General features: G+C 41.6%; 1 protein-coding gene, 2 long non-coding RNA genes and 1 pseudogene across 3 annotated transcripts; 3 read left to right on the top strand and 1 right to left on the bottom strand.

Annotated features, from left to right (window-relative positions):
• The first annotated feature begins 47012 nt into the window (after positions 1-47012).
• On the top strand, positions 47013-65880 carry LOC135982202 (uncharacterized). The gene is made up of 4 exons (XR_010599445.1): positions 47013-47139; positions 62278-62362; positions 64951-65097; positions 65222-65880. It is a non-coding gene; the product is annotated as an uncharacterized LOC135982202 (long non-coding RNA).
• A 642964-nt stretch (positions 65881-708844) lies between these two features.
• Positions 708845-715084, bottom strand: LOC135982100 (uncharacterized; annotated as a pseudogene).
• Positions 715085-818499: 103415 nt separating this feature from the next.
• On the top strand, positions 818500-822173 carry SOX11 (SRY-box transcription factor 11). The gene has a single exon (XM_065587721.1). It carries the CDS (start codon positions 819633-819635, stop codon positions 820827-820829), a length of 1197 nt encoding a protein of 398 aa, XP_065443793.1. The 5' UTR covers positions 818500-819632; the 3' UTR covers positions 820830-822173.
• Positions 822174-1057490: 235317 nt separating this feature from the next.
• On the top strand, positions 1057491-1066349 carry LOC135982027 (uncharacterized). The gene is made up of 3 exons (XR_010599224.1): positions 1057491-1057652; positions 1061640-1061737; positions 1066235-1066349. It is a non-coding gene; the product is annotated as an uncharacterized LOC135982027 (long non-coding RNA).
• Positions 1066350-1153433: the final 87084 nt, after the last annotated feature.

The raw sequence follows: 1153433 nt of genomic DNA, 5'->3' as shown, positions 1-1153433 counted from the left end.
GGAGGAAGCACAAAAATGCATTTCCATGTTCTCAGTAACCCTTCTCAGTGCCATGCAACCCAGGCTGCCTGGTGCACTAAACCCCAGTACAATGTGGGAAAAGAGTTTTCAGTTGTATGCAGGTGAGTTACTGTTGAATTAATTAGCAGTGAGATGCTCAAGTTGACTTCCTGTTGGAATTCTGCCCAGCCTGACCCAAGGAGAACCATCCTACACTGAGCTAGGGCTCCACGGCTTTGTTACCATGCGGAAGGAAGCCTGTGGTGGATGGGGGCTAGGAGGCATGTGCTCTTCCCTTCTTCACTCCATAGGTTTACTCTCTCCCTCCTTCTATAGTTACTACACTCCACACCTTGCAATGGAAGGCGGTAGTTGTGCTACCATTTTTTAAAGGGAGAGAGCTGAACTGAGTGGGTCTTGTTTCCATTTCAGAATGATCTTAAACAACCTCCGAGCTTGGAAGAAAATGTCTCCATGCAAAAACATAAACTAACCTCCTCCCCCCAAATAAAAACCCTCCAACAGGAATTTGAACTAAGGCCAGAGATTGCATACTACTTTACAGGATCTTCTTTAAATCTGTTCCTTAAAGTGTGTGTGTGTTTGTTGCATCCATTTTTAGAGTGGAACAACTTATGTACGTTCACTACTATTTTTAACATACATTTCTAGCTTCTTTAAGGTTAACTGATGCTGAAGAAAATTTTTATCTGCCACTGTGAAACTTTTAAGACATCATCCATTCAATGTAAGAAACAAAACAGTGAGTCACTAGCGAGCAGGCAAGTTGCTCTGACATGCCACAGCTGCCAGACAGAAAGTTTGCTTTGACACTGAGGGGCCAATATTCTGTTTTCTGGCAGATACTGTCATGCTGTCTGAGGCTGATAGGCAGCTAAGTGTCCATGAGTGACCCCAAAGTTCACATAAAGGTTTCTCATTCCACTTTAACACCAAGTCACTATCTTGTTAGCAAATAACCCTGGCATTCAGTGCTTGATAAGTCAAATATTTGAACCAGGTGACATTCAAGTATTTTATCCTGTAACACTCTGAGTAATGAGTCTCTCACAGTCACATGGGCACTGGCACTTGATTGTACATCATGTAAATGGAATGTTAACCACAGTTCAGAGAAGTCAGGCTTTTGGGACTCCATGGAAACCTTTAGAACTTTTCAAAGAGTTGTACAGATATTGCATAACTTTATTTCTTCTTTAAATTTATTGTCTAAAAATGTATGATGTCAATTAGAATCCCTGGAACAGACATGTTTTTCTGCTTAGCATATTGATTTATATTCTGACCTGAAAAAATTAAATTAAAATAAAAAAATATCAAATTTAGCCAGACAGATTTTCTTGGATTGAGTTACTTTGTGTTCTTGTGAGTTTTTTGTCATTGACTTCAATAGGGATAGGTTCAGACCCTTCATCTTTTTAATCTGGACTCCTCCTCTCTGCCTCTAAGGCTTTATTTCTCACTTTCATCTTGTCAAGAATTCTTCTTCTCCAATTGTCCTTGTTTTCAATGCCTAGATTTTGTCTGTCTCCTACAAACATCTAGTTTCTTGGTTTTTTGGGGGGATGCCATCTCAGTTTCTAAATCAATTGCTGCTGGCAGGTCTTTTCACATGTGCCAAGCTTTCTCTTTCACTAGGGCCTTATCTACACACAGGTTTTGTACTGCTTTAACATCAGTTTGAAAGTGGTATAATCCCCCAGTGTGGATGCAGTTATACTGGTACAGCTTGACAAAAAAGTTGTACCGCTTTTACCATAGTATAGTTAAAATAGCACAACCCGCTAGTGTGGGGACATTGTCATTTTGGTGTCATTCAGTAGGCTGCCTCCTGCATGCCCTATTGTGGCCTTGGGATGGCCTGGCAAGCAACCTCCTATCTGTTTCTCCCTTCAAGGAATTTCTTTAATAATTCACAAACACTTCTGTCCATTCACACCCCTTTTAGGGTTCTAGTTTTATTAACATAACAAACCTTCAAAATAAAGTTCTCAAGTCATTCTTCAAGTCCATCCATTTACGCTCTGATCAGGTCACTCCCAGGCCAGAATTTGCAGATTTCTTTAATGGAGCCTACTGCCTTCCAACAACCTCTGTACTCCCCTCTTTGCCAGGGAGCCAGCTGCAGCAGGGTCAGTCACCTAACAACACTGGACACAGATGGTCCTGGCAGAGGGCTACCTGATTGACTGCACTTCCTTTTTGGTGAAGAGGTACAGCTAGCTACTACTTGATGCAGCTCACTGGCTGCTCAACATGTTCCTCTCCTGCAGCTGCACTTGGTTCTGTTTCAAGCTTCCTGCTTCCTGTGTGTGCTCCTGCTCCTGCCCAGCCTGCTCTTGTGCCCGCTTCAGTTCCTGCCCTTCTCCATCCTTGACCCTCCCCGCCCCCAACTCTGCTTCTCTACTACACCTCTGGCTCGCCCATTGGCTCTGGCATTTGCTTCTGATCCCTGGCTCTGACCCTCAGCTCACTTCTAGACTATGACCTCAGACATCCCATGATCCTGATTCTTGACTCCAACTCCACTCTACCCTCCAGGCCTAGCCATCCCCATGAGTCCAACTACTAGGCCCGACCACCCATATTCCAGATCCTGACCATTTGGAAGACTGAAGACCAGGCTTGGCTGTGAGGTAGACCACTGTTAAAACCTCCTTCTTCCTAACAAAGGGGATACCTTGCAGAGGCTGCAGACCAGATTGTGGTCCCACAGGCACAGGTCTTGCTACCCAGGGCCCAGATCCCTTGGGAACCAAAGATTCCACTGCTGGCCCAGTTTGAAGGTGATCTCGGGAAGTTTCATCACTTTCTGAATCAGTCTCAGTTCCTGTCATTTCCCATTGACCAGGCCTGAGTGGGGCTTGTTATCAGCCTTGCTGGGGCAGCTTGAGGAATTCATCCAAGCCCTGGTGATTGTTTTCAGTGACCTGAATCATAATGGCTCCTCCAAGAATGCACTTCTGAACCTATGCCAGGGAATAGACCAGTTACCAGGTTGGCTGCAGAATTCTGGCATTTAGTAGCTGATGCTAGATGGAAAATGGCAACACAATGCTACCATTTCTGACATGACTTGAATGAAGAAACCACGGATGAGCTATCAGCGATAGAGCCACTATCCAACTTAGAAGCTGTGCATCAGCACTGATGAATGCCTGGCCAAATGCCAACTTAGAAAGGGAGTACAATTTTTTGACTTCCATAGGCCAACCAGATTTGACCCTGCCTTACTGACATAGAAAGGAACCAGTGACGAGCTTTAGACTTATGTGTATATTGCAGGGAACCTGGACATTATGTCTAAGGTGCCCGAGTAAGACTCCTGTCCTGTGCTGGTCAGAAAAGCCCCTTTTGTCAAGTGGTACCCTAGCCCTGGTCAGCCAGTGAGCCACTATTCTCCAGCTTCCTCTTTGGTTATGATACCCTGTCTTGTCTGAGGTTGAGCTGTGGGCACTTGTGTACTCAGGGGCCTCCAACAACTTGGAAAGTGTCTGCCATCACTGGGTGGAGTGCCCCAAAGGATGGGTTTCAGCAGTTTCTGGGATTTGCCAATTTTCAGCAGTGCTTCATTAAAGGATTCTCCCAGCTAGTAGTACCAATAACTTGCTCCCCCAAAACCAGATTAATCTTGTCTAGTTGGCAGAGCTACAGTCTGCCTTTGTTCAATTTAGAAAGCCTTCTCTTCAGCTCCTGTTCTTGTGTATCTGGACCCCACCAAGCCTTTTACTGTGCAAGCAGATACATTAAACGTCACATTCAGGGCTGTAGTTTCACAAAATGCAGGCCCTTGCAACCAACGCCATCCTTGTCCGTATTATTCACATACAACTAACCCCCACTAAGAATAATATAATATATTGGACAAGGAGCCTCTTACAATCAAAATAAGATTCAAAGAATGGATACCTCTTTCAGAGGGGGCTCGGTTCCCAGTCCAGGTCCTCCCCCAGTCACAAGAACTTAGAATATCTTCAAATGGCCTGTAATCTTAATCAACAGCAAATCCGTTGGTCACTTGGCTTTGCCAGGCTTGATTTCATCATTACCTACTGCCCTGGGTCAAAAGATGGGAAAGCAGATGGCCTTTCTCACAAAGATAAATATGCTGAGGCTCCCCAAAATACTGTTTGTGACACTACCCAGGGTATAGTCTGGACTGTTGAACAGCTGTGTCCCCTCAATTCTCCAACCTGGAATGTCTTTTACACTGCTTTGCTGTGAGAGCAACCACTCCTGCTCTGCTCACAGTCTCTAGCATGCAAATTACTCCCACCTGAATTATATTAGCAAAGCAATATCAGAAAGTTCCCAGTCTCAGACTTGTCCCCAGAAATGTATGTCTTGTACTGCCTAGTTCTCTCTTTCTGGACAATACAAGCTGATAAGAAAGTCTGTCATTTTATTAATAGAAAATGATATGCACAATTGCTGTTATGTCAAATGGGGTTTCCCAAACACTTCAATCCAAACTCACGGGCTTAGATAAAACAAGTTTATTAATTACAGAAATAAATATTTTAAATGATTACAAGTGATGAGATATAAAAGTCAGTTACAAAGAAATAAAAGGTAAAACACAAACTAATACCTAACTTTAACAATCTAAATGAACTTAAAGCAAAAGGGTCACTCTCATCACAGGTTCTAGCAGTCTTACTGGCTGGATCTCTCTCCAGTCCAATGATGCTTCCTTTGTCTTTCAAGTGTTGTTGATGCTGTGAGTAGAGATGAAGGGGGAGATGATTTGTGTCCTTTATTCTCACTTCTCATAGTTATTTTACTTTTTGAAAGTCATCCCCAGCTGAGGTTCAGAAGACAAAATCTGTTTGCACGGGAGCCTCTAGCTGTTCCATTGCCAAGATGTAAATTTCTCACTCAGACCCTTCTTCCTGCCAAAGAATGGTCACTTAACCAGGCGATAGTCCATTTGATTATGTTGACAGCTGCCTGAGGGGTTGGATAGCGTTTTGTCTCTGGGGAACTGGTTTGAAGCTGTTTCTCTAAACTTGGAACATGTCTTGTAGAGTAGAATTTTATAACTTTACATACAATGTTGTTACACGTATTTTACCAGGACAATAATGATCAGTAAAGTGCGAGTTTTCAAATGATACCTCACAAGACATACTTTGTACAAAATGTATCATAGTCTTGTAAAAAGGATGAACATATGGATACAGAGTGTCACACTGTTCTACAACCATCTAATTTTATTTGTGGAACCACAGCCTAGAATTTAATATTCCTTATTCAGACTTTACTCCCAAAATACCTATAAGTAGCAAAAATCTGTCAGACGCTTGATACCACCCACATCCCATTCAGCAATAATTTCCATTTCCACTGTGGTCTACTGCTTTTTGGGAAGTGCCTTTATATTCCAGAAGGTCAGCCCAGACTTGCAGTGTTAAGAACATGTCATGACACACTGGTTGCTGACCATTTTGGCTGCAATAAGACTCAGGACTTGATGGTACAAGTTTCTGGTAGCCAGAGGTGAGAGCTGACATGAAAACATATGACAGCTCCTGTTGACCTGTGCTGTTGGAGGAAGTGGCCACGTGCTAAACTGCTAGGTCTACTCTAGCCTCTGCCCACCCTACCTCAACTCTGGTCCATGGTCTTGTTGTAGGTCTTAACTGTAGAACTACCTCACTCCCAAGCTTGCACTGTCATCCTGGCAGCCATTGATCTTTTCACTAAGATGGCACATTTTATTTATTCTTGCTCTCTCCACACCACTCAGGAAACAGCCTGCCTTTTTTTAAATCATGTTTTTTGGCTCCATAGATTGCCAACCTGATCGGGGTCCACAATTCACTTCCCAGTTCTGACATGAACTCTGTAAATTCCTAGAAATTGAACTCTTCACCTCCTCAGCCTAGATTTTGCAGACTAAAGAGCAGATGGATAGGGTAAATCAAATCCTCGAGCAATACCTTGATGCTTCCTTAACTATTGGCAAGATGACTTGGTCACTCTCCAGCAATATGCTGAATTTGCTTACAATAACTCTATTTTCACCTTCATCCAACACAGTTCCTTTTATGCCAATTATGGTTTTCACCTTCATCTCCATCTAGACATACCTGCAGACTCACAAGTTCTTGTTGTGACAGACTTCATTACCCACCTTCACCAAGTTCATCAGGAACTTATGAAGTATCTGGAAGCCACCAAGGAAACATATAAATGCCATGCTGACTCAGACCATCAAGTTACCCTGACATTAAGAGTGGGTGATAAGGCCTGGCTATCTGCTAAACATCTCAAATACTTCCACCCGTCTACCAATTAGACCATCAATACTTGAGCCCATTCAAGATTGCTGAACAAGTCAACCTGGTAGCATTCCATCTCCAGCTGTCCAAATCCCTTTAAGTCCACCTATTTTTTCATGTATTCCTCCTGAAGCCCTACACAGAAAATCCCTTCCCCAGCTGCTTCACTCCACTGCTCCCTCCCATGAAGGTTCAAGGTCAAGAAGACTAAGAGGTATGAGAAATCCTGGATTCTAGATGAATCCCAGGAACTCTATACTATCTCATGGATTGGGAAAATTATGGCTCTGAAAAATGGTCTTGGGAACCAGAAGGTAATGTTCACGCTCCAGAGCTCATATATGCTCTTCACCAGAAAAACTGGGCCCTAAGGCCACCACACAGGGCCCTCAAGGGGAAGGTACTGTCAGGGAGCTAGCTGCAGCAGGATCAGTCTCCTAGCAACGTTCTGGATCCAGCTGATCCTGGCAGGGGCTGCTTGATTGACTGCACTGCCTGATTGTTGGAGCTACTATTTGACCCAGCAGCAGCAAGAGCACATGGGTTGCATAACATGTTCCACAGCCACAACTGCGCTTCTGGCTTCCTGATTCTTGTGCTTGTTCCTGCTCAGCCTGTTCTTGTGCTTGCTTCAGTTCCTGCCCTTCTTTATCCTTGACACCCCTGGCTCTGCTTCTCAACCATGTCTCTGTCTCCCCCATCGGCTCTGGCATTCAGCTTCTGATCCCTGGCTCTGAGCCTGGATGATCCATTGTGCTGATTTGTGATTCCAGCTTGGCTCCACTCTAACCTCCAGGCCTAGCTACCCCCATGGGCTGTAGACCCAGGCTCCGAGACTCACTGCCATGGGTTTTATTTTGCAGTTTAGACTACCCTATGTCCAGCCTCTAGCTCTTAAAGGGGCAAGCAACCCTATTAACATTGATATAAATGTCCCATGTGGGAAGGGGAATAAGCTATACCACTATAAGGCTACGTCCTCACTACGGGGGGGGGAGGGGGGTCGATTTAAGATACGCAAATTCAGCTATGCGAATAGCTTAGCTGAATTCAACGTATCCGAGCCGACTTACCCCGCTGTGAGGACGGCGGCAAATCGACCTCCGCGGCTCCCCCATCTACGGCGCTTACTCCTACCTGCGAAGGTGGAGTACAAGCGTCGATTCGTGGATCGATTGTCGCATCCCGACGAGATGTGATAATTCGATCCCCCCGAGAGATCGATTTCTACCCGTCGATTCAGGCGGGTAGTGCAGACGTAGCCTAAGGCATCTTTATACCAACATAACTATGTCTGCTCTAGAGTTTGTACTGATTTAACACTTTTAGTTAAAAACGAATCACACCCCTAACCAAAATCATTTTGTTGGTTCCTATAATGTGTGTAGTCCAGGCCTAGGCTCTCTCCTTTGGCTGTGGGGGGCCTTCTTTGTGGCTGCTTTCCCGTTTCTGTAACTGCTAGGTCTTTTTCAGGCATCTATCTCCATCAGGCTTCATTTCCCATTTCTGACTTTACTAACTGCAGCACAATGCCCTAATGCCACTTCCATGTGGTCACACTAAAAATACTCCCAGTTCTATTGCCACAGCCCTTAGGCTGCTCTCCTTGCTCTTTGTTCTTAGAACTACAAAGCTAAAACTTTTACTTAAAAACTCTCATTAAGAATTCTTCCTTCCTTCCTTCCATGACACATAATAAACAAAGTTCATCAGTTCTATTCTATTTAACAATAGAAAGTAAGGATTTGATCTTGCTAGGAACAGAGTATTCTGGGTTCCGATTCAGCAAAGCACTTAAGCACATGCTCAACTTCATCCGTGTCAACACTCCCAAGCAGGAAGGAATTCAATCTGCTTAAGTGCTTTGCAGGATTGAGTCCCAAACTGTTCCCCTCAATAAGAGCAGGCATTTGCTAGTCATTGTGTAGAATGGAACAGCTGGTACTGCAGATCAAGAAAACAAGTAGGCTGGTTCTGAAACAATGTGAGTAGGTTGAATCAACCAATGATTGGCACTCTGTCAGCCCTGGGTGTGTGAGGGAATGAAGCCTGCCATTTTAGGGAGGGTAACTTTTTGCTAGTCACTATTATACTACATGACCAGAGTGTGGAGTTGGATAGTGCTGACATCTTTATACTTTTAGTGTAAGAAAATCTTTCCAGAAGGTTCACAATAGTGCTCTAAATGAGTGACGTGAGTTTTCCTGTATGTTCTCATCTGGAATCTAAACTTAAAAAATCCCAATGAAAATATCAGAAGTCATGGAAATCTCATCAGTTTCAATAGCTTCTTTTACAGCTACCCTGAGGACTTACAATATTCTCTCTCTTTGGTGGCATTTCGTCTCACTTATAGTGCCTCACTCTGACCTCATTCACTTCAGTGAGTAACTCTTGATTGACACTGGCATGAGAGGAGAATTGGGCCCACTCACATTAATGGGAATACCCCCTACACACCCATCCAGAGCTAGAGTATAAACTAATCTAATTTCACTTGATGTATTTTTTTTCTGTATGTGATCATTTTTCATTACAGGAATCTGAGGAAGGATGATTCAGTGTTTAAGATGCTAGTCTGGGATTTGGAAGGACTGAATTCAATTCCTTGTTGCACCATACACTTCCTTAAGTGATCTTGGGTAAATCATTTAGTGTCTCTATGCCTCAGGTTCCCCATCTGTTTTTTTTTAAATGGGGGTAACAATCCCCACTTCACTATCTCATAGGGTGTTCTGAGAATAAAGACATTCAAGACAGTAAGGTGCTCAGATACCACCTTAATGGAGGCCATATAAGTACCTAAGATAGATATACCTGTTTGTCTGGCTGATGTGAGGCTTTGCTTAAAGAAATTAAAGTTTGCACACAGTCTTAAATCTAGTTGTCTAAAAGCAAAGGAAGCTGCACTTTGTCAGCACTTGATGAGTTTTATGGAGATTATCAGCCTTCTGGCATAGAGTGGTTACTTATGCTATGTTGTCACTTTCATAGTTAGTTCAAGTGATCAACACCCAGGTTGGCCTATCCCAGGTTTGAGCAGCCACATTGCAAAGTCACACTTGAGTTACTGTGTACTAACTAGTGTTGTACTCCCCTTTGTGAGTCTTTAGGACTACTGAGGGGCATATCCCATGATTTGTAATGCTGGAAAAAGATGAGCTACTCTCTGATTCTTTCCCAGTGAATTGTGGGAGAATTTATCTGTCTTTCTGGGCACATGGGGAATTGTGGGAAGGCATTGGAGAACTTTCAGCACTTGAGTGGATTAGCCTGCATCCTCTTACCAGCCTGAGTGTAAACAGCATTCTGGCTTCTGCCTATACCCCAAAATGGGCCAGCTTGCCATAGTTCAAGTCTCCCCTACATTTAGAAGTTTTTGTGCGTGAATGGGAGATGGATTAACTGTAACACCTGAATAAGAGACCAAATTAACTCTGTAGTGAAGACAAGTGCTCAGATAAAAAGAAGGCAGTTGAACTGAGATATGTGATAGAAGCTCATGGGTCTGAATACCTGCTTCTCACTACCATGGCACTGCTGACTAGATATTGTCTGTGTTTTACGGGCAATTCTACCTTCATCTGATGAGTTGAGGTGGGTTTTGATATCAATATTGATTGATGGGCATCTTTCCCTCATCATAGAAATCTGTAAAAAGTAACTGGTTTGACTAGTGTACATGTTGTTGTTGTTTTTTACTGCTGCTTCTTAATATTACACTAGCATTAACAAAGTTCAAAAATATTTCCAACCACATTAATCCCTTCTATAACCAAGAGCTGATATTTAACTACATCACTCTATCTGTCCAAGCTGAATCAACACTGGAATGATCATGTTCACATTCAGTACCTCGGCAACTACATTCAGTATATTTAAATTCCTGTATTAACTATTTTTTTTCCTTATAAGTAACTCTTAAGGACAGTCAGTCAATGGCTCTGCTTCAAAAATGGGAATTGATCTTGATAGAAGCTTTTGGAGCCAAAATGTCAGCCTGACCTTATGGGATGCCTGTCAGTAATATAAATGTTTGAGTTGTATTGCAATCTGAATACACTGAATTATTTCTAAGGATATTGAAATGTAGCCGTGATCCACTGTAAATAATTTATTCTCCTAGATTTAGCCAGCACTTGGGTTTTTCACTTGTACTGTAGTTTCCCTGGTACAATTGGACTTGCTGTGATATTCTGGAAATGAAAATTTTTGACAGCTTTCAGTCTCTCTTCCTATTCCATTAATACAAGATCTATTTAGTTTGTCTTGAAAACAAGGAGTATGACTATTCTAGTGTAATATGAGTCTGTTTCTCTCTTCTGAGAATCCTGTTACTGCTTTTGCCATCTACATAAAAAATTATTTCAATGTACGTAGTTCCTCTTTGAATAATTATGAAGCTGTGAAATGTGAGTATGAATACATGTTGGAAAGTATGGAAATGCAAAGTCAAGTTACCCAAACAGCATTACTTCTCCCTCTGTATCCACTTCTATTGTCCCAACCAAAACCATGAGACAAGTATGTGCCTGCACACCATATCTTGTCAGCAGTCACAATGTGAGCCTATACCTTTATTAATTATAGCATAGCGAACATACTAATATATGTGTTGTCCATCCACTACATATATGGAGGATTCAGTTTCAGACTTTGATAAATCAGTATGATGACCTTCCAGATGACTTAAAATCTTTTAATCTACCTGATTTGGCTCCAGGCTTTAACAGGCCTGCATATGTGAGTAAGTTTAAAGAGTTCATAGACTTTACTTCCATGAAGTCCTTTAACCTAGAAGCTACTGCTATGGACTTTAAGGAGTCTTGGTGTAGTTTGTAATCTGTGCTGAAGGTTGTGTTTGTGTGAGTAGGTGATAGTTTAATGTATGTTGTTGACAGGAGGAAAACCAGTGCATTATCCCTTCATCATAGGTCATTCTCGTTCACCAGCCACAGACATGTAGAAAGGCTGCATATTTATGCTCTTACTGTTCTGTCCAGTGTTATTAGTAGGACATTGTTCACAAAAAGTAAGACTCTGAATGAATAGAATATTTGTTCATGCTGATTACCAGCCTAAAGACACTAGTCATACCACAGAATGTTACCAATGGCTCATTATCCCTTCCTTTAGACATAACAAGAACAAAAGAATTTTTAGCAGCTGTTGTGAGAAGTGGAGGTACTGAACATTATGGTACCACTTTGGCTCAGTCAAAACAATATGCAGTTCCATCCAAAACACTCTATTACTCATTTGTGGACAAGGGTAGAACATTGGATGCTGACTTATGTTCAGTGGGTGGAATTAGGGAATAATGGCTGTAGCTCAAGTACTCAACCTACTGTGGAGAAGGAAAAGCATCACTGTGTTTTCTGTTTCTGTGCTGTCCTTACCTCACCCCCGACCCTGCAAAATGGTTCTGATTGACTAGTTTTTATTATAATTGTATTTTATTAATAATTTTATAATGATTTATATATTTTTATAATAGTTACTTACTGGTGATTTTTAAAATAGTCCTCATACTTACACCACATACTTCTGCCCGGGTCAATATATATAATTTAGCAGAGTTCTATCCTGAGAGAGAGAAAGAGATTGTGAATCAAATATGATTTCATGGTTCTCCCCACATTAAGTAAACTGCCTTATTTTTTTAATGGTTAAAACTGCTCATTTGCAAGTCAACAATGTAATTAGTATTTACCTAATTGTATTGTTTTGGATTTACCAAGTGAACATGCCTTTTGGGTAAAATTTTATCATACTGTCTGTGCCTATAGACAGACTGGGTACTTCATCATTTCAACGACATGTGACTCTGACTATACATATAAAGAAAATATAAGAGACAGTTTTGTACTAAAAATATCAGATAACAACCTGCTGTGAAATGCTCCAAGAAATTAGATAGAAAAAACGATCCTGCTAGATGCTGAGCACTCTGGCCCAATCTAGCAAAGCATATAAATATGTGCTTTAATCACATCCGTAATCCCATTAACTACTTGTAGGATCAAGTCCAAAAGACTTGGGTTCTGTTGTTACGAGAGAAATGCCAGGAGGATGGGGTGAACTAATAGTTGTGCTTTGTGCTGACTGAGATTCCCTCTTTTGAAAGGAAGTTGTCTCTCCTTTAGCTTGTCTGAAACATTTCTAATTTAGCTATATTATTATATTGTCTTTGCTCTGTAGAAAACTAAAGCCCTGACTCAGCAAAATACTTCATCTGTGCAGTCCCACTGGAGTCAATAGTATCACTCATATGTTGAATGTTACACACATGCTTAAGTGCGAGACTTTGGATAGGGCCTAAAAGAGGATACAGCACCTGGTGTATGTAATGTAGTGTGATAACCAATTTAAAAGATGTTCTATAGAACAGGCTCATTCCCTGCGTATCAGAGTGTATGCGAGTCCAAGGGGTTGATTTCTTAAGCCAATGGCATGATAATGGTGCCAGGGGCCCTTTTTGTGTTAATTGCTGAAAATGTTTGTGCTTCCCTAATTTAAAAAAAAAAAAAAAAAAAAAAAAAGAACAGAAAAATACCTTAGATTATCAGCTCCTTGTAGCAGGAACTGTCTTTTTATGCCCAGCACAACTGTGTCCCGATTCCTGATTGGACCTTTTAGGAACTACTGGAATACACGTAATCAATACAAATACTAATACATAGTCTTGAATTCCATGTCTGCTATGTGTGCCTACTATACAATTTAACTCCACAAGAGAGGTGGCTAACAATTTAAGTAACAATACTCTTTGAGTCATATTCAATAGTAGACAATGGAATTCTGGGAGTAGGGGTGTTACAGTTGTTCATCCCAGCCACTACCACTGGACTTGGGAAAGCTGGAGTCAATTCCGTGGTCCGCCACAGACTTTTTGGGTGTCCTTGGGAAAGTCACTTAATTTTTCTGTGCCTCCATTCCCTGTCTGTGGAAATGGGGATAATTCTGGTTCCCTGCCTCACAGGGGTGTTATGAGGATAAATATGTTAAAGATGGGGGCTCAGGTGGTACAATTATGAGGGGTAGATAGACACATGAAATCACATGTGATCAGCCTCAGCATATAAAGTCTCTGGTTAAACTCTTCCTTTTAGCAAGGGGGTGGAGCTAAATAGTGAGGCTTAGTATATAAATCAGTTGCCAGGTGACCTCTTGAGTAGATTAACAGAAGTGGCCAACATGGGAGTTTTGGAGGGAATGTGAGAGGTTTTCTTGCCAGGTACAGTTCTGTACTCAGCACCAAAATGGCCAGCAATAGAATAGTGGTTGTGACCTGCAATGGATTTTCTTTCTTGCCTGAAGCCAGAAATTAACTTTCTCTGTATGAACTGTAAGTTGTTGGCTGTGCTGAAAGAAAAGACACTATATGGAAGGATAAGTACAGACACTATAGTGCATCAGAGAGGCTGAGGAGTTCTTGGACAACCAGATTTAGGAAGCATCACCACTCCAGATTCAAAAAAGGAACTGGCAAGCAAGGAACCAGAGCGGCAACTTGGCAGCTCATAGGCAAGAGGACCAGGGAGCATTCTACCTGGCTGGAGGCAGATAAAGGGTGGGCAGCCTGGGACCACCAGAGGAAAAGGCACCAGGATGAATTCCAAACTGCTAGAAATATCCAGTTATCATCAGCATGGAAACTGAAAATAGCTCTGAAGATCCAGATGGTCAAATGGAACAGATAGTTGTACGGGATGTACCTGAGGATGACTGCTCAGCCCATTCTGCAAGATAGTCAAGCATGCCCACAAAGATATTTCCAACCATTGAAAGAAGACAGATGATCCTTGTTGGGGATTCTATAATAAGAGGGATGGAAAGAATGTTCTTTAGGGGATAGGTGGACAACAGAATGGTGTGCTATATCCCAGAGTAAAGACACAAAATGTGACTGCAAGACTGCATAGACTTCTGAAGTTGGTAGGCAAGGCTCCATTGCTGATGGAGCACATCAGCACTAATGACACTGCTTCACATGATGCCTCACACATTATAGATGACTTCAGAGAACTCAGACTGGTGCTGAAGGAGAGGAATGTCCAAGTGATCTTGGAAATCTTTCCCATCTTGCGAGGGAAGGAAGATAGAAGGCAGAAAATCCTGGAAGTGAATTACTGGCTGGTTAAGTGGTGTAAAGTAGAGGATTTTGTGCAACTTTGGGCCACTTTGTTTGGGGAAGAGAGGGCTGTACAGTTTGAATGAATTCCACCTCAGCAGAAGGGGAACCAGCCTTCTAGGTCACAGGATGGTTAGATTAGTTAGGTACGAGGGTGATAAATTAGGAACAAAGGGATTTTATTGGTAGGACTCCAAAGAGATGTCTCTTCAGCTGTAATAATAGCAATAATAATACTGTGCACTTGCAGTGCCTTTCATCCCAAGTTCTGAAAGCTTTTCAGACATTACTTAAGTTTCACTACAGCCTGTGAGTTCAATACAGTATTATTATTACTTCAGATACACAAATGGATAAACCGAGGCATAGAAAAGCTAAATCATTGAACACTCAGGAAGCCAGTGGTAGAACTGGGAATATAAGTGAAGGGCTGTGGATTTCGGGCTCCTAGCTCCCTGCCCTAATGATACTGCTTCCAGAGTGTGAACAGCCACATCTTAAAACCTCATCAGTTTCATGGGAATCATCAAGATATGGAAGATTCACCAGGAGTGAATGTGAAACATACTTTTTTTGCTTCTTTAGTATTTCACAAATGCTAAAATGCTGGCTTTGGATGAAGTGCCCAATACACCCTCAAAACTGAGAATTACAAAGTTAAAAGGTGGTTGTATTAATCAGCTTATTACATTTTTTAAAAAGTAATTTTTCAGCATTTACAAATTTGGGGGGGGGAGAGGATTGGATTTTTTCCCCATTGCAAATTAAGCAACTAGTCTGATGAAACTGGAAGGTTTTGAAATGTGCTGATTGAGCATGAGATTGGAGGGAAGTTGCATGGCTTCCATTTATACTACAATTACCTCAAGTAATGGAATCATGTGGAAAATTACCTACTGTAGGCTAAGGGGTGAGAGAGAGAGAGAGAGAGAGAGAGATTGTATGTTGGAAGAAAGAAGAGGATAAGCTGTCTTTTTGAATTCCTCCTGTCCTCAGCTCTGTGAGCTGACAGATGCTGTTTACCAGCATTTTTCCCCAGTAGACTAGAATATAATAGATACAATTGCTAGTTTATGAATGCCTGCAGTTTGCCATTGTCTATAACCAAGGGGAATCCATTTCCATACATCAGATGATGTAGTTTAGGCTGCAGTAGACTGAAATTAGTGGAAATTAGAAGAATTAGAGAGGACATCCGTGGGAAAATATGAAAAGATTAATTTTAAATATTTCAGTACAAATGAAGCAGTTGCAATGGGGTATTCAGAAGTGATTAACCACGATGTAGATTATTTCAATAAGAATATTATTCACATTTTGCTGAGAAAATAATTATTTGTGACTTTGAGGGAAGGAAAGGAAAATTTATTACAGATGTTAGGACTGTGAAGCCCTCAAATATGAGAGTGTCTGCTTCCTAACTGTGCTCTTCCCCTCAGACGCTGGCTGGCTGTGTCCCTTTATTTATCCACTGTTCTCTTAAGTATGTAAGAGCTGCTGTTTAAAGGATAGTATTCCCCTCCTGCTGTCTCCTTGTTTCTGTTTCCATATCTTTTTATTTTTTTATTTTTGATCCCCTCTGCATATCTTGTGCAACTGGTTTGTAAAATGCTTTGGGATCCATCAGGGGGAGGTGAGGGTGGGGTTGTTGGTAGAGAGGGAAGCTGCTGTATCCATAACAGATGACTATTACAACAGACAATCTAATTCAGGGGTCTCAAATACGCAGCCCATGGGGTTATTTCCTGTGGCCCGCCAAGCTTCCCCCGCCCACCCCCGGAGTTATTTCTTGCAGCCGCCAAGCTCCCCTCCCCGCTGCCCCCCTTCTCCCTCCCTCCAATGTGCCGCAGCCCCGCTCCTCTGCCTACCTCCAGGCGCTTCCCGCCACCAAACAGATGTTTGGCGGCACTTTGTGCTTTCCAGAAGGGAGGCGGAGGAGCAGGGAGCCGTGCGCTCAGGGAAGGAGGTGGAGAAGAGGTGGGGCAGGGGTGGGGATTCAGGGAAGGGGTGGAAAAAGGTGGGGCAGGGGCGGGGCCGTGTGGAAGGGGTAGAGTGGGGGTGGGGTCAGAGGTGGGAGGGGTTTTTTTTGTACCTTTATATGAAAAGGTGTCAGTGATGCGGCCTTCGGGCCAATGTACTAGTCCTCATGTGGCCCTCATGGTGATTCGAGTTTGAGATCCCTGATCTAATTCATAAAAAAGATTTTAGTGAATTTCCTCCCTTAGCTCACAGGAGAGAGAGACATTTCAGTTTATCCATTCATAAATTATTGTTGAGCGTATCATGATTGTATCAAAGTTCGTTAGCTATTCAAAATCATTCACCAAACACTTTCACAATAAACTATTACCCTATAGATTGCTTGTGAGAAGTCCTTGAGAATATCTGATATTCAGAATTTAGGATGTGTTTCTTTTAATTGGATATGCAGGTCACAAGGTATTGCTTCTGATCCATGATTGTATATGCATAGCTCTGAGAATTAGGTTTCAGTTAATCCTCTCAGTTCTGAGTTGAAAAGTAATCTTTCGTTAATATTTTCTAATATTTGTTTTAAATTTGTTGCTTTTACAAACATTCCTGCCAATAAATTTATTTACTGGAATATTCATGGAAAGTAAATGCAAAGGAGGCAGGAACATAGCTAAAACGCATTGATATTTTGCTTTGAGTGAATGTTTACAGAAAGTTTTGAGATGTCTACTCAATTGTAATTGTCATCACAGTTTGAACAACTAGCTCCTTAATTATCGGATGGAGGACATAGATATCAATTATGTTAGAGGACAAAAGTAAAAGTAGCTGAGACCAAATTTCAATTTCCACTAAAAGAAACTAAAATCACCGATGAGAGACAGAGTTCTGTGAACTGAAACTAAGCTTGCTGTATGCCATAACTGAGTGATCTGAGATCACATTTCCTGTTTCTACACAGTAGTTGGCTAGCCATTCACAGTCTTTGTTTAATCCTTTGTTTAATCAATTGACACCATCAGCTCAGGATTAAACAAAGACTGTGAATGGCTAGCCAACTACAAAAGCAGTTTCTCCTCCCTTGGTGTTCACACCTCAACTGCTAGAAGAGGGCCTCATCCTCCCTGATTGAACTAACCTTGTTATCTCTAGACTGATTCTTGCCTGTATATTTATATCTGCCTCTGGAAATTTCCACTACATGCATCTGACGAAGTGTGTATTCACCCATGAAAGCTTATGCTCCAATACGTCTGTTAGTCTATAAGGTGCCACAGGACTCTTTGTCACTTGTGTCTACACAGTTACACGTTGCATCTTCCAATCCATTTTATTAATTTGTGGTTCAGTAATCTTGTAAAGGAATAAAAAAAGCAATCACTTTTGATAAAACGTTAGACCCATTGAAAGGCCTTAATTTATTCTTAACTTAGCCTCTTTTAATAATAAAGATAAAAAAGGTGAACTGTAACCATATTTCTCTATTTTACACAAAGCAGGCAAGTATGCTCTGTATGGGCCAAATTATGATACCCTTACTTTGAGTAGTGTGTTGCTATAATGGGACTACTCACAATGCATAAAGTAAAGCATGTGCATAAATTATTACAGGGTCAGGGGATAGGACTGCATTTTTCTAAAATGAATCTCATTTTCTTACTTTCTGACCTTGCTTTTAACTTCTTTAGGTCCCTTTGTATTTCTTGATCATTGATGTTTGGAATATTTCCCAAGAAAATGTTACATGTGAACTTAGTTAATTAATGTGCCTTGTACGTCTTTTCTCACATTACTAATAATTATGACTCTGATTCAGTAAGGCACACAAATACATGCCTAACTTTAAGAACATGAATAGTTCTACTGAAGACAGTGGGATTACTCATGTCCTTAAGAATGTTGCTAAATTGAATACTTAGGTTAAATAAGATTTGGTCTAACACTGATCCCTACTGCGTACCCCAGGTGATGGACAACTTTCCTAAACTTAAAAAGCAACAGAGGGTCCTGTGGCACCTTTGAGACTAACAGAAGTACTGGGAGCATAAGCTTTCGTGGGTAAGAACCTCACTTCTTCAGATGCAACTGAAGAAGTGAGGTTCTTACCCACGAAAGCTTATGCTCCCAGTACTTCTGTTAGTCTCAAAGGTGCCACAGGACCCTCTGTTGCTTTTTACAGATTCAGACTAACACGGCTACCCCTCTGATACTTTCCTAAACTTGATACCCACTTTTGTTGGTGGCTTTGAGATCTTTGAATGTTAGATGTTTTATAAGTGCAGTGTTCATTTACCCAGGTTTGCTGCCCTTAAAGCAATTTTTAATCCATATCAAAGAGTTAATATCCAGACTAATTTGCACTTATTTTTTAATGTAAGGATATTGTTAGGAATTGTGTTTAAGATAATGCATTTATCTCTAATGTATGATAATGCATTCCCTTTATCTATCTGCCTGAGTACTTGTGTGACCCTCCTCCCTGTTGTATTTGATTACCTTACAAGCATACCTTCAGAACACCGCTGTGAGGTAGGGAGGTAATGTCCCCATTTAATAGGTAGGGGAACTGAGGCAGAGGGGAGATTAAATGACAAGATTAATTGATTGTTCCGGGTCACACAGGATTGAGCTGTGAACTGAACACAGATCTCCTGAGTCCCAGTCCATTACGGTACTCATTAGCTCATCCTTCATCCCCTAGTTCGTTAATTTGATCAAAGAAATTGCATATTTTCACACAGGTTTGCTGACTTGTATATGTTACATTTTTCCCATGTACATTTTTAAAATTAAAAGGTTTATTAAAATAGTTATTTATTTTGTATCTATTTATAACTTTTCTTTTATTCATCTTCTGAAAGACCAAATTAAAAAAAAACTACAGTAGTACAGCTATTTTAGATTCATTGTTGATTTTGTTCCCTTCCTTATTTATTAGTGTCCCTGCAATACTCCTTTCCTACTTTATATATTTGTAATTACCTTCTTTGTTCTTAGTGATTTTCTGACTTTTTGTTACTTTTTTTTATTTTCCTCTGAAAGACTCCACCATTTGTGAAATGAGTCTATCAATAATTTTTATCCCCTTGGGATAAAAAGGGGCATGCTGACCAAAAAGAGAGACATACAATTCAAAATGCATAATTGAACTTTCATAAAAAGATTAATAAAACTAACAGCAGTGTTTTCTTAGTCTTTTAACACCCAGAATCCATTTTGTTCTTGCATAAGAAAAGAGAGTACAATCAGAGACGCGTAGAAAAACCAGAAAATGACTAACCAATAATCCAGGCAAATATCAGTAAAGATCAAAGTCTTTTCAGTCTTTAATGATGTGGCCAAACATTCATTCTTAATGCACAGGACTCAGATGAAAATTTCATGTAGAGAAATTATAATCCAGGATCCCAATCTAAACAAAAAGGAAAAGCTAACAATATATGTTAAGGAATTATTATTACAAGTGAGAACTCTAGATAAGGGGAAAATCATAATTTCCATTATTAGAAGACCGGCTCATTAATAGAACCCCTGCAATATCCCTTTCTTGCAAATGGAAGACTATTTTCCAGAAGAATATATATATATCTTTTCTAAGAGGATCATTAGTCAAATTTCTTTCCATTTAACATTTTCATGAATGACCAGAATTTATGTTTACAGAAATATCAGTAGCATGCCTACATGCTTCACAGTCAAACTGGAAGGGCATACTGAGTGGGGTCCCGCAGGGATCAGTTCTAGATTAGGTTCGGTTCAATATCTTCATCAATGATTTAAAGTTATAAAGTTTGCAGATGATACCAAGTTTGGAGGGGTTGTAAGTACTTTGGAGTGTAGGATTAAAATTAAAAATGATCTGGACAAACTGGAGAAATGGTTTGAAGTAAATAGGAAGAAATTCAATAAGGACAAATACAAAGTACATAGGAAGGAACCATCAGTTGCACACATACAAAATGGGAAATGACTGCTTAGGAAGGAGTACTGCAGAAAGGGATCTGGAGGTCAAAGTGGATCACAAGCTAAATATGAGTGAACAGTGTAACATTGTTACAAAAAAATAAAAGCAAACATCATTCTGGGATGTCTGAGCAGGAGTGTTGTAAGCAAGGCACGAAAATTCTTCTGCTCTACTAGATGCCAATTAGGCCTCAACTGGAGTACTGTGTCCAGTTCAGGAAAGACGTGGACAAATTGGAGAAAGTCCAGAGAAGAGCAACAAAAATGATTAAAGGTCTAGAAAACATGACCTATGAGGGAAGATTGAAAAAACTGAGTTTGTTTAGTCTGGAGAAGAGAAGACAGAGGGGACATAACAGTTTTCAAGTACATAAAAGACTGTTAAAAGGAGGAGGAAGAAAAATTGTTCTTGTTAACCTCTGAGGATAGGACAAAAAGCAATGGGCTTAAATTGCAGCAAGGGCAGTTTAGGTTGGACATTAGGAAAAACTTCCTAACTGTCAGAGTGGTTAAAAGCTGGAATAAATTGCCTAGGGAAGTTGTTGGATCTCTATCATTAGAGGATTTTAAGAGCAGGTTAGACAAACTGTGAAGGGTGGTGTAGATGTTACTTAGTCCTGTCATGAGTGCAGGGGACTGGACTAGATGTCCTCTCGAGGTCCCTTTCAGTTCTAAGATTCTATGTGGAACATACAGTAAAATAACTGACATGCTGTAAGTATGTTGTATTTCTGGAAAGGAATAATTTCATAATACCAAGAGACAAAAAAATTAAGGCACTGATGGATGACTCCTGGAATTGAACATGAGCTGTAAAATCCAGTGTTGCTATGTTGGAAAACAGGAAATAATCAAATGTCAAGATTTAGTACCCTCCTTTACAGATGTGAAAGCTGGGTTACATACTCCAAGCAGAAGTGGAGATTAAACAGTTTCCATCTCTGCTATCTTAAAAAAATCCTTGGAGTTACTTGGTGCTAATGGATCACCAATAACAAAATCCTTGAGAGGATTGGCCTACAGTCTATGCATACTATGCTGGATATTCACAGGCTTTGCTGGTTAGGACACGTGGAGCACATGCCTCAAGATCGTCTGCTGAAGGATGTGCTCTATGGCCAACTTAAGAACTGCTCATGATGTAGAAGACCAAAGCTCTGATACAGTGACAAGGTCAAGCAAGGCTTCAAGAAATTCAGCATTCCTACTGACAACTGGGAAAATTCTGACTGTAAGAGAAAGGAGCAGGAAAGGGGCAAAGACAATTAAAAGAATACTAGAAGCAGGACAGATTTTGAGCTGGTTGAAGAGCTGGTGCAGAAAAGGCGCTACTTTGATGGCCACGGTCAAGATGGAACTGACTAGAAAGTTCCAGACATAGCAGTTACGCTTTGTGGTGGCTTGTGATCACCAGTAGAAGTGGTGGCTCATGTTCCTACCCACTTTCACAGCCCTTAGGGACCAAAACGCCCTAAAATCTTGGAGTTCTGCTTTTCTTGCTCTAGTGATATGAGACACAGGAATGAGACTCCCAGACAGATGGTATCTTTAGAGAAGAATTATTGCCAAAAGTGTTCCACACTTCAACCAGGGGGACTTGGGCCACATGTCAGTGTGGCTTTTAAGTGCTAACTGAAATTTTGGTGGTAGAATTCAACCAAAAGTTGCCTAAGGTACACATCCATGGATTGCCTTGGAGATGGTGTGTGGACTTCTCCCTAAGTTCTAATACATGTGATAAACCACTCATACATTACCCTCTTTTTCAGCATTTTAAACATTAAATTACTGTTCAGCTAACAAACTGATACATTGTTTAATATCACATTTGATTGTGATTCATGCTTGCCTATTGGATCATCTGTCTCTTTTTTCCATTTAGTTCTTTTTAGTTTGAGCTGGCCTCTGTTGTATAACGGTTCCTTTCGGTTTATGTGCTGCAAGATCAATCTGAGGTCAAGTTTTGTCTTGCTTATTTGCGATGAAGACAAGTGTGTCTGAACCATATAATACCACTCTTACCTATTTTCTAGGATATTTTCAAACTCTAGAGGAACAGCATAGCAGAGTGCACAAAAGCACACAGATGTATCTCCAGATTTCAATCTTTGATCTTTTCAAAGGATACACCTTCAACATAAATTCTAATGGTAAACCCTTCCAAGGAAGTTCATGTGCCACAGGAGATACTGAGACTAGTTAAATGCAGTATGTTGCCTTTCCAGACTGTATTGTGAATGGCTCAAGTCTTAAATTTTGTATAGCAAAGATGTTTTGATTTATAGTGGGCAGTCAGTAACTGCACAACTACTAAGGGATTTGCCATAAAATGGCATGAGACTGAACACAAAGAGCCTGTTTGTGATTTCTCACACTAGAGGAAATCAGGAGTTAAATCATTTAAATTCAGTGGAATTATAGTGGTATAAAGCCATAGTGAGTGAAATACAAATCAGGTTCACAATTTTATTAAATCCCTTGATAACTCTAAATTATCCAATGAAAAAGAAATAGTGTTATCAGGAAATGATCTTTTGGGAAAGGAGGAGCCTATACATGATGGATGGGCTCTACCTAAACCAAAATGAAACCAAGTTGCTGGAATGTAAATTTAAAAAGATCATAGAGAAATGTTTGTACTAAGAGTAGGGGAAAGTCAACAGGTGGTGGAGGAGCATATGGTTCAGACAGTGACATCCCTTAGAGGAGGATGTATTAAAGGGGAAACCTCCAGATCCTGGTAGAGAGGAGAGGATAGAAGTTGATAAAGTACAGGTAGGAATGGAAGAGAAACAGTCAAACAAAAAGAGTCCCATTCAATTATATCACATGAAGGCAAATAATTAAATATACTAAGATGGGTGAACTGGAGTGCCTGCTACTAACTGAGGATATTTATATAATAGGCATCACAGAAACTTGGTGGAATTATGATAATTAATGGGACACAGTAACAGCAGGATACAAAATACATAGGAATGACAGAGTAGGTCATGCTGATGAGGGAGTGTGAAAGGAAGCATGGAGTCAAACATAGTAAAAATCTTGAATGAATCAAACTGTACCATAGAATGTTTGTGGATAGAAATTCTGTGCTTGAATGAGTATAGCAGAATCAGTATACTATCGACCACCTGACCAGGATGGTGACAGTGATTGTGAAGTGCTCAGGGAAATTAGAGAGGCTACAAAAACAGAAAACCCAATAATGGGGGATTTCAACTGTCCTCATATTGACTGGAAACATGTCACCTCAGGATGGGATGCAGAGATAAAATTTCTAGACTCCATTAATGACTGCTTCTTGGAGCAGCTAGCCCAGGAACCCACCAACAGAGAGGCAATTCTTGATTTAGTCCTCAGTGGAGAACAGGATCTGGTCCAAGAGGTGAATATAGCTGAATCTCTAGATAATAGCAACCACAGCGTAATTAATTTAACATCTTTTTTGGGGGAGGGAGGCGCGAATACCAAAGAATCCCCTCAAAAAGGGAAGCTACACAAAAATGAGGAAACTAGTTAAATTAAAATTAAAAGGAACAGTCAAAAGAGTGAAATAGCTGCAAGCTGCATGGAAACTTTTTAAAAACATCATAATAGAGGCTAGAACTATATGTTTATCCTGATTAAATAATAATAATAATAATAATAATAATAAAACACAAAACAAAAGAGGAGAAGGACCAAAAAACTGCCACCATGAGTAAACAGCGTAAAACAGGCAGCTAGAGGCAAAAAGACTACCTTTAAAAAATTGGAAGTCAGATCCTACTGAGGAAACTAGAAAGGAACATATGCTTTTACACTTGACTTGCCAGAGTTTAATTGGGCAGGCCAAAAAATAATTTGAAGAGGAACTAGCAAAAGACACAAAAACTAACAGCATTTTTTTTAAGTATAACAGAAGCAGAAAGCCTGCCAAAGAATCAGAGGGGGCCACTGGATGATCAGGGTGCTAACGGGCCACTCCAGAAAGACAAGGCTGTTGCAGAGAAGCTAAATAAATTTTTTGTAGTCGTCTTCACTGCAGAGAAAGGATGTGAGGGAGACTCCCACACTTGAGCCATTCTTTTTAACTGACAAATCTGAGGCACTGTCCCAGAGGAGATTTTGGAACAAATGGATAAATTAAACAATAATAAGTCACCAGGACCAGATGGTATTCACCTTGGTGTTCTGAAGAAACTCAAATGTGAAATTGTAGAACTGCTAACTAGCCAGAGATTAGTATATGTAATCTATGCCTTAAATCAGCTTCTGTACTAGATGACTGGAGGGTAACTAGTGTGACGCCATGTGTACTTTCCATAATACTGTCAGTTTATCATGAACAAAACGGAACTTGTGCATTTTACAAGTTTTCCAGGTATGCATTTTACTCCACAACTGTAGTTGCTAGTCCACACTAAATCTCCAGTTTAAAAAGAATGATTAGGAGTCTTATATCATTGATCAGTTTCCATAGCTTGGGCTCTGGCTACACATGAGGCAACATCAGGATGTAGCAGGTTCCAACAGGTAGGCAAAGATTGCTTCAAGAAAAGATTTGCGGGTGACTCCAGGGTAATAGCATGTGGTATATTCCTGTAGACAAGCAAGAAATTGTCCAATATCTGCAAATTACTGAAACTAGACTTGTTAGCTTTTAAGGCATTCATAAGTATTTGTACAAAGCATTCCGCTAGTCTATTTGTAGCAGGATGGTTTGGAGCAGAGCATATGTGCTGAATTTCATTTGAAGTGTAGAATCTCTGAATTTTTTCAGAACAGAATTGAGGTTCTTTGTGACTCACCACCTGTAACAGTTAACCTAATTAGCTAAACAAGACACAAAGATGTCCCGTGGTCTTGGTAGTTGTAGTAGAAGTCATTCTGAACATTTCTGGCCATTTTGAAAGGGCATCAACGATGACCGAAAACATATAACCTTCTAAAGGGCCAGAAAAATCCATGTGAATAGGTATCAAGGAGTCTGAAGCCATAACCAAGAGCGCAGATGAGCTGGGCCAGGATCATGCTGAATTTGCTGATAGGTAGTACAGCACTTTGAGAGGAAGGCAATGTCTATGCCGATCCCCAGACATGGCTTCGGGCTATGGCCTTCATCCGTACAATGCCAAGATTACCTTAGTGAAGAGCTTCCAGAATCTGAGATTGATGTGAATGATCACTCACATTCCCCATAAGATGCAACTATGATTCACAGATATTTCACGTTGATGTGACACAAATTGTATAAACTGAGGATCTTATGATCCAACACTGTACCGTGTAGTACCATTTCTTTCTCAAGAGAAAGCATATCATCTTTAGCAGTTTCTTTGTTGATATCTATGCTAGTGATGAGTAACCTAGCCATCAAATTAAATTTGTCCAAAATTTCTTTGGGTTGACGTGAACTTGGGCACAGCAGGCATGACAGCCTATCAGCATTGCTGTGCTGAGTCTCTTTATGGACTTTAACAACATAGGAATGAGCTGAAAGTAGCAATGCCCGTCATGGCACGTGAGCAACAGTTATTGGTGGAATTCCATGTTTTGGTCTGAAAATTGCAATTAATGGGCAATGATCCATCAGCAAGGTAAATTTTACCATACAGATAAGTATGAAACTTCCAATTTCCAAAGATAATGCAGCGAGGTTCTCACTATATTTTCACAGATCTTCTCAGGCATAGTGAGTGTTTGGGAAGCAAAGGCAAATGGGTTCTCCATGCCATTAGGAAAAATGTGGGAAAGAAGTGCACCTACTCCATATGGTGAAGCATCACAAGCCAGTTTCAATGTTCGTGAAGTATCAAAGTGCATAAGAATTTTGGCTGATGTTAGCATTTCTTTGCTTCCTTACATGCACACACACATTCTAATCTATTTCCATTTTTTCTTTGCAACTACAAGTTCATGTTTATACTGTTGCCAGATTAGGCAGAAATGAGCCATAGTAATTAAGAAGTCCTTAGAATGAATGTAATGGTGACACATCAGAAACGGTTGGAGAAATGCCTTCTCTTTCTCTGGCAATTTCCTTAAGCCCATAGCATGTATTACATGTTCAAGGTGTTCAACTGAAGGCTTGAAAAACTCATATTTGTCTCAATGTACTCAATCCCAGGTCTTCCAACCATTGAAAGACAGCATACAACTTTTGAAGATGATCCTCTTGATCCTTTCCTCTAACAAGAATGTTGTCCAAATATCATTGAACTCTATTCAGTCCGTTCAGGATCTCATCCAGAGCTTTCTGAAACAGGGCAGGTGCTGTTGTGATACTGAAAGCCACCTAGTTGTAACAAAATAAACATGGATAGGCATACTCATGCTAGCTTTAGATAGCACAGGTAAAAATAGTAGCAAAGACATAGTGGCACAGACTTCAGTGTGGACTAGCAACCTGTGTATATACCCAGAACCCCATGTCTCCACTGCTATTGTTACCTGTGCTTGCTAGATTAAAGCTTGCATGAGTGCACCTACCTGTGCTACAATCAAACATTCACCTGCAGAGTAGACATATGCTTATTGAAATACTCAGCCAAATTCTGAAATGATGTGTAAAGTGTTTTATCTCCTAAAAACTAATCAGCCAATCATGGGTCTTAATATAGTTACGATGATTCTATTGGATCAGAATAACAATGCCATGAAAAATTAATCAAACTAGCAAAGTGAAGAGTCCTTTTTTATAAACTGCATCCAGCTCAGTCCATTCTTAGTTTCAGTCTTCAGCTTCAACTCCAGCTTCAACTGACATGTCTTTTTAACTCAGCATCCCAAAATGTTCCATATGCAGAGGGTGCTTTAATAGCAGATTGTCACCACTGATCTTAAAGCTCCATATACCACATACATTGGTGTAAATTAGACTCCCCTTCATTCAGTCAGACTTCTCTACTCTCCACTGAGCCTATGTATGCCCATTTACCAATGTGTTGACCTGTAATTCCTAACCCCTGACCTGTAATAAATCATGTGCTACGGCACAGTAAAATGCTTTAAGATAGTAAAATAGAAGCTATTAGAATTGTAATACAAATAATGCAACTAGGAAAACAAAATATTAATATTTGAAATAAGCTTTGCAATAAATTGAGGCCTAATAAAATCTATTAGTTTGTTAGTTTAAGTATTGTTAGCTTAAATAGCTGGTAGTTAGCAAAAGGCCTAACAGTTACATAAGAGTAAGTGCTTAACCTAGGTTTATAATATTTAACAATATGTGCTTTGTAATAAACAAGTTAACCACAAAAGAACAAATCTAACAGCATGGGGGGTGGGATTTTTGGTATATGTAACCATTACGTTAACAGCGTTAACATGTTGGAAACATTGAGAAAGGTATTAACACAGTATTGCTGCAAATAGCTATGTCAGCAATCCGAACTTCAATTATAGGTTCCCAGATGGTTATACATGGACACAGGGCCAGGATTCAGTACAATATGGTCCCTGAACATGTTTGGATGTTCAGGGGAAGGAGGTATGAGGTATAAAATAAGGTGTAAGTCCAACTTAAAGGAATGACAAAATAGGCAGCAGTGATGTTCTTCACTTAAATTTCTTCTATCTTCACATCTAATGGTCTCCATAAAGTTGGATGTCAGTGAAAGATTATAAATATGAACAATGCAGGAAATCACTTTACTGTACTTATCCTATTCTTATATTTATGTATATTGATTTTTCGATGATTTCAATTATTTTTCTGTACTAATGAAAGCTCAAAGTGTGCTTCACTAACCTCCAACTCAATAAAAGCTGTATGAGTAAAAGCACCTGCTCTTTTAGCAATTGGTGCAATTTGCATTCTAAACTTAACAAAGGCTACAACTGTGTGTTAGTAGGGACCTTAGGCTGATGTAACTTTCACTTAGGAGGCTTGTGTAAAGGGAATAAGGGATGGGTTGTAAGTTACATGTTGGCAAGTGTAAGAGTCTAAGTCTATACAGAATCTAAGTTAGTGTAACATATATGGAGATGGATGGCAGGAGAGAGATCACTTGATCATTACCTGTTAGGTTCACTCCCTTTGGGGCACCTGGCATTGGCCACTGTCGGTAGACAGGATACTGGGCTAGAGGGACCTTTGATCTGACCCAGTACGGCCTTTCTTATGTATTGTAGTAGGAGGAGATGAAAAAGTGTAAGTTATACCATCTTAGGCTGTGTCTACACTTATTGTGGTGTGTAGAGTACCAGCGCTACATGCAGCAGTGAAAAGATCTCGCAGCAGGGAGTAGTTCCAGCAACAGGGAGGTAGCAGGGAAAGGAGTTGCAGGAGCCTTTCCCCGCTGCCGTAGTCTTTTCTTGCTGCCAGTGCCTTTCACTACAGTGGGGAAAGGCTCCAACAGCGGGAAAGTAATGGTACATTGCACTACATCAAATAGCAGTGTAGATGTCGGAGGCACTGCTTGGGCATGTAGAAAGACGTTTTAAAGTATATACCCTGGGGGTTCTGACATGTAGGGCTCTCTACTTTACTCACCTAAGCCAGGCCTCACTGTCTGCACTGCTTTTTAAACCGGTGCTAGCTGGGAGTGTGATGTGCACGCCGCTGTAAGTAGCCATGCCTCCCCTCGAAACTAGTCAATATTACCTCCAGCAGCACCTCTGGCAGGTGTTTCTTGAATGTTTCCCAGGTGTATGCTAATATGGTCCATCCTTCCCTATTATTACTTAGTTTGTGGGATCTGATAGGATCGTGCCACTGGGTGGGATGGTGGCAGGCTTTGAAGAAGGATTGGTTCACCATGACTGATCTCTATTTGTGCAAGTTGACTGGAAACAGTATATTTTTATGTCAATACATGACATTCTGAATACTGTTAAATGTGTGTGGCCATCCATCCTGGTCTATCTCTGAGGGAGGCTCCTTGTCACTGTCGTGCCCTTAGCATGGCAATCAATGAAGGGGGAATTAGATGTTTGTAAAACTCAGGCTGACTCAGCTGGGCTGAGCAATAACAAGTCTATGAACCCCGGCCCTCGGGCAGGGTGGGGCACTAACAGTCAGAGGCCCTGGCCTGCAGTCAGGGCAGAGTAACAAAGTGTCTATGAGCCAGGCCCTCAGTCAGGGCAGGGCAGCAAATAGTCAGGGGCTCTGGTCTGCAGGACATAGCAACGATGTGTCTATGAGCCTTGGCCCTCAATCAGAATGGGCAGCAAACAGGAGCTCTAGCCTGCAGTCAGGGCAGAGCAACGAAGAGTCTATGAGCTCAGGCCCTCAGTCAGGGTGGGGCAGCACAGGTAGAGGGCTCTGCCCTCGGACAGGTCTGAGCAATGAAGGGTCTATCGGACCTTAGCTTTGGCAAACGGTAGACTAGCACAGGCCTTCTGGCCTATAATGGGGAGGCTGCCACCCCTATCGTGGGGTGGCAGGGAGTAGGGGGGACCACCCGACTCCATCAGGTACCAGCCCAGGGCAATAACAGTGGCAGAGTGTTCTGCCACTGGGGTCAGCAGGGAATCCAGCCTCAACACACTGCCCTATCAGCAGGCAGCACTGCAGCCAGACTACAGTCAGCTGTCCCTGGGCTATTTCCTCCCCTCCTCTCGGGGTGTACTTGCATCCAGGGGTCATCCTCTGTTACCCCAGAATACACCACCAATGGTAGTCCCAAGCAGCTCCTCTGTATCTGGAATGGCTGTGCACTCTGGAAGCTCAGGCAAGTCCTCAGGACAGCAGCAGTCCTCCTCAGCAGGGAAGAAACATCTGTCTCCCTTGGCAGCTCCAGCCCAACTGAGCTGCAGGGCTCACCTTTTATACTTTTGCTTCCTGTCCCGCCCCCTCTGCTTCTGTCGTGGTGGGCATGGCTTCCCTGGCTCTATAACCCAGGGGGCAGGTTGTGGTCCCTCATGGTCTATCTCTGAGGGAGGCCACACCTCCTTGTTACAACTGTCAACAACCTCACCCATATAGCCTACCACACAACTTTTCTATTCACATATATTTACTATCTCTCTCTGTTACATAAACTATTCATCCAAGGACTGAGGATCTCTGAAGCACAGGAGGAAGCGCAATCCTGAAATTGTATAACTGTATAATCCCAAAACTTCCTGTGATGTCATACATTCATAATCCTTTCCAATAGTTATGTCATAAGCCGTTTTATGATATAGATAGGGACTGAGGATCAGAATCTGATAAACTCTTACAAAACAAAGATTATGATTTCATGTAAATATCACTTAATAGAAATCAACAGAAGAAAAAAAGAAGTGAGATATTTCTATAAATTCATAGAGTTTAAAGCCAGAAGGGATCATTTGATTATTTACTCTGACCTCTTGTATATCACAGGCCATTGCTGTTATTAAGCCCAATAATTTATCTTTGCCTAAAACACAACTTGTGTTTGGCTAAAGCATATCTTCCAGAAAGGCATCCAGTCTTGATTTGAAGACATCAAGAGATGCAGAATCTACCACTTCTCTCAGTAGTTTGTTCCAATAGTTAATCGCCCTCAGTGTTAAAAAAATTATGCCTAATTTCTACATTGAATTTGTTTGGTATCAGCTTCCAAACACTGGTTCTTATTATGTTTTTCGCCACTAGATTAAAGGGCCCTTTATTACATGATAATTTCTCCCTATGAAAGTACTTATATATTGTAATAAAGTCACCCTTCAATTTTTTTTTGATAAACTAAACATATTGAGCTCTCTATACGTCTGTCACTGTGAGGTATTTTCTCCAGCTCTCAAATAATTTTGTGTCTCTTTTTTACACCCTTTCCAATTTTTCAATATCTTTTAAAAATGAGGACAGCAGAACTGTACATGGTATTACAGTATGTGCCTCACCAATGCTGTATGTAGAGGTAAAAATCACCTCCCTAGTCTCCCACTCATTACTCTCCTGTTTATGCATTCAAGGATCACATCAGCCTTTCCCAGTGTTGTACTAGCAGTTCAAGTTCAGTTCCTTATCCACCAAGTCCTTTCAGGGTCACTGAATGTGAACATTTGTCTCCAAAAAGGACATTTTTCAGTGTTTTTATGCCATATCTATAGGTCTTCAAGTATGTCTGGAGAAATTTAAATCATATTAATACTAGTCTGGAGTTCCTTTTGGTCATTAATTGCAGACATATTCTTCTGAAGGGGAAAATTCAAAAATTCAAATAATTCAAAAATTAAATAGTTTAACCCAAAAGTATGAAAACAACTTTCTCCCCTTTGGAAAGAGATGAGATAGAAGGAAAAGGGAACAGACTGGTGTCAGTCTGTTTATGATTGGTGGACATACCACATTTCAGTGAATTCTATTTTATCTGCTATTACGAGATTATCAGAACTGGGGTAGGCTTGTATTTAATGTGCAGGTAAACAACTGAGCAAGTCCATGGCATACATCCATCTGCCAAATAAAATACCTAGTACTGCCCCCCAGTTCTGTGTAGGTCACTTGTCACTAACAAACACTGGGAGCTAAATCAAATACAGTGTGGGAAAATGTTGCAGACAAACTGATTAGTCCAGCACAAGTTATTTCATACAAACAGAGTGACTGTTAAGAGGTCATAGGTCAAAGAGATAAAACTGTGATGAAATAATACAGAAAAAGTCATAGTGTTTTTCCCACTCTCCAACACAGCCGTACGTATGGGAACAATGCAGTTACACCAGCATTAAACCTCTGTAACTGAGATCAGAATCTAGCCTTATGTAAATCTAAATTGATATAACTTACACTTTCTCTGGATCTACAGTGTTCATATTACACAAACTTTCCCTTAGATTCATTTAACAATGTAAATCTATACCACCTTTTGAATAAGGCCTTCTCAACTCTGTTTTTCCGTCTGTGAAATGGGGATGATGATGATGATAATAATAAGAAACAAATTGAGGGAGAAGGTATGAAGTTTCACTTCAGTGACTCTAAGCTTTTACATGGTAACATTCGAAAGAAGGTATAAGCTTTTCTTAAACTCACCTCTGCTATTAATGTTTGCATAGTGCTCTATTATTAAGTTCTTGCACAACTCAAAGCAGACTTTGAAAGAGATATTACAAGCTGTAACCTTTATGGTAAACTGCATGTATTTTTTTAAAAAATCAGTCAGGACTCCATGATTTATAAACTCAATTCCCACATAGTTTCATAAATCATTTACAATTTTGTATTTACATGATATGTAAGAGACAACACAAGCACTTCGGCACAGCATTTCTTCTTTCAAAATACTGCGGTGAATAACCAAGGAAACTATCACTTGTAGTGAACTATAACACATAGTATTACATTTGTGACACAAGCCTTTAAAAGCAAGGAGATTCATCTTCAGGGATCACATTTCTTACCTTAACTTATTCCATTGTGCCTAGCACAGCCAGACACTCAATCTTAGGTGTGGTCTACACTTGACGTAATGCAGCTTATGTCAACCTTATTATGTCAGTGTACATGCTACAACTTTGCTCCCGCCAATGTAAGTGCCGTATTAAACTGACATCATAACTCCATCTCTATGAGAAGTGAAGGCCTTATGTTTGTGTAGTTAGGGCAATGCACTTCTTGTAGACACTGCGCTACTTACATCTATTGGTTGTCATTCTTGTCAATTTCACAGCTCCCCTGGGCTGCTGTCCTGTCTCCGCTCCAAGCTGGGCTGCCACCCAGGCTCCCAGCTCGGTTCTGCTGTCCGGGGTCCCCGTTCGCCGCAAGGAGCCCTGCTGCCCCTGGGCTCTTGGCTCCCTGCTTCCAGCCAGGCTGCTGCCCAAGGTCCCGGCTCCCCACTGCGATCCAGGCTGCCGGCTGGGCTCTCAGTTCCCCGCTCGCTGCCTGGAATGGGGCAGCTAACTGGACTCCAGGCATGTATCTCCGCCCTGGGAGCCCAGCTACTTCCCCGGGCTCTCCTCTCCCTGCTAGGAACAGGGAACCACACTGTGCTTCTCAGCTCCATGCTCCTTGGTGGGAACCATGCAGCTGCTCTGGGCTTCTTGGCTCCCTTCTCCCTGCTGGGAATGGGGCAGCTGACCGGATGCTGTGTGTGGATCTCTCTGCCATAAGCCCGGCTGCCTCCATGGGCTCTCAACTCCCCACTTCCCACGGGAGCATGGCTATGCCTGGCAGGGAGCTCTGCGCCCGTAGTCCAGTCAGCTGCTTTGCTCCTGGTGGCAAGTGGGGAACCAAGAGGCCAGGGGTGCAGCAGGGCTCCGGCAAGGAGAGCCACGACCAGTGTCCAGTTGGCTGCCCTGTTCCCGGCAGAGAGTGGGGAGCTGAGAATCCCGGTGCGGCTGCCCCATTCCTGGTGGGGTGCTGGGAACCGAGGGAAGGAGACTGGCTCTCAGCCCCCCACACTGCCCCTGTTAAGTCGGTGGAAGCACTCCTGGTGAGGACAGCACCACTGTCAGAAGAAGGTCAGTATGGACATGAACCGCTGCATTAATTACTGCGGTGGCTGTAAGTCGACCTAACATAGGTTAACTTAGGCTTATAGTGTACACATGCTCTAAGAAAGAATCATTTTTATATATCAGGGGATAGCCGTGTTAGTCTGTATCCACAAAAACAACAAGGAGTCTGGTGGCACCTTAAAGACTAACAGATAGTTAGTCCTTGTCATTTTTATATAGTGACTTTTCAGAGTAGATCCACACTAAAATGATGTTAATGTTTAACAAAACCAGACAAAAGTATGATTGAATATCTGGATGTGCTAGGTCCAATGGTAGAAGGGTTGGGATAACTCAACACAGATCTTATCCCCGTGTGGATTTAGAGTCATATTTGCTCACATAAAGTAACAAAACTAGACAGAGACACGGCATCTCTTCATGGGGTTCCGAGGCATTCTGAGTAGCTTTGCTTTGAAATTAATAAAGTATTTACAGAGTTTGAAATGAACCCATTTTGTGAAACTTTCCATGAGACTTTTACAGAAATTTTAAAGCCAGGTTTTGGTAAATGAAAAAAAATCATAAATTTTAAATGATTTTGTTAAAAATTTCACTACAATATTATTGTGGAAAGTTTAATTAAATTGATTTTTATAACCATTTTTCAACCAAAAACTATTACATGCAAAAATGTCCTACCAACTCTCAATCAGAATGATTTTGAGGGAAATAGGTTATTTATCTATTTCTAAAGAATCAAAATAGTATACAATAAATGTGCCTATACAATGGGGGCTACGAAAGGAAAACTAACCTTGGAATAAAAAGGCAATTAAGAGACGATTGGTTCAGAAATTGTTTGGATGCCTGAGGATCTTTTTGTTAAGGAAAAGAGCTTTTTATTTATTATTATTTATTGCTGCAGGAGAATCGCTTTTATCCATTTCCTTCTCTTCAATCTTTTCCCATTTCACTGTTTAATCCTGCATACCTGGCTAAATGATGGGCAGAGAGGAGGATCAGGCACAAGTGTCAATTGTTATATTTTAAGGTTGTCCAATAACCTAAGATTTCTGACACCTTTTAACTATTATCATGTTAACTATTATTTGAAGTAATTGCACTGGACTTGAACAGTCTGTTGCTCAGCTTGGCTACAGAAGTAGGTTCCTTCAAGCAGAAAGATGTCCATTCTTATATATGGTCCACACAGCCTGACACATGGCCATCTTCATAATGATCAATGGTACTGAAGGCTTATCACTGGATATAGTATGTAATTACTGCCTTGTGCATTTTGTTATTCAGCCTTTCTGTAACCAGAGTGATTTTAATCAGATATCCTGTAACACTGCTTTAGAAGAAAGATCACAGTTTCGCTACACTTATGACCAGGGTGCACAGTCAGATATGCCTTCATCTTTTTCTGCTCTCTCTGAAGTCAGAGTTCAGATTTTCTCCAAGCATGCCAGTCAGCAACAGCCAGGTAGCAAGTTCAGAATAGTTTAATAGAATACATTTTTATTGGCAAAGTTAGTCTGACCTTGTTGTTTGAAGCAGAAAGAATTGAGCTGAACATAAGAACCAAGTCCACTGCTAACTTACGAAAAAGCAATTCTCACATTTGCTGAATGTCATGCGCTTTTGATATTTCACCAATTCAGGCTATAGATTCTGTGACACAATTCATTGCTAAAATAGCTATGTTCTGTATTCCTATTAATTCTTAGTACCATGCATTTTGCTTAGGGTAATTACTCTATAATCTGGTGAAGTCATAGAGTTTTAGGTAAAACTTTGTGTATAGTGATGAGAATGTTCTTTATGCTTGAGCCAGACGGTTCATCAACATTTGTACATGTAATTTCAGAAAGCAGATGGGAAAAATGTACTTGAGAGAATGAAACAGTATAAGCAAAATCATTTTAAACAGCTGATAGCTCATAGTAAAGTAGGGCATCTGATTCTACTTTTACCAGTCACTGAAGTTCTAATTGCTTTGATGTAACTGTGAGTTTTTAATTCTTATTTTTAAGGCAGTCTCTTCACAGAGGATTAGATCTCTGACTATGCCCAAAAAACACACATTGCAGTCCAAAAGGAGGGATTCAAAAGGTACATTGAGGCTCATCTTTGCACTCCCTTGATCCCATGCCTGTTTTATGGTGCACATGTTGCCAAGATCAATTAGTAGATATCTGTGGACCATGTTTGCAGATCACGGATCAGATATGGATACAAAATTCGTATCCACGCAGGGTTCTATCAGTTAGAACAGCCTAAATGCTACTCTAAATTAGGCTGACTGCCACTGACCCTAACGAGCTGTTATGCTAGCTCTGCAATTGTAGAAAGTCCCCCTAAGCTTGAGTGATCTTCCAAGGGCCAGGTATGCCATCTCTATGGCCAGATTATTCTGTCAGTGTGGAGCAAAACAACCACACAGCACCCAAAAATCTGACCCTGAGAGTTAGCAGAAAAGAAACATATGGATTCTCTTTGACAGGACTTTAGCTAAAAGCCATCTGGACTGAATTTATATTTTCCAATTCTATTATACAGGAAATATCTTTGATGTTTCCTTTAACCAGATTTGTTTAGAGAACTAAATATGAGATATATGGGGAAACAAAATACATTTCTGATTCAATCATAACTACTCGCGCTTGTTGTTAGAGATCCTTTTTCTGTCGTTGGCTCCTACATATAACATATAACAAGGCTTATCATCAATTGACAGTTTCATATCTTCATTTACAAGGACTTTCTTGTTACTCTCTTGTAGCCACATTTCTTGGACAGACTCAATGCAAGGTTTTGTTACTATGGATGTGTCAAACTTGTAGGAAAAAATATCAAATACAGTCAAAACCCCAGTTGTCTAATTCCAATCCATTGAATCCAATAGGAGTTTTACCATTGGTTTCAATGGGAGCAGGATTGGGCTGCATGAATATACACAAACGCAATAGAGAATTTAGAATTTACACTGTTACATGTGGTTTCTGCTGAGCCCCTAATAGGGAATCAAAAAGAATAGACTATACTGTACCTCACAAGGAGAAAACATGATTTCTCTCTTGAGTTTTATATGTTGCATTTGATTACAGAACTCATTCTGATGGCTTTCTCTCTTGGTCCCATCTCTAAAAAGGGACGGCTGAGGAGTAAGAAAAGCAAAGGCCACTTTGAAAATGTGCTGTTGTGCTAGTTTATTGCTTCATATGTCATTGATTCATTTAAACACAAGTTTATTTACTTTTCCCATTGCTGTTTACAGAGCTCAAGGTTCCAGCAAATCCAGGAATACACAAAGAGGTATAACTGATAGATAACACACTACTCTCTCTCCCCCTCCACCCCACTCTCTCAGTTAAGCATTATAGACTCAGACCACACATCTAGGTGAAGATAAGAGCTAAGTGTAAGTAACAGACCTTTTAAATCCTATGTAGCAGCCCCAAGTAAGTTACAGTCCTGATAAACAAATTTAGGGTTGATCTTGCTGCCATTAAATTCTATAGCAAAACTCTCATTAACCTCAACAAGAGCAGGGTCCTTCATCTAAACATTTGTTCCTTCACTTGAATATTTAGTTTTAGGAGTATTAAGAGATGTCAAATCAAGTTAACACAAATATTCCAGGGATACTTTTCAGTAGAGAAATTTGTCTCCCTTCATCACCTCCAAGTTTTTCCAATTCCTGTCAGAGAAATAAAGGAGGGTATTTTAACATCATTGATTTGTATTCAGTTTCTTATCACTGCAATATTTTTAGACAGTGAAAATTTAAAGCCATAGGGTTTGATCCTACCCTGCTAAAGACGATGAGAGATTTGCTATTGACTTAAATGGAATTAAGATCGGACTCCAGGAGAACTTTCTGGGAAATAAGAGGATGAAAGAAACAAATACAAGGAAAATTCTGAGCTTTGAGAATAACACTGTTAAACAGACTAAGATGTAAGAACTAAAAGTAAGGATAATTAATGAGTAGTACAATAGTAAAAAAAATCTGAAATGTAATCCTTACAATTATAAAGTGCTTTTTATCTGTAGATTCTTAGTTTGTGAGTAATTTGTGTTTTACCTGTGTTTGGATGATGCCGAGCACACAGGGAGTGCTAAATTAATACAAACACTAAACAATAGGGTTCAAATCACTTTAAAAAAGGTGGGTCCATATTATTATCCACTTTTTACAGAAGGCTAAACTGAGGAACAAAGCAGAGGAGTAACTTGCACAAGACCATACAGGAAATCAATGGCAGAGTCAGGGACAGAATTCAGATTTTCTCCTCCCAGCTGTTTCCACGATCCCCTGTGAGCTACTCTCTGAAAATGTAGGTGGCATCTAAAATATCATGAGATAATTTGATTTGGACACACTTTCTCCAAAATCTCAATTCTGAAATAAGACCTTAATCTAACATGAATAAGTGCTTTGTTGATTTACTCCCTTCATTTCTCAAAGTAAGTTATTGGGCTCCTGCACCAATCAGACAACTTCTCGGGAACATACTAAGACTCATCCTAGTGGAAGTACTAACCTGAGCATGCTTATCTGAGCAGCAATCTCTTAACTGACATTTATTCTCTTGAATTTATCTATTTATTAACTGTTTTAGGATTTTATACTGCCACCCATCACTGTAGTATCTGAGCACCTTCCACACAAAAATTGATAGCAATAACAAAGTGTAAGGGCCCATGGGTTCCCAGGCAGCCCTCACACCCTGGTCGCCTCTGGGCAGCTCATCCCGAGCTACTAGAAGTGAGGGGCTCGCAGAACTCTGACCCCTCCTGGAAATAATGACCATGAAGATCCTGATTGGGGGACAATGACTGGCCCCACTGATTGGCCAGATCTGACTGTTTAAGCCAGAAGGAGGCACAGGAAATTGTTGAGCACCTGAGAGGCTTCTTGCCTGGTTGCTGCACTGGACCTGACTTTCACTGATCCCTGAACTCTGATTCTGGCTTTAGTCCTGGCTTGGATGCTGGCTTTGACCACTAGACCTGACCATTAGATCAGACTGCCCACATACTGGTCCTGATATAAAGCTCCTATTAGTGGATAACAGAGCAGTGGCATTTTTAGGACTTAGCATTTTGTGTTGTAGATAGACTGGTGGGGAACTGATCTACTGTGGCAAGCTAGAGCTCCAGTCTTTTCTCCTCCACCTGCCGGGAATTTCAGTTGAAAGATGATGTATTCTGTTGATTAATTATCACCTGAGTAGATTAAACTTGTAAAGCTAGAGACGGATATATGCTGAGTAACAGATAAATGTGGTGGGAAAAGGAACAACATGTTCTGCCTTCCTGTGGAAAGCTATTACTTAACATGTCTGTGAGGGAGGCAAACTAACGTTGGATGGCTTATGTGCCCCTCCTATATGCTACACCAGAGGACATGCCCCTGATTGAAGGCTGGATGCTGTCCTTCAAAGTAGGCAGGCCACGTTTTTGTGTCTGGATATTCCTGTCACTCTCATTAGTCTTGGCAGTTGGAAAGCTCTGTTTTTGCAAGCAGGTCTTCCAGCAAGTCCCCAGAGGGTTAATCCAATGGGTGGATGGTTCCCACTCTGCCTATGCTTTTATTATATTATACAGGATTCCAGAAGACAGTTGTGTGCTGTTTGAAGCCATATCCAGAGCACAGCCATGCACATTTGAGGGTAAAAAATAATGATGCTCTCACTTGCACCTTGCTCTGATATTTCTAACTCTTATCTCCACTGTCCTCAACATTAATATTTCACATTCACACAGTTCTTTCACATTGGGAATTCCAGACTTGTTTTAGCCTTGATATTTCAATTATTTGCAGGCACACTATAAATCCAAATGACAAAATATTTGCTAATTTAATACCTTCCTAAGTTATGTGTATCAACTAGAACTAATAGATCACTGATTTAGGGGAACAGACACATCATCAAACTGCATATTATGATTCTTATTTTCAAGTTATTAAAATACCATATAGTCTATTATCCTAACATATGGACACTTCACAAAGGATTTTTCAAAAGTCACTTCTTTTTCACTTAGTACTGAAGGTCTGAATTAACTCCCAAGAAAATGTCTAGGAAACTATTTTAAATTAGAAATCCCTATTTTTGAATTTCTATTAATCACTATTAAAAAGTCAGTGTTTGCCAGCAGGAAACAAGCAGTTGCTAAACAGTTATCATGGTTATTCCCTGTTATAATTACAGCAAATGCTATGATTTCTCAGATACCATTTAGTGATAACTGTTGGCATATTATAATTTTTGGAATGATGACCATTATTTCTTCATGGCTGTCCTCGATAGGGCCCCTCCTAACATTTCATGAGACTGAACTTCTGGTATAGAAAACATTAGACTGTGCCAATTGCTTTATAGCTCCGGAGTCTTACAGGGGAGCTGTGCAAATTAATATGGGCATTGCAAAGGAGCTTGTACTCTTACCCTGGCCTTAGGTACAATGGGCTATACAGTCATGCCACCTGAAAATCTATCCCTGTAAATGGAATATGGGGAAATCCAGGTCCAAAATGAGATTTGGTTGTAAGAAAAGAGCATTTAAAAAGAAGCAAGTCAAGCAAAGGCATTTTGTCTGATGTTTCAAGGTATTAAATAACAATTTGGGGAATCTAATGCATACAGTCAGCTCTGGTTGCATACAGCAAAATATAGCATGTCTTTAGTATTCTGGACACAATTTTCTACTTGAATAATGCAAAACCTTGAGAAGAAGCTGCATATAAATCATTCATGAATAAAGCCTCTATTTTTCCCTTACTTGAAGCTATTTACTGTAAATAGGATGGGATAATCTCTCATGTAATGTGATCATTGCCTAATTGCAACACAAAACAGAGCTCTTTCAGCATGTTGGGCATAACATTGTTGAAGCTATGTTAAAAAAACAACAACAACCCTAAAAGCAAATTGCTTGATTTAGTAAAAAAAATGACTACATTAAGTATTTTGTTCACTGTTTCCAACACTGTTAGGGATCTGCAAGAAAACATAAAATCATTGCTGGTAAAATTTACGGATGACACAAAATTGGGGAACTTGTGATAAATAATGACTGGGACAGGTCAACCTGGATCATATAGTAAGGTGGTCCAATGTGAACAACATGCATTTTAATTAGGGCTGATTGAAATTGTTGTTTGACAGAAAACTGGGTTTCTGACAAAACATAGTTTTTGTGAAAAGTATCTTCTTTCCATGGAAAATGTTGATTTATCATCAAAACCCCAAAATATTTCTATTCAGATACATTGTCACAGTCCCTCATGGGAGTTGTACAATGGTATAGCTAAGAGGGCTAACATGATCTGTGGGGATAAAAAGGGGAACATCAATTAGAAGTAGGGAGATGGTATTTGTATTCAAAAACTGGAAAGGGTTAAAAAAAAGAACTCCAAGAAGAGTTTGAAGACTTGGAAAATATGTCTTACAGCAAGAGACTTAAGCTCAGTCTATTTAATTTATGCAAGAGAAGGTGTAGATTGTGATCAAATCACCTCTTAAAGTACCTAATGGGTACAAGATTTCTGCTGGTAGATGGCTTTTCAATCTAGCAGAAAAAAGCATAACGAGATCCGCCGTTGAAAGATGAAGCTAGACAAATTCAGACCAAAAATAAGGTGCACGTTTTTTTTAACAGTGAAGGTGATTAGCCATTGGAACAACTTACTGAGGGACATGGTAGTTTCTCCATCATTTGCAGTCTTTAAATCAAGACTGGACATCTTTCCAAATGATATGTAATAGTGCAAACAGACTTTAGGGCTTGATGTAGAAATTACTGAGTGAGGTTCTCTGGTCTTTTTTATACAGAAAGTCAAACCAAATGATCATAATGTTCCTTTCTGGCCTTAAAAATCTATGTATCTGTGAGCAACATTTGAATTAGCTTCAACCAGTGATGCAATTCATTAAAAAAAAAAAACGAACAATATAACAAAGTGATTGTTAACAGATTAATTACGCAGAGGCGAAATCTGACTTCTTTTTCTGTGGTGCAGAGGAACCTGAATTCAGTGTAGTCTGTGCATTTTCACTGTGTGAGAATCAATATCTTAGGAGCTTGTGCAGGAACCCACCTTTTGCATCCCACTAGCACAGTTCTGGGGGCCCAGGGCACAGGACATTTTTGAAGGCCCCACTACAGTACTGGAGTTGTGATTCCCTGTAAAAACTGGACATTTCCTCCCCCTTGACAGTTTGGTGTGTCTAATGCATACAAGGGATTTCGATGTACAACTTCCATTAATTTCAATGACAATTGTGCTTATAAGTGCCCTCTGCAGCTTTGAAAATCTCAGCCTACCTTAAAAGGTATTCATTTAATTATGCCTTAGAGTGAGTGGGAGAGTTGTTTGAGTGAATATTTAAGTAGGGTTAGTAGTTCAATTTAGTAGCTGGATTGGTTTGGTGTGGTTGTTCTTGTATGTTTAATTATAAGAATAAAACAAAATAGTATGAAATATGCATTGTTATTAGTGTTGCTGTTAGATTCATAATTGCACTTTAATGACTATAGAGAAAACACCTTATACATTCCTCTTTTATTTCTTCTTGGTCTGTTTTCTAAATCATCACATTTTATACATGGCTCATTAAGCAAAGTAGCACGTTGTGATTATGACTGCACTTCACTCTATTTTGTCTTCCAATCTTTGTTCTAGTTCATCTACCTTTTCATCTGTTTTTCTTAAGCTTCATTTTAATTCTGCAATAGAGTTTTCACGTTTACCAAATGAATATGCACTGTAGTTCCTTTGTCTAACAGATTTCATTTCCTTTTGAAATCCTACCGTTGCACATATTATTGTTTGCTTTGTCATTTCTCTCTACAAAAGCGGTAAGTAGTCTCCTCCACATGTAAGAATTATCATTGTGAATATTTGGGATTATAGATGGTGTTTTATGGTCAATTATATGTGTCTCTAATTTCAGTGTAGATGGTAGCCCTTTGCTAAACTATTGATTTACATTCTTTTAGGTATACCTCATCAGTTTTAATTTTTCTGGTTAATAGCAATAAAAATAATATCTTACACTTATATAGCACTTTCCCTCCTAAAGGATGACAAAGTGCTTTTGAAGAATGTGGTAATTAACCATTTTTTTTCTGGATCTAATATATATCTCTTTGGGGTTAGAGGTTATTGTGTGGCTGGTTCAATGGAACCCTAAGGATTAAGTCCAGCTTGAGTTCTTCCAGGAACCCAGAGTAACTTTGAAATCTTGAACAAAGGGTTTTTGGAATGGATAAATGTCTATGAGCTAAGGAGGAGAGACAATAACAGGGAGAATCAGACTCGGAGGTATAGGCTGCCTGGGCAGTCTGCCTTGCCCACCCAATGCTGCGAGCCTACCTAAAACAAAGGCCAAGGTTTAGATAAGATAATGTGTTTAGGCTTTTATTATTTTAACCCTTGTCTCTATACTTGTGATGTTCTGGGGATAAATAAATCATACTGCATTTTCATACTGGTCACAAGTTCTTGGAGAGAATTCTAGAGCAGGGGTCAAACTGAAGTGACCCTGCTGGAGGTAATGTGGTTCTGGTAAACAAGGGGGCTGTAATGGGATGGTCCAGTCTGAAAGTGAGTACTTAGCAAGGGTGCCCATGGCAGAGACGGAGAGTGGAATATGGTACAGCACACCCCTGGAACTGTCACTGTGCTCTAACAAACAGTGGGCTAATCCTATGCTTTTAAATTGCAGGCATCATGGTCCAGTGGACCCAGCTAAGGACTAGGAGTCAGGCACTCTTGAGTTCTGTCTGTCCTTCTAGTCATAACAACTCAAAGGAAAGGATAATCCCCTGCACACCAGGGAATCAGAAAATTGCAGTCTGAGGAGACCTTTAAAGACTCTGTAATAATACTGCAGTTTCACTTCTCTCCCTCATTCTAGCAGCAGCTGCACAAAGAACATACATGGCCACCACAAACAGCTAGCACCTGTCAGGAGATGGGATCATAGGCAGTCATGCCTAGTGGTTGGAGTGGAAGTAGTGTTGCCAACAGTCCTGAATTACAGGGGACATCCTTTATTTAAATAGAAAATTGAATATTCATACTAAATCAATATGGGATGCCTTTTATCCTGTATTTCAACAGTTGGGGGTCAGTACTCACTGGTGGATCTTTCCACTTCCCTCCCAACTCTGGCCCTTCAGTGCTACACAGGGAAAGCAGAGTTGGCCACAGTCAGGCCAGTGGGCCAAGGTCAGAAAGGGAGTGAAAAGATGTACCCATGAGTACTGGCCCCCAGCTGGACAGGGCCCCCTGCTGACTCCAGCTCTTAAACACAGCTCCGTCTGCTTTCCCTGTGTAGGCTCTGTCTGGCAGAGTAAGTGGACAGGGCTGTGTGCCCTGGAGCTGCACTGAAGAGCCAAGGTCAGGAAGGGGATCTATCTGGCAGGGGAGTCAGTACCCCCTAGGGTGTAGCCTCCCCACTTGAAAAATCTCTGCCAACATCCCCAGCAGAGTTCACAACACTGCAGCAGGCAAAGACCAACAACTGCAGCCTCCAACTTGGCTCCTGGCACCTGTGAAGAACCTAAACAGGAGTCACAGCAGCTGCTGGCCTAGCACCTGAGGCCCTGGATTCTCTGCTAGGGAAAGAGAGAAACCCTAGGAATCATGGGGATAGGAGAGAAAGGGACTTGCCCCTAGAGTTTCAAGTCAAGACTGGGGACATGTAAGGTCTGTCCTGTATTTTTAAACACAATGTTGGCAACCCAATGTGGAAGTCAGGCCTAATGGTTGGAGGCTGAATGCCAGAGCCAGGGATCAAGAGAAGCCCAGAACCAGAGTCGGAGTCTAAATACCAGATCCAGGAGTCAAGACAGAGGCAGAGTCAGGAATCAGAGTCAAGGGTCAGAACTGGATTACCAGAAGTCAGGGGAGACAGGAGCAAGGGTGGGAACAAGGCTGGGTGCAGGCCATGATCTGGGCTGGAGGAACAGAGCAGGAGCAAGGCTTGATGAGCATGGGGGAGGGGGATAGGGTCCAAGGATAGGTGCATTCAGCAGTTAGTGAGCTACTGCTGCTGCTGAGATTATGAATTGACCTGCTAGCTTCCTCAGCCAATCAGGCACGGTGATCCATCAGGCCGCCTAGCTGGCTTATGTTAGGAGTACTGAGCAGGCGCAGCTGCAGCTGCAGAGTCTTACTCTTGACAGCATCACAGCTGATACAACCCTTAAAACAAATGTATAGCTCCCCTGTCCACTAATAAGAAGCACCCAGCAGACAGAGTAGCCCTGTCTTGCCCTATCCTCTCAAACTGAGAGCAGATCCAGGATGTGGCTCAGCACAGCTAATCTCCAGAGTCCAGACCCAATACACAGCTGGCTGTACTCTGGACTGGATCCTCAAGCTATGGATATGGACATATAAAGAAATAAGGATCAGGCCCTAAGATTATCAGTACAATGAGCATATTACTGTATTTTGTATACCTCTAATTTCATAAACCGAATTGGTGTTGGTGGCTATGATAGCAAAATACTGAGGTTTTTTTTTCTTTTGTTGAATTGTATATTTATTGACTCTGCTTCTACTTTTGGGTCACTAATTGTAGTAGCATTAATTATTTTATTCCTGGACCAAAAAATAAATCTGTTAAAATGGAGTAATGGTTTAGACTACATATCAGTAATTTAAGGGTAAGAACCTTACAGGAATGTTGTAATTATTCCAGAACCAGTGATGGAAAAAACCCAGTTAGGTTATGCGCTTAAAAGAAATCCAAAGATGTTATGGTAGGAAATGTACAATTAAAGTACCTAAATAACCTTAACTATGTCCCTTTTGGACATTGTGCTACAATCATCTTATTATGATTGTCATTTTAGTGTAGTGGTCCAGATTAGATTAAACTGTTTATTAAAGATATATTAGACCTTTTTCTTCTTCACCCCCTTCATTGTGTCCTTAAAGAGCAGAGGTAAGGGCATTGGGGTACCATTACTGTGCATTTCTTACCATAACATGCTTGGATTTCCTTTAACTGTAACTTTAATTCTGAATTTCCTAGGTTTGCAGTGCTTGGTTTTAGAATCATTATAATATTCTTAAGGTTTGGAATATAAATCAGTAATTGAACTGCATCTTAATGTAGCTTTTGTCTGGGAATTTCTGTTTGTTTTTTTTTTGTTTTTAAATATTGAAAATGTCATGCAGAAAAACTGAACAAGAACTTTAAAGAGAATGCTATCATACAGTATTTCTAATAATTTGAAGATATCAATCTTAAATCATTTTTACCTGTAAATTCTCAGAAAATTTGTTCAGTACTCAAAGAGTAGGTGCTGTAAACTTGAGCAAGATGTGCTATATTCTTCATACAAAACAAAAAGGTTGAATCCCTGCTTTAAGTGTAAACAAACAAACCAACCCCACAACTCCTTAGCCCTAACTATGGAGTCATGACCAGCATCTCCATAATGGGTCAGGCAAACTGCTGAATACTGAATTTTAAATACTTTATCAGTTCTAATCAAATTCTCTCTCTGGTGTCTTGTCTAAATTGTTCTAAGTTTTTATTGCTTTAAAAAAAAAAAAAAAAAAAAAAAGAACCAGTATGCTGTACCTTTAGGAAATCTGTTTAAGCCAAGGGTATTTGCAGTTGTTTTCCACTGCCATCTAGAAAGCATATTTCCTTTTAAATGGAGGCCTATATCTTCCTTTTTTATATAAACCTATGACTAGAGACCATCTTATAAAGGCTTCTACCATATTAAATACAGCCACGGCAGTCCACCAACTGAACAATCCATTATTTTGTAACGCCATTCTTTGCTCTGGGGATGAATTTATTGAACTTTAAAACAGAATGCCATCAACAATCCATTTCTTCTAGCTGCATAACACCCTTCTACCAATCACACGGTGAAGCTGTCCTATTTCACTTATTCTGTCCCAGTCAATGAACTGTAAGTACATTTTTTTTCTAAGGGTAAGGGCACTGGGGGATATATATAATTCAGGCACTTCTTGATATGCATCAGCCAACTGTCCTGATATGTTAATCCACTCACAGGGGGCTTTTATTTGGTGTTTACTGAAAATCTTGGTTTGTGAGTTTCAACATTATTATATCTTCTGTAACATAGTAGCAGTTCTGGAACCAATGACACCTGAGAATGTCAGTTGTTTACTATGAAAGCTATTTAACATGGCTCCCATGTACAGAGGAAAACAACGAACCTTCACATGCTATTTTTAAAGCACAAAGGAATACTCTGGTAATCTTTTTTTTTTTTTTTTTTCTTCATCCTAGCTGTCTACCTCCAAGAAATTAGCTGCCTAGTTACCAGAAATCCAAGCCATCCCGAGAAAAGAAGATTCTCTCACAGTAGGGGGAATTCAGTCCAATTCACATGGTGCAGGTGCAGAAAGCATAATATATTTGCAGTACATTTAATTCAATCTATAACTACTATTCAGTGTGCGAATGAAAAACCCTCTGATGCCTTATGCACACACAAAAAGGGAAGAATGAAAAAATCTATCTTGCAGAGAATTTAGGTCAATCAATTTTTACAGACTTTCCTTAAGCTAGCCAAGAGCTTAGTCACTAATAAAACCAGTAAATAGACTGCTGCTTTATTAAAATAAATTGAAAATCTCATATGTTAGTTAAATTAAATATATCTGTTGACATTCAGTGGTCAGTGCAGGATTTTACAAAGTGCCTTGGGGGCAGGGGGAGAGGAGATTTTTTTAATTGAAAGTGGAGCCAAAAATAGGCAAGAGACATAGCTCCTGTCTCAGACCAAGGCCCTGAACCTGGAATTTGTTCAGTACTCCTCTGTAAAGCCTCAGTAACTTCACTGGGGTTATACCTGGGTGCAGGGGTCTGCTCATGCAGAACAACTGACAGGATTGAGGCCTTAGCGCTCCAGTGTGCTTAGCCCATCATTGATGCATAAGAAAGGGTGGGAGAGGATGTGCAAACAACCTGCTCACTCCCTTTTACACCCCTGCCCAGTCCTGCTGGGGAACCTAAGTACTGCTTTCTGTTAGCATCCTCATGACAAAAGCTACTTGAATGGAGTTAGCTTATGCACTGGCTGAGAGTGAGCCTGACCCCGTCTAGAGGACCCCTCCCTTCCTCATCAGCCAGTAGAGCTGGCCAGGCATGCTACACACCTTAGCAGAGTGGTGGAGCTACTGTTCCAACTTGCACACCCTGGAAGCCTCTAGGAGAAATTCTAGTCAATCTCAGCTGCCGTCTTCACAGGCAGTAGAACATTCAGGGATCAGGGTGAGATGTGTGAAAGCCAGAGACAAAGCTACCTTGGCAGCTGGCCCAAGCATGCTACAACCTGACAGCCTTCAGGACAAAATGCAAAGCCCTTTGCTTGGCCATAATGTATCATTCCTATAATTAGATCAACAGAGGTGGGGAGGTGAGAACCAAAATAAATCAGGAAACAGCCTCCCTCCTCTTCCAGCAGTTATGGAGAAAAGAGCAGAGGGATCTGTGAGAGACCCTCCGCTAGGATTCATGTAATCTTGTTACTTGCTCATGTGCCGAATGATGAATACAGTATAAATATGAGAGCGGGATGGGAAATTAATTGTTTCCTGTGAAATTTTTGAAAAAAGAATTTTATTTTCATGATATTTTAAAAAAATATTTCCAGTTTAAGATGAAAAACCTCAAATTGCCACACAAATGGATATTTTTCACAAAAATATCCATGTTGTTGAAAAGTGCATTGAGCTCTAATACTTCTCCACAACTAGGCTAAAGTCTGCACAACTTTGTATCCTCCCTGTATCTCTAGTTGGGTTTCCACTCCATCCTGTGCCCTATGTTCCACTAATTCCACTGGCCTTGATGTTCACGTCTTCTGTTTCTCCCACTCACAGCTCCAGGGCTCTTTTCATGTATTTCCTGTATCTGGATTTCCCTCCTCCTGTATGCACTGCACCCTCCCTGTCCCTCTTCAAATTCTTCCTCAAACATAACTTCTCTTTCCCCCCCTCCCCCCCCCCCCCCCCGTGAAAAGTAGAAAGATACAAAGAGAGAGGAGAGCACATAATGGAATGCTGTGAATTGTTTTAAGGTTTTATCAACATGAGATCAGGGAGGGCCACATCCTTTATTAGAGGTGAAGTCATAAATGACTTGTGCAGGCCATCCCAAATGAATGCTGACAAATCCTTTACACCATACCCCACTACATATGTTCTGTATATGCTACATATTTTACAGGAAAAAATATTATGGATTTTGTTCATTGTTACTATTTTCCCATTTCTCAAAACTTGGATACATGCCTCAACTCTCAAATCTATATAGGAATTAGTTTTATTGATTATAAACTCTCCTATCCTAGTGTTTTGGATGTCGTCTGAGACATACAGGTGAACATGCAAATAAAGAAACAACACGTCTACCAGACGTAGGGAGTTATTTGCTTAATGAGCACTGACATCCTACATTTCTCCCAGCATTGTAAATGCTCAGAATGAAGGGGGAGAGTGGGGAGAGGGGATATGGAACTAAGAAGACAAAATCACTTAATTCTATATTGCTAAACTGTCTGCCTCATTAATGGTGAAACAGAAGGAATTAGACAAAACGGTCTTTTGTGGGAGATCCGGACAATATAAAAATAATTGATGGATTTTATTTAGCTGAATTTATATTTATATTTTATACATTGAAAAACTGAGTTTAAAAGATTCAGTTTAATGCTAAAGTTTATGAAAAATCACATTGTATTTATCTTTAAATTCTTATAGTCAATTATTAGGCCTAATGTATAAAAGAGAACAGATTAACCTATTAAATCAGATGCTGAAGCACTAGACAAATTCAAATTAGGAATAAGGTGCAAATCTGTAATAGTGAGGATAATTAACCTCTGGAATAACTTATCCAGGATGTGGTGGATTCTCTGTCAGTTGCAGTCTTTAAAACAAGACTGGATGTCTTAAAGACATTTTATCATTCAAACAGAAGTTATGGGCTTGATGCAGAAAGTGTTGGGTCAAGTTCTCTGGCCTTGTTATGCAGGCAGTCAAATAGATGATCACTATGGTCTTTTCTAGCCTTAAAGGGTATGTCTACACAGCCCACAGGAGCGAGCCTCCCAGCCCGGATTGATAAACTTGGATTAATGGGGCTTGTGCTATCACTATAAAAGTAGATAGTACTTTGAAGTTGTGGCTCAGGCTGGAGCTCGGACTCTGAAGGCTAGGGAGGAGGGTGGGTTTCAGAGCCTGAACTCCAGCCCAAGCTGCAACTTCAAGGTGCTGTATGCACAGCTATTTTTAGGGCACTGGCACAAGGCCCTCTAGCCCAAGTCCATTGACCTGGGCTGGGAATTTTGTTTGCGTGGGCTGTAGACATACCCAAAGTCTATGAATCTAACTAGCTCATATTCAGTTTGGGTCAGCATCAGTCATTTCAATACAAAGAGAGAGGAGGTCCTGATCCAGCAAGGCACTTCATAGAATCACTTATGTATATGCTCAAAGTTAAGTGTGTGCATAAGTGTTTTGCTGGATTGGACGTTATGTAGGAGATTTCAATGGAACTTGTGTGCTTTTGAAAATGGTGTCTTATCTCCATGCAGAACTTTGATAGAAACCATACAGACTTATGAAGAAGACTAAAGGACATAAATTAAATTTGGAATCTAATTTTGGCTCATTCATTGGCATACCTGTGACGGTTCTCAAAGAGAGTTTAGAGGCTCTAATGTGAGAAGATATATATATATATATAGGCTCATGAAAACCAAAAATGCAACTGTCAGATTACTTGAGATTTTGACGCATGTAAGCTACTACTTCACAATCATCCTGAGTATCTCTTGATCAAGATTGCTGCCTAACTAAATTGTGATTTCTGCAGATCAATAGCAGCCTAAGATAGAAAATAAGTGTCTTGATGGATATAGCCAAGTAGTTTTACTTTAATAATAAACAGCCCTTTTCATGGATAGTAAAATAAAACAGCCCCAACCACATGTGAGAACCTCTTTTAGCAGTGCTGGAAGATATTAATAGTTTAGTTTATGATGCTAAAAGAACCATATAAAATCGTATCTTGCCACTAACTTAACCCTCAGAAAGACCTAATTGCATTGTTTAAGATACTGGCATATGGCACAAGGGGCAGTACAGAGACATGTTGTTCCAGGTTTGCTTATAGAGGCAGAATCTTTTCTCAAGTTCCCAGTGCATGTGGTTGAGGGACTGGCTAGAGGAGAACTGAGTCCCAAGCTGAACTGTCCTTTGGTGGGATGCTCTGTCCAGTTGGCCTTGCTGTTGTGCTGGTTGGGGCAACGTGGGTGCAGGCCCTGGGCCAAGCTATATGAAAGGAGGTGAAATAGAGACTGTTTAAGGGAGAGGCCATGCCATTCCCAATCCCCATGCACACTGACCATTGGAGCTGGCCAGGCAGGAATGAGGTCCATGGAGGGGATACTTCCTGTACTTTCCCAATAATACACACACCAAGACACACACACAGAGACACATTTAAACTCTAGACCCAGTTAAAGCCAAGAAATCTGAAACCCAGTTGCTGAATTTTTTTTTATGAGAAGTGCCTCCAGCAAAACCTGTGTGACAGATACGGAAAGGTAGAAGTACTCTGACCAGATCCAATCTCCACTAAAGATGAAAGGAATCTTTCTATGAACTTCCGGGGAGCTGGATTGGGCCCTGTCAGAGAGATTCTTAGCTGGTCATTGAGCAGAAACAGTACGTTGTGACTTAGGTAGCCAACCACAGCTAACTATTACAGTTCAATGTTAGTGTTGCCAGCTCTCGTGTTTTTATTGCAAATTTCACAATATTTGTTTGCTCATCCCAGGCGTGGTTCCCCTGCTGAATGCCTTAATTTTCATTCCTTGGCACCAGCAGGGTATGAATAGATATTAGGATACTGATATTAAGAATCAGGGTGGCTTTGTGTATGGTTAATGGGCAGCGGGCTGGCTTACCTGCTGCCACACCTAAATAACCAGCTATAGTACACATTATCCCCTCTGCCTCAAACCAGTTTTTCTCAATCTCTAGCTTCCCCAAATTTTGAAGACATACTGTATCACCACAATGGGTACATGTCCTCCTGCCTCTTCTACAGGTGGAAACACACTCAGTATATCCCTGGCCACTCCTTGGACTTGCCTTCTCTGGTATCAAGCATCAAATCTAGCAAACTTTCAGTGATCTTGCAGTACAAAAAGTAGTTATCAGTTAAATGTGGATAATAGATTGCAATTTCCTCCTCAAAAGGTATCTGCTAGCATCCATTTCAGAAGCAGAAAAAGAGGCTAAATTCATCAAGTGTATTAAATACTGTGAATTATTCGCTCTATAATGTTACCATAGTTACAGTTGGGCATTTATTCTCACATCATTATTTTTTTCTTTTTATTCATGTGGCTTCACTGTAAATAGTGTTTTGTTTTTCTGAGCATACCATTTACAAAATGAATAACAAATGGAGTTCACAGGAACATCAATATTGATATTATATCCAATGTATTTTTTGGCATTGGCATTAATGTTCCTTTGCATAAGTGCAGCATGACATTCATATAAAGCAGTCGATCAACATTACTTTGCTGCTTTTGATTTCCATACTGATGTCAACGCATACGGTTACCTAATGAAGACATCATAAAAATATCAACTCTTATTTTACCACCATTGCAAAGTACATTACCATTAATATAAAATATTGTTTTGTAGCTGGAGTTACTGCCAACCATATTAGAATAAATGCACTTCATGAGAGTATTGATGGCTTTTTTTAGAAAAGGAAGTCCATAATGAAACTGCCATACAGACTTTTTCAATTAATTCCCATCTTCCTATTACATTTTTTCTGGTTGTTTGCCAGCATAATGATCTTTCTCAGGTTGATCAATTAGCTTATTCTCCAGTAATGGAGGACTAGCCAACCAGAGACATTGCAGTTCTTTAGGGGACAAAGAAAACAAATACATGAAGCAACAGGCCATTCACTGAAGCCTCATTTATCAGAATAGCTTCGTGTTCTACTCCGGATTGTTTGCTCCCTGTAAATCCCTTCTAATTTGGAAAGCTTTTCAGTCATGATGCTTTTTACATACTTCTCTGAGCCTTAGACAATACGAGTCTTAACCAAAAAAAAGAGTGAACGAGTGAGCAAGTAACCTAAACCTATACTGGAATAACTAGGAATAACTGAAATGTGTATAAGAGAATGTAACCAGCATTTCAGTGTAAAAGTAAAACAGAAACAAACAAGCAAGCATACCTCCTGAGTCTCATAATGATGTAAAAATTGACACATACTAATATGAAGCCCTGAAATGAAGGTGGAATCAGCACAATACCTCCATTGCTTTATAACTCCTTTTGTAAAGAACAACACACAACAGGACCTTGAATGTGAGTGACAATGATTTTTTTAAGACACTGTCTGTGGTGCTGGGCAAGGTCTTCCTGAAAATCATAATAAAAAGAAATGGCTTTTACTTTCCTAGTGAATATAGTACATTAATTTGGAATACAGACCTACAAAGACAGCAGTAAAACATGAGCTAAACATTAATAAAATCATAAAAATAGTGATGCTCAGTTGAAATGTCATTTTCAGAAGCCTCTACACACAGGCATAAACTTGTATTTATTTACAAGTTACAATTTTGGAGATAATTTGGAGGTTTGACAAAATGTCTGATGGAATTATTGTTGAATTTTTGGTCTAAGAGTTTTACTCAAGCACATAGGCTACTGAGTTAGTCTACATAAGGTTTTTGCTGTTCAATTTATCAAGAATGTTGGTTTTGAATTACAATTTTAGAAAGTACAAAATGAGAATAATCACAAAAATGTAGACAATTACATTATCTAACTTAGATATTAATTAGGGGATGTATGATACAGCTATATGATGTTTATCTGTCTGTCATCTATCTATCAGTCTATCTTCCTTCCTTTTGTTTATTTAAAAGTTGCCCATGTGGAATGTCTCTTAAAAAACCAATTGTTTTTAACCCTTTGAGTATTTCACTATTACAAATCGATACACAAATCTTTCATTGATAATGTATTGAGATTTCTTGGAGTCCATGTGTAATTCTTCACTCTATCTTCTCTTACTATCCACTCTATAAAGAAATAAATCCATTCTGGAGATCATGCTTAACACCTTACACCAAGTGTGAAGTTCAGTTCTGTACAGAGGCCCAACACAGTACCTGCACCATTTTATGTTGTTCCAGTAATTTTGCACTCACAGGGAATTGCAGATTAAGTCTTGTGGGTGCAGATGATAGAATTCAGATATGTAACCACTTGATCATGTTACTAATTGATCACCCCAGCTATACTGCACCTGTGATTGATCATGGGCGCACGAATCAAAAGAGTGTTTTTGAACCTCTGCCCTTAGGGAAACATACACAGCTGCTAATTTTCAAAGTTCAATATCCTGAGTGTTTCAAATGATTTCTTTTTAAAAATACCAAATGGTTCACATTTATTTTAGAGACTAACATATTGCAATGTTGTATTAATTTAAATATAGCATTTCCCCCCCTCCAAACTCAACAATTAAGCCTCAAAACTAGATTGAAAATCTGTCACAATGAACAGATATCCATCTAATAACTCAGTAAGCCAATGACGACGACTAACAATTAAAACTGAGTGAATAATTAATAACAAATAAGTTAAATGACAAATGTCACCTCTTTTTCTGTTTGTGGAATATGTGAATAGCTGATGATTCTCTCAGATTTATTTAATATTTCAAAATGTCCTAAAAGATGTTTCTCAACTTTTGTTTAACTTTGTGGCTTGCTAATTGATATATAAAATTCAAACTGTGTTGCCTTGTGATTGGTTACATAAGAGATATGGTATTGTCATATTTCCTAATTGGATAATCATATCTTTTATAATAAAGTTTCTACAGTGGATACTTATAGAAAATGAATTTAAAATATACTTTCTGTGAATATTCAAGTGAGAAATCTTAATGTATTTTCTGTTAAAAATTTGTGCTAGTAAAATTTGTGATCACATAGAAACAAAGAAAAAGGATACAACACAGAAAGGCAAAAAACACGATAGAAGGAAATTTAGACCTAAAACGTGAAGGAATATTTCTGGAAATTTGCTTTTAGTATATGTTCAATTCTACTGACAACGTAAGTATATATTATAAGTATGTGGACAATGCAAGACCAGTATTTTGTAAGTGGAGGATATATACTTGATTACTTCTGGATTCTAAAGCAGACTTTCATCTGGGATCTGGAACTGCAAATGAAATTATTTTTGGAGCTACTTGATGTAATTATCAAATCATTTGCAACAACATATAATTACTCTGAAGTGCGTCACAGTTCATAAGTAACTTTTATTTTTGTCACTCTTCAGAGGTCTGATTCTGCATCACTGAAGTCAATGGGAATTTTACCAATATCTTGAGTGGCATCAGGAACAGGCCATAACTGATTGATTGATTCCTTTTGGGAAAAATCCCATTTGGGTAGAGAACTATCCATGCCATTTTTATTCCAAAACCTCACAATTTTAAATAACCAAATAAAAGGCTAAAATGTAAAGTTTAGCTCAACCTTTAAACTCAATGCTTTTGTACTGAGATGTCTTATTTCCTGCTGCATACAAAGCTACTTATGTATGCTGCATCTATATCTGATAAATTATCAGATATAACTCATATCTAATCTCTGTCTAGTGACAGAGTTGTGTTGCCAGGGGTTGAGAACGGGTGACTGGGAGTCAGGAGAATCGAGCTTTAATCTTTGTTCTGTCACTGTCACCTCCCTAGGCAATTTATTCTAGTGCTAACCACCCTGACAGGAAGTTTTTCCTAATGTCCAACCTAAACCTCCCTTGCTGCAATTTAAACCCATTGCTTCTTGTCCCATCCTCAGAAGTTAAGAATTTTTTTTTCTCCCTCCTCTTTGTAACAGCCTTTTACGTACTTGAAAACTGTTACAGTGTCTCCTCTCAGTTTTCTCTTTTCGAAACTAAACAACCCAATTTTTTCAATCTTCCCTCATACGTCATGTTTTCTAGACCTTTACTCATTTTTTGTTTTTGTTCTTCTCTGGACTCTCTCCAATTGGTCCACATCTTTCCTGAAATGTGGTATCCAGAACTGGAAACAATACTCCAGCTGAGGCCTAATCAGCGTAGCGCAGAGTGGAGTGGAAGAATTACTTCTCGTGTCTTGCTTACAACGCTCCTGCTAATACATCCCAGAATGATGTTCGCTTTTTTTGCAACAGTGTTACACTGTTGACTCATATTTAGCTTGTGGTCCACTATGACCACCAAATCCCTTTCTGCAGTACTCCTTCCTAGGCAGTCATTTCCCATTTTGTATGCGTACAACTGATTGTTCCTTCCTAAATGGAGTACTTTGCATTTGTCCTTATTGAATTTCATCCTATTTACTTCAGCCCATTTCTCCAGTTTGTTCAGATCATTCTGAATTTTAATCCTATCCTGCAAAGCACTTGCAACCCCTCCCAGCTTGGTATCGTACGCAAACTTTATAAATGTACTCTCTATGCCATTATCTAAATCGTTGATGAAGATATTGAACAGAACGGGACACAGAACTGATCCCTGCAGGACCCTACTCATTATGTCCTTCCAGCATGACTGTGAACCACTGATAACTACTCTCTGGGAACAGTTTTCCAACCAATTTTGCACCCACATTATAGTAGCTCCATCTAGGTCACATTTCCCTAGTTTGTTTATGAGAAGGTCATGTGAGACAATATCGAAAGCTTTACTAAAGTCAAGATATACCACGTATACTGCTCCCCCACTATTCACAAGGCATGTTACCCTCTCAAAGAAAGCTATCAGGTTAGTTTGACACAATTTGTTCTTGACAAATCCATGCTGACTATTACTTATCACCTTATTATCTTCTAGATGTTTGCAATGGAACTATTTACATGCTTAAAATTATGCACATGCCTCGTGCTCCTCAAAAGAAAGGCATCAGATAAATGCAAGGTACAAAATATTACAAAAAAACTATTAAAGCACACACATTCGTTACGTAACCAAAACACACATTAAATCCGTCAAAACCCTTGACACCGTACAATATATCAATTAATTCAAGAATTTGCTTGGGGAGCCTGAAGTGTGTTTCACACACGTAACTACTGTTCATTCAATAGGAGTTACTGTTATGGGCACAGAATATGTCTTGGAACCAGGCCTTAAATCTTCACCCCAAATATTTTTTTCAGTGTATGATATGTCACTTTGTACTGAGTTGACTATTTATTGGGTATGTGCATTACAGAGCTAATTAAATCCCAACATTCCTGCCCTCCCCCGGAGAGTGCATAACACCCAACGGGCTATGGAATTGGTGCAGTTCCATTGCATAATGGTTATGATGCTGGAACTTCTGCAAGCCACAGAGTTGTGTTCTGCAAGATACTTTCTGAAAAAGCATGCAGAAATGGGCGACCTGGCTAAGTCAACCCACGGGCCATACCTCACACCTTTTCTCAGGAAAAGCAGCTTCTATCGAAGCTGACCTATCAAATGAATGTCAGCAGAACTGCTCTGTTTGCTACTGCAATCTGAGTTTACAGTAGCAGATATGGAATAGTTCTGCTATCATATATTGCCAGGTGGGTAAAAAGTCCTCCTCCCATTGCGTATCCTTACACAAAGTGTATTTACTCAGGTTTGGTGCAGGAAGAGTGTTTGTCCTGATGCAAATTTCTAGCTTTACATATTTTAGGGTCCAGTTCTACCACTTTACTCATATTGAGTAGTATCTTATTTGACAACTAGTCCTCCTGTTGGACTACTCCCACAATAAAGTAGTGCACACTATGGATAGCAGAATCTGAGACTTAATTATTGTTAATAGGTTAATATAGGGTCATATCCTCAGTTATGCTGATTTCTAACAGCTAAGGATGTGACCCATAATTTTGCATTGCTAATAGCCCTTACTCTGTCTTGGGGATAATGTGCCTTTTTGAATGCACTGATTTAACTAGGATTTGGAAAGTTCAGCTTAGTTAAAAATTCATCATATGCCATCCAAGGGCCTAGTCTTAAAAAGTGCAGGTTGTTGATAACACAGGAAGTGCTTGGCACTTTACAGAATCAGGTCCAGACAGGATGACTATGGCTAAATAATGGCTTTGCTGCAAGCACTGTGTATGGGGCAGCCTGTTACTGTGCTGCCCCAGGCGCAAACCAAGAAGCAGATTGTCCCTCCCTTCCCTGGGGGAATACCGTACCTTGCACTATCATAGACTCATAGACTCATAGACTTTAAGGTCAGAAGGGACCATTATGATCATCTGGTCTGACCCCCTGCATGCTGCAGGCCACAAAACCGTCCCTACCCTTCCCTTGACTCTGCTGATGAAGTCCCCAAATCCTGTGTCTTGGTGACTTCAATTGGCAGAGAACCCTCCTGCTAGCGATCCCTGCCCCATGCTGTGGAGGAAGGCGAAAAACCTCCAGGGCCTCAGCCAATCTACCCTGGAGGAAAATTCCTTCCCGACCCCAAATATGGTGATCAGTAAGACCCCGAGCATGTAGGCAAGAGTCTCCAGCCTGACCCTTGTTAGCCATTATACTATTTACCTGCTATTGCTCGGTATTCCTCAGCTAATATGTTTTACCATTAAACCATTCCCTCCATAAACTTATCTAATTTAATCTTAAAACCAGACAGGTCCCTCGCCCCCACCGTTTCCCTCGGGAGGCCGTTCCAATATTTCACCCCTCTGACGGTCAGAAACCTTCGTCTAATTTCAAGCCTAAACTTCCCCACTGCCAGTTTATATCCATTCGTTCTCGTGTCCACATTAGTACTAAGCTGGAATAATTCCTCTCCCTCCCTGGTATTTATCCCTCTGATATATTTAAAGAGAGCAATCATATCCCCCCTCAGCCTTCGTTTTGTCAGACTAAACAACCCGAGCTCCTCTAGTCTCCTTTCATACGACAGGTTTTCCATTCCTCTGATCATCCTAGTGGCCCTCCTCTGCACCCGTTCCAATTTGAGTTCATCTTTTTTAAACATGGGAGACCAGAACTGCACACAGTACTCCAAATGAGGTCTCACCAGCGCCTTATACAACGGAAGCAGCACCTCCTTATCCCTACTAGATATACCTCGCCTAATGCATCCCAAGACCTCATTGGCTTTTTTCACCGCCACGTCACATTGTCGACTCATAGTCATCCTCCGGTCTACAAGAACCCCTAGGTCCTTCTCCTCTTCCGTTACTTCTAACCAATACGTCCCCAGCTTGTAACTAAAATTGTTGTTAGTCATCCCTAAATGCATCACCTTACACTTTTCACTATTAAATTTCTGATACTCCAATTCACAAGCTCATTCAAGTCTCCCTGCAGAATATCCCTATCCTCCTCTGAATTGGCAACGCCTCCCACCTTCGTATCATCCGCAAACTTTATCAGTCCACTCCTGCAATCGGTTCCGAGGTCAGTAATAAATAGATTAAATAAAATGGGTCCCAAAACCGAACCCTGAGGAACTCCACTGGTAACCTCCCTCCAACCTGACAGTTCACCCTTCAATACGACCCGCTGCATTCTCCCCATTAACCAATTCCTTATCCACCTCTGGATTTTCATATCGATCCCCATCTTTTCCAGCTTAACCAATAATTCCTCATGGGGTACAGTATCAAACGCTTTACTGAAATCCAGGTATATTAGGTCCACCGCATTTCCCTTATCTAATAAGTCCGTTACTTTCTCGAAGAAGGAGATCAGATTCGTTTGGCACGATCTGCCCTTCGTAAAACCATGTTGTAATTTATCGCACTTGCCATTAACCTCAAGGTCCTCAACTAGTTTCTCTTTCAGAATTTTCTCCAGCACCTTGCACACTACAGATGTTAAACTAACAGGCCTGTAGTTACTCGGATCACTTTTTTTCCCTTTCTTGAAAATAGGAACCACATTAGCTATTCTCCAGTCTAACGGGACCACCCCTGAGTTTACAGATTCATTAAATATTATCGCTAATGGGCCTGCTATTTCCTGCGCCAATTCCTTCAATATTCTCGGATGAAGATCGTCCGGTCCTCCCGACTTAGCCCCATTAAGGCGTTCGAGCTTTGTTTCTATCTCGGATATGGTAATCCCCCATTCTGTTTGCCCCTCTGTCACGGTGCTAGTATCCCTAATACCTTCATTGGCCTCATTAAACACCGATGCAAAATATTCATTGAGATATTGCGCCATGCCTAGATTATCTTTAATCTCCTCTCCGGCTATAGTCTTCAGCGGTCCTACTTCTTCCTTCTTTGCTTTCTTCCTATCTCCATACCTGCTAGCGAAGCTGTGCTGGCCAGTAAGGGGAGTGTGACACCAAGGCTTTGTGCATTAACTGCCCACCAATTGCTTGGGTTCCTATGCAGCAGGGGAAGTGGGTGGTAGTAGGACGACCAGATGTCCCGATTTTATAGGGACAGTCCTGATTTTTGGGTCTTTTTCTTATATAGGCTCCTATTACCCTTCACCCCTGTCCCGATTTTTCACACCTGCTGTCTGGTCACCCTACTTGGTAGAGGCTGCTTTCCTCCCTCTCTCCTCCTCACTGTCTAGATAGCCTGCACAGGTAAGTAAGGGGGACACCTTCAGCCCCTTACTATCCTGCCACTGGATGCTGGGCTTACCTTTACACTTTAAGTGGAGCGTATAAAAGTCACCTATGAGACAAGAGCTAAGTTCTACTTCTACTTAGTTGATTATCAGATATGCATGCCAAATTTCATTAGAAAAACTGCTGATGAGAACAGAGGTGAATCTTCATTTTTAACACCCTACATCTGTAGCCGTCCTTGGTACACCCTTAACTCCCTGCATGCAAGAGGAACTGTTGTAGATACGCAATTTGTTTGGGATAAACAAATGTCCAGCATTGTAAAAGTGGACCAATGCACTAGCAAAGAGAGAAGTATGTGTAATAATCAATAACCATGCAGCAAGATTTCATTTTCAGACAAGCCGAGCACCCACAACTCTGACTTCAATAGGAACTGCAAGGGCTGAGCACCTCTGAAAATCAGGCTCTCAGCTACTCTCCCAGAATGGATTTATTCAGCAATAAAATATTAATATGCAGATCGTCTAGATTACTTTAGATCCAGCTCTAATTTCATGCAGTACTTACAGCACGAACACTCTGAAGCTGCAATAACCTAGGACCCATAGCCATTATCCGCAGTCTAGCCCTTCACCACCATCATCTGAATGAAATGTGGAGGACTAGGGGGAGGAAATCATATTTTTATGAACAAATTTATATTGTGTGTCAGGAAGGTATTATAGGCAAGTGATGAATAATTGGCATAATTTGTAACTTTTATAACAAGGGAACTTCTGGACACTACTATAAATGAGATAATTTGTCATCGCAGTAAGCCTGTCCTGTATAAACATTACTGTTAATAATGCTGACACTGGTTGGTGAAGGGAATAAGCTTTTGTATAAGCTCCAACATAAATTTTATTGATGAAAACCACAATACAAAAATGATTTTGTCCACTTAATGTTAGAGGTTTTTTTAAATGAAGTTTCCAGCTCTTTACAACCAAGCTTGCCTTGACCCTATGCTAAATCACTAAAGTCGCTACTCTAACCTTTATGAAGGTGCAGAACTCTCACTAACATTACTGGGTGTTGCATATTTGCATCAAAGGGGGAATTGGCCCCAAATTAAAGGGTTGAATTTAACAGTCATGTCTGAGAGATAAGTCACATAGAAAAGGTTTTGAAACAAGGGTTCTCTATTCTTTCAGGCTGGTTAGCAACAACAGTAGTCCAGTAAAAAAAAAACTAGACTTTCACTTCCACAAGGGTCATCTGCAGGTTACTTCATTACAGAACCTCTTTCCTCACACGGAACACAAATCCTAGATCAATGCATTTAAAAAAATCCCTTTACAGGACAGCAAAAACAGTTTTTCAAAAAGGTCTAACTTTGACCAGTACCTGCTATGCAACATCCCTTCAATCACCCCTTTTGAAGTTCAAGATGGACAGTCTTTTCCTTATTGGAGATCTTACCAGATAAACCTTTGTGAGTAAATTATCCTCTCACTGACCACAGTATAAATCTGGAGTAACTCTACTGAAGAGAATGGAATTACCCTGGATTTCTCCTTGTGTTCTGAAAGCAGAATCCAGCCCTCTGCTAGTGACAAATCCTGGTACCCTGGTCATCAGTGATAAAACTCCCATTGACTTCAATGGGAATAGGGTTTGGTTGTAAGTGTATGAACAAGTGGCTGCTTGTATTCAATCTCCTTTACTAATATGATATGATGTCCATTTGCATGGTGAGATAGTTTTACTAGCGCATTGGTGCCAAAGACGGAGCACACCTTTACACCATCTAAAAATGTGTGTAACTTTTTAATATATTTTTTTAAAAATTGTATTGAAAGTATGAAATTGCTGTAACCTCATCTACCTTTATTTTGTTTATTAGGAGATTAATTGAGTCAGTGAGCAAAAGCCACTTGCAAGAGACCAATCGTCATTGCACAGAAGATTTCCAGAATCATCTCTTTCAGGTATTGTGAGACAATTAGAAACTTGGGTAACTGTATAGTCTGTTCTGTTCTATATAGATTTTTATTCCACATTTAGCACTGTAGTATCTGAGTGTCTTCCAGTAGTGCATTAAGCAGTGAATAACATAGCTGGAGTCGACGTACCTTAGTTCAACCTTTTGCGATGTCTACACCGTGCTGGGTTGATGGGAGACCCACCAAATCAACCATCAACTTACCTTATGCTTCTCGTTCCGGTGGAGTACCAGAGTCAGCGGGAGAGTGGTCAGTGGTCGATTTAGTGGGTCTAAATTGACTAGACCCACTAAATCGACCCCCGGTGGATCAATCACCACACGTCGATCCCCCAGTAAGTGGAGACAAGCCCTAATATCTGTCACACATAGTTTGTTCTCTTATCCTCTTCTCAGGGGGAGAAATGTGTGCAGTGGAGTTTTTTGTTTGGGAATTATTTTTTTTACACATACACTAATATGTCTGCCTTGCTCTTGGAGCTGAGGGTGGTGAGGTGTGTGATTGTCCTTGGTTCCTGGGGGAATTCATTCCACAGGCTCAGACTGGCCCCTAAGAAAGTTCTGTGTCCTGCACAGGTGAGCTTTTCCCTTACTGTAGAGAGTTCCATTGTGTCAGAGGAGCAGAGTTGTCAACCAGAGTCTCTATCGGGAGCTTTACTAGTTCATTTAGATACCCTGGGCCCAGGTCATTGAACACCCTGAAGATAAGGACTGAGTCCTTGAACTTGATTCAATATTCTATGGGAAGTCAGTGTTTGTGGAGAAGAGGACAGGTTCAATGCGTTTGCAGTAGCCTGTGTTGCTGAAGAAATGTGCTGCAGTGTTCTGTAATAGTTGGAATTTCCTAAGTTCTGAAGGCTTTGTGCCCAGATATATAGCTTTGCTGTAGTCCAGCTGAGAGGTGATGAAAGCATGAATAACTGAGGCCAGGTCATCATCAGCTAGCTGCCCAGCCAGACAGGGTAGAAAGTATTATTTGCAGATGCTACTATGTGTGACCCTAGTGTCAGCAAGGAATCCAGGAGCACTCCTAAGTTATGGACTGAACTGACCAGTTGTGGGTATGTACCATCAACCAAAAGAAACTGCATCATGGCTGCAAACTCTTCAAAATGATTTATTCTACCTACCCGCATTATCTCTGTCCTGCTTGGTTCAATTTCAACCGGCTGTTTGTCATCCATCTCGTCCAAACACTGGGCCATCCTGGTGTGGCAATATATGGTGGATAGGGAAAAAAAATTAATGGAGTTATCCTATCTCCTAGAACGGACCTTGAAAGGTTATCAAGTCCAGCCCCTGCCTTCACTAGCAGGACCAAGTACTGGTTTTGCCCCAGATCCCTAAGTGGCCCCCTCAAGGATTGAACTCCCAACCCTGGTTTAGCAGGCCAATGCTCAAACCACTGAGCTATCTCTCCCCCAGAGGTGTGACTGCTGCATATTGCTGGAATTTGAGGTCATGTCTTCTTCCAATTCATTGAGTGGTTGCATGTAGGTGTTGAAAAAGTCAAGAGAGAGAATTGATTCTTGCTGGATTCTTACAGTGAGGGTTACAGTAAGAAGATACAGTTTCCCATCACTATTCATTGGTTGCATCTTTCCATGCAGGACTCAAATCATTTTTGCACATTACCCTGTACCACTGCCACAGTTCTCAAGTGAGACAGCAGTATCTCATAGTCGAGAATGTTGAATGATGCAGAAAGATCCAGGAGAATGAGTGTGGATGTCTGCCCACTATCCATTGACAGTAGTAAAGTCAGTAAAATCAGACCAGAAACAAAGTGTTTCAGCAGTAAAGTGTCCTAACATGCAATGTTTTATTTTAGTATTGACAAGCCAGCAAAAGGTCATCATTTAAAAACTGATAATGTGTTGAAGTGTTTCTTTTACCTGTTACCTGAAGACTTGACTTTCCTTTCCATTGTATTCTGGTAAGGCAGATGAGTTGTATAGAATAGAATAGAAAACAGAGGGAGAGTGTCTGGAGAATGACCTCGGGCCATGAGGGGATGTTTGGGAGGCAGAAGAGACCCTGTTACAGTGCTCAAACACCACAATCTTATCCTTTCAATTTTTCGCTCAGACCAGAATAGAGAGCTACAACCACGTTGTTATAACTGGCTGTGTACATATCACCTCATAACACACACAGAATATTTAGTATAAGCATTAGGAAAGCAGCCATAGATAAAATACTCATAGAGCATTTCAATTCTTAAAGGTCACACGTGATGGCTGCAAGATACCTCGAGGCATCTAAGTGATTGGAATTGGTTTTGGTCACTCAGGGTCAAAGTTACATTTTTCTATTTATTAGGTTCTTGTAAATATGTCTGAAGGGTGGAATAAAATTATAGAAAGGTTAACTTACATGTGGAAACTGTTTTATTAATGTTTAAGAAGGAAAAAAAATAATACACAGTAGTTTTATCATGCACAGTATTAACTTTCCTAATGAGACTCAATATACAGCAGCTCTGAACTACAGCTTAGGGTTCACATTTGGGTCCAGTCCTGTGAAGTTCATCTCCTGCGAAAATGCTGAGCATCATTCAAGTTTTTCTTTCAGGGTTCAATGTTGCTCACACTCAAGTCATGGAGTGCATCACTTTTAAGTGGGAATAGGATCCTACTCTTGAACAAGAGTAGTGGGTGCTCAGGCAGACTGTCCAAAGGGTATATAGAATTTCTGCACCTGAAGGCAAGGAGTAAAAAGGTCAGCAGGAAAACTCTAATAAATAATTTGTGATCTCAGTTAATGCTGGATATGTATGTGGACTAGGTTAACAATTTCTGTTTGAAGGGTAATCCTGTTTCTCTCATTTGTATTGCTGATACAGCTCTCAACCCAAGGTTTAAGAATCTGAAGTGCCTTCCACAATCTGAGAGGGATGATGTGTGGAGCATGCTTTCAGAAGTCTTAAAAAAGCAACACTCCGATGCAAAAACTACAAAACCTGAAGCACCAAAAAAGAAAATTTACCTTCTGCTGGTGGCATCTGACTCAGTTGATGAAAATGAACAATGTGGACCAATGCATGTTTTGGATTGTTATCGAGCAGAACCCATCATCAGCATGGACTCACGTCCTCTGGAAGGGTGGTTGAAGCATGAAGGGACATATGAATCTTTAGCGCATCTGACACATAAATATCTTGCGATGCCGACTACAACAGTGCCATATGAACGCCTGTTCTCACTTTCAGGTGACTTTGTAAACAAGAAGGGGGCAGCATTGTCTCCTGCAAATATAAACAAACTTGTTTGTCTGAGGGATTGGCTGAACAAGAAGTAGGACTAAGTGGACTTGTAGGCTCTAAAGTTTTACATTATTTTATTTTTGAATACAGGGTTTTTTGTACATAATTCTACATTTGTAAATTCAACTTTCATGATAAAGAGAGGCACTACAGTACTTGTAATGGGGGAATTTAAAAATACTGTTTCTTTTGTTTTTACAGTGTAAATATTTGTAATCCAAAATAAATATAAAATGACCACTATGCACTCTGTATTCTATATTGTGATTGTAATCAATATATTTGAAAATCGCTTCAGTACTCAGAGTCTATTGATTCATAGAATCATAGAATCATAGAATATCAGGGTTGGACGGGACCTCAGGAGGTCATCTAGTCCAACCCCCTTCTCAAAGCAGGACCAATTCCCAAATAAATCATCTCAGCCAGGGCTTTGTCAAGCCTGACTTTTAAAAACCTTCAAGGAAGGAGATTCCACCACCTCCCTAGGTAACCCATTCCAGTGCTTCACCACCCTCCTAGTGAAAAAGTTTTTCCTAATATCCAAGCTAAACCTCCCACACTGCAACTTGAGACCATTACTCCATGTTCTGTCATCTGGTACCACTGAGAACAGTCTAGATCCATCCTCTTTGGAACCCCCTTTCAGGTAGTTGAAAGCAGCTATCAAATCCCCCCTCATTCTTCTCTTCTGCAGATTAAACAATCCCAGTTCCCTCAGCCTCTCCTCGTAAATCATGTGCTCCAGCCCCCTAATCATTTTTGTTGCCCTCCGCTGGACTCTTTCCAATTTTTCCACATCCTTCTTGTAGTGTGGGGCCCAGAACTGGACACACTACTCCAGATGAGGCCTCACCAATGTCGAATAGAGGGGAATGATCACGTCCCTCAATCTGCTGGCAATGCCCCTACTTATACAGCCCAAAATGCCGTTAGCCTTCTTGGCAACAAGGGCACACTGTTGACTCATATCCAGCTTCTCGTCCACTGTAACCCCTAGGTCCTTTTCTGCAGAACTGCTTCCTAGCCATTTGGTCCCTAGTCTGTAACAGTGAATGAGATTCTTCCGTCCTAAGTGCAGGACTCTGCACTTGTCCTTGTTGAACCTCATCAGGTTTCTTTTGGCCCGATCCTCTAATTTGTCTAGAAATGTATAAAATGTAGAAAACATCCAAAAATATTTAAATAAATGGTATTCTATTATTAACAGCGTAATTCATTGTGATTAATTTTTTTAATTGCTTGACAGCCCTGGTAATTACTATTCATAAATATACCCTCCTGACCATACCACAGGATGCATACTCAAAATTTAATAAAAATGCATTAGGTTTGCTTCTTTGGAGCTATAATATAAATAATTCCATCTCTATTAAAAACAGAAGGGGGAAATAAACTTTTGACAAATGGAAAAGGACACAATTAATAATAAAATAATACTGCATCTAATGTCCACACATTGGACATTAAATAAACGTTACATAAATAGAATACAAAGATTTTTCCGATAAAGGAACAACTCTTTTGGTCTCAGTGCCTGTAGATCTGGATAAATGTCATTTGTACTGATTGAGCCTTTCTGTTTTGCAGTCTGATCTGACTGTTTAGGTTGTAACGGGTGAGTTTGATCTTGTTTTGATTTTCATTGCAAAAGTTTTACACAAGGTATAACAAGATCCAGTGCCTCGAAGTTGAAGCTAGAAAAATTCAGAATGGAAATAAGGCACAAATGTTTTACAGTGAATATAATTAATTATTGGAACATTTTACCAAGAGATGTAAAGGGTGGCTTCTCCATCACAGGCAATTTTAAAATCAAGATTGGATGTTTTTCTAAAAGATATGCTCTAGTTCAAGCAGCGATTAATTGAGGGAAGTTCTATGGCCTATGTTATGCAAGAGGTCAGAATAGATTATCCCAGCTGTCCCTTCTGGCTTTATAATCTGTTACTTTAAATCTCTGAACTATTCTCCAAGCTTCAATTAGGATGTCTCAAACAGTGAAGGGAAAAATTAAAAATTGTATAAAATATTAATTGACACCACTCCTTTAAAAATATAGGACCAATGTATTATGTGAATATTTCCTGCTTACAAGATAACAGCAATTTAATTACATGGTCAGTTCTCTGTAGCTTCATGGTATTTATATGGCAAGTATCATACATTGCAGAATGAACACTGTGAATTATTTGTTTGGCCATCTAACCCAGAGTTCAGGATAAATAATTTATTTTCTTCTCTGCAGTTTATTTTCCCAAGAAAAACTCATCTTAGGTGCAGCATCTGATTTTCAGTGTGGTGATGTTTTTACCCAATTTTCCAGCTGGCTTGACTGATTCACAAAAAGGTCAAGTGATTAGCTCAAGGTCACAGACTGAGTCAGTGACTCAGTCAGATTAGAAAACAGGATTCTGCCTACTGGAGGACTTTAAGCAGGGAGATAAAGATTGTAATAGGACAGTGACATATTTCAGCACAGAGTGGGGATTATATATTTTTTTACCTTAATATAGGTTTCACTATCTACAGAAAAAACATTTTTATAAATCCAATATGTACAGGCCTTTCCGGGTCCTGCTCTTGCTTTGGCTACTGAAACCCTCCCTGGGTTCTGGTGACTTCTGCTGGGAGATAATTAAATACAGTAAGTCTACACTGTGCTCTGACTCACAGAATACAACTGTCCTCATTTTAGGACCCATTTGCCCCAACAATTGCGCATTCAGGAACGTTGTTCTCATTAGGGCTAATTACAGCTAGATTAATTATGTTGATTGGACGCCTCAAACAGCTGACATTAACCATTTGACCCTTTTATTCCTAAAGATCCTCCCATCCTTCCTTCTCTGAATCACTAGATGGTTCTGCCATTTGCTACAGGTTGGAGAAAATGCAATATATGCAATGGTTTAAGATGAATGCATTTCATGTTTGTCCTGCCTCTTTCTATAATTTCCTGTTTTCAGCTTTCTTCTTCTATTTTTAGTTTAAATGAAGCTACCCCTTGTATTTTAACTATGCAAGTTTACTGATTCCATACACTGTAAGCATTAATGTAATTAGGTTACGTTAATGTTTCCTGAAGGGGCTCAAGTTTGCACTCAGCATTTATAGGCTGTTTCCTGAGGTGGAGGCAAATCTTGTATCTTCCTGTAGCGTTCCCACAAGCTTCCAGTAGATGTTTGTTGCCTTCTCCAAACCTGAGGACTGCTACCCAGAAGATGGCTCCCTTGCCCAGAGGCAAAAGGGTGAAGTCCAGGCGAAGGCGACTTTCTACAGTTACTCAGTTCAGGTCTGTGCAGCATTTCTTGTGATTTTCTTGATTAACAAAGGATGTATGAGCTCTACCAGAAAATTTTAAACCTAGTTGAATTGAGTTACAAATAGGCTGACATATCTTTGGGTTTTTAAGCTATCAAGAGCAACCAAAAACTTATTTCAGATATGCCTTGGAGTTACAGACTTGTGGTATTATAGCTAAGGAAAACAAGATTCTCAGCCTTTTCATAAGCCCTGTTTCCCCTGGCCCATAATATAATCCAACATTCCCTTAAAGTTTCAGGCCCAAATTATTAGCAGTCCATGTACATTTTTGCACACAACCAAACAGAACATGCGAAATGCTTGATGCATGGGGCTAAGGTATGATTGTGGGGGGCCTGTTACAGATCACCGAATCAAACGAGAGAACAGGATGAATAACTCCTTAATACCTATTTGTAATGTGTGGAAAGAAAAATTATATTGTTATGAGGACTTCAGTTTGGGAGACATACGCTGGAGACCTCATGCAGCCAGTGGTAAAACATCATTAGAATTTCTAAAAATTATAGATGATTTTCTAGCACAAAAGATATTGCACCCAAAAGGAGGTAATAATTTCGGACTTCATTATGATCGATAAAAATGAATTAATCAGTGGACTGGAAGTAGGTCGTTGCCTAAGAACCAATGATCATATCCTGATTACATTCAATATGGCAAACAGAGAACAGTCCCAACCAGTAATGTATATACATGGTGCTTCCGACAGCATAATTTTCCAAAATTGAGGGGGAAATTATGAGTGAAATTGATTCAGAAGGAAATATTTAGACAGTAAAATGTGAATGAAAATTAGGAATTCTTAGAGAACAGTTTATTAGATGGCCAAAAAGCCAGAATTCCACAATCAAGAAAGAGGACAACTTTGGCTAAAAGCCCATCCTTGTGAAGTCAAAGGAGCAATTAGAAACAAAAAAGCAATATGTAGCAAATGGAAAATAAATAAATATCAATCGACATATACTAGAAGTTATGAAGGGCAGAAAATGTAGAGGGAAGCTAAAGACATAAGGAAAATATACATAGCTGGAAGGTCTAAGGACAATAAGGAGTTTAAATATATTAGCAACAAAAGAAATCCTAACAATGGTATAGGCCCATTATTATATACAGATGACAAAATTGTTAATAATGATACAGAAGAGGCTGAATTCAATAAATATTTCTGTTCTGTATTTGGAAAGAAGCAAGATGATGCAATTGTATCATATGAAGATGATGATTCAGTGCATTAGTAACTGAGGAGGATGTTAGATTAAATCTGCTGGAAATAAACATTTTTATATCAGGATCAAATAACTTACACCCAAGAGTCCTAAAAGAGTTGGGTGAGGACCCCTCTGGCCTGCTATTGTTAATTTATACATAAATCTTGGAAATTCCAGGAGACTGAAAAACTGCTAATGTTCTGCCAATAGTTGAAAAGTTCATGCAGGATGACCTGAGTATCTATAGGCTGGTTAGACTGACATTAATCCTGGGCAAAATAATGGATAAGCTAATACAGGGTTCAGTTAATAAACAGTTAAACATTGGGAATATAATTGGTGCCAGTCAACATAGTTTTATGGAAAATAGGTCAGGTAAAAAAAACTGATTTCATTTTTTGATTAGATCACAATTTTGGTTGATAGAGGTAATTGCATAGATGTAATTTACTTAAATTTTTGTAAGTTGTTTGATTTAGTACTGAATGACATTCTGGTTAAAATAAGCACTATACAATATCAATAGGGTGACCAGATGCCACAGATTAAATATCGGGACGCGGGGGGGGGGGGGGGGGCAGAGAAGAAAAAAGCCGGCGGCGGAGAGGGAAAAAAAAAACAAAAACTGCCGGAGCACCCCCCAGCCGAGCCGCGCTCCGGGCCCTTCCTGCAGCTCCCTGCCCAGCCGTTCCCGGGCTCCGTCGCCCCGGCCCCGCAGCAGGGGCTGCTCCGCTCCACCCCGCCAGGGCTGGGACACTCGCCCCCGCAGCCCCGGACAGCCCCTCTCCAGCCGCGGGGAGCTCGGGGACCTGGGCAGGGGGCGAACCAGGTAGCCGGGCCCGGCCCCTCCCGGCAGGAGCGTGTCCGCCTCCGACCCACCGCACTGCCCCGCGGGCTGCAGGGCTGGAGCAGCCTCCGCACTGCACTCCCGGCCCCGGGCCCTGAAGGCGGCGGTGAAGCCAAGCGGCTTGCCCTGGTGACCCTAAGTGAGCCTAGGGGGCGAGAGTCCCTCCAGGACGTCAAAATTGCTTGTTTGTCCAGTGTCCCGACCGCACATCGGTCGGGACGCGGGACAAACAAGCCAATATCGGGACAGTCCCGATAAAATCGGGACATCTGGTCACCCTAAATATCAATAGAGCACATGTTAAATAGATTAAGAAATCACTGACAGACAGATCTCAAAAATTGAATCATCATTGAATGGGAGTGTTTCTTAGTGGCATTCCACAGGGATCGGTATGCAGTCCAATGCTAGTCAACATTTTCATCAAGTAGTTGAAACTAAATATAAAATTTGTGGATGACACATTGATTGGCAGATTGGTAATGATGAGGAGAGAGCAGTCGGATGGAGTGTTTTGAACTGCTTGCTAAACTGGGCACGTTCATATAAAAATATGTTTTAATACAGCTAAATGCAAAGTTATACCTATCTAGGAATGAGGAATGCAGGTCATACCTACAGAATTGGGGTGCTGTATGCTGGAAAGTAACTCTGAAAAGTTTTTTGGGGTCATAATGGACAAACAACTCACCATGAACTCCTAGTGTGATGCTGAGACAAAAAGGGCTAACACAATCTTAGGATGCATGTAGCAGGGTGGTCACCCACTCCTGTCATAAAGGGCTTAAAACAGCCCTGGAGAGGGCTGTGGCTGGAGGCAAGCAGCCCAGGCTGATTGGGGAAGCAGCCTCAGCTGTGGCCATGCCCCAATCAGGGCCCAGCTGGTCCTTATAAGAGGGCAGTGGGCTAGGAGCACACAGACACTCTCTCTCTCACCTTTGAGAGGGAGGGGCCTGCCTGCTGGGGAGCATACCTGAGTACTTGAGGTGGAGCAGGGCTGGGGGAAGGCCAGAGGAGCTGGGGAGCTCCAGCCTGGAAACCCCCGCAGGCTGCAGGCCTAGTATAAGGCTGAATAGGTACTGGGGTTGCAGGGGGCAGCCCAAGGGTAGGCAGAGGCAGCAGGTCCAAACCCCCCCTTGCCTGTGATGAGTGGCTTATATACTGAAGTCTGCCCCAGTGAATGGGGCTAGATAGGGACTGGGAAGTAGCCATATACTGAGGCGAGGTGGGGATAGGGGGTGGGGGTTACCCTGGAAGGGGGGAGACCCAGAGACTGTGGGGTTACTGCTAGGGGGCAGCACCCCAGTGGAAAGGGGCACCGGGGTCTGGGAGGGACACGGGGGCCCAGCGGTAGCGAGACACCGGCCAACAGAAGGTGCTCTGGAGGCTGGAAGCTAATTCCCTGAGAGAGACCAGCAGGAGGCACCTCAGGGGTGAGTCTCGTATTGTTACAATGCATAACAAAGTGGTGACTAGAAGTAGGGAGGTGATTTTACCTCTAAGTACAGCATTGGTGAGACTGATACTGGAATACTGCATCTAGTTCTGAGGTGCACGTTTTAATCAGGATGTTGAATAATTGGAGAAAGTGCAGAAAAGACACAAAAAGTGATCTGAGGGCTTGTGAAAATGCCTTACAATGAGAGTTGTAAATTTCTCAATCTGTTTAGCTTATCAAAAAGAAGATTGAGAGGTGACTTGATGATCGAGTACTGGATTTTTTTTTTAAAGATATGCTCTAGAAATTATTCTGGGGAAGCTTGAGGAATTATTCTGGGGAAGTTTGGGGGATTATTTTGGGGAAGCTTTTGTATAAGGAGGTCAGACTAGATGATCACAATGGTCTCTTCTGGTCTTAAATCTATCAGTACCTTTATGGAGAGAAAATACCAGATACTATAGGGCTCTTTAATCTAGCCAAGCAAAGCATAATAAGATCCAGTGGCAGGAAGCTGAAACCAAATTTAAATTGGCAATTAGGCATACATTTTTAACAGTGAAGACAATGAACCTTTGGAACAAACTACCAAGGGAAGTGGTGGATTTTCCATCTCTTGATGTCTTCAGATCAAGACTGGATGCCTGTCTGAAAGATATGCTTTATCCAAGCACAACTTATACTTTAGCCAAAGATAAGTTATTGGGCTCAATACAGAGGTAACTGGGTGAATGGTAATGGCTTATGATATACAGGTGGTCAGAGTAGATCTAATGGTCACTTCTGGCCTTAAACTGTGATTCCATTAAAGGTGCATACTTTGAAAGTAAAGAATCTTAAAATCAATGTCATGTAACTGATTGCAGCATTAGAACCACTGAATAAATGTCCTTTTTTGGAATATCTCTCTGCTACTTTTTCATTCATGAAATAGATCTTATTTAAGTCTCTCAAACACGATAAATTTGAGTGGCAGGTAATATATCAAAATATATTATCTGATTTGGCTAATATTTAATTTGCTTGTTTTGCAAGTACAATCTGAAAATGACTGATGTATATTTGAAAATATAATGTAAATGTTGTAGTATGACAGATAAGTATTATGCATTATGGCTCTGAATTATCCAACTACTGCAGAATTTTGAAAGTGCAGATTTAATGGAATACAGAAAATGTCTAAAAATGTGAACTGAATATTGCTTTGAAAATTTTTAACCAGTAATGGCCTGATTTGAGCAGATTAATCTGTTAACTTGATGCCAGACATAAAGCATGAAATTTACTAAGCTTGGGTCCTAAGTGGCACCTCCCAATATCTGCATCACAAAACCACTGCACAACTCAGAGTAATTGGCATATTTTGCATTTGAGGAGTCCATATGGGTGGATAATCTTGTGGTTAATTCATTGCACTGAGAGTATGGGATCTGGGTTTAATTCTGTGTCACAGATTTCCTGATCTTGGGAAAATCACTTAATTTCTGTGCTCAGTTTCCCCTGTGTGTAAAGTGGCGATATTATTTCTTTTTTCTGTCTTTCTTTATCTTGTCTATGTAGACTGTAACTCTTTGGGGCAGGGACAGTCTCTTCCTCTGTGTTTAGCACAATGGGTCCTGATAGTAGTTAGGGTCTGTAGGTGCTACTGTAATATACATTATAACAAGAAAAATCAGGATTGGATGAAAGGACACGTTGCCCATCAGGACTGAGGAAGAGTGACACTGCTGTGTAGTACATGGTCAGGAATGTTTCATTACATTGTTGTATAGATTATGGAAAACCATAGATAAAATTATTTATGATGTGGTTTGCTTTGGAATATTTGTTTGGGTCCCACACAGGGCCGGTGCAAGGAAGTTTTGCCCCCTAGGCGAAACTTTCACCTTGCGCCCCTACCCCCCGGCCCTGTGCCCCCCCTTCGTGGCAGCTTTCCCCGCCCCGGGGAGCCGTGCAGCAGCTCCCCACCCCAGCTCACCTCTACTTTGCCTCCTCCCCGAGCATGCCGCACCTGCTCTAATTCTTCTCCCCTCCCAGGCTTGCGGCACCAAACAGCTGATTGGCGCCGCAAGACTGGGAGGCGGGAGAAGTGGAGCGGCGACCTCGCGCTCAGAGAGGGGGCATAGCAGAGATGAGCTGGGGGGGAGGGATGCCTCAGGGCGGAGGGGGGGAGCTGCCGCAGGGCTCCTCACCCCAGCTCACCTCTGCTACGCCCCCTCCCCAAGCATTCTGCCCCCACCAGCAATGACAATAATTCCATGGAGCGGCTGCTGCGCTGGGAGAGGGAGTCTGAGCTGCATGTGTCAGCGCGCCGCCGGCAGCCCAGCCCAGGAACGCTGTAAAAAAAAATTGGGGGCACTGCTTTTTGGCGCCCCCAAATCTTGGTGCCCTAGGCAACTGCCTAGTTTGCCTTAATGGTAGCACCGGCCCTGGTCCCACAGCTAAAAGGCTTAGAGGGATGAACCTCTCTGTTATTTATAGGAGAAACGCCACCTTTGGCCAGCTTCATTTACATGAATTTTAAAGTTGATTTCCCATAGTTCTACATATTGTGTTTTGTTACTGTAGCTGGAACTTTTTCTGATTGTTGTTGTGAGTTGTTCTCAGGAAAGGGGATAGGACTTGTATGAGATATTCCTAGGAGAAAGTGGGTCACCCTGACTTTACAGGTAGTGGATTCTCATTTGGGAATAGGATTCAAGTTCAACAGGACAGGGTAGGGGACTCTGCCCTAGAACCAGAGAATGAGGTCTCTGGGTTCCCCATCTAGAGATTCTGAACCCTGTGAGGAGTGAGGCTGAACTGGTGGTCATAGCACAGAGTTAACTTTACAGCGAGGCCTGGCCTGGCCAGACCAGCAGTGGCAACATGGAGCTGACTTCACCGTGAGGTCTGACAGGTGGCAGGGCAGAGCTGTCCAGACTAGAAGTGGCATAGCAGATGGCATAGAACTAGACCAGGTAGTAGCACAATGGACCAGGATCTGGAGCTGCAGTTCTTTTGGCACTACAGCCGACAGCAAAGGACACTCACCCCCTGACAACCACCGAGTTTAAGTAGACCTGTGAGTGGGGGTTTAGATGGGAGGGGATTGCCTTGTTAGTAAGAAGGGTAGTCCTCAAGAAAACAATTAATACTTGGAATTGTGGAGTTGGCCAAACTCCTGACACACTGATTGGGTTTTGCCCATTTTATTGTATGTAAATATGTATATATGGTTATTGCATTTCTTTTGTTTGGATTTTCCCTTTTCCCCCCAAATAACTGGTGTTTGTGGTTCCATGGTCACAGCAGAAATTTCACTAGAAAGTACAGAGTTGGTAAGTGCAACTTTACACTACACTTTCAATAACAAATATATATGTATTCTCGTTTCTCTTTTGAAAGTTGTAATGAAAATCGATAGTGAGGAATGAGTGTTTCTAGCTCAGTTTCTCTGAGGACTTCACATGGGTAACACATGTAACTCTTACAGTAGCAAACTACATACACTGACTTCAGTGAGATCAGGATTTCACCTGCTGTCTACTGTAACCTACCTGAGATATGAGGTCAAGATTTCACTTCATTGTGGTACCACAAAATGCCAACACAATTAGTGTAGCAGTGATTACACATACATGCATGTTTTGTATCTCAGCAAAGTATCCTCTTCCCAGCATATGTTAGTGACTTGTCTAAAGCTTGTCAATAGCTTACTTCAATGAATTAAATAGGAGGTTTATTATGGATTTTAATGGCTGTAGGATCAGGTCCCAGGGACTAAAATATACTGAGGAAAGAAGTCAGAGCAGATAATTCAATAGGCATGTTACTGCCCTTGGGGTTCATATTCCCACAGCTTCTACATTTTCACCCAAAGCTCCTTTGTAGATTGCAAATACTTTGCCACTATCCATTTTCACTGAAATACTTTCCACTGAAAGAACAGTTCTTGAAGACATTGAATATATCCATACTAGAGTGCAGTCTGATTAAAACCGATGCCAAAGAATATTCAGGGACTGCTACTTACTCTTTCCTTTCTTCTCAGTTAAGAACTGAAAGCTCTTAACAGGACAAGAACTCCAGATAATATGTGCGGTGGCAATGCATGTTACATTTTCAATTTGTGTCCATTAATTCTAGCTAAAATAAGCACAAAGAGTAAGGAATGTGAGATTTGAGGGTGTGAGAGAGTTACGTTTCTGGCTTCCCCCAGGAGTCTGGGGTGAAGATGGATTAATGCAGTAAATAACCTTTCTGGGACAGATTTCCCCAAAAAAGTTCCTAAAATGCACTTGCATAAGATACATTTACAAACAGCTAATTGCATATGTAGAATTACTGGATGCAAAGCAGTTCCTTGCACACACAAATGTATATTTTGCACATACAATTATCATGTCTAAATGTTGTGGGTATAATTTAGGCACCTGTTTTTGAAAATGTGGTCCCTTGTATAACTGTGATTTAGGCTTTTCCACATAATACAGGAAAGGTGGCTGCTCCAGTTTAACTAAGGTCTGGTCTATACTACCCGCCTGAATCGGCGGGTAGAAATCGACCTCTCGGGGATCGATTTATCACGTCCCGTCGGAGGTGGTAGTAAGCGCCGCCGACAAAAAGCGGCAGAAGTCGATTTTGCCGCCGTCCTCACAATGGGGTAAGTCGGCTGCAATACGTCGAATTCAGCTACGCTATTCACGTAGCTGAATTTGCGTATCTTAAATCGACTCCCCGCTGTAGTGTAGATGTACCCCAATAAAAACATAAAGTTTGTGTGCTTAATATTTGTAGGTGCATCTTTGCCCTTGTTGATCCATCCGAGCCACATACTATTTATTTTGCTTGTAGCTTCATTTTCAGTCCAGTAGCTAGAATAAGTAGCTAAGGCTGGATGCAAGATAAATGAACGAGGTGGGGTTGGGAAGGAGTGGAATTCTCACCTGCCCCCTAGGCTGCAGAGTGTTAGCAGAGCTGCTCTGCTAAGTCTACACCAGCCCCGGGGCGGAGTATGTGCCCAATATTGGGGGAGGCAATCAGATACATACAATAGTGATGGGTAAACTTACAAACTCTTAGATAAATAGGAAGTCCTCCAGCTGCATACCTGATACCCCAATGGTTCATCTATGCTGCACACCTTTGTGTCTCCACCAAGCTGATCTCTGTACAGCACAGGGAACATAGCCCTTGCATGGGCTGTTGCATTCAGCCTTCTCTTTTATGCACTAAAACCATACCGACTTTGCCACTTGTGGCCCTCAGGACATGCAAGTAGGAAAAGGGTGGGTGGGGCTGATTTTGTCTTTAAGATTCCCCACCCCTCACACACACACACAAATAATACTCTCTAGTGATGTGACCTGTAAATAGAAAAGTATAAAGTGTGGCATGTCTTCAGTAGAAAGTTGTGTTTATTTTGAAGGGCCAATTTTTCATTTTTAATGGTTTCCCTTTTTCAATATTTAAAAATTGCTTTTTAGCAAAAACATTATTGAAATTGTTAGCAAAATATTTTCATTTACCAACACCCGTCCTCCCACCCCACAAAAAAGATTGAAACAAGGTATGAAATGTTATCAAAATCGATAATTTTTCACAATATGTGGCTTTTAAAAAGGCCATTTTTAATGAAAAACTTTTCATTCAAAAAATTCTGAGTGCTATATATGCCAACACATTGAGACGTAGAAAACTGTAATGTGTACCTGGTTTTATAACAATCATTAGGACACTATAAATACTGGGTTTGTGTTCTTCCTCTGTGTTCAACTGTGGAAGTAAATATTCCAACTACAAACTTCAGATTCCAGGTGGCAAATAATATTTTTGAACAGTCAACATGCTCTGTGGCAAAATTACTGTGGCCTCTATGTTGGTGTAACCAATGCCTGATATATAAACTGCTGTTACATGTGGAACCTGATGGAGATGGTCATTTGGGTAATTGACCTGCCATTATTTTCTTACTCTTCTTGTTACTGAGTGCTTGCTTATGAGCAAAATATATTGTTATAAACATAATATAGAACAAAAATGCACCATATCTGGTAAATTAATTATGAATGATCCACTCTGATGTTTACTTGATGTGGTTTATTTGGAAGTTTCTACAGCATTTCAAAACTTGTCATAGAGATTGAGTATTTTGTTAAACACAGCAAATCATTTTTCATGATAATTTTTATTCTCCAGTTTTTAATCAGTATTTTTTCCTACAGCTATATGTGCTGTGCTTGAGCTCATTTTTGTTTGTTCTAATAAAGAGCACTTAATATTTTACATTCAGTGGTAACTAGAACTGGTGAAAAATGGGGAAATTTTGATTGAAAAAAACCTCTGAAATTGTTTCACTTTTCCAGAGTTTGAAATGGACCGATTTTCCATTTTTGTGAAAATTTTCATTATTTTCACTCATTTTTTTAAACTACACTGATACCTACACTCTTACTGAAGTGTGTGGTTTTGATACATAAATTCAAAATGAGAACAATTTTGATAAAAAATTCAGTAACATTTTCAAAAGAAGTGCCAGAATACAAAAATAGAGCATTTTGACAATGTCAACAATTTTAAATGAAAAGTTTCATTTCAGGAAAAAAAATGATAAAAATTCTCTTTTGCAAAAATATTCAAATGACTCTTATCAAAACTTGTCTGAGGTCATTTTAAAGTGTTTTGCAAATGTGTTTTAACCGAGGAATTTTTGTAATTGCCTCTGAATGTAACGTTAGATCTACATGGATCAGATGGTACAACATTCTTCAAAGTTTCTGTTTTGAGCTCTTTACTGCTCCATGCTTATGTATAGCCTGTTTGTCCCCTTATTTGTCATTGTTGGTGACTTAGCAAGTGTAGTATTCAGATTCTGAAAGAAACTGATGAGCTATTTTGTTGATTGTCATATTAACAAGATACATAATTTGGTCAATATCATTAGATAAATGCACCTTAGTTGAGAAGTATCTTATATCAAATTCATCTAGAGGAAAGCTTTTATGCTCACTCACATTATTGCTACTCGCTTTTTCACCTTTTGATTACTGGGGAGTCCATCACTAAATTGCAATTTGTGAGGCTTTTGGTGTTCATTTATAAGATCAAGAGGTTAAAACATTGCCTCGTTTTTTAAATTAAGGCTTTATTTGTTCCTAGCCTAATAGTTCCAGAAAATTGTATTTGATAAATCTTACTTTTCACTGTTAGGTCTTATCTTCAATGTATTCACAATCTAGATTTATTTTAAAGTTTTCATCAAGAATAAGATCATGTACTATTTACTGTAAAATAAAAGCTAGACATTATGAAATTAGTTATTTTAAAATGAAACAAATTGCTATTTAGCATGCTTGAACTCTTCAAAATCTAAAAATATAACTATAGGATTTCAACTACCATTTAGGTGGCCAAATTCTGTGCTATCCCACCCTACTCCCACCCCTGCCCCTGGAGCCTGTCCCTCCCCCATCCTGCCCCACTCACCCCTCCACCCCTGGAGCATGGATCTCTCTCCAAGCCCTGCACCAATCACCTCTCCACCCCTAGAGCCCTGCTCAACTGGCAGGGGGAGGGTGGTGGAGAGAGCAGAGAGCGCTGGTGGTGGTGGTGGGGGGAGATGGGCAGGGCCCTGGAGGAAAGAGGTGGAGCAAGGGGCAGGGCCTCAGGGGGAAAGGTGGGGCAGGGGGTGGGGGAGGTTCCAGCGCTCAGTGTCCGGTTTTCACAAGTGAGAAAGTTGACCACCCTAAATTCAACTCCACCCTTCATAAGGGTGAGGAAGGGAATTGGCACATGATAGTGAATGCTACTCTCTTTGGGTTGAGGGGCTGTCAGAGTCAGGGTAACCTAACATGACTTGAACGGTTGAGGAGATAGCAGTGGTGTAGCCCTATGCTTTGACGTATGGGGCAAAGAGAATGGAAGAGTCACTGATTGGAGAGAGGAGGAAATAAATCTAGAGCAGCCTGATGGAGCTGTGGGAAAGGAGGGTGGGTACAAAGTAGAAGATAGATGGTGGGATGGGGTGGATTAATCCATCACTGGGCCATAAGGAAACATACACTTATGAGCTCTTACCTTGTAATCTGAAGAACAACAAACTACCATACAGTACACTCACCGCAGCTGAGCTGGCTATGGTCTGGATGCACCAGAACATTTCTGACCAGTTCTTACTCAGGCTGAGAAGATGCTGGCCCAAGAATTAGAGTGTAGGAACAGTGCCTCTGGTGGGTGAGTTCTCTGTATATCCATGGGGAACAGGTTCACTAGGTCTATTCCCCACCAAAAGAGCAATGGAGGTGAAAACTCAACAAGTCAAAGCATTTAGTTTCCAGTACCCTATGCAGGAAAGGACTGCAGTGGGGATTATCTGACCCTTAATTCATAAATATCTATGGCCTTGGCTACACTTACCGGCAAGTTCGACGGCTGGAAATCGAACTTCTGGGTTCGACTTATCGCGTCTAGTCTGGACGCGATAAGTCGAACCCGGAAGTGCTCGCCGTCGACTGCGGTACTCCAGCTCGCCGAGAGGAGTACCGCGGAGTCGACGGGGGAGCCTGCCTGCCGAGTGTGGACCAAGGTAAGTTTGAACTAATTCGAAATAAGGTACTTCGAACTTCAGCTACGTTATTCACGTAGCTGAAGTTGCGTACCTTAGTTCGAATTAGGGGGGGTAGTGTAGACCAAGCCTAACATGCTTTTAGCTCCTTACATGACAGGTGCAATGTAAGTTCAAAGTGTAATTTTAAACTGCAGTTCTAAAATGTACCAGTTTGTACTAAATGCTTTACATGAAAAAGTTCTTGAAATGGAAACTGGGGATTGCTGAAGCCTTTTCATTCCCTTTTGAAGGCCCTGCCTATATGCTGAATGTCTAGAAATGCTACTGAAAGATTGCCTGAGCAATATTGCATAATAATGCTGCTCTTTAAATAATGTCTCGGCTACTGTACCTCCATCACAGATTTCTACCTACTGTATGATGAATTCAGTATGACAATTTGTACTTCAGAAAGCTAACTGTGTATGACAGTAATGTACTGACTAACTTGGAAAACAAATTATCCGTGCTATCTTTCTCTTTGGTTTGTGTTCAGGCACTTGGGAATTGATTCTCATTTTCATAGTGAATTGCATACTTATTGTCTTAATAACTTTGGCAGAAGATCAAATTCAGACAGGGAAAAGCTAGTGGAAAGCATAAAAAAAATCCACCTCCCCTTGATCTTCATATACTTTATTTTGATAATCTCCCTCATCCCTCACCAAAAAGGACATAGCCAAGGGCTAATGTTTGCTGTGGAACTGTGTCACAGGAAATCTTTCAAAACCAAGTGTCATTCTAGATCCATTCAAGATTACTAGGCTCATAAGAAGTACTGTAAGTTTTAAAAATGAACTTCTAAGCCAAAAGTTTTATGTCTTCTTCACAGTTTGTTGTTCTTGCCATAGCAAGTAAAGAGAACTTAATGAGGTGCCATATGTCAAGTCTGGAGTCAGATTAAAAACAAATAATTAAACTATATCCCTTCCCTATCAAAACAGATTGTGGTATGTTTGTGGAAGGAAACTGAATCTGACATATCATGTTTTGACAATTTTTCAGGACAATCCGTCATACTTCAGCAGTCAGAAAGCAGCATTTAAAAGTTGCATATCTATTCGTATGAAATGCAACTGTTAAGCCGTAACTAATTCATGCTTTCATAATTACCCTCCACTGGAAAGAAAAATCAGAGAATTGCATATTGCTGCACATACAACAGGATATGAAATATTTTTACTTGTACATTCATTTCACTTACCAAGTAAAATCTCTCAAGGTTTTGTCAGGTAACTTACTACTCACTAAGTTCAGGTGAGAATACTCAACAAATTATTTCATGCCAAAAGGACATAATTTTCCAGTATTGGGTCAGATGATGACATGCAAAGCCATTGGGAAGTATAATTTGTTTTTGTAACACAGAATTTTTGACAATTTAGCGTATGTTACATAACATGTGACTCCATTGTTAGTACAGGAAATAGCATCAGGAAATAGCACAAGTAAATGATGAGTTGTCTGTCTCATTCCCGGTGGATGACACTGAAAATGTGCCTTGTGTGTCGACTTTCTGTTTACCACATCTAACGCTATTGTATTTTCTGTCTGAGGGAAGAATCCTTTTAACTGATCTTAATCTCACATCTGTGTGCAATGATTATTTTAGTAGAGATAGAACAGATGAAATAGGGAAGGTTCTGGCTAACAGACTCCATGAACACAATGCTTAAAAGAAGTTATACATAGATTTTTACATTTTACATTTGTCCTGATTCTGGTATGTACATTCTGTTTCACCAAAGCGAGGACTTAAATGAAAGTTGGAGTAATTAATATGTATGTAGAGATACTACATAAGGAGTTCAGAATATATACTGAAAATATGGTTTTAAAGTTTCTATCAGGGTAGACACCTTTTTCCCTCACTCAGTATGAAGCGCTTTTTGTTTGAAGCCTTCACCTGTTTTCAGTCCACTGGTATGTGCCATGGTTCAGATTCAAACCAATTTGATTTACTGTAGTTTTTTTAGTAGAACTTCAAAAGATGAGGTTGCATTTGTAATATCCAATACTATCTATTACATCCCCTTTCATTCACTATTTTTCTAATTCTATAAAAAAAAGCAAAAGAGGTTGCCTGCCATTTTTATTAAACTAAGGTGACTAGGCACTCTTGAATCAATTATCCTGTAGTTGTTTAATAGTTTGGATTCTCAATATCTGTTCTATTATTTTACTAGGCATTGAAGTTAGATTATCTCCTAAATTCTCCATGACTTCCCTGAAACAATTGTCATGGGTGCTATAAATTCATTTTGTAATTGATTGAACACTCCCTACAATGCACGTCTTCCAGATCTATTGATTTGTTCATGTTTAAATTTCCCAATTATTCCCTTACCTGCAGATTATAAATAGATATTTTTGCAAGATCTTTGTTATTTCCTAATTTCCCAAACTTATTTTCTTATTAAAGACCAGTGCCCCAGTCATGCAACACTATCTGTCAGGATGGACTCATGTACCCATACGCAGCTCAAAATTAATGGAGTGTAATATCTTAGGACCACATCTTCAAAGGTATTTACGTGCCCAACTTCCACTGAATATTTAAGAACCTACAAATGGTTGAGGATCTGGGTCTTAGTCATTTTAGAATTGTCATTAATTTCATCCATTGCCTCATTTGCATCATTTGTTAACCTGTTCTTTTTCTCTGGGTATTGAAACTTCTTATTTTTTTTCCATATTGTTTTTCTGTCCACCATTACAAGTTATCAGTCTGATTCTACAAACACTCAAGCACATTTGTGTCTTGATTTATGTAAGTAATTGCACTGAACTCAATGGGACTACTTGTATAAATACACTTACGCACATGCTTAAGTATTTGCTAAATCATAGTCGATATATGTTTTGGAAAGACATTTATATAAAAATATAATTTTAAATGTTTCCTGTCAATAACTTAAGTACTGTATTTATCATTCAGGGATTCATTATAATTTATCACAAGGTACTTAGATTTTCCTCACATCCTTTAGATCTTTTGACTTTAAGTATCACAGAAACATTTACAGTTTTATGGATTAAACAGGTACTATTCATTCATTTTGTACTTTACGTCCTGTGTTTTATTGTCATTTTGTAATTTATGCTGCAAGCAATGAATTCCAGTAATAATTTTATAATTTTTTTCTTACAATGGAAACCTCTGTTTCTAGGCTAATAGATAATTTACAGCAGACTTTGGATTTGGATTTTTTAAGTGTCATTAAATTCCTTTTTATAACTCCCAAGCCATTAGTAGCTAAAATAGCTGACACAGACGATTCAAAGTAGTTTACACGTTATGAGCAGGGTAGGTAAATTGGTGCATATTGTTATTAATTAATGCTGTCATGATGGTTACAGGTTCTCTAGATTCCTATTGAATGCTGCCTGTTATTCCCTCAGATGACAAAAATAGCAAGCAGCAGCAGCAAAACCAGGCAGCATGTATATATGGTAAAAATACTCTGAATACAAGTGGAGCACTTTCCATTGTGGAACAACTGAAGTTATCATTTACTGATCAAAACTGAATTCAATCAATGAATCGTGAAATCTCAATGCGATTATTTAAAGTGAAGGTGAGGGAGTGAAAATTATGATGTGCTATTTCTGTGCCAGGAAGTATACTGAACATACAATGGTCCATTTCATTTGACATAACTTTATTACAGTAGAACTCCTTTGAGTCAAAGGGGGAAAAAAAAAAGGATTTTTGCCTTAGTAAGCCTACAGTTACATCCTATTGACTGGGGGAAGGCTTTATTGGAGATGTCTCGAATTTTCCAATCCTGGTTAAAGCTTGCTGTTATGGGCATGGATAAACGAGGACTCTTTACATCTTGTAACTAGCTGGCAATTAACAATCCCTAGCTTTGTTAATTATTATTGGACTAGAAGTAGCATGTTAGAGCACTAATCAAAGAAAATGACCCCACTGTGCTAGGCACTGTGCATGTACAACAGAGGCCCCTGCCTCAAGCTCTAAGTGTAAGAGAAGAGACAGTGGATAGATACAACAAATGTGGGAAGCACATGGCACCAGGAAGATAGTGATAAATAATGGTAACTTACCCTACAGTAACTAGAAGAACAGGAGGACTTGTGGCACCTTAGAGACTAACAAATTTATTAGAGCATAAGCTTTCGTGGACTATAGCCCACTTCTTCGGATGCATATAGAATGGAACATATATTGAGGAGATATATATACACACATACAGAGAGCATAAACAGGTGGGAGTTGTCTTACCACCTCTGAGACAACTCCCACCTGTTTATGCTCTCTGTATGTGTGTGTATATATATCTCCTCAATATATGTTCCATTCTATATGCATCCGAAGAAGTGGGCTATAGTCCACGAAAGCTTATGCTCTAATAAATTTGTTAGTCTCTAAGGTGCCACAAGTCCTCCTGTTCTTCTTTTTGCGGATACAGACTAACACGGCTGCTACTCTGAAACCTACAGTAACTGTGTCTTTCGAGGAGATGCTGTTAGTGTGGATCCCACTGTTGGTGAGCATGCACATGAGACTGGATTTTTTTTTTATAGTAGTGTCCATCAGGGCTACATATACGCCCAATGCCATATCGTGCTCCTGTTTGATGGCATAAAGGGTGGAGTGGTCACGACCCTCCCCTCAGTTCCTTCACAATTTGAATCTCATGGTCGCTGAAGACTTCAAAAATGGGAATGGAGGGCAGGTCGTGGGATCCATACTGACAACAACATCTCAAAGAACCACAGTTACCTCACACGTGATCTGTCTTTTCCAGGGATGGTACAGAAACCACACCCTTTTCCGTGTTTGTGGGTTCCAGACACAAAGTCAATTCTGCCATAATCTGATGTGGCGCTGAGATCTTCTGCCTAACCAATGTCTTGCTGGAAAATAGACAGAGTGGAGCCAGCATTGCAAGGGAGGCCGGTGAAGTCTGGCAAGCAGCTTTACATACTTGCACACCGACATGTGGCCTAACACATGGAGGCATAGTCATACTGTCTTAGCCAGCATTGATAGCTGAAGTATGAGTGCTTATAGCAACTGGAACCTGTCCTCATCTGGCTCCTGTGACCTCTTTTGTCTGCAATGGGGTGAGGAATGATTTTTCATAGTTCCCAAGGAGGTCTAGCCAGGTAAATAGAGAGAGAGCACTGTCCAGGCATCCTGGTATATCCTACTGAGATTTGCCTCTGATCAGCCAGTCATCCAAGCAGGGGTTGACATGTATGCCCTGACTTCTCAGGAGGGCCACTACCACTGCAAGGCGTTTTGTGAAAACCCTCAGTGTTGTGGAGGGTCCAAATGGTAGTACCTTGTACTGGTAATGATTTTGATCTCCCATGAATCTCAAGTACTTCCTGTGGGCTGTGTGGAAGTACACATCTTCCAAGCCAAAAATCAGAAACCATCCTGATTCCTGAAGAGATGGAATGATGGAGGCAAACATTACCATTCTGAATCTAAGGCAGTGTATGTATTTGTTCAGTCTCTTCAGGTCCAGGATTGGACAGAGGCCCCGTTTCTCCTTTGGGATAAGGAAATATTGGACATACAAGCCTTTTTCCCCCCCTTTACTCCTGAGAAATGTCTTCTATGGCTCGCAAACAAAGCAATGAGGCCACTTCCTTTTGTAACAGGCTGTCATGAGAGAGGGACAGGGAAGAGGATGGGTAGTTGGGAAAGTGTGGAAATGAATGGGATAGCTGTGAGCAACTATGTCCAACACCCATGCACCACCTTTATTCAAGGTGATATTGATCTTAGCCTGGTGGAATGGGACAAGGCAGTTCCCGAAAGTTGTTACTGGTTCATGATTGGCTCTGATGTGGCTCTGGCATTCTTGTCAAATCTGTTCTATGGGTGATGGAGGATGCAGATGATGGCCATCTCCTCAAGCATTGTGATTGTTTTTGGAATGGCTACTCTGATTGTCCTGAGAGTAAGGGTGAGCCGTCTTTCTTTGTTGGATCAGATATTTGTAGGACTTCCTGTAGATGGTTGGTGTATAAATCCCCAGTGACTTCAGGGGGGCCCTTGAGTCTTTCAAGGAGTGGAGTTCTTCATTCATTCATTCATTTGCTGAAGAGCTCCATTGCTTCAAACAGGAGATCCCATTTCATGTCTTGGACCTTTTGTCTTAAGATATAGACAAGAAACCCACCTCCTGGTCACAATAATGGCCATGGACTTTGCAGCCATGTCACAGGGATTCATGGCTACCTGTAGAGCAGTTCTCACAACCATCTAGATTTCTTTAATAATCTCTCAGTTCCTCCCTAGTGTCCTCTGTTATTTTGACAGAAAGGGAGTCCCCCTCTCCCATGTCAGGAAATTATATTTGGCAAACATCTGGTGTTTGTCACTCGAAATTCCAGTGAATAGATGAGTAGGATTTGCATCCAAAGAGGTTCAACGTTTGGGGGTCCTTGTCCTTGGGCAGGCTTTCCGTTGATTTTAACTTTACCTGCACTGTTGCAGCTACTGTTGATCCTAGGTTTGTGTGGGATAAAAGCGCTATTACTTTTCAGGGCCATCTGATAATGCTTCTCTACCTATTTACACGTGGCTTGAGTGGTTTCTGGCATTTGCCAGAGCCCCTTTGCTGGCTCTAATACACTCTAATTGAAGGGTAGAACAATCATATATTTGGCATGCTTTCCTGGTATTTGATTTTATGGGTATGTGTATTTAGCAGCCTAATTTTCGGGGGCGGGAGGGGGCAGGGAAAGAGGAGAGGAGGAATCAATTACCCAGTTATTGCACTGTTTTGTTTTGTTTTTAAAGGAAGAAAGAAAAAGTACTTTGTTACTCCTCACACCTGAACTCAATATATTATTTCCTATTCCAACCCACTTCCCCAGTCTGAGCTACTCTGCCCTTTGTTGCAGCTGGGTCAGAAATTGTTTTGACTGGGATTAGAAAGATACAGGAATCTCAGAAATTCAGTGTCTCCATGCCTAATACCTTCTGCATGATTTTTAATTGTTATCCTTACATAGGGTGACCAGACAGCAAGTGTGAAAAATTGAAATGGGGTGGGGGGTAATAGGAGCCTATATAAGAAAAAGCCCCAAATATCGGGACTGTCCCTATAAAATCGGGACATCTGGTCACCCTATCTCTAGAAGAGATCTTGATGTTTTAGCTGCATTTATTAGATCAACAGTACAGCTGATTTTCTTAGGGTGATGCTCTGCATCAGCACTAATAATATCAGTGCCTTGCTGTTTTGTGAGGTTTTGCATTACGTATCGTTTTGATGTTCACTGGACATAATAGCAACAGAGGCAGTAATAGCATCAGCATGCCTATTTTAATATAGCTTTGGTTGCTATTACAAAACTACATTGACTTGGAGACTATTAGCAGCAGTAGCCATTAACTTCCTCTTTTGTAGACCATGCTGATTGCTTCAAGGAGACAAATATCCAAATTAGTCAAAGACTACATGCGTGTTTCTGGAAGGAATATAACACACATGCACAGTTTAAAAACTAGTGATATCTTATCAGTAACTTCAGGTAGTATTTACAGTAAGATTTTTAGAAACTGTAGAGGTATAGAAGATTGTATCAGAACTGTTAGACATGTATGGCAAAATCCAAAGGCTATTCAAGTCATTGGGACTCTTTTCCTGATTTTAAATCGGTTTTAGGGAAAAGAAACAGTGTGACTCTGATCAGTCACAACCAACAAGTATAGTTCAGCTTGTTGATGTAGAGGACTAAATATTCATAGAAAAAGATTAGTGATTAATCTGTAGAGTAATTACATTTTTCAAGCAAATTTGAATAATGAATAAACTGAGGATATTGCTGCCTGCTAACCATCATTGTGTGAGTAGGAAAAAAGGAGAACAAAGGCCAGAACGATCATTTATGTAGGTGCCTAAATAGGGGTCTAGAATAGAAGTATCCAAGTTTGAAAATTGTGTCTTAATTTCATGGAGTAAATTATTCACTGTGAATTATTCCCTCTGCTCTCATCCACACTATTCTGTAACCTGGATACAAGCAGGCCTTTAATCTGTTCATACTCTACATCGGCTCTTGATTTTCTATTGCTGTGTGCACCTTTTGCTGACATTTCTCCAACAAATTTGACAAGCCATATTTCCTTTCAGTGAAAGAAGTGCAAATTCACTCAGAGTCCAGATCTATCACTCATCCATACCACTCTTGACAGCCAGATGATTTAGCAAATGTTCTTATTTCTTCTTGTGATGGGGTTTGAAATTATATTGTGTATAATTAATCATATGTGCTAAAGGATGTTAAGAAACTAAAATTAATTTTAATTAAGTTTGTTTTTTTCCAAGTCATATAAGCAAATCATTCTGAATAGGGGTCATTTGCAGTGCTGTTTTCTCTCTAATATCCTGAGACCAATATAACTACAAGGTAGGTGAGGTAATATCTTTTATTGAACCAACTTCTACTGGTGAAAGAAACAAACTTTTGAGCTACACAGAGCTCTTCCTCAAGTCACTACTTGTACCCAAAGAAGAGCTCCGTATAGCTTGAGAGGTTGTCTCTTTTACCAACAGAAGTTGGTCCAATAAAAGATATTACCTCACCCACTTTGAATAATGGTCAGCCAGCCAGCTTACTGTACATACCACAAATAAATGCAGGAGTAATTTGTCTCTGTAGCTGCTGTACAATTTGTCTGCAGGTGCAAGGGAGAACAAAAAGGGTGTGGGATATCTCCTTCATGCTCCTCTCAGTGATGATTCAGGGTGTCCTGGGAAAGGGATCAGAGAAGGGACCAACAAGCTCACATGGTCAACAATGGGCTCTGCTGATTGATCTGCTTCTCCTTGCATCCTGATTGGTTTAGTTGTGAACCAGCATAGGAACTGCAAAGCAGAGAAACTAGTGCTTTTTTGCTGCTCTGTGGATGAAGGTAGTGCTCTTGGAGCAGCGTAATCAGGGCGTTTAACGCAAGGCCAGATGGCTGGGCTCTGTGTTACCAGAGGATGGTGAGGTGATTGGCAGCAACATGTTTGGATTTTATCAGCGGCCAGATAGGCAAATATTTTCTGAACGAATGACCACCAAGAGATAACAGGACGAGGTGGAATGGTCAACAATAGTGATGGTCAGGACAGTGCCTGACTGAGCAGATCCACAGGAAAAAAGTGAACAAGCAAACTCATGTCAAAGGGGCAGTGGTTCTTACCAGTGAGGAAGTGATGGTTGGCAGGGCCTTGGATGCAGTGCACTCACAGGGAGCATTGTAACCATGCAGTGTTCAGATAGCCATATGAAGAAATCAGGTAGTGGCCTACCAGGCTAATTACCCGATGCCTGACAGCCCTACCAGGCCTTAAAAGCAAGCGGTGAGATTAGTCTGAGGCAAAAAACTGGAGGACCACTCCAGCTCCATGCAGTGTGAAAGTGAATGTTTCTAAGCTACAACCACTTAGATGGTGGGCCTGAGTGGCCTCACTTGCTCTGTTTGCTGTAGCTAGCAGAACAAATTTTGAGACCAGACCTTGAGTTACTGCTCTCCTCCATTTGACTGACCTTTCCAGCCCCTTCTTCTGTTGTACTGAACTGAGGTCTGGGTATTCTTTCCCCACATGCTGCAGCTGCTGTTAGCACAAAGGCTTGAGTGGCCTGGTATAGTCATGTCTTTTACCTTCTATTGCCAGGGCTTTGAGCGAGCAAGAAAATGTGTCGACAGCGAGATGGACAAATTTACCACAGAGCTGAAGCTTATAGAGGTGTGGTGTGTCGCCCTGCTTTATAATCATATAGCTGTTCCAGTTCACTTAGGCAGGGTGGCACCTGCTTGCCACTGGGGTGGATATTTTCTTGTTTGAACTCCAGTCTTAGCTGAATGTGCCTGTGAAAGTTTCCAATGGATGAGATGTGAATTAGCAGCATCTAGTGGTGGCTAATCCTTATAAAGGGTAGAGGAGGTGAGGGACAGGGAGTTGTCCTAGTGCAATATTCCATCATGTGGAGGTGAAGTACATTATCTATCTCCCAACCCTGGTGTGATTGGGAGGTATAAATATAAGCACCTAGGCCCAAATCCTCAAAGGTATTTAGGCACCTAACACCCAATGGATCCTACCCCTTAGAAGACCTCTGTAGGCTAGCTCCTTGGACGCCTAATATTTCTATTTGACATTTGGGGTGCTTTGTGGCATGTGTAAACCATATGTGAGGGGTTGGCATGGTGACCAACAGGGAGCCTAACTTAGGCAGAGGACGAGAGATCTGATAATCACCTCTGAACTGGATGGCAGGTAACCTTCTCCCTGTTTATCTGCAAGGATTATCAGTTTAATACTAGTTTTGTGGTCATAGATGAAGACAGGAAAGAAGATGTCATCAAGATAGGCACTGATCACATCAACATCAACTACCTTGGCACTCCAGCCTCCATCACCAGTCCCTGCCAGAATGATGCTGACATGGATAGATCCTACCAGCACTGATTGATTCATCATCAGCACCTGGAATCAGCCATGTCTTCTTTAGAGCCAGCACGGGTGCCCCAACAGAAGGGTGAAACTAAAAGGCAGAGCTGAGAGTAGTCCAAACACGGCTCCAAACTTTGAGGCTCTGTCCCAAAAGAGGAGACGAAGCATCAGGTGATCCCAAGGCAAAAATATAGGCTCCTAAGGGAAGCAGTCTCTCTGGGCTATTCAATGTCAGTACCGGGCTGGGAACACTCCCCTTGCCAGTAGTCTCAACAGACAGCCCTTGTTCCTGTTCCTGCTGTGTCCATTTCCATGCTAGCCAACCCCTGTTCCAACCTGCATCTGCTCCTGCCTCAGCTGGCCACCCAACAATTCTGGTGGCTCAGTAAGAGGAGGCGATCAGGCTCCCCGGTGACATCATTACCCAGATCACTGACCCCAGAGCCCGATGTCTGCACCCAGAAGCAGGGAGCACTAGAAGAACAGCAGCATCCCCAGCCTCCACTGAAAGAATTGTCTTCTTCAACCAATGAGGCAGTTACACCAGCCCCTGCTCTCTTGGTGGTTGACTATTTTAAAGCCTTTCTGGATTTCCTACCTTGTGCTGTGGTAACCCAGTGTATCAAAGCAGTGTTCATACAAAACAAATCCCATAAATTCTTTGATATTTTCACTGCTTCAACCATGCTTGCGCTCTCTCTCTCTCTCTCCCTCTGTGTATGTGTATATATAGATATATATTAAAAATAGATATTTATAGGGAGACACACAGTAAAAATAAGTCTTCAGAAAAGTGCAACATAGTGCAGTGGTTAGGGTTTAGAAGTCATGAGACCTACATACTAGTTTGAATTCCTCCATTTTTTTGGTCATTTATACTTTCAGTGACTCAGTTTCTTGAATTGTAAAATAGGGATAATGAAACATTTCCACTTTGGTAAAACACTTTGATCTCTTTAACTGAGTGCTATAATAGTGCTAAGTATTGCGATACAGTGGGTGAACTTAAGATGTTCATTCTGGGTCTAACGATATTGACAGTTCTAGAATTATTTCCCATTCTATGCAGAGAGTCTCTTTGAGGCCTGTAACATCTCTAAAATAAAAAAAAAATAAACTTTTTCAGCACATTGATATTTCATTTTATTTTTCATTGAGTGCTTTTTATCTCTTATCCTGTTTGTGTTTTCTCTTTTTATATGCTGGTGGAACGAGTCATATCTAGATATTAAAATAATTTACCTTATCACCTGTCTCAGATTAGATTTTAATGTAGAGTACAAGTGTTTTATAATTGCCACCTGTCTTGAAGAAAAAGTCAGAGTATAACAAAATGTTCTCTTAATACAAAACATTTAACAAAACAAGTCAGGTAATATATGCCACAGATATGCTAAGCATGATCTTCATAAATAGTAATGATGCTTATACACCACGTACTTAAATCTCACCACACACAGTTCCCATCATGTCTGGTCTGAATGCTTTTCCAAAACCCAGTGCTTTCTACTGATCAACACTCCTGCTCCAAATTAACACAAATGTAAACATAAAATCAAAATATAAAAATATTGCATCCCTCCTCCAAAACTGTCATACATACAGCGGAAAAGCAAGTTATTTCATGGCCTTAAATCTTATCCCTCTCTTACCCACCTCTTCTTCATTGTAATCTCTCCTTACATAATGTCAGACAGCTTCATCCTGGAAACACTTCCTCACATGGAAAGTCCTTCCATTAGTAATTCCATTGTTATCAGTGGGGCTATGCCTGGGAGGAAGTACTATCTGTGGGTGAAATTCACCCCGTGCACATGGCCAGCACAATGTAAGTTCTACTTAAATCCTATTTTGAAGTTTAAGTGGTTTAGAGGGCTTGAGCAGTCCCTCTGAATCCCATGTGAGGAAGAGTTTGCAGGCCTAATTTTAAGCCCTAATCATGGAAAAACTTACTACTGGCCACAGTCCTATTGAAAAAAAAATGAGGAATCCTTCTGGCACCTTAGAGACTAACAAATTTATTTGGGCATAAGCTTTCGTGGGCTAGAACCTATATTGGACTATGCTTGGTAATTAGAACCTTGAGAGAAATCCTGACATTTGACGTCACTGGGAATTTTGCCATTGAGTTCAATGGAATCAAGATTTCACCTTAAGTCAAGTAGTGTCTACATGATCAGGCCCTTGGATTGTAAGATTTCCAGAACAGGGACAATGTCTTATTTTTCTGTAAATCATACACAGCTTTGGCATTGTTCAAATAAAATAATCATCATACACCCAAAACAAATATTTAGCACAGCATAGAATGTAACAAAGTGACTAGTAATGTAGAAAACATTCCTACTCTACAGGAAATTTATAGGGAGGCTTTTCTTTTGAAAAAAGGATTAAAGAACAAATATAGTTCTCAATATAGTCCATAGGCTTTATCCTCTGCTTAAAACAAAGTATCATAACACTCTTTTCATGAATTCCATATGAATATTATAACACATTTTTGAAGGAATTTGATATGTGGAAAAATAAATGCTATATGAAAATTCAATTATTTTCATTACCATTTTCTAAACTCAAATGCTATTTTAGGGGGACAGATTTTCCTGTAGATTAAATTAAAAGTTACAAGTTTTGGTGCTTCTTTCAAGGTTTTAAGTATATTGGGTAAGCCACTTTCAGCTAGGTCTGTTACAAAAGTAAAGCTCCTGGGTGGTTGGAAGATCTACTATTGGAGAACTGAAAAGTGATTATGACTAGTATGGTGGTAGATGGTTCCTACCCAACACTGACAAATTGTCCAACAAATCAATTGTTTCAGAATGGCACTAGATAGTTTATTCTAGTGAAATATGATAGGAAATATGGATAGACGTCATTCTGAGAATTCAGTTGAAACTAGTGTTCAGAACTCTTTGCTGTACATTATCTTCCTTGCGTTCTACATCCCTGCTTTTTTGCCCCTAGTCCTCTTGTCTGTGGATTGATTCTTCACTTGTGCTGTTCCATCTATCTGTAAGTCTTTCTTGCTGCAACCTACTGAATTACTTCCTCTCTCCCTTTTTTTTTAAATGTTGTTTGTTCCAAAAACAACAAATAACTTCACAAAATTTACAGAGGAATATATTTTATTTTCCAGTTCCCAAGAGACTTAGGAGAGAATAACAAAGAATGGAAAGTTAAACAATATAATTTAAAGCTAATAAAATATGGTTGATTAGTCCTTTCAGAGGACTCTTTACAAACAGATAAATAGGCTAGCAGATACAGCTTTAAAGCACCAATATGACATGGATAGTGTCATCTGCTGGTTACATTTTAAGCGCTTGAAGGTCTGTGAAGTCAATGGGAATCTTTCTATTCAGGGGAAGGATGATCTTGGGGTTAAGGTACAGGTCTGAAAGTCTTATGATTCTTGTGTAATATTGAGAAAATTACTTCTGTGCTCCAATTCTTCCAGGTGTTTGTGCAACACATAGTGGTCTTGGTCCATGACTAGACCGCCTAGTAATACAAACAATAATCATATTGGTGGATAATCAGCTGAACATGAGCTCCCAGTGCAGCTCTGACCAAAAGGGCTAATGGGGTCCTTGGATGTATAAACAGGGGAATCTCAAATTGGAGTAGAGAGGTTATATTATCTCTGTATTTGGTACTGGGGTGACTGCTTCTGGAATTCAAGGATGTTGATAAATTACAGAGGGATTAGAGAAGAAGCAAGAGAATGATTAAATGATTGGAAAATATAATTTAAGGAACTCAATCTGTTTAGCTTAACAAACAGCCATACCGGGTCAGACCAATGGTCCATTTAGCCAGTATCCTATTTTCCAACAGTGGCCAGTGTCAGGTGCTTCAGAAGGAATGAACAGAACAGGGCAATTTTCAAGTGATCCATCCCCTGTCATCCAGTCCCAGTTTCTGGCAGTCAGTGGTTTAGGGAAACCTTGAGAATGGGTTTGCATCCCTGACCACCTTGGTTAATAGCCATTGAACTTATCTATTTTTTTAACCCAGTTATATTTTTGGCCTTCACAATGTCCATTGGCAACGTATTCCATAGACTGTGCACTGTGTTCCCTATGTTTGTTTGAAACCTGCTGCCTATTAATTTCATTAAGTGACCCCTGAAGATTAAGGCGTATCTTGATCACAGTCTGTAAGTACCTATGTGGGGAAAAGAAATTTGATAATGGAGGGCTCTTCAATCTAATAGACAAAGGTGTAACACAGTCCAATGGCTGGAAGTTGATGCTAGACAAATTCAGTCTGGAAATAAGGTGTTCATTTTTAACAGTGAGAGTAATTAACCTTTGGCACACCATACCAAGAGTTGTGATGGATTTTCCATCACTGGTAATCTTTAATTTGAGATTAGGTGTTTTCCTAAAAGATATGCTCTTGTTCAAACAGGAACTAATTCAGGGAAGTTGTGTGGGCTGCGTTATACAGGCGATCAGACTAGATGATCACAATAGTTCCTTACAGCCTTGGAATCTATTAAAACTTTGGGGATGCTCAAAATCTGGATCCTGATTTTATGGTTTGCATGACCCATTATAGATGAGAGACTTTGCATGCCTACAGTTCTGGAAATTCCCACATATTGGCTACATGTCCTTGTGAGCAGGTAAATAATATATTCAGCATAACTCATTGAAACATTTGTTTGCAATAAAGTTAAATAGACCCCAATCAAATCTACAATATATTGCAATCTGTTCTCAAATATAATGCTTGAAACCTATAATGAGAGCTGTCATTAAGAGCAGTTGAGAGGTGAATGTTACAATATAAACATCTTGCCTTCTAAGACAAGAAGAATACATAATCAGCTTTTAAAACAAATCCTCACAGCAACCTGAAGACACTCTAGTTTAAATATGTCTCTGTGATTTATGTTGTAAAAAGCTTTCAGAGGATAACTTAAATTCAAAGCATTTATTAAACTTAAAAAAAATCTTCAGAAGCCCTGATGCAGGGAAGGAGGTCAGAGGTTAAATAACACACTATCTGAATAAAATATGAGCATTGGGAAATACTAATCTAAAAAGTGAACAATTCAATTAGAAGGCAGGATCTAACAGTCACCTCATTATAAATGAAATCTCTGAACCAACTGATACATTTAATCATATATTTTGATGTTAAAGGCAGATCTGTCCTTTCATAGCCTGGGCAGCTTCTCCTTTGGCCCTCGATTCTATTAATTTTTTTTTAAAAAGTGATATACAAACATTAAAATAAATAAGTATATTTCTAAGCTCTGTTTTTACTGGTGGCTTTGCTTCCTCTGTTTCTTCATAGCCCTCCTCACATCCCTTGTACTATGCCAATCCCATTCCCTTCTGTATTATATCTCCTTGTTCTCCTCTCCACTGCTCTCTCCTTTGTACTTACTCATTCTGCAGGACATTTTTTGTATGTGGGTGACACAAGCTGGTGCTGAGTTGCTCACTTACAAATTCTAGAGCATTCACATGTAACACCGGCCTCTCAGCATGCTTAATAAAGATCCCCCCCCCCCCAGCTCTCCTGACTGCTACATCGCTGATTGCTTATGACACAGAATGGAGGGACTAGTCTGTGTGCTCTTATGGGCAGTGGATCCATTCTCCTTTCTTCTGTAAAGTGTCATGAACATCTTTGTAAAAAAAAAAAAAAAAAAAAAGTACCTGCATCATCATTCTTTTTGCCCAGCGCTGATGAGGCAATTTATCTTTATTTTTTAATTCCAGAAAGCTAAAAGGCCAGATTCAAGGAAATACTCTATTCAGTTTCCACACCACAGATGCCCAGAGATGCTCACCAAATCAATTTGTTAAAAGCTTGCAAAAACCATGGAAAGGCCTAGTGGTAGCATAGCAAAATCTGCAAGAGCAAAATCTAATCCTTCAGTTTGTAAGAAGTGTCTAAAATGCTTGCAATCACCAACAGTTTCCATGTTACAACAAATTTAATATTTCACACTGAAATTAGACATTAGAAAGATATCATAGGAGCATAAGTCAGTTGTCAGTTGTTGCACTTGTGGCTGTTTATTTCACACGGAATGAAATTCATCCCTTTCCAGAAGGCCAGCAAAGGTGTATGCATCACTTAAATCCTCCAAATAGAGCTTATGGGGGAATTAAGTAGTGTACAGGACTTGTGCTGACAGGGATGAATTTCATCCTGGATGAATAAACCAGCTACATGTGCAAAACAGAGACAGTGTGTAGTCTTCTTGCTCCCTTTATCCCAGGCTCATACAGATTTTCTTAAAGGAAGCTTTGATATTTACTTTGAGGCAGGGAGCTTCATCTAACAGAGAACTGCAGAAGAACCACTGTATAGACCAGGAAAAGTAAAATGACTTATGCTGTGTAATACCTCTTATATTTTGCTAAAAAAAAAAACAGCCGCCTTGTTGTACTAATGTCAGAGTCTTTATTCCCCTTTTTGTAAGGATCAAAGAATCCCTCGAGTAAAAAATATGAATTTCTAATAATCTGTTCCTATTTCAGTAGAAAAACTAGGCTGAAATAAAATTGGAGGTGAAGACTGACTATAAGTTAATACTTTTAACAAAATAAGGGCACTCTGTTTTCCTGATCTTTAAGAATCTGATTTTCAACTTTGAGAAATACATCTTCCGTGATGTAAGTGTAGGCTTTGTTTTAAGAAGTATATGAAACACAGGCATATAGTTTTATGAAGAATGTATGATTTAAGCATATTTAGAAAAAAAGCCAAATTCAACTCAAATATTATTTACTTTCTTGTAAGCAACAATGCAATTAGAAATAATGCTACAAAGTATTCAACTATCAATATATTGTTTTTGCAGGCAGTATTATGTGCCTATCATAATCTCTAGGTATATGTCTACCTGTGAATGCACACATACAGACTTAGCAGAGATGGGACACAGAGGCACTTTTCTCATATTGTGGATACATGTGTCCTGCAGTGAGAGAATTCTGTTCCTGGACCTTGAGCACTAAACACATAAGCCCCTATTACTAGGACTAAAGGAGTAACTTTGCTAGCTGTTGGTAGTAAGACTCAACTTCAGAAGAGCCAGCCACTGGAGGGGGACATAAATGAACAGAGTATTTTATAAGCTATAGCAGGGATAGGCAATAGGCAGACCATGGGTCAAATCCAGACTGCCAAATGCTTTTGAATGGACCCTGAAATCTTTTTATTTACTTATTATTATCATTATTGGGGTTTTTAATTATTATTTTCTTTGTCATCTGGACCTTGACTATAGCTTGACCAAGAAATTTGGACCTTGACAAAAAATTAGGGCTGTCAAGCGATTAAAAAAATTAATTGTGCAATTAATCGCACTGTTAAGCAATAATAGAATACCATTTATTTAAATATTTTTGGATGTTTTCTACATTTTCAAATATATTGATTTCAATTTCAACACAGAATACAGTGCTCACTTTATAATTATTTTTTATTACAAGTATTTGCACTGTAAAAAACCAAAATAAATTGTATTTTTCAATTCATCTAATACAAGTACAGCAATGCAATCTCTTTATCATAAAAGTTGAACTTACAAATGTAGAATTACGTACCAAAAATGCATTCAAAAATAAAACAATCTAAAATTTTAGAGTCTGCAAGTTCAGTCAGTCCTACTTCTTCTTCAGCCAATCGCTCAGACAAGCAAGCTTGTTTACATTTGCAGGAGATAATGCTGCCCGCTTCTTGTCTACAATGTCACCTGAAAATAAGATGAATAACATGTGCTGGGTCATCATCCGAGACTGCTATAACATGAAATATATGGCAGAATGCGGGTTAAAACAGAGCAGGACTCATACAATTGCCCCCCAAGGAATTTAGTCACAAATGTAATTAATATATTAGTTTTTTAACAAGCATCATCAGCATGGAAGCATGTCCTCTGGAATGGTGGCCAAAGAGTGAAGGGGCATACAAATGTTTAGCATATCTGGCACGTTAAGACCTTGTAATAGCAGCTACAAAAGTGCCATGCAAATGCCTGTTCTTACTTCCTGGTGACATTGTAAATAAGAAGAGGGCAGCATTATCTCCTGTAAATGTAAACAAACTTGTTTTTCTGAGTGATTGGCTGAACAAGAAGTAAGACTGAGTGGACTTGTAGGCTCTGAAGTTTTACATTGTTTTGTTTTTGAGTGCAGTTATGTAACAAAAAAAAATCTACATTTGTAAGTTGCACTTTCACAACAAAGAGATTGCACTACCAGTACTTGCATGAGGTGAATTGAAAAATAGTATTTCTTTTGTTTATTATTTTGCAAATATTAATAATAAAAATAATATACAATTTGGTTTTAATTAAAACACAGAATACAATATATATAAAAATGTAGGCAAACATCCAAAATATTTAATAAATTTCAATTGGTATTCTATTGTTTAATAGTGTGATTCAAACTGCGATTGATTGCAATTAATTTTTTTAAATTGTGATTAATTTTTTTGAGTTAATCACGTGAGTTAACTGTGATTAATCAACAGCCCTACAAAAAATAATTGACTACTGCTGCATTAGAGTAATTTTAAATCACTGTGAAAAAGAAAAAACACTCAATTGACAGAAAGGACAATAAAACTTAATAATATGAGATATATATATAAACCTCTACAACCAAAAAACCTCCCTACTTAACTCAGTCCTTCAGGGAAAAAATGAGTAAGTATATAGTGTTCCCAGAAAGTCGGCAAGGCTTTGACATATGAATAGTGATTTTTTTATTAAAAGGGCTGGAAAGGGAATTCTGTTTAGGTGTATTTGATATTGTGTGCGATTCAGGATTTACATCTGAGGACAACCAAAATCTGAACTATTAGTAACCTCACAATGCTGGAATTTACAAAGAGCCAGATCCCCAGCTAGTGTAAAGTGACATCGTTCCATCCAATGGGGGTGATGCTAATTTACATCAGCTGAGGACTTGGCTCACCGTTTTTAAGCAGTTGATTATAACTTGTGGTCATCCAGTGACAGTGGCTTTTTAAAATGCTAGAGACTGGTGCACCTGTGATTGGTCAGCTGACCCCCAGCTGGGCTTAAGAGAGCGTGTTTGCACCTTGGAGAGTCAGACAAAGAAAGCATGGGTGGGAGCTGCCTGAGACTGGAAGCAGAAGTGGAGAGCTGAGTTTGTATGAGAGCTGGAACAGAACTGTTGGTGAAAACTGAGGGATAGCATGAGTGGAAGGCTTGGGCAGTGCCCCTAGGCAAAAGTGGAAGATTGAGCTTGGTCAGGGGATACTGAACCCAGAAGCAAGATGATTGTTGTGGGAAGGTGGATGCCCGTGAGCAGGAATAGGGCTCATAGGCAGGGGCTCCTGAAGGAGTGGAACACTAGCCAGTGGACTCTTCCTCTTGCAAAGACCTGCATAAAGAATTATGAGAAGAGCCCAGAAACAAGGGGTTGGTCATGTAGGGTCGTTCACTGGGCAGAGGTAGGGACCCCCTGATCCTGGGCAAGGAGGCCGGGAGAGTAGAACTCTGCAGGGAGCTCTCTCATGGGGGACCTGACTTGGGTGGAAGAGTTATGAAACTAGTCACTCCCAGGCAGGGAGGCCTGAAGAGCAGGCCCTGGCTAAGGGGCAAAAGAAACTGGGAACAAAATGCTGCTATTCACTGTCACATGGGTGATATCCCTGGAGAAGGGAATGGAATACTGCTGTTCCTTGATATGTTTACTATGGGAATTGGAGAATGGCTGTATTACAAGGTGTTTGTGGAACTCCTTCACTGCTGTAGATAAATAAATTACAAGTGGGCTTTGTATTGAACACTAAGAGACCATCTCTTTTCATGGGCAAACAAAAAGGGAAACTGAGACTGGACAAAGCTGCTGTGCTGGGGGCAGCTGCTGGAGGGCACCCCAGCCAGGGCTGCACTTGTCCAGAAAAACTCCCTCCCTACCTAAAGGTAGAGCAAATCTCAAAAGGAAAATATTCCAAAATTTAGAAAGAAATGTAGACTCCAATCCTGCAGGTAAACAAGAGTCCAAAGTTGTTTCTGTGAATAATTTCGTTGAATTCAGTGGAAATACTTACACACTTTATGCACAGGAGTATTTGCAGGATCAAGTCCATAAATATGTCTCTGAATCAACTCACTGTGTGGTCCCTGCTACAGTGCAATGGAAGTGTAATATGTGAAGATGCAAGTTGGGACTTTACTGTTCTGTAGCAGGGTTCACACAGCATTTGATACTACAGCAAGCAGGTGTGCCGTATATTCACACCCTGGCTTGCTTCACAGTAATGTGCTATGTAGACCAGCCCTTAGTAATGACTTAGGTACTCAGCATATTGGCTATGCTGCCACCAACAAGTACTTTGTTAAAATTGAGCTTGACTGTCTGTATTTGTTAGCTTTTACTTTTTGACAACACTAGAAAAATAAGCATATAAATGTTTCGCACTGCAGTTATTGGCATAGAGGACGTAATCCAGAAGCCATATTACAAGTCCTCAGCTCTTACCAATAGATAACAGGACCTCTCTGGGGCCTTGTTTTGATAAAAAGTAGATCATTTAAAAAATAACGAGTGGCACAAATAGAGCCACATATTGACATTATAGAACTGACCTGAACCAAAAAGACATGAACATCACTTGCCATCAAACACAAGCACAAGCCCCTATTTACCAAATAGTAAAAGAAGTAGGGGTATATTTCCAGTAGTGTGCACAGGACTTGAGCTTCTCAATTCCTATTAACATGGAGAATCATGTTTCAAAATCCTAACATGGTGTATTGTTCCTAACCAATAAAAGGGTGTTTTCTGCATTAAATATTTACCCACATGATTCCTCCATAGTGCATTGAATATTTACCTTTCTGTGTTGTTTAAATGTGGTTGAGTCAGTTTATTAGACATACTGGGCTAAATTAACTCCCCCTAGCTAGACCTATGTGACCCCATTGACCTCACAGATTACTTTGCCCCTACTCTACTTGCGCTACATTGATGACATCTTCATCATCTGGACCCATGGAAAAGAAGCCCTTGAGGAATTTCACCATGATTTCAATAATTTCCATCCCACCATCAACCTCAGCCTAGATCAATCCACACAAGCGGTCCATTTCCTGGACACTACTGTGTTAATAAGTGATGGTCACATAAATACCACCCTATACCGGAAACCTACTGACCGCTACACTTACCTACATGCCTCCAGCTTCCATCCAAGACACACCACACGATCCATTGTCTACAGCCAAGTTCTAAGATATAACCGCATTTGCTCCAATCCCTCAGATAGAGACAAGCACCTACAAGATCTCTATCAAGCATTCTTAAAACTACAATACCCACCTGCTGAAGTGAAAAAACAGATTGACAGAGCCAGACGAGTACCCAGAAGTCACCTCCTACAAGACAGGCCCAACAAAGAAAATAACAGAACACCACTAGCTGTCACCTTCAGCCCCCAACTAAAATCTCTCCAGCGCATCATCAGAGATCTACAACCTATCCTGAAAGATGATCCTTTACTCTCACAGATCTTGGGAGACAGACCTGTCCTCGCTTACAGACAACCCCCCAACCTAAAGCAAATACTCACCAGCAACCACACATCACTGAACAAAACCACTAACCCAGGAACCTATCCTTGTAACAAACCCCGATGCCAACTCTGTCCACATATTTATTCAAGTGACATCATCATAGGACCTAATCACATCAGCCATACCATCAGGGGCTCGTTCACCTGCACATCTACCAATGTGATATATGCCATCATGTGCCAGCAATGCCCCTCTGCCATGTACATTGGCCAAACTGGACAGTCTCTACGCAAAAGAATTAATGGACACAAATCTGACATCAGGAATCAAAATACTCAAAAACCAGTGGGAGAACACTTTAACCTGTCTGGTCATTCAGTGACAGACCTGCGGGTGGCTATATTACAACAGAAAAACTTCAAAAACAGACTCCAACGAGAGACTGCTGAGCTAGAATTGATATGCAAACTAGACACAATCAACTCCGGTTTGAATAAGGACTGGGAATGGCTGAGCCATTACAAACATTGATTCTATCTCCCCTTGTAAGTACTCTCACACTTCTTATCAAACTGTCTGTACCGGGCTATCTTGATTATCACTTCAAAAGTTTTTTTCTCTTAATTAATTGGCCTCTCAGAGTTGGTAAGACAACTCCCACCTGTTTATGCTCTCTGTGTGTGTGTATATATATCTCCTCAATATATGTTCCATTCTATATGCATCCGAAGAAGTGGGCTGTAGTCCACGAAAGCTTATGCTCTAATAAATTTGTTAGTCTCTAAGGTGCCACAAGTACTCCTGTTCTTCTTTTTGCCACAGAAGTTTCATCTCTTGAATAATACACAAAATAGACAAGTTCAATATAAATAAGGCTCATTAAGTACCTCATTTCCCAGCCACTGAAGCATAAGGCCATTATCTGACCCTGAGATGCTAGCTCATGAGTACCTACTCCCCACGAGGACTCTCTCTATCCCCTGATGGGTTGAGAATTCAACCCGCTTCTACACAGAGAATACAGGACTGAGAAGAATGACAACAATAAAACGTCAATGGGATTGCACAGGTGTAATAGGGCAGATTTTGCCTCACTATATCATTCTTCAAGTTAGACTGACATCTGAAGACAGGGCCCTGGGATTTTATTATCTTTCTGTGAAATGAAGAGTGAAAACTATCTGTCTGGATTCAGATGAATCACTTCTGATTAATGCATAAACCGGATTCCTTAGTGGAAGTAGCTCACCTCTAGAGTTCAGTGAAGTAAAGACATGAAAGAAGAATAACTTTTTTTTGCATTTTTATAACCAATTTTAACCATCCCCATTTCAACAAGCTGTTAGTATTGCCACACAATGAACAACAAAAGAAATAACACTGCCAACAAAAAATCCAAGAATTTATCTGAATAAAGTTGTACATATAGAATGTTACATCATTTAAAATTCTTGACTGCTAGGTGGATTGCAGTGATTCACTTTTAAGGGACACATTTTGTTTTGTTTACTCCTGGAAGTAGTGATTGATTTCAGTGGAACTATTTCTATGACTAAAGCACGGATGTGCCCTTCTGTCTAGGAATAATCATTTGTAATTAAACCTTACCTGTATTCAGCAGTCTTTTTACACTGCATTATCTAAATTATAATATTTTTTTTTTACTCATCTTGGTCCATATTCTGCACTGATGCATACCCATGCAATCCCAGGACAGAATTTCACCCCAAATATTTCCCTTGTTTAAACAAAGTCTACTCAGAGAATTAGTGTCTCATCTCCTGGGATTGCGTTTCTTCATCTCACATGAAATTATATATATATAAAATACATAATTAAATACATAATTCTGTATGCTTATATGCCACAATCTGTTTTCAAATCACTTTTTGACAGAAAAGTACTCTCTTTAAGCTGGTGTAAAAGAAGATATACAGAGATATAAAGGTGTGTATATGAAATCTTAAGGGCTGAAAATCAGATCTACTATATAAATATATCTAATTTTACCACTGAAGTCTCATGTGCAAAGGGACAAACTCACTCCTGCTGTGTAACTACATTAAAATTGATGCAGTTACACCCAAGATGAATTTGGCAAAGGGTCTTTTTGTTGCTATTATACGAAATTTAAGAAGTAGGTTTGATTTCCCTCCCCCCATGCTGTTTTATTTAAACAGCATTGTTGAAAATAATTTCAGTATGTTCTGGCTGCAATGACACAATGAATTTAATTTGTGTTTTCCACTTCAATCCATACTGATAGCTTCAGTCATATAGATTGAACAGAAAAATGCAAAGATAGCCCCTCAAGTCATTTCTTGTGTTATTTCAGCCATAGCAGCATCAGAACCTGCTCAAATTGTTTCCAGTATTGCCTTTTAAAGTGGGTTTCAATTTTCTGGTGTGTCTGAGCACACCTGTGCACACAGAAATAAGATTCTTTTCCCTCTGAAAACTAAAGTAATGTCCTGTTAAAAATGCACTTTCTTTTTTCAGGTGTTAGTCATCAGGAGCTACTCAGTAATACCTTGGATGCCCATGTATAAATATAACATGGAATCCTGGCTTAATGCAAATGAAAACTTTCTGCCATTGCTGCCAAACAAGCTATCTGAGTACAAGAAATATACTTCCTTCTAACATTTTGTCCTATTATGGATTAAATAAAAATAAAAATCCCATGCAGACCATTATATCCTCTTGTAGGTGACTGTACGTCTGAATTTGTACAATTTTTTTTCCTGACCATTCCCTATGGGGATGTCAAAGTGGGAGACAGCAAAGGTGGCTAGCCCCGTAAATGTGTGCCTTTTTAGAAATCCATCAGTCTCTGAGGTCATTCACTTGGAGGCTCTTTATCTCTTTGTTGCCCAGAAAACATGTTGCTCTCATGAGTCATCGTTACTACTGCCAAAGTCTTATTGGGTTGGAGTTCGCTCATCAGCAGTAGACCTGCTGCAAGTAAATGCTGATTGATTCAGTCCTAGCTTGCACTTGAGATCCCTAAAGCATTGAGGGGAATATGATGGCAGGAAGAATGATGATAACAACAAACTTGTGCCTGATAGCCCTTTGTTCACCTCTTCCTTACCAGTGGGGGAGTTTCTATAAAGTGAGGGATGGAGGCGCGACAGAGTGCTGGGCAGCAGCATCTGGGCCAGGATTCTGGTCATTGCAACTCTAACTAATTACAGTAAAGCAGACCTGATAGAGTGGTGCCTAATTGATGGCTGGGGATGGGCTGAAGAGAACTAAGAGGCTAATTAGTTAATTAGGCAGGTGATTCAAAAGGCACAGGAAGTCCCTGAGAAGGGGAAGCAGAAGAGAAAGTGAGCTTACTCACTTGTTTGTGCTCGCTTTGTGCCTGTCTGGCCTCAGGAGCTGTGGTCTCCATAGGACTGTAGCTGTAAGGCTGTATAGTGGGTAAGTGCAATGGAAATGAACATTGTAAATAAACTACACAGAGTGTTTTACCAGCAAAGTTCCCTGAGCTGTTTGTGGTCTTGAAAAGAGGTAGGAGCAAGTCCACCCTATCAGAGGGGTGGGGAATGATATAAATTCAGCAGGCACTTGGACATCTCAGTGTTGAGTTAAACCCCACTTAATCTACCAAGACTGGTAGATTAGAAAACATACAGTGGTGACCGTTCCCCTTTCTATGCTCCTCATCTCCCATGTTCTTTGTCTCTCTCTTTGAGGGAGAAGGGAGCGTTTGCCTGATGAAACTTGACCACTGCCTGATCTCCTAGCTTATCCAGCTGCTTTGCTAACATTTATCCCTAAATATAGTCACAAGATCAGAGGGGAAAAAACCTTTGTTTTGTGGACTATTTTATTGCATTTTTAACTTTATTTTACCCTAATACCTACAGTCCCCAAACAAATATGGGCTCTCCTGGTACAAGGCACTATTCAAACACTTATTCAGAGCTTGTCCCTGTTGCGAAGACCTTGCAGTTAAATAGACAAGACATAAAAACAGGGAGAGAATGGAAGTATTATCCTCAAACTATAGATGGGGGAATGGAAGCTCAGAGATTCCTATTAAAACCTTTAAGAATCTGGGCCTAAATGACTTGCTGCCCAAGGATACATAGGAAGTCTATAGTAAAGCATGGAATACAGCCCTAGAGCCCTGAATGACATGACCATCTTTTTGATACTATGGATCATTTCCTACATGTTTCTAACATGTTGATGAACCAGATCAAAAGCTGATGTAAAGGGGCCTGGCTCCATAATTGAACCCTCTTGGGGAGCTGCCCTACGAGGCTTGATCCTGAACATAGCCAGTGAAAAATATTTCACCTATAAGCACAAGGCGATAATCAGAACAGGGAATGTAGGAGAACATGATGCTTCATCAGAGCTCAGCTGTATGCCCATCAAGTTACTCCTTCCCAGTTGCAGCACTAATGCCCAAGTGGGGAGCATATAGGATGATGCTTAAGCAAATGTGTTCAGTGCTAAGTAAAATTATAAATTGTCCATTTAATACAGCTGTATCATATGTATTTTAAGTGAATATTAGCTGAAACCAAACTCTGAATTCAAAAATGCAAGTTCACACCCGACACCTAATTCTAAAAGTTACCTTACACCAGATTAATGTATTTGTAGGCTGCTTATTGACAACTTGTAACCAGGGAAAGAAGCTAAATTTGTGGGTTTGCCATTAATAATTTTGTTCACTTCTAACATACTTAGGATGGTGCTTAACAAACAAACACTCTTAAATCCACCCTTTCATGTGCACAGTTTTTGCTTTGCTTCTTCTATCCCTTTCTGGGTGTGTTTGGGAGGGAAAAGGGTAATTTAAAAGCCTTCATCTTCATTTGAAGAGTGCAGCATTCCCTCTGAATAAAAATCCTTGGCGATGAAAGACTAACTTGGTTCTCAATTTGTTTTCTGCTTGCCTTTTTACTGTAGTTCATGTTTTATCAAGTGGAGTGCTGCATGTCATGTTGCCTGTTCTCCACATCATTAGTTGTGCATTTGAATAGCTCCTTTTGTTGGGACAATGCTATATAGAAGATGAAACAAAGCAAAGATAACTCTGTTTGCTAAATATACACAAATGTGCAAGACCAAGCTACAAAAACACTGCTGTGCTGACTAGTTTCTGGTGCTTTCTAAAACACAGGGAGTATCAGTAGAGGGCTCACAAATTACTTAAAAGGATACTACTCTATTCCTCAATACTTGGTTAATATTAACACATAATGAAATATTCTTGACTTATGCCAATTCAATATATTGAAGAATTCCAGCCCACTATGCCTAGGCTAACAAACATAGGAATTGCTATTCTGGGTCAGATCAGTGATCGATCCAGTCGAACAAGAACATAAGAATGGCCATACTGGATCAGATGCACGTCCATCTAGCCCAGTATCCTGTCTTCTGACAGTAGCAAACTGTCTCCAACACTGGCCAGAACCAGATGTTTCATTGGATTGTATAAGAACCCTGCAGTAAGAAGATGTGGAACAATTTGTTTCCCCATATAGGTTTCATCTTTGCCTCTAATAGTTAAAGATTGGCTTAGCACTGAAGCACAAGGTTTTATATCCCTTCCCTTCTAAAAATGGTATTGTCATTAATTATAATAAGCCTGGATATTCTTGATAGCCATATAAGTGTACAAGCCCTTTTAGAATCTCAGGTTCTTGGCCTCAATGACGACCTGTGGCAATGAGTTCCACAGGTCCATCACATGTTGTGTGAAAACATTTTTTCTTATTAGTTTGACTTTCATACCTTTTTAATTTCACAGAACTTCCCCTTGTTGTTGTATTATGTGACAAGGAGAAGAGAAGCTCCTGATCTCTTTCCATATACCATTTATTATTTTGTGTACTTTTATTGTGCCCCTTCCTATTCATCTCCTTTCTAAGGTAAACAATCCTAAAAGCTTTTTTAAAGCTATTGGCCTCCTAGGCATAAAATGAGCCAAATTTATCTTTGGTGTAATTCCATTCTGGTCATTGTCATAGAAATGTTAATGTAATAGCCATATTAATAGGTAGAAAAACATTTTAGTGTATTAGATACTGTTATAATCTCATTATATCCTTGACTGTTTTACTATAATAACTAGGGTAGTCTGTTGCGCAAATCAAGATTTCTATTTATAGAATCATTAGCTTTTTAAAGGAGTGTTAAAGACAAGTTTCATGGTAGTGCTGGGTGTGAGTTTATAGCTGGATTGTTTATTTATTTATTTATTTATTTGTTTTTGTGATCTACTATATGTCTGGCTTTTCCTACAATACACTGAGGTGAACGAGCTAATGTATGACTAAATCTTCAGAAACCTTAGGGAAATGCCTTCTGTTAGAAAACTGAGTCAGTGAGCCAGCTGGGACTCCTGTTCAAAAGGAGAGTGGACATCATTTGGCTGACACTTCTGGAAAGAACATGTTTACAGGAGTCAGGATGAAGGAAATGGCCCAGTGCCATGGAAAATTTTAGAAGCAGAAGCCTTTTGGTTTTGTGCTGATGAAATACTTCACTAAAACCTAATAACCCTAAGCCAGTTCATGCCCCTGAAATCAGGTTACAGAATGGACCCTCTCTAAACGATCTGACCTCTTCTACCAGGACGGGCCAATCAGCTGCTTTTGTGGCAGTGTACCCCATTCCTAGGACTATGTACAGAATTCTCTGCTGGACTGGGATCTTTGCAGAAGGTGGAAGTGGGGACTGGGACTAGATGAGCCGGGGAGCACAGCACAGAAGCCAGCATTAGGAAGAATAGGGATGATGTGACTTATTTTCTCCCCTACTGATCCCAAGACTCCACAAAATACATAAGTACAACCTGAAACTGTGGGCCTCTTTTCTGCAGGACCCGAGATACCCATGATGCCCAGCTGAGGCATCATTATTAATTATTTTTTATTTATTTATCATTTATTAATAATTAGGGTAGTGCCTAATGGCCAGCCAAAAAGGAGGCCCTATTGTGCTAGACCCAATTCAAGCACAGAATAGTACTGTCCCTGCTCTAAAGTGCTTACAATCTAAATAGACAAGACAGACGCAAGGTGGGAGTAGGGGTGGTAGATCACACAAGCATAGTGAACAATGTGACAGCATTTCCATGGTTTTAATTGTGTGTATGTGTGACCGCATTTGTGTGTATGTGTTTGTTTAGGAAGGGGTCAGTGGAAGAGCAGAAGAGGGTAGAAGCTGAGGTGAAGAGACTGATGCATGGGAAGGGAAAGGGTTGGAGCAAACAACCACTCAGCACAGAGCAGAGAAAATCCAGTCAAAACTGTGAAGGTCACTGAATGTCCAATGGTCCGTGCTTTGGATACCTCTGTAGCTGCTCCTACTAGCTGGAGTCTGAGTAGTTTTTCTGCAGTTGTGCCCTTTGGCCACATGGGAGGGGAGGCATAACCTGGGTCCTAGTTTCCCTGGGGTAGTGTAATCCCCTGAAAAATTCTGGGAACTCGGAGGTAGTGTGGGTGGAGGGCCGCGTCTGGGCCCCATTTTATCCCTTCCTTCCAGTATAACCATCCTTTGACACATGGTACAGTGGCTCCAATGGAGCTGCACTGCCACAGAGCAGAGGGAGAGTGTCAGGTTTCTAGAGCTAGCATCAAGCACCCAACCTGCATGAGGAAAGTTCTGGCTTGCTGGTATCTAGGGGACTTGGGAACTGGACCTGCATCTCCTGCCATGGTTGGGGTGAATGCCATCCTCACTGTTGGGTGAGGGGCTCTTTACAGAACTGCCTGCTCCTTATCCTGTTCCCATCTGAAATAGTGCAGGAGGATGTGAACTGCCCCCTTATTATGGAGATTCACGGATCACTTTTTACACAGGAAACACAAATTCTAACTTATTAATAAAACACTTATGATGTTGAATATGCAGAGTCATCCATGTTTTGCTCAATCTCTAGCATTATTTAGGTATGTTGTCTTGCATCATTGTGCTATTAATTATGTTTTCATTTATTTTTCCATTGAGCACCTATTGAGCAGTGGCATCTCTAAGTTAAAATGCATTATTATGAAAGCTGATTGAATACAGAAACAATTATTCATTGTTCATCAAATATTATTTGAAAGATTATTTGATCAGGTAGACAAAAGTGATTTGTCAAATAATCTGATTGATATTGGTATTTTTGTATAATATTGAACCAGCTCAAATTATTATCAATATATATTTGAAATAATGTTCTTTTGTGTCATGCTATCTTCATAGCATCTACTTTAAGGTGACTTCAAAGGCACCTTTATACTATTTGTATCTGATCTTTCAGTTCATCATTATTTATCCTATGAAATCAATGGTGTGTGTGTGTAAGAGCTGTGGATTAGGCACTAGGGTTCTGGCCCTTTAAATAAGGTTATTGGCCAAGCATTGTCCTGGACCTAGCTCAGTACTGGACAAGGAAATTCTGGGATTTGTAGGCTGCAGCAAGGCACGCTGAGAAGTAGTGCCAGGAAATATAAGGAACTGCTCTCAGTCATAATGGGCAGAGATCCAGGGAAACCACATATATCGTGGGTCTTTTCACGGAAGAAAGAGTGAGCAGGAAAAAGGCAAGCCCTGGAGTGGCCATTCTAGTTGAACAGCTAGGAAAAGACTTGTGGAGGGCAAGGAAGAAGGAACTTTGGAAGGGGTAAGTGGTTCAGTGGAATAAAAAAAAAGACCTTGTGAACCCTGCATAATGGTGAAAACAGGAGGACGGTTTGGTCTGCTGGAATAATAGAAGGGGTATAGGCCTGAAGCCTGGTGTATTGACCTGAATTTATGGGGCTAGTTTGTTATGGCTCACCCAATGATCTGACCAGAAGATATTTAGGTTCTTGTTCCAATTCAGCCTACAGGATTAGGGAACTTGGAGTTCAGTGTCATGAGTGGACCCTCGGCATGTGTGGCAAGGATACTTATACTGAGGACAATGCCAAAATTTCAAGATCTTTATTAAAACGCATGAAAGAATAATCAAAGATATAAAACACAGAGTCACAAAGAAGTAACACAATTCTATGGTTCATGGTGGTAACATCTCTATTCTAAAAGACTATTTAAACTAGTATACTCACACCCTTCCTTGGAGACCTGGTAGTGGGAGACAGAAGACTAGCCTCGCCTCTGGCATGCCTGATGAATTCGATGGTCCAGGCTCTCCAAGTGGTAGATCAGGTACAAGTGTTGAGTAGCTAAGCTATATTGCCAAAGGTGAGCTGATAGCTTAACAGAAGATAAAAAGAGCGACAAGGACCCAACATAGTGGTTTGTCCTCTTATAGGGTCCTGGCACTGCCTTGATTAGGGCCCAACCTACCATGCCCAAATCTTATTTCCTCACCCAGATAAATCTTTGGGTACATTTACTCTATAGGCTAACATATTATGACATAAACAACAAAGAGTCTGGTGGCACCTTAAAGACTAACAGATTTATTTGGGCATAAGCTTTCGTGAGTAAAAACCACATCCCTCTTCGGATGCATCCGAAGAAGTGAGGTTTTTACTCACGAAAGCTTATGCCCAAATAAATCTGTTAGTCTTTAAGGTGCCACCAGACTCTTTGTTGTTTTTGTAGATACAGACTAACACGGCTACCCCCTGATATTATGACATAGATTCATACATATTAATATTGATGATCTCATCCCCCAAACCATTACCTTTGGCCTAAATCATGACTTCCATGTTCTGTGGTGTACCTTGTAGTTACCGGTCTGTTCCAGACTCATGGTAAACACATTCAGTTCTCTGTTCGGTTCTCCATTGAGTTCCCCAAAATCAAAAGGGGTAACCAGTAGGCCATTTATCTATGCCAAAGGTTACAAACACTTATGCTATCTTGCTCTAGCTAATCATACAGGACTGCAGGTTCCTTGTGTTACAGCCAAATATTATGAGTAAAACATACTGGAATTCAGTATAGACCCTCCCTCCCCCCAAGAAAATAACAATATAATCAATCAAACCAACGAAGAAAACACATTATGCAATATAGCAGGCTAGCCTCATGGGCTACTGGTGTTTGCTTACTCTAGTTTCCAGCTCCAGGCTGGAACCTCCAGAGACAATGGGAGACTGTCCCCTTTGGACTATACAGATACTGGGAAGAGGGATGTGGTCCAGTGAGAGAAAAGGACCTGTATTTAGATTCATTTGGACTCTTGATTGCCTCAGAAGGAGTGAACATTTTGATTTGTCCAAAAGATACATTGCTCCACTACTGAAGATAAAAGGGAAACTGAGACCCAACTAGATCCCAGTGCTGGAAGGATAAGAAATCCATGTCATAGCTACCTTGACCACTTTAAGGAGTCACAATGGGCATGTTCCCCAATACATTGCCTGACTTTTAAATAATCCTGCTGATTTAAAAAAGCTAAATAAATTGTTAGCCTTAGACATAAAAAATAATGTAAAGCAAGTTTGAAATTGGATTTTAAAAATCCACAGTAGATACTAGAGACAAACTTCATCCCATATCTACAGTACAGAAGGCTTAAAAAGCAAAACAAACAAACAAAAAAAAAAAAACCTACCCCCAAAAAACAGATTTGCACAGGCTTCTGAAATACAGAAGCTGGAAGGCATTTTTATTCACTCTGATCTTAAAAGGGCTGGTAGGGGCAGTCAACTTTGCCAAACAGAATTATAAAGACACTTTAAATATCAATTGAAGTAACAGAATAAAATTTTAGACACCCTTCATAATTTGTTAGAAAATGCATTTAGAAAAAAATTACTAAAATAAAGAAATTGCAGCAATGAGTAATATTAACTAAAAGTAATTTTGAAATATAAACAGAGTTATGTAATACAAGTCTCTAATTTGGTTGAGAGCTTCTGGTGACTTTTGTATTCCACCTTCTTGATGAGATGTGAAACTCAGGTTCTTACCACTTGTGATCATTAATGATTCCATGATACTTTTGGAAGGAGCAGGGCATTAATGCACAATATCCTGGCCAAATTCCATTTCATTGTGTCTCCCTTCCTAAATACCCACTTGCATTTTCTGGTTTGATGTAGGAATTTCTGGGTGAGGTTCTGGGGCTTGTGTTGTGCAGATGAGCCTAGATAGTCTCTACTATGAACAGGTAGTATCTTTCAGCTATCCTGTAGTGTTGCTGTAGCTGTTTAAAACCGCTGCTACATTTCATCCCAGAGATGATTGCATTTTAGTGTTGTGCTATCTGTCTAGGTTCCTAGCGCCAGAATATATCCTGTGGAGGGCTTTAAATATCACAACAGAGACCTTGAATTAGAATCTTGTATCAAAGGGGAGACAGCAGAACACTGGAGAGAGAGGTTCGTAACTCAATGAGTTACTAAGCATATGGGCTGCTGTGTTTTTGTATCAGCTGAAGTCTTTTCAGGGTGTTTAGTTTTGTTCCTATATGTGAGCTGAAACAATCAAGCCTTGAAGCCACAAATTCATGGATCACTGTGGCCAGACCTTTGTGTCTCGTCCTCTTGGACAATCTTCTGGCAAGGTAAGAGTGATTGTCTTTGGGTTACTTGATTCCATGACTACTTGAGCATCCAATAGCACTGAGGAATTACAAAAGACCCCATGGCTGAAAACTGACATAAGTCTGGGTAGGCCTTGAGAAATTTGGGTGCTGGTACTGTTTGTTTGATGCAAAAGAAATGAAAGGTTTTCTCAGAATTATTGTGGCACTTCAATCCATATTATTCAACAGGTCCCTATTCTTCCAAGAGCATCTTTGCAGACCCAGAACAGTACAACATGGCCATTCATTCCTGTCCATGCCTTGTTCCTCCATTAAGCTTACACTATTCCTGTTTGTCTGCCATCTCTTGCTATCTTATTGGTGGTTGGTCTCTAGGTTGGACTGACCTTGGTTGTGTTTGCATAATTTTCTCTAGCATCCTATCATATGTTTGCCTTCTGCAGTGGCCCCTTATCGTAATCTCTTCAACTGTAGACAATCCCATACCCTGGCTTCACAGCCTACTCTTCTAACTTCATTTGTTTTAAAATCATTCCACTTTACACCTGCTGTCTTTCAAAGACTGCTCATCTTTACTACCTCCAGCTTGCTATGTCTGTCTCATTTAATGTGGCTGCTTCCATACCAGAGACTAATACTGTTAGTTATTTAGTTTGATCGCTTTTTCACTTTGGTACAAAAGTGAAAATGGTTATCAGTCCACAATTTGATCAAATTCTGCACAGCACTTGTGGCTAAGACATAGCTCCTTTTAACCTCATCCTTGATGGAACCATCAGCACAGATTAAGCTTCCTAGGTACACATAAGATTCTGCTTGTTCTGCAACTTTGCTGCTGCTGCATTTCAACACTTTATCTACGTTTTATATCTTTAGCTTCCTATAGATTTTTAGATAATATGGAGGAGAAGAATGGTGAGGGCTCTGGATGCTGAGGAACTGTTTCCTACAACAATCCTCTAATTTAGGCCTTGGAAGGACCTGAGCCATTTCAGGATGTCTCCATTCACCCCTGCAACCTCTGGTGGCAGGACATCATGTCTGTATTAAATCACTGCCAAGTTATCTCTTTGACAGTAGAATGTGACCCTTTCTAATCAAATCAATGGGGAGTTTGCAGTAAGACAGATTTAAAATAGTGCAAGAGTAACACTTCAAACTCAATCTATTATTTTGAAGGCACCGGATTCTTTATTACTTCTGATAGTACAAACAAGTAACGAAGAGCAGAGAGGGACTCAAGGGTCTCTATGAACCAGGATTCAAACTAAAATGTCTGTTCATATATCATAACTCCAGCCATCAAGTGTAGGGAGTGTCTCAAAATTACAGTCCCTGGGGAACATAGTGGTTTGGGTGGGAGGGAAGCATTCCAAAATGTTCAACCATTGTGAAAACTTCAGTTATTAATGTGAGATAATAGCACTCCCCTTTTGTGTATGCCTTACATATTGAGCCTATCCTGCAAGCCCTTTTCTTCCCTGATTCATTGAAGCTGTTAGAGTTGTTTTGTTAATTGGGGTCTAGTGCAGAACTTGCGTTCCCTTTAATGGCAGTTCCATACATGTATCACTTGCAGAAGGTGGGTCCATTTCTTTTTTTATACCAATCTGAAAGGACCATTGGGATGCTAAAGGATGATCAGTGCTATTGGTGAAGCATGTGGTACCTATAAGTGAAAATATTCTGATTGTATTGTTTTGCCTTTCTCCAAAGGAAGATGCAGAAAGTACAAGGGGCCCAGTATTGTAGTTATAATGATGTCTCAGGACTTCTTGATCTAGATCTTTTATGTGAAATTGGTAGCACCAAGAATATTTCAAATATAGGAATCAATTATAAGAACAATTAAAATCACTGTCACAAAGTAACTACATTTCCAGCATGTAGTAAATATTATTTTGAATTAAATAGAGGACATTTTTGCTGCTTTTCGAAATGAAAAACACTTAAAGTCAATATAGCAACTTAGATAATCAAGTGATAAGTATCAAATGGACAGTTAAGCATATCCTGAAGTTGATGTGACTACTTTGAAATATGGGGTTGGGCAGGGGATATGTAGTTTGGAGGAACGCAAGGAAATAGGTTTTGGGTTTTGTTTGTTTTTTGACAAAGCTTTAAAAACTGTTAGCATTCACATAATTAAAGAAATTTCATTTTCCAGATCAAATCTGAGCTATTCAAATTCTTACTGGTTTCCCTGGGCCCATGAGACATATAAAGATATAGATAGGTAATTAAAGGACTATTGACTGTTTCTGCTTCCTTTAGTTGCCTCAACTGGCCCAGATTATCCTTTCAGGACAGTCTAATTTCTATTTAAATTAGAATTAGGATTTACATGCCTAAGGATTTATATCTAATAATTAACTCTAATTCTCTTTCCAGAAAATTTTGCTCATTACAAATGTGTTTTTTAAAAAACACATTTTGTTGAAGACATTAGACAAGAACCTGTTAGATTGCAGAGCTGTTTTGTGAGTGCAATCTCTGCATTTTGGGGTCAGGTGTTCAAGCCAAATCTTACTGAGGGGTGGGGGGGAAACAGCAATGCTCTTGAGCTCTCAGAATGATTGTGTGACATATAGTGAGCAAAATAACTCCTTGTATTGTGCAGGTGTGCTATTTATTCAGGTCCAGATTCTGAGATCACTACTTGCATTGGACCAGATTATAACCTTTTTAGTCTCTCCTGATTAGCACATAGCTGCACTGCCCCAGTAGCAGACCAAATAATGTATTGTGACTGAGTCACCAGTCCTCCTGCTACTTGTTCCCCACTTGCTCTGAAGAAAAAGTTACTATTTTGTAGAGCGGCTTGCACCTTCCACCAGGCTCCTAGCCAGCAAGTTGGGATGGAGCTAGAGGTAACTAACTTGCTGGATCCACTAACTTACTTGCAATGCAATGCAATATAGAGTGATGCATGAGACGTATACTGTAGTAGAAAGGGCACAGAATTGGGAGGCAAGAGGTCCATGAACTACCACTGGTTTTATCACAGATCTTCTGTGTCACCTTAGTCCAGCTGCTTCATTTTTTCCCCCTTCTATTACCTCTTCCATCCTGTCGATGTTGAGCTTTGAGAGGAAGGATGGTCCAGGGCTAGGCTGCTAGACTAGAACTTGGGAGCAGAGCTGTTTGGGAATTTTTTGCTTAAACTATCTTCTTCATTTTGTTGTTGGAAAATGCAGATTCATTAAAACTGACCCTTTTCACACAAAAGAGTTGATTGCAACAAAATAGTGATATGAGAGACTGTGTGTCTGTCCCTAGTGGTTACAGCACTTGCCTTGGATGGTGGAGACCCAGGTTCAAGTCCTGGGTTTGCATTAGTATCTCCATCTTGGATGAGTGCCCTGGGGTGGGGCTCTTGCTGTTATTTTTGAAAGGTCTACGTTTTGTCCCAGTGTGGGACAGGAAAATATTTTTTATCTGAAACTTACATGGGATGGAAAAACCATTTCCTGTCCATCTCTACCTGGGAGACCTCAGTTCGATTACCTGCTCTGTCACACGCTTCCTGTTTAACCTCGGGCAAGTCACGGCATCTCTCTGTGCCTCATACCCCAACTGTATTACAAAAAAAAAATTATAATTGTCTTATTTCACAGGGGTGACCTGAGGAAAAATACACTAAAGATTGTGAAGTGCTCAGATACAATGGTAAAAGGAGACCATATAAGCAGCTAAGGTACATTACTATGAGTCTGTACAGTGGCTAGTACAAAGGCTCTCCTATCTCAGTTGGGTCCCTAAGCAGTACTGTAATAAAAATAAGTTACATAAGTTATCATTCCATTAGCAGCTACTCAAACTTTCTCTACCACACACAGAGGCATTTCTATTTGACCTTACAATTCAGGGCAACCTGCTTCCTGAATATTTTGGCCTGCTGCACAGACAGCATCTGTAGTCTTCAAGGCCTTGCATGGCCTGGAAGACCACAGATGTTTTCAGCTGGACAGAGCCCAGCAACTTCAGTTTCCAGTTTTTTAAGTCCTTTTGCCAAAACATCTACTTTGTTTGTGCACCGGAATCATCAGCAAGGTTGGCTCAGCTTTGGGGATGTGTTACCGAACTAACGCTGTAGATTTAGTAGAGGGGAGATGAAACATACTTGGTATGTCCTTGAAAAAGCTAGATATTAGGAGTTGCCTTTTTTTTCTAATCTTGTTTGAATCAGGAATAACTCCACTAAAATAAACTGAGTTTCACAGCACAAAACTGGTGTTAAGTGAGATCAGAATTAGGCTCTTAGATTATTCTGGCCTTTCCCAAGTGTATTATACCTTTAAGGTAGGTTTTACTTTAAGGCTACAACCATGACTGCTCTATTAGAGTTAAGAGTTATACTGTCAAATTAAAATTCACATCAGCTTGATTTCTTTTAAGAATCTGCTAGTCTTACAAGTGCCACCTGAAATTAGTTACTTAGTGATTTTGGAAAAATACTGTGGGTTTTTTGTCCCCCCGCCCTCCTTCCCCAGTTGGATCACTTTGTGAATCTGAGAGCAATCTATGTATAATCCATTTAATAATTTACCCATATAATCACTTTTTTTCTTTTCTTTGTGCAGATCATTTATTCAGCAATAGGGGAAGGGAACATCTTAACATAAGATGGCACAATTGAAAAAACACACAACTTGGCAGGGGACTCAGGGGCAGTAGATATACTTACTGTACTTCTAATTTATATTTTAAAAAGTCCTAGCTTTTCAAATTGATGGTGTCCCTTTGACAGCTTGACTTCAAATGACAAAAACAAAGCAACACAGACCAATCCAATTCCCATTAAAGTCAGTGGAAAGACTGCCATTAGCTTAATGGGAGTTGGATCGGGCCATTAGCACAGATGGCTCCTTAATGTAGGTGTAGTGTCTAAACAAGAATTGTACCACTGGATGATCTTCTCTATGTGCTGAAAACTTCTTGGCTCTACAGAGGGAGTTAAAGACTCCTTAAAAGGAAAGGAGGTGATGGCAGAATTGGGTCTTTCAGATGCATGTATAAGTTATGTATAGTGATCTAATAGGTTTTTTGTATATTTTTCAACATCTGTACAAATAACCAGAGACCCATATAAAGACTTTTAAATAAGAAATTATTTTAAAAAGTCAATATTTATTCCAAATGTCACTACTTCTGTCAGTTTATGTCAGACTCTCAACATCAATTATATATTTACATATTCCTTTGCTTTTTGTTTTTCTTTCACTTACTCTTGTTAAAAACAATCCGACAATTCACAGTGACACTTGCATTTGGAAAAGAATACACCTTACACTGAGTAAGTTCACATCTTTATCTTAGCTGTGTGCTAACAGAATTTTTGATTCATACCTTCTTTGAGGGAGCTCAAATAGCAAAATATTATATGTAAAAGTCTTATAAGTCCAGGACACATCCTTCTTGACTCTGGCATGGATACCCAATGAGCTTCCCCCCCCCCCAATGGAATGCTCTGTGTAAGGGCTAAGTACAGCGACAACCTACCACTTCTGGAACACAGGGATTGCTCCTTATGTGCACACTTGGGGTGCACATTCTCCCAAAGGGGGCAGGGAAAGCCCACTCCAGCGTGTATGGTGGGGTACACTAGAGCAGCAGGCTACACAATCCTGAATGGTGTGTGAGTTTTTTCCCCCTTGCTTAGGGCAGTGCCTAAATGGCACAATGTCAGTAGGATAATGCATTCTTGGGAATAAAATTCTAGCTACCCTGCATGGATTGTGATGGAGAAGGTTCTTCTCTTTTCCATTGCAGAATGTAAAACCTAGTGAGAAACCTGAAACTAGTGTTTCTTGAGTGCTGAATTATGGCTGTCACAGGTGGTTCTGTCCCTCTAACAGCAGGCCTAAGCCAGTACAGTCCTTCTCCCCAAGGAACACTCCACAGTAAGAGTTAAGTTTGCCTGTGCAGGTGATAGAAATTTTCTTGGTGGCGGTCTGAGACTGGAATGGACAACTCCAGGAACTATGGACTATCACAACTTCACCACCTTCTGCTCCAAGTGCAAGGTACATTTATTTGACCGTGCTACTTCTCTAACACGTACATAGTAACATTTTTAGTAAAACAGAAAGACCCACACCCACACCCCTAAAACTCTACCAAAATAAGACACTGCATTGCACATGTTTCTCCCCCAGGGAGAGGATGAGAACACAAACATGTGACAAGCAACATGATTAACTTCTAATGCACTACTGGAGGAAGCTCTGATACTACAGTGATGAGCACAATATAAGAACCCATATAGAATAGAGTGATGTGATGTGATGGCAGGACTATTGAGAAGAGCTGCCTAGAGCTCAGATCATAGAGAAACACAGGGCAGTAGGATATGCCTGGGAGCATTCCTCAGGGACTCCAGGAGAGAGCAACCCTGGTGTGGGGCTCTCCACAAAAAGAACTGGGGCAATACCCAGCCTTGAGGGGAAAAGCCTGTGAAGGGTCTTGGGAAGACGTGAAGTAGGAGAAAAAACAGGCCTGGGGTAGTATAGTACTGGAGTGAGATGGTCCAACACTGGACCACCAGTCCTTGTTTAGGGGGCCCAAGTTGGGTTTCTGGTCATGGTGAGAAGACTCTGACTTTAACTCTCCAGTACTGAGAGAAAAAAACCAAGGCAGACCCTGAGCAAAAAAAACTACTGAGCCTGGAGAGAGCTAGAAGATTATTGCTTTTGCTTTGGACATCTTTTGTGCTGTCCTGGAAGGTGAAAATTCTTATTGACTTGGCCAGAAGGCCAAATCACACTGCCAGTGTGGGAAAGGCCATTGTAAGGGGAAACTAGGACATAGGTGCTGTTTCAGTGTTAGAATGGGTAAACTGTGAGGGGGGAGAGTCCCAGAACCCAAGTTCCAACCTGAGCCCGAATATCTGCTCAGCAATTTTATAGCCCTGCTGCCCGAGCACCACAAGACTGAGTCAGCTGACCCAGGCCGGCTGTGGGTGTTTCATTGCAGAGTAGACATACTCTTAATGGCACACCACATCCCTAAGGACTGGGCTTTGCTGGGGTTGAGCATGTAGCCAGGGGCTTGTGTACGTTGCTAAGGGGCGCTCATGCTGCACCTTCCACCAGTAGTTATCAGGAGCACCACAGAGCATGCTTTGAAGCAATTGTAAAGGCATTCTTCTTGCATTTGCATTGTGCAAGCAGGATATCTCGGAGAACCCCAACTCACCCACTGGAGTTCCATGATGCCCCTTAGTGGGCCTCACAGTAGCAAGGCCACAAATTTTATGTAGCCTGGTTGGCATGTCGGCTGTTGATTAATGTCCTCTTAGCAAGATTGATTTCTTTTTGGGGAAGCTAAGGTGTAATTGTAATAATCCAATTATAACACAAGTGTAAAGGCAACCTAATAATGATGATGCTTAGAATGACAGTCTACGAGGGTATGATTGTTTTCACTCAGCCATTACAACTCTTTAATTGCACTTTGATTTGAGTTTGATTTTATTTTTCCTTTAAGTATTTATTTAATCACCTTAAAGGTACTGTATAGCAGACAAAGATGATCTGATGTTGGTTTAGAAAAAGCACTAGGCACACAGGGAAATACACTTCAGAGTGGAATAGTACTGAACTATTTCCCAGAAAAACAGAGACCTTGTTTATTACTGACAGCATTAGTTATCATAGTAGGTGTCTATTATATGCTTCAATAGAATGGAGACACCATATATGGTTTCTCTTGAAAGTAGCCTTGTAGTAGTAGTAGTAATAATAATAACAATAGTTTTGCAGAGTGATTTTGCTGCACTTTTAGTTCAGCTGACATTTACGGTACCTAAGGCCCCCCTCCCCCTCCCCAAACAGTATTTTATCTTCTTGACTATTTGATGAAGTTAAAGTGTCTCTGTGGCCTCATGTGACAGCAATGTCAACACAGAATGCATGCAGTGCTATCAAAATAATTCCCTGGGAAACTTTTAATAAAATGATTAAACTGCATGTTAAATATCTGTTACTTGATATCTTAAAATTGTGGTTTTAAAAATGTAAAACTTGCAAGTCTCTTGCTCTAAGATTTATTTGAATTGTCAAACTAGAGAGCATGTAAAATTTTCCAAATGCATTTGCTTCCAGCTATGCAATTCATCCACCCTGCTTCAAGGGTAAATTTGTGTTTTTTTTTCTGTTTTGTTTGGAGCTCTCACTTAACAGTGAACCATGCCTAAATTCCTGTTACCTCTGGGGAAGGAAAAAAAATAACCCTCAGAAGAAGTTTGATGCAGGATGTTTATAGAAATGATTTCTTAATAACTTTACCAGGATGTATTCACTGCCTCCCTCAATCTGATTAGGATGCCAAAGCTGAAACGGTAACTACATCCTTTCTCAATTATAATCCCGATATTTTCCCTATATAAATAGAATCTGTAGTTAGATTATACCTACATCAAAGGCAGTAGGCCATTGAAGAGCAATCAGATTGCTAAGTCTGGATGGCTTCTGATAGCTTTTGGCCCTTTGATCAGGTACCTATCAGCTTAGACAGGCACCTTTTTGCCTTTTGTCTGAGTCAGGAAATGAGAGAGCTGATAGCTGCCTTTTGGTCCTAATCCACACCACTCTGCTTGACAGGAGATGAAAGGTGCACCAATTACTACTGGTAATAGCTAGCTACTTATGAATTCATTATCATAGTTATCATTACAAATTATATGGTATTCTACATTACCTGCAGTGTAAGGAAATATTTAAATGTATCCATGTTTCTATTGGCATTATTTCTCAGTCTTCTTGCAGGCAAAGTAGAAATGCTCTCAGACAGGAATTCAGCATAATAGTACAATCAGATGATCGATTCTAAGAACCCTCTTTCATAATGGTATCCGCTGAGAGTGTGTCTCAGTACATAAAATGAAGAATCATTGTGCTTATGTAAGACTGAGACCCTTATTTTGCACAAAAATCTCCTCATGGCCATTTTGGAATCTAATAATAGCAACAACCTCTATACAAATTGGCATGCATGTATATACTGCATTAGAATAGAAAGATAAAATATCACTAACCGTGACTTATAAGATTATGATTCTCTCAAGGTGTTCTAGTGACTCTGGAAATCATGAGTGTCTTAGTTTGTATCCTCTTAACGATGGAGAGACAGTCACATGTCTTGTAATAGGGGTACAGTAATCCACATCATATATGGTAAGATTTGGGTTTATGGTAGAAATGACTATCCAAGCCATCATCCCATTAGACAGTCTGTCAGCTCAGCAGGGCTAGTGGCCAAAGAAAAACTCCAAGGGCACAATTGTATTGCACTGGTAGTAAATGGTGTCAAATTTTATCCTAACCCCTCCAAAGCAGGGGGTGAGGAGGGGAAGTGAACGAATTATGGGAGATGGGGAGGAGGGAATTGATCCACAACTTGGTTGGAGGCAGAGGTGGGAGCAATAGGAGCACCAGGATAGACCTGCATGCAGTGTGATCAAATGTGTTCTGTACCCTCTGCTGGTTGCAGATCAGGATGCGATCTTAATCATTATATATTATATATAAATGATTTCTGGTCTCATAATTCATTGTTAAAGTTCTGAAAAAGACATGGTGATAAATTACTTAAATGTGATCTACATGGGGCAACACCTTGAGACTGGTCAAACATCTGCTATTGCAAAATGTCCTGTCTGTTAGACCAGTGGTTCTCAAAGCCGGTCCGCTGCTTGTTCAGGGAAAGCCCCTGGCGGGCCGGGCTGGTTTATTTACCTGCCGTGTCCGCAGGTTTGGCCGATCGCGGCTCCCAGTTTGCTGCTCCAGGCCAATGGGGGCTGCGGGTGGGGCGACCAGCACATCCCCCGGCCTGCGCCGCTTCCCGCAGCCCATATTGGCCTGGAGCAGTGAACCGCAGCCAGTGGGAGCCACGATTGGCCGAACCTGCGGATACAGCAGGTAAACAAACTGGCCTGGCCCACCAGGGTGCTTACGCTGAACAAGCGGCGGACCAGCTTTGAGAACCACTGTGTTATACAGTTTCAAACTGATCATACTGTTGAGCTATCTAGAATGGCTCACAGCCATGAGTGCCAACCTCATGGCAGACTGTCAGGAAGCAGGGCACAAACCCCAAATTGGTTGTGTGTTCTATAATTAGATTTCACCAAGAAAGTACCAAGTGTGAACTCTTCAGGCATTACAACAATCTCAACATGGAGTCGTGGACAGTCCTCTTGAGCATTCTGATCTATCTTGCCACCCAGGCAAGCTTGCCTTTGTGATAGATGGTCCCTCACACCAAAAATCACATCATTGTTCAGATTCCTCCCAGTACTAAGGACCAGAGATTTAACCCAGGTCAAACGCACCCTAGATCTCTCACCAAAGAAAACAGTCATAGACTCCTTTTGGGCCAATCAAGCTAAACCGCTGGGGACCCCTTACCTATGCTTAGAAAACTTTGCTCGTCAGAGTTCAAACTGCATAGGGATAACAATTTCTCCTTAACAGATTTTTATTCCCTTCCCATAGCATTTGAAGCTGTGATGGGATGAGAGCTGGTGCATGTACCTTTTCAGGGCATAGATGCTGGAACTAGGAGTGCTGGAGGTGCAGCCGCTTCCCCTTGCTTGATGTGGTTTCCATTATATATATAATGTGGTTTACAGTTTGATTCAATGGCTCTCAGAACCCCCACTATACAAATTGTTCCAGTGTGCCTGTTCAGGGGTGTGGGGGAAGCAATCATCAAAGTTGTGGTTTTTTTGTTTTTGTTTTTTTTGGTCCACTGATGTTCCACAATGGCTTGTCTGGTGGCTGTCTTCCTTTGTTGAGGAGGAGATAATCCCTCTTGTAAACTAGTATTTCACACTTGGTAATGCTTATCCCCTGACTCGGAAGGGAACTTTACAGTCTTAGCAAACACTTTTATAGTTACAGAACAACACTTAAACATTACCTTTTAACATGGGATACAGGTATTATTAATGCATGCAGCATCCTACAAGCATTCCATGAAGTCTAAACACATTCTGATAACTCTAATATCTATGTTAACAATACTAACACACAGGTGACTCAGACTGGTTTCCATCTATGCATTTGGCAGTGTTCAGTGAGTCCCCGTAAACTTGGCATGAGCTGCCATCTGGTCTGTCAGCATCACAAGCACATAAAACTAGTGTTCCAGCATCTGCACTGGCTACTACTAGCATTCTGAGTGGAAATCAAGGCATTGGAGTTAGTGTTTAAACCCCTAAATGGTTTACGCCTGATTACCTGAGGGATTGTCCACCGCCCATGGTGTTGCCATGGTGGGACTCAGTAGAAGCACTTGTGCTGGAGCTCTCTCATTGTAAATGGGAGGAGGCTACTGGAAGGTATTCTTTCTGCAGGATCCTTACTTTGGGAATTCATGCCCTGTCCCCAGGTCTATCAGAGTCGTGCATTTGGGAGGTGGGGGAGCTGTTTGTTCTATGGAGTCTATTATGCTGGGAAGAGTGAGCAGTCCATTGAACTTAAGACTTAATTGTGAAACTAAATTTATGTAGAAGTCCCCAGAGACTATTCATGGTATTTATAAGCTGAAAAAAATACTAGATCATCTTCTACATGTACAGTCAGTGTGATTAAAAGAGAGCCACATAAACCCCACTCCTGCAATGAGCTCTGCAGTGGAGCATTCAGCCCCTGTACTCTTGTGGCGACCATTTACACCTCTACCCCGATATAACACGACCCAATAGAACACGAATTCGGATATAACACAGTAAAGCAGTGCTCCGGGGGGAGGAGGGGGGCGGGGCTGCGCGCTCCGGCAGATCAAAGCAAGTTCGCTATAACGCGGTTTCACCTATAACGCGGTAAGATTTTTTTGGCTCCCGAGGACAGCGTTATATCGGGGTAGAGGTGTACTTCTGTGGGCCCCCATATGGGCACAGGTGTCTTGCAGATGTCTTGCACAGGTGCTACATCATGTACCTTTACTGCAGTATTTCTAGCATTCCCTACCATTAAAATGGGGAACATTTTAGGGGTGGGGAGCATGGTTTGTCTTTTAATACTATACATAGCTACTTGCTACTAGCCACTATACATAGCTATTTGCTTAAATTAGAGTAATAGAAATTACATGCAGAAAAAATCCCATGGGTCACCCAGTCCCTCTTCCTGCACATGCATCCCTACAAGCTGGTTGCAGTGGGTCACTAAAATGTATCTTAAAACTAAGCACTTGTATGTTAGGAATACAGGAACTGCCAGAGTAGGTCAATCAAGTGCTCCCTGTAATCCAGTGGCCTGTCACTGGCAGAGGCCAGCACCTGAAGCAGCAGAGGAAAGTTTGATACCCTCTATCATGCTGCTAAGGGATAACCTGCTTCTGGAGAAAACTCCCTCCTAACTCATAAGGTACAGAATGACTTAAACTCTGAAACATGAATATCTGTCCCCTGAGGGTGTTTTATCAAGATTTTTAATGTGTAGTTACTGGCTGGTGTTTCATTTTTTGTACTTCTTTTCTATTTCATGGGCAGAGGCCTGATCCTGCAGTCCTTTCCTCATGCAAATACTCAGTGGGACCTCTCATCTCAGTAAGGGTTTGCAGGACAAGACCCTGACTCTACAGATCTCTGCGTATCTGGTGGCTTTGGGGGGCCAAGTGGGGAATGATTGATTGAAGTTCTAGGTCTTTATTACCCTGCCTATTAGTGCTAATGTCTGTCTACCTGTCTACCAGGATATCACACTTTTTTTTTTTTTTTTTTTAAACCATGAGCCATAAAAAGAGCAAGGGAGTGGGTGTTGTCTGGCTTTCCTCCCTGTATTCCAGGCTGGCTTAAAAACAGGGAAGAGCTTTTAGAGGAAGGAAAAATTGGGAAGGCAATTAATGACAGTAAGCTGCAATTATGGTTAATATTGGGTAAATCCTTATGTCGCTTTAAATTAGTAGTTAATGTGTTAATTGGTTTTGTGCATGTTTGTCCCTGTGGAGCTCCAGAATGTTTGGGGTTTTTTAATTGTGATTTTAAATATTTGTAAAAGTATTTTTACTAATTGGTTTTAGTTATTTAAGACTACACTACAACAGAAATTATTTCTTCATCCTTTGCCCACTGAAGTCAGTAGGATCCTCAAAGGATCTGGGCCTCTGCCACTGACTATGGTGCTGCAGGATCAGGCCTGTGTAAGTACTGCAACACGAAAGGGAAGTATCAAACCCAGAAAGAAATTCTGACATCATAGTCTGGAGTGATCGGAAGACCAGCTCTGGGGTATTGAACCTGTGTAAAATACAAATAGCGATTACTTAGATTGTAAACTCTTTGCAACAGGGATTCTCTCTTTGTTCAATTTTTGTGCAGCAACTTGCACAGTGAGGTCCTGGTCCATGACTGTGACTCCTAGGCACTGCTGCAGTACAAATAATAATAATGCATTAATTATTGCCCATGTGCACTCTAATTAATAGCCAGTTAAATATTAAAGTTCTCGTCAGGTATCCTGTTTTGGCGATTTACAGAGCAACTGGAGATTATTATGATTTTTTTTTTCAGTTCTGTTAACTCAGAGTTGGAAAGTGCAGATGTATTTATTCTTTCCTTTGCTCCTTTATAGTACAGATGTTTGTACTTAATCTCTGAAACATTATATGCCTACTAAGAGTAAAGGGTGCTGACTATATGCAATACAGTACTTTGTGAATTTTAATTTTTATTCTCTTCTATTACTTGAAAGTATTATGTATAGCTTACATTGTTCATGACACTACAAGAATTCCTGAGTTGTTCTTGTTTTATTTTAATTAGTACTGCATTGGTGATCAAAGTGTTTTAGAAGAAGTATTGAATGTTGGTTAAATGAATTGGATTTGTAATTTAGATCATGGCCCTCTTCATGTGGGTACCATGTGTGTTAAATGCATCTGGTCTTAGTGCCCCTCAGACTGCCCAACGATCCTTTAAACCTTGGAATTGTGTTTCCTCTGAAATTAAAGGACTCTTTCTATCTAATAAATCCAAAGGAGTGGCAAGGAAGTGATGGAGTCTGGTAATCTATAAATCAGGTTAAGGAATTTCTCATGTAGCGCTCTTTCTGGTTTTTAGTATATGATATCCTTGCCTTTCAAAGCAGGAGCTGCACTTTGTATAGTATGGTCTTTTGCTCATTCTACTTTGCTTCCGTGCTTCACCTGATAATATTTGACCATGGCATCCTTAAACTCTGGCACAGTTTGCTAGGATTTCAGACACCAGGTTTGCCCTATTTTATGCCAATGAAGTATCTCTAACTCTAGAGCATTTCAAATGGAAGACTGACCATTGAGACATCTAATTTATGCCTAGTAGCCCTTGTGCTATAGAGTTGCCCTACTTCCTGTATATTATTCATGCAGTCTTTGGTTTCCTGGGACACTTCCTACTGGAACAGAAACAAAGAAGCACAGAAGAGGGCAGTTGCAGTTTTCAACTATGCAGAGTAGTAAAAAGTTTCCTACCTCATTTCTATACATAGTTTGGGTTCATAATAGAGGATTTATCTTGAGGCCAGTCTCTGCTCTTCAGTAAGATCTCTGTCCTCAGCTTACCTAATGGCAGTTTTTCAGTAGACAGACAGTAAAGGTAGGGTGACCAGATGTCCCATTTTTAAAGGGACAGTCCCATTTTGGGGGACTTTTTCTTATATAGGCACCTATTTCCCCCCACCCCCATCCCGTTTTTTCACAGTTGCTATCTGGTCACCCTAAGTAAAGATAGTTTTGTCTCATATCAAAATACTGTCGTATCATAATCCTACTTTTTGTGTTCTCTGGGGCAGAGACAGTCTGTTTATGCAGTGCCTAACACAATATAAATAGTTAATCATCATCATTTTTAGGACTCCCAAACTCATGAACGCTTAAATGATACTCACATTAGAACAACTGAACTGATGTTCTTCAAAACCTGGCCTGTTTTGTAGCTATGTCTCCATGAACTTTCAAAATGAAACCAAGCGTAAAAAATGGTTCTTTCATCAGTTTCATTGAATTCACTGTATTCTGATAAATGGAACTGGAGAAAGAGGATTTCAGGAGGGATCTAGCTTGGTCTGACCTCAGTGGCTCTGAGTGCAAGTTCGGCCAGGCTGCCACCAGACAAACATAGAGGCCACACAAGAGCTGAGAGGCCTGTGCATGCCTCAGAAAAGGTCTTTCCTACAACTCTGGGCATGGCTACACTTGCAGGTGTAGAGCACTGTGAGTTAAACCCGCCTTCGTAGAGTGCAGTAGGGAAAGCAGTGCTGTCTGTCCACACTGATAGCTTCAAGCGCACTGGTGTGGCCACATTTGCGGCACCTGCAGCAGCATTGGGAGCGGTGCATTATGGGCAGCTATCCCAGCATGCAAGTGACTGCAACGTGCTTTTCAAATGAGAGGGAGGGGTGGAATGTGACAAGGAGTGTGTTGTGTGTATATGGGGGGGAGAGAGAGTGGGTTTTGGGGTGCTGAGAGTATGTCAGCATGCTGTCTTGTGAGTTCAGACCCCTCTCTTCCCCCCACCCCGCCTCTCTCTCTCTCACTCACAGCAAACAGTAAATGTTTGCTTTTCTTGGAGCTGATAAGCAGCCGGCTTCTCCAAAACAGCTTTGAAAGGGCATTTCCGCATTCCTGCAGCCGATTTCACAACAATGACAAGAGTGGCCACTTGACTTAAGGGGATTATGGGATGTTTCCGGAGGCTGATCACAGCTCAGTAACGCAACACCTCGTTCACACTGGCGCCGCAGCACTCCAGTGGGGTGCGCAGCAAACGTTATTCCGCTCGCCGAGGTCGAGTACCAGCAGCACTGTCGCTGCGGAGTCAGAGTGCTCTACGTGCCTTGCCAGTGTGGACGGGGAGTGAGCTAGGGTGCCCGGGGCTGCTTTATTGCACTGTAACTCGCAAGTGTAGCCAAGGCCTCTGTCTGATCTGCTGTAACACATTGCTAATGCAGCATGGTGGCAGAGATGTCATCAAGAAACAACCCTGCTGAACCAGCTGCAAGCAAGTAAGTTATTGTGTGCTCTCATGTTCAAATCCGTCCGCTTGTAAGAAAGCAATAAATACACTTATAGCTGTTAAGATTAGGTGATCAGTTTAGAATGGTGGTGGGGAGGACTTTGGTAAATCATGAAGTATTTTATTTCGATGTTAAAGAATCTCCCCATAAAACTGTAGCTGCTCTTGACACAATACTTACAATGCAAATCATCCAAAGCAATAGCATTCCTCTTTCTCCCTGTAACCTGCTACATCTCATTTCATCACCAGTCAGCAGACAATACCATTTCAGGTTTCCATCCTACAATACTTCCACCAGACAGAAATCCCATCCTCAACCAATGCCTATGATATATAATCATTCCTAAGAACAGCTGCAGCTGTGGTGAAGAGTGGTGATCACCTCAGGCCCCTTAGAAACATTGCAAGTGTCACACCAAAAAACTTCCAAACAAACCCTCTCAATAATTACTATTTGTGTATTTAGGTGTATTTAATAGTTCCCTTGGAGAGAACTTCCTGGTAAACAATCCTGGAACTGATAGAATTATTCTATCAGATAAGTATCAAGATTGATGGACTAATTCCATAGCAACTTATTCTCCTGTGAATAGAAGATGGACTGAGGGACAAGAGCCAAACAGCAGGCTGTAAGTAATTATGGCAATTGCAACATCTGCAATAACAAAGGCTGTAGTCCATCATTCTATCATCACACTACACCCTGGGTAAGAAAAAGGACCAGGCAAAGCTTGGGAGTAGAGTATCAGTGGGGAGTGCTTTCATGCTGCTGTTCCAAAGGAAGACGAGACATACTAAGGCTAGTGTGAGAGGCTTCTACACAAGCGTAGGATTATATTGTCACTAGGAATAATTGTAACTATTGTGCAAACATAGCTTCTATGAGAGTAATTCTTGAGGGACCAACAGAAGGGGGTCTCAGCATAAATTGAACAAACCCACTAATGGAATAAAGAAATGGTTTACCAAACACTTGAGCTTAGGGTTCTGAGAGCCTGATTCTGATCTCTTTTGCACTAGTATAAATTGGGAGTAACTCAATGGAAGTCAATAATATGTTACACTATTCTGTGTGTCATCAGAACCAGGTCCTAATTTGTACCTAGGATACTATTCCTGTTAGCAATAGAGGAGGTTGGCTTATTCATTTGATTTTAAAAATAAAACTGGGCACATTTGTGTCCAATGTGATCTTTCTTCTTATGGATTGGGGTGGAAGGAGTGCGACATGCCTTGGGTACTAATTAACTTGTAACATCCTAACTGGTTGGTTGGAACAGTGAAATTTATATGATCAAGTGATTTAACAGTTGTGGTTCTAATTAATTAACTTCCTTATCCATAGAGTTTCCTTTCTTGAGAGAGTCCCCAGCATTGATGTCAGTGTGTGTTGGCTGACTGCAATTTTTTTGGTAGGTGGTGTACTTCCAGGGTGACGCGTTTCCTGGTAATGTTTGAACCCTTTTATATTAGCTTATGTAAATCAATAGTGCATATACTAATAGCAGCAGAGAGAAGTGGATATATATCATAACTAGGTGCTATACTACCAACCATGAGCACTGCATTTAGAAAGTAGGGGACTGATCCGGCAAACTCTCTTGTGGCTTCAATGTGTCTAATTGCCTAAGGATCAAAAACCCTTAATATTTATATAAATCAAAATAAATAAATTTGCAGGGTTGGCCCAAAATTTGCAAGGCCAAGGTAAAAGCAGAGGAGGAGGGAGGTGGAACAGACAGACAGTAGAAATATAATAAATTTTTTCACTAGCAAAATTTGTGAACAATCATAATCTGTAATTAGCAATAACTTGTAAATGAGACCTTGCAACCATATATAAATTAAAAGCCTACATACATCAGTTCCTTCAGTTATGAAAGTCTAACTGCACATTATAAGCACATAAAACTATTTGGGTAACTGAGTTATGGGGCTGTGATGCCATCAAAGAGTTCTGGTGACCTATTAAGCAATGAGAATGCAGCCTGAATGTATGATGTAGTCACTAGAACCTCTTAGTACTTTCTAATTCTCAACTATCCTGTTTTGTTTCATGTGTAGGGATCTGATATCACACTGCCGATGGTCTCTCTACTGCTGTTTTCACCTCTCTCTGCCTTTAATATTGGTGTTGTCACTTTGTTCCCTACTCATTATATTTCTCAATGCCTTCTGCAGGATATCAGCTTGTGGCTTACTCTGGCAGTGTACTGCTTGCATCTGGTCCTGAAAATGTAGATGACTACTGCAAAAAAGCCTCTTGCAAATATTTTAATTTTTAAATGAATATGTCTTTTTATGTAGGCCCCTTCTGATGTCAGGAAATACTCTAGGTGGTAAGTTTTACTGGCAGGGATATTCCCTGAAAGGGAAATATTGCAGAGTATTAATGGAAAGGGAATTACAGATTTATATTTATGAATCTTTTCACCAGAAACTTTATTCTTTAGCATGCAAGTACTATGGTGATGAGCACGGTGTAAGAACCTGTATAGAACAAAATCAATTTCATGGTCATCCAGCTAAGAAACAAACGTACCATGAGACCTAAATGTCCAGTCAGAAGTTTGAATTATGGACATTACATACTTTCAAGGAACTGCTAATTAATTACTGATGAATAGTTGTGGGTAAATTGCAATCTGCTTGATTATGGTGTGCTAAACAAATTAGAAACACTATTGCACACACATGTTGAAAGCCATGTGTCTAATCTGTCTGTCCCTGTTCTCTTTGGTTCTGGAACGAATAATGCCTCTAAAGGTGGTGGTGTGGAAAATCTGTAACCAGCAGAGCTCTTGCAGAGAGTGGGAATGAACAGGCTATGGTGCATCTCAGCCATCCTGAACTGCTCACTCTGAACCCCAGCAAAGCCTGTGGATATGTCGGTGGATGAGTGAGGACTATAATGTGGACCTAAAGTTTTCACAGACCTGAATTCTGGAATCTGTTGCCCAGTTATTCTTGGAGGGAATCAGCAGCAGTGAAACTTTAGCTTAATCTATATACACTTGCTTTAAAGCACGATGTACATTACCTGTAACAGATGAATCACATTCCTGCTATTGAAATAGATACCCAGAAAGACATTTGAGCACCGAGTAATGTACCATAGGCAACGCAACAGTCTGTTGCCACCATGTGTCCTCACTTGCAAGGAAGGAAAAGTGAGGTTGGGCAATGAATAGGATAAAGAACAAAAGGGCAACCCTCTGACACAAGTACTGTAGATGTCATCAAATTAATTAGCCATACAGTCTGCAGCAGGACTACACTCACATATATTTAAATCTTGCAAGGTTGACTTTCAAAGCTGCTAGGTGCTCTGCATTATCTGGATCTCAGATCTGCTGCAGAATTTCCTGTGCTAAATATCCAGTCAGACTGCACATTTGTTGGAGGGCAGTTTATGAATTCAAAGGCCAAATCTGCTAGGTCAGTCCAGCATGACTAATTTTTTTCCAGTATATGAATGGAGAGCTTGCAAATTTTTTAAGTGGCTCATTGATGTAAGAGCATACCATTTCAGGCTTGAATTGCTCAGACTGGCAGAGAAGACAATTTTTGTGCAAGACTGATGCCTGTAATATCATGAATCAGTGTGCCGCTGCTGGGAAATGTTGACTGGAGTAAAGTTTTTGAAGCAGTTGCTGCCAATGCTTTGTGTGAAGACTGTACAGTAGACTCTGCCATGTAGTTGTGCTTCTCTTTTGCTTGTTTCCCTGTTATAGCATGAGTCTTCTGTCAGGAAGTAATATAGAACTTGGAAAGGCTGCACAAAGTCCACAAGTGTGGAAAGTGCATAATATATGGGTGTGATCCTCTTGTTTAATTTGGCCTCACTCTGCAACTAATCAATCTTCTGAGTATGTCTGCTGGCATTTCATCTTTCTATTGATTTTTCCATCCATCTGATCAAAATGTCTTGTTAGAACTATTTGATGTTGCATAAGCCTTAGAAATTATAGGTATTACTTGACTGAACGGGGCTAACGAGAAGATGGATCTCTTGTGACGGTTTTGATGAGCAGATGATGCATAATCAATATATCGACTACTAATGAGATGGTGGTAGGGAAAGAAGCATTTTCCAGATAGTAGAACTATTCAGAAAATGGAATTTTCTGTCCCTCAGGAAATTCTAAAATTTCTTTTAGCCCCAGAGTAGGACAAAAAGCTGAAATGAATGTTCCAAAACATCTAAATCCTGAAATGTTAAATGACTGACGGAACCCCTTATTTCATTGGGGGAATTCTTCAGTCAAAATTTCAACCAGCTGTACTAAGCAGTATGCATGCATACCATGTTTCTATTTGGTAAAGCCCCCCAGCATAGACAAAGTAGTTTCCATCCTGGATTCTTTGTTTGGCCAGCTTGTGTTTTGCCTGCAAACAAACAATATTTAAAGATGTGGGACAGTGGTTGGTGTGTGTGTGTGTGTGTGTGTGTGAAACTGACTAACGAGACCCACAGTTTTCCTGGCAGTTGATACCACATTCTGTTCAATTTCTAGAAACCCACAAATTAAAGCTCTGACATCTTTGTCTATGCACAAAAATGTCACCAGTTTCAATAACAATTAAATTGGTTTGAGTTATCTTATTTTGATTTAGCTTAATCTGTTTTTTTTCCTTACCAAATTAAGTTAAATTAAAATATGCCACTCTAAAACTGATTTTAAGAGTGTCTCCATGGGGTTTTGTGCTGGCTTAAATAAATTGGCTTTAAACCACTACTTCACTTAAATTTGTGCAAATGTGTGTGTAGACAAGGCTTGAGACAGTATAATGCATTCGCCACCATCCTTTAAAGTTCTTTAAGAAGGTTCACATCATTGTGAACTGATCTTGTTATGAACAGGCATTCTGAATAAAGTCACAGTCTTATTTCTAGATGCCACATCGGAATCTGGCCAGATCTGGTGGTAGCTGGTCACTCATAAAAAAAACCAAAAAAAATAGTTGGAAAACAAGCTTCAAACCTCAGGTTTCCACATCTTTGTTCTATTACTGTAGTACTGCTGTGCATTAATTGCTGCTGCATTCCCTTCCAGAGGTATGGTTGTATTTTAGGTGAGTGGTGACTTGTCTGTACAACAAATAATTAGGATGTCTTTGTGCAGGTAAAATTCCTATTCACAGATGGGGGCTGTGTGGGTGAAACTTCCTAGATTTCATGATGTAAGTTCCTGAGGGACCCATGGTAGTGTTACAATGTTTTCACATTCAAAATGCAACTTCTATATATCTTCCAGTCCAGTATGTCTGGGAAAAGCTCACATACCAAATTAGACTCCAATTTATAATCAGGGAATTAACATTTCAAAGAGGCTATATGACCACTCTCTGTCCACTTGCCAAAGGATACCGTTGATTACTCTTGCTAGCTTGCTTAAAACAACTCTAACTTACATACCAAGTTTTCTCCAGCTTCCCTCTGAGAAGCTTTCTGGCTGTGCTGATTTGTACTAGTTTAACTGCAGCATTGCTGTCTTGCTATGCTAGATCACTGTTAAAATTAGAATTACAGAAGGGCTGACGTCTTAAATCAACAGCTGCAGCATTTCTCTAGCTCTCCTAATAGCTTTTTCTCTTTGAGAATCACACGTGCCCCTGGGACTATCATCACCCTCCCGCCCCTTTCTCCTCATCAAGTATGTTATCTCAACACTACATTTATTATGAACACACAGCATATTGCAAAAAGCTGAAGAGTCAATAATACAGCCCAGCACATTACGTAACCTAACTAATATCTGCTTGATCCTTAGAATTGGCTGTGAAGTAAGTTCTGAATTAGTTCAGAAGCCTGAGACATAGCCAACCGCTTTGAAACACTCTTAAGGAACAGAAAGATGGGGTGGGATTCAAACGGCATTTGTGAAAACAGATCAAAAATATGATTTATCCAGATTCTTCATGGCTGCATGATCACATAAGAATGTTAAATAAAAGTCTTTTTTCCATAATGTTTGACCTTGAACTTCATGTTTCAAAGAATAATAGTGCAAATGTTACCAAACTAATAATGCCAATGATAAATCATTGTCAAAGGATATGATTTAGAAGGTTTCTAACCATTCAAGGAGTGAAGTTCTGAACCATGGAGGGTAGGGATAGGGTCCAGAGTGACCTAGACAAATTGGAGGATTGGGCCAAAAGAAATCTGAGGAGGTTTAACAAGGACAAGTGCAGAGTCCTGCACTTAGGATGGAAGAATCCATGCACCGCTATAGGCTGGGGATTGACTGGCTAAGCAGCAGTTCTGCAGAAAAGGGCCTGGGGATTACAGTGGATGAGAAGCTGGATATGAGTCAGCAGTGTGACCTTGTTGCCAAGAAGGCTAACACCATATTGGGCTGCATTTGTAGGACCATTGCCAGCAGATCAAGGGAAGTGATTATTCCCCTCTATTTGGCACTGGTGAGGCCAGATCTGGAGTATTGCGTCAGTTTTGCCCCCCCTCCCCACCGCCTCAGAAAAGATGTGGACAAATTGGAGAGAGTCCAGCGGAGGACAACAAAAATGATCAGGGGGCTGGGCCGCATGACTTAAGAGGAGAGGCTGAGGGAACTGGGCTTGTTTAGTCTGCAGAGGGAGAGAAGAGGGAGGGGGGATTTGATATCAGCCTTCAACTACCTGCAGGGGGGTTCCAAAGAGGATGGAGCTAGGTTGGAATGGGTTACCTAGGGAGGTGATGGAATCTTTGGAGGTTTTTAAGGCCTGGTTTGACAAAGCCCTGGCTGGGATGAGTTAGTTGGTGTTGGTCTGGCTTTGAGCAGGGGGGCTGGACTAGATGACCTCCTGAGGTCTCTTCCAACCTTAATTGTCTATGATTCTATAACAGCCTTCCAATAGGAGTAATAGGGGCAAACTAACTAGTTCTAAGATAACACGGCTGCTACTCTGAAAATAGTTCTAAGATGGAGCTTGATAAGTTTCTGAATGGGATCTAATAATGAGTTACCTGTGGTCGCAGGGTATTGGATTCAATGACCCAGGAGGGCCACTGCAGTCCTATGTTCTCATGAAATCATGATAACACTGACAGTTACAGTACATTACCATTACATGTATTATTGAACATTGTGGACTATATTTTGGTTTGGGTGCCATTAGACTTCTTAGAGTGGTGTAGATATTATAGTGATGGGGGATGTGAAATAGGAGTGTCAAAGAGCAGTTATAAGAGATATTAGCAGTTGCTAGAGTCCCCAGGAAGAATTCTCAGTCACAATTGTTCTGAGGGACCTGTGTGCTGCACTGGGTATGAAGAGTTTAGCATGCCAACTGATGGGAGGTAGATAGGGCTACTTGCATTTGACATGAAAGTAATGTAGAGAGGAGTATCCTCTAAGGGTATGTCTACACTATGGGATTAATCTGAATTTACAGAATTCGAATTTTGGAAACAGATTGTCTGTAAAGAATGTATGCGGCCACACTAAGCATATTAATTTGGCGGTGTGCGTCCATGTACCGGGGCTAGCGTCGATTTCCAGAGCGTTGCACTGTGGGTAGTTATCCCATAGCTATCCCATAGTTCCCACAGTCTCCCCCGCGCATTGGAATTCAGGGTTGAGATCCCAGTGCCTGATGGGGCAAAAAACATTGTCACAGGTGGTTCTGGGTACAGCCTCACCCCTCCCTCCATGAAAGCAATGGCAGACAACTGTTTCACGCCTTTTTTCCTGGGTGAACACAGCAGAGGCTATACCACGGCAAGCATGGAGCCTGCTCAGCTCAAGACAGCAGTCATGAACATTGTAAACACCTCGCACATTATCGTGCAGTTTATGCTGAACCAGGACCAGAAAAACGAGGCAAGGAGGAGGCGGCGACAGCAGCACGGCAACGAGAGTGATGAGGACATGGACACAGAATTCTCTCAAACCGTGGGTTTGAGATCATGTTGTTGATGGGGCAGGTTCTATCTGTAGAACGCTGATTCTGGGCCCGGGAAACAAGCACAGACTGGTGGGACCGCATAGTTTTGCAGGTGTGGGACAATTCCCAGTGGCTGCGAAACTTTCGCATGCGTAAGGGCACTTTCATGGAACTTTGTGACTTGCTTTCCCCCTGCCCTGAAGCGCCAGAATACCAGGATGAGAGCAGCCCTCACAGTTGAGAAGCAAGTGGCGATAGCCCTGTGGAAGCTTGCAATGCCAGAAAGCTACCAGTCAGTCTGGAATCAATTTGGAGTGGGCAAATCTACTGTGGGGGCTGCTGTCATGCAAGTAGCCAAAGCAATCATTGAGCTGCTGCTACGAAAGGTAGTGACTCTGGGAAATGTCCAGGTCATAGTGGATGGCTTTGCTGCAATGGGATTCCCTAACTGTGGTGGGGCAATAGATGGAACCCATATCCCTATCTTGGCACTGGAGTACCAGGGTACCTAGTACATAAACCGCAAGGGTTACTTTTCAATGGTGCTGTAAGCACTGGTGGATCACAGGGGATGTTTCACCAACATCAACGTGGGCTGGCCAGGAAGGGTTCTTGATGCTCATGTCTTCAGGAACACTACTCTGTTTAAATGGCTGTAGCAAGGGACTTACTTCCCAGACCAGAAAATAACCGTTGGGGATGTTGAAATGCCTATAGTTATCCTTGGGGACCCAGCCTACCCCTTAATGCCATGGCTCATGAAGCCATACACAGGCAGCCTGGACAGGAGTCAGGAGCTGTTCAACTACAGGCTGAGCAAGTGCAGAATGGTGGTATAATGTGCATTTGGCCATTTAAAAGGTCACTGGCGCACGTTACTGTCTCGCTCAGACCTCAGCCAAACCAATATCCCCATTGTTATTGCTGCTTGCTGTGTGCTCCACAATCTCTGTGAGAGTAAGGGGGAGACCTTTATGGTGGGGTGGGAGGCTGAGGCAAATCGCCTGGCTGCTGATTACGCGTAGCCAGACACCAGGGTGATTAGAAGAGCACACCAGGAAGCGCGGCACATCAGAGAAGCTTTGAAAACCAGTTTCATGACTGGCCAGGCTACCGTGTGAAAGTTCTGTTTGTTTCTTCTTGATGAAAACCCGGTCCCTTTATTGACTCATTCTCCGTAGGCAACCCACCCTCCCCCTTCGATCACAGCTTGCTTTCAAAGGAAATAAAGTCACTATAGTTTAAAAATCATTTATTCTTTATTAATTGATTATAAAAAGACGGAGAGAACTGACAAGTAGCCCAGGAGGGGTTTGGGAGGAGGATCGGAGGGAAGGAAAAGGCCACTAAAAAAAGGTTAAAATAATGACAGCCTCTTGCTTGGGCTGTCCACTGGGGTGGAATGGGAGGGTGCACGGAGCCTCCCCCCCCCGCGTTCTTACACGTCTGGGTGAGGAGGCTGTGGAACATGGGGAGGGGGGTTATACAGGGGCTTTAGCACCAGTCTGTGATCCTGCTGCCATTCCTGAAGCTCCACCAGACACCGGAGCATGTCTGTTTGCTCACGCAGCCCCAGCATTGAATCCTGCCTCCTCTGATCTTCCTGCCGCCACCTCCCATCTCAAGCGTCTCTCCTCTCCTCACGTTGGTCCCTTCTGTCCTCACGGTGGTTCCTCCTGTTCTCACGTTCACTGGCATCTTTCCTATACTTTGAAACCGTGTCCTTCCACTCATTTAGATGAGCTCTTTCATTGTGGGTGGATTCCATGATTTCCACGAACATCTCGTCTCGTGTTCTCTTTTTCCAACGCCTTATCTGAGATAGCCTTCGGGATGGAGGAGGGAGGCTTGAAAAATGTGCAGCTGCTGGAGGGAGGGAAAAAAGGAGAGATTTTTTTTAAGATATATTTTACAGAACAATGCTTATACTCTTTCACGGTGAACAACACTATTCACATTACATAGCACATGTGATTTCTGTGCAAGGTTGCATTTTGCCTCTTAATATTGAGTGCCTGTGGCTTTGCTGCTAGAGATCACAGACGCAGGTCTGGCAACAGAATTCGGCTTGCATGCGGCCATAGTAAGCCACTGTCTTTTGGCTTCTGTGCCCTCCTTTCCCACATACCAAGCAAAGCCCGTTGAGTGCTGCGGTTTTCCTGTTAACCAGCAGCTACAGAAAACAAACTATCCCCCCCCACATCCAATTCTCTGGAATAATCACTTTATCCCTCCCCCCACTGCGTGGCTGGTATCAGGGAAGATCCCTGCTAGCCACACGTGAAAAGCTCAACGCCAATCCCCCCCCCCCCACTCCAGCGCTTGGCTTATTACAGGGAAGGATTTCTTTTCAGCCACAGGCAAACAGCCCAGTAGGAAGGGCCACCTCTGTCCCCCTAATTAAATTCTCATATTTCAACCAGGTTACCATGAGCGATATCACTCTCCTCAGGATTACACAGCGAGATAAAGAACGGATGTTGCTTGAATGCCAGCAAACCCCGGGACTATACGCTGCCAGGCTTTGTCATGCAATGATACCAGATTACTTGCTACTAGCATGGCGTGGTCAAGTGTCCTACCATGGAGGACGGAATAAGGCTGCACTGCCCGGAAACCTTCTGCAAAGGCTTTTGGAGTACCCCCAGACACGTTAACAGACTTTTCCAGTAGCTGTACTGGCCGCGAATGCATCCTAAGTCCTCAGGGCTAATTAATCATTAAAAAATGCTTGCTTTTAAACCATGTTTTATATTTTAAAAGGTAAACTCACCTGAGGTCCCTTCCATGGGGTCATGGTCTTGGGTACTGGCTTGGGAGGGTACTTCCCGACAGCCAGGATATTTTTCTCAGCCTGAGTGGAGAACGGAGTGCTGTGTGCTCTCCGCAACCTCGTCCTCCTCCTCCTCCTCCTCCTCCTCTTCCCCGTCCACAGAATCCTCAGGTGTGGCTGATGAGATTACCCCTGCCTCGGAATCCACGGTCAGAGGTGAGGTAGTGGTGGTGGCCCCCCCTAGAATTGCATGCAGCTCAGCATAGAAGCGGCATGTCTGCGGCTCTGACCTGGAGCGACCGTTTGCCTCCTTTGTTTTCTGATAGGCTTGTCTGAGCTCCTTGACTTTCACGCGGCACAGCTCTGAGTCCCTATTGTGGCCTCTCTTCATGATGCCCTTGGAGATTTTTTCAAAAGTTTTGGCATTTTGTCTTTTAGAACGAAGTTCTGCTAGCACTGAATCCTCTCCCCATATAGCGATCAGATCCAGTACCTCCCATACGGTCCATGCTGGTGCTCTTTTTCGATTATCGGCCTGCATGGTTACCTGTGCTGATGAGCGCTCTGTGGTCACCTGTGCTCTCCACGCTGGGCAAACAGGAAATAAAATTCAAATGTTCATGGGGCTTTTCCTGTCTACCTGGCCAGTGCATCCGAGTTCAGATTGCTGTCCAGAGCGGTCACAATGGTGCACTGTGGGATAGCTCCCGGAGGCCAATACCATCGAATTGTGGCCACACTAATCCTAATTCGAAATGACAATATCAATTTCAGCGCTACTCCGCTCATCGGGGAGGAGTACAGAAATCGATTTTAAGAGCCCTTTATTAGAAATAAATGGCTTTGTTGTGTGGACGGGTGCAGGGTTAATTCGATTTAACGCTGCTAAATTCGAATTAAACTCATAGTGTAGACCAGGCCTAAGTCCATAATATGTGTCACTCTCCCCTAGAGGCACTATATGTATAGAACGAGGGAGAGGATAATGCCTTGTAGGACTCCAGGAAGATAAAATGCCTAACAGCTATAGTGACTGGCACTTCAAAAATGCCTCCGAAAAACAGTCAGCAGGCAAGAGAGCTTAGAGCAATAAGATCAGACCCCAATGGGTCCTATTCATTTCTTCCACGTACTCCTTTTCAGCCTCAAAGATGAGCCACCATTATCTTACGATCAACAGTCTCAAATGCAAGAGATCCACTCATTTGAGTGCAGATGTTTGCCCATTGTCTATAGCTAACAAGAGGTTATTAAGCAAAAAGAGCAAGGTTGGTTATTCACCCATCCCTTTTCTTCTCTACCTTTTTGGGGAACCATTCGAGGGTCCCAAAGGCTGTTAACCAGTAGCATAAACTGCATGCTATATATCTGTCAGCTAATCCAGCATTCTTGTCTATGAAAACTTTACCTGACTAGCTAATGGTGAGGGATATTCATCATGTTTGTGTGCTATTTGAGAACACCCAGAGGGTTTCCTGTATGATGATACTGATATCTAGAGTCTGAATTGTTTTCAGAGGGTAGCAGTGTTAGTCTGTATCAGCAAAAACAATGAGGATTCCTTGTGGTACCTTAGAGACTAACACATTCAGTAGGCAGGTATAAATATACAGCACATGAAAAGATGGGAGTTGCCTTACCTGCCTACTGAATTTTTCACCCCATGCATCTGATGAAGTAGGTTATAGCCCACAAAAGCTTATGCCCAAATAAATGTGTTAGTCTCTAAGGTGCCACAAGGACTCCTCATTGTTTTGTTTTGTTTTTTCAGAGTCTGAATTCACTTGTATAGATGCAGATAAATACCATGTGAGATCCTTGAAGTCAATGGAGCTGTACCAACATATACTACTGGAGCATCTGGTCCTAAAAGCATAGACTGCTTATAATCACAAATTGTGCTCCTGAACAGATAATACAGCAAACAAGGCTACTGCTCCTTTGCAGGCCCCAGACCCCTCTTGTAAAGGACAAGCACTATCTGTTGGAATTTTTTTCTTCTCATCAGTATAATCACATGAAAAATCATGTCTTCAAAAAATACTGTGGGCATTTGCCTTGAACTCTTTTTGTTCCTTGTAAATTCCCTTGATATTCCAAGATTAATAAATCTGAAAACCCTGGGTGAATGAAAAAAAATTGTTTCCTTTTGTGACTACTCTTTCCCTTCCCTCCTCCCCTCAGTTTTCAGGTGTTTTTTTTACTTCCAGGGAGCTACAAGGCGATAAAATCAAGAACTGCTATTGTAAGGCTGCTGGCAGGTCTAAAGAACCTGAAAAGAAAAATACCAGTGGCTAACTTCTTTGTCCCTGAACTAGATAAGGGAACAGCTATCACTAGTCAGCTGTGATAGACCCATTTAAGTCTCTTCAGTTTAGTTGTGCTTGGATATTTTTTTCTTTTCTTAAACTAAAGAACCCATAAATGGTGCCTTTCACCAGAGAGCTTATTGTCTTGCTTTAAAATAGCCATTTTTGGTTATCAGAAATAGTTCTTTAGCACTCTCTATATTTGTAAACCTAATCTAACATCACTTAAAAATAAAAGGAAGAGATTCCTGTGAATGGGTTGTTCTACTCCTTCAAAATTTTCATTTCCCCAGCCCGTGTTTTCAACTACGTAATTGGTTACTGTATTAAATAAACTTTGAATATTTCACAAATGGTGCTAATGCGTGCCATAATCTGGTTAGAACTTTAATTACAGATATGAGAGGCACTGTCCATTTTCTAGAGAGAGGTGTACAAATATAGTAAACAAACTATAGCAATATCTGGTCATGTGAAAACCATTGCCTTTGGTGGAAAATTGTTTTTATAAGCTCTGTAAATTGTATTATACATCTTAAGTTAGACATGAAATTGCAGCATCTTGGCTAGAATTTGTTCCTTTGTTTTACAAACGGATGATTTTCCAAGGTCTGTAGTGGGGAGGATTGGCCGCCCACAGACCTGGAGGGGGAGGAGCCATTCCCCCCAATGGACTAAAGATCTTTACTGTGCTTTTTGTCTGGTCTCCTCTTTCTAGTATGTAGAACAGGAGTACTTGTGGAACCTTAGAGACTAACAAATTTAGTCTCTAAGGTGCCACAAATACTCCGGTTCTTTTTGCTGATACAGACTAACACGGCTTCTACTCTGAAACCTTTCTAGTATGTGTTCATCTTTACAGAAGTAAGGCGCTCTTCTCCTCAGTACATATGCATAAGTCACATTAATGTTTTGTGAGTTATATGTAGGCTTGGAAGGATTAGACTTTTATTGGTAAATGTCAATTTCACCACACACACAAATCAACAAATATTTCCATTGATAATCAAAATGTATAGATAGTCAAAGTAAGAGAATTTTTTGAGGACTTCTTAGAGTTTGATTTAAGGGTATTTACTTTGTCAACATCATGTCAAGAGTTACTATGTGTGCTTACTTTCAACATCTACTGTCATTAAATAATTGTCTGATTCCTCCCATAATTGCCTGTAACTGTGACAATTTCAATAGATTAAAAAAAATAAAAGCATAAATAAAAATGCTTAAATAAACATCTGTTGAAATTACAAAATAAAAATTGAATTCTTCCAACCCTAGTTATGAGCTTGTAAGGAAAAACTAGAGCCTACTGTAATCACACTTGCATGATAAAACAGTGCTACAGTTGAAGTTGTTCCTTTTTTGGTTCAAAAATAATTTTCTTTAGATAACACTTTTATCACTGCAAAACTGTCTGAGTCCTAATCTAAGCCTGGTTTCAAAGTTAAAGCATCGGTTCATAGATTCCCAGGCCAAAAGGGACCATTGTGGTGATCATCCAGTCTGACCTCCTATATAACACAGGCTGTAGAACTTCCCCAAAATAATTCCTAGAGCATATCTTTTAGAAAAACATCCAATCTTGATTTATAAATCATCAATGATGGAGAATCCACCATGATCCTTGGTAAATTGTTCCAATAGTTAATTATCCTCATTGTTAGGGTGTAAATCTCTATCTCCAATCTGGATTTGTCTAGTTTCATCTTCCAGTCATTGGATCATATTCAACATTTCTCTGCTCAACTGAAGAGCCCATTGTCAAATATTTGTTTCCCGGGTAAATATTTATAGACTCTAATCAAGTCACTCCTTAACCTTCTCTTTGTTAAGTTAAATAGATAGTCACAAGTAGCTCTATCACTATAAGTAAGGCTACAAGTTGGTCATGGATTCCATCATTTTACGTGACCTCCATAACTTCAGCCCCTCACAGGAAGGCTCAGGCTGTCAGCCCCTTGTGGCCGGGCTTGGGTTTCCCTGATTTATTGTTTATTGCCCGTATCCTGTCCATGACTTTTTACTAAAAATGCTCATGACAAAATCTTAGCCTTAACTATAAGGTATGTAACCTGTTGTGAAATTATTTGGGATCTATTCTCACATGCCTGAGGTGAAATCCTTCTTACACTGAAATCAGTGCCAAGTGCCATTGATTTTAATGGGGTTGGAATTTAATCCCTGATGTTTGACCTTGGGCAAGTCATTTAACTTTGCTGTGCCTCATCTTAAAAATAGAGATAATAATCACCTCCCTTACGGGGGATGTTGTGAGGCTTAATTCACTAAAGTGCAAAGTGTGTTGATTAGAAGAGAAAAGTATCACTTTTCTCTCTGCACAGTGAGCTGCATTCTTGGATCTCCACCTCAAGAAGGTACTATATCTCACTAGGATAAGATCAGAACTGGCTTCTTTTGCACTGCCAGAGTATGCTGTTTCTCTACGCTGTGCTACAAGAGATGTGCCCTCAGAAAATACGTATGTGTAAGAACGTCAGATTAAAAATACAAAGTGCCTCCAAAAAACATCCCTGTACTAATGTGCTAAAATTATTTCCATATAAAACACCCACAAATAATAGGATGCTTTTTTCTACCTTAACCTCAAAAGTCACCATGCTGCCAGAAGACCAGGACACAGACTGAAACTCTTGCTCTTCCTTGCAGGGTCAGTTGCCCCTTCCCTGTCCTCTTGCACCTGCCCCCCCACCCCTCCGCCCTCCAGGAAAAAAAAATTAAAAACACCCTGTATCATCCATGTGAAGATACTATGGTGATGAGGACATGTAACTAATCTGGATAGATGCTATAATTTCAGGAGAAATACCGGTACTTGACTTAAGTGAAACAAAGCGGCTCTAATGCAGAAGAGCTTCAAAAATAAAGGGAAAGTTTAAAAAAAAAAAAAAGATTTGATAAGGTAAGGAAATTGTTTCTGTGCTTGTTTAATTTAAAGTAAGATGGTTAAAAGTAGCATTTTCCCTCTGCATAGGGAAGCTTCAAAGCTTATTAAGTCAATATTCAGTTGTGAACTTTTGAAACAACCATAACATTTTGTTCAGAATTACCAATATTTCAGAGTTATGAACAACCTCCACTCCTGAGGTGCTGTAACTCGAAGGTTCTACTGTATTGCAAATCTCCCAGCTGTGCTCCTGTATAGTATCTTAAGTGTAGGTCTGGCTGGAAAACAAGAATTTCCTCTTGTGAATTATGTTGAGGTTTCAGCACTTGTTTGTTTTTTTCCTCACTGAGATCAAAGCAAAACTTTTTGTAAACGACAGCCCCTCCCCAAATTCCCTAGTGCTTAGGGTACTCATCTGGGATATGGAAGACCCAGGCTGAAGTCTGTGCTCTGAATCTCTCCCTCCACATCCCAGGTGAGTACCCTAACCAGCAGGCTACTGGCTGTTCTAAGGTGGATGTCTCTGTTTTTTCCTATTCTGAAACTTTCATCCGAAGGTTTCTCAGGTTAACAGGCATTTTCTGATGAAAGAACATTTTGTTGAAAAATTCCCAGTCACCTCTGCTTATCTATTTACTTACTGAAAGACCATCTTACCCTACCTCTGTATTCAGTTGTTGTGCACAAAAAATATAGATAACCAAGACTGCAAATTAGGTGGTTAACACAGATGTTCTCATTTTATATTGGTTATTAATTTCAGGAGGCCATTTCTGAAACTCTCCGTGACTTGCATGGGGTCACTCAACCCATCCGTGGCAGGGCCAGAAATAGTACCCTGATCTTCTGATTAATAGTCCTTTGCTTTAGCCAGTAGCTCCTGTACCAGTGCTATAATTCAAGCTGAGCAAGTCTAGGACTAGTGGCCCTTTTTCTCCTAATGAAGCCACGAATGGGAACGTTCTGAAAAAAACAATCAGGCTATTCAAATTCCCAGAGCACACAAGTATAATTTTTAAAAAAATGAAATAAAATAAAAGGCTTTGGGAGGAGAGTTCCTTAGTCTGCCGAGTAAAGGAATTCATGTCATAAGCTTGTTAATAGGCTTTACATGGAGGAAAAAGTAATATGCCTTGTTCCTAATTGTCCCCATGGAATCCTCTAATCTAGTGCTATATTATGAAATAAATAAAAAGTGACCAGTCCCTGGTTCAATGCTCTCCATTACATTTTTTCACCATGGGGATGTAGAGGCCTCATTCTCTACTGCTTTGTTCCTCATGTGGTCATTTTTTTAACCTGTGCAAAGTGAGAGTAAAATGCCACCATTTTAATTTAGTAGCATTTTTGCACACATTTTCACATGTAGAAATGACTACACAAGGTGCAAGATAGTGAAGAATCAAGCTCCAGAACTTGTGATCACCATTTCCCCTGATGTATAGCTGTCATGTATATTTTCTCTATCTGAACAGTTGCATGCTGTAGAGTTACAAAATGATTTTAAGCCTACGTGCTTCTGTAAGGATGAAGGGTTTTTTTTTCGCTTTTTTTTAATTTATAGACAGATAAATAAAAATGAGAAGTTGAGGCCTCCCATGGCTTCCTCCACCACCTCTTCCTACCTCTGCTGTATCTTTAAGCACAACAGTTGAGTCATTTTACACATAAGAGGAAAAAAAGAAAGGGACAAATGTATTATCTGTTCAGAGATCCTATGCTCATCTATCTCAATTATGTTGCCATACTGGAAGAGCCAAACTTGTGTGCCCCAGTTAAAATATGACTGCAAGATTGTTGCTATAATACTCTTAGCCTTGACTCACTCTGCTTCACAATTGAATATAGCTCAATGTCCAGAGGCAAGGGTCAGATTAGTGGGCAAACACTTTTTTTTTACTTACTCTCCCAGGCCCTTTTTTGAAGAGGTTTACTCCCAGACATCATAATGCTGCCGAATAACGTGTCTGTTGAATCAAGAAATGTACATGAAAAATTTACATAACTTATTCAACTCATATGTGCCCCCTTGAAAATCTCCTCTCCCAGCCTTTCTTCAAGGGGATTTTTAGTCCCATGAAAGCTGATTGTTTGCATATGTAGTTACTCCAAAGAGCTTACAGTCTAAATGGGTAAGATAAGACTAAGGCTGAGACCGGAAAGCGAGATACAAGGGGACAAAATTATTTGTCTAAGGTCACACATCAGGTTCATGTTCAAACTGGGATTAGAATGCAGGTCTTCTAATTCCCAATCCAGTGCCCCAACAAGGAAATCCTTCCATTCCTGGATGATAATGGACCAGACATATTTCTGATTATCCTTCTTTGAAGATACCCCAAGGATACAGTGGTCATTATCAAAACATCATCTTTTATAAACAGTTACTTTATAGACTGTAGTTTAGTTAACTGGTGGTGTCTTAGATACCATGGTATGGCAAAACATCACTCTGATAACGACCTCTGTAAGGATCCAGCCTTTGACTCACGGCCGGCTCCAGCATTTCTGCCACCCCAAGCAAAAAAAAAAAAAAAGCCGCCATCGGCGGCGGCAGTTCAGCAGCACGTCCTTCGCTCCTAGAGGGAGTGAGGGACCTGCCACCCCCGAATTGCCGCAGGTGCCGCCCCTCTCCCTTGGCCGCTCCAAGCACCTGCTTGTTAAACTGGTGCTCCAAGCACCTGCTTGTTAAGCTGGTGCCTGGAGCCGGCCCTGCTTTGACTGATTATCTGATTTTTCTTTTAATCTTTCTCTTTATCAGGACGATCCAGGGAAGGGATAAAGAACTGGATTGCATCTTGTTTGGGACTCATTCCCGGACAATGTCAGATCACAGTGTAACATATTAGTAATCAGATGTACCCTGAGGGTTGACTTTCATCAGGGAATTTGCTTTTAAGGTGTTGACTCATTGATGTGCATGGTAAGACCATCTCCTCAGATGCAAGCTTTGCTTAAGAGCAATAGGCTATATGGCCTAACTAAGACAATAATTCCAGCCCTTCACTGATTCTGCCTACCACTTGTACACCATAATAACTTCTATGTATGTGAAAACAACCCCTTTTAGTAGAGGCAGTCTCCATTCTCATGAAACTTGGAGAAGCAGACAGTGATACTCTCCATAGATTACTGTCTCCAGGGATCAATTACATTTCTCTTTTCCAGTCAATGAAAATGAACATGGCCTAAATTTCCTGTACTTCTCTAAGCTCACTCACCGATTCAATCCTGCATTAAACCTGAAATGCTTAACAGTTGTCCTAAAAGAAATTCAACTGAGATTAAACTAAGAGGTTTCCTTGTAATTACTATTGTCTGTTTATAATTGGTCATGGGTCTAGATGACTCTAAACTCTGCCTCCAGTTTGAGTTGGCTGTTACTCTAATGCTTATCAAAAGAGCTTCTGCTGATTTGAAATAGTCATAACTGGACAACTGACAGATTAAAAATTAGCTTCTACAGCTGAATCCTAATGAACAGCATACAAAGTTTTAGCAGTCCCTTGCCAGTCTACAGCTTACTGCTGACCCGAAACAATAGTGGAATCTGTTTTCCTTACATGCTCTTACACATTTAGGATCTGACTTTCAGACATGCTGAGTCCCACAGCTCCCAATGGCTCAGTTGTGGATTCATTCTGGGACGTATTAGTAGGAGAGTTGTAAGCAAGACACGAGAAGTAATTCTTCCACTCTACTCTGCACGGATAAAGCCTCAGTTGGAGTATTGTGTCCAGTTCTCGGAGGAACTTTTCGGGAAAGGTGTGGACAAATTGGACAAAATCTAGAGAAGAGCAAGAAAAGCAATTAAAGGTCAAGAAAACATGACCAGTGAGAGAAGCTTGAAAAAATTGGGTTTGTTTAGTCTGGAGAAGAGAAGACTTAGGATATGTCTTCACTACCGGCCAGATTGGCAGGCAGCGATCGATCCAGTGGGGCTCAATTTATCGCGTCTAGTCTAGACGTGATACATCGATCCCTGAGCACTCTCCCGTCGACTCCTGAATTCCAACTCGGCGAGAGGCGCAGGCAGAGTCAGTGGGGGAACGGCAGCAGTCGACTCACCGTTAGTGAAGACACCGCGGTTATTCACGTAGCTGAAGTTGCATAAGTTAGATCGATTTCCCCCCCCCAGCGTAGACCAGGCCTAAGAGGGGACATGATAGTTTTCAAGTACATAAGAGGTTGTTTGAAGCAGGAGGGTTAAACAAGAAGCAATGGGCTTAAATTGCAGTAGTTAAGCACTGGAACAAATTACCTAGGGAGGTTGTGGAATCTCTGTCATTGGATGTTTTTAAGAACAGGTTAGACAAACACCTGTCAGGAATAGTCTAGTTGTTATTTCATCCTACCTCGAGTGCAGGGGACTATACTAGATGACCTATTGAGGTTCCTTCCAGTCCTGCACTTCTATGACTCTTAGCAATTCTGAAAATCAGGCCTCTGTTGTTAGTCAGAGTTTTCAAACAGTGAAGGCAGGATTGTAAATACATTCTATAAAATATTTATTTGGCTGTATCAGCTGTGATTTTTCTTTGTTTGTTTTGTACAAGTCTTGTCCTCCTTCTTGCTCCCTGGTGAGCATTCTAGTGATTTATTTAACTACACAATTCTCATCCTCTGCTTTGGATGGATATGGATCATGATCCTGTGATGTTGAGTCAGGAAACTTTAGTGCATAGAACAGAGCTGCCCTTACCAGAGCTGAATTTGTATTTTCTGAAGACATGCCCTTCTCAAGAAGTGGACATTCAGGGGTCGCCCTTCTGAAGCATTACTCAGCATGAAGTCTAGTGCTAAATACAGGCCATAGAGTATTATGTAACCTTTCATGAAAATGGCCTTGAAACCTCATTTTCTGAATCAATCAATCCTTTTCAGGACAGACTGTATGTCTGTACCTCGTGTAAACAATTGGGAAGAATGTGGTCCTTTGCTTGTAAGCACTACCTAGTAAGAATAGAAGAATTGCCATACTGAATCAGACTCACAGTTCAGCTAGCTCAGTATCCTGTCTCTGACAGTGGCCAGCACCAGCTGTTTCAGAGGAAGGTGTAAAAACCTTGCAGTAGAGAGATGTGGAACAATTTGTCTCCCACATTGTCTTATCCTGATCGCTAATAGTATGAAGTTTCATATCCATTCCAAAAATTTTATTATATATAACTCTTGATATCAGTAAAAATATCCAATCCCTTTTTTGAATCATATTAATTTTTTTGAGTTCCATAGTTTAATCACATGATATGTGGAAAAGGTGTTTCCTTTTGTCACTTTTGAATTTCCCACCTTTTAATTCCATTGCATGTCCCCTTGTTCTTGTTCCCAATCTACCTTCTCGAGACCATTCTTTATTGTATGTACTTTTGTCATATTACACACACAACTATGTTAAAAGAACATAAAGGGTTTTTGTATATGCATGTGCACACTTTTATAATTTTTCATTTTTGTCTTTCCACTGAATATAGCAATTTGTGTTAAAAATGGAACAAAGAATAAATTTCACATTAATGTTTGCTCAACTTTGAAATCTTTGCCAACTGCGTGAAGCTTAACTATATTAGACATATGCAGGTGATCTAAGGCAGTAATCCCACTGGTGTGTAAGCATCTATGCAACTACTTCATGGCTACTACCTTCCCTCAAAGGGCCTTTTGAGACAATGGATTTATTGACTATGTCCTCATCCTTTCACACTCACCTACTTTCTTCTGTACTGCTGCAGTCCCCTACATTTAGAAAATATGGACATGTCTACATGAGAAACTCTACAGTGTAATGCTGTGCTATTGACACGTGCTACCTCAACGGAAGGGGTTCTTCCATTATTGAAGTAAAACCACCTCTCCGAAAGGTGTAGCCAGAGAGTAGTAATTCTTCTGTCAATCTAGTGGTGTCTACATTGGGGCTTAAATCAACTTAATTGCATCACATAGGGCATGAATTTTTTCACAGCCCTGAGCAATGTAGTTAAGCCGACCGAACTTTGTACTGTAGACCAGCCTTAAAGTAAAAGGAACAGTGAATTAAGGAGAGAGAGTAGCCTACTGTGTTGTGTCCTACCATAACAAAATAGAAATTAGAGTGAAAGCTCTTAGGGATAATCACTGTTTAAAAACAGATGAGGGCAGGATTACACTTTTCCTCTACAATTAAGCCTCCAAATTGATTGTTGGAAACTCTGAGGTCTTCTAGAGCCAGCCCTGACCATGTCAAAAGTGTTTCTGTTCTTTGCATTTGACTTCACCAAAGCTAACCTCTCTCCTTGTGCTGACAGAGAGTTAGTCTCTGTTGCTTAAATATTGAGAATTACTTTCTGGTGGTTATCACACTGATTTCAAAATTAGCCCTTAGTTTTTTAAGGTCCCTCGCTTAAGATTAGCTATGCAAATTCCCCTTTCTACATCTTCCTGAATTTCTCTACAGGAAGCACATTAATCTGAATTAGTAGAGCTGATGAGCAGAAAGGTAATATTCTTTACCTTCCAAGTGATGTTTTTGATAATCATATCCAAGAAATAGATACCCACTTTGTTTTCACGTAGGGCCTGTTCTTAATGTGGTCCATGCATAGATGTTCTATTAGAATAATAAAAGTTCCATATCCAGAGTGTTTGTAGATTCCAGCATGTAATACTGAAGTAATTTTGGCTCACAATAAAGATCTTGGTAGGGGAAAGGAGGATGCTAATGGTGTACTGAAAGTCTTTAACTTCCTTCATCTATCTGGTTGTGAATTTAGGAATAAAAAACAAATCCCTCATGTGGATTTTCTGTAGAAACAACAGAGAAAAACCCGAACCCTTTGAGGGCTTTCTCATTTGACAGAAGCTTCTTCTACCTCTGAGTGACATACTTGGTATAGACACACTTGGTATAGCACATTTCTATATTGATTTAGCAGATTTAGTAATTGAGTGTTGCATTTTACATAAGTATTTCTTTTATTCAACACACTTTCAAAGGATTTTTAAAGTGCCACCCATGCACATCTATGGCTATTATAAAAATAATAAATAATGCATAATGAGCTTTATGGGCTTGAATCTCCACTTCTCTGCACCAATTTTACGTTCCATTTTTGTCAGAGGTGTTACACCCATTTTAGGTGGTGTAATAGTGTGGAGAATCATACACACTGATTTTTTTTCAATATATGTGTTTTTGTGAAGTTTGCTGTTGTGAATTGCTTTATGCATTGTGAGATAGAAAATGAGGTTTAACCACAGCAAATGGTGCCAAGTAAGAACTTTTATATATGGCGTTCTTATACTGAAGTAACAAACCCAGCTATCCATTTAAGCCTTCCTAAAGTTTATCAGTGTTGTGCAGCTGTTGCCTCTATTGGAGAAAGTGCCAGCAAGACATAATGAGGTTACAGTGAACTCCAAAAAGTAAAAACTTTCAAAGGAAAATCACAGAGCACTACAGTTGAATCCTCACTCTTATTGCTTATTAATATAATATTATCCTAAATACCTTACAAAATACTTTTTACTTTGAAAAATGGTCCTCTCTGGAATACACCACAACACTGTGTCTGTTTCTCTTTGGAACTATCACCATACTGATAAGTTCCAAGAAAACCAAAGCATGTGACTGTAATTGATGTTTCACTCTGGGCACAAAAATAAAGAGAACCTTGATGGATGTTAGAGTTGTGCCAAACTAGAAGTACCCATTACTTCTGGATAACAGAAAACTACTTGGTGTTGTGAGTTATTTCAACTGCATCACATGCAAATCACACATCAGGCCTACATTTAATAACCAAGTCAGTTTTAGAAAGATTAAATTCTTCTTGTAAAGATGAAAGACTGATAACATTCTTAATGTCTCATCACAGTAAGAAATCAATTTATAAGAAGCCATTTTGATTGCTGGATTGAGGGGCAGATGACTTAATTATTTATGACTAATGAAAAATTGAAAATGATTTCACTGTATCCATCTCCCCTCATCTCTTGTCTGTCACTTGCTATCTAAGGCTTTAATTGCGTGAGCATTTATGGCTCCAGTTCCTGAGAGCTGTGGAGAGACAAAAATCAAATTAACAAAAACCTTGTGCCCAATACGAGTCAGAGCTGTATGTTTCTCCTCAGTCACTATGGCTGGCATGCTCAGGTTCAGCACCACAGTGCTAATTACACAAAATACTGGAAGTGACTTGAAGATTTTCCAAATATGAAATACAAGCTTCATCTCCTTTATCCTCTTTGTAAAGTACAGCAAAGTCACTTCTAGCCTGTGTAGCTGGAGTAAAGTCTGGAGGTAGGGGTGGAAATAGAAGCTTGTGCTCTTTAAACTTTATGGAACTAAAACTAATAGTAGAAGGTTCTATAGTCATAAAGAAAAAGAAAATAAAGAAGTGGGACCACTAAAGCACTGAGGATGGGGTGGAGATTAAAAGTAATCTAGGCATGGCCCAACACCTAAACAAATACTTTGCCTCTGTTTTTAATGAGGCTAATGAGGAGCTTAGAGATAGTGGCAGGATGGTACCACATCTGAGGTGGAAGTCAAACTCAAACATCTTAATGGGACTAAATCAGGGTGCCCATCTCAGCGGTGCTGGAACAATTTTTATAATGGGGGGTGCTGAGAACCATTGAGCCAAACTGTGAACCCTGAATATGATGGAAACCACTTCAAGACAGGGGGTGCAGCAGCACCCCCAGCAATCCTAGTTCCAGCACCTATGGCCCAGATAATCTCCATCCAAGAATACGAAAGGAACTGGCACATGAAATTGTAAGCCCAATAGCAAGGATTTTTAATGAATCTGTAAACTTGGGGGTTGTACCCTATGACTGGAGAACTGCTAACATAGTTCCTATTTTTAAGAAAGGGGAAAAAGGTGATCTGGGAAACTACAGGCCTATTAGTTTGATCTTAATTGTATGCAAGGTCTTGGAACAAAAGTTGAAAGAGAAAGTAGCTAAGGACATAGAGGTGAAAGGTAACTGGGATTAAAATACGAACATGGTTTTACAAAAGGTAGATCATGACAGATCAACCTGATTTCCTTCTTTGAGAAGATAACTGATTTTTTAGACAAAGGAAATGCAGGAGATCTAATCTCTCTGGATTTCAGTAAGGCATTTGATACAGTTCCATATGGGAAATTATTAGCTAAATTGGAGAAGATAGAATTTAAAGGTGGATAAAGAAATGGTTAAAGGGGAGACTACAACAGGTCGTACCGAAAGGAGAACTGTCAGGCTAGAGGGAGGTTACTAGTGGAGTTCCTCAGGGATTGGCCTTGGGACCAATCTTATTTAACATTTTTATTATTGATGTTGGCACAAAAAGTGGGAGTGTGCTAATAAAATTTGCAGATGACAAAGTTGGGAGTTATTGCCAATATGGAGGAGAATGAAATATCATACAAGATGACCTGGATGACCTTGCAAACTGGAGTAATAGAAATGGGATGAAATGTAATAGTGTAAAGAGGTAGGCCATGTATTTAGGGACTAACAACAAGAATGTTTGCTATAAGCTGGGGATGTATCAGTTGAAAGTGACACAGGAGGAAAAAGACCTGGGTGTATTCGTTGATCACAGGATGACTATGAATTGTCAATGTGCTGCGACCGTAAAAAGGGTGAATGCAGTCCTAGGATACATCAAGCGAGGTATTCCCAGTAGAGACAGGGAAGTGTTAGTACCGTTATACAAGGCACTGGTGAGACCTCATCTGGAATATTGTGTGTAATTCAGATCTCCCATGTTTAAGAAAGATGAATTCAAACTGTAAGACAAGGGCTACTAGGATGATCCGAGGAATTGAAAACCTACTTATGAGGGGAGACTCAAAGGGCTTAGCTTGTTTAGCCTAACCAAAAGAAGGCTGATGGGAGATGATTGCTCTCTAAACAATACACCGGAAGGGTACACCAGAGGTGTTATTTAAGTTAAGCATCAATGTGGACACAAGAACAAATGGATATACACTGCCCATCAATAAGTTCAGATATGAAATTAGATGAAGGTTTCCAACCCTCAGAGGAGTGAAGTTCTGGAACAGCCTTCCAAGGGGAGCAGTGGTGGCAAAAACCTAACTGGCTTCAAGACTAAGTTTGATAAGTTTATGGAGGGCCTGGTATGATGAAACTGCCAACAATGGTATGTAACTGATCTGCAACTGCTTGCAGCAAATATCTCCAATGGCTGGTGATGGGGCACTAGATGGGGAGGGCTCTGAGTTGCTACAGAGAATTCTTTCCTAGGTATCTGGCTGGTGGGTCTTGCCCACATGTTCAGGGTCTAACTGATCTCCATATTTGGTGTCTGGAAGGAATTTTCCCCTGGGTCAAATTTGCAGAAATTTTTTGGGGGGGGTCGCCTCCCTCTGCAGCATCGGGCATGGGTAACTTGTAGGTTTAAACTAGTGTGAATGGCATATTCTCCCTAACTTGAAGTCTTTAAATCATGATTTGAGGACTTCCGTAACTCAGCCAGAGGTTAGGGGTCTATTACAAGAGTGGGTGAGGTTCTGTGGCCTGCAATGTGCATGAGGTCCAACTAAATCATGATAGTCTCTTCTTGCCTTGAAGTTTATGAGTCTATGGGCCTGAGTATTACCGTAAGCCACTTCTACACTATTGTAATTCCATTGATTTCAGAAGAGTTACTTCTGATTTACACCAATGTAAGTGACAGAAATCAGTTCTGTCATCTTTTTATAGTACATGCTTTAAGAAAAAAATAATTTTGATCTTGTTGATCAGCTACAGTTATGATTATCAAGATTTCCTCCCACCAGAAGATTTTAATTAGATTTCTTCATAGGGAAATCAGTTTTCTTCAAGCTGAAAGTCCTTTTTCATGTCTAAGACCCCGTCTACACTACAAACTTCAGTCAATACAAGTTATGTTGGCATAAACCTGCTACAGTTAGTATATCATGTGTGCACATGCACATTTGTCTGCCTAAGGTGGTGCTGCACATGCTTAGCAGGAGTGCTTGTGTTGATACACCGTGCAGTGCACTATAGGTAGGTATCCCAGTGCGCAACTCACCAACATCCAGCGTGTTTTCTCTCAGGAAATTTTGACAGTGCACGTTGGGACAGAAATGAATTGTGCAGAGTGACTGCAAGCGAGGGGTCAAGTTTCCACCATGAAAGTTTCCCCATCCCTTAATGTCATCCCTTAAAGGCACCCATAATTTTCATGCCTTTTTTATGTAAGCAGGGTCTGAATGAACTCTCCCCTGACAGCTAGCTGGGGAGGGGGAGAGTCTTCAGGAGCAAACTGTATTTACTTGAACACACCTAATCTGTGTAAATATACAGCAGATTGGAGCTGTGTAGCTACAAGTGATCAACTTTGGCTGGTGTTGGGTTACAAATCACTTTAGTACTGAAATGTTATCAATGTTATTGTCTTTATTGTATGAGTAAAGGGGAGCAGATCTGTGCTTAATCTGTCCCAAATGAGGAGGTCACCCTCAGCTGAAAGGACCTCGTTAAGCGAGAGGCTCAAATGCCACAAGACTCTGACTTTAGAACATAGTGGATGAATTAGCAGCAATGTGGCTCCTAAACTGCAGTGGGGCCATAGATGGCATGTGGCTCTTTATTTTGCCACCAGCCCACATTGCCACAGAGTACCACAGAAAGGACCACTTTTCCATGGTTATGCAAGGTTGGTGGATCACTGGGGATATTTCACTGACATCAGTATTGGCTGATCAGGGAAGGTTCATGATGCTCACATCTTTAAGAACACAAGACTGTGCAGAAATCTGCAAGCAGGGACATTCTTTCCTGACTGGTGGATTACCATTGAGATGTTGAAAGGCGAATAGTGGTTCTGGGGTACCCAGCCTACCCCTTTCTCCCCTGTCGCATGAAGCCATACACCAGCAACTGTGACCGCAACAAGAAAAGATTCAGCTTCTGGTTCAGCAGGTGTAGAATTGACAGTGGAATGTGCTTTTGGTAGACTGAAGGACGCTGGCAGTGTTTGCTCTCAAGATTGGACCTTTGTGAGAAAAATATCCCAATGGTTATATCTGTTCTGCATAACATCTGTGAGGCAAAGGGGCGGGAGAGGAAGCTGCTGCTCTGATGGAAGGCAGAGGTGGAGCAGCTGTCTGCAGAGTTTGAACAGCCAGATACAAGGGCTACTAGAAGAGCTCAGCGCAGAGCTGTATGTCTAAGGGAGGGGTTCAAAGAGCATTTTAACAGTCCGCAACAGTAATATGGTGTATTGGACTGTTCTACCTGGCACTGAAGTTTTGGGGACTAATTAGGAGTTGTGTAGTATCTGATGCACATATGTTTTGACACTGATCCTATGAGTTCTTTTGCCCTGTACAAGAACAAGTAGTGGGAACTTTCAGTAGCATTAGGCATTCTGCTGCCAATGGTGTGAACTAATGTTTTTTGTGTGTACCAAAACCAGTGCAAAAAGTGTGCAATAAAAAAACCAAGTACAATTAAAACTTTTAAATTAAATTAATGGAACAGAACTTAACAAGGGGAAAGAACACCCAGGTCCATTTTAGCTACACATACACTAAACTGTCAGAGCCACAGTTGCTGAATGTGAAGCTGTGGTTTCCTTACTGTCCCCTAGTGTAGAGTGGGAGGGGTATGAATGCTGCCCTTGATGCCCTGTTGTATGTTGTGGGGCGACTGCAGGAAGGTGCTAAAATGGAGTTCTCCACTAGCTGCAAAGGGAGGCGAGCCTGTGATTATTGAACTTGTAAGTCAGAAGAGTGCAGCATTTGTGTTTTGCTCCCAGAGAAGCCCCATTATGTCCTGGCGCATCTCTCTCTCTCTCTCCTACTCCTGCACCTTTTTCATGTCTGTTCTTTCCCTCTCTGTACTGTCCTCACTGTTCAGCCTCCAGGTCCTCTGTTCACAGTCCAATGCAACACTAGCTTGCAGGATCTCGATGAACATTTCCCCTTCTTTTTCTCCTCCTTATCATTGTCGGGCATTCTGTGGGTGTGGCGAGGGGACCCTTCAAGCCACAATGGCAGCAGCTACAGATGAAACACACAGAGGTATTGTATTTAAAGTTGTAACTGAAAGCGAAAGTTAAAGTTTCACAACTTCTTTCCCTTTCTTCCCTAAAGTTTTAAACTTTAAGCATGCAGCACCTGCTTACTGGCACTTCAGCTTTGGAGTGCCTCTGCACAATACTGCTCTCCAGTCCCAGGCATGGTGAGGATGGCCCAGCTGGGAGGAAGAGATGGAGGAGGAAATAATTTTTCACCTGCATGAAACAGTTCCTATTTCCATGAGTACGAGTGCAGGGCAATGGCACTGAGTACCGGCACTATTTTTCACGGGCTGTGTGATTTTAGCTGCTATCTTGCTCCTGAGAGTAACAAAGTCACAGAGAGCACAGCTGCTGTTGGCCTCCCAAAGCTGCCTGGCTTGAATGCTGCTAGCCCGTTTACTGCAGTGGTGCCTGCGGAAGTCGTCATGGACTGGTGTGGGAAAGTGTCCTATTGAAAAATGAAGAAATAAGGCTGATATCCCTAGAAACAGATCCACAACTAGTCTGATGCAAGTCAACTTACATGTATCTAACTTTGTTTTGTAGACCAGGTCTAAGTTTAGAACTCTGGGCTTTACAAGTCTTCAGCCACTTCATTCCACTTTGGGATGCCAAGAAGTACCGTTACATTTCTTGATTTTTCTAAGTATTTCAGTTGTTGGACTACAACTAACTCGCCTTCTGTTATCTCTTCAATCTATCCGTCTCCTTCTGTGATACAGTTCTCTGTAGACTTGAGCTTACTGTTCAGAGCTTGCATTTTAGTTTTATTTATAGAAATCCCTTTAATTTCCTTCTCCATAAAGGAGATAGCAAAACAGATGATATCTTGCTTAAAGTAATCCACCCCAATGTTTCCCAAACTGAATAATCCACTACCTCTGCCCTGTACAATTATGCGATGTCCTTGGTTTAAAAACTGTGATGTTGTTTTTTAATTTTTATGTTAATTGAGCATATTTTATTATACTTAAGCTCAGCCACTTTAGAGACCCTAAAAACATGGAAAACCCACCACTGAACTTGAAAACAGGATCAGAACTAGTTTTTAAATTGCCTTGTGATGCTTATGTGGGTATGCAGGAATTCCTGGTGTATGCATCCACCCAACTCCCAGTTCCATTCTACTTGTTGGAATGTGATTAACACAAACAGGTACAGTAATCACAATTATAAAGCCTATATTTGGCAATAGTTGCCGCAGAATGGAATCTGCAAGGTTAAACAGCCCCTCCCCTATCCTTCAGAATGTGAAATATCATTGATAACTTATGCTATCTATAGGCAAAATGTTCTCTTTTTGATAACCACTGTAGGTTCTGCAGATTACCAGGTTCACTGATACCACTATAATGCCAAATTTACCAAGCAAACCAATCAACATAACTCAGATTGGTACTGGTACATGCATTGTCAACTCTGTTGCCTGTTGAGAATACAAATTCTGCTCACAAAAAATATTTCAGCTTTTGCCAATGATGTTCAATGGCTACAGTTCTCTAGTTCTTCCTTTGTAATTCTTTTCAAGGAATTACAAACCATAACTATTTTTTGACCAGAGGGAGTGACCAATGGATAAATAAGAGATATGTGCAAATGAAAACTTGAATTGCTCATGACAAAAGATTTAAACTAAAAAGGACATACAGAAAATTTTAAAAAATCTTTAAACCTCACATAAAAAGTTGTGTTTTTTTTTTCAAAGTTTTGTAACAACCAATAATAAAGGTCTTTTCAAGAATAATATAGGGCAGCAAAGAAGATTTGGCAAATGAGCTGTGCTGTCATGTACACTTGCAATATCTCTTGCTAGCATATAGAGTCCTTTGCCTCTAGATAGATTACTGTTTAAATCTGGGCAAAAATTCTAACCATAATTTGACAGTGATTTGATGATGTACATGAAATGAGCTGGTGGTCTCAGTTATGTTCCCAAAAAACAGGGTGAAACCCTGGCCCTATTGAAGTCAATGGGAGTTTGCAATTGACATCCGTGGGGCCAAGATTCGACTTCAGGTGTCCACATCACAAAACAAACATAAAACCATCTGCTTTTGCTGGCAATCTTTAGTAGACACACCAAGGACTGAGGTCATGATCTGATACTGAAGTTGATGGGACCAGGTTTGGGAGCTGAATATCTATGGTGAATCATTTTTATGCTGTGGTGTGTTAAGGACTATGTTGGAATTGCAAGTTATTGCTTTAAGAGACAGTTGGGAGTGGGGAGATGGGTCTGGGTCCTGCTTCCAGGCTAGAGGACTCTTTAGGAGAGCTTGGAAGCAGACAGACAGTTTGCAGACAGTGAGGGTAAGATGGGGTGAGTTGTGCCTCTTTGGGTGCATGTTCACATCACAGTTAGCTTGAGTTATCACTCGACTGTTACCCCTAACTTGACTCCCATCCACACACAAAAATCTCTAGCTTGAGTTAAGTGGTGCTTTAATGTTGAGCTAATTGGCCCACTGGGGATGGGTTAGCACTTATGTGATGCCGATGCTGGAGCTAGTAATGCAGTGGGGATGCAACAGCTTGAGTTACAACAACTCATCAGCAGCTAATACCATCGTTCTGCCAATCAAATCACTCTGTGTAACTCCAGCGTTGTTCTGAAGTGTGGTCACTCTCACTGGATCTAGGCTAGCTCAAGTGCAGTTAACTCGAGTATGCTAACCCAAGCTAGCTGTTGCAGTGAAGACAAGTGAGGAGCAGCCTGTTTTGTGTCTTTGTTTTGGGGTACTTGTGTGTTCCAAATTCTAAGAAATAAAATAGTGTTGCAGGGGTGTCTAATATTTATGCAAGGGTATCTAATGTTTTTGTCTAATTTCTCTGTTACCATGAAATGTAACAGAAGCAAGAAGAGTTAGTCTGCATTACTGTCATCCTTTGTGATGCTTACATTGCTGCTATCTGTGATCTGCCTGTTCTATGGTTAAACAGAGGACTTCAGTTTCCATTCCAGATGGAGTCAGTTATAATGTAGTACAACCAACCCAGATGTTGGAATTTCAAATATGCTTCCAAATTCAGCACTGAGAGGTAAAGCTAGTAAGATCCAGTCAATGTATATATATATGTTACTTATTCTGATTACATTGATCTGTATAGCCAAAACATAACAAAAACACAAATAAGTCTGTTTTGTTTTAAATTCTATTTGTTAGGATTTTTTCTCACCAGATGATTATAATGTATTGTAACCAGAACATTCTCTGTCCTATATGGTCTTTTATTACAGGGTGGGGGCTGGTCATACCACCCATTATTAAAGGTTGCCCAAAACTTCCAATTATAAGACCTTCAGTCACTTATAACTTAGCTAAACTTCAACCATTTTTGCTGAAATTTTCCTTTGTCAGAATGTTTTTTTTTTTTTTTTTAAATATGGCCATAATGGTTCAGCCATTTCTGAGAACGAGGCTAGGAAAAATAAGTATTGTTTTTCTCATAGTAAAACAATTCTAGCAGTCTTTTCTTTGAGAAGCTCTAGCATCCCCATGCTTTGGAGCAGTGACTTTGAAATTTGGCAGGGCAGTGGCCTTTGTTTCAGGGATTTGCCTTTTGCCATTTCCATTAAAAACCGTTATATCCGAGTGGTATCTGCGAGAACAGAAAAGGCCATGCGGTCGGCCTCCAAAGAGGTGGGATGATTTCCTAACAAGGAGATATGGATAAGCATGGCGAAGGATGGCCAGAGCGAGAGAAGATTGGAAGACATGTTGTGATCGGCTCAGTCTCAACTGATGAAGGACCGACACTCTACGCATCTATGCATTAAAAACCACCCAAATGGGGCCAAATTATAAATCTTGAAAAAATCTCAGTTTGCACATGCACATGTTCTCTAGCTTTTTAGCAACTCAAATCTCTGAAGATTGTGGCCTCCCTGAGCATGCTTGAGCCTCTCATCACTCCCAGTGCTGACCAGATGTACATGTGCCATCCCCACAGAGCGAATGAGCATGCTCCATGTCAGGGCCATAGTGGTGAAGTTGGACTTTTCCTGTAGTGGTTGCTCCAGGTTGGGATGAAAATGGTCACCAGAACTGAGAGCAGGGAGCTTGTCTCTTCTGTGCTCTCAATGACCCCCCACCACACTGACACCCAGGGAGCATAAAGGAGGAAGCTGCCTGATTCAAATGCAGAAGGGGAAAAAGCTGGACCAAGGGAGAAAGAAAGGATTAGACTGGGGGAAAGCAATCTGGTGAGACTATGGGAGGAGGGAGGAAAGAAACTGAGTGAATGTTGGGCAGGGAGACTAGGACTTGGAAATGTGGGGAGGGAAGGCTGGGACTGGGAGCTGGCGAGGGAAATTGATGGACTGGGAGCCAGCTGGCTGGGAGGACAACACCTGAGATTGAATGAGGAACTGGTGGGAAGGGGAAGATTGACACTGATTTGACAAGGAGACTGGGACAAGAAGAAAGGGAGCGAAGAGACTGGGACAAGAAATTGGTGAGAGTGGGAGGAGACTGGATAGGGAGACGAGGACCCAGTGGAGATGAAAGGAGAGACAAATCAGATGGGGAGTCAGAAGTGGGAAAACTGGGACAGGCAGGACAAGAAGACTGGGACTGGGAGGGGAAGACACTGGGATGGGGGAGAGATTTGGATTTGGTCAGTGAGTCCAGAGGGAGAGACTAGGACTAGCTTGGCAGGGAGAGTGGGACTGGGATGAGAAGCCTGAAGAATAGAGACTGGCATGAAGAACTTGCTGGGATTGGGACAAGGAGCCAGTTGAGAGAAATAAACAGGACCAGGATAGGGACAGAAGGGCTCAAGCTTAGGGGAACAGATAGAAGAGTCACTAGAGCACACTCCCTTCCAGGGCGTGGACTGGAACCCAGGGTTCTTGAGTCTCACCATTCCATCGCTCTTTGCAGATACCTAGAAGCCCACTGGCAAAGTGCGCTATCCTGGTCTAGTGCTACGCCACATCAAGGGTCAGAACCTACTGTTGTTATGGGCTACTTCATTAGCTCAAGTGACAGAGGTCTGTGCTGTGGATCTAAAGGTTCCAACACTGTTCATGAACCATGTGGGTGTCAGTACGATGCCACATGATAGAATTTGTTATTTTTTCAGTTTGCTTTAAAAAAACACACAAGGAAATTACACACACATGCACAAATAAAAATATTAAAAGACCATTGTTAAGGTTGCAAAGTCAAACAAACATGAGGACATGCCAGAATTAAGGTTGCTTTGCCAATCTTAATTCAGCCCCCCATGCATATGCGTTATGATACAGTCTTTAATTAGTTCACATATTACTTTTTCTGCAGGATCCCTGCCTCATTTAGTTCACAGGATGGACCTACATTGGGGATGAATCAGGATTCTGCAGTGACAGAGGCTATTGTCTGTAGGCGTCCTGCTTCAGTTGTTGCAGAAGTAGGAAGGTGTGTAGTGACTGAGGCAAAGGATTGTAGGAAGGAAAAGGATGATTTTATGGTTAAGGCAGATGAATGCTACCCTGGAGAACTGGATTAGATCCCTGCCTGGGCCACACAGTTCCTATGTGATGTCAGCCAAATCACTTAGACCAAACTTTTCCCAGGTGGTTACTAATTGTGTGTTCCTCATTTTGTGAGTGCCCCTCTTGAGACCCTGGCATCTGATTTGCAGAAGTGCTGAGCACTTACGGCGCAAATGAAGTCAATTGGAACTGTGCTTTGAGCATATAAAGTGCTATATGATGCTAACTACTCTGAAAAACCAGGCCATAGGCATCTCAGCTTGGGCACCCAAAATTAGAGGGTACTTTTTACCTTAATCTCTCTCTGCCCTCATCTGTAAAATGTGGTTAATACCACCCCCTCACCTCAATGAGGTGCTGTGACGATAAATTAATACTGTAGTGATGAGCGCCATAGAAAAGGCCATGAGGAAATAATTCTGTTTGTCTTCATAGCATGTTTTGAATAATATATTCAATGTGTGGACCCAGTGCAATGAGAATAAAACAAAATATTGCATAACTGCTTACAAAGGAGCATTGTCCATCCTGTGCATAGAATGAGTCAGGGAGTCTTGTAGAAAAGTAATATGTGATTGAGTAATTAAACACAGTATCATAATGCATACATACAAATGGGGAACGGTCTTAGTGCAACCTTAATTCTGGCATTTCCCTAATTCTTCATGCTGTGCACCTTTATTCTGGCATTTCCTAATTTCAGAGTGTTTATTTTTTACAACCTGAATGTTGTTTTAATATAGAAGGTTTTTTATGTATGATATAAATATATATTATTCTTAAATTTTAAACTCAGTACTGGTCTCTTTACAAGCTGGGAACCTAAACCCCTTTAAATATCACTAATGGGATCCAGATTTAGAATGCAGGTTTTAGGCATGAATGAGCTGTGTTTTTCATATGTCTACTACTTTCAGGATTACTAACCTGAAGGTACTCTTAAATTTACACAGGTCACTGGAGTCACTAATTTGTAGTGTGACGTCCTGACTGTGAAAACTACAGAAGAAATAGGTTCTGCCTGTCATATCAATAGGATTTGACTCTACTCTCTGAAGTATTTCTTAGCATCTTACACAATAAGGGATAAAATGCAAGTTCCTATACAGCATCATATCAATAGTTGTGTATGAGTTGAGTGCTTTATTTTTTCTGAATGCCTTATTTTCTTTGTGTGTGTGTGTGTGAGAGAGAGAGAGAGAGAGAGAGAATATGGCCTGGGAGCTGCAGGGTTTTTCACAGGTTAACCCCATGGATCTTCCCCCTTGTGATGCCAGTCAAATCACTTTTCTCAGGCAAACTCCCCTGCAATGTCTATATATTTACTGGCACCATCTGACAGGAACCAAGAGGCTGGGATCTTGTGAAGCTTCAAGCAGGAAGGCTGAAATGCAACAGTGTGTGGAAGCAAAATTGTTCATAGATCTTGTACTAGAATCCCTAATTTGGGGGTTTAAATGGAACTTAAAGGGCATATCAACCCAGTCCATGGAAGTGAGCCTCCCAGCTGGTTTGACAGACTCGGGCTAGTGGAGCTCATGTCTGTGCTCTAAAAATAGCTGTGTAGACACCCCTTTGAAGCTATGGCTCGGGCTCTGAAGCCTCCTAAGCTAGCCATAACTTCAAAGCACTGTCTACAGACCTAGTTTTAGAGCACTATCACAAGCCCCACTAACCTGAGTCTGGGCAGGGACTGGAGGCTCACTTCCATGAGCTGTGTAGACATACCCAAGCAGTACCTAGGCCAAGGGCTGACCTTCTGCACAGAGATGAATTTCACCCATGATGAATGTGGTTCTTAGAATTGGATAGTGATCAAGGAAAATAAGCTTTAGAGGTCCCCCTCTCAACCCCTTTTTAAAAATAAAACCCACAGTTTTCTGAGGAGCAATGTTTCTTCACTTGAAAAATAACACTTTGTGTGAGAACAACTCAATCCAGATTTGGAGATTTATAAGCAGGGTAGTGGTTGTTTATTTACTGTTTAATTTCCCTGGAACCTACAGACCACCCTGAGATTAGACATTTCAGAACACATATCTCTGAAAAGAATGTAAACCATATTAAATCACGCACAAGAGTTCTTAAAGTATTTTTAAACATTAACCTTACTTTATTATAGCTTTCAACAGTTTGATTTTCTCCATTTATTTATCTTCTAGAACTGGAAGGGACCTTGAGTCCAGCCCCTGCCTTCACTAGCAGGACCAAGTACTGATTTTGCCCCAGATCCCTAAGTGGCCCCCTCAAGGATTGAACTCATAACCCTGGGTTTAGGAGGCTAATGCTCAAACCACTGAGCTATCCCTCCCCAATGTAGGGGTTTTTGTTTTGTTTTGTTTTGCTAAATTTAATTTTTTTGCTGTTCCTAAAATATTATAAAATCGGAAATAAAATAAAGTCATGTTGACATCTGAATAACTTCATGGGAGTCTAGGATGAGGAAGGACTGCAGGATCATGGTGTCCTTTTTTTTTATAGCTTTCATAAAGTGTAGACAGCAGGGCAATGGGTTCTTCTTAATGAGCTCAGAGAGGATATAATTTATTCTTTAACTGTGCTTCAGAATCTGTTCATTGTCTGTACAACTAAGCTGTTAAATTGTAAGATCCCAAGGGGGGAAACCTCATAGTTTTTTTTTATTATTATTATTTATTATTTGTCTCTTATGTGCCTATGGCATTGTAAATAATAACATATTTTTTCTGTCTAATATGGGCATTTTTAGCAAGCTATTATATGAGAAGGCATACCATTAAGTAGCTCGCTGTACATAATTTAAATAAAGTTAAACTAGAAATTGGCATAAAGAATTTACCAAAGGCATTTTAATAATCTACTGTTGCATAGGCAAGTAGTCAAGTCATGGATCAGGTCAGTATTTGTTGCAACAAATCAAACTGTGAACAAGTACCAGAAAGATATGTAGATGAGTTGGTGTCTATATAGTATTTGATGGGGCATCCTGTATATACAGGATCTTGATGTTTTGTGTGGTTATGTGGACTCGTGATCTTCTGTGCTATGGAGGTGGCCAGGTGAGCCATTCTAAATTTGCATCTTTTACTCTGGGTCTTTGGAATTCCAGTTCTCTTATGTACCGTATGCTACTTATTGCTGTATAATTTAAAGTTGACTAAGCATTTTTGTTCTGCCTATCTAAGCTTTCTCAGTTCAGTTTAAATTTTGGACATCAGTTAATGTGTTTTCTGAGTCAGCTTTGGTGTGAAGGTGGTGTTGCACCTGGGAATATTTCTGAAAATTTGGCTTTCTTGTCTAGTGTTGCTGGGTCAGCTGTCCAAATGGTTTTAAGGTCTGTTATCTGCAATTATGGATCCCTTGTAAGCAAGTCAATTTATTGTGCTTCTATTTATGTTTAGTAGCATAGGAAAGACTGGGGTAGAGCTGGGGATTTTAAAGATGAATATTGTCAGGAAGGGTTAGGAAATCATGATGTGCATCTTTTTTTTTTTAAGTGTTTCTAGGAGTTATGCTCTGTTTGTCCCAGGGATAGCTCATTGATTTGAGTATTGGCCTCCTAAACCCAGGCTTGTGAGTTCAATCCTTAAGGGGGCTATTTAGAGATCTGGGGCAAAAATCTGTCTGGGATTTGGTCCTGCTTTGAGGAGGGGGTTGCACTAGATGACCTCCTGAGGTCCCTTCCAACCCTGACAGTCTATGATTGTTTGGGGGTACATACGCACCAGTGCTTTAATGAGCCCTGACATTCACTGGCAGTGCAAACAACTGTAGTGATGGGTTGTTTTAATTTATTATTAAATATTTATGTTCTAGAAATTCTGAGAGGTAGGGTGACCAGATGTCCTGTTTTTAAAGGGACAGTTCCGTTTTTTAGGTCTTTTTCTTATATAGGCGCCTATTACCTCCTACCCCCTGTCCCATTTTTTCACAGTTGCTATCTGGTAATACTACTGAGAGGCCCTTAACAGGATATGTGCCCTATTGTGCTAGGTGCTGTATGGACATAGAAAAAGACATGGGTTTCTGCCTCAAAGAGATTGCCTTTTTTATTTTTTATTTTTTACAAAATTGGAGATTGAATTCCCCTCCTTCTATATGGAAAATCCTGCAATATCAGTATCTGGCATCATACAACTCCGTTATTTTGCCTTTGAAGAGGAATTTGAAGAGCTATCATTATAGCTAATTCCTCTTCTGGTAGCATTATCTGGTAGCCTTGTGCTCTTAGCTCTGAATGCTGGTATTATGATGCCACTCTCATAATTAGTAATGTTATGTGTAAATTGTACACTGTATTCGCTCTACAAGGAAATAAAAATGAAAATGTACTTCTAAGTGCAGCTGCTGGTCTAGTAACTTGACTGGCAATGCTGTGCATACTGGCAATTAGCTAATGAACCTGGACACCTACTACACCCAAGAAGTCTAACAAAACGGATGTTTAATGTTTGTGTAGATTATCCTCATAACACTATGAGTTAAACATTCTGATTCTAAACAATTTTATGGAAGTTGGAAGGATCCAAGTAAAAAATGAAGGGTCAGATTCTAACTTCAGTTACAGCACTGTGAATCCAGAGGAACGTTACTGGCATCATGGAAGGTATTGTGCATTTACACTAATGTAAATGGGATCAGAATTAAGTCCCGTTATTTGTTTGAACTGGTTATAGATTTTTATGGGCCAGTTTTTAAAACCTGTTCAACTCCTATAGCTGGGGACAGATTTTCATAACAGGTCAACGAGCAGCGAGTCAATGAGCCCATAAAGTGCCTAAATGGGGCTGGCTGGATCTGAACTCTCTTGAAAATCTGGCCATACAAAATCTTTTTTCCTGTTTGTAGATGTAGAATCTTGGGTTTTCAGTCACTGTTGCTTTGCTGACACTGGGCCCTATCTGCTGTTAGATGTATGTGGCTACAGGCTGTGTAACCGAGTTGTTCTTGATAATTTAAACAATTGAGCTGCTTGAATGAGCTTTCTCTTGCCAAATTCCAAGCAAACAAATTCTGCTGTCAAGTAAACTATACACTAGTGAAGATCTGCTGATCCAATGTGGAGCCAGGGATCCTATGTTAGGCTGGGTTCCATGCAAAAAAAAAAAAAATGTGAATCGCTTTCACTGTAAGTAAATTATTTTTGTTTTCAATTGGAGACCTGGCTGCCAGTTCTCTCATTTTTTTTATTAGCCTTTGGAATTGGGTTTCTAGTCAGTCTAATTTTAAAACTGAAAAAATGGGATGTCTAATATGATTTATTATACTTCTGTATGCTAGAGAACAGCTCACTTTATGTATTTGCCATGCCTTGAGACCGCTATGTACATGAGAGTTACATAGCAGTAAAGAAAATGCATAAGTGATCAAAATCAGTGCTTAAAGTGCTCTGGGTGGCAATGGGTCAAAGACCCGGGGAATAAAATCTGGAGCTGGGGTTCACATGTCTGCTCTGCCTGGGGGAACCCCCCTTTGATTGCTACTGTCCCCACTTCCCTGACTCTTGGAGAAGGGCACCCAATCAGAGCGGCTGCTGGAAATAGGCAAAGCTCTTTCCCTTTGGGAGCCAACACTCTTCTCACAGGAAGAGAAGGGGGAGGAGGAAGCAGAAAAGCCCAACAGCTCAAAGTGGCTCTGCTCCTTCTTCTCCCTCTCTTTCTGTGAGCAAAGGGATGACTTCTCTGCTCCTGCCTCCCCTCTCCCTCTCTGAAACACCATGCCTAGGACAGGGCTGATGCAGCTGCCTCTTCCCCATCCCCCCCAAAGAGAGGGGGCTGAATATCCCAAAGAGCTGCAGTGGCTGAGGCGCATGGGGGTGGGAGAAGAGATCTGGGGCCAGAATTGGTATGTGGCAGCTAGGCGGGGGCAGAACAGGTGAGGCAATAGAATTGATCTGGGGCAGAGCAGACAGGTGGATGTGATGTTACTTCCATTTCTGTAGAAAATGAGTGATCCCCCCGCCGCCCCGAACAAACCACACACTTCCATTTTAAGCACAGGGGAAAATATCATTATGGAGGTCAAATGGTGCGTATACATAAATGGCTTCCTTTGAAATTATGACATATGTATCTGAATACATAATTTGCTAGTTTTTGCTATCACTTCTTTCTTTTCTCTGTAACCACTTTAGTTCCAGATCAGATGGAAAACAGAGGAGCCTAGTTTTCTGAATCTAATTATAGTGTAGCTCAGAGTAAAGAGAAAGGGGCTATGTGGGAAAAAGCCTAGGGAATATCAGCAGTGAAGTGGAGGCAGCAGTACATGACTGCTGTTTATAGAGTCCCTGAGCTGGGACCTGGAGTAGTGCGTGGGCCAAGGTTCTCCCACTGATAAAGTGGACTAAGCCCTGAGAAGGCTCATTTTGAAGCCCAAGAAGAAGAGTAGGGTTTAAAGGCCCCAGAGATAGAGCTGAAGATCCTGGTGAGGGCAGATAGTTCTGCTGGACTTTTGCTACCCCAAAAAGGGTTTGTTCATATTGACTGTATGACTTGGCCAGAGGGCTGAGCCACTGAAGACCTGCCAAGCAAGTGTGACAAGCTACAGGGGGCGCTAGGGTGGGCAAAGGCCTGCAGTACCAAATGCGGCAGCAGGAGGTGCTCAAGAGGTAGGTGAGATAGGGCTGCATGCTCAAAAGTGTTTTGCTGAAAGGGGAAAATAGCAGAGCTGAAGGAAGATGGACAGATATGTTGTGGAGAAAGTCTTGTGGCTCCTGGGTTTTCATTCAGAAAGGCTCAATGATACAGGAGCAGGTTTTGGCCTGGGTGAGAACTGAATAAGGATGGCAGGATTTACCCCCATATTGAGCATTTTTTGGAGAAAAAAATTTGCTGTAGAAGTATGGGACAAGCTTCTGACCCTTCCTATCAGGGCTTATAAGGTGGAGAGAAGGCCCAAGAGCCTGTTCTTGCTGCCTTGTGCTCTTGGAGAGGAGGTAGTCAGAATCTTGTCCCTTGTGTTCTGAGACCAATACCATGTATAATAATATATTAAGTCCCTCCCTCCCCCAGACTCTCTAGAGGCATTTTGTCTGCCTCAGTTCTTTAAGGACTGCCACTATTGCAGTGCTCCTCTCCATTTCCCCAACAAGCCAGCAGCTGGGGAAGCCACAATATGGCTTCTAGTCTGTGAAACTGAACACGTTCTATACATATGGAAGAATGGAAGTTTTTCACTTTCCACCCTCCCCACCCTCTCTTCCATTCTTTGGCTTCTTAAGCTGCAGGGTTGAACAGGGTATCCCACATCCTAGTAGCTGCTGATGTCACAGAACTTTATGAGCTAGCTGCTTAGAGAAATCTTTTAGAGGTGCATTTCAAATGGATGTGTTCACTGTAGTTACAGGCAATCCATTCTGAAAAGGTGAATTTGGGGGCAGTACAGAAATCTTTTCATGTAGCTCACTGATATAGTATCAGGTTGCAGCCACAAAGCACATGGCATTATTTGTTAACACAATAACCTGCAGGGTGATAGAGAAAATTTAATGGCTATATTGTAGCTACATATAATAGAGGATCTTAAATATATATATATCCTTTTCAGCACAGACAAACAGTAGCATGCTTTAGAATTACTGTTTCAACTACTTGGATTCCCTGTAATCCACTTTACAGGATCCTAGAGACTTATTTAAAGACTTCTTTCTTTCCTTCTTGAGAGAAACATAAAGCACTGTTGGCACAAACAATATCCTTTAGTAGTTTGAAGGTTGTGAATGCAAAAAGCAAAACAAAACAAAAACTGCTTTCCAGAAATGCAAAAGAATAAATCAGTAGAGAGCTGTGAATTCAAACATATAGGGCAGAATCTGGATGGGATTTGAACTGGGCAGCATATTTTCAAATTGTGCAAAATTAACGTCTGATTTCTCTGTGAGGTGTTCAGATTTGGCAGATCGGATGTTCATGCTGTCTTACTTCTTGCCCTAAATCTATTTTTTTCTGATTTATGAAATTTTAATTTAATAATATTCAGTTTCCTAGACAAGTCTTGAGTCGTTGAGCAGCTTGTCTGATGTTTCAATCTTCAGCAAAAGTCAGGGGAGTTGGGGAAAAAAATGAATCTTTACACGTTTGAGACAGAGATAAAAATACCTCCTGGTTTAAAACCCCTTCCAGTGGTGCTTTACATAAAGCCACTCCTGCTGAGATCAAGTAGGCCTTCTTGCTCTCTGTTGTAATAAAACCCTCTGTTGTTAGGCTGAATAAGGCAAGATACTTCCTGTGGAAATAAAGTAGATGATTTGCACAATGGGGCTAATTTTGACCTAATTTAAAAAAAAATAAACAGCAAAAATCCACACAGCTTTTTCAGAACAGAAAGCTATTCAGCAGTGAACGACTATTAATACAATGTTACCTTTTAGTGATTAATACAATTGGTAGATCTTGCATTGTTGTATGTTGTATCAATGAAATCACTAGCGTATTGACACTATTAAAATAAAAATCACTTTAGCAGCCTGAAACCTCCAGAAAGAATGTCTTGTTAATGAGCTGTTCCACACATTGACAAAAAGGAAAAACTGCTCCCTGAACTGATCAGCAGGGCCACTCACTGCCTTTTCAGTCAAATGCCTTCTCAAGGCCCACTGTTTCTGTTATAGCTGATCAATGCCTTATAGGTAAGGGGTAGACCCTGCAAATGGATATGCCTGAGTACATCTCTGTATCTTGGACTCAATCAGGAATCCATGCAGGTACAGGCACACAACCCAATGGATCCATTTGCAGGATCTAGACCTAATCATGTATTGATTGAGACAATAGAGTATAGTAGACCTGCATCTCTAAAATGTATAATGTATAAAAATATACATATGCCAAGAGTCAAGGGTGCAAGAAGGATTCGGTAAAAATATGTGCCATCTTAGTAATACATTCGACATCCACAATGCATGAAAAAGAATAGTACTTACGTTGTAAAGTCAAACACTTGAAAGTTACGAAATGTCAGATGTACAGTTGCTTGGGCAACCTTTAATTTTATAAACATTTATAAACCTTAATTTTGCCCCATTGTGCCCATCCTGTGCAGAGGCTCAGCTCTCTTCACAGCCCCACACAGCTGCTCTGGCAGTTCCCAGGTTTCCCCAGTACAAAGTGTGATGCTGCTGCTGATTTGGTGGTGGCAGCATTGCTGCCCTACAGTGTCCATGTTTAGTTATTTTGGCATGGTACCAAAACTATCCTGAACAGAAAACAATGAGGAAAGGGAAATGGTAACTTTTAAATTTTGATCTCAGCTGAGTGGAGTTTCATAGGCCAAAGAAAACGCCCATTCCTAGCCTGAGAGTATTCTTGATGCTAAATATCAAAAGGCCTGCTGCAGACAATGGCAATGTGAACACTCCTTGAATAAAAGATCACTATACATAGAAAGTGTTAGGCAACTTAAATGATGGGGTCACTATCTGCTCCCCTTACAATATACAGCCAATGGGGAGTCTACACAGGAGAATAGGTTGCACTATCAGGAACTTAAGCTGTAAACTCTTCAGGACAGTATCTTCCTGTGTTTGTAGACTGTGACTTGCAAACAGTGAGTGCTTCTGGAGTTCAAATAATTACTACTACTACTACTACTATTAAAAGAAAAAATTAAAAATCCTAAGAAGCTATCTCTTAACTAGGAAAGACTCTAACATTTGAGAAATCATCCAAAGCATATTAATTGTATATATTTAAGTTTATTTGTCTGAAAAGAATATCAGATAAGTGTGTCTATCTAAATATTTGTAAATATATTGTTCATATTCTAGTATAATGACTGATATCTTGTCTCTGAAGCCTTAGCTAAAGGACTATATGTCCCTCATTTCAGCAAAGTAATTAAGCATGTGCTCAAATTCATTGTGATCCAAAACCACTGGAAGCCAGTGGGAGCCTTTCCACTAATCCAAAGGGCTTTGGATCAGGCCAATTGAAGTAGAATTGTTGGTTTGTGAATCGCATCCTGAATGGATACTTTCAGTAAGCTTGAATATGTCATTTTGAAAATGGTCTCCTGAACAAAGAGTGGTATAAGCTTCTTCATAATTGGATTCTTTCACTGTAACTGGTAAATGTATTAACATTTCTGTGCTTTCTTTTATATTATCCACTGTTGGTTATTTTAGATGCGAATTTACTGCATCTGTTCAGCCATGACAAAGTTACAACTGAAAAGAATTGTTCTCAATGGTATTGAAACTATTTATGTACTTTAGTGCCTAGCACATAGGACAATTCTGATTGAGTCCCAATGGCAGCACAGCTCATCCTTTCAGAGAATCCTCAACCCACTTGAATTCACACTGAGCTGGAAACATTTCCCCTGACTGTTTCATGATTTACCACTAGCTACAATTCATTTTTTGTATATTTCTACTTCTTGGTAACATAGGTGCAGAAAATTTGCCCAGGAATTTCACTCCCTGAAGTAATACAAAAACATTGTTAAAACTGCTGTAGATATGGGGCAAGAAATGGAATGCATGTTTAAATCACGCTAAATTGCTCGTAATGCATTTATGATTTGATTAGCTTAATCTGGGGAACACAATTTTCATGTAATGAAAAGAAAAAATTAAAAAAGCTACGTCAGATAGTTAGCAATGACTATATGACATGCAGTGCTATTGAAAATATTCCTTTTGGTCCATAGACATCCATAGTGTTGCTCAGTAGCTTATAGAAGACATTTTTATCCTTTAAATACTTATATAATATGTCCTTAACATAACCATCTATCAGTACAGCATATTACAGTGTTGAGAGAAATACTAATTAAAAAAAAAAAACTCTGTTTTTTTAAGTGGAATACAGCTACGTCAGTTGTGGTTACTGGTTGGATTTCAAACCACAATAAAGGCAGTTTCCTTACATCAGATGTGGTGATTAATATGTGGTAGACTTGGGCTCCAGATTTTTACAGCTCTGTTAATTGATCAGGAGCCAGAGCTTGGGGCTGTATAATTAAGTTAGCTGGAAGATTAATGCAGGAAATGGCTTCTAGATTTGATTGTCTTTAAAAAAATCTATGAATACACTTATTTAATCCTTTTGAATTAAACTTGGTGCCACAAAAATTATGCTAACTGAATCTGCATTTTTATAACTTCAGGGCAGTGTTCTTTGGCACCGTTTGAAATCAGTGATATTTGTTCAAAGTACAGTAATATCAGGCTATCCAGTAAAAAATCTCTTTATCACTGATGAGATATACTGGACCCCCTGTGCTTTTAGTCTCATGTATATGGTCACAGCAATTAGTTAGTATAAATGTAATTTAAGGGCCCAATTGTGCAATGCACAATGTACGATGGACTACTGTGCCAGTGCAGAACCCCTCTGAAGGGGCTGTGTGGGGTCAGCATTCACCTGCACATTGTAAATTGTAGGAATGGGGCCGTGGTATATAATTTTATTAAATGGTGACTTTATTTATATATCTCCAATTATATAATGTGCCTGCAATGTGAAAAATTTGTTAACCTCTTTCTCTCCAGTATACTTAGGACCATATGAGGCCTGAGAAGAAAATAATCAATTTTATGTCAATGGTCTAAACTTAGAAATAAAAGTGGAATAATGAACTTCTGCAATCAGTGGGTCTGATTCTGATTATACACGCACTGTTATAATTCAGGAGTAAATCAATGGAAATGAGTATAAAATTGAAATGGAGAGGTCAAAATTCTGCCCTAAGGGTATGCTACACTGCAATGAAACAGCCCCGCAGCCCAAGCCCGAGTTGGCTGGCATGGATCAGTCACGGGTGTCTAGTTTGCAGTGTAGACATACCCAAAGATTACATCAAAAGTACTAAGTGTTTTCAGGGTGTACATTAAATTTTAAATAATTAGGAAGTATTGATTTATTTGAGCATTAGTTATTAATAGGCAAGGAACAGGTTAAAGAAGATTTTGATAAGTTAGATATATTTAAGTCGGCAGGGCCTAATGAAGTTCACCCCAGGGTACTTACAGAACTAGCTGAAGCAATCTTGAAAACATTAGTGATTATTTTCAAGAGCTCATAGAGGACAGGTGAGGTCCCAGAGGGCTGGCAAGGGGCAAATGTATCTTTAAAAAGCTGAACAAAGAGGACCAGAGGAATTATAGATCAGTCAGCCTCACTTCAATGCTTGAAAAGATACTGGAGCAAACTATTAAACAATCAATTTGTAAGCACCTAGAGGATAATAGGGTGACATGTAATAGCCAACCTTAATTTGTCAAGAACAAATCATGCCAAATCAACCTAATTTCTTTCTTTGACAGGGTCATTGTCCTAGGGGTTGGGGGAGGAAGCAGCAGACCTGATATATCTTGAGTTTAGTGATGCTTTTGACACAGTATCACATGACCTTCTCAACTGGTTGAAAATGGACTAGATGACCTCTTGAGGTCCCTTCAATCCCTGCATTTCTATGATGTTATGACTCATACTATGTATTTGATATATTCCTGATTGATACACTTTGTCATTTGATACTGTGACACAGAGGCCTATTTGTGACTCATTGCTCTGTGTCAGCAACTTTTATCACACCTGACATAATCACTGCACCTCACACACAGGTGTCATGATATTTATTGAAAAGGTGCTATAATATATTTGAAAACCAATAACAAACTGGTCATTAATGTCACTGTGAAATGTTTGTAACAATTCTATACGTGATATTATAGACACTCTGATATGTCCTGGAGACTGTAAACAGACAAAGGAGACAAAACAGACTTCTTCTGACCTAGGGGAAAGGAATACGGTGGCAGACACCCTGTCCAGGAAAGAGAGCTCTGATTTGCTGCCTTTGGGTCAGCTAGTGGCTAACCCTCTGGCAGTTTTGTACAGGTGGAGGTGTGGGCTTAACAGCATTCCAGAAGCAAGAGACTCCCTGGTATCTAGCAGTGAGTTTGAGCAGGCTTGACTAGTGTACCCCAGCTCACTGGTGTCACGATCATAGGTGCAGGAACCAGAAGTGCTGGGGTTGCTCCCCTGCCTTGAAGTAGTAACAACTCCACAAATATATGGTTTCCACCTTCAGCACTCCCACTGTAAAAATTGTTCCAGCCCCACTGGTCATTATATGTATCTGAAAGATGACATATAATATATCCATTGGAAAACGGACACACTGGTGGTTAACAATACATACATTTCACAATAATACTATTGTGGAGTTATGGATGCTCTCTGATATTATGTTTTCAAGTCTGTATTTGAACAAAGCAGAAAATAGGTCTGCCCAAGTCTTGAATACATGTGAAACAGAGTTGACCAGTGATAATGGGGTGGCAATTTACATATGTGGTAAACAGAACCATCAAAGCTCACAAGATGGTGAATTACATCTTTGTGATACGGACATGCTAGTTGCTTGTCTTTCCAGCCTGGTCACCAGGCAGAGACTATGAAGGCATACTGGCATGACAGGTGAACAAAGCCATCAGGAAAGATGACCATTTAACAGTCTTGACAAGGGATAGAGATGGCACACCCAAGAAGCCTTCCTGCTTCTTGAAGCAGGGTCAATCAACATAAAGAGATGCTTTTTCAGAGATTTACTGGACTATAAAGGAAGAGGCAGAGAACCCCAAATTATCCATCACCTTAAGGGACTAAAGAGGCCAGAGCTTTTGGGATGGCAGAAAGATGGGCCCTTCAACCAAGGGGGATAAATCTCTGGAAATTATGTATGTATGTATGTATGTCTACACATACAGAGCTGTGGAACATCTGGTGAAGACGCTTTATGCCAATGGGAGAGAGCTCTCCTGCTGACATAGCGGTGTCCAGACCAGCACTTATGTCAGTGCAACTTATGTTGCTGAGGGGCTTGATTTATTCACACCTCTGAGTGACATAAGTACTGCTGACATAAGCTGTAATGTACACATAGCCATAGATTGTAACTGGCTGAAATTATTTTTTTAATCTTAAAAGCGTATTCGTTCTTTTGTTGTTTATAACCCTTTGCAACCTTTATTCCTTTGACTTAGCATCACTTAATATATGACTCTTGTTTAGTAAAGCAGTTCTACTTTTTACTATAAACCAATCCAGTGTTTTGATTAAAAATAGGATATTAACTCTAGTCAGGGGCATGTTCAGGGGGGCAAGCAGGGCCCTGTGCCTCCCCAATAATCGTCAGGGGTTCAGAACTTCTCTGGCCTGGGACCATAGAGGCAAGGAAGATCCAGCTTTGGCACGGGTTGGGGCTGGGGTTAGAGTTTGGGTAGGGTGGAGGGAGGGAAGATCGATCTCTTGCGGGGGTCAGGCAGGGTGGAGAGAGGCAAGATTGAGCTCCTGCCCTGGGACAGGTGGGGATGGGGGAAAGCGATCATCTGCCCTGGGCCAAATGGGGGAGAAGGGAGAATGAGCTTCTGTGCCCCCCAGTAACAAGGCCTTTGCTTGCCCTCACAACAAATAAGCCAGAGACCCCTTCTGAGTGCAATCACCAGTGCTTTTTATTTTCAGTGTTCACTCCCACCACCATCTATTTACAGTCTGCTCCAAACTAGCAACCTGGGGGACAACTTCTCCAAGCAGCAGGGGTGCACAGCCTTTGGCGCCTCCCTTCCCTTCTTCTTCCCCCCAGCCTCCTTCATTTTCTTCCTGCTAGCCTTATAGGTTACACCAGTTTCTTCCCCGACTCCTTGTCTTTCCAGGGTCGGTCCTCCCTCTGGGGACCCTCTGCCTCGATATATTTCTCGGTCAACCTGACGGCTGCCTGGACAGTGACAGGCTGGTGATGCCTCGCTCAGACATGTATGTTCTCAGGGAGGCTCTGCAGCAATTGTTCTAGGCCAATGTGTCCATCATTTCTCCCACCATGCGCGTCTTCGGCCTCAGCCAGCGTATGGCCCAGTCCTTTAGTCTCTGGGTGTACGCCTAGGGCTGCACTCCCACCGTCCATCGGGCCACCTGGAACTTTTGGCGGTACTACTCTGTCAACTGGCCCACCCGCTCTAGAATGGTCGCTCTCACCGCCTCATAGTTCTGGGCTTGCTCGTCACTCAAGGCCATATAGGCCGCTTGAGCCTCTCCTGTCGGGTATGGAGCCAGTCAGAGGGCCCAGATTGCCCTCTCCCATCATCATCTATTTACAGTCTGCTCCAAACCAGCAACCTGGGGGATAGCTTCTCCAGTCAGCAGCAATGTACAGTCTTTAGCCCTTTCCTTTCCTTCCTGCCAGCCTTATATAGCCCCCTGGCTAATGAGGCCTGCAGGTGCTTCTCTTCTAGCAATTTGGTGTGGCCTACTCAGCCACCCCCAATTAATGCTTCTTAATTGGAGCTGGGCTAACAGGGGCCTGGCTCAGCACCTCCTGGTCAGCACCCTGTTACATTCCCGCCCCCCAAAGGGATCACATTTAAATTCCTGTGCACACCCCAACTCCAGTAACATGCTAAACTGCTTAGGTCAGGGTGCTGAACCAGAGCTGCAAAGCACACAGACACTTAGGAGATTGCATGCTTGTCTGCTGGCTCTTGGTGTCTAGGCTGTGAGCCACAGCAGCAGAGCATTTAAGGCACCCAGGCAGGTGGTGACACACCCCCTTACTGGTCTGGATTGAATCCCAGAATGTCACAGATACTCTTATTAAATTGATGATACTACTCAGCTAGTTTTTGCCTTTTGCAAGATCATTGCTGGGAGAAAGGGGTAAAAAAACAACTAGCGATGAGTAAATAAAAAGTGAAATAAGAAATAGGTGTCTCAGGCTTTTCCTGCACTCTAATTGCATGTCATCTTATCAAAGAGAGAGAACCTTAATCGAGGGACTTTTAAATGATAGTGTGTGTGGAGTACAAAATATTGCTGATGGTTTTTTTATTTTTTTTAATGCAATATTGAAGGAAAAAGGCCATTACAGAGAATGCACCAGGCACTGGTAATAAATAAGCCAAGACTGAACATAATTGGGGTGAAGGGTTATGATTGTACAATTAAAGTTGTTATGCTGTGATGGTGTCCTTACATTACTTGCACTACCAAGAGGCAGGTTTCTGCTCTAAGTGTAAAGTCAAATACTGTTAAACAAAAAGGCATTCCATTGATGTTTGGTAGGTTTCTCTCGTTTGGGATCTATAGGAACTCTAGACCAAATTCTATGGTGACTTGCACCATGTGCAACTCCCATTAACTTAATTGAGGTATCAAGGAATATAACTCCATACACTATTTGACCCACATGATCTTATTGTATCAAAATGCTTAATAAACTAGTCTGATGAAATGTAGTTAATGGTCCTGTTGCTCTGGGAATTTAAGTGCTGATATTATTGAATAGACACTAAAAGCTTCCATATATTCAAGTCACAGATTTGGATTTTCATCTGTGGGGAGAAAGTGGCTGCAGCTGGACAAAGCTCTTAGACCACTTTTGAATCAAAAAGAGCTGTTTAAAACCAACTTTTGTGATTTTGTTTCCCTACAGCTTTCCTTCATCTCATATGGGTGATACAATCAAAACATTAAAACCGATAGAAGTTCAACCAAGAAACATGATGTTGCTTTTAAAAATCCCACCTTGGTTTTAATCTCTGCAAAAGCATTTTAAGTTTAAGTAAATCTCAGGTTGTTTCAGTGTATAATTTTTCTGCAAAGAGGGCAAATTTTATGAAGGCACCTCTCCAAAGCTGAAAATACAACAATTGCTTCAGGTTTGGCGGGTAACGTTAGAACCCTGAGTAATATTTAGAGAGAAATTGGGATGTTTTTAGAGCAAATAAGCATTAACGGTACTTATTTTATTACCTTTCTATCTATTCCTGTTTTAGACCCTTGCATCTTCCTTCTGGTGCCTGATTTTTGCAGCAGGTACCCTATGGTAGGAAGTTGTGGTTTTCATTCATAGCCATCACAAACAGCACTAACTAACCGGCAAAAGGAATAGTGGTTTTCAGGGCTTGATCCTGCTCCCATTGACAACAACTGCAAAGTTCTTACTGGGACAGATTCTCCACTGTCCTGCATCTTGTGTAGTCATTTACATTGTTGCAAAGTGGATGTAAATCATGACCCTTCTAATTTAGTGGCATTTTACATGCATTTTGCACCAATCTAAATGATTAGATACACAAGGTTCAGAGCAAGAGGGTGCTAGCCTGGTGGTTCCTTTGGGGGCAGGATTGGACCCTAAATCTGCTTTTGCAGGTGTCCATGTTCTTCAGTGCAAAGAGAAACCTGGGCACTGTAATGACTGGATGCAAGGGAGCAGGAATGAGCATAGTTGCCTCTACTGAGGGAAGAAAGAAAGCAGGAGCTATCCTGGGAGACCTGGCGGGGTGGGGGGGAACTGCCAGCCACTCCAGAAAGATAGATACTCAGAGGAGAAAGGAATCAACTAGTACAGTATAATGTGGGAGAGTGTGAGGAGATGACAGTAGTTTAGGACAGCATGTGTGGGGAGCCAAGCCTGTGCAGGGGACAGGACAAAAGAACAAGTGGGGAAGGAAATGAATAGCACGAGAAGACAGTGTTATTTCCTTTTTTTTTTTTAAAAAAGATAGTGCCCTTATTGAGTGAAAGACAGCTAACAAATTAAATTCTCTATTTTCCTATGCAAGCAATTGCAATAGTGTGCATGCACAATGGTGAGAGAGGAGACAGTCTGTAATTGCAGATTAAATGAAAAGTGTTCCATCCTATTCTCCCTACCAAGATATGGTGCATAATTATGAAAAGGTTTGGGAAGCTCTGCCTATACCATTAGTGTTCCAGGGGGTAGGTAACGATACAGGTATTAAAATACTCCTCCTACTTGCAACTCAGCTGTGACTCTAGTCCCTATGCTTTTCCTATTGTTTAGCAGGCATATTGGTGATAACACCACTTAAAAGCATCAAGGATGAATGATAAAGCTTCCATTCGGTTTGATACATTAGAATTCTACGTTCTGTAATGCTGCAGACAATGGAACTCTTAGCATACTATCAATCATTCGAGCCACAGTGTGGCCTTATTTCTAACAAACACGGGGTATAAAGTATAAGTATCAGATATGTGTTAATTTTTTCAACTAGTTGTAATTGTAAAGAATGACTGTGAATTGTAGTCTGAGCCTCTGTCCAGGACTTCCAGAGTGCCCCAGCCTGCACTAGGGAACACATCCACATCCATGGGTCATTGCTCTCTTGGATGACCAGACAGCTCTGATGGCTGTGTGTAAGATGGGCAGAACCATGGGCCCCGTTTCCTTCCCCCTCCCTTTTGAGATGGCTAGAGTCCACATGGGCACTAAAACAGAGCAGCTCCCATGGTGATGAGTGCATATGAAACTTAGCTGGTTTTGAGTTTGTGAAGCTTTAGTGAACCTGGACGGTTTGATGCTCTCAATTGTTACACCAGGTTCACACCAACCTAACTCCACTGATGGACATCATGAGCAGGAGGTAGGGAATCAAGTGGCAGGGAATCTGTGGAGGGGTAGAGGTGAATCAAATTCCATTGGTGCAGCTGGGTGAAGAATTGGGTCACAATTCTCATGACTGAGACTCACTTTGAATTTCCAGGTTGCATGGTGAAAGTCATAGCAGAATTCCCATGATATTCTTCCTATTCCCTGATTGGATCAACTCATCCCATTGGCAAAGATGAGAAGCCATTTTAATTTCATTCTCAGATGTCAGTACGAGACAACACAAAATGGCTGCAACCTCTTTTACACCCTATCATTGTTCTCTAGCACAAAGGACCTGTGCAGGCTTAAAAGTGAGTGGTGATGGCTCAGAAAGGGGGTGGCTAGGGAGTGTGACTGCTCAATGACCTCCACTGACTGAGCTTCATCACAAATTAAATTGCCTGTTCCTCTGCTCCCCAGTGGAAATCTTGAGGGAAGATAGCAGTGGAGGTGTCTTCAGCTGGAATATTGGGAAGGTTAGGCTGATGCAAGGAGGTGTAATTTACACTTTTTTCTGGCAGCTTTCGTGACTGACTTAGAAAGCAGAAAAAAATCCAGACATAATCACTGAAGGTTACTGAAAATGGGTTATTCATCTTAAATGCAATAGCTTATTTTAAGGTTAATAGTAAGTTGTCTTTTCATGTTCTCTGTATGTATAAATATTTTCTGTCTGTGTGTTCCACTCTATGCATCTGAAGAAGTGAGATGTAGCCCACGAAAGCTTATGCTGAAATAAATTTGTTAGTCTCTAAGTTGCCACAAGTACTCCTGTTCTTTTTGCGGATACAGACTAACACGGCTGCTACTTTGTAACCTGTCTTTAGAGTGTTCACAAATGAGACCACACAGCTTTGTTTTACTTTTTACCTGAGATATAGACCTGTGTGATCTGGATGGATGATAGCTATTACATTTGAAAGCCTGATAAAATGGAATGCAGATGATTTATCTAGCTGATACTAACTTCCTGATAAAAGCTAAAGACATTAGTAAACCGTGGTAGATATATCACTCATGCTTTTGAATGCATGGAGAATGTTATTTTAATGCATGCATTCTTTTTACTCTGAGCTTTTCCCAGTGCTTGAGGGTGGTAGATTATGGTGCTGCTATTTTAGTTTGTTGTGAAACACTATAACGAAACCATACACTGCAACAGCAGAAGTAGTAGATAAATCATTTCGCACATGCTCACACATATTTGCACATACCCCTACTTTTTAACTTCCGTAACACCCAGATATTCTCCAATTGCCTCCGAAGACTAACGTGGCGTGCTTGATCAGACGCCGAAGATCTGGACGTGCTGCCCCAATACCGGACAGAGTGCTGCCCCTTTCTATTGGCTGCCCCAGTCACCTGCTTCCTTTGCTGGTGCCTGGAGCCAGTCCTGGACACTAGCTTGAGATGGGTGGGCAGGAAATGTGAGGCATGAGCCTGCGGAAGACCAGAAAAAGGGCGCTTTCTCCTTCCTTGCACAAATAAGAAGACCTCTTTGAAAGATAAAGTGCTTGGGAGGTATCCATACATACAACACACCTACACATTCTTTGATAAGTGACAATGTTTGTCTGAACAACACAGCTGGTCAAATATTTTCCAAAAAATCTTTAATTGAATAATTTTGTTGTAAGTGAAATATTTTTGGGAAAATGCTGATTTTTTGGGGTGCGGGGGCTAAAAACTTTACTTTCCAAAGTACAATGTAGAACTAGGGTGACCAGATCACCCAGGTCAAATATCGGGACGTGGGAGGAGGGGGATGCAGGGGGGGGGGGCAGGGCAAAAAAAAAAAGGTGGCAGAAAAAAAAGAAACCCTCCTCCACAAAGGCTGGAGGGAGGCCCTGGAGATGCAGGGGGAGCGGGGTGCCGTGAGTGAGAGTCCAGCCTGGCCCCGAGCAGGCAGGACTCAGTCGGGCGGTAGGGAGAGTAGGGGAGCGGCCCGCGGGGCCAGGCGGTGGCTGTTCTCCCCCCTGGGCAGCGGGACTCGGGAGCAGCCGCTGCTGCAGCTCCCATTGCCGCGGGGGGAGGAAGCGGCCGATGGCCAAACTCAGCGGCTGCGGCTCTGGCACCTGGGCCCAAACCCCCCGAGCCTGTGGGAGTCCCGCTGCCCAGGGAGGGAGAACAGCCGCTGCCTGGCCCTGCGGGCCGCCCCCCTACTCTCCCTACCGCCCGACTGAGTCCTGCCTGCACTCGGGGCCAGGCCGGACTCTCACTCACCCTGGCCCCGCGCTCCCCCTGCGTCTCCGGGGCCTCGCTCCAGCGCTTGTGGAGGGAGGAGGAATGGTGAGCCTGGGGAAGAGGCGGGGATTTGGGGAGGGAACTAATGGGGGAAGGAGGGGACGGAGTCAGGGCGGGGGGGGGGGGGGGCACGAGCACTTCTGGGCTCCGGAGCATTTGCTTGTTTGTCCAGTGTCCCGACCTAACATCAGTCGGGATGCAGGACAAACAAGCAAATATTGGGACAGTGCCGATAAAATCGGGACGTCTGGTCACCCTATGTAGAACTGAAATGTTTTCAAATGTTTAATTTTATGAAAAATGTAAAAATTCTTCATTTCAACACTAAAGTTAAAAAATGGAATTTTCATTCTGCAACATTTGTTGGTTTTTTTGAGCTTTTTGTCCCCAATTGAGATGAAAACAAATGTAGAAATATACGAATTTCCTATGGTATAGAAATTCCATTTTCCAATCTCATGTGTTGGACAACCAGTTTGGAAGGCAAGGAAGTTTGACTTGCAGATTTGGGATTTGGAAGTGGGAGTACTTAATTCACTGAGATGAAAACACGCCTTAGAGATGGACCTAATCTACTATCACCAGAACTGGTATCGATGCTTATAATTGAAGTTGCTTAGCACTTTCCCTTAAAGATAACAGCCATGCATTGTCATCATCGTGTTCAGTGGTTGAGGATTTCTGAGAACTCATTAAGTCTAGGTGGACTTACAGAAGAGTGCTTTTTAAGGAAGATTTAAATTGATCAAATTTGATTAGAGGTCTTAAAATCTTTCTTTAGGCTGATTTGGGTCATTTATACACAGTGCTTGTGCTATATTTTAAAACTGTAAAAAGTACACAAAATTACACTTTCCATCAATTAACAAAATATGCACTCACTATTTAAAATGAATATTCTGTACTTTGAGGTAAATAAAACTTGTGGAAGCTTAGGGGATGTGCCTAGGGTCTAATTGTGATGCCACCTATTCAACAAATTAAAGGTATTACAATTTGACCCATACTGAATATATTTAAAGGTGATACTTTTTAAATATCTTCTTGTAGTATAAGAAATGCACAGAAAAATATAAATGTTAAACAGAACATTTCACAGATTGTGAAACTAATTAAGAATCTGAGCTCTTTAATAAATAAGGTTCTATTGTATGATTTTAGGTTCAATAGAAATAAAACATAATCCTTTTGGCACATATAAATTTATTGAAATGTGAAAAGTCATAACACGGTACCAAGTATTTCTTCCTTACTAAGTTAGAAAATATCCATGATTGGAAAACAGAGTTCAATTACAATGTTTTAGTCACAGATTATGATTCTCTTGAAAGACCCTGTTACATGGCTGATAAAATCAGTATGGTCCTAAATTCACAGTTGGTCTGTGAAATCCTCATCTCCAATTTTGAAACACCTGTGTTGGTGTCTCCTGAGTCCCTTCTTGAGTTTGAGTTCAAACAACCCTGAAATCTCAAAGCAAAATTCAGCTGAAAACACTCTATTTGACCTAATTTCATGTGAAAACCATGAAAAATTCCCATAAATCAGACCGGTTCCAAGTTTTCTTTGGAAATGTTAACCATGGCCTTTCATAATTAATCCAATAAGCTAACAAAATATTAACGCTTCAAAAATATATAGAATATGTGATATTCATACAAGTTAGCTTGCAGAACAAAGCAAACAAACGTAGTCCTTCTATCTTAATATTTGAATAATTCCTTTTTATTTTTAGAGCTGGTTGAAAATTTCCAAAGTTTTTTCCATTGGAAAATGCAACCTAAACTTTCTATGGAAATGTGTCAATTTTCACAATTAATTCAGAAAAAAATTGAAAAGCATTTCAATAATGTCAAAACTTTCCATTTTAACATTTTTGGAACTAAGTATCAGGGGGTAGCCCTGTTAATCTGTATCCACAAAAACAACAAGGAGTCTGGTTACCTCACAAGTGGAGAACCAGTGTTGACAGGACCAATACACCATCAGAGGACCCACCCACATCAGCCACACCATCAGGGACTTCACCCTGATTGTATTGGCCCTGTCAACACTGGTAACTCCCTTCTCTTCATGTGTCAGTATAACAATGCCTGCATCTGTAATTTTCACTCCATGCATCTGAAGAAGTGGGTTTTTTACCCACGAAAGCTTATGCCCAAATAAATCTGTTAGCCTTTAAGGTGCCACTGGACTTCTTGTTATTTTTGGAACTAACACTTTGATTTTTCATTTTGAAATTACTTTTTATTTCAAATTTATTTTATATTGTGATTTTTTTTAAAAGGCAGTTGATACAAAAAAAATTACTGAAATTTTCATATGACATTTCAAAACTTGTAGTTTTGTTCTGATTCAAAATGAAAATAAATTTTGAAATAATGTATTTTCCTGCAAAATGGAAATTCTAGTACCTGTAAAACTCATAATTTTTTATGACAAAACTTTGCAGTAAGAAAAAGAAAATTTAATTTTAAGACTATTAGGAAAGCTTTTCAAGGGGAAAAAGTGCAATGTCACACTCAGTTCCCCTTATGCTTTTCAAAATCTACATCTGGGCAAACAACAACTAATACTGCAGGAAAATGTGAAAATATATTTAACACGCTAGCTGAATAACTTTACAGATTGGGTTTGTACCAACATGTTGCAGGAGTTTTGTAATGATGTCCAGTCTGCTAGAAAACCACTTTGGCCTCTTCCTACAGTGAAGTAATTTGTTGCATAAATAGCTATGGATATTGTGGAAATCCTAGAGGCTAGTTGCTTGAACTATAATTATTTTCAGGTCATTTGTCTATGCCCCAAGGTACTCCAAAGCATTTCCTCTGAGGAACCTCAAAAGCTTTCAGTTGTAATAGACCAGATCTTTAATTTTGGGATTCTCGATAGCCGCAATATTGACTCAGAGGGAATTAGTTCTGCCCGCTGAATCACCGACACCACTTACCAACTAGCAAATATAGCAGTGTAAGGAGGTACCATATAATCATCAGTCTTCAGACTTCATCCACACAGAATTATTATTTGTTACCCAAATGTTTTCATTTTTGAAGAAAACCCTAATGCTCTTATTTATTCTAGACATTACAATGTATTAGACAGAAGGAAAAGGGCAGTGTTATTCTTCATCTTAAACCCTGTTTAATGTTCTATTTGAAGCACTAGTGACGTGTGTTCTGCAAAAATAATTACTGTTTTTTTAAATGCACAATTTTAAACTCTTTTGGTTTTGTTTCATCATCATTAACGTGAGGAACTAAGTGAACTGCTTTTTTATTTGAAGCAGTTATAGATTACCTGATTATGTCACTCTTTACGTTGGAAGTCAACCTTCTAACCTGCACTTAAATGAGAACTAGGAGTTCAGCATGGGCTAGATCCACAAAGAGGACTTAAGAAATGTCTCAACTACAAAATTAAGTCAACCTAACTTACTCTGGCATACAGCTGCTGCAGTAATTACATCGCTTGCATGTGTCTATTCTTTGCTCCTGGTGTCGGTGGTGCGTGTCCTCACCAGGCACGCTTGCACCAATTGAACTGTGAGTGTATGGCGTTGGGGGATGGCTTCTGAAAGCTAACAGCAGTCTAGGTAAGCAACACAGTCACTACGCTGATGCTTCCTCAACTCTTGTGAAGGTGGAATTAAGTTGGTGCAGCATGTGAGTTATGTTGGCAGGAGTGAAATTTTAGAGTAGATACTTTCGTAGTTAGGTCAACGTAAGCTGCCTTGCATCAACCTAGCTCTGTAATGTAGACCAGGGCTTAGACTTGCCTGCTGGTAGATGCTTAAGCCCTCTCTCACCAAAAAAAGGAGGAGGGTAGGAAGAGAGAGTGCAGTTGATGCCTCCCTTGTACCATAACCCAGTGGTTGGAGCACCCCCCCAGGATGTGAAAGACCTGGGTTCCTATCGCCCTCTACTTGATGTGGAGCTGGGATGTGAACCAAGATTTCCCACATCCCAGCTGAGTGCCCCAACCTTCCATTTTTTTCTGAGGTGGGATCGCTCTCAATCCCTCCTATTCAAACTGTTTCACTTTGTATAGTTACTCCCTGACCCAAAGAATGAGAGTGACTCTCTAGCCCAGTGGTTAAGGCACTTACCTGGGATGTGGGACACTGGGGTTCAAATTCCTGCTCCACAGGCAAAGCGGGGATTTGAACTCAGGTTTCCCACATCCTGTGTGTGAGTGCTCTGACTACTTGGATAAAAGTTACAGGGATGGGGGGAGGGAAGCATCACCACCTATGTTTTGTTCAGGGCCTGATCCAGTAGGCACACTCAGAGCATACCTACTGGAGTAGGCAGAGCAATGCTGTGGGGCCTATCTCGAGGATCCAGATGGGGATTAGGTATGAGCTAGCCATGTTGTCATCAGTCTTTAGGCACCTGTGCACATCTGGTGGCAGATTTTTAGGCCCCAAGGGGACTGTAACACCAGAAATGTAGGTATCTACAGGGTTGGGCAGAAGCTGAGCAGGGATTTTAGGACTGAAATTTTGGAAATAGGTACCTAAAGTTAGGGCTAGATCCACAAAGGGACCCTAAGTGTGTCATACAAAGTTAATCAAAGTCTGTGCTTGTCTTTCCATTGATTTCAGTGGACCTTGAATCATACTGTAATCCTGTATCTCTTTTACAATGTGAACATATATGTTACCTGGAGACCAAATATAGCCAGGAAATGCAAAACTGTGTACACCTGCATATTGTGAAGTGGTGCTGAAATGCAGAATAAATGCTGTGATGTGCAAAAATCATTCTTCAAAAAACCTTGGAAATGCTTAAAGAAAATGCTGGCAGTTCAACTGTGCATTTCATGGCTTTTGCCAGATTTTTGAGTTCAAAATTAATGAAGGTGATTACATCTACAGCGCTCCGGCCGGTCGGGGAGAGCAGGGCCGCGGCCGGGCTCTCCGCGCTCCTCCCGGCGCTCCGGCCGGCCGGGGAGAGCGGGGCCGCCCTCCTCCCGGCCCACTAAATAGGGTCAAGGGATGAGTACTACTTCCTCTGTCCGTGCACTAGAGATGCAGTTTCTTAAAGTTGAGAGCATATTTCTGGGAATCAGGGTTGAGTGGTGGTATTGAGCAGTGGGAGAGCCTTATTTTGGGGGTAGGGGTGAGGATTTTAATACTTTGGGGCTAGAGCCTCAGCTGGTGTAGGTTGACATAACTCCACTTAAGTCACTTGAACCAGTTTACAGCAACTGAAGATCTGTCCCTAGATATTCATTCCAGTTTGCATGCCTTGGGTAAAATTTTCAAAAGTGCCTAAGTCCCACTTACAAAAGTGACCTAAGAGACTAAATCTCATTGACTTCCTAAATGCCTAAGTCACTTTTAAAAATGGAATTAGACTAAGTTGCTTAGGCTTGTCTTATTAATTACATTTCATACATGTGTTTAGGGCATTGGATGGGGGACATGATAAAATAAATTAAAAGAAATGCATAAATGCCAACAGTAGTGTGTAAAGTATCTATACTGGTCCAGAAAATCTTGTAGGAGATTGCATTTATGATTGGAGAAATAATGCATCATACCTGATGCTACACCAGCCATTTCACATTTCAGTGGTTTTAATCTCAATACTGAGAGAGTTTAAACTGTCAGTTTTCCAAGAAGGAGGATTTTATAATACTGTATAGCCAAATAATTCATCCTCTGTAATGTCTGACTATAAGATGTGCTATTGTCTGTATACCTGAATTATAATACCTCTAATGCCCAATAATAGTCATTGCATTACTACAAAATAACAAGTCTATTTATTATGCTGCTTCCTCCTGCAGATTGCAAAACATATATCAGCACAGCATATATAATGACACCTCCAGACAGCCTGTACTTCCTGCTAACGGGTTTGCTACTTTCAGATTTGAGGGCATTATTTAAGTCCCTTCTGTAATCTGTCAACCCAGCAAATGAAAAAGGTGGAACAGTTTAGGTAGATTTATAAAGTACTGCACACTTTAATAATAGTTATCATACCAAAGGCTGAATTCAGATACTCAGTAACTTCCTACAAATTGAGGGACAGATGGTAGATAGGACTTACTCATGTAAGAAATCCCATTTGTTTCAGCTCTCATAAGTAAATACGTCTTTGCAAATAAAGGGTGCAGAATCTGGCTCTGAAAAATATATTAGAAAAAATACAGAGAAAGCTAGTATTTTTCAATATTCCATTAAGGAACCTTATTAAAGGTTGGAAAGCCAAGCACTTAGCATTTAGGAAATGACAGAATATAAATTGTCCTTGCAATCTTAATTCTGTCTCTTTGTGCCTGTGGATTATGGTATAGCATGTTCTGTAATTAAATACTATTTCCGCCCACCCCCATGGGATCCTTTCCAGCTGACTCCCTAATTTTAGAGCTGCTGCTTCTCAGACTTTTATCCTTCCCTCCCCTTGAGGAATCTCCCTGGCTTCTGACTTGTTTAGAAGGTCATTTGTGGCCTTTCTCAGCTTCTCTATATGCTATTTTGAACATGTGGGGGCACTTCTTGCTGTGTGAAATGAAGCAAAAAAACCAGACTTCTAACTGGAAGATATTGGAGGCAGTTTCTATGCTGCAGTCACTATTACCAGTGGGTCTGTATTTCTGAGAATTCCTTGGTTCTTCAGGGAAAGGCTGGAAGGTTCATAAACAATACCAGGGTTAATTAAGGGGAATACTCACAGACTAAGGGCTTGTCTATACTTACTGCGCTGGTTCGGCGGCAGGCAATCGAACTTCTGGTTTCGATTTATCGCGTCTAGTCTGGACGCGATAAATCGAACTCAGAAGTGCTCCCCGTCGACTCCGGTAATCTTGCTCGCCGAGAGGAGTACGCGGAGTCGACGGGGGAGCCTGCCTGCCGGGTCTGGACGGCGGTAAGTTCGAACTAAGGTACGTCGACTTCAGCTACGTTATTCACGTAGCTGAAGTTGCGTACCTTAGTTTGATTTGGGGGTTTAGTGTAGACCAAGCCTAAGGTACTACACCTCTACCCCGATATAACGCGACCCGATGTAACACGAATTCGGATATAACACGGTAAAGCAGCGCTCCAGGGGGCTGGGGCTGCGCACTCCGGCGGATCAAACCAAGTTCGATATAACACGATTTCACCTATAATGCAGTAAGATGTTTTGGCTTCCGAGGACAGCGTTATGTCGAGGTAGAGGTGTACTAAGTATGAGCAAGGATAGCAGAATTCAAAACTAGCCCCACAACAGAGAGAGTCAGGTACAGTATCTGCTATCGTGTGAACTCTAGATTAATATGGCATGTGTAACTCCTTTGGATTTTTTTGTCAGCATGCAGAGCCAAAGGGGTTCATGTAAATGTTTGATAAAGACAAAACTTCGCAACTTTGCTGTCAGATAGTGGGAAATCATGGGATGCTTGAAAAGTAAATAAATAGTGAGAATCTCACAATAAATCAGATAGTTATGTTGTGTTAATGTAGATGGAATATATGGGCCCAAAGAGTGTTAATATGACCCTGAAGCTGTTCAGCATTCAGCAGTTTTAAACAAAGTTCAGGGTTTGGTATATAGAGACCTTAGCGTGCTTAGTACCATGGCGGAAACGCTACTAAAAATCCTTTTAAATCCTTTATTAAATATACAGAAAAGAAGGAAAAACAGTTAAAACATTTGAAGTATTAAGTATCTCTCAGAATTAATATGAAGAAGGCCCTGCTGTGTCACAAGGGATTCCAGGACCCAGGAGATGATTGGGTGTGCCCTCCATGATGGTGAAGCTTGGACCTTCTCGTTCAGTCAGCAATTGTTGCTTTCTCTTCTCTCCTAATTTCCACCCCAAAGTCTTTTATTTTAAAGATCCCAAAAGGGAATGATGACTAGAATAGCCCATCCTCTCATTATTTTGTCTGCCTAATTTCTGACACACCAGGTTTGGCTCACTGATTTCTAGTCCCATTCTTATCTTGTTTACCAGGCATGAAATTAACATGGTCCTGGAATTACATCAGAAGACCTTTCTGTTTGTAGTAATTCACTTTGTCTCCCTTTTTGCACCTTTTCCCATCAATACTTATTATTATAGATTATTGTGGCACTTTATGAACTTTCACACCCTATTCCCAATTGTGCTCACAGTTAGGGTACATGTGTAGACCCAGTTATTATGACAGTTAGCAACTTGAATAACTTTCTCCACAAGTCGTTCCATGCAAATCAGTGTTGTGAGCATGTGTAAGGGTGGGAGAATCTGGCCCAGAGCAAGGTAGGGTCCCTCTCAAGATAAAACAGTGTGGTGGAATTAGGCCTATGCAGGGGCGGCTCCAGGCACTAGCGCACCAAGCTCATGCCGGGGCGGCAAGCCGCGGGGGGCGGCCTGCCGGTCGCTGTGGGGGCAGCAGTCAGGGAGTCTTCGGTGGCATGCCTGTGGGAGGTCCACCGGTCCCGCTATTTCAGTGGCAATTCGGCGGCAGGTATGCCGAAGCCGCAGGACCAGTGGACCTTCCGCAGGCATGCCGCCGAATCTGCGTTATCAGCGGACCTCCCGCAGGTGCGCCGCCGAAAGCCACCTGACTGCCGTGCTTGGGGCGGCAAAATACATAGAGGCGCCCCTGGGCCTATGCAGGCAGTTTTTCTTCAGGAATGTGAACACCACTCTGGCAGTCAGAGTCCAGCCAGTTTCCTCATCAGTTGTGCTACCTGTGAGCTAACTAGAAGAAAACCTGTTGTTGTGGCTATGGAAAGGCTGTTTGCTGAAATAGGCTAATAGCTCCCTGTGGGGAGAGAAGCACATGGGAATGAATTCCTTCCTCTCAGGGCCGGATTAAGACCTTTAGAGGTCCTAAGCACTGAAAAGATTATGGTGCCCCCTCATATGTAATTCAAAATAAAAACAATACTATACCGTAAAATAAAATTTTATTTTTCGAAATGACACAAAACTTATATGTATGCTGAAATTAAAATAGCTTCTTTCTAGATTTTCTGATTGCAAAATTCTGGATAGGTTCATCGAAGCTGACTCGACAAAGCATGTCCGCTTCCATACACAATAGGGAAAGTGAATCAAGTCTGTCCTGACACATTGTTGTTCTCTGAGGGTTTTTTACACTTTTCAGCTGAGAAAAAGAGCGTTCTGCAGAGCAGTTAGTAATCATCAATGTTAGAAAAATACATAGTGTGATCTCTACATTAGGAAATACACATTGTATTCCGTCTTTCAATATTATGTCATGAAGATCAATGTGACTGAATTTAATTTTTCCTGTTTCATTAAACTTTGAGCGCATATAACAGTGGAATTGCCGTACTTCTCCACAGAGATTCATGTTCAAGTCAACAGGGTATGAGTTAACTAGCTTTTGGAAACCTTGTGAATATTGTTCATCAGATAAGTCCATATCTTGGGGGGGAGGGATAGCTCAGTGGTTTGAGCATTGGCCTGCTAAACCCAGGCTTGTGAGTTCAATCCTTGAGGGGGCCACTTGGGGATCTGGGGCAAAATCAGTACTTGGTCCTGCTAGTGAAGGCAGGGGGCTGGACTCAATGACCTTTCAAGGTCCCTTCCAGTTCTAGGAGATGGGATATCTCCATTTATTTATTTATATCATTTAGAAAAGAAAATCTACATGATACTTCTTTGTACACTTCACCTATCCCCTTCATATGAGCTTCAAGTGTATCAATTATAGCATAATAAATAGATACATGAAATTTGTCTCTAGGATTCAGTGCTGTTTCTGTTGCACTTCTATCATTTGCTTATTTTTTCCTGATTAACTTGCTGGACTGGGCTTCTTTGTAGTTAGTATCAGGCAAGATATCTTTTGATATGTCTTCAGATCTTTTGAAATCATTCCTCAAAGTGTGTAAGTGGTCTGCTAATGATTGACAGAGGTCTGCACATGTTTTCAAATCCAGAGAGCTTGACTTGTGTGGTAAAAGTGTTGTAAAATTTCATTCCACATGGTCAACATGAATACAAACTCTAATTCTTGCATCTTGTTTGCAACATTTTCTGCCTCTCGTATAGTTTCTCCCTTTTGTGATTGGTCTTTAGCTATACTTTCTAATGCACCCACAATCTTTTGAGTAGGACTCCAGAATTGCACTTGTTGCCACCGCATGTGCCTCCCAGCGAGTATTAGAAAGAGATTTCAACACACTATCATTGCCCAAATATGTTTTAAGAACTGCCCATCGGTGTGTTGAGATAGAGAAAAATGTATAAAGAAACTGGACTGTTGAGAAAAACCTTACTGCTCCCGGACAACAATCAACATCACTGCAGCCAACAAGATTAAGAGAGTGTGCAGCACATGGTATGAATATGGCATATTTGTTCTGTTCTAAAAGCTTTTTCTGCATTCCTTGATAATGCATGTTGGCAGCATTGTCATAAGATTAACCTCTGCACTTTGAGAAATCTATTTTGCAAACTTGTCACAGATAATGCAGTACTTGATTTGCCATTTCTTCATCAGTGTGGCTTTTCAAATTGAGGAATGTTATAAATCGTTCAATCTGTGGGAGACACATATCTTAGTACAATACTCAATTGATCAATATGTGAAAGATCAGGTGTAGAGTCGACATATAAACTGAAGTACCCAGCAGTACTTATTTCATCCACAATAGCTGAACGAACTTTGTCACTCATTAGACCAATGAGTTCATCACATATTGTCTTGGATAAGTATGATGAGAGATGGCCTGCTAAAAATGGGTCAAACTGAGCCACAGGCTCCAACAATCCCAAGAAATTTCCATTCTGCAATAATCCAAATGTGTCATTTGATCCCCAGAAAAGCAGACCATGTTCAGCTAATGTTTGAATAGATATTTTTTTATTAATAGAGATATCCTATCTCCTAGAGCTGGAAGGGACCTTGAAAGGTCATTGAGTCTAGTCCTCTGCCTTCACTAGCAGGACCAAGTACTGATTTTGCCCCAGATCCCTAAGTGGCCCCCCTCAAGGATTGAACTCATAACCCTGGATTTAGCAGGCCAATGCTCAAACCACTGAGCTATCCCTCCCCCTGAACAGCTCTAATACGCTGCAAGACATGTTGCCAATATTCACGCTCCCCTTTAATTTGTTCTTCCAATTTTTGTGTCAATCCAAAACCCTGTCTTCTATTTTAAATATGTCAACATTGAATCTCTGTGAGTAGTGCTATTTTCATGTTGTTCAATTAAAACAGTATTCTGCCAGTCACTAAATCCATCTGCAGGAAACCGGGATGTTGAAGGCTTATATTCAAAAAGTTTGCAAACAAAACAGTACACAGACCCTGTTGATGGTGAATACAGTAGCCATTCTCGAGTGTATTTCTCACCATTCGCTTTCATGCCAAAAACTATTTTTTGTGGACAAGATCTTGTTTGTTTGCCATTGGTAAAAGTCCGACGTGATTTCTCAAATGGCCCAGTGTGGTGTTGACAGTCATTTGGTCTACGATCTATCCAGTAAGCTACATCATCGGTACTGAAATCAACCCACATACCAGGATCTTTTCTCCTATTATTTACAGCATGAGTAGGTTCGGTCCACATCCACACCTTCTAGAACAATGTCTGTTTTACCACCAGGAGTAGGATGATCAGTTACAGTCTCTGATTTCCTTGCATTATTTCGATCTATGTTAGTTGGATGCCCCCCTGGTTTAGGTGGGGATAAGTAATAAAAAGAGAACAGAAAAATGGGGGAAGAGTGTGTAGTGGAGTGTAAGGAAGTCTAACAAAGTTCTGATTTTTCCCATGATGACTACTTCGATGGTTTTTTTGAAATATCAAATATCAATTAAAAAAAAAAAACTCCCCCCCCCCTTTTTTTTGGTGCCCCCTGCTTTGCTGGTGCCCTAAGCATGTCCTTAGTCTGCCTATTGGGTAATCCAGCCCTGCTCCCTCTCCTCCTGGCTTCCTGTCACTACAACTCAGTCTTAACATGGCTTCCTATGGTGGGGCGGGGCGGGGGGGGGAGGGGTGGAAAACTTTAGCAACCTGTTTCTAATAACACAAGATTCTACTAGCAGTATATTTTCCCTTTACAAGTTAAAGTATTTGTATGTTAAATGGGAGCTGACATGATAAAACAGTATAACTGCTAGACAGATGTGTATTATATATTGGCGATTACAAGTGTTTCTAGTATTCTTTTTTTAAATACCAATTATTGAAGGGGCTGAATCTTAAAAATTAAACCAGAGCTGATCACAGAGGGAAACAAATTGCTACCATATATTTAAAGTATTTGACAATCAGTACGTGACACCTTCGAATTCAAATGTGGTGACAAATTCTGGTGCTGCTGCTGCACAATTAGTGTGTGTGTGTGTGTGTGTGTGTGGAGGGGACCCTTAAATTTAGAAATAACTGGAATGGATTGGACCAATTGATAGCCTGTTTCTTCCATGAAGTGAAGTACTCTCTGATTATCTACTCAGTGTATGTGATTGTAGTATATTGAATAGGTCTGGGTGAAAATTTTCCATCACAATTTTTTGATGGAAAACTAGGTTTTCAACAAAACAAATATTAGCAGAAAGTGTCTGCTTTCCTTAGACATTTTCAATGGAGTGTAAGTTGATGTGACCGAAAAAGCAACTGACAGGAGTGTATATGACAGTATAATTTAAAGTATGCCTCTCCTAACTTTAAAGGAAGCCATTTACACTAACAGCCGGCATTACTGTGACCCACCCAATATTCACATGCAGGGGAGTAGAGGATGTTAGGTCCACATCAAGTGAGCCCAAATAATTCCATCTGGATATCTCACTAAGGTTAGGTTTTATATTAGTATCTACCATTGCCGTATCTGAGCACCTTTCAAGTTAATTAAATTAAGAAAAGCAACACCTCTAGCAGACTCCATGGATTTTTCCACTTGTCTTCCCCAAACACAGCTTCCAGTCAGAAGAGGAAGGTTTATTTTCCTGAGGAGGATGGGGTGCTGGTTATAATCTTGGTTATGTTGGAAAGCTTTATTGAACAGGGTCTTAGAGCATTTTTTGAAGGCACTTGCATTCTGTATTAGTGTGAGCGCCTTTAACTGAAATGCCTTATCTCTAGGGTTTTTTATATATATATATTTATACTGAGCTTTCTGATCTGCATTGATTTAGAAGCATGCAATTGGCTTGTAGATGATATTTTATTTTGGCATGGTAGCCTTGCAAAAAGGCCAAACTACCATAACTCTTCTGTCAGTGGGGTTCAAATAATTATGCCAAGGTACAGTCCCAATTTTGCAGTATATTAATTTATGAAAATTTACATAGTACTCCAATGCCTATAATTAAGTGTCAAGTATCAGAGGGGTAGCCGTGTTAGTCTGAATCTGTAAAAAGCAACAGAGGGTCCTGTGGCACCTTTGAGACTAACAGAAGTACTGGGAGCATAAGCTTTCGTGGGTAAGAACCTCACTTCTTCAGATGCAAGTAATGGAAATCTCCAGAGGCAGGTATATATCAGTGTGGAGATAACGAGGTTAGTTCAATCAGGGAGGGTGAGGTGCTCTGCTAGCAGTAGAGGTGTGAACACCAAGGGAGGAGAAACTGGTTCTGTAGTTGGATAGCCATTCACAGTCTTTGTTTAATCCTGATCTGATGGTGTCAAATTTGCAAATGAACTGGAGCTCAGCAGTTTCTCTTTGGAGTCTGGTCCTGAAGTTTTTTTGCTGTAAGATGGCAACCTTTACATCTGCTATTGTGTGGCCAGGGAGGTTGAAGTGTTCTCCTACAGGTTTTTGTATATTGCCATTCCTGATATCTGACTTGTGTCCATTTATCCTCTTGCGTAGTGACTGTCCAGTTTGGCCAATGTACATAGCAGAGGGGCATTGCTGGCATATGATGGCATATATAACATTGGTGGACGTGCAGGTGAATGAGCCGGTGATGTTATAGCTGATCTGGTTAGGTCCAGTGATGGTATTGCTGGTGTAGATATGTGGGCAGAGTTGGCATCGAGGTTTGTTGCATGGGTTGGTTCCTGAGTTAGAGTTGTTATGGTGCGGTGCGTGGTTGCTGGTGAGAATATGCTTAAGGTTGGCAGGTTGTCTGTGGGCGAGGACTGGCCTGCCTCCCAAGGTCTGTGAAAGTGAGGGATCATTGTCCAGGATGGGTTGTAGATCACTGATGATGCGTTGGAGAGGTTTAAGCTGAGGACTGTAGGTGATGGCCAGTGGAGTTCTGTTGGTTTCTCTTCTGGGCCTGTCTTGTAGCAGGAGGCTTCTGGGTACACGTCTGGCTCTGTTGATTTGTTTCTTTATTTCCTTGTGTGGGTATCGTAGTTTTGAGAATGCTTGGTGAAGATCTTGTAGGTGTTGGTCTCTGTCTGAGGGGTTGGAGCAGATGCGATTGTACCTCAGTGCTTGGCTGTAGACGATGGATCGTGTGGTGTGACCGGGGTGGAAGCTGGAGGCATGAAGGTAGGCATAGCGGTCGGTGGGTTTTCGGTATAGGGTGGTGTTAATGTGGCCATCGCTTATTTGTACGGTGGTGTCCAGGAAGTGGACCTCCCGTGTAGATTGGTCCAGGCTGAGGTTGATGGTGGGGTGGAAGCTGTTGAAAGCATGGTGGAATTCTTCCAGGGCCTCCTTCCCATGGGTCCAGATGATGAAGATGTCATCAATATAGCGTAGGTAGAGAAGGGGCATGAGTGGACGAGAGCTGAGGAAGCGTTGTTCCAGGTCAGCCATAAAAATGTTGGCATATTGTGGGGCCATGCGGGTGCCCATAGCAGTGCCACTGGTCTGGAGGTATATATTGTCACCAAATTTGAAATAATTGTGCGTGAGGATAAAGTCACAGAGCTCAGCAATAAGTTGTGCTGTGTCATCATCAGGGATACTGTTCCTGACAGCTTGTATTCCATCTGTATGTGGGATATTTGTGTAGAGAGCTTCTACATCCATGGTGGCTAGGATGGTGTTTTCTGGGAGGTCACCAATGCATTGTAGTTTTCTCAGGAAATCTGTGGTGTCACGGAGATAGCTGTGAGTGCTGGTGGCGTAGGGTCTGAGTAGGGAGTCCACATATCCAGACAGTCCTTCAGTGAGAGTGCCAATGCCCGAGATGATGGGGCGTCCAGGATTTCCAGGTTTGTGGATCTTAGGTAGTATAATTAAGTGGTTTATTCAGTGAGGTCTGAGAAAGGAACCTGTTGTCTGCTATGGTATAGGGCAATTGCTTTATTCAAGCTATAAATCACTACGCTAGACTCAGAAGTTCAGCTGGTCATTTTTAAAAATTCAAACATTTAATGTAAAGTAGCCTTTTTATAAACCAAAAGTCATGATTTTTCCAGAATCTTTTGGATTTTCAGTTTTTGAACTTTCAAACTGTTGGAGGTTTTTCTGTTTTCCCCTTTATTTCCCCTTCCCACTTTTACCCCCCCCCCCCCCCACTGAATGTGAGAGAATGAATGTTGTCTAGGTTTTCTTACCCCACTTTTTCATTTTTTATTTTGCCAATTTATAACTTTTCAGAACTTTCCAGAAAGTTACAGTATGATAGAAAGAAAAGTGGAGGGAGAACCCTAAGCCATTCTTTTGTATTGTAGTCAGTAGACAAGTGGGGATAAGAGGGGAAAAAACAGGGGTGCCAGAGCCTTCCCAAAAGTGGGGGGGCCCTGCCCCCGGAGGGCTCTCCCCAGTCAAGACGGAGTGGGGCCGTGGAGCCCGCCTCCCTCCTCGCCCCCCCCCATCTGGGCTGAAAGCAGCCCCCTGTTGGTGTCCCCACCCCGCGAGCCTCCCACCCAGGGTAAATGGAGGGACTCAGGCTCCCCAATGCTGCCTGTATGGCTTTCCCTGACCTGGCTCCGGCCACAGCCCAGCTACGGTAAGAGCCGTCCGGGCAGCTGTGGGGAGCCGCGGCGGACCCTCCACCTGCCCTGGGCAGTTGTATCGAAGGACTTCTTGAACATTCTGCTCACAGGAACAGAGCAGACAGGCAGAGAAGAGGTAACAAATGTATATGCCATAAATTTTGTAAAGAAGATCATAGCACAGGACTTGTTATGTTTAGGACCACTCAGCAGAACAGTCAATGTTGTACCTGTATTGCTCCTATTTTCAAGGAGTGGATAGTTTTTTGTTTTCTGTTTTTTTGAAAGAAGTGGGCAGTGCAATATACAAAAATAATAAATGTAAAGGAGTTTACACTCTGGGCCTGTCCTGTTCTGTCTTTAAGCAGAATTAACGTCACCAGTATATTAAAGCTATAGACATTTGTTGTAACCCAGATGGGTTATGAAAACAGGGGCTAGTATATTCACCTGAGCACACATGGACACAAATATATATTTAGTAGTGAACTGTCACATAATAAGTGCTCTTTTAGACCGAGCGGAAAAAAGGTAATGTGAAGAAGATTTATTTGTTTTGTGTAATAGGGAGTGTGAAACAATGAGCACTCAGTTGCATAGCTGTTGCGTACCCCCAGGGTCCAATCCAACCCAGCCAGTGAATCAATAGCCCAAGAAGGCTTTTGTTTAAATAGCTGGAGTTTACCACCAGCCTGTAAAGTGCTCCAGGTGGCAGGGTCATTTGTTCATTAGTGACTTTTTACAATAAACAATTGTGGCCTCATGAGGCAGTAATTAAAATAAACAACATTGCCAACTCCTCCCCCCACTTCGGGGGGCTGGGAGGGACCCTGAAGAAAAAGAAAGGCCTCAAGTAAGTCCTGCAAATATCAATAAAAGTTAGCTGAGAGTACTACACCAGCAGCAAAAAGTGAGGAGCAAGTACACTGTTACCTTATTTAGTCAAAGACAAGTTGATCCACTTTATAAAGAACTTCCTTAAATTGCTTTTCATTAAAATAAAATCTGGTATCAATTCTCGCATCATGCTGTGTGCTTCAGGCAGAGACTTAACTTTTTGTTGCTTTATACTTCTTTTTTTCTTTCTTCTAATGCAAAGCCTACAGATGATCTGAAGGAAGGATTCCAATGGATACGGTGTTGCTAATTTACAAAATCTGTGCCTTTTAGAGATTATTTTGTTGAAATTAGTGTAAGCACTGGTGATGCAAGATAAGAAGAAAGTACATTACCCTGTTTATGCATTTCTTCTGAAGTTTGAAAATCCAATTTACAGACCAACTTTAACATGATTTAGGACCTCCAGCAGTGTTATTGGAAACATAATAAGTAAGGATTGAAGTCTAGAGTGACTGTAATGCAACCTTCAGTTTTTCTTTGGAGTTTGGAATGTAAAAATGGAACTTGAAATTTGGTTAGATTTTAGGTTTTATTGTTGGCATCTGCAGCCTATTTGAACAATATGATCATACTTAGGGATAAAGCAGGGTGAATTGAAAATGGGGGTTTGAGAGAACCTTTGTAAATGAATGAAACCATTCCATTCTGGTGTTGGAGTTGCCCCTTAAACATGTCCTGGGCTTTTCCTCTAAAACAAATGTTTGTTACTCTTTCAGTAACACAATGTAAATAAATCCCCGCTAAACACATTTCTAAATCTGTTACCCCTTGACCATAACTACTGTACATTATGGATCAAATCCTGCTTATCCCTTCATAGGCCCTGGCTGCAAATGTGTCTGTGCAGTTCCACTCTGTGTGGAGGCAGTATCCAACAGCTCCTGTGCATCTGCAAGCACACATCTAAGGGCATCCTCTTGGTGTAAGAGAGTTGAGGTTTTTTTATTTTTGTTTTTCTTAAGAGCTCTGTGTATCCGCTCCTGGTGGCTAGAGCTCATGCAGAAGGGCCATGGACACCCAGGAGATAGGGATAAAGGGGACAGCTGGAGCCCTGCTGCTTGGGCTCTCCTTTCCCCACACCCCTATCGCTCACCAGGAGGCAGCCTGGGCTCGGGATCTCCTCTTGCCACCCTGCCAAAATCCCTACCTGGAGGTGGCAGGGCTCTGGCTCTTCACCCTAGGGTGGCAGCAGCAGCAGTGCAGAAATAAGGGTGGCAACGGGGTGTTAAGTCTGCTGTGAAAAGTGATATTGACAAATATCACTTTTCACATTGCCACCCTTACTTCTATGCTGCTGGTGGAGGCGACACTGCCTTCAGAGCTGGGTGGCGGTATATGTACTGTGGGTAGGAGGGACATAAATGACTACAGACACAAAGAAGAGGGTGCAATCACATGAGTTTGAGAACCGCTGCTCTAGTGCATATCCTAGTTCACCTTTTGTGGACTTCATTACTTCCAATTAATTTGCTGAGCTGGTCACCATGTCCATTCCTTCTCAGCCTTTTTATAGGTTACTATTGGCTCCAGGAAAAAGACCAGTTCAGTTTTGTTAACCTGCAGTAGAAACTCAGTCATCTAGGACTAGATTCACAAGGAAGACTTAGCCACTGCAATACTGAGCGCTACTGAGTATTTTTCACTTGGAAGGTGATGTCATTCAGCTTCCTGTGAATTTCACTTTTGAGTGTGGAGTCATCTTTGCAAACCATATGAACAGCTGTAAGGCAACTGACATTTTGTTTGTTTGTTTCAGTTCTGATGCAGATGGTTACAGAGTGAGTATTACACTGTTGTTTGCTCTATCTTTCATGGAGGTTTTGTTGTTTGTGACTCTTAATCTGAAATAAGTCATCGAGACTGAAAGTACGTGCTTTGCTCTTGGTGTTTGGAAGACATAATTCTGTTTGTGCACATAAATTACTGCAAATGTGGGGATAACCCTGGGATAAGGTGTAGTATCATAGAACCATAGAGTTAGAAGGGACTGCAAAGGTCATCTAGTCTCACCCCCTGTAAGATGCAGGAAAGTTGCATTACAACTGTCTCTCCTGCATTTTGTCCACAAATCCTTCTCTGCTGCTATAACATTGGTCTGGGTATAGTTAATCCTACTTCATTCACCACAGGGGGATGGACTAGATAACCTCTTGAGGTTCCTTCCAGCCCTGCATTTCTATGGTTCTATGATTCTAATGCTCCAAACTTCTGAAGAACTTCAGGCAGCTCCCATTCGTCTTAGAACAATGTGCCAGGAATACCTGATGGTACAGGGGGAGGGTTACAGAAGCAAATATGAATAATTTTAATTCTGACAAATGTCATGCAGAATACTTGCTGGTGTAAGAGAGGTAGACTGGTCTTATTGTTAAGGTACTGGTCTGAGACTTGGAATATCTGTGCTCAGTTCTTAGCTGTGCCAGAGACTTCCTGAGTGACCTGGGGCAAGCCAATTAATCTCCCTATACTTCAATTCCCCATGTGTAAAATGGAAGTTGTAACACTACCACTTGTGTCTATTTAGATTGCAAGCTCTTTGGGGCAGGAACTGTGTTTGATTATGTATACATGCAGCACCTACCATAATAGGGACATGATCTCAGTTGGGTTCCCTAGGCACTATTGTAATACATACTGTGATTGAAAGCACCCCATATTCACACACCATTGTAATAAACTTTGTACAAAATATGCCTTGCTCGTCAATGTCATGGTGAAATGTATGTAGCATTATATGTAAAATTATGAATTCCCCCGTATGATAATATTAGCACATGTTCTATCCCACACAGCCCTGACTAGGTAACAGTTGTTAATCAAGTCTATCCTAAACAAAGGAATGTGTGTTTATATCAATTTACATATACATAGTAAACATGGGAAATGGCAGGAAACAAGGCAAATCTGCATTTCAGCATACACAAGGGAGAAGAAAGCATGGAACCACTTTCACCACCAGGCTCCATGTTGCCTTCTTGTAATCATTTCTAATTTTAATACCTTAGATTTTAAGTACAACTATACCTCTTTGTAGCTAAATAAACTTGTTTTATTTTTAATCCTAACTAGTCCAATGTTGTGTTTAAACTGCACTGTTTGGGTAACACCAGTTAAAATAGCAAACTGTTGAATATTGACCCCTTATAGCGGCAACTGATCTCTGATATCTGAACTGCCCAGGAGAGGGCAGGACAGTGCAAAACACATTTTGGGGGGGGAAATTTGGGAGTAGGGGTGTGTTGAGGTCACCCTACAATTAGTAACCAAGGCTGGTGGAAGCCAGAATGTGACTGGAGTGTTGCTGGGGTCAGAGCTGTATCTGCAGTGCTAAAACTATGCTTAGGGTGTGATCTGCATTGTGTTTGTGAGCAGCCAAGGTTGAGAGCTACAGCAGCAAAGCTTTGTAAGGCACCCAAGATTGCAAGGCAGATGGTGACACAACCTCTCACTGGTCTGCACTGCAGCCCAGAATGTGATATATGGGATAAATAAATAATAAATAATAGTGTCATAAGATGGTTTTGTTGCATGTCATTTCAGGTTGCTTGTGTTTTCACTGCTCATGAATAATAGGCTATTCCAAAGCCATGGAATACATTGCTGAAGTACGTCTGCACGAAGTAGTTACATATAAAATGTTTTATTGTGTATTTATACTGTGACTGTCCAAAGAATTTAATAGTATCTGATTTTGTATGGCATTTGACTTCAGCCAATTTGAGCAGAGAGGGAGAAAACGGAAATAACTTTATAGAGCACTAAACATTAGCTAATTAAATCTCACAATGGGCCAAATACTGGTCTCAGAAATGGCTCAAATAAACTATTGTTATCTGAATGATACCTGAAGGAAAAACACATCACAGGTCATATAGACCCTCTAATAAATATCTGCATTTTTCTATTTCATATCAGCTGTTCTCCTATAAAATTTCCATTTTGTGGAAGGAAAAATATTCCCATCAGGTGATTCTTTATGCCTCCTGAATTATGTCTCAATCTAAATCTGTATTTGAACAGTTTTATTGTATTTTATGGATTAAGTACATCCTGTAAGAATTCCTCCCTATACATTAAGATGTTAAAAAGCTGAGAGATAATGGATGGACACCTTAATGGAGGTTACAGAAGTCATCATACAAGTGTAGTGACTCAGCAGATGAAAGCTGATGTGAGTCTGGTCATTAAGAAGCTGGAAGACAGGTTCACATAGCTTTTATAAAGTCCTCAACCACAGCAGCAAGCTATAAGATCTCAGTTACATTAGGAAATGTCATTTCATTCAGAGATGAGGGAAGAGTAATTGCAAATTTAGATTGTATGAGAGCATAGAAAGGACCAGAGGCAATGGCATTATTCAGTGGACAGAGATAGCTGAGGGTTGAATTATTTGAAGATAATTTTAAATTACCCACTTATTCAATTACTTTAATGTCTGCCAACAACTTGAGCTGGATAATGTTACATCTTCAAGGTTTTTTCTTTTCCGGATATGACAGTTTAGAGCGATACTGAATCTCCCACACTGTCTGCTACCCCTTGAATAGTGACTATTTTGGTTAACTATGCAAACAACAGTTAATTGAGTTCTAATTAACCAGAAAGATTTGGGTTATCATGAATGTTTGGTTCAGATCTTTTTGCATGTGTTTCAGGTCCTTCCCCTAGCTGTACCCCAATATTTCAGTGATCTTTCTGGAAAGAGATTTACCCTATAATCTATAACATGTCATTCAGAAGCATTTGGCTTGCAGTAGTGGTATCATTATGTTTTATGATGTGACGCCTTCCAATGTGACACTACCTTATATGATTTGCTGAGATATGGGTGCCTCACAGGTATGAAGTATTCCTATTATGAACTCTTGCTCAATGGGAATGGGACATTACACCAGTATTTCTAATGCAAAAGGACAAAATGTACCAAGTTTGAAGGCCATATTATATGACAATGAGAGAATGTAAACCTCTGTATTTAATTTGTCACCTTTGTTGTCCTGTGTTATACTTTCTCTGAACTATATATTCTGAACTATATTGGTGACCAGGCCTTGAAAATTGTGGGATATATCACATTTGAAATTATATTAAGCCACTCACGTGGGAAAAGTAACTTTTTGATGAGCAAATGTGGTGAATATTATTTCCTTATTCATTATCATTATAAAGAGCAGATGAATAGATTTTTTGCCTGGAATGATAAATTTTCATGATGGTATTGTAAGGCAGGTCTAGCTGTTCTTCAAAAAGCGTCCTTGGACTTGCACCAGTCTTGAAAAATCAGCATTTCAACTTCCTTCCATAATGTTGCTTAATATTAAACTGAAAATGTAAATGATGGTTCTAATGACACATTGAGCGCCTTTTACACTATTGTATTAACTAATACAATAATGAATTTTAAACTATACTTAGTTTGGGTATTTCCACACAACTCCACTATTTTCGAATCAGAAACATGAAATTTTACATCCCACCTCTGAATCCATTTGCTTAATCTATTAAGATTATCCTATAAAGTACAACCAGTTGTGGTAGTCTCTACAGATTTAATTATCTGACACTTTGTAGGGTTGTCTAAATCATTAGCAGAAATTTGAGGTTATAGATTCATAGATTTATAGATTCTAGGACTGGCAGGACCAAATACTGTCTAGACATTGATCTAACCTACTCTTAAATATCTCCAGAGATGGAGATTCCACAACCTCCCTAAGGCAATTTATTCCAGTGTTTAACCACCCTGACAGTTAGGAACTTTTTCCTAATGTCCAACCTAGACCTCCCTTGCTGCAGTTTAAACCCATTGCTTCTTGTTCTATCCTTAGAGGCTAAGGTGAACAAGTTTTCTCCCTCCTCCTTATGACACCCTTTTAAATACCTGAAAACTGCTATCATGTCCCCTCTCAGTCTTCTCTTTTCCAAACTAAACAAACCCAATTCTTTCAGCCTTCCTTCATAGGTAATATTCTCAAGACCTTTAATCATTCTTGTTGCTCTTCTCCGGACCCTTTCCAATTTCTCCACATCTTTTTTGAAATGAGGTGCCCAGAACTGGACACAATACTCCAGCTGAGGCCTAACCAGAGCAGAGTAGAGCGGAAGAATGACTTCTCGTGTCTTACTCACAACACACGTGTTAATACATCCCAGAATCATGTTTGCTTTTTTTGCAACAGCATCACACTGTTGACTCATATTTAGCTTGTGGTCCACTATAACCCCTAGATCCCTTTCTGCCGTACTCCTTCCTAGACAGTCTCTTCCCATTCTGTATGTGTGAAACTGATTTTTTCTTCCTAAGTGGAGCACTTTGCATTTGTCTTTGTTAAACTTCATCCTGTTTAACTCAGACCATTTCTCCAATTTGTCCAGATCATTTTGAATTATGACCCTGTCCTCCAAAGCAGTTGCAATCCCTCCCAGTTTGGTATCATCCGCAAACTTAATAAGCGTACTTTCTATGCCAATATCTAAGTCGTTGATGAAGATATTGAACAGAGCCGGTCCCAAAACAGACCCCTGCGGTACCCCACTCGTTATGCCTTTCCAGCAGGATTGGGAACCATTAATAACAATCTCTGAGTACGGTTATCCAGCCAGTTATGCACCCACCTTATAGTAGCCCCATCTAAATTGTATTTGCCTAGTTTATCAATAAGAATATCATGTGAGACCGTATCAAATGCCTTACTAAAGTCTAGGTATACCACATCCACAGCTTCACCCTTATCCACAAGGCTCGTTATCCTATCAAAGAAAGCTATCAGATTGGTTTGACATGATTTGTTCTTCACAAATCCATGCTGGCTGTTCCCTATCACCTTACCACCTTCCAAGTGTTTGCAGATGATTTCCTTAATTACTTGCTCCATTATCTTCCCTGGCACAGAAGTTAAACTAACTGGTCTGTAGTTTCCTGGGTTGTTTTTATTTCCCTTTTTATAGATGGGCACTATATTTTCCCTTTTCCAGTCTTCTGGAATCTCTTCCGTCTCCCATGATTTTCCAAAGATAATAGCTAGAGGATCAGATACCTTCTCTATTAGCTCCTTGAGTATTCTAGGATGCATTTCATCAGGCTTCACCCTTGCAGGCATCTAACTTTTCTAACATGTTCTTTTTTTATTTTATCTGCTAAACCTACCCCCTTCCCATTAGCGTTCACTATGTTAGGCATTCCTTCAGACTTCTCGGTGAAGACCGAAACAAAGAAGTCATTAAGCATCTCTGCCATTTCCAAGTTTCCTGTTACTGTTTCTCCCTCTTCACTAAGCAGTGGGCCTACCCTGTCTTTGGTCTTCCTCTTGCTTCTAATGTATTGATAAAATCAATTATCTAAATCAATAGTAGAAATAGGTCTACTAGTTTCAGTATAGAGCCTTATGGCATTCCCTTCCTCACCAGTATTCCTGAAGAATACAACCTTTAACTCCAACTCTCCGCTTTCCACCCATTACCAGATTCTTTACCCATTTGAATGTTTTACTATGTAGCCCATATTTAGAGGGTGTATAGTAATCCAGCATGTGAAACTTTGTCAAAGATTTTCTGAACGTTCAGAATTGGTTCTATCATGGACTAAGGGAAATGTTCATTGATGCTATGCAAGACAGTATCCACTTACCTTAATTTATTAATTTATTTTTAAAAATCCAGTTTAAAGTATGCTTTCCTTGTTTAATCACATGTATGTATTTTGACAGGTTGCCTCTCTTCCTTGCCTTTTAAGATAGCTTCCATTTCATTATATTCATCTTTTAGCAACAGGAGAGCAAGAGACGCCAAAACTTAGATTTAATATAAAGTTAAGTACATGCTTAAGCATTTGCAGGATTCAGGCCTTAGATTCTAGTTTACATCATATTAACTGATGATGCAGCTATTTATTTGGGTTGGTTAAATATTCCATAAATAGCATATTTTCATCTGTATTCGATGCATGAGAGAATTTTTTCATATAGTTTATCTAAACATTGTATCTATATATTAGTGAGCCATATTCTGGCTTTTGCTGGGATAAACTAAAGTATAGGAACCCTGATGCTGGATACTCAACAGAGGAGATTGTGGTTGTGGAAAATGACTACAACTTCCACTTAGGAAGAGGCACAGTAAAGATACCTTCATGTTAAGCATGTTCAGTCAGGGCTTCTGATATGCCACATTTCTATCAAAATAACATTTAGACAGAAATGTGCCTTTTCCTTTATTATCTTCCTCTACGGACTGTCCACTACAGAGCACACTTAGCAGTTAGATTATTATTTATTATTTATTTATAATATACTGTTGGCAAGCTGGGTATATATACCCTTAAATCAACTCATTATTTCCTTGTTTTCTATTCAGAGATTTGGAGGTTGATGGCTTTCTGCTGCCATAGCATTCCTTTGTCTATACTGTAGTGCCTAGGAATCTCATTCATGGACCAGGACCCCATTGTGCTAGGTGCTGTACAAACACAGAACAAAAAGACAGTCACTGCCCAAAGAGCTTACAACCTAAGTATAAACAAGAGATAATTGATGGGTACACACAGACAGACGAGGGTGTATAAGGAAATAACATCTTATTGGTCAGCACGATAGGCAGTGGTATCAGTCACCAGCAGTCTAACCATTGTCAAGGTTTTTTTTGTAGGCATCATGGGAAAGGAGCATTTTGAAGGTGGATAATGAAGTAGCTTTGCAGATGTTTACAGGGGAGCATTTCTTTAATGTTGCCAGCTGAGAGAGGTTTACTCCTGAACTGCATATGAACTGACTGTTATAATTTCCCTGTAATCTAGTTTTTAGGACTTATTAGCCTTTTAAAGTGTCTTGAACATAAAATCTTCTTGATGCTGCTTGCTTCTGTGTTGTCAATGACCTTCTGACTCACTTCTCTGCTTTTAACTTTTGCATTGTATGTTGTGGGAACATAGGAGGGAAGCATGGAAATAGATTATTTTCCCATTCTCAGATTTGGTACTTGTAAACATTCCTTTGATAGTCCCAATCCTTCAAAGTGCTGAGCTTTTACTGTGAGTGACTATCTTCATGTCTCATGAAGAAAGGTCAATGAAAGTTAAGGATGCTCAGTCACAAATTGGTAGGCCCTAAACCTGCTGCATATATCAGAGTGTCTAGTGTAAGCCTGATCTTCCAGTCCTCTGGGGCCTTTTGCCTACATTCATTATGAATGATCAGGCTTAAGAATCTCATTCTATTGCTGTTTCTTGGGAGAGGCTGAATACAGGAGAAAAGAATATTGTTGTAACAAACTAATGACTACTTGCTAGCAACCAAACTATGTTCATGAGGCTTTGAAATGTGTAGCATTAATCTAGAAATATCCAAAGCAAGTATTTCAGAATTACTGAGGGTCTCTGAGCTATGTATATTTACATAGAGGTCTATATCTTTCTCAAGGCAACACTACTGTAAGACAGTTAAAGCTAATTTATTAGTGCCATACATATTAATTAGACCAACTACAAACTGAAACTATTGCTATCAGTACTGTAAGTCCTGCAAAGGTGAGGGTGAAGAAAGAAAATAAAAAACAACAACTATTAAGATGTGCACTTGCTTTGCTGACTTGAGGAATCCTCTTATCTTTCTTTTGTCGTCCCTCTAATTTCCAGTTCCAAGACCATGGTTACACTTTCCGGGGATTGATGCTGATGCGATCAATGCAGCGGGGGTTGATTTAGTGGGTCTAGCGAAGAATTACTAAATTGACCACAGAGCGCTCTCCAGTCGACTCCACTACTCACCTTACTCCTCTCATTCCACTGAAGTCAACGGGAGAGCGTCTCCCATTGACACAGGACTGTGTAGACACCACAGTAAGTTGACCTACGCTACGTCTACTCCAGCTATGTTATTCACATAACTTAAGTTGACTTACCCTGGTAGTATGTACAAGGCCCAAGTCAGCTACTTTAATGCAGTCTGGTTTTATTTGAATCTGATTATTATTTGTCTTAGAAAAGCAACTGAAAGCTTCTTATACTCAATTGAATGTTTAGGTTGTGATTCACATAACACTTCTTCACCCTGCTACACTTGTGGTGGAGGAATGCCACATACTGTACAATAAAAAACACAAATCACTTCCCATCAAGAACAACTAATAAGTCTTTCATCCTATTACTAGATTTTTATGGTTAAAGTCAAAACCAAGGAGAAAAAGATTCTTAATATTTTTAAACATAATTCTATATCTTTTTATCGTGTTCTTATTTATTGTATGTAGGAAGGCAACTCCTTCCCCCCCCACCACCCCAAACCCCTGGGTAAAGGACAAAGAAAGGTTGAAAAGACCATGTTCTATTTGCCCCTTGACATATGAATCAAATTCATTTTGGAAATAAATAGGATCTATTGTATGTTTGCACATTGAGGGAAGATGAGAACCCTAAATGCATTTGTAATTGAAGGATTAATGCTGTTGCAGGAGATATCAAGGAAGACAAGAGTTCAATTTCAGTTATTTGAGGCAGAATGGTTTGTCAAAATTATAAAAATGGAGGCCGTGTAATTTTCATCATGGCCCCATGACTTAGGATCACAAACTTCATTAATTTGTACTCCAGATCCCTTAGATGCATTAGAAAATCTTTCCCTAAATCTGTATTCAAGCACCTAAATAAGAGAGCTGATTTTCAAAAGTGCACTGCACTCAACAGTTCCCATTGAACGCCATGGGGGCATGGATCAGTGTTCACATCGCATACCCTGTCAATACCAGTCCTGAGCCAGTGAAGGTAGTGATCCAACCAGCAGCCCAAATTTGGTGATGAATCCTTGACACATGCCACCTGAGGCACATTGCGCATACACTAAGAAGAAGATTGAGCTCCATGGGAAGTGTTGGGCACTGGATGATTAAAACTGGGCCTCTTATTAAGTGCCTAAATACAGATTTAGGATCCCTACTTTGTGACAGCCTTGGCCAGAGTGCCTCAAGGAAAAGGAGATTGTCTAACTTTATCATTAGGCAAAATCATTTGTATATGTGCATATTCTACTGCTATACTACTCTGGGCTGATTGGTTTTCATATCTCACCAGTTAAGTGGGGTTGGACCTGGTCATAGGTAGGATAAGGAATCTACATAGAAATCCCAGCTTTCCCCAGAAACCCACTTTTTTGTGGATGGCTGTAGGGCATTCTCAGATCTCTTTGGGACAGATCATGTTGCTATTGAATTTAATGCAAAACTATCATTAACTTGAATGGCACAGGATCACATCTTAAGTCAGGATTGAGCTAATGACCCAGCATGATGTTAGCTGTCACTGTTCTGATGGAAATGAGATTTTTTTGTGAACACACGACACAAAGGATCTTTCTACTTTAGGCCATTAACAGTAGTATGATACTTTTCACAAGATTACGGAGATGTCCTCTGTCCAGGAAAATCTCCAGTTTGGATAATCACATTCTACTTGCACTTATAGAATCATAGACATGTAGGACTGGAAAGGACCTCAAGAGGCAGAATTAAGTATACCTAGACCATTCCTGACAGTTGCTCATCTAATCCATTCTTAAAAACCTCCAATAATGGGTATTCCACAACTTTCTTAGATAAGCTGTTCGAGTCCAACTATTCTTAGAGTTAGAAAGGTTTTCTTAGGCAACCTAAATATCTCTTGCTGCAAACCAAACTGATTACTTCTTGTCCAACCCTTGTTGGACCTGGAGAATAATTGATTGCTTTTATATATTTGAATACTATTATCCTGTTCCCTGCCTCCCTCACCCTTTCTTCTCTTCTCTAGCCTAAACCTGCCCAATTCTTCCCACCTTTCCCATAGGTCATGATTTCTCAACCTCTTATAATTTTTATTGCTCTCCTCTGGACTCTCTCCAGTTTGTTCACATCTATCGTAAAGCAGGGTCCTCAGAACTGGACACATGAATCATATTCTCATTCCTATCAGATCCTCAGCTGCAGCATCACCAGTGCTGAGCAGAGTAGAACAATCACTTCCTGTGTCTTACATGACACCTGTTAACTCATCCCAGAATACTTGTCTTTTTCACAACAGCATCACATGGTTGACTCTGATTCAGTTTAATGATCGACTCTAACCCCAGATCTTTTTCTGCAGTATTGCTGCCTAGCCAATTATTCCCCATTTTTTATTTGTGCAGGTGAGTTTTTTCCTTCCTTCCTTGCACTTGAAATTCAACAGACATCTTCATGATTTCAGACTAATTCTCCAATTTATCAAGATCATTCTGAATGCTAATTCTGGCCTCCAAAGTGCTTGCAACCCCTCCCAGCTTGGTGTCAATTTGCCCACTTTTTTCCTGCAATTTCTTAGACAGTAGTTTTAAAACTGTGGTCCACGGAGCACATTTTGGTTATGCATAGAAACCTTGCTGGTAAGATGGCATAGGGTCTCCTTGTTTTTGTCAAGATAGCTTTCCTCTTCCAAACTTATTTTAAATGAAATCTAAAAAAACACTACTGTACTTTTCTAGGTGAGCAGCTGCTGTAATTGCCACAAAGATGTTAAAGGGAAAGAAATGTGAGCTGTGTGGTCACAAATGGGACTGGAACTGGGTCTTGGTATTGAGATATGGGTTATACGTTGAAAATCCCCAGGGTATGGTATTCACTACTTTGTGTCCTAAAATATTGTGCAGTGTTACCGTGCTATAAAATGGCTATTGTGTTCCATCCCAGAGCATTTACTATGTAGGTAAAGTGATTGGTGGGCGTGCATATAAGTACAGTATGCCCGTTTTTGTGAATGTGTCAAATGCTTCTGTAAAAAAGGTGCACTGTGACTATAAAATGTTCTATTATGTGGTCTATGAATATTTGTTATGGGGGTAGTTTGTGACTCTAACTGGAAGTCTGTCTTGCTCTGTTTTACTGCTGCTTTGTCAGAACATCAAATCATAATGGATTCTTCAGAAAAGAACTTCCAGCTTTGCATCAGAATTCCTGTGTGACCTTGAGCAATCACTTATCGCCTTGTGCCTCAGTTCCCACCCACCCCTCTAAAATAATGCTAATACTACTATTTTCCCTGTCCTTTAAACAGGTAAGATATACAGTCTGTAAGATATTTAGGGCAGGAACTCTCTCTTATATGTATGATCATCACCTAACATGGAGGCTCTCAATATTGGGTGGGAGCTTTAGGAGCCACTTACACACGTGGTAATTTTTTAAAAACTGAAGATTATGAAGAGACACTTCTCAAATCAGAATAACAATAATAATCTACTGGAGTCTTTCAGGTTAAAGCAGGAATCCTATACTTGCATCAAATTACACTGGTCTACAATTTTTGAGAAGTCGTCTGCTTCAGAGATACAATGTGCTATTTATTATGTATTTTGATGTGCTGAATTCAAATATGACAATTAAAACAACTGATTGGCTACTGTTTCTAAGATATTTAAGTTTTTACATTTTATGTCTATGTATATTGTGTAGATAGTCGAGTTTTAATCATAAATTGTAAACCTAGGTCTTCATGTGTTTATGGTTGCTTTACATGATAATATTTCACCTCTCCTGTTTATGTAACACTTTAAAAATCAGCAAAAGGGTTATATAAATAAAATTTATTATGAAACAAAAGGCAAAAAACTATTCTGTACATAGTTTAGTCCTATTCAGTGTCTACTCGGCGCTTCTTGGCTTGTCTCTTGTATTCATTAAATGGAGCATCTCTTGTCACAGTCCAGTAATAGTCTGCAAGCATTGATGGGTTCCATTTGCCCTGATAGCATTTCTCCATTGTTGCAATGTCCTGGTGAAATCGCTCGCCGTGCTCGTCGCTCACTGCTCCGCAGTTCGGTGGAAAAAAATCTAGATGAGAGTGCAAAAAATGTATCTTTAGTGACATGTTGCAACCAAGGCTTTTGTATGCCTTGAGGAGGTTTTCCACCAACAACCTGTAGTTGTCTGCCTTGTTGTTTCCGAGAAAATTTATTGCCACTAACTGGAAGGCTTTCCATGCTGTCTTTTCCTTGCCACGCAGTGCATGGTCAAATGCATCATCTCGAAGAAGTTCACGAATCTTAGGACCAACAAAGACACCTTCCTTTATCTTAGCTTCACTTAATCTTGGAAATTTTCCACGGAGGTGCTTGAAAGCTGCTTGTGTTTTGTCAATGGCCTTGACAAAGTTCTTCATCAGACCCAGCTTGATGTATAAGGGTGGTAACAAAATCTTCCTTGATTCAACAAGTGGTGGATGCTGAACACTTTTCCTCCCAGGCTCCAATGACTGTCGGAGTGGCCAGTCTTTCTTGATGTGGTGGGAATCTCTTGCACGACTATCCCATTCGCAGAGAAAACAGCTGTACTTTGTGTATCCAGTCTGCAGACCAAGCAAGAGAGCAACAACCTTCAAATCTCCACAAAGCTGCCACTGATGTTGGTCATAGTTTATGCACCTCAAAAGTTGTTTCATGTTGTCATAGGTTTCCTTCATATGGACTGCATGACCAACTGGAATTGATGGCAAAACATTGCCATTATGCAGTAAAACAGCTTTAAGACTCGTCTTCGATGAATCAGTGAACAGTCTCCACTCATCTGGATCGTGAACGATGTTGAGGGCTGCCATCACACCATCGACGTTGCTGCAGGCTACAAGATCACCTTCCATGAAGAAGAATGGGACAAGATCCTTTTGACGGTCACGGGACATGGAAACCCTAACATCACCTGCCAGGAGATTCCACTGCTGTAGTCTGGAGCCCAACAGCTCTGCCTTACTCTTGGGTAGTTCCAAATCCCTGACAAGGTCATTCAGTTCACCTTGTGTTATGAGGTGTGATTCAGAGGAGGAGGATGGGAGAAAATGTGGGTCCTGTGACATTGATGGTTCAGGACCAGAAGTTTCATCCTCTTCCTCGTCTGACTCAAGTGAGAATGATTCTGGTGCATCAGGAACCAGCAGTCCTTCTCCGTGGGGTACTGGACATATAGCTGATGGAATGTTTGGATAATGCACAGTCCACTTTTTCTTCTTTGACACACCTTTCCCAACTGGAGGCACCATGCAGAAGTAACAATTGCTGGTATGATCTGTTGGCTCTCTCCAAATCATTGGCACTGCAAAAGGCATAGATTTCCTTTTCCTGCTCAACCACTGGCGAAGATTTGTTGCACAAGTGCTGCAGCATATGTGTGGGGCCCACCTCTTGTCCTGATCTCCAATTTTGCAGCCAAAATAAAGGTGATAGGCTTTCTTAACCATAGTGGTTATACTGCGCTTTTGTGATGCAAAATTCACTTCACCACAAACATAGCAGAAGTTATCTGCTCCGTTCACACAAGTACGAGGCATCTCTGCTCACTTTGGCTAAACAGAAATGTGTCCCTTTGCAAAATCAAACACTGACAAATAAGAGAGCACAACACTGTCTGATTTCTAGAGCTGATATAGGGCAATTTGTTCAGCAGAGTGATGTAAGCTTCATTATGATTGCATCATCCATGACTTCTAGGAATAACATGATGCAATTCATATCATGGATGACGCAATACCAGCTTCAGATTGCATCATTCATTGTTTTGCCTAAAAAGCAAGTACTGTCCAAACCCAGTCATAGATTTATTCATAGATCCAGTCAAAGATGTATTTTAGTCATTTCTGGTTTAAATTGAGATCCCTTCCCTTTATAACTCACTTATCCTCCGCCATTCCCAAGTCAAGGGTCGTATATACTGACCCAATAGCATATCTTGAAAACTAGAGCCAATCAACAATTTTAAGCATCATTTTCGTTCTCAGTGACCCAGAATTAGTAAAGCTGAAATAAATGTAGTCCAAAAGCATTTTGGCTGTAGAGCAGTGTTACATATTATCCTTAAAGGTCACTTTTACGTGAATCTGGGTGCTGACTCATGAAGTTCATTCTGTTGAGCTTGTGTAGAGCAAGGAAAACTCCCCTAACTGGGCAGACACGCCATAGATGAGTTATATGGTATTTGTTCTCTGATGTTATCACTCACTGTATCATGACTGTATTCTACAATGTGATGCTCATAGAAAGACCCCAGCACCCACATGAAGGTTGCACTCATAGAGTGGCTGGATTAGGGCCATCATTTCTATGGTCAGTAGTGAACATTAGAATGGGACTGTGTGCAGTCATACTCCAAGTTAGATAAGAAATTAATATTTAATGTGTCATGATTTATAAAGAAAAATTTTTCCTAATAACAGTCTTAGGCTAATTGTTTCAATTAGGCTGGAATTCATTGCATGGTAGTGGGGACTCATATTGATTAATAGATTAAGGGATAAGGAGATATGCAGAAATTTCTAGTGCTTCCCAGTGGTGACGATGATGCTTTCCAATAGAAGAGTCTTCCAATGTGCATTAATATATGAAACACCTTTTTTGGCACCTAATAAAGAGTTTCAATTCAATGTAATAACATTTTTGTGCTCACTAAATTGCCCAAACAATTTGTGTGGGTGACTCATAAATTGCTAGATTTGGAGATTAAGACAGGATATCCGTATTTAAGAGCTACTCAGTGGGATTTGTTTTATTAATTTAAGCTGTTTCATCCTAAGGGCCATGTCATATTCTTGATCTACTGACAGAATTGCTAATGCATTTGATGAGATTGGCATGGATGGAACTCTAAAGGGTATGAATTCTCTATTGTATTAAAGGGATAGTTCCATTTTCCATATAAAATCACAAATATTAGACAACCTCATGAATCCAATGTATTGGGTTCAAGCTAAAGCAGCAAATAACATCCCAAGACTGCGTCATGAATCTTAATTAACTACATATATAGAATGTAGGGTGTAGAGGGCACAATTATAGGCATTTAGATTAATCACAAGTGGGGCTTCATCCTGAAATCTGCTTAGAGAGCCTCTGGGAGATCCTGAGCACCCACCAATGTCAAAGGGAGATGAGGGCAGTCAGCACCTTTCTGCAGATGCTTGTCTCTTTACAAGATCAAATCCCAAGTAATAACATCCTGAACTAATGAAAATCTGAAAGATATCCTAGCAAGATTCTCAGATATTTGACAATTGAAGAAGAATTAACTGCAGTGAAGAGTCTAATCAGTAATTAGATGCTTTATATTCCCACTGTTAACTATATTAACTAGAGCTTAATAACAGTGATAACAGAGGCTGGTCTAGACAAGTTAATCAGGATCTCTCACCTCTCTTCATTCTGGGCACAACTATTTTTACCTTCCTTGAAACCTTACAAAATAACTCCATATTATAAGACCTTATCCACATTAGAAAAATAGTATATCAGGTGAGGCCACACCAGTTCCAAGTAGAGTGGAATAATTACCTCTTGTGCCTTACATATGTCACTTGTGTTAATACACCCGAGAATATTAGACTTCTTTGCAACTGCATCATATGTTGGCTTATTCAATTTGAGATTCACTATAATCTATAAAGCTTTGTCAGCTGTCGTGAGGCTAGGCCCAAATATAACTCTTGCTCTCAGCAGGATAGGATAATGGATTTACTGCAGCATCCTCTGAGACATGCAGAATGGTTGTCTTCTTCCTCTATGGTGTCTGTAGCTACATCTACACTACAAGCTAGTGGTGTGACTCCTCTGCTCATGTACTCACATTCATGCTAGTTCTCACTGAGCTAGCAAGAGTATATATGAGTGTAGCTGTGGTAGCACTGAGCTAGCAAGAGTATATATGAGAGTGGCAGTGGAGGTATGGCTTAGCCATGTTGAATACAAATCTACCTGAAACATTTCTGTGGATGACAGGGAAATATGTTTGTATTCAAATATTCTGAAACATGTTCTACTTTTGTTGTTTAATTTTTTCTATGTTAATACTGTTTAAAATAGCCAGCAGTATATGCAACTTCAAGAGTAAGGAAATTAACAAAAAGGAAATTGTCTTCAAAGGAATTCTGTTTGGGTAGTGGCTACAGAAATGAGTCCTTAATGAGTTGCACAGGTTATTGATTCAAATTGCCTTAAACATAGCAGGTTAAAAGCCATTCAATTGAAAAATGAAATTTAAACACCATGAGTCCTACTGCCAAAGGGATGAAGCTCTGTTACAGTGGAGCAAGTACATCATCTTTAGGTTTTCCAGCTTTGCCAACTGTAAAATTTCCATTTGTTGCTGTTGTATGATCTTATAGCGGTAATTGCAATAGTTTGTTGGGGGTACTATAGCAAATCATGGAATTATATTTTGCAGAACATTTGATAGTTTTGCCAATGGCTAGTTGTCTACTACATAATTCAAATGTATTGTCAACTTCAAAATGCCCTAATCTCTGAAAAATAGGACCCCACAGTATAACAAGAAATGTCTCAAATGTCTTGTTTCAGACTCCTTGTGGCGGGGCGATGACTCACCGGCACAGCTCCTCCTGCTAATTGTCCAGGGAATTAGCTCTTTCAGCACAGAGCATCCTCTGCAGGCCAGTGTCTCGCCTGCCGCTGGCCCCCCGTGTCCCTCCCAGACCCCGGTGCCCCTCTATGTCAGGGTCCTGCCCCCAGCAGTAACCCACAATCTGGATCTCCCCATCCAGGGGAACCCCCAAACCCCCTATCCCCACCTTGCCTCTGTGGCTACTGCCAATCATCGTCTAGCCCCCGCTTCCTGGGGCAGACTGCAGTCTATAAACCACTCCTCATCAGCAAGGAGGTTTGGACCAGCTCCCGGTGCCCCTCTGCAGCCCTAGTACCCTCTTGTGGGTCCTTAGCTTGGCCTGCAGCTTTGCTAGGTTGGAGCTCCCCAACTCCCTCTGCCCTTCCCCAGCACTGCTCCACTCTAGGTACCCTCCTCAGCTTCCCAGGCAGCCAGAGAGAGAGTGTCTTTTTCCTTCTGGCCCACTGCCCTCTATAAGGGCCAGCTGGGCTCTGATTGCACTGGCTACAGCTGTAGCTGCTTTCCCAATCAGCCCAGCTTTTCCCCTGCCACAGCCCTCTCCCAGGGCTGTTTTAAGCCCTTCAGGGCAGGAGCGGGGTAACCACCCCGATGCACTCCTCTTGTTTGATGTTTATTTTAACCCCAAAAGGAAATTGTGACTAAGTGTCTGTGTTTGTGTAGGGGGAAGGATCTTGGAGATAACCATTCAGGAGTCCCATAAATTAAGGAATATTGACAATGCCCTTAAACTATGTCTGTCTATGGAATAAGGTCCCTATTTACTCTAAACATCTAGTTTTGACTGCCTGACTTAGTCCTGCCTTTTCTTTAAGGCCAAGCTCCATTTTTAATTTTCTAACATCACCCAGACATATTGTGATCTGCTGAATCCTGTATGGTGATGGCTTGGATTGGCATTGTTAATTACTATTTAATTCTTATGTGGCAGTAATGCCTAAGGCCTCAATTAAGTTGGGGCCCCAGTGTGCACTGTACAAATATATATAGTAAGACACCTGCCCCAAGTAGAAAAGACAAAACAGGTGGATGAGAGAAAAAAGTGGGTAGGGTGGAGATACAGAGGACAAGATAACAATAATAAAAATAGAATGCTCTAGCACAGGCTAGCTAAGGGCACAATGCTTAGTCAATCACAATTCACCACCTGCTTAGTTGTTATCAGATGAAAGTTTTCTGTACACAATACGGTACAGGTTAATTCTGGCTGCTGGACAAAAGGTTATCCCAGTTCTTAGGCACCCTGCAGAAGGTTTCAGCAGCATTTAAACTGCCAGGCTGACTGTAATATGGGGGAGGGGATTTCTTTCCCTTCCTTATATCATACACATAATCTCTCTTCCCCTGTAATCTCTCTTCCCCACTCCCACCCCCACTTCAGGGGAAGAAAAAGAATGAGAATAGCGAGGAAAAAATGACATGAAGCTTTATACCCAGGGACTAGGGTGGGGAAGAAAGACAGGTATTTGTTACATGTACGGGATTCACGATCTGGCAAACTTAAGTGCCTCAGAGCAAATTTAGGAGCCTAGCTTGTTAAGTAGTTACTTTTGAAAATCTTGGCTGGGGTCATCTAGTCATTTGGGCCAGGATAAAATTTGTTTTTAAATTGGTGGTGGGAAACCCCATTCTACTAAATAAATAGAGAACATGGCAGAAGAAACTAATTACAAACTACTTGAGAAAATAGCGTGCTAACTTTTCAAACTGATTGAGTAACCAGAACCTCTTAAACTGAACACATCACAAATAGGTCTGACCTCTAGCATGTTCATCTTATTCCCCCATAATTTATTCATGCCAAGCTTTCTCTAGAGCATAAAAACAAGTGGAACTGATAGTATGTCCTTTTAAATTTCCATGTCCATATGTAAATTTAATTTAACACATGTGATACCTATTCAGCAGATTATACACGTCAAACAAGCAGAATTTTTCTGTGATCACAGTTCAAACTGTTTCTTAAGTTAGTTTGAGTGTGAATAGAAGATTGTTGAAAAGCTAAAAAAGTTACTGTAATTAATCCCTTAGAGAATAATTAGTAGAGATGAAGATATCAAATTTAAACCTCCCAGGTGGATTTTTTTTAATATATCAGCCTCATGCAGCACTAATAAAAGTACTACACTTCTCCTAAGAGCTAATGCACTTATAAAACAACCAGAGCATAAAGTATTTGTGCAATAATCAGAAGACTGAAGCAAGAAAACTGGTTAAATAAAAAAAACACTGTCAAGAGGTATAAGTCCTGAGAAAGGGCTCTCTCCATCTCGGTCTTCTTAACACTTCTAGTTATTATTTTTTTCTGTGTCTTTGTTTCACAGGTCATGAGGTTTTTTTACCTTATTTTTTGAAGCAGGAAAGGCATCCCTGCAGAACTACATGTGGCACTGATCCTGCAAACACAGTCTGTGTTTGATTTCATTGGGACCACTGACAGGTTTAAAATTAAGCATATGTGCACATAGGATAATGGGCTGAGGAGTAAACATCTGGTCAATCGTTCTTCATCCAAAAATGGCTTTTTTGTCAAAAACAGTAATTTGTGTGGGAAATCTTCATTGTTTTAAGACAACTGAAAATGTTTAGCCAAACCGCCCACTTTTTTTTTTTCTGTTTTAGGTTTTAGCAAAAACCTGACATTTCAAAGACTTTTTTTTTTGACAAAAACAATTCTTTTGGAAATTTTTCATGGGATAACACACAAATTTGGTGACCAGCTCTATAAGGACACAAGTCATAAATGAAGGATTTAGGGATAAGATACAATAAATATACCTACTTATCAAGGAATGTTTGACTATTTTAGTTCTTCCAATCCTACAGGGTACCCCTAACAAAGGGTAATATGTGACTCTAGTTATGAAAGCATGGCTAGTGATGAGGAATTTAGCTGTGGATGCTAATTTGTTTCTTGAGGTCCTTTATCCTCTCTTTTACTTAATTAAAGTGGTTTCCCTTTCTTTTAACCTTACACTTCTTTTCCCCAAAACTCTGTCTGCAGCTCCTTCACATCTCCAGAACTCCAGCTGCTACCCTCTGACCTGCAATAGAACTGATGCCTTGAAAGAACCACCTGACTTCTCAACTCCATAGCTCTAATACCAAAAAGCACCCTTGATCACAGCTCCTTTTTCCTAACCTTTAAAGAGATTACAGGTAAAATTTTCAAAATTACCTACATGATTTAGGACCCTAAATCCCACTATCTTTCAATGAGAAATGGTTCCTAAATCACTTTTGAAAATGAGACTTAGGCCCCTACGTCACTTACGCACATTAGAAAAGAGGAGGAAGAAGGGAAGTTTTCCCAATCTAACAATAAAATAAGATGATACAAAAAATAGACAAGATGTACTTTGATATTTTTACCTGGGAATTGTGTGGGTCTGAAATACACATAATGGACCAATATCTCACTTGTATTTTGATGTGAAAACATCCAACTGGTTATTCTCATCAGGGAGAATGTGTGTGTGCGCGCGTGAGGTATCATTATTCTGAAATTTCTAGGTAGCAATCCAGTCTTCTTATCTTAGATATTATCTGATGCTTTAGAAACTCCTACAGATAGGTAAGAGATTGTTACAACCTAAATGGCCATTTTGGAACTCAGCCTGGGAGGGTTTTTTGAGCTTGTTGAGCCAAAGGGCTGGATCATGTTTGGTATTTGCACTATTAGGTACAGAGATGTAAGGTTGGATTTGAATCTGAAATGTCCTGCCACTTACAAGGTTATATGTAAACTAACTATACATTATGTAGACTTAAATATATCGACAACAAAAACCCCTTCATACGTCTTTTAAATCTTTGCTTTCAATCTGTGCTCCAGAAAGGTTTGGGGAATGATACACTCCAGTTCACTCTTAACAAGTTCTTCTCAGAACAAAATTGCAAGCTAACTTCCTTCAAATTCCTGTGTTAGAGTATCTGCTTAAAAATCAAAAATGCTGACTGATTTGAAGAGAACAGAAGCTGATTTCTCTAGATTTAAAGCAGATATGATTATCTTCAGAATAATTTTATCAAGTTGAGTAGTTGTAGTTGTTTCAGTCTCTTTATCAAGTAGAAATGACTTTTAAAAAAATCAGCAGAGAAGGGGATATATTTGAATTATAATACTGTTGGCATGTGTGAGCATATCAAAGTTACTGTCTTTTTTTTTTTTTTAATATATCATTAGGAAAGTGTGTGCGCGTGGTTGGCAAGGGGGATTTAATCTTTGACTGTGGGATTATAGTACTTCATTGCTTAAGTCCTTACAAATAATGGGCCATATTCAGTCCTGGTGTAACTCCATCTAAATGAGCCAAGTTACATTAGGATGAGCTAATAAGCTTTTATTGACTTAAGGAAGCTTTCTAAATGTGCACTTAAACCAGTGACACACTTTGAACAAAGTCCTGTATTTGTATCTGCTTGTTCAACTCCAAATTATATCAATGAGATGCACAAAGGGAAGACAGAATGTGGCCTGTAAGCGAAGAGCTCCACTGTACTTTACTCATTTTATTTAAAATAACAAAAATTCTGGCAATATCATTTTCTACAAATTCAAAATTTGCCTGAATCATATTAACATGCAGCAGGACAAACAAGATACTCATATTGATGACATAAACTACGAGCAAATGAATCTTATCTTTTTCCATGTGACCTGGCCTTCAACTCTCTCTCATCCCTCTGTCTGGCTTAACTTGCTTGTATGAGGTCATATTGGTATTTGGCCCCCATTTCTATATGAGTTGCCGCCATATAATCTGTGAAGCACACTTCTGTGATCTGTAGGTATATTTGAGGTAAATGTATGTGAAGGGTGAAGATTGGAGGGGGCAGGAGTTTGCACTGCAGTGCACACAATTTCCAAAAAGTGCAGTCACATTTGAAAAAAGTTGCTGGGCTAGATTCACCATTAATGATACAAAATACAAATTTCTTGTACCTCTCTCTGCCTTTTTATTAAAAGTGAAATTGGAAAAATTTGACCAGTTCTATTTATTATGTCTTATCTAAAACATACCCTAACCTTTACAGCAACCTGATAACATGTGGAGTATCTGTTCTTTATTGACTCAAACACCTACAAATCATATGTGTAATGTATAAAGTTCTCTGATGTTTTTTACAATTCAAAGTTCTATATATGCATTTTATCTTAGTAAGGTGTGTTTGTATTACAGGGGATGTTGGTAGTGACCCCTATATTTAGGTTGCCTTACACGTTCCATTATAAAGGATTCTTGTGACTTTTTTTCTTTGAAAAGTTTTCATATCTCCATTGTTTGCAGCAGTTCTTTGATATTCAGCAAGGGGAACAGCCTCAGGCTAGGGAAGTGCCTCTTCTTTATCTCTGTTTTTGTTTTTGCTGAGATATAAACTGTTAAAAAAGTCACCTTTTCCTTTCTTTGAGTTTTCTCCAGGATGTTGTTTGGCAGCATCTCCAAATAACTAAACACATGAACATTTCCAAGGCTGGGCTCACACCACCACTGCAGCAGCAGACGCTGTACTGAGAATACTTGGGAACTGCCAGAGCAGCTGTACAGGGTGGGGGAAGTAGCACAGTTGTCTTCCTGCCCCCATCCCTATATCACACTCTGGGGACACCACATGGGGCAGAAACTGGGTTGGGCTCCCTGCATATTTGCCTTACCTGGCCCAACAGTCCCATTTCACATGCACACCCCAACCCTGGGCAATAGATGAAGCTGATATTACTTCATCTCCCAAGTCAGGGGCAACAGGGTTGTATAATTTTTGGTGATGCCCAGAACAGGTCCAAGTCCTGCCCCCTGACACCTGCCTTGTAAATCAATATATTGTTTTTAAATAATGTAAAAATGTGAGGGCTCTGGGATGGGGCAGGTGATATGGGGTTTGGGATGTGGGAGGGGCTCAGGCAGAGGGTTGGGGTGCAGGGGTGAGGGCTGTGGGGTGGGGTTGGGTGTGGGGATGTATCATCCTTACGCCAACCTAATGGAAAGTTCCATGAGGAGGAAAGGGTCACGATGGGACACTTGCCAGGTAATAAATCATGGCCTTATATAAGGCCCCCTGGTGGTCTAGGGATTATATAAGATGAGGTAAACAAGGTAATAAATCATGGCCTTATGTAAGGAATGGTTGAACCAATTGGTGTGGGGCTATACTTGTGATAAACACATGATTCTCCTTCTTGTCCAATCCGTAGATGTGTGATTATAGCCTAATTGGGTTATGTAATGTTGAGAAAAACTATAAAAGAAAGCTTGTAATAAACAGAATTCGGATTCAGCTTGCAACCACATTGGTCGTGTGCTTTATCCGCTCCGCATGGGACCCCACAAATGGTGACCCCGACGTGATTCAGCTTGGACATCAAGGCAGCCGACTGAAGCGTTCGGTGAGAAAAGGCGGAGGTGGCAGCCGCGGCAGGAGGTACCGGAGGATACCGGCTCCTGGTCGTCCGAGAGAGACGTTCGTAAGCTCACAGGTGAGCGGCTGCATTTCATAAAATGGGCTCTGCTTTGTCTGCAGAGGAGGAGACGGTGCATAATTTTTTATTACCCATCGCTGAAAAGCGGGGAGAGAAGCTTCCCTCTGACGCGTTGTCCCGTTTGTTGAAATGGGGGCAAAGACGCGGGTTTTTTGTTACTCCTGATACTGTCTTTGATAAGGCAGTCTGGGAAAGTCTAGGCTCTGACCTCTGGGAGTCGGTCTCTCACGGCAACAAGGAGGGTGTGTCATTGAGCCAAATATGGTGCAAATCTAAGAAACTGATAGAGACGCTTGCGGCAGAAGCTGAGGTCCAGTCGGCCATTAATGACCTCTTTCGGCCAAAAGAGGAGCCGCCTTATGTGTTGCCGGTGGGAGCCCGTAAGTTCTTTGGGGATAAGGACACTGTCATACCACTCATCCCCAGTGCACCCAAAGCTGATCCTAGTATCGTCCCGTTACCGAACGACCCCGTGGATAAATTGAAGGTCTCGAGCCCAGAAGGGGATAAGTTACAAGAATTTCGGGCGGAAATGTACAAACAGGGCCTTCAGTTACAGGACATGCTGAATCAGTTGTCCCATTTGGCCAGTGAGAGCCATCCCCCGCAGTCCCACACATTGCGAGCCCTGAACCAGCCCGGTTTTCCTGTCACCAATAATGTTTGTACCCCAGAGTTCCGGGCGGAGTTCCCGGGACAGGGTGAGAAGTTGCGAAATAGGTTGAAAAGAATGGCGGAGCCAGGTTTATCTAACTTTGAAAGGACATATAGGAAAAAACCGCCGGATAAGATCCCTCCGGCGAATGATGTAGCTACCCCCTGTCCTCGTTGTGGTTTGTGGGGCTGCGCGATTGGGTGCACTGGACGGGATAACGTGTCCACGCACCGGCCACTGGATGTCGCCAACCCGTTTGCTCCAAAGCCTCCGGCATACTCATCCGATGTTTCCACCCTGCGACATGCTTCGGACAATATCCCGGGCGGCTCGGGCCCCCCGGACCTCGTAAGGCGTTGGCACGGACTTATTAGGGAAGCCCATATAGAGGGGGAATTTGCGCCCGAGGCTTATCCAGTAGTGACACCGGACCTGCACTTGTTGTTTGTCACAGCCTAGACACCTGATAATGCTGTACTTCTATTTGTTCGGACTCCTTATTATAGGAGCAGGGGTCTTTGTATGTCCAAACTCTGTACCTTTTATTAACCCACGACAATATGTTTGGGTCACCTGGGCAAACCAAACTGGCCAAGAAGCCCTTTTTGCTTGTCCATGGCCACCCCATCGGATCCCTTTAAAACATGTCTTATTGGCTATCCTTATTTACACCCCAATGGTTTTAGTGGCCATTTACGTAATATTACGTTTCCTTATTTAAGGAAAGGGGGGGGGGATGTGGGGATGTATCATCCTTACGCCAACCTAATGGAAAGTTCCATGAGGAGGAAAGGGTCACGATGGGACACTTGCCAGGTAATAAATCATGGCCTTATATAAGGCCCCCTGGTGGTCTAGGGATTATATAAGATGAGGTAAACAAGGTAATAAATCATGGCCTTATGTAAGGCCCCCCTGGTGGTCTAGGAATTATATAAGATGAGGTAAACAAGGTAATAAATCATGGCCTTATGTAAGGAACGGTTGAACCAATTGGTGTGGGGCTATACATGTGATAAACACATGATTCTCCTTCTTGTCCAATCCGTAGATGTGTGATTATAGCCTAATTGGGTTATGTAATGTTGAGAAAAACTATAAAAGAAAGCTTGTAATAAACAGAATTCGGATTCAGCTTGCAACCACATTGGTCGTGTGCTTTATCCGCTCCGCATGGGACCCCACAGTTGGGGATGAGCGGTTTGGGGTGTGGGGGGGGGCTCAGGGCTAGGGCAGAGGGTTGGGGTTGGGGGTCAGGGCTGTGGGATGGGGCCAGGGATGAGGGGTTCAAAATGCAGGAGGGGGCTCAGGGCTTGGGCAGAGGGTAGGGGTGTAGGGGGGTGAGGGCTCTGGCTGGGGGTGCAGGCTCTGGCTGGGGGTGCAGGCTCTGGGATGAGGCAGGGCTGGGGATGAGCAGTGTGAAGGTACATGGGGGCAGCAGGCAGGGCCAGAGGAGAGACCCAGCCTCAAACATTGGTGGTTCTGGGCCCCTGGACCCTTAATATTGCTGGAACCCCGGGCACCCCGAGCCCATACAACTCGCCGCCCCTGTCTCAAATGTGGGGAGGAAGAAGCAGACCTCAACCCAGACCATGGCCCCTTCAGTCTACAGATCTCTCTGGGGGTACCACATGGGGCTGGAGTGCTCCACAACTTTGTGTGTGGGGGCGGAGGGGCGATACTAGGGACAGCTAGGCTAGCTCCGCTAGGACTCAGCATCCCATCTGTCCTCTCAGATAACAAACCTCTCCTGCTGTCAACTAATGAATTTTTAAGTCCTGTAACCCACGCTGTAGGATTCAAGCCCTACTTTTGATACATGATTAGGGCGTGGGGGTTGAGACTGTGACACGCTTTGAGATTTACCATTGAAAAGTGCTATTCAAGAGCTAGGCATAGTTATTAATTATTATTATTATTATTGTACTAGGATTTGTTTTTCTTTTAAAAAGTTAGGAAATTACTTACAGAAATCTGTTAAAAGAATGTTAAAGTTGCAAAGTTAAGCACTTGAAAGTTAGGAAATGTCAGATTTATATTTTTGGAGACTTAATGCGCATGGTGAAGGACAGAATTATCTTTAGTTACATGATCACATATTGTTTTTTCCACTGGAGCCCTGCCTCACTTAGTGCACTTGTTGGATGCACAAGGGGGCAGAGCAAAGGTTCCCAGGTAACCATAAATCTGGCAAATTCTTAACTTTTGAGTCCTGACTTTGCAACCTAAACAGCATTCTCTTACCATAGTTTTTGCATTTGTGGATGCATACAATGGCCCTATTTCAGAGGTGACCTGTAAACTGGAGTAAATAAGACTTTCTCCCACTCATTTAAGATTCTCTTACACTTTGGTAAAACAAGTCTGTTACTGTAAATTACATGCTGAGGAGCCACAGGAAGGCGGAAGCTAAAGTATCTCAACCAATACTTTGTTACTCCTTCTTTCACCTTCTCAGCCTGTACATTCCACTGAAACTCCTTTTCACATGAGTAAAATGGCTGTAATTACTTCTCAGTGAATGGAAGCAAGTCTAAGTTATAGTATCTCACACATCACTTCTGAATTAGGCACACCATCAATTCTATCTAATCAGCATGTCTAAACCACATACTGCTCCAGTATCTAGACATTGCACAGGAGTTATACGGGGTTGGGGGGGGGGGGGAAGATCTATACTAAAGAGATTACATAATAGTTTTCCCCTTAGGTATAGCAAAACAAACCAACCCCTTCTCCCTGTTCCCATAAGCATGTTAGTGTGTTAGAGGAAAAAAGTATTTTAACAGACTATCTAGTGATAGTGTGTAAGAAATGAGGAACAAATAACAATATGACCATATTTTAACCATAAAAAAAATAAATTTGTCAGAGGTAAAATGGAAAGAAGACATTTGATATTGAAAAAAATGTAAAATATGCTATATTCCCTAGTCCAGGGATGCCCAATCTGTGGCCCATGGGCTGTACACAGCCCACCAGAGCATTTTATAAGGTCCACAGCCTTCTTCAACACAATATACTAATGGCTGATTCATGTTTCCATCTTTTTCGTTTACACAAGTGTGTAAACAGACAACACTGTACATAGAAACAACCTATCTAAATACATACAAAACAAGCGGTACCTAAAATATAAATCAATACAGGTGACTTTAAATCTTCTTACAATATGTAGCACTTGTTTGGCCCATACACGGTTGTGCCTAGGTTTATGTGGCCCTCCTGTGTAATAAGGTTGGGCACTACTGCCCTAGTTGATGTTACTGTTCAGATTTTGCAGAATTGCTGATCCAAGGTAATATGAAACAAATGTTGAGTTAGTAGGGAAAATTTTTCAACTTAAAACTAAAGATTTATTTTTTTAAGGGGAAAAACAACTTCAAACAACATGAGTTAGTTTCCAGTGAGTTCTAATCTTTTATGTAAAGTATGTTTCACTTTGTGGTAATTTCTCACTTTCTGGAAAATTAACTAGAGTATCAAAAAAATCTCTCACAGCTTGATTGTTTCCTATACTTTGTCACTTACGACCCAGCTATACTATGTGCCACTTCAGGAAAAACTCAGGTACTCCTCTAGGCAATAACTCTCTAGATTATGTGGTTCCTAAATGCTGATTTATGTACCTCATGTTAGACTCCAGCTTTGTAAATTTTGGCCTTAGTCTCTATTTATTTATTTTTGTCATATATTTGGAAGCTATTCTAATGCACTGGTTTATGTGCTCAAGTCTCAATGCTCTGTTCTTGAATAGCAGTCAAGCCTGCAGAATTGTTTACCAGCTCTCTCTACTGGCAGAGCTGCTCCTTTTAACTAACTGTCTAGTGGAGCTGTCAAATAATTAAAAATATCAAATATATTTGAACAAATATTGTAAAATCCTTGAATTAGCTATTGATTTGATAATTGCAGAGGCTTGTAGTTTGTGTGCTGTAAATTGTTTAATCCTTTTTATTGTCTATATGTTGTTAGTTGTATATGTGTATGACCGCAGATTATTACACATGTTCTTATATGAAACTTTGGTTTGTTTTAGTTTTGCATGCCCCAAATTGTGGGATTGGGCTAAAACGTTCAAATCTAGATGCCCAAAATAAGACATTTCATGACATCTAAATATGGCATTAAGTGGCCCAATTTTCAGAGGTGCTGAGCACTCTCAAACCCTACTAAATTCAATGGGAATGATGGGTGCAGAGTACCTCTGAAAATTAGGTGACTTATGTTGAGGGCTAAATATGGCCTAACTTAAAAAAAAAAAAATAGATCAGAGTCTCAGGAGACATGTACCATTGGACAAGGAAGGCAAGGAATAAACAAATGACTAAATGGCAAAGTTTGAGAATCTGTTTATACCAAATAAGAATTCTTCAGGATCCACTTAGTGAAGCCAATAAACAGGAGTGTAAGTTAGAGCAGGAAATAAGAGGAAAATTAGAACGGCCAAAATGGATTTTGACAAGCAAATGGCTAATGGTGTAAAAACATGCTAGAGATTCAAAAGCAGGAAGCCTGCAAAAGAGCAGTAGGTCTGCTTGATACCAAGGATAAAAGGGAGGAATTAAGGAAGATAGGGACTGCTGAAAAGGGTTGGTTTATTTTATTTTATTTACATTTTGCATCAGTTTTCACTGTCTATGATGATCTGGAGATACCTAACATGGATCTGCTCTTGTCTGTTAAAAAAGATGAGATACTCTGAGATTTGAGGTATCTGAAGAAAAAGATGCTAAAGCAAGCTAATAATTTAAAAACAAAAAGTCACCAGTGATAGTTGCTAGGAATCCATGAGTTCTGAAGGAGATAACTGAGATGTTAAAAAATAATAATAATGTAACCTTTCATTAAAAACAGCCACTGTTCTACAAGGGTGGAGAGAAGCAAATGTTGTCCCTATATTTTTAAAAAAGTTCTATGGGTAATCTGGGGAATTATAGACAAGTAATCCTTACATCTGTACCTGGCAAATTTGTTGAAAAATAATTTAAAACAATAACAAAATATGGAAGATTGTGATCTGATGAGGGACTAACCAGCACAGATTCTGCAAAGGAAAATCATGTTTTACTAATCTCTTAGAATTCTTTCACTGTGTTATAATGTAGTGGTTAAAGGAGACCTGGTGGACATAATTTATGTAGATTCCAGAAGGCCTGTGACAAGTTCCCACACAAGAAGCTATTAGGGAAGCAAAGTAGTCATGAGGTAAGAGGCAAAATATAGTCATCAGTCAAAAACTGGTTAGGAGACAGAAAGCAAAGAGTAGGATTAAATGTCCTTAAGGTTCCATGCTAAGGCCTGTGTTCTTTAATACATTTATTATTATTATAATAAAAGGGGTAAGTAGTGAGAAAACAACTGTTAAGCTCTCTGGAGTGGCTCACGGGCATGAATACTAACCTCAGGACAGATTGTTAAGAAGCAGGGCACACACCCCAAATCAGCTGTGAGTTCTATACTTCGATTTCACCAACCAAGTATCTATTGTGGTACTCAGGCACTACAACAGTCTTAACATGGAGTTAAAGACACACATCTTGAGTACTGTAATCTATCTTGCCACCCATGTAAGCTTGCCTTTCTGATAGATGGTCCTTACACTATCACAACAATAGTCAGCAAAAACAACAAGGAGTCCTTGTGGTATCTTAGAGACTAACAAATTTATTTGGGCATAAGCTTTTGTGGGCTAAAACCCACTTCATCAGATGCATGAAGTGGAAAATACTGTAGAGAGGTATAAATACACAGAATATGAAAAGATGGGAGTTGCCTTACCAAGTTGGGGGTGCAATCCTCCTAAACCGTCCCGTGACCCTCCCTCCCCCCGGGGGCTGTGACTCCCAAGTTGAAAAACCCTGATCTAGATGACTTAAGTACTCCCTGGAAGACCTCTGCATACCTCCAGGGGTACGCGTACCCATGGTTGAGAACCACTGATATATACTACTGTTATGTGTATATAATTACTTACTACTGTATATAAAAAGAGAGCACCAAATCACACCAATTTTTGGACATCTACATAAAACTCAAAAATTGTTCAAAATAAGCCCGCCAGAATGAAATTAATAAGCACTCCAAAACAGAAGCCTTACTCATCACATAAGAACAAGAGGATGTTCAATGAAATTAAAAGTGAGAGATTCAAAGGTAAAAAAGGGAAAAATATAATTAAATTGTAGAAGTCTTTGGTACAGTCAGTAGCTGAGGTTAAGAATTTAAGATTCAAAGAGGGATTGGACATTTATATGAATATTAAGGATATCCAGAATTATCAAATTAATAAAAATTTGGTTATTAAACTTCATGCTTCAGGTTTTAAATGAATCTACCTGTTGGAGTTCAGGATGAGACCTGATGGCAGGGGAGAATATCCCACATTTACCTACTTCAGGGTTCTTACACATAGTTCTGAAACCTTTGGTTCTGGCCACTGGGGTAGATAGGATACTGGACTACGTGGACTTCAGGTCTGATCCAGTATGGCAATTCCTATCTTCCTAACTGACCAATATCCTTACATTGTAAGGTGAGTTCAAAGTCTTTTATCCAAAATCTAAAAGCATGGCAACCAAGGCAGTAATCCAACAAAACACTTAAGTATAGACTTAACTTGAAGCAGATGAGTAGTGGTCTTCTGGATCAGAGCCTTACAGTCTGATCCAACGCCCTTTTGTAGTCCGTGGAAAGGCTCCTATTGACTTCAGTGAGCTTTGGACCAGTCCTTATTGGGCTATTGTCAGATATGCAGGAAAAAATTTCTACAGCCATTCACTTGCAAAGATGTATGTGTTTTTCAAAAAAACAAACCTCCACCAAAACTACTTTAATTATATTCTTCATAAGAACCTGTATCTGCCTGGACCATGAGTCTTTTAAATTGCATATTTTAAAAACTTATAAATTATCATAACTGCTTTACAAATGTCTTAATTGTCTCCCAGTGATAGCATGCACATTGCTGTGTTGCTGAAACATGTCTGTCTGAATTGGCAAAGTGTTCCTGTGCTAGGCTCAGAGATTTATATTCCCTTTTATGCCAGAGTCTGTCAGACTGTTGATTTGAAAAGGGCATTTGCATGGTTGCTTGATTAAATTATAAGTTAGAACATCAGCATTTACCATTTCATGAATTCAGTTTCCAGGACTATTAGTTCTGGCTGAATTTTGTAAGGAAGAGGTGTTTTTTTCCCCTTGTTCATTGGTTGTTTTTTTTCTTTTTCTTTTAAATCAAGGGAAAGAAAATATTAATTGCTATTTGCTTTGTAGCATGTATATGAACCGTGCTAAATAGAAGTGTCTGTAGTTTCTTTCCTTCCTTGAAATGTAGTGTGAAGAACAGAACTTGAAATGTTCAGTGTATGCCATGTGACAGGAAATGCTATTTTCCAGGTGTCTTTCAGTGCAAAAGGGGGAGGAGGGAAGATCTTTTGAAATCAGCAATCTTAGAGCTGTCTAATAGCTATTAGAGAGAGAATGTGTATTAAAATGAACATAGCAGGTGGCAAGACATATGACTGCCCATATTAGAAAATGAGCTATTGTGTACATTAAGGTTCTCTCTCTAATTTCAGTTACTGCATACCGGTTTTACACGGATGTGATTCCATTGACTTTAAAGGAGTTACTCCTGATTTTATGTGGGTTTAGTTTAACATGGACAAAGTGCAATACCACCTGAACAAATTACAAACAGATGGGCCAAATTCTCTTTTGGTGCAAATTGGTGTAGCTACACTACAGTCAGCACCTGCAGAGCATATAATATCATGACTTTAACGGTCTTGTGAGATACACATAAGTAACCTTCAGGAAAGCCAGGACACTTTTTTGTACTACCGTCCTGTTCAATTTCCTAAAACATAGGCTTTAAACGTCATCGGTCCATTTCTGACTCCAGTACAGAATTCTGGAAAATAAATCCAAGCATTGCTGATTTTTAAAAGAAAAACATATTTTCACATTTTATGTAAACTTAAAAATGTATGTCCAAAAGAGAGAGAGACATAATGTCTTCCAGATGACAGCTTGCTAGATGGAGTCTGAAGCCTAAAGCAAGAAAAATTTTTCATTAACATTCAGATTTCTTGTCATTTTGATTCACACTCCCTAAGCAAGCTAATTTGGTCTGCAGCCAACCTTCTTACAGTGTGATGACAACACAACAAGCTACACCACCTCCCTTTCATTGCTAATGATTCCTTGAGTGACAGCCATGGTCTCTGAGCTCTGCATGACACTTCACCCTGCAGCGACCTGCAATGTCAGAACTGCCTCTGTCCTCAGCCCCCTGCTGGGCCTTCTGCAGCAAGGACAGTTTATGACATCAGGAACGGAGGAGCGGGGGGGGAATTCAGCTTGAGGTTGCACCCAGAACATAGCATGTTTTCTGAACAATGATGCCATGGTATAACCACCTCCACTGGTAATTGGGTGCCCTCTTAGTGCCTTTATCATTTCACATTAAAAAAAAATCACCTCATCAGTGGCTTGTTTGTGATGGTGATAGTCATAACATGCTTTCTCTCACAAATGTTGTCAATGATTTAAAGAATGTTAAAATCCGGTTTCATAGTTGCAAAAAAAAAAAACAAAAAAAAAACCCATCATTATTTTGTGAGCAAAACTGGAGATAGTTTTAATAGTAACTTACGATTGCACACTGTTAAGGACTCTAAGCTTCATTTTTACTAAACACAGTCCCATGCTCTCTACCCTTTAAATATAACTGCTGTAATATATGCTATATTTCAAGATCTTTCCTGATACGCTAGAAGAACAGTCTGAGTCCTGTACAGCTGCAGAATTATTCATGTTTAAAAGGACATTGGCATAATTCATAAGCCCCATGTTCAATCTTCCTTGTTTTTCTCTTATTGTACTCTTTTTTTTTTTAAAACAAATTCTTTAGTCTTTTAGTCTTTTAGTCTTTTGTCAATATTGATTTTTCTAAACAAAAATCAGTGCCTGCAATCCAGCACATGCAAGCCTTAAATAACTTGGTGCATGCACATGAACCTGGAAAAAGAGAATTGGAAAGGAAACCAATTTCAGTCTGATTTCCAAGGTGTATTTTTATAAATAACAATAAAAAACTATTTTACAAATTATGGCAAAAAACAAACAAAACTTTACTATTGTAGTAAGATTGTCAGCAACAACTGGACAGCTATATATTTTCATGTGTTGGTATTGTAATTTTTCATTGATTTTAATATTATAAGTATGATTTCACCAAAGACTTTTTTCCCCGTATGGCAATTTTATTTCACTGTATAGAGTCATATTTTTATTGAACAATAAACTATATTTGCAAGCATATGATTCTTTTATAATACTTTTATGATTCTAAAAGGCACAGAAGGTTTTTAAATCCCTTGAAAACTTCATTACTTACAGGTCTGCTGATAAAACCTGAAGCGTGTCAAGGTTTAGAAATGCTAATATCATTTGTCGGTTAAAAGGAACGGTGGATAGCAGGGGTTCTCAAATTGGGGGTCATGACCCCTCAGGGGGTCACGAGATTATTACATGGGGGTCGCGAGCTGTCGGCGTCCACCCCCAAGCCCTGCTTTGCCTCCAGCATTTACAATAGTGTTAAATGTTTAAAAAATGTGTTTTTAACTTATAAGGGGGGTCGCATTCAGAGGCTTGCTGTGTGAAAGGGGTCACCAATACAAAAGTTTGAGAACCACTGCAGTGTATAGCGATCCCTCTGTGCGACTGACCCTCAATGGAGATCTGATGCAAAGCTTGTTAAAATTAATGAGAAAATGCATTTACTTTATTGCAACTTGGATTGGGCTGCAGGCATAATTAAGAATCGTAGATCCATTGGCATCAGTAGAGTTATGCTGCTTTACACCTTAAGAAGATCTGGCTTATGCCATGCCCATCTCATGGGATCTGGGTGCCTGCCTACACCTTGTTCTTCAGCGGTGCTTTCCAAACATTGACCATGACAGCAGGAAGAGCTCTGACCCTGTGTAAACTGTGAAGTGTATATTTTAAAACATTAAATAACTGGCATTTCTGGAACTAGTAATCAGATATGGTGATTTTGAAACTGGCAAGATGCAAGCCCAATGTCAGTGATTGGATGTAAGTGTCTGGCCTGATTTAATACTGATAGAAAAGTAATAATGGCTAAATAAACTATATAGCTTGGACCAACTTAATTCCAAGCCCCTGACAAAAGGCACTAGGAAGTGGAAAGTCCATCGGAGCATGGTGGCTTGTGGATGTGCAAAGTACCTGCAAGTATCCACACTGCCAAAGGACCTTCGTCAGTCAGTACAGAGTGGTCAGGGCTGGCTGGGAAAGGGGTCTGCACAGCAGCTATGGGGGGTACAGTACTTAAGTCCCTCCTTACCGCCACCCATGTCAATAGGGCTCCTTTCAAATCACTAGTAGAGCTTCAAGGGTGAAACCTATAGAGCAGGGTGATATTGGGAGATGCCCTGCCTTCCCTCTTGGGATTCAATCATGGATGGGGTGCTACGGGCAGGCTGGTGCAGTGTGGTATGATATGGATCTCTATTTGCCAGTAAGAGTAAATCTGGCCTTTTCTGTGCATGTCATAGTTCTTTCTGATGATCTAGTAACTAAATGGATACCATCCTACATGAACAACAATCTGCATTTAGACAAGGGAGATCGTGCACAGATGCTATTTTCACCCTGAGACGGATTATTGAGAACATAATTGAATTCCAAGGCAGTCTTGCCATCAATTTTGTACACTTTCAAAAGGCATTTGATACTGTAAACAGAGAAACAACGTGGAAAATTGTGGAACAATATGGAATTCCAACAAAATTAATCAACATTATGAAGGCATTCTACGCCAACTCAAAATGCTGTATTAAAATGGAAAATATATTGAATAAGCCATTCAGCATCAAGACAGGTGTAAGGCAAGGGTGCGTCCTGTCTCCTTTTTTTGTTTATGCTAGTCATTGACTATGGATTAAAACAATCTGACAGTGATACATATGGCCTAAACAGGAACAATTCAGCAACAATTTGATCTAGAATTTGCTGATGACATCACTCTTATCAATGAAGATGTCAACGGACTACAAAAAATGCACAAACTAATTAAAAGAAGTAATGGAGAAGATAGGTTTGAGATACAATGCAAAGAAATGTAAAGTCATGTTAATGGGGATTACAGGAACAGAAATAAAAATTGAAGGAGAACTGGAGAAGGTGGACAATTTTACGTATCTTGGAAGAACCATCAGCCAAGATGGTACTAGTTCCAAGGAAATAAGAAGAAGAATCAAGAAGGCAAACACTGCATTTGGAAGACTCAAAAACATCTGGCAACTCAAAAACATCTCCCTCAAGACAAAACTGAACGTATACAAAGCAATTGTTATCGTCATCACAACATATAGCAGTGAGACATGGCAACTTACCAAGAAAGCTATGCAAAAGCTGGATGCATTTCATCACAAGTGTCTGAGAAGAATATTGGGAATAACATATAGAGATAGAAAGACGAATGAAGAAGTCAGAAAAATTACTGGATATGGCACCCTCTCACAAATAATCTACAAAAGAAGACATCAGTGGCTGGTACATGTGCTGAAAATGGAAAAAGAATGCTTACCAAATACCGCCCTTGAATGGAAGCCAGAAAACGCAAGAAGAAAAAGAGGAAGACTGTGAATAACATGGAAACAAACAGTTCTGAACGACATCAAGCGCCTCAACATGAAATGGGAAGATTTGCAGAGAAAGGCAGTTCACAGGCAAGGATGGCAAATGTGGGTAGCCCAATGTGCAGCAAAGCATGGGATGGACTAAGGTAAGTAACTAGAACAGAGAGACAGACAAACACAGACAATGGAAATTGGTTCTACCATTCTGATTCCCATTACTGCCAGCTTCCAAAATGACATCCCATGTCCTGCAAAGCAGACCTCCTCAGCAACAGTTCTGTTCAGTAATGCACCTAGGGACATGAGGGCCAAAACCCTTTGCAGGACACCCTCTCACAGTACTTGGGAGGTCTATTGAGAGAACAGAGGATGTGGGAAGGTAGGAAGAGTAAAAATTCATCAGACTATGTTTTTTCTGTGTGGCGCAGAGTTAACTTACAAGCCTTTGAATTTCCACTTATGAGCTGCTCCTGTCCTCCTCATGTATCTGCTTCTTTTGTATCTGGCATTATCTCACCATTAGATCTAGCATTAGGTTTAGGCAGTATGTGGATCAGCTCCAGTGTCAACACCCAATGGCAGAAGGAATGCAGAGAGCTGTTACAATTTATAGTCCTTTCCAGGGCAGAAGGCAAGATTGCAGAGCAGCTGAGCACACATTATGTTTCAATCATAAAATAGAGCCCATAAAAATAGCCTAATAACAAATGAAAAATATTGTTCTGAGGAAATAATAGATAAAATTCTTTCAATTTGCAATGGGCAGTGGAATCAGAAGGTAGTTGGCAAGACGATTCCAGCATTCCAAGCCAAAGCAGTGATTTTTCTACATGTAATATCTCCCAGGTAAATGATGATGCTGTTCTTAGTACATCTTGGCACCATTCCCATCCTCTTTGTGCACTTTTTCTTATTTAGAATTGGAGGTCTAATTTTGCAGATCCTCTCATGGCCTTTTTGATGTAAATGTGCATAAGCCATTTCTGTGTGAACAAGAATTTTAACACAATAAAAGCACTAGGGTGAATCTTTGGTTACTGGCACATAGCAGAACATTCATCCATTTGATATTAGGGTTTAATTTAAAGTCTGGATTACTTAAAAATGCATTGATTAAGTCTGACCTACTTTTCAATCTTCAATATTCCAATCTGTTTTTCTGCACCATGGGGAACTTCAAGATTTACTTGTTCCTGCCAGCTTGTAAAGTAGTCACACTGCTTCTGAAAGCAGTCTGAAAACCAACTCAATAGCAACACAGGCAACATAGCTTAGTGGACTGATCACAGCGTTGAGAGCCAGGAAACCCTGAGTTCTGATTTCAGCCTCAGTGTGGCCTTGGAAAAGTCACTCATCCTCCTTTGAGACAGTTTCCCCATCGGTAAAACTGGGCTGATATTTGCTTACTTCAACAGGGCCGTTGTGAGGATTAATTAAATGTTTGTATTATTTAATGCCATTTCTACAAAAGGGCTTGATCCTGAGAAGTGACAGTGTCCTCAACTATCTCTCAGAATGAGGTCCTAACCAGACATGCCAAACCTGCAAAAAAAAACCCCACAGAAACTGGGCTAGTTTTTGGCTTAATTGGCTTGTGAGTTGCTTGTTGGCTAGTTTTTGGCTTGTAGCTTGTTGGGCATATAGCTTGTTGCCTTTTTTTTTTTTTTTTTTGATTGGCTCCCGGCAAGCAGGGGCAAGGGTGGGGAGAGAGTCAGGGATGTACAGCAGGCCCACCACAGTCCGACTGCACGCCGGGGGGATCTAGTCACATAGAGTGTTGGGATTCTTAGGGATTGTCTTTTTTTGGCCTTGTTTTGAAATGGGATTAGCTTGATTTTTGGCTTATTGTGAAAGTTGGCAACTGTGGCTAACATCTAAATGTTGTTATTAAGAGCAGGACTTAGTCATCAGCCACTCATGGGAAGTAAACACCAGCACTTTTTATGACAGGAAATTTGTATCAACATTTTTACCTTCTTATAAAAAATAGAATACAAAATGTATAATGCATTGTGAGGAGCAAAAACATTAACTGATGTTAAAATGTTAGTCTGAATACATTTAATATGAAGGAAATTGTATAAATAGTGTAAATTGTGTAAAAGAAAGAGGAGAGGGATTGTTAGATACTTTTTTTAGCATGTTCTATCAAGCGATACTTAAATGCTGAGGATGATTTAATTTTATTATTCATTGTGATATTCAACATCATTTTATTATTTTGCAGGATATGCATCATTGGCCAGAACCTCAACTGGTATGAACTGGCAGAGCACTGTTGAGGTCACCAATTTACCTCAGCTAGGATCAGGCTGACCACATTTTAAAGCCCACTGAAGTCAGTAAGACTACTCATGCAAGTTAAGTTAGGCACATACAAAATAGTTTGCAGGAATGGGGGCTTTAATCTGCACCTTATGTATTCAAAGGGAAGAGAAAGAATGCTATTTTTAGACAATGTGTTATGAAACATCATTACACATACTGTAATTTCTGTGGAAAGATTACAGAGATGTTATTGAATGGCCTTAAATTCCACCATGATGTTAGCTGATGTGATAACAATGTTACCAGTTGGTGTGCATATGTGTTCTCTCGTATGCTTTCCAGGCTCTGTGCAGATAGCTAACCCAGCAGACCTTGATATTATTACCCAGAAGAAACACAGACTCAGTTCACCCAAGGCGTTCACCCAAGTTTATTGTCAATGAAGCATGGTCTTAGCTCCCCAGATCAATATCTACAGGTACAGTAACACATGTATGCTCATTACAATGGACTCTCAGCTCAGTCAGCGGTGGGACTTTCTGCTGTCCCCTAGACTGGACAAAGTTGCCCCCCCTCTTGTGATTTCTCTTTTATTCATTGATACCAACCTCACATCCTTCTCTTTACTCATCGTCGGTGTGTTCCTGTACCATTTCCCAGGATTGTGTTTATACCATAAATCTATGTTGGGGTGTATCTGTACTAGCCTTCTATAGTGTCTTTATATGAATACATCGTGCCTAGTACTTCTTTGGAGTGCCGGTGTTTTAGCAACGCCAGCCATGTTTTTGCCAAGTTCATATACTAGACCGTAAACATGTAAACAGGCGTTTGCTTCATGGCGGGGCCTGACTTTGGTTCAGGCATTGCACTAGGCCCTCTCTCTTTCTGCTACAAATAGTTGTTCTTTATTGGGATAGCAAAATAGAATGTTGTCTTCACTAGGGCTAGGCAACTACTTCAAACAGCTTTTTGCAAAGATTTGCTTCAATTTTTAAATGAATTCAGCCTGTTTCCTTGTTGTGAGATTTGACTTTTATTGATGTAAATATTTATGAAAAGGAAATTGCAAAATCACATATAAAAGTATTTGCCAAAACTAAATGTTAAATTCTCACATAAATCAGTCTGGGCTAAAATTTACCTCTGAATGGCTTTCACTCCTCCTTTTCTACCCAAACAGAGAGAGCCCTGTAATTCTCGCTCACCAGTGGGTTACACTAGTGCAAGGTTATGCGCCACTTCAGTTCCACTTAAAGTATAGGCCTTATGCTGGTCATCTGAACAGTCATGAATTTCAACCACTAGGAAGGCACAGAACCAGTTCTGTGTGATCAATTGGACTATTCACAACCAAATAATAGAGCTGGAATAGTGAACATCAAATACCCTCAAAGAACTGTGCATGGTCAATAGCATTAAAATTCACAAATAATTATGAAATATGAGGAATCACAACTAGGTTGTGGACAATAGAATAAGAGAATCAATTAATTGAATAGAGATTTGAGAATTATTTGCACACTACTCACTAACTCCCAGGCATTTCCATAAATGTATGCTACACCATCTCACAAAATTATTTTAGCATTTCCTGGCACAAGTAGCAATATGTTACACATTGGAGGTACTCCTTTTTGTTTTATTTTTTCCCTTGCTCTCTAGCAGTTATTAACCAGAGGGGCCTCAGACCCTTGGATTTGAGATGGTGACAGTTCAGAATAGCTCATTTTTAGCCCCTTATTGCAAATCTGTCAGGTGAAGTTGTCCCAATATATTGTTTCATCATGTGAGAGCACTATGAGAATAATTCCACAGTTGTTCTGCTGCTGCTGAGCGTCTGGAGACTCATGGATCAGAAACAGTGATGTTAACTGTTAACCACGTCTGCTCTCCTGACTGCTACTACTAGTTTCCCACTGATCAGTGAGGATGGCTGGGTCTATGGCTGGTTGGAGCAAACCATGAAGTGAAGCAAATATGGGTAGCTTTTTGCTGTAGATATATATACACCTTGGTTCATAAATTTGCCTGCTACTTTCACAAGAAATTCTACTATGAAAAAGTGAAGGTTTAACTGCTAGGGTGAAACAAACAAAAAAAGCACTAGAAAATGAAATATTCTGTACAGTACTGAGACCACAATGTAGCAGATGTGTGTGCATGTGCTACTCCAGCAATTTTCATTAATTATGGAGTTTCACAATAATAACAAATGTGCCCTTTACCTCTCAGCCTATTGAATTGCTAGCATAGGGCTAGATTATGCCTGTTCCACAAGCCCCGAGTAAGGACCAATGTGTAATTACCCTGCATGGGGAGCAGTTCAGAAACCAGACTTTTGCTCAGAGTCACAATCTGGTCCCTGATTCTCCCCTGTCCCCCACCCCACACATTTGTGCCAGTTAGGGAAGTAATCTACACTAGGTCTGTACCTGATGCAGATTATTTTTCCTGCTGCACTGGTTTAGCTGTGCATTGTTTTCACCCACTCCTGTCTACCCACCCACATGGGAGGGGGAGTAGTGGCTGTTCACAGTTTGCTTACCACCCTCTATGGTACTACCCACAATATAAACAGACCATGCTGGGGAGTGCCTTATGCACATGGGCACATAATGTGGACTGCATCTGGCCAATAAGGAGAAGGACTTACAATTTGTCTTGCAATTATAGCACCTTGTGGTGTGACTGCATGTTTTAATAGTGGAGGGAGAAACATGCATTGAGTGCTACTGTATTTGCTATGTCTAATAAAGTGGGTACAAAATTTAAAATAAGGTGAAGTCAGTCTTAAATGTGAAATGAATGTATATATTTTGGAATATAATATGAAATGCTCCATAAAACATGGAGTGCATGTGTGGTATACATGGTACTGTTTTGCTCATGTCAATATATTAAAACTACTGTTGCTTTTCAAAACTGACAACCATGTATTAACGGGGGGTGGGGGGGAATACTTACCTGGACAATACTAGGTTTTCACAGTATGTGTTGCCATATTTAGTTTCATGCTTTGCAGTCAGCTTTCTTCAGTTCTTCTTCACAGTATCCACAAAACTAATCCACAAGGTCCTATGAATCATTACAGTTTTTGTGACTGGGATTCCATTCTTGCACTAATTGATTTGCAAAGTTAACCAATTTGCATTCTTTCTGACATCCCTCAATTAATATCCATTAAGGGTTAAATCCTACCCCTGTTTATATGAAAGTGGTGGGGCAAAATAATATGGTCCTTCTGCACAAATGGTTAGGATCAATTTTGGATCAGTAGGAACTGAGGGGCACAACACCACCTGATAATCATGGGCACACTGAGAGCTCATAGGCCTGCATCTGCTTTTACTTACCCAGGTGCAAAATCAAGAAATATGGGTCAGTGAGGTTGCAGCCCAGTGGGGTTAAGCCAATAGGGTTACAGCAGTGTAAAAACAGTGTCATAAGAGCAGAATCAGGCCCACACAGCCAATGCAGTGAATCTGGTGGGATTTCCAGACTTTATTTTACCTCTATATTTATTTCAAGACCTTATGGTTGATAGTTGTACTTGTGCCAGCAGTGAATTTCTCTTAGAAAAGAACCATGATTTCTCAAGGTGGAGGTCTTTTGGTTTTTGATAACCTTGTGGCATGGTGTTAAGAGAGGAAGTGACACACGTGTGATGAATCTGCAAAGCAGGGGATTACAGCTCTGATCAGCCCCCTCCCTATTGTACATCTCCTTCCTCCTGGCTATGCAGAGACCCATCAGCCCTCTTTCCATTGTATTCCCCTTCACCTGGCCAGTAAGCAGAAAAGTCCTGAACCAGGAAGTAGTTAAGCTCTGTTTGGGAGTGGGAGTTGTATGGCAGGAGGGAGCTAGAGAGAAGCCACCAGAAACTGTAGACACAGCTGCACGTGGAACAGGCTGTGACTGCCAGACAACGCAGATGGGGGCAGGTCTGTGTGGGACATATGCAGAAGCAGGAGCAGCTGGGCAGGGAACCAGCACAGAGGAGTCCCCGTGAGATACACCAAATGAACCTGTCTTGGAAACTCACAAATGCTTATTGGCTTGATTAGAGATTGGACAGAAGAGGGCACTCCAGGCACTAGGCCTGAAGAGCCCTGACTCCTCACTGAACTGCCTCAGGGATTTAAACATTTACTGCTATTGCTCACTTTGAACTGTAACTTTTAAGACTCTGTACTAGGGCAGTTGATTAATTGCATTTAACTCATGCGATTAACTCAAAAAAATTAATCGTGATTAATCACAGTTTTAATCGTATTGTTAAACAATAGAATTCCAATTGAAATTTATTAAATATTTTGGAAGTTTTTCTACATTTTCAAATATATTGATTTAAATTACAACACAGAATAGTGTACACTGCTCACTTGATATTATTTATTACAAATATTTGCACTGTAAAATGATAAAGTATTTTTCATTTCAACTCATACAAGTACTGTAGTGCAATCTCTATCATGAAAGTGCAACTTACAAATGTAGATTTATGTTGTTGTTACATAACTGCACTCAAAAACAAAACAATGCAAAACTTTAGGGCCTACAAGTCCACTCAGTCCTACTTTTCATTCAGCCAATTGCTAAGACAAACAAGTTTGTTTACATTGACAGGAGATAATGCTGCCCACTTCTTATTTACAATGTCACCAGAAAGTGAGAACAGGCATGCACATGGGACTTTTGTAGCTGTCATTGCAAGGTATTTATGTGCCAGATATGCTAAACATTTATATGCCCCTTCCTGCTTCGGCCACCATTCCAGAGGACATGCTTCCAAGTTGATGACTCTCGTTAAAAAAATAAAGTGTTAATTACATTTGTGACTGAACTCCTTGGGGGAGAACTGTATGTCTCCGGCTCTATTTTACCTGCATTCTGCCATATATTTCATGTTATAGTAGTCTCGGATGATGACTCAGCACGTGTTGTTCATTTTAAGAACACTTTCACTGCAGATTTGACAAAACGCAAAGAAGGTACCAATGTGAGATTTCTAAAGATAGCAACAGCACTCGACCCAAGGTTTAAGAATCTGAAGTGCCTTCCAAAATCTAAGAGGGACGAGGTGTGGAGCATGCTTTCAGAAGACTTAAGAGCAACACTCCGATGCAGAAACCGCAGAACCCAAACCACCAAAAAAGAAAATCAACCTTCTCCTGGTGGCATCTGACTCAGATGATGAAAATGAATGTGCGTCGGTCCGCACTGCTTTGGATTGTAATCGAGCAGAACCCATCATCAACATGGACGCATGTCCCCTGGAATGGTGGTTGAAGCATGAAGGGACATATGAATCTTTGGTGCATCTGGCATGTAAATATCTTGTGCTGCCAGCTACAACAGTGCCATGAGAACACCCATTCTCACTTTCAGGTGACATTGTCAACAAGAAGCGGGCAGCATTATCTCCTGCAAATGTAAACAAACTTGTTTGTCTGAGCAATTGGCTGAACAAGAAATAGGACTGAGTGGACTTGTAGGCTCTAAAGTGGTTATTGGGACCTACTAGAACTAACACCTACACAGCCTAGCTGCTCAAGCATCTACAGTGCTTGCCTCTGTGATGTGGTACACTGGGGACACCACTAGCACCCTAGCTCTTGATATTACAGAGGAACTCCAATAATTACGCAAGCATCTAGCAACGCAGTGACAGGTGCATGATAACACTCAACACCAGTCAGGACTAGATCGTGCTCTGTCCTGTGTGGTCACTGTGACTGTTATGGGATAGGTCTGTATCAAATTGTGAACTCCATTTTGCATTGTAACCTCTATCTTGGATTATAACCTTCCTTGAGACCTTCATGTCATAGTGTAACCTCCATTTTCAATTAGTACATCATTTTGCATTAGGGACCTGGCACCTAGCTGAATGGCTATGGCTGAGAAGCCATAAAAGAGAACTCTAGGGCCATCAGCTTTGATTGCCACTCAACTACTGGCCCATCGTTAAAGGACATTTCACTCCCTACAGAATCCTGCCTGGGGGACGGGGCTGTAATTTCCCAGCTGGAACACATGGGCAAAATGGAACAAGCTATTTAAGGTGTGTGTGGGAGGCGGGGTGGGATATTCCTCTGACAAAGGGGGCCATCCACTGCCATGTGTCAGAAGATTGGGCTGGAGAGAGATGGGGCAGGAGGAACTCTGCTTTTCCTGCTATGCTGATCAGACCTCAGACTCACAGAAGGGATGAGATCAGACTCAGACGGGGACCATCTCAGGAGTGTTTATTTTTTAAAGTACTGTAACTCTAGTGCTTTCTTAAGAGTAAAAGTGACTGTGGTTAAGAAGTTCCTCTGCTAAGCCTGTATTCCTTGTTCGCCTATCCTATGGTTGTCCCTGAAGTGGTTAATTGAGAAGCTCAGAGTCCTCAGTGAGGTGAAATGCTGAAGAAACATGTATAAGCAACTGGGGGCCTGGACTGGTTTCAGGATCTAATACAGCTCCGACATCCCAAGAAAGGGGGCAGACATGAGGCTTGCCCCTTGGGAGTGTGCCTTAGGGCACATCTATATGGAGAGATGGCATGTTCTGTCTGAATGGTCAGACTGAGTACTTTAGCCTGCCATGCTCTAACTGGTCATGTGGACACTGCTATCACCCCTTAAAAGTGCTATAGTGTGCTTTGACCTACTGCTGTTTGCAAAGCCTACAGGGTTTGTTAGCAGTAACAATAAGTACTGGGTTTTATTTTTACAACTAAGAATGCAAGCCCTTTTGTGCCTCTATGGCAATCAGGAAAGAAATCCTGGGTAGCCAGAAAGTTTGCATTAAATACGGATGAGGTAATATTTATTTTATTGGACCAACAGGTTGTCTCTCTAATATCCTGGAACCAATACGTCTACAACAACACTGCATTAAATATGTAATTTACAGTCAACAAGATTTTAGACTCAGCCTTCCTGATACAGTATTGCATGGCCCTTCCCCCTACTTATTGCTGGCTGATCATGTGGAACTGTACAACCAAGAGCATTGAAATTACATCTTCTCCATAATTACGGGCAATGCTAGGATACCAGTCATGCATTCAGCAAGATCCTCATCTGTTGCGAATTGGCATAGATCCAGTGAAGGCAATGGAGCTACCCTGAATTACACAAGCTGAGAGTCTGACCCACAAGGGAGCCGCACTCTCCATTGTCAAAAGATAAACACATGAACTCTACAATCATATGTGAATCAACAGCATGTATTGTCATTCCTTACAAGGCAGTCAATGTGCAGGACTAAACTGTGTTCTGAACCACATTACAAAAATTAAATATCAAAAAGGGGTAGAGATACATAACTGTGCACTGAAAAATGTAGGCCCTTGTCCTGCTTGATGGCAATGGGAGTGCTCATGAAAACAGGCATCAATACCTCATGTTAAAATGCTTGCCAGATTGGACCTGACAATTTTATATTCATGAGTGTTGCCAATACTCATGATTTCCTCACAAATAATAAGATTTTGGTTGTATATGGAGCCAGTCTTCACCTGACAAAAGAAGTTCCAGCCCTCTTGGGAATTTCAGCACTGCCTAGGGGCAGGCTCCTTCTGATTGTCCTCTTGGGGCATAGCACCCAGTGGATGCTGCTGCGGGAGGCAGATAGAAGTCTTTCCCCTTCCTCCTTTCAGGAACTGAGAGGAGGTTTTGGGCGGGGGAGAAAGGAGAGAAGCAGCCAGCACCATTCTCAAAAGAGGGGAGGAGAAAATCCAAAGAGAGACCAAAAACCGCACTATATATATATTTTTAAAATCTCATGGTTTGTAGGCCAATCTCATGATTTTTGGAACTTTAGAGTTGGCAGTACTGGCATTATGATGACATATTTTCTATTAACTGTTTGCATACTCAAATAGAGCATTATTTTAGTTTTGTATATATTAGTTCTTCTGTTTTCTTCGCTTCCTGTTTGTTTTTGAGTGCAATTCAAGGTAGTGGGTTTTCATAGATTCCAAGGCCAGAAGGAACCATTGTGATCATCTAGTCTGACCTGCTGTATAACAGGCCACAGAACTTTTTACTAGTAAAAAGTTATGCCTTTTATTTCCAGTTTGAATTTGTTTAGCTTCAATGTCCCACCATTGGACAGTGTTAACCCTTTTCCTCCTAGATTGAAAAGTGTATTATTAAATATTTGTTCCCCATTTAGATTGTAATCACATCATCCCCAACCTTCTTTGTCAAGATAAATAGATTGAGCTCCTTGAATCTATTACTAGAAAACAGATTTTCTATTGCTTTAATGATTCTTGTGACTCTTCTCTGAACCCTTTTCAATTTTTCAACATTCTTCTTAAATTGTGGGCACCAGAGCTGGACACAGCTTTACAGCTACATTCACGCTAGTGCCAAATACAGAGGTAAAATAAGATTTTACTCCTATTTGAGATTCCCCTGTTTATGCATACAAGGATAACATTAGCACTTTTGGCTACAGCATCACACTGGGAGCTCATGTTCCTCTGTTTGTCCAGCGTGACCCCTAAATCTTTTTTACAGTAACTGTTTCTCAGGATAGTGTCTGCCATTGTGTAGTTTGCTTGTGCCCAGATTACCATGTGATTCAGATCGCTCTGTATCAGTGACTTGGCCTCTTCATTATTTACCACTCCCCCAATTTTTGTGACAACTGAAAACCTTATCAGTGATGATTTTATGCTTTCTTTCTGGTAATTGATAAAAACGTTAAATAGCATAGGGCCAAGAACAGATCCTTGCGGGACCCAGCAAGAAACACAACCATTCATTGATGATGCCCTGTGTACAATTATCTATCCATTAGCCAGTTTAATTTATTTAATGTGTGCCATGTTAATTTTAGATAATTCTAGTTTTTTAAGCAAAATTTCATGCAGTGCCAAATCAAATGCCTTACAGAAGTGTAAGTATATTATGTTAACACTGTAACCTTTATCAACCAAGCTTGTAATATAATAAATATATGAAATTGGGTTGACAAGTTCTATTGTCCATAAACCTATGTTAACTGGCATTAATTATTACCTTTTCTTCATTCATTATTAAGTGAGTCCTGTAACAGATCCATTATATTGCCTGAGGTCAAGGTCAGACTGACAGGCCTATAATTACCTGAGTCATCCCATTTACCTTTCTTACAAATTGGCACAACATTGGCTTTTTTCCAGTCTTCTGGAAGTTCCCCAGTGTTCCAAAACGTATTGAAAATCAACATTTACAGTTCAGTGAGCTCCTCAGTCAGCTCTTTTAAAACTTTTGGATGCAAGTTATCTGATTTTAAAAATGTCTAACTTTAGTAGCTGCTGTTTAACATCCCCCGAGGTACCAGTGGAATGGAAAGAACACTATAATCATCATTAATCTACAAAGTCTCTTTAGTCTGTTTTTTGACTATCTGAAACCTCCTTGCTTCCAATGAAGCACGCTAATTGGAGAGATTAGCTGAGGTGCTCCCATTGAGAGTCCCTAAGGTTTGCCTAGAATACAAAGATTTGAACCAAAGTAATTACCTCAACAACATTACTGGAGAGAAACAGACCCTGTTGTTGGTAATCAACAGGCGCAAACGGATGTACTTTAGTCACATCAGGTGTAAACAGAGAAACTTTTTTGAGGTTATTATCATGGAAGTAATGGTGGTGGGTCATTGTAGTAGAGCCAACCAGCAAAAAGATGTATAGATGGTGTGTAGCAGACCATTAGGAGGTAAGCTGCTGAATGCTCCCTAATAATGGATCAAGAAGGCTTCCACAAATTCTGCTATGATGCCACCAATATTCAGACATGAATAAATGGTTTTTACCTCCCCTACTTAGTTACAATGGTGCAGAGCCCTAATATAGAGACACTGTACTAGTGCAAAATGGGGCTTGCACAGGGCCAGGGTACATTGAATAGATGCAAGCGTCCTCTTACACTGATACAGCAGATCTATACTGGAGATCTGCACCAATGCAAAGAAACCCAGGATATACAGAGACCTAGATTCGAACTCTGTTGGACTGGAGATAGGGAGTTTTCAGTGGAAGTTTCATGACTTTGGAACTTTCTCCTGTAGCTGACCTACCAGAGTGTATTGTGCTTCAGAGTAGAGTAGAAGGGGCATCGATTCACTCATGCATTTACTTGGGTGTGTGTTGTACATGGTGGAAGTCTTGTTTGGAGATGATGTTTTGAGTTACACCCTTTATTGAAGCCTAGTTGCTATTGGTGTTATATTTGAGAGGCCTATGGAAGCTGACTGTGTAAGACAGAAGGTCCAGGTATGATCTTTGATTTTCTTTCTGTTTTAAAGATGTAAATATGCCCAGAGGATTGGGCAATAAGTGCATGTTTTATAAATATGGCAAAATAAATTCACATTATATGTGCCATCTTACAGAACTTTGAGATACTCTCATCCATTCTCCCCCTGAGACAACAATCTCATACTTTAAGAAGAAAGCATCCCCCAGTGACACACGAAAAAGCCAGAGACTGTTTTAACACTTTGATCACCATTGTAATTTTCTTAACTGTGGCCTATAAACAAGTGACAAGAGAATAATATTCTCTCTCCAGACAAGCACCTTAAATTTCCAGATCACTTAAATAGTGATAAAAAACCCCACAAACATTTTATTTCCTTAAAAGATGAGCCTTTCATTGATTGACCTAGTGTTTGATACTTACTTTACAAAACCAGAACCAGCTGTGACTCTAAGTGCCTGTTATACATGTATTTTCTCCATGGAGTGACCTGAAGTAGTGACTCATTGTACTGAGAGCTCCATATATGACCTCAAATAAGAATCAAAATATCTCACAAAATATCACTGATGAACTAATTTTTTTAACCTTCTTGTATTTCAATTTAAAGAACAACTTTTTTCTTTAAATTGCAGTGAGCCCTAATCCTGGAAACAGGGCACAAAATGGAACATTGGAACTGCCACACTGAATCAGACCCATTTTCCATTTGGTGCAATATCTTGTCTTACAGTGGCCAACACCAGAGACTTCAAAAGAGAAAAAAACTCTACAGTAGGAAGGTGTGGGATAAATCTGCCCCCTGTGAAGATTTAATCTTAATTCCTATATAATTAAAACTGGTCTTAAATCCTAAATTATGAGGTTTTCTATTCCTTCCAGATTTTGTGTTAGTATTAACTGTTATAATTCTGGCTATTATAACTCTGAATATTCTTGTTATCCATATTGCTCTTTAAATTCCTCTTTAAAGCCTGCTAAAGTCTATGCTTCAACATCATCCTGTGGCAATGAGTTCCACTCTCTGATCTGAATTCAGATCCCCAGGCTTAGTACTAATGTGAGTTGAAGGAGGAGGGGCAGACAAAGAACCATCTTTGGAGTCAATTGTTTCTGTGTTCTTTTCCACTATGACACATTCTGTTGTTTTTACCAGGGGACAGAAATTTAATTCAGGAAAAAAGCTACTGAGATGAACTGAAATGATCACTGGGTCAAATTGACACCATCCATGATAATTATTTGGGGCCAGACTTGGATACCCTTATTCATGTTTTGTAATACCATGCTTATTTAGTAGTCTGGTATAAGTCAGTGGGACTACTTGTGGAATAAGGTGCTACATATGGTGAAGATTACTTCTGTGATGGGTTCCCTCTGGGGTGCCACCTGGAACTGGGGTGCCACTAAGCCCCCCCCCAACCCACCAGCCTGGGTTCCCTTTTACACCATACTGCTGTGACAGTCTGCCAAGCCCTCCAGGCTTCAGCCTGCTCTTTCACCAACAAACATACAGACAGGTAGGGACACACCCAGTTGCAGTACATGCAGGCAGGCTCTTTAACCAGCTTGTACATGGGAAGGCTTCAGCTAGGGTAACTCCCAGTTCTTAAGGAATGCACACCCTCTGGAGTATAAACCCCAAATTAAAGCATCTTGCACTGCACAGGGAACTGTACAGCATAAGCTCATAAAATTTGCCCCCTCCTTCAAAAATGTGGAGAGGAATATGCAACAGCTTTCCCCCCGAGGGATGATTCCCACACACTGGTTTTAGATAAAGCAAAAACAAATTCATTAACTACAAAAGATAGATTTTAAGTGATTATAAGGAATAGCAAACAGAGCAAAGCAGATTACCTAGCAAATAAACAAAAAACACAAACTAAGTTTAATATACTAAATACATTGGATATAAATAGCAGATCCTCACCTTAAGTGATGATATAAGCAGGCTGCAGATTCTTAAGGGGCAAGCTGCACTTGCTTACAGCTTGGAATCCCCACGTGTTCCATTCATAGGCTAAAAATCCCTTTAACCTGGGCCCAGCACTTCCTCTAGTTCAGTCTTCGTTCCTTAGGTGTTTCCACAAGTCTTCCTGGGTGAGGAGTCAGTGAAGAACCAAGATGATTCACTCCCCTGACTTATATAGCTTTTGCATAGGGCGGGAACCTTTGTTTCAAAGGTTGGTTCCCACGCCAGTTAGTGGAAAAATACTGACATCCCAAGATGGAGTCAGGCACCAGGTGATCTGGTCACATGTCCCTGTAGTGTCACAGCAGCCGTTAATCGGAGGCTGTCTGTAGCATCCTCAGGAAGGCTCTCTAGGTGGGAGATAAGCTTCTCCTAAGGCCTATTGTTTCTTCCTAATGACTCATTAACCTGAATGGACCCTTCCCAGCCAGCCATCTAGACTGAGCACATTTTGCCTTGTGGGTGTTGCCTAGATGTAACTACATTTTGAAATACAAAAACATAGTCAATATTCATAAATTTGGATAAAAAAATGATACATGAATACAAACAGGATAATCATATTCAGCAAACCATAACCTTTTCAATGATATCTCACACAACCAATCTTGCATAAAATATATAACTGTCATAATTGTATCATAATAATATCACTGTGAAGAATATGGGGTACAGTGTCACAACTACCAATAGCTGATATTTACAAAATAGCTCATATGTGGGCTGTTTTATATGTTTTTTGTGCTGCATCAGCTGTTATAAAAGGATGTAGCTCCATTAAAGTCTGTGGGGCTACACCATTTTACACAAAGTGTACTCCTGGGGGGATTCTGCATGACTGTGCACCTGCAAAAAATGCCCTCACCCACCATGGGTGTGCAGTTTTGGAGGGGGATTGTCCCCCTCCAAACAGAGGCGAGGCATGGAGGGCACACGGGGTTATGTGCCACTACCCGCCTCATTTCTGCAAGCACAGAGCTGCCCAGCTGAAGAAGGCTGCCTCTCTACTCCACAGTCAGATGACTCTGCAGATGAACACCACTCCTGGGTCCTAGTGCCAGTCATGCTCCCCTTCTGTGTGCTGGGAGCCTTCCTGTTTTCTGTGCAACAGTGAGTGCCTGTGGTGGGGCTGGGTGAGGGGGGTTGGGGAAAATGAAGGAAGAGGGGTGAGAGAGTGGGGGGAAGAGGCAGTGGGGAAGGAAGGGGGTGGAATAGGGCAGGGGGAGGGGATTATGGGCGTGAGGGTAGAGGGATGGAGAAGAAAAGGGATTAGGAAAATCATGGGGAGAAGTGAGAGCCCGGTTTGCAGTGTCCCCTCAGTAGAAGCTGGGGCTCCCCCGTTAAGCAGGCCCATCGAACCCTTATCCTGACAAGCCCTACCCCACTACACCTGGACCCCTCTGAAAAGCCCCCCACACCCAGACCCCCACCCCACTGATCCCCAATCAGCTGTACCTGGACCCCCACCCCATCAAACCCCCCTGCCCCAGCACCTGGACCACCCCATTAATCCCCCACACCCAGACCCACCACTGAGCCCCATCTCCCCACACCCAGACCTGCCCTGTTGAGCCCCACCCACCTTCACCTGAATCCCCTGCAGAGTCCTATTGCCTCTCACTTGGAACCCCCCAATGAGCCCCTGTGCATCCAGATCTCCCACTGAGCCACCTGCACACAGATTGCCCCACACAAAAACCTCTCACCCCACACTTGGCTCCCCCACACTAAGCCCCTCCAAACTTGGATACTGCTGGGCTGAGCCTGCCCACCCACACCTGGTGCACCTGGCGCAGAGGGGCAGGGCCCTGGAGTGTTTCTGGGGGAGGCCCAGCCCTCGCACTGTGTCAGGGTCAGGTGCAGCTTCAATTACAAGTCCCTGTACCAGGAGAGGTGGGGGCTTCAGGGTGATCTCCCACCTCAGTGCAGCCAGTGGCCTGTGCTCCCCACTGCCATGCTGGAGCCACATTTATTTATTGACAAATAAAAGTTGCAGAATTTTAAAATATTTTGCGCATAATTTTTAAACTTTCTGGTGCAGAATTCCCTCAGGAGTAAAAGTGAAGATCTGGCCCAGTGTTTGCAGACTCTAATTTCATATGAATATTTAGCATTTTAAAATGAAATCTGAAAAAAATAAAAGTCTGACATGAAAGTAGAACTGGAGTAAAAATGGAAAGATGTTTTTCCCAGTTCTCCCCTCCTCCATTTTTTGTTGAAAATTTTTTTTTAAAACCATTTGATCAGCTACAGAGCTGTTGAAAAATAAAAAAGCATCTGCTGACTTCTTTTTTTTTCTTTCCATTTTTCAGTGACATTTCAAACAAATTCAACCAACTCTACATAAAAATCTGAAGTGTAGTTCTGGGCACAGTCTTCTGTGTGTGAGGTAAAAAAGGGAAATAGATACACAACTAAACACTGAAATAAGAACTAGGTGTCAGGGGAGAAAAATATAGTTATTGATGATTAGTCAAATCTTCCAGGTTCCCTTATTTTTATCTAAAGGACAGCAGGCTTACTCACATCTATAGAATAACCAGTGTTGAACTGCAGCTTGTTTGGTCACAATCTAACTTTCCATATGTTTAGTGAAGTGACAGTTATTGTAATTCCTGCATACAAAAGCATCTTTTTTAGCACAGCTCTGACAATACCAATGAAGTAGCTGTCGGCAACATTGCATCCTTTCCCCCGTCTTTCCTATGAAAGTAGAGCTAATCAGTTAATTCTGGTATGCAAGGTCAAGTCTGGACAAGTTTGATTATATTTTTTCCATATGCAACAGACTAGGGAGATATTTAATTTCAAGTTTCACTCCTAAATATTATTGTGCTAGCATGAAGTAATTCAACAACTTCACTATCCCAGGCATATCATAGTTGTAGCATCGTACTTATAATGTAAACAGAAAATAGGAGGTGTTTGCTACAATTACATATTGCAGAAATATCCTTAGCTGTATTAAAAAGTGATGGAAACAATCATTGGCCTGAAGGCTGGAGCAAAGCTCAAATAAAAGAAAGTCAGCTAAAGCACAGTAGAATTTCTCTCTTTCTTAGGGTTATATACAGTACTATCACCATAGCAACTAAGTGCTTAGACTCTTCAGCACAAATCTGTGCTTAGGACCATCCATCTTTATCTGAGTGTAACTCTTTGAATCAGTTTCCCAGGGCAAATACTCTACAATTTGAAACTCTTTGTTCATTAATATTCCTTGATATTTGGTTTAAAATGGGTTGTTTAGGTGAATAGTTCTGCCAGGATATCATTTACTATAATATTTGGGGAAAGCAAACATAATAGGGTTGAATTTGTTTTTTTAAAACAAATATATATAGAAAATGTATTGCTGCCCTTGCCCTCTGTCAGTGGTTTGTTGGGGGAGTGCCATGCTTGTTTAATTATTTGTTACTTGAAATGCTCAAAAATCATGAGTCTAATCCCCCCAAAATTATGAAATAAATTTTTGATTATTTTGCCTTCAAGTTGTTCAGCCTTTTAGGATTCCCACAAGTCAGGTTTTCAAGATTTTCTCTGAAGCTATGGGGGCTAGAAATTTAACTTTAAAAAAAATGAAATCTAAGATTCTCATGGAATCACATGTCTCCAGTAGCTGGTGCTTTAAGTACAACTCCAGTTATCATGAGTCTTAAGATAAAATTGCAACAGTTGGCAACACCGATGCCTGGCTGCTTCCTCCCAATGTTGGCTATAGATGTGATAAATTCAGACTGTATACAACCCACTGGTCTCACCTCAAACAAGCTTGCTTTCCCTCTTCCATGATGCCTAGTGGAAGGCTGCTGAAGAGGCTTCTTCCACTGCATTGAGGGGGATAGAAAACTGCCCCTACATGGAATCTCTGCCACTCAGTCTCACAGTCAGAGACTAATGAAACTCAATCTACCTGGATTTTCCAAGAGAAGTTTAAAAGGTGACTTGATGATGGTCTATAAATTTCTACATGGGGAGAAGATTTCTGATAAGAAGACTCTCTCATCTAGCAGACAAAGGCATAACAAGATCCAATGGCTGGAAACTGAAGCTAGACAAATTCAGTCTAAGATAAGGTACTACTTTTTAACAGTGAGGGTAATTAAGCCTTTAAACACAGATTGGCTACCTTTCTAAAATGTATGATCTAGGTCAAACAGAAGTTATGTGCATACTAGAAGAATCACTTGGTAAAACATTATGGCCTGTGTATGCAGGAGTTCATACTAGATGATCATGGTAGTTCCTTCTGGGCTTGTAAATTATGAATCTGTTTATTGATAGTGAGATGGTGAGTTACTGATTAGTGGGTGGTGACAATATGGTCTTTATGCATCTTTTACTTCTGATTAATTCTGCTGAGTTAACAGCAGCTCCTGAGTGTATGGCCTCCCAGGAACCCCAGAGTGGACCACATTTTAATAAAGAACTTGTCTTGTGGACCAACCAATCTCCCATTCAGAGTTGCATGGACCAACTCCTTTCATTGGCGATGGAATAAACATCTGTGTGTCAACTACAGCAATTAAAGTATTTAATTAGGTTAATGGAATTTAGCAGCTAGAAATAAGGAGCTATGTGACAAGCTATCTCTCAGCAGATCAAAAGTAAGTGCTGCATGTACCATCAATGGTCCACACACCCTTCCATGAGAACTTCAGACTAATGTGTTGTGTAAGTTGCACTGACAACTGGTTTGCTGTGACTGGGCAGTAAATGCTAGGTCCTGCAGTATCCACAGTAGTCATTGTTCAACTGCTTACTAGGCTTTAACACCGAAGTCATCAGTTTTAACCAATGTTCTAGTATTCATTGCCAGGTAGATGTTATTGGAATATGCTCATGTTTGGATGGTCACTTGGGAGTGGTCTGACATTCTATATAGGTGCTAATACCATACTTACATCATAATATTTGAATGCCTTTCAGTTGCATTAAGCAATATGACTGCACATCTGTCATGTGTTGGTTTGTTTTCTCATTCCCTCCCCAGGGGGAGAAGCATGTACAATGGCATGTCTTGTTTTGGTAAGGAATTTTTTTAAATATACATCTTTCTATTTCTTTGAGTTAGAGAAGGTAAGGTCAAAAAAATGTACTCTGAATCTAGAGCAGAAATGGTGAGGTTTGTGATAGTCCCCAGTTTCTGGGGAGTTCATTTCACAGTCTTGAACTGGGCCCCAAGAAAGTGGAGTTGTTGACCACAATCTTCATCCTGGAGCTTTAGGTGGTCTTTTAGATATCTAGGGCCCAGGCCATTGAGTGCCTTGAAGATCAGGACCAAGCCCTTGAACTTGATTTGAAATTCTAAGGGAAGCTGGTGTAGAGAGTGGAGAACAGGTGTGATGTGCTCGCAGTAGCCGAGGAGATGCACTACAGTATTCTATACTAGTTGGAGTTTCCTAGTGCTGATGTCTTTGTGCCTAGGTATATCACATCACTGTAATCCATCTGAGAGGTGACAAAGGCATGAATAATTAAGGCCAGGTCATCATTTGCCAGGATGGGATGGAGTTTCCTAGCCAACCAGAGATGGTGGAAAGTGTTACTAATGCATGTTGTTATGTGATAACTTAACATCAGCGAGGAATCCAAGAGTATGCCTAAACTAGAGACTGAATTGACCAACTGTGAGTGTGTATCTTCAATCAAAGCAGACTGCAAACTCTTTAAAGTGCTTTTCTTTGCCCACCAACAACATCTCTTTCTTGTTTGTATTCAGCCAGCTGCTCTTCATCTATGAGTTAACCTCATCCAAGCAATGGGCCATCTTTGTGTTAGTGGTATAGTTGTATGTGGTGAAGAATAAGTAGAACTGTGTGCCACCTGCATCTTGCTGGCACTTAAGTCAATGTTGTCTGGCCAGCTCATGTATTTGGTTGCACATAGATGCTGAAAAGATGGGTTTAGTGGTAGAGGTGGTTTCTCATCATTACTCGTTGGGCATGTCCCTCCATGTAGGTTGAAAACTATTTTAGCAGATTACCCTGGCCCACCTCTCAGGAGAGAGAGATATACTGGAAGGGACTCTGAAAGGTCATTGAGTCCAGCCCCCTGCCTTCACTAGGCAGGACCAAGTACTGATTTTTTGCCCCAGATCCCTAAGTGGCCCCCTCAAGGATTGAACTCACAACCCTGCTATCCCTCACCCCCAGGTGGCTGTTCATATGTGGACAACATTGTCATATGTGGCTGTTCAGGTTTTGTGGTGGCTCATTTGCCAAGAGATATGGGCTTCTGTTTTATATAGACAATAAAACAACTATTTATACAGCATGTTTGCACACATTATAACAAAGGATCACTTTGTTTATTTCTTTCCTACCAGTTTCACTGTGATAACATCTGTCAAACAACAAATAACAATACATGAATTGTTTGTATAAATATTAATGAGGGTACTATATTCATCATGGAGACGAGATCAAAGTAAATCTCATGTAAGCTTTTACATTTTTAATATCTTTTATTTTTTAAGGAAGATTACTTTTACTCCCATAATTTATTCACCTATTGCCTTGCTTATTGTGTGTGTGTGTGTGTGTGTGTGTGTGTGTGTGTGTGTGTGTGTGTGTGTGTACATGTGTGAGATTCCATCACTGGAGTAATGGCTGGTGAAAATATTCTCGTAGGTGGGGAGGGCTGAGCCTGCCCTGCACTTACCCCACAGTGGCAGCTCCTGTCCTGGGGGCTGGGCCGGGGCCTGGCTCCCCACTCCAACTCATTGGCTCTCCCACTTGCAGATTCAGAGGCGCCCACAATAGTGTCACTTGACTTGTGTGCAGGTGAGGCCCTCCCCCCAACAATGCTCTGCCCCCTTCCTGAAGCTGCTGGACATGGGGCTTCAGGATCTCCTCCTTCCCCTGGGACTCTCCTCCCAATCCAACAATAACCTCAGGGTCATTCTCCTCCCCAGGGACTCCCCTTCCACCTCCCCACCATCACCTCAGGATCCCACCTTCCACCAGGAATCACCTTCCCTCCAACCCCTCAGGATCTCTCCCCTCCCCCAGGACCTTGGCCCTGTCCCAGAAAACCTAATCCCAGTCCCCAACAGAGAGACTCTAATTTCCATGCCAGCCCCATCTCCTCCTCCTCCTCCTCTTGAGATTTCCCCTAGGACAGGTCTCTCCCACTCACCTCCTGGGATTTCCTAGACACCATAGCTCTTCTTCCCCCGTGGCGCTCTCCAGACATGTCACCCAAGCTTCCCTGCCTTTTGGATCCTCCCCCAGCTGGCAGTTTTTAAACTTCAACCTTCCCAGGAAGCACTGCTCAGGTGCCAGGAGCCAGTGCCTCCTCCTGAGCCTGAGGAACCTAGCTGGGAATCCAGTGCACAGGAGGGGCCCTCCCCCCACAATGCCCCACCCTGCCACCTTCCTGGGCCTAGAGCTGCTGGACACAGGGGCTTTGCCTGTCAAGCTGGGCATGTGCACAGGTGGTAGGGTGGCTCAGAAAATAACAACACAGAGAAAGACTGGCAGAGAACTTTGAACCCTTTCTAGCCCTAGCCACCCGCCACCTATGCTTCTACATTCAAAAGCAGACTACCTCTGAAGCTCTTTTGTATGTGGTTTATATTTTCACAAGTTTTGAGGTCAAAAAGGATCATTATGACATCTAGGCTGATCTCCTGCATAACGCTAATGATAGAATTTCACCAAAAGCTTCCTGCAGCAAGTCCATAACTTCTGGTTATGGGCTTAAAGCTTATTTTTTAGAAAGACATCCAGTCTTTATTTAAAGACTTAAAATGATGGAGAATCCACCACATCCCTGGGTAAGTTGTTCCAGTGGTAAATTACCTCCTGGTTAAAGTCTGCACCTTATTTCTAGTCTGAATTTAGCTTAAGCTTCCAACCATTGGATGTTATGACTTTTTGGCTGCTAGATTCAAGAGCTCTCCGCTATTAGAAATCTTCTCTCCATACACATATTTATAGATCTCAGTCACCTCTTAATCTTCTCTTGGATAAACCAACAGGATACAGAATTCCAGTAATGGTCTCACTAGTAACAGATGTAGTGGTAATAACATCTCCCTACTTCTACTTCATATTCCCCTGCTTATACATCTAAGGCAGTGGTTCCCAAACTTGTTCTACCGCTTGTGCAGGGAAAGCTCCTGGTGGGCCGGGCCGGTTTGTCTACCTGCCGTGTCTGCAGGTTCGGCCGATCATGGCTCCCAGTGGCCATGGTTCGCTGCTCCAGGCCAATGGAAGCTGCTGGAAGCGGCAGCCAGTACGTCCCTTGTCCCGTGCCGCTTCCAGCGATCTGCGGCCACTGGGATCAGTGGCGATCGGCCGAACCTGCGGACGCGGCAGATAAACAAACCGGCCCGGCCTGCCAGGGGCTTTCACTGCACAAGCGGCGGAACAAGTTTGGGAACCACTGATCTAAGGATCACATCTGTTGTCTTAGTCACAATATCCCATTAGGAACTCATGCTCAGTTCATTAGCTAACATGATCACTAAGTGCTTTTCTGAGTCACTGCTTTTCAAAATGCAGTCTCACTATCAATAATATTCTTAGATGGATAAGTTTGCATTCAGCTATATTAAAACACATGTTGTTCATGTGAGCCAATCTTACCATGCAATTCAGATCACTCTGTAGTGATGCTGTTTCCATCATCGCTTACCACTCCACCTATTTCTTGTCATCTACAGATTTTACCATCAATGATTTTATATTTTCTTCTAGATCTTTGATTAAGATATTGAATTACATTGGGCCAAGAACAGAACATTAGAGATGCCCCTATGGGATGAGGTTTTCCAGTTACTTTTTGAGATCTTTCAGTTAGCCAGTTTTGAATCCATTTAATATGATTATAATATATTCAGTATTTTCAATTATACTCTGATTTGTTATAATTTTATTTGTTTAAATCAGAACATCATGCAATACTAAGTCAAACGCTTTACCAAAATCTAGTGTATTATGCAAACAGTTACCTTTTGTCAACTAAATTTCTGATCTCACCATAAAAGTAATATCAAGTTTGTTTGACCAGACCTATTTTATATTAAGCCAAATTGATTTGCATTAATTATGCTATTATCCTTTAGTTCTTTACTGGTTGTGTCCCAAATCAGCCTTTGATGTATGATATACATATGCATATACCAGGCACTGCTTCATGTACATTCCCCACATTCACCCACCACCCTGACAAGTACACAAATTTAAACTTGTACACTGTCAGCTTTTGAATCTGCACACAGGGTGGAAAATTAGAGGTAATGTTGGTTTACACTGTGGAAAAGTTTGAGAACCCCAGCTTTAACAGACAAGCAACTTTTGTTGATGTTCTCTGGCTGCCTGTCAAATGAGAATCATTTGCCAGTTAAGTATCTTGGACTGATCTTAGATCACAGAACTGTGCTCCAACACCACATGCTTTGTGGCAGTAGAGGTGCAGGAATGCACTGTAACATCTTGCGACTCTGTGGCATCTCTTGTGAAGCCTCAATGACTGCACTATAAATATCAGTTCTTACCTACAGGTAATCACCTTGTGGCTATAGAGTAAAATTTTCAGTCGTTTAGGTTCTTCTGAAAATTTTACCCACATACTTTAACATATTTTCTATTGAGAATGAGCATTTTCACTAACACAGTAGCTACTGGCCTCTGGCTAACATTCATTCACTATATATCAAGTAGAAGTTTGTGCTAATAGCATTAACTCTTCCCCATTTGGAGATTTACATGAGCAGTTGAACAATGCTCCTGGTTCAGTGACCGTGATATAAAAACCCCATTCTTTTAATTCCATGCCTGTAATGTAGCATATGATAATGGATACAAAAAGCAGCAGTGCATGTACGTTCTGCTGAAAATCACTATTCACAATCATTTCATATTGCAATCAGTAACTCTGAAATGCTTGCTTACTGTAATGTAATCGTTAGATTTTTGTCAGAATAGACAGAGTTGAGCATCACATATCTTCTGTGCAGAACTTTTTTGTGTGTGTGAAACCACCAAACTTCGCTCCACTAGCCCTGGCCTCTTTCCAGTTTCCTGTTTTAAATAATGCCAGCACCTTTTAGAATGCATCAGATGCTAATTCTGTCTACTGGTATCTGTATATCTACTTCCCTGCATAGCCCAGAAAAATTACTGATTCTGGTATGATCAATTGTTAGAGCTTGTTGAAAATTTGCCATCAAAACTTTTTGATGGAAAATGGCTCTTCAGTTAAACAGATATTCTGACACTTCTTTCCATTTTCATGGAAAAACAAACATTTTTTCATGTTTGACAATCAAAAACTGGGGGGGGGGGAATCAATTTTAAACCAATATATTTTTTCATCTGAAGATTTAAAAAAATGATGAAAAACAATTTTGTTTTTATCAAATGTTTTCATGGCTGGGAAAATACTTTCTTGACCATCTCTAGCAATTATATCCCTTACTGACCATGAAATCAACATCTTTGGACATCATGGCCCTTATCCTTGCGAGAGAACCCATATTTATGGTCACTACTTTCCTCTGTCTCCAGTAATGTATCACCGTGATGATACTCCATAAAGGGCTCACAGCTTCGCAAGAAATACCAGTGCAACCTCTTCAAATGAGTTCTTATGAAAATATCTGTCTATCTCCTAGCCTGTCTGTCTGATCAAAACTCTCCAGAGATCAGTTGTATTTATTTCATATGAAATGTATAATTCTCTTTAATACCTGTGTTCTCAAATTGGAAGGCCAATCATTTTCATGAGGTGCTTTTACACATCACATTGCAATAATTCATGGGTATGGTGAAGAAGCAGGGAAGCAGAACTAAGAAAAAGCAGGGTTATTTGCTCAGATTGCCTCTTCTGTTACAAAAAAAATTTTACAACGATAGTACAGTGGTGTTCAAGGTTGGATGCTACATATATGAAAATGCTATTTATAGCACTACCAAGATTTTATGATTTGCTTTACTAAAATTATTTTATCTTACCTTATCACCAGTAAGAAGTGGTATGTGCAACAGAGAGTCACTAAATGGTTTACCTTCATCCAGTGCACACTTAATTCATTTCCTTAGTGGAAACATAGTGCAGTGATAGTGATGTACAGCCAATGTTTTAACAAGAGGTTTCATGAAAATTCTCTCTCTCTATTAGTCGGTGATAAAACCATGTGCCACTAGTATTCATGAGAGCTTGTGGAAACAAGGTATGAAGGAATGGGGACTCTATCACTTGTTTTCCCATTTCAGAACAAAGGAAGGAGGCACAATCATTACAAAGAAAACAGACTTCTACTTTAAGATGAAATTTGCGGTAAATGTTTTTATTTTGTGCCTGAAAAATATACTGTGTGTACTGGTAACATAGTGTGATGGCCAGCAGTGGTGCCAGCCTCTTCCTGGTGCAGGGGGTGAGGTGGGTTAAACAAAAAAATCACTCCAAGCCCCCACCCCTTTCTATGACCCTGCCCCTTGCTCCTCTTCAGGTAAGTGCTGGCCCCTCCTCTCCCTCCTCCAAGGCTCAGCCCCCTGGCCAGGTTGGGATCTCGAAGTCAGAGCTGGGCAATGTGGGGCAGCTGCTGCACTGGCTGATGCCCCAGTGTTGGAATCCCCAGCACTCCCCCATCTCCTCCTCCTGTTGCTGCTGCTTTGGACAGGAGAGTGTCTGCTCCTCAGCTCCCAGCCGCCCTTCGACTTCTTGCAGCCCGTAACAGACTCCCAGGGAAGGAGATACGGCTCTGGGGCTGGCAGAGAGCAGCAACCACACAGGGTTGGGCCCAGGAGCCCAGGCCGGACTGGGTCAGTCCAGGCTGCTGTGAGGCGCCCCGGACCCTCCAACTGCCCTGAGCAGCATGAACCAGTGGGCAGGGGCGTGGGCCGGGATCTCCTTCTCAGGCCCCCTGCCTGCACTTACTTCTGCGCTGCTGCTGGCGCTGCCTTAAGAGCTGGGCGGCTGGAGAGTGGCGGCTGCTGGCCGGGAACCCAGCTCAGAAGGCAGCACAGCCTGCAGAAGCAGTGGAGAAGTAACATTAGACCTTTGTGAGAGGTGGCTACAGGCAAATTTAGGGGTGGCTATAGCCCCTGCAAGCCCCTCACAAGCGCTGCCCCTGATGATGGCCACTATCTTAGCCTACACTGTATGGATTGAACCAGGGCCAAAAGCATAAGGCTCTGCTGCTTCAGCTATAGATCCAGTCTCCACAGCAGGGGGATGTATTAGACATCTCCTGTTGAACAGTCACAGAGATGGACCATTGGATTACAATAGTACAGTGTTCAATGTATGCAAGTGGGTGAATACATTGTGGGTGGGGGGATAATGTTTTCTGGATATAAATCTAGGCACACACAGGTACCAGATTAACAGGGTTTTTATCCCATTTTAAGCAATAAACATCTCAAAGGTTATTTACAAAGTGCTTAACATTTGGTAAATCCCTTATTCAATTTTATTTCTTAACTTTCATTATTTTGCTTTCCTGTGCTTATAGCCTTTAGTTATTTTATTCTGCATTCTGTAATAAAATTTCAAAATCACATTTTGCTACAGCATCGAGTGCCAAACACTTTTCTGCACAGTACAAGCTCTCTTTTTGTAAAAATCATGTCCTTTGCCACCTGGCAGCCTGTTCCTAATTCATGCGCATTTGGTTACAGCTGGCAGAAAAGGCAGAGTTTTCCAAGGACACTGTGCAGACTTGCCCAGTGGAAATTATAACCTCTATAAATTGTTTAATGACTAAATGTTGTTTTCTCAGGCCTGTTTCATCAGACCACAGCTCTGGTGGAAGTACTGGACCCGCTGAGATGCCAGGATAACATGTCTAACTAGAATCACACTGAAGGTAAGCAAACAGCTCTGATTTAGGATAGCTATTTCCATAAGTTTTTATTCCATTCTATGGTCAAAACTAAGGACATATTTATATTAGTTTTTGAAAAATCAAAGATCAATTGCTTTTAAATTCTCAAAGAGTTGATTATTTAAATTCTTTTAAAAATTATTATTTGTAGTATAGTAACACCCAGAGTCACCCACCCCCATCCATCAGGATGGATGGTCCATTATTCTAGGTGCCGGACAAACAATGCATAAAAGAACAACCTCTGCCCCCAAAGAATTTACAATCTGAATTAAATAATATGTACAATCTAAGTCAAAACACCATGATATTTTTCAAGTAGATCAGTGGTTCCCAAACTTGTTCTGCCACTTGTGCAGGGAAAGCCCCTGGTGGGCCGGGCCAGTTTGTTTACATGCCGCGTCCACAGGTTCAGCCGATCCCGGCTCCCAGTGGCCGCGGTTCACTGCTCCAGGCCAATGGGAGGCTGCTAGAAGTGGCACAGGCCGAGGGACATACTGGCTGCTGCTTCCAGCAGCTCCCATTGGCCTGGAGCCGCGGCCACTGGGAGCTGCGATTGGCTGCTGCAGGTAAACAAACCAGCCTGGCCTGCCAGGGGCTTTCCCTGCACAAGCGGTGGAACAAGTTTGGGAACCACTGAAGCAGATGATCATTAAAATGAAATATACTATTTTAGGGACAGATAATGATATCCTTGCTTAAATGGAACAATACTTTACTTCATAAGAATTCATATACTCTTTCTATCAGTAGCTCTTAAAGCACATTACAAAGAAGACGAGCTGGGGAAACTAAGGCACAGGGAGACAAATGGACTTACCCAAGTTTAGCCAGGTGGCCAGTGGTAGAACCTGGAATACAACACAGGTCTTCTGCCTCCTCTTAATCTCATTGGTTTCTGTCCTAGTGCTCAAGAAGTAAGGTACTATTAATATAAATAAGGCCAGCATAGTATGACTCACAGGGAGAAACTAATAGCATCAGTAAACTTTGATGCCAATAATATTCTTTTACTTGAACTTTTCTATCTTATGCCAGTTCATATTTTAAATTGTTTTGCCTAATTATCTGGTTATTATTTCATATGTTAGAAAATATATTTTGAGATGAAAGACTCAAGAAATACAAGTGTCTACACTATGGGGAAAAAGTCGATCTAAGCTACGCAATTTGAGTTACGTTAGTAGCATAACTCAAGTCGACGTAGCTTAGATCTATTTACTGCGGGGTCCACACCATGCTGGGTCGATGGGAGAAATTCTCCCGTTGACTCCTCTTACTCTTCTTTTTCCGGTGGAGTACCGTAGTCAACAGGAGAGCGATCGGCGGTTGATTTAGTAGGTCTTCACTAGACCTGCTAAATTGACCGCTGGTGGATCGATCGCCACAGTGTCAATCCCACCGGTAGTGGAGACAAGCCCTCAGTAAAGGGATCGTAGCATATAAAGTCCTAGAAATCAATAAGGTCACATTTTCAAAGGTCTCTCCATTTGCAGTGTTTACCACATTGAACATGCAAGTCACTGTCATACATGGTTTCTGTGCACTATTAATTGCATATACACACAATGGAACTTATACATACAAAACTGATTTGTATTAGATTTGAGAAAGCAAATTTGCTTGATCCATGGGAATGCTAGTATGCAGAAAAATAGTGCACACACAAATGATTGTGAACTCAAAGAAAGAGGCCACATTTGAAAATGTGGTACACAGTGATGTTTTTAGATTTTCATGAGCCAGAAAATGTAATAGAAAAAATAAAATAAAATTAATGATTAAAAAGCAAAATCCACTTCAGTGGACAGCTCTATTTCAGTTCCTCTTATGTGTGCTAGAGGACGATAGTAATGATTTTAAAAAATTTTAATTAGTCAGAATGGAAATCTGTGGGGGAGAAGCCTTTGCAAAATGGACCTAACTATTTGATATTGTATATTCAGTTTGAAGTTTGAGGGTGAGCATAGAGAAATGCAGCCTTTTCTCTTTGTAATGCATTGTTCTGATGCTTTCCTCACAGTGAGAGTAACCTAAAAAATACATTAAACCTCTGTGCCTGCCTGTATGCTTCAATATAATGAACACACAACCTCAAATTAGTAAGCTGTAACCACTCCAGGTAATATTTCAGATGAAAATGTGAATACCTTTTCAGTCAGGTGTGTCACTCTTCTACCACTAAGTTTGAAAGGGTAAGTTGCATGAATGTGTTGCATTAGTAAAATACTATTCCAGAGGTGCAAATGAATAAGCAAATGAAGCAATTTTCCTGCATACTATACCTTTTTCGTGGCCTTTTAAAAATGGACCACTGTTTACTGTTACATTTTAGATACAATAGGCTTGTTTCTCTTCTCACTCACATGGATGCAAATCAAAAGTAATTCCACTGAAGTCAATAAGGTTACATTGGTGTAAAGCTAGTAAACGTGAGAAGAGAATTAAGTTCATTATGTCTACTTCTCTTCTGGTTTTACACCATTATAACTCCACTAAATTCACTGGAGTTACTGTTAATTTACACCTGTGTGAGTGAAGAAGCAGGCCCTTTGTTTTTATTTCCAGAAGCTAAGACACTTTGGGCCATAAGCATTGCTCTAATATATGCCCCGCATATCTCATGTTCACACATAATTTACACAAGGAAGTTGCAATCAAAGTTACTTGAATTAATTGAACCTAATTCTGCCCTTCCTCTGATTATAGAGGAGTTTACATGGGTGTTAGGAAGAAGATAATTTAGGCCAGCATTTTACCACATACAAAACTCTCTCATGATCATTATGCAAAAAACTCAAAGGCAGGAAAGGCTAAAAAAAAATAATAATAATAATTAAAATGGCTAAAAAAAAATTGCCTCAAAGTATGAGTTATGTTTTATTTTGTTCCTGCAACATAAACCAGCTTTGCCTGAGTAAGGACGGCAGGATGAGGTCATGTTTTGGTGGGGCTGAAAGATCAAATTCTGCCACTGGATTTGGGTGTGAGGATCCCTTTTGCTCCATTGAAAGCTGCACATGTTCATTCAAGCATAACATTTATCTTGACAGCAACTCTGACTAGAATCCATTTGAACCTGTCAGCCTCCTTAGAGAATTGCCCACTCTTCCTTTTGCAGCTCAGGCATGTTTATAATGTGCAAAATAAGGATTATTTTACATTACAAACATGGGTCCAGGATCTCAGTTGCAGTAGTCAATGCTTGATTCAATTGCCATTGGAGTTAATGGGGCTATGCTGATTTACGGATCTGGCCCATGGATTTGTGTCTTTGCTGAAGTAACTTTTAATGTATGTCCCACATGCAATGATCAGTGTTAACATTAGAGATGGGCCCAATACACAAAATTTAGATTTGGATCTAGAACTGGATTTCCACTCTTACCCAGTGCTTGGGGTTGTGCTGAAGCAAAGCTTTAATTCTCTCCTATATGCAGATCCACAGTGTGAACTTTGTAGGTGAAAAGGTGAGAACGTCAAACAGTACTCACTTGAGGGTTTTTTTAAAAAAGGGGGCAATGTACTTTACAATCCATGCTTTTATGTTTAAAAAGGAGCATCAGGGATCACCTAACCCTATCTTAATTACACAGTTAGCACTTATACAGGAGTGTGTAGAGAAAGTGCCTCATTTGAAACATATGTTTTTCCACAGAGTATGTTTTCCATACATTAGTGCAGAAGATATGTCTGGTCTCATAACTGAAGCTCAGTCTTCTATTATGCACCCTTATATGATGGAATAATTAGTAAAGCTTTTCTCTAGTTCAGCTAAGATTTGGTCATGAAGTTAGACCCTTTGTACATTTGATTATTGCTACTCTGTACCCGTGGACACTCTGTAATTAAGCTGTTACATTAAATATTGTACATTGTACTTAGTCCAGATGGATGATAAACAGCCGCAGTTGCTAATAAAATTATAGAACCAGAGTCTCAGCTGGGGTAAATTGGCCTAGTTCCACTGAAATCAATGGAGCAAGGCCAATTTACACCAGATTAGCTCTGACCTATATTCTTAACCACATTCATTTGGAATGTCCTGAAGCAGAAAGTTACATACAACCATGCTGAACTAACTGGTGGTTAAACTTGTACATATATTTGGGGGGAAAATGTCTTTCATATGAAGGATGAGATTCAGACAAGATGGGTTTAACTTCTGGCTCTGACACAAATGTCCTGTGTTTCCTTGGATAAATACCTTAATTGCTCTGGCTCAGATCCTCAAAGGTATTTAAGCACCTAAATACCAGGCTGTAGGGCATGATGGGTCTCCCAGTCTTTCCAGTTGAAGATATTCCACTGTATATAATATTCATTAGAACAAAGACTTGGATTTCCCAGATGAGTTCCTTAACAACTAGGCTATAGACTCATTTTCACTCTTGCACAATGAATATGTAAGCAGTAATACAAAGTGGAATAGCTACAACACAAGAAATTGAGAGCAATCCATCCTAGAATACCCTATAGCCTGGTGGTTAGGTCATTCACCTGGGAGGTAGGAAACCTGCATTCAAGTCCCTTTTCTATACCAGGTAGAACAGAGATTCAAACCCAGGTCTCCCACATCCCAGATAAGGTCCCTTTTTGACTGGGTGTTCAGTTGAAAACTGGCAACCCTTGGGGCACTACTACCACCTTCTTGTTGAGAGGCCTGGGGCTTAAGCCCTGCCCCTCTACTTGGTATTTCCTACAGTCTCGATAGTGTAGGCAGCTCCCTGCTCAGCTTGATGGTTTCTGAGAATCCTTTTCTCTCTCCTTTGGGAGATCGGGCACTTAACCCAGGGCTGTGAATTCCATTAGGTGTGTAAAAGTTAGGTATTGCAACTCTGAGCATTACAACACACCTAAGTTCCTTTGTGGGTCTAGCCCAGAGATCCTGTGCATTTTATCTTAGGTACATACTAAAAATCAGATCTGGAGAGTGTACTTCTATGTGAAGGAATAGAAAAAAATCTGATAGACCATGCCAGCTAAGGTGGATATGTAGTTTTGCACCTGTGTGTCAAAATCATCAACATGGATGCTGAAGTCTTCCAAGATAGTGAGTTTAGGGGTCTTTTGGGTGGTTGGCAGATCAGCAGTGTCTAACTTCACAATTTATATGGATATACTCAAATCTTCCATTTCTCAGACATTGAATCATAGAATCATGGAATATCAGGGTTGGAAGGGACCTCAGGAAGTCATCTAGTTCAACCCCCTGCTCAAAGCAGGACCAATTCTCAACTAAATCATCCCAGCCAGGGCTTTGTCAAGCCTGACCTTAAAAACCTCTAAGGAAGGAGATTCCAACCCCGCCTCCCCCCTCCCCCGAGGTAACCCATTCCAGTGCTTCACCACCCTCCTAGTGAAAAAGTTTTTTCCTAATATCCAACCTAAACCTCCCCCACTGCAACTTGAGACCATTACTTCTTGTTCTGTCATCTGGTACCACTGAGAACAGTCTAGCTCCATCCTCTTTGGAACCCCCTTTCAGGTAGTTGAAAGCAGCTATCAAATCCCCCCTCATTCTTCTCTTCTGCAGACTAAACAATCCCAGTTCCTTCAGCCTCTCCTCATAAGTCATGTGCTCCAGCCCCCTAAGTATTTTTGTTGCCCTCCGCTGGACTCTTTCAAATTTTTCCACATCCTTCTTGTAGTTTGGGGCCCAAACTGGACACAGTACTCCAGATGAGGCCTCACCAATGTCGAATAGAGGGGAATGATCACGTCCCTCGATCTGCTGGCAATGCCCCTACTTATACAGGCCAAAATGCCGTTAGCCTTCTTGGCAACAAGGGCACACTGTCGACTCATATCCAGCTTCTCGTCCATTGTAACCCCTAAGTCTTTTTCTGCAGAACTGCTGCCTAGCCATTTGGTCCCTAGTCTGTAGCAGTGCATGGGATTCTTCCGTCCTAAGTGCAGGACTCTGCACTTGTCCTTGTTGAAACTCATCAGGTTTCTTTTGGCCCAATCCTCTAATTTGTCTAGGTCCCTCTGTATCCTATTCCTACCTTCCAGCATATCTACCACTCCTCCCAGTTTAGTGTCATCTGCAAACTTGCTGAGAGTGCAGTCCACGCCATCCTCCAGATCGTTAATGAAGATATTGAATAAAACCGGCCCCAGGACTGACCCTTGGGGCACTCCGCTTGATACCGGCTGCCAACTAGACATGGAGCCATTGATCACTACCCGTTGAGCCCAATGATCTAGCCAGATTTCTATCCACCTTATAGTCCATTCATCCATCCCATACTTCTATAATTTGCCGGCAAGAATACTGGGGGAGACCATATCAAAAGCTTTGCTAAAGTCCAGAAATAACACATCCACTGCTTTCCCCTTATCCACAGACCCAGTTATCTCTTCATAGAAGGCAATTAGATTAGTCAGGCATGACTTGCCCTTGGTGAATCCATGCTGACTGTTCCTGATCACTTTCCTCTCCTCTAAGTGCTTCAGAATTGATTTCTTGAGGACCTGCTCCATGATTTTTCCAGGTACTGAGTTGAGGCTGACTGGCCTGTAGTTTTTTAAAGATAGGCACTACATTAGCCTTTTTCCAGTCATCTCCGCCGATTACCACGAGTTTTCAAAGATAATGGCCAATGGCTCTGCAATCACATCCGCCAACTCCTTTAGCACCCTCAGATGCAGCGCATCCGGCCCCATGGATTTGTGCTTATCCAGCTTTTCTAAATAGTCCCGAACCATTTCTTTCTCCACAGAGGGCTGGTCACCTCCTCCCCATACTGTGCTGCCCAGTGCAGCAGTCTGGGAGCTGACCTTGTTCGTGAAGACAGAGACAAAAAAAGCATTAGTACATTAGCTTTTTCCACATCCTCTGTCACTAGGTTATCTCCCTCATTCAGGAAGGGGCCCACACTTTCCTTGACTTTCTTCCTGTTGCTAACATATCCGAAGAAACCCTTCTTGTTACTCTTAACATCTCTTGCTAGCTGCAACTCCGAGTGTGATTTGGCCTTCCTGATTTCACTCCTGCATGCCTGAGCAATATTTTTATACTCCTCTCTGGTCATTTGTCCAATCTTCCACTTCTTGTAAGCTTCTTTTTTGTGTTTAAGATCAGCAAGGATTTCACTGTTAAGCCAAGCTGGTCGCCTGCCATATTTACTATTCTTCCTACACATCAGGATGGTTTGTTCCTGCAACCTCAATAAGGATTCGTTAAAATACAGCCAGCTCTCTTGGACTCCTTTCCCCCTCATGTTATTCTCCCAGAGGATCCTGCCCATCAGTTCCCTGAGGGAGTCAAAGTCTGCTTTTCTGAAGTCCAGTGTCTGTATTCTGCTGCTCTCCTTTCTTGCTTGTGTCAGGATCCTGAACTTGACCATCTCATGGTCACTGCCTCCCAGGTTCCCATCCACTTTTGCTTCCCCTACTAATTCTTCCCGGTTTGTGAGCAGCAGGTCAAGAAGAGCTCTGCCCCTAGTTGGTTTCTCCAGTACTTGCACCAGGAAATTGTCCCCTCATTTTCCAAAAACTTCCTGGATTGTCTGAGTTCTGGGGTGGGGGGGAAACCTCTCCCTACCTACAGCTAAAGTGAAATGTTAAGATTACAGCATGGTGGCCATATAACAAAAGGTTATTCCAGTACAAACACTGTCACATTTGATGAAGTAGTCTTGTTGAAAAGAATGGACATTTTAATTATTGGGCTTTATGAAAAAATGACAAATCTTAGTATATATCTGGCATACAGCCAGTTGTAGTTGTGAGTGTTACACAATGAAGGACAAGGATAGTTGCCAATCAGAGATTGTAAGATGTGGTTGTATTGGTGTCTCCTACACATCTCACAGAAAGAATTATGAGGACTTCAAAAGGAGTATTTGCAACAGATGTTCTTCATACACATCCAGGCAAAGCTTATTTAAGTTCCATACATAGAAGAAAGGTGACAGTCTAGGAAATATTATTCTGTGTGGTCAAGTATCTGTAACATGGTAAGATGGATGATGGGAAAACTATTAATTAAGACAAGAAAGTGAGTTACAATAATTGAGCAGTAAAGGTAGTGCAAAACTGAAAACTGAAGAGCACTTGTCCATATTGCCTGTAGTCCAGTAACATTGCCAAATTACTTAACATTGCCAGGAAACACTGAAAAACACTTCAAATTGTTGTGGATTTCCCCCCCCCCCCCCTTCTGTTTCCATTTTGCTAATACTGGAAGTGTTTTATATGGAAATGAAACTTCTAATGAGAAAAGGATACTTTTCTGGTTAAGGTAGGACTAATTAAACACACCTGTCTAATTAATGTTTGTAAAGCACTTGGAGATCATTAGATTGAATGTGCTGTTATGCAGGGCACTATTATTATCCTTTTCCTCTTCCTGTCAGATAAACCAGTTATTGTACTTTACTTGGTTGAAACAATGACCGCATACCCACAATAAATAACCATGAGGCATAATCATCAAGAAAATAAACATAAAACCATTTGGTGAAATTGCACGTTTTGGTATATTTACTGGTGATTACATTGTGGTAAGAAATTTACCTAGGTTTGTGCCCAGCGTCTAAATTCTTGAATCAAGAGAAATGGTTAGAGAAGGCACTGGGAGTCAGAAAGCCTGAAAGAAAGAATCAAGATTCCAGTTCGTGCAAGATTTGTGCAATCTTGCCTCCCACAGCAGCACTGCCTCAGCAGTAGGTGGTACGAGCCATAAAGCAGGCAATGGTTAGGGTGGATGGGGAATGAGTTACTTCAGTTCATCCGCTATGCAGCTTCTGCCAGGGATAATTCTGGGTGGTGACAAAAGGTGGCTTTATCTGGTGGAAACCTTGAAGTAGAGCAGGTAGCTCCTGTCCTTTGCTGGGTGAAGCAGAAGGTGACAATTTCAGAAGAGTTGGGAATTTGGCCTGAGTTTTTTGCAAACCTTGTTAGTTTTTTCCTTGTTTATGTGCTCTTATTGGTGAAAACACATTATCACCCACTGAGATCCCATTACATGCCTCATTTTTGCTTGAAGATTATTTTTAATGGGTAATAAACCACAAAAGTTGTCTTTCATGTAAAGATAAATGAATTATATGTACACAATATGACACATGTAGGGAAGTGTTTTTTTTTAAATTGGATTAGTCTAGGAAGTCCCAAACAAAAACTTGACTGCATCACTAAGACATGACTATTCAACATCTTTTTGTTTTCTTATAAGCCCAATGACATGGGTATTTTGAAAATGTATTTGCCCTCAGCTACTTTCATTTTTAAAAGTTTAAATATATTGTAGCACTCAAAACATAGATCTCTGCCATTCAGTATACGGGGTCTTGTCAAGATAATTAAAAGTGCATAGCCCACAGTATGAATTCCTGCAATTTGCTTGAATTTGACACTCTTTTAAGCTTTTGATTATGCACATGTTCCTCTGTATCCTATGTTAAACATTTAAAACTAACTTCCTACTGCCCTACCTTCTGAGGTGTGTTGTAATTGGCTGAAATAAAATTATAATTTTAAAAACATACACAATTATAAAATGGCGCTTAGCCTGTGATCTAAGTTGCCTACCCGCATTTTTAGATAATTGTTTTTATTTGTGTGGCTTTTCTATAACACTAGCAATGTCTTCTGTTTTTCCTGTGTCTCTTCCAGAGTATTCTTTAATTCCTCTCAAATGATGTCAGTTTATGGGATTACTTTAATTCTCTTAGATGTCTTTCCAAAATTCATGAACTTATACCAGTGACCTCACTCCACATGAGTGGACACTTGGAATGTGCAAATGTGCAGTAAGCTTCCTGCCAGTTAGTACCAACCATTCTGAGATGCTTTCAGCAAATACCCTATTAATTGCTGAGTGTAAGGAAAGAAAATGATGTTGATGCCCAACTGCTTCTCTGAAGTCCTTGATGATTCTCAGCATCTGTTTTGCTTCTAGGGCCATTAAGTTATACCTGACATTAGTGCGGTTACTCATTGTGGTTTCCAGGTATAAAAATAGGAAATATTTTAAATCAAAGTGCATATTCAAACTGTAATTTAAATAAACTGGAGAATGATTCTAACTGTGAGGTCCGGGGACTGTTTCATTTTTAAGCAATACAGAGACCACAATTCTGTGTCAATACCTCCCTGCTGAACACTTCAAAGAAATTCTTCTTTCCAGCCAGAGAATTTATTCTAGAAGGGAGGAAGTTTCTCCCTTAGGTTCAAAGGGTCATTGTTAGAGAATTCATATAATTTGTAGGGACTGGTGACTTCAGTCAGAAATCTGCAAATACCATGAATATCAGCCATATACAGTGAGGTGATTATTTCTGGGTGCCAGTCAGAATATATTCGGCATGTGGATATTTGGGAGTGTGCATACCAAAAGAGGGATGGGATTAGGGAGAGATTTTCAAGTGTGATAAAAATATATCAGCCAATGAAAGTCTGGATTTAAATTCCTGAGACCAGATCCTTGGCTGCTTATAAGGTCCCCATGCACCACTAGGTGCAAAGGCACCTTAAATCCGCTGTCAAGGTATAGGTGAGGATTTCCTGAGCATGAGGGAATCCTGGACTGGTGTAAAGCCAGCCCATCTGATTTGTGCCAACACTTCTATTTCCCACACCCAATGCAGGGAGTATGTTGAGGCTATGAGGATGGGGAAGAGAGGACAAGACAAGAGCTGGAAGACATTGGGCTGGACTGCAAGGCATTCCACTAATCCACAGTCTGCAGAAGGGTCCGTAGGGGACTGTTCTAACTAGCAAAAGCTAGTGCAGTCCTCTGTCCATAGAAGTGTGTGCTGGGGCTGAGGTGGCCCCCAGCCAACTCAAGCTCAGAGGGGAACAAAAGTATTAGAGCTGCCTTTGCTTCCCTCATCCTCAGCTATACCAAGCACAGGTTTGGCACACATGAGGGTTGTGCCCCCATGCTCCCCGAGCCTATACTATTGATACAAAGGGGCTGAATTAGCGATTCCTAACTTTTTAAGTTTTTATTTTACAGCGATAATAGTAATCTTTTGACATAGCAGCTTGTATGTAATATACGCATGGATTGTGCTACTTGCTACTAAATGCCTTTGAGGGGAAACTAGACAATAGTTTAGGGCAGGAAGTGAAGCATAATACTGCCAGGAATAAGACCCTGCAGCTGTGTCTGCTGTCTCCTGATGGCCTAACAAGCACAGCTGAGCTGCCCAACAGACAGCCCCACCTGATTGGCTGAGGAAGCCAACAGGCCTGTTCTTAAGCCCAGCAGCAGCAGTAGCTCAATGCATGTACCTGTGGATTCTCTATTTCCCTGTATTTACCTTGCCTTTGTCCTTCTGGGCCTGGGCCCTGCCCTGCACCCTGCCTTCCCTGACTCCAGGTAATCTGGTTCTGATTTTCAATTCTAATTCCTGGTTCTTGTTCTGCCTGGACTCTGGCATTTGGGCTCTGATGCTGACTCCTGCTCTGCTCGCTAGACCAAACTGTCCATGTCCTGGTCTCCTGACAAATATCACATCCAAGTGAAGCTGTGGGGGTAATTTAGGAGAGCAGCATGTATTTATCCAAATTAGTATCTTCCCAGGTTATCTGGGTTAACACCAACACCTGTATAATTATTCTCTTTTGTAGTACTTCTGCTCTGTAAACCTTAAAGCACTTTACAAAGGAAGGCAGCACTTTTATCCCCATTTTACAGATGAGGGAAAGAGGTGATCTCTGGCAAGTCAATAAAGCTAGTGGCGGGCTATACCTGGGGTGTAGTGGTGAGAAACTTCACCTCTACAACAAGACTCCCTCACTTGTACAGTCCCACAAGGATCAATTCTCTCTCCATTCAACTACATGCAGTCACTAGGTGAGCTGGGCATGCAACAGGGACTCCAGTGCCAGCAATATGTGACTGGCAAACAGCTCTACCTGTCCTTCACCATGTACAACTATACTACCAAGATGGCCCAGTGCTTAGATGAGAACAGCTCATGAATGGATAACAGCTGGTTGTAGCTGAACCTGAGTGGGATGGAGGTGATGCTGGTGAGCAGACAAAAGCATCTCTGAAGAGTTTGCAGCCCTGATGCAGACTCCTTTGGTTGAAGGCACACACCCATAATTGCTTAATTCAGTCTATAGTTTAGGAGTGCTCCTGGATTCTTCACTATGCTAAGGTCTCACAGAACAGCATCTGTGAGTAATGCTTTCTATTATAGCTGGCTGGCTAAAAGAGACTGTCCAATCCTGGCAGATGATGATCTGGCCTCAGTTATTCACATATGAGGGTACATCTATACTTCACCTAAGAAGTGTAATTTCCAGCTCAGGCAGAGGTACATATGCTAACTCTGCTCAAGCTAGCATGCCAAAAATACCAGTTTGGCTATGGTGGAACAGGCAGCGAATCAGGCTAGAAGCCTTATTACATACCTAGGATCTCAGATCAGATTGTATTCATGTGGCTAGCCTGAGCTGCCATGTGTGCCTGTGTGGCCCCATGGCTAGTTTTAGAAAGCTGGCTTGAGAAGAACTAGAGTGTGTACATCTATCTAAGCTGAGAATTATCCTTCCCAGCTGTAGTGTAGACATACCCTTAGTCACTTCTCAGCTGGACTACAGCAATGTGATATACCTGGGCATGAAGTCTTCAGTACTTAGGAAACTCCAACTAGTAAAGAATGCTGCAGTGCATCTCTTCAGTAACACAGGCTACTGCAAACATGTCAGACCTACCCTCCCATCTCTATTCTGGCTTCCCATAGAATATTGAATTTTGGTTCTTATCTTCAAAGTGCTCCATTGGCTGGGCCCACGGTACCTAAGAAATGCACTAAAATTGCAGGTTGAAGACTGGTCAACAATTATGCTCCTCTGGCACAATAGAATGCTCTTCAATAGAGTAAAGCTTGTCAATGCAGAGACCAGAGCTTTCTTAGGGATGGCTCCAAGACAGTGGAATCAACTCCCCTGGGAACTAATGACCATCACCTATGTCACCACTTTCTGCTCTAAGTGCATATTTCTTTGACCTTGCCTTATCTAGTAGAAACATATAATTGTGTGTCTAGATGTAAGCAAGCTCTGAATGAGCTCTTCCCTAACATCTAGTGATGAGCTGCGGGGGACGGAGTTCAGGAGCAGACTGTATTTGCATAAACACCTCTACTCTGCCTAGGTGCTCAGCAGAGGGATCTCTTCTGCCAAAATGATTGATTTTGGATGGTGTTGGGTAACAAATCACTCTACTATTTGAATGCAGGGGTAATGGAATGTTATCCTAATCGTATGAGTCAAGAACTATACTTAGCCTGCTCTGATTGAGGGGAGCCACCCTAAACTGAACCTCACCTGCTAAGGAAGGGGTAGGGATGTCAAATCCTAATGAAAGAGAGTGAGGGATGGGGGCAGGTGTTTGTACCTGGTTGTGTGGGCTCTGCCTTAAGAGTTTTGGGTGCTATTTAACCCTGCCCTACTGTACTGTTTAAAGTCAGAGGTGATTAGACTCAATTGAGGGTCTTTATTCTGTTAAGTGATTGCTAGAGCTGCAGTCACTGATAACCCCAGGTCTAGCTGCTGAGCATTAGACCTGGTGTGGGAGAGTGCTGCCAGGAAAGAGACTGCCCAGCCTACAGTGAGGCTCCCCCATACCTTCTGCAGTCATTAAGAGCTGGTTTAAATGGTGGAACTTCAGAATGTGACATCAGACTGATCAGTGGTATTGTTTGATGAAACACATGCATGCACAATCCCAGGGTGGGAGGTGAATTTACGTAGATGCACCTTGAAAGGTTTCAGAGTAGCAGCCGTGTTAGTCTGTATCCGCAAAAAAGAAGAACAGGAGGACTTAAATTTGTTAGTCTCTAAGGTGCCACAAGTCCTCCTGTTCTTCTTTTTGTAGATGCACCTGTGAACTCTGACCCTGTGCTGACCAAGGACAGCAACTGTGCATGGGATGTAATGGAGAGAGAGGGCAATGGCATGTTAAAAGAACATTTGTTGGACTTTCACATCTCAATGTGAGAAACTGAGGCAAAGGAGACTTTCCACTGTACCCTGGTGTGGGTGTTTGCTCAAATCATGGTTGTGGTGTTTTTCCAAATTAATGGGCGTGAGCCAGTTCTGTGTTATATTATGAAGAAGAACCTGTAGATATTGAACCTGGCCCTTGGTGTTGCTGACTCCAGCTGACAGAAGGGTTACATATAATATACAAGTTCTACTTCTCTTTCTCTAAACAAAACTCTTCATAATGCACATTTCTCTCCCTCAGGAGTGGATGAGAGAAATCACATGTGACAGATATTAATCAAATTGCTTAATGCACTACTGGAAGGTACTCGTATGCTATGATGAAGAGTACAGTATAAGAACCTGTAGAGAATAGAAGAGAACTCAGGTCTCCCTAGTGCCAGGCAAGGGCTGTATCCACTTGGCCACACACCTTCTCACTGCCTCATGAACAGTGCCATGGGATGTTTAGTGACTATGAGCAGTCAGGCGAATCATAGATTTAAATCTCATCCAAGAAGACAGTACCTTTAGAAGAACAGTGCTCTCTGAAACTATGCAGGGTCTTTGGCCTAGTATTGATTTGGAGAAAAGAGCACCATCTATTGAATCACCAATAGCTTTTTCTGTAATAGCCTGTGCTTTCTTCACAGGTCTTTTATCCAATCACTAAACAGACTCAACCTTACTAGATGAACTTCCCGCGGTAGTACTTCTGTTTTGCTGAACTCAACACTCATTTGAAAGTTCAGATGAGAAATGCTTATTGCCACATATATGCAGTACATGGTGTATGAAAATAAAGATTTTAATTAAAATTGCCATTTCTAGCCTATTTTAGGCCACTTCAGTGTGAATGTTAAAAAGTTGTATTTAAGAAGTTAAATATTAGTATTCTTCTGATTGTTAAACCAGTAATTCAGCAGGAAAAAAACAACACTTGCAGTCTTTTATGTCAGGCTTTCATACTCTGGGTATCACAAATTATTTTTAGAAAGATATCAGCTCAAAAATGCTAGTTTTAATTGTCATTTTTAAATGTATTTCATTAACCATGTAGTGTAGTTGTAGCTGTGTCAGTCCCAGGGTACTAGACAAAGTGGGGGAAGCTGATCCAGTAAAAGATATTACCTCACCCACCTTGTCTCTTTCATTGAACATGCAAGATCACCTCCCACACACACCGTTCTCTTTAGATGTACTTATTTTGAGCTAAATTGGTGCCATTTTCCAACATCCTTTCTCAGTACCACCAATGCTACTTAGCCAGAGTAGGTTCTTCATCTTCCATGCTTAAGGCCATGAGCTGGGGCTACAAGCTGCATGTCACTTTAATAATATTTGGGCTGTGTTGTTACTGGAAGGTTTGAAACCAATTATCTTATTCTATCAATTCACCAGGGATGCCAAATATGCTACTGCAGGATTTGAACCCAATTCTATCAAGGCAATGATATTACTTAAAACCACTGCTTTTAATTTAAACCCTATATTCCGGTATTAAAGGTTATGGTCCGCCCTATGGCTTTCTAGAGAAAAGCTGTTGACCAAGGCCAATTAACTTTCCCCTTGAAGGACACAGATACAGCCCTCTGATCAAGAATAGGCAGCAAGTAGTAAATTCTTTGAAAACAAAAATAACATTTATTTAGAAGTGAAAGATTACAATAAAAGAGGATATAGAGGTAAAAATAAATAAATGAAACAAACAGTAAAAGTTACAGATACAATGTAAAGGAAGCAGCCTGATAAATAAAAACAACACAACAATAACAGTTACAATTAACTATCACATATATCTATAGCCATTTACTTAACACTATACTTCATAACAATGTATCAAGTTGAATATATTAATTAACACTTAATACTAAATACTTAACACTAAACATCTAATAAATGCTGATCAGCAGTTATCAGATGGGTAGGGAGATCTCACTCAAACCACAGGCATCCAGCTTTATTTACATTTCAACCCCATACACCTCAGGATGTTAAATAGAAAAGAATTAAAACTTTGAGGCTTTTATAAAATCTCTCTGACTCGTCACTGGAACAGTCCTTCTGCTCTGTCAAGTTTTTTTGAGAGCGTTGTCTGGTGGCAGTCTGTGTGCTGCTGCCTGCCGGGTTGCTCACTGCTGCCTTCTCCTGAGGTAAGTGTCCCCTCAGGCAGGAGAGATGGAAGCCTGCTGGCCATTGCTGCTGGACTGCGGCAAAAGCCTCCTGCTGGTAGGGCTTCAGGAGAGACCATTGCTAAGGCTGCTGCTTTTGCAGTGGCTGGCTTCCAAGCAGTTCTTCAGCTTTTCAGGTAGCTTCTCTTGTGCAGGTAACTTCTCATAGATGTTTGGCAGCGTTCCACTCTCTTGCTGGTCCCTATCTCTGCAGAGTTTTAACCTCTAGCTGCTGCCTTTATATATGATTTTTGCAGCTCATTACATACTTTAGTATCATAATTCAGCCAATCAGTTTTCAAGGATTTGCATATGCTAATTTATAGCACATGTACGGGCATGTGACATTCAAGTTGAGCCAATCAGCGTTCAGAGATTAGCATATGCTAATTACTGATTGCCATATGCTAATTAGTCATGTGTACCGAAAGCTCCTCCCCGTCTCAGACTTCTATAGGCTCAATGCATTTCTAAGGGGTTTTTCAAGATCTGAAATGAACTCTGGCTATTTCCTGTCTGGAAGTCCCATTGTTTCCTATAGACTATAATGTAGTCCTATGGGATTTTGCTGAGTCATTCCCCACAGGAAACGACGTAATCCCTTGTCTAGATTGCATTATCCCTATTCTTTGAGCTCCCATGTATTCCTATGGGATTTTCTACTACATTACATAATCCTATGGCCGCCATTACTGTATTTTCTAATTTAAACTAGTACTAATTTTTATTTAATTAAAGCCTTATTCTTAAAAACTAATTGCTGTTCTAAGTATCAGAGGAGTAGCCATGTTAGTCTGGATCTGTAAAAAGCAACAAAGAGTCCTGTGGCACCTTATAGACTAACAGATGTATTGGAGCATAAGCTTTTGTGGGTGAATACCCACTTCGTCAGACGCATTACTGTTCTAAGGATGTCAAAGGATCCTGACACCATCACCATTCCGTCTATGTTCATGTAAGCAATTTTTACAATGTTGGCAAACCTTCTGAGGTTTTTCTGAAGATTCTCTCAATTCAGAGCTTAATTAGGCATTTCGGGCAACTGAGGCAAAATGATCTCATCACAGTGTAATGCCTTGTAATAGCCTTCAAGAGTTTTTTGGCTATACGCATACCTCCCCAAAGGATTCAAGGACAAAAATGTAATTATCAGCAATATGGGAAATGATTGGTCTAAAGTCTGCATTTTTTAAAATTAGTGCTGTGCTGCTAAACTAATAAAGCAACTCAATTTATGCCAGCAGAGATTTCTTTATACTGTATCTAGTCCAGATAGCCGTATCTATTACTTAGTAGAAATATATCATTTTTGTTGCTGTGTAAAACATTTTCAAAGGATTTTGAATTCTCATGATTTTCAGTATCCTTGTATTTTCTAGTATTCCCCAGTTTAGAGAAACTATTTTGTGGTTTTACCAAACTATACATGACTTAAAGTGAACAAAATAAAACTAATTTAACAGTGGGGTGCCTAACTGTGTGGACCCAGTACCTTTTAGGTTTCAAATCCATGTGTTTTCTTGAGCAGGAAACTAGTTGCCAGGATTAGTGGAATCTAGTCCTAATTCTGCTACTCTCTTGCTGTGTGAGATTTAAATTCTCCTTAGTTCTCCATTATAAAATGGGATAAATAATGCTTACCCATCATGGTGTGTGGGGACTTAATTAAATAATGCTTATATGGTGATGCTTTGAATTGAAAAGAGCTGAAGAATTGCAGAATGTTATAAAACCTGGGACAAAATGTTCTCTCTTCCTTCTTCTTCCCCACCAAAGGAATTATACAATCTTTAATACATGACTACTAGGTATGGGACTAAACAAAACTCCAGATACAAACACATCTGAACTTTGGCTGAAATTTTGAACTTTGCAGCTAGCATCTGTTTTTATAATGGGACAATCTTAAACCATGGAGCTAAATGCCACCAGATTTTGGAGTAGCTTTATCTGGATCTAGAATTTGCAGGGATAATCTCCAACTATAGGTAAAATACAATATATATCTGTTTCTGTCCTTTTCAAACATTCAATGTATATATTCATGAGTTTTCTAGGTGGAAAAAATCCAGTTACAGTTGACAGTTATTTGTCTTGTTCTTATATTAAAGATGAAATAGTTAATTCTGGCATGTTAAAATTTTTAGTTAATTCTAGTACATTTGGGGTTTTTTAGTCTCCCTCTCTTATATATAATGCGACTCATAAAAGAGACTAGGAACATTTTTTACTAATTCAACTAAGTTCAGAATGATGACAGCATCCAAATGTTAAAGATTTATAACACAAAGTAGTGCAGTGGTAGCTTGAAATTAGAAAAGAGTGATGCAATCTAAGAGGCTATGGCATTTTAAAGTAGCATTACTTCAAAAGCCTTTGGCAGTTTTTTTTTTTTAAACAAGACTACTATTGGACATGATGGGGAGCCCAGGGAGTAATTGATACCAAACGTGGTTACAAAAATATCTTTTTAAAGGGCATAATTATAAAGACAGATTTATGGAGTATCTTCCAAATTACTATTTTTTTTAAGTGAAGTACATAATTCTACGTAGTAACGTGGCTAAAAATTGCAGCCCCATCACCTATTTATATCTTTGATCAGTAATAATTAAAGAGTTTTGTTTGATTTCATTCAGTGATAGTTTCTTTCTTACTGGTTTATATCACTCAGGCAGATCAATGGTTTAATCATGTTGTCATTCAGCCAGTTTGGGTTCAGATCCATTTTGTGGGATTTTTCACAGTTGAAAAGGGCATCTTTTCAGGTTAGAAGGATCTGAAGGGCTCAAGACTAAGATCTAACAAAACCTCATGTATCCATTGAGTATTGATTTGCAGTCTGGAATGTAAATTCTATAACATCCATTACAGATCACTCTGATTGCTAGGAGAATTGTATGAAGAACTTTCTGTTAGAGTTTGTTAAAGTCATATTTAAACAGGTTTCTCTTGTTTTGGATCTCACTTGGTCTGACAATCTCCTTTACTGTATAGTAGTGGAAGAAAAGGCTCCCTCTCACGATATTCAAAAACTATTAATTAAAGCCCCCATGCTACAATTTGTTCTGCCTGGGCAGACCCCTGCATCTTTGAGAGGCCCTATTAAATTTAGTGGGGGTGCACACAGGTGTAGGGGTCCACCTGAATAAATTACAGGATTGGGGTGAAATCTTTACTCCTTTTCTGATCTTGCTGTGCCAAAATATGTTTAATATTTCCTGTCTTTGCACAAATTAAAGTTTATTTGTATTTATATAAAAATTTTAAAAGGAAACATAGAATACAAAATAAGAAATGTTATGTTAATGCAATTCTCTGTCTTTTTTTAAAATGCAATACATAATTAATAAGACTGTTTGTTTGTTTCTAAAGTCCTCTTTGTCAAACTAGGAATCTTTGGGATAAATGCAACTAAAGATAAGTGACTGCAAATCACTGATTTCATTGGGTCAGATCTTGCCTTTCTGTATTCATGCAAGTAGTCCCATTAACTTTAGAGGAGTTTGTTAGGATGACTTTAGTAATGCTGCTCACAATTAGTAAAACAAGCAGGATTTGGTCCCTGTTGTATCCTAGATTGCTGGAAACTCTTCAGCTGAAGGTGTTGAAAACTTTACCTAATATAGTTAGGTAGTGAACTGGAATCAGGTTATGCAGTTAACACCTGATTCACAGTTTAGCAACACTTCAAAGATTTTGAATCTAAGCCTGCTTATGTTTCAAGATAACAGAAGTTTTTACATTGATTTAGTTCTGAGCAAAATTGGGAAAAGTTCTGTTAATTAGATGTCTCCTCACCCTGCCCCTCTCATGTGCACAACCACACCTATGACTTCTTCCTGTTAATGCCTCCAGTATGAGCATCCTTCCAGATATTCATTGCATTTCTTGGTGTGCTTTCCACTAGTTTCCAGTTTGCGCCTGACTCCTCTTCATACCAGTAATTCACAGCACGCTTCCTGAAAATTCACAACACACACCTTCTTTCACTTGATCAATAGTGCCTTGTCTTCAACATACTACTTCTTCCATCCCACTGACTCTTATGACCTGGTTTGGGGTCCACCATGACAATCCTCACCTTCCCACTTGAAATCATGTAGACCCTCCTACTTATACATTGCATTCTGGGGCACATCAGTTACCACTGATTTCAAGAGTTAATTTAATGTGGAAGTTCTTAGGCCCCCAGGAAAGAGGCCCATAATCAATTTTTAAATTTGGGGGGAGAGAAGGGAGGTAGGCCTAGGGGAGATGAGTGCTTACTTATGGTATCAGCAGTCCTAAATTCAAGCCCCAAGAAGCATATACAACACAAGTCAAAATGATCAAACATAAATTATGGACTTGATGCAGAAATTATTGTGAGGTTCTATGGCCTTCTTTGTGCAGGTGGTCAGAACAGATTATTGTAATGGTCCCATTTAGCTGTAAAATCTATGAATGCTTGGGTTGTGGATTGAGGACTGAGTTAAGGAGTTGTTGGCTTTTTTGCGAACAGGGGCTGCTAACGGAGTTTCGCAAGGCAGTTGGGAAGGGGAGCGGGAAGGGAGTGGGGGTCCCTTGCCAGTTCTATCTGTTTCCCTTTATTCCCCTTAAAACCTATAAACCAAACTACATTCAAAACTTCTTGCTTAAACAACCCTTTCAGCGGACAGGGGGCTGCAGACGGGAGTTTGACAGAAGGAGGCTTACGATGGTTAGGAAGACCCGCAACACCTGTGCCAGCACTGCTTCTGTCTCCTTCACCTGCGCCTGTAGCCAGACAGAGCACCTGAGCATGGATGCTTCTACCCAGATCCTGGTGTGGTTTTGCAGAGACTGTAACTTGCAATTTCCACTTACTGATATCCAGGCTGGGGGGACCATCCGATGTGAAAAGTGCCTGCTGGTGGAATCTCTCAGGCAGCAGGTGGGAGAGCTACAGGAGGAGGTGGCTAGGTTAAGGAGCATCCGAATCCACTAGCAATTCCTGGACAGTATCCATGTGGAGACAGCTGAGGTAGCTGTCCCAGTACACAGGACTGCTGATACACCACTGGTGGAGGAGGAGATGGCTCAGGGTGGACACTGGCAGCTGGTTACTTCTGGCAGCACGCAGTGCTCCACCCCTGCTCCGAACCCTCCCGCCGTAGTAATAGGTAACTGTTATGCTCTTCTTGATACAGGAGAGAAGGAATCACCCCCTACAGTAAAGGAGGAGAAGCCTCGTACCCCTAAGGAGATCTGCTGCCACCACTGCAAATAGGAAACCTAGGATAGTGGTGGTCAGAGACTCTTTGCTGAGGGGGACGGAGGCGCCCATCTGTCGCCCTGACATTTCATCTCGGGAGGTATGCTGCCTGCCGGGGGCCCATATCCGAAAGGTTATGGAGGCATTGTCAAGGATTATCCAGCCCTCTGACTACTACCCCATGCTACTCATCCATGTGGGCACAAATGATACTGCGAGGTGTGACACTGAGCAGATCAAGAGTGACTACAGTGCTCTGGGAGTACAGTTGAAGGAGTTTGGAGCGCAGGTGGTATTCTCTTCGATTCTTCCTGTCAAAGGTAGGGGCCTGGGCAGAGACAGATGCATCATGGAGGTGAATGCCTGGCTGCGAAGATGGTGTCGCCGGGAGGGTTTTGGCCACGGGATGCTATTCGAGGAAGGACTGCTAGGCAGAGATGGCGTTCACCTTTCGAGGAGGGGAAAGACCCTATTTGGACACAGACTGGCTAACCTAGTGAGGAGGGCTTTAAACTAGGTTTGATGGGGACAGGTGAGCAAAGCCCACAGGTAAGTGGGGAACATGGAGACCTGGGAGATGGGTCGGAAGCAAGAGGGAGCATGGGCTATAATGGCAGAGAGAAAGGAGGGTCAGGGCAAAACTGGGAGGCAAGATCAGTATCTTAGATGCCTATATACAAATGTGAGAAGTATGGGTAATAAGCAGGAAGAACTGGAAGTGCTAATAAATAAATACAACTATGACATCGTTGGCAACACTGAAACTTGGTGGCATAATACACATAATTGAAATGTTGGTGTGAATGGGTACAGCTTGCTCAGGAAGGATAGGAGAAAAAGGGAGGAGCTGTTGCCTTATATATTAAAAATGTACACACTTGGACTGAGGTGGAGATGGACATAGGAGACGGAAGTGTTGAGAGTCTCTGGGTTAGGCTAAAAGGGGTAAAAAACAAGGGTGATGTCATGCTAGGAGTCTACTACAGGCCACCTAACCAGGTGGAAGAGGTGGATGAGGCTTTTTTAAACAACTAACAAAATCATCCAAAGCCCAAGATTTGGTGGTGATGAGGGACTTCAACTATCCAAATATCAGTTGGGAAAATAACACAGCGGGGCACAGACTATCCAATAAATTCTTGGACTGCATTGCAGACAACTTTTTATTTCAAAAGGTTGAAAAAGCTACTAGGGGGGAAGCTGTTCTAGACTTGATTTTAACAAATAGGGAGGAACTCGTTGACAATTTGAAAGTAGAAGGCAGCTTGGGTGAAAGTGATCACGAAATCATAGAGTTTGCAATTCTAAGGAAGGGTAGAAGGGAGTACAGCAAAATAGAGACAATGGATTTCAGGAAGGCGGATTTTGGTAAGCTCAGAGAGCTGATAGGTAAGGTCCCATGGGAATCAAGACCGAGGGGAAAAACAACTGAAGATAGTTGGCAGTTTTTCAAAAGGACACTATTAAGGGCCCAAAAGCAAGCTATTCTGCTGGTTAGGAAAGATAGAAAATGTGGCAAAAGACCACCTTGACTTAACCACGAGATCTTGCATGATCTAAAAAATAAAAAGGAGTCATATAAAAAATGGAAACTAGGACAGATTACAAAGGATGAATATAGGCAAACAACAGGAATACAGGGGCAATATTAGAAAGGCAAAGGCACAAAATGAGCTCAAACTAGCTACAGGAATAAAGGGAAACAAGAAGACTTTTTATCAATACATTAGAAGCAAGAGGAAGATCAAAGACAGGGTAGGCCCACTGCTCAGTAAAGAGGGAGAAACAGTAACAGGAAACTTGGAAATGGTAGAGATGCTTAATGACTTCTTTGTTTCGGTCTTCACCAAGAAGTCTGAAGGAATGCCTAACCTAGTGAATGCTAATGGGAAGGGGGTAGGTTTAGCAAATAAAATAAAAAAAAGAACAAGTTAAAAATCACTTAGAAAAGTTAGATGCCTGCAAGTCACCAGGGCCTGATGAAATGCATCCTAGAATACTCAAGGAGCTAATAGAGGAGGTATCTGAGCCTCTAGCTATTATCTTTGGAAAATCATGGGAGACGGGAGAGATTCCAGAAGACTGGAAAAGGGCAAATATAGTGCCCATCTATAAAAAGGAAAATAAAAACAACCCAGGAAACTACAGACCAGTTAGTTTAACTTCTGTGCCAGGGAAGATAATGGAGCAAGTAATTAAGGAAATCATCTGCAAACACTTGGAAGGTGGGAAGGTGATAGGGAATAGCCAGCATGGATTTGTAAAGAACAAATCGTGTCAAACCAATCTGATAGCTTTCTTTGATAGGATAATGAGTCTTGTGGTTAAGGGAGATGCTGTGGATGTGGTATACCTAGACTTTAGTAAGATGTGGTATATCTTTGATACGGTCTCGCATGATATTCTTATCGATAAACTAGGCAAATACAATTTAAATGGGGCTACTATAAGATGGGTGCATAACTGGCTGGATAACCATACTCAGAGAGTTGTTATTAATGGTTCCCAATCCTGCTGGAAAGGCGTAACGAGTGGGGTTCCACAGGTGTCTGTTTTGGGACCGGCTCTGTTCAATATCTTCATTAACGACTTAGATATTGGCATAGAAAGTACACTTATTAAGTTTGCAGATGATACCAAACTGGGAGGGATTGCAACTGCTTTGGAAGACAGGGTCATAATTCAAAATGATCTGGACAAATTGGAGAAATGGTCTGAGGTAAACAGAATGAAGTTTAACGAAGAGAAATGCAAAGTGCTCCACTTAGGAAGGAAAAATCAGTTTCACACATACAGAATGGGAAGAGACTGTCTAGGAAGGAGTACAGCAGAAAGGGATCTAGGGGTTATAGTGGACCACAAGCTAAATATGAGTCAACAGTGTGATGCTGTTGCAAAAAAAGCAAACATGATTCTGGGATGTATTAACAAGTGTGTTGTGAGCAAGACACGAGAAGTCATTCTTCCGCTCTACTCTGCACTGGTTAGGCCTCAATTGAAGTATTCTGTCCAGTTCTGGGCACCGCATTTCAAGAAAGATGTGGAGAAATTGGAGAGGGCCCAGAGAAGAGCAACAAGAATGATTAAAGGTCTTGAGAACATGACCTATGAAGGAAGGCTGAAAGAATTGGGTTTATTTAGTTTGGAAAAGAGAAGACTGAGAGTGGACATGATAGCAGTTTTCAGGTATCTAAAAGGGTGTCATAAGAAGGAGGGAGAAAACTTGTTCACCTTAGCCTCTAAGGATAGAACCAGAAACAATGGGCTTAATCTGCAGCAAGGGAGGTTTAGGTTGGACATTAGGAAAAAGTTCTTAACTGTCAGGGTGGTTAAACACTGGAATAAATTGCCTAGGGAGGTTGTGGAATCTCCATCTCTGGAGATATTTAAGAGTAGGTTAGATAAATGTCTATCAGGGATGGTCTAGACAGTATTTGGTCCTGCCATGAGGACAGGGGACTGGACTCAATGACCTCTCGAGGTCCCTTCCAATCCTAGAATCTATGAATCTATGGTAGAGACTGAGAAAGTTGTAGAAGAATGAGAGGAGGTAGTCTCAAGAAGTTCAGTTATGGTTCAAACTTCAAACTGAATGTTTTGAGACCCACCCATTGTAAGTGTAAAATGAGTTATTTTAACTTTTTGACCCATCCTTTTTGTAACTTTCTATTACCTCAACATTTGATATTTTTCAGTTTAAACAGAACTGTGGGTCTCTACTACCAACAGTAGCATTAAGTAAATAAATGACAAATTGTTTCACCTATGTAAACTTTTAGGGGGAAAAAAACTGTTTAATTTAGTTTCAATTCACCATGTAACTTGGTATCATTTGTGTAACTGGTGTGGTTAGTTTGCTAAAAATAAGTTTAAACAAACTAAAATAAATTGGCTAAACATATGTAAATACGTGTAGTGTCAGCAGAAAGTTATAAATACTGATGGCAGGAAGTTGGTAGATTTTCCTTCAAAAGATAAAATCTGACTCAAGAAGTCCAAAACAAACTGATTTGAGGAAAACAGATACCAACTGCTCTAATTTATATGGGAATAGTTCTTCTAAGATATTTATCTAAGCTCTTCAGAGTTGTTCTTAAAGGATGGCAATTTCCTCTTTAAAAGTGTCCAAGCAATTACACTGGCTTTACAGACACCTCTTATCAAAATATTTCCCACAGGTATTTTATGTAGCTGTAGGTTTTTCAGACTGTGGATCCTGCTTCTGAACTTCCCTCTGACTCCCTTAGGCCACAAGCTCATGAATCATTACATTACCTGCCTTCTGAGTAAGGCAAGAGGGACTAAATCAGCAGTTGTGGGCTGACTCATTCTCTTCTTATTGCCTTACTAAAAATAGGCTCAGTGGTTTTGTTTACTCTAGTTGCTTCTCAGGTTTTCTCTATAATCCTGCAGACTGACTTTTCCTAGGGCAGGAAATTGAAAGAGGACAATATGTTAGCTTGTTTTGACTGAGAGAGAAAGGCATGAGAGACCAATATAGGAGGATGTAAGCAGCTATGTTCAGATAATCAGTAACAGGAAATTTGAACTGGTGAATAGTAGCAAAGGTAGCTGTTATCAACAGGTGGCTGTTGAGTAAAGCTTCAGTGATCCAGACAGATCAACAGAACAAGAAATAACTGAGGTATCACTTTTTAAAAAAATGTAAATCATGCAAGCATTTTCTCATACTTTTGGAATGAATGAGAATGTATTTCAGGAGCCTTAAATAAAAAGGAATAATTGTTTGCAACATCATTGCCTTTCATTTAGTACAATCTTGATTCATTTTGGGTTTATTAATATATTTTTAATCTCCCCTGCTCAGCACAGTCACTAGTAAGGAAAGGAGTAAGTGCAAAAACTTTAATAATTTAAGTCATTGCTGCAGGTCCCTAGCTGGCCATGAGGGGACAAATGTGGGATTCTCATCTGCGCTGTCTGAATCAAATGAACACATTTGAATGGATATGTTCTAGACTTGTGGGATCCTTTTGTTTGTATCGTTTATAGCCAGATTTGCTTTCCCCTTTAAGCTACTTCAAATTCCCCCTTCCCTCCTTCAAGGTAAAATCTTTCTATTAAGGTTTCCCAGGTTTTAAACACAAAATTGTTTTTAAAACTGTAGGCCACTTCTTCCCACATAGTGTACACACAAGGGTTTCCAAACTAACAGGTGTATCCCCTGGTGCATCTGATTAATCATTCTTTTCCAGCTTGTGATTCACAGGGCCACGTTCAGCTCACTTACCAGTGCCATTTTCAGAGGAGTTACTCTGGAATCAAACCAGTATAGCTGAGGTAAGAATCTAGCACACTGACTTTGCTGGGATTACTCACGTGCTTGAAATTAGTCAGGTACTTAAGCACCTTGCTGAATCAGAGCCTTAACTTCTTAGGTGAGTAGCCTCCTAGCCTGCTGGCTTGTGGGAATCACGTTCTGAGGTGCCAATTTCTCTGCCAAACCCAGACTTTGTGAATCCCAGTGATTTATATTATTATAGAAGACTTTGAAACAGTTTTTGAATATAAACACATACTCCGTTCCTCTTTCCCCCCTCAAGTTTATTATGATTAATCGTTTTGCTGGTGAGCATGTTGTCACCATCAATGAATAAATAATAATCGTTCTGGGGTTATCATGCCTTCTGGTTAATCTAATGATTTTTCTGTAGTGGTTTTTAAAAAATGTCATGTAAGTACTTTTTGGCATAATTAGGTTTTATTGTCCCCCTGGAGGAGGATTCTGACTGTTTTTGTGGCAGTAAAATTCTGTTTCATTTAGTTGACCTTTGAAACTTGGAGATGGGCTGTGTAAAGTTTTTACAGCAAACACTTGATAGCTTTCAGTACCATTGACACTACTTTATTTTTAGTTTGATTTTTCCATTTGTTTCCCTTCAAAAGGAAGCATGACCCACATATACTGGGCTTGCTTGTGAAACAGATTCTTCTGTGAGCCATAGCAATTTGTTTTCTAGAAATTATTTTTAGAAGAGCAAAATGCCTTGAAGATTCTTGGGTGACTCTCAGCCACACTGGGATTTTTGTCACACCTATTAGCTGATCTTTATGCATTCACAAGTTCAGAGAAACCCACTGTGGATTATTTTAAAGAAACCTTTCTAGCTATATCCCCTCCCTCCTCCCTTCCATCACTTGTCTCTGCTTTTGCTCTGTCTTGACTATGCCTGATGTCATCAAAACCATTTGAGCATATTCATAATGAAAGCTCTTTGAAACAATGACACTCTTGTTCTGTCCTCTTCAGTTTAGTTCCTGGCAAATTTTGATGACACAAGTCTAGGTTATTTCCTCTATTGATTTCTCTTTTTCCAGAAAATTAAATCACTTTCTGACTTCTTGTTTTTAATTATTAAAAACAAAGGCCAACTTGAATCCACACGCTGCTGTCACCTTTTACTCTGTAGTGTATTTTGTAAAATGAAAATAAGGTAACTTCAAAAGATTGTTTTGATTCTAAAAATATGGGAATGTTGATAATAAAACAAGTTAGCCTATTCAAACTATTCCGCACAACCTGTAATGGCCACTGGTGAAGAGTTACATTGGCCAGGACTTTGCTTACAATTTCCATGAATATAATTAGTGTATAAGATAATATAGACAAGTCTTCTGAACTCTGGAAGCCTATATTAGGATGACTTAATGTGGGGAAAGGTCTATTGACTTGTAAATATAATGGATGAGCTGCCCACCTTTGTATGCCCATAGGGACCCTGATTTTAATGTCACTCACATTGGTATTAATCAGAACTAACGTCCTTAAAATCAGTGGAGCTCCATCAATGGAAAACTAAAGCATTTGGCTCTACAACTCCCTTGTGATCCTCATGCCCCTGCTGCAGTTCTACAAGAAGTGGATGTTCCTGAAGTAATCCAAAAGCATAGCAGCAAGAAGAGAATAGGTGAAACAACAGGGAAGTGAGGTCCCTGTTTCTCCTCACCCCCCCCCCATTTTCAGGGTCAACAACGTCTCTCTCCATGCCTACTCATTCTACCCCCCAACTTTGAGCCTGTGGTGAGGGAAGACCAGGTCAGCCCCAACACCAGCCCTGAAAATGCTGCTGCATATAGCAGCCTCAGCTAACTCAGCACTCCCTTCTCTCTCCATTGTTGAACCACCAAAGAGCTGATGAGCTCATTCGCACTCACCAGCTGAACTACAGAGGCTGGCTCTGCCAGAAGGGAAGCCAGAGGCAAGAGTTCAACTTTGCTCTGGGAAGTTGCACTCACAATAAGAGTAGGAAGAAGAGTCCCCGTGCTAGGTTCCCGGAGCACGTTGGAGGAAGCAGGAGACACCCACTAGCCGCACTACTCATGTTGAGGGAGAGGACTGTAGTGCCAGGAGTGGGATAGACACTCTGTTAGGGAGACTGGACCAAAATAGGGGTGAGGACAAGAGTGTATGTAGAGAGCATGGGGAATGATTGGCAACAAGGATGGGGAAGGGGGTCAGAGTGCAGTGGGGAGCAGACAGGGATTAAGCAGTAAGGGGGAGCAGAACTCCCATTCAGGTAAAACCAGACGGGAATCCTCCTTCCTTCTCCCTGGATTGGGCCAGCAGAACTGCTCCTTCACACCTCCCTCTCCCACTTCCTCAGCTTGTGCAGTGGAAGCTTCCCCATCCTGGTTCAATCTACTTTAACCACAGTGGACAGGGGCACATGAAATACCTGGGAGGATAGAGCAGTGGGAGCATAAAACATGAGGGTGGCATGGTATTGCTGGGGGCCACAGAGTGCAATACCCACGTGCATAGGCAAATACACACACAGATGGACACATGCATTAATGGTACACGCATCTGAGACTAAAATGTCTTCATTGGCCCCGCCCCCTGCTTTTTTCTTTTCCAGTTGTAGCTATGAGGGAAGGCTCTTTTCTGGCCTGTAGACTATCTGCAAATATTAGTCTGTGTGATATTTACTGCTTCTACTTGCCAAATGGGGAAAAGAGTCCTACCCCCATTAGTTATTAGAGTCTCCCCCACTTGTTAAAATGGAGGGGTCCCTCGTCCCAATCATAAATTTAATGAAAAAGAAGTAATAGCAGGTGGAATCACCCATTATGGCTCCTCTTTTTTCCCCTGGCATTGTTCTGTGAGGTAGCTGTCAGCTAAAGAGCTGATTTTAGGCCACATGACCTCTTTAAAATTTTTCTCTGACTGGACTGAATTGACTGTAAGCCAGTCAGAGGAGAACTTACCATTGCATTAGTATATCAGAGGATGTTGTAAGCATGTTGAGGTCATTCCCGTGAGTAAGTGAGCTACCTGGATACTGGGTTAGTCAAAGCATCTGATTCCTCTTCTTTCCCAAGCTAGCCACTCAATGCATTATGCAGACACTACTGTTAGGGGACTGCTCCTTCCTTCAGACTAAGGAGCAACCTGCACAGCTGTGGAGCAAGGAAGGCTCATAGAACTGCTGTGAGTAAGCAACCTTGCAGGTGGCTGTCTGTTGTTGGATAAGGCCTTGGCAACGAAAGAACAGGAACATTGTACATTACTTATTACTTTGAATTGTTTGCCATGAAATAGGTAGGGCCAGTTACAGTTAGGTCCAAGTCTTTATGTGAACTCGTATAGCTGTTTGATTAAAGGAATTTTATCAGCCAATAGAAATTACATGGGAATGTGAACTCTGCCAAAGACACCTATTTTTAATGTAAAGAATGACTTATGAGTCTGTTGTGCAGACCAAGCCTATCTATATAACTACATTGCTTAGAGGTGTGTGGAAAACCCACACCCCTGACCGATGCAGTTTATACTGACTGAACCCCTGGTGTAGACAGCACTATGTTGATTAGAGGGCTTCTTCCGTTGATATAGCTACCGCCTGTCAGAGAGAAGTTCTCTCATCGGCGTAGGCAAGTCCGGCTCTAGGATTTTTGCTGCCCCAAGCAAAAAAGATTTTTGGCTGCCACCCCTTTTTTTCATGCCCCCCCAGCCCCGCCCCAACTCCGCCCCTTCCAAACCCCTACCCTAAATCCCCAGCCCCGCCTCCTCCCCCAGGGGTGCCACATTTCCCCCCCCCTCCATTGCTTCCTGCGGGGGCCCCCCCCGCGACCTCCCACCCTAGCTCACCTCCACTCCGCCTGCTTCCCCGGGCGTGCTGCCACTCTGCTTCTTCCCCCTCCCTCTCAGGTGAGGGACGGGGGAGAAGTGGAGCAGCAGCGCGTTTAGGGGAGCAGGCGGAGCGGAGGTGAGCTAGGGTGGGGAGGAGCAGGAAGTAACTGGGGGGCACAGGAAGTAACGGGAGGTAGAGGAACCGCTCCCCACTCCAGCTCACCTCCGCTCCACCACCGCCGCCTCCCCCAAGCGCCCACCGCTCGGCTTCTCCTCCCTCCCAGCCTTGCTGCGCGAAACAGCTGTTTTGCACCCGGCAAGCTTGGGAGGGAGGAGAAGAAGCGGAGCGGCGGGGGGGCGCTCGGGGGAGGTGGCGGTAGTGGAGCAGAGGTGAGCTGGAGCAGCGGGGGCACTTTTTCTCCATGCCACAGAGTTGGTGCCTATGATGGCTGGCGCCAGAATGCCGCCCCTAGAAATGTGCCTCCCCAGCCACCGGCTTGTTTTGCTGGTGCCTAGAGCCAGCCCTGGGCATAGGTAGAGTCTTCACTAAGCACTACCTTGGCACAGATGAATCAGTGCAGCTATGCTGCTGCTGCATTATCTGTGTAGACAAGCCCTAATAAGATCTTACCAGTGTTGGGTGCTTTTCATCTTGAAATACTTTACAAACTATGGGCTCAAATCTGCAACCCTTACACGTCTTAAGTAGTACTCACTGGAACAGTCCCAATGAACTCTCCTCATTAGAGTGGTCCACTCCTACTCATTTTCCACTGTGACAGCTGCCATCAGGTCTTTTTGATATGAACCTCATCCACCTTCCCGTCCAGTGGTGGGCAATCAGGGTAATCTGATGGCGGGCCGCAAGACATTTTGCTGATGTTGAACGTCCACAGGCATGGCCCCTGCAGCTCCCAGTGGCCACAGTTCTCTGTTTCCGGCCAATGGGAGCTGTGGGAAGCAAAGGCCAGCCTGTTCCTGTGGCCTGCTGCTGCCCGCAGCTCCCACTGGCCGGGAACGGTGAACTGCAGCCACTGGGAGCTGCGGGGGCCGTGCCTGTGGACGTTCAACATCAGCAAAATGTCTTGCGGCCCGCCATCAGATTACCGCAGGTTTCCCACTACTGTTCCAGTCCATCCAAAATACTGCCGCCAAAACTCTTTCCCCCTGTTACTTCAGACTCTCTGCTAAAGTTCATGGCACCGTTCCTGCGAGTAAGTACTACTCAGTATGAAGAACAGTTAAATCTGGCTCTCAGTGCTGAAGGGGAGGAAACAGAAACAACCAGCACAATATACTCTGCCCAATAGTTGGTCTGAGGAGGAATATTTCAATATAGAGTCTTAAAGGGAATTCTCACCGGTAGTTAGAAGTAAGAAAAACTGTCTTCGTAGCACTGTAACATTTGTCATGGAAACAACATTTCATAGCACTGTTCTTCAGAGGTTCTTTAACCCCTTTATAAACACTGGTTGATTAGTCTTCAGTAGAACTGGTTGGGAATTTTTCAGCAAAACCATTTTTCATTGGAAAATGGTAATTCATTAAAACTGAAACTTTGCAGGAAAGGGATGGTTCTGAAAAATCTTGGTTTAAACCATTTTTTTTAAATCAAAATTGTTTAAACATCCCTTTTTGATTTTCTAAATGAAAAATTCTGAGCATTTGGAGTCTAAATTTCTTTTTGCTTGGAAATTTAAGCTAATTATAAAAAAATTAAGAGTTGAACAAAAAAACATTTTGAAATGATAATTGTTTCAGTCAACCCAAATACTTGTGTTTTTTTAATTGTCATTTTTCATTATTTCAGCCTTTTGCCCCAATTCAGGACAGGAAATTTTTTCAAAATGCCACATTTTCCCTGAATGGCAAAATTGTTTCCCACACTACTCTTGAGCACCTGATGATGGAGCTAAGCTATACCTATATTGCTAAACTGAATCACGGAGAATTAAGTGACCAAGATCATGCAGCGGGTAAAAGGCAGAATTAGAACTCCCAGTCTTGTGCTTTATCCAGGAAACAAATTGTCATTCTTTACTTGGCTTTAAAAAAAGAAGAGGAAGAAAACACAGAAATCACAATACTCAAGCTTTTTAAAACTAAGGAAATACAACCTAGATAGAACTAGATAGGAAGGTGCATAACTGGCTGGAAAACTGTTCCTACAGGGTAGTTATCAATGGTTCAAAATCAAGCTGGAAGGGCATATTAAATGGGGTACCATAGAGATCAGTTCTGGGTCTGGTTCTGTTCAATATCTTCATCAGTGATTTAGAAATGGCATAGAGAGTACACTTAAGTTTGCGGACAATACCAAGCTGAGAGGGGTTGCAAGTGCTTTGGGGGATAGGATTAAAATTCAGAATGATCTGGACAAACTGGAGAAATTGTCTGAAGAAAATAGGATGAATAAGGACAAATGCAAAGTACTCCATTTAGGAAGGAACAATCAGTGGCACACATACAAAATGGAAAATGACTGCCTAGGCAGGAGTACTGCAGAAAGAGATCTGGGGGTCATAATGGATCACAAACAAAATATGAGTCAACAATGTAACACTGCTACAAAAAAAGCAAACATAATTCTGGGATGTATTAGAAGGAGTGTTGTAATCAAGACTCGAGAAGTAATTCTTCCGCATAATCCATGCTGATTAAGCCTCAGCTGGAGAATTGTGTCCAGTTCTGGGCACCACATTTCAGGAAAGATGTGGACAAATTGGAGAAAGTCCAGAGAAGAGCAATAAAAATTATTAAAGGTCTAGAAAACATGACCTGTGAGGGAAGATTGAAAAAACTAGGCTTGTTTAGTTTGGAGAATAGAAGACTGAGAGGGGACATAACAGTTTTGAAGTACATAAAAGGTTGTTCAAAGGAGGAGGGAGAAGAATTGTTGTTCTTAACATCTGAGGATAGGACAAGAAGCAATGGGCTTAAATTGCAGCAAGAGTGGTTTAGGTTAGACATTAAGAAAAACTTCCTAACTGTCAGCGTGGTTAAGCACTGGAATAAATTAGCCAGGGCGGTTGTGGAATCTCCATCACTGGAGATATTTAAGAGCAGGATAGACAAACACCTGTCAGGGATGGTCTATAATATTTAATCCTGACATGAGTGCAGGGGACTGGACTAGATGACCTCTTGAGGTCCCTTCCAGTCCTAAAATTACACTGGTCTACAATTTTTGAGAAATCGCCTGCTTCAGAGATAGAATGTGCTATTTATTATGTATTTTGATGTGTTGAATTCAAATATGACAAAACAACGGATTGGCTACTGTTTCTAAGATATTTAAGTTTTTACATTTTATGTCTATGTATATTGTGTAGATAGTAGAGTTTTAATCATAAATTGTAAACCTAGGTCTTTTCATGTGTTTATGGTTGCTTTACATGATAATATTTCATCTGTCCTGTTTATGTAACACTTTAACAATCAGCAAAAAGATTATATAAATAAAGTTTATTATGACACAAAAGGCAAAAAACTATTATGTACATAGTTTAGTCCTATTCAGTGTCTACTCAGCGCTTCTTGGCTTGTCTCTTGTATTCATTAAATTGAGCATCTCTTGTCACTGTCCAGCAATAGTCTGCAAGCATTGATGGGCTCCATTTGCCCTGATAGCGTTTCTTCATTGTTGCAATGTCCTGGTGAAATCACTCGCCGTGCTCGTCGCTCACTGCTCCGCAGTTCAGTGGAAAAAAATCTAGATGAGAGTGCAAAAAATGTATCTTTAGTGACATGTTGCAACCAAGGCTTTTGTATGCCTTGAGGAGGTTTTCTACCAACAACCTGTAGTTGCCTGCCTTGTTTTTTCTGAGAAAATTGATTGCCACTAACTGGAAGGCTTTCCATGCCGTCTTTTCCTTGCCATGCAGTGCACGGTCAAATCCATCATCTCGAAGAAGTTCACGAATCTGAGGACCAACAAAGACACCTTCCTTTATCTTAGCTTCACTTAACCTTGGAAATTTTCCACGGAGGTACTTGAAAGCTGCTTGTGTTTTGTCAATGGCCTTGACAAAGTTCTTCATCAGACCCAGCTTGATGTGTAAGGGTGGTAACAAAATCTTCCTTGATTCAACAAGTGGTGGATGCTGAACACTTTTCCTCCCAGGCTCCAATGACTGTCGGAGTGGCCAATCTTTCTTGATGTGGTGGGAATCTCTTGCACGACTATCCCATTCACAGAGAAAACAGCTGTACTTTGTGTATCCAGTCTGCAGACCAAGCAAGAGAGCAACAACCTTCAAATCGCCACAAAGCTGCCACTGATGTTGGTCATAGTTTATGCACCTCAAAAGTTGTTTCATGTTGTCATAGGTTTCCTTCATATGGACTGCATGACCAACTAGAATTGATGGCAAAACATTGCCATTATGCAGTAAAACAGCTTTAAGACTCATCTTTGATGAATCAATGAACAGTCTCCACTCATCTGGATCGTGAACGATGTTGAGGGCTGCCATCACACCATCAATGTTGTTGCAGGCTACAAGATCACCTTCCATGAAGAAGAATGGGACAAGATCCTTTTGACGGTCACGGAACATGGAAACCGTAACATCACCTGCCAGGAGATTTCACTGCTGTAGTCTGGAGCCCAACAGCTCTGCCTTACTCTTGGGTAGTTCCAAATCCCTGACAAGGTCATTCAGTTCACCTTGTGTTATGAGGTGTGGTTCAGAGGAGGAGGATGGGAGAAAATGTGGGTCCTGTGACATTGATGGTTCAGGACCAGAAATTTCATCCTCTTCCTCTTCCTTGTCTGACTCAAGTGAGAATGATTCTGGTGCATCAGGAACCGGCAGTTCTTCTCCGTGGGGTACTGGGCGTATAGGTGATGGAATGTTTGGATAATGCACAGTCCACTTTTTCTTCTTTGACACACCTTTCCCAACTGGAGGCACCATGCAGAAGTAACAATTGCTGGTATGATCTGTTGGCTCTCTCCAAATCATTGGCACTGCAAAAGGCATAGATTTCCTTTTCCTGTTCAACCACTGGCGAAGATTTGTTGCACAAGTGTTGCAGCATATGTGTGGGGCCCACCTCTTGTCCTGATCTCCAATTTTGCAGCCAAAATAAAGGTGATAGGCTTTCTTAACCATAGTGGTTATACTGCGCTTTTGTGATGCAAAAGTCACTTCACCACAAACATAGCAGAAGTTATCTGCACTGTTCACACAAGTACGAGGCATCTCTGCTCACTTTGGCTAAACAGAAATATGTCCCTTTGCAAAATCAAACACTGACAAATAAGAGAGCCCGACACTGTATGATTTCTAGAGCTGATATAGGGCAATTTGTTCAGCAGAGTGATGTAAGCTTCGTTATTATTGCATCATCCATGACTTCTAGGAATAACATGATGCAATTCATATCATATATGATGCAATACCAGCTTCAGATTGCATCATTCATTGTTTTGCCTAAAAAGCAAGTACTGTCCAAACCCAGTCATAGATTTATTCATAGATCCAGTCAAAGATGTATTTTAATCATTTCTGGTTTAAATTGAGATCCCTTCCCTTTATAACTCACTTATCCTCCTCCATTCCCAAGTCAAGGGTCGTATATACTGACCCAATAGCATATCTTGAAAACTAGAGTCAATCAACAATTTTAAGCATCATTTTCATTCTCAGTGATGGGATGAAATTTTTTTCAACAGGAAATTAAGAATGACAGTTTATAATTCATAATACTTTAATAACTTCTGTTAGGAATTATTGCAACTGCCAGGGTTCACAAACATATTCATTCATATGCAACCGTCCTCAGAATATTTGTGAATAATAAATAAAATTACACCACAAATGGAAGTAAATAAAATTTGGCCTCTTTGTTCATGGATATAATTATTATGTATATTACAAAAGTTTCTAGAGGGCCCAATTGCACTAGGTGCTGTACACACATACCGCAAGAGCTGGTCTCTGCCCCCCAAAAGCTTACAATCTGAATAGATGAGAGGAAATGTAGGAGAAGGAAAGTGTTGGTCATCTGTATAATGGAGATGATGACTTGCCCAAGATCACACAAGAAGTATTTGGCAGAGCAGGGAATTCAATTCAGGTGTCCTGATTTCTGGGCCAGTGCTTTAACCACAAGAACATCCCTTCTCATATGCAGTTTTCAATATCCAACAAGCTTTACTTATAACAATAAACATAACACATGCAATTCCCATGGACTGTATATAGTATTCTGAATTTTGAGACAATATACCAGGATCTATTGTACAAGCTGATTGTTTCTAGATATTGACTTTTTAGAAGTAAATTATTCTTGGACTTTTCTTTTTTTGGCTTAGAACAGTATTTGCTAGGGTGGAAGGACAGGGATCAGTAGTAAAACATTAATCCTTATACTCAGGGTTGGTAGAAGGCAAACAAAGGCCCCTTTCAGTCTGTTATGCTGGAGTCCAGTGTCATGCCTCATAAGACCCTCAGGGTGGGGCAGGCATGCTGCTACATGGTTCAACAGAAAATACTGGGGAGCTATTCAGGGGGAGGAATCACTCAAATTCATGTAGAGAAAATTTTTCATGAATTATTCCTTATACAAAATACTATAAGGTTGTATAGTAAAGGGTCCAAAATTCTACAACCTCCCATGTTAAACAGTGTTTTGGAAATTCACTCTAGGATACCCTAGTAGCTTTTTGTAAGAGTGAACAATGTTTTTGTTTGTTTGTTTGTTTGTTTGTTCATTTCTACTGGTAATGTGCTGTATAGTAACTATTGCATGATAATGGTGTTGACCTGGTTGACTATGTACCCAGTATGCATTATAAAAGAGCTGCCTAATTACTTCTTTATTTGAGAGACATGAGCTGTTCATTTTGACTGGGATACTAAAACTTTCCTTTGCTATAATTATGGCACATTAAAGGCCTGATTCTGCAATGAGTGCCACATGGGGGTCTTTGCAGGATTGGGGCCTCAGACTTTTAACCTCTGTCCTATCTGAATGAAAAGCAATTATGTGAATGCGCAGCAAAGAGTCCTGTGGCACCTTATAGACTAACAGACGTTTTGGAGCATGAGCTTTCGTGGGTGAATACCCACTTCTTCGGATGCTTCGGATGTATTCACCCACGAAAGCTCATGCTCCAAAACATCTGTTAGTCTATAAGGTGCCACAGGACCTTTTGCTCCTTTTACAGATCCAGACTAACACGGCTACCTCTTTGATATGTGAATGATTTCAACTGCAGCTTTTGGGCCGTCATAACATTTATTTTAAAAAAATACCTTTCCTGCATCCCTCAGCAGACATGAAACATTTACTGTAAAATAATGCTATAATTTTAGGGCAGTTCAGTTCCGTTGGTCAAGTCCAGACTCAGAATGGAAGAGAATCCAAGCAGATTGAAATGTTGACCAGATAGGAATCAAACCCCAACTTTATAGGTATTGGATAAGAAATTAATTTTACTTTTAAAATCTTGAGAATTTAACATTATTCTCAGGGGTATGCAGAAAATATTAACTAATAAAATGTTGTGATTCCTAGATAGTAATAACATGTTTAAAAGGATTTTCAACCTCACTTTGATATTGTAACAAATTCATGTGTTGCAGACCTTAGACACAGTTGCTATCTAGCTCACACACACACCCGTCCTCTAGGGAATCAGGTCTACAACCCTAGTTCTTCAATTCAACAAAAATAGGCTACTACCACTTGAACTAAAGGAAATCTATGAGTTAAGCACTAATAGTATTAGATCACTAAACTTCTTCTGTGGCCTAGATGCCAGAAGGTATTATCACATATGCATGCATGCAAACACGCACACTACAATATCCTTTTTATCTTAATAGACTGAAAGGGCACACTTTTACAGAGAAGAGATGACCACTACTTGATCCTTTCCCCTTCTCTTTCCACCAACCTGCATTGTCCTCCCTGCCCAAATAGTGCAGAATCATGTGAAAAAACTGTGGGCCAAATTCTCTGCTGGTGTAAATGGGCTTTAGAGACAATGTACCAGTTTACACCAGCATAACATTTGGCAGTGTTAAATTGCCAAGTCTGTCTTCTTCCCTAAGGTCTACTTACTAGTGTTTTGTCCAGTCTAATTTTAAATATTGCAAGTGATGACACTTGCATTACATCATTCGAGAGATTGTGTCACAGGGACCATGTGGGGTCATAGATTTTTAGGCAGAACTCTTCATTGATTTAGGGCCTTTTGCTTAAAATGAATTGTATAAGTTGGTCCACTCTCAGGAAGACTTGATGATATTCAGCCCAAGTATACTGATATTAAATTAATTCCATTACTATACTAAGTACTTTCTCTCTCTCCATGCCTTTTACACCCTTTAAATAGTTGTAGACTTATTATCTCTCTCCTCAGTTATCTCTTATCCGTGCTATACATATCTAGCTCTTTTAATAATTCCTTGTATTAAGACATGAGATATAGGAGACAGGCTGCTTAGAGAGAGTACTAATGTTTGATGAACCATATGTGGATGGTCATCTAACACACCTTTCCTCTGTCAACCCACCCCCCTCCTCAGCCATGATCTTGCTCTGATATTTAAAATGAATAAATAAATCACACATTGTTCTTAATCAGTAAATTAAAATATCACTTACTCTAAGTGACTCTAGAATATCTTATTTCTGCTTCACAGTTCCCACTTCCACTTCATCTTCAGGAGCCATCTGCCATCTCTCAGATGAATGCCCTAATCACTGGTCTACACGGTATTCTGATCTGGGGCTTCCTCAGTCTCTCCTTGGGTGGGACCCCTCCTCTGCATTTCCTTCATCCTTTTTCATTTTCACTATTTTCCCCTGCTCTATAACTCTTCTTCCCTTAGTATATATATCAGGCTTCCTACCCACTCACCTGCTTCCATGAAGGGGAAGGGGAAGTGTTGCAGGAGAGATCTTGCTGCTCAGTGCACTTGCAACCAGTTTATGGGAAGGATAGAGGGACAGAGTGCACAACTGGCCAGGGAAAGGAGAGGGGTCTCAGCATCTCCTGTCTACCCAGTTATCAAAAGAGCAGCCACTAGCAGCAGACAGAAAGCAAGGACTAAAACCAAGCTGGTGAAACTGATAGGATACCGGGGAGCTGGAGAGTAGAGGCAAAAGGGTTTGAGCCTGTGGCTTTTATCCAAAGGCTAGGCATGTCAGCGCCTACAGCCGATCAGCTGTGAATGGATAAACCTAACAGGCATAGGTGTCGACTTCCCCTTTGCCCGGTGGGTGCTCAACCCCACCCCATCCCTGGCCCCACCCCGCCCTGCCTCTTCCCGCTCCTGCACTGCTCTGACCGCACCTCCATTCCACCCCCTACCCCCAGGTCCCCGCCCTTTCTCTGCCTCCTCCCCTGAGTGCGCCATGTCCCCGCTCCTCCCGCTCCCTCCCAGAAAGTCCTAAGCACCGCCAAACAGCTGGTAGGCGGGGAAGGGGGTAGAAGCACTGGGAGGGAGGGGGAGGAGGGGGGACGTGGAGTGCTTGGGCAGAGCTTGGCTGCCAATGGGTGTGGAGCACCTGCTAATCTTTCCCCGTGGGTGCTCCAGCCCCGGAGCACCTACGGAGTTGGCACCTATGCTAACAGGTACCATCAGGCTTTGGATTATGATGATCACAGTGTGTTGACTTTGATCAACTTCTGTCTTGTCACCTACAGGAACTCAATTAATTTTTTTTTCCAGGGCCCACCCTCATACTTTTTAGTCCACTGGCTAGGGTACTCACCTAGGATGTGGGAAACCCCTGGTTCAAGCCCCCCTCCACCTAAGTGCACATGAGAACTGGATCCTGGTCGCCTATGTGATTGCTGTAACTGCCAGGCTACATTCTCATGTTTGCTCTGGCTCGCTCTCTCTCGCTCTGGCCCAGTGCTTCTCTTAGTATTGATCCACAGTGCAACAACTTCAGCAGGAGAGGCTGAGGAAGCCCCACATCAGAATATCATGTAGACCAGTGCTTAGGGCATTCATCTGAGAGATGGCAGATTCCCGCTCAAATCCCTTCTGCCCCTCAGGCACAGGTACAAGGAGCAGCAGTCTCCTTCATCTCAGGTGAGTACTCTAACCACTGGACTAAAAGTTATGAGAGAAGTTCTCCTCCTTCTCCCCCAGCCTTCTTGCAAAAATGGTGTAGGTGTCTAACACCAGAGAGGAGTTGCAGCTGAGAATTCCAAGCCTCCCTTCAGCCCAGATTTAGGCACCTATCTCTAAGAGGGGGTGGGACTTAGCACAAACCCCTTGGCTAAGCATCTCCCATTGACTATCTTAGGTGAGTAGCCTCCTAGCCTGCTGGCTTGTGGGAATCACGTTCTGAGGTGCCAATTTCTCTGCCGAACCCAGGCTTTGTGAATCCCAGTGATTTTCTAGGTGCCCTAAAATTAGGCGTAGTGATGCCCAGCATCACCACACCAACGTTTCATTGTGAATTAAGTCCTATGTTTTTGTCTTGGTTTTGTAAAGCCACTTTTGGGTGCTGCATCAATAAGCAATAATCACTTATGGGCTGATTGGAGATGGATGAACATATCATACCTTTTTTTTCTGCCACATGCAAGGGATTTGGAAGGTATGGGCCAAAACCTCAGTTGCTGAAAATCAATGTAGTCAATGGAACTATGCTTTCAGCTTACACCACCTGAGAATCTGGCTTTAATATTTCTGTTGTTTTTGTCCTGTGACAAAGGGCGTTTTATTTCATACCCTATTGTACACATTAGGTTGTGACCTTTTCAGTGATTTACCATTTTTTAGGGTAAGTACACAATGGTTTTGTGTGGTTGATAAGGCTGACCATTTTCTATTTCAATGTATCCCTTTGCCAATATCTCCTTCACATTGCCAGTACGGTGGTGTGCAGACCTCAAAGAGAGTTCAACTGAGGGTGCTTCTTTCATTTCCTTGAAACATATCTTTATTACCAGAACCTTACTGTCTGACCTTTACTATTAGTCTGTGTCATTACAGCCTGATATAGAAGAATAAAAGTATTCAAGTAATATGAAGAAGTGTACAGAGAACAAACATTCATAAAAGTCTGGGAGAATCTCTCCCCCTGAAATATTAAACAATCTCTGAATAAAAAGGGCTGTAATTCAGACCCAGAAGCTGTATTTTAAATATAATAGGTAATACATTCAGACACATGGTTTAAAAAATACAACTAGCATTTTGAAGTCTGACAGTGTATTTATTTTCTACTCTGAGCACATTACCAAATAGGTATAAAGTTAATTCTGAATGCAAAATTAGGGGCACTTGAAGTTAGTGTTATGTCATCTTCATATCATATTAGTACTCAATTAAATTAGACTAACATGATTAAAGGCTAAATGATTCCTGCAAAGGATATTCAATGTGCCAACATATCTGTTTTATTTTATTAATTGTACTAGACTAACACAGTATGGTAGACATTGCTAATCGGGCACAAAGGTTCCACATTCTGCTTTTTAGAAGGGGAGTTGCTGTCATTTATAGTTAATAGTCTTTGAACCCACTAAATTTGGTATAATTAACTATTCAGAATGATCAGTAAACATGGAAAAAATGATGTCATTAGTACCTGTGCTGCTGTATCAATTATTGAGGTTTTTTAAAAAAAATGAGCTGAGAGTACATCCAAATGTTTTGTTAAAACAGCTACTGTAAGGATAGGTGAAGGATTAAACTAGAACAAACAGTAAACTAACTTAGGAGGAGGAAGGAGAACAAATTAATGTCTAGTACACAGGAGTTTTGTTGCCCCAAAACAGTTCTATTAGTTGCAACTGGCATTAGGTGCAGATTCATGGAAAGCTTGAACTTCACGCTGTTCAATGCATTCCCATCTACTAACTTTGTTTCAGATGTAATACTGGCAGCTAGTTGTTATTGAATCCAAATTTTCTCATTGCCACTCACTTTCAGTTTTATCCTTGTGACAGAATGCACTGTGATGGAATAAGGCTGAAGGAACTGAAAAACATGGAATCAAACCCATCAGAAGTGAAAAGTATCTTCTTCAAAATAAATATTTATAATGGATGGCCAATCAAGCCAAAGCCAGCATTCATAATTATCCCTGGCACAGTTTGCTTCCACAGATAATTGGCTACCACATCTGGATTTTAGTCTCAGCTGAACTGTGAGAGTTGCTTTACTTCTTAACAAATGTGTAGTTTTTTAAATATTTATACTGAATAAGTTAGACTTAATTTTCTATGACCTGTTGTTTCTTTGTCCATCATAGAGGAGATCTTTAATATAAGAGATCTGTTTATTTTGCAATCTGTACTTCCTGCTTTATAGCATATTAACTTTAGTAAAACAGATAGAAAAATCACTCTCTCTAGCAAACACATTTAATTATTTTCCCAAGATGAATTTCTCCCTGTTGAAATGCTTTCACCTGATCACTTACCAGGAAAGTAAAATAGCTAATGACCTGTTCACTACCCACAGTGGGTCTGATTTTCCTGTCACACTGCTGCAAATCAGATGTAATTCCACTGAAGCCAAGAGTTACAGCAGTTTGAAACAGATGTGAGATAAGAATCAAGTTCATCTCTCCATTGACATCTCTGTAGGAGGCCACATTCCACATCTTGTTGACAATCTTATCAATATTTATTTAGATACTAATCTCATAATTAAACTTGCCATCCAATAAGCTGGAAGTAAGGATGAACAAGTGTGACTTGCCTACTTCAAACACTCTGTTTCTACCAGTTAGAAAGTTATTGGGTTCACATTCTGCTTAGGATAAGCTAAGAAAGAAGCAGATGGGTCCCAGAGAAAAAAATATCTAGTGAAAAACTAAAGTGAAAAAAGAAGCAGAGCAAACAAGCAGAATGAAAAACAAGTACTCAGAGGCATTGACAAAGGAAGAAAGGAGAGAGAATGGTACTAAAAGAAATAAACACATTGGGCAAGATCCTCAGCTGCCACTGAGATGTTCAGGGCAGCAGAGTGTGAGGAGGACAAGCTTTTACAGACTTACTGGACCTTTTTGAAAGTTGGGATTGCCAGGATTTATGGGTGGCCCAGTTATGCTCCTTTTCTCTTTGGAATCCCTCCTACAACAGCAACTTTGCCACCTGGGGATTCATCTTACAGAAAGGAAATCCAGTTAAGTTGTTTTTCTGGCTGTTTGCATTACTGGAGTGGATTGAAGCAGCTGGAAAGGAGAATCAGGCCAAGAAAATAGTGTATTGTTCGTAGGACACCAAATTGTGTCCGAATGATTTTTTTATAATGATGGGGTTCTTCTGTCCCTTGTGCGTAGAACAGGTTTCTATTTAACATAAAACATTTTTTTAAGATGAATCAACCAAAACAAATTATTGAGTTTAAATTGTAGCAACAACATAAAAATTAACTCTTTGTGAAACCTGCTGATTTCCCCCCCCAAAAAAAACCCCACCCCCTAACAAAACAGTTTGCAAAGTGTGCAAAACTTCCAAGTCCATGAGATTTGATTAACCTATCACCATTGCATTGTAAACATGCCCAGTTGATACCCTTGAATGAAAGAGACTTTTAATTTATAATGTAAATGCTTATTATATTTTGTACCCTTCACAAGGGGAAAATTCTTTGTTTTGACTTAACAAAACACAAAATTACTTTTGTTAGGCTACAGAAGAATTATGGGGCATGTTTGTATCCATTATCTGATGTTTATGCATACTGGAAAAGGAATTCTCACATGCTAATATGTCGTTTCGCTTTTGAAACAATGAGCTTGGTGGCTGAAGAACTTGGTACTGTCTAAGGAGTTCAAAATCTGAATTTTTATTGATAATATATCAGGAATTAGAGCTGGATGGGTTGAGGGGAAGGAGTTGGAATGTTTTCAGTGTATATATAGAGGTTTGTACAACAGCTTTGAAATATCTGTTTACTATTTTTTTCTATGAGGATCTTACAAGCAGGTATTTAACTTTCATCACAAATCTTTTCTGGCCAACTTTGAAGTTCATGGATTCTATAATATAAATATTCAGAACCAGATCATCAGGTGGTCTAAATTGGTGTAGCTCCACTGAAGTCAATACAGCTACGCTGATTAATACATGCTGAAGCTCTGGCTCTCCTTTTTAAACGATGCCTAGTTACTGTTGTCAATCTTTGATAAAATCAATCACAGTAATTGATTAAATTTATTCATACTTTACATCAGTTTAATGCTGTTACCTAACCCAGTAATTTGGGTGCTGATCCAATGCTTGCTAAAGTCAATAGACAGATTCCTACTGACTTTAATGGGTTTTGGATCAGGCCCATAAAGACTTGTGGCTGAGCTGTTACCGTCACTACAGTTATATTAAGCTGACATTTTCTCATCCTGAATTAATCTCTCTTAATCATTAAATTTATACCAAATACAGCTGATACCTTGCAAACCTAAAGCAGTCCATTGCTATTCTATTAGGATAAATGAGTCTATTTTACATCAGTGGTCTTTCTTTCCCTTTGAATAGCATGGGCCAACGCTGCTGTAAAAATATTTCATGTTACTGCACTGCATTAGTAATGTTATATGTTATACTCCTGCCATTCATTTTTCCTAATAGTCCTTACAGACATTCAGCTCTTTCAGATGGGTCAGACCTGTCTATTGTGTGGCTCCTAGTTGCAACATACTTTCATTATTTCTAAAAATGCTAACTCATAGTGGTAACCAAGGATGATCCCAGGGGAGAGCATTTGGTATTTGCAGTACTAGAGTGTGAGTATGGGTATTTTGAGACTAACCTTCACGCTTCAAAACCTTGCCAGTTGTCAGGTTGTACTGCCGGTCTGTTTCCCAGTCTGTTATGCCCTCTGCAGTCTGCTACAGAGACTGACTACCCTAGCCACAGCCTTTTGTTGTTGTTGTTGTTGCCAATAGTTTGTCAACCCAATAGTTTGTACCTGAAAAATCTCCTTACTGTCCGCCAATACTTTAAAGTCCTGTCACTGTTGTCTGCACAATGTAATTTTCCAAAAAGAACTCTAAGGTCTTGGTCATTCAACCAGATTAAAAAATTAAAAATATATCTTCTCTCCTTCTAAAGTGAGCAATAATAAGTGGTAATTTGCTAGACACTGAGTTAAATGTACTATGGTAAGTTATATTGTAATATTTCCCATTCCAATAGCTCAGTGGTTTGAGCATTGGCCTGCTAAACCCAGGGTTGTGAATTCAATCCTTGAGGGGGGCATTTAGGGATCTGGGACAAAAATCTGTCTGGGGATTGGTCCTGCTTTGAGCAGGGGGTTGGACTAGATGACCTTCCCGAGGTCCCTTCCAACCCTGGTATTCTATGATTCTATGAATACTTCAAATACCAGACTAAAGACAAATTTAGTGATACTGTAAACCTCCATTTTTGTAATGCTGCCCACTGTATTTCATGTTAAATTAATATTAAATGACTCAGTTAAATATGAAAAAGCTGGGACTAGAATGCAAGTTCTTTGGGGGATGGATGGTCTTTTCAGTATGTGGAGTTCTTAGTATAATGGGGCCTGATTGTGAATTGGCAGCCACGATATAGGTGGTGATAACTTCACCCAAATCAACCATGTTAAAAGAACATTAAGATTGCAAAATCAAGCACTCAAGTTAGGAAATGCCAGAATTAAGATTGCTCTGTCAACCTTAATTCTGCCCCGTTGTGCATATGCATTACAATACAGTCTTTAATTATATGATCACATATCAGTTTTCCCACAAGAACCATGCCTCATTCAGTGCACAGGATGGACAGTGCTCACTTAATAAGCAATTAGTCAATGCTTTGTTGTCGTCTCATTGTTAAATGCGTGGTGCATCCCTCATTTACTGCACGGTATCCAAACCTTGCTCTGAAGACAGAATTATTAATTTTGTCATGGACTTTTTTATGGTGCTCATCACTGTAGTACCTTTGCATACATTAATAAATTTATCTTCACAATAAAGGTGAAGAGATATTGCTATCCCCATTTTACAGATGGGAAATTGAGGCCAGGATAAATTAAGGTCAACAGTGTCCACAATTTTGAGTGCCCATTTTGAATGCCTAGAACCTGATTTTTCCAAATAGTTAGCATCTTATAATACTTAATGGAAGCTATGGTTTGAACATAATGCTTCAGTTCCAGCGGCGAGTGCCCAGCACTTCTGTAAATCAAACCCTAGGGTATCAAGCTGAGCACCCAGAAAATGGTGACCGCCTGTGAAAAGTAACTTGTAAGCCTTATATTATTCGTGAGTCAGTAGCACTTCTGCCAGTATGAAAAGACTGTTACCATTTGTACAATTTCTGAATGTTCATCATAAAAGATACATAGAAATATAATATACAAAAGCAGAAAGATATTTAGTCATCAGGACCAAAAGAGAGAGTCTGCGGTCATGGCCTTTGTAACAATTAAGTGTGCTGCTTCTGATGGGTGCAAAGCTTTATGTGAGAAAGTTGGATGAAAATACTGAAGCATTTTGTATGGGCAGATGGAGTATGTGGCCATTTTAAAACAGGAACACATGTATGAATTTAATTAAAAAGTGATTTGACAAGCACTTGTTCATTGGTTGCATAATTCTAAAGAAACTTGGAACAATTAATTGTTTGCGACAACTTTAAATAGCTTTTTAATGTTTCCTTTTATTTAGTTGTTTCAAATGTCCTTTACAAACTTGAAATAAAGATTCTTTCCCTATTAAGTATCAGAGGGGTAGCCGTGTTAGTCTGGATCTGTAAAAAGCAACAGAGAGTCTTGTGGCACCTTATAGACTAACAGACGTATTGGAGTATAAGCTTTTGTGGATGAATACCCACTTCGTCAGGCCTCAATTCACCGCTTCAGGCCAATGGGGGCGGCGGGAAGCAGTGCAGGCTGAGGGATGTGCTGCCTGCCGCTTCCCGCCACCCCCATTGACCTGGAGCGGTGAACTGCAGGCAGTGGGAGCCATGATCGGCCAAACCTGCAGATGTGGTAGGTAAACAAACCATCCCAGCCCGCTAGGGTGCTTACCCTGGTGAGCTGCGTGCCAAAGGTTGCCGATCCCTGCTCTTTAGGTACCTATGTAAGTAAATGGCCTGGCTTTCAAAGGTGCTCATCACCTAGAAGTCCAAGTTTTGGATGTTCAACATCTCTGAAAATCATATACCATGAAGCTTTGAAGATGTAGGCCCTAGCTAATGAGTTCCTGTCCATGCAAATAGTGGCTAGACAACTAAACATGAAATTATGCAAAATTTCACTGGTTTTATTTTTCATTGAGTATTCAAAAATCAGGTCAGATTTGTCTAAAGGTAACGAACCTTTGGATTCAAACCTGGCACCAATTTCACTGTAAATCAGGCATCGTTTTTTGTAACTTAGCAAATTTTTTAACACAAAACTCAATTAATTTCCTAAGAGCAGGTTTCCACATCACAAAATTTGAATTTGGCAGTTTCAGCAGCAAGGCCAAATAGAATGAGCAAAAATACTGAATTTGCCCTTAGAGATAGTCCCTATAGGTCTAGACTGAGGCAAGTTGGCAAGACTTTGAGGAAGCCTGTATTTCCATTGCACTTGTTATACCTATTCTGGGTATATATGGAAAACGTCATTCCCCTAGTCTGTCAATTTAGTATCTTTCAGAAGCACTAGATCTACTTGTTTTATTAAGAAAGAAAAACCAGAAATATTCCATTATAGTGCTTTACAAAATGCAGGTGTCAGTGGGTTTTCTTATGGCATAAGTACTATGCCCAACAATAGAAATGATCTAAAACTGTCCGTTCATTTTTCATGGAAAGTTTTGAAAAAGAGATTTTCTCCTAACGTTCTGTGAAAATATTTTGGTGGGAAAAAATGGGTTTTGGTTAACAAATGTTTCCATTATTATCATAATGCCTGGGAGACCAGGTCCCCATTGTGCTAGGTGAAGTACAAACACAATAAAAATATAATCCCCACCCCCAAAGAGTTTACAATCTAAGTATAAGACAAGAGATAGCTCCAGACAGATAGGGAGCGGGGAGGGGTAACAAGGAAACAATGAGGTCAAAATGATGGGCAGTGGTATAAGTGCACCAGCAGCCTAAATGCATGCCCCCTACATCTTTTTCAGTGTCTCTGCTTCCCAGAATCGAGTCCCATATCATGTAAATTTAGCCTGTATTCTTTGTTCCTAGATGTTCGACTTTACATTTGACTGGAAGGAGTTTGAGTGACAGAGCATCCACCACATCCTTAGGTAAGTTGTTCCACCTATTAATTACCATCACTTTAAAAACAAGACTTATTTCTACTCTGAACTTGTGAGGCTCCAGCTTCCAGCCATTGAATCTTTTTATGCCTTTGTTAATCTGTTAGATTAATGAACACTCAAATATAAAAACAAATCTTTTCCCAAAGTTGGTATTACAGGCTATGGTCAAGGCACCTGTTAACCTTCTGAATGCTGAACTAAGTAGATTGTTTCTTTTGTCTCACTGTAAGTCAGGTTTTCCAGAATCATTCTTGTAGCATTTTTCTGAATCCTTTCCCGTTTGTCAACATCTTGTTAAAGTGTGGGCAGCAGAACTGGACACAGTGTTCTAGTAATGGTCTCATTAATTCCGTGAACTGTAGTCAAATATCTCCCTCATTCTATTCAATATTCCTCTCCTTATATATTGAAGAACTGCACTTGCTGTCTTCGCCACCACATTGCATGGGAGCTCATGTTCAGTTTATCTACCTTGACCTCTATTTCTTTTTCTGAGTCATTGCTTTCCAGAATAGTCACCCAATAGTCATCCAATCAGTGTGACCTAAATTTTTAGTTCCTAGATATGATTTTGCATTTAACTGTATTAAAATGCATATTGTTTAAATGAACCCAGTTTACCATATAACTGAGATTGCTCCATATGACTGACCGGCCCTTTTATTATGTATCACTCTGCTGCTTTTTGTGTCATCTGCAATCTTTACCAGTAATGACACAATTTCTTTCAAATCATTGATAAAACTATTTAAAGAATTGGGCCAAGAATTGGCCTTTGGGACCACACTGGAGCCCCAAAGGATCATGATTTCTCATTTACAACTACTTTTTAGAGATTTGTCAGTTAGCCAGTTTTTAATGCATTTAATATGTGCTGCTTTTATTCATATTGTGCTATTTTTTTAACCAGAATGTCGTGAGGTACTAAGTGAAATGCCTCATAGAAGTCTGTCAACACAGTTACCTTTATCAATTAAGTTTGTAATTTCATCCAGAACACTAATAATTTTGTTTGACAAGATCTATTCTTAATAAAATTATGTTGATTAGTATTAATGATACTACCATCCTTTAATTCTGTACTGACTTCATCTTAGTATTTCTATGATTTTACCCAAGATTGATGTCACGATAACCAACCTATAGATAACTGGGTCATTTTGTTCATCCTTTGGCACAATAGCTTTTTTCCAGTACTCCAAGATTTGTTAATTACCAACATCAGTGGCTCAGAAAGTTCCCCAGCATATTTTTTTTAAAATTCTTAGGTACAAGATATCCAGTCCAGCAGATTTAAAATTGTTTAGCTCTAGCTGTTGTTACAGAATATCCTGCAAACACAAAAGGTACCTTCAGGAGCGGCGCCAGGGTTTTTGCTGCCCTAGGCGGCAGTGCTCCTCCTCAGAGCATTCGGCGGCGGGGGTCCTTCCGCTCCGCATCCTCGGGGTGCTTTGGCAGAGGGTCCCGGAGCCACTGAAGCACCCCGAAGACGCGGAGCGGAAGGACCCCCTGCCGCCGAATTGCCACCGGGGATGGCAAAATACTGCCCCCCAAATCCTGCCGCCCTAGGCGACCGGCTTGGGTCGCCTTGTGGACGGCCTTGGGTCGCCTAGTGGAAGCGCCGGCCCTGGGTACCTTTAGGACTGAATTCTCCCCTGGGTCACAGCTCTGTCCGGTGCAGGGAAGTATGGGTGTCATTAGAGAGCTGGCACTGGTTCCTTGATTCTTCACCAGCCTGCTTTCTGTGTCAATTACAGTAGCCTAAGGGGTGCTCTAATTTATACTACTAGTGTGGCTCCACTGTCATCTGCCATACTCCTGGTCTGTTTCCAACGTGTTCTCTCCCACCCACTGAATGCTGGGGATCAGGGTGAAAGTCTGCATTTAGAGCTGGTTCTTCTGGGTTATAGTAAATTCCTATAAAGATTCTTAGCTATCCATTTATGACCAGAGGCCAGCTCCTTTTGTGTTGCCTGAACATACTGTGCAATCTGACCCCTTGCATCTGCATTTAACAATTTTCAATTTGACAAGCATTTCAGGATACAGCTTGAATGATGTAGGGCCTTAAAATTTATGTACACAAAATATGCTCCTCTTGTGCGTTTCCAACAAATATATGGATATTTCCAAGCAAGGAAGCAGAAAGATGTTTTAAAATGTAGTCTAAGTGAAAACTAAGCATATTTATCTGCAAAAATAAATGATGAAAGCATAATGGCGTTAAACTTGAAGAACTGATTATGTCAGTGAAATGAGAGGTGATGGTATTCACCAACTAACTATTTTATTAATCCTCAATGTGTGAGTTAAGTTGGCTACATGCAGACTGTCTGTTCTGCTGATTTAGGTCTGTATATCAGTTAATGTAAGGTATGAAAAAAAGCTGAGATACAATTCTGAGGATAGATAAGTCTGCTGAATGTTTTATTTGGTGATCTGAATGATATCATGAGGTCAGTCACTGATAAAGGAGTATGGAATGTATTTTAACATTTCCATATTTGAAAAATGACATAGCGAGAGGGCTGCATTCATCAGAGTGTCTGGCTACTTAGCACCTCACCAGGGATACAAAGCAGTAGTAAGCAAGTGTTAACTGGCCAGATCAGCTGGGTTTATGGCTTTTGCATCACCATGACATTGCAAAGTGGTTGAACTGAGCTGGTGAATCTGACCCAGAGATTTGATGCTATTTTATGTTCAGTTGTGTTTTCATACTATCTTTAATTAGATTTTTGTGCATAGTTAACCTGATTCTCTTGCACTTTGTGTAGTTTACACTTGTGCAAAGTGTTGGTATAAAGTGCTACCAGATCAGAATTCTGCTCTGACACTAGTGACAACATTTTACACCCCACTTTACATAAAGGTAATGATTACACAAGACGCAAGAAAGTGGAAGAATTGGGCTCAATGCATTTCTTACTTATTTTTGCTTTTTAACTTTGATTTTATAAGAAAATCCCAGACAGATTATTAAAACAAAACTATACACCTGGATTGTTCATAATAATCGTTTAAAGAAATTATTATGCTGATTTCTGAAAAGTGGTGCAAGATTATCAAGTTTGGACAGTGAATTCCTCACACATAGGCAGATCATGTTACCATATCACCTTAGTTTTCACCTGTAGGGACTATCAGAAAAGGGAGCTCAGACTCCATGTGTACTTAACCCTTTGACCTCTCTCCTAAAAATCCCAAAATGTCTACAGGTTGTGTGTGTTTTGTTTTCTCCATGTTGAATGCAGATATCTGCATATTAGGAAGTTGGCTGAGACCACCTGCTCATTTTGATACATTTACAGTTGTTTTTAATACAGAATAACTTTCATTTTAGGCGAGATTTGAGAAGGGGAAATCTGTGCATGAAAAGGTCCTTGAATTTGTGTGAATTATAAGAATTGTTGTTATATCACTATTATTTATTACTCTTCTATTTTGTTTTAAGGTATATACAGAAGCACATTGTGTGTACATGGCACATTACAAAAACTTAAGAAAACAAGGGGACTAGTTTTCCCCTTACACAAGAGTAAATCAGAAATATCTCAATTGAAGAAAATGGAGTTAGATAATTGTAAATGACTAGAGAATCAGGCAAATGTCTCTGCCCTGAGGAGGTTAAACTCTGAACCCAGTCTTAGGGCAGGTCTACAATACCGCGTGAATCGACAGTCTAAGATCGATCCACCGGTAGTTGATTTAGCGAGTCTAGTAAAGACCCACCAAATCAACTGCAGATCGCTCTCCAGTTGACCCCTGTACTCTACCCCCGACGAGAGGAGCAAGGTAAGTCGACGGGGGTAAGGTAACTCGACCTAAGATACGTTGACTCCAGCTACGTTATTCAGGTAGCTGGAGTTGCGTAGTGTAGGTCGCCTTACCGCGGTAGTGTAGACATAGCCTTAGAAACACTTAAGCTATGTCTATGCTAGCAATTGAATGATAATGCTCCCAACCCTGCCACAGCCCCTAAAGACAAAAGATTTGCCGACGACAAGTACCAGTGTGAATAGTGCTTTGTCGGCAGGAGCACTCTCCTGCCGACAATGCAAATGCCGTTTGTTGAAGGTGGAAGTTCTTTGTCTGCAGAATGGAGGTGAGGGCGGGGAACGTGATAAGCTGTGTAGTGTAGACATAGCCTTACACTGTAAGTAAGGCTGGAGCTTGGCTCTAATCTTGTAATCATTACTCAGCTGAATGGGACTAATTGCCAGAGTAAGGATCACTCTGTGAGCATAGTGAGTATACTGGTATCAGAATCAGGCTGAACATTAGAAAAAATAGCAAAAAAATATCAGGAGAATGAGAAGAAAAAATTAAAAGCAAAAGGAGTTAGAAAACTGCACTTGGGAAAGCTAAAGAATGATATTATTATTTTTCCTTTTTGTTTACTTTTCTTGTTGACTTCACAAATGTACATAGCAAATAGAGTAATGTGGAGAATTTCTGTTGAAATGAAATTCCGATGACATACCAAACAAGAATATTGGTAAGATATTTGTAAAACTTTATTTTTTTTCTGTTCTACTCTATATTTAGTTGGAAACTTTTCATAGTAAAAGTATTTTTATTGTCCTTCCATCTCTATTTAGTAAGTTCTCAGTTTATCTTCTAATTAAACCCTATTGCTATTTTATTTGTATTATGTTAACACCTAGAAACTTGGATCAGAGTTTACAGTCCCATTGTGCTAGGTGCTGTACAGACAAATAACAAAGAAAGGAGTCATCGTCCCAAAGACTTTACAGTCCTAGGTCTCAAATAAGACATGACAGGTGCACAAAGCAGACATATGAGCAGTGCTTAATTTGTAATAAAAGGTGTTGGGGCTCAAGCAATTAGGTGCCGGGGCTCAAGCAATTTTTTTACTTTCATAACTGGCGTGGCAGCCCAGAGGTGCTGGGGCTATGAACTGCCAAGCCTAGAAGTTCTGGGCCTTGGTCCTGGCAAGCCCTGGCACAGATTAAGGACTGCATATGGCATAGGGTTGGGTGGGCAAAGGAGGTAACAAAATGAACAGTTTTAACTGAAAAATGGAAGTCTCGGCTTGCTATTTGTCTAACCAGTGTGAATAAACTCTTCACCCCTCAACCCCTATATTCCAATTCTGTTTGACTCTGCAGTGATATAATAAATCAGTGGTTTATGACATAGCCGTCTACTGCTCTGGACGTGACAGTGATGTCACAAATTCAGTAATATAACTGTTTCTGCTACCATATGCAGTATTGCAGCCATCTGTGAGGAAGAACTATTGTTTAGACAACAACTATCTTTTCCAGAAAGTTAAAGTTAAAAAAAAAAAGTGAAATATTTTGCTATTATGTACCATGTAGTATGAGCCAAATTTTCAGGTCCAAACACAGCACATGACAACACAAATGAATGCACATCTGTTGTGAACACAAGTTGCCATATTTGTACATACAAACAGGCATTTGCACATATTAAATGGGTAACCAGAGATCCTCACTATTTATTTGTATGCACAATTGCTCACTTTTGTGCATGTAAATATAGAGTTCTGCATGTGCAAAAGGGATGCAAATATTTTTACTTGCATCCCCATTTCTCTCTTGACCTACTGATTGGGACATTTTCTGCTTATTTTCAAAGTTCCTGTTTAAGTTGGTTTGTAGCTCACCTGCGGGATTGTATCAGTATAGCTGTGAGAACATTATACTGTATTCACATTGGATGGTATGTTCTCATGACTGAAAAAGCAAAGTTCTAGCACGTATAATCCATTATGAAGACCCAGGCCTCCACCATTGTTTGACAGGAAAGCCTTCAGGCATTTGTAGCACAGAGCACTCCATTGTCAGGTATCCTGAAAACAGCCTGCTGAGAGTGAAGTCTCAATTAACCTGTCATTTTACAAACATTCCCGCACCCCCTTCCTGGAGATTCCCCTTCTCTTTATACTAGTCATCCCTCTGCTTGGGAACAAGGTGGGCTACTAACTATCAGAAAGCCTTCCTTTCTGTCAGTTCCTTGTACTCATTTACGGATCAAACTGTGCAATAAGGGCTACACCCTGATGTCCATTACTTAGATCTGAATTAGTCCTTTTACTCAGATAAAACTCCTGTTGATTTTGATGGCAGGTTTGCCTGCATCAGGATTGAGTGAAAACTGAATAAGAACCTCAGGATCTGGCCCTAATTACTTTATCAAAGAAAATTGCATTGATATAATGACCTCCTGATCTTGTTGCTATAAGATCTTTTTATTGCTTTTAATGTAGTTTTTACTTCTTTACTGTGTTGTACTACATGCTAGCAGCTACACACATGTAATATTGGTGTAATGCAGGCACTGAATTATCACTAGTGAGTGGCACCAACTCTGCACTTTGGAGGTAATTTTCCCCTTGTATAAATAACATGCAGATACATTGGGAGGTGAGATGTAAACTCCAAAGGAGACCGGCAGAGCAAAGAATAAGCTTGGTTATTTTCTGGGTAAGTAATTGAGTAAAGACATTGTGGGTGACGTTGAGTCAATTCTTATCAGGAGAAGCAGCACAAGAGCCAGCAGAAAGAGATGCAAAGCAGGGGAGTTGGATTAGAGATCTGTTGGAAGAGAAGGAGGAAAGCCCCAGTTCCTTAGGGGCAGTGAGTGAGTTCTTCAGAGTGTGTTTGCTTGCTCGTTTGCTGTTTTGTTTTCAATTTGCAAAGTCTGGTAGGAGGGCATATGTTGTGAGAGAAGCAGAGCCTTTGATCACAGATTAACCTTGATTAGGATCCAGGGCTTCCTTAATTAGCAGGCCGCAGGCCTATAAAGGCAGACAACCAAAAAGCCAGCCAATGGCACAGGAGATGTCAAACAGAACTGAAAACGGGAGTTTATAAGGAGAGTTTGGGGAAGTCTGTGCATGTGTGCGTGTTGGTTTTTGGGGAGAGGGTGTGTGTGTGCTGTTTTTTTCCTTCTTGAAGCTGTGGGAGGTCCATTATCCGGAGAAGGGTACCTGAAAGATGCTTTGTTTGTATGAAGTGCTGCATGATATATGTAATGGAAGAGAAGATCTGAGGTTTGGAGGTGCAGCTAGAAATGACAGTTGAGTTTTGATGGGGATTTGAGAGGATGGTGGTGGGAAGGAGTGAAGAGGCTGAAGGGGAAACCTATAGACTTGCAGATGCATGCGGGACCAGAGCAATATGAGGGTAGACTGCTGGATGAAGAAAGTGGCCAGAGGAAGCATGTGACTACAAGAACAAAAGATGGAGGAAAACACTGGCTAGTGAACAACAAAGATTGCTGAGGAACAGGTTTGATGAAATGGAAAATGAAGGGGAGACTTAGGCAGTAAGAGAAGATGGAAGAGCAAAAAAGAAAAGAGTGAATAGTCCTACAAGAAGAGGAGGAAGAGAATGGAGATAGCCAGAGTTCAAAGCCCCAGGAAGATAGCCGATGACTCTCAGAAGATTGCAAATGAGAACAGAAGACTTGCAGCCAGAAGGAAAAGAAGTGGGAAGGCTGCAGAATTGCATCAACATCAGGAAGAGGTAAGTCTACATGACTGAAGGCTCCCTACTGAGAAGAATAGAGAGGCCTGTCACCAGAACTGATTGGGAGAATTGAAGGGTGTAGAGTCTGCTAGAAGCTAAAATACAAGATGTGGACCTGACACTAAAAAGGATCCTAATGGGAGAAAGCAAGAATCCACCGATTGTCCTTCATTTGCAAACAAATGATACCGCTAGAATCTCAATTGGATGCATCAGGGAAGACTATGCCAGACTGAGGAAGAAACTGAAAGAAACAGAGGCTCAGGTGATCTTCAGAGTGATTACCCATCCCTAGAGGAGGAGAATGCAGGTGTGACAAAATTATGAGGATCAACAGATGACTCAGGCAATGGTGCTACAAGGAGGGCTGTGGGATGTTCAACCATTGGGAAGCATTCAGAGACAGATGACTGTTCTCTTGGGATGGACTCCACCTGAACAAGGAAGTCAATAGACTTCTGGGTTGGAGGCTGGCACAATTGACTGAAAGAGCTTTAAACTAGCAATTCAGGGGAGATGATTGGGAGATCATGTAATCTCCATGTCCAATTCTAATATTGAATTGGAGGCAAATCAAGAGGATGCAGCAATGGAGAAGGGAACAGAAGGTAGGAAAATGGACAACAAGATGAAGAGTAGTGCCAATACCACTCACACCAGCAGTCAGGTAGGTGATATTGGCAGTAAAATGACTGCACCTAATTGGGCAGGGAATCTGGATGAGGTGAAGCAGAAACAACTAAGATATCTGTGCACCAGCGCAAGGAGCATGGGTAAAAAAATGAAGGAGCTAGAACTATTGGTGCAGGAAGTGAAATCAGATAGTATAAGGATGATGGAAACATGGTGGAATAGCAGTCATGACTGCAACACAGGAATTGAAGGATATGTGCTCTTCATGAAAGACAGAAATAAAGGTAAAAGAGGTGGATTCATGTTGTATATTAATCAGGGCCAGCTCTAGGATTTTTGCCGCCCCAAGCAAAAACAATTTTGGCTGTTCCCCCCTCTCCCCCCCGTTTTTTTCTTACCTCACCCCTGGCCCCGCCTCAACTCCACCCCTTCCCCAAATCCCCAGCCCTGCCTCCTCCCCCCAGGCTCTCAAGCCTAGGAGGGAGGGAGGGAGAGGGAGAAGCAGCGCGTGCGCCGCGGCCGCTCAGGGTCTCCCCCTCCCTCCCAGGCTCTCAAACCCGGGAGGGAGGGGGAGATCCCGAGCGGCCGCAGCACGCGAAACACCTGATTCACGCGCCGCTGCTCCCCCTCCCTCCCAGGCTCTCAAACCCGAGAGGGAGGGGGATATCCCGAGCGGCCGCGGCGCGCGAATCAGCTGTTTCGCTCGCCACGGCCACTCGGGATCTCCCTCTCCCTCCCGGGTTTGAGAGCCTGGGAGGGAGGGGGAGCAGTGGCGCACGAGCGGCAGCAACGGAGGTAAGTTAGGGCGGCCGGGGCACATTTTTAGGGGCGGCATGGCCCGTGCCAGAATGCCGCCCCTAAAAATGTGCCACCCCAAGCACCAGCTTGTTTTGCGGGTGCCTAGAGCTGGCCCTGATATTAATGCTGAGGTAGACTGTAAAGAACTTAGATGTGATGCAATGGATAACTTGGAATCTATTAGGGTCAAAATCACTTTGGGGAAGAAAGGTAACAGAGGAGCCACTGAGACAGTGATTGGGGTCTTCTACAAATCCCCAGGATCCATTTTGGATATAGAGAGAGGTCTCTTAAATATTTTTAATGAAATAAACACTACTGGGAATTGTGTGATTATGGGAGACTTTAATTTCCCATATATAGATTAGAGGACAAGAGCTACTAATAATGGTAGGGCCCAGATATTCCTGCATGTGATAGCTGAAAGATTTCTTCAACAAATAGACACTGAACCAACAAGAGGTAATGCCATCTTAGATTTGATATTGGTAAGTAGTGCGGACCTCGTTGGCCTCTACAATGAGTTGTTCTATCTTGGACCAAGTGTTCATGAGTTAATTCAGTTTAAATTGAATGAAAGGATAAACTAAAATAGGTTTGCAACTTGTCCTTGATTTCAAAAGGGAAAACTTTAAAAATTAAGGGAAGTAGTTAGGGAAGTGGACTCGACCAAAGAACTCAAGAATATTAATGTGGAAGAAGCTTGGAATTACTTTGTCAAAGCTGCAGAAACTACCTGAAACTTGGAAGGGGAAAAATTTCATAAGGGAGGATTGCAGACCGAACTGGATGAACAAGCATCTCAGACAGATTATTAAGAGAGAGCAGAAATCCTACGAGGAATAGGAGGAGGGCTGGATCAATGAGGAAAATTACTTCTTGGAGGTCAGAAAGTGTTGGGGAAAAGTGAGAACTGCCAAAAGCCAAGAGCGTTGGACATAGCAAAGGAAATTAAAAACAATAGTAAAAGGTTCATTAGCCATATACATAAAAAGAAAACAAGGATAGAACAAGTGGGACTGCTAAATGCTGAGGATGGAGTGGAATTAAAGATGATGTAGCCGTGGCCCAACACCTAAACAACTACTTTGCCTCTGTTTTTAATAAAGGTAATGAGGAGCTTGAGGGCAATGGCAGGGTGGCTAATGGGAACAAGGATATGGAAACGGAAATTCCCACATCTAAGGTGGAAGCCAAACTCAAACAGTGTAAGGGGACCAAACTGGGGGACCTGGATAATCTCCATCCAAGAATATTAAAATAACTGGCACATGAAATTACAAGCCCAATGGCAAGAATTTTTAATGAATCCATAACCACAGTAACTAGAGAATTGCAAATATAGTACCTATATTTAAGAAAAGACAAAAAAAAAGTAATCTGGGAAACTACAGGCCCGTTAATTTGACCTCAATTGCATGCAAGGTCTTAGAACAAATTTTGAAAGAGAAGAGTTAAAGACGTAGAAGTAAACAGTAATTGAGATAAAATACAACATGGTTTTACAAAAGGTAGATCAGATCTCTTTCTTTGAGAAGACAACCAATATTCTGGACAAAGGAAATGCAGTAGATCTATTATACCAATATTACTATAAAGCATTTGATACAGTGCCACATGGAAAGTTACTAGTTAAATTGGAGAAGATGAGGATTAATATGAGAATTTCAAGATAGGTAAAGAACTGGTTAAAGGTGAGACTACAACAGGTCATGTTGAAAGATGAACTGTCTGGCTAGAAGGAAGTTACTAGTGGAGTTTCTAAGGAATCTGTCTTGGGACCAATCTTATTTAACATTTTCATTAATGATCTTGGCACAAAAAGTAGGAGTCTGCCAGTAACAGTTGTGGATGACACAAAGTTGTGAGGTATTGCCAATACAGAGTAGGACCGGAATATCAGACAAGGAGATTTGGATAACCTTGAAAACTAGAGTAATAGAAATGGAATAAAATGTAATAGTGCAAAGTCATGCACTTAGGGAGTAACAAGAAGAATTTTGCTATAAACTGGGGATGTATCAGTTAGAAGTGACAAAGGAGGAGAAAGACCGGGGTGTATTGGTCAATCACAGGATTATTGAGCCACCAATATGATGTGGCCGTGGAAAAGGCTAAGGCAATCCTGGGATGTATCGGGTAATGTGTTTCTAGTAGAGACAGGGAAGTGTTATTACCATTACACAAGACACTAATGAGCCCTCATCTGAAATACTGTGTGCAGTTTTAAGAGAGCTCAATCCAAACTGGAACAGGTTCAAAGAAGGACTACTAGGATGATCAGAGGAATGGAGAACCTACCATATTAGAGGAATCTTCAAGAGTTTGGCTTGTTTAATTAACAAAACAAAAGATGCAGAGAGATATGATTGCTTTCTATAAACACAGCAAAGGAATAAACACCAGGAAGGGAGAGGAGTTACTTAAGTTAAGGGCCAATATTGGTACAAGAACAAATTGATATAAACTGCCTATTAGTAAGTTTAGGCTTAAAATTAGACAAAAGTTTCTAACCATCAGAGAAAGTAAGTTCTGGAACGCAGTCTTCCAAGGGAAGTATTTGGGGGGAAATCCTAATTTGTTTTAAGGCTGAGCTTGATAAGTTTATGGAGGGGATAGTATGATGATATTGCCTACAATGACATATGGCACATCCATGATGGCTATTAGCAAATATCTCTAATGGCCAGAGATGGGACACTTGATGGGGAGGGCTCTGAGTTACTGCGCAGAATTCTTTCTTATGTGTGTGTCTGGTGGTTCTTGCCCACATGTTCAGGGTCTAACTGATTGCCATATTTCGGGTAGGGAAGGACATTTCCCATGGTCGGATTGGCAGAAACTTGGGGACAGGGTTTGCCTTCCTCTATGGTGTGGGGGCACAGATCACTTGCTGGTTTGAACTAGAGCAAATGGTGGATGTTATTTAACTTGAAATCTTTAAATCAAGATTTCAGGATTTCAGTATCTGAGCCAGAGGTTATGGGCCTATTACACTGCGCTACAGCCAAAATGCTTCTGAAATAAATGTAGTCAAACTTTACTAATTCTGGGTCACTGAGCACGAAAATGATGCTTAAAATTGTTGATTGGCTCTAGTTTTCAAGATATGCTATTGGGTCAGTATATACGACCCTTGACTTGGGAATGGCGGAGGATAAGTGAGTTATAAAGGGAAGGGATCTCAATTTAAACCAGAAATGATTAAAATACATCTTTGACTGGATCTACGAATAAATCTATGACTGGGTTTGGACAGTACTTGCTTTTTAGGCAAAACAATGAATGATGCAATCTGAAGCTGGTATTGCATCATATATGATATGAATTGCATCATGTTATTCCTAGAAGTCATGGATGATGCAATCATAACGAAGCTTACACCACTCTGCTGAACAAATTGCCCTATATCAGCTCTAGAAATCATACAGTGTCGTGCTCTCTTATTTGTCAGTGTTTGATTTTGCAAAGGGACACATTTCTGTTTAGCCAAAGTGAACAGAGATGCCTCGTACTTGTGTGAACAGTGGAGATAACTTCTGTTATGTTTGTGGTGAAGTGACTTTTGCATCACAAAAGCGCAGTATAACCACTATGGTTAAGAAAGCCTATCACCTTTATTTTGGCTGCAAAATTGGAGATCAGGACAAGAGGTGGGCCCCACACAGGGTGCCGCGGGGAGGGCGGCGAGCCCAGCCGGGGCCCCACTCTCCCCGACCGGCCGAAGCGCAGGGGGAGGGCGGAGAGCCCGGCCGGGGCCGCACTCTCCCTGACCGGCCGGAGCGCCGGGAGGAGGACGGAGACCCAGGCTGCGGCCCCGCTCTCCCCGACCGGCCGGAGCGCCGGGAGGAGGGCGGAGAGCCCGGCCGGAGCCCCGCTCTCCCCGACCGGCCGGAGCACTGGGAGGAGGGCGGAGAGCCCATCCGCAGCCCCACTTTCCCCGGCTGGCCGGAGCGCCGCCCCTCTCCAGGTGCCGCCCCAAGTACGTGCTTGGTAGGCTGGTGCCTGGAGCCGGCCCTGGCCTCACACATATGCTGCCACACTTGTGCAACAAATCTTCACCGGTGGTTGAACAGGAAAAGGAAATCTATGCCTTTTGCAGTGCCAATGATTTGGAGAGAGCCAACAGATCATACCAGCAATTGTTACTTCTATATGGTGCCTCCAGTTGGGAAAGGTGTGTCAAAGAAGAAAAAGTGGACTGTGCATTATCCAAACATTCATCACCTATACGCCCAGTACCCCACGGAGAAGAACTGCTGGTTCCTGATGCACCAGAATCATTCTCACTTGAGTCAGACGAGGAAGAGGAAGAGGATGAAACTTCTGGTCCTGAACCATCAATGTCACAGGTCCCACATTTTCTCCTATCCTCCTCCTCTGAACCACACCTCATAACACAAGGTGAACTGAATGACCTTGTCAGGGATTTGGAACTACCCCAGAGTAAGGCAGAACTGTTGGGCTCCAGACTACAGCAGTGGAATCTCCTGGCAGGTGATGTTAGGGTTTCCACGTTCCGTGACTGTCAAAAGGATCTTGTCCCATTCTTCTTCATGGAAGGTGATCTTGTAGCCTGCAACAACATCGATGGTGTGATGGCAGCCATCAACATCGTTCATGATCCAAATGAGTGGAGACTGTTCATTGATTCATCCAAGACGAGTCTTAAAGCTGTTTTACTGCATAATGGCAATGTTTTGCCATCAATTCCAGTTGGTCATGCAGTCCATATGAAGGAAACCTATGACAACATGAAACAACTTTTGAGGTGCATAAATTATGACCAACATCAGTGGCAGCTTTGTGGCGATTTGAAGGTTGTTGCTCTCTTGCTTGGTCTGCAGACTGGATACACAAAATACAGCTGTTTTCTCTGCGAATGGGATAGTCGTGCAAGAGATTCCCACCTCATCAAGAAAGATTGGCCACTCCGACAGTCATTGGAGCCTGGGAGGAAAAGTGTTCAGCATCCACCACTTGTTGAATCAAGGAAGATTTTGTTACCACCCTTACACATCAAGCTGGGTCTGATGAAAAACTTTGTCAAGGCCATTGACAAAACACAAGCAGCTTTCAAGTACCTCCGTGGAAAATTTCCAAGGTTAAGTGAAGCTAAGATAAAGGAAGGTGTCTTTGTTGGTCCTCAGATTCGTGAACTTCCTCGAGATGATGCATTTGACCATGCACTGCGTGGCAAGGAAAAGACGGCATGGAAAGCCTTCCAGTTAGTGGCAATAAATTTTCTCGGAAACAACAAAGCAGACAACTACAGGTTGTTGGTGGAAAACCTCCTCAAGGCATACAAAAGCCTTGGTTGCAACATGTCACTAAAGATCCATTTTTTGCACACTCATCTAGATTTTTTTCCACTGAACTGTGGAGCAGTGAGCGATGAGCATGGCGAGTGATTTCACCAGGACATTGCAACAATGGAGAAATGCTATCAAGGCAAATGGAGCCCATCAGTGCTTGCAGACTATTGCTGGACAGTGACAAGAGATGCTCCACTTAATGAATACAAGAGACAAGCTAAGAAGTGCCGAGTAGACACTGAATAGGACTAAACTATGTAAATCATAGTTTTTTGCCTTTTGTTTCATAATAAATTTTATTTATATAACCTTTTTGCTGATTTTTAAAGTGTTACATAAACAGCACAGGTGAAATATTATCATTTAAAGCAACCATAAACACATGAAAAGACCTAGGTTTACAGTTTGATTAAAACTCTACTATCTACACAATATACATAGACATAAAATGTAAAAACTTAAATATCTTAGAAACAGTAGCCAATCAGTTGTTTTAATTGTCATATTTGAATTGAGCACATCAAAATACATAATAAATAGCACATTTTATATCTGAAGCAGGCCTCTTCTCAAAAATTGTAGACCAGTGTTACAGGAGTGAGTGGGTGAGGATGTCGCATGCAATTTGCAGGCCAGACTAGATGATCATGATGGTCCCTTCTGGCCTTAAAGTCTATAAGATATCATGAAAGAGCCCCTCAGTAATCTCCAAGTTCCATGCTCTGCAATTGCCCTTCTGCTGATGTTCATTGATGAGACCATTTTTTTTCTTGTATATATATATAAAAAAAAATGTCTGGTCTGTAGACCATCGGAACTGCAATGTTTGTCTTGTGTATATGGACGATCATGCTCCTGGAAGACATGTTCATGGGTGCAGCATGTGAAAGTACTGTGAACACTGTGTAGACAGTGTTAGCCCAAAACTTGAACCAAAGGAACCCTAACAGTGGCCTGCCTGTAATTGTTAACCAAATGTCAATTTGGCCCACTTCAATGGGTAATAAGGGGTGGCCTGCCCTAGAGGAATTGCTGGGGTTTTACGAGGGAGTTTGTCTCCCTCGGAGGGCTCCCCAGAACAGACAAGTTCTGTTAACCTGTGAGAGGACACAGATACAGGCTTTCCCTCACACAGTAATTTTTTGAAAACAAAATAACATTCATTTAAAGGGAATAATCAGATACAATTACATTTAATAATCTGGAAAAAATAAACTGTAATACATTATATATAGTATAACAATTGCATTATGTTTAGAAATCACACACTAAGGCAGTGCAATAGAATACACAGACTGTATAAAGTAGCTACATTATAATACTTATAATACTAGGAAACCCTTCATACATAATGTAATGCTATGATACAATAATGCACCTATTACAATGTAACATGCAGACTCTCTATACATATGTATACGAGAACATTACAATATTACACATTAAAGCATTTACTAGCTAACACTAATGTTCGGTGTAAGGGCAGCCAGGGGACTCCGCTCACTGCCCCTGCCCCAAGCGCCAGCTCTTCAGCTCCCATTGGCCAGGAACTATGGCCAATGGGAGCTGCAGGAGCGGCACCTGCAGATGGGGCAATGCGCAGAATCACCTGGCCATTCCTCTGCATAGGAGCTGGAGGGGGAACATGCCACTGCTTTCGGGAGCTGCCTGAGGTAAGTGCCAGCCAGAGCCGGCACCCCTGTCCCCCTCCCATGCTCTACCCCACCACCCCAGTCCTGATCCCCCTTCCACCCTCCAAATCACTCGGTCCCAGCCTGGAGACCCCTCCTGCACCTCAAACCCCTCATTTCTGATTTTCAAAGGCATTTAGGAGTGTAAAGATGCAGCTAGTCACCTGATGGGATTTTCCTAAGGGCCTAAACAGATTAGGCACCTAAAGCCCATTGAAATAAATGGGAGTTAGACACCTAATCCACTGAAAATCACACCAGGAACCATCTGAATCTTTAGGATCTTCAATACCTTTGAAAATCTGACACTTGGAGCTTGTTTACACAGCCTTGCAGTGCGGAACATAGGGGTGTGAGTTGCAGTACACTGAAAAGTCGTGCTGTAACTGCCCCGTGTAGACCCTGCCAGCGCAAACTAAAAGGTATCTATTTCATGCTAGCAACACTGCTGTGTGCTGCAACTCGCTCCCATAGTTCACACTGCATAGTTGTGTAGACGTGCCCTTAGATCACCAGGGATCTCACAGTTTTTAGCCAATGACATTATTATGTGCTCAACTGTATTATTCATTGTGTTGCCAATAATACTATAACATTATCTATCTATCTTACAGATAGGGCCTGATTTTCAGCCCAGTCATAGCCAAACTTCCCTTTTTTGTGGTTGCAGATAAGCATCTGATTTACTTGTGCAAATTAAATGTTATTCTCAGTCAACTATGCTGGGATTTTAACCTGTAGCTTCTGGGAGTGAGGTGGGTTCCTGACCCCCAAGCATTATCTATCTCAGGCTTTTGTATAGAACCCATTCCCATAGCATCGAAGCACTTAGAACATTTCCTTGAGCTGTGATTAACATCTTTTTTATTGTTAAAATCAAATACTAAAATAGTTTTATTTTAAGAGAATAAACAATCTTTCCTCTATGTTTTCCTTTATACTTACTTCTGGCTGGTAAGGGGGAAATGTGATTGTGTTCATTGTGTATAAAGCATTTTGAGACTCTGTCTCTCAAAATAACTATAAAAATTGAAATCCTGTAGTATTTTATAATTGCTTTGGACCTGTGTGTCATCTGCAGAAATATTTTTAATGATCAATCAACCATAAAACTCAGAACTTACATCTGAGGTCCCTCATCAACAAATTGATTCCACATTTCCATATGATTATGGAACAGGTCCGTCTAGATAGGGAATTGCTTTAAATTCTAGAGAAATGGTGAAATAAAGAGACAGATCTAACTTGCTGGGAAAAATCAATCTAAACTAATAGTGTAGTAAGATAACATACCTGTGTATTTAGTTGGCTGTTATGGTGTGTACCCATGCTAGTTGTGATTACAGCTTCCACTAGGAGTAGAGGGTCAAAGAAGCACATTGCTTTGCACACACCAGCTTTCCTCTGGATTACAGGCCTATAGGAATGGATGATGAGAAAAAGCAGAGTCCACTAATATGTCAGCCACACAACTTTGCCTAACAGTAATGATGTTGGGGCTGGATTATGTGTTTGTATAATAAAGAAACAAATGTCATATTTTAGCATTAGCTGCAAGGTTAGCTGCATTAGTAATTCCTTTCTTTGTGGCCTGTCTAAAATAAGTGCATGCAACTTCTTGTGCTTGTAATTTAGATTCTTGATTAATTAATATTTAAAAAATCTTTTAGGCAATGACCATCATTTAGATGCCTTGCTGGTTCTTGGTAGAAATATGTGTATCAGCCATTTATACACCAAAACTTTGGCAGGAGAAAATACCTATAGGCAGTAACAACAGTAACAGTATAGGCAAGTTTTATGGTATTTCCAATCTACATCTGTTGTAGAGCAACATGGCAGCTACACCTTAATAGTATAACCATGTTTTCACTAAGTGGCATCGCTACATTAAAAGCATGTCTTACATTGCAATGCAAGGCACGATGGCAGCTTGGGTAGACACACCTGCACTAGCTTTACCCATACTAGCAGTGGCATGGGCTTCAGCACAGGCTGAACACGCACATTAGGGACCCTGGGTACATATTTGTATTGTTAGCCCATGTGGCAGCCCGTGCTGTCACATCTACACTGTTAATTATGTACAATTCTCACATCGTTTACTTCACTACTGGTCGTTCTATCAGACATATCTATCTTATGCAACTGGCTGTACTATTATCCCACAGTAACAGGGATGTTTTTTTAAAAAAAATATGTAAATAGGTGTGCAGTGTATCAGGTGAAATTTGGATTTTTGGTCCACAGAGAGCCCACAAAGACTTTCCATAGCTGTTTCAGTGTGGGTGAAGTTATTGCTACAGAGCTAGATTCTTCTTTTAGAGGGGCAGTGCATACTGATTCTGCTGTACACCTAACTTGTGATGTCCAACAAGTGAGACATGGGCCTGGGAACTGAACGTGGCTCTTTCTTGAGGCAGTGTAGTGCACTGACCACGGTGAAATCGTTCCATCCATCTGATGTTACTATTCTGTAGTACTGTAATGTTATAGGTATTTGTGTTATGCTTATTGTCTCATGGTGGCTCATGTGAGAATAGCTATCTACTGTTGGAAGACCAAATGCTGTATTGAGCATTCTCCAGTGAGTTGTGGGAAGGGAGGGAACAAGGAAGTTTTTCCAGGATGGAGACTGATTAGTTGTCTCTGTAAACTTGTACCAGAACAAATATCTCCTTTTTCAGTTCTAATCTGGTTTGGGTCTCCATATACTACAAGCACAGTTTCTCCTGGAGTTCCTACTGGATCAGTGCAGCTCCATGCTCAGGCATCTGTGCAAAATGCACAATCCAGCCCACAGGTTGCAGCCCATGATAACCAGAACCAGGATGGAAAAGTGATTGGTCTATGGACAGTCCTCAATTGTTTTTATAACCTATGTACAACATCTAGACACTACAGTGATGGGAGCTTTACCAATGCTGAAAGAAGGCATGAAGAGAATTTCCTGGGTGAAGAGAATTCTCTATGTTATTTTTACATTCAAGAATTTGTATACAAGTCTCTAATCTATATTACATCACTACACTTCCAAAAATGTGTGCAGTTCCACATTATTGCACTTTTCTTTCCCATTTCAAAATGTAATTTTTTTCAGTAATTCTTTGATGTCACCACATATGTTTAGTGTCTTACATGCAAAATCTGTAGTATGAAACATGGAAATGAAAGTGTGAGCTGTAATTGTTTTGGGAAATGTTCCAGAGACACACAAACATATTTGCAATAAATTATTATGACTTCTTCTTCGAGTGATTGCTCATGTGTATTCCACCATAGGGGTGTGTGCTTGCCACGTGCACCGGTGCCGGAAGTTTTTCCCTTAGCAGTATCCATAGTGGGGGAGCACCGCTGCGACCCCTGGAGTGGCGCCGACATATCGTGCCATAAAGGGGACTGCGTGCTCCCCCAACCCTCAGTTCCTTCTTGCCGCAAGTGAAGGTAGTCAGAACTTTGTGCTCCAGCCTTGGCTGCAGCGTTATAGCTTAGTGGTATTCAGTTTTACTTTAATCTTAAACTCCTACCCGCCTCCATCAGGTATAGCTTGGAGTCACCTATAGTGGAATACACATGAGCAATCACTCGAAGAAGAAAGGACAGTTACCTGTTCCGTAACTGGCGTTCTTCGAGATGTGTTGCTCAGGTGTATTCCATGTCCCACCCTCCTTCCCCTCTGTCGGAGTTGTCTGGCAAGAAGGAACTGAGGGTGGGGGGAGCACGCAGCCCTCTTTATGGTGTGATATGTCAGCGCCACTCCAGGGGTTGCAGCGGTGCTCCCTCTCTACGGATACTGCTAAGGGAAAAACTTCCAGCACCGGTGCACGTGGCGAGCACGCACACCTATAGTGGAATACACCTGAGCAACACATCTCGAAGAACGCCAGTTACGGAACAGGTAACTGTCCTTTTTCCTCTTTGCTTCTTCATGAATTGTAATTACACTATTGATTAACATGGTAAGATTAGTCCTTGACTTAGTGAACATAACCAGTTTTGTCTGGTTAAATCAGTAACCAAGAACAGCCTATTGTTTTTTGAGCATTTTGTTCCAATTAGTAATTAGAAAATAACTTATACAAAAATCACTTGGTACTTCTTGAGAAATACTGAATGTATGGGTGCTGTCTTCAGATGTTAAACCTAATTTTCTCTAAAACAGCTAGTATATTTCAGAGGGAATAGGCTTATTGGTATTTCCTAAAACATAAAAATCCTTGCTAAAACCTTCTTTCATACTATGAGCTAAAACCTGCCTATCCCTTTCCCTCCCCTGAGTGAAAACAGCTCTGATCACAATAGAACTAGGAGGAGGATGGCTGGATTCTGGGAACCTACACAGTACAAAACACAACTCCTCAGGCAATCAGTGTAGGTTTGGGACCGGAGAAGGGCAAGCCTGGCAGTTTCATGAGTATGTGGTTCCATTCATCACTGCCCAGCCTGATGTAGAGGATGGGAGGGCACAGCAGACTATGTGTTGATGATGAGTTAATACTGTGGACACAACATTAAAGGATTCTAAATACAATTGAATAGGGACACTTTCAAAGACTAATAATATGGCATACGAATAAGTATTAGAAAATGAAAAGCGGCTATGTTAGAGCCAGTAAATAATTTCCTAATCTGTAAAACCTAAGGCAACTTTCCATACTTTCCATTCATAAATTCAGCAGAAGATCAAACTTCTATTATATATTTTTAATAAAGCAGGTATCATATCTCTTCTTCTAGTTTTCACTCTGTAAAATATCGCTGCTTTTTAAAATGTTGATAAAAGTATTTCAAACTAACCCAGCACTTCATATTATCAATAGCAAAACCTGTTCTCCTGAATGCATGATAGGAAAATGGAGTGATTAGAAGTGCAAACTCTGCTATCTCTATTGCAGTGAAGTGAACAGAAAATGAGCTTGCAAGGACTGGAGTTCTGGGAAGGGACACTTGTGGCTTGTTCCTTATGTATTATTTGGTGTTCTTGTGATATATTGGTATTTCATGTGGCTTTGTATAGGATAGTCATCTTTAAAAATGATGTGTTCACAGCAGACATCTTAAATCTGGGTTCTCCACCAAGCTTGTGTTTTGATGGCTACAGCTGGTGCATTAATGTGAAATCTGTTGAAAGTTCCAAACTTCACAGTCATTACAAGGGCAACAATACCACTGTGACATCACCACCAGGGAAAGATAGAAAAAGTAGGCATTTTATAATGAAGTTTATAATGAAGTTTCCTAGAAGAATCTGGCAGATTAACAGAATTTTGCTGGACTCCTAATTTCCAAAGCCTTCTAGGCCTTGAAGTACTACTTTAAGTCACCTTGGGGCTGCAGCTAACCTTGAGAATCAGGGGGTCAGGCACCTCTCTTCTCCCCACCCTGGGTTGAGCAAAGTTCTGGTGTGGGAGAGAATCTAGCCCCATATCACTTGTTCATTTTAAACACCAAAATCTCCAAACTGTATATTCAATATATACGGGCAACCTTGTATTTCTATTACTGTTCCCCTCAGTGGGTTTTTACACCCTTCTGTCACACCTTGTCCTTATTTTGACAGTCCCTGTTCCAAAGAGCTTACCATCTTATGTTTGTACAGAAGCTAGCACAATGGAGACCTGATTCTAATTGGGCCTCTGTGTCCTACTAATTGTTACTGGGCTAGCTGCACCCCTAATCCCTTGGTGGTCTCTCTGAGCCTGAGGTCTCAATCTTCATGCCTTTACCTCTCCTGTGACAGAATGCCATGGTTCTCCCACTCTTAGACCCGCTCCTGGACTACAATAACCAGTTGATCAACTGTGTTTACCCAGCAGGTCCGATTGAATTGAACACCTGCAGTTCTTCCCATCAGGAGAGTCTGACCAGCAGAAAGTTCAGAATGACTAGCCAGACATCTTCAATCAAAATATTGCTTAATCTTAACATTAACAATGGAAAACATAGGAGTCATGTCTATCTTACCTAAGCCCTAATCACTGGGAAGGGAGTCTAGGAAGGTCTAGCTTCTTCAGACCCTCCAGTAGAATCTCTGTGTGAGAACAGCATCCCCCTACTTCTTTGCGAGTCATTTTTATGCCCTTAGAAGGGCATTTGTCTTAGTTTTCCAGGCTTTTAAATTCACCTGTGTTTAAAAACGGAGACTCTCCTCCCTTGACAAGCTTGTCCAGCGAGCTCACCGGGGGTCAGAAGTAAATCCAAGTGAATTGTTCTTGCATTGCCTCTCAAGTATTGGTAGATGGCTATGTGAATCCATTGTACTCTTTCCTGCCTATCCGCAATCAGCCTCTTTTTTTAAATTAACCCCAGGTATTCAGATAGTAAATCTCCTTACAACAATCAGCCAAACAAGGATGCTATTAATAAATTATTACAAAGTGGCCCCAAATCTGTCACATGAATAATAACTATTTTTCATGTTAATAGAAAATACTAACTATGGGTGGGAATGTGTTGTGTATTGGTATGTTGGTATTTTTTCTCATTGTGCACAGAATGGGAGATGGGATGGATCACTTGATGATTACCTGTTCAGTTCATTCCCTCTGAGGCACCTGGCATTGGCCACTGTCAGAAGACAGGATACTGGGCTAGATGGACCTTTGGTCTGAACCAGTAGGGCCATTCTTATCTTCTAATAATCCGTTTAAACAATCTATCTTTAAAATGATGGGATAACAGCAGCCATCTTCAGTTTGTGACCTCTGCAATAAATTATTATTATTTGTAATAGTAATTTTAATATGGTAGCACCTAGAACTGAGACTGGGGTCCCAATTGTGCTAGGTGTTGTAGAAAGACAAACATAGAAAGCAAAAGTCAATCCCTGCCCCTAAGAGCTTACAATCTAAATAGACAAGAGAGACAAAGGGTAGGAGGGGAAACAGAGACACAGAGACTTGCCCAAGGTAGCACAAGAGGTCAGTGGTAGAATTTAGGTCTGACTCCCAGTCCCATGACCTTACGCACTGGACCATGTCATGCTGCATCTCCATAAATTAGGCTTTGTATAGACTTGGATTTAAAGGTGTGTTTCGAATATGTTTGCCAAAATGTGCTAGCTAATATGCTGTAAAAGTCTAGAGTAGAGAAGACAATGTATACATTCTAGGTTTTAACTTGACCAGCATCGCACATGTTTAAGTACACACTGTTTTGTCCACCCTAAACTTCTAGAACACACATGTTGGCTTGCACATTCTCACCACACACCTTTAAATGCATGTCTAGACAAAGGCTTAAGAGCTTTGATGTTGAAATGCCACTGACGTATTCATTTCTTTATTTAAGAGTCTACTTAAATTCCAAATGTAATAGTTTTAAAATGACTTATTGGTAATAAAATATTACTTTGGTAAAGTTGTTGTTTTTTGGGGAGAAGCAGGGGGTGATCTAGACAGGTTTTTGCAATACAAAAGAAGCAAAAGAATTGAAAAGTAGGTCAATGGCCGTAACTGTAACCAAAGCAGCTGATCAAGAGGGGGAGAGTGGGTTTGGATACTGACTGCCCAGGAGCGTTTCAGGCCTTTGGTGACTGTTATTTATTCTGCCCCAAATCTTTCTGAAGTCTGCAGTAAGTTAAATTCTGCTGCATTGTAGCTGATTAAGTCTTTTCAATTTATTCTGCTTAAATTATTCAACATCTAGCTATACAATATTGGAACATTTATTTCAGGATATAAATTTTTGCATGGAGTTTCGTAGGTACAATTCTTTTGATTCCATGTCAAAAAGTTATTTGTTACACTGTTTCACCTTATTTAGCATGATAAATCAGGCATTAGAGATTGGTTGTTATAATAATATGGGCTGAAGGGGCCCTATAATATCAAATATCCTTGGGTTCTGTCAAAGACTGTAGTGTTCACAGGGATCTTTTACAGATTGTAAAAATAAGGTCAATGTGTTAGTTATAATTGGAATCCACTCTTTAAAGGACAAATAGAGTGATGTGGTTTGTGTTTGCTTTTTAGTCATCAACTTTTCTTAAAGGTACTAAAAAAATACTGGTGTGCAAAGTATTTTAAGCATCAGTTATGATTGATTATAGTAGTGGCTAAGGATCAAATAAGAATGGGGTACCATTGTGCTAGGCAGTGTATGTGCACTGATCAGTGAACAGTTCTTCCCCTGATAAGCTTACAAACTAAACAGATAAGACAGACATGGAGTGAGGGAAAGGAATATAGCATGCAAACAGAGTGAACAAAGGCATAAGGAGTAAATCAATAAGGAGAGACCAATTGTTGTATTTGAAAACAAGAAGATAAATAATAAACTAGAGAACTAAGGGCCGTGAATACAATTAAGAAAAAAAAAGATAGTAGTGAATCCATAATGAAGGAGGCGGAAACTAGAGACAGTGCCCATCTGCTGTAGCCATGTAGCCTGAGGGAGAGATGGGACTGAACTTGTCCCACACTGGAGAGCAAATCAAATCCTGGTGCATTTTCATCAGCTGTCAGAAACAGACAGATATTTCTGCAGGACCAGGCAGGAAATTAGGCTATTAAAGTACAGCTTTTTCTCAAAGCCCTTGTCATTCTCTTCTCCTTTGCTACAGATGTTCTATCAAAGCAAGTCATTGTAACCATTTATCTTTCCAAACTTAAAATACCTTCTCTCAAACTAATTTTTCCCCTCACTACTTGAGTCTTTGTACTCTGTCTTGCTTCCCTGATCTTGTATGGATCTAAGATTAATTTGCACTAGCTAGGAGTTCAACAACAAAATCAATTTCAATTGGGTCAGGTGAGGTCACTGCCAGCTCAGTAGTGTGAGGAGAGAAATAGATTATTATCATTCTGGGAACACACTACTGAGCTTCGATATATGGAAAAAAAGAAAGAAATGTCCATAAAAGAGATTTATAATTATTTTCAAGCCATTGGAAATGAGGACTTTTTGGTTACTTTCTTCAATGTGGGGATAGCCAGCAATATACAAATAAACGGTGCTACAATGAGCTTTTATATTCCATGAGAAGAATGGAATAGAATTTATCCAACTAGTAGCATTTCATTGTAAAAATGTGGTGCTGTCAAATTGATATAACAATGACTTTAATAGATCTTTTTATACCCCTAGCTCATAGCAGGTGTAAATTAAACAACATTTTTGCTGTTAGGTATTCCATGAACCATATCACACAAGGATGGTTATAGCAGGAAATATAATTACACCTTCAAAAAAAGGGGGGGGGGGGTTAGATTAAAAATACTTTGAATTCAAATGTGTGTTTTAAAGTTTAATTTACAAGGAAAGAAATACCAAACTTTCTACTGCATTAGCTCTTTAAATATCTACCTTCTGTTTCAGCCTTTACAGAAAAAGATGAAGCTAAAAAATGGTTTATTTTTATATATGATATGGATTGAATTCTAATAATTTCCATGAAATGGGAAGAATCCTAGTTAAAATGGCCATTCGTGCATGTGTGTGTGATATGTGTATTTGCACATGTATTCTCAGCTGGTGTAAATCCATATGGCTCCTTCAGTTTCAGTGGAGCTATGCCAATCTATGCCAGCTGAGGATCTGGCCCACAGATAAGAAAGAGGAATGATTGTTTGGCTGAAACCAATGGGCCATATCCTTGCTTTATGCTTTATGCATCTTTAATTTTCATGTATTTTAAGATGAAGGGTGCTATTATATGTATGATGCTCGTTGTTTAAATAGAAATCCATATCCTGCTGTTCATGTAATAACATATGTTGAGGTGAGGGGTTGCACATATCTGAAAGCAGACAGCAAACAGGGAAAAGGAGTAAATTAGACATATTTTTTTTCTTGAAACTAAAACGGACAAATTGGGGGGGGGGGGTGGAAAACGATTTAGGGCCAAATTCATCCCTGGTGTAACTGTTACCTTGGCTGTAGTTATATGGGTGAATTTTAGCCTATTAATTAGTACTGATCTTGATCAGTTTTATTATATGCACAGAGAGTCAGATCTTCTGGGTCAAATTCTTCCCTAGTGAATCTCCACTGAAGTCTGTGGAGTTAAATCAATGATGAATTTGACCCACTGAACTCAAACTTCCCCCATCATCTACTCCTGACTGCATGATCGAAACATGGAAAAGTAGATAATCCTAATAATCTTTCCTTACAGGAAGAGATATTTGGTTAAATCCAAGGTACATGTTTCTGTTTCTAAATCTAAATCTAAAAGATCATAATAAGGCTCTTTGCCTTTGCTCATCTTAGTTTATGCAAGCTTGTTTTCAGGAGATTGTTTAAATAATATCTACTTAAACATCAGTCACAGCCCCATCTACTGCAGTTTATGAAGAGACAGATACTTTGAAACAGCTAATCCCATAAAACCTTTAGTCAAATCTTATTCTGCTGCATAATATTAAATAAATTCTCTCCGTCTAGTTGTGGTTGGAATTTTTAACAAGAATTAAATTTGAGTTTTTAACCTTTTAATGGCAACAGGCAAGATTTTTTTATGAATGAATTAATTTTCAATGTGACGTATTGTTTAGCAACACAGCTCTCATTACTAACATCACTGACTACTAATCAGACTGCAGTAGCACTCATACCATTGAAAATGTATTTCTAAATGTTTTCATATTTAGCAGTAGCACATCTAATGCTTAGCACTTATCTAGCACTTTATATCTTCAAAATGCTGTACAAACATTCACTAATAATCTGCATGACACCCCTGTGAGAGAATGGTGATACAGTATTAATATCTCTGTTTTACAAATGAGGAAATACACATGGAGCCATTAAATGCCCTATCCAGGGTTACACAGTGAACCAGAATTATATCTGGATTAGCACTTGGAGTTCTTGAATCATGCCACTACATATATATATAACCTGATCCAAACCCCAACTCAACAGAAAAAAAATCTCCTATTGATGTTGATGGGTTTTGGATTAGACCCATGAGGGTCTAATTCAGTTCCCATTAATTTCAAAGAAGTTGGATCAAACCCATATATAGAAAAGCCATACTTCAAGCATCTGAGATTTAAATTCATGTTTGGTTTGTTTGTGGGGTTTTCATGTTAGAGAAAGAGACTTTTTATTACTGAAAGCTGCACCTTAGGCTGGGCTCATCTTAGTTCTTACAAGCTAATTAGAGCCTGATCAGCTGTGAGATGGGAGTCCTCAAAGGAAATCCCTGAATGCTACAGAAAGTGATTTTGATGATCTTTGTTTGAGTGAATACTGAACCGGTGCACCTGCTTGGTGGTAGAGAGCTCTGTGTTGGAGTCACTGTGCCTGATTCTGATGTTATATTGCTTTTTACATTGAGGTAATATTAACTTAACTGAGTTATTCCTGATTTCACCAGTGTTTGTGATATCCGACCAGACCAGTCCTAGTGTCTTTCAGATGTGGCATGAAACTGTAGTCATTATTTTGTGGGCACATCAATATTTGGATAAATAGGGGTGTTTAGGCTAAAATGGCTAAAATCAGAGTAAATAAATTCCATTCTGTTTGCCTAAATTCCTTCTGTTGTTTCAATTGGATACAGTATTCTTCATTTCCGGTCTCAGATTATTTTACTGTATTGATATTGTCTATACTGCTATGCAGTATCTTCTGGACCTGAAAGGACAACACTTCAGTGATTGGTGAAGTGACTCCTGAATATTTTTACAAAGCACTTTGGAATGAAAAAACTATAGGAATATAAAATAATAATAGTACTAGTAGTAATAATGCATACAGATATTTCAAAGTGAACACTCTTGTCACTCAATCCTTATTAAAGCAAATCCTCATTAACTCCATAAATTATTTCCATGCACCGGATGAAATCCTGGTTTCTCTAAAGTCCATGGCAAAATTCCTATTAACTTCAATGGGACCAACATTTCATCCCTATTTTTTACAATGAAGCGGTCAGGTATTGAATGCTTAAAATGACGCTGCCTTGTGTAACTTAGTCATTGAGAGCCTGATCCCGCTGGGTAATTTTACAGAGCAAAGAAAATCCCACAGCTGGCCTGTGCTGGTTGACTTGGGCTTATGGGGCTCAGGCTGCAGGGCTGTTTCATTGCTGTTTAACTTCTGGTCTCTGTATTGCATTATCCTAATAAGTTACATTATGTCTCTAACTCCATTTCTGAACCCCTATCTTATTCTCCTTATGAGTGTCCTCATAGCTGGGTGGTGGTGGGTTTTTAGGATTCCTTCATTCATCCCCACCTATCACATCTACATAGCTGGACTCCATGCCTCAGTATCAGCCTTACACACAGTAGACCAGATTTTTTCCTGTGCCAAAATATATTCAGCACAGAATAGTCAGGTATCATCGATGGGTCCTTGATTTTCTAGATGCCCCTGCACTGATCTAAAGGATCATACACCAACAGCTAATTTCCATAGGGGAACATTTGTCCCTTTCCCATCCCTCTCCAGTCTCATTAGTCCCTTTCCCTTAACCCAACATGCTCCAGATGCTGGGGAGACGAGATTGATATAGAAGCATTCTCCTTTACTCAGAGAATTCTCAGTTGACCAGATGCAGCCTTGTACTGCTCAGGCAATAATAATGGGATTGAACTGGAGGGTGAGAATCTGGCCCACTGAGTTCTGTTAAAACCAGAAGTACAACCATATTATTGGTTGGTAATATATTCCTCCCTGCCAGCTATGATACTGCTGCTGTGTCCCATACATCTCCCCACTTTGTCCATCCTGTGAGTAAAATATCACTGACCATGACTAGTGGTTTTGCTTAGTGTGAATACCCAACTTGTGCTACTCCAAAAGGTAAGCTGCAACATGCCTGTCTGCTGATAGTCAAGGTTGAACCTTAGCTTCCCATTGGTTCTGCTCAGTGGTACAACTCAGGGGATGGCTGGACCCAAGTATTTGAGAAGGAGGCAGGACGAAAACTCCTCCAGCAATAACTGGCGTGGTTTATTGAGTTGAAAAAACACAAATTAAATTAAGGAGATTAAAAATACTAAAATTGTCATGATGTGGGGAAATACAAGTAAGATTTAATTGGTTTATTTAAAATTGAAAATCTTAGTATTTTAAAGTACAAGGACTTCAAGGCTTTGATTGCTACAGGGCTTATAAGAGCAAGAGATTTTTCAAGATCTTTCATGGTGTTGATGTGTAGGTCACTATCATGTTATTGAACGTCTGAAACACCATCTTCATCCCAAAGCAGAGATGCTAATCAAGCCACAGCATCTTCATCCCAAAACAGAAAAAGCTAATCAATAAACTTTCTCCAGAGATAACTAAAATTTTTCAGCACAACTGGCAGAAATAATTATTATATAAAATTAATTAAATGAATGGGCCATATAGCAATCATCCTATAGTTTGGACTCTCAATTTTTCTGATGTACCTGCTACAGATAGTTCTCCTATATGTATTGATGAATGATGAGCTCAGCATTGTCAAGGTAATTTTTTTTTCTTATTTAAAAGTTATTATATCTGGGCATGAAATAGAAAATGTTTTTTCTCTCTTTCTTTAGACATATTTACTATGAAAGTTACTCACTGTTCATATTTTAAAACTTATTTTGCAACTAAGTTTGAGACTTTACCAACAGAAATGTATTCTCTCCTTTTAGCTGTTTTTCCCCAAGGCTTACTCAACCAGCCGGTTTCCATTAAGGCTAATCTCAGTTCTTATCATCCATGTTTGGTAGCATTACTTCTGCAAATCTCTGTCTCAAATCTGATAACTACCTTCTGAGTTGACCCCAAGTCATCTGTTTCCTATCATGTTGATTGGACTCTGCACAACCTATGGAGTCTTAACACTACACTATACCCTGCGTCTCTCTTAAATTCTTACTCATGTCCCTGCTACGTTCAGTCTTCATAATTTTGCTACTCCCACCTTAACTGATCCCTCAAGTTTCACTGCAGTGAGCTGAAGCTAAGAATTCTCAGCACATCACAGGAGAATGTGTTGTAAAAGGCAGCCCCAGAGATCAAGTTGTTATGCTGTGGCTAAGCATTTTGAGAAGTAGAACCTTTGTGATCTAGACAGGAAGAAGGGGAAGAACCTCAAGATTGTTTAATTGATGGTAGTGCCACTGGTATGGTTGATTTAGGTTGAAGTATTCTGTTTTCTGTTGTTGTTCTGTCCCAGTTTAGCTGATTTTGAGACGGGATTGGTTAGATACTAATTCCCTATACTGACAATAAGGGTATTAGACCCTTTTATCTTTGCATGTTGTACACAGAAGATACTTTGTTATATTTATATGAAAATAATATAAAAATGTGGTTAAGCTACATTCATATTTAATGTACTCTTTTGAAAGGGTAGGTGGAGTTGTAACCAAAGGATGCTTTCCTTCTTTGTAACATGAAAAAAATGAATGAATACTTACCTGCCTAAGACAATTTAAACTGATTATTTTTTAAATCTTGTTTACTGTTTAGTGCTTATATTGTTTGTTTTTCTCTCAGACTGAACAGTTAAAATAAATGAGGCCATTTCACTTTATAGTCAGTTTCTAGTAACTTTTGCTTTCATAGGCCAAAGTTTTGTAAAAACTTACTTTTACGTAAGCTTGATTTGGGCCAGATTTGACCTACCAGTGACTCTTGAACTTTGCTGGGACAGGATGCCCAAATCTCACTATGGGACTAGCTTAAACCAATTTGAGTCTAAAACAAGGTTTGTGATTGGTTTGAGGCAAAAGCCTGAGGCCTTGTCTATACTACAGGGGGAGATCGATCCAAATTATGCAACTTCAGCTACGTTATTCACGTAGCTGAAGTGGACGTATTTAAATCTAGTTGCCGCGGGGTCCACACTACACGATGTTGACTGGAGATGCTCTCCCGTTGACTACCCTTGCACTTCTCATTCAGGTGGAGTACAGGAGTTGATAGGAGAGTGATCTGCAGTCAATTTAGCCGGTCTTCACTAGACCCGCTAAATTGACCACCGATGCATTCATCACCAAGCGTCAAGCCCATGGTAAGTGTAGATAAGGCTTTAGAATCATGCTGGTTTGTTGACTTTTCCAGCTACTTTGTCTATGCCTGCCAACAACGTATTTCTTCTCTCTCTTTTTTTTTTTTTAAATAGGGTTGGAAGGACCTCAGGAGGCCATCTAGTCCACCCCTCCCCCTGCTCAAAGTAGGACCAATTCCCAGCCAGATTTTTACCCCAGTTCCTTAAGTGGCCCCCTCAAGGATTGAACTCACAACCCTAGGCTCAGGAGGCCAATGGTCAAACCACTGAGCTATCCCTCCCCCTTGCTTTTGCTGGCTGCCATGTGGTTGTACTCACTCTCCCCCTAACCCTAACTTCATAAAAAATGTGAGGGTCAGGGTCATTTCAAGCCAAAAATGGGCCTAATTCAGAAACATATAATTTGAGGGAGAATTAAGGGCTCATAGAAACCACCTCTCCCTTCCCATTCTCTATGACACCTGAGAGAGATGGGAAAACCCTCTGATCTGTGATGGCCGAAAAAGGGCTAGCACAGACCCCCAGCAAACTCCAACAGGGCACTCTGGTGAGAAAGAAGGAAGCATGGAGGAGACCCCAACTGCATATGTGGAAGGGTAGTAGGGGAGATCAGAGCCTGGGCAACCTATTGCCAGTAGCAATATAGCTCACTGCAGCTCTCCATGCTCCTTCAGGAGCTAAGGGACTCGTTTATGTAAAGGGAGTTGGAGGCTCAGGTATATCCCTCTCCTTCCTACCTACTGACTTTTGGCAGGTGGGAGTGGAGATGAGTGTGATATTGGGGACTGTGCCCTTAAGTCCGGGCAGGGTGCTGCAGAAGCTCATGTTGGAACTGCACACATAATAATTGATAATATCTAAATCTTATATGGCACCTTTCACCAGAAGCAGATCTACTGTAAGCGTTATGGGTATGTCTACGCTGCATCTGGGTGCAAGCCCCCCGGACTTGTAGTAGTAAGGCTCTCACTAGTGCACTAAAAATACCTGTGTAGTGGTTACAGCTGGAGCTTGGGCTCTGCAGCCTGGGGTAGCGGGTGGGCTTCAGAGCCTGAGTTCCATCCTGAACCACAACATCAAAGTGCTGTGTACACAGCTACTTTTAGTGCACTAGCCTGGGCCCTACTACTGCAAGTCTGTGGACCGAGCCAGGAGGCTTGCTCCTCGATAATGTGTAGACATATCTTGAGTCATTGCTGAAGGCCACACGCCACCACCATGCGGGAGGTATGCTTTTCTTGACGCTTGGTGCCACCCGTCCTGGCTCAGGCAGAATGAGTGGTGGTGCTGCCGTACCCACCAAGAAACAAGGACTTTGGGTATTTGAGATGCTTGATTCCCCCAATGCCCATCCCCTGGCTGACTCTGGGGTATAATATTTAGTAAGCACTTGGGATTCAGTGTCAGGCCCAACACTTGCATTAACAGGATGGGCAGCCAGCTTCAACATCTAATTCACGCTATACATGCTCCAAGGCTTAACATAAGCATTAGTAGAGTCATTCCCTGTGATGGTTCGGGGATCACCCAGACAAGTCAAGAGGTTCTCTCACCGCCTGCCTTGTAACTTTGGGTGCCTTAATGCTATGGCTCAAAGTCCTGACACCAGTAGTCCGCCTGCAAGCTTAAGGGTTTTAGCCTGGCTTACACCAGCCTAGTTACCCCTTGCAGAGTGACCCAACAGCCTTTCTGGTCCCAAGATGCCCCAAATCTGTTTATACTGCATTCTTAACTACTCAGACTTTTCCCTTCTGGTTTGTTACCTGCCGAAGATGTGAAAACAGCCCCTTGTTATCAGCTCACTTTGGCACACACAGTTTGCACATCAGAGACCGGCTGAAGGTAAAAATAAATACAAGGTTTGTTGAATAGAAAAATCACAGATTCAAAGACGAAAAAGCAAGGGAAACAGACAAATACAAGTTACACAGAAAATACATACATAGACGCATCTTCAGGCTTTACACTTCTATATTGGATAAATTCCCTTTTCTAAGACCTGTACCTATGGCCTTTGAACAGTTTTCCAGTGCACAGGAGTTGATTTTATTTTTCTGAGTGGGAGCTGCACCCCCATGCTGCCTCAAGCCCCGCCCCCACTCTGCCCCCTTCCCCGAGGCCCTGCCCCCACTCCACCTCTTCCTGCCCCCAGTCTCCCCAGCGCCTTCCACCCCCAGCCAAACAGCTGATCAGCAGGTGGCTGGTGGGTGCTGAGCACCCACTATTTTTTTCCATGGAGCTCCAGCCCCAGAGCACCCACGGAATCAGTGCCTGAGTGTGCCCCCTAACCATAAGTGGGATTCAGTGTTCACAGACAATCCCCTGCCTTTGACACTTCTCCCTCAGTTCTGGATGAGTACTTCAGTTCAAACCTCCTTTTAAGAGGGAATTTTTTCCTTTCTTTTCTCCTGGCATGGTGATTCATGATTACTTAGGGTGGGGAAATTCTAGCTAGGATGTCTATGTTTTCCCATTAACCCTAATGGCCCATCATTTGTCTTTTCTTGAGTTGTACAATGCTAGGTGCTTGGAGCTAGTATTGTCTGGGTAGGGAGGCAACCCTTCCCTGCCTGGCTGACTGCCACCCTGTTGTGAGGTGGAGACACAGTTTTATGAACTAGTTCTCTATCTACATAAATTAATAACCATAGCCTGTAGACCTTTCTCATAATTGTTAAGTTTAGAACATTACAAGCTTTCATAAAAGATCTTACTCGATATATTTTATACACAGTAAAATCGTATACAATCAGTTGATTCAATTGCTTATTCTTTGGGTTTCAGATCCCCAGTTCTTCTCTTAGAGTGTTTGGACCCTGATCGTCACACTTCCATGCTAAAAACATCATTTACATAGAGGGCTCTTGTTTCTGCTCTCTCTAACCTCTGTGCCACTTGAAGCCTAAACTGTGGGAAAAATCCTGAGCTCTGCTACATCAATATACAATTTGGAATAAAACAAGAGCAACTGAGAGCAGAATTTAGTCCACAAGACATAAACCTATAAAGGCTTCAACCTTAAAAATGGAGGGGTTAGTGAGCCGTAAAATATGCCTTTTAAAGATTCACTTCTTTTCAGTGGTGTAATGATTTTAACCTCTTCATTTTTATGTGGCTTGGGTTACCTCTTTAGAGCTCTAAGGATGGACAATTGTCAGAATCTTCACTCTGGCCAGGATTTATTAATAGTAATGCAGCGTTCTCTCCCACCGCCCCCTTAAACATTCATCCTCCACTGTAGCCAAGTTCAGCTTTGTATATGAATTCTCCATTTTCATAAACAGGAAGGCTTTCTGTTAGAGCGTTAATCTGCAAGGAAACGACTCCTTGTAAAAGAGTTCAACTGAAGGCCAATAATCCAATATATGTGTCTTGGGGGAAGGAGAGGGGTGGATAGGGAGGGTGGAAACCTGTCTTTCACTGCAAGAGAAATAAAAATAGCAGTGAATGTTATCATTTTAAAATTGTTACTAGCACTGAGGAGACGTGATCCAAATAACAAGTGAATACATGCATACATTGGTACGAGATAAAGACACCAGATAGGAATTTGATTAAGTATTATTATCAGCCACCATACAGAGAATGGCAGGCAGCCAACGAGCATTCAGTTTTCTGTCCATCTGCCTGCTGGCTGCTTCTGCAGGTTGTCATAAAGGTAACCTGAAGATAGGACTGTATATCAGATAGTGGAGTGAATATTTTCTCCATAAGGGGTCTCCTTAAACATTACTTTCATTGTCAGAGGAAAAGTCAGGCTTGTTGCTTAAATTACAATGTTTTTTTCTGGCTTTTTAGTTATGTGTTGACAATCTAAGAATTTTTGATGCTTTTCTTCCTCCTTATGGCAGCTGATATTTAAAGCCTTCACAACCTTTCTTGTATCTACCCCATAAACTGTCTGTCACATAAAAACAAAGCCCTTAATGTTAGGGGGAAGAGGAGAGCATTCATCATTGGCAGCAAATGATCCATTTATTCTTTTTATGAAATTACTCAGGGCTCAATGGTGAGCTTTCTTGTGCACCCACATAGGGCAGTAATGGGGCATAAGAAGCTGGAACCTGTGTAGATGGGTAGGAACCAGAGCCAGTTTGCTACTACCTTTCCCATGTAGGTGGGTGGGGAATGGGCAAACGGGGCTGGGGAGTGGGTGGAGCCTTGGATCCACTTCTCCTAATGCACCAGTATGTGCACATGAGCCATTACACAGGGGAAATAATTTGTGCCAGCTGTTTTGTTACTGTATATTTAAGTCTCAACTAGAGCAAGAGCAAAAAGGAACCAGATTGTGAGTCGCAGACCTGTTCCTGCCTTGGTTGTGGAACAGGGCACCTATGCAATATCACTTACTTCACCTGGGATGTAACCTCACAATCCAGCCCATAGTGTATTTGTAGTGCTCAAAAGAGCAAGGCACGGCATTATCAAAGACCAGACACAGTAGGGTAAATTCATCCCGGACCTTTTGAAGTCAATGCAATCAATTTTGCTGAATGTGAGCAAGCATTACGCAGTCTTCCACATAGCACTCTGCCAATTTGCTGCAATCCTTACCACTGGTATCCCTGTTGTGAACAAAACCTGACTGCCACGCCATATTGTAGGCTTGTTCAGCAATGTAAGTGAATATTCATAAACTGAATTCATGTCATCAGCAACCCCTCTAACCATTATAAATATATTAATTAAATGCTTCTGTTTGGCTGCACTGTAAAAAAATAACTTAAGGGTTGAAAAACTAAAGGGACATCAAAAAGGGACATAGAAAAGTTGTTCTCTTTACCACAGAGGGCAGGACAAGAGACAATGGGTTCAAACTACAGCATAGCAGATTTAGATTAAATCTCAGGGAAAACTTCCTAACTGTAAGTACAGTAGGACAATGGAACAAACTGTTTTGGGAAGCTGTGGAAGCTCCTTCACTGGAGATTTTCAAAAGGAGGCTGGATAGCCATCTGTCTTAGATGGTTTGGATACAACAAATCCTGCATTTTGACAGGGGGTTAGACTAGATGACCCTTGCAGTTTCTCCTAACCCTATGGTTCTATGATCAGTTGAACCTACTATTTTTTTTATAACTATTCCCTTCACCAAAACATTTGAAGCTATAAACTGTTCTAGAGCTCACTGCTGTCTGAATAAGTAGATAGTTGTAAGGATTTGATTGGATTTTTCATTGTAAAGTTGAGAACAAGTGATGGGATAATAGGTTTCAGTCTATTTTTTATCCTGATGTCAGATTGTTCAGTTTTCTAGTAGTTTATAGTGGCTATGAGTGCAAAAAGCTCACATGCACCAGGATGCAAACATGCATGAATTTAATCTTTTAGTCAGATTCCAGTTCAGTCTGAGGGAGGTTGATTTTCATTCACATTTGGCTGATTATGTTGATCACACCTCCAATGGTCCCTTTTTTTAAATCTTTCCTTTCTCTTTGCATTGCCTGTCTCAGATTTCCCAAAGGAACAAAATGGCAAGAATCTTTCCAACTTGAATGAAGCGTGCTCATGGTGCTTGCATAAATGGTTAGATTTTGGCTGTTAAAAATACTCCATGGCATGTGAATCTAAAACTTAATGAATGTTTTTCACAGTGCTTTGAAGATGTAAAGTGTGAGCACTTGTCACCAGAGTTCCTTCCTCATAGTGCTCCCTAGGTTCTAATGTCTGGGTGGTTTTCCCACTCCAGTTCCAGTCCAAAGAGGCTCAGCCCTCTGACTAGACCCCAGACAGTCTGCCTCTTGTGGGGTTTTCAATGAATAGAATAAAAAGGAATTAACGCAACTGAATCCTCCCAAAATTGGATTTAGGCTAGCTTCCTTCAGATGGTGCTTGCTGGGCTGTGGCCCTAAATTGAGTTTGCAAGTAATAGAGGGGAATGGGGCCTTCTCAAGGTGAGTCAGCATGGACCTCCTTTCCTTCCTTCAGGGAGGGACCATAAGAAAGCAGTCATCTGAGAAGCTCCTGTCTTTAGGTAGTCCCCTCTCTGGGGGCTGAGGAATGAATGTCTACTCTCTTCCCTGAATGAATGTCTTCTTTTTCTACTCTGGGGCACCTGGCATTGGCCACTGTCAGAAGATACTGGGCTAGATGGACCTTTGGTCTGGCCATTCTTATGTTCCCTGATCTGTCATCAGCTGAACAGGGTTTTCCCTCTTCAGCGTTTCCCTCCAGTTCTTACATCTCTCTCAGGTGTGATGGGGTGTTACTATCTGAGCCCACATTAGCTTGTTAAGCCTGTGTGGCCCAGAGTGGGGTTTGTACATCCCATCACAGTGCTTAATATTGTTATTTACTAAAAAGTCTCTGTCTTTCCAGTATATGAGAGTTGTAACCACCCTCTGAATGTGTCCTGATAGGTGATGGGAATCCATGAACCAGAAAACCAAAACAAATGTTTTATGGATATATTAAACTGTTGGCATAGAGCTAATAAGTGATATTGTATCCTAAGAGAAAGATTTCAGCTAATTACAGCCAAGGAAGGTCAAACATTATCTCTTCTCTCACACAACACTGAAATAATTTGTGTCACTGTGAGTCAAGTGTTTGCAGCTCACCCCCAACCTGTTCCCACCTAGATTGCCTATGTAGTCATTGGTTATGCTAAACCCATATTCATAGAATCATAGAAGATTAGGGTTGGAAGAGACCTCAGGAGGTCATCTAGTCCAACACCCTGCTCAAAGCAGGATCAACACCAACTTAATCTGTTTTTCTATATTGCACCCACAATCTATCATCTTCATGCGCAAAAGGATAAAAATGAGTATAAGTTCTTAATTATGTATTTGACATAGACCAATGCTTGCTAGTGTTCAAAATGGAAGGGTTTGCATGCACAATATCCACAATTTATGCAGCCAAGTTTGAAAATGTGTTGTCTCTGTGTGTGTCCAGTCACATCACTCTGAGCCCAACTGACTGAAAAACTTAGAATTGTGTGTAATCCCTTTGGAGACACTACTCCTGAAATACCACACTGAGGCTCAAGGGGACTCATCCCAGACTACAGCAGCAATGGCTACAGAGGCTCAGGATGCCATTCCCCTGATTATCTAGGATCTATGGTGGAGATAGCGCCAGCTGGCGACACTCCCAGAACCAATCATAAGCTAGAACTCAGAGACAAAGGGCTTGGTTTCACTTTCAATTGTGATTGTGTTTTGAGTGTATTGGGGTGAGAAAGATCACAGACACGTGGGACCTGTCTATCCTCCACATTCTTACCTATTGGAAAACTTTGAGTTCTTTTGGGATTTCTGGGACATTGAACTGTGTCATCTCAGCAGAGACCAGAAACCCAGGAGCCTGAGTAGAGTCATGGTCAGGCTACCAAGAGCCAGCCTCATGATCAGCCAGAACAGAAGCCGTCAAGGATGAGCTTATTATTCTTGGTGTGGATACTTTGTAAGAACACCCTGTTTGTTTATTTTGTATTAAACCGACCACTGACTTCAGCATGGCACCACCTATCAAAGTCTCTATTTGCCTAGGAAGATGGTGGGAGGGAGCATAAGGTGGGCTGCACTGGCTGTACATTTGGGAGAGGGGGAGTTTATGTATTGTTGTGTTTGACTTCTATTATCCTGATCCCTTTTTCCATTGCTCCCCATCCTGAGTTCCCCATACCTAATAAAGCCTGGGTTACTGTTTTATTACTCTGGGAATTGTGGTAAATATTTTATTTTTGTGTGTGCTCTAGATGACATTCCTCTGTAATAGATTGTGTGTTAAATATTTCCCCAAGGGACAAGCCTTCTGTGTTTTCTGCACTCAGAGTGGTTTCCTTGGGTGGAGGTACCAGGCACCCTTATAGGTGAACCCAGGACCTGTAACTCTGAGGGGAAAAGGGAGAAAGCTGCAGTTATGCCTCAGGGCTAAGGTCACATACAAATTTTTTTTTAAAAAGGGGGGGAACCTTTTCATATACATTTTTGTGATAATTTGTCCTGTTTTTCTAGCAGTTCTAGAGCCTAATTCTGTGAGGTACTGAGTACCTAGAATTCCCCTTCTGATTCCAATAGGAGCTGAAGATGTTTGCTTCTTTGGAGGATTGAGCCCTTTATTTCAACATAGATCATTCACTGCAACACTTATTGACTTGTATTGGACAGTAATTCCTCTCCCACCCATGCCTAGAAAGTAACCTCAGTGGAAAGCGTAAGGAATGGAACTTTCTAACTGGAATGAGGCAAAGAAAGTACTATTATTTTTATGCTTTGTTTTGTTGTTTCTCTTTGATGTTGAAGTCTGAATAAATGATTCTTGCCATGATCAAACCCTTTAGAATGTAGTCACTCACAAAAGCAGTGTATTGCTTTATATAATCATCCACCATGTATCTGTTAATAATAAAATATGTATAGCATTTATATAATGCTTTTCATGTGATAATCTGAAAGATCTTTACAAATATGGATATGTACCCATTGTACAGTTGGGAAAACTGAGCTGAGAATAGACCAACATTTTCCAACCATGTTTAGGCACCTAAGTAAAAGGCTTGATTTTATATGGGCTGAGGAACCAGAGCTCTCAGTGATGTCAGCATTTTGAATATCAGTCACTGAATATTAAGTGCCTAAATGTACATTTACATGCCTATCTTTAGGATCTCACTTAGAAAAAAATGGTTACATTTCAGTATTGGGTGCAGGGATGCATAGGCACAGTGCATGCATATCTTGTAATTCTGTAAATCCCCTGATGCTTGCAGAAAGGAGTATGCATTTCTAATGTATATCTGATCCTCTGTGGCCATAAAGCATTATAGTTTTGATCTAAGGCCGGGAGGAATGGAGTTAAACTAGATGGGAGCCCAAGAAGGATCCACATACATGTGTTATGCTTTCAGGAGGGGAAAAAAAAAGCATACGCAGAATCAGACTGAAATAGCATGGTCCTGCAGTATGGATTTTGGTGACCCAGATCAACCAGAGAACTTACCCTCACAGGCCTACTTCCCTGTCCTATGCTGGTAGGCATAGAGTGTGGTCATCCATTTACAGCTCAGAGTCAGTGTATTCTTCCCTAGTTAGAACTCTGCTGCTTTAAGCACTATTTTCAGAAAAAATGTTGCACTATTGATACTAAAATACCCAGGGACCACTGCTAGTCTTCACTGTATGAAACATTTAGTACATCTAAAAATGTTAATCATGTTGAGGACATTGTCACCTTAGGAGATCAGAGATTACTTTTGACTGTGTGCCTGAGAGATTTACTTAGCTTTCATTCCATCAAGTTGAGATATAATGAAGAAGATTTCATTAAATGAAACCCAATTCACCACAATAGGGATTTCAGGTCCAACTGTATTCTCTACCATGGGATACAATGTAATTTAATAATAGTCTCTCTAGGTTAGCTCTATCTATTTGAATGTCAGATTATTAACTAACTCCATACTATAGTATACAAAGCATCTCAGAGATTGCACGGCCAGTCTTTTACTCCTCTTTTTTAAAGCGATCTGTTGATGAGTTTTAAACTACATTATTACAGTATGAGATTTGATGTAAGTGGTGATGTAAGCCTTTTGGCAGTGATCCAGGGCAATGAGACTTAGTGGATTGTTAATGCTGTCTAGCAGGGGTGTGTTGTTTCTACCACAATGACAGCTGCTAAGAGACTTTCTATTATTATCTTACTTTTTTTTTAACATTTGAGTATAATGATTTACCAGCCTATAATGTGGTAGAAAATGTGTGAATAACTGTGGCTGCATTTGTATGCTCAGTGACATCTGGTTTACAGGTGGGAGGATGTGGATTTTGCTAATTAGTATCTGGTGGTATAATTTCTGAGTGAGGATATACTCTGGGACATAGAGAAATATCCTCTGTTTCTCTCAACACTGCCATGACATTTAAACTTTCCTGCGAAATTAAAAAGAGGCAATGCACAGCTCTTTTTTTAAAGGGAAGATTCTTTCCATAATGCAGTAATAACTCCTTTAGAACGTAGGTAGAAGATTTTTATTTATGGGATTTATAACAGTGATCATAACGAAATTACTTTGGTCAGATTAGGATATAGGACATTGGCAAAATTGTGATGGCCATACAGGGACTCTTCAGTTCCCTTATGGAAAGTTCCTACAGAACTGAAAAGACCACATTTCTATAGTTTTGTTTTGTTTTTTTAAATCCTGTAAAACTTGATAGAGAATTTTATCCCTGTTGTACAGTTCTATGGGATGATTAAGAAAAGCTACAGAAAGGATATAGTTCTTGGTTAAATTCTATAAGATTTTAGAGTAGCTTCAATTTAATTCTGTTGGCTTCATCACTATTCTATGGGCTGTTTCCTTTAATTCAGCAGTTGCCAAACTGTGGGTGGTGAGTGTGGGTACAGGTTGTTGTGGGCTTAGGGCATTATTGGGTTTACATTCTTAAATGCTTAAAATGGTAACATAGCCTATAGCTATATTCAATAGAACCTCATTGAGAAATTGAGCATGTCCTAGGCACATAGGGCCATTGGAGTCAGTGGAAAGACTCCCGTTGATTTCAGTGCAACAGGCCAATCAAGGGTGTGAGAATGAGCACTGCTTGTAAAGCTGACAGTAGCTTGCCAGTCAAATGGAGGACATGTCCACTTGAACTTCATGTGGGCTGTGCTGAACTGCAGCATTACCCTTACAAAAAGGAGAGGACTCTCTGGGTATGTCTACACTGCATTGTAAACCTGGACTCAGACCAGGGCCGTAGCAACAAAGAACGTGGCCCCCTCCGAACATATGTCCTGGCGGGGCCCTTACAATGCAGAAACTGGAATGCGGTATTTATTTTATACAATATACAGGGTTTATATTATGTATACATAAGCCTACAGTGTACATGTATTCCGTATTTACGCAAAGCGCTTCTTTCAAGCCTTGTTCTCCACAAATTGGTTAATCAATGCATCATAGTCCAGAGATCTGGCAATCTTGTTTTCGATTGAGATAACTGCAAGCGCAGAAAGCCTGTCATCTGTCATGGTTGAGCGCAGGATATTCTTGATCAGTTTCATTTTGCTGAAGCTCCTTTCAGCACCAGCGACAGTAACTGGTGTGGTCAGAAGAATTCTGATGCAAATGCAAAGATTCGGATATATCTCCTGAAGGCTGTTCTTGTATATGTACGTTAAAAAATTGTTTGCCGTGACAAGTCCTCTCTCTTTCTCGATGACATAAATAAAACGATTCAATTCCATTATGAGTTCGTTGGCATCAATGTCTCCCATTTTTCTTTCAAAATTTTTGCTGTGACTCTTCAGTTCATTTTCTCTGTGACACTGCTTCAGGCTGTTAGCGTTGTACAGAAGTCCAAACAACTTATACCACTCCACGAGTTGGTCAAATCGCGACGAAACAGAAGATATGGCCTGATCAGTGAGAACAAGAAAGAACTGCGATTTGAACTTTTCTTCGGCAGAAAGACAACTCGAATCATCAGCACATTCGTAATCAAACATTCTCTTCTTATGTCGCACCCTTGGTTTCTGGAAACACCTGCTCAATACCCATATGCTCTGCTATTTCACGTGCATTTGTGACCACAGAGATATATCCTGTATTTCGATAGTCTTCCAAAAACTTCTTTGTAGCATCGACTTCTGCCTGCAGTACGTCAATTGACACATCTGGTGACTGAATTAATTTGCTAGTTTTATTGACGTGAAATAGTATATCGTACCACGTGTACACAGTCAGAACAAAAGGCCACGTAGTAACATGGTCTAAAAGCGCACCAGCTTCTGTTGCTGTATTGCCATCTTTCTTTTCGAGTGCATATTCTCGCAAAGATGACAAAGCATTGCACAATTCTTCAAGGTGATAACGCAATGGCTTCACAGCATCAATTCTCGACTCCCAACGAGTGTCTGATAACCCTTTAACAGATATTGGCATATGTTCTTGAAGTATATCGCAATGTGAAGGTGAAGAAGAAAAGATAACGTATATTCTGTTAATCAGACCGAAAAAGTCAACGGCATATTTTGATGACTTTGCCACATCTGAGATCACAAGATTCCAAGTGTGAGCTCCACATGGTACATACAAGGCACGGTCATTTATTTCTAGCATGCAGGCTTGAACTCCTTTATTCTTTCCTCTCATATTTGCGCCGTTATCATAAGTTTGGCCTCTCATGTCAGCAATGTCTATTCCTAAGTTGTTTGCCTTTTCAAGAAACGCTTCCAATAAGCCCTCGCCAGTTGTATCATGAACATTAAGAAAACCAACAAACGCTTAACGAATATTGACACCATCTTCACCGTTGCATTCAACAAAGCGTAACACCACAGACATCTGTTCTTCATGTGACACGTCGGGAGTACAGTCCAAAATAACTGAATAATATTTTGCTTTTTTAAGCTGCGCTATGTTGGCCTCTTGAATGTTACTGGCAACAAGTTGAATCAGCTCGTTTTGGATCTGTGGACTGAGGTACTGAACATGTGTCTCTGCCTTTTTAATCCTCTGTAAAAGTTCGCTGAGGACAGTATCATACTTTGCAAGCAATTCAAACAGTCCCCAAAAGTTGCCATTCGAAGGATCGCTGAGCTTTTCATTACTTCCTCAAAATGCGAAGTTTCTTTCGGACAAGAAAATAACGACATCAACCATGCATTTGACAACATTTCTCCAGAAATCTCTTTCTTTCAGAAAAGCCTGCAATTCAAGTTGGTCAATAGACGTATGGTTTATTATGCCTGACCGAAGGTCAAACCATTTCACCATACAGTCTTGATGACCTTTGCCTGTTTCATGCTGCTGAAGTCTTTTTGACAGTGCTTTCCAAGCAGATGTTCCACAACGTAGCAGTATGTCGCCAGTGCCAAATAATTTACAACAAAAACAAAAAATGGCCTCTTTCTGAACTGAGTACATTACCCATGAACGTCTTATTTTCTCGCCATTTGCCATGGTTCGATAGAAATGAGTACTTGTGAACCTCCGTCTTTCCTCATTAAATGGAAATTCATAACTTTCATTCTGCTGCGGTGGGCCACATGCAACAATGTCACGCACTTGCCTGTCCGATATTATAGACGGCCAATCTCCTGGATCATCAGTCAGTGGTTCAGATTCAGATACTTCTTTCCCAGCAGCAGCTGGAATATCTGTCACAGTTTGTTTGGTAAAACAACTGGCTTCACCTTCGACCTCACTTGAAGCACTTCTGGATACTTCTGGATACGATTCGTCACTGCTAGCGCTGTCCGTTTCATGTGCCTGTACCTGTAGGTTGGATTGTAGCGCAAAATACGTTGACAACTTTGGAATTTTCTCAAGTTCCTTCTCGGCATCTTTTGCTGCCTTTCGTTTACTAACTCCACTCTTGTATGTTCTCTTAGACATCACAAAGCATGCTTCTGCGTCGGAAACGAATCGTTTCAAACGATAAAAAATTAATTAACTAAATTAATAACATTTATCCGCCGACCGCCATTATGAACGCAAATACACATTCTTTGAATGGGTCCAACTAAAATTCGAAACTGACCGACAGACAACTGATGTAGCCAATAGCATTATGATATATGATAATAACTTCACAGTTTTGTTAGTAAAACCGACATGGATTGTGCAATAGCGTCAATAAATGTCACTTACCTAGTTATACCTTACACTTTTTTTGCCACTTTTAGGGGCCCCCTTCCTTGCGGGGCCCCCTCCGGTCGGAGGGTACGGAGGACGCTCATGACGCCTCTGACTCAGACTCAGGTTTTTGCCCAAACTTGCCTGTCATCCTCACACAAATATGTCTGACTCGGGTCAGCAAGCATTCAGGACCTGAGCTCTAGGACATACTTGGGCGGAGGGGAGGGAGGGGCTGAGCCTGACTCCCACTGAGATTTGGATCCAAGCCCTGTCATTTTGCAATGACAAGGCTGCAAACCCAGACTTTGAGTCAGTAGTTCTGCAGAGCACAGTATGGATGCGTTACTACAGTTGAGACCTGGGTTTACAATGCAGTTTGGATGCTCAAGTGCAGGCATGGAAACACCAATCCTCAAGTGTGGGTCCTACAGACTAGGGTTTACAATGTAGTATAGACATATCTTATTAGATCCATAACATGACTGCAGCCTTTTTATTCCTCCTCCTATGCATTTCATTTTTTTTCTTTTTAAATTGCAGAAAATACCAGCCATATTATAATAATGAAGATGCACAAAATAAGCATAAATAACCCTTTTAGAGCAGAGCAAGACCATAGGCTGTCTTGTAGAGAGGTGAATCTCCCAGCTGGCACATTGGGCTGACATAAATCAGGGAGATTCAATTTACATCTCCCTGGACCAGTTTTGCTGAATTTGGCTCAGTGTTTAGAAGTGTATGGATATAGTTATTAATTCATATGGGTTCCTATCTATCCAATATAAATGACCATTCACAAAAGAGGAAATGATAGGGAAAATTTTGAGACCCACTTAATCAGGACTTAATCGGGGGGAGGGATAGCTCAGTGGTTTGAGCATTGGCCTGCTAAACCCAGGGTTGTGAGTTCAATCCTTGAGGGGGCCACTTAGGGATCTGGGGCAAAATCAGTACTTAGTCCTGCTAGTGAAGGCAGGGGGCTGGACTCGATGACCTTTCAAGGTCCCTTCCAGTTCTAGGAGATGGGATATCTCCATTAATTAAAAAAAAAAAAAAAAAAAAGGACATGTTGGGTTTCTGTCCATAAGTGTCATTCAGCCAAAACGCTGTGCTGCATTTTAAACGTTTCCTCCATAGACACAGCTATGGTAGCTAGACATCATTGTTTATCTATCTTAGGTACTTGTATGGCCTCTACTACTGTGGTATGTAAACTTAAGAGCCTTACAATCTTTAATCAAGGGGACTTAGGTGCCTAGGTGCTTTTGTACTTAGGCTCCTATCTACATCTTTAGGTGCCTTTAAAAATCTGGCCATAGGTAACTTGATCAAGATAACACAGAAAGTTGCTGGCAGAATAGAGACTTGAATCTTGGTCTTCCAATTTCTAGGTTAATGCCCTAACCACTGGACAATCCTTCCTTCTGTTAAGTATCAGAGGGGTAGCCATGTTAGTCTGGATCTGTAAAAAGCAACAGAGAGTCCTGTGGCACCTTTAAGACTAACAGATGTATTGGAGCATAAGCTTTCATGGGTGAATGGTCTCTGTCTGAGGGGTTGGAACAGATGCGGTTGTACCTCAGTGCTTGGCTGTAGATGATAGATCATGTGGTGTGTCTGGGGTGGAAGCTGGAGGCATGAAGGTAGGCATAGCGGTCAGTGGGTTTTCGGTGTAGGGTGGTGTTAACGTGGCCATCACTTATTTGTACTGTGGTGTCTAGGAAGTGGATCTCCCATGTAGATTGGTCCACTCACTCCCCTCCTCTACCTACGCTACATTGACAACATCTTCATCATCTGGACCCATGGGAAGGAGACTCTGGAAGAATTCCACCACAATTTCAACAGCTTCCACCCCACCATCAATCTCAGCCTGGACCAATCTGAACCATAACAACTCTAACTCAGGAACCAATCCATGCAACAAACCTCGATGCCAACTCTGCTCACATATCTACACCAACACCACCATCACAGGACCTAACCAGATCATCTACAACATCACCGGTTCATTCACCTGCACATCCACCAATGTTATATATGCCATCATGTGCCAGCAATGCCCCTCTGCTATGTACATTGGCCCAACTGGACAGTCACTACGTAAAAGGATAAATGGACACAAGTCAGATATCAGGAATGGCAATATACAAAAACCTGTAGGAGAACACTTCAACGTCCCTCGTCACACAATAGCAGATGTAAAGGTAGCCATCTTACAGCAAAAAAACTTCAGGACCAGACTCCAAAGAGAAACTGCTGAGCTTCAGTTCATTTGCAAATTTGACACCATCAGATCAGGATTAAACAAAGACTGTGAATGGCTAGCCAACTACAGAAGCAGTTTCTCCTCCCTTGGTGTTCACACTTCAACTGCTAGCAGAGGACCTCACCCTCCCTGATTGAACTAACCTCTCCAGACTGATTCTTGCCAGCATATTTATACCTGCCCCTGGAAATTTCCATTACATGCATCCAACAAAATGGGCATTCACCCACGAAAGCTTATGCTCCAATACATCTATTAGTCTTAAAGGTGCCACAGGACTCTCTCTTCCTTCTGTTGTTTACTAACGGGCAATTGTATAGTCTTTCCATTTTAATGATCTGTTCTTGTGGATCATGTTTGTTCAAATTCTTATTTATTTTTAAGAACATAAGAACTGCTATACTGGGTCAGACCAATAATCCATCTATTTTAGTATCCTGTTTCTGACAATGGCCAGCCCACCTTATGCTCCCTCCCAGAATCTTCCTAGGCATATAGAGACTTTAGGCTCAGTCTTTGATAGGTGGTGCCATGCTGAAGTCAGTGGTCAGCTTAATACAGGGGAAATGTACAGAATAGGGCAATTTTTCAGAGATCCACCCCTATTTTCCTTTCCTGTCTTCTGATACTCAGAGGTCACCCCGAACATGGGATTATGTCCCTGACCATCTTGGCTAATAGCCATTGATGAACTTATTAAGTTCTTTTTTTAACACAGTTATATTTTTGGCCATCACAACATCCCATGGGAATGAGTTCCACAGGTTAATTGTGCATTGTGTGAAAAAGTATTTCCTCTTACTTGTATTAAACCTGCTACTGATTAATTTCTGCTGACCCCTGGTTTTTGTATTGTGGGAAAGGATAAATGATACTTCTTCATACACTTTTTCCACACCATTCATGATTTCACTATTTTATAGACCACTATCATACCCCCCTTGTAGTAATCTCTTTTCTAAAATGAACAGCCCTAATCTCTCTTAATCTCTCCTCATATGGAAGCCGTTTCATACCCTTGATTATCTTTGTTGCCCTTCTCTGAACTTTTTCCAGTCTTGCTATATCCTTTTTGAAATGGGGCGACCAGAACTGGAAACAGAATTTATATAGTGGCATTATGATATTTTCTGTCTTATTTTCTATCCCTTTCCTAACAGCTGAAAAAACAGCTTTTTTTCATTGCTGCTGAACACTGAGTTGGAGTTTTCAGAGAACTACTCACAATGATGCCAAGATCTCTTTCTTGAGCAGTAATAGCTAATTTAGAACTTATCATTATATATCTATAGTTGGGATTATTTTTTTCTAATGTGCATTACTTTGCATTTATCTATATTGAATTTTATCTGCCATTTTGTTGCCCAGTCAGCCAGTTTTATGAGATTCCCCTTGTAACTCTTTACACACTGTCAGAGCTTTGGACTTAACTATCTTTAATAACTTTAGGTTAGTATTACCAAGCGGTTTAACTGTGTTCACCTCTTAGACCAGATCTTGTGCTCCACTTAGGGTGACCAGATGACAGGAAGAAAATATCGGGACACAAGGGGGGGGGGGGTCACTGGCGGAGCAAAAAAAACCAAAAAACCGAGTGCTGGTGTAAGGACACAAACAGCTCCCTCTCCCAATTCCCTACTGTGACCCAGTGCTGCTGGCAGTCGGGGGCGGGAGCTGAGAACAGCCCAGGGCTGCGGGCAGTCAAAGGAGATTATGCACCCTTCCTTAGGTATGCATACCTTCAGCCTCTGGTTTTTAGGAGGGGGGGGGGAGAGAAACCAACAGAAAACAGCTGAGTGCTGCCGGCAGTCAGACGAGAAGAAAAAAAAAAGCCGAGAACAGCTGAGTGCTGCCGGCAGCCCGGCAGAGAAAAAAAAAAAAAAAAGCGGAGTGCAGCGTCCCGACCGAAGATCAATCGGGACGCGGGACAAATGCCTAAATATCGGGACGGTCCCGATTTTATCGGGACGTCTGGTCACCCTAGCTCCACTTAGGTTTAAATCAAGAATTGTCTCTCCCCTTGTGGGTTCCAGGAGTAACTCTTCCCTCTTGTCCCATGACTACGAAGAGCCTTTGGTAATGGACCTTGTCAAAGGCTTTCTGAATATCCAAGTACACTATGTTGACTGCATCTCCCTTATCCACATGCTGGTTGACACCTCAAAGTATTTTTATATATTGGTGAGGCATTACTCCCCTTTACAAAAGCTGTGTTGATTCTTCCCCAGCTAATCATGTTCATCTATGTATCTGATCATTCTGTTCTTTACTATAGTTTCTACCAATTTTCTCGGTACTGAAGTTAGACTCACCAGCCTGTGATTGTTAGGATCACTTCTGGAGCCCTTTTGAAAAATCAACACTACATTAGTTATTTTCCTGTTATCTGGTACAGGGGCTTATTTCAATGATAGGTTACACTACAGTTAATAGTTCCTTATTCCATATTTGAGTTCCTTCAGAACTCTTGGGTGAACGCCATCTGGTCCTGGTGACTTATTACAAATTTATCAATTTATTCTAAAACCTCTTCTACTAACAGCAATGTGGGACAGTGCTTCAGATTTGTCACACTTAAAAGTATAGGTCTCATGTGCTCTCCCCCATCTTCTTTGCAGTGAAGACCAATGCAAAAAAATAATTTTGCTTCTCTACAATGGCCTTGTCTTCCTTGAGTGCTCCATTAGCCCCTTTGTCATCTAGTAGCCCCCTGCCTGTTTTCTTACTGTTAGTTTTTGCATCTTTAGCAATTTGCTTCTCACATTCTTTCTTGGCTGCATTGTTATACTTTTACACTTAACCTGCCAGAATTTGTGCTCCTTCCTATTATCTTTACTAGGACTTCCAAATTTTAAAATATACCATTTTGCTTCTAATAGTGTCCATTACTCTGCTGTTTAGCCATGGTGGCATTCTTTAGGTACTCTTATTGTCTTCTTTGATTTCAGATATACATTTAGTCTGAATTTCTATTATCATGTTTTTACATAGCCTGAAGTTGCATTTAATCCTTGTGATGGTGCCTTTTAATTTCCATCAGAAAAGCATCCTCATTTTTGTGTTGCTCCCCTTTTTAAAGTGACTGTGGCGGGTTTTTTTGGCATTATCCTCCAATAAGAATCTTAAATTTAATTACTTTAGGTCAGTATTACCAAGCAGTTTAACTATGTTCACCTCTTAGACAAGATCTTGTACTCCACTTAGGTTTAAATCAAGAATTGTCTCTCCCCTTGTGGGTTCCAGGAGTAGCTGCTCCAAGAAGCAGTCCTTTATGATGTTTAGAAATCTAATCTCTGCATCACGCCCTGGGGTAACATGTGCCCAGTAAAGATGAGAATAGTGGGAATCACCCAGTATTATTTCACTTTCTGCTTTTGGTATCTTTTATAACCTCCCTTAGCATTTCACTGTCACTGTCACCATCCTGGTCAGGTGGTCGGTATTATATTCATACTGCTATACTCTTTATTCAAACATGGAATTTCTATCCATAGAGATTCAGTGGTTCTGTTTGATTGATTTAAGATGTATACCTTATTTGACACTCTGCCTTCTTTACCTATAATGCCACTCCCCCCTCCAGGGCAACCTACTCTGTCATTTTTATATATTTTATACCCTGGTATTACTGTGTCCTATTAATTATCCTCATTCCACCAAGTTTCTGTAATGCCTATTATATCAATATCTTCATTTAGTGCCAGGCACTCTAGTTCACCAATCTTACTATTTAGACTTCTAGCATTTCTATATAAGCACTGGTACATTTTGTCAATGTTCAGTTGCTTGTCTTCATTAGTTATTTTTAAATAGGACTCTATTTTGTTTGAGTGTTCCTCTCTAGCTCCTACCTATACTTTACCAGCTTCTTGCCTATCCTCTTTACTATGATATAGTTTCCCCCTTTAATAATTTCATCCCTAAGGGACATCTCCACCCAGACCATGTGCTTCTCCACACCTGCTGCCTTTCCCCATCCCTTAGTTTTAAAAAAATCCTCTAAAACAGTGGTGGGCAACCTGCAGCCCGCGGGCCACAAGCAGCCCATCAGGGTAATCCACTGGCGGGCCACCAGACGGTTTGTTTACATTTGTATGGCCACCCGCAGCTCCCAGTGGCTGCAGTTCGCCATTCACCAATGGCGAAAGCTCATCCCTCCTGTATAAGCCATTACTTCCCCAAAAGTTTCCCTAGTTCCTAATAAACCTAAATCCTTCCTTCCTACACCATTGTCTCATGCATGCACTGAGACCTTGCAGTTCTGCATGTCTTTCTGGCCCTATGTGTGGATCTGGGAACATTTTAGAGAATGCTATCATGGAGGTCCTGGATTTTTAATCTCCTACCTACCAGCCTAAATTTGGCCTCCAGCCCCTCTCTCCTACTTTCCCTGTGTTATTGGTGCCTACAGGTGCCAGGATCACAGCACTACCTGTAAGCGTATCTAGATGTCTCGTGAGATCTATTACCTTTGCACTGAGCAGGCGGTTCACCATGCTGTTTTCCTGGTCATTACAGACCTAACTATCTGTCTATATTTCTAATAATCAAATCCCTCACTACTATTGCCTGTCTCTTCCTAATAACTGGAGTCTATGCCCACAAAGGGATATCCTCAGTGTGAGAGGATATCATGACATCATCTGGAAAGTAGGTCCCAACACTCTCTATCTCCCATTGCCCCTCCTGTTCAGCCACTGTGGCCTCCAGAGTCTGTACTCTGTCTCTGAGGGCCATGAGTTATTTGCACCACATGCATACATACGCCACCTGCCCATGAGGCAGGTAATTAGAAACATTTACCTCTTACAGTGCAATAAACTGGGTATGCCCCACTCTGCTGCTGGTCTTCTGACTGCATTTTTATTCTTGGGGCTTTTTTATTTAGCTTAAGTTTAGGGTATGTTTGTTAAGTGTACTAGGTTTCTTTATTCTGTCAGTTGGGTTTTTTGGGGTCTTCATGTTAAATCCCTCAGACTCCTCTTCCTGCAGCCAAGCTCTTAGTGCAGCTAAATTCTCTTTAACTTGGAAGCTCACTCAGTCGCTAAATTCTCTTTGCTCAAGAAGGGGCTCTGGCAGGAGGCCTCTAAATTTATAGCTGCGGCTAGACTACATACCCCTGCTATCTCCTGTTGATTACTACAGGCTATCCCTTTGGTCAGTAAGTACCAGTAACGAGTGATTTACTCAGCTGCTACATTGCCTAGCACCTCTATGGGGGCTTTGAGTAACTGGTGCAGCCTCTTTGACCACGCTTGGAAGTTCAGGTTTTGCTCCACCATTACAAAAATGACCAGAGTTCTAGATGTGGGGATGAGAGAGAAATATTTCCCAATCTTGAGTGAAAATAGTTATAGCAGCTGGGCTTTTCTAGTTGTGTTTATATAACACCACATAAAATGCTTAGTTATTAAACTTCATTGTTTTGGGTGAAAATCTCACTCAAGTGAAACAATTATCTGTCATGTATGATTCAAATCAGTGATTTCTCACTGCCGCTTATTATTTCCGCTTAATTTGTTGTGCATTCTGCCTTTGTAAAAAGACATTTGATAAAATTATTTGATTTCAAGGTCAGGAATTTTGTTCAGTTTCTTTTCTTTGTGATGTAGATTGTTTATAAACATAGATTATGTACATTAGTTGTGGTTGAACTAACATTTCTCCTTCTCTGTCCCCCCTCTGCACTATATACACACGAGTGTTTGGCTGGTTAGATTACAGAGGGAAGAGGAATTTTCTTACGGCTGAACAAACCAGTTTGGAACCAATGAGAACTTCCCTAATTCAAAAAAACTTTTGTTAATGTTCACATTGGTTCAGATAAAGAACCAATGTGTCTAACTGCCTGCAAGACAACAGCTTCTTCTTCCTATGCAATCCTCCAAAAGCATCTCAATCCATCCATCCATCTTGGTTCTTATATAACAACCGTCACTACATTATCAATCCAAACATCCTTCCCTTACTGTGCCTAATCAACCTATAACACACTAACAGGCTTTAGTTCCCTTCAGTCCAACATGGTCACTGAGAAAAGAGAAGGTCTGTTGGAAGGTCATAGAGATGGAGGCAAAGGGAGGAGCCAAAGACTTGCTGGTGATTCACCTGAGGGGTTAAATTTTCAAAAGTACCTAAGTCCCATTTTTTAAATTCTCTTAGTCTTGCCAAATAGATCTTCCAAACTTTTTCAGGCTACCTATTTTAGTTATTGGTCCATGTCTGGGAAGCAGGTATTTTGCTTCCCATACACCTCTAATATCTACATGCCTATTAATAAGAGCTATACTAATCAAAAGGTCTTGGAGGTTCACTTTGGATAGTATATTTATTTATTCACTTTTAATAATATAATTAAAAAAGACACCTGATTATGACTCTGGGAGCCTTTCACATAATTAAAAAAAAGTGTACAGCCAAAACAAAATCAGTAGCGAAGTCCACCAAGCATAACTCCATCCCTGACACATCCCTATAAATGGGACTTTCCCCAATAAAACTCCTGTCCTCTATAAAGTCACCCGCATCAAGATCCACCCTCTCTGAACCACATCAAGAAGATAGACCTCGCGGCATGGACAACAATCTCAGGCTATTTTGAACTGGGAGAAGAAACTTGTTCCATAGCTGGATAAGTCTCTACTGCCATCTTAGTTCTTTGTTAAATCAAGATACTTCCAACTGAGAGCTTCTGCTTACAGCATCTGCAACAGTATGGTCTGGGAGAAATGGAGGGTCTCAAGCAGGTAGACCATGAACTCACAGTTTGGATTATTCTCCAAAGCTTCTCCAAATTGTCTGAACTTCTTGGGCCTGATCCAGTGCATGCTATACTTCCATTGAGTTTAGTGGTAGTGGAAAGTACTCAGCACTGTGCAGGATCAAATCCTAAGTGTATTGTAGATGACTAAATAAACTGTCAGCCCTGTTTTGGAGAGAAAAAAGGTAGCTTGAGAAACAACATGTAATTTGAATTAACAAAAATTCCAAAATGACTGAAGCACATGTACTCAAGATAGAGTAGTGAGCAAGACATAGCTTGATGAGATGTTTTCAATAGAAAACTGGGACACACATTTCTTAATATTTTATTATTATTATTATTATTTTATTATCAGATGTTAAGCAGACGGAGAGAGGGCTTGATCATCAAGAGCAAAAGTTCCTTCAGTGCCCGTGTTTGCTTTAAAATTGGGGCACTCAAGCATATAACAGGCAGACCAGAGAAAAAGTACAGACAGTACACAGTACAGTGTCTGCAAGCCAAGATACTGATTATTGTGAATAATGGGTTATGGGCTACTGAAGAGGGTGGAGGAGGACTCACTACACCTCTGCAACTGACAAATGAAAATGATGGCCACAAAAAGACAGATAGATAAGACACAAAAATCAGTGGTCAGTCACTAATAATAAATATGCAGAGCTGAAATTTCTGTTTGTGACATCATAAGCTAAAAATAGAGTAGAGAACAGGACCAGGAAGCCTTGATCACAGTCATTTCTTGCTTTTCTTTGTCTGCCAGATTTCCATCACTGTCAGATAACCATACAAAATACAATCCTGCAAAGTACCAAATTTCCTGAGAGATGCTGCTGAATATTCATGACCTTTCAGGAGACACTCAGCACTTCGTAAGGCTGAGTCTATGGTTGGACATAAGACACGGTCTAGCTGAGATCCGGGATTTCCCTCTTTTCCCTTCATTTATTTTTGAACAGCTGAGTGGGATAACTTGATCCAAACATTCTCTTCTAGATATCTACTGAAAAATGATTCTTTGGGAATCTGTCTTTCTTAGGTCCTTATATGGCCCAGTCACCATAGTATCTGAGCACCTCACAATCTTTAATGTAGATATCCTCACAGCATTCATGAGAGGTAGGGCAATACTATTATACCTACTCTACAGATGGAGAACTGAAGCATGGAGAAACTAAGGCTCAGATCCACAAAGATATTTAGGCTCCTAACTTCCATTGATTCCAGTGACTTGCCCAAGTTCATACAGGAGATCTGTGTCTGAGAGGGAATTGAATCCCAGAGTCTAAGCCCTGGGCCGTCCTTCCTCTCTAGGAAGGAACGTGAACTACAGAGATCTCTAGAATCAGTAGCTCACCTAAAGTTATCACATCATCTGGAACTCGGTCTTCATGTAAGCATCTGCTCTCTTGGTCTGTCGGAGGTGGGACTAAGGCTTACCATCTTCTTTAATGCAATCCCATCCAACTCTTCCTCAGCTTTCCTCAGGGTCTCTTCTTACCACCTTCTCTACATGCTTTCTTCCCGAAGTCCTCTTCATTCATCCTCTCTGTGTCCAAGCCAGCGAAATCACACTTCTTGAATATGGTCCCACACATTATGTCACAACCATCTGCCCCTTCCTGAAACTCTTTTTTTATTACACAAAGACATCTCATCTCAAACACCTGTAGGTGTTGAATCTGCCATCTCTATACTGCCCAGGCTTCTTTATACTGCCCAGCATTGCAGGAGGTGCACTACTCTTCTACACAGCTGGGCTTTCCATCTTAGTGGTATATGCTTGTAATACACAACACAACACACACTGTTCCAGCACTCCACAGCACTGCATCTTACATTCAAGCTCACCATGTTCTGTAATCCAGCTCCCATAGTAGTTGAACAGACCAGTCTGGTTTAGTCATACTCCATTAATCTCTCTATATAGTTGGGGGTCTAAACAAAGATTTTCTGACAGGATTAGCATACTATAAGCCATCATTATGGTATAGTCAATAGATGAACATGTGTATGTCAAATGTTCACTATTAAACTGGTACAAAATCAGTGCCAATCAACCAATAATCAAAAGGCGGTGGATTTTCCTCCTAGTTTACGCTCCTGGAAGACAGGCCCATGCAAGAGGAGAATATCAGGCTCATGGTCTCTTGTGAACTCAGGATTCTTTGGTGAAAAAGAAAAGCTTACCTTTTGGGTGGACACACCAATATAGGGAGCACATGCCAAATTGAATATTTATTTAATGTCAAATTTAGGTGGGAACACCTTTGTGAGTCATCTAATGGTGAGTTTCACTTCAACCCTTTGAAAACCTTCAGTCTGAATGCTGCTCATTTCAGTGGTATTAAGATGATAAAGCAAATCCACTGGCTATTTGCTGGTGGTTATTTTTTTTAAATAACATTTATCTTAGCTGTAGTAACATCTGGATATAGCTGTAGCATATCCATTACAGCAATTACTTTAAATGCCAGAAATAGCCCAGAGCAGAGAACCCTTAATTTATGTTCTACAACATAATGGAATGTATGTTCATTTTATGGAAAAATCCAATATGTATTTTAGATGATTAGCACATTTATTAACACTTTTTAACTTATTTTTCTCTCTGAACAGATTAAATCTTATCCCAATATGCAGACAAGTTAGTTATGAAATACTGTGAAGCTGAGTTTCCCTAGCTATTTAACACAATTCTCTGCAGGTTCCTCTTGCAAGACTAGAATTGGTCTTCCAGGAAAGGACTGGAGAGGGATTCTTCGAGATGTAGTTGCCCTGTAAGGGACTGATAGGAAAGGCAGGTCCAGATCACGTGGCCAAGATAAATCACGTGACTGCCAGATTATCTATAAGGGAAGCATGTCGCTCAGTTTGTAGAGAGACCTGCAGGGAACTGAGTAATGGCAACAGGCCTGTGGATTGGTAGGACAAAGGAGGACTCAGGGCCGGCGCTTCCATTTAGGCGACCTAGGCGGTCGCCTAGGACACCAGGATTTGGGGGGGCAGCAATTCGGCAGCCGGGGGTCCTTCCGCGCTCCGGGTCTTCGGCGGCAATTCTGCGGCGGGTCCTTCACTCGCTCCAGGACCCGTCGCCGAAGTGCCCCGAAGACCGGGAGCGCGGAAGGACCCCCGCTTAGGGTGCCAAAAACCCTGGCGCCGCTCCTGGAAGGACTCCCCTGAGAGGTGAGGCAAGAAGAAAAGGTCTGAGCAATATAGCATTGGAGGTCCAATGTTGGGCCAGTACTTATGTAAGGGCTCTAGGCTGAAGACTTCTTAATGAAGGAGGGAGAAATCTCCCTTTCAACCTTGCATTATCAGGGTAAGAAATCATTTAGCCTGGCATGGACAAAGGACTGCTAACTGAGTATGGGGAGGACATACACTCATGTTAACAAGAGGCCATAGTCTGGGAATGCCAACAAGGGAAAGGCGAGCCAAGAAGCAGAGGCATGGGCAATATACAACCTTGATGAATATCAGCTTAATAGCAACATAATGGTTTTGACAACTTCTTCAAAACACTTCTTCTGCCCACCAGGACTACTTGGGTCTTGCCTGGATTAAGTTTCAGGAATCAGTTTCACGCAGATGCTCATTTTGTTTCAGCACCTGAAGAGCTCGGTGATGGGGCTGTCTCTGTTTTTGTGAAAGAGCTGTAGAGCGGGATATTATCTACTTAATGCTGACTGTGAAATCCATGGCTTGTTATGACTTCCCAAAAAGACTTTAACCTATGCATTGAATAGGGTGAAAGAAATAGGACTAAGTCTTGTGGGATTTTGTAGGTGAGTAGTTGTCCATCAATTCCTCTGAGATATGTTTGTGAGAGAAGATGTAAGCAAGCTTAGTCCAAGTCGATCCACTCCTGCTATGTCTTTGTATCTTTATGGGTGACTGTGTCTAATAATTTCAAGTCAGTCCTGCTCACCAGACCTCACTGTTCATTTTTCCTTTCTTTAAATTAAAAGGCTTTTGTTTACTACTTTTTTTTTTTTTTTTTTTTTTAAATTAAAGCCCTTGTGTGTTTATATTTTGGGAGCTTTTATAATGATGGGCTTGCATCTGAACCAAGGGATTTTCTCTGGGAAAAATCCTGTTATGCAATCTACTCCTGAAGAGCATATTGCTTCAGGAACCTTTAGAAACAGTAAGGTGTGGTGGGTAACACTGATTTGAAACAAATAGAGGGGCACGTGTTCTCACAGCAGCTGTTGGGAAGTTTGCAGTGCTGCTGAAAATGCAGTGGCTAATACAGTGTTCAAGTTCTTACTGATGATGAGAATATTTTAACAGTATATGTGGAATCCCAACATTGCTGGTGCCGATATTCCAACACAGATAATTAAGGTGATGCCAAAAATATGAAATAGAATGCTCAGTTTCTTGCTTTTGAGAGGGTTTGATACCTAGATTAGAATAGAAACAGCAGACTTTACTATGTGAAGAAGAGTTCTTTATCAGGAGGATATAGATGAAAATATTTTATTTTTTTCCAACTTGATTTTAAATATTCTAAACCGGTTGTGGCACCCAACACAATCAGAATGAGTCACCAGCTTACGCGGTGCTTCCTAAAACAAAGCAATCAGTTAGAGCAGTGTATACTATGTTGTAGTCTGAGGTGTAGCTTTATTTTTCTGAGCACGAAAATGGTGTAGTGAGAATCTGAATCCAGTCGTCGTCTTGTTTTGAGGAAATGTGAGTGAAACTGAGAAGAGGCAGTAGAGAATGACTGTAAATGTGGATGTCAGTGCAATGAATGATCCAGCAAAGCAGACTCAATTCAGGATAGTAATAGACTGACCTGTTTGTTGACCTGGTTGGGGGGGGGGGGGGGGGGGGAGAGACTATCTGACACCTATAAAACAGGCAGCAATTGATTGTTCCATACAAAATGGGAAGCAGAAGTGACTTTATCTTAAGATCTTTGGCCTGGTCTACACTATGAGTTTAATTCGAATTTAGCAGCGTTAAATCGAATTAACCCTGTACCTGTCCACACAACGAAGCCATTTCTTTCGAAATAAAGGGCTCTTAAAATCGATTTCTGTACTCCTCCCTGACGAGCGGAGTAGCGCCAAAATCGATATTGTCATTTCGAATTAGGGTTAGTGTGGCCGCAATTCGATGGTATTGGCCTCCGGGAGCTATCCCACAGTGCACAATTGTGACCGCTCTGGACAGCAATCTGAACTCAGATGCACCGCAAACATTTGAATTTGATTTCCTGTTTGCCCAGCACAGGAGAGCACAGGTGACCACAGAGAGCTCATCAGCACAGGTAACCATGCAGGCCGATAATCGAAAAAGAGCACCAGCATGGACCGTACGGGAGGTACTGGTTCTGATCGCTATATAGGGAGAGGATTCAGTGCTAGCAGAACTTCGTTTGAAAAGACAAAATGCCAAAACTTTTGAAAAAATCTCCAAGGGCATGATGGAGAGAGGCCACAATAGGGACTCAGATCAGTGCCGTGTGAAAGTCAAGGAGCTCAGACAAGCCTATCAGAAAACAAAGGAGGCAAACGGTCGCTCCGGGTCAGAGCCGCAGACATACCGCTTCTACGCTGAGCTGAATGCAATTCTAGGGGGGGCCGCCACCACTACCCCACCTTTGATCGTGGATTCCGAGGCGGGGGTAATCTCATCATCCACGCCTGAGGATTCTGTGGACGAGCTTGCAGAGAGCACACAGCACTCCATTCTCCCCAACAGCCAGGATCTTTTTCTCAGCCTGACTGAAGTACCCTCCCAAGCCTCCCAAGCCAGTAACCAAGACTATGACCCCATGGAAGGGACCTCAGGTGAGTTTACCTTTTAGAATATAAAACATGGTTTAAAAGCAAGCGTTTTTTAATGTTTAATTTGCCCTGAGGACTTGGGATGCATTTGCGGCCAGTACAGCTACTGGAAAAGTCTGTTAACATGTCTGGGGATGGAGCAGAAATCCTCCAGGGACATCTCCCTGAAGCTCTCCTGGAGGTACTCCAAAAGCCTTTGCAGAAGGTTTCTGGGCAGTGCAGCCTTATTCCGTTCCCCATGGTAGGACACTTGACCATGCCATGCTAGTAGCAAGTAATCTGGTATCATTGCATGACAAAGCCTGGCAGTGTATGGTCCCGGTGTTTGCTGGCATTCAAGCAACATCCGTTCTTTATCTTGCTGTGTAATCCTCAGGAGAGTGATATCGCTCATGGTAACCTGGTTGAAATACGGGAATTTAATTAAGGGGACAGAGGTGGCTGAAAAGAAATCCTTCCCTGTAGTAAGCCAACCGCGGGGGAGGAGGGGATTGGCACTGAGCTTTTCACGTGTGGCTAGCAGGGATCTTCCCTGATACCAGCCACGTGGTGGGGGGGAGGGATAAAGCGATCATTCCAGAGAATTGGATCGGGGGGTGGGTTAGTTTGTTTTCTGCTTCTGAAGGTTAACAGGAAAACCGCAGCACTCAACGAGCTTTGCTTGGTATGTGGGAAAGGAGGGCGCAGAAGCCGAAAGACAATGGCTTACCATGGCCGCATGCAAGCCGAATTCTGTTGTCCGGACCTGCATCTGTGATCTGTAGCAGCAAAGCCACAGGCACTCAATATTAAGAGGCAAAATGCGACCTTGCACAGAAATCACATGTGCTATGTAATGTGAATAGTGTTGTTCACCGTGAAAGAGTATAAGCATTGTTCTGTAAAATTTATCTTTTTAAAAAATTCTCTCCTTTTTTCCCTCCCTCCAGCAGCTGGAAATTTTTCAAGCCTCCCTCCTCCATCCCGAAGGCTATCTCAGATAAGGCGTCGGAAAAAGAGAACACGAGACGAGATGTTCGTGGAAATCATGGAATCCACCCACAATGAAATGAGTGGAAGGACACAGTTTCAAAGTATAGGAAAGATGCCAGTGAACGTGAGGAGAGGAGGGACCAACATGAGGACAGAAGGGACCAACGTGAGGAGAGGAGAGACGCTCGAGATGGGAGGTGGTGGCAGGAAGATCAGAGGAGGCAGGATGCAACGCTGGGGCTGCTGTGTGAGCAAACAGACATGCTCCGGCGTCTGGTGGAGCTTCAGGAACAGCAGCAGGATCACAGACTGGCGCTACAGCCCCTGTGTAACCCCCCTCCACCTCCCCATGTTTCATAGCCTCCTCACCCAGACATGTAAGAACGCGGGGGGGGGAGGGGGGGAGGCTCCATGCACCCTCCCATTCCACCCCAGTGGACAGCCCAAGCAAAAGGCTGTCATTATTTTAACCTTTTTTTAGTGGCCTTTTCCTTCCCTCCAATCCTCCTCCCAAACCCCACCCGGGCTACCTTGTCAGTTCTCTCCCTCTTTTTATAATCAATTAATAAAGAATACATTATTTTTAAACAATAGTGACTTTATTTCCTTTGAAAGCAAGCTGTGATCGAAGGGGGAGGGTGGGTTGCCTACAGAGAATGAGTCAATAAAGGGGGCGGGTTTTCATGAAGGAGAAACAAACAGATATTTCACACTGTAGCCTGGCCCGTCATGAAACTGGTTTTCAAAGCTTCTCTGATGCGCCGCGCTTCCTGGTGTGCTCTTCTAATTGCCCTGGTGTCTGGCTGCACGTAATCAGCAGCCAGGCGATTTGCCTCAGCCTCCCATCCCGCCATAAAGGTCTCCCCCTTACTCTCACAGAGATTGTGGAGCACACAGCAAGCAGCAATAACAATGGGGATATTGGTTTGGCTGAGGTCTGAGCGAGTCAGTAACGTGCACCAGCGACCTTTTAAATGGCCAAATGCACATTATACCACCATTCTGCACTTGCTCAGCCTGTAGTTGAACAGCTCCTGACTCCTGTCCAGGCTGCCTGTGTATGGCTTCATGAGCCATGGCATTAAGGGGTAGGCTGGGTCCCCAAGGATAATTATAGGCATTTCAACATCCCCAACGGTTATTTTCTGGTCCGGGAAGTAAATCCCTTGCTACATCCTTTTAAAAAGAGTAGTGTTCCTGAAGACGCGAGCGTCATGAATCCTTCCCGTCCAGCCCACGTTGATGTTGGTGAAACATCCCCTGTGATCCACCAGTGCTTGCAGCACCATTGAAAAGTAACCCTTGGGGTTTATGTACTGGGTACCCTGGTGCTCCTGTGCCAAGATAGGGATATGGGTTCCATCTATCACCCCACCACAGTTAGGGAATCCCATTGCAGCAAAGCCATCAACTATGGCCTGCACATTTCCCAGAGTCACTACCTTTTGTAGCAGCAGCTCAATGATTGCTTTGGCTACTTGCATGACAGCAGCCCCCACAGTAGATTTGCCCACTCCAAATTGATTCCCGACTTACTGGTAGCTGTCTGGCATTGCAAGCTTCCACAGGGCTATCGCCACGCGCTTCTCAACTGTGAGGGCTGCTCTCATCCTGGTATTCTGGCGCTTCAGTGCAGGGGGAAAGTAAGTCACAAAGTTCCATGAAGTATCAGGGGGTAGCCGTGTTAGTCTGTATCTACAAAAACAACAAGGAGTCTGGTGGCACCTTAAAGACTAACAGATTTATTTGGGCATAAGCTTTCGTGAGTAAAAACCTCACTTCTTCGGATGCATCATGAAAGTTGAAAGTGCCCTTACGCATGCGAAAGTTTCGTAGCCACTGGGAATCGTCCCACACCTGCAACAGTATGCGGTCCCACCAGTCTGTGCTTGTTTCCTGGGCCCAGAATCGGCGTTCCATGAATAGAACCTGCCCCATCAACAACATGATTTCCAAAGCGCCTGGACCCGCAGTTTGAGAGAATTCTGTGTCCGTGTCCATGTCCTCATCACTCTCGTCGCCGCGCTGCCGTCGCCGCCTCTTCCTTGCCTCGTTTTTCTGGTCCTGGTTCAGCATAAATTGCACGATAATGCGCAAAGTGTTTACAATGTTCATGACTGCTGTCTTGAGCTGAGCGGGCTCCATGCTTGCCGTGGTATGGCGTCTGCTGTGATCACCCAGGAAAAAGGCGCGAAATGGTTGTCTGCCGTTGCTTTCATGGAGGGAGGGGTGAGGCTGTATCCAGAACAACCTGCGACAATGTTTTTTCCCCATCAGGCACTGGGATCTCAACCCAGAATTCCAATGTGCGGGGGAGACTGCAGGAACTATGGGATAGCTATGGGATAACTACCCATAGTGCAACGCTCCGGAAATCGACGCTAGCCCCGGTACATGGACGCACACCGCCAAATTAATGTGCTTAGTGTGGCCGCATACATTCGACTTTATACAATCTGTTTCCAAAATTCTAATTCTGTAAATTCGGATTAATCCCGTAGTGTAGACATACCCTTTGATAGCTTTCATCATCAGTAGCTTCCCTTCTTTAATTTTCTCTGATCTATCAGTGACAATTCAAAAACACAGGAAAGTGAGATACAACATTTTCTAAATTGTTATGCTGCAGTAATAACTTTGGAGATTAGACACAGCACAGAAACTGCCATGGGAATAAAAAAGCAGAAACTGACAGAAAATTAGGTGAGCTTACAGCAAGAAGTTCGTGGTATTATAAATGAGCTAAATGGAAAACAACGTTGAAAGATCATTGGATTGGAGCCAATGAATGTCAAGATTGAAAAAGAAGAGGTGGAGAATGACAATATCTTGCTGTAGAAGAACAGTAATTTCAGGAGCCCGTACACCCAGATGAAAGAATAATGACAATATCTTATATGAAAATATATTAGTCACATTGCTTGAATACTATGGTGATGATGGTAGTATAAGAACACAGATTACTAGTGTAAAGGCTGACTTTCAGACTGTAAGGCATTGAGAAAACTGAGGGGCATATGATTTTAAAGCTAACGGAAAATAGATTCCAGAAAAGAGAGATGAAAAGCATACTTGCAAGAAGTGATTGAGATATTAAGGCCCTGTCTTCACTTACCGGAGGGTCCGGCGGCAGGCAATCGATCCCAGATCGATCCTGGAAGTGCTCGCAGTCGGCGCCGGTACTCCAGCTCGCCGAGAGGAGTACGCGGCATCGACGGGGGAGCCTTCCTGCCGCGTCTGGACCGCGGTAAGTTCGGACTAAGGTACTTCGAATTCAGCTACGTTATTAACGTAGCTGAATTTGTGTATCTTAGTCCGAAGTGGGGACTTAGTGGGGACCAGGCCTAAGTCAGGGGAAACATTTGGATCTGTGTAGAACCACAAATGTAGCACTTAAAATGATGATTTACTGAAAATTAAAAAAAAAATTGGTTTCCCATCTGAATTGAGAGATCTGTGTGAGCACGTAAACTGATTGTCATCACCACATAGGCAGTTGTGAGAACCAGAAGATAAGAGCTCCAATAAAATAGAATCAGAATTTCAGAGTTGGAAGGGACTCAGGAGGTCATCTAGTCCAAACCCCTGCTCAAAGCAGGACCAATCCCCAATTAAAGCTTCACACCCAGGGCTTTGTCAAACCTCTAAGGAAGGAGATTCCACCACCTTCCTAGGTAACCTATTCCAGTGGTTCACCACCCTCCTAGTGAAAAAAGTTTTTCCTAATATCCAACCTAAACCTCTCCAATGCAACTTGAGACCGTTACTTCTTGTTCTGTCATCTGCTACCAATTGACTGAAGTGAAAACAAGAATCTGAAATATCCATTGAATTAAATGAAAGAAATTCAGTGTAGAACAAGAAAAAATTATCAGGTGGCTAGAAAAGCTGAGTTATGAGGGAAGGCTAGGTTAGCTAAATAGCTGCATGAGGGGGTGGGACAATTGATGGAGAACATAAGAGCGGCCATACTGGGTCAGACCAAAGGTCTATCTAGCCTAGATTCCTGTCTTCTGACAGTGGCCAATGGCAGGTGTCCCAGAGGGAATGAACAGAACAGGCAATTATTAAGTGATACATCCCCTGTCGCTCATTCCCAGCTTCTGACAAACAGAGGCTAGGAACACCATCCCTGCCCATCCTGGCTCATAGCCATTGATAGACCTATCCTCCATGAATTTATCTAGTTATTTTTTGAACCCTGTTATAGTCTTGGCCTTCACAACTTCCCCTGGCAAAGAGTTCCACAGGGAACAGAGGGAATAAACTTGATAAATCTACAAATACTTGCAGGAGGGAGAATTATTTTAGCTTGCTGCAAGGGTTAAACATCATCAGTAGGAATAACTATCTGATAGCGCAGTAGTATCTGGAAACTGTGGAGTAATCTCTGAGGGAATGGTGAAGCCCCACGGTTAGGCACATTTAAAACTAGACTACCAAAAACCAAAACAAACAACAATCACTGAAGGAAACAGTTCTGCATTTTCAGGGAGATGGACTGGATGATCTAATGCTTCTTTCCCATCTACAGCTTATATGATTTGATGAGCTATCCTGAGTGAAGCAAATGAAACTAGGAAATACAGAAGAATAAGTGTCAACAGCAAGGAGTGAGCCAGAAGCAGGAATGTACTAATGATGCTGCTAATTCTCATGGGAGCTTTGGCTTCTGCTGCTATTGTGCCACTAGTGTTTAATAACTATAACAAGGAAACTTTGGTGTTTGACATTTATGGAAAATAATGGTCTCTAGATTCAGGTCCAAGTGTCTGACATAAAAATAAACATTTCCTCAATGTAGTTAATAGGAATAAATACAGGCATGGGTTCTGTAATGATGTCACTACTGGGTGATAGCAGTGGAGACTATTAATCAACAGATCAGCCTGGTTAGTCAAGAGCAGCCTTTCAGTGAGAGGAATAAAACTGGGGCTGTGTTTAGCATCTACATAAAACAATACAGGAAACACAAAAGAAAAAGATGGGTATGAATATGAAGACACCTCAATTTGGGGCTGATGTGTATAGCTCAGGCTCATCTCTAACAAAATGTCTACTAGCTTTTAAACTCAATTGCTCTCATTCAGCTTGTTGTTTTGCAGGTGAACTTATTTTTATGCTTTTGCCTTAATTAAACAATATCAAAATTGTCACATGGCTAAATTAACTGAATATAATTTGGGTAACTTGCAAACTTCCAAGGGGCATGTGCCTGTTTTCTCACTTGCATTTACACAATACATATTGATCCAGTAATTATTAATAAAAAAATGGACAGGCAAGATTTTTTTATTCCTAAACTTTCACTTCACATTGTGCCTTAGGAATTAACGGCAGGAATTTGGATCTCACTGTGGTGCACCTTTGCAGAACAGGCGCATGTAAAGATGGTGCCATGTCTTCTGGAACAGAGTAATAAATATAGAAGTCAATAGGAATGGTATCTGAATGAGGATTGTAGAATTAGACCCATATTTACCCCCCTTTGATCTTCAAAGAGCTTTACATGTTAATTGATCTGAGTTATACTACCTCTGTTTAACAGATGAAGGAAACTGAGGCAGTGAAGGCAAAAAATTTAGAAATAGCCACTCCATATTTGGGTTCCCTGAGGCAGAAGGAGCTACTACTTCCCCTTTTTTCTGTTCAAGAAGCAGGGCTGTATCACTACTGAGCTCTTGAGCGAGCTCCGGGAATAGGACTTATTGCCCTGCCTGCCAGCTCATCGTAGTCACTGTGGGGTGTGGCCTGCTGACTAGGAGATGTGTCCATACTACGTAATTAACCATTCTGTATGCTGGTATCTGCAATACATGTTAGCTGCAGAAACACTGTACTCCTTGCCAAATGTGCACAGCAGGATGGTTCATGTATTTGACCATGGGTGACTTTGCTTTAATCATCTTCCCTCCCCCAGTCAAATAAAACACCCTTCCAAAGGGTAGGATTTCACACACAGGTTTGAAGATCTGAGGCCCCTAGAATTCCTGAACAGAAGAGGCCATATAAAATACTGTCAGCATGCTACATTGACAACGCCACTGACATCAGTGAGAGCTGTGCTGTGGATAGAGGAGCTAAAGATGGAAGTAGAGCCTGGTGTTTGGGAGAATCAAACCCGAATACTTTGTAATATTGGCTTCTGTGTGAATTTTCTTATTTCATTTGAGTTACAAATAAATGTAATATGACTCTAAAATTGTTTGAACCCTCACAGGCAATGGATGGATTTCAATGGATGCAGGATTGGGCTAATATTATTTCCCAGTACATGATACAAAAGATCTCTTCTGAATTAGACCATTAAAGCAAAAGTGGTGTCTGAAACCATGAAAGCAGTAATCTGTGTTTCTAAAATCATACCTTTTACAAATATATATTTTTATTTTAAATTGGCATATTTTAAATTGGTCACTTTTAGGTTGACCAGCTGGAATCCACTACATCCTGAAAGCTTCTGGAACCCACATTGCTTATTGGGGGTGGGGGAGAAGGCCAATACATAAACTGACTTTCCTTCAGAAACTAATAGTAGCCTGTTTAGGAACCAGTTATGGAGGATCTTAGGGCAGTTCTATGGACCACCACTAGGTGGGTCAAAGAGTTGCCTCTGTTATCTGCACCAGGACTCAGCAGGTTTGGAACCCTGACAGCTGGGGAAGAAACATCTGAACATCTTAATTTCATATATTTTAGTCACTAAACTAAATAGCTTAACAAAAAGCATATTTTTGAAATACATGTAAGCAAATGAAATGATGGGTTAATATCAAATTAATCTAATTCTTCATTTCTTTCAGTTTTTGAAGATAGTGGCCTCATTGGTTCCTCTTCAGGAGTTTCTTAGTGAATCATAATGTGGTACACCCCATCTGAAGACACTGTCATTACCCAATGGGGTTTGATTAAGTCATTTTTATGCAAACAAAAAACATCATAGCAGTAATTTCAGGGTGTGAAACTCCATCGATCCAAAAATATAGTCAATCAACAGGCCTGTCAGTATTCTGAGACTTTTGAGGTCATGGATTGGTCTACAGGTATTATTTCCAACATTGCACAAAAGTCCCAGCTCAAAGATAGCTTTAAAAAAATGCAAACTGAAATATTAATTTCATACATTCAGTCATCTCTCCCCCCCACACACACACATACAGAGGAATAGGTCCTAATTCCTTGACTGTTCTTGTTCTACAGATAGATGTTTATAATTTCCTTTTTACTTTTACATGTTCAGCAGTTCAGCTCTGAATAGCATTTCTAACCCACAAAATTTGGGCAAAAGGTTAGACTTTAACCCAGTCAGAGCAAAAAGTCTTTTCCTCCTAAAATCACACTCTTGGGGATTCAGTTTGCATATACAGGCCCACCTGCCTCACAACTTTTTGCTCTTAGACCAGGAAATTGTTTGCTACTCATCAGCTCAGAAGAAATGTTTATAACAAAGTTTTAAACACTTGCAATGTGGTGTCAAACTTCATACTAGTTAAGATTAATTAACTTGTGAGCTGTTACTGGGGAAAAAGTAGGGCTAAATGAATGTCATTACATTCTATGATAAAATACTGGATGAAAGATTAAGCTGTGGACCACGCTAGAGTAGGAGGAGCTCACAGAAGTAATTTGTGCTGACTCTACTAAAATTCCCACAGTGAAGTCACAGACCCATCGCCCTTTGATAGATTGCAAGCATGCCATGCCCTCTCCCTGCCTCTCCCACTTTTGAAAGGCTATCGGAGCAGACTTGTGCCTTTGATTCCCAGCTTAATTTTTACCCAGACCCCAGGCAGAGATGTATATGGCTAGGAGAAAACTCCAGGAGCCTTCTCCCATCCCTCTTTTCCCCCAGCATTCACTCATGAGCAGATGTTGCAGGATGCCTGCTGTCTCGGTTTTCCTAATAAAGGGTTAAGTTTTGGCCAACACTTATGCAATTGTGAAGAGATATGGGGAGTTAAGACTGTTATGTCTTGCATGACTCATATAATGCTGCTGCTCTGCATCAAATCCTCAGGGTAGTTCAGGGATAGCTACTGAATTGGCTCCTCAGCGGCAATTCATACAAGGACCAGAACTTATCTAGTGGTCAATGCTGGGCTTAGAGCAGAAAGTGACCCAAATATTACAAAATTACTACCTGTCCATAAACAAAAGAGACCTCAAAGAATAGCTGGTGGTTTGATTTAACACACTGTAAAATGGTTGCTGTGTTTCCTCACAGAAGTGGCTACCTTTGGGTGGTAGATTAAGGGCCTGATCCAAGACCCATTGAAGTCAGTGGACCCATTGATTTCACTGGGCTTTGAATCAGGCACAAAGTAATCCTTTCTAGAACTTCTTCATCACTGACCAGAATATATAGCGCCCAGCAGCTTCCATTTCCCCAGTGGGAGCTGCCAAGTATAAAATTAGATATATGTTTAAAAGGGCCCAATCCTGTACTTATTGACATTAATGGCCAAATTTTCATTGCATGAAATGTGTCTAGGAATGACCTTTATACTTATGAAGAGCTTTGGGATGAATGAAGCTATACCCTGCTGTGTGAGGTAACAAAACAGAACAGAATCATTAGACACAGAAAAGACCTGTTTGTTTGTCACTGTTCTAGTTATAACTAATAGTTTAGAAACCTTCTAGAGTAAAACAATATTTGTAGTGTTAACTTTACAGCATATGAACTTTTCAGTCCATCAACTTCAACCTTTCTAGCTGACATCTTGTACCCTGGGAAGCACTGACATTCCAAATATGCCCCAGCATTTTTTGATTCCCTTGAAGCAACCTTTTGTTAACAGAAATGTCTCCCATCCATGGATACTCTCCCCAAACTGCTCTTAGACGGCAGTACATATGACAGAGTCCTGGTGTGCCAGTCACTGAATTTTCTGAATTTTCATTTGAACGCAAATAGTTGTTTACTGTAAAGGGGAGTTTGCCATTGCTGAGCATGTTGCCACACAGTATCTATGTAGTCAGCATATCTCTACCCCAAATACCTGAATTTACAAACAGGCTAAAAATGAATGCCTTGCATCAGCTTTAATTTTTTTAATGCAGTGACCCATTCTACTGCTGTGTAATAACAGGTCCCAGAGTGACAATTAAAATAAATCACCCTACAGAATATGCCATTAGATGCATTCATGCCTCATCAGTAACTGAATTGTCTTATATGATATATCTCAAGAAAAGGTTTATAACTCTAGCTTGGTCTCCCCAAAGCACAAAATGATTAATAACAGGCATCCCATATTCTGGAATACTATGAAAATGAAATAGCTGAAATCAAATAAAAAACTCTTATTTATTGGTTGACAGGCTATTTTATTCTTAATTAAACACCAGTGTGCGGGTAATTTTCAGCCAGGAAGAATTAATCTAAAATGGAACCGGCTAAGTCATCTGACACTATTTCAGCTGTCACAGCTCCTAGCACTTCTATCATGAACAAACTAAAATGTACAAAAAAAATTAATTAAAATATGCATACTGCTAACTCAAATCACATGCAGATTTTTACTCCATCTGAGGACCTGGCTCACATTTTCTTCGAGTATAATCCATCAAGTGAAGCCAGGAGCATTTTTATGCATCATCCTCAGAGAGGCATATGGAATCCCACAGACTATATGCTAAACTGTATGGGCAATCTAGAATGTGAAACTGAATTTTACAGGTACAGTAGATTGGTAATTAAGAGTTTGTATTTTTAAGTGATGTAAAGATTTCATGAATTTAGGAAGGGCCCAATTAGCTTTCTTCCAGCTCTCTCCAGACTCAGTTCTGGGAGCATTTGGAATTAAAGTGTTTATAGTGACCAGAGTTTCTCTTACTTGTTTAAACATAAAATAGGCAACCACTCAACTGCTTTCCATTCCAGAGCAGAAAGGTCACTGTTTATCTACGTGCCTACTCAGCATTGGGTTGGCTGGGGGTGATCGGGGCGGGCTTTCAGGTGTGTTTAAAAAAAGTGGACAGGAAAGGAGTGAATGGATATTACCTCAGTTTGCTGCACTCTGCAATTTGTGTGTTCTCCTGTAAGGGATGAACAGGGTTTTTCACTCTCTGTTTTCCCTCCACCCCATACTGGGTCAGCAAGTAACCAGGCAGTTTACCAATGGACAAAGGGTGAGTTTGCATCCTTTCTCTGAAGAAGGCATACACAACAGAATGAAAGTGCCTGATGGCAGCCTCCAGATGCCTATCGGCTTGCTGCTCTAGACCTTGATCCTTGAATGACTCTTGAGGCTAGGGTCAGAGCACACAAAGCCAAGCCAGGTCTTCAGGTCAGACCTCAGTGAAGGATGTAGAAAATGGGCTTATCAGACCCAACCTACCTCAAGCTCAGCCCATATGAGATTTGGGCTCTCTAAGAAGTCCACCGAGTAGAACACAGTGCACATGTTGGATAAAACACTCAACCAGGATGGCTGATTAAATTAACCCAGGTTGTTCCCTGCATAGCCACGACAACTCTAACTTTAATTAGAGAAATGAGGTTCCAACCCCTGCTGTTGATGAGAGAGAGCAGGGAAAATCTAGTGTACCTTCTCCAATAAATGTGCCAGAAAACATGCCAAAAGACTGCAATGCAAATGAACCTAAACTGAAACATGCATTTCCCCTTCCTTTCACATGTGCACATCTTGTGTGTTCCTAAAAGAGCATACTAATATGTAGTCTAATGTCATCAACAGCCTAACTAATAACTGGATTTATATATTCTCAGCTTTTGATGAATTCATTTAATTCTTTAAAAACCTGATTCTGATTGAAGATAAGCCAATGGTGTGCTTAACAGGATATTAAAAATATTAGAACTTGAAAATAAGCATAGAATAGCAGAGTTATTATACAGCACTTACTCCAAATGTTGAAGCTGAACACCAGATGCAGTTTTGCATAATAAAAGCAGCCAGTGATTAGCCCTCAGAGGCCCCATGATGGCTGAATAATAAACCCATTTTTCAAAGTTGTCTGATATTTTTTTCTTTCCCCTACAAACACCCTATTTTAAGACTAAGCTTCCTACACAATCTTATAGCCTAAAATTAATTTGTAATCCTTTTCAAAACAATGTGATTCTCCACCTCTGACATACAATGTGTGTGGGGGAACCATTTATATGTGTTATAATTTTATATCTGTAGATGATAGAGATTATATTCCTAACTTGTATCTTTTTTTTAATCTAAAAATAGAAGAAAAATGTTCAGCTGTGTGGGGAAAACCCTCAGCTGGTATAAATCAGCATTGCTCCACTGACATTTATGGAGTGATGCCGATTTACCCTAGTCGGGAATGTGGTCTGTTCTGCTTAGCTGGCCTAGTGGCTTAGAGAAGGAGGTGAGGAGGAGGGGAAAGCCATGTGCTGTGATACAGAGGAGCAACACCTTTTGGGGCATGTGGAAATTAAGTAATCTCCCTGTTTAGTCTCAGGATCAAGGACATTTGTGCACCCACTGCATGTGTCCCTGCTTTGCACATTCCTCCTAATGGATAAGGCAAGCTCATGACGCTACCCTGCTTCCATATTGGCATACAGAGCAGACCTAGCTTGCTGCAGGAGTGCCTGCCCTGCACACTTTTCAAGACCCAATCCCTCCCTGAGCTGTGGTGCACTAGAGGGAATTGACAATAGACTGAACCCATTTCAGTCTCTGTGAGATCCTGGCTTCTAGCCCTCTGTGAAGAGAAACTGAGAATTCAGTCCTTTAGCTGCAGAGGGGTTGCTGAAACTTCACTCCCTGGGGTTCAGAATAGGATAGCCCATAACATATCACTGCACTTCCCCTGGGGAGCAGTGGTTCTCCAACCTGTCATCAGATTCTGCGCTTGGGAGTGGGGAGAAATGGTTTCTCAATTATTTGCCACTCATCATTTGGATTAGCTGCTCTCTGTGATGTTGGTCAATGCAACTTCTATGCTGGCCTGTCTCCTGGATGTTCTTTCACATGAAGACAAAAGTAGGATCCACAACTTGGCCAGGAAGATAATATAGTGGCAGAGAGTCCAAGAGAAGTGAAACAGCATATTGTGAATGAAGATAGTTAAGTAGGTTAGAGACTCTAACTTCTGTAAAAGGTTTATATGAGAAACCCTGATTTTTGCCCCCAGCCTATCTAATGCCTGTTGCTTTATGTCTTCTGTTAGCCCTCTTCCTTGGCTCTCAGATATTAAAACTTTCTCTGCATCTATATTGCTCTCTTCTTTACTCTGTTATTGTATGCAGCAGTCTTTAAATAAGGTAGCAGTCACCTTGATAGACTTGGGAAGAAATTTATTTCAAAGTCACCATCTCCTGATTGTGATTCTGCTGTTCACCTTTCTCTTTCAAGATGCTGCCATTGTAGATGAGCTCCCATACAAGTGAAGACAGTTGAGTATAAACTCTCGCCCCAGGAAGACCCTATTATGTTATCCTTTCAAGTGTTTGTAACTAGGAGCAATCTAGTTTGGTGCAGATATGGACAAACAAGAACATACTGCAGTGACAGATTTGGTTCAGTCATTTGACAGTCAACAAGTGTTTTTGTTTTAGTGACAGTTATCTGTAGTCTGTTGGGTCTGCAAGCTGGTGGCAAGACACTAGAACAGACTTAACCAACCCATCTGGTGCCTGGAGTTATTGTGTATTTGTGTGCTGCGTGTTATTGTTGCCAAGGCTGTAACAAAAAAAAAACCAAACCAAACCAAAACAGAGCCTCTTGGGGGTCTGAGGCAGTTGCTTTGCCAGGTAAGGTCAAAAGAAGCCAAGCCAACAGGGGCTGTGATAAGATTCCTAGCTGAAAGTCACTTTTTGCAAATATATAACCTGTGGTGGCTGAAATGGAAAAGAGATGGAGTTCAGAAGAGAAAACTGACACACACCATGGACAATTCTGCAAAAGGCTGAAATGGGCACCCGTTAAAAGAAACCAACAATACCATATTATCTGACTCTTCCTTTGCTTGGAATGGGTTATACTGTGGGTACTGTGGTAGAGTCAAATAACCTCAGTGTAATAAATTTGCTTTTTTTAATAACTCACATTGTAATCTTTGGCAGAAAGTTTTCACATTGTATTGGTTTTCCCTTCCAAACTCTTTCTTTCTATTATTGTTGTTTATTATTGGGGTAGCGACCAAAAGCCCTGTATGCTATTTATATTTTTGCATCATCTTGTGGCTGGATAACATAACTCAGAACAGAAACAGTTCATGAAATTTATAGCATTCACATGTGGCACCATTGCTGCATTCACTATTTATTATTTATAATGTGTATTAGGGAATATGTGACAGCTTATAGACGAACAACAAGACAGATCCCTGGTCAGAGGAGCTTGCAATTTAAATTAGAATTAATAGAAGAGATGATAATTTAAAAAAAAGTGGAAGAGGAATGAGGATGAATTGAAGGCTATGGGGTACCACAGCATAATATAATGAAATGTGCTTAATGTCAGATAGCATTTTATTAATGCTCTTTTATTTTTAAATACACTTTAAATAAATCTGATATTGTTATGGCAGGTGTCACCAGATGTCACTGTTACATAATCTTCCAAGTTTTCTTAGTAAGTGAACAAGCTTTTAGTCCTGGAAGAAATGCTGGATTTGTGGATTTTTTTCATTATGTTGTTGTTTTGTTGTTTTTGTTGCAAGGTTCTTCTGTGTAAAGAGAAGCTGTGGAGAGCAGCAGATGGGTTTATTCTCTGTTACTGTAAATTTGTGATGCAAAGTGGCTTCCTGGAAACCAGACATTGGTGTGAGAGCAGAGGCAATTTCCTGAATGCTGTTTGTGATTACCCCTGTTCTAGGACAGGTGTATGTATGTAAATAAAACAATATACACTTACAATAAACCCAGACTCCATGTTGCTGATTTTGCCACCACTGAGAAGCCAACCTGCAAGGCCACAGACATCTGCTACCATTTGTCAGAAGGGTGACACTGGTGAAAATGAGAAACTGATGTAGGAAGAACTGGCAGCAATATATTATGGAGCCATACTGGCTGACTCCTGGAGAGTCATTGATGTCAGATTTCCATGTGGGTGCAAGGGTCTACCCATGTTCTGATTTCAGGATCAAGGTCAATGTTTGGAAATAAACCCAGGGTAGAGGTCAGCAAAGTAATTAAAAGAACATGCTACTTGTTGGAATAGTATTATGAATACTGTAGAAGAGCTAGCAGGACAGTAGTGTTATTGTAGCCATATTGATCCCAGGATATTAAAGAGACAAAGTGGGTGAGGTAATATGTTTTATTGAACCATATTCTGTTGGTGAAAGAGACAAGTTTTTGAGCCTATACAGAGCTCTTTTTCAGGTCTTGAAGAGACTGATGCTTCTCCAGTTCCTCCTCTTACTGTAGATCAGAGATTATCTGAAGACGAGAGGAAGGAAAGTGGGTAGTAGAATATAGATAGGGACCATAGTTGAAAAACCTCCAGTTATGAAGGGTAAGTAACTTCCCTTTCTTCTTCAAATGCTGGACCCTATGTGTATTCCACTCTGGGTGACTGGGAAGCAGTACTTTAAAAAGGAGGAGAGTGTGAGGATGCAGGTGCTTGCAGAACTGCCATCTCAAAGGTTGTGTCAGTGGAGCAGTCTTGGACCAAAGCATAATGTCTTGTGAATGTGTGGATAGAACTCCACATTGCTGCCTTACAAGTATAAGACAGAGATTCTTCTTGAAGTTCTGTTTCTGAGACTGCCTGTGCTGTCATACAGTGAGCCTGTACCCCATGTGGGGCAGGATGGTATGCAGCTGATAAAGTAGCAGATGGCCAAAGATCCACTTGGAGTTCCTCTGGGAAGAAGCAACTTCTCCTTGGACTCATTCCGCTATGACAACGAACAGCCAAGGTGACTTTCTGATTTGTTTTGTTCTCTGTAGGCAAAATGCAAAACCTTATCTCTCATTGAGGGAATGAAGTCTCTTCTCTACGCTGGAGATATAGGGTTTCGGGAGGAATGCAGGACAGTCTGGTTTATATGACATTCTAAAAGTACTTTAGAGGTGAATTTTGGATATAGTTGTAGTGAGAACTTGTCTTTATGAAATAGAGTGCAAAGAGGAGTTTGCCATTTGGGCCCCCAGTTCACCTGCCTGTCTGGCCAAGGTGATGGCAACAAGAAAGATAAACTTGATAGACAAGTAAAGCATCAAACAAGTGGCCAGTGGTTCAAAAGTTGGCTTGGTAAATGCTAAAAGTACTAAATTAAGGTCCCATTCAGGGGTTGTTCTAATTAACCCCTTTAGGAATCCTGAGGTGTTTGGGTGAGTAAAGACAGAGTAGCCATCCGTTGGTGGGTGAAATGTGCTGATTGCCAACAAGTCAACCCATATTGACCTGGGGAAAGACCCGTTGTCCTGAGGGTAAGGAGGTAATCTAAAATATCAGGAATACCTGTTGTCCCAAGAGCCATACAGTGCTGCTGTATCCAGATAGAGAAACATTTCCTCTTTACTAGGTAACATTTTCTTTTGGAGTCCTTTCTGCTATTAGGAAGAATGGCTTGCACAGTTTTGGAACAAGTGTTCTATGTCTGATGCTCATCCAAATACCAAATTGTAAGGTGAAGAGCTTCAGGGTTGGGATGTCTGACCCTGCTGTTCTCTTGAGACAAGACGTCTGGGAAGGTGGGTATGCTGGTGGGTTGCTAGGCTGACATAAGCAGAAAACCTGTGAACCAGAACTTCCTGGATTATTTGGGTGTGATGAGAATAACTCATGGTCTTCTGCAGTACTCAAGGAAGCAGTGTGATAAAAGAAAGGCATAGTTCAAATGGACCCTCAAAGGGAGTAGATAATTTTATCTGGAGAATAAGCCCTGAGCTCCCCTGGAACTGTATGTGCTGCACTTCTTGTTTGTCTGATCAGTGGGGCCCGCCAGCAGGCAGGAGGCACTGTGGGGAGGGGAAAGTTCTCGTAGGGGGGCTCCTCCTTGCTTCCCCACTCACCTCCCCATTTGCCTCCTCGCTCTGCTCGCCTACCCGCCTCACTTTCCCACCTGCGGGGCCCCCCAAAGCGCGGGGCCTGGGGCAGTTGCCCCAATTCACCGTACCCAAGGGACGGCTCTGGGTGTTGGGAATAATAAAGGAATGTGCAAGCATTCTTATGCAGGATCTTTCCATCAAGTCAGAGAGACCCTTATCTTGATGGGGATTGTTACCACATATTCATTCTGTGTTTGCTCGATATATATATATTGTTCAAAGCCAAGACTGTGGAATCTGATGAACAGTGTTACATAAGTACTTGATGCCATGTGACCAAGGAGAATAAGACAAATCTGGATTGATGTCCAAGGGCTGTATATAACCTGATCTGTTGGTCTGCCTATGACTTGGAATCTGTCCAAAGGGAGATAAGCCTTTGCTCTGACTGAGTCTAAGGTTGCTTCTATGAAATCTGTAGTCTGGGTCGGAGTCAGAGTAGACTTTTCCATGTTCCCAGAGATTCCCAGGGATGCTAGGAGATATAGCAGCAATGAGGTCAATGCTATGACTTGTGGACATGTCCTGCCTTGTAAGAAATCAGTCATCTAGATACAGGAAGATGGTGGAACTGCCCATCTGAGTTGTGCTGCTACTATGGAAAATACTTTCATGAAGACCCTGCTTGCAGTTACAGACTGAATGGGAATATTTTATATTGATAGTGGTCAGGCCCCACCATGACTCTGAGGAATCTTTTACAGGAAGGGGAATATTGGCAGGAAAGTACGTTTCTTTCATATCAAGAGCTGTGCACTATATATCTTTTTCTATGGACAGTATTATTGATACTATTGTAACCATGCAGAAGTTTAGCTTGCGAAATAAAAACATTGAGTTTTTTCAGGTCAAGGGTGTGTTTCCACTGCCCTGTCTTTTGGGGGACTAGAAAATATTTGGAATAAAACCCTTTTCCTTGATGTTGAAGAGGTACCTGATCTATTGCCCCCTCGTGGAGCAAGTAGCTACCTCCTGCAGGAGGATCTCCTCACAAGAATGGTCCCTGAAGAGGGACCAGGAGAGGTTTTAGAGGGGTTGGTGAGAGAAACTCGATATATCACCAGCTCTGTCACAGCATGAGTCTCTGCTCTGGCTTCAAGATCCTCTGAGACTCCCTGCTTGATCAAAACCCAGTAGGTTCTTGGCAGAAGCTTCTGGCTTACTAGCAGCAGTTTAGCAGCAGCTCCAGTCCGGATTTGGACAGAGCTACACAAAGTGATCTCCGCTCCTCTCCCAAAATGGAGCTCACTGCATGCTCTCCCTGAATTCCCTAGAAGAGGAAGAGTCTCTCTCTCTCTCTTTTCCCCAAGGCATCATGGGAGTTGCAGTCTTCAAGTCTGGATTGCAGCACTCAGGATCTTCCCAAATTTGGAACACTCCAAATTAAGTTCAGAGGCCCCTCAGTAAAGGGTGCCTCTACCTGCTATTGTTATAACACTTAAGATTACTTTAACTGATATGCTTGTGAAAAATGTGGTGTTAACCAGAAATTCAAGGGATGTTCGAGATGTTCACTACTGGTCTGATACTCTTTTTCCAGGAGGTGCTCTGTTCCCAAAGGATCCATCTCCTGAAGCACATAGGGGATGATGAAATGGGTAGCAGCCCAATAAGCCATTCTGGAGAGGACAGTGAGGTGGGGAATAGAAGAAATGGGGAAAGGGAGAATCAGAATCAAAGATTTCAGGAGGAGCACCAGTGCTATGCCAAACAATGGGTATATGAAGTGTTCCAACTCCCTGCTTCAAACTGAGCCCTTGAGAGCTTGTATCTTCTGCAAACATATTCACCCTAGCAAACTATGTTTATGTACACACCATGTTGCTTTGAAAAAAACATGATTATTTAGACACTTTTCAGATGTACATCTTTGTAATGCAGCAAACCACATCAGATCACATTGTGCATATTAAATCTTATTTTCCTTTGGTTTACATTAGGGTTTATTTTATTTATGGACTAACATACTTGGCCTTGTTCATCAATATTTGGGTTCAGTTTACAGTTGGGGGCAAATGCTATAGTCAGTCCATGCCATTCATCAAAAATGTAGATTTATAAAGGTGGGTTAACATTATTGGGAAACTGAGACACAGGGACAAAGTGATTCATCCAAGATCACATGGCAAGTCAATGGTACAACTGGGAATTGAACCCACATCTGTTGACTTCTACTCAGGTGTCCGATCCTCTGGATCACACCACCAATACCACTGTACCTGGCACCACAATGCTTATTTCAGTAGTGACAAAGTGGGGAAAGTGCCACTTCAGGAGTGTCACCTGGGAAGAGGATCACTGATCGGCAGGAAGAACCACACCATTCCCTGTGTAGCTACTCACCCCCTTAACAAGGGGGCTGTGCCCCAAGAGAAGAGACACACCTTTGGGTCCTCATGGGGTCCACAACAGAGTCCTGCACTGTCGACTTCCACCATCAGCAGAAGGGAAAGGGAGGGGATACGACACCACCCCCCAGTAACTCTGGCAACCCTCCTCCCTCAACCAATGGGGGGAGGGAAGACAACAGCATTCCCAGCAGCCACTTAGACGGCAGAAGACAGATGGACAGACTGCAAGCAGTTTCTAGCCCTATGCAGAGCCCCAGATGTGTGGCAAAACAGGAGGGAGGCTATAAATAGCCTTGTATTCCCTCCATGTGGCAGAGCCCAGCTGGGATGAGCAGATAATGGTACGGCCAGCCAGACCAGCACTTCCAGGCCCAGCAATTGAACTGACTGTAACCTCAGCCTGCAGAAGAGCCTCAGGAGGATACAATCTGTTCCACTAGCCTGCCAGCAAGAGGAAGAGACAGCCTGTCTCTCCTGCCACCACCTGCAGTCTGCTTGCCCGGCAGCCAGCCCACACCAGATCTGGGATTTTGGATCCAGAGACCCAGGGGTGCAGGAACAATTTTTTATAGTGAAGTTGCTGATGATGGAAACTATGGAAACCATGTGTTTGGTGTGTGGTGTTATTACTTCAAGCTAGAGGATGTGGCAGCACCCCCAGCACACCTAGTTCAGCACCACTGCAGAGACCCGACCTCTTTACAGCTGAACTTGCAGATTCCAAGCTGTAAAGACTGTCAGCACTGTTCCAGAAGGGAGCAGGTGGTTAGTCCTTCTCCAGCCATCCCCAGGAAGGACCTGCTGGCCTCCACCAGTCCCCTGACCGTTTAACCAGAAGAGGAACCTGAGTGAGTACCCTGTATTATAGTTTAGATAGGTGGTTAGGGTTTAATCTTGCACCATTAAGACACATTGCATCTGCAAAAAGACTTGTATCTACCTAGATCATCAAGACCTGCACTCCAGTTCACAGTATAATAAAGTGTATTTCCAACAACAACATCTTACAGGCCTGAAACATGTCTCCACACCTGGGTACCTGAGACATGGGGGCAGACAGAACTAAGTGTGGAGACACTTTTGTTTAGGAACACTGCAGGACTGTGTGGTCACATGCTTGCCAGTGTAGCCTTTAGTAACTACAAAGTATTATGAATATCTCTAAGCATTTTAATCATTTAATATTTGTACTAATTGTATACATGTCTTTAATCACATCCCTACATACAGTTTATAGTTATTGTTTTTAATATATTTGCTTGTGTGAGTTTGAATTATTGGGTGAATTCAAGTGTGGTAGCCACTGCCTTAGTGTGGTCAACCCCATGTCATACTAGAGGCACTGCTAAGTAGCTTTATTCTTTAGCACACCGGTAGGAGGAGTCAGGCACCTACCAGCAGCAAAGCGAAACGAGCCAGGCAACAGAAACTTTGGAACTGTCTAAGACTGTGAAGTATCCATATCATGTTTGCACACCATACAGGTACTAAGCCAGTGGCGAAAGAGGTATTACACCCATAGCACTTGATTTTCTTTGGAGGTCTTCCAATTCTGCTTAGCATACAAAATCTGATCCTAAGGTGGTTTGGCTGCGGGCAAAAGGAGAATGTAAGTTATCTGTCAATAGTAATAACAAGGATACGAATAAGACCAACACAGCAATACATCTGGCCTTCTACTGGTTTTCTCAATGTTCAGAGGCACCCACAGAGCATTGAACTTGTTCGTCCCAACTCCATTGATGCAAAACGTTTGTCCATTTTGTGTCGGAAAGAAAACAAGTGTATTTAGTGTTTTATGAATGCCCAGTGTTTACACTAATATTTTTATATTTTGCTTTTAGGTGATTCCACTTTAAATTGTGATCTAAAAGTAGCAATGTCTCCTCCTGTCACTAGCAGACTGGTGATCCACAAACACTGAAACAGTCACTCTTCTTACTGAAGACCCCAGTGTAGTTGCTTGGTTAAAGTATTTGAATCAAACCATACAAATGGGCCTGTGCCTGCGCCCATTAAAGTCCATAGGAGCTTTGCCATTGTCTTTAGCGTCCCTATATCAGTGTCTGTCTTTTCCTTTAATACAGATATCTCCGGCCTTAGAGTCACACTGAGCTACTAAAAGAACAACCCTCACCCACCTGCAGTACCTTATCCCAAGCATCTACATGCACTGAAGGGAGTCCAGGCTTAGTCCTTTGTAATTAAATTAATATCTACTTTGTCTCAGTTCTGCACTATACTCCCAGATTAATTTGAATTTCCACAATTAATCTGCTGCTTCCCCCCCCCCCCCCACCACCACACATGACAAAATACATAATTTACAGTCAAAAATACAGTGGTTCTTTAGTCTAAAAATAATATATATCAAATGTTCTCCTGTGGACAGCCCAGTTACCCTGCAAAATGCTGGAATCTCTGCTCTTTTGAAATCCTGGTGCTTTTAGGTTTTTGTGTTTTTCGTTTTGTTTTTTTTTATTTGGCAATGATTGACAGGCAGAGAACTTTAAAATGCATGGCCATATGACAGCTGCAGTACAATACTGAGCATGGAAATAAAAGCTACTTTTCAAAAATAGGCAGACAGATTCCCAGCTAGAGCTCATAGACTGTTTAACATGTCTGTACATTAATAAGAGGTCAAAGGACTCCTCCTGTTGGGATTTAGCTCACATCCCGTTCTGCTTTTAAATGTTAAGTCCAGCCACCTGCACAGAAGATACACAAAGATAAACTGGGCACATCTTTAATGTATTTGTTTAATAAAAAAAAAAAAAAAAAAAAAAGGGCAGATTGTGGACCACTTTACCAGATGCCACATGGTCTATGCAGCGCTACCGTAATCTTGTTTTTGTAACTGCTGCATCTATTAAAAATAACAGCAGAGGCTAATATGTTTGTAAATGAGGACATCATTGTCTCAACACGGACTTGCTTTTGGAATCATTCCATTTTTTGGTTAGTGATTGATATCTCCTCATAACCATCAATGCATCAAAATTTACTAAATAATCTCTGTATGTGTGTATATATATCTCCTCAATATTTATTCCACTCTGTATGCATCCGAAGAAGTGGGCTGTAGTCCACGAAAGCTTATGCTCTAATAAATTTGTTAGTCTCTAAGGTGCCACAAGTACTCCTGTCCTTTTTGCGGATACAGACTAACCCGGCTGCTACTCTGAAACCTGTAAATAATCTCAGTAACCCCTTATTTAAAAAAGGCTACTTTTTCTTTTCTAAATATTCACATGATTCTCTTTCCCTGTGGTATGTATTAGAAGTTAACTATGTGACTTAAATAGTTAAATGTAAAAAAAGCAAGCCACTTTGACTCTGTCTTGACAGGCAAAAGGGGTATGTTTTCCAGTTGTGTTAGCTTAACATGTATGAAGAACCCAGTGAAGACAAAGGCTAGCACATCTGAAGCCATGTAACCTGGCTGCATTGTACAGTAGGGTTCCTTCAGAGGGAAGCCTAGAAGGGGCTTTTTAAACATGTTAAACTAACTCAATTGAGCTAACATGATTGAAAACACACTCTTGTTGCCTGCTGCCACCCTTACCCAAGTTGACCAGTAACTTACTTGGCATTTAGTCCTACAGTGGGACTTCTCGTGGAATAAAGCACTGCTCCGTGTGAGCAGGAGAGGAAAGAATCTGATATCACCTGGTCTCAGGTAGCTATCATGTAGATTGGGACAAACAAAATGGGATATCTCAGGGTAAGAAAACCTAGCATAGAATTTATGAAGAGGCTGCATGATTTACAAACAGAAGGTAGACTTGAGCAAACTGTCCCTCATACTGTTGTGGCAAATTATCCATTAATTATTTGATGCACTTGTAGAACATGCAAGCATCTTCACTGCTAACCAATGCCTTTACATGGCTGTGTCCATTTTGTGGGCGAATCCATAAAAAAATATATTTTTCTTCAGGCATAGTTTTCCTTCAACAATTCAAATGATGACAACGCACTAATTTCCTCAGTCAAGCACATTTGTCTTACCTAGATTATTGAACCTAGAGTATAGAGTTCTTAGAAAATATTTTCCTATGAAAACACTGGTTTTTGGAATTGGTAAATCCAATTATGCAGAATACTTACTTCCCCCCATAACTATAGTAACTTAGTTATGATGATGACTAGTCATTTTTATGTATGAAAAAACAACGAGCATTATCTTTGGCTGTATATCTCTACAATAAAAGAATGCTTTTCAGTAGGATACACACTAATAAAGACAGACTGGTGAAACACTGGCTGCCTAGCTCAGCTGGTGCAATATGGTCTTGGCATGACTTCCCCTGTCATTATCCATTAGACATAACACTAGATTACATCATCCAGAATGGATTTTTTCTAAATAGACTAAACTGCAATACATATCAACCTCGCTGTTTTTTCCCCAGCATGGGCATTAAAGGGACTTTTTTTATTATTTCTAAAAGTAATACAAAAGAAGATTATGTATTTTTATGTGTGAAATTCATTTCACAAGAGAAGTTGTATGGAATTTTTATAACCAAGTAAAGCCCTTGATTCATGTTCTGTGCTAGAATCCCAATATGTGCTTTAGTCTCACTTGCCATATAGACTAAAATGATTTTTTTTAATTGTGTTGATTTCAGCAATCTCATTTTGAAAAAAAAATGGGGCAAAATGTTTTGAAAATTTCAAAACATACTGTCTTGATATTTTTGAATGAGAAATTTCAATTTTTCATTTTGAAACAAATGGTCATTTCAAAATGTACTTTATTTTTGTAAAAAAGGAGTCAACATCAAAATAAAACTTTTCAATTGACCTAAAACAAAATTTTGGGGGAATTTTTTCACATTACTAATTTAGAAACTTTGGCTTTTCATCCCCTTTAAGACCAAAAAACCCCCCAAACAAACAAACAAACAAACAAACAAAAAAGCCCTTAAAAACCTCAATTTTTTTCACAGGATTGAAAAATTTCCAACCAGTTCTTGTTGCTAACACAACAAGCACATGAAGTGGGGTCTCAAATAATGTGGCACCTGTATCAAATGAACAAAAAATAATTTTCTGATATCTGAAGTCAATCTGATAACAAAATAACTCTAAAATCTAAAATACACTTTGGAATTATAAAAAGGAAAAAGGCAGAAATTTTAGTTTGCTCACTTACTTTGCAGTGCTGCGAATTCAGATTCTGATTTAATTCCCAGCTGCCATGGGAGTTGCAGAGGTCACATGATCTAATTGTGATAGGAGAAAGCAGCTTGATCGCTCGAGTGACTTCTTCTAGACAAGACAACCACAGACTCGGACTGAATGCAACTCTCCAGGCTTTTCAGCTGGAGATAGTGTCATTCATTGTGATGGACGCTTCTTTAAGGATAGTGGAGGGAAGGAGGGGTGGAAGGGAAGGAAATGAAGAATCTGGAATATAATTTCACTTGAAAAAAATGGGGAAATTTCTTTTAGAAATGACCCCAAAAAAGGGAAAACATTTTCAATTTGAACCCCCACCCTCTTCTTTTTTCCCCAACATTGAAATTTCATTGAAATTTGAAAAAAATGTGAACCTACTATTGAGTTAGTCATCAGAAATGTGTGAGAAGGAGTTGCAAAAATTAGCTAATTTTTTCCCCTTCCTTTCATTTCAAAATTTGACATTTGGATACTTTGGTTTAAATTTGAAAAATTTCATTGAAAAACGTTCTTTATACAAAGGAAAATCTGTCTTTTCTAACTAATTGCTTGGTCAAAATAAAGCATCAAAACTGGTATATAAGATATCAATAAGGACTGAGATTTAATCAATAATTTGACGACAACAATAAGAGAAATTAAATAGAAAACAGTAAACTTCCATATATATTACTATATGACTTATAGTGGATCCTCTATAGTACATACATACATTGTTTCATAGTACCAAGCACCATAGAGTCACCTCACAACGAACAGTAAAGAAAACAAATGGGAGTCATTGGCCAACAATCTTCTTCCATGTTTTGTCGTCTTCATACGGCCTTGAGAAGTGGCCAGGCCACATCCCATTGAGTTAGCCGCATATTTGAACACACTCACCCATGGTCACCTTGTGCCCCTAGCATCTGGCACCAGCCCCTGCAAAACTTGCTTTGGCAATCTTTCCCCACTCATCTGACCCACATGTCCCACAAACTCCATTGTTCTTTCTCTGATCATCTTGATGATACCCAGTATCACTTCAGTTAAATTCAGGCAATTACCTCCTCGTTAGTTGTGTGCAAGGTATAGCTAATGGGAAACAATTCCCAGTAGCATTTCAATTCAAAGAGTATGTCTACACTGCAGCTGGGAGCAAGACTCCCATCCTAGGTAGATGGATTCACTCTAGCAGGACTTGAGATAGTGTGCTAAAAAATGTGGATGTTGCAGCTCGGGCTGGAGATCAGGCTCTCAAGACTAGGGGATCAGGTGGGCTTGAGATCCTGGGTAGACAAGCTACTGGGGCTTGAAGTAATATGCATCTGTCTACTCGGGAGTCTGTCTACCCTGAATGTCCTATTTCCTTAATGTCCATGTCTCACATATAGCAAGATGCTGAAGACATGAGACTGCAGCAATTTCATCTCTTTCTTCATAGTGGAGTCACTATTTTCGAGTGCTACACATTCGTTATTCCTCGCTTTTTCCCTTTGTTAAAATGAGCTTACTAAAAAATTGAGGTGAAGTGGCTCCAGTTTATTACCTTGTAGAGAAAAGTCATTTATTTATTATCCATTCACTGGCCTTTCTTCTGAAATTGCCATCCCAACATGCCTCAAAAATGACCTGGAGGAAGTGCATTCTTTCTGCCCATTTATTCACTGGCCTTTCTTCTGAAATTGCCAACCCAAAGGTGCCATGTAGTGCTAATTTTTAATAGTGGCTCCTCCGTTGTAGACATCTGTTCACTAGGAACTGGATGGAGACCATCAGCTGAGTTTCTGCAGGCTCCTGAATTCCTAATCAAATTGTAACAACTCTCAGCTATTCTGACCAGGCTGTCCTTGAACCTGTAACCATTTCTTGGTATCATTTTACTAGTTTGCTGAGCCAGCCATCTAGTCCTTATTGTTCTTCATTTATTTTTTAGAACGATAATGGTTAACACTTCCAAATAATAATTTAACACTTTACATTTTAGTGCTCTAAAAGCATTTAATATCATTCCAATTTTTTCCTTTATTAACATTATTTCTTTAGCACAATCAATTTTCTAGCATTGTTCAATAAACAAAAATAAAAACTGTCCTTGCTTTGAATAGTTTACAGTCTGAACGAGACAAACATATTAAGCAAGATACAATGAGCCCTGGGAGAGTGAATGATTAAGAACTTTTTATTTAATGAATGTTAATATTGAATTTCTCATCAGGACTGAATTTTATTCTTTTTGGGCAATGTGGATATGGTAATATATATGTTTGCCTTGGTGGCTAAAACCTTAGGCTTCTCTATTTAAGCAAGTCCAGTTAAATTGTACAGATTCTCCTTTCTTGTACTGGGTACGACTAATCTGCTTCCTTCTGGTCCTATCATAATTCTGTGCTGTAAGGATTTGTGTCTGGTGGTTGGACTGTCTTTCCCATGGCTGTCAACTCTGGGCTGATCCTTATTACATGATGATACTGGGGGAGCTGACACTTCATTTTAACATCCTGTCATGCTGGCTCCTGACATGTTTCCCTCCAGTACTGTCTGCACTCACCATCCGGCCTGTTTTACTGATCTCCTGGGAAAATAAATTCCCCGTCTAAAAGAGTTCATGTTTAATTTGAATTGGGTTACTTCCCCCAGGGCTGTCCCATAAAATTGGCAAGCCGGGTCTTATGCATCAGCTGCATAAGCGGTTTAACTCACTTCCACTATGCCGTATCTTCCAGCCCAACTCTAGCCTCACCTCTTAGCTGTTAAACTCTTTCTCTGTTTGGGTCAGCAGCCGTTTAGTGATTTCTCTCCATGGATGTTGTTGCCCTCAGCAGCACGCACTCTTCACCTCCTCTCCCCAGAAGTTCCGTCGGACACTGTGCCATGGGCAGAGCTTTTCTTTCAGCTGGCCATGCTGCTTGGGGAGCTGTGCAGAGCTTCAAAAAAGCTTCCCACAGCTTTTTCATAGCTACAGTGCAGCTCGGCTTGGCTTCCTCCAACAGGCTGCATCCCAGTTCCATTTCTGCAGCTGTCCATGCCCTACTGAGCCACAGCTTGCAGCCCTCTCTTCCTGCTTTGTGATACCACTCCCAGCTGTGTTTTTTGTCTTGTAAAGGCTGAGGTCACCAGCAAACACACTCTTTATCTGTAGACACTGTTTTATCTGTTTAATGTATAGCAATAGACACTCTGCTTCATTATGCAACAGAATTAAGCAGAAATTTAGTCTAGCTGATCTGCATTTTAAGTTATTGGGGATGGGGGAATTTGGAAAGTGCCCTTAAAAAATCTACCACAATGTATAAACATTTTGGGTAAGTAGCTTGAAGTAAAGAGCAATTCCGACCATTCACAATAAAACACTCAGATGTGTGTTTACTAATAAGGCATAATATATGACTGAGAGCAATATGCCCAGTATGAAATCTAAAAAATAAGGTTTTCTTATCCTCAGGTATTAAGAACCCTGCCACTATTTAATGAAATAGGATTGAAATTAAAATGTGATCTGAACGGAGGATTATTCATTTTTCCCTTGCTTCTGCTACCTGCTTAATGGCAATTCTCCACAGACTCCCCTTTCTCTTTATCAAAAAGACTTTAACACTAATTTAACTACTGATAGATATCAAAGCTTGCATGCATGTAAGATCAGCTCCCTTATTCACAAATAGTCTAGCCATGTGCATACTAATGTCAAAGCATTGTACTGAGGGAAATGCAGGTCATCTTTGATCCAGTTTGACTGTGACTCAGATAATTTATCCTCTTACCCAGATCACTTTTAATTTAATCAAAACCACACTTGGCCTTTGGTAAAAAATTCCTATTTACACCATGATTCCAACTAAGCCTAAAACCAAGTTTTGAATAAATTCTATTTGAGGTGTTACTGTACCTCTCTCCCCCATGGTACAGACAGACATGAAATGATATCACTAATTTAGATTTAGTTGGTGTTGGTCCTGCTTTGAGCAGGGGGTTGGACTAGATGATCTCCTGAGGTCTCTTCCAACCCTAATATTCTATAATTCTATGGGTATATCTACACTACAAAATTAGGTCGATTTAATATAAGTCGATTTTTTAGAAATCGATTTGATACAGTCGATTGTGTGTGTCTCCACTTAAGACCATTAAGACCATTAAGTCAGCAGAGTGCATCCACAGTACCGAGGCTAGCGTCGACTTTTGGAGCGTTGCACTGTGGTAGCTATCCCACAGTTCCCTCAGTCTCCGCCGCCCATTGGAATTCTGGGTTGAGCTCCCAATGCCTGATGGGACAAAAACATTGTTGCGGGTGGTTCTGGGTCCATGTCGTCAGCCAGCCCCCACCCCACTCCGTGAAAGCAACAGCAAAAAATCGTTTCTTGCCTTTTTTTCTGGGTTACCTGTGCAGACAACATACCACGGCAAGCATGGAGCCCGCTCAGCTCATTATCACCATACGTCTCCTGGGTGCTGCTGACAGATGTGGTACTGCAGTGCTACACAGCAGCAGCCCCTTGCCTTTGCAAGTTAGCAAAGACCGTTAGCAGCCGTATTGTACCGTCTGCTGCTGTCTCCTGGTTCCTCCTGGCCGGCCTCGGTGAGGTCGGCTGGGAGCTCCTGGGCAGACATGGGTACTCCTGGCTGGCCTTGGTGAGGTCGATCGTGGGCACCTGGGCAGACATGGGTGCTCCTGGCCGGCCTCGGTGAGTTGGTCGGAGGCGCCTGGACATAAATGGGAGTGACTCCAGGTCATTCCCTTCTTAAGTTTCGTCTAATGGATATTCAGTCCTGCCTGGAATATCTGGCAAGCCTACCAAAGAACCAGAGAGGCAAACGGCCACTCCGGGTCAGAGCCCCAGACATCCCATTTCTATGATGAGCTGCATGCCATTCTAGGGGGTGCCCCTACAACTACCCCACCCCTGTGCTTCCCTCCTCTCCTACCCCTCCTGGGCTACCTTGGCAGTTATCCCCCCATTTGTGTGATGAATTAATAAAGAATGCATGAATCTGAAACAACAATGACTTTATTGCCTCTACAAGCGGAGATCAAAGTGGGGAGAGGAGGGCGGTTGGCTTACAGGGAAGTAGAGTGAACCAAGGGGGCGGGTTTTCATCAAGGAGAAACAAACAGAACGTTCACACTGTAGCCTGGCCCGTCATGAAACTGGTTTTCAAAGCTTCTCTGATGCACAGCGCGCCCTGCTGCACTCTTCTAACTGCCCTGGTGTCTGGCTGCGCTTAAACATTTAGTCTTTTAGAATGGAGTTCTGATAGCACGGATTCATCTTCCCATACAGCGATCAGATCCAGTACCTCCCATTCTGTCCATGCTGGAGCTCTTTTGCGATTCTGGGACTCCATGGTCACCTGTGCTGATCAGCTCGCCACGGTGGTCAAACAGGAAATGAAATTCAAAAGTTCGCGGGGCTTTTCCTGTCTACCTGGCCAGTGCATCTGAGTTGAGAGTGCTGTCCAGAGCTGTCACAATGGAGCACTCTGGGATAGCTCCCAGAGGCCAATACCGTCAAACTGCATCCACACTACCCCAAATTCGACCCAGCAGGGTTGATTTCAGCGCTAATCCCCTCGTCGGGGAGGAGAACAGAAATCAATTTTAAGAGCCCTTTAAGTTGACAAAAATGGCTTTGTCGTGTGGACGGGTGCAGGGTTAAATCGATCTAACGCTGCTAAATTTGACCTAAACTTGTAGTGTAGACCAGGGCTATGAGTGGTGGAGGATTCTTGGGAGTGTCCACCAGGCTGACAAACATCAAGTGAGTTAGCCAAAATGGAGGAGTTCCTCCAAGGTAGACACAAAGGGTGATATTCATAACAGGGACTTAGGCACCTAGTACAATTCACAACTGCTGTCTTCTTATACCAGGCACTAAAAAGAGACACACAAGAAAAGCAAGCACGCTGAGCAGGGAGCCTAAGCTAGCCAATAGGAAATGCTGAGGATAGAGGTGTAACCTAAAACACACCCCTCAAAGGAAGTTAGGTGCCTAAATGCCTTTGAGGATCTGGCCTTTTGGGTCTGCTCTGGCGCCTACTAAAGTCAATGGTAAAATGTCCATCACCTCCAAAAGAAATAGGATCTGGCCAGTGCTTAAGTTTTGCTGGGGATGAACCTTGGCACCTCTGGGCTTGGCAGGTCATAACTCTGGCACCTCTGGGCTTGCTGCATCGGTTACTGATCCCGGCATGGGCAGCAGGAGACTCACGCTGGCCACAGAGCACCCTTTCTGCGCTGGAGCTGCAGCTGCTTTGCCCACAGGTGCCAGCACCACCACCTCGCCCTCATCCCTGTGCAAGACCAGCGGCACACTGAGCCTGCCCCATGCCCAGCAAGTGCTGGGGCACCTCTTTCATTACAAATTAAGCACTGGGGTCTGGCCCTTTATTGACCTGGGAAGGATGAAGAGCTGAGACAATCCCACTGGGATTTGATACTGATCATGGGGAAACTAGGGATTTTAAACTTAATTCTGGAGCTATCCCCTCCAGCCATGGCTTTAGATCTTGATTACAGCAAATAGTCAATTGCACACAGCTGAACATCAACAACAGAAAGATAATCTAAGGGCTTGTATACACTGTATATTAGCCCACGCTAGGGGGTGTGAATTCTAGTGCGCACTGGTGTGTTGCGCACTACCTGGCTCATGTGGACCCTCCTGACATGTATGAAAAGTTCCCTTGTGCACGTTAATGTGGTCCTGTATCAAACTATACTACATCAGCATGCACAAGGGAACTTTTAGTGTGCATCACCAGGATCCACACAGGCCAGATAGTGTGCTACACACTAGTGTGCTCTAAAATTTACACCTATCTAGTACAGACTAACACACAGTGTAGACAAGCCCTAAAATTCTTATACTTTTAAAGGTAGGTTGCGCTTTAAGCCACTGCCCGTGTTGAGTGTAGTGATGGTTAGGATAAGAAAGGCAAAATGATGGCAACTCTCAGAGACATTGCATGTGAGTCAGGCCCCATGTCTTCCACACATTTGGGGGATGCACACAGTAGCAGCATCTATCTATTGTATTTAGATTGTCCCATCACCAGCTTATGTAGGGTGGAGTTTGCATTCCTGTCCATGCTATCCTTTCTCCACCAGTCCATGTGGAAGTGGAGCCTGGCTATAATTCTACCCCTTCCCTCCTATTTTGTATATGTACTTATGTAACTGGTATGACTTGTCCCCCACACCCTATACCTTTACATTTTTAAGAGTCTGCTGCTACAGAGGGCAACTATTTTGTCAGGCAGAGATGAGGCAGCTTGTTACAGAGGAGACATATACACTGTTCTCTCTTATGGAGAATTTATTTTTGTTCTTTTTTGTTTCTTCCCCGCACCCCCCAATCTAAAATAACAGTAATTCCAACTGTTCCATTTTTCACAGGACTCTTTTTTTAAATAAGTGGGATAGGATCTAATGCTCACTATGTCCCAGAATGATCTAGTTTTCAGGCTGTGCCTAAAGAGCGTCTTTCCTGGTGGACAAAGAAAGCATCAAACAAAAAAGGTACTCTAACTCTGAGTTCTCCACCTTATGTATTGTGATATCGGATGCATATATAATAGTGTTTCATCACAACAATACAACATTGCAAAATAAATGCAAATCATGTGATCCCACAAAACCCCAACATCAACATAGCAATAATACATTAAAAAATTCCAACACCAGGATCCTAAATATTTGAAATTCATGAACTTGATGCATGTCTAAAGAATGGTGACTCCCACCCAGCCTTGTAGCCCTGGCCCACACAACAACCCATCTGCCACAGGCCATCGCTCCCCAACTTGTTATCTTCATGAAAGGGAAAGCTCACGGTCTGCTACCCTGATGTTATTGGTGATTCCTTCTTGCTTCAGACTAACCTGAATCGCTCCAGCATCTTCAATGTGGCTGGTGGCATGCCCATTCCTCCTTCCGGCATCTTTAGGCAGAGGTTGGCAGGCCTGTTTCCCCCTCACATCTCCTTTAATGTGTTTAGGGAGCTACCTCTCCCACTGACCCCCCTTGCTCATACACAAATCATACTTGGCAGCAGATAGGAAACCCTCATTTTTTTTACCTTTGGGGGAGCCAGGGAGCTTAATATTCAAATAGCCTGGGCTCAGTTACTACTACAAACACAGCATCTATTTTCCCTTTTTGTCTATAAAGGGAGCGAGGGAGTTTCTTTTCCCAGCAAGTCTCCTGGTCCTGGGCTTATTCATATGCCTAGACTCCACAATTTCATTAATGAAGCCTATTATGCCCCCCTTCCTATCACCATGTGCTTTCTCCCCTTTCTGGGCTGGTCCTCTCTTCATTCCTGGTGGTTTCATATCTCTTGTGTTTTGAGTTTTGAACAAACCCTCAAAACTCAGCTAAATCTCCGCCTAGTTTCACAGCAAAACCCTGTGAAACCATCACGTGTGTGTGTGTGTGTGTGTGTGTTTTCCATTTGTGAGGGAAAAAATCCGTAGGGTTCACCCAGAACCTGGCCCAGATTAACCTGAGAAATTTGGGGTTGATAACAAAACATGGAAGCAAGTGAGATATGAGGTTTATGAGGATCTTTCACCCAGCTGTAGTAATTTCATATGACTTCAAAAAAATATGAAACTTGTCTCTTACTTCAATTGAGATTAAAATATTAACAAATACATTTGTCACTTACATGATTAAAGACTCTGTAAGTTAAATTAAGTCAGTCAAGGGAAAGTATCATCAGGTAATACCTCCTCTTTAAATTCACTAACTGGCAACAAAAAATATGTATCCTCTTCATCACAGTTTTAAAGAATAACATGAAACATTTTTAAAAAAAATCCCTGGCAGAAAAAACCCAAAATTTATATCATCATGCTTTTAATAACATTAAGTAAAACCCTCACCATGTTCAACGTCGCTATATTAGAATCAACAGTAATGCCACTTTTAATTAAACTAGGTATTGCAAAGGATCTGTGCTCTCTTACGTTGATCCTTATAATCTTATTTCATATTTTACCCACTGAAGTATTTTTATTAATAGTGCTGTAGAGGTTTTGGCAGCAGGGCTTCTTAGATCTTCTAATAACCTTTTGAGCCTGAGCTTGCTTCCTTTCATAATCTACCAAATCCTCTAACTTTAAGGAATGTCTCACCTTATTCAAAGCCTTTCCTTTTTCTTTGACTATCCTTTCACAATTCTTACTCTAGAAAGGGAGACTTGCTTTTCTTCCCATACAACTTAGGAATAGCCTAAAACAGCGACAGAAATACCCAGATAAAAAGCCTCTCGACATTGTCAATGCCAGTTTACATAAACCCCTTTAAATGGACAGAAAAAAAGAGATCCAGTCAATCTTTTAAAAGTCTATCTTTCCTCTATTGCTATAGAAATTTAGAGGACAGCCGTAAATGAATAGATGTCCGAATATGGTCATTCCACCTCTAGGAAAATCAATTTCAAACTGTAAAACCAACTACTAGTATTTACTAGCAACTTCCTGGAAATTTACATTCTATTGATGCTTGGGTAAAACAGTCAGAACAGTAAAACTGTCATAACTAATGCCAGATCCATCATTCCTACCAGATGATGGTATGTCCAGCTATTAAATTTTCTACCTGAATCCACATGCCAGTCAGTAGTTTTTCTGCACTACTTTTAAACTCTTCCCATGGCTACTAGTTTTGAAAATATTTGTAATTATTTAGAGTATAATTCTTCCGGGGTATAAGTGACCTTTGATTGTCATAGGCTTGGCCTTTAAAATGCTGCTTCCTGATTGTTTCCGTACGGAAGCTTATTTTTATATAATTGTGGTGAGGTAGCCATGTTAATAGCTGCTATGATAGCACTTGCTATAATTATATATATTTTAAAGCCCCAATTACTAATTTCCCTGGATCAGTATTCTAAATGTAGGCTAAATCTCTTATATACCACCTGAATATTCATAGGACATGACCCAAAGCCAGTTGTGGTCAATGGAAACACTCCCATTGATTTCAGTGTGGCTTGGATCTGTCTTTTAGTCCAGATTCTGCTTGTCCCTTTCATGGGAGCACAGTTTGGGGTGGAGGTTGATAGTAGACCTCCCCTGCCCCCCTGTGTGGCCTGTGTAAACCCTAGATAGAATTGTACCACATTTCCTCCATGCTATCCCAGATCTGCTAGTCCATGCAAAGGGAGAACAGGGCCTGGCCTGGCCCTCTCCTTACCCCCTTGGGGATTTGAGCACTGACAGCAGTAGCGGTGCTGTCAAATCCATGTCCTCCTTGAGCATGAATTCTCTGCTATGAGGGGTCACTCTGCTTGGGAATTCACAAGAAGAGGGAAAGTCTCCTGCTGCCTGTCCTTTTTTATACAGCAGATTAGGGGCTGGACACACTTGGGTCTATTCTCTGCTTTAAAAAAAAAAGTATGGCTGCCACCATATAACTGTTTTACTTTTAAATAATGTAAGAATTGTAAGAGATACAAGGCCCTGCACCAGCTCCAGCAGCATCAAGCAGCCATACAGTGTAAGGAGAAATGCTTAGATGGCAAAGACCCAGAATAGCTTCTCTATACCATCCCCTCTTACCCTCCACTTCAGTAGGCACTCCTGGGCAACGGGAGCATGACCAGCAATCCCTGGCTGTCAAAATGGCCCCTTGGGTTTGGACAGCTAGGCATAATTAAGAGAAGCATTCAGAGGGCCTCATAATAGATTCACAGATTCATAGATTCCAAGGCCAGAAGGGACGGGACCATTGTGATCATCTAGTCTGACCTCTTGTATAACATAAGTCATAGGAATTCCCCTAAGTCATTCCTAGAGCATAGCTTTTAGAAAAACATCTAATCTCGATTAAAAAAATTGTCAGTGATGGAGAATCCACCATGACCCTTGGTAAATTGTTCCAAAGGTTAATCACCCTCACTGTCAAAAATTTACACCTTATTTCCAGTCTGAATTTGTCTAGCTTCATCTTCCAGCCATTGCATCGTGTTGTGCCTCTCCTGGCTAGATTGAAGAGTCCATTATTAAATATTTGTTCCCCATGTAGATACTTGCAGACTGTAATCAAATCACTCTTTAACGTTCTCTTCGTTAAGATAAATAGATTGATCTCCTTGAGTCTATCACTATAAGGAATGTTTTCTAATCCTTTAATCACTCCCATGGCTTTTCTCTGAACCCTCTCCAATTTACCAACATTCTTCTTGATTTGTGGGCACTAGAACTTAACACAAGTATTCAAGCAGCGGTTGCACAAGTGACAAATATGGAGGTAAAATATTCTCCATTCCTGCTTATGATTCCCCTGTTTAAGCATCCCAGGACCACATTTGAGCTCTTTTGGCCACAGTGTCACACTGGGAGCTCATGTTCAGCTGAGTATCTAGTACAACCCCCAAATCTTTTTCAAAGTCACTGCTTCCCAGGATAGAGGACCCCATCCTATCAGTATGGCCTACTTGCTTTGTTCCCTAGAGGTATATGTTTACATTTAGTCATATTAAAACACATATTGTTAGCTTGCACCCAGTTTACCAAGTGATCCAGATCATTCTGAATCAGTGACCTGTCCTATTAATTATTTACCATTCTCCCAATTTTTGTGTCTTCTGCAGACTTTATCAGTGATGATTTTATGTTTTCTTCCAGGTGATTCTAAAGCCAATTGGTCAGACTGGCCTCTAGCTGACCCCAGGAACAGGGTATCATAAAGATGGTTTAAAGTCATCCTTAGGCCCCCTACACCAAGGTCAGCTCAGCCAAACTACAGCTGCTGGCCTCCAAAGTTCAAGACTCTACAGGTGTATTTAGACTGTAGTCACTGGGTGTGCAGACATAACTGAGTTAGTTTTAATCCTGGAACAGTGAAGCTGCAGTGAATGCGCTTCTGCATAGGCTGTACAAACCCACTGGAAACCCTGGGTAATTACTCGCAGGTTTAGCCCATGCTGCAAAGAAGCTCACTGTTCCAGGACCAGAGCTAACTAGATTAAACTACTGTCACCTTTTCATGTTCTCTGTATGTGTATATATATCTCCTTACTATATGTTCCATTCTATGCATCCGATGAAGTGGGCTGTAGCCCACGAAAGCTTATGCTCAAATAAATTTGTTAGTCTCTAAGGTGCCACAAGTATTGCTGTTCTTTTTGCGGATACAGACTAACAAGACTGCTACTCTGAAACCTAGATTAAAGGTAGTTCAAGTATGTTAGCTCGAGCTGCAATCACAGCCAGTGTTTGCGGTCGAGGCATAGTCTCAGCCTGAAAGCCCCCAAATAGTCTAAGAGGCAAATGTTAGCCTTTGAAGGGAAAAATACAGGGGGAAGAATATTCGTCTTCAAAGTTTCCGTTTTACAACCTTTTAAGCATTTATAACCTCAAACAATTAAAAAATGATGAGTTCATCCATATTTAAATCTGTAGATGTGACTTAATTGCCCTTCTGCATGACCAGTAGTCACAAACCGAGGCGCACCGTATCCGGATTTGATATCCTTAAATCCCTCATGTGAAATAGCATGTCCATCTGCCCTCTGCTTTTACAATGAAGTCATAGATCCCCTCCAATATTCTTCCCACTTTCAAAACCCAGCCAAGAGATTCTTCAACAGAAACTCTTGACTTCTTTGTGTGGATGTGCATGTGTGGAGGGGAGAGGACGAGGGTATAGCCTTTTTAAATAAAGCTTGTTTCACTTGCTCTGCTAGTAGATTTTTTAGAAATTCTTCAATATATTCAGAGATCTGCAGGGAATGGATCTCACTCTGGCTTGTGAGTGCCAGTCTCCTGCTCCCCCAAGGACATAATGGACAGGTGCAGGAGAAATCAGACTGCCATTCCCTCAAAAATATTTCCTGATGTGTGGGGGATCATGGTGCCATTCTACCGTGATACTTAAAAGCTTTTTCCTTTGGGGATAATGAACGAGCTTCCTGGCCTCTACTAAATCTGTAATGATGTTCTCTCAGATTCTCTTATGAATGGGTGAATAATGATTCTCTGAAGGAATTTTGAGCTGAAAATTTCAGGGGTATCTTTCTAATTGGGCAAATTTAGGTACTTTGACAGTCCACTCAACACACAGCTCTCTGTCTACAGCAGATCGCTTCCTAACCAATGTAAATTTTAATTGCACATCTCTCTTAGGCATAGATACCTGTATATGGTAATGTAATGAGAACATGTGCCAAATTAACCACTGCTCTGATTTCATTAACCAATTTCTGTGTTGGGGGAAGATAAAAAGTGAATTTGTTTTCTGCCAGCTGCCCAGCCCTATCCTTTAAAGGAAATCAGGATTTTTGTTTCTTAGAGGTTCATCTGCTAGTTATTTGTTGTTTGAAGGCATAATCCTCAGAGTAATTAATTGTACTGTCACCAGCAGATTGTACAATAATGCCACTAAGCACATGCAGGATGATTTTCAAAGGTGGCTATTGGGAGTTGTGGGAGGATGGGGGATAATCTGAACCTGTAAGGGTAGTGCCTCGTGGTCAGCCCACACCAGTTACGTAGCATGGCCCTTCAAGATTTTGGGATATTTTGATATATGCAAACACCTAGGAAACAAAAGGTATTGTTGGGGAGGAAGTGGTTCTGGGAATAAGTAGTGTCTGGGAGAAAGTCAGTTAGTGTTTCTTTAAGGGCCTGGGACCAGGAGCTTTACAGAATGGGTGAGGCAAGACTTCCCCATTATCCCACCAATTGGGAATGAGCTTGAAGAATGGGCTGTATATATTCTGCCTCTTCCTTCAAAACAGGGAGATATTGGCAAGAGAAGGTCTGTGTGCTGAACCCTTCTAAGCCTGAAGGTGACAGGTGGGGAAAGGGCTAGCCTGACTGAGGCCTTACAGCTGACTTAAATTACAGCCCTGCTCCAGGAGGAGAGCTGGGGGCTCCTGTTTTTAGGAGAGAGAAAGTGCCTGCATAAATTGCAACCCAGCTCCAAGGAGAAGAGCTGGGGACTCCTGGCTTGAAGAGGAATGGTGTGTACTCATTTAAAGTACAACCCCAGCTCCAGGAGGAGAGCTGGGAGAGCTGCTGAACAGAGGTAAGAAGCTAATTAGGACTCACATGGTGCCAGACTGGGTGTGAACTGGGGTGACTAACAAAGTGAGATACACTTAGTAGAAAGATTTAATAAATCAGACCTCACAGAAGGGGGTATGTGCCTTGAACCAACCTACTCTGGGTAGTTGATTGAAAGAGCCCAAGGAGGCGCTGAGAGCAATGCAGCCACAGGGCCATGAGCGGCATGCTGGAGGGCAGCTCCCCATGCCAGAAATACAGAAGGGAATTGGAACATTCAATAAGCGGTGCTCTGAATACAAGGGTTCTTCCAAAGATGAATATGGGCAGCACAAAAGTTCTGACAATATTGTCCCTGCTCGGCTGCTCCAGCTGTTTGGGTGCTCTAAAACCGCTGGAGTGCTCAGTTTCAGGGATTTCCAAGAGTTCCTGATTGGCTGGAGGAAGTCATCAGAAGATATGATGAGGGTTATACTTGCCCCTCTACAGAGTGTGTGTTTGGTTTCTTGTTTTCATAATCTTGTTGGATTTCCAACTCCTGTCAGATGATCATATAGTGACAGTGACCAGGGATACTTTTTTTTCCCCATCTTCATCTAGCTAGGAAATTGTGCCTATTTCTCTCAGATGGGAACCTTGCTACCATGTTTCATTCCTTCACTGCAATGCACTCTATATGAGGTCACACCTGAAGTCCGCACGGTGACTTCAGCTGGTGAAGTAGACTACAGCCTACTTGGTAAGCAGTGTATCTCACAAGGAGTATTTCACATAAGTACTCTGTGAACTGTACTGGTTGCCTATCATTTTCTAGATGGAACTGTAGCTGGTGGATTTGACATACCCTCCCCCACAACTGGATAGGGCTAGGAAGGGAGTTGCAAACATATGGTGCTGTGTGTAAAGAAAGCACAGAGGCTAGTTAGTAAGAAGGACACTGGGGGGGCATCCCGAGGAGCAATGTACACTAAGAAAGGAGGGTGTGGAGTGGAAGAGGAAAAGGAGACATGGTAGAAGGATGCTAAATGGTGAATGGCATTGAAGGCGAGAATGAGGAACTTGAATTAGATGCAGGAGACAATGGAGGAGCCAGCAGAGGAAATGTAGGAGAGAGTGAATGTGGGTGTAGAAGCAGGTAAGGAAAGTGATTTTTTTTGCAGCAGAGTAGCATGATGCCTATCCATATATATACAACTGACAAGTGTCATAGCTGCTGAGTATTAACATGTAGTACAATGCACAACCAAGTGCACAAAAAAAAATAAGTGTTTTACATTAATTTACTCAGTCTGACAGCAAGTAAAATCAGATGTTTCTGGAGGGGGGTAAAAACTATTGTTCACGGGAAGGAATAAACCGAGGCTGTATTTCTGGCCTTCTTTCATTCTAAAAGTTCTTTACAGTCCATGGGAAACTATGAACATGCAAATTAGATTATTCATAGGATGTATGAGTGGATTTAGCAGTAACATGACACCACTATTATACTCTTAGCATACTTAATAAGTGGCTTTGCAACAGAACAAGCACTGTAAATTAGCTAACCATTATTATGTTTAATATCTGCAATGATGATAGTTGGGGAGAAATCCTGCAAGTTACTGACAGACTCTTCAATTTAAAGTGGTCCAGATTCCATTCTTCTTCTTTATTTATAAAGGTAAAATTCATCCTGAAATTTGTTTGGGTGCCTATAAAGTATTTAATTATTAACATTAATATATCTAGTAATCTTACAAAAATCCAAAATCAAAGTTTAACACTTCTGATGTATTAGAGGGAAAAAATCTATAAAATAAGTGCCTTTATTTTAACCTCTCCTTGGGGAAGTGTGTTACATACAGATGTTTATGAACTAAGAATGATGTGTATAATCCTTTGATGCAGATATAACATCAAACTCATGAATTCTCAAACTAATGTTAAAATCTTGCTGTTTTGATATGGTGTCTTTGATATGTGTGAAATGAGATTCATAAGACAAGGAACTGAGACAAGCAGTACTGATCAAAAAAGGGAAGAGACTGCAAAATGACAATAAAAGATAAGACTTCAGAAGACTCCAAACACTGTATACAATAAATGATACCTCCTGATAACTCATCACTTACTTTTCAAAAGTGTTTATGGGAAGAGGAGAAATATACTTTAATTATATATTGTTGTAGGAAAGCAAAATTGCATAGAGCATACACCACCTAATGGTAAATAGCAGTTAGCAATATTTATTTCAAATGAAAGATAGTGATTATAATACAAAGGCATTAGATTAATTCAGAATCACATGATAATCCATGTAAAATGTACATTTGAGATGTCTATGCACATCAGAATTAACATGATTTACTCTAGTAGTGGTTATACATTGGATTTATACAGGTGTAACTGAGAGGAGAGTATGACCCCAGGTTGTCAAAAGTGGCTGTTACCATAGTCCAGTGGGTGAGGTTAGTATAACACAGAATAATTTAAAATGCAAGGCAGGTGGTTTCACACTATTACAGGGAATTAATTAGAGGCCTGATCCTTTAATTGTTCCCCAGGCAAAACTCCCAGTGAAGTCAAGACTGTTATAATGACCTCAGAATTTTGCCTGAGTAAAGGATTGGGCCCTGAGGTGTCTGACTTCTGGATGAGATATTAAACTGAGGTTGTGAATGTGCAGTCCTTAATGATCCACAATTTTTTTTTCCAAAAGAAGAGTTGTTAGCCCCAAAGTCCTATCCAAATTTCAGTTACATTCCATTTTCGCAACATAAATTGATCTTGAACATTAAATGAATGATTTATTTCCATGTGTTTGTGTGTCAGGGAGTGGGGGGAAAGGATAGTTGCATGTGGTTAAAATAGCTGCTTTGTTTCACAACATAGGCTGCATTTCAGTGGTGGGTGAAGTGATTCTTATGTGTGTGTGTGCGCTGATATACGTGCGCTACATCTATAGTGAGAGTTTTAATGTAAGATGAAAAGCACAACATACATGTAGGATGCTATTGCTAGTGCAAGTGAGGCACTCAAGGTAATGCAGTTCCACTGTCTCATTCTTAAATAGTAATTCTAAGTAATGTCTGGCAGGACATCCTGAGGATTGGAAGTCAAAGAACAAGGGATCACAGCTGGGTGTGCAGAAATCAAAGTGGATTAAAATTAGGCATACCCAGGGCCGGCTCCAGGCACCACTTAACAAGCAGGTGCTTGGGGCGGCCAAGGGAGAGGGGCAGCACCTGCGGCAATTCGGGGGCAGCAGGTCCCTCACTCCCTCTAGGAGCGAAGGATCTACCGCTGAACTGCCGCCGTCAATCGTGGCTTTTTTTTTTTTTTTTTGCTTGGGGCGGCAGAAATGCTGGAGCCGGCCCTGGGCATACCTACCAAGTCTCAGAGATTCACTGGGTGCACTTTAACTGTGCCTCAAGTACCAAAGTCCCCTTAGAGAAAATCTCTGTTCTTTGCATGATGAGACAAGTTGCTGGACTCAGCTAGTTATTTTTCTCTCCCAACAACTCTGCTGCCCTGATGGGTAATCCAACATTTAAAAGCAGATCGACTAGGATAACAACAATCAGGTGTAATTTCCTGCAGGCACAGACCAACAATCTGAAAAGACATTTTTGCTGGATTTTTTTTTTTAATTACTGGGCATTTTCTCCTCTCTGACAAATGCAAAATCCTCCGTACAATAAAAACAAAATTCTTCCCCATGTAAAGCACATGGGGTGTTGCTTATGTACTATAGCTGTATTGTATAGGCAAAGCACAGAGGAGGAAGTGGTGCTCTTGATTTAGTCCAGCATGTTCATTTGTTTTTCAGAGGATCTTTGTTTTACACTCTCATCACTTATTTGAGGGTTATCTAAGTGCACATGACTGAGTTAAGTATCAGAGGGGTATCCGTGTTAATCTGGATCTGTAAACAGCAACAAAGGGCTGGTCCACACTAACCCCCCAGTTCGAACTAAGATATGCAACTTCAGCTACGTGAATAACGTAGCTGAAGTCGAAGTATCTTAGTTCGAACTACACTACAAGGTACTTACTGTGGGTCCACACGCAGCAGGCAGGCTCCCCCGTCGGCTCTCGTGGAGCAGGAGTACCGGTGTCGACGGCGAGCACTTCCGGGATCTATTTATCGCGTCTAGACAAGACGCGATAAATCGATCCCAGAAGATCGATTGCTTACCGCCGAACCCGGAGGTAAGTATAGACGTACCCAAAGAGTCCTGTGGCACCTTATACACTAACAGACGTATTGGAGCATAAGCTTTGACTAAGTGGCTATTCACCCACAAAAGCTTATGCTCCAAGACATCTGTTAGTCTATAAGGTGCCACAGGACTCTTTGTTGCATGACTGAGATAGTATTTTTTAAGAATTGTGACATGTTTAAAGTGTATGTTATCTTGAGACTTTCCTGAGCTAGAGACCTGTCCTAGAGCTCATTGTACAAAGAGGAATCTCTTCACCCGAATATAGGGTTACCATACATCCGGGTTTTTCCGGACACGTCCGGCTTTTTGGTCTTTAAATAGCCATCCGGGGGGGAATTTGTAAACATCTAAAAATGTCCGGGATTTCCCCCCGGACGGTTATTTAAAGACCAAAACGTGGCTGACAGCGGGGCTGAGCTGGACTGAGCCACTCGGATTGGGGACTCTCCGGCAGCCAAAGCCCCTCCCCTGCTACCCCCCTGCCCTGCAGCTTCAGATCGCCTTGCCAGCAGCGCCGGGCGGGGCTGGGCACTCAGCCAGACACGCTGCTCTAAGCTGAATGTACATGGGGAAGTCAACTGCAACCTTGCAAAGGTCAGGTAAATCACTCCCTTTCCCCCTCCCCTTGGAGCAAGAGGGGAGTGCATGCATGTGGGATGTTCCTGGGATGGTGCAGCTTTTTAATGCAAAGACCTTTATTCAGAGCCCTGCCTAAGGGCACAATCTATCTCTAATCACCAAGTGCTGTGATCAATGCAAAACACCAACCTAGACTTTGCTTTACAAATGAATGAATTCTAGCATAAAGGAGCTGAAGGAGCACTGTGATTGGCAGCATATAAGAGCACAGATAATGCAGTTTTGCCACTAATCACAATTTTATTGCCAGTATTGCTATGTTTGGTGTTCTCAAAGTCCCAGTTTCTGAAGTTATAGGATTATGTGACAATCTCAGCTTTTTTTTTTTTTTTTTTTTTTTTTAAACGCAAGTTTTTAGCTTTCATAGTTGTGGGGGCCGGGGAGTTGGAGAAGGGGCATGGGATCCCTGGGGGCAGTCAGGGGACAGGGAGCAGGGAGGAGGTTGGATGGGTCGGGGAAGGGACCGGGGGGGGCGTTGGATGGGTTGGGGGTTCTCGGGGGGGGCTGTCAGGGGACAGGGGTGTGGAGAGGGGTTGGGGCAGTCAAGGGACAGGGCGCGGGGGGGGTTAGATGGGTTGGGGGTTCGGGGGGCATTCAGGAACAGGGAGTAGTTGGATAGGTGTGGGAGTCCCGGGGATCTGGCGGGGGTGTGGATAGGAGTCAGAAAGAACAGTCAGGGGACAGGTAGGGAGTGGGATCCTAGGGGGGCAGTTAGAGTCGGGGGAGCCTCAGGAGGGGGCAGTTGGGGACAAGGAGAAGGGAGACTTAGATAGGGGGTGGGGTCCCAGAGGACGGTTAGGGGCAGGGGTCCTGGGAGGGGGTGATCTGGGGACAAGGAGTGGGGGGAGGGAAGAGTTGGATGGGTTGGGGGTTCTGTGGGGGGCAGTCAGGGGGCGGGAAGTGGTAGGGAGTGGCTACGGGGCGGGGCTACCCCCCGTGGAGTGTCCTCTTTTTTGAAAGTTCAAATAGGGTAACCCAACCCTACCCTACCCTAATACCGCAAAACACCTATGTCTAGCCCAGTGGTGTTGTCCAAACTCCCCTCAATTAGTGGTTGGCTTTTGCCCTAAAGCCATAGGGTTTATATCTCTTATAAAAATCTTTTTAATTTATGTAGTGGAATCATAGATATTCTCATTAGCTTTATAAATATTGAACTCCACTAAGCTCTTGTCCTCAGTGATTTAAACCCCTAAAGCACAATTTATTAGGGGGATATTCACCTTCTTCAAAACGATTGGTCAGTTGGATGCTGTGAAAGGGAGGCAGGCTATCAGACTTCATAAGCCATTGTGCTGGTTTGGTAGGGCAATACTTTGTTCCCAATTATATTCATTTTAACTATGCAGTTTAGTTGATTAGCAACTTTTTTACTTGTTTTTTGTGTATTTTTATTGAGGGGCTGTTTTTCAGTTCATAGTTATTATTGTTGTGTCTGCATCATACAGTATAAATTGCCAGAATCACATTAATTCAATTCTATGGTTCTTCTGACCTATAATACATTCAAAGTTTTGTCGTGAGAAGAGCTGACACAGTACGTTAAGGAATGATATTAGCCTTGTGGTGTTAAAATTAAACTCAAAAGTACATGGTTCCTTCGTGTGTAATCTGCTAAATTTTTAATTTTTCCCAGATAGTTTCGTTAAAACTTGATCCATTAAAAAGCAGTGTTACACAGGCTTATAATGCTAGTCTACTTGTTATGTTTATTACTTGCAGCTGGTCTATTTGAAGTTCCAATTAGTTAGAAAAAAAGAACCTAGGATAAAACTGTTAAGATTAATAGTAGATAGATTAGCTATTTGCAATAATCGTTCATTAGTAAAAGAGCAATATAAGTACCTTTGTTCTGCTTTTAAATAATACCAAACATTAATAAAATAGGGAGGACTTAACATCTGCCACTTCCCTACCATAATTAAGCTTTCTCAAAGGTGCTCTCTCACGTACTTCATCTTAGTGTGAACACAGATGCAAACTCTAGAGAAGATAAGTGTTTTGTTTTGATTTCTTAGTGCAATATTACCTTAAACAGCTGCTGTAACTTCTATATGGATTGTGCATTGCAGAGAAAGTGGTGCATGGGACAACATCCACTGAAATGTGGCCAGTCTGAAAAAATAAATAAATTAGGAACTGCTGTTTTAGGGCCTCAGCAAACTTAAAATCAATGGGAGATTTTGCATTGATTTGAATGAACTTAGGGTGAGGTCTTTAAAGCATGCATTTAATTTCATTTATAATGGTGTAAACCAGAAGTAACTTCTTTCAAGTCAGTGACATTGCACTGGTGTAACAGCAGGGTAATGAAGTTCAGAATCAGGCCTACAATTCTTTAGAAATGCACTAGTTAATCATTAAACACAAACCCTATGTTTACGTTAAAGCTAATGGGATTTAGGCTCCTAAGGGATAGATTCACAAAGATACTTAGGCATTGCACTACTCAGTGGCATCCTGGTCTCCTCCTCAGTATGGGAGGAGGAGAGGGAGGAAGCCTAATACATTAAGAAACTGATTACAGGTAATATCTCACCCTCAGATATGTTCCAATAAGCTTCTTTCACAGACTAAAAGAACAGGAGTACTTGTGGCACCTTAGAGACTAACAAATTTATTAGAGCATAAGCTTTCGTGGACTACAGCCCACTTCTGCTTATGCTCTACGATAGCTTATGCTCTAATAAATTTGTTAGTCTCTAAGTTGCCACAAGTACTCCTGTTCTTTTTGCAGATACAGACTAACACGGCTGCTACTCTGAAACCTATCACAGACTAGACTCCTTCCTCTAGTCTGGGCCCAATCCTTTCCCCTGGTACAGTCCCTGTTAGTTCCAGCAGACATCTCAGGTGGAACTAGGGGTTTTCTCATGACTGGCAGCCTCCCTTGTTCTGCTCCACCCCCTTTTATAGCTTTGTCTCAAGGCAGGAATCTTTTGTCTCTCTGGGTCCCCACCCCTCCTTCTAAATGGAAAAGTACCAGATTTAAGATGGATTTCAATGTCAGGTGGCATGGTCACATGTCCTGTGAGACCCCAGCCTCCATTCTTCCTGGGCTGGCCCTCAGGTACACAGGAAAGTTTGCAAGTAAACCGAACCATTTACAGTGAACTGATTCTGAAGCACCCTTAATGGCTTCCACTTAATGTGTTTACATCACTAATACAAGTTTATATCTTATTCTCCTAACTCCAGACATAGAAATAATACATGCAAACAAAGAGGATGAATACACTCAGTAGAATATAAGTTTTGTAATGATACCTTACAAGAGACCTTTTGCATAAAGCATATTCTAGCTACATCATATTCACATTCACAAACATATTTTCATAAAGCATATGGAGTGAAGTGTCACAGGCCATACTGGGTCAGACCAAAGGTTCATCTAGCCCAGTATTCTGTCTTCCAACAATGGCAAATGCCAGGTGCCGTAGAGGGAATGAGCAGAACAGGTAATCATCAAGTGATCCATCCCCTGTCGCCCATTCCCAGCTTCTGGCAAACAGAGGCTAGGGACACCGTCCCTGCCCATCCTGGCTATCCTCCATGAATTTATCTAGTTCGTTTTTGAACTCTGTTATAATCTTGGCTTTCACAACATCCTCTGGCAAGGAGTTCCACAAGTTGACTGTGTGTTGTATGAAAAATACTTCCTTTTGTTTGTTTTAAATCTGCTGCCTATTAATTTAATTTGATAACCCCTAGTTCTTGTGTTATGAGAAGGAGTAAATAACACTTCCTTATTTACTTTCTCCACATCAGTTATGATTTTATAAACCTCTATCATATCCCCCCTTAGTTGTCTCTTTTCCAGGCTGAAAAGTCACAGTCTTATTAATCTCTCCTCATATGTTAGCCGTTCCATACCCCTAATAATTTTTGTTGCCCTTTTCTGAATCTTTTCCAATTCCAATAGATCTTTTTTGAGATGTGGGCGCCCACATCTGCATGCAGTGTTCAAGATGTGGGCATACCCTGGATTTATAGAGAAGCAATATGATATTTTCTGTCTTACTATTTATCCCTTTCTTCATGATTCCCAACCTTATGTTCACTTTTTTGACTGCCGCTGCACATAGAGTGGATGTTTTCAGTCATCCACAATGACTTCAAGAACTCTTTCTTGAGTGGTAACAGCTAATTTAGACCCCATCACTTTATATGTATATTTGATATTGTTTTCCAATGTGCATTACTTTACATTTATCAACATTGAATTTCATCTGACATTTTGTTGCCTGGTAACCCAGTTTTGGGAGATCCTTTTGTAGCTCTTCACAGTCTGCCTGGGACTTAACATTCTTAGGTAGTTTTGTATCATTTGCAAATTTTGCCTCTTCACTGGGGGACACCACTATTTACCTCTCTACATTGTAAAAACTGACCATTTATTCCTACCCTTTGTTTCCTATCTTTTAACCAGTTACCAATCCATGAGAGGACCTTCCCTCTTATCCCATGACAGCTTACTTTGCTTAAGAGCCTTGTCAAAGGCTTTCTGAAAATCTAAATACACTATGTCCACTGCATCCCCCTTTGTCCACATGCTTGTTGACCCCCTCAAAGAATTCTAGTAGATTGGTGAGGCATGATTTCACTTTACAAAAAACATGTTGACTCTTCCTCAACAAATTATGTTCATCTATGTGTCTGACAATTTTGTTCTTTACTATAGTTTCAGTCAGTTTGCCTGGTACTGAAGTCAGGCTTACCGGCCTGTAATTGCTGGGGTCACCTCTGGAGCCCTTTATAAAAATTGGTGGCACATTAGCTATCCCTCATTTGGTACAGAAGCTAATTTAAATGATATGTTACAGTCTACAGTTAGTAGTCCTGCAATTTCACATTTGAATTCCTTCAGAATGCTTGGGTGAATACCATTTGGTCCTAGTGACTTACTACTGTTTAGTTTATCAATTTGTTCCAAAACCTCCTCTAATGACACCTCCATCTGGGACAGTTCTGCAGATTTGCCACCTAAAAAGAAGGGCTCGGGTTTGGGAATCTCCCTCATATCCTCAACCGTGAAGACCGATGCAAAGAATTCATTTAGTTTCTCCACAATGGCCTTATCATCCTTGAGTGCTCCTTTAGCATCTCGATCATCCAGTAGCCCCACTGGTTGTTTAGCAAGCTTCCTGCTTCTGATGTACTTAATGTTTTATTTATTTATTTATTTATTTATTGCTATTACTTTTTGAGAGTTTGGCTACCTGTTCTTCCAATTCTTTTTTGGCCTTCCTAATTACATTTTTACACTCCTTTCTATTTTCCTCAATAGGATTTAACTTCCACCTTTTAAAGGATGCCTTTTTGCCTCTCACTGGTTTTCTGACTTTGTTGTTTAGCCACAGTGGCTCTTTTTTGGTTCTAGTACAATGTTTTTAATTTGGGGTATACATATAAGTTGAACCTCTATTATGGGGTCTCTTAAAAATTTCCATGCAGCTTGCAGGGATTTTACTTTTGGCACTGTACCTTTTAATTTCTATTTAACTAACCTCTTCATTTTTGTGTAGTTCCCCTTTCTGAAATTAAATGCTACAGTGTTACGCTGCTGTGGTGTTTTCCCTGCCACATGGATGTTAAATTTAATTATATTATGGTCATTATTACCAAGCAGTCCAGCTATATTCATCTCCTTGACTTGATCCTGTGCTCCACTTAGGACTAAATCAAGAATTGCCTCTCCTCTTGTGGGTTCCAGGACTAGCTGCTCCATGAAGCAGTCATTTAAGGTGTCAAGAAACATTATCTCTTCTTCCCTTCCTGAGGTGATATGTACCTAGTCACTATGGGAATAGTTGAAATCCCCCATTTTTACCGAGTATTTTATTTTTATAGCATCTCTTATCTCCCTGTGCATTTCACTGTCACTATCACCATCCTGGTCAGGTGGTCAGTAATATATCCCTACTGCTATATTTTTATTATTCAAGCATGGAATTACTGTCCATAGACATTCTGTGGTACAGTTTGGTTCATTTAAGATTTTTACTTCATTTGATTCTACGCTTTCTTTCACATATAGTGCCGCTCCCCCACCAGCACGACCTGTTCTGTCCATCAGATATATTTTGTACCCTGGTATTATCCCATTGGTTATCCTCATTCTACCAAGTTTCTGTGATGCCTATTATATCAATATCCTCATTTAATACGAGGCACTCTAGTTCACCCATCTTATTATTTAGACTTCTAGCATTGGTATATGAGCACTTTAAAAACTTGTCATTTTTTTAGCTGTCTCCCATTACATGATGTGATTGAATTAGACTTTTTTCATTTGACTGTTTCTCATCAGATCCTACCAATATTTTATCATTTTCCATACTCTCCTCCTTACTAGGACATAGAGAATCTCCATTATTAGATCCTCCCCTAAGGGATGTCTCTGTCTGAACCAAGTGCTCCTCCACGCCTGTCAGCTTTCCCCCAGCCCTTAATTTAAAAACTGCTCTACTACTTTTTTAATTTTAAGTGCTAGCAATCTGGTTCCATTTTGGTTTCCTGTATAGACTCCCACTCTCCTAAAACTTTCCTAATAAATCTAAACCCCTCCTCCCTACACTATCGTCTCATCCATGCACTGAAACCCTGCAGTTCTGCCTGTCTAACTGGCCCTGTGCATGGAACTGGAAGCATTTCAGAGAATGCTACCATGGAGGTCCTGGACTTCAATCTCTTACCTAGTGGCCTAAATTTAGCCTCCAGGACATCTCTCCTATCCTTTCCTATGTCATTGGTACCTACATGTACCACGACCACCGTCTCCTCTCTAGCACTACGCATAAGTCTACCAAGAGGTCTCGAGAGATCTGCAACCTTCGTACCAGGCAGGCAAGTCACCATGCGGTTCTCCCGGTCATCGCAAACCCAGCTATCTATGTTTTTAATAATCAAATCACCCATTACTAATACCTGTTTCTTCCTAATAACTGGAGTTCCCTCCCCCGGAGAGGTATCCTCAATGTGAGAGGATACCACAACATCATCTGGAAGGAGAGTCCCAACTATGGGATCGTTTCCCTCTGCTCCAGTTGGATGTTCTCCTTCCCTGAGACTTTCATCCTCCTCAGCAGCACAGAGGCTGTCAGACCAGGGGTGGGACAGTTCTACTGTGTCCCGGAAAGTCTCATCTATGTATAGTAACTCCTCACTTAAAGTCGTCTTGGTTAACGTTGTTTCATTGTTATGTTGCTGGTCAATTAGGGAACATGCTTGTTTAAAGTTGTGCAATGCTCCCTTCTAATGTCATTTGGCAGCCGCCTGCTTTGTCCACTACTTGCAGGAAGAGCAGCCCGTTGCAGCTAGCTGGTGGAGGCTTGTAACCAGGGTGGACTGGCAGCCCCCCCATCAGCTCCCCCTATCAGCTCCCCGTTCCCCTAAGTTCCCTGTGCTGCAGCTGCCCAGCAGGCTATCAAGGCAGTTCAGCTGTCCCTCCCCCCACTGCCAAGTGCTGCTCCTGCCCTCTGCCTTGGAGCTGCTCCCAGAGACTCCTGCTTGCTGTGGGGAAGTGGGGTGGGGGGAGATAATGTTAGGGTGTTCCCTTCCCCCAGTTCCTGCATCCCACTTACCCCTTCTCCATATAGAGCAGGGAGGGGACATGGACGAAGAGAGACAGAGAGAGTTTGGGGCAGCAGCTGTTGTCTCAACTTCCTGATCCACTAAAAAAGAAAATGCACTTAAGAGTGGGTCAGCTTCCTTAAAGGAGCAGTGTACATCTTTCTCTCCCACACACACAAGGTGTGTGTCTGTCTCTGTCTGCTATGCTGTCTCCCCTCCCTCGTGTTCATGCTGCCTTATATGAGAGACTACATTAACAACAATATGTTAACCCTTGAGGGCTCAGCCAACTGCTAGTTCATCATTTAGCAGCAAGGCATTTCCTAGGAAATATCTCTCCCTCTTCCACCCTCTGACTTCCCCACCTCAATCAAGCTTCACAATCATCATAGCTGTTAACAGTATTAAATTGTTTGTTTAAAACGTATACTGTGTGTATATATCTATATAATATATAGTTTTTTGTCTGGTGAAAAAAATTTCTCTGGAACCTAACCTCCCCCCTATTTACATTAATTCTTATGGGGAAATTGGATTCGCTCAACATCATTTCGCTTGAAGTAACGTTTTTCAGGAACATAACTACAACGTTAAGCGAGGGGTTACTGTACCTCTCTGTTTCCCTTAGCTCCTCCAGCTCAGCCACCCTGGTCTCCAAAGCTGGTACATGGTCTCTGAGGGCCAGGAACTCCTTGCACTGAATGCGCACATATGTCACCTGCCCATATGCTGCATTGGGTGCAAGAAACTGAGTAGCCCCCACTCTGTTGCAGGACCACCCAGAGGTGGGGGCAAGTGGGGAAATTTGCCCCAGGGACTCCGCGAGCCCTGGCTGAGAATCCCTTTCCTCACACGGTGGCGCTCCGAGTTTGCGGCGGCGGCATTTCGGTGGCGGGGGGCCCTTCAGTCACTCCGTGTCTTCGGCAGCATTTCGGTGGCGGGTCCTTCAGTGCTGCCGAAGACGCAGAGCGACTGAAGGGCCCCCAGCTGCCAAAATGCCGCCGCTGCCACCGCAGACTTGGAGCACTGCCCGGAGAGTACAACCTCCCCCGCTTTGCCCCAGACCCCCTGAATCCTCTGGGCGGCCCTGCTCTGTTGCTGGACTTCTGCCTGCATTCTCTTTTAACTTCTGCAGCTCATTCCTTTGTTCTTGTTTTGTTTTTATCACAAAGGGGCATTGCTAGCTGGGATGAGGGCTTGGCCAGAGGCCTTGTATACCTGACAGAATCCGACAGTATCGGCTGCCAGAAGCATTTCCCTCACCTTTTGCTATCAGGTGTGAACAGTGCAAGCATGTGTAATGACAGTCATCTTGGTCTTTTGCTAGGGACTGAACCCAGGAAATCCAGAGCTAAAACATGAGCCTCAGTCTTGTCAGTTCTTGTGATATTTATTGGGGGTTTTAAAGCCCCACCTCCTGGAAGCATGTGCTTTTGTTAGAATCTCAACTGTTATTACTAAAAAAAAAAAAAAAAAACTTTTACAGAGAAAAGCCTGTAAATGTGAGTAACAAGCATGTGAAGGCTCTGAAACCAGAAGACAAAGAACCCACCATTTATTATTTTTGTGTTTAAAACAAAATGATTTGTCAATCATTATTGGGATGGGGGGCAGATTCTTAAAGCTAACTAGCACCTAAAGATGCAAAGCTTTGCCACGTATCTGCATCAGTAGAAACGATTGTATCATGCATGCTGTAGGCATTTTATGCTGTAGGCATTTTATGGTAAATTCAACTCTCACATTAAAGCTATGGCTATGCAACTCCTCAGGGAGAAATAAGAGTGGGGAGTACACTGGTGTTCTGCTGAGGGTGGCAGATTGTCTTGAGCAGTCTCTCCCTAAGTCAGGTCAGCCCTTTCTTGTGACGACAACAACCTCATTGTGGCCAATCACACCGAGGTGAGGGCAATCATCTGGGATGTAGGAGATGCAGGCCTGACTTCCCACTCTGCTGGATGAGGAGCAGGAAGTTGAATCCAGGTCTCCCAGGTGAATGCTTTAGCCACCAGGCTATTGAGTATTCTGGGGTGTCTCTCTCTTGTTGGAGTAGTTCCACTTTGATACATAATTTAAATATTCATTTGCCAGGAAGAGTCAGAATGACTCTCTAACCAAGTGGTTAGGATACTCACCTGAGTAGTGAGAGGTTCAGGTTTAAGTCCCTGCTCCAATAAATATTTAATTCATTACAAATATTTATTTAAATTCAGGAGTCTAAATAAATAAATTAGGTTATGATGTAATATTTCCTCTCTTACTGATTAATGCTATCGAAGGGTACAAGTACTGAATATGTGATTTAACAGTCCATCCCTATTGGCTAAGCACATGCTTAACTTTAGGAACATGCTTAAGTCTATGATTCTATGAAGTCCCATTGACAACAAAGGAACATACGCACATGCTTAACTTTAAGTATGTATTTAAGTGTTTGTTGAATCGGGAGGGGTTGGTTACCTGTTTTGGTGAATTGGAGCCTCAATACGGAGAAATAGGATATGGTTGACTAGAATGGGTCAGAAACTCTGATACAATCATTTTTCATCCAAGAATGAAGTTCCTTTGATTTCAAAACACTCATGTTTTGGGTTTTTTTGTTTCTGAGTTTTTGTTTCATTTTTTAAAATGTTGTATTACAATACAATATAAAATTTTAAAAAGCCAAAACAAAATGTTTCTGTCAACCTAAAATATTTTTTCTGGGACTTTCTTTTATGGATAACTTCTAAATGTACAGATATTGTACCTAATCAGAATGAAGACAAACATCAAAATCCTTCATGAAATGGAATTTCCATCCTCAGTTCTAGTTTTGACAGCTCATATATAGCAATTGCTTCTAGCAGAAGATCAGTTTTGATACCCACTATCACCTCTGTTAGCAGGTATCTGATCCAAAAATGAAATGTCACACTTGACTGCATGGGTCACATCAAATTACATTAGATCAGCAGCTGGCAGGATGGAGTGTTATACAACACTGAATGAAAACTAGAGAGAAGCACTCCTTTTTTAGCATTAGATTTGTGGTATTCCAATTTGAATAGCTTCATGAATCATTTGAGCTGAGACATTTCTGGAGCAGAGGCTCAAAGTAGACAGCAAGCAGCCTGTCCATGGTGCCCAGTATCCACTGACTAGCAGATACTGACACTCTAGTGTTTGTTCACAGTTACAGTCATTTGAGAAATCCAGCATATCTCCATACAGGTTTCATAGTCAATAATGATTCCCGCCTTCTACTAATGGCTACAAAAAAAGTGTCACACAGGACCACGGATGAATAAGCATAACTTGTATCTAGTAACAGCCAGTGTGTTCTGAATTATACAAACCTAATAGAAGTACATAGGACACTGCCTATCCAAAGATGCTTCATTTTGAAGAGCATTCTGAAGAGCATTCACATATGCTAACATTCAAAATCTATACCCTAGAAACTATGTGTATGGGTGTTTTTAGGAGGTCACCCATAATTCACAGGGCATAATCTGAGTTTAGAAATCACCAAAGTGGTGTACAGTGATTTATTACATTCAGTAGGGTGAAACAGATAAAGATAATGTTCCTGTCAGTGGAGAGCCATAAAACTCACTTTAAAAGCTTTTTGTAAAAGCTTTGGAGGAGAAAAACACTTAAATGCCATTTTATTCCCACCCTCCCCACTGCTACTACTTGGGTGAAGGTGTGGGGAGAGTGAGTGGGAGGGTGTTTGACTGTGAAGTGTTATCAGATTTGATTGTCTGTTTAGTCCTGGTGCTTTCTCCTAATGCACTGACTGCAGAACTGGTGATTTTTCATTTTCTAATATAATTTTGTGGAGAAAAAATGAAGCAATGGGGGATGGCGCATCTCCTAGATGTGCACTCCAGAGGAGAGACTGCAAGGAGAATGAGCCTGATCCCATCAGGTGTTCAATGCTTCCTGCAAGGTGCTATGTGCTCTTTGCTTCAGTGAAAGTTGAGGGCTCTCAGCACCTTGCCGAATTGTAGAGTTTGTAATCTAGGATTTAAATCCTATCTCACTCCCTTACACAGGCAAGGCCCTACGGAAGAAACAAGACTTGTGTGAGTAAGGACTTCAGGATTTGGCTATATGTATGCTGCTTAAAAATCCTTAGTTCCTTTAATCTTTATGTCTCAACTTTATGCTATACAAAGGTGAGTAAACTTTATGATGTCCACTTTACCAATGGGTAAACTGAGGTGCAGCCTCAGCTAGTCCATGTTAGAGGCAAGAGCTAGAACATAAATCCTAGTTCTCTGCTCTAATCATTGAACCATGCTGGGCAAGGTAAATGGCCAAATAGCACTGTTGCATATACCAGTGTAAATGCAAAGTAATATTTACAGTTGTGTAAATCGGAATAGGATCTCCCTGTCTGGGGGACTATGCCTTATCTTCTGAATTGTTCCTTCATTTTCATTCTGCTGGCTGGGAGCTAAGCTATGATACAAAACTGACACTGTTGCACAGTTTCAGATGATCACACAAGGCCTCTTCCAAGTAGCTTTTTCCACTCTGCAGTGGTATGAAAGACAATTTAATTTGTGAGTGTGAGATGGAGCAGGAGGGCAAAAGCAAGATTGAGCAATGTATTTATTTCCCCCAAACCATAGATGCTGACTCTGAGTGCTCCGGGACCCAAGCACCCATTGAAAAAAATAGGGAGTGCTCAGCACCTGTAGGGCCGGGTTAATCTTTTGTGTGACCTTGCTCCCCCTGCACTCCCTCATGAGGGCCCGCCCCTGCTCGGACTCTTCTCCCCGCAAGGCTCCAGCCCCACTTGGCCTCTTCCCTGAGGCCCCTACCACTCACCACACGGGATGAGGGGGGAATGAGTGGGCAGAGAGGAGCCCACAATTTTCACTCTGACCTATTTAAAGAAGAAGTAAAATACATCATATGGCTCAGTGAGGCAAGGAGGGGTCATTTTTTTTACATATATATCCAAATTTTTGATTTTAACAACAAAAACCAAGTCATGATACTGGACTAAATGTGCTCTCCTACAGCTCCTCTGAAGTCAGTAGTTAGACAAGGGATGAATTTGACCCATTTTCCACAAAACAAGTACACAATTAAAAACATGACTTATTTGTGGGCATATGCATGGAGTATTTACACACATTATTAGTTGCTTTGTGTGTATGTGTGTATAGTGCATTGGTCAGTTTGAGTTACATGTCCCCCTCTGTGCCCAGTCCACAGAGGACGTGGATCTGTTACAGCTCTCAACCTGAGACCCTGGCTTAACTACAGGCTTATGTTTATAGCTCTGGGAATCTCTGGTCTGTTAGCCATCACATAAGTGGGGGCTTGTCTGGGATTTTAATTGCTGTAGGCCTCAGACACTTGATAAGAGCTTCCTCTGTCCCAGGGATGTATGTTTTGGGTAAGTATGTATCATGTGTCCACTCTCTATGTCCAATCCATAGAGTAGGTGAGTCAGTTACAGCCTCTTGCTGCAGGGATTTACCAGGTAAAATTATGGTTTTTACCACCCTGGGAAAAACTAGTTAGTCACGGTTTAAGGCATTTTCTATTTTAAAAGCTGGTTCAATAATGTGCACTACCTTACTCTTAATTTTAGTTACATAGTCAAATTGTGGTTACATAAGGCAGTAGATTTGTAGATTCATTAATTTACAAATAAAAAGTAAAACTGCGGTGGGTGTAATGCTAATATCTGTAACTGTAATATTGGACTTTGGGATGTCGATATACATTGGTTTGGTATTTTCTCAAGGAAGTTATATATGTCATGACTCATTTCAGTTTTCAATCTTATATAAACGAAGGTCAAAAACATTCAATTATATGTAAATGACACAGCTGAGTTGTAGGCTTAACACACTAAGCAATGAGAAGCATGCAGAGTTTCAGTCTACCAGCCCAGGTCTGTTTGGCCATGCAGCATTCTGTAACAGAAGACCAGCATTGATGCCATTAATAGACTGAGCCTATTCCTTAGTTTTGAATGGAAGTATCAAAGGTTTACAAAATTGCTGAACTTGCTGGACACTGATGCTTGTTTTTTTCCCTGGGAAATTGCCTACCCTGGCAGGTTGAACCAGCTCTACCATTTTTGCCGCCTCAAGCAAAAAAAAAAAAAAAAAAAAAAGCCACCTGGACTGCAGAATCAAAATAAATAAATAAATAAATAAGCCGCTTGGACTGCCACCCGAACTGCTGAAGCAAAACAAAAAAAAGCCGCCCGGACCGTGCCACCCCAAGAATGGATGGAATGCCGCCCCTTAGCATGGTGCCTGGGGCCGGCCCTGGTTGAAGCACAATGCGGATAAGTCAGTGGAAACTATTGCCTGTTCATTTGTAGCTCCATCTCTTGATGGAGTCTACCCTCGGCAGAAAGATAAGTTGTGCAACAAGAAGGTCATTTTGATCGAGAGCTAATCCTGCAAGCTTAGGTTTCAAACACCATCATGGATGGCTTGTACATATATAGAAGATTTAGAATTTGGTGTCCTTTCTGGATGTAAACCTTGTCAGGATATATATATATATATATACACACACATAAAGATATATATTATATCTTTAGGATCAGCTATTGATGTGTGCTCTGTTGGAGAGTAACCTTGAAAAACAGTCATATTCCGCCCCATTGCGGAACACTGTGGTATGACCTTCCCCTGGGAGAACCGCTGATGGCTATGATCTTTGGACTACACTGGCTACCAGTGTCAGCAGGCACACTTCATGGTTTTACTTTTAGTATATATTTGGTTGATCAAAATCATACTGGGAGTCTGTAGCAGAGCTGGAAAGAGATCTTAGAAGATTGACTCCCCGTCCCCTTCTATAACTGCTAAACCACTGTCCTTTTCTTGACATGCTACTGCATCCATGGAATATCCCTCAAATTACTATACTAATCCATCTAATCAAAGGAAGAAGATTGCTTGTGGCTAGCTTCTGGCTGTTTCACATGCTGACCTGCATGAGCAAGAGATGGCACAATCCCAACTGTTGCATTTTCTGAGTATAAGAACCAAGGGAGTGTTAGTGTAACAAGCTACAATAGATACTTCATAAATGATTGCTCTGCAGTTCATTCACACTGGTTGGGAGGAAGGGGCGCATACAGTATTTATTTGTTGGTTTGTTTGTTTATTATCTGTATTGTGGTAATGGCTAAAGGCCACAGTCCGCTAACAGAGAGCCATTGTGCTAGGTGCTGCCCAGGAGCCATTATTGAGTGTACTATCTGCTCAACATCCCCCCTCCCCCCAACCAATGTTCACAACATGCCCCTGAGAAAAAAATGCCTAGAGATGGGGCTAAGTATGGCTTGTGAAGATACTGTATGATAGAAGCCTTTGTATTTGGATACTTGTTTCAAGGGCAGGTACAGAACACAGTAGAGCATTCTCACTCTGAGGCTTTCCCACATTTGTTACAGCTGTTCTCAGATGATGTAGTACTGTACTATACTGTATATTATTCAGATTTCTCTGAACCCAAGAAGAGTTGCTGAGTAATCATCACTTTCACTTACTGTAAAACTTTTACAACGTGTTTGAGTGCCTTGTGGTTTTGAAGTCTTAGATACTTCAAAAGCTTCTTGTAGGATATCTGGAAATACGTTATCCCCAGAAGTGGTTTGATGATTGTTTTATAGAGAAATATAGATCATCTCCTTCTAGAATTTGCAAACCGGGCTTCAGTGCCGTCCTTCCACACTTCTAGACATTTGAGAAATATGTTAATATGATGACTACTTGGATGGATGCAATTCACTGTAGTTTGTGAAAATTCAAGACTGCCTGTAAGTGAACTAAAAAACTGTACTACAAAAAAATCCCACATGTAATGTTCTGATAATTAAATCCCTTTGACAATTACATCATTCATTATCACACTTAGCCAGATCCATTACTCACATTTGGTGCCTTAGACAAAACAAAGTTGGTACACTGGGGACTGTCAGCTGAGCAGATGCTCCTGTGGAAGAAAGCAGCCAAGTAATGCTTTTGTAATATGATCCCCAGCAGGCTAAAGAGAGATACTGTTTCAGCTTGCAGAATGTTCATGGAGTATACAAAGTAGAAAAGGAAATATATGAGGGCATCATATTGACTATACCACATTTGAATGCCAATCTAGTTACATGTTTTGATGGTCTGTTGTTTTTGCAAAATCCCCTGTATTTTTAACAATATAACAAGCACATCATGTGCATAGTCTGCATTTATATCATTAGCTAGTAGCAGGGACAAATTATAACAAAACTCAAAGGAAAACTGAAGGAACATATTTCTGTTCCTATATGACTTCAGTCATTTTTAAGGGGATAGTATTCCCATTGTAGGTAATTGCAAACCAATGGGGATTGGGGTTAATGAAAACAATTTATGTACACTATCATTAATATTAGAATTTTTACATGGCCACTTCTCCTAGCATTCTAGCACTAACTTTTTCAAAATGAAATAAAGAATAAGATATTTGAACTATGTTTTTTGTTATTATTGCACTTTTCTATTTAATAAGCTTCTTCAGAGAAGTGGAAGAATAAAGAAGGAAATCATATCACCACCGTCCTCAAAACTGTTGCTGTGGAAGGCAGTGGGAACTGTACAGCACTGGTGCCTTGGGAGCATGCATAAAGGATCTTCATTTTGTGAACCACAAACCTCGACCCTAATGTTCAGGGGGTTTGTGGGTAATAGGTCAGGTGTATATATGACTTCATAGAGCCACTGGTCTAAGCCCACTTATGGAGGGGATTCAGTGACTGCTGAAGCTACTGCAGCCTCACAGCAACTCCACACCTTAGGAGAAGGACTTCTTCCACCCCAACCTGAGTAGACTTCCCATATGCCTAATCTGTTAACTCAGGCTGTGCTGCAGGATCTAGGACACTGGCTAAAAGTTATTTCCTGAAAGACAGTGAGAAATATCCCCCAAGTAGCATCAGCCCTGTAGACTCTACAGGAATATACAGGAGTTGGTTTATAAGACCGAATCACTAAATAGTTAAAAGCAGGAATTTCCCACCCAAGGGATATGTGCCCTGCAAATCAGGCAAGCAGAAGTAAAGGAAGGAGTGCACTAGTTGTAAAAGCTTTGGACACTGGAGGATTTAAAGTGCATTCCCTCCCTAGTTCGTTAGCAGAATTTTAAATCTACTTAACAGCACGTGTTGGCAGAGCCTTTTAAATGCAGGTGTCTCCTGCTTTATTGATTTGATTATAATGGACATTTTATTTTTCAAAATGCATTGTTTTCCTTGTCATAGTATAATTGTGGCTTGCTCCGGAAGAAACTAACTCATCTTAACTCTACCATTCTTCATAAAGTTGAATTTGAATGACCACTATTTGTGAAAATGTTCACAAATTCCCAAAGTTTCACTGACTTGAGCATGAATGATTATTCATAACCAACAGTGTATTATTTATCTTCTGATATTTATCATTCTCCCACTTACTGTTTCATTTATCCATTTTGGGAGCAGAAACAATACTATGTGACTTTAGTGATCACATACCAAAGATAACAGAGTTAAAATAAACAGTATACAAGCAACTTTGAGACTGGAATTTGATCACAAACTATCCACTGGAACATAAGAATGAAGATTCCATGAGAAGCAATCAGGAATACTTCATAAACAGATTGCAAACACACAGTGATGTTAAATTCATGCATGACATAATTAAATTTCAAATTAATGATTTGGCTATCTGTATGGGCCATATACTGAGATGATGAAAGGTAAAACTGAATTTTTAAAGAGTAAAATAGAGCTGCTTTTGTTAATTAGCATTGGTTCCAACTTGGTATAACTAGAAAAATTCTGGAAGATATTTTTACACCAGCCAAAACTGAGCAGAAGGGAGAACAGGGATCAACAGATACCACTTGGTCCAACTTATAAAGCTTTTTCGCTGGTAAAATAACTCCCATTGACTTTAAGAGAGCAAGTGTTTCAGGATTTAGGACCTGATTCTACGAGGTATTTGTTTTACTTTAAACTTATGAGTAGAGCTGGGAGAATAATTGATTTTTTCCCCCCAGTTCTCTGTCAGTTCCAAAAAATAGGGAAAAAATTGGTCATGTTGAATCGAATTTGAAAATCTTGAAAAATTTCAGCGAAGTCCATTCTGGGCTGAACAAAATGTTTAATATGTCCTGAAATATATAGTTTCTGTAAAGAGCCTGGTAGTTAGGACACTCACCTCAGATGTAGGAGACCCACATTCCCTTCTCCCATCTGCAGAGAAGGGATTTGAACATGAATCTTCCACCTTATAAGGCAGTGCCTTAGTCAGTGGGCTACAGTATAAGCTGCTGTTGGAGTGCTCTTAATCTACTCATGTAGTGTCGATGTTTTCAGCGCTAGGTTAAGGATCTTGCTGAATTGAGGTTTTAAGTTTTTATGGAATATATAAAGAAAAAAAGTTCTCATAGACATTCTAAAATGGAATATTTGTAGCTGCAGAAGTCTGGGGATTGGGAAACAAAATAGACCAGAAGGAAAGATTTGGTAGAAGAATTTTTAAGAAAAAATGCCTGTCTTTGGGGATATGCACTAAATGTCTTCATTGTAAATTCTGTCCAAATGTGGTGCTTTTCAAAACACAGAGCAAGGCACATTTCTTGCTCCAAATTGCTATTTCATGTGTGGAACAAGTGTAGAATATCTAGGAAAGATTCACAGTCCAGACAAGAGATCTGCAATACAGATTATAGTGATGAATTTTGCCCTAATTTGTATATCACAAGCAAAATAGAGTAAGCAAATTATTGTAAAACAACTGCAAGCCCTCCAAGATGTCAGAGCGTATATTTGGGATTACTAGGAAATTCAGTGCTGGGAATGAGAAGGGCTCTAGAAAAGGTAAAGGAGACAGAAATACAGATGCTGGGACAATGGGGAAAGCAGAAGACATGAGAAAGATCAGAAAGTTTTCCGCGCCTGACTGAAAATAAAATAGAAAAAATAGAAATCTTGGATCAAGTGTAATGAAAAGGTTCATTAAATGTCATTTTATTAAGATTCCCTGTAGCCAGTTAAGGACAATAGAGAAGGTGGGTGTGATGGGTTTCATTTTAATTGGGTGTTGCTGGAACCTTGCTTCATTTGGGAAATTGTCCAAGTATGTGTCCTTCAGAGCTTGTTAGTTCTTAAGCCTCTTTATACTGTCTGATTCATATTTTTAACAATAAAAACAGTTCATTTTTTCTATAAGAGAATCTCAAAGCGCTTTACAAACATGAATTTATCCTGGAGGTACTGTAGTAATATTCCCCTTTTGCAGATGAGGAAACTGAGCACAAAAATGTTAAATCTGAAGTCACAGAGATTTCCTGAGTCCAATTCCTATGCCTTAAGCACAAGACCATCCTTCCTCTTAATTAGAAAGGAATATTAATTGAATGTGAAAAGTTAATGAAATAATTGTCTTGCAGTTATTATAATGTTCTGTACTACATAGCTCTCTCCCTCTCTCTCGCTCTCTCGGTGAAGTAGTTCATTATAGCTCATTATGTTAACTGTGTGTTTGAATTTAAACAGTGGTAGCCAGAAGACTAATGCATTCTTCTATGTTATTTTTACAATTTGTTTAATCATTTCTTCTATGATTTTTTTCCCCCAATAGAAAATGGGCCTGTACAAAGGTAAATATAATGCAAATACAAGTAAAATGGAATGAAGACTCATGAAAGTCTCCAGGAAATCTAAGCATTACTACTGTGCCGTGCATTCCCATACATCATGGCGTGTATAACCTCACTGCATGGTGCAAGCTATGAATAAAGTTCTGCTCAACCAAGAGATGCTGAAATAAATTCAGTTTAAAACTATGCTGTTCCTACTTTGTGCACCTGCTGAGGGAAGCTGGAATGTTATGTTCTGGAAGAGAACCAGGATAACACCCCTTCCCATGGCTGTTTTAAGATTGTTGTATGTCAACATGCAGCTGGCCAGCACTGCTTGCTGGTGCATGGGGGGCCAATGGGAAGGCATGCTCCTCTACAAAATGCCTCCACACTGTGAGAGACGGCTCCACACTGTGCTTAATGCAGGTCCAGGGCTGTGCTTCCAAGGCACAATGGAACCCAATTAAAAACAATTGGAGGATGTCATCAGAAAGAGTAGGTTTGTGCCTGCACTTAAACTGCCTGGAAAATGTGTTCAATATCTCTAGTTCAAATGGTTAATTTGCTTCACAGAATGCAGCCTGTGTGTGTATGGGCTAAAGAAACTATCTGCTCTCCCAAGCAAAAAGGAGTTGGTTTATTTTACACCTTCTGCTATTTGCTTTTCCTCTGTACCCCTTTTACCACTCAATATGTATGTTATGCTCACTTTACATCAACAGCCTGATACACAGTTTACCCCACGGTATCCGTTATTGGTCAAACTGGATCAGAGACTTCCAAGGGATTTTGCACCCTCTTACACCATGTCTAAATTTGTCCCATGGTGCTCATCTGTGGAAGACACTTTTGGCCTCCGTGTCATTTAGCCATGTGTTAATCATGAATCCTTCAGAAGACTCTAGGCTGTTATGGGTAATTTTCTTTTTATTCTTTAATTTAAAAGAAAATGATAAATTGTTTGTCTATTGTGTAGGCTACAAATATGCACTTCCTGGTTCATTATCATTATTATATGACATATGAAAAGAATGGGAAGGGATAGATTAATGGAGCTGCATGCTGATCACAGAAACTGCTTGGAAACTCCAGATATCTATAATCTGACAGCCATTCACAGACTGCTATCTGGCCTGATCAGATGTCACTGAGCTGTGACCAAAACTGAGCAGTCTTTGTTTTGAGCACCACATCTTTCAAAATTATGCATTAAAGAGATTATCGATCATTGTTGTGCAAAATGTAATAAGTGACAAAGCTACTTAGTTCCCATCACACAAAAAATACCAAAAAAAAAAAAAAAAAAAAATCCAGGCAAAAGCAAAGCAGAACTTTGTTCTATCAAGCAAATTAACCGTAACAAAAAACTTTGCTCCCCTGTGATATAGGCATGTCTTTGGGGTGGAGCAGCAGTGGTAGTGACAGCAATTTAAGGAAGCCTCCTTGTCTTGGGGATCAGAGACTGCCTTACCCAGCATTCTTCCCCCTCTGCCCTGGCATCCTCTTTGCCTTGTTCAGTCTCTCTTTCCTCCAACCCTACCACTACTCAGGCCTGATCTACACTTAAAGCTTAGGTTGACATGGCTATGACATTCACGGGAGTGAAAAATCCACACCCTGGAGTGCTGTGGCTGTGCCAACCCAAGCCTCAGTGTAGACACCATAAAGTGGACAGAAGGATGGTTCTGTCAACCTAGGTACTGCTGCTTGGGGAGATGGAGTTCCTACAGTGACAGTAAAACCCCTTCTGTTGCTGTAGTCTGCACCTACACTACAAAGTTACAGGAGTACAGCTATGACACTAGCTATGCCTCTGTCCAGCCCGCAGTGCAGACATAGCCTCAGCCTTGCTTTCTCTAGTTGATCAACTCATGTTGATTAGTTATGTTCTCACAAAAGTAATCCCCCTGCACTCAATAGGTGTGATTCATCATGTTCTTGCACCCAGTTGAGTTGCTTGCAGCAATATAAAGTGGGTGTAAAATGCTACTATTCTGTTTTGATACTGCTCACTTCACGCTTGTGTAAATGACTACAGGAGGTGCAGGGCAAGAAAGAATCATGCCCAGGAGTTGCAGAATCAGACTTTGAATAAGAACACATATATCCCATCTGGTACTTTCACACAGCCCTGCCATTACTTCCCTCCTCCAATACCAGTACAACTGTTTCCATCAGAAGTATATTGATCTTCCTGGAACTGCATATGGCAGATCCTAATAGTTCATTAATTACACGTCTAGTTGTCAATTGTCCTTCTTTTCTACCTCTACTTACTTTGGCATTACAATGCATGCAGACAGCTTTTAAATGATCTGCTTCATTGATTGTACAAGGATTCCACACTACTGAAATGATCCTTTGGTCACACATCCAAAGGTTAATTCAAACAGCGTAGAATTTTCTGCTAGAAAAACTTAACTGCACATTTGTTTTGATAGTGGAGGCAGTGGGAGGGGCACCAGCAGCAATAGCAAGGAATGGAGGACTTGAACTTCACTTCAGGCTAATGGGAATATGCTTGATCCTGAACTATCAGCATTTCTAGAAGTGATACGTAAAATACTTAACAGAGCTGGTGTAATTCACTGTTCAGTGTGTGTTACATAACCCGCTCTACTGATTGAACCCAGGACTTTCAGAGCTAAAGCATAAGCCTCTACAGTATGATCTGCTAAAGGACTAAAGGCCCTGGCTGGCAGCTATAGCAGACTCATATCCTCTGTGGACCAATAACGATGATCAAGATGGTGATTGTTAAAATTTGCCCAAGCACTGTGGCAGGAGAGAAGTAACAAATGTCTGAGCAGTTGACGGCAGCCAGAAGAGAGACTATCCAATTTCAGGTTTAAAGCAAGATGGACAAAGTAAGGAACTGCCAGCACTGGACGGGGCATACATTAGTATAAGTAATTCCAGCCCCTAGCTTGTATGATTCTAGGATAAGCATGTGATTTTTATCGCAGGACTTAAGAAACAGTACCTCAAATTGGAATATGTTATATATAAATACACATACATACGTAGAGACAGATCCTTTTGGGGAAGAAAAGAATATGATTTTGCAATGCTATTACTTGTTCCCCTCTGATGTACATCCTCAGAGAATTAGAGCTGAGAGCAAAAATCAATCAGATTTGCTGCACTGAACTTTTGGCAAAAATACAAGATAAGTATTTTTCATGAAATTCCAGCAACTCAAATATGATTTAAAAAACCTGGCAAACGAGCTATTTTTTGGAGGAACAACTGTTTCTCATAATCAGAAATAACATCTCTTTGCCCCCATGCAGAGACAGAACATTGTATATTCAGGAATCTCTTAGACCATAGAGACCTGTGACTAAAGATGAGGATCCTTTCAGAAATTATACCTGCAGAAAGGAGTTTTTCTATTGTTATACAAAGTGTTGGTTCAGGAAAACATTTTGCATGAATTTCATGATGTGAAAAATTAGGATATTTAATGGTTGGTCTGGCCCTAGCTGAGTCTTTCATTATTCCGGATGAATGTTCTGGTGGGCTGGACAATCTTTTTGTCTCTAAGATGAGAGATAAAACAAAACCTTGTTATTTGTGGATCCCATAGCACTTTTTTTCTACAGCAAAGATAATAGCTCCCCAAACCTACTGTGTTTGCATTATGACTATTAAAATTCTTGCCTTTAGCCCACACTCAGTAGACCCAGTGGGATACAGTATATTTCTCATTCTTTGTTATACTGCTTTGTTATACATCCTCCACATTCCACCAGGGAAGTGGCTGATTTTCTTTGGTGAAAAGTGATTCCTATATGGGCTGTGATCCTGGCAGTCACTACATGACTCAGGGGGGCTCTACTGGTGCAGTGATTTTGCAGGGTCAGGGACATAGCCTTTAAAGTACATTGGGCTATAGAAGGCTTGTGTGCCCCAGGAAAATAATGCCAGCATAAACTAAGATGTGAAGTTAAACAGATAGCATTATATAATTCTCCATGTGGATGTTCTTATTGCAGAATAAGAGGGTTCTTTTGTTGTTGTGTAGCTTAGGTTGCTTTGGAAGGAGGTTAAATTAAACTCAAAAAAGTCACTCTTAGTTCAGAGTAAGAAGTGCCTGCAGGGGGAATTATAAAGGTAGAACTGTAGCAATTTATAGTGGTATCACTTTTCTATGTGGATAAACCCTAAATAGATATAAGCTACTTTGTACTCTTGCTAAATAGAATCTTTTTTATATATATTTGGAGATATGCCTATCTCCTAGAACTGGAAGGGACCTTGAGTCCAGCCCCCTGCCTTCACTAGCAGGACCAAGTACTGATTTTGCCCCAGATCCCTAAATGGCCCCTCTTAAGGATTGAACTCTCAACCCTGGATTTAGGAGGCCACTACTCAAACCACTGAGCTATCCCTCCCCCCCACTCATAGAATATCAGGGTTGGAAGGGACCTCAGGAGGTCATCTAGTCCAACCCCCTGCTCAAAGCAGGACCAATTACCAACTAAATCATCCCAGCCAGGGCTTTGTCAAGCCTGACCTTAAAAACCTCTAAGGAAGGAGATTCCACCACCTCCTTAGGTAACCCATTCCAGTGCTTCACCTTCCCCCCCTAGTGAAAAAGGTTTTCCTAATATCCAACCTAAACCTCCCCCACTGCAACTTGAGACCATTACTCCTTGTTCTTATTAAGTCTCAATGGGGTCTATCTTGTGAGGATACTTTAGCAAATAGTTGCTAACCAAGTTTTTTCCACTGAAAAATAATTCAGAAAAATAATTTACAAAATACAATTGACTTTTCTGAGACATTTAGCTTTTTTTCATGGTTTAATGACATTTTAGCAACATGTTTATCAAAATTCTCATCAAATTTTGTTGGTAAATGAAAACTTTCAATAATTTTGTAAAAAATTTTAAAAATTTCAATTAAAAATGTCAAGAAAAAATTGAAAACATTGATATGTTTCAAACCCTGTCAAATGGAAAGAATTCTAACATTCCAGGATTTTGCTTTTTTTTCTTTTTCCAACCAGTTCCATTGACTCGGTAGCCTGATTTTTAAAGATGCTGAATGCTTGCAACTCTTGTTGACTTAATGAGAGAAGGGACTGCCCAGCACTACTGGAAATCAGGTCATATCTAGGGTATAGACTATTTTACTAAAAGATTTCAACTTTAAAATAATGCTATTGAATCTAGAGTTCTGGGATCCATTTGCAATATGGATGGGGAAATAATGGAGAAATCTGAAAAGCCGGAATATCAACCTCTAAGTATATTGGGAGGGGCAGATATATTTGGGGGGATGGGAAGCCTGCATATAAAAAAATTGTCCTGTTTCAGTTCCTCTTGCCTTGCCACTCTCTTCTGCTTGCAGTCAGCTACTTTAAACAGTATGATAATGTATTTTTATATACAACAGCAGCAGCAGTCTGTTTGAGCTAGTGTTTATGGTATTTGGCTCACTTATGAATATGTATTCTAACAAGTGTTTTTCTTTAAAAAAAAAAAAAAACACCAAAACCACAACTTCTCATTTCTCCAGTGCCGATGATGAAAATTTGGAAGCTGTCAAATAAGTACGGTGGGAAAAAAAGCCTCACATAAAAATAATTTAGTCAGGATTGCTTTAGGTCCTGTCTCTGGATGCCTCTTTTCTTTCCCTTGACCCCCCCACCCTCTGAGAGCTTCCTGCCTAAGATGCTTACGTTATTAAAAATAAAAATAATAAAAAAAACCCCATCACCCACTTACACTTTAACTGGAAAGAAAATCTTTGAATAAAAGGAGTAGATCTCTTTTTAAAGGCATCACACAGCGTGCTCCAGATTTTTTTGTTCCTCCTTAAATCTCTCTTCTACCCCCCAGGAATATGCAAATCACAATGGTGTCATTGTACATTAGCAGGCACAATAGACTTGGGCCTCATATATTCATCTGCCATCCATATATGGTTAATGCAGTTCAACCCGTAACTGCTGCTCAGATAACACAACTGCAGATAACACAACTACATTAACCAAAAATCACTCTCCGAATAATGTATAATATTTTACACATTTGTAGTATCTTTCATCCCAGGACAGCAAACTGCTTTAGAAAAGATGCTAAGGACCATTACTCCCATTTTGTAGCTGGGTTAACTGAGGCGCAAAGAAAAGTGTCTCACCCATGGAGCAAAACTAGGTCTACAAGCACATTTCAGTGCCCTTCTTTTTATCATCTTGAGGAATTTATTTATTGTCGTCTTGAGCCTTCACTATAGACCAAATCCCAGAGTCCTTGTGCAGAGAGAGCTACTATGAATTCAAGAAATGTTTGCTAACGGGTCTTGTTGCATGGTGCTTAACACATGAAATGTTCCTGCATAGCCTTGATCATAGGTATTTGAAACCAAGGGTGACATCCTTAGACTCTCTTTATATTCCTTTTGCATCACTCCAGCTGCATCCTTCCTTAAAGAGACAGCTCTAGGTTTTACAGGCCCTATGAAATGAAACTTACGAAGACCAAACTGGCTCCTTTGCAGGGCTCTTAGAACCGTACAACATTGCTGTTTGTGACGTTATAGGTGGCATCGATCTTCAGTCCACCACGGCTTCCTTATGCTGCCATTCAGTTGTTTTAGCTCTGTCTCCACCTTTCCTGTTGTTTTATCATGGTGAGAGGAAAATGTAGCTGTCAAAGTGTCCTGTTGACATTGAGATGAAGTGTCAAGGTTAGGAAACTGGATAGTTGGAAAGAGTTATTGCCTCTTAAAGTTGAAGCTAAATAGGCTTTCAGTGGACTATGTGATAGAACTTTAGTCCAAAGGCCCTAATAAACGTGTGTTAAGCCCTGTTATGAATCTTTACAGATTGTCCCTTTGTTCTAGTTGCCATTTACCAACTTTTACCCTTTTTCTCCTTTTCAGTTCCTATCTTCCCACAATTTGGCTGTTAGCTCTTGGGCCCCAATCTTAAATGTTCACCACTTGAAAATAATTTGGTAGTGAATGGGTGGTATGTGTTTGTGCTTGTACTGGGCTGAGGGAAAGGAGGACTGTGCCAGTATTAAGGATTTCTGCTCTTCAATTATTGGCAGGATTTGCCCCTACTCTAAAGTTTTGAGTTTATAGCAAGACATTTTCTCTATGGTTATTTTCATTGGATCCTATGATTAAAGACTTAGCAGAGCAATACTAGATGTATGCCCTCAAATAACCTCTTTATTTCATTTATTGTTTTACTATACTGTAAAGCATGAACAGAACTGCCCTTTTCTAGGTGTCTCTACCAAGGGCTGTTGTGCAGGAAGCATCGGCAGTCCACAGCCTATATTAAAATTAGGTAGCTGGATATCATTGTGCGTATAACTGGGGTGATGGGGTCGCCTCAGTTCTATCCCAAAGATGGGGTTTGATATCTGATCATTACAAAATGTCCAATATTCTCCATTGTTTGTGCAAACTTAATTATATTTGTTCATAGTCTGCAGTATTCTCCTAGTGCTAAGTAGCTTTAATTTTCAATTACCTTTTTATTGCAAAAGTATAATTCTAAGCCAATTTCTTTTTATAGAATTTTGAAATAGCTTCTTTTTCCTCCTAACAGCCTTGTTACTTTCATTGTATGTGATTATTCTTTTCATGATCTGTTTCTCCTTTTCTGAAATTGATCAGAAAGAAACAATCTCAGACCTCTGCTGGGAAAATACTATGCAAATGAATGACATGTTTTGATGGGAGAATGACAGACAAGCTTATCACATTTGTTGTTGCTAGAGCAGTTTTGCTGCAGAACACGAGTTAATCATATCATACATGTTGTTTTAAATATATCCATAGTGCAAATAATTTTAGATGAAAATTTAACTGAATTGGACTATGATTGGATAGACCCAGGAGAAATTGTACTGTTTGTAGAGCTATTCGTCTGCATTCATTTTAAGATAACGGCATTACAAGGATTCATTCCCTTCATCTTATCTAGCAACATGGATTAAATCCAGTATATTTACTTATATACATTATTTCATATTAGTGTGTTGCTAAATCATGTTGACATGTGCAAAATCATGTTTAACTACTTAGGTACCAAAATTTGTCATCCTTTAAGTAGCCTTAAAGTGTCTTTAGGAATATTGACACCCTTATGGAGCAAATTCTGACCTCTTTATACCTGTTGCCATGCAAAATTTAATGGGAATGAATGGATATAACTGAGGAAAAATTTGGCTTGTGTCTAATATTGTAGGTGTTTGGTCACATAACTTTCAATCGCTTGCTTAAATTCTCTGTTCAGCCCGGTCAATTATTTTAATCTCAGTACTGATTTAAGATATCTCATACATTATAGATTCATAGATTATAGAGACAGGAAGGACTATTGCGACCATCTAGTCCAAGATCTTATATAACACAGGCCATAAGACTTCCCTGAATTAATTCCTGTTTGAACCAGGGTATATCTTTTAGAATACATCCAGCCTTGATTTACAAATTTCCAATCATGAAAAATCCATCACAACCCTTAGCATGTGGTTCTAATAGTTAAGTACACTCACAGTTAAAAATGTGTACCTTATTTACATTCTGAATTTGTCTAGCTTCAACTTCCAGCCATTGGATATTATGCTTTTGTCTGCTAGACTGAAGAACACATATCAAATTGCTTTTCCCCATCTAGATACTTAGACTGTGATCCAGTTACACCTTATATATTATAGCTTTAACTTCCCAGATATAGACTGGAGGACAAGTGCTACTAATAATAGTAGAATCCAGATTTTCTTGGATTTGATAGCTGACAGATTTCTTCACCAAATAGTTCCTGAACCAACAAGAGGTGATGCCATTTTAGATTTGTTATTTGTGAGTAGTGAGGACCTCATAGAGGAACTGGTGGTAGGGGACAACCTTGGTTTGAGTGATCATAGAGTTAAACTAAATTGAAGGAAAAAACAAAAATAGATCTGCAACAAGGGTCTTTGATTTCAAAATAGCTAATTTAAAAAATTAAGGGAGTTTGTTAGGGAAGTGGATGGGACCAAATAACTCAAGGATCTGAATGTGGAGGAGGTTTGGAATTACTTTAAGTCAAAGTTGCAGAAGCTATCTGAAGCCTGCATGCCATGCAAGGAGAAAAAAAATTGTAGGGAAGGGTTGCACACCACGCTGGACGAGCAAGCATCTCTAACAGGTGATTAAGAGAAAGCAGAAAGCCTACAAGGAATGGAAGATGGGATGGTGTGATGAACTGGGACTGTTCTTAATGTGGTCTTTGAATGCTGAGTGCGGAGTGTTGGCTGGGAAGGCAGGGGAGGTTGGCTAGGACAGTCTGCATTGGGGGATGGGAGACTGGCCTTGAGGGAAGATACCTGAGCATATAAAGTGAGAACCCAGGAAGGGATTAGAGGCCAGGTGACACCTTTGCCCGGGAAACTGAACAAAGGCTGTGGGAGGGATCGGTGAAGGGGGAGTTTCAGGAGTTGGCTGGGGGAATGGCTGGGAGGCAGACAGAGCTCTGACCTCCCAAGGCGGCTGTGGTGCCCTGGGACCCCAAGATGGACCTAACTGGGCGGGGATCCTGTTGTCTGTGCCTGCAAGACCTGTCTTGGACTGTGTTCCTGTCATCTAAATAAACCTTCTGCTTTACTGGCTGGCTAAGAGTCATGGTAAATCGCAGGAAGCTGGGGGTGCAGGGCCTTGTGTCCCCCCACACTCCGTGACAGATGGATCAGCAAGGAAAGCTACCATTTTGAGGTCAGAAAGTGTAGGGATAAAGTGAGAACTGCCAAAAGTCAAGCAGAGTTGGACCTTGCAAAGGAAATTATAATCAATAGTAAAAGGTTCTATAGTCATATAAATAAGAAGAAAACAAGGAAAGAAGACGTGGGACCACAAAGCACTGAGGATGGGGTGGAGATTAAAGGTAATCTAGGCATGGCCCAACACCTAAACAAATACTTTATCTCATTTTTAATGAGGGTGATGAAGAGCTTAGGGGTATGGCAGGGTAGCTAATGGCAACAAGGATATAGATGAAGGCAGAAATTACCACATCTGAGGTGGAAGTGAAACTCAAACAGCTCAATGGGACTAAATTGGTTGGCCCAGATAATCTCCATCCTAGAATATTAAATGAACTGGCACATGAAATTGCAAGCCCAATAGCAAGGATTTTTAATGAATTTGTAAACTCAGAGGTCGTACCTATGACTGGAGAATTGCTAATACAGTTCCTATATTTAAGAAAGGGAAAAAATGTGATCCAGGAAAATACAGGTCTGTCATGTTGACCTCAATTTTATGTGAGGTCTTGGAACAAATTTTGAAAGCGAAAGTAGTTAAAGACATAGATATGAATGATTATTGGGATAAAATACAACATGGTTTTACAAAAGGTAAATTTTGCCAGACCAACCTGATACCCTTCTTTAAGAAGATAACTGAGTTTTTAGAGAGTGGAAATGCAATAGATCTTATACATGTGGATTTCAGTAAGGCGTTTGATACAATTCCATATGGGAAATTATTAGTTAAATTGGAGAAGTTGGGGATTAATATGAAAATTGAAAGGTGGATAAGGAATTGGTTAAGGGGTGACTACAACAGGTCGTAGTGAAAGGAGAACTGTCAGGCTAGAGGGAGGTTACTAGTGGAGTTCCTCAGGGATTGGTCTTCAGACTAATCTTATTTAGCATTTTTATTACTGATTTTGGCTCAAAAAGTGAGTGTATGCTAATAAAATTTGTGGGTGACACAAAGTAGGGAGGTATTGCCAATACAGAGGAGGAACAGAATACAATATAGGAAGATCTGGATGACCTTGTAAACTGGAGTAATAGAAATCAGATGAAATTTAACAGAGAAAAGTGCAAGGATGTGCATTTAGGGACTAACAACAAGAATTTTTGCTATAAGACTTATTAGTTGGACGTGACAAAGGAGGAGAAAGACCTGGGTGTATTGGTTGATCACAAGATGACTATGAACTATCAATGTGATACAGCTGTGAAAAAGGCTAATGCCTAGGATGAACCAGGCTTGGTATTTCTAGTAGATACAGGGAAGTATTAGTACCATTATACAAGGCACTGGTCAGACCTCATATAGAATACTGTGTGCAATTCTGGTCTCCAGTGTTTACTGGAACAGATGCAGAGAAGGGCTACTAGGATGATCCAAGGAATGGAAAATCTACCTTATGAAGGAGACTCAAAGAGCTTCGCTTGTTTAGCCTAACCAAAAGAAAGCTGAGGGGAGATAGGATTGTTCTCTATAAAGACATCAGAGGGATAAATACCAGGAAGGGAGAGGAGTTATTTAAGTTAAGCACCAATGTGGACCTAAAAACAAATGGCTATAAACTGGCCATCAACAAGTTTAGGCTCAAGTTTAGGTGAAGGTTTCTAACCATCAGAGGAGTGAAGTTCTGGAACAGCCTTCCAAGGGGAACAGTGAGGGGCAAAAAACCTAACTGGCTTCATGACTGAGCTTGATAAATTTATGGAAGGGGATGGTATGATGAGACTTCTGACAATGGTATGTGATCCATTGATGACTACCAGTAGCAAAAATCCCCAACTGCTGGAGACGGGACACTAGATGGGGAGGGCTCTGAGTTAGTACAGAGAATTCTTTCCCAGGGATCTGCCTGTCCGGTCTAGCCCACATGCTCAGCCTCTAACTGATCTCCATATTTGGGGTCTGAAAGGAATTCCCACCCCCAAGTCAGATTGGCAGAGACCCTGGGGGTTTTCACCTTCCTCTGTAGCCTGGGGCATGGGTCACTTGCAGGTTTAAACTAGTGCCAAAGGTGAATTCTCTGTAACTTGAAGTCTTTAAACTATGATTTGAAAACTTCAATAACTCAGCCAGAGTTTAGGTGTCTTTTTCAGGAGTGGGTGAGGTTCTGTGGCCTGCAATGTGTTGGAGGTCAGACTAGATGATCACGATGGTCCCTTATGACCTTAAAATCTATGAGCATAAGGGATAAAGGAGGTCAGGAGAATTGGCAGTTTCTCAAGGAAGCAATAATAAGGGCAAAATTATAAACTATCCCAATGCAAAGAAAAGATAGGAAAAATAGTCAGAGGCCAATATGGCTCCACCAGGATCTCTTTAATAACCTCAGAACCGAAAAGGAATCCTAGAAAAAGTGGAAACATGGACAAATTGCTAAAGAAGAACACAAGCATATAGGGATAAAATCAGAGAGCTAAGGCACGAAGTGAGTTATACCTATCAAGGGACATAAAAGCTAATAAGAAGAGATTCTTTACATACATTAGGTGCAGGAGAAAGATGAAGGAAAGTGTAGGCCCTCTCTGTGTAGCAGGGAAGGAGAACTAATAATGGATGATATCAAGAAGGATGAGGTGTTTAGTGCCTATTTTGCTTCTGTGTTAACTGAAAACTTTAATGGTAACCAGATATTTACACAATTAATATTAACAAGAAGTGGGAAGGAACACAAGTCAAAAGAGGGAAAGAACAGGTTAAAGAATATTTAGATAATTTAGATGTATTCAAATTGGTAGAGCCTGATAAAATTTATCCTAGAGTACTTAAGAAACTAGCTGAAGCAATCTTGAACACATTAGCAATTATCTTTGAGAACTCATGGAGGATGGGTGAGTTCCCAGGGGACTGGAAAAGGGCAAACATAGTGTCTTTCATTTTAACAACAAAGAGGACCTGGGGAATTATAGACCAGTCAGCCTAACTTCAGTCCCCAGAAAGATACTGGAAAAAATTCTTAAACAATCAGATTGTAAGCACCTAGAGAGGTTATAAGGAAATAACCAGCATGGATTTGTCAAGGACAACTCATGCCAAACTAACCTAATTTCCTTTTTTGACAGGTCTATTGGCCTAGTGCATAGAGGAGAAAACTGATCTTAGTAAGGCTTTGGACACAGTCCTGTGTAACAGTCTAAAAAGCAAACTAGGGAAATGTGGTTTAGATGAAATTACTGTAATGTGGGTGCACAACTGGGTGAAACACTTACTCAAAGAGTAGTAGTTATCAATGGTTCACCAGCAGACTGGGAGGGTGTTGTCATGCTGTCTTGAGTGACTCATGACCAAGAATGCCAACCTCAGAACAGACTGTCAAAAGCAGGGCAGCCACCCCAAATTCTAATTAGATGTCACCAACCCAGTAACAAATGTGAATACCTGGATTACTGTAATCGTCTCACCAAGGAGTCACTGACAGTCTCCTTAGGCTCTCCAGTCTGTCTTGCCACCCCAGGAAAACTGCACTTAGTGATAAATGGTCTCTTGCACACACAAAATCACAAAATATTCAGATTTCTCCCAAGAGTCTGGTCACTTACCCCAAATCAGTCTGTACCTCAGATCTCAACCAAAGACAATGTAGCCAATCCTACAGTAAACTATTTAAGGATTTATTAGCTAGGGAAAAGAAATGAGTTATTTATGGAGTAAAGCAGGCAACACATATGCACAAATGAGTTCAGTCTATGATTACAAAAGGTGACAGAGATGTAGTAATCTGTCAGCTTTACCCAGGTCAACCCTGGCGATCTCGGCTTTTGGTTCTTAGTTCCAGCCCTTGTAAGAGTCCACACAGCAAGAGAGAGGACACATCTTCATATCTACTATCTTTATTTCCCTCTTCCACATTTCAAATGGGTGGAACAAGGCCTTCTGCACGTACTTCTCCATGGGTGGATGGGACAATCAACAAAGCTTTTGTCCTACAATGGCACACTTAATTTTGATAGCCCTCTGGGATGGGAGTGGGGAGCCACCCTTCCTGTCTGACTTCACAAATTCAGAGCAGGCATTTTTACAATTATAAAACATATGTATATGTTACCTTGTAGCATGAAATACAGACATTAGAAGTCAGATTAATGCAGTCAGCAATTTACAAGCATTTTATGGAGTCTAAACACATCCTTACAAGTCTAACACCTATCCCAAATAATAGTAACATATAGGTGAGATGATCTGGTTTCCAGCTATGGATTTGTCAGTGGTCGGCTGATGCCTACAGACTTGATAAAAGCTGGCACCTGGTTTACCAGCATCACAGGCATATCTAATTAGATCCTGCAGAGATCAGTCCTGAGTTTGATACTATTCAATATTTTCATTAAGGACCTGGGTAATGGAGTGGAGAATATGATTATGAATTTTCAGATGACACCAAGCTTGGAGGGATTACAAGCACTTTGGACGACAGGATAGAATTCAAAATAACCTTGAAAATTAAAGAAGTGATCTGAAATCAACAAAATGAAATTCAGTAAAGACAAGTGCGGGGCTGGACTTGATGATCTCTCAAAGTCCTTTCCAGTCCTACATTTCTATGAAATACTCTTCATTCCAACAGTAACTATATAGTATGTTACATGGCAGCTATTAAAACTAGACATTTTTAAATCAGCAGGTCCAGATATATGTAAATGTTCTAAAAGTGATGCCTGAGTAACAACCTGGACTATTAATATTGTTTTGCAATATGTCTTGGAACACTGGGGAAGTTCCAGAAGACTGGAAGAAAGGTAATATTGTGGTAATATTTTAAAATTCAGCCTGTCATGAATACCTGGCAAAATAATGGAAGGACTGGTATGGGACTCAATTAATAAAGAATCAAAGGAGCGTAATATAATTAATGCCAGTCGATAAGGATTTATGAAAAATAGATCTGATCAAAGTAACCTGCCAGTCAACCTGTTCCCTAGTGTGATTTGGTGGTCTGTAGCAGACACAAACTAGTACCCCATTGTTTGCTTTACTTGTTAGAACATGTATCCATATAGCAGTCAAGATTATTTGCTTCTGAGTTACCAGTGACTCAGAAACAGGCAAAGCTATTTTTGACATAGAGTGCCATACCCACTCCCCTTTTGCCCACTTGATTCTCCCTAAATAGGTTATTCCTCAATAGGTTAACCGTTGATTTTTTTTAACATTCCAGTCATGTGAAGCTTCCCACCAGGAAGAGGGTTGGGACTCATTGGAGCAGGGTGACTGGATCCTGAGTCTCCTACCTCCTCCCAGATAAGTGCTCTAGCCACCAGGCTATAGGGTCATTCTTACTGTATTTCTGGCCCAGTGACTCAGTTAGCCAAAGTGCAACAACTTCAACAGAAGAGATTGCGGGACACCTGCATTAGAGTATCCCATAGTTGAGTGATGAGAGGTAGGATTCAAACATAGGTCTCTTTCTCCTCATCAAGCAGAAGGGGTGAATGTGCTAACCGGTGAGCTAAAAGTTAAAAGTGGGAACCACCACCACCTCCTCCTGCATCTCTTGCCAAAAAAAAGTCTTAGCTGTATGACTCCAGAAGAGCAGTTCCTGGCTGTCGATCCCGAGCAGAGGTGTGCCTTCCCGCAGTATGGACTTAGGTGCTGCACCTGCTGTTACCTACTCCTTTGTCATGTAAAACTGTGCATCTCAAAAGCCACTTTGGCTTCTGTAATAATAACATTACAAAGTGTAGTGGAAGTGGGACTGGGTTGATATTTTAAAAAACAAAGATACCAGCAGTGATCCACCTCCCCAGACCAAAAGTATGTCATAAGAAACCAAGGGAACACAGACCTTTAAGAGTATGTCTACATGGGCCTTTAAGTGTATGTTTACACTGAGGTGAAAGCCATGCGCCCTGATCGTGGCTGGCCCAGGTCAGCTGACTCAATGTCGCAGCCCATACTCTGGGACCTTCCACCCTCTCAGGATCACAGAGCTCAGGCTCCAGCCTGAGTCCAAATGTCTACACAGCAATTTTTCAGCCCCACAGCCCAAGCCCCATGAGCGCAAGTCAATTGACCTGGGCCAGTTGCAGGGTTTTTATCCTTGTGTAGACATACCAGTAGAAATGATAAACCTCCTCTCTTTCCTGTTTCACTCTTTTTAAAAAAATGTCCTTTGATTGATTGATCTCATTAGATATAAAAACACAAAAGGGCCATGGGGATATTGAAAAGTACTGTTATTAAAGGTTTGCCCTCCCTAAAAACACACAAACACATACATTTTCCCCATGAACATCATCAGCATTTAAATTGGGACTCATGAACTATCCAAAAGATCTGAATTATTGTGATTATTCCTGGAGATCAGTGTCTATGACTAGAATCTCAAGGGATATTAATTTTGATAACTGCATTCCAGAAATAATGACTTGGTGTTTACCTTTAGTGAAGTGGAAACTTCATATGAAAGAGAAAAATAACATACAAATGAGTTCACTCAATGTCAAGAGTTCCTCTACTGTGTTATTGTATTAGTTAGCTATTAATGGTATGGTGCTATATATTTATATATTGATACTGAATCAAGAGAAAGAAGATGATTTTGGTGTTGGTGTGACATACCAGAATACAATCCAGACCAAGGAGTAGCTGTGTCACCCCTGCCCTGTAACCTGGTGAGCCCTTTGCAATGCCTTGTTTCTATAGCTTCCAGCCTGGATTGCTCACAAACAGCCTTCAGCACAGCTATGTCTGTGTGTGTGTTACAGCCAGCCGGACACACATTGGCTCTTAACAGCCTTGATTATGCTGCAGGGTGACCCCAACGCACCCCCAGTTTTGGATTTCCCTTCAGAAATATACATCCTGTACTATCCAGTCCTCTCCCGAATAGTACAAAAATTTCAAGTCTGTTATTCCTTCAAGGGAATAATATGCACACAACTTATTACCCCAAATGGAGTTACCCAAACACTTCAACTTGAACACACTGAATTAGATACAACAATAAAACAAGTTTATTAACTACAAAAAAGAGATTTTAAGTGAGTACACGTAATGAGGCATAAAAGTCAGAAATGGTTATAAGACAAATAAAAATAAAATACCTACTGATGCCTAACTTAACAAACTACATTAGATTCAAAGCAAAGTTTTCTCAACACAGGCTTTCTGCAGTCTTATTGACCAAGCTCTTCAGGTCAGGACCCAGCCTCTAGAGTCCAATGGCTGCTTCCTTTGTCTCTTCAGGTACAGTGAATGAGATGATCAGGAAGAGACAGAAGGATATCTTGGGGTATTTGTCCTTCCTTTTTATAGTTTTGGTCCCCCTATTGAAAACCAGCGGAGACCCAGGAGACAAAAAATCTGCAGAAGGATATTCCCTGCTGTTTTTTTATCTGTTTAAACTTCCTTTGTCTTCCCTTCCTGCTTGATGATTCTGTTTATTGCTTAAATAAAACAAAAATTAAGGCAAGCACACATTCTTTCCTTTGCTTAGGACAGACATGACCTCTGCCAGGGCAGGACCTTGGGTTTGGAACATGTATTCATAACTAAGCCTACATTTTAGTCACGGATATTTTTAGTAAAAGTCATGGACAGGTCACAGGCAGTAAACAAAAATTCATGGCCTGTGACCTGTTTATGACTTGTACTAACCATACTGGGAGTGGGGTCAGGCGGCGGCCCATGGCCCAGGACCCCTGCTGGTGCTGGCAGGGCTGGCAGGCTACCTACCCGGCTCCAGGCTACCTACCCGGCTCCGTGTGTCCCTGCAGCTCCTGGGGGAGAAAATGCCAGGAGGGCTCAATATCAGGACAATACTGACCAGCAAATTATGAGTTTTCAAATGATATCTTACACGGCATACTTTGTACTAAGATTGTTACAATAGTGTGTGGGGTGTTGAATACAGGGATATATTCTGTCACTTTTGGGTAAATGATCAAGATCTATATGGGACTTTCTGAATAGGTCTGAATGTGATAAATTAATACATTGCTGATCTGATTGCTTTAATATCGCTGCTGATCTTCCTCACGGTAGGTTAAACAATACATTTTTACTGGAGAGGAACATGTGAAAGACTATAAAAATGATCCTTCTATTCCTTTTCAATGCAGATCATAATGTTACGGAAATGAATTACTTGTATGTAGATACTTCCTGATAGCTGACCTGGCAGAGTGTTGACCTGGCAGTTGGCCAAAAGGTATTGGTATAACAAAGCAAATTCAAATGAAACACAGAATTAATCATCAGCTGCTACAATCATAGTAGTGAAAACAAGCCCTGCTCCCTGTTCAATAAGGATTGTGAAAACCCCTGGATCACTCAGGCCACTTGCGCCATTTTGGCAGCTTCTTTTTCATTACTTTTAATGAATGCTTTTAATTGCTTCCATCAACAGGCAGCGGCACTGATGACATAAAATGGAATGGTCCACACTGTAATTCTGCCTTCTCTAGTTTTCAATGGTAGTTTAGCCATACTGGGTCGGACCAATGGCCCATCTAGCCCAGTATCCTGTCTTCCAACAGTAACCAGTGCCAGATGGGTCAGAAGAAATGCACAGAACAGGACAATTATTGAGTGATCCATCTCCCTGTCCTCCAGACCCAGCTTCTGGCAGTCAGAGGTTTAGGGACATCCAGAGTATGATGTTGCGTCCCTGACCATCTTGGTTAATGTATTGTGTGAACTGATCTAATTCTTTTTTGAAACCAGTTTCACTTTTGGCCTTCACAACATCCAATGTTAATGAGTTCCACAGGTTGACTGTGCATTATATGAAGAAGTACTTCCTTATGCTAGTTTTAAACCTGCTGCCTGTTAATTTCATTGGGTGACCCCCTGGTTCTTTTGTTTTATATGAACATGTAAATAACACTTCCCTATTGACTTTTTCCACACTATTCATGACTTTGTAGATCTCATTCATATCCCCCTTAGTTTTCTCTTTTCTAAGCTGAATAGACCCAATCTTTTTAACCTCTCCTCATATGGAACGTGAGCCATACCCTAAACTGCATGCAGTATTCAAGAAGAGTATGCAATGGATTTATATAGTGGCATTATGATATTTTCTGTCTTATTATTTACCTTTTCTATCCTTCCCTATATATTATCTCTTCCTTGCCTAGTGATTCCTAATATTCTTTTTGACTGATGCTGCAGATTGAGCACATGCTTTCAGAGAACTATTTGCGATGACTCCAAGAGCTCTTTCCTGAGGGGTAATAGCTAATTTAGACCCCACTATTTTGTATGTACAATACAATATACATTACTTTGCACTTTTCAACACTGAATTTCACCTGCCATTTTGTTGCCCAGTTACCCAGTTTTGTGAGATCCCTTTGTAACTCTTCATAGTCCACTTTGGACTCACTGTTCATTCCCTTTTCAAAATCATTTGTGAATATGTTAAAAAACACAAGTCCCAGTAAAGTTCCCCGAGGGACCCAGGCTATTTACCTGTCTCCTTTGTGAGAATTGACCATTTATTTCTAGCCTTTGTTTGCTATCTTTTAATCAGTTACTGATCCATGACAGGACCATCCCTCTCATCCCATGACTACTTAATTTTCTTAAAAGCTTTTGGTGAGGGATTGTGATGGGGTGGACCGGGCCCTGAGGCCCCCTGTTGGTGGCATGGTGACCCTGCCACACCTTGCTACACCCTGTCCCAGAAAAGGACAGTAGAGAGGTCCTGCAAGTTGCCTAGAGCGTTGGTGTGTGCAGCAGCCAATCAGGGCCCAGCAAGCTAATATAAGAAGAGCTGCAGGGCCAGAGTGAGAGCAGTTCCTTGCTAGAGCTGGAGGAGGGTGGATGGTGCTTCAGTCTGGCTGCTGGGACTCCATAAGGACAAGGGTGAAGAATGTGCGAAAGCCATGGGGAAGTGGTTCAAGGAATTATAGCTACAATGTAGTTTATGTAAGGGACATTGTGGATGGCTGCTATCTATAGGGTCCCTGGGCTGGGACCTGGATTAGAGGGAGGGCCGTGGTCCCCTCCACTAGCCACTGGGAAAGTGGCCTGGATTTTGAGGCACCCCAGAAGGGGGATTGAACTGTAGTGGCCAAGCTGAAGAGCTGGGGTCAGAAAGCCCTGAAAGGGTGAAGACATTACCTCCAGGTAAGGAGCCCTGGGGCACTGCTCTAGTCTAGAGCAGAGACAAACTGAGAGACATTATAGAGGGCACTGAGAAAGGCCCCTGTTGGACTTGTACTCTGAAAGTTGTTTGCATTACTTTGATCTCACACAGACTGTGTGTGACTAGGCTAGAGGGCTGAGTCAGCAAAGACCTACCACAAACAGGTAGAGAGAGTGTGCAGGCACATGTGCTCAGCCAGGGGGCATTCGTGAGAGGTGAGTGCAACCCTGTTACAGGGACCTTGTCAAAGACTTTCTGAAAGTCCAAGTGCACTATATCCATTAGATCACTCTTGCCCACCTGCTCGTTGTCACCCTCAGCTAATTCTAATAGAATGGTGAAGCATTATTTCCCTTTACAAAAGCTGTGTTGCCTCTTCCCCAATGTATTGTGTTCACCATGTGTCTGATAATTCTGTTCTTTACTGTAGTTTCAACCAATATGTCTAGTATTGAAGTTAGGTTTACTGGCCTGTAATTGCCAAGATCGCATTGGAGCCTTTTAAAAAAATCAGTGTTATGTTAGCTATCCCCCAGTGATCTGGTACAGAGGCTGATTTGAGCAATAGGTTACATACCACAGCTAGTAGTTCTGTAGTTTCATGTTTGAGTTCCTTTGGGACTCTTGGATTAATACCATCTGGTCCTGGTGACTTATTATTGTTTACTTTATCAGTTTGTCCCAAACCCTCCTCTGTTGACACCTCAATCTGGGACAGTTCCTCAGATTTAAAAAGATTAGCTCAAGTGTGGGAATCTCCCTCACATCCCCTGCAGTGAAAACCGATGCAAAGAATTAATTTAGCTTCTCCACATTGTCTTCCTAGAGTGCTCCTTTAGTACCTTGATCATCCAGTGGCTCCACTACTTGTATGGCAGGCTTCCTACTTCTGATATAATTACAAAAAAACTTACTGTTAGTGTTTGTCTCTTATTACTGTTTAAGTTCTTTTTTGGCCTGCCTAATTATGCTTTTACACTTGACTTGCCAGAGTTTATGCTTCTTTCTATTATCCCCCTTAGGATTTGACTTCTAGTTTTTAAAGGATGTCTTTTTGCCTCTAACTGCCTCTTTTACTCTGATTAGCTAAAGTGTCATTTTTTTGGTCCTCTTACAGTGTTTTGTTTTTGTTTGGGGTATACATTAATTTGAGCCTCCCTATGGTGTTTTTAAATAATTTCCATGCAGCCTGCAAGTATTTCACTTTTGTGACCATTCCTTCTCATTTTCATTTAACAAGCTTCCTCATGTTTGTGTAGTTCCCCTTTTTGAAGTTAAATGCTAGTGTGGTGGATCAAAGAGAGCTAAGACACGTTGCCTTCATATATGGTGGAGCAGTATTTGTGTGACTCATTTTGAAGTTTCAGGTGTTGTATGGAGTTATGATAAATAAAGGGGGAGGGGTAGCTCCCTTTTTATGGACCCCCAGCCAGCCAGTTAGCTATAAAATCCCTCTTGGTGTCTGTTCTCTGCTTGCTTTACCTGTAAAGGGTTAACAAGCCCACAGGTAAAAGAAAAGGAGTGGGCACCTGACTAAAAGAGCCAATGGGAAGGCTAGAACTTTTTAAAATGAGGGGGGGAATTTTCCCTTTGTCTATTGTTCTCTGGAGAAGGAGACACGGAGCAGCAATGCTCTAAGCAGGAAGGCTTGAACCGGGTATGAAAATTCATCTTCCATACCTAGGAGAAATCATTAGACAGGGAATGTTTAAATAGACGTGATAAGATTTATTTCTTTATTTTGGCTTGTGGATTCCTGTGTGCTAAACCCCAGGTGCTTTTGTTAGCTTGTAACTTTTAAGCTGGACCCCAAGAAAGCTATTCTTTGTACTTAATTTTTGGATTTGCTCTTTTAAAATCTAGCAAAAGCCTAAGTTCCAGATGTATTTTCTTTTTTGTTTCTAATAAAATTTACCTTTTTTAAGGACAGGATTGGATTTTGGTGTCCAAAAAGGTTTGTGAATTTTTGATTAGCTGGTGGCCACAGCTAATTTTCTTTGTTTTCTTTCTCAGCTCTTCCCCAAAGGGGGGTGAAAGGACTTGAGGGTACCCCACCGGGAGGAATTCCCAAGTGCTCCTTCCTAGGTTCAAAGGGGTGGTTTTTTTTTTGCATTTGGGTGGTGGCAGTGTTTACCAAGCCACGGTCAGAGAAAAGCTGTAACCTTGGGAGTGTAATACAAGCCTGAAGTGGCAAGTATTAATTTTTAAAATCCTTGCGGGCCTCCACCTTCTGTACGTGAGCGAGTGTGGGGATTCAGCTTTGACAGGAGTGTATCAAGTGATTAAGCACAATTTTTAGTTGATGAGCATCTGCAACACAATGAGAGCTGCAGGTGCTCAACTCCTCTGATTTTGCTGCCTAAATATGGATTTAAATGCTTAATTTTATGCACTCAAATTTGACAATTCTGCTCTTTGCTGTATGTAAAATTGGCATAACTACCTTGTGGCCATTTTGAGAGGCTTAATTCATGTTTCTCAAATACTTTGAGGCACTTCAGTTAAAATCATTGGGCTAGATTCCTTCTCCAGAGTAAGTCTATCTAATTCCATTGACTCAAGGAAATTGGCAGAGCTCTCCTGAGGTGGCCCTCAGTAACTAGATAGCTCAAACAACCCACTATGCAGAGAAACAGCACCAGCTATATCATCCTAAAGGATGCTGTAACCTCTACCTTCTTCCTGATACTTCTTGCTACCTTTGAAGACATACTGAGCTGAGGGATAAAGACTGTGTGGTTGGAATAAGTCCTTACACAAGTAAAGGATCTCTTCTATCACATTCCTCCCTCTCACCCCCCCCTCACCCTCCCACTTAAGGACCTTTGATAATGCTAATGACTTGAATAAAGAATTACTATTGTTTATATTCTTTCCTTGAGCAGAACCCTAAACTTTGCAAGTGCTAGAGAATACAGTAGCCTGCTGGGAGATATTATAATGAAGTCTGGAAAAACTAACTCACTCACTAAATCAAAGATTTTCATGCTCTTGTTTAAAGTAATATTACATAATTTAAAAATTTGCTACAATATATATCACTGCATTGAAAAGAATGTTCCCAGGACTTATTCCCATAAATGATGGAATATTTTTCTATATGAAAACAGATCTTAGAAAACAAGAATAAATCATCTCTGTCCCAGAAAATCGGTATAGATTTGGACATAGCATATGTTTTCATGGTGGCTCAGAAGATCTCTCATAGCCCTTTCAGAAGCTGCATTCTAGCTACATTTAAAATCCCTCTTTTGTGTTCCTTTTTATAAGACTACTGGAAGTAACGTTTTTAAACCAAAGATTTTGGAAACCTAATATAAATTAATTCAAGGAGATAGCGACACCATGAACTATATAAATCATGTCTTTTATTTCTAGGACTAAATCATGTCTTTCTATTGGTAACTGCTGTTTGGTGTATATTGCTTGTTAGTACATTTTAAGGTAATCTCTTTATCTGAAATAATTTATAGTGAGTTTCTTTGTCATTGCTGGGTTCCCCCTGTACCCTGGATCTGTTACACTAATTCATGTTCAGTAGTACCTTACTCCATGAGTAATTCCACTGAAATCAATAAGTCTACTTGCATAGTAAGTTACTACTCTGACTCAGAGTGTCAGAATCAGGCCCCAATGTTTTAATGGGTACATTTTGATTGGACTATGCACCTTCCTTACATTCCTGCACTGTCTGCCCAGACCTTGGCTTTGGCCATACACAGGTAAGCAGGTTCTGATTGCCACTGAGTAGTGGGTGGGGAGGGTCCAGGAAAGGGTGGAGTCTTCCTGACCCCTCCCTCCCAACCCACACTATGGGCACTCGTCAACGGAGATGACAGAGGTAGAAATAATTTTCTACTAGTATGGACCAGGAAGGTAGTAATGTTACTGGTTTGGACCAGCAGCAGATTACCCCTTTGGCGCAAGAAGGGATTTATGCCTGTCCCTGGAGCAGTTCACAATGTACCAACATGCTGCCTCATGCAAATCTCATGCTAAAAACCTCAATCTAACTCCAACTGTGTGTGTGGTTTTTTTAAATGAATAAATTTTAGACAAGGAATCCATTTCAGCAATCTGAAAGTCAAATATTTAGGCGCAAGTTAGTAAGTGTCTTAATTATTCTGCATTAAATATACCCCAGTGTCCTTTAAACACTTTTGAAAACCCACTACATTCATATCGTATTTTAATTAAATGATCTTTTAAAAAGGTATTTAACAAAAAAAGTCTTTTCATGCCTCCTCTTGGGTTTAGTGACTTTTATTGCTGAAAGCGTGTCACATGGCAATTTATGAGGAAATCTAATATTTGTTTTTATTCCCTTTGAAATGCTGGTTTTGATATCATTATTGAAGTACTGTTCAGCTTAATGGCTTTGCAGTAAAATTAACAACATAATGATGAGGAAAAGAGATTTATTGGGTCCATAATGCAAGCACAGCAATTATTGCAAAATTTAGATTATTCTTTGCTGTGTAAATATGATCTTCACATTTTGGCAATAATGGGTCATGTTCTTATCTGGTGTAAGTTGGTGTAGCTCCATACCAATCAAGGATCTGGCCCAACATGATTTTAATCACAGTTTAAAATACACAATTCTGGACCAAATCATCAACTCATGTAAAATAGAGTATCTCCACTGAAGTCAATGGCACTATGCCAATATATGCTAGCTAAGACCTGAATTCTCATTAACATGAACACCCCTATATGCCACTCTGGCCACATAAGGAGGCATTCATGTAAATAAGAATCTTGATCTGAGGATCTGGGCCTGTACATTCAGGGCCCAATTCTACAACAGGGCACACAGTCCAAATTAAGCAGGCTGGGTACTCAGGGAAATGTACTCATAGCTGTGAAATGAACTCCTCAGCCCCAAGTTACTATATTTTGCAGGGTTGTATATTTCCATACAGGTTATGGGATGAAGTAAAGGGGGTGGCCTACTGCTTCACCCACTTTGCAAGGTTTTGAACTAGTGGATCTGCAAAGGATCCTGTATGGTGCTGAGCACCTTCAACTTTAGTTCACTTCACTGGGAGGTGTTCAGTGGTTAGCACAAGGCAGTCAACACTGCAGAACAGCAGTGCAGGACAACTGGCCATCTTCCTGTTGTGTCCTTGGCCATCTTGGAGTTCTCTCCTCTTATGGGAGAGCTCTCTAAAATATGTCTAATGTGTAGAAAGAGCAGTATAGAGTTATGGACATATAGCATTCTCTCTTAATTACTTGGTTCAGTATAGTTATTCTGCCCTGCAAATGATCCGTTGTGCTCTTTACACCTTCTACTCTCCTGCACGGAGTGCCAAATGAGAGCTTTGCTCTGCAGAACACAGTGAGTTGCACAGTCCCCAGAATATGCTCTCTGCTTTGTGAACCCTTCCTCTGTGCCATTGAACATGTATATTTCCTCTGCATTTCAAGGCTTTGTGCACCCACACAGAGAGCTGTAGGCTGTGGCTTCAGGAAGGCTCATGTGTCCCTGATTTACATAGCCTCTTCAGAAGCGATATGTATGTTATATGGCTGAAAGCTGGGCAGCTCCCAATGGGTTAATCATAGTCTCAAGAAACATTCTTCCCAAAAAAGTCCTCCTTTCCTAGAATAGTAGTAATTACTAATAATTGGAACACCACTTTGGTCAACTTAATATACTGTCTATGCACACTCACAGTATACATAATTTTGAAAGCTTATTGTGTCTAGTTTAAGATGAGGTATGATGTGAAGCTGTCAAGCGGTGCTGTTACCATAGCAACAGAGATAAATAATAATGCAATCAACACATTAAAATGATCACTTGGAAATATTTGTATTATTTGTTTGTTTAACAACTATTTCAAGATGTAGAATGGGATTTCTTTGACCTCAAAAGATCACAACAATCTAATAAATGCGTATGGGTATAATTGAAATGTAATAGTGCAGATGACACTTCCAGTCAACATCATAATCTTGTTCCTCATTATGATGTATCGAGTGTGAGTGGATTACCACAGTCTTCATTGCCTTGGCATGTACACAGTTCTTTTCAGGGAAGATTGTTCTAACTACAGACAGAGTTGATTTTCCCAAGTACTTTTTCATGGTAAGTTAACTCTGAGGTGTTCTAAGCTTTTCAGATGCTACACACTGCATATGAAACTCTGATTGTCCAGAGATAGTAAGTGACTTTCTCATGGTTCAGTGGTATTTCTTGTGATCCTGGACTATCTGCAGACTGTTCTTAAAATACCACTCTAGCCCTTTAATGGAAGGTATACAGTAGAGCCTCAGAGTTACAGCACCTTGGGAATGGAGGTTGTTCGTAACGCTGAACAAAATGTGGTGGTTATTCTTTCAAAAGTTTGACTGAACATTGACTTAATACGGCTTTGAAACTTTACTGTGCAGAAGAAAAATCCTGCTTTCCCTTTATTTTATATTTTTAGCAGTTACATTCAACACAGTACTGTACTGTATTTTTTGTTGTTGTTGTCTCTGCTGCTGCCTGTTTGTGTAACTCTGGTTCCAAATGAGGTGTGTGGTTGACTGGTGAGTTCGTAACTCTGGTGTTCGTATCTCTGAGGTCCTACTATACTTTCCACCAATGGTCTCTACAAAGATGACTATACTATAATCTCCTTTATGGATGAAATTTCCTCCAGTATGAAGTGGTACAATTCCATTTGGAATACATATACCTCCCTGGAATCTTTCTATTTCAATGTTGGCAGCACTAATTGACGTACCTCACCTCATCAGAATTTATGCAAATCCATGAAGGTGCAGTATGTCAATTACATCGTGAGACTCAAACTTATGGTGCAGCTATGTAGCAAAGCTTATATGAAATGGTGTGATCATTTTGGAACTATTAAATACTCTGTACTCCAGTTGAGAGGCACATTCTTTAAATGTCTTCTGAAGGATGATACTCCTTGCTGGCTGAATTAAATGCCTCTTTATCTATCAAGCAAAGGACAAACTCCTGCATGAATTTGGGGCACAAAAGTAGTTGACCTCCTGTAAACTATAATCATCTGGTTTTGTATAACATTCTGGCACTTGCTTTTTGGCTATTGCAAACCAAAGTGGTATTGTAAAAAATTGCTTGTTCACTTGAAAGCTGTTCATCAGGCTCACTTGCCTGAAGAACATCCATAAAACATTTTGATGACTTAAGTTCTTGCTTCCGATTACTAGCAGCTTGTATAGCATCAGCTAATGTTATTACACTGCATAGAACAATGGTAGATTTGCCTTGTCCATGCTGTGCATGGAATGAAATTGGAAAACCATAGTGTTTCTCTAATCTTGTCTGTAGTTTGCTACTGGAATAGTTTGTAGTTTCCACATGTGAAGGAAGAAGGGCGTTATATCTTTGTACCAGTTTGGACAGGAGAAGAGCTTTCTTGTTGCATCATTGCATTGTTATCAGCCGATTGAAGAGAGACCATTTCATAAAGTGCAGTGCTTACAGTTGTAGTGTTACTAGATAGTTTTGCTTTAAGATATGTTTTACTCAAGTTGGAAAAAAGACACATTGACTGATAAACTGTATCCTAATTTTGTCCAGTGCTGATGGTTTTTCTAGTTTTTTGCATTTTTGTTTTTTCTTGACAAAGAACACATTATTCAGTTTGCGGAGAGTCTCTCTTTGATGTAAGTTTTAAGGAGCTTGTATCCTTCCTCTTTTCATATAATGTAATTTCCCTACTGAGGTAAATTTCCCAAAGTATATTGTTAGCATTATCACCACCACCATTTTTCATTTTTGTACAAGCATACAGACTTGTGCTAAATTAGGTTGCGATTTTTGTTTAGTAGACACTTTGATTGAAGCCCAATATGACGCTGCTTATTATCTCTAACACGAATAATGATCTAGGCATAAGTGTCCCTGAATGGAAAAAGCTAGTTTATAGAGTATTTCAAAGGCTAGTACTGCATGCATAGGCAATTAGAAATAAATACCTTCTATCTGGCAGACTAGGTGCTACATTATATGTACAAAAGTTTACAAGTGGGGATGTTACATTAGGAATTCATGTACATTTATATCTGTATACTCTGCAGTACAAACTATATGGGCATGCAATCCACTGCTACTGGTGCACAAGCTTCAGTGTCAGACTGATCTGTTCAGCAAATTTCCACTGACAATATAAAAAGTGATTATAATCACTTGTGAGAAATGTTGACAATTAAGAATACTGCAAAATGTTGCTTTTTTGCCACATGCTAAACAGCTTCATCATTTTTGGAAAAAAATAGACTTGCCAAAGCAAAGCCATCTTTAATACATTAACATTTGGTAGGTTTGGTCAATAAACATTACAAAAAGTGTTGAAATGAATTTAAACTGTAGACATTGCAGTGTATCTAGACCTGTGCAAAAAATGAGTGTCATTTTGGGTATCATTTTACGTTGCCTAAAGAATCACAGCGCCACTTGACAACTCCACATCATACCTCAGCTAAATGTAAATAAAAAGCTTTCAAATGATGATGTGTGTGTGGGGGTATAGAGTGAGTACATTAAACTCCAAAAATATGCCCATTTCTGGACAACTGCTGCATGCCTAAGCTATTCGCTAATTATTTCTCTCTCTGCCAGTGCTCAGCTGTGCAACTGGTGTGTTAAAGGGGTGAAGTTAAGGCTCTGCCCACTCCCTGCTCACCTATGTGAGAGGAGAAGTAGCTGCCTTGCTGAGGCTGTTCTCCTCCTTCCCTGCCCTGTGACCTGCATGGTGACTAGCCCACACAAGAGTTGCATACAGTGATCTTGCCCTTAGGTGCCAACTGAGGAAAGCATATAAGCATGTGCTTAAAATTAGCACATACAAGTCCTATTGTCTGAAAGTTGTGTGTACTTAAGTGCTTTCCTGAATTTGCAGAGAATAAGTGGAATGATCTGGAAAAAAAGTGATAAAGGAAACCAGCTAATGCACAGAAGACAATTATGCAAGAGTTCAGCTACAAATTTGAACAAAAGTAAAATGCAGAAACATGTCAAAACACTGGGGCAGGCAGCCAGCCAAAATGTCTGTCTGAAAATGTAGTTTCTTTGGTACCATTCAGCTAGAATATTTTATGTTTTGAGCTCCCCCAGAGTCTTTTTTTGACTTGAATGTCTTTTTTAGCTTTTGCCAGTGAAACCAGATAAAGGCCTAATGGATGTATGCTGGGTGACTGGACAGCAAAATGGCAGATGAAATTCAATGTTGATGAATGCAAAGTAATGCACATTGGAAAACATAATCCCAACTATACATATAGAATGATGGGGTCTAGATTGGCTGTTGCCCCTCAGGAGTGAGATCTTGGAGCCATTGTGGATGGTTTTCTGAAAACATTCACTCAGTGTGCAGTGGCAGTCCAAAGAGTGAACAGAATGTTGGGAATCATTAAGAAAGGGATAGATAATGGGATGGAAGGTGTTATATTGCCTCTATGTGGGTCCATGGTATGCCCACATCTTGAATGCTGTGTGTGAATGTGGTTGCCCCATTTCAGGAGGGATATGTTGGAATTGGAAAAGGTTCAGAAAAGGGCAACAAAAGTGATTAGGGGTACGGAACTACTTCTGTATGAGGAGAGATTAATTAGACTGGGACTTTTCAGCTTGGAAAAGAGACGACTAAGCGGGGATATGATTGAGGTCTATAAAATCATGACTGGTGTAGAGAAAATAAATGTGTTATTTACTCCTTCTCATAACACACGAAGTAGGGGTCACCAAATGAAATTAATAGGCAACAAGTTTAAAACCAACAAAAGGAAGTATTTCTTCACACAACACACAGTCTACCTGTGGAACTCTTTGCCAGAGGATGTTGTGAAGGCCACGGGTTAAAAACAGAACTAGATAAATTCATTGAGCATAGGTCCATCAATGGCTATTAGCCAGGAGGGGCAGGGATGATGTCCCTAGCCTCAGTTTGCCAGAAGCTGGGAATGGGCGACAGGGGATAGATCACTGGATGATTTCGTCATTCCCTCTGGAGCACCTGGCATTGGCCACTGTCAGAAGACAGGATACTGGGCTAGATGGACCTTTGGTCTGACTCAGTATGGCCACTCTTATGTACTTAGCCCATCCCTCGCCTCACTCAGTTTATGATGCTGACATCTTTAAGTTTTAGCTTTCTGGAGATAATAATATACAAGCTGGCCTGCTTCTATGATTGTGATGGTACCTACAAAGGATCCAGTGTCTCTCTTTTCTAGAAAACTTTACTCTTATGGTCATGTCCTACTGGCAAAGAGATCATGTGTGTCTCTGTTCAATATCACTACTGATTTTTAAAAAAAAAAGTCTATTCGGATGTTTATTCTAAAAGCTATTTCTATAAGAAAAGCTACACTATCTCTCACATTTTTATCCTTTTCTTAACGACAGAGAACAGTCACCATGCAAATCATTTATGGCATGATTAACAACTACAAGCCATTTGATTACTGTGGTCGCCAGTTCCAGTGCTGCTTGTCTATTCACTACTTCTAATTGCTGGTGATATTGTAGTTTGCTGAGTAGATCTACTTTTTGCAGTGCTGGACAAAAAAAAGTATGTGATTATGGCTTTGTAGCAAGGATTTTAACATATCTTAGAAGTTTAGCAGTGGCTGGTAAATATAAATGAGGGAATTCATAAAAAATGTATTACCTGTGACTTTCTAAATCTAATTGTGTTATGGTAAACTGAACACGATCAGCATTTCATTTAGAAAGAGAAAATCCTGTTTCAGAGGTTAGGGAAGATTCAATCTTAACAAAATGTCTGTGTAGAACCAAGATATAATATGACTATAACTGAATGATACATGCTTCAGTAGCATGCAAGGGCTTAGGAATTAATTAGTTTCATGTTTGCAATGGAGGGAAAAAATGAACCTTTAAAATCACAATTAAATATTTGTTTTTAAAAACAAAGTTTTTCCCAAGATGTTTGCAGGTATCAACTAGATCTTTAAAAAAAACCCAGAAATTGAGCTACCAATGATTATGAAATCATTTCTCAGTTTTGGTTTGTATGTTTTTTTTTCTTTCAAGCCTTGAGTTTCAGGTTTCAGCAAACCTCAGACTGAAGATATCAGTCAGAATTGCCATTTTTAAGCTGCTATCTGGTAAAAGCCATGTAAACCCACAGTTTTCATGGTTACCTCAGTGTAATGACAGCAGCTGCATGGCAAAAAATGTTCGTCCTTTCAGGAAATTGACAAAACCTGTTAATGTGACTGTCTTGATATATGTATGAAATATTTCATACAGATTTAAAAGGCTGATGTAACACTAAAGGCGAACATATCACAGGGGGGAAATTTAAGGCCAGCACAAGGCATCTACACCACTTGACCCCAATCTTGTTCAATACTATTTCCATTTCAGTCATGCCTAGGAGCCCCAGACAGGGACTGGATGTTTTGTTAGGTGCTGTACAAACACATGTAACCCCTCCCCCAAATAGTGTTGCCAGGTGTCCGGTTTTCGACCGGACATTCTGTTTGAAAAGGGAAACTGGCAACATCCACTCAGCTCAGCTGACCAATGGGAAAAGTTCAGTTACCTGCTGTACGCTGCCTCTGCCATCAGGGGGTGGGAAGAGCAGCAGCTGCTGATGGAGCCTGGAGGAGCAGATCTTAGCAGCTGCTGCTCTTCCCACCCCCCAGCCTGACAGACAACTGGCTGGCTCCCAGACTGGAGTCCAAAGTAGGTACTGGCACCATCTGGGGGAGGAGTGGGGGAGTAAACTGTTTGCCTCACCCATGCTGCTGTGTCCCAATTTCCCCTCCCCAGACTCTTGCTCCAGGGACCAACCCCCCCAACCCACAGTGTCCCAAATTCCCCACTCCAGCTCCTCAATCCAGGTACTGACTTCTGACCACATCAGTGCCTCCCAGCCTAGCTCTGCAAGTGGCAGGTGAGTCTTGGGGGAGCAAGCAACGGGGGTGGGGGTGAAGAGCAAGTGATTGGGGGGCGGATTGAGGGGGCAGGACCTCGGAGGAAGAGGCGGGGCAGGGGTGTTTGGTTTTCAGGGATTAGAAAGTCAGCAACCCTACAGGGCCGGCTCTACTATTTTTGCCACCCCAAGCAAAAAAAAAAAAAAAGCCGCCCGAACTGTGCCGCCCCAAGAATGGACAGAATGCCGTCCCTTAGGATGTGCCGCCCCAGGTATATGCTTCTTCTGCTGGTGCCTGGAGTCAGCCCTGCAACCCTACCCCCAAGGTGTTCCTCAAGCCTTTTCCCTGCCTGGTGCTGGCACTTGCTACTTGGAGCAGCTGCTCCCCTCTCCTCATGTGGGCTGGGTCCTGGATTCTTTTTGTGATGCCTCTACACACAAGGTGATTCCTCACTGTGCCCAAGACACGAGTGCTATCCCTGGGGAAAATGACTAATGCTATTAACCGGTTCCGGTTCTACTGTTTTTGTCGCCCCAAGCAGTGTGCCGAATTGCCTCCACAGACGGCGGGGGCCATCCGTGTGCCGTTAGGGTGGCACGCACGTTTCCGCTTCGGTGGCAGCTTCTGTCTTCAGCCGGAAGACAGAAGCCACCGAATTGCCACCGCAGGCAGCTGAACATAGAAGCTGCCGCCGAATTGCCTCCACCGCAGAAACTCACGTGCCGCCTTAACGGCACACAGACTGCCCCCGCCGTCCGTGGCAGCAATTCGGCGTGCTGCAAGGGGCGACAAACACATGGACTGCCACCCCTTGCAGATTGCCGCCCCAAGAACCTGCTTGGAATGCTGGTGCTGGAGCTGGCCCTGCTACTAACCAGCAGGAATTATAAGACCTGGTACGAAAGGCATGATAAAGTACATCAACACAAACCCCAAGAACAGAATGACACCCACCCCAAATAGGATATATATATCCTCAATATATGTTTCACTCTGTATGCATCCGAAGAAGTGGGCTGTAGTCCACAAAAGCTTATGCTCTAATAAATTTGTTAGTCTCTAAGGTGCCACAAGTACTCCTGTTCTTTTTTTAGTGTTGTGAATGTTGTCCAGCTTAAACCTCACTATATCTTTGCCCTTGGATGGGGCAGGGTCCTCTCCTGACTCCGTGGTCTGGAGTCCTGTAGAGGTCTCAGCAGGCTCAGTAGCTGGCCCCAGTTCAGCTCTCCACCACTCTTGACTCTGGTCTCTGCAGGGCTGGAACTGCCTGACCCATGCACTACATCCCACAGCAATTTGTAGACTTCCTGCCTGGGAAGGGGAAGTTAATCAGACTCCCTGAGCTGTTCTGCTTTTCTCTTGCAGCCCCATCTCCATCCCCAGCTCAAATCTGAAAGCTAAGTCAGGCTGTCCCCTCCCACTGAGGGGGCTAAACAGCCCTGCCTCATCATTGGGCCAGCAAACTGCTTATCTAGAACATCCCATGCAATTCCTCCCTATTGGTCTTGGCAGGGGTTTCTTGTCCATTCTGACCCTACCCCTGATTCCAAGCATGCTGGAAATGTCAGAGGGTTTGATAGCCATTATTGTCCATGGTCCCTCAGGTAGGCCCACTAGAGGCTCAGTCTGGAACTCTAAGAGCTCAGTTAGCAAATTCCAAGTAGGGGTTACACACTGAACAAAAGATGGTTTCTACCATGAAGAATTTGCAGTCCAGGATGAGAGACAACACATGCCTACAAGAAACAGGCCAGCGAAGCATCAGGTAATGGTGAGACAATTATGAAGAGCAAGATAAGCAATTGTCACATTAAACATGTTTGTAAACCTTTACAGGATCAAAACTACAGGGATTAAAGTTATGAGTCTTGGGCTGGCCCTCTGCATATGGTGAATTTCACCCACAATGAGAAAAGAGAATGTTGACAATGGAGACAGGCAGGAGGGAGTCTTGCATAGACAGCTATGGTGCAGAACAGTATTCTTTCTATTCCTAACAGATAGCTGGAAGCGTGTGTGTATTAGAAGATTAAAATGCCTCACACGGGTAGACTAGGCAAATATAAATTCCCTTGATCATTGTACTATTATTATTAGCAGTCACCTAAAATAGATATTTTCTATTGCCCATATAGTATCAATAGATATATGCTGGTTTACTTTGGTTTAGGATCCATCCCTTGTTAATTTTTGCAATTACAAACAGATTTTATGGGGACATTCTGTGTGCATTGTTATAGTTAATGGATGACAAGTGCAAATCCCATTTTCTCTTTTCAAAGGCAGGGTCAGCTCTCTGACCAATAGCAGAGTATTGTAAGCCAGCATGGAGCCCCAGTGTAATCCAGAATGAAGACATTGTGCCTCATTAGCTCCACAGGTATTTCTGTTGATGGTTTGTAGTTGCCTTTGCAGTATTTCACATGGTTAGATTGTTCTGTGCTGCTCTGCCCTCCGGACCCTTATTTTCCTTTGACTCATCATTGACGCAGAGAAGCTTTATGCTGCTGGAGAATAACAGCACCTTACGTTTAAATAACCTCTTCAGGCTCAGCAGATCACCAGATTATTTTTAAAGTATATCCATGGGGATCATTTCACCCACTCAAGTGCAGCCAGTTATGATACTGGTTTTAGTGATGTGGGCACCTGTTCCCTAGGAGCTGGACAGGGTCTGCCCATTCATTTCATATAGGCCACTATGGATAAAATTTCCAAAAGTGCCTCTATGGCTTAGGAGCCTAAGTTTCATTTTCAAATGGGACTTAAGCACCTAAGGCCGGATTTACAAAGTTACTTTGCTGCCTAAAGAGGCAGATAGGTGCCTTGTGGGATTTATAAAAGCTCCTAAGTAGGTTAGGTTCTTAACTCCCATTGACTTCAAGTCAGGCCCTTGGGAATCTGTCTCATTGACTTTCAGGGAGACTTAGGCTCCTAAGATACTTAGGTGCTTAGGAAATTTTTATCCTATAAAACTATCAAAGTAAATTTTGGGCATGATGGCCCAGTTCCACAAAGGTACTTACATGCCTAAGTCCTGTTTTTAGATGCCACAGCTGTGACAAATAGGGGGGTTTGTCTATACCATTTCTGCCTGATGGATGATATTATGAAATTGTATCATGAAATTCCTGTGTCATGGAAAACTTGTATGTATGTGGATCCACCCTGAGTTAACAGGATTGTTTCCCCTCTCTGCCAGGCCAGAGTGGCACTGAACATCTGTTTTAAAATAAAACACCTTGGGACAGTGGGTTTGCTCTGGCTGGGAGAAGACACTTCCTCCTCTTGTCTGAAGGGACAGGGTTTCACAGCAGTGGGAAATTTTCAAAAGGTAGAACAAAAGAAGCAGGTGACCCCAGCAGGAGTCTATAAAGGGACTCATAAGGGGGAACTTGGGCAGAAAGCCATTTTGCACCTGACAAAGATGGAGGCTTCTGCAGGGTGAGGAAGGTTACTGCAAGGTCAAGATAGGCAAGGGGACAGAGGAGCCTGCCTGCTGGATGGAACACATCCTTGACAAAATCTGAACTTTCTTGCAAATTCTGGAGGCGAATGGAAAAGGTCACTATTTTAACTGGTAGGAAGGTGCTGATTCTGCTAGGTGCTGATCACTCAGCCCTCATCCAGCCAGCACTTAAGTGGGTGCCTAACTGTAAGCATGTGAGTAATCTCGTTGAAGTCAATGAAACAACTTGTGAGCTGAAAGCTAGTCATGTGTTTAATTGCTTCCCTGGTCCAGGGCTAGAGTATTTAGCTCCTTGCAGGACTGAGCCCAAGATGAGCAAACAAAGCAAAAGATGAACTTGTAGAATACAAAAATCACCACTAAAATCTTACGATGCTTATGTATATTTTATGTAAACAAAAAAATACTGCTAGAAGATTCAACAGTTTCAATTATATCTACTCACTGAGTTTGCTATCATAGAAATTATTTAACTTCAGAATGATAATGTTTAAGTAATTACTTATTCTAATTACTTTCGGCAATGAAAGATATTTATACCTTTTTAACAGCAAATCCTTAATTAGCATATTTTCATTAATCAAAAAATGAATAATTTACAAGCACAGATGAATTATTCTAAACGAGGTTTTGTCTGCAAGGAGCAGTGCACCCAGTTTTGCCATGTAGCTTATTGAGCGTAAACCCCACAGTTTTTTTTTATATGCACTACTGTCACCAAGGGATGGTAATATCCTCCAGTTAGGGTGACCAGATCACTGACAAGAAATATCGGGATGCGTGGGGGGTGGAGCAAAAAAAAAAGTAAAAAAAAGAAGCTGTTTTGCAGGTGCCGGCCGCACCGTGGCCACTGCCCCTTCTCCCCCCCCCCCCCCCCCGCAGGGCCCTGGGCACATGCAGCACGTCCCACCGCCCTGTGGGGAAGGAGCCGCTGGAGCGAGAGGCGCGGGGCTCCGGACCCCAGCAGCAGCGGGGGAGAGCGGCTCAAGGCCACACAAGTGGGCAAGTAAAGTTTATCAGCTGGGGGGGGGAAACACCGGCCGGCTCCTCGCCCTGCCCTGTAGAGGGGTAGCGTCCCCGCCCCGCGCCAGCATGTTCTGCCAGCCGCCGCAGGCCAGGTAAGGAACCGAGTCCCTCCCTCCCCCCAGCTCCTCAACTGAGCGGCATTCCTCCTCCCTCCCAGGCTTGTAGCTGGAATGCCGGCGCAAGTCTGGAGGGAGAGGGTGGTGGCAGGCTTCCAGTTCCTGCGGCTAGTGAGTACGGGCACCGGGCGGGCAAGGGGGATTGGCAATGGGGCTGCTCCCCCAGGAGGATGAGGGGGGGCTCAGCTGAGGAGCCAGGACAAGGGGGGGAGGGGGCAACTCGGCTCCTTACCTGGCCTGTGGCGGCCGGCGCGACATGCTGGCGCGGGGTGGGGAGCCGGCCGGGGTCCCGTCCAAGCCGATAAACTTTACATGGCCACTCGTGCGGCCCCGAGCTGCTCTCCCCCACTGCTGCTGGGGTCCAGAGCCCCCCACCTACCTCCTGGGGGAGCAGCCCCCTTGCCAGCCCCCCTTGCCCGCCCAGTGCCCCTACTCACCAGCTCCAGGAACTGGAAGCTGGCCACTATCCCCTCCCTCCAGGCTTGCCCCTCCATTACAGCAGCAAGCCTGGGAGGGAGGAGGAATGCCACATGCATGGGGAAGAGGCGGGGCCAGGGCGGGGATTTGGGGAGGGAGCCAATGGGGGATGGAGGGGGCGGAGTTGGGGGGCACATCGGTCGGGACGCGGGACAAACAAGCAAATATCGGGACAGTCCCGATAAAATTGGGACGTCTGGTCACCCTACCTCCAGTTGGTACCTATATATAACATTCATTCATATAAAGGGCCCAACTCTCTGCCATGTCCAGCACCCTTCAGTTATGACTCTCTGATTCTCTGCATCAGCTCTGGCACTGGTTAGAGCTGCCTATAGGTTGCTCTACACTGCTTCAACTGGCATGTGGATTGCTGGAGTTTGTTGGAATTGGCTGAATCTCAATCTAGTGTATCCTTAATTTAGGAGTTATGGGCCAAGCTACAAAATTCACATCAAAACAGTTCCTAGACTCCTCGACCAGACCAGAGCTAGTATGTATTAAGCACTGTACAAACATATTTTGAGTGTAAATGACAGTCCTTGCCCCTCAGAGTTTACTATTTTAAGCACAATTTTAAGCTGAGGGTTGAGCCCATTGCCAGATTGAAATGAGTGGAGCTATGTCAATTTATGCCAGAGAATCTGGTTTATCGTTTATTAAATATACAACTGAATATAATGTGAATCACAAAAGGGCCAGATAATGATCTCAGTTACACCAGTATAAACCCAGAAAAACATAGATTCATAGATTCTAGGACTGGAAGGGACCTCGAGAGGTCATCGAGTCCAGTCCCCTGCCCGCATGGCAGGACCAAATACTGTCTAGACCATCCCTGATAGACATTTATCTAACCTACTCTTAAATATCTCCAGAGATGGAGATTCCACAACCTCCCTAGGCAATTTATTCCAGTGTTTAACCACCCTGACAGTTAGGAACTTTTTCCTAATGTCCAACCTTGACCTCCCTTGCTGCAGTTTAAACCCATTGCTTCTGGTTCTATCCTTAGAGGCTAAGGTGAACAAGTTTTCTCCCTCCTCCTTATGACACCCTTTTAAATACCTGAAAACTGCTATCATGTCCCCTCTCAGTCTTCTCTTTTCCAAACTAAACAAACCCAATTCTTTCAGCCTTCCTTCATAGGTCATGTTCTCAAGACCTTTAATCATTCTTGTTGCTCTTCTCTGGACCCGCTCCAATTTCTCCACATCTTTTTTAAAATGCGGTGCCCAGAACTGGACACAATACTCCAGCTGAGGCCTAACCAGAGCAGAGTAGAGCGGAAGAATGACTTCTCATGTCTTGCTCACAACACACCTGTTAATACATCCCAGAATCATGTTTGCTTTTTTTGCAACAGCATCACACTGTTGACTCATATTTAGCTTGTGGTCCACTATAACCCCTAGATCCCTTTCTGCCGTACTCCTTCCTAGACAGTCTCTTCCCATTCTGTATGTGTGAAACTGATTTTTTCCTTCCTAGGTGGAGCACTTTGCATTTGTCTTTGTTAAACTTCATCCTGTTTACCTCAGCCCATTTCTCCAATTTGTCCAGATCATTTTGAATTATGACCCTGTCCTCCAAAGCAGTTGCAATCCCTCCCAGTTTGGTATCATCCTCAAACTTAATAAGCGTACTTTCTATGCCAATATCTAAGTCGTTGATGAAGATATTGAACAGCGCCGGTCCCAAAACAGATCCCTGTGGTACCCCACTCGTTATGCCTTTCCAGCAGGATTGGGAACCATTAATAACAACTCTCTGAGTACGGTTATCCAGCCAGTTATGCACCCACCTTATAGTAGCCCCATCTAAATTGTATTTGCCTAGTTTATCAATAAGAATGTCATGCGAGACTGTATCAAATGCCTTACTAAAGTCTAGATATACCACATCCACAGCTTCACCCTTATCCACAAGGCTCGTTATCCTATCAAAGAAAGCTATCAGATTGGTTTGACATGATTTGTTCTTCACAAATCCATGCTGGCTGTTCCCTATCACCTTACCACCTTCCAAGTGTTTGCAGATGATTTCCTTAATTACTTGCTCCATTATCTTCCCTGGCACAGAAGTTAAACTAATTGGTCTGTAGTTTCCTGGGTTGTTTTTATTTCCTTTTTTATAGATGGGCACTATATTTGCCCTTTTCCAGTCTTCTGGAATCTCTCCCGTCTCCCATGATTTTCCAAAGATAATAGCTAGAGGCTCAGATACCTCCTCTATTAGCTCCTTGAGTATTCTAGGATGCATTTCATCAGGCCCTGGTGACTTGCAGGCATCTAACTTTTCTAAGTGATTTTTAACTTGTTGTTTTTTTATTTTATCTGCTAAACCTACCCCCTTCCCATTAGCATTCACTATGTTAGGCATTCCTTCAGACTTCTCGGTGAAGACCGGAACAAAGAAGTCATTAAGCATCTCTGCCATTTCCAAGTTTCCTGTTACTGTTTCTCCCTCTTCACTAAGCAGTGGGCCTACCCTGTCTTTGGTCTTCCTCTTGCTTCTAATGTATTGATAAAAAGTCTTCTTGTTTCCCTTTAGTCCCGTAGCTAGTTTGAGCTCATTTTGTGCCTTTGCCTTTCTAATCTTGCCCCTGCATTCCTGTGTTGTTTGCCTATATTCATCCTTTGTAATCTGTCCTAGTTTCCATTTTTTATGACTTCTTTTTATTTTTTAGATCACGCAAGATCTCGTGGTTAAGCCAAGGTGGTCTTTTGCCACATTTTCTATCTTTCCTAACCAGCGGAATAGCTTGCTTTTGGGCCCTTAGTGTCCCTTTGAAAAACTGCCAACTCTCCTCAGTTGTTTTTCCCCTCAGTCTTGATTCCCATGGGACCTTATCTATCAGCTCTCTGAGCTTACTAAAATCTGCCTTCCTGAAATCCATTGTCTCTATTTTGCTGTTCTCCCTTCTACCCTTCCTTAGAATTGCAAACTCTATGATTTCATGATCACTTTCACCCAGGCTGCCTTCTACTTTCAAATTCTCAATGAGTTCCTCCCTATTTGTTAAAATCAAGTCTAGAACAGCTTCCCCTCTAGTAGCTTTTTCAACCTTCTGAAATAAACAGTTGTCTCCAATGCAGTCCAAGAATTTGTTGGATAGTCTGTGCCCCGCTGTGTTATTTTCCCAACATATATCCGGATAGTTGAAGTCCCCCATCACCACCAAATCTTGGGCTTTGGATGATTGTTAGTTGCTTAAAAAAGCCTCATCCACCTCTTCCACCTGGTTAGGTGGCCTGTAGTAGACTCCTAGCATGACATCTCCCTTGTTTTTTACCCCTTTTAGCCTAACCCAGAGACATCACTGGCCTTGATTCTGTTCTAGTCATCATTTGATACTGGTGTAATCAGTTGGTTTATATGAAGTTACACTAGCATAACACTAGGTAACAGGATGGAAAATTAGGCTTGTTGATGTAATTGGGATCAGGTGTAACATGAAGTGGGAGGAGTTACTCTAGATCAGGGGTCGGCAACCTACGGCACACGTGCCAAAGTTGGCACATGAGCCGATTTTTCCTGGCACACGGTGTGGGCTGAGCCGCTCAGCCCTGCCGCCACTCTGGAGTTCCTGCTGCCGGCTCCTGCGGGACCCGCCGTGGGTCCAACTCAGCCCCTGCTGCTGGCCTGGGGGAAAGGAACCACAGGCTGGCAGCAGGCTGAGACCCCGGCTGGCAGGAGCCACCGGTGAAAACCCCAGAGCCGCGCCGGGCTGAGCTGCTCAGCCCGCCCCGCTCTGGAGTTCCCGCTGCCGGCTCCTGCCAGCTGGGGTCACGCCGCGGGTCCAACTCAGCACCGGCTGCTAGCCTGCTGATCCTTCCCTCAGTCTAGCAGTGGGCTGAGATTCCAGCTGGCAGGAGCCTGCAGCCGAAACCCCAGAGCGGGGGTCGGGCTGAGCCGCTCAGCCCACCCCGCTCTGGAGTTCCCGCTGCCAGCTCCTGCCAGCCGGGGTCCCCGCGGGTCCAATTCAGCACCCGCTGCCGGCCTGGGGGGGAAGGAACCCCAGGGTGGCAGCGGGCTGAGACCTCAGGTGGCAGGAGCTGGGGGCAGAAACCCCAGAGTGGCGGCAGGCCGAGCCAGTTGCTGCTCTGGGGTTCTGGCTGCTGGCCCCTTGCCAGCAGGGGTCTCTACCATGCAGCTCCACTCACCTTGCTTCCGGTTGGAGGCTCTCTTGCAGACAGGGTCCAGGCCTACCAGCCACCTACTCCACTCACCTCAGCTGCCAATCTTGGTTTCCAGCCCTTGCTCATCCTGCTTTCGGGCCTGGAGTCCCAGCAGGCCACCCTTTACATATAACAGTAGTTTGGTTATATATTATAGACTTATAGAGAGACCTTCTAAAAAGCGTTAAAATTTATTACCGGCACACGAAGCCTTAAATTAGAAGATTCGGCACACCACTGCTGAAAGGTTGCCGACCCCTGCTCTAGATTTACACTGGTGAAACTGAGATGAGAATCTGACTGAAAAGCTGCAGTAAATCACTGAGGTCAGCAAATTAATATTAATCCTTTTGTAGAATAGAATAAAATAAAACTAGACCACTTAATTTGCTTACTGGTTCATTCTAAGGGCTTGTCTACACCTACAATGCTGCAGTGGCACAACTTAGTGAAGATGCTATCTACGCAAATGGGAAAGCTTCTCCCATTGGGGTAGGTATTCCACCTCCTCGAGAGGTTGTAGCTATGTCAACAAGAGGAGCCCTCCCATCAGTGGTGCAAGTGGAATCCATTTCTTACCAGTACGGGGGGGGGGGAGGGTAGCAGCTAACGCGGGGCACATGACCTCCTGACGTGACCCTCCCCACCCCTGAGCGATGTAGTGATACCGACATTGTTAGCGTAGACTATGACTAAATGCCTCTAAATTAAGTGCTCACAACTGAGAACTCTGTCAGCAGCAGGAAATCGGTCTCAGAAAGAAGCATGTAAAAGATCCTTTGTTTACTTACACTACTATGCAGGGCCGGCTCCAGGGTTTTGGCTGCCCCAAGCAGCCAAACAAAACAAAACAAAAAAGCCACAATCGCAATCTGCAGCGGCAATTCGGCGGGAGGTCCTTCGCGCCGAGCAGGAGTGAGGGACCGTCCGCCGAATTGCCGCCGAACAGCTGGACGTGCTGCCCCTCTCCAAAGTGGCCGCCCCAAGCACCTGCTTGGTAAGCTGGTGCCTGGAGCCGGCCCTGCTACTATGTAACTTTCTGTAAATTGCTGCTTGTTGGCTAGTCCAGGCTCTGTAACAGTGGGCACAGGGAAGAAAGGGGAAGAGAGAGTGATGCTGAGTTCACCACACAGCAGGACACTCATCAGGGTCTTAATGTGCAAATAGAAGGTGAATAGAGGTGTCTCAATGTTTTCCTTTGAGTAGTGGCTTAAGTGAAAGGGACTGTCATTGTTTTAAAAATATAGCTTCCCGAGGAAATGAAAGCCCATCCCTGTTATAGAGCTCTCAGAGGGCCAGGTGTTCTAGTGGGTAGTGCATCCAGTATTCAGCCTCACTTCCCAGCTGGAAGGCCTTTCAATCCAGCTCCTCACCCATACATGGGCTTTGCTTCACCTCAGGTTTGCAATGTCCTTGTCATCTTCCCAGAGGAGGGTGGGGTGGGAATGAGGCTTATGCCACTCCTGCGGTAGGTAGGGAAGTCAAGGCCCTTCCATTCCAACAGGCTCCAACCCAGGCCCTCTGGCACTTCAAGTTTTTATCAGAGTTACCCCCCCGGGTCACTTTTTACCATCTGTCTCACCCCATAGCCCCGAGACCAATATAAGGTAACAAAGACAACTAATCTTTCAGCCCCAGCTGGGCTCAGCATGCAATCCTCACAGGGAGGCTTCTTCCGCATCTTTGAAGTGTGGAGGGGTCCTTCAGGGTAGGTCTGTCTTCTTCCCCAGCCTCTTCTTTCAGAGCTGGGTTGCTCCCTTTTAAGCTTGCTTTCCAGTTGGAGCATGCTGTGCAGGTCTGGAGAGGCAGGGCTACCTGGGCACATTGCTGTCCTTTAATTCTTTCAGGCCCAGTGTGGGATTTGTACACCTGTACGGGTGCCTTTATACTCCTATTTTTCCTCTATGGGCCAGGCTTACTGACTGGACAACATCTCCTATGATGTATTCCTATCTCACCTCTTGGGGAAGGGAGGAGTTGCGTCACAGGAGACTGGCTGTGATGCATTATGGGGGATGTAGTCCTGTCAGAGATGGGCCTGTAGAGGAGAATGGTAGTATGCACAATCCAACTCTGATGAGGCACTACATTGTCATTTTGAATAAAAATATTTCAGTTTTTGTTTTTATTAAATAAAGAAAATTTCATGGGAAGCTGATAATTTACACCATCCAGTCATAAATATGCATCTGCCACATACATGTCCATAGCAAACTATGGGTTCAAACTAAACCCGTCAATTAATTAATCCAGTCCCAGTGAGAGTGGAATTTAGTGACCAGAAGTCACACAATTGGATTGAAAAAAGAAATCAAATCCAAATTGAATATGAATGGGTCAAGAATCCCTTCTGTGTAGTATACAAGCAAAGTGAAACCAATCTGACTTCTTAGTTCTGTACACTTTAAGGCCAGAAGGGGCTATTACATCATCTAATCTGCCCTTCTGTATATCACAGGCCATTCAATTTCAAACAAATATCCCTCTGAGCCTAGTGACTTTAGTTAGACTAAAGCATTTCAGTCCTTGGGAGATTAAACTGTTGTAGGACTCAGGCAGAGAACCGGAGAAACCGAGGTGCCATCAATGCTCAATCCTCCTGTAATGGCAGGGAATTTGTTTCTGGAGTGGGGAGTGAGGAAGCCTTGCACCACCTTTTTGTTAACATGTCTGGAGGAATCACTCTATATTCCCCTACAAGTCCCCTTTCCCCCCGATCAGCCTGATTGTTTTCACCTCCCCACACACTTACTCTAACCACACAAACTCTGTGTTTGCTGCTGACTGCGCAAGGAACACCTATCAACCTATTTTTAGGATGGGGATTTAGCAGAATTCTCCAGACTAACTACGGACCCATTCTTGTAATGAACTCCACATGGGGTATGCCCACTAGGAGCTCATTGCAGGATTGGGGGCTAAGTGTATGTTCTATGAAGGCTCCTTAAAGCTTATGGGGCACAGAGCCCTGCCATAGGATTTGTTATTGTTTCTGTCTCATGGAGACACTGCTTCACTCCATGCAATCACGCCACTGAAGTAATTTTCAGGTTTCTTTGAAGTTCTGACAGGTCTCTAATATTAAACTCATGAGAGAATGGGGGAACCTCATTTAATCAAAGCAGAATATTTCTTTGCCTTGGTCAAACAACACAGAAATGTTGGAGTGCTATCAGTTCAAGAATGCAAGACATGATGTCATGGTCAGAGAGAAGATAGGTCAAAGGCCAGAAGCCACATGAGATGATATTAATCCTGGGTGTCCATTTAGCATCAATACCAATGCCTCTGCCATAGACTGACAGACAAAAGCAAATTTGACAGGTTTTGTCAATGTAAGTATAGAACATCATTCAGTGAAGGAACTTTTAAAGGTACACCTCTACCTCAATATAACGCTGTCCTCGGGGAGCCAAAAAATGTCACCACTTTATAGGTGAAACCGCGTTATATAGAACTTGCTTTGATCCACCTGAGTGTGCAGCCCCCACCTCGGAGCACTGCTTTACCACATTATATCAGAATTTGTGTTATATTGGGTCGTGTTATATCGGGGTAGAGGTGTATCTCTAATACAAGGCTAATATAAGTAATAAATCATAACTTGCCCAGAATTCAGAAGTGTGGGATCCAGGTTTTTGGTTCATTCTTTTATACATATAGGGACTAGCTGTAAATTTGGATGACAATCTAGACTTTCCTAGAGGGGGAGGGATAGCTCAGTGGTTTGAGCATTGGCCTGCTAAACCCAGCGTTGTGAGTTCAATCCTTGAGGGGGACATTGGGGATCTGGGGCAAAATCAGTACTTGGTCCTGCTAGTGAAGGCAGGGGGCTGGACTTGATGACCTTTCAAGGTCCCTTCCAGTTCTAGGAGATGGGATATCTCCATTAATTAATTATAAAGATTATAGGAGGTTTTGGTTTGGGACCATCTCTACACCTAGCATTGAATAAGGTTTATTCCTATGTCCTGACCAAAGTCTAATTTGGCTAACTGCATTCAGGTTACCTAAATTCCCTCAATAATTTCACTTGATTGTGATATGGTCCCTCACTTCCATCCCTAAACTGTTGTATAGCTTTGGTGTTTGGTGGTATATAATTGCTGTATTCTGCCCCAAAGCAGCTGCTCTTCAGTGGTGAATGGAATGATGGTTCATAAAGTACGTTGGGATTTTCCTGGGTGAAAGGTACTATATAATCATAAAATCAATCAATTATTCTCAGGTCCATTTAAATCCCTCATTAGCCAGCAGTATTTTTACAGCTCTAAAGTTCTTTGGCTCACAAGGACAACCTTCTAAGCCTGGCCGACTACATTGAATAATCTGAAAAGAGAAATCCTCCAATTCAAGCACATGCCTGACTTTCAGCACATGATTGTTCCCCTTGAAGGCAATAGGGTATCAAAGTACCTTGCTTAATCAGGGACTAAATCATTAGGTACAAGCTAGCTAAAATAATATAACAAGTATGGAGTTATTTGTGTGTCCTGTCCCTATTTAATGTAGACTAACCCTAGGTATTGTAAAAGGAGATGTGGGACGGGATGGACAGATACTTTTCTTCAGTGTAGGACATACATAGAAAAGGGAAGTGTTTCTGGAGATAAAAGAACAGAGCCTGTCACAGCATGTAGAGAAAACTACAGGGGGACTAAAGGAAGCAAGTGTTAGGTTTTAGATTTCAATTGAAGAGCAGGCCGATTCTGTGACGTGACAATGTTTCAGCATATTTTATGGACGTGTCACTTTTTACACCTTACATTTGCTACTCTTATGCCTATTCATATGTATGCTTGGTCTTTGAACTGTGAAAGCCTTTAAATTACAGCCCACACAGATTATGATGGATTTTAAGGTAAGGAAATGCTTGATTTACTTATTTATTGCTCGTCTTGGTCTAGTTAAATCAAATGGGTTTTGGTTTTCTTTCTGAAACAATTAAGTTACATGGCAAGGTGAACCTTTTAAACAATTTGTCTGGGCAGACTTTTCCTTTAAATTATACTGTTTAATAATCCTACCAACCAAAATATTTGCAGCCCTCTGAAAGTTTTGAACAGCATTCGATCCGGAGGGGTTTCCTGAAAATAAAGTTGTATCTATCTTGACTTTTTTTTTTTGTTTTGTTTAAACAATCTCAACTCAAGTCCCTTACTCCAGAACTTGATGTTGGAGCATTAAATATTATGCAGTTGGCTAAAAAATGGAATCAAACACATCATGTTTATATTAGTTCTCTCCTTTTGTGCCACTGGGAACCTGAAGTTCTCATCCTTAACTAGGGTAAGTAGATACAGCACCATAAATTCAGCAAAGTTGCATCCATTTAGAGCTAGTCTACACTGGCAATGTTAAAGTGCTGAAGTGGCACCACTTTAATGTGGCTTATGTGGTCGCGGTGCAGCACTGGGAGAGAGCTCTCCCAGCACTCTAAAAAAAACACCTCCATGAGGGGCGTAGCTTCTAGCACTGGAAGCGCGCCTCCCAGCTCTGGTGCACTGTCTAAATTGGCGTTTTACAGTGCTGAAACTTGCTGCGCTCAGGAGGGTATTTTTTCACACCCGACTGAGAGAGTTGCAGCGCTATAAAGGGCCAGTGTAGACAAGCCCTTATACTAGCTAAAGATAAGCCCTAAAATTCTGTTTCAGGGGAATGTGGCATGAAATGTGTATATTCTAAAAACAGGATTTTTCTCATAGAATTTAATTTAGTTTCCAAAGCTGGGAAGCACAAATAATTTTCAAAGTTAGCATAGACAAGCACGGTAAAAGCTAAGTTCAGCTGGTCTGAGACTGAAGTCTTTGGCAAATGCTTGTTGTCTGTAACATATAACACTTAGGAACACTTTTATTGCCCCACAGCCCCAATTTTTAAGAGAGCATGCAGACCATTTAAGAATCCGTTTTCATTACCTAGTTAGACCCAGCATGATGGCTTACACGTCACAAAAGAAACTTTAGCAAGCACATTTTTTGCAGACTATAATTTAGATAGCATCAAAGAGATCCAACTTTTTTATGTGTTTTAAAAAAAAATGTGCACTGGCTTGTTCAGCATGAAATGGCCTTGGCACATTCTGGACAGTTCTATGTACTGGTATGTAATAGTCAGCCATTGTAGAATACAAGCAAATGAAGAGCAGGAAGTGAATGGCCACAACAAATCTATGTTTTCTGCCCACATTTTCTTGTGATAACTTGATTATCTGACAACTACCTTTCCCTTGGCAACAACCATTACTCTTTGCCTTTCACTATAACCAATCCCTCCCTTTAATTCTTGTTTGACTTTTTAAAAACCAAAGCTGTGCATCTGAAATTATTTTTTGATATTTTTAAAATGTTTTTCTTGATGTAAAATAAATACATAAAACGAGTATTTATTAGTTCTTCAGACACAACAACTTAAACTGATCGACAAATTTGTAGTCAGGAAAGAAGGAAGGTATTGTTCCCCATGACATGTTGGAAAAGATTTTGGGGGGGATTTTTATCCCTCATTTTGCAGCATTGTGCAGGGAATTTTCTATTAGGATCAGACAAATATATTCTGCACAATCTGTTTCCAGCAATTTCAAAGAGATTGCCATTGTTGGAAGTGGGGGATGTCAGTCAGAATTTCAGGCAGGATAATGTATCTTCCATCACTTTATAGATGTTTGTTAATTAAAGGCACATTTAAAAGTGTCAGGTGGTTTTTTTGTTTGTTTGTTTGTTTTGCTGTAGTTGCTGTGCTGTTCAGTGAAGTATTCCCACTATTCCCTTATATTGCTCTAGTAGAATATGTATATATGAATCTGGCACAACTAGCCTGAAATCTGGTGCAGCTAGTAATAGATTCTTCACTCAGAAGGAATGTTTCATTAATTCCAATTCTGATAGACTAAATATGTCCTGAATATTTTTTAAAAAGTAATGTTTAAAAAATTAAGGGGGGTATTCTGATGTTTGCAGAGGGGTTTAAGCAATGGAGATAATGTCTGATTGCGTATATAATGGCTGATGTTTGAGAACCACTGGGCTAGATCTATTTTTTTTCGTGGACCACTTGAAAATTGCTGAGGGTCTCGTCAGACCACTTAATGATCTTTCCAAATGTTAGCTAACTATTGTAAAGCACTTTGGATAAAAGTGCTATATTAAAAAAAAGAAAAAAAGTAATAATAATAGTGTGTTTTTTATTTGTAGAACAAAAAAACCCTCATATTTTAATATGAGTAGTCTTCCTTTCTAATGAGATGGATGTGCGTTTTCAAAGATAATGGCCAATGGCTCTGCAGTCACATCCGCCAACTCCTTTTGCACCCTCGGATGCAGTGCATCCGGCCCCCTGGATTTGTGCTCGTCCAGCTTTTCTAAATAGTCCTGAACCACTTCCTTCTCCACAGAGGGCTGGTCACCTCCTCCCCATGCTGTGTTGCCCAGTGCAGTAGTCTGGAGCTGAGCCTTCATTCAAGGAAAGTGTGGGCCCCTTACTGACTTTCTTCTTGTTGCTAACATACCCGAAGAAACCCTTCTTGTTACTCTTAACATCTCTTGCTAGCTGCAACTCCAAGTGTGATTTGGCCTTCCTGATTTCACTCCTGTATGCCTGAGCAATATTTTTATACTCCTCCCTGGTCATTTGTCCAGTCTTCCACTTCTTGTAAGCTTCTTTTTTGTGTTTAAGATCAGCAAGGATTTCATTTAATATATTTTTATTTACTAATCATAAAACTGGCCTCTAGAAATTCAAGTTCTGTGACTATCTATGTGCCATTTTCCATTGCAACATGGGTTGATATCAGAGATGCACTTATTTCTACAAGCATGTTTAAAAATATGCAGAATCTCATTAGTAAATCATGCTGATGTCATGTTGCATCAGATTATGCCATGACTTAACAACATGCTCTGATGTGACCTGACGTAATGCCCCGTACTATATATGCACCATAGTTTCACCAAATAAAAGCTACTAGAACCTGCCTATTGTAATGACTCTTGGGTGTCTGACAGGTGTTTGCCACTTAAACAGTTAAAAATCACTTGCAAGTAGCAGCAGAATAGAGGGGAGACGAAACACTTCTCAAGTTTCAGGCACGTTTTAATGTACAGTTACAATTACTACTGACGGGCTCCAATGGAGAATTGAAGGTCTGATTTCTAGTGTTTGGTGATGTAACACTCTGTGGTAGGGAAAACAGGAAGTGTGAGGTGTGTTGTCTTGCTAGGTTGCCCCTGGAGCAGTGCTGTGCCAAACTATTCCCCCAGTGCAGGCCTCATTACTATCTCAGGGCTCCAAACTGTCTTAGCACTTTATTTTCCTCATCTAGGATCTTTAAAAAAAAAAATAGATTTTTTTTTCTTTGGAAACCTTTTTCAGTTCATTTTAATTCAAGTAACAAACAGGTTCTTGTAAGTTTCCTTGTGGGTAATTTAGGCCCAGTTGCCTCAGAGACAGAAACCTTTGGAGTTATTCCTGATTTACAATGCCTGGCACCTTGGATTCAATCTTTACAAAACCAAATGATTTTGATGAAAAATTCAGTGGAATTCATTTTTGTCTAGTTGTTAAACATGTTGTATAATATTTATCATGAGGCGAGAGACAAACACCATTCCAAAGAGTATAGTAAAGTGCCCTGCAGCATCGCAGAGACCTGCCAAGTGCAGACAGCTGCCACCGCTGACTGCACAAAAAGGTTAATTTATGGGGGTGAAGATATGACTGATGCTTCATTTCACTATGCAGTTTGAGTTTCATTAGTAAACAGCAATTTAATTGAATTTGCGGTAGCTGTGTTTGTGCCTGTGAACAAGTTGGATTCACACCTCACTCCCCTGGCTGCTCACAGGCATAGACACAGCAAAAAGGAATGCAGGTTTTTATTTAAGTGAATATTGATGGGGAAATGTTTGAGGTATTCACTTGGCTCTGGTGGAGTTGGGGAAGCTGTTCAAAACCCAGAGGAAAGTAAAAGACAGTGTCAGCCTCATTTGGGATACTCTTCAAAGAAACAGGAGCTACTAGAAGATTAAAACTGATGACAGGGTAGCAGCAGATGTTCACTCTTGAGGACAGTGATGGAACAATAATTATAGCACACATCAGGGTCATGTAGACAATAGAAGAGTTTTATTGGTAACTGTACTACAATACATCCAGATGGATATACCACCACCATCTCACCCCATGACATCAAAGCTGTGAGCAAAGAGAAAGAAAGGGACAACTCCTGGCATATAAATGCCAGTTATGTTAGACAAGTGAGGAATATCACAAGAGGAAAATATTTGAAGGCAGCTTTCTGTTCATAGTATCACAGTGAAGTGAAAGTATAGAACTAAAGCATCTGGGAAAAGAATCCAACGCATAGGTCCAGGAAATTGGAGAAAGCTTCCATTTCTCCAGAATTCCTGTGTTAATCCGCATGCTGGAGAATAGATGACAACACTGAGGGCAAATAGGAAAACAAATCAAACTACCATTAAAATGTACACCTAATTTAATGTGTAAAACCATGCTTATATATGCTACATGCAAATAATCAAATATACTGAGCCAACTCAGTTTTCAGTCTGTCATCTTTGTTCATAGAATTCAGAAGTAAGGATTGTTGTTTTTTAAAAAAAAGATTGGTCTGAAGCTTCAAAGGTGTGCCTGGCAGAGAGAAGAAAAAGTACCTTCCTTTCCTTGAGGAGCCTAGAGGGGTAATCCTGCTCCCATTGAAGTCAATGGCACAACTCTCATTGCCTTCACTTGTGTTGCATCAAGCCCCAGGTGCATAGAAATATGGAAAAATATCGAAATATATACCATCATAGTACGCTAGACACATCAGTACATTGCTCAGTTGCCAAGGGACTGCCTGTAAGCTGTGTACTTGATTAGCAAAAAGTCATTTTAAGTCATTTACTTGAGAACAAAAGTATAAAGGATGAAGTTATTGGGAAATTTGCCATTGACTTCATAGGGACCAGGATTTCACTTTAACCCTTTAACAAATACCTGTAATTGTAATATAGTAGATACTTTTAACCTGAAGTATCTTGATTTTCTCTAATGCAGCTTGTCAGTAGCCTGTATCTTTTTAGGATTCCTTTCAGTGCTGACCATTGTGATATAATGCAGGATTTATCTGGGGTGTGGAAGATAAAAGTTAAAGCAAGACATCCAATTTCAAGTTATAAGAAAATAATTCTTTCCCTGCATCTTTCTGCAAGTAGGCCTATGATTTAGGCATTAAGCAGTTCAACAGTGAATAATGAGAAAGATCAGGAAGTTGGGCTTGAATACAAAATGCCATCTAGGATATTGCAGAATAATAGACTGTTCTGGGGAGCCCTGTTTCCTGTAGGTTCTAGGCACATTATTCCATGTGTCAACCATAGAATATTGAAGTTAGAAGGGACCTCAGGAGGTCATCTAGTCCAACCCCCTGCTCAGAACAGGACCAATCCCCAGACAGATTTTTGTCCCAGTTCCCTAAATGGCCCCCTCAAGGATTGAACTCACAATCCTGGGTTTAGCAGGCCAATGCGCAAACCACTAAGCTATCCCTCCTCCCTAGATGGATGGAACCTAGTCAAGGACAACAAATTAAAATACTTTTTCCCCTAAATGGACAAAGCTGTCAAATTCTTTGCTGGTCTCACATTATAAATATATATGAGAAAAGAAAATACAAACGAGATGTTGAGGACTAAAAGTAAATGGTATATTTCCACTGGAGTGTTAAATTTTGAGCATCTTGAGGGTAAAATATTTAAGATGAATTTCAAGTGAGTTTCAATAAACTGTTCACCAGAGTCCAGTGAAGGAATTTTTTGAAAGCTTATAAGCAGCAAGAGTCACAGGGGTGGTATGTCACCAATGTTACCCCTGCCTGTGAGTCCTGATTTATCCATTGGGTTCATCATAGCAAAGAGAAATTCTTAATAATCTCAGTCTTTTACCTATATTTATTATGCAATTGGTAAATGCTGGAGGCAATGTAGTCTAGAGCTAGAACACCAGCCTGATGAGTGGGACTTCTGGGTTCTATCAATGGGTGACCTTAGGTAAGTCACTTAACCACTCTGGGATTCTCCACTGCCTTGTACCTTCTATATTCATTTATATCTGTGCAAAGTGGGTGTAGAATGTTACCAGGTCAGAATTCTCCACTCACACTCCTAGGGTCAAATCCTGATCTTACAGAAGTCAATGATCAAATTACAATTTCCTTCAGTGTGACCAGGATTTCATACATAGTGTTTGCTACTAGCATGGCATAGGTGTAGTGACTACAAAAGATAGAGGGAAGTCTGACTGTGTGTGTATTTGTGTTTGTTGTAAAATGAAGTGTTCTGTAGTTTAGTTGACAGGATAGATTCAGGCCTTATCCGCAGAAAGAAATGGAGCAAGTGTAACCCACAGACCTTCTGGGTGTGGTGTGTCCCATCTAGTGGCACCGAGACCACTTAGAGCTTGAGAGAGATAAAATGAGTTAGCTAACAGTCAGTTAACTTTTAGCTCATGCTGTAGAGGCTCATGCACTAAGCTCTAGAGGTCCCAGGTTCAATCCTGCCCGCCGCCAACCAGGGTCTGTCGGTGTTACACAAAGCCACAGTGGCAGCAGAAAGTCCATCTCTTGGGGGAGGGTTGTGGCACCACAAAATATCTGCAACCTCCATGGGACATGGAGTCAGCCAGCACTGGTTTATTAATTCCCTATGGCAATTTCCTCCTACTGAGCTCCAATCACAGTTGAAAGCTGTCCTTCCTCAATGCTGCCCCAGGCAAACGTGTTTTCAGGACACAGCAGCCCAGAGAATTGCACCTCCTTGCCCATGTCAGAGTTAATTGAGCTTAGTGTTTACAAAGTACTTTGAGATCCTTAGGTGAAAGGCACTACATACAGTGGGCCAAATCTACAGCTGGTGTAAATCAACATACCTTCATTGATTTCAATGGAACTACATTGATTTGCACTAGTTGAGGATCTAGTCCATTATGAAGTAAACTCTTTTCCCATGGAAATATTCAGCTATATGGTTTCAAGTGTGAGGTTTCTATACATGTTTTTGGAATTGGGGGACAAATGAATTTCAGAAAAACTCTGAGAATGTCAGGTTGTCTGTATTGCACAATATTTTCATAGATCAAGTGCAGCCTTTTATCACTATGGGAGAGAGCAAATGCTATTGAAGTGCAAAGTTACATTCTAAATAGGATGCATTATTAGGAGCTCATTGCAAAGGTTTGTGTGTCTGAGTGGACATGTAAAATCTAAAGCGGGTTTCTGTTTGATCATATGCTAGAGAATGAAAAGAAAATGAGAAGTGTGGATTAAACGCCAGCATAGCACTTTGTGAGTTTAAAATAAAACATTCAGGAGACTGAAACACAGAGCACGAAATGAGTAAAAACAACGCTGACAGGATAAACATGATGATTGCAATATACAGAATGTTTATTATTTGTATTTTTTGAGTTGTTTATGATCAGTAACATCTACGCCCATTTTTTTTCTACAGTGAGAAACTCAAACTAAGCTCATGATGGGAGTTTAGCAAATCTGAGGACTTTTTCTTTTAAAGTAAGCCTGCCTGTGAGGTGGATCTTCTCAAATTGTCACAAACGTACAAGTTAAGACTCTGTCTACTTCTGTATCTCATAGCTTTAAGACACACATAGTAGTGTAGACATGGCCAGAGTTAGTGAGGAAACATGGGCATTCACTGCACTGATGGTACTAAGCTGTCTTTTTTTTTTTTTTTTTTTTTTTGGTCCAACCTAGTTGGTGCAATAGAACATGTAAGTCAATATTGTTATGAAGCCTAATGATGGATGAGGGTGAGTTTGCTGAGGTTTAACCCAGGTAAGACTGAAGTAATTAGAAGGTTTGGGGATGCAACTGGGCAAAATTCAGGAAGTTGATTCATGCATTGCTGGTTGAAGGAGCGTGTCCTGCATTTGTGATTCGGGTTTGCAGTGCTTGAATTTTATTATGTCTATTGCTGCTTTTAGAAGATTTAAAATACTAGCAGTAGCCCAAACACCATTTCTTGCCTATGTCTGGCTAGAAGAGGGTGGTGTTTTCTTTGAAATGTGGGCCTTACTCCAACTCAACTATACTTTCTGGCTTGAGGATTAGGTTGCTGAAATGTCCTTTTGTCAGGGTACAGAGGTGAGAACCTGCATGAAAGACCTCCTAAGCTTATTTCTACCAGCTTACGTTAAAAACTTCCCCAAGGCACAAATTCTTCCTTGTCCTTGGACAGTATGCTGCCACCACCAAGTGAGTTAGCCAAAGATTCAGGTAAAGGACCACTTGGAGTTCCTGTTTCCCCAAAATATCCCCCCAAGCCCCTTCAACTCCTTTCCTGGGGAGGCTGGAGAATAATATACCAACCAAATAGGTAAACAAGGTGAGCACAGACCAGATCCTTGGGTTTTTGGGACACTAAAAACCAATCAGGTTCTTAAAAACAGAACTTTATTATAAAGAAAAAAGTAAAAGAAGCACCTCTGTAAAATCAGGATGGAAGATAATTTTACAGGGTAGTAAGAGTTAAAACACAGGATTGCCCTCTAGGCAAAACTTGAGAGTTACGAAAAACAGGAATAAACCTCCCTCTTAGCATAGGGAAAATTCGCAAGCTAAAACAAAAGATAACCTAATGCATTTCCTTGCTATTACTTACAATTTGTAATCTTAGATGCTTATTTCAGATATGGCTTTAGGCGATGTATTTTTCCTGCCCTGGTCCCTCTCTGTCCCAGAGAGAACAACAAAGAACACAAAACAAAAACCTTCCCCCACAGATTTGAAAGTATCTTCTCTCCTTATTGGTCCTTTTGGTCAGGTGCCAACCAGGTTATTTGAGCTTCTTAACCCTTTACAGGTAAAGAAGGGATTTTATGCTACCCTTAGCTGTATGTTCATGACACCTTTAATTAAGATTGCACAGTAGGATCATTAAGAAATGTAAACTAGAGCAGAATGTGATTTCCGACTTGTTGAGATACTAATACCCTAAGGACATGTTTTCATTGGCAACGTTAAAGCGCTCTAAAAACTCCACCTCCACAAGGGGAGTAGCTCCCAGCACTGGGAACGTGGCTTCCAGTGCTGGTGCACGATCTACACTGGCGCTTTACAGCGCTGAAACGTGCAGCGCTCAGGGGATTTTTTTCACACCCCTGAGTGAGAAAGTTGCAGTGCTGTAAAGTGCCAATGTAGACAAGCCCTAAGAATTGCACTGTCTTCTGATAAGTTTCCAGATAGCATTTAAGGGGCTGCTCTTAATACAAATCCCTGAAAGGTTTGATATTGGTTACTTGAGATACCGCCTGATACCTCATAACACAACAGAGATCAGAGGGCATGCTGCAAAGCTCATCTTTTAACACAGACAGTCTAGGAGATTGGGCGGGTTTAGGAGGGTTGAGACTGAAGGATAATTAAATGGGGTTTTGGCTGAATGGAGAATATTGGGTTTTCTTTTGTAAGAAAGTTTATATACACCTCTACCCCAATATTAAATGACCCGATATAACACAAATTCGGATATAACACGGTAAAGCAGTGCTCCGGGGGGACGGGGCTGTGCACTCTGGCGGATCAAAGCAAGTTCGATATAACGTGGTTTCATCTATAACACGGTAAGATTTTTGGGCTCCCGAGGACAGCATTATATCGGGGTAGAGGTGTATAGGTATTTGTGCAACTGGAGATGTTCCTTCAAATTTCACACCAATGAACGTTAGTGGTTTTTTTTAATGATTTGTTGAAAAATTGGAGCTTATCTAAGATGTGGATAGGCATAAGACAAACTGAAATATTAAATAATAATAAGCTGTCAAATTGTTCCTGCACTTTGTTTCCCCACCCCCCACACTTTGGTCAAACAGAGAACTGCCATGACAGCAATTAATGGAGTGTCTCTGAGTCTCAGTGTAGCAGAAGGGAGATCACTCATCAGAGTTGTCAACCCTAAGGGAGAATAAAAAATAAAAACAATTTAAATTGTCTTAAACTGTTGTAGCAAATATTTCTGGATCAATGATTGCGACTGGCAAGAATCTGCTATAGGGCATCGTATGGTAGGTTAGCAATATGCAATTTTCTCTCTGAGCCCAAGTTGCAGCTATCTAGTGGAATTATATATTTTAAAATAGTGGAATCCATTAAATTGCTCTGTTCATCACCATGAAATTGATTCTGGTGAATGGAATGCTAACTTTCTAATTGAACACTTTTTTTTCATATTTCTCTTAATGGCTAGCACTGTTCATCTGACCCAGAAATTCTGAGTACAGCTATTGCACCTTCAGAGATTATGACAATCCTAACGTTTTGTAAACATTTCTTTTAGAATGAATAACATTCTGATTATAGAGTAGCATTCTGTGTAATTTAAACCATTGCATCTAGCTAAATATTCAGAAACCATTGTTATTTCTTAATTGGGAATACCACAGCAGTGGATTGAAGAGTTAATTTTTGCCCGTGAACATTCAATACAATTCTTCTGTAATTTACTTCCATCAGCCTAGAGTTTCAATCAACCATTCTGTACATACTGCCTATAGTCAATTATAGTGTATATTTTCAGTGTTCTGGCTTTTAACATATCTGCCATTTAAACCAATAGTTGAACTGGAAAATTGTCATTGAAATAGTTTTCCATTGGATAATACCATTTTGATTAAACTAATTTTTTCATGAACTCACTGATTTTGAGAATATCATTTAAAAAAAATTGGAGGGAGAAGTCTCAAATGTGAAAACATTGTATTTTGAGATGTTTTCAGAAAAAAGTTTCAATTATTTTTTATTTGCGATAACTATTTGTAAAATGAATTTATTTTGCATACAGTTTTTAATTGTGAAAATCAAACAGTTTTGAATTTATTGAAACAAAATATTTTGATGTATCTGAAATTATTATTTATTTGAATTTTTTCACACAAAAAATTGAAATTTTGACTTTGTCCCTATTTGGTCCACATTTTTAAAAAATCTCAATCTTTCATGGGATGGAAAATCCATTTTCTTATGATTACTATTGAATAGAACTGATATGGCTAAAATATATCCCTGTGGCTGCACCTCCAAGCTACATCTAATAGCATGTTTACTCTAAATCATGTGTTGTCTACATATGAGATACCCTTGATGGCAGAAAGTGCCATCTCCTGAGAGTAACTACCTAGTATTCCTATAATAGCCTCCCTCTCCTTGTGTTGTAACAATTCTCACTCTCATTTGCCAAACTTTTCCTTAACCACTTAAGGCTCGTCCATATGGTGAGATAATGCACACTATGAGGGTGTGATTTCTTGGGTGTATTAGTGTGTTGCACATTAATTGTTACATGTAGACTCTGCTGGTGCACACAAAAGGTTCCCTAGTGAGTTTTCAGATAATACTATTTCAAACAGCACTATGTTCAAGCACACCAGCAGGGTCTACAAGTACCAATTAATGCGCAACACATTAATACACCCAAGAAATCACACCCTCATAGTGTGCATTATCCCACCATATGGACGAGCCCTAAGTGGTTAAGGAAAAGTTTGGCAAATGAGAGCGAGAACTGTTACAAACAGCACTATGTTCAAGCACACCAGCAGGGACTGCAGGGACCAATTAATGTGCTCTAGAAATCATACCCATTGTAGTGTGCAACATCCCACTGTATAGTCAAACCCTTAGTTTACCTAGCCTTCCTATGTCTTTATGTGCTCCCACACTCACACTTTTATGGGTAATTGTATCAAGCCAACTTAGCCTGCAAGCTTCTATGGGCAGAGAGCTGGAGAAATTGGGTCAGATCCTACCAAATGCAACATGCAGAGGTCTGGCACACCTGAGGAAGTGTGGGCCCAAATTCTGCCCCACACAACTCCACACTCAGATCCTGGGGACAATGGGCTTATTCAGGCCTTTGCACAAGTAAGAGCAGCTTTTGCACTGGTTGGAACTTTGGGAATGTTTAAAATCCAAACTCTACTTAGATCCAAATTTTGTGACAGGCTTTTGTAAGTGGGGCTGAACCAAAACTTTGTACTGAATTTTCAGGTGTTTGAAATCTAGACCTAAATTTAGTGTCTTCACTTGATGCCTATGTAATGCTAACACACCCTGGTCATCGATGGGCCGATCGAATCTGGGACCTCTGGAGCTTAGTGCATGAGCCACGACTGCATGAGTTAAAAGCCATATGACTGATAGCTAAGGCTATAGAGCAGACTCATTTTATCTCTAAGTGGTCTCAGTGCCACTAGATGGGACAGAACACCACACCCAGGAGATGTGTGGGTTACACCGACATTATTTTTGAGTGATCTATAAACTCCACACTGTGTACTTTGCAAACTGCTATTTTAGCAAATCAAAACTTGTCTTATTATTGTAATTGTTGTTACTAACACTTATATCGCAGTAGTGTCCAGAGTCCTCAGTCAGGATCAGGGTCTGATTGAAGGGTGAGTTGAGGAGGGATGCAATCAAATATATGCAATTTTTATATTCATCTGTAATTATTAGCAATAGATAATCATTTGCCTTTCAACCTAGCCATTGTTAATTGGCTGGTTTTCTTATAGGTGTCCAGCTACTGGAAACACAAAATTAATAATAATGCATATTGTGTGCTTGACACACTGGCATTTGTTATATTTTTTGTATCATGGTAATTTGATATGTGTATATAAAAGGACTATCCTAAACATACAGTCTTGTGATACATACCATGGCTGATAGATCCTTGTTGCCTTTCCTTCTGAATGGAGTTTTTTCTTTATGAATGTGATAATGTAAGCATGTTTTTCTCATAGTATGTAAATGATTTTCTTTTCGTGGCATGTGAAAAAGATGGTTTCACTCATGAAGCTTTTCAACTGTATAAACAATTCATAAATGATGCTCTAGTACATAAGAATGTGAGGCATTTGGGCTTGCAGGCATGCAGGAGGCATCATGGGAATAACATATGTCCTAAAAGTCAGCTTCCCATCACTGGGGGCCTGGTGACATGTTTGAGGCTCTGCTGCTGACATTGCATGCTGCTAATGAATGACAGTGCCAAAATGCCAGCACTTACCTTGTCACCACCAGAGTTACAATTAAATTGCCCCTTAAAGAACTGACAAGTGAGGAAAGGGGTTTCAGAGAAGGTCATGAGTATCTAGGATTTCTATTCCCTTTGAGCACTGTTGTAATTTCTGATTTGCCACAAAGAAATAACCTAGCAGTCTTCCCACAGAAATATTAGATTACCGGGGCACCGTTAGTACTAGATTTATAGTATTACGACATATTGCATTGTACCAAAGTTTACGTATCAAAACTATTCAGTGTCCTTAACAGTATTTCTCTCCTGGTCCCACAAAAATCTCTAAAAAGCTTTAAAAATGCATTTAATTTTTTCTTGAAAAAGAACAAGAGGCTTTTTTGCTAAGAAAGACAGTAATTTATAGCTTACCCATGCTCCAGTCTTATGGGATCATACAACAAAGATTTGACTGTGTATCCACTGACAATTGAAAATGGAATGAATATACCTCTTGTGCTGCTACTAGTCTGAACACAATCCTGCAGTCTTTACTCTGTCCTCACTCAGGCAAAGTTCCCATTGACAGAGGTCACAGGACTTGGTCCCCTCCATTTAAAGGGACACTCTCTCGAAATGATGAGTCCTCATTACACTACAACTTTAGGCCTTGCTCCTGCAAACATGTGCTAAACTTTACTTATCTGAGTAGGCCCAACTAAGTCAGTGTATTTAGAGTGTGTAAAGTTAATGTCCATAAGTCTTCGCAAGACTGGAACCTTATTTTGTATAAGAGGTTTCCCCACCGTATAAACTGTATCCAAAAATGCATAAAGTTGAAATAATAATTACCACATGAAAGCTGAAAAGTAAGTAGTAGAATGAGAGAAAAATGAAGAGCTATTGGGCAAGAAAGAGAAATATTTTCAGCTAAAATTTGAAGATAAACCATGTGGAGGGTCAGTGAGGTAGAGAAAGGCCGGAAGGCCCTTTCCCCAGATGGCAGAAGTTGGATAGTAGAGATCTGTCTCACTAACAATAGTGAGATTGTGTGAGGCTACGGAGAGGAAATCAGGGAATTGAGCAGGCAGGGAGGAAGCCTGACTCTGAGGTAGGCAGAAGCAAAGTCCATGGAGAGCTGAATTTGATCCTTCGATGAATGAGGAGCCAGAAAGGAAAAGAGCGAGATCCACACATGACAAACGCTAGTTAGGTCTCTCAGTGCACTTCTGGAAGGACCTTTATTATGGTGGTGGAGCCAGTGTACGAACCTGAATAGAACAGAATGGGAAGTTATGGGCTGGGAGAGTAATATGGTCACTGTTCTTCACACTTTTATCACAGTGACATTTAGATTATAAAACGAAAGAGTTTTTAAAGTTGAATGAACTTGTCGTTTTTTATTGTTTCCTTTTCTTGATTTTTTTTTCACTCCAGTTTATTTTCATTAGCCAAATGGTCTCTCTGTCGAGTTTCAAATCATGCCAATTGTCTTGCACTCACACAATGCTGTTGTCACTTGATTTCACAATGCTACAAAGTTGATATTTACATAATACATTTTTTGTTGATTTTTTTTTTCCAAATCATTACAAATGATAGTCTGTTTGTGTTTCTAGTATTTGTTGGGTTGATTCTCCATTTCCAGTGACGTTACACTGGCATAAAAAAAGAAAAACAGTCAGAATCAGGCCCATTATTACTATGTATTATCTAGTACTGTGGGTATCAGTGGCAAAACTTCCATTGATTTCAAGGGGAGCAATATCAGACCCTAGGAGTGAAATCCTCATCCTATTGAAGTCTATGGCAAAACTCCCATTGACTTCACTAGGGCCCGATATTCATTCCAAGTGTGTAAATAAAGTCAAATTCTGCTTGCTGGGCTTACACTGCTAGATAGAGTAGTCCCCTTAGGTCCTGATGTAACTCAATTGAATACAGTGGATTTACAGTAGGGATGAATTTGGCCCAAAGTGACTATTCAAGGGTCCCATTTTGCACACTCACTACCAGGTGCAGTGTTTGCTATGGTGAACAATCCTATGTGACCAAGTGAGCAAGATTTGCCCCCACATTTTTACAACTGTAGAAGGTCAGTGATTTGGAGGGGGGAGGTGTATAGATAGGTGTATATATAGTGTGTGTGCTACTCTCCTGAATACAAAATTAATAAAGGGACATCTTAATAGAAACTGTAAACTTTGGAACTAAAAGCTGGCTGCAGGTGGGTTGATAATACTGTTGCTTGAATTTTTCATTGTTGCTACAAATACATATTGTTTTCTGTTGTGTTGCACTAAATTTGTTTCAATTTGTCCTGCAGCTGTTAGAGGCAGAATTGTGCAATCTGCGATGTATGCAAAGACAATAGATCTTCAGACTTCTGTCCTGCCTTGCTGCTGGATGGGTGCATTAAGGCAAGAGAAGCTCCTTCTGCCCTTAACTTTCAGGACACTGGCATAAGACAGTATTTGATCTTATCATTTCAAGTGACTCTTTTCAAATATGGCTTTGAGAATTCTATATCTATTTGAATCTTTCAAACGTAAGTGTCTTTAAGCTTGTTTCTGGATTCCAGGGGTCAGATTCTCCCTTGTGCTAGGTCTAGGAATAAGAATGTCTCTTTACACTTCGTACAGCACACCCAACATGTCACCAGGCATGGGAGGATCACTGCCGTGTAGCAAGATCCTCTGAGGCATAGTGCTGCATAATAGTTCTTATATCACCGCTGCCTGCATTTGGCATAGGGAACATGGCATGGGGGGAAAGGGATATGGCTAGGTATCCTCTACACTCTGGTCATTCCCAGGCATTTTAGCAGGCCATTGGGGCTGATGGCAGCCAGTGCAAGTCAAAGCTGGCCTAGAATCATGAGGAGCACAAAGGTGTCTCAAAAGCACATTTGCAACTGCCTCCTGAGTTGCACTTTGTGCCTCTCCACTGCCAAGGATCAGGACCAGAGAACTAGATCCTCAAAAGTATATAGACAACTGACTCCCATTGCTTTCAGTGGGAGTTAGGCATCTAAATACCTTTGAGGATCTGCCATAGTATCCAGAGCAGACTTATTAAAGCATCATGCAGATTAACACCAGAAATGGTGCAGCTGTTAAACTGCCTGACTATCCATTTGATCATACATAAAATCAAGCAGCAACTCTGTCTTCACCTTCCCACCGCTCAGATTAACCAATTTATAATAGACTGTCAGATTTTCCAGGCCACCCCCGTAGCGAACTAGAACTTTGCTCCGGAGCATAATTTATTTCTGAAATCTAGTATGTCTAAAAAGTGATGCACATCTCCAAATGTGAGTACCCTTAATGTTAAAATCTTACTCATTAATTTGCAATAATGAGATGTAATGAATATTTATAGAAGATTTTATCTATACCTATTAATTTGCCATGATATGCTACTGATATCCCTGCACTTTGAATTAATAACATGAGAGGGGAACTAAATGAAAAGCTGATAAAAACCCTATTCACCATGTGAGACTTGAATACTCTGTTAAAAAGGGTAATACGTTCTGTACAAATGGAGGTTTACTATATAAATCACTGACAGCATCACAGGGAACTAAGTGATTTTCTATGCACATACATTTTATTGCTGGTATGGATCATCATTTTTGACTTTTACTTTAAGCCAAAAAAAAAAAAAAACCCTGTCTCTCCTCACTTATTGGAAACCAAATGTCCTCAACTCTCTTGGTAATTGTGAGTCCTCCAAGAAATCTTTCACTTGGATTACAGATCAGAGGAAACTGACTGCAACTCATCTATGTTTTCACTAAAGGGTTTGAGAGATGGCTTTGCTCTCAGTTACTGAACATTACACTTTTGACTGCATAAGACTGTATTTAGTTTGGCAAGCTTCCCCCTTTTTAATTGTAATTTTATGTTTGCTGTTACGGTACATAATTTGCAGGAATAAGAATGTCTCTTTACATTTCAATTTGCCATTTAAATCACAGATCACAGCAACCATGTGGATGTGCTTAGGTTGTTTCAAATAGTGGAATTCAAAGAATCAGCAGAGTGGGTCAGAAAATGGGGGAACAAAAATTTGCAAACATTTTCAAAATATTTTATACTCCTTTTTTTGCCAAACTCTTCCAACCAGCTCTAAAAACCAGGGATGTCAGAATAACCCTTAGTCTGCAAGACTCACTGATATGTTGTTTTCTGTGACTGCACTTTTCACCTTGGAATGATTCCCAGCTATTTCAAGTGACTTCACTAGATTAGAGCCTTGCCTACAGTACAAAACTAAGTATGTTTAAACATGGTAATGAAACATGGTGGTGGCCAAATTATTAATGTGGTTTATTCTTGCCTAGATGAACAGAAAGCACATGGTCTTCTAATATAACCATAATGTGTTTTCTTTCCACATGGCAAGACTAAGCCATGTTTGGCCACAGCTCTGTTTTAAATAGGGTAGATTACATTGGTGCTGGAGCTAGGGATGCTGGTGTGCTGCCACACCCCCTGATTTTAAGTAGTAATAACCCAAATACATGATTTCCATCTTCATCACCCCTACTATAAAAATTGTTCCAGCATCATTTGGAGATTATGTGGTGTAGATTAAGGGCACGTCTTCCCTACCCGCCGAATCGGCAGGTAGCAATCGATCTATTGGGGATCGACTTATCGCGTCTAGTGAAGACGCGATAAAATCGATCCCCGATGGCTCTTCTGTCGACTCCAGAAATCCACCACGGCAAGAGGCAGAAGCGGAGTTGACGGCGGCGCGGCAGTGGTCGACTCGCCGCCGTCCTCACAGCCAGGTAAGTCGACCTAAAATACACCACTTCAGCTACTCTATTCACGTAGCTGAAGTTGCGTATCTTAGGTCGACCCCCCCCACCCGTAGTGTAGACCTAGCCTAAGACAGACTTAACCTTGACTATATCAGAGGCCATTGCTTCCTAGCCTGGCATATGTTCCCCCAGCATGCCCAGAGGAATTCTGACTAACTCAGGCAGAATGGGGAAAGGAGATTCCCCCCTCCACCCCGCCTCCAAATATCAGCTCTCAGTATAAAAGACAGACTAGAGCCTTCAGTAAATTCTTCATATATTAATTTCTTTTTCTGTAGTTTGTAAAAGAACAGAAGCCTGCAAATCACTTTTTCTTCATGGGCAGGTACAATCTCTGGGAATTCTGAAATCCATAATGTATGTCTTTCAGAAGGTTAGTGCAAAAGTAAAAGTTTATGACAGCAAAATGTGAACATCGCCTTTTTTGAGCATAAACAACAAATAAGTTTTTCCATCAAAAACATATTTTTGAAGCTTCAGGTGTGGCTGCATCTGCTCAGGTCAAATGCTGCAAAAACAGCCTGCAACATTAATTTGAAAGCCAAATGGCTGCTCATTTAGACTATGTTTATGCCGGTTTTTTCTGCCATTTGCCAAAACTTTCACAAGAGGTATTTGTTCCTACAGATGTTAGGAGAAAGGGTCTACCCTTATTCACCTGCAAACATTGGACGTGGTAGATTCCAAAGGGGACTCACTGTGCACTCTTTGTTGTTTGTTTGTCTTCCGTTATTCTCCAGTTTTCCAAGTTAGTCATCCAATCAGGGAGAAGAAAAAATAGCACTTGACATAGGTGACCCATGACACAGCATGTATAACAGATGGCAAGCAGTCAACAATTCACAAACAGCCTATAGAATGAAAATTATTCCGACTAAGACTGGATTTGTTAATATCAGGATTGTTTCATGAATGACTCATGAATGGAAATGAGAGTAAATGTTGTCAGATACAACTATTCATGGAGACTATACTACCAGTTCTAGACTGCATAGATTCATCCAGTATACTCTCTTGTGATGTTGTGGTGCTGCTTCTGGAATGCAGGGTGTGCTACACTTTTTTTAAAGTGAGGGACACCATCTAATCCCAATGACCAATAAACTAACATCCCACTGGGGAAAATTCTTCCTCTGACTTTTCTCTCCCCTATTTCCTTGCCACAAATGCCTACAGCCCTAGAAACAGTATAACTGGTATCATCCTGCTGTGCAAGGGTAGCAGGATATGCAGACTCGTGCCAAAATGCTGATGGTGTGAGATTACTTCTGGACCTAAAATTTAGCCATCAGAAATCTGTTCGTGGTAAGCATCGAGCTGCATTTATACTGTGAGAGCCTACTGATGTCCAAACAATTTTCATTTTTTCTTGAATTATGACCACTTCTTAATCTTGACAAGAAAAGGCAGGAGTCTAAACCTCTTTTTTTTTTTTAAATAATAATAATAATAATTCCCAGGATTGTCAAGATGTTTTCTTGTTGCTGCTTAGTTTACATCAACCTCTATCAAGTATTATTTTTTGTTCGCTTCCTGAGAGGAAAGCTACTTAAAATAGCTCTTCACTGGTTTAGAAATGAAGCAGGCTGGGGTTGTTCTTCATTATACATGTAATTGAGTAGCAACTAACCTCACATGCCAATTTACCATTTATACTAGTTTTGTGTTATCAGACATGGGGCCAATACCGTAGTGAACTAGAACTTTGACCTACAGCATGATTTATTTCTAGCTCTAGCATCCAAAATGTAGCATGTCTTCATGTGTGGCCATCTCTAATGTTTTTTCTGACCTTGGTTTGAAAACTAGAACTAAATGGAGAAAGAAAAATCAAGCCGGTTGTTGACTTGTATGAAATACTATTGTGAATCCTGGGCTGCTACCTTCCTGCCTTAGCCCCTGAATGAAAACATTCAAGAAAAAGCCAAAGCTGAGATGTAGCATATGTACTATATGAAATAATGGCTCTGTAAATAATACTCTAATTATGCTGCTGCTGGTAGAGAGAACTGTAATGGTACAGCTGCAAGAAAGTAATGTATTTGGACCTAACCTTCTAAATGGACTCTCCTAAACAATGCATTACTCTAGCTGAGAAAAAGCATACAATTGCTGATCTCATATCACCAACACCAAGCCTGTCATACTGATTTCTAGAGGGGCAGGAGGAGGGAAGAAAAGGCAAGGTGGCCTGCCTTTGTGAAACCACAGCTTGGTTGCCTGGCAACTTGCTGACCTAACTTGGCATAGATTGTTTTAGTGGCCTGACTAGATGCCCCAAAAGTCACCTGAGAATTTTTAAAGAAAAGCTTGGGCAAAGTTGAATTTTATTAATGCAATAAACTAAGTGTTATGCTTCCTGTTTGCTTCTTACAAAAGGGCAATTTCTGAGTAAAATTCTCTGTATAAAAGGAAGAAAAGTTCTTTGTGCCAATTAAAAAGAACATAACTGTCCAGAAGATGAGCAGTGCTGTCTTCCTTAATAAAAACTTTACAAATGTCTGTAATGTTCCATTAATGGGCTGAAATTTACATATGTTCCACTGCAATGCATTTAGTATAACTCTTGTCAGGGATGCAAAAGGCTACTTCTCCGATATACTCTCCCAGTGGAGCAGACAATAATAAAATGGTAGATCTGGGCAGGAGATGTTTTGAAGCAGTGTTCCAAAGAAAGTTAACAGTGGAACCTGCCTATTTGACAAATTAATGAAACACTGTGTTATGTCTTTATTGTGCTCTAATAATAATAATACTTGGTGGTGTGGCAGGGTGTTGGCCTCAGGCTTAATATTTCGGGGAAATTTCAATCAAAACTATTTGGATATTTTCAAGAATGAGATTAGAGAAAAATACATTTTGTCCATGTTTTTTTTTTTAAATATGGTGACCTTTTCTTTGAGAAGCTCCCCCATGCTTTGGAGTAGGGGCTTTAAAATTTGGCTGGGGGTTGGCTTTTGTTTCAGAGATGTGCTTTTTGCTATTTCTGTGAAAATCCACCAAAATTCAGCAAAGTTATACACATTTGAAAAGTTTGCATGTGCTCACTAGAGATTTGGTAGTACTTCACAGCTAAAATCTCAGGATTCTGTCCACACTAAGTATGCTGCAATCTTGGACTGTGTAGGACTTTATTTGAAATTGCTATTCTGGGATGCTGTGGGCTGTTCCAGAGCTGGGTACTGAAACTGAGAGCAGGGAGACTGTCTCTCCTGTATTCTTATTGTCCCTCTGCTGATGCTCAGGGTGCATAGAAGAGGAAGCTGCCTGATTCAAATGCCAAGAGGACAAGAACCAGAGCGGAGAACGTATTGGGATTTTGGAGAAGGGGGAATAATAGCACTAGAGTCTGGCAGGAGGTCGTGGGGTGGGGGGGGATAACTGGCATTGAGAATTGTGGAGACCGGGGGCTGGGGATTGAGCAGAGGAGACCGGCAATGGTTTCACAAGGAGACTGGGAGTTAGTGGGACTGGGGAAAGTGGGCATGGGAAGGGACAAGAGATGAAAGATATATCTAATGAGGAGCTCTGAGAGGGGAATTGGAAAGGGCTGAACCAGGAGAATGAGACTGGGAGTGAGGGGAAGACTGGGGCTGAAATGAAACCCCTTGGGAGTGGAGTCTGGGACTGACTAGGTGAGGAGAATGGGACTGTGATGAGAAGTAACAGGTAGGGAAAAGCCAGGACAGGGACAGGTTGGAAGGAATAGGATAGAAACGGTCAACTTTTCGGGGAATGAGCAGAAAATTCTGTGCCCACTAGAACCCACTCCCCTCCGGAGCCTGCAATGGAACCCCGTAGTTGTAAGTATCACTATTTCTATGCTCTCAGCAAACATCTGTGAACCCATTGGCCAATTGCATGTGTCATCCTCAGCTAGTACTAGTCCGCCTAGGGAATGACAACCTACTATCGCTGCTATTAGTTACTCCTTTTGCTCAAGTGGCAGAGGTCTGTGCAGTGAATCTAAAGGTTCTACCCTTGCTGATGACCCATGTGGGGATTGATATTTTACCACATTATAGAATTCTGGGGGTGGGAGTCTGTTTGCTTTTTATAAAAATCTTGAAAATTACACAAATATATTTTAAAAATAGTAAGGTTGCAAAGTCAAGTTTTCAAAAGTGAAAAAATGCCAGAATTAGGATAGCCCATGTCACTGAATTGAAAAATCAGTTATTCGCTCAGCTCTGTGGGACATCCAAATTCAAGTATCTGTTCCAATGAATATTTAAGTATTTTATCAAAAGTGGAACAACTTCAACAGGCAAAATACCGCTCCACCAAAATACCCCATAGTCAAGTATCTAGGGCTCCGTTGTAGGATATGAGAGATAGGGGTTAAAGTTCCTGGTCCATATCATCTAGCATAGGGATTTGAACCCAAGTCTACTTCATAGGTAAATGCCCCATCATCCTCTAGCTATTCTTTGTGCAGGACCTGAGCTGGTGGACAGCTACTAAGCACACTGACTGGATTAGCTTCTATAAACCAGATAGGAGCGGGACCGTGCCTAGTTTGATGATCTGCTGAGACTCAGAAATGAGCTAGGAGTCAGGACTGAGGTAGCTGAATGCATGTCCATGAGCAGAAATCTAGGCACCTAGGGGATTTTCCCAGCAGGAACTGAGGTGCCTACAGGGTTAGAAGACGAGTGGTGGGTTTTTTTTGTTTTGCTTTTTAGGATCTAGGCTTTGGATTTAGGTCCCTAAAGTGTCAGTTAGGGACCTAAATCCCTTGGAGGATGTAAACCTCATTCTGTGAGTAAATACAAGATGCTCTCATTTCTAGACGGTATGGGCAGCTTTAGTCCCAACCCTTTAATGCATTCAGAATTTCCTTAGTAAACGCTGAGAAATAGACATGATATGAGTTGAGGCTATTCTGAAGCAATCAGAGAAGCTGTTCATGTTTTTTTTTTAAATAGCCCTTTATTCTTCTCCCAGCAGAATGAATTCAGTCCTGAGTAACATTAAAAAAAAATCCTTGTTAACTGCTGGTTTCTCTCCCGTTCACTGTGAGTTTAGCATGAGCCACACCTACTTTAAAGGCAGACACCAGGAGCCTTGGGCAGAAAATACAACTGCAAGTTTCAAAACGCTTTTAAGGCAGGTTTAGGAGTGACCACTCTAAAGCATCTAGGATCATAGGAGCCTGGAGTTCCGAGTGAGTATTTATGCATTTTAAATTAACTGAAATTCATTTTACAAAATCATTTCAAACAATAGAGTTTTTAAAGCAGGGACTCCAGGTTTTTTTTCTTGTTTTTTTTTTTTTTAAGATTAATTTATTGCTTGTGAAAGGTGCTAGGCGCTGGCCCCTGAATACCGGGCCAAAGAACAGACAGCTGCAGTAGAAACTCCCACTTACATGCATTATCTGTGATCCACAAGGGACCACTTCTAAGGACAAGAGAGTAGATAGCCCAAGGGCTGAAGACTGATCTGGATGTGGCAATCTGAGACTGGCTGGAAGTTGTCACCTAACATAGGGGGAATCCTGCAGTGGCATAAAGTGGTCACCTGCCTGTCTCCACCATGTGTAAGGAACACGTTGGGGCTGGGAGAGGGGGGGAGAGTGAGAAGTCTGGGGTAGAAACTATTTGATTCTTCCCTTCCCACCATTTCTCCTTAGCTGCACTAAGTTTACATTTGGCACAGCTGAGAACTGAGCATTGGAACTAGCCTGAGATCACCAACTCATTTCATCTATATTCCTGGGCAGCCTTCAGAAAAGCGATGTGCAGTTACTACCAAGGTGGGCCTGAGTTCGTCAAGAAATTAAAGATTCCTATTCCATTACCAATTCTCTAAACCCATCCTGTCCCCACGGTGGATTTTTAATAATACCTGCCTCTGGATGTTTTCATTCCTGGTCTCTTCGGTATGAAGAAGTACAAATTGTCACCCAAATTTCAGTGACTCTCTAGGAATTGTTTATTTCTTTTCATTTTTCCTGGTCTGTAGTAACCTGGTGTTTGCTTACAAGACAACATCCCTTTTGTCACAGGTCTTTTTTTCAGAAATTAACACTCTACAAAAATAATGAGCTCAGTGAATCTTATTAACACAAGCTACAGCTGACTGACAAGAAAGTACGTAGCTGTCATGTAATCTAATAGTGGTGTCATAATTCAATTACCTATTGATTTTAATTGCCAATACTATAGTTTAATATGAAAAAATTATCTGATATGATTGTCCTTGGTTTTGCTGTGGTGTACTACATGTAATGCATACTATAGCAGTATTGAATATTAGCCAAGTGCAGACATTATGTAAATGTGTGTATGAGTAGATGAAATACAAATATTTTTGTAATCCATATTTTACCAGCTGTGAGTTGTATTGCTCAAGCTAATTATCTTTGGATGTAAAATGGGTGATAACTGTTGCTTTTCCGTGTATTGTACAATCTACACCTGTTCAAAGCAGGCATAAAATGTTACCATTCTGATTTGTTAGGGTTCTCCACCCGCTTTGCACAGGTGTAAATGACAGGGTAAGGCAGTGGGGAATTGGGTGCAAAGAATGGAACATGGACCTATTTTAAAAATACAGGAATAGATCACCAGGTAAACCACGACTCAGTATATTTCTCTGCACTCTCCTACTCCTGAGGATTTGGGTGGGCTAACGCAGCCCCTAACTTAAGTTATTTATAGCAACTCTAATTTATGCCTGATGTTAATCATTCCCCCAGGGCTGTTATATGTTATGGGCTCATTGGAACACCACAGCCATGCTCCCTCATGCCCCTGGCACACCCCTTATGATGGGGTGGACTAAGAGGACACTCTTTGGAGTAAAAAGAACAGGAGTACTTGTGGGCTGTAGTCCACGAAAGCTTATGCTCTAATAAATCTGTTAGTCTCTAAGGTGCCACAAGTACTCCTGTTCTTTTTGCAGATACAGACTAACACAGCTGCTACTCTGAAACCTATCTTTGGAGTAAGTTACATCCACTCTGCACCAGCCATGGATTCTCCTGTGCAAGGGAAAATTGCAGCCCATCTGTGCCCCAGAATAGTGCAGAAAAATGTGCCGGAAGCTGAGGATCTCACCTGTAGGATTGCATTTGCAAGGAGTGACTTCAAGAGCCCTATTTCTGGTAAGGTGCTGAGTGCCTTCTGTGAGCTGCTTGGGCTCAACTGACTCTCAATGGGCCCCACACTCAGTTAAAAATAACTGAATGTGCCCTTATGTTTTGGTATCTTTTTTTTTTTAAATTGGTATGACAGTCAACCATGCTCCATTGACTCAGTCAGTGCATCTGCTGTGTACACCTGTTAATTCACTAGACAATGCAAAAATCTCAGTGCCTTTCATATTTGATGCATCAGATGAATAATCAACTGAAATGGTTTTGGCTTGCTGGTCTGTCTGCACTTATAGCAACAGTTTGAAAGGATCAAGGAATGATGGAGGCAATTCAAAACAAGAGCTTTTGATGATTAGCACAGATAGTTTAGATGTATAGACTAATATACCACAATGACTTATTAAAAAGAAGTCATTTCAGTGAATTACTTCTTAATGGCGTAGTTCACTTCATCTTTCTTTTCAATGTAGTCCCAGCCCAGGCACTTTATTTTATTACTAGCAATGCCAGAAGAAGCAGATGGCCACTTAAGTAAATAACTGTAAATAAGCCAGATTCTATCTAGTTTTGGGACGTTAACATATTTCCCCACCTCAAATGGGCACATACAGCATATATACACCAGTATGTGCCTCCTTAAGGGAAGCAGGAGTGGGGTGGATATCTCATGGCATGCACTAATTGCCTTTTGCTGAATTTTCTGGCACATCTATGTATATGATGAGCCAGAATTTTGCTTAATTCTGATGCTGAAAATATAACTAAAAATAATCTTCTGTCACTCCTGTTAGCATGCATTTCCTGAACATATTTTAGCAAAAAAAGAAGAAAAAATCTGTCCAATCAAATGTTATTTTTAAAATTTTCTGGTAATATGGCCTTACATTTAACAGGCCTGACTCACCATGGTGTTGGACAGTGGAGTTTAATGGCATTACAACATTGTAACACAGCAGTGTAAAAGTGGTGAATCAAGTCTGGCATTATCATATAGATAGTGACATCTTGCCCAAAGACAGCTTCCATTTTAGATGCTTATGGCAAAAAAACAAAATCAATATAATTATGATATAGAAACAAATCCCACTAAAATAGGGTTCTATAATTTATAGTACAATTTAATGTGTACCTGAACTGTATAAGAAATTAGAAATCATATCAGTAGACACTGCTCTATGATATTGTTGGTTCTTTTAAGTATTAATACAGTTTAGAGAGACTGGGATTTTCAAAGGTGCCTTAAGGAGTTAGGGGCTCAACTCCCACTGACTTTCAATAGGATTTGGATTCCTAACCCCATTGGCTGAAATTTACAGAAAAAAAAAAAGCCTAAAGACCCAGAATCTGGCAGAACTATGGTCAATGTAGGACCAGAAGGTATTAAAGATGGCTTGCTTTAATTAGTGTCAAAGCTTTGGGTCTCATCTTCAAAGCCTTCCAGCTGACTGCTCCAAATAGGTGATCTTGTCTTCCATGATAGCTAAAACGGTCAAACTGAAGAATGAAATTTACATATGTAGGTGTGACATGCCAGAGCACAATCCAGACCAGTGGGGGCTGTGCCCTCCCTGCCCTTCAACCGTGGTGCCTTACAATGCCTTGCTGTTGTATCTCCCATGTGAGCTCACAAATAGACTTCCAGCATGCAAGCCACACCCTGAGTGTCTGTGTGTAACTGCAGCCTCCCAGCTATACCCTGGCTCTCATCAGCCTTGGTTATACTGCAGGGTGACACACACACACACACCTAGACCCAGCTCTTCTCCCAGAAATGTATGTTCTGTACTGCCCAGCCCTCTCCTGGACAGTACAAATACATTAAATCCATTATTAACTACAAAGGTTTTAATGAGGCATAAAAGTCAGAAATGGCTATAAGAAAAAAAAGATAAAATGCTTACTAGTATCTACTTAAGAAACTAGCTTAATTGCAAAGCAAACTTTCTCATCGCATGCTTCAGTGGATTACCGACCAAACTCTCAGGTCAGGACTCTGCCCCCCAGAATCCAACAGCTGTTTCATTTTGTCTTCTCAAGTACAGAGAATGAGGTGGACAGGGTTGGGGTGTCCCTTGGAGTGTTCGTCCCTCCTTTTTTATAGTTTCAGTTCCCCTGTTCAAAACATTTCCAGCTAAGATCCAGGAGATGAAAAGTCTATGGGGAAGGATATTTCCTTCTCTTCTCCCCCCACCCCCCGACCTGTTTGAACTTCCTTTGTTGTCCCTTCCTGCTTGTCTACTGCTTAAATGCAAATTAAGGCAGGCACTAGGGTTGCCAACTTTCTAATTGCAGAAAACTGAACACCTCTGCCACTTCCCCGAGGCCCTGCCCCTTCCCTGAGACCCCGCCCCAGCTCACTCCATCTCTTTCCCCCCCATTGCTTGCTCTCCCACACCCTCGCTCACTCATTCCCACCAGGCTGGGGGTTGGGGTGTGGGTAGTGGTGCGGGCTCTGGGGTGGGGCTGGTGATGAGTGGTTTGGGGTGCAGGAGGAGGCTCCAGGCTGGGGAAGAGGGTTGGGGTGTGGGAGGGGGTGAGGGCTCCGGGGTGTGGGTTCTGGGGTGGGGCTGGGGGGGTTGGAGTGCGGGAGGGAGCTTAGGGCTAGGAAGAGTCTTGAGGTGCAGGAGGGGGTGCAGGCTCCAGGAGGGAGTTTGGATATGGGAGTGGGTTCCAAGCTGGGACAGAAGGTTGGAGCATGAGAGGGGTTTTGGGGTGCAGGCTTTGGCATCTGGTGGCCCCAGCATTTCCCAGGGATGAAGGAAGTCTGCACAGCTCCTGGGAAGTGGCAGCATGTCGCTTCAGCTCCTAGGCGGAGGGGCAACCAGGGGGCTCAGCGCACTGCCCCCACCCATAGGCACTGTCCCCACAGCTCCCATTGGCTGTAGTTCCTGGCCAATGGGAACTGAAGAGCCAGCACTCGGGGTGGCGCCTGCAGGCAGTAGCAGCAAGTGGAGTGCCTCTGACTACCCCTGCACCTAGGTGCTGGAGGGACATGCTGCCACTTCCCAGGAGCTGACGGAGCCTGCCTGCCCCACTGGCACTGCAGCCAACTGGACTTTTAGCGACCCAGTCAGCTGTGCTGCCTGGAGCCACCATGGTCCCTTTTTGACCAGGCATTCTGGTCAAAAACCAAACACCTAGCAACCCTAGGAGGCACTCATTTCTTCCTTTGTTTAGGACAGACCTGACTTCTGTCTGCCTGGGCAGGGCTGTGAAGTTTGGAATGTATGTTCATAACATCATACAGGGGAATCTATAACTCCATATACAGTGTTGCCACACATATTTTATGAGGTCAATACTGACCAGCAAATTATGAGTTTTCAAATAATACCTTACAAGGCATACGTTGTACAAAGATCGTTTCAATAGTGTGTAGGGTTGTCATAGCAGGAGACCGCTTTCACAGAAACTTTTCATGTATTCAATGCTCATTACCAGATGAGACCAGTGTTGCCACACAGCTATGCAACTGCAGAGTATAATGAAAACCTCACTATTTCACCCAAGCTTTGCTGCATTAACACCAAAACCCAATGCATAAATAAATTACCCAGAAACTGGCAGGATGAGAGTTAGAAAAATACATCTCTATTAGGGTGAGTTGAAATTTTCTGAATTTCAATTTTTCACTATTTTTGTCTGCATTTTGAATTTCAGTGAAAAAAGATTAGGAAAAACATCAAAAAATTAATTTTCATGCCCAGCTCTATGTGGCTGAGATTTTCAAAGTTGACCTAATGGGTCTGGGACCCCAATTACCATAAATTTTACTCCTTGGAAGATCTACCTTATGTCTATGTCTAGTTCCTAGTTTTCTGAGTTGCCCAGTTACCAAAGTCATGGAAATACGCTCAGAACCTAGAAAGATAGACACATCAATCACTCTATGAAGCCCATTCCCTACCATTAGAGCCCAGACTTCTTTTCCTGCTCTACTCCATTGTGCAACCAGACATTGGTTCACTATTTTTGAGAATGACCATGTCAAGGTTTAGCGAGCATGGCCTCTTCTTCCAAAAGTGGATACTGTGTGTCACATCCTATCAGCTCTCAGTTTCTGCCACCAGAGAAAGCAGGCACATAAAACTGAATGCTGATGGCAACAGTAGTAGCTACTGGCAGAGTCAATCAACTTTCTTCACTTATATTCTACTGTCCTATGGGCATGTTATTCCAAAATGCGTTGAGAGAACATAGGATTGTTCAGTGTGTGCTATCTTGCATGAATGTGTCATACATATTTGAAAAACAAAGCAGACAAGCAGGATTGCTGAAGTTGGTTGGATTTGGGTTCACTAATTCAATGCAGATTGTCTGTGTAATTTGAGTGTTTATTTTCAAAAGAAACAGTGTGGAAAAAGTGTGTGTGTGCAATTCTCAGGAGAGTCTGATTGCAAAAAGCAGGATTGGAGCTGATTAGCCTTTTTACCCTGCCTGTTTTCACACACTGCCATATGAACACTCTTGTGCATTTCCCCGAGCAGATTCTGGAGGATGTTGACACAGAAAATAAAACTCAATTTCATTTCCATTTGTAGCCTGTGGTTGCAATCAGCAGAGGTGCTTGAGCTGGAGTTTCTTGGCTATAAATGGGAGAGCAGCTAGCAGAGCAATCTCTGACAGATCAGTAAGTTTGGAATTTTGTTCCCTCATTTTTGCCTGCCACAGCCTAGATTTGCTAATCTTCTGGGCATAATGCAAAACACATCTTTTTTTTTTTTCCCTAGGCTTTTGTGGAGGATTGCAAGAGGTGGAGTATATTTTATATTTTCATTGGATTTTTTTTTTTTTTGCAAATCTTTATACACACACACTACATATATGTTAAAGAACATTATTAAGATTTCAAAACTGAGCATTCTAAAGCTAGGAAATGCCAGTGTTAAGAATGCCTGTGCAACCTTAATTTGGCCCTTTGAAGCAAAAAGAGCCTTGCAAAGGAATGTTAAACCCACATATTGCATCATCTGCACCAATCACCTCCTAGAATTACAAGCACTGCACTCCTGAGCATAGCAACAAATATTAGTGGCTTTCAGCTTCAAATTGCTGCCTCAAGGCATCCCTGATCCTTATGGCCCAGCACTGTGCCCCTCTAATAGCCCTGGTCTCTGATTGTTCACACTCAGCCTCCAGGCGCTGAGCTTCTGTGGTCCAGCCCTGTGTGAAGCTTTCACCCTTCCCTTCACAAATATTATGGAGCGTATAGCACGCGGCTATAAGCATAGGAATATTGTCATCAGCCAGCTCCAGCTTCCCATAGAGGTAGTGCCAGTGGTCTTTTAAACAGCCAAAAGCACACTAACAGTCATTCTGAACTTGCTCAGCCTATTGTTGAACCGCTTCTTGCTGCTGTCAAGTTGCCCCGTGTATGGCTTCATAAGCCATGGCATTAAGGGATAAGCAGAGTCTCCCAGGATCATAATGGGTATTTTGACTTCCCCTACGGTTATTTTCCAATCCAGGAAGTAAGTCCCTGCTTGCAGCTTCCTGACCAGGCCAGTGTTCCTAAAGATGAGTGCACCTTTCTGGACCAACCTGCGTTAATGTCTGTGAAACACCCACGGTGATCCACAAACGCCTGGAGAACCATTGAGAAATACCCCTTGTGATTAATGAACTCAGTGGGTAGGTGGTCTGGTGCCAGAATTGGAATATGAATGTACTCTATCGCCCCTCCGCAGTTAGGGAAGCTCATTTGTGCAAAGCCATCCACAATGTCACGCACGTTGCCCAGAGTCACAGTCTTTCGGCGCAGGATGCGATAAATGGCACACTTCCATCAACACGAGTCCAATGGTCAATTTTTTCCCACTCCGAGCTGGTTAGCGACCTATCAGTAGCAGTTTGAAGTATCCAGCTTCCACAGTGCAATCACCATGCGCTTCTCCAATGATAGGGCAGCTCTCATTCTCGTGTCCTTGTGCCGCAGGGCTGGGTGAGCTCATCACACAGTCCAATGAATGTGGCTTTCCTCATCCGAAAGTTCTGCAGCCACTGCCCATCATCCCAGGTGTGCATGATGGTGTGATTCCACCACTCAGTGCTTGTTTCCTGAGCCCAAAAGCGGTGTTCCACTGTGGTCAGCACCTCCGTGAATGCCACAAGCAATCTCATGTCATAGCTAGTATGCATGGTGAGATCAATGTTGCATTTCTCTTGCCTTTGTAGCTTAAGGAATAACTCCACTGCCACTCATGACGTGATGGTCAGAGCAAGCAGCATAATGATCAACAGTTTGGGATCCATTCCTGCAGCCCGTAGAGGCAGGGCGTGCAGTACACAAGCCGTTGAAAGATGGTGTCAAATGCAGATGGAAGCATAGAGATTGCTGGGATGTGAAGCAATGCATCACGGGGCATTGGGACAGGACCCAGGATGCCCCGCAATCCCCTCTGCCTTCTTAGCGGCAGAAGAGAAAGAGGTTCTCTGTGGGATAGCTGCCCAAAGTGCATCGCTCCGAATAGCACTGCAAGTGCCACAAGTGTGAACACGCTATTGCACAGGCAGCTGTCAGTGTGAACACACAACAGCGGTTTCCCTTCAGCGCTCTCTGAGCGGCGCTCTAACTGCCGGCGCTGTAACGTTGCCAGTGTAGATGTGCCCTAAATAAATGTAAGCAATAGGTTACACAGCTATCTTTGCACTGCTCTGGCAACATTAAGGGGCCTTAAAGTAGGTGTTACATAATTTATGTCCACTTTAATGCTCTTTAACACTGTTAGAGTGGTGTAAAGAGACTTCTTAGCGTAGATGTGCATCAGGCTGATAGAGTACAAAGTGAACCACCAGTGGAAATGAGTGGGATATTCTAATTTAGTAACATTTGCACTCCTTTTGCACAGGTGTGAATATGAAAGTGCAGGGCGGTGAAGAATCAGGCCCATTAACTAGATGATGTGCAGGCATTTAATACCAGTGAAGAAGTGGAATCACAAGTGCCAGCACAAAGCCAGTAGGCAGAAAGAGCTCCTGATTCTGATTTATTCTAAAGCCCTTGTAGATTGCCCTGGCAGTGTAAAAGAGCTTTAAAAGTGGATGTAATGTAATTTACTTCCACTTTAAGGCCCCTTTACACCTAATTGCTTCAGCTTTCATCAACACAAATGCAAGTGCAGTGCAATCGCAAACAGAAGATATAGAAGGATGTGCATTTTTAAAGGCAAATTATTTTATATTCCTGCAACATGTTAACGGACAAAAAATGAAACTTTGACTCAGTGACAATTTGGGTGTCTAAAGTTGATAGCTCTGTACAAATTGGCAACTGTAAATTGCTTGCTGCCTCTCTTGTGCGTCGGCTCATTTTTAGCATGATATTCATTTAGGCATATAAAGTATGCAGCTTGGAAGTACCTTATTTATGCTAACTGTTTTTTGCATAACTTTTCACACTGAAATAACCATGCAATTGCTGTTTCTCAAATACATAGCTTAATGGTAATGTTTTGAAAACACCTCATACTTTTGGACTTAAGAGACTTTCCTTCTCTCTTGGTTTTATACTAGACTGGATTGGTTTTTTCAAAACTTCTGACAAAGGCCTGAGATATTTTAGTGGAGTCACTTAAAAGTGGTGCATATACATAATTTAATCTAGAACTGCACAGCTGAACTGTTCTAGCAAATAGTTTGCAGGGTAGCATGTGGGCCAGACTCTGCCAGCCTTACTCACATTGAGTTAGTACCATTAAGAGTAGTCCCATTGACATCAGTGGGCCCATGCATGGAGTAAACTACTGCTGACTGTGTGTAAAGTTATCAGATTCTGAACCTTTGTATTTCAGCTTTCCAAACATTTTATTATAACCTTTGTGTTTGGGATAATATTCAGAGAGGAATATTTAACTATATTTAAAAATATGCAGAAAAAAAACAAGAATCTGAATCATCAGCCAGCTATTTTCTTCATATTTTCTTGTTGCCTGGAGTTTCAGATTATAATCCCCATGCTGCTGGTGGCACTTTCTCAGTCAGGAATGTAAACCTAACCAGACTTGTGTTCTTGTTTTGTTGGTGGACATCCTAAACATATCACTGAATTTTGTAGAGTCACTGGCCTCCATATAGCCCGTTAAATTCCAAAAGATAATCTAGTAATGAGGGACCAGGGACATAGGCCTGATTTGTCATAGGCCTTTAACCTTCTATAGTGATTTTTACCAGTGAAAAATGTCGTGTTTCACATCTGATACATGCTTTGATTTGATAGCATTTCACTTTTACTTTGCACTGGTGTAAATGACCACACAAGGTGCAGGGCAACAGTGACTCAGGCCCAGAATCCCCTCTTGTGTCAAGCTTTTCTTAATGTGGATGGAGAAGCAAATGTGGCTGTGTGCAATCTTTCTGCCCCACAGCCTGATCCTGGGCTAAATTGCCTCTACCCCACCTGGGGATTCCTCTACACTGTGGAAAATCCCTGACATCTGCTTCAGCTAGCTTTTCACCTGCTTTGTGCTAGTGGAATGGGGCAAAACGGACAAAGGGGTCGGGGAACAAGATCTGGCCTTGCTAGTCTATATACATTCACGCACTTAGTGACCTTTCACTGTTGCTGGGTGCTGCAAAATATAACCATTCTGGTAAATCTTCAGTCAATGTGGCAATCCTGATGAAATGTGGACTGCATCATCCAATAATGCCTGCCATGGGAGCTTTGGGGAATTATAGCCTTTCATCCACAGAAGGAGTGAGTTTTATGCAGAGTATAGTGGAATTTATCTTTCCCATTTATAAACTTGGTTTCTGATATGCGTGCCATTTCAGAGACCTTAAATGGTGTTTAAAGTAAGTTTTGGTTAACCAGCTAGAGTAGGTATTTCTACCTTTCTATAGATATCTATACTTGCAGAGTTTTAGTCCTGGCAAACCCATGTTATAAAAATTACTCTTTTATAATTCATAATAACATACAATATCTTACTGGAAAAGTAGAGACAGCAAGGGCAAATTTATTACTTTCTGTGAGCCATCTGAATGTTGCTGGCGTCCTGGACATTCTGCAGTGCAGCTGCACGCTGTACTCCATTACTGAACAGATTTGTATCTTCTAAGTGCTTAAACCAGTAAAGAAGTTTTATGTGAAGTTTAATAGGATCAGTATTAGCAGCATTAACATTGATACTTAAATGCAAGAACTGATCCTACCCTAAGCCTTTGGAGTCCTGAAGACAATACTTATTAGAGCAACATAAGTATCCTCTACAGTGTCATTCAAAATATATATGAATACACATCAATTTCAGTGTCAGGAGACTTTCTGTAAAGATGAACAGTAATTCTGGCTCTAGATCTGTCTAGAAGCTTATGAACATAGAATATCAAAATGTGAGCTATACAGAAACTAAAGTTAGTCGACTAGTATTTACTGAATATAAAATGTAATGAAATTTGGTTTGGCTTTCCAATGCATTCACAAACCAGTCCTGTAAAATAGGGATTTTTTTCGGTAATCCAACTTAAAATGTGAAGAAATAACAGTATGAGAATTATTTGCAAAGTATTCCATGGTATTTGCTATTTGAATGACCAACTTGGTCACTCAACACACTAGTGGGTCAAATGCATCTATTCAGCTGTTCCACTGAGTCAAGCAGATTGGTTGCAAATAATAAAGGACTTGACTGTGGTAGAATTGAGATGAGAGCCTAATATTAGCAAAAGACTGGGTTCACTGGTAGACTCTGGCTGCTTTGTGTCATTCAGGTGATGCAAGGCAACCATAAACCCCCCTTAATCACCCAGGTATGCCAGGTTTATGGCTGCTTCTCAGTGTTAGAGGGATACAAAGTAGCTGGAGATTATTGGTGAACCTGGCTGAAAATATTCACAATTATTATTTAAAGTATTTAACTAGCTATAATTTTTTTTAATGTATCCAGAACACAAATATACATGTAGACTTGACCTTCTGTAATAATCCTGAAAGTACCGGTAGTTATTTTACCTGCTAATGATATGAGACCTAAACCAGTGGTTCCCAACCTTTCCAGACTACTGTACCCCTTTCAGGAGTCTGATTTGTCTTGCATACCCCATGTTACACCTCACTTAAAAACTACTTGCTTACAAAATCAGACATAAAAATACAGAAGTGTCACAGCACACTATTACTGAAAAATTGCTTGCTTCCTCATTTGAATCAATTAAGTGTATACTATATAGAGCAGTATAAACAAGCCATTGTCTGTATGAAATTTTAGTTTGTACTGAATATGCTAGTGCTTTTTATGTACCCTGTTCTAAAACTAGGCAAATATCTAGATGAGTTGATGTATCCCCTCTGCATACTCCCAAGCGTACACATACCCCTGGTTGAGAACCATTGACCTAAACTAAGGCATTAGGTGGTTAAGGCTGTATTCACAAAGAAACTTAGGTGTAGTGATGCTGAGCAGGGCTGTCCTTACCCATACGCAAACTGCGCAGCTGCATAGGGCACCAGGAAATTTGGGACACCAAATTGCCCCAAATTTCCTGGTGCCCTACGCAGCTGCATGCTGCTCCAGCGGCCAGCCTGATTCCCCGGCTGGCTGAGCTGGCCAGGAAAGCTGCCCCCGCCCCTGCCCCACCCCTTCCCCAAAGTCCCCGCACCTGCTCCACCACCACCCCGCCTCTTCCCACCCCTGCTCCACCCCAGCCCTGCCCCCACTCCACCCCTTCCCCTGAGCTATGTCCCGGGGACTGCAGCAGGGACTGGGCACACCCTGCACTCACCGGGCGGCGGAAGTGGAGTGATCCAGCCCCAGCCCGCTCCATGCCGCCGGTGAGTGCTGGGGGGCCGTTCCCTGCTGCCCCCCAAGGCTGGGAGCCAGGGGAGCAGAGCGGCGCGGGCTGGGGCCAGGTCACTCCATTTCCTGCTGACCCATAAGTGCGGGCTTGGGCCAGCCCTGCAATCACCAGGCAGCAAGAAGTGAAGCGACCCAGCCCCAACCTGCTCCGCTCCATTGGCTCATGATGGGGGGCGGTTTCCCGCCTGCCCCTCAAGCCTGTCTCTGTCCCCCTCCCTCCCCCCGCAGAGGCCTGGGGCACCAAAATGTCTAGGGATGGCCCTGATGCTGACCATCACTACACCTAACTGTTAGGGGGCTAGAAAATCAGTGGGATTCACAAAGCCTGGGTTAGGTGCCTAGGCTTCCTATACAATGAATGGGGTTCACAAAAGCCAGCATGCCTAGGTAGTGCCCTGCCTAAGTTAGCCAATGGGAGCTGCCAAAGAGAAGGGTATGTCCTAAGCCCCACCCCTCTCTACCTGCTCGGAGCTCAAGTCCAGGCTGCACGTAGGTGCCCCCCTCTTCTTGGAATTCCAGCTGCAAACCCTCTGGCATTAGGCACTTGTGCTGTTTTTGCAAGACAATGGGGAGGGTGAGATGGGAGGAGGATGACTTTCCCCATAACTTTTAACCCACTCTGGATAAGATTCTGAGCTGGGATGTGGGAGATGCCTGATTCACATCTCCTGTCCATTTGTGGGGAAGAAAGGATTTGACATGGGAGCAGCCACCCCTCCAGTAAGTGCCCTAGCCACTGGGCTGTGGGATATTCTGATGTGGGGTTCCCTGAGTCTCTCCTGTTTGAAGCTGTTCCCCTGGGGATAAATAATTTTTAAAATGTCATTGGAGCTGGGGCACTGGATTATGGGCCTCCCTTTTGAGTGTGCTACCCACCAGCCTTCAAGATCATTCCCATGCTGGTGTGTTCAGTCGCTCGTTCACTCTCTCTCTCTCTCTCTCTCTCTCTCTCTCTCACCCAGTGACTTTTTATTCTTTAATCTTGGTAAAACAGCTTCAACAGGAAAGACCGAGGGAGCCCCACGTCAGCATATCCCAGTGAATAACCTAGTGGCTCAGGCTCTCACCTGAGAGGTGGCAGGTCCCTGTTCAAATCCTTTTTTTTTCCCCTTCAGGTGAACTTGACTTGAACCATGGGTCTCCCTAGTCCCAGGTGATTACCCTCATCACTGGGCTAAAAGTTAGGAGGGAATTCCTCCTCCTTTCCCCTGTCTCTTTTGTGGTCTATAGAGGCCTGATCCAGGCCAGATGAACTCTGAGCATATTTACAAGATATGGCCCTGTCGGCAAGCTATGCAGAGGAATGACTATCTTTCTCCAGTTCCTGGATCATTCTGGGGCTTAGGATCTGGATGCCTGGTGTGGGACTGTACTGTGCATGCATAGGGGCAGAATCATAGGCAAAAAAAGGAAATTGTACTGCAAAAGTTTAGGTGCTGAGTGAGTTTAGGCACCTACAAGGTACAGAGGCTGCTGCGTAGGAATTTTGTGAATCCCAGGGGGCCTGATTCTGGGATTTAGGTGCCTAAAGTGGCAGTCCTTTTGTGAATCTAGCCCTTAGTAACTAGATCAAATGAGCCTGTGACAAAGTCAACAGCAAAACTCAGTTGTCCTGATTCCCTGTCCCTATTTCTCACTAGTAAAACATGTTCCCACACATTTGTACTGTGTCTTACACTAAGTTTTATTTTGTTTTGTTTTTCTTTTTTCAAATTAATAACTAACTCCCTATGTGGAAAGGGATCTGGGTGGGCTGACAAGGTATAGAAGGAAGGAATATTACTATTTTTGGCAACATTCCACCCTTCCCTCTATGCAGCAGAAGCACCCGTGGGGCTTTGCAGTGTGGGAAGGGCATGCATTGGGCTGAGCTGGGGGTAATAGCTGCTTTCTGCAAAGTAATAACCTCACTCACTCTCTTATGGGATTTCAGTAAGTAGCATTAACTTAACCCCTCTTCCCACCTATAATGTGGAACACCCATCCCACCCAGAGGGAAGGCTCTGGGGGAGACCCTAGCAACGCATCTCCATTAGGAACTCAAAGGACCTAAGTCAAGAGGATATCTTCATTGGTCACCCTGTACCACATGAGGTCCTTGGGACTGAATCACTTCTACGTAGGGAAGTAAAACATACCCAATAGAAGAATGTAAACTTACAGAATCTATCAATCAACCTACCTACCACACATCCATTTTAGGCATTTATATAGTCAGTGTAGTACCGAAGTGTCAAATACTATATCAAGACCTTCCTGTATCAGAGGAATTCCTGTGGTGTGGTCAATGCCACCCTTAACATTTCATGAACAACAGCATCCTAAGTATTCTGAAAAATCCCATGTTACATAGTACTTGAGTTCCCAAAAGTCAGTGCATATTACTTTGGTCTTGACACTCACAGTAAGTTCAGTTACAATGTTGTCACATCATGAAAAAAGACAAAAGCTGGCTAAAAACCTTGAAGCACATTTCCCCACACATCTCTCTTAGCAGCTTTGTGAAAGTAAACTTGTACCTTTCATGATAGTACAGGTTTCTCTGAAAACCATTGTAGGCTGTTTCGCTAATTCTGTACCTCTGCTCATGCTATGTTCTAGAGGCGGAGGTTTATCTTCTGCAGAAATTGCCTTATTACAGAAAGTGTATGTGTCACTTCAGAGAGAGGTTTAACAAGGCTAGTAAATGAGTAGCACGAGCAGCATTCTGTGCTGACTTTCTTTCAGCAGAAGTTTGACATTTTTGCTGGTGTCAGCTGCCTCAGTAGACCCTTGTCATTCGTACAGTAGAACAACACCTCATTATGAAGGGTGCAATTTTTACTCTGTTTTCTTTTAATCTCACCAATTATACCTTGCACTTACCATCTAGCAGCGTTGCATTTTGTTGAGAACATGTCTTATTGTGCTGTTTTGGAACATGTGTCAGTGTAACTCAAGCAAGATTTACGCTCACATTTAAAATATTTTGATATGCTGTCTGAAAAGAAGCAGGAAACTAATTCATTGTAAGGGGACATTTTAAACTGTATTGTAATGACAACTGCTGCTACTTCTACAAGCAAAGAGAAGATGCTCAAATAATACCATCTATATGTCAACTAGATGCATTTTTCCTCCCCTAGGAATGTAGATCTCTGCAGAGTGGTGGCCTTTATTTATATTAACTTATGCAGACGATATTTACTGGGCTTGTGAAGTTATATATTTAGGACATGTTATCAGCAAAGCTGCAGGTTAAGACTAACAAAGGTTATTATAATTTGTAGTGGGTTTTAAAAAAAATAATTCTCTTTCTTTTTGGCCAGGTCTGACATGTGTTACTCATTTGGAGGGACATTTCAGATTAGTTTTATGGTGTTTTTTTAAGATTTTTAAAATTGTATTTCAGTCTTATGATTGATTTTGCAATATGTTTAAGTAAGACATTTAAAGAGACAGAATTAAATAAAATCTGGCCCTAAATCAAGCTGTTGCAAAATTTAGGACCAAGAAAAAGGTTTCTATTAGTTAATTTTAATTCCAGTTGAAACGCTTGTTTTTTAAATAAATAAAGATTCCTACCTGTTGTGCAAGCAGAGAGAGAGAGAGACGCTAACTTAACTCCTGCAATCTGATGGCCCTTAAGGGCCACTGCTGCACAATGGTATTCATCTGTGAAGCTGTAGGCACTGTCCAAGCACTGAGGAAGGAGAATGATTGCACTGAAAGAGATGTTCTATGATACTACCTGGGAAGGTGGTGTGCAAAAGTATATACTGTATTGCATCTTGATGTATCACTGGCCAAGGCACAGATGGCTACTCAGGGCCTAGGCAACGGCATGACAAAGAGAGGGGGACATGAGTAGAAGGGCTTGTAATGGTGAGGTCGGTGGCAACAGCATTATTTGTACCTCCTGTTGCAAGTGAGTGAACCTGCTTGTTTGGCAATGGGTGTCAAGTGAGTGAACCTACTTGTTTGGCAATGGGTGGATGCTCTAATGGGGTTCATTCCCCACAGTCAGAGAGAGAGGGTGCACCAGGAGGCCATGGATCTGCACCAGGCATGTGAGCTGGCTTTGATAGAGAGTAGTTTCAAGCCTGGCTGTAGCTAGTTTGGGACCTAAAGACACAAGCCCTTGTCTATGAAAAGGGTTCTTTTTCATAGAATCATAGATTATAAAGCCAGAAGAGACCACTGTGACTGCAGCACCCTGGCCTGCTTTGTAACACAGGCTATAGGGATTCTCTGAATTAATTCTTGCTTGAACTAGTGCTTGTCTTTCAGAAAAAAACATCCAATCTTAATTTAAAAATTTTCAATCATCAAGAATCCACCACAACCCATGGTAAATTGTTCTAATGACTTATTACAGTTAATGCTAAAAAACTGCCTTATTTCAAATCTGAATGTGTCTAGCTTCAACTCTCAACCATTGGATCTTGTTATATGTGTCTCTGCTAGATTGAAGAACCCTCTGTTATCAAATTTCTCTTTCCCATCTAAGTACTTTTAGACTGTGATCAAGTCACCACATCCTTTTGAAGGGCAATATTCTGTAGGTCCCTGTAAAGGTTCATGGCTGGCCCTCCCTTTCCGTCTTGGAGGGAGGCCATGCCCACTCACTATGGTGCACATATAAATGCAATGCTCAATTGGGGAATTAGCAGTCTAGGGGCTTTGGCCCTCCGGGCAGGGCTGAGCCACGAGCAGTGTTTCACCTAGCTTCATGGCTCAGGCAGACAGCAAATACAGGTCTCTTGGCCTAAAATGGGTAGGCAGCCACCCCAGGAGTGAGGCAGCCACAGGGGCTAGAGGGACCCAGGCCCACCCTACTCCACCAGGTCCCAGCCCAGGGCCCTGACAGTGGCAGAGAGTTCTACCACTGGGTCAGTGGGGATCCCACTGAAACATGCTGACCTAGACTCTGATAACACAACCAGACCAATGTCTGGTGTCGCTGGGCTACTCCCTACTACCTCTTCCAACTGAACCTCCATCTCCTGGGCTTCCTCAGTCTCTACAGGGTACAGGACTAGTGGCAGTCCTAGAAGTTTCTCCAGAAGTACTGGTCCGTCGTCAGTCCTGGCAACTCCTCTAGGTCCTGGGTGCCGTGGAGCTCAGTCACAGGAAGAGAGCTCAGCAGCAGGCAAGGGACATCTACTATATTTCCCAGCTCTCACTCAGCTGAGGTGTAGGGCCTGCCTTTTAAACTTCCTGTCCTTCCCCTCTGCTTCCGGCAGTGGGGCATGGTATGCCTGGCTCCCCCATGAGGTGGTAGAGAGTGGCTACTCCCCATCAGTCTCAGAGGGGGGCCATGCCCCCTCACTACAGTCCCATTTCTCAATATGGCTGGCTTCACCTTCCTCAGAGCCTCAGCAGAGAGAGAGTTGCAGATGCTGAGTCCCTCTCAGGCTGCACGTTCACTTTTTCTTAGAAATTGAGTTAATTATGTCAATGGAGAAAGAAATAATGTAATAACATGGTTCTATTTTTATCCAGCATGAAGGAGGTCTATTAGATGAAGAATCCATTCCCTCTAGTGATATTTTCCTGGGTGAGGAAAGGGGTTGCTTATAATTTACCTTCTTTCAGTATTCTCCTCCGAATCTATAGCAACATGCTTTACTGTAGATTAGTGTCTGTGGTTCTTTCAGTTAGAAAACCTTGTAAATCCTTTACACAAGCTTTTGCCTTTTATTATATTATTCTTAAGGGTATACTCAATTTGGAATGATGCAAAGCTGAAAGACACTAGCCCTATGTTTGAAGAGCATGCCTTGCTTGGACTCTTTGCAATTTTCAAAACATTTTGTTAGAAGGAAGAAAAGTTTGGTTGGTACAAGAGAAAATTAGATAAAATTTAGATTCAGATAATGAGAGTTCAAGTCCCTAGATCAAGATCTACTGTATCTATCTGGGATAATTGACTACTTCATTTTAACTGCTTCTGATTCAGTACAAAATAGGTGATGCAATCCATAAACAGTAGACTGTAGACCCATGATCACCATGGTCACAAAGCAGGCAGAATATGTGCCTGTGTATGTTGTTGATTTCCATGATGGGGCTTTGTTTTTATGTCCAAAGGGTTCCAGGACTGACTTTTAGCTCTGCTACCTAGACTAAATGATAAATTGGGTTACCTGGACTACATAGGAAGGAGGTAGCAAAAACGGAGATATCTTTCTCTTAGCAGTGGAAGGTTTCCGCATCCAGCAGACACCTGAGGATACCATCGCAGAGATCCTGTGAGATGTGATCAGGATTGACTCCTCCCTACTGGCACCATAGCAGAAGATAAACGCCTTGAACACATTCCTTATACCCCATATTTCATTTGTCCTGCTGTGGCGAACATACCTCTTAACAAGGCAGACAACACCATCAGGTAACTGTGAAAAAGTGGATGCTTTTTCCCCATAGGGCCGGCCATGAACTGGTGTACATCTCGCACAGGCAGGGCGGTGCCAATGTCCCTCAAATGGGTGATCTGTGCAACATTGTGGTGATCACTCACTCCTTCCGCCTTCTGACATACCCGGACGCCATGTTGAGGAACATCGCAGCAAGTGCTATTCAGGACGTCATCAGGAAGCGAAACACCAAGACGCCCTCCAACCAAGATGTTGTCACCTACTTGAACAGCTCATTGAAAGGGGAATTTGGAAGAGAGGGGGGAGACTTTGCTTTGCTCTGGACTCATGCCCGCAATGCTACGCCATGACTGGAGAAGCGTATGCGCTGCCATTGCACGTGGTGCAAGGAACGCCAGGAGCTGGGAGTCCTGGTGCCACAGGTGAAGAATACAGAGCACACAAGCCTCACTCCAAAAGCTAGAACTATGTTGGAGAGGTCCCTGAAGGATGCCATCTGCTGCCAGTATGTGGAAAACTTGAAACAGAAGCTGGACCAGGGCAAGGCCTTCAAGGTGACATGCAAATGAGACGCCAACAACCACTTCCTCTCCAAGGAAAGCTTCTCCCGATTTGCTGACTGGAGGTTCATCCACAGGGCCCAACCCAACTGCATCCCACTGAAAGGAGCTGTCCTCCATGGGAATCGGGACAAACTATGCAGAAAGTGCTACTATGCCCATGAGACTCTACCCCACATCTTGTGTAGCTGCAAGCCCCATTCCAGTGCCTGGCAGTTGCGAAACAATGCCAGCCAAGACCACCTAGGCAAAGCCATCCTGCCACCAGTTGCTATGAACTCTGCCATCCCTGGAATGGGCAGCCAACTGTGACTGGACATCATAGAATCATAGAATCATAGAATATCAGAGTTGGAAGGGACCTCAAGAGGTCATCTAGTCCAACCCCCTGCTCAAAGCAGGACCAATTCCCAGCTAAATCATCCCAGCCAGGGCTTTGTCAAGCCGGGCCTTAAAAACCTCCAAGGAAGGAGACTCCACCACCTCCCTAGGTAACGCATTCCAGTGTTTCACCACCCTCCTAGTGAAATAGTTTTTCCTGATATCCAACCTGGACCTCCCCCACCGCAACTTGAGACCATTGCTCCTTGTTCTGTCATCTGCCACCACTGAGAACAGCCGAGCTCCATCCTCTTTGGAACCCCCCTTCAGGTAGTTGAAGGCTGCTATCAAATCCCCCCTCATTCTTCTCTTCTGGAGACTAAACAATCCCAGTTCTCTCAGCCTCTCCTCATAAGTCATGTGCTCCAGACCCCTAATCATTTTTGTTGCCCTCCGCTGGACTCTTTCCAATTTTTCCACATCCTTCTTGTAGTGTGGGGCCCAAAACTGGACACAGTATTCCAGATGAGGCCTCACCAATGTCAAATAAAGGGGAACGATCACGTTCCTCGATCTGCTGGCAATGCCCCTACTTATACAGCCCAAAATGCCGTTAGCCTTCTTGGCAACAAGAGCACACTGTTGACTCATATCCAGCTTCTCGTCCACTGTGACCCCTAGGTCCTTTTCAGCAGAACTGCTACCTAGCCATTTGGTCCCTAGTCTGTAGCAGTGCATGGGATTCTTCCGTCCTAAGTGCAGGACTCTGCACTTGTCCTTGTTGAACCTCATCAGGTTTTTTTCTGCCCAATCCTCTAATTTGTCTAGGTCCCTCTGTATCCGATCCCTACCCTCTAGTGTATCTACCACGCCTCCTAGTTTAGTGTCATCTGCAAACTTGCTGAGAGTGCAGTCCACACCATCCTCCAGATCATTAATAAAGATATTAAACAAAACCGGCCCCAGGACCGACCCTTGGGGCACTCCGCTTGAAACCGGCTGCCATCATCACCAATGAGGAATGGAAGAAGATCATCATGGTGGATGTCACAGTTCCCTTTGAAAACAGGACCCCTGCCTTCCGCGATGCCCGATCTCAAAAACTGGAGAAATACGCCCCTCTGGCTGACAACTTGAGAGCTAGGCATTACGTGGTTCGAACACATGCTGATCGTTGGAGTGCATGGGACCCCAGTAACAAGTGAATGTTGCAGGAATGCAGAATCAGTCAGCACTATGCTCAGCTGATGCAGGAACTCAATGTGTCAGATGCTATCAGGTGGTCAAGGGACATCTCCCTAGAACACATCACCAGACATCAGCAATACCAGAAGTGATGAGCTAGAGTGCCAATGAGAAGCAAAATCAGGAAAGTAACTGAAATACTTCCCTGATGGACTGTATTTTCTAAGGAAAAACCTATCCTAATTTCTCAAATACTGAGGGAGAATCTACGTCCATTGCCATATCTGCTTTCCAAACCAACTCTCTGTATAATTTTTCATGAATGATGTACCTGAATATTTGGTTACTAATATTGAAACTGTATCATTAGATTTATTAATCTAAATTTGGGTTATTGCTGACTACGTACCATATGTATTGTATGACTTTTAAACCAGCCTTTATACTTTTGGATAATTTTAAGGACTATACCCAGATGTACAGACTCTTTTCCCTTAACCTGTGTATTATATAATTTTAACATTAGCTTTAATAAAATGTAATTGTCCCAAATGCAGCTTTAGTGGCATGATCTATTGCGCAGGGTGTGATGTAGCCTAGAATTGCACTGCCCCATGGGTTGCAGCTCTGAGTATGGAAAACACTCAGACTTTTAGCCGGCCTGGTGGTCTAGCAGCCTGACAATATGTCACTAGAACAGCATGAAGCCTCCAGCCTGAAGTAGGAGGGTCCCACATTAGGGACCTTTTTTCCTCCCTCATTTCCTGTTATATCTTTCACAGGCCTAGGCAGCTCCCTTATCCCCATGCCACTTCTCCCCCTCGCTGTGCTGTCTGCGAGGGGGAGAAGTGGGACTTCAAAGGGGAACAAAATAAATATAGTCAATGTCACTTTGCCCCAAGCCAATGGCACTCTGAGCACCAGGATTCTGCTCTTCTCCTCCATTCTGGGCGTGCTGCTGGCTCCAAAGCAAAGGGACACTTACGAGCTCTTAGCAAATGTTGCTTGGAACCCCACTGTGCAGACTTCACAATGTGCTGGGGAGCAACAGAGGGCAGAAGCAGTGGCAGGTCGGGGGATAGAAGAGACTGAGAGGGCCATGCAGATATGAAGGGCAGCAGGGACATATGTGAAAGAGAAGAAGAGATTGGGGAAGAGGCAAGCAGAGGCAAGGAAATAAGCAACAGTAAGTTGAAACAGAGGGCTGTAGAATCAAAGGGATAATTGCCAGCTGTCTCTCCAGATCCTGGCAGCCATAGCAGTCATCAGTGCTGCCTGCTCTGTCTGAAGCACATGGCCAGTGAGGGTAATAAGCCTCAAATACCAGCATGGGCGGCACGTGAACCGCTGGCTTGGGGAGTCCAGCCCTGCCCCTTCCACCTGAGGCCCTGCCCCTTCCGCGCCCTCCTCCCCTGCCGCAGCCGCCGGAGCCCAGAGCCCTCCATCCCGGCCACCGCCCCCCACCTCAGGCCAGTGCCCCCCTTCCCCACCCCAGAGCACCGGGAGGGAGGGTAGCACAACCCCAGCCCCCCCAGTCCTGGAGTGCCGGGCAGGCAGGCGGTGTGGCTCCAGCCCCAGAGCACCATGCAGGTGGTGCAGCCCCAGTGCCAGCCAAAGCCAGGCCCACGGCACAGGGGAAGAGTCACAGAGCCAGAAGTAGGAAGGGACTGGGAGCAAAGTGTGGGCGGGGCCACGCCTGGTTATTTGGGGAGGGTCTATGATACCTGCCGCCCATGAATACCAGGGTGAGAAATAGGTGTGTGCTTTGGTTGTCGTGTACAACTGTCCCTTCTCTCTGTTCCCAACTTTAGTCATTGTGTCATTCAGAGTGTAGCTCAGGAGCAGCAGACAATACCCTAAAAGTCGGGGGGCCACCAGTGCCTGAACTGTGTTCCTGCCTCCCTGTGCCTGAGGTCCCACCCCCACACCGCCCATGCCACCTGATGCCCCGCCCTCACATTGCCTCTTCCCCTCAGACCTCTGCTTCCACACCACCTCTTCCCCCCAGGATCCTATCCCCCACTGGCTCCTCTCCACCCTGTACCCCTTGTTGCTCGCCCTTACAACCGGTAAAAATGATGGGGCCATTGCCCCCTGGCCCTCCCTGTTCCAGCGCCCCTGGCGGGGAGTGCTATACACAGAGTAACCTGAGGTGAAACATGTGCCCTGCAGGCAGTGAGCTGCTTTCCTGGGATAGCAGGGTAGAGGGTTAAGAAAGGGAAAAGAGGGATAATATTGGAGAGGGAATGCAAAGTATTCAAGGATGCAAAGATGGTGCTAGATTGGGGGCCCTAAGCAGGAATGTTCCCCCCACACTCTCACACACAAAATAAAAAGCAAATGGGGGCCCCCTTGAGCTGCTTGGGGCCCTAAGCACTCTTTTAGTCTGTTTATGCCTAGCTCTGGCTCTGCAAAGCAGAAACAAAACCCAATTCTCCTTCCTTGTCCAATCGCCTTTCAGCACTGAACTAGTTTCCCTCAGACCTGTGTTAAAACATGCCAGCCCTGCCTATGCTGGGAGGTTGTGGTCTGTACCCAAGTTTGGGTTTTCACTCCTGGGCCAGCAAAGGTTGGGACTACAGCACTTTGCAGAGCAGCACAAAGCATCCAGAGCTTACTGGTTTGACTCATAGTGCTGATGGCTCCTAGAGAGCCACATCTTGCTTCGGTGGTAGAGGGAGAGTTCCTGTTACACAGTGCCTTTGAGGGAGAGTTCAGAGAGCTTGGACAAACCCTGGGTAGAAAACACTGCTTGGAAATGCCAACAGTTCTTTCTGTTTATTTGAGTGTAATGTATATTGAAAGTAGGGCTGTCGTTTAATCGCAGTTAACTCACGCGATTAACTCAAAAAAATTAATCACGATTTTAAAAATTAATCACGATTAATCGCAGTTTTAATTGCACTGTTAAACAATAGAATACCAATTGAAATGTATTAAATATTTTGGATGTTTTTCTACATTTTCAATTATATAGATTTCTGTTACATCACAGAATACCAAGTGTACAGTGCTCACTATTATTTTTTATTATAAATATTTGCGCTGTAAAAAAGATAAATTAAAGAAATGGTATATTTCAGTTCACTTCATACAAGCACTGTAGTGCAATCTCTTTATCATGAAAGTGCAACTTGCAAATGTAGATTTTTTTTTGTTACATAACTGCACTCAAAAACAAAACAATGTAAAAGTTTAAAGCCTACAAGTCCACTCAGTCCTACTTCTTGTTCAACTGATCACTAAGAGAAACAAGTTTGTTTACATTTACAGGAGATAATGCTGCCCACTTATCACCTGAAAGTAAGAACAGAGGTTCGCATGGCACTTTTGTAGCCGGTATTGCGAGGTATTTATGTGCCAGATATGCTAAACTCTCGCATGCCCCTTCGTGCTTTGGCCACCATTCCAGAGGACATGCGTCCAAGCTGTTGACACTCATTAAAAAAATAATGTGTTAATTAAATTTGTGACTGGAACTCCTTGGGTGAGAATTGTATGTCTCCTGCTCTCTGTTTTACCCCCATTCTGCATATATTTCATGTAATAGCAGTCTCGGAAGATGACCCAGCATGTTGTTCATTTTAAGAACACTTTCACTGCAGATTTGACAAAACACAAAGAAGGTACCAATGTGAGATTTCTAAAGATAGCTACAGCACTCGACCCAAGATTTAAGAATCTGAAGTGCCTTCCAAAATCTGATTGGACAGGGTGTGGAGCATGCTTTCAGAAGTCTTAAAAGAGTAACACTCCAATGTGGAAACTACAGATCCGGAATCACCAAAAAAGAAAATCAGCCTTTTGCTGGTGGCATCTGACTCTGATGATGAAAATGAACATGCGTCAGTCTGCACTGCTTTGGATCATTATCGAGCAGAACCCATCATTAGCATGGCCGCATGTCCTCTGGAATGGTGGTTGAAGCATGAAGGGACATATGAATCTTTAGCGCATCTGGAACATAAATATCTTGCAACGCCAGCTACAACAGTGCCATGTGAATGCCTGTTCTCACTTTCAGGTGACATTGTAACCAAAAAGCGGGCAGTATTATTTCCTACAAATGTAAACAAACTTGTTTGTCTGAGCAATTGGCTGAACAAAATAGGACTGAGTGGACTTGTAGGCTCTAAAGTTTTACATTGTTTTATTTTTGAATGCATTTATTTTTTGTATATAATTCTACATTTGTAAGTTCCACTTTCATGATAAAGAGCTTGAACTACAGTACTTAAGTCAACTGAAAAATAATATTTCTTATTTTTACAGTTCAATTTTTTTATAATAAAAATAAATATTAAGTGAGCACTGTACACTTTGTATTCTGCATTGCAATTGAAATCAATATATTTGAAACTCTGGAAAACATCCAAAAATATTTATTAAATAGTATTCTATTATGCACAATTAATTGAGATTAATTTTTTTAATTGCGATTAATTTTTTTAATCACTTGACAGCCCTAATTGAAAGTGATTCTGATGATTATCTGCAAAGACAAAAGCGATTGGACCATATTCAACCTAGCCTAAGCAGATATATAACCCTTTGTGGCCAATGGCAGATGTGCCCATTTATACCAAGAGTAAATTTTGTCTTCTGTTTCTATGCTGTTAAAAAATAATATAATTAGGAGTTAAAAGATGCTGAAGGAGATGGGTTAAAAACAGACATGCTCACCTGCTAAAATAAGAACAAGGTTAATAAAACAGGCTATGGAACAATGATGTGCAAAGCTGCTTTGGTTTCTGTCGGTCTGATTCTCATTTTTGCTGTGGCTTCTCTACCTCATTTTGGCAGTAAATTATGTAACTTATGCGCACTTTAAAAGGTGTTAATGTAACTGAGAATTGGGCCCAGGATGTGTGGGTTTACACCATGAGGTTTGCTTGGCATTTTGTATCTACAAATGAAACTCAACTGAAACCACTGAATTGTATCTTGTTTTGCCTCTATACCATTATCAATTGTTATTATTATTATTATTTATTTGTATTGTACAAGCACCTAGACACATCAGTTATGGATCAGAGCCTGACTGAGCTAGGCACTGTCCAAATACAGAATAAAAGATGGTCCCTGCCCTGAATAAGACCACAGGCAACAGGTGGCTACAGCAGACGGGGGAACACATGGCTATAATTTCCTCATCATTTTGATGTAAACCCATAAATGAGCCAAGATTCACTTGAGTTGAAATGAAACCCTAAACCAGGTTTGGTTCAGACAGTTACAGGGTTTGCTGCAAACTTTTTAAAGATCTCTGTTATAAAAGGCTTTTGTTTTCGTAAGGTTCCTACCATGCAAGTTTACTGTTTTGTGGCTCTGATCTCCTTTGAAGTGCATTGTAAAGGTAGATAAGTTCAGGTTCTTCTATCTTTCTATGGCCCTGCCACCTTGCATGTAGCAGACAAGGTAGCTTACTATTCCCATTGCAAAATCAGTCCCCAAGGTAAATAGATACTAACATTCACTTTCCAGACTGCTCATCAAACTCCAAAAATGACTGAAAAGACGTTGTTAAGAATATGTGGTGGTGGTGGAGGAGGAGGTTTGGATTGGGGAAACTGGTAAAGAGATGGGATAGGAGTCTTTGTATCTGCATGACTAAATTTGACATGTCACTTTTTATATTTATGTTTATAGGTCAGCAGATCTGTAACCAAAACCCTTCTCTTGTCCTCAACACAATGAAACATTAGCTTCAGAATTGAACATACGTTCTTAATTTTCCTGAAGGCCCTTGAGATACATCACACTGCAGAACATTTCATATTCACTACAACTTATTGACTGGTAAAACAGAAGATAAAATATGACTTCAGAAGATTATTCAAAGGAAGCCACTGTAAAGTCAAAATCCTCAAACTAGATTTAAAGCTTGAAGTGAGGCAATTCACCTCAAATAGGAGCAAATAAAAGATACTTTAAAAGCATAGGATTAAAAACTAGACATAAAAGGATAGTGTTACCTTCTTTTCAATTAATAGAACAAACTACATTATGAGCACATTTTGAAGTATACATCAAACTGATTTTTCTCCTTTATCCTTTTTAATCTCTACCAGATGCTCTTTCTTTAAATTCAAGTTTTACATTCCTAACCATAACTTGTCTGAACACACAGAAAGAGCACTGAGAGACATTAGTGTGTTTTTTTTACAACCGTTGATGGCTTAACTTCTTAAACGTCTCCGCTTTATACAGTTCCTTTGCTTTATTTTGGTACCTACTGTAGACTCAAAAACAATTTTATATTGTCCTTCTGCAGCATGTTACCAAAGGGAAAAAAGTGACCTCTAAGAAAAACTGACGTGTTTGTTCCTGGAATTATACAAAAAAGACTTTATAATGATATTTTAAAGTTTAAATGATGTTACATATCTTGATTGAAATCTCGGAATGGGGATTCTGTAAGATGAAAGGAGGGTTTTCATGAAGACAGACCAATGCTCAGTAGTACTTTTTCTGCTTGATCCCTCAGGATAAGAGTTTTCTCAGAGCACAATGAAATGCAGTTCCCATAAACATTTTAAGCATTTGTTGTTTTACAAGAGATCATCAGTAATGATTTTCTCCCCTCTTAACATTATACTGTGGCTGAGAATGGCTTTGCTGTTATTATCTTTTTTAATTAGAGCTGCACGTATGTGATACAAAGTATTGTGTGTGGGTTTTTTTTCTCTTTTTTTCCAGCACAGGGAGTATCCATGAATCTCTTCCCACTATAGCTAGGTCTCTGCAATCATTTTTATTCATTTAAGGTAGCATGGTATGTTTTAATGATGTTCAACAGTTTTTGCAAAACTTCAGCAAGTCTGCCTACTGACCCTGTGCTGTAAATACAAATTCTGTTCCATGGATAATAAAAGACAGCGGCACTTTTTAATTATTGTTTCCATAGGAAACAAACCTGACTGCTTATTGTTTTATTTCATATGTCTCAGCTGGGTGGACAAGAATAATTGCATTTTTAAAACATTGTCAAATCCACCACATACAAAAAGTGCAATACACATAGTACTAGAAATAACTCTTGAAGAGGAAACTCCAGGGTACATGATACAAAATAAACCCCTCATATTTTTGATTAATCAACGCCATACCCCACTTTCCCTCATCTTTTACTTTAATGGCCAAAAGACATTTGCCTTTCCCCAGCATGCATGTCGCCATTAAACCAGAGAGTTTGCCTGGAGCCATACCTATATATCTGATCCATGCATAATGAAGCATGAAGCTGCCAATTGTAGGGAGCGTCTGCTATGGCGGAGACTGATAGGCATTTCATTTGCTGAATTCCCAAGGGACCTCACACATCTCAGGGTTCATGTAGTATTTATTTTAGGCACTCACATTTCTCATCTGTGAACTTCACACCATATGTACAATGAGTAACATGATCTCTGCATGAAAAAGCTCTCCAGGTACTTTTAAATGTAACTGAACAGAGTGGGGATGTTGTTTGTGTGTGAAGTAGGCTTGTATGGGAAATGAAGGAATATTAAGCCTCGTCCATACGACAGCTGCCTAAGTCTTTCAATGAATGATGACAACAGCTTTATTCTAATGACGTCTCTGCTTTACACTTGTACCGCATGAATTGTATTGTACTAAGTACTGTGCGTATCTGTATTTTTCAAACATTATTGCTGCTCTGCTGTGCTTTCTAAAAGGAAAAGTTCTAGTGCTGCTTTTAAAGTACATTCTTGTTTGAATTGAGGACTAAGAGGCAGATGGGTTGGAGGAATAGCAAGCCCAGATGCTGTGCACCTTTCAAATCTGAGGAGAGAGTAATTAGCCTGAAATAATTGTTCTGTAGTTCAAAAACCTGATCTTACACCACTAGCAAAGTAAATAAATATTTATTTGTTTTATATATGTAATGTAGCTATGTGCTGATAGATACAGATTCTATTTCATATGTAGGGCTACATTTTGGCATTAACATGTGGACTAATACTAGGGTCTTAAAGCAGAGAGATCAATAAAAAGAACTTTCTATTCTGTATACGTCTCATTTCCAAATAGGTCTTTTTTTTTTCAAAATGCCTTTTGACATTTCCTGTCCTAATTGTACGTGATGTAATTATGAACAGAGCCTCTGAACAAACCTTGCATATAAGCACCCCAAAAATGACATGATTTCAGAAACTGCAACTGTACAGTACAAAATAGCAAGTAACATTACACTCAGAAAAATAAAAAAACAATGAGGAGTCCTTGTGGCACCTTAGAAACTAACAAATTATTTGGGCATAAGCTTTCGTGGGCTAGAACCCACTTCATCAGATGCATAGAATGGAAAATACAGGAGCAGGTCTGATACAGACTAACACGGCTACCACTCTGAAACCTGTCAGAAAAATAAGTTGATTTGGCTTCTAGGTGTATATGCATTATGGGCTTAACTTTAAGTACATTGCTAGTCCCACTGTAGTCCCATTGCTGGATCCAGGGCTTAGTGCCTTATAGAATCAAACTTTATAATAGGCGCTGGCTGTGCCTGCTAAAGAGAAGAAACCAGAGACTTAGCTGGGGTAAACTGGCTTTAACAGAGCTACATCAGTTTACTTTGGCTGGGGATCTGCCCCAACATTGCCAAACAGTTTCCATTATAAGCAACTGATAACACATGCTTCTGTCTTTCTAAAACATTCACCTCTTGTGCCATAGTTTTCTGCACTTGGTCTCAATCCAAAAGTGATTTTTTGTTCTGAAATTTACAAAAATATTTAATCTAGGCCTTTTTTTTAGGGAGTTTGCACACAAATACACAATGTGACAATTAACTATTAAGCAAATGTAGCTGTACATAAGAATGGCCAAACTGGGTCAGACCAGAGGTCTATCTTGCCCATATTCCTGTCTTCCGACAGTGGCCAATGCCAGGTGCCCCAGAAGGAATGAACAGAACAGGTAATCAAGTGATCCATCCCCTGTGGCCCATTCCTAACTATTGGCAAAATCTGTAAGTCTAGGTGAACTTGTCTGGCATAGACAGAGTAGTATGTGATGGTATAAGTGTGTAAGCTTGAAAGCATGCTGCATGAAAATGCTTGCCTATATAAAATTAATTGTACTGCTTACGCAATTAAATGTGACCTTATGAAAAAAAAAAAACCTCTTTCATAATTTATATTAACACAGAAGTGGAGTAAGAGTTGTCTGGTACATTGAATATTTTAATTTCCTCATTTTGGAATGTTCTCTTAATGTAAGCTTTTGTGTATTTATATATCATTGTTATATGTCTATGCATAAAAATTGTTATATGTGTATGAACATTTCACTAGGATAGCCTAAATGAACTTGTATTGCTGTGGTATCCATGGAAGAGCAGATGTGCTTTCATGGTGAATTCTGTCCATTTTGCTGCAGCTACTACTGCAAAGCAACTCCTTTAAGCAGCTTCAGTGGTGCGGATGTATATACACACATATATGTATGCAGCTGTTTATACACATCCACTATATATGTGTGTGTGTATATTTATATATGTACACACACATATGTATATATACAAATATAGGTATGTGTGTATAGATTTATATATGTGCGTACACACTATATATGTGTGTGTGTGTACATTGGTATATTTGTGTGAGTGTGTATGTATATATATAAATATATGTCATTTATTTCCTTTAATTGCTAAGTTTAAAAGTGAAGGATGAAGGCTATAGACATTTATTGATTCATATGTCAAATACAACACAGCTGACTGCAATGCGGGTATTCTGCTACTGCCACAGGAATTCAGCCATGACGAGTAAGGACCACCCTCTAATGGAGAAAGATAGTATGTCGACTTTAGGCCTCATCTGAATATTGGCTTTTGACTTTGCCTTTGTAGCATGACTGCAGCATGATGCAACAAAGCAGAGACCACGTGATGCCTTTACCCAGAAGGTAGATTTTACACATAGCTTCTAGAGACTGTTTCAGATGCTTCTTCTTTAGGACTGTGCCCAAAGCTGAAGCCTGTTGAACCCTGTCTCTCAGTCTATATTTTATTCTGTTTATATTTTATATATGTGAACAACCAGCATTTTAGTCATGCAAGTCCTAGTGGCTTACATGGACATTACCTTTATTAATCTCTCTGCATTGAAAGCAATGTTACTGGCTGTGGTAATTCATAGCCAGGAGATTGTCACACATTCTGTGAGCAGGGCCTTTATTTCAGAAGAAGAGACACCTTTCATTTTAGTCTTATGAATGAAAAGAAACCTAATCACTCCCTCTTGAAGGCTGGTTTGAATATCTCCATGTAAAAACCTCAGGTTCTATGAGCACTTTCCCACAAGAGCAGCAAATATCTCCCTTACACAGTTGAAATAGTTCATTGCCACAGGGAGCCGGTTCAGTTTATTTTCAGTTAGTGTCTAACTTAAAAATGTCTGTGCATGCTATTCAAACAGGAAGCAGTCAGCAAGAGATACTCAAGTAGATGTTCAGATTCTCTCTTAGCCTATGTCTACACTGCAAATTAAAAACCCTTGGCAGACCTGTACCAGCTGACTTGGGCTCACAGGACTTGGCCTAAGAGGCTGTTTAATTGCGAGGTGTGAGTGTCCCAGAGCTCGGGTTGCAGCCCTAGTCTAATGTCTACACTGCAATTAACACAATCCCGAGTCAGCTGGGACAGGCCAGCAGTGTGTGTCTAACTGCAGTGTAGACATGTCTTCAGAGAAACCACATGCATGTATAACTTCCCCACATTTCATATTCCTTAGTGGGCATTGAAACCACTTCTCAAGCCAACAGAACTAATTCAATTATTCAGTGAGCTACAATACTACACGAAACAAACTCCTCAAAGCCTATAAGCCTTAGCTGGTTCATTGGCTTTTAGGTTCAGAATGAAATGCAAGCCTTAAATTATGCTCTAGAGCTAGTGGGTAATTCAAACATTCACACCTGCAAGAGCCTGCAGAGTTGTTGTAATGAAAGATAATGTTCAGAACTAGATCAATGATCCAGTTTGAATAGGTAATTATCTTCCACCTACCTAAAATCCATCTGATTGTTTCAATGGTAAATAAAGCCTGTTCCCCTGGCCTAAACTATTAAGTATGGTTGCTGCACAGTGTTGACAAATAAAGCAGGCTGAAATTTCCAGTATTTACTTTTTTATATTAAATTTGTACTTAAAATTTAGAAGAAAAAATTTCTGAGAATTTTCATAATCACACGCCTTAGGTCTGTTTACAAGTGAAGTGAGTCCAACATAGAGTGAAGAGGATCGTGTTGGCTGTGCTACTCCTTAGGCAGCATAGAGTCGCAAACAATGGGCCTGTCTGCTTCGCACCATTCATAGGATCATAGAAGATTAGGGTTGGAAGAGACCTCAGGTCCAACCCACTGCTCAAAGCAGGACCAACACCAACCAAATCATCCCAGCCAGGGCTCTGTCAAGCTGGGCCTTAAAAACCTCTAAGGATGGAGATTCCACCTCACTCCAGAGGGGCACTAGCAGTTGTTCCCTGCTGTCAGGAGCTCACAAGAACTGCAGTTGTACCTGGCCTTGTAAGTGGGGGATTGAAGGATCTTTGCCTGCTCTCCCACTCCTGCCCCATATGCCCATGCAAGAACCAGCTCCAATCTGGCTCATAATTTCTATATCAGTTTGTTAAATTTCTTAAGTGCCTTGAGATCCTGTGGGCTGGAAGATGCTAGTTAAATGAAAGACACGGTACTGCTACTAGTTTTATTAACAAAATAGCACATCCAAGTGTATAAAATGTTTCAGAGAAGATGAGGGAGAGAAGAAGGAGAACATAGGCAAAGTGATAAATCTTCACAAATCAAATTCTGCAATAAATAACATATGTACTTTGACTCATTCAAATGATACGACCTCTGGAATAGCACTTGGGAGAACTCCCCCGCCCTCCTTCATTGACTTGTAAGCATGATCAAAATGGTAAACTTTAAATAAGAGAAGTAGTGAGGTAGAATTTACCTGTCCTTTCCCTTACATCCTACTGCTTCTAATGCCATCAGTGTTCGTATTGTGCTTCCTGTCAGTACCCAGTCCAGGCTAAGGAAGTGAATGAGCCAACCAGGGGACCAAATTCAGTGATGAATCCTAGTCACGTGCCACCTGAGGCATGTCACACACATGCTAAGAAGAATGCCTCTTTCTAACTACTTATGTGGTTCCCATCATCTTTTAATCGGACAGCTTCCCAAGGATTTGTACATTTAGCCTCACAAGACCCCAAAGAGGTTGGGAAATATTTCTTCTTATTCCCAATTTACTGCTGGGGGACTGAAGCACCGAGAGATGTGTGGTGAAAGAGTGGCCTGACTGAAATTCATGACAAAATTCCCCGTTGACTTTTATGGGGTTGGGAATGTCACTCAGTGACTTCTTCAAGGTTATGGAGGAGGTATGAGGCAGATCCAGGCAATGAATCCATATCGCCCGAGTTTTGGCCCAGTGCATAACCATAAGGCCTTATGCTGATAATTCGATACAACTGGACTACAAGTGCTATTGAAACCCAAACTACAGGATATAAGGGGTCACAGGCTTTCTGTGTAACCTTCAGCAAATCACTTAACTTTATATCTCTGCTATAACTATATAGCCTCATCTGTAAAACAAGGCTAATAAAATAAAAACCTCCCAGAGGTGTTAAAGTGCTTTTGCAGACATGACTCTCCTAAGCCCCCGAGATTCTAGGATATCCTAGAGAATAAAATTCTCTAGAAATGAAAATTACTAATTACTCTTGTGCTGGTTTACTGCCCACTGTGCTGCTTCCAGGATTGACTTTATTGGTCAATTTCTTTGTACGTGTCCTTAAAAGAATGTTATGTGGATATAATTGACAAGGTGCCAAAACCAAACAACCTAAACGGTTCAGTCTGGCCAGAGACATGGGGTGATGGAAAACTGTTCACCTGGTACTGTTTTCCTTGAAGTTTCAACCTGTCTGGCCATTGTTTGCTATCTAATGTAAGAATTCAGTTGCAAGTCCTTAAAGTGTCCACGTTCAATTGGTCTGGCTTCCCCCAGGATGTGCTAGAAATCTGTCCTGGAATGACTCCTTGCACTGTTAGAACCAAAGTTACACAATGACAATTAAAAAAAATATAGTGCAAAAACACTGTGGACCAAATTCTCAGCTGGTGTAAATCAGCACGGCTTTGTTGACGTCAGTGGGGCTGTATACCATTTACACAAGCTGATGACCATTTATATGAAAATTTCTTGTCTGACTTACATATGAGGGGCCAAATTCTGTGCACCATAACACCATGCAATCTTACTGCTTTCCAAGTAGCTGCAAGAGTACAACTGAGGGCAGGCGCTGGCTCATTTTGTTTTACTGAGCTTTAGTAATCATTTTAAATCTCAGAATCCCTGTCAGCCACCATTTGATTCACTTGAATTATCATTCTAAGCACTTTTTATCACTGGATTAATTAGGAATCAGAGCAGAATCACACTGCTTAATGACTTATTGTATCCTTCTCTGTTGCCTGTCAGTAAAACCACATTCTGAATAGGGATAGCACCAGCTGTACAGCAGCCTTTTAGCAAGTCCTCAGGAGTTTCCATTTGTCTTGGAGAAATACTGCATTTCCTCACGAGGGCAGCTTTCAACAAAAATAGTTTAAGAAAGCTGCTTATATCTACTGTAGTGACTCTGTGGCTACACAGGGCTTCACACTTGACTCTGTGCACTATGCTATGGCCAATCAGAACGTCCTGGCAATAGTGACCATAAAATTTACATTTTTCTGTTCCAAATGCACCTACTAAACTAAAGAGGAGCATTATTGTTGTTGTTGTTTATTTATTTGTGTTACCATAGCACCTACGAGCCCATTAGGGACCAACGGTGCCTCACCATTACTTAGCATAGGCCCACCTGAACCTCACCTTACATGCTGCTTCCTGATACCATACTGAGGCAACTAACCTATGCTGGGACTCAGGGAGAAGGCATCGCATATCCACCTTGACAGCCTACGCCATTTCTGGGAGGCTCACAGCCCCATAGACAGGTGTAAAAGAAATCGCTCAGCCGTTTGTAACCTCCTTCTCTAACGCTAAATAGCTTCAGCCTAATGTATTGATAAAAAGGGAAACGTTGTGAAGTGCCTGATTAGCCACTCAAGCCATTGGGGAGTTGACTGTTACCAGAAGAAAGAGATGGTTATGAGCTCTGTGTGTATGGAGGAGGGGAGGGACAAAGGGATTACAGATAGCCCAAGAGCTACAGAAGATGAAAAGAAAACCAACCTTGAAGACTTGTATATTAACAGTAGATACTGCAGAAGTTAGTTGGAAATGAGTATTCAAGTTTTTTGCATTTTCAGGAGCTATGTGGCTGTGTGTAACCCCTTTGCTCCTCTTTTCCCACCTCCATCACACACATACAGAACACCGAACCAGCTCTTTCTTCTGGTAATAGTCCACTCCCCAATGTCTATGTTAAAGTGAATGTTTGAGTGGCTAATAAGACATTTCATAATGTGTTTCCTTCCTTATAGATACATTTATATAAAGATATTTATCTTCAGAGAAGGAAATCACAGATGAACTAGAGTCAGGAGTCCTGGGGCATGTCTACAGTACAATCTTAAGTCGACCTATATTAGATTGATTTACAGACACAGCAGTAATTAAGGCAGTGGTTGATGTCCACACTACCCTCTTTCTGTTGATGTGCGTCCTCACCAGGAGCACTTCCACCAACTGAAGAGGGGCAGTGTGGAGTGCGGGGTTGAGAGCCAGGGCTCTTAGCACTGCAAGCTCCCAGCCAGTAGCCAGCTGCCCCCTCCCCAGCTTCTTGCCTCCCCTTTCCCATCCCTGATCGAAGGGACAGATGTCTGGGGCTTCTCACTTTCCCACGCCCAGCCGGGCATGGGGGGAAGCCTCTCGGGGCTTCTCGCCTCCAGCAGGGAGATCCACACCCAGAGTCCAGTCGGTGGCCATGCTCCGACGGGCAGTAGGCAGCAGGACTCAGAGGCAGCAGGGCTCCTAGCAGGAAATGGGGGGCCCGGGCAGCAGCCCAAGCTGGAAGCCTGAGTGGCAGCCCTGTGATGTTAAACCCCATATTCTTTATGGAAATATGGTTATGATATGAATATGGTATAACTAAGATATACTTTGTGCAAGATGGATCTTGAAATATATCATTGGAAAGGTTATAATTTACTGAATGTGTTTATCCAATTTGTATGCATGTATCATTTTTGTATCTGAAGTTGGGAATATTGACCATGTCTCTGTATTTCAAATGTGCTACGTTGGATGAGGCCAAACAATGTTAGTGGCTTATTGAAGAAATGCACACAAGCATAAGGATTACCTAAGGGAACTGTGTGCAATAGAAACCTCTCAGAGACAGCTCTATACAATGGGAACTGTTTGACCCAGGTCACAGCAAAAATGTTTTCCAACAAGTGGGAGGAAGATATAAAAGAGGGACAATGACAACATGAGGGGTCCTCACGCTCTCTACAGCAACACACCTGAAAACACCTGAGGAACAAAGACTGAACTGTGAGAAGTGATGGTCCCAGGCTAAGATCTTTAACCTGTGGAAGAAAATCTGGGAAAGCCAAGGCAACTTGTGTCTTAAGAATCTGCCAGCCTGTTTATCACCCAGAGTGAGAATTTGTTAATTTGTATCCTACCTATCTAGTGCATTAAGCTCAGTCTGCGTTTTTTGTTTATTTACTAAGGCAATCTGCTTTGTTCTTTTTGCTATCCTTTAACCACTTAAAATTCACCATTTGTAGTTAATAAACTTATTTCCAGTTTATGTAATTTCTAATTGGGGGGGGGCAAGAAGTTGTGCACGTCTCTTGTCACGTTGAGGAAGAGGGCGGATTTTTACGAGCTTGTGCTGTGCAGATTTTTCTATACAGTGCAAGACAGTATTATTTTGGGTTTATCTCCCAAAAGGGGTGTGCATGTGAGTGCTGGGGGAGTCCTCTCACACAGAGCTAACTTCAGTCTGTGACTGCAGTGGGGTGTGGCCCTACCTGTTTGTGTGTGCTGCAAGAGGCCAGAGAACCTAATTCAGCAAAGCAGGGAGAGGGAACCCTGGCTGGTTGAGCAAGATGGGCTCAGTGAAATCCCAGTACATCATGTGGCATCCCAGAAGGGGGGTCCAACCCGTCACAAGCCCAGCTTGGAGCAGAGACCCAGCAGCAGCCCTGCTCAGGAGCCAGTAGCCAGCTGTCTTGTCAAATTCATGGTACAACTGGACAGCCAACAGCCGATGTAAGAAATACAGTGTCTACACAGACACTACCTTACCCTAATTACACCAACATAAGCCCTACACCTCTCGAAGAGGTGCAGTTATTATGTCAGTGTAGTAGGGTACTTAGGGCTTGTCTACATTACCTGCTGGATCGACGGGCAGCGATCGATCCAGCATGGGTCGATTTATCGCTTATCGCCGAGTGCTCTCCCATTGACTCTGATACTCCACCGGAGCGAGAGGCGCAGGCGGAGTTGACAGGGTCGCGTCAGCCATGGACTTACCGCATTGAAGGAACTGCGGTAAGTAGATCTAAGTACGTCAACTTCAGCTACGTTATTCATGTAGCTGAACTTGCTTAACTTAGCTCGATCGCCCCCTCCCCCACAGTGTAGATCAGGCCTTACATCAGCAGGAGCAAGGCTGTAGTGTAGCTACTGACATAGTTAGGTCGACATAAGCTGCCTTATGAATAACATGTTAAGGGCAATGGATAAGCTCCATATTTATGGTCTGTTTGTGCTTGTTTACACACACACAACAGTTTGCTAGTATAACAAATCAGTTCAGTTAAATTGATATAGTTCTTTCAGTTGAGTCTGTTTAAAGCATGCCACTGTCCTTTCACAGCTTGTGTCAACACTGCAACAATTTAAGTGCAGTACAGTGTGGGTAGGTGTCCTTTGCACTGCTTCCAGGCAGTATGGCCAATTTTTCTCAACATATTGTTGTCTCATGCAGATATGATATGTAACTGATGGTGAGAATTCTCTGAGGGGCTATTTAATTAGGAGAACCCTTTATATGCTACACTACCATCATGTGAACTGATAATTACAGATGTTGATGACCTATCAGAGGCAGATTTCAAAGCCGCACTGCTGAAGATGGCAGCTGGAAAAGCAGCATGTCCAAAAGAAGTCATGGTGGAAATGATCAAAGCCTTGAGAGAGGTTTATGTATAGTAGCTCATGTGAGTTCTGCATGCAGTTTAAGAAGAGAAGAAAATCCTAAAAAACGGAGAAAGTTGAAAGTACTAGTACTGATATACAAATAAAAAAGGTGACATATGTGACCTTAGGGATGGGTCTTCGGATGAATCTTATTTAACATTTCATTCATGACCTTGGTACAAAAAATGCTAATAAAATTTGCAGATGACACAAAGTTAGGAGGTATTGCCAATATGGAGGAGAACTGTAATATCATACAAGCAGATCTGGAGGACCTTGAAAACTGGAGTAATAGAAATGGGATGAAGTGTAATAGTGCAAAGTGCAAAGATGTGTATTTAGGGGCTAACAACAAGAAGTTATGCCATAATCTGGGGGTTTATCAGTTGGAAGTGACAGAGGAGGAGAAAGACCTGGGTGTATTGATTGATCACAGGATGACTATCAGCTGCCAGTGTGATGTGACCAAGAAAAAGGCTAGTGTAATCCAAGGATCCATCAGGCAAGGTATTTCCAGTAAAGCTAGAGAAGTGTTAGTATCATTATACAAGGCACTAGTGAGATCTTATCAGAAATACTGTGTGCACATAGGCAGAGATTTTTGGAGGGGTATGGGAGGATATTGCCCCTCCAAACTGCAAGCCTCATGCAGGCAGCCTTAGTATGCAATGTAACAAGTTCTGCAGAGTAAACAGGAGACTGTTCCCAGCTTGCACCCCTGAGTCAGAGAGTCAAAATTTTGTTTTTAAACAGAGAGATTAACAGGTGATTAAGATAAGAAAGGGCTATTAAGATGTTTCCTAAAGTTCAATGATCTGTTCCAAGCTTGGTGAAGTGCAAAAAGTACCCTATATACTCGTTCATAAGCTGAATATTTTTGGTAAAAAAGTGAAGCATCAAAGAGCGGGGGTCAGCTTATAAATGGGTCTACACCAAAATTTGATGATTTTAAGATCTATAGAATTAGTGAATCTAATACATTGTTGTTTTGTTTACCTGGAGCGTCCGCAGGCATGGGGCCCCTCAGCTCCCAGTGGTTGTGGTTCGCTCTTCCCAGCCAATAGGAGCTGTGGGAAGTGGCAGCCAGCACGTCCCTCAGCCCGCGCCACTTCCCGCAGCTCCCATTGGTTGGGAACGGCAAACCGTGGCCACAGGTAGCTGAGGGGCTCCAGGCCTGCGGATGCTCCAGGTAAACAAAAACGTCCTGACCTGCCAGCGGCTTACCCTGACGGGCCGGGAGCCAAAGTTTGCCGACCCATTTATTGATGTCAATACTGCAGCCTTTTAAAGTTGCAAAGGCTTTGTTTAGTGGACTAGATTGGCTTGAAATGAATACTAAAAGAGCAGTGCTGCAGATCTGTATGACCTTTGACCCATGCATTTCACAAAATGCTACACCTTACAAGCCAATCAGAAAAATACAATGCACGATAGTACTATAGCACTGGTGTCAGTCAGCTATTGTGTAATTTGATCTCTTCATGCATTTCTACCAATGGACCTCGTGAGTCTCGAGCCAATATGAAAATATAACGCGCAGAATTGATGGAATCTCTAATAAAATTTAAATAGCCTGTTATTGCCACAGACATGCCAATCTACAGGGCTGCTTTGAAATAAAGAACAATAATAATTTGACAGTGATAAAGCAGGTGACATTCCTATATAAAGTCCTACAAAATCTATAACAATCATAATAATAATCTATTTTCATACTATTATTTAAAATGAACAACGGTGAAATCAAAAGAAAACGGTCTGCTTATCACGCAGTGTTCAAACTTAAAGTTGTTGAATATGCAGAAGCAAACAATAATTGCGCCGCTGCTCATGAATTTTGTATCAATGAGTAGCAAGTAAGAGAATGGTGAAAAAATAAAACAACACTAAAAGACATGCCAAGAAGCAAGAAAAAATGTCCAACAAGGTGTGCTTTATTTCCTGTGCTGGAGAAACATCTCAATAATTGGGTTGTTGAATGTCAACAAAATGGGTACATTGTCACTAGAACTGGAATTTGTCTGCATGCTCTGCAAATATCGAAAGATAACAAATACAAGTCAGTAAAGCCGTCAGTGTTTGTTGCATCAGCGGGTTGGTGTACTCACTTCATGAACCATCATGGTCTCTGTCTTCATCAGCGAACAAAGATAGCGCAAAAGCTGCTGAGAGGTCTGAAAGAAAAAATCGAATCTTTCCAAAGGTTTATTATAAAATATCAAAAGGAATATGCATTTGGGCTGTCACCAATAGGAAATATGGACGAAACACCAATGACATTCGATCTCCCGAGCAACAGAACGGTAACTGGTGTTGGTTAAAAAACAGTTTTAATTAAAACCACTGGCTATGAAAAAATCCATTTTACAGTGGTTTTATTGTGTTTGGTAAATGGATCAAAGCTCACTCCTGTTGTTATTTTTAAAAGAAAAACCTTGCCTAAAAACATGAAATTACCTGGCTGGTGTCATTGTACGTGCACACGAAAAGGGATGGATGGATGAAAGTGGGACTATTGAATGGCTGGAATAAGAGACCAGGAGCATTTTTCAAAAAACCTGCTATGCTTGTTTGGGACATGTTCAGGGCACACAAGATGGATGAGGTGAAAAATGTGGCCAAAAAAATGAAAACTACTTTGGCTGTAATACCTGGAGGCTTAACTTCAGTTCTACAACCGCTTGATGTCTGCCTGAACAAACCTTTAAAGACAGGCTATGCAAAATGTGGTCTGAATGGATGTGCTCAGGCATGGCGAAGTTGACAAAAGGAGGGAATCTTATGAAGTCTGAAATCAATCTGGTCACCCAGTGTGTCAAGGACTCGTGGGTGTCCATTCCCTCGGAAATGATAGAAAAATCATTTAGGAAATGCTGTATCAGCAATGCACTTGACGAGTCAGAAGATGATGCCATATTTGATGATGACACAGAAAAGGCTGATGATGAGAAGGAATCTGAGTCTGAAGATGACATTGCCAACATCTATGATGACAATGCAGGTGCAGCTATGACTAAAGCCAAGTTTAATGAACTGTTTGGTGAATCAGAGACTGATTCGGACTTTGAAGGATTTAAAGTTTCATATTGTTCTAAGGTACTTGTTTTAAATATCCATTTACTGATTTTAAATATTGATAGTAATTTTGAAGGTGAATACATATTTGTTCAGTTATTATTATAACGACAGGTTTTTTGTTAGATTACATTAAAATAATTCTAGCAAAACTTTTGAGTGTTTCTTGTGATGCCAACTTTTAAAATATAGCAGGACTCAGAAAACTTTGGCTCCTGGGCTGCCAGGGTAAGCCACTGGCAAGTTGGGACGTTTTGTTTACTTTCAGCGTCTGCAGGCACAGAGTCCCTCAGCTCCCAGTGGCCACGGTTTGCCGTTCCTAGCCAATGGGAGTTGCGTGAAGTGGCACCACCTCCCTCGGCTCCCATTGGCTGGGAACAGCAAAGCGCAGACACTGGGAGTTGAGGGGCTCTGTGCCTGCTAACTCTCCAGGTAAACAAAACGTCCAGGCCCGCTGGTGGCTTACCCTAACGGGACAGGAGCCAAAGTTTGCCAACCCCTGAAATATAGGGTCACCTTATGAAAGGGTCATACAGTTTTTGCTATTTTTACCTATCCAGGTTGCGGGGGTCAGCTTATAAACGAATGGGCTAATGAACGAGTATGTATGGTAAGTAGCCTAAATGATAGAAAGTACTTGTAGATTTTTCTACAGTTGTTTCAATTGTTGTATTCAAGAGGTGGTAACAAAATTACTAATATCTTTCTTTGAGAAGCTAACTGATTTTTTAGATAAAGGAAATGCAGTAGTAGATCTAATTTACTTGGATGTCAATAAGACATTTGATACAGTTCCACATGAGAAATTATTAGTTAAAATTGGAAAAGATGGGGATTAATAGGAACCCTAATTCTCATTTACTGAGGAACAATCTTCACTGATGGATATATTTTGTTTTCCACAGCCAACTCTCTGTACAACTTTTCATGAGTGATGTACCCGAATACTTGGATGTGAATATCTAAACTGTATTCTTAAAGGTATTCACTTAAATTTGGGTTATTGCTGATTATGTATTATACGTACCATATGACCTTTAAAAACAAACTTCGTATTTGTGGAGCACTATACCCAGATGTACAGACACTCTTTTCTCAGCCTGTGTATTATGTAATTTTAACATTAGCTTTAATACAATTTTTTAAATATGAGAACTGAAACGTGCATAGTGAACTAGTTAAAAGGAAGATACAACAGGTCATACTGAAAGGTGAACTGTCAGGCTAGAGGGAGTTTACTAGTGGAGTTCCTCAGGGATCAGTCTTGGGACCAACCTTACTTAACATTTTTATTATTGGTCTTGGCACAAAAAGAGGGAGTGTGCTAATAAAATTTGCAGATTTGCAACCTCACAAAGTTGAGAGGTATTTCCAATACCAAGGAGGACTGGAATAACATGCAAGAAGATCTGGATGACCTTGTAAACTGGAGTAATAGAAATGGGATGATATTTAATAGTGCAAAGTACAAGGTCATGTATTTAGGGACTATCAACAAGGATTTTTGCTATATGTTGGGGATGTATCAGTTGGACGTGACAGTGGAGGAGAAAGAGCTGGGTGTATTGGTTGATTACAGGATGACTAGGAGCCGTCAGTGTGACATGGCTGTGAAAAAGACTAATGTGGTCCTAATATGCATCAGGACTGTATACAAGGTGACTGCCTGTAGTAAAAATTCCCAATGGCTGGAGATGGGGCAGTAGATGGGGTGGGCACTGAGTTACTACAAAGACTTCTTTCCCAGGTGTTTGGCTGGTGGATCGTCCTGACATGCTCAGAGTTCAACTGACCTCCATATTTGGGGTGGTAAAGGAATTTTCCTCCCAAGTCAGATTGACAGAGACCCTGAGGGGTTTTCGCCTTCCTCTGCAGCATGGGGCATGGGTCACCTGCTAGTTTAAACTAGAGTAGATGGTGGATTTTCTGTAACTTTAAGTCTCTTTAACTCATGATCTTAGGATTTCAGTAACACAGCTGGAGGTTATGGATCTATTACAAGAGGGAATGGATGAGGTTCTGTGGCCTGTGATGTGCAGGAGGTCAGACTAGACTATCACAATGGTGCATTCTGGCCTTAAACTCTATGAGGCTATGAATGTTTGAAGCCCTGAGGAATTAAGCTGCTGTCCCACTGTAAGAAACTGTTAGAGAGAATCATAGACAGTCACATTTGTCGAATAGTGAATGCCATTTTTGGAAAGGAGCAGTTTGGTTTTAGAAATGAAAAAGGGGTGATTGATGGTATGTTTATCACCAGCTGGTTGAAAAGAAGGTGGAGGGAAATGTCAAACATGTCTGGGCTTTCCTCGATTTGGAGAAAGAATTTGCAAAGTACTTAGGAGAGGGCAGATACCTATGTTATGATTCTATAGGGTACCGGAGAATCTTGTCCCAATTGTTAAGGATTTGTATGATGGCTCCATGACAAATGTGGAGGTGTTCTTTGGTGGAACAAAGTGTTTTGAGGTGAAGGTTGGTCTCCACCAAGGATCAGAGCTTAGTCCATTACTATTCATACTTTTGCTGGCCCCAAAATAAATAAAGAAAACACTGAAGTCATATGGGTGACTTTTGTGGAACCAGAGATTTGTGGGGGTTCGTTAGTGGCAAAAGAAGAAGTCAACAGAGAACTACGAACAAAGCTGCTGAATACAGGGGAAGTCTGGTGTAAGATAAGTGAATTGATTTATGATAAATGTAAGTCTAGGCTACTTGTGGGACAACTATACAAAACCATGATAAGAACAGTTCTTCTGTATGGATCAGAATCCTGGATGACCAAAGAGAAGCACTTGAGAAGTCTTGAAACCATATAAATAAGATGTCTGAGCGCTGTCAGGGGGTGACATTGCTGGACCTCATGTGGAATGATGCCATCAGAAATGAGACCAAGGTCTGCAGTATCAGTAAGAAGGTGCAAGAGAGGGGTTTGAGATTATATGGGAATGTACAAAGAATGGATGATAGGAATCCTTTTTAAGAGGCATTTGAGATTAGAATTCACAGGGGTAGAACAAGAGGGTGGCCTAGAAAATGGTAGATGGATATGTACAGGAGGATAGAGTGGATATGGACTGAATGTTGACCCAGCAAGAGTGGAAAAGACTGATCCAGTGACCTGACCACAAGTAGCTAGAGAGAGGGGAAGAAGGAGATTGTCTGAGGGAATTGTGAGAGCAGCGGGTCAAACAACCATCATCCTTTATGCTGGATCCAGAACTCACTGGCACCAGCACCATTTCCAGGCTTCTGTTAGCCAAGCATGGATGAGGCCTAGAGGAATGCAATGCTTCTGTCCATTATTATATCAGAGAAGCAGATCCTGTTATGTCAGAGAGGCTATGGCACTGAATCTGAAGTGCTAGCTAGAGGAAGCCACAGGCAGAGGAGAAGGATGGTCAGAGATTCCTGTGTGATCTTATATTGGAATTGGAAAAGGTACAGAAAAGGGGAAGAAAAATGTTTAGGGAACAGCTTCTATATGAGGAGAGATTAATAAGACTGGGACTTTTCAGCTTGGAAAGAGATGACTAAGGGGGGATATGATAGACATCTATAAAATCATGACATTAAATTAATAGGCAGCAGGTTTAAAACAAACAAAAGGAAATATTTCTTCACACAATGCACAATCAACCTGTGGAACTCTGTCAGAGGATGTTGTGAAGGCCAAGACTATAACTGGGTTAAAAAATAAACTAGATAAGTTCATGGAGGATAGATCCATCAATGGCTATTAGCCAGAATGGGCAAGGATGCAAAACCATGCTCTGAAGTGTCCCTAGCTTCTTTTTGCTAGAAGGTGGGAATGGGCGACACGGGATCGATCACTTGATGATTACCTGTTCTGCTCATTCCCTCTGATACATCTGGCATTGGCCATTGTCCGAAGACAGAATACTGGGCTAGATGAAGGATTGGTCTGACCCAATATGCCCATTCTTCTGTTCTTTTCTGTTCTAAGAACAGTTGTACCCACTGGTGTGATGCTTTGGGGCCCTGTCAACAAACACCAAATGGTAAATATTAAGAGTCAAAAATAAACTAGGCAGATATCTTCCTGTATGAGATATTGCAGGACTGAGGAGAATCATGGTAATGAATGGTGTTTCATGATTTTCATTCTCCTTAACCTGTATTATCAGTCTTGACACTAAAAAAGTAGCCTTTTTTGGAAACAAATGTTTTTGTAGATAATTTTCATTCCTTTTGAAAACTTCCAGTTTTAATCAAAAACAGAAAATTGATCTGTTTTGGATTTTTTAGGGAAAAAAAGTGAAAACACTTTCAAAATCCTTCCCTGCAAAAATGTCCTTTCATCTTTTTTTTTTTTTGCTGAAAATACTTATTTTGAAACCAGTACTACTTGATACAAATAAATGTTTGAGTTAATTTTTAAAAGCATAACTCAAGGATCTTTGTCCTTTGTTACATAAGCCACAAATAGCCTTCAGTGCCTTTAAGTAGAGTTCCCCAAATAGCTTTCCAAGCAAGAAGAGCTGCAATTGTTGTATTGCCTATGCTGATGCTCACTTTAACACGAATATATCAGAAGCACTTATCCTGACTATCAACATGTGTCTGTATCACGACTAGCAAAATTACTAGTTGCAAATAATTTCTTTCTCTGATTTTTTGTCCCTTGTTTATGTTTATGAATCACCCACAGTCCAGTCATGAGGTTATGAATTTGTCTGTTATTTCCTATATTTTGTTTACACATATCGTTGGGCCCATATGTTTCTGTGAACTCTTCATAAGTGCTTAGGAGTACTCACTAGTCAGATTCTGGTATTTAGTCTGTGCAATGGGACAGGTTCCTCAGATGTTATGGTTTCCGTTCTCTAATTGGATGATGTAACTTTTATAAACAGCAGCAAAGCCTCAAGAAACCTTTATAAACAGACACAAAGCCGGGGGGGGGGGGGGGGGGGGGAAGGGGCGAATGAATGAAATCATGACCATGCTGAAATTAACGATAAATTAATTGACTTCAACCAAGCCTGATTTCCACCCACTGTAGCTAAGTAGGCCTAAGAAATTTTAAACCATTGAAACAATTTTCTTGCACAGTAAAGAGTATTCTATTTGATAAAGCCCCATTACTCCAGGTTTTAGTATTGCTTGTTTCCTTCCTTATAAGCCATGTTTACTGACTTTGCAAAATTTCTCTTATCACATTCCCACCAAGTTATTGTATGTTTATGTACAGTGCCTGGGGAAGCACTTCTGACATGCCTATTCATGCTTGTGCACAGATATGTTTTATTTGCACTCAAATTCAGTCATTCACAAATAACTGTATCCAAACAAAAAACAACTCCTTTTATTTCACAAAAACTGGTTACATAAATGTGCATGGAAAAGCAGCCCAAAAAGGGGGTATGAATATATTCAGAATGAATCTTGAATTCGAGTTAGGAAACATGTTTTCAAATATGTGAGTGATGGGGTTTTTTGCCCAGCTACAGCACTTGATCATGTAAACACTAACAACTGGATTTAAAATCTGTTATCTTGAATAGCAGTCTCCCTGAACATAGTGGTAGTAAGCCTCACATCTGGAAAGTGGCTAATAGATCAGACCTTATTCTGTAAATGATTTCATATAAATTGGGTGAGGTTTTCCTAGTATTTAGTAGCAAATAGTTTCATTTCTCAGAGAGCAATTGGGTCCATGCTGCCTTCTCCAACAGAGATTGAAAGTGTCACCTATGCAGTGTACCCATTCCTGGGGGGTTGTCTGCACTACTGCTTAAGTCGATGTGAAAATGCCACCCCCCTGAGTGACAAAACTTACATCAACTTAAAGCGGTTTCCACAGTGTGCTATGTCGGCGGGAGATGTTCTCCCGCTGACAGAGCTTCCACTTCTCGTTGAGGTGGAGTAATTATGCCAACAGGAGAGCGCTTTCCTGTTAAGAATTTAATCCTTAAGGTAGATATTTTGTTTAATTAGGCCTTGAAATCTGGAAATTCCTTGGCATTTCTAATTCTGGATGTAGAGAAGACATTTTCTTCAGATTTTCTGATGTATTAATTCAAATAGAAGCTGGAAAAAAGGATGATTTTTCTTTGATGTTGCAAGGTCCTTGAAAACTTGGAAAATATATACAATTCGATGTAACTAAAATGACTGGTGCAAGAAACAAAGAACTTGCCATACCAATTCAGATCAGTGGTCTCTAGTCTAGTATGCTGTGTCTCATAGTAACCAATATCAAATGCCTCAGAGGAAGGAGTAAAACCTATAATAAACATAATGGGTCTAACATGCCTATAGGGGATGTTTCTGCCAAACCCAAGCACTGGGGTTGACTTATGTCCTGCCACGTGATGGTATATATTTCTTACAAAAGTTTAGCCTGCCTAATGTAAACATGAACATTCGTATTGTTCATATAAATGACAACATCCTGATTTCATAAAATAAAGTACATCATCCATCCATAAGATTATTGAAATATTGTATAGTATGAGAATTTCTTTGCTTCCAGACATCTGACAGTTTTGAGTGGTAAGTATTGTTGAATTTCATTTCCTGTCCAGTGAAGCTCATACGCTATGTTGTTGTCATCTTATGCTGTCCTCCTCTCCTCTGAGAGCAAGTGATCCTTCACTCTGCAGTTTGCCAGTCTGCACAGTTGCTATTTTCCCAGCCTATGCTGCAATATTAGCTAGACATTCCATAAAAGTGTCCACGCACATTGGTCCCAATTCCCTGAAAATGCTATCATTCTGATTTCAACTGGTGTAAATTATTTCATAGGGTGCAAGACAATGGAGAATCAGCCCCCTTTCCTTTTAAATAGACTGCCAACGTGAAGCTTTTCCAAACAAAAGAGTTGAATTTATTCTTGGGGTAACTCAGCTGACTTGAGTGTTACACCGGGAATGGGCTCAGTTTGCCCACTGTGTTTTAGTTACTTTACATTAATATTTTGCTTTACTTCAAGACTTGAGACTAAGAAATTCTTATAAGTCTATGCCTCAGACATGGAACAGGCCAAGAGGTCCTATTTCCCACCATATTATTGGCCACTAACCTGTGCACTGCTGAACTATCCTAGATGGAATAGCTTTGTCAACTCAGACTGCCTAGATGCTTGGCTCTTGTGTCTTGCTTACATGCTCAAGTTCCAGATTTGGAGGTAGGAAGTAACTGGCAGGGAGCTGGGGTGCAGGGCAAATTGCTTTCATCTGTTGCAGAAGAGTTAGGATCATGTGGATACATTTCACCAAATCAATTGCCTACCATCTCAAGAACCTTGGACATTGGTGGCACCTCTGTGTCACTTATTCTCTGCTGGTGGCATACAACAGCTTAGTCTCCCGAGGACTAAAATATTTAGCTTAACTGAAATCATTGGGCTCAACATACAGGTATGGGGGTGAAACTGAATAGCCTATGATTATGCAGGAAGCCCAACTGGCTCTAACAGTCCCTTTCGGCCATAAATTCTATGAAACTCTGTTCTTGACAATGGCAGTTCTTTTCACTGTAGTTTTATATTTTTCTGTCTGACAAATATTAACTTTTTCCTGTGTCCAATGAAGCACATTTCTGAGAATGCTCCTACTTTGTTAGCTATTTGTCCAGAGTTAGCTGGAAGTCACACATTATTTTTGGTATGTACTACACAAGTAGTGGCTTTAAACCAACAAACAAAAAACAACTCACCAATGATGGAATGGTAGATCTTTTCTTTAGGTTCCTCCCTCCCAGGGCCGTCTCCAGGCACCAGTGCAGGAAGCAGATGCTTGTGGCGGCCCAATGAAAAGGGGCGGCACATCCAGCTCTTCGGCGGCAATTTGGCGGTGGGTCCCTCAGTCCCTGACGGTGGGTCCCTCAGTCCCTCTCGGAGGGAAGGATCTGCCACCGAATTGCCACTGAAGAATAAAACGGCGGTGGTACAGCTGCTGCCGAAGTGCCGCCGATCGTGGCTTCCCCTCTCCCCCCGCCCCCGCTTGGGGTGGCAAAAACGCTGGAGCCAGAGTTGTGTAAAGTGGCCTTCATGTAAATGAGAATCAGGCCTCTTGTGTTCCTACAGATATGTAAGTGATAAGATTTATTACAATCCAATATTCAGATATGTAGATTCATTCCGTGTTATCTTATAAGGGGGGAGGGGTAGCTCAGTGGTTTGAGCATTGGCCTGCTTAAACCCAGGGTTGTGAGTTCAATCCTTGAGAGGGCCACTTAGGGATCTGGGGCAAAATCAGTACCTGGTCCTATTAGTGAAGGCAGGGAGCTGGACTTGATGACCTTTCAAGGTCCCTTCCAGTTCTAGGAGATAGGATATCTCCATTAATTAAAAAAAAAAATCTACAAATGTGTGTAATGCAGCTGTTATTAGTATTATATTAATGTTAAAATCTCTATCAGACCAAAGCCAGTCATGAAGGACCTACAAAGTTATTCACAAGAAAATGAAATGCTTCTAGAATTACAGTAGCCTTAGAAAAAAGTATTGCCTCTCCTTTTTTGAAACAGGGCTTTTCAACTGCATTAGGCTTCATGTGATCTTTCACAGGCCACATGCTTTTTTGGCAAATCCCAGACACATTCTCTATTCAGCGCTCCTTTGTTTTTATTAAAGCACAGCCAGGTTACGTGCTATGCTGTCCCCTCTCTCCATAAATGTTTTTGCACTGCTCTCGATAAATTATACCACTAATAAAGAACTTTAAAATAATGCTGACCTCCATACAAATAAATTGAGTGTGATATTAACATTTAGCTATCAGTACTTCTAGATTTTCCTTTTGATCTTTTTTTTTATGACTAGCCCAATAGGAATGTACTTGAAGTCTTATTCAGTTTAAATCTGTTACCATAATCAGACTTACACTCTATCATTACTTGAAAAGTTTTGAATGATCCAAGAGCCCTGCCAAGTAATGATTTATGGTTAATAACAGCCCTATCAGGAAAACAGTCAAAACTTTATTATTTTTGTCCATTGTGCCCTTAAATCATTTTTATTAATTATGCCTGATGACTGAATATTCAGTGCCCAAGACCTTTCTCTCCCCTCTTCCTTCCATCTCCTTCATTTTACTGTCACATTTACAGGGTATGTGATCTCTCAGGCTCAAGCCCAGAGCAAAAGCAGAATGCCTTGAGTGTCTGATCCAGCTCCTACTAAAGTCAATGGCAAAACCCCCATTGAGTCCAGTGGGACAGGATCAAGTCATGAATATCTTCTACACAATCCTGAACAAAGACAAAATAGCAAGATGTTTCCTTTTTTAATGTGGGCAGACAGGAGAAAGGGGAATGAAAGATATACAAACTCTTTGATACAATAGGCATACTGAACTTGTGCTTTTATATTGTGCCTTTTCCATCAAAATACACATTGTAACAAATTAAACCACAAACATATACAGTTCCTAAAGCGATAAATGGCTGGGGACCTCTGGTAAGGATTTTACCTTGAACCTACTCTAGTTTGTTAAGTCTTAGCTACTAGGAAGTGTTTTATCTTTATTTCTTTTGTAACCATTTCTGACTGTAATAATTTGTTCTTGTACTCACTTAAAATCTATATATTTATAATTAAATAAACTTGTTTGAATCTTTAATCAAAACTATTCCAATGTAGTGCTTAACCTGAATTGCTTGGTAATTACAATTAAAGTAGCAAACTGTTCTATATTGACTCTTTACAGGAGCAACAGACCTATAATATCAGAACAGCCCAGGAGAGGGATGGACAGTGCAGAACACGTTGTTGATGAAAATTTGGGATTGGGGAAGTGGGCTCTGGGATGGGACTAGTGATGAGGGGTTTCCAGTGCAGGAGGGTGCTCTGGGCTGCGACTGAGTGGTTCGGAGGGCGGGAGGGGGATCAGGGCTGGGACAGGGGGTTGGCACATGGGAGGAGGTCAGGGATGCAGGCTCCAAGTGGTGCTTACCTCAAGCAGCTCCCAGAAGCAACGGCATGTCCCCCTCCAGCTCCTATGCGGAGGTGCGGCCAGGCGGCTCTGCGCACTGCCCCGTCCACAGGCACCGCCCCTGCAGCTCCCATTGGCTGCGGTTCCTACGTGTAGGAGCTGGAGGGGGGACATGCCGCTGCTTCCGGGAGCCACACTGAGCCACAGCATATGCCGAGCAGGGCAAGCCCCGACCCCGACCCCTGGCTGGAGCGCCGGAGCAGGGCAAGCCCCCCAACCCACTCCCCCGCAGGAGCTCGAGGGCCAGATTAAAAGGTCTGATGGGCTGGATGTGGCCCACAAGCCATAGTTTGTCCACCTCTGCACTAGTTGCTGTGTTGTGTTCTCAGAATAAAACTGCTGCTGCTTCAGTTGAACCTCAGTCTCTTTTGAGAGTTATCTCATTCCATGAAAGTTAGCTACTCACTTGATGGGAATCCATCTGCCAAACCATCACTCAGTAAAAATGGTATCCCAATGCTCTCTTCAGTACATCATAAATATTTGAAGACAATTATAAGAAAAAATGAAATTTGTAATGCAGCAGTGCGATATAAGCATAATACATAACAAGCAATAATGGGATCGGCAACCTTTGGCATGCGGCTCACCAGGGTAAGCCCCCTGGCGGGCCGGGCTGGTTTGTTTACCTGCCATGTCCGCAGGTTCGGCCGATCGCGGCTCCCACTGGCCGCGCTTTGCCGCTCCAGGCCAATGGGGGCTGTGGGAAGCGGCGCGGGCCAAGTGATGTGCTGGCCGCTGCTTCCCGCAGCCCTCATTGGCCTGGAGCGGTGAACTGCGGCCAGTGGGAGCCGCAATCAGTCGAACCTGAGGATGCAGCAGGTAAACAAACCAGCCCGGCCTGCCAGGGTGCTTACCCTGGCGAGCCGCATGCCAAAGGTTGCCGATCCCTGCAATAATACCACTAAGTATATGTTTTAAAGCAAATATTTCAACTCCAGTACTTATGAGCTATGACTATTACCATGAAATAGCAAAAGATAATATTGTATCTCCTCTGAATAGCTGTATTCTGTATTTGTAGTAAACTATAAACAGACAGGACAAAAGGCTTTCATTATGAATGATTTTATATCACTTTGTTGAGTTGATTTTTCTAATCAGAAGAATGGGAAAATAAACCTATATTCCTGGAAATTATTCAGGTGGACAATGAGGGAGGAGAATGGGAGCATCTCACGGCAAGAAAGGGTTCTGTGCTGTACTAAGAAAGAACTTGTCATACTTCTCAGTGTTAGGGTTGGCTATAAGAATTGGGGCATGATGCTGTGAAATGTTGAGTATCCTTTTTTATTGAAGTCAATGGGAGATAAAGAATCTTAGCATCTTAAAGCGTCAGGCACAGGCAGAGCAATCAAAAAGTAATCTCAGAAGTAAGATGTGTTTGATAGTCTATTCTCAACTTGAGTGAACTTCTGCTGCCAAAAACAGTAAAAATAAAGTACAGTTCAAAGCAAGTGACTTAGGAGGAAAAGAAAAGAAATTAATAGGACAGGGTTTCCAGATCTATTTCAGTGTATCTGACTGTGCGTAGTCTTTCATTCCATAACCTCAGTCATGCCTTGCCAGCTGTCGTATCCAAAGGCACAACACTAGTCATAAAACTCTTTCATGATTTAAGGCATGTGGTTACTCCTGTGTGACCATGCCTTGGGTCCTCCATCTGCTGTGATCTTTCCCTTTGTTTTGTTACCTTCCTCCTGATATCAGGTGATGCAATGCCAGCCAAAAAGTACAGGCTATCCTTTGGTGTTGGTTTTAGACATCCTGTTATTCCATGACAGCTATCGGTTAGAATAGGGTCTAGTTTCTTAGCATGGACAGATTGTTCCCACACTGGACATGAATACTCTGCTATTTAGTAGCACAAAACAATGGCAGTGGTTTGCAAAGTAGGTGAGTTGGCTCCCCACTTTGATGTGACCAACTTTTGGAGGATGTTGTTGAGGATGCTAATTTTCCCTTTCGTCTTCTCTGCATGTGCTTTGAAGGAAAGTGTTTGGTCCAATGTCACTTCCAGATAAACAGGGTTTGGGTGATTAACCAGTGAGATTCCATTCCAGGTGATGTTTAGTTTCCGCTTGGCTTCTCAATGGTGTAAGTGAAAGGCCATCACCTATGTCTTGGTCAGGTTGGCATGAAGCTCGGTATTATTATAATAAGCTGAGAGGTTGCTCAATGCATATGTCAGTGAGCTCTCGATAGTGGCAAAGTCCTTCTCCTGTGATGTAATGCATAGATCATAGGCATATATGAAGCTCCTTGTATTGCTCTGGTCATTGGCATATATGTTGAAAAGGTTTGGTGCTAGCACACTGCCTTGAGGGAGGCCATTTTATTGTCATCTCCAGCTCTATTTCTTGCACAGTTCTACATAAAACAGTCGGTTCTCCAGAAGAGATGAGATGAGCTGCACTAGGCGGTAGTTATGTGTCATATCATAAACTTTGGCAAGCAGGTTCTGGTGTCTGACTGTATCCTATGTTGCTGATAGGTCTACAAACACAGCACCTGTTATCATCCCACTCTCAAATCCATCTTCTACATACTGGGTGATATTTAGTATTTGGCCACTATAAGACTTTCTAGGTCTAAATCCAGCTTGTTTCGGTATTAGATGCTGTTTGATATAAGGTGAGAGGCAATTGAGCATGAGGTGTTCATAAAGTTTATAGAAATTACATATGAGTGATAGGTCTTTAGGTCAGAGGCATTCCTCCCTGGCTTCAATAGAGCTATTACATGGGCTTGTCACCATAATTTAGGTATTCTAAGGGTTGATAAGCAATCATTAAAAAGGTGTAATACCCATAACTTGGTTGTGGGAACCAAAGTGCTTAATCTGCTCTGTGTATATGTCATTGAGTCCAGATGGTTTACCATTCCTCAAGGTGATTTATTCTGGCATTGAGTTCATCTGTTATATATGCTGCACTGAAATAAGTTTCTTCCAGATCAGTTTGCTGTCTGATTAGTATTTTAGGCTGCTTTTTTGGAGCTTTACCATTGAGCAGAAGCTGGTGTGCCACCTGGCTGGCTATGATGTTGTGGTGTTGCTCTACTTTCTTCGGGTCATTATTCAGCTTACAAATGGTCAACCATGCTTTCCTACTAGGGTGGGTCATGTCTATTCCTTCAATCAATTCTTTCCATCTCCATCACCTTTCTTCTTGGAAGTTGTTAACTAGGGCTGTCCTTGCTGCGATAGTGTCTTCCGAGAAAGGATCTCTTTGGAACATTTGCTAGTATTTTTTGTACTCTCATAGACTCATAGACTTTAAGGTCAGAAGGGACCATTATGATCATCTGGTCTGACCCCCTGCATGCTGCAGGCCACAAAACCGTCCCTACCCTTCCCTTGACTCTGCTGATGAAGTCCCCAAATCCTGTGTTTTAGTGACTTCAATTGGCAGAGAACCCTCCTGCTAGTGATCCCTGCCCCATGCTGCGGAGGAAGGCGAAAAACCTCCAGGGCCTCACCCAATCTACCTTGGAGGAAAATTCCTTCCCGACCCCAAATATGGCGATCAGTAAGACCCCGAGCATGCAGGCAAGAGTCTCCAGCCTGACCCTTGTTAGCCATTATACTATTTACCTGCTATTGCTTGGTATTCCTCAGCTAATATGTTTTACCATTAAACCATTCCCTCCATAAACTTATCTAACTTAATCTTGAAACCAGACAGGTCCCTCGCCCCCACCGTTTCCCTCGGAAGGCCGTTCCAATATTTCACCCCTCTGACGGTCAGAAACCTTCGTCTAATTTCAAGCCTAAACTTCCCCACTGCCAGTTTATATCCATTCGTTCTCGTGTCCACATTAGTACTAAGCTGGAATAATTCCTCTCCCTCCCTGGTATTTATCCCTCTGATATATTTAAAGAGAGCAATCATATCCCCCTTCAGCCTTCGTTTTGTCAGACTAAACAACCCGAGCTCCTCTAGTCTCCTTTCATACGACAGGTTTTCCATTCCTCTGATCATCCTAGTGGCCCTTCTCTGCACCCGTTCCAATTTGAGTTCATCTTTTTTAAACATGGGAGATCAGAACTGCACACAGTACTCCAAATGAGGTCTCACCAGCGCCTTATACAACGGAAGCAACACCTCCTTATCCCTACTAGATATACCTCGCCTAATGCATCCCAAGACCGCATTGGCTTTTTTCACCGCCACGCCACATTGTCGACTCATAGTCATCCTCCGGTCTACAAGAACCCCTAGGTCCTTCTCCTCTTCCGTTACTTCTAACCAATGCGTCCCCAGCTTGTAACTAAAATTGTTGTTAGTCATCCCTAAATGCATCACCTTACACTTTTCACTATTAAATTTCATCCTATTTCTGATACTCCAATTCACAAGCTCATTCAAGTCTCCCTGCAGAATATCCCTATCCTCCTCCGAATTGGCAACGCCTCCCACCTTCGTATCATCCGCAAACTTTATCAGTCCACTCCTGCAATCGGTTCCGAGGTCAGTTATAAATAGATTAAATAAAATGGGTCCCAAAACCGAACCCTGAGGAACTCCACTGGTAACCTCCCTCCAACCTGACAGTTCACCCTTCAATACGACCCGCTGCATTCTCCCCATTCCTGCTCCCTGCCTGGGCCTAGCTCCCAGGGAGAGCAGCCGAACAAGATTCATAGACACTGGTGATGTGAATCTCCCCTGGCCAGAGGCATGTGCTCCCCACTCCTATGCAGCATTTGTGTGTCTAAACCATCCAGGACAGATGTCTATGCAGTGTCCTTTGAAAACCTCCAGTGAAGGAGCTTCCGTGATCTCTCTAGGCAGTCTGTTCCATTGTCATACTGCTCTTACAGTTAGACAGTTTTTCCTGAGATTTAATCTACGTCTGCTATGCTACAGTTTGAACCCATTGCCACTTGTCCTGCCCTCTGTGGCAAGAGAGAGGATTTTTTCTCCATCTTTTTATGGCAGCCTTTCAAGTATTTGAAGACCACTATTATGTCCCCCCTTAATCTCCAGTTTTCCAAACTAAACATATCCAGTTCCTTCAGCCTTGGCTCATATGACTTGCATTCCATCCCAGTGATCATCTTTGTTGCTTGCCTCTGAACCCTTTACAGTTTCTCTAAATCCTTTATGTGATAACCAAAATTGGACACAGTACTCCATCTGAGGCCTAATAGTGCCGAATAGAGTGGTACTATCACCTCCTGTGACTTGCATGCTTTGCCGCTGTTAATACAACCTAAAATTGCATTTGATTTTTTGCAACAGCATCACGTTGCTGACTCATGTTGAAGTTATGACCCACCACAGCTCCCACATCCTTCTCAGCAGTGCTGCTGCCAAGCGTGTTATTCCCGTTTTTGTATTTGTGCCTTTGCCTTTTCTTTTGGCATGTAGCACCTTCATTTGTCTTTGTTGGTTTTCATTTTTTTTTCTATAGCCCAGTTCTCCAATTTATTAGTATCCCTCTGAATTTTAACTCTATCCTCCAAAGTGGTTGCAAGACCCCCTAGCTTTGTGTCATCTGCAGATTTGTTCCATATGCTCTCTATTCCAACATCCAGGTCATTAATAAAGATGTTATATAACTCCAGTCCCAGAACAGATCCAAGTGGAACCCCCCTTGAGACGGCCTTCCAATCTGACACCATTCCATTAATAGTTACTCTTTGTTTGCAGTTGTTTAACCAATTATGTATCCACATACTGGTAGTTCCACCAATCCCACATTTCTCCAGCTTACTTATCAGAATGTCATGTGCGTCTGTGTCAAAAGCTTTGAAAAAGTCCAGGTATAATATGTCTACCATAGTCCCCCTATCCACCAAATGTGTTACCCTGGCAGAGAAGGAAATCAAACTGGTTTGGCATAATTTGTTCTTAGTAAATACATGCTGGGTGCTAGTAATTACCCCTTCATCCTCATCCAGGTATTTTCAAATTGACCATTTTATAAATTGCTTTAGTAGCTTCCCAGGTATCGAGGTCAGGCTGACTGGTCTATATTTCTCTGGCTCCTCCATTTTTGCCTTTTTAAATATGGGCACTAACTTAGTCTTTGTCTAGTCTTCTGGGACCTCCTCTGTCATCCATGAATTTGCAAATATTATTGCCAGTGGCTCTGCGATTCCTTCAGCCAATTCCTTCAACACCCTGAGGTGAACAGCATCAGGCCCCACTGACTTGAATTCATTCAAATTAGTCAAAAAATATCTTGTTTTTCCTACTCGAGTCCCGGGTACCTTACTCCTTTTCCCATCCTTTCTCCCACCATTCTTTCCACAGGACTCACTCAGTTATCTCTCCCCAAAGTCAGTTTTTCTCTTGTCTTTTCACAGGTTATTCTTCTCTCTTCAGTGATCCCCTCAGCACTGTCATCCACTTGCCCTTGGTGCTTTATCTCTCTCCCCCACAATGTTTTCAGTGGTCTCTCTCCCAGTTCTGCTGCCCACATCTCTCCCTCAATGCTATCTCCTTTCTTCCCATTTACTGCTCTACGTTCCATTCCCCTCTCATTCTAGTTCTGTGCCTTCTTGTAGAGTGGGTATGACCTATGCAACTGCTATGAAAATAACTGGGATGGTGCTTGACTAATACATCTTTTCTTTCTCTGATTTCTATCTATGTAAAAGATGCTGACATAATGCAACAAAAATCTGTGCTCATTTGGAAGAATTCATCAGAGCATCACCCACTAGCAGCTTGGAGAAAAAAATCAGCCTCAAGGCACATAAAAAGTAGGATTATTCCTATTTTTATTTTTGAAAAAAATTAGGAACAGGGAAAGAGATTGCTACTAAATGGCACAGATTGTGAACTACCAAATAAACCTGTAGCTTGACAGATGTCCACTGTTTGATGGTCCTATAGCATTCAAATTACCCAGCATATCTCCAGTAATAAAACAGAATAATGATTCAAGCTATGTTATTTATTCATTTTACTCTGACTCTGAAAGCCATAATACACTGTGCTGATGGATGTAAATTGTCTCAGATAATTAGTTCTGATAGTATGATAACAAATTTGAAGTCTTTACAGTTTAACAATCAGGATGGCTTGGATTTTAAATTGTAGTGAAGAAAAGCAAAGCAAAGGAAAGAAAAGCGTTTTTTTTCTTGACACTCAGATGTGTAATGTTCAGGGTGTGACTGGAAAGCATTGTTAGGAGTATAAATCTGTAGCGTAGGACACTTGTCACAAACAAATGCTACAAATCAAATGTAAAGTTGCACATCTATTGCATATTATTGACCACTAATCCTTTCTTTAAGTAAACAGCAGCATAATCCTGTTCTTTATAGCATTTCTTAGCTTGATTGGGCTGTCTAGATTACCTTAATTAAGTTTAGGTTTCCTTCATTAAAGAGAAGTTAAAGTTCTTCATTGTTCCTTAGCAATTCAGGCAAAACTTCCACTGATGCCAAAGGGAGTTTTACCTTGATGAGAAGTACTGAGGTGGGCCCTAAATTCTGATTGATCAGTAAAAGAAATTCCAAAATGTCTGACCCCTTTTCATTTTATGAAATTCCAAAAGGTCTGACCCCTTTTCCTTTTATGAGTTGGGCTAAAAAAATATTGGTTTCCTTTGGATCATTCCATCCCTTTCTGATGATAGCCATCTTTCCTCAGATGCAGTCAATGTAGTGGTTTAAGACTCAAGTTGGACATGCCTACACTCCATGGAACCAAATGTTCAAGCGCTGAAAGGTTTAATTCAGCTAATTTACCTTCAGATATTGAGGGTTTCAACAAAAAATGCTAAAAGGCCCCCTTTGCCTTGCAGATGGCTGAAAATGGTTGATATTAATGGATGAATTAATTCTTCCAAGACTGATCATATTACGGTGAAAATCCATGAACAACCGGCATGCAGCAGTAATCTTAACTGTTCACTATTAACTATACTGTTGTGTTGGTGCTTTGGATTTATATGGATCAAGATCTCTGATAACTTGTCCAACACCAACAAATAAATCGTCACATCTTTGTGAGGTAGGAAAGCATTGATATAAGCATTTTACAGCTGGATAAGTGAGGCAAAATGAGGTTAAGTGACTTGCTTAATGTTAGACAATGTGTCAGTGGCAGAGAGGGAAAATGAACCCAGGAATCTTGCTGTCCAAACTTAACTGGTTATCACTAGACCACACTTTATTTCATCTTCAAGAATGGTACCAATCAGGTATGATGGGAAGAAGGCAGCAGCTGAAGGTGAAGACCTGATTTCACAGGCATGACTTTCCAAAATGCCGGGGGGAGGGGGGCCTCGACCCCCTGGCTCTGCCACCCCTTCCCCTAAGGCTCCACCCCACCCCACCTCTTCCCGCCCCCACTCCACTCCCCTCCCACCGCCTCCCACCCAATTCTGCCCTCTCCAAGCCTGCTGCATCCTCGCTCCTCTCCCTTTCCCCCACCCCAGCTTCCTGCATGCCTCGAAACAGCTGATTGTGGCTGGCAGGAGATGTAGGGAGGGAGAGGAAAGTGCTGATCGGTGGGGCCTGCCGGTCGGCAGGAGGCGCTGGGTGGAGAGGAAGGTGCTGATAGGGGAGATATCGGTGGGTGCTCAGCACCCACCATTTTTACCCCTGGAGCACCCATGCAGTTGGCACCTATGCCTGATTTGCATTTACACTAAGGCCTGTTTTTACTACTCTGTCAGCACAAATGCCTTTAAATTGTGATGTGTGTAAATTACCTTTAAACCCACTTTAAAGTTCCTTTACACTGCTACAGCATTGAAAATGGGTTTTGAAATAAATGCAAAGTGGGCCCTATATGCAGGGCTGGTGTAACCACTAGGCGAACTAGGCGGCCGCCTGGGGCACCGAAATCTGGGGGTGCGAAAAAGCGGTGCCTAAATTTTTTTTTTATACTTCAGTGGAGTCACATCTTACGCGGGGGTTAGGTTCTAAAGTCACCGCATAAGAGGAAAATCGCGTATAGTGAAAATTACCATAAAGTACAGTATACACCAGGGGTCTCAAACTCAAATGACCATGAGGACCACATGAGGACTAGTACATTGGCCTTAGGCCCCCCCTGCCACCCTTGGCCCCCACCCTCATTCCACCCCTTCCATGAGGCCCCACCCCTGCCCCGCCTCTTCCCACCCCTTCCCTGCCCCCATTCCAACCCCTTCCCTGAAATCCCCACCCCAACTCTGTCCCCTCCCTGCCCCCAGTGGGTGCAGGAGGGTATGGGGGTGTGGCAGGGGCTCAGGGCAGGAAGTTGGGATGTGGGATGCAGGAGGGGTGAGGGGTGTGGCAGGGGGTCAGGGTGCAGGGTGCGGCAGGGGGCTCAGGGCAGGGGGTTGGGGTGCAGGAGGGGTGCAGGGTGCGGCGGAGGTTCAGGGCAGGGGGTCAGGGTGCAGGGTGCAGCAGGGGGCTCAGGGCAGGGGGTCAGGGTGCCGGGTGCAGCGGGGGGCTCAGGGCAGGGGGTCAGGGTGCAGGAGGGGTGCAGCAGGGGGCTCAGGGCAGTGGGTTGGGGTGCAGGAGGGGTGCGGGGTACAGGAGGGGGTCGGGGTGCAGCAGGGGGCTCAGGGCAGGGGGTTCGGCTGCAGGAGCGGTTCGGGGGGCGGGCTGCGGCCCGACGCGCACCCATTGGGGAATGGGGAACCGTGGACAATGGGAGCTGTTGGAGGCGGTACCTGAAGCAACGGCCACACATACCCTTGCGCCCCTCCTTTCCCAGGTTCCGTTGGTTTCCCGGAGTGGCGCGGGGGCAGGGCAGGCAGGCAGGGAGCCTGCCCTGCCCCCGGTGCACGTCGGGCCGGAGCCGCTCTAGGTAAACTCTGGGGGAGGGCGGGGGGCTGCGAGGAGCTTGCAAGCCGCAGAAAATAACCCCGCGGGCTGCGTGTTTGAGACCCCTGGTATACACAGTATACACTAGAACAGGGGTCCTCAACCTATGGCACGCATGCCAAAGGTGGCACGCGAGCCGATTTTTTTTTTAATGGCAGGCTGCGGGTCCCGGCTGCCACTGAGCCTGCTGCCGACCTGGGGTTCTGTTCACTCAGCCAGCAGCGGGCTGAGCAGGGCCGGCAGTGGGCCGACTCCTGCCAGCCGGGGTCCCAGCCGCCAGCCCCACTCAGCCCGCTCAGCCTGCTGGGGTCCCAGCCGGCTCCGCTCAGCCTCCTGGGTGAACGGTCTGGGGTTCCGTTCACCCAGGGTTCCATCCACCGGCCTGGGGTTCCGTTCACCCAGGCCTGCAGGAGGCTGAGCGGAGCCAGCAGCTGGAACCCCAGCTGAGAGCGGGCTGAGGTCCCAGCCGCCGGCCCTGCTCAGCTCGCTGCCGGTCTGGGGTTCCGGCTGCCGGCCCCTTGCCAGCCAGGGGCTCGGCCACCGGCCCCGCTCAGCCTCCTGCTGGCCTGGGTGAACGGCAGGAGGCTGAGCTGCGCTGCCGGCTGGGACCCCAGCTGGCAGCTGAGTGAACGGAATCCCAGCAGGCTCAGTGGTGGCTGGGACCCGCAGCCTGCCATTAAAAAAAAAAAAAAAATCAGCTTGCGTGCCACCTTTGGCACGCGTGCCATAGGTTGAGGACCCCTGTTGTAGTGTATACAATGTATACTGTGTGTACTGTACTTTATGGTAATTTTCACTATACGCGATTTTCCTCTTACGCGCTGACCTTAGAACCTAACCCCCGCGTAAGATGTGACTCCACTATTCATTTTTGAAAATTGATAATAAGTGATGCTCCGGGGGGAGGTAGAGGGGGGGGGGGCGCAAGATGTAAGTTTCGCCTAGGATGCAAAATATCCTTGCACCGGCCCTGCCTATATGTTTTCCATTGTGATTAAAATTGTTCTACAGGAGCCATTCCGTATCTAGTGATGAACCTAATATCCTCTGATATTTTCACTCTGATTGTATCAGCTCACATGGGGGGATCCAAATCAACACAAGTCTATGCGGAACCCTGATTTGATTTTTACTTCTGGGGATCAAGGTAGTTAAATCCTAGTATGCTAAAAAGGTACAAAACTGTACTACAATGTTTGATTCTCTGAAAAAAAATACACAACATTGTGCATGCAACAAAACCACTTTTAAAACACTCGTCTGTCTCAAATTCTAAATTCCATGTCAGCAATTGATATTCCAACTTCCCATCTAGCATTATTGGTAATTCAAATAATAACAGCAAAATAAATATATAGGCTTTCTCCCTAAGCTTCATTATTGCTAAGTTTTCCCTACTGGACATCTGCTGCAGTAGCATATTTAGGACTGTACAAAGGGAGTGGCATGGGCGTAGTTTGAGGGGGAAGAAGGGCATTGCCCCACCAAACTATAAGCCTTGGACTGGCACGAAATTCCCCCCCCTCCCTACGCACATCCCTATTGGCCTGACTGGAGCTGCCTCCCCAAATATAGAAGTCAAACTATGCCTATGGGGAGTGGCTGTGGGACAAGTATGCCAATTGGTAATATTACTCAAGTATTACCCATGTGACTGTATACAGAATCTCTCTGTTCTTGTTAATATCATAACTGATTTGGTTAAACTGACTTCACTGAGAGAAAAGCAAAGCGTAAACAAATAGCATAAGTAGTTACACGAAAACGGGATTTTAACAATTATTTCCTTCAAGTCATCTCAGGTGTTATTAGTGTCAAAGGTAAAGATATTTTTATAATACATATAGATATAAATAAATAAAATATAAATACTGTAGTTATATAATTAATGATTATGTTTTAAGACCCCTTAAAAGGACACATTACTATTTATCTTATTGCTGTGGTCTTTTAATTATTTATTACACAAATCAAATAAAGACATTAGGCTACAAAAATAAATTCAGCTTCAGATTGTGTGTTTTGTCATGTCTTCTGCAAAAAATATTTTTTTAATAAAAGTTTAACATATTATTTAAAACTGATACTATAGTTTATGCAAATATGGATAAACAGTGGTCTATCTGCACAATCCATAGTGAATGCCATTTGGTGTCAAAGTAGTAATTAAATACAGTGCAAAAGCAAATCAGGTCCTCCGAATGCTAATCTCATTATCACCTTCTCCGTGCTGTTTGCCAGAAAGTTAACAGCCGTTAAAGCTCTACTGCTCATCCAATCAGAATATTAAATTAATCAGTATGGCCCTGACACAAATATTGCCAGTGAGTTAATCCTTTGCTTTGTACATATCAAATGGGGAAAATATGAAGCTATTTATGAAACTGGATACATTTCCATTAATATTTTAAATGTGCATACTGCTTTGGAATGTTTATTAATGCCAGCATATGCAATGTATATGCAGAATTTGTCAGAGACTGAAAAACATGTCTAAATGTCCTGCCCCTTATATTTACTCCTGTCTGGGTTCTCTTAGGGTTGATCATAGTATTTGTCTATTGTTTTCAAAGTCTACATTCTCATATGATTTCCTGGAAAAATTTTAAAAATGTGCCAACAGTCTATGAAATAAGATACAATTAGCTATACATATGCAGACAGGCCCCTGTGTCCACCAGGCATATATTGTAGATAGACTACAGCACCACAATTTATTATTTTCACTCCATGCATCTGAAGAAGTGGGTTTTTTACCCAGGAAAGCTTATGCTCAAATAAATTTGTTAGTCTTGAAGGTGCCACCGGACTCCTTGTTGTTTTTGACAATTTATTATTGTGCATTTTTAGATACATTTTTGATAACACAAGAACTATGGAGTAATTTCCCCAAGACATACAATATATGAAAACAGTGTCTGAAAGGGTTGTGCCATCCTGCAAATCTCAGCTAATGAAAAATGCTGTGTTCCCCGAGACTTAAGATACTGTTTGACAGAGGCCTTTGCCCTAGTTTTGTTATCATGGTTGTAGCTATGCCATGATCTTGTCAGAAGTAATCACAGACCATTGGAAATGAGTAAAATATACGTAATACTAATGGCTTAATGTGTATATACTTCTATTTGTAATTAATGTAAATTTCTATATATAGTTTGTGTACAGAATTACAAAATTGCAGTTATAGGTGTTTGTGTGTAAACACGCACACACATGTATATATATATATATGTAGAAAAATATGTATATATCTAGGCAGACACACACCTATATGGGTACAGATACATAAACGTATCTATATGTATATCTATATACACATAACATACAGACACATATATCCTCATGCAACAGCAATAATACATATTAATATATGCATTTTAATAATTCATAATAATAAATATTTATATACTATACACAATAGTGTGCTGTGATATAAATGTTTTAGTAGCATGCATTGGGGATGGATACATTATTCATGAGTAACAAAGCTACAAGTTCGTTATGCGGGTCATCAGTGAAGTCTTTATACCGTATCATCATGTATCCTGCATATGCTGCATATGTTAGAGGAAAAACTATTTTACAGATGATTTAAAGTGCTTAACAAGTTATTAGAACTATTATTTTGATCCCTTCCCCGTAAAGCTTTAGCTGGTATCAGACTGACTGTAAAGGGCTCAGAGGAAGCTGAAAATAATCTCTAAAAAGAATTTTAAACAACCACTCTATACCTATAAATATCAAATTGTTAAATATCAAGGGATAAAATCTTGCTTCCATTGTAGCCATGCAGTGTTGGCTAGAGAAGGGGCCTGAGACTCAGAAGACCTGAGTTCTATTTCCAGCCTTGCCACTGGTCACCTGCTTTAACCGCTCTGTGCCTCGGTTTCCCCCACTTGTAAAATGACACTTCCTTTCCAAAAATGCTTTGAGGTTCATTGATGAAAAATACTAAATAAGAGCAAGCTATTATTAATGTGAGTTTTCCAGTGACTCTAATGGGACAGGATTTCTTGCCAGGTGCCTAATGTCTCAGGACCATCCAGGGCTGAAGTAAGTGCTCCAAGTCTGATTAGACAGCTAGGATTCTTCCTTTCCAATGATAGAAAGCTCCAGTTTCTTAGCCTGCAGGTAGCAAGATATCACCCCATGATTGCTCCAGGACTGAATATTGCCCATGCTGGTTCTTGGGCAGATATAATTTTAGGGAAAATTCCACATGGAACAACCAATTCTCTGACAGGTGGATTTTTTAAAATGTCAGCTGTCGAAAGCTGCTCTGGGGTCTGGAATGCTCAGACAGGGCTCAGAAGAAATGGATTAGTAGGCAGGGAAAAGATGAAACACAACCATGTGATGAACTGTATTTATAGCATGCCTTTGCAATTTATTACATGGCTATGTAATTTAACATATAACTATCTCCATTATATATGTAGTGTATGTTAAAGGCACAAAATGTATTTGTTCATATGTATGTGTTATTATATAGAGATGGAAAAAATGTACTTGTCTACACCATATATTTACTATGATTATGAAAAATGGTTGATATTTGTATTATATTATCATACCTAGGCAAATTGGCAAATACAGTTTTGTAAGACTGGTATGTAGTATGCACATTGCATGGCTATCACTCCTATGTAGTGTTTTGTTGCATCCTGAAAAAGATGAAAAGATTTTAATCTGGTTTGGAACAGTGTTTGTGTTAAAGGCTCCACTATGTGTAGTGCTTCAGTGTAATATTTTTTTTCTGCCTGGTCTATTTAACAGTTGCATCATGGCAGGGGGAACAAATAATACACCAATCATACAAGCAAATAACTGCTGATACCAATACCTTGCTAAACCCTGCAACATAATACCAATATCTCTTCTTCCAAGCCCTAAGCCTAACTGTGCATATTTTCATTAATTATAATTCTAAGAATATGGAGAGTTTCTTTGAGGTGACAGACAAACAGCAGGATATCATGAATATGTATTGCATGTCTGAGAAAATAAATTAACAGGGGCCATCCATTGATGACCCACTTAGGCTGTCATTGATGAGTGTGACAGTGAGGTTCTGTTAGAACTGAATTTGCATGACAGATTTTTCTCCCGATCAACTAATTTACCCCATGCATTTAGATTATTTTAAGCACTACACAGCAGTCAGATAATTAATCACCAAATCACCAATAGTGACATTAAAGTACAAGCAATATATTACTGAGGATTACCACTTAAAACCCTAGCATCTCGGGCCCTAGCTGAAAAACTGGAATAATTTGCAATTGAGAAATTAATTCCATCATCTGATACGTTTGTAAGGCTAAATGTCCAGGGATGGGGCAGTTGTTTTATAAACAAACTTTTGTTTTTCCACATGATAAATATCAAGGGACAATCTACAATCTGACAGTAACACACTATTAACACAATTATAGGATTACTGTCTTATGTTACAGGGGTTTCCTTTCAACCTCAATATCTCATTGTTCCTGGAGCTGAACGTTTATATGTGTCCCTCATTACCCTTCTCATCCACAGCCCAGATCCCTTCCCTATGTAAATATGTTTTCAGACAAATAAATTTAGCTGACACCGAACAAATTTTCACAGAAAATTGCAGATTCGGTTTGACCAAAACATTATATCTAGCATTTCATGTTGAATTTGACAAGCTAAATAAACAAAATAATGATCATAGAATTATAATTTATATAAAATGATAATTTTCAAAAGTCTATCCTCTGTCTCAATAAATACAGTAATATAGCACATAGAGGAAGATAATTATGTCATCCTTGACTTATTTAATCTATAAGCCTGATATAATGCCTATGGAAATCAATGGTAGTCTTGCCACTGAATTCTCAGGGAGTTAGATTTGCCCCTAAAAGTGCATTATGAAGGCACTATATGAATTATTACAGTTTGTTTCATACTGTAACACAAACTAACCTACACATAGTTTCTAAATCAAGTACTTAGCTGGTCTCTAAGGTGTCAGTGGAACAATCCACAAAGTAAGGATTTTGTTTTTGCCCAGGACACATGACACAGAAGGTGCACTCTAACAAATCAGCAGGAGGCTGCAATTATATTAATCCAGTATTCCAGAGCACAAGGAAGCTATAAAACCACATGCTCAAAAGCAGTAGATAATGCTTGCATTTTACAGCTTCCTAGACTACATCGTCTCAGTTATGGCACAAAGGTCCAATATAACCTTCATCAAGCCAAGTGTCCATAGTGCTGCTGAACACTAAGGCCCAGATCCTTAAAAATCTTTAGGCCCTGCTCCGCTCAGCCTTGCAACCCCTAGGCAGCCTGCCACCTAGTAGAATCCACAGCTCTGAGTTAGGTAGGGAGGCTCCCCATACAATGCAGGGGGCGAGCCAAGCACCTTAGAAAGGGATGCTCAGAAGCCAACAAGCTGAGTAGAAGGTCAGGAATGAAATGCAAGAAGAGTGGGGAGAGGACAGCAGTTTAGGCACATACACAGAAGACCAGGTATGCCTGGCTGATAGTCCAGAGATAGGCACCTTCCTCCACTTGAAATCCTTAGCTGCAAACCCTATCCTGGCATCTAAGCCAGGTCAGCTGCTTAGGCAGTCCATGTACTAGCAACCAAAACTCTCTCTCTCTCTGTCTCTCTGTCTCCTGCTCAGACTCAATACCTCTCACAGTTCACCCTATATTTTCCTGTGTACCTGGCTGTCTTTTCTCTGGGTGCTGTGCTGCCCTCCTCCACCTATCAGTGGCCAGCATCTGGCCCACCTATTGCCAGGTCTGAGAGGTCTCAGGCATGCTCAGAGCAGGCCTACAAGATTGGGTCCTACTAGTGAGATAGGCGTACCCTACCTAATTTGAGAATCCCACCTCAGGGCCTCCAGGGCTACAGCTTGAACTAGGGCTTCACGCTGCTCATTAGCAGTCAGGGCTTTGGCAGATTGTGAATGCTGACTGGTGAAAACTTAGCTTCCCAGGGGATTTAAGCATAAGTCTAGGCGGCCGTTGAATGGCAGTTTTGAAAATGTCATTGGCACTTAAATGGTGGACTTTGCTGCCTAAAGAGGCAGATAGGTGCCTGAATATCTTTGAGGATCTAGGCCGTAGGCCCTCCAGTTGAGGAATCAGACTTGGTTATCTGAGAGCTGGTGTCCTCTTGTAACCTCCCAGGAGCTGGAATGTTTTTCCTTAACTTCACTGAATGCTTGAATTAAGAAATAATTAAAAACTGTATACATGTAAAAGGGCAGAGTGGCCAGACAAATCTGAAAGAGTTACCTTCTTTGGATACAGCTGACAAACCACCTGGCTGTCACTCTTCCCCCCTACCCCACAACTGACCATGACATTAACAACGTCTGAAACTGTCAGAGAGATGCAGCCTATCCGGATGAAATCTCCTGAGAAAACTATAACCCACTGGAGACCCAAGATAATTCCTCCTACATGAAAGAAAACAGCTTCCCTCCTCACCCAGTTAGTGTTTATTTCTGACTCTGTTCACCACACGAGGATTGTTGGCTCCCCTGCATTCACTACAGAATGAGACTGGAACACACTAAGAGAAGCCCAAGGAGCAAATGTAGCAAGTCTACTTAATCTTTTTCAATAAACCTACACTGCTTCCTACTACCAAGTCATTTTGCTCAAGATGTACAGTAATTGTACCTTGGATGCTGAAGTATATGTTAGACCTTGCACCAGACAATGAAGAGCCCTGATGCCCACCAATTAAAGCCACACCATGCCCCATCTGAAACCCACATAAGAACCATTCTTTTTCTCTGTCTCACTCTCCTGCTTCCACACACACAACATGAGTAGAGCTGGGTGGATTTTATATGTTTTTTGGACAAATTGTTTTTCCACTGAAAAATGCATTTTTGAGGTCCAAAACTATTAGCTGAATTTGGGGCAAATTTGAGTACTAGTTTCATTTGGGACAAAAAAATTCAAAACAGTCAAAACATTTCATTTGGACAGCCATATGGGTGCTTCAGGAGCTAAACAGCATGAAAAGAATCAGTGGGATTTTTACAGGGTCACTAACCAAAATAGCCAAACGTACTTAAAGAGCTAAAGCAATCTGACATCCATTACCCAATAGTTTTGTGCTTTGCACTACCTTTTATGATCCCGGAGTTGCAGTCAGTCCCTAAAACAGCATGCATTTACCATGAATAAGATTAGGAAAGCAAAGACTTGTATGATACTACTTCAGATTGATAAGGGGTGATAGTTACCATCTCCATGTAGAAAAAGATACTGCCAACCTTATGTCAAAAGGAGATAGGACTCCATTATTTACTCTTAGTAGACTGATTTGACCCCCCCAGTGATGGAGCCACATAATGCATGTGCCATTCCATTTGTCTTTGGAACAACACAGGCTCAATACCATAGAGCACAGATATCGTTTGAGATTGATAAACCTGGCAAAAACCTTCTCTTCTGACAGCCCCCCAAACAGCCCTGGAAAAAGCATCTCTAAAAGGAAGGCATTCAATGCTAAAATTAGGCATTTTATTAACCCCACAGCAGATAAAACAGCACTTGCTATTCTATTCTATTCTGTAGAGGTTCTTATACCATGCTCATCGCTCTGGTTTGGAACCTAGTATTTCTTCCATCTCTCCATCATTTTCCAAGCATGAATACCTCAGTAATTCCCTAAACTTTAGGGATTTAAATAGCTGACAGCCTATGATCTGAGAGAAAGGAATTCCATATCTCCAGGAGGAAACAACACATTTCTCTGGCAACTTGTTTGTTTTGATAAAAGGTGGCTCTTTGAAGTTGGTTAAAAGTTTGGAATGTTAGAGTATATCCTTGTGGAGTGGGATTAATGCGCAGAGTGCTACTGAGGGAATCCAAAAAACATAATATGTATGATACACTTAGGTTCAAAGTCTGGAGAAGAAATGTAAGTTGTTGCTGGAGAAGAGGTAGCTCGTGAGGGAGGAGCATGCTACAGGAGATATAGGACTAGGAGGTCTTTCAAAGTTCTTTTTTCCTTTCCCCTATACTACGCTGTGCTTGAGAAGAGTAGCATGTTCCAGGTTGGGTATTCATTTTGACAAAATGATTTTTAGTCATGTCATCTTGGTATTTTCTCCTTGTTCAGTTGAAATATTTTTCTTTAATTTATATATTTTTTTCTAGATTTCACTTACGTCAAGGGTATGGATTAAGACTCATATAAAAGTAGTAGTAAAATCATTTGTTGTCAACGATCCTAAGTCCATACCACAGGTATGTAAATATACAGCCTAGGTCAGTAGTCTCCAATCTCTTTACGCACAAGATCACTTTTTGAACTTAAGAGCAACCCAGGATCTACCTCGCTCTTCCCTGAGGCTCTGCCCCTTCCCCGAGGCCCCGCCCCACTCACTCCATTCCCCCCCTCCCTCCGTCACTCACTCTCCCCCACCCTCACTCACTTTCACCGGGCTAGGGCAGGGGGTTGGGGTGCGGGAGCGGGTGCAGTCTCTGGGCTGGGGCTGAGGGGTTTGGAGTGTGGTAGGGGGCTCTGGGCTGAGTCTGGGGCAGGGGGCTGGGGTGCAGGAGTGAGGGGTGCAAGCTCTGGGAGTGAGTTTGGGTGCAGGCATCATATGGTCACACTGCACCTAATCTTATAGAATCCACTGGACATTTCATGAGTTTTACTTTTTGTTAGTGTAATTTGTGGTTTATAGATTGAAAATCCTTCAAAGATTGTCACAAATCAGTGTAACATTCTCAACTGTGGGGTGTGCATTGGCTGAGCCTGGAGCAGGGGTTGGGGTGCAGGAGTGAGCCGTACAAGCTCTGGGAGGGAGTTTGGGTGCAGGAGGGGGCTCCAGGCTGGTTCAGAGTGTTGGGGTGCAGGAGAGGGTGAGAGGTGCTGACTCTGGTGCAAGAGGGGGCTCCGGTGCAGGGGATTGGAGTGCAGGAGGGGGTGAGGGGTGTGGGCTGGCGGGGGGGGGGAGTTTGGTGCAGGAGGGGGCTGGGGCTGGGGCAGGGGGTTGGAGTGTTGGAGGGCTGTGGGGTCTGGGAGGGAGCTCTGGGCTGGGGTTTGGGGTGCAGGAGGGAATGCGAGGTGCAGGCTCCGGCTGGGAGGCGCTTACCAAAGACAGCTCCTGGCCGCCTGCCGTGGCCCCACGCCACTCCTGGAAGCAGCTGGCTGCTGGCATGTTTTTGCGTGTGGGCCCTGGGAGAGAGGGGGGCAGTGGGTCTCCATGCGCCTCCCATGCCTGTAAGTGCCACCCCCGCAGCTCCCATTGGCCGATGGGGGCAGCGCGGGGAGCCGCCTCCCCCCTTTCCCCCCTTCCCTTCCCACAGGGGCTGCAGAGATGTGCCAGCAGGCAGACGCTTCTGGGAGCTGCTGGACTTTTAGTGGCCCGGAGATCATGATTGACTGGCTGAGGCTCCAGGATCAACCAGTTAATCTCAATCGATGGGTTGGTGACCACTTGCCTAGTGGTAACGGAAAAAAAATCTTTTGCTGGCATTTCACCTTACTTTTAAGATTACAAGTAAAAACCTTGGGCTATTCTGTGCTCATGAACCTCTCATTTACAATCAACAGGGAACAGAGATAATTAATTAAATTAGTTTTCATCTATGAGTAGGCCCACTGGCATCAGTGGAGCTAGCACATATTTAAGCGTGTGCATGAGTGTTTGCCGTCTCAGAGCCTAAAGCAGTGGCTCTCAACCTTTGCAGTCTATTGTATCCCTTTCAGGAGTCTGATTTCTGTTGTGTACCCCCAAGTTTCACCTCACTTAAAAACTACTTGCTTATAAAATGAGTCATAAAAATACAGAAGTGTCACTATTACTGAAAAGTTGCTTACTTTCTTATTTTCACCATATAATTATAAAATAAATTAACTGAAATATAAATATTGTGCTTACATTTCAAATGTATAGTATATAGAGCAGTATAAACAACTCATTGTCTGTATGACATTTTAGTTTGCACTGACTTCACTAGTGCTTTTTCTGTAGCTTGTTGTAAAACTAGGCAAATATCTAGATATACCCCTAGGAAAACCCCTGCTTACTCTAGGGCTACACGTAATCCTGGTTGAGAACCACTGGCCTAAACTCCCTAAAGGACCAGTTCTGAAATGTGTAGGGGTTTTCCCAATTATTTCAATGGCAGCAAATTTCATATGAATGAGAGCTGCTGTTTTAGAAACATGATTTCTTTAGAGCAACTGTGTTTTGTACACAGCCAATTTGTCTAGCTCCCTAAGGCATGCATTACTGAGTCTCATGATTGTCTAGCGTTCCTGGAAGAAGCACAAGCTGCTCCACCTTGCACAGAGCTCAGAAATTAGCCATTTAACTTGGGAAGCAGAGAGTTATTCCCCCAACTCCTTTTACCAGAAGAATTGATTTAAAAATACAAAAGAATCAATCCAAATTAAAAAAAAAAATAGGCTAATAAACCAATAGGGATTAATTGATGGCCACTACAAAATTCACAAATCACTATCTAACATGACAATGAACAGTTCAGAATACATAGTCCCCTATTCTCATCTCCCCTCCTATGCCCCTTCCCTCCCTGACAATGTAACTCTTCTTTCTCCAAAGGGGTGGGGGGAGAAAAACCATATGAAAGTATGCACATCTAACCACCTAAGCATCTTGATGTAATCCTGATCCTCCAAGCCCCTGTCCCCCCAATCTTCCTGTCATTGTTGGTTTAGTCACACTGTAAAAAGCTATGTTTTTGCAGGATCCGAGCCTTAGATTGTAACCTATACAGGATAGGGGCCTTTTAAAATGTTGTCTGTTCTTTGTAGTGCAATGGACATTTATGTTGTTGAATAAATGATAATACATTAAATAATAGCTCTGTGTATCCGAAGTTGGGACAGATCACCCCCTCCTGTGGAAAAAATAACAAGAGGGGACTGATGCTGCAGGCCATGGAGAAGGAAAAGTCCATAAGGTGCCCCTGACTACTGAGCTTTTTTTTTTTTTTCAGCCCAGGTAAGGCTGTGTGGGGTTTGCTATCCCCACAAAGTGAGCAGTGCATTTATCCCTAGTAACCCCTAGAATCTCCAAAATCTCCTGGAGGCACAAAGTCACCCTTGCAGCCTCCAATCACCCCTGGCTTATTTGAAGAACTGACACTTTAAAGAAATGTTGCTCCCCCTTTCCACTTTCTTCCTCCCCCATGGCTTCCCCCCTCCCCCCAAAATGGCTGCTTCTACCTCTGCAGCTCCCATGGCTTTCCTTTTTCTGGACTTTCTCCTTATAGCTACTTCTCTCATCCTTCCCCCTTCTCCTGATACTTCTCCCAGTGCCCTAGTGGCTATGTGCTGCTCCTCTGTTCCCCCTGCCTCCTCCATCCTCTTCCTCCCACCACAGCCGCCCTCTTCTGATGGCTGCTTCTCCTACACAGACTCCTCACCTGGCAGCAGCCCCAGCCATCTTCAGCTCCTGCTGTGGTCAGCCGAGAGGCAGCTGCCTGGGAAGTGGAAGGGGATAGCACTAGCTTCTGAGAGAGAGGCACAGCCACACAGGCCTTGTCTCCACACAAACATACGTTGGTTTAATTAAACCAGGACAGCCCCCAGTGGGGACACTCTTATTCTGGATGAAGAGCAGTTTATTTCAGTTTATCTTTAAATCTGTTCCTAATTGATGTAAGATAAACCCAAATAAGTGTGGTTTGATCTGAAATAAGAGTGTCCAGCCAGTCTTTTGCACTGGTTTAAAGTCATACTGTAAGGTAATTTGGAGCAGCTGTGCCTGTAGACGAGCCCAGAAAGCAGGGGAGGGGCTGATGAGCTGCTGCCAGGAGAACTCCTGCTGCTGCCCACTCCGGCAGTCCTGGGCGTGTTCCATGTTGTATCTCACACAGCAATTATTTGGGTCCACTTTGGGACATAGCCCAGACCTCTGTAAAGTATTTTTTGTCAAACACTGTGATTTATCTCCTCTGTGGTGTTGCAGATTCTCTATTCTGTTTAGGGACCTGTTCTCTCCTAGTTTTGGGCTAGATTTACTTCTGCTCCTCTGCTGAGTGTCTGCAGTCTTGCAGTCTGGCTTGATGCTTTGGTGGGGAGGTGCTTTGCCTGTCAAATGCTGTGACAGAATAAACCCAATTCCTCCCCTGTCACAGACTCCACCCAGCATAGCTACCAGATACTGTGGTGAGGCTGCAGAAGTCCATCTGAATAATTGGGTGGAAAGACAGGTAGGAGTAGGGTGACCAGATGTCCTGATTTTATAGGGACAGTCCTGATATTTGAGGCTTTTTCTTATATGGGCACCTATTACCCCCCATACTCTGACCCAATTTTTCATACTTGCTCTCTGGTCACCCTAGGTAGGAGACACTCAGTCTGTTTTGGGCACGAATGTGTTGGAAGCACTCTGAAGTGTCATGATGGACATCTGGGCTCATGGCTCACCTTACTTCAATTATCTCCCTAGAACTGATCGGGCACATCTGGGCATGGATGTATTTATTTGATGGGGAGATATGGGGTGCAGATCGCATCCAGGATGGACAATTAATGGACAGGTTAAGGGTTAATGACGGCTTGGAAGAGAGGGCCAGCTGTGTCTCCTCTTTTCCAGAAGGCGGTGGGTATCACCTCCAAGATATCAGCTGTGGGAAAAGGGAGAGGATGTGTGGAGATCCAGTGCACAAAATACACTCCTACAACAGCGTGGTACGCAAAGAAATAAGGGAGTCAAAGTAGTAGAGTGTGCAAACATTTCACAGTAAAGCCCCCAAACAGATGAAAATCACCTGGCCAATGAAATTGACTAATATTCACACAGACATTTGCCAGAATCTTTTTTCTCTCTTTGGAACAAAAAACAAAACAAAATCAAAAACAAAACCAGAGGGTTTCAGTGAAAAGTGGGCCTGAAGCTACTGAGTTGTCATTTCCAAAATGTTGTCAAAATTAAACTCTCCAGTTTCATCTGGAATTTGTGGATTCTCAAGAGTCTCCCCAAATCAAATCAATGCTTGATTTATCAAACTGCCAGTCTGCCTACAATGTGCACTGAAACTTGCCTGAATGGAAGCTGTTTGCTTTCGTACATCTTGAGCACATGGATCCCCAATGGTGGATTGCTTCCTCAGGTATTATGGGCCAAATTCTGTTGTCAGTTACACTGGGGCAACAACTTGCAGAATCTGGCCCCACTGTGCATACTTCATCTTTGGATTTTATTTCAGCTGATGTGGAGGCCACTGAATCTTGACGAAATGTAGATTTAGTCATGTGGGGATGATTAATGGGAGAACAGGAGCCTGTAGGAATAGGCTTTTATAATAAATTAAAAATGAAGGGGAAACCTTGGAATTTTCACTTGACTACAAGCTTGAAAAAAATGAGGGGACACCCCCACGCACACTCTTTCCCCCACAAAAATAGAAATTGTAAAGTTGACCTGGTAGCAAACTAATTTATAATTGTTTTTTACTGTCCTATGGGAGATCTTACTGTAGGTTTGATTCCCAGTATCTCTCTCTCTCTGTATCCAGATGAGCAGGGGCTGAAGCAGCTCATAATGTATAGATGGCAGCAGGCCATGACAGAGTCACTGACTCCATTCTGGAGAAAGAAGTGTCATGGAATGTATAATCAGGAATTATACAGCTGATGAAGATAGACGATTCCCCCTTAAAAATCATGGGTAATAGCTGCAGAGCACAGGAAACCTGGTGAACTAACTTGGATGTCCATCAGCTTAGAAGCTGTTTGAAAGAGGGATAAGCCCCATACTGTAACTGCTCTTATTACTGTGCTATTTCACCATTCCTATTGACTTATAGACCTTAAATGGTTCTCTCATGTCCCCTCCAAAGATATCATACTAAGATCCTGTCCGTACAAGTAATCCTTACTCATGCAAGTAGTCACTTTGGGCTTGATTCTGCTCAGTCACTGGTGTAAATCAGGAGCAATTAAATTGCTGAAATTAAAGAAGTCATATCTGTACATAATCAGCATAATGGAAAACAGACTCCAGGTCAACAGAACTAATCCCAGGAGTAAAGGTTTTCAAGATTAACCCCCATAGTTGTTTGATAATGAATGACAGCATCATAGCCTTAGATTGTAAGCAATTGAGGGCAGAGACTGTCTCTTTGTTATATATTTCTTCAGCATTCAGCATAATGAGGCTGGAGCCTCTAAGTGCTACTGCAATAATAATAAATAATAATTATATATCTATTACAAGGAACATTTTTATTTTAATATGTGCAGCACAACATTACCAATGAAGTAAAAATCTCTCTCTTGAGACAGGAAGCATACCCACCCAAGCTTTAGTAATGACGCGGGGGGAATGTCAGTTCCTAGAGCTAAACTGAAAACGTTTCACTGAATTTACATCATATCCAATATATTATTGGCAGATAAACCGTTCCTGGTTTTTTTCTTCTCCTTCAGCATTTTGTGAGTTTACATCTCAGCCTTATACTACTATTTATATTTGTGGGTGGGTGATTCAGGAACTTTCCATATGCTCAGAATAACTTAAGTAAACTCTTCAGTCATTTGAAATGGGGGTGCTACTATTTAGGAAAAGTGTGTGGGGAGGGAATGACAGATGGTTTTGCTCAGCAAAGTGCTCCCATGATTTTAATAGAGATTTTTGATATATAAATAGTGCTCACAAAGTTACATATTTTCTTGTGATTTTCAGCTGTAGGTTCTTTTTTTTGCAAAATGCACTTCAGCTGGAAAAAAATGCAGCTCCATAAATGTAGATGATACCTTAAAATGAAAATAAAACAGAGAAACTAAGGAACACTTAAGTATTAGAAACTAGAGCTGCTTGAATAGTACAAAAACAGTGTTTTGTTTGCATGTGGTCTTTCAGATTCTAGCTATTTTTGTAACCATCTGATTCAATATGGTGAAATTCTCCTCTGTGCAGAGGACCTGGGCTCAAATGGGACTTGATCCTATACACCAGGTGTCGGCAACGTTCGGCATGCGGCTCGCCAGGGTAAGCACCCTGGTGGGCCGAGCCAGTTTTATTTACCTGCTGACGTGGCAGGTTCAGCCAATTGCGGCCCCCACTGGCCGCAGTTCGCCGTCCCGGGCCAATGGGGGCGGCGAGAAGCCGCGGCCAGCACATCGCTCGCCCGCGCCGCTTCTCGCCGCCCCCATTGGCCTGGGACGGTAAACCGCGGCCAGTGGGGGCTGCGATCGGCCGAACCTGCTGCGTCAGCAGGTAAATAAAACTGGCCCAGCCCACCAGGGTGCTTACCCTGGCGAGCCGCGTGCTGAACGTTGCCGACCCCTGCTATACACTGAAAATGATTCATCCATACTATTTTGTGAATACTTACACAGAACAGAAATTAGGGTGGGTTCGTGAACAATCCGCACACGGAAAGGAGGGTTCATTTCAAATCATGGATTGCAAATGAATTATGATCGGCTCTAAATATGAGAGAGAAAAATGAATCCTAGTAACAGGAATTTGAGATTCTACACAATAAGGGCCTTGAAGCCCATTGGCTTTTTTCCCCCTCATTGACTTCAGTGAACTTTGGAGAACTCCTAAGGCCCCAATTCAGCAATGGCCTTAAGTAAATCCTCCATAATAGTTTGCAGTCACTGAATTTGGACAGGTTGTTTTGTGGATAAATGGGAGTGGGAGAATAGGCCAGTGTTAGGATACTAGCCTAGAACTTGGGAGCCCAGGGTCTGCTTACTGCTTTGTCACAGACTTCTTGTATGACCTTGGGCAAGTCACTTCATCTCACTGTGCTTCAGTTCCCATTCTGTATAAAATGGGGATAACAATATTTCTTTGCCTTGCATGGGTGCTGTGAGGATAAAAAAAAAAAGACGGTGAGGCACTTGGCTACTATGGGAATGGGGGCTATGTAAGTGCCTCAGATAGATATGCCACACATATGGAAACATTCATCAATTTTAAAAATGAGAATATTTTTGAGTTTCTGCATGTTTCAAAGTGGTGGCTCATTTATTCATGGCTTTCAGTTTTACTTCTAATGTGGTGGATTGGTTTTAATCCTTCTTCAGAGAACACCATAAAATTATTGAATATACACATACAGCCAGAAAAGTCTGGGGAATTTGTCCTTTCAACAGTTTTATTTTAACATGATTTAACATGCAGTTATTTAAGGGTTGCTGATGCAATACATAATCTGGACTAAAGATTTTTAAGGAGTCCTGGTCTAACCAAAATTAGATTGTAGAATTAAAAAAACATGCTATGAGTTTTGTTCATTTTTAAGTGGATTGCTACAACTACTTCATTGTCTGCTTTTTCTGTTGCCAATGGGTCTGAGGGCATCAGATGGAATTTTCTTCTACATCTGCATGATTTTTGGACATTATTATTTAACCCATTTAATTTTACTTTATAGTTTATCTACATTGAGCAGCTTTGTTACCAAAGTGCCACATTCAATAATGGAAAGAAATGTGTATTTTTTCCTTTAAAAATGTGATATCTTTTCTGTTTGGAAAGGAAAACATACTGAAATCATTAGGAACCAGATTTCCCAAATGCTTCTCAAATAAACTGTAAGAGAGACTTTGATCTACTTAGCTGACTGATATCACAGTTCCATGCATGTGTCCATTCTGATTGTATCTAAAGAGTATTGCCCTTTTAAATCATGTGCTGAACTGCTTTTGAGCTCAGTTTCAATGGACAGAGGCCAACAGCAAAGGACCTATAAACTAATGCAACAGCTATTTTACACAAACTGCTAAATCACCTCATAAAAACCAAGCACATCCATGAGAATGTTCTTTTTCTGTTTGGTTTGACCTCTGCATAGTGCTACTGTTTTATTTGTATGAGCTGAGTCAACACAATGATCCGTTGAGAGATAATTTCATCATTTTGGAACCACATTTTTTGAGTCAATCAAATCTTTCCAAACCCAAAATTACTGGGGGTAGGTTATGATGGCAAGACATTCTCAAAGTCATGCCTGTGTTGTGGCTGCATGCAAATGTAACTCTGCTGCAGCATTTGACCTAGTGGTTTATCTTTTGTGCACAATATCATGTCATGAAACACTCACCAACCTCCTAAAGAGAGTCAGAACAATATCTGCCATAATGAAGTACAGTTCCAGTGGGCACCAAATTACATCTTAGATACTTTGTTACTTGTCCTTTATCAAGAAAATGTAAAATTGTAGTGGGGATACTGACAGACTGTATAATTCAGCTGTCTGCTGCTTTATCACAGCTCTCAGTAGGTCTCTAATGAATATTTCTGTATGCATGTTTCTGACTGATAATCAAACTAAGAACAAGTCCTAATTGGGTTTTTTCCAGTGCATAGAAAAATGCCTATATTAGCTTGGCAGATGTCCCAACCAATGTTAAATTAAAAGTACAAACATAACAGACTTTCTTTTATTTTTTCCCCCAAATAGTACATTTTATTGAGTTATACTCAAGGAACAGAATAGCACAAACAGACACTTTTTCATAAAGTACACACTCAGCCCAGGATCAAAAAAGTCTAGAATGCAAATAAAGAGCAAAAGATAGTCTCTGTGGACCTGATTTTCCTCATATTTACATCAGTGCGTATGAGGAGTAACTCCATTGAAGATGAAGTGGTGGAAATAGGACAAGAATCAAGGGCTATGTTTTTATCAGATTTATAGATTGGTATGGCTGGAGAGTGGTTAAGGGCTCTATCCTGCATGCCTTACTCATGCAATGAATTTCACTGACTTCAAGGATTTGCATCCATGGATTGTGAGAATGTGTCCCTTTGTTATGTAGTGGTTCCTACCACAGCTCCTACCCTTTGACTCCGGTGGGAGTTACTTTTATCCCGAGGCAGGATAGTAGGACTTCTGGAGAGAGGGAGAAGAAGAAAAGATCCAAAATGCCATAGGTTGTTGTAAAGACTGGCATTGATAAGGTGTAGGCATGAGATGAAGGTTGATCATAGTTATACTGCAGAGACGAATTCTATTGCTTCACCTTCATCAGTAGGGAATTGGAGGAATCTGGCTTTGCCCCCTCTCCCCCACACTTTCTGGCCAGGGTAGCTGGCTGGGTGGGTAGCGGGGAGTGACACGCTCCCTCATAGAACAAAGAGGGAACAGAAGAGGAATTGTGGCCTTCTAAGTTACAATTTTTTTTCCTGGTCTGTTTCTAGGATGATGCAGCTCAGTGTTGCCCTTCAGTCAGTGTGCCATTAGAAAACTGGAAGTTCATGGGATTTTTGCACCTGTTCATGAATTATCTGTACTGGACACTGGCAGAGATAGGATTCAGACCCAGCTGGACCACTGGTCTCATCAAGTACAGCAATTCCTCTGTCCTTAATCTGTGTCAGGATTCAGACCAAAAATGTATTTTTTCAAGGGCCTTATTCTAGAATTGGGTTACTACAAGGCATTTGAGCCAAATACGTTCATAATCTCAGCAGTGATGAGCAGGACTCAGAGGTCAGGAGGCCCATACTGTGGACTCTTGAGGGTGTCTTGGGTAGTGGATAATCTTGAACTTGCCTCCTAATGCAGGGATTCTTGGATACATCCTGGGCCCTTTAGAATATTACTCCAGCCAAGCCATCAACTTGTGAGCCTTTCTTATCTAAAATTCTCAAAAGTAGCTTGCAGGCCAAAGAGTTGTTTAGTAGCTTAGAGTTGACATAACTTGGATTGACTGTGTTTGAAAAGATGGCAGGGCTCCTTGTGTGTGTTTTACACAGCTTCTGCTTGAAGAGTGGATATCTGATGAACTGTCAGATCCACTACGCAAGCTTACAATATCTGAGCTTCAATTTACAGACATTTATTTTCCATGTGTACTTGAAACAGCATTTGGAAAACACTTCTAATTCAATTTCAATGATGAGAGACTGTCTTTAGGACCAAGTACTCTGCCTTTTTTACCTTTCTTGCCTATAGCATTACTTGTATGCAGTGTTGTTGTAGCTGCATCGGTCCCAGGGTATTGGAGAGACAAGGTGGGTGAGGTAATATCTTTTATTGGACCAACTTCTGTTGGTGAGAGAGACAAACTTTCAGACCACACAGAGCACTTCTTCAGAACAAGCTCGAAAGCTTGTCTCTCTATATCATTAATGGGTGTTTCTATACTTTTGTCCCAGAAACCCACTTATCTGTTTTGGACCTATGCTAGCATTATCTTCAAAAGTAAATAGATCTGGACAAAGCAAATACACTCAACTGGTTAAAATGTGTCCAGTTAACAAGCCAGGCAGCTTCAAGGCTAATTTGCCATAATAAATGGTAAACCTGTACTGATATCTCAGGTATAGCCAGCCACTTCTAAGGCCTGAATGGGAAATATTGCCCCTTACAAAAGAAGAATTCAGATATAGTGCTGTAAATCATAGATCATTTTTCAAATTCTACAGAAAATAGGCAGTCAGTAAAATCCCAGGGGACAATGGTTTAAGAAAACGTTAATTTCTCTTGCCCTCTAGACAGTACTCATTTGTTTGAAATAAAAATGTAACTATTTAAAACAGATGTAAATAGTCAGGGGTGGATTTTGGATTTTAATCCCAAAGCTCAAAAACTAGATTAGTGTCTCAACTAATGAACTCATTGGAGCAGTTATTAATTTGAGAAATAATACAATCTCCTTATGATTTGAACTACAAGATTGAAATTTAAGATGAACCAGCTAATATGGATAAAATACAACTGAATACTTGTTATCCTTTTGATCAATTCACCCTCTGATATGGATCCAAGGCCCTCCCTGCATAAAAGGCAAACATCATCTCTTAAAGGAAGTCCCTCTTGCTGTTATTATTTCTATTAATTGTACTGCAGGTCCTAGAAGCCCTGAGATCAGCATTCCATTGTGCTAGCCATTGTACACACACGGAGCAAGTGATTTCATCTATAGTCTTTCTGAAACATGACTGTTGCTATTCTACTGAAATAATACATCTGTATCAACAGAGCTTTGGAAATGTGGAAAATAAACAATGGTTTATGATAATTTGCAAAGGGTCATTGTGGCTTCTCCATCACTGACAATTTTTAAATCAAGATTGGATGCTTCTCTGAAAGCTATGCTCTAGGAATTATTGTGGGCAAATTCTATAGCCTTGGAATCTATGAATCTAATAAATAAATCTCTATAAACCACAGCAGATGGATTCTGCCACAGCAGATCTCATTGTAGCATCAATCACCATAGCGAGCAATGGGTTAACTTCCAAAGGGTCAGAGTTAGGGTTTGGTTCAGATTAACAACCAATTCGTCAAATATCAGAGGGGTAACCGTGTTAGTCTGAATCTGTAAAAAGCAACAGAGGGTCCTGTGGCACCTTAGAGACTAACAGAAGTATTGGGAGCATAAGCTTTTGTGGGTAAGAACCTCACTTCTTCAGAACAAGTATGAACATCTGAAGAAGTGAGGTTCTTACCCACGAAAGCTTATGCTCCCAATACTTCAATTCGTCAAATGTTCATCCAAAGCTTGTCCAAACACTGGAGATCCTCCTCCACCAAACTGCACTACTCTGTCAACTACAAACCTAGTTCCCTCCCTCCTTATACACGCTATTGCCCAAAAGAGCCAAGCCCCCCACTTCTAATACTTTCTTATTGGTTGGGGAAAAGACATATTTACCCACTTGGCATTGAGGTCTTTAGGGCAGGAGTTGCTGATCTGCTCTCCCCTCTGGGTATTCTGGGATCAACTGGCTGATTTAGCCCTCCTATCCTCTTGCTTTTGAAGAAGGAGGTAAGGATCTGATAGGCTCAGTCCAAGGTATTGGCATCTTCTATGGTTTAGGCAATTTTTCTGACCCTTGTACCCAGAGGCGGCTCCAGGCACCAGAGCAGCAAGCGCGTGCCTGGGGCAGCAAGCTGCGGTGGGCGGCATGCCAGTCACTATGAGGGCGGCAGTCAGGCGGCCTTCGGCGGCATGCCTGCAGGAGGTCCGCCGGTCCCACGGCTTCGGCGGCAATTTGGCGGCGGGTATGCCGAAGCTGCGGGACCAGCAGATCACCCACAGAAATGCCGCCGAATCCGCGTGACCGCAGACCGCCCGCAGTCATGCCACCGAAGGCCGCCTGACTGCCATGCTTGGGGTGGCAAAAAACAGAGCCGCCCCTGCTTGTACCCCCTTTCTCACCTATGGGATCTATCACCACTTAATCCTATTTCTTCCCATTGAAGTGACCCTTTAGCACTAAAGCCCAGATTCCTTTTGGCACTTCTGTGGGGGTGCAATGAAGGAAGGAAGTGAGAAGCCTCCCCACAATCCCTTGCATAGCCCATCTGCAGTCTCTGAAGAAGCCCAGGAACCATTCCCAATTTATTTTCTCTAAAGGGGCATCAGGGTTAGGCAGAGCCTTGATTCTGCCCCTCCTCCATACTGTCCAGAAAAGGCCTGCCACATGGTGGGAGAGGAGAAAAATATGCCATTCCCCTCAAAGGGTATATCTGTGCACTCTGCGGTGCACTGGAGAGCTCTGGAAACCATCGCGTCACTGAACCAGAAAGGCTCTGGTGCTCCACTGGATCAGTGTAGCGCCTTAATGCCCTTAATGAAGGAACTGTCTGAAATTGAACAGGCTGTATTACTACAGGCCACAGAACAGCCATCAAATGGCAACAACTTTCATTCAATATGGAAAAGTCGACTTCCACCTCTGATAAATCCATGATGCCAGTCTCCATCGCCCACTTGGTACATTTTCAAAAAAACATCTTCATGCTTTTCCCCATAAATATCTACAAAACTAACTCATTATCCTCTATCAAAGCCATCCTTAAAACTCTACTTTGCTATGAGGCCCACAAAAAATTGACAACTGTTTTGACAGTGCTGACACCACTGTCCATCATGCTGTCCAATATTGTCTCATTGGTTCCTTATGTTTCCCCATCTCTCTGTCTGTATCTGTCTGTTGTCTCAGACTGTGAACCCTTTGGGTCATGAACTGTCTTTTTTGTTCTGTGTTTGTACAGCACCTAGCACAATGGGTCCTGGTCCATGCCTGGGACTTCTAGCTGCTACGATAATACAAATAAATAGTAATAATAACAACTGGTGAGCTAAGCTTAATTGGATGACGTAGCATGAGGGTTCACATCCCATTATTAGCCATATACGCCATCCTTTTCCCCAACAACAAGCTTTTATTGCCAGTGTTCACGTCTGGGCACATGGACCTTTTGATAATACAGTTGTAACAAAGCCACATTTTGCTAGTTGTTGGGAGATGGTGGCTTTCTGTCAAGAAAATGGCATTCAAGTATAAATTGTAGATTACGGATCAAAAGCCATTTCATATAATAATAGATAATTAATAAAAACCTTCACAGCAAGGAGCACATTTGTATGCATTTTTTTAAAATCAATTTTAAAACTGCCTCCCTAGCAAAGAAATCTGATGCTTGAATGGGTTTCTGGATTCCAGGCAACTCATTTTCAATCCTTGCTGTCACTGCTGTTGAAGATACTTCAAAGTGCAACAGAATAAACTGAGCTCAAATGCACCCTGACACCTCTTTGAAGTACTAAATCAGAGGTGTCTAAGTATCAGTACTAAGCAGAAACCTTATACAAGTGATATATTATACCACGTCCACGTGAAGTGTGGGGACCGCTTTCTTTGTTGGAAGAGAATGGTTTTATTAAAGGCAAAACTGGCTTCAGCAGGGGATTTATTTATTTTTTGCTTTATCCATTTACATTTGTTGTTGTTCTTAAATTAAAATATGGCCTGTCATTTCTTTTATGGCCCTGCATAATGACAACATATATAATAGGCAATGAACAGTAATATTGTCACTCACACACAAAGCTAATAGATATTTAGTGCTAGATTCTGCCACCTTTACCCATGTTGGTTTCAGTGGGGCTACTCAAAGAGTCAGTATGCATAAGGAGGGCAGAATCTAGCCCTTTATTTTCAAAGATGAATACGTCAGTCATGTTATGTTTCTGTCAAGACAAACTAGTGTAAACATTACAGATTAGCTGGAATGGATCTGAAGCCTCTCACATTTTGGGTGAGTTTAGGTCTTCATCTCTATGAAGTCTTGCTCCTGCAACAACATTCATGTGGACTGACTGTGAAACGCCCATTGAAGGCTTTGGAATTCATTGTCCCCCTTGGTCTGAAAGAGCCCAAATCCAGTAACTTCAGGGTAGTTTCACCCCCTCCCGCAGGTATCAACCGAAGTGGTGTGAGGGATGTGGCATTGTATTATATAGCACCCAAACAACGGGGTCCTAATCCATGACTGAGGATCCTGGGCACTACCACAACACAAATAAATAAATAATGGGAACAGTGGGGAACTGCTCCAGGGGGAAGGAGATTTCTCTTCAATTATTGCACTTAAAAATATATCCTAAGTTATGTTGAGGGTGTCCGGAGAGTGTGGCCAGGTGCCCTTTGTAGCATTTCTATACATCCAAATAAATAAATGATCTCCCAGGGCAGCTCCTGCTCCCATTGGTGTCCATGGTATAGCTTCTAGTAACTGCAATGGTACAGGATCAAACAATCATAAGTATTATCTTTATTTTATTCACTTACACTGGCCCACATGCCTGGAGCTGTTTGAGTTTCCTGCCAGTTCAATACCATGATTTCCATTTTTTGTTTGTTTGTTTGTTTGTTTTTTTTAATATCTCTCACTGTTTGACTAATGAATATGTTTAACTTTAGAATAAATTATAATTTACGATCCTACCTGGCCAAATCACCCCAGTGATCTTGCAAGGTCTGAAAGCACTATGTGCATAGGCCGTCGAGCTGGGGGATGGTACCGGGACCATGGCCCGACCAGTTTTTGGCTCAGCTAAACCTGAGTGGCTCTGCATCCACACATGCTATATTGCAACACTACTCACTCAAAGTTGTCCTGGCCACTTCTCCATCATGAAGTAGGGGTAGCCAGGCCAAATGTGAATGGTGCTGTTACCTTGCACACCAGGTCACAACACCATTCACTCAGATTTGGAGGGGTAGGTGTAGGGGCACATGGACCAGATGTGGGAGAGGGAGTCAGGCTGCCAGTGGTGGGGGGGCCCTGAGAGGGGAAGAGGAGCATCAAGTGTGGAGGGGCAAGTCTATCCCCCCCCCTCCACATACACACTTTAAATGGTGTCTGTCTGTCTGTTCCTCTTTATTTCCTCTGCTCTGCTCCTCTCTGTGTTCCTCCTTTCTCACTATCATTCTCCTTAATTAAACTTCAGATACCCATTTTAATAGCCCATCAAAGAACAATAATTAACACAGATTTCAAAGTATGGTGGATAATCCCCTGAATATCTTTTGCCTTTTGCATATTTATGTGACATTTTTTACCATTCCAGAATGTTCAGTGAATTTTTGTTTCTTTGCAATCAGCTGTTGTTTCTGGCACCCTGCTCATTACATTATTAGCATTAATAACCAATTAAGAGTATAGATTTTTTGTATCCTTTACGTTAGATATGCATGTTTGGTGTGCATGGGGGTTAGATCTAATTGACAGGGACATCAGCAGGAAAAGAAGCAGGTTTAACATTAAGCCCAGAGTCAAACTAAATTAAATCTTACTTTGACCAGAAAATGAGCAACTGAAGAGAACCATAGGAGATGAACATTCACAATTTGACAAAATCCTCCTCTTTATGGACATTTTCAACAGGATAGCTCAAGATGGCATGCTGTGGCAATTGAGCCTGTGTAGCAACGTGTACTATAAGTTTGAATCCTGTCTTTGGCAGCTTTCTGAGAATGTGTGTTCGTACAAGAGTGTCTTCTCCTTATCTGCATTCTGCAGTAGCGCCTTCTGGGTCTTGGCCTGTGTATGCAGGAGGTCAGACTATATGATCATAATGGTCCCTTCTGGCCTTAAACTCTGTTAATTTTCCTCACCATTTCCTCCTCCAAACATGCTTTTCTAGGTTTTTTATTACACCTGGATTTCCCAACAAGAGAATATCCCTGAGTAAATAGGGCAGAGAAGAGCCATGAAATGACATATTCATAACGGTGAGAACTACCACTCTTCTATTTTAACAAGGTTTAGTAGTTTGTTGAGGGAAGTGGTGGAAGACCCATTGCCTAAGACCTTCAAAACTAGAGTGGTCAAAGCACTGGAACATAGATTATAAGTAGGAATCCTGTCCTGAAAGCTGTTTGTCTAATTGACTGACAAGACTCTTTTACGGCTCTTATTTCTGTGGGTTGTATGTCCTCAATTTTTCAGCAGAACTCTCAGTTTATTGTAGTGGGGAGTTCTGCTGGAAATCTGATGGCACAAGATGGTCCTGTGATTTTATTACTCTGTGTTCATCTACTTTTCCAGACAGAATAATTGAGCTTAAGTTAATAAACATATCTCTGTTCCATTTCATGCAGCATTAAACTGATGCTCTGAAAACTAGAATGATACAAAGGGAAAGATTTCCAGAAAAAAAAAAACAGTTACTATTCTCATAAATTGCTAAATAACTACGAAGCTCACAAAAAGCAGTGCAAAAATGCTGAATGATTTCTGCCTTGTTCATGTCTAAAATGCAGCCACACCTGAAGAGTTCACAGAGTAGCAGTTTTCCAACCAATCCCAAAGGAGAATCATATTTCAACATTCTTTCTCAAGACGACTTATTTCTGCTAGTGTGATGATGAAAAGGAACCCAAAGAACCAATTTAGAAATGATTAATTTTCCCAGTGCAAATTTGCAATGTTACCATAAGGACACAGAAAGTATAGGAGCTTATGAAATGAAATATTCGGTCTTGCCTAGTTAAGTTTATGGAGTGCTAATAGCTTTCTAAAGAGAGTCTGTCTGCCAGTTCTCAACAAATCTGAGGTAATAAGATATGTTATTGTAAATTTGATCAAAAAGTGAGATCGTTTTATAACAAGAAAGTCACTGGAAGATTTTTAGGTATTCGTGCTGATTTGCTTTTGAAAATCCCACCATATGTATTTAAAAACAAGCAGCCAATATTATTACTAGATGTAGAAATCAGTCATAAGGTTCTTATGCTGCTACTAATGTTCAAGTGTTTGCATTATAAGATGGAACCTCCCAATTCATTCATTTCTCAGTAATCCAGCTATCTTCATTGAATAGCCAAGCATTACCTAGGGTTGCACTTGCCCCTTACTGTATCTAGAGCTGCAATAAAGCATATAAAAGAGGTATAATCTCTGCCATTAAATCAGGGGCTGCAGAGCACCATTTACAGGTGATGCAAGGGGTTGCTCAAGAATAGGATTAAAATTCAAAATGATCTAGACAAACTGGAGAAATAGGCTGAAGTAAATAGGATGAAATTCAATAAGGATAAACGTAAAGTACTAGACTTGAGATGGAACTATCTGTTGCACACATACAAAATGGGAAATGCCTGCCTAGGAAGGAGTACTGCGGAAAGTGATCTGGGGTCATAGTGGATCACAAGCTAAATATGACTGAACAGTATAACATTATTGCCAAAAAAGCAAACATCATTCTGGGATGTATTAGTAGCAGTGTTGTAAGCAAGACATGAGAAGTACGATAATTCTTCCACTCTACTCCACGCTGATTAGGCCTCAGCTGGAGTATTGTGTCCAGTTCTTGGCACCACATTTCAGGAAAGATGTGGACAAATTGGAGAAAGTCCAGAGAAGAGCGACAAAAAATGACTAAATGTCTAAAAATCATGACCTATGAGGGAAGATTGAAAAAATTGGGTTTGTTTAGTCTGGAAAAGAGAACACTGAGAGGGGACATGATAACAGTTTTCAAGTACATAAAAGGTTGTTACAAGGAGGAGGAGGGAGAAAATTTGTTCTCTTTAACCTCTGAGGATAGGAAAAGAAGCAATGGGCTTAAATTGCAGCAAGGGTGGTTTAGGTTGGACATGAGGAAAAACTTCCTAGCTGTCTGGGTAGTTAAGCACTGGAATAAATTGCCTAGGGAGGTTGTAGAATCTCCATCATTGGAGATTTTTAAGAGCAGGTTAGACAAACACCTGTCAGGGATGGTTTAGATAATCCTTAGTCCTGCCATGACTGCAGGGGACTGGACTAGATGACCTCTCGAGGTCCCTTCCAGTCCTACACTTCTCTGATTCTATGTAGCCATCACTTGGTAGGTGACCACTGTGGTTATATTATATCTTATAGAAGCCTCCAAGATAAAAAGATTTCATTAAAATTGTTGTTTCTTTGTAAAGTGATCTTCAGCATAAGTAAATGGCCTACAAGAGTTTATATAAAGAAGGTCATCATAGCCAAGGCTGATTGGTTTTTCTAGAATAGGGGTATCTTCGTGTAGACCTAACAGGCACAGATTGGCTAATGATGTGATGGAGAAGTTTACAGCCTGAGCTGTGAGCTTACAGACTTGGGGCCAGATTCATCCATGATATAACTCCATTGACTAAATTAGGTATGACTTTGGCCCATTGGGACAATGAAGGGAAATTTTGCAAATGACCAAGGGGGAGTCTCTCTCTCTCTCTCTCTCTCTCTCTCTCTCTCTCTCTCTCTCTATATATATATATATATATATATCTCTCAGACTATATGTTATAGAAAAGTTCATATGTACCTCCAGCTCTGTATCCCAAATTTGGGGCTAAAGCTTCGATTCTGCACTGGACTTCACATGGGTGGACCCCTGCATCCACATAGAATCCTCAGCAAGCGCAGGGCCTAAATGCATAAAGAGTACACATTCAATAAGTATATGACATCAGCCATAAAAGGATATGGGTCTTTAAATTGATTATCTACGCTGGTATGCTTAAAATTCTTATAGTCTAGCTTTCATTAATTTTGCCTTAATTTTTTTTGTGAAATCTTAGGCTCTTCATGCTTTTTGGTGCACCTCAGCAGTGTAGAACCTTAAATGACATCCCATCTGGATGAACACACCTGAGGAATTTAGAACTTTTCTATACACACTGGATCTGCACAGGTGTTTCTGTAGCTAGGAAATATGCAGTGTTCATTTACACTCAGAATTGCATTAGTTTTTATTTGGTTAAGGTTAAAGTAACCCAACATAGGATAGTTATATCAAACATGAACATATGGTCCATGAATGGTCTGTGACACTCCTGCCTCCCATTTAATGTATAAAAAGTTCAAAAAGTGGGGTAACAGTATCTTTTCAGCTCCGTTTTTTAAGCTGATTATGTCTTTTTGACCAACAGAAGTTGGTCCAATAAAAGATATTTCCTCACCCAGCTAGTGTCTCTAATTCCTCACACTGCAACTCAATAGACTTAAAATACTCACAGGTGTGTCCCACAGAATAGTGTAATTGGGCTAGAGATAGGCATGATGAGAGTACTGTATGTATTAACCCATTATCCCCAGTAAAAGAAAGTGAAAGATATTCAAGATATTACAGAGGCTGAAAGTTAATGAAGAGCTACAAGGAAGGAGTTGTTTTATCTTTTTTTCCATTGCAGCTTGTGATTATTTATTTGTATATCACCTATGCCATTTAACTACTTAATTACCTTTATCTACCACTAACAGGGAAACCATAACTTTAGCGATGGAGGAAACTTCTCAAGGAATGGTGCTTTTCTCAGTATACCTTTAAATTAAAGAGCTATGTTGTACTATGTGATACTAAGCAGAAACACCCCTTGAAATGAATGAGGAGCCCCTCTAAAAAATCAGTAGCCCAATATGGCCCAATATTGGGCTTTAAGTTCTGCTATCCCATAGGCAATTGTGAGTAATTACACATGTGAGTAGTACCAACTGGAATAACACTTGTGTGCAAGGTTCCTCACCTACGTAAATGTTTGCAGGATGCGGGCCTAAGGTAGGTTCTTTTTAAGCCTTAACTTTACCATTGTGTAGACCCCAACTTCTTTTCTGCCTGAAATTTTACATGCAAAATGTCTACTGAGAGGAGAATGTTTAAGATGCACAAATAGGGGTATTTTTCAACTAAGGGGTTGAAAATGAGGTTCTTTTTACTCTTTGAAAAGTTTTAACTATGTTTGAAAGTCATAACAAAACCAGCTTGATCCTTAATGGAGCTGTCTGAATAATTTTAATCAAATAAATTATTTGCCAAAGTTCACAATACTTTCCAAGTCAATAAATGAATTGTTTTACTCATTTTTTTCTGAGTTATAGATCTGGGATAGTTATTTTGGGGCATGATCCAGCTCCCAGTTCTACTGATTTTTATGGGAGTTTGATCAGGCCTTGATCAATGTACTCGCAAATAATTTATTCAATACACTTGTTCTTCAGCCAGTTCTTCTTTAGTAACTTCAGATTTGTTTGATTCATTAATCTTGGATGAGATCTAGGATCTGACCCAAAGTCCATTGACTCCAATGTAAAAAACTGTTTTTCCACTTTAAGGGGCTCAGGCTGTGCACTTCCTTTTCTCTTTCCATCTCCCTGATGCCCATGCAAAAAATAAAAGTTGGCCTTGTAGTTCAGGCACTGGACTGCACCACAGGGGAACTAGATTCCATTCCATGCTCTGACACAGACTTCCTGGGTGACCTTGGTCAAGTCTAATAGTATGTGATAATAGTATTTCCTGCCTCAGCTCTGTGTCTGTTTTGTCTAGCTACATTGTAAGATATTTTGGGTGCAGGAACTGTCTCTTCCTGTGTGTTTGCACAGTGCCTAGCATAATGAGGGTTTAGTAGGGGCTTCTAGATACTATTATGAAATAAATAATAGCAATTTAATAACTCAATATTCTTCAGTTTTTCTTTTCACTCTCTTCTCTGACATTTGTAGATAGGCCTGTGAAAATGCTCCTTAGTGGTCGTGGCCTTTTGACTGGTTGTGTTAAGTTCATTTGCACTAATCTTGTTAGTTTTGTTTACATTCAACCCACCTAAACATTTCCCTGGAAGACAGAGTGGTTTCCTTTGTGCTTTGTAGTTTAAATGGCTTGATCCTTTGGATTTGACTGGCCATGGCCCATGGCCATGGGGCCACACTCAGGGAACAGCCCACATCTGTTGGGTGGCATGGGGTGGAATAGCTCCGCTCACTGAGGGTGCAGAGGGCCAGACTATGGCCAAAGCAGCTGGACCCACTAGATAGGGCTGGCTGATCCAGTGCTGGTTGTCCCTAGCCTGGGCCGTGCCCCAACCCCCAGGCACAAAGCTCTCCGCATGACCAAGCCCCACACACTGGGCCCGGGGCAGTTTCGTCTGGCGAGGCGCCTGGGCCAAGCTGGGGTTTCCAGGCTCTGGTGGATGGGTGTCCCAGCCAGTAGCTTCCGAACCACCCCCAGGAGAACTGACCCTGACCCTCTGAGCTGCCGCCAGCCCCTGGCAGAAAGGTCATGTTGCCGAAGGATGAATTTCACCTGCACAGCAGCAAGTGCCAGGGCTGATCCCCCTGCAACTGAGACTCTCCAGGTTATTTGCTGGGAGAAGTTGGAGGGGGTGGAATGGGGCGGAAGAGGCAGGTTGGGGGAGGGAAGAGGCGGGGCCTGGGTGGAAGGGGTCGAGTGGGGGTGGGGTCTGGAGCAGAGCAGGGGTCAAGCAGGAAAATCAGAAAGTCTGTGCTGCTGCAGACAAAATAGTATCCACGCATCATATATAATGACAATATTATGGCAATGTGCTTTACTTGGGCTACATAATCTATCGGGACATTTAATTTGATGCAGAATGTGGCAACCCAGATGTGAAGCGATGCCTCTCAATGGCAGCATATGTGCTTCCTCTCTTCTCTGCCCATCTATTAGTTCCCAGGTGGAGCTTACAGTGTTGGTTTTGACCTACAAAGCCATGAACAGCTTGGGATCTGCCTAGTTGAGAGTGGGAGCACTGTGGTGGGGAAGTTTTTATAAGCCTGAAATCTTAATACATACAGTATGTATGCAATAGAGATTTATCTGACACCCTAAGCACAATCTCTGTTCTGTTTTTATACCATATGAACCAGAGCGATGCCTCCAAATTTCAGCAAGCAAGACTGTACTAATTAAAATGCTAACAACTGGGTTGAATTGGTTCAGTTATGAGAAGAGCATATTGTAAGTTCTCACAGAACAAAGATTTAGGATAAAATGTCTTTGGGGTTCAACGTCCTTCTAAAACATGCTTGAAGTAAGTAATAAATAAACAAAATCTCTACTTCAAAAAGCTAAAGGTAAGGGTTAATAGAGAACAGATAAATGACCCCTTTGTAGATATGATACGTTCCCCCCTATACATTGTGACTAATTGACAACTATGTGGATTTTTTTTAAGAGGGAAGAAAAGATTTGAGTTGGCTCCGATCCCATTACCACAACGTATCTGGAGCTCAGCCATCTGTCACAGCTGCTGCTCGCTTTAACTGCCACTCTAATTGACAATGAACCCAGAGACCTGTAATAATTGTGGCTGCTCTGTGACTTCAGCAGGTAATGCCTTCCTTTTAGCATCCATCAGGCCCCATCTGTGCTTCAACACTGCCTTTCTCTCAGGAAACAGGGGCTCTGTTAGACTCTGTAGCTCTGATTCTTGGTTGGGCGGGTTCACCTCATTAGGGAGGCCTTCGGAAGGCCTAAGGGAAGCCATGCCCACAATGAAATTGAAAACCTCCTCAAACTTGTTGTAAGATTTTAATCCTATTGCCAACACACACAACATCTGCCATTCAGACGTCATTTTAGATTTAGATTTAGTGCACAAGGGCTATTTTAAACAAGGGTCTCTTCTGAAGTATCTTCTCTTGGAAGTCACTTCACTCCAACATCATTTTAAATGGACTGCTCTACCCCTTCCCCATCAGACTCGCAAAAGCATTAGGACACAAAATGCAATTCTAATTAGATCAATAGAAATGTTTTCAGGAAGGACCTCTGCCAAAGTTCAGGTGCTTTGGCTCCCAAAAACCAGAAGATCTCTGCTGACCTGAAGAGAGAGTAAGATGTTTAGACACCCACCCTTTCCCAAGGACCACATTTGAGCTTAGCCCTAGAGAATTGCCTCTCTCTCTTCTGGGCATTGTGCTGCAGAACTTGGAATGCTGATTTGCAGGTGTTATGCAATGGCATTCTGAGAACTGCCAGCTTCTTGAGTGGAAACTTCTGGGAATTAACTTGAATTTTCCAACAGGTGCGTACCATCAGATAAATATCAGCCCATATAGTGAAATTATTCTGCTATAATATTATGTTTCTTTGGGCCTCATCCAAAACCCACTGAAGTCAATAGAAAGACTCCCATTTTCCTCAGTGGGTTTTGGAACAGGGCCTTAATTAAGTTTCATGTCTTTAAATATACAACAATATTGGGTCAAACCCTAAGTACTTCCCCAGTTTTCACTAAATTAGAGTAAGAACTGAGTAAAAACGAGATAAGGACTTCAGGTTTTGCCCCACTGAGCTCAATCAGCTCAGAATGGCTGAAGGGTCTTATTTGGTTGAAAGGAATATATTTCCCCATGATGTGATTAAAAAATATTCATGGTTAATGATCCAACACAGGGTTTGTTAGATTGGATCAGGCCTATCATCTATTAGTCTAGTATCCTGTCTCTGACAATGGCAGTAAAAGGCAATCTGACACTTTTGTTACCTCATTGTTTACTCCCTTGAACAGAGCCCTGGTTGATCTCGGGCAAGTTACTTCTTGGGCCTCAGTTTCCCCATCTGCTAACTTCCTTTGTAAAGCACTTTGAGATCGACCGATGAAAAGTGCTGTATAAGAACTAGGTATTATGAGCTGAGGGGTGAAAACATTATTTACTATTTATCAGAAATGGCATCTCATTGTGTTTTCACGCCACTATGCAGGAATAACCCACAGAGGAGAGAATTTGACCCAATATAATTCTTATCAAGAGTGGGGGGGGTTCTTCTTGAAAAGACTTGCCAGAGCTAATTGGACTGAGCCATTGTCCTCAGCCAGATGATTTCTTTCTCAAGTTTTTGACACAGAGGTGTGGAGAGATATTGTACTAATGCTAAGTAGATTGCACCAACTGTAGCTTGTAGCAGAAAAATGTGGTTTAATGGATTTCAGTGTTTTCATACTCCTAACCACATATCAGCAAAACTTCACCTGAAAAATTAATGAAATTGTGAATTGAGTAGAGGGAGCTGTTGAAATGAGAAGCACATTGCATTTGGGTTGTTAAGCAGCAGGAGAAATAGTTACTATACTTGCTACTCAAATACAAGGAAAGACATTTTAGACCTGGTATAAAAGAAAAGATGGGGAAATAGCCTTAACAAAAGGCAAAATTATCTGAAATTCACGTTGACAGAAAAATTAGCTAAGTTGCGGACGTCTTTCTGGCAACATCTCTGAATGAAAATGAGCATAAAAGGGCAATGTTTCAAGCAAAGACGCTTTTGACATTGAAAACATGGACAAATCCCTATTTTGGAAAGTTCTGGACAAAAAGAAAATAGCCATTTTGTCAGAACTGAATAAAGTGAGATTTGTGTGGAAACCTGGTAAAAGTAAATATTGATGAACTCCCACAAAGCAAAAGTTTCCCACAGCTGTACGCACAATGTCGCAGGGACAGACTCTGATCCCATTTAGGTCACTGTGACTCTGGAGTAATCACAATGAGCTCATGGAGTTACTCTGGTGGGACTGAGAGTGGAATCTGGCACTTCATCTAGGAAATACATTTTTAACTCCCGTATTTTCAACATAATTGGCTCACTCATCTTATGGTACACAAGTAGTTTGCAATATGTTACAAGGCACAAATCCTTCCCCTGACCTCCACAAGTGCTGAGTGTCCCTGGTACACATGAACTAGCTGCAGTTCCACTGTGCAAGGATGAAACTGCCAAAAGCCTATACAACAGCTAGAAACCACCCCGTCCATGCTGCAGAACCGAATTCTCGGGGTATTCCTAAACTAATCACATTCAATGGTCTTTGGAGGCAGGATGGGGAGGGAAAAGAAAAGAAATCTGGCACTTTGCAGATCCTGTAACCTTCCCTTCACCCCCCACCTCCCATATAGCATTATGCTGGAGTAACTGTTGCTGGCAATATTTTAAGACCTGGTCAACTGAGTGAATGAAAGGGGCAGAGAAAGCTGTATCTATTCAAGAAAGATCCAGGGGCTGTCTCACATTCCAGTTAGTCAGCATGCTACAGATCCTGTATGGGCATGCCTCCTCTTCAGCAGCATGCTTAGGACGTACTGCTAGGTTTATTTCCTGCAACGTAAAGCATTAGCCTTCCAATTAAAATAAGATCTATTTTAATTCCATTGGCATTTTTCTACATTTTAAGTTTCTACATGTATATTCTAATGCGCCTACCAGTTATTTGTGAATATTTTGTTCAGATTTGAGTCAGTTGCTCCAAATAAAAAGCTCAGTTACAATCCAACGGCTAGAGAGAGAGATACTGAGGCAGGTGCCAGTGGTGATTTTCCAGATTTATACCAGCATAGCCAAGAACAGATTGCAGCCCATTGTGCTTATCATCAAAGGCATCAGATCTTAGAATCAACAGTCTGTAGAAGCCAGGAAAAATATCCTCAGGAGCTTCTTGCCCTATTCATTGGGCTGCTTTACATGGAAAACTGTCTGAGCTTTAAATTTCATGCTCACATGCCATACCCATGGTTTGGAACAACTGAAAACTCCACAGGGAGGGTGTTACCCACACAAATCTTGGTAAGAGGACTAAGATAAGAGAGGAGTATCTTATAAGATAAAAGCTACCCAACTTCAAGTACTGTTTATAATAATGCATAAGCATATAGTAGGAGTTAAGGTTGTGTGTTCATCCCTAGATTGCTAACAAAGCAACCCTCAATCTCAGTGTTCTCTTTAGATAGGTTTTCTGATAAAAGGCATGAGACTTTCTTTCAGTATAGGGTTACCATACGTCCGTTTTTTTCCGGACATGTCCGGCTTTTCGGCAATCAAACTCCGTCCGGGGGGGATTGCCAAAAAGCCGAACATGTCCGGGAAAATGCCGGCCGGGCACTTCCCCTCCCGCGGCTGCTCTGCTCCTCCCCTGACTCTTCGGCTCTGTTTAGGAGCCGAGCTGCCCGAGCGCTATGGGCTTCAGGCAGCCCCCTTGCCTCCGGACCCCAGCCGGCGGCCAGGCACTTCCCCTCCCGGGCTCTGGCGGCGCAGGGTCCAGAGGCATGGGGGCTGCCCGAAGCCTGTAGCACTCGGGCAGCTCGGCTCTTAAACAGAGCCGAAGAGTCAGGGGAGGAGCAGAGCCTCCGGCCGCGGCGGCTCTGCTCATCCCCGACTCTTCGGCTCTGTTTAAGAGCCAAGCGTTACGGGCTTTGGGCAGACCCCATACCTCCGGACCCTGAGCCGCCGGAGCCCGGGAGGGGAAGTGCCAGGCTGGGGGCGCAGGGTCCGGAGGCATAGGGGCTGCCTGAAGCCCAAGCGCTACCACCTTCACGGTTTGCCGGGCAGCCTCCAGACCCTGCGGCCCCGGCTGGGCGCTTCCCCTCCCGGGCTCAAGCTGCGCTGGGGAAGCGCCGGCCGGGGGCGCAGGGTCTGGGGGCTGCCCGGCAAACCGTGAAGCCAGTAGCGCTCGGGCAGCCCTTTTCGCGTGGCTGGGAGTGGGAGGGAGGAGGGGGCGGAGTTAGGGTGGGGTTGGGGAGGGGAAGGGGCGGAGTTGGGGCGGGGCTGGGGTGGGAAATGGGCGGGGCCAGGGCCCCATGGAGGGTCCTCTTTTTTTATTTGTCAAATATGGTAACCCTATTTCAGTATGAATGGCAGATCCTCAGCTTAGTACACACAAATGTCTTGCACAACAATAACATTAAATCTTCTGTCCTTATGTGCATGTTAAAGCAACCTTCATTGCTAAGTTTGGGGCAGATGACAATTTAATATTTTATCTTTGATAGGAAACTTTTCCTGTCTTCTGCAGAACTTTATATCTGTACAAATCATTGTAGGGGGCCGGAGGTCCTAGCATGGAGTTTTTTGAAAAACATCTCTCTCGGGCTGTTGAACACAAGCTTCCTCATCAGTCCCTCAGGCCAGGCTGAGAGGTGGTAATGATGATGGAGGTGATGGAATTATGGCTGTTTTTGTGCCCCTCCAAATTCCTTATCATTTAGGGATTTTTCATTTTAGTACTGGAAGCTTTAGCTTCACTGATTCTTTTCGGCATGTGCAAGTTAGCTGGAAGTTCCATGATGCTCCAAAGTTACAGAATCATAGAAACTTAGGGCTGCAAGGGACTACAAGAGGTAATGTAGTCCAACCCTCCTCACTAAAATAGGGTTAAGTATACCCAGACCATCCTTGACAGGTATGTTTCTAACCTATTCTCAAAAACCTCCAATGATGGGGATGCCACAAACTCCCTAAGTATCCTGTTCCAGTTCTTAACTAGCCTTATAGTTAGAAAAAGTTTCTAATATCCAACTTGAATCTCCCTTGCTGCAAACAAAACTGATTATTTTTTCTACTACCATCAGTGAAGGCTGTTATCTGGCCCCCCTCAGCCTTCTCTTCTCTAGACTTTTCCTCATAAGTCTTGTTTTCTAAACCTCTTATAGTTCTTGCTGCTCTCCTGTGGACTGTCCAATTTGTTCACATCTTTTTTAAAGTGTGGTGGCCAAAACTGGACACAATTCTCCATATCATCAGTGCCAAGTAGAGTGGGAAAATTACCTCCCAGGTCTGACATATAACACTCCTCTAAATACAACCCAGAATGACATTTGCCTTTTTCACAACAGCATCACATTTTTGACTCATATTCAATTTGTGATCCACTATAACACCCAGATCCTTTTCTGCAGAACTGCTGCCTAGTAAGTTATTCCCCATTTTGTATTTGTGTGCATTTGATTTTTTTCTTCCTACGTGTAACACTTTTGCTCTTGTCTTTATTAAATTTTATCTTGTTGATTTAAGACCAATTCTCCATTTTATTAAAAAATTTTGAATTCTAATCCTGTCCTTCAAATTCTTTCAGACACTCACAAATTTTATAAGCATACTCTCCATTCCATCATTCCAGTCATTAATGAAAATATTTACTAGTTGCAGGACCCCATTAAATATATTCTCCCAGCAAACCACTGATAATTACTTTTTGAGTACAGTCTTCCAACCAGTTGTGCACCCACCTTATACTAATTTAATCTAAGCCAGATTTCCCTTGTTTGCTTATGAGAATGTCATGCAGAACTTTTCTCAAAAGTATTCCTAAAGTCCTGATATGTCATGTCTACTGCTTCCCCCTGTACCACACTGTGACATTATTTCTATTTTTCATACAGATTCAATATTTCTTGTATTTTCTTACCAGCAAGTACAAAATAACAAATGGCTTTTCAGCTCAGTTGGTTTACATTGGCCCTATCTCCCAGTTTAGTATCATCTTCAAATTTCATTAACATAGAGTTATTCCCTCTTCCAGATTATTAATAAAGATGTTAAGTGAGACTGGGCCTAACACAAAACCTTGCTGTACCCTACCAGTCAGTTCCCGTCAGTTCACTACGTTACCAAATAACATTACCCCTTTAGATCCTTTAGACAATTTTCAGTCCACCTGGATGTGCTAATTTCTAATTCATATGGATTCATTGGAAAGAAAGATGTCATGAGGCACTGTATGAAATACGTTACTAGAATTCAATGTACAATCCATTCATCCCATGATTCACCAAGAGACACATTTTCAAAAGCACCTTAGGAATTTAGGAGTATAAATCCAATTGAAAGTCAATGGAAATCGTGCTCCTAAATCCTTCAGTAACTGAAAAATCCTCCTAACTTTGTAATTTGATTTAAAAAATTAACCAAGTTCTATGGTAACATTTTCCTTTATAATAATACCTACCACTTGTACAAAAATTTTTCATGTGTAGATCTCAAAATGCTTCATTATCATTCATGCAATTATCTTCACAATACCTCATTTTACATATGGGGAAAAGAAGCACTAAGTGATTAGCCCAAGGTTACACAAGAAGTCTGTGGTGGAGAAGAGAATTGAATTTGGATCTTCTAATTCCTAGGTTAGGACCCTAATCATTGGACCATCCTTCCTGCTTTTATAAGATTTGCCTCTAATTACCATAGGTCCCTAAGTCTATCAATTATTATAATTTTTTCTCAATATTCTTCCATTATGTTACTACTGATTTACTGGACAATAATTGCCAAGAGGACTTTGAGTTAAGCATGTTCTGCCAGTGCCTCAGACTTTTGAAGAAGGGTTGGCATGGCATCTTCAAGGCAATCAGCCAATGCAATCCTAAAACATCTTTTGCTTGGTGCCCAAAATCAGTCAGGTCTGAAAGGCACATTGGAAGGGTTGATTTCTACTCAGGAGCCTAGATGGCAATTGTCCTACTCAGCTGGGGAAGGGGAATGAAGGGAAGAGCTGAGATTTTTGAGTAGAGCTGGATGATATTTTTGGACAAATAATTTATTCACTGAAAAATGCAGTTCTGGTTGACTCAAAACTATATGTGAATGTGACCAGATTAGTTTCAGCTGCTCAATTCAGAGGGGGGATTTAAATCTACATCTACCTCCCAGGTGATTGCCTTAATCACCTGGCTATAAAGTCATTTGTGCTCTCTTTGGCTCAATCAATATTTAAATAGTTAAACGATGGAACAGCTTCAACAGGAGAGATTGGAAAGTGTGGGGGACAATTTCCTGGTGCAAGTGCTGGAGGAACCAACTAGGGGCAGAGCTCTTCTAGACCTGCTGCTCACAAACCGGGAAGAATTAGTAAGGGAAGCAAAAGTGGATGGGAACCTGGGAGGCAGTGACCATGAGATGGTTGAGTTCAGGGTCCTGACACAAGGAAGAAAGGACAGCAGCAGAATACGGACCCTGGACTTCAGAAAAGCAGACTTTGACTTCCTCAGGGAACTGATGGGCAGGATCCCCTGGGAGAATAACATGAGGGGGAAAGGAGTCCAGGAGACCTGGCTGTATTTTAAAGAATCCTTATTGAGGTTGCAGGAAAAAACCATCCCAATGTGTAGAAAGAATAGTAAATATGGCAGGCGACCAGCTTGGCTTAACAGTGAAATCCTTGCTGACCTTACACGCAAAAAAGAAGCTTACAAGAAGTGGAAGCTTGGACAAATGACCAGGGAGGAATATAAAAATATTGCTCGGGCATGCAGGAGTGAAATCAGGAAGGCCAAATCACACTTGGAGTCGCAGCTAGCAAGAGATGTTAAGAGTAACAAGAAGGGTTTCTTCAGTTATATTAGCAACAAGAAGAAAGTCAAGGAAAGTGTGGGTCCCTTACCGAATGAGGGAGGCAACCTAGTAACAGAGGATGTGGAAAAAGCTAATGTACTCAATGATTTTTTTGCCTCTGTCTTCACGAACAAGGTCAGCTCCCAGACTGCTGCACTGGGCAGCACAGTATGGGGCGAAGGTGACCAGCCCTCTGTGGAGAAAGAAGTGGTTCGGGACTATTTAGAAAAACTGGACGAGCACAAGTCCATGGGGCTGGATGTGCTGCATCCGAGGTGCTAAAGGAGTTAGCGGATGTGATTGCAAAGCCATTGGCCATTATCTTTGAAAACTCATGGCGATTGGGGGAGGTCCTGGATGACTGAAAAAAGGCTAATGTAGTGCCCATCTTTAAAAAAGGGAAGAAGGAGGATCCAGGGAACTACAGGCCAGTCAGCCTCACCTCAGTCCTTGGAAAAATCATGGAGCAGGTCCTCAAGGAATCAATTCTGAAGCACTTACAGGAGAGGAAAGTGATCAGGAACAGTCAGCATGGATTCACCAAGGGCAAGTCATGCCTGACTAACCTAATTGCCTTCTCTGAGGAGATAACTGGGTCTGTGGATGAGGGGAAAGCAGTGGATGTGTTATTCCTTGACTTTAGCAAAGCTTTTGATACAGTCTCCCACAGTATTCTTGCCAGTAAGTTAAAGAAGTATGGGCTGGATGAATGGACTATAAGGTGGATAGAAAGCTGGCTAGATCGTCAGGCTCAACGGGTAGTGATCAATGGCTCCATGTCTAGTTGGCAGCCGGTTTCAAGTGGAGTGCCCCAGGGGTCGGTCCTGGGGCCGGTTTTGTTCAATATCTTCATTAATGATCTGGAGGATGGCGTGGACTGCACTCTCAGCAAGTTTGCAGATGACACTAAACTGGGAGGAGTGGTAGATATGCTGGTGGGTAGGGACAGGATACAGAGGGACCTAGACAAATTAGAGGATTGGGCCAAAAGAAACCTGATGAGGTTCAACAAGGACAAGTGCAGAGTCCTGCACTTAGGACGGAAGAATCCCATGCACTGCTACAGACTAGGGACAGAATGGCTAGGAAGCAGTTCTGCAGAAAAGGACCTAGGGGTTACAGTGGACGAGAAGCTGGACATGAGTCAACAGTGTTCCCTTGTTGCCAAGAAGGTTAACGGCATTCTGGGCTGTATAAGTATGGGCATTGCCAGCAGATCGAGGGACGTGATCATTCCCCTCTATTCGACATTGGTGAGGCCTCATCTGGAGTACTGTGTTCAGTTTTGGGCCCCACACTACAAGAAGGATGTGGAAAAATTGGAAAGAGTCCAGCGGAGGGTAACAAAAATGATTAGGGGCCTGGAGCACATGACTTATGAGGAGAGGCTGAGGGAACTGGGATTGTTTAGTCTGCAGAAGAGAAGAATGAGGGGGAATTTGATAGCTGCTTTCAACTACCTGAAAGGGGGTTCCAAAGAGGATGGATCTAGATTGTTCTCAGTGGTACCAGATGACAGAACAAGGAGTAATGGTCTCAAGTTGCAGTGGGGGAGGTTTAGGTTGGATATTAGGAAAAACTTTTTCACTAGGAGGGTGGTGAAGCACTGGAATGGGTTACCTAGGGAGGTGGTGGAATCTCCTTCCTTGGAGGTTTTTAAGGTCAGGCTTGACAAAGCCCTGGCTGGGATGATTTAGTTGGGAATTGGTCGTGCTTTGAGCAGGGGGTTGGACAAGATGACCTCCTGAGGTCCCTTCCAACCCTGATATTCTATGATTCTATGATTGAGAACAACTCAGTCCAGTTTAGCCTACAGCCTGGTGGTTGGGGCACTCGTCTAGGTGGGAGGAAATCGGAGTTCAAGTCCTTGCTGTAGGTGGGGATTCAAATGTGGGTCTCCTATCTCCCAGGCAAGTTTCCTAAGCAGAGGGCTAATGGTTCTGTCAGGGATTGTGGCCTCCAGCAGCGAGTCTCCTGGTAACCGAACATGTGCAGCAGGCTACCTGATTGACTGCACCACCTGGCTGGTCAGGAAGAGCAGCTGGCTGGCTTTTAAGCCCAGCAGCAACTCTGGCTAAAACTCAGAGGCTTTAAAGTAAATAATAATAAAAAAAATCCTTGTAACATCTATCAAAAATACAAGGGAGGGGAGGGGGGCACAATTTTTTTTTAACTCTTCTGCAGTTCTTTAAGAACACTGGGAAAGGTGTGAGACTCTTAGTCATGAAAAAGATACAAAGTACAGTGCATGGCAGACAGAGACTCAGGAAGCAAGTTGGCTATGCCACAAAAAAACAGCAGCTGCTTTCTGACTGCTCCATGCGTATAGTGCCTGTGCAGCTGCCCTTGCCCTTGCTCCAGGGCCTGCTCCTGCCCCCCTTTGGCTCCTATCTCTCCAGTAATGATCCTGGGCTTGTTCCTGGACCCAGCTCTAACAAGTAGGCTGAACTCTTGCTTTAACTACTAGGCCAGATCGCCCGTGGCCTGGTTTCTAACAATATAATAGGTCCCACAAACACACACATCGTTTGCTGGCCCAAAACAGGATTTACTGACAAATTCCAAATATTTTTGGAACTGAACTGAATATTTTTTTCTGATTTTTTTTTTTTAAATATTTGCTGGCTGAACTGTAAAATCAATTATTTGCCCAGCTCTTCTCCTGAATTGCGTATTTCAGGGCTGGAGTCTGTCGTTTATTAATACAATTCTGACTTTACTAGGGTTACCATATCTAACAAATAAAAAAAGAGGACCCTCCACGGGCCCTGGCCCCGCCCATTTCCCCACCCCCAGCCCTGCCCCAACTCCGCCCCTTCCCTGCCTTAACTCCACCCCCTCCTCCCTCCCACTCCCAGCCACGTGGAAAGGGCTGCCCGAGTGCTACCGGATTCACGGTTTGCTGGGCAGCCCCCAGACCCTGCGCCCCCGGCCGGCGCTTCCCCAGCGCAGCTGGAGCCCAGGAGGGGAAGCGCCCAGCTGGGGGCGCAGGGTCTGGAGGCTGCCCGGCAAACCGTGAAGCCGGTAGCGCTTGGGCTTCGGGCAGCCCCCTTGCCTCCGGACCCTGCGCCCCCAGCCGGGCACTTCCCCTCCTGGGCTCCGGCGGCGCAGGGTCCGGAGGCATGGGGGCTGCCCGAAGCCGGTAGCACTCGGGCAGCCCGGCTCTTAAACAGAGCCAAAGAGTCGGGGAGGAGCAGAGCCGCCGCGGGAGGGGAAGTGCCTGGCCGGCATTTTCCCGGACATGTTCGGCTTTTTGGCAATTGCCCCCGGATGGGGGTTTGAGTGCCGAAAAGCCGGACATGTCCAGGAAAAAGAGGACGTATGGTAACCCTAGACTTTACTTCAAGGACTAGATCTAATCCTACTGGGGGAATACACTGCTATTGCCATTTCTGCCATTAGCTACTTAAAAAGGATAGGAAAGGGCTACTCATTCTGCACTGGCCAAAAGAGGGAAGTTCACACTGTATCTTTTGTAAAGATAGCAGAATTGTTAGCGTAGCAGGCACTTCTTAGAGCAGACCATTAAGAACTCTGTCTGAGTAGTCAGAATTCTTTAAGGGGCTCCCCCTGCACCCTCCTGCAATGCATGGCTTAACAGCCACAATCTGGCCCCTAACATCTATTTACTTTGGTGGGTGTTTTCCCCGTATGAACACTAGTGCTCTGTGTTACTAGCATTAGTATGCAGGAACTCTAATGTCTGCATTTTGTCATGTAAGCATTAGGATGCTTGTAAAATAAATTGGGACTGTTTTAGCGTTTAAAGATCTATTCACCTCTAAGAATGTGCATGTCTGTGTTCAGCTCCATTAGCATTAATGGAAGTCATAGGTGTGTACACTGGGAAGAGACCCTGACCCCCAGGGAATTATTGTCCAGAGGCAGTAACAGCAACTACTTATCCCTTATTTAAATAATCTAGTTAAACACTAAATAAATCTTCCAAATTCTGCTTTTTGTTGAGTTCAAAGAAATCAAAGGAAGAGGGAAACCACAAGCCACACTCTCGAATTATTACAGAAAAAACCCCAACCCCAAATATCCTGTTTACAAGCTACACGTATCCAAAAGGATTAATTTTTTAAAACAGCAAACCAATTATAAACATAATCTCCATCTAAATGCCGATTCAGAGGTTAGATCACTATCTTTGTAAGATTAGCAGGAAATTTAAATTATCGATTGAACTAGGTCTTGATTAAAAGCAATTATCTTGAAAATGTAGGCTGAAAATTGAATTTAGTCCCTTGATTAAGAAATCCACCAGAATGAATATTAAAGATTCCACTTCTATCTGCTAGTCTTACCTCATATTTACTAAACAGTGACATTTGAGCAATAGCAACATATGCATATTATAGTGCAACACCAGATCACACATACTGGTGAATTCGCTACATCTCTTATACTGTACCTTCTCTTTAAAAATGGTTCAGAGACTCTACTCATTTTTTAATGAAATACAGCTATTTTATTGGATTCACATGCACAAAAAAAGACAGGTAGCACTAATAGATATGCAGTGATTTCTGACTTCGTGGTGATTATTTATAAATACACTAGTAATGACAGGTTAAGCTCAATATCTATAATAAACAGATACTGAAGCTAGAATCTTAAATAACTATAAAGTTCTTATAGCAATCTGGCTACAGCTTTAAATGTGATTTGGATAATGTAAATTGGCATTAAGTCACATTCCAGTGGTCAAAGAGATTTGATGGTATCTTCTTTACACAGAGTTAAGTGAGCCTCCAATGTTTGCATGCCAATCCAAAAGAAACCACTTAAAGGGAATAAACACTTTTTAGTACTTAGCACACTTGAGACATTTTTCATACAGGGAAACAGAGTCTAAAAGAAAACTCAGGAGGCAAGTGGACAAAGGATTATTATTATTCTACAGTTATGTAGTTAATAAATATATTTAGAGTAGAAAGTAAAGTTTACAGTCTAAATTAGACAAACACAGAACATGAGGGGAAGGATGATCTAGTGATTAGTGAACTAGTCTTAGGCTAGGTCTACACTACCCGCCTGAATCGGCGGGTAGAAATCGACCTCTCGGGGATCGATTTATCGCGTCCCATCGGGACGCGACAATCGATCCCCGAATCGACGCTCTTACTCCACCAGCGGAGGTGGGAGTAAGCGCCGTCGATGGGAAGCCACGGAGGTCGATTTTGCCGCCGTCCTCACAGCGGGGTAAGTCGGCTGCGATACGTCGAATTCAGCTACGCTATTCACGTAGCTGAATTTGCGTATCTTAAATCGACTCCCCCCTGTAGTGTAGATGTAGCCTTAGAGTCGGAAGGCGTTGGTTGAATTCCATTCTGTTCTTTTTCTAAGTGACCTTGGGCAAGTCACTTACTCATTCGATTCCTCAGTTTCCCGTCTGTTACACTTCCCTGTTCTAAAGATATTACAAATTGTGGGGAGTTTCGGATATGACATAATAGGGACTAGCTAAGTATCTGGGATAGATAAGATTAGACTTGGGTAAAGATGAGGTGAGGGTTCAAACACAGGAGATGTGCCTTTTTTTAAGAGCAGCTCTGTTCAGAGCAATAGAAATTAGCTTGAGGAGCCCGAACTTCCTATAGCAAGAAATAAAATGAATAAAGAGACTTTGGGGAGGAGGATTATTTAAGTTGCTGAATGGTGGATGAATTTAAGAGTTTGAGAGGTGACAGTCAAGGTGGATGGAGAGGGAGAGGTTACAATAGTTCAAGAGAAAGAACAATGGTGTTAACCATGGGCATATTTTAGAGCTGATACAGAGGGAAGAAGAAGAATATGATTTGGTGAAAACTCTTGATATGGAGACAGAAAGAAAGAGAGGAATCACAATAATTATACTAACGTCCTTTGAGATCACTGATGAAAAGTGCTACATGAGAGCTAGGTATTATTATTACAGAGAACCCCAAAGCTCTGAGCTTAACTGATGGGGAGGTTAGATGGAGAACATGGAGAGAAGACGGATGAGGAGGAAAGATTAGCTGTTTAATTTTTGTCATGTTAATTTTAATTTAAGAAAGCTGTAAGACATCTATGAGAAAATACCAGGAAAGAAGAAAGATGCATGAGCCTGAATTTACTGGGGAATTTGTGGATGGAGAGCAAAATTTGAGAGTTGTCAGCATAGATGTGATAAGAGAGATCATAGATAAGGTCACTGGGGGGAAGTGTAAAGGAAAAAAAGTAGGCCCAGGATAGAACCCTGAGGAACACCAACAGAGAGAGGGAGGGACGAGAAAGAAGAAGAGGATTCAGTAAAGATGACACCGAAGGAGCAAACAGCAAGGTAGTAGAAGAAATTGGAAAGGAGTGAATAGTAGAAGCCCACAAAGAGAAGCTATCAAGGAGAGAGGGGTGGATAATGGTGTCCAAAATAGCAGAGGGATTTAGGATAATAAGTAAGGAGAAGAGCCCTTTAGACTTGGAAAGGAAAAGATCAGTAGTGACTCTTATAAGGATAATTTCAGTGGAATGGACAGGCTGGAACTGGGACTCAAGGGGAATGAGGCGGGAACTGGAGGAGTGAAGTTAAGAGACTGTGCAGGAAAATTGAAAATGACTGATAATGCAACAGGGATAGAATGAGGAAAGGACCAAGAAAGTTTGAGCTGAGAAACAAGGAGATGGGATTGACCTGAGACATTTGACAATGGCTGGAGCTTGGAGACAGTAGGACACAGGGAGAGAAGATTGAAAGGTGTTGGAGAAGTAGAGGAGAGGGGGGTATGGAACTTACACTGGAGTTTGTCAATTTTATCTTTAAAAGGTTAGCAAGATCCTAGGCAGAGAGAGGATGGAATAGAAGAGGAAATGAGTTTATACAGAGGCAAAGGTGGTAAATAGCTGCTGAGGATTAGAAGTATGAGGGAGGAGAAGAGAAATAGGATGATTTGCTCAGAACACAGCAGAGCTGAATAGAGAAAGGTTACTTTTATAATGAATTAAGGTACTGGATTAATGAAACTTTCTCAAAGTACTCAGCAGAACAAGAATAGGAGCAGAAACAAGGGTAGTGAGGAGAGGCTAAAACTGGGGCTTGGAGTGATGACAGAATGGTGGATGTGGAGATCCAATTGGTCAAAAATGATTGAGAGAATAGCACTGAGTAGTAGCAGCTCTGGAGTCAGAGTAGAGTGCTGTCAGGGTTGCGTTTAAGAGCAGTAGAGAAGTCAGAAAAGGATGATGGACTCAAAAATCACAGGAATAATTCATATGGGACTAGAAAGGCAGAGAATGGATGATGGTGAAAGAGGCAAGGTAAACTCTAAGATGGAGAACTCAGAAAACAATATAAAGATGACCATGTCATGAGGCTGACCATGACTTATTTTGGGGAAATTCTGTGGCCTGTGCTATACAGGAGGCCAGACTAGATCATCACAATGATCTGGCTTTAGAATCTACAATGTGGAGTGGTCAACAGATTCCTAATGATTCGGCCCCACACACTGCAATCTATACATACTTTTTATCTGCCCACACATCCCAGATGTCTTGTCCTCCCAACTGTCTGTGAATGACTTTTACCTGTTATCTCTCCACATGCTGTACTACTAGCTCCCTCTGTACCCTCTACATCTTTAATTACTCCTCAGTTTTCCACATCTACCTATTCATCTCTTATGTTTGCAAAGCTGTCACAAACACACCATTTGAAATCAGCGCACAAAAAAATCAGTTCTCTTGCCCTTTAGCTGCTGGACAAGAAAATTGATTTGTGTGCATTATGCAACTAATTTAAATGTTATATTTGTGACAGCTTTATAAATGTAGGATTTAAACAGGTGAGAGTAGAGTGAGTGGAGGAAAATCAAACATGATCAAAAACAACTGAAATAGAAACAATACTACAAACACACTGAATCATTTGAACCATCATTATCCATAATGCCACTGGACCAAAATGCCACTAAGTCTGCTTTAGCTTTACACACACATTAGAAAGTCTGTCTCAGACTGCAACTAATCATTACTACAGCCCCCTTTCATCAGGCTATTTTGAGCCTCTCTTGGCTCCAGTCACGGTATTTAGATCATTTGAACACTCAATGATGTTTAAAAAGCAAATTCCTGAGACCCCAGCACATACCAATGATTGGCTTTTCCTGTCCCCTCCCTACTCTGCCCCCAACTCTGTGCAAAAACCAGCGTTTAAGGAAAGAAACAAAAAACAAGAATTTTGACCTGTCTTCCCTGGTCTTTCTTCAAGGCAGGAACCTGCTTCTTTGCTCTATTGATATCTACTGCACCGTCAGCAGAAAGCCTCCCTAGGGAGCTTAGGGGTGCAGCGCCCAGGCAAGCACAAGTGGAACACCATCAAGGATGACAAATTAAGCTCTAATGTGTTTGCTTGAGGCTTACTCACTGGGCTTGGTTTGCAGATACATCTCCTCTGCTCTGTAGAGATCTTTGTTTCGTTGGGGATATAGAGGTTATTATTATTATTATTTTTTTTTGGCTTTTGATCACTAGAGCAACGGTCTGCTCCACTGCCACCCCCTGAGGGTAAAAGGAAACTGCCAGAGCTTTGTGCACTATCCTTATGATTATTAATGCACAGAATGCCTTGTGAGGTGGGCTGGGTGGATGTTTTTCAATTGAATTAGGTTCCCTTGTCACCAACAGCTGCCTCCTAAGGTTACATGATTCCAAGGCTTCTGTGTCTTTCATGCTGCTCAGGTAGTGTGAGGTCAGAGTAGTAGATTTTCTCCTAAAATAATCAAGAAGTACTGTTCTTGTTATAGACTTCTGTGGCTGAAACCTTCCCTCTCTCCCCCCATTAGCAACCCGAGCCTCTAAATTATTTATTCCAATCTCTCTTCTGGGCTTGTCAATGAGTGACAATTTTAGAAGCTTATCAAGCTGCTGTTTGCTAGGGGCTAAAATCTGAACCACCAGTGAGGTGTTCCCTCCCCCCCCTTTGCAGGAAACAAACAAACAAAAAAAACACTAGTCACTTCCTAGATAATGAACATGCTTTCACAAAATACTCTTAAACTGGACCCCTCTACTGCACATTCTTCTCAGTCAGGAGTTCCTCTCATCTGTAGTAACCTCTCTGAACTCCACTTACCAAATGCTTTGGGGAAAAAAGAATAGCAAGGGACTGGCTGTGAGCCTAATGTTCCCCCTTTAGATACTGTATTAAGCATTACAGCGAGCTATGTCAAAGGCCTCAGATAGAAAAACAAACAGCTTCTCACATAAAGACAGGTCTCCATTATCCAGAACAGATCAATTGCTCTGTGTGACTGATGGAGCTGAGGTGAAAATATGAAAACCAGAATGATGCTAGCTTGATATTTTATTTTTGGTAATGAAAGTGATCTATTGCTGTTTACTTAGTAATTCCCAAGAACAACAGCACAGAAGACAGGGTAAAAAAATGCTGGCTACAGTGTTGTATTTGTAGCCAGATTTCAGGATGAATCTAATTGCACACAGTTTGCAAAACATTGGTATTTCATCATCTTTTATTTATGGAATTCATTAAAATGTGAGATGCTAATATACCAGGCACTAAAAAGAAATCCTATAAGCAATTCTCCATATCATCGAAACCATTACCCATACACCAGTAGATGGCTTAGAGGAACACCTCATATTCTAATGATCAACCCCTTCGCTCCTGACAGATTGTACATGTGTCTTAGCAGTTTGAATGTCCACTTACTTCAGTGGCATGTCAGGACAAACCATGTAAAGTTGCAAATAAGTAGTGGAGAGAGAATAGAACACCTGCATTTTGGTTGTTACAAACTGGATGTAGAAATTGTTGGGGGGAGAGCTCTCAGATACACACTATCTGCATAATCAGCCAATTTTAGAAAGATTAAATATTCACATCAGGCTTCTTGAGTTGTCATAATATGGCTTTTGGGTCTGATGGTCTGGGAGGAATTTTACCACTGAATAACAATTGGTAGCTATCATTGAAACTGTCAGGGTTAGGCTCTCCTGAGCAACCCTCTCTTTAAACTCTTGCCTGATGGCGATTCTGTTTTCCCACCAGGTTACAAATGATAGTTTCCATAAGATGGAGTTTGGGGGATTTTTAGTGACTTAGCCTGAATTCAGATTTCTAGCACCACCATGTACTCCAATCTCAAAGAGATGTTTGGATCTGGGGGTTTAGGAAAGGCCCATCTCTTATAGCAATCTAAATAGCTCTGGGGCAGAAGAAGTGAAGTACAAGTTAAGGTCACAGGTAACTCTAAATTAAATGGGAACATCTGGGTAAGAATAGTCAGGGCCAGCTCTAGGATTTTTGCAGCCCCAAACAAAAAAAGTTTTGGACGCCCCCCCCATTTTTTCGTGACCCCCTGCCCCATGCACCGCCCCAACTCTACCCCTTCCGAACCTCTTCCCCAAATCCCCAGCCCCGCTTCCTCCCCCGGGCATGCCGCATTCCCCCCGCCATTGCTTCCTGCAGGCCCCCCCCGCGACCTCCTGCCCTAGCTCACCTACGCTCTGCCTGCTCCCTCAGGCGCGCTGCCACTCCGCTTCTCCCCCCTCCCTCTCAGGCAAGGGAGGGGGGAGAAGCCGAGCAGCGGCATGTTCAGGGGAGCAGGCGGAGCAGAGGTGAGCTAGCATGGGGGGTGCAGGAAGTAATGGGGGGTAGAGGAACTGCTCCCCGCTCCAGCTCACCTCCGCTCCACCACCTCTGCCTCCCCCGAGCACCTGCCACTCGGCTTCTCCTCCCTCCCTCCCTGCCTTGCTGCACGAAATAGCTGTTTTGCGCCCAGCAAGCCTGGGAGGGAGTGGGAAGAAGCGGAGTGGTGGCGGCACACTCAGGGGAGCAGGCGGAGGCGAGCTGTGGTGGCGAGCTGTCGCGGCGGGAGCACTTTTTCCCCATGCCCCGGAGTCGGCACCTATGATGGCTGGCGCCAGAATGCCGCCCATAGAAATGTGCTGCCCCAAGCACCTGCTTGTTTTGCTGGTGCCTGGAGCCGGCCCTGAGAATAGTGAGAAGACTGATTGTACAAAGAGAAGTTATACTCTGTTGGGGTTTGTTAGCACTCTTCCTAAATTCCTTCTAGGATTCTTTTTTATATGTATAACCATTGGAGAAGTTAGCACAATTCCTCCCCAGGGAATTACACTGAGGTTGAAAATATTCCTCTCAGCAAAAGGAATTGCCAGTCTGAGCCTAAGTTTAGCTCTGTAAGGGAAATCTGGGGCGGTTCACTGGCTACCTTATGTAATGTACAGCTCTTAATTTATTTAGGATAGTCACATTATTTAAGGTATGTAGGTTGCTACTGAATATCTAAATTAGAGTTGCTATTTAAAACTACTCTTTCTGTTAAAATATTTTCAGTAAAGTACATCTTAATATTCTATTACTCAGTATCCTAACATTGGCTCTAAAACTAAGATTATATAATTAGACATACACCTAGAGGAGAGAGAGGTAATGAAATGACCATGGTAGAGCCCCACTCTTTCTGATCTGTACTAGTTTCTCCATTCTGCTTCCCAGTCCCTAAAAAGCAGCCAATTCCCAGAAGTTTTCCATCTGACACTTAGAGAGCTCTTTTAAGGATTAACAACCCCACCAAATATTTTTTTGGGGGAAAGGAAATCCAAAACTGGTCTATGTTCTTTGTAGATATTGTCTTGTTAATAAGAACAGAGATTGAGAGCATACCAGGTGGTGCTCATCTCATTAAATTGAGCAGTACGGATACTTTATGTTGACAGTAATGCATTAATACCACCTATTAAATAAACTGGATGTTCTTTATAAATGGTTGATCAGGTTCATTTTGGCTTAAGAATACCATATTTATTGATGTTTTATGTGTACTGCTCCAACTTGATGACTAATTTTTATAGGCATGGGTCATAACCAGGATTTTAAAGAATTTTATTTCCCAAAGTCAAATAGATTTTGACCAATCGCTTATGGCCACACTGAAGAGATTTATCATTATTGTTCCCATATCATGTTCATAGGGTAGATAGAGCTCCCTGAAAAATGTCCCCATTTGTCTTTGTAATTGTTATGAATATTCAATACCTCCAACATTGCTTCCTGGTTTTTGTGCTGATTCCTCAGCTGTCCTGCCCTTTTTTCTATTGAGGTCAAGCTCAGAAGAGACAAATATTAAATAAATGCCTATCCAAGGCTCTAGGTGCCCTAACATCTTAACAGACAAAATGCCAGCAACATTAAGAAACAATCTTATGTACTTGTATGCCCCCCAGTACCATAGTATCTGAGTGCCTCACAATCTTTATCCAATATCCTTGTGAGGTAAGGAAGTGCTATTATCCATATTTTGTGGATGGTGAACTGAGACACTTGCCCAAGATGACACAGGAAGAGTGTGGAAGAGCAAGGAATTGAGCCTAGGTCTCTTAAATCCCAGGATAACACCCTAATCATCTTTCCTTGCCCACTTATAGTCTCAGATGACATGCTCAAACAAGGAAGTACAAATCCCTTTATGTTCCTATGCTGTCTGCCCAGACCTTGTGTCCTAGCTAGGGTGACCAGATGTCCCAATTTTATAGGGACAGTCCCGATTTTGGGGGCTTTTTCTTATATAGGCTCCTATTAGTCCTCACTCCCGTCCCAATTTTTCACACTTGCTGTCTGGTCACCCTAGTCCTGGCACATAGGAGTAAGTGGAGGCTACTCACTTGCCTACTTTCTCCTTGGAACAGATGGAGAATAAGCAAAGACTTGGCTTCAAAGTAGTTAAGGCAGGCAGGTGTGCAGGGGATGGAGATGGAATGGGGACACAGTTGTGTGGGTGTCCAATCAGGAAAACTTGTAAACATCCCTATGTGCTTAAGTGCTATCCTGAATAGGGACGGTTTCCTAAATCTGGATCGTACTGGTACAAGCCAACTGTAAATTACTAACCTCTGAGAGTGAGAGGAAGCAGGGGAGGAATTGTGACTCCAGGGCAGTGGTTCTCAACCTGTGGCCCATAGGCCGCTGGCAACCCAGTCAGCACAGAGCTGCGGTCCATAGGTTTAGAACCATGCTCCAAGGACTCTCCTGCATAACAGTGCCTCTTTGAGGTGGTGCCCTATAGAGTATCTGCACAGGTCTGGAACAAAGCACTTTATAGGAATGACATACATTACTAAAGAGATGAAAATGCCTTTCCAATGTGTTTTTTAGCATTTTCATTCTTCATTGTTTATACTTTTTCTATTTGCAAATAAAATTCTATGAAATCATTTGAAAATCATATTATTAATAAATCCCATGATGGCCCCAAACTTGCTATTATTATATGAGCAAAGTCATTTTAAACAAAGAAAAAACGTTAATGGCATCCATTAGTTGGCAGATTGATTAGATCTGTGCTGACACAAATGAGCAGTTCATATTCATATTCAGATCCCTAGACCTAATTGGCCTCATCTAAGCAACACACGTCCATCTGGGATGTTATCAACACCATAAGCATCTGAATACAGAGAATGTCTTATATACAAAGAAGAGTGGCACTGCTATCTATTTTGTCTAACTACTGCAGAAAAATATTACAGACTTTATTTTTAGGTAAAATTTTAAATTGGCTAATCCTATGAGTCATGCTGTATGAGAAAAAGTTTCTTGTGGATTTGGTTTTGCATAGCCAGTTATCACAGGAAATTTGGTTGTCTGCAGATTCAGAAAAATACTTCCTTGTAGCAGACTGGACATTGTGGTTAAATTTTTCAAACTTGGGTGCTTAGTCCAAATCCATAATAACTGAACCAGTTTTCTGAAGTACTGAGTACACACTACTATCATTGAAGTTATTAGGAGCATCTCTGACAACCACAACCACATCATTTATCTAAAGTCCTAATTATGGATGTAGGAGTTTCATGTTAGGCACCCAAGTTAGAAAACATTTGTTCATGTGAAAGCATCAATTTTAGCCACTACACATTACTCCCTTCATAGCTTGCTTTTTTTGACATGTAGTGGTGATTTGTAGCGTCATTTAATTGCCTTTGTATTTTGTTTTATATGAACTTGAAGCATTACAAAAGATAACAGGTTAGGAGACAACACAGGAAGCTGCTGTTCTCAACTTAGAGAAATGTTCACTAATTCCACATTGTGTTATAATGTCTGTTTGACATAAAATGAAGCTAGCAGATGGAAGCAGTGAAAAATAAGGGCTCTTCTATCCTCTAACTGGCAGCTAGTGCAACTTGATGACTCTCTAATGTGTTAAGTATGTTAGCACATCAGTCTGTCCTCCTGAGCTGTGAGATGGTAGATGGAATGCCCATGGATATGTAGCAATGTTGTGAAAAATGAAATGGGTGACTGAAAGTAAGACATACTGAGGCAATTTCTACAAGTCAAAAACCTGATGTTTCGATACACACTCACACAGATTATATGGTTTTCATACCAGCTACTGATATAGCTACCTTGCTCTAAATACACTGGGCCAGTTGGTATAAATCAGTTCGTGTAAATAAGCATAACTCTATTGAAGTCAATGAAGCTACAACAACTTGCACCAGATGAGTTTCTGGACCTCTGTTTCAAAAACAGAGTTGGCACGCCATGCACTTCTCCACAAAACCACTCTCTTCCAAAAAAGGTTTTGTTGGTCATGTAGTCCTGGGTGCTATTAGGTTTTTTAGTTTCTCACATGGTGAGGGCATTTACTATTGATAATGTGAGTGGCAGTCAAGCCAGCCAAATGCAGCTTTCCTTTCTGTGTCTCCCCAAGATCTCTCTCCACGTTGTGGACTTCTGGCCATCAGAATTTCCTATCAATCTCTTACCCTTCACCAGTGACTCCTGACCTCCCTAACTTCTTGACTGAGTCCATCACCTGGAGTAGCACAGCCTAGAGCTAGCAGCATGTTAGCTTCTATTTCATAGATTCATAGACTCTAGGACTGGAAGGGACCTCGAGAGGTCATCAATTCCAGTCCCCTGCCCTCATGGCAGGACCAAATACTGTCTAGACCATCCCTGATAGACATTTATACATGTTTATCTATATGCATGTAAAAAACAGTTCTTTATGTCTTTGTAATTCTCCCCCAGATCCTCCAAATCGACCAAAAGCCACTTCTCCCAACAAACCAAAGCCAAACCAAGAGTTTGCCACTTTGGTGATATAAAGAATGTAAAAACCCTTAGGAAGATTTCCCAAAAATGAACAAAGAATTTAAAAAAAAAAAACACCATAACTTTAAAACTGATGTTTTGAAGTTTTAAAGAGAATGCCTATGCTGGGATGAGTTGTGGCATATGAAATTTGAGGGGAATTAGTTTCTTTCTTGGGAGTCCATTGTGGAATAGTATTTAAAAATTGGGCTTCTCATGGGAAGCTAGCCTCCAAATACTCTGCAAATGGAAGTATCCTCTATGGACGCATTTCAAGACGATATTCTGATATGCAAACAAATATTTTGCAGGGATGCCAGCAGGAAGAAAGAAATAGCCAAAAGGAAATAAAGCACCTGAAGCAGTACAGTGGGAAAGGAGTCTCATGGCAACAAGACATTTCTTCAGCATAGGAGTCTGAATACCTATGGCTGGCTAAATAAGCCTTGAGCTATAAAGAGAAGAAAAAATGCTGGACATCCACATTGATTATCTGGGTGTGTGTATTTCATATTATTCTCTCAGAAGCCTGTACACACTATGTCATAATGTTCATTGTGCCACGAAATGTGCTGCCCCCAAACCCTGCTGAGTTGCCCTCCTCCAGCAGGGTAACTCTGGATTCATTGCATGACTGCTCTCTGATAGTGGGTACCATGTACCTTTGGTGAGATCGGACAAAATTTTGCTGTACGTCTCCACTCACATCATTTGAGACATTTGATGTGAGGGGACAAATATTGTGGGATGTGTTCAAAGGCAAGTATAAGGGTGTCTGTACAGCATGTAGAAGATCAAGAAACCAAGGTCACTAGACTGACAAGCCCAAGAAAACCTATAATAAGAACATAGAATGGAAGAGAATACTGCATTAGTGGATCATACTACAAATGATATGATTATTCAGATTCTGCCTGTCTGTTTCATTATCATTTTAATTGCTGTACATGAAGGCATATAATATATTAAGTAAGGCAAGCTGCAAGATAATGAAACTATGTATAATAAACCCTTTCATTGCACTAGCATAAGAATCTTCATCATTATAGTGTCATAGGAATAAATTTGTTCTACTATAATTGTTTTTATATTTACAAAAATCTCAGCTATATTAAGCTTTAGTACACTAATTAGATTGTACATTACAGTACCTGTACGTGTGATTTTATTTCTGTTCACAGCTGGCAGATGGCGTGACGCATGAGAGTCTGTTATTAAGAGCTGAAGAATTTTAAAGAGGTAAGTATTACTGCATGCATTGCTGTTTGCTGCCTTTCACTGTGTCTGCAGTGTTCATGTCAGATATCAAAATAAACTTCAGGCCCAGATCTTCAAAGGTAGTTAGGCTCCTAACTTCCATTGAAATCAGTGGAAGTTAAGAAAACAACTCCCACTGAAGTCATTGGGAGTCCATAGGAATTCAGACAGGTCTTTAAATGCTTTGCTTAATCAGGGCTTAAGCATATACTGAAGTCCATTTCTATTCAACATCTGGACCTTAAATTCATTGGAATTTAAGCAAGCATATGAAGTAAAGTATAGGCTTAAGTGTTCTCCTGAATAAGGATGCTTTTCTGTCTAAGGCCTGGCCTACACTATGAGTTTAGGTTGAATTTAGCAGCGTTAAATCGAATTAAGCCTGGACACGTTCACACGGCTAAGTCCCTTTTTTCGACTTAAAGGGCCCTTTAAACCGGTTCCTTTACTCCACCTCCGACGAGGGGATTAGCGATAAAATTGGCCTTAGCGGGTCGGAATTGGGGTAGTGTGAATGGAATTTGACGTTCTTGGCCTCCGGGAGCTATCCCACAGTGCTTCATTGTGACCGCTCTGGACAGCACTCTCAACTCAGATGCACTGACCAGATAGACAGGAAAAGCCCCGCGAACGTTTGAATTTCATTTCCTGTTTGCCCAGCGTGGAGAGCACAGGTGACCACGCAGAGCTCATCAGCACAGATAACCGTGATGGAGTCCCAGGATCGCAAAAGAGCTCCAGCATGGACTGAATGGGAGGTATGGGATCTGCTCACCATATGGGGAGATGAATCAGTGCTAGCTGAACTCCGTAGCAGTAAACGAAATGGCAAAATATTAGAAAAGGTCTCCAAGGCCATGAAGGACAGAGGCTATAACAGGGACACACAGCAGTGCCGCGTGAAAATTAAGGAGCTAAGGCAAGCCTACCACAAAGCCAGAGAGGCAAACGGAAGGTCTGGGGCAGAGCCTCAAACATGCCACTTTTACGCAGAGCTGCATGCCATGCTAGGGGGTGCAGCCACCACTACCCCAACCGTGTGCTTTGACTCCTTCAATGGAGAAACACACAGGGAAGCGGGTTTGGGGTATGAGGATGAAGATAATGTAGATAGCTCACAGCAGCAAGGAAGCGGAGAAACCAGTTTCCCCAACAGCCAGGATATGTTTATCACCCTGGACCTGGAACCAGTTGTGATGGGTTGGATCACAGAAACCCCCTTGGGAGCTGCCACCTGATGTGCAAAGACTACCTCTGCTCCTGTTCTCCCTGCCAGCTCAGGACTCCAGCACCCTGTCTTGCTGAGCCAGACACTCCCGTCTGCCCCAACACAGACCCAGGGTCTGAATCACTTGCCCCTAGGGTGACCAGATGTCCCGATTTTATAGGGACAGTCCTGATTTTGGGGTCTTTTTCTTATATAAGCTCCTATTACCCCCCCCCCCCACCCCTGTCCCGATTTTTCACATTTGCTGTCTGGTCACCCTACTTGCCCCAGAGCTGCAAATTTACCTGAAAACAGCTCACAGAAGTGTGCTTGTCCTTAGCACTCAGATGCCCAACTCCCAATGGGGTCTAAACCCAGATAAATCCGTTTTACCCTGCATAAAGCTTATGCAGGGCAAACTCATAAATTGTTCACCCTCTATAACACTGATAGAGAGATATGCACAGTTGTTTGCTCCCCCAGGTATTAATACATACTCTGAGTCAATTACTAAATAAAAAGTGATTTTATTAAATACAGAAAATAGGATTTAAGTGGTTCCAAGTAGTAACAGACAGAACAAAGTAAGTCACCAAGTAAAATAAAATAAATTACGCAAATCTATGCCTAATCAAACTAAATACAGATAAGTTCCTCACCAGTTCCAGAATGCTCCCTTTTACAGGCTAATCTCCTTTTAGCCTGGGTCCAGCAATCACTCACACTCCCTGTAGTTACTGTCGTTTGTTCCAGTTCCCTTCAAGTATCCTGGGGGGAGGGGGGGTGGAGAGGCTCCTTCCTTAGCCAGCTCAAGACAAAATGGAGGGGTCTCCCACGGGTTTAAATAGACGCTCTCTTGTGGGTGGAGACCCCCTTCCTCCCTCCTATGCAAAGTCCAGCTCCAAGATGGAGTTCTGGAGTCACCTGGGCAAGTCACATGCCTCTGCCTGACTCAGTCTTTACAGGCCAAAGCCATTGTCCACATGGTATCTTGCATGTCTCCAGTAAGACGCCTTATGTGGATTGGAGCATTCCAAGATGCATTGTTCCCCTAGTGTTTCCTGATCAGGTACTTAACCTGGCGAATTCCTCCCTAAAGAAGCTAACCAAATGCCTCACAAAGCTTACTTAGAAACCAAGCAAGCATACAGCCCATATTCTTAACCTCACGTAGAAAATGATATATATGTACAAATAGAATGAATAGATATAGTAGACCATAACCTTTACGGAGATATGTTACATGGTACAGGCAGCACAAAATATATTCCAGTTATATCATACATACATTTATAAACACCCCCCCATGAAGCCTTATGGGGTACGCTATCACACCAGTAACCCCCGAACTCACCCAAGGCGTGATCCCAGACCCTGAGGGCACACAGGGGACCTCTGGTGAGTGTACCTTTGTAAATATTACACATGGTTTAAAAGCAAGCGTGTTTAATGATTAATGATTAATTTGCCCTGGCAATTGCGGCCAGTACAGCTACTGGAAAAGTCTGTTAACGTGTATGGGGATGGAGCAGAAATCCTCCAGGGACATCTCCAGAAAGCTCTCCTTCATGTACTCCCAAAGCCTTTGCAAAAGGTTTCTGGGGAGGGCTGCCTTATCCCGTCCGCCATGGTAGGACACTTTACCATGCCAGGCCAGTAGCACGTAGTCTGGAATCATTGCATAACAAAGCATGGCAGCGTATGGTCCCGGTGTTTGCTGGCATGCAGACAACATCCATTCCTTATCGCTCTTTGTTATCCTCAGGAGAGTGATATCATTCACGGTCACCTGGTTGAAATGGGGCGATTTTATTAAGGGGACATTCAGAGGTGCCCGTTCCTGCTCTGCTGAACAGAAATGTTCCCCGCTGTTAGCCACACGGTGGCGAGGAGGGGTGAAGTGATCATCCCCGAGAATTGGGTGGGGGGGGGGGTTAGTTGGGTTTGTGCTGCATGTTAACCCGGAAACCACAGCCCCTCCTTTTACATTGCAAACCCATTTTAAATGGCCAACCCAACGGGTGCTTGGTATGGGAAATGAGGGCGCTACTGTTTGAAACCATTCCTGTGACGGGTTGGATCACAGAAACCCCCTTGGGAGCTGCCACCCAATGTGCAAAAGACTACCCCTGCTTCTGTTTTCCCTGCCAGCTCAGGACTCCAGCACCCTGTCTTGCTGAGCCAGCCACTCCTGTCTGGCTCTAACACAGACCCAGGGTCTGAATCACTTGCCCCAAAGCTGCAGGTTTACCTGAAGACAGCTCACAGTAGTGTGCTTGTCTTTAGCACTCAGATGCCCAACTCCCAATGAGGTCTAAACCCAGATAAATCCGTTTTACCCTGCATAAAGCTTATGCAGGGCAAACTCATAAATTGTTCGCCCTCTATAACACTGATAGAGAGATGTGCACAGTTGTTTGCTCCCCCAGGTATTAATACATACTCTGAGTAAATTACTAAATAAAAAGTGATTTTATTAAATACAGACAGTAGGATTTAAGTGGTTCCAAGTAGTAACAGACAGAACAAAGTAAGTCACAAGCAAAATAAAATAAAATGCGCAAATCTATGCCTAATCAAACTGAATACAGATAATCTCACCCTCAGAGATGCTTCAGTAAGTTTTTCTCAGACTGGACACCTTCCAGGCCTGGGCACAATTCTTTCCCCTGGTACAGCTCTTGTTGCAGCTCAGGTGATAGCTAGGGGATTCTTCATGATGGCTCCTCTCCCTCTCTGTTCTCTTCCCCCCTTTATATATCTTTGGCATAAGGCGGGAACTCTTTGTCTCTCTGGGTTTCCACCCCCCCTCACTGGAAAAGCACCAGGTTAAAGATGGATTCCAGTTCAGGTGACATGATCACATGTCACTGCAAGACTTCATTACTCACTTGCCAGCACACACATATACAGGAAGACTCACAGGTAAATACAGCCCATCTGCAGACAATGGGAGTCATCAAGATTCCAAACCATCATTAATGGCCCACACTTTACACAATTACAATAGGCCCTCAGAGTTACATTTTATATTTCTAGTTTTAGATACAAGAGTGGTACATTTATACAAATCAGATGATCATACTCAGTAGATTATAAGCTTTGTAATGATACCTTACAAGAGACCTCTTGCATGAAGCATATCCCAGTTACGTTACATTCACTTATTACCGTATTTTCTCTAAAACTATCTCAGTTACATTATATTGACTTATTATCCAGTTTTTATAAAACCATATAGACTGCACGACGTCACAATTCCCACATGTTAAGAAGGTTAAAAAAGCCAGAAGACTGTGGCTTACCATGGCTGCCTGCAAGCCAAAATCTGTTGCCTGGCACTGCATGAGTGCTCTCTCACACCAAACCGGCAGGCCCTCAATATAAGAGGAAAAATGCGACCTTGTAACGAAAGCACATGTGCTGTGTAATGTGAACAGCAAAATTTAACGTGAAAGAGTGTACCCATTGTTCTCTAAAATGTGTCTTTTTTAACCACCTCTCCCTTCTCCTCCACCAGCTGCAAATGTTTCTCCTTCACAGAGGCTAGTGAAGATTAGAAGCAGAAAACGGCGGACTCGGGAAGATATGTTCTCGGAGCTCCAGATGTCCTCCCACGCTGACAGAGCACAGCAGAATGCGTGGAGGCAGTCAATGTCAAACTACAGAAAAGCACAATATGAACGAGAGGTGAGGTGGCAGGCTGAATCGTGGGATGAACAGAGCAAGTGGCGGGTTGAAGATGATAGGTGGCGTCAGCTTGCAGACAGAAGGCAAGAGTCAATGCTCCGGCTGCTGGAGCATCAAACTGATATGCTCCAGCATATGGTTGAGCTGCAGGAAAGGCAGCAGGAGCAGAGACCGCCGCTACAGCCCCTGTGTAACCAACAGCCCTCCTCCCCAAGTTCCATAGCCTCCTCAACCAGAAGCCCAAGAACACGGTGGGGGGGGGGGGCCTCCGGCCACCCAGTCACTGCACCCCAGATGATTGCCCGAGCATCAGAAGGCTGGCCTTCAATAAGAGTTAAAGTTTTAAACTGCAGTGTGTCCTTTTCCTTCCCTCCTCCCCCACCCATCCCAGGCTACCTTGCAATTATCCCCCTAGTTATGTGATGAATTAATCAAGAATGCATGAATGTGAAGTAACAATGACTTTATTGCCTCTGCAAGTGGTGCTCGAGGAGGGGAGGGTGGGGTGGTTGGTTTACAGGGAAGTAGAGTGAACCGGGTGAGGGGGGCGGAGGGTTCATCAAGGAGAAACAAACAGAAGTTTCATACCGTAGCCTGGCCAGTCACAAAACTCGTTTTCAAAGCTTCTCTGATGCGCACCACGCCCTGCTGTGCTCTTCTAACCGCCTTGGTGTCTGGCTGTGCGTAATCAGCAGCCAGGCGATTTGCCTCAACCTCCCACTCCGCCATAAATGTCTCACCCTTACTCTCACAGATATTGTGGAGCGCACAGCAAGCAGCAATAACAATGGGGATATTCTTTTCGCTGAGGTCTGACCGAGTCAGTAAGCTGCACCAGCGCACTTTTAAACGTCCAAATGCACATTCCACCACCATTCGGCACTTGCTTAGCCTGTAGTTGAACAGGTCCTGACTACTGTCCAGGCTGCCTGTGTACGGCTTCATGAGCCATGGCATTAAGGGATAGACTGGGTCCCCAAGGATCACGATAGGCATTTTAACATCCCCAACGGTTATTTTCTGGTCTGGGAAGAAAGACCCTTCCTCCAGCTTTTGAAACAGACCAGAGTGCCTGAAGATGCAAGCATCATGTACCTTTCCCGGCCATCCCACGTTGATGTTGGTGAAACGTCCCTTGTGATCCACCAGGGCTTGCAGCAGCATTGAAAAGTACCCCTTGCAGTTTATGTACTCGGTGGCTTGGTTCTCCGGTGACAAGATAGGGATATGGGTTCCGTCTATCGCCCCACCACAATTTGGGAATCCCATTGCAGCAAAGCCATCCACTACAGCCTGCACATTTCCCAGAATCACTACTCTTGATATCAGCAGGTCTTTGATTGCCCTGGCAACTTGGATCACAGCAGCCCCCACAGTAGATTTGCCCACTCCAAATTGATTCCCAACTGACTGGTAGCTGGCTGGCGTTGCAAGCTTCCACAGGGCTGTCGCCACTCGCTTCTCAACTGTGAGGGCTGCTCTCATCCTGGTATTCTGGCGCTTCAGGGCAGGGGAAAGCAAGTCACAAAGTTCCATGAATGTGCCCTTACGCATGCGAAAGTTTCGCAGCCTCTGGGAATCATCCCACACCTGCAACACGATGCGGTCCCACCAGTCTGTGCTTGTTTCCCGGGCCCAGAATCGGCGTTCCACGGCATGAACCTGCCCAAGTAACATCATGATTTGCACATTGCTGGGGCCTGTGCCTTGTGAGAGGTCTATGTCCATGTCAATTTCCTCATCACTCTCGTCGCCGCGCTGCAATCGCCTCCTCGGCTGGTCCTGGTTTTGCTTTGGCATGTCCTGGCTCTGCATATACTCCAGGACAATGCGCGTGGTGTTCATAGTGCTCATAATTGCCGTGGTGATCTGAGCGGGCTCCATGATCCCAGTGCTATGGCATCTGGTCTGAAAAAAGGCATGAAACTAGTATCTGACGGATGCAGGGAGGGAGGGAGGGGCGAGTGATGACATGGCGTACAGGTACAGGGAATTAAAATCAAGAAAGGTGGCTGTGCATCAGGGAGAAACACAAACAACTGTCACACAGAATGCCCCCCCCCCCCCAAAGATTGAACTCAAAACCCTGGGTTTAGCAGGCCGTTGATTTCACGGAGAGAGGGGGAAGCAAATGAATACAGAACAAATCTATTTTTTACATCTTAAGCTGGCAGACGATGGTGCAGCATGACTGATAGCCCTCGGCATCTTCTGGGTGCTTGGCAGAAAATACCGGGCGCTTGGCAGAAAATAGCATACTACGACTGATAGCCATCATCCTCATTGGGAAGGCAGCGACTGGGGGACATACGGAGTTTCAGCCACTGCAGTACGACGACGACGGATACCAGTCGTAATACACCATCTTCTACCAAAAGGCAAGGGTCTGCTGCTGTGTGCAATGCAGCCCCACGGCTGCCAGCACCCAGATCGCCGATGAAGGCTACCAGTCATACTGCACCATCTACTGCCAAAAGGCAATTAGCTGCTGCTATGTAGCAATACAGTTCCACGTCTGCCGGCACCCAGAGGACATATGGTGACGGTGAGCTGAGCTGAGCAGAGCGGGCTCCATGCTTGCTGTGGTATGTTGTCTGCACAGGTAACCCAGGTAAAAAGGCGCGAATCGATTGTCTGCCGTTGCTCTGATGGAGGGGGAGGTGCCTGACAACATGTACCCAGAACCCCCCGCAACACTGTTTTGCATCATTCAGGCATTGGGATCTCAACCCAGAATTCCAATGGGCGGCAGAGACTGCGGGAACTGTGGGATAGCTACCCACAGTGCAATGCTCCGGAAGTCGACTCTAGCCTCGGTACTGTGGACGCGATCCGCCGACTTAATGCACTTAGAGCATTTTATGTGGGAACACACACAATCGGCTATATACAACCGATTTCTATAAAACCGACTTCTATAAATTCGACCTAATTTCGTAGTGTAGACATACCCTTAGTTGGCAGAAATAACTCCCTTAGTTACTACATGAATAAAGTTACTCACTAACTATAAAATCTGAATAAAATACAGGAAGGGGCATTGCAGGAATTTAAACTTGACCGCTTTTAGAGGGGCACATTCTGTGCCCCCTCCTCAGCCCCAGGGCCAGAGGAGCTGTCAACTCCTGCTGTGAGGAGCTGTCAGCTCCCTACACAGCCCTGGGGCTGGAGGAGATTGCTCTGCTCCCACTGTGGCCCCAGGGCTGAAGGAGCTCGCTCTGCTCCTGCCACGGCCCCAGAGCTGGAGGACGGAATTTGCTCAGCCCCTGCCATGGCCGCAGGAGGAGCTCACCCTTCTGCACACCCCTGAATATAAGATACACTTGGAGAAATTTGATATTTAGTGAGAAACAGATTTTACACCAGGTAAATATTCAATGATATTCCATGATGTCTCTTTTGTGTAGGAAAATAGATAAAATAATAACAATAGGAAATATTAGACATTTCTCATTTTTAATAACAATGAGAAAAATACATTACTTGTTAAAAATACTAAACTCCATAAAATCCATTAGTTATTAAGAAAAACGCATACATATATAGTAATGTAGTACATCACCTTTTGCTAGAAGAGGATAATAAAAAGTAGATTTTGCATTCTGACTCAAGAGTTTTAATATTTCTTGATTACATGATTATTATGAGAAATTTCCTACAGAGGCCTCTATGTCTGCCTAACAGTGGCCTTACTGAAGGCCAGCATGAATCAAGAACAACAACACTTTTTTGTAGTCTTTGAATGAATGGTGCCTGAGAGCCTTGATAATAATAATGCTCTAGGTAGGTGCCTAGAATTTGGGGCTTTTGTGTCTTAACAGGCACTGGTTCAACTTGGGAACAATGGGCCCAACTGACACCTGCTGAAGAACAAACCATGAGTAGCTCCATGAGAGTCTCCTCAAGTTATTCCAAGAGGAACAGAAGGTCCTTCTCCAATAGCCTAAGGATTCCCTCAGATGTGCAGAAGTCTGTGCCCATCCATAAGAAAGCCCTATGCCTTCACACAGGAACTGGAGATCCCAGCCTGTGTCCAGTTTCCCGGAAGCATAGCCCCCTTTAAGGGGGTTCTCAAGGCTGGGGGACTGTGCACAGAAATGTGAGAATCCCAGAGTATTTCCTATAGAGTTGAGCAGCTTATGCATGTCCATCCCGCACACACCTTTGTCATAACCCACCCCATCCTACTCCCTTCTCAGCTTTAGATCTTTAGCCCAAGAAAGAGCACTCCTTCCTGCTCTGTTACAGCTTGCCCCAGCAGTCCACTTTAATAGAGATTCCCCAACATGGACAGGAACCACCATGGACGGCACAGGACTCCCGCATCTGAGGAGGCTGGGCCTGAGTACTGGAAGCTCCCTAGAAGTGGGAGGGGCCACCAGCACCCACACCGTGGCCCTGCCCTCTGCTCCACCCCAAGGCCCGTGCCCCACTTGGCCTCCTCCCCCGAGGCCCATCCATGCTCTACCCCCACTCTGCCCTAGGCCTCGATCCTGCTCAGTCCCTCTTCCCCGAGGCCCCTGCCGCTTGCATCTCTTTGCCCCCTCCCCTGAGAGGCCATCCCACCACTTGTGCCGCTCTCTCCACCCCCTCCTCCAAGAAGCTCCACCACTACTCTTGCCTCTCTCCACCCTCTCCCAGCCAGCATGGGTGTCTAGATGCTGTGTAGACATACCCTTAGAAGTCTTGGGAAACATAAATAAATAAAATACAACCTCCACAAAGAACCTAGTTCAGATTTCTAAATGTTATTCCCTATGCAGTTTAATTTCATTTGCATTTTCACTGCATTTACATTGTGTGTTTGTGTACATTTAAAAAATAATACTGTACCCTATGAAACATTCATACATATAGAATTTTTAAAGTAACGTAAAGAACAATTTCATAGCCTCTCTCATATCAGGCACTTAAACATTTCAGGGGGCTAAGATTTCATTTCAGTTACATATAGACATTTTAAGAATCAGGTTCCTTGATGAGCTTGCAGAAATATCCTTGTGAAATGGATTTAGAAATATATGAAATACATAACATGCAAAAAAAGTAGGAGTTTGGAATTCCAGAGATTCACCTGGCTGAGAAACAAACTTGTCCCACAATGCCCTGGGGAAGGTTACCTAATCTTATTGTCTAAGTTTACCTTCTTTATAGGGTGTTGTGTGCAGAGTCAGGGAGAGGGGAAGGTTGCAGTATTAAAGGTAAATGATAACTAAAAGGACCTTTACTGTGCTATTTTGGCACTTCCAGTTCTGGACCTGTTTGGAAATCAGATGTGATAAAACATTTAACCAGATGGTGCAATTTCAAAACAAATTTGGTTTGAGTTCCATTCTAAATATAAGCACTGGCTTATTCAAGCTGTTGTCCATGCTTCATTTACTAGCAATAATGGCAACATGTTGCCCTTGACCAAGGTCCCAATCCTGCAAAGATGTATGCACATGCTTAATTTTACACACCGTCAGCACTTCCTACTGATAGTGTGTAAAGTGAAATTGATTGAAAAGGAAAATTGGGGATTGTGGAAAAACATGTCCAAAAAGTGAGTACATCTGGAGAAATATTTTATGCTTAAGGAACAAACCAAATCTAAAATGCATTTCTATGCATGTTGGGAAGTGAATGTGCTAATTGTAATCATCCAAACCCCACTCCAACCTATATTTAAATGGATCCACAGTTGACTCCATGAGTATATTTAGATCTCAGAAAAAGAAAAGTCTAGGAAATCTTAACACTGAATCAGAAATAAGTGGTTACTTTATGAAGTCTGAAAAAGAAACTCTTGAAAACACTTCAGTGACTGGTTAACCACAATACAGAAACAGCAGCAGCATGAACTAAAACCAGCTGCTTAATAAAAGGGAAACTCAAATGATTTAGTAAGGTACAAGAAATAGATAAAGAAATGCAAAACTGCAATCTCAACAGCCCTACTAACTACCAGTAGTTACAAATAAAGTACTACAAGAACAAATATGTCATGATTGGCACACATCAAAATACATGAGGAACATTGACACAACCAGGTTTCAAAACAAACCCTGTAGGAATAAAGTCACCATTAATAAGCTACGTCTAGTTAACCAGGGACCTAACAAATGCCTTCATCAAACTCTCATTGGATGATGTCAAATGTTAATTTTTAAAAGGCCCTGTAATGAGAGGAGATGTCAGCAAATGATTGCCTGTGGCCTTTGCTTTAATGCCACAGAGTCTATTGAAAGGTCTCAGTTTTATATGGCAAGCAAACTAGACCACAACGGAAACTATGCAACATAACAAATTGCCCCCAGATAATAGTTAAAACTGCAACAGCTAGGTTATCTTTTTAATTCATTGGCTGAGAAAATTAATTTTATCCTGCGGGGGGGGGGAGGGAAGACGGGACATGGAAAGAAGCTTTACTTGTGAAGGGGGGTGAGTTGGGGATGTAGGCACTGGAGACCAGCAGAACAAGGAGGGAACGCTATGTGATTGGCTGATGCTAGATATACTCTGACTCCCATCTGTAAATGTGCTGCTATGGGTAAACTAGCACCCAACTTTCCTCCCCACTCCAGCACTGGGTTTAGTATAGTCACAGGATCAGGAAGCATCATGCTGGACTAAGCTTTGCATCCAAATGCATGAGCCTCTACTGCATGAGCTAAAAACCACATGGCCCTTAGCAGACTGTAGCAGACTCATTAATCTCTGGTCTTGGTGCCACTAGGGGGACAGAATACCAAACCCAGATCCAGGAGCTGTGTGGGTTACACTTGCTTTTGCCACACATAGCTCAGCTGTAAGAGCCCATGTTCCTGCTCCACTGACCCACCAATCTACACTTCTCACCTTGAGCAGAATGGAGTCCTTTAGTCAGGGATTTCCCAAGGAATTTAAAAGGGAATTAGTGCCCAAATTCAATCGTATCCTGGCACCTAATTCCTTCAGCCTTGTCTGAAACTCTTGACCCTAGTGAGTGAGGAAATGGGCACGGGGAGCAACCAGGGAAAGGCAGCAAAAAACATGAAAGAGCAAAAATGAATAAAAATAGACAGCCAAAAAGAGAGGAGTTGAGGGAAGGGAAGGGAAGAGGAAAGGAAGAATGGAGACAGAAAACAAGAGTACAGAAAGTGAGAGAAATTGGACAAAAAAAGAAATGTGGCAACTGTATTAGGGCATGGCATGAGGAGAGTCCAGGGTGGTACCTATACACCAATCAGTTGCAAAAGGGGGCTTCAAATACCTGTCAGGGGTGGTCTAGATAATACTTAGTCCTGCCTGAGGACTGGCGCCTGAACTAGATGACCTATCAAGGTCCCTTCCAGGCTTACATTTCTATGATTCAACAGAATAAAGTTGAGGGACACAGCCTTATACACAAATATATTCTGTGTGCTTCTGGTTTTATAGGCAAGGACAGTGATTAGAAATTCCCAAGACATGGTGCACCTCCAAAGCCAGCCCTTCCTTCCCTATACACATTAGCCTAGTCCTGTCATTCAAGCGCCAAGGTTCCTGTCTGAATACAATCATTTGTCATGACTACACATGCAGTAGAGAGTTGGCTAGCACAGTTACTCAGGGTATAGGCGACCTAGGTTCTTCTAGACTGCCTCTCCTCTGAAACTCTTTTCTCAGGAATCCTGGGGACAAGACTTCAAATTCTTCACAGTCAAAATCATTCGTATTTGAACCTACCAGTCTGCAACCAAGAATGTCAGAACAAGAAGCCATGCATTAATCTACCAACCTGGCTGATTTTGACAGAGTCTTTCCACATGAAAGGATGAGGATCCTGGCGGGATAACCGTAGGGCTTATGAAACTCAATTATGAGATACTTTCCTAGTGGATGGACATTTTCATTAACATTTCATTTTTTGAAGGGCAGAATGCCATCCTAGCTACAATATGATGAGGTCTTAATCCCCCCTCACAAAACCATCTAATTATTACCCTCTGTCAAACCTCCCCTTTTTGGAGAAGATGATTAAGGAGGCAGTAGCTAGGCAACTTAAGGAGCACCTGGACAATGTGAGATTTTTAGATGTCTTTCAATCTTCAAGTGATGGTTTCCAGACAAGTTTCTGTAATCATGTTAGATCCATGTTTGATACCATTGATCATGGTACATTACTGACCCAGCTAGACAGGATGAAAAAAAGTTGCTTTGGGCAGTTCAGTTAACTTCTTTTGGACAGATTTCAGTAGTTGGTGGTGAGAAACCAATCCAAGTTCTCCTGCATGGAGTATCAGAAGGATCAATTTTATTGCCATTGTTTGTTTATATGTACATACATATATACACATTCATACATATGAGAGCGAGAGAGAGATCAGTCAAAAGACAACATGATCGCCATCATTTTCTTTTTCTTCATGTTCCCACTGAACCCCAAATAGAAATTCTCTGGCTTCCAAACAAGAGAGAAGAAAACCTGAAATCATATCTTTATTCTGTCTTCAGCTAATGGACCTATGTAGTGAATTCCCAATTCTTATTCTTTTTTCATATGGCTGGTGTAGAGCAGCAACTACAATTTCACTTGAAGTTGATTGAGCCAAATGGTTACTCAATTCCCAGTTAAAACAGTGTGAATGAAGTGATGAAGGGATAATTTTTGATCAGTGCAGCAAACAATGAGAGTTTCACGCATGGATGGCTTGCAAAATTTCCCCTTAAGGTTTCTCTACTATTTAAAACTGAGAAGTGATGTGGACCTTGGCTCTCTGAAAGTTTTCTGTGCCCAGTGGACCAGCCAAACCTTTCCACTTCAGGGAACGTGGAATTCTAAATGCAACAGCCTATGCAATGGCTAAGAAATCAACTAACAATGAAAAATACATCTCCTGAAGAACCTGGGCCAGCTTAGAAAAAATCTGACAGTATTAAAATAGCCTGGTTGTTTACATAAAGCATCATGGTGTTGATATGCTGCATGGCCTGAGGGAATGAGACACACGATAAAATTCATTGAAGCAATGAGGTCAAAAGAAATCATTTCTGAAAAGCACTCATCTTTTTTCAGTATTGGGAGGAAATGGTTTTTCTAGAAATTAATTCCCCCTGGCTCCATATGGACTGAACAACGTATGTTTAATGTAGTGGCATTATCTGTGGCACAAAAATCCTTTCCCTATTGCTAGCCAACTTATTTGTCATGGAGGAGGCTCTGAAATAAGTTATTAAAGGGTTAATAAAAAAGTAGTGCCAGTGTGTAATTTCAGCTCTATTACCCTGTAATGTTGACTTTCTCTGGTATCAAGTTTCTATAGCATAACCAGATTTATACTGTAGTTCCAAGCATCAGGAACATAAATCACTGAGTGGGAGCAGCCTACAGATGCAGCCAAGTAAATCCTTATTAGTTATAAGGGCACTCAATCCTCACTTTCAAGCTCCAGCAATACTTCTGAACTAGCTACAGTATAAAGTGGTGTCAGTGGGGAGCTCAACCTCCTTCCAGCGGCACAACAAGCCTTTACCATTTAACTCAATGAGAAAGTCGTGTTCACTACACAGGAAGATGGAGCAGTGTACAGTGGAATCATGAGACAGCTTCAGTGCAAACATACCAGGGGACCACTGTTGCTTCTAACAATTATGTGGAGGTGGGGATCCTTGAATGTTTTTTCTCCTTTGAGCAGCTGGGCAAAGGAATCCTTTAGGTTGTTTGGAGCCCTCTTGATCTATGAGCTGAACACTGAGAAAGATACTAGGGCTATAGAAAAGCAAGACATTTTCTGACTGGATACAAATTATTAGGCCATTGAGACAGTTTCTTAAAAAAATATGACTATTCTGATGTACATGTAGAACATCCCATTCCCTGACCTCCATGTACTTGTCTGTCTGCCTGCCTATCCCTAAGCTGCGAGCTCCTCGGGGCACAGACTATCCCTTTTTGAATGTCTGGAAAGCAGCCAGCACTACATGTGGGCACTACCACAGACAAATAATAAGGAAGAAGCAGACGGTCTAATGTGCTAAAATCTGCAAATCCAACAAGGCTGTTTTATTCTTACTAATACCACACTATCCATTAGACTCTAAAACAAACTTTTCCTTTGCAGCAAATGCATATATGTTTCCTTTTCAATGAGTTCTAAATAATTATAGCCCAGATCACCCACAGTCAAAACTGGACATACCCCTGGGTTTTCATTCGGAATTATAAAGGGTCACATCCTATGACCAGTGAAAAGCCCAAGTACCTCTTAAGAGTTCGTTGGGGCCTTGGGGACAGTTATGAAGAGAAGTGAGTTTAGGGGGACACTGGTGGAATGATTCTTTTCTTCTCACCACAAAGCAGCAGCAGAGCAACTTCACGGCCTCTATTGCAGGCTCAGAGCATCAGCAGCAACTCTGACTGCTAAACACTTACATCTGCATGGAGGAATGGCCACAGACTTTCCAGTCATCGATCCTGCCTGCACCTCTCCACAGCCCCATTACCCTAAGCCTCTATAGAGAACTGTTCTGTGGCTCCTGGAAGTCTTCCCACCCCACTGTATTGTGTTCAAGTCTTTCCATAGCCATGGAGGGGGAAAAATGCACAGTCTTTTTACAGGTTTCAGAGTAGCAGCCGTGTTAGTCTGTATCCGCAAAAAGAAGAACAGGAGGACTTGTGGCACCTTAGAGACTAACAAATTTATTAGAGCATAAGCTTTCGTGGACTACAGCCCACTTCTTCGGATGCATATGGTTCCATTCTATATGCATCCGAAGAAGTGGGCTGTAGTCCACGAAAGCTTATGCTCTAATAAATTTGTTAGTCTCTAAGGTGCCACAAGTCTTTTTACAGGACTCTTTTTTTTAGGAATTATGAACACACTGCTAGAAGTTAACCTAGGCTTCAAAGTTTTTCTACAGAGCTGTGTATCTCCCACTGATGTCAATGACAGTTTGGCACCTGTCTGAAGTCTGGAATATGTCAAATGTAATTTTAAGTCTAGATATGATCTAGTCACTCAAGCACAAAAAGAGGCCAAGAACTGCAACCCAAGCTGTGACAATGACTCCCCTATGCTCATGGATCAAATATCCCTTCTCCATTTGGGGTGCAAATGGCCCCTGTAACGAGTTCACTTCCGTGTCACATGCTCCATATCTGTTTCCCCTCTTCCAGATCCAGATGTTTCAATTTCCTGCACTTGGATGGGCTAGTTCCAATGCTTCCAAATGATGTGGCCAAATCAAAAAGCTTGACAATAACTTCCAAGAGTAAGCAGAGACTCCAACAAACCAGTGTTTTCAACTCTCAGGGTTCCCCAGCACCTCCTTTTGGCCCTTCTACAGGACTCCTCAAACACCTGGGTTTATGGCTCTCTCTCTCTCTCTCTCTCAGTTGCCTAGTTCCCACTGAGCAGGGAGCTCTTCCCACCCCATTCTGGATCCTCACTCTCCCTGGAGAGACTTTCCTAGGCTCTTTCGGAGCTCCAGACTATTTTCTAGGCCTTCTCCATGGCCCACAGCAGACCACCTCTTAGCACCTCCCAGCACCCATCTAGCTCTATTGTAGTAAAGCCTTCCTCCTCCCTGCAGGTCTCTTCCCCTTTGACTGAACATGCCCCCTCTTACAGGAAGTGCCTCATCTGTTCTACTGTCACGTGATGCTTGGTCATATGACCCAACCTTTGGCCCAAGCTCAAAACCATCCCCCGGGAGTCAGATAACTAAGCACATGTGGAACTGAACCCAACTCCCTTTAAAGAGCCAGACCACCCTGTGACACAACTGCACCACACCTTTTCTGTTTCACAGTGGGGGACCATGGAGTCCTATATCCACCCAGGTTGTCTGGGTTCCTTACCTGTGGCAGAGTGCAGTTCTGCAGGGACTCCTTCCATGATGAGGTGGCTGTTTAAGGGTAGGTTAAACCAGGGGCAGAGGATCCTTACCCCTCCCCACTGGAAGTGTTGTTCAGGTCACAGAGTATAGCCTGCTATAGCCCTTTTGAGATGGAATAGCACTGCAACTTGGATGAGAGAATTCATCAACCTCTTTTCCCCATGAAGTTCTCCAGTGCCCATCTGAGTTTCTTGGGCTAGGCATTAGGGAGACTATGGGCCTTAATCTCCATGCCTCAGTTTCCACCTTTGTACAATAGTAATGCCATCTACTTGCTCCACATGACTGACGTGGAGAATAGTTAATATTTGCCCTTAGAAAATAGAAACTCTATAAGTGCAAAGTACCTGGCCTTAGGTTGTGCCAAGGATTCTGGCTCTGTTATTGATGTTTTCTTCTTTCTGCCATTCAATATGAAGTTGAAAACAGTTCTTAAAAATTAATGGACTATGCTAACCAGATAATAAAGAACCAGTTTATAATTTTAGCTCGATTATATAGTAATAAGTAATAACTTTCTCTAGTATCATGTTTATATAGCATGACCAGATTTAAATGCCTGATTTAGTGAGGTCCTGAAATGAATCATATAGCATCTTTAGCCAGTCAGAGGAGTGCAACAGCTTTGTTTTACTCATTGAACCAGACTCTGAAATTTATTTCTATTTACTCAGACTCCCTCCTGCCGAGTTTCAATTTGCCACAATATAAATGGTAAATGTACATAGGAGAAATTAGCATCTTCTGTCACTCTGTGGTTTTTTGCAATTTTTTTAAGCAAAATATCCATTTCCTAAGAACTGGTAGAACTGCTGGGAATTCTGAATGCCACAAGGCTGCCATCAGACAAGCAGATTACAGCATGCCCCATTTTTCTGGTACTGCCTGGATGGATATATCTACAGTGAGGGTTTATCTAACTCAGGGCCAGATTTGCTGTCCTTGCTAACGCTCAGTAGGACCTCACTCTTTAAGTAGCGCCAAATGAAGAAAACAGGACTGCCTGCAGAAGAAGATACTATCTTTAGGGAGCAAGGGTGTCAGAATGTGACCCTTTGTCTTCTTAATGATCCCTTAGGGTCAGATACCAATACCCTTACTCACACTGAACACTTGAACTTGGTCTCAAATGGGGTTACTCCTGTAGAACAATACTAAAACTTCAGAATCTGGCCGTTAGTATTCAAGAAATCTAGATTATCTTTAAATACATATTGAAGACATATGGCAGCCATCCAGTAATTTTGTTAACTTTGAAATACTAAAATACCTGTGCCATATAATGAATGCTAGAATAAGATTCTATGTATCTTTAATGATATGTCCTTTCTACAGTGTTTTGCACTAAAAATAACTTCAGTGCATATGTCAAAAACTTAATTTCATTATGGCTTTTCTGATTTAAAGTGCTTGCACTTCTGGATTCCCCCCAGTGGCCCTTTAGCAGAGTAAAACAAATGCATATGGCAGTAGAAGTGCGGCAAAATTCAGTAGAGGTAATATATATAATATTTCCTGTAAAGCCTGACTCTGCAATGCTTACTCATATTGAGTAGTACATACTCACAAGTAATCTCATTTGGATTTCTCACTTAAGGGCTAATTAACCTGAGTACCATGGACCAGATTCTGCATCCTTTAATTTGGATAAGATATATCTATTTAATAATGTCAACCAGCAAAGTATAAAGGGGCCAAATGCATACCTGACATAACTGACCCTTCGGAAATCTTAGATGTGGATCTAAATTGATATCTGAACTTTGCAACTAAGTACCATCGTTTGAATTGTTTTGAAGTCGATTGAATTCAATTTATTGCACATAGCTTCATTTTATAACATGAACAGATGAGAAATAGTGCAATATAAATCAATGCACACAATTTTGCAATATTCTGTCTGCCACCACTGCATTAGATGCTAGAGCTTGTTGAAAGCTTTCTGGAGAAACATTTTATTACAGAAAATGGCTTTTTGATTAATTGGGGCTTTTTGTGAAAAAAAGATTCCATTGTTGACAAATTTGGGGATTTCATTGAAAATCTGAAATGCTAAAATGTTCAGTCCAAAAATCTTGGCAAAAATGAAAAAAAAGATTGCAACTGAAAAAAAAAATCAAAGAAAAATGTTGATGGACACACACACTCAAAACTTCTTCTCATCAAAATGTTTCCCTGTTCATTCCCTGTTCATTATTAGCTGCGCTTTTTTTAACCAGGGAATATCCAACATATGGGATCCTCATCAACATCCTAAAGTCAGATAATGATCTTGATCCATCTGTGCAATTCCTATTGGCAACAGGGATGAGAGATGTGTTTATATAAAGAGTTGTGTATGGCCCTTTTGAAGGCTGGTTTATGGTGTATGTAAATGCTGATTTCAGATATGGTGAAACAAAGAGTACGCCTATATGAAGCAGAAAGCAAGACTTTGTACACTTTATACTGTATTCTGCCAGAAAAAGGTTAAACTATTTGGTCATGCGGGTCTATTTCTTGAGTTAATTGGAAATGGACGGTATACAGTAATTGCTCAAATGTGATATCCTGCACTGAAGTGCACAGATACCGTGGATATGAGAGCTATATAAGAACATGGAATCAGTAGAGTTCCCAGCCAAAGATGTAATTGCATTATAGGGATTTTGAAATTACCCAAAACCAAATACTATAAACCAAGGAAATTCAAAGTTAAGATTAAGCTTAAAATAAATCCAAACATGTTAAGATATGGAAATGCACAGCTAGGGCACCTGAAAACAACCATGACTATGTCTTGTCATGGCAGTTATATAGTGAAATATTCATAATCACATGGCTAAGACATTATAGTGTTTGTAGTCCCAGATTAGATGTAATTGTTTTCTTAAAGACACATTTGATCTTTTTCCTTTTGTCCACATCATTGTGTTACTACAGGGCAGAGTTAAGGTTGTAAATTTTCATCAAATTAATTCTCTACTCAAAGAGTGAGGGAAATTTTGTAGATAATATGCAGTATTATTCATATGTAACAATATGATTGAATCCTGGCTTTCAGTGGAAACTAATATCAGCCTTATCTACAGAACCACAAGTAGTGCTTCCATAACAGAGTTTATACTACTGTTCTACTGTTGCACTTGAAAGCTATTGTTTTCACATCCTCTTCTGTTTTTGCCAAAGCAAATATTACATCGTTACACATCAAGCTGAATTTAATCAATCTAAGCAGCTTTGGATAACACAAGAACTGCAAGAGGGAAAAAAAAAGCAATGTTTACTCCAAGTTCCTCTGTCATTGTAGAATCTTGAAGGAGACTACGCCAAAATACATGAGTATGCAACAAAAATGTCTATTCCATCTGTGGCTGAGATAATTTACATTAAACTGCTAGATACACAAACCAGGGGTAAAGCCAGAACAAGGACATAAAAGCCATAAGACTTGAATAAAATGAGAAGTGCCATTAGCAGAGTGTTTTCCACTAGTTCCCAGAACAACAAATATTTTTTTTAAAAAAAAAACTTCTTTTAAAGATGAGCTCATGCGGATCTAATGATGCTGATTCATAGACACAATGAGGTAATGCACTTTAGATAAGACGGCGATTGCATGATCTCAATGGATCTTGCAAATGTAAATATTAAAGAGAATTTCACCATGGCATCAGCTTTTACTGTAACTAGAGAGTCCAAGGTATGATTACAGTTAAGCAAGTCTCACAATGAGACACTGACAGGAATATGATGCTCTTGATCTGCGGTAACATAAGGCAGGAGACAGGGCCTAATCTTTTATATTGTCTAAACTATATAAAAAAAAATTATGTCATGCTCTTACCAAGTGTGTCTGGTTAGGGCAAGAAATTTGGTGTAAATATGTGCAATCCTCATGTCACAGAGTGGATCCTAGCGAAAGAGACTAAAAAATGAGATTTTCATCACAGCATTCTGTGTGGGACCAGATAAATAGCAATTAACTGGAGCGTGCCAACAAAGAATATTGCTTAAATACCTGTTTTTAACAGTAGTGCATTAAATGTTGTGACTAATATCTGTTACCTGTGGCTAGTTCTCTCTCTCATTCTCTTCCTAAGGGGAACATTCTGCGTGCATGTGTTTTATTTTGGCAGTGCGTTTTAGGCGTTTGTTTTTTTAAACAAAATATGCACACTGCTATGAGTTTATATGAGGGAAGGCAGGTTGAATAAGTGCACTTTACACTGAAGGAAGTGAGGTTTGTGACAATCCTTAATTCCTGTGGTCATTTGAGTGTGCTTGTCTCATGCCCAATTCCTTTGGGAACACATGCTGCAGAAGTCACAGCTACACCCTTTGAAAGGGTGCACCAGGATCTCCCTTTTTTCATGATGGTACGGCCATTAGATCCAACTTTTGAACTGTTATTCTTCCTTTGGGAAATCCAATGCTGCTGTCAGCACAAGTCTTAGGCAGTTTTGCATTCAGGGATGCAAAAGCAGAAGAAGGGGGAGGAACATTGAGCCATTTCCTCCTCCCCACTTCCTCAGCCTCCCAGGGCTGCTTACAATCTAGCCATGGCTGTGTGATAGGTGTGGCATTATGCCCTGTATTCTTCATAGTAATATTATTATGATACAAGTACGGTATAATTATGATGTATTTTGTGCAAGATAAGGCATGTGAGATATCACTGGAAAGGTTATGATTTACTGAATATGATTATCCTACTTGTATGCATGTATAATTTTGGTATCTGAAGTTAGGAATATTGTCTAAGCATCTATTACAAATGTGTTTACACCTGGGGAACAACTACTAGACAGAATGCAATGAGGCAAGATGGCTTGCTGGGAAGAGCCATTAGGGAAAACAATAAGTCTTTGGAGATGCTAATCTCCCACCAAGGAGCCTTCCTGAGGAAACTGCAAACAGCCTCTGTCTCATGGTTGCTGTGGCCCTACAGAGGCATGTGACTAAGTCACCTGGTACTGGACTCCATCTTGGGATACCAACTAAACCTGGAGAGAAAGGGTTCCCACCATATGCAAAAGCTATTTGAGGAGGGGAGTGACATCATCGAGGCTCTTCTTCACTGACTTTCTGCCGAAGATGACTGCTGGAAACACCTAAGAAACAAAGGCTGAACTGGGGGAGAAGGGTTGAACCCAGGCTAGAGGGATATCTGGTGGGAGAAAAATTGTTCTCCTTAACCTCTGAGGACAGGAAAAGAAGCAATGGGCTTAAATTGCAGCAAGCGCAGTTTAGGTTGGACATTAGGAAAAACTTCCTAACTGTCAGGGTGTTTAAGCACTGGAATAAATTGCCGAGGGAGGTTGTGGAATCTCTATCCTTGGAGATTTTTAAGAGCAGGTTAGACAAACACCTGTCAGGGATGGTCTACATAATCCTTAGTCCTGCCTTGATTGTGGGGGCCTGGACTAGATGACCTCTCAAAGTCTCTTCCAGTCCTATGATTCTATGATTCTATAAACGTGGAGAGAGTTCAAACATGAATCCAAACTTCTGACCACCTAGGTCTGTGCCATGAACCCTGTGTACGGTACAGCACATCACTGTGCTGCAAGCAGGAAATAGACAAAGAGTCAGAAAGTCAAGTCTGTCTCCTGGTTTTCTGCCTGCTCCTGGGTGGGGGGATGTACCCTGTATCAGTCTTACACCTGGCACCACATATATCGCCTGGTGCTTCCTGATGTGTTAGGGGAGGAAACTTGGCTCCACCCATTCCTTGTCCCCACCAGCCCACTACTGATGAGAGAAAGTAGCAGATCTGTGGAAGCTGCTCTCCTTTGAGGTAGGCAGCTGGAATAGGGCTGTATGGGTGTGCAGGATAGGCTACAATCTGTTGCTTCCTGGGTAAATCCTACCTCTATAATGAGCTGAACATAAACCCCATTGTGAGCACCCTGATGGAGAGGAAATTCAGATTCCTCTCCAAAGGTTGCTATTCAGGCCCATCCCAACTAATTTTCTAAAAGGTAAGCAAACTTTTTTGAACTTTAGAAATTCAGTTCTACTTTTAGGTCAAAGTTTGAATGGGTTTTTGTTTTATCTGAATAATTTTGTCCATTCCTGAGAAAACCATACAACTTTGAAGAAACTCTTCTGAATATAATATGGCTCACAGGTATTGCTTCACTTGCTGAATTCAGAAGATGAAAAATGATCTCTGCAATTAAAACAAATAAAGGGCTTTAAAAACGAAATAATCCCACAGAACTCCGTGTGTGTATGTGTTTGTGTGTGTGTGTAATTTTAGAGTATCTATTCCTAAATTCTCCTTTGCTAGAAGTTTTCAGTAGGAAAATGGCCTAAGTGTTAAACTTGATTGTTGTATAAGAAATGAAAGCTTTTATTGTATTGTGTTACATATATGATGAGGTAGGAACTAGATTGCATAAATGAAGTTCAGTATCTATGTTTGTTCATTCATTCCATCACCATATTTAGTTGCCTATTATGTGAAACAATAATGCTTCTGTATAACTCAGATACTATTTAAAATGCCAGTCTTTCCCCTAATTCTTATTGTATAGATTATGTACTTTATAGAAAGATGATAATATTTTAACATTTAACCTAATATCTGTTTTGCAGGGGGTGCGGGTGAGGGGAGAAGCTTTTGGGTAGGGCTGAGTTTCCCATGAGGGAGTTTGCGGTGTGCTTCCCATAATAATGAAAGAATGGAAAGGAAGATTTTAAATCAAAACTGTATGGTTTTTTTCTCAAAGATGTGCTTCACCTCAAACGCTACTGCATACAGGGAAGTCCAGTAGCCTGTATTATACAGGAGATCAGATTAGATCATCACAACAGTCCCTTTCTGGCCTCATAATCAATGACTATGCCAATGTCAAAGTTATTTCACAGCTCTATATTAGTACTAGGGTTTGGCTAGATTGAATAGACACTATAGCTGTGAAATACAACTGTTTAAAGATTAAAAATTACAGAAAAACTATAGCTACTTGGTGCCATTTATACTCCACTGACAGAACATTTCCAAATGTGGGAGGTTAAAGTTAGGGACCTAAATAAGTGGCTTGATGTTCAGAAGTGTTGAGGAAACTTTGGGATTTGTCTTCAGAAGGAAATGTTGGGAGGTTTGAAAGCTTTGTTTTCATAGGAAAAGCTTATTTTCTAGGACAACCAACTGTTTCAGCACTAACTCAAATTGGCTTTCTCCACTTAAAATATAGTAGTAATGGACTAAGAACCAAGTGCACTAAGGTCACTTCTCTAACACTGAACAAAGAACTTTTCTACATTAAGGAAAACAGTAAAGCTCTCCTGTCTCCTTCTCCCTGCTTCACTGTGAAGCATCTGCCTTGAGCTTTCCCTAGGCTCATTCTTCCTGGCTTCTTGTTACATTTTTAAAGAAACAGTACACATATCCTCACCCAAAGCTGCAAAGCCTCTGCAGTTAAAGTCATACAGGCTGGTCTCTATTCTGAAGAGAAACATTTACCTGAGAGGAAGGTTTGTGCTGCCATTTTGTGACCACCCAAACCTGCCCCTTTCCCAGGAGTGGGCTTCAGACTTCACCCACTCTGATTAGTGGCAGCTAGATTTGTGACTATGTCGGTGGATGCACTGAGCATATTGTGCATACCCTGGTGCACTAACGTAGTGTGTGTGTGTGTGTGTGTGTGTGTGTGTGTGTGTGTGTGTGTGTGTGTGTGTGTGTGTGTTTTTCAGGCTAATGAACAAAAAATTAAATTCTTTTCCCTTACTCCAAGTATCTCTATAACCTCATTGTGGGTTTTTCCCCCTACAGAGCAGATTGACCTTTCACCTGGCTAAGATGGTCCACTAAGAAGCCAGTGCATATGCATTCTGGGTAACATATCATTTCTTTTGTATAAGATCCTGAGCTTGTAAAACTTCTGGGCTAGATCCTCAGCTAGTGTAAATCAGTGTCGTTCTATTGAAATCAATGAAGGTACAGACTAACTTACACCAGCTGAAGTTCTGTCCTTCTGATGACTGGGACTTCATCTTTCTAAGGAAGACATGCAAAATGGCCATCACTTTTGCAGCTTTTAAAGATGCTTTCTGCAGCACAGGTCCTTTTAGATTGCATTAGTTAGGCACCCCCTAGTGGAAGGAAAAATGTTAACCTGTGACATGATTATAACCTATACCTATACCAAGATACACATTTACAACAAGATTTTTAGTTTTACCTGTTAAATATTGGGGTCAGGTTTCCAAAGTACTGCACACATGACTGCTCAGAACAATTGTTGGTGCCTAAAACATGCAAGCAAAAACATAGTATGTATGCACAGATCAAATAGCTGAGTGGCAAATTAAGCATCTAGCTGGATATCTGTGTACATCAGTGACTGAGCTGGACACATACATCAGGTATTTATGCTTGTAAATTAGGTGTGTGCACATTTCCATGTGCCTAAGTCTGAAAATCTTCCCCCTAAATCACAAGTTGGTAATATGTGACAGATTGCAATGTGCATATAATGGAATTCCAATGAGATAAATCACCCAAGCTTCTCTGTTGTGTTTCCATTATGTGGTCAGAACCCTGGGATGAATCATATATTGCAAACACCTCTTAAATGACCATTCTAGGAACCAGCAAAACCTAGTAGGGGAGATTCTTTAGTTTGAACAATGCTAGGGAAGACTTAAAGTGGTTTCTCCAAACAATAGGTTTCCTATAGGTAGTGGTCCCTGGTACATGCACGCAGACCCACACACCACTTTAAAGTTTACTTTTTTTTTTTTTTTTGGAGGAGTGCCTTTATGAGAGTATGTAACTGAAAACTCTGACGTTACAGACCAGAGGAACTCTTGTTAGAAAAGTAACATCGTCTCAGGGTGGCAGCAAAAGGATTAGCTGAATGGAAGCCAGAATATGGAAATGAACAAGCTGGTACAGTGATAACAACAACATGCACTGTCTACAGGCATTTCACTATTGTGATTAAATCTGCTTTACACTGAAGTGAGATACATCACCTGGGCCTAATGGTTGTAACATCATGGGTGGGTTTTGTTATGCCAGAAGGGAGGGTGGACTTGTTCTGGAGAATGGGGGAAGGTGTTTTCTGGCAGGGCTACTCTTAAACCTCTTTGTATGAACTCCTATTAGTAGGATACTGATTTTCACTGCATCATAGATATGCAAGCTGTATTTTGTTCAACCTCTGAACTTCCAAATCCACATCTGCTTATCTCTTCATATAAATAAATCTATGTAGCTTTAATCCTCTTGCTCTGAAACAACTAAAATGCATATTTTCCCTATAATTTATTTCCTTTTAAGTTCTTAAGAAATGTAATATCTTCTATTTAAAGTTCTTCAGTGGTAACAATTTTTCTGCCTTTTAATCGAGTCAGATTGTTATTTTTCTAACGAGCTAGATAAGGAACATTTCCTCTTCCCAACTCATTTTAAGAACAAAACTACAATCATGGAACCTGGCTGGTTCAGAGACAAGCTGTGCCTGACCAAGACTGGTGATCCTCCAGTCAGAGTGAGTCCAAAGGCTGAAGTTCCCAAGGAGAGTTTTACAAGATATGTGAATACACTAATATCTACATATATAGTTTTCATCAACAATACATTCAACAAACTATGATAAAAATAAAGCAACAATAACTCAGGACTTTAATTTTATATTTTTCTAACATTGTCACTGAAAGGTGATCACCATTTTCCATCAAACTTTAAATGCTCTTTGATATTTAGACTAAGGACCTGAGGCTACAACTTTTACTCGCCTGAGTAGTACATACTCACATAAGTAATTCTCTTCAACTCAGTGGTACTTGCTTAGGTAAGTTCTACTTGATATGAGTAAAGTTTGTAGAAGCAGGCTTTAAAATAACTTCTACCTAGCCACAGCAGCAAATACTGCAGACAGTGCTCCTTTACTACTTGCAAAGGATGTATACCTTGGCATTAATTCAGATACGAGTCCAAATTTATCCCTGATCTAATACCACTAACTTCAGTAGTGCTACAGTGGGAGTGAATCTGTCTCAACCTAACAAATTATTTTTTCACAATACCCAGTGAAGAATGGTTCTGGTTTAGTAACTCTCCCCTCCTTTCATATGGAATGTTTTTTATGAGAGAAAAGCACCTATATCCTTCTTTGAGTTTGTGTTTTTTTAAATAGGTTTTAATTGAAAGCATGCACCATTATTTTTGCTGGCTCAGTCTGCTAGGCTCATCTGTAACATACTTCTCCAAAATGCCCACACAATACATGCAATTCAACTGTAAAAAAATGAATTTAAGTCATGTAAAGTTGACATTAACATCAGAGTTAAGGGTTTGGCCTAAATCTACAAACACAAGAAAACTGTAAGAACTGTAAATTACAGCTGAAAAGCCTTCATTAAAAACAAAAATAAAATGGTATCAGTCTAGATATTCAATCCTTAGCTCTGAATTTCTTTCCTTATGCTAAATCAAATCCTTAATGTGACCAAAAAGATTTGTGTGTGAGCAAATTTCTGGTTGCAAGTATCATTCAAAACACAGACTAACTGGTATGGCAGGGTACTGAGGAAATAATACTTGCTGACTTCCATGGGACTAACATGAATGGAGATTATCAGGATCAGGCCCATACATAGCACCAGCTTCAGAACCATTACAGTCTGTCAGTCTAGGTTTACTTGGAGACATTTTTGTTTGTGAATCATTAACATGATAGACTGCAATGACTTCTCTGGAGCTATTATAATCTAATGAGTCAACGCATGGTGACAGTGGCTCTTCAAGGTGTCTTGGAGCACCAGTAATTCACTTACTTAAAAAGCCTTCTGAAATATTCCTTTTCTGAACATACATTTCCAAAGAATTATTGTGCGTTGCGTGTGTGTTTTCACATATGCACATTTCTTAGTTTATGTGGAAATGGTGTCAATGATGCAGTCATAACTCAAAAACTGATTTCTTTTAAAATATTATATGTTAGATTTTATCCTGAAAGAATATTATAAGCTTTTGAAGCCCCAGGTCTGATGAATCTGTAATGGCAATACTGACAGTTGCTTAACACTGCTGTATAGAAATCATGGTGATAGGCACCTTATACATATAAATAAATAAAATACATCATCATCATCAAATCTTGATTATCTGAATGTCATTGGGGGAAGACTGAATAATCAGATAATCAAAACTGGATTATTTACTATTTGGATAATTGAAGAATTTTCAATGTCATTAACAGAGGTGGTGGGACGTCAGCCTGTTTTTGCATAACAAGTAAAGATAATGGAGCTTGAATTGTAAATAAATAATAGTGTTACAATAATTAAAAAATGTTGGTCATGAGAACAAATTAGAAGTAATGTACAGATCAGATTTCTTTTGTTGTACAATGAAATACTTAGGTACCTCTCATAAATGGATTTAGATATTATGGTTATTCATATGCCTCATTCTTTTAACCATTGCTACAATCTCATTATTATTTTATTAAACGCAATAACCTCCAAAAAGTCAGGAATAATTGCCCAATTGTTCTTGTGTCTTCCTACAATTACTATAACTAGAAAAAGAATTTTAGCGGTAGGTCAGAAGGGGATAATGGATAATGATGTTGCATACCTGTTTGGTCTGATTTTTGTTCTAGCATCACGCTTACTCCTATTCTGACCTTCACGTAGCTGGTACTATGTCTCTGAGAGAGAAGGACATAACAAAGCTACAGTATGGTAAACTGAAACCCGGGTCCCTTTATTGATGTTGAAACTGTATAAGAATAGATGGCTATTTCTAGACTGTGAAGGAGATGCAAACTAGATTAAATCCTGGGGAATGATTTACCACAATAATTTTATCTGTCTCTTTCTGTTCTAGCAAAGTAGAAATGGGAATGGAAGATACTCAAATACTCTGCTTCAGCTTTCAATAGCATTCCTCCCCCTCTCCACCTCAACCCCATCTTCATTCTAGCCCTGCAGTCTTATGATAAAGAAGGATGCCATGCAGCGTAAATTCAGTCAGATTGTCAATGTATCCATCCACATTCTCAGTCTCTGTTCAATGTTCCATGACAACAAGGTGAGATGGCAGAGGTTATCCGAACAGCTGCTTCCTAAGCTAGAAATTCCAGGCATTGAAAACCATCTGTCTATACATTCACAAATGTATATAAGGGCAATCTATCAGGCTGCAGCACTGCAGCTGCCACTCCATCAGGCCAGCTTCCTTTCTAGACGCTGAACAATAAGAGCTAGTTCTTCACTTTGTGTCACACAGAATGGCTGATTTGATTAAGTCCCCAACTCTCATTATGCTAGGTAGGGGTGTAGAATTTCAATGATAATCCATAATGCATGACCAGTTTGTCGCCATGGCAACATAAATTCAAGGTTACTAGCTCAGACGCATAATTGGGTGTGCATTGAGTGCTGAAGAAGGGCTGTTAAAATTCTTGTCATAGAAGAGTAGCATCCATCATACTGCCTGAAATTGCAAAGTACTCATAATCAGAAAGAAAAATCCTTGGAGAAAAATGCTAATAAAATAATGATTACATCTAATATAATTGTTTAAGTTTAACTACTTTGATTTTTAAAGTATTTTAGTTAATAAGAGTGGAAAAGGCAACTCATTAAACACAAAAGACTTTGGTTTAATGTCCCCCACCCCCAATATTTGCACCTAAAACATTTCAGCTGTCTGACTGATTAGCTCAGAACCTAATCCATACAATGAAGTAAAAGATGATGCTTCACACATCTAGCACAATCTCACCGTTAATATTTGTCCAGGTTTGATCTTTTGTGGCTGAACATAGCCTCAAAATTAGCTGCACTCAAAAAAATGGACCATTTTTCCTTTTTTTAAAAATTAGGAATGTTTTTTTTTGTTTAATTGCCTTGAAGAATTGCATTGATCAGTAGCCATTTTAACTATCCAAGATAAAAATAAGTAAGGTCAAATTGAACAGATGGAAACAAGGCATTTAAAACTAAACTAGAAAATGGTCTAGAAAATATATTGTAGGGTACAATCTTATACCAGCAGATGGATGGAACAGATGACCCAGTATGTCTTTTTTATCTCTAATTTCCAGGCATTTACGATTGCATACTATCTGACATCTGACATACAGCATATTATTTTGGGGGACTGTTTTTTGGAAAAAAAGTGTTTCAGTAGATACTCATGTTAGTTGATATAAAAATTAAATTTATAAATGAATAGAACATCTGCATTTCTTATCTTATCCTCAAACAAGTCTTTTTGATGCCTGCTTTTGCCAACAAGGCAAAAATGGGCAAACAGGATTATGCATGAGCATTTCCAAAATGTAAGGGGCTTAAACTCAGCATGACATTAGATGAAGAAAGATCATCACTAAATGAAGATTTTCCCACTCCCCCCATTTTCCTTGATACCATCTAACTTGTGTGTATCTGTTTTATAGCCCTTGGGAATTCTAGCAGAGATACTTCAGCATATGGTTTTATTTATTATTTCTAGTAGAATTTGACATTATTTCAATTTCTGTTTCTGTAACCATATTAGGAGAGTTTTTTTCAAAGGAATCAAACATCAGCTTATGCCTTTTGAGTCAAGACTGTCCCTTTCTCCAGGGACTGAGCTTTTATTTAATTCTGTTGACTGATATATAAAAATAAAAATAAATCCTATCAAACGTAAATAGAAAGTCACAGAGAAGAAAATTTTATTTGAGCATATCTTCAAAATAAAATTAAATTGTTTGGGATTTTCACACTTAAATCCCTTGGACGTACTTCTAATCTACCTTCTTTCTAAATTGCTGGAAAGTTAGCTTTCATTTCCTTTATGCAAACTTCTTATAGAATGAAAGCAAGTTTAAAATGACACTATAAAGTTTCAATTATATAGTATTTAATTCTTTTAAAATTTTAAATCTAATTTCAGAGTAGTTTATCTTTCTTAAAAAGATTTCTTTCCTGACACTACCTTTTTCATTAGTAAAATGGAATTGATTAAAAATGTGGGCTTTACACAGCTAGCAAAGATTTTTTTTAATCTTGATGTTTGCATTAAATCTTACAGCTCCTTTTCTGAGGAACTGAGTTTAAAGTCATCCCATTGCGTTACCACCTTTAACATGACTCATATTTGTAACTAGTTTCCATCACAGAAAATGGGCCTGATCACTAGGATATTACCATTCACATCAGTGAGTCTTGTAGCTTCAGTGAGGACTACTTGTGTGAGTAAGGGGGTGTCCAAGACTAAGCTAAAGTCTATATTTTAGATGATGTTTTAGTTTGATATGATGCTTGCAAATATTGCATCTGGAGCTAAATTCTGTGCTTGATGTGCACATGTAATTCTATTTAACATTAAGAATGTTAATGAGAATATGCCTCTATGGAGGTTGGGCGGGGGGGGGGGGGGGTAAGGGAGCAGGTTTGTCATTCTGATTTAAATAACAAGTGACTTTTGTGGAGAGTACCAGCATGTGGTCTCAGACACTCACATTGTGGAGATGCAGTGGCTCTCAATGAGAGCGTACGATTTCTACATTGATGCTCAGTGATGCTTAGCCAAGTGAACCCAGAGTTGGGGGCAAATATTAAAACCTAGTGTGCCTTCTCCAGGAAGGAATGTTTTAGAAACTGTTCGGTTCTGTGTTTGGGAGCAGGCATAAAAGAGCCTACTGGGAGAGAATGGGTTGTGGCTTTGTGAATACCAAGAAAGAAGACTGGTTCAGTTCGAAGGTTCAAACCATTTCATTGCTTGTTTGTTTCTCAAGTATACAGAATACATAAAGAATTGGATAGAATCAGCTTTCAAGGTCTTAAGTAGTAATGTGATTGTATGCTTTGATTAATTGACAACTTTCTTTTGGTATTTCAAGGACTCAAAGCATTTGATATCAGATTTAAAACAGCATTTTTTCCCGCATGGCTAAAAATTGCTACTGAAGCAAATCCTGTTCTTTCATGTTGCATTGTTATGGGTGATGTTTTGTAGAATTTCTGTGGAAGCATTGAGTAAGAATAGCTACAGCACCTCCATTTTTGAAAACTGAAACAATGAAGGTAACAGATTGTGATGTGGTGTGAAAAGCAAGTGGGTTCTATAATATATATCCTGTATCATCATTCAGAGAAAACTGGTAGTTAGATTCAAAGGAAATACCATTTCAATTTACCAGTGGATAGCATAGTCATTTTTTAGATGCAGAGAGTAACAAATTTTGCATGTTAGTCAACCAACTGCAGAGTGAAATTATTCTATAACAAACAAGGAATTCATAATAAATAGCTATGAATAAGGACTTGAACTAAAAATGAGCAGGCGAAAATAAAGCTAAAAGCCTTTATGTTTCATCACCTCTCTCTGAATAAGCTTGATATGCCTTTTTTATCCATACGTGGAAAAGTGCTGCTCATTTTGTTCATTTGGCACATCACATTTTATTGTGTTGATTTTCATGAAAGTGCTATCTCAGGATGTGCAACACATACAGTTCAGGATATATTAGAAATATAAAGTTATAATGTGTTTTGTACATGTCCTTAATTTGACACATGCAGGTAACATAAAAGCTGTTATTCGTACATCTGTGTTTTGCAATATTTTAGGAATTATATATCTATTTTTCCTGGTGAGTTTGTGGTACTAATAAAATGTGAATGTCACATATTCACAAGTGTGCAGTGATGCATTTGTTATTATAAAATTAGATACATAAAACACCACTTAACCTAATATTTTGGATTACTCAGGACTTGATCCAGTAATCCTCACTCATCTGTATAACTCACTGACTGCAGTAAGACTATTCAGGGTAATATGAATTACCCATACCATTCTGACAGGGCATAGTTCCAACAGGATACAAAAGATTTCAGTGGGAAATCCAGATTTACTTATGAGCAAAATTTATTTTGTGCAGGGTGGTCACAATATTCGTTCTCTCCTGTCTTTCAACATGAATAGCTTATGTGTGTATGATAAGAGAGTTAGGGGACGGCAACAAAAGATGATGGAGAAATCAGAACTTTTATTTGCAGGTGTAGTTGAATTAATCTTTTTAGGGAGAGCGAATCTACAGCAATTTTATAATTGGCCTTTTTAACTACATTAATCCATTAAGGTTTGGAAGGTTAGGGAGGAAAGTGGCAAGTTGTGGGTTGGTATATGTGTATTTTATAGATATTAGTAAGTGGAGGAATGTTTTGATCAAAATATCAATAATTAAACCTTCAGAACAATATGAAGAAAACATAAATAATTTACAAAGATGTAATGGATATCGTATAACAAAAGATAATCCTAATACATTATCTATTAAATGCTAAAAACTATGTCCACACAGCATTAAGGTGGTATAGTTAAGAACATAAAGAACCAGGAAATACACAAGTAGAGGGCCAAATTCCACTCCATGTTAACTGCTGTAAATCCAGAGAAATTTCATTTAAGTCAACAGAGTTGTTCTGGATATATTCCATTGTACCTGAGAGCAAAATTTGGCATTATGGTTCTATCAATCATGTTAATTTGGCTACATTAAATACAAATAGTAATATATTACACATAGATACACAAAGAGAAGTGGAAATATAAGAAATAAAACAGGAGACAATCTTTCATGAGAGTTTGCGTTGGTCTCTCCACCAATACATTTTGCATTATTCAGGAATGTTACACCCAAATATGCATATGCTTGCATATACATGCACATGCACACTAATTGAGTTTTTCACAAAATTCTAAAAGAATGAAAAATGTTAGCAATGAAATATGTGAAACAAGTTTCCTTTTCGTCTCATAAATTTGAGCATGAAAAAATTCAAAACACCTTTTTTTGGTCAAATAGTTTATATGTAAAATTTGAAAAATTGAGATGGGGATACTGTGGTACCTCCTAAAGCCACATATCCGATTGGATTAAATATAGAACTGAGAGCCAGGAGATTCTGAGATATTCTCACCTCTGCCTTTGTCTGACCTTAAGAGTTCATGCTCATGTAGCACTTTACAAACATGATTGAGTTATGTCTCACAACATCCCTAGTGAAAGAGAAGTTGCTGAGCTAATTGCAGCAATCACAGGTTGAAGTTCTGTGGCCTTCATTAAACAGGAGATCAGAATAGAATACCAGTTTAATACATTATGATCAGTATAACACACATGCGTTAGTTGTTTCCAGGATCAGGGCCTATATGATTTGTCCAAACTCACCCAGGAAGATTGTGTCAGAGCCAGGAACCAAATATAGGTCTCTTAAACTTTGAAATCCTCAGCTCACTGGGTTGAAGTAGGTCACTAAGGGCAACTGATGATACAAGGTGTACAGCAATTTTTTGGGGAAAAAATAGATACCTAACTATGGAATTCGGAACCTAGCTTTAGATTTCTAGTTTTGAAAATCTTGGCCTTAATTTTCTGAGCTTAGAATTTGTTGTATATTATTTGCCAAGCACACTTAAAATTGTTGGCAAAATCCTAAAAATGAGGAATCTTTGATTATTTTCACATCTCTAATTTTTCCCACCACTGAGACAAAGACCCGGTCTACACACAGATCTGATACCAATATGACTATTTCAGGGGAATGTTTTTGTTTGTTGTTGGTCGTGGTTATTTTTATTTTTATTTTTATTTTTTTTTGTAAACCAATATAATTATACAGTTACAATCCCTAATGTGGACACAATTACCCCTGAATAAAGGTGCTTATTCCAGTTTAGCTTAGTTGTCCCACTTTCTATACTGGTACCAACTATACCGATATAAACACTTTTATACTACACTGATATAGTTAAAGCATTTCAGCTTTTGTGTGTAGACAGAGCTTTAGGAAGTTCTTTTAGAGTATGTTGCTATGCTACAGTGTCCTTTGTCCACACTGTACTAGCAATAGCCCCCAAGCCTTGCCCAAGCCTTGAGCGCATGGAAGGCAGCAATCCCTGTGTCTGCCATGCAGGACAGAAAGAATGTGTACTCTAATGTCACAGAGGAGGGGCTTCATTAGGTTCTACTAAAATCTTAATAGAGGCTATTGAGCATGATCAAAAGTGATTTTTGAAACACCTGTAACTCCCTGTAACTTTCCCCTCCCAAACGTAAGCAAAGGTACTACACCAGGATGAGAATTATTTCCATGCCAATTTTCAGGCTGTAAACATTACAAGTTTTTGCTATGTCTCCATTCAATAAACTTAAATTTGTCTAAAATTGATTCTAACGATGGAAAAACTGCATGTTGTTGTATTCTCTTGTGATTCAAGTGACTAAAAAGATTTTGCGCTAACTTTCCAAACACACTTTTGTGCAGACACCAAGCATGGAATATTTCATCTGAAAATATAAAAGTTTCAAAAGGTTTTATGCATGTGAGAAAAGGGTGTTAAAATGAAACTGTTTTGCAACCTTAACAATAGTGAGTATGACCTTTGTCTGTTACAATTTAAGGCCATTTGGAATAAACATTTCATTGTTACATACCTTAACAGAGAAGGAAAAAATATTTAGTACAGTTTCTATGTCCCTACGGTAATTCCACAAATGTTAAAGTGACTATTTGTATAGCGCTTCCCAGCCTGTTAAATAAATAGACATTCAGAACACAGCACACAGAGATTAATTTCCTCTCCAGCTGCAAAAAAATAAATGTAGTTTTCAATCTTGTAATGTAAACGATAGAAGCCAGAAGAGAATGAAGAGTTGCAACCAGCATTTGACCTATATTTAACATTAAAACACTTCAAGAAGCAGTAATGATCTGGATGAAGTGTGCAGAGTTCACTGGAGTTTTTCTTGCACACTATTCAAGTCTAAAGTAATAAATGAGCAACAGCATAATCTGAGAACAACTAGAGGGCAAAGGAAGCCAGATTTGCATTTTAAAGTACACTGATTTCAATATTCTTCATTATATGATCTTTATTTCAGATAATTACTTTACTAGCTCACATTATCCATAGGTAGTCACATTAGCAGTTTCATTATGCCAAAGGAGAAGCTAAATGGCTAAGTCTATTTTACTTGATACCCATATTCTGGATTGTTCTACTGATAACTTCCAACACAATTTTCTTTCCCAGCCTACATACAAACCAGAATTTCGCGCTGAAGGCAATCATTGTTTTGTTTTTACCTAATTCTCCAAGAAACAATTATATCCTGAAAAGCAAATGTGCTTAACAAAAAAACATTATTCTTTGACAGTTTCACAGGATTCCATAGTCAAGTCCGGGACCTCAGTTCCCCTCCTCCTAGTTATATAATGTGTAGCCCCTGTGGGCCTTCCATCATCTCATTCCCTGTCCTTTGAACAACAGAGAGGCATCCATGAGGGCTCAGGGCCCTCCTTTGCCCCATTTCCATATGGGGAACAACAGAGGCAGCCTCCAGGCACCTTCATTAGGCTCTGAAATCTGGACTCTGCACTGTATTGCAGGTCTCCAATCACTGCACCCCATCTGCTGTGTAGTTAATGACATAATCACTTCATTGTATTATGTCTCGTTGTAGTTAACCCATATGAAATCAAAGTGTGATGAATGGATTTAAGTTGCAAGTATAAGTATAGGAATATATATTATTGTATTATAGGGGTATAGGATAGACAAGCATGTGTTAGTGGTAAGAGTGTGTCAACTATACATATAAGATAAGGCTGTAAATCAAGGTCCTACATGCCTGAGGCTGTCAAACTTTAGCTTAGCCATATCAGGCTTTAGGTATGAAAGGCCTTGCTTTACAGCTTTATCTGACATGTATACCTAACACACTCTTACCAATAATACATGCTTATCAATCCTATAATATTACCCTACATATTTCTATGCCTAAACCTAGAATTTAAATCTATTCATCACACATTGATTACATATGGATTAACTACAACAACAGATAATACAATTACATCAGATAATTAGCTTCAGCTGTCAACCTCCCTCTCCCTGCCCACTAAGATTCTCATTCTTCATCCTTTCTGCCTCCCCATTTCCCTGTCAGTTTTCACACTACCATCTCCCTCTCCCCCATTTCAATCCTGTGGGTCCCAACCCCAAGAAAACATAAACCTAAAGGTAAGATTTTTGTAACATAAATATAGAAACACTCATATAAATATGGTGTTAGCATGGTGTGTGCCTGCTGCCATCACCCATAAGCTCTTTGGGGCAGGGACTGCATCTTCTGTGATTTTGTATAACAGTTGGCACAATGGAGCCCTGTTCCAGATTGGGGCCATTAGGTGTTATGGCTATATAAATAATTTCCTACTTAGCAGGCATTGTGCTCTCATGAATACATTTAGAAATCTTTCCCACAATGCATGTTTATTTTCCTTCCATTCTTCCAACAATGCCAACCTTGCTCCTCCATTCAGCCACTTCTCCCACAAATATCTGTGTGCTTTCTTCCCCGCTTCCCTTTATTCCTGGGACAAACTTCCTGATGATCTACAAGGCTCCCACTCTGTTGCTTGAGTCAAGTCCCTCCTTAAAACCAACTTCTGCCATGATGCTCCCAAACTAACTAACTGAGATACCCATTTAGTCATTAAAAAAGGGGACACCCTCTTTATTATTTCATGCCATGTTCTAGCCATGAAGTCTTGGTGAAACCAAGAAACCATGTAGTCTTGGTGCTCTTAATCCAGTCTTCAATGAGGCTTTGTGCAGGTACAGGAGTCTTCTCATGTAGAAGTCAGTGCAGAATTGGAGCCGAAGTTTGTAGTTCCCTGAAGCCAAGTTCATGTCTTCCTGTTTTGGGAGGCACATCAGATAACTTTGGGTGAAGAGCAGCCAGCTGACAAATTTCTACATCTTATGGGTCAGATAGTCAGATGGTGTAAATCAGCGTCACTGAATTCAGTGGAGTTACTGTGATTTACACCAGTGGAGGACGGCCCCTTGCATTATTTAAACATTTATTTGGAGGCTGGATGTTTCAAAGACATGTTCTCAGTGCTCACCAGGTCTTGTGAGCACTTCTCATAGGTCAGCTGTTCAATTATTTTCAAACCCCTTAATGCAGCTATAATTTAGAAAGTCACATTAAGATAAAAACCAGGGAGCTATGGGGATTATTTTGACATAATGTGATGGGAAGCCAAAGTCAGATAGCCTCCCAAGGCCAGATTTTTAAAGGTATTTAAGTCCCTAACTCTAATGGGTTAAACCTCTTAGTGAACAGCTTCTGTGTTCAGTACCTGCTAATATTTAGAAATTTTTAGCCGGAGGCGTTTCCGAGTAGGTTTACCAATGTTGAAGTGCAGCCTGACCGTGAAACAAATTATAGTTCCCTGGAAATAATAACTCTTTTGACTCTGCATTGACTCCATTTCCCCCACAAGAGTTGAAAGGAACAGATGCATCATAGACATTCTCATTAAAATGAAGCAATGTGGCATCTCATTATACTGAGACATAAAACCCAGCATCAAAGATGACAACCTACATTCTTTTGTGTTACCCTTTTCCAGTGATGAAACTAGCGGGCTGAAAAGACACATGCAAGTATTAACTAAAAAACCCACCAACAACAATAAGACAAACAAACCAAGAAAAAACCTTCTGAGGAAACAAATGGATAGCTGCATTGGAGTGCTAGAGGTAAACTCTGCAAAGTTGACAAAACCCACCCTGACAAGGGAGTGTTCACATTTTTGATAAGGCTGAGCTAGGTATCCAAGATTGCATCTGGACTCAAAGAACAGGATTTTCATTAGCAGTGGAGAATTGACAATGTTCTAACAGTTATACAAAACAACCCCTGAAATCTGCTTAAGACCTGATTGAGCCCTGAGCTGCTGGGTCCTCTTCACAATAGGAGCCTTCAGCACCTCACTGGATCAGGTCATCAATAGTCAGGTGCCATTAAAACAAAAAGAAGCCAGTTTTGTAAAGGAATTGGTCCACAAGGAACATTGCTTGGCAGTGAAACAGAAGGAATCAATCAGTGAGGCCTTCCACTCATCCTGGCAGTGTAGAGCTCTCTGACAATACCAACAAAACTGGTAATGATTTGTTCTAACTCTGAATATAGAGCTATATATTGTTTGGTTCCATCTACTTTCTTGTCCAAGTAAAATCCGTATTCAAAGACACAGTCAGGCCCTTTTCTTTAACAGTTATTTAAAGTAATTATTTTAATTTTATTATTTCTTTTGTCCAGCAATGCCTTAGTAAACAATAAATGCTGTTTGTCTGTATTTGCTTCCAAGTGAACTGCAGAAATTACAATTGGAATTCTGAATTGGGATTAAGAAAAAATAATCTGAAAATAATATGTTCTTCCAGGAGCCACAGCTCACGACAGAACTCATTCATCTCGGCCCTCTCTTCAAGTCAATAGATTCACAGAAACTGAACTTTGATGATTTGTCCTTTTACTTCAACAACTCATTTTTAACTGCCAATAAAAATAAAATAATAAACAAACAACCCCACAACCAATCAATACTAGCACTGTCAGAGATGGCACAAATCAAAATTAACGTTTGTTTCTTCTCGCGGTTTGCCTTAATTTCCTAATTTGTTTTAGTTCTTTGCATGGCTTATTCCTAGTTGCTTTACCTCTCAACATTAATTTGGTTAGGGATAACTGGGTGATATTTTTGAACAACACGTTTTTCATTTTAAAGGACTTTTTTCCCAAAAAAGCTTTTGTGAAAAACAGTTGGATTTGGGGGATTTTTTCAAGACTTTTAAATGTTTGAAAATATTATCAAAACTGTTATAGAAACATCAACTTTTTCATTTACCAAAAAAGCTAATATTCATTGAGTGAAAACATTAAATATACAGTAAAACTGTTAAAAAGATTAAGACATGTTGAAAACAAAAAAGTGCCAGTTTTGAATACTATAGAATGGAAATAGCACTGTAATAATTTGTAATGATTTTTTTAACCAGCCCCAGCAATGTCTTTTAGTCTCTTTATAATGCACATATCTCAGAGCTTGCTTGTTTTTGTCCACTGAGTCTGGGGGGGACTGTGTGTAATGCATATAACTGATATTTCATAATTGACAGCGAAGAAGTTTTGGAGATACAATTTGATTCTTGGCATGAGAATGTTAATCTTCTTTTAACTATGCCAACATAGAGAAGAGGAAAGTGAACTTGACTTGTGTAAGTCTCGGTGTCTATACTGTTGAAATGTAGACCTAACCTATTTATTTCTGAACCTTATTCTTTGCACATAAAAGCAAACAGTCACTTAAGAGTAAACAAGAAATAGGGAACAAGTCAAATGGTGTTATTTCAGCAGAAGAAATAAAGAACTCAGCCTACACTATGCTGTATTTTTACATGCCACAAAGCTTAGAGATGAAATACATATTCATACATCACAACCCCTTCCCCTGCCCAGTACAAAATATTTATTGCAGTTTATCAAAAGGTGCCTATTTGCTATACTGATGCTAGCCCAATTTTATATCATTTAACTTCCCTGTAAACTTGCCCCTCCAGAATAACATTGTCCTAGGACACATATATCTGGGAAAGAATATATATCTTGGGACTATAGCACTGGTTAATAGGGGCGTTAACCCTAAAACTTTCATGAAAGGCTGCCAATTTGTCCCCTTTGAACTCTTCCCACTCCTACCACAGAGGAGTACTAATCATTGGCAAAGTTCTGTTCTGGTTCTTTGGCAGAAAGAGCCTTAATCCTCCCTCGCCTTCCCTCACATCATATAGAATGAAAGCCTGGCACAGTTGAAGTCAATGACAAAACTCCCACTGACTTCAACAGGGCCAGGATTTTACCCATAATACTTTGAACTTCTATAGCACTTTCCCTCTGGAGGAGCTGAAAGCACTCTGAAACTTTAACAAATGCCTTCATAATATTCCCGTGAGGCAGATAAATATTATTTCTATTTTATAAATGGGTAAACTAAGATGGAGCAGTTGAGGAAGTCACCTCAGGTCACACAAGACGTCCATGGTAGACCCAAAAACAGAACTCATATCTCTTGACTCCCAGATCTGTGCATTAACAATCCAGCCAAGCTATCAATGACCTTTTTGTACTAAAGCTTTGCAGCTCATGCACTAGTCTCCTACCTGACACCTGTGAGTTACTTTTACAGATGGAAAAACCCTCTCCCTGCAAGGTATCAACTCAGTGACAAACCCAGTCCCTGCTAACTTAGGAGCATGGGACTGACCTCAAGATCTGAACTCAAATTTCCACAAGAAAAAAAAAAACTTTTTCAAATCTGAGTATCTAAAGTTAGTCACCTACATTCATATGTACTGCTTTCACCCTCACTGTTTGCCAAAATACAGCCACGTTTTGACCAATGGTAAGAAAAAGCAGAGTAGGAATCTTTGCAAGTCCTAGTTACTTTCTTTTTTTTAAAAAGATTACTTACATGGATTGTGTAGTGTAGTGTAGTGCTGCACTGTAACTCCCCCTAGGTTCCTAGTTTACATTAATGTAATCCTCTTCAAACAGGATTATATTAATGTGAACTAAGAACCTTTTAGTTCACACCTCCAGAGTCCACATGGCAGAGTTACAGCACAGCACTTTTGTGCCCACTTCTAGTCACATCCCTGTAGTTCGAACCCTGGGGCAATGTAGACAATCCCTAAGTAAAAGGAAGGCCTTTATTATAGGTCTTGAAAACTCTCACAATTCTAAATTGCTATCTATGTAGTTACTACAAAAGAGAACCAAAACTGAATAATTTCTTACCCACTGAAGTCCCATTACTGTGCTTCAGAGCAGTACTAATTGCTACAGCAATGTTGATGGCAGCTGGTGAAGACTTGCTGTTTCTTAGTATGTATATTTTATTATATCTTTATACTACACATTACATGAACAAATCCAAAAAAACCCAAAGTGCCTTATGTTATGTTATTATCTAAGGGTAAGAGCACATAATTCGGGGGGGGGGGGGGGGGACGGGACAGGGAGTGTCATTGAACAGAGCAAGGTAGGCATAAATATCAGACCAAAATAAAAGCCAGTAACACACCCCTACTGTGGTCCCTTCTTAGGACTGTGGACAGGAGTCACATGAGAAGTAGCAAGAGCATAAGAGACTGTGTATGTTTAATCAGTAAATGATATTCCTATTTCTTCTTTCTGTTATTAACCTATAGTTCTGGGAATGGTTATTGCTATCTCTCTAAGACAGTGGTGGGCAACCTGCGGCCCATCAGGGTAATCTGCTGGCGGGCCACAAGACAGTGTTTACATTGACCATCTGCAGGCATGGCCACCCGCAGCTCCCAATGGCTGCGGTTTGCCATTCCCAGCCAATGGAAGCTGCGGGCAGCCGTGCCTACAGATGGTCACAGTAAACACTGTCTCACGGCCTGCCAGCGGATACCCTGACGTGCCGCAGGTTGCCCACCACTGCTCTAGGAAGAGGCTACTTCAGAAATATCAAATTGATATATTGTTAAATGTTGGGCAGATTGTCACAACTCTCCCCCACATGGGGGAGTAAGCCTTCCCACTTTCCTCCCCTACTCAGACTGTGCTCCAGCGATGGGGGAGATGGGCAGTAAAATGATGTAAGATCAGGCGTGCTTGCCTGATATGCCCCACTAGGAATAAATGGGAATCTGGTCCTGGGTATATATTACTAATGCTGTTCATGTGAATTTTAATTCTCCTATGAATAAACAAATAAAGATGACATTTTTTTACTCTAATGGAACAGAATGATCTAATGCAGTGGTTCTTGAAGCTTTCCATACAGTGACCTCACCTTACAACAGAAAAAAAGTTTTGGGACCCCTTTTGTATAGTTTCAGGAACTCCCTGCTATCGAGCCAAAAAGAAAGGGAGAGTGGTCATGGCAGCCAGGCTGAGAACCTATGATTTAACCAACCACAGGCTCATGGGCCTCTAGTAACAGTCAGTCAATAAGGAAAGTAAAATCTTGCAACCTCTTTTGGGATTCCTACCAAGAAAAAATTCCTAAATCCTATGTTTGTTCCCAAGGAAGTGTGATTGGGATGGCCTTGCTGTGCTTCATCAGATGAGTAGGGAGAGCCCCTGTCCTGAAAGGTCTTTTCTCTCAATACTTTTAAGTAAGGGTGGATGCCTTTATGGTTAAAGCACTAGGCTGGGACTCAGGAAATCTGGGCTCAGTTCCTGGCTCCGCCACAGACTTTCCTGGCTGACCTTTAACTAATCACTTAATATGTCTGTGCATCACTACCCTTTCTGTGAAACGAGACTGGAGGGCGGTAATATTTCCTTTGTCTGGCTTGTCAATTTAGATTGGAAACTCTTTGTGGTAGCGACTGCCTCTCACCATGCAACTGTATAGTGTTTAGCACAAATCTCCATTAAATTTTAGCTTCATTTAAAATACCTCTGCTGCTTTCCAAGCATTGCATGGATCAGAGTAAACAGCTGCTGGCACAGAGTCAACACAAACATTTTTTCCACCTCCATGTTAATGTATGTTTTGCATTGTTGCTATATTTGCAGACAGTTGGTACCGGAAGGGAGGCTGGAAAGGACTGTGCTCCTCCTAAACCTGGGGAAAGGGTTGAGGAGTTTCAGGAAGAGCCATTGATATCCTCAGGTAATACTGCTCTACAGCCAAAATGCTTCTGAAATAAATGTAGTCAAACTTCACTAATTCTGGGTCACTCAGAATGAAAATGATGCTTAAAATTGTTGATTGGCTCTAGTTTTCAAGATATGCTATTGGGTAAGTATATATGACCCTTGACTTGGGAATGGTGGAGGATAAGTGAGTTATAAAGGGAAGGGATCTCAATTTAAACCAGAAATGACTAAAATACATCTTTGACTGGATCTATGAATAAATCTATGACTGGGTTTGGACAGTACTTGCTTTTTAGGCAAAACAATGAATGATGCAATCTGAAGCTGGTATTGCATCATACATGATATGAATTGCATCATGTTATTCCTAGAAGTCATGGATGATGCAATCATAACGAAGCTTACATCACTCTGCTGAATAAATTGCCCTATATCAGCTCTAGAAATCATACAGTGTCGTGCTCTCTTATTTGTCAGTGTTTGATTTTGCAAAGGGACACATTTCTGTTTAGCCAAAGTGAGCAGAGATGCCTCGTACTTGTGTGAACAGTGCAGATAACTTCTGCTATGTTTGTGGTGAAGTGACTTTTGCATCACAAAAGCGCAGTATAACCACTATGGTTAAGAGAGCCTATCACCTTTATTTTGGCTGCAAAATTGGAGATCAGGACAAGAGGTGGGCCCCACACAGATGCTGCAACACTTGTGCAACAAATCTTCGCCAGTGGTTGAACAGGAAAAGGAAATCTATGCCTTTTGCAGTGCCAATGATTTGGAGAGAGCCAACAGATCATACCAGCAATTGTTACTTCTGCATGGTGCTTCCAGTTGGGAAAGGTATGTCAAAGAAGAAAAAGTGGACTGTGCATTATCTAAACATTCCATCAGCTATACACCCAGTACGCCACGGAGAAGGACTGCCGGTTCTTGATGCACCAGAATCATTCTCACTTGAGTCAGATGAGGAAGAGGATGAAACTTCTGGTCCTGAACCATCAATGTCACAGGACCCACATTTTCTCCCATCCTCCTCCTCTGAACCACACTTCATAACACAAGGTAAACTGAATGACCTTGTCAGGGATTTGGAACTACCCAAGAGTAAGGCAGAGCTGTTGGGCTCCAGACTACAGCAGTGGAATCTCCTGGCAGGTGATGTTAGGGTTTCCATGTTCCGTGACCATCAAAAGGATCTTGTCCCATGCTTCTTCATGGAAGGTGATCTTGTAGCCTGCAACAACATCGATGGTGTGATGACAGCCCTCAACATCGTTCACGATCCAGATGAGTGGAGACTGTTCATTGATTCATCAAAGACGAGTCTTAAAGCTGTTTTACTGCATAATGGCAATGTTTTGCCATCAATTCCAGTTGGTCATGCAGTCCATATGAAGGAAACCTATGACAACAGGAAACAACTTTTGAGGTGCATAAACTATGACCAACATCAGTGGCAGCTTTGTGGCAATTTGAAGGTTGTTGCTCTCTTGCTTGGTCTGCAGACTGGATACACAAAGTACTGCTGTTTTCTCTGCAAATGGGATAGTCATGCAAAAGATTCCCACTACATCAAGAAAGATTGGCCACTCCGACAGTCATTGGAGCCTGGGAGGAAAAGTGTTCAGCATCCACCACTTGTTGAATCAAGGACGATTTTGTTACCACCCTTACACATCAAGCTGGGTCTGATGAAGAACTTTGTCAAGGCCATTGACAAAACACAAGCAGCTTTCAAGTACCTCCGTGGAAAATTTCCAAGGTTAAGTGAAGCTAAGATAAAGGAAATTGTCTTTGTTGGTCCTCAGATTCGTGAACTTCTTCGAGATGATGCATTTGACCATGCACTGCGTGGCAAGGAAAAGACGGCATGGAAAGCCTTCCAGTTAATGGCAATAAACTTTCTCGGAAACAACAAGGCAGACAACTACAGGTTGTTGGTGGAAAACCTCCTCAAGGCATACAAAAGCCTTGGTTGCAACATGTCACTAAAGATAAATTTTTTGCACTCTCATCTAGATTTTTTTCCACCGAACTGCGGAGCAGTGAGCGACAAGCACGGTGAGTGATTTCACCAGGACATTGCAACAATGGAGAAACGCTATCAGGGCAAATGGAGCCCATCAATGCTTGCAGACTATTGCTGGACAGTGACAACAGACCCTCCATTTCATGAATACAAGAGACAAGCCAAGAAGCGCCGAGTAGACACTGAATAGGACTAAACTATGTATGTAATAGTTTTTTGCCTTTTGTTTCATAATAAATTATTTATATAACCCTTTTGCTGATTTTTAAAGTGTTACATAAACAGGACAGGTGAAATATTATCATGTAAAGCAACCATAAACACATGAAAAGACCTAGGTTTACAATTTATGATTAAAACTCTACTATCTACACAATATATATAGACATAAAATGTAAAAACTTAAATATCTTAGAAACAATAGCCAATCAGTTGTTTTAATTGTCATATTTGAATTCAGCACATCAAAATACATAATAAATAGCACATTTTATCTCTGAAGCAGATGACTTCTCAAAAATTGTAGACCAGTGTAATCAATACCTTCATGAAGGCTTAATGCCTCAGTTGGGGACTGGGCATTTATTGAGGGTGCAGTGGTCTGTATCTCTCATGCTGGGCAAACCAAGACTTCAGCTCAGCTAAGTGGTGAATTAATTTTGCTCTTTGGTCACCTGCCAATGTAATGTCAGAACTAAATGTAATTTTTGTGTACGTTTTACATGGTGAGTTGTTTCTATTGATACGTTAATAAATGTGGAGTCTCTTGTTTTTCTCCATTTCCCTTGCACCTTATCCAGCTCTGAGCAGGTGGACCACACTCCTTGCTACCCAACCAGGGCACAAGACACTGTCACCCCTCACCCAACTTCCATGAGCTGGGAAGGAGCAGCATCACCTCCTTGGAAAAGTAGACCCTACCGTTTTGGTTTCCTGGCTATGGGGAGAATAGCAGCATAATTTCATAGCCCCACACCCCAAGCAACATAGAATCATAGCAGATTATGGTTGAAAGAGACCTCAGGAGGTCATTTAGTTCAACCCTCTGCTCAAAGAAGGACCAACACCAACTAAATCATCCCAGCCAGGGCTTTGTCAAGGCAGGCCTTAAAAACCTCTAAGGATGGAGATTCCACCACCTCCCTAGATAACACATTCCAGTGCTTCACCACCCTCTTAATGAAATAGTTTTTCCTAATATCCAACCTAGACATCCCCCACTGCAACTTGAGACCATTGCTCCTTGTTCTGTCATCAGCCACCACTGAGAACAGACGAGCTTTATCCTCTTTGGAACCCCCTTCAGGTAGTTGAAGGCTGCTATCAAATCCCCCCTCACTCTTCTCTTCTGCAGACTAAATAAGCCCAGTTCCCTCAGCCTCTCCTGTGCCCCAGCCCCCTAATCATTTTTGTTGCCTTCCACTGGACTCTCTCCAATTTATCCACATCCTTTCTGTAGTGGGGGCCCAAAACTGGACACAATACTCCAGATGTGGCCTCACCAGTGCATCTGGATTATTGAACAATGAACAGTCTTGGACACCACTGTGGACCTTAGTGAGGCAAGCTCCCCCCAAAACAGCAGAAGGAGTAAGCTCCTGACATCACATGGGGCCAGAGCCAGAGGGCAGGATGGTGATTGTCAGAGGAAGGTGTGGTTAATGGATACAGCAGGCAGTGTGAAGGGTTGGATGCTGATTAATGGGGATGGAGAGCTGCACTCAAGGGTATTTTGGCTTGGAAAGGGATTTTAGCTGCTTAAAAAAATATCTTAAATTATTCAAAGGTCACATGGGAACATTTTAAGTGCAAATCAGTAATGATGGGAGGGGAGAAAAAAAAGAAATATGTTGTACGTGTTACATGTATTATTGAACAGATTGTGGAAGGAAAAATGTGTTCAACAAGCCCACCTCACTGTACTCTTCTACCTCTCCTCTGCCCCCCTTCCCTTTCTTCCTCTTTATTGTTTGTCATCACGTGTTGGGGCACTTTGGCATAGACTAAGTTCTTCAGGGCATGGATCATATCTTTAGTTTATCTGTAAAGTGTCAAAGCAGGCAATGGGACCCAAGTACATCTCTAGAGTCAGGTGGATCCTGCAAAACAGTGTCTACAAGTATTTGTTTGAATTCTGAATAGATATTCACTCCAGCCATATCCATGCTCCTTTTTATTTGCAGATGAGTTTTTGTTCATGCCCAGGGCTAAATTATTCAGCGCGGTGAAGTCATGGTGATGCACCAAATATAGTCTTAGCGATGGCTAACTGGTGCAGGGAGGATGATATAGAATAATCTAAAGGGGTACATTGATACAGGGTTGCAAACCTTAATAATGCCACAGACCTGGCCCCTCACTGGGTCTATGGAGATGTAACCATTTTAAATATATGTTAACATCTTTATTAAAAAGGGCACGGCATCATTATTGCAGATGGATGGTTGAAAAATGGGGCAGTTTTCCAAAAAATAAATCATGTCCCTATTCTTCATCAAAATAATCTTGACCTGTGCTTGTAATGTTTATTTATACTTTTGCACCCCCTTGGCAGGTAAAAAGAAATTATTGTTGTCTGAGTTAATAATAATAAGATGCAGTTATTCAACTTTCCTCCTCATTCTTCAGACTGCACTTTTAAAAGTCTGCTTTCAACAGTTAGCCCTTAAGGCACACTTAACTGCCCTCCCTCCCCCAACTATAGATTGTAAAACATTATTGGACGTATTCCTCGGAATGCTAATAGAGTTTCCCAAAACAGGTTCCAGCTTCAGAACTACCTTTCATCTTGCTGAACAATCCCTACTATTGTGACTTAATTGTGCCTATAAATACCATGCTTCCTCTGCCTGAAGACTTGGTATTACATTGTTGTTTTTCAAGAATAGAAGAACCACTACTAGTTTACTTGTTTTGCCCTTTGACTGGCCCAGGAATATGTTGAGATCTATGGTACCCCAGTGCTCAGCAGTTGAAAACAGATAACTAATTATTTACTTTGAGCCAGATTTGTATAGACTCAGTGTAGTCTATTCTTAGAGTAAGGTGCTACTCCGCATGAATTAGGGCTTCAGATTCTGGCCCTAACATAACACCTATAGGCCACTAAATAAATTCATAGCAAGGAATCATAAAATTAAGGTCCAGTGCTAAGTAAATAATACAAGGCTGCTCTGTCACCAATCCATCTGTGGTGTATTTAGTTGTGTATAAATTATGATTCTGTTGTCTTTGTACGGCACCTTTAAGGAACTAGGAGCCAGCTGGAGGTACCATAGCACAGTGATTCTCAACCAGGGGACCACAAGCAGGTTTCAGTGGATCTGCCAATCAGGGCTAGCATTAGACTTGCAGGGACCCAGGGCAGAAAGCCGAAGCCCCACTGCATGGGGATGAAGCCTGGGGCCCTGAGTCCCACCACCCGGGACTGAAGCTGAAGCCTGAGCAACGTAGCTTTGTGGGGACCCTGTGGCTTGGGGCTCCGGACAATTGCCCTGCTTGCTACTCCCTGACACCAGCCCTGGCTTTTATATGTAGAAAACCAGTTGTTGTGACACAGGTGGGCTGTGGAGTTTTGATAGCCTTTTGGGGAGGCCTCAGAAAGAAAAAGGTTGAGAACCCCTGCCATAGTAAACATTTTGTGATCAGTTCAGCTGTAGTATGACACACAGGGAAGACACTCTGCTTATATTCAAACTTCGCTTTTCTCTTGTTTTGTCGGCTTTCATCCCCCCCCCCCCCCCATAAAATAAATAATTTAGATTAAAAGTATATTTGCTCTTTGTCTCTTTTCTCCATACACAATCTGGGAGAGGTTTTTGGAGAGGAGTTACCCTGTCTGTTCATGGTTGGAATTGACGCCCTTGTCTAGCTAGTGTGGGTAACAATAACAATGCAGAACTCATGGCAGGGTCTTCAGCACAGGCTGGCAACCAGAATACAAGCCCTCCAGCAACTCTGGGTACATATTTTAGTAAGTGGCCCATGCCACCACGTCTAGCTATTGTTACCCATATTAGCTAGATTAAAGCTAGCATAAGTACGCCTACCCAATCACAGCTTCACTTTGCAGCATAGACACACCTCAGGACTATTTCACTTTTCCAAGGTGGTTTGAAATAGAGCAGCTGGGTCAACTTATAAAGAAAAAAAGCTGCTCCAATACACTGTATTTTATTCTGACTGGAACAAAAACCCAAACAAACCCTCCTCTCTTCCCCGCCCCCAGGTTTCCATAAATAACAGCATAAAGCTCTTGTCCCACAATAATACACAGCTCACTAGCCAATCCCAAATCATAGCTTTTGGGGTTAATATTCCTATTGCATCTGCCATTTCTGGGTTTTATCCTGTTTCCCTCTGCCTATTTGCTAACCAATTGCACCTGTCCCTCAGCATGACTTGGCTAAGCTGGGTCTTCCAGTCATTTGCAGTCTGGAAACCATTAGCCTTTTATGCAGGAGTGTGCATTTGCCTACTTCACCTTGTAGTTTTTATTAGACAGGCAGAATTAGCTACCTTTCATACTCCATTCATAGCGCATTCGCTCACACACTCCTTGTGCCTCAGAAACTAGGAAAACCCAGAACAGGCAACAGAACTGAATCTTGAGAGAAACACAAGACATGAGACAGCATCTTAAAGAGACAGCCCATCCTGTCACACAGTGGACCCAATTCTTTTCTCACTGACACAGGTGTAAGCCACTATGGTTACATTAGTGTAAGTCTAGTGCGGAAGGAGAATCAGGTCCAGTGTCTCAGGATTTTTGCTTGAATTGAGTGTGGATTTCTGAGTGGCTGGGAGTAGTCATCAGTTTTTCACCCACGTCTCTTTTTCAGGCCTCCATTTTCCTGCTCTTACTCCAACTCCTACTGAGCTGCTGCACATTCTCTGCACAGATAATGAAAACACCTTGCACTTGCAATGTCTTGACTTAGCCTGCCACAGGCAGGGCCAGCTAGGAGAGAAAAACAACAGTACAAGTTGAACCTTCCCTGGGCCTTTGCCAGCCCACATTGCATTGAGGAATCAGAGCTCCTAGGTCACTCTCAAATGTGCCTCTCCTATTTGCACTATTCATCGAGCCACTGGACCAGCTATAATTAATCTTCTTTTATGCAGTGCTGTGATAAGGCAATTGATCTTGCAGGCTACAGAAGGCTGTTGACAAGTGTTCTACAGCAAAAACACCATTGAAAAATCAGCCTGGTTACAGCATATAAGTTAGTGTCCCCTGACATGTGATCCCGAACTTCTAATTCCTTACTTTTGAGAGCAATATTGTTATTTTTTAGTAGTTTTTCTTGATATTTTCATAATCCAGATTTTGAGCTCAGTTTCAATTTTTTGTTGTTGGTGGAGGTTCTTTGGTGGTGGTTGTAAAGTCAGCTCAGTTACCCAATCCAGACCTTTTCAAAATCAGTCCATATAACCCATGTCAAAGAAAAGAAATAAATTTATCTGGATTATGAGCATTTTTCTCCCATAATATTAAAGTCAGAACAAATTGTCTCTCACTTCAACCAGAATTCATATCCACTGCTGTCTTAAAAATGATTACAGACTGATATCAAGAGCCTTTGGATTTGAGAGAGAAGAGAGGGACAAGTTTTTGGGCAAATGCTAACCTGCATAATAATGTGGGCCACAGGAGAAATCAGGTAGATATAGATATAAAATATCTAGCTGCACATGCAAAATAAATTAGTATGCATGTGCACTCTCAACTGCACATTACTACATGCATCATTATTTATTTATGACCATATGTGCTCGGAGAGGAGTGAGGGGGATCTGTTGTCCCGGTCCCACTGACAACCTGCTGGGTTGAATATTCCAGGCAGACTGTGTGGACCTCACCTGTTTACCTCCTAATGGTTTCATGTCCTCTTGAGCTCTCTCTTCAAAGTTCTTTTCAACTTTCACTTACGGTACTCATTGACTATCAGTCTCGAGTCATATGTGCATATTTTCCTGAAACAGTGTCAATTTGGGGGGTGAGAATTCTGGGAGGGGCAACTCGCAGAGAGAAATACATCGTATGAGTGTCAAGGCAGAAACCTGTTTCGTCATTCTGGGGGACCAGAGCGCTGGAGGAAAATTATATTGAGTTAGCCTCTGATCCTGCAGTGATATCACACAGCTCATTTTGGTGTCCCTTTGCAAGCTCTCTGTTAACCAGGTGCAGCATAGCTAGGGCTCTGCAGTATGAACTGGATCTTTGGTAGGACAATCTTTGTCCTGCGATGGTCTGGATGTCCCACTCCATTGCTAGTGCATTTCCGCTTATTCCCCAGGTGTAGTTTCTCTCTTTGCTTCAGTCATCTGCTTTTTCTCCTGCCCATACTGGCAGATATATCTCTGCTTTCTCAGGTGTCTGGCTTGGGCTCTAAGTTCCTGGTTCATGCCACACCTTCACTGTATAATTGCTGGACAAGGCCTCACTGTTTCCTACTTGGACTCACATTGCTTCCTCTCTATGGTTTGCATTAACAGTGTCTGTGTCTTTTCCAAATTTGCAGTCCCTTTTACGTACTGCTTGAATGTGCTTTTTCTCCCAGTAGAAGCAGTTAACATGTTATGGCAGGGCTCAGGAGCAATTACAAGTGTGTTGGCTTCCTGGTGTCTCTCACCTTTGGCAGCCTGCGTCACTAGAAGTTGTTTACAGTGTTGTTGTAGCTGAGTGGTACCTTTTCTATGTCTCATGGTTCACCTGCATTTTTCCTTCTGCATTCTCTGCTTTTCACTCACTCCTCACTGTGTTACAATAATTCTTTGCTTTGTTTTATTAACTGCAAACTAACAATGAAGGGGAAGTTTTTCAAGACACAAATGGCTGTTAGGACTGTTGGGAATTTGCTGCGGTCCGGTCTACACACAGATTATGTACTGATATATCTATTTCAGTTAGGATTGTAATATTAAATCAAAATAATTATGCCAGTACAACTCCTAGTGTGGGTGCAGTTATACTGGTATAAAAGTGCTTATTCCAGTATAGCAGTGGTCTCCAACCCAGGCTCTCAGCTGGGACTGAGGGGTTCAGTGTGGGAGGAGGCTCTGGGCTGAGCCTGGGGGAGGGGGCTGGGGTGCAGGAGGGGGTGAGGGTGCAAGCTCTGGAATGGAGTTTGGGTGCAGGAATGGGTTCCAGGCTGGGACAGAGTTTTGGGGTGCAGGAGGGGGTACAGGGTGCTGGCTCTGGGAGGGGGCAGGGCTGGGGCAGGGAGTTGGGATGCAGGGCTGGGGCGTGGGCTACAGGAGGGAGATCAGGGTGCAGGAGGGGGTATGGGGTGATGGCTCCAGGAGGGGGCTCAGGGCTGGGGATTGGGGTGAGGCCTACCACCGGGAAACACTTACCTCTGGTGGCTCCCAGTCCACATTGCAGTGTGGCTGCTGCTAAGACAGGCTCCCTGCCTACCTCAGCCCCACGCCGCTCCTGAAAGGGGCCAACATACCTCTGCGGCCCCTTGGGTGGGGGCACATGGCTCCACGTGCTGCCCCTCTCTGCAAGCACCAACCCCGCAGCTCCCATTGGCCACAGCTCCCCATTCCTGGCCAACGGATGCTGCGGGGGTGGTGCTTGCAGGTAGGAGCAGCGCACGGAGGGAGATCCCTCCCCACTCCGGGGCTGCGCTGGCCGCTTCTGGGAGCAGTGTGGGGCTGGGGCAGACAAGGAGCCTGCCTTAGCGGCAGCCCCGCTACACCACCAGAGATCGCAATCGACCGGTTGGTGACCACTGCAGTATAGCTTTTCACCTTTTTCATATGGGAATAAGCTACATTGGTACATGCAATGTTGTAGCCATGTCAGTCTCAGGATATTAGATATGTTGGCACAGGCATTTTATAACGACATCCACACTAAGTGGGGTGGTGGGGTTAAACTATAGGGTATAGTTTAAATGGGTACAACTTTTGTGAATAGACAAGGCAAAGAATTTTCTGAGCTCACTTTAGTAAAAAGACAACATATAAAATGTCAGGGGGTCTAGAGCTTTCAGATGTAACTGAGAACGGCTTATGTCAGAAGAATTTCCTTTTGGAACAGTTGTCTGAGTTTGCTTTTCTTTTAGTAGCTATTTGTTTCTTTAGAAGGTGTGCCAGTCATTGGGGGGGATGGGGGGTGGGAACTGTTTATCTATTTGGTCATCCATGTTAGAGACCCTTCATGACCCAGTCTAACTCTTACTCCTTTTTGACCTGGATCTTTTCCTTCTTTAAGAGGTAAAGGATTTGAAAATGCTTGCTAAAGATTGAGGAAGATTTCATGCAGCATATGCTATGCTGTTTTTTATTGTTGAAAAACTGATGGACTGGTCTATCAATAAAAAGTGTTTTAAAAATGACTTCACCATCACTGGAATGAATCACCAGTTTTTGTTTCAGTTCCATGAGGAGATGTTTAGAATCATGTTCAAATTATTAACAGTTATTAGATTTATGCTTAGCTCCAGTTATGCTGTCAGAAGGGAGCAAAAAGCCAGCAGAAAACAGAACAAGGAGCTCAGAAACTGGGTAACTCAGCAGCAAAACCCTTCCACAGAAATACTGTGTTGTGTACCAGTCATAACCCTGGTCACTTTGCTTGGTTCCCTTTCCCCATCTTTTATCTGTTTGTCTCTTTAAATTGTAAACTCTTAGAGTCAGCTCTTCCTGTAGGTCTGGACTGTGTCTGGCACATGTTTGGCCACAAAGGCCACATTTTCAAGAGCGACCTGTAAATGTGGATGTCTCAGTATTGGGGTGCTCAACTTCTGATACCAAGGTTGGACACTCAGATACTAAGGCATCCAGAATTTCAGGGGGTGTAATGAAAATCTGGCTAGTAGTAGCACTAAAGGTATGGAAGATATGCCTCAGTCCAGGGGTCGGCAACCTTCGGCATGCGGCCCATCAGGGTAATCCACTGGAGGGCCGCGAAACATTTTGTTTATGTTGATCGTCCGCAGACACGGCGTCCCGCAGCTCCCAGTGGCCATGGTTCACTGTTCCCGGCCAATGGGAGCTGCAGGAAGCATCGGCCAGCATGTCCGTGCGGCCTGCAGCTTCCCGCACAGACATATTTGGCCGGGAACGGTGAACCGCAGCCACTGGGCACTGTGGGGGGTCATGACTGCGGACGGTCAACATAAACAAAATGTCTTGTGGCCACCAGCAGATTGCCCTGATGGGCAGTGTGATGAAGGTTGCCGACCCCAACCTTAGTCAAATGCAAGCTATTGGGCTCACTGTAGGAATAAATCAGTGTAATTCTATGGCCTGTGTTATACAGGTGGTCAGATTAGATGATCACAATGGCCCTGTCATGGGTGCTTACTCACCACAGGTGGCACATCGTCCTGGCTCCTCTGGGCAATAGCCCAACACTTAGCCTTGCAGTCTCTCAACCCACTGTTCTCTCTTACTCTGTGGCCCTCTCTCGCTCCAGGAGCTGTAACTTCCTCTTTGTAACTCAGCTCTCTAGCCAGCTCAATATATGGTTTTCCCTTTTGGGGTAAAGAGTCTCACTGGACCTGCTGTCCAGGCACTGCCACTCTGTAATGACTGGTAGAGAATCTCAGGCCCACCCACTACTCTGAGTTCCAGCCCAAGGACCCTTCAAGAAATAGCCAAGGTCTGCTCAGTACCTAACCTTGCTGCTGTCTCCTTGGGCTGCTTCCTACTCTACCTCCCACAGGCTTTCTTCTCCACCCTCCTCTCTTCTGGTTACACCCTTCCCTCAGGGCCATGTTCCCAGGGTCCTACTCCTTCCCTCTCTGATGCACCAAGGGTGGCTGCAGACTTCCTTTCTGCATCCATTTCTATTGCCAACTTCCAGGCTTTACACTAGCTCAGCCCCCTGAGCTCCATCTTCCAATCAGGGGTTGCTTCTCCAGCCTAAACCCCTCATGTATGGCCTCTCTCACAAAGTGGCCCTTTCTCAGCTTCCTTAACCCTTTTGGGGCTGCTGTGGGGCAAACATCTCATCAGAGGCCCCTTCTGACCTTAAACTCTTTGAATGCAGCCCAGGGCCTCGGGCTAAGGGGGGCCCCGCAGGCCAGATGCAGCCCGCTGCTTCTTTTCATCTAGCCCACGGCAAGTCTCTGCGGGCCAGACACTGGTCCCCGAGCCTTGGTGCCCCCTCTCACGGGGCTGGAGCCACGAGAACTGGCTTGCCAGCATGTCCCTGCGACCCCTAGGCGAGGGGCATTCAGGGAATCTCTGCGCGCTGCCCCAGCCTCCAGAGCCGGCTCCGCAGCTCCGATTAGCCAGGGACTGTGCACCACACAGAGTGGCCTGGCCCCTCCGCCTAGGGGCTGGACATGCTGGCCACTTTGAGGAGCAGAGCAGAGCAGAGCCAAGGCAGGCAGGGATCCTGCCTTAGTCCTGCTGTGCCGCCTCCCGACGTAAGTGCCTCCCAGCTGGAGCCTACACCTTGCATCCCAACTCCCTACCCCAGCCCAGAGCCCCCTCCTGCACCCAAACTCCTTCCCAGACCCTGAACCCCAACTCCCTGTCCCAGCCCTGAGCCCCCTCCTGCACCCAAACTCCAACCCAGAGCCCGCACCCCGAACCTTCTGCTGCACCCCAACCTCCTATCCTATCCCTGGCCCCACCCCCCCAGCTGGATCTGCACCCTCTCCCGCACCCCAATCCCCTTCCCCAGCCCTGAGCCCACTCCCACACTCCAGACCCCTAGGGACCCCACAAAATCTAATAGCCCCGGGCTCACAGGAGAGTTAATCCGGCCCTGGTTGCTGCAGCATTGATTCCGGTTATGTACTACAGAGGGGAGCATGGTACATATTTTTTGTTGTTATTTAATGTTTATATTAAAGTAGCATCCAGATACCCTGGCCAGGCCCCTGGATGGTGGGCAAACAAAGAGACAGGATCCCTACTCCAAAGTGCTTACAATCCCAAGAATGCAGACAGTTGGCATGGGCAAAAGCAACACGGTGCCTGAGGCAGCTATACAAAATAACAACCCTTCTTTGTAGAGGCAGTTTCCAGGATTGCAGTGTTTGGGAACTATGACCTTGCCTTTTTGGCATCACCCTAAACTTTATCCCTGGCACATTTGTGGGAAACTCTATGACAGAACAGGCTGACTAGTAATGTAATGTATTTGTTGGCAAATGAGTACTTTTAATTATTCAGCATTTGGTATTTATCATTCCTTATTCTCTTGCTCAAGAAGTTCCAGTCTTCCAGTGAAAAACCAGAAACAAGACCATGTGCCTTAGGGAACCAACCATGCAACACAACTAGCAAATAGGACAAAACTCTGATACAGTGATTTATGTGAGTAACATCTCACTCCCCAAATAATCTCACTGACTTCAGTAGGAGTAAGGTACTGCTCAGCATGTATAAAGGCATTAGAATCTGGGCCATAATGAAAAGTGAATAACCTAAGAGCTAGATTCTGCCACCCTTACTCATAGGGCTATTTATAAGGTAAGGTATTACTCAACATAAGTAAGGTAATAAAATCTGTCTCACAGTGAATACTTGAAAAAATGACCCGTTTTCCGGAAATCAGGATCAACTGGCAAATTATTCACGGGCAGAATAAGGGTTAAATGTACTGGTTATATTTTTCACATTTTGACTATCTCCACACTGCAAGGTGAAGCTCAAGATCTTTTCTAAGCTCTCTGCCCTCCTCCTGCAGAGTGTGTGAAATTATATGGCCCACCATATTTAAGCCTGTCACTAGAAGCTACAGTATTATTATTTTCCACAAGATCCCAGCTGTTTTCTTTGTGAGAATGAAAAGATATTGGGTCCTTGCCAGTGAAGTAGATGGAATTGCCATTTTCCATTTACCTCAATGGCCAGCTTGACTTTTATTCATAATATTATTTGTTAATGCAAATAAAATGACACAGTCCTGGCAGGAAAGAGTAATTGTTTTTATGAGCAGAATATGAGTGTCAAAATTTTCAGTCTTTCCACCAAGATCACAGCTGTTTTGGTTTTGAAATACTAGTTTCAGAGGATATTGAAATTGCTGATGGTTCCCACCTTTTCAAGGAGACCAAATTCCCACCTTTTTGCTCTTCCTCTGGGGCTTGTTACTCAATAATCCCTAAAAAAGAAATACCCAGAGACACACGTTTTCCCCACCCCTCCCCACTTCCTACTTTTGCTTTCCAGTTGGAACCCTGAATCCAATTATAAACACATTAAACAGTGGTAAAATGCTCTAATCTTGGAGTGCTTTTTCAGAACTAGATCATTTTACAGAAGACCTGGATGATAATGACAGCAATAGCCGACAGTGTACACAGAAAGACCTTACAGAAACAACTGTTATAACAGCTAGGGGATTTTTTGAGAACTTATTGAAGAGGTTAAATTTTATAATAAAATCTGCCTCTCCTCCATTTGGTTTCTACTGAAATCACGAAAAAGAAATTAAAAGAATAATGTTGAATTACTTGAGTTTAACAACCAAAACAGAAAGCTTTACAATGCCTATCAAATCTAATATTCTCAGATAGGTGAGAGATGTGACTTGGAGAAGTGTTTTGCCATTGCTGCTTCTTCAGCCTGTCAGAAAATAAAACCCTATGCAGCCTAAATTTTCAAAAGTCACTAGAGATTTTGAGTGTCTCAATTTTAGGGTGCCCAGCATGACACACCTTCAAGAAGTCTGATTTTCAGAGGGCAGCACTTTCCAAAAATCAGGCCCTGTTAAGCTGGGCACCCGAAACCTGAGGTACCCTATATCACTAGTTGCTTTTGAAAACTTCTGCCTTAGAGGCTAGTGAGTTTGGAGAGCAATGAGACTGCTGCTGTCTGCTCATCTATCTACTTGAGGACATTCTGGAAAATTAAGCCAAATTCGCTAACAGCGTGAATTTAAAATGGATTAAACCCGTGTGGACACAAAGTGAATCAAGCTAAAGAGGAGTAAAGCCATTTCACTTCTGAAGGACAGCTCCACATGTGGATTTAATGCACTTTAAATTCACAGGTTTCAGAGTAGCAGCCGTGTTAGTCTGTATCCGCAAAAAGAAGAACAGGAGTACTTGTGCCACAAGTACTCCTGTTCTTCTTTAAATTCACACATTTAGTTAAATTGGTCCTAACCTGCTGTGTAGACAAGCCCTTGCATATTTATATGGCCCATTACTACAGTAGCCGAGCACATTACAGTCTTTACTGTATTTATCCTCACTACCTCCCTGTTAGGTAGGGAAATACTATTACCTCCATTTTACATATGGTGAACTACGGCGCAGAGAGACTCGGGGCACGTCTACACCAACTGTTAGTGTGTAGCAAGCTGGAGTGTAAATCTACCTTGCACTAGTCTGCAGCACAGTAACTGTCCATGTGATCCCTACTACCATGCACTAAAGGTTCTGTAATCCACTTTGAAATGGGAGTTGATCAAAGCACACTGGGAATTCATAGTGCACAGCCACAGGGTCCATGCGGACACTTAGTACATGGTAGGCTAGTTAGACATAGATTTACACCCTAGTTTGCTGCACACTAACTGTTTGTGTGGACAATTCCTAAGTGACTTTCCCTAGGTCTCATAGGCTAGAAACTTATTTTTTATTTAAAAAAAAAATGAAAGCTGAGATTCTTGTGCAATAGCCTGATTCTAGCAGCTGGAGGCATTACGAAAAACACTAAAAAAAATTGCAAGTCTCATGAAAAAAAAATCATGAGAGTTAGCAACACATTTTTAGGTAAACTGCAATGTTAAAATGAAATTTGAGTTAAGTCCAGAAATAAGTGCCAAATGTTCCCAATAATAAACTGTTCAGCACAGAAAAGTTTTAGCTAACTTAAAACACACAGCCACACACACACAACTTTCCCCTCTGTGAAATCCCCCAGGTCATCTAGTTTTGCTGTAAAGACCCCAGTTCCCCTACTCTCCCCACCAGCCTCTTTGGGTCCATCCCGTTTTGGCTCTTTGCTAGTTATTTCTCCAAACCCTAGCCAAGACAGCCTGTTTTCCTTTGCTATGTATCAGGATCCAGTGCCAGGGAGTTTGGGTCTTGTGAGGGGTTTATGATTGAGGACTGGATGAAGCACGAAGCATAGGAGGGGCAGAACTTGTTCTCTATCTATCTCTCTGCTGCCAGACACCTCCCCAATCCCTGCACTACTGCCCCCAGCTTTAAATGATTTTAAAAAGCCAGTTTCCAGATGTCTCCCACCAGGCTAGTAACCCAATATGCTAAGGATTCATGTACCTATTTTTCTTAAATTTCCTTAACTTCCCCTTCCTCTGCATCCACATCTGACATCAGCCTAACCACAAGTTTGAATAGCTCTTCAGCTGTGTCTTTCATTAACATTCAGACTGTTTTTTGGGCTCAGCATAACTATCACAGTCATTATAAGCACATTATCATAGAATTCAAATCTCTCAGGCCTGGTTGAAGCCAGGCTATTTAATGCTCTTTCTGCATTTTAACATTTCTCATGTCACTCATTGGTGGCAAAGAATGAATCTACACACCCATGCTGACTTCAGTTTACCCCGACACCAGGGATAAACATGGGCCATTATTTCATAACAGTTCACAGAAGTGTGCCAATTACAAATAAGTGCAAGTGGCAGATTAGGAACAAAATACACTAGGAATGCAGAAGTCTAGCTGCAGCATTTTTTGCACAGATTCAGCATGTCTTCTACATCATGCACTTCTTTATTTAATGCATGGATTTATTACCATAGATTTTTATTATAATATTTCTATAAAATAGGTTGCTTAACAAAAATAAAAGAACCCATACAAATTGCAGACCAGTATGTAGACAGATGCCTTAACTAGAATATTTATAAAAACTGGGATGGCACTCACAGCTTCTCTATGAGCATACAACATGGCAGGGAAGGTTAATCTGATAATTAAAGCCCTAGATTGAGAATAATGCAGTCTCAGTTCTATTCTTAACTCTTCTAAAGACTTGGCCAAGTCCCTTTATGCCTCAGTTTTCCACTATGTTAAATGAAGATAGTAATGTTTATGTTCCACTCAGGGAGGTTATTATGATAAATTCATTAATGTGTGTGAGGTGTTCAGACACTATACTAATGAGTGTCATAGAAATCTTTCTATAAATTTATATTAATATGCATACATACAGTTCCACATATTTAGTGCAAATTTGTAACACAGTTGCTTAAGCCAAGATTTCTAAAGTGATTAGTGTTTGTGTTCTATGTTTGCACAATGCCTACTACAATGGGTTCCTGTCCATAACTAGGGTTCCTAGGCAGTACAGTAATACATTAATAAAAATCATCATCATTATTCTGGGTGCCTCCATTTTTGGAGTTCCGAACTTGATACACCTTAGAATAGCCTGATTTTCAGAAGTTGGATGGATGTTCAGTATTGTTTGAGAGACCATCTCTTTTAAGGTATCTAAAATTGGCCACCAATCATTAAGTTACTCAAAAATCACTATTCATTTCTGAAAATCTTGGCCTTACTTTTTATGTGTGCCCAAAAAAGCACTATACAAGTGTTAGCGGATGTTATTAATTGAATCATACATGTCCAAGCTTACCATATTCAGTGAAGAAGTAAATTAAGTTTTCCAGTTTTGCTTGAAGATCTTGAAAGTAATTAATAAGAGATTATAATCAATAAAACTTTTCAGTAATCTTTCCAAGTTCCATTTTAGGGCTACTTTAGAATTACTAGGGTGCTGGGCATATCGTCAGGCACATTGTCTCCTTCCTTCAGATAAACCAAAGGCCCAAACTTTTAAAGGTATTTAGGCACCTTTAAATACCTTTAAAAATCTGGCCCTAAGAGCCTGATCCTTCTCCCCTTTGAAGTAGATGGGAGTTTTACCACTGACTTCAAAAACAGCAGGATCAGGGCCCAGATTTACATCCATATGCAATGTACAGTAGGGCATTCAAGTAGCAAATACATTTTAACTACAGTTATCAATTATCACTACAAGTTAATCAACTTAGTTTGCTGCTTGCCTCTGAGATTTCCAGTGGAATTGAATTGTTTCAAATGCACCTCAGTGTTTATATGTTTCTACCCTTTCTATTTTACAAGTGATGTTATTTCCCCCACCCCCATCATTCCTGCTACAGCTGAACATTTTAATAAACCTCTTGTTACCCACATCTTTTATCCATGTGTCATTGACTTAAGCAGAGCAGTTTATCAGGTTAATATTTAGACATTTTCTATTTAGAATATTACTTAGCTGGTCCGTAACCAGGGGATTATAAGGTTGGGGATGAGAATATATTGAGAGCTTTTTCTTATTTTCCACGTGTCCGTCTCCAAGACAACTAGATGGCTGTATTTAAAAGAGTACAAAGACCAAAGTGGGTAGCTCATCCAAGTCTTTTAGCAAGTGAATGCACTGTGATTTTGCATTTTCAGGCAGGGCTTTCACTCTATCCCCCTGACATCTTTTACCTCAGGCTCTGATGGGTGTGGAACTCCAACTGCTAGGCCAGCTGATAATTGCAGCTATTAAGATGCTGCTGGTGTAATTCAAGTTTCCTTTTGTTTCTGGTTTTATGTAGTCTAGCTGAAGAGTTTCACTATTCATAGTCATATTTAAAAGCCACAGTGATTTTTTCCCTTCTCACTCAGACTTGGCAATTATTAGCTACATTCTGTCTTCAAGGAATAGGCCTCTGCCTGCTTGAAGTGAATTTTTAAAAAGCACACTCCAGCTTGTTGTACCTAGTGCATAATTTTTACAAAAACATAACACTTGATCATGACAAAAGGTACCTTGCAGCTATAAATTAGTAATAGAAAATGCCTCCTCAGCCTTTTCAGACATTCCTCACCTTGTATTATTATAGGGATAAGGTGGAGGAGATAATATCTTTTCTTGGACCAACTTCTGTTGGTGAAAGAGACAAGCTCCATAGAGCTCTTGTTCAGATCTGATATTACCTCCCCCACCTTGTCTTTGATATGCTGGTATTGACACAGCTACAAGAACGCTGCAAACACGTAATATTAGGCAGACCTCTGCCAACTAGACAACAACAGGCTGTAGCTCCTTCATGATAGCAAATCATCTGAAGCTGGTTCTGAAATTCAGTTCTACACTCACAAAGTTCTCAAGTTTCAGAGTAACAGCCGTGTTAGTCTGTATCCGCAAAAAGAAGAACAGGAGTACTTGTTAGTGTTAGTACATTTGTTAGTCTCTAAGGTGCCACAAGTACTCCTGTTCTTCTTTTTACAAAGTTCTCAATTCCCCCACCAGTATCCAGAGTCTCACAATAGAGCAGGAATGCAGTGTTTTACTGGAAAAGTCCTCTGCTCTAACATACATTTTTTTGGTTTAATGATTACATTAGGGACAAAGTTCCTGTGAGAATCTGGCTCTGGAGAAGAGTGCTAGCACATTTCAGTGGGAGATTCAGAGTATGTTCAATATAAAAATCAAGCCAGTCCAAACCACATATTTAGATGGGCAATTGTAGAGAGATTGGGTAGTTTAGCGTTAGGTGTAACACTCCTTCTGATCATTTATTCTGACTGGGGTGTAGTGCCAATTTTTATCAAGACTGTTTCATTCCTTTGAACATGATAATCACTAACTTTATGATTCAGAAAACCTTTTTTGGGGTGAGGTTCATATTCTAAAAGGAAAATATCTAAATAGACTCAAAAACCCAGGAAGCACTGCCTCCCCTGCGCCTTTCCTTACAAGATTTATCTAGCTTAATTTCAGGCAACTCTTGCTGTGCATTGCTCTATTTGTGAGCTCCATCTTACAAAATTATTCCAGGTAAAAGGAGACCATTCCAGCCAAATTTTTAACAAGATTTTATGTGCTGGCACTTTTGAAATTTCATATTCATATAATATCAGTTAACCCAGGAATGAGGGCAACATTCTGCTCTTGGATCCATACTGCAGACCTATTTCTATAAAAATAACTGCTATGATGGGGAGTGGAGAGCAGTACTTTGCCTACGTGTTTGTGGTGGAATCATCAGTGCTAGTTTGGGTTTATTGTAAAACTTGGTTACTGAGGACAAACAGTACTCCAGAAAACAAAACAAACAAGCAAACAAACAGAAGCTAAAACAAACCAACAAAATAAATATACAACACAATGGATGAATTGAATATACACAGATGAAAAATAGCTCTTAGCAGACATTCTCTCCAGCTTCTCTCTCCTCTAAAGCTAACTGTGGCATCAAGGCAATAGATATGAATACAGGATCCTTAGCGCCACCGGTAATTATATAACCCTTCTTGAGCTTGAGGTAGAGTTAGTCAAAAATTTTCCATCAAAACCTTTTTTGATGCAAAATGGCTTTTTAAAAAATGGATATTTTCATCGGAAATGCCTGCTTTTGATTACATTTTTCAGGTTTTTGCTGAAAAACATCAAAAAACAAAAAGGTAGTTGCTGGGTTTGGCTTTGAATAACCTCAGTTCTGATTTTGTCCTGCCCATTGATATTGAGCAGCTGACCAAGATGAGAATAAAAAACATCGACTTGTTTTCTTCAGCCTTCCTTAGCAGCCGTGTTTCACTTCCGTGCAATAGAGTTGGTGTAACAGTGATTCTATAGATCTGCATATTTGTAGCAAGCTTGACTTTTCCCAAATTTGATCCCAGAGCAGAACTTTGCCCACAAAGCCTGCAAAAACAATGGACATTTTTGTGTGAATGCAGGCCCCACTGAAGTCAATGGCAAAACTCCCACTGACTTCAATAGAGACAGAATTTCACCTTTTCTGTTAGAAGCAAACTTGATATTAATCAAACTGCGTGGTGGTGCAAACATCAAAAAGGACAGAAAAAGAATAAAAAAGGTCCTTGTAAGGTTAGAAATGTGATTTTGGCTGGAAAACTGCAAATTAATATAGGTGGGGAGAAATCATGTGCTGCACACATAGTGAGAAAGAGAAACCTGAAGAATAGTGGAAAAAAGTATGGGGGTGGGGAGGGAATAGCCATGGAAATGGTAGAAAACATCAAACTAGCACTAATACAACGTGGGAGCAAAAAACTCATAAAATTTTTGGTTGTGATTGCATAGAATTGTGCCGTAGAACAGGGGACAGAATAGATACTATCTGTTATCAGAGGGGTAGCCGTGTTAGTCTGTATCCACAAAACAATGAGGAGTCCAATGGCACTGTAAAGACTAACAGATTTAGTTGGGCATAAGCTTTCGTGGTTAAAAAAAATATTTCTTCATATCCTGTCTATGAAGATCTGCTATGACTGCAAAAGGAATATTATTCCTTTCTGGGCATCTCTTGTCAGATATAAACAAATGGGAGGGAGTTTGGAGAAGAGCAACAAAAATGATTCTGGGATTAACAACCAGCAAAAAACGAACATAAACAAATTTAATATATCAGAAGCAGGAAGCCTGGAAAACAATCAGTGGGGCACTGGATGGTCGAGGTGCTAAAGAAGAACTCAAGGAAGACAAGGCCTTTGAGGAGAAGCTAAATTAATTCTTTGAATTTGTCTTCACTGTAGAGGATGAGAGAGAGATTCCCACACTTGAAACATTCTTTTTAGGTGACAAATCTGAGGAACTGTCCCAGATTGAGATTTCAATAGAAGAGTTTTTGGAACAAACTGATAAATTAAACAGTAATAGGTCACTGGTATCAGACTGTATTCACCCTAGAGTTCTGAAAAAACTCAGATACAAAATTAAAGAACTACTAATTGTGATATGTAACTTATCATTTAAACAGGTTTCAGAGGGGTAGCAGTGTTAGTCTGTATCTGCAAAAACAACTAGGAGTCCTTGTGGCACCTTAGAGACTAACAAATTTATTTGGGCATAAGCTTTCGTGGGCTATAACCCACTTCATCTGGGTTAATCCATGCATCTGATGAAGTGCCCAAATAAATTTGTTAGTCTCTAGGGTGCCACAAGGACTCCTCATTGGTTTTTTTTGTTTGTTTGTTTGTTTGTTTGTTTTTATCATTTAAATCAGCTTCTGTACCAGATGACTGGAGAATAGCTAACATGTCACCAATTTTTAATAAATGCTCCAGAGGTGATCCTGGCAATTACAGGCCAGTAAGCCTGACTTTAGTACCAGGCAAATTGGTCAAAACTATACTAAAGAACAGAATTATCAGACACATAGATGAACATGATTTGTTGGGGTAGAGTCAACATGACTTTTGTAAAGGGAAATAAATCCTCACCAATCTAACAGAATTCTTTGAGAGGATCAACAAACATGTGGAGAAGGGTATCAGAGGGGTAGCCGTGTTAGTCTGAATCTGTAAAAAGCAACAGAGGGTCCTGTGGCACCTTTGAGACTAACAGAAGTATTGGGAGCATAAGCTTTCGTGGGTAAGAACCTCACTTCTTCAGATGCAAGTAATGGAAATCTCTAGAGGCAGGTATATATCAGTGTGGAGATAACGAGGTTAGTTCAATCAGGGAGGGTGAGGTGCTCTGCTAGCAGTTGAGGTGTGAACACCAAGGGAGGAGAAACTGTTTCTGTAGTTGGATAGCCATTCACAGTCTTTGTTTAATCCTGATCTGATGGTGTCAAATTTGCAAATGAACTGGAGCTCAGCAGTTTCTCTTTGGAGTCTGGTCCTGAAGTTTTTTTGCTGTAAGATGGCAACCTTTACATCTGCTATAGTGTGGCCAGGGAGGTTGAAGTGTTCTCCTACAGGTTTTTGTATATTGCCATTCCTGATATCTGACTTGTGTCCATTTATCCTCTTGCGTAGTGACTGTCCAGTTTGGCCAATGTACATAGCAGAGGGGCATTGCTGGCATATGATGGCATATATAACATTAGTGGACATGCAGGTGAATGAGCCGGTGATGTTGTAGCTGATCTGGTTAGGTCCAGTGATGGTGTTGCTGGTGTAGATATGTGGGCAGAGTTGGCATCGAGGTTTGTTGCATGGGTTGGTTCCTGAGTTAGAGTTGTTATGGTGCGGTGCGTGGTTGCTGGTGAGAATATGCTTAAGGTTGGCAGGTTGTCTGTGGGCGAGGACTGGCCTGCCTCCCAAGGTCTGTGAAAGTGAGGGATCATTGTCCAGGATGGGTTGTAGATCACTGATGATGCGTTGGAGAGGTTTAAGCTGAGGACTGTAGGTGATGGCCAGTGGAGTTCTGTTGGTTTCTCTTCTGGGCCTGTCTTGTAGCAGGAGGCTTCTGGGTACACGTCTGGCTCTGTTGATTTGTTTCTTTATTTCCTTGTGTGGGTATCGTAGTTTTGAGAATGCTTGGTGAAGATCTTGCAGGTGTTGGTCTCTGTCTGAGGGGTTGGAGCAGATGCGATTGTACCTCAGTGCTTGGCTATAGACGATGGATCGTGTGGTGTGACCGGGGTGGAAGCTGGAGGCATGAAGGTAGGCGTAGCGGTCGGTGGGTTTTCGGTATAGGGTGGTGTTAATGTGGCCATCGCTTATTTGTACGGTGGTGTCCAGGAAGTGGACCTCCCGTGTAGATTGGTCCAGGCTGAGGTTGATGGTGGGGTGGAAGCTGTTGAAAGCATGGTGGAATTCTTCCAGGGCCTCCTTCCCATGGGTCCAGATGATGAAGATGTCATCAATATAGCGTAGGTAGAGAAGGGGTATGAGTGGACGGGAGCTGAGGAAGCGTTGTTCCAGGTCAGCCATAAAAATGTTGGCATATTGTGGGGCCATGCGGGTGCCCATAGCGGTGCCACTGGTCTGGAGGTATATATTGTCACCAAATTTGAAATAATTGTGCGTGAGGATAAAGTCACAGAGCTCAGCAATAAGTTGTGCTGTGTCATCATCAGGGATACTGTTCCTGACAGCTTGTATTCCATCTGTATGTGGGATGTTAGTGTAGAGAGCCTCTACATCCATGGTGGCTAGGATGGTGTTTTCTGGGAGGTCACCAATGCATTGTAGTTTCCTCAGGAAATCTGTGGTGTCACGGAGATAGCTGGGAGTGCTGGTGGCGTAGGGTCTGAGTAGGGAGTCCACATATCCAGACAGTCCTTCAGTGAGAGTGCCAATGCCCGAGATGATGGGGCGTCCAGGATTTCCAGGTTTGTGGATCTTAGGTAGTAGATAGAATAACCCCGGTCGGGGCTCTAAGGGTATGTTGATTTGTTCCTGTGTTAGTGTAGGGAGTGTCCTGAGTAGATGGTGTAGTTTCTTAGTGTATTCCTCAGTGGGATCTGAGGAAAGCGGCCTGTAGAATTGGGTATTGGAGAGTTGTCTGGCAGCCTCCTTCTGGTAGTCAGACCTGTTCATGATGACAACAGCACCTCCTTTATCAGCCTCTTTGATGATAATGTCAGGGTGGTTTCTGAGGCTGTGGATGGCATTGCGTTCTGCACGACTTAGGTTATGAGGCAAGCGATGTTGTTTTTCCACAATTTCTGCCTGTGCACGTCGGCGGAAGCATTCTATGTATAGGTCCAGACTGTCATTTCGACCCTCAGGAGGAGTCCATGTGGAGTTCTTCTTCCTGTGTTGTTGGTGGGAGGGTATCTGTGTATCAGTGCGCTGTTCAGTATTATCATGAAAGTATTCTTTGAGTCGGAGGCGGCGAAAGTAGGCTTCCAGATCACCACAGAACTGTATCATGTTCGTGGGGGTGCTGGGGCAAAAGGAGAGTCCCCGAGATAGGACAGACTCTTCTGCTGGGTTGAGTGTGTAGCTGGATAAATTGACGATATTGCTGGGTGAGTTAGGGGTACCCCTGTTGTGGCCCCATGTGGCAGGTAGGATTTTAGACAGCTTACGGTCCTTTTTCCTTTGTAGAGCGGTGAAGTGTGCAATGTAGATCTCCTGTCTTATTTTAGTAAAGTCCGTTTGTGTGGAGGGTTGGTTATTTATGAGAGTCTCCAGGTTGGAGAGCTCTTTCTTGATGTTTTTCTGTTTGCTGTATAGGATGCTGATCAGGTGGTTCCTCAGTTTCTTTGATAAAGTATGGCAACAGAACTCCACTGGCCATCACCTACAGTCCTCAGCTTAAACCTCTCCAACGCATCATCAGTGATCTACAACCCATCCTGGACAATGATCCCTCACTTTCACAGACCTTGGGAGGCAGGCCAGTCCTCGCCCACAGACAACCTGCCAACCTTAAGCATATTCTCACCAGCAACCACGCACCGCACCATAACAACTCTAACTCAGGAACCAACCCATGCAACAAACCTCGATGCCAACTCTGCCCACATATCTACACCAGCAACACCATCACTGGACCTAACCAGATCAGCTACAACATCACCGGCTCATTCACCTGCATGTCCACTAATGTTATATATGCCATCATATGCCAGCAATGCCCCTCTGCTATGTACATTGGCCAAACTGGACAGTCACTACGCAAGAGGATAAATGGACACAAGTCAGATATCAGGAATGGCAATATACAAAAACCTGTAGGAGAACACTTCAACCTCCCTGGCCACACTATAGCAGATGTAAAGGTTGCCATCTTACAGCAAAAAAACTTCAGGACCAGACTCCAAAGAGAAACTGCTGAGCTCCAGTTCATTTGCAAATTTGACACCATCAGATCAGGATTAAACAAAGACTGTGAATGGCTATCCAACTACAGAAACAGTTTCTCCTCCCTTGGTGTTCACACCTCAACTGCTAGCAGAGCACCTCACCCTCCCTGATTGAACTAACCTCGTTATCTCCACACTGATATATACCTGCCTCTAGAGATTTCCATTACTTGCATCTGAAGAAGTGAGGTTCTTACCCACGAAAGCTTATGCTCCCAATACTTCTGTTAGTCTCAAAGGTGCCACAGGACCCTCTGTTGCTTATGTGGAGAAGGGTAATCCAATGGATATAGTGTACTTGGACTTTGAGAAAGCCTTTGATAAGGTCCCTCACCAAAAGCTCTTAAGCAAAGTATGCAATCATGGGATAAGAGGGAAGGTCCTCTCATGGATCAGTAACTGGTTAAAAGACAGGTGTGGCACTCTGTACCTCAAAGCAACATCCTGGAACCCCCATATTCACCACAATCATATAATTAGGATATGTTTCGTACAAAGTATGCCTTGTGAGGTATCACTTTAAAAGTCTTGATCTGTTGAACATTAATATCCTGTTGGATTGTATGTGCTATCATTGTATGTGTGTGTTACTGAAATATGTTGGGAGCTTGGGAACACACACAACCAGACTTTCAGGTACAACAGTGGAGTAGCCAGACACACTGATGGCCCATTGAAAGGAATCCACTCTCTCAATGAGCATCTCAAAAGTCTTCTCAGAGAGAGCATGTATATAATGGAGACTGCTTGATCCGTGTCATAGCAAAAGATCTTTCCAGCAAGCTGGAAGAAACTATAACGAGAAGTGACATAATGGTTTGACCTCACTCCCCCACAACTCAACACCTGGAAACAGGTCCCAGGACAAAGAATTTGAATTGGGGCTGGACGGCAGTTTCACCCTGTGTGTTGAAGATCTGTGACCTGTTTGTGCCATCTATCAGGGTGAGACACTGCTTGATTCAAATCCTGTTTAGTTTATATAACTCAAACTGTGAATTTACTTTTATTTCTTAGGCTTGGTCTACACTACCCCCCTAATTTGAACTAAGGTACGCAACTTCAGCTACGTGAATAACGTAGCTGAAGTCGAAGTACCTTAGTTCGAACTTACCTTGGTCCACACTCGGCAGGCAGGCTCCCCCGTTGACTCCGCGGTACTCCTCTCGCCGAGCTGGAGTACGGCAGTCGACGTCCAGACTAGACGCGATAAGTCGAACCCAGAACTTCGATTTCCAGCCGTCGAACTAGCTGGTAAGTGTAGCCAAGGCCTTAGGTACCCAACTACTTATAATCACTTACAATCAGTTTTACATTTTATCTAAAACAGTGTGTTTTGGTTGAAGTGCTTGGGAAATCTCATCTTAGTGTAACCCCTTTGGGGTTTAGAGAGCATGGCCCTTTAAATCTTTTTCCTCAGGGGGGGAAGTGCTGATTGTTCCAGAAGGAGGAAGTGTTATTGGTGGCATGGGGAGCAGAGAGAGAGGGGAGAGTGACAGGGTGTATGTGTCTGAAGCTCCAGACAGAAGGGCTACAGTAAGCAGGCCAGCAGGGAGAGAAGGAGCCAAGAACCTGCCTGAAGCCTGGGAAGGACAGGGCAGCTGATCAGGGACACCCCAGGACAGGAGCCAGGAGGAGCACTGTGCCAGGGAGGAATTGCCCGAGAAGGACAGGCCGAAGCTGGACCCAGTATCACTGCTGCCCAGAGCTGCATGGGGCCATGAGTACTGGGGCTTGTGACTTTGCATTGGGAATAAGGAGGGAGGCTGTTAGCTAGTTAAGTGAGGAGGTTGTTGCTCTGTGTGGCTTTGCAGCGAGCAGCAGAAGAGGGCATCAGAGGGGCTTGTTGGGGAAAGGTCTCTGGCGCTGAAGACGACCAGGAGCACCCAAGACTCACCACTGGACTGGAACTTTGCCCAGGACTCTTAAACTCTGTCTGCAGACACATTGCTCGGTGTCTGCCCTTTCAGACTGTGCTACCACTGGGCCTGTGGGGCCTTGAGTTGAATGCAATCTTGTTTTACTGTTCCCTCTATATTTCCCCCCGTTGATTTTCTCCTTTCATCCCTCTGTAAATAAATATTTCCCTTTCCTATATTCATTGTATTTTTCCGGTGTGTGTGTGTGTGTGTGTTCACTCTGGGGGGTTTGGAACAGGTGCCCCTGGGGTGGGAGGGACTTTCTCTGTTGCGTTCCTGCGCACGCCTTCTCTTGGCCAGAGCTGCCTGCAGAGCAGACTCCATCTTGGCCATGAAGGTGCTAAAGTTACATCAATTTAAAAAGGCTAGTGTGTGTTCTCTCCAGATTGAGGAAGGGGCAGAGTGGGTAATGGACATACAAAGATCAGCCTTCTGACCAGTGCAAGATGATACATTTCTGGGGTGCAGGGTTGGGCAGCTGGGGGGAATTGGCTAGAGCCTCTCTATTGTTGGTTCATGAGTAGCTGGGAAAAGCATTCATGTAACTCAGTTGGGTATGTCACTGCCAGTGGATGTCTGTGTAAGTGCATCCCCTGTCAGAGGTTTGTAGCTTAGCACCAGCATCACAGAGTAAAAGGGTTACCCCAGGTTGGTGGGACAGAGGGCTCATCAGTCCCACAGTCAAGGTTGCATCCCCGGAACCCAGTCACAACAGGGAACAAAGGGTAGGAATAAATGGTCAATTTTAACAATAGAAAGTGGTAAATAGTGGTGTCCCCCGGGAGTCTGTACTAGGACCAGTGCTGGTCAACATATTCATAAATGATCTGGAAAAAGGGTTAATCAGTGAGGTGGCAAATTTTGCAGGTGATAAAAAATTACTACAGTTAAGTCCAAAGCTGACTGCAAAGGGTGACTGGGCAACAAAATGGCAGGTGAAATTCAACGTTGATAAATGCAAAGTATCAGAGGGGTAGCTGTGTTAGTCTGAATCTGTAAAAAGCAACAGAGGGTCCTGTGTCACCTTTAAGACTAACAGAAGTATTGGGAGCATAAGCTTTCGTGGGTAAGAACCTCACTTCTTCAGATGCAAGAAGTGAGGTTCTTACCCACGAAAGCTTATGCTCCCAATACTTCTGTTAGTCTTAAAGGTAACACAGGACCCTCTGTTGCTTTTGATAAATGCAAAGTAATTCATATTAAAAAACATAATTACAAATATCCATACAAAATGGTGATGTGTAAATTAGCTGTTACCACTCAAGAAAGGAGTCATTGTGAATAGTTCTCTGAAAACGTCCACTCAACATGCAGTGGCAGTCAAAAAAGTGAACAGAATGTTAGGAACCATTAGGTAATGGATAGATAGAAAATATCATAATACCATTATATAAATCCATGGTACGCCTACACCTTGAATATTGAGTGCAGTTCTGGTCACCCTATCTCAAAAAAGATAGTAGAATTGGACAAGATATAGAGAAGGACAACAAAAATCATTAGGGGTATGGAACAGCTTCCATATGAGGAAAGATTAAGAAGACTGGGACTGTTCAGCTTGGAAAAAAGACAACTAAGGGGGGGGGGGATATGATAGAGGTCTATAAAATCATGAATAGTGTGGAGAAAGTGAATAAGGACGTGTTATTTATCCCTTTACATAACACAAGAACCAGAGGTCACCCAATAAAATTAATAGGCAGCAGGTTTAAAACAAACAAAAGGAAATTCTTCTTCACAGAATGCATAGTCAACCTGTGGAGCTCATAACTGGGTCAAACCAAAGGTCCATCTAGCCCAGTATGCTCTCTTCTGACAGCGGCCAATGCCAGGTGCGCCAGAGGGAATGAACAGAACAGTCAATCACCAAGTGATCGATCCCCTGCTGCCTACTCCCAGCCTATGGCAAACAGAGGCTAGGGACACCATCCCTGCCCACCCTGACTAATAGCCATTGATGGACCTATCCTCCATGAACTTATCTACTTCTTTATAAAACCCTGTTATAGTCTTGGCCTTCACAACATCCTCTGGCAAAGGGTTCCACAGGTTGTAGAAATCCAAATAAATAAGATAAATAAATATATCTGAAGGGTGTAAACTGTGCTGGAAGGTACTTTGAGAGAAGCTGAACTGACCCTTCTGTACGTCTTATAGCTTATCATTAATGAAGCATTTACAGTGCTGTTATGGCTACCATATTTGGTTGCCCATGCTTCTTGTTCCTGCCTACAATGAAAGGGAAGAGTTATTTGGAGCTGTACAAAAGTTATAACTGGGATAAAACTAAGTAAGGGAAAATTCAGATCAAGTATTAAGTAAAACTTCCTGACAGTCAAATCTATTAGGCTGTGAAAAAATATCCCAAGAGAAGTGGTGCAGCCCCATCACTTGTGACATTTAAAATTAGAATGGACAATGCACTAATAACCGTACTGCAGGGAGCAATTCTGCATTGTCGGGGAATGGACTAGATGACCTAGGAGATCTTTTATACCTCTAATTTCTATTACTCTGTGAAGTAGAAATCTGCAGTACATACCATGGTGCTATTAAAGGGTGAGCAACAGAGGAAGAGAACTACAGCACTAGTGAAAAAAGAAAATAGATCATCAGCCCAGAATTGGGGTCATTTTTTCTAATGACTTGACTTACAAATTCAACATGAGCTCCGAGAGGCATGGTGGGTTCTTTCCATCTTGGTGGTTGGTGGCCTGTGACATATGGGAGGCCAGATTAGATGTTCTGGTGGTCCCTTCTGGCCTTTAACTCTTTGATATGATTCTCTAGAATAATATCACCTGTGATAAAGATTCTGCAGGCCAAACAAGGTCTTCAGTGCTATTTGTGCAACTTAAAAAAGACTTTCCCCCATGATAACAGCATAGGCCAGATTCTGTCCTCACCACGTGCAGCCTGCTGAAGTCAATGTGGTTACACCAGATGTAAGTCCAGGCAGGATTTGGCCTATATGTTGCCTACCATACATTGCTATATGTCATATCGATTCATCAGTAGAATTCACACTATCACACTGACCTGCCAATCAAATTGGTACTGAAGCATTTCACTCTGTATGACAAAGCAAAACAACAAAGCTTTATGTGAAGAAGAGCTGCTCATATTCCTGTATATCTGTTAGTCAGCTCTTTAACAAAGGATTTGAAGAAGTGAGAGCATGAGATTAATTCAGTGTTCAGAATTGTTAACTAGCACCTCTGAAATGGTAACTAAAGTTCCTTTAAATAGAATTATTTGCAGTTACCTGAAAACTTCGTGTTCTGTGTGTGTGCGCACGTGTAACGCTGACAGACCCTGCTCGTTGGTGAGCAGGATTGAACCAGGGATCTCTGGAGCTTAGTGCATGAGCCTCTACTGCAGGGGCTAAAAGCTATCTGGCTACTAGCTAAAGCCATAGAGCAGACTCATTTTATCGCTCTCTTTAAGTGGTCTTGGTGTCACTAGCTGAGCCAGAACACCACACCCGGATGGTGTGGTTACACAAACACATGCTGAAAGCACATTTTGAAAAGAAACGACTTTTTAAAAAAACCTGAGGTTAATGCCCTAACTTCTTGTTCAACTTAAATTGAAATGATAAAGACCTTAGAAGGTTTGCTGTAAATAAGTCAGCATCTTAAACTCCCCAACCTTAGGGTGTTGCACAAAGACCCCAGACTGGAATCACTCATTTTACTCAGGAAGGAGTTTTATCCCATCTCACTGTCTAGGTACCTTACTGAATCTGTGAGGAGAGACTGATTTAGTCACATTTATAAAAGCACCTGTCCACTGTTCTAGGCACAGAATAATAATTATACACAGATCTGCAATTCAGCAGGCCAAAATGACTATGAAAGCACCTCCTATCCCCATCTAAGTAAATGTCTCCTTCCCCTTCCAATGCTATTCAACATCCTTCCCCCAAGTTCTCAGAAAAGTGTCAGCAAGCAGATGAGCATCCCTCGATTAGTGCTCAGTTGGAACAAAGGGAAATGTGAATTCCAGAGTTGGGAGCCTTTCCTGGGAGAATACCTGCCATAACCCCCTTCACATTTAAATCAGGGATTGTAACCTCAAGTGCCTCCACCGGCAGCAACACTGGAAGAATTTCACAGGGAGAGCAGCAGGCTTTCAAATAGTCAGGGACCAAACCATTTAGGCCTTTACACAGTGGGCCAACACCAGCCTCTTAAATTTCATCCAGAAATCAATTTGTTGCCAGAACAGATTATGATGCTGTCTATGTGAAATACCAGGCAGCCTCATTCAGCAGTAGCTGCAATTTCCAAATGTTCTTAAGGTCAGACCCTTGTATGGCATATTACAGTAATCCGTCCTTGAGGTAACACAGGCATATGGCAAAGTCCCATCTCCTTAAGAAAAGAACACAGTCTTTTTTGCCAGTCACAAAATGATAACAAGCAAACCAGGCAACTGATGTTACCTGGACATCCAGAGAAGTTGGGGATCCAACCAGACTCCCAAGTTGTGATCCTGAATAATGACTGGTGGACATTCCCCCTCAATCAAGAGGGCTAATGTAATCTTTACCATTTCCTTCAGTTGCTTCCTCAGCCCATAAGCATTATCCCAGTTCTGTCTGGACTTAGTCTCTGACCGAAGGCACAATCCTTATTAGACAGTGCGTAAGTTTTTCAACTGCACAAGCCAAATCAGATAGAGTTACAAAGTTTGGTTTCTTCAACATACTGAAGACACTATATCCTGATCCTCCTCCTAATTGCTTACCCCATACATTGAACAGGAGCAGTGACAGAATGGCCTGCTACAGAACTCACATGAAAGATATAAGAGCAATTGTCTGATGTTGCCTTCTGGGACCTCTGTGAAAGAATGGATCACAGCCCCTCCCAAGCAACACTATTTAATCCTTCGAGAGTCCACAGGCATGTCAACAACACCTCCCAGTCAACAAAACTGAAGGCAACAGAAAGGGATCTAAAAGAAACAGAATGGAAATTTATCTTCATCCATTCCTAAGAGGGGGTCATCTGTCAATACACAGTGCATTTTCAATGCTGTATCCAGGCCTAAAATCAAATTGAGTAGGGCCAAGGAGAGCTGAGGACTCCAGACATTTACTTGCCAACACTTTCATAGTAATCTTCCTTAAAAATAGAGGATTGAGACTTGGCAATTAATTGGAGAAGTTATCTACATCAAGAAGTGATTTCTTTGTTCCAACCACTGTCGTTTCAAAAGAAGTCACCATCATCTCCTTGTCAAGGGAGGCATTGCCAATCAACTCCACAAGTAGCTCCAGCACTTTCCAACAGGCATTCACTAGCAGGAGGGATACAGATCTAACTCAGAGGTCACTCATGCCCCTTAGTAATCTCCCAGAACCTCTACACCCTTTTGGAAGTGTCACTGTCTGAAACTAAGGCAGAAAAGAGTTTACATTTATTTCTTCCAGATATGGCCTTGCTACCACAGATTCTGGCAGCTAGATTCAAGGCTCAGCTACCTTTTCCACACAGTAGCTCAAATGCCTCACAGTGGGGTAAAACCTCAACTCTGTCACTGCGTATAAACAACCCATATTAATCAGATTGCTCGCCACAACAACGGGAATGGTTCAGCTGATCAGATCTTTGCAAAAGCTATGATGGTGGTGAAGAAACTCTTGATCAGTCAAAGACGGGGTAGGATTTCCATCACCAGCAAGTTCTCCTATCATCTTCCTTCTTGCTTCATCAGCCACACGACAGTACAATGCCAGGAATACCCTTCAGGGCAAAGGCTGGAAATTTAGAAACATCTGTATTAATGTTTATGGAGTTATAGTTAAACTTGAGAACTACAAAACCTGAACTTGAATTCATTAAATTCTACTAACACATTTGACAGGATGTTAAAATCTGGTTGTAATGCATCTTGTTATGAATTCACACGTTCCTGTCAGAAAACCCTCACATTAACCTACCCTATTAATTGTGAAGGGTATGTACTTTTCTCTTTTTTAAAACATGGACATGCATGTTATTTTTCATGTGGCAGTTAGATGGTAGAAAACCATTCCAAACCCTAAAATACGTAATGAATAAGCAAATTTCAATGAGGAGAATCTAACAATCCTGAATATTAAGGGAAATGTTTTCCTCACAGTGTATGAGAAGTTATATGCGTAAATTCTATAATTGTTAATGAGAACTGAGTGGTAAAAGATCAAAGACTTCAATGCTGCATATTTAGCACAACTACATTGAACTATTCACCTGATAGTTGAATCAGAGGGTTTCCTATTTGGGGTCAGCTATGTTTGAAAGAGCTTTTGATCTTAAATCTGCATAGGTCCAAAGGCTCATGTGTATATTACAACATGAAATTAGGCCTGAAAGGCTCACTGGGGAGGCAGGGCTGGGGGGGTGGGGAGGGGGGCGCCACTATAGCATCAGTTGATAAGATCCAAAAGCAAAATGAACAGCCATTTAAAATAAAATCTATATTGTTTCCAATATGCTCTTGACACATTGAAAACAGCATGCACAACCTCATCCATTAACTCCCATGCAAAGAAGACTTCACAAACTATCAGGCTTCCCCCTTTCATCTTAAATCCAATTGTAAAGCTACTACAACTTTACCTGGTGGTGGTGAGAGCCTGGACTTTCTGGTGCTAATGCAAAAGATACTAGCACTTGATAGAGGAAATGACAAACCTATTAACTCCAACAGGCTACGACAGTGATCAGCAACCTTTGGCACGTGGCCCATCCGGGTAAGCTCCCTGGCGGGCTGGGCCAGTTTGTTTACCTGCAGCATCTGCAGGTTCAGCCAATCGCAGCTCCCACTGGCCACGGTTCGCTGTCCCTGGCCAATGGGGGCTGCGGGAAGCGGCATGGGCCAAGGGATGTGCTGGCCACCGCTTCCTGCAGTCCCCATCGGCCTGGGAAAGCGAACCATGGCCAGTGGGAGCTGCGATCGGCCAAACCTGCAGACGCTGCAGGTAAACAAACCGGCCCGGCCCACCAGGGTGCTTACCCTGACGGGCCATATGCCAAAGGTTGCTGATCGCTGAGCTACGACAAAGAAAAAAAAAGTTCCCTTGCTAACATTTTCTTGGGACATAATATATGTGTTTTTTTCTGGTGATTTTATTCAGACAGAAAGACTTGTTGGGTTTTCCCTTTGAATATTAATTTGCTGATATCCCTGTCTGCTGTTGCTTCTCCTTGATGTGTGTTAAGGGGATTGATTATAAACATTAATTTTATTTAATATTTGGGCCAGATTCTCAGCTGATATAAAATGCCACAGCACCAGTCACTTCAATGGAGCTACCTCAATGTGTACCAGCTGAGGATCTGACTTTTTAAGAATCAGCTTTGAAAATCCTATCTCAAAAGTCCTTGGCTTTCGTTAATAAAAGCTACAAAGTGCATTCTGACGTGTAATGATAGGATCAGGTTCAGAGGTCACAAGTTTATTTGCTCATGAATTGGGAAGGAAGGAGATTCAAATCTTCATTGTTACTTAAATGGGGCTTAATTAACTTTAGTGCTTTAGTAAAACAAACAAACAAAGAAATAAACAAAAATCCCACAAACACGCACGCATCGATAAAGTCACCCAATATCCTGCAGGGCTTTTGAGCTTTGCAATGATTTCTAAAGTAATGTTGCTTCTTTCTTCCTTTGCTTTCATCCCACATCACATATCTCAAGCAAACATCACAGGAAAAGACAAGCAGTATGATATTTGAAAGTGTTTGTATGGCTTGAGATTACCGTATGTTGAAGGCAACTGACAGACATCAGAACACTTTTGTGTCATAGATCATATTAATATTGTCTGGTCATTGGAGTAACCAGTTGTCTTTCTTCCTTTCTTTACAAGTGGTCCTCCCATTCCTGGCTATTACCTACTATATAATGCCAGAATCTGCCTTCAACTGCACCTCCCTTCAGAATGAACCAAACAGTTTGGCATGTCAGTAGCTGAAAAGAGCAATGCCTATTGCTTTGCCTTTTACTGCTGAGCTTCTTTAAAGGTTTTTTGCAGTTGGGCACGAAGTTGTTCCCTAATCCTGCAATCTGATCTTTGTGAACTGACTCTTACGCTGGAAGGGATTCACCGTGAAGTCAATGTGGCTACACATGGGCTCAGGAGTCCATTCAAGTGGATCAGATTACAGGCTGGAAGCTGTAACATATATTTCTGTGATAGGGACTATTCACCAGTGGACTTTTTGTTTTTTTTGTTTTTTTGAGACTACCATCTCAATTTTGCTCTCAGGGCCTGGTACAAAGCCGATTGAAATCAATGGAAAGATTCCCATTGACTTGATGGGGCTTTGGATCTAACCCTTAAGGTAAAGAGCATTTGAGCTGTAATTGAGGGCAGAATGGCTCCTTAGCATTTAGAACTATTAAGTTCTTTGTCCTTGGCCAATATGTGAAAGGTGAACACATCTATACAATATTTGAAAAAATAATAGAACTTCCTTTTCAACTTGGGCAGCATTCCAAAGCTCAAAAATAATAATGCTGGTTGGCAGGGTTAAAACTGCATTGTGAAAAACAGGTATCCAAGGGAAAATACCCTAGAAAATTAAAAGCTTATTTTATTATGCTGATTTGTAGTGGTCTGTGGTTGTGGCTCCATCAATACAGCTTTTATAAACAATGATGGGGCAGCTCATTCAATGAAAATCTTTGCTAACAGCAAAGATGAATTCAGGCTAACCCAGCTTGAATCATATATTTTAACCTTTCACTTTCCGATATAGTATGACTAACCCCATTGGACACTGATAAAAGGACTTTATATAAAGGCTGAACAAAACTTTTATTTACCACATACAAAACAGATATTCTTGATTTGATAATCATCCTGGCCCATTGCTTGGGACCTTTCAAACTAGATTGAAATACAAACTGGTAAACATAATATAGAGAACAATCCTATATTGGCCTGAAGATGTTCTATAAGACCCAATAGATTTTTTCCACCTGTTACTTCTATGGTTCTAGAATGGTTGGGTTATTATCCATAAAGAGACATGCTGCTTTAGAACTGTCCTTCTGAAGTGAATTAGCATCCTCTTAGTCGTTATATTTAATATTCTGTGTGCTCAGATTGTCCTTCTCTCTACTACATCACTTACATTTGACTGCTGATTCTATGAGACAAGGTGGGTGTGGTAGTATCTTTTATTGGACCTGGAAGAGCTCTGTGTTGCTTGAAAGCTTGTTTCTCTCACACATAGGCGCCGACTTCCCCTCTGCCCGGTGGGTCCTCGACACCCCCCTCCCACCCCTGGCCCCACCTCTTCCTGCCCCTGCACTGCCCTCGCCCCTTCCCCATTCCACCCCTTCCCCAAAGTCCCTGCCCCCATTCCACCCCCTTCTCCCAAGTTCCCGCCCCTTCTCTGTCTCCTCCACTGAGTGTGCCGCGTCCCTGCTCCTCCCCCTTCTTCCGGGAAAGTCCTAAGTGCTGTCAAACAGCTGTTAGGCGGCGGGAAGTGCTGGGAGAGAGGGGGAGGAGTGGGCATGAGGTGTGCTTGCGGGGCGGGGAGGAGGCGAGATGGGGGCAGAGGGACCTTGGCTGCCGGTGGGTGCGGGGCACCCGCTAATTTTTCCCCGTGGGTGCTCCAGCATCTATGCACCCACGGAGTCGGCGTCTATGCTCTCAACAACAGAAGTTGGTCCAGTAAAAGGTATTACCTCATCCACCTTGTCTCTCTAATCTCCTGGGATTGACACAGCTACAACACTGCTGATTCTGCATCACCTAAGGCTTGATCCAGTTTTTTTCTGAAGTCAGTAGCAAATCTCCCATTGGCTTCAATGGAAAAGGATCAAGCCTTAACTTCTCATGAAGAGCTATCGCTGGTATGCCATGCAACTAGTTTTGGGCAGGTTGATAATCTAGCCTTCTAAAAAATGAAGTGTGCATTTAAAAGTTAGTTTTCTGCAGAGTACCAATTAGTGCCTTGTGCGGAGGTGGTACATTTTTCATATGTGGACAGACACCATCCAGTGGGAACTGGACTGAAAACATCTTATTTTACTTAAGCCCCCCCCAACCAGCCATCATATAAAACACCTTTTGGTCACTGACACTCCAGTTTAGGTTTAAACAAGCAATCTAGAGGTGAAAAGCTCCACATATTATTGACAGTCCCCGGACACATTCAGGATCTTTGTGCAGGATGGTTTAAATTTAAAAAATAAAAATAGACAGTACATTAATATTTTCTATTTTTGACCGGAACAGGTCAAATACAAGAAAGGCAGCAATCCAAGCAAAACAAACCAGTCAAGCATTACAATTCCCTTCAGAGGTAGGTAAAATATCCCCATTTTAGAGATTAGTGACATGCCATGATCATGTAGCATGTCAATGGAAGAGCCAAGACATCTTTTCCTTATAAGTAGTATTTATATTACCATACTGTCTAGAAGCCCCAGTCAAGTATGGAGTTTCACTCTGCTAGGTAATGTACAAACACACAGTGAGAGGACAGTCCCTTACTTAAAGGATTGGAAGAGGCAAAGAGAGGTTAAAAGTGACTTTCCCAGCATCACACAACAGGTGAGTTACAGAAACATGTGTAAAGCCCAGGACTTCTGAATCCCAGTTGAGGGTCCCGACTTTCTCTGGCTATCAATCAGTCATTCACTTGTTTTAAACACTAGACCAAATTCCTTATAAATATCACCAAACTCTTACCCTTTGCTCTCTCTATGGGTGTACTGAATATTGGTCCTCATGGTTTTCACCTGCTTTTTACATTCCAGCCAATATTGTTTAAAATATTATATTTGCATTCCCCCTCCTGTTACACATGCAATGTGCTGTCATGATGTATGAGATACCCATGCTCACTTTCCTCTGCAGCTGCTCCAGGAGTTGGATGCTGGGAACGTACAAAAGCGAAGTCACTCTTTTCACTCTGGCTGAAGCTACCACCTCTGGGTGGCCCAAGGGACAGAAGTGCCTTGAAATTGACCCCAATTCTGATACTCTTGAATGCTGATGTATGGAAACCCCTTCCAAGCCCCCATGCTAGCCCTTGCCCTTGAAGTGATTTTTATTTGCTTTTGGTTCTCGCTCTGTCATTTCTGATATACTGCATTTAATGATAAGATAGAAGGCTGCCTTTCAGGAACAGTCAGCATATGTTATTTGCTGCATCTCAAAAGCAGGTGCTCTCCAGCCAATGTGAATATTTGGAGCAAATCCCTGTTTTGAAATGCAAATGATTTTGCAGCATCTGCATAGTTTGAGATAAAGCAGTTAACAGTGAATTAATCCTTGTTTTATGCAGTTCATTATCAGGAGACTATGACCAGGCCAACAACATCTTTGGAACATAATAGGATCTTACCAAACAGGTAGAGAGTCTTTATTCAAATCAAGCACTTACATTTACAGTCACTCTGCTTTTGAGGACAGAATGTCACAGCAATACTGTACGGTTTATTTTATTTTTTGTTGTAACTAACCAATTTAGTAAAATTTTGTCACAACGGGGCAAAATTCATATCTGATGTAAAGGGGTCTGTTGAAGCTTTACATCGGGTATGAATTTGGCCCAAAGAGTAATATAATGACAGATATTTGGATAGGCCTGTTTTCTATTGGACTTGCTTTTAATTAACTAAAGTGTGTATTCTAAGAATGGTTGAAATTTTTCTGTCTCAGCTGTCTTTTCAATGAAAAACTGGGGTTTTGACTAAATTAATGTTTTTGTAAAAAGTCTCTGGTTTCGGTGAAACTTTTTTTTTTTTTTTGACAAAAAAAATAGTTCAAAACCAAATGGTTTTTGTTTTTCAGATGAAAACCAAAATATTTTGATTCAGATATGCTGCTGCAGTGACTCATGGGAATTGTAGTTTGGTTGTCTTATGTCACCATTCTCCTCTATGGGCCAAGTTCCCCAGCTGAACTTCATCCTCCCATGATGCACTAAAGACATAGGACTCCCCTGATGCATCACCTCTCCTCACTAACAGGGGAAACCGGTGCATAGTAGGAATGTAGTCTGACCAGGGAGCTTAACATAAAGAGCATTTAACAATTTCCTTTTGATATCAGGACTAGTTTGTGCCTCTCAGATACATGAAGTTAAATTTTGCTGACAATAAAAAGTCTGTATCTTTTTGGAATAGCAACTCTTGATGAGTGCTGAAACAATGTAATCACGAAACACTGAATATGATATTTTTAAGAGCACAGAACATTGGCCCAATTCTGATCCCACTGAGCTCAGTGGCAAAACATGCATTGACTTCAATGAGAATAGAGTTAGGCCAACCCTAAGAGATTTAGGGCTGGATTTTCTGGTCTGAAAGTGGTCTTGAAACAGCCAAAAACTACAGATGGAGAATTCCCCTTTTGAAGGAGAACTCTCCGCCAGTGGAAAACTATGCCACCTCCTCTGCAAGCCATGCCTCCATTCCCCAATCCCTGTTGTAAGGAGAGGGAGACGGAGTATCAGGGGCATTCCTGGGATGGGTGGGAGAGAGGGTAGGGCACTTATGCCAATAAGCCCTTTGCTGTTCTAACTTCTGCTGGGGAGGGCAGCTGATGATTTGGCTTCAACTGCCTGCTTGCAATCACATTCTCCATTATATATCTAAGCACAGTGAAGTGGAGAATTATGGCTATTGGTTCCCTGGAGTAAATATCAAACATACAAAGGCCTGAGTCCTGCAAATGTTTATGCTTAACTTTACACACGACTAGTTTAACTGAAGTCAGTAGGATCACTCACATCATACGATTAAACACATGCATAAGTGTTTGCAGGATCAGGGCCAAAGTTTAAAAATATTAGAAATGTAATTATTCTCCCATCCATACACATCACAGGCCAGTGAACGGGAAAAACAGTCTATAGAGCTATTTTTGCAGATGTGCCGTATCTTTCAGGTTAAGAGAAAGTTGTCTGTATACAGCATGTAGAAAGAAAAGCATTTTTGTTATTTTCTACTGAATGTGCTTTTATACCACTCTAACAGTTTCAGCCTTATCACATTACATTTATAATGCTATTTCAATGAAGATGGTCATTATTTTGAAACAGAATTATCTCAACCAACCACGTTACAGTGATGCTGTGGTTACTCATTAATAGCGCAGTGTTTTTTCCCTACTGATGCAATTGTTTGATCTCTACCTGTTGATGTCTGATTTTCATAATCACTAGAGCTGCTAAATTGGGGTGAGGGGTATATTTTTTTCAAATTTTTGACCAGCTCTATCCACCAGGGGATACAGTGCATAAAACAGGTGCTCATGAAATACATTATTCAGCTAACAGCATATGATCAGATGTAACAATAACTCAATTTATTGTTCTTATTAATTAATGTATTATTACTTTAGTACCTAGAACCCCCAGTCATAAACCAGGAGCCCATTATGCTAGGCACTGTACAAAACAAAGCAGTCCTTGTCCAAAGGAGGTTATAATCATACATTGGACTAATATTTAACCCTCAGCGTTTATATGATATAAACATCTTGGCCTATATTTTCAAAAGTGACTAGTGGTTCTGCTTGCCTCAATTTTTAGGTGTCCAACTTGAGACACTATAAAGGGCCCTGCTTTACAAAAAGGGTCTAGCACCAACCTCTGTAAATCAGGCTACTTTCGGGATTTCAAGTTGAGCAACCAAAATCACTAGTCATTTTTGAAAATGTAGGTCCTCAGTCTTTGACCTTGGATTTTGTTCAGCCCAGGAAACAGGACACAGCCTCGTTCATGTTAAAGACAGGCTGTAAAATGAATGAAGCAGCAAGTCACACCGTGCTTTGGATAAGTTAACAATTGTGTTTTCATATTTTTACTATATAGCTTACTCAGAGATAATATAAGTTATAAGTGAAGTGTTGATTTCACTGGTGCCTCAAGCCACCATAAGATTCAAAAGCCAAGTACAGCACCCACGAGAAGAGGGAGCCCTGTCTCTCTGTGCTGGCTCTCTCATCCTGTTTGAAAGTACTCCACTGCTGAGCTGAAGGGACTGTGGGGAACAGAAAGTTATCTGTTCATAATAAATATTGGATTTTAGATCTCCTTTTCAGCAAACTAGTCAGTGTTCAGTAAGAACTGAGCTGAGACCAACTTTCAACCATGGCCTCTTGGACTGGCAGACTAATTACTCTTGGTTTAAATTGCAAAGCAGCCTCCTATTCTAATAGTGCTCCATTCCATGAGAATCAGAGGAGAAAAAGAGAGTTTGCACATTCTCTTTGTTCAGAATAACCTTTAAAAATATGAAACAAAGGGATTTACTTTAAAAAAATTCCCATTCATGAATCACTTTTCAACTCATTATCATGCTGCCTGCCAGTACTAATGAGACCCAACATTCAATTCCTTCAAGGTCTTGAAGACACTGTCATTGTGTCTCCCACAAGGAAATCATCTCTTATTTAAAAATTAATAAAGAAAAATTAACTGAACTTCTATAGGTGCTTTGCCAAAGTCCTCATCTAGCTTTCAAGATCTCCAACACCAATCTTTTGTTTAAGAAAAAAATATGTTAAGGTATTTTCAGCATTTATGATAGTGGGAAAAATAATTATATGAATGGAGGAGAAAGGGGTGTTTTTATTAAAGCTTTGTCAATGCCATGAAGAAGTGTGTGCCCACTGGTATTTTTCAAAACTATTGGTGTCCACTTAAGGTGCTGAGACAATTTGGAGGGGAGAAAATAATTATAATGATTCTGGGCTGTAGTCCACGAAAGCTTATGCTCTAATAAATTTGTTAGTCTCTAAGGTGCCACAAGTACTCCTGTTCTTTTTGCGGATACAAACTAACACGGCTGCTACTCTGAACTCAGGGTGAGATTCCATGCTATACACCTAGGAGGTGCAGAATAGAACTTGTGGAGCCACCTTTATGACCTTCTAACTCTGGACTGTTCCAGAAGCTGGAAAGACCTCTTGTGTAACCCAGCCCCAGGGGGCGGGAGGGGACTATCTATGTTATAGCAGCCTCCCAAATGGCCCCATGGGCTTGGAATTTCAGCAATGATGCTGCAGGCTGAGACCCTGCCTCCAGCAGGTCTCCTATATCTGAACTTGTGAGGAGAGGTCTTTGGAGGCAGCCTTATGGCTGTCTTCTTCAGTGCCTATATCAGGGGCTTCCTGTTGTTAGGCTTTGGGGGCCCTTTAGATGGCATTAAGGGACCAGAACGGGGGTAAAGATCTCACCCTTTAGTTTATTAGTGAAGAGAGAAATTTTTCCCATATCTACCATCCTTAAAGTTTTCCGATGCATCAGTGAAGAATGCAACTTTCTAATTTGATGCCAGTAAGAATGAAGAAATATTTGCCTTAAGTAGTCCTAGAGCTAAGTGACCAATTTACAATAAATAACATAAATAAGGCATATATTCTCTTATTTTGCACACAAAATCCACAAGATCACAAATTCCTCAGATTTACTTCTTGTTCAAAATTATTAATATTCTGTGATTTGAGGGTTTTTTACTCTGTGCATTCATCTTCAAATACTCAGTATGCTCAACAGTCAGCATTCTCTATTTAGGTTCTACTAGACCTTGATCCTGCAAAGATTTACACCCATGCTCAATGTTATGCATTGGGTGTAGTCCCATTGACGTTAATGGGAATACTCAATGTGTAATGTTAAGCACACTGGCTGTAGTTAGTTGTGACTTGTCAGATAAGTCACATGGTACTATTTCTGTTCCTTAGCCTGGAATCTGATCTAAATGCCACTGAAATCCATGGAAAGATTCTCACTGACTTGAATGGGCATTGGATCTAGGCCCTAATGAGTTCACAAGTACTTCTCATTAAAGCTCAGCTGCATAAATACTGATGGAAAGTGAACCCCCCAAAAGAGCATGAACATGGCTGAAGTAAAATTATGTGAGAATCGGAAGGAATGCTTGCAGATATTTCTTATGTGGCCTATTCATCTCCAAGTGGCACAGTAGTTAAAAAACAATTCAGAACATACGAGAGATTGAATAGACTGATAAAAAGTTTGGAGACATTTTGTCAAGATCCCAACAAGGGCAGTTGGACCAAGGATCAGAGCAGGGGCAAACCTGAGCAGTGCAGGAGTTCACAGGTTCTAGGTTAGGGTCAATACCAAAGGTGAGAGTCTGAGTCAGGTTTCAGGGTCCAGGTCAGGAGGCAAAATCCAAGTCAAACCAAGATCAAAGCCGGGAGCTCAGGAGCAAGGACCAGAAATGGTCATGGCAGCTACAGAAGATCCATACTGTTGCCTGGATATTTCTTGTAATCCCCCTTGGGTTTATATAAGGTAGGGAGCCAATCAGGTGCCATTAGGCTGCTGTCTGTCATACCGCTTGAGACAGGACTTCCCATGGTCTATTTCCACAGCAGGTCAAGGGGCCATGGAGCACAAGCAGGTTACAGCTGCTGTTGAGTGGCAGCATGGCTATGCCAGCTACCTTGCAGTTCTGTAGGCCTGCCTTCTAGACCCATGGGAGTCTTATATTACCTCCCACCTCCAGGAGTGCCCCCACCAGCCTAGGTTTGTTTGGATGGGCCACATGGAGGGCTGGCACAGGAGCATGGACTTGGGACATGAGCTCCCAGGATTGCTCCTCTGGGCTAAAAGCAACAGAGGGTCCTGTGGCACCTTTGAGACATTCTGTTAGTCTCAAAGGTGCCACAGGACCCTCTGTTGCTTTTTACAGACTCAGACTAACACGGCTACCCCTCTGATACTCCTCTGGGCTGAAGCCCTTCCAGTCTATGAGGTACCAGAGGGAGTCACGTCTGATTTTTGAGTCCAGTGTTTCATGAACCTCATACTCATTATGTCCTAGGATCCTCACCAGAGGGCACACGTTAAGCTCAATGAGCAAAAGGGTTGACGATGTAGGGTTTTAGCAAGGATACATGAAACACGGGGTGTATTTTGAGGAATCATGGTAACTGAAGCTTCATGGTCACTCAGTTGATTACCTGGCTGATGGAATATGGCCCAAGTTATGAGTGGTCCAGTTTATGACTTGACTGGTTGGTGTGCAGGTTTTGGGCTGAGTCACACTTTTTACCTGATGGTGAATCCCAGGTCTTCCTGGCACCACCAGTCAGTAGTACTCTTAGGCCTTGTCCAGGTGGGTCTTGAGTTCTTCTTGGACCTCATGGATCTACTGCACCCAGTCAGCAGCTGTAGGATTGGTGGAGTATGGGTATGGCCAGATGGAGACAGGGGTGGAAGCCACAGTTTGCATAGAATGGACTCTGCCCGGTGGAGACATGGTCGATGTTGTTGTAAGCAAACTCTGCTTGGAGTAGGAGATTCGACCAGTTGTCGTAGTGCAAATTTGTGAAGTAGCACATTTATTGTTCTAACACTTGATTTGCTCATTCGAACTGACCGTCAATTTGTGGGTGACAGGTGGTGAATGTATAAGTGGGGATCCCAAGCAACTGTAGGGTATCATGCCAAAACCACAACACAAATTGCGGCCCCTGATAAGTTGTGACTCGCTCTGGGAGTCAATGGAGACAAATTAAATGAGTTACCAAAAGCTGGACTGTTTCTTCTCTAGAGGGCAGATGCACAATGGAGACGAATTTGTCAACTAAAAATCACAGTGAAGACTACAGTGTGCCTATTAGACATGGGTAGCTTGACTAAAAGGCCAGGGTAATGGCCATTCAGGGTCTAAATGGGATTTCATAAGGCATTAGAGTGCCAACAGGTTTCAAGTGCAGTGTCTTGGTGAGGGCACATGTCTCACAGGAATCAACATACAAGTGGATTGTTGTGCACATTCGGGGCCACCAGAAGGAGCAGGTGGACAAATGGAAGGTTTTGAGGTGTGCCATATGGGCTGGTAATGGTGAGTCATGACAGAGCTGCAATACCTAGCTGGGTCTCAGCAGAACAAACAAGCAGTCCTTGACATAGAAGAAGCCATCCTGAATCTAGTGTTGCCCCTTGCTTGCTGTTTCAAGTTCCTTGGGAGCAGGTTCTCTTACAAAAGTTTTAAGTATTTTACACCTACACTATTACCTTTATCAACCAAACTTGTAGTCTTATTAAAACAAATTAGGTTTGTTTGACAAGATCTATTTTCCATAAAATGTTAACTGGCATAATTATATTCCTATTCTTTAATTCTTTATCAACTGAATCCCATATCAGCTTTTCCTTTATTTTGCTCAGGATTGATATTCAGGCTAACAGCCATATCGGGGCAGCCCTAGACTAGCTGCCAGCAACTGGCACCCTAGGCGAACCATGCAATCGGCACCCCCCACCCCCAAACCACAAGGACAGATCTAGGCTAAGGTTTTTGGTAAACTGGGAAACATTTTGCCCCGTTTTTCCTTTTAATGTTTTTTAAGCATTTTTTTTAAACAGAGGCTTAATTATTCAGTTTGTCCGTCTGTCAACCAATGTTTCTGAGATCAGATAAAATAGAGACACAACATTTTCAGAATAGATTTGTACATGACAGCTAGATGATATTTCAATCCGATTTAAAAAAAATGCATGAAAAATGTTATTTATAATTTTTATTATTACAAATCCAAAATCATCCATTACGCTATCCTGCTTTAATTGCCATTACCACCACATCCAATATAGAAAGAAATAAGAAAACTCTTCAAAGAACTTTAACCTGTATTTACAAAACACTCCGAATAAAAAATACTCTGTACTCTTAAAGCAAGAAAAGTCATGTTTTAAGTTTTGAAAATTCAGTCACTCGTTCTTTTAGATCCAGTTTTCCAGCTACTTCATGCTCTATTGACATTGTGGCAAGTCCAACAAGTCTCTCTTGCACCATTGTTGAACGCAGATATGTTTTTATCAATTTTAACTTTGAGAAGCTATGTTCCCCACTAGCTATGGAAACTGGCAAAGTTAAAAAAATGCATAGAGCTATAAAAATGTTTGGAAAACTGTCTGTGAGTTTATTTTCACAAACAAACTTCAGTACTTCTTCAGGAGTGGAATGTTTCTTAAGTCGTCTGGAAAAAGCCTGAAGTTCACTACACAAATCTGTAGCATCAATGTCTTTTGAATTTTCATAAGTCAATGCTGACTCCAGTTTTATACAAAATTCTCTTATCTGTTTTGCTGTTTTCTTTTGCAAGCTGTGGATATCATATAGAAAGTCAAATACTGACTCTAGCTGCTGCATCTGTTGAAATCTTTCATCAACCGAGTGAACAGCAGTATCAAGGACTGTGAAGTAGAAATTCACTTTGAACCTTTTTTTTAGGTTCTGAATGGGTGTGTCTCGTCCTTCATATGAAAACTGCTGTTTCTTTTGCCAAATGTGAACTGGCTCTCGTTCAAATTCTGTCAGAAAGACTATTTCTTCAGCAAGCTCGAGAGAATCTACCAGTGTTCTTTCAAATCCTTCATCACTTCTGAATTCCTCCAGAATATTTTTAGATTGCTGCAGTTTTTGAATAGCAGAATGTATGTTTAAGTTCTTTTTCCTGAAGTTGCTTACTAGTGAGGTTAATCTCGAAAAGGATATTATACCACAAAATGAGTGAAGTGACAAATTTGAACTTGAAAAGGCCATTTGCAAGAGCCTCTGCATCTGAATGTGCCGTATTGACAGATGATCCAGTAAAGGTAGTATCATCAGAAATTTCAATTAGGGCATCATAAATGTTTTCAAGTTCATATCGAAGAGGCTTCAAAGCATCAATGCCACTCTCCCATCTTGTCTGACTAAGTGGTTTCACAATTAGAGAATTCACATGGCAAGTCAGAATCTCCCAACGGCGTGTTGAGCTTGAGAAAAACACATAAACATGTGGCACAAGGTCAAAGAAACTGCCTGCCTCCAAACAGGATCTAGCAGCATCATTGACAACCAAATTTAGAGAATGCACACTGTAAGGAATGAAAAAGGCCCTAGAATTGATTTCCATCATTCTCCTTTGCACACCATTGTCTTTACCCTTTATATTACTCCCATTATCATAGCCTTGGCCATGTAAGTTTTCAACAGATAATGGCATTGTTTCAAGCTCTTGTAGAATAGTTTCAGTCATAAATGCTCCAGTCGTCTCCTTCAGTGGTACGAAATGCAAAAAAATGTTCCTTTATGAGCACTTCAACATTATCTTCATCTGCAGACTTTTCCATATCCACAAAATGAATGATAATAGTCATTTGTTCAACATGACTCACATCTGGTGTACAGTCCAGTATTATTGAAAAGTATTTTGCAGAATGGGAAGCTTCTACAGTTTTTTTTTTTTTTTTTGGCATTTGCTAGGATTTGAATCAGTTCATTCTGCATATTTTTTCCTAAGTAATCAACTTGTGTTTCATGATTAGTTATTTTACGTAGATGCTCCTTCATGACTGGATCAAACAAAGCTAGGTATTCACCAAATTTTAAAAAAGTTTCCACTACCTCGAGTGTATAATTTTTCATTTCTACTGCGGCTGCGGAATGCTAAATTTTGCCCACCTAGAACTCTCACAAAAGCAATCAGACACTCTAGTATTTGTTGCCAATATTCTTCTTTTTCCTTGATCACATGTAAATTTTCTTGATCGATAGTTTTTCCTTTTTTCAATCATAATTCAAGTTCTTTCCAATTTTGAAAACATTCCAAATGTTCTCTACTTCTTTCATGTGAAGAGAGAATTTAAGATATGTTTTCCCAGTCCTTCGAATCATTTTCAGTAAGTGATGTACCAATTGCTTGATTTCTAAACAACTTGCAGCAAAAGCAAAACACAGAATCCTCCGACACTGAATATTGTAACCAGTTTCGCTGAATTTCTTCCCCATTAATGAGTTTCCTCTTGTAATGCTGAGCAAAGAATTTTCTTTTATTTCCATCCTTAGGGAAGAGAAATTCATGAACTTGTTCAGGTCCATGTTCCACGAGAATTTGCCGCACACTGTCATCACATCTGGGTCATGAAGCTGGGTCCCCATACTGTAACTTGTTTGTAACTTCCTCATCCTTTCTTCCTTCTACTTCATTTACTTCAATTTCTGCATGTGTTTCTGAAGGGTGAATACATTTTCTCCACTTCCATATCAGTCTGATGTGTGAGTTGCCTTCATCTGGAAGTGAGTTTCCAACATCTTGAGTTTCCAAACTGCTTTTTTGTGAATGTGAGCTACCCTCATCTCGAAGTAATATACCTTCATCTTGAGGTTCCAAACTGCTTCCATGCGGATGTGAGCTAATCTCCTCTCCAAGTAAAATTCCTTCATCTGGATGCTGTGAACTGCTTCCATCTTTATTTGGATGAAAGAGAAGATATTTCAGGAAGGATCCCTGCTGTTTTGCTCCGTCCTTTTCCTTCTCCGCCTTTTGTTTACAATACTCAGCTCCTGAGGGTTTTCTTTTTCCTCTTTCTGCCATGGGGCATTTGAATATTGTTATTTACTGTGCTCCTGACTGCAAGCATTATAGTGTTAAGGATGGCTGACACACCACATGGTTGGCGATTTAAACTACATTGCAGCCATCCCAACACGTCTTTTCACTGATTAAAGGTTCAATGATTAGTAAGATACACTCACTTACCTATTAAAATAGTTAGCTACAGTGTTTAAACGGAAACAAAATGACCTTTTTCGACGTTATAACCCAACACCGGTTGTTTGGAAACCCTTCTTCATGGTTACCTGCTTGGAGTGTGACGTATCATTTTCGTAGTCTATTAAGCGTTAACGCTGTTACTTTTCTTTTATGGACCGTATTTATTACATGTGAACCAGTTATAACAAAGAAAAGTTCATAATTATACAGCCCGATAATAACACTAAGGTTTAATAATGCTTAAAGATACTCATATTTTGGATTTATAATGCTGAAAGACGTTATTCTTTATTCTTTGGCACCAAGAAACACAATTTTCCACAATATTTGCTCGATTCTAAACCATCTACCTGCAACGTGTGTTAAAATGACCGTTTTACATGTATCAACTTGCGATATCTCCGCTCTACATGAATTTCCGGCTATGCGACCTTGATGTATAGTCGAGTTAGGTGTCACTAACATCACAGTTCTTGCCACTGGTGGATGTGTTTCATTGTGGCTGAGTTATTGCTTATCAAAATGGCAGAGTGGGTCATCTGGAGCCTACATCACAAATTGAAAAAAAATTCACTAAAATATTATTTATTTTTGCAGTAAATAAAAGATTTGACATATTAATAAATTCTCAGAAATGTAGAGAAATGAATTATAATTCATATTCCCTCCATACACTCATGGGAATTGAAATAATGACATCTTCGTTATTTTATTTGTATTTTTTTCATCTTTTTCATTTTTTTCATTTTTTTTTTATTTGATTGTTTTCTTCGAATTTGGCACCCCATTTCACTTGGCACCCTAGGTGACCACTTAGTTCGCCTATATGGACAGGCCACTCCGAACCTTACCCCAAGTCATTCCACTTGCCTTCTTTTAATATTGGCTAATTAGCACAATTCCAGGTCTCTAATTCCTATATTCATACATTCCAAAGCTACTCTTCAGCAAAAAGCCTTCTGATTTTGCTTCTCAGGGGTTCATGCCAACTTTTCCCTTCAGTTTCAAGGCACTTGGGCTGGCTTCCCTGTTTTTAACTCTGAGTTGTTGGACTCATTTCAGCTCAAAGCAAAAGTCAAATCAGCCAAGTTACACTTGGTGTTGGATAAAAGCCACAAGAAATTGCAAACACTGCATGGTTTTATTCGCAAAATCACAAACTGGCCAGATTCACTTGAAAGGACAGAAAACACTAGTAAGTCTTTCTGCAACGGTGCTCGGAGTTTTGAGTTTGAATTGAAACCCCCAAACAGGTCAATTTTGTACGATCTGGGTTCACTGCAAATGTTTCACATAGCTCTATTACTAATTTCCTACATGTCTCTTCCACAGTGAAAAAGGCTTTTTCAGTGCATGTACAGTAAAACCTCCAAACCCAAAGGCAAGAAACCCATTTTGGCCTTGTATGCACTGGGAAATTGACTAGCATAGTGACTTTATTCTGGAACCATTACACTGCTCACAACACAAATTAATTATTCTGGAATAAAAATGAATTTTATTCCACAATAGGGAGCTATTCTAGAATGGCTATTGCATAACAGCCTATTCTGCAATAGCTACGTCAATCCAATGTCCTCTTGTAGACAAGGCCTTACACTGCTACATGATGTCCCAGTAATGCGTTTTACTTTTCAACCCTCTTTGATTAATATGGCTCAATGGAGTAAAGACAATAATGGAGACTATTTGTATTTACCAAAGTAAAGAGCAGTTTGGTCTTTTTCTGTGGTTTCTCTGCAGCTTGTGCTTTCAGATGAGACAGAAGGATTGGCAGTCTCCTTGACATACTCACATCAGCCAAACATTCAAATTCTGAAATTCTCCACAGTAATTCCTTGTCATTCTAGTTGTCCTGGTAAGGGAAGCTTGAGTTATACTTAACTATGTGATGCCTGCTAATAATGTCAGAATTGTAGCAAATGACCTGAGCCAACAACTCTGCCCTATGGATGAAAATACCCCATTTCTTTCTCTTAAGAAGATGCTGGCTCTGTTGAAACTTTAAAAGTCAACTGTACTAAACACAAAATTTAGGTAGATCTGTGGTGTAAAAGGAGTGAGTTAGAGACCTACTGAGATACAGGTTTGTTTTTCATCTGTGCACTGGAGTAGGTTTCTTATACCATACTCAATGAGGAAAGCTTGAGTCATCCGGACTATTCCTCAACCTCTGAAAATGAGCTGAGAGTGTTCAAAAGTGCTTTGACATATGCCCCCTTCCTGACTCACCTCTCTTCTCAGGCTGTGGGAGACATCTCTGATAAGCAACTACTTTTATTGTTGATTTAAGATCCAAGGCTATGTTATAAAGCTTAGAGTCCTAAAACTCAGGTGGTACTTTACTACTCATAAAACTGTAATCCCTCTTGCTCTACTGTCAGGGGTGGCAAACACTGTAAAACAGCAGATTCATTTTAACCCTATCAGTTCTGAAATAACTTTGAGGACAATGACGGTTAATTGCTTTTTGTTGAAACAATACACACACACACACACACAGGCTTTATGCAATACTTCTAATGAAGTGAGGAGAAATGCACCCTCTCCTTCTTCAGTGTCTTGTCTTAATGCTTAAATATACTACACATAGAGTTGCTTATTTTCTTAACAAGATGTGCTGAAACCTTGAAATCTGATTCTTCCAAGGTGAGAGCCTCTAAGTTCAAACGGATCATCATTCTAGCATGTTACTTTCAAGGGGGATGCATCCCCAAGTAAACAGGAGCACAACACTCAAACAGCAGTTTATTCAGTAAAAGAACAGGAGTACATCCGAAGAAGTGGGTTGTAGCCCACGAAAGCTTATGCTCTAATAAATTTGTTAGTCTCTAAGGTGCCACAAGTACTCCTGTTCTTTTTGAGGATACAGACTAACACGGCTGCTACCCTGAAACCAGTTTATTCAGTGAAGACCAAAAATAGTGCCTCAAACAAATATCTTACAGCTGTTCATGACAGAGTTGGAGTGTTGAAAAATCAGTCTTTGCCACGTTATTCTACTAAGAAATCAGGGTCGGTTTATCAACTTTAAGAGGACAATACAAAAAGTTATTGGTAGACAGTACCACTAGCATCTGCTTCCCCCTCCACCTCTCACTCTTTTTGTTACTGTTGAGCTGGTATAACACAATAATAATGTTCCTAATGATATCGTTGCTGGCTGTAGTAGATAACTGGCGATCCAACCACTTTAAAAAAGAAGCTGTGTTGTATCACTGATAGTGCCAGATCCAATTCTAACAGTTCAAATATACATCTCTCTCTTTCTCTCTGTGTATATACATATATATATATACTCACATGCACACACACACATATATACTCACAAACATACCCATACTCACTCTATATATCTAGAGCTGTGTATAGATAGATGTAGATATACAGCCACACAAAAAATTGTTAACTTTGAGCTTAAGCTTCTAAAATGTATATCCCACCAACACAACCTCCATCTCCAAAACAAGGAAATAATTAGTAAAATCATTCAACACCCCATCAACTCTACACTTAGCAGCTCCCCTTCTCAATCTCAACTCCTTCCTTCCACCACTGATGGCTACTGAAACTGGAGTGGATTGGGGAGGCAGCTGCCTCCAAGCTGGGAAAGGATGTCCTGGCAGTTCCTATTGTCATTCCTATGGCAGTTCCTGGACAGCTGGTGCCCAGTCCCCTATGTTTCCCCCGCCCCTCCCAGTGGCTGGAGCCCTGTGTGCCAATGCCCCCTGCTCTCCACCCAGATGCTGGTGCCCTGTCCCATCCCCCACCCCACCATGGCAACTGGCACATGTGCTCCTGGCCCTCCCCTGGGCGAGGACCCATGGTAGCTGGAAGGGGAAGGAATCAGGCTGGCCCAGAGAGTCATCCTGCTCCCTGGCCTCCAGCCCAATCGCTTGAATCATGGTGGCTGCTCCAGCCCCTCCTCTGAGGCCTGCTCTTGCTTCTCTGAGAGCAGTCAGGGTGGAAAACATTGGGGAGAGCAGAAACATGGATCTGACCTCCCTCAGTATTTCCATTGTGGAGGAGCTAGTTCCCGCTCCTTCCCAGTCCCACTACCCCTGAGCATCTCTCTCTACCTTAGACTTGGTCCATATTTGAAAAGTTTTACCTCCATAACTATGTTGGTAAGGGGTGTTATTTTATTTTATTTTATTTTATTTTTTTACCAACATAGTTAAGCAGGTGAAAATCTTGAGGTAGACATAATTATACCCGTAGAAGGCACTTTATACTGCCATGGCTTATTTTGCTTCACTAAACCTGAATGGTATAACTGCATCTACTCTAGGAGGTTTCTACACTTTCTACTCCAAACGCAGTTAAACAAGCAAAACTTATAAGTGTAGACCAGGCCTTAAGATTTTATACCAATGCCCAATACTCTACTATCTGAGTGCCTTCTACAAATTGTAATAGCAATATTCCCTTGGTTGGTTTGATGGTTGCTTAGTGGAGTCCTGCAGCAGCTTTTAAAGGGACCTGGCATCAGAGCCCCTAGAAGCCCTTCTGGGAAAGGAGGGATATCTCCACCCTGATCCAGAACAGCAAATGTCCAGCCTTCACTCTTTCCATGAACACAAGCCTGTGTCAATTTCAGTGCTGTAATTTCTACATAAAAAAATTAATGCCAAATTTAATACTATCACTGGCATCAGTCACCCATTCACATGTGGGTTTTTTTTCTGTAATCTCTAGGAAAACTTATTTCACAGCCAGCATTTGCAACCTCACTTCCACACACTGATACAACACCATGTATAGTGTTGCATACAGTGTAATTTATTAAACCAGTCCAACCCTCTATTAATCATCAAAAACCATGATCACATAACCAATGCATATGGTCAGAGATCAAATATGCCTGTTGATTGTTCAGCATGAGGGAAGAGATAGGTGAGCTGTGGTTGATGAAGGGAGGTTGTTGGGGTTAAGAAGGAAAACTGATAATTGGTGAATGACTTAGTTGCTTATTTCCTTGCATTGTACAATTTGTATTGATGGGATATGCTGTCTAGCAATGTTAATGTTTTTCTTATGGGTACGTGTGTTAGATGTACATACATACACACACACACACAGGGCCAGATTCTCAGCTAGGATATTCAATGGAGCTCAGTTTACACCTCCTGAGGATCTGACTCAGGGGTGCTCAGAACACTGAATACAGGCATAAAACAAAAACAAAAAAAACAGGATGCATCACACCAGTGAAAGAGCCACCTGGGTGCCCGTCACACACAATATTGAGAGGATAAAGTGTTTAAGCCATGCTGTAAAACAAGATTTTTCTTATAAATAAAACATTTCTTTTAGCAAATGAATTCTAGAGCCAGTAACCTCAACAGAAATATTCTTTCTGTCGCTGGAATCCTAATCTTCCTCTCTGCATCAGTTTTCTCTAGCTGAACTTCTGCACTTCCTTTTAATAAAGGACAGTTATGTGGTGGGCCAGGAACTGAGTAATCAATTTGCCCAGCTAGAGACAGGCTCTCTTCTCTTTTGAGAGTTGAATATTATTTTGTGGGGGCGAGGATGGTATGTTATTATTACAAATATCAAAGCCTTCCTTCTCTTATGTTTTCATTGACGTGCTTTGTAATCAGCTACTGACTCTCATTATTATTTTGTTTGATTGTTAATCCCTGCTTTTTTTTCCTAACATTTACTTTAAACTCTGCATGCTACTTTGCTCTGGCAGTTACAATGGTAAGCTCCATGCCACATTTAGAAATGGTTCTTACCATTTAGGGATTCTGGATTGAAACAATGGGAGATTCTGACTGTAATACGAATGGTTCTGAAGTCTCAGTTGCATATGACTTTGGAGCATTGTTTTCTGACAACCTTCTGGAGATCAACAGAACTGTTTTCTTGAGTTCACCAGTTCAATAAGCCTGCTATAATGGGGTTCTCCGTGAAAAGCACGTCTGTAACTGAAAGTCACTTTGAATCTGCCATCTGAATGCTTTTTAAAAAAAACAGTCAAGGAAAAATGTGTGTGGGGTGGATGAGTATCTTTATTTAGAGATCCAAACTCCAAGCATTCCTTAGAGATTTTTTCTGGTATCTTGGGAGGTCAGCACACCGGGGTGTAGCTGCTATAGCAATGTGAAATTCGCACATACTGGCAGATCTCTTTTCATCCACCCACAGTAGAGTCATAATTTCCCAAAGTAGAAATGCCATTGCATGAAGTATGATAGAGATGCAGCAGTGAGTTAATACAAGGCCTGATTAAGAGAAAAGAACATTCCCTGTCATTCACCATAAGAAATATTGTTCCGGAAATAAATTGCTCAAATGTCTCAACTGTTCATTGCTCATTATTTAGGTGTGGCTTGAGCTATTCCATAGAAATAGATAATAACAGTGCATTACTAGATACCCATTGATTTAAGGCATTCAGTCTACTATTGTATGACCACTTGCAGGTTCCAGTGTGGGTGCAGAATTTGGCCCCCTGAGTGTTATTGAGTAGGAGCAAGCAGTAGGAGCAGGGGACCACAAGTCAGGACACCCTGTTTCTATTTCCAGACCTGCCACTGACTGGTATGTATAACTTTGGCTGAGTCTCTCTGCCTCTTTTAGCCCTCTGTAAAATGGTGATATGATACTTGCCTACTCATGGAGGTGAGTAAATTTTCAAATGTTCAGATGAAGAATGCTAGAGAAATAAGTGGTATTATGGAATTGCAGTAGCAATTCCAAAGTTACACTTGTAAGACAGTACAGTCCCAAAAACCTCACAAGCTACCAGCTATCTACCACTCATATTTTAACCTATATAAGGAAACCAGAGATTTGAACTTCTCCTATCTGAAATGTTCAGTATGGTCAAGAGACAACATGTTTCTTATTTTCCATGTAATAAGAGAGAGATCAGTCCAGAAATAGAACTACTTCCATTCCACTATGAGCCAGAAAGCCCATCTATGTTGTCAAAAACACATCTTTCATTGGTTGGCCGACGGGCAGAGACTCAGGAGTTGAGGTTGTTTGTAGAACCATATCTGTGAATCTCCTCACTTACAAATGTTTGAGTTTTGTGATAATTGCACCATTGTAATGATCATTTGGGGGGGGGAGGGACTATCACTACTCGTTTGGTCCCAATCTGAGGTGCAGAATCTCAGCTGGTGTAAATTGGTTTAGGTCTACTAAAGTAAATGGAGTGAGGCCAATTTATACCACCTAAGAATCTGATATTGATCCTGGGGCATCACATTTATTTTCAAGAGATAGAGCAATCCAGCAGCAGAGGCCTTTGAACTATTGATGAATAATCCAGTACAATCATTTAAGCAATATTTCTTATTTCATGACCACTCTGATTCAGGCATAACCTATTAATATCTTATTCCAAGTTATAGTTATGCCCCCTAACACATAGGTGGGCAAAGGTATGGAGTGGATGGAATCATGGTTCTGTACTTCCAAAGCACAAGTCAGCATGGCTGAGCCAGTACAGAGGGGGAAGAGAGAAGCAGAAAGGCCCAGTGGTTAAGATACTAGCCCAGGACTTGAGTTTCCTGTGTAACCTGAGACAACTCAGTTAGCTTCTCTATGCATAACTCTCCACATAGCACTTCCCTCCTTCACAGGGTGTTGTTAAGAAAAATACATTAAAGATTGAGAGGGGCTCATATACGGTGGTCATAGTGCTATGTAAGTATCAAAGATGGTTAGAAGTAAGTCACCCCAGCAAAAAGGTTGATTCAGTTTACTTCTCCCTACATTCCCCTCACCCCAGAGTAGGAGGAGGGTGGGGAATCACAGGGATCAGATTTTAACTGTTCTAAAGGAAAGTGCAACTATGCTGTCCCTTACTCAGGCTGTATTGTAAGGCTATAATTCATTTCTTGGGACTTGAAAGTATTCAGTCTTTGCAGGATCAGGAGCTTAATAATAAATAAAATATAGCCAGATAGTACTTCAGGATGAACAGGGCCTTCTCTGTAAAATGATGATGTGAAGTAGTTGTTTGAAGTGTTGTAGCCATGTTGCGCCCAAGATATTCAAGAGACAAGGTGGCTGAGGTAATATCTTTTATTGGACTGACTTCTGTTGGTGAGAGAGACAAGAAGAGCAGCTCGATGTAGGTCAATAGCTTGTCTTTTCACCGACAGAAATTGGTCCAATAAAAGATATTACCTCACCTACCTTGTCACTATGAAATAGTGTTACGTTGGCTATTATTACAGACAGCTTACTAAGCTTTTATTTTTAACAATAGTACTTTACTTTTTAAAGTGCCACAGGCTTCAGAGTCCATTGAGCGAGTGTGTTCCCATGCTGGAGCCAGGAGGAGAAGAAGGGTTCCGAGTTCAGGAGGGCTGGCAGGATTTCTGATTCCGGTGTTGGCTCTGGCTCAGCAAACCCGTGAAGGTGAACATCTCAATCTTTCAGAGAGTTGTAGCTCATTATAGCACACTTAGAGCAGCTGCCAGAGCTAACCTTGGCTGAGGGTGTAGGCAGATGTTCTTGCATATTAGAGCAGAGTAGGGGTATACAGGCCTGACAGGATAATTGAAAACCCTCTGTCTCCTGGACTGGTTTCTTGTATTGTTGCCTCTTCTTAATTTTTTTAAGTAACCAGGACAGGAAGTCCACACTCCAACATCTAGAGCCTTGGTACATACTCCCACCCGCTAAACAGATATACGTGTCTATGAGTGTAAGTTTTTAGAGTAGAACATCCAACATTTAAACTAAGAATCATAGAAAGGACTGTCGTAATGTTAGATTTGAAGGACAAAGTTATATCATGAATAAACACGGTCGATGTTTTTTTATGTAATTAATGGCCAATCTTTACTGCTACCTCTAACAGATGTTTGGCTCAGATACAGAAACTAGCTGATGTTCATTTCGAATACGTACTCTCCAGCTATGAGCTGTATGCTCTAGCTAAAAATGTGATTAAACTCCATAAATCACATGGATGATTTGGGAGACAGCATAGTCTATTGGACTGGGTGTCAGGAGGCCAGTGTTTATTCCCACCTCGGCTACTGACCAGCCATGTAACCTTGAGCAAATCTTTTCACTTCCCCCTCTCTCCTTTGTTTATCTTCTCTATTTATACACTGTTAGTTCTTTAGGGTGGGGACAGTCTCATTATGCGTTTGCACACTGGCCAGCAAAATGGAGCTCTGATCTCAGTTGTGACTTTTTGGTGCTACTGTAATACAAATACATGCTACTTCTGCTTAGCATTTCACTTTCAATTTCACCTCTTTTGTTTCATACTTAGGGAAACATGCACCAGCTAGATGTGCTAGTCAATGATGCATATTACCACCACCTTTCTGGGCAGTGGCTTAATTCCAGGGCTTGGCAATGGGTAAGAAAAATGACAGCTGTTTTAATTGCTCTAATACAGAAGCACCTTATGTATAGAAGGTTTTCTGTATGATGTGCCAGAGTCTAATTTACATGTTAAACTATTGGAAACCCCTCTCTCCTTCCCGGGTTGCTCTGGAGCAGGCAACTCCCACCCATTGCCTAGGCACCTTATATCATTAAACATAATGGAGATTCTGGGGGTCCCAGATGAGATGTGGAATTAGGTGGGAATCCTTTAGTCACCGCTTTGCAGTAGTTCTCTTTGTCCTATGAATATTTATAGTTGGTGGTGTCTCCATCTGGATAAGCACTGTATCTACCTGTGGGCCTACCTCAATTGCCTCCCAGAACAATGTATATATAATATACAATCACCCAAAATAAAACCAACACAAAATTACTTAAAAGTTATCCTAACATACAATAGAAAATGTAACAGATTAATATAAATTAAGTTGTTGTATCTATATCAGATCAGAAGGTGGAGTTGAAATGGCTCAGCTAATGGCCGCAGCTTTCAACAGCAAGTTACAACATAAACCTAACCAATGTTCTTGGCATTATACACAGATCCACCTCATCCGTGAGTGCACACTCTCCCTTAAGCTCATAGTGCTGGACCCTCTCTTGTATTGGCGCACTGGGTGAGCAGGAGTTCAGTCCAGCCCTCTAAGTCTAAAGGCAAAGGCAGTTCACTTGAATGTATGAGTGAGGCAATTTTACAATGTGACCAACTTAGGTTGCACAGTGCTAGCTAGCAGTAACAGTTGTGATAGTAGAGATAGGCCAGGAGTAACGTGCTCTTTCCCCAATGATCTGTAACCCAGGCTTCAGCCATTGCTTTCAGTGCCCAGCTGCCCACCAGTGGAGAAGGAATCCATGAACTAGGGCTCAGCACTAAGAAGTTGTCAGTTATAGTGTAGTTTTAATCCGTGTCTTCACCCCAGCAACTCAGCCACAGGACAGGACTCGTCACAGCTTCTCCTTGGCCCCGCCCCAAAGGGGAGTAGCAGCTCTCTACTCCAGCTCCCTGCCCATAAAATGGAGGCCACCAACCCTCTGCAACAGTCTCTGACCCAGGAAGCTCAGTCCAGTTCTAGAGGGCACCCACCACTACATCAGAGGACTAGCAGTCCTTCAAAGTCAGTGTGGAGTACATAGAGGTCTGTCTAATCAGGATGCCTCTGAAGGATTCAGAGATTCCTCAGATAGGTGTACCTACATATGTTTCTATGCTGGGGTGTTTTTGTAAATGAATTATTTAAGCATACCACAGCTATTCTCCTTTAGATTGCTATGGGCTTGTCTACACCGTCAGTACACGGCAAGCTAGGTGTACATCTACAGTGCTCTAGCTTGTTCCACAGTAACTGTATGTGTGGACCCTGCTAGTGTACACTAAAAGTTCCACAGAATGCTTTGACATACTGCAGTATGACAGAAAACAGAACTGTACCTTCATACCCTGGCTTGCTGAATACTGTCTTCCTGTGCACAAACCTTATGGTGAAAGAAGTAAAATAGCTTCCTGAATCTACTCATGCTAAAAGAAATAAATATTTCATTTCTTTAAATGACCAAAAACTAAATCATTTTTATAAATATTGTATTTGTGTTCTGTTCTTCAATAATACAAATTATTGAAAGATATGCTGAAAACTATGTATATTGTTCTTTTATCTAGTGTTGCAATGATGGCTAAGACGTCAATGACTTTGACATCACTAGAGCTATACCCAGCTATACCCAACATCACTAGAGTTCTGGCCCAATTAATTGTCATACAGTTTGATGATTACATAACTTGCTAAAGATGTCCTAAAAAAAGTCAGAAATTCAAAGCACTGAATGTTCAAAGCACCAACAAAGACCATTGAACAGGAAAACCTGTTATACTTACTTTACAGGAGAAATGCATGATTTTCTTGTATCGGGGTAGCCGTGTTAGTCTGTATGCTAAATGCTATGAATTACAAGAAAATCATGCAAAAACAACAAAGAGTCTGGTGGCACCTTAAAGACTAACAGATTTATTTGGGCATAAGCTTTCGTGGGTAAAAACCTCACTTCTTCAGTGATGCTATGCATCTGAAGAAGTGAGGTTTTTACCCACAAAAGCTTATGCCCAAATAAATCTGTTAGTCTTTAAGGTGCCACCAGACTCCTTGTTGTTTTTGCATGATTTTCTTGTAATTCCTCAAAATCTATTCAGGTCTTCATTCTAAGTGGCTGCAGCCAGTATATGTATTATCTATTTTTATTATTACTTGTCATTTACTAAGCACCATGGTGTACCTGGCAGTGTACCAAATATTAATGAAAAGACGGTCCTTGCCTGGTAGAAGTGACAGTCTAGAAGAAAGCCAACCTGCAGTGAAAGAGCTACAGATTGCTGATAAAATATTAAAGTAAATTAAAATATGCTCTTTTAAAAGTTATCCCTCTTGAAGTCTTTTCTTACATAATAGTGGTGCAAAAGACAATTGAGTGTGTATAGTCCTCACAGAAGTGAATTAGAAGGATAGAGGGGCTAGTGCACAGGTATTATGAAGCTGTTCCATAGATAGGGGACAGCACAGAAGTCAAAAAGCTGAAAGAGGCAGAAGGAAGCAAAGAAGGAGCTGTGAGGTTGGCCTCAATGGCAGAGGGAAAAGGGTGAGTAAGAAAAAAAACCCAGGCTACTCTGAACTTATAGCAACTTCTACAGCCTGTGCTCTGCAGCACAGAATGGCTATAGAATTCAGTTCCGCAGCTACTCCCTCCTCTGGTTCCACCTTACAAACGCTATATAGGGGGACATAAAGGGGCTAGTATAGGGTTGTGTATGCTGCTCCTGCACAGGTTCTGTGCTATTAGAATTCTTCCCCCAGGCTGCTGGAGCTCTTTTATGGACACATTAACATCTAGGAGCCAGGGCAGGGCCTATTATCTGGCCCATAATTCTAAATTATTTTAAAGCGCACTTTTAAAAGCAAACACATTGCTCATGTGAAGGAAGCAGATTGATTTTATGACTAGAAATATCAAGACAAGAATTACTAGCCACAAAGTACATCCTTGGTTTTGGAACACAAAATGACCTTTTTAGGCCTCCTGGAAAGCATAGAGCTTACAGCCTTAAAGCAGCTCACAGAAACTGTTGAAAATAGCTTTCCTACTTTGTACACCCTCATAAGCCACTTTCATTTCTTCTTCATCTTTGTTTTTGTGGGATAAAGTTAACTGCAGGTAAACATCCCTGAAAGTTCTCTGCAGGTTACAATAAACTGTGCAATGAGTTAGTGTACTAGCATTTGACCTCTAAAGGGCTACGGTCAAGTCCTGATTTGATTATACATGAAAAGGCCACAAATCAAGTGATTATCAGTAAAAGTCCTAATATCAGCACCCACCATTCACTAGAGGTACAAAGAAATGCAAACACAAAAAAGGGGCCTGGCTGAACATATAGTCCCAAATATACAATAAATGCTAGCAGTTGGACATAATAGGTCAGGACTGGCAGAGCTGAGATAAAAAGCTTGACTAACATTTTGTCCTTATTCACTTCCCCACATCTCATTCATTTATTGAAATACACACACACATTATGTTAAAAGAATGCTAAGGTTGCAAACTCAAGCACTCAAAAGGGAGGACATTCCAGAATTAGGACTGCCCATGCAATGTTAATTCAGCCCCCTTGTGCATATGGATTACAAGACAGTTCTTAATTACATAATATTTTTTGCATAGGACTGCTTCCTCATTGAGTGCACCCAGGTGGGACTAGAACTCAGGTCTCTTGTATGCTAGCCTGGGCCCCACCCACAGAACTATGCTACTTTCACTTTAATTAACTCTGCATTCATTCAAATTTCTGAATAGCGTTCAGCTTTTCAAAATCAGTGCTCCACTCTGCTTGATACTAATTATGCTGAGTGGAAGTTGGTCAAGTCTCAATTTAAATGGTTTAATCTACTTATACTTTCTGAGTTGGGGCGCAGTTTTCCCCGTATAAGAAAGATAAGAGGTTCAGCTCTCCCAGACCAGAAGGGAAACCCCTGGAGGTGAGGAGCATTTGCACAGAGGCCCTTTACCTCCACAGTCCTCCAGATCTCTGCCACCCTTGTGGGTACCATGGCTTCTCCAAGAGATCCCCTAATCACAGATCTCCTGGGGAATCCTTATGGATGGTTCCATGGCAAATGAGCAGCAGCAGTGAAAGCCACTTGCAGAGCAAACAGAGCCATGAGGCGCTAGAAAGAGAAATCCAATAGCACAGAGGCAACTGAATACATATCTAGTGATTTTGCATGACACAAAATAGCCAGTTCATTGTGACTCTTGCATGTCTATAAATGGTAAACTCTCTTCAAGCATATGTTTTATAGAATATTTGCAGTAGCATATACTACAGTAATCTTTGGCATGAAATGAGGATAAATCATGACAAACAGTGAACTTAGTGTATGTTACTGCTTAATGTACAGGGTACCTTGAATTTGTTGCTATATACACAAGTCAGTTCCATCAGTAGTTAAATCATTTTCTTCCCCTTATTTAGTTCCTCTTACACACAAGAGATCTCTTGCTCCTTCACCTTATCCCCATACAGAACTTATTACACACACACACAGGCCTTTCATTCACTCCATATGCTCCACAATGCTTTCCAGGAGAATTATAATAATGTGGTTCCTACTACCATGCCAGTATAATTAACCTCTGGTCTTTATACTGTATTTTGATACTTTTGAAATATTACCGAGACTTTAAAATCTCTGCACATTAAATAAGCTTATTCGACAAGGTTTTTTTCTTTTTTTCCCCAACTTTATTTCAAAATAATCACTGACTTATCAATATGCCCAATTTTTAGAGTTAATGGAATTTCCAAGGACTCTTGAGGATCATCCTGTTAATTATTTTCTATCAAAGAAATAAATCAAGGCGAGAACAGCAGAGAACCCTCACACCTGCCCAGAGTGCCCATGCTGAGAAAGAGGGAGGGGTAAGCTTCTTCTAACGCAACTGTGCACTTTTAAGAGGCTTCTCCCTAGGTTTCTGGACACCACTGCTCATAAATCTACCCAAGCTGAATTTCCTGCTGTTGCTTGCAGTCTGCTGTTTTCTCTGGTAATGCATTTCCAATGTGCCATGAATGCCATCCAATTCTGAAGATAATGTGAGCATTCCTGGGTCCTTTGCGTGTTGCATTGCTGAGACTATTAGCAATACAGAACATGGACGCTGGTTTCTGCTACTTCTGCTTAGCCCTTTGCTTTCCTTTTGGCCTCATTCATTTCATATTTTGGGAAATGTGCACCTGCTAAAAGTGCTAGTCACCTTTTTTTTACTGTCACCTTTCCAGGAAGCAGCTTGATGCCCATTTCCAAGCACTGGTAAGAAAAATGATAGCTATTTTAATTGCATCTAATACAGCAGCACCTCTGTATTGAAGGTTTTCTGTTTTAGAGCCTTATACGTACTTTGCATATTAAACTATGTTCATATGCTGTTTCCATAAATTACTTATTTGGATATACAGTTATTCTCATTTTGATCATGATGATTAGGACAATTGGGGAGCGAAGCAAAACAGCTTCCAGTTCTAATCATACTAAAATAAACACATTTTATTTCTTAAAGTGAACAAAAATGATGTTGAATCATTATATATTTGTATTGAGGTAGCCCACAAAGGTTCTACTAAAGACCAGGACTCAGCTGGGCTGACACCCGTCCTTCCCTGAAGATCTTAGTTTAACTTGAAGTAAGACTCAGCAGGTGAGTGTGACAAACAATAGGAGGGAAGTGGGAGAGAAGGACGTGGGTAATAAACATAGGACTGTGTGGTTCCCCGGATTAGTTATTGTCTCCATTACATATACATTTGTTACCACTCTATTTCACTGAAATAGATGTTACCTGACACTACACCTGGAGACCACTCAGAATTCAGCCATTGCAGAATGCAGTTGTAACCCACACACCTCCTGGGTGTGGAGTTCTGTTCCATCTAGTGGCACTGAGCCCACTTAGAGCAAGAGAGAGAAAGTGAGTCTGCTCTATAGTCTTAGCTAACACACAGTTAGCTTTCAGCTCATGCGGTAGAGGACCCCAGTTCAATCCCGCCCGCCGACGACCGGTTTCTGTCAGCGTTACACAGTCACCTGCTTACTTAGCAAATTTATTCACACGGAGTATGACACATGGGCTTCCTGATCTCAGGTGGCTTCCAGTTAATTTCTGGGTGCAATTCAAAGAGCTGGTTTTAATCTATTAATCACTATAAAATTCTGTTGCTGGCTACTGTAGGTCCCATCTATGCTACAACCACTACCAACTCAAAGGACCTTCAAGAACAGTTAATAATATGGTTGGGTCCATAACAGTGTTCTGTCAAAGAGCTAAAGGCCTGGCATGTCCAAGATAATAGCTTGGCTTTGGAACAGGGCTGAAATACCACCTGTACTACAAATTGTAATATGATCCCCTTATTCCGTTGTATGTATTGTAGTGTACACAGGCCCTTAGACACTGTGGGCCAGATCCTCCGCTGGAGTAAATCACAGTAGTTCCACTGATTTCTCCCTCCAAGTGTAAATAGGATCATCCTCTATCTAATTCTTTAATTAAAATTTACCTTTATTTCCTTGAAAGACTGTCAGAGCCCCAACAACAACAAATGCCCTGAAACTTACAATTCTCCAGCATCTGATACCAGCTGTCTGGCTATGTTTCATCAGATTGAACTCTCAATCCAAGTGGTACCAGCTGGCATTGCTTCAGCCATCTGGGATCACAATCGTCTAACCTAAGGACTAAAGCAGCTCCAGCAGAAACAATGCTTCCCATCTCCTCCACCAGCAGACCATTAGGAAAACTGAAGCTAAGCAAGAACTCCTGCTGATAGTCTAGGGCTAAACCTTTTGGGTGCTCAGATCCTCTAAATTCCCATTCACGTCAGTGAAAGTTGTGCGGGCTTAGCAGCTCTCGGGATTTGGCTCCTCATGGATTGATAGCTGGTGTGTCTAATTCCAGGACACTCTGTTACTTGTGAAAATGTCAGATCCACTGTATTCTTCTTGGATTAGTGCATCAAGCTTCCCTCCCTGCTGGTGATTTCTTATGTAATTCAGTGTCATCCATCACTTTTCCATCCTGCACTCCCTTAGTCAAACTCTCTTTTCCTTCCTCCCATTCCTACTTCCGTTCCATTAATTATATGTCACCTTTCTTTCTGAGCTTTGCTTTATGCAACCATGATCTCACTGTTTCCCATCACCAAAAATCACATTAGAATGTGAGTCATGTATAATGCTGAAAAGCTGGTAAAGTATTTCCAGCACAGTTAAAATTATTCTTATAAATCCTTTAATTTGGCATGTGGCAGTACAGCAGCTCCCCAAATTTTGATTCTTTAACTGAACTCATTAGTCAGATTCCTCTCAGTAATGTTGTTATTGTTACAGACTGCCAGCAGTGTGCTTGGCAGTGTATAGGAACCTAGGAATTGCCACAATGGATCATACAAGTGATCTATCTAGTCTAGTATCCTGCCTCCAAAAGTGGCCAGTACCAGCTGCTTCAGAGGAAAAAACCTTGCAGTAGTCAGTTGTGGAATAACCTGTCCCTAAGTAAAGTTTTCTCCTAACTCTCAATAGTCACAGTTTGGCTTGCAGTCTGAAATTTGAGAGTTCATATCCCTTCCAAAACGCTTACTCATAAAACATAAAGACACTGTCCCCCGCACATCGCTTACATTCTGAAATAGAACCTGAGGGAGGTTACTAGTGGAGTTCCTCAGAGATCAGTCTTGGGACCAGTTTTATTTTTACTAATGACCTTGGCACAAAAAGTGGGAGTGTGCTAATGAAATTTGCAGATGACACAAAGTTGGGAGGTATTGCCAATACAAAGGAGGAGCGCAATATCATATAAGAAGATCTGGATGACCTTGAAAAATGGAGTAATAGAAATGCGATGAAATTTAATAGTGCAAAGTCATGCACTTAGGGACTAACAACAAGAATTTTTGCTATATGCTGGGAATTTATCAGTTGGAAGTAACAGAGGAGCAGAAAGACCTAGGTGTATTGGTTGATCACAGGATGACCATGAGCCACCAATGTGCCACAGCCATGAAAAAGGCTAATGCAATCCTAGGATTCATGGTGAGGTATTTCCAGTAGAGACAGGGAAGTGTTAGTACTATTATACAAGGCACTGGTGAGACCTCATCTGGAATACTGTGTGCAATTCTAATCTCCCATGTTTAAAAAAGATGAATTCAAACTGGAACAGGTGCAGAGAAGGGCTACTAGGATGAGCAGAGGAGTGAAAAACCTACCTTATGAGAGAACACTCTAAGAGCTTGCCCTGTTGAGCCTAGGCAAAAGAAGGCTGAGGGGAGATATGATCGCTCTCTATCATAGGTGCCGAGTCCATGGGTGGTCCAGAGCTGGAGCACCCACAGAGAAAAATTAGCAGATACTTAGCACCCACCAGCAGCCAAGCTCCCTTCCCTCACCCCCGCTCCCGCCCACCTGCGGTCCCCATTGAACAACTCTTCCCCCTCCCTCCCAGAGCCACCTGCACACCGTGGAACAGCATATTGGCAGAGACCCTGGGCATTTTTCGCCTTCTTCTGCAGCTTGGGCCACTTGCAGATTTAAACTAGAGTAAATGATGGATTCTCTAACTTTTAAAGTCTTTAAGTCATGATTTGAGGACTCCAGTAACTCAGAGTTTATGGGTCTATTATAGGAGGGGTGGTTGAGGTTCTGTGGCCCGCAATGTACAGAAGGTCAGACTCGATGATCATAATGGTTCTTTCTGCCATAAAGTCTAAGAGCTAAAAAGGCAAACAAAACAATTCAGCCAAGAGGACAGTAATCATTATCCCCATATTGAAAACTTTCCCAAGGCCACACGGGGCACAGCTACACTGCAGCTAGGAACATGCTCCTTAGCTTGGGAAACAGACACACACTAGCTTTGCTCAAGCTACTGTGCCTGGGGAAGCGGCTCAGGATAGTCACCTAAAGTACAAACCCACCCGGAGCCCATACATACACAGATGGCTAGCTTAAGCCACTGCCTGTGCTGCCCCCTCCCCCACCAACTACACTTGCTAGCTGAAGCAGAGTTAGCATGTGTCCATTTGCCCAAGCAGAGAAGCACTCTCCCAACTGCAGTGTAGACATACCCAGAGTGAATCAGTGGCAGTAGTGGGCTTAGAACACAGGGATTCCTGGTGCCGAGTCCTGAGCTCACCTCATTTGATGATGATGCATTTCAAATACATTGTTTCAGATGTGGTTAATTTGAGAAGTCTGGCGATGCACTAATTAATTTTTCTTTCCGGAGTAGTTTGCTAAGGTAAGCACATTCCAAAATGAGTATCTGGTTTCACCGAAGAACACAGACTCAAAATGTACCACAGACCAAAACCAAACTGTAAGATTCCTATATCACAATGTAGTAGTTTTTGTTTTGCCCTACCCTTTAAAACATTCCTGGAGTTCAGTTTTCATGAAGAAAAATCACTTCCCCTGGTTTTTGGCGCATGCTCTTGTCACTAATACAGGTACCTAAAGGCTAGTGACAACAGCTTTCCTGTACCTTTCACTGCCTCAGGGAAGACTTAGGATCACGGTCTTTATTTATAAAATTCAAACAGGATTTTTTCTGTAATTTAATTTAATGGCACTTAGAGTTCTGCACAGAATATGAAAAATTCAATTAAAATTAAGTTACCAAAATTACTTCTGTCTTGCCAGTAAAATGAAGACATTTACTTCAGATCTTCACTACGTTGGAAAGCTAGTAACTTTATCACCAGAGCAATTTCAAGATTCATTAGGGTCCGATCACGAAAAATGATTTCCTCAGGCCTGTTCCTGGTAAGCATGCACTTTCAGCATGCTGTAGAGTATACAATATGCATTTCAGTAAATACCAAATTGTAAAATTCCACTTGGATTATATAATTGTTATTGTATTGATGCATCCATTATATATACACATTCTGATATATGCATTGTTCTCTAGTAAATATCACAAATATACATATTTTTAATGACCAGGCCTTTCTAGAACACAAGTTCACCTCATTATATGGACTGCATAAAGTGTATGGCATATGTACAGCATATAAAGTGCATTTGTTTCCTGTCTCAACCTTTTATCTTCTCTTGCTATTCCTCTGCTCTAGCAAATTCTGTAAATTAAGAGAATGTTCCATTAAAAACATTTTCTAGCTTTCATGAGGTGGAAGCTGTAGAAATTGATTCAGTAGCAAGCTGGCTGATTCAGCAAGAAATCAGCCAGCCTGCAAGAGTCCCCTTTAAAATGTTTTCTTCTTTAATAAGGTAACAAACCAGAGAGAGGTACAAAATAGACAGGGAGGTAGGGAGAGCTTATGCAGATTAGCTGTTCTGCTCCTGCAGACTGCAACCCTTGATTTGACACAATTTTTATCCTCTATCCATGGTTGCCCAGATAATTTGTCTTTAACAAATTCTATGTATGCAGATAGGCCTTTAAATTTTCTATGTTCTACAATGGAAAGCACATTCGAGTACAATTTGCATGAGGTTTTATTCTCTATATTGCACATTCACTGCTTGGAAAAAAAAAAGTCACTGTTAAGAATTAGGAATTGATAAGACAAACTGTGGACATAACGGGGAGGAGGGGGAGGAGAAAAAAAAACAAAAAAAACCTTTTTGGAGGTAATTCTGCTGGTTAAACAATACGGTGTATTCTCTTTCTCTCTCTCACCACACTCCATACATGCTGCAGCCAGTAAAGACTAACTACACACAATAAAAATACTTGAAATAGTAAAAGATACAGATTGAGAGGAAATAAAACTAGTAATATTCCGAGACATTATAATAATTGATGCAGCTTTTACAGAGCATGTTACGTCTAGTTTAAATGAACTATTTATTCCATATTTACAATATTTGTATCCTTATCTGTTAAGATGATCTGCTAGAGTCCGTCTTCTTTGTCTGGTTGTCATTAGAGTATTTTCCTCCTATTTTAATTAATATTAAAAAAACCCACACCGGGTAAATGTATAGGATAAAATTTAGTTGACTTTGTATTTTTCTTTTGATTTAGCAAAGCAGAAGTGCCTGTATTATATCTAACACTGCCACTAAAACTTAAGAGTGAGCCTCAAATGAAAGATCGATTTTCTAGCTTTTGATTCATTTCTCATTTGCCTAAAAAAGTTACAACCCTTCATAAAGCCTGTAAATCTGGTTAGAAGTGGTTGCTACTTCCTCTCTCCTGGCCACCCCCGCCCCCCCTTTTTAGTCCATGCAATGGCTGGTTTTTCTTTCACCTAAATGTATGTTTCAGCCATTATGTTTTCAAGCATTTGGAGCAGTTTGGTACAGTGCTAATTTATTTTACTGAAGAGCAGGAATGGTGCTTAGGCTTGGGGGGAGCTTGCATAGCAAGTGGAAAAGGGGTATCACTCTGAATGATTAATTGTGGTTCTGAGAAGGGTCTCGGGACATGATAATTCTTTATAGGAAATTGGATTAAAATTGGACACTTCTACAATTTTTTCTCTTTGTAGTGAAATTTTCATTTTTCATCTGTTGGCCAAATAATTCCATGTGCAGTCATCCTTAAATTAATCTTGAATTAATTTTTAAATTCACTGTCCTCTAATATATAATTTACCATAAGAAAACCCAGAGCAGTCAATCTTTCATTAGACATGGGGTGAGAAAGGGTCAGCAGACACTCCTGCAGTACTAAAAATAAAGGCACCACATCTGGTATGGAATGATGTCTGGAATTGTAATGCATATGCATTCACTTACTTGTTCTGCTGAAAGCACAAACTACAGAGTGGCTGCATGTTGAAACATGAACCAGTGTAATAGGAACTTAAACCCTGGGACAGACTGTTTGTATATGTAGTCAGTTTATTAGCAAATGTGCAGGCCTGTAGAGTACAGGAACCATAGTTTCTAGCTGATCTGTCACACATTTAACAAGCTGTTTGTAATACAGTCCATTTCAAGTATAAAAAAAAAATCCCCAAAGGGATAAGAAATACATGATGCTTTTGGCATTCGGTCAGTTCAGGTTTTGCAGGTATCCTGCATTTGAAGTGGTGTAACATACTGGAATGATTTTTGTTTTTAAAATCCTCTTTACCTTTGTTGTGTGTCCTGTAATGATGCTTATATTACGTGGGATTTTTAAAAAAGAGATTCAGTGTAAGCCCAGCACTGTCTCTAACTACAGGCACAAATGCATTCATTATGAGTGAAGCTGGTGCGAAGAGTTCATGCTAAACCACTATACCCTACAGTGGAGCTGAATGGGAAGAAGTCAATAGCAGAGGGACGTCTGTGCTGTAGAGAGAGTGATTACATTAGGAGAGCTGGTGGAAGAGCAGCAAAAGCTACAGCTACAGTGTCCCTAATGTCTCCCATAAGCAGCAAAGAAGGGCTAAAGCTACTATTCCAGACTCTACACAGAGAAAATGATTGCGCAGTTGTGGTAGGGGATGCCCTTCAGTTCTGAGCCTTACCTCAAGATTGAATTTGGCACCTCCATGCACTTCACCCACATTAAGAACAATTAGGCAGGTTAAATGAAGGTGAGGTGAATTTCTCCCTAAGTAAGCTGCATTCTAGGGAGTTTCTTCTAGGAATCTTGCTATGGCAGGCATACCTGCTACTGTAATTTATAAGTGCTATAAATTCACCTCTCAGACTCCAGGCCTTCTAGCACCAGCATTTGAGAATCATGGCCATTGTTCTGTCTCATTAGTGCCACAATTCACAGCTTGTTGAGCATGTGTTTGTGGTGCCCATGCATTTAGCTTTTGGAAAGTGAAACTCTCTCTTCTGGTTTGCTACATCAATTGTAATACCAAACCAGCACCAAATGGATACTTCAAAGGAAAGCAATAAAGACCCACTGGTCCTCCCTTCTGCTTACAGCACGTTGGAGAAGAAAACAGGTCAGGTAGTGCAGAATGGGGAAGGCAATGGTTCCACAGCATGCTCTGTCCTCTCTTGAAGCCCAGAGAAGCCTGTCCAGAGGCTTACTTTGGGGCTGAGAGGGATGGAGCTGGGGAGTAGCTGCTGAATACAATCTAAAAATATGGGTTTCTGAATACAGTCTAGCTTGGACCTACATTGGGTTTCTGTGCCATGCCTCTTCCACAAAGGGTAAATTTTAAATCCCTCCACCCTGGAAGGGAGACTGGAAAGGAAACTCCATGAGCTTTGCTTTGCTGAGTTTCCAGCAGCTCATTTCCTTGCCTAGAGGATTTTGGGGAGGAGGTGACAATTAGGCTCTGTGTTATTACTCAGGCATTTTCTTAGCACTCTTGCCGAGGACATTTTAAAAAACAAACTTCAATTTAAGATTTACTGTTTTCCATATACATCATAAAGATAAGCACAGTTTGTAAACTTTTCCTAATTTAGATTTTAATTAAAGCCAGATTTGGTAACTGAGTTTAGAGCATTTCACCTCCAAGTTATATATCAGTAGCTAGCAGAGGCAGATGATTTATTGGGGCCCTGGGAATAAAGAACATTTGGGCCCTCACCCCGCCCCCTGCTCCTCCCCTTCCCCCCATACAGGCTAGAAGCCAGGCTTTGGTAAGAGTTGTGCAGGGAACCCAGGCTGCTATGCTGAGACCTGAATTTAAGTGACAGACCTGCGGGTGGCTATATTACAACAGAAAAACTTCAAAAACAGACTCCAACGAGAGACTGCTGAGCTAGAATTGATATGCAAACTAGACACAATCAACTCCGGTTTGAATAAGGACTGGGAATGGCTGAGCCATTACAAACATTGAATCTATCTCCCCTTGTAAGTATTCTCACACTTCTTATCAAACTGTCTGTACTGGGCTAACTTGATTATCACTTCAAAAGTTTTTTTCTCTTAATTAATTGGCCTCTCAGAGTTGGTAAGACAACTCCCACCTGTTTATGCTCTCTGTATGTGTGTATATATATCTCCTCAATATATGTTCCATTCTATATGCATCTGAAGAAGTGGGCTGTAGTCCACAAAAGCTTATGCTCTAATAAATTTGTTAGTCTCTAAGGTGCCACAAGTACTCCTGTTCTTCTTTTTACCTGAATTTAAGGTTGCCACCCTCCAGAATTGCCCTGGAGTCCCCAGGAATTAAAGAGAATCTTTAATTAAAGATTGTGTTATGTAATGAAATCTCCAGGAATTTGTCCAACCAAAGTTGGCAACCCTACTTGGACTCGCCACCTGCCCTGCGTGGCGCACCTTGGGGGCTGCTCTTAGGTACCCCAACACCACACTGAGGGCAGATAGAGGGTCCGGGGCTCCCCACAGTAGCCCAGGCTCCCTGGGCAGCTCTTGCTATAGCCTAGGGTGACCATACGTCCCATTTTGGCCAGGACAGTCCCCTTTTTAAGCCCTGCCCTGGACGTCCTGACTCTTGGCAAAACTGGGCATTTGTCCCGTTTGCTCTTGCCAATTGATGATCAGTTGGCAAAAGCAAATGGGACAAATGTCCAGTTTTGCCAAAAGGGGGCTGGATAGGGTTGCCACCTTTATATTTGCACAAAATCGAACACCCTAGCCCCACTCCTTCCTTGAGGCCCCGCCCCCTTCCCCAAGGCTCTGCCCCCACTGACTACATTCCCCCTCCCTCAGTGGCTCACTCTCCCCCACCCTCACTCACTTTCAATGGGCTGGGGCAGGGGGTTGGGGTGTGGGAGAGGATGAGAGCTCTAAATAGGGGTGTGGGCTCCAGGGTGGGGCCAGAAATGAGGGATTCAGGGTGCGGGAGGGAGCAGGGAGTTGGGTGAGATGAAGGCTCAGGCTGGTGGTGCTGGCTCTGGGGTGGGGCTGGGGTTTGGGGTGCAGGAGGGGGCCACAGGCTGGGGCCTGAGGGTTGTGGCAGTGGGTTGGGATGTGTGGAGGGGTGCTGGCTCTGAGGTGAGGCAGAGGATGAGTGGTTTGTGGTGCAGGAGGGGGCTCCAGGCTGAGGGGTGGGAGTGAGGGATTTGGAGTGCAGGGAGGGCTCAGGGCTGCGGCAGGGGGTTGGGGCGTAGGTTTACCTCAGGTGGTGCTGCGGAGCCAAGGCAGGCTGGTCCCTAACTGTATTGGGGCACCATGCTGTGCCCCAGAAGCGGCCAGCAGGTCCAGCTCTTGCCCACAGACACTGCCCCCCAACTCCTATTGACCGGGAACTGGGCAATGGGAGTGTAGAGCCGGTGCTCGGGGCGGGGGGCAGCGCGCAGAGCCCTGTGGCCCTCACGCCTAGGAGCCAGACCTGCTGGCCGTTTCCGGGGCACAGTGCCATGCAAGGACAGTTAGGGACTAGCCTGCCCTGGCTCTGCAGCACCGTCGACCGGACTTTTAATGGCCTGGTCGGCGGTGCTGACCAGAGCCGCCAGGGTCCCTTTTCGACCAGGTGTCTGGTTGAAAACCAGATATCTGGTCACCCTAGGGCTAGGAGGGAGAAGTGGCAGGGCTTGAGCCAGCCCCACATGGGGGAAAAAAGAGGGGCTCAGGCCAGTTCCGTGTGGGGCGGAAATATGCTCACCCTCACAGCCGGCTCCGGCTTCTGGACTGTCCGGGGGAAGGAGGAGGAGCCGGACAGCAGGGCCAGAGTGCCAGCAATCCTGAGGGGGTCACCAAATTGGCTGGGGCCCCTGGACATGGGGCTTGTGCAGTAACCCACCACTGGTAGCTATTGATAATGGGCTGGATTCTCCAGTCTGCTACGTTGTGCCACTCAGACTCCAGTGCCACACAGTGACTGTGTTGATGCCTGAGAGGGCCAACGGAGAGTTCCCCTGGCACATAAGGTGGAAGAACCCACATGGCTGTATGGTGCACCAGCTTTCCCCATAGAGATTGGGGGAGGGAAAGCGGTAGGTACACGACTGAATGGGGGTGTGCCAGAGCTGAACTCCATTACGTGTAGCCTCGACCACTCATCTGTTACCACTTACCATGAAGCTGGGAAGTGCAGTATTGGTGAGCTGCTACAAGCAGTGTGACAGTCCCCCAAGTACAGCTCAGCCCCAGGGGTGAATCAGTCCCTATGTGTATTAGCAGCTGAAGGTAACTAGTGACCTAAGTGAAATAAGTTTAGGGGTGTCAGCTCACACCACAGACCCCACAACTACATCTTAGCAGAGTGGCCAAGGGCTGAGAGGTTGATCTAGCTCCCAGTCAAGTCAATATGAGACTTTCCACTACATTTAATGGGCATTAGGTTGCACCTCTGAATGAGTAGGGACACTCCACCCCAGATCAGGAGGGCAGGGAAGCTTGCACCGCCCAGTGTCTGAGCTTGTGTCTATTTTGTTGACTAATTCAGATTCCTGGGATGTGAATCTCACATTTTTACTGAACAATAAATTAGCAAGGGAATAAAACTACCCAGGTGAAGTACACAAGTCAGTGGAAAAAAGTTTTGAAATGTATGTTTGCATACCACACAGGTGATATTAGTATTTCACATCAAACCTGACCCAACAGCATAACACTTCACATGACCCAGACTTTAACAGGCACTTCTAAGTACAAAGACAATGAGTTCTCTCTTCATTGTGTCTGTGAAGGGCTGGGAACATCTTTAGAGGTTGTTTTGTTCAAGTAATGGAATTTTGACTAGAGAAAATGCTGTTCTGTACGGTTTACTTACATTAGTAAACAGAAGACATGATATGGTCCAATGTACTGGTACAGGGTATGGAATAAACACTTTACAGGTATAAACATACTATTATTAAAGACACAAATCTGTCATCACTTACTCAAAATTGAAAATCCACAGAAACGCTGTACAAGTCCATGGCATTAGCTCTGTATTTAGAGCAGGGAAAATGAGCAGAATTTGCTCCTAGGATTTTATTCTACATTTGTACTTTAAGTAAAAGCAATACCACTGCCTGCTCCAGTATATCACACATTGCTGGAGAGTGCATCACTATGAAAACATCACACTCCTCCAGCCCGCCTTTTACTGAATGGCTGAAAAGAAGCTGAATTTGAACACGAAGGATTGTTAGAACCATTTTTGGCTTTGATACCAGTTTATTTGTTTTGGATAGAGAGCCTCCAAAAAGGGAACTGCACTAACAAGGAAAAGGCAACCAAGGCAAAAGAGATTATAATTAAGGCTGCATTTTTGTGAGGGATGCCAGAGTAGAGGGGGAGCAAGAAGAACCATGGATCCAATAACTTTCTAAATTTGTTTAATATCCACAGTTTGAGATGTTGGAAGTCATGTGAGAATCAGTGGCCATGATGATAACTGTTGAACAAACATCATGGAGCATCTTACTAGATTCAAAGTAAATCCACAGCAAGAGCTCAACAATAATGAGAAGATAAAGATATATTGGAATTGGAAAAGGTTCAGAAAAAGGGCAATAGAAATTATTAGGGGGCTGGATCCGCTGCCATATGAGGAGAGATTAATAAGATTGGGACTTTTCAGCTAGGAAAAGAGATGACTAGAGGGATACGCTAAAGTTCTGTAAAATGATGACTGGTGTGGAGAAAGTAAATCAGGAAGTTTCAGAGTAGCAGCTGTGTTAGTCTGTATCCGTAAAAAGATCAGGAGTACTTGTGGCATCTTAGAGACTAACAAATTTGAGCATAAGCTTTCATGGGCTACAGCCCAATTCATCGGATGCATAGACTGGAACATACAGCAAGAAGGTATTTATACATACAGAGAACATGAAAAGGTGGAAACAGCCATGCCAACTGTAAGAGGCCAATCAATTGAGATGAGCTATCATCAGCAGGAGAAAAAAAAAAACTTTTCAAGTGATAATCGAGATGACCCACAGAAGGTGTGAGGATACTTAACATGGGGAAATAGATTCAATTAGTGTAATGACCCAACCATTCCCAGTCTCTGTTCAAACCTAAGTTAATTGTATCTAATTTCAGAGTAGCAGCCGTGTTAGTCTGTATCCGCAAAAAGATCAGGAGTACTTGTGGCACCTTAGAGACTAACAAATTTATTAGAGCATAAGCTTTCATGGACTACAGCCCACTTCTTCGGTATGCTAACAAATTTATTAGAGCATAAGCTTTCGTGGACTACAGCCCACTTCTTCGGTATACATACCGAAGAAGTGGGCTGTAGTCCACGAAAGCTTATGCTCTAATAAATTTGTTAGTCTCTAAGGTGCCACAAGTACTCTTGTATCTAATTTGCATATTAATGCAAGTTCTTCAGTCTCTTTGGAATCTGTTTTTGAAGTTTTTTTCCTGCAAAATTGCCACCTTCAAGTCTGTCACTGAGTGGTTAGAGAGGTTGAAGTGTTCTCCCACTGGTTTGTGAATGTTATGATTCCTGATGTCAGATTTGTGCCTATTTATTCTTTTGCGTAGGAAGTGTTATTTACTTCCCATAACATAAGAACTAGGGGCCACTAAAATGAAATTAATAGGCAGCAGGTTTAACAAACAAAAGGAAGCATTTTTTTCACACAATGCACAGTCAACCTGTGGAACTCTGTCAGAGGATGTTGTGAAGGCCAAGACTATGACAGCGTTCAAAGAAGAAGTAGATAAGTTCATGGAGGATAGGTCCACCAGTGGCTATTAGCCAGGATGGGCAGGGATGATGTCCCTAGCCTCTGTTTGCCAGAAGCTGGGAATGGGTGACAGGGGATGGATCACTTGATGATTATCTGTATTGTTCATTCCCTCTGGGGCACCTGACATTGGCCACTGTTGGAAGCTAGATGGACCTTTGGTCTGACCCAGTACTGCTGTTATGTTCTTAACCCCATGGATTAATAGGCTCCTATCATGCAATGAGGTCTGCTACCATGAGCTCCAGTGGAACCCGACTGACCTCTCCCAGTGAACACAATAATCCCAGCGGGTGGGTGTAGGACTGGGGCCACAGAAAGAGCTTTAATTCTTCATGGAAAAGTCATGAATTTTCCCCCTTTCCTTGCACCAAAGTAAATAAAATAAAGAAAAGTTGTACTCAGCTTGAGTTTACAAAGAGGAAAATTCTGGTGTAATGACTATCTAATCTGGCCACAACAGCTCTCCATTTTAGTATCTAAAGCACCATGCAGAAGTTATAACAAGTCTATAAAGGTGTAACAGTTGCTGTTATGACCCATTGCACTAAAAATGTAAATGCAAAAGAAAAAACCCTGAGGGTCCTTTTAAGCTCAAAACAATGCCTACTGTTTCTGACTTTTTAAAACCCCTCTTTTTCCATGACATTTGCCCTTTTTGCATCAAGAACCCACCTGCCATGTGTGACTTTTCCTAAAAAGTGCCCTAACAAAGTAGTGCCCCTAATCATCACAATTGAGTTACTCAGGGGATTAGTGGGTGAGGGAAAATAAACCAGTCAAACTATACATTTCCCCTCACTTTTGCTTCTCTGACCAGGGAGCTGGAAGAGGCAGCAGGGGATAAGCCGAAAGGCATTGGGTCTGGCTGAAACAATGATCATGTTGTTTGGTTTGCCATGGCCCCATAACTGCTTTGCAAACAACCAACAGAAGCGCAGCCTATTCATCTGAGGGCTAGTTTTGATTTATGAAGGCAATAGCTAAGCAGACAAGGGGAAACTAAACCTTTGGGTTCCTTTATTTTAGTTCCTTTCAGTTCTCTTATGTTTAATTTGAAATATTCCAGGAAAAAAAGCTACTTCTTTATCAGTTCATAATGACTACAGAGGCATATGGTATTTTAACTCCTTACCTCCTGTTGTGTATGAGGACACATTTTCTATCTTCCCCATTGGTTGATGTCTCTCCTCTGTGGGGATAAAGTAGGTTCAAGTAATATTTAAAATCTGATTTCATCTTTAAATTATAGGGGTACAAGAAATGAGTTTAGGCAGAGCTAGGTGGTTGCCTAGGGTGCCAAGATTTGGGGGTGCCAAAAAGCGGTGCCCCCAATTTTTTTTACAGCATTTCTGGGCTGGGCTGCCGGCGGCGCGCTGACACATGCGGCTCAGACTCCCTCTCCCAGCACAGTGGCCGCTTCACTTCTCCCACCTCCCAGGCTTGCGGTGCCAATCAGCCGTTTGGTGCCGCAAGCCTGGGAGGGGAGAATTAGAGCGGGAGCAGCGTACTTGGGGAGGAGGTGGAGCAGAGGTGAGCTGGGGTGGGGAGCTGCCACACGGCTCCCCAGCGGGGGGTGGGGAGAGACGTGCTGCGGGGGGGGGGAGCGGGGAGCTGTCGCAGGGCTGGAGTGGGGGACGCAAGGTGGAAGTTTCGCCTAGGGCGCGAAACTTCCTTGCACCGGCCCTGAGTTTAGGGCCTGATTTTTCAGATGTGTTGAACACCCACAACTCCAGATATAGCTGATAAGATTTGCAAGCACTCAACACCTCTGAACATCAGGCCCATGAATGATTTGTTAAGCTATTTACAGTCCGAAAATTCAAAAGTAGCCTGACATTTTTTAAAATAGACTTTTGGTAAATCCTGAGTTCATAAAGGAACTGCTGGTGAAAGACCTTCACAAAAATGAATTATTATTGTCCAAAAGAGCTGGATGGGAAACAGTTTTCCCATCCCACGAGAATTTGATTTTTACAAAATGTTTTGTTTTTCCTCAAAATAAAGATAGGAAACATACAGGAGAAAAATATACCCATTAAGAATGTATACCTTAGTTACAATTGAATAGACACTAAGCTGCAGTAACAATTTGCACAGCAGTACAAATCAATGAGGTTGAATGGATGTAACTAAAAGCAGAATAAGTAGCTGGTTCGAGCTCAATTCTGTTGCCTTTGAAAATGACTGACAAAACTCCCACTAATTTCAAAGGAAGCAAATCAGATCCACACAGATAGCTCTGTAATCTTTGTGCTGTATTAAACCATACGTGATAAAATAGATTCAACTCTTACAATGTTCAAATATTGGTATGTTTTATCAGTATTGCCAATCCAAACATTAAAAGATAATGAGTCATTCCCCCCAAAAGTCTCTGTGTGTATTATATATCTTTTTGCTTTGAGCATCTAAGGTTGGCTTTTTCCAGCTTCTCTGCAACCATAAGAAGCAGAGACAAAAAAAAAAAAAAATGAGATTACTACATAATCACATGCCTGGAGCTGGGGCTTCAATAAAAACCCACACCAAATATCATGACAGATCACAAGTTCTGGACAAAAATTGTTTTTTCCACAGATATAGGTGTGAAAATTGGGTACTCATGGATATAGACAGCACATTACAAATTACGTGTGTGTGGTTATAGAGGGGGGCAGATTTTCATGATCGCTGAGAACCCAATAGCTCCCATCGAAAGCCAGAGTCAAGCTTCACAGATACCTTCTAAAAATGGTTTCCTTGAGGGCCAGATTGTGACTTGGCTTAAATCTGCCTCCCAACCTGGTCCAAGGGAAGCTCAAACACACTGTTCCTTGCTAAGTAACTCATGATCTAACGCGTATTGGGGCTACTCTGTACCCCAGGCCCTTAGGGTGGCAGTAACATGCCAGATGTACCATGACCTGGAAGCAAGGACTGTAGGTGCTTCAGCAGCTGGGCCTTGTAGGCACTAGCCCCAGCAACTGCTCATACCCATAGCTAAGGGAAAAAGGGTATTTTATTGAGGCTGGCAGGAAAGGTTGCACTACAGAGTTAGGTTGATGTAAGATGCCTTGTGTTGACCTAACTCTAAGCATCTACACTAAAATGTTGCTCCTGCTGATGTAACTCACACTATGCCAACTTAATAACTCCACTTCTTTGAGGTGCGTAGTGCTTAGGTCTGCACAGTGTCTGTTTAGACACTGTTACTTACGTCGACTTTAGTGGCCTCCAGGAGGTGTCCCACAATGCCCCACTGTGACTGCTATGGTCACAGTTTTGCACTCCACTGCCCAATGGCCAGGTACACAGCTCTCCTCTTTTAAAGTGCCACACATTTTTGTAATTCCATTTCCTGTTTGCTTGCTGTGGAGAGCTCACCTAGCAACTGCTCAGCTGACCATGCCAGCTCCATGCTACAAATGCGCTCCTGCCTGGAGTGGTGGATCTCCTGGGTCTATGGGGAGAAGAGGCTGTGCAAACACAGCTCCAGTCCACCCACAGAAATGTCGATACCTATGAGCAGATCACCCGGAGAGAGAAGAGCTACAAGAGGGACCTGCAGAAAGCCAAGGAACTGAGACAGGCATATCAGAAGGCAAGGGCAGTTAACAGTTGCTCTGATGCGGAGCTACAGACTTGTTGCTTTTACAACGAGCTGCATGTCATCCTTGGCAGGGACACCACCACCACCACCCACAAGACCCCCATGGATATTTCAGGGGAGCTGGAGTCACAAGCCCGCAGAGTGAACAGTGGGAGGTGGTGTTGGATGAGAGAGACATATGGGGGACAAGCGGGGAGACCTGCAAGACAGGACCTGTTTTCTGAGTCAAGAAAGTCCCTACACTCTAGCCCGGTTGAGCCTGATGAAAGGGAAGGAATCTCTGGGGAGTATGCAGTTTGCTTTGATATTACAAGGACACATCTGTTCATTTATGCTGTTTTAATCATGCTAGAAGAGGTAGTGAAATAATCAATGGAGGTAGAGTCATTATCTGCCTCTCATGCCCCTGTGCAGTGAGGCAAAGGGAGCTCTGCAGAACAGTTTATGTGCACTGGGATGTCCCATGTATCCACTACACAGAGCTTGAGGAGACTTTCCTGAGGTAGTCTGCAATCCTCAGCTGAAGGTTTCTGTGGAGGGCAGCCTATTTCTTCTGTAATGATAGGACACTTTCCCACTCCACTAAACAATTACTTCAGCAGGCACCATTGCAGCGCAGAAGCTAGCAGCATATACACCTGCTCTCTAACTGCCAGCGGATCACCCTGATGGGCTGCGTGCTGAGGGTTACTGACCCCTGCACATTGCCCAGAGTCACAGTCCTTCATAGCTAGATGCAATTAGTGGGCCTGCACTCTTGCACCACAGCAACCACCACAGTGGATTTCCTAACTCGAAATTGATTCCTGACTGATCGGTAGCCATCTAAGCGTCCACAGCGATCATCACTTGCTTCTCCACTATCAGTGCAGGTCTCATTTTGGTGTCACTGCACCAGAGACCTGGGGCAAGCTGTGCACACACTTCCAGGAATGTGGCCTTGCACATCCAAAAGTTCTGAAGCCATTGCTTGTCATCCCAAAATTGCATAACGATGTGATCCCACCAGTCAGTGCTTTGTCTCAGACTCAGAATGGGCACTCCACTGTTTGCAGCTGCTCCATGAATACCAAACAACCACCTTGAATTGTTTCTTTCTATGTCCCACAGCAAGCTAGCCTCCAAAGAATCACCATGTTTCCCACAGAGCTGCTGCAGGCTCTGCAAATATTGCAGGATCAGTCGAACTGTGCTCACAATGCTCACCACAAGAGTGCAGAACTGTGCAGGATCCATGCTTCTCACAAAGATGGCGGACACGCAGGTTTGCCACCCTTACTTCTATGCTGCTGCTGGCGGGGCACCACCTTCAGAGCTGAGCACCCAGCCAACATCTGCCACTGTATGGCCACCCAGCATTTAAGGCAGTGCAGGAGTAAGGGAGGCAATACTGCAAACCCCGTACAACGCCCTTCTGGGTCAGGACCCCCAAAATTGAGAAACATTTGTTTCCCCCATGAAATCTGTATAGTAGAAGGTGAAAGTACACAAAAGACCAGATTTCACAGAGAGACCAGATTTCATGGTCCACGATGCATTTTTCATGGCTATGAATTTTGTAGGGCCATAATTATGGGATGCAGAAAACTGCATCATAGGATGTTGAAACAATGTCCCAGTCACCCTTGTGTAACCCACACACTTTCTGGGTGTGGTGTTCTGTCCCAGCTAGTGGCACCGAGACCACTTAGAGCAGGGGTTCTCAAACTGGGGGTTGGGACCCCTCGAGGGGGGGGGGGTTGCAAGCTGTTAGCCTCCACCCCAAACCCTGCTTTGCATCCAGTATTTATAATGGTGTTAAATAGATAAAAACCACGTGTTTTTAATTTATGGGGCGGGGTCGCACTCGGAGGCTCTCTGTGTGAAAGTGGTCACCAGTGCAAAAGTTTGAGAACTACTGACTTAGATAAAATGAGTCTGCTCTACAGCCTTAGCTAACAGCCAGTTGGCTTTTAGCTCATGTGATAGAGGCTCATGCACTAAGCTCCAGAGGTCCCTAGTTCCATCCCACCTGCCATCGACCAGGATGCATTGCACACCATTCCCAAAACACTGAGCTACATGGTGGCAAGCTGCACAGTGAGATAGCTACCCACAATGCACTGCTGTCTGCATCAATGCTCGTGCTGCAGGATGTGCACTGCCGACACGAGGAACATAGTATGGACAGGCAAAAGTGATTTAATTACTGCGATGGTGGTACTTCGATGCAACTTAGGCTGACTTAATTTTGTAGTGTAGACTCGCCCTTTCATAGTTACAGTTCAAAGTGAGCCATAGCTGCTCTTGTTCGGGGCAGTTCAATTCAGAGTGAGGGTTCTTCAGGCTTAGTGCCCTCTCTTCAGTCCAGTGTCTATTCAAGCAAATAGGAGCTGGCAGGTTGTCTCTCTCATTGGGGCCCCTCTGCACTGGCTCTCCACTCAGCTGCTGCTGCTCCCCCATAAGTCCCACACATTCCTGCACCCAGCTGTAATGTCCAGCTGTCACAGCCTGTTCCACATGGAGCTCTGCATCTGTTTCTTCTGCCAACTTCACTCCAGTTCCCTACTTGCCACGCAGCTGCTCCTGGCCTCCATGTGGCTACTGCATACATCAAAGAGTCCAGCCAATTCCTGGTTCTTCCCCTTACCCAGCCAGGGGAAAGAGAAGTGCAATGGGAAGAGGGCTCACGGGAGGAGTTGTAGTCCCCTGCTTTGCATATCAATCACAAAAGTCAACCAGGGGCATAATTTGCTCTGGGACAGGGGAGGGGCAGTTGCCTCTCACTCCCCACGCTCAACTTTTCACAGCTTACAGGGACCACTGCAAGGCTGGCCAGCTAGCCCAGAGCTCCTAAATCTGCATTGTCAGTGCCAACCCTCTCTCCCCACTGGCTGGACAGGAAGCAGCAGCAGCCTGGGCTGGGGTTCTGTGCAGAGCAAGGTGGGTCCTGATCCCTGCCCAGCCACCAATGAAACACCCCCAACCCACCTCTCCCTCTAGAATAGTCCCTGTCACGTACTCCCACTCTAGACGCAGCTGCAGGAGGGAGGCAGAAGCAGGGATAGTGCCACAACTTTGCATCTCACCCACCCCCAACTTTCCTGCAATGACAGCCCCTGAAGTTAACATCAGGCACCAGTTATTACTTGTATCACCCCATCACAGTAGCAGAGGTAACAGTTTCCTGTCCTCAGCATAATGAACTACTATGATTCCTGAGACACCTCAGTATTAAACAGAGACCACTCTAAGAGTGAATTTAAGCTTTATAACTGAGAGACTTGTATGTCAGGTGCCTAATCCTTTGAGAACATGCAAGAGAGCTGGGTTCAGTTCTCAGCCGTGCCAGAGAATCATTGTGTAACCTTGAGCAATTCCCCTAGTTTGTTTGCCTCAGTTCCCACCTGTAAAATAGAAATAACACTTCCCTGCCTTTGTGGAGTGTTGAAGGATTAATTCAGTGTTTGTGAGGTATTCTGATAAATGCCGTGAGGGAGTCCATAACAAAGGCCCTGCATAAATAAATAACGCCCCAGATGTGCTTAGCACTTCACCAGATTAGGGCTTTTTTGTAAGGAGAATTGAGCACAATTGAATGATTTATGTTCCTGTAAGAGTGATTAAGTCAAATAAAGAACAAGCTATCCTATCTTTAAGGGCACAGATTGGCTATATGGAAGATCATGGTTTCAGTTGTCATATCTGAATGACATTTTTTGAAGTATTTTGATGCAAATCACTGAATGTTAAAGCACAAGAAAACTCCAGACAGAGAGCCAATGCTAATCTGGCAGAGCTCGTTATGTCCATCATATTAATAAAGTCTAAGATCTGAAATCTGCATATCCCTTTTTAATTTGTAGTTATAATTACAACAAGATGAAGTATCAAGTTAGAAATGCCAAACCTTCATTTTTTCAAATTAGGAATGGGTGTTCAGAATGCTCAAGCCATGTGGGAAAACGACCATATTCTAAACTTTGTAGCCAACTTGCAATTCTGTTTATACTCAAGCCAATGGAGTTGCAGCAGGGATTGATTTACCCCTGGAAGTATGTTTAATCAGTTAAATATGATGCCTGAAATTATGATGATGGAGATGGTTGCCTTTACTTTGTTATACAATAACTTACCTTACAGTCCCTGGCTATCACATGACTAGGTTAAGTGGAAATGTCTCTGTATGACTAATAGAAAGCTGACATTTTAAAGCCCACTTTGTTTTCTATAAGAAAGTGGGGATTTCTTCCCTTCAGGTATTGGCTTCCATATAACCACATTATTTTCTTATTTTTGCACACACAAGCAGTAGCCAAACTTCCTTCTATGCAAATGACGACTCCTATGATAAAATACACATCCAACACCCACATGTGAAATCACTTACTATTGAATTGTTTCATTTGAGTCATTTTCCATCCAAGCTTCTGTTCTAATTCTTCCATCAAACAAAAAAACTCTGGTGTAGACTTTCTTTTTCAGGTGTATAGCTGTAGGAGAAGGATCTGGCATTTCTTTGCTAGTATAGGACAGGTCTTGGATGACAATGGGTTTCTGTATATGGAATTCCATGTCCATCCTTCTCCAGGGTGGAGAAGGAGAAAGAAGAGAGTATCAGGATTCAGGTTAGCAGTGGCTATAGTAGAATGAAGAGAACAAAGAAGGGAATATTAATTTGGCTTTCCCACGTTAACAGTACACACTTTTTTTTTAAGTGGCAGCTAGTATAAGCCTGTAATTACCCTACAATGCCAGCACTTATATAGATGTATATACAGACTGAACAAATGGAGATAAAAGTACAGGAAAAATACATGGGGCCAGTCACCTTGTGACAGCATCCAATCCTACAACCATTATGTAGCTAAAGCACCCATAGGCTCTAACATGGTTTATTTTTGTTAAGGCTATGGTATGTATGTTTCAGCATGTACATATTCATGTCCAATGTAAATTATGCAATATGCCACAGGTAGTAAATATAAGAAGATAGTCAAAAATGAAATACATTGCAAGGAGATGTACATTCTTTGTAGAACTACAGCGCTCTTTCCACTAGAAGACTAATACTCTATTTGAGACTGGTTACATTCAGGCGTGCCCATTCATTCACACAGGCTGTCTGACACCATAAATCTCAGCTTCTCTCCTTTCCTTACACTCTTGCTTCCAACGTGCTTGCCATTAAAATGAAAGGCAGGTTCTCATATGTGCTTGCATATGTGGATATGTGCACATGCGTGGGTGTATGTGAAAGGAGGGAGGGAATTAGACTGGTAGCACCTCACATGGCTCAGGAGACAGAGAAACCCACTGAAGAAGAAGAGTAATGACATCTGCAACACATCTTCAGAGAAAGCTCACTAGAATGTAGATGCTTTTATCTCTATTTTTGTAAACAAGGTAAAACCCGATGTATCATTGAATAATAAATCACTGCATTGCGTTACGTTTCCTGCTATTTATTTACAGTCAGAAACATCCTTTTTATCCACCTGCCAAGTATTTCAGGAAAGTCTTTAAAAACCAAGGGCAAGCAGAAAAACCCACCTAGGACATTTAATTTGCACATGTAAAAATGCAAATTTGATCCACTTCTTTCTTATCTAGTGGCAGCAGACCTGGCTACTGTAGCACCACAGCATTTCCAGCTCTATGACCAAAAAGAATGTAGTTTTAAAAAAAAACTGCTTGGATTACTAAACTTTTCTATAACTCCAGGTGTTCATTGGCAAATGCTAGCCATCCACCGCAAAGTCAGTAGCAAAAATAATGAGTAGGAGATGACTTCCGATCTGGGGACAAACATTAGGGGTCAGTGGGACTCATCTGGTAAGTGCTCAGGAACATAAGAGTTAAGCAACCCTCAGTTTGTGATAGCTTGGAATACTGTAGTTGGTAAGAAGGGTTAGATTGTGCTGTAATGCTCATGCATGAATGTGGGGCAGGCGGGAGCTACACCACACAAGAGTGGGGAAGGAACTGAGCTTCCGACAGTCAAATATTTTCCTGCTCCCCCTCCTATGCCTGGGAAGACACCCCTTTACAGTGTAAGATTACTTTCTTCCCTTGCACCAGTCCTCATATCAGCCAATCACATAACCCTACTGAGCCTGAACCCCACTGCCTGAAGCAGTTTTGCCACTGAGTTCAGAGGAGTTTTTCTTGAGTAAGAACTTCAGCAATTAACTTACAGTAACTGTGATAGCTGAACTGGAGTGGTGAGGCTACGTGGTGTCTCTTGCCCTGAACTATTGTTCAGAGCATTGTCTGTGTAAATATGGCAGAGTTCCCTTAGAAGAACTAGGGTGTTTTTCCCCCCCTGAACCAACACCTTTTTCTTGCTCACTTCATTTCACAAGCGTGTCTGCTGAGGAAAGGGGTGGGGATGGGATGGAAGGGGCTGTATGACTAGAACAAAGTTTTGTACATCAAAGTGTTCTTAGCCTTAGTCTGCCTAAGACCTTCGCAGAGGGGGGAGTGTGACATTACACCCAGACGGGGGCAGGGAAGCTGATGGTGCTAGGAGAAGCAGCTTGCAGAGAATACTATGTATGTTGTGATATCAGATACATGGAAAAATACATCGCAGAATAGGTTATCTGCACTTTACATGTCACTTTCTGGGTACTTCTACTACACATTGTAACAGTGGGCCTGCTTGGGGGGATGCCCACTGTGCAACTTTGTGTATCAGATCTATACATGTAATTACCTTCCCGTGTGCTTCCCCCTTGCCCCTCATCTTCCCTTCAAGGAAATAATTCATTAGAACAACATGGCCTGCCAGTGGTTCTGGAACAGTTTGTTTAGTGGGGGTGCTGAGAGCCATTGAACCAAACTATAAACTCTGGATATGATGTAACCAACTTCAAGACGCATCCTGAGCCCTTTAATTTCTGCACCTATGTGATCAGCACCAGGTTTACAATGGCACAAAAGGCCTTGCGGCACCAGGCCTACACTCAGAAGGGGCCCTGGCACCTGCACTGTGGCCACACCCCTTCTCAGCCTTTTCCTTCCCCGCCACCCCCGCCTCCAAGGCCCCGCTCACTGCTCACTCTTCTCTGCCCCTTCCTCCCCATGCAAGCAACAGGTGGGGCCTCAGGACCCACAAAAGATTAATCTGGCCCTATGTGTGCCCAGCCAACTCTATGAACTGGGGCAAAAGGGAGAAGTGACCATGGCCTTTCTTCCTTTCCACTGTGACCTTTGAAGATTAGTGCAGCAGGAATCCTAGGAGAAGCAATTCCCTGTGCACCCTCAGGCACAAGGACTGGGACTGTCCTTTGCTTTCACAGAGCATAAAAGTAGAAGGGATTTGCGCACCTTCCTCCTTGTGCACCTATTCAAGAGCAAGCGACAATCTAGGCCACAGTTATTATTTCAGGATATTTGGGGCAAAATTCACCTCTCCAATTCACAATATAGATTGCTATTGAATTTGGACCACAGGTCAGGCAGAGTTCCCATTAATGTCAGCAGACGCTCTGAGAATCAAGCATGAAAAATGCAATATGGTCCACTGAACACTTAACAGATCAGAGAGGGGAATTTTGCTCTCAGCTTATGTATAAAAATGTAAGCTTTTAAACTGTAAAAATAGAATTGTTATGGTACAAAATTTGGTTTTCTTGGACTAAGCTTTACTTACAGCTGATTCCTGACATTTTAAAGATAAAGCTCCTCCTCCCCCTGCCTCTCCAACCCAACATACTCAAAGAAATTCTCTCAACAACATATTTGAAGCGGTCCCAGGTGTTTGAGTGCTTGGGGGTATGGAATGGCTGCCATATGAGGAGAGATTAAAAAGAATGGGACTTTTCAGCTTGGAAAAGAAATTACTAAGGGGGGGGGGATATGATAGAGATCTATAAAATCGTGACTGGTGTGGAGAAAGAGTAAATAACACTTCCTTATTTACTAACAAGAATTAAGGGTCACCAAATGAAGTTAGTAGGCAACAGGTTTAAAAAACAAATAAAAGGAAGTATTTCTTCACACAATGCACAGTCAAGCTGTGGAACTCCTTGACAGAGGATGTTCTGAAGGCCAAGACTATAACAGGGTTCAAAAAAGAACTAGATAAATTCCTGGAGGATAGGTCCATCAATGGCTATTAGCCAGGATGGGCAGGGATGGTGTCCCTAGCCTCTGTTTGCCAGAAGCTAGGAATGGGTGACAGGGGATGGATCACTTGATGATTACCTGTTCTGTTCATTCCTTCTGGGGCCTAGCATTGGCCCCTGTCGGAAGACAGGATATTGGGCTAGATGGATGTTTTTGGTCTGACCGAGTATGGCTGTTCTTATGAGTTCACTTCTAAATTTCTAGAGCCAGACTGCAACTTTACTGTGATGGAAAAGCCTGCTGAAAACATTGCTAAGCAGATGATCACATTCCTGAGTTTGTTTTGCTTAGTTAGCATTTTTGCCTGCTGTGAGGTGTTTTCCTTGGATGGTTACCTACAAATACACCACTGACCTCAGTGTGCACAAAGCAGGCCAGCATGGACAAACAGAGCCAATTGGACATGCTCTATAAATCATCACCCACATCCTTCCAGCAGCAAAAACAAAATGCAGAGGAGGTGGGGGGGAAAACAACTGGTGAGTGTTACACATGAGGAAATGGAGGCTATTCAGTGTCACCAGCTGGAAACACTCAGAGTGCTGAAGGTTTCAACATACGCTGGCTTTACACTGGATAAAGGGCTAACATTCTAAATAAATATGATCACACGGCATAGATCTGATAACCTACTTGTGCCTGTATTTAAAAGTATATATACACCCATCTAGAGCACTAGCTACATTCACAGAAATTAATTAAAACATAAATCAGGACCAAAATATTAGCTCTTCCCTATCTAACTCCACACAAAGACACTTGTTTCAATAATCTAACTTATGATGAAAGGTTAAGTGTTAGATTTATTGTCACTGAGGAAAAGAGAATGCTATGTGACTGAATAGAAATATTCTGAATTAGAAAAGGATTGAAAATTATCTCAAACAAAAAAAAAAACAAAGAATAGCTAGGGAAGTCAGGCAGAGCTATTCTGTAAAAAGGGTAACAAACATATGGAATAAGTTACCAGGAAAGATGATTAGAGCAAAGCATATACATGAATTCACATGGGTTTTTTTTTGTTATTTTGGTTTTACTTCTTCCTCTTCCCTAGAGAAGGAAAGGATTTGGGAGCATAGTTTAAAAAAGGAAGTAGAATTAACCTACAGTAAAAGAAAGCTGGCAAGGTTGGATGGATGGCCTTTTCCTGTTCCTTAAAATCCTTATGGACACACACCTCAATTTTAAACTGAAATACTGGCCAGCAAATGCATTGAGACTATTGAAAATGTCTACATCCCACTCATGAATACAATGCCTTGGTCAGCAGCAGCTACCTTCACATAAAAAAAAAGCTGCTTGGCAACCTGACATGCTATATCTTTCCATTTTCCAGCTCATTGGTTTGATTTTTGATTTCCTTGTCTGACAAACTACTTTCAGTATCAAAAATGTCACCAAGAACTCATGATATTAATTTGGATCAGTTCCTTTGTTAGGTGGTGCCTGGATTCTGAGGAGTACCAGCCAAATTCTTCTTTCCTTCTTTTCTGCCAGGATTTATTGACCCACTGTTGGGTCCTTTGAGATTTCCCTGGTTGGGGCACCCAAGCCTACACAGCATACTACCTTAAATATCACACATTCTTAGTTTCCAGGCCCCATGCATAGTCTGCCTTCCTTTTCTCCCCCCACCCTCCCAAGAAAGCACCTGCTTGAGAGATGGAAATGAATGTATGAAATCTTCCCTCAAAACCTTCCTGCACTAGCTAGAGGAGGGCACCAAAACCTGCTTAAGACAATGGCCAACAGCAGGAACTTGCTGGTAAGACTACATATCTTCTTATAAAACACTGGAGTGGAGGGAAGGTACAGGAAACCAGGGAGAACTGTATCTAATCAATCTCTCATTTTGAGTAGAGAGGGTTGGAAAATTCCAACAATCCATCAATCCATTTCCCCTCCTGCTCCGCCCATCAGAATTTGCCAGTTCACTGAAATCAAGAACATTTTGCTGAAATAGTTTGATTTCAAATAAACTTTGGATGGAACCCAGCCTGCTACACGGGTTTCAAAACCTACCTGATTTCCTGCCCAACTTCTCTGCAGCCCACCTGGCACACTGCTGGAGACCCCAGTCTTCCAAGACCCCTGTTCTACTGCAGCCTTCCAGCTGGGGATCAGATGAAGCATATTTCACTTTGGAAACCCCACTTTTGGTGTTTCTGAAATGAACTATTGCAAGATTTCAGTTCTGTGAAGATTTTAGCAGGTTTTTTTTTTTGTCCCAAATCAGGACAAAAAAGATTCTGAACACAAAAATGTGTGGAACTGAAATTCAGTTTCCCAGCCAGCTCCAATTTTGGGGATTGCCTTTCACTGCTCATGGGATTTGAGCCCAATACATATACTTATTGGTCTCATGCCCAGTGTTGAGTATTAAGTGGGGAGGTTCTGAAATCCTTGGATAGAGCTGTCCCCTCTGCCCAAGTTCTCTTCTGCTTTCCTTGGGTTATTGTCCAGCTAGGAATGAAAGATCTAATGGCAACTTTTGAAACAAGTAGAAGATAGCCAAAGTGTCCTGGCTAACATTTCTTTTCCCTCTGTCAGCATAAAGGGTTCTGTTGTCCAAGATGGTGAGTGACCTGTTTAACAAAATGTGTGTTTTATGTTTGCTTATTCTTTAGGGGATATAAATGAAATCCTGTCACTAAAGGGCCGCTGCTATTTTCTTACCTAATGGACTAGGTACGTTCTAGCTGTCACTATATGATCAGCTCTCCCATAGCAAGAGGTGGTGCTTCCCACACATATATTTGATTTCCAAGTATAAATGAATATGGTCAGTTAAATCATGTAAGAGAATTCTACCGTGAGTCAAATTTTTTAAATTGCTCAAATACTTTACCCTAACCACTAGAGAATTTGCTCTTATGATAAGTTATGAATAATTATTTTAAAATATTCATCAGTGTAATTCTCCTCTTTGTCCCTACTGGGACAGCCATTCTGGTGGGCAATCTTAATTTTGGGGAAAACTTGCCAGATGCCTTAGTAGAGACATCCCCCAAAAACTTTATATTTATGATAGTATCATAGATTATTGGTGCCACTAAACAAAATTTAAAAAACCTGTAGGCCAGATCCTCAGCTGGTGTAAACTGGCTTAGCTGTATCATGTGAAATGCTGATTTACACCAATTGAAACTTGGGCACTATATTTGGGAGACCACATTATGCCCCACAAAAAGATCAGAGATGTACAAAAGGGAGCTCACAGTGTACTCTCCATATAAGTAATCCTTATACTATACATTGCAACTATTCTTTGAAATCCTCATACAGGGAGGGACAGAATAAAGATCATACTAGAAGATACTTGATGTTTCCTGTTTGACTGTCCATGTTATACAAGATAAAAATCTGAATTATAACTATGATAAGGAGGAGGAGACTTTCTATTTCGTTTAAATTCTTTGTGAAGGCAGAGAGTGCCTTGAATCATGCTGAATTCTATTTAATTCATAACAGCACTGCCATCTCAGGCTTATCATCTGGAAACAAAAAGTATTCATTCATCCCTTTTTACCCAAGACCATTAAGTAAGCCAGTGGCAGAACAGAGAAGAATTTGGGACTGTATTCATCTAGTGATGCAAAGCAGTCACAAACCCAGTTGAAACCAGTTATGCTGATGTTTACAGATGAGTAGCACAAAGCAGCTGAAAAGTGAATTTTGATTCCAATTCCCTGTTAAAACTGCTTGTTCAAACACCCTCACTTACCAGTGATATAACAAACAAAACTGCTAGATATTTGCTACTCAGGATAAAAACTATGACAGATTCCAAGTAGTACAGGACTAAATTGCTTATTAACGTAGGACCAAATCTTGTAGCTACTGAAGTTAGAGTCTTGCTATTGACTTCATTGGGAACAGGATTTGTCCCTTATGCTGTGTCTCTCGGCATCAGACAGTATTAAATGCAGTACTGGATTACAGGCAAGCTTCATTTGAGGGCAGCAGTTGGGAAGTTGTCTGAAAACTTTGTTACAAATTTTCTGTGGACTCAGACCCAAGTTAATTCGCATTTAAGATGAATGATGACTACCAAGGCAATGACACAACCATAGAAAGTAAACAAATCAGCAGTAGAGAGGCAATGAAATACATCATTTAAGTTTTTATGCAATTGCTAGCAGTTTCATATGGAGCATCTGCAGATGAAATCATTGCAGTGAATGAAGGGGGAGTTCTCTGACTAAATAGAAAATGAGGAGTAGACATAGCGTTAAACAGCACACCCACAGACATTCAAATTTTAAAAAACTCCAGGTGAGAGATTCTACATGTCCATGTCATTATATTTGGGTGGGGTCATTCCTCCTGTGGAGGAGAAGAATCCTTAAATTTCAAGCTAATAAAATAGCTAGATATATGAAGCACATCATGAAGATGGTAGTTTCTTCTACAGTGCCGTGTCCAGGGGGAAAGTTGTACTATTCGTACACCAAATGCAAACATTTTTTTCCCTGCAGCCGGATTCTATTCTGGTCCCAAACCCAATAACTTCAAAGGTGTAATTGATGCTCTCAGATAGTATTTAGATAAATGTTAGACAGTTCTTCCACTTCCAAATGGGTATGGAGAACACTGTCCAAACCATTCCCACCCCAGACATACACCCCATCTTGACAAATGCATGGAGTAGACCCTCCACAAGTCTGCAACTCTTCCTCTTCTCATGTGCAAGGGGGACTCAGGCTGGGGCTGTATTATTGTCTCCCGGCACAAAGCACACTTAAACTTGGTGTAATTAGCCACAGGATAGAGGGGATCCTCAGCTGGCACAGACCACCAGAGTGACTCCTACACCAGCCTCTTTCCTAATACCCTCCTGGGCATGTCTCTTTTTCGTTGTCCTTTGCAAACTGTGCAATACACATAGGAATCACATCACCCTCCCTTCAAATTCACCCTCCACCCTAAGTTCGGCCACTTCTTTTATAGAAGTCTGGATCACACAAGATCAGTTTGTCCATAAAAGTACTGTGGATCTCTATTTCCTGCAGATGTATGCATCAGAAGATGGAAAAATTCCCCAGGTAGATATTCTCTCCGAATACCCCTTCAGTTCCAAAACCTGACATTGACAGAAGCAGAGCCACAGTCAGATTGCCCTTTGTAAGACACACCTTGCTGGAGAATAGATAATACTTATAATAGGGGAGACTTTTCTAATGCCCTAGTGATTGCTGGCTGATAGCATGGCCCCTGCAGGCTTTTGGCAGCCAGGGTAGTTTAGAATAGCCCTGTGACTACCCTAATCTACAACAGGGGCTGGGCCAGCACAAAGATCTGCAGGTTGCAAAAGGAAGAGTAAGCATAGATGGGCCTGATCCTTTAGTCTGGCTAATAGCACCTAGCTACAGTGGTAACTGTTGCTCTGAAATATTACAGCCCCAAGGCTTACCAAATGTAGGCTCTTGTGGTCAGGGGTGCTGGAACAATTTTAATAGTGAAGGTACTAATAGAAACCCTGGCACGATGCATTTGGTGTTTATTACTACTTCAAGCCAGGGGGTGCAGTAGCACCCCTAGTTCCAGCACCACTGCTTGTGGCCCACTAAGAGGAGCTACTGGCAATTGTCTGCTACTGACCATTGAGAACTCTCCACTAGGAATCACCAGCAAGAGCAGAGTGATACCTGCTTCTGTGAGGAAAGGGAAGAGGGACATCATTTATCTGAATGGTCACCAACTATTCAGGGACTTAAAGATGAATCAACATTTTGAAAGGCACCCCTAAGTGAAAAGGAAACCAGTGCAGAGATCTGAGCAGCAGTATTGTGTTTCATAGTAGCCCCCTGTTTATAAAAATCCTATTGGCCAAAAACAACACAGGGCAAAACATCTGGTGCTTCAATCTGACATTACCGCTACATAACAACTGCCAAGAACCTCCCCTAAATAATGTAACAGGATTCTTCCTAGTTAATAACCATGAGGACACTAAACCCATCATAATCTGGGATATGTTTAAATAGACTGTAAGGGAACACATTATGGCAGTATTTAATGATCTTTTATGCTAGATTTAAAGATGAGTTATAACTGTGGAATTAGTATTGTTCCAATTGCATTTAGTGTTTTAATTAGATCAATGTTGTATTTTATTGCACATCTAAAAATGCAAACAAACTGGAAACAGCCAAAACAAATTGGAATTATCCCTACTCAAGTCAAATCAATAGAAAACCTAAACCTGACCACCAACCAATGAGAGGAAAATGGAAGGACAAGAATCGTGAACAAATGAAAATCCTCCTTATCATTACTGTTAATAACAGGATAAGTTACATATAGCAATGTCTTTCATCCAGACAGATCTGAATGATCTTATTGCACAGAGTGTGCAATATACATAAGAATCACATCACCCTCCCTTCAAGTTCTCCCACCACCCCACATTCAACTACTCTATTATAGATGTTTGGATTACACAAGAGCAGTGGACATCTTTATATAGATAATTAAGTTAGTCCATTAAAATACTTCAGATCTATCAGAAGATGGAAAAATTCCCCACGTAATTATTCCCTCTGAATACCCCCTCAGTTCCAAAAAACTGACATTAACAGGAGCAGAGCCAGGAGTCAGATTGTCCCTTGTAAGACATACCTTGCTGGAGAACAGATGACTCTTACAATAGGTAACATGTTACAGAGCTTTTCATCTCTAAATCAGTGACACAAATGCAGCCCAGCTGCAAATGACGCTATTTCACAATATGTGAAAATCTCCATGAAATGAATTCCTCAGTTTTTGTCCCATTCCAGCCTGACAGGTGTCAAAACCCCAATAAAAATCTCACTGGGGCTGGCAACCTCAGAAAAGAGGCCAAAGCTTGGATGGCTATGGACACAGAACTGTCCCTCATCTCCAGAGTGGGTCCCTGCATTATAGAATTGAGTCACCCTGGGCCAGGGCAATATAAGGGGAGCTTGAGCTGTTGGTACCTGTTCTTTTGCTAGACAAAGGTATTCAGTCAGGAGAGGTGTGAAGCGCTTTTCATAAGCACTGAATTCCTTTAAATAGAGTCCTCTGTCTGTAGCAGGTCCTGAAAAGACGTGGGAGTCTAGCAGGCTCTCTGATGAGCAACCTTTCAAGATAATGTTGGAAATGTTTTTAATGGAAAAGAAAAAAATCCCCATCAACTGGGTAGGGAAGAATATTTCTCTGTTGGCACCCTGCTCATAATCTTGCTTATTGTATGCAATGTTACTTACAGAGCAAGGAAGAGATGTTGTATTAATTTAGATGAAATATTTAGACCAAAGGTGTTAACATAACCCAGTCACTGCCCAACATTAAACAATGTTAAATAAGGTTTGGGGTTTTATTTACAGAGACCTCAGCCTGCTTAGTACTGTGGCAAACACACCATTAAAAATCTTAGCCTTTTGTTAAAGATAAGAAAAGAAAGGAAAATAGTTAAAGCATTTGAAATGTAAATTAAGTAAGGTTTTTATTTTAACATGCTATGTTCTCTTTTCCTTTAGCTGGAGAGATTTTAAGAAGGAACACTCCTTGTTTGACAGAGTCTTAGATGGTATCAAAGATGGTAATAACTGTCCTTTGGGGTAGAAGAAAAGATGTTAGCTGAGATGAGCTGGAGCTGCTGCTGTTAAAGTCTGATCCAGTTTCAAGTCAGGTGGTGTTTGGGATTCTGCTGGAGTTTGTAGGGGTGGTGATGTCATCAGAGTCCATCTCTCTGGCCTAGTCAGGACAGTCTTCGGGATTAGGACGAAGAAGGTCTGGGGTCCCAGGAGATGGTGGGGGTGACAGCCATGACCATGAAGCTTGCTCCAGCAGACTCCATCTGTTCTTCCATCTTCCCCAAAAGTCTTTTTAAGGACCCAAAAAGGGAGTGATGTGTTGAATAGCTCATCCCCTTATTATTTGTCCACCAATTAGACCTAATATATGTTAATTTGGTTCATTAATTTCCAGTTCCACATCTTGTTTTTACCAAACATGATTCCAACAGTCCTTGAGTTGGATCAGTAAGCCTTCATTTAGACTAATTCAATTGGTCTCTCTTGTATCTTTTCAAATCAACATTTGTTGTTCTAGTTCGTTGTGACATTTTATGAACTAACATACTTGTTAAAGTTGAGCTCACAATTAGAGTAAATTTGTAGGCCCAGTTATCACAGACAGGCCTATAAGGAGTCAGGAAGTGAAGTATATTATATTCTCCTTGCTTCTCTTATTGTCCCATTTAGGTTTCTAGAATGCTGTTCTCCCTTATTGTGTTTTCCAGCAGGTACCTTTCCACTTTTAAATGTATAACTTTATTTGCCCCTCCAATATTGAAAAACTGAGAAAAGATGACACCATATTTGATCATCTGCCACTAGCACTCATCACATCTTTTCTTTTGACAAATGATGGAGAGGTGAAAGTATGAGGACTCACAGATGTTTGACAAACATGTATCAAAACAAGTTACAATATGGTAAATATTTCAAGGTTAAAAAGTAATGTCTCAAGAATGCTGATTAAGAAGGGTTCCACAGGAGAATATATGTTAGACTAGGTGTGATGAATCATTCTGGGTGTAATCTTTACTGTCAAATTATTGAGAGCAAGAGTTGCACATATACAAGCCATAATTACAGCTTCTGCACTGGAAGAGATCTGGGGCTGCTATTGAGATGCTCTCGCTGGGGAGAAACTTGGACAAAAAGATGGGCTCCTCAGAAAAGGCATATGGTATACCCCTTAAAGGACTGTCAGATTATTCTCCCTCATGCACAGCTCCAGGAGGAATTCTGAGGCTCTGTACTCACTATTACATAAGCTGTGCCTACCTGTCTGGCTCTAAAATATATTTTCTAGGGAAGCAGTCCATAGTAGTCTGGGCCTGATGCAGGATTCCATGTACACTTAAAACTATCATTTGAATTCACTGGCAATTTTGAGTCTGCAATGAGTACGTTATTCAGCCCACTGCCAATATTCATGTCTGCAGAAGTAACAGTGGGGCTAGGCATACCTATAAATAAGGGGCTCTAACTCAGATTTTACAGTCTCCAGCTACAGGGAGAAAACACCAAGGAAGGAGGGAAGAGAAAGAAGAGAGAACAACAAAGGGAAGGGAATTGGTCAGAAGACAGAAACATGAGAATAGTGGTAGGCACATAACACAGGATACAGAGGGAGCATTGTACTGGCCTATGAAAGAATGAAATTTTCAGTGAAAGAAAAGACTACATAAGAGGGAAGAAAATGGTATAGATTAAAAGGAGGGGTGGGGAAAAGAATGAATGAGAAGAGAAAATAATTAAGAAGAGGATTGAGAAAGCAAGAAAAATGCAGGATGGGACAGGATATTTAAGTTGCTGAAATTTATTTTTCACTCAAAAGTTAGTCAACACTATATGGAATTTCTTTGAAAAACTTCCACAATTTGGTTAACTTGGCAGGGGAAAGGAGTGGAAGAAGGGGACTTCAAAATGTTGGTATTGGTGGTACTAGTGTCAAATTGCTCATGGCCACATAATTCATCAATAGGGCAGGTGTGTTTAAAACTTGCTATTCGGACAATTTTTTCCATTGATTTTCAGGCCCGAAAAGGGGAAGCATTGAAGTTTGGATCTTTGATGCAAGTTCAAATGAAGCACATTGCTCTACAAATGCCTTTCTATTTTAAAATTGTTTCAACCGATTAATCTTTATTTGGTTACCTTCAAATGCAAGGCCAAGAAGGGATCCCACGAAAAGCTGCAGATATTGGCCACATGGCAACAAGCGTGGAGCCACCATTATTAGTGTGGAAAGTTGCCCAAGTAAGGATAGCCATTCATACAACAAAAATAATAATAAAACATATTGGTCAAGAGCGAGCTTCAACCCACTGTATCATAAAGGAAGAGTAAAGCATAGATCAAACATCTTCCATTTGTGTATTTTCTTTAAAAGCAGTGTTATTCTGAAAGGAAATAATAAAGGACTGCTTCTGATCCATACATACAATTTAGTTAAAACAAGCCCTTACAAATATAGGGCCTGATCCTAGTTCTAAGGTCCATTACTTGGAGCTCAGTTGTGCCTTTTTGGCTTTATATACCCTTGGGACAGTGTGAATGTGCATCATGCCATCAAGAGTTCAGAGAAGCATGGTGTTTCCTGGAGCACCTGGGTGCATGTGTGGAGAAGGGGGATGCAAGCTCATGGGCACACATTCCAGGAGCAGGCCTTGTATGCAAAAGCCTGCAAGGATTGCAATAAGGCCTAGCTACAGAGTGGAGGAGGTGTCCAATGTGAACAAGGCCTAGCCACAGTCTGGCCTTCAGTTTTCACAAAGCACTTCCGGTCAACAGGAGTTTGCCTGAATAAGGGCTGACTGAAAACAGGATCAGGACCTCAGTTTTTAGCCCTGCAGAGCAAAACCCTTCAGGAACATTCCAGTTTAATGGATAGGATTTCTTGAAGTAGCCATATTATGCAATAGGTGTTTTCCAAGAATAAGTCTAACCAGCCCATTGTAGCTGATCACAGCTAGCCCCATATTTAATTCAGTCAGCTCTTGCACAGCATTTCAGCCAAGTATTCTGCCTCATCCAAAAACACACCCTGTGTTACTCTGCTTCTTTTCTGGCTTCCCTTTCATAGAATATCAGGGTCGAAGGGACCTCAGGAGGTCATCTAGTCCAACCCCCTGCTCAAAGCAGGACCAATCCCTAGTTAGATTTTTGCCCGAAATCTCTAAATGGCCCCCCTCAAGGATTGAACTCACAATGGTGGGTTTAGCAGGCCAAGGCTCAAACCACTGAGCTATACCCACCCCCCCAAAATAATTAGACCTTTCAGACATGGTGAACTTGTCATGCTTTCCAATTCCATCCAAACTATATTAAATCTTCCTAAATTTTGTATTTAAAAATAACTGTACAGTTTCTCCATGTTTCTCTGCATTATGTAATAGGGAAAGGGACCTGGAATCAAACATGACAATTTCTTTTCAGCAAGCTACAATAATTCCACATGTCAAAACTTAATAGCTCAATTTTTTTGAATGAGGGAATAAGGCATATGCAATTTTTACAATGTGATTTTTTAAAAGCAAATCTCTCTCAATTCACAATAACTCACTGTAAGGAAGTCGAACTACTTTGTTATATTCGACTAGGGTGGGGTTTTTTATTATTATTATTAAGATGCTCCAATTAATGTATTCCCTCTGTGATGGACTGACCATGAAAAGAGTAACTGTATTTTTGAAGGATTTGTTTACTCAGGATGATCTGACAAAGTTCAGAATTTAACATTTGTTTTGCAGTAGAAAAATCTGAAAGTCAAATCATCATTTTCCAAGTTAGCTTGTTTAGTTGTTTGCTTTTGGTTCTGACCCTTCTAATGCAGTATCTGAGTGTCTGTTGTGGGACAGTTTGTCAGTTTGACCGTGTGCATGATTGCTTGTTTGTTTGAAAAGTGTGAATTGGGAGTGCTTTGTTCCAGGTGGGCCTTGAGTGGGCCTGACTGGTATATAAGGGCAGTCAGCAGCAAACCAGCTGAGCGGCGAACAGCAGAGGCTAACAGAGGGAGTTTGCCTGGGGAGAGCTCACTGAGGCTTTCATCTGCGGGTTTCTCTGAGTAGTTACTGCAACAGCTGAGGAAGCTCTTAAGAGGAAGGTGATATGGGAGGTGAGTGATCAGCTGTTGTAACCTGCACAGGTTGTGCCATGTTTGTCTTTCTTCCACAGGACAGAAGTGGCTTTGTCTGTACAAAGTGCAAGCTGGTCTCCATATTGGAAGAGAAGGTTCGAGGTCTGGAGAAACAAGTATCGACTCTGCGTTGCATAAGGGAAAACGAAGATTTCCTGGACAGACATCAGGAGATGCTTCTACGGCCACAACGTTCTGAAGATTCAGAGCAGGCACAGCAGGGACAGAAGGATGGTGAAGAAGTTTGGCAGCATGTGACCTCCAGAAGGAGAAAGAGGAGCGTCCATGTACCAGCAATGGAGATACAGATGAGCAATCGTTTCAATGTTCTCTCTACAGGTACTAATGCGGAGAGTGGACTAGATGACACATCTGAGGGAAGGGAGCAGAAGGAGACTCCACCGATTGGAAGGCAAAAGATGCACTGTCCTAGGGATGAGGGTTCCACAACCACCACTTCCAAGAGGAGGAGGAGGAGGAGGAGGAGGGTGGTGGTGGTGGTTGGGGACTCCCTCCTCAGGGGGACTGAGTCATCTATCTGCCGCCCCGACCGGGAAAACCGAGAGGTCTGCTGCTTGCCAGGAGCGAGGATACACGATGTGACAGAGACTGCCAAGACTCATCAAGCCCTGGGATCACTACCCCTTCCTGCTTCTCTACATGGGCACCAATGATACTGCCAAGAATGACCTTGAGCGGGTCACTGCAGACTACGTGGCTCTGGGAAGAAGGATAAAGGAGTTTGAGGCGCAAGTGGTGTTCTCGTCCATCCTCCCTGTGCAAGGAAAAGGCCTGGGTAGAGACCGTTGAACCGTGGAAGTCAACGAATGGCTACGCAGGTGGTGTCGGAGAGAAGGCTTTGGATTCTTCGACTATGGGATGGTGTTCCAAGAAGGAAGAGTGCTAGGCAAAGATGGGCTCCACCTAATGAAGAGAGGGAAGAGCATCTTCGCAAGCAGGCTGGCTAACCTAGTGAGGAGGACTTTAAACTAGGTTCACCAGGGGAAGGAGACCAAAGCCCTGAGGTAAGTGGGTAAATGGGATCCTGGGAGGAAGCACGAGCAGGACAGCGCAAGAGGGGAGGACTCCTGTCTCATACTGAGAAAGCGAGACGATCAATGAGTTATCTTAAGTGCCTATACACAAATGCAAGAAGCCTGGGAAACAAGTAGGGAGAACTGGAAGTCCTGGCACAGTCAGGGAACTATGATGCGATTGGAACAACAGACTTGGTGGGATAACTCACATGACTGGAGAACTGTCATGGATGGATATAAACTGTTCAGGAAAGACAGGCAGGGCAGAAAAGGTGGGGGAGTTGCGTTGTATGTAAGAGAGGAGTATGACTGCTCAGAGCTCCGGTATGAAACTGCAGAAAAACCTGAGAGTCTCTGGATAAAGTTGAGAAGTGTGAGCAACAAGGGTGATGTCGTGGTCGGAGTCTGCTATAGACCACCAGACCAGGGGGATGAGGTAGATGAGGCTTTCTTCCGGCAACTAATAGAAGTTGCTAGATCGCAGGCCCTGGTTCTCATGGGAGACTTTAATCACCCTGATATCTGCTGGGAGAGCAATACAGCGGTGCACAGACAATCCAGGAAGTTTTTGGAAAGTGTAGGGGACAATTTCCTGGTGCAAGTGCTGGAGGAACCAACTAGGGGCAGAGCTTTTCTTGACCTTCTGCTCACAAACAGGGAAGAATTAGTAGGGGAAGCAAAAGTGGATGGGAACCTAGGAGGCAGTGACCATGAGATGGTCGAGTTCAGGATCCTGACACAAGGAAGAAAGGAGAGCAGCAGAATATAGACCCTGGACTTCAGAAAAGCAGACTTTGACTTCCTCAGGGAACAGATGGGCAGGATCCCCTGGGAGAATAACATGAAGGGCAAAGGGGTCCAGGAGAGCTGGCTGTATTTTAAAGAATCCTTATTGCGGTTGCAGGAACAAACCATCCCGATGTGTAGAAAGAATAGTAAATATGGCAGGCGACCAGCTTGGCTAAACAGTGAAATCCTTGCTGATCTTAAACGCGAAAAAGAAGCTTACAAGAAGTGGAAGATTGGACAAATGACCAGGGAGGAGTATAAAAATATTGCTCAGGCATGCAGGAGTGAAATCAGGAAGGCCAAGTCACACTTGGAGTCGCAGCTAGCAAGAGATGTTAAGAGTAACAAGAAGGGTTTCTTCAGGTTTGTTAGCAACAAGAAGAAGGTCAAGAAAAGTGTGGGCCCCTTACTGGATGAGGGAGGCAACCTAGTGACTGAGGATGTGGAAAAAGCTAATGTACTCAATTATTTTTTTGCCTCTGTCTTCACGAACAAGGTCAGCTCCCAGACTGCTGCACTGGACAGCACAGTATGGGGAGAAGGTGACTAGCCCTCTGTGGAGAAAGAAGTGGTTCGGGACTATTTAGAAAAACTAGACATGCACAAGTCCATGGGGCTGGATGTGCTGCATCCGAGGGTGCTAAAGGAGTTGGCGGATGAGATTGCAGAGCCATTGGCCATTATTTTTGAAAACTCATGGTGATCGGGGGAGGTCCCAGATGACTGGAAAAAGGCTAATGTAGTGCCCATCTTTAAAAAAAGGGAAGAAGGAGGATCCGGGGAACTACAGGCCAGTCAGCCTCACCTCAGTCCCTGGAAAAATCATGGAGCAGCTCCTCAAGGAATCAATTCTGAAGCACTTAGAGGAGAGGAAAGTGATCAGGAACAGTCAGCATGGATTCACCAAGGGGAAGTCGTGCCTGACTAACCTAATTGCCTTCTATGATGAGATAACTGGCTCTGTGGATGAGGGGAAAGCAGTGGATGTGTTATTCCTTGACTTTAGCAAATCTTTTGATACGGTCTCCCACAGTATTCTTGCCGCCAAGTTAAAGAACTATGGGCTGGATGAATGGACTGTAAGGTGGATAGAAAGCTGACTAGATCATCGGGCTCAACGGGTAGTGATCAATGGCTCCATGTCTAGTTGGCATCCGGTTTCAAGCAGAGTGGCCCAAGGGTCGGTCCTGGGGCCGGTTTTGTTTAATATCTTTATTAATAATCTGGAGGATGGTGTGGACTGCACTCTCAGCAAGTTTGCAGATGACACTAAACTAGGAGGCGTGGTAGATACACTAGAGGGTAGGGATCAGATACCGGGGGACCTAGACAAATTAGAGGATTGGGCCAAAAAAAACCTGATGAGGTTCAACAAGGACAAGTGCAAAGTCCTGCACTTAGGACGGAAGAATCCCATGCACTGCTACAGACTAGGGACCGAATGGCTAGGTAGCAGTTCTGCAGAAAAGGACCTAGGGGTCACAGTGGACGAGAAGCTGGATATGAGTCAACAGTGTGCTCTTGTTGCCAAGAAGGCTAACGGCATTTTGGGGTGTATAAATAGGGGCATTGCCAGCAGATCGAGGAACGTGATCGTTCTCCTTTATTCGACATTGGTGAGGCCTCATCTGGAGTACTGTGTCCAGTTTTGGGCCCCACGCTACAAGAAGGATGTGGAAATATTGGAAAAAGTCCAGTGGAGGGCAACAAAAATGATTAGGGGTCTGGAGCACATGACTTATGAAGAGAGACTGAGGGAACTGGGATTGTTTAGTCTCCAGAAGAGAAGAATGAGGGGGGATTTGATAGCTGCTTTCAACTACCTGAAGGGGGGTTCCAAAGAGGATGGATCTAGACTGTTCTCAGTGGTGGCAGATGACAGAACAAGGAGCAATGGTCTCAAGTTGCAGTGGGGGAGGTCTAGGTTGGATATTAGGAAACATTATTTCACTAGAAGGGTGGTGAAGCACTGGAATGAGTTACTTAGGGAGGTGGTGGAATCTCCTTCCTTGGCGGTTTTTAAGGCCCGGCTTGACAAAGCCCTGGCTGGGATGATTTAGTTGGGAATTGGTCCTGCTTTGAGCAGGGGGTGGACTAGATGACCTCCTGAAGTCCCTTCCAACCCTGATATTCTATGATTCTATGGGAGCAATTTTATTAAAAATAACATGCTGGTAATACTGTAATGTATTTGTCAGCAATTCATGTTAGCCTCTCTCAGAAAAGCTTGCTCACTTATGGTTATGTAATTGTTAGACTCCAGATAAAGAGACTGAAAGTCTGCTTATAATTTAATCCTCCTCCTCCTGGTCTGTCATTCAGACCAAGACACCCTTCTTTGAATGTCTTTTCAGGCTCTTCATTGCCCTGCCTCTCAAGTTCAGATTTCTTGGTCTCCTGGTCAAGGCCATGTACAATTTCATCCCCACCTACAACTTTGATCTTGCCTTCCACCACATTTCTCCCCTACTCCATTCATTCTTTAAGCAACAATAGCCTTGATGTCCCTTTTGTAACAGTCTCCTACCTACATCCATCTTCATACTTTTTCCCAGGCTGCCCGGGGTGCATAGAATGTTCTCCCAGTTCCTATTTGCCAAGTCACCACCACCTCCTCATTTATCTCTCTCCTTAAAACAGAGCTTTTTCTGCATCATCTAGTAGAAATGAGTTCATTCCAAAAAAAGCAAGTGACAAATTAAAACAGCCTTCAAATTGGGGGGTGGGTGGGGAGAGAAGAGAAGGAGACAAAGAACCCAAATAGTTTTAAAATGGAGCTTGAGAACTTTATGAATGGGAATGGATTATAGGACAGGGTTGATTGCAATAGCAAGGGACTGGAATTGATGACCCAGAAGGTCCCTTCCAATCCTACGTTTCCTTACTCTTCCTTTCCTTTCTCCCATCCCCGCTTTATCATCCTCTTATTGTGTCACATCTAAAATTAGATGGTAGGCTCTTTGGGGTAGGGGATCATGTCTTTTTACATGGATTTGTAGAGCACCAGCCAGGCTTTTTTAGTACAATAGCAATCACAGGCTATCATCAATGAACTCCCAGCAAAAGGTGGGAATGCCAGAAAGGTTCCCCTCTATCCATATTCCTGGCCTCATCTCTACTTACTTTGGCTCCCCTCCATTGGCACAGAGTTCTCTGCATGAATAATTACACTGGGGCCTTAAAAGAGTAAGGCTCCCATTAACGTCAACTGGAATTTTGCTCCATTAAGGGCCATGGAATTTGGCCCATTGCTATTGATAATAAAATAATGCATCTTCTTTTAAATTCAGCTGCAGCATTTATCTTTACAACCTCATGTAGCAGTGAGTTCCATAAGCTAAGACACTCCAAAAAGCAGTATACATTTTTATTTACCAATCAGTTCCATCATGCAAAACTTTGTTCAGATATGGGAGAGAATAAAAAAGGAGAGATTAATCAGTTTTACTTTTTTATTATACCCTCTATAATCTTAGTTACCTAAAGTCCTCTAACTTCTTTTTTCTAAACCCAAACACTTTTTTTTTTAAACACACAAAATTCATCAGTCATAGGTCTCACTCACCACTAGCAGCACCTCCTGCTGACTGTCCTGGGAATTAGCTCTGCCAAGCATTATGTTCCCCCTCCAGCAGTGTCTTCTCCCATACAGTCTCACCCTGCAGCCCCTCTAACTCCAGGGACTGAAATCTCCTCTTCATGGCTTGGCCTTCTGGCCAGGTCACTAAGGTCCTCCCCGTCAATGGAATTCAAAGTCCTTCCAGACCCACTTTCTGGCTGCCATCTTCAACATCCTTGCCATCTCCTAGTGGCTGGTAGGGGACCCAGACCCACCCTCTATAGTGGGTTCCAGCCCAGGGACCCAATAACAAGCAGCCAAGGTCTCAGCAGAGGCGCATCCCTTGCTGCTGATTCCATGGGCTTTTTCCTACTTATCAGACTTCCCCTCTCTCTGGGTTTGCCAACTCCCTCCACTCAGAGAGTAGCCCCAGCCAGCCTGAAACTCCTGCAATACACCCCCCACTCCTCTGTGGGCAGCTTCCAGGCTTTATAGGCCCCACCTGTTCCTGCACAGGTGAGCCTGCATGCCATCAATGCCTGGCTCCCTTCCAGGTGCAGCTTGGGGAGATAATTGGCCAGCTTGGCCATTTTAACCCCTTTCAATCCTGTGTGGGGTGGACACTCCATCATAATCATAAAAAAAGTTTCAAGTAGTCTGTTTCAGAGAAGTTTATCTATTACAAACATATGTTTTCATAGGTCATCCCTGTATCAATTAAATCACAGTTCAGCATTTCATTTTTACTGAATGACGTGGCAGTTTTGAACAGAAGATGTGAAGTGTTGATTTAAAAGAAAAACGTATGCAAGACTTTATATCTCAGAAACTCACATTTTGAACAGGTTTGATTTTCAGGGTCGTGAAACACAAATGGATAAACTGGGCTGTCGATCTCTGATTCCCCTTCCTCCCCTCCCACAAATTGGATTTCTATGTCAATTGTTTAATTTGAACTCTGAAAATCATGCAGCTTGTGTTCTGTGAGCTTTATTCTCCTATCAACTTCAGAATGACTCATACTATTAAGAATTCCCCCAGTCACCTACCTTACCAAAACCCCTCTGGAGTCAATTTGCATAAATCACTTTAACCGCTTGACTTTTCATTCAAAATGTATGAATAAAAATTTATCAAGCAGCATTTATTAATGTGATTGTATATATTTACATGCATGTATTTAGATTTATTTCCATCATGTCTGAGCCCTTCCCCTTTATCCAACTCATCCCAATACAATTCACCTTCTCAGAAGAAAAACAAGGAAGGCTGTGCAACAAGCCCTGAAGGCATGCAAACTTGGGATCTGACAGCCAAAGCTTAAAAAACTAAGCTGATTGTACATCAAGTGACTAAGACTAGGGACTTCTGATTTAGATGACAAATACCCTAATAGCTAGGAAGAAAAAGAATTAGGGGCCTGATCCAAAGTCAATTGAAAGACTCATATTGACTTCAGTGGGCTTTGAATCAGATCCTACATGAAAGAGTTTGTATATGACAATTTGAAAGAATCCCATGCCCAGTTAATATTACTATTTATCAGTGTCTGCTTTAATAATAAATAACAGCATTGCAACTTGCCAGTGATCTCCCAAGAACTTTATTATGCTGATCGCTGACTAGTTAACCAGGAGGTGCTCAGACACCATGGTTATGGCTGTCAGTACAAAACCTTAAAATAGATAGATACAGTATCTTTCATCGCAAAGGATCTCATATAGACAACTTTCCCCTGGCACTGAAATGCAACCACCTCTAGGATAAATGTGATGGCAGCTATTTCAACACCTTATAACAACACGACACAACAGGTTAGGAGAGGAAGTGAAGAATATGTTCTCTAAATGAAATGCGAGGGATGCTTTAGGCAGATGTAGCTAAAAATGGGGGAGGAGGGGGGATATAGTAAATGGGCAAAACTTTGAAAAACAAACAAGTGACTCCATCTTAAAAATGAATGTGTGAAAATGAAAGAGATGGGCAAATTTGATTTGAGCCTCATCAGTATTAATTCATACATTCATCCTAGTCTTTGGGGACCCTCTAGTGTGTTTCTCATCTCACATTTATATCGTTCACTTCAGCTAATCATATCCTCATGTTCACAGAGAAGTGTTCTGTAATTAGTGGAAAAAAATACAACGTAACAGCTTCATTTAAAAACAAGCTTTTAATTAAAGCATTTTGACACTTCTGTGCAGGTTACAATCCTGTCAACTTTATATGGAGACAGTCCAACCCAAGCATAAAAAGAAAAAAAACTGGAAAATTTCTCTTTGGTACTTGGATGACTTTCTATAGCTTTTAACGGAAGATGATTTTATGGCCCTTTTCCAGCAGGATATCCATATACTTCAAGTGCTCACAAATGCTGAACATATGTAGGTAAAAAAAAATCCCTCTTTTTAAATCATATTTCATTTTCATATACATTGGACATTATAACAACAGAAAAAGGTCACTCAAGGCCCAATCTTGAAACCAGCCTGCTGTTGGCCTTAAAAGTGAGCCATGCCTATCATAGGAAACATATCCACCCTTGACAGCGGGTGACCTTGGGCAAGCCACTTTGGACTAGATTTGTAAAGGTATTTAGACATCTGAAGATACATATAGGTGCCACCTATCTGCATTTTTAGGCACCTTAATACCTTTTTAAAAAAATCTAGTCCTTAGTCTCTCTGGGCTAGATTCAAAAAGAAACTTAGTTGTGATGATAATCACCACACCTAACTTTTAGGCACCAAGAAAGTCACTGGGATTCACAAAGCCTGAGATTAAATAAAAAAAAAATCCATTGGAGCAGGTGGACTGATACTGCATTTCTCACCCCGCAGGTGAGTGCTTTAACCACCAGGCAACAGAGTTAGTCATTTTCATGCTTTCTCTCCTCCCCTCACTCCATGATGAAATTACTGTAAGGTAGGTACACAACTGGTTGAAAGACCGTACTCAAAGAGTAGTTATCAATGATTCACTGTCAAACTGGGAGGGCGTATCTAGTGGGATCCCACAGGGGTCAGTCCTGGGTCTGGTACTATTTAATTTATTTATTAATGACATGGATAATGGAGTGGAGAGTATGATTATAAAATCTGTAGATGACCCCAAGATGGGAGGAGTTGCAAGCACTATGGAGGATAGGATTAAAACTCAAAACAACCCTGACAAATTGAAGAATTGATCTGAATTCAATAAGATGAAATTCAATAATGACAAATGCAAAGTTCTTCACTTAGGAAGGAAAAAAAATTCAAATGCCCAGCTACAAAATGAGGAATAACTGTCTAGATGGTGGTACTGCTGAAAAGTATATGGGGGTTATAGTGGATCATAAATAGAATATGTCAACAATGTGATGCAATTGCAAAAAAGGCTAATACAGTTACTCCTCACTTAACGTTGTCCCGGTTCACGTTGTTTTGTTGTTATGTCGCTGATCAGTTAGAGAACATGCTCATTTAAAGTTGCACTATGCTCCCTTATAACGTTGTTTAGCAGCTTCCTGCTTTGTCCAGTTCTTGCAGGAAGAGCAGCCTGTTGGAGCTAGCTGGGACCAGTGGGGCTTGGAATTAGGGTGGGCCGGCAGTCCTCTAGGAGCAGATGTACCCCATCTTCACAAACCCAGGGTGGGGGACATGACACGGCTCAGTACAGAGGGTGCTTGCTGGCAGCAGCTGCTGTCTCAACTTGCTGATCTACTTAAAACAGCAGTGTACTTAGAGTGGGGTCAGAGTACTTACAGGGCCAATGTGCATCTCTCTGTCTCTCTCTCACACACACACACACACACGGCGTGTGTGTCTCTGTCTCTCTCACACACAAACGGTGCGTGTCTCTGTCTCTTTCTCTTTCACACACTAACACATACACATGGTGTGTGTCTCTGTCTGTCTGTCTCTCTCTCTCTCTCACACACACACACACACACTCACACGGTGTATCTCTCTATCTCACACACACATGCACCACCACCCCGGCACTTTGGTGCGCTCCAATGGGATAGCATGGGTTCATTATCACGTTCAGTTTCCGAGGGAATGTTTGCAGCCCCTGCCATGCGTCTATTGTGTCTCCTCCCTCCATTCATGCTGCCTTGTAGAGTGTGAAGCTACAATGTGTTAACCCTTGAGGGCTCAGCAGAGTGCTAGTTCATCATTTAACAGCAAGGCATTCCCTGGGAAATATCCCACCCTCTGACTCCACCACCTCAACCAAGATTCACAATCATCATTGCTGTGTACAGTATTAAATTGTTCAAAACTTATACTGTGTGTGTATGTGTGTATGTGTATATATGTCTTTTGTCTGGAACCTAACCCCTCCCCCCCATTTACGTTAATTTTTATGGGGAAATTGGATTCGCTTAACATCATTTCGCTTAAAGTAGCATTTTTCAGGAATGTAACTACAACGTTAAGTGAGGAGTTACTGTATTATTCTGGGGTGTTGTGATGGGGTGTATTTGTTCTTTGTGGCTCCCTGCTGATCCTGTGGTCCTATTACACCCGACTACACTCTGTCCTATGAAGCAGTGAGCTGAGAGGAAAAGAACAGCAATTGTGGGTCCTCAAGGCTCGACTAGAGAGGACTCTCCAGAGTGGCCATTCTGGAAGTCACAGACTTGGTCCTCCAAGGGCTAGAGAGGCTAGCAACAGCCAATCAGGCCCCTGCTGGTGCAGATAAAAGGAGCTGCCTGGTCTTAGCAGGTCAGTCCCTGGCTGGACCCAGAGGAGTGAAGAAGGGGGCTGCTCTCTGACCCCAGAAGCCCAGCAATCAGACAGAGCTGTGGCTAGCTGAACTTAATGGAAATATGGTATAGGGACTGGACTCTGTATGACTTTATGTGAGTTAGTTCAAGGTGAACATGCTGTCATTGTTCTTTGAAGCAGAGGTGGCCCCTCCCTTCAGGGGGAGGGGAAGTGACAGTTGGAGGAGAAGTGGGGGATGGCGGAGGGACAGTTTGGGAGTGTTGGTGAAATGTGGAGAGCATGGCCCAAAGGATGGAGAGCAAATGGGGAAGCTGAGATTGGGCAGGAGAGGTTCCCAGCAGTTTACAACTCTCTGGTCACATCAGTCCATGTTTGATGGCGAGTTACTCAGTGTCCATTCCTGTTTGTTTCTGAGCAACAGTTCTGGTCATCTCTTTTCATTAATTAATGTAGTCCCTGAGATCCAGAACAGGAGAAACCAAGGTCCTTCCGATCCAATTGGTCTGGTCTAGTGTGCAGCCCTACAGGCAAGTACCACTGGCGTCGAGTCCATCTCTTCAGGAAGGCACAAGAGCCGTTTGAGGCTCAAAGACTGATTTGGGTGCTAGACAGTACCCAGTGAGAGATTTGGGGAAAGGGGAACCTTTACTAGAACAAAATAACCTATAAGATCGTAGCCTGTGCATACAGAGACATAGATACGTTTCTTTATTTAGAGGGTTATATTTAATTAAGTACACTTAGGGCAGGTCTACACTACAGGGCTAAGTCAACCTAAGTTCACAACTCCAGCTACGTGAATAATGTAGCTGGAATCAACGTATCTTAGGTCGAATTCTTGTGCTGTCTTGACCATGCTGGGTTGACAGGAGAAACTCTGTCGACTTACCTTATGCTTCTCATTCCGGTGAAGTACCGGAGTCGACGGGAGAGCAATCGGCAGTCAATTTAGTGGGTCTTCACTAGACCTGCTAAATTGACCCCTGATGGATCGATCGCTGCAGCGTTGATCCATGGTAAGTGGAGACAAGCCTTAGTAAGTTATAATGTGTGTGTACATATTCAATTTAAATAAATATATATAGATATATATATTCTTCATCTATTTAATACTATTGTAAGGAGGTGGAATCCAGTACCATTTGTTCCGGTTTAAATAAAATCCCCATTATGTTATTTGTTTGACAACTAGTTGTATTATATTGGCTACCATTAAATAGCCTTTTGTCATGGTGTAACCGCCCTCCAGCCCTCCCCACTGCTTGCATCTGCTCAGTAAATTGTACCATCACTGTCACAGATCATTACTAAATGTTGGTTGGTGGTTTTGGGATGGGGTGACCCTTAGATGTATTTCAAATTACAACACAATAACTACTCTGAAAGGCCTGTTTACATTACACAGCTGGTATTGCAGAGAGAAGAACCTGAGGACACGGGACAAGTAACAGGACAAGTAACAGTTGCATGAGCCGCCTTGGTGCCATACCATAACCTGCCCTGTGCTTGCCTCTTTTAAGGACCATCTTCCATGCCTGAAATGCCCTGGCAGTGTGGCAGAGCAAAGCTATTCTACCCCACAGCAGCTCCTTAACACCTGCCTGCGCAGAGTGAGGCTTGTACACCTCATAAGTAGGACTTCAAGGAGCAACAGTAATACAAATTGAAACAATAATAACCATGCAAAATAGAAAACTTCAAAATGTAGCATTTTTTCACCTGAAGATACATGTACATGGCATCTATGCAGAAGCATCCCAATGTACATTCCACATACATTATATGAGATTACAAGTTTGGTTGATATAGATAATAGTGTTGATACAATGCTTAGACTTCTGTAAGGCATGACATTTTGATTTCAAAAATCCTAGAACAACATAAAATTAAGATGGCATACATTCAATGGATTAAAAGCTAGCTAACTGGTAGGCTGTAAGAACCCGAGAATGGCCATACTGAGTCAGACCAATGGTCCATCTAGCCCAGTATCCTGTCTTCAAAGAGTAGTCAGGTACTTCAGAGGGAATAAACAGAACAGGGCAATTTATTGAGTGTAGGGTGACCAGATGTCCTGATTTTATAGGGACAGTCCCAATATTTGGGGCTTTTTCTTATATAGGCTCCTATTACCCCCCACCCCCATCCCAATTTTTCATACTTGCTGTCTGGTCACCCTAATTGAGTGATCCATCCCCTGTTGCCCAATGCCAACTTCTGGCAGTCAGACATTTAGGGACACCCACAGCATAGGGTTGTGTCGCTGACCATCTTGGCTAATAGTCACTATTGGATCTATCCTCCATGAATTTATCTAATTATTTTTTGAACCCAGCAATACTTCTGGCCTTCACAACTTCCCGCAGTAATTTGTTCTACAGTTTGACTGTGTGTTGTGTGAAGAAGTACTTCCTTATGTTTGTTTTAAAACCTGCTGCTTATTAATTTTATTTGGTGACCCCTAGTTCTTGTGTTCTTGTGTTCTGAGAAGGAGAAAATAACACTTCCTTATTCACTTTCTCCACACCATTCATGATTTTATAGACCTCCATCATGTCCCCACTTAGTTGTCTCTTTTCTAAGATAACCAGTCAGTTTAATCTCTCCTCATATGGAAGCTGTTCCATACCCCTAATCATTTTTCTTGCCCTTCTCTGTATTTTCTCTAATTCTAATATATCTTTTTTTTAAATGGGGCGACCAGAACTGCACATAATATTCAAGGTGTGGGTGTACCATGAATTTATATAGTGGCATTATGATATTTTTGGTTTTGCTATCTATCCCTTTCCTAATGGTTCCTAACATTCTGTTAGCATTTTTGATTGTCACTGCATGTTGAGAAGTTGTTTTCAGAGAACTATCCAGAATGACCCCAAGATCTTTGAGTGGTAACAGCTAATTTAGACCCCATTATTTTATATGTATAGTTGGGATTATGTTTTCTAATGTGCATTTGAATTTTATCAACACTGAATTTCATCTGCCATTTTGTTGCCTAGTCACCCAGTGTGAGATCCCTTTGTAACGCTTCATAGTCAATGTATAATATAATATGGAGATATACCTATCTCATAGAACTAGAAGGGAACCTGAAAGGTCATTGAGTCCAGCCCACTGCCTTCACTAGCAGGACCAAGTACTGATTTTGCCCCAGATCCCTAAGTAGCCCTCTCAAGGATTAAACTCCCAACCTTGGGTTTAGCAGGCTAATGTGCAAACCACTGAGCTATCCCTCCCCCTGTAATAATCATCGAGCAGGTTTATATCTAGTGAAGTCGCACAGGGATCAGTTCTTGGCCCTATGCAAATATTTTTACCAATGACCTTGAAGAAAACAAAACATCCTCACTGGAAGTTTGCAGGTGATCCCAAAATTGGGGACATGGAAAATAATGAAGGGGACAGGTCACTGATAAAGAGCGATCTGGATGGCTTGGTAAGTTGGGTTCAAGCAAATAATGCATTTTAATACAGCTAAATGTAAGGAACAAAGAATGTAGGCCATACATACAGGATGGAGGATTCTATCCTGGGAAGCAAGGACTCTGGAAAAGATTTGAGGGTGGAACATCAGTTGAACATGAGCTAATGCAATTGTTGGATGCATAAACAGAGGAATCTTGAGGAGGAGTAGAAAGGTTGTTTTACCTCTGTATTTGGCACTGGTGCGACCACTGCTGGAATACTGCATCCAGTTCTGGTGTCCACAATACAAGAAGGATGTCGATACAACTGGAGAGGGTTCAGAGAAGAGCCACGAGAATAATTAAATTATTAGAAAACATGCTTTTATTGTGATAGACTGAAGGAGCTCAATCTACATAGCTTAACAAAGAGAAGGATAAGGCATCACTTGATTACAATCTATAGGTACCTACATTGGGAACAAATATTTGATAATGTACTCTTCAGTCTAGTAGAGAAAGATATAACATGATCCAATGACTGAAAGTTGAAGCTAGACAAAATGCAAATAAGGTGTAAATCTTTAACAGGGAGGGCAATTAACCATTGCAACAATTTATCAAGGGTTATAGTGGATTCTTCATCACTGACAATTTTTAAGTCAAGATTCCATGTTTCTTAAAAGATATGCTATAAGAATTTTTTTGGGCAGTTCCATGGCCTGTGTTATAATAGATGATCACAATGGACTCCGCTGGCCTTAGGATCTATGAATCTATATCTGGACACTAACTGCTCCCGTAGGTCCGAATTCTGCCTGGACTTTACCACTGAAGTTACTAGGATTGCATTGGCAGAAGGTGGCCCTTAGTTTGAAGTTGGCAGCTACACCAGGAGGGTGTGAGATTGCTATCATTTCCTGGATACTGGAAGGAGGAATAAGGAAATGCTGGAACATCCTGAGAGATGAATTTTCAAACTAAACTTCTTAGCCCTGAGGCAACCAAAAGATTACTTTTTAAAGTGTCACTTTAAAAAAATGTATTTTAAAACCATTGCTCCCTATATCAGTGCAAATGGCATGGATTATATTTTCTTTTAATAGTAACCAAACTATGCATCTGAAAATAGATAAATGTAGCAGGGAAATTACTGAAGCCAGTCTTGAACCCCAATTCGCTATACTAATTGCAGATGATTATAAAAGTGTATTATCCCTAATGTGACCTGCAAACACTAAAATAACAAGCTATCAAGATTGTAATTATGTTCTGAATGCCCCTAATAACTAAGCCAAGAGGGGCATTCAGCACATAATTAACTTAAAAACATACAACTCTTTCCATTTGGGTCTCACAACATCCTGGCATCCCACATATCATCAGATCCTGCTTTAAATGATATTACAGCATTCCTTTTTTCAATTAACATAACTTTAACCATGCATCCCTACTGGAATAGGGAGCAAGCTGATATTAGATTGCTTGACCACCTTTCTGAAATAATTAATATCTGTATCATTTTAAAACTACATTATTATAAAATTAACAAAAACTGGGTCAAATCGCTTGGCAGAGCTGTTAAAAATGCCATTTTTGCAGGATTTTTTAAATTGCACACAAGTATTTGGGGGGGGGGGTGTTGGTTGTTTTTTCAACAAAACAAAAAAATTCAGTTCTCAATCAAAAATTTCAATTATTGAAAACCAATAATCAACCAACTTAGGGTTGAAAAGACATTTTTCATTAAACCATTTCCACCCTCTGTACTTCACTGCCACAGTGAATATTTTACTCAGTGGCAAAGGGGCGGAGGGGGAGGGAAGAAGGTGTGGGAGAGAAAGGGGGAAATGAAATTTTGAAGTGTTTCAAATGTATTTGGCAAGAAAATGCAAAAAAATACCTGAAAAATTAAACAAATTTCCAATTATGTTTTTCCAAAAAATTGTTTTCCCATTTGCTAATCAGCTGGAAACAGACTGGAAATGATCTATTGGTCTCAGTTTAGATGCCTGAATGAAGCAAACACCAAGAGTGTTTACAATTGACATACAGATAATTGTATATGCAGGAAAGTAGCCATTATCATGTAAAAGTACCTGTTTTGTGCATTTTGTATTTGCATTTTTGTGAGCATGCAGAGCACACCAGGAATCCATTGTGCTGTTTAAATACAGTTCACCTTTCAGGATGGGGCCATTAGACAGCCCCAGGAGGAATTCCCCCTGGAACTCCACAGTATGCAGATTGAACATACTGATTGCTGCACTCCTTCTGCAGTGCAGAATATTCCTCCCTCCACAGCACCAAGTCAGATATTTGGGGGTGGAGGGATAGGAGGAGGGGGATTCTGGACATGGCCCTCCCTCAGTAGGGACCCCATTCTTGTCCCAGCTCATACCTTCCCTCCCCCACCAGAATCTCCCCTTGCCGCACACAAGGACCCTGGGTCTCCTCAGCCAGGAAGTCTCCCCTCTCTCTTACTCACACCGGATATGAACAGGTGCCACCAAGAGTTGAGTTTTCGTTGGACTCCCCTAAACTCCACCATATGGAAATAGACTCCCTGCATGCCAGGTCACAGCACCATTTCACCTGGCTGGCCCTCTAGTTGGACAGAGGGGTGGCTGGGCCAAATATGAGTGGTGTTGCAATCCAGTGCAACAGGTTGCAGTGCCACTCACTGAAATTTGGCCTGGCTGCCCCCTCTCTCTTTACTGCTAGTAATATCCCTTTGGTCCAACCAAACCAATTCCTCTCTCCTTGGTGTTTAGACCCTCCAAATATTTGTGGACCAGCAAAACTACTATAGCTACGTATAGTACAGGAAGCAGCGTAGTAATTTGGGTGCTCTTCTCTTTTGCCCTGGGCTTATTTACATTAAAACCCCATGACACTGCTCTGCCAGTGAAAAGGGGCCTTTGAGTGAGTCACTTTGGGTAAATGAGAACCAGACCTTTTGAGTCAGTCTGCCTGAATGAAAATAGGAGGTAATATGCTGCTGGCATTACTGTTTTTTGGATGAGTCATAAAATAGAGATCCTGGCTTCTGGTGTTTGTTAAAGATCCCATGGCAGTCTTCCAAAAAGTGAAGGGGCTAGCTATGCCTAATTATCTATCCCTTTCCTAATGGTTCCTAACATTCTGTTCACTTTTTTTGACTGCTGCTGCACATTGAAGAGATGTTTTCAGAGAACTGTGACTCTAGGGGCTCTTTCTTGAGTGGTATCACTTTGTACGTATAATTGGGATTATGTTTTCCAATGTGCGTACACTATCAACACTGAATTTCATCTACCATTTCGTTGCCCAGTCTCACCGTTTTGTGAGCTCTCTTTGTAATTGTTCCCAGTCAATTTTGGATTTAACTTTCTTAAGTAATTTAGGATCATCTGTAAACTTTGCAACTTCACTCTTCAGCCTCTTTTCCAGATCATTTATGAATGTGTTGAACAGCACTGATCCCAGTGCAGAGCCTTGGGGGACCCTGCTAATTACCACTTTCTAATGTGAAAACTGACTGTTTATTCCTACCCTTTATTTCCTATTTTTTAACCAGTTGCTGATCCATGAGAGGACCTTCTCTCTTATCCCATGACTCCTTACTTTGCTTAAGAGCCTTTGGTGAGGGACTTTGTCAAAAGCTTTCTGAAAGTCCAAGTATACCATATCCACTGGATTACCTTTTTTCACATGCTTGTTGACACTCTCAGAGAATTCAAATAGATTGGTGAGGCATGATTTCTCTTTACAAAGCTATATTGACCCTGTCCCAACACATTCTGTTCATCTATGTGTCTGATAATTCAGTTCTTTACTAGAGTTTTGACCAATTTGCCTGATGCTGAAGTTAGGCTTACCAGCCAGGATCACCTCTGGAGCCTCTTTTAAAAATCAGCATTACATTAGCTATCCTCCAGTCATCTGGTACAGAGGCTGATTTAAGTGATAGATTACGTATTGCAGTAGTTCTGCAATTTCACATCTGAGTTCCTTCAGAACTCCGGGGTGAATACCATCTGGTCCTGGTGACTTATTACTTTTTAATGTATCAATTTGTTCCAAACCCACCTCTACTGACACCTCAGTCTGAGACAGTTCCTCAGATTTCTCACTTTAAAAGAATGACTCAGGTGTGGGAATCTCCCTCACATCTGTTGCAGTGAAGGCTACTGCAAAGAATTTGCTTAGCATCTCTGCAATGGCCTTCTCTTCCTTGAGTGCTCCTTGAACACCTTGATTGTCCAGTGGCCCCACTGATTGCTTAGCAGGCTACCTGCTTCTGATGTACTTTACAAAAAAATTGCTGTTAGCAAAAAGCACTGAAACTAATCGCTCTTCAAATTCTTTTTTGTCCTGCTTAATTATACTTTTTTGACTTGCCGAAGTTTATGCTCTAAATCCCTCCTCTCAACACCGTCCTCTCATCCACACATTGGGATGCTCCCAACATTGCAGAATAGCTCCCCATGTGAATACTCTATTCTGGAATCAAGTGACTTTCATTCTAAAATAGTGTCCACAGGGGGAGCTCTTCCAGTCAATTTTCCCACATAGGCAAGCGCTGAGATGGTGGCACTGAGTTTTACATATATTATCACACTTATTTAAAAATAGTTTTAATCAGGACTTCCTTTGTCTTTATACTTTATTTTATTTTTATAAAACATAAAAATAAGGTCCTGAGCACTTGTCCTGGGATCACTGCCTTTGGGCTGGCCACTTGTCATTACAGACTTCCTGGCATTTTGCAAGATTTAGAGTGTTAATGCCAAATTTATGTAATTTATATTCCATTTACCTAAATTCCTCTGACGTTTCAATTTGGGAGTGTTCTTCCCTCTTTAAAATACCATGCTGTGCTTCTGTGTACTGTTATACAGAAACTACTTCCAACCCCAGAAGTGGTGGCATTCCAGTGCTGGGTGAAGTGGTCCCCATATAACCCAGTTCATAAGGAATATTTCTGCACTTCAAAATACCTTGTTAACATGAATGAATGAAATCATCAGGTGAGAGGTGCAATAATAGCACAAAATATTAATATTTAGTAGATTCTTGTCAGTCTTACCTTTTCCCTTTTTAATGCAGCCCATGTAAACGTCCCCCTCTTGTTTCCAAAACTCATTTCTGTCTAAAGTGCTTGTACAACAATCACAAAATGGCACAGGACTAAGGTACAGTAAATACCAGGCACAATAGAATAACTTTTCTTGAAGAAACATTTTTAAAGAATTCAGAAGTCAGTAATAATTAATGTCAATTAGTGTAGCAAGTGGTATTGACCCCCTGCTGTTTCCTAAGAATTCCTGGAATGGCACCTCAGACGCCCCTTAGGCACACTGAATCTTCACACTTGATAATACAGATTTCTATCTTCAAACACTGAGTACCTAGCTTGCCAAAGTTTCCTTTTGCTCTGAGAATGGTAAGATGATCCAGCACTGGCCTTTGTAAATTCTCTCTTCTCCAGAGTCTGTAATTTTACTAAAAATTTCAGTTTCCATTCTTAGGAGCAAATTGTCCTTTCAGTCATTTTTGCCTCTTGTCTTGACCGTGGGGAGTTGTTAAGAAACCTGAACTCAGGAGCATGGTTTCTGGGTTGTGACACCACTTCACAAATACCACCACCACCAATGCGACTCACTTGCCCGCCTGTTGGCAGTCTCAGAAAGTATAAAGATTGAGGGCCCTGCAGAAGGCCAGCACCTAGCCTATGCCGTACTTAAATCTTATTGCATTACATTCACATAAAATTCATCAATGAAACTAAACAGGAGTCACTGAAGACCCTCTCTTTTTGGAGCGGGGGTAAGATGGGGAGAGCTGTGGGAGTTGTAACTGTAATTTGCATTTTCTCTTGTTTTTTGTCTCATACCTTTTCCATACAAGAGCGAGTAAATAGCCTCCTCTGAGAGTGATCAGCTGCAAGAGTGTGTTGCATTAGCAAGGTGGGACTGAGTGAATTACCTCTGTGATGTTTTCCACCTCCACAATAGCAGAGCAAAAACCTTGAATTTATCCCCAAACTTAGGTTTCCTATTTGTCACTACAAGAGCAATGCAGTGATGAAGGGAGGATTTTAATTCACAATCAGACATTTCATGAATTTTTTCAATTTACTATTCAAAACATGAGTAAATGGAGAACAGAATGAAAAACAGACCTTTAAATTAGGTCCCAAGAGAAAGAAAAGTTTAATCCCTGCACATGATAAACAAACCAGTCTATTTCAGCTATTATATTTGCTAAACAGAGAAAACGATAACACATGCCTTGCACACACAATTGACTGAAAATCATGAGTGACTCTTGAGAGCAAATGCTTTTGTGTTTGTGCAGAGACCTTCTGATAAGGGTTTCTCCTTAGTTGTGGTACTGTTTAGTGTCATGAACTTGACTAAACTTTACGATGGAAATACCACAACCTTGTTTAGGGCCCCATGCACTTACAGCCCCCCTTATAAAAGACGTTTGTGTTGATTCTGGAGTTAGCAACAAGAATTTCCAGACTAAACTGACTCTATTTTCTACTAAACATCAGAGTAGGGAAGTTAGAAGAATCTGAACTGCACTTCAGGGACTGGTTTGTTTGAAATGAAGGGTGTTGACGTTACTCCATTAAATCTACCTCTGGCAAGAGGCTGAGAAAAACCACAACAAACCAAAGTAGCTTACATGTTGTCATTCTAATGACATTACCTCTGCATATCCTCACTGTAAACCTTTTCTGATTTTATCCCTCTGCTCAGTCCTTCCCCTCGCCCCCAATTTTGTCATTTGCTTTCAATTTCCTTTCTTCTTCATTACTCTTCCTGACAAACCTTCTGTTGCCTCAAGGCTCGCAAACATGCATATGCAAGGACCGAGCAATGAAAAAGGCAAGTGGTTACAGAAGTATGCTAATTGCTTCTGCTTAATGTATGCAATATCCTTTTTTTTTTTTTTTTTTACATTAAAAGGATAGTGTCAATCATTTAAATTCAGGTAATCAGTAGAACTGGAAGAGCTTTAAAAAAAATCCACCTGGCGAGAAGTTCTTTTCTCTTCTTGTGTGGGGGATTTTTTTAAAACAAGGAGGGAGGGGGGGGAACAAACCCCTGCAAGGTCACCAGCTTAAGAAGCTTTATAAAAACGGATGGCAAAATCCACAAAGAGAAAACACTTAAACACACCAATTTGGTTCTGGGCTCACAGCCTTTTTCTTTCCTTGGCTGCTGGTCTCACTCAAACAACTGTGTCAAACATATATATCAATGCTGGCGGCTCTGAGGCTAGGTTTTCCTCCCCTGACTAAGCGATCGAATGGCAGCGAGTTGGTGACCTTTCCCAGTGGGAGGCTGGAGGGGCTGGCTCTCCACAGCTTGAATCAGTGGTGAACTGCGTACTGCAGCTCTGCTCTCAGTCCATGCACGCTGATGTGGCTTAACAAATAAGAAAAGGATGATAATTTTCCTGACAAAATAAAACTGAACGGCATCATTTATTGGCTCTCTAATATGTTTTAGAGAAGATTTCTTAGGTGTCCGTGTAAGAGCTTGAAAGAAAATAATGCACAAATGAAAACCAAGAAAAACTTGTTTTCACAGAAAAGTCAGTCTCCACAGAGAAGCTTTGTGCCTATTTAGTCAAATGTGAGTTTTAAACAAGGCATCATTGGTGTGCGGAGGAGGGGAATAATCATCTTCATGTTTAAGTAGCCCAGACACGATTGTTTAAATGTATGCCTCAAAGATCCATCACCCTCACATTTTAGATTCATCCTAGTTGAATTTATGGCCAGTGAACAGGTCTTTGCAGCTCTCTGAAATGGTCTTTGTTCCATGGAGGTTCAGTAAATTTATGTATATTAGGACAACATTTCTTTCAAATTGGTAGAAAAAAATATCATTATTTGCCCTTTAAAGTCAAATAGTAAAACCATTATGTCTCAGTAAATAAACCCCCCTATTCTTTAGTCTCATTGACATCCTTTCTTCCAAGATATTTATATAGTGTGATAGGGTCTCTTTTTCATCCCCACTTTAACAGCTGACATAGCACTCCCTAAAGAGAAACTAAAAAGTGGATATGGGCCCAAAATTTGACTTACTGCTTTCTTTTTTCTTGTCACTGCAAACTCCATACAAGTGCTTGTTTGTTGTTTTTAAGAAAGCTTCTAAGATCTTTCCATATTTTTTTTAAAAGCTGGTAGCTCATTATCTTCATGACAATCCTGCAATACAAAACCTAAATCTCCATGCAATGCGAGAAGAGCAGGTTAACAAAGAAAGCGTATTAAACTTGAAGCTTTCAGTTGGGGATTATACACAGGTGAGATTTTTTAAAAAATGTTACCATTTTGATGGCCCTGTAAGCCTGCAAAGTCACAACTGGGCTTAGCCTCTGTCACAATTCTCAGGTTACTGACAGGTACCCCCTGCTGCCTGGGCACTACAAAACCTGAAGGCACCCCCATCTGTATAAACAAGAGTCTCAGGACCCAGTAGCCTGATTGCATTTGAAGGAGGTTGGGTTCCTGGCTTCCATTGCTCAAGTACTTTCTGCGTAGTTCCCTAATTGTCTAACCCCAGGAGGGGTCAAGGATACCCGTACTTACCACTTAACGGCTCACCTTGGAACTTGCCAAACCTATCCTGTCCACCAGTATGCCAGAGTCTACTGTCTCCTTGTAGGATCAGTATGACCTTCTTGAGGGACGTTTCCTGAAGCCTTCTGGGAGTATCTCTTGGACACCACTATCTACTTCTTCCCAACACTATACCACAACTGACTGGAACTTCCTGTTTTTAAACCTTTATTCCACCTCCAATATGATTGACAGGGCCAAAGAGGAGGGGGCAGCCTTGCCCTAGGGTGACCAGATGTCCCGATTTTATAGGCACGGTCCCGATTTTTGGATCTTTTTCTTATATAGGCTCCTCTTACCTTCCACCCTGTCCCGATTTTTCACATTTGCTGTCTGGTCACCCTACCTTGCCCACAGAAGCTCTTTAACCCCTTTGTCACCAGTGCAGGATTTATATCCCCTTTCATAGTCTCCCAATGATATTTATGACTCTTCTAATTTGTACATATCCCCTATGTGGAAGGTTGGATGTGAATAGTATTTAGCAGAAAGACCATCCTAAATATGCATTTCCCATGAGTACAAATCTCAAATGTGAGCACCAGGAGAACCTTTTTGGACCATGGAAACAAACTGTGTCAGTGTTTGTGCTGTATTCAGTAAGAAATAGGCAGCTTCTATCAGTATTTTGTCCCCTCCACAATCACAGAAACACTTCTGAAGCAGTCCCAATACAACTCCACTGTGATCTGGAGAGTTTGCTGAAGGGGTTCACAGCCATTGAGCATCACAGAGACAGCTCGGGGGGGGGGGGGCCTCCATGTGCATCACAGATGTAGCTGAGGCACCTATGGCCCCTAATGGTATCTGACCACATCACAATCTTACAACACTCAAAGTGCTACTATCCCCATTTTACAGATGGGAACTGAAGCACACAGAGACCACGTGATGTGCCAACAGTCACAAGAGAAAACTGTGGTAAGGCAAGGATTTGAGCCCAGATCACCCCAGTCCCAAGCCAGCACCTTAATCACTGCGCTATCCTTCCTCTGTGGGGATATGTAGGGCAGTGAATTTGCTTCTTTGAGTATCGACTGGCTGCTCTCCACATGGTCTCCCTGACCTGATGGAGAAAATTATTTACTCCCCAGGACACAACCTGAGTTCAAAGTGCACAAGTTTTTGGCTAAAGGTCACAAAGGCCGGGTGGTTTCATGGTACAGAGCTTGAAATTGCTTCAGCTTCCTCTATTCATAGTGTTCCTGCTCCATCTTGGGCAATGGAACAGGAGACACACCCAGGATCTTCACAGGGCAGTGAAAGAAAATAAATTTCATGACCAAAGAGAAGGAAATGCTGGTCCAGAAGGTGACTAAATGTTACCAACTAGCTAAATATCACAAGCATGGAATAGAATTCTGGACTCTGGATTTAAGTGGTGGTGTAGGGAGTTATTTTATGTATGTATACATAAATGTTTGACATCCATTGCTGCATCACCTGGGCACTTTTAAAATAAAACAAACACACAGAACATCCAAGTGTGTCACCAAATGTCTATAAAAACATGATGGGTGTTGGGCAAAAGTAAGTAAGGAAGTGTTATTTACTCCTTCTGAGAACACAAGAACTAGGGATCACTCAATGAAATTAATAAGCAGCAGGTTTAAAACAAACAAAAGGAAGTATTTCTTCACACAACACACAGTCCACCTGTGGAACTCTTTGCCAGAGGATGTTGTGAAGCCCAAAACTATAACAGGGTTCAAAAAAGAAGTAGATAAGTTCATGGAGGATAGGTCCATCAACGCTATTAGCCAGGAGGGGCAGGGATGATGACCCTAGCCTTTGTTTGCCAGAAGCTGGGAATGAGTGACAGGGGATGGATCACTTCATGATCACTTGTTCTGTTCATTCCCTCTGGGGCACCTGGCATTGGCCACTGTCGGAAGACAGGATACTGGGCTAGTTGGACCTTTGGTCTGACCCAGCATGGCCATTGTTATGTTCTGATGTTAAATGATCCATACCTGTCTGCACAAAAATGTACCTCTTATCTTCACCACGTGGGGAGTCAGCTAGATGTCTGAGTAGCCAAGTCTTATTTAGGCCATGCCCTGGAGGTTGACTAAACTGGATGCAGGTCAGGGCTTTTTATGGATAACATGCTGGGAAGTGACAGCAAGAGACCTAGCTAGCAGAGACATCGGCAGGTGCCAATATGGGCAGGACAGGAGGCAGTTTTTATCACTCATTCAGGAGCTGCAGGGGCATTTCACTTCCCAGCACAGGCTAGAGCAGCCTGAGTGCTTCCCAGATTTGTACTCCTGCTTCATTAGCTCCTATGAAGCTTAGCAGGGGCACAGAATTGTTAGGGTGTAGGTGTGTCCTGGCCACGCCTCTTCCCCACTCTGACATACTCCTCTCATTTGGTCCCACCCCCACCCCAGACTGCCTCTGCACCCAGTATTTGTCACAGAGCTCCTGGAGACAGTTCTGTGATTGAGCATAGGAGTCCCATTTGCAGGGGTATTGTCTGGGATGGACTCATGCCTACCATGTGGACCCTTTGCGCCAGCCTAGATGGCATAAAGAAGCCTCAGGAAATGATAAATCAGGCATAGTGTGTCTCCATCCATGAAAGATTAGTGACAAATCTTGTCACCTCTCTTGTTCAGTGTGCTCAGGTGTCAGGGTAATGGGAATCTGAGCTGCGTAGCCACCAATGGAGCTTAGCCTGACTAAGCACTTCAGGATTTGTCGGATGGTTGACTTAGCACCAAGTTCCTTTTTAGAATGCTCCAAAGATGTCATTGTATATATTTTCTCTTTTTAATACCTATTAGGCATTTAATACATTGGATTTTAACAGGCGTCTATTGTCTCACTGTTGTATAGAAGGATTTAGAGAAGCAAACATCACCTTAAAACTAACTATCCTTTCATGAATAAATCCCCTCATTGGGATCCTTTTGACAATTTTATAATTCCAGAGAAAACATATCAGGTACTTTCTGTGGGTTTGAGAGAACCTTATTTCAAATGAGGGCTTACATTAATAGGTATGTTTCATGTCCCTGTGCCAGTTACTCAGTGCCATTTTCCATGTTAGTACATTTCAAATAAGGTTGCTCTGATACTGTGATGATGGAGATCATTCAGTACCTAGATGGAACATGCCTTTCACAGAAATATGGACTAGAGAAAATACTTGAAGGGCAGATTAAGTCTGCAAGAAAATTGTCAGAGTCACAGGTCCTGCAATAGAGGAGATGCAGGCACTGCTCTCTCCATGTGCCTCTGAGGACACACATTACCATGAAGGCGACAGGGAGGAGCTAGGATCATGATGCCACTTCCTCCACACCAGCTGACAGCAGGCTGAGAACATATGAAGGAGGAAGCTGCACTACCACAGACCCCTTGCACACAATTGTTCCCCTGGAAGCCATGGCTATGTCTCATCCTCTGCTCTTGGCTATGTCTAGATAGCATAATTTAGCCCTATGCAGTGTAGTTGTAGCCATATTGGTCTCAGAATATTAGACAGACAAGGTGGGTCTCTCACCAACAGAAGTTGGTCCAATAAAAAACATTACCTCACCTATCTTGTCTCTCTAATACCATTTAGCTCTATCAGTGTAAGCAGAGTAAGTCAAGGTTGTTCTTTTTCCCCTCCTCCCTTTGTAAATTACTGCTGACTTGGCTATGGCAAATGTTAGAGTGAAGTGTTTGTTTTGCTTACCTTCTCAAAGAACAGGTAAAATATTATCTGAAGTTCATGCCACAAATATATTTTGTTCTTATCTTTAGTAAACATTTAGTAATACATTTTCAGCACAGTGAAACTCCCATTATCACAGGGAGTTGTGCACCTAAGCACCCCTCCCCCTACTAATGTCATTAACTCTCGAGCTGATAAAGTGTTTTCAATTACAGAGCCCTAATCACAAGAAAAGACATATGTATATGAAAAATGTATGTTATGATTGTGTGGCAGAATAGCTGCACATTACACTGCATTACATGGCTCATAATTAAAATCGGTATGAATGATTTGAATACCAGAATGAGGACAGCTTAAAGGCCAGTGTTCATTATTGCAGCATCTGCTGGCACTGCTATAAATAAGGGTTTCTCAGCATTTCCCTGTTATGAACCCTTAATTTCCAGAATTTATAACCCGAGTGCAAAAATTCCTTCTCAACTGACATTGGAATACAAATTCTAAGCTTGGGAACAAATGATTTTAATATATATATATATCATATATATATATATATGTATTCCTAAAAATAAAAATAACGTTACTGGTTGCAAATACTTGTATTTTTTCTAAAATCTACAAGCAGCTCCCTAAAATAATAAATGATATTTTCAATAATAATTAAAGTATGCATTATGCACATTATGGTATTTTGGCATATTTTAAAAATAAGCCCAATGTCTAATATCTGAAAGTCAGAAACTGTATTTTGTATGGTACCTCCTTTTTATATAATGTCTTTAGGTCACATGTGCAAATAAGTTTGGCCACCCCATTTCAGTACCAACTTAAAAGAGATCTGCATCAAACAATCTGGCATTTGTCGTTTGTTGTGAGAAGTCACTGAGCACAGTTGTGCTGGTGCTATTAGGAATGAGCCAAAAGTGGGTCTGGATCCCTTTGTATTTCAAGGGGTTTCAAATTTGAAGCTCTGGATCCATATCCAGCCATATGGTCTTAATTCCTGATCAGATCCCAAACCAGAAGGAACCTACGTTTTGGTCAGGATGTGGGTGAAATATCATGAGAATGTGCCAAATTTATGGGGATCTCACGAGATGAAAGGTGTCATATTTCAGCACAATTGCCACTGTCTTGACTTTTTTTTTCCTGTCCATATTCTATCTCCCTCTCTCCCTCCAATTCTTTTCCTTCCTTCCTTTGATTGATTGATTGATTTAGGTCCTTTTTGCTTTCATCCCTGTTGGTATGTACCACACACTTTTCCCTGGTGGTTTTCCCTTTCCTCATTCTCTCACTTATCAGAAATGCTATACAAGGACCACACTGATTACTCTTTGTGCAGCTCCTGGGGCACAAAATACCCCAAAGGGATGAGGAGAGGTGATGTCTCCCATGCATCAGCCAACAGACCAGGTGGAAATACTCGTCGCCACCCCAGCATTGGGCACAACCCCTTTCATGCCAGGAAGCATCAGGAGGAGTTCTGCCTTCCTGAAACAAATTTCCCCCAGACTTTCCCCAGGGGCGATGAGTATCCTTACTCGCTCCCAGAGCTGGTGCTAGCCATACACAGACTGAGCAATTACTTATGGCTCCGAGCAGCTCAAGGAGGCTTCCTGTTCACTTTTTCTTATAAGAAAATCCCTGTTTTAGTATGGGGAGGGGGAATATTTCAGCTTAGGGCCCCCAGTGAGCTGGCACCGCCACTGTTCACTCCCACACAGGGCTTGGCCTGAATGGCACAGCACAGCTGAGGAACATGATCTAACAAAGGCATTTTGATGTTTCAAATACAGCCACACAAGACCAGAGTCACAAGTGACGCATAGAGGGTTTTAAGTATATGTCTGTAAGTGGCTGTGAGCCCGAGGGGGTGTAAATCAGTGTAATCTACATGCATAGCAGGCTGAAAGGAACAAAGGACACCAGCTGAGACTCCATTAGGCACAGCTCTGAATTTGGACCATAGGGTTGGAAATAGTGTCCTGGACAATTTAGACAGAGAAAAGTGCCAGATTCTCAGACAGTGTAAATTAATGTAGTTGCGTTGAAGTCTCTCAGTCAGTGAAGCTATGGCAACTTACATTAGCTGAGGATCTGGCCCAGAACATGGTGTTGGCCAACAGAAGACATCAAATGCGTTTTTACTGGAGTTCTGAAAATGGTCCCAAGCCAGTGAAGGGAAAGCTTTACTGATTCTTCTGCAGTATGTCCATCCCTGTTCAAAGAGCATGTGCATGTGATAATAAAAATAGATTAGTAACGAATAGCATGGGCCTATGTCTGCCCACTCCTTTCTTTCACAACAAGGAAGTAATCCAGTCCAGAAGTCCAAATTCTTCTTGACTTCTTGAATATTGGGACTATTTTATTACAATGCTGGTCAAAAATTTTCCATCAAAACTGTTTATCCAAACCTCCTGAGTCTTCACAGTTGGCCGGAAAACCATATAAGATCTTTTCCTTTTAGCAGTATTTATTATTTATATTACAGTAGGACCTAGAGACTTCCATTGTGGCATACACTTTACAAACACATGGCAAGAGGAAGTCCCTCTCCCAGAGATCTTACAAGTTAAACAGATAGGAGAGGCAATGGGGTAGCAGAAGCAGAAACACAGAGAGCTGAAGTGACTTGTCCAGGTCAGTGCCAGAAGCATAGCTGGAGCATGATTGGGAATTGGTTGCTGGCACTTCCACTCCAGATTACAGCAAGAAACACTGTGAGAACAAATTATAAATGAAAAAATAAGATTCCAAACACTTCACAACCTCTGCAAAAGGAAAGGGTCAGTCGCTGATATGCTCTGCACTGCTTCAGGTTAAGTTAAGTTTGCAGCTGCAAACTAGGACACAGGTGAATCTAGGCCAAATGGTTATGGTTCCAGAAATGGGTAAAAATTCAGAGGGGCAGGAGCTTTCATTTTTCCCCAAAAGGTTGGTTCATCCCTAATATTAATGCTTAAGATAAAAAAGGTGACAGGTTTCGTGGTAGCCGTCTTAGTCTGTATGAGCAAAAAAACCAAGGAGTCCTTGTGGCGACTGGAGTTTCTGGCTGAAATCCTGGATTTACTGAACTCAATAGGAGTTTTGCCATTGATTTCAATGGGGCTAGGATTCCACCTTCGGTTTTTGGCTATGCACTCATCTGTCCCCTGCTCAGTAAATTTCAGATAGACCCAGCCATCTAGAATCCCATAAAGTGATCTAAAATAGGGGAAAATCCTCTCAAAATTCATCAGATGGTGTGTTTTTTAAAAAACAAAAACAAAAAGGAGAGCTAGTCTAATAGTATTTTTAAACCAATATCAGCTGAATGTAGGCTTTTCATAGGTTGTGTGAACCTTTCATAAACCATTCTGAGATTCTGAAACTGTATTTGTTATTTGCTAAATAGTTTGGCTGAAGAATTTTCAGTTGCTGAATGGTTGGTGAACTGCTCACTACAGCTATTTGCCAGTCACAGTTTGTGGTCACGTGGTGTTGTTTCTGCTCCTTGAAAAAGATATTACCTCACCCACCTTGTCTCTGTGTAAACATTAACAATTATTAGGCTGTACTAAATGCAATTCCTTAAGAGAAAAAAAAAGGCATCTGAAAAGGTCATTTAATGGCATTTTAATAACTGATTTGCTAGATGCAACAATGAATTCAAGGATTATACAGTATGAAAGGCAAACAGATCTCCTATGATGTTCACTTCCTAAATTTAATGAGATCTGTCTATTTGTCTTGACACTGGAATGCAAATAGAGTCTGGAATGACTGTTTCTGTTCTGAGTCACTTAATCAGCAAGCATTGAACAACACCAGTATAGTCAGGTACAGGACTGATTCTAAAATTAACAATCTAAGTTGGACACACAACCTCAAAAATAAATTATTTTAGTGAAAATATATGGCATCTCTTTGCCTGAATTCTTATAAGGTGTTTCAGGTGCTTGTAATTAACATACCAATTATACAGAACTATGCTTTAATACAACAATATAGAATATAGTTTATTTGTATACACTCACCTAACTAAAGTGTATGAGAAACAATCTATAGGGAAAGTTTCCATTTTAAACTAAATAGAAATAGGGAAGCCTTAATAATTCCATTTAGATTGCCAAGCAGCTGACAAAACAAGTGCAGAAAAAAATGTGAATGCTTTGAAAGAACCTGCATCAATATAATCTCTTTGTTGATTCAATCCAATACAACAGCAAAAAAGGTATCATCTGTATGGAAAATTGTTATCTAGCTACTAGAATTAGAAGTGCAGATCAGGTCCTATTCAAAAGGAAATACATGTGAACATGTAGGATGCACAAGCCCCAGAAGGCCACATATACTGGCTGCAGAGCAGACTGAGCTGTCCAGGTTATGGTATACAAGGTCAAAAATTAGATGAGTGTTCAGTTCTGCACATAAGAGTTACAGAGCTGCTCAAGAGGTACTCATGAACACAGTTCCCTGCTTCTCACACACTGCTTCTCTCTATTCTGTGTCCACTCTTCATTCCTGCTATGGCCATTCAAATCCCATGGATCCATGAGGAGGAGAGGGATAAGGCCTAAAACAGTGCTTATTAAAGCTTGTCAGACAATGAAAAAGCAGATTTACAACTATATTTGTGAATAGCAACTTAAACTGGATGTTCTGGCATTGGGGGAGTTCCAATAGGAGTCATGCTCTTTCCTACTTATCTCCTTAATCAAAGCATGACTAGTCATGAAAAAATTTGTGAATCCCCCAAATGTCACACATTCATACAAGAACAGCATCACTCCTTATTAACTATTCATCACTATCCTTTTCAGACAGTTTTAATCAGGCAATCAAGGAGCAGAAACAATACCATTTGACTATCCCACAAACTGTGAACGGTGAATAGCTCTAGTGAGCAATTCACCAACCATTCCGCAACTGAAAATGTTTTAGCCAAATTATTTAGCAAATAACAAATATCGTTTCAGAAACTGGGAATTGTTCATGAATGGTTCACAAACCCCATAAAAGGCCTACATTCAGCTGATATTGGTTCAGAAAAAAACTATTTGACCAGCTCTCCTTTTTGTTTTTTAAAATATATAGAACATGCTGCATTTTGAGGGGACGGTCTTCTCCTATTTTAGATCACTTTATGTGATCTCTAGCTGGGTGAGTCTATCTCTAGTGCATCTCCCCCGGGGTGACACATGAATAATTAGAAAAGCAATAGTTCATCTGAAAGGATCATTTTGTAGGACCTGATGCTCTCCTGACACTGGTGAAAACAGGAGTAGCTCCACATCTTCCCTTCAATGAAGATGCAGGATGTAAGTGAGAGTTATATTCATAGTTCTCATACATTTCATCACTTCCTCAGGGAAATTGGTTTTGCTTTTGCTTTTTCCCCTGGCAAAAATGTTGCGGGCCATGTTATAGTGGTCATTAAAGTGGGGAGGCCTGTGCAGATATGATTATTGTGTTATGTCGTGAAGATGGAAAGACTATGTGGTTGAGAGTGAGCTCTTGTCCTTTAACACTAGAGATTATGATGGACTCCCAATGTTATGAGCAAAAAGTTACAGCCCCCATCAAACATTTTCTATTTGTGGATGGTGAGTGAATATGGGGGGGGGCTCCTTCTTCCTCTGTTTATTCCTTATGAATACCATTTGTAGGGGAGGAGATCTTTGATCCAATGGGCCCTCACTGGGTTCCGTAGGAATGTTGTCAGCTAGGTAGTCTTAATGCTCAAACAGTAGGACACCTGAAAATTCTCTTTCCTGGTTGGGTAACGGTACATCGCCCAGACATGTAACTGACTCCTGCATTAGAACATTTGAGAATGCACACAACATGCTCAGAAATACTCTTCAAAATGGGGGCGAGTCTCCTAGCTAAGGAAAATATTCTTGGAGCCACTGGAGGACAACAGCTATGGAAACAATTTACTACAAATTAGTAGTTTTTAGGGATTTGTTTTCCCTTTAAATAATATGTGTGGGCATATATGTTCAAAATGTGGTGAAGAGTATAAATGTAAAAAAAAAGCTAGGAAATTCAAAAGGGTGAAATTCATTCCTTAACTTACAATGGGCCAAATTCATTGCTAGCATAAGTGGGTGTAACTGCACAAAGTTAACGGAATTGTGCCTGCTTACAACAGTGATTAATTTAGACATTCATCTTTAAATTACCCGTATGTCTTCAAATGTTGCAAGGCAGAAATATGAAATCACTGCATATTAATATGAACAATATATGCTACAAGATAAGCAAAACAGAGTGAGTTAAGGACAGAATGACAATCTTAAATTTCAATTTTCTCATTTGAGTATCAGTGCTAACATTATTTAAATATAACATAGTTAAAAAAATATGTGTCATGAAAATATGACAGTTGACACAGCGAACTACAATGACTGTCAGTCAAATATTTATTTTGGTTTGCATACTTTTCTGATAACACACATTATTTACCCATTAGACATTTATGGCTCCTTTAGTGATTTTATGATTTGTGTAAATTCATACACAGGCACGCTATAAAAATGAATTTTTGACATAAAAGTCATAAATGAAAGTTGATTTTTGATGACTGCTTTGGAACTCTTGTGATTTGCCATTTGGCTACAGTGCCAATTGTAAACACCAAATCCAATTTTGCGAGACCTTGAATGGTCTTTCATGATATGTAAATGAGGCTTGTTTTTTCCCTAAGTGCACTCTTTGATTCTAGATCATTAACTTGATATCAGGTTAATGTAGCTGCTGCCCATCCATGCACGCATTCTATGAATTTGAAAACCTTTCTGAGATATTGCTAACAAAATGTACTGTGCTTATTAGAACTCCTTAGTACCTAATATTTCAGCTGTTTTTTTCCCCCTCATAGTACCACAAGGGATTATGGATGAATTGTGTGCCAGATTCCTATTTACAAATCAAAGCTGTTATTTAGTTGTATGAGTACAGTAAGTGTCTTACACCATTAACTCTCTATTGTATTTCATACCTGTGTAAGTAAAAAAACATGTGTCTAGCAAATTGGGAGGAAAATCATCTCAGTCTTGTTTACAAGGCAAAGATTAAACCCCTTAAAATACATATTTTACGATGAAAATGCTGCCAGTCACTTAACTCCAATATATAGTGCAAACACTCTCCTATAATAAGCCTGGCTGCATATCCTTTTGATTTATGACATGATGTAGTAATAAAGTCAGTTGTAAATTTTGATGATGGTTGTGATGAGTAACTGTGAATCTTAGGCACTAAGCAATCATTAGTATTAAAGAGGGCTTTGGCATGGTAGGTTTGCTATTGTATCTTTAAATTGCAGGCAGTTTTTGAAACAAAATAATAATAATCCAAACTGAAAATCCATAAATGTATTCACATTTAATGAAATAGTGCTGCCTGTAATTACGTTTTTTTTAGAAAGTTCATCCACTGGTTGGAAAAGCTGCTTTGTCTTTACAAAAAGCTTTAGTAACAGCATTTTCTTTCCCCTCCAATACTCTAGTCTCCATTAAATTTTCAGTTCTACATGCAAGGAATGATATATATTTATAAACTGGGATTTCTGGTTTCTTGTGTATAGTGCTTAAAAGCAAAATTGTTGTTAGGAGGGCCCTATTAAATTTACTCAAAATATAAGTGATACAAGAAGAAACCTTAAAATGTTTATGAGTTTTTAGGTATGTGTAGTTGTTTTGTTGGAATCCTTCAAATATTAATTTGTGTGTACATGTGCGCATGTGCTTATGGTCCATTTACAAAGCAGCAAATGTTTAAATTAGCTTAACTGAACTGAACTTATACCTCTTCCTGCTGGGTGCTGGGGAGCATTTATGGAACACAACCTGGAGGGCAGCTGCTCTTTTCTGCTAGCCCTGAAAATCATTACATTTCAGCACCTATGTGACATACTGTAGGAAATTGTGTTTTAGGGTTGCACTTCTCAGTGCTGTTGTTGTTGAGACGTTTAGAAAGAAGGAAGGGTTTGTTTGTTTTTAAAGAGACATGAGTTGGACTTTGTTGTGATAGATACTTATATGTGTTGTTTCAATGAAACTCCTTTGGGAACAGATACCTTTTAACACACTATTTAGTCTAACTAGTTTGGGGTTAGACTAGATGACCCGTGCAGTCCCTCTAACCCTATGATTCTATGTTGTTGTCGCAGGGTGTTATGGCCCTGCAGCCATGTCCAAATAACTGCCCATCTCCTCAGGGCGGTATGACCTAATGGTCAGAGTCAGAGGGGCTGTCCTTAGATTCAGGGCAGCATAGCCTAATGGCCTACGTCTATGAGGTGACCCTGTAGCTCAGGGCAGTAAGGCCCAGCAGCCAGAGTCAATAGGACCACCCTTCCGTGCAGCATGGTGGAGCCCAGCGGCCAAGGTCAATAGGACCACCCTTCCACACTGGGCAGTAGGGCCCAGTGGCCACAGTTTATGGGACCACCCTTCTGTGACGGGTAGCATGGCCTTGTGCCAGAGAGAGGTACGCTGCCATCCAGGGGTGGGTTGGTGACCAGGATAGGGGGACCGGGCCCTCCCTATTCCACCTGGTCCTAGCCCAGGGCCTATCAGAGGTGAGCGTATCCATCACTGGGTCAGCAGGGATCCTTCCGAAACAAGCTGACGCTATTCCTAGTACCACAACTGCATCAATGTCTGGTTCCCGTGGGCTACTTCCTATCCTGTCTTCCTGCTCCGTAGTCCGCAGGGCCTCTAGGGTAGTCAGCAGGCAAAGTTCCCAGCGACTCCTTCCCCTCATGGGTTTCCATGGACAGCTGGGTATTTGCCTGGGTCTCGGCGTGCCTAGCGTCCGCGGTCTGGGGTTCCAAGAGGGAGCCTGGAACATACATCATTTCTCCTCTCCGATCAGGGCAGACTGAGCTGAGCTGCTCCCTTTTATACTGTGGTTCCAGTTGGATCATGCCCAGCAGGGGAGAAGGGGTGTGACTTCCTCAATCCATAGTATGGGGTTAACCACTTCTGGCCCAGTGTGGGGCAGAAATACTCTGACACAGTTGTCTTTGTGTAAATTTGAATAAAGACTTCACTGAAGCTTTAACTATTTCCTTTTATATTTGTCTGACAGATAAAAAAGAAAAGCAATCACTAACCTTATCTCGGGCACTTGGATGACACCAGAGTTGCCCTAAAAACGTCTTTTCTTGGAACTATTTGTTTAAGCATTTCACTAGCAGATTAAACCAGAAGAGAACATTACTGTGGAATATTGTGGAAAAAGTACCTGATGCCTGTACCTTGTGTAAATGGGAATGGACAAGGCAGTTGGACCCATCATGCATTTCAAAATTTTGAAACATAACTAATTTTTATTACTGTTAAGAAACCTCATCATGGTAAGAGTAGGGGTCAGACTGGCAGTTTATAGCAGCTCAGCACTTTTTCCAGTGCTTCAAATTTTCTTTCTATTTATTTTTCCTCAAGTTCCCAGACCAGGAGCTCATTCAAAAGTGAGCACGTCATTCCTTGGGGCAAAATATAAGTCTATCTCTTCATAGTCCCCTCAGTCCACATCAAATCTATCATTGATGACTATAGGAGGTTGGCAGAAAGATCAAGGATAGAATTTGACCTTTAAATAGTAAATAAAGTTTAGTTATTATCATTATGTATTATTTGTTCAATACCTTATTGTCAACATTCAGCATCACTGTGGAATAATATGCTCATGTTTAAATTCACTACTATTCCTGCAGTTTCCCTTTAGTCCCTATCATCCTTTTTATGTTTCTCTCCTTTCCTGTTTGTGCCTTTCCTCCTTTTCTCTCTATTTCCTTTACTGCAGCAATTCCTAATTCCAAACCTTCATGAGTTTCATTTCCAACCTCCTCCCTATCCATTCTCTAACATGATCAGCATTTAAATAGTTAATGTTGACATTTACAGTGCATCATTAGTATAGCTGATCTACATTTTCTGCACAAATAAAATTCCAATCAGAATATGTGGTTTTGTCAATATTAAAACGTTCTTGCCATAATTGCATAATTCTACTGGAGATCCCATGAAGTGTGTGATATTCAGAAATATATACAAGCTGTAAGTCATTTATCTTTTGGGGTTTTATTGGGATTCTTAATATAAAATAAAAAAATAATAACATAATAAAACTTTTGCGTGGGAAAAAACTGATTTCTGCTAACATTTCCAATTTTCCAATTATAAGAATCTAAACAAAAAATCTAATTTTGAATCAACATTTTAAAACAAGAAATGTTGATTCATTACAAAATGCCCATTGAAAATGAAATATGTTCTTCTGAGGCACTGAATCATTTCAGTTTATATCTACATTTTTCATTTTGACATTTCCAATTCAAAAATTTTCAGAATATTTTGGGTCTTGAAAATTTTCAACATTTTGACTTCTTATTCCAATTTGGAGTGGAAACTAACTTTGAAATTATTAATTATCATTTGTACTACAATAGCACGCTAGGGTGATGAGGTGTCTGGTTTTCAACCGGAACACCTGGTCGAAAAGGGATCCTGTCTGACCAGGAAGCAGCAGGCTTAGGAGAGGCCTGGGGGAGTCCATGTGCTGCCTCCCCCTCCCCCCCTGCCCGGAGGTGCAGCTCCCATTGGCCTGGTCAGGGCAGGGGGCGAACTAGCACGCCTAGCAGGTTGCTCTTGAGGAGTCGTGGCATGTGCCTCACCCGCTGCTGCTGGCCCTCTTCTCCTCCTCGTGCTCCTCCTGTGGCTGGGCTCGAGCTGTGGTGCTTGCCCAGTGGCAAACCACAGTCTGTTGCCCCATCGCTGGCACACAGGAGTTTGAGGTATGTTTGAGGCTGCACCTCCATCCCCCTCACTGTATCATTCCCCTGACCTGCATCAATCCCCCGCACCTCCGTCCCATCCCGCCCTGCCCCCCACACCTACCCATCCCAGCCCTGCTCCCCTTACAGTGCTCTCCCACCCATCCTCTCCACCCCAGGTCCCTCACAGCCTGCACCCCATTCACCTCCATACACTGCTGCACTCCCATTATGTCCCTATACACCCCTGTGCCCCCCACATCCTCATGCACCTGTAGCCTTCTGCCTCACCCTGCTCTCATCCTTGGCCTCTTTCCCTCCCCATCCTCTCTCCTCCACCACCCACTTCTTTTCCCCTCCAGCCCACCCTCCTCCCTTCTCATGTCGGTGTCTATGTGTAGGCAAGTGTGTGCATGCATACATTGTATGTGTGTAAAAGACTATGTGTCTTTGTGTAGGGAGGTGCATGTATTGCCACATGTGTGTATAGCTGTGTGAATAAAATTTGCAGCCTAACTCTTTGACTTTTATTCCTTTTCCTGGCTTGTGCACAAAAAAATTGATGACATAAAATGTGTGTATTCATTTCATAACAAGTTTTTAAAAGAGAAGGGAACTCTAAAAGAAATGTATTATTTCTTAAAGTGAATACTGTTGACTAATAATTGCAGAAGAGCCAATGGATCATACATTTCTCCCCACCTTAGGCTAGCTACATTATAAACTCTTTGTTGCAGACTCTCTCTTTTTATGTGTATGTCCAGCACCTACCACCCTGGAGCACTGATCTTAGTTGAGGCCTCTAGGCATTAAGCAACAATTGTAATAATAAATAATGTGGAAGTATATGTGTTAGTGAATGCTAGATGTGTACACATGAATACACATGTGTATCTGCATGTAGATGTGGGAGTCAGTTTCTACATATTTATTTATATACGTGTCTGGATAGGTGTGCATTTCTGTGGTTGTGCTCTATTTGTATTTGGGCTTCAGGAGTGGGCCTTTAATGGACCCATTGCAGCTGTAATAATGTGTGGTCCTAATTCCACACAAAAAATTACAATAACTTTAGTGAACAAAACACGTGGAGCTGGTTACCAAAAATGGGAGCAGGGAGGGAAAGAATCATGAAAACCTTTGTGAAATTTCATTTTTTTAAAAATTACCCTTTTTGACTATTTTGCTGCCAGCTCTAGCATCTTGTAACAAATAAAACCTGAAATTAGCATAATACCTCTGTCAAAACAATAAATATGCCGGTTTGGGGCTTGCAGTGAAAATGAGCACATGAGTGAGGGTGGGTGAGAGCAAGCGACAGAGGAGGGGGGATAGAATGGGCAGTGCAGCGGCAGGGCCTCAAGCAAGAGGCAAGGCAGTGGGTGGGGCAAGGGTGTTCCGTTTTCTGGAAATAGAAAGTTGGCAACCCTATAGCACCCAGGAGCCCCAGTCGTAGACAAGAAGCCCGTTGTGCTAAGTGCTGTACAAACATAAAACAAACACATGTTATTGAGTTCAATACAGGCAGAGCCATCCTTACCCATACACAAAGCACACAGCTGCGGAGGGCACCAGGAAACTTGGGGCACCAAATTTCCTGGTGCCCTGTGCAGCTGCATGCTCCTCCTGCCCCTGCCCCGCTTCTTCCCCAGGCCCCCCACCCCAGCCCCACCCCAGCCCCACCTCTTCCCACTCCTGAGGACTGCAGCAGGGCCGGGCCTGCACTCAATGGCAGCGGGAAGTGCAGAGACCTGATAAGTGCAGGGGAGTGGTTTCTCCTTGCCCCCCAAGCCAGCCCTCCTCCCTGTGGAGGCCTGGGACCCCACATCTCCCCCCCACGGGGGCCTGCGTAGGGCCCCAGAATAGCTAGGGATGGCCCTGAATACAGGGGTAACTGGGTGCAATTTAATGGTCTGTGACATACAAGAGGTCAGATTAGATGATCTAATGGTCCTTTCTGGAATTAAACTCCACAAATCTATGAATCAGAGTAATGTCAAAATTTCCCACACGAACAAATTCCATTTCCCAAAGAAGCTCTCATCATTACATTGAAGGTAAATTCCCTTCATGTGGTTAAGGCAGTTCTCATCTCTCCAGATTTGTCTACACGGTGTGTTAGTCTGCACCAGAGGAGTGTACATTCTAGTGCGTGCTAGCACATTGTGCACTAAATGGCCCGTGTGGACCTTGCTGGCACGCACTTAAAGTTCCCTAGTGCACATTAATGTAAAACTGTTTGAAATGGGAAATGCTGACGTTTGACTGAATAAAGACTGCAGGATTTGAATTTGACCCTTTCAGCTAATTCAGAGTTCCATATTCAAAAGGTTTGTAAATTACTTATATAGTGGTTACAGCCCTTCTGCGCTGACCAGGAAAAACATGTTAGCACCTTTTTAAGTGTAGAAAGGAGCTAATGTCAGGCCCAGTTCTGAATGGTGCAGAGTGCAAGTGGGAGTTTTAGGATACTAAACATCTCTCAGGAAAAATGCTGTATTTTGCAGGATTGGGCCCACAGCTTCCAAACTCAGTGTGGACAGGATTTCAGTGTTGAGGGAAACTGGTGGGGCTTATCTATATTCCAAGAAAATGCACAACTGACAAAGCTGGTGATTTTGTCCCTATTTCTGGTGCTACAGCTATCTTGCTGCAAATGAAAACATCCATATGCTGAACAGCAAATAATAGATTTTCAAGCCAGCAATGAAATAAAAAAGATATTCTTGGGTAAGAGCAGTGTCTAGATAAAATGTAAATCCAATCTCTCCATGAAGTGGTTCTGAATAATAAGAAATGCACACAGTCACTAAAAGACATTACCAGAATAACACAGAAATTGAACAAACTGTTATCAGTCATTCTTCCTTCTTTCAGATAAAGGTAGATGGTTATCCAAAATAATTCTCCTCTTCCAGAGAATAAATTATACCAGCTTTCCCAGCTGTTTAGCAGCAAAATCCAAGTTCCCTTTTCACATATTCCCTTACTAACGTTGGCCCATTTCTGATCTCCTTTACACTGGTGTAAATCAGGAGTAATTCCAGTCGAGCCAATTGTCCTTATAAATGGGAGTTTTAGATGTAAATATTATCATAGTCTGTAGGCTGTGTGGTCTGGAAGTATGAACACAAAACTGAATCAGGAAATTCTGAATTCCATTCCCAGTCCTACCATATTCATTATGTTATGTAGCCTTTGAATCAGACTTTCTGCTCCTGTCCTGATCCCTTTATGCCATCTGAGGGACGCAAAAGAATCAGAATCAGGCCAAAGCTGTCAAGCTGAGAATTATCCTCATGGAGAGGAAGTCTGGTACAAGGCTGATGGAGCTGGCTATTATCCCAGCTGCCCCCCTTCAAGCTACTGGCGGGGGCGGGGATTGTGCGAAAGAGGAGATGTGATGGGGAATAATGAGGGAGGGGTGGGATGTAGAGCAGAGCTCTGTTACACCAATTCACAGCTGGTGTGTGGTTCCTTAGGGACATACGCCTGCTGTTGTAAATCAGAGTAGCCCCAAGGCAGGCCTATAGTGTCAGGCCCAGGGTAGCTTGAAAATGAAGAAACTATATCCAGCTCCCTCCTCTCTTCTGTGCTGATGGATCTTGGTGCAGAGGAGAATCTGGCCCAATGTCTCTGCCTCCCCATCTGTAAAATGGTGATAATGCTTACTTACCTAAGTCACTGGGATGAGGACCGAGTAACATTGTTGTACAGCACCTTAAAGATACAAAGCCCTACGTACATAGTCAATGTTGTTAATTATTATTGTTTCTGTTTTGATTGAACATTTTGCCCAACACAATATATCCTAAGCCGTAATGAACACCTTCCAGTTGTTGCTTTGACTGACTTACAATTCCTTATGTGGAGATACTGAAAATAAGATTGAGTCTCAGCTGATTTACAAAGATCATTAGAAACCTTGCTTCTCATATGCAAGAACTGGATTCAGGCCAGTTGATACAAGACAATCAGTTTTCTGTGCTTACAGCATGCTGTTGCACAACATAGTAAAAATGAAATGCCTGATCTGATGAAGTTAGGCGTGTTATGATGTTTTCCTCATTACAGATTATAGCATCAGGAAAACCTCACAGCAAATGACTCTTTGGTGTTGTTAAATATCCTGGTGGTACCCACACCTATCGATATATAGCTTTCAATGTAGTGGGGAAAAAGGAGAGGTTTAGAGTAAGCAATATTTTTAAATGAGTATGTTCTTCACCTTCATGAAATGATTGGTATAGTTTTTATTTGCATGCACCTAGTTTCCTAGCACATTATATAAATAAAAAATCTAAAGTAATAACTGAATTTAATACAAGTTTTTTTATTCTTACTCCAAATAGAGGGTTTTTTAAGTAGTCTTATATTTTTTTGCACGTGCCTGCATTTGGTGTGTATATGTAGGTTTATTTTTGCTGCACACATTCCTTTGGTACCTGACAGACCACTCCAGCTAATATTATTATAATAAAGCATTAGAAACTTGAAACTAAAATAAGTTTGTTTTCTTAAATTGTTTGCCTTCAGAGGGTCCCAAACATGCTTGCATTACTCACGTAAAGAGTCCCAATGAAGTCTGTGGAATTACTCTTGTGAGTAAAATAAATAGGATTTCTAGTGGTGTAAATTTTTTGTTATTTTAGGGTTGCTTGTGACTGCTGACATTATTTATTTATTTTAGGAGTGCTGTTTGTTTTTCAATGGCAAAATTAAGCAATGAAACTTTTTGAGAGAGAGAGAGAGAGATTTACATTGACTTAAAAAATAAAAAAGGAATTAAAGATTTTTCTAAAGATCTTCATGAAACCTTTCCTCCATATACATATAACTAATAGGAATGTTTTGCGGTGTACTGTTTTATGAAGCAATGAAGTGTTAATTTCCCTTGCAACTGTACAGATGTTGGGCTAGATTCATCCAGATTCTGCCAGCACAGACCATGGCACAGAGCTGCCAGCCATGGAAAATCTGCTGGGAGGAGGGGACCACAGCATACAAGGGGCCCATAACCTCTGCCAGCCAACACTACCCCAAAAGTGGTCAGTGCAGGCCCAAGAGGGAACATTGCCAGGGCACCTGGAGGATGCATTTATTCAATGCATCCAGCAGCCTTCCCCAACAATTTAAAGCGGCCCTGTGCTCATAGAACTTTCTCTGTTTGCTTCCCCACAGCCTTCCACAGTGCAATGTAGAAGGGGTGACTAATGTCTGTTTCTATTTTTTGTGTTCAAATGTTATCTGTTTATAACTGAAAATGAGAGCAACACAATTCATACCCTCTATTGCTCTCTTTGGACGAGGGAAGAGCTTAAAGACAAATCTTTCCGTGTGGATTCAACTGTGAGTATGTTTACATATCTGTGCGTCTGACAAATGTATCAGAGTTTAATCTATACCTAGATTAGATCTTTGTGTATTTTAGTTACTACCTTGTATCTTGTTCGGGCTGTCCAGTCCAGAGCAAACTTCTTGGAGATTTTTTTTCTACACATAACAAAAATCAGTATAATAACTGTGGTTTACATTATGGGTTTGATAGGGAGAAGTTTTATGAGTCATAAAAAAATCTCCAGATAAGCATCTTAACCAAAATGTATGACTGGGAAATATTATGCAATGAAGCCTGTTTGCCCTAAGAGACGACAGGGTATTGACGAGCATTTTACAATGTTAAATTACTAATACTAAGCAAAATCGGTGTTTTAAGCAGAGATTACCTAGAATTGGTAAACATACAACAGCACCTTCTCCTAAGATACCTGCTGAACTGTTTAGGATGTCAGTGCCTATCAGGCCTGCAGTGTATATATACACACAAATTTATACACAAAAGACCCTGACATTTGCTTATTTCTTTGTATTGTTTTAAGTTTTGACATTAAACACAAGACAGTAGTTAAAAATAAAAAACTTTACGTTTTTTATTTTATTTGCATGTAAGGTAACTTGCAAACCGGTCAATTTTCTGGCTATTTGTGACTATGCATTAAAATTCTGCTTTTATTGTATTTATGTATTCCATGCACGCTATAGAAATAAACATTGGCAAGTGTTTACATTTAAAGAGGTTTAGAAACAATAACATCATTTCTGATATCAAATATGTGTAATGTAATCTTTTATGGGCTCCCCTTCAGTTTTTCAAGTACAATTTTCAGTCACTTTTGATAAAAGATACACCTCCTCTAAATTATGCTTCTATCCTAAAAAGTGATTTGGTAAAAATGACCTTGTGGGGCTCCAGATTCATTATCTCATTGATTTTCCTATCCAGTGAACTCAGTTTGCAGGTACATTTCTAACTGCCAGCTGCACAAACTCAGCCGGAGCTCTGACAGTCACACTGGATTCCTTCCATCTCACGCATCACAGCCAGTAATAAATATTCTGTATGTCAAATTATGCCCTCAGAGACACCTGTGCAATCCCATTTCCATCCCTGGATTTGCACAGGTGTCACTAGAAGCATAATCTCCAATCAATGGGGTTACACAGATGTAGCTGAAGGAACCATTTGGCCTACAGAATCACTAGTACTGGTGAGGATACATAAGATAGAAGACACCCAGCCTGACTTTCAGAGCCCAGGCCAAATTTCAGAAGCTGGCAGTTGGAAAAAAACATCCTTTTACTTGCAAGCAGCAATTTTGACACGGACATAATGAATGTGAAACTTCACAATTCTAATTTCATAAAGTTACTTTTTAGGGTCCAAATGGTTTTATGATTTACAGAATGCCAAAAGCAAGCGTTAATTTGAAAAATTCTGAATAGGATTTAGTATTACAACCAGACAATAAGAGTTTGTTCGATTGATGTAGACATGAAACTTGATATCCTAGTTAAGAGTTTGGTGAGGATGGAGTTTCTTTGGATTCAGACCAAATTGGAATTATCTATCAAATTATTCTTCTGTTTCAGTTTAGTTCAGTTAATCTCTTACTCTAGATGAATCCAGTTATTTTTCTAACTCACTTCTAGGCTCCTATATATTTTTACTCTCAAAACAATGGTTTTGTGAAAAGCAAACCATCAGGCCATCTGGAGGTGAAAGGCTCTGTAGTCCTTTATTCATCCTCTCAGACATCCACTTACACAATATACTTAAAGTCATGTGTAACCAGGCAGTTTCCTACTAAGGGTATGTCTTGACTCGGGACAAGGTCTGATCTTTATGTTAGCTGACATGTGGTAACTAACAAGAAGTAAAATCTTAGTGAAGGCAAGGAAGTTTGTAGTTTTCACATAAATTGCCAGGTTGAGGTAAAGACATGGCGGGAGCCTTACTTTCTAACACAATTGCCTTGTCTTCTATAGGATAATACTAATCTTGTGTTAGTACCATGTGTTAGCTAACACCAGGTAAGAAAATACTTTTTTTCCCTAGTGAAAACAAGACCCAAGCAGCTGACAAAGCTTATGTTTATTCCAGATAAGATCCATAAAGAATGTGTTTGTGTTATACTCCCAGGCCTCACCTCTCTGTTACCAAACAAGTCCTTGTATCCCTTATCTTAACACAAATCTTCCTTGACCCTATAACTGTTCCACCCCATGTTCCTCCTCCTGTTTGAATCTAAACGTTGAGTTAAACCATCTCCCACACCTTCCAGGGTGTTAACATCCGCAGTTGTCCCCGTACTCTACAGATACAAGTTCCAGTTTCACACCTGACAACTTCTACAAAGCAACTTTGGGCAAAAATCTATGGTACACTGAAAGTTTGGGGCCAGAAGGAACTACATTAAATTTAACATTAAAATAAATGACAGATGAAAGAGTACACTGATTATATTATTCATTTTCATATTTAATCAAATAAAATATGCATTTTTTCAATTTACTTAAAGCTGACACAGAATTTTCAGATCCATGCAATAATTCAGCAAAAGAATGCCCAGTGGCACCAATTCAGTTATTTTTTGATTGGGGCAAATTCCCATCCCTACCTCACACTCAGGGCCAGATTAAGTTTATGCAGGGCGTAAGGCTAATGGGAAGAAGGTCCTAAGTATAAATTACTTATTGAAAAAAAATGAAGTAATCAAACATTTATCTACATACATATTTACATATTATTGATGTAAAATTAACAAGTTTATTCAACTCTTACTACACTCAATTCTTCAAACAAACAATCCCGCCCCTCCCCAAGCTTTAGCTGTGGCAAAGTCAGGAGTGATGTCATCGTAATTCAAAGACCTAATGATTTCATTCTCAAAGCTCAAGAGGGACAAAGCACTGAGATGCTCTTGAGTCATGGTGGATCGGAGGACATTTTTGCCCCTTGTTAGAAGAGAGAAGGAACGTTCTCCATTACAGTTAGTGAACATTAGTGACAAATACAGCCGTAAAGCAGTTTCAACATTTGAGAAAGATTCTATCACATTGGATTCAGTGATAACTTGGTACATCTGAATAGATTTGCTTTCGTCATCTTTTCTCTATATATCTGAGAGTGATGTGAATTCAACACATTGAAGAAATTCTTTAGTAAAATCTACCAGGATATCATCTGGGTACTGACACAGATATTTGATACCTTCACTGACTTCAGAACTTGAAATTTAGGAGAAAAATTTGTCAGTACACAAAAGGTTTTGTCAATATTTTTGTAAGCCTCGATCTGATATTCTAATGAACTCTTCAGTTTGCCGATGATTGTGATGAAGGTATTAACTCTGAAGGCCTCCTTGTCACTAAATGAGTGGCCAGTTGCATTGTAGCATGTCTTCTGTCTTTTCTGGCGTTTGGCTGACTTATACTCATGGTTAGCAGTCCTTGCAGCCCCTTGAATTTGATACTCATCAAAACTATCCCATATTTCTTGAAGAACACTTCCAAGACTCCTCATTAGGTTTACAGTAGTGAAAAGGTCAATTTGAGCACTTTGCAAGCTTAGACTGCACCTGCTGAATGGCTGAAGTATATCATTCCAGACCTCACACAAAATACCAGTTTCCAAAGTGCGCATTGCATCTTCGCATCTTTTCTTGTTGCTGATTTTTGAGATTCATCATCCTTGATGCTCTCCAGTGCTTCAAGGAAGTTGGGGTATTCCAGAACAACTGCATTCACAGCTCCAGCATTGGCACTCCACCGTGTCCCTGAAAGTGATTTGGAGACTGGGAATCCCTTTGGTAGTGAATCTCTAAGAATCATCCAATGACTGGTTGATGCAGAGAAAATATTGTACAATTCTTGGACAAATCCAAAAAAACCCAAACTGCTTCAACACAACAATCCATGGCAGAATGATCAACAAGGTTGAGTGAGTGTGCAGCACATGGAATGTAATCAACCAAAGCATTGTGCTCTTTTATGTTTGCCTGCAACCCTGAATATTTGCCACTCATATTACTTGCATTGTCATAGCTTTGGCCACGACATCCCATTTTCCGTGAGGAAATCAAGTAGGTACGAGGCAAGTTTCTCCCCTGTGTGGCTGGTGATGTTTATGAAGGTTATGAAATGCTCAACTGGTCAGCTGGGTAACACATAATGCAAGATGACAGTCAGCTGATCTCAGCAGACTCCCCGGAACTCCATAATACAGGAGCAGACTCCTTGTGTGGCATGTTGCAAAACCATTTGGCCTGACCACCCCTTCATCTGGATGGAGGGGACTCTGGGCCAAATTTCAGTGATCTTGTGACCCCCTGTCCCATGTGGCAACACCACTCACTGAAATCTGGCCCAGCTGCCCCTCCGCCTGTACAGAGGGGCAGACGGGTCAAATTTCAGTGATGTTGTGATCATGCAGCCAGAATGATGCTCTGGACCACTCCAGCAGCAGCCGTACTGATTTAGTATGGGACCACTGATGAAAAATGTTCAGGCTATCCCCTCACTGCAGCCAATGAAACTTTGAGCAGATGCAAAAACTTTGCAGAGTGGTGGTAGTGGTGGTGAATATGTGCAAAATGCAGGGAGCCTGTCATCAAATTTTATCTAGCATGCCACACTGGACTTTTGGTATAAGAACAACTGTTGACTCATACCTCCCACGGTTGTAGAAACCCGGCTCTGTTTCTTCAACAGCAGACATGACATATCCATGAGTCAAACTTAATTCCTATTTTGGCAGATATCCCATTAGAAGAGCAGTACATAGGGGCAGGGCTGGATTAACTCTCCTGTGGGCCTGGGATTATTAGATTTTGTGGGGCCCCTGTAGACAAGTCTTTTTCCTGGGAGGGAGATTGGGATGTTGGAGGGTTGTGGGGTCTGGGAGGGAGTTTGGGTGCAGGAGGGGGATTCTGATCTGGGATAGGAGTTGGGGTGGAGGAGGGAGTGCGAGGTGTAGGCTCCGGCCGGGAGGCGCTTACCACAGGCGACTGCCTGCATGCCATAACCCCACACCACTCCTGGAAGCGGCCAGCTGCTAGCACATCTCTGCGGCCCCTGGTGGGGAGGAGGGCAGTGTGTCTCCGTGCGTTTCCCGCGCTTGCGAGCGCCACCCCCGTAGTTCACATTGGCCGGGAACTGGCCAATGGGAGCTGTGGGGACAGTGCTTGGGGCGGGGGCAGCACGCGGAGCCGACTCCCCCCCACCCCACCAGGGGCTGCAGAGACGTGCTAGCAGCCGGCCGCTTCCAGGAGCAGCATGGGGCCACGACGTGCAGGCAGCCTGCCTGAGCGCCCCACTGCGCTGCGGGACTTTTAGCAGCCCGGATTTGGAGATTGCTGCCTGTGATTTATTTTTTTTTTATTATTGAGCCGGGGCCCTGGGCTGCAACCCCTAAAGCCCCTGCCTTAATCCAGCCCTGCATAGGGGATTCTGCTTCTCAACACAGATCACTCCACTTGGTAGTGTTTTTCAGTCTCAGGTGCACTCCTGAGGGCAGACCCAGACCTTTATTCATTTTACATAGACCTTTTCCTGTGCAGCAGCAGATCTCTGAAATCTGCAGGACACTCACTTTCTTGATTGTCCTTATTAGCTGTCAGCCCTGTTTTTCAAACTTCATCATCTCTTCAGCACCACCCTCCAAAAAAATAATCAGATAGAAGATCAATATTAACAAGCCCGCAAGAGCAGTATATCTGTTTAGAGTTAAAAGACCAGTTTGAAAGATTTTTAAATGTTACCAAAATACACCAAAGGAACTCAAAGAAATAAAAAAAAAAGAGGGGAGGAGGGGTTATATGAAAGCCTCCATAGTATTTATATTCATCTTTACAAAGGAGACAAACTCAGACAAGAAAAATGTTTCAACCAGAATAGTCTTCTTTAGGTTGCAATGACAGTGATAAAAAGAAGGACGTAATCTGACCTATTTTTCCCCTCCACTAGTTATAGTAGTAAAGCTTTTTCTTGTCTGATTTTGGACTGTTATTGCTATTTGATTACATTAACAGTTCTGGTAGTTAAAGGCCTGATCCTGCGATGTTTTCTAGATGGCACCCCAGTCATGAAAGGCCCTATATTTTTGGTTGGCTTCTTAGTTACATTTAGAACTAGTTGGAAATTTTGCATTGAAACAGTTTTCCAGCCGAATTAAATCAAAAACTTTCATAGGAACATGCCAATTTCATTTTGATAAGGTCAAAATGTTCTGTTTTGACTTTATCATTTCGATTTTTATGTTATTATAAATTACAATACATGTTATCATTATATGGTATAGCATAAAAGTCAAAATAATAAAGTTGAAATGAAAAAAGTTGAATCTTACCAAAATGAGATGTTTTGATAAGGTCGAAAAAATATTTTGAAATATTGTATTTCACAAAATTTCTGAGATTTAAACTTTTCACTCTGATGCAGAATGTGACCAAATCTCAGAATTTCCTACAGAATGGAATTCTATTTTTCAACCATCTCTACTCACGTTATTTATTTAAATTTAAAATAACAAAAAGAACATAAGAATAGACATAAGAATGGCCATATTGTGTCAGACCTATGGTCCATCAAGTCGAGTATCCGGTCTCCAACAGTGGCCAGTACCAGAGTTTCACAGGAAGTGTACAGAACAGGGCAGTTGGAGTGATCCACCTCTGTCTTCTGGTAATTAGAGGTTTACTGTCACCCCAAGCACGGGGTTACATCCCTGATCATCTTGGCTAACAGCCCTTGATGGCCCTATCCTCTAAGAACTTATCCAGTTCTTTTTTTGAACCCAGTTATACTTTTGGCCTTCACAGTATCCCACAACAATTAGTTCCAAAGGTTAACTGTGTGCTGCATGAAAAAGTATTTCCTCATTTGTATTAAATCTGCGGCCTATTAATTGCATCATGTGGCTCCTGGTTTTTGTATTGTGGGAAAAGTTAAATAACATGTCACTAATCATTTTTTGCATGCCATTCATGATTTTATAACCTTCCATTATAACTCCCCTTACTCGTCTCTTTTCTAAGCTTAACAGCCCCAATCTTTGTAGTCTCTCTTTTTATAGAAGCCATTCCATATTCTTGATCATCTTTGTTGCCCTTCTTGCAACCTTCCAGTTCCACTATATCTTTTTTTGAGATGGGGTGACCAGAACTGGACACGGGAGCACATGGGTTTATACAGTGGCATTTCCGTATTTTCTCTCTTAATTTCTGTCCCTTTCCTGATAGTTCCTAACATTCTGTTAGACTTTTTTTTACACTTCTTCAAGGTTCTAGGCACCCTGACATCATTAATAATAAAATTCCAGCAGCCAGTAGTCATCTCACAGGAATTCAACCAGCCAGACATCTATAGAGACTCCTTTCCACCCTTTCATCATTGTGGGAAGCATACCCTCATTCTCTCCAAAACCCCTATCAAACAGATGGCATTTGCAGTGGGCCCACATGGGCACCGAATTCAAGCTACTTCAGACCAGGCTGGGGAGAAACCAGAGTCTTGGAGCCTTCACAGAGAATGCCCAGCAACCTTCTCCCCCTCGTTTATAATGAGGGGAATTCTACTCAGGTTCCTCTGCTGACCACGGTGGTGAAAGTATTACACAGGAAAATAGGCAATCCTTCAAGTAGGCCAGGCTTTAAAGAGTCTGCTCCACCCTTTTAGGAACATCTATTTTAATATATCGCGTTAGTAAAAAAGGGAAACACCAGAGAAGGGGGTCGGCTTATGAACGGGTATAGAGAGGGGGAGAGGTGGGACACAGCCCCTTCCTCCGCCCCCTCAACAGAGGGGGCAAGGAGAGGCAGCACAGCCAGCAGAGCCAGAAGGGAAGAGGCAGGGGACAGAGTCTCTCCGCTTCTGGCCACGCTGCTCTCCCCCCAGCCTCCGAAGCCGCTGCAGTTCTGGGGCTGGCAGGCTGCGGACACACCGCTCCCCTGGCATCCTCCCCTGGCCCGTTGCAGGTAAGGTGGGAAGGGATGGGATGGGGAGAGAGTGGGTGTCCCAGGCTAGGGATGGGGCAGGGAGAGGTTACACGAGGAGGAGTCATGTGGGGAGGTCCCGGGTTGGGGTGGGGTCATGTGGGGGTGATCACAGGGGTTACTCCCCTAACCCCCAGCTTCTCCCCACAAAAAATTTCCCCACCAGTTGCTGTCCCAGCCCGTCAGGTTAAGCCGCTGGCAGGCCGGGACATTTTGTTTACTTAGGTTTACCTCCATGCTCAAGGTAAACAAACTGTATCGGCCCGCCAGCGGCTTATCCTGATGGGCCGGGAGCCAAAGTTTGCCGACCCCTGAATTATAGGGTCGGCTTATGAATGGGGCATACAAATTTTCCATTTTTACTTATCCATCTTGGGGGGGTCGGCTTATAAACGAACGGCTTATGATATAAGTCATAATATTTTATGATAGGCTGACTTATACCACACAAATTTTCCTTTTTACCTCATACAATCCAGATGATAAACAATAACCATTATTATGGGTTAGATTGGTTCAGTAGGCACCGTCATGGAGAGCACTAGGAAGCATTGTGCCTCAGAGACAACATTTCTCACATGGCCCCCTTTTTGTTATGGGGGCAGTAATTTGCAAGACTCGTTTTCCCTCCACTCTGTGCATCTGGCCAGTGCTTGGGGAAGGTGTAGGGTGGGGAGCTATGGTTCTGCCTCTTTGCCACCCTTCCTACTCAATTCCCTACAGGGAGTATCTGGTGCTTAGACCTTCTTTTCTCCCCACCATCTGGAGCTAACACATAGATAGCCTTAACAGCACCATGAAATTGAAAGGGGGGAGGACTTGCTCCACTTAAACATGTTTTAAGTACCATCTATGCACCCTGATTTGTTAAGGGCGGATTTAAATCACCATGTGACACAGTGCCCTATTTACTCTGGTTTACTACCAGCCAGGGGGAAAAAAGGCTAATTATTGGCATTATGGTCTAGTCAAAATTAGGAAGTGAAAATAAATGATTCATGATAGGCAAAGTGCTGTTTTTATGCAATTAGATTGTTTAATGTATCCTATATTTTTCATGATTTAAAAAAAATGATCACAGGTGTGAGTAATGCCAGAGGTGGCCATGGGTCAATTTGTGCCTGTAAATGTCACAGCCACCAAATTTTGAAGTACAAAACATCACACATCTCAAATAGGTGTCATTGATATTAACTGATCAAAAGCAAAACCGTTGACTGTTTCTCCTGCTATTGGTTTAAGGAAGGCAGATAGGGAACCATGAGTAAAGAAGTGATGCCTTGGCTGTGGGGGAGGTTTGGAGGAAGAGAATAAGAGAAAGAAGGGATAAAATAGACACTATGCAAACACAAGAATGAGAAATCAGCACTTTATCTTTAAACTGATTTCTTTGCCTTGCAAAAAAATAAATAGCTGCATGCTTTGAAAAGCTTGTAGTGTTAAAGCGCCACCTTCAGTTACTTGGAAGCACAGAGAGCAGATGCCCGGAGGATGCACCTCAGTCCCTAGGACATGAGCTCACCCAGCCTGACTGCACTAGGCAATGGGAAATAATCGCACCAGATTCACATCCACTATCCCATACTCTCTAGCAAAACAATTTGCTGTGCTTTCTAATAGCCAGCCCAGGAGGAGATAGTGAAAGCATTAATACAACCCATCTTAAATGACCCATGCAAGTCATTTTTAATATATGTATATTAAGATTAAGCTCCCAGCCCAGCCTCTTCCAATTCCACACCTCCCCCACTAAAACGGTGCGAAAGGCGGGGGGCGCATGTGGGGGACTTAAATAAAGGCAGAGGGGAGGAGCCAGTGGGAGGAGCCCGAGTTACACGATTGGCTGGCTGGGGGAGTGATGTCACCCATATGAAACCCTGATAACTAGTTCGGAGAGGACCCGGCCGCAACTTTTGCAGAAGGGGGCGTGTGATCTAGTGAGAGCTCGGGGTCCGGGCGGCTGCTGCTGCTGCAGGGGGGAGGGGAAAGAGCCGAGCCGGAGAGAGTCCCAGTCCTGCTGGTGCCTGGTGCAAGGGGAGCAGTAGCGGCAGTGTGCGAGCGGGGAAGGAAAGGCGCAGAAGAGACCTTGCAACTCGCTCGCTGGGCTTCACCTTGTGACTCCCGAAGGCTCGCGTGGTGGGGCAGGGAAAGGGCTGGCACACACAAAGAAATCGCTCCAAGCCCGGCATGGTGCAGCAAGCGGAAAGTACAGAGACTGAAAGCAACCTGCCTCGGGAGGCGATGGACACCGAAGAGGGCGAGTTTATGGCATGCAGCCCGGTCGCTTTGGATGAGAGCGACCCGGACTGGTGCAAAACGGCTTCAGGGCACATTAAGAGACCGATGAATGCGTTCATGGTGTGGTCTAAAATCGAGAGGAGAAAAATCATGGAGCAGTCTCCGGACATGCACAACGCGGAGATCTCCAAGCGCCTGGGCAAGCGGTGGAAAATGCTGAAGGACAGCGAGAAGATCCCCTTCATCCGGGAGGCAGAGAGACTGAGGCTCAAACACATGGCCGATTACCCCGACTACAAATACAGACCCAGGAAAAAGCCCAAAATGGACCCATCAGCCAAGCCCAGTGCCAGCCAGAGCCCGGAGAAAAACGCACCCACCAGCAGCAGCAAAAGCGCCAAGAGCTCCAGTAAGAAATGTAGCAAGCTGAAGTCCTCCTCCTCCTCTCCCGCCAAGCCCGGGGCTAAAGCCACCCACCCCGGGGACTACGCGGGGGAGGACTATGTCTACGGCACCCTGAAAGTGAGCAGCAAAACCGTCAAGTGCGTCTTCATGGACGAGGATGATGAAGAGGAGGAGGAGGAGGACGAGCTGCAGCTCAGGATCAAGCAAGAGGCGGAGGAGGACGAGGACGAGGAAGACGAGCAGCAGCAGCAGAGGCGATATAATGTAGCCAAAGTCCCGGCCAGTCCCACCTTGAGCTCTTCGGCAGAGTCCACCGAGGGGGCCAGCCTGTACGAAGAGGTGAGGGGCAGCGCAGCCTCGCACGGCAGCAGCGGCAGCAATAGACTGTACTACAACTTCAAGAACATCACCAAGCAGAGCACCCAGCAGCAGCCCAGCCTGTCCCCGGCTTCCTCCAGGTCCATCTCCACCTCCTCCTCCAGCAGCGAAGAGACGGACGACCTGATGTTCGACTTGAGCTTGAATTTCTCCCAGCACCCTCACGCCGCCTCGGAGCTGGGGGTGAGCTCTGCTTCGGGGAACCTGTCTCTGTCCCTGGTGGATAAAGATTTGGATTCGTTCAGCGAGGGCAGCTTGGGCTCTCACTTCGAGTTCCCCGATTACTGCACCCCGGAGCTGAGCGAAATGATTGCAGGGGACTGGCTGGAAGCGAACTTTTCCGACTTGGTCTTCACTTACTGAGCCGCGGGAAGGCGTGTCGCTGATGAGAACAACCGTGCAGAGAAATCGGAAAGGAAAGATGATGCTGGTGATGATGTGATGGAAGTGGTGGAGTAAAAAATGATATAATAAAATGTCTTTTCTTTTAAAAAAAAAGCCTCAAAGTTAGTTCCAAACCGAGCCCGGAGTTATTTTTTATTATTTTTTTTTTAATTTGGTGATCGCAACAACAACAAAAAGGCATGGGGGACTGGGGGAAAAATGATTCAGAAGTCGATGTTCGAAGCTTGTCGGTCTGTGATTGAAGTCTGGAAGATGGTCTGCAAAGAAGTCTTTTGGCAGCACAACTGTTACTCAAGGGGGTTTGTGGATTTTTTTTCCCGTGAGAGATCTTAAAAGAACTGTTCTGATTTTTTTCTGAAAGGGACCATTGCAACTTTTTTTGGAGGGAGAAAACTGATGTCTTCTATGCATCCGATTCTTAACAAAGCTGCAGGGAGCTTGAAAAAATGCAGACTGTACAAACGCTTACAAAAAGAAAATAAAAACTGTGAACTGACTTAAGATCAGAGTTTACTTTTCAGATCAAATTGTCTATGGTTTTACAAATGTGATTTCTACTTGCCAACTTTTTTTTTGTAGCTTGTTCCCTTATACCTCCTTGATTGAATACCAGACAGCCTAGACCTCAGTACAAAAAGGTATTGAAACATTTTTGATACATAACAGACCTCAGTCTTTTTTAAAAATTAATATATTTTCAGGCGTATTTTTGTACAGTGAAAAGGGAACATTCTTGCTGTGTTTTTTCAGTAAGACTTTTCAGGCACTTCTTCCCTTTTATTTTTTTTTCTTTTCTGTTTTTAGCATGCAAGTTTGTTGGTACGTTACGTCCTGGTTTTAAAAGGATTAAAATTTTAAAAATAATCCTTGCATCTAAAGGCCTTGTGGTTTAAAACAAAAAAAGAAACTTTTTTGTACAGCTATAGTTCAGATTTGTTCAATATTTGTAGGTAAAGATTTATTGAAAATGGTGATATAGACCTCAGAGCTGTTATCTTAGTTTAAAAGATTGTATATGTACTGTACTATAGTAGGACTTTATGTATCTCATACGCTGTGATATGTGGATGGGGCCCCAGATGGAAGGTATGAAACTGGATTCTCGATTTTTAGCAAAAAAAGGCACATAGTTAAAAAAAGTTTCTCATTTTGTGCAATATAATCTAAAGTACAGACCATCTGCATATTTTGTAGCAAATGATGGCAAAAGCAGACTTGTGCACTGTCAACATCATTGCCTTTTTTTTATGCTGAAAGTCTGTATCTTGACAATTTTAATAAATCAGCTGGAACTGATAGAAACTCGTATCGCTATTAGTGTCTGTAGAAGTAACGCTGGCGATGCCCTGGACCCACGCCCCACCTGCGGAGCTGTAGGCGGCTGTGTCTGCATGTAGCGGGGGGGAGAGGGAAGAATGTTAGACAGCTTTTTATTCCACAAACGTGTGAAATCGCTGATTTTACCCCCACCCCGCCCCCCAATCCGGCTTTCAGCGCCCTGGTAGCCTAGAAGGGGAGACCCCGGGAGCCCACAGAAAGATGGCGGAGAGGGTCTCAGAGAACGTGATTCCAGGCACGCTTTAGTGCTAGGTTCTTTGCCCGTTTACCTGCCTTCTGTCATTGCTGCATCTCCCCTCGGCGAAGTGGGGGGATCGCAGCTGAGTGTGGCTAGCGGAGGGGCCCTTTACTGGGGGGGGGGGAAATTCTACTCCTCTCCCCATCTCCGAGTGGGGCGGGGGTAGGGACACCTTTCAGGCCGAGATCCGTGCGCGTAGGAGGCGGGGATGGCTCTGGCTCCCTCCCCCCAAGTAGCGGGGCTCGGCCCTCCAGAGGGCAGCGTCGGGGGCCTGTGCTAGCTAGCTCCCTGCTCGGCCTGGCGGGGTCTCCCTCAGGATCTCGGAGAGGGGGCTGCGCTGGCTCCCGGGGCTAGGGGGTCCCTTCCACGTGGGCTGTGCTGTGCGGCGGGTTAGGCTGGCTGTGCGCGGAGGGGGTGTGTCCGGCCATGTGCGGCTAGCGAAGGCTGGCGGCGGCGTTGGGCGCGCTGGTTATTTTTAGCAGTTTCTCCCCCGGCCCCCAGTCAGTCTTAAACGGGGAAACTGGGAAAAGGAATCGGGGTGCAGCGGCGGGGAGGGACCGGAGAGCGGCTGGCTCCCCCGGGGCGGGGCGCGCCAGCTTCCCCGCCCTTTTCCACTCCCCACACGCCGGCCGGGGCAGCACGGTGCTGGGCTGGCGGCTGCTTTCCGCCTCCCCGTGCATCCCTTCCGGAGGGGCAGGCGAGGCAGCAGCGGGTACGGGGCTTCCAAGCTGGGGAGGCCGGCCGCAGCCGGGGGACCCTGCTCAGGAGGGGGCGGGGGCTCCAAGTTTGCCGCAGGGGCGGAGGTGCGGCCAGCTTTGATCTCTGCCCTGTCGCTTCTGTGCAGAGCTTCCCTCCCTGCCCGAGCCTGGCGCGCACCGGCGCTGCTGGCCCCGAGCTCGCGGAACCAGAGCGCTCTGTCCCCAGCCCGCCCTGCCTCCCTTCTCTTTCAGCGGCCTGGGCGGGCCCGTAGCTACTGATGTCCTGCCCAGAGGGTGCTGCCGCCCTTCTCAGCAGTGCCACGGAGCTAACCTCCGCCCCGCCGGCAGCTGGAGAACCCAGGGGATCTGCTCCAATTCCCTCTTCTTTGCAGTTGCCTTTGCCTGTCTGAGAGCTGGGGCGTGGGAAGGGCGGATGTGAGCGGCTGCTGCAGATGAACAGACTTTGTAAAATGTGCATTTTTTCCCCCTTAGGAGCCGTCAGATTTCAGTTTTACATTTTGAAAGAACTGCTGATGGCAATAAACAGAGTCAAGGTGGAAGTGTGTTTCTCAAGAAGTTTACTTTTTATCTGATAGGCATTGGTCGATCCTTTATCTTTATCCACTAATAAATGATCCAGCTGTTTACAAGGACAATTCACTGTGCTGGTAATTTTGGTGGCAACCACTGCTACAGGCTTTCAGATTTGCTGAAAATGAAAATCCTGCATACATATTTGTAAGGCATAATAAAACACAACATTTAAACCTGCATGCATGTTATGTTTAATCAAAGACAACTCTTAGGCATTTAAGTGGTGAGATAGCTACTTTAGGTTAGTTAAATAATCTGGTAGTTAAATGATTCATATAATCTGATCTCTTTCTCATAATAATAATTTAAAAAACTTACGATTCTAAATAAAAGCTGTTTGGCCTAAATTCTTGCTATCAGAAAAGAGATGCAGTGTATCTGGGAACCTAAATTTATGTCTTGCATTGTGATAATTCTTTATGGGAAAAAAACTGTTTTAAAACAAACAAATACAACACACAAAATATCCTTGGCAATGGATAGTCCTCAATAAAACAGAGTTTCTTGAATTTTCAGTTTTTTTGGTCTCAAATGATTAGTATGTTCTCTATATAATTACTTAGCAATTAGATTGAAAACAAATGACATTTATCTCTTCTAAGGCAAAAAAAAAAAAAGGAACTAAAGTGCTCTACAGCCTAGCCATTAGCTGTCCTACTGTTGAAAACCAGTTCATGTTCATGGGATAGGGTGATCGCATTAGATGATCATATTCCAATCTTTTAAAACTGAGCCAAAATTCTCTTAGCAATTCTTCAAGCTATCATGAGAGGGTGTGGACAATTTCTTCCACTCCCTTCTTTCTGATATGCATCCTTGTTTATTGAAATGATAGGCAGTGTAATTGAACATTTGTGTTTTGCAAATGTTCAGTGAGTTATGTATTAATGATGGTCAAATCTAAGGTGGATTCAGTTTGTAATAAAGTCTATGTTTCAGCTCACAAAAAATCTTGATGTATTTTTGGAGGGAATTTTTAAAATTATTACGAAGTATTAATCAAGGATAACTAATATGAAATATCCAAGTATAGAGCAGTCAGGCAGATTTTAAAGAGCAACAGGTCTAGTTTAGTCAAAGGAAAAAAACACCCTGCCAAGAGAGTCTTGGAAGAGCTTTTGGAAGGGAACTACAACAATATGTAAAATGAATATTTTGAGTGATGATGCAATGAACAGGGGGACAATACATATTTTTTTCCCCAAAAGTTTGACTTTTCATCCATTTGAGAGCTTAACTTTGCATATTGCCCAAGGAAAATGAATGAATATTCTAATTAAGCCACGACACTTTTAGGGCCAGAACTTGCTCCTTGTTGAAATCAATGCCTGAACTCCCACTCACTTCAATGTGAGTAAGAGCAGTCTTACAGTCAATAAAGATCACATCAGCTAGGTTATCCTCATATTTTATGTGTGGGGTATTTCTGGTCAAATTGAATAACCCTATTCCCAGTTTTTCCTTTTAAGTATGCGTATGAATTCTTGTTGACTACCCTCTTGGAGAAATCATTATGATCCAGGCTTAGTGTCTCCCATTTACTTTCTTATTGCTGCCCCTGTTTTCATTTGGTCTCTGTATAGTACTTTTCTATGTGTAAGCAGACTTAGGGGCACAAAAGAAGAAACTCAGCTTTTTCCAATTGGAAAAAAAACAACTTTCTTTACAACACTTAGGATCTCACTTAAATATAAGATGTAGAAAAGGGTGGTGGTATTTTTCAGATTTTGAAAATGAATGTTTTTGGAAAGATAACTTCAATTGACATTTTCCCTTTTGGTTGCTTTCTTCTGTTTAGTCTCTCAACTATAAAAGTACTAACTGTAAATTGTTTAAAAGGACAATATTTTTCAAATTTAACAGGAAGACATATTCAAAATGCCTTTTAAATGTCTTGTAGTCTAAAGTGTAGGCATCCACATCCACCCAGGGTAAACTTCCCCTACTGAATGTGGTTTGCATCTGTGTGTCCTGTTTCTTCGTTCACACAAGTGTAAATCAAGTGCAACTCTATAGTTATTCTAGTGTGAAACTCTTGTGAGGTTGAATCAGGGCCATATAGTTTCAAGCTATTTGATACTCCCATTACAGTTCATTCCTTTTCTCTCTACCCTTGCCACATCTTCATATTGATGCCCTGGTATGCGCTTAAACCTGCACTTCTTAACAAAAATTCTCATTGAGCTTAATGAGAGCTTTTTGCTTCAAGAAAGATATGCAGAATTGGGCTCCAATTCTTCCTGTTTTTTTGGAAAACTTAGTTCTCTTTCTAAATTCCCCTTAATCTTCACTTATGATAATGACCAGAAAGAAACTCCCTATAATGAGTTGCCTTACATTTCAACTATACAATTTTATTCCTTCAATTTCTCTTTTTTCCCAAATTTCAGGCTGTGATTTTTAAAATTTATTATTTTTTTACACACTACCTGTATCAATTAACTGCCTAATTAGTTTTATCTTCTCTACATGGATGCAGTGAATTTGTAAGAGAATTTCACAAGCAAGTAGTTTTTTAGTGAGTTTAAAGTAAATAGAGTTTTAAAGACCTATTTTTATATTCAATATAAAGCACAAATGTGCAGAAAGTGTAGAATGACTTACAAAAAAGGGAAACAAAATTTGTATTGTTTCATGTATAAAAAGTAATACCTTCGTTGGGTAGAGTTTCTCTTAGGAAACCCAATACTTATGCCAGTGCAAAGATAGGAATATTTTAAAAACTCTTAGAAGATTATGATTGACAGTAGTTTCAAAGCAATGACTTCTATATATAAAAGTAAACCCCTAAAGCAATATGGATAAGAAGGGGTGAGTGGTTTTCAATGATGAACAAACAACCTGGAAATGTGAGAATGGCTGTTCCAGTGCTTATTATTTAATCAAACTTTTTTGTGCTTAGCTATTACATGTGGATTTTCTGTGAAGTGAAATCTTGCAGAATGAATGAACATGAGAAAATCAAGCTACTAAGATTTGTGAACCTTCAGAAATTAAGATTGGTTTGATTATCATGGAATTACATTATAGTAACATTCACCTCACAGAAAATCAAGACACAATGATTTACCATCTGAAGAAATTTGATCAAATAATAAATACTATTCCAGGAGCTCCTATTATCACAATTTGATTTTGTTTCCATCTTCCTGCATATCTCCAAAGCCAAGTTGCCTCAACTCCTGGGTATACCAGGGAGAAGAGTTATATGCCATTGTTAGCTCATTTGCAATTTCTATCTGGTTTTGCTCTTGTACATATGTTGGAATTTTGGAGTCTCTACATAAATGCTGTGATACTTTTTTTTTTTTTTTGGCAGGGGTGGGAGGCTGTTTTAAAATGGAGGCCTGTTTTTCCAATGTGGGACATTTGATGGTTACAACATTTCAAAGATGTTGCATGATGGCCACAGGTGGGGAAAATTGAATGTTTTAGAGCCGTTTTTCAGCATGACACTTTTAAAATATGTAATTTCAAAGCCTTTTCAAAGGCCACATTAAATTCATTTTCATAGACACTCCAGGTCTGGGGGGGAAAGCTGAAAAGTACTTTTGTTTAGAAGTCTGAGTGATGGTGGGGGGGGAAACCTTTTCTTAAGGTTTTGCATGCCAGTGCACGGCCTATTGCTATGAGATAGAAAGAAGAGAGTAAGGCTGCTTGAGGCAATGCACTGGAGGACAAAGTGTTTTCTAGCACTAGAAAAAGAAAATGCATGGCAAAGTTTTGTCTTCTAGTAGACTATATAGCATGCAGAGTTTAGTATGTGTCAAAACAGTGTATGACATTGCTGTATCAAAGTTGTAAAATTAAGCATTATTTATTGAAAACTATGTATTTTTTTTGTAAAAACCTGATCATTTAGAGGATTAATATCAGTGACTTTGTGCTAGTGCTACAATCTTAACCAGCTTCTTTACTACAGTACTTGATATGCAGTGTTAATGCTCAGGGTTGAAAACAGTCCACTCCAATGTCTTTTTTTGCAAGAGTTTTTAAATAAAGGAACAACATAATACAATTGTTCAAAAGACTCTAATAAAATTGTGTGATCAATCTTCATATGTGTTTTTATGTGGATTTTTTTTCCAGTTTTATATTTGCTAAATGCAGTTCAATTATTATTGGGCCTCAATTCTTCATTCTGTGAGCACCCAATACTTGTATTAAAAGGGAATGTTGTGTCTTTCTTTCAAAACCAACATGGCACACAGTCCTGACCAGGGTAGCATGTGCCGACAGTGAATGCTGTTCTGTGCACATCCAAAAGACGAGGAAGTGAAGAGACAATTATCTTCTTCTTCCTCTCTCTCTTTCTCTCTTTTTTTTTTGGTTAGAACTTTGGATAAAAAAACAAAGCATTTTATGTAAACATTTCAGATATGTTTCAAAACAGAACATGAAAGAAAGAAATAAGATGGATTAAATACCAGCAAACCCCAATTCTCTGTCTTTTTCTACAAACAGTTTACAGTCTAAATGTATTTTGGCATAGAAATAAATCATTCTGTATTAAGATTCTAGATATGAAAATGTTTTTATGAAAACCTGTAATTGATTCTTGGAACTATAATAAGGTGTTTTGATGTGTTTATGTGGTGAGAGTTTGTTGTATATTAAATATGATTTTATAGAAATGATTGTGTTATATTGTAACAAATTCAAAATGCACAATTAGCACAACCCATCTGTTGCTAAAATTCAGCCTCCAAAGGTCTTACATGTACATATTTCATCATTCCCCAAAGGACAAACAAGACTTGTACTGGGTTAACTTTTGTTTAAGATCATGTATATCTTCAAAGATTGTCTTGGATATGTAAATATAAACCTGAAAACTTTGTTGTATCCACATCTTGATGTATGGTGGGTTGTAGCTCCCTGCACGTAGGAAAGGATCATAAGCTCTTTGAGCAGTGCCTATTTGGGGGTGGGGGTGGGGGTTGTTTTTGTTCTTTCTTTGTATAACACCTAGAACAATGAGGTCCTATTTCATGACTGGAACTTCTAGTAGCTATGATAATGCAAATAATAATTAATAAAAGACCATGCTCCTCCTGAAGTCAACAGTAGAAAAGTTAATGGAAGCAGGTTAAGGCCTCCAAACCTGAGAATAGACTCTTTACCTGTACAATTGATTCATCAAGTAAAAGAGTTCTTTAGACATTCTGGAACATTAGAACCTCTTGAGCAGAAAAAGAAAATCACTGTGGTTAGTTGTCTTATTTCCTAAGGCTGCTTATTGAAGAAATAATAATGCCTACCTAGCTTTCCAAGAGTATGGAGAGCATTTTAAGTAATTAAACGGATATGATTTCTTTAAAAAAAGCACGCTTCCCATTAATAAATGTTTATTATCTGCATGTGGCTATCTGCCAGTGTGGTGTAGTAAAGGTTTCATCAATATGAATTTGGGATAGACATAGGGGCATTCATGGGCACATGTTGGTCATTCCACACTAGTGCCAATAAACCCTTTATATAGCACCACACCATCGTTTATTCTGTACATGCTACAAATATTACACAACAGCTATTCTATAATTGTTTTACAGAGTTTTAAAACAATGTGTTGGGTAGGGTGACCAGATGTCCCAATGTCACAGGGAGAGTCCCGATATTCGAGGCTTTCTCTTATTGAGGCACCTATAACCTCCCACCCCCGTCCTGATTTTTTCACACTTGCTATCTGGTCACCCTAATGTAGGACTAATTTTTGAATCCTTATGCCTATAAAGCCTTAGGCTACATCTACAATACGGGGGGGGGGGGTCGATTTAAGATATGCAAATTCAGCTACGTGAATAGCGTAGCTGAATTCGACGTATCGCAGCCTACTTACCCCGCTGTAGGGACGGCGGCAAAATCGACCTCTGCGGCTTCCTGTCGACGGCGCTTACTCCCACCTCCGCCTGAGAGGTCGATTTCTACCCGCCGATTCAGGCGGGTAGTGTAGACCTAGCCTTAGTTACCCCAAGTTCCACTATACAGCACTAAGAAGCAAGACAAACATAGAAACATCTAAAAATAGCATAAAATAGCTTATAAAGTGTCACAATTTTATGGTCCAATATCTTAGGATCTTTCAGAGCTAGAAATCAATGTCCTGTATGTCATTAAAAAGCTAGAAATATCCACGTTCCAGTGGTCACGTTCCCATTTTCTAATTTGTGGGTCTACAGGATATCAGACCTTAAAATCCACCTCTGGTCTGGGACTGAATATTGCCCATCTTGAATCTCAGACAAATGACACCTTTGGGAGGGAAATTCCATAGTTTGGGGACGGTGGGGGGAGGAAGAGGAAACATTAATCTGGCAGGTTATTGGTACTATTTTTCATATTCCTCTGCCTGTAAAGTCCAGATTTTTAATCACCATTGATGGGATTTTCACACTCTGTTTCCATTGGTGTCAGTGGTAAATCTTCCTTTGTGTTCCCATGGAAGAAATAAGCTGACCCAGAGTGCTTTTGAAAATTCCCACCTCTGATTCCAACTGACCAGGCCTCTGAGTGAGAAAAATCTATGCATTTTAGAAACCACTTGGATTACTAAAATAGGGTTTTTATACATAATCTTGTGAGTTTAAGATTTGATATAGATGAGATCTTACTAGTGCTAGAAGCAAATGGTGTGTGCGCCCCACTGGAAAGTTAGTTGTATACATTTGTTTCGAGAGTTGATGGGTCATAAGATATCAGACCTTAAAACTGTCACTTTTGGAGGTATTGTCTGATTAGAGCCTTGGGTCAGTGTTACTTGATGGAAGAGGGTTTGGGAGGAAAGAAAGAAAGATTCTTCCAGCAAATTGGTTTTGGTGACTGACTGACGTTGCTTTGAAATTTGGAATGTCAGAAGTTGTCTCAACAGAGATGGATGCATATGCAGACACAGTCACAGTAGGTAGACCCAGTCAAAGGTACATGTGAATAATACATGCAGTTTATCACATAGATAATACCACCACTTAGAGAATTATTCACATGCATGTATGTGTACATATGAAAATGATTACTGCTAGTGACCATCCTAATACACAAAAAAGTGTCCATTAGAACCTCCCAAATTCAGCAAAGAGTCCTGTGGCACCTTATAGACTAACAGACGTATTGGAGCATGAGCTTTCGTGGGTGAATACCCACTTCGTCGGATGCATGAAGGTATTTCACCCACGAAAGCTCATGCTCCAATACATCTGTTAGTCTATAAGGTGCCGCAGGACTCTTTGCTGCTTTTACAGATCCAGACTAACACGGTTACCCCTCTGATACTTGGCTTCCAAATTCAGTTACTTATAACTTTTGGAAGGTTTCACCTCTTGGACTGAAAATTTTCATGTTAGGAGTCTATCTCAACATGATCTTTTTACGAAAGCATAATTCCTACAGCTATTTTTGAGTTAAAGCATAAAAAAAAATCCCCAACAGTTTCCCCATTTTTAAAAATGGCAGCGTTTTTATTTTCCATAGGTAGGATAAAGTACCTTACCCCTTTCAGATGAAATTTGATGTCTCTATAAGATTTAGCATGTAGTCAGTGTTTTCCAATGATTCAGAAGTTATTTGGAAAACAAGAGTTATTTGAAAATCTACCGAGATGTGTGTAAACTAGAAAACAGCACCATTTTGTCAGTCATTATAATAGTAATACACTTCGGAGGGTGCATAAGGAATGAGGCTGAACTCCTTTGTAAGCTGCTACAACTGGCAAAAATGAAAAATGAATAAAAGGTGTGACTCTCAGTCATATTAGCACACTTGTGCTTGTAAGCTTCACAATAATGCAGCATCCTTATATTTCAAATTCATAAGTATTTATTTAGTCTGTGACACTAAGAGTACATGCCATTAACCCTCTATAACATCCCTCTGTGCACTGCAGATACATTTTTAAGTCTTTGCTGTAAAATAAGACAGACTGCTTTTGGGCTAGTTATCTTTAAATCAGCTTTACATATACTCCCTCCCACTATTGTGACTATTTTGGTCTGTATGCAAGTGTAATAAAAACACATCAAAGTGCTCTTCAAAACAAATAGTTTTATCTTCATATTTGACTGTCACTTTGGTTGCTTATTGAGTTTTAGTACGCAAACCTTTTAGAGGTCAGAACGAAGTTGCTGACGTGATGATATTACTACAGTGCAAATCTCCTCGCTTGTAAGTCCTCTATGGGGAGATTTTCAAGGGTACAAAGGGTATATAGACACCTAGTTTCTACTGAAAGTCAATGAAAGTTGGACACCTAACTCCCATTCATGCCTTTAAAAATATCCCTCCTAATACTTTTGTTAATCTTCTCCTTAGGTAGTTGAGTAAAATACAACATACTTTGTATTGCAATGTTTTTTACATTGAGAACAACATTGTCCACTGGATAGAGTAGGGAACTGTAAACCAGGAGTCTTGAGCTCTATTTGCAATTCTAACATTGATTTGTAGTGTGATGTTGGGCAAGACACCTAATTTCCCTGTGCCTCAGTTTTGCCATATGTAATCCAGAAATAATCACACTTACAGGCTAGGTGGGTTATTAAGTTATGTAGCATCCGGTAATTCAGGACATTCCCACATACCACAACAGTAGTTAGGAAAATACAGTAGAGATGGTGTTTTGGTGCAAAAAAAGTGTTTATACTACCCTCAAACACCTCAAAGACTGCAATCTGTGATTTTATATATCATTTACATAAAAGTATTTACAATAAAATGATACTGAAGGCATATGATAAAGTCATATAAGAGGCTGTGGCAGCCCTTATCTTCCTTGCTTCACAGGCTCTCTTTCCAACCATTCCCTGGGGCTGTGGGAAGGTAGCTCTTAATATATATTACACACAAAACCCCCACAACAACAGAAGATTATTAAAGTTGCGAAGTCAAGCACTCAAAAGTCAGGACATACCAAAACTAAGATTGCTTAAGTAACCTTAATTTGGCCCCCTTGTGCGTATGCATTATGATATAGTCTTTAATTCCATCATCACACAATATTTTTTCTACAGGACCTCATTCAGTGCACAGAATGGATGGTGCTCCCTTAATAGGCAACTATTCAATATTTTGGTTTTCTCCTCACTGTTCAATATATGGCCCCACGCCTTATTTATTGTACACTATTAAAACCCTGCATTGAAGACAGAATTAATTTCCTTATGGTCTTTTTGATGGTTCTCATCTCTACAGTATCTGAGGGCTTTGAAAACATTAATTTATTTGTGGAATACCCCTGTGAGGTGAGTGGGTATTATCCTCATTTTATGGATGGGGAACTGAGGCACAGAGACATTAAGGTCAAAAGTATCCACTAATTTTGGGTGCCCCATTTGAGACGCTTTAGAGTATATAGCATTGTGTACAGTTCAAAGCACTGATCCCATTGACTTCAGTTGGCATCTGTAAGAGTTCAGCACTTCTGCAAGTCAGACTCCAGGGTCTCACGTTAGGTACTCAAAATTAAGAACACACCGTAAGTCCGCACCTGTGAAAAGTTTAAGTGCCCTGCCTAATATCACACAGGAACTCTGTGGCAGAGACAGGAATAGAATCCAGTTCTCCAGGACAGAATTCAACTGCCTTAACCTTTCTCCCCCTGCAGTCCCTTGCCTCATTCACAGAACACCTTCCACTTCTACAAGTGAAGCAGGATCCAACAAACCACAGTTTCCTTCACTATATAACAGTGATTGGGCAGTATCCACTGCCTCTTTGGATGCCTTTGTGGAGCAGTGAGTTCTGTTGTGGGTTCTCTGCTTGGCATCTCTTTTCAGTCCCATGATTTTTCCCTATGACTCTCACTCCTGTTCCTGTTATCCCCGGACCGCAGCATTCAGTTATGACCTGGATTTACTGGTGCCCCCTCTGCCAGCTAAGGGGGAGGGCCTTTAACTATTGGCAGGCTTAGGTCCACCGTATCCTGGTACCGACAATAAGTACACAACTCTTATTCATCCCCAGAGCAGGTCCATCTTGAATGATGCATGGGTCCTGTGGAAAAAAATAGTATGTAATCATGTAATGAAACACTATCATAATGGAAACACACAGGCAACCCCAATTCTGACGTCCCTTAACTTTCGAGTGTTTGATTTTGCAGCCTTAAAAATATTCTTTTAACATAGTTTTTGTGTGTAATTTCCTACATTTTTAAAAGACGAATCTGAAAAGCATAAACTCTGTCAGGTAACATCATATTGACTCCCACCTGGGTCATCAGCAGGGTCAGAACCTTTCGATCCACTGCACAAACCCTGCCACTTGAGTTAATAGAGTAGCTGACTGAGGAAGTAGGTTGTCATTCTCTATGTGGACCAGCTCTAGAGAGGGATGCAGCACTCTGCTAGTGGATTTCAGAGACACCTGCGGACAGCAGAGGAATGGCGAGACTTGGGAATCTTGGACGGGGGAGTCATGTTCTGGAGAGGAGTGTGCTTTGATGCAAACAGACTCTTCTCAGGGGCACCATTTAGGGAGTGCAAGGAGGCACCTGGCCCATCCCCCCTCCCAGTTGTATACCACATTATAATTTTACGAACAGGGGTAGTGCTGGTGGGGCTTAGTGGGGGTTATAGCCAACCCAAAATTTGCCTTTGCGCCCCTCCCCCGTAGTCACCTCTCCCAGAGCTGGGCAACGGGCCAGCAGCTGCTGCTCTCTGGCAGCCCAACTCCTGTTGTTGCAGCAGTCTCCCCTTCTTTGGGAAGCTGATCCATGGCTGGTGCGGTGCTGGGGGCCTTGCCCCATGCTAGAGGTTGCCGTGCCTGAGTGGGTCTCCACTGAGCTAGGGCGGGGCAGGGAGCCTGTCTGTGCTGGTGCCTCTGGCTCAGGAGTGGGAGCTGTGGCTACTGCTGTACTGAACAAGTGTTCAGGCTCCTAAGTGCTTGGCTTAAAGAGACAGTGTTTGGCTTGCTCACTCAGGCACACAGTCGTCCCCCCCCCCGACACACCCCCCCTCTCTCTGACAAACACACAGTCTCCCACACACACTGCCCCACTCTCTCACACCCACACACTTTTATTATTATTGTTGTTGTTACTTCTTGGTACTTCCTGCTGAAATGTGCAATGCACATACATTCTTTGTAATTTTATTCTTTCAAAGTTCATTAAGGATTACAGTGCTGCTATTTTAGTTTTTTGATTGGTCTGTGCGTTTCATAATTTTATTTCTCTCTTGCTTAAATTTAATTCTGTGAGTAGTGAGTTCTAAAATGCCTAACCTGTCCTGGCTGGAGTAATTATTATTACTTTTATTATCATATTGTGCTTTGTCATTCATTATTTAAAGTGGTTCAATCAAATACTGGTATCCTTCTAGAATGTAAATTTAGCTTGCATTCACCTTAGCAGTGTCAGTTTCAAAAAAACAAACAAACATTAGCTAAACACATAACTTTGGACATCGGGCAGATGAAGGTCACTTATTTTCAAATTGTATTTTTAATTATATCTGTAAATAACTTAAAATTCGTATGAAAATAAAAGTAATTCCAAGTCTAATATTAGTAGTAATGATGGAGTCAAATGTACATGCTTATGATTGGTAAACATAAATGCCAAAATAATTAGAAAAATAAATTCCCGTTCTTAATGAAAAGAGAAAATAAATCTAATTACCTATGTTAAAATTAAGTAAATACGTTTTCAGTGGCATGAAAAACAATTGACTAAAATAGAGTAGATAATGACAGTAACACGGAGTGTGTCTGTTAGAGAAAGTAAGCAGATTTTAAGCAGCTTTTATTTATTTTTATTTATCTCTTCTAAAGATAGTGTACAAAGTATGAAACTTGTATCTCTGACATCTGTGTTAAGACTCCAAGACTTGGGATTTGGAATATCTTGATGTATTATCGCCTAATTGTTCCAAACTAGGGTGACCAGATGTCCCATTTTTAAAGGGACAGTCCCATTTTTGGGGACTTTTTCTTATATAGGCACCTATTACCCCTACCGCCTGTCCCGTTTTTTCACAGTTGCTATCTGGTAACCCTATTCCAAACTTACATATAAACTTAAAATATGGTTTTAATTGGTGTTTGTGTGTGTGTGTTTCTTTGTTTAGGATTTAGATACAGTGCTCTTGTCAGCTAATTTCTAAGTTATTATCTGCAAAAAGACAACAACAAAACCCTAGAGTTTTCAGGTGCCTAAGTAAACCCTGGACTCACGGTTAAAGTTGCCACCCCCAATCTAAAATGGCACCCTTGACTCTTCTGGCTATTTCCCTACCCCATGCTTGACCCCTTCTGCTCTGTCCCCTCCAACTTGTCACTTTCCCCAGTCTTATTGCTTCTCCACCCTAGCTCCTCATTCCAGTCCCATTCTCCTCACCTACCCAGTCCTAGTTTCTACCCCTCAGGCTTCTCAACCCAGCCCAGTCTCTCTGCCCACACAGTCCTAGTCTCAGCCCTCTGGATTCATTGTCTCAGTCCTAGTTTTCCCTTCCCCCCCGCCACACACACCCATTCTCTCGCCTTCCACACTCTTATATATTCATAGAATCTTTATCTAGTCTCAGTGTACCTGAGCCCAGCTCCTTATCCGGGAGGGAATTTGGGTTCGGGAGGGGGCTCAGGACAGGGGAAGGGGGTTCGGGTGCTGGAGGGGGCGAGGGGTGCAGGCTCTGGGTGGCGCTTATCTCGGGTGGCTCCCCGGAAACGGCCGGCATGTCCCTACAGTTCTTAGGTAGAGGCTCAGCCAGGCGGCTCTGTGTGCTGCCCCCGCCCACAGGCACACAGCTCCCATTGGCCGCGGTTCCGGGCCAATTGGAGCTGTGGAGCCACACTCCAGGTGGGGGCAGCGCGTGGAGCTTCCCTGGCCACCCCTGTGCCTAGGAGCTGCAGGGATGTACTGGCTGCTTCTGGGAGCCACACAGAGCCAGGGAAGGCAGGAAGCCTCCCTTAGTCCCGCTGCACCACCGACTGGACTTTTAACAGCCTGGTCAGCGGTGCTGACTGGAGCCGCCAGGGTCCCTTTTTCGCCTCTGCCCCCAGTTTCAGTTTATTTGCCCAACCAGTCCAGTCTGTCCTTCACCTCAACTTCCAGTGGCACTCTCCCTACCCTGTGCCAGTCTACACTCCCTGTCCTCCGTCAGCACTCATGCCTAATGGTCAGAGCAGCAGCCAGTCAGGCATAGCAGTTGGGGCAAGAGTCAGAGACTAGGAACAGCTCTGAGGGTCAGAGCCAGACTCAGGAACTAGGAGTCAGAGCTGGAACCAGGTAGGAACCAAACATGGGAGTAGGGCTGGAACAAACTGGAGGGGACTGGGAACAAGGTAGGCACAGGAACAATCACAGCTGTGGGCATAAGCATTGAACAGCTAGCTAGCAGCCTCCTCAGTGTTACTGGGCATAAGTAAGAGCACACCTTTTATCTCCCTTCAACCAATCAGGTAGTTCTGCTGTATCCCATCTGGGCTCATTAGTCTGCCTGCCTGGAGACCACACTAGCTAGTCCCAGGCCCAGCTGCGGCCCTCATTTCTCACCCCCCCACCCCAGCTCCTGGTCTCAATCTATCGCCCCTCCCCCTTCAGTCTGGCTTTTGTCCCCTCTGCATTTGAATGAGACCGCTTCCTCTTCCATGCTGCCTGGGTTTAAACAGAGGGAAAGCACAGGAGAAATAGGCTCCCTGCTCTCCTTTCTAGCGCCTGGACCTGGCACAGCCTGCAACAACCCAATTGCAAGGCAAGCCCTGCTCTGCCCTGGTTTGGAGCATGCCCTATGTGGAAGGAATCTTCAAGGAATTTTGCTGTGAATCTCTAGGAAGTCTCTACTATGTGTAAACCATGATAGCGTTTGATGGGTGTAGGTGGATAGACTCTTAGCTCCTCCACTAACCAACACCTGCTTCCACTGCTTGGGGTGAGGTGTTGGGGGATTGGCTTCTGCCTGCTCCATCCTTGTTGCTTCCACTACTTGGGAATCTAATTCTGTCTCCCTGTTCCATCCACACTGCCTGGTGGGACCTGCTCCTGCCTCCCCATTCCTCTCACAACACCCCCACTCCCAGTGCCCTAAGGAGAAACCAGCTGTTTGAACTCTGAATTTGGAGCCTGAGAACAATTACTCTTTCATCCACTGCACATATTATTTGTATGCCATCCAACAAAATCCATAACCAATGCACACAGTGATGAATTGTACCTTCAGTTATACATAGGCAGCTTATTGAAATCAGAACATACATAGAATCATATAATAGAAACTATACATGCCTCAGTGAATTGCAGCCTATAATTCTGATCACTCAGTTTTTGCTCTTATCCCTTCAGTGAGAATAAGGACTATGGGATTAAGCCCAGTGATCCTGATTGTCAATTACAGTAGGGTTTTCCTTTACGCTGCCAGAGCAGTATAAAAGGGACATTAGTGTAAATGAGAATAAGGCCTATGACTTCAAAGAGGTTGTACAGGTGTAACTGGGGGCACAGTGTAGTCCACCATTTCTCAAATGTGGCCACCATGGGGTTTCCTGGTGGCCATGGCAGTTTCCTGGGCAAGGTGGGGGAGCATCAGCCCCTCCCCTTCGTCCCTGTTGCTCTTGCATGCGCTGCCTATCTGGAGACACAGGTGGGACACACAATTCTTAAGGAGCAAGGTGAGGTGGCGAGGAGGGGGTGAGAAGGCGAGCGGTGAGGCGAGCAACGGTTGGGTGGGTGGTGAGGAGGCGAGCAGCGAGGTGAGCGGTGAGTGGGGGTGCCTGGTGGGGGAGTAAGGAGGTGAGCGGTGAGCCAGCAGCAGGGTGAGTAGGAGGGAGGAAGAGAGGGATGGAGGGAGGCGGGCAGGTGGGGGGGGGGCCTGCAAGCAGGGGAGTGAGGAGGCAAGCATGGGTGTGTGTGAGGAGGCGAGCGGCGGGTCGGGGGGTGAGGAGGCGAACGGTGGGCGCATGGGCAGAGGATGGAGCCCCCCTTTTGGGCGGCTAGCCCCAAACTCCACCCCTTCCACCCTCACTCAACCCCCCCCCCCGGCAGCTGGAGCCCCGAAAGCCCCTGCGCCTGGAGCCACAAGCCCCTCGCCCAGAGAAGCCCCGAGCACCCCCCTCCCGCAGCCGGCCCAGAGCCCTGAGTCCTTGCATCTGCTGGAGGAGCCCCGGGTCAGCCGCAGCCGTGCTTCCCCTCCCCTCCCCAAGCCCAAGCCACCCAGATATGTTTTTCATTATTATTTGGACTTCAATTATGTCAAAGCATTTTTAAATTTACTTCAGAATTGTTATACAGATAACCACTTTTGCCGAAAAAGCAAAAGAAACAATAATAAAGAAGACAAGAATGTGCAAAGCACCTTATTTGTGTTTTTATTCTGTTAGGTCCAGTAAAGAATATAAATAACTGTGCATGATTTTTATTATTGAGTCTGCAAAAAAGCCCCCAATCCTTATATAAATAAATTAAAACGTTTTAGATATATATATGTGTATATTACTTTATTAACTTTGGGAAAAATAAATAACTTTAGGAAAAAGTGTCAATGTGGCCACCAGGAAGAGTTGGTGGCCGCACTCTGAGGCCACCAAAAAATGCATTGCGAGAACCCCTGGTCTAGTCATTTTTGGCTGAAGATGAGCCTGCTAGTGTTAGGAGCACTGGACCAGATTTGATACCTTTACTGAAATGAATCAGGACCTTGCTCCATGAGTAATATCATTAACTTCAGTGGAGCTGTGCGTGACATAGGAAAGTATTCAGTATGAGAAAGGGGATCAGAGTCTGGTCCATTATACATATGTCATTTTGTTTTATCTGAGGGATTGTCCCAGTGAGTATGACCTTCATTATGATTTTCTAGCTTTGGTTTATCCAGGGGTTCTCAAACTTCACTGCACCGCGACCCCCTTCTCACAACAAAAATTACTACGCGACCCCAGGAGCGGGGACCAAAGCCTGAGCCTACCCAATCTCTGTCACCCTGGGTGGGGGGGGGGGCAAAAGCCAAAGTCCCACTGCCCCGGGAGGGAGGAGGCAAAGCCGAAGCCCAAGGGGGTTCAGCCCCAGGCAGTGGGCCTGTAATCTCAGCCCAACTGCACCAAGGCTGAAGCCCTCAGGCTTCGGCCCCAGACAGTAGGGATTGGGCTTTGGCTTCGGCCCCTAGCCCCAGCAAGACTAAGTCAACCCTGGCACCCCCATTAAAATGGGTTTGTGACCCACGTTGGGGTCCCAACCCACACTTTAAGAACCACTGGTTTAATCTCTTATCCTCAAGAGTAAAAATTCCCATCTGTATTTAAAGCATGGCTACTTTGTGATCTCACTAATCACTGAAATTTACACCACAACATACTGATCAAGGGAGTATTCCATTTTCAGGACACTAAATCAATGTTACTAAATTAAGTTAATACTTAAGTAGGAAAAATACTTAATGATTCCTTCTTATCTAGTCCAGATGGATTGATTTCTTTTCCTAAGAGTGCAGTTTATGATACTAGCGCTAGATTGAGAAAGGACACCTATGCATGGAAACACCTGTCTCCTAGGTGCCCTGCCAGTGGAATTCACAGCCCTGTGTTAGCTGCCCAGGATCCCCATGCATTATATGGCTAAAATTAAGTGCCTAAGAACAGGATTCACAGAAGCCAGCAACTGAGTAGGGAGCTGCCTAAGCTAACCAGGAGTGAAATGAAGAGGCAGGGTTCAGGGCCCAGCTCTATAAAGGTATATAGGCACCTAACTGACAGCCTACAAGGAGGTGCCTCCTTATGATCAGGATTTTCTGCTGTGAACCTTCTCCTGGAGTTAGGCACCTAAGACAGGTCAGCTCTTTCTCATGAAAAAGGAGAGAGAGAGAGACACCCCCATCCCATTATAGCCAATAGCCCAAGGGTTAGTGCACCCATGTGGGAGAGTTGTTTTCAAATCCAGCTCTGCCTGACTTGATCCCTGTTCTCTCAGGTGAGTGCCGTAACCACTATCTGATTCAGTGGTTATTCAGTTGTGGGGTCTCTTTGTCTCTCCTGTTGAAGCTGTTCCACTTGGAGTAAATCATTACATTTCCATTGGGTCAGAAAAGAGTGAGTGAGTCTGTAGCCTAGTGGGTAGCGCAGTTGCCTCGGCGGTAAAAGCATCAGGTTCAAGTACCTGCCCCAGTGAATAGTTAAGTGTCTATACACAAGGGAACAATATCAACAGGACAGAGACATCCATATCCAATAGTTTGGTGGTTAGAGCCCTGTCCTGGAAGGAAGGCAAGCTGGATTCATCTCCCTACTTCCAAATAAAGCAGACCAGGGATTCAAACCTAAGCATCTCACCTCCTTGATGAATACTCAAACTATTGATATGAAATGCACAGAGTTTTCCCCTAGCTGTTTTTTGTACCGGTTAAGTGAACTCAGTTCATACTTACTACATTGGTCCCTTCAGGCAAGATAGGCAGCGGAACATCTAATTTGAGACATAGGCATGAGCTAGGGTGCTGAGCAGCTCAGTGTCATCAGGGTTTAGGAAGTCTTCCCCACTCCTACTGGCAGAAACACCTAAAGAGTTAGGTAGCAGCCGGGCAAGGATTTTGTGAATGCCAGTGACATCTAAACATTGGACTTAGGCACTTAGAGAGGCAGTTTCTTTGTAAATCTAGCCCATGTTGTCTGAACAAGAGAGGGAAAGTTCTAGAAGAACAGACACAAAAAAGCCTTTGCATTTCTCTTTGTGTGAGAAATCTTCCCCATGTATCATTTAAATATCAATGTCAAGTCTCCAGTTCTGCAGCTGCTCAGCGCACAGAACTCTCACAAAACCGAATGGGAGAGCTACCTCTAAAGGGGCTACAAGAATAATGACCCTGCAATTGACTACAATGGATATTCTGCCTGAGTGAGGAGTGCAACATTGGCCAACAGTATTTGTAAAGTGCTTGTGAATCCTGTGGGGTGAGAGGCACAATATGCTCTGACATTTTATTAGACAAGGCTTCTTCATCGTTGTAAATCTTATTGGAAACATACAACTCAGTCTGCTACATATTTCATTTCCATTTTTTTAAATGCATTAATGTCATCTTCAAATGTGAGTGATGAGAAAATAGTGTGGAAAATTAGATCTGGGCTGATTCATCACAAATTCCTCCAGTTTGACACTGGTGAAACACTACTGACTTCAATGGAGTTACACCAGTGTAAAGAGAGAGTCAGGCAGTGGTGATTGAAGCCCCATAGTTGCGAGTTTTGATAATTTTTTTTAGAATCAAATAATTATTCACTATTTTTTCCTTATTCAACCATTTCCACCAAAATATAGGAATGATGAAAAAGGAGTTTTTCTAGGAAAAAAGGGCCAGATTTTCTGCTAATGTAAACTGGTGCAGCTCCATTTGCCTCAGTATGGTCAATGGAGAGATATCAGTTTACACCAGCAGAGAATTTAGCCCACCATATCCTAGAGTGACAAATTAAATTAATGTAAAAATATCTTTGTCCAGTTATCCCTGAGAAAGTCATTTGGTATGAAACTGGAGACAATATCTATTGAGTAATGACCTGCTATCGAAAGAAGACTCCCACTTCTGTTGGATTAGTAGGCTTTACCCATTACCAAGTTTCACAAAATGCTAATAAAATATTTATTTGGCTATTACTTTTCTTGACCTATTAGTTGAGTTCACTAATGGATTCAGGCTTCCCATAGATAAAGTTATACATTGATCTGAAGGTTAGCTAAGCTATTCTCATCTTTGGTGTCTATTTACAATTTTCTCTAAAACGTATTCCTACCTTTTAAAATCAGAGTAAAGGCTATAAAGTTGTGAAAATGAAAGGAGAAAAAAATCACAAAGCTTACCTCAAATATTCCTTTCTCAATAAGCATGTGAAAGGAAAATTAATTGTCTAGCCCAATGGCCTTTTGTTTAGGACATCGTATGAAAACCCTATGACTCTATGTTGTGTATTTCATGTTTGGTCAAAGATTTATTAATTGAAAAAAAATTCTGATTCCTGTTACAGGGCAAAATTCTCCTCTCAGATCTTACTAATGGATCCTGAATCTAGGGTGACCAGATGTCCCGATTTTATAGGGACAGTCCTGATATTTGGGGCTTTTTCTTATAAAGGCTTTTATTACCCCCCACCCCCGTCCCAATTTTTGACACTTGCTGTCTGGTCACCCTACCTGAATCTGATTTTCTTATCTCCATACATATCTTCATTCATAGTAGCGGGAATTCAACATGTAGGAAAACTGGGATATTGGAGTTGATAGGCATCAGGGAGGCTTTAAAAGGGATTCTTGCCCAAACAACAGAAGGAGTTAAATTATTCCTGCCTCAAAATATATATGCATGATAAATGTGAAAGAAGCATTGAGGTTAAAAATGCCATTTATAGGAAAGATTCATGTACTATTAAAGAGACTGCCAAGTCCCTGTGGATGAGTATCTAAGGCAGCACTAGAGGTTTAGTCCCATCTGCAGAAATGCTGCCCCTGAAAACACTACACCCTGCAGGAGCAAACATTCAAAAAGGTTGGCTCCTATTTGAATTTTACCAAGTCTCAGGAGAGAAGTAAGGCAAATGTTGGGAGGGTAAAAATTAAGGGTCTGCTCTAGAGAGAGTAATGACCTGATTCTGTGAGGTACTGAGCACCTACCCACATCTCTAACTGAAGTCAGTGGGAGCTGAGTGTTCCCAAGTATCTTGCAGGGGTGAGTTCTAAGGGGGAGGATAATGCACATGACATCTTTCTTACCCAGGCAAGTGGAAAGCAGGCTTCCTGAAAGGAGGATGTGCTTTAAAGAGCTTGCTGTGTTTCCCTTCTGGTAGTAGGGTTGGAATTTTATCATGAAAAAGGCACAACATTTTCCAACAAAAAAATTAATGTAAAATGTTTCTGAATGTATAGTGGCCATACTGGGCCATACCAAGGTCCATCTTGCCCAGTTTCCTGTCGTCTGCAGGGCCGGCTCTAGGCACCAGCAAAACAAGCTGGTGCTTGGGGCGGCACATTTTTAGGGGTGGCATGGCCGGCGCCAGAATGCCGCCCCTAAAAATGTGCCCCAGCCGCCCTAGCTCACCTCCGCTGCTGCTGCGACGGCGTGCAAAACAGCTGATTCGCGCGCCGCTACTCGCCCTCCCTCCCAGGCTCTCAGTTGTTTCCCGCACCGTGGCAGCTCGGGGTCTCCCCCTCCATCCCAGGCTCTCAAACCTGGGAGGGAGGGGGAGATCCCGAGCGGCCGTTTCGCGCGCCGCTGCTCCCCCTCCCTCCCACGCTTGGGAGCCTGGGAGGGAGGGGGAGAAGCGGCGCCTGCGCCGTGGCCACTCGGAGTCTCCCCCTCCCTCCCAGGCTCTCAAACCTGGGAGGGAGGGGGAGATCCCGAGCGGCCGCGGCGCGCGAAACAACTGTTTCACGTGCCGCTGCTCCCCCTCCCTCCCATACTTGAGAGCCTGGGGGGAGGAGGCAGGGCTGGGGATTTGGGGAAGGGGCGGAGTTGAGGCGGGGCCGGGGGTGGGGTAATTAAAGAAGGCGGGGGGCGGCCAAAATTGTTTTTGCTTTGGGCGGCAAAAATCCTAGAGCCGGCCCTGGTCGTCTGACAGTGGCCAATGCAGGATACTTCAAAGGGAATGAAAAGAACTGGGAAATTATCAAGTGATCCATCCCTTGTCGTCCAGTCCCAGCATCTGGCTATCAGAGCTTATGGACAGCCAGAGCATGAGGTTGGGTCCCTGACCATCTTGGCTAATTGCCATTAGATCAGTGCCACTGATCTAATTCTTTTTTGAAACCAGTTATAGTTTTGGCCTGCAACATCCCCTGACAGCGAGTTCCACAGGCTGACTGTGCATTGTGTGAATAAATACTTCCTTTTGTTTGTTTTAAACCTCTGCCTATTAATTTAAAACAAACAAAAGGAAGTACTTCTGTTTTTCAAGCAACTTATTCTACAAGGTTTATCAATACAGACGCCCCCTGGGTTATGCAAACCCAACTTACGCAAATCTGCACTCTCGGAAAAAGTTCTGTAAGCTAGAAATAGGAGGGGTTTTTTGGTTTGTTTTGCGTAATGGTCGGGCATACATTTCCGACTTACGCAAAATTTGAGTTATCCAAGGCATTCCGGAATGGAACGCTTGCGTAAGTCGGGGAGCGTCTGTACTGTCGCCTTCATTTAGCACCTGACGGGATAACATATCCCCATAAATGACTACTAGCCTTTAGGCATGTGAAGCATTCTGGAAATCTGTTGCATATATGACTATAGGATGGTTGAATAATACCAAATAGAATAGTTTGTCTTCTCCATGAAATATCAAGGCATAGACTGAACATGGACTTAAAACTGATGTCTGTCATTTACTGTCATGAAAATGTATATTTTTTTTAAGATGTCTTCTGTCTACAGTAGCAGCTGAAATGCATTTGTGAACTACGTAGATACACTGTGGAGATGAAAGGAATCAAATAGAGCACAGAGAAAAGTAGTAGAATGTGAAACACATTACTGCCTTTCCCCCAGTAGTACTGCATGTGTAATACATGAGAAAGATGACATCATCTGCCAAAGGGCCTGGATTCACAAACATACCATAAATCATTCAACAAAATGAAGAACCAGCAACAGGGGCCATTGGAGTCATGTGCTTAAACATGTATTATTTACCCAATAATCTACATCAGCTCCTTCAGAGTGCTTCCAATCTCTCAGGTAAATATGATAAATATAGTCATCTAAAAATTATGATACATGTTTATCATGTTTCCTTTAAATTCACAGCTGGCTTTGTGAAGAATAAAAACCCTTTTATAGTATTTTTTAAATAAAGTATTAATATCATGTTAATAGGGCCATTGGTGAACATGGTGCTTTCCAGATATGCAAAGAGACAATGATCTTGCTCTTGAGGATTTTACAGTCTACGGGTAAAATATTTAAAGCACCTAAGTGACTTCAGACTCTTCAGAAAGTACCATTGATTGTCAACAAGATTTAGGCTCCTAAGTGCTAAAATCCCTGGGAATTAAGTCCCTGTGGGGATGTCTACACTGCAATCACGGGGTATGACTGCAGCTCATGTAGACATACCTGAGCTAGCTTTAATCTAGCTGGCAAGGGTACTGGAGCAGTGAAGCCACAACAGCATAGGCTTTACAAGCCCACCCAGAACCCTCGCATGTTGCCACAGCTCCACTGCTCTGTAAACCAAGCTAGCTAGAGTCTGTCTATACAAACTGCAGTCACACCCTGTGATTGCAGTGTAGAGATACCTATGGATGTTTTTAAAAATTGTACCCTAGATCATTATTTATTTACTTTACATTACCCATATTTGTGCTATATACTTCATAGTGCATATAAATTGCATGCAGTCCCTTTTCCAGAGAGGTGGCACTCCACTTTAGACAAATAACAGTGAAAAACCACCAGAGAGCATGGGATAGGGTGAGACGAAAGAGAGAGAACCAAGGATAAGAGGGAAAGAAACACTGCTCTTAGGCAAGTCTTGCTTTTAAAGAATGTTTACTTCCTCCCCATCCCAATTATTTTTCTTAGTGATTTTGTATCTGAGGATCGGTAATAGATGTGAATGCACAATTATTATGACAGACATTTGTACACCGTTCACTAGCTACTTTTCAAAGTATTTACTGCCCAAGTATTTAAAACCAAAAGAAATCTGAGTACTGTACTTTGAAGCAATATTTAGAAACAGAAAACCATTCCACATTTCAGAGGCAAATAACATAGGATGTCAGTTTCAAAGTCACTGACTACAGAATTCTGGAGCTCATCATTTGAAGTATCAGTCGTGATAATCTGGTCACTGTAATTTGATGCCAGCAAAATTCAAGGCAGGGATGGCGCTTGGAGAAATATTTGCATATGTTTCTGCATTTTAAAGCTAAATTCAGATTATCACCAATTTTTTTTAAAGTTACATACAACTTGCTTAAAATTTTAATTCTAAAGGTGTTTTTGCTTTATGATGCATGCACCTGATTACTAACTGACAAGCAGAAAAGTTATATGACAATGATTCAACATCACTTGCCTGGAAAGTTTGAACTCAGTGGTAAATATCAATGGTGTAGTGGGAAAGAAAAGTGCAGAATATACAAACTATCCAACAGGTGTAAATGCTCCATAAAGAATGGAGTATCCATTTGAGTCCCAAGGTCCAACTGGTGAGACCATAAAAGGTAACAGCGTGTTCTTACTAAGCGTGATTGAAAGTTTGCCCCATTTTGCCAAATTCACTTTCTCTTCAAGGGCTGTACAGTGATTGTGTGTATGCCAAACCTAACAGACATTTTGAAAATTTGGCTCAGTATTCAGTACGCGTATTGTGATTTCACTTTCAAAGCTTTGCCAATATTAAGGGCTAGTCTGTATCTTAATGTCATGGCTCTTCTTTGAGAGGGATCCATGCTGCCACAGAAGCTGCAGGAGGAATTTTGGCTTCCTGCCAAAATACTTTACTTCAAGCTAAGGATGGCAGCTGAGTCCCCCCCTTAAGTGGGTGTGCGGTGCACTCTCCACTGTACACAGCCTACTCATCTGGCTGTGGCAAAGGAGATGGGGCTTTGACATATTCTGATTCTGCACTTTTGGGGGAGGCTAGCCACCCTAGCCGGTGATTTCAGGGAGCAATGATAGCGCCCAGCAACACTGTGGCTTGCCACTGCACAAAGAAACAAGTAAAGAAAGGTTTTTGTGCTATTTTCCCATGCACTAGTGCATAGGTGCAGGGCCATCCACAATGTAGCTCTGATTATTTTATCTGTCAATAGTATCACTTTCATGAAAAGGATACAGTACTTTGTCCTGGTTACAGCTGGATGAAAATTTTCAGATTTATTGAGGTTTCAGATTGATTGAAAGAAGTAGGAGTTTTAGATGAATTTGGCAAATAGTTTCAGCCAAAAAAAAAAAGAATTTTTCCCCCCAAAAGAGTTGAAATTAGGGCTGTTGATTAATTGCAGTTAACTCACGCGATTAACTCAAAATAATTAATCGTGATTAATCGCAGTTTTAATTGCACTGTTAAACAAGAGACTACAAATTCAAATGTATTAAATATTTTGGCTGTTTTTCTACATTTTCATGTATATCTTATATTCTGTGTTGTAATTGAAATCAAAGTGTATATTTTGTTTACAAATATTTGCACATTAAAAATTATAGAAGAAATTGTATTTTTCAGTTCACCTCATACAAGTACTGTAGTGCAATCTCTTTGTACTGAAAGTGAAATTTACAAATGTAGATTTTTTTTGGTTACATAACTGCACTCAAAAACAAAACAATGTAAAACTTCAGAGGCTATAAATCCACTCAATCCTACTTCTTGTTCAACCAATCGCTAAGACAAACAAGTTTGTTTACATTTACAGGAGATAATGGTGCCCTCTTATTATTTATAATGTCACCAGAAAGTGAGAACAGGCATTTGCATGGCACTTCTGTAGCCAGCATTACAAGATATTTACATGCCAGATATGTTAAACATTCATATGCCCCTTCATGCTTCAACCACCATTCCAGAGGACATGCTTCCATGCTGATGATGTTCATAAAAAAAATAACGTGTTAATTAAATTTGTGACTGAACTCCTTGTGGGAGAATTGTATGTCCCCTGCTCTGTTTTACCCACATTCTGCCTAATATTTTATATTATAGCAGTCTCAGATGATGACCCAGCACATGTTCATTTTAAGAACACTTTCACTGCAGATTTCACAAAACACAAAGAAGGTACCAATGTGAGATTTGTAAAGATAGCTATAGCACTCGACCCAAGATTTAAGAATCTGAAGTGCCTTCCAAAATCTGAGAGGGACGAGGTAGGGAACATGCTTTCAGAAATCTTAAAAGAGCAACACTCTGATGTGGAAATTACAGAACCCGAACCACCAAAAAAGAAAAGCAATCTTCTGCTGGTGGCATCTGACTCAGATAATGAAAATGAACATGCGTCAGTCCGCACTGATTTTGATGGTTTTCGAGCAGAACCCTTCATCAACATGGACGCATATCCCCTGGAATGGTGGTTGAAGTATGCACATCTGGCACGTAAATATCTTGCAACGCCGGCTACAACAGTGCCATGAGAACACCTGTTCTCACTTTCAGGTGACATTGTAAACAAGAAGTGGGTAGCATTATCTCCTGCATATGTAAACAAACTTGTTTGTCTGAACGATTGTCTGAACAAGAAGTAGGACTGAGTGGACTTGCAAGCTCTAACATTTTACATTGTTTTATTTGTGAATGCAGTATTTTTGTAGACAATTCTATATTTGCAAGTTCAGCTTTCATGATAAAGATATTGCATTACAGTATGTGTATTAGGTATATTGAAAAATACTATTTCTTTTGTCTTTTTACAGTGCAAACACTTGTAATAAAAATAAATATAAAGTGAGCAGTGTACACTTTGTATTCTGTGTTGTAATTGAAATCAATATATTTGAAAATGTAGAAAACATCCAAAAATATTTAAATAAATGGTATTCTATTATTAACAGTGCAATTAATCACACAATTAATCATTATTAATTATTTTAATCGCTTGACAGCTCCAGTTGAAATGATTTGTTTCAACAGTTTCCAGATGAAACATTTTGTACCTTCATTTTGAGACAAAATTTTATTTCAAAATTTAGACAGATTTATTTTTTAAAAGACTGCATTTCAGGTCAAAAAAACATTTTTTTGACCAGAAACAATTTTTGTTTGTTTGGGGGTTTTTTTTTGTTTCAGCAAAGTGGATTTTTCAGGATTATTATTAATTATTATGATGATGATTCTGCCACAGTTCATTTCCATGACCTGTTTAGCTATTAACATTTTTTTTTTTAAAAAAGGCTGTCAAGTTGATTAGCTCATGAAATGAAATACATAGAGGGGAGGGAGGCAACCGGGTGACATTTATGGATATGACCAGAATAGTTGAAGAGATGTAGAGGTCTGATTGGAGGTTCAGAGAAGGAAGAGGGGAGGTGGAGGCAATAGCAGTAATGAGCAGTTCTAAGGAGGTACAGGTGCTTTCTTAGACCAGATGTCCTCCCCAAACCATCAGGCATATGTAATGTCCTGTGTATGTTCCCTTCAGATTCCAACCAAAGAAGGGACTCCCCCTACTCCAAATCCATCCTAGGTCTTTCACTGTATGCAAGGATAGAACTTCAGCTGTTGAGTCAATGTGGCCTGACTATGCATGGAATGCAGACATAATAGAAAACAATCACAGTTATATACCTCGCTATTACAGCAATAGTAGAACTGGTTGAGATTTCCAAAGTTTGTGTTTTCAATGAAATCTTTATGATGTTGTTCTTTGGTTTGTTGTTGGTTTTGTTTTCTGTTGATGTTTGTTGTTTTTTCTGGAATGGGGGATTTCCTGTGATATTTGACTAGCAGAAGAACTGGTTGAAATGTTTTTATGTTCATAATTTCAGGGGGGAAATGGATGAAATTTTCACAAGCTTTCTTCACAGCTTTCCCATCAGCCCATGTCTAATCTTGCTTTGTGGAAGTTCAGGTGAGCTATAACACAGCTGTATGGTCTAGTGCAGTATGAGTGAGTTACTAAGTAAATAAATTAATAATAATAATAATTAATAATTTGCATTACCATAGTGCCTAGGAGCTACAGGCATGGACCAGGACCCCAGTCTGCTAGATGTACAAACACAGAACATAAAGACAGTTCCAGCCCCTTGTATTATAATCCAGTTTACCAAAAGAACTATGCATTTCTAACTGCCAGAAAAAAATTTCTAACAGAATTTATTTGAATACTGGATACCTCCATGTAACTCTTTTGCATTTAAGCACTTTTTTGCTTCTCTTAATCCTGCCACAATAACAATACACTTGTTTAAGCATGAGCCAAAAGAGCATATTTCTCCACATAATTTTTGTTTTCAGGTTATTGGCTAAATTTCTTTAATGTTTTATAAAGTACATTACTAGCAGAAAATAAAATCTCCCAGGAATTAATTATGTTTGTTTTTCTTTCAAGTGAGGATATTTTTGAGGGAATTATGAAATCTTCATTTGCAGCTAAATAGGTATTATATTCAAGGATTTTAAATGAGTAGTTATGGTAATTCTGTTTATGGTAGCCATTTGTATGTATGTGGGGAAAAGATACTGCTGATGCTCATTTAAAAAGTGTGAGGATTTATAGAGGAAAATAGAAATGTTTTTACACATAGGGTAACTGATGTAAGTATAGAATTTCATTTTAACAAAGTGAGACACTTAAACACCAAACTTGTAACGAGGGCTCTATATGGGGCTAATCCATGCACTACCAGTCACAGGATCACGGCTTAAATATGCTCATTTTCATATCAGTACCCAGAAGTCTCTTTCAGCTCTCAGCTCTTTCATGGCTATTTCATAGGTATTTCAGTGTTGTCTGGACTCTGAGAACAAGATAAAAGATTCTGAGGATACCTCAACAGCCTTTCATTTACATTCCACAAATTACCTCTCTGCCAAACAGATGATGCCATCCCATATTAATTATTGCAAATTATTATTTATTGTATGCTACCAATGTATTTATAGCTGTACAAACAGAATGGAAGACTTGCTTACTGGCTAAATCAGCTTCATATAGTATTACAGATGATACATCAGAAGGTTCAGTCTCCAAGTGATGCACTTCTATATTTGGTGAAGTATTGCTGAAAGAGTTAGTGGAAGAGGTGTTTTATAGAGGTATGAGAATGACGGGGAGAAGATTATTTAGATCACAAGAAGAGAAAGGGAGACATAGATAAAGGCATAAAGGTGAGAAGAATACATGCTTGAATCCCATTGCAATGATTACACTTGAGCATGTTCTCAAAGTTCCGCATGTGCTTAAGTGCTGTGCTGAATCAGGGCATTACTGTTTTAATACTTGTATTCTGGTAACTTCCATGGGCCCCAGTCAAAATTTCAAAAATTTGTTTTTTCCACCATTTCTCCCCTTTTTTCTTTTCCTTTTTGCAATAAAGTGAATTATATCCATTTTTTTTGTTTTCCCCTCCCCTTTTTTCATTTGCTTTTTAATACTCTGTAACTGTTCAAAACCACTTCAACTTTAGAAAAGTGTGTGGCAAAAGGAAAAATGAGACTGTCTAACTTTGTAACTCTGTGCCTTTTAAAAGCTTTTCTCAGCTTTTTGAAAAGTTAGTGTGGCAGAGTTACAGAGTTTCTTTTTTCCTTTTACCTCTCTGTACCTTTTCCAAAGTTAAGGAAGGTTTGGAAAGTTACAATGTCAAAAATGAAATTAATAATTGTGTGTGGGGAAGAAGAGGGACCCCAGACATTTATTCCATTGCATTTAGTAGCAAAGAAGGGGAAACAAAAATACAGTGTCTAAATTTCAATGAAAAACCCAAACTTTTTTTATAAATCTGAAAGTTTATTTGCAAATGTTTAGTTTTTTAAAAAAATGTAAGCCATTTTTTGGTGGAAAAAATGTTTTGGATGAAAAATTTGGACCATCTGTAATTGGGCCCCATTGTTCAAGGCAATGAAATAAACAATGGTAGATAAGACCCCTGCAAACAGACATTTTCTCCTTGATTTTCAAAACCAGCTATCACCAACTGCCCATAACTCAATGATCCCCAAACCTTTCAGGGTCATGACTCCCTTGCCCCTTACCATGGGAAAAGGGGAGGGGGCGCAGGCTAGGGTAAGGGGGCCGAGGCTCAAACTGTAGCTAGGGATGGGGGTGGGGCTGGGAGTGGGACCGGGGCTGGGACTGGAGCCATGGCCAGGGGCCGAGGCTGGAGCAGAGCAGCAACTAGTCTGCAGTGGAGGCCAGCAGCTGGGCCCGTGTCTGGGTGCTGATCCGCAGCTGGGGTCGAGGCTGGAGATGGGGCTGGGAGCCAGGGACGCGGCCAGAGCAGAACTATGGGCGGGGAGGGGTTGGGTGGGGCTTGCTCCCTGCCCCCGTGGGGGTTGGCCTGAGCCCCACTGGGCTCTGTGAACATTCCTCTGTGCCCCCCAGTTTGGGGACCTCTGCCCTAACTATTAGTAATGATATATTGGTCATGTTTTGTAAGCATTGCTGTAGAAATAGATCAGGAGAAGGAATGTTGGAGGGGCAGATCCGTGTAGTACCTTGAAAGTAATGGCAAGAAACTTGAACCTGATGTGAAAAGATAAGGGGAATCTAGTGAATGGATTCAAAAGAGGAGAGTGGCATCGTCAGAGCAACAGGAGAAGACAATTTTTGCAGCAGCATTTTTTATAGGCAAGATGAAATACATGGAGTCCAATAAAGGTAAGATTACAGGAATCAAATAGGCCCAGGACAAGGATTGTGACCCACAGTCCTTGAACCTGGGTCTTTAGGAGCAGCCTGATGAGCACTGCTAACCCAGGAAGCCGAGCCCCAGTTTGAGGCTCTACCCTGCTGTCTCACTAGCAGAGTCACCAATTGACCTGCTGGCCCTACTTAAACCATCAGCAGGAAAAGGAAGCTGTTTGAACAACTGGGATCTACCCTGCTCTGGACTGTATACCTTGTGCCTCCAGCTTCCATTCCCACAGCGTATCTTCATGGCACCTTGACTTGGCTTGGCTCCTGGCATCTGACTTGTCCTCTGGTTTGTCCCCTGCCTCTGACTCCTTGGTATCCTGACTCTGATTACTGACTTGTGGGTCTGATCTCTGGTTTGTCTTCTGCCTCTGATCTCCCGGTATCCTGACCCAGCTGATTCTTGGCTCCTGACTGTGGACCCTGGCTCTGACCACTATGTCTGACTGCCCATGATCTGGCCCTGACAGATGGGATGCCAGGAAGAGATGGATCTCAGAGCTGATGTATAGTATAAAAAAACAATAAAGAATTTGGCAAGAGTCTGACAGTGACAAAAGAAAGAAGGTGGTGAGGTTTTTTTTGAATTAGCTATGTTAAGTTCATTTAAGCACTATATTTACTTTTTCCATCAGTAAATACTTGTGAACAGTAAAAACAAAACAAAAGAAAACAAAACAAAAAACAATGACCCAGACACAACTCACTCCTACCTCCCCCAATGAGTCTCTTACAGAGGTAACTCCTTATTAGGCACATGGGTTACACTAGGACAGTGGTCACCAACCAGTTGATCGCAATCGACTGGTCGATCCTAAAGGATCTCCCACTCTATCGTGATCTCTGGCAGCACAGCAGGGCTGCCGCTAAGACATTTTCCCTGCCTGCCCCGGCGCCGCGCCACTCCCAGAAGTGGCCAGCACAGTCCCGGGGACAGGGAGGCATACAAGCACAGCCCCTGAAGATCCCATTGGCTGGGAATGGGGACCTGTGGCCAATGGGACCTGTGGGGGCAGTGCTTGCAGAAAGGGGCAGCGCGCAGAGCCACGTGCCACCCCACCACCCCCAGGGACTGCAGGGGTGTGTTGGCCCCTTCTGGGAGTGACATGGGGCCAGGGTAGGCAGGGAGCCTGCCTTAGCAGCAGCCATGCTGTGCTGCCAACTGGGAGCCGTCCGAGGTAATGTTGCCCGGCGGGAGGCCACATCCCATCCCTGAGCCACCTCCTGGAGCCAGCACCCCATACCCCCTCCAGAACCCCGACCCCACTCCTGCACCCAAAGCCCCAGCCTTTAGTCCCCTCCCAGAGCCAGCACCCTGTACCCCCTCTTACACCCCAACACTCTGCCCCAGCCCAGAACCCCCTTCTGCACCCAAACTCCCTCCCAGAGTTTGCACCCTCATTCCCACCTTCACCCCAACCCCCTGCCCCAGGCTCAGCCCAGAGCCCCCTCCCACACTGCAAACTCCTTGGCCCCAGCCCAAAGCCCGTAGCCCCTCCTGAACCCCAACCCCCTACACCAGCCTGGTGAAAGTGAGTGAGGGTGGGGAAGAGCGACTGATGGAAAGAGGGGGAGATTGAGTGAGTGGGGCGGGGCTTTGGGGAAGGGGTGAGGCCTCAGGGAAGGAGCGGGGCAGATCCTGGGTTGCCCTTAAATTCAAAAAGTGATCTTGAGTGTAAAAAGGTTGGAGACCACAGCACTAGGACAATTGGTATTTGCCTGTCATATTTGGTAGAAGTGAGTAGAGCAGCCTGAAACAGATGGATTATGCCTACAGCAAGGAAGTTGTGCAGAGATCCTTAATCATTGCAAGTAAACTTATCCTTGATGCGGATTCTGCTGACCAATGCATATGGTTTTGAGGAAGACTATGATCATAGTGAGGGTAGTTTTTAGATATTACAGGGCCCATTCCAACTCCCATTAAACTCAAGGGAGAGCATTCCATTGACATCAATGGGAGTTGGATCAGGGACATAGATTTGACATAAAAGTAGTTGTTATTTATGATAGTTTACTACTAAATTGGGGCCAAATCATAGTACTGATTTGTAAATCAGTAGAGATTCTGCTTAATAATCTATGGCACATTTTCCCCTCCTGATTGTTAATAAAAGTAGCAGCCTTTTCCCACATAACTATTTTCCTGTTATATTTGGTAGAAGTGAGTAGGGCAGCTTGAAACAGATGGAATATGCCTACAGCAGGAAGGTTGTCCAGAGATGCTTAATCACTGCATGTAGAACTTACCCTTGGTGCTGCTGCTGCATGGTGTGTCCTCATTCCAGTGTACTTTAGGGCAATGTGATCTGTAGTCACTCTTTTCTTTGGCGTATGTGGAAGCAGTCACCTTTAGCACACGGCTGTCAATCTATTAGCTGTGCAATGAAACAGTAAATTTAAAAAAGACTCCATGTGAGATGGCTTTTTAGAAGAGATCTGCAGTTTAGAAAGACTAGTGATTATTGGACCAACTTCTGTTGGTGACAGACAAGCTTTTGACTTGCGCAGAGCTCTTTTCTTCTTCTTAGTTATTATTGTTCATTTGTAAGTGTGTGGGGATTGGATGTTAAGACAAAGATGCTTTTCTCTGAAAGAGCTACAGTATTTTCCAGAGGAAAATCAAGTGAAGTAGGTTTTTATAATTTTCACTGCATATGCACTTCATAAATAGTATATAAAAATAAAAGTAAATGTACATTAACTTTTACATAGGCAGAGCCTAGAGAGTCATTGTTTAGGCTTTTACAGCCAGACTATTTTAACACTGTCATTTCCAAAACTTTACATAACTAATATAGGCCAGCAATCCGTTCCCCAAGAAAGGGTCACAAAAGTTTAATAAGTGTACCTAATTAATACACTCTTTAGTAATAATAATGTTTTGTGTAGCAGTAGCAGTTAGGATGAAGCACTCCAATGGGTCCAGAATCTCTGTCCCATTTTGTCTCCAACTCCCCTGCTAAAAGGTAGCCCTGGTATGGAGGAGTCCCAAGAGGGCATAGAGCCAGAATATACACCTCCTATATCACCCTCATTGGAGCCCCTAGCAGAGAGGACATGTCGGGTGGCGAGGGGAAGGGGATGTATGCATGTGTCAGGAATGGGGAAAAGAGTGGTCAGAGGTTGAGCATAGCATGATCTATCTCTGCTCAGCTGGAAGCTACCTTAGATATTATTGCTAGCTGGCACAAGTTAGAGTAGCCTTTACAACATTTGTTTTAAAATCCAGTTGAGCAAGTTTAGAGAATATCTCCACTAACCATGCTGTTAAAATATACTGTGTTAAGTTTGGGGCCAGTCACATAACAATGGGTTAAGTTGGCGGGAATTCAGAGAATTGCAACAGAAATGAAGAAGGGACTGGAAAGATTGATTTATGAGGAAAGATATTTAAGAAATCTATAGACAACTAGATTGACCAAATGAGAATTAAGAGAGGTAGGACAGAGCACAAACAGTTTGAATGGTGTGAATGCCAAGGATGAAAAGGAATTATTCAGGGTGGCACAAGGGTTACAGCTAAGGGTAATGGGATGAAATTAAGCAATGGAACCTTTAGGCAGAATATCAGGGAAAATGTTCTAAATGTCTATTTACCCTATGGAGGAGCTTGCCAACTGGTTGAAGCTCCACTACGTCTGTCATTTACAACTGAACTTGATGAAAACTACCCTATGGAGAGAAATACTGCACTGGCAGGTAATGGAGTAAATGACTAAATAAATCTTCTCTCTCTCTCTCTCTCTCTCTCTCTCTCTCTTAATTCTAAGATTATATAACAGTTCGAGTTGAAAACTTTTATCCTGGTCGTATAATGTCGTACATCCAACTTGAGGTAGTACTATGTGATGCTGAGGAATAGACTTGAATGTAACTGTTTAAAATGTTCACATAGACTATTCTTGCATTTTGAGGTTTAGTAGGCTGGAAAGGATTAAATGATCTTGGAAGGGATAATATAAATGGGGAGGAGAAGACAGAGTCAGGGAGATAAAGGAAGAAAATCACCTGCAATATTTTGGGAGGATTGTGCTCCCTATGATGCCATCATTGTAATAAGTGTTTAAAGCTTGCATGAATTGGACATTGTGAGTCCTGAATGAGCAGTTATCACTCTGTTACTTAATTCTTTGCAATGTGGGCTGATCAAGCCTTTCAATTGCTACTAAAACCTATGTTAATCTTCTAAAACTTTAAACATTCTTTAAAAATATCTAAACATATAATAGAAAAAACCCTTTCCTTTCATTTCTTTATCATATAAACATACGGCTTGAAGGGGACTCAAGAGTCATTTAGTCTATCTTGCCACACGGAGGAAGGGTTGAGTATACCTAGAACATCTCTGACAGGTGTTGGTTTAACCTGTTCTTAAAGCCCTCCAATGATAGGGATTCCACAGCCTCCCTTGGAAAGCTCTTCCAGTGCTTGACTACCCTTATCGTTAGAAAAAATTTCACAGAATCATAGAAATTTACAGCTGGAAGTGACATTGAGAAGCCATCAGATCCAGCCCCTGCACTGAAGCAGGGTCAAGTAAACCAGACCATCCCTGAAAGCTGTTCAACCTGTTGTTAAGCCTCCAATGGTGGGGATTCCACAACCTCCCTTAGAAGCCTATTCCAGAACTTAACTATCCTTATAGTTGGAAAGTTTTTCCTAATATCTAACCTAAATCACCCTCACTTCAGATTAAGCCCATTACTCCTTGTCCTACCTTCAGTGGACATGGAGAACAATTGATCATCATCCTCTTTATAACAGCCGTTAACATATTTAAAGACTGTTATCACGTCCTTTCCCCTGTCTTTTCAAAAACTAAACATGCCCAGGTTTTTTAGCCTTTCCTCATAGGTCAGGTTTTCTAAACCTTTTTCATTTTTGTTGCTCTCCTCTGGACTCTCTACAATTTATCCACATCTTTCCTAAAGTGTGAAACCCAGAATTGGACACAATACTTCAGCTGTGGCTTCACCGGTGCCAAGTGGAGTGGGACAATTACCTCCTGTGACTTACATTCCAGAACAATATTATTCTTTTTCACAACAGCATCACTCTATTGACTCATTGTGATGTTGCACTCCATAATGTTTTATGGAAATATGCTTATGAGTGTGAATATAATGTAACTGGAATATGCTTTATGCAAAAGGTCTCTTGTAAGGTTTCATTACATAGCTTATAATCTACTGAGTGTGTTCATCCTATTTGTATGAATGTATCATTCTTGTATCTGAAACTAGGAATATGAAGTATAACTCTGAGGTCCTATTGTAATTATGCAAAGTGTGGGCCATTAATGGTGGTTTGGAAGCTTGATGGCTCCCATTGACTAGGACAATTGGTTGTAAATGGTCTGTTTACTTGCAAACCTTCCTGGGTGCGTGCGGGCCAGTTCTGGAAGAATGGAGGCTGGGGTCTCACAGGACATGTGACTATGTCACCTGATACTGGAATCCATCTTAAACCTGGTGCTTTTCAATTCAGAAGGAGGGGTTGGGACCAGAGAGACAAATGATTCCCCCCATGTGCCAAAGCTATAAAAGGGGGTGGAACAGAACAAAGGGGGCTACCAGTCATGAGAAAACCCTATTTCCACCTAAGATGTCTGTTAACAAGGACTGTACCAGGGGAAAGGATTGGGCTCAGACTAGGAAGGAGTCTAGTCTGTGAAAGAAGATTATTGGAACATCTCTGAGGGTGAGATTTTACCTGTAAGTTTCTTAGTGTATTAGGCTTAGACTTGCATATTTTTGCTTTATTTTGCTTGGTGACTTACTTTGTTCTGTCTGTTATTACTTGAAATCACTTAAATCCTACTTTTTATACTTAATAAAATCACTTTTGTTTATTAATTAACCCAGAGTAAATGATTAATAACTGGGGGAGCAAACAGCTGTGCATATCTCTCTATCAGTGTTATAGAGGGTGGACAATTTATGAGTTTATGTTTTATAAACTTTACACAGAGTAAAACGGATTAATTTTGGGTTTGAATCCCACTGGGAACTGGGTGTCTGGGTGCTGGAGATAGGTGACCTGCTGAGCAGTTTTTGATTAAAGTCTGCAGCTTTGGGGGGCGTGGACCAGACCTGGATCTGTGTTTCAGCAGACTAGCATATTTGGCTCAACAAGGCAGGGTTCTGGAAGTACCAACCTGGCAGGGAAAACAGGCTCAGAGGTAACTTCAGCATGTCAGGTGATAGCGCCAAGGGGGTCTCTGTGACTGAACCTGTCACACTCGTATTCAGTTTATGATCCACTATAACCTCCAGATCCCTTTTTTTTTTTTTTGCCTAGCAAGTTATTTCCATTTTGTACTTGTGCATTTGATTTCTTTTTCTTCCTAACTACTTTGCACTGGCTTCTTGGCTTCTTCTTTCTCACTACGGTGGTAGACAATAATCTACAGACTATACTTATTCATGGAAATCTTACAGCTTGTTTTAAGACATTTGCCAGAATATTCCAGGTCTGATTCTGCATTCCTTTCACACTAAATTACCATTGATTTTGAGATTGGGCCCAGCATGAGGATTTATTTTACCTGTTACTGTCTACTACCATGGGATTTCTTATGTCTGTCTTGTCATTACCATTTCTCCCTCTGTTTTTGTAGGATTTTCAGATTGTGTGTAAATGTAATGGGCCATGACCTCGACTACAGCCAAAGTACACATTGCTGAAGTCAGGCCTGAGGGATGCCTCTGATTCTCATGCAGTGCTATTATCTTGTGCAGTGCCATGCATAACAGTGGTGGAAGGCTCAGCATCTAATCTAGTGAATCTCCCCAGATGGTGATAAAGTTGGGACCATCTGTGTGGAGGCTTTGTGGTTCTAACATACTCCAAACTGCAATTGCTGAGAAGGTGCTGAAAACAGAGCCAAGGATTTGTGCAGCCTGGAGGGATCCCTGTCATGCTCCCTTTACCCCAGCCACATTCTTCATGCCTCGCTACACCTGTAGCAAAGAGAAGGAGTAATCTGCGAGTTTCTACACAGCTCTGCACCAATGGAGATTCAGTCTTTTTAGTTGTCTGTAGGTCCATATTAAGATGGCAATGCAGCACACAGCAACTTCACTTCACTGGAGAACCTGGCCCCACATAAAGATTTAAGGTGGAAAAAGAAGTGGGGGAAGAGTTAAATAAATTCTGGTTCCAGTGACGTCAGTGGGAGTTTTGCCATTGATTTCAATGGAGCCAGGATTTATTTCACCCTTATATTTTAAATCACTCTTTAGATTATGATCGCTTCTGGGTAGGGATTACCTCATCAGCTCTATTAAGAGCACACTTCTTTCACTATGTAAACAATAATTAGTTAATAATTAATATTCAAAACAAGAAAAATGTAATGAGCAACATCAGACCTACTGTAAAGACTAAAACCAAAGGCTGATTAATATCTAGAAATATATTAATCAAAGAAAGGAAAACTATTAGAGCCTTCCCTCTGAGGTCAACATCACTAATGAATCCAATCAGATGGAATGCTCAGTGCAGCCTTCCAACTTATAATATACATTTCTTAACTGTTAATCTGCATGATGACTCCCCATCATCTTGCTATCACATGATAAGACAGATGTCTATGCTTGAATACCTTACTACTAGAAGCATGCGTCTAAATAATATGCAGAATGTGTTTCTAAAGCAAGAGTAATGGCTCTGTTGAATTAAAGGAAACTTGCCAGGTATCAAGTGCAAGTTAGGTTAAATGGAAATCTGACAGGCTGTCTGAACTTGTTGGACATTTAATATGTTGCAGTAAAGATACTCCACATTTACACGGTGCTTTATATTTTCAAAGTACTGCACAATACAATTTATTTAGGCGTGAAAACACCCATAGTGGTAGCTATGTAAAATGCAGGAGTATTGTTGTGTCACCAGTAAAAATTCCTTTACCACTAGCTGTACCTGATATGACTTTTATGATGGTGCTATTCTCAATAATTCCTCTTCTTCTTTGTTTTTACATCCTTCAAACGTTTGTGGGTGGTTATCATGGTCCCCATAGTCTGACACTAGGTTCTACAAATCTTTATGTGTCTCTTAAGCCCTTTTATAGTTTTGCTTGCCCCAAAAAACTTCAGTTGCCTTTGCAACTAAATAGCATTACCTCAGAATTTACTATATATGTCGTTCAACATTTTTTAACCAGCTCTAATTTTCACATAGGAACCCTTCAAACTTGTCTTAGGTGGCTGGATCTCCCTTCTGACATCCTCAACTGGCACAGAAATCATGGTGGCACTGCTCTACACAATCCTAGCTGTGAAGGGGCCAAAGGAAGCTGGGGGCTGGCTGGGACAAGTGCAGAGGCACAAAGCCTCCACACAGATGGCCCTGGATTTATCACATCTGGGGAGATTCACTGGATTAGATGCTGAGCCTTCTACTACTGTTATGGAGCTCAACACTTCTCACCCTCAAAGGAAGAATAGGTCTATTTTTAATTAGGGACCCCATAGCTCTAGAAGTGTAAATTCCTATAGTGTGCCATGCAGTCCTCTGCTGCACAGATTCAGCCCTATGAAAATGGTGTGTGGGGGACAAATAATAGTCACTTATTCATCTCACAATAGGAACTAGAGTTAAACAACCACATTTGCAGATATGTAATCTCCATTGAAAAATTGCTAATTATTTCTGCTTTTATGTAGCCAGGAAATCCTGGACTACAAAGCAATCCTAATTTCTGTGGTTTGCATCTGACCAAGATAAAATCTGTTGATCTTCTTTCATTCTCCAGAGACAAATCACAAATCCATGACGCCGCTGGTTAATCCTACTGTGCACACATACTTCCACATATAAGCAGGACCTTGATGGGCAGTGTCTCTTTGGATTTTATGTTACTGTCTAGTTTTCCTTTTTATTAAAATGAAGACACACTGCATTGATCTTTTGTAATCTCAGTAATTGCATGAGTTTAATGAAAGGCACTGATTGGTTTAGGTAAAATCTTTTTTTCCCCCCCTTCAGATTTTATGCTAGTGTGAGAGTATGCTTTCTTTGGACAGCGAGTTAATTACCACCTCTTTTTGCAACAAAGAAGGGAATGTATTGATTAAATGTAGCTGTAAAAACATTTAAGAAAAGCCAAAGACCTGGTTTTGTTCTTGCTAAAGTGAGTCTTGTGACAGATGCCAGATTTACAGTACTGGAGAATTAAATCTTCTATACACAGAGCAGGTACAGTGGCAACACAAGCTTCCCAACATGCCACTCAACCATGCTCTGGTGGGAGTACCTCTAGATGGGAGAAAATAGTTCATTGCTATTTAATCCTTTGGTGCAGATTTTATTTAATTAGGGCCATCAATTTATTTCATATAGGCCAAGCAAAAAACATGGACTTTTAGGCCCCAGTCCAACAAAGCTGTTAAGCACACAGGTAAGTTTAAACATAGGGATAGTCCCATTGATTTCAGTGCTTTGCTGCTTCAGAGCCTGATTTACATCTGACCTGGGCAGGACTTGAACCAATAACTTACAATTAATATGTTCTGTGTTTTTTTCACTAATCCCTAGGCTAAGTACTAATGAGCCACATTTAAAAGCATATCTTACTTTAAGTGAATGTTCAGTGCTTTAATGCTTTATAGTGGTTTGCACCTCATGTTAACCCACCCAAGAAGAATCAGTTTTATTTGGTTGATGCTCACAAAGATGCATGCCCAGGGGCCAATTCTGTAATGCTCATCTCTTTGAACAGTACTTACTTATGCAAGTAGTCCCATGAAAATTCAGTAGCACTTATTCAAGTAATTTAGGGCTGCCAAATCAGGCCCTAATAAAATTAATGTTTATTATCTCTCAAGCAATTAGAAGTTTTTAGCAATGTGTCCTATCTTAAGTATTAGCAACTTTCCAAAAGAGCAACTTGCTGGAAAGGAAAAATAAGCTGCTAATAATAAATATTGAGACTAGACGTTTTGATATTTGAAGTGTTTTTTCCCCCAAACATGGTGATCAGAATCAGACTGATATACAATTTTTAATATAATGAAATATATACAAAGTATCCAAACCCACTAGGGAGGGCTTGAGTCACACCTGTTTTCAAATACATTCCTGGTATGAAATCTACTTATATTGGTGGGAACTATTTCCGTCTGGATGCCATGCACTGAGCATTCCTTCTGCGCGAGGATCTCCCTTCCCAACAGAGCAGGAGTCAGTGCCTCTGTGGCACTGTCACAGAGTAATCTCAGGGGACCATCAGGGGAAGGACTGGGCACATGGGCACGGGAACTTGTGTTATCCTACCCCAACCAATGTTCAACATACCCCTGTCCCAGAAGAATAGGAACTGAACCCAGCTATTGTAGCCCTCATAAAGAATACAGGAAAAGAAACCCCTTAGGAGATACATGGTGGGTAAGTGTCTGCTCTAAGCTCTGCTGGTTCAGGGCCTGCATTTCTGCAGACCATGTATAGGCTTTTCTATGGCTCTCATCACCACACAACCTGCTAATGGCCACCTTTAATTAAGTGTTCCCTCCCTACTACATTGGGGGCATGACATCCCAAATGGGGCCCTCTCATTGGCTAGTGGAGCCACAGGTAGAAGCAGCGGTTGTGCTGCCTTGGATCAGTGCAACTCTGGGCTATCTCCACCCCATTCAGTCCCCACCTCTATCTGTGCAAATGTATTGTCTTTAGACTGTGCTCAATAGCAGCTGCACAATCTTGTTGCTTCAGTGTGGTCACACAGGGGTAATGCTGGGAACTAAGTGAAACATTCTTGTGATGATGCACAAGGAACAGAATCCAGCTCACTCTCTCCTAGCAGGCCTTTGCTTTGCAGGGCTACGGAGCAGCGACTTATCCAGTCCTATCTGCTGCTTCAGTTTACTTTCTTCTCAAGTCAAACAAATATCCCACAGCTGATGCTTTTGCATTAACTCTCCCCTTCTGGGGGCTGGTTTATTAACATAAATTAACAGTTTAACTTAAAACAAATCCAGCCCTTTCCCAGTCTCAAAAAGTCCTTCAATTTTTTACCAGAATACCTACACCCTTAACTCTCTTCCTAGGATTCAACTACCAACTTGCCTTATATAGTGTAACCCTGTCACCTGGCTGTAACCTGATTCGCCCTGGACTCAGACCCACCCTCTGGTAAGCAGGCTAAATCAGGCACAGGTTCCATAAAGCCCAACCCCCTTTAAGGGCCAGCTTTGGAACAGGTGCACTGGGATGCACATTTGCCCCAGGACTGGAGCACCATTTCAATTAACAGCAGTAAAAAGCACTGGTCAAAAATTCTCAACATTTCAAGAAACATTTTGCAACTTGCTCTATTTATTTTTGCCACTAAATAATACATACCTCTTACATAGCACTTTGTATCAGTAGCTCTTAAAGCACTTCACAGAGGAGTTCAGTACCATAATTCACATCCTGTGCTTGCCTAAGGTCATACATGGGGCTAGAGACAGATTGAGGAAAAGATCCCAGATTGGCTAAGGGCTAGGCTGTTGCAATATCCACAGGGCCTCATTGCCTCCCCTGCAATGATCAGCAGGATGTTCAGTAAAAAGGTTCCATTTTTTACATAGACTCAGTTCCTCAAAGCTATTTAAGCACCCAACTTCCGTTGAAATCAATAGGAGTCAGGCACATAGATACCTTTTGATGATCTGGACCATAGCCATTTTTCACAGTAGGACCACATTTTAAGAAGCATGAATGTGTCGTCTTATTCTTTTCTCCATGTATTCCTTGGTACAGATTTAAAAATTTGCATGAGGGCCAAAGAAGATCCTCAAAGAAAAGCTACTGTATGTGCCATTGGTTTCATAGACCTATGGCCCCAAGTTTGCATTGCCATTGCCTCTACTTGATCAGACCAACAGCGTGCCACATGACAAGGAAATGGGCATGGTGTGCTTACTTGAGCAAGAAATACTCCTTTGACTCCTGAAGCTATAACATCTTTTACTGTGATCTCATCAGCGATTGTAACCTAAAGAGTGTTGTGTCTGTGCAGTACTCAGATGAAATCTGCAACGAAAGGCAAGATGCTGTAAGGGAGTTTGTAGGCTGTATTCTTCCCTCTAAATCATTGGTGGACACATGCCTGAGCATGGTGTTATGAGTCACTATGCTGTTGTAGACTTTCCTCCCAAGTTGTAAACCCAAAGTGCTGACACTTATGGTCACTACATGTGCCCCAGAGCTTATACATAAATAGGGGTTATTAATCCCAAAGCCTTGTTAATATTCCAGCTGGTTAATAGCAGTCTTCCTACCTTTAATTCTATAATCCCTGTACTTTCAATTGGATAGGGTATTCGTCAATTTCTGATGGAAACCCTTATTTAATGCTGCTGAGGACTGCCTGGATTCAGCCCTGGCATATTTGCACATCACTGTTGGCTGAAGTCGTCCCTGTGTAGAAAATTTGCAAATCAGTTTGAAGAGTGCTTGGGGATCTCTAGATAAATCAGGCTATGTAAATGTCAGTTATCATTTTCTTAGACAAACATACCACATCACGTGGAAGTTTATTGCTGTATAGGGTAAATGTAATAAGCCAGACAGCAGAATGCTAATTTTGTGTTCTTTATATGAGACAGCAGCCATTTAAAACTAAGTAGAGTGTTTAACTGAGGGCACAAGAGTGTCCTTATTCAGCAAGGCTCTAAAATGCTGACACAGGACAAAACCGCTCTGTCAGATGTAATCCAGTTGTCATTTATATTTACAGTACAGTCTCTCATTTGCCTTCATCCCTGGCTTAACTAGGTTTTTCAGTGGCTCTCTAAAGTTTTTTTTTTTTTTTTGTCTTGAAATTAGAAGTGGAAAGACTAAGAAAAAGATTTAAGAGACAACTAAAGTCTTTTGAAGGAAGACTATAAAAAAGCTATGAAAGACTAGATAAAATGACTTATTTATTTATTAATGTGTTTTACTAGGAGAATCCCATGGAGATATAGTATTTTGTTTCCAAATGTATCCTTAGAGAAGAGTGGAATAGCAATCGCACACATAATCATCTCAGACATCACACAATAAATTAAAAGGCACACTAATGTGCGTTTAAAAGCATAGGAAGACTTTCTTATCGCCGGTCCTGCAAAGATTAATTCTGTTACAAAGAACAAATAAAGCTCTTATAAGAATACAACAAATGCAAGACAATCTAAAGACAGGATTTTAAAATCTCATTATGGTATATATGCCTTAGCCCACAGGGCCTGATTCTGCAACCACTCAAGTCAATAAGGCTCAGATTTTCAAAGGTATGTAGGCGCCTTCTTGGTGTTGTGTTCTGTCCCATCTAGTGGCATTGAGACCACTTAGAGAGAGAGAGAGAGAGAGAGAGAGAAAGTGAGTCTGCTTTACAGCCTTAACCAACAGCCAGTTGGCTTTTAGCTCATGTGGTACAGGCTCATGCACTAAGCTCCAGAGGTCCCTGGTTCCATCCCGCCCGCTGACGACTGGAGTCTGTCAGGGTTACACTAACTCACATTAAAATCAATAGAAATTAAACACCTACATACTTTTGAGGAGCTGGGCACAACATCTTTGTTATTAACATCCATGGATGCAGGACGAGACCTATAGACCAAAAGGTGTAGTCTGTTGGCCTGAAAACAGGTACAAAATTCCTGAGTTCCACTTTTGACTCGCTCTGTGTCACTTAACCTCCCTGCCTATAAAAATGGGGATAATATTAATCTACCTCACAGAGGTATTGTGAGGATCAATTAGTTAACGTTTGTAAAATGCTTGAAGGATGAAAAATGCTAAGTATTATTGTACCCTGTTCAGTAGGGGCAGAGATGCATTTTGTGCATTCAGTCTCTGAGACTAAGCCCTGGTCTACACTGGGGGAGGGGGGAATCGATCTAAGGGTACATCTATACTTACCTCCTTGTCCGGCGGTAAGCAATCGATCTTCTGGGATCGATTTATCACGTCTTGTCTAGACGCGATAAATCGATCCCGGATCGATCCCGGAAGTGCTCGCCGTTGACGCCGGTACTCCTGCTCGGCGAGAGGAGTACGCGGAGTCGACGGGGGAGCCTGCCTGCCACGTGTGGACCCGCGGGTCACTGAACAGAGGCCAAATTGTTCATCTGATTCAGGAGTAATGTTGATGAGTTCTCAGAGTAGTCCTGTCTATTCTTGGCTGGGAGATGGTGATTATAATATGAGCTTCAAGAGTGTTTTACTAGGAGAAGCGGTGGGATTCTTTGGATTCTTGAAAAGGACTCCCCAGGGTGAAATACAATATGTGAGGTACATTGTTATATTTGAAATAAGAAAGGCCAAGCTGCATCTGAAAGCTGCAACTCTGTCAAAAACATGTAAGCATAACTACATCATCCTGGTCCTTATTAACTTTCTGGGGCTTCCTTGGCTCTCTTGCTTTCTCTGGGTTTCCATATTTCCCTTTCTTTTGTCCCACTTTATTTCTCCCTTCAGAGAGGCAAGAATAGCTGACTCCTCTGGTGCAAGTTAATGTAATTCCATGGAAGTTAATGGAGCTATGCCAAGTTGCACCAGCTAAGGTTCTGTTCAGTATTGTATTGTAACTACTGATGGGTCCCAGCCACATAGTTTAGCTCTTGATCCAAATTCACTCAAAAGCAGGGGTTGTTTGGATCCAGGATTATGGGTCAGGCCCTTTGCTAAGGCTATACTACATTATAGTTTTTTTAAAAAGAACTTCCTGAGTACTTCCCAGGAGATGCATAGCACTTTTTAGGAATAAACCTTTGGTGGTGGTTATCTATGCCCCAATGTGGACACCAGTTTTAGTGACAATGGCTTGTGCAGCTGTTCTTACCAGAAATGAGCTGAATTTATGGCTACTCAGGAAAGGGGAATCAGACACAGTAAGATAAAATTATGAATCCAATGTAACCCCAAAATAAAACTTAATATTGTCAAGTCATCAGCTTATCAAATGAGGTTATATGCCATATATCATTGTCAAGGAAAGAAAGAAAATCCTTTATTAAAAGTCTAGCAGAGCAATAAAAAGGACACAGACGCTCAAAGTCATTAACATATATTTTATTCTTTCAGTGCAACACTGTTAAATCCCACATTAAGTCTTAGTTTTTTCCCCAAGCTAAAATAGAAAGAAGCACTTTGTCCTCCTTTATTTAGCAGATTAGCTGGAAATGCTAATAAAATAATATGTGATTCATGCTTTTTGAAGTCCCATTCTCTTTCAGTTTTGACCTTGGAAGCTGATTCAAAGTGTGTGCGATGTCAATGTCATTAAAACAGAAAATCTCTGGGATGTGACTGATTCTGAGGGATAGATAAGGGTAGAGGAACTTCAATAAATTGCTAAAACAATTTTTAATCATTTAAAATATTTGTGTTTGGTGCTGCAAGAGAATAATTTTCTCTAATGTTATATCACCATTATTGTCAAGGGTCAGAATTTAACAATGTAAATCTGTTGCTCGTGTAAGGGACAAGAGTGACAGCCCTACACATTGAAGTCCTTTACTGATCCACAAATCATTCCAAGTTTCCTCCCATTGCTCTGCCAAGTGCTTCTGTCCTGGTCTAGCAGGACCACTAATAGGGGTTCGAAGGTTTAGTTTCCATGCCTATTCAATCACCCTCCTCTCTGCTAAGACTGCAGGCAATGTTGCCACTCAATATTGTTTCTTACCTAGCAGGAACTGGATTGAGACCACAAACTCATTTTCCCTAAGCCACCAATATCACCAGACAGTAAGAGCTTGGGCAGGATTTGAACTAGTGACTTGGTAGGCTGACTTTGTAAGCACTTGCACAAATGGGACTGGTCCCATTGAAGTCAATGGGTTTAAGTGTTTGCAAGATTAGAGCCTTAAACCTGAAATATTCTGTATTGTGGTCCTGATTCTGATCTCATTTATACTCATTTATAATGGAGTTACTTCTGAGTTACACCAATGAAAATCACAATCATGGCCCATATTACCAAGTTGCTGAGCCATCCAGCCACCTCTCCTTTTACCCTGCAATATTCCTCTAAGTATTACTATGAGCCTTATCATAAAAAAATAACTACTCCCATGAAGGTGGTTTCTAATACATTAAAAATACACAACTATTCCTTTGCATACATTGGCAGAATCTGGCCCATGTTTAGGTGACACCCACCCTTTAAGATTCAATATTTCATGATTTTTCAGTGATGTAAACAATTTGGTGACTAGGACATAGGGAGTTTCAAAAACAGAAGCGTGAAGTTAGGCTCCTAAGCCCATATTCAGGCTCCTGAATAGATGGGCAGATTTTCAGGAACAGCTGCACGAGACTTTTGAAACACTTTTTAAAATCTGCACACGTATTTTGATGTTGAAGAGTTGTGGGGTGGGGGCAGTTCAAAGGCAGAAAGGGGAACTGGGTATCCAGCTTTCATTGAAAGCCAATAGAAACGAGGACGCTAACTCTCAATTGGGCCTTTCAAAAGCTTCTCTAAATCAGGATTTAGGAGCCCTACCTTATGTTCCTATTTCTGAAAACCCTGGATTTAAAAAGAAATAAGCTTTCCTAAGCCCTACTCTTGAGCAGAAGGAAAGTTTACAACCCTCAACCTTCCAGATTTCCATGCACTACCAGTCATTTATGTCATCATCAATAAAACAACAGAATCACTTGGCCTTTGTTTAACCCAGATTTGGTGTTTTTAGCCATATAACTGATTATACTGTGCATTCAACTGAGGTTTGAAAGGAAATTTTTAGTCTATTGGGTAATCAGTTCCTTGGCTTTACATCCAAACCACAAAATGTGTATTTGTTTCAAATTGTGTCTTGCCTTGAGAGGCTGTTAAAAATCTGCTCAAGATGCAGTTGGCCAGGTTTGCAGCTACATTACATACATAATACCTCATCTCCCCATAAAGAACAAATAGCTTGGGTTCAGCAGATACATTCTGCCTTGGACATCAGCTTGAACTTTATAGATGGCTGTTTATTGAAAAAGTACATTTAATTCAACAGTGCTTGGTGTAGAGGTATATTGCAGATACAGGTGTCAATAACAACCTTGTATTTTATATTATTTTACCCTAGTTTAACATTGCAGTTTATTGTTAACCAGTTTCCTCTTTATCCCTTCTCGCTGCAGATTTATTAGCAGAAATGTGTTGTGCAAATGATGATTTATGATGGAGTCAGGTTCCCTCAGAAAACGTATTGATTTAGAATGAAGTCGCAGTTCCTGCTACAAAGGCATGTTGTGGGAGATGTGAAAGATCTGCCTTGAGTTAAATTAAGTTTGTCTGACAGCCATACCATGCGTTTTCTTTCATTTCTAAGATTTTACATGAAGGAAAATGGTTACGTTAGCTTTTTGGGTGTTCAAAGCTTGTGATCTGCATTCTTTAACATGTCACAATTACTGTGATTCTTCTTTGTTCAATTCTTTCATCAGTTCAAAGCAGTATGACATTTACCTTAGCAGCATTTAAAATGAACTAATCAATAGCTAGATGTTTGCTATTAAGAATGATGAAGAAAGGTCGAGTAGGAGGCAAACAAGGTTATCTGTTATCTACTTTTAATGTATCGCCTAATTCTTTTCTATGTTAGAAGGAAGGAATGCCTCCATATAATTGATTCTAACACACACACACAGAATTTAATATAAAAGCTCAAAGGTGGACTTTTCAAAACCTGCCGTTTTTTACTGCACTGGGGTTTATTTGTTTTTCCCAAAGGAAAGTTTGTAACACGTTGTTTTACTGCTGCCACCGATGGGACCCTGACTGAAAAATAAAAAACAAACATTTAAAAGAAGATAGCCAGATGCCTGTAGAACCAATTCCCACATTGTTGCTTTTATATAAGGCTCTGAAAAATTATAAGCCAATTTCAGAAAGAGAGAACCTAATTTGTCACAATATTTTTTATTTTATACATGCACCACAGTATGAATCAGTGGTTTCCAAATTGCAGTCTGTAAAGCTTTTTCTGGCCCTATTCAAGATGCCGTTTTCAGAGAGATTTTTGGCCATCTTAATTAACTCATTCATTCATTCATTCATTCATTCATCAATGAAAGTACCCCACTGAACCCTATGACTGCTACATTTCTTTCCTTACCAGGCAATTCTTTTGGTGCAAAATCAGCACAAGTGTGACCAAATTTGTGACAAATTTGAAGCAGAACTGAAGCAATAGCAGTGGAGCTTGCTATAAGTTTTGTTGGGACCCTTTGTAAAATAATGTGCTGAGCTCCATCCACAGATGTCATAGCCACATCCCTTGGCCCCCTCCTGCCTCCTTCAAAGCAGGCCACCCTAGACCCTTCAGATCTGTTTGTGAGTCTCTGCAGCTTCCACTGATGCCCTAGAGTCAGTGGGAAGCCAGGAAGGGATTTGGGGGCCTCTAGAAATGATGGGCTGTATGGAACAGCATAGGTTATATAGGTTGAAAACACTCCCACTTTGCAAATAAGCAGGAAAGTGTAATCAAATTACAAAGTGACTAGGGGAGATTCAGTATTAAAGCAATATGAGATACAGGCAATGGGGTAAAATTTGGTGCTAATAAATATAAAATCCTACTACGCACTAAGGACCTGATCCAAATTCCATTGAAATCAATGGAAAAGCTTTTATTAATTTCAATGGGAGTTGGATAAAGATGAAAAAACAGTACAGTATAATTCATTTTCCTCTTCTCCCTAATACTATCCTAATGTCCCCTTTTCAGGAAACCAAACACAAGACTTACCCCAGGTTTTGTGTAGAGTTTTATCCTTTAGTCAATATTTATTTACTGTGATCAGAGAAACATATAGTCTACTTTTTGCTTTTTATCTGAGGATTGTTATTATTATTGTGCCCATCCTAGCTTATGATGCAGCAACAAAGCTTGTAATAAGTGTTTTAGCTTTTCCTAAAAAAGTGTTGTGTTGTTTATGTCCATTTTAACTAAGTCTCTGATCATCATTTTACGATTATTACCATTATATTTTTCACCTTTAACATTAGCAACCCTGAAATATCAAACATTTCTGGGCAGATGTTCTCCATTTCATTCAGAAATATTTAAGAGAACACTTTAAACATGGACAGAGATGGGTTAAAGAGATTTTTTCCCCCATCTCATATTTTGCCAAGATGTGGGACGTTGAAATTCTGATCAGTCATTCAGCACATTTTCAGCATTCAATATCAAGGTTATAAATGACAGAAAGGGCAGATATTTTTATATTCTTGCCAAGATGCAATGATTCTCCAGTTACTTTGTTCAGTGTTTACATCACAATACTGTGGGTTCTATGATAAAAAGATATCTGTGGCTTTAATTAAAACAATATATAGCATATTTACAATGTCCACATCTCCCTGAATTGAATTCCTCCAACACTGTATACAAACGGGGATGAAGTTTCAATTAATTTAACCAGCAGAGCTCCAATGACTTCAACTATAACATTGATTGTAATATGTAAACATAACTAAGTGATTTGACATGATTCAAAATTCATCTAGATGCTTATGGGTTTACTATTTTTAAAGCAGACAGTTCTATTCTTAGTTGAATTATTTTTTAGTTGATAACTATCCTTCAACTTTCTGCCTCCTGCTGTAACTGTAGAATGCCAATCTCGGATTGTTAATGATAGTTGTAAAAGTCTTTTATCATATAGCTGCCCTAGTGAGGGATAGTCAATAAGGAATAGGTGCAAGCAGTAAGGACAGGGCCCACTCTAACATTCTAGCCTCAGATGTAAAATGTCTCAATCATATTTCCTTTTGCCTTGATCACAGAAGTGACTCAAATGTAATATTACTGATATAATTATATAAATATCTGCTTCTTATATAGTGCTTTACAAAGTATAATTAATTCCATTTTATAGATGGGAAAGATGAAGCATATTGACTTGCCCAGGATCACCAAGTAGACCAGTGACAGAGCCAAGAACAGAACACAGGTCTTCTGAGGACATGTCTTAACTCCTTAAAAAGGTACATTTTTTACCTAAAGATAACTAATGTGCAGGAGTTATCCCAAGGCAAAAACACAGTGAAGACCAGGCACTTTAGTTGTATCATGAGGTACACTCACACTGGTCAACCCCTAGAGCGGGAATTAGAATGTTTATCTCACAGTACAATTAAAGTGCTTGGTTTACTGTGTTTTTACCTTGTGAGAGATCATGTGTATAAGTCATCCTGAGGTAAAAAAATGCACCTTTTTTAGCATTTAGGTCTGAGTTCAGTCCAGTGTGCTATCCACTAACGCACACTGCCTACTGCTTAAGTATTCCTACTGGAGTCAATGCATCATGAATAAGCTACTGGAGTCAACACAACTGACTACTCACAGTTGTAAGCACCATGGCCCTGATTCAGCGTGACATTTAAGCATGCACATAATTTTAAGTATGAGTATTTCCACTGAAGTTAATGGGCTTATAGTTAAGCAAGTGCTCAGGACAGGGGCAGTGGAAGCTTCCTAAAAGGGGGGGAGGCTACTGGCACTTGAACCATGGCTCCACCCCCACACTGCCCCTTCTCCCTGAGGCCCTGCCTCCTGCTTGCTCTTCTCCGCCCCCTTTTCCCCTTACGGCTGAGAAAAAGTGGGGGGCCATGGCCCCCCGGCCCCTTCCTTTCTGGCACCCCTGGCTCAAGAATCCTGCTTAATCAACACCTAAGGTTGGTAGTCCCTGCAGGATCAGGCCCAAAGTTAGACAATTAAAACAAACATCTATTTCAGGCATGAGAGTGGGAGCAGATTATCATTGGCAGTTGAAAGCAAGTAAGTGAATCAAGAGGGTTTTGAAGAAGGAATGGTAGGTTGATTGATGGGGAAGGGCAGACTGTTCCAAGATAAAAAGGTGCAAAGGTACGAGTGGGAGGAGACAAATACTGCAACTCCAAAGTAACAATATGCATTCTTAAAGGCAAGGTGGAAAAATATTACTGAAGATTAATCTGAGTAAACCCTCAGGCTCGTTTTCATGGGCACTTCAGCCCAAATTCTCAAATGTATGTAGGTACCTAATTCTCGCTGATTTCAATGGGAGTTAGGCACCTAAATACACTTGAGGATCTGGGCCTTCATCTAAAATGTCAGTATTCAGAGGGACTCTGCCACAAACATTTGGAGAATTGTCATTCAATTAATATATCTATTATTTCTATAGCACAATAAGTCTCTCAGCACTTTACAGACAAATGAGAGATGGTGTCCTTTCCCTGAGAATCTCACCATCTAAGTTTAAGTTTAGGCAAGTCATACAAGGTATGGGTACAACCATGAGAGAGTATGCAATGGGAAGAGAAGGGATCTTGCAATAGGACTATGTATTTGTTGGGGTTGCTAGTACATGCATTTTGAAGTGTACCTGGGTCCTTTTACATTGCTTTCTAAAGAATTAAATTAAATAAAGGATCTACTTTTGTGCAGCAGCCTCAACAATTATAACAATTCGCCATCCCTGTTCTTAGAAGCTACTAAAGACTCACTTAAGACTGAAAATAAATGCTATCTTTGGTGCCCAAAGCTACTGAAAGCAGTCATAATACTCACAAACCAAGTTTCAAGGAGTTCAGAGATCTGGAAGTGCCAGCATCTTACGGGATCCTATTCTCATTAGAAAAGAGCCTAGTGTATTGTCATCTGTGAGACTGAGCATCATCCTAAACCCTTGAGCTTTACACATTGTACACTAAGGGACCAAAAGATTTGCTGCAGCACATTTCAGTGATGAACAGGGATGTAGAGTAAGGGTAGGGTATATGTACCTGGCCATTTAGGTACTATTATTCTCCATATGGTTTGTAAAATCATAGCATGCTTCAGGTTTATACTGAATACAAAAGTAGCTCTTTTTGAAAATATTAGCTAAGCTGATAAAATCTTATCTTATCAAATGAGAAAAATTGCTACAGAAATATTGGTGAAATTAAATATAAGAAAATCAGTTGCACTAAAATATGAACAATTAGAAAGGTATTTAAAAATTTCTGTCAACCACCATATAATTCAAACTCTGCAAACCAGATCTCTCCTCTTAGTCTAACAGATGAAGGGCACTGTCAGAGTCCCAATGGCAGTGTGTGAGGTACGGGAAGCTATTAAAGGGCCTAATGTTGAATAAGGCCCTTGGGCCTGATGGCCACTTAATTAATTCCTATATGGCTATATAACTGGAAGTAATTCCCTGCTGATTAGAGTGTTTTGAAACATTTTCAATACATGTGTTCCACCAGCTATTAGGTATAAGTCTTAATGGAAACCATCTCATGACTGTGCCTCTTACAGGCAGACTTTCAGTGGGGGATAGTTGCCAAACTGCCATTTTATGCCTTTGTAAATGTCCCTCTTAGGAACTTGATAACTATAACTTAACTTTCAATGGGATTTATGCTCCTAAGTCACTTAAACCCTATTAAAAATCTCACCTTTAAGCACCCACATTTAAAAATATTTGTCCTGGCTCTTGTTTCAGTTCATGAATTATCCATGAACAGACTTTGATTTGCTTCTTATTCATAATTGCACAACAATCATAGATCACAGCTTAGAATATTTAGATTGTAAGTTCTTTGGGGTAGGGACCATATTTTTGTTCTGTGTTTGTACAGCACCTAGCACAGTGGGGTCCTGGTTTGTGACTGGGACTCCTAGGCCCTACCACAATACAAAATAATAATAATAATAAATACTTTATGTAAGCCTATTGCAGTCTATGGATCATTTGCATATTATTTGTCTCAAATATGTCTATTAATGTGTAGTGTGTGATTGGATACCTAAGTAATGGCATTATTTCTGTCTGTGGACTGAAGCTTATAAAAAAGAGCCAAGAACTTTCCATGTGGACATCAAATACTTACATTTCCGTGTGAATCCCATGTTCCTGTGTAAATACAAGTGCTCATACAGAGAACAACCATACTGCAACATTTTTGTGAGTAAAATGCCATTTGCAAAAATATTCATGGAAGAAAAGACACATGGCTAAATTGAAAATGCAATGCAGAATTTGCAAAAATAATTGCAAAAAAATTCCTCGCTAATCCAGCTCTAATTATTACTGACTGTGCACATCAAAAACACACTTCCAAAGTCTTTATTATATGGAAAAATAATTACAAATTCTCTTTAAATTCAAGCAACAATAATAATTTCTAATGAAAATGATTATTTTGGCATCAGTAACATCCATACTCAAAAACTTGAAAGAGGAATCCTGTGTTTTCCATTCTTCAGCTATGAAGTACATTCCAAGGCCAATATTCTCAAAAGTATTAACTGAATCTTAGAGTCTCAATTGTCAAGAGCCCAAATTGGTCCTGATTTTCAGAAATGCTGAGCACCTATGGGACCAACTGAAGTCAATGAGAGGTCTGGGTCATCAGCACATAAGAAAAATCAAGCTCTGTGTCTCAAGCTGGGCACCTAAATATCAAGGCATCCAAAACAAATAAACCCCTTTTGGCCCTTATCTCTTACCATGCTTTTCTCTATTCCCACCTTTCATCTTAGTCCAAAAGTATCTCTTTTGCATAGCTGGCTACTTGGATCTGCTCTATCTAATAGCTCTACGTAATGGCATCACATGAGTGCACAGTCCTTTTAGGGCCAATCATTTTAGAAACAACCCTCTTGACTATGGGGAAGATAAGGAGGCATATAGTGGTCTTCTATTCTTTTCATTTCTTTTTGCTGGTTGGTTACTGGGCACATTGTTTTCTTATCCCAGACTTGTGATTATTGTCTAGTGTACCAGTGAATACAGAACCTATTAGACTACAGGGCTGGAACAATGCGGCTTGTGGGACTTTTTGTATTTATCGATTTGTGGTGTTTGTGGTCATGCTGATGATGAGTGGGCCCACCTGGCTACCTAATCAATTGATCCACTAGTCACCAAGGAAGAGAATGGATGTAAGAAAGTAGCTGCACCTTCAAAGTTTTATTTCAATTATTCTTTTTAGATTTAGGGACTACAGATCTTGAGCCAGACCCTCAGCTAGTGCAATATGGTGTAACTCCATTGACATCAGTGGTGCTATTCTGACTTATACCATCTGAGAGTCTTGTCCCTAGAGTCAAATGCAACATTCCCACCTCTCACAGAATCAATAAGCAGGAGGAGAATGGAGTTTTAACAAAAGTAGTCAAACAATGCAAATATTTCCTAGTGAAAAATCAGGCAGTTTCATTTGTCATGAGTAATGCAAATGTTTTGTACAGCTGTACCTCCTGGCCAAATTTTTCACTTAAAAGCAGATTCTAAATTCTGCCAAAAAATTTGGCCACTAAGAAAGGAGAAGTAGCTCCTGGAAATAATAAACAGATCAGTGTGCTTTTATTAAAGGGTGACACTTTGCTGATAATGATGAAAGGGAAATTTAATCAAATCCACTTGTCTACCTCAGTGCAGTTAAATTCACTGATCTGCTTCTTAGATATCAAGAAGGAATTTGACCAGGTCAAATAGATCTTCCTTTTTATATATATATATATATATATATATATATATATATATATATATTTTTTGTGAAAATCTGGATTTGACTTGAACTTTGCTTAAATCTTTTTATGTTTCACTAAAGGCATATGTTTTAGTCAATGGTGGGTTATCACAACAATTTGACCTTCAGAGGGACAGTAAGCAGTGGAATCTATATGTTATGTTGGCTTTTTAATGTAATGAATTTATCAACTGGTTCAAGCTGTTAGAAAAAAATGCTAATAATTGAGGCATCCACTGATGCTGGAAAAACGCAAAGTTACATTTTACATGGATTGTATTTATTTTGTTTCACTTCTCTTAATTTTATTTCTATGACTAGGGAATTTCAATAGTCGACTTATACTGTACTATGAATTTTAGCACAATAAGATTTCCTATACAAAAATCACGAGCACTTTTAAAACTTATTAAAACCCTTATTTCCTTGTATAGACTTTCTGTGAATTAAAGTACAATTCAATAGGAATAAGGGTGGCAGAATCTCATCTTAAATCATTAAATAATTCAATTTATCTCTCACAACTGTCTTCTTCTTTAACTACAGTACAACCTCCCCACCTTTGAGAAAGGCGTCTAGAGAATGGAATTCCAATATTTTGCTATTGTAATTGCACTGGTTTCTTCAGACATTGTAAGACTGAGTTGTTGTGTGTGTTACACTAATAACTCCAAAGTGGTTTTGATCCAGGCTCAGTGAAATTGTATTGGATTTTCAATAGAAGCATCACATTTTTGTAAAGCCGGGCTACAAATGGTCCTTCTGAATCTTTTTCTTTAGTACTTCCTATATCTTCTCCCTTACTTATTGATGAGTAAGAACTGCTCATCCCTTTGGAGTCAGCATGGTATGTGCCAAGTGTGTGTGCTTTCACCTTGTGACCCATGTCTGCTAGGGACAGATAGGAAACTTTTCAAACACGTGGAACATTCCACTGCTGATATTCAATAGTTTTTCCATAGCATTATTCATGAAAATAGCACATCTTTCTCTCCCGCACCTGTACCCACAGTCTGAGTAGCCCTCTGAGGGGATTGGTGGGTTCTTATTTCCTGTTACTCCCCTACATGGGCACCCACAGTCTGAGTAGCCCTCTGAGGGGATCGGTGGGTTCTTATTTCCTGTTACTCCCCTACATGAAGTTACATTTCAACCCAAGTTCCCTGCTCCAAAGACAATCTAATTAGATCCTGCAGAGGCCTAGCAGTTGTTGATCTTTCAGACCTTCCTGTGCACTTTCTGGAAGAGATTGTCAAAGGTATAAATGGGAATTAAGCACCCAACCCCCATTGTCTATTAGTGGGAGTTGGGCATTGCATTTCAAAATCTCCCCCTCTGGCTTTTTCCCACACATTTATGCATCAAACAAATAGCTGCTGAATGATACAGTTCACCGATTTTTAAGTAGTGTTTTAAATCTTATGGTGTTGATTTTTTTCTCTCCCCTCTTCCCTGACATTTGTGTCTCCCACACAAGTCTTATTTAATGTTTATTTGCAATCTTTTTAGCACTTCAAGATAAAATTAACAAATACATGAAGGAATCCAAAGACATACTTTGCTTTTGATTGCTTTGAAAACAACTACAACAAGGTGAGTATTTACAATTTACTTTATTGTAATCATTATCCTCCAACTGCCCTAATTTACAGACAAAAGAACTGCCATATATAATAAATTGTGGCATGCATGACCCACCACTTAACATGATTCAGTTAGGTATGGAATTAAACATGAGCTACTTTTTCAATTTGCTGCATGTCAGATAATATATAAAGTACAATAGGAGACTTGTTCTAATTTTTCCTGTCCTTGTTTTTACATCAGTAGCCTACTTCCTGTAGCAGCTGGGGGGGAAAAGTACAATAAAAATGTTTAAATGTACTTGTCTGCCTAAAGCATGTTATAAAAAATATGACAAAAAAATGAAGCACAACTGTTTACAGAACATGTCAGAAATTTCCTGACAACTGTAAGGAAACTCAGACACCAAAGGTTACCTTCTGGTTCCAGGCACGAAACCACATTAATTAAACCTCTTGCCAGTGGCAAAAGTGACCCAAGTGAGATGGAGGTGTGTGGGACTGAGTCAGAGTGCTTATATGCTTAAGTGTGTGTGGACCATACCCCCAAGCTTTGCCATACCATGACCTTCTAGCTCTCTGCCCACGGAATGCATGTAGAGTGTTACAGCAGTTTATTAAGGCAGAAGTGAAGCAGAGAATTTGTTTGATTCCACTCCTTGCCACAATTCCTTGGCCATGTACATCATGAGCACAGCTGCAACCTGACCCAAAGTCTGTGTCAGCAGTTGAAATCTGCCGCTTAGTTAGAAATAATGGTCTGTGATTATTTATTTTTAAAGCTAAACTGTGTCTTTTAGGCACAGTCCAGAGTACAGGGAGCACTGTCCAAGGGGGAACACCTGAAAGCATTTTGGCCCAGATCCACAAAGGGACTCACTTTTAAGTGCCTAGAAAATCATTGGAATCCACAAAGCCTGAGTTAGGCACCTAAGCTCCCTATACAATGAATAGGGAGAAAGAGGCACCTAAGAATGTGATCCTCAAAAGCCAGCATGCCAGTCAGGGAGCTGCCTAAGCTAGCCAATGGGAGATGCTGACAAGAGGAGTGTATCCTGAGCATTGACCCTTCCACAGAGTTCAGCACCTAAGTCTGGGCTCCAGGAAGGCACCTAAATCTGCTTCTGATCCACAGTCAGGAACCCCTTTCCTGGAGTCAGGCTGCTTAGGTACCTAAACCATTCTTCCAACTCTGCACAAAATGGCTGCATGGAGGAGGGGGAAGAGAGTCATTTTCACTCTGTGTCTGGCCCAATTATAATTGAATTAAGTGTAATGACTTCAATAAGAGAGCCTCACATCAGAATATCCTAGTGCAGGGGTCGGCAACCTTTCAGAAGTGGTGTGCCGAATCTTCATTTATTCACTGTAATTTAAGGTTTCACATGCCAATAATACATTTTAACATTTTTAGAAGGTCTCTTTCTATAATTCTATAATATATAACTAAACTATTGTTGTATGTAAAGTAAATAAGGTTTTTAAAATGTTTAAGAAGCTTCATTTAAAAATAAATTAAAATGCAGAGCCCCCCAGAATGGTGGCCAGGACCCGGGCAGTGTGAGTGCCACCGAAAATCAGCTCGCGTGCCACCTTCAGCACGCGTGCCATAGGTTGCCTACCCCTGTCCTAGTGGATAGGGCACTGATCTCAGAGGGGGGAATCTGCTGTTCAAGAAGATGAGGAACTTGAACTAGGGTCTCCCACATCCTGGCTGAATGCTCTAACCACTGGGTTACACATTACTTGGGAGACCACCTTCCCCCTCCCACTTTGTATGTATTTAGATGAGCACACATACTCGATTAGGCAAGACAGGCAGGGGAATGCCCATCTTTCCTTCATTTGAGGATCATGCTGGGGTATGGGCAGGCTGTAGGCATCCAGACATCTGCCTGAGCCAGAAGTGTGCATGCCCAGAAACATAAACTTAGGTGACTAGAGGACCTTAACAGCATAAATGTAGGTTTTGAGTGAGTTTAGGTGCCTACAGGGTTATGTGCCAACTGAGTAGGGATTTTGTGGATTTCAGTAGTGCCTAAATCCCTGTTGCAGATTTGACCCTTTGTTTATGAAGGGCAGAATATCTCCTAGGAGGTGCCTGCTACTACACTCTTTATGAGGTACAGCCTATTCCCACCAACATGCTGGTCCGGTTCCACAGCAAGTCAGGAGAGGGGTGGGGAGAGCTCTAGCTTCTCTTCTCTTCTCTCCCCCTCCCCATCCCCATCATAGGACACCTGGCCTATTAAAGGGCCCAGTCTACCCATGATGAGGGCTTCTTTTAAGAAAATGAGCCCACCTCAGCCCACCTGGAGGTAAATACCTGCCTAGGTGGCTGGTTGGCAGCTAACTGGCTAATGAGCACCTGAACCTGATAAAAGGCTACTAGATCTCAGCTGGGGGAAGGTGATCCCAGAGAAAGGTACTTAGGGAGGGATTTCCCAGACATCTGCTGAAGGTTTACCCCATGAGGAGCTGTGTGTTGCTAGGGAGCCTGAGGAGACTCTGTATTGGGTACAGACTGGCAGGAAACAGCACAAGAAGCTAGGCCTCAGGAAGAAAGCCCTAGAAGGAGCTGATTTGTGAAAGGGGCCTGGAGGCAGGTGTGGGTAGGAAATGGCCCAGACATACAGCAATGAGTCTAAGAAAGGAGACCTCAGCTATTTAATACAAGGACCCTGTGCTGGCACCCAGAGTGAAGGAAGGGCCTGGGTTCCCCTACCTACCCGCTAGAAAGGGGTGTAAAAGTCCCCTGATATAAAGAGGGACTGTTGAGCCCAGCATGGGGCCGAATGCCTGGGATAAGGTCACAGACTTCTATTTTGTTATACTCTCTATCACCTGGAATAGGTGAAATTGTAAGTGATCTGGCTGGAGGGCTTAGTTGTGAGACAGAGCAAACCACTGAAGGCTTGCACTGACTATTGACAGAAGGATACCTACCAGGGTCAAAGTATATTGTAAGTGCTGATATAGCACACTTGGCCATGAGGGGGTGCACTGACCAATGAGTGACCCCTCTACACACCTCCTTTGGGGTTCTGTGTGCTTCAGGGACAGAATAGTCCTTGCGTTCCCCTGAACTTAGGGGCGGCAATTCTAAGTCCTTATCCTGACCATACGTCAAGGAAGGCTTTTCTGGCCAAGTTCAGCCCTGATATGAGCAGGTACAGCATGATTACAATCAACGCCACTAATCCTTCTTGTACTATATCCTGCTGAAAGCAGTGGGCAGCACCTAATGCTTTTCAGAAAGCCCATAATATATTCAGTAAACTGTGCAGCACTATCCTCAAGAAGAGAATTGGGTCCTTTCCTAACTGTCCGTTCTGGTCCCTTTCTTTCAGATGATCATCTCACACTATGAGGTGTGAAGTTGGACTATCCTTATAATTATCTTAACTGCAAATATTATTACTGATCGTAAAAGGAACAGATCACTTTGAACTTCAACTACTTCCAGTGGCCATGAATGGCACTGAGTATGACACATAATGCACAAAGAGGTAAGTTGTAAAAATTAATTTTAGTTTTAATATATTACAGTATCTTATGACAATATATTGTATGCTTGTTATTGTAGCAACCACCTTTGACTAATATTAATGTCTTCAAAGGGTGGAGTGGGGTGAGGACAACATTAGGAGTTTGTTGCATGGCTGTAGCCAGAATTGAAATGTTCCTTTGTTGTGCTGTGATCTCAACTAATGGTGCTCTCATTTGTAAGCACAGAAGAGCATGCGGCCCAGACCAGCTCCCACTGAAATAAATGGGGCCTTTCCATTGACTTTGATGGGAGTTGGATGGGGTCCTAACAGCAGCCTTCAGTACCACAGACCATGCGAATGATATTGTAACTAAGGTTTGATTCTGACCACTTTTACACTGGTGTAACTCTATGACCTCACTGAAGCCTCTAATGACTTGTGGCAAGAGAGTTAGATCCTACATACGCAAGAATTGAAATAAGTAACTTAGCAATGCAAAGATGCACAAACTAATTTTGCTAATGTATGTGGCTGTGGTCTGCTTCTTGCATGAGAGGAGAAATAAGACCAACTGGATGATCAACAAGATCAAAAGGATGGCTAACTTCTTTTAAAATAAGCTGTTTTTATCAACTTAAAAACAACCATAATCTAACTAGCCTGGCATAGCTGGATACCATGGAACTGAACAGTAATGTTTGATGCTTGTCATTACCTCATACTGCCTTGGGCTGTTATCTTGCAGCTCTGATAAAGAACAAGATTGTAATGTTATAGTCTCTCCTAGGGAAAGGGTGGCATGTAGCTGCATAGCCATATGAACAGGCCAGAAATTGAATTGTGAAAATTCCTTCCCAGCTTCCCATTTCTCTAATGGAAGTAAGTAGCTTTATTCCTTTTCATGGAGCAGTTTACTCCAGTCTGCATGTCCAGCCAGCTAATCTGGCTGGTGAGTAGAAAGGGGAACGGAGCCAAGGATGAACTATCAGAGGCAGGGAAATCATCCCAAGCTTCTTTTTAGTGGGGAGGCAGTATTTTAACAATGAGGTAAAGAAGCCCCTGGAAATTATCTCTAGTACTTCAGAGCACTTGCCACAATGTTGTGTTCTGAGCTAGGTATTGTCTTGGACCACTGCTCCATTCCCCTTTTGCCTTGACTATACCTAGTATATGTTAAGTAGCTATATTTGAGCGTCTGTCTTTCCAGTACTACTTATCAGTGCAACTTGGAATGCTATTAACCATGAAGAAAGCTTGACTACTGGGAATGCTCAATGACTGACATTTTAAAGGTTAACTTTTATTCAGAAGATGCTGCCGCCAGGCAGCAAATGCTTATATAGCTAATGTCACTGACAGTGATGGGAAGTGTATAATGTCAGTTCAAGATGAGAGGCTACAAACTCAGAAAGAGCCCACTGAACATGAATCCCATGGCACCACTTAATCTCGATTTTTCTGAGGGAAAGATGACTAAATAAAAGAATGAGCACTGCATACATTGCCCAGTTGTCTTTTGTTTTTTCCTCCTACCTTCAAAGACTGTGTTTTGACTCCTCATCTACCCAATTAGGTTATATTTTTCTTCTGTAGCAGGAATGACATTTATGACTTTACTAGAGGAAGAAGCAAATACAATGGTGTATCGTGAACAACAGTTGGAGCAGAGAGGATGGGAAGGTCCAAACAATGTGGGACAATGATCATTATGTATGTAACTATTTTATTCTGCTGTTAAGCTGTGAAGGCCCATGCTCCCACCTAGCTGGTGTACGGCAATGGCTGGATGACATTTGTTGTTCGGGATATATGTCAGCCCCTCAAATCAATGACAGGTAATATTAGACTTCAGGAAGGTGGGGGTTTCCCCCGCCTGAGCTGTTTCCCAATAGGTTTGTTGTATTAACTGCTGCCATAATTCTTTTGTTTCATGTTTTGAGGCCTTTGGGAGCAACAATCAGGATCCAGTTGCACTAGGTAGTGTATCAGTATACATATGATCTTTGAATCAAGACTGAATGTCTTTTTAAAAGATGTGCTCTAGCCCATGCAGCAGTTATGAGACTGCTACAGGAATTACTAGGTTACATTCTACAGCTCATGAAAGCAGAGTATCCTAATAGTTCATTCTGGGCTTCAAATCTTAGATTATGAGGCCTTGACCCAAAGAGCTTCAGACTTGGTGATTCAGAGACAGGGATAATTGCTTATATATATATATATATATATATATATATATATATATATATATATATATATATATATATATATATGTGTGTGTGTGTATATCTGTTTGTAAACATACGTTGTGTCCCATATCCCCATCTATCCCTCTGTACGGCCTGTTATATTTTAATCAAAATCACCTAGGCTTGTGCTCTTAGAAACATTATTTCTGAATATACTTTATTCAGAAATGAGCATTGATAGCTAAAAGAGCTGTAAACAACTGCCTAGTGTGGACCCACTAGGTAGTACTTCCTTTGAATTAAAGGAGAAGTATGCAAACCCTTTTTAGGGGCATTAAAGATAAGCAATGTGTACAGAAATGAAATTTACATTCAGGCAAAACTAAACACTTTATTTTCCATGATGAGAATCTTAGCAGGTTGCAAAACCATGTTTGGATACTTACATCACGCTTATGCCTGATTCCGTGAAACTTTCTAGTGACTACTATGGGTATTGGATCAGACTGCTAAATTTAGATCTTATTCATGTAAGTGCCAATTAGAGTACAGGTCTGTTGCATCTTACGCATATTTAACATGCACGAATTCAGCTTTTCGCGGTCTGCAAAAACAAAAACAAAAATGAGAAAAATAACAATTTAAATACTGTTCCTGTAGTGCGGGCGATTCCGCCCGCCATTACACTCAATATCATTTTGACTATACACGGTTTTCGCTTTACGCGCTGACCGCGGAACATAACCCCAGCGAAAGATGAGACGGACCTGTATCCAGATCCTGCATTTGGACGTCCTCTTGAGGGCCCCACATTTGAGAAGTTGCCCTGAAGACAAAGGTGTGATCACTGGGGAAAAAATACAGGAGTGAGGGCAAATTGTGAAATGAAGACGATTAAATGTTGCATAAATATATTGTGTGTTTAAGTGGATGAATGAAAAACTGCTTTAAGAAATTATTTGACTAGTAATTCACACATTATTTTTGTTTGTCCCCACATTTTCTGTCCTCCTTAAGTAGCATGCTAATGCTTTTGCTTTCCATAGGATGTTGTTTTGGGCTTAGGGAGGGTTCTGGGTGTTGAAATTAGTTTTCATGGTTTAATGTATAAAAAAATGATGATAGGCACACAAGAATGGGAGTTTTCCATTTTCCAAATTTTGTTCTTAATTGCGCTTTTACATCTCCATTACGTTAGACAGTACAAAGGATATAACCCTTATACTCCATGATATGAGCTAAATGCTAGGTACGTGGAGTTAAAGAAAATTATTCTCATGGGAAGCATATTGTCCATTATTGGGATTTTACACTTGTCCCTAAGGCATCTAGTACAGGCCAGAGACATGATGCTGAACCTTTGATCTGGTATGTAACTATGTTACTGTTGTTTTCCCCATCTGTAAATTGGGGCTAATGATAATGACTTGTGTAAAGTGCTTTGAGATTTACTGATGAAACACGCTGTATTAGAACTCTGTATTATGTTTCTACTAACATAAGTGGTCTGTAGGTGAGATCTGAATTAGTTCCATTTCTCATACAAATCAATGGCACAAGCCTTATGCAGGTAATGATGAGAACATCATTTTTTTGAAATAAGGTCATCTTCATGTTCCTTTCCAGTTTGAATATCAATAACTTCATCCTCTGATTATGAATTGTTTTCTAGTGAGACATCTTAATTTAAGAGATTATGAATTTTCTATTACTTTTCTTTGCTGCCAATCTGCAGAATACAGTGATAGACTAGGTGTTTGTCACTGAGCACAATGGTACACATATCACTGTGGTGCTGTGCTTCAGCAGAGACAATATCCTTGTATGCCCTTGCATTCTTCAACCACTCTAGCCTTTCATGGCAATTCAATAAGTGTACATAGAAATAAAAACGAGGAGACTTAGGTAGCTCATTTCATGAAGAAGGATCACTTCGCCTTCCACTGAAATGTAGCTCTGGTGAGGTGGAACCTGGAAGTGGCTGAACAGTACACAGACAGATGATGTGAGAGATCAGGATAAAAAGTGAAGAAGAATAATTCTTGTCCTACTGAACTGCAGAAGGCCTCAGAAGCCGAGAGCTGTGGCCTGATGGATAGGACATGGTACTAGGAGTCAGGAGAAATGGGATCTATTCCTAGCTCAACCACTGACCTGCTGTGTGACTGTGATCAAGTCACTTCATCCCTCTCTGCCTGTTTGCTCTCTGACTTATCTATTTAGAGAACCTTTTAAAGTATGTGCTTGTGTAGTACCTAGCAAAATGGGGCTCTAGTCTTGACTGGGGCCTAGAGGGGGCCCTGTAATATAAATAATCAGAAAGAGTTTAGGCAAGGTGATTTCAATTACTCAAATTAGAATTTTGAAAGATTTTTGAAAGATGCCGTGGGATCTCTAATGATCATGTAGAGTAAGAACCTAAGTTGTCAACTCAAAGATGATATCTTTGGCAGCAGAGTGCCACATAGCTACACACTGGGACACTGGTTCAGTAGTCTCATTAAGAAAAGCATTTCCTGTTAAGCCTGGGCTTTCTTGGGGATGACCGAGCCAAGTACTGACCAGTCCCAACCCTGTATAGTTTAGGAGATTTGACAAGATTGCAACCCAAGGTGGTATGGCTGCATGCCCGATACAGATATCTTCAGGTCCAAACACTCCAAAGTATAGCTCCTGTGCCAGGATTGGTTGTATATACTTTTCTCTCCTTGACAGTATAATTAAGTCTAATGTGATTAAAAATCAGTCTTGCTTAAGGATTTCACTTCCTGATTGGACTTAGCCCATTTACTTTGTTTTCAGGATGTTATTTAATGATTCACTCACTTTCTCTTTCTCTCTTGACTGATCCAAACTGCACCTCTTCCAGTTTCCAATGCTGTACTGGTAGTTTTTCATAGAGTGATATAAGTACAACATTCTTGGCTCTGTTGAACTGCTCATCCTCCAGCTAGTCAAATGCGTTCTTTGGTGGCTTGGAAGTCTATCTGGTCATAGAATTGAAAATCATACCATCATTTCATTGGTACTGTACTATCCTAGGTTTAGATGAATTTTCAGGAAATTGCACATTTTACTCTCATCTTAATGTGAAAGTTACTAGTGACCCCCCCTTAACAGAGCAGCCTTTATGTCAACCAGGGCCATTAGGGGGAAGCAAACACTTCAAGTACACAGTAGCCTGAACTTTTCAACTGTCTTCCCTTCAAGGCCTTACGGTAGTTGGAGCTGGTCCCAAGCCGGTTTTCACTGACCAGATAGCAAAAGCACGGGTCTGACAACCACCAATCAAGTGTTAACACTGCAAGGACCTTTGTCTGAATGTGTATAAAGGATCTGTAAAATATGTGTAAGACAGAGTTTTTGTACTAAGGTGCAAAGCTCTCCTTTCTTCTGCAGAATAAAGCAACTCTTCCTTATCCCTGTCTGGCTGTTATTGGCTCTCAGCTAGGTGGACCCGATATTTCGGTAACAGTTTCTGGCGACCCAGATGGGACTATCCTAGCTCGGACATTGGACTCCAGACGGCTGCGGCGAATTGGGAACGGCGCCAACGGGGTGTTTCGCCCCTTTTCTCTGCTTCACCGCAGCCCCTGGGGTTCGTGCTCCGATAAGGTGAGTCCTAATAGGATAAGGAGACACTATCTGGTTCTGGTCTGGTTAACCGGTTAATGAATTTCTGTCTTATACATTTGGGCGTTAGGTGTGTGGACGGAACTGAGCCTCTCATTCGTAATTCCTCAGAGTGGAAGCCATCGTGTGCGATGAAGCTCTGAGGTCGAATTGGGATCCTTCTGTCCCGTCCCCTGTAGCGGTCAGTATTAGTAGAAATTCCTGTAATAGGATCCTATTAGGCCATAATTCCCTCTGTTCTCTGTGTAATTCTCTGTTAGAGTGTCAGCAGGCAGATGGGTGGGTCTCTGGTAATTAGGCCATAATTCCCTCTGTTCTCTGTGTAATTCTCTGTTAGAGTGTCAGCAGGCAGATGGGTGGGTCTCTGGTAAAACCCTCTGAGGATAGCCCTTTAGATTATATGTTAAGTAAATGGTCTTTACCCGGTGTTTAAAAAGAAATAGTTACACCTTGTGTAGAAATTGATGTGGCTAGTGTTGTGGAAATTGAATTGTGGAGAACATGTGCAGTATATATTGTAGTAGAGGTATAAGAAATGCAAACCTACCAATATAGGTTGTGTTGTCTTGTTCAGATCACTGTAAAGAAGTAAAAGGCAATCAAAAGTCCGGGAAAGTTAATTGTGTCCCTTTTTAAGTAAGAATCTTTAAGCCGTGGATAGCTTTGGATCTGGAAGCAAGCCAGAAAGCATCTGTATTAATGCAATTTTCTAACTAATAAGGTAGTAGCCACTGAAACCTGGGCTGCATATGAAACAAATACAAGGAAATATGTGGTAATTCCTCTGTTTTGCCTAAAATCAACAAGAGTATGTGTAATAAAGTAAATATTTTATGTAATGACTGACTGCCCAGAAGGGGTAGACCTCGGTTCTTTTGTCTTTCAGATCATCAGAGAAAACGGATGCCAGCTGAACAGCATTCAATGTACCATGCATTTACTGGTACAATAGGAATTATTTTTGTGTTCTTTGTCCTGTCTTGTGGTGTTTGTCTTGTGGCCAAAATTGTTGGATTTAATATTTTCATAGGACAGTCTAGCTCAAATTTAAATAGAAGGGTTAAATCAAAAAGCAGATACTTGTTTTATTCAACTTGGAATACAAAGTGTTTGGATAAATCAGGAAAATGTGATATACTAAAGTCTGATATATTTGCTTAAGTAAGAAAAAGAAACTTCATTGGCCAGATTTTTTAATTGAAAAATTGTTGTTAAAATTTGCATACCGACAGTCTTTGGAAGCAGGGACATGGAAGGTTAACCCACTCCCCATATTGCCCATGGGATCCTTCTGGCTACTTCAGATTTCTAGCCAGAGGGCTGGGGAGGGAGGAAAGCTATTGGACACCTGAGGTTGTACCGAGTGGACTCCTCAAAGGTGGGTGTGCTTGTCCTGGTTTGTTGCTCCAAAGCTCTGTAATAAAGTTATTTTACTGGAAGGGTGTACATGGCATACATTGAGTAATAAGACTAATGTACTGTATAATGGCAATTGTGTATGTGTTCATTTTTGGGAGAAGGTGTATGAGTGAAGAGTGGAAGTTTCCTTTGTAGGTTAAAAGAAGCCAAGAAGGGAAGCAGGAAAAAGAACAGAACGAGTTAACTGGAAAAAAAAATAGCCAGCAAGCTCAGTCCAAAGATAAGATGCTGGCCCATCCAAGGACACTGCCCACAGCTAAGACTTGGCTGATAGCCAAGAAAAGGGGGGGCTGAATGTGCCCGAGCAACTATGAGATCTGCAAAACACTGCCAGGCATTAATGAAATGTGTTAGGTTTCTTTTCTCACAGATAAAAGAAGTGCTACCCAAAGACCCTAGCAGCCCTGCCATTCATTGAAACAAGGAGACTGAGTCTACGTAAAGTCCATCAACGAAAGACTGCTTTGGCTCCCCACTGGAAAGGCCCTTTCCAAGTGCTGTTAACCACCAACACCGCTGTGAAGTGCCAAGGACTACCTGCCTGGACCCATGCTTCTCACTGTAAAAAGACCCCTCCACCTCGGGAGGACTCTTCGACTGATAAGCCTATTTCTCCTTCTAGCTCTGCTGTGCCTTCTGGACAGCAGGAAAAAAGACAAGGTGAAGTGCTAGTAACCTCTCCCTTGTCCACTGACAGACCTACTGTGCCTCTGGATTTTTCTAGAAGAAGCAAAACCATTACAGGGTGATGTGCTAGTAACCTCTCCCCTGTATGATGCTAAACCACACTGTTTCAGGAAAAGAGAAGAAGGAACACTTGCTTCATTGGAACCACCAAAGTCCAGGGATTCCTGACTACAAGAGACATTAAGAACTGACCCTGGTGAAGAAACAAAGAATTATACACTGGCAGGAAGAAACTTGTGGGACCCATGCTTGGGAATGTGGTATAGTACTACACCAAAAAGAAATGTATTAGGATATCAATGAACTGTGATTAACACTACACTAGGGACTGTTAAATTTTCATTACCCTTATTCAGTTTCCAGATCACCACTACATACCCAAATTGCTCACAGGGGGCTGCCATTAGATTAGCACAACAGAGGGTTTGGGTTATTTCCTTTAGAAAGAAAAGTGACTTGACCGGATCCCTATGGGATGGGGCCAAAAGTGCAGCAGCAGTTTGGAATATTTTTAAGAACCAAGAACATGATGAGAAATTGGGGCACAGCTAACCCAGGTACAGGCTGGAATTGGTGAGTTACATGTTATCTCCGCCCTTAGTTCTATGACCCAGAAGTTGCTGACAGAGATGGTATTGAATATCACTGAGGCTGGGAAGGCATTGCAGTGGGATCTAGCATGTTCAGAAATTCAGGATTTCCTGAATGACCAGCTAATGGCCATTCGGAATGATCTAGAGCATCAGGCTTGGCCCACTGCCCTTACAGACACATCAGGAGTACCATCTGATCTGTGGCCATGGAGACATACTTGGAGACTTTCTGGGTGGAAGTGCAGACATTCTCAGTGCTCCTTCCAAGCATATGGACCGGTTGGAGGGGGGGTGTGGGCTCCCACATACCGAATCCTGCCGGGTCCATGGGGAGGATGCATGTGGGATTGGGTAATTCACCAAGATATCTGGGAAATTAGACCTCCTGGTATGCCCAATCGATTTTTAGTCAGTGCTCCTGGGATTACATCTGACATTTGGATGGGGTTAGGGAGTAAATGGACATTTTGGTCATTAGAACCCCCACAGCTTCAGTGTATCCGTAAACTGAAGCCAGGAGAAGTTGTTACTCTTCATGACTACGTTTGCTGGGAGGGTAGGGGACAAGGAACTCCCCTGACAGGACACTTATTTCCTTTATTGCTTTATTCTGCAGAAGAAAGGAGAGCTTTGCACCTTAGTACAAAAACTCTGTCTTACACATATTTTACAGATCCTTTATACACATTCAGACAAAGGTCCTTGCAGTGTTAACACTTGATTGGTGGTTGTCAGACCCGTGCTTTTGCTATCTGGTCAGTGAAAACCGGCTTGGGACCAGCTCCAACTACCGTAAGGCCTTGAAGGGAAGACAGTTGAAAAGTTCAGGCTACTGTGTACTTGAAGTGTTTGCTTCCCCCTAATGGCCCTGGTTGACATAAAGGCTGCTCTGTTAAGGGGGGGTCACTAGTAACTTTCACAGTCCCCCCTTCGGGCCTGACAAATTCAAAAATTGTCAGGCCCGTTACGCAATTTGCGATCAAGCTGGAGGGACAGATACTGGGTTTTCTTATGGACAGCAGAGCTTTTGATCATAGCATTACACAGGCATTTGGCACATTGTATCATTGTCCAAATAACACATAGAAAGAAAAGAATCCATTTAACAATTGTTTGAAAGAGCCCCGTAAACCATGACCCAAGGTCTGGAAGGAGGTCCTCAAAACTAAAGGTGTGATCAAGAGATACAGCATGGAAAACAACAGCAGCATTCTGTTTATACATAGGTCATTCTGATATCTTGTTTTGCTCACTAATGTAGACTCTTAGTCTACATTCCATATTATCTACACAAGGTCACAACAACTTCTCACACAGTTCTTTCCCACTCGCCTCACACATTCCTCGCTTCTACAAATCTCGCGTTATTAGGGTTACAGTTAGCCTAACTCTTGCTAACGAACTGTCATGCATTGCATCCCCTTCCTGTCAGTTCTTTCTCTGCTTCCACAACCCCCCCTTTTTGTATACTAGTACAACAAACATTTTCAAATCTCTATTTGCATTAAGTCTTGGAATTCAGATTTTACTTCAGATGCTTCAACCTAAAGGGTTTTGATTGGATGTAATGACAATGCATGATGAGCATGGACATGAAAGGTATTACTAATATTACGACTTTTACAACAATAACATAATCCTAAGCTAACTAATAACAATACAAGCAATAACATTCCCATAGCAATACTGTAATGGGCTTGTTGTACAGCCTTAGTCATAAAGCACAATACATCATACTTAGTACATAAGATAGCTACTCTATAAGCAGTGTGAAAGGCATACTTTTCAACTTGATATATATTTTGAAGCATGTGAATTTGCCCTTGTACTTCAGAGATTTTCTGAATCTCTGGTAACAGTGAAAACAAATTCTGAAATCTATCAGATACTAAACTAGTCCAATTAAAGGGTATCTGGAACTTAAGGGCTACTTGAAAAACTCTATCTGCAGGCCAGTAAATGATATGGTTGCCTGCAGTGGTAGTGAGATTAAAATATATGTCTTGCGATATGGTGTCATTAACATACACACAGCTATCATTAGCTTGAAAAAATAAGTGTCCTGTCAGGGGAGTTCCTTGTCCCCTACCCTCCCAGCAAACGTAGTCATGAAGAGTAACAACTTCTCCTGGCTTCAGTTTACGGATACACTGAAGCTGTGGGGGTTCTAATGACCAAAATGTCCATTTACTCCCTAACCCCATCCAAATGTCAGATGTAATCCCAGGAGCACTGACTAAAAATCGATTGGGCATACCAGGAGGTCTAATTTCCCAGATATCTTGGTGAATTACCCAATCCCAAGGTGGACCCGATATTTCGGTAACATTAAGAATCAAAATTCTGAGAGGTATGTGGCTAGCTTTTGTGTCCACTTAATCTAAGAATCAACATAGCTTTCTAAAAGTTGAAGACTTTTTTCTATAGAACAAACCTATCTTTAATCTATAAATAAATATTTATTCATAAATAAATACTCTGATATTAATGTGGGTCAGATCCTCAGTTTGTGTAGTCAAATTAGCTCTGACTTGAGAGCTCCACCAATTGCACCAGCTGAGAATCTGTACATGTTACATGTACAAAATGTTACATGTAACAAATATTAATTATGTAGTATATTAAACTAATAACTAACAAGAGGAACAATGATTTAGGGATTGGCAGGAGGATTACTGAAGAATTAATTAATATGGGATGTTTGAAGTCATGTAGGGGTGTGTGTATGTATAGATAAAAAGTGGTAGGTGTTTTTTATGTAAACAGTTGGCCACTAAGGCCAACGTTTTTCAGAAACATCTACTGATTTTGGGTACCTCAAGTTTTGGATATACAGCTTGAGATACCTAGCATCTGATTTCAGTAACTGCCGTGACCATTTATTTTATTTGGAGTTGTGAGTGCACAGCCTTTCTGAAAATGAGGCCACAGATTTCTCAAAATGACCACTCGGGCGTTTAAAAAAAATTGGCCTACAATTCTTCTTCTTAATGAGAAAGCTGAGCTTGTTTGTAAAGCAACATTCCTTACACTTAGTACATTAGAGGAGCCTAATAAATAAGAGTGTATGAATGGAAACTGAGGTCTCTTAGTTTTCGGTTGCATAGGTAACTGGGCTAGTGAGAGGAACAGAATATCACAATTTATGATTTATAGGAAAGCTATAAAATGTATTATGTCATTTAAAATCTGATACCTCACACTGTAATAAAACAAAATAATGGCAGCCGTGTGAAAGGTGCTCAGGCTTGGGAATGTTAGAAATAGTCCGGGGATTCATTAGTTGTGGGATTGAGCAAATAATTGAAAATCAGGTGTAGGGTTTTTTTACCCTTTCTTGAAAAAAAGTTAAATCTGGCTCTACTTCAGAACAAAATGTCATTTTGAAACAAAAATGCAAAAGTCAAAAGGTTTAGTTTTTAAAATATAAAAATGTTTTGACTTCCTGAAATCACCCCCATTTGTTTCGATCAACTTGTTACCTATCATCTCTGTGTTCTTGGGGAACCAGGGTGCAGTACCCAGCCTGTCTGACTCACTAAAGACCTCTCCCCCCCCTCCCCCGCGCCAGCCTCTGCTTGAACCAAACCCAATCAGAAGAAGGACTTACAAAAAGCAATGAAAAGGAAATGGAAAACACACCTAAACCCCTCCGGACAAGGGTGACAGGATTAGGAAAACTCCCCTAGCCTCATTTGCATCAAAGATGGGACAGGGAGGCATCCCCATTAGCATACAGAATGGAGATCAGAAATTCCAAGGCAAGAACCGCACTGAACTCTGGGACCAGAAAAGCAGGGAAGCACTGAATGATGGGGAATCTCTGCTCCAGATGTTAATGAACCCACACCTGCACACACCCAGCTCAGTAGTTATCAGACCAATTCTAGTAATAAATCCTTTATTGGTATCCAAAATACTTAAAATACTGAAGCTACCTAATTGAATTATGAGCTCCTTCCAGGGAACACTGTCCATAGCCAGGAATAATCAGTTCCTGTTGTCTAGTCTGAACAAAACAACTTTGGTATACTCCCTTGAGCCATCAGTTTACCCACAAACAAATGTAGTGTTATACTTTGAATCATTGTTCTTTCCCCTACAAAAACCCCTACCCATGCTCAAGTAAGTGCCCTGGATACAAAATCTGCATCAGTTCCACTGGGACTTCATCTTCTCCTGCCTGATCGTACTAGGGGCTCTGCTTGTCTCCAGCACTCTGGACCCTCAGCTACCATCACCACCACCTGGGAACCCCGATCGATTCAAGCTTCACGGAGTGGTGAGAATCCAGCTCGCTCTCTCTCTCCCTCTCTAGGTATAGCCTTCTGACCCTGACTTGTGTGATCTGACTTTTATAATCAAATTTAAGTTAGATTTAATATTATAACTGTTTTGTTTGTTTGGCTCCCCTTGTATAGTTATTACCTCGCAATAAATAACTTTCATGGTTAAGCTCGTTGCTTCCCTCTCTCTCTCGCTCTCTTCCCCCCACCCCCCTCGTGAGTGTTTTTTTGGCTTCCCCCTTCGCTCTGCAGTAATGCTCCTCATACCTAAAATAAAGATCCCTGCAGTGCCCAAAAATCCTGTGGGGCTTGCTCATCAACCGGGGTACTACCAGAAAAATTGTAATGTAAAAGTGGGATAGAGACGTGCTGAACCTGGGGCATAGGAGGGTGGCAGCTTCGTAGTGCTGCTTGACCCAGACTACTGAGTCCACGGGCATATAAGGGGTCAGCTTGGGAATGCTGATTGACCCGGTCCTCTCAGATGCGCTCTGTTAGTGTATGTGTGTGTTTATCTGATTCTGGGGCTGGAAGAACCTAGGTCCTGCAGGATAGCTCCATTGGGAGGGAACTTGCAAAAGGGAGAAGGAGAGCTCCGCATTTGAACTCCAGTGACACAAGCAGAACATTGATAGAAGTACAGACACCCCCTGCCCCCGAAGAGTAACCCTAATAAATGAGCATACCCCCAAAGTAACGGGCAAATCTGGTAACAAACTTGAAACTGTATTTTTCGGCAAATAAACTACTCTTCAAAGAAGTTTCATTCAGCTCTAATTGGAAGGGAAAGTGCAGACAAAATGCAAGTTAGTTCATTATTTCAAAGCTTATCACTTGAATATCACCATTATAATAGTAACAGCAAACCTAAATTGCAAGCTCTTTGGGGCAGTGACTGTCTTTTCAAGAAGTTTAATGGAGCCTGATCTGACATACAGTAGAACCTCAAAGTTACGAACACCAGGGTTACAAACTGACTGGTCAACCACACACCTCATTTGGAATCAGAAGTACACAATCAGGCAGCAAAGACACACAAAAAAAGCAAATACTCTACATCACAGTGCTATGTTAAATGTAAACTACTAAAAAAAAAAAAAAAAGGGGGTGGGGATAAAGGAAGCATAAAAAAATTGACAAGGTAAGGAAACTGTTTTTCTTTCATTTAAATTAAGATGGTTAAAAGCAGCATTTTTCTTTTGCATTTTGTTCAGAGTTATGAATATTTTAGAGTTACGAACAACCTCCATTCCTGAGGTGTTCGTAACTCTAAGGTTCTAATGTACTGTAAAATATACAAACAGTAATAAGCTGGCACTGAATTCAGTAGACATGTCACCATGTGACTTTTTCTAGACCTGACCCATGTCATGTAATGAGGACCAGAAACATAGATCAGTCTTCTATCAGCACTTCTTTTATGACTTCCACCAGAAGTGCCGGAACGGGGGGGAGAAAAGGGTGCAAGAGGCCATGGCCCTCCCACTTTTTGAAAGTGGCCGGGCCTGGCCCATCCTTTTTTTGCCCAGGGCCAAGCCCCCTGTCCCTCCTCTTTCTCCTGAGGCCCTTACCCTGGGTAAGAGCAGCTGGGGCAGCTGTGGGGAACCATGGACCCTGTGCCACATATAAAAGCATAATAACTTATTAATATATGAAAGTGATTTTATTTAACAAAAAAAATCTGGTGTAATGTAATAAACTAACATGAATCAAAATGACCCAAACCTTTTGAGGCCTAGAAACCTGTATTTCATTGGAAAATTCTGGCTGAACTTGGGAAATGAAGTAGGGAACACAGATTTGCCTCTCCAGTTATATAGCCACGTATGCTTTTTTGAAATCTCTTCAGGAATTTGGAAACTATGTGGAAGGCTGTGTTGCAGTGCTTAGTGGGGACTCTTTAGTCTCTCACCATCATTCTCATCCTTTGTAGCAAGCTTATATTAAGCATTGGCTCTGGATTTTCATGTTACAAAACTATTAGTCTTTATAAATGAGCTGCTTGTGTCACTCTGTTTTTGTTTGTTTGTTTGTTTGTTTGTTTTTCTTTTTTCCTGTCAGCATTTATCTTGCTTAGGATCATATAAAGTAGTGAGACAGATGTTGAGATAGACAATGTGGGTGAGGTAATATCTTTTATTGGACCAACTTCTGTTGGTGAGAGAGACAAGCTTTCAAGACACACAGAGATGCTCTTCAGATCTGGGAAAGGTATTCTGAGTGTGGCAGCTAAATACAAGATTGAACAGATAGTTTAGTATAAGTAATTAGCACATATTATAAGGAACCATTTAAGGTAGAGTGGCCCATTAATACCTCTGCAGCCATAAAACAAAAGGAGGGGGTTAGTGGGTTACAGATTATCAGGGCTATCCCTAGGGGGATGCGGGGCCAGGGACAACCCCCCCACTCCACTTCTTCCCCTAAGGCCCCACCCCGCCTCTTTCTGGCTTCCACTCCCTCCCCCAAGCGACTCCAGGAACCAGTGGGGCGGAGTGGGCTGGGTCGCTCGCTGCTGCCGGCGCCAGGCCTCTGCTAACCCCCCAGGCTGCCCTGGACCACACGTCCCCCTGAAGCATGGGGCCCCCCAAAGCATGAGACCCAGGGCTATGGATGGGACAGCTCTGCAGATTGTTGTAATAAGCCATAAATCCAGTGTATCTGCTCAACAGTAAATAGACTGAACAGAATTTAAGCTCCCAAGCTCGTATGTTGAGAGTGTTGTGCAGGTTTCTAATCAACACCCTCCACAACACACCTTTTAACATCCATGGGTCCTACACATGCCTATGACAACATGTGGTATACTTCATCCAGTGCACTAAATGCCCCAAAAGCAACTCTGTAGGTGAAACCAGACAATCACTACACTCTCAAATGAACTCACACAGGAAAATAAGACAAAAACACCATATCATCTGTAGGTGAACACTTTTCACAAAGTGACCACTCTATATCTGACTTCTCATTCTCAAAAGAAACCTGCACAAGACTTTCAAAGGATGAGTCTGGTAGCTTAAATTCATAACTCTGCTAGACACTAAAAGCCAGGGACTGAACAGAGACACTGGATTTATGGTTTATTACAACTATCTGTAACCCACTAACCCCCTCTTTTTGTCCTATGACTGCAGAGGTGTTAACGGGCCACTCTACCTTGAATCAAGTAACAGAGGGGTAGCCATGTTAGTCTGATTCTGTAAAAAGCAACAGAGGGTCCTGTGGCACCTTTAAGACTAACAGAAGTATTGGAGCATAAGCTTTTGTGGGTGAACGCCCACTTCATCAGTCTTGCATCTGATGAAGTGGGCATTCACCCACGAAAGCTTATGCTCCAATACTTCTGTTAATCTTAAAGGTGCCACAGGACCCTCTGTTGCTTTCTACCTTGAATGTAGATTATATGCTAAGTACTTATGCTAAACGATCTTTTCCATCTATATTTAGCTGTGAGACTGGGAGTACCTTTCCCAGACCTGAAGAAGAGCTCTGTGCCTCGAAAACTTGTCTCTCACCAACAGAAGTTCTTCCAATAAAATATGACCTCACCCACCTTCTGTCGCTAATATCCTGGGACCAACATGGCTACACTTACACTGCATTGAGAGACAGTTGATTGAGAACTAGCAGTCACTCCCTCTTCAGTATATGTCATAGGTGCCAATTACGTGGGTGCTCTGGGGCTGGAGCACTGCCAGCCCCCCGTTAGCTCCCCCCCCCCGGCCTCCCACCCGCCGGCAGGCCCTGTAGATAGGTGCCTCCCCCTCCCTCCCCGCACCTCCTGCCCACCAAGAACAGCTGTTTTGCGGCATGCTTGGGGGAGTGGGCGGAACTGGACAGGAAGAGGCAGGATAGGGGTGGGAAGAGGTGGGGCAGGGTGGAGTGGGGACGGGGTGGGGCCTTGGGGGAAGGGGTGGAGTGGGGGTGGGGTCTGCGTCAGAGCTGGGGGGTCAAGCACCATCTGGCCCTTTGGAAAGTCAGCACCTGTGGTGTATGTGCTACTGTGATTTACAACCAAAACAGCACTGGAAAAGTGCATGCTAATGGCTGGAATTTCTAAGGGTATGTCTACACTACGGGATTAATCCAAATTTACAGAATTTGAATTTTGGAAACAGATTGTATAAAGTCGAATGTATGCAGCCACACTAAGCACATTAATTCGGCGGTGTGCGTCCATGTACCGGGGCTAGCGTCGATTTCCGGAGCGTTGTACTGTGGGTGAACACAGCAGAGGCCATACCATGGCAAGCATGGAGCCCGCTCAGCTCAAGACAGCAGTCATGAACATTGTAAACACCTCGCGCATTATCGTGCAGTTTATGCTGAACCAGGACCAGAAAAACGAGGCAAGGAGGAGGCGGCGACGGCAGCGCGGCGACGAGAGTGATGAGGACATGGACATGGATATGGACACAGAATTCTCTCAAACTGCAGGTCCCGGCGCTTTGGAGATCATGTTGTTAATGGGGCAGGGTCTATCCATGGAATGCTGATTCTGGGCCTGGGAAACAAGCACAGACTGGTGGGACCGCATAGTGTTGCAGGTGTGGGACGATTCCTATTGGCTGCGAAATTTTCGCATGCGTAAGGGCACTTTCATGGAACTTTGTGACTTGGAGATGTCCCTGGAGGATTTCCGCTCCATCCCCAGACACGTTAACAGACTTTTCCAGTAGCTGTACTGGCCGCGAATGCATCCCAAGTACTCAGGGCAAATTAATCATTAAAAAACGCTTGCTTTTAAACCATGTTTTATATTTTGAACGGTAAACTCACCTGAGGTCCCTTCCATGGGGTCATGGTCTTGGGTACTGGCTTGGGAGGGTACTTCAGTCAGGCTGAGAAAAAGATCCTGGCTGTTGGGGAGAATGGAGTACTGTGTGCTCTCCGCAAGCTCGTCCTCCTCCTCCTCCTCTTCCCCATCTGCAGAATCCTCAGGTGTGGCTGATGAGATTACCCCCGCCTTGGAATCCATGGTCAGAGGTGGGGTAGTGGTGGCGGCCCCCCCCCCTAGAATTGCATGCATCTCAGCGTAGAAGTAGCATGTCTGCGGCTCTGACCCAGAGCGACCGTTTGCCTCCTTTGTTTTCTGATAGGCTTGTCTGAGCTCCTTGACTTTCACGCGGCACTGATATGAGTCCCTATTGTGGCCTCTCTCCATCATGCCCTTGAAGATTTTTTCAAAAGTTTTGGCATTTCGTCTTTTCGAACGAAATTCTGCTAGCACTGAATCCTCTCCCCATATAGCGATCAGATCCAGTACCTCCCGTACAGTCCATGCTGGTGCTCTTTTTCGATTATCGGCCTGCATGGTTACCTGTGCTGATGAGCTCTCTCAAATGTTCGCGTGGTTTTTCCTGTCTACCTGGCCAGTGCCTCCGAGTTCAGATTGCTGTCCAGAGCGGTCACAATGGTGCACTGTGGGATAGCTCCTGGAGGCCAATACCATCGAATTGCGGTCACACTAACCCTAATTCAAAATGACAATATCAATTTTGGCGCTACTCCGCTCGTCAGGGAGGAGTACAGAAATCGATTTTAAGAGCCTTTTATTTCAAAATAAATGGCTTCGTTGTGTGGACGGGTGCAGGGTTAATTTGATTTAATGCTGCTAAATTCGAATTAAACTCATAGTGTAGACCAGGCCTAACAAATGCGTCTTTCCTTCTTTATGTTCCCTCCATAGATTGTTGCTCCTGAGAAATCTGAGGATCATGGTTTTTCAAGTTCTTTGTCATGGTTTCTACTGTAACTAGATCTGGCTGGAAAATTTGCAACAAACAATTTATTTCAAGACTTCAGCCCCCTTTTTACAAGTGATCTGCGAGAAAGATGTGATGTCACTCTTCACCACTGTTTAATTATTTGTGTGAACAAATTTTAGTCTGTAGATTGTTTGTTGTTTGCAAGCTGCCTGGTACAAGTATATTCGTTTTGTGGTAGGTGAAGATATGTGGCTTTGTCTCTGTCCTCTGACTGGTTGATCTAAACTTTATAAATAAGAGGCGTTCCTGAAAGTGCTTTGATTCGCTCAGGGAAAGAATGGGTGAGCGCATTAAGGAAGAGAAACAGTAGGGAATTTTAAGACATTTAAAATCTTTTGTCTTTTATATAAGAAATATCGTTATATTCGGCCGTATGTGTACTCAGACTTAAAAATAGCTGGGTTCCTTCCTGAGAGAGGAAAGGATATAAACCACATTTATTGGCTGTTGAGCAGACTTTACATCTACATGTGCATGAATGTGTGTGGTCCTAGTGTGAAGGATGTGATCAGATCTCTGCAATAGCCTGTATGCCAGGCATACTGGGAACAAATCCATCCTTCTGCTATTTTAATAATGTTACCCATTTTGGCCTGAGCGGGTAGTCTATATTTGGGGTCTTGCAGATATTTTCTGTCAAGAGGAGAAATGGTTCCTAATAATGAAGTAAAATTATTTTTTGATGCAATCTTCTTCATTTACAGAGAAAGTGCACATAGTCCTGTTCTCTCAACGTAGCAGGAATCAAACAGGAAACAGGTTTTCTGCTCACAGTTCCAAGCCTCTTCCAGCCAGCACTTTGCCCCCGAAACCCTCTTTTGGCTTTTTATCAGGGTCACCTTGCAAGTGCTTCTCTTGCTGTCTTCTGGGGTCTCTGGATATTTCTGGGCACAGAGACACAATGCCACCAAACAATACTCGGCTCCCTGCATTTGCATTCGGCCCCTCTGACCAGCTTACATTCAGTCTGTTTTGGGCAGTGGTTCCTATTGTTTTGGCTATCTTATGTCAGAAAGTACCTTAACCGCCTCTTAAATTTGAATGGCAGGTGGACATCATGCCCACCAGCTTCAATCAGATGTCACCCAACTTCCATCATAAAAAATTAAGTGGTGTCCCTAACCACCTAAACACATACAATAAAAAAAAACAAGGTAGTCATACCCGAAGTGGGTCAAGGTCTTCCCAAAAAACATGTTTAGGCAACAGGAAGGCTGGGAACAATCCTCACATGTACACCACTAGCATGGCTAAATTGTCCTAATGTAGATTTACTAGTGTTGGTAGACCACAGCAAACTACTGCACAGATGCTCGTCCCCCACCCCCCAAAAGTGATTGGAAAAAGTGGGAGCAGTGGCACAGGAGCCAGAAAATGAGCTTAAAACAGGGGAGTTTGAATGGAGATCTGTTGGAGGAGAAGGGAGGGCAATCCCCCTGTTTCTTGTGGGGGGAAGGAAGTGAGTTTGTGTTTGCAAACTGAAAACAAACCAGCAACCAAAGTCTGGTAGGGGATAGTGTATTGTGAGAGACGCACAGCCCCTGATCACAACTAAACCCTGATTAGTGGGTGGGGCTTCCCTAATCAGCAGGTCTATTAAGGCAGCCAACTGGCCAGTCAGTAGCACAGGTGTCAGCAAACAGAACTGAAAACAGGTGAGTTTGAGTGGGCATTTGTAGGGAGCAATTGTGGAAGGTGTTTGAGGGTTTTTTTGTTTTGTTTTGTTTTTTTTCCTTCTTGACAGGAGCATAGGCGGGAAGGCTATGACCACTTCAGAGGCAGCAGTGGTAGTGACCTGAAGAATGGAGAAAACAATGAAGATGACTGGATGTGGAATCTGCTTCTGAAGAGGGTACCTGTTTGGTGCTTCATTTGTCCAAAGTGCTGCCTGATAGACCTGATGGAAGAGAAAAGCAGATATTTGGAGCTGCAGCTAGAAACTATGGTTGAGTTTCAAAGAGGATTTGAGCAGATGGTGGAGGAAAGGAGAGAGGAAGCTGAAGGGAAAACTCAGGCTTGCAGATCCATACTGCACCAGATAAATATCAGGGTAGATTGCTAGATGAAGAAAATGGCCAGTGGAAGCAAGTGACTATGAGAACAAAGCAGAGGAAAAGCCTGGCTAGAGAGACAGAGCTGAAGAACAGGTTCACTGAGTTGGAAAATGATGGGGAGATGCAGGCAGTAATGGAAGATGGAAGAGCAAGGAAGAAGAATAGAGCGGCTAATCCTACAAGAAGAGGGGACGAGACAATGAAGATAGCCAGAGTTCAGAGCCCCAGGAGGACAGAGGATGACACACAGAAGATTGCAAGTGAGAACAGAAGACAAAATGACTTGATAAAAAGAACAGAAGCAAGAAGGCCAGAGAATCGCACCAACACCAGGAAGAGCAGGTCTATGTGATTGGGGGCTCCCTACTAAGAAGAACAGACAGGCCTGTCACCAGAGCTGATCCAAAGGACAGAAGGATGTGCTGTCTGCCAGGAACTAAGACATGGGATGTAGACCTGAGGCAGAAGAGGATTCTAATAGAAGCAAGAAAGAATCCACTGATTGTCTGTTACGTGCAATCAAATGACAAATCAAAGTCAGAAATAATGGAGTAACATTGTATATTAATGATGAGATAGACTGTAAAGAAATTGGTGATGGAATGGATAAAGTGGAATCTGTTTCAGTCAAAATATATTTGGGGAAGAAAGGTAACAGGGGCACTGGGATAGTAATTGGTGTCTGCTACAAACCTCCAGGATCTGATTTGGATTTGGGTAGAGACCTCTACAATATTTTTAATTAAATAAATACCCTTTGAAATTGTGTGATTATGGGAGACTTATTTCCCAGATACAGATTGGAGGACCACGCTACTAGTAATGATAGGGCACAGATATTCCTTGATGAGATAACTGACAGATTTCTTCACCGGATAGTCACCGAACCAACAAGAGGTGATGCCATTTTAGATTTAGTATTCACAAGTAACAAAGACCTCAAAGAAGAACTGGTTGTAGAGGATATAGGCACAGGAACTAGTGGTGCAGGGGGTGCTGCACCACTCCCGGCTGCTGGCCCCACACATCCAGGGTCCCAGCCTCAGCTCGGGGGGCGGGGGGGAGTGGATAGGGTCAGGTGGTGGGCTTTCAGCATCCCCACTATTAAAAATGTTCCAGTGCCACTGGTGAAGGACAACCTTGATTCAATTGATCATTAGTTAATACAGTTTATTTTTTGTTTATCCTTCCATTTAGTTTAGATCTATAATTTGGGTCCTTGATTTCAAAAGGGGAAACTTAAAAAAATTAAGGGAATTAGTTAGGGAAGTGGACTGGACTGAAGAACTCAAGGTATGAATATGGAGGAGGCTTGTAATTAATTTCTGCAATTTAGGCTTCAGATACTTTAAGTCAGTATCCCAAGCAAGGGGGCAAACAATTGAAGGGAAGGGCTGCAGACCAAACTGGATGAACAAGCATCTCAAACAGGTTATTTAGAGCCTAGTTATTGTTAGCCTACAAGTAATAGAAGAAGGGATGGATCAGCAAAGAGCTATCTCTTGGAGGTCAGAAAGTGCAGGGATCAAGCGAGAACTGCCAAAAGTCAAGCAGAGTTGAACCTTTCAAAGGAAATTAAAACCAATAGTAAAAGGTTCTTTAGCCATATAAATAAAAAGAAAACAAGAAAAGAAGTGGGACTGCTAAACACTGGGGATGGGGTAGAGTTTAAAGATAATCCGGATATGGCCCAAAACTTAATTGTATGCATTTGTTTCAGTTTTTAATAAGGGTAATGAAGGGCTTGGGGGCAGTGGCAGGATGGCTAATGGGAACAAGGATACGGAAGTAGAAATGACCACATCTGAGGTGGAAGCCCAATTCAAACCGCTTACTGGGCCCAAACTACAGGCCCTTTTAGTTTGACCTCAATTGTACACGAAGACTTACAATAAATTTTGAAAGAGAGAGAAGTTAAGGACATAAAGGTAAATGGTAATTAGGATAAAATACAACATGAGTTTACAAAAGGATGCCAGATCAAACTGATCTCTTTCTTTGAGAAGGTAATAGATTTTCTAGATAAAGGAAATGCCCTATATTTAATCTATCTGGATTTCAATAAAGCATTTGATACAGTTCTACATAGGAAATTACCAGTTAGTCTTAAGGGAGGTTACTAGTAGAGTTCCTCAAGGATTGGTCTTGGGACCAGTCTTATAGAACACTTTCAGTAATGACCTTGGCACAAAAAGTGGGAGTGTGTTAATAAAATTTGCAGATGAATCAAAGTTGGAAGGTATTGCCAATACAAAAGAGGACCAGAATATCATACAAGAAGATTGGGATGACCTTGGAACCTGGATTAATAGAAATGGGATGAAATGTAATAGTGCAAAGTGCAGGGTCATGCACTTAGTGACTAACAAGATTTTTTTCCCCTATAAGCTTGGAACATATCAGTTGGAAACAACAGAGAAGGACAAAGAGCTGGGTATATGGTCAATAGTTGATCACAGGATGACTGAGTCACCAATCTAATGTGGGTATGAAAAAGGCTAATGCAATTCTGAGATGTATCAGATGAGGAATTTCCAGTAGAAATAAGGAAGTATTATTACCAATATGAATGTCACTGGTAAAACATCATCTGGATTATTGTGTGCAATTCTAATCTCCCATGTTTAGGAAAGACTAATTCAAATTGGAATAGGTGCAGAGAAGTGCTACAGAGGAATGGAGAACCTGCCTTATCAGAGAAGACTTATGGAGCTTGGCTTGTTTAGCCTAACAAAATGAAGGCTGAGAGGAGATACGATTGCTTTATAAATATATCAAAGGAGGGTGAGGAGTTATTTAATTTAAGGGCCAATGTTGGCACAAGAACAAATGGCTATAAACTGGCCATTGATAAGTTTAGGCTTGAAATTAGATCAAAGTTTGTCACCATCAAAGGAGTGAAGTTCTTGAACAACCTTTCAAGGGGTATATTGGGGGCAAAAAAACTAACTTGTTTTAAGACTGAGCTTGATATATTTATGGAGGGATGGTAAGATAAAATTCCCTATATGGGCATATGGTCCACCTGTGACTATTAGCAAATATCTCCAATGGCCAGGGATGGGACACTAGAGGGGAACGGCACTGATTTACTACAAATAATTCTTTCCCAGGTGTCTCTCTGGTGGGTCTAAGCACCCACATGCTTAAGGTTTAACTGATCGCCATATTTGGAAGAGGGAAAGAATTTTTCCCCAGATCAGATTGGCAGATACCCTGGGGTCTTTTTGCCTTCCTGTGCATCATGGGGCATGGGTCACTTGCTGGTTTGAACTAGAGTAATTGGTTGATTCTCTGTAATTTTAAGTCTTTCTTTAAATCAAGATTTGATGACTTCAATAACTGAGCCAGAGGTTACGGGCCTAGTACAAGAGCAAATGAGGTTCTGTGACCTGTGACGTGCAGGAGGTCAGACTAGATGATCATGTTGGTCCCTCTGACTTTAAAGTCTACAAGTCTACATCAGTGAATGAAGAAGGGGGAGGTTAACTACATTGGATGTTGCAGATGCGTCTCCCCATCGTAGGCGAAAGTTTGTGTATCCGTAGGCAAGGAGGGTTCATCTCAGGATCAGTCTTGGCTGGGTTGTCTGTTTCTGCTAGATAATATGACGTTGATAACATTGCTACCACAGTGCCAATTTTTCTACCTGATGTAGGAGGTGTTTGAGGCAGAGAAAGCTTTTTCTAAATCATGAAAACTGCTTTTCACTACTCAAAAAATGCCAGAAACTTTTCACAAACAGTTGAACTGGACACTAGCAATTGGTTACCTTTATTTTGTTTCAGAACATTTTTCCCCGCTTGGAGTTCTACAGTACACATCATACATACATCCTAAATGCACTTCAGAAGACGATCTCTGATTGTATGGTCCCAGAACATACAATTTGCCATTCTAGATCATACAGTACCATTGGTTTGTCCATCAAGTCTGGCATCCTACCTCCAGCTGTGACCCAGAAATATTGCTTCAGAGGAAGATGTCTATTCCTAACCCTTTCATAACATGGATAGACAGCTGTGCGGGATGTGGGGAATGGTTCCTGGCTGCAAGTGTGATCTGAATCCACAATGAAGCATCAAGTTAGATCACATCTATTCCTATGTATGACTAGCTATGTTGTTGTTGATCATAAATTGGGTCCTACCAAAGTCAAGGTCCATTTTGATCAATTACATGGCCAGAGGGTTTTAAAATTGGTCAATTTCCCATTTTCAGCTGTTTACAACAGCATGACATTTCAGATGTAACTGGGAGTCCCAACCCAAAAGGTACTAGGAGATGGGTCTGCTCTCTCCCGACCCCTAGAGCAGCTGTGCAGGGGAAGGATAAATCCTGTCCCTTCCCAGCCTGGCTGGGACTCCCAGCTAGGAGCCACCCGGCTGGGGTGCTCCCAGCAGCAGAAGGAGATCGGACCCGCCTCCTCTGGCTGCAGGAACTTCCGGGGCTGCTGCCTAGCCCGAGAGTTTCCTACAGCAGGGGGAAGCACTCAGAGGTGGGTCTGATTTCCCCTGAAGAGCGGCCATGCAGGGGAAGGACAAGTCCTGTCCCAGATAGGCGTCCCACAGCTGAGGTGCTCCCAGCAGAATGGGGGAGAACAGATTTCACAGGGAAGGGCTTATTTCACAGTCTGTGACACATTTTTCACAGCCGTGAAATTGGTAGGGCCCTAATCATAAAACTAACCAGATATATTGTAAATTCATGTGGCAGTGAATTCTCTATCTTTATAATACATTGTAGATCACTGACTTTTGTACAAGTGAGCACAGCAAACCTTTCTCCCCATGTGCACATCTTTGCAAAGGCCAGAGACGGTCAATGTTCTTGCTCTCAATGGAATGCAGAGACTGTTCCTTGAGTGTGCCCTTGAGGTGCAAGTTTCCCCAGGGAGATGGGAGAGGACCATGGGCCAACGACATACAATGGCGTGAGCTAGACAACTGTGGAATAAGACTGTTTCTGTTGCCCCCCTTTCCCCCAAAAAAGTGACTCCTAACATGTCAAGTTCTCTGAGTCCTCCTGATACATTAATCTAGCCAAGTAAAACACAGTATAAAAATCCACAAATGTGTGTTTAAAAAAAGTACATCATCTTCAATGGAAAATAACGGAAGAGAATATTAGACGGACTCAGGGCATATAGGGGTCAACTTGATCCCTTGCCAAGTAGGCTTCCTCCATAATAAATCAAAGCAGCCAAATAAAACATAATATAAAAATCGGCAAAGTACAAAAAAAGTGCAACAAAAAAAACTTTCAGGGGCTCTCACTGACTACATTCCACCCATTATTCTTGGCTAATTGTAAGCCCTGGTAATGGAATCAGATTGGAATGGACAGCAATAACTCTGTACTTATTCAGCAAACACTTGCTCCAGCCAGGAAGATGTGTAATACATTTTGTCTTGCTCAGCTCAAGTTCAGGAAATATCATGTTTTGGTTTTAGAGACGAAAGGATGGTTTTAAAGAAAAGACGTTAAGTGAGAAAAGGATTGGCAAGTTAGAAAATACAGTGCTCTTCCACTTGATAAACTATACTTACCCGTTCTATTTGTGTTGAAATGAAGACTTTGCACTCATGTGGTCTGCCTCAGCAGAGCTGCTTTGATGTTTATTAGGACTCTGGTTTGGAGTAAAAAATGCATGAAGAAGAAAAATATCTTCAAAGATAGGGCAAAAAGAAGCCAACCCCCCAAAATGGGTAGCAGACATGCTAACCAGCATCCTTTGCTTTTGTTAGCTGGGCTATACCCATAATGTTTCCCTTTCGAATGCCAGGGTAATTATGATACTTAGTAACATAAAATTCACATTTTGGGATGGAAAAAAGCCATATGGCTCATCTAGAGTCATCCATGTATCTCTCTAGCTTTCATACCCTGTAATATTTTATCCTCTAAGTGCTTGTATGATTATTTTTTTCAGTATGTTACTGATTATAGCATCTATTGCTGCTTTTGGTACTAAGAGATTACTCTCTGCATAAAGAAGTGAACTCCCTTAGCGCCTGTTCCTTTCAACTAAGTTTGTGCATCTTATAAATTATTCAGAGGTGTGATATTAGTGGATGTGGTCCTGCTCCAGTTCACCCGGTCATGTTAATAATCTTAGATCATTAAGCTGATAAGGTGCCAAAGCAGCACATAAGTAGTGAAATTTACAATGCAGATTTTTGGAATAATTCTTATCTGTATGATGCCAAACTCCACTTGTGACATGTATTTGCAAACTATAATCTTCAGTGCTGTTTCATCCTTGGAGTCAGGGTTGAAAACTGGCAGGGGCCTTTGGGGAATGCAGTGTGATTCCGCCCTCCCGTCATCCATCTTCATAATACTTTGAAGATTATTGCAATCAGGAGCTTCATATAGGCAGCCATTTTGTGTATTATCTGCAGTCTACTCACTACCGGCATGCATGTGAAGTGTTCGAATACTTCTGCAGAAGATTTCCAATCACCTCTTCCTTCCTTTTACTGGCCTGTGTAGAAAATATCTATAATGGGGTGCAACTGAGAGATTCTGATTGTCCCTCCATTCAGTTGCCTAGGCAACAGTCTTGTGGATATCCAGCTTTTTCTTTCATTACTGGAGATGCCATTTACTGTTGAGTCCTGTTTCTCCCCCCCCCTCCCCCCGCCGCTGTATTTACCACTGGAAGAGAATAAAGAAGCCTGTTCTGCTTTTCTTTAACTGTTTGGAGATCATTCAGCGTATAAAGTCTTACTAAATTATGTATGATAGGCAATCATACCATAGGCACAATGCATAGTTTAAGAAACCACATAATTAATATTTTTTCTACCTAATGGGACAATTTCAGAGGTGAAGACAGTTAAAGCTAGATTCTCTGGAGCACAAATTCTGCTCCCAGTTACACGTATACTATTGTGAAATCAACCAAACTGAAATGTAAAGATAGGTTGGTGTAACTGAAAACAGACTTCAAACCCCTTAAACTAAGTTTGATGCCTTTTTTACATGCATTGAGGTAAGAGCAGTGATCAAATGTGGAAGAGGGAGGGGGGAAGTGCTTTTCGGGCCTTCCTCCTAGACCATAAGAAGCCTAGACATCTTCGCCCTAACTGGCTTATAATTCAGACAGTCTCCCCCAAATGGGTTTGTGATAGGGTGTATACGCCACACTGGCAGTGACAGGAATAAGGGGAGCTGGAGAGCCCAGTTAGCCCATTGTGTGGTACTGAGAGGGGAGACAGGTAATTAAAGATTAGACCTATCTGGGGAGAACCAGACTGGGTGGTCAGCGCTGCCCGGGGTGGGGGGGGGGCAAGTGGGGCAATTTGCTCCGGGCCCCGCAGGGGCCCCATGAGCCCTGGCCGAGAATCCCTTTCCTCACCCGGTGGCGGTCTGGATCTTCGGTGTCATTTTGGCGGTGGGGGGCCCTTTAGTGCTACCGAAGATGCAGAGCAACTGAAGGGCCCCCCACGGCTGAAATGCCGCTGCAGACTTGGAGTGCCGCCCAATGAGTACAAGCTCCCTCACTTTGCCCCAGGCCCCCTGAATCCTCTGGGAGGCCCTCTGGGTGCTTCCTATAAAGGAAGGACTACAGGACAATAAGGGGAAGAGACCCAGGAGAGGAGCCATTGAGTTTCCTCTCTGTGAAAGGAACCATAGAAGGGCTTTCAGGAAGGAGCTTGTACCCTGGGAGTGTTTCTGAAGGGAAAGCATGCAGTGTAGTTGTAGCCCTGTCAGTCCCAGATTATTAGAGACAAGGTTGGTGAGATATCTTTTATTGAACCAACTTCTGAGAAGAAGAGCTCTGTATAGCTCAAAAATTTGTCTCTCACCAACAGAAGTTGATCCAATAAAAGATATTACCTCACCCACCTTGTCTCTCTGAAGGGAAAGGGCTGCTGGGGCAAGGAAGAATCCTAAAGCAGACTTGGGAAAAGAGAGACTCCAGGGAAGAAGCCCTGAGGAGGTATCAGGCATCCTGGATGTGGTGCTCTCTAACAGAGTGAGAAAGAACTCTGCAGCGCCGGGAAGAAGAGGGGTGAAGAATCTTTGGAGGACTGAGCCTGGGAAGCGTGGAAGAGTTTTCATTCCTTTGAGCTGGGACATTGTCCACCTGGAAGGGGTGGGACTCTTAGGGTATGTCTACACAGCAAAAACACCCGCAACAGTGGGTCTCTGAGCCCAGTGCTACAGAGTTGGGCTTGAGCTATGGAGCTAAAAATAAGCATGTAGACTTTCTGGCTTGGGCAAAGGAAGGAAAGAGCCAGTAAATATAGGGAAGCAATTTAAAGTTCTAGGGTCCTATGCTGCTTTAATTCAAATGTGGATGGGAAAAACCACAGGGGAATACTTTTAGTAATAGAATTAGTCTCTTGTTACATGTGTGCTATAATAACGATAATTAGAGAAGCTGTCTGTTCTCCTCAATGACAGTTTGGCTCTTGGGTTGAAAATAATTGGAAGCCCGACTCAGAAGCGAGATGGCTGCCTTGTTAACTGGAAATTCCTTCTATTAGCGGGGTGACCACAACAAGCAGAAGTGGTGACCACTTAAAGGAGTGGGAAGAACGGACATGTTAAAAGGTGACTGGTTTCTTGAACCAAACCAAAATGTATTGGCACTCCACCCGAGTGATCTGAAGCCAACAACACCACTGTTATCTGAGCTTGATAGGGAATCCTAACAATCCCAAACATTCAGGGCTAGGATGTGGGAGGCCCTTCATGGCTGCACAAGGTTTGAGGGGACACACATTAGCAGTCTCAGAACAACTTGAGTTTTGGGGCATGCAGGTACTATATGCTCCTGCTCTGCCTCCCCACCCCAGGGAGCAGGATGCTGGAGAGGGATGGAGCAGACCTCAATACTGATCAATGTGGAGAGGGATATGGTTTCCCTCTACTTCAACCTTATACACTCCCCTTTAGTTATCTCCATGGATTGCTAGCAGACAACAGTGTCTGTGGTCCCCAATGGGCTTGTGCTCATGCATAGGGGAATATGAAGGCATGGGAGGAGCTCTCCACCCTCTACGTATGCCATCTCACGTACCAGTTCAGCACTGGGGCATGGTCATACCCTCTTTAATTTCACTGCAATAAACTGTCTTTTGTTTAAAAAAGAAGGCATCTCAAAAATAAATTGAGAACATTATGGAGAATGGTTTAAAGTAGGTAGATTTTTGACACACATGTATTGTGTGAACCCTTTCCCATGATAATGACCTAGCTTCTGATCAAAACCAATAATTAGGATGGGAGGAAGAAAAAATTCTGATACAGTGAGATAATGTAAAAGACATATAAAACACTCTAGGTAACTTTACTGTTCTCCTTGAGTGCAATATGAATTAATTTCTCTTTATAGAAAACTCTGGGATTTGGAGCAGCTTTTTAAATAAATCTGACTAGATGAATATCGGGGAGGAAACGGGGTATTCTTGCTTTTCATAAGCTTTAAAAAATAAAAGTTAAATCTTTATCCCTCCTTGCTGGGCTATTGATAGGATAACAGATCAGGTGTTTCAAAGTAGATTTGTAGATTTTTTTTCTGTCCGTTTATTATGAGTCTGTGTTTGTGTTAGTGTTTCCCCTGAAATACCATATGTTGCCATATAAGGTCCTGAATAAGGAAAGAATCTCTATTCAGGAAAGCACTTACGCATGTGTTGAATTTTACGCACTAGGCATGTGCTTAAAATTTAGCACATGGTTTCCTGAATTAGGTCTTAAGTGTGCATTATACAGCACTGTGATGTGATTTCTCAGGGCACCCAAAAACCTAGGTCACCATGTAACACCTCTGCCTCAGCAAGAGAGAGATTTGTTGATGCTAAACTGGGTGACAATTCCCTGTCACCCCAGTCTGATAGCTACCCAGACAAACACCTCAGGACTCTGCTAGCCCTTACTTTGCCTTGTGAGTAACACTTGCTGCACCCCTGTTCCTAGCTCCCTGGAAGAACGTTCCCCTGGAGCATTCAGCCCTTTTCACTGGACAAGCACAGCAATTACAAGGTCACTATCTCCAAAGAGACAGTGCAAACACCCGCTTCTTTGAGTCAGCTAAGAAGTCACATTTACTTAATATTAAAGCACTGAAGCTACTTATGATAAAACAAAGAGAAGTTTATTAACAAAGAGATTGAAGTGATATAAAGCAAGGATAATAGAAACAGAATTGGTAACAAAAGAAACAAAAGTATAACATGCTTCTGAGAGATTAAACATAACTTTAGCAAGTTACAATCCTTTTGCTAAAGCCATTTTCTCACCCTCAGAGTTTGTTTTTTTTTTTTTTTGGTAGAGTTTTCTGATTTCCTGTTAAATCAAGATCCAGGTTTTCATGAGTCCACTATGCTCTACCAGCAGTCTCCTCAGTAAATGGATAATGAAATGTCCTTTTGCTTCTCCTTATATTTCCCAAACTTTATTGTCTTTGTTTCCAAAGTCAGGATGAACGCCTGGGGTTTAGACTCCCGTGTCTTCCCATGCTTATTTCATGCTCCCCGTCAGTCTGGCGTTTCCTGTAGACTTCCATGCAAATACAGCTCCTATTGCATTTGGCTCCACAATGTTCAATTTACATTAGAGACAGGGAGATAGCTACTTCCCTCCTGGCTGGAAGAAGACCTGCTTCTCCCTGTTTGGTTACAGCTTTAAAGCCTAATATCAGTAAGTAGCCATAATTCCTCATACACTATTAATGCATACATTTCATGATGATATTAAAGACCAATGCATTACCGGCTGTCATTCCATAACTTACATTAGACTCTTTATAGAACAATACTATGACAGCAATGTGTTAGGTGTTTATCAGGCTTGATAAGAGTTGGTGTTACATGACAGTGGACTCTTTGCCAGTTGGCACTGAGGGGCTCTGAGGGCCACAAGCACATCCTGCTCACTTTACCCACTGTAGTATCCCTGTTGAAGTAAAGGGGACTCCGACTTGTGCTATGGATTTTGTGACTCTTAATCCTTCTGGCTGAGATTTTCAAAGCCACCTGAAGGATTTGGACACCCAACTGCCATTAGAAATGAATGGGAGTTGAGTGTCCAAATCCCCTGGACAGTTTTGAAAACCTTGCCCTCTGAGTTGTCCTACTGGCCTCGATGGGCCTGCCCATGCGGTAAGGTGCTATTCAGCATCAGAGCAGCAGAATCCAGCCTGGGTGTGTAAAGTGAGCAGGATTGGAACCATGACTGTCTTGCTAAAACTATCCTCAACAGTCATTTAAAGTTAAAATGATTTACTTGTAGGCTTTCTGATCAGTCCATGGATATTTTATGGCCTTATGCCCTGGTTTATGAGCCTTGAAATGAGTTTAAATTAGCTTAGTAGCACTGGGAAAAGTTGGTAATGTCTTCCCTTATTTGGCTGGAAATGGGAGGAATTCTTTCCTGAATGTATTGTTTTTCTTAGAGTGTTTGCTGCTGCTGCTGCTTTTTTTTTTTTTTTAATGTGATTCAAAAGTGTACAAGGGCAAAGGAAAAAGGGATCACTTTACCAGCTCTCTTGAGTGTCCCAGATGTGCTTCAATTATTAACATAACATGAAATTCTGTTTGAAACACAACATCTTTTCTACCCTGGAGTAATTAACACAGTTTACCAATTTCCTTTCATGTTATCTATACTTAAAAGGGCACAGTGTGTGAGGGGGGATAGGTAGGCACACAAATCCCTTTATATATGAATGGGATTTGTTCACACACTTCCTGCGCTCAAGTAAAATAAGTACAGGGATCAGAAACTACTGAGCACAACTTTTTTTCTTAGAAGTCAAAATCCTGTTATTTCCAAAAGGCCTGACAGCCCTACCATTGAATTTATGCTTCATTATAATTAGAGCTGCTTGCATTCTATTAACAAAATGCTTTATAATTTGTATATACTTGTCTTTAGACAATTATGGTTATTTCCCCCCCTCTTTTGCTGTTTCCTAGGTGATTATTAAAGCAAACTGTTGAGCCCTAATAATAACGTACAATGTATTCCAGACATCTAAAGACATGCCAGACTCACCAGGGGAAATCAATCACATTTTAGTATTCATTCTCAAGCAGCCTACTGTTCTGTCACTGTGGGCATGTCTTACTGGAGCGCTCCATTAGAGTCCTACAGGCAGAGAAGCTCCAGCTGACAAGTTCAGAAATACAGCTGACACTCTGCATATGCTAATCATATCTGTGAATGGAAAAACAAAGCTATTGTGCTTTGTGCAAAGACAGTTATGGAGCTCTATGAGACAGCTCACCTTAAGAACCTCTCTATCCAGCCTTGAACCTTAGACTTTAAAGGGACTCATCCTAAATCCATTCCATAAGCTTGTGGCGGTTTTGGAATATTTTTACTTGAGACTGTTTAGTTGCTTTAAGAGGTCATTATTGACTCCATCAGTTTCATGGCAAAATGTCTTAGTTTGAATTTAATATCTTGAAAAAGATCTTTGAAAGAAATAACGTTGTGATTTTACAAGTGGGCAGTGTCTGTTAATTTGTGCATCTTTTTACAAGAAATTTGGGTGAATGGCATTTTTATCACGTTAGTTTTGCAGCTGATCAAGCCTCTGTAGTGTTGAACATGGGAAAAATTGGGGTTTAGATCTGGAATCCATCTGAACTTCCTGGCTCAGGATTATTTCAGAATCCCAAATCTGAACAGCCTCAAACTCTGGGTAAGTTTGTGTTTGGACATGAATCCAGATTTCTACTTTGTAGATTAGGTCCATATCTTCTCTATTTACCACAGCAGCCCTGTTATCTCCTGTACCTCATTATACCATCCATATTCCCTGCACACAGCACTTGGCAGTTAATGGACACTTTCTCTCCTGATTCTGCACTGCAATCCTTGGTGGTTGTTATTAATGCTACAAAAGTCAATGAAAGTTCATAAGACCCTTCAGTAGATCCTTCAAGAAAGTGTAGGTTAAAGTAATACATATACCTCTGGACTGCTGGAAAATGTTATTAAAGTTTTTCATTTCCTGAATAACAGTTTTAAATTAAATAATCCGTGTGAAACCAAAGTTGTGAGTTAAATGCTAATAATAGTTTACTTAGGCTATATGTTGAACCAAGAGAATTTGGAAATTGGAAAGCATCCAGTTTCAAACTTCAGTACAAGTGGTCAAAACAAGTGTTTTGTTTGGGACAAAAATCCAACTCACTCTACTTCAAAATCACTTAATAAGAAATTGACTGTATTAGACTCCTTTCAGGTCACTACATACCTTATAGGCTTTATTCACCACTGCTTTTGCAAATGGCTAGCTTCAGTGGATGGGGGACTCACCATTGACAGAAGGCAGGTGGCATTTGCAACATGGCCTCATTCCTATGGTTTCGAAAGAGGGAGGGTAGCTTTCACTTGCAGCCAGGGAGATGGCGGATGCTGCCAGAAAGATGGATCATCAAATTCTATGGCAGACCTGGTTGTGTGATTAAAAATGACTCAAGTGTATCTGGAAAATGCAGTGCTTTCAAAATCAAAACACTTTGTGAAATCACGTAATTTTTTACAAAATCTCAATTTTGGAAAAAAATGGAGCAAAATTCTGACAATACTGGAACAAAATATTTCATTTTTTTAATCTTGAAATGATATTTTCTTTCAATGTTTTTATGTTTCATTATATAAAATAGGTCTAAATAGAAATAACTTTTTCACCCCCAATTTTTTTTTAATCTTTATTTTTTTTAGAATTTTCTTTTGTGGATAACATCAACATTTCGGATTTTTGCTCCAAATTGAACTGAAAAAAAAAGTCAAAATCTTGGAATCCTTTGCAATATGGAATTTTCATCCTCTGCACACCACTAGTTGTTTTTTGTTTGTTTGTTTGTTTGTTTTCATTTTTTACCCATAGTTTGAGGACCTTAATTGTAAACTTAATTGTAAACTGTAAACCCAGTTGATCTTCCAAATTAAATAAATGAAAAGGTTAAAGTATAAACTATATAATGCCTTGAATTACTGAGGGGCACAGAGGCCAAATCATTGGCATAAACAGCATTCACTGGCTGATACCAGGAATAGTCCTGTCATCTAAGAAAGAGCAGTAAAGATACACACATAGCCTGAATACAGGGCCGGCCTTAGGCCAATTCCACCAATTCCCCCAAATCGGGCCCCGCGCCTAAGAGGGCCCCGCGCTGAGTGGCAGGGCCGCCCAGAGTGGGGGGCAAGTGGCAAAGAATCCCTTCCCTGGCTAGAGGCGCCTTTTTAATTTTTACTCACCCAACGGCGCTCTGTGTCTTTGGTGGCGGGTCCTTCAGTGCCACCGAAGACCCGGAGCGAGTGAAGGACCCGCCGCCAAAGACTAGGAGCGCGGCCAGGTGAGTACAAGCCCCATGTGATTTTTTTATGGTGTTTTTTTTTTTTAAGTCAACCCTGACGGGGCCCTGTCAAAACTATTTGAATCGGGCCCTGCACTTCCTAAAGCCGGCCCTGCCTGAATAGGTGTTCTTTTAAAGATTGTTGAGCATTTCCTTCCACCTATCTGCTGCATTTTATTTAATTACACTGCTCTACAGCCAAAATGCTTCTGAAATAAATGTAGTCAAACTTTATTAATTCTGGGTCACTGAGAACGAAAATGCAATCTGAAGCTGGTATTGCATCATACATGATATGAATTGCATCATGTTATTCCTAGAAGTCATGGATGATGCAATCATAACGAAGCTTACATCACTCTGCTGAACAAATTGCCCTATATCAGCTCTAGAAATCATACAGTGTCACGCTCTCTTATTTGTCAGTGTTTGATTTTGCAAAGGAACACATTTCTGTTTAGCCAAAGTGAGCAGAGATGCCTCGTACTTGTGTGAACAGTGCAGATAACTTCTGCTATGTTTGTGGTGAAGTGACTTTTGCATCACAAAAGCGCAGTATAAACACTATGGTTAAGAAAGCCTATCATCTTTATTTTGGCTGCAAAATTGGAGATCAGGACAAGAGGTGGGCCCCACACATATGCTGCAACACTTGTGCAACAAATCTTCGCCAGTGGTTGAACAGGAAAAGGAAATCTATGCCTTTTGTAGTGCCAATCATTTGGAGAGAGCCAACAGATCATACCAGCAATTGTTACTTCTGCATGGTGCCTCCAGTTGGGAAAGGTGTGTCAAAGAAGAAAAAGTGGACTGTGCATTATCCATCAGGTATACGCCCAGTACCCCATGGAGAAGGACTGCCGGTTCCTGATGCACCAGAATCATTCTCACTTGAGTCAGACGAGGAAGAGGAAGAGGATGAAACTTCTGGTCCTGAACCACCAATGTCACAAGACCCACATTTTCTCCCATCCTCGTCCTCTGAACCACACCTCATAACACAAGGTGAACTGAATGAACTTGTCAAGGATTTGGAACTACCCAAGAGTAAGGCAGAGCTGTTGGGCTCCAGACTACAGTAGTGGAATCTCCTGGCAGGTGATGTTAGGGTTTCCATGTTCCGTGACCGTCAAAAGGATCTTGTCCCATTATTCTTCTTCATGGAAGGTGATCTTGTAGCCTACAACAACAACATCGATGGTGTGATGGCAGCCCTCAACATCGTTCACAATCCAGATGAGTGGAGACTGTTCATTGATTCATCGAAGACGAGTCTTAAAGCTGTTTTACTGCATAATGGCAATGTTTTGCCATCAATTTCAGTTGGTCATGCAGTCCATATGAAGGAAACCTATGACAACATGAAACAACTTTTGAGGTGCATAAACTATGACCAACATCAGCGGCAGCTTTGTGGCAATTTGAAGGTTGTTGCTCTCTTGCTTGGTCTGCAGACTGGATACACAAAGTACTGCTGTTTTCTCTGCGAATGGGATAGTCGTGCAAGAGATTCCCACTACATCAAGAAAGATTGGCCACTCTGACAGTCATTGGAGGCTGGGAGGAAAAGTGTTCAGCATCCACCACTTGTTGAATCAAGGAAGATTTTGTTACCACCCTTACACATCAAGCTGGGTCTGATGAAGAACTTTGTCAAGGCCATTGACAAATCACAAGCAGCTTTCAAGTACCTCCATGGAAAATTCCCAAGGTTAAGTGAAGCTAAGATAAAGGAAGGTGTCTTTGTTGGTCCTCAGATTCGTGAACTTCTTCGAGATGATGCATTTGATCATGCACTGCGTGGCAAGGCAAAGACGTCATGGAAAGCCTTCCAGTTAGTGGCAATAAATTTTCTCGGAAACAGCAAGGCAGACAACTACAGGTTGTTGGTGGAAAACCTCCTCAAGGCATACAAAAGCCTTGGTTGCAACATGTCACTAAAGATAAATTTTTTGCACTCTCATCTAGATTTTTTTCCACCGAACTGCGGAGCAGTGAGTGACGAGCACGGCGAGCGATTTCACCAGGACATTGCAACAATGGAGAAACGCTATCAGGGCAAATGGAGCCCATCAATGCTTGCAGACTATTGCTGGATAGTGACAAGAGATGCTCCATTTAATGAATACAAGAGACAAGCAACCATAAACACATGAAAAGACCTAGGTTTACAATTAATGATTAAAACTCTACTATCTACACAATATACATAGACATAAAATGTAAAAACTTAAATATCTTAGAAACAGTAGCCAATCAGTTGTTTTAATTGTCATATTTGAATTCAGCACATCAAAATACATAATAAATAGCACATTTTATCTCTGAAGCAGACGACTTCTCAAAAATTGTAGACCAGTGTTACGTGTAAAAAACACCAAACTCCTACAGCTCCATCAGGGAATAGGCCATTCAGCCGCCATTCCTTCCACCGGCTGAGATTGCACAGGCAGAGTAATCCCTCATTTGTAGTTGAGGGTTTAAAAGGACCATGAACTGAGAGCTCTGAATCCAGGCTTCTGGATATATTGACAACATTAATTTAAATATTTCCCTTTGCTAAAGATGTACAGAACTCACCACAAATGTAGGTTATACATTATGAACATTGTGTCTGAGGTTAATTCCTGGCCACGGGTATAGAGAGGAACCTCACACTTCTAGCACTTCACTAATTCACACACCTCATAATTTGCCCACATAAAATGGACTCTCTCCATGCCTCAGCAGCATAATCAGGGGCTGAGGATTTGACTTTCAAAGACTTCATCACTTTAACAAAAAAAGCTATAGAACATTTATTAATATACTAGGAAATATTATAATAAAAATTAAAACTAAATATGTGCTGAACAGATGAAGTAACCATGTTGTACCTGAGCATACAGTGAGATGGGCACAATTTAAGAAGCTGAATAGAATTGTGCTTGATATTGTCCTTGCTTTTTAAAATTACTCTCAATTATTCACTGATTAGCAAAATGCAGTAATTTGCATTAGCTCTCCCAGTTATTAGAGGGAATTATTATTTGTACTGTTGTAGTGCTGTCCTGGACCAGCACCCCATTGTGCTAGGTGCTGCACAAGCACTGAACAAAAAGATAGTTCCTACCCCATAGTGTGGTTTTACTGTACTCTGATGGCTGTGGACACATTTTTAAACTATTCCTTGGTTATACTTTGTCCCCTTAAAATCCAGTCATGGTTGAACTGGTAAATCTAAAACTGTACTGACTCTTTGAAGAAGAGGAGCTTGCACTTCGATGCCACAATAGAAGCCTATGCCTTTCTCCTGCCTTATGTTTGACGGCACATGATGTGGCATGACAAAACATTTCACATAGTTACAGGAGCGATGGGTAAGAAGGAGATAAGCCGTGGCTGTAGCTTAAAAATGTCTCTTAGATTCATATTTTAACTTCTCTCATTTTGATAGCCAGAGAGGTTACCCACAGCTAAAAATGTTTGGTAGACAGAGCGTCTCTAATGGCATCATTAAATCCACACAGGAAGGGGAGGAAATTCTGTGGATTCAGCTTCATGCATTTGCTGTGTGGGAAAATACATTCTTTATGCTACAGGTTACTAAGGTTGCCCAACACTTCCTATTGTAAGACTATGTTTTCAGTTGCTTATAAGTTTACCAGACTTTAACCATTTGGGCTGAGGTGTCTGCCTCAGGTTGAATTTTTAATAAAATTTAATCCAAAACAGTTCAGCTGTTTCTGAGAACTATGGTAGGAAAAAATACATTGTTTTGCCCATGTTAAGTTCTAGAGACCGTCTCTTTTAACAGTTCTCATGCCCTCATGATTTATAGAAGGGAGTTGAAATGTGACAGGTGGGTTGCCTTTGTGTCAGGGATCTGCCTTTTGCCATCCTCATGAAACTCTACCAAATGTGGGCAAGTTATAAATAAGGCTGGCCAGAAGCAAGAATTTTGTTTCATGAAAAATTTCAATGTTCCAAAAATTGTTTCATTCCACGTTAGAATGAAAATTAGACCATTATAAGTCTGATGAAAAACCAGCATTTGCCCACTAGCTAATATCCCAATGGCTAGGAGAGTCACTTAGCACATGGGAGAGCCATGTTCAAGTTCCTGCTCTGCCTGATTTAGTCTCTATTTCTCCTGTGGAGCTGTTTCACTTTGTATAAATAATTTAATATTAATTGGGCAAAATCAAAGATACTAACTCTATAGGATGTGGCGATTCTGGGGTGGGTTTCCTGCTTTCTGGTTCTGTCCAGATATTCCATCCTGGACTTGAAAAACTTTCCTGATGAAAGTTTTGTCAGAGGATAAATTTCTGTGCAGGTTTCAGTTATGATGAATGAGCATTTTCTGAAGAAAATTCTTTAATCAAAAAATTCCTGACCAGGTATAATTATATGCCTTTGAAAAACTGCAGTTTGCACGTGCTCAGTAGAGACTTCTTTGATTTTAGCAGCTAAAATCTCTGAGGATTCCATCCTTGTGCAGCGTGTTTGAGTCTCTCAGCTCCCAGTGTACATGTGCCATTCCCACAGAGAAACTGAGCATGCTCCCTCCACTCTGGCATTCCTGGCATTTCTTAACTTTTCAGTGCTTGACTTTACCACTTTAATCATTTTTTTAACATAGCTTTTATGTGTGTAATATGTATCTATATTGACATACACACTCAAGAACAGGTATTAATTACTTGCTGTAACATCCTTCTCTGGAGCTTTTCTTAGGCAGCCATACCCACATTTGCAGAAATACTCAGCGTGTCTGGAAGCTGTAAGACAATGCATTAATGCTAAATAAAGAGACAGTGCTGGGCCACAGCTGACACAGCATGTCCTAACACTTACTTCCAGGAAGGGTGTAGCTGCATTCCTAGATTATACTCCAGGGCAAGGAATAGCTGCCGCCCCTGCACAGTAGAGACTCAGGGATATGATTTGACATTTTTTGCTGTCTTGTGTCATTAAAAATGTAGAAGAATCCAGGAACAAGCTTCTTTAGGAGCCTAGTCTAGCCCTCTAACTAGCTAGTATTTCATTCAGATTGTTTGAGGTTCAATCATGCCTTGGAGGCACTAGCCTGGGGCAGGGGAGGTGAAAAGTTGGCTGCCCTGGGGGGAGCTACTGGAAGGGAGCAGGAGCATACACCTGTTGCTACACCCCTTCAGAGGATGCAGCAAACTCCAGTCCCACCTGCATACCTGAAAGACATTGCTAGCTGGTGCATGTGGGGGGCGAAGAGGGAAGGGAACAGGTTTTTGCTTTTCCATACCCCAGGGAGTGTTGTGAGAGAGTAGCCTCTGCGCTCCGGGGAGTACGGCAACACAGTTATTTCAGGCTGCTGTGCAAGGACATTGGGGTAGGAGACTGAAGATGGAACGCCTCTTAAATCAAGGTTTATTATGTCCTCATGGCATGCACCGAGGCACAAAATGGACTTCAGCTCCTAATTCAATTGATCTTTCAGAAGAGCCAAATGTTCAGCTGAGTTAGTTTTCCTATTGCTGTTAAAAAGTAAATGATGATTACACTAGAACACTTCCGTCGGGTTTGATTTCCCCCACAACCCCGTTAATTTATCTTTGGTGGTAAAAGCTCTTGGGATTCAATGCAGAGGGTTTCCTTTAGCAAGTGTAAACTTGGAAGGTCATGAGACTTTCACAGCATTGCAGACTGCCATTTTTCAAATGCCCCAACAAATACTTGTACGCACACAGTCGCAACCACACACCATGAGCAGCTGGACAGGAAAAGGAGCCAAGCAAACTCTCTTCTGAGGCAGCAGTAAATACTGCTCCTTGGATCATCTTCCCAGGATGGGGGCAGGGGCTTCATAACACCATCAACAGTACCCTTTACATTGAAGAGTGAGAGCGTCATCTAGCCTTCATAAGCCATAAGAAAGCAGGAACCTGACCATGCTGTCAAATATCCAGCATTTTTAATGAGTATGTTCACTCGTCTTTACATTGTTGCCAAAGGAGCCAGAAGGATGGCAAATGTAATTTTGACACATACTCTTTAGAACAATAAACTCTCTATTTATTGGATTGGGGACTAGAATAGCAATTTGCATGATTCTTATTCTTCAATAAGCAAAAACCTCCTGAGAAATGCTGAGCATTCTCTATTCCCTTGAAGTCAACATCACTCAGCCCCATGCAGTATCAGCCCATATTTATTATATTTTTCTTAATGGGATTTGTTAACTTCACCCCCTGAGTTCAACTGTAGTTCACAGCAGTGCTCTGCTAACTAATTAAATTACTCACCTAAGAGTTTGCACGATCAGGCCCACATTTTGCTCTTATTATGTTATATAAATGGGTTAGAGGCCCTGGTTCAGCAAAGCATTTAAGCCCATGCTGAAGTCCCATTGACTTGCTTTAAAAGGAAGTATTTTTCATGCTTATACAATATTTACTCTGATATTAACATATAGTTTTCTGAGGGAAAGTGGATTAGTTTCCAATGTTGTTATTGATATTTGAGTGCTGACAGTGTACTTCAATAGAACTTAAGAACATGCTTAACTTTAAGCACTTCTTAATAGTTTTCTTGATTGGGGCCAAAAAAATGAATTGTGGGCTTTTTTTTTTTTTTTTTGACAGTGTCTATGGGTAGTATCAATGAAAGATGTTTAAACATAAAATATTAGTGTTTGCTGTTCTGCTCTTTATTTTTAAAATGGACCTAGGTTCTGAGGCTGTATTTGTATTCCCCACATCACAAAAACAGAGGAGGTATAATTTAAATGAAAAATCAGTCCCATATCATAATACATGATATGAAAATGAGCATCTACAGTTTTTAAACCCCCTTTAAATTTGAAGCAGCCATTTGTTTGAAAATCTGTATGGAATTCAAAATTAGTTTTTAAATGCCCATTTTAAAAAAAAAACTACTAAGAAACAAAGATCCTGATATTTTGCCAAGAAATGCTTGTTGAATGAAAATAACATTAAAAGATATTCCAACTACTGCTGTTTTAATATAAATGAAAGTAAAACCAGGGTGCTGAAACAAAAAACATTATTATAGATTGCTTGACTGGCTAAGAAATGCTAATTCTTCTTGGGCCATGGAGCAAAAATGAATTATGGGAATAAATCTGTCATTCCATCAGTTTGTGCTTATGTGCAGACTAGGCTAAAAAAGTAAATTATGGTTCATACGGATTAGAAGTTTTTTTCTGTAGAATTTTGTAGTGTTTTGTGATCTTTCAAACTCAATGAAACTGAAGGCCTTTTTTAAGCAGTTATTTTGTTACTAATAAGAGCTAAGGGTCCGGAGAGCAGAGCAAGATATCCTCCATTGCTTCCTATGCTAAGGTCTATAGAGATGGTTACAGGATGGTACTCTCCATCCTACACCTTCATAGCACTGCATCTAAATTCTTTGTCTCAAATGCTACTAACAAAATGTAGTGAATCACTGAGTTTGCCCAGCTCATGTGTTGTTTGCTGTGTTGGTATAAGGATACTAGAGACAAGGTGGGTGAGGTACTGTAATATGTTTTATTGGACTAACTTCTGTTGATGAAAGAAACAAGCTTTCGAGCTACACAAACTTGAAGAAGATCTCTGTGTAAGCTCGAAAACTTGTCTCTTTCACTAGCAGCAGTTGGTCCACTAAAAGATATTAGCTCACCCACCCTGTTTCAGCACACGTGAAATTCTATCTTTCATTTATAACACAGTCCTCTGACTTTTGCCCTATGGACAGCAGAACTCAGGGCATCTCATTTATTTATTACTACAGAATCTTTCAGGCACAGATTCAAGCTGTGGTCCAAAATAATCCCTTAGACCTGACTGGTTCTTGGCAGAGAGGCATCTCTATGTGGTTCCAGGGCCACCATGTTTTCTTAGCCAAGCAGCAAACTGTACATCATACATCCTTAGAGCACACGATTCTCCCTTTTTAAGGCATTTGCTGTATAGTATTTTAAAGGAATCATAGACAGAGGAATGTATTATTTTCATTCTCCAAAATGTCTGCTTGCTTCCCTTCACATTCCAGGACAATAACCCCCTCTTCATCTTCCAGATCTTTTGTGGACTTTCCCTGCCTGTCATAGCTCCAGGACCTCACCTTTTCCTATTCTGCTATTTGATAAGCACAGCAAATAGAGACTCCTCCTTCACTTCCTGCCTTTCCAATTTACTTAGATATTTCCCCCATAGTGTCTCTACCATCTAGAATGGTGTCTCAGACTCCTTGCAACTCACTCCATCACCCTTTTCAAAGCACACCTCAGAATTAGTTGGGTGATTAAGGCAAACCTGTGGCTCAATTAATGCAGGGTTTTTTTTCTTCCTGAGAAATGTAAATCTTTCATCCTTACGAGCATCTTTTCACATCTTCTGATCTATGATCCATCCAAAGAATAATTTGCTAGTTTACAGTCACATGTAAAACCAAGTATCTTGTCAGCTCAGAGCATGTCAGAAGTGACGCTGTAAAATAACTATTTAGTTAATCCACAAAAAAATTACCATTTTCTCTGCCTCCCCCTCCCAAAACAGCCACTCACTAACATATGAGTGCTTAATTCATATCTTATTATCCAAATGTTGAAGGGGTTTCTCTTTCTAAATTGTCTCATGCAAAGTAATTTATTCTGCTCCTTATCTCAAGTGAGACTTTCAAACTGGTTGTTATGTAGGAAAAAGGTATATGCAGGTATAATGTGAAGATGAACAATATGTAGTAGTAATTATATTTAACTGACCATTAGAAGAAACAATTGACTCCTTACAGTTATCCATTGTTGCCAGAAACACTGGTGCTAATTAAATAATTTAATGTGGGATGCATTTATTTACCTTTAAAAATTGTTCTCTCCATAAATTCGTCAGCCCGACACATTTCTCTTTAGATTTAAGAGGATGAAAAGGAGGACTGAATTAGTAGACTGCAAGTAAGTTAACTTGACTAACAACTACCGGTATCCCAAACTCTTGCTATTGGTGATGAACACAGAACAGAATTGAAAGACTCAGTTCCTGGATGTCCCAGTTAGTAGTTCATGCAGAGTGCCTTAGCGGATTTTAAGAATACAAAAAAATGGATACATTTTCTGCTGGGCCTCTAGCTAGCCTTCACTTGTGCACACGTAAGCTGGAACGTGTACACACTCCTGTTCCTGTGCTTCGTATGTGCAAACATCCGCTAAAAATTGTTATGTGCATGTGCCTGCAAATGTGCACCTACCCTACTCTGGGGGCACTATGACCCACGTCGTGCCTTCCTCCGTACGCCTCCCCTTGTCAGCTACAGAAAGGAGCCCGCCAGAGACTCCAGTTGATAGGAGCAGAATCACCCAAAACAGGGACTATTGCACTGGGAGAAGGGGTAAAATGGGGCCCAGCTGGGGCCACCTTTCCACTCCCCCAGCAACCCGTGGACTCAGAGGTGTACAGGGTAGATCTCCCTTCTCTTATTTTGTGGGCTGCGTTGAGGAGCTGGCCAGAGTCTCCAGCTGGTAGGGATAGCAGTAGCATCAGTTAAGGATTCCTTAAGGGGGTGAGTTGGGTACAGGTATTTGTATGTGTACAATATAAGCACAATTGGAGGACTGAAAAAATCTGCTCCAAGATATGAAATGAAAGTGTTTTCTTCCAGTCTCTTACCTCACCTTGCTATAGTAGCATCAGTCTGAACAATAGAAAAAAAAGGTCAATTTTTAATTTTATGCAGATTTTTTAAAAACTTATAAAGGTATATGAAAGTGCTTTCATAGTGGTTTGTAACTTCACAGCACTATGAAACATAAGCTAATTTATTAATCCATTTTACAGATAGGAAACCTGTAACAAAGACATATGAAATAGCTGTGTATGGTTACCAGCAAGCCAAATTGTGCTCTTTGCTTCCATTCCAATACTCTACCTAGTAGACCATGTTACCATTCTGTTCTCTGCTTTGCTGTTTTCCATCTCATTTTCTTTTCTTTTCCCAAAGTAGTTAACAAAATATTGCACACCTGAAACCACTTTTTTGCAGGTAGTTGGAAACTGGATTACCCCTGCAAGGTATAGCTGTTGGTTATATTAGTTCACATGCAGTCCTGGCTTTTACATTATCTCAATCCAACACTTCAGTCGTTAATCAATGTCACATCAACAGCCACTCTTGTGTTCCCCAACTTTCTGAAGCACTCTTACATTTTACAATAAGCATCATTTGGCACTCATCTCAGAATGTTCAGAAACAAAAGCATTTACAAGCTACTGCTCTGTTGTAAAACATCAGAACTGGTTCAAATTCACTGGAGAGGATTCAGAGGATATGGTGGAATAGATTTAAAGCTACAAGTTAAACCGGCAAAAACCCTAGGATCTATTCTGACAAACAGTCAAAGGTTCAGTTGCGATGGGTGATGATAATCTAGCTGTATAAGTATCTTGTTCACTTATAGTACATTTAAGCACAAAAGGGAGTTCTCAGGTACCTGGTGGTGGTATTCTCATATTGAATCAGAGTCATTTTCCGGCCTTGGCTGTCGGTACACTAGTTTATTTATGAATACCATGTAATACAAATTCCTTTTGGGGTTCTATTGTACCAGACAGGCACAGCCTGACTTTGGAGGCAGAGAAAAGTTGCACTGCATGAGCAGAGCCCTGGCACAAATCCTGTTTCAAGGAGGCAAAGTTCCTCTTGAAACTCTCCTGAAGCACATGCTCACCACATGTTGCCCAGCCAGCTGTGCTAGCTGGTGGATCCAATTTTACTTCCATGCAGTTGTCACAACACTGTTAGGTTTTATCTTCAGTTCTTAAAGCCACTTTGAAAATGAATCTATTTAATTTAATATTTCAAGGTCAAAGTCCTGAGAATGCTTTATATCTGCTCTCACCAAGGATACCTGAGATTGATATAGGTTATCATAAAATTCAGGAAACCTATTATCATTTCTTTTAGATCAGTAGTCACAGCATCATCCTCTAATTCAATTGCAAAGATAGCCTTTGCCACCTTTTTTTATCCTAATGAGCTAGGGCATTAATCTTCCACTTCTGTATTTCTGCACCTACTGCATGTGATCATTTCAGCTACATTAGTTCATCCAACTTTGTGCATGAAGGATCATTTGTGATGTCAGAGACTAGAAACTCAGATATTCAGACATATTGCTGGGTTTTAAATTAACTGTAACCATTCAGGGGGAAAGACCTGGGTGACACGGTGGATGGCTCTATGAGAAAATCTGCTCAACATACAGCAGAGGTTAAAAAAAGAAAAAACAACAGAATGTTAGGATGTATAAGAAATGTCACAGAAAAAAAATACTGAAAATGCTATAATGCTGTTTTATATAAATCAATAGTATGCCTTCATTTCAAATACTTTGTTCTGTTCTAACCATTCCATCTGCAAAAGAAGATATATCATAAATAGAAAGGAGCTAGACATGGGTGACAAAAATGATTAGCAGCATGGAAAGATTTCCACATTAAGAGAGTTAAATGATGACGATTTTGCACAGAGGAAATAAACAAGACTGGATATGAAAGAGGTATATACAATATTCAGTGGTGCAAGGAAGGTAAGTCGCATATCCCAAGTTACCCACAAGAACAAGGGGACATTTAATGAAGCTTAAAAGCAGCCAATGTGAAAGTGAGATTTTATGTAACACATAATTAGCTCATGGAACTTACTGCTACAAGATACTGAGTCTATTAACTTATCTAATTAGTTTTTTAAGAATAATAAGAACATCCATAGTTACATTATTCACACACTCACACACTCTCTCTCACATTCACATACGCACACACAAAAGATACACACCTTCATTTTCCAGGGCATAAACTGATGAATTAAAGAAAAATTCCCTACGGACAGGTTATTCCATAATTGTCCATTATGCATACTGTAATGCCTTTCGCTGAAGCATCTGGTACTTGTCACTGTTGTAGGAAGAATACTAGACTAGATGGATCACTGCTCTGATCTGGTATGGCAATTCCTACTTTCCTTGTTAAAATCTAAAATACACTTTCATTCCTATTTTGTCATCACTGCAAGGCTAAACCCCAGTTTATTTGTTTTACATAGAAAAGCATATGATATAATTTCAGATGCCACATATGTTTAAGTGGATTTCACACTTGAAGTGCAGCAGAATCACATTCAGAGCTGAACAGGGATTTAATTTCCAGAGAGATCTGCTTTTTAAAACCATAATCCAGAGTATTTCGGAAAGTAGTTTTGCATTGTTAATGTGCCGCACGTGAGTGCATCTGCTAAAGCTGAATGCCTGTATAAATCTACAAAGTAAGACTCTGAAATTGCCTAGGTGACAGGATAAATCCATCTGATGGGGGGGAAAAAAAAATCAAATTTAGCTTCCTGTTGCTTAACCTGAGTTACTGCATGTTGGTTACTGTGCGCATTCCTGTTTTTTATTATGGTACTTTTTTTTTTCAGATAGGAAGAATGTTTGGGTTTATTTTTATTGGCCATCAATTTTCTCCTAGGATCAAAATATCACCAGTTGATTAGGTATTAATGAGGCTTCATTAATATTAAGGTTCTGGCTCCACTACCCTGAACATCTGTGATCTTATAACTTAGTGAATGTGGTGCACCGATAAAATCTTTCTTTCCAATGAAAATTATTAATAAATGATTGAGCAATGTAATTTATCACTGGTTACATTATTATTTCTTAGTACTAAGGTTGCATTATAAATTGACTCTTCAGGAAAAGGTAAACTGATTGGCTTACTTCAGGTCTTTCCTCCCATTCTGACATATGGTTCTGTTTAAATGTGTCCATGTTTGCAACTTACAGTTGACATTTTTGGCACTCACAGTAGTGTCTTGCAATTATACGGAGTCTAGAAAGGAGGATTTGCTTTTATAGCAGAATTCATAAAATAAAAAAGTTTTAGTCAAATTTATTGGCTGCAATGTGCCTTCCAGAATGCAGACGTCTGGTCTGGTGGAACTCAATAGATTTCTGTTCACTGTACACACACATGAACACACACACACACACATTTTACGAAAGTTTTTGTGTGCAGTAAAATGTTAAATATTTTTTAAACATAAAGTCAGTTTTACCACCTGCAGTGCTTATTATCAAACAAGCTTAATTTCATTTGTTCAGAAAGTCTCCCTCCCTCTCTCTCTGTTTGAGTATACACTGAGTCGATAATATTTGTTTCTTGGTGAAACCAAGTTTTTGGAAGCCAGCCAGGATTTTCAGTAATTCTCACTATGATGCATTTCTAAGTATTTTGTTTAGTTATTTGCAAGGGCTTCACTGCAGGCTCAAAACCACAAGTGTTTAAAGAGGGCAGGCTGAGCTCTCATACTATATGTTTCAAACAGAAACTGTTGCTTATCAGTTGTGGATGGCACATTCCTGATGGCTGAGTGTTGGCATGAAGCTTTAACTTTTATCTTTAACTTTAACTTTTTAGCATATTTATTCTTGCCAGCATATTTATACCTGCCCCTGGAAATTTCCATTACATGCATCCGACGAAGTGGGCATTCACCCTCGAAAGCTTATGCTCCAATACATCTGTTAGTTTTAAAGGTGCCACAGGACTCTCTGTAACTTTTATCTGTATGCTAAAAGGGAAAGGATTCATTTGGGCTTGAAAACACCAGACAGAATACCTCCAAATTTCCTTCTTTATGTTTTATCCCAAAATACACTTTAATTCTTGATGAATCCACTGGGTGACCTGTCTGTCACATGATTATTGAATAGAGCTCCCTGTCTCCAAACCATTTAAAACCATTGCATAGCAAGGAAATGCCTAGAACAGCAACACAGCTACAATACATAGTCTATCTTATGTGTTCTGTTGGGTTGTTTTGTATACAAACAGCGGTATTCGATAACAGATGAGTGACATTAGTGTTGTGTGATTTAACTGCAAAATTTCTGAGTGGGTGTTAATCACCAGTTGAAATCTCTAACTGCCCACATTAAACTCTGCAGGTTAAACCTTAGGTGGTGTTTGGGTGAGTGCACAATCATACATGGGCCTGGGGAAACACCCTCTTTTCTTCTGTGAAAGGACTAAGCACTCCTTTGTTTATAGTCTGAATTTCCATGAAGATCTAATTCATTGAGATATAAAGACATTTCCTTTGCTGCTTTCCCACACTAAGAGCAAATGGTGTCGGAGGGTAATTGGCACTTAAGAGGAGGTGTTCCCATTGTCCCAGGCAGCCATCATAGACTTTGTCTGCACTTTGAACTGGGAATCATCTCCCCCAGCTTGGAGACCTAGGTCAGGTCTACACTACAGATGTATGTTGGTATAAAAACATGGCTCAGGGGTGTGAAAAATCCACCCCCCCCCCCGAGCAACGTAGTTATATCTACCTAATCCCCCGTAGAGTCAGCGCTATGTGGATGGAAGAGATTCTCCCACCGACATAGTTACTGCCTCTTGGGAAGGTGAGTTAACTACGGGAAGCTCTCCCATTGGCGTAGGAGCATCTTCACCATTGTAGTGCTGTATGTGAAGACAAGCTTATACCCATGCTAGCTCTCTTTGAGCTAGCCTACTCAAAATTAGAATGTAGCTGTGACAGGAGGGGCTAGCTGCCCTGAGTAAGTATTTAGTGCCTTGGACAGGCACAGACTTGGGGTGGCTTGCCTCTCCTGCCACTCACACAGCTGCAGCTACATTCTATTTCTGGCATGCTAGCTTAATAAGAGCTAGCACGGGTATATCTCCTCGAGCTGGGAATCACATCTCCGGCTTAAAGTGTAGATGTAACCTTAAAGTGTAACTGCTCATCTATTGTACTTTCTTAAAGGAAATTAATATAAATCCATGAAAAAAAGAGGAAATACATGTCAAAGAAGGAAATACTATTAAAATGAAGGGTTAGGGGGTGTAATGGGTTGCCTTCAACTGTTTGGAAACCAACATTAAATCTAGTCTAAGGCCATGTCTACACTATGGGAACTATACCTGCATAGCTACAGTGCCATACCTATTCCGACATAACTTTGTAGTGTAAACAGCCTGCAGCAATAGAAGGGTTTTTTTCATCTCTGTAGGAACTTCATCTCCCCAAGTGACAGTAGCTAGGCTGAAAAGCATTCTTCCATTGGCCTAGCTGTGTCTACATTTAAAATGTAGGTTGGCTTAGCTACGTCACTCAGGCATGTGGATGTCAACCTAAACTTTAAATGTAGGTCTGATGTCCTGATCCTAGTCCTTGGTGGTCATGTGTCCACATCACAAATTATCAAGCAGTTTGGAAGGTCCCACCCTCTCAGTTATGGGGAGAGCAATAGAAGAGTTTTTACACGCTAAGATGGAGGTATGTCATGGACAGATCTACATAAAGAAATTTTAACAACTCCTATCCCAACTTTCAGCGGTTCTTGCCTATCTATCTCTGGTACTTATATGGCCCCTATCACCATAGTATATGAAAACCTCACATCTTTAATGTAGTTCCTTGCAACATCGCTGAAGTAGGAAAATACTGTTATCCCCATTTTACAGATGAGGAACTCAGACACACAGAGACTGAGGCCCTATCTACAAGGGAGGCAGTGTGGAACTCTGCCACTGGCCTTTTGGGTGACCTTGGACAAATCATTCCACCCCTCTGCCTCCATTTCCCTATCTGTAAAATGGGGATAATGGTATTAACCTCCCTTTGTCAAGTGCTTTGAGATCTACTGATGAAAAGCTCTACATAAAAGCTGGGTGTTATAAATATTACTAGATGCACTTTGCCACTATATGTGTGCTGGAAAATTATAGTGTCAAAGAGCTCCTAATATGGATGCAGTTTATACCAGCAAAACTTCACTTTTATAGGCTTATTCCAGTGTGCCCCTCTCCTGCACCCTCAAGTGCAATAAGCTATACCAGCAAAAGCACACTCTTGCCTGTATCTTTTGCCAGCATAGCTATGCCAGCAGAAGTCTGTAGTGTAGATGTGACCTTAGTGGTTTACCCAGAGTAATACAGGATGTGGCAGAGCAAGAATTGAACCCCACTCTCTCACTAGTCAGATTAGTGCTCTAGCTACCTCCTTCTCAATATCTTTGCTTCTGCTCTCAATCTCTCGCATCCATAGGCTGCAATATATCCAGGCATTGTAAATATACCAAAGCAGGAGAAGAAATTATTTTTAAAATATGAAACATTTTTTTGTTGTTGAGCAGTTCTTGAAAAGTTAAGCACCACTCATAAAAGCTGATTACATTAAGGGGCTTGTCTACACATGAAAATGATTCTGGAATAATTGCACGTGTGAATTTTGAGTGCAATAGCTTTTCGGAAATAACTCCATCTGTAGACAAGCTCTCAGATCAAGGCTTTCACAGCTTCAAAGAGGATTCCACATGGTTATCAACTCAGAGCCATAAGCAGAACCAATTGTAGAGGCCCCTTTGACTTTTCTGTACAACCCAATATATTATTTCTGTCAATGGAGAGTCTCTGCTCTCTTTTGGGACAATTATGTGGCATCCGGTGACTTTTTTAAGGGCAGCCACTGTAGATATACACGTAGTTACACAGTAATCATGCTCCAACATAGATTTTTTGTCTCTCTATTTATAGGGCTGTAGTATCTGAGAACCTTAGAATGTTTAATCTGGTTTCAGAATAGCAGCCGTGTTAGTCTGTATCCGCAATAAGAACAGGAGTACTTGTGGCACCTTAGAGACTAACAAATTTATTTGAACATAAGCTTTCGTTGGCTACAGCCCACTTCATCGGATGCCTAGAATGGAACATATAGTAAGGATATATATATACACATATAGAGAACATGAAAAGACAGGGAAGTGCTACTATCCTCTTTCTACTGAGGGAACTGAGGCACAGTAGGCCAGATTTTCAAAGGTATTTAGAACTTGTCTACTTCAGGGGAAGTGGGGGGTGCCTGGAATAGCTAGTATGGAACAGCTGTTCCACACTAGCTTCCCATGTGGACACTCTTTGAATTACCTAAACCACACAAAGTCACTGTTACTGCGTAATGAGTGTTCACGCACGGAGTTAGCATGGAATAGCTGTTGCACTTTAAATTCACATCCTAGCTATTTTCCACTAACAAACATGTGAATTCCCCATGTAAAAAAGTCCTTACATGCCCAAAGACGCAGGTAGGTGTCCAGTTTGATTTTTAAAAATCTGGCCCAAAGTGACAGTGAGTCTGTGGCAGAGCAGGGAATGAATACAGATCTCCCAAGTTTCAGGCTAGTTCCCTAAACACTGGACCATTTTTAACATCAGGTTAGAGCTGGAAGCTAATAAACTTTTGCCTGTAGCTTTAAAGTATTAACTATATATTACATGTGTTTTTCTGTAAAACTACTAAACATATGCTTAACCATCTGGTGAGAAACAATCAAATCCAAGTCCACAAGGTGTTTGAAAATTCAAACACTCAGTCATATATACTTCTTTCCAGCTTTTGTATATGCACATATGAATAATAGTTTTGTATTGTATAATGAAATGACAATGTAAAAATTAATTAACAGTTCACACTGGGTTGTTTAATACTGCCATTTCAGATAACGTTACAAACTTTATTGGGAAAGGAGGTACATTTGCCTCCACACTCCCCCTTAAAGAAAGAATGAACTGGCTTAATTGTATTTCTTCCAGACCATTCTATTTTCTTGTCTTATTGCTTTGACCATGTCACACCTCTCTTTGCATCCCTCCACTGGCTCCCCCTTCTCCATGGCACCAAACCCATGTATTTATCTTCATTTTCAAGGCTCTTCATGGCTTGTTCCAATCACATCTCTGACTGAGAGTATGTCTGCACTGCAATTAAAAACCTGTTGCTGACCCATGCCAGCTGCCTTGGGCTCACAGGGTTCAGGCTAAAGGGCTGTTTAATTGTGGTGTAGACATTTGGGCCTCGGCTGGAGTACAGGCTCTAGGACTGTATGAGGTGGTAGGGCTGCAGTTCAAGGCCAAACATTATACTGCAATTAAGCAGCTCCTTAGCCCAAGCCCGAGTCTGTTGGCATAGGCAGCTACAGGTGTCTAATTGCAGTGTGCGCACAGGAGTTGAGAGACTGACTCCGTGGCCGCCTCTGCTCAGGTAATGGCACCAACCTTCATTGTACCCTTGTTAAATTTTCAAACAAGCACTGTCAAGGCTTTTCCTATGCTGCCCCTCATATTAAGAAGGGGGTTCCCATAAGCATCTGCAACTACCTTGTCTCTCTTCACATCCCAAAATGCCCCTTAATGATGGCTAGGCAGCTGGTGCGCTGAGGCCTCTATCACACTGACACATATTGTCTCATTGTTTCCTTGTACTCTCCAACTCTGCCTCATCCATTCTCTCTTGGCTTATATTTGGATTGGAAGGTCTTTGGCAGGGCACATCTCTTTGTCCTGGTTGTACAGCACCTAGCACCATGGGGTCCTGGTCCATGACCAGGGCTCCTATATGTTATGGTAATAGATAGCTCAGTGGTTTGAGCATTGGCCTACTTAAACTTAAGGTTGTGAGTTCAATCCTTGAGAGGACCATTTAGGGAACTGGGTTTACAAAAAAAAAATCTGTCTGGGGATTTGTCCTGCTTTGAGCAGGGGGTTGGCCTAGATGATCTCCTGAGGTCCCTTCTAACCCTGAGATTCTATGAATAATAATAACAACATTATCAGACAGTGTTCTGCTTCTCAAAAACTTCTGACTCCTGTGAACAGAATAGATGTTGAAGTAGGAAATTTTATCAGCAATCTGTTAGTTTAATTTTTTCTATGCTCAGATTCTGATATCCTTATGCAGGTTGCATAGTCTATTGCACCTCAAGTAGCCCCACTAAAATTGGTGATGCTACCTTTGGAGTAAAGGTTTCAGAATCCAGCCCCGAAAAGGGATTGAGCTAGAAAACGTAACACCTGTGCAGGAAGGCATGCTTTGCAGCTACAGCATCATGCAGATGTGCAGTAATCTTTGTTAAGAACAGCAGATTTGGTTTTAAGGGGGCCATAGTATGGTTTCTTACAGAGCCTGAGTTACTGCACTTAAAATTATTAGAGTGCAATATAGTTTTAGGAGAGCTTTATTCCTGTTGCTACAAATGAAAACTACTCCAAATAATTTCACACTCTTCCACTTCAGAGAAAAATTAAGATTTATTGGGGCCCTGAGCACAAAGAACATTTGGGCTCCCCACACCCTGGGGGTCCAGGGGTGCCAGAACTGCGGAGGGGGGGGGCAACGGGACCATGCCCCCTCCCACTTTTTAACATGGGCGTAGTAGTCTTGGGCAGGTACAGAGCAGCAGCAGCATGGCCAGCCTCAGGCCAGAGGCAACAGGAGGTGCGGTGCTACATGTGGTTGTTGCTTTGGGCACAAAGCCCACGTGGCAGCAGGAGCAGAAGGGACCCAGCGAGGGCAGTCTGGCAGTGATAGCTAGGCGCAGCAAGCCTGGGTGGAGTGTGGAGGCCACTGAGACTGGACCAGTAGCAGTGGGAGCTGCGCCGGAGGAGCCCTCCCTGCCTGGCTCCTCACTGCCTGTGACCTTCTCAAGCCTACCTGCCACCTCCCAGCTGGGGCAGGGCCTCCTTTCCCTGCAGAGCAGGTGTGTCTGTAGGCCCCAGGGTGGGGACAGGAGCCCGGACCAGAGCCCAGGCCCCTGGGTCCCAGCAGCATCGGCATGCCCCAGGTGGTGGGAAGAAAGGCCAGGGGCTGCTCTTGGACACCCTGGCCCCTGCCCAGGGCAGGCAGAGGGTCTCCGGCACTCCACAGTGACCCAGGCTCCCTGAGGGCCCTTACCATGGCGTGGCTCTGGCTTCCAGCCTGGCTAGGGGAACAGGGCCCCAGGGAGAAGAGGAGGAGAGGGAGGCAGGACCACAGTTCTGGTCCCGGTGGCCCCCACTTCTACCCAGGTTCCGGCGCTCCTTGAGGCCAGCCTTAAGCTCCTAAATTGATGATTTAGTTGGGGTTCGCCCTGCTTTGAGCAGGGGGTTGGACTAGATGACCTCCTGAGGTCTCTTCCAATCCTAATCTTCTATGATTCTATGAAATTGGCCAGGGCCCATGGGCATGGACCTGTGAGTTTATCCGCCACTGATTCCACGCTGGATATCCAGAGCTCAGATCACTTTCATACTAGAGTAATTCAGCTCTGAGCATTTGTTCTTGTGGGACTATGCATGTGAGCAAAATAACTCGTGTGCATAAGAATTTATAGGATTAGGTCCATATGCTTCTTCAGATCTCTGCCCTGCCAGTTCAAAAAGAAGAAAGGAATAAGGTAGTATATCTTGTAAAGACAAAACAAAATATATACAAAAAACAAGTTGATGCACCAAAGAAGTGCTAAGTGAAGAAGAACACACAAAAACACTCCCATTTGCTCCAGCTAAGATCTTGTCTAGACTAAGGACATTTTCAGTGATCTCGATACACTGATGCAGTTACAGGAAGTGCGGACTCCTAATGAAGATGAATAGCATGGGTGTAAAATAGGGCTTGTGCTGTTGTAACTTATCCCAGTATTTTGCAGTAGTCAGCCATGCCACGGCAAGCCTGTCTTATAATGGTGTAGCACATCTATACAGCACCTGTACAAAAAAAATAGGCACCAGTATAAACAGGGACTTTTGAATTGAGTTGTCAATAGGGCCAGCCTTAAGCACAAGCAAGATGGCAGACCATTTGAGGCCTTATACTTTTGTGGGCTCAACATACTCTCCACAGCTCATGGCCCAATCCCATTTTACAGTAGCAGAGGGAAATCAGCTTACTTATGAGTTTCCCCTTCTGTGGCTTGGGGTCCTGCCTATTAGGCCAGCACTAGCTTCCATTCCTTCTTAATGGTCAAACACTAGCAGGGATTGTCAAAAATTCATCCGAATAAGTCTTCTTTGTCCTCAACTAATACTTGATGAAAGTCTGTGGGTCTGATTAAGGACAGTGAAATGGCTTACAGGAATCCAAAGGTCGTTTTTTTCTCTCTTTTTCCTTTCTTTAGAGCTGCCCATGACCCACTCTAACTAATAGCATGAGACTGGCTGAAGCTTTATTTATATATATTTTCTAGGATTCTTATTTTTATTTAATAATTTTTTATTACAGAATGTGATGAAGTGGGGTTTTTCCCTTGTTATATTGTATGCGAGCCTATGTGAGTCTTACTGTTTTGCATGAATACTGTGTGTGCCTCAGTTTCCCTGTGTATTGTACCAATGCCTAGGTGGTGGGAATAAGGGTGTGTGACTTTTGCTGAGACCCTCGGGGGCAGGTGAGGAGGCTCCAGATGCCTGCAAGTAAGTGATGGCCGATGCCCTTCATAACCTGAGAATCAGAATGGGGATGCAACCAGGTGACACTTTGCCCGGGAAGTGAGACAAAGACCAGGAGGAGGGGGAACAGGCATGTCAGCAGTTGGGTCACTGGCAGCTGGGCAGTCTTCCATTTGGGACTTGGAGGGGGGAGTCCAGGGCATCCGGCCCGGATGGACTTTGCTGAAAGTCACTGATTTCAGTGCTAACTATGCTGTGTTCCTGTCAAATAATAAACCCTTCTGTTTTGCAATGCTGGGTGAGAGTCACAGCTGACTGTGGAGTTGGGGTGCAGGGCCCTCTGGCTTCCCCAAGGTTCCCATCCAGGTGAATCCACCAAGGGGAAGTGTACAGTGTGAACAGGGATTCTGAATGCCCCGAAGTCAGACCAGGAAGGCCATAACCGAGGAGGCTTTTTGCCCTGGACAGCATGCCCTGAGGGGAGTCACGCCACTCGAGAGTCCTGGCTGGCTTCATACAGAGCAGTTCCAGATCATCGGACCTGTGACTCCATCACACAGAAGCACTCAGAGATCCTCCATTTTGCTAGATGCTATATAAATACGTACAGTAACATGGCTGCCCCAGAGAGCTTATCTAAGAAGTAGAATCTATGCATCTTACAAACACTGATGACTTTGTATCCTCACTACATCCCTGAAAGACAGGGGAGAGTTATTGCCCCATTTACTGATGGAGAACTGAGATACCGAGAGAGAGTAATTGGCCCACAGTCACACAGGAAGTCTATGGCAGAGCTGTGACTTGCACCTGGATAGTCTGAGTCACAGTCCACTGCCTTACCACAAGACAATCCGGCTGCTGACAGAATTTCCTTGGTAGCAAGCCCACATTTCTGGAATTCATTCCCTGCAGAAATGCAATTGAGTGTGCACTTGGCTACGTTAAAAAGAGCTGCAAGACACACCTCTTTTTCCATGCTTTCCACTGGTTAAATCCTGGTTTCTTAGCTTACTGCAGGCAGCAAGGAAGATGGTGCTTGGTCTTTCTTATTGTGTTTGTATCTCAGTTTAACCCTTGAAAGGCTAACAGACAGCACAGTAAAGGGAATCAAGTGCATGTTTGTTGTAATAAAATTATACACTCCTACAATAGATCACGTGTCAGAATTGAGAACATTATACCATAGTGTGTAGCCGTGCTGCGTGCTCTGTGATGTTCAGAATGCAGAGTACATTGCAGGCAGCATATCTAGGAAAGGTTATATATTGGCTTCTAGGTTTATTTGCATCAGCTGAGAAGACCTGGGTAGACCCCTTGTTCTCTCTTTCTTTATAAGGTACAAGGATGGCCTTGTTTTGCTTAAGTCTTACAAGGTTTGTTTCATGACATGCATTTCTAGTTTGTGTTAATGCAATTTTTGTGTGTGATATGATTTGTAGGTGTATTTATAGTGATATAAAGTAAGAAAACCATAAGGAGATGGGATCATTCACTGGGCGGTTGATTCATATGCAGCATAACCTCTAGGCCTTTACAAGGGAATGAGGTAATATGTTAAATTAAATCTGTCTGTCTCCCTGTAAGACCTAAAGTGGTCATTTTTACTGCACTGCATAAGGAATGAGAAACACAATTCCATTGCTGTGTATATCAAATTCTTCATATGCGGGACTGAAAAAAATAGCACCTTGAAATGGCTATTTGAATATTTATACTAAGAACACTCCAACCATGGAAGGTAATATGATATCTTTTCAATAGCTGTTGTTCAAAATATCTGCTGATCAGAGAACCATTGGGCTGATCTAAGGAGCATTTGGTTCTAATTAACACAGTGCTTACTTTTACTATACATTTTAAAATTTCTCATGCAATTTTTGCAAACCTAAATATAGAGTTAGAATCTCTTGTTTATTTTTTAATTATCTCCACATAGCTAAATAAGTTTAGGAAGCTAACAGACTCCCTCTGATCCTTGCCCCAAGTGATTTTCACACACAGCCCACTCAAGGGATACAGCTGAGGATAAATAGCTTTTAAAGAAATGACAGTGTGCCTCTGTGTGTTGCATGCTTTCTATATGCATTCCATTTGTAATCAAAGAAACACACATACATACATTGTATATATAACACATCTGCATGCTGCAAAAGAAGAGATCACATGGAAAAATACATTAGCGATGGTAATTGTTACTGTTTCTTTGCACCCAGAGCACACATCACCTTCCATCTGTGAAGAATTTAATAAAAAACAAAAACAAAACCCTAAGAATAGATCCTGCATGTGTTTTGTTTGAAGAAATTACTTTTGTGTAAGATCAAAATCTGAATGATATGTGATTGTTACTGAGTGCCTGGGTCAACCTATAAACTTACTTTGATCCCTTTCAACATAGAAAGTGACTAACACTGAAAAAGTGACCTCACAGGACTGCACAACTGTTCTCCCCATACAAGTGAGCACAGCCATAAACCACTATTGATCTGAGACAGCCTAATAAAGATAAAGAGAGAGCACACAAGCCTGATTCTGCTAGCTTTACTCACTAGGCAAACTCCAATTAACGTCAGCGTAAGGCTTGCAAATTCAGGGCCTGTATTAATTAGAAGGGTGAAATCCTGGCCCCTTTGAAGTCAATAACAAAATTCTCAGTAAATTCACTGGTCCCAGGATTTGACCTGAAACTTTTTCTTTAACATCTTCTTTGACCATTATTGTTGATACATTTCTATTTAAACTGCTTCAATTCAATTTACAGTATATTGGCTGGATTAGTGTAACCATAATGAATAAAATAATTTGCCCAAAGTTCATTTGTTTTGCAGATAAGAAACAAAATAGTTTTTGAGTATTATGATATATAATCTCAGTATAATTACTAATGCCATTTATTTTTGTTTTAGTACTGTTCACGGCTGATGTAATCTAGTCATGCCATTTCCCATTGTTTCCACCCTTAGCGCTTCTGGTTGCAAGGTAAACTTTGAAAACATGGACGCTGTTCACACTAATGCAGTGTTATCTTCCTGGGCCTGTAGACAACCAAAAACAAGTGACCTGAAAGGTGGGAAGTGCCCCCAAATGGATTATTAAATCTGGAACCTAAACATGATAGTTTAAATATGAATATTGTTATTTTGTTGTTGATCACCTTAGCAGAATCATCGAGCTCATGTGCTCATCCTACAATGCTAAATTGCCTGTTTGTGTCAAAGGCCACAAAAGTTCCCCACCCAGTTGTCAAAGGTTTCTGCTTCACCCCGATAATCTGCATGGTGCAGTTATGGATAGCTGTGTGTGTGTTAAAAAACTATTTTAAAAAATCACAATTAATTGCACAATTTAAAAAAATAGTTGTGAATAATAACAGTTTTAATCACTCTGTTAAACAATAATAGAATACCAATTTAACATTAATTATAAATATTTTTGGATGTTTTTCCACATTTTCAAATAGATTTATTTCAATTACAATGCAAAATACAAAGTTTAGAGTGCTGACTTTACATTATTACTACAAATACTTACACTGTAAAAAAGGTAAACAAAAGAAGCATGAAGGGATATATGAATGTTTAGCATAGGTAGCATGTAAATACCTTGCAACACCAGCTGCAATAGTGCCAGGCGAATGCCTGTTCTCACTTTCAGGTGACATTGTAAATAAGAAGCGGGCAGTATTATCTCCTGTAAATGTAAAAACACTTGTTTGTTTTAGCGATTGGCTGAAGAAGTAGGACTGAGTGGACTTGTAAGCTCTAAAGTTTTACATTGTTTTGTTTCTGAGTGTAGTTATCGTAAAAAAAATTATACATTTGCAAGTTGCACTTTCATGATAAAGAGATTGCACTACAGTACTTGTATGAGGTGAATTGAAAAATACTATTTCTTTTTACAGTACAAATATTTGTAATAAAAATATTATAATATATTTATAATTTAAATTGGTATTCTATTGTTGAATAACGCGATTAAAACTGTGATTAATCATGACTATTTTTAATCTAGTTAATTTGTTTTGCGTTAATCACTTGAGTGAATGGCAATTAATTCACAGCCCTAATATACATATATATATATTTGCCATAATAAACACCGACAATGTGAGGACAATGCATAAAATGCATTGAATTTAATAGCAAGTTAAATAACACAAGGGCAACTAAGTTTATTATTAATACTGAGTGATTATTTCTTTTCATGTTTAATTCAATAAGAGTTCCATGCAGGGAGAAACTGCAAGCTCAGTTCCACCGTGAATATCAAATTAAAATATTTTAAATGAAAGAGATACTTTACATAGCAACACAGGAATAACTATCCCAGAAGAAGTATAGACTTATAGTTAATGCACTGGACTTTTACTCAAGACAGCTGTAATGAATTCTCAGCTCTAACATAGCCATCTTGTATAACCTTGTCCACATCATTTAATCTCCCTGCACCTCAGTCCCCAATCTGTGAAATGGGAATAAGAATACTTCCATTCTCCCACCTCTTGTCTATTTAGATCATAAGCTTTTTGGAGCAGGGACAATATCTTGTTATGCACAGAAATATCTTACTAGCAAAATAATACCTCTATTTCAGTTGTGAATAATGATAATAATTAATAAAGAATAACATTCATAATATTTTTAAAAATAAGCTATTTTTATGTTTACAAAAAAAGAGGATGCCTCTAAAATTTGCTTTTGAATTTTGCAAAGGCAGAAAATGCAGTAATAATGGGGGATTTCAACTATCCTCATAATGACTCATTATATGTCACCTCAGAAAGAGAGGAAGAGAGAAAATGTCTTGACACCATAAATGACTGTTTCGTGGAGCAGCTTGTCCTGGAACCCATAAGGGGAGAGGTAATTAGTAGGGTTGTCGATTAATCTCAGTTAACTCATGCGATTAACTCAAAAAAAAATTAATTGTGTTTAATTTTTTTAGTCATGATTAATCGCACTGTTAAACAATAGAATACCAATTGAAATTTATTAAATATTTGTGTATGTTTTTCTACATTTAAAATATATTGATTTCTATTACAACACAGAATACAAATTGTATGATGCTCACTTTATATTATTTTTGTTACAATATATGCACTGTAAAAAGGATAAACAAAAGAAATAGCATTTTTCAATTCACCTCATACAAGTACTGTAGTGTAATCTCTTTATCGTGAAAGTATAATTTACAAATGTAGGGTTTTTTTGTTACACAACTGCACTCAAAAACAAAACAATGTAAAACTTTTTAGAGCCTACAAGTCCACTCAGTCCTCCTTCTTGTTCAGCCAATCGCTAAGACAAACAAGCTAGTTTACATTTACGGGAGATAATACTGCCCGCTTCTTATTTACAATGTCACCTGAAAGTGAGAACAGGCATTTGCATGGCACTTTTGTAGCTGGTGGTGGAGATATTTATGTGCCAGATATGCTAAACATTCTTATACCCCTTCATGTTTCGGCCACCATTCCAGAGGACATGCTTCCATGCTGCTGATGCTCGTTAAAAAAATAATGGGTTTAATTAAATTTGTGACTGAACTCCTTGGGGAGAGAATTGTATGTCTCCTGTTCTGTTTTACCCGCATTCTGCCATATATTTCATGTTATAGCAGTCTTGGATGATGACCCAGCACATGTTTGTTTTAAGAACACTTTCACAGCAGATTTGACAAAACTCAAAGAAGGTACCAATGTGAGATTTATAAAAATAGCTACAGCACTAAGAATCTGAAGTGCTGTCCAAAATCTGAGAGGGACAAGGTGTGGAGCATGTCTTTTCAGAAGTCTTAAAAGAGCAACACTCCAATGCGGAAACTACAGAACCTGAACTACCAAAAGGGAAAATCAATCTTCTGCTGGTGGCATCTGACTCAGATGATGAAAATGAACATTCATCGGTCCACACTGTTTCGGATCGTTATTGAGCAGAACCCATCATCAGCATGGACACATGTCCTCTGGAATGGTGGTTGAAGCATGAAAGGACACATGAATCTTTAGCACATCTGGCACATAAATATATTGCAACACCGGCTAAAACAGTACCATGCAAATACCTGTTCGCACTTTCAAGTGACATTGTAAACAAGAAGCAGACAGCATTTTTATCTTCTTCAAATTGTAACCAAAGTTGTTTGTCCGAGCAATTGGTTAAACAAGAAGTAGGACTGAGTGGACTTGTAGGCTCTCAAGTTTCACATTGTTTTATTTTTGAATACTTTATTTATTGTACATAATTCTACATTTGTAAGTTCAACTTTCATGATAAAGAGATTGCACTACAGTACTTGTATTAGGTGAATTGAAAAATACAATTTCTTTTGTTTTTTACAGTGCAAGTATTTGTAATCAAAAATAAATATAAAGTAAGCACTGCACACTTTGTATTCTGTGTAGTAATTGAAATCAGCATATTTGAAAATGTAAAAAACATCCAAAAATATTTAAATAAATGGTATTAATCTCATGATTAATCGTGATTAATTTTTTTTAATCGTGCGATTAATCACGATTAATTTTTTTAATCGCTTGACAGCCCTAGCAATTATTGATTTAGCCATAAGTGGAGTACAGGTTCTGCTCCAGGATGTGAATATAGCTGATCTGCTCAGTAATAGTGTAATGTAATTAAATTTTACATCCTTGTAGGAGGAAAAATGCCAGAGAAACCCACCACAGTTGCATTTCACGTCAAAAAGGGGAACAACACAAAAATCAGTAACTGATTAAAAGATAGGAAACAAAATGTAGGCATAAATGGTCTATTTTTACCATGGAGACAGGTAAATAGCAGAATCCTCCAAGGATCTATACTGGGACCTGTGCAATTCAACATATTCATAAATGATCTGAAAAATGGGGGTGTCCAACAAGGTGGCAAAATTTGCAGACAATAAAAAATTACTCAGGATGATTAATTTCAAAGCAGACTGTGAAGAATTACAAAGGGATCTCACAAACCTGGGTGACTAGGCAACAAAATGGCAGATGAAATTCAATGTTGATAAGTACAAAGTAATGCACATTGAGAAACACAATCCCGACTTTACATACAAAATGATGGGGGTCTAAATTATCTGTTACCATCATCATCATGGATAGTTCTCTGAAAACATCTGCTCAGTGTGCAGCAACAGGCAGAAAAGCTAACCGAATGTTAGAAACCAGTAGGAAAGGGATAGATAATAAAACAGAAAAAATCATAATGCCACTACATAATACCATGGTATGCGCACGGCTTGAATATTGAGTGCTGTTCTGATCACACCGTCCCAAAAAAGATATATTAGAACTTGAAAATGTTCAAAGAAGGGGTTATGAGAAAATGATTAGGGGTATAAAATGGTTTCCAGACAAGGAGAGATTCAAAAGACTGGAACTGTTCAGCTTAGAAAAGAGATGACTAAGAGGAAATATGATAGAGGTCTATAAAATCATGAATGGTGTGGAGAAAGTGTTATTTACCCCTTTACATAACACAAGAAATAGAAGTCACTCAATTTAAAAACAAATAAAAGGATGTACTTCTTTACACAATGCACAGTCAATCTGTGGAACTCATTTCCAGGAGATGATATGAAGCCAAAAGTATAACTGGCTTCAAAAAAGAATTATATAAATTCATGGAGGATAGGTCCATCAGTGGCTATTAGCCAAGATGGTCAGAGATGCAATCCCATGATCCAGGTATTCCTAAACCTCCAACTATCAGAAACATCTGATACTGGCCAGTCAGAGATAGGATACTTGGTTATATGGACCATTGGTTTGACCCAGTATGGCCATTCTTATTTTCTTTCTTTAGGCCTCAGTGGATTTACTCTTATTTATACCACTTTGCCTGATGGTCAAAGAACTCACAGGTGACTTAACTTGTGTGTGGGTGAGGGTGCAATTTAAATATTTTTGACTGTAACATTTATACCAAACTTCAACTTGATGAGATTATGTTTTGTACTAATACTTACAGGGAAATTGGGAGGATTACTTTGCTGATGTTTGGATAGTGATTTGAAGATGAAATGTGTTATGTAAATATTAAGTATCAGTTTTATTATTTAAAAGTGATGATTTACAAATCCCAGAAGTTCAGAATTTCTAATAGTAATGAAGACTCCTTCAAAAGCGTAAAGGAAACATAGCATCTCTTTGAATACAATACAGAGATGGCAGCAAATTCTGATGACTCTACACAATTTATACTTGGGCAAACTCTGAGTTCATTGGAAAATTTGCCTAAGTAATAGATAACAAGAACTAAGAGCTAGAATTCTTCCATCTCTACAATACTCACATTGATCAGTAATTTACTCCTGTGAGTTGTTCAATTAATTTAAATACAATAAATTGAAGAGTAAGATACTTCAATAGCCCAGCAACCATTTAGGGCCATGGTTAACTGTAGGTATTGCTTCAATCCCAAATGTGTATTCAAATAAAGCCTGTACTTAAATGCTTTCCTAAATTGGAGTCAGGCTGAGTAAAGATGGTAGAATGTGGTCCTGAGTAAAATTTGGTCTGACATGATGATGTCAAAAGCAGAGCTGGGTGACATTTTTCACACACTTTTTTAAAACTAAAATCAGGGCCAGCTCTAGGCACCAGCAAAGCAAGCAGGTGCTTGGGGCGGCAAATTTGCAGGGGCACAAGAATCCAGCATGGGACCTGAGAACCAACAGGGAGCCCTGGGAGATGTAGTTCCTTGATTAGCTCCCTGCCTATAGAACCACCCTGGAGCAGGGAAAGAACTACATTTCCCAGCATTCTCTTGGCTGCAATTAACAGGAAAGGGAGGGGGAAGGAGTGGAACTGAAACCTCATGCTGCAGCTTGCTGTAAATGGTAGGGACAGAGCCAGCTCTAGGTTTTTTGCTGCCCCCCACCCCAGCCCTGGGCTCCCCCCACACCCCTGTGTTGCCCCAGCCCTGGACTCTCCCCCGCCCACATCCCCTGCTGCCCCAGCTCTGGCCCCCACCTGCACCCTCCTGCTGCCTCAGTCCTGGGGTCCCCCCCCCCCCCGCACCTCCTGCCGCCCCATCCGCATCTCCTGCCGCCCCAGTCTTGGGCTATCCCCCCACCCGCATCTCCTGCTGCCCCAGCCTGGGCTCTTCCTCCCCTCCCCCCGCACCCCCTGCCGCTCCAGCCCTGGGCTCTCCTCCCACCCGCACCTCCTGCTGCCCCAGCCTGGGCTCTTCCTCCCCTCCCCCCGCACCCCCTGCCGCTCCAGCCCTGGGCTCTCCTCCCACCCGCACCTCCTGCTGCCCCAGCTCTGGGCTCTCCCCCAAAGAAAGAATTTGGTGGACCAAATGGACATTGCATCTCTCTATCTGAAGCCTAGCAAGGCAGGTACATGGATCCCACTAGAATTTAAAATGAAAAGTAAGGGAGGGGAGGCTCTACTACACTGGGCAGCTTTAGATACAGTACCAGGCATGTAGGAGGATTTTACACTTCTGAACCATGGAAGCAGAAATTGACTTTTCTTTTCCAGATTTAGCTAATATTCAGAAAGGGAATCTAGCACCTGCCTTCCAGATTTGAACACCCTCAAAATTCAGGAGTGCTCAAGCTCAATTTGGGCAGCTGTTACTTCATTTCTCCCAAATCAAATATACTGATCCACTGTAACTTGCAGTAGAAAATGTAGAATAAATTGAGCAAGAAATGCTTCCCAGTAGTTATTAGGACTGGAATTGCTATTTTCAACAGCCATTGCTTTTTTTTATTTTTATTATTATTATTATTATTTAAGTTTTAGTTTTATTTGTTTAAAAGGAAGACTGTGATTTTGCATTTGCAAATTCCCCATAGAAACAAAGAATGGAACAAAAGAATAATAAAGGCACCTCAACTTTTCCTCATTTATGTAGGACAGTCTTATAATATGCATCCAGATAGCCTTCAATCACACAAGCTGAAAACTGTCTGTGTTCTGTGCACATTCAAAATTCCTGCTGAATGACCCACCCTGGGAGCGAGTTACCAGTGACCCAGGGCTGGGGCGGCAGGAGGGTGCAGTGGAGGGGGAGCCAAAATTTTTTTTGCTTGGGGCAGCAAAAAACCTAGAGCCGGCCCTGACTAAAATAAAAGGAGATTCAGGTCAACCAAAACATTTTGTGAATTTATGTCGATTTCAATGGTTGGGGAAAAAAAGGAAATGTCAAAACAAGCCATTTCAGCACTGTCGTCATAAAACTTTTGATTTTGGGGGTCTAGATTCACAAGGGGATTTAGGCAGCATTTACAAAACCAGAGAAGGTGGTGGTGGGCCGCTAATAGCCCAGTAGTTAAGGCACATACAAGGGGTATGAACAACCAAGGTTTGAATCCCCACTCTAGAGCAGGGACTTAAACCCAAGTTTACCCCCCAGTTTTGTTAATCTAGCGTTTCATTTCATTTGATTTTAATAAAAATACCCAAGATAAAGATTTTTTCCAACTTCTTCAATTCACCAAAATTTCTGGAAAATGTTGGTTTGGTTCGATATGAATCAAAATTGTGCTTTGATTTTTTGAAACTGCCAGTGAACCAAAAAAATCCATTTATTCACACAGCTCCAGTTAGAAGTGAGAGAGTTAAAATCTTCATATGAAACAAACCAGAGACTGAGTACAGGCTACACCCTAATGGTGTCAGGTCAGCATTTTGGACTTGGAGTTGAGATGTGGTTTCCCACACCAGGCACTGCCAAGCACTGCTGTTTTTATGGGAAAGAGGCTTCTTTTTTTAGACTATTATAACACTTGAAAAATGTTTGCTGACAATTTTTTTTAAATGTAAGAATTGATAAACAGGGCTCCAGTTCCCCAATTGAGCCACAGTCAGCTTATAAAAAAGACAGAAAACCAGAGAACCAACAGAAGTGAATCTGAGGTTTATGAAAGAATGCATCTATAAAGACTGTTATCAGGAAGTAGAAAGTATTTGGAAATGACCTCATTCAGTATCGTGCATTTAACCATGCATTAGGAAGTTTCTGTTCAAAGTGGTCCAAAAAACTGGCTCTTGTTAGAAAACAAGTAGTCACCAATGGTTGTGCAATTGGACATAACAAAAATAACTGTAAAACATAATAATAGTATTCATAATCAAAGTAAATACAATCCAATTCTACTGTGATTTACACTCCAGCTAACCTAATGCGGTGAAAGCTCTGCACAAGGGGTTGGGCAATCAGGGTTCAATTCCTGCTTCTGCCACAAAGGTCTTGTGTGCCCTTCAGAAGTCAGGTAATGTCTCAGATCTACATCTACAAAGTGGGACAATACATACTACATAGATTGTCACCTGTCTGGGGCAGGGACTGTCCTCTTCTATGTATATGTACAGCATGTAGCACAATAGGACCTTTACCTCTCTCAGAATAGCTAGGTTCTACTGTAATATAAGTGTGATGACTGGCGTGTATGTGTTGCCTTCCTGCTTATTGCTTCCTTTTCCTGTTCCTGTTTGTTTCCTGGTTCTGCTTCTTACACTCAGTGTTAGAGTTTTGCTCCTGTGTGTTCATAGTGTTGGGTATATACAGTTACTCAGGGCCTGTTGCTACAGCACCATCATTTGGACTGTTATGTTTTGTTCAGACTGTTGCTGACTTAACTGGTTTTGACTGACCACCCACCTCTGGGTCCTGCTTCAATTTCCTTGTGCTTTGGGATTGCTGTTCAAGGGTGCATCAGAGAGTAACAATGAGATAGTTATAACTGGTCAAAAATGGGATTTTGTTTTCACAGGAAATTTTGACATTTTGAAATTACTTTCTGTTGTGAAATGGAAGAAAACACTCTGAATACCTATTTTGTCCCCCCAGAACAGAAAATTCAGAAAAGTTACAAATGGGAAATGTCAAAATAGATAATGTCTACATTTTTGGTTGAAACAAAATCAATTGGCATTTTGAAATGACATTTCAAAACAAGATTGTGTTTTAAATCAACATTTTGAAATGAAAAATGTCACTCCAAATCAACATTTTGAACAATAAATGCAGAGTCTTTTCAAAACATTAATTCAAAATGACGTTTTTCATTTGGAGTCTCCTGATCAGAAAATTGAAATGTTTCATCAAAACTGATGTTTTCCCATGGAAATTTTTGATTTTGGTGAAACGTTTCCAATGGGAAAATGTTTCATACAAAATTGTGAGTAACTCTAACAATAATAATGCTGAATTTAGTGGAGTTACTCAGGATGAGCGGTGGTGCAGAATTTAACCCTTAGGTTATATTTAGCACTTTGCACTGCTAACAGTATGTAAACATCTGGATTCTGATTTACTTTTGGCCTGAAATGAACATGTTTGTCAGCCACTTTCTTTATTGTCAGGTTACGATGGAGATGCATCCGGGCATTATGACATGGTACAAGGGGTCACAGCACCATACCACCCGGTGCTCCACCCCACAATGCCTGGAGCAGGAAGCCAGGCCAAGCCCTGAAGGATAGGAGCTGTCGCTAGTGAGTGAGGGGCGGACTTGCATTCAAGCCCTATATGAAAATTCATGTCATACCCCTGCTTTTGTCAATTGCATACTGTACTTGAAAAGGTGCAACACATATATGTGAAGAGAACCAGGGAAGACGGTCACCCTCTCTCAGCCCCTCATTAGCTCTGCCACTGTCCAGATCCTCAGGTGGTATGTTAGCATAGATCCATTGGATCTGTCCCATAATCTTATTTTCTATAGTTGATTCATTATTCCTCAGCATATACGGTCTATTTCCAGATCCTACTAAAAATAATCCCCCAAACCTTTATTTTCATTGCCACCATTCTCATTTTGTTTTGGCTATACCCCCCTTTCTGAAAAAGCAACCATGGCCCCAAAATTCCCCAGTACTAAATTCCTTTTCGCCAACTTTTTTTACACATGCTGAGGACAAGTATAGTCTAAACTCATTGAAACTCCTTTTCTCTTTCTATCTGTTAGGGAGCAACAACAGACAGGCCGTAGTTAAATCTGTAAGTGTACTTTCTAGATTTTCCATTATTCTTATTACTGTAGGATCTATGAGACCCAGTCCAGTTTCAGGGGCCCATTGTGGTAGGGATTGAACAGAAAAGCAACAAAGAAGATAGTCCTCACCTCAGAAAGTTTACAATCTCTGTGTCATAAGATAGGACAGGAGGACAAAATAGACAAACAATGTGGGAGCATGTTGGGAGGATGAGATAACAATAAAAAGAACAGACCCTTTTCTTCTCTCCCTTAAATTCCTTCTCCACCCCCACACCTCCCAACAAAATTATATTGGCCTAAAACTGCAACATTAGCCCTTGGGCTGAGTTAGAGTTTTTCTACAAAATTGAAATGAACTGGAGTAGAGGTAGCTGAATTACAACATGCTAAATACAGAGGCATTTATCAGAGTTCAAAAAGTCCAACTTTTTGTGGAGGCAGGGACAGTTGCTTTTTAGTAAAAAACAGAAAGCAAGAGAGAAATCAGAGTTTTTTTTTTTAACTCCCCTAGATGGCATCTAGTGCATAGCACCAATGTTTAGTTCTAATTTCAAAAATATCTGACAATACTACATTAAAAGTTTATGTGACAGGTTCGGTCACAGAGATCCACTTGGGACTATCACCTGATGTGCTGAAATTACCTCTGTTTTCCCTGCTAGCTTGGGACTTCAGAACCCTGTCTTGTTGAGCCAGACACGCTAGCCTGCTGAAACACAGACCCAGGGTTTGAACCATGCCCCTAAACCTGCAGGTTTTAACTGAAAACCACTCAGCAGGTTACCTGTCTCCAGCACCCAGACACCCAGTTCCCAATGGGATCCAAACCCCAAATAAATCTGTTTTACTCTATATAAAGCTTATAAAGGGCAAATTCATAAATTGTTCTCCCTCTATATCACTGATAGAGAGATATGCACATCTGTTTGCTCCCCCAGGTATTAATCACTTACTCTGGGTTTATTAGTAAACAAAAATGATTTCATTAAGTATAAAAAGTAGGATTTAAGTGGTTTCAAGTAATAACATACAGAACAAAGTAAGTCACCAAGCAAAATAAAGCAAAAACATGCAAGTCTAAGCCTAATACATTAAAAAACTGATTACTGGTAATATTTCACCCTCAGAGATGTTCCAATAAGCTTCTTTCACAGACTTCTTCCTAGTCTGGGCCCAATCCTTTCCCCTGGTATAGTCTTTGTTAGTTCCAGCAGACATCTTAGGTGGTAAGCAGGGGCTTTCTCATGACTGGGCCCCTCTTTGTCCTACTCAACCCTCTTTTATAGCTTTGGCACCAGGCAGGAATCTTTTGTCTCTCTGGGTCCCCACCCCAACTTCTAAATGGAAAAGTACCAGATTAAGATGGATTCCAGTATCATGTGACATGGTCACATCACTGTAAGACCCCTAGTTTCCATTTTTTCCTGGGTTGGCCCACACATACACAGGAAGGCTTCCAGGTAAATAAACCATTTATAACCAATTGTCCTAGTCAATGGGAGCCATCAAGATTCTAAACCACCATTAATGGCCCACACTTTGTACAATTACAATAGGACCTCAGAGTTATACTTCATATTTCTAGCTTCGGATACAAGAATGATACATGCATACGAATAGGAGGAATATATCCAGTAGGTTATAACCTTTGTTATGATACCTTACAAGAGACCTTTTGCATAAAGCATATTCCAGTGATGACATATTTACACTCATAAGCATATTTCCATAAAACTTATGGAGTGCAAGTTACAGTTTAGAGAAAGTTTTCTACTCCAAAATCCCAAACAAAAAGTAAATTAACAAAATCTGAATAGTCAAAAACTAAAACATTACCCCAACCAGAGATTTTACCCCAAAACGGGAGACTCCATGAAGTCCACTAGAGAATAAGCTAATGCTAATCAATGGTACATGGAAGGCACTCACATACCACAGTGATGGGCATCAGTATAAAAACCTAAAATAGATAGAATTGGGAACTTCTCTTAACCCTTTCTTAAAGGGATATTCAAAGAAACTTAAAGGTGGCAAATTTTAAATGATATCATAAAATACTTTTTTCACACAACACAATTAGCCTGTGGACATAATTAACATATAATTAAGGGCAAGATCTTAGGAAGATTCATGTGCCCATCCAAAGATGGCCTGAGGAGGCGAGACACAAGAGAGATCCCCTGAGATCATTATTCATCTTGAGCAGGAGCACAAAGAGGATAGCAATTACCCAGTTCATTGTGAAAATGGTATGTGGATCCAGTAATGACATCTCTGAACTAGTCAAGTGATAGCTACCTACCATGAGGAGTAAGAGGGACAGTTAAGTAGATAGTGAATATTGAAGTCTTTTTGCAAGGTTATCTTTCTTTAAAAGGCAGTGAAGCACAGAGAGACAGAGGGGTTTTGAAAGCTGAGTAGAGGCTTAAAACTAATTGGAGCTATGTGGTTAAATTGCCTGGTCAGCTTTGAATAGCTCAGCCAGTAGCTTTAGAGGCAGTACTATTTTCCTTACCCTCAGGGCTAGTCTACACTAGATGTGCTATAGCAGCGCAGGTGCACTAATTCAGCTTTGCTGCTATAGCGCATGTGGTGAAAACGGTCTCTGCTGATGGGAGAGAGCTCGCCCATCAGCATAGTAAAACCACCTCCCCGAGAGGCGGTAGCTATGTCGGTGGGAGAAGCTCTTCTGCCAGCATAGCGCTGTCCACACCAGTGGTAGGTCAGTGTAACTTATGTCATTCAGGAGAGTGGCTTATCCACCTCCTGAGCAACATAAGTTATATTGACATAACCTATAATGTAGACAAGCCCTAAGAAAGTTCCTTGTTCAACAGTAGGAGAAAATGATTCTTAACCATTGTCACATGATAGGCCAGCACTGTGAAAGGTGCTGTAGTCCAGCTGCCCATAATGAACTGGAACAGAATAAACCATCCTAAGGAGCAGAGGAAAATCAAGTAAGACACAGTGCTCATTGTCAAGGAGCATCAAGAGGAGGAGCATAAATGCTGGTATCCAGGAGCAGCTGAACTGGAGGGGGGAGGTAGGGGAGACTAGTATCCTCACCTACTCTGGCATGGGGGTAGAGGCAGGAGTGGGATCCAGAGGAACTGGAGTGGCTGCCGTAGGGCCCAGGATTCAGCCAGGGAGCAGGGAGAAGGATATTGAGGGGAAGCCCCAGAACCTTCCTTCTCAGCCTGGAGATGGCTGACCCTCCTTATCCCTCACCGAGTCTCAATAATATCATAACTTGCCCCTTCTGCTCCTCATGCCCTCCAACCCCTAGTCACAGAGAGCTTCCCCTCCCCCCTGTCAGTATCTGCTAATCTGGGTTAGAGAGAAAGGTGGGAGATGGTTACACTACTTGGATAGACATCTCAGATGAAGGAACACCTGAGAGTATATTACAAAAAGGCATGGCAACTATTACAGCATGCAGCCACACATCAGTGTTAAAGAAATTGTATTGACAAGGTTATTTTGGTAGAAGTTGTGATACAGTAAAACAAAATCTTCGAAAGATAAAGGTGCTTATTCTATGTAGTGCTTTCACCTCTGTAGAGTATACAGTGTGACTCGGACCAAAAATCCTATAGCCATCACCAGGTAATCTCGTTTGCTTTCTGTTTCCAAGTTCCCAAACGTGTAATCATTTACTTATATCAAAAATGTTAACTTAAAGAGAGTGTGGGATTATATAGGTGACTTTGGTACTAATTCAGTACAAGGAGGATAATAGAAGGAAACTGAACAGTACCTGCCTGAAAATGATGTTCTATTCAGTGTGCAGGGCTGGCAGCAGATAATTAATATTACGTTGATGCATATGCATCACTAGACAAGGTTTCTGCTACCCTAATGATGTTCTCAAGACAAGAAAGTAAAAATATCCAAAATTAAAGTAATTTATGAATCACTGTCTTTTTTTATATTTTTTTTCTCTCCAAGTTATAGGGAAGAAAGTAACTAGTCCATATAATTAGTGAGGCTTTCATTACTCTTACCTCCCAGAACCTTTATAGTTAGCATAGCTGGTCAGTAATTATATCATATACATACCCACAAGCATGCAAATGAGTTATACCTTCTTCTGTTGAGTAAACTTTTAACACAGTCATGCTAGGATGCCCCTAGAGATAAATTGCAGGGCACTCACAGAAATGAGAGTATAAAAGGAGTATGTCTTGAAACAAGTGATCTCACTAAAAAAGTGAAAAGATAAATAGTGTGATGTTGTCCGTGAACATATTACTCATTATGCCAAAAGAGGTAGTGGATTCCTGGAGAGACTATTACCCCACCTGGTCCAGAGTTTCCAATATCATTCTCTTTATTTTCTTTTTGCCTGTTTTCCCATCCACAGCCTCTTCTTACTTTTGTCCTGGGTCTTCACACTTTATCAGCACTGACTGCAACACTAACGGCGGACTCTTGGTCCTAGAGAAGTCAACTGGAGTTTTGCCATAGAAAAATTCAGTGCGGTGGCAGGGATATCTATCAAAAGAGAGAAACAAAACTCTCTATATTATATAAATATTCTAAGTGTATGCAACTGGTAAAACCTGAGCCTACATCCAGTATTACTGATAAGAGACGTTCATCCACCAATGTTGTACATGTATGAAAACTTCAATAATCCCCGCACTTTCTATTGGAGAGTACAATAATGTAAATCCTGAAAGCACCAATATTTTAGCATAATAAAAGAAAGTCCAAAGAGCTTCTATATAAACTACTCCAAATAGCTTTGCTTCATCTGTATTTGTAGCTTATTGTAACATTTTTTTTAAAGAAATACAATCATCATCATCATCGTATTATACAAAACCGCTTTGATTAACACAACAGCTTTAGTTTTTTAATTTTAGGAAAAACCTGTGGAGACAGTGATCTAGTCTTTAAAATAAGAGTCCTTTCAGTATATCTGACTAAAGACATTTAATATCTGTTGGGAAGGAAATGTCTAGACTTTTCAACCTTTTATTGTATATTTCCTTTTCCTTTTTTACAGAGGGAACAATGTTTATAGTTGTGTGTACAGTGGGGGTCTACAACAAGAAGTGTATATTTTAAAATGATTTTTTTAATGATTTAAGAATTTTGTAAATCGTTTTCAGGCTTCTGTAGCTGCAGATTCTCACTGTTAATTCCCTTGCTTGCTCATGCATAAGTGTATTTGCAATACCAAATATACAGGTTTTAGTACTTTTGCCTGTATAATGTATATAATGTAGCCTGTAGACACTTCCTTCGGGAATTTGTACAAAAGAATAACATAACATGCATGCTAATATGAATGCTCCTTATGGGGCATCAGTCCTTTCTTTGAGGGTGACTGGCACGGTTATAGGGAAATATAGGGTATGTCTGTTGGTAGTTCATCACTGCCGGTGATGACGATATTGTCACAGTTCTCATCTATGGCTACGCATATGACCCAAAGTCTGAACCTTGATGCACAGAGTCAGTTGCATTGAGAGCATGGGAAGTCTGTATCTATGATATTTGATGATGCAGCTCTGTGGTGCCTTTCACGTGCAGCCTGGAGATGAATTTGTCGATCCTGCTCAATCCTGTTACATTCTGATCTTGTCAGAGACCACCAGTGAGTCCTATTCTGAGCCATTTGCTCAAGTTCTTTGGGATTGATGCCAGCCCACTGGAGACGGCTCTTCAGATTATCTTTGAAGCGCTTATATGGGCAACGCTTCTTTTTTTTGTCGTGACTCAGCTCCCCATACAAGATGTGTTTTGGGAGATGGTTGTCTTCCATTCTGATGACATGTCTGGTCCACCTAAGTTGTGCTCTCAGTAACATTTCCTCAATACTGGTTGTGTTTGCTCTTTCAAGGACCTTAATATTGGTAACTCTGTCCTGCCAGCGAATGCTCATTATTGAGTGGAGGGAGCACATGTGAAATTGCTCAAGCTGTTTAATGTGACATCTATAAATAGGCCACCTCTCAGATCCACATTTTTCAGCTGTGTGCCTTGGATGAAGATGGCTGGCACTGGGGCATTAGAATGAGGTGCTGGTTGGAACAAGACCTCGCTCTTCCCAAGACTGATGGTGAATCCAAAGAGCTGGGATGCTTCAGAAAATCTATCAACGTTGACCTGAAGGTCATCATGTCTATGGGCCATCAAGGCGCAGTCATCTGCAAAACATGCCTCAACGAAAAGTCTCTCCAGTGGCTTGGTGTTAGCATTGAGTCTTCAAAGATCAAACAGGGAGCCATCGAGTCAGTAGTGGATGTATATCCCCTGATCCAGGTCACTTCTGGCATGGCTGAGGACACAGGCAAAGAACAAGTTGAACAGCACTGGAGCAAGTACGTAGCCTTGCTTCACTCCATTTGAGATTTTGAATGCATCAGAAAAGTCACCACTGGCGAGTACTTGCACTGTCATGTTGCCATGGAACAGATGGATAATTTGTATGAACTTTTTCGGCAGCCCAGTTTATGCAGAATAACCCATGGACCTTCTCTGTTGACCGTATCAAAAACTTTGGTCAAACTGATGAAAACTGCATACAGGTCCATGTTCTGTTCTAAACATTTTTCCTGGCCCTGCCTTATGACAAAGATCATGTCTGTAGTACTAGAACCTGATCTGAAACCACACTGCACTTCTGGAAGATTCTCCTCAGATATGTTTGTAATGACTCTGTTCAATAGAATGCGAGCTAGTATTTTCCCTGCTGTACAGAGGAGAGCAATGCCTCTGTAGTTTCCGCAGTCAGCTTTGCTGCCTTTGTTTTTGAACAGTGATACAATAATAGCATATTTGAAGTCTTGTGGCATTTCTTCTTCCTCCCAAATGCTACTCAAGAAGTCATGAAACACCTTTATGGCCTTGGAGCCTGCTACTTTATACAGTTCTGCTGGAATACCGTCCTTTCCTGGCTTTGCCAGGGTTCAGTTTGATGGCTTTCATAACTTCCTCCACTGATGGAGGTAGGTCAAGATCCAATTTGATGGGTTTCTCGGGTAGACGATCAAGGACACACCAATCAACTGTGGATGGTCTATTGAGTAAACTATTGAAGTGTTCAGCCCATCTCTGTATGATTCCCACCTTCTCTTTGATGAGAGTTGTGCCATTTGCCAACTCCAAAGGGCCTGTGCCAGATTAAGATGGTCCGTAGACTGCTTTGAGAGAGTCAAAGAATATCTTTGCGTTGTTTGTATCTGTGTAATGTTGGACTTCTGCAGCTTTCCTCTCCCACCACTCATCCTTCATTCTCCTCAGTTCAGACTGGTCTTTGCTCTGTCGGTACTTAAACCTATCTTTCTTTGAGATGGAAATGAGTTCATTCTGCCATTCAACAAATGCTTTCTGCTTGTCACTTAGGAGTTTGGAAATGTCCTCGTTGTTCTCATCAAACTAATCCTGGTGTACCCTTTTCTTTGGCCCCAGCACTGATTTTCTGTATCGATAATCACATGTTTGTACTAGTTCTATTTTTCTGTTGGGTTGCCAGTGATTGGCGGGCATGAAAAAAGCTTGTCATCAAGTGACTGCTGAAACTGTACCAGATAATAAATGTGCTTGAGCTTTGTTATGCTGAAGGCTGTTCTGTTTAACTTGGGGTGCTTGAGCTGTGAAGGGACTACATGCAGGCTGAGCACTGCTCTTACCAATCAGTGGTCTGTCCAACATTCTGCACCATGTGTGGCTCTGGTAATTCTGACATAACAGATGTCTCGTTGGCGGGTGATAACATAGGCAATCAGGCACCACTGTTTGGACCATGGGTGCATCCATGTTGTTTTATATTTATCATTTTTCCTAAAGATGGTGTTAGTAATGAGCAGACTATGTTCTGCACATTTACCCGAGAGGAGGAATCTCTTGCTGTTCATCTTTCCCACTCAACGTCATCCTATCACACCTCCCCATCCTATCACACCTGTCATCCTATCACACCTGTCTCTACGAACTCTAGCATTAAAGTCGTCCAGCAGGAAGAGCTTGTCATATGCAGGGGTTGATCTGATGATGGAGTCCAGGTCAGAGTAGAACTGCTCCTTACTTCCTTCTATGCTTGTCAGTGTAAGTGCATAGGCACTGATGATAGTGACATGCCGTAGAGGATTCAGGGGAAATCAAAGTTTCATAAGCCCTTCATTCAGGCCAACAGGGAGGTCAGGAAGTTGTTTCAGGAGTGACATTCTTATGGCAAATCCAACTCCATGGATCCTGTCTTCATCCTCTGCTTTTCCTTTCCAAAAGAAAATGTAATCGCCTCCTAGCTCACTGATGGAACTTTCTCTGCCAGCCTAGTCTCACTCAGTGCTGCAATATCAATATTGTAGCAGGCAAGTTCTCTGTAAACAAGGTCTGTTCTTCTCTCAGGCCTTTGTGCATCACCTCCATCCATAAGGATGCAGACATTCCATGCTTCCAGGGTGAGTCTTTTCTTTATTGTTTTTTGACCGCTGTAAGATGATATGCCAGCTGTGGTAGTCTGGCCAGATGTTATGGGCAGGCAGTGGTTAGGGCACCTTTTCTAGCCCTTTCCCTTAAAAAGTGTGAGCAGTGCTATCCTAACAAGGGCTGCTCAGTCGTCCATGATGCTGCTGAACTTCTCCGCTGCCTTGGGGATGGAGCTGAATGACCACTAGTCCCAAGGTCACCTACGTGCAGGATTGTGGCTATGACTACCAGTGGTCATCTCTACCTGTCACTTTGCCATGCCCCCATCGCCGCAGGACTTGGATTAATGATATCTTAATGATGATGAAATTTGATAAAATAATGTTAATGGGATGAGGGTTGTAGGAAATTGAGTGAGAAAGCCATTGCATAAGGGCAATCCCACTCTCTTGGCCGTGGAAGCCAGATTCCAGTGACACAAAGAACCATTATGGCCAGTAGGGTGACCAGACAGCAAATGTGAAAAATCGGGACAGGGAGTAGGGGGTAATAGAAGCCTATATAAGAAAAAGACCCAAAAATCGGGACTGTCCCTATAAAATCGGGACATCTGGTCACCCTAACAGCCGGGGACTTCCAGCTGCAGTGGGTGACCAGGACATCTTCGTGCCTTGTCATGCTCTCCGCTCCCCACAGTACGTTGCTGAACCGCCTTCATGGCCATTAAATGACAAATTGATTTCCTCCGCCCAGTCTGCTAGAACAATCTTTGTATGCTAGAGAAAGGGAAACTGCCTATCTCACCGAGGGTGAAAGACCCATCAGCTACTGTCACGTTGTAGGGTATGTCTACACTACAATTAAAAACCTGCAGCTGGCCCATGCCAGCTGACTCAGGCTAAGTGGCTGTTTAACTGTGGTGTTGATGTTTGGGCTTGGACTGGAGCCTGAGCACCCAGCAATGTGGGAAGGTCCCAGCGCTTGCGCTGAAGCCCGAGCCCAAATGTCTACACTGCAATTAAACAGACTCTTAGCCCAAACCCCTTAACTCGAGTCTAGCACAGGCCAGCCATGAGTGTCTAATTGCAATGTACCCATAGTCAACATTTTCCAGGGGTGCTGGCCAATTGGCTACATTATATTATTCCTGCATTGCTTGTTATTGTTTCTGTATGTCTCTATGAAAAAATATATGTAAGTTCGTTTTCCTGCAAAAATTACATCAATGGATTGATTTACTTCTGTGACTGCCCACTGGTTAGCATGATCCTATAATACCTCCAATCGTTGTTTGGCTAGATGTTGCAGCTGAGAAACCAAGTACAGTAGTGATTTTAACCACTGGGGGCAAAGCTTGGCTCCTTTTAAATTGCAAACAGAATATTGAAAATATGTGAGAAGTAACATGTAAAGTGTATGGAGGACACTGGCTATTCTGTCAGAACCAGAAAATCCCTGCAGCAGCTGCAGTAAGTAAACAATTTGTCCAATCACCAGCTCAAGCAGGAGGTCACAACTGATTGAAGCTGTACCTATTATTATGTACTTAAGAGGCTTCTGCAACAACAAAGAGCAGTACATGAGAACACTGGGAAGCATGAGATGGAAAGGCAGCTGCTTCACCTCCACCCATTGGAATCTCATTGCTAGCCTGGCTACCATTCTCTTCCCTTTTGAAATGGTTACTTAGGAACTCAGCTGTAACGAACAAGTGCTGCCATTTAGCAGGTATCTACACCTTAAGCTTTCAATATGTAAATTTTTGATTGAGAGAGGCTGCTGCAGAAAATCTGGCAGTAACTCAAAGTTATAAGCTTCTATAGGCTATAGAATCATGTTTGAAAAGTGTGTGGGAGTTGGCACTGTCGAGCAATGCATGTCACAAGGACAGATTAGAAAACACACCTTGACTCTGTGCTGACAAGCTGTACATTGCTAGAAAGTTGCTTTCATAAACAAAGGACTGAAGGAAATGGCAAGTAACATCCATCTCCTTTTTCTGGTCCTCCTTTTTTACAGTCTTCCAGCTATCTATTTCTTCAGGTGCTTCTATTTCTAAAACATTCCAGAGTACCAGAGACTAATGACAGAGTTACAGCTAAATTGACTTGCACATCACTAGCAACACCATAGCTAATTCCTCTCCTCTCTCCCCTGACCCCCGCCACCTTTTTTTTTTAAATGAAATTTCCAGGGGGCAAAAAACTGTTAAGCCAAGGGAGGTCAGATTGAGAATGCATATTGGCAATGTTGAGAGTATATCTTGTAAGCAGGGCCGTCCCTAGGGGGTCGTGGGGCCTGGGGCAAATCAGCCTGTATGGGGACCACCTTAACATTTTTTATACAGGTGAAATCTGATTACAGTGAACTTCAAGGGCAGCTGCTGGCCATAGGTTAAATATTGATAGAACCCAGCTGTATAATTAGAAAGTTGTTATATTATATTGTAATTCTTTTTTATAATTATAATGAAGTTCATATAATTAAAAAAACACACCTCACCGATCATGATCAGTGTCGTGCTGCTTACATTCTGAAATCCACCTTCCTGGACTTCCTTGCAGCAAACTCACTTCCCAGGTGCATATGGTCTCACCACCCTCAGTGGATTTTTTAAAAATGTAATTACACATTCGCAACACTGAGAGTCCACGTCTCGGGAACCAAGTGGCTCTTTGGAGGGCCTATATGTGCCCTGGTGCTGGGGAACCCCAGGACCCTCCAGCAGGAAGGAGGGGCTCTAAGATCTGTTTTCTCTGGGGGATGAGAGGGGGAGGGGAGGCGGAAAAGCCGATGGATGGAGGACCCCAGTCCTGGTGGGTGCTGGAGAGAGCAGAGTTGTGGGACCCCAGGTCCTGGTACTATGGGGAGGGGGACTCCAAGGCTGGAGAGCTGAAAGGCAAGGAGGACCCTGAGGCAGGGGGGTGATAAGGGCTGGCCCTGGCCTGGAGGTGGCATTGGAGGACCCCACCCAGTGCTGGAAGAGGGGAGAAAGGGCAGTGGTAGGGGGAGGTGGGAGGCACTGGGGGGACACCAGTGCTGGGCAACGGGCGAGGGATGTTGGAGACTACTGGCTGGCACTCACCTGTGCTAGGGATGAGGGGGCCCCCTGTGCTGGTGGAGGGTCCTGCTGAAAAAGGGAAGGGTCATGGTCAACCTGAGTGTGCATGCCCTGGCATTCATGGTTGGGGGGCACTGGGACCCTGCGGCGGCAGGTGATGCTGGGAGCCGACAGAGCTGAGCGGAGCGGGCTGGGGCCGGGTTGCTCGCTGTTGCTGCTGCAGAGACTGAGCCCGAGCCCAGGGGGCTTCAGGCAAGAAAAAGAAATAATATCCAGGCCGTTGAATGCAGGGCATGGGCCTGACCCCTGCTGCCCGTGCCAGGCCCCCGCTAACCTCCCAGGCCGTCCTGTCCCCCTGCATTCTCCTGAAGCGCAGGGCCTGGGGTGGTTGCCCTGGTCTGTCCTATGGCTGGGATGGCTCTGCTTGTAAGGATAAATAAGCTAACAGGAAGCATGGTTGTTACATAAAGCCAAATCAAGCATTTTACAAAGTAATCATGAAAGCAACAAAGCATGCTCTTGAGAGCATTCTGTGCCAAAAAATTAAAAATGCTGTGCACAATAATATACTTTCCTAGTTGACCTATGTTCCACCTTCAGAGCTTATTAAGGCTTCTAAGCAAGACTTCAGAGGCTAAAGACCAAGGGGCAGATCCTCAGCTGACAAAAATTGTCATAGCCTTGTTGAAGTCATTGATTTTAGATTTTCCCCCAAGGGAACATACAGAACTTAGAATGTTCCTCAACATTTCAAAGACCCACAGGGGCAGGAGCTTTGGTTTGGCAAGGTCTGAGGTGGAGGAGCTCTGTCCTTGTGGAGCTTCTGATTCTTTGGTAGGGGAAACTTGCTCTTTGTGGTCGTTTAGTGGGTTGGAGCTGGGGAAGGTCCTTGTGTTGAAAAGCTATTAAGTTCTACTATTTCAAAGCTTCTGCTCGGAGAGAGCCTAGGAATTCTGCAGAGCTGCTGCCTATTGCAGGGCAATTCTCTTCTGCCCCACAGCTATGTTTTTTTCACCACTTGAGCTACTGCAGACCCCAGTTCTGCTCTCCCAAACACTCCAGCCAGTCATAGTCTCCCATCCTGTGAATCACTAACATAAGAACATAAGAATGGCCGTACTGGGTCAGACCAAAAGTCCATCCAGCCCAGTATCCTGTCTACCGACAGTGGCCAATGCCAGGTGTCCCAGAGGGAGTTCAATCCTTGAGGGGGTCGTTTGGGGATTTAGTTGGGGATTGATCCTGCTTTAAGCAGGGGGTTGGACTAGATGACCTCCTGAGGTCCCTTCCAACCCTGATATTCTATGGCACTTTAAAGACTAACCTAACAGGTAATGATCAAGTGATCTCTCTCCTGCCATCCATCTCCACCCTCTGACAAACAGAGGCTAGGGACACCATTCCTTACCCATCCTGGCTAATAGCTATTAATGGACTTAACCTCCATGAATTTCTCTAGTTCTCTTTTAAACCCTGTTATAGTCCTAGCCTTCACAACCTCCTCAGGCAAGGAGTTCCACAGGTTGACTGTGCGTTGTGTGAATAAGAACTTCCTTTTATTTATTTTAAACCTGCTGCCCATTAATTTCATATGGTGGCCCCTAGTTCTTATATTATGGGAACAAGTAAATAACTTTTCCTTATTCACTTTCTCCATACCATTCATGATTTTATATACCTCTATCATATCCCCCCCTTAGTCTCCTCTTTTCCAAGCTGAAAAGTCCTAGCCTCTTTAATCTCTCCTCATATTGGACCCATTCCAACCCCCTAATCATTTGAGTTGCCCTTCTCTGTACCTTTTCTAATTCCAGTATATCTTTTTTGAGATGAGGAGACCACATCTGTACACAGTATTCAAGTTGTGGGCATACCACAGATTTATATAAAGGCAATACAATATTCTCTGTCTATTCTCTATTCCTTTTTTAATGATTCCTAACATCCTGTTTGCTTTTTTGACTGCCACTGCACACTGCATGGACATCTTCAGAGAACTATCCACGATGACTCCAAGATCTCTTTCCTGATTAGTTGTAGCTAAGTTAGCCCCCATCATATTGTATCTATAGTTGGGGTTTGCAAACTTAGCAAGAAAGGCAAAAATATACTCTGTGCACAGCATATGATTTTTCCAATGGCCATAGTTCAGTCACATCAAAATGAATTTTCACCGGAGTCCATGAAAGTTCTTCCCAGCGAGAGCTCTTTTCTTACCAAATGCCAATTTTCTGTTTCAGCAGATCTTTCTATCCAAAAAAAGATTGCAAGAATGGGTAAAGTATATATATTTTTTAAGTCACCTGGTACTCAAAAATGGCAGAACTGCTTTTGCTCAAACTTTCCCAAAGTATTCACCTTCAAACAGAGAGAAATCTTGGAAAATCTCAGGCTAAAAAATGAAAGTTTCAAAAATATATCAGTGACTGAAACAACCTTAACCACAGCACTCATTCCAGTTTCGACTATAATTATTATTTATATATTACATCTGCAAGCATCAAAGCCTTTTATAGACCTATAGACTCAAGGTACTCTGGAATTGCAGCCAAGTCTGTGGTAGAACATGGAACCTGTTATAACAGTATGTTATATTAAATGTTCCATCCATGGATATTTTATAGACATATTATTATTTTATGCACATTTCTCTATAGGTATATAATGTAATTAGAACTGAAAGCCCCAATTACACTGAATTGAAAAGGTTGCTTACTAATTGACAATAGACCTCAGCTAAGCAGCAACAAAAGAAGTGCTTAGTTTGGCAACCTTTGTTTAAAGAGTTCTTTGAAAAAAAGCCTTTAAGAATGCTATGAATAGAGATTGAACAAACCTTTAATCCTCTTCAGGTCACACATGTGGTAAAGTGAATAATAGTATGGGGTCTTTTTCACCTTTTAGTTCTGCTAACCAGTAACATAACTTGAAATGAGATAAGTACAAAGGCTGAGGAAAGGTGGTGGTGTTTTTTTTTTTTTAACCTAAACTTCTGAGGTTCTAGCTTGTTTACTTTGCTGCAATAAACCCACAAATGCATTTCTCACAGGAGAGATGAAGAAAATAGTTAATATTTACAATTCCACTCATAATGTGTTGAGACTCTACAAGGTATTTTTCTCCTTCTTCACTTCAAATGAGTTTAGAACCTTAGCGCCCTCTCTCCCCTCCTTCCCAATGCTCCAGTTCCATTGTGGGTATCAGTGTGAAAATCTTTACATCATGCTACAGTCCCTTTTTCCTATTCAACACTACACTGCACACGATAATTAAACCTTGGGGGCTTGGAGATTTTGGACTAAAGCTTAAATAAATGTAGTAGTGAGGCCTCTTCCCCCTCTATCTCCCACCACTTGCTGTGGGGATTTTCTTTAGTTACACATGGCTTCACAGGTAAACAAGCTTGAAAAAAAAAAATCACAGGCGGGAATTGAATTAGCACCTTAGTGTTGCTTGTAATGAACCAGTTTGCTTAATTAGATGATCATAAAAGTATAACATTCTAAAACATCATGGGCCGCCCAATCTTGTAGTCCTTATTCAAGCAAAATACCCAGAGATTTAAATTGGAGTTTCTGCTGGAGTAATTTAAAACCAGAATGGTAGGGTTCAAAATGGAGCCTTTAACCCCCACTAAGATTTATTCTTTATCAAATAAATGAAACAAAGTATAGGTTTTTTTCTAAATAATAATAACTTTGTGAGATATGTAGGACTTGATTCTGCATATCATCTTTGTTCAGCAAAGCACTTAAGAAGTGCTTAATTTTAAACACCTCCTCACATCCCAGTGACTGTTAAGTAAAGCAAGTTCTTAAGTCCCTTGCTGAATCAGAGCCAAATGATTCAAAACTACTAGTCACAGGGCAAAACTGGTGGCAGCTTTGCAAAGCCTCATAAAATGGCTTTTGCTTTTATAAAACCAAGCCCCCAACGAAGAGTTTCATTGATTTAGTCGCAGTGTATCCAAACCACTTGAGTTTGGGTAGGTTCAGAAAACATGAGCCAGTTTGGGTCTGTTTTTTAGTTCATTTATACAGGTCTGTCTCATCTTACGCTGGGGTTACGTTCCGCAGTCAGCGCCTAATGCGAAAATCGCCTATAGTCAAAATTACATTGAGTGTAATGACGGGCGGAATCACCCACACTACAGAAACAGTATTTAAATTGTTATTTTTCTCTTTTTTGTTTGTTTGTTTTTGCCGACCGCGTAAAGCTGAAATCGCACATGTTAAATGCGCCTAAGATGCGACAGACCTGTAGTGACACTGTCACTTGCATTAGAAAATCACTATAGGGAGCAGTGAAACTGATTTACTCAATGGGGGTGGCCTGCTAATGGGCGGAGGAGTAGAATTGTGCTGAGTTCAGTGAAGGGGTTCTTAGAGGGCAGTCACAGGAAGTTGCATGATAATTGTGGTCTCTTATAGCAGTTTCACAAGGCAAACAAGAGCCAGGTGGTTTTGCAAAACCTCATTCGTCAAGATTTGGTTTTGTAAACTAAGGGTGGTTTGGATCCAAGGGTCATTTATCAAAATGATCAAAGTCTGAGCTGGGTGGTGGGAAGGGTTGGATAAATGGTTCTGTCTTTGGCCCATCTCTTGTCACAGAAACATCAGATTTATTTGAGCATAAGCTTTCGTAGGCTAAAGTTTTAGCCCACGAAAGCTTATGCTCAGATAAATTTGTTAGTCTCTAAGGTGCCACAAGTACTCCTGTCCTTTTTGCTGATTCACTCTAACATGGCTACCACTCTGAAACCAGAAACATCAGAGTTACTCTATGAATATAATGTGAATCACTGAATCTACAGTTACTTTGTTTTGTTCTGCATGAAGCATATAGAACCTGATGCAATCTACACTGAAGTCAATTGGAATTTTTTCCATTGACCTCAATGAGAGCAGTAGCAGACCCTATCGCACCTGCTTCAGGGTTTAAGCCAATCTCTAACTATTAGGGGTTAGGATATGCCACATCAGCCTGCTGAGAAGTTTCTTGCTTCTTCTACTGAAGTCTCTGGTGCTGGCCATAGTCAGAGACAGGGTATCGGACTACCCTGATCTTTGGTCTGATCCAGCCTGGCAATATGTTCCTATGTTCTGATTTCTGCTAATAATAGGAGTAACATGCTGCCCATGGGAAAAAATGAAAATGTCAAATATGTTCAAGGAATATATGTTCAATATGTTCAATATAAAAGGGGCCACATCTCCCAAAAGCCAAGTGGTAGGATAAGTGTGAAAGTCTTAAACAGATTACGCAGCTGGAGCTGGACAATATAGTGTAGATCTTTAAGGAGTATGACTACCATTTTCACACAGCAAGCTAGGCACTTAGAGTAAAAATGTTAAGGAATATCATTTATTATTTTGCCACCATTAGCCTGAAAAGTTGCTATTTTGAAAAACAAAGGACATACAAGTAGTAATTGTGTCAGTGCAGTGGACAAAATAAAATGACCAGCCCTCCAAGAAAAATGACAGGCTTGTTAATGATAATTTATAGGACTAACAAACTTTTTTTAAGGGAAAAATGACACTCCTCTGCTTCAGTCCATGGGCAGCAGAGCAATGATTAGTGAAATTGCATTTACCTGCTTTCCCATCGCCTGGTGAACATTGATGCTTGAAAAGTTGCCTCTATTTGGACTAATTTGAAAGAAAATACCTAAACATTGTGGATACATTGTGGATATAGTGCATTGTGAACACAGTGCATTTGTTTTTATAAAATTATAGCTCCTTTGTCTAATACTGATAGTATCATAATGCTGAATAATGATAGCCATATTTCCCTCCATATTGAAAATTCCATACATCTTCCTGTGTGTCTTCACTCTCTAACTCTCTGGTTTCCAACACTCTTAGTATCCTAATGTCCTATAAAGGTTAATGATTTTTTCTTTACAAAACCACTATTAAATAAGGAAGTTGTATCATCCCCATATTACAGATGGAGAGCTAAGTGCAGAGATTGTGACTTGCCCAAAGTCACTCCAGAAGGCCCTGGCACAGCAAGGAATCGAATCTGGTTACTCTCAATCCAGTGCCCTAACTACAAAACCATCCTTTCTTTCCTAATAGAAAACAAAACAAGTCTTTGGGGTGGTCTACACTGGGGGGGGGGGGAAATCGATCCAAGATACGCGAGTCGAAGTATCTTGGATCGAATTACCTGGGGTCCACATGGCACGGGATCGACGGCCGCGGCTCCCCCGTTGACTGCGCTACCGCCGCTCGCTCTGGTGGAGTTCCGGAGTCGACAGTGAGCGCGTTCGGGGATCGATATATCACATCTTAACGAGACGCGATATATCGATCCCGGATCAATCGATTGCTACCTGCCGATACGGCGGGTAGTGAAGACGTACCCTTAGATGCATCTTGATTAGAGAGCAGCTCATTACTTGCAATCTATCCATGGTCATTTCCTTGCACTATCTTACATCCAAGAGTCAGACTGGAGGGCAGCGGGGAAGATGGTGGTGCTCCTCATTAAGCTCTGACCATTTGAGTTGTCACAGTGATATGCAGCACACACTAGATCGTGCAAAGGTTTAAAATATGTTTGTGCATGCAAGCTAAGCTCCACTGAGCAGCTTGATCTTGGTTCCACCTTAGTGGGGCTTGAATTTTCCCATAGTCTCTGCTAGAATTGGGCTTGAATCCTTCTTGAGAGGGAGTGGGGAAGTGGTGGCATCTCCCAAACATCACCCTTGCTGATATTAAAATGTGATATCACTCTCAGCAATTGTGAAGAGCTGTGATCCTCTTTGTTATATGAGGAATGAAATAGATAATAATGTTGGCATTTACATCATTATTACTAGACATCAGAGTTCACACCTCACTGATATGAATGAAGCACTTCCCACCTCTCAAAGCTATTGTTCCAGGCTCTCTGCAGACCCAAATAGACATTTCCTCAACTTTTTATACTTTGGTTCACATTTGAGGTTTCCTGTGCAACACTAACAACTAAACATTGTTTTAAACAATGATAGTTCAGATTCTACACAGAGATGCCCGTATGTTGTACCACCCCGTACTGGGCCCTATCTATATCTTTTCTGATATCCCAGTTTGTCTTCTATTTTTCTGATTAGTGTGCTTTTGCTTAAGGTAGTTCAGGAGAATGTGAAGGAGAGATGATGATGGAGGAGGTTCCTATGTGGCCTATATGACTGCCAGTCTGTTAGCCTCCTTCTTTCTGGTAAATTACTGGAGGGGAGTTAGGTAGGCTTACAGAAGAGAATGAGATTATAGCTAACAGAATTATTCATAAACTATTTCTCCTTGTTCATCAGTGAAATCAAAATTACAATGTCATGCCAAATATTTCCATCCTGTAAGATATTTACAGATTTATTTAGCAAGATATTTACAAATAGGTTCCAATAGTCAGTCTGATTTTTTTCTGATGTGTGCACAGAATTACATGCACAATTATCCCTGCTCTGCACTCAGATTTGTCAACTGTACATGCAAATGACCAATGATGCACACATATCTGTAAAGCAGGCACTCACCAGGGTTATTAGTTATTGATCTGACTGGCAGTATTTGTTTCTGCTGATCAATAATGAAACCATTCACAAGTTCATTAAGACAGTTGTATTCATGTATTGGTTTAAATCATTTATTTTCATTATTTTGAGAGGTCAATACTTTATTTAGAATAATTCATTTCTAGGTACTTGATGGCTTAGCAGTGAGCATATAGCTTTGAAAGAGGACAGGCAGTTGCTTAGCTAGACTTTTCTCTTAAAGAAACAAACTTTTTATCTCCAGGAAGACAGCTAATTTAGCTCTCACCACCTTTGCTTCCACTCCCAAGTACCCTCTTATCTTGGTAATCAGGATGCAGGAATTCACAATCTATCCCTCTTTATAGCTCTCTTTCAGTAGTGTTACTGTTTGAACTTCATACCACTGGATAAAAGAGCTACCACACCAGCTCAGGAAGCAGTTTTAAGTATGAAGTAAATATTCAAGTTACTTAACAGCCCATATATGAACTCAATTACATCCTTCATCTCTCAAGATATGAATAAAAAAAAGTCTTGGCTTTGATCTAGAATTAAGCAATCAGCCTACCATGGAATTTTATTAGTTGCAATGATTAGTGGCTAACACAATAATGAATATGGAGTGGGGACGCTTTAAAATCCTGTGCCAGGTCAGGACATATTTCTTGCACATTTTACTTGAATTACATACCAGAAGCTTAGATTTTTTTTATCTGAAAGGTACAGTGGGGATATACTAAGATATTTCATTAAATAGGTTTGGAAAGGTATTTGAAAAAAAGTACACACCTTGACTCTTCAGTTAGAAACTTTAGCCTGTTTATTTTAATCCAGATTTTAAAATTAAGTGGCAGCAAAAGTTACAGTATTCGTGTACCAGAATCTTAAAGCAGATGTTTACATTTAAAAAGAAATACAAGTAGGCATCAGAAGTTCTCTTCACTACAAACACTCTTCATATGTTCCCATGTAGAATGTAATGTCTGTATAACAACTTCTCAAATGTCCAAATTCCCTCCTATTCACATACTATAGAACAGATGTTATCCTGCTTTTTATTACTTTAATTTATGAGCCATACATATGCTGCATTATGGAACTAAAGCGATAAAAATGTTTACTTATACTTGGACTCTATTTCTGTATCTTTAAAATATTTTCCTACTCTTGTTGAATTGGGTTATTTTCCTCACAGTTAAAGTTCATATTTTGTATTTGGAGGTTAAAATATAGCTGATCAAAACCAGTTCACATATACAAAGAACCAAGTTAGAGCAAGAATCGTGCAGCCTCACAAATATTCAAGATCCATAAAAATGGCCATGTTAGGAAGAGACTTCTTTTTAAATGATCTAGTTAAACAAAATGCAATTATGGCTAACAAGGCAACAAAATATCCCCTCATGGGGTTCATAAATACACCCATGGGAACTCTGAATTAAGGGGAAGAAACCAGTGTAACTCTAATTGTGTCTTAACTTGACCATTTAAACATCCAACCTTCTCCAAAATAAATTAGTCCAGGGGCCAGTTCCTGCTTGTTTTATGTCTGAAAACCCCAACTGAAGTCAATGGGAGTTTTCCATGAGTAAGGCAAGGAATTTGGCTTAGTGTTTTTATAGTGCATTGAAAATATAAATTATGAGCCAAATTCTTCCATACTTACTTATGTTGAGAAATACCTTATTCCTCATGTAATCCCACTGATATCATTAGAACACTAAAATAAGATGCTCAGCATGAGTGAATTTTGCAGAATATAACCCTATATAATTCTAAGCATAATTAATTATTACTGAAGTGGCTTTTATAGAAATCACATCTCCACATGTCTGGACTACTTTTTTTTTTAATAATTTGACTTGTATGTGTGAAATGTTCTGGGATACACACATAATCTGGTGTCCATTTCTTTGTCTAGTCAAAAGGTTATTTCATCTTTAAACATTAGCCCATGCATATTATTTTAATTTAAGCAAGTAACTGCTTTACTTAGAACTGTAATAATTCCACATCCTTCTCAGATACTGAGCTAAATTTACCGTAATGTCTACTCAGGCTACTGCTAACATGGACCATAGTGGAGGGCCCCAGCAATGGAAAGCCCACCAAGGGAGGAGGGTGGTGTGACAGAACCGATACATGTGCTCCCTTTGACTCTGAGAGGGGAGAGGAAGCAAACCAGACGCAAAAGTAGGGAGTGCTGACTGGAAAGGGGCATGGCCAGGATGGCCGAGGGATGTGTTGATTCTGTAGATGTCCTGTGCAGCCCACATTATCAGGGCAGGAGGGATGGTCTACTAGACAGGGTGCTAGACTGAGACTCAAGAGAGCTGGGACTAACTCTCAGCTTCTTCATCTCAGACTTCCTGCATGACTTTAAGCAATTCACTTAATCTATTGTTTGCTTCAGTTCCCCAGCTGTAAAATGGGGATACTGCTTCCCTACTCACAGGAGTGTTGTGAAGCTATAAATCCACTAATGCTTGTGAGGTGCTCAGATACTCTGGGAATGACAGCCATAGAAATACCTAGATAAAGATTAAGGAGCCCTGATGGGAAGTAAAGTTGGCTTCCACTGGCAGGAGGCATGGATGAGGATAACATGCTTTCCTCTGGGTTTATCCCCTTCGGAGCAGGGGGACTCATAATTTATAAGTTACACCTGCCTATGCCTGAACCAGTGAACCTGTTTTCACAGTACAACCCTATCTCCAGCAGTTCAGTCACACCCTTCATATCAGCCCCAGATGTGCGCCTTGCATTTCAGCGTGACCTGACTCTTATATGAAAGGTACAATAAGACTCTGGTTGGATTAGTCAATTCCAATTCCCGCTCCAAAGAGCATCCACCAGGGAGTTCAGTGCAAACATTGGAAAGGAAATCTTTCATAGTTTGCTCGACAATTGCCAAAGGTGGAATCATCCACTTGCAGTCAAAAAAAAGTATGTGTCTGATTTCTTGCACACATATATACACCCACACCCACACAAGTACTATATGTAAAAACTTAGATACTAGACTCATTGTGTACACAGTGGGCCATAAGAAGCCACTGATGGAAAATAATGGAGATTTCTGCTTGAAAACTGATGACACAATAGGCTCATTATAATTATTTCTTTAAGCTATGTACTGTATGGCAACATCAATCATATGAAGCATTATGCAAAGGGTTAGGCCAAACCCTGCCTTCATTTACACCTGTATAACCATACCCATATCTTCATTTGGGTGGCATGGGTAAAGATCAGGAATGAATTTGGCTTTATATATGTTTAATCTACACTGAAATCTGTCCATCTCTCTGTGGGATTTCTAAGGTACCTTCCCACTGCTATGGTATCTAAATGCAGTATACTCAAATCATTTAGCGCAGATGTGTATAACTCCAATAATAGTCTCATAACTCTTCCATGCCATGATTCCTAGATTTATTTCCTTTGTCTTCTCTCTTCGTTTTCTTTTTCTGACCCTTTCTCCGCTTCGCCTTTCTCACTGATGCCATATGAGAGTGGTCATGTGAAAAGTTTTTAGGGGAAAGGTAGGTCTCATGTTCAATTTGAATATGATATATCTGGCATATAGTTGTCTTAAATAGATACTGTGGCTGGAGCTATAGGTTATCTAGTTCCATTCAAAATTGACTTGTGAGGGTTGAAGAGAAGGGTAGCGCTGAGGGGAGCCTAAAACTATCAGCACTAGTTGCTAGCCTAAAACTATCAGCACTAGTTGATGGGAAACTTACAAACTTAAAACTATCACACACAGATGGGAAACTTACAAAATACACACATATTCTCAAAAGTTGACTTCATTTTTATTGCTCTCAATACCTCTCTAGGTGCTGCTTAAGGCAAATGAATCAATTTTAATTTAAGGTTACCCTGACTAGGGGAGCATATGCCACTTGCTGGGACTTGTACATTAGTGGGCTTTGCAGGTAAATATAATTTTGCTGAAACATTCTTGAAATAATAGACTTGAGGAGGCTGGATTGACTTTAGAGATTAATCACTGGGCATTTGACTCTCTAATTCACAAAATAAGCCCCAAACCAGCGTTTAATTCTTGAACTCAATTTAGCATTTCATTTTGTTCCCCACCACATCCCTCCTCTAAAATAAACAGAATTTTGTTTGTTGTGCCTATGGGCCTGTTCTCCCCACACAGGATATGAGTAACTCACTATGCTTATTCTGTGTGTGTGTGTGTGCGCAACTCCCATTGAAATCATATAGTCCCACAATCACACACAGAGGATATGAATTGTAAACACACACACACACACACACATATGAATAACTCCCATTGCAGTCACACATATACACAGGAAACGCAAATTATTTCCATGGAAGTTATGCTGCTGCATTCTGTGGGTGAGTGAGTTGGCAGGGGGTGGATAGGAAGGAGCATATAGTCTTAGAGAATTGAGCCCTGAAGCGTACACAAGCAGAATGAGAGAGAAGGGGGCAGGGAGAAGTGAGAGTAAGCTTTTCAAATATACAAAGGGTGAACCACCCATTAAAAAACAAATTGGCTCCCTCAACCCCATATAAGCTTAGCCTGCCTGGAAGCAGGGCTCATGTACTCTATGGACATGGACACTGATTTGTCAGAACTGCTGTGTATTTTGAGAGGCCGGGGGGAAAAATAATTTAAACCACATTGGCATTTGGGACATATTTACATCTGAGATCCCAAGCATCTTATTAAAAATATACTTTCCCAAACATTACATTATTATTTTTAAAACATTCATTTCTCTTGTGCACATTTTTCATTCCCTTGTTCTTTATTTTTTCTTTCGTGTGAAAAGAAGCAAGTGGTGTACAATACATTTGGTGAGGCATAGGGCAGAGACTGCAAGATACTGCTGAATGCACACTATATTATTTAGCCACTCAGTTTCCCCTGTGTGCCACCATTTCATTGCTGCTCTGAGAATGCAGCAAAATGGAGACTAATAGAAACAAAGATTCTATAGACAGTACATACTAGTTTGGGCTCATGTGAAACTGATCTTTCATGGGTAATAAATTAGCCTTGACCTATGAGCACATTTGACTTTTGCTCCCATCTGCAAGCTTATCTTAAACCCACATGCAGGTCACAGTGTGACTATTGAGTCTTCACAATATAGATATTTTTAATGTGGCTTGTTGTGCACTGCTTACCTTCCCTGTTCTCAAAAAACATCCTCCATAGCAATATTTCTTCATGAAGCAAATATTCTTCCCTGCCCAATGTAAGGACAGAATCCTTGCTTGCAGTGATGGATACAAAAGGCATGTGAAATTATTCAATTTTTATGAGAATACAGCATGTGTGAAAATCCTTGGCCCTAATGAAGATAAAACAGAAAAATCCAGAAAAAAATATGTACTCAGAGCCAGATTTTCAGCCATTGTAAATGGGCACAGCTCCACTGAAGTCAGTGATACTGCACCCATTTGCACTGGTTGTGGATCTGGCCCATATCATACTATGCATAAAGGGTTTGATTCTGCCACCCTTATTCATGTTGAGTATTAACTAAAACCACAATTAGTCCCATTGTTTGTAGGAAGTTAAAAGAACATTAAAATAAAGATAAAGAATTTACTTTGCCTTTATTCAGATTTAAATTAGCTGAGCATAAGTATGTACACAATTTGGATGCACATGCAGTATGACAGGATGGGCTTTCTTTGCACTCTATGCAGCCATGTGTTTTAATACTTCAGTGCTCATTCACACTATTTTGAAAAGCTGCATGAACCCAGTAACCAAGCAAGCAAAAACTCTTAGAGCTGAATCACCAGCAGACAACGATTACCTCATATTCATGTATTTTTTCACAATGCCTGTAACTTATGCAAGAAGATTATTTTAAACATATCATGCAGACAATATTATTATAGACTCACTATTGCCACTCTTACTGTGTCGAGTAGTACCTTATGCTGTGACTAGTCCTATTGCTTTCATTCCATTTACCAAAAGAATGGGTAAAAGAGACTCCCAAAAAATTAAACAAAATGGAATGTAGTGAAGAGTCAATTATTGGAACTCAATAAAACCAGAGATTTTCCCCCCCTCCCCAAAACTAATGCCTCATTTTAATCCACACAAACATTTTAAAATGTGTTTAGGTATATAAGGTGTATTTTTTTTTTTTTTTTACTGTGAGATAACTAATGCATGATGCTGTAAAGTCCTAGAGGAGACAAAGCACCTGCAGTTTTTACCACGAGGTATTTTGGCAAGTCAGCACTGTACCCCCGCATGTGGCTGACCTCGCTTAGTTTACCTTGCGGTACAACTACAGGGCCTTGTCTCCACCAGGATTTTACTGTGGGATAAGTAATGCACGTTTGTTGCTCTGTGGTAAAAACATATATTTTTGGCTGTGAGGACAAAGCCTTAGATAAAGAAGGGCTGCTTTCAATCATGCATAAAATAATACCTTAAAGCATCTATCGTATTCTCTGTCAGGCTTCTAAGATCCCCCCTACTCCTCCCTGCAGAGAAAGTGTCTTTGTGACAATAGAATGAAGCTTTTTATTTAAATCAGGTGGCCAGCGGTTCATGCACATCTGCTTTGTAGTGGACTGGGGCCAGGTCTACATTAAAAACTTTTGCCAGTATAGTAAGGTTGATTGGGGTTGTGATTTTTATGATATTTTTATACTGGCAAAAGTCCTAGTGTAAATGCAGTTATACCAGCAAAAATGTGCTTTTGCTGGTATAGCTTATGTCATTAGGGAGACCTGATGTAAGCTATAGTGCCAAAAGCACTCTTTTGCTGGTATGAACTGCATCTATGTTAAGAGGGTTTGCCAGCACAACTTTTCCAGTATAGACTGGGCCTGGGAAAACACTTCATAGTTTTTATAGGAGAGCTGTGTTGGAAAGGGTCTCAACGGACCTAATGCCCAAATAGTAATACTAAGTTTTAACAGATTGGATCCTTGTTCCTTTAAATTCATTCTTTTCATACTATGTTATTCTACCGTACACTGTCGCACGCTCTCTCTCTTTCAGCCTGATTCAAAGCCTGTTAAAGTTTATGGCAGGACTCCCATTGACTACTATGAGAAATGGTTATGGCACACATCTGTGCGCTTTCTCTCTATGTAAAGCCACTAATTAAAAAATCTGCAACCATAACATGTTGATTCCATCACAGAACAATATCTGCAGTCACTAATGGTAATGCCTGTATGGCAAAGAGATAGATGCCTTAAGAATACCTAAAATACATAATTATACAATTGCTCTAGTAATCATATAGTGGCAAAAATAAACCATCATTTAAGCATATGTTAGCCAGCTAACACCTAGTCTTTCATCCTTGTTCCTATGGATAACAATACAGTTCAGTTTCCAATTCATTCAAAATACCTTATTAGCATAGAAAGCTGTACAAGTGTGAAAAGGACAGACGTCTTGTGACTTTGGCAGAGGTAGATGCTATATGATACGTGAAGCATCACCCCTGGATGGGGCTTGACAGAGTTGTTTTACATTTATTCCCTATGTCCATTTGTCATTAGTGTCCATTCCTGATTCAATGGTAGAATACAACATAACGAGGCTAGAGTGGACTGGTTTCACTCATACTGTACATTATAGCTTATACAGGAACTGTCAAGGCTGATTCCTCACTCTGGCACTTCGAGTGCAGAAGGTGGGGGCCTGCAAGGATTCTAAAAATTAATATTGGCCACTCCAGGCTTGTATTAAATTCCCCAGGTTACAGCTTTTCTCTGACCTTGGCTTGGTAAAGGCTGCCACCACCAAAGTGTAAAAAACCCCTTGAAACCCAGGAAGGCGCACTTGGGAATTCCTTCCTGTGGTGTACCCTCAAGCCCTTTCACCCCCCTTCTGGGGAAGAGCTGAGAAATAAAACAAAGGAAATCAGCTGTTGCCACCAGCTAATTAAACAACATATGCACAAACCTCTTAGAACACACACAAAAAATCTATCCTATTCTTAAAAAAGGTAAATTTTAATTACAAACAAAAAGAAAGAAAATACATCTGGAACTTAGGTTATTGCTAGATTTAGAAAGAGCAAATATAATAATTAAGCATCAAGAATGGTTTTCATGAGGTCCAGCTTAATGGTTACAAGCAAAACAAAAGCATTTGGGGGTTAGCACCGAGGAGTCCACAAGCCAATAAGAAATAAAAGAAATAACCCTAATCACGTCTTCATAGACATTTCCTGATTTACTTACATATCTGAGGTTTCAGATAAGCAATTCCTAGGTATGATTTGATGATGTTTCATACCTGGTTTAGCTTCTTACAGCATTGCTGCTCTGTGTCTCCTCTCTCCAGAGAACGACAGAGAGACAAAGGGAAAGTTTTTTCCCAATTTTAAAAAGTTCCAGCCCTCCCATTGGCTCTTTTGGTCAGGTGCCCACTCCCTTCTTTTTACCTATGGGCTTTTTTAAGCCTTTACAGGTAAAGCAAGTAGAGAACAACTACTAACAGGGATTTTATAGCTAACTGGCTGGCTGGATGTCCATAAAAGGGAGCTACCTCCCCCCCCCCCCACCGCCGTCATTTGTCACAGGAACAAATCCTGTTCACCATACACAAGTACTCCCTTTATAACGGTTTGGAAGTTACTGACAGCCATTTTCTATCTGTTGGCATTATTGTGGCTAATATGAAATGAGCTATTATGGGTCTCGTCTAATTCCTAGAGGATAGCCATCCATATCACAAAAATACAAAATCACAGATATCACCCATGTTGGCAGTTTCAGCAGAGGCCAATCATTGAAATGTCTTCTGAGTTGAACTACCCCTCCCATCGTAGCTTGATTGTTCCACTGCTTAGGGGGGAAAAGCATGACAATATTCTATCATGGGGATAATCATACTGACCTCCCTCACAGAGGTTTTGTGAGGCTTCATTAATTGCACTCTCCCCATAATTCTCATTGAGTAGAATCAGGTGCCACAGACCTTACTGAGCATAACTTGTTCTTTAAATGGACTGCTCTTCAACCCCAACCTGATGGATACATTTGGGCTCGTGATGAAGTGTAAGCCAAGTGGATCAATGTCAGCAAGGGCATTGGAGACGTTGTTTCTCAGAGTCTACAAATCTTAGGGAGTAGTTTTCTGCCATTCTGTTCTCCACATGCAGAGGGTCCATACAAGGCATGTGTCCCACATATAGTATGTCTACATTGCAATTAAAAACCCACAGCTGGCCTATGCCAGCTGACTCAGGCTTGTGGGCCGCAGGCCAAGGGGCTGTTTAATTGCAGTGTAGGCTTTTAGGCTTGAGGGAAGAGGAAGAGCAGGGGGCAGTCCTCAGGCAGAAGAGGAGGAGCAGGGGGTGGGACCACAGTTTTGTTGCCAGTTGCTCCCCCCACTTCTACACAGGTTATGGTGCTCCTGTCACTTCCTCCCTTAGTCATCTCTTTTCCAAGCTGAGAAGTCCCAATCTTTTTAACCTCTCCTCATGCAGACACTGTTCTATATCCCAATCATATTTGTTGCCCTTCTCTGTACCTTTTCCAATTTCAATATATCTTTTTTGAGATAGGGTGACCAGATCTGTACTCAGTATTCAAGATGTGGGCATACCATGGATGTATATAGAGGAATTATGATATTTTCTGTCTTGTTATCTATCCCTTTCCTAATGGTTCCTAACATTCTATTGGCTTTTTTGACTGCCACTGCACATTAAGCAGATGTTTTCAGAGAACATCTTTGACCTCATCTTTACTAATGAAACCCATAGCACTTCAAATATAAATTAAAACAAACAAAAAACCCTCCACATACCCTTTGTCCCTGGAGGCGAAGATGGAATTAAAAAAACACACACTTAACAGATGCTGGTCACATCACTTAATGTGCTACTGGGAGATGCTCATTCACCACACTGATGGACGCAGGATAAGAACTTGAAAAGAAAAGAACATACTACTCAATTTGTTTGAAGGAAAAGGCAAACCTCAGGGATTGTTTCTTATACAATAAAAATAATATCTTGTGTTTCACACATGGACTTCAAAGCACTTTACAAAAACTAATGAATTAATTCCTACAACATCCCTTTGAAGTATTATTATCTCCATTTCACAGGTAACATAATTGAGGCACACAGAGAATCAAGGTTATAGAGAAAGTCTGTAGTAGAACCGGGATAGAAGCCAACTCTCCTGACACTTAGTTCTGTGAGAATTAAGCAATTAGGCCATTTAAAAATCAAGATGACAGTCTAACAGAAAAGCAGTCTCACATGTTTCCAGTTATAAAATATTAATAACTCTGGGTCCTACATTTTAAAAATTGCCTCTGTAGCTTCTGTTCCACAAACTCAGGTTTTTGTAGCCATGAAGGCTAATGCCAATTTTGCAATGAAATATCCTCTTTCTAGTGACAAGGAGCTATGTCCTCAATGGAAATGAGAGGAGATGGAACAATCTCAACCAGAGGCACTAAGGAGTATTGGCACAGGGGAGGCAGATATATTTTTCTCCTTGTTGTGGTCAACAGTCAAATTTACTTTATTAAGATGCATCCATAATACTAAAATAAACACCAGAAGCAACAGTTTAACTACCACCTCCAGCTCAGCAAGTAAGGAACAGTGAGGGCAAAGTCGGAAGCTCACTTTTTGGCTTCAGCAGCCACTTCTCACATGCATGTATAGAAATGTAAGCTATTCAGCATGATGTGAGTTCATTTAAATTACCTAACATACCACAGGGCAGCTCCCTGCTCAGGAACTTTTTCTTTCCTTTTGGTCTTCTAACTCAGAGGTAGCTTTTCACATGGATAGGTCAGCTTGGGGTGTATTCAATATTTGTGGTCTTCTGTGGTTTGCATAACCTGGAAGGCCAAGCTAGGCTATATCCAGGCTTATAAAGTAGCTTATTTACACTCTATGGGCCAGATCCTCAGCTTGTGCAAATTTGTGTAGCTCCACTGAGGTCATAGAATCATAGAATCGTAGATTATAGGACTGGAAGGGACCTCGAGAGGTCATCGAGTCCAGTCCCCTGCCCGCATGGCAGGACCAAATACTGTCTAGACCATCCCTGATAGACATTTATCTAACCTACTCTTAAATATCTCCAGAGACGGAGATTCCACAACCTCCCTAGGCAATTTGTTCCAGTGTTTAACCACCCTGACAGTTAGGAACTTTTTCCTAATGTCCAACCTAGACCTCCCTTGCTGCAGTTTAAACCCATTGTTTCTGGTTCTATCCTTAGAGGCTAAGGTGAACAAGTTCTCTCCCTCCTCCTCATGACACCCTTTTAGATACCTGAAAACTGCTATCATGTCCCCTCTCAGTCTTCTCTTCTCCAAACTAAACAAACCCAGTTCTTTCAGCCTTCCTTCATAGGTCATGTTCTCAAGACCTTTAATCATTCTTGTTGCTCTTCTTTGGACCCTTTCCAATTTCTCCACATCTTTTTTAAAATGTGGCGCCCAGAACTGGACACAATACTCCAGCTGAGGCCTAACCAGAGCAGAGTAGAGCGGAAGAATGACTTCTCGTGTCTTGCTCACAACACACCTGTTAATGCATCCCAGAATCATGTTTGCTTTTTTTGCAACAGCATCACACTGTTGACTCATATTTAGCTTGTGGTCCACTATAACCCCTAGATCCCTTTCTGCCGTACTCCTTCCTAGACAGTCTTTTCCCATTCTGTATGTGTGAAATTGATTTTTCCTTCCTAAGTGGAGCACTTTGCATTTGTCTTTGTTAAACTTCATCCTGTTTAACTCAGACCATTTCTCCAATTTGTCCAGATCATTTTGAATTATGACCCTGTCCTCCAAAGTAGTTGCAATCCCTCCCAGTTTGGTATCATCCGCAAACTTAATAAGCGTACTTTCTATGCCAATATCTAAGTCGTTGATGAAGATATTGAACAGAGCCGGTCCCAAAACAGACCCCTGCGGAACCCCACTCGTTACGCCTTTCCAGCAGGATTGGGAACCATTAATAACAACTCTCTGAGTACGGTTATCCAGCCAGTTATGCACCCACCTTATAGTAGCCCCATCTAATTTGTATTTGCCTAGTTTATCGATAAGAATATCATGCGAGACCGTATCAAATGCCTTACTAAAGTCTAGGTATACCACATCCACCGCTTCACCCTTATCCACAAGGCTCGTTATTCTATCAAAGAAAGCTATCAGATTGGTTTGACATGATTTGTTCTTCACAAATCCATGCTGGCTGTTCCCTATCACCTTACCACCTTCCAAGTGTTTGCAGATGATTTCCTTAATTACTTGCTCCATTATCTTCCCTGGCACAGAAGTTAAACTAACTGGTCTGTAGTTACCTGGGTTGTTTTTATTTCCCTTTTTATAGATGGGCACTATATTTGCCCTTTTCCAGTCTTCTGGAATCTCTCCCGTCTCCCATGACTTTCCAAAGATAATAGCTAGAGGCTCAGATACCTCCTCTATTAGCTCCTTGAGTATTCTAGGATGCATTTCATCAGGCCCGGGTGACTTGCAGGCATCTAACTTTTCTAAGTGATTTTTAACTTGTTCTTTTTTTATTTTATCCGCTAAACCTACCCCCTTCCCATTAGCATTCACTATGTTAGGCATTGCTTCAGACTTCTCGGTGAAGACCGAAACAAAGAAGTCATTAAGCATCTCTGCCATTTCCAAGTTTCCTGTTACTGTTTCTCCCTCTTCACTAAGCAGTGGGCCTACCCTGTCTTTGGTCTTCCTCTTGCTTCTAATGTATTGATAAAAAGTCTTCTTGTTTCCTTTTATTCCCGTAGCTAGTTTGAGCTCATTTTGTGCCTTTGCCTTTCTAATCTTGCCCCCGCATTCCTGTGTTGTGTCAAACTACTATGACAACTTACACCAGCTGGGAATCTTTCCCTTATATGCCTATAGGTTTAAATAATCTCTATAACAAGGATAGATATTGCTTTTCATCATTTGTCTATTGATATAGTTCTGCCAGTGTAAAGGTGCTTATACTGCTATAGCTTATTCCTGAAGTGGAATAATCACCTTTATACTGATATAACTGCATCCACACTAGGTGCTGTACTAGTAAACTTTTGGTAAAAAGTCACACCGCCTAACGAATATAGTGATACTAGTACAATATCTGTGGAACAGGCATAACTATATATTGGTTTCTTTGATTTTCTGCACTCTAGACTTTCCTGTTATTTTCCTTATCGTTTATTCAGATTTCTATTCAGTTGGCACTCCTCCTGAACCTGGTCTTTAAAACTTTGAGTGGATGGATCTGTCTTCATTTCTTGAGTCTCATTACCTCTTGGGTCCCTCTGTTTGACAATCATTTTCTGAAATATAGTGGTTTGTTTGATGTTACTTGCCTGGCTCAGGATTCTTAATTTTTGTTGGAAGATTTGATAAAGTTTATTTATAAGCATCTCTCATTTTTGTTGTTGCTGAGTTTCTCATTCCACTTTTGTGAAGCCTATATCACCAGGGACCATTGTGTGAAGGCTGTTCTAAATTTTTCTCCTGGTGAACTGTCTAAGGGAATCTAGTTTCATTTCAGCTGGCCTACAGAGAGGAACTTTACTTGTTTTGCTAAGATTTCTGCTATTTAAAATATCTCTTTCTTTGCTTAAAAAAGATCTCTCTTCTTTTTCTAGCGTGCACAGTGGCCATGTATTGTTTTAGCTGGGCTTCCAGAATGTATTATTACATACAGTTAGCGTTCAGTGTTCTTATAAAAACACATTTCTAACAAGGCTCCAATCAAACAGCAGCATGATCTAGTCCATTCAGAGATCTATGCATTGAGTCCCACTTATTGTGCTGTTTGGAATTAATTGTGATGTCCAGGTATGTATAATACCACACACAACTTTAAACTTTTGCCCAAAAATATGATTTTGATGCAATGACATTCTCGCAGCAAGGGATGTTTTATCCAATACTGCATTATGAACGAGGACACTGACTGTTCACAACCATATTCTGACTGGTCATGTTGGACTTTGTGTAGCTATCCCAGCTGTATGCTAAGCAATCCTTTGCTGGTCCTTCACTAACCAATGAGGAAACTCTTGCAACTCTCAGTGGGGCAGAGAGGGAGGAAGTTAACAGGGGAAAATATTATCTCCCCCAGTATACACTGGTCCAAATTGTCAGCAGATGTAAATCAGCAAACTCTACTGGCTTCAGGGGAGGTAGGCTGATTTTTACCAGCTGATGGTTGGGCGCACTTTCTGAATAGAGTGATATTGGCATTCTTTGCAAAGGCAAACAAAACTTGTATTGCTCCTTCTTCTTCCTGCATCCTCTATCATCAGCCTATTTCCTTCATTCATCCTCCTCCCCTATGGCCTCTCCCCACCTGCCCCCCACCCCCAACATCACTTCCTAGAGCTCCTTTCGAAATGCCACATTGCCATGTTAATTTGAAGGCTGCATTAGACGCCTTAAGACAGCTCTCAAGTAAAGTTGAATTCAAAGCAACCCAGCTGCTTCCAGGAGCTGCTGAGCATGGGGTGGAGCTGGGAGGGGAAGCAGTGGTTTGCCTTTGAAGTCCTGCTGTTGAAGTCCTGCTGTTAGATGGATGCTGATTGTTTCACATTACTGTAAGTGTTATGTAACTTAAAAGGAACCTCAATGTATTGTGTAGACTATAAAATGCAACAAAAAATATTTCTCAGGTATGCTAATGACTTCCATGTAAGGAACCTCTGGCTAGAAGCCCAGAGGATCACAACTAAAACAGGCCTCTAGAAATCATTCTCAAAGAAACCAGGTTAGCATACAAGGTTGAACATGATAATTATCTGCAAATTTGTGTGATCTGATACAGGAGGTGGTTTTCATCACTCCCTTTATGTTCAGTATCCTCTTTGGAAACTCTGAAATTTGATTCTCTGTCCATATAGAGCTCTTCATCCAGAATACGTATTCATCAGGAAAAGTGATTAGTTTGCCCGTTTTGCTACAAATGTTTTATTTTCCTGTTAACCTTGCATATAATAAGACACCACTGCTCATTCATAAGACTAAAATAACTTAATTTATATTGTTGTAGAAACTATGGACCAGATCCTCACCTTGTATAAATCAGTGTAGTTCTTTCTGTTGATGCCCAGGGAGTTATGCCAGTTTACATCAGTTGAGCATCTAGCCCTTTTTTTAAATTGTAAAGTTAATCTAACTCTGATCCTTGAGCTTTTATAGATTGATGTGTTAGAAGGCACATCCATCTTTCCTTGTTGGATAAGTTTTATAGAAATTAATAGAAAAGAAACCAATGGAGTTTTAAATAAATTATTGTAAAAACCTAGAGAATGTAATAGAGAACGAAGTTGAAGTTATGAACTTTCTCAAGAATTTTACTCATCATGTTTAAACAACATTTCCACTTTCTTGCAAGATTATGCCTTGATACAAAATATGATCTTAACAAGGGTTGTTTCACTAGCTTATTTAAAGACAAGAGACCAAATTAATTCCTTTTATAAGCCAGTTGAAGTCAGCGCTGTTACACCAGGGATTAATTTGGTTCATCATGTTTTCTATATTTTGCAATATAAATTTTCTGGGATGACTGTGGATTTCTATCAAGTATCATATTGGCTAGAACTAAGGCTGCAAGTCTGTCACAGAAGTCACAGAGTGACTTTCTGGGACCTCCCTGATTTCTGCAGCTGGCAAGTGCGACTGATCCCAGGGCCGCCAAGCAGCTCAGGTGATCTCGGGGCCAGCCGTACCGCATCCCCCTCCAACAGCGGCTATCCTGGTCTGCCCCTCTCCAGCAGCAGTGGAAGTCCCATGCCGCCCTCCATCAGCAGCAGTGTGGCGGTCCCGGGCCGTGGTCCTGGGCCAGCGGGACCGGGGGGGTCATCCTCCGTCAGCAGCAGCTGCCACAGTCCTGGGCCGGCGGGGCTGCCCCCTGCCAGCAGCGGATGCCGTGGTCCCAGGCCGGTGGGGCTGTCCCCCCCATCCACCAGCAGCAGCAGTCCCATGCCATCCCACTCCCCTGAGCACCAGCGGGCACCATGGAGCCCCCATCCTGAGCATCAGCAGGCACCCCAGAATCCCCCTCCAGTACTAGCGGGTGCCCCAGAGAACCCCCTACAGAGCAGCAACTGCACCCCCGGAACCTCCTAGAACACCAAAGATTTAGTCTAATCGCATAAAACCAAATACCCTTTCCCTGCCCCTTCTCTGAGGTCCCACCCAAGACCGTATCTAGGCACCAGCAAACCAAGAACGTGTTTGGGGCGACACAGTTCCAGGGGCGGCACTCCGGCCACCTTTTTTTTTTTTTGCTTTGGCATTTGCACTCTCTGAGGGTTTTTTTTTTTTTTTTTTTTTTTTTTTGCTTGGGGTGGCAAAAAACCTAGAGCCAGCCCTGGTCCCACCCCACTCATTCCATCCCCCCACCCTCTGTTGCTCGCTCTCCCCCACCTTCACTCACTCACTCATTTTCACCGGGCTGGGGAGGGTCCCTTTTCGACCGGATGTTCCGGTTGAAAATGGGAACGCTAGCATCCCTAAGTCATGGACAGGACACGGGGCCGTGAATTTTTGTTTATTGCCCGTGACCGGTCCATGACTTTTACTAAAAATGCCCATGACTAAATCTTAGCCTTAGCTATAATCTCGTCACAATATATTTGAAACGCTCAAAGACAAATACATTGTTAACCACAGAAAATATCAGACTTCTATCAAGAAAATGCAGGTCCTTGAATTCTCTGCATTTGATATTTAAGTCGCTAGATGCCAAAATGTCATAGTGTTGTTTCCCTCTAATAAGCAAGTATCTATCACCCTAAAGTGCAGTTTATTTTCTAGGAGAGATGTAGGAGGAGATATGGCACCAAATTATGAGCTGCTGTCCTAGAAAAGACCTCTTAGGACCTCTGTGACCAGTAGGATCACCCTAGAAACTAATATGCTTTTGAGGGCTTATGTTTAATACTATGTGCAAAAATTTTGAGTTCATTTGGATGTTATGGACAGAGGTATCTCCCATGTGCATTAGAGATTTTCCAATATGCCCCAAACCTGCAGCTGGAGCATGGTTGCAACTGCATTTTGATTTTACCCTTTATTTTCCTTGTAATTATTGTTTATCAACATTATCTGAAAACGTATGCTGCATCTAGAAAAAGCAAAGTGCAGGACAATGTTACAGTAAACAATGTCTAGCTATATTTATGCATAGCAGTAATGATTTTTATTTGTCTTTTATTTATTCTGATATTAATTTCCACATTTGACCTGATTTGTTTTTAAAAGTAGCAGCAATAATACAAAAATAATGAGAAACCCTTTTTAATCCTTTCCTGTACTATGTACATGAATGAATGATACATACTGAATGCCAATGAAAAGATAGAGGAAAATCACTTGTCATATACACATGGAAATGAAGAGTTACAACAGAATACAATACACACCTCTACCTCGATATAACGCTGTCTTCGGGAGCCAAAAAATCTTACCGCTTTATAGGTGAAACCGCATTATAGTGAACTTGCTTTGATCCACCAGAGTGCGCAGCCCTGCCCCCCAGAGCACTGCTTTACCACATTATATCCGAATTTGTGTTATATCGGGTCGTGTTATATTGAGGTAGCGGTGTATATGTATATAAACATTTACAGTAGCTCCTCACTAATGTACATGAATGACTATAGGAAAGATATTTAGGACCACTCCCATTGACTTCAATAGATTTTGGATTAGGTCATTTATCTCTCTGTGCCTCTGTTTCCAGTATCTAAGATATCATAAGAATACTTACGCTCCTTCACAAGAGAGTTGTGAGGGTCAAGACATTAATTTTTAGGGAGCGCTCAGATACTGTAGTGATGAGTGCCATAGAAAAGCCTATGAATATTAGGGCTAAATCCCATCTGTATTATAACTTTAAACCATGTGGTAACTAGGTCAGATGACAATCATGTTGTAAGGAGATCCCCTGACTTTCCCCATGATAGCGACAGGGACCACAGAAATCACATTTCTGTTAGAGCTGCTAAGAATTTTACGTCAAAATGTTTTTTTCGATGGAAAACTCATTTTTTACAAAAATCAAAATTTTCCAAAAGGATTTTTTTGAGTTTTTCAAAAAAATTTAGTTTGCATTTGGGAAAGTACAAGAGAAATATTTTGTTTGAATTGGGTTCACCTGAATCAAAACATTTTGGTTTGGCTAACAGAACCAAAATACTTCATTTTGGGTCCGTTCAACATTAATCTCTGTCCACTTGACCTGTTGTGGAGCCTCATATGAGTTGTAGTTTGGGTGCCTCATGCCCACAAGTCTCTTATGGTCATGATGTCAGTTCAACCAGCAGAAAGACCACAGTGCAACATGGGAGATGTCCATCTGGGGAGCCCAGCCATAAAGGAAAATGGGAACATGAGGGACTGAACAATAACTCCCATGAGACCCCATGGCAGCTCAGCCGGATACAGATTAATGTGAAACCAAGGCGAACTAAAATGTTTCAATTCAGTTCAACAAATCAAACCAAACCAACATTTTTGCACCAATTTTTTTCAGAATTTTTCATTTTGTGAAAAATGTCACTATTTTTACTTTTTATCCTGAGTTAGAACAAAAAGAAATGTGAACCATCTTTAAAGATTTCAACCATCTTTAATTTCTGCTGTGTGTCCTAGGAAGATCTGGACTAATCTTAGTATTTACCCAGCGCACAAATCATTCATAGGATTTATGACATCATTTCTTTTAAGTAATGATTTTTGCAGAAACCCCTATTTTTGTCATAATATGTTCCAAACACCATGATTTGTTCAGTCTTAAATCAAAAATACATTATTTAATTGGTATATCATTGTAGTGATTGAATTATGGATGATATTTTTAAAATGAGCTTCTGGAGAGAGAGGTTCTGGAGGCCACACTCTGCACTGTGTATTTTCACTCATTGAATTCTGCAGCCTTTGTTAAATCATCCTTAAAAATTCCTGGGAAAGATGGATTCACTGGATTTTTTTTATAATGTTAGGTTTAAAGCACAGTCATATGGATTTTGAATGCTAGCTTGGTATAAAGCTTTCCGATACTTACAGGTTATTTGACGTACCAGGAAAATTGATCTATACCTAAATTGGAAACACATTATGTAACTGTATCTGGCAAGAGAAGAAATTAGATTTATCGATTAAGGTTTTTATCAAATAATACCTCACACGGAAGTGTGAAGCTGTCTCTGAGGCATGCCTGATTGCAATCACAAGCCATTAACAAAGGAATAAACTGGCTTAAGCACATTAAAGCATTTTACAGGATATACTGAGCAGTGTTAAAATAAAGGATGTCATAAACTGCATGCCACAGCTCTTTTCAAACAGCCAGTCACCTCTGCAGTGAACCTTACTGTATTTTAATTGTCAGATCTTTGTCATTATCACAATCTTTGAGAGCAAAATCAAGTTTACCCTGAGGTTACTGGCCTGGTTGATAATTTCTTAAGGTGCTTACCACTGCTTTTAGATTAGATAACCTACAGTACAGCTAACCATAAAGCACAAAACAACTGTATATTTGCCAAATGAGTTTTTTCAAACCACTTCTTTGCTGAAATATGTTTTTCCACACTTAAAAAAGAGCAAAATATAGAGAAATGATTGAATAGTGTTAATTTAATATGCCTGTTTCACCAATTTTGCTATTTCTCATTGAAGAATTCATTCAATTTTTTTTGTTTGGTCTTCAACTAGGGTGGCACAATGCTATTAATTCAACTTTGATTTCTATGGACTATATTCTGAATTGGCATATGTACGTGGTAACTCTTGTGATGCCAATGTGCTCTGTAAAAGCCTGTAAACAGTCCCTGTGCAGGTCAAGTATCTGTTTTCTTGTGCCAATTTAATAAGAAAACATTCAGAGGTTGTATTATTTTCCCCCGAATGAGGCCAGCTGCAGCATTAGATATCATGGCCTACATTTTCAAAACTACTAATTTTCAATGCCTCAGTATTTGTGTGTCCAAGTTGAAATGCCTACGTATCTTAGTTACACCCAGATAACTTAAGTATCTCTAGTTGAATGCCCAAATACAGAGGCACCAAAAATTAGGGGAATTTTTTGAAAATTTAGGTTCCAATACATTATCTGGAATATTGCATTAGAAAGTCATAAGGGACTTAATTCATCTAATGTCTTGAGGACATGGGGATCATCACAGATGTTAATAATGTGTAAGCAATATAATCAGTCACTGAAAAACAACAATACAAAGTAAATGTGGTTGTATATTTACATCTAAATAAAGATACCATACTAATTTATTCTCTCTATTACACAGGTGCAAATTCAGTATAATTGCATAGAATCCATAGCAGTTATTTCAGTTATTTATTGGTATAAATAAAATCATAATTTCAACCATAATTGTTTCTGGATGCTCATATTCTACTGTTGTACTAAAAGACAAAATATTATGTACTCTTGACTGAGTATCCTAACCAAAATAGTTGAAATGAGCGATGGGACCAGAACAAGTGGGCCCGCCTGCCCCCCGTAGTCCCTCCTGCTCCCCTCCCCCCACACTCCTGCCGGGGACTGGGGTCAGGGCATGACAGCTTGTCCCCCTCCCCGGCAGGAGCTCCAGGCAGGTGGAGCGGGGCAAGTCCCCACACCCCGAACCCACTCCCCAGCAGGGGCACTGGGATGGTGGAGTGGTTTGGGGTGTGGGGATGCCCATTTTTTTCAGAGCCCCTAATTTGCCGGGGCCCCTGGGCACGGGCCCAGTTGGCCCAGTAGCTAATCCACCACTAGAGCCAAGAGATTAAACATAGTTAGTTATCACTCACCCAGCAGTTTATTTAGTTTCAGTCATCTGTACTGAACTCAGTAGTCCACAATCAATATACTATAACTGCAGAGTAAATACAAGAGATGTCCTTGAAAGAGAAAAGCATGGGATCTGTAAAATGGTGAGGATATGGATGATCAAATGAAAATAAATGATAGATTTTTACTTTCTTCCTTCCCATCCAATTTCAAATAAAGAGTTAGCAGTGTAAAATGTTAAGTATTTTCACCTGATGAATCTACTAGACACCCTTAGAGATTCTTCCTTTCCTGTCCAGCTTGTCTGAACATAAAAATACATGATGGAAACCCCAACAATTCCTGCTCCCCTACAGACAACTATTCTTAGTTCTGTCCCATTAAAGATAGAGAGTTTATACACACACACCACAAAATATAAAAAATATAAAAAAACATAAAAAAATATGATTATAGGTATCAACTGAAATATCCTTGTTTGTTTCACTTATATACCCTGCATTGTCTATAGACAGATCTTAGATTTTATTTTGTTAAATATCATAAGTGTTTGCTTCTCATTTTTGTGTTTAATTTTTAAAAAAGCAATACAAATTTATGCAAAGAACTTTTCATGTACCAAGTGCTCTACAAATATCTGATTAGTCCCTACAAGTTCTATTGGTCCCTTTGTAATAGTTCTCTGCTAAGATGCCATTTACCCCCAATTCTAGCTAATTAATGCAGTTGTAAAATCAGATTTAACGTGGCCACCAGTCTGTCTGGCCACAGTACATCTCTCACAGCTCAATTCTTTGCCATTTCTCATTCCTCTTTATTTATGGACCTTGAGATAATTTTAAATCCACATAATTTGGGATTTTTGAAGGTATTTAGGCAGCTAAAGGCATTTTCAAAAGCACCTACTTCCCAATCTTTGTCCACCTAAATACCTTTAAACATCTGGCCTTTTTGTTCTTATCCAAGCCAATTTAAATTAATTTGGCCCTTATTTGGGAAGGATAGTTGAACATGTGCTTAAGTGCTTACATGAATCAGGACCATGGGCAGAAAGATATCATATGATACTGTCTCTCATGGATTTTGCTAAAATCTGTATATATCATACCCAGAGGGTTCCCTTCATCCACAAATATTTACATATATGATTTAGTCTGTGTAGTTATTCTTTATAAACCTATGCTGTATGTGACTCTTCATTTCCTAATTCTGTGGGTGCTTAGGCCACAGTCCTGCAATTGACTTTGCATAGGTGGTGAATCTGCAAGAAGCCCCATTGAAGGTGAGCACAGAGGTCATCCTGTGTGCAGTTAGGAGCAGGAGCAGAGCCTCATTTCTTTTTTTCCGGGGGTGTCCCCCAATATTTCTTCCTTTCTTTTACAAAGGGTAGATGTTAGCATTACCAGATGGTAATTGTTCGGTGTCACGCTGTCGGAAGTGGCTCACAACCGAGAGTGTCTACCTCAGGGCAGATATCCGAAGCTGGTGGTATGTTCTATAATTAGATTTCACCAAGCCGGTAAGAAATGTGAACTCCTGCATCACTATACCAGTCTTACCGTGGAATCACAGACGGTCCCCTTGGACTCTCCAGCCCTGCTTGCCACCCAGACAAATTGGACTTTGTGATAAAAGGTCACTTAAACCAAAATCACACTACATCGGGTTTTTCCCAGTCCCAAGAAACCAGTCACTTTCCCCAGATCATTTGATACTCTAGATCTTACACCAAAAACAATGCTGACAGTCAATTCTATAATAAACTAACTAAAGATTTATTAGATAAAAAAATAATGAGAGTTATTGAGAGGTGAAAGCAGGTAAAATATATGTATAGATGAATCACAGTTTGTAATTCCAAATGGTGGCAGTGATGTAGTAAACTGCCAGTTTCCCAAAAGTCTGTCAGGGTAGCCACATTGTCTCTGGGGATCTCTGTTTTGCATCTGGTATACTTCCCTCTAAGAGTCCAAACAGTTCAGTGATGAAAGATCTTTCATTGAATCCATTCTCATATCTTCTTCTCACAGATGACGTTTGATGACGTTAATGTGAGGCATGCACTTTCCTTTGATGACGTTGAGTGAAGAATGCACTTAGAGTTTTTGACCTCCAGTCATCCTGATCCATGTCCATTCTGATAAAGTCCTTCATTAGCATTCCATAAAGCTTCTTTGATGTCTGATGAGTTATTTAGTTACAGGGATATTTACAATGTAAATGTTTGCTATTACATTTTCACAGGACACAGATAAGTAAAAACAATGCATGTAACATCCTATTAGTTTTATGAAGTTTAAACACTCAAAACACTTTTACATTTAACAATCTCTTTGATCTAATACATAAGTGAATTGGCCTGAATACCACTCTGACATGACCTGGTCTGCCAGCGTCACATCAGGCTCACTCTCCCCCCTCCCTTTTCTGAAAATTGGTACTACATTTACCTTTCTTCAGTCTTCCTAGAGCTGCCCAACTCCCCTTTCCATTACATTTGTTATACTACATTATTAACAAATTAGCTGTCATCTGAATTGGCTGATCTGAGTGTGTTCAAATTTCCCAAGTAGTCTATTTACCGTATCATTATGTGTATTAGTATGGCCCCTAGGAGCCCAAGTCAATGGCCAGGACATCATTTTGTTATATTCTCTTCTACAAACACAGAGCACAAAAATGATCCCTGCCCCAAAGCATTTACAATCTAAGTAAATATAATTGTATCATCTCTTCCACATTTATTATTGGACCTGCTTGCCCTATAGCCTTATATTTGCAAATTCCCTTCCTATTTCCCTTAACCCCTTTTGCTAATATTAATTTATTCTGGATTTTCTTCTGCCCTTGTACTTTCCCTGCTAGCCTGAACTCACTGAATGGTCTTGTGTGACTGATCTGCTTCTATAGCCTCCTGAACCAAACTTCAGCAGAACTGCAAAACTGTGTTGCGTGATGTAATAAATGTAAAATACGTTATTGTTGTTTTCCCCTGTGGTCTTATGCAATAAACCATCATCTTAATCACTTAACAAGAGAGAAAATAAATTCAAGGAAGAATGCTGCTCAGTCAGCAAAAATACCACCACAAATAAAGATGACTTACATCTACAAATTGAGTGACAGAACTTTTCTCATTAACAATCAGTTCTAGGATTATGAACTGTTCACTGTCCAAATGTACAGAAGTTTCATAAGGAATTAACAATACAATTGAATTTTCCCAGGAGAAAAATACAGCCCATTACAAGGTACCTCCTGTTTGGGTCAATTTGAAAATGTTGCTATAGAGGCATTTAAAAAAATAAAACCAGTTACCTAGGACACTTTAAAGAACAGAAAGATTTGCTTAGCAGTGATATTATAGCATTTTTTGTATAGCATCTAACATAGTGGAGTCCTGCTTCATGACTGGGGTTCCTAGATGGTACCTCAATACATTCAGGAGAGATTATAAAGAGAGTATGGTATTTCTCCCCAGACTATTGGAGTTACAGGAGCTCTACCCAGTTTTCATGTCATTTCTACAGTACTCTCTTAATGAAGGATGGCATTTGGACATTCTCTATAAGAATAGTTCATGATCCTGGTTCATGTTGCCATTGGAAAAGGAAAGGATTGCAACTTATTTTTAAATCAAATACTGAAAATAATCCATGCCACCAATATGGGGAAGATAAACCGCTGGGGAAAGCCACGAGAGACCCCTGTGGGTTGAGAAGAAAAACTCAATAAAGTGCCCCATACAGAACTTCATCCAGTGGGAGACTGGACTTTGGAGAAGAAAGGGATTTTACCCCCAAACTAATCTGCCAGTCTTGAGGGATCTTCCAGAGACCCTTTATCTCTACGGTCCCTGGCAATGGCTGTCTCCATAGGAGCAGTATTGTCAGGGCTTCCCAGCAGCTCATACCCTCCAAACCTCTCAAAGGGAGTTTGCAAAGACGTCACCACACAGAAGTTACTGTGGCTTCAGGCCACATGAACCTTTGTGTTGATTTACTACTGTTGGCTTCATAGTGCCCTGCTTACTAAACCTTTTCATTTATTGGGTGGTATATTTGCCAGAATAGTGAAATACAGTCAATGTAATCCCTGTTACTGAAAAATGTCATTCTTGGATAGGAAAAAGAATAGTAAGTCTCTGTATGCAGAACAGGACTTGCTCTGGTCCAAATAATTCAGCATGTGTTATTAAGATTTTTTTTCCCCCCAGAGGACTTGATCAGAAATAAAGGTCAAGATGCCAGAGCACTTGTAAAAAGGGGGACAGGGAGGGATATGGCTTTATGTCACTACTCTCTCTCTTCCTCAGTCCTGGGGAATGTCGGGGGGAGGGAGGGGTCAAACCAGTATCTAGTACTGGCTGGAGTAGTATTGCTAGGAAAGCGTGTAGCATATCGTATGTACTCCTGGAACTATAATAATAATTACAGCAACTTCAGGACTAATTTACCTCACACTGGCAGATAGCTGCTTCCAAAGAGGCACTCCGCTGCCGGAGACTGCAGGAACACATTGTGCACTGGCCCCACTTCTCCCAACCTCACTTCACCATTCTGGCTCCTTCCCTTCTCCCAGCCCACCCTGGAACTATATCTGCAAGCCCTCCACCTGTTGATGATCCCCCTCCAAAAAGGAAATCCTCAGCTGTCGCCTTATATTTAAATTTAACTTATGAAGTGCTGAGAATATGGCCTAAGATCTTTAATTTTTTGTGTGAATAATCTGTCCCCCTCTTTTTGTAGGTTGGAGAAACCCATTTTCTATGTCTCACATGACACAGTTTTAGCCAATAGTGTAGAAGGAAAAATCACACAAACGAAATCTGTGACTCTAAAAATAGCAGACTAATGTACAGGCACCCCCTCAACAGGTATGTACATTACAAACTATTCCCTGAGGGGGATAGGAAAGCAAATTGTTTAACCTAAAGTGTCAGTACTTTTCTTTCTCATCCTCTTCCTTGGGCAACATTCTCTGACATGACTGCATTCCAGCACTTCTTTGTATCATTGAGAAAGTTCAGTCTCTGGACAAAGTAGAAGGCCACATTCATGGAATTTGCTAGTGCAGAAAGATTTGTAATTTTAAAGAGAATAACAATCCAACTGTTGTCAATGTGCCACCTCATACAAAAGGGAGATACTCCATCCATCTGGAGGCAATATAGCTGTAGATAGCTACTTGACTTTACTTGAGAACGTTCACTATTACATAACATCTGAAAAATTGTTGAAACATTTTGTAACTGAGATCAGATATTCTCAAATTCTTTGATGAGCTGATTTTAGGCCCTGTTCCACCAGGTGCTTAATTTTAATCACTTAAGCAGTCCCCTAAAAGTCCTGCTGCTCTCTAGTCCAAGCACCCCCTCTTCCAGTCTTACTCTCCTGCTTGACCCCTATTTGTTGCTGTTTTTTTTCAAAGTCAGAAAACATCACAAAGGTCCGCAAGTTAAATATTTTTGTGCATGAAACTTTTTCAGGGGACTACGGCACTAATCACATGTTTAACTGTAAGCATATGTGTAATCCCAGTGACTTCAATTAAGTATAATGTTTCTTGTTGATACGAATACTTAAGATAATGTAAATCCCAAGAAAAACAACAAAACCAAAGTCTTTTAGAGGGAATGGCAGAGGATTTTAACAGTTCAGTTTCCAGAAGCCCTGTAGTGAAATACTGGCCCTGGTGAAGTCATGGCAAAACTAATATTGACTTCAGTGAGGCCAGGATTTCATAGATTCATAGATTCTAGGACTGGAAGGGACCTCGAGAGGTCATCGAGTCCAGTCCCCTGCCCGCATGGCAGGACCAAATACTGTCTAGACCATTCCTGATAGACATTTATCTAACCTACTCTTAAATATCTCCAGAGATGGAGATTCCACAACCTCCCTAGGCAATTTATTCCAGTGTTTAACCACCCTGACAGTTAGGAACTTTTTCCTAATGTCCAACCTAGACCTCCCTTGCTGCAGTTTAAACCCATTGCTTCTGGTTCTATCCTTAGAGGCTAAGGTGAACAAGTTTTCTCCCTCCTCCTTATGACACCTTTTTAGATACCTGAAAACTGCTATCATGTCCCCTCTCAGTCTTCTCTTTTCCAAACTAAACAAACCCAATTCTTTCAGCCTTCCTTCATAGGTCATGTTCTCAAGACCTTTAATCATTCTTGTTGCTCTTCTCTGGACCCTTTCCAATTTCTCCACATCTTTTTTAAAATGCGGCGCCCAGAACTGGACACAATACTCCAGCTGAGGCCTAACCAGAGCAGAGTAGAGTAGAGCAGAGTAGAGCGGAAGAATAACTTCTCGTGTCTTGCTCACAACACACCTGTTAATACATCCCAGGATCATGTTTGCTTTTTTTGCAACAGCATCACACTGTTGACTCATATTTAGCTTGTGGTCCACTATAAGGAAATCATCTGCAAACACTTGGAAGGTGGTAAGGTGATAGGGAACAGCCAGCATGGATTTGTGAAGAACAAATCATGTCAAACCAATCTGATAGCTTTCTTTGATAGGATAACGAGCCTTGTGGATAAGGGTGAAGCTGTGGATGTGGTATACCTAGACTTTAGTAAGGCATTTGATACAGTCTCGCATGATATTCTTATCGATAAACTAGGCAAATACAATTTAGATGGGGCTACTATAAGGTGGGTGGGATAGCTCAGTGGTTTGAGCATTGGCCTGCTAAACCCAGGGTTGTGAGTTCAATCCTTGAGGGGGCCACTTAGGGATCTGGGGCAAAATCAGTACTTGGTCCTGCTAGTGAAGGCAGGGGGCTGGACTCGATGACCTTTCAAGGTCCCTTCCAGTTCTAGGAGATGGGATATAACCCCTAGATCCCTTTCTGCCGTACTCCTTCCTAGACAGTCTCTTCCCATTCTGTATGTGTGAAACTGATTGTTCCTTCCTAAGTGGAGCACTTTGCATTTGTCTTTGTTAAACTTCATCCTGTTTAACTCAGACCATTTCTCCAATTTGTCCAGATCATTTTGAATTATGACCCTGTCCTCCAAAGCAGTTGCAATCCCTCCCAGTTTGGTATCATCCGCAAACTTAATAAGCGTACTTTCTATGCCAATATCTAAGTCGTTGATGAAGATATTGAACAGAGCCGGTCCCAAAACAGACCCCTGCGGTACCCCACTCGTTACGCCTTTCCAGCAGGATTGGGAACCATTAATAACAACTCTCTGAGTACGGTTATCCAGCCAGTTATGCACCCACCTTATAGTAGCCCCATCTAAATTGTATTTGCCTAGTTTATCGATAAGAATATCATGCGAGACTGTATCAAATGCCTTACTAAAGTCTAGGTATACCACATCCACAGCTTCACCCTTATCCACAAGGCTCGTTATCCTATCAAAGAAAGCTATCAGATTGGTTTGACATGATTTGTTCTTCACAAATCCATGCTGGCTGTTCCCTATCACCTTACCACCTTCCAAGTGTTTGCAGATGATTTCCTTAATTACTTGCTCCATTATCTTCCCTGGCACAGAAGTTAAACTAACTGGTCTGTAGTTTCCTGGGTTGTTTTTATTTCCCTTTTTATAGATGGGCAATATATTTGCCCTTTTCCAATCTTCTGGAATCTCTCCCGTCTCCCATGACTTTCCAAAGATAATAGCTAGAGGCTCAGATACCTCCTCTATTAGCTCCTTGACCTTCTAACAGTGATACTTTCTGTGAAAAGGAGGTTTTCACAAAAAGGACTCATCCCCATTTTTAGTCATTTTATTGTATTTTAAAGCTGCTGGTTTTTTACACATTTATGTCCAATGATTATAAATGAGATCCCTGATGATGACGTAAAAATAGAAAGTATGTGCTCACAGAGTAGAAGCATTCTGTTTGCTTGAGTGGCTGGATTCCTACTAAGGAGCACATTCTCCTCTTGTTATGTATTTGTGACTCTCACTCAACTTAATGGGAATTATGTTCACATCTGGTGGATGAAGAGACCCCAAAGCATGCTCCATGAGCTCCATTTCTGTTCTGCAGAAAACCAAAAGCGAGTGTTATAGCCTGAACATTTTTAGGGGTTTAAAATTAAGTAAACACAAATGGCACTACTTCTTCATCTCCTTGACTAATCATGCTTCTGTATTTTTTAGGAGATTTATTGGGCTACAGTACAGTATAATCCAGATGTCTAATTTTTAAAGTCCTCCTCCAGCATTATTGTTTCATCGAGTTTAAGGCCTTGTCTGCACAAATAATTAGTTTGCATCAAGCTGCTGGGATGTGAATTTACCCAGTGCTAGCCTGCTGAAGACTAATTGCCATGCTGGATCTAGTCCACTCTGATTCTCTCTACCACTTCAGAGCACTGGGCCACCCAATCTGTGTCCCATCTCCAGATGTGACCAATCCCTGGTGCTTCAGAGAAAGGCAAAAAAAGAAAAGCCAAAATAGATCTGGCCAATTGTGCATCAGGAGAAAAAAATTATTTCCTGACCCCTGCAGACAATTGGCTGAAGCTCTAAAGCCCTGTTTTTTGTTAGATCTCATGCAGTCTAAGTCTAATCTTAGTGGTACTGTACATATTTTTAGGCCTTGTTACTTGCTGCCATATGCTAGATTAAACCCTATTAAGATTTGTACAGCATTTTAAACACATAACATGTTATATAAGTGCTAATTAGGATGATTTTATAAGGAGTTATAATACAGCCCTCTTCAGAGTTAACTGTTCTAATGAACAAGAATTATTATATGGGGCTGCATTATAATTTCACTGTTTCAAAAAATGTAATTGTATAGATGGAATCTATTCTGAAATCTGGGATCTGCCTGTTGTGCTGTGGAATAGTCTTTTATACTGGTGGATGAATTTGGACAAATACAAACAAATCTCTTGCGTCTGATGAAGTGGGCGTTCACCCACGAAAGCTTATGCTCCAATACTTCTGTTAGTCTTAAAGGTGCCACAGGACCCTCTGTTGCTTTTTACAGATTCAGACTAACACGGCTACCCCTCTGTTACTTAAATCTCTTGATGTTTCTTTTCAGTAAAACATAGCTCCGATGACACTGTTACCTGCAATGGGGATGGTTAACTGTGCTGGTTAACGTAAGGGCCTGGTAGGGATACCCTTGTAAGGTAATTAGGTGAGTATCATTAAATCCATTTTTCAGATGGAGAAATTGAAATATAGACAGGTTGCACAGGAGGCCTGTGAGGCACAGTGGTGCAGAAGAGTAGACATAGACCTCATCCTCTGGAGAGCTAAGTTCCAGTACTTGTTCTGACATGGATTTGCCATGTGACTTTGAACAAGTCACTATGGTATGGATTCACAAAGGGACGTAGGTGTTGTGAATGCTCTGCCTTGCAACATTTAATTTTTAGATGCCTAGAGAATAATTGGAATAACACTGAGATCCACAAAGCATAAATTAGACAACTACACAGGCGCCAGCTTCCAACTTTCCCCAGGGATGTTCCCCTGCTCAGCCACAGGCCCTGCCCCCATACCACCCCTTCCCCAAAGCCCCCACCACAACCCTGCTTCTTCCCACCCCCGCCCCACTCCACCCCTTTCCCCAGGTCCCCACCCCTGCCCCTTCCCAGCCCCACTCCGCCTCTTCTCACCCAGTTCCACTGTTCCCCCGAGTGCGCCCCATCCCCACTCCTGCTCCCTTCCAGAACCTCCTGCCTGCTGCAGAACAGTGGTGGGAAGGAGGTGCTGGGAGGGAGGGAGACGAAGCAGTTGATTGGCAGGGCTGCTGGCGAGTGGGAGGCGCGGGGGAGAAAAGGGAGCTTGGCTTCCAGTGGGTGCTAAGCACCAAATAATTTTTCTCTTTATTGTATAGGGAGCCTATGGGCACCTACGCTCCCTATACAATAAATGGGGAAAGATTACCTAAGAACGTAATCCACAGAAGCCAGCATGCTAGCCAATGGGAGATGCTGATGAGAGAGGTGTGTGTTTCCTAGGCTTTCCTAGGAGATGTTTATCTCTGCTAGCGATCCACAACTGTAAACCACTCTCTTGGAGCTTAGGCACCCAAGTTGTTTCTTGTGAGAATGGGTTAGGCATCTGCCTCACTCCGTGCAAAACAGCTGAAGGAGGAGGCTCTGATCACCTTATAACTTGAAGCCCAGCAGTGGGAGACCTAATTTCAATTTCCCCTTTTGCCTGAGGAGGAGAAAGATTTTGACTGGGGGCCTCTGCCACCTCAGGAGAGTTCTTTAACCACTGAGCTATTGGATAATCTGATGTGGGGTTCTCTCAGTCTCTCCCGTTGAGGCTGTTCCACTTTGGATAAACACTTAGAGTCACTGGGCCAGAGAGAGAGAGAGAGTGAGAATGATTCTATAGGCTGGTATCATGGCATTCACTTGGAAGATGAGAGACTCAGAGTCCAGTCCCCCGGCTCCATTCACTTGTTCACTGTTTACCTACAATGGAACAGCTTCGGCACAAGAGACTGAGGGAGCACCATCTCACAGTATCCCATAGTTCAGTGGCTTGCACATTGCCTGGGAGCTGGGAGACCCCTATTCAAATGCCTTCTCACCATTAGACAGAATTAAACCTGAGTCTCCCACATCCTGGGTGAGTGCTCTAACCACTTGGCTAAAAGTTATAAGCTGGATGATAGCACTGGCACCACCTCCTACACCTAGATTTTGAATGAGACCCAGTTCGGTAGGTGACCTCTAAGCACACCCACCAGATCAGGCTCCAGCCCCCATGGGTGATACAGGCACTACTTTGACCGTCTTCTCCGGTTTGAGGATTGCAATGCGGCTTAGGTGGGAGATAGTCATCCAGACACCTAGAGTGAGGTTGCAGTGCATGTGCTCAGAGACAGAAACTTAGGCACCTTGGGAACTTTTAAAGGAAAAATTTAGGCACCACATGAATGTAGGCATCTACAGGGTTAGGGGAAGCCAAATGGGGATGGGGCGGAGGTTCTGAATCACAGTGGTGCCTAAAATTGGGACTTAGATGCCTAAATATATTTGTAATCCAACACCAGCCAAAATTGATCTCTTTGACAAAGCAGCCCCATCTGCTGAATACTTAGGTAGAGTAGGTGTGTTTATGCAAATAATGTCTGTTCCTGAAGTCTTTCCCCCACAGCTTATCACTAGATGTCAAGGAAGAGCGCATTCCAACCCTGCTTACATCTATGTACGGCATACGGGTGTTGTGAGGCATGATTAAGGCTCTGATCCTACCAGGGTTTATGCATAGACTTAACTTTATACATTGTAGAAGAAATATTGACTCCATTTAAATCAATTAGAGCTTTGCCATTGGCTTCAATGGGGCCAGTATTTCCAATGGACTTTGCAGGATTGGGGTCTCAATGATATTTATAAAGTGCTTTATAAATACAAAATATTAAATTCTGTCCATGGCAGTGGTAGTTAGAGAGGAGGGGCAGAGAAGGATGAAGGAAAAATTATAACTAACAAGATGCATACCTAATATCAGCTCAGATATTTTGCTTGTATTTTGTTTGCCTAAGTATCTATCATAAAACTTTATACTACCAACTATCACCATAGGCTTTGAGTGCCTTAGAAATAGCAAAATCCCCAGTGCAATTTTTTGTTTATTTAGATAATAGGACCTGTTTTTGTACAGTGACTAGCACACTGTGGATGCTATTGCAAATATAAATAGTAAATAACAGTAATATTAAAGTTATCAATGTGCACTGGATTTTATTTTGTAATCTTACTTGGTATGCAGTGTTTCATGTTGAGCTGCTACATTTGGCATTACCCTATCTATAGTTTACTAGACAGCCAATCTGCTGAATCTATTGTAAAAGCAACCCACCCACCCACTTGTGTGCACACAATATGATAGCAATGTAGAAGGAATTAGGCATAGGTTGAAAAGGCTGCAAATTTGGGTTCAACGGGCTACCAACTCTACCACCGCTGGGAACCCAGGTCAGAGCTAATGGATGCCTGTCATAAACAGGTTTCAAATTTGTAGTTTCAGGGCTCCAGGACTAGATCCTGCAGTCCAGAGCCCTCTTTAAATCCATCAGAATGGTTACCCCATGGTTCTTGAAATAGTTAGCTCTGTGCTTATGTCAGCCACTTCTACCCCTAGGCCTCTGATCTTGGGAACTTGATTCTAAATACGCAGAAGGGGGATCAGATCTGGGAGATGTAATAAAGTTCTTGTTCAGCTGCATGTACAGTTCACACCCCTATTTGAGAACCTCATCATAGATTCCAAGACCAGAGGAGACCACTGTGATCATCTAGACTGACCTCCTGTATAACACAGGCCATAGAACTTCCCCAAAATAATTCGTAGAGCAGATCTTTTAGAAAAAACGTCCAATAATTATTTTAAATTTGTTAGTGGCGAATCCACCACAACTCTTGGTTAAATGTTCCAGTGGTTAATTACCATAATTCCGAATCGTCTTGACAAGAGCCTTTTATGGGAATTAGCATACAGAATATCTCTGATCTGGCCTTTGAACATATGCCCTTTGTTGAACCCCAGCACACATACCTTTCCTGTTGAACAGGCAACAGAAGGCAAGGGGTTAGTGGAGTTAAAAGGGCATGAGCAGACCCTGTATTTAGAGTGCAACAATATATTTTTTTAAGAATAAGAAATTTGGCAAAAATAAAAAAGTGCATTTATTGGTGCCCTGACACCATTATTGAATTAAGGTCGATTTTGGAGAAAAATGGGGCAAATTGATTTTTTTTTTTAAATGTTGAAATGTTTTGTTTCAACATTTTTACAGTGAACCATTTTGCTATTTAGTTTTAATCAATATTTGCTAAACAAAATGTCGATTCAAAATAACATTCAAAATGTTTCATTTGACCTGAACAAATTTTTTTGTTTGTTTGTTTTTTGCATTTTGGTGAGGGAAAAAGAAAGTTTTGGGTGAAGATGAACTGAATTTATTTTGGATTTTTCAGGTCAGTCACCAAACCGAAAAATAATTTATTTGCTCAATATTATCATTAATGATCTGGAGGATGGTGAGGACTTCACCCTCAGCAAGTTTGCAGATGACACTGAACTGGGAGGAGTGGTAGATACGCTGGAGGTTAGGGATAGGATACAGAGGGACCTAGACAAATTAGAGTATTGGGCCAAAATAAATCTGATGAGGATCAACAAGGTCTAGTGCAGAGTCCTGCACTTAGTACGGAAGAATCCCATGCACTGCTACAGACTAGGGACCAAATGGGTAGGCAGCACTTCTGCAGAAAAGGACCTAGGGACGAGAAGTTGGATGTGAGTCGACAGTGTGCCCTTGTTGCCAAGAAGGCTAATGGCATTTTGGGCTGTGTAAATAGGGACATTGCCAGCAGATCGAGGGACGTGATCATTCCCCTCTATTCGACATCGGTGAGGCCTCAGCTGGAGTACTGTGTCCAGTTTTGAGCCCCACACTACAAGAAGGATGTGGAAAAATTGGAGAGTCCAGCGGAGGGCAACAAAAATGATTAGGGGGCTGGAGCACATGACTTAGGAGGAGAAGCTGAGGGAACTGGGATTGTTTAGTCTGCAGAAGAGAAGAAGGGGGGGCGGGATTTGATAGCTGCTTTCAACTACCTGAAAGGGGGTTCCAAAGAGGATGGTTGGGGGAGGGATAGCTCAGTGGTTTGAGCATTGGCCTGCTAAACCCAGGGTTGTGAGTTGAATCCTTGAGGGGGCCATTTGGGGATTTAGTGGGGGATTGGTCCTGCTTTGAGCAGGGGGGGTTGGACTAGATGACCTCCTGAGGTCCCTTTCTACCCTGATATTCTATGATTCCTACAGGTTTCAGAGTAGCAGCCATGTTAGTCTGTACCCACAAAAAGAACAGGAGTACTTGTGGCACCTTAGAGACTAACAAATGTATTAGATCATAAGCTTTCGTGGGCTATTCATCCGAAGAAGCCCACGAAAGCTTATGCTCTAATAAATTTGTTAGTCTCTAAGGTGCCACAAGTACTCCTGTTCTTGTTATGATTCCTACCGGTATTACCCTTTTGAAGCTTGTAGAGTATGTAGTGCTAAACTAACTAGCCTGATTTCCCCCTTAGAACCAGTACACACATAGGCTGCTATGGGGAATATGCAAAGAAAAGACTTGCATATTTCTATGTTATGAAGGCTTAGGCCCATGCTAATTGTCCTTTCATGGAGAAGAGAAATTAATCTGCATTTGCCCTCTCTTCAACCTCTCGCTACAGCCAGTGAGAACCAGGGGGAAAAAACTATTTAATTACTTTGGGATATTCATTCTCCAAGGCAAAATGGATACTTAGGAGTTTTATCTGTTTTATCTGACCATAAGCACATCCAAACAGCAATACATTGTGATAAGTTGACTTCTATTGTCAAAGTTGCCTACTGTAATTCCAATTGCTGTCAACAAGCTTTTGACATTTTATCTCAGTAAACAGAGATAAGCATTTTGTGATGATTAACTCAATTAAACCATTTATGCATCACAACAACAATTAACAGCCTTGGTCTTTGCAAGAACCTGTTTACAAAAGACAGTTCTGCTCATCTGCAACTGTTCTATGAGTCTGGAAGCTTGTCACCTTGTACTGCAGTGCTCTCCTTGGTTTTGTTGACAGTGAAAAACTACATTATGTTAGAAAACTTAATTTAGCACAGTGTTAATCCCCTCTCCCCGACAAGAACATGCGGGTTGAGATTTTTCAAAGCTGACTAGGGCATTTAGGGTAAAACTTTCAAAAACTGAATACTTCTGTGTAGTTCAAAAGATTGTCTTTTTCACCCACAGAAGTTGGTCCAATAAAAGATATTACCTCACCCACCTTGTCTCTCAGGTTTTAAAACATTTTCCTGAACCACACAGCTGTCATTAACTTCATTAGGAGTTGTGTGGTTAAGTCCCATGTTTAACTTTGGAAATCTCACTAATCATGTTTAACAACACTATCAGCTTGCCATGGTAAACTCTTTAGGGTTAACCATGACCAGCTGACATGATATTAAACACCACAGACTATGTCTACACTGAGCGATAAGTAGTTTTTAACATTGTGATGACAGTGCACATGTTCTAGACAAGCCTGTTGTAAAGCAATTATACTTTCTCTAGGAGCCAAAATTTTACTAATCTGAAACTCCTTTGACTTCAGTTTGAGCTTTGCATGAGCAAGAACTACAGCCAGAAGGAAATGGCCGTGATTATAGTTGATTTAGAATGCAAGGCATATTACATGATACGTGATTATATCCGTAAAGAAACAGGGGTTAATATGAAAATCAACAGTTGAGCCCTGATCCTAAAATATGCTCTGCAACAGTAGTCCATGGTGTCCACACAGAAACCTACTGACTTGAGTGACACTGTGTAGATCATATTGCATGAGAAAAGCCATAAAATTTAAGAGTCATTTCACAGTTTGAATAAAATAAGTGCTTTAAGTGATGTATGAAAGAAAAAAGTGTCTCTAGATTAAATGCTTAATTCATAATTTCTACACACTCAATTTGTGATATTGCAATATACATTTTAAATACTGTACCTATATCCTTTAAACTCTTGTATGGAATGGTTATTCCATAAATAGCCAATATGGAGTTCCATGCATCTTCCCCTGAAACATGCTATACTGGTGGCCTCTTGTCACAGACAGGAAACTAGACTCGATGGACCACTGGTTTAATCTGCTATGGTGATTCTTATGTTCCTGGCTGCATTTACACCACTCCATAGAATTTAAATCAGGCTAGAATTTGGTTCTAAGTCAGCTCCTCATTTTCTATTTGCCTTTGAAAAGTGTGAATCTCCAAGACAAATCTTTCAAAATAAAAATGTGGTAGGATTGGTTTGGTTTGGGGAGGGGGTGATATTTCTAGTTGCAGAAGCTGATGTATTCTATCCAATTTTAATATACATTTTTAAATTCGAGGCAAGTTAATAACACACTGTCTATACAATCAACACCAGGGAATTACAGACAAATTGCATTTGAGAAGAGATGCATTCTGTTTACTGTAACAGAAACAGTTAAAAAATGCCTTAAAACTGACAAAGTAATAGCATTATCTATATTCTTGCATGCATTCAGACAGAGTAAATTCCAAAGAGACTTCAGTACAATTTTAGATATATTTTACTTCCATTAGATTCTACTTTAAATGACCAATCATTTTACTGCTTCTGCAAAATTACTTTGTCCAGGTTTCTTTGTAACTGCTACTTTACTATGAAACACATACTTCAGCACATGCACTACTATCATGTGAACATACTACTATCTCATCTCTGACTCCAGAAGCTAAATGGAAAAAAAAATGAATGTTTCCTCAAAGCCACATTTTGATTGCCAGTTATAATCTTGCTTTCCTCTAAACCCTTCCCATTATGCTGCTGTTTTGGGCACTGTTGAAAACTGACATTCACCACACCATTGTGATACTGGACATTTACCACCCCGTTGCTACACTATTTGCTATGTCCCTTACACTGGGGCTGGGAAATAACTCACATGAGCTTGAGTTCTGCCAACCTACATGTGCTTAATCATCTCATAGTAAATTGAACTACTGCAGATGGTCAATGGCCAGTGTATAATGATGCCTCGTGTGCCTATCTATGCTGAATTCTATTTTATGAATAATTCTAGGCCATGTATATTCTGACAGGCATAGAGGTCAGTGACCAAAACAATGAACTGTTTGGAACCACATTATTCCAGAGGTGTATATGTATATTAAATAGAATCAGGCTATAGAATTTTAATAAAAATGTCATAATTGATTGTAAGAGAGTACTTTTGCTTAAATATATTGTCAATTGTTCTTCCAAACTCAGCCATTATATGTAAAAACTAAAGTCACAGCAATGTAAGTGAAAAGGTTGGAAAAGTAGTTAAGGCCAATGCTGAATCAAGGAAAGCCTGAGGGTATGAGAATCATTTGTCTTTGTACTAATGGGTATATGGCTTTTTTTTTTAACAGCAGCTGGGAAAGGGGGAGGGGTGGGCTGGGTATGGAAGAATTGCTAATCCTTTATTCTACCCATCCCCATCTGCTGCTTAACATGTACGCAGTTTGGGTGAGATGTGTTCCTTTGGTTACAATGCTAGCCCATGTAACGTGACAACACTTTGCACCAGAAAACTGCCTGGCAATTGACATGATAATATCATATGTGAAAATACTACAAGATGATGGGCCTACAATTAAATGTAAGAAAAAACATCTGTGTTGTGATTTGTGTTCTAAGGAGGGATATTTGACATTTTAATGACTGCCAGGGCATAGGCTATTTAGAATGGTCTCTAAGCCTTGTTCTGTGCTCACACTGGTTTAAGCCATATAACTCCATTGAGTTCATCCGAATTACTCCAGATTTACTCCAGAGTAACTGAGACCAGCATATTATCCTCTGATTTTTACGGTCTTTTCTTTATGCTGTGAGCAAACATACCATCTCAGTGAGCCAAACCCATCCCATTCATAACTCGTATGGCAGGGACAATTTATATGCATATTATCTTCCTGTTAATCTGCATGAGAGTGTGTGGTTATAGAAGTGCAACTGCATGACATTTAATCTTTGAGGAGATCTAGAGGTCTCTGGATTTACTATTTTTGCAATTATTGCTTTGCACATCCTTGAGGGTTTCTGCTGAGGGGAAGCTGGTGGAAATGCAACTTGACTTGTTAAAATAAAGTAATTATTTAAATATACAGCTAGAGAGAAGACAAAGGGGGGTTTCCCTTGTTTAATGTTTACTCCAGGTTACGCTTAATCATTCTCTCAAGTGCTATAGAAAAATAACTGTAATGCAATTCACACTAGTAGTAGAACAACCAATGAGTAAAAATATTGACCATCTTCAGGCCTGGCAGAACAGCATGCTTTATTGTCTTCTAATGCAGTTTTGCAGATGCATGGTAGGTTTCTTAGGAATAGTTTACACTTCAAAGTTTTGCTGGCATAGCTATGTCAGTTGAGTGTGAAAAAAATCACCCACCTAAACAACATAGCTGTGCCAGAAAATGCCCTAGTGTAAATGCAGTTATACCAGCAAAAATGTCTTTTGCCAGAATAGTTTATTTTGTTTTGGGAACTGGTATAAACTACAGCAGAACTCAGTTTGCATCTCCAATAAGAGGGTTTGCTAGTATAGCTATTCCAACAAACACTTTCTAGTGTAGACCAGGCCTTAGAGAGAACTTCCTTGTTTAGAGTTAGAAATTAGGATGTGTTTGTGCCTTTTCTGACACAAGGAGCCAGATTATTCCTGCTGAATGAGGGCAGAGGGCAAATTCTAGGACTGTGGACAATCACAGTTCCTGCATTCAGGGGAACAAGAATGGCCATACTGGGTCAGACTAGTGATGCATCTAGTCCAGTAGCTGTCTCTGACAGTGGCTGGTGCCAGATGCTTCAGAGAGAATGAACAGAAAAGGGCAATTTCGAGTGATCTATCCCCTGTCGTCCAGTCCCAGGTTCTGGCAGTTGGAGGGAGGTTTAGTGACACCCGGAGCATGGGTTTATGTTCCTGTCAATCTTGGCTAATAGCTATTGATGGACTATGCAGAGACTATTTTCTTCATGTGCCCCCAGGGGTGGGAGGGATGAAGAGGAGGTCAGACCATGAGCTACCTTGGTACAGGCATCAAAGTATGATGCAGCCTGCTCACTCTCCCAGAATGCTGTCAAGCTTGGGCACAATTCCCCCCCGTGCTCTCCTGGGTGGTGCAGCTGTTACTCCTGGGGGAATTCTGCAGCACTGCACACACGTAGAATTCATGTCCCCTGCAGATTTTTTTTCCTTCAGCAGAAAATACATTCTGCCAGGGAGATGCCACAATTCATCACCCCAAGGGGCTGCTGTGTTGCCAGAAGAGAGGGCAGCTGGCTTCAGGCCAAATCAGCTAGCCACGAAGAGAGATAGGGCAGTGGCTGCCTTCCTCATAGCATTCTTCCCACGGGGCCAGGTGAGGAGGCACAGGCTATGAGGGGGATGGACAGAGCAGGGCACATGGGGCTGCTGGAGAATCACATAGACTGGGGTTCAGAAGGACTAGTGGGGGGACGGACTGGGGCGGGGGCACAGATGCTAGTGGGGTGACAGTATTGAGCCATGGGCTGAATGGGAGTGGGGGTACAGGGCCACAGGAGAGGCAGGGGGTGGCAGAGTGGAGGTGCAGGGACATACAGGGATAGGGGGAGGGAGGGTGTAGGGACACACATGGATGGGACAGATGTGTCTGACTGAATGGGAAAGGCTAGGGTCTGCATGGGGGAGGCTCCCCAACTCCCTAACAAACCTTACCCCCCCCCCCCCAGGGGCATGCACAAGGGGAGGCAATCAGGGGCATGGCTCCCCCCAGTATTCATCTAAAAATATATATATTTCTGCTCCAGTCCCAGCTGTTTCTCCAGCCTCCAGACCACTGTTTGCTGCCCCAGCAGCTGCTCTGGCCCCAGCCCCAGCCCCAGCCACTGACCCAGACAGCCCCAACCTCAGCCACTACTCCAGCCCTGGCCACTGCTCTAATATGCCCCTCCAAAAGTGGACAAATTTAAACTCCTGCTTCCCCTTCCTCCCAAAAACCCTGTTCCATAGTTCTCAAACCAAACAACCCTCCAGGTTCACACCCAGGCTCCTTCCCGGCAATTACTTCCCTCTTCCTCAGCTCCTAAGTTACCCCTGACTCCCCCAAACCTTTGCGCTGATTCTGAGGGGTGCAGGAAATACGTTTCTATATTGCAGTTTAAATGAATTATCACTCAAAGTTCTGTATTAATATACCCAGTAAAAACTCTGTTTGTCAAAAAACAAAACAAAACAAAAACAGTTCTTGAATCTTTTTTGTTGTCTGTATTGTTGCAGACATACTTGCTGACAGGTATTTTGAAATAAAATTACCAAAATAATTGAAACTGGTACAATTATATTGTGTTATTTTGACAAAGAAAATATGCAGAATTTTAATACGTGCGCAGAAATTTTATTTTTTGGTGCAGAATTCCCCCAGGAGTAAGCTGTGCTCTGTCCCCAGCACTGGCTGGTAGTTAAGCACCACAGTTGGTCCAACGCCTCAAGCAGGACCTGCTTCAGGGCTGGATACTGAATCCCAGAAATTTCACAGTGTTGAGGGGCAAGGCCTTGGTGCTACCGGCTCAGCAGCTTTATCTGCTAACTCTGCACATTTCTCTGCATCAAGCATCATTGATATTTTATCCTCTGATTTGTAATAACTCTTTCAAGGCTGCAGGACTGCAAATACATCTCCATGCTGCTTTAATAATGTTTCCCTTCAAAAAACTAGAGCAAAAGCAAAGATATGCTTGTTTCAACCAGAGCGTTTTCTGTACACACCACCAAAGAAATACACTTCTCCAGTGCTGGTAGAATACCCAGGTACAGCCTGCAGTCTATTGCTTTGCAAAAGCATTTAGTTCAAATTACTACCCAGAAACATGCCACGAAGGGGTTAAAGTTGCAGCAGCACTGCGTGGTGGATCATATTCTTGCAAGAGTTCATTCTCTGTGCTTCCTTCCTTTAGTGGGATGCATTTGGCGATAGAAAATAGGCCCTAATACTGTATGATCTGTGATTCTGCCCCACAGACACACATCAGGATTTTCCTGGGGTTTCTCTGTTTGCATTTCAACCAGACTGGAACAATTTCCTTCTTTCAAATTGTCCCAACAGGGCTTGGGCACCACCCCCAACCCCTCTTAGGCTCAGGGACAGCAGCAGCAGCCGCCACCTCTGTAAGGCAGGGCCAGGAGAATGTGCATTGTGATCTCCAAAGGGGGAAAGGCTAAAAATATTAACAGATGCCACTGAGCTGCCTCAGAAATGATTTTAAATCACTTCTTATTACCCAGCCCTGTCGAAGTGCACAATCTTAACTGAGGACGCCTTCCGTACCAAGAGCTCTCTCCTACAGCTGGAGTCATGCTGCTGGAAGGGGTGGGGAAAGAAGGGTATACTGCCTCTGGTGATGTGTATAGATGCCTATTCACCATTTACTTCTTTATTTAAATCCTATTGAAAGAAAAAAAAAAAGAGGCTGAGATGACAGATTTCACCTCCGGTTAATCAGAAAGTTCTCTATTGCTTATGGGTCAGAATGAAGTTCCCCAAGAGTTGAAATTTCTCTTCTCTGTCTTCCAGATATATTTTTAAAGGACTTAAGAGGTAAAGGGTAAGTATGTCTCTATACCTGACAGAAGAGGCAGCATTCAGTTCTATTGTTAGTCAGCTACCCATGGGACTGAGCGATAGGGACTCTTAAATTCCAGAGCCAGCTGTGACACTGGATAATCAGGGATAAGTTGTTAAGGCTAAAGCTAGTACAGGTGAAAATAGCCATAGAGGGTGCTATCTAGGGGAGTGAGTGGGAATTTCACAAGGGAATGCCTTGAGTGCCTCCAAGGTACCAAACCATGTGTGGATATGAGCACCTCAAACAGGGCCGGCTCCAGGCACCAGCTTAACAAGCAGGTGCTTGGGGCGGCCAAGGGAAAGGGGCGGCACCTGCGGCAATTCGGGGGCGGCAGGTCCCTCACTCCCTCTAGGAGGGAAGGACCTGCCGCCGAACTGCTGCCGATCGCAGCTTTTTTTTTTTTTCCAATTGCTGCCGCCGCCGATCACAATTGCGGCTTTTTTTTTTTTGATTGGGGCGGCAGAAATGCTGGAGCCGGCCCTGACCTCAAAGAGGTATATTGAGGGCCTGGTGTGAGTAAGGGGAAACCAAACTATTTTTAGAATTATGTAGTAGGGGGCCCCAGGTAAAAGAATGCAGCATACAAAAATAGAAAGTGCATCTGCCCCAGGAACACACTAGTAGTTTGCAGCCCAAGGATGGTCTCTGGAGTGGCAATGGCCAGATTTCCCAAAGTGTGCCATGACTTCTATGTACAAGAGCACTCATGGCAACTGGCCCTTTTTAAGCAGCAGAGATGCAATCTAGATGGTTGCTAAGTGACCAGAACTGCTCTCAGAGGTACCTCACGCAAACACACAGAAGCCCAAGTACACATGTGTAATGGTGCAGTCCCTTACCAAGATTAAATCCTATCTCACTAGCAAGAGAAAAAGGATTCCCCTTTCCCTACTGCCCCGTGATTGATTGCCTAATCACAGACCTTCTCAAGCAAGAGCCAAAACACTGCTACAGAGGAAGTGCCAATTTCTACGTATTCCTCCCACGGGGGTATGATCATCACCTCCTGTGACGAGCAGAGCAGGGCCATGTCTGCTGAGGAGGCCTGAGGAGCCACTGCCCCTACACATGGTTTTCCAGTGCCCATGCAAACTGAGTGATAGTAAATCCCAAAAGATGTGAGACAGCTCTCATTTGTCCCTCATTTTATCCCAGTCAGCAGAAAGATCTTGGGTTTGGCATCATTTTAACATGGTCCTCTGTCCTGGTAGAAGATCTTGAGGTCACAGGAACATGTGTAGATCCGTTCAGAAATAAGCCCTCAATACTTAAATCCAAAATACTTTGTAACAGTATTAGGACAGTATCACAAAAAATGTCCACTAATTCATTTGAATGTGTACACTAAATTATTTTAATAATATTTGCCCCCAGTTGTGTTTACTTTCCATAAGTATTCAAGCAAATGAGTTTACAGCCAGGAACATTTGTCAGATCGGTGACTTTGAAGCAAATATTTCAGAATATTCATTCAAAGCAAACTGAATTCACAATCAGAAGTGTTTGCACTGCAAAGCTGGTTTAAAGAGTTATGTTGATCCAGACAATAAGCAAAAATATGTCATGTAACCTCTGATCAATCATACCAGGTTGAATTTCAAATATTTAATACTCCCAAGAAACTGCTTATGAACAAGCTACAGATAACTAGGAATTAATTGCAGAAGTATTTGGGAAATAATTTACTAGACTGGATAAATCTGATAATACCTACCTCATTGTGAGTCCATTTCTATTTGAGTTCAGACGTGCAGGCAACCAAAGTATTATGGTAAAAGCTGACCAGAGGATGACAATTGTGTTTGGGGCAGTAATGTGTGTGCATGCTCCAAATCAGGCAGAACGGGGGCTTGAACCAGTGTCTTCTATCTCCTACACCAGTTCCTGACAAAATTCCTATGGAATTTTTCTCACATCCAAAAATCTCCCTGATTAAAGTTTTGTGGAAACCAATACATTTTGACAGCATATTTCTGACCAACTCTAACTACAGCACACCTTAAACCACAGAACAAAACTGTAAATATCTCTTTATTCATATTTTCCCTAACAAACAGTCCAAAGATTTAGACCTTCCTTAGGGTTTAGCAGCTGAATACATCTTGCAGTGTTGGAGATGTTCAATTACCCACTGCAACAGCATGTGGTAGAAGCTCAGAAGGAACATACACCATACAATATCTTGCTTTACCCCCCACATTGTACTGTAGCTTGGTGTCTGTTAGACCTGCAGCACTTCCAGCTCCTTTTTCATCAATGGCTCTTGATGAATTTAACATTAGCTATCATACAGACTACAGATTTAGAACAAATAACCCTTCCATTTAGTTAATACCAGCAGCATAGCTATAAAGCTGTAATAGTTTATGACTTTCAGGACATAACCTGCAACCACAGACAATACAAATTATATTGCGTTCTAGTGTTTTATTACTCATTGAGGCCCACTAAGAGACTCAGAACTGTTTCATAGTCAAGGATAGTAGCTTTTTATTCTTTTACCTCACAGCTGAAAAATGTCTTAATTCTGTGACCCAACATGCTATAATTCTTTGTCAAGTTAGCCCCAAAACGGCATTGAGTTCAATTATCAAACAGCAGAAATATCCATTTATATAACCTTGAGACAGAAAATACCTACACAAATACAATTCCTTCTCTGTAAATGTAGTGGTTACTATGCAAATGGAAAGATGAGTGCCATTTTAGAAAAAGATGTTTCAATCATCATTTGCAAAGATACCTGTGTTATTTAATGAAAAGCACCTTAAAAATTGCAGATGTATTTTGTAGTGTTGTTGTTCTTATTTTAGCTTTATATTAAGATGCTGAAGAAATAATTAAAATTGCTAATGCAGTTTCTTAATCCTACCTCTTCTTGTCTTGGCCTAAGGTTTGGGATATGAAAAGGAACATAAAGGATGAGCCAGGCTTTCTTTAAATGGAAGGTTTAAGTAAAAAATGAAGATAATGGTGCTTCAAGAATTGCTGTGGACCAGAGGGAGAGAATGCAAACCAGTCCTGGCTTTTAAAATAGGGAAAGGCCATGTACTTTTATGCTGCACCTGCTGCCGGAGCAGAGCTGTATTTGAAGAGGGCTGCAGTCCGATCTGCATATCAAATAGCTGATTTGTAGATGAGGTCATTCATTTTGTGGTCGTATGTTTGCTGTGTTGGGGATGGGCTGTTGCCTAGCAGTAGGCCACAAAGTCCCAGCAGGTTTCCTGAGTCAGCAGCCCTCCTCCATCCCTGCTCCCCCCCATTTTGAATTCAAATCCAGGGTTGACCTTAATAAATAAAACTCTGAAACGTTCTACTCATTTCTAAATTCAAAGCACACGTGATGTATTATGAATTGACAGTTTCCTTTGATGATTCCAAATCCTTTGTTTGGTTACTCTATAAACAAAACAAAAATCTAGTAACGTTCATACCATGTGAATGAAGGGATGACAGATAATGCATTATTACATAAACACCATGACACTGTCTTTGGCTGCTGTGGTATATGAGGTATGTTGTTTTGCTAGTGTAATATGGATGAGAGGATTAAAAGATTGGTGCCATATCTATTTAATTTCATAAACATGTCATACCATTTTGTAAAATAAAATCTACTTTTAGTGTATAAATTTCAGTGCATCAGTTATGCCCTTACTGTTAATTTTGACAGCCATCTCTCAGTGCTGATACTTATTTGAAACATTTTAAGGGTGTATATATTTTAGTTTCAAAAGCAAATGAAAGATACTTGTTTGTCTGTTAAACCCAGCACAGAAAGCCATTATATAAAATAAAAAACTAGGCAAAGAAGGTGACATACATAAGTTGAGGTACAAAACTGCATTTTAAAATGTCATGCACATATTTTGCCTCTTATCTGCAGCCATTAACTGAGTGGAATTACATGTATGAATTTAGGGCTTTTATTTTAGAAGTATACCCTGACAAACGGGATGTGATCAAGTCATGACATTGCGTGCAGGATCCATATTTACTTTTTTGTCAACAAATATATATTTCTCCAGAATGACTGAAATGTTTTCTATAAAGAAAGGGGGAGAGGGGAAAACCACAACCCCTAGCCCCAAAATAAAACCAAGCGTTTCAGTATAAATTGGAGCCTCCATAGCTCAAAGCAAAATCCTTGCAAACATCTATTAGAAGCAGGAAATGTCTAATGGAAAACTTGCAAACATCTGATACATGAAAGGGAATGCACAAAACAGGAAAGCAAATAGAGGCATGAACAGCTAATTGCTGCAGATGCTATGCAAGTTAAATGAAACACAGCAAGACATCAGTGAGCGCCATGAAACAGGGGTATACTAACCACCACTGCAAGAACAATAGGAGCACAGAGAAAACTAGCATTTAAAAAAATGTGAGTATTAGTTTTAACTAAAGGAAGAACGAGAAAAATCGTATCTGTCATTGAGTTTAAGAGGGTGTTTTTGAATGTGGCCACAGGCATCCTGATATGTTGGAAACCAGCCAATTTCTGTTATGCACACTTAGTAAGAGAATTCTTTAAAATTCTGTGCTTAATATAATTTTATTTCATTTTTTAAGCAATGTCCAGGTTCGAGATAAAAACTGTCAGGATACCATACAGAAGCCAAATTGATTGGTGTTGAGTACATATAATATTTTGCAACTGAAAATTGCATTTACACTAGTTTTAGAGTCATTCAGTCTACTTAACATATGCAATTTTGACAAGTATAAACGTATTGCACATGAATATGGGTGTTCATTGTATTCATAGCACCAAATTTATACCTGTTGTAAATGGCTGGATCTGCACTTACTTCAATAAAGTTCTGTGCTAAAATGGGCCCATCGTCTTCACCCAGATTGCCTCTTGTATGAATTTGTACACCAGATTAGGAATGCAAATACATTTACATGAGATGACCATTGCCGCACTCCTGGCACATCCCAAATTCACAATGAGATAAATGGGCATTTCCGGTGTGCTAAAAAGACAGAATTAGTCAAGAATTCATGGACATTGTTGCAAATATATCAAAATAAGTTCACAGATCTGATTTCACAGAAATAAGTCCTTTTAGTTTAACTCATGCAACCTGTCGTCCCATGGACATGGATCACTAGTGCTGGCCAAAAAAATATGGAAGAACAATTTTGCAGAATAAATAAATACAATAAAAATAAAAATTTCAAAGTTTTGCAACGTTTGAAAGGAAGTACAGGTTTTGTTCCTTGAAATATCTTTTTCAAAAAATGGAGTGTTCAAAATTTCAGAATTTAAAATCTTTGAAATTGCAGAAATTCCTTTTTCACAACTGCATGGATTTTTATTGTTGTTAAGGCCAGAAGGGACCACTAGATCATTTGGTTTGACTTTGTTTATAGTACAAGACAAAGAATTTCACCCTGTTACCCCTGTAATGAGTTCAGTAACTTGTGTTTGACTAAAACATATCCTCCAGTGGGTATATTTGCACTGCAGTCACGGGATGTGATTGCAGCTCATGTGAACGTACCCAAGTCGTCTTTAATCTAGTCAGTTTGGAAACTGGCAGCAGTGAAGCCGTAGCAGTGTGCACTTTAGCGCAGGCAAGGTAGTATAAACCCACCTGGAACCCTAGGTAATTACTTGCAGAGCTAGCCTGCACTGAAGCCATTTAACTTCCAGATGTTGGTTCTTGTTATGACTTTCTCCACTAGATTAAAGAGCCCTCTAGTATCTGGAATTTTCTCCCTGGGAAGGTACTTACACATCATAATCAAATCACTCATTTCCCCCTGCTTTCTTCCCCTTTTTTCTATTCTCCCACCCCCATCTGCTGTTTTGCCACCAACTAAAATAAAATAAATTATGTTCAGGCTTTTTTTCTTTATTGTTCACTTTTTAAATTTTATTTTCATTTATCCTTTTGCTATTCTATAACTTCTCCAAAGTTCCCCAATTTACAGAAAGGAAAATCTGGGGGTGGGAGGTGGGGTAGTGTGACAGGGCAACAAATTTCCCACCAAACAATTGAAAAAAAATGGAGAGAGATATTTTTTCACATTTTTAAAAAAAAACAACATTTTCATTGAAACCATATTTTTCAAACAAAACATTTTTCAGTCTGTTTTTTTACCATTTCTGAGTATCATGATCTTCGCTGTGGGACAATACTTGCTTATAATGTTTATATGGAGATATTAAATTTGAACCATCAGTCCTTAGTTATGTTTCAGTTCAGCAAAGTATGTAGGCATGTCTTCTAAGCATCTATTCCACAAAGCACTTAAGCATGTGCTTAAAGTTAAGCATATCCTTATATGCTATGCAGAATAGGGAAAAAGTGCAAAACAGAGTAGTAAAACTCACTGAAGTCCATTAGAGCCCAGTAGCCTATAAAGTCTACAGGATTTTGTGTTGTTATTCTGCAGTGAAAAGTAGAATGATAATGATCTGCAAGATCTTGTGACTGAAAGAATTCAGACTAGGCCTTGATTGAAGAGAGAAGATTCCCTTCTAGCAGTCCTAGGTAAATCCATTATCCTATAATGCAAAATTAAAAACACACATCGGCCTACATTTAAAGAATACTGGAGGACTAATATTCACACATTTATTCTTTGTGTGGGTGGGGCTGGTGAAGAGGTTAATTTCAGACACATTTTAGGGATCTGCCCGATGGCTGCATACCAGGCATATGTCAGCTAGCTATCAGTTAAACCAAAACAAACAAAATATTCTAAATCATATTTGATATTTTCTATATCTTGTCATTTTAACTTTAAACATTTACAAAATGTATATTTTTAACTCCTCTTCCTTTTTTCCTTTTATTTTCCCCACTCTGATCCCCATGCTAGGCTTTTCATTGTATAGTAAAATGTTACCATTTCTGATTATCCATTGTCACGTAATAGCCCGCTTGATTCCTTATACACCCAAAACGCCCAGTGATATCAGCCAGGAATGTAGGATTGAGCCCTTTCCTTGGTAGCCTCTAAAAAATAATATATTTTGTGCTGTTCGAGGTAATAAGCAGCAATCTATAGTGATAGGCACTTAACAAATGGAGATGGAAGACAATTAAATTGGACTCTTAAGAATTTGGGGATTGATTCACCACAACAATGTAACACTGTTTTAAGGAGCTGTAAAAATGATTTATACTGATGCAAATCCAGAGTTAAAAAGTGTTGAATTAGCCTCTTTATTTTTATGTTCACTTTCTGTTTGGCCATTCTTATTTGTATTTCTTTGTTTCCTTTTGTGTAAAGCTTCGCCATACCATTTGGAAATGTTTTCAGAATATTAAACAGGAAGCAAGACCGTTTCCTAATTATTAAGGGCCAGGTTCTCAAGTCAATGGGTTTTATTCAGAAAGTAAGATACTACTCAGTGTGAATAAAGACAACAGAATTAGACCCTAGATAGGTATCATGAATTCTAATATTTTCTCTCTCAATATTAAATAATCTTATGCACTATTATTTTTAAAATAATGTACATCAGCTCCATTGACCAAATTAAAAATAAAAAGGTATTTCCAAAGTCCCAAATCCTATGTTTCCTTCCTGAAATAGTCTATTGTTAACAAATGATAAAATAAATGAAGACAAACCTTTAAAAATTTTGAGAAATTCTACTGTAAAGTGGATATAGGTAAGGTAAAAATAATGTATGTACATATATGTGGGACTGATAAAGTCTGAGGAAACCTGGAACTGTCATTATGTATAGTAACAAGTCCATACCTGCTTACATGTATTCACTAGCATAAAAATGTCAGCCATTTTTATGCACACTCGCACCAAATGCAGAATGGAGCTGCACTCATTCCATCAGGACAGCCCATCTGCTTTTTATCTCTTTGAGAGGGGCTGCCTGTACTCATACAAACATCCCCTTGCTTACCACAGGCAATTTTCAAAAAATGTTTTCTTTGTTTTTAAAATGGAACAGAAAATCATATTTCTCAAACGAGATGAATAAAAACGAGGCTTCATCTGTATGCGTCACTTCAGAAAGCTGCTCTGCATTCAGGGGTTAGCCTGGGTGGAGAATGATGCTGTTGTCTCACAAAGGACTCATGTTGAGCTGAATCTTTGATTAAAGGACAAGTGGCTTTATTAGGCCCTTCGTTGCGCTTACATTCTGCTCATGCAATTTGTACAAAATTTCTGAGTGATCCCTTTGTGAATATGGACCCCAACTGAATCAAAGACAAGCTCTTTTTTCACCCTTATTTTTCTGCTATCACCCTCTCTCTCTTTTATTCCGTTCACCAGGCAATCTGAGATTAGGAAAGATAAACACTATGGATTTAAAATTCTAATGAATGGAACACTCCAGAAATAGATGTGACTTTTGGTATCTTTTACACTTTCCCCTTAAATTCTGTGGTGTTCCCTATATAAATGGTGCATAACCTTGTGCTTTTTTCTAATAGGATTTATGCTTGTCAGCTTTCTAGATACCCTGCCACATTAGATAAAGAGAGCCCCAGAGTTCCTGCTGTAACCATGGCCACTCTTAATTCTCCATCCTTGGCAAATTTCTCTTGATGTAAAAGGCAATGCAAATGGGAGATGCACCAGCAGATACACAAACATGATAGCTGTGCATATCTTTAAACAAAGGGATGCTTGCGAAAATCCAAGTGAATTTGTAGGTATTCTCTGAGATCACTTTTAAGTAAATCTAAATCTCAACATCAGCAATTTTAAAAACAAAGCAAATATAGAATTGGCCTAGATTAAAACCCATCTTCAGTCAAATGTCACACAGGCTTCACGCAGGCTCTAGAAGCTGAATTCTTTATGCATCTGCCCAAATTGAAAAGGTTATTTCACTGTCTTCAAGATGACTCTTGAGCTGAAGGCAGAGCTAAGGGCTGTTGCCCTGAAAGAAGGGGAGTTGCTAGGAGATAAGTCCAAGATTTCAGACAGCATTGGTTGAAGTTATCTCTAATTGACAGCTGCTTACCCTAAGGGTCTAATTCTAACCTTGAGACCAAATCCATAATGAGAGGGCAGCTTTCCTTCACCCGTGTTTTTTGGCTAGGGCAAGGAGATTACTGCAGGCCTGTTCTTCTCTGGTTTTTGTTATGCTTCTTTTAGTGGCACATCCCTGTGAGAGTTAGAGCCTGCTGTGCTTTCTGAGGCTATAGTTTGCCTCAGTGAGCCCCTGTCTGATTCATACCACCTGAATAAACTTTCTGTTACAGTTAGGATGGTCTCACATAAAAAAAAGGAGGGGGAGGGAGGCAAAGAAAACTTCTTTTAAACTTAAAATGATTTAAGGGCTTATTTTTTTAAGCAGATACTGTACTGTATGTTCTGCTGTTAACCCTTTTTCAGTAGGTCTTAAACTGTCATTGTTAGTTTTAAATTAAGCCCATGCTGTTAGCAAGTTGCTGTTATTTAGGATTTGAAGCCAAACAAAGAGTAACATTCAAATAAAGATTAACAGAGCCTAGAAAATAAGGTATTTTTATGGGACCAGATGTACTTGGATGCTGATTTATGTAGAAAGCCACTTGGAAAAGTTCAACTTCTATTTTAAACAGAAGTTATCTATAAACAGCTCAACAGTAGAAGATAAACTTAACAAGCCAAATTTTTCCTTAGTTATATTGGTGTAAATCGGGAGTCCCCACACTGAAGCCAATGGAGTTATTCTGGATTTACACTGCTGTCAATGAGAGCAGAATTTGGCTCTACAATTAAATTGGGGGATCTTGTACTAGATAACCCATTGGCTTTCCACCCTGACCGAAAACAGAAATATTTAAGTTTAATGGACACCCAAAGACAAAGTTGAAGTACAGGACTGCACAGATGATGTTGGAAACGCATGGTTTTTCTTAAAGAAAATAATCCTATGAGTTCTTGAACCTTAAATGTTGTAATTTCCCGTCAATGAAAATCACATATTTTGTAATGCTATTAGAAGGGAAATAGATTTTTTAATGTTCTAAATAATAATAAAATATGCTGACTCTACAGCTGTTATCCACAACATGAATAATACAGATGAGAAGTGATACATGAATGCTTGATACTGTGTGAATTCTGGTGAAAGGTGCTTCTCAGGCAGCCTGGAGCTTGACATCTTTTACTGTCATTATGCACAGAGCAGAAGCAAATAGCTCCTCCGATGTTCACCCGTCTGGCCCTTGGCAGAACCATCTCTAAGGTATGTCCACACTGGAACTGGAAGGGGTAATTGCAAAGTTGAAGATCTATACTAGTGCTAGCTCTGATGAAAGTAACACGCTAAAAATAGAAGTCTGGCAGCAGCAGCCTAAGAGGTAGGAGGGGCTGGTCACCTTGAGTATATGCCTATGATCTCAGATGGCTCATACTCAAGACAGCTAGCTCCAGCTGCTTCTGTTGTTTTTTTTTGCCTTCACAGCAGGACCAAGTATTGTCCCCAACAGTTTTTTGTTCTAGATCCCTAAATGGCCCCATCAAGGATTGAACTTACAGCCCTAGGTTTAGCAGGCCAATGCTCAAACCACTGAGCTACCACATGTCAGGGTTTTCCTAGACAGAGCCGCTTTTTTTGAGGATTCTTTCTATGCCCGGACGGGCTTTTCAGATAACAGGCAGTGTCCAGGGTTTTTGCAGAGCAGACATGCTGCAACTCAGAAAGAGCTCTAATTGGTCCGCTTCCCAATTGCTCCCTCCTCTGCATCTGCAGCTGATGATCCATTCCCCTGCAAGCCACAGCTGCAGGATCCCAACCACCCAGGCCCCAGCTCGGGTAGGGGGTTCCGCAGGGAGGCGCTGACTGATGGCTGTAGTTGCATCCTCGGCTTGTGCCAGCCACCATGATAGGAAGACACTGTCCCCTACTTCCAGTAAGTACCCCTACCACAGGTATCACATAAAGCACCCTCAACTATACCCCCCAGATCCCTCTCCTCCCAGCTCCTCCCTCCTTCCCCTGCAGAGTCCTCTCTTTGGGAACCTGAAATATGGTAACCTTATTTTCATTGAGCTAGCATGAGTATGTCTTCTTGAGCTGGAAATTACACTTCCAACTGCAGTGTAGACCAGGGATCTCAAACACGCGGCCTGCGGGGTTCTTTCGTGCGGCCCACCAAGCTCCCCCCGCCCGTGCACCCCCCCGCCCCTATGCCTACCCCATGGCACCGCGAGCCCCGCACCGCTCCCTGAAGCGGCTGGAACTATGTCCCTGCAGCCCCGGGGGGTGCGGGGGGGAAAGGGAGTAGAGGGCTCCATACTCTCACTTCCAGGCACTGCCACTCGCAGCTCCCATTGGCCGGGAATGGGGAACCGCGGCCAATGGGAGCTTTGGAGGAGGTACCTGGAGGAGCAAGAGCAGCACATGGTGCCGTTCCCTCCTCCTCCCCCCCGGGACTCTGGCTGCTTCCTAGAGCAGAGCAGAGCGGGCCCAGGCCAGGGGCCAGAGCGGAGCGAGGCCAGGGCAGGCAGGCAGGGAGCCTGCCCTGGCCACGGTGTGCGGTGCTGCCACCCGGGAGCCACTCTAGGTAAGTGTCGCCGGGCTGGAGCCTGCACCCCAATCCCCTGTCCGGAGCCCCCTGCCACACCCTAGGGTTACCATATTTTGTGCCTCCAAAAGGAGGACACTCCACGGGGCCCTGGCCCCGCCCCCAGCCCCGCCCCCTCCCCCGCCCCAACTCCGCCCCCACCCCAAAGTCTCCGCCCCCTCCCCTGCTTCCCGCGAACATTTAATTCGCGGGAAGCCTGGGCAGGTAAGGGGGGGTGTGGGGGGAGGAGGTGCGGCCCAGGCTGGCCCCCCCGGCGGCTCCAGCCTGGGTCGGCTCGGGCCCTGGGGTGCCGGCCCTGGCCCTCGGCCGACCACCCCCGGCCCGCCCAGCACTGCCGGCCCCCGGCAGCCCAGCGCACCCCCCCCGGCTCCCGGCCCCGGCGGCCCAGCGCACCCCCCCCGGCTCCCGGCCCCGGCGGCCCAGCGCACCCCCCCGGCTCCCGGCCCCGGCGGCCCAGCGCACCCCACCGGATCCCAGCCCCGGCGGCCCGACCCCGCGGCCCAGCGCACCCCCCCGGCGGCCCGGCCCCCGGCCCGACCCCCCGGCCCCCGGCCCGACCCCCCGGCTCCCGGCCCCGCGGCCCAGCGCACCCCCTCGGCAGCCCGACCCCGCGGCCCCGGCCCGGCTCCCGGCCCGGCCCAGCGCACCCCCCCGGCCCCGCGCACCCCCCCGGCGGCCCGGCCCCGCGGCCCCGGCCCGGCCCCGCGCACCCCCCCCGGCGGCCCGGCTCCCGGCCCGACCTCCCGGCCCCGCGGCCCAGCGCACCCCCCCGGCGGCCCGGCTCCCGGCCCGACCCCCCGGCCCAGCGAACCCCCTCGGCCCCCCGGCCCCGCGCACCCCCCCGGCGGCCCGGCTCCCGGTCCGACCTCCCGGCCCCGCGGCCCAGCGCACTCCCCCGGCGGCCCGGCTCCCGGCCCGACCCCCCGGCTCCCGGCCCCGCGGCCCAGCGCACCCCCCCGGCGGCCCGGCTCCCGGCCTGACCCCCCGGCTCCCGGCCCCGCGGCCCAGCGCACCCCCCTCGGCGGCCCGACCCCGCGGCCCCGGCCCGGCACTGCGCCCCTGGACCCCGGCCCGGCACCGCGCGCCCGGCACCGCGACCCCGGCCCAGCCCTCCCTCCCGATTTTCCCGGACATGCCCGGCTTTTGGGGATTTCCCCCCGGACGGGGATTTGAGCCCCCAAAAGCCGGACATGTCCGGGAAAATCCGGACGTATGGTAACCCTACCACACCCTGCACCCCAACCCCCTGATGCAACCTGCACCACTCCTGCACCCCAACTCCCTGCTCTGAGCCCCCTGTGGCACCCTGCACCCCCTGCTGCACCCTGCACCCTGACCCCCTGCCACACCCCTCACCCCTCCTGCACCCCATACCCCAATTCCCTGCCCTGAGCCCCCTGCCATACCCTGCATACCTCCTGCACCTCAACTCCCTGCCCTGAGCCCCTATCACACCCTGCACCCCTCCTGCTCCCCCTGGGGGCAGGGAGGGGGCAGAGTTGGGCTGAGGACTTTGGGGAAGGGGTTGGAATGGGGGCAGGGAAGGAGTGGGAAGAGGCAGGGCAGGGGCGGGGCCTCATGGAAGGAGTGTAGTGGGGGTAGGGCCAGGGGCAGCAAGGGGTGAGTGTCAGTGATGCGGCCCTCGGGCCAATGCACTAGTCCTCATGCGGCCCTTGTGGTCATTTGAGTTTGAGACCCCTGGTGTAGACATACCCGGAGAGTGAGAGGTTAGCTCATTCTCCCTAGCTCATTCATCTGTAGCCTCTGCTGATCGTGCCATTTGTGGTGGTGTTTCTAACCGTGTGAACATTACTCCACCGGGAAGTGGACTGAGATAACAAACTCACTTCACACAGGCTGCCCAATGCTACCACTAGTGATGATATTTTGAAAGTTAACAATTGTGTTCATTTGGATTGCACAATGGTATGCTGTATTGAAAGCAAAGTCCATTGGGGCAAAATCACTGCTGGAGTAATATCTGAATATCTGGCTGCTAATGTGGGTAACAAAGGAACCCCCGGGGGGGGGGGGGGAGGGGGAAGGAAGGGAGGGGAAATCTGTAAGGGAAGGTGGACAGTGATATGATAGTGAAGAGGGAAGGCTCACACCTTGGCAGTGCTCTTATCCCTGCTCTTCAAGGAGTATGTTAAAAAAGGTAACATGCAAAGTCCCCAGAAAAATAAATATTACTATGGAGGCTGATGGCACCTGAGAGTAATCAAGCAACTCAACGTCATGTGCATACAGACACACTACTACCTATCTAAGGTACTTAAATGACCCCCATTACCCTATAGCATCTGAGCGCCTCACAATCTTTAATGTATTTGTTCTCACAACATCTCTGTGAGTTAGGGGAGTATAACTATTTCCACTTTACAGATGGGGAACTGAGGCCCAGAAAAACTAAGTGACTTGCCCAACATCACACAAGAAATCTATGACACAGCTAGGCATGGAACCCAAGTCATAGGCTAGTGCCCTAACCACTGGACCCTCCTTCCTCTCACACAAATGCTTGACACCAATGAATCCCCATTTCAATTAAGCATATTTACTTAACATGGAAATTCCTGTCATATACTATATACCAGTGCTGCCCCTGGAATCCAGAGAACTGTGGCCCCCCCCGCTCCCATCTCCCTCTCTAACCTTCACAAATAGATATTTTTATATTCTTAAGTCTCCAAATAAAACTTTGACTATAGCTCAGTGTCATAGGTCAGATATAACATATTTATAGTAAATTTTTTGTTCAACTTTTATAAAGCTGTATTTATTGGAAAATTCATAATGGCATTAACATCAGAAGGCCAGTTGGAATGTTTGTGGTAGAGCAGCGGCTCTCAAACTGAGGGTCAGGACCCCAACTGGATCGCAAGTCCTTTTTAAGGTGGTCGCCAGGACTTCGAAGCCCTGCCGCCCAGGACCAAAGCTGAAGCCTGAGGGCTTCAGCTCTGGGTGGCGGTGCTCCAGATACAGGCACTCTGCATGGGGCTGAAGCCCTTTGGCTTTGGATCCCTTGCCTGGGGGGGTGGAGCTTTGGTTTTGGCTTTGCTCCCTTCCTCACAGGGTGGCAAGACTTAGGATTCGGTCCCCGCACCCAGGGTCGTGTAGTAATTTTTGTTGTCAGAAGTGGGTCATGGTGCAATGAAGTTTGGGAACCCCTGTGGTAGAGGAACAGCTAAGGGCCAGTGTGTTGAAAGCAGAGCTGGGAGTCAGCACAGCTATATTCTTTTCTTAGCTTGAGTTTGGGCAAGTCATCTAGTATATTTTTATAATGGTACTTAGCCACCTCTGTAAATGGCTCTGAGATTTTCAGATGGAAAGCAAAAGCAAAACAGTGCAGAAAGAGAAGCACTATTTGATTTACAGGTTTCAGGGACATGATATATACAAAAGATTAAAGGCACAATTGTGGCGTGTATTATGCCAACACAAGGAAACACTCAACACAAGGGAACAAAGAGGCATAAGACGTTTCCTTACTCCTCTGCATGGGATACGCATATCATGGGTCATACTGTAGGCAGCTCTCTTGATTCTGACCCTCCTTTCTCCATACCCCAGTACACTATCCAGTGCAGCTAAAGCACGGTTGGCACAGAGGGGGAAGTAAGATTCACCAGGTATAAGGCAAGCAAAGTTTACATTCCTCTGGAGTAAGTGGAAGGAGGTGGCGAGATCCTGGGGCCAGATAAAAAGAAGAACAGGAGTACTTGTGGCACCTTAGAGACTAACAAATTTATTAGAGCATAAGCTTTCGTGGACTACAGCCCACTTCAGATAGTGATTCTCTGAGTTACAGGCACATAAACCTTCTAACTGTCCTAATCCTCATTTCAGGTGAGTTACTCCTGGATTGTTTTTCACATTTCAAATGTTCTGGTTTTCTTGGGGACATCTCTCACTATTCAACAAGAAATACAGTTAAAAGCAGGAGGTTGATTAGAACAGAGAAACAAATTAATTTCTCTTTAATTAAAAAAAAATAGAAATACACAGGTGGGGCTTTATCCAGTTCCCACTGAAGTAAGTGGAAGTAGGAATCAGCCCCTAATTTAGAACTGTGGAGGCCCTGTACCTTATTTGATGATATGGAAATCTGATTTAATAGCTAACCACTGACAACATTTTTTTCTTGTTTAGAAAAGAAATATTTCTACTTTAGTAAAAACCCATGAATAAATCTTCACTTGCTCAAACCTGTCCTGCTTTCATGTGCGGTGTATAATCTGTACAGTAGGTAGAAATTCCCCTTCACATATTTCAGGGTGTCTCATGTCTGCTTCTTCTTTTAGCAGTACTGTTTCCTGGCCCTCTTATGGCAATATGGTAATATAACAGCATAACAATAATAATAAATAATTATAGTAAAGCTCACCCTGGTCAGGAAACAAAAAATGTTTCTCTAATCCATGTTAACCAATAAAGTATTTGGATAGTGTTCAGTTTACCAGCACCTTTCCCTCCAATACATACATGCACAAATTTCCCTGGTAGACCCTGACAAACAAACGTTTTATATCCTCTTTTGTAGTTCTAGATTTTATTACATTTACTCTGATTTCGATTGCTAGAAGGTTTACTTCTTGTACAACTTTGTTTTGCTTTTTAAATCAACATGTATCATTTCCTGCCAGAATCAGAGCATATGCCAGCTAGTTTTAACTGTTTTCCAAAACTTGGTGCTTGGAAAAATAATAATTTGATGACTTTAGATTTTAGCCTATCAAATGCAGACTTATTGGTGCACTAGGGGTCTATTCAAAACCCAGCTTTTCTTGCAACAGGAGACTTTCACAATTGGTAATGAGCACAGATTCAGAATTGTTTGTGAGCAGCTGCTTAGTAGGTAAGAGCTTGTTTGGATTCAATTGAACAGTGTTTTTAGAAGCAGTTACTGACCCCTGACCCTTCCTACAGACTGGGTTGATGGGATTAGGGAAAGCTAGCGTTCAGTTTACACTTGGCTATAACAAGCTGGCAAGAGATAACATACTTTTTAATTATCAAGTTACACCTCTGCCAAAGTTTGTCTGTGAATTTACCAGACGGGTCAATGAATGATAAGAAATCAAGCTCAGCCACAGAATAATAGCTACTTTATAAAACAGACCTGTGAAAGATATAAGTAATATCATCATGTGATTTTTCTCTCACAGTTATTTCAGAATTTGCAGCTTTAAACGGCAAGTTTTATGCATGTATTATATAGACAGAGCCAATGGGGGGATAATGTGTGTATGTGTGTATGCATAATAAAATAGGTTTGGGTTACTTATAAGAATTGCAAAAATATAGGTAATAAATAGATAATAAAGATAATAAAATCTTGATTTAGGGTTATTTTTTAGTTTTGTTTTTAATGTTTTAAAGTTTAAAAACTGTTTGGCTCTACAAATCTCATGCCAGGGGAATAAAGAAATATTTACAATTACCTAGGTAGAGTTAGCAAAGATTTACCAAACAGTCTTCAGTCATGAGAAAAGGAGACCAATACAGTATTATTCAGTTGAAACAATTAAAGATTGATTGTGACATAATCATAAAACAATATTCAAATGCTTTAAAGCTGGAGACCTAGTCTCTCACTGTTAAAGATAATCCAGAATTACAATGTTTTATTATGTGGATTTTTTTATTGATTGGAAGTTATTGATTGGAATGGGCAAAAACTCCCAATTAAAACCATTGTACATAATTTAACCATGATTTGATATGTTTAAAAATTTTTTTTCTCTTAATCTACTTTATGATAATAAATGTTGCCTTTCCACAGTGCTTTCCATTCGAAGGTCTCAAAATGACAGAGATTCACCTTACAAGCCCAATGTCATAGAATCATAGAATATTAGGGTTGGAAGAGACCTCAGGAGGTCATCTAGTCCAATGCCCTGCTCAAAGCAGGACCAACACCAACTAAATCATCCCAGCCAGGGCTTTGTCCAGGCTGGCCTTAAAGACCTCGAAGGATGGAGATTCCATCGCCTCCCTAGGTAACCCATTCCAGTGCTGCATCACCCTCCTAGTGAAATAGTGTTTCCTAATATCCAGCCTAGACCTCTCCTACTGCAGCTTGAGACCATTGCTCCTTGTTCTGTTATCTGCCACCACTGAGAACAGCCAAGCTCCATCCTCTTTGGAACCCTCCTTCAGGTAGTTGAAGGCTGCTATCAACTCCTTCCTCAGCCTCTCCTCATAAATCATGTGCCCCAGCCCCCTAGTCATTTTTGTTGCCCTCTGCTGGACTCTGTCCAATTTGTCCACATCTTTTCTGTAGTGGGGGGGCCCAAAACTGGATGCAATACTCCAGATGTGGCCTCACCAGTGCCGAATAGAAGGGAATAATCACTTCCCTTGATCTGCTGGCAATGCTCCTACTAATGCAGCCCAATATGTTGTTAGCCTTCTTGGCAACAAGGGCACACTGTTGACTCATATCCAGTTTCTCATTCACTGTAATCCCCAGGCCCTTTCCTGCAGAACTGCTGCTTAGCCAGTCAGTCCCCAGCCTGTAGCAGTGCATGGGATTCTTCCTTCCTAAGTGCAGGACTGCACTTATCCTTGTTGAACCTCATCAGATTTCTTTTGGCCCAATCCTCCAATTTGTCTAGGTCAATCTGGACCCTATCCCTACCCTCCAGCCTATCTACCTCTCCCCTCAGCTTAGTGTCATCCGCGAACTTGCTGAGGGTGCAATCTATCTCATCATCCAGATCATTAATGAAGATGTTGAATAAAACTGGCCCCAGGACCGACCCCTGGGGCACGCCACTTGATACCAACTGCCAACAAGACATTGAGCTGTTGATCACTATCCATTGAGCCTGACAATCTAGCCAGCTTTCTATCCACCTTACAGTCCATTCATCCAATCCATACTTTTTTAATTTGCTGGCAAGAATACGTGGGAGACTATATCAAAAGCTTTGCTAAAGTCAAGGTATATCATGTCCACTACTTTCCCCATATCCACAGTGCCAGTTATCTCATCATAGAAGGCAATCAGGTTAGTCAGGCATGACTTGCCCTGGTGAATCCATGTTGACTGTTCCTGATCATCTTCCTCTCCTCCAAGTGCTTCAAAATGGATTCCTTGAGGACCAGCTCCATGATTTTTCCAGGGACTTTTGCCATAGTTTTCATTTATGACCTACGGCAAGTCACCTAAGGCCAGATTAAAGTCAATTGAAATCAATGGAAAGATTCCCATTGATTTCAGTGGGGTTTTGGATCAGGCCTTCAATCTTTCAGTGCCCCAAGTGCAAAATAGGGGTAATAATACTTCCCCACCTCATAGGGGAGTTATGAGGCTAAAGTATTGTATGTTTATTAGGTTTTGAGATACAACAGTAATAAGCTCCATTTAAAAAAAAAAAAACTTATCAACAAACAATTCACATGTGGTATGGAAGGCCAGCCAAGGCCCTACAGAGTTCTGGGTGCAACCATAATGGGACTCTGCAGGGGGGTCCAGGTGAAGGTGGTTGGGTCTCATCAGGGGGGTCTGGGTGTGGGGGGATAGAGCTTGTCAGGGGAGTCTGGGTGTGTGAAGCTCAGTGAGGGGGGGGTTCCAGATGCTGGGGGAGTGGGGTTCAGTGGGATAGGGATCAAGGTGCAGCTTGGTAGGGTGAGGATCCGGGTGCTGGTGGCTTGTTGGGGTGGTCCAGGTGCAGGGGGAGTGGGGCTTCTTAGGGGTGGTTCTTGGTGTGCATGGAGGGGTGAGGCTCGGCGGGAGGGCCTGGGCATGAGGCGGGGTCTGGATGCACGGGAGTTGGATAGATGTGGAAGCTGCTCCCTGTACAGTGATCCCTACCCCTGCAGCTGAGGAGTGATGGGTGCAGGAAGCACGGGGGAGCGGTGAGGAGCAGAGCTTCCTGGAGCCAGGGGAGAAATGTAGGGGTGGGTGTGACCCTGCCCCAGATGCCATGCAGGGGAAGAGGAAGTCCCGTCCTTCCCAGACCAGCCGGAACTAGCAGCTGAGCCCGGTGCAGGATAGAAGCCACCAGCCAGGTCTTTCCCAGTCCCCTCCCTACCCCACAGTGATTTACCTCTCTGCTGGCTGTCTTGGACACCCAAAACATACTACTGGGGAGGATCATATGACTGCTCCTGTGGCTTCCCTTTGCTTCCCCATCAAAAAGTGGAAGCAAAGCAATCCGCAGGGGACGTGAATTCTGTGCATGTGCAGTAGCACAGAATTCCTCCAGGAGTATCCATACTGCATATCCTAGTGTGGAGAGATGTGAGGCGCTGGACTGTGAGGTTCCAAAAGATCCAACTTTATATGGCATTTGTCACTGACATGGCATAGAGGGGCTGAGGCTGGTGTAGTAGTGCTGAGTAGTGGGGAGCTGTGCTGCATATCCTGGCACTGAGATGAGGGGCTGTGGATTTCACCTTCCTAATTCACTCACATTTCTGCTGTACAGGATCCAGTTACTGTATCTGGGCTTTAGGCTGGTGAAGTGGATTTCACCATTGGCCTCTTATATCACTTATAATTGGATAACACACAGAGGAAAAACCAAACAACAACAAAATAAGTATATACAATGTAGCTATTCCCCCTCTCCTCCCAAGCCCATAAAACGCAAGTTCATTATAAGCAGTCTCTGTAATACTGAAACAATTTACAACTTTTATTGTAGCTCAGTGGAAGTACAGTTTTGCTGTACCTGAGTATGTTATAAATAGTCTCTGTTGTTCATATGGATTTAAATGTTTGTTCAAATTCTGCATCTCCGTATATGCACACATTATGGATAACATTCAAAAAGTTATTTTAGTGACAGAGCAATAGGTCTTCATGTAATTTTACCAGGCATTCTTAGATAACGTGTAGGTATATTTTGAGTAATAATTGAGGGGTATTGGGGTACTTTGTCATTTGGTTCTACTTTGACAGTGTTTTATGAGTTGAGTACTCTCTGGCATACACTTTATTAGATTGAATTTATCTTGCTATCACTATGAAGGCTCCACTTTTATTCAAAAGGAAATCTTACGATCTCATTTCCACAGTGCCAGCATTGAAGCTTCTAACATAATTACTGTTATTATTGTTTGTTACAGCTCTGTTTGTATGTTAATGTGGGCTCCCTAAAATATAAAATCATTGTCACTGATCTGGTCAAGCACCCACTCTTGGCTGCTCACCAGATTGGTGTGAGGGGAATCCCAGTCTCCATATCTCCAGATGTTTTAAACCTCCAGAGAGTCTCAACAGAGTCCAGGCACTGTTCCGGTCTTTAGGCACACCCTCGGAATGCAGGCCCTCTGCCTGGCACCCCTGTGAGCTGTCACCATGTGGCCCATCTACCTAGCCTCCAGAACTAATGCTACATCCTAACTCCCCTGTGGCTTAAACACATCCTCTCCCAGAATCCCACCACTGGTGTGAGCTTTTGGTTTACCTCTTCAGGGGCCACATTGGTAAATGTAGCACATAATAGACACTTTGCACAGATTCTAACACATTATTACTCTTTACTTAATCACACAAGAAATATACAGAGCCATACAAAAATAGTAAACCCCACATGCATTTTCCCTCTCCAGCTCACCTATCCCTTGGGAGACTATCTGTGTCATCCACCTCCTGCAGCATCCTCACTCACCTTAAACTTGTGAAAAATGACTGAAGTCAGAGAGTAAATAGATCAGTTCCTGCCCTTTATAAACTCTAGTCCCTCTGTCAGGTGACCCCTGGATCAGCCTCCCCAGGTTATCCCAGACACCTCCCCGGCAACTTCATTGTTAGAAACCTCTCACCCGATAAACCAGTTCTCTGGTAGGGAGTCAGTATTTTCTAGAGGTATTACATTTCAGTTCTTGTGTACTTAAGACAACAAACCTCTTTCTTATCCCTTACCACCGAACTTTGGGATTTTAGTCCAAAATGGAGGTAACAGGACAACAAAGAAGGTAAAGAATCCCATATCCAAAATGGAGTCTGTAGTCTGGTAAAGATGCATACAGAGAGTTTATAAACTCACACAGAATTCATAAATCATCCAGACAGATTCACCATATCATCATCACAATCGTGTTTTTCATTGTTAATTAACAGAAAGCTAATAATCTCCATCTAGGATTGCTTTAGTCTTGGTGCCTTTTGTTAGCTCTGTGTGTGTATATACGTATGTGAGTGTGAGTGTGTGTGAGAGAGCCAGAGGTAATACATGAAGGCAGCCCAGATTTCACTGAGGGAAAAACCTTCTAGATTAAAATAGCCAACAATAGCCATAAGACTATTTGCTATAGTTTTCTTAAATACTTTGCAGTAGTTTTCTAAAATGTTAATTACTGAAGACTGTTTGTATAGCAATAGGACATTACAACACATTAAAATATCCTTACTTTAGCTGTAATCTCAAACTAATGCAGTGTTGTATATTTATTTTTATGTTCGATCATAGATTTAAGATAAAGTACTCGTATTAATAGGCAGCATAATTTATGGGATGTGTAGTATTTATAATGAAACCTCTTAAGCACTGTAGTGGCATAGCTGCCTACTTTATAGGTTTCCAGATATATTATAGGTAAATATAAAATGACTAGTGTCTGCCAGTGCATTATGCTTGAGATACTGCATGAGTGTAGTCTGAGAATTCTATACTCATAGATTCATCCATCTATGGTTCAGATTGGCTGATCTCCCAAAGCTCATAAGGATGTTTTACTTTAAACCTGGCAGTGGTACCATTGATATCAATTAGGTCTTCTCACATGCTTACAGTTAAGCATGTGCTTAAGTGCTTTGATGGATCAGGACCAATATGGGTACAATGATACTTACTATACTTTGTAAAGCACTTTTAGATCTTCAAATTAAAAACATTACACAGCCCCACCCATTTCAATGGGAGCTGAATCAAGCCCTCTAAGAACTAAGTAGAAGTAGCAATAGCTACAATGTCAACTTCTAAAGGAATGTAAATATTGGTTTGGGATGTGATATGTGGCATTTCTCTTGTGAATTAACACATTGTAAAGATGTGTATCCACAGTGATGTACAACATGTCACAAGATAGCATATTATAAACAGTGTGTCACTGTTGTGCAAGTTAACTAAGTGTTTCCTTATAAATAAATTACCTGTGGGGCCTTCAGAATAGGAGCTACAACTGTTCATCATAATATCCACATGGCTATCTTCAGGAAGTTTAAAATATCTTCAGTCAGAGAACAGGTTTTTACAGGTAGTACATAGTGAGAGTTGTTTGCTCTTTGCAGTATTTTACATCTGCCTCTAATGCAGTAAATGGGAGGCTGAAAACTAAACAGTATTATTAATGGTGACAGAAAGCTTTTAGCCAGGCTCCCCTATGCAGTGATGAATATTGTTTATCACATTTTACTTCTTGCTTTAAACTTCCCCTGTCAGAGTCAATCATTGATATAGAGGAGGAGGGACCAGATTACAGAAAATGTGCTCTGTCTAATAGTAAGATCCTCTAATCAAAGGACACACTGGAAAAAAATTAAGCAAGAACAACTGCCAGGCTAGATCACTGTTGAAAATATTTGTTAGCCAAAAACTGTCATGCCTCTCATGGCTCTAACTCTCATAGGGAACCATCATGCAGTCTGCACTTCAGGTTTTCCTGTAGTACCTAGCAAATAACGTTCCACCTGTTGTCTGGCGGACTGATAATGAAGATTAATTCAGCTTCTTATTGAAAGTGGAAACCAGTTCAGATCCCAGACATATATACTTATGACTTGGGTTTAGAAACTCTCTCCCTCTTTCTTTACTTACCTTGATACTTTCTCTCATGGCAAAGTTACTGTACATTTTCAAAGCAGCAACACACATCTGAAGTATCACAATTGTTTCACATTTCTTTGTTTAGCTGTTTTCTTTTGTGAATTTCACCTAGTAGTATGGATGGACAATATGGAATGGCAACCTAGTATGGATAAAATAAAAACTTCCCTCCATCAGAGAAACCTTTGCCCAAAACTTGAAATGAATTTCATCTGAATACTTTAGGGTTCAAAAATATTTGTGTAATTTTCACTATTATTTTTCACTTTTCGTGTCTGTCTTCACTTTCTGATTCTGATCAAGACCAAATACTCAAATGGTACAGAGGTGCTCAGATGCTATGCTTATGAACACTGCATCGAATGCTTAGCTAGTTAGTACAGATGACAAAAATTCATGGGTGAAATCCTGGCCTCATTAAAGTCAATGGCAAAACTCCCATTGATTTCAGTGGGCCAGGATTTCACCCCATGAGAAAAGTGGTTCTCATAAGATTTTCAGCCTCATTTTGCTGAACTAGGAGTTGTGGATCAACCACCAAACTTCTGTGTTCAAACTTAGAGTTGACCTTGGTACTGTTTTGGGTTTGCCTGTTGCTATCCAATGCTCTTCTTTGAATAGACATCTCTCCTTTGTTCATGTTTTCTCTTTTACAGTAAGCAGTATTGTCCTGTATTTCTGTTCCACAGTGTGACAATGATCATTTATAAAGGGCTGCTCAAAAGTCAGTTCTCACAAAATGTCTGGAATTTGGCAAATCCTGGAGCCTTTTGATGCAAATTCATGCAGTAAATTTTTTGTAAAGCCTATAAAAAAATGCAGTTTCACGCACATGCAAGTTAGTTGTCCAGAAATTTAGCTGGAATAGAAATTAAGGAAGCAAGAAGAATGTCAGCACTAGAAGTTGGTGTTTAAACCAGAGAGATAAGGCGCCACTTTTCTCATTTTTATTTTCAAACATGACTAAATATTAATTGCCAGCTCCTGGTCCCACAGAAGTCACTGGCACTTTTACCTTTGACTTCTTTATGAGCAGGATCAAGCAGTAAATTAAATAGATGTCCCCAATCTCTAGCACAGAAGAGATTAATTAGTAATGGAGAAACTATAATTGTCAATATAGAAATAGAGCTTGAAAGAGTCCCACATGATGCAATTTGTGCCAAGAGCAGCTGCTCTACATAGCGTCAGGTTTGGAAATAAAAACAAGAAAGATTAGGTTCTCCTACCTGTCTGTGCAGAACTGCCAACCAAATGACACCCCACATGTATTATGGCAATTTGTTTATCATTTTATCTTATTCAGTGAAGCTACTGTAACTGGGGTGGGCAGAAGATGCTCAGACGATATTCTGTATAACTATACACTTCCCCTCTTCCTGCATTCAGCTTAACTCTTTGCTAAAGCACAGGCCAGAGTTCTGTCTTTTCAGGACTTTTCATAACGCATTACACAGAGTTGAACCTGAGGGCTATTGTATGTGTAACAAGAACAGCCTCATGGCCAAGGTGGAGTCTGCTCTGCTGGGCGGCTCCGGCTAAGAAAAGGCACCCCTAGGAACTCAGCAAGGAAACTTTTTTCCACCCCAGGGTGCTTCAGGCTGGGACCGAGGGGTTCTGAGGGCAGTAGGGGGATCAGGGCTCGGGCAAGGGGTTGGGGTGTGGAAGGGGGTCAGGGGTGCAGGCTCCAGGTGGCACTTACCTCAAGCAGCTCCCAGAAGCAGTGGCATGTCCCCACTCCAGCTCCTACGTGGAGGTGCAACCAGGCAGCTCCATGCGCTACCCTGTCCACAGGTGCTGCCCCCATAGCTCCTATTGGCCATGGTCCCCAATGCAGAGCCGGCGCTGGGGGCAGGGTGGCGTGTGGAGCCCCCTGGCTGCCCCTACACGTAGGAGACAGAGGGGAGGACATGCCATTGCTGCCGGGAACCGTGCAGAGCCACGGCAGTCAGGGAGCCTGCCTTAGCCCCGCTGCGCTGCCGACTGGACTTTTAACGGCCCGGTCAGCATCACTGACCAGAGCATCCAGGGTTCCTTTTTGACCTGGGACCATGGCAGGCCACCACCCAAAATTCATGAGAGGGCACTCCGGGAGGCAACCCACCCAGCATATTGGAGTATAGGAGCCATGCCCCAAACTGAAGGGACACTGGTAGGAAGTAAGAAGTAGCCCAGAGCAGTGGATTTAGACTCCTGCTTGGAGTTCCCCCATTCAGGTGTCGACTCTCACAGGGCCCTGGGCTGGGACTTGGTGGAGTAGAAGGGTCTCGGTCCCCTCTACCTCCACTGCCTGAAAGACTGAGGCACCATGACCAGGGAAACAAAGGGCAGGAGGTCAGGCACACCAGCCAGTAGGCTGCCTGGTCCTCTAAGCACCCTGCTACACAAAGCTATTAAACAGTAAACTGGTGTTTCTTACACAGCCTTTCCTCCTTTTGTTTCAGTTACAAATATTCAAAAATAAGGTTTCAACGTAACATTTTCTAAACTTTAGCACACGCATCAAAACACATTCCCCTTTGATCTTCTCTTTTAGATGGTTTCTCACTCTTTATACTGTGACCATAGTATTTCATGTGTGGCACCTGGACACTTTGGTGCTTGAGAAATGGCAGCATCCTAATCCTTTCAAACACTTCAGAACCTGGTCAGCAACAAACCATCTGGGGATCTCTGAAGCTGGCAGCAGTCCACCCCTTGGGTTAATAGCAGACTAGTCCTCTCGGTGAATCAGAAGTCTGCAGCCTGTATCCACAGTGGCACAGGAATTGGGATCAGCAAATAAAAGATCCATTCCCTGGATCTCAGTAAGGTTCTCACTTTATAGGGTACCATCTTCTGCCCATAAGCCCAGCTACACAAGGGCAAGAATTCATTAACCCTCACCTCACTAAGTGCTGCCTCTTTCCTACTGAGACAAAATCCCAATTTAGAGCAATTAGCTGATAGCCAAGTGTAAATTCCACAGACTCTGTACGGTAACAAATACTCCCCCCAACTCTCCCTCTAGGTCCACAGAACCAGGGCCACCCAGAGGATTCTGGGGTCTTCGGCAGCAGGGGGCCCCCGCTGCCGAATTGCTGCCGAAGACCCGGCACTTCGGTGGCTGGTCCCGGGGCGGAAGGACCCCCTGCCTCCAAACTGCCGCCAAAGACCCGGAGCAGAAGCTGCTCCAGGGCCCCTGGAGCGAGTGAAGGACCCCCGCTCCAGGGGCCCTGAAAAACTCTAGTCAGGGCCCCACTTGCCCTCCCCCCCCCCCCCCCCCGGGCGGCCCTGCACAGAATACACTACTGTGGACCAAACATTACCCTAATGGATGGATTCTCTAGTAAATAAGGCTAGAATAGATCTGTATCTAAGCATGGGAAAGGGGTTGGGACCCAGCCCTCACAGCCAACACATCTCTTGGTCCTGCGAGTATCAGCTGCTGAGTTCAGGCAGACCACAGGGCTAGTTTTGATTCCTATATTTATAACCATTCCCCATTGCACTCTGATTTGTTCAGCTCTCAGAGGGTGTCTAGCATGTGACCTGCCAGGTGGATTGCCAGCAATGGAAACTTACTACACTGCCGCAGAAACAACTACTGAGCATATCTAGTAATGGTCACACCCTTGTCTGGATATTTCTAGGTCCTTCTAGCTAAGTTGCCCTGCCCTGCTCTCTGCACATGTGCAGAGACACAGAATATCTAAGATCCATGTCTCCTCTCCAATGCATCTCTCCCCCTCAAAGAAAGAAACAGTCAGATGCTGCAATATAAAGCATATGGTTTACACCACTTGAATAATTCTGTAGCCATGTCAACTCATTTAAAATCTGATTTTATTCTGAAAAGTAATTGTATAAAATGGCACCTTCTAACTTGCAGAGATGCTCCCTGTTTGTACGCAAAGTCACATCTCCATATGTTAGTGAAAAAATACATTTCTTCTACTGGTACTTTCCATTCCTTTTCATTCTGCAAAGAAAAGTCAGCCAGGAGATAGTGAGCTGAATTCTTTTACTTCTCATATAGCATCAACAGAATTAATTGCAAAGAGAAGGCCAGTCTGTTATACCTGAGCAAACCCACTGAAGGTAATGGGGTTGCACAACTGTCATTAACAGCACATTGGCAAGAATAACAGAAAATAAATTGGCTTGCACAACCTTCATTAGTGGACATGAAGAGCATTTCTAAGCTGTTGAAGTTAGGGACTGTGATTACAACAATGGCATTCTAATTTCAAGTATTACAATAAAAACGAGTAATAATTAATCCAGTTTGACTTTCACATTGTAGAGTAAATTGGCAGGGCATAACTTCTTACTTGTGAAAATGAGCATAATTGATATGGAGATGATGCCGATAGACAATAAACATGAACTTCTACAATACCATTTAGTCACTTTTCCAAGTAGAATTGGATGTTAAGGTTAGTAATTTGTCAAATGTGAAAAATAAGCTAAAATTAGCAATATATTTGTGAAACTTTCTAACAGCTCACATTATCACAAAAAGTACAAAAAATAATTAATTAGTATTTAAATTAAAGAAAAAAATCTCTATTGAGATGGGTGGTGATGGATCAACCAAGACTCATGTAGAACCAATTCTAATCCAAAGGGAGTTTGGCTTGAATAAAATAAAACTGTCCTGTGAGTTGCTTCCTAAACCAGTATAAAAGGGCAACATGTTTCACCAGAATAACAGTGTATATGGAGGGATGAGGCTCAATTGATGGTGGCACTCCATGGCAATAAAATAGGGCCAAATTCTGTGTGTTTCTACAGAGGACATAGCAACTCACCTGCTTAGTGGAAAAATGAAGCAGAGATTAAATATTAGGCAGGTTTATTCAGCATTCTGTACCTCCGCAAAGCGTCCTTAGACAGCTGCATATTTGGTCGAAGGAGGATCAGGCTATGAGCTCTCATGTATGTGCTGCTCCCCCAACCATCAAGCCTTGCTGGAGTGTTGGCTACTTGCCAGACCCTTGCTGTAGAAACCAGACAGCTGCCAATTCAAGATCAGGTGCAGGCCCTCTAAGGGCCCAGAACACTGCTCTGAACAGCTGCACCAGGGGACACCAGGCACACCCATGTTCTGGTAATATAGTAAAATACCAAGTAGCAGAGTGCAGAAGTAAATATGACAGAACACACAAGAATGCAGCAGAAGTGCCCATCATCGAGCAGCCTCCATGATCCTCTGTCATTTTTATTACAGTAGATGAGGATGGCGCACCCCCATCACTTGAACCTTGTTGTCTCTTGATTACGCTTCTGATCCTCCCTGCTGTCTCCAGGGCTAGTTCCAGGCACCAGCAAAGGAAGCAGGTGCTTGGGGCAGCCAATGGAAAGGGGCAGCATGTCTGGGTCTTTGGCGGCAATTCGGCAGCGGGTCCCTCAGTCCCTTTTAGAGCGAAGGACCCGCCGCTGAATTGCCACCGAAGAATGAAGCGGCGCGGTAGAGCTGCTGCTGAAGTGCCGCCGATCGCGGCTTTTTTTTATTATTATTATTTATTTTTTCCACTTCGCAGCTTGGGGCGGCAAAAAAGCTGGAGCTGACCCTGACTGTCTCTCCACACTGTGTAGCTGTTCCTACCTCAACACCTAGTTGGATTAACTTCTCAGATTTGCTTTGTAGTCATTTGGACCAATGTGGGATAAGGAATAACTACTCTGGGGTCTGACACACACATATGACACCCCACCCCACCCCCTTAATATACATATGTTTTCCACAAAGTTAACTCCACTTACAATAAACTGTCACAGCACCAACTCCAGTTCATAGACTTCAATTTCACCACCCATGAGCTGGTGCATTCTCCCCTTACCCAGGGTTTTCAGGCAAGTGGTGGTCCCTGATAAACTCCTTGCCCACACCACCATAGAATGGACACCTGCTCTACACTCCCCATCCCCCACTGCGGGGCTTCCTTCCTCTTAAATCCAACCCTGCACAGGGGTAGGGCTGACTGAACAGGTCTAACTGGCACTAAGGCCTCTGACTCTTAAAGGGAAAGGCCACCCTGTTACAGGCCCCTAACAACAGTTTGGTTATTTGTGTAATTTTAAAAGCCTAGTTCTACAATGGGATTATTTTTAGAGGGGGAAAATAAACTGTCAAATGTCAAGAAAGTTGCCAGTCTAGCAAACAAAAACGTATAGAGCTAAATGATGGTTTTGCCAGAAGCCCTGTGTAAGGGGCAATACATTATTGCATTGCTTCAGGAGCAGTCCGGGAAGCAGATTGTGATTCAGAGTCATAATCTACTTCTTCCTTTTTCCCTGCTCCAAGGGAGAAAGTACCCTGCCCCAAACAATAGTGTATGTCCTTTGGTGCAAGGGCATAGATGTGCTGCCCAGCACATTGGCTGGGTAAAGTCAACTCCCCGACCCCACACACATACACACCCATTAAGTGCCTTGAACAAGAGCACAGGAATATCCACAATCTGGGTCATAATTTTTGCTCTTTAAAAGAAAGAGACACAGCATAAATATCTTTGGCTTTGCTTGTAAGGTTTTATTTTTATTTTATTTCTTTTGTGGAACTCCAAAGTTATGCAAATATCCAATAATTTGGCTCAGAAAATAAAATTAAAAAGCACAGTTATCCTGGTACTAATTCACATACACAAAAGGTGATTACTTAACAAAAGGTGATTTTTAACTTCAGAGACTATTAAAGCATAGAAGACTAGAGAAAGGTAATAGTACTCTAAAGAATTGGTTGCATGATAAAGAACTCTATTTTGAGCTATATTGTCCTCTGTCTGTTGAGATCAAACTCTTCCTAGTGGTTAAAGCAGAGACTTGGGAGCAAGGACATACGTTCTATTCAAAACTCTGCCACTGGCTTGATATGTAACAATGGACATGTCAAATCATCTCTGCCTCAGTTTACCCATCTGGAAAACTGGCATAAAATACAGTTCCTATCTTGCTTATGGTGTTATTAGATTTAATTCATTAAAGTTTGTAAAGCATTGTTGGAGAAAAGGTCCCATAAAAGTACAAAGTGCTGTCCTGGCTTCTGTGCAGTTAGGAATGATTTGGCCTAGAGGAGTGGGTTATTATTTCCTTGTTGGGAGAGAAAGGAGCAGAGCTAGTCAACATGTTCTGAATTTTGAAATGTTGACAATGTTGCTGAAATCTCAAATTACGACGGCGGGGGAGGGGAAAGAGAAAAATGTCAACTTTTCTGCAGTTTTTGTGAGCAACTCTAGAAGTGAGTGAAGGAGATATACAACACATTGTATGCTCAGCCTAATTTATTGAGAAGCATGTTCACTTCTGAACGGGGATACTTGAGGTAAAAGAAGAACATAGCATTCACCACCCAGCAGATTCTCTGGGCTGTGCTCAACACAAGGGAGGGTGGGGAAACTTAGAGAGCTGGTTGCACCTGCACCAGCCTAGTCAGGCATCAATTTGAGCAGCCTAGAAGCAGCTCCAATTTATACCACTGATGTAAGATACCTAAAGAACCAAAGGGACCTTGCACCTATTGACATTCACTATAGTGACCTTATGTTCTGTCCCACCTCATTTCTGACAATCCCTGGTCTGCCCCAACACACTTTCTCTCTCCACTGTAGAACTGCTTTCTATATTTGAATGGCACAAAAAGGCACCATAGTAGAGGGTCTAGCTCTGCATTTTAAATCCACCCCAAATGCACGTGTCTGGGATGTCGATCAACATCACCAACCAACCTTCACCAGTAGAAAATCCTTTGAAAGACAGAAAACAGACATGGACCATTCTATTTTAAGTATGCTGTATCTGAAAATTTTAGTTAGCCAATTCAAAAAATAAAATAAAATAAAATAAAATGAAGGTGATAATCCTTTTTCATAGAAAAAGTGAAATGGGCCATAAGAAATTTTGTGATTATTACTATACATCTAATTTCAAAGAATAAATTATAAATTTAATACATTTAATTGCATGTTAAATAGAATAAAATTAAACAGGAAGCCAAGATCTATAATTGCTGTTCATTTAATCAAATTATTAATAATAACATAATATTACATTACAACTTTTAACAATTCCTGACTTCCTCATGAATTTAGATGCTGAGCTGTATTTCCTGCTATTAATTACACAATCAGACCAGACTTCCTGCTTGAAGATCTTAGTAAAATGACAGCACCCACTGAGAGTCACTGCACAGTCTCTAGTAACAGGGAGCGATGAAGAATGAGAGGTTTTATAAAAACTGTTCTGATCATTCATTTTAAGATCTATTTTCTACTTAGTCAATCTTCATTTAGCTACGAAACAGATACTCACCTTAAATAATACTAATAGTAAAGGCCCAGTCTTGTAGTCACCTACAAACAAAGACAATTAAAGGCTTATGGAGGCCTAGAAGGAAAAGAAAAATGTGGCTTGCCTGGACCAAATTTATTTCAGATGTAATTCCACTGAAATGGATGGTATTACACCACAGCTTAATTTAACGACTCATGCACATCTTCTTTGGATAGCCACAAACATGAAGAAAGATTTTTTTCAATGCTTTGGAGTCTGACAATTGGAGAAGGACTCTCCCAGATTTGAGTAAGTAGAACTTTCTTCATAGACCACTCCTGAATGTACTCTGCTTTTCTGGCTTACTTTCCACGTGGCACTAAAGTTTCCCTAGGAGCTCTGTTACCATTAGCAGGGTCCCCTTCTCAGCTCCGAGATAGATTAATGAAGAGGACAGGTCACTGACACAGAGCAATCTGGATTGCTTTGTAAACTGGGTGCAAGCAAACAATAAGTGTTTGACTATGGCCAAATGGAAAGTTATACAGCTAGGAATAAAGCATGTGGTGTGGGAAGGAAAACTATCCTGGGAAGCACTAACTCAGAAAAACACTTGAGTTCATGGCGGATAACCAGCTGGACATGAGCTCCCAGTGCAATGCTGTAGCACAGAGGTCTAATGTGATTGCTGGATGTAGAAACAGGGAAATCTCCAATAAGAGTAAGGAGATTATATTACCTCTGTATTTGGCACTGATAGGACCACAGCTGGAATATTGTGTCCAGTTCTGGTGTCCACAGTTGAAGAAGGGTTGTTAAATTGGAGAGGGTTCTGAGAAAAGCCATGAGAATGATTAAAGGATTAGAAAATGGGCCTTAAAGTAATAGACTCAAGGAGCTCAATATATTCAGTTGAGCAAAGGGAACGTTAAGGAATGACTTGATTACAATCTATACGTACCTATATGGGTTACAAAATGTACTTTTTAATTTAACAGAGAAAGGTATAATGCAATCTGATGTCTGGAAATTGAAGCTAGACAAATTCAGACCAGAAATAAGGGGCAACTATTTAATGATTTACCAGTGAGTGTGGTGGATTCTCCATCACTGGCTATTTTTAAAGCAAGATTGGACTTTTTTCTACAAGAGATAGTCTAGTTCAAACAGGAAATAACTCAGGGAAGTCCTATGGGCTGTGTTATACAAGAGGTCAGATTAGATTATTATATTGCTCACTTCACAGATTACTACACAGAAATCTGGAAGGTGATATGGGGAAAATGCCATGGAGAGTGATCATATCCCTATTCCAAGCCCCTGCTCTCCAGTATTAACCCCAGAACTTTGCTGAGCCCCTTCTTTACCAAGCCCCAGCAGGATGGCTTCCAGTAGGGACAAGTAGAGGGGACTGGGACCACAGAGACTGCACTTCATCCTATTCACAGGAGCTGGGAGAGATCTAGCCTATATGAAGGGAATCTCTGGGCTGATATTTGGGCTAGTTTAAAAAAATACACCAACAAAGAACCTCACTCAGAAGTAGACCCATAAACTCGGATCATCTGAAAAATAAGGGAAGCAAGCCCAGTAAATTAGGCTGCCCTGGTGCCACAGGGACCTCTGCAGAACATTCACACTTAGGTACATGAATCACAAAACAGCCAGAGATAGCCCTCAAGAGTAAAACTTCATGCAATTTTTAAATGACAGGCATTTTTAGCTTCACCAGACGTTTGGAAAATAAAGATTGTGGTGAAAATGATAAATGTAAGAACAAGGAGAAGCAGGAGGAGTTGTAGAAATGGTTTTCTCAATAAGATTGTCAGTAGTAAAATAAAGCTTCCTCCTCAGTTAAATAACCTGGAATACAATTTTAATGGAAAGCTTGAAATAATAATAATGGTCTTTAGCACTGGAGAAACTTAATAGATGTATGTCTTAACAAAAGTTACTCTATTACCTTCTGGAGCATGCAAGATTCTCATATACACTGATTGCAAAGGGAGTTGAAAGGAACTTAATATAAAAAAACAGACTTTCCAGGCAGTTTCTTTCCAATTTCTGTAATATGTCCCTTCTGTATTTGCAGAGAGCAATACATTCACACCATACCACCGTTTTGTTTTAAAGCAGATATAGGTACTGAACAGGGCCGGCTCCGGGCACCAGCTTAACAAGCAGGTGCTTGGGGCGGCCCAGGGAGAGGGGCGGCACCTGCGGCAATTCGGGGGCAGAAGGTCCCTCACTCCCTCTAGGAGCGAAGGACCTGCCGCCGAACTGCCGCCGCCGATCGTGGCTTTTTTTTTTTTTTTTCCCATTTGCCGCTGCCAACTTTTTTTTGCTTGGGGTGGCAGAAATGCTGGAGCCGGCCCTGGTACTGAAAAAGCTTATGAGCAGAAAAGTATCCCTTTTTTAATTGGTGTGCATATGAATCATTGTCTGTTTCTTAAAATGAATAAACCTGTTCAGATATTACTATTGTTGCACCATATGGTAGTTACCTGTATTCCCATTATAAATTCTATCTAGTTTTTTTCTCCATATCACAGTCAATAAAATTCTGCTCCAGGTTTAAGCTTAGCAAATGCGGGAGCAGCTTGGGACCAAAAATTCTCTTGCAAAATTAGAAAAAAAGATAGTGTTTTTTAAAAATATATAGGAATGAAACCACACCATCAAAAACAAAAAACAAAAAAGCAACTCAGGGAAATAAATATATTTAGCATTTATTACTTTAAACAAACTCTTTTAAAGTAATACCAGAGTACAAAGCTGTATTTAGGTCTCATCACAGTATAGCTACAACCTTCTGAGCAGCGCAAGATGTGTCTGTGTAGTTGCTAGCTTTGCTTTCCTGTTTGGGGGAAAAGGTAAACCTATAGCAGAAGCCTCAAAGCCAGAGCAAGATAAGAAATTCTCCAAGGGCCTGATCTAAAAATGCATTGAAATCAATGGAATGGGCTTTGGATCAAGCCCCAAGTTGGGGAGCTGTCAAAAGAAAGAAGATATCTTGTGAAAAGAGTTTCTTAGCTTCTGTCTGCTACAGCTTTTTGCTCTTCATTTATTTCTCCTTCCCACTAGAGGGGTTCCTCCACTGTGGACAGACAGATGGCCTATCCTGTGTTTTGACAATGGAATCTGATACCACAAGCTCCCCACATGCATAAAACTTCAGCTGAAGTCAACAGAAGTTCCACATTAAGGATTTACCACATTAGGCCCAGAATCAGCTGGAAGAATTGATGGTGGTGTGAGTTAAATCAGACCGTGCAATATCTAAAATAATGAATAGAGTGTTCCTCCCAGTGTCTATAACTAAATGCTCTGTCATTCCTTAAAGAGCTTAGCTGGAGCATTCCTCGGTGTCTCTGACTCAGGACTAGAGATGAGTGATTTTTTCTGGATGACTAGTTTATTCTCCAAAAAGTGTGGCTTCAGTCAACTCAATGTTATTTGCAAATTTGATGTGAACTCTCTGAATAGTTTTGGCCAAGTTCCCCACCCTCCCCCAAGACTTAGATGCCATCTATGGAATAGTCACCTGAGCAGGGACCTGAGTCTTCTACATCTTAGGTGAATGCTTTACAATTGCGATGTAAACTCAGTCTCACTCGCTTTTCCTGCTCTAATGATTATTTTATTTATACGATGTGGAACAGCTTCAAGAGGGTTGAGAGTGCCGTGGCACAGAATAGCCCATCACTCAGTTCTTAGAGTGCTCTTGTAGGAGACCAAAGTTCAAATTGCTTTTGACCATGAAGCAGAAGGGGAATTGAACCCTAGTCTCCTACCTCCCAGGTGAGTGCCCTAGCCATTGGGGGAAAGGTTATAAGTAGGTTATTCCTCCTTCCGCCATTTTTTTAACCTAGACCTTTAAAAATACCTGAATCCAACATTTCAGATCAAACCAATAAATCAGTTATTCACCCAGCACTACGAAGGACAAGTCCTCTTGCTTGTTAAATTCTGTGCTATGGATAAGCAACACCAGTCATAACTCTGGAAGGAGCTGTAGATGGAAAGGCCCCTGCATACCTCTTGTTGCTGAAGATTGCTCTCCATCTCCATTTGTCTTTCATAGTGGGAAAAGTGAAAGTATTTTCTGGCTACATGCTCTAAATGGCTCTTTCTTTCTGTTTAACTTTTGGTATCAAGCTGTCAGCTATGGAAAGCCCCATATTTTCAGGCCACATCACTGAAATTCTTCCCCGCTGAGAATATTGTGGGGCACAGGGGATTCACCAAGCATGTTCCTACCCAATGATTCTCCCAGCATCACTCCTATAAACCTAATTGCAATATATGGTGATCAGGCTGGGCAGTCAGACACTTGGGGGAAAAAAGTACCCAACTGAATCCAAAATGACACTCAGAACAGGGTAGAGCCTGCAGAGCTCCAATGGGCCAGCAGTCATGAGGCTTCTTTAAGATGGAATGGGTCTGTGACGGGGCAGCTGGCCCCCACTGTCTGGCAAAGGGTTAATAGCAGCCCTTGGAGTGGCTGCGCAGAACCCAGCCAACCAGAGGAAGGCTTAGAAGCAGCCAATCAGAGCCAGGCTGGGCCCTATAAGAAGGGCTGCAGGGCAGCTAAGAGCTCAGTCTTTCCCTGGAGCTTGAGGGAGAAGGTCTGGCTGCCTGTAGAGAGAAGTACCTGGGACAGAGCAGTGCTGGGCAGGGGAGCAAGCAGAGCTTCAGCCTGGCTCCCAGACTGTGGCTTTGATACAGGGCTATCCCTAGCTATTCTGGGGACCTATGCAGCACCCCTGTGGGGCCCCAGGATTCTGTGGGGAGTGAGACGTGTGTGCTGGCAAGTGAGTAATGAAGTCTTGCAGTGACATGTGATCATGTCACCTGAACTGGAATCCATCTTTAACCTGGTGCTTTTCCAGTGGGGTGGGGAGTGGAAACCCAAAGAGACAAAGGGTTCCTGCCTTATGCAAAAGATATATAAAGGGGTGGAAGAGAACAGAGAGAGGGAGAGGAGCCATCATGAAGAATCCCATAGCTATCACCTGAGCTGCAACAAGAGCTGTACCAGGGGAAAGAATTGTGCCCAGGCCTGGAAGGTGTCCAGTCTGAGAAAAAACTTACTGAAGCATCTCTCAGGGTGAGACTATCTGTATTCAGCTTGATTAGGCATAGATATGCGCATTTTATTTTATTTTGCTTGGTGACTTTGTTCTGTCTGTTACTACTTGGAACCACTTAAATCCTACTGTCTGTATTTAATAAAATCACTTTTTATTTAGTAATTGACTCAGAGTATGTATTAATACCTGGGGGAGCAAACAGCTGTGCATATCTCTCTATCAGTGTTATAGAGGGCGAACAATTTATGAGTTTGCCCTGCATAAACTTTATGGTCTGCCCTTCTATGTTAAACTTTATGCAGGGTAAAATGGATTTATTTGGGTTTAGACCCCATTGGGAGTTGGGCATCTGAATGCTAAAAACAAGCACACTACTGTGAGCTGTTTTCAGGTAAACTTGCAGCTTTGGGACAAGTGATTCAGACCCTGGATCTGTGTCTGGAGCCAGACGGGAGTGTCTGGCTCAGCAAGACAGGGTGCTGGAGTCCTGAGCTGGCAGGGAAAACAGAAGCAGGGGTAGTCTTTGCACATTGGGTGGCAGCTCCCAAGGGGGTTTCTGTGATCCAACCCGTCACAGAGAGGAGAAGTGGGGGGGGGCTGCCTCCAGGCCTCTGCAGGGGAGGAGCGGGCCCAAGGCCTCTGGGGGGGGCCTGGCTTGGGGGGCAGGGAGAACCACCCCCCAGCACTCACCGGCAGCGTCTCTGGGGCCGGGTCTGCACTTCCCGCCACCGGTGAATGCAGGCCTGGCCATGCTGCACTCCTCAGGGGAGTGGGGGTGGGGTTGGGGCAGAGCAGGGGCAGGGAAGAGATGGGGTGGAGCCGGGTAGGGACACTGGGGAAGAGCCGGAGCAGGGGCTGGAGCAGCATGCAGCTGTGTAGGGCACCAAGAAATTTGGTGCCCCAAATTTCCTGGTTCCCTGTGCAGCTGCATACTTTGCATAAGGGTAAGGACAGCCCTGCTTTGATACAGGGGCTGAGTAGGTGCTAGGGCTACAGCAAAGTGTCCCAGGGAAAGCCGGTAGTGGCAGAGGGGAAGGAGAGGCTGTGAGTGGTTACCAGCTATAGGGTCCCTGGGTCTTGACTCAGAGCAATAGGTGGGCCTGGCCCCCTCCTTTGCCCCACTGGCCGCCGAGGGAAGTGGCCAGCCAAAGCACTGCGGTTTGCCCCTTAGCGAGGGGCTGGACTAGGGGCTGCAGTTCACCACTGTGGCGAGAGGCCGGGTGAAGGTCTGCTGGTTCCCCCGGAAGGGGGGAGAGAATGGATCCCTGAAGAGGATGCTGTGGTCTGGGAGCGACACAGGTCCCCACAGACAGCAGAGATGATGGAGAAGCAGCAACGGAAATTGAGACACCGCAAGAGGAGAGCGCCCTGCTGATGGACAGAGCTAATTCCTGGAGCAGCCAGCAGGAGGCACCACAGTGGTGAGCACAACCAGTTACAGGGTCTTTAACTGAAATTAAAACAGAAGCTAATCACCATTCAGCTTAATCCTTTTTTTAACTGAAGTGGTAGAGCTACATCTAAAAAGCACTGATGACTGTGGAAAGATTCCCATGGGCTTCAGATCAGGTTCATAGTGCACTTGTTTTTTCTTGACAGTGCTGTGAGTTAGTGCTGTCTACTTGTAATTTATTTTCTGGGTTTGGTTGGTTTGCCCTGTCACATCTTCAGACTTCTTTAAATGGGGCTATTTCTGCAAATCCTTCTCATTCTCTCAAGAAGCGGTGTTACTTAATTTTAGCCATGGGCTTTCAACTACCAAATATTTCACACGGTGAACTTATTCTTGAGGTCTGCCCTTCTATGTTAATCCTGTGTACTTGAAAGCTTTCACTTCATGCAATTCACTGAACAGCTGTAATGCTGGAAGGAACGTTTAGTCAGATGTGCAAAATAAATAAATAGCCACCAAGCAGCCAAACAAAATCTTTGATTATGATGTTAATGTCAAGATGACAAATAGATTATCTATGAGCATTAAGCATTGATGGTGTATCTCCACTGTCCTATTTTTACTATGCCTCTTTCTTTATATTATCTTAAAAATAAGCATGCTTATTGCTTTTGTAGGAGAGCTATGAATTATTTAGCCAAGGAATAATTGTAGGAGGCATTTTAGAGAAAGCAGTCCATGAATCCAGCAAAAATGCATGTCCACCTGCCATCAGACACACAATCACCATTAATTTTAATGATGGGGAGTAAGCAGTTTGTCAGGAGCAGAATGTATCTACTTCTCAAAACCTGCATTGTAGGCTTGGGGGATTTTATTAGTGCTCCTAATCAATAGTAGACTGCAGTCAATATTAGTAGACCTCATAATCATCATTAATTGAAATCTCTCAACCTGCAGTTTGCATAACAAAGCAGCTAATGCCTTAATGAAGAAAGAAATTTAATGCAACATTACAGCTTCCTGACCTCCTGCAATGTTCTCATGGACTAATTTGACTGAAAGGAGTGGTCCACACACTGTGCTCTAAGCCCCTCTAGCATCCCCAAGGCCACCCACACACACTCTCACTCTTACTTTAGGTTATTGTAGTGCAGATTACTAGCCTGCTTGAATAATTCCTTGAAAATAAGGGTCCAAATCAAACAGAAAAATCAGGGCAAAAAAGCTATGTAATACAATTCTGGGGGGTGGGGGAGGAAGGTCTGGCTTACACAGAACTAAAAGTTTAAGTATTTGAGCTAAATCTTAAAAGGAAATATTATTAAGACTGTTCCATGCAGGTGGCAAAGTTGTTAATATGTATATAATACTTTAGATGAAAGTTTAAGATCTTGCTTTTAAAGTATGCACAATTTAACAAGAACTTTGAGTTAAGCATTTGAAAAAATGGCATAGCGAAAACTTTATAAAAATCTCTGGATAGTTGTATGCTTAAAAGCTAAGATGATTGAAGCTTGCAATTGTTCTGTCTTACTTTTTCACAGATGGTATCCTATTGCATCTGAAGAAAACCATCAGATAACAATTTTAGTACTGTAATGAGCAAGGCCAGGAGGAAATTGCTGGGAAAATTGTGGGATTAAGGCCCATTTACTGCAGAAAATTGCAGAGAAAATGCAGGCAGATATTGTCAGATATTTATTGTTTCCACAAATTAGTCTTTTTAAAAGATCTGGGGGAAAAAACATTTACTGATTATAAAACACAGAAACAAACTTATACAAAATTCATACTAAAGGGTAATTTCTCTTTCCCCACACCCACCTTGGAATGTTGTTAAAGAAAATGCTTGGAATGGGCCGGTTTTACTTAAATCTTCGTTTTATTCTGCTATGAATATAATGGGGACAAGAATAGCTGTATCCCACCACTATGCCCCAGTTATTATTATTATTTTATTATTATTGTAGCATCTTGAAGACCAGGACCAAGACCCTAGTATGCCAGGCACTGTACAAAAACAGAATCAAAAGCCATTGCCTGCACTTTTTTTCTTACCCTCACCGTTTTTCTTCTCCTGTCTTCCCAGTATATCTCTCTCTCCCCTTCTGTGGTATTCATCCCCTCATTCTCTCCTTTCTATTCCTCTGTTGCCCTTCCTTTTCCTCCTTCTGTCTTTTTATCATCTCCTCTCCCTCTTTATATGAGCAAAGCAGTGCAAAGTAGTGTATTCGTCTCCCTTCCCATCATCCCTTCCCATCATCCTCCCTTCCCATCTTTTCCAACTGACTCTATTAACATTGTCTTCCTCTTGATCCTGTGAAGCAGTAGACGGATTTTGCATGGTTCACTCAGGAGTGCACTGCATACCACAAAATTTCCATTTTCAGTTGGCTATTGGATATCTGTAGGCTTAATACTTAGCTGTACGTTAAAATTCATCCTCAAGAAGACCCTCATCAGAGGTGGGAGGACGTTTCACATCTGATCCAACATACGCCTATAGCTTTCACTGGGCATTGGATCAGACTTTTAGTGCAGTTACTCTATTTCCTCCAACATCTGTTTAAAATATATTCTAAATAAATAGATGAGGAAAGCTGAGAACAAAATGATGGGGACAATCTGAATCCCTCATTGTGGTCTCCTGGCTCTCTACCTACTAACCCTGGCTGTGGAAAGAAGACCCCTGTGTTTTGTGAATAAGTGATGTGCTCTTCCCACCTCTTCAGAGATGGCATACCATGTTTCTTGAATGGCAGTTTCTTGAAGCACTTGTTTAGTTTTAGGGAGGAGCAACAAGCTGGCAGTGTTTCAAATACACACTAAACAAGGAAATAGCTGAAAACCGGAAAAATTGCAGCATCTACCCTAGTGGCAATGATAATGAGAACGAGTTAATTCCCTACCACTTCCAATTCTTTCATAATCTACTGGAATAAAGAACACAATTTAATCCATTTCCCTTGTATTTGAGAATGAATTCATTTCTTCAAGTTTGCTTTACTTTTTCTTCTCGTTATGATTTTGGTCACAAAAATGAGATGAGATAAAATTGCAGTAGTTGATAGGGTCTCTGGCTGAAGACAGCAGTGTGTTGAACTAGACTGGGCATAAAACTGATTAATGTTATAACTTCTCAGAATAAACTCTAGGCAGTAAGCATGATAGCCTTGCATGCAAAGTATAGCTCAATTCATAGCACTTTGACTGCTGGTCCCAAAGGTTATGGATGCAAATCTGAAATCAGGACTCCGATCCCTACCCACTGCTTATCCTAAAGTGGAGTACAAGGAAAATTTTTGGCTCTACTAGGTGGATGGTAATAGACCTGGCTGAAAATGTTCAATTAAAACAGATTTTCAAAGGAAAAATAGTTTTTTGACACAATTATATCCTTTGCTTAAAGTGTCTGCTTTCTGCAGATTTAGATTTTTTTTGTCAAAAAACCAAATATCCCAAAACAGAAATATTTCATTTAAGCATTGAAATATTTTGATTTGGAAATGCTGCCACAGCTTTTGGGAGTTGTAGTTCAGTTGCCTCATGTCTCCGTTTTCGTACATGGGCCAGGCTCCCCCTTTGGACTACATCTCCCATAATGCAGGAGGGCCATGAATATGGTGAAGCACCCACTACTCTTTCAAAGGGGGAGACTATGGTGTATTATGGGAGATGCAGACTCCCCTATAAAGGAGAATGGGAGCCTGAGACACCACAACTACAACTCCCCTGAGTAACTGTGGCTGCATGTCTAAATCAAAATATTTTGTCCAAAACCCAAAATATTTTGGACAAAATATTTTGATTTTCAACTTATTTTATTTTAGCCAAAAATGTTCAGCATTCAAGTTTTTGTTAAAATATCTAAATATTCCATGGGGAAAAGAAAAGATTGTTGAGAAGAGACAGGTACAATGAGCAGGAATAAAGCAATAAAAGGCTATGTGAGCCTGAGATTTTTAGGACCATGGGTATGAAAGGTCTACATGGGACTCCTTTAGTTTATCGGTGCTTACAGTGGTTGGCCTAACATCTGTAGTGCTACCCCATCATGCTACCCAAGAACAAGAAGAAATTGAGACAACCTTCTCTCTCCATTATAAAGATATATTAGGATTAAAAATGTAAAATGCTAACATTTTTGTAGATGCTGAGAGATGACATTGTATGATAGAATCTCTGAGGTAACCTTTTACCGTCTGACTATAATCAGGATGATGCTATCAGGGGCAGAGTTAAGGTTATTTGGGTATTCTTAAATATTCAGGAAGACTATGGATCATTTCACTTTTATGCAAAGTGCAGTCTTAACTTGAAACTACCAAAGGTTGTAAATTTAGGTTTATTGAGAAAATAAAGGTGCATTAACAGAGGAAAATAAAAATTTCCCTTAGCCTTCAATCTGGATTCATCAAGTATTTTAGCCTAACCTCCTTTTGCATTTTCCTCTTCTCCTTTCAGACCAACTGTATACTACTACAGATTTAATCCATGGTCTAAGTAATCTATAGATAAATAATCTGCATGTACAAACTTCATCTCAGAACTGGTTTTCCTCTATTGCCTTTCCCTCAGCTCACTCACCTTGCTTTCCATTATGCCTTATCCCAGCTTTAGTCTTTACAATATAAGATTTTGCTGCCTGGCATAAGAAACCCAGGGACAGAATTTGTCCCTGGTTTAAGGTTTGTGATTTTTAGCAGAGCACTTTAGGGAATTATTTGTTATCCTGTATTTTGTATGTATTGCATTCTGAAAATACCAGAATCTGGTGGAAAGAGGCATTTGTCATCCATATAGTTTCTGGAGGCACTCTTTCTACTGTACTTTAAAAACCAATTAACAGTGCTCACACTGTCACTCTTGGATCAAAGTTATGTTGATATGGGTTCAGGACCATGTGATTTCTGAGTATAGCTTTACATTTAGAAAATTTACTAAAAATTCAAAAATGTATTTTTTTTTACTTTGTTTTTAAAAGGACGAGGAAAGCACAGCATGTAACTGAGTTTATGGCTGTGCTCCTCCAAGCAGAGAATGTGAATGCAGACTATGAATGTGCATTCATCAGTCGTGTGCCTAGTGACAAAGGTATCCAGTGTTGGAAGCAGAAACTGTATTTTGCCTCAATCAAAAAAATAAATAAACACAATAAAAAAACCCAGCATCTTTTCATTGATTTTTTTGTTGGTTTGTTTTTTGTGGCAGAGAAATAACTTGTTTGAAACATTAACTCAGAAATATTAGCCATGCTTGTTCATATAACACTGTTATTTTGATAGTTTGGAAAAGAAAACAGGCTTAGGAAAGAAAAAGGAATTAAAAAGAGTAGAGGTGTGGATTGTATGGCTCAGGGAAGGATTGAGAATTGGTCACCAGTTTGAATCTGGACCAACTCATCAGTCCCCTACACTTATTTCTATTTGGTAACAGTTTTGTGACTTATGTGGAAGGAGTTGGTGGTGTCAGTCCCATTTCTAGTAAGCAGTTGTCAACCTGGCGTCAGTTAATACGAAAACCAATCAGACCAAAAACTGAATAGGCATGAGACTTCTCACCCTCTGCTTTCCTGCATGCTCCCAACTGGAGATACCATGACAACACCTGTGAAAGAAAGCAAAAGGATCTGTTGTCCAACTGCTTGGCTAAAAATCTCACAGTGCAGAATGTCTGAGCTTTTAAAGGTTACCTTCTCACAGTACTCCCATCCCACAAAATGTATGCGAAAGCAAGGGCCGGCTCCAGCTTTTTTGCCACCCCAAGCAAAAAAAAAAAAAAAAAGCCCGATTGAGCTTCCGGTGAATCACCACCGACAGGGCTGAAGGGGGGGGGGGGGGGGGGGGGAGCCAGTACAAATTACTGGGGCCCGGCGGTCCAGAAGGGGGCCTGGCTTCCCCAGTTTCCCCCCCCCCCCCCGTCAGCCCTGTTTAGCCAGTCCACCCTTGCTGGGGGGCCTGAATTTTTTCACCAGGGCCCGAACCCACTCTTGGCAGCCCTGGCCGCCGAAGAGGAGGGAAGGAGTGAAGGACCCACCACCAAATTGCCACCACAGACCCGGACGTGCCACCCCAACAACTGACAGACTGCCACCCCTTTCTATTGGCCACCCCAGGCACCTACTTCCTTTGCTGGTGCCTGGATCTGGCCCTGGCCGGAGCAAAGGGGAAAACACTCACCAGCAGCATTATGGGATTGTTGGGGCCAAGTTGCCTCTATTTTGTACCTCAGACTATGGCAGCCCTGAAACTCACTGAAGAGAATCTTCATAAGATTGGAGTGGATGTTATAAGCCTTGACCCAGAAAAGAGATTAAATAGGACGGATGGGGTAAAGACATTTTCCCAGCTCTCTATCCTTCCACAATACTAATTTAGAAATGTGGGAGGGCATGATAGGGCCCTAACTATCTTGGATCTGCTAGATCACTCATAGACCCTAACCCTAGCCCAACAAAGGGAAAGAATAAGGGATGCGTGAGTCAAAAGCCTTACAGTGCAGAACCACTAAATATCTTTCCTACCCCCCTCAACAGTGAAATCATTTGTATATGGTTGTAGACTTGGATCAATATTTTAGTAACTGCAAGAAAGAGATTAAACAATTTTACTGAGATGGAAACCTACAGCAGGGTGGTGACAGGATGTACCAGGACCTTTGAGGCCCCCTGCTGGAGGCCTCAAGGTCCTATCATACTGGCCCCATAAAAGGAGCAGTGAAGGTGGGTCCTTCAGGCTTGCCTAGAAAGGCTGCAGGGAAGAAACCAATCAGAGCACAGTAGCCTCAGATAAAAGGAGCAGAGCAGATCAGTTGCTGACTGGGACCAGAAGGACGAGGAAGGACTGGAAGGCTGTGAAACTCTCCAGATGAAGAGGCCTGGGAGAGACCTTACTCAAGCAGGGAACAGCCAGAGAACCCAAGGACTGTAACCCTGAGGTAAGGGTGAAGAGGAAGGGGCTATGTGGGAAGTGGCCTAAGGAATAGCAGTAGCAACTATTAAAGAAAGCAGCATGTGGCTGCTATTTGTAGGGTCCCGGGTTGGGACCTGGAGTAGTGGGTGGGCCTGGGTCCCCCTCCATTGGCTACTGTTGAAGTAGCCAAAGCCCAAGCACAGGGCTGGAATTTAAAGGGCTCAAAGGTGGGGGTGAATACCCTGCAGAGGACTAAAGACTTTAACAAGGGCACAGGGATAGGCTCTTTTGGACATTTTACCTAGGAAGGGGTTTGTTTGTGTATACTGACTGAGTCTGAGTTGGCCAGAGGGCAGAGCCACTGAACACCCACCTCATGAGGTTAACAGCCAACAGGGGACACCAGGAGCAGAGAGAGTGTAAATGTTTGCATCGCATCCAACTGACAAGAGGTGCACATAAGTTGTCAGTGTCCTCCTTAAAAGGGGTTACACGGCCACCGCAGATACCATGAGTCTGATCCTTCTCTCATGATGATGTAAATCAAGAGTATTTCCATGGAAACTAAAGGAGTTCCACTACTGTAAGACTAGTGTGAGAGCAGAATGAACCCCATGTACATGTAGCTCATTATTAATTTCACTTAATAGTGCCTTTGACCGTAACAGGCCATTAACAGCAGATAGGTGAGTCCTGTGTTTGAGAGAAAGTGTTAATACCTAAATAGATGGCTTCCTTGTGTTGCAAAGAAGTCAGGACCAGATGATAATAAGGAACAACTCTAGGAGTGGAAACTTTCACAACTAGAGAGAGTAATTGGAACAACATTTGAGTGGATCATCTGGGGAGAAAGTCCTGTTTTCTGGAGTTAGTCAGTGTTCAAGGCCAGAAGGGACCACAAGATCATCTAGTCTGACATCCTGTACCTCACAGGTGACAACAAACAGCACTCACTCTAAACTCAACAACCAAAATTAGACCAAAGTATTAGAGCCTACAGGAGACTAGACTTTTATGTGCCACAGGCAGATAATAGGAAAGAATCAGACCCAAACATGATTATAAAGGTAAAGGTCTCCAGTTATATTGATACGCTGTGTAGAACATATGACAGTCACAGAACAAATGGTAAGACTGTTTGAGAAGAGAGTGACTAAGAAGGAATTGTTGTGCAGATGTGATTAGACTACTCTGTAACTAAGCTTCGTGCAATCCTGGCTGCAGATTCATAATTATTTTACCTATATTTAATAATTGTTTCTATTTCTGTAAAATTGCCAATAAAATATTATTTGACTTAAGAGACTCTGGCCATAGAATTGTTAGCTTGGCTAGCTACTAACTGGTACACTCAGACCTAATTCTCACTGCTAAAAAAGGTTAATTTTTTACCTAATATTCGTAATCCCCCAAAGTGAAAACACAGTGAAGACCAAGCACTTTAGTTTTATTGTGATGTATACTTGTTGAGGTCAGCATTATATCTTTGCCTGGGTTTCACCTCGCAGTAAAACAAAAGGCCTTGTATTCCCTGTGTTTTTACCTCAGGATACCCTAGCATGTGTGAGCTATGTCTATGCTGGAGCTGGAGGTATAATTTCCATCTTGAGTAGACATACACATGCTCCCTCTGATCAAGTTAGCACACTAAAAATAGAATGTAACCCTGGCAGTGTGAGCAGTGGGACAGGCTAGATACCCTGAATAGGATCCTGTCCAAGACCATAGGTACATACTCAGGCATCTAGTCCCTTCTGCCACTTGTGCTGCTGGAGCTACACTTCTGGTTTTAGCACACTGATTCTGATCAAGCCAGTGTGAGTATTTCTATTCAAGCTGGAAACAACACCTCCAGCTCAAGTGTAGACATAGCCTTAAGTTACCCTCAGGTAAAAGACACCTTTTAATAGTGAAGACAGGGCCAGAGGATGTATAAAGTCTCTCAAGAGAGACTGAGGTAGGTGTAAGTAACTGCTGAGGTACATATCCAGAAAATATGGGCTACCTCCTCAGACAGAGCTGCACAAGGGCTGTGTGAGATACGGTGGGCACAGGAAGACCCATACGGGTTACTGTGCAAAGGTACAATTGACAGATACTGTATAATACTTTGCTTTTATATTGCCTTGCATCTGAGTACCACACGCGTGTTGTACAATTAATAATTATACCTCAACATCCCTGTGAGATTGTTAGCATCATCCCTATTTTACACATGGGAAAGTGAGACACAGAGACATTAGCCTAAAGTCACAGAGTAAGAGAACCCAGAACTCCCGATGTCACCATCTATGGTTACACCACTGGAAATGTAAAATTGTAGCACTTAATCAGGTTTGCACTTTGTACCACAACACAGGAGACCCCAAGTTCTTTTGTTACCTGTTTCTCTTTTCTTGGGTTGCTTGTAGTTTTGAAAGGCAGAACTTCTAGCACCAGAAGGGTAAGGAACACCTAGAAAGCCAAATTGTTTGTGTACTGATAAAATAATACATTACCTTCTGTAGAAATATGGCTGTATTTTAATATCACTATTATAATTATATTGATATATTCTGTCACCTCAATCAGCCAGCTAATTCATGGGTGCTATCTCCTACTGAAATCCTGCTGGAATTATAGCTTGACACTTGAAACATTTTTACCCTCAAAAGAAATAATTTGTTACATATAACTTAGTCAAAAGAGAGGTGGGGAAAAGCCACATCATTTTTAAAGAAAATTCTCTCAGCTCCATTGTATTCTAATCACACGTTGTGAGCATTGCTAACAGATTATTGACGCTGAAGTCCATTATTTTCCTTGATTTAGCTCAGGCTGAAAATTACCATCATAGTCAATTAATGGATATTAGCCTTTATATGATCAGGAGTGTGAACAGGCTGAATCCCTACTCTAGCCTCACCACAGCACCCATCGGAGGACCTGACCCAGTGCCTATGAAAACAATGGGAGTCTTTTCACTGACTTGAACAGTGTTTGGATCAAGTCCTTAGTGCTAGATTCACAAGGTGGATGTATCTGCCTACGTTTAGGCATCACTGGTATTCACACAAACCCTGCTCAACTGCCATCTACCCCAGTAAGTGCCTAAAGTCCAATGGCATCTAAATTTCTGCTGGCGCACATGTGCTCAACTGCCTAAATCCTGACGCTGCCAAGCAACTTGGTGTCTAACTCATGGCCAAGCCCTTGTGGGATCCATGAGGTGGAGGAATGCCTACTTATCTTCCCTGTAGGGCTCAATCCAATAGGCATGCTCAGATGCTGTTTAATAGGACAAAGCACAGCTGAAGGCAGACAAGATGGTGGTGCCTCCCTTATAGCTACTAGTCTAGTGGTTAGGGCACTCACCTTGGCTGTGGGAAACCCAGATTCAATTCCTTCCTCTTCCTGATGTAGAGCACGAACTTAGTCTTCCACTGCTCGGGTGAGTGCCCCAACCACTGAGGTGCACCTGTCTTAATCTCACTTCTTGATGCTATAACCCACTAACAACCCCCCTGCCCAAGATGCCTTTTGCCACTATGACTGGAGGAGTGTTAACAGGCTACTTCACCTTAAATGGTCCCTTGAAATATGTATTAACTATTTATACTAAACAATCGATTCCACGCTGTATTTAGCTGTGACACTCTGAGTATGTTTGAGTACCTGAAGAAGATCTGTGTAGCTCAAAAGTTTGTCTCTCTCACCAACAAAAGTTGGTCCAATAAAATATATTACCTCACCCATCTTATTTCTTATACTTGGCTGGGTAGATGCTGATTGATTTCAACATACTTTTCTAGTATTTCAAAATTACAGCAATAAATGTGTGAATAGTACAAAGAAATCTGCAGAAAATGAAACCAATCATCCCCATTTCACTGTCTCAGAAAAACTCTCAAAGCTATAGCATTACTAAAGAAATCAAAGTGCCATAATAACATTTTATAGTCCCTTGAACTGTTCTTTATAACTGACTAGTAAAGACTTCATAAACCATGCATCATTATTATTTATTATTTAGATTGCCATAGAGCCCACAATGTGCTACATGCTTCCTAAATACAGATGGAGGCACAGAGTGAAGAGTCTAAAAAAGACCAGGACAGAGCAAGAGTGGAGGTAAAGTAGACAATGTATTAGCCAAGTTATCCTGTTCTCCATCAACCCTCCACAGTTCAGATGTCCCTTCTTTCTCCCACACCAACTCCCAGCTTCAATTTTGGTGTCCTTGTTGGATCCTTGCCTCAACATTCAACTTCTTCCCTTCACTTCCAATTTGCTCATGAGATAAATAAGCAAAACAGATAAGTAACATGGCCCAAAGCTCACTGAAATCAACTAAAGTCTTTCTATTGATTTTAGCGGGCTTTAGATTATGTCTTAACTGGCTAGTTTCTTGTAGACATCATGAAAAGAGTGGGTCTTCAGAAGGAATTTGAAAGAGGAGAGGGAGGTGGCTTTATGGACCAGATCTAGAAGGCTATGCCTGGTGGTAGGATCTAGAAGAAAAATAGTTGGGAGGGGCGGATAAAAGGGACAATGTGGTTGGCACTCTTTAGCAGCACAAAGGAGGCAGGACCAACACTATAAGGGAAAGAGGTGAGGCTATCCCATTCTTTTAAAATACACCCTCAGTTACACTATGGGAAAACCAGAGTTAATCTGGTGATTTCAGTGGAGTTATTCTGCCTTTACACTGGTGTAACTAGAAGAAGACTGTGTCCCACTATGGCTAAAAAGGTTATTTTTATTATTACCATAGGGTTTGTTTATCTTGCAATGTCTCAGGGTGGCAATATTTTCTATAGTTATTAATATCACATTAACTGATACTTTGGAGGACATCTACATCACACAACAGCTTGCAACATGTATTTCAATGATCTTCATAATTAGGGTTCAGTATTAGTTTCAATTCTCCCTTCCCTAAATCTAAAATCCACTCGTCAGGAACAACTCTTATTTATATATTTTGGAACATCAATTCTTGGAGCACGATCACTTTCTAAAACACCTGCCAAAATAAAGCATGGAGTATGTGTGCATGTGGGGGCAACAAATAAAGCATGAGCCCCCGTCTAAAGCACATTGCTACTCCTACTCCTGTGCCCAGTTTGTATGTAGTCTATTTAGATGATAAACCTCTCATCTTCATAAGTCTGTAAAGTAATTAGCACATCCCTGTTGGCATTACATTACTAATAGTAAAAATGGCAAAACTTCCACTGATTTCAATGGGGCAGGATCAGACTATAAGGCTAGCCTTAGGCATGCAAGACATTTCACTATATGACAGCCTTTGAGCCTTAAAATTCAACCTGTCCTGGAGGAAGCAAGTGAAATTTTAAGCGTCCAGCACTGTAACTGAATTACTGCAGTAAGAAGGCAAGCAGGGTTTGAGCCATAAACAAATTAGAAGCTCAATTACAATGGAAAATAACTGCATTCGCTATGGCACACCAACCACAAGGAAATATTTATACTCCATTATTATGGTAGAAGTGGATGTTTTTCCCAAAGAGCATATGTTTTCAGAAGAAATAGGCACACCTGCCTGCAACCATATATGAATCTGAGTCACATGTTCAACAGATTTCCATGTGATCAAAAGGTAAATGTATGTTCTGCCCATACTGTTCAGTTACAATTTTGCCTTTTGTTTGAAAGCTCAACTGTTTTGTTTTCCTTTCTCTTTATGGACAGAGTAGGTGGCTTATTGCCTTTTCAGCTTGGTTGCCCTCCTTTCTAGTTTCCTACACTTATTGTGATAATTTTTTTCATCCATGACTTTTTAATCAAAACTCCCCTGATGCATTTATTCACTCATTTTGTTTCATGCCAGTGTAAGAACACATGGTAGATTCACATACCAGAGGGTGATGTTCTCCCCTCCCGGCACAAAGCCAGACAAATAGGGATTTGTGTGGGGAACGATGAGGGTTAAACTCCTCTCTCTCTCCTAATCCAAGCCTCTCCATACTTCCTCTGTGTGGGGTATGGTACCCTGGATCTGCACAAGCATGTGACTCATATCCCATCCCCAATATTTTCTGCCACACCAACCTATTCAGAACAACTGTGTAGATGCTCCTGGAATCCTTGTGGCTGTTCCATTATATCTACTGTGACTGCTTTCCTCCTCCCAGATCACCCAGGGTTTAATCATGGTAGAGGACCTTGTGCAGCTAGGTAAATTTCACCCTTGCAGAAGAAGAAAGAGGGACAGTGGAATGTATTGTGCATGGAGGGCGGGGGATTAAAAATTCTGGATACTACCATGCTCTATGGCAGGGGTAGGCAACCTATGACACGCATGCCGAAGGTGGCACGCGAGCTGATTTTCAGTGGCACTCACACTCCCCGGCTCCTGGCCACCAGTCCGGGGGGGCTCTGCATTTTAATTTAATTTTAAATTAAGCTTTTTAAACATTTTAAAAACCTTATTTACTTTACATACAACAATAGTTTAGTTATATATTATAGACTTATAGAAAGAGACCTTCTAAAAACGTTAAAATATATTACTGGCACGCAAAACCTTAAATTAGAGTGAATAAATGAAGACTCGGCACACCACTTCTGAAAGGTTGCCGACCCCTGCTCTATGGTATCTAGCATATAATGGTAAAAGAACAAATGGAAGACCAGGGGACATATTTATGGTGACCCTTCAGGATGGATATCTCTCAGAGGACAAAATGTGGCAGTGAGATGGATTTTCACAAATTTCAGGTGTGCTCAAGGAGTCATTCCGAAGTGTCTTAGAATGCTAGCAGTGTCCTTTTCAATGTGTTCGTGTTGTAATCTAGACTATGCAAGGCCCCAGGCTTTGGTAGGTGGAGAGGGTACTCTTCCACTGAAAAAAAAAATTGGTGGACAACTCTTCAATACATCAGTGTTCAGGAAAAGTTGCCCCCTGTTTTCAGATGTTGCCATAGCTCATCTACCTTTGTTTCCTTTGGGGGAACTAAATAAAGTCAGACGAGCTCTTCCTCTGTTAGCATCTCGGCACTCCACTTGAAGCAGGTTGTTATAGGGCTGGCCCAGATAGAGAATTATTTAAAGATCCAGAGCATAATTTTAACCTCAATGTCATTTTAGGTTAGAGATTTGTTCTTTAATGCCACCAAAAGCAATTTTTTGTGCTAAACAGCTTGGCATTAAACAGCAGTTTATTTAAAGATGTTTGGGTTGTAACTGGCATGACACTGTTATGCCAAGTCTTGTTTGGCTTTCTGATGATCTAAAAGTAATACCACCCTGTGGAGGATTAGCCCATAAATGTGTATTGAATTATACTATTCCATTCCCCTCTCTTAATGAAATGTTCGCTCCATTGGGATTTGACAAGTTTCAACCATGATTATTACAACTCAGGTAGCATGAGAAAAGTGAGCTGAAAGAATAAGAAATATGTTTTTGATGTTTTTTTAATTCTGGAATAACATGTCTGTTCTAATTAGAGATGTGCCTTCCAGGCAGATGTTCAAATCAAGAGGGAAATCATATACCAAATACAAGATTAATGGTCCCACATGCTAATGAAGCACTCTTTCAGTTACAGTGCTGAGGAATAAAGGCACTATCCAGTCACTGGTGAAGTTACTGCTATATGCTTCCCTAGTTACAGGGATCTATTCCTCAGCAATTTCTTAGAGGTTATGTCACTGATTCATAGGCCAGTCTTTTTACGTTTTTCCTCTTTATGCTCTGTGGTACAGTACAGGATTTATCCCCATACGCCTCACACAGACAAAACTCTTGAAGCTCACACACAGTTTTGTATGCTTTGGAGATACAGTATCGAACCCTATGAAGCATTTGCTTCTTGTTTCTGACTAGGCATTGGCAAAAAAGTGAACTCTCCCAAATAGTGTGGTACTGACATAGTCACAGAAGGGTGGTGCCTAATTCTGTTATACAGAACAGGCCAAGATTCAGTTCAGTCAAATAATATGGCTTATTTCCTGGAAGTATGAAAGGATTTTCTAAAAGTGATATGAGAGCAGACTCAGACCCCATCTTCTTAATAGAAAGGGCCTTTATTTTCTGTTATTAAATGAAAGATGAGATTATCACTGACATAAATCCTTACAATAGTCCTAATGGGCAGATTGAGAGAGACCCTGGAGGAAATCCTCAGTTAGTGTAAACAGGTGTAGTACCACTGATGTCAATGGATTGACATCAGCTGAAGATCTGGCCCTCCATTCTTTTCTGTGCATCATTTTTCACACATCCATAAACTAAGACTATGTTTGCATTTCCTGGCATCTGAGATTTGGCATCACATCTTTAAAATAAATTAGGATTCTGTTCTATAAAAGTCTCTATTTGCATGTAGAGCCTTTGGGTTCAGAGGGTGGGATCCAAATACAGAATTTAGAAGACTGTGTGAGCTGATGATTTTGTCAGTCTTCTGTCTATGCGTGCATGTGCACGCATGCGTACATACACAATTTAAGCATCTCCTTCTCCCTAGCTTATCACTGGTTCAGTAGAACCCAAATTACCTTCATTTTAGTTTAATTTTATGGAAAGGGAATAAAACATAATAAAATATTGCTCCCAGTAGGGCAGTTATGTGGCATAATCTGCATTTCCATTCCATTTCAGGCTGCTTCAAGAGGACACTGCGTTGCCAAGGTTATACAGCTATAATCATCATGTATTTATGCAAAATAAAATCTATGTAATGTGCAACATTAAACATGATGAGCTTATTAAAAGGGAAACATAGATGAACAAAAGCCTCTTCTTCGAGTGATGCATTTAAAGACAGTATGAACTGGAGCTTTATTCAAACACCTGCAAATACCTGTTTTTCTATCACTCTGCCAGTCTCTATATGCTAATATTATTAGTGTCACTGTTCATTTATTAAATATGTTGACTTTTAGGTTACAAATGTTTCTTCATGAAAGGTTTTCTTTAAAATAAGTATTAAAAAGGGGTTGTTCTGTGAACTTCATGCCCTGAACTGTGGTGCATTTGATGGCTTGTCATGTAAGGTGAGTATTTGAAAATCTACACAGCACCCATCTCCCACCTGTTCAGTTGGGTAAATTGGGTCCTGATTCTGTAAAGGTTATGAGTGCCTCTTCAAATTTGTTGAAAGCCCTTAACCCCCGTTGCAATCACAGAATGAAGTGCATGGATTGTTATTTCAAGCCTGGGAAGCATTTTACACAAGGGGGAGCCTTTTTACATTCAGTAAATGCTTCTGCTTCTCTGAAAAAGAGGGTGGATGTGATCGAGTGTAAGCAGGAGAACATCAAGCCGGTGTACAGAGGTGGTATTAATTTTATATATGGCATTAATGAGATCTTTTTTTGAATTCTGTGTCTAGTTCTGGTGTCCATACTTAAAAAGTAGGTTGATAAATTGGAAAGGGTCTAGAAAAGAGCTTCAGGAATATATGCTGTATAGTGACAAGTATCAGAGGGGTAGCCGTGTTAGTCTGGATCTGTAAAAAGTGACAGAGGGTCCTGTGGCACCTTTAAGACTAACAGACGTATTGGAGCATAAGCTTTTGTGGGTGAATGCCCACTTCGCTGACGAAGTGGGCATTCACCCACGAAAGCTTATGCTCCAATACATCTGTTAGTCTTAAAGATGCCACAGGACCCTCTGTTGCTGTATAGTGAGAGACTTAAGAAACACAATCTATGTATTTTTTTCAAGAGAAGGCTAAGAGGTGACTTGAGCATGGTCTACAAATACCTACCTGGGGAAAATACATCTAATAGTAGATGATTTTATAATGCAGCAGAAAATGCATTAATGAAATCCAATGGCTGGAAGCCGAAGATAGACAAATTCAGACTGGAAATAAGGTGTACATTTTTAACAGTGAGGGTAATTATGATTGCATCAACTTGCTTAGGGATATAGTTGATTTTTCTATCACTTGAAGTCTATGGGCTTGATGCAGAAATTCCTGGGTGAGGTTCTATGGTCTGTGTTATGCAGAAGGTCAGAGTAGGTGATCATAATGATCCATTCTGCTCTTAAAAATCTATGAATTTATGAAAATGCCTCTCTATTACTTTATGTAATATTTCCAACAAAAAGAACAGGCAAGTACATGGGCCAGATCCTGAGTAGGTCAATGGTAATATGCTAATTTATACCCATGGATCATCTGGTCCCATATGTGTGAGTAAATGTGGTGGAGAAAGAGAACTAAAAGTCCTTAAGAACTCTCAAAAAATATGAAAGAAAAGTTTTGATTTTCTATTTTTAAAAATAGGTTTTATTTTGTAAGATTATTGAGGGGCTTCTGGGATGAGAGGGCAAGCAGGTCCTCCTCTCTAAGTAGGAAAGCTGGCTGCCTGGATACAGGGGTTTTGTAAGGAGAAAAAGGATTGTACAGTAATTAGTGCACTGGCTTAGGGCCTGGAAGACCAAGTGAATCTTGGGAAAGTTTCTTGGTGTCTCAGTTCCCCATCTGTAAAATGGACATATTACTTTCTTGCCTATGAGGATAAATACTTTAAAAATTGTGAGGTGGTCAGATACTATGGTAATGGGGGACGTAGATGTACCTCAGATGGCATGTGATGGCCATCATATTGGTTAACACATCAGAAACTGAACTTCAAGAGCTAAAAGCATAAGTTGCTGCAGCTCCTTTGAGCTAAAGAGTCATGTGCTCATATCTTTGGTGGATCAGGCATAATACACACTAACCAACATACAAGTGGGTTACAACAGTGTATTGGAGGGAGTGGAAAAATAAAAAACTGGATAATTTTAAAATTCCAAGAAAAATCATGGTAGTGAGGGATTCTCTGAGATACTACAACAGTGAGTGTAGCATGAAATCTGAATGTGAGAAGATGGATTTTCATTTTTCTGAACTATTCCTTTTATGTATAGTCATGGAGTATTCTGTAGTAATGGTCTCAAACACTACTGTGTTCTGTTTATTCTGTTTATTTGCATTTGGCTTTATTTAGATTTAAAACAATAGTAAACATGCAACCCAAACAAACAACACAAAAAGCATACCAAAATCTGCAGGAGCCCTCACAATTAATTAGACTCACAATAGTGTTGCTGCACTGTCTTGCCTCATTACTGCGGAACATTCCAGCAGTTTCTTTAGCAAGGTTTGTGTCACAGGGTGGCTGGCTCTTCTAAAGGGAAATAGGTCTCGGGCTGTCTGTGACACAGTTGATTTGCCTCCCTAGATGATGAGAATGAATCAGGGATGACACAAAGTTGGGAGGTATTGCCAATTCGGAGACGGATCGGGATATCCTGCAGGGAGACTTGGATGACCTTGTAAACTGGAGTAATAGTAATAGGATGAAATTTAATAGTGAAAATTGTAAGGTGATGCATTTAGGGATGACTAACAAGAATTTTAGTTATAAGCTGGGGGACGCATCGGTTGGAAGTAACGGAGGAGGAGAAGGACCTCGGAAGCAGGATGACTATGAGTCGGCAATGTGACGTGGCCGTGAAAAAAGCTAATGTGGTCTTGGGATGCATTAGGCGAGGTATTTCCAGTAGGGATAAGGAGGTGCTGCTTCCGTTATACAAGGCACTGGTGAGACCTCATTTGGAGTACTGTGTGCAGTTCTGGTCTCCCATGTTTAAAAAGGATGAACTCAAACTGGAACGGGTACAGAGAAGGGCCACTAGGATGATCCGAGGAATGGAAAACCTGTCGTATGAAAGGAGACTCGAGGAGCTTGGTTTGTTTACCCTAACCAAAAGAAGGCTGAGGGGGGATATGATTGCTCTCTTTAAATATATCAGAGGGATAAATACCAGGGAGGGAGAGGAATTATTTCAGCTCAGTACTAATGTGGACACGAGAACGAATGGATATAAACTGGCTGTGGGGAAGTTTAGGCTTGAAATTAGACGAAGGTTTCTAACCATCAGAGGGGTGAAATTTTGGAACAGCCTTCCAAGGGAAACAGTGGGGGCGAAGGACCTCTCTGGCTTTAAGATTAAGCTAGGTAAGTTTATGGAGGGAATGGTTTGATGGGACAACGTGATTTTAGTCAATTAGTCAATAATGTGCCATCGCTGGTAATTAGTATCAATGGTCAATGAGGGTCTGGCTGGAGAATCTTGCCTGCATGCTCGGGGTTCTACTGATGGCCATATTTGGGGTCGGGAGGGAATTTTCCTCCAGGGTAGATTGGCAGAGGCCCTGGAGGGTTTTTGCCTTCCTCTGCAGCATGGGGCAGGGGTCGCTAGCTGGAGGATTCTCTGGGACTTGAAGTCTTTAAATCACAGGATTTGGGGACTTCAACAGCTGAGTTAAGGGAAAGTGGGTGGGTCAGCTTTTGTAGCCTGCATCATGCGGGAGGTCAGACTAGATGATCATAATGGTCCCTTCTGACCTTAAAGTCTATGAGTCTATGAGGTAGTGAGACAGGTGGTCGTGTGACTAAACCAAGCCTGCAAGGGGGTAGAAAGCCAGACAGGTCTGTGGACAGCCAAAGGGGGACTGCAGCTGCAGGGAGAGAGTGTCTCCTGTAGTGGTCCCAGAGGAAGAAAGTTAAGGCTGGATAGAAAGTATAAGCTGGAAGTTATCCTTTTGGGGAGTGGCAAAGGAGGCTAAGCCTTGCATCTTCTCCAGCTGCTAAGTACTGAGGAAGGGACAGTACCTCAGGGAGGAAGGGCTGTGCCCAGCTTAAGACTGGGTGGAAGACATTTGGTGTCCATTTTGGAATTCTGTGTTAATAAAACCAGACCCCAAGAAGGGCTGTTATTGGACTCCCTTGCAGAATCTCAAAGCTTGAGCTCCAACCTGAGTCCGAATGTCTACACTGAAATGTTATAGCCCTTCAGCCTGAGCCCATGAACCCAAGATCGCCACAGCTGTGGGACGGATCTTTTATTGCAGTGTAGATGCTCTCTATGTATGTGACCCCAAGAGGTGCTGAGTGAAAAATTTTGGACAAAACTTTTTTTGCAGATTTGCCAACACTGCAACATTTCCCAAAGTTGTGTTTGCTTTGCCAAATTGTTTCTGTTGTGGTGAAAAAAACCTGAAACATTTCATTTTGATATTTTTCCAAATGAAATGTTTCCATTTTTCAATTTGAAACAAATCTTGTTTAGAAATTCCATTCAATTTTATTTTTAAAAAAGCTTTAAAAGGTTCAAAATAATTTTTAAAAAGGTTATTTCACCTGAAACTGTTTTATTCAACCCAAAACAATTTTTTTGACTTGCCAGTTATTTAGAAAAATGTCAATTAGGGGTCAACTTGAAATTATTTCCCCCCCCGATTTTTCTTTAGTGCAACTATAATTAATTTCATTAGCTCGGCATCTTTGAAGACAGTTTCTGCTTTGTAAAGTACTTTGTGGGGGGTTTGTTGGAATGAAAGATTCTATATCGGCACAAGAGATTACTAATCCCAATGTGTGATTTTTCTCACGAATAGGCCCACTGCTTGAAATTTCTTTCTTTTTGACATTTTTTGGAGACAGATATGATAATGTGCTAATTTCTCTTCTGAAAAATTATGATATAATGAAGTGCAGTGTGATACACTGAATTCTGTTTGTCTATTGTGTATGGCAAGAGAGAGGAAGAGAAGGACTAAGGGTTAAAAATAAGTATAAATAGGATGTTCCCTCAGGTCAAGTCAGGGACATCGTTTTTAGTTTATTGGGAATCAGTTACAAGATTTAAGAAGCAAAGATTGGAGAAGACATCTTATCATCTATCCTATCTATCTATCTATTTATTTATTTAACCCCCAGCCTCCACTGGCATAGAACTTCGTCCTATTTAAATAGTCTCTGCCCTCCTTAAACACAGGATTTTCTGCAGTTTACATCACTAATCCTTGCATTCCATACATGCCAATTAGGCCTCTGAAAGGGGCATTGCAGCAGGAATATGTTAGGTGACTTGACATTCCCCCAGCACTATAAGCAGAAAGCACTTTCTCAGATACATATCTAATATTCTTTTATTGCTATCAAATAAACCAGAATATGTTATTGATGTACTACTGTCAGTCAGATCCTTGCTTGATGCCAATTTATACCAGATGAAGATCTAGCCCTGTATTTTTAGGAGTTCTTTCAGGCTGCCTTCAATGGAAAAATAATACTTTCCCTTGTAATCAGAAAACGGACAGAGCTTTCTCTCAGAATTCCACATGAAAATGTTTGCCATTTTGCTAAGTGTGATTTCAAAACCTTTCAAATATATATTTAATTGCACTTTTGGTTAAATAGATCTCTTTGCTCTGAAACTGTGAAAGTACTAATCCATGTTTATTTTTTCTTTCAAATACACCCCTCCTCACTCAGGGTATATTTTTACAGAATTAAGTACATATATATCCACACAAAATAAAAAAGAAATTAAAACAAAAGTCACTCTTACAATGATTGACTAATACACCCATTTGTATCACATCAAAGTGAGCTTCCAGTGAACTGGCTCTGTAAGATATTTTAATAGCCAAAGATTTTCCTCTCAAGCATATACTCTCTTCAAAGAAATATATCATGTTAAAGGAGTTTATGACGAGCAAAAAAGTTCTTAAACAAAGGTTAAAATTACATTATGAAAAATGAAATCCTCTGGGGGACCAGGTAACCAAATATGAGAAAAGCATGTTATCTTCATGGAGAAAATTTGAGTTTTAAGTGAAACCAGAGGGGAATAGGTCACTCAACGTGACCCTGCAAGCCTGATAAACAAGCCTAACTCCATTTCAGAATGACTGCTGCAGTGAGGTGCTTGAAATGGTGCTTTTCAGCTACAGTGCAGTATTCTTTTCCATCTACATTTTTCACAAGGAGGAAGGAGTCCAAATAAAAGCACGAGTAAACTGAAGAGAAAAATAAATATTCCCACTTGGATTATTTTTTCTTAGAAGGCAGATATTTGAAGGTTGAGTGTCTTGATAAATCAGTGTAACCACTATAATATAGTATTGTCTGGCACTGATTAATCCAATTATATTTAGAAATTATACATATTAGATTGTCATAACTTGATAGTAAATAGTACATAAGTTCCTAGGTATTTTTAATAATGTTTCTTTATACATACATTCTTATGAAGTGCATTGTTTTATCCTAGATTTTATTTTCTATTGATTATATTTAGATCTTTGTTTTGTAGTTGATATTTGGTTGGTACTTTGTTTCTGTATTTTATGTCAAAACTGTCTGGAGTTTCAGAAAGGCCTCTTTTTCAAAATAAATAAATAAATTTCACTTATAAACAGCTGTAAGGCTGGGAAAAGGGGATGCAAAAATGTACACCATAGCTGTGTGTAGTTTTTGAGAGCTCTGAATTTTGCTTCTCAAGAAATTTGGAGGACCTGAATTTTTTTTGCAAATCACTGTATGAATCCAGCTGTAGCTCAAAATGTAGCATGTTTGAAATGTGCATGTGGCTGTACCAAGACACCTATCTTTGATGTGTTTCATTTGTGGACAAAAGTTTGAAGGGACAGAGCAAACATAACTAATTACATGTTATTACGTGCACAGGCACACACACCAGGTCACAGTAAGAATGAAGTGGCTAAGCCCATGTATATGGAGCTTTACAAACTGCAGTAATTGCTTGTGGTTAATTGCACCTTTAAGATCTAGGTGATTCTGTGTACAGCAGAGCAAAAAATTTACATTTGAATAGAAAATCCACTGAAAAATGAAGTTTTGGGAATTGAAACTATTTGTGAATATGGGTCAAATTCAGCAAATAGTTTCAGCCAAATAAATGAGGATTTAAAAAAAAATCTAAACCATTTGTTTCAACATTTTTAAAATGAACTATTTACATTTTTTATTTAGAAACAGGCCATTTCATTTCTAAATGTTTTGGAAACACTATTTAATGTTTTATTTGACCCAAATTATTTTTTTTTCCAGTGTTTTGTTTCAGTGTGTGTGTGTGTGGGGGGGGGGGGGAATGAAGAAAAAAAAATCATTTTGGGCTTGAAATGCAAGATTTTATGTTTCAGATTTTTTAGTTTGACCACCAAACAGAAAAAAAACAATTATTCAGTCCGCTCTAATTCTATGCAGTGAAGTTCAAAAGACTTGTCAAGTGGAAGCAGTTGCAGTTAGCTTGATACTCAACCCAGAAATGGAGTATACTGGCAGCCGTTCATAAGAAGGAGCCTCTCACTATGCTACCTTGATTATTTTGTTGTTACTTTATATTCATGGTGTTAGTCTGATCCATTTAAAGACATTAAAGTTAAATTCAGAAGAATGACTAGCAGATTGGATTTTGGTGGTATAACAGTGTGGATTTGGGTGCTCCTTTAGAAGTGGCACTAGGAATGGTATCAGATCCTGCATGCCTAAAATCCCCATTCTGTAGTCTGGACAGGCTGACGCACGCAGGTGTCAGCACTCATAAGGGATCCAGCTGCCAGATGTTTGAACAATTGATGGCCCGGAAGGCAGAGGTCTCCATTCATTTTGGGACTGCTCTTATTCAGCATGACTGGGCCCTCAAGGAATGGGAGCAGGCACCAGATGGCCCTGAGAGAGCTGTACATGACCAGATAGTCTGGCTGCTCAGTGGTGCAACACATATTCATCCTGCTGCTGTGCCATTCGAGACAGCTTCCACTCTCCTTTCTACAGTGAACAGGGACGTGGCAGGTTACCAAGATAGAAGCCAGTTGAAGATGTATGCGACTTTAAATCAGAGCCTAGGCAGCCAATGTGAGAGGAGAGAAGATGGGGCTGAGAGTTACTAATGGTTACTGCTGTTATGGCACAACAGCAGAAATCTGTGTCCGTTCAGGAAAGCCAAGCATGCACAAAGCATTATGGATTCTCATGACCTGGACATCCTGGGCCCAATTCATATTAACACTACAAAACTTGCAAGCCTTAACATAGCCACACTGTATATACACTATATATATTACATATATATATGTAAATCCTGCTGTAAGCTTCCCTCATTGTAAAAGTGTACTATAAAACAGCCTCAGCACAATAAAACAATAGAAATCTAAGGATGGGGGTGCTTTACAGGTTAGCTGTTTATCCAAATTATTTGAACCCATGGAGAACTCCACATGGCTCTCTCTGTTTGCACAACTCACCTAAAGACACAACAATCTACCCTTCCCTGACAGCATCTGATAATCTTTATGGGTCATTGTCTTTTTTTAGTGCTGAACTGCCAAGCCTGGTATCCATCCTGAGTATTTGTGTGTGTGTGTCTAAATCTATGAAGCTTAATAGGTATGTGCCATAATACTATACTTGCAGCATGCTAGTTGCCAAGGAAACTCACAGGTTGCATATTCTAGAAGAGTTCCTGAGGGAAAGCGGAAGTCTGTTAAGATTGTCTGGGTGGAGGCTTTACCTGGAGTGGAAGCAAAGGGTCACGGTTATCCAGTGGGTACTTAGGTTAAAGGCTAAATTTTCCCCTCCCTCAGAAGTAACTGAGGGTTAGAATGTGTGTTTACTACAAAGTACATACACAGCATATGCATTTTTCAAGACAGAGACTGGGGCAAGACATAATAGTCACTTAATTTTTTTTATTATTCCTGGTTTTTCAACTCTGATTCTATCTGTCTATTTCTATGGCCTAGTAATTTTGTTAGATGATGTGAGTAAGTTTTATTTTTCTTTTTTTCCCTGCCTTGTGAAGGTTGTTTTATTTAAAAATAGTAGCCACATAGAAAGAGGGGAAATGGAGTCTAAGCACACTTGAACATATAAGCAGAATTAAGAGAAACTATAAACATGGAAAATTTAAAGATTTAAAATAAGGGTATCTTCTTGGCGCTGTAAACATAACTGAAAAGACCCACTAAATGTGAATGGATCAGCAAGGATCAGATTCTGATACTTTTATACTGAATAGTATCTTACTCCATAATTAATTCTGACTAGTGCTCTAACATTTTTCAGCTGAATTTTTTTCATCTGAAAAATTGAGATTTCAGTCGACTGAAACATGTTGCTAATTTGTGTCCAGTGAGCCAAATTGTTTCAATAAAAAATTCTCCAAAAATTCCCCAAAAAGAGAAATATTTTGTTTTGAAAGAAAATATTTTTATTTTTCAATTGAAAATTACTTTCTTATATTTAGTTCAATTTTATTTTTAAAAAGTGAAAAGAAAACTTGAAAATTGAACAAAATATTTCAGTTTGGGTTGATCAAGATTCTTTTTCTTGAATTGCCCAGTTCAGTGAACCAAAAAATCAGCTATTCGCACAGTTTCAGTCTTCATTCACTATGAGCAAGGATGTCAAAATCTGGCCCGTAAAGATAAGAAGTGGCCGTGAAGGGCTAGATTGCAGAGCCCTGACTGACCCTAGTGAGCCCTTGCTTATGTGAGTAGATGCATTGGCTTCAATGAGACTATTTGTGCAGTGCTCATCCATAAAGATTAAGCTAGTTAGTTTGCTCAAAGCTATGGAGTGTTCATCTTTTAGGGGAATGATTCTTGTTTTTTGAGGTTATATATAGTATATCTTTTGATAAAGATTTTTTTTTCTTCAAGAACTGAATTTTCAGACTCTGGAAGCCTAAAGTTTGTATGGACTAGCTATCAAAACTAAAGTAAAATAAGATTTTAATCCAGCCATTTCTTTCCAGACCTTAATCATTGGGGGGTTCGACTGAAAAGGTTATTTCTGCCAGGGCACATTCTCAAATGGAGAGACAAAGGTCAAACTTTGGATCTTCTTATGCCAACATGTGAAAAAATCCTTTTCAATGCCCAAAAGACAAAATAAACGTTAGAAGAACAGGAAGCCACTACATACTAGCAGTTAGCTTATAGTATCTTAAATGGGTTAGGAAATCAATACCCTGCATCATCAGATATATACGGTAGTAAAGGGCGCTGATTTTGGAGGAGAACAATGCTACTCTGTATAACACATAGTATAAAGCATACATTTGGCATGTGCAACTTGGCCAGAGACAGTTGGCTGATAAATATGTATCAGGAGTCTTCTAAGTCGTAACCTATAAGAAGGCAAAAGCAGAAAATCACCTTCATTTGTAAAATTATGTAATTACAAATAATAACATAGCACACAGATGGGAAAAGTATCTCCTTCGTGCCATTTCCTTCCATTCACTACACTGCGAGATCAAAAAATCTCCAAACAGGAAGTTGCTTCGAAATTATAGCCCCTTTTCTGAACCTGACATTCTTGGTTGCCTGTTCTCTTTGAAGAGGAATAATTGAACAGGCTCTGGTTACAGCGGCCAACTCTTTTGAAAGCAAAGCTGTCTAGGTGAAGGTTACTCTTTACTCAGGGGTTAATCAGGGACCAAGATTTCTGTGTATATAATACTACTAGTGGTGGGGGGTGGGGAGATAAATTCCTCTCTTCAGAATAGCACAGGATTTCAGTCTCCAAAGTTGATTGGTATTGATAACAGTTTCTTCCTTTGCTTTTTCTTCAATATAAGCAGTCAGCATATTGTCAGTTTTTTTCCTTTTAGCAGTTTTTTATCATGCTGTACCTCTAGAGATCTGAGACCAGCAATAACCTATTAACTGCAAAATAATTTGGCGAAGTACTTAAGCACATGTATAAGTTTAACTTGTGAGTAGTCCATTGAAATATACTTCCCCCCGCTGTGTGTTGTGTTATAATTTGTATTATATTATTATACAAAAGTCAATAGGGCTGCTCATGTGCTTACGATCCCTTGTTGAAACAGCTATAGTCCCGTCTTATATTGCATCTGCCAATAGAATCAGGGGCATGGGTAGACTTGACTTAACGTTTACCTCTGTGCAGTGCAGGACACAGCCCCCAATAAAGGATTTATCAGACGTTTACCACTTTTAAGGGGGGGAAAGTGCAGATGCAAACATAGGGTGACCAGACGTCCCGATTTTATCGGGACCGTCCCGATATTTCCTTGTTTGTCCCGCGTCCCGACCGACGTGCGGTCGGGACAACCGGACAAACAAGGAAATGCCCCGAGCCTCGAGCCCGGAAGTGCTCGCGCCCCCCCCCCCTGCCCCGACTCCGCCCCCTCCTCCCCCGATTGGCTCCCTCCCCGAATCCCCGCCTCTTCCCCGGGCTCACCATTCCCCCTCCCTCCACAAGCGCTGGAGGGAGGCCCGGGAGACGCAGGGGAAGCGCGGGGCCGGGGTGAGTAAGAGTCCGGCCTGTCCCAGTGCAGGCAGGACTCAGTTGGGTGGTGGGAGAGGAGGGGGGCGACCCGCGGGGCCAGGCGACGGGGGAGGAAGCGGCCATGGCGCTCGGCGGCTCTGGCGCCCCCGAACCCCCCGAGCCGGGGCCTGCAGCAGCGCGTACGCTGGGCCCAGCCCCTGGCTAGGCACGTCTGGGCTGCCCAGCTGGTGCTATCCCGCGGCGGCCCCGGGGCGGAGGCATCGGTAGCCCAGCCCCGTTCGTTCCCCTGCGGTACGGGGGGGCTGGGGCCTGCTGCCCCCACTCCGGGGCCGCCGCAGGATAGCACCAGCTGGACAGCAGCCCAGACGCTGGCCAGGGGCTGGGCGCAGCGTGCGCGCTGCTGGGTCCCCGCAGCAGGCCCCGGCTCGGGGGGTTCGGGGGCGCCAGAGCCGCAGCCGCGGAGCCCCATGGCCACTTCCTGCCCCCGCAGCAGTGGGAGCTGCAGCAGCGGCTGCTCCCGAGTCCCGCTGGCCGGGGGTGAGAACAGCCACCGCCTGGCCCCGTGGGCCGCCCCCCTCCTCGCCCTACCTCCCAACTGAGTCCTGCCTGCTCGGGGCCAGGCCGGACTCTCACTACCCCGGCCCCGCGCTTCCCCTGAGTCTCCCGGGCCTCCCTCCAGCACTTGCGGAGGAAGGTGTTTTTTTTTTTTTTTGGCCCCGCCCCCCGCCACGCCCCCCCCACGTCACCCCCTCCCCCCCCACGTCCCGATATTTGTCTTTGGTGATCTGGTCACCCTATGCAAACATAGCCCAGTATTCTGACTGTGAACTGAATGGGAGAAATTAGGCCTAAAGTAGAACTGAATGCATTGGGGGGAATTTTGACAATGGAGAATAAATTACTTTCACCCCTAAAACTAAGGGATAGGACACCTTGATGGGATAGGATTAAGAAGGGTGTGCAGAGGCTACATTTGCAGTACCAGTATTAGATAAAGAGAGAACTAGTTTTCAGCAATGTCACTCCGGCGTCTTCTACAAATACCAAATTCACCTTTTAGGAAAAAAACCCACACTGTTTGGTTCAATTATTTCTAAACTTGGTGGTCATATAAGAACAATGCTTTATTCAGGGACAAAAAATGAGAACATCCTGCTAACATCTCTAGTTTTATTACCAATTCTGTTGTAAACCCATTTCCTATTACAGTGGCATACTGGCCCACATTTTTCTGAATTACATCTAGGGCAAGGGTAGGAGCACCCCAGGCAATCCTTCTGCAGGGAGTCAGAGAAGTTCATATTATTACAAAACGGCCTGGTTCTTTTGTCATACTTTTTCCTGACTTTGTTCTTGGGGGGGGGGGGGGGGAGGGGAAGAAGGGGGTTCATTTTTAACAAATGAGCTTTCTTTTTCTGCTATCCAGTTGGTTTGCTATCTGAGGTCCTGGTGTCTAAATGCCAGGTAATTTAGTAGTCACTCTAGTTGGTATAGTTGCTTCTGCTGAAGTGGACAAGGCCAGGGTGGCATTTAGTCCTGCACTTCGTCCGGCACACTATGGTTTCTTTCAATGCAGAGTTTTTAGGATTGCTAATGCATTTTCAAGACAGGGGCTGCCTGGTTTTTCTTCCTTTCTCTATTGTCAGTCTTCTCTGTTTCTGGATTGGAGACTTTAATGAGTGTTTTTAAAATATCAGAGCGACAGAAAAGAGGAAAGGTAAATGTGAGAGCCCCCACAGAGTATTGTGAAGATATCAAAGTGTTTTATCTTATAAAGCATATGGTAATACTTTGCACTTTAATAGCATTAATTAATCCTAACCATACCCCATGAAATAATTAATTTTACAAATGGAGAAATTGAGACCGAATGGATGAGGGCCCAATCCTGCAAGTTGCGAAGTGCCTCCTGAAAGATGACGAGCGTTCTTAGCTCCCACTGACTTTGGGTGAAGGTGCTCTGCAACTTCCCAGGAGGAACTCAACACCTGGCAGGAATGAACCATGAATTACTTGTGGAAGGAGTCAATCTCAGAGCTCACATTAGCAGTCAGGAGTTACCAATTGTCTACATAGCTAGTTAGCTATGCACGTAGGTCATCATTGTAACCATGTCTTCCTCTCACTGTTACTCTTATCCTCCTTATTCCTTCCAACTATTTGTTACACTCCCGTTTTGCATCTTGTTTTAAATCTGGCCCTAATCCTGCAGTCTGACCGGCTCAAGCAGAGCCTCACAACTCTGGCATGCTGCCAGCAAGGATAGGATTGTGGCCACAGAATGAAAACCACTTGGGGATGAGAGAATGGGATTGTCTCATGTTTGTACAGCATCCAGCACTATGGGGCCTCCAGGGGTATGTCTATACTGCACTCTAAGCCCAGACTCTGACTCAGGTTTGAGCCCCACCTCCTAGGACCCTGCTCAGATGGTGAGTCCGAGTCCAAGACCTGCTTTGGCTTGGGTCCAAGCCCTGTCATTTTGCAATGTGGATGCAGCTCAAGCAATAGCGCAATATGGGCATGTTAGCACAGATGTGAGACCCAGGTCAATCAGCTGTTTACAGTGCAGTGTGGACACTCATGCACAGGCTTGGAAACACCAAGTCCACAAGCCCAGGTCCCACAGTCCCAGATTTACAATATGGTGTCTAAGTGTCCGAGGTGTTATGAGCTGCATGCTTTATTGGTCCTGGAAAATACAAGAACAATGCTGCATATTCTTGAGTGCTATCTACTGGCACCTGATCTATTAACTGTTTACATATCTCTCCATAATAATACCTTGTTCTTGTATAGCAAACCCTATGAAATTCTTTTTATTTTTAATAATTTTTCATTTTATTTTGTTTTATTTTATTGTGGGAGGCTGTGACAAGTTGGGTTCTGCCCCAGGGGGTGAGAACCAGCTGGGGAGTGTTTGCAAAGTAAGCCCACCCCCGCACTCTCCTGGCAGTGGCAGCTCCTGCCCCAAAGGACTGGGCCTGGCTCCCGGCTCTGGGCATTACGACCTGGCACATGGGGTCGCAACGCCACTCAGGTTTGGCCCAATCACACCTCTCTCATGATGTGTGTGTGTGGGGGGGGGGGGGGGGGTGAGGGGGAACAGTTGAGTGAATGGCAATGCAACCCTGTGCAGCAGGTTGCAACACCCAGAGCAGGCAGCAACCCCAGCCCTGCAGGATTGGAGCTATAGGAGCTGATCCTCCAGGGTAAGATGTTCATTTGATAGGTGGTTTTTCATTTTATTTTGCTATTTCACCTTTGGGAAAAACACAGGGTTCCACTTATACAGCACTTTTCTAAGTGCTTTACAATATAAACATCTCTCTTTTATACAGTAGTCCTGCAACACGGGGTGGTACTGTAATACAACTAATCACAGCAATTCCCAGAGCTACACTCAGACCACTAGATCACATCTCTCCTATGTCAGAGAAAAGTGCTTTTATTCTCAAATCATTAACATTATCATATGTTAATGGGCAAGCAAATCTTAGAAAAACCTTGATTTTTCTTCATTTCAGGAATATAATAGCACTTAGTATATTGTATCTGATCATACTAAAATCAGTCAGGCAGAAGGAAATATTATTGGGATTTAAAACAGGAGTTTTAGTTGTTTTCCCAGATTTCTGTTGTTGTAGGCTGACATGGAAGCTAGTCTTGGAGAGGCAAAACTTTGATTTTCTGTCTGGAATGAAGCTGAGTAACTTGAGAAGCCAATAGAATGAAACAATAAGAATCACAAGAAAGAAAGTTCTTAATAGCACCTCTGCTGTGGTTTTTGCTATTGGGGTGTTATTCATCTAAGGATTTCCTGGTGAAGAGCTTAATAAGCATGCTGGGGGTCAGGCTAATAAAAATCACTGACTAATTTTCTTCCTGAAGTTTCTATCTCCTTTCGTAGTCCAATCCTGCTTATTTACTCAAATAAAACTCCCACTGAGGTCTCAGTGAGGGCTGGGATAATGACTGGATCTGTGTAATACCATAGATCTGCCTCCCTCTACACCAGACTACAGAGCCAGACAGACACACAAAACTCAGTACACTGCACCATCAAAAGGGATGTTGCAGCATGTGCGCGCTCATGCCAGAGCTTCCCTTAGGGTGGTGTGACTCGGCAGTACTCCCAGTGCTATTTGTGTCTGTATTTCAGTACCATAATCGATACATGCATTTTACTCTGTTGCATCTAATGCACCTGTGGGTATGCAGGGAATTAAGGTACCTGTATGTAGTGCTCTGTGATTAAACCAAAATTAGTATATCATTTTAAAATATGCAATTATCAAAATTATCCTCATAGTGCTCGATTATCTCAATTAATTGGATAAACTTCTTTGGCCTGTGTTACACAGGAGGTCGGATTACATAGTAATAATGGTCCCTTCTGGCCTTATTTAGGAGCCTAAACTAGTGGCCTGATTTTCAAAAGAGCTGATCATCTAGAAGCGCTGAATGACATCACTGGATGGGTCCACATCCCAAAATAGCTGGAGCATAAAGCACTTCGGCTACTTCCTGTCCTGCCCCTAGCCTCGACCCCAGCACACCCCTCTCACTCCTAACATGAGCTGCAAAGCAGGCACAGTAGGGCCACATCCACCAGTCTTTAGCTGCCCCAGTGCTTGGAGAATTGCCCTGGGAGGCTGCTCTGCTCCCTTTATATGGTACCTATACACCGTGAAAGGACCAGTTTAAGAGGCTGTAGCAAGAACCAAAACTTGGCCCAATGTCCCTTATTTTTATTTTTCTGCCCCAAAATCCTCCGTCTTTCACAGAGTTCCTTTAAAAAAAAATATATTGTTAGGTTTTATTCAGCCTCAACTTTACTTAGGGTTGCCAACCCTCCAGGATTGTCCGGGAGTCTCCAGGAATTAAAGATGAATATTTAATTAAAGATTATGGCATGTGATAGAACCTCCAGGAATACGTTCAGCCAAAATTGGCAACCCTAATTTTAGTATTTGTAAAAACAAGATTTTACTAGGGCTGTCAATGAATTGCAGTTAACTCACACGATTAACTCAAAAAAACAGTGATTTAAAAAATTAATCATGATTAATGGCAGTTTTAATCACACTGTTAAACAACAGAATACCAATTGAAATTAATTAAATATTTTGGATGGTTTTCTACATATATATTGTATTCTGTGTTGTAATTGAAATCAAAGTGTATTCTTTTTTACTACAAAATAGTTGCACTGTAAAAATGATAAAAAATAGTATTTTTCAATTCACCTTATACAAGTACTGTAGTGCAATCTCTTTGTTGTGAAAATTTACAAATGTAGATTTTTTTTTGTTATATAAGTGCACTGAACAACAAAACAATGTAAAACTTCAGAGCCTACAAGTCCACTCAGTCCTACTTCATGTTCAGCCAATCGCTAAGACAAACAAAAGTTTGTTTACATTTACGAGAGATAATACTGCCCTCTTCTTATTTACAATGTCACCAGAAAGTGAGAACAGGCATTTGCAGCATTGCAAGGTATTTACGAGCCAGATATGCTAAACATTTATATGCCCCTTCATGCTTCGGCCACCATTCCAGAGGACATGCTTCCATGCTGATAATGCCCATTAAAAAAAATGCGTTAATTAAATTTGCGACTGAACTCCTTAGGGTGAGAATTCTATGTCCCCTGCTGTTTTACTCACATTCTGCCATATATTTCATGTCATAGCAGTCTTGGATGATGACCCTGCACATGTTGTTCATTTTAAGAACACTTTCACTGCAGATTTCACAAAACACAAAGAAGGTACCAATGTGAGATTTGTCAAGATAGCTACAGCACTCGACCCAAGATTTAAGAATCTGAAGTGCCTTCCAAAATCTGAGAGGGATGAGGTGTGGAGCATGCTTTCAGAAATCTTAAAAGAGCAACACTCCAATGCAGAACCCGAACCACCAAAAAAGAAAATCAATCTTCTGCTGGTGGCATCTGACTCAGATAATGAAAATGAACATGTGTTGGGCCACGCTGCTTTGGATTGTTATCTAGCAGAACCCGTCATCAGAATGGTGGTTGAAGAATGAAGGGCCATATGAACCTTTAGTGCATCTGGCACATAAATATCTTGCATTGCCGGCTACAACAGTACCATGAGACTGCCTGTTCTTAGTTTCAGGTGACATTGTAAACAAGAAGCAGGCAGCATTATCTCCTGCAACTGTAAACAAACTTGTTTGTCTGAGCGATTAGCTGAACAAGAAGTAGGCCTGAGTAGACTTGCAGGCGCTAACATTTTACGTTGTTTGATTTTTGAATGCAGATTTTTTTGTACACAGTTCTATATTTGTAAGTTCAACTTTCATGATAAAGAGATTGCACTACAGTACTTGTATTCGGTGAATTGAAAAATACTATTTCTTTTGTTTTTTTTACAGTGCAAATAAATATAAAGTGAGCACTATTGTATTCTGTGTTGTAATTGAAATCAATATATTTGAAAATGTAGAAAACATCAAATATTTAAATAAATGGTATTCTATTATTGTTTACTAGTGTGATTAATCACGATTAATTTTTTAATTGCTTGACAGCCCTAGATTTTACTAAACCTACAAACAGAAATATTTCCTTCATTCTTCTTTAATCAACACAGACTGAACAGAAGATATGGGCTTGATGCAGAAATTACTGGAGGAGATTCTTTGGCCTGTGTTACACAGGAAATCATGCTAGGTGATCATAATTGACCCTTCAGGTCTTAAAATCTATGAACAATATCAGTTGTTCCTTCCCCCGCCTCCCTAGGAAATAAACATGCATTCAGTGCTTGGAACCCAAAGATTGCAACATTGAATTAATCCATGAGAACTCTAATGTGAAAATGACTATTCTATTTTCATGGCTAAGCTGAGACCAATAAAAAAAGCTATATAAACAAAGAGCAAACTTAGTTTGTTCATTTTTAAATTATTTTGATTTTTATGAACTAAGGTATTATTAATAAAACATAACACTAGACTTTAAAAATGCCTTTTAACATGTCAGTAGCCAGTTTCTGTAGGGCCTACAATGGTTAGTGCTGTGCTGCTGCAGAGCCAGGTGAGGGAGCACATGCTAATAAACAAGCCCTACGCTCATAGCAGGTTTCATATCCTCAAATATACAAAGCCAATGGCTAGACAAGAAGCAAGAATAAAAGAGCCAATGTAAATTGTTCTTTGTAAAAACCACAAGAACAAAATCAATGTTATCAAATGGAAAAGAAAAAAATCAATAAGGGAAAAATTGTATTCTCTGTCAAGAAACTGCCTGGGCAGATCTCCACTATTCACATGCTAATTTTTTCACAGGCCTGCTGCCTCATTCAGTGCACACTTTCAGCTAAAGAACTCATACACAAATAGGCAGAGTTCAGATTGTGTTGACACCATCATTTCATGATTTTTAAATGCTTCACTTTGCAACCTGGATATTCTTTTCATCCCATTGCGCGCTCTCTCTCTCTAGGCGGAGCTGGTAGCCACACCTATACTTAAGGTTGCCAAACACTTTTCATTATGACTCTGTTTTCAGTTGCTTATAACGTTCTAAAACTTTAACTGTTTGCACTGAAATTTTCCATGCCAGGTGTCTGCTTTAGGACAAATCTATTTTGAAAGTTTCAGCTAAAACAGTTCAGTTGTTTCAGAACAGGCAGGGGAACATAAGCTGTGTTGCCCATATTTAAAATGTTCTTGTAGGATTTCATTGAGAAGCTCTGGAGTCTCAATACTTTGAGGCTGGGACCTAGGGTGACCAGACAGCAAGTGTGAAAAATCAGGACCGGGGGTGGGGGGTAATAGGAGTCCATATAATAAAAAGCCCCAAATATCAGGACTGTCCCTATAAAATCGGGACATCTGGTCACCCTACTGGGACCTGAAATTTGGTATATAGGTGGCCCTGGTGCCATAGATGTGCCTTTTTCTATCTTCCATAAACATTTTTACCCAAATTTGGCCAAGTTAGAAGTCTCTAAAAAACTGTAGCTTGCTCAATAGAGTTGTGAGTTATTTTCTACAAAGACTGTATGCACTGAAAATGCTCCATCCCCAAATACCCCCCCCCACCATGCAACCAGACTGAATATATACCATCCCCACAGAGTAACTGAGCATGCTACCCTCCACAGCTAGAGGGACTGAGCAGGACTTTCCCTTCAATTGCTCCTCTGAGCTCTCATGGCTCACGGTGGTGCTGTGTACCAGAAATGAAATCTAAGAAACTGTTTCACATGTGCTCTCAAGGTTCACTCCCCTTCCTCCATTTGTTTCCCCCAGACAGTGTGGAGAAGGAGGAAGTGGGCTGACTTGAAAGCAGAGGGGTGAAGAGCAGCAGGAAGGGAAACAGACAGAAACCACAATTGGTGGGGAGAGGAGTATGGGATATAGACAAAGACAGGAGCTGGAGCCAGGATTCCCGAGTCTCTATATTCCTCTGCTGTCCAACAAATAGCTGTGAACACAAAGGCAAAGTGTGAATCTCACCCTTCTCTAGTGACTAGTTTGCATAGACAATAATGGCCTACTGCTGTTCCCACTTACTTCAGTAACACAAGTGGCAAGAACTGTGCTGTGGATCTACAGGTTCCATCTTATGTGGGTGTCAATATGGTTCCACATGATGAAATTTTGGCTCTTTTCAGTTTGCTTTTTTAAAAAGCAGCAAACTAAAAATAAAAGAAAGTTAATGTTGCAAAATCAAGCACTCAAAAGTTAGGAGATGACGGAATTAAGTTCAGTCCTCATGTGAATATGTATGCAGAACACTTAGCATTTGTATATGGTCAACACAGACCTCCTAACGACTTCAATTGCAGTTTTAAGTGTTTAGCACTGCTGCAAATCTGGACCCAGATGTGTCAAATTAGGCATCCAGTACATCAGTTAGTGGTCACCTGCAAAAAGTTGGCTTTAAGTGAGTTGGCCAGCATCACACAGAAACTCTGTGGCAGTATGCAGGGATAGACTCTGATTCTCCAAGGCAGCATTCAGCTTACTCCTAAGACTATCTTTTCTCTTCCTGCAGCCCCCGTCTCATTGTCTATGCACCTTCCAGCTTCTGCAAGAAATGAGGTAGGATCCTATAGACAGCAGGTTAATTCACTACATAATCATGACTCGTTCCCAGAGTACAGTCTATTCTTGTGGGAAAAATAGTATGTGATTGTGTAATTAAACAATGTTATAATGTCTGTGTACAAAGGGGCTGGAAAAGGTTGCACAGGCAGCCTTGAATCTAGTAGTTCCAATTTTTGAGTGCTTGCCTTTGCAACCTTGATGATATTTACATATGTATGTGTGGACAGAGCAGAAGATATTTTCACTAGTTAATTCCTGCATGTGGCTGGTTTAGAAATTAACCCCCTCATTTCACCAAGGGCAATAGCTATCTCTCTCTGTTATGCCCTTTCTAAATATTTAGATTCTGCAATCATATGGCTCATTTCACCAACATCTGTGGGAAATGTTAGCTTGTTGCTGCCAAACTATATAGAAAAGGGCAATACAAATGCCCTCTTGCTACATGTCTGATTTTTGCAACAATCCAGTTAGCACAAAATGCTAGATTTCAGTATAAACTGTATGAGCCTGACTCTTCCTTCCCATTAATTTTACACCAGCGTAATCTCTTGTACTTCCATAGGAGTACCTGGGATTCACACCACTGTAAATGAAGGAAGAATCAGATCCACCCTGACTAACAATAGCACAAGAAACTGAAATTAGTACCATGAATTAACCCTTTGATGTAAGAATTGTAATAACATAAGGTACCTTTATATGTGGCATGGGGGGTGCAGTTTAAAAGTTTGAGAATGAAATCCTGGCTCCACGGATTGCAAAGGGAACAGGATTTCACTTTGGGTTTTTATTTTTTTTTAATCAGTAAAATATTGACAATACTTGTGTTAATCCCATTGCAAACATAGGGAGCATCTGTTTAAAGGCAGTAAAGGGAGACTTGGAGAAAGCGAATTCAGGGCCAATACTCACTATATACACTATTGCCTAAATCTCAGAGAAAGAAAAGAGAGAGCACAGGAGCACCTCAGCTCTGCAGTGTGATGTCATCCTATCATCACAACACCTAGCACTGTGAAGTTGGCAATAAGGTCAGCACTGAGCCTCAGAGGGAGATGAAGCCCTTTTCTGCCTGTCCAGAAAGGACTCAGCAGTGAAGCAGTCAGAGCAGAGTGGTTGAGTGCATTCTCGTGGCCATGGAGACACAGGGCCAAGTCTGGGAGAGAGGGAAAAATAAAAACAGAAGAAAAAACCAAAGTACATATTTAAAAGGTGAGAAGGGAAGAGGAAGAACCCAGAGAGTTAAGGGTGTGATTCCCAGATCAAGTATACATCCTCAGGCTAGCTCAGAAATTGTCATATAGTCACAGTAGCATGGGCAATGGCATGGGGGTATGAGCTAGCCACTCTAAGTACAAACCAGCCTGGACTCAGCCTAGCTCAGGCCACTGCCTAGCGCCGCCCATGCTATCTCAGTGACGCTGCGATTTTTAGCGCACTGGCTGGAATAGAGTTAGCACAGATAAGTCTAGGTGAGCTGGGAATCACACACCCCAGCTGCATGCATAGACGTGACGTGGCCTGTGTATGCATGGAGGTCACGGTATGGAAAGAGTAACAGGTGCAGGGGAATCCCTAAATCAGGCAGATTTGTCCCATGGTCAGAACTGGGAAGGTGGTGCTGGGAGCTCCATGGATTCTTGTGTGTTTTTGTTCTTTTGGGCACTATGAATGTGGGTTCTGGGATTTTTTCCAATTGTTCTGGGAGGCCAAAAGAAATAAGTACAAGAGGGATTGTAAGAAAAATAAGTGATCTATCCCCCCTGGTTTGGAGGGAGAGGGGCCTGGAGGAGCTGTTAGGTCTGTGAATTTGTCTGGGAGTGTTTCCATCAGAAAGAGTGGGAATTTTAGATGTGTAGAAGTTTGGCTGGAGGTGGGGAAGGGGTTTGGTGCAGAGGGGGCAGGAAATGCATGGGTCCCACAGAGTTTGGGGTAATGGGGGAGGTTGCAGGCTGTGTTGGGGACTTGGCTAAGCCTTTAGTGTTCTGGTAACCTGCTGCATCTCACAGACAAACTGTCTGTACAATCTCCTTTTCCATGCTGAATAGGACTGAAATTGGGCATTTCTCCTCCTGAGGCATTACCTTGATAAACATGATTAATAATAAGGATACCTCACTTTAATGCATGGAGGTGGAAAGGAATGAAGCGGGAGAAAGGGGAACAATTCCAGCAAAATTTTAACTTTGAGAAGGAAATCTGTGTGTAATTTCATAAAGTCTCCATGCTATGTCCTCCCCTTGGGGTTTTTGCCCAGCATCTCTGAGGGGAAGAGCATAGACCTTCCTGTCTTGCAGATCCTCCTGGTTTAATCCCCTACTTTGGGGTAGCCTTGATGGAAAATGCAGAGGCTCCTCAGAGTGTCACATTTCAAGGCTATAGAAATTGTTCCCATTGCTGAGTTTTGTGAATGAAATATAAAATGCACCGTATGCAGCACTGCCAACTCCAAACTCTCAAACATCGGGAGTCAACCCCACTCCCCAAACTGTGAGATCTGTATACAAATAATTTGATTTTTTAAAATAATAACATATAGTCTTTTCAATGTGCCCACCAGTGTTTCAAAAGATCAATGAGGAGACAATGCAATTCTGCCTTCAACTCCTTTGGCTGGGCATGTGAGGAGTGCCCAAGTGGGTTCTGTGCTGGCTGAGTTCCAAGATAACTGGGGCTTAAACATTTTTAAAGTTCCAAGGAGGGCAACTAGAAGTTCTGTGCTGCCCTCCTTTTCCTTATACCCCTTCATTCAGGGGTTAATTGGTATACAGAGCATTGTGCAGGCAGTATTGCCAACCCCAAGCATTCTAAAAATCATGAGTCAGATAAAAAAATCATGTTATTGGCTTAAAAATTGAGATTTTTTTTAAAAAGTTTTTTGTTATGTCTTTTTGTTTTAGAGCTGTTGGGGGCGGGAGTTTTTTCCACATGAGGGCTAGAACTGCGCTTTAATTTATTAAAAATGTAAGATTCTCATGGAATCACTGGACTCCTGTAGCTGGAGCTTTAAGAACAAACACCAAATACCACAAGATTCATGATAAAATCAAAATTGTTGGTAACACTGAGAAAGCGTCTTGTATTGGAATGAATTTCACCCATCTAGAGCTCCAGAAATATACCCAAGAGGTTAATTGTTAGTTACTATTACTTTTTGCTTTGCGCACGCGCAAACACACACACACCCACACCCCCTATCTTGGAATGCCCCCTGACATCCCCCATATATTTTTGTCTCCCATCACCTTTCCTTTTTATGTTTGCCCGTCTAGCTACAAGCCTGTTTCCTTCCTTCAAAATCAGGATTTTAGCATATTTTACTATCCTGTCTGTTGGCATAAGTACATTGGAGAGGCCAAGGGACAGTCAGATATATATGATCATGCTGTTTGCAAACTGAAAAATATTTCCATGTTTATTTTTAAAAAACCTTGACAATATCCCTTTAAAAATACATATTTATCTTAGTAAATATGCTGAGGGTGGGGTGGGGGGGATTTAGATTGGCAAGAGTGATTTTCCTGAGGGAATTTGAATCATACATCCATTGCAGTATCTCCTTTCACTGATATGGAACAGGAACAGCATGTGCAAGTAGCACCTGAATGTCTCTTTTTGTTTCTCTGAGTTACTAGAAAGCAATGGGTGTTAAAAAATGTGTTAGAAAGATTGCACCTTTGCCAGAAGTAGTACCATTGCAATAGATTTGTCACCCATGCTTTTGCTTCTGTCTCCTTTGATCTTTTTTTCTTAATTAAAGCAAATCTGCTACTGGAGCAGTTCTTCTATCTTTTGAGAAAGACATCAGCCAAATGCTCGCTCCTCTAACGTATTGTATCAATACATCATCATCAAGTGTGACAGCTGTGTGGAGCTGTCACAATAAATATAGCTATAATTTTATTATTGTCAGTGTTAAAATGTGTTCAGGGTTACAGCATTTTTACTTATAAAAATATGTCAAACATTAAGTGCCTCGTGACTAATAAAAACACTACATACGGCGTATGTATGTGGATACATTGCATGTATACGCTGTACAAATATGTATATTTATAGTAACATGTTGTAATTATGGATAAGTTCTGTTAGCATTTCCAGTATAAACATCATTTTCAGGATTTATTATACAGCCATAGGATTAGATCCCAGCTAGAACTTGGCAAATGAGGATCTCAGCCTTGGTAGCAAATTCTTTTGCAGATTTCTCTTTTACAGAATTGGTTTATAGTGTATACAAACAGAAACAGATGTTTCCAAAGTTTTATTTGTATTTGTGTAATTAAAAACCAGCTCAGACATAAAGTGAAGTTCTGTTCTGAAAAGGGACCATTTAAAAAAAGGCACCTTCTTACTCAATAGATCTGCTCCTGGTATGCCAAGCATTAGAATCATAGAATATCAGAGTTGGAAGGGACCTCAAGAGGTCATCTAGTCCAACCCCCTGCTCAAAGCAGGACCAATTCCCAGCTAAATCATCCCAGCCAGGGCTTTGTCAAGCCGGGCCTTAAAAACCTCCAAGGAAGGAGACTCCACCACCTCCCTAGGTAAATGCCTCAAGACTCATCAGCCTGGTGTTCGGTTTTACCCCACCTTAGGATTCCCCATGTAGCTGTCTCTATGAAAGCCCCTTGCAGCCCACTGGTATGGGGGGCATGCCAGGGGCTGGAGGACAGTAATAGGTATGAGATAGCTGGGTGCTCAAGCTTGCAGCAAATGCTGGTTCAGCCCCTGTCTCTACCAGGATCTGGGGAGGTAGAAAGGGGGCTTAGAACCACCTGTTGCCACCATCTTTCTTGGCTGCACTGGACCCATATTCAGCACAGCTGAAGATTGAGCCCTAAAACCAACCAAGGATAAGCATCTACATGAGTGGGGGAAAAGGTAGAAGCAAGGAAAGAGGAGGGAGATGTGAGGGAAGGGAAGATGAGGAGAAACTTTATTTCCCCTCTTCACATGTCTGCATATTGCTATTGTTGGGTCTGGTAAAAAGATATTGCCTAGACCACCGTCATGTCTCCATAATCATAGAACCATAGGATTAAAAGCGACCACAAGGGTCTAGTCTAACCCCTGGCCAAGATGCAACATTTGTTGTCTAAACCATCCAAGACAGATGGCTATCCAGCCTTCTTTTGAAAATCTCCAGAGAAGGAGCTTTCACAACCTCCCTAGCCAGTCTATTCCATTGCCCAACTGTTCTTACAGTTTGCAAGTTTTTTCTGAGATTTAATCTAAATCTGCTATGCATAGTTTGAACCCATTGCCTCTCGTCCTGTTCTCTGTGGCAAGAGAGAACACTTTTTCTCCATCTCTTCTATGGTAGATACCATGTCCCCGCTTAATCTTCTCTTTTACAAACTAATCCTACTCAGTTCCTTCAGCCTTTGCTCAGATGGCTTGTATTCCACCCATTTGAGCATTTTTGTCGCTTGCTTCTGGATCCTTTCCAGTTTCTCTACATTCTTTTTATATAGCAGTGACCAAAATTAGACACAGTACTCCAGCTGAGGCCTAACCATCACTGATTAGACCAGAGCTATCACTTCCCGTGATTTGCATGCTAGACCTCTGTTAATGCAACCCAAAATTGCATTTGCCTTTTTTTTTTTTTTTTGGCAATGGCATCACATTGTTGACTCCTTTTGTGGTTGTGATCATTCACTACTTCCAGAACCTTCTTAGCAGAGCTGCTGCCAAGCCAGTTATCCCCCATTCTGTATATGTGCATTTGTTTTTTCTTCCCTAAATGTAGCATCTTACATTTGTCTTTGTTGAGTTTCATTTTGTGGTCTATAACCCAGATCTCCAATTTATCAAACTCCCTTTGAATTTTAATTCTATCCTCCAAGGTGTTTGCAACCCCTGCACCCCGACGTTTGTCTCATCTGCAAATTTGTTCAGTATGCTCTTTATTCCTACATCCAGATCACTTTAATAAAGATGTTAAATAACACCAGACCCAGAACAGATCCCTGTGGAACCCCTCTTGAGACCTCCTTCCAATTTGACATTGTAAGAACAGCCATACTGGGTCCACTCAAAGGTCCATCTAGCCCAGTATCCGGTCTTACAACAGTGGCCAATGCCAGGTGTTTCAGAGGGAATGAACAGAGCAGGTAATCATCAAGTGATCCATCCCCTGTTGCCCATTCCCAGGTTATTCCATTAATCCATCCCTGGTCTCATCATTCCATTAATAGTTACTCTTTGTTTCTTGTTGTTTATCCAAGAATGTATCCACTTAATGCTAATTCTACCAAGCCTACATTTCTCCAGCTTCTTTATCAGAATGCAATGTGGGACTGTGTTAAAAGCCTTGCTAAAGTCCAGGTACATTATGTTCACTGCATTGCCCCTACCCACCAAACCAATCAACTTGTCAAAGAAGGAAATCAAGTGGGTTTGGCACAATTTGTTCTTAGTAAATCCATACTGGCTACTAGTGATTACTCCTTCATCCTCCAGGTATTTGAAAATTGAATGTTTTATACATTGCTCTGGTAGCTTCCCAAGTATCAAGGTCAGGCTGACTGGTCTATAGTTTTCTATGGGCTTCTCTTTTTTCCCCCCTTTTTAAAGATGGGCACTACGTTAGCCCTTCCCTGGTCTTCTGGGACCTCTCCTGTCATCCATGAGTTTTCTAATATTATTGCCAGTGGCACCGAGATTTCTTCAGCTACTACCTTCAGTGCCCTGGGGTGAATAGCATCAGGTTCTGCTGATTTGAATTCATCTAAATTAGTGAGAGGATCTCTGACGTGTTCTGTGCTTATCTTGATCTGCATCTCTTCCCCTTTACTGTCTACGATAACTTCACTAGTCATCCAGTCACATGTTGCTTTTTGTGTGAGGATTGAAAGAAAGTAGGCATTGAGCAGCTCAGCCTTCTTATCTTCCATTACAAGTTCACCTTCTCCATTGAGCAGAAGACCCACACCCTCTCTGGTCTTTTTTTTTTGTCTAACATAGTTGTAGAACCCCTTCTTGTTGTCTCTAGCATTCCTTGCCAGTTGTAACTCATTCCTTGCCTTGGCTTTTATGATTTTTTTATCTCCACATGCTCGTGCTATTCCCATGTATATTTCCTTAATGACCTGCCCCTCCTTCCATTTCCTGTATGTATCCCTTTTGGTTAGCTAAAATGCTCCTTGTGCAGCCGCGTTGGTTTCCTAAGCCTCTTCTTATCTTCCTCTGCATCGGAATAGCTTGATGTTGAACCTCTATTACATCTTTTAGGAACTGCCAGCTCCCTTTGACTCCTTTTCTTCCTAACTGGTCTCTCCATGGGACCAGGCCTACTATTTCTCTGAGTTGGTTCAAATCTGCCTTTTTGAAGTTCAGTGTCCTTGTTTGCCAATAGGAAACCAGAACCAAAACCATGTGATTTGTCTATATAATACGGATGTTTGTAATGAATGACTCACACCAACAATTAGTTTCCATGTTCTGATTGAATTAGAATCTTGTAATCTGGTGTATTTTCATTCATTATACACTACAAAACAAAACCAACCGCAAAATTGAGGTGCATATTAAGGTGCAGGAGGCTTTCAGTTTGGAATAATGAAGGTGATTAGACATCCCTAGCCCTATTTATCTGATTGCAGTCAAGAAAATTGCTGAAGGTGAGCAAGTACACTGTATGCACAATGCTGACTTTCCATATTGCCATTGAGTAGAACCTTGAAATTTGGTGCACTCATTCATCATAGGCTGCTCAGTGTCTGAGGGGGGGGGAAAAAATCAGAATTTGAATGCGGAAATTTCCATAACAGATCAATAAAAAGTCCTCTTTTTGGTTAATTTTTTAAACTGAATTTAACTGGTTTAGGTGTCCATATGGGCCTTGCATATTTTTATTCATGTATCTAGATCTAGTTCAGCTATTTAGGTTCCACGGTGACCCTCAACCTCTCACTAGATGAAGAACTCAATGTTCACACTGTTCTCAGACCGCTGCAACCACCTTTAGCAGACTAAGAGCCTGGAACAACTCAAAGCTTACCATCAAGACAAACATGCTAGTGTACAGAGCTTGTGTCCTCAACACACTCATATTTGGTGGGGAAACGTGAACAACATATGCTTATTAGGAGAGTTGGTTGAATAGTTTCCACCTATGTTGTTTACACTGCACACTCAACACCAAATAGCAAGATAAAGTCACCAACACAGAGATTCTTCAAAGGGCAAATTTACCAGCTGTGACAGCCCTGCTTGAGCAAAGATGACTGCGCTGTCAGGGCCATCTGAGTAGGTTGGAAGACGGATGCATACCCAAGCACATGCTATTCGGGGAGCTATCAGAGGGAACAAGAACAACAGAATGTCCAAAGCTTTGCTATAAAGACATATGCAAGATGCGAAGGAATTTGGAATTGATCCTGACCAATAGGAAATCTTGGCAAGTGATCGTAACAAGTGGCGCCATCGTCTCCCTCCGGGTATCATAGTTCCTGACAGGAGCTGGATCCTACAGCTGGAAGAGAAAAGAGCCGTAGGAAGAAAGCCGCTCCCAATCAAGATGCGTACATTTGCAATAACTGCCAAAGATCATGCAAATCTCGGATTGGCCTATTCAGTTAGATGAAACATTGCAAACCATCTACATCATAGGCTGCAATTCCCACTGTCTCTCGCAGATGAAAGGATGCCAACATCTACTAGATTTAAACAATAATTAATGTATTTATCTAGATTTCAACAATATAAAATGCCATGCAAGAGTCCTAGGTACTATGATGGTTCTTAGGGCACCCAGGACTGTGAGTCACCTTGTTACCTCCTGCCTCCATCATGAGGAAATCTTGCCTGTGCCAGGCAGGTTGTCAACTCTCTTAACACCACCAGCCTTTCAGCCACTCAAGCACTCTCCTTTGGGCTATGCCAACCCGGCTTGCCTATGTAGGTTTACAAGAGATACACCCCAGTCCCTGAGTCCCTTTGAAGTGTTCCCCTGTGATATCCAGCACCTCACAGTGGCTACTGTGACAAAGTTCCTCCTCTACCTTGGTGGGTCCTGCACTTAGTGGCGGATTTGCTTGCTTCACAGATTCACCTTGTGGGTCAGGAAACAGTCCAGAGACCTTCCACTCTGGTAGAAGCTATAGTCCAGGTCAATTCCTCCTGTGTTTGATCAGGAGTTGGGAGGTAGGGGGGGAACCCAGGCCCACCCTCTACTCTGGGTTCCAGCCCAGGGCCCTGTGGACTGCAGCTGTTTAGAGTGTCTCCTAGTACAGTTGCACAACACCTACAACTCCCTGGGCTACTTCCCCATGGCCTCCTCCCAACACCTTCTTTGTCCTCACCACTGGACCTTCCTCCTGATGTCTGATAACGCTTGTACTTCTCAGTCCTCCAGCAGTACGCCTACTCACTCACTCTCAGCTTCTTCCACACCTCTTGCTCCCAGTTCCTCTCACACACTTCCTCTCCTCTGGCTCCCCCTGGCTTGACTGGAGTGAGCCCTTTTATAGCATCAGAGGGGCCTTAATTAGAGTCAGGTGCTTAACTGCCTCACCTGACTCTTAGCAGGTTAATTGGAGTCAGGTGGTCTATTAGCCTGGAGCAGCCCCTGCTTTGGTCACTCAGGGAACAGAAAACTACTTATCCCGTGGCCAGTATATCTCCCTTCTGCTACTCTGCTGTTCCCAACTGGTCTGGGTCTATCACACTACTCACAGAAATTCCAGATCCTCTGCCTCCAAGGTGCAATGTACCTTAAACCACAGCTCCTGTAAACCACACAGCACTTGTGAGCACCTATAATAAAATGAAAGTAGGTTTATTTAAGACAGATTTAACTAGAAATGAGAGAAAGTGATGGAAACAATTGGTTATAATACAAAGCAAAATCATAAAACACAAACCTAGATCTACACTTATTAATGTCAACTTCCCTATCTAAATAAGTAGACTTTTCCCCTCAAAGTTGCAGAGCTGGCTGGTTTCACAAGAACCAGGATCAAAACATTCATGAAAACAGCCCTGCTCCGTGGGAATTTCCTCTGAATGGATGCAGAGTACCCCTCTCTCCTCTGTGTTATACTGAAACAGTCTTTTGTTTATATTCAGAGGCAAGGCACACCCCTATCTTGCACTGTTCCTTTTTTACCTTCGTGTGGTTTTGACTGTTTGCAGGTGCCTCTGATGGCTTTCTATTGAAAGTTTTGGTATTGCACAAGGCTCTACAATTAAGCTTTGCACTGCATCATTGGCTACCCAGGGTGGGGTGATAACTCCCTCCAGCCTGAATGGGCCATCAGAGAGACACATTATTCCCTGATCACTAACTTTTACTCCAAGTCCCTAAAGCATACTTTTAATATAAACACATTATTCCTTAAATATTACCCATACATACATCTCACAAGGATTATGGATCTCGACAAGTTATGAGCTTTCTGTAGGTACTTTATCCTGTAATATTTAAAGAGTAAGACCTGTATTTGGTATAGTGAGTTTCAGATCTGAGGCAAGTGTTTTGCAAAGGACCGGGGACCCTTTGTCATAGGAAATCTAAAAACTAGACCTATAATGATCACTAAGCAGCATTAGAATAGCAACATACAGGGAACAAATTAACTTGGCCAGGCAATAAATCAAACCAACAGCTTTTTCATCTCCTAGGAACATAATTGTATTTAGGGTCAGAATAGGTGCACTGTTCCCAAATGCTTTATCAAATAAATGGTTTTTGCAACATGCCCAGAAGGCAATCAAGTCTGGCCTCTTATGGACCAGGGACTAATTGGATATTAGGGGTAATAACTGACCAAGATTATATTAATTTCTCATATTAGGTGTCCGTGTTGGGTATGAGGCCTTCAAATATGAAGGTCATCTGAGGTCGCTCCTATTTATCTCCTTTTAGCCAAGGAAATGTTTATTGGATGAGTTATTACAAAAATTACATTCATTTTCATATTACATGTCTCCTAAGAGATAAGAATCAGTTGTATGTTGTGCTAGGGCATGTTTCACCTCAGGCCGATGTTTAGTGACAAAACACAGCATATAGAAAATGACATTCTCACTTGCTAACAATATAGCCCCTGGCACAACGCTTCATCTCTTGGGAGTAGGGACTGTCACTTTCTAGATGTTTGTACAGCACCTCGCACAATGGGGTCTTGACTGGGTTGGCTTGTAGGCACTACTGAAATATAAATGTGAAATAATAAACAATAGTATGTGCTGGTGATATGAGGTAACATGCTTACCTGTTTTACAGTGGGTTAAGGTCTGGTGAAATTGCTTTATTACAGTTTTACTATACATTGGTATGGTAAATGAGGGACTGACATTTAAGATAAAAGCCTCCCATTGTTTCTTGTAAGTCCTCCTCTACAATTAAAAACAAGGTAACTAAACAATGTTGCAGCGTTTGGGAGATAGAGCTCACCAAGGGTAGGAGCAAAAACAGATAGCCACATCTATATGAATGGATGGACTGATATCAAATTGCATTTGGAATAAAATTAAAAAGTTGACTGTGAAACCCACATATAACCAGCACCTTCCTACCTACATGACAGAACCAGATGTCTAATCCTCCCTGCCCCCCTTGCTGGCAACTAGTCCTAGTTTCCTAGGTGGACTTTCACAGTGCCATCTTAAAAAATAAATTCCATCAAGCCAAACACCGCTTGAAGCATCTCGTAATGTGTTATTTCAGAAAAGTGGAAAGCAGTTTTTATTCCTTTTGCGGCAAATTTTGTGAACATATGGTGTAATGTGGAAACATGGGTAGTCAGAACAGTTAGCAGTTGCGGCAGTACTGCTGGCTTATTTCCACTTTACAAATTCATAGGAAGCTAAAATATCATGCTGGTGACATATGCTTACCGGCTCTCCATTTACTGCCTGCAGCTATGGGCTCCTGTATTCTGATGGTAATTCTACAATCTGTTCACTGACAGCTCAGGAGGCCAGATGATATGCATACTACTGACAGGGACATCACTTTCATGAAACATTTACTTCTCTCCACCTGAATATTGGAGTAATCATATAGAGAGTCGACACGCCATGAAATGGAGTTAGACTGAAGATTTCCAAGAAGAAAATAGCAGACTGTCACTCAAAATAAAGTTCATTTTCTACCTGGCAGAGTTATGTTAAAAGACATTTCCATACACAGAAAATGCTTTCCGACTTCAATTTAAAAGGAAAATGTTTCCCCCCGTTCTTCTTCAGTAGTCTTAAGGGTAATTACATTCTATACCCTATGTTTGAGAAAGTCTGATACTTTGTTGTCTTGTATTATTTGATGAAGTCAGAATTGTATTTTACAGTCCCCTCTATCTAGTATAACTCAACATGCCACATTAGTGAAGGTGCCACCAAAATACCTGCGGGGAACTTAAATTTTGTAGAAAGCTAAAAAGTCATGTTTGAATTTTATTGTTTTCAAACAGCTGAAGACATTTTAAAAAAATGACTACATCTACCTATTAGTTCTGTGTTTACGCAGCACCATCGGTGCACTTAGCAGAAAGTAAGTTCCTGCTCAGAAGAACATATCAAAGGAACGTATTCTGCAGTGCTTGTATTGAGGAGCATTTACTCCCATGATTAGTTCAATTAAAGTCATTTGGACTACATGCAGGAAAAAATGCTACTGGATGATTGATTGAGCACAGGGTCTGGTCCAAAAGGTGAATATAACTGAACTGCTCGGTAGTGGGGACCATAGTGTAATTAAATGTAAACATTGGTGTAGGGTGGAAAATACCAAAGAAGCCCACCACAGTAGCATTTATATTCACAGAGGGGAACTATACAAAATTGAGGCAGCTAGTTAAATTGAAATTAAAAGGAACAGACACAATAATGAAATACCTACAAGCTGCATGGAAACTTTTTAAAAACACCATAATAGAAACTCAAATTAAATGTATACCCCAAATTAAAAAATTATATGAGGACCAAAAAAAGCCACAGAGGCTAAGAAACAGAGTAAAAGAGATGGTTAGAAGCAAAAAGGCATCCTTTAAAAATTGGAAGTCAGAGCCTACTGAGGAAAAGAGAAAGAAGCATAAACTCTGGCAAATGAAATGCAAAAATATAATTAAGCAGGCCAGAAGGAACTTGAAGAGTGGCTAACAAAAGACTTAAAATGTTTTTGATGTTAGTTTTTAAATTAAAGAGTTTAAGAGAAGCAGGAAGCCTGCCAAACAATCACTGGGGCCACTGGACAATTGAGATGCTAAAGGAGCACTCAAGGAAGACAAGGCCATTGCAGAGAAGCTAAATGAATTGTTTGCATCGGTCTTAACTGCAGAGGATGTGATGGAGATTCCCACACCTGAACCATTATTTTTAGCTGACAAATCTGAGGAAATGTCCCAGATCGAGGTGTCAATAGAGGAGGTTGTGGAACAAACGGATAAATTAAACAATAAGAAGTCACCAGGGCCGGATGATATTCACCCAAGAGTTCTGAAGGAACTCAGATATGAAATTGCAGAACTACTATCTGTAGTCTGTAACTTATCACTTAAATTGGGTTCTGTATCAGATGGCTGGAGGATAGCTAATGTGACACCAATTTTTACAAAAGGCTCCAAGGGCAATCCTGACAATTACTGACCAGTAAGTTTAACTTTAGTATGAGGCGAATTGGATGAAACGATAGCAGTGGTTTTCAACCTGTTTTTATTTGCGGACCCCTACAAATTTTCAAATGGAGGTGCGGACCCCTTTGGAAATTTTAGAAATAGTCTGCGTACATAGTCTGTGTACTTGGACTTTCAGAAAGCCTTTGACAAGGTCCATCACAAAAGGCTCTTACGCAAAAGTGAGCAGTCCTGGGGTAAGAGGTAAGATCCTCTGATGGATCAGAAAGTGGTTAAAAGATAAGAAACAAAGGGTAGGAATAAATGGCCGGTTTTCACAGTGGAGAGAGGTAAATTAGCGGGATGCTCCAAGGATCTGTTTTTGGGTCAGTGTTGTTCAACATATTCATAAATGATCTGAAAAAAGGGGTAAACGGTGAAGTGGAAAAGCTGTAGATGATACAAAATTACTCAAAATAGTTAAATCCAAAGCGGACTGCAAAGAGTTACAAAGGGATCTGACAAAACTGGGTGTTGGGATAGCAAAATAGCAGATAAAATTCAATGTTGATAAATGCAAAGTAATGCATACTGGAAAACATAATCCTAACTACACATGCAAAACATTGTGGTCTAAATTAGCTTTTGATTGATGGGCGATCCCTCAATTTGAGGATGATCTCTACCATGGATTTACAGATGGGTCCTAATATGACTCAGGAGTCTGATCCTGGAACTGCAAATCTGCAAGCTTTTACCATTCAAGAAAGAGATATTGGAGTCATTGTGGATAGTTCTCTGCCACTGCACATTGAGTGGAAGTTTTAATAAAAAAAGCTAACAGAAAGTTGGGAATCATTAAGATAGGGATAGGAGATAAGACAGAAAATATCATATCGTCTCTATATAAATCCATGGTACACCCACTTCTTGAATACTGCGTGCAGATGTGGTGGCCCTATCTCAAAAAGGTATATTGGAATTGGAAAAGGTTCAGAAAAGGGCAACAAATATGATTAGGGCTATGGAGCAGCTTCCATATGAGGAGAGATTATTAAGACTGGGACTTTTCAGCTTGGAAGAGAGATGACTAAGGGGGGATATTGGAGCGGTCTATAAAATCATGACTAGTATGGAGAAAGTAAATAAGGAAATGTTATTTACTTCTCATAACACAAGAAGTAGGGGTCACCAAATGAAATTAAAAGGCAGCAGGTTTAAAAAAAACATAAGGAAGTACTACTTCACACAACATACCGTCAATAGAATTCATTGTCAGATGTTGTTGTGAAGGCCAAAACTATAACTGGATTTAAAAAAAGAATTAGATAACCATTGATAGAGCTATCCTCCGTGAACTTATTTGCCAAGATGGTCATAGATGCAACACCACATTCTGGGTGTTTCCTATGTCTCTGAGTGCTGGGACTGGATGACAAGGATGGATCACTTTATGATTGTCCTTTGATTGCCGTGTTCATTCCTTTGAAGCATCTGGCATTGGCCAGTGTTGGATGACAGGATACTGGGCTAGATGGAACCATTGGTCTGGCCCACTATGGCCTTTCTTATGTTCTAGTGTAAATAAGGGTTGCAGAATTGGCCCAAAATTAGATCTCAAACAGTTAAGGATGACCATAAACAGGGGTGCAGGAGAACCTATGGGAAGGACAATGCTAACAGCAGTGAAGATTGTGAAAAATACTTACTGCTACATACACATTTTTAGTTTCTCATGTTTTAACTAATGCATTTCAATTTGGGGACAATTTATGTTTGTAAAAAAGGGGTGAAAATCCAAGATGAAAGGCTAATTGAAAGAAGTGAGTTTTGAGGAGGGATTTGAAGAACCAAGTACAATATACAATCAACTCAATCTTTGGCATCAGTACCAGAACATGAAAGAGAAATCATCCAACACGAAGAAAAGAAAGGAAGGCAATAAAGATGGAGTAGTTCAAAAAAGAGTATTCCTTTGTTTATGTAGGAAAAAGACAAGAAAAAACAGTGTCATGGCCAGCAGTTCACTAGCTTTGACACGAGCAACTCATGTCATTACTAGATGGAAGTATGGTATTGATATTATATTTTCACTATTCTGGCCATCAGGGGACTATTTATTGATGAATGGTGGACTTGCCAGCCATGGCAGGTGGGGAATACCCTTGGACACTTAGCAAACAGATGGAGGTAAAGTTAAAAGCTGGACTGCAAAGCATAGAATAATGTACTATGTGGAAAGAAAGAGAACAAGCAAATGGATGAGAAAGCAAACTAAGGGGGATGGATATCTTGAAGTCTGAGAGGATGCTAATATAACACTTCATATATCACAAGGAGAAGAGATTTAAAATGAAAATTTATGATAGAATGGAGGCCAATGGATAGCAGGATTCACAAAGGACCCCAATGATGTCCTGTAGACAGTAGTTGGCATGTGGTGCTTTGCAGCACCTTAGACTTGTAATGGAGTGATGAGACTTCTGATGATAAATGTTCCACCATGTCCATACATGGTATGTCTGAACAGTGTGGTATGTGCCACCATCCTTATGTTAAAATTGTCATGATGATGATGTCTGAAAAAGTCCATTGGTACTTTTTACTATAATAATCCTCCATAACTAATTTTGTGACTGAACTAAAGCCGCTACTCTGATTACTACTTCCCCAATTCCAAATCGCTTTCTGATTCTGTGTTCTTCTCCACAAATGAGCAGCAGACCTTTTAGCCTGAACTTTATAGGTATAGTTGCTGTTGCTTCTAGTTCTCAGCAGGGCTTTAGAGCTGTGCTCCGGCTCTGCTCCAGCTCCAGGCAAAAACCTGCAGCTCCACTGCTCCGTAGCTACTCCACGCTCCAGCTCCGGGCTCCACTCCAAAGCCCTGGTTCTCCGGCCCATTCCACAATACTTCTTGGTCTTGATGTTTTTTCCCCACAATTTGTTCAATTTGTGGCTAGTAGGATTTTAACCTACTATCCTACACTGGCCATTGTTAGGCAGGGAAGCCAATTGTAGAGGGCACAGGTCTAGGATTCAGGAGACCTGGCTTCAATTCCTGGCTCTTCAGCGGGTTTGCTGGGTGAGCTTGGGAAGTTAATTTACTCTCTGCCTCACTTTCTCCATTTGTAAAATAGGGATAATGATAATGACATCCTTTGTAAAGCACTTTGGTATATACAGATGAAAAGTGCTAGGTAAGCGCTAGGTGGTATTATTTATTTATTTATTTATTTATTTATGTCTTTTTGTTTCCTAGATTTACAGCAGCTCACACAGATACATAGTAAAGATATATAGAAAAGCAGTGTCAGAGCTGGTTAAAGCTTTTTTGTTGAATGATTTTTTTCAATGAATAGCTTTTTTGACCAAAATGAAAATTTTCACAGAAAACTGTAAAAAGTTTTGGCTTTCATGGTTTTGTCAAAAAACTGGAAAACTGTGAGTAACCTGAAGATTTTTGTTTCAGCTCTAACGCTATGGTTTTATTCCCCCTTTCCAGTAAGAACAAAAAAAGGAATAGAAAAAGGGTGAGAGAGGGGAGAAATTAAAAACAAAAAATCCCAAATGATTTTTGGTTTTCATGTAATCAGAAAACTGACAAATTCTGCAAAAATAAAAAACATTAAATGAAAAATGCTATATATTTTCTGCAAAATATACTGACGTAAAGGGCACATCTTTGTTTCAACCAGCTCTAGTAACTATAATAGTAACCACTTATCTGATGACATTTTTGGACTGTGCTACTCAGAATCATGTAGCTATGAAACTATGATCCTGTTTTTAACTGTCCTATGTCCTTTGATCTCCAGGCTTCCAGCCTAGCAAAACAAGGTTTGCTTCTTTGCCAGAGATAGGCTATAGGATCCTTGGGGTCAATAACTTCTCTCCCCCACCTACTGTCTTTCAGTGCCAGGATGTTCTCATCTGTGGAACATGTCCCCTCCTGCTTTTCCCCCCCCCCCCCTTCCTCCTCCACAGCCCACTATTAAGCTAGAAGAAAGCATTTACACTGGAAAGTCTGATAACCCAATATACAATAACTTCACCTCATTGATCAGGTCCCATACAATATTTATAACCTGATTAATCTCAATATTCTTAGATGATTATGTAACAACTGCACATTCATCACAGCATTTTGTTCAAAGAAAAAGGACTAGAAGGAAGATGTTGTTCATTAACATTTCTATTGTTTTCAAGCTGGCAACGAGAACTGCTACTGTGCTGTTGCTCTTCAGAAGCTTTGGTTACACTTTATATAGAGCCATTGAGTTTAAGGCCAGAAGGGACTACCTGATCACCTAGTCTGATCTCCTGTATACCACAGACCACCAACACCACCCAGCACCCCCACACTAAACACAACAACTGAACTTGGCCCAAGCATTGCATACCAGTAAAGAATACTAGACTATTAAGAGACAAAGGCAGAGAATAGGAGGGATTATGATGCACCAGTCCTTGTGGCCCCCACAATGGCACGGAAATGATTAAGTGAGAGAGATCCAGATAATCCTGGCAAGTGACCTGCACCCACATGCAGCAGAGGAAGGTGAACCCCCCCCCCCCACTCCACAGGTCACTGCCAATCTGACTTGGGGGAAAATTCCTTCCTGATACCACATATGTTGATCATGTGACCCTGAGCATGTGAGCAAGAACCACACAGTCAAGCACCTGAGAGAGAGAGAGAGAATGCTCAGTGCCACCACAAAGTCTTGGCTCTCCCCGAATCTCCCATCTCCAGCAGTGGTGATCCCTGATGTTTCAGGTGAAAGAGATTTAAAAAACCTTTCAGAATACATGGGATATGGGAAGTGGAAGGTGGAAATCCCTTTCTGACTCCTGCCACTGGCCAGCTGAAACCCTGAAGCATGTGCTTCAGGAATGGAAGACATAAACCGGAAGTGAGCCCCAGGGTTGTTGCGCCCTGGCTCCTACCATCACAAACAACCCCATCATACAATCACACTCCTAAATTTGTCCAGCTCTGTCTTAAAATTAATGTAGTAGTTTGCCCCCACAACTCCTATTGGGAGGCTGTTCCAGAACCTTACTCATCTGATGGATAGAAACCTTCTTCTAATTTCCAGTCTGAATTTGTTCTTGGCCATTTAAAACCCCTTAGTTCTTGTGTTAACATTGTCCTTTAGTTTAAATGGTTCTTCACCCCCCCACAGTGTTTACCCCCCAATGTATCACATCCCTTTTGAGTAGGGCTGTCGATTAATCGTAGTTAACTCATGCGATTAACTCAAAAAATAATGATTAAAAAAATGAATTGCGATTAATCACACTGTTAAACAATAAAATAAGAATTGAAATGTATTAAATATTTTGGATTTTTTTCTACATTTTCATATATATTGTATTCTGTTTTGTAACTGAAAGAAAAGCATATATTTTTTTATTATAAATACTTGCACTGTAAAAATGATAAGCAAATACTGTAGTGCAATCTCTTTGTCGTCAAAGTGCAACTTACAAATATAGATTTTTTTCTTTTTTGTTACATAGCTGCACTGAAAAACAAAACAACGTGGGCTCTGAAATTTTACAAGTCCACTCAGTCCTACTTCTTGTTCAGCCAATCGCCAAGACAAACAAGTTTGTGTACATTTACAGGAGATAATACTGCCCTCTTCTTATTTACAATGTCACCAGAAAGTGAGAACAGGCATTTGCATGGCACTTTTGTAAACAGCATTGCAAGGTATTTATATGCCAGATATGCTAAACATTCATATGCCCCTTCATGCTTTGGCCACCATTCCAGAGGACATACTTCCATAATGATGATGCTCATTTAAAAAAAACTGCATTAGTTACATTTGTGACTGAACTTCTTGGGGGAGAATTGTATGTCCCCTGCTCTGTGTTTTACCTGCATTCTGCCATATATTTCATGTTATAGTAGTCTCAGATGATGACCCAGCATACGTTGTTCATTTTAAGAACACTTTCACTGCAGATTTGACAAAACACAAGGAAGGTACCACTGTGAGATTTCTATAGATAGCTACAGCACTTGACCCAAGGTTTAAGACTCTGAAGTGGATGAGGTGTGGAGCATTATTTCAGAAGTCTTAAAAGAGCAACACTCCAATGTGGAAACTACAGAACCCGAACCACCAAAAAAGAGAATCAACCTTCTGCTTGTGGCATCTTACTCAGATAATGGAAAATGAACAAGCATCGGTGCACACTGCTTTGGATTGTTATCAAGCAGAACCCATCAGCAGCATGGACGCATGTCCCATGGAATGGTGGTTGAAGCATGATCGGACATATGAATCTTTAGCGCATCTGGCACATAAATATCTTGCAGTTCAGGCTACAACAGTGCCATGCGAATGCCTGTTCTCACTTTCAGGTGACATTGTAAACAAGAAGCAGGCAGCATTATCCCTTGCAACTGTAAACAAACTTTTTTTTGTCTGAGCGATTGGCTGAACAAGAAGTAGGACTGAGTGGACTTCTACATAATTCTACATTTGTAAGTTCAACTTTCATGATAAAGAGATTGCACTACAGTACTTGTATTAGGTGAATTGAAAAATACAATTTTTGTTTTTTTACAGTGCAAATACTTGTAATAAAAAATAAATATAAGCTGAAAACTGTACACTCTGTATTCTGTGTTGTAATTGAAATCAATATTTGAAAATGTAGAAAACATCCAAAAATATTTAAATAAATGGTATTCTATTATTTAACAGTGTAATTAATCACTTGACAGCCCTACTTCTGAGACAACTTTTTACTATCCTAAACAAACCAAGATCTTCCAATCTCCTCCCATCAGTTAGGCCGTCTGTTCCCCTGATCCTCCTAGTAGCTCTTCTCTGCATCTGTTCCAGTTTCAATTAATCTTTCCTGAACATGTGTGACCAGAATGGTACAGAGAATTCCAAATGAGGTCTTATCAGTGCCTTGAATCAGGCAAAACATAGACAGGCTTGGCTCTTCTACATCACCGGTGAATGCCTTAACTGCCAGGGTACTTGCTATTCTGTGGTTGGCCAGTCTGTCTTTCTCTGATTTTGACCAGAAATTACATCCTGGACCTGAGAAATTTTCTTGACTAAAGTTTAATCAAAACAATACATTTCTGAAAAAATGGGTCCATTTTGACAAAAGAGTTTGGTCAAAAATTCTCAGGCAGCTCTCGTGTAGAGTCCGCTCAGAGTTCCATGGAGTTACACCCATGTTAATCCAGTGTATTTCGCCAGTGTAACTAAGGGTGTGTCTATACAGCAAAACCCACACCCAGCTCCAGCGAGTCTCAGAGCCTGGATCAACTGACTCAGGCTTGCGGGGGCTAAAAATATCAGTGTAGATGTTCGGGCTCAGGCTGGAGCTTGAGCTCTGAAACCCAGCGAGGTGGAGGGCCTCACAGCCCAGGCTCTAGTCCAATCCTGAACTTGTACGCGGCTATTTTTAGCCTTGCAAGATTAGCTTGAATCCGTTGACTGGGCTTTGAGACTCAATACTGTGTTCTGTTTTGTTTTTGTGCTGCATATATGTACCCTACGAGCAGATCCAGGCTTTGACACTGGCATTTGGTGTGGCCTTGAGCAAGCTGCTTAACTTCTCAGTTGCAGTATTAAAAATGGAAATAAATACTTACTGACAACTCACTTGCCAGTGGAGGGCAACAAAAAAATGATTAGGGGGCTGGAGCACATGACTTATGAGGAGAGGCTGAGGGAACTGGGATTGTTTAGTCTGCAGCAGAGAAGAATGAGGGGGGATTTGATAGCTGCTTTCAACTATCTGAAAGGGGGTTCCAAAGAGGATGGATCTAGACTGTTCTCAGTGGTACCAGATGACAGAACAAGGAGTAATGGTCTCAAGTTGCAGTGGGGGAGGTCTAGGTTGGATATTAAGAAAAACTTTTTCATTAGGAGGGTGGTGAAGCACTGGAATGGGTTACCTAGGGAGGTGGTGGAATCTCCTTCCTTAGAGGTTTTTAAGGTCAGGCTTGACGAAGCCCTGGTTGGGATGGTTTAGTTGGGGATTGGTCCTGCTTTGAGCAGGGGATTGGAATAGATGACTTCCTGAGGTCCCTTCCAACCCTGATATTCTATGATTCATGGGTGAAGAGGGTTGCGAAGCTTAGTGCTTTAAAAATATTAACTTTCTGTGAATTATTTAACTTCATTTGTGTACTTAGCCCTTGAAACATGATCTCTTTTGAGCTTGTGGGGAAAATTTTAGATGCATGCAGATGTCAGTGGGAGCTCCACATACATACCTAAGAACAGAATTGATCTCCTTTAAGCCAAGTAATAAAGCTTCACACACATCCATCATTTTGGATCACTTACTACTTTGTGACTAGATATCATTTTCTGATTACATGCTTATCACCAACTTTGGACTGCATCACAGAGTGAACGCCATACTAATGAGCCTGCAATGTTACCCAGATTAAAGCAGCAGGACACTGTGGTAGTGCAATGCTGGGTAATTGTATAACTAATAATAAAACCTAACTCTTACTTAGCATTTTTTTTTTTTACCCTGGGATCTCAGGTGTGCTAGTGTGTAAAGTTTAAACCTGAAGTCTGAGTGTTTTAATCTACTTGAGAAGTGCAGCTATCATCTGGAAATGCACTGCCTGGAGTGCTCCATTTCTTCTGTGGAATTGAAATTATTTATGTATTTACACTGTGCTTGCTAGGGTGAGCAGAGACAGATCTCAGTGGAGTAGGCATGAGTTCAAAGAGACTTTGAAGATTAAGGAAAAAGTCACCTTTACATACGAGGAATTATTGGCAAAGCTTCAACATCATAGCAGGCAGATCTACCCCTCATGCTATCTCCAGCATATAGAGCAGTGGTAGGTAACCTGCGGCCCATCAGGGCAGGCCACCACACAGTTTGTTTACATTTGCATGGCTGTCAGCAGCTCCCAGTGGCCGTGGTTCACCATTCCCGGCCAATGGGAGCCGCAGGAAGCGGTGGCCAGCATGTCCCTGAGGCCTGCATCGCTTCCTGCAGCTCCCATTGACTGGGAATGGTGAACTGTAGCCACTGGGAGACTCAGGCAGCCATGCAAATGTAAACAAACTGTCTGGCAGCCTGCCAGTGAATTACCCTGATGGGCCATATCCAGCCTGCGGGCCGCAGGTTGTCCACCACTGATATAGAGGCATTTAGTCTGTTGTACAACTCTACAGATTCCCTTCCAGTACACATGCTCTCCCAGGAATGTCTCCTAGTTGTGTATCAATATGTAGTGACTGGAATTTTCCGAGAAGCTGAAGGAAGTTAAGCACCCAGATCCCATTGAAATTAATTAGGCACCTACATCCCTTCAGCTGCTTGGAAAATCTCAGCTGGTCACTTGAAGAGTATTCCAGAAATTCCTCTTTGCGCCCATGATTAATAATTTATGGCCCCAATTCAGAAGTGTACTTAATATCTAGCTTTCATATAACACTTTTCATCAGTCAAGAGAGTATTCTTAAAATTATGGGTGTACTTATAATTTGTTGAATCAAGGCTCACATGAGAGAAGATTTTGGCTAGCGGACATTAATTGCAGGTGCAAAATAGTGCTTGCAAAATTATGATGGATTAAGAGCAAGCACCTTTCAAAAATTTGTCCTTAGTGAACAAAATAGTAACAATTAATTAATGTTAATTAGCCATATTAGGAGGAGACACCCGAACCTGGAAGCTCTTGCCAAACACCAGTAACAGGCGCTTCAGGATTAGGAGAGACTAGGGGTGAAAGTAATTCCAGACACTTACTGGTACGGGGCCAGGGCCGGCTCTGGCCCCTGGAAGGGACAGGGCTGCAGGTCAGCATCCCCCAGCCAGCCCATCCAGGCTGCCTGGCCCATGCCGCCCGGGACTCCAGTGGCAATTTAAAGGGCCAGGGGCTCCAGATGCCGCTGCCGCGGTAGTGATAAGCAGCATCCGGAGACCTGGGCCCTTTTAAATCTCTGGCCTGGGGGCAGCTGCTCCCTTTTACCCCCTCCCCCCCCCCCCCCCGTCAGCGGCCAAGGGGGGCAGAAAGGTTAAAGCACTGCAGGGTCCTTTGCCACGGCAGTGCTTTAACATCCATGCCCCTTTTGCCTCCCCTGTCGGTGGCCCTGCCCGTACGGACCTTACCAGCAGGGCCACTGACTGGGGAGGCAAAAGGGACAGGGATATTAAATTGGGATATTTAATGTGGGCTGCATATGGGCCAGTGCGGGTTCTTACTGGTACACCCTACTAGCTGACTTTCACCCCTGAGGGAGACCCTGATAGCAGATGGTCTTGTACTCTCCTCTCTTTTTCCAAAAGACAAAACAAGATGACCAATATCTTTTTTGCTTCAAAGGCTATCAGCCCCATTCTGATCTCATTTATATTGGTTTAATATCATTTTAGTTAGGTTCTTCAACTTAGGCTGAGTTCCTCCTGACTTTAAGTGAGAGCAGAATCAGGCACTGCATTTGCAGTAGTGGGGTTTTCTGATACTGGCTATGAACACTGAACAAGATAAAAATCAATGGCCCTTGTACACACACAGATTCCAATGTTTATTGAATTTCAAATGTTCACAGACTTGGAAAATCGGAACTTTTTTCTTTATACCTTAAATTGTAATATCTCCTGTGGGTGCAGCAGATACTTGATATTTCTATCCTACAGTGTTCATCACACTTCAGCAATGATTGCTAGACCCAATGCAGCAAACCACCAAATAAGGAATGTACACGCAATGGCATAATCAAAACCACACTTGGAAAATTACATTTTATTCATTTTTTGTTTCCTTTTATAATGCAGCTGGAAGACAAGCGGGTCTACAATTTATTCCAGCGGAGTCCTTTTTTAAGGTACCCTCCGATGATCTAAGTTATCCAGAAATAATTAACAGGGCATTTCAAGATTAGGAGATGTAAAGCTCAATTATCCTTTCATGTACACCACTTTTAAACCACTAACATTCTAATATCAGTGAAATAATTGCTGATTTACACCAGTGTTTGTGAGAGGAGAATCTGGCCTGTAATATACGCCTTTACTTCTGAAGAAAAATATTTTAAAAGACAATATTTTATGTTTTTTACACTTTCATCACAAAGCTTCACAAGCTATAAAAACTCACGTCCCCAGCGAAATGGGGTGGGAGCAGTCAGGAATCAGGGCCTGCAGCACAGTCAGTCTCCAAGCAACCTCTGAGCACCGCTGGCCTGTAGTAGGCTGCCTAATTGATCAGACTGCCTCTTAAGCCCAGTATTATTTCTCGCCACACTGGTTAACAAGATGTCCAAACTGCAGTCTCCTTAGGCAATCTGACACTTGGTAGTAGACTCAAAATTGAACAAGGCCCCCCCAGTGTTGTTTCTAAATCAGCCTAAATAATGTTAAGGATGAACTGGTACAGGTAGAATCCCCATCCTGCCTGACCGAATGCTGCTAAGAAAAAGGATGGTTCTCCTGGCTTCTGTCACCCCTGCAAACTCTGTCTCTCTATCATCAGTCCTTTCTGTCACCTGAATCTATGCAAAATGATCAGGTCTTGCCCCACCTCTCCAACATGAAGAAGAATAGACTTGGGAGGATCTGGGTGCCCTTCCCCTTTCTCTAGTAGCCCACACTATCACTAGTCTGCTGGTAGCTTGGTGATGGGCAATCAGCTCCCAACCCCTCTCCAGTCATAGGAGCGGCATCTTTGTGCTAGCCTACGGGACAGCATCCTGTTACGTTGATGATTGAGCTGGTACCATTGTCACCGGCATACACTAGAATCTAGGTCCAGGGACACACCAGGATCAAAACCGAGATCAGAGTCCATCAACAATTTTTTTTTTAAGCAACTAACAAAATCATCCAAAGCCCAAGATTTGGTGGTGATGGGGGACTTCAACTATCCGGATATATGTTGGGAAAATAACACAGTGGGGCACAGACTATCCAACAAATTCTTGGACTGCATTGCAGACAACTTTTTATTTCAGAAGGTTGAAAAAGCTACTGGGAGGAAGCTGTTCTAGACTTGATTTTAACAAATAGGGAGGAACTCGTTGAGAATTTGAAAGTAGAAGGCAGCCTGGGTGAAAGTGATCATGAAATCATAGAGTTTGCAATTCTAAGGAAGGGTAGAAGGGAGAACAGCAAAATAGAGACAATGGATTTCAGGAAGGCAGATTTTGGGAAGCTCAGAGAGCTGATAGGTAAGGTCCCATGGGAATCAAGACTGAGGGGAAAAACAACTGAGGAGAGTTGGCAGTTTTTCAAAGGGACACTATTAAGGGCCCAAAAGCAAGCTATTCCGCTGGTTAGGAAAGATAGAAAATGTGGCAAAAGACCAACTTGGCTTAACCACGAGATCTTGCATGATCTAAAAAATAAAAAGGAGTCATATGAAAAATGGAAACTAGGACAGATTACAAAGGATGAATATAGGCAAACAACACAGGAATGCAGGGGCAAGATTAGAAAGGCAAAGGCACAAAATGAGCTCAAACTAGCTACAGGAATAAAGGGAAACAAGAAGACTTTTTATCAATACATTAGAAGCAAGAGGAAGACCAAAGACAGGGTAGGCCCACTGCTCAGTGAAGAGGGAGAAACAGTTACAGGAAACTTGGAAATGGCAGAGATGCTTAATGACTTCTTTGTTTTGGTCTTCACCAAGAAGTCTGAAGGAATGCCTAACATAGTGAATGCTAATGGGAAGGGGGTAGGTTTAGCAGATAAAATAAAAAAAGAACAAGTTAAAAATCACGTAGAAAAGTTAGATGCCTGCAAGTCACCAGGGCCTGATGAAATGCATCCTAGAATACTCAAGGAGCTAATAGAGGAGGTATCTGAGCCTCTAGCTATTATCTTTGGAAAATCATGGGAGACGGGAGAGATTCCAGAAGACTGGAAAAGGGCAAATATAGTGCCCATCTATAAAAAGGGAAATAAAAACACCCCAGGAAACTACAGACCAGTTAGTTTAACTTCTGTGCCAGGGAAGATAATGGAGCAAGTAATTAAGGAAATCGTCTGCAAACACTTGGAAGGTGGTAAGGTGATAGGGAACAGCCAGCATGGATTTGTAAAGGACTAATCGTGTCAAACCAATCTGATAGCTTTCTTTGATAGGATAACGAGCCTTGTGGATAAGGGTGAAGCTGTGGATGTGATATACCTAGACTTTAGTAAGGCATTTGATACAGTCTCGCATGATATTCTTATCGATAAACTAGGCAAATACAATTTAGATGGGGCTACTATAAGGTGGGTGCATAACTGGCTGGATAACCGTACTCAGAGAGTTGTTATTAATGGTTCCCAATCCTGCTGGAAAGGCGTAACGAGTGGGGTTCCGCAGGGGTCTGTTTTGGGACCGGTGCTGTTCAATATCTTCATCAACGACTTAGATATTGGCATAGAAAGTACGTTTATTAAGTTTGCGGATGATACCAAACTGGGAGGGATTGCAACTGCTTTGGAGGACAGGGTCATAATTCAAAATGATCTGGACAAATTGGAGAAATGGTCTGAGTTAAACAGGATGAAGTTTAACAAAGACAAATGCAAAGTGCTCCACTTAGGAAGAAAAAATCAGTTTCACACATACAGAATGGGAAGAGACTGTCTAGGAAGGAGTATGGCAGAAAAGGGATTTAGGGGTTATAGTGGACCACAAGCTAAATATGAGTCAACAGTGTGATGCTGTTGCAAAAAAAGCAAACATGATTCTGGGATATATTAACAGGTGTGTTAGGAGCAAGACACGAGAAGTCATTCTTCCGCTCTATTCTGCTCTGGTTAGGCCTCAGCTGGAGTATTGTGTCCAGTTCTGGGCACCGCATTTTAAAAAAGATGTGGAGAAATTGGAAAGGGTCCAGAGAAGAGCAACAAGAATGATTAAAGGTCTTGAGAACATGACCTATGAAGGAAGGCTGAAAGAATTGGGTTTGTTTAGTTTGGAACAGAGAAGACTGAGATGGGACATGATAGCAGTTTTCAGGTATTTAAAAGGGTGTCATAAGGAGGAGGGAGAAAACTTGTTCACCTTAGCCTCTAAGGATAGAACAAGAAGCAATGGGTTTAAACTGCAGCAAGGGAGGTCTAGGTTGGACATTAGGAAAAAGTTTCTAACTGTCAGGGTGGTTAAACACTGGAATAAATTGCCTCGGGAGGTTGTGGAATCTCCATCTCTGGAGATATTTAAGAGTAGGTTAGATAAATGTCTATCAGGGATGGTCTAGACAGTATTTGGTCCTGCCATGCGGGCAGGGGACTGGACTCGATGACCTCTCGAGGTCCCTTCCAGTCCTTGAATCTATGAATCTATGTGTATCTGTAACCATTGAGCCAGGGCACTAGTGTGCTTCGTTGCCAATAAACCTGGCTGAGCACCTTTGCCACCGAACCCAGCCTGTGTTTTTTCTTTATGAACAATACCAACGTCTTCTGAATCAACATGCTGCACTCTCTGCTAGTGCAGCTAACACTGGAGGTCCAAGAACAGCAGCACTAGTAGCATTAACATCTCCGCAGAACTAACACTGGCTATCAATGCTGCTTTTAAGGGGTGGTGCCACCTCCTAGAAAGAGCCCAGCCCTCGCCCTGATGGACTATAAGAATCTGGAATATCAAAGGTCTGCTACATGCTTTAGCCAACATCAGATCTGCTGGTCTCTCTTCTTTGCTTGCTTGGATGGTTTTTATTTATTTATTTTATTTGGTTGTAACCTATCACCCGGGGATGAGAAACAGGAAGGCATTTGCCTTATCCTGCAAAGTCGAGAGCCATCTGCCATTGTGCTCAAGCTGTCCAACTTTGTAAATGTGATGACTGTCAACGGTCTGACCTTCTCCATCCTCTCCCTGCTTCACAACAACCTGTTCATAACCCGGATCTGCCAGACCCTGAACAATGTGGGTACTCAACCCAACTCCGAGTTCTGGTGACAGAATGGCCGCCTCTATCACAAGAATTGTGTATATGTTCTGCAGAATATAATCTAGGTTTTAGATTTTGAAACTATGCCATGATTCATTGCTTTTGAGCCATTTTGTCCAATTCAAGACCTGGAATCTTATCTCAAGGAGCTTACCTCAAGGATTATATAAGCTTCTGCAGCCTCTGCACCTATACCAAGAATTATTGGTATATAATAATTACCACTATTAAAGACCCTAAGCTTCCTCCAGTCTCTGCCATGCCTCTTCAGCCTTGGTGTACTATCTCAATGGGCTTCATGTAGAACTGCTACACTCCTAGGGACACTAAAACAAAGAAGGGCAAACATTATTGCTAGCCTGAACAAGCTACTGTAAATATATAAGCATTTAATAAAATTCAAGAGAGGATGTAATTAGATGTATTCATGTAATTTTAATAATTCATTCAAGTAATTATATTCCGATAAAAGGATGAGAGCAGGAATGAATGTGAGTGAAGGAAACAAAGCAGACCTTGGGAAGAATATTCCTGACCAAGAATAAAAAATGTCTGAAATTACTTCCCTAACAAGGTGTTGTCATGTACACTTTGGGGTTTTCAATTAGCAAGTTAGCTTTCTCTCTAAAATATTTGAAAAGCAAAGATTCTCTCTGGGGCAACTTACCTGGACTTATTTACCAGATACTTTTATTTTGTTGTTATGGAAATATTGCTAGATTGTCATATAGACACTTAGTTTCATCTTATACCTGGCTGGAAATTATTTGCTGTTCATGTCTCTCTTAAATAACTTTGAGAAGAAATGACTGAGTAGAGCTGGTCGATTTCCCCCCTCCCCCCCCCCCCCCCAGAAATTTTTTTGATTTTTTTTCCTCAGAACAATCAAGCAGTGTTTGGTGAAAACTAAACTTTTGACTTGGGGATTTTTGTGTTTTTCTGTGAAAAGTTGAGTATTTCCATGGGAAGCCGATGGTTTTCATGATTTTTTTTTTTTTTAATGGAAAATAGAGTTTTGATGGAAAAATTTTGACCAGCCCTAAAAATTATTTAAAAACAACTAAAATGGGGAGAGACTGTAACTTGGTTATAGAAAACTTCATTGTTTCCTGAGCTATTATAATTCATGTGTCCCCTGTGATGCATTGCACCATGATGTAGACAAATATTGGTGACGTATAGATGTCGTTAGAATGTGAAGGGTAATTGTGTAAACTTATTTTCATTCTCCAAGGTCATACTCACTTTGGACCATGTGACCAACCCCCACCCAGTGGGGCTATCCTGGGACCTGTCAGTAGAGCTAAGCAACCCCTTCCAAATTCCTTTGTAAATGTAAATGTCTTCAGCTGTTTTTGAGCAGTATAATAATGAAAAAGTGTGCTTTCATTGTTGTAAAGATATGATGATGATGCCTTGTTGTAAAGATATGATGATGATGCCTTGTATTCAACCTTATCTCTACCATTTCCTGAATTTTAGAGCCAAACTCTTTTGGCATAACTCAGTTGACTTCAGTGGAGAGACATCAGCCAAGAATTTGGCCCCTAATGCTAACCAGTAACCACTTTAATATTGTTTGAACATAGTATTTTGCATTTTTGCATTTAATTTCCTAGATGCTTCAGAAGAAAGAAAGGGCAGGAAACACACACACAGTCTGCATAGTTTACTCTTTGGCTTTGCTGGCAGAACTTGTGACTTCTTTCAACCAGCTGTAGCGCCATGCTGATTCTCCAAAGGTCTCAAAGGAATATCCCATTACTAGTGATTCTCTACTTTTTTCCATATTGGGAACCCATTTTTCAAACCAAAACCCCTGCCCCTGTAATTAATACATAATCTAGTCAGGCCTCCCTTTCCATATAGCAATGTGTTTCTGACTCTCTCGGCGTTGCAACCCTCAGGTAAAGAAAGCTTTAATAAAATAATTGTGGGTTTGGATACTCGGGGACTTAGTCCAGCAGGTTCTGGCTAGTGCTTTTCATTGGCTTGTCCTCTTCCAAAGAGTTGTCAGAACTCCTTTTTGTTTTTAAATTGAACCTGATTATAGAAGTTCTTAGAAGGTCTATGTGCTCCTATTACTGTCTTGTGACATATTTTCTAAGCAGAAGTCTTCTGTCAGATCTCAAGACTTCTCCAAGCCTTTTGATTAAAATGACATTCATTACTAGAAGTATTAATGCATATGCAGAGGTAAAGTGCAGGTAAGCTGATTGCCCTAACTACACAGTCCCCAAAATCAAAATTGGACCATTTGCTGTAATTTAGTAAGATGAATCAATGTATGTACCGCACAAAATTATATATTTTACTTGACGGTAAAATTGCACATCTCTAATCGAGGCTTAAAGTCTGAATGAGAAGAAATTACACCATAACTTTTTTCCTAAAGAAGAACAAAAAGTTGTAAAAGCACCTAATGTTACTCTTGGAAGATGTTGAGAATGGAGGAGTGACGAATCACTACCTGATAGCAGGGGGAACTACTTTTATCATGTGCTTCAGTCTTGTAAAAAGATAAAATTCATTTACACACACACACACACACACACACACACACACACACACACACACACTTCAGCTCTGTGCAAAGTGTTCTGAGTCAAATTCACTATAACTATAGTGGCTTCAATGAATCTACACCAGAGATGAATTTGGCTCTCACACTTTTGAGGTAAATTTTTTTTGCCTGCATGCATTTTTTATGTGCTTAAGCTTCCATCTTTCAATTAAAACAAAGTATTACTGCTCTTAAAAAAATATTAGTCTGAACCTAATGATGGTTCCATGTACTTTACAAGTAAGAGGAATAAGATGCTAAATACTGTATGGCACTAGTCTTCAAGGCTGAAGCCACTTAGTTCTTTTCAGCTTTCAGCGTGGATTCTTTCATTTAGTTAGATTTATAAAACATGAGGTACCTATTTGAACAGGCTTTTGAGTTGCCTCTGACAAACACTTAAAAATACAGAGTGTCCATTTCTTTTTTTTAAATGTTCTAACATATAATAGGTTGACCACTTTGTTTTATATGCTAAAGATTCTGAGGAGTATTTAAGCAGAATCATAGCACTTAGCCAAGGGAAAGGGCCTTTTATTCCTGGCTCTGATGTGCTTTGTTGGGAGTCACTTTACCTCTCTCCTTCCCTCTCTGTTTCTGTTTTCCCCCTCCAACCCTTTGCCTGTCTGTCTATTTAGACTGTGCGCTTTTCAGAACAAGAGTCGTGTCCTTACCTGTGTTTGTATAGAGCAGGGGTCGGCAACGTTTGGCATGCGGCTCGCCAGGGTAAGTACCCTGGCGGGCCGGGCCAGTTTATTTACCTGCTGACGTGGCAGGTTCGGCCGATTGTGGCCTCCACTCGCCGCAGTTCGCCGTCCCGGGCCAATGGGCGCGGCGGGAAGCCGCGGCCAGCACATCCCTCGCTCGCGCCGCTTCTCGCTGCCCCCATTGGCCCGGGACGGCGATCCGCGGCGAGTGGGGGCCGCGATCGGCCGAACCTGCTGCGTCAGCAGGTAAATAAACTGGTCTGGCCTGCCAGGGTGCTTACCCTGGCGAGCCATGTACCAAACGTTGCCGACCCCTGGTATAGAGCCTAGCATAATGGCCCTGATTCTGACTGGGGCCTTTGCACTCTTCTGCAATACAAATAATAAAATACAGTAAAAGCTGTGTTATCTGGCACTTTACCAGCTGGAAAGCTCTATAAGCTTGCATTTCTGATCTTCATTGAAAGTCGGGTTTATAGTCCGGTTAACACGGAGCTGGCGGGCTCCCTGGAAGCAGCGACATGTCCCTGCTGCTCTTAGGTGGAGGAACAGCTACAAGGGGTTTGGAGTGCAGGGTTGGGGGTTGGGGTGCAGGCTCTGGGAGGGAGTTTGGGTGTGGAAGGGGGTGCAGAGCTGGAGGTTGGGGCACGGAAGCAGTTTTGGGGTGCTGGATCCAGGGGGCGCTCACCTTGGGCGGCTCCCTGCAAGCGGTGACTTGTCCCTGCTGCTCCTAGGTGGAGGTGCGGCTAGGCGGCTCTACATGCTGTCTCCACCTGCAGGCGCTGCCCCCACAGCTCCCATTGGCTGTAGTTTCCAGACAATGGGAGCTGTGCAGCTAGTGCTTGGGGCAGCGTGCAGAGTCGCCTAGCTGTGCCTCTGCCTAGGAGCATGAGCATCAGGGACATGTCACCGCTTGCAGGGAGCCGACTGAGGTGAGTGCCGCCTGTATCCAGCACCCTGCACCCCTTCCCACACCCGAACTCCCTCCCTCTTAGTTAACTGGGACTTTTTACTTACCAGCACCCCCTATTCCCCTATCATGCTGGATTAAAAAAAAGCTTTTACTGTAAATAGAATAAAATAACAATGTTTTGTTTGGCAGGAGTCACCAGGTGGTGCTATTACACACCGTCTTCCAAGTTCTTTTTCATAGCATGTGACTAAATGTTCAGTCTTGGGTAGACAGCTGTGTGGTGGTTGTTTTTGTTATGCAAGGGTTTTGGGTAGAGGGAGCAGTTTGAGCAGCAAGAGAGTTTACTCTTTGCCTTCATCTCTGATTAGGGCCAGTTCTTGAGGCAGAGTTGATCCCCGGGAGTTGGTATTGGTGCTGGACTGAGATTCTTGAAAGAAGGGATTGCTCTGTTTGCTGTTTGTGACCATCTCTGTTCCTGGACTGGTGTAAATGTGTAAATAAAACAATTTACACTAAGACTATATACCCAGACTCTGCATCGCTGATTTCTCCTTCACTGGGAAGCTAACCTACAAGGCTCTGGACACCCCTCAGCAAAGGGCCAACAATAAGACTATGAGCTGGGTTAAACCTTGTTATGGGTTGAGTTAAAATGATATGTGAGTGCACACTTCACTTAAGATACTTGTGAATAGGTTGAGGGGCCACACCTAAAACAAGCCTTAATAGTCTCCCTAGAAACTAGCAGGGGTAGAGGGTTGTATTGGGTATTCTTCTGACCAGGTGGGTGAGTATGTGTCTGTGGGTGAAAAGGACAACTGGGGTGAAGACACAGAAACTGAGAGAGCCAGAACCAAGAAAGCAAGCAGCGGTGTGTGAGCAGGGTGTATGACCCATGAAAAAGCTAGAGAGAGAGTTTTTTTTAGATTTGGTGTTGGCTCAAGAGATGTGGGCCATGTTAAGAAACTATTCTTTTATTTCTGGTTCGTCCTGCATTCAGAGAAGCAGGACCTTCTCCATTCCTTGTTAATAAGACTGCATCCAAGAAAATACCTGACTTCATAATTTTCTCCTCAGCTGGTTCATTCCCCAGGGCCCTGAACTTTTGACTAGCCATTTGGATTGAAAAGGGCCAATAATAAGTGAGTGCAGTACTTTACCTGGGGGGGAAAAAATTGACTATCTGGTCTGGAAATTCATTTCTGTATCTTGTTTTAAAAAATCATAGTATCAGCTTCCTCCAGTCCAGATACAATGGCAGGGCCTTAAGCCAGGGAAAACTCCACAATGCTCCTCTAATGGAACTTCCCCAAATCAAATTGTCTTTGGGAATTTGAAAGTATTTGACCCCATGGAATGAATGCAAGTGTCCATACCCAGAACTCTCACATCCTTTCACATGTACAAACCCTGGGGGGGCCTGAAGACAAGGTCATCCATGCCAAGGTTCTCTGCCTCCACACCAGCTCAGGGTTACCTGCACCTTTACACTTGCAGAGGAAGTTTAATACAACTTCAACCTGCACTGACTTTTCAGCAAAAACTTGAGATAGACGATAATGCACATGTCACCTGGCCCAGGATAGGGATATTCACAATGGTGACATTCTGTGAGTAAGTGGAGAGAGACCTTCATGTGGTGTTCTTGAGGGAGATATTGCCCCGCATGGCTGATTCTACTGTTAGTCCTATTTAGTCACATTTGGAAAGATTTGAAGTGGGGGGGAGGAATCTTTATTTAAAATTGTCACATTCCCCAGCCTCCATTATAAATAGGGATAGAGAAATCAGTTAATGATTTTGAGCCAAATTCAACAATGTACATCTAACTTTAAGCATGTGAGTGTTCCCATTGAATTCAGGGACCACTGATGTGCTTAAAGTTAGGCATGTCCTTCGGGACTTTGCTGAATTGGTACCTTTATGAGGGAGACAGTAATTTTTAGACCTGGGACAGTGCCTCCAAGTTGCCGTCATGTCCTCATGTTGACTCCACATGCGAAGCAGGGCTTCCACTCTGTACGCTTGCAATGAACCCAGAAACACCGGTCACTCTACATCCCTTTCTCTGGCAAAACCTGTTTGTCCACTCTGCCTGCGATACACATTTTAAAACATTTTTCAGTACATATACACAAACTCCTTAAATATCTTTCATACATACATCTCACAACAATTATGACATAAGCTTTCATTAAATACCTTACGTGATATTCGTTACAGACAAATGCTATGAAAGCTGTGCAGTAGGGGCAGTGAGTTTGTCAGGCCTTTTGGTTGCTGACACAGAGTAGTGAATTTTTTGCCAGCTGGAACCAATAGGTCGTTGTGTCATTATAAGCAGGCTGTTTTAAGAACGGTGATATGCTGATATCAAAAACATTTCAATTGCTAAAGGAAGAGACAGAGCAAATTATTTGCACTGAAATACTAAAAGGAATTAAATGATTCTTAAGGCCTGATTCATCACTCCCCTAGCTAGGCTGGCATAGGGGGTGGCAGGCCAGAAAAGTCCCCACTATCCCCATGAGAGGACCTTTGTTCCCAGACACACAGCCAGCTCCACCATCTCTACTCCATGTCTGCAACAATCCCCAGCATTGAGAGTATTCAAGGGATCACTGAAACTGGGGGTGTGGCTAATGTTGACCTGCACCTCAGTGATACCGCACCCCTGCAAAGCTCCATATTGGTCTCAAAAAGGGCTATTACACTTCCAAAGGGCAGCTTGTTATCGCCAGTTGGTTCAGTGAAAGATCTATTCACCATAAGGTACCAAGGTATAGATATATTTTTAAATAATAAGAAAAGTCTGTTCTGTCTTTTCACTCTCCATGTTCTCCAAAGTGACTGACCTACCTAAACTTAAAAACACAAAGATGCCCCTTTTTGGCAGAAGCCAAACCTGGAGAATTTAGGCCTGAAAAATGAATGGTGGGAAATGTATAAGCAACTGGAAGTTATTATGCAACCACAACAATAGCAGTTGCTCCCACTCTAATAATGTACAATAATGTATTATGCAAATATGGTGCAATTCTATGCAAATGACAGTATTTTCAGATTGTATGGTAAATGCTCATTGTCATTTGTTTATGCTTGATTTATGACTATTTCCACCTATCTTGTTTTGTATTATCTTCCATAGTACTTGTAACAATTGTATATATTTTTTCCATTTTATTATTACAGGAATGGATTCTTTTTGTTGTGTGTTTTCATTGAAGACATTTATAAATATATTTTTGTATTTTTAATAACAAGTGGTTGTGTATTGTTGGATTTTTATAATATTCTGTAAATGGAATAGGTTTCTTTGTTCAGATCTCCTCTTTCGAGCCTTGGGGGAAAATGTAAAAATCAGTCAATAAAACGCTTTTTAGAGGTAAAAAGTCATTAAAAAATTCAAAGAGGTCAGTGTTACGTTTTGGTTAGAGTCCTTCTAGCCTAAAGATAATGGTTAAAAAGAACTGACAGACAATACCAGATTGTCATTAGCATGTAAACACTAGAACAACTAGACAAAAGTTCTGTGATAAGGTCTATTAAAAATATTGTGATGATTCTTTCCTCTGTTCTGTATTACTGGGCCTTTAATTGACATAAGAAAGTATGCACTTGAGCATAGCCTGGGAACAGAAGTCTGTGCTGAGAGTGATTCATGCTAGTGCAACAAGGGGCTATTGAGTGAGTTACTGCAACAAAAGCCTTTATAGTAAACATGCAGACTGAATCCATAAAGCAGACAGACCCAAGGGGACCAAGAAGACCATTAGTGACTGAAGGCCATCTAATGGATACTTAACATATATGTAGCAACTGCAGGGGAAATGGGAATCATGTCTGTTTGTGAATACTAATAAGTCAGACCAGGCTTACTTCTAAGATGAACATTCTCTGTGCTTTTTTTTTATATTCCATTACCCTCCTCTGAAACTTCAAGCACTAATAGAATTTTTAATATATGCTGAACTATCTGTTGCTGATGCACTGAAATAAAGAAGTAAGGTTACATGTAGTCTTTGGCTTCCACGTGTTTGCCACAAAGATTAAACAGTCACTTTAAATTCATGCTGCATAGTAATGTTGAATCCACATCCAGTCAGATGCATATCATTGTAATATAACCTGTGGCAACATAATACCCAGAGGGCAATTAAAATATGCACAGAAAAGAATGCCCTAGACATGAGCGTGTAAAGATACTCTGTTTTGTATAATTAACTAAATAATAATAAGGGCCCAAATGTTTGTCAAAGTAAGAGTTGTAATTAAACTTCCAATGACCTGGAACTGTTTCTGTTTTATTCATCAGTATTTTTTAATGTAACTTTTACCATAGTATCTGAATGACTTTAAAGCAGGTAGGAAAATTTACTTAATGGAACATAGTGGTGGGAATCTAGATTATTTCAGCATTCTGTATCCAGACTGCTTGTTTATGTGCAGCTTTTTAACAGTACAATGGGAACTGGCAGACAAAAGTCTGCAGAATATGCCCATAAAATGTTCAGATACACGACAGCACAATTCTCCCTTCAGACCAGATTGTTGCTGGCTGGCTCCATATTGGGTGCTAAACGTGGAAGGGCAAGGAGGGAACAATTGCAGCACTTTTACTTCCCTGAGTGTGAGGGATGCTCACTACCTGCACCAAATTGGTGCTAGTCTCTCTCAGATGTGTGGGGAGTGGTGCTGAAAGTGTTCCTGATTGTAAGGGGTCACAGACCCACCAAGTAGAATTCCCACAGCATCCTGTGGTGTGTACCCATTTCAGGCCTGCTGCAGGGAGTGGGGGAGGGGGAATAGGACAGTAACCCTGTCTGATTGGTGCTTTCTCCACTTCTCAGCCTCTTGTGGTGCAAGCACTCAATCAGGAGTGGTACAGGAAGCAAGCAGAGCTCTTTCCTCCTTCCTCAAGAGCTGAAGCCCATCTTGCAGGAGAGGAGGAGGGAGTCCAGTAGCTCAAGTAGCCCTGCTCCCTTTCACCCCTCCTCTCCTGTGAGCAGCCAGACAGCCCCTCTGTCCCTCCCCACTGACCCCCACAACACGAGGCCTGGGAAGGTGGGGTGGGGCTCCCACTGCAGCCCCCACAACTCTGGGAGAGGAGGATGGAGAGTCCTAGGAACTGCAGGAGGAGCAGAGGTGAGGCTGGGGATGGAACAGATTGGAGGGAGCAGACCTGATTGCAGAGGCAGAGATATGTGATGTAGCTTTTATTTCGATAGAAAATGATACTCCTCCCCACTTTTTTCAGATCATTTTAAACATTTGCGGGGAAGGAAAGAGCAGCAAGGAGGAAAGACAATGGCTTCCATCTCCAATTTGCACTGACCATGGAGCTGGGAATCACTGTGTACAATGCTTCCTAGAGCTTCCCCAAGGGTGACGTGGGTCTGTGCTTTACCCTTCCCAAAGCTGTGTCTAGAAAGCGCAGTCTAGTCCCTAACTTTTTAGGGCAACAGGAAATACCTCTCCTTTTCCCATCCCCAAAGAAAAATATGCTGAACATTTTGGTCAAAATAAAATATTATAGTTGGGCTACATCCTCAGCTGATATACATTGACATAGCTCCGCTAGCTTCAACTATTAATGATTAATAACATCTGAGGATCTATGCCTTAGTTCTTATTCTGTGGCAAAGGATAAGGTAGGGTGACCAGATGTCCTGATTTTATAGGGATAGTCCTAATTTTTGGGTCTTTTTCTTATATAGGCTCCTATTACCCCTCCCCCCCCCCCCATCCCAATTTTTCACATTTGCTGTCTGGTCATCCTAGGATAAGGTGGTACCTCCACAGGTGTTGGCAGCTATAAACCATTACATGTTGTGCTCAGACTTGCTTCTAGCCTGTTGCAGAACACACACACATCCCTGGTGCCCTGCAATGGAGACTTTAAATTTGTTCTTTCTTTTTTCGTTTGTTTCTTTTTTAACTTAACAAATATAATTTTAAACTAAAACTTCATGTTTTGTTCTCTTGGGTATAGAAATATAACAAGAATTCTTCCCAAACGGGAAAGAATAAATATGAAGTCTCCAAAGGAGAATACAGCCTGTGTTCTTACTGTGTGACAGGTTGCAACAATACTGAAAACAAAATGGCTGCCAACTCTGCATATAGGAAAGAGGTCTTAGACACATATAATGCATAAGCACTTTTGTTTTTAGTTTTAAACTGCTTTTTACCAAAAAAAATTCCAGGTTTTACTAAAAGTATTATTTGGGGGGTTTTTTCTTTTTGAATTTCACCCTACATTTGTATTATTCAAATACATATATAAAAAAAACTTGTTTTATTAGGAAAATACAATACGTTGCATGAGCTATTTGTATTATAATAATACATGAAAAGCAGCCTGTTGAAGTAAGGTTATGTATTATTGTAGAAGATACATACAATAAAGAAACAGGCACGCATGCAAGCTCTGAATTGCATACGCATCTGAATGTACTGTTGAATCTCACGCCCACCATGTGCACATTTCAAGCTTTGTGTTTTGAGTTCTGTTTAAGTTCTGCAGCAAACTACAATGAATTCTATTAATCAAAGCATTAATCTACTGAATATTTTCCCCCCGTCCTTCCATCCACCAAAATAAACCCTTATATTTACCCGAAAGATAATTAATAGTTTTTTTTGCCCTGATTTTCAGTTGTTTTTGTTGCTGTAGTAATAAACACTGATAAATTCATGGGGGAAAATTAAATAAAATAAAAACGAAGAACCCTAAGAATGCAGTGTACACAAAGACATGCACCTGCCCATGCGTGTGCACACACACAAAATTTCATAGCTGCATCCACTACACTGAGTAACTAAAACCAGAATACCTCACAGGAGGTCATATCTTATCAATTTTGGTTGCTGGTGGTAAAAAGCAGGCAGAAGACAGGGATATGTTCGAGGGGAGAGAAGTTGGGATGTGCAGAAGAAGTGGGAAAGGAGTGTAATCTGTCACGGAGAGGAGGCTATGGTGAGAGGCAGAAAAGAAATAAATGGGCATGGACCAAGAGTAGAAAGAAAAATTGGGTGCCAAGAGCAGATGAATGGCCCTGTATAGGGAGACAAGAGATGTGGTAAAAACACAAATAACATGTTGGGGGAGGCAGGGCCGACTCTAGTGTTTTTTTTTGTTTGTTTTTTTGGATTTTTTTTTTGCCGCCCCACGCCAAAAAACTTTTGGCTGCCCCCCACCCTAGCCCTGGACTCTCATCCTTCCCCACCAGTGCCCTCCCCCATCTGCACCCCCTGCCACCCCGGCGCTGGGCTCTCCCCTCCCACCCCACCCGCACCCCCTGCCGCCCCAGCCCTGGGCTCTCCCCCCACCAGTGCTGACTCCACCCGCTCCCCCCCGGAGCTGGCAGGGTTGGGGTAAGCAGTGGGCCTCCTGGGCCGTGCCTCAGCCCAGGGTCCCTCCAGCCAGGGCTCCCGCCACCAGGACCCAGGAGGGCAGAGGCGGGGGACTGCCCTAGCAGGGGACTGAGGAGCCGGGGCAGGGTAGCCTCAGAGGGAGCGGAGCCCTGGAGAGTGGGACGCGGGCCCCGCACGGCAGCTCCCCGCCCTCTATGGTCCTGCTGCTGCTTCTGGCCGCCCTGCCACAGTCCCTTGGCAGCTTGGGCCACTTCGCCCCTGGCTGCAGCGCTGGGGGCAGCCGCTCTGCGGTACCTGCAGGCGGCTCTGTGTGCCTCACGGGGCGGCCCCCAGCCTGAGTGTCCCCCGCTTGGAGCCTGCCCAGCCCAGCCACAAGGTGCAGGCGCTGCTCCCCCGCGGCGCGAACCGCAGCAGCCACAGGACGTGCACAACGTGCTGCAGCTGCCCGAAGCAAAAAAAAAAAAAAGATGGCCGGAATGCCGCCCCTGAAAATGTGCTGCCCCAAGCACGTGCTTGGTTTGCTGGTGCCTAGAGCCGACCCTGGGGGGAGGAATTTGTGGACTGACAGAGAGAGGAGCAGGCAGCAAGGAAGACAAAGTGACTTGGGTCTTCCCAGTGACAGGGAGACAAGAGAAAAGAAGGAAGGTAGGAGACTTTGGAGTAAAATTAGCCAGATAGAGCTCTGAAAGGAAAGAGAGAGGATCAGGTACCTGGAAGCAGAAGAAGGGGTTCCTTTTCTTTTTTTTTAGTTGAATTTTTTCCCCATAACTCAAACTAGGAGAGGTATTTCATCCAACCACAGAGGCTGTGGGCCTGAGATTCATTGGTATTTATTTCTGCATGCCACAAGACATGTATTGAATTAGAGAAACATGCTTTCCTTTAAATGGAAAGAACATGTTTTAAAAATTTCTAAGGGATTTGTGAAACCCCAACCCACTCTGGGTTGTCTGATCTTTAACCTTAGTCATTATGCGCTTTGTTTTCAGTAAGAGTAGCATTTAAACTTCACAAACTTCCTTCACTCATTCATTCTCAGCATCATACTGGCCATGTGCAACTTCCCCATTGTTAGCATTATTAACAGTGGCAGATTTAATAGTCAGCTGAGATCAACAAATGCTGACCGGGCCCCACGTGCTCTGGGCCCTCTCTCTCCTTCTCCCATCTGCCAATGGCAGAGTAACAAAAAATGGGATCTGCTACAAGTTTTGTATTGTGGACCATCACATCCTCCACATGCAAATAAACTCTCACTTACCTCACCCGCCTCCCATTCATCCCTGCTACTTCACACCTGCTCTGCTCCTCCACTGCCCCTCCCCCCAGCTCCTGCTCCTTCTGGCCTGGGCCCTGCACCATTGTTTCCACTGCTAGAGCCCTCACCACAGCTCCTGCCAAAGCCAGAACTGCTGGGGGAGGGAATGAGGGGGAGGGACAGAGCTGTGAACCACCACCGCTGCCACCACTAGATCTAGAGTCAGAGCCTCTAGGGAAAATAGTGGGCCAGTTACTGCTGCCTGCAATTGAAGTTGCCCAATCAATTGGGAGGGGAAAAAGAGGAGTCCCCAAACAAAATGGAGGCTCTGCCTTTGGTGATCCCACTAATCAGAATTTATGGGAGAGCCACCATTTTGGAGTCCGTCTCCCCAGGCAAATTAAAACATGGGCAGTGGGGACCAGCACACTGCTCTTTCCTAGAGGTTCCAGCAGGCTGCAAACAGTGGGAGCAGCCTGGGCTGGGCATGTTGTGTAGTCAAGCAGCCCTGAGGCTTCAAGGGCCCTCTAAGTGCATGGGCCCCTGACTCGCTGCACCAGCTATTCTGCTGCTACTGCCATCTGCGCCTCTCACTCATATCTGGGACCTCACCCCACAAGAAACTGAGTCAGTCATCATGGCAAAGGGCCTCCTTGCCACCTCATGACTAATGCAATTGCATGGGTTGCCTGTGTCCCTGGACCTCAGTTATCAGCCCCCTATAAAAAGGGTAAACGGTGAGGCGGTAAAATTTGCAGATGATACAAAACTACTCAAAATAGTTAAATCCCAGGCAGACTGCAAAGAGCTACAAAAGGTCCCTTAAAACTGGGTGACTGGGCAATAAAATGGCAGATGAAATTCAGTGTTGATAAATGCAAAGTAATGCACATTGGAAAACATAATCCCAACTATACATATAAAATGATGGGGTCTAAATGAGCTATTACCACTCAAGAAAGAGATCTTAGAGTCATTGTGGATAGTTCTCTGAAAACATCCATTCAATGTGCAGAGGCAGTCAAAAAAGCAAACAGAATGTTAGACATCATTAAGAAAGAGCTAGATAATAAGACAGAAAATATCATATTGCCTCTATATAAATACATGGTACGCCCAGATCTTGAATACTGCGTGCATATGTGGTCACCCCCATCTCAAAAAAGATCTATTGGATTTGGAAAAGGTTCAAAAAAGGGCAACAAAAATTATTAGGGGTATGGAACAGCTTCCATATGAGGAGAGATCAATGAAACTGGGACTTTTCAGCTTTGAAAAAAGATGACTAAGAGGGGAGATTTCATCTACCTTAAAGGGGGTTCCAAAGAGGATGGATCTAGACTGTTCTCAATGGTACCAGATGACAGAACGAGGAGTAATGGTCTCAAGTTGCAGTGGGGGAGGTTTAGGTTGGATATTAACTTTTAACTTTTTCACTAGGAGGGTGGTGAAGCACTGGAATGGGTTACCTAGGGAGGTGGTGGAATCTCCTTCCTTAGAGGTTTATAAGGTCAGGCTTGACAAAGCCCTCACTGGGATGATTTAGTTGGGGATTGGTCCTGCTTTGAGCAGGAGGTTGGACTAGATGACCTCCTGAGGTCCCTTCCAACCCTGATATTCTATGATATGATTGAGGTCTATAAAATCATGACTGGTGTGGAGAAAGTAAATAAGGAAGTGTTATTTACTCCTCATAACACATAAACTAGGGGTCACCAAATGAAATTAATAGGCAGCAGGTTTAAAACAAACAAAAGGAAGTATTTCTTCACACAATACACAGTCAACCTGTGGAACTCCTTGTTGTGAAGGCCAAGACTATAACAGGATTCAAAAAAGAACTAGATGAATTCATGGAGGATAGGTCCATCAATGGCTAATAGCCAGGATGGGCAGCGATGGTGTCCCTAACCTCTGTTTGCCAGAAGCTGGGAACGGGTGACGGAATGGATCACTAGGTGATTACCTGTTCTGTTCATTCTCTCTGGGGCAGCTGACATTGGTCACTGTTGGAAGACAGGATACTGGGCTAAATGGACCTTTGGTCTGACCCAGTATGGCTGTTCTTATGATCATATGTAAGTCAGGTTTTAGAAAACAAAGAGATTTTGTTATTACAAACTGCCTCCTAAGATCCTAAGGAGCAAAAACTGTCATGGTGAAAACTTTCTGATCAGCTCCTGCAGTAGCAAATCAAAAACTGCTTCTCCATTTAGTGAGCATGAATCTGTCATTGTGTCAGGATTTAAGTCAGGAAAACAATTTGTTCAATACCACTGATGTTGTACCTGTAGTAGTAGCTGATGATGCTTCCAGAGAAACTTTGCTTGAGACCAGCACAACTGAAGACCTTGTAGATGAGCTACAAACCAACAAAGCCAAAGATACCATGAATTATCTTAAAATCAAAAAGCGTGAACACCCTCAGACTCTGTAGATTAACTTGAAAGAAGCAAAACCAAAGGCCTTGTAGATGAGCAGGTCAGCAATGAAGCAGGTCAAAGCATCCTTCCTGCTGAAATAGTTTTGATGTTCCCACCTGATGAAAGTCGCTTTCAAGATTTAGTTTTCTCAGCTCAGCAATTGTGTATGCTTGTACAGATTGGTCCTTGCCAGCTCACTGAAAGTGATACGCCAAATTGTCTATTTCATTTTTTCCCTACAAACTACCATTTTTCATCTTCATTATACAGAATGAAAAATGCACTGCATGCAGATTTGCATGTCAAGTGGATTAGCATATCTCTCAGATTATGCATACTGTCACAATTGCTGGTTATTTGAGGATACAGAAATTTGGTTAACCGTGCTAAATGTGGTAAAATCAATGTCTCTTCATGGGAGGAGCAAACCACATGTACAGTCATGTGGCAGTTCTACAGTTTGCGAAGAATCATAGAATCAATGTGTGTTTTTGATAAACAAGCATCTGAAAATATTAGGAAATGGCGAGAATTACTAAGAAATATTGCTTGACAAAGTCAAAACGCTGGCTAATTTAGGTCTCCCCTTTCACTGCTACCGTGAAGTGCTGGAGAGCAACAACTGTAATATTTATTTGAGCATCAGTAAGCTACTTGCCAGACATAATCCAACGTTTGCCCAGTGTATCAGTGACACCAAAAGAATCAAATACTTGAGCAAGACAATTACTGATGAACTTATAAGTCTTTTAGCATCAGGTACCAGGAGTGCATGCTTATAGCTGCCAAGTTTTTTACTGTGATTGCAGATTCAACCATGGATATTAGCCAGGTTAGTCAAATAGCCAATTTGCTTCACTTTGTTAATATTGATCATATTGAAGTAAAAGTAGATATAAAAGAGCATTTTGTAAGCTTTGTGGGAGTAAAAGAGGCAGATGCTCCATCCTTACGTGACCAGTTAAATAATGTTTTATTCTGCAAGTATGGATTTCATCCCAAATATATTGTCTGGACAGGGATATGATGAGGCCAGTGTTATGGTTGGAGATCTTGGAGGACTGCAAGCAAAAATGAGAGAATATCTTTTAGGTAAGTGAAACAAAGGGCATGCACCCAGGGCCGTCTCCAGGCATCAGCTTACCAAGCAGGTGCTTGGGGCGGCCACTTTGGAGAGGAGCGGCACGTCCAGCTGTTCCGCGGCAATTCGGCAGACGGTCCCTCATTCCTGCTCGGAGCGAAGGACCTCTCACCGAATTGCCGCCGCAGATCGCGATCACGGCTTTTTTGTTTGTTTGTTTGGCTGCTTGGGGCAGCCAAAACCCTGGAGCCGGCCCTGCATGCACCATACATCCATTGCCCAGCACATCAAATTAACCTAGTTTCAGTGACTGCTGCTGAAGAGAACGCCTGTGCAGACCTGAAGGTTTTCTTCTCAACTTTACAGGAAATATATAAATATTTCACAGACTCTAACCATCTATGGGGAGACACTAATGATTAAGTCTAAAAATAATCTTTATCTTCAAACTCTTCCTCAAGAGAGTACAGTTTTGAAAAGGAAAGAGGAACTTGATGATGCACTTCAGTCCCTCAAGAAGTTGACAGGATAAATGCAGCAGATGAAATTGAACAGGCTTCCAAAGAACAAAGGAGACCTGTACATCTAAAGGCACTCTGCAAGACTACATGGGCCACTCAAATGAAAGCCAATGAGGCAATGATAGTAAATTTTCAGAGTATAATTGAATGCCTAGAGGATGAAACTGTCACTGAATGCAGGAATAGTAAGGGCATACATTGAGTAAAAAGCAATCTGTCTTTGACAGCTTGGATGTTCTACCTCAGTCTGTTAGAGTGGTGTAGGAGCTTAGCTTCAGCCGCTGAAATCCTTCTATCCAAGAAAATTGATCTGTTCCAAGTTCTCAGGACAATTGAGCGTACAGTAAATGAACTCAGCAAATATAGATCTGAAAAAAAGTATGAGGAAATTGTAAAAGAATCTCAGAGCAGACGAGAAGCAATGGGTTTTGAAATGTAAATTATCCAAGCCACAAGAAGAGACATCTATGCTGCATGGATGATGAATTTGCATACAATTCTGTTTTAGAAGCAAAGGATAACTATCAAAGGAAATATGTTGAGGTCTTAGACAATATGATTGGGGAACTAAAATTGCGATGTGAGGGATTTCAAGATGTAGCTATCTATTTGGTTTCCTCCATCCCAGGTGACTTCAAAATATAATTTTACAAGAGTCAAAGAAGTTCTTAAACTCATGGGAAAATGCTCATATTTTTCTTTAGAGTTGGTCTTTCAAGATGTATTGTTTTATGAAGGACACAGAGGTGTTCATTTTGTCACTTGGAGTCCAGAGCTATTTAAATTAAAGTGTGTGAAAATGTTTTGATGTTTTACCAGAAATGGAAATGTTGTGTCGACTTTTTCTCACCATACCAATTGGAGTGGCTACTGCTGAATGCACAATGAAAACATTGAGATGTGCCAAAAACCTACACGTGTTCAACACTGTCCCAGACATGGCTGAGTGACCTTGCTCTCTTTGCATTTGAGAATGACAAGATAGCAAGATTGGAGCTGGACAGCATCACAGAACAATTTGCCAAGGAAAAGTGTTGCTGTGGTGCAACATTTCACTAATTGGAAATATGCAAGTCATAAGAACAAAAAAGAATGGTCAAACTGTGTCAGACCAATGGCCCTCTAGCCCAGTATCCTGTCTTATGACAGTGGCCAATGCCAGATGCCTCAGAGGGAATGAACAGAACAGGACTATTATTGAGAAATCCATCCCCTGTCATCCAGTCTCAGCATCTGGAAGTCGGAGGCTCAGGCCTCTTGGCTGATAGGTCCATGAATGGCTATCTTCCATGAACTTAACTCATTTTTTTAAATCCAGTTATACTTTTGGTCTTAACAACATCCCCTGGCAATGAGTTCCACATGTTGACTGTGTGTTGTGTGAGGAAGTACTTCCTTTTATTTGTTTTAAACCTACTGCCTATTAATTTCATCGGGAAACTCCTGGTTCTCGTGTTATGTGAGGGGATAAATAACAACTTACTTTCTTTCCCCCTTCTCCCCCGTTCATGATTTTATAGACCTCTATCATATCACCTCTTAGTTGTCTCTCTTCCAAGCTGAAGAATCCCAGTCTTTTTAATCTCTCCTCATGCGGAAGCTGTTCCATGGCCCTAATCATTTTTGTTGCCCTTCTCCATACCTTTTCCAGTTGTAACATATTTTTTTTGAGATGGGACAACCAGAACTACACACAGTATACAACACAATTTGTGCGAGATTCCACTTTTATTTAGGCCTGTGGTTTTTTTGTTGTTTGTTTTTATGTTTTTTTAATTCTTTAACTTTAAAAAAGCCTAAGGTGACATGATTATTGGGCCCCATGCTGCATGTTTGCTGACCATGATCTGACCTTTATATCTGCTCCTGGTTATTAAAAATATCAATTGCTTGAAAACTGGTCATGTTAGTTTGGCATCCATCTCCAAGGGCCTGATCATCCTTATGTAAGTGAGCCCTGTTCCACAGGGCTAAGGGGCAAACCACAACCCCGCATTAAATGAATGTGGAGAAACTCCATTAGGAGAGCCAAACAACTATCCCTCTGCCATGAGTTTTCCTGCTGAAGCCAGGGAGTACCTGAGGCAGTTAACTATGTTGTTAATTTACATTCACACATGCATAGTGTAGCCTCCCTCATTTTCAATTCAGAACATACGGCAGTGGATGATGAAGCTGATTTAGCTCCAAACTTACCTGCTAAGTTATTGAAATAAATGTCCACTGTTTTCTGTACTGTAAATGTAATATTTAATCTGTACTATGTCGGACAAGAACTGCTTTATTATGTATTTTTCATATACATGATTTGAATGGACTCTTGCAGAGAGTAGTGCACAATACTTACTACATTCTGAGATGTGTGATATTAAGGTTGGAGAATATACTGTATGATATATAGATACTGTCGTCATATCTGAAAAATAGTACATGATGAATATATTGATATGCATACACACAAGGGGCTGAGTTAAAGATGCACATGAATCCTAAATCTTGGCATTTCCTCATTTCCATGTGGTTAACCATACAACCTTCACATTTTTTAACATAATTTTGTGTGTGTGTGCCTATAATAACTATCTGCCTATGATCAGCTTGCAAATTACTCCTCCAGGGAAAGATATTTCAGATTGTCATCTTCTGAGAGACATAATTATGGTATTTGCATTTTGAAACATTTGCATTTGGTACATTCCAGCCAAGTTGCCCTGGTGCAGATTAGAGAGCTTTATATCTTGATGGAATGAGGCACATCATGCAGGTTTAAGAAAACCTACTAACTAATTCCTTCTTCTTATTGCTTCCTGTCTTTTGCCCCTATACCAAAGACCTTACAGTGCTATTATGCCCAGCTTGAATGAGAGGAAAACGTGACGGTCTGGCAATATCAGTGATTATACTATACTCTCTCTCTCCCATCTGTGATTTTTCCTTCTTGTTTTTAGTTCTTTCATTTTTGTGACCTATTACTTCCCAGTGCAAACACTGCTTGCAATCATTTACTTCAAGAGATGGTTCTAGCTGAGAATCAGGTGATGCACTGATTTGCATTTTACCAGTCTAAGTGTTTGTGGCAGGGCTGCTCAGAGGATTCAGGGGGCCTGGGGCAAAGCAATTTCGGGGGCCCCTTCCATAAAAAAAAAGTTGCAATACTATAGAATACTATATTCTCGTGGGGGCCCCTGCAGGGCCCGGGGCCTGAGGCAAATTGCCCCTCACTCTGGGCGGCCCTGGTTTGTGGACAGGGACAATAACATATATTTATGATTCGCTTTGTGAAATCCACCATGCTTGGAAATACCAAAGCCTTTTCAGGGTCCCATGCAACTTCTCTAACTGAAATAATATGTGTTTTGCATTTTTGTCAGTGAAAATGCTCGGATACACATGATTTGAAGATAAATTGTTGCTTTAGTAAAGTTAGCAAATTTGTCTTGGGTGGCACTGTGGGCTTGCTTAGCTTGCAAGGATAATACTATGAGGTGAATGTCATGCACTGATAATGCATTCATGTTCCGTGATGTTTTACATTATGAGCTGATTGATTTTTATTTAATTATTTATTAATATGCAGCCCTTTGAAACACATACCCAAATCCCATTATCAGTGCAGCTTTTGTGCTAGCTTGCTATTTAAACATCATTGGACAATAAAAAGGAATATTGTGTTGCCTTTTTAGCTCTGTACCTTAGCTCTGTCCCATTTGTCGGGGTCAGCAGCTCTTGTTCTTTGTGTCTAAGTGTTTCTGTCAAGTGTATCTTCCAAACTGACGCTGATCTTCTTCATGTCCTCTTTCAGCATCTCAATTCATTTTTTTCTGTGTCTTCTTCATAGTCTTTGTCTGATGACTACTAGATTTTATATTTTGGTCAACATATCCTGCATCTTGTCATCTCACATGACCCAACCATCTCAGTCAATATTCCCTCAGCTTTTTGTGTGATAGGGTACACAATTCAATGGTATCTCATCAGGTCTAATCCTACCCAGGACCTACCTGAGAATTCTCATTTTGTCAGTGTGAAGTAGTTGTTCTTCTCTTGTTCTCATTAGCCAGCATTCTGACCTGTATGCCATGGCTGGCCCAATCATGGGGTTATACATTTTCATCTACTTGGCATATTCTTATCACAGAAAATTCCTATCAACCCTCCATTTGCAAGTGCTCTTCATGCGACTCCTAACATCTGCATCCATATGCGTGTCATAGCTCAGCACTGAACTGAGATATTTGAATAGTTGCAGACCGTAACGCTAGACCATCTAGTTTTACTAGCTTCTCATTGTTCTTCTCAATGAAGCATCACATGTATTCCATCTTTTGTCAGCTGATTCATATGCTATTTTTTTCTAATGCAGCCCTAGGTCTCTTTCCAGTTCATATTTATTTTTGAGGCACAGCATAATGTTATCAGCAAAAAGTACGCTCCATGAAGTCTCTCCCCTAATCTCCTGCATTAAGGAGTCCACTTCAATCACAAATAGGATGGGGATTAAGGTTGGTCCTTGATGTAGGCTTACCCTCAAAGTGAATGACTCACTGTGGACACAGCTGTTTCTCACTACTGTTGTGCTACCCTTTGTATGTGTCCGTGAGAGTCTGAACATGTCTCTGGCAAATTGTATGACCACAGGCACCATCATATCAGTTCTCTAGGAACTCTGTCATAAGACTTCTCTATGTCCCTTGTTGACCTTCCTGGCATAAATCCGAATTGGTTGTTACTTACCTGTTGCTCCAGGTCCTCATGAAGTTTTTTCTCAATAAGTCTTCCCAGCCATTTAATTGCATGACTCAATAACTTGATGGGTCGGTAATTACTACATTCTTGCACATCTCCTTTTGTGCTTGAAGATAGGGACTACTGTGCTCTTTGTCCACTCTGGGCATTTTTCCAGTACGGATTAAGCTGAAGTTCAACAGAATTAATTGTTGTATATCTAAATAAAACAAAAGATTGTTCAAAGCTCAGTGAAACTGTATTTTCAGAAAGGGACCAGCCTGTTTTGTGGAAGGAGACACTGGATGAATTGGTGGGCTAGATTTATTTTTATGCTCTGAATTTGTTTGTATAAGGACTTCGGTGCACAGAGTTCTGCATAGATCTCTAAATGAACTGGAGTCCTTGGGCCAAATTGAAGTCCATGGAATTACACCAGTGATTAATTTGACCACCTGCATTCGTAGAGACTTTATCACATATAAGTACAAGGTGATAATAAAATAAATATAAATATTTCCAGGGGTAATAGCATCATGAAAGTGTTCTCAGTTAAAAATAGCTCTTGAGCCTAAACATATTGGGCTACACTCTGCCCCATGCTAAGTCTCCTTTGTGCTATTCTGGCTCTGAAAAGGTGACATTAAAATGTCCTAAATTGGATGATAGCTGATAATTCTATTCTATCTAGGTTGTTTTACTGCCCTTGTCACCATAGTATCTGAGCACCTTCCAGCAGTGCATTATGTGCAACATGACTAGACATCTGTCACATGTTGTTGTTTGTTCTCTCATCGTTTTCTCATAAAGAGAAGTGTGTGCAGTGGAGTGTCTTGTTATGGTACATTATTATTTTTAAAATATAAGTATACCTGTTGCTATATGTTGTCAGAGGCGTCACGGTAAAAGAAATGCACCTTGTGCTTGGGGAAGAAAGTGGTGAGGTTTGTGATGGTCCTTAGTTCCTGGGCAAGTTCATTTCACAGTATCAGATTGTGCCCACAGGACTCAACACTCTGGGTGGAGCTGAGGATTTAGCACTTCTGTTTCAGACAATGTACCACAATCTCAAGGATATTTTGGCGCCTTAGGGGATATTTTACTGCTCTAGCCTTAGAATGGGGTAATATTGGGTGGAAACGTATATAATGAAGTCTTTAATTGGCAATGTATTTCAGCATGAGTACATCCTTCAGAAGGGAAATATGTTGAACATGCTTGCATTTTCTTCTTAAGACTATTGAACTGATTGTTTTCCCAGCTGTCTTGAAAGGATTAAATTGATATTCCTTTGATGTAGCTTTACCAGGTTTTATGAATGCTTTGACCAAATACTATGGATGATAAATTCATTATGGGAGATAAATTCATGAAATGATAAGCTTGGTTATGGGTGATAAACTCATTACAGAAGAGCCCTTAGGTGTTGAGGCTGACAGAAGGCTTTCTATCATTGTCAGCAAAAACACAAACTATAAAAAGTATGCTTACAGAAATAATGTCCTTTATCCAGTCCCCTTCTCCATCAATACCCTTTTGCAAGGTAATATTACACTCCCATGGATTCACTTACCATCGTTATTCCCATGACTCACAAATCTTTCTCTCCAATCTTGACCTGTCTACCTCTGTTCAATCCAGGATCACAGCCGGTCTGTCTGACATCTTCTCAATGTTTCAACATCAAATTAAACTCCACATGGCCAGAACTGAACTCTGTATCTCATCTCCCAAGACCACCTGTCCTCCACTTCCTGTGTTCCACAGCTTAGAGCAACACCAACCACTCTGTCACTCAGGCTCACAACCTGGGTGTGGGCTGTCTCCCTCTCTCTTGCTTCTCAAGTTGTCCTTGCTTCCATCTGTCTGCCAGTGATGTCAGCCTCATTCATCATTTTGTCCTTTTTCTCCTGCTTTCTTCCAGGCCAGCCTTTGTCCATGGAGTAGCCTTCCTGAACTAGTCCACACAGGCACAACCCTCTCTGCATTTAAATCCTCACTCAAGACCCACTTCTACTATTATGCTGATAGGAAATTGCCAACTGATATTGACTAGGTTGCGGACTAGTGGGGATTACTTATATTTATAAAACAAAAGCTTTTAATTGATTCTGACTTCCAAGTTATGCAGACTACTGTGGAAAGCTGCCCTCCTGTTGTTTATCTCTCTCTTTTGTCGTGTCTTAAATTCAATTTTAAGCCTTTCAGAGCAGAAACAATATAATTTTTATGTTTTCACGGTGCCTAGTACAGTGGAATTCCAATCCCGATTAGGATCTTTGGGAGCTACTCTGATGCAAATAAATAAATAATGTGCAGGTGTCCCTGCTGCAGAAGTTATCAGGCTGGCTTTGGCATTAGCTTCCTCAGAGTGACCATATAAGCTGCCTAAAGCAGTTCATTTTGTTCTTTCAAGAGCTCCTTCTAGTGGTGACAATATTGCTTTACTTGTTGTGCGACTAAATGCAGCATAATAAAGTATAGACTCAAGATGGAATTTTACTATAACTCTCATTTACCTCATACCGAGAGCCTATTGATAAGATATCATAGTGAAGAGCGCCATAGAAAAGCTCATAAGGAAATTAATAATTCTGCCTTCAAAGCAACATTTGAATAGTGTGCAGAAAATAAGACCTACGGCCACACATTGAACAACAAGGAGAAAACACAATATTGAATAGCTGCTCACTGAATGAGCACCGTCAATCCTGTACACTGAACGAGGCAGGGGTCCTGCGGAAAAAATATGCGATCATGTAATTAAAGACTGCTGTAAGCTGGCTGGAGGACTAGTATGCACTTTTGTGAAATCTTTCCAGGTTTTGAAATTTGTGTTTGTTCTCCAGTGGAACAAAAATAAAACCTTACGAATATTCTTACAAAACAGAATGGTCAGGGAAGGGTTTTGATTTGGGTATCTCTTGTCAGATGTGACTAGACTGTCCACCCTGGACTTCAGATATCTTCCTGTGTGGGACTTAAGTGAAATTGATATGTCTCCTCAAAACATTTCAGATGGGATGAAATGGCATATTTTGATGAAAATACATTTGTTCAAAAATGTTCAGCTATAATCTTAACACATCTGCCCAAGGGGGAAGAATTAAGGTTGTACAGGCAATGTTAATTCTGGCATTTCTCACTTTTTAGTGCTTGATTTTGCACCATTAATGTTCTTTTAATGAGTGTGTGTGTGTGTGTGTGTGTGTGTGTGTAATTTCCTAGCTCTTTAAAAAAAAAAGCAAATTGTAAAAAACAATTCCAGCATGTAGCATCATATTTGACACCCATGTGGTTCATCATCTAGGATGGAGCCTTTAAATCCTCTGTACAGACCTTTGCCACTTGAGATAATAGAGCACTGACAGCAATAGTAGGTTGTCATTCTCTATGTGGACTAGCTCCAGAGGGGGTGAGGCATGCACTTTGACAGTGGGTTTCATAGCTATTTGCTGATAACAGAGGAATGGCCAGACTCAGGAATCTTGGTTTCCATTCCAATTTCTGTAGTGGGCACAGACATTTCTGACCATACCCCTACTAGCGTTGACCTTTCTGCCCCATCTCCTCCCATCTGTCCCTGTGCCTGTGCTGTCCCCCTCCCCACCTTGGCTCCTCATCCCAGTCCCATTTTCCTTGCCTATACAGTCCTAGTCTCCAGTCATCAGGCTTCTCATCTCTATCTCCTTAACTATTCAGTCCTAGTCTTCCAATCTGGGCTCCCCATCTGAGTCACAGTCTCTCTTCCCCTGCTACCAGTCCCTGTCTCCCTGCCCAGCCAGTTCCAGTTCTCATTTCTCAGACCCAGTGGTGCAAGTAGGGTGGTACGGTATGGTACCCCGTACCAGTAAGATATTTATAGCCAGTACACCCTACCAGAAAGACACAGGAGGAGCAGAACATGGGGCCACCAGGCAGCCTCACGCCAGCATGAATAATAGAATCATAGAATATCAGGGTTGGAAGAGACCTCAGAAGGTCATCTAGTCCAACCCCCTGCTCAAAGCAGGACCAATCCCCAACTAAATCATCTGAGCCAGGGCTTTGTCAAGCCTGACCTTAAAAACCTCTAAGGAAGGAGATTCCACCACCTTCCAGCTCTTCCACGCAGCTGCATCTAGCGTCTCCTGTCTGGGGTCTCTAGGCAGCCCTGCAGGAGGACAGGGCTTGGGGCAGGGCTGGGGGAGGTACTGGTACAGCCGCGCCGGAGGAGCTGCTGGCATGGAGCCACCTGGCAGCCCCATGTTCTGCTGCTTTTGCCGCTGCGGTTCCTGGGAGAGCCCTGAACCACATTCATTAAGACATCAACATATAATCTTTATTTTGAAAACAGGGAGAAACAGGGATAACCATTTCCTAAAATGCTTTTGTTTAAGTTAACAAATTTACACACACATTCTGTTAAAGTAGGTACTTAGTGTGTGGACTGCCTCTTAAGCTAGCGATCCTATCTCAGACCCTGGCTCCCCACTTCCCAGTTCTGATTTCATTTCTTCCCTGTGTACTATTATTAGATAAGGATATCATAATGAGCCTTACATGTTCTCAATAACTGAATGCATAGGCAGTTAGATCTTGAAGAAATGCTATTGTCAGTTGTGATGCAATTCTTTTTAGCAGCTGCCTCATGTACACAAATAAAGTTTATGTTCTGCTATAATCTTTCTGACTGAAATAACAGAAGATACTCATACAAATACATAAACCATTTTATGGTATCAAACATTACATTCCATGGCAAATATAGAACTTGGTAACATGACAAAATAATAAGGAGATGTGAATTTCAATGTGATGGTGGGACTTCTAGGTTACATCCCTTTACCTAGGTCTGTGATATTTCCACCCCTATCCCTGGTTGTAGGAGTTCATATATATTCATATCAAATCCCAATCCATTGTCTTGCAGTCCTCTTTCTAATCTCTCCAGGTCATACAGAAGTTTTATTCCATACCTGCATTAATTCACTACTCCAATTTTTTTATGTTCTTTTTATTCCACTGCAAACTACATTTTTGAATATCAGCACAGAATTTATCCATAAAATGTTTCATTATTAATACTTACTTTATTCATTTATTATATTCAGCAACACCCAAAGATTCCATTTGGGATTGGGACCAAGTTGAATAAGGAGCTAAACTATTTCAAATAAAGACCCTGTCATTGCTCCAGATAATTTACAATCTAAGGCCCTGGTCTTGCAGGTTCACATGCATGGGTGCAGCAGTCCACTTGGATTTATAAACTTGCAAGATTGGAGTATAATTCCTAATTAGATATTGGACATTTTAAAATAGGATTACAGTTAAATACTGAGAAGAAAATAGCAGTGCTGCTTGAAGGGTTAGGTGATGGAAGGCTCATAAGAGGGCTTTTCTTTCCTTTAAATGTAATTTATTTGAACTTTACTTTGAAAATGCAACAAATTAGCAGCTATTCATTTTGTAATATATATGGAGATATACCTATCTCATAGAGCTGGAAGGGAACCTGAAAGGTCATCAAGTCCAGCCCCCTGCCTTCACTAGCAGGACCAAGTACTGATTTTTGCCCCAGAGCCCCCCTCCAGGATTGAACTCACCACCCTGGGTTTAGCAGGCCAAGGCTCAAACCACTGAGCTATCCCTCTCCCCATGTGAAGAAGGGCTCATGTAAATTTTAGCTGTGAATAGGCAATCAGAATTTATTTGGGTATATAGGTTATTTGTCAGGGTCACATTTCAATGTTGAACTGTGCACTTCTTTCAGCACAATCTTATAGCATTCTATTTGGCTATTTTAGAATTGTATACCAATATCATCTTTCCATTTGGTACTGTACAGGACCTGTATCAGTTATTGCTTCCTGCATAAATGATCACCAGCAAAAAGACAGGTACTTTCAAAAGATTTATTTTATTTTATTTATTTATTCTAATATATAAATTAAATACATCAGCTATCTGGTCCAAATGTCACATTATAGTAGAAGCTTTTGCACTTCTGGAGCAGAACCAATTGCTATAATCTTCTCAGCAATTTACATGAGGGTCATGTAATGCAAAAAATTGCATTGGAGTAGCTAAATCTGTGTTAAAACAATATAGTTACATGAGTGAAAATTCCTAACATAGATTCACTTAAACCATTTGAAAATTTACTTAGGTCCATTTACCTTTACGTGGGTAACCAGTATTTCATTGCTGAGAAGATGGTAATCAACTTAAAGTTAAGTCGATATAAGCAAGGCTTAAATTGGTGTAAAAGCATGTATGTTAGGGATTCACACTGGTATAACCAGATTGATTTGAAATCGATCTAGTTGCACCAGTACATATAGACAAGTACCTAAGCAGTGTTCATGTAGTCTAGTACCTAGAGAAAGGGATTGAGAGGAAGGAATCTGGGTTCCAGTTCTAGCTCTGCCTATTGTTTACCTTTACCTTATGCAACAGATTCAAGCAACTGGAAATAGAATAGTGGGTAATAACAATGGCTAATTTGATGCATAATCAGTGCAATTTGCTAAACATAAACACTGCCTCCCCTCCAAAAATCATAACCCACTAAACAAACAGCAGGACCGGCTCCGGGGTTTTTGCCGCCCCAAGTGGCCGGGGGGGTGTGTGGAGGGGGAGGAAAAGCAGCGATCGCAATCACGATCGGCGGCACTCCTGCAGCAACTCCACCGTGCCACTTTCTTCTTCGGTGGGAATTCGGCGGCAGGTGCTTCCCTCCGAGAGGGACCTGCCGCTGAATTGCCGCTGAACAGCCCAATGTGCCGCCCCTTCCCCTTGGCTGCTTGCTGGGTTGGTACCTGGAGCCGGCCCTGACAAACAGACATCAAGCCAGTCATCAACCGGATTGCTTTGGCTTTGATCTTGCAGCTGACTGAATGCAGGCTGACTCTGGTGTCTGTGTACAAAGCCCCATTTGCTTTGCTGATCAGTTGTGGGGTTGGGGCTTTTGCTTGGGACTTTGAAATCCTGTCCTGCTTTCTTTGGCCCCAGTACAGCAGCGCACTTCAGCATATGCACACAACGTATAGATCAAAACAATTTTGACCTGTCTTTTGAGGTTTTAAAAATACATGGTGTCAGAATGTAATATCCTGACTCACTCTGAATAGTTAATTATGCCCCAGTGACTTCAGTGGGACTCCTAGGAGCATGAGTAAAGGAGTAGCACAATCTGGCCCTTAAAAATCAAAAAGAAGAACAGGAGTACTTGTGGCACCTTAGAGACTAACAAATTTATTAGAGCATAAGCTTTCGTGGACTACAGCCCACTTAAAAATCAAGTTCTCCTTCAGCTGGTCCCAGATCCTGTCCTCTCTTCCCCCCTTCCCACATTTCCCTGTCCATTCAGATGGATGGCATATCCTTTGAAAGAGGAGAGAGTCTCTCTGATTCCTGAGACTATTACAGCATTCTGTGCATTGTCAAAGTGCATCACTAATATCAAGTGTATGAAAGTTTAACATAGCCTCATCTGTTTTTATTCAGCTTTTGAGGGTGGATTTTCCCTACATTGCCATTCTTGTTCTTTTAACATTTTAGTTTCTATGAAATGTTAAAGCAAAGTTTCAGCTGATGAACATATTGTTCTAATATGAAATCATACAATACACAGGCAAAGAAGGTGAATAGCTCAGCTGGATTTCCTTTCTGTCTGCTGTAAAATTAATTGTTATCACTATGTGGCTGCTTTCTAGAGACCATCAACTTACCTGCTTCACGAACTGTGACAGCAGCTGGACCTGACATACAATCTTGCCCTTGGTGTATTAAATCATTCTGATGTAACATCTAACCGATCACGTGACTTGCCTATTAAATGTTTCAGGAGCATGTGCTGCAGCAGTAGGCCAGACCTTGTAATGAGACCAAACTCACAGAGGATAAAAGGAAAACATTGTTACGAAAACAAATCTTTTGAAAGCCCATGTGCTAATTTGGATGAGTCCTTTTGGAAATATTAGATTTGAATTATTTCTGTATAACATGTATCCAGATCCTTATTTTCATATTGCAAAAGCTGATCAAGTCAGCAGCAGCTTGCAACTTGTGTTCCAGGTGGTGTGATATGTCTCTTCATGCACTAAATCATATAGGTCATTAATATGCTAAATATGTTGTAACCAATTGGTTCCCATGGTGACAGCTCCAAAAGCTTCATGAATAATCAATGGAGCACCTGGAGGCATGAAATTTTCATATGAAGAGTTTCTAGACTTTTGCATTAAGCACTGTGTAGGGACAGACAAGTGATAGACATGCCTGGCACTTTGAGGAGTTTAAAAAATAAGAAGTGCTATTTTAAAAAAAGTAACCAGCAGTCCTATTAAAATGAGAATGAATCTGAAACTCCATCTCTCAGAGTATTTCCAGAAAGGCACCTAAGTTGATCCCCTTTCACCCTTAAGGACAGAAGTATATACAAGATGGGGATTGGGGGAGGGAAGAATCTTGCAGAGATCCTAAAATTTACGATATGCAATAAAATCTCATCACATGATATTAAGAATTGAACTGTTTGGTTCCTAAGAAATTAACTCCAGATTTTAAAAATTCTAAAGTAACTGCTTTAAACTATCTTTGGTACGAGTCTAAAAATTTCAAAGCTAAAAATAATATGGCTTAAGCACTGATGACTAGTAGCATCATTGTAGTGTGGTGTCCTCCTGGCATGAAAAGGAGTCTCTTTCCAACACTGTTCATTCTATAAACAACAATGCATCATCTCACAGTTCCTTTCTGCAAGTTGTGTTAGTAGCACAGGAAGATCACAGCTCGGGGCAGCTCAGAAATGGGAAAATGAGAAGCCAACAGCTAAGCTTTGGGCTTCTTAAGGGGCCAAGCTGTTGTGGAAGCCCTGCACCGTGCATCCCAGGAAGCTAAAAAAGGGGAACGAAATGGTCATGATGAGGAGGAGTTGGAATTCTCTTTGACTGAGGCTGGTAGCTCTTCAGGAGAGGATTATTTCCCTGGAACACAACAGACCAGTCAGAGTGTACGAGGTGGCAATAGTAACACATCTGCAGTGAGTCCACTATCTCCAGTGACTGATCTGTAACAGGCAAGTGCACAAGAAATAGCAGCCACAATTTCCCCTAAACTATGCTCCACTTCTTTTGTCTTCTGAACGAGTGTTAGTCACAGCTCCCACAGGGGAGTGGGAGAGAGGTGGACAGGGTCATTACCTCCACCTCTGCTGGATGTGGTTTTGGTGGGAGCACTGGGGGGGAAGGCAGTGCACCCACAATGCATTGCTTTACACAGCATCCGTCACCAGCTGTAATCCTCCAATCCCCTCCTGCAAAGCCTGTTCAAAACAAACATGCTTCTGGGTTTGGCAATATTTCAAATACAGTCCCGGGGAAAATGTCAGTGCCATCTGCCAGCTATACAGACATAGGTCACTCTGGACTACGTGCCAAAAGGCTGGAGACATCAGGCATGCCAAAGCTCATGGAATAAAATCACAAAAGCCTCAAGCAGCAACAGGCTAGTTCAGGAGAAGAGCACACAGGCATGGGGTCTACTACAGAGCACAGGTTGATATGACCAATGCTTTCAAGGATAGGGTCAGCTACATCCACTGGCATCACTCCACAGTCCTTAGTGAAGTGTGTCCAGAGAGGATGTCAGTATGACTGCAACCACCCTGTGCCCATGTCACTGACCACAGCATGTGCAAGGCTGCTGGACATGGATATGTTTCCTTTTTTCCCAAGTGCAGGGTGAGGGCTTCAGAGGTGTGGTGGCTGCTGCTGCTCCCAGGTGGTAGAAACCTAGCGGCTCCTATTTTGGAAAAAAGGCAATGCCAGATCTGTGTGCCTCTGTGAGAGTAGCAGTACACTGTGCCCTGGATGACTGTGTAGGTGGAGGGTGCACTGGACCATTGATATGTGGACCTTTGGTAAGAGAATTGACTACTTGTCTATTACAGCCCACTGGGTGAGCAGCAGCAGAAAGACTACCAGCATCACTGGCAATATGTACACCCTCAGTTGACATCACACTGACATTCTGTCCCACTTAGAGGGCTCCAAACTAGTCAGCAGGGACAGTGCGGGAATCAGCCAAGTAATTCCTTTGCTGTGCCTGCTGGAGAGGAAACTAACACACACAAAGAGCCTTTTCCATCAGCAGAGTGATAGCACTGGTGAATCCCTAGTGAGATTTGCTTTCCTGTTTGCTTTTTCCAGGAAATCACAGTCCCAAAGCTACAAGACAGAAGGAGCATTATGTGGCGGAAACATAGTTAAACATCGTCCCCATCCCTCCCCCCCCCCAAATTAAAAACATCATGGTTTCCTATTCTCAGGTAACAGGGATTCAGGCATGCTCCACTTAGGAAGTAGACTGAGTGCACTTGTGGTTGAAATCATTGTGTGTGACCCTACAAGACATGGACAGCAGCCTCTGCAACACCATGGCCCTGATGCTGCTGCAGTGAGAATGGTGGAGGGACATATTCAAGATCCCATGTGAATGCTCACAAATTCTTGTTCCTGGCAGCTGAAGAAGAATGTGTGGCCAGAATTGCATCAGTTGGTTGTTGTCCACATCTCCTGCCCATCATCAAGCATCTACCCAGAGAATCTCTTTAGCATAGCAGGCATTCTAATCTCTGACAGGCACACATGTATCTCCAGAGGGAATGTGGAGAGGCTCATTCATCCAAAGGAATCAAAACTTATTTTGCCAGGCAAATACCCTGTTTTGAAGTTGATTACACTGGCAGCAGCCTGGAAGAAGGAGGGCTATGGGGGAAAGGAAGAGGGTAGTGCCAAGGCGATTTTTCTTCACTCGAAACGGTCTCTCCCAATTATTCTGGAGATTCAGCCCTTTCCTTTGTCGAGTGCAATATGTGGAGGGACTTCCCCCAGTGTACAGTCCACCTTGGGGTGCACAAATCAATGCATGGCAACAGCTACCATTTCCAGGAGTACCATCGTGGGGACTGCTTGTATGGGGAAATGCAGATGTACTGTAAGTGCAGTAGAGTGTATTGGGCTGTGATATGAGGTTGGGAGCCACCATAAAACAGAGACTGAGAATCACCCTCGAGGCAGGAGAAGAGAAGGGGAAAGAGGCATTTGGCAGGAGAAACTGCTAGGCACAATTGCTGTCTTGTGTGTGCTGGTATATATCGCCCGCAGGTGTGTAACATGCTTTTGGGAGCCATAATGGGTTGGAGACAGAGAGCTGTTTTGTGTTCCAAACAACAACTGAATGGAGAAACAGAATGAAAACAAGAACTCAACGAGTCAATCACTTGTAAGAATTTTCTTTTAGATCTATTTGTTTGTTTTCAATTTTCTTTAAAGCATAACCAAAGCCTGCCTGCTGGCAGTAGAGATGGCTCACCTCCCTTTAATCCTCTTCCACCCACATAGAAGCTGAACAGATTTCATCATCATCATCATCATCAATGAGTGGGAGAGGGAGGGAGATTCCCAGCACTGCAGCCTGCCTTTGCAACTGACATACAGTCTCATCCCTCCATGTAAAGAACTGCTCCATGTACCAGTTATGGAGATGCTCCTTGTCCTCCATAGATCTCTCATGTGTAGCCATAGCCAGCTCTCACTGCTCCAGTGACCAAGCCCATGCCTCAGGCTCCTCCATATGGGTCTCCTTCTCCCACTGCCCAGAGATGACAGTGTCCCTGGCTGTGTTCAAACTTCGAGTCCAGGCGCAGCCTTGCTTGGTCCACTCTACTCATAGGGAACCACTGGGAGAGAGTGGGGGCTGGGAAGCCAACCAGATGTTACAGTGAATAGAGGGAAGTATGTGATTGGTAGCTCTGGGATGGAGCCCTTCCTGCCCCCCTCCCTGGTATCTCCGGGTGCCTTCTGTGAAGGCAGCTCTACAGAGCATTGGTGCCTGATACGCTCCCCCTAGTGATGGAGCCCCTTCCTCACATGGGTGGCACACAGCTACCCTGACTGCCCTACCACCAGTGCCAAGTGTTCCCAGGCCCAAGAGCACCTCCTTGGCCTGGGAAAGGGGCACAGCCATTCCCTGTTTTCTCATTTCCTCTGCATCACACTCATCCTTCTCCAGTACTCTGACTGTCACCTCTTTCCCGGCCCTCTGCCCCCACCCCATCCAGTAGCCATAACAGAGTTTTTGTGTGTCAATAGAGAGCTCACACCAACCATCCTTTGCTAACCCCAGGGTATGAAACAGTGTAAAATGAAATCAAAATGACCATGTTAGGACTTCCTGTTCCCAGTTAACAAGTGGAGTAGAACTAAGGTTACCAATTTTGATTGGCCCTATTCCTGGAACCTTCATCACATGACATAATCTTTAATGAAAGATTAATTTTTAATTCCTGGAGACTCCAGGACAATCCTGGAGGGTTGACAATCCTAAGTAGGATAGGTCAGAGAATGAGGTTTTGGTTCATGGAATATTATGAGTTTTCAGGAAAAAAAAAAGTTCCTTCTGGAAGTTGTAGTTTGGGTACTTTGTGTTCATATTCTCCTCTCTAGGCTTGGCTTCCCAGTTGGGCAACATCATCAATGCAACACAGCATCCCTTCTTGGTGAGGGGAAGCAGCACCATGGTAATTTTCTGTCCATTGTGTATTGTGGGAGATGATGACCATTTGAAGAGCCTGGTCCATAGACAAGAAAGGGAGCATGAGGTACCCAAACTACAACTCTGAGGTGGCCCTGCAGTGGAACTTCAGAATTGAAATATTTGGGGTTTTGGACATGCCAGTTTTTGAAGAAAAATCAAAATGTTTCACAGAAAGCAGACACTTTTGAAACAAATGTTATTCAGTTAAAAAAACAATTTTTCTGTTGAGAAATAGTAAGATGGAGAACTTTTGACCAAACCTAAAATTGAATTGTTATGTATCTATCAACAATGTGAAATTTTCCATTTCAACATTTGCAAATAAAAACTTTTTGGAATTTTTATAGATTTTTTTTCAATATTTTCGATTTTTTTTTCATTCCAATTTGGAACAAACATAATTATTAATTGTCAAAATTATCACAAGTGGATCGGATAGTGATGCCTATCATTAAGGTTGCCTAACACTTTCCATAAGCAACTAAAAAATAAAAAGTTCTAATCACTTAGCAATTGACACCTGTTGCATCGATTGCAGCAGCGCCAATCTACCAGTAGTATAGGCATGGCCATAGCATAACTCACTGAAGACAAAAGGGGTCATTCATAGAATCATAGAAGATTAGGGTTGGAAGAGACCTCATTCCATTGAGGTGAATGGGATTTGGATGAGGCCTAAATAGTCCTCTGATGTCATTTTGAATTTTATCATTAATTTCTATGAGCAAATTCTGTTTATAGATTGGGATCTTAGACACTTTAAAAAAATTCAGAAATACTAAGGAGGGGAAAAGCTAGTACTGTGATAAAATGTTTGCATGGCTTCTTGCTGCTGTACTTTTCCCCCTCTTGATTCTGTCATGCTACAATGATGGGCAAATTAAGAATGCCCTATCTGGACTAGAGAGAGAGAGATATGATGAGGCACTGCAAAAGATATGATTTCCCATATCATATGGTATTTTGAGGTTACTTCAGTACCGAGGTGAACATAGTATTTCTATTTATTATTCATTAAGTCATTTGTCTATTTCAGATTTACTGTAAATGACTTTTATATTTAAAAGCAATTATAGGGCCAGACCAAGCTGCCTGAGTCCATCCATTGAAGAGAAATCTAAGCACAGATCTCCCCACTTCTCCAGACAAAGGAGATTCAGCCATGTCTACAGCACCATCTGTTACACTGGGTCACTCTGGGACTTATCTGTGTGTTCTGAATAAAGCTGGTCGGAAACTTTATGACAAAACATTTTTGTCTGAAAATGCCAATTGGTCAAACCTGAAACTTTTCATAAACATATCAGTTTTGATTCACCTTCATCTGGAAAGTCTCTTGGGTCCAGGATGGAATTTCTGGTCAAAACCAGAGAGAAAGACCAGCCCCACAATAGCCTCGCAGTTAGGTCATTCACTCTGCCTGATTTGAAGCAGGGACTTGAACCTGAGTCTCCTAGATGCCGATGAACCTCTAAATTTGTCACAAAATGGATTTGTTTTTTCCAATCAGCCCTAGTTCTGAATGACATGCTGGGGAAGGAGATGCAGACTAAGCAGGCAAAGGGAGGGAGTACATTAGGCAGGGATAGGATGGGAAATGCACATCCCATTGGAGCTATATTGCAAGGTAGCCATGGAGCGCCCTGAGGCACACACCTGACCGTTACTACTACTATCACACACTACAATCTTAACTCTTCTCCCTCAACCTGTCCTCTTGTGCACATCCCTTTACAAAACTATCCACTCCCAATATCCTTAGCTGTGGATGTTTCATGTAGTAGTTTGGTGGATGATGTTTCATGTAGTAGTTTGGTGGGTGGAAGGGCTTAACTTGAAAGAGGAAGTGGTAGAAGATGGCATAGCTAAAGGAATGCTTTAAATTTTTGTACTGTTCTGAAATTTCTTTCCCCCTGGTTTTATAACACAGAAGTAAAGGTGTGGGGTGTAGTCTGTAGTGCTCAGTAGTTGTGCTAGAGTAGAGTAAGAAATATTGGGCAACCTCAAAAAGACTATAAAGTTGCTTAGCAAGAGCTAGCTGATATAATGATGGAAAAATTAGTTTTATTTCTGTAGGATATAGAAGCAAATAAGACCCTGATCCTGCAATGAGCTCTGCACAGACAGACCCTTGTGTCCCCACAGAGCCCAGTTCTGTCTGGCTCTGCGTGGGCAGAAGGGTCCTCCCCTGCCCGACGCAGCTCATTGCAGAATTGGCCTCAGTCAGATATTTGCATCACAGAAATAGCTTTATGGAGGGATTTGAAAGAGGAAAGGGCATTGGGTTGGCAGTCCAGCTTAGGAAAGGCATTCCATGCAAAGGGGCCAAAAAGGAAGAAGACACAGAGACAGTTGCAGAGAACTTGGCAAGCGATAAAAAATATGTGCCACACTATATATAATATATATATATGGAGCAAGTATAGATGTAATATTCATAAGACTCTCTTTTAGACACACTCTTCTTCTAGATTTTGAACCCGTCTGGAATCTACAGACTTTTAAACCACTTAAATATAATAAAGCTTGCAGTGATTATATCATGATTGCTGACATTTGGTATCTGTCAGTCTAAAATAACTTTTCCTCCTTGCCATAATTTCCTCTAAAAAAAGCAAAGCAGAGTCAGTGATTTTCCACCAAGCTGTCTCCCAATGATTCCTACCTTCATACCTTGGCAGATTCTTTCTGAGGTCAAATATGATTGCCCAAAAGCTTTTCTTTTCTCCCCACTTTGCTGCATTTGTTTGTCTCCTGCTTCTGTGTCTGACTCTTTTGACTGACAAACCGGAGCGCTACCTGTGCATAAAAGAATGTTATGAAAAAAACTAAAAAAGAGCCTATTAATATTTTATTAGCATTTCTTTTCTTCCCCAGACTGATTGACAGTTCACCCGAGATAGGGGGAAAGCTGGTTTTAATTATTTTGTTCAACCTGTGTTTCTACTGTCACTGTGTCCCTGCAGCACGCCAGTCAGATGTTTTACTTTAGTATTACCATAAGGCCTCAGCAGCCTATAATTACTCTAAAGAATTTCTTATCTTTTATTTCTAAAGCTTTAAGATCTGTAATTAACCTTGCAGCTGTTGATAGTCTGTTCAAGTCTAGAACTGTTATATTCCGTGCAACTTCCTTCTTTCCCCTCCCCCATCCCTCTCTTCTTGACTGCTCACGAAGGACTGCTTACAATAATGATATTCCTGTCTTCAAAGCAATGAAAGAAATGTATACAACTCATTCCCTTTGGGAATTCTTTTCAGAATCCATTTTTTAATACTGAGATGATTAAAGGCCCTGCTCTTGAAAGCACACAGCACACATGCCTAAACAAAGACGACCTGCCATTCCTGGGATTTACCAGTCTGGGTTTGCAGAAAAGATGGCTACAAGTTACAATCAGTGTGGCAGAGCCTAGAGCCACTGATATGGCATGAGCAGCACAGCAGGTTTCGTTTGGGAGGTGAGGAAGCACTGGGTGGACAAAATCAAATGTAAATAATTGCGTAGATTATATGACTCTATTACTTTCTCTAAAAATGTGTCTCTGCCTTCTGCTTTTGAGGTGAATTTACAGAAAACAGAAGAGGAACCATTTCAGATCTACAATGAAAAATATATAATATGACTTACCTTGGAGGTACCATTGCCTTCTCATTTGATATAAAAAGCTTCTTTCAGGCTACTTGCATTAGTTTCCCAGAATTATGACTTATAAGTACAGCTAAATGCAAATTTGATGTTTCCATTATAAAAGGTCCTTTCTGTACTTTCACAGACTTACACCTGCCTCTGACTGTCTGAGGTTATTGTGTCAGTAAGGTCTCCAAACGATTGCTCTTTAGAAATAAGAAAACTAAATATAAAGAGAAAACATACAGTATATATTTAATAGAAATATTATTTGCACATGTGTATGGACCTTTATTGTTCCTTTGTGGTGTATATTTAGTCCATATGGGAGAATGCAAAGAGGAAAGGATTGTGAGTGATGGAAAATC

Source organism: Chrysemys picta, chromosome 3 (genome assembly GCF_011386835.1).
Source record: "Chrysemys picta bellii isolate R12L10 chromosome 3, ASM1138683v2, whole genome shotgun sequence".
Taxonomy (NCBI): domain Eukaryota; kingdom Metazoa; phylum Chordata; order Testudines; family Emydidae; genus Chrysemys; species Chrysemys picta.
Note: the sequence above shows the minus strand (reverse complement) of the source record. Positions and strands in the feature narration are given on the sequence as shown.

Excerpts from the sequence above, each read along its gene's own strand:
- SOX11 (XM_065587721.1), top strand. The coding sequence starts at position 819,633 with ATGGTGCAGCAAGCGGAAAGTACAGAGACTGAAAGCAACCTGCCTCGG.